The following is a 1,153,433-nucleotide window of genomic DNA, read 5'->3' as shown; positions in this document are numbered from 1 at the left end:
CATTTCTCTAATTATTAGTGGTGCTGAGCATTTTTTCATATGCCTGTTGGCAACTTTTACGTAGTCTTTTGAGAAATGCCTATTCAGTTCCTTTAACCCCTTATGAATTGGGTTATTTGTCTTCTCACTATTGAGTTGTTTGAGTTTCTTATATATTTAGGGTATTAATCACCACAAATTTGATAACTTGAGGTATCAGGTTGGTAACGTATATGTTCGTTAGCTAGATTTTGTCACTCCATGATGTATGAAGGTATTTCAGAAAGTTTGTGGAAAAATAGATTTAAAAGATAATATGGATCTTTACATGACTATTTTGAAGACCCCTTGTATACATACTTCAAAACATCATGTTGTACACAATAAAAACATAATTTTATCTGTCAGTTAAAAATATATATACAAATAGAAAATGAAAAATTTCAGCCTGATGAATGTCCAAATACATGAAGTGAATTGTGCCATCCCAATATCTCTTTTCCGCTTTCAATACTTGCAGGTAAAGTTGTAGTAAGGTCTGAGATTCCTAGTGTTTTACTGTATGCTTATTACACTGCAGTTTCTCAATTATTCTCTTAAAAGTGCAGTTACCAAAATTTAAAAATAAACTTACTGTGTAATATGATCATTTGTCAAAAAATATTGATTTTTTAAAAGAATACTTATATGAATGGGATACATTTAATTACTTTCCATTCATTTTGCCTGTTTGAGTTCATTGAGCTAAACTACATAAATCTTTTTTTTTTAATTTACACATCATAATACATCTTTGTCAGTGAAAAAATATTGACAATATTTGCTCGTAGATTGTGAAAATATGAAATTCAGATAATAATTTCCTATGCATAAAATTTAATAGCTTTTTTGCCAAAATATTTATATTTTAATGAATGACAAATACTGAGTATTAAAATGTTGATAGACAATATCAATATGTTTTTGAGTTTCAGGTCATTAGGCAAAGTTTGTTCATTGAAAAACTTATCTTTTATATACTAATAAGTGAATTGAATCTTAGAGCTCAAGATGCTCTCCCCTTCTTAGATGAGATTCTTAAGGTTAATGGCCTAATAAATGTTATCACATATGTAGGTACATAAACCACCAAATATTTACCTAAATAATTAATTTCCATTTTACATGACTGATCTTCCTTATAAACATATCTATGGTAATAAGGAAAGATTTTTTTTTTTTTTTTTTGGTTTGGTTGGTTGGTTGGTTGATTCTTTTTCCTAATGTATTACTTAATGTGCTATTTATCTGATTTTGAGTTGGGAGATAATATTAAATAAGAGTAATATTTTTCAAAAAAATTAAGAGGAGGAAAATGCAAACAATGCCAGCACAAGGATCTATTTGATTCTTTAAATTTTGTATTAAACAAGGGTTTGGTATTATGAGAAATTAAATTTAAGTGCACTCTTAATTTAAAGCAAATATCAATTTTTAGATAGATTTATCTTATTTTCAATCCTGATATCATCAAATAAACAATGGATAAAAAAATTGTTATCATGAAAAATGAATTTCAAAGCAAAAAGTCTGATATTTAACTATTCCAGAGAATACCATATGAGAAAGCTCCAAAGATAATTGATGTATTAAATTATGTAATTAATTAGAACAACAATACCCAAGTATATAAAATGTGTTGGTGTAAATTAAGGCACATAGTTAAATACTACTGCCCCCCAGGAAAATTAGTTATTTATCAGCAAATTAATACCCTGACTGTATTTATTGTCAACATGTTGCAGGTAAATACTGATGACAGGCACTAAAGGACATCTGATAAATCTAAATATTGGAAAAGTTAAATTAAGATTAAGTGAATGAATAGATATAATAAGAATATTTTTAAGACATTATTCCTAACCATCAAAATAGAAGCTTGAGTCTAATCAATTTGGTTAAGACTTTAATTGCTCAAGTGTTCTTAAAAGTTCTGATTGAAGTTCTAAAAGCTAAGATTTTTGTCACCAATAAAATGTGATTAACATACATAAGGCAGAAAAAAAAAATCCAAAACATAACATTGCTGATCCATACATTTACTATGGACTATAATTACTATTATTTTTATAGAGTAACATTTATTTTCTAAATTTTCTTCCCAGATATGGACATTAACTATCACCCTTGTGCCCATACATTTCCTAAAACAACAAAAAGTTAGGATTCATTGATTTTAATTGTATTACTTAAGAATCTTCTTACAAGATGAAGGAAAAAATGAAAACTGTAAATTATGAACTATTACTCAAATATAAATAGTAAACAAATGCATTATTAAAAAGTTTTTTTAAAGAATATATTTCTGAATCAAACCCACCATGCCTATATGAACGTAATTATCCTGTACTGGTTGTCACAATTTCACATGAGAAACTAATGTAAAAAATTTTTAAACACTGTTTCTAAAAATAATGGTTTTCAGAGCACTGGTTTATACACAAAATGTGTAAAACATGTCTTAGTAGTATTCTTTAATCTGATGAAATTTCCACACTCTGCATATGATATTTGATAGTTGTTTATGGAGTTGATAAACCGTTTAGCATTCACACACATAAAAATCCATTCCCCTTTAATTTAAGATTTCCTTGGGATGTAAGCAAAATAAAAGGTAACATTCTCTAAATAAATTTTTTAAATGCCAAAGTCCCAAAAGGTGACTAGTGTACATATCACAATGCACATTTATATCACTACATGACTTTGAACCAATTAAAAGTTTTATCTCTTATCTATCCCTGAAATAAAATAGGGATAATAATACCTCCCGCACTTAACCCACACTTAATTCTATTGCCATGGGAATGCTATAAGAATATGCAGCTAAGGTGCTTTTAAAAATACAAGGTAAAAAGTGAAGGTACAAAATTTAATTAAAATTATCACTGGCAGTCCCTTCGCCAGTGAATAGGCTTGGTGCCTTTGTCAAAGATCAGATGGAAGTAAGTGTGTGGGTTGATTTCTGGATTCTCTATTCTATTCCATTGGTCAGTGTGTCTGTTTTTATGCCAGTACCATACTGTTTTGGTTATTATAGCTTTGTAGTATAGCTTAAAGTCAGGTAGTGTTATGCCTCCAGCTTTATTTTTTTTGCTCAGCATTGCTTTGGCTATGCGTGGTCTTTTATTGTTCCATATAAATGTCTGAATAGTTTTTTCCATTTCTGAGAAAAATGTCTTTGGAATTTTGATGGGGATTGCATTGAATTTGTATATCACTTTGGGTAGTATGGACATATTCACTATGTTGATTCTTCCAATCCAAGAGCATGGGATATCTTTCCATCTTCTTGTATCCTCTCTAATTTCTCTCAGCAGTGGTTTGTAGTTCTCGTTATAGAGATTTTTCACCTCCTTGGTTAACTCAATTCCTAAGTATTTTAATTTTTTGGTGGCTATTGTAAATGGGCAGGCTTTCTTGATTTCTCTTTCTGCATGTTCACTATTGGAGAAAAGAAATGCTACTGATTTTTGTGTGTTGATTTTGTATCCTGCTACTGTTTCCCCCAACTTTTATGTGTTAGAAACTTGACCCCCACTGTGACTATTAAGAGGGCAGGAAATCCTATTATGGCTATTGAAAGGTAGAACCTTGAAGAGGTGATTGGATTGTAGGACAATGCAGTAGTGAATGGATTAAAAATGGTGGTCAGGGGTGTGGTTCTGAGGACTTCAAAAGGACAGTGCATGAGGAACTGTCTCTCTCTGCTTCCACCATCTTGCAATGTGAGACCCCTGGGTCACTATTGCTACTACCAGATGGACTTTGGACTTCCCAGCCTCAGAAACTGTAAGCAATAAATTTTGTTTTTCTTTGTAATCCACTACAGTTGTACACCTATTTTATTTGGATATTCGATTGATGCGTACAGAGTCCATGAGTTTGTAAATGCCAAACCATCAGGGACTGTGCCTGCGTTGCTCACCGTAGCATACAGGGCCTGGCACCTGGTGGGCGTTCCATTACTGTTCGCAGAATGAATGCACAGATGAACATGCATGTTTGGGTTCTAACACATGAGACCAATCAGCCTCACGTTTCTTACCAAAGTGTACTCCACTCAGCACTAGTAGCAGATGTAATGTGGATCTTGTGGGCAAATAACTCAGAAAAACCCTGGGTTCAGCAAAGTTCTGCATGACTTTTTAACCTCCCTTATGCTAATATGTATTGTGAACTTCTAAATAGAAATCTTGTAGCTCTATTTCCCAAATTTATTTGACCACAATACCATTTTTCACGGAATAACTTGTAGTGCTAGCTCCATAAGTGAGTTTGGTGAGAACAGACAAACTGATGAGCAGAAATTGCGTGTTGCTTGGGGGAAACTGGAGCTGTGCACAGGAGTCGAGGCCCAGGAATGACTGTCAGAGGAGGAAATGCAACACTCACATTGTGGCTTAATGTCCCCTTAGTGAGGCTGAACATCAACTATCTCCTGTCTTTAGAGTCAAAACACCAAAATACCTGAGGCACTAAAACAGGATTCAGAAGACTGTGCTTTCCTTTTTAGCTTTATGACCTTGAGCAAGCTATGTGACCACCTGTAAAGTGAGAGCAGTAACACCTACCCTGACTATCCCCCTAGATAGGGTAAAGGTCAAAAGAAATAATGAATGTAATAACAACAATGGCTAATATTAATTATCTTCTTATTCTATGCTGGATGACACTTTCCAAGCATTATCTTATCCCATCCTGCTATCATTATCTTCATTGTACAAATTATTTAATTGAGCTTCACTAGGTTTAGTAACTTTCCAAATACCACATAGCTAGAAAGCAGCAGAGTCAGGATTTCAGCTCAAAAGATCTGATTCTAGAGTCTGTGCTCTTAACCTCTATGCTCAATGTGCAAGTTCTTGGCAATCTCTCAAATGTGCAGTTAAGCAAGTGATCATCATAATTTCTGAATTGCATTCTCCCACTCAGCCTTAACACACCAGGAAGATTCTGTTGTGCAGAGCAGACATCAGGTGCCTAGCGCCAACCTGTCTTGCACCAACAGCTATATGACCCCCAAAACAACACCTGTCATTATTGAGCATTGGCCATGGTCAGGCCCTGCACTGGGTGAGTATTGGTATATTAACGGATGTGTCGATGACTGACTCCCTAATCTGCCTTCCCCAAGAGGCCCTGAACAATTTGGGGAAAAGGACAGTGACATTCAGCCTTTGTTCCCAGCACCAAATTGAAGGGAATTGCATAGAGCCACGAGAGTGGTTTCCACAAGGACGATGTCCAGATGACATCAGAACCTGGGCAGACTGGACATGTGCTGCCTCCAGCCTGTAGAAGCTCACCCACAAAATCTCTCATTTTCACGTCAATATTATTTTGATGTTGAAAAGCCGATCACGAAAAACTTTTAATTAAAGCGTTTCATTTTACTCTTTCATGAGGACTTAACCAAAAGATTTGCGGTGCAGCTGGTGAAATGGGAAAAGGTCAGGGGAGATGATCCGTTCCTGGTTCCACCAATGAGAGCTTCGTGCTATTGGGCAAATCATCTAGGCGTGTCTGGGCTGCCGAGTGCTTAGCTTTCCAATGAGAGTGTGGTATTAGACGGTGACAATCCATGCACTTCCTATATCTGCCTGCTACTTGCTAGGCATTGCTCAATATACGATCTCATTATTCCTCACAGTAGCCCCATTCACAGAGGACTGAAACCAGACTTAGAGGCTAACTGCTCGTACCCTCTGGTAGGGGTAAAGCAGTCTTCGGAAGGGGGCCCCAGGGTGCTGCAGCTCACTCCTCTTTTCTGAACGGCACTAAAATGCCATTTCTAAACTGTCGCCTTACCAGTACCCCCAAGGGGTTCGAGGGTGCTGACAGGGCGGTGCCTCGGCCAGGCACACACTGGCCAGCTGCCCAGGCCTCCGGGCCAGCCTGACCCTGCTACTTGTGCTCCCCCAACTCTGCGACTCTGTCTAAATGTGCCTGGCAGCTCTGAAACCCGTGGCCCTTACACCCCGTAACCCTCCCCAGGCCGCTGCCACACGCCTTTCCTGTCTATCTCCAAACCCCAGGACAGAGACCCAGAGACCGAGGCGGCTCCTCGAAGCTGCACGCCCTGAAAACCGCCTGCCGCCGCGGGAAGCGCAGGAGGCGGACTCCAGAGCAGGAAACGGTTCCACCAGAGCCAAGGCCTGGCTCTCGGGTGCGCGCGCGGGGCGGGCGCGCGCGCCAGGCTGGCCCCGCAGACCGCGCGCGCCAGGCTGGCCCCGCAGACCGCGCGCGCCAGGCTGGACCGCGCCCTCTCCTTGCCCTGACCCCGCGCCAGGAAGCAGACGCCGCGGCAGGGAACGCAGCCTCTGGCAGCCCCCCCGCTGGTTTCTCAGAATTGCTGCGTCTTCTTCCAAAGGAACCTCAGGAGAACCACAATTTTAAAACTTCCTTCATCTGGGAGAGTCAAAATTATTTTGGCAGTTCTCTGGAAGGGGAAAAAAAGACAGCTAATCCCTTCCTGCTCGCTCCCCACGAGAAAAAGAAAAGTCACAACATTAAGGCATATTGGAGCCAGTTCCCAGTTACAGAAATACATTTCCAGATCTGCAAGGTTGCACAATGTGCAAATTTGGAGACGTAAATTTGAAGTGAAGTAAACGTCTGGAGACTTTATTTAAATGTCCCTTTGTCTTTGCCTGGCCAAACTGGCACCGCAGGACCACAGAGGTCTTTGTTCCCTCCATGACGTGAAGAAAGTCTGGGTGCAGAGAGCAGCCCCCAGAGAAGCTTGGCCAGCAGCGATGGTCCCGCCTCAGGAGGCTGGCAGTGCACAGGGCTCCCTGCAGGGCTGGCCAGGCAGTGCGCTGCACCCTTAGCTGCCCTATTGAAATATACACACTAAGCATAATTAATTTACAAGGTACTCCTTTGACAAGCCTCTCTGTAACTTAACCAGAGAACAAATCTCAAACTTGCCTAACATCATCACACATTTGCAGCTCCAGCGCCATAACATTTCATAGTTCCGCACACTAAGAAAAGCCGATCAAAACCAGAAATATCCCACAGAAGTCAATTCAAGTGATAAGAGGGATTTCCACATGAAAATAATTTGGAAAGATGATGAAGGATCAAAAATATACTATCACCAAGGGTATATTGAAGTCAAGCTTAACGTGGTCACCAAGGCCCAGAACTCCCGGGAAGAGGGGCATCGTGAACATAAAGGGATCATTTTAGCACAAGTAACAGGAGCAACAGATAATAAATGTGTAAGACAAAGTGCTGGCCCTACTCACCCATCCATGCATTCAGTCAGCGAATACTTATGGAGTAAGCACAGTCTGTGCCTTCAAGGAGCTATGAACTCAGGAGAAACAGGGTTCAAGTCAATCCTCCGGATATTTAGGGGGCACCTACTAACCACCAGGAACCGTGCCAGAGCCAGTCACCTCGGCCGGATGCAAGCACCAGAAGGTTCCAGAGAGGCTTCTGGGGAGGTGCTGCCTGAGTGGGATTTTAAGGAATGATTGGAGAACAGCCAAGTGAAGGGGCTGGGGAGGTGGAAAGTTCAGTGGCAGGGACACGTCTCCCGCCTGCCAGCCCCCGGCCCGCCGTCTCCTCGCCCGTCCTCGGCCGCCCTCCCTCGCACCTGCTCCTCCTGATCTTCTCTGCACCGCGTGAGCTGCCCCTGCCAGGCTCCTCGGCCCCACGTGGCCAGGGCGGCGCTGCTTCCCCGAGGGAGCCCTGACGAGTCTCCATAACGCCTCTCCCCCGCTTCCTCCCCAGGGGCTCCAGTGAGACTTCGGTCTCCGTTCCTCCATGAAGAACTTTTCAGGATCCCCGTGGCCTCAGAATACCCCCCGCCCCGGCAGCCCGTTATCTGTTCACCGAGGGCTTTTCCTCTGTGGTGTTGGACACCATCGGTGACCGCCTCCTGCAGAGACCGTGTCTCTCATTTCCCAGGCTCCTTCGCAGGTGCACATTTGCCGTCCTCTCCCCCTCCACGTCTCTGAGTGTCCAGGGCTTGCCTCTTAGCTCTCTTCCGCTCTCTGCCCCAGCCGACCTCATCGGTGTCAGGGCTGGACCCATCCAGCACTTCCTGTCCCCAGCTCTCCCCTGAGCTCTGCACTCCAATCTGGAACCATCTTCCTGATCTCTCCTGGCTGATGACTAACAGGCATTTTCAACCAACCAGGTAAAAGCTGAGCCACCCTCTGCGCCTCAAATCCTGCTGCTCCCCCTGGCCCCACCTCATGAACGTCACCACCAGCTGCTGGGCCAAGACTCCAGGAGATTTCCTTGTCCCTTCCCGTTGCTCGTCCCACCATGCCTACATCAGCAAGCCCTGCTCTCTCCCTCAAGAATATCCTACAGCCAACCATTCCCGCCAGGCCGCAGCTGTGGCTGCCACCCTGGTCGACCTCCTCTCCTCTCTAGACGACTGCTCCACCCTCCTAGCACTGGCCCAGTGGGTCCTTACGCCACCTGCCCGTCCCCTGCAGTCTGTGGAAGACAGTAGTCGCACTGTGGCACAGCAGTGATTATGCTGAACTGTCCACACCTCCAGCTGCTTCCCATCGCAGTTACCGGAATACTCGCCCTCCCCATAAGCATGGCTCGTCTGCACCCCAGCACCCTGAGCACTGTGGTTGCCATCCGAGCATCCAGCCCCATGGCGACCAGCTTGTGCTGTGACACCTTCCAGCCAGCTCAGGAGGACCACAGCCCGGCACCGGAAGCGAGGCCTGTGGGAAAGTCTGCTAGTCCTGGGAAAGGTTTTCCTCAGGAGAAGCACCCGAAAAAGAGAAGTTCTCTCTCTTACCTCTGGATACTGTCATGCCTAGATGTGACCCTGGGAGTGGCAGCATTCATCTCAATTCTGGCTTCATAACAAAGCAGTCACCAAAAAGAGCAAAGCAAAGCAAAGCAGAGAGATGACATTCCTGGGTCCTTGAGGATGTGGCAAAGTCTCACAATCCAACGACCCAGGGCTCACACTTTTCTAGACTGCCTAAAAAGCAGATCATCAGTTTCTTTACTGTTTAACCGAGACTGGTCTGAGGCCAGCGTCACCTCGTCAAAGGGACCTCGCTGGCCTCTTAGCAGAAGCTGCACCCCCTCCCTACTCCAGACTCACTATTTTGTTGCCCTCTTTTATTTTCCCCACGGCATCTGCTATGACATTACATGATCCTGTTTGTCTACACGTTTACTTACGGTAGTAAGTAGCCAGAATGTACGCCCCATGAGGGTCGGAGCATGGTGCGGCCCACAGATTAGAGCCTGGAACTTAGTACGTGTTCAGTAAGTATCTACTGAGTGAGGCCAGGCATGACAGCACGGCGTGTTAGAGGAACAACAAGTACCGCTGTGTGCAAGGCTGCAACAGAGGGAGCAAGATGGGACAAAAGACTGAAGCCAGGTAGCTGAAGCCATGTATTTCATCCTAAAATTAACAGAAGGCCCCTGACAGCTCCTGAGAAGGAGCACCACGCACTGTAGCACAACGGACTGGAGAGAAGCAAGGCCAGAGGCACGCGCCACTTAGGAAAGGGTGCCGCTCATCCAGCCAAGACAGCGGCTTTGGGATGCATGACACAGCAGAGCTGGGGCTAGTGCGACACAAGACACAGGGGCCGGCAGGGCTTCACCTCCCACTGAGTGCAGTGGAAGGGACGATCCGAGGAGCACTGGCAGGTGTCCGAATGGACAAGGGCGGTGGCCATCATGAAGGCTGGCTAGCGGGGCAAGCGATCCAGGCCCGGAGAGAATGAGTCTGATTCCGAATATGTTGAATTCAAGATGCTCCTAACACGCCCACGTACAGATGTCCAGTTGCAGTTGGAGATACAGGTTTGGAGCACGGAGGAAGCGTTTGGCCTGGAAGTGTGGCCAGCAGATTGGATTTAAGCCCTGAGAGTGCAGGCATGCTGCAGGAGACGACAGAGCACAGAAAGCAAGAAGAGAAGCCTGAAGACAAACCCTAAGGAACACGAACATTTGAGAAGAGGAAGACAGAGGAATTGCAAAGAGGCCGAGAAAAAGTAGCATAGAGGTAGGAAAAGCCAGAAGTGTGTCGAGGAGACAGGGACAGTGATACGGCTTCAGAGGTCAAGCGGTCTGAACACTGAAGTGTCCGTTTGACTCGGTAGCCAGGAAGCTCTGGGTGATCCTAGCAAAAGCATCCTGGGGACAGTGGAGACTGCAGGGGGCTGAGGCGCGAGGGGGATGACCAGTGGAGACAGAGTCCTTTCCGGACACTCCCTAGGAGACAGCATCCCCAGTCCCTTCATCTTGCAAGCTTCTTCCCCAAACTCCAGTATAGGAAATAATATTTGCTTAGAAATTGCTGGCACCATGACACTAAAAAGTCACCAGAAAGACAACCTACAATCTATTGCTGTCTCTGAATATCATCTTCACTATGAGGGTAGCGGTGAAGTCAGCTCCTTGTGGAAGGACACGACTTCTTTGAAACTACGACAAAGCACAAATGCGAACAATGGAAAAGTACAGGTTCCCTTCACACCCCAGAACCCCGCTCCCTCCTGTGGGGCACCACTGTGGCCAGATCACTGCATGTCCTTCCAGAACTCTTTCTACACACTTACATCATTTCACTCAACAAATACATATTGACTGCCTATTATCTGCCTGGCCCTTTGTGTATACAGATTTTTTTCTTGCTGTTTTTGAGATAGAAATTTCATCAAATATAGATAGGAGAATTTTCTGTCTGTATCTACGTATCTACCTTACGTTTTGCAGTGCCCCACAATATTTCACATTATGCATTCCTGCTGTACATGTGGCAGATATTATATCTCAACCGTCCGCAGGATGCTTTGCTTCCTGGCTACCGAGTCAAACGGACACTTCAGTGTTCAGACCGCTTGACCTCTGGAGCCATGTCACTGTCTGTCACTGTCTCCTTGACACACTTCTGGCTTTCCCTACCTCTGCGCTACTTTTTCTCAGTCTCTTTGCAATTACTCTCTGTCTCCCTCTCCTCAGAAGCTCGTGTTCCTTAGGGTTTGCCTTCAGCCTTCTTTTCTTGCTTTTTTTGCTTTCTGTTTAATTTTTGGTGAATATATATATAATATAAATACACCAAAAATTATATATGTTTATATATATACCAAATGGACATTAAGGTTGTTTCCAATTTTCACCATGAAATAATGCAAGGTGTATTTTATTGTGCATTCATCTTGTGTCCATATGCAAGTATTCATGTAAGCTATATTCCAAAAATGATATTGCTGGGTCAAAATGTGCACTTTAAATTTTTCCAGGTCCTGCCAAATTTTGACATCCTTGGCCAAAATGCCACCAAAATAGCTGCACTAGGATGCACCAGTGGGGTGTGAGTGCACCTTCCCTGTATCTCACAAACCTGACAGGATCTCTATCATCCTAAAGTTGGCCAGTCTGCCCAGGGAAGGTGGCATGTCACAACGCTCCCATTCGCACTCACCTGCCTTTGCAGGAGGCTGATGGCCCTGAGTGGTTGGTCCTCAGCACTTCCCGGGACTTGACTCTGCCCCATCGTCCTTCCTGACTGCTCTGCGTGAACTCCCCACCTGTGCAACTGCACCCCTTTTCCTGCTGTGCGTGTGGCACATATCCTGATGTTCGGCTTGTGTGGAAAGATGTTTATGGGGTCATTCAATAATCAGAAGTGGTTTGGGTTCTTATTTTGTTCTAGTGTTGCTGGCCAGATCTGTCAATCATTTCCTCTACAGTTTTTGAATTTTGTGTTTTGCTGCTTAGTAAACTCTTTATGACCCCTAAATTATGAAAATATCTCCCTACATTTCTTTCAGCATTTTCTAAAGTTTTGTTTTCTCCATTTTAGGAGTGCATTTCGTCTAAAATTTACTGTCGTGTTTGGTGAAAGGCGGCACTCACGTCCTTTGGCTGGGGAGCCCGTCGTCCTAAAGACATTTGTCGAACAGTTCAACCTTTATTCCTCATCTGACACTCTGCTCCTCAATTCCACGTACCCCCCAGGAACTGATTTCTCCATATCCAATGAAAGGGGATGTGGTAGCTTTTCAGCCTCATCAATTTGAAGAAAAAAAAAAAACTGGTCAGTAGAAAAGTTATAAGAACATAAATATATTCCCAAATCTTACTAAAAGTCTGCTAGTGGTTTCCAGCTTCTGTCCACTCCCTGCAGCCGCAAAGCTCTGTCTGCTCTGCTAGAAAAGGCCAGCTGAGGGAGGTCACATTGCCCTGCTAACCAGGCCAGGCTGCCCCAAGGCTGCGGCCCTCCACACCAGAGGGGCTGGGTGAGCACTGGCGTGGCCGCGGCCCCAGGAAAAGCCCCCATGAAATGACGGTGTCTCCATCCACGTTCCTCCACCACAGCTTATCTGCAAAGGCCTTTTTGTTCTTTCACTGACATCTGCAAGTTGTTAGGGCTTACAGTAAGACAGGGAACATTTCAGGAGAAAGAGCTTTTCTTCCCAGTAATAGTTACGAAAGTTGGGAGAGATTAGCAAAATAATAGTATTCTAGAGGTGAGACAGCTTTCATTATTTTTTCAAAAGGAAAGAAAATATTACCACAAACTGATTTGAGTAGATCAAACCAATGTGCTGAGGCTCATTTCTCTTTGGCAGTTGTCCTTAATGCATGACATCCCCTGGCAAAGTTTCCTTCTCACAGAGAAAAGATAAAATGATCTTTCCCTGAGTATGCAAGTAACTGTGTTTCAAATCTCATTGATACAGTTGACACGGTTATACTTCTGCTTTTTTTTTTTTTTGTAGCTTTTTAATTCCTCAAATGCATGGTCCATGCCATCCAAGGTCTCCATGTATGTAGAAGCAATTTTTAAATTATACCATCTTTAAAAGACCGCCATCAATCAGACAACACACAAGGGTTCAAATAAATGATTCAAAATGAGCAACTGCAGTTCAGACCTTTGAGAGAGCACAGACTGTCAAAACAGACCACATGCACAAGTAGCGTAAACCTATGTTGAGCCCAAAAAGTTAGAAATGCTAAGTTCCAGATTCTGACATACCCACCCACCATGTGCAGAACGTGCATTTCTGAGTCATGGCTGGTACTGATGTGACGCTTCATTCTGCATTGTGGTCAGGCGTGAGACAACTGGCTGGAGTTGGATTTGGACTCTTTGAATAAGGAGATGCCTTGGCCCACCTTAACATGAATAAAGGAACTTTCTCTAATCAGCTGAGTAAAGTAGCACAGAGCTTAGTTGACACCAGCGCTCATGGGGAGATTAGTGTCTGTCCAATTCAGTGATGCAAGAAAAGATGCCATTTAAAAGCTGCCATTCTAAGAGTATCATTCACTCAATTCTCCTTGTTAACAAAAGTGGGGCACTGCAGAATGTACTAACACAGATTGGTCCTTCAGACTATCTCCTCAAGGAATCATTTCTAGGCCCACTGCCTTCAAAATTCATGGTACCTAAGTCTCCCTAGGGGAGCTTCTGTGAACAGGGACCCAGGCCTGTCCCACGTCTTCTCATTCACGCTCAGTGTGAGCTCCAGAGTCTAGTGCAGGGCCCTGCAGCCAGCAGTGTGCAGGTCATGCCTGGCAAACATGGGTGCGGCCTTTTTTTTTTTTCTTTTTTTCCTGACCGGTAAGGGGATCGCAACCCTCGGCACGGTGTTGTCAGCACCACGCTCAGCCAGTGAGCGCACCGGCCATCCCTATATAGGATCTGAACCTGCGGCTTCAGCGCTACCAGTGCCGTACTCTCTGGAGTGAGCCACGGGGCCGGCCCTGGGTGCCACCATTTTAGATGAGAAGTGCTGAGAGAAGGACAAGCCCTACAGAGGGTGACTGCACGGCATTGCTGCATGCCCCCAGCACAGTTCCATCAGGAGACTGAGGGCCACAGGAACATGTTTCACAGCAGAGATTCCTGAATCCAAAAGGACAATAGCCACCATTTCCTTCAGGCTGCTTCTGGCAAAAACAATAGCCTCCACCTCCCTGGATTTGCCCTAAATTTGTTTGTGTAGATTTTCTGGTCACCAGATCAGTAAAGTATACATGATGAAATGACAGACTTTCTCAGCTTTCTGAAGCCACCAACAGTGCATCGAATCCTCCTCATGCTTCAAGTCTTTGCCTTCTCTGCCAACAGCCAGAGAAAGCTCTCTGTTTTTAAGGGCTCCTATTATCACAGTAGAGCCACCCAGCTAATCCAGATGATTTTCTGATCTGAATGTGTGCCACAGAACACAAGGTCAGCAAGGGGGAATACGTCCTCATGCTCGCAGGTGCCAGGAGCAGGGTAGGACGCCTCTGGGGGGCACTTCAGAACTTTTGCTTACAACCAAGGATGTGAAAAATCTCTATAACGAGAACTACAAATCACTGCTGAGAGAAATTGGAGAGGATACAAGAAGATGGAAAGATATCCCATGCTCTTGGATTGGAAGAATCAACATAGTGAAAATGCCCATACTACCCAAAGTGATATACAAATTCAATGCAATCCCTTTCAAAATTCCAAAGACATTTTTCTCAGAAATGGAAAGAACTATCCAGACATTTATATGGAATAACAAAAGACCACGCATAGCCAAAGCAACACTGAGCAAAAAAAATTAAGCTGGAGGCATAACACTACCTGACTTTAAGCTATACTACAAAGCTATAATAACCAAAACAGTATGGTACTGGCATAAAAATAGACACACTGATCAGTAGACTAGAATAGAGAATCCAGAAATCAACTCATACACCTACAGCCATCTGATCTCTGACAAAGGCACCAAGCCTATACACTGGGGAAGAGACTGCCTCTTCAGCAAATGGTGCTGGGAGAACCGGATATCAATATGCAGGAGAATGAAACTAGACCCACACCTTTCACCATACACTAAAGTCAACTCAAAATGGATTAAAGAATTAAATATACACCCTGAAACAATAAAACTTCTTAAAGAAAACATAGGAGAAACACTTCAGGAAATAGGACTGGACACAGACTTCATGAATACGACCCCCAAAGCACAGGCAACCAAAGGAAAAATAAACAAATGGGATTATGTCAAACTAAAGAGCTTCTGCACAGCAAAAGAAACAATTAACAGAGTTAAAAGACAAGCAACAGAGTGAGAGAGAATATTTGCAAAATATACATCTGACAAGGGATTAATATCCAGAATATACAAGGAACTCAAACAACTTTACAAGAAAAAAACAAGCAACCCAATTAGAAAATGGGCAAAAGAGCTAAATAGGCATTTCTCTAAGGAAGATATACAAAAAGCCAACTGACATATGAAAAAATGCTCAACATCACTCAGCATCCGGGAAATGCAAATCAAAACCACACTGAGATACCATCTCACCCCAGTTAGGATGGCTAAAATCCAAAAGACTCTGAATGATAAGTGCTGGCGAGGTTGCGGAGAAAAAGGAACTCTCATCCATTGTTGGTGGGACTGCAAAATGGTGCAGCCTCTATGGAAAATGGTATGGAGATTCCTCAAACAATTGCAGATAGATCTGCCATATGACCCAGCTATCCCACTGCTGGGAATATACCCAGAGGAATGGAAATCATCAAGTCGAAGGTATATCTGTTCCCCAATGTTCATTGCAGCACTCTTTACAATAGCCAAGAGTTGGAAACAGCCCAAATGTCCATCATCGGATGAGTGGATACAGAAAATGTGGTATATCTACCCAATGGAATACTACTCAGCTATAAAATCGAATGAAATACTGCCATTTGCAACAACATGGATGGACCTTGAGAGAATTATATTAAGTGAAACAAGTCAGGCACAGAAAGAGAAATACCACATGTTCTCACTTATTGGTGGGAGCTAAAAATTAATATATAAATTCACACACACACAAAAAAAAACCGGGTGGGGGGGTGAAGAAGACACAACAACTACAATTCCTTGAAGTTGATACGACAAGCAAACAGAAAGGACATTGTTGGATGGGAGGGGGGAGAGGGAGGAGGGGGGGGTTGGGTAATGGGCCGCAGTAATCAACCACATTGTATATCGACAAAATAAAATTAAGGGGAAAAAAAAAGACAAGATACAAAACACTAAATAAAAATTTTAAATAAAAAAAAAAGAACTTTTGCTTACCACAGTTATAAACACTGCCCACGTGCTTCACAGTAGGTGGCCTGCAGTGTGTCATTAAGTTCCCAAATTGGCAGTGTTCTTTCCTGAGAATTTGGGACTCAGTGCATCATAAGAATGATTGCAAATTCAGGTCAAACATTTGTTTGTTTGCAAATATGTAATTGTTATAGCAAATATCCTCAGCAGGTATAATAGAGTCCTGGGGGACTGGTTCCAGACCCCAGTAGATGCCAAAATCCATGGATGCTCGAGTCCCTGATATAAAATGATGTAGTATTTGCACCTAACCTATGCATATCCTCCCTATACTTTAAATCATCTCTAGATTACTTATAATACCTAATATAAGGGAAATGCTATGTAAATAGTTGTTAAACTGTATCTTTGAGAGAATAATGACAAAGAAAAAAGTCTGTACATGTTCAGTACAGACACATTTTTTTTTCTTTGAATATTTTCTATCCCAGGATGGCTGAATCCGCAGATGTGGAACTCACAGATACAAAGGGTCAGCTGTATATTGTGTCAACTTTAATACACAAAGACAATGCTACTGATGTCCCCTGCCCTCCCATTGGAAGGAGCTATGTTCTGAGTGACAGCTTGATCTGCCATTCTCACTTACTTCCCCCGCCCTGCAACAAGGCCCAGTGTGATAGTTGGAATTCGGAGGGTAGTTAAGGAATTTAATGAAGTGGTGAAGTTAACAGAAGTGAGAAGATTAACCAGACCAAAAAAAAAAAAAAAAAAAAACAGCAGAAGGCCAATACCTCTAGGTCTGAAGGACAAGAGGAGGGGTGGTTACCAGCTCACTGAGGTTGTAGGTAGAGGAACACAGCCATCTCTAACTCACAACATAGCAAGGAAAAAAGCCAGGAGATAAATGCCCTGAGCTCTCTCTCCTGCCCTGTTAAATGTCCTTCTCGTATGGACCCAACCAGAAACCAAAGGAAAGGAAGCCCTGTGGATGCAGCCTCTAACACACAGAGCGTGGTGAGCAAGTTGGAAATATAGTGACCTTGATATCACGGAAGAATGATGTATAAGTCATAACAAACTACGGTTTTTTCAGTAACCAATGACCCAAAATACCCATGGCTTTCCATAGTGGTCACATGTTCATACAGGACCAGATGTAGTTCTTCTCTGTGTCATCTTCCCAACAGAGCGTCACCATCTGAAGGGTGTCCGATCTTGTGGCAGAGAATAAAGAGGCAATCCCCATGCCAGCTGGAAAAGCATTTGTCTGGAAATGGCACACATTAATTCCATCCACATTTCACTGGCCAAAGCACACCACATGGCTACTCAGGAGTTTTAAAATGGGGTGATGCATAACTTCCCAGTGTGAGAGGTATCATAGGAAGGAAACCCAGAAAATCTGACAACAGGAATTCAGCAGGGGAAGAGTAGACATAAGTGGGCACAAGGCAGTCTGCCACAGTCCACTTTGGCTATCCAGTATCCACACCTATTCTTGCTCCCTATGGAGAAAGCCCACAGCCCTTCCCCATAGGAAGTCAATCCTGTGGATGTACACAACTGAAAAAAAAATCACTTAGTATAAGCTATGGTCTGAATATTTGTCCTCTCTAAAGCTCATGTGGCAGCTTGATCCCCAATGTGGCAGTGTTGAGAGGGGAGGTCTTTGGGAAGTGATTAGACTGTGAGGCTATGCTCTTGTGAATGGATTGATCCATCATGGATCAATGGGTTAATGGATGAGTGGGTTATCACAGGAGGGGCACTGTTGCTTGAAGGACAACAAGTGAGCATGTTAACACACATGCTCTCTCCCCTCGTCATGTGATGCCCTGTGCCACCCCAGACTCTGCAGAAAGTCCCCACCAAGAAGAAGGCCCTCACCAGATGTACCCTCTGGACCTTGAACTTCTCAGCCTCCAAAACTGTAAGAAATAAATTTTATTTTTCTTTATTAATTACCCAGTTTCAGGTATTCTGTTATAAGTCACAGAGAACAGACTAATACAGCATGAGAGAAGTCCCAGGGTGGAAAATGGTCTATGACAAAAGAATCCAACTGTGCTATGAGTGTGTGAAATAATCTCACTGAATTGAGTGGGGGAGGGGGTGGGGAAGGTGCTGACCTAAGTTACTTTTTAAGTGAGCAAAATCTGTAAGACTAAAGGTAAACCGCACATAAGCCCTGTACTCTAGTTCATGAAGTTGTTTCCCATGGGGTATGAGTTGAGAATTGTAAAATCACTATGCATGTAAAAATGGAACAATTAAGAGAATGGATAACAGGTGGAGGGAGGCAGGTTTCTCACTGTTGGAGTAAAAGATCCCAGACAAGCAAGGAGAAGGGGCTAGAATGATCCATGTGGTAATGGATTAGAGTTTGAGACATCAGTATTTACTCAGCTTAGTTTACTATAGACACATATAGATATATAGAAATGTGTATATACACAGGTTAATACACACACATATATTTCCTTGTTCTGTCATCTGAGAGGGACTAGAAGAAATGAAACCCCAGTAGTGTTGAGCACGGATCCTGGTTTTTAATACTCTTCTTCAATGAAAGGAACCAGGGCTCTATGGTGACGTGGCTGATTCTGGGACTGGGGCAGGATATATACTGGAAAATCCAGGAGCATCTTGTAGTGGCAGAAAACAAGAAAGTGCAAAACACACAAACACACACACACACACAAACACACACACACACACACACACTGGTGGTGATATGTCAAAGGGACATGGAGCCAACTGAAAGAGTTCCCAGTGGCCAAAGCTGGAACAATTTGAGCAACAAAGTAAATAATATAATAGTGGGTTATAGCCCAACATATAAAATAAATATTCATAAGCCCATACTCATATAAAGAAAGAAAGAAAGAAAGAGAGAGAGAGAGAAAGAAAGAAAGAAAGAAAGAAAGAAAGAAAGAAAGAAAGAAAGAAAGAAAGAAAGAAAGAAAGAAAGAAAGAAAGAAAGAAAGAAAGAAAGAAAGAAAGAAAGAAAGAAGGAAGATAAATCTCTCCTGGCGAAGAATTTCAAACCATCTTTGTAACTCCCCGTTCGTTAAGCGTGGGCTGTACATAGTGAATTTCTTCCGAAGAGTACAGTATGAAAAGGGCAGAAAGAGTAACCTTACAGTAGACAAGCGACAAACACTACCTCATCCAAGTGATTAAGGCTAGTATCAACAGTGATGCGTTATGCTGATAGTATATTAACACAACGCAGCCTTATATGATGTGACAGGAATGGCATTTTATCCCCATGATCTTCCTCCCAAGAACCCATAGCTGTGGTCTAATCATAAGAAAAACTTCAGACAAAAAAAAATGTTTAAGAGATTGTGGGAAGATGGCAGAAGAGGTGCCCAGGGCACATTCCTCCCACAGAAGAAGACCAGAGAAGGCCCACTGCTACCACTGCCACAGTAGCTGGTGCCATTGTCTGGTCCCAGAACCATCGCTCACTTTCCCACAGAGGTTCATCCTGCTCCCACCACTGCCACCAACAGTGCAGCTCCAGTCACTACTGCTGCCAGCGGTTACCCACACTTTGCAGGCCCCACTGCACCACACATGCACCAGCCTCCCCCACTCCCCTCATGCTGCCACCACACCAGCCACCCTGGCCACTCATGGGATGCCTTGCTGCCACCCACTTGGCTGCACTGATACAAGAAGGGTCACAAGCAGAGCTACTGGAAAGAGATGAGTGAGTGCAGACCTGTGTTCCAGTGGCCCAACCCACATGAAGAAATTACACTGCCCTCGTGGTCATGTGCCTAGGAGTGGGAGTAAGTGCACAGCTCCCATGACTGCCTTAATCTGGGGAGAGACATACATAGAGTTCCAAAAAGTGTTGAAACCCACAATGGCCAAACAGAGTACAGAAGAAAATTCTCAGGCACCACCAAGCCATCCCCCAACCAGGAAAGCAAGAACCCAGGAACAGCCTCTCATGGTAAGAATAAGGAAAGAGAAACCCTTTCTCAGGCTCACCCATTCAATCTGAGTTGTTCCAGCATACCTCAGTGCACAAGACACTTGCAGGGATGCCAACAAGCCTGTTCAGGGTCACCCACCCCAGCCAAAGAGCAAGGGGGCACCCAGGCAGTTCTCCCAAGATCTCAAAAGCTCACCCACATCCTGTACAACCCAACATAGTCACTAACCTCAGCAAAGAACCCCTAAGTGCCTCAGCATCTAGGCCACAGAGGCACTCACATGAAACTCCAGCAGTAAATATAGCCAAAGTAACCACACAGAGATTATGCTGCTGCATCTCCCCAGAACCATTACTAAAACACCCTACTCAATGATCGATGTAAAACACACCTGCAGGAGAGAGTTTCTCTCCTAAAAAGCCAATCCAAGGTAATAGAAGAAGCAACTGCTCTACCAGATGAGCAGATATCAACATAGGAATACTAGAAATATGAAGGAAAAAAACAAAACAAAAAAAAAATGAGAATATATGACACCACTAAATGAATACAATAATTCTCAAGTACCAGACCTTATACAGCAGGAAATCCACAAAATGACTTAAAAGGAATTCTGAGCAACAATCTTAAGGAAACTCAATGAGATACAAGCAGACTCAGATGACACAAAAAAATGAGAAAAATTATCCAGGATATGAAGGAGTAAATTTACAAAGAGATAGATACCTTTAAAAAGAATGTAGCAGAACTTCTAGAACTGAAGAATTCATTCAACAAAATAAAAGACACAACAGACTTTAAGCAGAGGGCTAAATAAGCAGAAGAAAGAATTTCTGATCTTGACGTCAGTTTTTGAAATAACCCAGGCAGAAAGGAAAAAAAGAGCCACAAAAAAAAAAAAAAAAAAGGAAGAAAATCCATGAGAGCTATCACACAACCTTAAGCACACAAACATATGAATTATGAGTGTTCCAGAAGGGGAGGAGAAAGCAAAAGGCATTGAAAATCTATTCAATGAAATAATACCAGAAAACCTCCCAGGTATTGAGACAGACATGGACTTTCAGATCCAAGAGGCTCAAAGATCCCCAAACAGATTCAAGACAAAAAAGTCCTCTCTGAAACACATTATAGTCAAACTAGCAAAACTCAAAGACAAATAGAGAATCCTAAAAACTCCAAGAAAAAAGGGTCAAGTCACCTATAAGGGAGTTCTCATCAGAATAACAGCAGATTTCTCAGCAGGAGCCCTACAGGAGAGAATAGAATGGGATGATATATTCAAAGTACTAACAAAAAAAACCCTGCCAGCCAAGAATACTATACCCAACAAGGTTATCCTTCAGAAATGAAGGAGAAATAGTGTATTTCCCAGACAAACAAAAACTGTGGGAGTTCACCACAATATAACCAGCCCTACAACAAATCCTCAAAAGAGTACTCCATCTGGAATCCAAAAAAACTATAATCACTACCATGAATACACAAGAAAGGACAAAACCCTCTGGTGGAACAGATATGCAAGTAAGAAAGAGAAAGAAACTATATCTTACACCTCAAAAAACCAATAAACACCAAAGATAAACAATAAAAGGAATGAAAGGAACAAAAGATATTTAAAACAACCAAACAAAAATCGATAAAACACCAGGAGTAAGACACTACCTTTCAATGACAACTCTAGATACCTCACTCAAAAGATATACACTGGCTGATTGGAAAAAAATGTTAGACCCATCTCTATATTGCCTACAAGAAACTCACTTCACCTGTAAGACTCAGACAGACTAATAGTGAAGGGATGGAAAAAGATATACCTCTAAAATGGAAACTAAAAAAGAGCAGGAGTAGCTAATCTTATGATGGATAAAATAGACTTTAAAACAAAAGCCATGTAAAGAAACAAAGAAGGCCTTTATATAATGATAAAGGGATCTATCTAGCAAGAAGACATAACAATCATAAATATATATGCACCCAACACCAGAACATCCAGGTATATAAAGCAAACACTATTAGATAGTGTTTAAAGAGAGATAGGCCCCAATACAATAATAGTGGGTCACCTCAACACCCTTCTCTCAACATTGGACAGATCATCTAGGCAACAAACCACCAGAGAAACACAGGATATAAAACCTGTGAGACCAATAAGATTTGGCAGAACATTTCATCCCACAACTACAGAATATATTTCTTCTCTTTGGCACATGGAACATTCTCCAGGACAGACCACATATTAAGTCACAAATTAAGTCTCAACCAATTTTTAAAAATTGAAATCATTTCAAGTATCTTTTCACAATACAATGGGTTAAAACTAGAAATCAATAACAAGCAAAACCCTGGTGACTGTAAAAATACATGGAAATTAAACAACATGATTCTGAATGGCCTATGGGCCAAACAAGAAATTGAACAGGAAATCAAAAAATTTCTTGAAAATAACAACAACAACAAAAAAAAGACACATTACACCAAGGCTTGTGGGATACTGTAAAAGCAGCAGTAAGAGGGAAGTTTATTGCAAGAATTGCTTACATAGAAAGAACAGAAAATTTCAAATAAACAACCTAATATTGTTTAGAAAAACAAAAATAATCCAATCCCAAAATTAGCAAACAGAAAAAAATAATTAAGATCAGAGCAGAATGAAATGAAATAGAAACAAACAAAAAAATACAAAAGATCAATGAAACAAAAAGTTGGTTTACGAAAAGATAAGTAAAATAGGCAGACCATTAACTAGAATAACTGAAAAAAGAAGAGAGAAGACCCAAATAAGGAAAATCAGAAATGAAAAAGGAGACATTACTGTCGGGTCCGCCGCTGGCCGACCCGAACAGCCCTAGAAAAAAATGCCACGTTATCAATCTCTCCCTAGGTGTCCCTTCTGGTGGGCGAGCGAATTGCCTGGATTCCTCTTTCCCTCCCATCCCCGTTGGAAGGAGATGGGGGAAGAGAGGTGAGCACAGCCGCCGGCCCCAACCAGCCCAGTTTAAAGGACACTCAGATGCTGTGGGGGTTCTGTCGAGCAGTTCCGTTTATTATCACACAAGCACTTGCTTTTAAAGGCAAATGGGGAAGGGAGGTTTTTACATCCTCCCATCAGCTTAAAGGTTATGAGAGCATGCATCCTGTCTCAATGCCTAGCTACTGCAATCATGCAGTGTTCACGAGCGCGGAAGCATGTATTTGGCCAATAAGGGCTAAGGCAAGCTTCCCGCAGACACTCCCACCCTACTTCCTCCTGGCGCCGTCTTAGGCTGCCACGTTAATATGCCCTTGTGGGCCCATAATGGCGCCGTTTGTAATGTCACTTAAGGTGGCATTAGTTTTTAAGGCCCGACACATTACAACCAATACCACAGAAATACAAAGAATCATTAGAGACTATTATAAACAACTACACACCAAGAACTTTGAAAATCTGGAGGAAAGGGATAAATTTCTGGACACATACATACTATCAAGACAGAACCAAGAAGAAATAGAAAACCTCAACAGACCAGTAAGGCGCAACAAGATTGAATCAGTAATCAGCAGTCTCTCAACAAAGAAAAGCTCAGGACTACATGGCTTTACTGCTGAATTCTACTAAACCTTCAAAGAGGAATTAACACCAATTCTCCTCAAACTATTACAAAAATTGAGACATAGTTAGTCCATTCTCCCAAACTCATTCTATGAGGCCAGCATCACCCTGATACCAAAATCAGAAAAAGATACAACAAAAAAAGAAAACTGCAGGCAATACTGCTAATGAATATAGACACAAAAATTCTCAACAAAATATTAACAAACAGAATACAGCAGCTTATCAAAAAGATTATACATCATGATCAAGTGGGTTTTATCCCAGAGATGCAAGGATGGCTCAATGTATGCAAGACAATAAATGTGATATACCACATCGACAAAACCAAGGACAAAAACCATATCATATCATCTCAATAGATGCAGAAAAAGTATCTGACAAAATCCAATATCCCTTTATGATAAAGACTCTCAACACATTAGGTATAGAAGGAAACTATCTCAGTTAAATGAAATCTATATATGACAAACTCTCCACCAACATCATCCAGAATGGGGAAAAGTTGAAAGCTTTTCCCTTAAGAACAGGAACAAGACAAGGATGCCCAATCTCACCACTCCCATTTAACACAGTATTGGAAGTACTAGCCAGAGCAACCAGTCAAGAGAAAGAAATAAGAGGCATCCAGATTGGAAAAGACGAAGTCAAACTGTCCCTGTTTGCAGATGACATGATCTTATGCATAGAAAAACTAAAGACTCTATCAAAAAACACTTAGAGCTGATAAACAATTTCAATAAAGTTGCGGGATACAAAATCAATACACAAAAAATCAGTAGCATTTTCATACTCCAACAACGAACTAGCTGATAAGTTTAAGGCATAAGTTTAAGGCATGAACTAGCTGAAAAAGAAATCAAGAAAGCAAGCGCCTTTACAACAGCAACCAAAAAAAATAAAATACCTAGGAGTAAATTTAACCAAGGAGGTGAAAGGTCTCTACGATGAGAAGTACAAATCACTTATGAAAGAAATTAAAGTGGACACAAAAAGATGGAAAGACAGTCCATGCTCTTGGATTGGAAGAATTAACACTGTGAAAATGTCCATACTACCCAACAAGATCTACAGAATTAATGCAATTCCCATCACAATATCAATGACATTCTTCACAGGAAAAAAAAATCCTAACATTCATATGGCATAACAAAAGACCCCGAAAAGCCAAAGCAATCCTGAGCTTTGCTGGAGGATTACACTACCTGACTTCTAATCACACCACAAAGCTATAGTAACCAAAACAGCATAGCAATGGCATAAAAACAGACTCATGGACCAATGGAACAGAATAAAGAATTGAGAAATCAATCCACATACTTACAGCCAACTGATCTTCAACAAAGGCACCAAGAACATACATTGGAGAAAAGTCAGCCTCTTCAATAAATGGTGCTGGGAAAACTGTACATCCATGGGTAGAGGAATGAAACTGACCGGTACCTCTTGCCATATATGAAAATCAACTCAAAATGAACTAAAGACTTAAATATAAGACCTGAAGCTATAAAATTCCTAAAAGAAAACATAGGGGAAACACTTCAAGATGTTGGACTAGGCAAAGACTTTATGAATAAGACCTCAAAAGCACAGGCAACAGAAGAAAAAATAATTAAATTGGATTATATCAAACTAAAAAGTTTCTGCACAGCAAAGGAAATGATCAACACAGTTAAAAGACAATGTATAGAATGAGACAAAATATTTTCAAACTAAGCATCCAACAAGGGTTAATATCCAGAATATACAAAGAACTCAATTTAACAGTGAAAAAACAAGTAATCCAATTAAAAATTGGTCAAAAGAGCTGAATAGACATTTCTCAAATGAAGATACACAAATGGCCAACAGACAGATAAAAAAAAATGCTCAACATCACTAAGCATCACAGAAATGCAAATCAAAACCACCCTGAGATATCATCTCACCCTATTATCAAAAAGCCAGAGAATAACAAATACTGGTGAGGACGCAGATAAGGAGGAACCCTCCTACACTGTTGGTGGGACTGTAAATTGGTTTATCCATTATGGTAAACAGTATGCAGGTTTCTCAAACAACTACAGAAAGAACTGCCATATGATCCAGCAATCCTACTGCTGAGTATATACCAAAAGGAATGGAAATCATCATGTTGAAGAGATACCTGCACTCCCATATTTATCACAGCTCTATTTACAAAAGCAAAGAGAAGGAACCAACTTAAATGTCCATTGACAGATGACTGGATAAGGAAAATGTGGTGCATATATATATATATAAAATGGAATACTATTCAGCCATAAAAAAGAATGAAATTCTGCCATTCTCAGCAATATGGATGAGATTGGATAAAATTCTAAGTGAAATATGCCAGGCACAGAAAGAGAAATACCACATGTCCTCACTTACAAGTGGGAGCTAAAAAATAAACAAATTAATAAAAAGGAAAGAAAGAAAGACACAACAATCACAATAATACATTGAACTTTCAAAAGGAGAGAACAGAACTGTAGTTAGTAGAGGTGGGAAAGGGGGAGAGGGAAGGAGGTTAGTGAGAAATTAGCAAAGAGTCACAAAGAATGATTACATTTAGCAACAATAAACATAATAATTATCCTGATTTGATCATCATATATTGGACATAGGTATTGATATTCAACTCTGTACCTCACAAATATTTATAATCCACCATGTTTCAAAAAAGGAAAGAAAGAAAAACTTCAGGCAAATTCCAATTAAGGGACATTATAAAAAAATCTGACAAATACTCCTCAAAACTGTCAAGGTCATCAAAAACAAGAAAAACTTAAGAAATGTCCCAACTAAAAGCAGCCTAAGGAGACATAACTAAAAGTAATTTGGTATTGTGGATGGAATTTTGAAACAACAAAAAAAGGATATTAGGTAAAAACTAAGGAAATCTGTATAAGGTATGGACTTTAATTAGCAATAATGTATCAATACTGGCTCATTAATGGTGACAAATGTGCCATACTAATGTAAAATGTTAATAATAGGGGTGTAGGAGAACTCTTTTATTACCATCATAACTTTTCTGTAAATCCGAATCTATTCTAAAATAAAAAGTTTATTTTAAAAGTAATTAAAAATCAATGAATGGAAATCTACTTTAAAATAAAAATTTAATTTAAAAGTAATTTTAAAAAATCAATGAATGGGCTTACTGGCAGAAAAGACAGAATAAAGGAAAGAATTAGTAAACTGGAAGATAGAACAATAGAAATTACCTAAGCTGAACAGAAGTAAAAATGGATTGAAAAAAATAAATAAATAAACAGAGCCTCAAGGACCTGTGGGACTCTCACAAAAGATCTAGCATCCACGTCATCAGAGTCTCAGAAGGAGAGAATAAAGGGGGCAGGGCTGTATTCAAAGAAATAATAGCTGAAAATTTCCCAAATTTGTTGTAATTAAAGTGCTATGAATTAAAAAGAAAGAAAAAGTCCTGAAAGCAACTAGTGGGAAATAGCACCTTCCCTACTGGAGAAAAATGACTTAAATTGCACATTTCTTATCAGAGGTCAAGGAAGCCAAAAGAAATAGGCGTGACATTTTCAAATGCTTAAAGAAAGAAGCTGTCAACTCAAAATTCTCTATCCAGGAAATTTTTCTTCAGGAATGAATGATATATGAAAACATTCTCAGATGGGAAACTAAGATCGATCCTAAAAGAATGGCTAAACGAGGTTATCTAAACAGAAAAGAAATGATAAAAGAAGGAAATTCAGAACATCAAGAAAGAAGAAAGAACAACAGGAAAAGTAAAATATGGGTTAAAACAATAGACTTTTTCCCCTTCCTTAGTTTTCTAAATTATGTTTACAGTTGAGGCAAAAATTATAACACTCGATAATGTGGCTCTCAATGTATAGAAAAGTAATATTTAAGATATTATAAATGAAGTAAAGGATGTAAAAGGATGTCAGATTTCTACACTTCACTGCTAAAACTGATAAAATATCAACACCAATAAACAATGATGTTATGTACATGTAATGTAATACTAAAGCAATCACTAAAAAAGCTATACAAACTGATACACCCAAAAGCACTATAGATAAATAAAAATGGAACTCCAAAAATGTTTACTTAACCCAAAGAGTGATCAAAAAAGAAAAACAGATTTTAAAAATAAGCAGAGAGAAAAAACAGAAACCAGAAAATAAAATGACAGACTTAAGCCCTAACATATCAATAATTACATTACATGTAAGTTTTCTAAATACACCAGTTTTGTATAGTCAATTATGCTTCAATAAGAAAAAAATGACAAAAGACAGAGATTGATGCTGTATTTTTAAAAAGCAACATGATCCAACTATATGATGTCTACAAGAAACTCAGTTAAACTATGACAACATAGGTTGAAAGTAAAAGGAGGCAAAAAAAGATATTCCATGCAAATGTTAAGCAAAAAAAAAAAGGCTATATTAATATCTGGAAAAAACCTACTTCATAGCACAGAAAATTACCAAGGACAAAGAAGGACATTACATAATGATAAAAAGGCAATCTACCAAGTAGAGAGAGCAATCCTAAATGAGTATGTGCCAAACAACAGAGCTGCAAAATATGTGAAGCAAAAACTGATAGAACTTAAAGGAGAGATAGATAATTCTATAATATTAGCTGGAGACTTCAACATCCATAACCAGCTAATCAGAAAATCAGCAAAGATACAGAAGAATTCAACAACACCATCAACCAACAGGATCAACTTTTATAGACCACTCCTCTCAACAACAGCACAATACCCATTCTTATAAGCACCCTCAGAATAAATACTAAGATGGACCACATCCTGGATATCAAAACAAACCTTAACATTTCAATTTTGCAAATGGGTAAGTGACTATCTCAAATTTTGTCATGTTGTTGAAACTAAAAGGTTAAAATTGATAAACACTTCCAAGTCATTTATTTTAATTGTTCTGATCTGACAGCAGGCATGGTTAGAGAAGTGCCAATGTCAACACCTTTCATTTATTTTCAGAACAATCAACATGGTTTTGAAAAAAGGTCATCAATATGGGATACTGTGAAGATATCTAATAAAACAACCTGATTATTATTATTATTATTATTATTATTATTATTATTATTATTATTATTATTATTATTTTTGGAGTGGTGATTAGTTTCAAACATCAATTAACTTTCCTGTTAGCTTTTTCCCCCCTCCAGAAATTTGAAGATTAGGATCAGCCTCAGTGGCCTTTACAAATTTATAGTCTTCTATGGATATTTGCAGTGGCAGGTTTAACAGTAATTAACACTAAATGTAAAATTTCACAATGAAAGAGAACTTTATTTTACTAGTTAAGTTTTATTTTATTTTTAATTGACATTTAATAATTGTATATATTTATGGGGTACAATGTGATGCCTTTTGATACATGTTTCTCTTTTTATTGATTGTGAATATTCATGCGATACAAAGCTGATTGTCACCCCTCATGTCCATTATTTGAGGGCCAGATTCATACTGGCAGCATACCCACTACCACAAATTGCATTTGTACCCCACACCCCCCATCCAATTATCCCAAACCTCCTTCTCATTCCCCCTTTCCTCTCCACTCCATTTTGTAGCCCAGGGAGTGTTCTCTCGCTCTGCAAGCTCTGCAAGTCCGACGCACCACTGTGGTCTTTCTTTCCTTCTTTCTCCCTTAGCTCCCACATATGAGTGGGCACATGCGGTATTTATCCCTCTGTGCTTTGCTTATTTCATTCAACATGAGTTTCTCCAGGCTCATCCATAAAATTAGTTACTAAATGTCTAGTTGAAGTTTCCATAACTTTTGTAACTTCTTGCTGGAGAAATAAAAACGCTTTAAACCTTCACATCCAAGCAGATCACTTAGCCTACCAGAAAGAATAGCACTCTCAATCGGAAAACTGAAAGAGATGAGAAAAAAAAAATAGAGGAAAGAAAATAGAAGTAGCTGTTGTTTATAGGTTATACCATGATTATAAAAATCCTAGAGAGGATTTAATCCACTGAAATAAATTACTTAAAGTTAATATTTTTTGAAAATTAGACTGCTGTCTTCTCTATTCTAAAGTAATTCTGTCCTCACTGCAAATAAATGATAAATGTTTGAGGTGATGGATGTGCTAATTATCCTGAGCTGATCATTACCTAAGAGAAACATGTGCCATTACTGTATTCCTTTGAAAAAGAATGAAATCCTCCCATTTGCAACAACATGGATGAGCCTGGAGAAACTCATGTTGAATGAAATAAGCAAAGCACAGAGGGATAAATACCGCATGTGCCCACTCATATGTGGGAGCTAAGGGAGAAAGAAGGAAAGAAAGACCACAGTGGTGCGTCGGACTTGCAGAGCGAGAGAACACTCCCTGGGCTACAAAATGGAGTGGAGAGGAAAGGGGGAATGAGAAGGAGGTTTGGGATAATTGGGTGGGGGGTGGGGGGTACAAATGCAATTTGTGGTAGTGGGTATGCTGCCAGTATGAATCTGGCCCTCAAATAATGGACATGAGGGGTGACAATCAGCTTTGTATCGCATGAATATTCACAATCAATAAAAAGAGAAACATGTATCAAAAGGCATCACATTGTACCCCATAAATATATACAATTATTAAATGTCAATTAAAAATAAAATGAAACTTAACAAGTAAAATAAAGTTCTCTTTCATTGTGAAATTTTACATTTAGTGTTAATTACTGTTAAACCTGCCACTGCAAATATCCATAGAAGACTATAAATTTGTAAAGGCCACTGAGGCTGATCCTAATCTTCAAATTTCTGGAGGGGGGAAAAAGCCAACAGGAAAGTTAATTTATGTTTGAAACTAATCACCACTCCAATATCATCATCATCATCATCATCATCATCATCATCATCATCATCATCATCATCATCAGGTTGTTTTATTGGATATCTTCACAGTATCCCACATTGATGATCTTTTTTCAAAACCATGTTGATTGTTCTGAAAATAAATGAAAGGTGTTGACATTGGCACTTCTCTAACCATGCCTGCTGTCAGATCAGAACAATTAAAATAAATGACTTGGAAGTGTTTATCAATTTTAACCTTTTAGTTTCAACAACATGACAAAATTTGAGATAGTCACTTACCCATTTGCAAAATTGAAATAGAATTGTTCAGAATATTTAATAGTTAGACTTCTTTGCAAATTATAATACAAGCTTAGTACAATTCAACAGAAAATAATTGTGCAATTACTCATGACAAATGACAAAGAGGCACTTAAAAAAGAAAATTTATGCCTACAGCATAGGACAGCTTTGCTAAGAATAACACTTGCAATGTAAGACTTTCTTTCTATATAAATTTACTCTCAGACTACCACTTTAGGGAAATGTCATAATAATTTATCTAACCTTTTCAGAATATTATCTTTAACAAAGTGGAACAATATAGACTGAAGTATTCTTAAATTTGGTACCTACAGACCTAAATATATAATTTATGCAAAGACTGTTGATTACTGTTTAAACGCCATCCTGGAGAAAAAGCTCTTATGTATGTAGCAGAACCAAACAGTTATTTAGCAGACTCAATCAACATTTTTCATCACCGATTTTAATGGAAATGTATATGGAGAAATTAAACATGGAGATAAATAGTACTAAGCAATTGGGCTGATACATTATTTGAAATAAATAATAATTATAATATCCCAAGTGGATGGGTTAAAGAAATAAGGTAAAATATCACAGTGGTTACTGTAAATTTTGCAGTTAGAAAAGTTCATGGAAAAATTGAATTAAAAGATAATATGAATCTTTTCATGAATGTTTCGAATACCCTTTGCATAAACACATACATACAGTTATGCGTCTCTTAACAACAGGGATAGTTCTGAGAACTGTGTCATTAGGTAATTTCATTACTGTGCAAACACACTACAGTGTACTTACATTAAACCTAGGTGGTATAGCCTACTACACACCAATCTTATATGATATAGCCATTATAATCTTATGAGACCACCATCATATGTACGATCTGCCATTGACTGAAACGTCCTTACTTGGTCCATGACTGTGTATGTATGTGTATATATGTATATGTGTGTGTGTGTGTGTGTGTGTGTGTGTGTGTGTGTGTGTGTGTGTGTGTGTGACTGGATTAGGTGCAAGCTACATACCAATAGTGGAGTAGAAGTAAAGTGACAGAAAAAATAAACATGGGTAACCTACACTTAAATTCACGTTACGTGTCCTATTTTCACAATGTCAAAAATTTGAGCCAAGTTTCTTTCCTCCAATGAGTGATAGGGTAAACTGTACAAAGTAATGTATCTCTGCCTTTGAAATATGTCTATGCAGCTCCTTGGCCCATTTTTTAATTGGGTCATTTGTTTTTTTAATGTATAATTGCTTGAGTTCTATGTATATTCTGGATATTAATCCCTTGTTGGATGCATAGTTTGCAAAAATTTTCTCCCACTTTGTAGGCTGTCTTTTCACTCTGTTGATTGTTTCCTCTGCTTTACAAAAACTTTTTAGTTTGATATAGTCCCATTTGTTTATTTTTTCTTTTGCTGCTTGTGCTTTTGGATTCATGTTCATAAAGCCTGTGCCCTGACCTAACTGCTGAAGTGTTTCACCTATATTTTCCCTTAGTAATTTTACAGTTTCAGGTCTTATAACTAGGTCTTTAATCCATTTTGATTTGATTTTAGTGTATGGTGAGAGGTGCATACCTAGTTTCATTCTTCTGCATATGGATATCCAGTTCTCCCAGCACCACATGTTGAAAAGGCAATCTTTTCCCCAATGTAGATTTTTGCTGCCTTTGTCTAATATCAGATGGCTATAAACCTGAGGAGTGATTTCTGGGTTCTCTATTCTACTCCACTGGTCAGAATGTCTATTTTTCTACCAGGACCATGCTGTTTTAGTTACAACAGCTTTGTAGTATAATGTGAAGTCAGGCCAATAGATACATGAAAAAATGTTCAACATCACTGGTAATCAGGGAAATGCAAATTAAAACCACATTGAGATACCACCTCACTCCAGTTAGACTGGCTATAATCAAAAAGATGGCGAATAACAAATGCTGGTGAAGCTGTGGAGAGAAGGGAACACTACTGCACTGTTGGTGGGACTGTAAATTAGTACAACCACTATGGAAAACAATATGGCGGTTTCTCAAACAATTACAGATAGAACTTAAACATGATCCAGCAATCCCTCTTCTGGGTATATATCCAGAGGAATGGAAATCATCATGTTGAAGAAATACCTGAACTCTCATGTTCATCACAGCTCTGTTTACAATAGCCAAGATATGGAACCAAACTAAATGTCCATCAATGGATGGTTGTATAAAGAAACTGTGGTATATATACACTATGGAATACTACTCTGCCGTGAAATAGAATGAAATACTCCCATTTGCAACAACATGGATGAAACTGGAGAAACTTATGCTGAGTGAAATAAGCAAAGCACAGAGGGATAAATACCACATGTGCTCACTCATATGTGAGAGCTAAGAGAGAAAGAAGGAAGGAAAGAAAGACCACAGTAGTGCCATGGACTTAGAGAGGGAGGGAACATTCTTACGGCTACATTGTGGAGTGGGGGGGACAGGGGGACAGGGAGGGGGGTTGGGGGATAATTGTGAGAGGATGGGGAGTACAAAAGTGAATTTTTGTAAGAGGTATGCCACAAGTATGAATCTGGCCCTCACATCATGGGTAGGAGGGGTGACAATTAACTTTGGATCTCATGAATATTCTTAACAACAACAAAAAGTAATGTATCTCCATAAAAATGGAAGGGTATCTTATTCAACTTTTGTAATTATACAGAAATAATGGTGACTGAGGATAGCTTGATTACTGAGACTACATCCAGTATTTTTCTTATCAGTAGTTTAACACAATTACAAATTAACACAATTACAAACCACCAAGTTCCTACTGCAATCTGCAATTACCGATTTAAACATACAATACAGTGTATGGCTAGGATTCTTAAATGAAGGTCAGGGTATTCATTAATCAGCAAAGTGGAATTTTAAGGGAACACTGGGGCAAAACCTAAGCATGTTGGGTCATTTTATGCTCAAATATTTACTCAAAGAATATGAAAAAATATGGAATAAAATAGTCAAAAATATGTCAAGAATGAAGCAAGCTGAAATGATAGTCTTTAAGGCCCACTTAAATTATTTTATATATAAGACAAACATTTTACAGACATTTTTCTTTTCTTTTTTTAAATTTTATTTTATTTTGTCAATGTACAATATGGTTGATTATTGTGGCCCATTACCGAAACCTCCCTCGCCATCCCACTCCCCCACTCTCCCAACAAAGTCCTTTCTGTTCGCTTGTTGTACCAACTTCAAGGAATTGTAATTCTTGTGTTTTCTCCCTTCTCCCCCACCGGTTTTTTGTGTATTTATTTATTTATTTTTAGCTCCCACAAATAAGTGAGAACATGTGGTATTTCACTTTCTGTAGCTGACTCGTTTCACTTGATATAATTCTCTCTAGGTCCATCAATGTTGCTGCAAATGGAAGAATTTCATTCTTTTTTACAGCAGAGTAGTATTCCATTCTGTAGATGTACCACATTTTCCATATTCGCTCATCCGATGATGGACATTTGGTTGGTTCCAACTCTTGGCTATTGTAAAGAGTGCTGCGATGAAAATTGGGGAACAGGTATACCTTCGACTTGATGATTTCCATTCCTCTGGGTATATTCCCAGCAGGGGGATAGCTGGGTCATATGGTAGATCTACCTGCAATTGTTTGAGGAACCTCCAAACCATTTTCCTTAGAGGCTGCACCATTTTGCAGTCCCACCAACAATGTATGAGAGTTCCTTTTTCCCTGCAACCTCGCCAGCATTTATCGTTCAGAGTCTTTTGGATTTTAGCCATCCTAACTAGGGTTAGATGGTATCTCAGTGTGGTTTTGATTTGCATTTCCCAGATGCTGAGTGATGTTGAGCATTTTTTCATATGTCTGTTGGCCATTTGTATATCTTCCTTAGAGAAATGCCTACTTAACTCTTTTGCCCATTTTTGAATTGGGTTGCTGGTTTTTTTCTTGTTTATTTGATTTATTTCTTCATATATCTAATCTCTTTTGTGAGCTGGTTAGCTCCCTGAAGGCAGGGACTGCATGGTCTTGAGAGGACATATTTCCCAGAAAGGCACAGAGCTGGAGGCAGAAGTTGTTCTGTGATCAGGTTAGGCACTGACTGTACCAGCTCCCCGTGGCCTTGAGTACTGCCAAGTTTGGTTAAAGGACCAAGAGCATCTGATGTTTGTAAACATCGTTTAGATGAAGGTGCTTAGATGATTACAGAAAATTCTTCTGGAATGGTGGTGGAAGACTGAGCAGCAGTAAAGCAAGCACGATCTGTTGCTTTCTTTCACCTGGGCTCTGTATTGCTACGTGGCTTCAGCTAAGTTCTGATCATTGGCTGTATATTGAGAGCATATAACAGGTGTGTGTGTCTGTGTGTGTGTGTTATACCAACCTGTTACCCATCTAAAATGCTGTAGGGGTGTATTTCATAGGGTTATGGTAAAGGTAAAATGAGAAAATACATCAGATTTATTCAGAAATTGAAAGCAGTTGGAGGCAAAGTAATAATTCATTGCTTATTCCTCTACTACCTTCTGACTGCATGAAGTGAAGATTGATTAAACATACCTGTGCTTATGAGACAGTAACAGAAAGAATGCTTGTATTATCTAATATTGTAACCATTAGCCACACTGACTGTTGAGTATATGAAATTTGGTTAGTCCCAATTGAGATGTGCTGTAAATATAAAATGCACTGTTAAATTTTATATTAAATGAAGTTTTAATATGAAAAAAGGAATGTAAAATAGCTAACTAATCGTTTTGTTATTGATTACATGTTAAAATGATAATATTTTGAATATATCAGGTTAAATAAAATATATTATTAAAATTAATTTTACTTGCTTTCTTTTATTTAATGTGGCTACTAGAAATATTAAAAATTCATACCTAGCTCACATTATATTTCTGTTGCACAGTGCTGGTTTAAGTCACTGAAAGTTTTGGAATATACTAATTATAGGGTCTAAAAGAAAAGAAGTTAGGCGGAGGCCGCAGCCTTCCTTTTCTGCTTTGATTCTCCACGGGTGGGGGTGCATTAAGTAAGCACCAGTGTTGTTCTTGGGGGAAGAAGGGTCCATGGGGGTCAACCAGAGAGGCAGAGATTGGGAAGCACCGTGGCCACTGAGGAGGAACATGGCTCTCTAACTGGCTCCTCTGTCGATGCTAGACAGTGGCAGTCTTTTGCTGCCTCTCATCTAACCCCTTTGCTGACATAGGAAAGTTTGCGTTGGCTTCTGAAGTTGTTATTTACCCAAGGTCAGAGAGGAACTCTCTTCTCCCCTTTTTTATTTTCAGTGAGTCATAAGGGATGGTATGAACCCATGGACAGGAGAAGTGTCTGATGGTTTGTGACAGGGCCAGACCGTAGTCATAGAAGCTCAATAAAGTTGTCAAGATGAGCAAGGAACATGGGTTTAGGCTTTGAAGCCTCCATGTCTTGAACTGAACTTCAGAAAGGTCTTCATGGCTAAAAGTGCACATGGAGCCCATGAAATCATACAAGTCAGTCCACCGTGGCTGAGAGTTTAACCGCACACTTCCGAAGTAAAAGGGCTCAGCCCAGCTTCTGACTCAGAGAAGGTGCTCAGAATGTGTTAGCTGCATTTCCTTCTTTTAGGTGGTTCCTGGGCCATTGTGACAAGTGCTCACTTGACAGGAGAGGTGGGACAAACATTTGCGTGAGCATGTGATGGACTGGTTGTGAGTTGTCTCGCTGCGCACGTTGCCTTTGCCTCTGGCGAGGAACTTAGCCCTACTTGTTTCCATGTCTGTAATACGGAGGTATTGACAGTGCCCACTGCTTGGAGTTCTGAAGGGATTTTTTTTTAAGTAAAAAAATAAGAAAGAAGTAATATGCCGCATAAAAGAGCCTGAGATGGTCTTTTAAATATCCCTGCAAAAAACAAAACAAAACAAAAAATAAAACAGTGCATTTAAGGGACACGGGTAGAATGCTCCTGAGCAGAAATTCATGTTCTAATAACTGAGGAAGAGTCAAACAGCATTGATGAATTGGTGGCATGACTGTCTCCTAGGTTTTCTACGTGTTGGAGAAAGGTAAACAGCACACTCATCCTGCAGCCTTGCAGATGATGAAAGTGACCACATTTGTCTATGTCACAGTAATAAGACGACAGAAGTACACGAAGAACTAGAGTATGGTGGCACTGCTGTGACTCATGATGTAGAGTGTTTTTACTCTGAGATCTTGTAATTTGGCATTATTTCCTTTAAACTGTGCTGTCTTGCCTGGCTATTGCTTTATTATTGAATAAACACCCTGAGCAAGGTCCCCAAACAGCTGTTAGAAATGTGGAAGTTACACGTGTTTCCTGGGGAAGGAGGTAGGTTGAAGGATGTGAGGCAAGGAGAAGACGACCAGATTGGTCAGGACCGTCAGGGTGAACCTGCTCCCTGTTCTCAGTAGCATTTGTCTCACTAACACAAACTACATTCTAATGGTGAAAACTGTAGAAGGCTGCAGCAATTTACTCAGTAGCGGCCTGTTTCCATATGAAAACTCCTTTCTTGGACTGTGGGGAATTAGAGAATGAGGTATGGAAGTCCTTGAAGGATAATTTTGGTGACTAGTGGTGTCCTTTTTTAATAATAGCTAGAATTTATTGACTGTTTAGTAGGAATAGTCCCTGTGTTAAGAACTGCGTAAACTTTTAAAATTCTCATAATGACTCTATGTATTATTATCCCCATTTTAAAGCAGAGGACGGGGACATCGAGAAATGAAGGAATGTGTCCGAGGTCATCCAATGAATAAGTGAAAGAGCTTGGATTTAACCCAGGCCTTAACCTCTACACTATGTGGCTTCTACTTCCTTCTCACTGATGAAAATGAAAATACTTCTCTTAAGTACTTGGTTTGGGAATGAAAGTCAGGTCTACAAATAACCTTGACTATGGGTAATTGGTTTCAGGCTCATCTCATCCTACTCTTGGCCCTCTCCCCATATTTACTCTGTATTTCGGTGTGTCTTCCTATACATCCTTATGCTTCCTCCTCCTTGCCTTGGAGCTTCTTCTCTTCTGTAAGTGCCCTGTGACCCCTGCCCCACTCTTGCCCTCTGTTGCTTAGACCTGACTCTGACTTCATTTGCATTTATTTCTTTGGCTCTCTCTCTCATTCCCTCCTTCACTTCCCTTCCCAGTGCAATCATCCCTACTTAGCACTAGTATCAAAGTATGACGATGCAAGAAAGCCGTGCAAGATGACCTTGACAAGTCCAGATAATAATGTTTCCATACTATCTAGCCGGCGGTCTCAGAGGCAGCTTCGATCTGACAACCCTCCCTGAAACAGATGGAAACTGTTCTGTGACTGAGAGAACAAGGTGGAGGGTCTGGCTCAGAGTCAGTGTCAAGGCTGACTTAGCCTTCATTCCCTGAAGGACCCAGTACATTAGATTTTGTTTTGTTTTGTTTTGTCGTGGTAATTTTATTTCTTGGCTTGGAGGTTACACATCGTGGTAGAGATGACTTAGAAAATTTTTTATTAAACATTTTACCAATTCTAGAGTATTTTACCATCTCTGGAATTTTAATATGATTTAATACATTGAGCTAAAATCTCCGCACTCATAAAAAACCTGTGGTTTGAGCATAACTACTACCTAAACACTCTTGCTCTACACTACGTGCCTGAAGGTCCCCGAAGGTGGCTGGAAGTTTTGCATGATTTCCTTATACTCTCAGCCAAGGCATCTGTCTGATATCTTCTACCAGTGTTATGAAGTGTGATTCTCGTTGGCTGGGAAATCAACGAGTACAGCAGATCCCATTGTGCTCCGTTCCTACCCTCTCTTTCTATTCTTCAGTTACACAGTTCTTCAAGTCTCTTTAAAATTCGTGTTTGGCTCTCTGCCACCTCAGGACCTTTGCCTCCGCTGTCGCCCCAGAGTCTTCCCCCTGCTGACTCCTCCTAACCCTTATGATCCCAACTTTAGCTTTATTTCCTCTGGGAAGCTCTCCCTGAAGCCTTGGCCAGGTTAGCTCCCTCTGAAGTTAAATGCTTCCGTGGGGCTCAACTTCCCTATTCTGACAGTCATCACATAAATAATTAGTTTTTGTAAATATAAATAAAGAGTACTCAATAAATATCAGTTTAATTAGTGAATTAATTCTGCCCAGGAGTCTGTTTTCTTAGAAGGAAAACCTTAGAAGCTGCGTTAGTAGGTTGCACACGTTGCCATCTCAGCATGTCTTCCTTCCTCTATGGGCCACTGCAGTGATTTGGAAAAGGCGCATGCCCTGTGGTTCTGCATATTTCCAAGGGTGCCTGAGGTGGACAACACAGTTCTAGTGGTCCCCTCGGCTGTCTGGTTTGGACTCCTGACCCTGGCCACCTACTCCCTGTGCTTACAAGATTTACACCTCCCCTTGAGACAGAAGTTTTGCTCTGTAACCCACCAAAGATGACTGTAAGAGGAGGTCATGTCCTGGCTTTTCTCCTTCCTGAGTTTAGATTATGTCACAATCTTAATCTTTCCATTTGGTTTCTGAAATTGCTTTTTTAGTCTTCACATTCAAGAATCATCTCTTGGAGTTAATACTTTTTTAAAAATTTATTTAATTTAATTAATTTATTTATTTATTTATTTTCTGTAATGGTTTATCATTAAAAAATTAAACAATAATAATTACAATAAATGTATAATTTACAAAAGCCCTGTATTTGTCCATAGGATTTATACATATAAGCATTACAGTACATTCATTTGAAAAACTAAAATTAGGTATAAGAACATGAATTGATTTGAAAGGATATTTATAGCCTGGATATTCATGAAAAAGTAAGTAACTATATAAATGAAGAGTCATAAGTTTACATAGATATAAGAAGCATTAAATTCTAAAATATTTTCTCTATGGTATTCATGAATTTTTTACTAATTAAAAACTCTGTAATAAAATATCTTAGGGTCCATATAACAAGTATTAAGAGATTAAAGATTCCATTGCATTCTAAAATGCAGTCTTTGTTGGATTCAAAATGCTGCGTAATCATCTGTAGAAGTAGTGTGGGTAAACAGCAGGAGGCTTTAGCAGGAGTAAATCCTGACTGTGGGAGAATCCAACCTCTGTGTTCCTGACACACTGCCGTCCATCTGCATCTTCTTTGGCTGCGTGGAGGGTGAAGACATAGAAGAAGTAACTTGCAAGTTTGCAGAGAGAGTCCCTGCTGATGCAGCAGCTAAGCCATGAATGTCCTTTGGTCTAAATTTTTTTCTCCATGAAGGTGCTCTCCTAAATGCTTTTATCATCGTCTTCATCAAACCTTCTGTCAGTCCCCATGACCAAGAGGTTGTTAAATTCTCTTTCTAAGACAGCACGAGCCTGTGTATTCCGCGTTGGGATCCGTAACAATAGCGCCAGTGCGTTGAAGTCAAAGGTTTCATCTAAGGCCAGAAGGGCACCGTGAACGCCACTCCCTAAAAGATTGTTTGCATATGCTTTAAGGCCAATTGACAGGATCCAGCGAATCACTCGATCATTGCTCCAAACAAGCACATCTTTTACTTCATGCTGACTTTCTTCTCTTTTTCTTTCCAGTTCTTTTCGGTCATAGTTTAATCTTCTCAGGCACATCATTCCACACTGGAAACTGTTTCTGTGGAAACCGTCGACCATTTTCAGCTGCCCGCGGAGGTCCTTCTTGGTCAGGTGGTCCAGCATCCTGGCGTCCACCAGGCACTGCATGAAGTAGCTGCAGTACTGAGGGAGGCCCAGGCTGGGCAGCCACTCGTTCCCAATCCACTCGTGGTTCATGTCCCCATATGCGAGTGTCGTTCGCGACGTGGGAGGGCTGGACGGGCTGGTAAGAGCCATGATCTCTTGGATGGCCAGCCTCAGCTTCAGCCTATGCAGGGGGTTGCTGATGCCGATCTCACGCTTCATCTCGGTGTCCGACAGGGTTGACATGATGGCCCCGCTCTTCACGTTGGCTCGGCAGGCAGCCACATACCAGGGGGGCATCCGCACCCAGAGCTCCAACCACACAACTACGGTCGGCCCATCCCACTGGGCAAAAGGCAAACCTTTTCTTCGGGCTTCATCGAGCAATTCATGCTTTTTTGGAAGTTTACGACTTTTTTCAGCCTGTCCTCCGAATTTTCTCAGTGACAAAGCATCTTGAGATGCATTATCTGTCGCTGAAACACCAGCGTGTCCTAATGATTCTTTGCCAGCTTGACCAGGTCGGCCTTTTTCTTTCTTGTCAAACAAGCGGCTGATAGAGGACTTGATGCCCTTCTTCTTTGGGGCTTTGTGGCGTGAGTCCCGGCTGCTGTTACTACTGCTGGGATTGCTCACGGGACCGTCCTGGGAGCCTGTCGAGTTTCTCACATCCATGGCGTCCTCATCTTCACCATCAGACCCATTGACATCGCTCTCAAAAGCTTGTGCTGCATTTGCTAAGACACTAGCCTGTTGGGCACGTTCCCAATCCTCTTCATTAAGAGTGTGTCCCTTGGAAGGCTCATCCCGTAGAGCAGCTAGGCGGCCTTTCTGGGGGCACTGCAACACTGCACTGGTGCTGTAGGAATCTGTGTGACTGTCTGCCACAGGGCACCTGAAATCTGGGACACTGCCCATGTGGGGTCGGCCATGATGAAGTGAAGCACCTCTTAGTCTCATTTGGTCTAGTTCAGCCCTCAATGCTTCAATGATTAAGATGAGCTGATCCTTATCATGTTGTGTATCTTCCAATTGCTTTTTTGCATTTTCAACTTCTCCTAACAGAGAATTCTTATCTTCTAGAGCAGCCATTCTCTCTTTCAGATGAAGCTGGAGCCTCTCATTAGATTCTGAAAGAAGCTTGTCAACAGTGTCTGATAAACGTCTATTATGCTCTTCATTCATTTTGTCTCTCTGCCTTGCCCGCTGCAGTTCTTGGTTCTTTTCCTCCAGCTGCGCCTCCATCTGTCTTAACCTTTCTTCAGTGTTGCCCTGTCTCTCTTCAGCCTTCCAGAGCGCTGCCACCCTCTGGGCCAGCTCCGCCTCCACCTCCGGGAGTGTCTCGGCTTTCCTCATGATCTGCTGCAGCTTTTGCTCCACTAATTCCAGCCGTTCCTGTAACTGGCGGTTTTTATCCTCAGTCTGTCGATGCATAGAATCTTTGTTTGCAATTTCGTTTTCAAGTTTATCATTGAGGTCATGCACAGACATGGCTTCTCGCTGTGCAGCGAGGGAGCATTTTTCAAGAGTAGTGATTCTCTCTTCCATGTCTTCCTTTTGGACCATGGCTTCTCGAATGTCCCGTTGCAATTTCATGTTCATCTCCTCAGATTTGATCAAGTCTTCCCTGGCCATGTAGAGATCTTCCTCCAGCTCTGCCAGGTGACTGATTCTCTCTGCCATGTCTTCCATTAGGGCCATGGCTTCACGCATGTCCCGTTGCAATTTCGTGTTCATCTCCTCAGATTTGATCAAGTCTTCCCTGGCTGTGTAGAGATCTTCCTCCAGCTCTGCCACGTGACTGATTCTCTCTTCCATGTCTTTGTTTGGGGCCTTGGCTTCACGAATGTCCCTTTGCAATTTCAAGTTCATCTCCTCAGATTTGATCAAGTCTTCCCTGGCCGTGTAGAGATCTTCCTCCAGCTCTGCCACGTGACTGATTCTCTCTTCCATGTCTTTGTTTGGGGCCTTGGCTTCACGAATGTCCCTTTGCAATTTCAAGTTCATCTCCTCAGATTTGATCAAGTCTTCCCTGGCCGTGTAGAGATCTTCCTCCAGCTCTGCCACGTGACTGGAGAGGGTGGCCAGGTGCTCTTTCATTTGGCTCTGCTCCCTCAATTGCTTGTCTATGACTTCCTGGAGCTCTATTACTTTAGCAAGGTCCTCCTCGTGGCTTAACGAACCATCAGAAGATCTCTTTCCATTCATGCTCGGGGTATTTTCTTGTTCGTGGTTCATGTCAAGTGCTCCATCTGTTAGTGTTTTTTTCTGCTTATTCCGTTCTTTAAGAATCATTAGCTCTTTGTGTGTGGCACCTAATTCTTCTTCTAACAAACCACACCTTTCAAGTGCTACTCGTAATCTCTCTCTCACCTTTTCATCCAGAGCTTTGTGGTGCTCAAACAACGACTTCAGTGCTTTGAGCACTTCGACTTCGCTGGACACACCTGCTGGGGACTGTGCCTGTCTCTTCACCACGGTCATCCTGAGAGACCTCTCGTGCCTAGAGACAAGGCATTCCAGATGTTCTAAAAGCAGCCTGGTGTTGTTCCTTTCTGCTTTCAGTTCAGCAATTTCTTCTTCCCTTTCAAGGAGCTCCTCCCTGCATACATTCAGTTCCTTCATAAGTGCAGCAAACTCCTGTGGAAGTGCAGTTTTGAGCTGTCTCTGCAAGGAATCTCTTTCCTGACCAACATCGTGTAATTTCCCCTGGGTTAATGCCAGCGTTTCTTGAGTCTCTCTAAGAGTGTCAAGAAGTCGGTCCCTTTCTTCTCGCATAGAGACCATCAACTGTTCAATATGTGAATCTGCGTCTGCCTGTGAAGGGGAGCCGGACGCATGGCTCCCACTTCCTCCTGGGGAGCCTTCGGCTTCACTGATGGTTGGCATCACCTCACGCATCATCTGCAAATGAAACACCCAGACTAGAATCATTAAGAGCAGAATACAGGTTCCCGTAAATCTGCAATTTCATAAGTATCTGCAGCTAATAAATGAAAGGTTCACAGCCTCTTTATTCTCAGATCTGTTACACTTTGTATGCAAATAAGTTGGGAAAGCATACACAGGCAAATACTAAGTGCAGGAACACACACCATGAAGATACTCACAGGGACAATAACCCCGTGAAGGGGTCAAGGCCAGAGGACTGCCCCTCACATAAAGAGCAAACCCAGCAGTATTTTGTTCACAAAGCTGTACTTTTTAGTTGTTGAGAACAAGTGTGCTTCAGGTACCTATTTTTCCAACTTCCCGGTGTGGGGAGAGCAAGTCAAACACACACGCCACCCAGTCACTTTTCAGGAAAAGCATAGAAGGAGCACAGAGCCAGCAGCACTGACAGGTACAGAACCCATCAGGCATCTTATAGGAATGTGTGCAGTCAGCTCCTGGGAAGGCCTGATGGCTCCCTGAATTCTTGGGCTGGATTTGGTGAGCACTAAAGGAATGGGACTCGTGAAGGGTTGGGAGAGGTTTCTCCAGTGGTTGGTCAGTCAACCTAACTTACCTCAGTTTCCAGCCAAAAGTCAAATTCCACGATGGAAATAGAGCCAGCAGGTCCGGACAGCCGGGGACGGCTAGGAGGGAAGGAAAAGTGATAGGTGAGTCGATGAGAGGCGATGAAGTGTCGCCAACACACAGACGGGGCGAGGGCAAGGGGGCCGCTCCCGAGGGTCCGGGCCGCAGTCCGGGCACGGCGGACCCCCGGCGACCCTCACGGTGAGGCTGACCCCCGGCCCAGCCGCGTCCCGCTCTCTGCGCCTGAATCAGGTGCTGCAGAAGCCGTGGCCACCACGGTACTGACAAAGCACTGACAACCGTTTCCAAGGAGCCTGCACCAGCTGGGGTTCTAGAACCCACGCTGGGTCCCGGCTTGTTTGGTCGGGGGAAGGGCAGCACGTGGTCCCAAGAGCGCGTCCCTTCAGCCCCAGTCACTAAGGCCGGCCTGTGGCCAGACACTGGAAGAGCCTCTTGGAGTTAATAGTATAATTTGATGTCTTTGCATTGATCTGTCCCAGGGAGGATGCCTCAGGGTGTGTGTGCATATGTGCCCACATGTATGCATGATCTGTGCATGCGTATGCATGTGTGTGCCCACACGTGTGCATATGTGCATGCGTGGGTGCCATACATGTGCACTCAGCATTTGTTCACAGCGATTATCATCTTCCAGCGGGCCTGGAGCCCTATGTGTTGCAGCACACTTTGTATTCTATGTCATTTTTCCTATGATAGGTAGCAAATTCTTTGAGTTGATTTCCATGAGTGCTCATTGATTTTCACCAAACCATTTTACCTCTTTCAGTCTCTTCCTTTTGTGACTTTTGGCAGGTAGTTGCAGACTTAACAATTTTCTCTCTCTCCAGGTGCCTCAAAATGCCCTTATTGTCATTGTGTCATTTGAAATCACAACTAATCAGTCAGGTGGATGAAGGCAGGTGTTTTTATGTCTCTTCTCCAGATAGGGGTCAGTGGCGTTAGCGGACCTGTCCCAGTTCCCTTAGTTCACAGGTGGCACAGCTAGGGTGAGAAGTCAGGTTTTCCTCCTGCAAGCCTCCTTTCCTGTTTTGTGCACAGAGAGGTGTCTGTAACACACCGTTCAGTGACAAACCCATGCTGACTCGTATGTACATGGCAGGTGTGTTTAAATATGTACACACATCCACAGAAAGGTCTAGAAGAACATACTCCAAACTGTTGAAAAAAGGTCACGGGATGGGATTAGAATGAAGGAGGAGTAGATATTTTGCTTTCTTAGTTTCTGTTCATTTGTAAGATTTACTTTTTTTGCAATAACTAATGAGTTTCATCATTTTAAAATGAATAATTATGAGCAGTGAAGGAGTAAATGGTGTGTTAGTGTCATTGATTTCTGTCTATAATTTTGTGTTTCTATCTGTGTGTTCTTTTAAGTTAGGAAATGCTGAGGGGTCATTAGGTTGTTTGTCTCATTGTTAGGCTGACGTCCTTATTGACTGTCATTGTGTCATGTGAATGATCACTTCTCCATGTCTGTTTTACCACCAGTGTCATCGGGAGAGTATCTTCTCACTGAAATATTAGAAATGTTAAGCGAGCAGGGATATTAATTAGATTAATTCATTCCTATTTTGAGAAGTGCAAAACTTCTTCCAGAAGTCCTGGAAGAGTCAAGCTGCTAGGGGCTGGCTGGGTAGCTCAGTTGTTAGAGCACTGTATTATAACACCAAAGTCAAGGGTTCCGATCCCGTACTGATCAGCTGCTTAAATAAAAGAGTCAGAGAGTCAACCTGCCGTATGCAAATGTCAGGCTTTCCTGTGTTCTAGGCTGTCACTCCACCTGTGTGCACCACTGATCTGGGCTCAACGTTTGACAGGAAGGAAGGGAATGTTTTCACAGAAAAAAAATATTTTTTATAAAAATGAAATATTTAAATACCACTTCATCATTTTCTTCTTTAATTCATGACATTTGGTTTTGTAAAAGAAAGAAGAAACGATGATTGCTTATGTTTGGGCCCTCAAAAAATAAATGTCCATTGATTTCATTTTTACTTCTGTTTTCAATTAATCCCAGAATCCAGATTAAAATAAAACTGACATTATTTCAATAGATGCAGAAAAAATCATGTGATAAAAACTTCAACTATCTTTTTTTGAGAAATGCCTTTTGAGACCCATTGCCCATTTCTCAATTGCTTTTGGGGTTTTTTTGTTGTTGTTGTTGAGCCGTTTATGTTTCTCATATAATCTTGACATCAACACTTTGTCAAATATGCAGCTTGCAAATATTTTCTCCCATTCTGTCATCGGTTGACTCTTCACTCTGCTGTTTCCTTTGATGTGCACCAGGCATATGAAAAAATGCTTAACACCACCAATCACCAGGGAAATGCAAATCAAAACAATGAGATACTACCTCACTCCAGTTAGAATGGCTATTATCAAAAAGACAAGAGAAAACAAGTGTTGGAGAGGATGTGGAAAAAGGGAACGCTTCCACACTGCTGATGGGAATGTAAACTAGTACAGCCATTATGAAAAACAGTATGGAGGTGCCGGAGACCAGCTCCGCAGGATTCATCGTAGCTGAACAGGTGGTGTGGATTCAGTGAAAAAAGAAGGACACGGACCGCAGATGTCTAGTGCAAGTGTGGACAATGACCACGTGAATCTTGTTTTATTTATTTATTTTTACTTAATCCTCTACATAATGATTTATCTTTAATCAAAACATTTTTTTATTTCATTTCTATTGAAAAGGAAAGGTCAAAATGTTCCAAAGCACTCATGCTCTGACAAAAACATCTACTCATACATCAGTGGTTCACCTCAAAGCTTGTGGCTTGTGACCAGAAACTATACAATAGCACATGATTGGCTTTAAAACATCAGGCTTTCTGTCTGAATCATAAACCTTAACCTTCTTAGCTTATAATTTAACCCCTTTTTAATCTTACTTATACTTACTACCCTTAATTTGAATAACATTGATTAGTTATGGTTAACAATTTAATATTGCTTATACTCTATATTGATCATTTTAATTTATAATCAAAATCACAATGTTTATAACATTAATATTATAAAATTTAACTATAAATCTTTATTAAATTTCTATGTTATTGTTACAAATTTTGTGTTACTAATTGATTTAAACAAAACCTATTAATATCAAAATTTGTTTGTGTTTCTCTACTATTTAACTTATTTATTTTATAATGAAACCTTTTATTTCCCTGCTAATAGACTCCGGGAACAGCACAGGGGACAAAGTGAAAAGTTAAATGATCCTACTCAAACTAACAAAAACACATTATATCATTCTTATTATTACTAAGGAAACAACATGTTCTTGGTAAATCAAGTGAAACTGTGGGAATGCGGAAAAAACAAAGAAATCTGTAACTGGTTGTGATCAATTAGTTGTAAACACCACTGCACTCAGACCCACTGGCTCCCTGGGGGGTGTGGATAAATTTCCAACACAACAGCTTCATTCCACATGTACAAGAGCATGACCACAGCCACAATGGGTCAATGCACACACCACTAACAAGAAAAATCAACAGTAAAATTAAATCAAGCCAACCCATACTGGGAACATGCATCAAAAAACACCTTTAGTACTGACAATGCCCTTTAAATAAACCAATTAATTCTGATGCATATTTAACATGTCCTTTGAGAAACTCCATGGCCCTTGAAACTCCCCAAAGCCATGCCAAACCAAAAAGTTGGGCCTTTTAATTTTGGAAATCTTTGTCAAGTAACAAAAGGCGAACAGACAGGAAATTCCACAGAGACGTGCCACACACGCAGGATCCCCCCGCAGTCTAGCTGAACAAGGGGTGTCCCTTGTCAGGCTCCCATGCCGTTCCCTATAGCGGGATGGCTCGAGACATGGAGGTTCCTCAAAAATTAAAAATAGAACTACCATAGAGTCTAGTAATCCTAGAATTGGGTATATACCCACAGGAAATGAAATATGTCAGAGATCTGCACTTCCATGTTTATTGCAGCACAGTTTACAATAGCCAAGATACAGACTCCACCTAAGTGTCCAACAACGAATGAATGGATTAAAAAAAAAAAAAGTGGTATATATACACAATGGAATACTATTCAGCCATTAAAAGCACAGCAAAACAAAACAAAAACATGAAATACTGTCATTTGTGGCAACATGGATGGATTTGGAGGTCATTATGAAGTAAGCCAGGCACAGAAAAACAAATATCACGTGATCTCACTCATATGTGGAAACTAAAGAAGGAAAAGTTGGTATGATAGAGACGAAGAGTAGAGACTGGGGAGGGGAGGGAGGAAGGGAAAACAGGGAGGGTTTGGCCAACAGCTACTAAAGTACAATGAGATAGGAGGAATAATTTCTGGTGTTCTGTTGCACAGTGGAGTTACCTATGGTTAACAGTTTCGTATATTACATAATGAAGAGAAGAGAGGCTTTTGAATGTTTTCACCAAAAAGAAGAAACGTGCATGAGGTGATAGATACATTAACTACCCTGACCCCATCATTATACCAGATATATATGTATCTAAACATATATATGTAACAAAACCCTGTAAAGATGTACAATTACATGTCAATTAAAATGAAATAAATTTTAAACCAAAAAACAAAGATTTCATTGATTTTTTTATGATTTAAAAACTCTCAGCAAAGTAGAAATAAGAGGACTTCTTAAGACAGTAATGTCCTTGCAGGCAGGCACTGAGTCTTATTGACCTTTGCTTTCTTAAAGACTTGCTCAATGCTTGGAACATATTAGATCAATAAAATACTATTTAATGGAAAAGCAAGCATAGCAAACTTTTTCAAAAGAGAAATTAGAAGGGAACAAAATAAAATGTTAAAATGTGAGCATTCATAAATATCCACAGTGAAGGGGAAAGAGAGTTTTACAATAAAGTAGAATCATTGTTAGAAAGAAAAGAAAGCAAGGACATTTGTTGAGATCAAAACAAAAGGAGAGGGCCGAGCCCGTGGCGCACTCGGTAGCGTGCTGCGCTAGCAGCGCGGCGACGCTCCCGCCGCGGGTTCGGATCCTATATAGGAATGGCCGGTGCACTCACTGGCTGAGTGCCGGTCACGAAAAAGACAAAAAAAAAAAAAAAAAAAAACAAAAGGAGAGTCCCAGTGACTGTCCTTGTCTCAAATGACTGGCTTAAGGAGGTGGTCCAGGTGCAGGAAATTCTCCCATGTTACCTGCATTAAGCGGCTTCCACAGAAAAACCAAACAGCCTCTTCCTAGAATGAGCCACTGATCATAGCCTCATCACTGCTCCATCTCTGAAGTGTACTAAGACTGTTTCAATGTACCCCCTTTTCCTTGTTTTTATTATTTACTATGATACACCCCAGAATTCTAGATCACCCCTCAGTGTCTGATATATGTAGGGCTCTTTGATTTTCTTCCCGTTCCTTCCCAACTGATTAGCCCTTCCAATGTGACACCTGCAAATTCATGCTTCATCATCAACTGAATCCCCTCTAAGCTCAACCTCTTTTCTGAATATACTGCACATTATTTTGTATGAAGAGATATTCATCACATCCCCAAAGACGTTGCTTGCCACCCCCGTAGCCTGCTCAAGGCATGGAGGAAAACTCACAACACGAATCACTGGCTCTAGAGGTATGGTTGATGTAGTATTTGTTCCTCGTTATCCTTTCTGGGCCACATTTAAATCTCAGGTTACTTCACCCACTCCTCACTGTTGCTGTCGTCTTTTGACAGCTCAATCATTTCTCAACAACCTCATTTCTGAACAATTATAGTATTTGGTTGTCTCATTTCCTTTAGGCCTTCCTATGTCATAATCCTTTATTATTTCAATAGGCTTCCCCAAATATGATCTTTTCAACATTCTGTTTCTCGTTTCCCTTAACAACTCACTACCAGCAATCTATTTACCCTACTTCAGTCCCTTATTCCATGGTTTTACCCAATATGTTGTTACCCAAGCTATAAATTCTTCAAAGTTTCACCTTCGTTCATTCTGCACCCTGACCACCACTCTCAAGTTTCCAACTTATTCATTCAACTTCTCCAACTCTACTTTCATGATGCTACAACATTTTCCCGTCTCTCATCCCTTTGTTAGTCGTTTATCTCTCACAACCAACTTAAAGTTTTTGGTTAATCATTATAAACACACTTTTCCCTACATTCCCTACATTCTCAACTTCCTGTTTTTCTCTCATTGTTATACTTACTACGTTAAACAACAACCCTGCTTAAATCCAATTTTACTCTTCTTTCACTGCTGTACCCCTGCAATTGAATAAAATTAGTAAAAAAAGAAAAAAAAAACAAGGATGAATGCTATCACTATAAATCATGTTGGCTCCTATAAATATATATTCATATATAATCATACTACATTCTTTAATAGTCTCCTTTCTTCACTGGGCTTCCCAGGCACATATTCTCTTGTTTTTTCTCCTGTTCACGACTCTTCGTTAGAAAAGGAAAAGATAAAATATTATATTATAGTGTAGTATAAGGATCAGCAGTGCCAAGTAAATGTTCTCTCCATCATGATTGCAAAGGTTTTGACAGAAGTAAAAAAGCTAGTGGATATGAAATAAGAAACAAGGATAGCATGTGCAAGATAAATTTGTATTTAGAATATTTCTCTTAAACATCAAGATAAATATATGATTTTTAAAGAAAATCTGTAAAAACAAGTAGTAAAATGTCAAAAGGTATTTCTGTGCTCATAATTTATACACACTCTTTTACAGATTATATATTTATAATGACAAATAAGAGAATAAACATTGTGGTTAAATAACAGTTAACAAAAGAATTTGGGACCATTAGGTCCTGAAGTCAGTTGCGGAAAAAAAAAAAAGATGACCTTTTCATTAGGTCCAAAAGCAGGTAGAAGAATGTAATAGCAGTCATTTGAGAGTCTTTAATGTGTCCCAAGCAGAAGTATGAAATGATGTCTATACAATATGTTATTTAATCTTTATAATGAAGTACTTTTTTCCTCATCTGCAATAAAGAAATAATAAATGAAAAATTAGGGCTTAGGCAAAGTTTCTAGCATTGTAGTTAATAATTGGCAGGTCTTGAATTAGGATATTAGACTGAACCAAAATATACAATGAGCTACCAAAGTATACTTAATTGTAAAATACATTAAAATACTAAACAAACACACACACAGAATGTTCAGTAAGCTTGTAATTCAACAACAATCAAACTAACTGATATAAAATTATCCAACATTAATAAATATGGGAAATGTAATAAACAACACCCAGAAAAAGAGTACCTAAGAAATGAATTAAAAATTTGACCATTTTGGAATATTTAATAAATACCTAGCTAAACTAATGAGGGAAAAGAAATGGAGATAATTCAAAATATCAGAAATGAAAATAAACCTCTAAAGACAGGTATGGAAAAACTTTAAAAATCACAATGTGATATGTTCTTTAAATAGATTAAAAACACGGATAAATAGATAATTTTGCAAAAAAACAACCTAAAAAATACTTTACCACAGAAGTCATATCTAAATGTAAAGAGGTCTTCCCACATCTGCACAAAAGTTGTTAACCAAGTGGATTCAAAATGAACTATTTGTTATCTCAAGAAAAAGGTGATTTAAAAGCTATTTTAACTGTTCTGGGAAATTTTCCAAAATCTTTAATCAAATCGGCATAAAACTAATACCAAAATCTGTCAGAGAAAGCATAGGAATAAAAAATGCTTCAAAATACAGTTCAGCCTCACTTATATCAATAAAATATCCTAAATAAAACATTAGCAAATATATTCCAGTAAAAAATTAATAGGCACCAAGCATGAGCCAATGAAGGCTATTCTAAGAATGCAATATGTTTAATATTAGGAGGTAAAGTAATATAATTTATTATATTATAGAACTATAGCAGATCCCATGAATGAGAAATCCATTATTTTATCACCGAATTTTGGATAGAAGTTAGAGAAAATTCACTTCAATCCTTAGACCGAAAAAATTAAAACTCTTAATAAAAAAGAATGAATGGAGTATCTTTTCCCATGATGTGAATGTAGAAATACATGTGTATATTTACATCTATAACTTCACTTATATTTTACTCTATATAATATATCATATATGTATGTGTGCATGTGTGCACATCAGTAGCAATTATCACCATTTAATATCGAAATATGCACAATAATTAAATATATAAGCAAGAATGATATGGTAGATTGTATTATTGTCAAAATATTTGTTGCCCCTTCTTACCATGTCCCTTCCAACCCACTTGGCCACATGATGTGCTTTGATTAATGAAATGTGAGTACAAATGACTGTGTAATTTCGAAGGAGAATTTAGTTTGAAGAATTATCCTATCCCTCTTGTTCTAATTTTCCCTATGCCGCGAGACCAATTCTATCCAGACAAAGCCTATGCCTCTAGCCTTGGGCCTGAAATACAGAAAAAATAGAAAGTATCTTCAGCTAAGCTGAGATGGACATGTATGTATGAAGTAAACATGTAGGTCACTGAAGTTTTTTCATTTCTCACCATGTAAATTGACTTATACACATATCCAGTATCATTGTTATTTAACATTGTTCTGTGAACTCTGCAGTTAGATAAGAGAAGAAATGGGAGAAATAAAGTACAGATGCATAAACAGTGGAGAGAACTTTTTATTATGTGTAAAAAAGGTGCTGAAAAATTAACCAATAAAGAATAGCAAAAATAAAAATATTTTAGAAACAATTAAGGAATTCAGAAATATGGCTACGTAATAATTTAGGAAATTTTTGAGAAATATGAAAAACTAGGTTTCTCTTCTTATGCTAGTCACATCTTCGGGGGTGTAGGGGAAGATATAAAAATCTCCTGACCCCACAGGTTATGAGTTTTTCCTTCTTATGGGAATAAAATGGCTACCAATTTCTACACTTCTACAAAGATTTAACATGGTCTGTAGATACCTTTTCCAGGATTTTACATTTGCTTTGCAAATGCCTGAAAAGCTTCTGTTAAAATAAAATCACTAAGTGTCCAATATTTTGCTTATGGATATTTACTATTGCGTATAAAAAAGAAAGATGAACTTGTCTATTGAACCATGTCAAATAAAGTGATAGAAGACTGTATCTCAACGCTGTCAGTCATCTCTGCTTCAGCTGAGATAAATCAGCCACTCTTTTAGACATAAAACCTTCCGTGCTACTCCATACCCAAGTGGGAAGCACAGAACTACTTAGAGACATGGAGAAAAATAAAAGAGAAAGGAAAAACAAAAAATTATCGTCATCAGTGGTTTGAAATCACAAAAGCAGAGTGCCAATGCAAGATGTGAAATAACTGCCATTTACATTCTTTAGGGAAACAATTGCACAAAAGAAACAATAATTATTCTACTGTTACATTTTCTAAGTACCTGAACATTCCTCTATTTTAAAAAGCGCAAATTAAGTAATTAAGATTTGATTTTTAAAAAAGGATTTTTGACTCATTTTGGCAAGTACTTAAAACACGGTTATGGCAAGATACTAAATTATTATAGAACTGCTATAATAAAAGTGTTTAGGATAAATCAGGGATAGTAGAGTTCTAATAAATGGAATAAAATCCTAGTCTAGACCGCAAATACATATGAAAGTCTAGTAAACAGAAACATAGCATTTAGACTTTCATGAGAGTAAAAAGAAAGGCTATTCAATAAATAGCCTGTTGGGGGGGGGAGCTGTATCACAATTCTATTTCCAATGACACAAAAAACTCTAAGTGGATCAAGAAATTAAATGCATTATAATAAAAAGGAAGTTATAATATTACTTATAACAAATATAATTGAAAGTTTTTTAAAATGATGTTAGAAAAAAGGCCTTAGAAACCGTAATACAAAAACTAAAGACAGTTAAAATATTCATTATTTGGGTTCATAAAAATTAATTTATAGCAGAAAATATCAACATAAGATTAAATGAGAAAAGTCACAATTTAGATTATTTATTATAGCATATATAAAACAGTTAATTTCTTAAATTAGTACTACTATTACAAATCAATAGTGAATGCATAAACATTGTAAACCAATTAAAATATAAATATATGAAGAATCAAAATGTCAAATAAGCAAAGAATCCCTACATAAAAATGCATGAAATGGCAGTAAAAATGTGCAAGGATGTTCAACAGTTTTGATAGACATATTGATTACACTTTGGCGAAACAGTCATAACTACTGGTGTGAGTTCATATTGTTGTATATGGAGGAGAATACAATTTGATGAAAGTTCTCAGTATTTTATATGTCTAATTTTATACTAGTAAAAAATATTTCTAAAATATTTTGCAAATATTTAACTTTGAATATAAATGTTCAGTTACATGGATTGCACTATCTTGTTATTAGATCCCAAACTGGCAAGAATCTAACTAGTCATGATTAGAGACTGATAAAATGAGTTTAATTAATGTATATAATAGATTGTCTTTTAAAATGAAGTAGCTGAAAAGTAGTCTAAAGTTCAAAATATAAACATAAAAAGTAAGTTGTATGAAAGTATTTTGGGTGTATTTCTGGGCTCTCTTTTCTGTTTCTTTGGTCTATGCGTCTGTTTTTATTCTATAACCGTACTCTTTCCATTTCTATATTTTGTAGTATAATTTGAAATCAAGGAGTGTGATGCCTCAGGTTTGTTCTTCTATCTCAAAATTGCTTTGGCTTGAGTGTCTTTTGTGTTTCCATATAAATTTTATGATTGCTTTTTCAATTTCTGTGAAGGATATCATTGGTATTTTGATAGGGATGCATTAAATCTATTGATCACTTTGGGTAATTCAGACATTTTAACAATATTAATTATTTCAATCCATGAACATGAAATATCTTTCCACTTATGTTTATCTTCTTCAATTTATTTCATCAATTTCATATAGTGTTCAATTAATAGATCTTCTACCTCATTAGTTAAATTTATTCCTAGGGATTTTATTCTTTCTGATGCTATTTTAAATGGTACTGTTTTCATATTTTCTTTTTTGGATAGTTTGTTGTTAGCATGTAGGAAAGCACCTGATTTTTGTGTATTGATTTTGTAATTGCTCTGGCTAGGACTTCCAGTACTTTGTTGAACAGAGTGGTTAAAGTGGGCACCCTTGTCAAGTTCCCGATCTTAGAGGAAAAGCTTTCAGCTATTTGCCATTGAATATGATGTTAGCTGTGGGCTTGCCATGTATGGCCTTTATTTTATTGAAATTCATTGCTTCTATACCTAATTTGTTGGGAGTTTTTATTATAAAAGGATGTTGGATTTTGTCTTTTATTTTTATTTTTTCGCATCTATTGAGATGATCATATGATTTTTATCCTTTATTCTGGTAATATGGTATATTCCATTTACTGATTTGTTTACAATGAACCATTCTTGCATCTCAGGAATAAATCCCACTTTATCATGGTGAATGATTATTTTTAATGTGCTGTTGCATTCAGTTTGCTAGTATTATTTTTTTTTTAGGATTTTTGCATGCATGTTCATCAGAAATAATGACATGTAATTTTGTTTTCATGTGGTGTCCTTATCTGGTTATAAGGGTATTGGTACAAGGGTAATACTGGCCTTATGGAATAAGTTTATAAATGTTCTATCCTCTTCAATTTTTGTAGTAATCACTTGTGATCCTTTGTATTTGTGCTATTCCTTATAATGTCTCCTCTTTCATTTATATTTTTACTTATTTGTGTCCTTTCTCTTTTTTCTTAGTGTAGCCAAAAGTTTGTAAATTTGGGTGATCTTTTCAAAAAACCAACTCGGTTTTGTCAGTCTTTTCTATTGTCTTTCTGGTCTCTATTTGATTTATTTCTCCTCTAAACTTTATTACCTGAATGCCCGTGTTTATTTCAGCGTTATTCACAATAGCTAACAGATGGAAACAACTTAAGTGTCTATGGATAGATGAATAGATTAAAAAAAATGTGGTACATATACAAGGGCATATTATTCAGCCATAAAAAAAGAAGAAAATTGTGCCATTGGCAACAACGTGAATGAACATGGAAGACACAGAAAGACAAATTCTTTATGATCTCACTTGTATGTGGAATCTAAAAAAAATCAAACTCATAGAAGCAGAGAGTAGAATGGTGGTTGCCAGGGGCTAGAAGTTGGGGGGGATAGGAAGATGCTGGTCAAAGGTCACAAATTTTAAGTGATAAGAGTAAGTTCTGGGGATCTAATGTACAAGATAGATGGTGATGGAGATGTTAATTAATTTGATTGTGATAATCATTATACAATGTATACATATATAAAATCATCATGTCGTATACCTTGATTATATTCAATCTTTGACAATTAAATATTTTAAAATAAAAGAGCATGCTTCTTTTAAGGACTATCTTACATATAGTTTATGCTGTTACTGAGTACCAGTTTGACCAGTTTGACCGAGATGTGAGATACAATTATTTTTCTTAATTATCACCTAAGAAAATTCATTAATCTTTTAATTAATAAAACACACACAAGACACTTTTCTCAAGAAGACTATATTGAAAGAGATGAAGGCAATTGCATAGAAAATGCACACACACAAAAACTTGTGCATTAGATTTTTCTGCTAATGAAAGTCCCCCCATCTTAGTCCCACAACTCAAGCTTCACCCTCCTGCAAACTGCCTAATTATTTTTTCCTCTCTGTTCATATTGCTCATTCTTTTTTTTGTTCTGTTTGCTCTTTTGAAAGAAAAAATAGCAAATATAGACCTGGGGAATTTAACAAGGTCTATTGTCATCTTTGTTCTTGTAAAAACATGACTTCAGCATCTATTTTCTACCTAAAATATCTTATATATGTATTTTTACTAATGAAAGACATTTCTTTTCTCTAGAGAAATATTCTGTTAAGCACAATTCTGTTAAAAAACAGTATTTTACTAGACATGTTTTATCTATGTATGTACAAATACTTGAAGTACGAGTTCCAATATGTTAACACTCATTTATTCTGAGTGGTAGGATTGTGTTGCTGGTTGTCATGTTATTGTTGTTGGTTTGTTTTGTTTTATTTCTTAGTGTTTTTCTTCTGCAAAAAGTATTTGTTGTTATTTGTTTTGTTTCAATACTTTGTTTTTGTTTTGCATTATGTCTGCCATGAAATTGATTATGGTATGTGTGTGTGCATGTTTGTGTGCGCTTATTTTATTTGGGGCTCAAAACAGTTTCTGAATTTGTAGGTTAAAGTCTTTGGGAGATATTTTTATGGGCTCGAATATTTTTTCAACACAATTTTCTTTCTCCTCTTGTTCTAGAATTACTTATATTCTTAGCCTTTTTAATTTGTTCTATTTGTTTCATATTTTCTGTTCTGTTTTTCTTTCTCTGAATTTTTTTCTTTCTCTTTGTTTATTTTCTGTCTTCCAGTTCACTAACGCTTTCTTATGCTGTGTCCAAATTGCATTTAAACTCATTCATTAAGCACTTAATTTCAAATATTAAATTTTTATGTAGAAACTTCATTTGAATAGTGCTTATATACTTAAATTTTCTAGTAAAATTTCTTCTAATTTTTGTCTATTTTATCTCTTTTATATTTCTTTGTTATTTTTAACTCCTTGTCAGCTGATTTCAATATCTAAATCACTTTGCCCTGCTTCTGTGTTCAGAATACCCTTAGGTTTGCTTTTTTGTTTGTTTGTTTAGTTCTAGAGAGAACTAACAACATAACATATATTCTTAGTAATTTTTGGTAGACTACCAAATGCTTTTATGTGCTTGAGAAGTTTGCTCATTATTAAGTAGGTAAAGTGGAAGACTTAAAGAGGCAGATCTAAAACAAAGCTGGGTTATAGTATTTGTAAGACTCATTCTATTCTGTTCATTTCTGTTCTGAGAACATTTCTCTCAAAAATTGTTGACCTAAAGCCTGGGAGCCTTTGTCTCTCCCACACATTTTTGTGCGGGAAAGGATGTGTTGGTTTGAAGCTGTGGAATTATTTCTTTAGCTTTCCACCCCATGCAGAATCATATATATTAAATGTTTTCATTGAGAAAAAGTAGCTATGCACTTCAAAATGCTGTATTTAATATACTGTATGTGGTAGGACAAATAATGCCCCGCAGAGATGTTCATATACTAATCCCATAAATCTATAAATACATTACAGGGCAATATGCATACATAGCAAAAGAGAGCTTGTGAATGTAATTAAGTTAAGTATCTTGATGGGGAGATTATCCAGTGGGCCCAAAGTAATCACAGTGGTCCTGTTAAGGGAGACTAGAATATCATTGCCAGAGGAAATGGGAGATATGACAGTGAAAGCATAGGAGAGAAAGATTTGAAGATATGCATTGCTGGGTTTTAAGATAGAGAAGGGGGTCATGAGCAAATGAACACAGAACTCTTGAAGATGGAAAAAGCAAGGAAACACATTCTCTCATACAGCAGCCAGAAGGAATGCAGCTGTGCCATCATACTGATTTTTTTTTTTTTTAGGACTTATTTCCAGAATTGTAAAAATATAAATTTGTGTTGTCTTAAGTCACTAAATTTTTGGTAATTTATTGTAGCAAAAACTGGGAACTAATACAGATGCCTTTAATATTCTACAGGATTCCATTTATAACACTATTTAAAAATTATAACTGACTGTGGGATTTACAACATGTGAAAGTAAAACATACGACACTAACACAAAGGATGATAAGGCAGAAGGAAGTGTGATGTTATTAGTATAGTGAAAATACTATAGATAAAATGGAATCATATTTTTGCAAGCAAACTGTGATAAGTTAAAAATACATGTTTTAAACCCAACTGTAACCACTAAAACAGAGCAAAGTAATGTGATTAATAGGCCAAAGTAGATACAAATGCAATTATTAAAAAATTTTCAATTTAAAACAAAAATTTGAAACCAAAAATGGGGGTGGGGTGGGGAAAGAACACATGGGATCAATAGAAAACATATAGAATGATATATTAAATTTAACCACTTGGATAACTACATTAAATTTGAGTTATTTTCACACTGCTATTAAGACAGAAGTTATCACAGTGGGTAAAAAAAAATAAATACCCAACTATATTTTTTCTTAATGAAACTTACTTCAGATATAAAGATACATCAGTTTGTGAAAGACATATTTTTCGTTATAGAATTGCAGATTGATAGTGCACTATTTATTTTTCAGTAAAAATTTTATTATGAAAATTTAAGATGTTTTTATTTAAAAATCTGCCATTCTCTTTGCCTGCGTTTCTATTTTTTCTTTGGCTAATTTTAAGGTTTAATTTTTATTTTACTAGTGTTGAAAAATTTGGTTGGGATATTCCTTACTGTAGTTTCTTCCTCTTTCTTGTGCTTGGGTTTTTTGAGATATTGGGATCTGTGAACTTATATTTTTATTAAGTTTAAAAATTTTAAGCCGTTTAAAAAATTTTTTCTTTCCTGAATTTCCATCTCTCTTCTTCTCAGGGACCCGAACTACGTAATCATTACATGGCTTGGAGTAGTCCCACAGCTGGCAAATGCACTCTTCCTATCTTTTTACTTTCTTTTTTCTTTGTTTTATTTTGGATAATTTCTACTAAGTCTTCAAGTTCACCAATCTTTTCTTGTGTAACATCTAATTATCTATCTAGTATATATTTTTATCCCGGATGTGATAGCTTTAAAGTCTAGAAGTTCCTATTGGTCTTTTTTTAAAAAAATATCTGTTATGTCTCTACTTTTTAAATATATGAAATACAGTTATAATAGCTGTTCAAATGTTCTTGTCCACTAATTCTAACGTGCAACAGTTCTTTATCAGTTTTGATTTATTTTTCTACTATTTCTGGAATATATTCAAGTTACTTTGAAACATTCTGATCCATGTGGATCTTGATTCTAAGATATGTTAAGAGGGACTGATGGATTCTGGATGTATTGTGCTCCTAGAACTCATGTGGAAATTTGATCCCCAGTGTGACAGTTCGAGTCAGGGGCAGATCCCTCGTGAATGGATTAGTCCTCTCCCTAGGTGGGGGGAGTAATGAGTGAGTTCTCCTTTTTTTAGTTCCCGTGAGAACTGATTGTTTAAAAGTACCCTGGAAAATGGTGCAGCCTCTATGGAAAATGGTATGGAGTTCCTCAAACAATTGCAGATAGATCTACCATACGACCCAGCTATCCCACTGTTGGGAATATACCCAGAGGAATGGAAATCATCAAGTCGAAGGTATACCTGTTCCCCAATGTTCATCGCAGCACTCTTTACAATAGCAAAGAGTTGGAACCAGCCCAAATGTCCATCATCAGATGAGTGGATACGGAAAATGTGGTACATCTATACAATGGAATACTACTCAGCTATAAAAATGAATGAAATACTGCCATTTGCAACAACATGGATGGACCTTGAGAGAATTATATTATGTGAAACGAGTCAGGCACAGAAAGAGAAATACCACATGTTCTCACTTATTGGTGGGAGCTAAAAATTAATATATAATTCACACACACACACACACACACACACACACACACACACAAAACCGTGGGGGGGGGAAGAAGATATAACAACCACAATTACTTGAAGTTGATACGACAAGCAAACAGAGGGGACATTGTTGGGGGGGGAGGAGGGAGGTTTTGGGTAAGGGGCACCAATAATCAGCCACAATGTATATCGACAAAATAAAATTAAAATAAATAAATAAATAAATAAATAAAAATTAAAAAATAAATTAATTTAAAAAATTAATTAATTAAAAAGATAAAAGAAAAAGGAAAAAAAGAGAAATAAATAAATAAATGAAAGTACCCTGGCACCTCCCTGCTCTCTCTCTCTCTTGCTTCCTGTTGCCATGTGATCTGCTTGTACCCACTGGCCATGAGTAGAAGCAGCCTGAGGCCTGTGTCAGATGCAGCTGTCGCAGAATTGTAAGCCAAATAAACCTCTGTTCTTTACAAATTTCTCAGTATCAGGTATTCTGTTATAGCAACACAAAACTGACTAATATAGGGACCAGTGCAGTGCTCCATGTACAAGTAGTTATTCCCCAGTACAGGAGGAACAAAACACTTTTGTTAAATCTGCTGAATCTCCAGTGAATTTTGAGATTTTTCCCTCTTACGTTTGGAAAAGGTACTATTCTCCATCCTGTGTGAGCATTAGTCATTGTTACTTCTACTCCTTCAGGTGGTTCTTTCCCCCAAGTTCAGGCAGTTTCCTCCCATTAACCTCCCACTGATCAGAACTACTAAATACACAGTGTGGACCCTCTGCAGATCTCTCTGAACACCTCTGTATTTCATTCTCCTGACTCTGGTATTCCGTCCTTCGAACTCTAGCTGCCTTATTCTAATCAGTCTCCTAGTTCCATATCCTCAACTCAGGGAATCTGATGGGATACATCTTAATACCTGTGTTGCAGTATAGACACTCTCTCAAGGCAGTAACAAAGGAAATCAGAGGGCTTGTGTCCTTTGCCCTCTGTCTCTCATGGATTACTGTGTTTTGTTGCTTGTTATAAAGGGTCTTAGAAAAGATGACTTCATATGTTTTTCTCATGTTATGGCTGTATTAAGTGAAAGAGAACATCTAGTCTGTTACTCCTTCTTGATCTGAAGCAGGTATTTCCAAATAGTATTTTAAAGAGTTTAAATATTTTAAAAAATCTTTTATAGTTTTTCACAATTTTATTATTTGAAGCATTATGTCAGTCCATTTTGTGTTGCTATAACAGAAACACCTGAGACTGGGTAATTTATAAAGGAAAGAGGTTTATTTGGCTTACGATTCTGGGACAGCTGAGTCTGGCACGGGCCTCAGGCTGCTTCTACTCATGGTGGAAAGTGGCAGCAGCCGGTGGGTACAAGCAGATCACATGGCGAGAGGAAGCAAGAGAGAGAGAGAAGGTGCCAGGGTCTTTTTAAGCAATGAGCTCTCACGGGAACTAATAGAGTGAGAACTCACTCATCAATCCCCTCTCCCCCAGGGAGAGCATTAATCCATTCATGACGGATCCGCCCCCATGACTCAATCAGTTTCCAACACTGCCAGACTGGGGATCAAATTTCCACACGAGTTTTGGAGGGGACAACACATCCAAACTCCATCACCTTATTTATTTGTGGTAATCCAAATTTTTATATGTTATTATATCCTATCTCATAATATGTTGTTTTATCACTTCATGTAGGATAAATATGTTGACAATACATTTTATTATTATTTATATGTTTGAAAAGATTTCACCCTCATTTTTGAAAAATATTTTCACTGACTATAAAATTCTACTTAGTTTTGTTTTGTTTTCTTCACTGTTTGTTAAAGATGTTAATCCATTGTTTCTTAGCTTTGTGGTTTTAATAGTTTAATTGCTGTTATTCTTACCTTTATTTTTTCATGTGATTGGCAGAATTTGAGGATGAGATATATTCCTATGTTTATGTTGAATTTCATGATAAAATAAAAAGGGATTGGTGGATGTAAATAAGGCTATAATTAGCTGACCCTGAATTAATCGTAAAGATTGTCCTATGCATGACCTAGTTGATCAAGTCCATAAAGGAGGTCAAAGAGATTTAAAACTAGAGTTTTTCCTCCTGGTCTTGAAAGATCAAACTGTGTTGAGAGGGCCATAGGGCAGAGAATGGCAGGTGGTCTCTAGGAGCTGAGAATAGCTTTTCCTTAACAGCCAGGAATAAAAGCAGAAATATTAGTTCTATAACCACATGAAACTGAATTGTGCTAACAACTATTGAGCTTAGGAAAGGATATTATGCATCAGATTTTGGCTTGGTGATACCCTGAGCAGAACATCCAGCAAAACTGTGTCAGATTCCTATCCAGTGGAAACTTTGAGGTGAAATATATAGTCTGTTTTAAGCCACTATGTTTGTGGTAATTTGTTAGTTAAATAAAAAGCCAATATGGATTTGTTAGGTACTGCTTTAATAAATGCCTAAAAGATATGTGAATGCTTTTGGATCTGGCAAATGTTGATTGTCATGAAGAACTTTGAAAATATAATATGAAAAGTATAAATTGCCTTGAACAGACTCTTAGTAGATATCACGACTTTATGAATCCTGCCACTGAGGGCTTAAGAAGACGTGAAGATCATGCCATAAGAAACTGGAGAAAGAGATAACCTCATTATAAATTGGCAGAAATCTTAGCATTATTTCATGATGTTAGACGGAAAACAGAATGTATAAGCGACAAAAGTTGATATATTGCTAATGAGATTTCTAAGCAACTTGTTGAAAGTTCTACCTTGTTTCTTGCTTTTTGATGTAAAACACAAGAAGAGAGAGACAAATTGCTGTAAGAACTGTTACACAAAAAGGAACAAATAATGTATGATTTTGGAAATTGTCAGCCTTTTCAGATGGCTAAAGATGGTAAAAGTCATAAAAATCAACCAAAATTGTAGCATAGAGTTATGTGATTTTATAAGTTTGTGCTAAATCTTTATAAAGATTAAAAGATCAGACTATGAAATCATGAAAGGAGTATTTTTAAAAAATAAGAATGTGTTCCACATATTTTCTCAGCCAACATAAAGGAACTTTTGGAGGCTTAAACAGCTAAAACAAATTAAAGAAGGGGCTATCTTGAAAGACTTGTGGATGTGCCTTATGTCTAATGGAAAGAAAACCAGTAAAACCCATGGAAGGTCTACAAGGTTCTTAGAAGATTATATCAGCAGAAAAATTACCAGTTTTTATGGAAAAGGATCAATAGAGTACAAAATTAAGGAGGCCTGTGTTGGACACATAGTGTTATACTGGCAGGAAGCAGGCTGATGAAGATGGAAATATTTGCAAACTTTCAGGGAAAAGGAAATATAATTTAGCGAGCAGAACCAAGAGCCTAAAGAGTGGAACCAAGAGCCATGGATAATTATTCCCAGGCCTAGAAACTTAAGAAGAATTCAGCACTTCCCTAACTGTATTTCAGACCTGTTATGGGCCAGTGACCTTTTTCTACCTTCCATCCGCCCCTCTCAACCATTTTTAACCACTTGCCTTATAACTGTTATCTTGTTCCAGTCCCATTAGTGTATGTTGGGAGTGTTGGGAGAAATAATTTGTTTCTTTAGTTTCACAGGTCCAAAGATAGAGAGGAATTGTGTCCCCAAGATCTGCTCTAAATGATGTATACCCATCTGCACCTGATTTAGAAGATTTAGAAGATAAGGTTTTAAACATTGAGCTTATGAGATTTAAGAGCAATTTTGGACTTTGGGCTGATGAGATGATAAAATCTAGTTTTAGGCGATAATACTTCAGATTTGAGCTGATAAGGAGACCAGATTCTTGGGAGGGGGTAATATATATTTTGCCATTGGAAGGATGATAAACTTTTGGGATTCAGAGGGCAGAATATAGTAGGCGTATTTTAAGATTTCTTCCAAGATTAGACTGGCCATTATTATGTTAAGTGAAGTGAGCCAGACAAAGAAACAGAAATAGTTCATGTTCTCACTCATAACTGGCTGCTAGGAAGGAAGGAAGTTGGTGGGGGGTGGGTAAGGAAGGAAGGAATTAAGGAAAGAAAGAAAGAAAAGACCACAGCAATATGTTGAACTTTCAGAAGGAGAGAATAAACCTAAGGATACTAGAGGTGGGGGGGAGGGAGGGACGGGATTTTGGAAGTGATAGGTTGGGCAAAGGGCATAAAGAAATACTGCTATTTGTAAAAATGCATATGTTAATAATAAATAAAAAATTAAAATAAATGAAAAAGAAGAACATTTTTTCCTTTGCTGTGCAGAAGCTTTTTAGTTTGATATAATTCAATTTGTTTATTTTTTCTTTTGTTGCCTGTGCTTTTGGGGTGTTATTCATAAAGTCATTGCCCAGTCCTAACTCCTGGAGCCTTACCCCTATGTTTTCTTCTAAGAGTTTTAAAGGTTCAGACCTTATATTTAAGTCTCTAATCCATTTTGAGTTGATTTTTTTATATGGTGAGAGGTACGGATTAAGTTTCATTCTTCTACAAATGGATAAGCTTCTGCACAGCAAAGGAAACAATCAACAGTGTGAAAACACATCATAGAGAATGGGAGAAAATATTTTCAAACTATGCATCCGATAAGGGAATAGTACACAGAATATACAAACAGCTCGGAGAACTTTACAGCAAAAAACACCCCCACAATAATCCAATTTAAAAAATGAGCAAAAGAGCTGAATAGACATTTCTCAAAGGAAGATGTACAAATGGCCAACAGACACATTAAAAAATGCTCCACATCACTACATCACTAATCATCAGGGAAATGCAAATCAAAACCACATTGAGATATCACCTCACTCTAATCAGACTGGCTATTATTAAAAAAAAAAAGAATAATAAATGCTGACAAGGATGTGGAGAAAAAGGACAGCTATTATGGAGAACAGTATGGAGGTTCCTTAAACAACTAGATAGAACTTCCATATGATCCAGCAATCCCACTACTGGGGATATATACAGAGGATTGGAAAACATCAGGTAGAAGGGATACCTGCACTCCCATGTTTATTGCAGCTCTACTTACAATAGCCAGGTGATGGAACCAACCTAAATATCCATCGATTGATGACTGGATAAGGAAAATGTGATATATATATACACAATGGAATAATACTCAGCCATAAAAAAGAATGAAATTCTACCATTTGCAACAGCATGAATGAGCCTGGAGAAAATTATCCTACTTGAAACAACCCAAGTACAGAAAGAGAAATACCACATGTTCTCACTCATGACTAGGAACTGAATCCATAAATAAACAAATGAACAATAAAGAGAGAGAGAGAGAGAGAGAGAGAGAGAGAGAGAGAGAGAGAGAGAGAGAGAGAGAGAGAGAGAGAGAGAGAGAGAAAGAAAGAAAGAAAGAAAGAAAGAAAGAAAGAAAGAAAGAAAGAAAGAAAGAAAGAAAGAAAGAAAGAAGGAAGGAAGGAAAGAAGGAAAAAGAAAGAAAGAAAGAAAAAACAACCATAGTAATATATTGAACTTTTAGAAAACTAGAGGTGGAAAAGCAAAGTGGAGAGGGGAGGGAGGGGGGCTAATGAGGAATTGGTTAATGGACACAAAGAATGATTGCATATTGTTATGATGAATAAGCTAACTATACTGATCTAACCACCACACATTCTACAGTTATGGAAATCAACCTTCCCTGGTGTACATGACTTGTACAGCCCTCTCTATTCTAGTGTGTGGAATAGAAATATAATGGGATATATATCCAATGATTTTATAATGTTATATGCAAGAAGATATTTTGTGGATATAATTAAGATCTCTGTTTAGTTGAGTTCGAGTTAATTAAAAGGGAATACATATACCCGAGGATGACCTGGGTCAAACAGACTTATAGAGGTCCTCCAGCTGGGCTTAAAGGAACAAACTTCCATATTATAAAGAAGCCTGCATGACATGGAATGGTGACTCACCTCTAAGAGTTGAGAAAACTTTCTTTTGACAGTCAAAAAAAAAAAAAAAAAAAAAAAGCAGAATCTTCAGTCTTACAAACACAGGAACCACATTCTGCCAAAAACCAGTGAACTTAGAAAAAGACCCCAAGCATCAAATGAAATAATGGTCCTGGCTGACACTTTAAGTTCAGCCTTGTAGGACTCAGAGCACTAGAAAAATATGCCAGACTCCTAACAGTGCCATAACAAAAGTGTGGTGTTTTAAGCAACCAAGTTTCTGGTAATTTTTTACACAGCAATAGAAAACAAATACTCTTATGTAATATTTCTTTTTCTTTGGTTACCTTGTAGATTTTCTTTTTAAACTTTTGCTATAGACTGAATGTTTGTGCCCCTCCAAAATTCATTTGTGGAAATATCTCCAAAGTGATGGTATTTGGAGTTGGGGCTTTTGAAGGTAGGAAGTGATTGGGTCATGAGGGGAAAGCCCTCAGGTATGGTATTAGTGCCTGTAGAGCTAGGGCTGGGTCTCTGGTGCTCACAGACCTCTCGATCCCATTCACAAACCCTTCACATAACAGGTTTATGAGCTAGGTAACTGGCAAAAAGGTCCTTGTAGCATTGGTTGAAGTAGGAATAGTCTTTATTCAGCACACACACATCTAAGAGCTAAAGCAATCCACACAGAGAAACTCAGAATCTCAACTGCTACCAGCAAGGTCCAAAGTAAAACTGAAACTGAGCAGCTGCCAGCAGAGTAAACATGCTCTATTGTTAGAGGCAAGCTCTCTGCCGCCAGCCTGCTTCACAAACTGCAGAATACACAAAAGCAATTAACTAGAAGGATACATGGGTGCAAATGCACACTAACTACACCCACACAACTTGTTTACAAGAAATATCAAAGGAGCCTGACTAAATTATTCTATTTCCCCACAGCGCCCTTATTAAAGGGATCCCAGAGAATTCCCTCACTCCTTTCTGTCATGTGAGGTTAGAGAGAGAAGACAGCTGTCTAAGAAGAAGTGGGGCCTCAGCAGACACCAAATCAGCCAGTGCCTTGATCTTGGACTTCTTAGCCTCCATAACTGTGAGAAATAAATTTATTTAAACTTCCCAGTCTAACGGAATTCCAAACAGACTAAGACATCCTATGTTTCCAGATTTTTCTGTTTTTGCCTAGTGGTGTTTTATTTTTGTTTAACCTTCTTGATTCTTTGAAAGTATTCTTTTGTGTTTTATTTCAGTTGCTTTTTGAATATTCTTAGCTATCATCTCTTCAAATATTTCCTTAATCCCATTACATGTATACTGGCACCATTTGATATTGTTCCACAAATATTTTCCCACCATCTAGTGGATGCTCTATTCTGGTTTTCTCTTTTCTACTGTTAACTCTTTATGTTTCATTTTGGATAATTACTATTGTCCTGTCTGCAAGTTCACTGTTGTCTCTCTCATTTGTCAAATGTACTATGACCTTAATTTTTATTTTTCTGTGTTTTTCATTTAAGCATTTTCATTTTATTCTTTTTCTAGTGTCCATCTCTACTGAAATTCCCCATGGAATGCTTAGTGTCACTTTCTGTAATAAATCATTTAACATTTTAACCAGTTAGTTTGATCAGTTAATCTATAAGTTTCCATATTAGTTTTTTATTGCTATATTGCTACATATCAAATTACCACATGCTGAGTAGTTCAAAACATACCATTTATTCCACTTTTTCTGTAGGTCCTAAGTCCTTGCACAACATAATAGTTCTCTGGGCAGGGTCACACTAGGCTGAAATTAAGATATCAGACAAGGATGTCATCTCATCTGAGGCTTAAAGTCTTCTTCCAAGCTCACTGGTATTTGTCAAAACTTAGTCCCTAGCAGTTGTTGTATGTAGGACTGAAGTTTCTGCTTTCTTCCTGATTTTTAACTAGAGGCCAGTCTCAGCTCATGGCCTTCCTTAGAGGCTACAACCACTATATAGCATGTAGATTTCTTATTCTGCTGTTTGATAGCTTTATCCTTAAAGGCCTAAATGAGAATCATTTTCATAATTCAAATATTTCTGACATATTTTAAAGTCTCCTCTGATTAGGCCAGGCCTGCCCAAGATAGTCTTCCATTAGACTATCTCAAAGTCAAGTGACTAATAACCTAATCATAGGAGTAATATCCCAGTATATTCATAGGTTCCACCTACAAAGAGTGGGAGGGAAGTATACAGTGTGTGCCTAGAAGGGGGCAGGAATTTTAGGGGCCATCATAGTCATGCCTACTACAAACCATCCTCAGGACCCCAGGGGTTTACATCCTTTCTACAAGCAAAATGCATTTGCAAATTGCAAAGTCCCCAAGTGTGTCAACTTTGTTCTTTTTCTATCAGAACTTCTACTCTTGATTTATTTGATTGATTCATAAAGACAGATGATCAGTCTAACATGCCTCACTGATAATGGGTTTTCTTCTCTAAAGCAGGCATAGACTTTCCCAGTCTCTGATGAGATTTGACCACCACATCTTCTGGCCAGTCATTAGTACTATGCTACATTCCACTTACAGATGTACCTTTTTGCACCCATGAACTTGATATCTAGCCAGATCTGTAGTATGTAGTATGTAGTATGTAGTATGATCCCATCCACCTTCCATGCACTATTTTTAGGCCTACATGCACTTATTGTAGCCAACTTCTACACTTCTAGGAGACCGGGAAACTGAGGGGGAGCACTCCATATGGCAGCCCAATCACGCCATCTCATGCATTTCTCTTTACCCATGCCCTGGTTTTAAAGGTATAACTCTGTAATTCTGCTTTTTAAGCAAACAAAACAAAACAAAACAAAACAGCAAAATGCCTAACAAAATGTCCTTTGCAATCACTGAAGTCCCCAAATTAGTTTCTTCTTTCTCAATCATTTCTTTATATACACTAGTGGTCCTGAAAATTATGCCTTGTTGAAAGATGATTCTACAAATTGAGTCCTCAGAGGAAGCACTGGAGAAAGAATGCTAACCATAACTTTTAGCTTATTTCTCAACTTAGGAAATGAAAAATTCAGTCTTTTTTTCCTGCTGAGATTTGGACCTTAGCTTTAGTTTCTGTTCTATTAGCAAAAGCTCACTCTACATTCCATTCCACTTGTATGTACTTTTTCAGACTGTTTTTAAAATCATGTTAAGAGAATGCTTTATGGTTTAAAACTAAAAACAACACAGGAAGTAAAATTCTTTTTTTATTGATATTTTCTAAATTTATTGGAAACCAGATCACAGTATCAAAAATTTCAATGAAATAATACATTTCTGAGTATAAAAGAAAGAAGTTTTGTAAGATTGAGTTCCTTTTCATAACTATACTCTTTAAGAATGCATTTAAATGTGATTGTGGTAGTTTTAGTAGTTATGTCATAATAAGTATTTACAGCTATAGCCAACTATAACCGACTAGAAACACATGGCCATTTAGGAACTTTAAAAAAAAATATAAATCACAGTTAAAAACATTATACTATGGAATTATGTGGTCACATATATTGGATCACACAGAATTTTTAGTAGATGAAAGCATACACTCAATGTCCATATAGTATAATTTATTTATGTGCTTAGAAGAGCTATTTGTTGTATGTGTTTTAGTTAAAAAAGCTAAAACTGCTCATTTCCACTTGCTTTCTCTTTAAATTGCTATAGCTAACTTATTTGTGAACTATGCTAAAAAACAAATTTTAAAATGCTTTTCAAGGTAAACTGTAAATAAAGAGCTTTGAACTAGTTCTGATTAATAATGCAATATCAACATAACCATCACAATTGAAAACAAAGGTTGCATAGTGTTAACTTAGATGAATATAGGATTTTGTTGCTTAAAAATTTAGGTAGCTTTGTATTTCTGAGTCACTAGTAATCTTTTCATATTTCCCTATATTTGAGGTTGTTTGTCGAATGAGTAATTTTCAAAATAATAAAAAAATACAATAATACAAAGTAGAAAACTTCATTAACAGTCACAAAAATAAATACTAATTCTTCATTTGGTCAATTCTATAAAATTATTAGAGAACAAAATGTGTTCCAAATAAAGGCTGCATTTTGATAAATTTTAATTTTCATTATTCTAAGTCTTATAATACTGTACATCTTCCAGAGTTTAAGACTGTTGAGAAATATTGGGAAAACATAGTGCTAAAACTAGAGTGCAAAATAATTTTTTATTAGGAAGGGATGTTGCATTTCAGAAAGTTTAAACTTTAAGTTAATTTGTGAAGTAACGAATACAAAATACATAGGAAGTGACATAGAAGTCTGGAATGAAGGTCCACAAAGTTCAATAATTTAGTAATCAATTCCTTAATTTAAAGTAAGCAAACCAATGTACATTAATTTATTATCAATATAAGCACACAAATATATGTGCATAACATTCAAATATGTGTGCATGGTTATGTAAGTGGTAGAATGCCAAAATGGCCAATATTTTCTCCCATTTCTGTATGTAACTTTGTGGCTCCTTCAGTCAAAATTAGAATCTATTTATCTAAACTTTGTGTATAGCCAAAGAGAAAATAGAAAGTTTAAGCCAAATGACTTTTGACACATTCATAAAGACCATTCAATTGTGGATAGTCACTTCAATCATTGTGCGAGAAAAGTTTGATATCCATATGCCAAAATAAACCAAACAACACCCCCCTCAGCCCATACCTTTTAACCCGTGCAAAAATTAACTAAATAATGAATCATATAATAATGTAAATGTAAAACCTAAATCCATAAAAATTCTAGAAGACATCATAGTAGTGAATCCTTATAAGCTTGAATTAGGCAAAGATTTTAGATATGACATATAAATGATGACTGATACATGAAAATGTAATAGACTGGACTCCATCAGGATTAAAACTTCTGCCATTCAAGACATGCTTTAAGAAAATGAAACGTCAGTGAAGTTATAGGATGAAAATATTTGCAAAATATATATCTGATAACTCTTGTATCTAAAATCTAAAAAAAAAAAAAGTTTCAAACAAACACTTCATCAAAGCAGAATCATTGATAGCAAATAGGCACATGAAAATGTGCTCAACATTATGAGTAATTATGGAAATATAAATTGAAATCACACTAAGATACTACTGCATGTTTTAAGTTCCGTACGTGTTGGAGCTGAAACTGAAAGTCTGCAGTATTTTTTGTATATGAGTTGTACCTTAGTAAATCTGATTTAGAAATACAAAAATATGTTAAAACAAATTATTACTCAGCTGTATAAAATACCTCATTGAAGAAATATCCTACATAAAAAGGCAAGGCCCATGAAATTATTTATGGATATGAATTCTGCTGTTAATATAACACCATATCTCCATAATGCACTTGGTCAATTATAAAATGTATCATAATATGCATGCATGTCATATTTAATTTATTCCTTTTTTCAGGGGATTTCTTCTTGATTGATCATCTTTAAAATTACCTAGAAAATACCATCTGTTGCATTAATATTTAATAAATGAACAAACACACAATAAGTATAAATTTATTATGAACGCAGTTATTCAAATTTTTAGAATTAATCTGCCAGTGGTGTCAACATTGGTCAATAGAACAAGACTGAAAAACTAAAACAAAGAAAAAGAAAAAAATAATAATAAAAAGTAGGCTTTTGTGTTGTTAGCCCTAAAGTTTGATAGCAAATCTGGCTATGTTATTTATATACAAAGGCAAACTTTTTTTCTACTTTTAGTGAATACTTTAAGTAATTTTAAACTTTTAAATTTTGCTTTCACTTGCAAATATACGGAAATTTATATGTGCATTAGGAGAAAAACATTTTTGAGTCATACATTACATAGATGTTATATCTGTTGTGCAAAGGGATCATAATCACAAACCACAAGCATCAGACAATGAAGACAAGCATAGGATTTGGGGAGGAAAAACTTAAAGAGGGAGAAGTAACAGAGCTACTATTTCTTTTTGAACTTTCATATTTAAATAGCATAAGCTGTAAATAGCTGTCTGTATACTTAATGGCGAAGATTCCAGCGACTTTCTGAGTCCTCTGGTTTGGCTCAGCATGACGCTAAGAACACACCAAGAGAATGTGAACCTCACCCCCTCTGTCTTAGATATTTATTAACAAGTTAACCTAACAGTGTCTAGGGAGTATCTAGTTTTCCTAAATAATGAGAAATTTATCAACAAATCTCCAGGGTCAGGAAGCACCCCAGGGAGGACAAGCAGGAAGGTGAATGTCTGCATGCTAAGCACTTTGGGAAAGCTTGGTGCTGCAGCAGTGCTTCCATCAGATTGCCCACATGCACTGGCCAAGTCCAGTTGAGCCTGCACTGTAAGCTACACACACACAAAAGAAAGGTAATAAAACTCCAAGACAACATTATGATTTGTGTCTCACAATACGATAACTTTATAAACATTATAAGTGTTTTTAATTTAAAAATTTAGCCAAGACTGTTGAAGGATTTTAAAGCATTTTATATATTGTATTGTGTATGTCTAAGTGGAATGTACGAGGGGATATGCTATTGGGGTAATCATTTTAACATTAAAAGGATTATAGGAAAACAATGTTCATGAAGAAAGGTTTAGCTTTTAGTTTTATCTTTTTTTACTGAGAATACAAAGTCATAAAATTTCAGCATGTTTTTCTTAATTTCTATGTCTGAGGAGATGTGAAAGTTGTAGGTAGATAACTCAGTTGTTCCATCAGTATGAGTTTATTTAGGAGTAAAATAAACTTCTCTAATGAGAATGAACTAAAACTGCCCTACTGGATCCAGCTTTCCTTGTTTACTTGAAGTGGCTAAATTCCTTGTCCTTTCCTTGTTTTAATCCTTATTTCAGTTTTACAGTTAAAATATGCTTGCTTGTAAGAAATGTTTAGAGTGATGTTAAGGGTTAACAGCATTGACAGTTAAATGCAGTCTAAGCTCTGTGACTTGGTGGTTTGCCATCCTGTCAGCTCTTATTCTTTCTGTATGGGTGAGAGACTTCAGCCTGTCAGCTCCTTCCTGTGTTAAGTGAGAGACCGACTTGCTTTTTTAGCTCGCAGAGCAGAAAGCCCCCAAACCACACTCTCATCTCCATGACCCAGTTTTGCCCACCTGGTGAAGCCCTCTACCCACCTTTAGCCACCTGGTAAAAAACCCAATTTGGGTAAACTGCCTAGATACAGAGGCAGAGCCATTAAAAAAGCTTGCTTGCTTGCTCAAGAAAGGTATTTAACCCCAATTCTCCCTGCATTCCATACTCAAGTTTTTGGAACAGTTGTTTCCTGAGACTGCTAGCATAAGAAGTCATCTGACTTCTCCATTTCTCCTAGTGTCTGCATTTCCTTTAGTGACTTCTACTGCAACATACTAACTTGTCATTCAGCCACCTTACCCAACCTTTTAGTGATATCTCCAGTTTGAATCAAGTTTGAAGTCTTATCCAAGTTACAAAAAAATCTAAAAAAATTATATAAAATAAATATCAAACAACATATATTAAAAATTAAAAAATATATAAATATTATAAAAATTAATATACAAAATATTATTTTAAAATTATATAGATATTATAAAGTTATAATATCTAGATAGGAAAAGAATGGAAAAGGGTTTTAAAATAGATGTGAATAGGGGACAAAGCTCAAAATCTTGGAAAGAGAGATACAGACCAAGTTAAAGAACTTGAGACAATTGACATGGAAATTAACTTTTTCACATCTCCTCTGTGTATGAGTATCTGTCTTCATTCAGTGAGACTTACTGACATAGACCCTTTTGTAAAGGTAATTATTTTTTTAATTTGTTTATATAGCTTTGTGGTTGGAAAGATTCAAACATTTGGTTTAGATATTTTTATTGAGAAACAGCAGCCCTAGCTTTGTACCTACAGTCAGAGTGGAAGCATGGAATTCTGCCCGGGAGTCATCCTGTATGACCAGCAGGCATTCCTGGGGTGCAGGTTGAGCCACTGGTTTGTTGGCATAACCTTTACTCCCATCTTGCCCCCTGAAAAAACTTGTCTCTAGTGGAGCTTGTCCCCTGAAAAAACTTGCCTCAGTGAGCATCCCAACTCTACCTTTGATTCTATGAAGAATATAAAAGAGATCCTGCCTGGGGTCATTAACACAGGCTCATGGCCACCAAGTGCTGCCCAGTGTCTCTCAGGACAGGCAGGGACAGTAAGGACCTTATTGCAGCTGAACAAACTGCTGCATAGCAGTGTCAGGGACTATGCCAAGAGAGGTCCAAGGGCTGGCGTTCTCAGAAGGCAAGCCCCAGGATATGGGGAAAAGTCTGAGCACAAAGCTACTGACGAACGAACCATGCGGTTTTACTGATAAGGACTTATGAAGCTGAAAGAAACTTTACTATGCTGCCAATATCAATTAATTAAAAAATATCGATCACACTAGAAAAAAAGTCTCTGTTATGTTTTCATTCTCTCTGTAAGGAATAATTTTACAAAGTTTGTGTTGCATAAAGAAGCAAGACCGTGCAGTCAAAAAATGTTGGAAAGAAAAATATAAAGTCGTGTCAGGCAGAGTTAATTAAAATTATGATCCTACAGCCTTTTTATTTTGCATGACTGAAATTCTGTATCTATTGAAAATTTCTTCCTCATCTTCTCCCACCTTCAGCCCCTGGCAACCACCATTCTACTCTAAGCTTCTATGAGTTTGACTACTTTAGATACCTCATGTAAGTGGAATTTGTCCTGTGAGTGGCTTATTTCACTTAGCACAATATTCTCACAGTTCATCTATGTTGTACACAGTGTTCATACAGTTAACAGTACTGTATTGTTCCCTTAATAATTTGTTAAGGAGGTAGGTCTTCATGGCTTTTTTTTTACCACACACAAAAATAATGATCCTAGGTCTAATCACAATAAAGATAATAAAAACATTTTCCCGAGTATTGTAATATTCATGTGTCAGCTTTTATTTAACTTTAAAACTGGAAGTAATTTTTTAAAAAATTTAAATCAGTAACTATTGAGCAAATTTGATATAATTTTTCTTATTGAAGGTCTCCACAAATTTTATAATCTTCAGGTCCCTCCAGATCTGGAACTAACCCATTAAGTGAAAGACAATTTCTAATTGATTTTCCCAATTTGTGTATTGTGTCTTTACTTGTAGCATTTATAGATTATTTTTAAAAACATGGAGTTGAGTTATTCTACTAAATAACTTTACATACAATGTATTCCTAAGCTAATAACTTCACAGGAATATTTGAATGTGTAGGACCAGTTATTTAATAGTATTTTGGCTACTGCGGGGAATGTATAAGGTATTCTATGGAAATAATTTGAAGCAGGAGTGAAATGGGTCTGTCCGATGAAATTTGCAGTCAGGAGAAAGAAAATAGGCTGGGGAAAGCTGTTCATCTCATTGTTTTACCAACCAGTACAAAGAACCTTCATTTTAAGATTTGGCCAATGCTGTCCCTGCCATATGTGGTAATAATAATACCACTTTTGGAATCCATCTTCAAATATGTGGATAAGAATCATAAGCTGTATCTCTTCCTGTGTAGATTTAGACATTAAAAATATGTATACATAGAAATCTTTACAAGTAAAAAATTAATCATTTATAAACAAGTAAAAATTTCAGTTAGCGTAGCTTAGAGAATAGCCTGTTTTCTAGCCTATCTGAATTCTTGTTCTAGGTTCTGCTGATCAACCTCTCAAAATGTCTTTCTCGAGTATCTACCTCTTGATTCAGAGCCCTGGATGATTTATGAAATTGCTGAAAGTTCAAATTAAGAAATAAATCTTCATCAATAGTTTCTTCAAAAGGCTTTGCCTCATTCCAATTCTTTCTACAAAATGTTGGCTCCCTGGTTTATATGCTGATGAGAATTTTTACATGATGCTGCAACTCTTGCTCTAACTCAAAAGTTCCAATCCACCTGTGTTCCCTATTCCTGATTCTTTATCTCTGACTGTCGCTTTGACAGGAAGGGTCACTCCATGGTCAGCATCTGAGATCAAAATTTATTACTTCTTAGTGCCAAGATATACTGAGAATAACAGTATTAAATATCACACAGGCAATAGAATCTCAGACTATCATAATCAAACTTCAGAATATTCAATATCAGACAGACTTTATGATGTACTAAAGTAAGAAAAGAATTTTTTAAAAAATGAAATAAAATTGTATTTAGAATCTTTAGGATGCTATAAAGTGTACTATGCAAATTCTTATGTATTGACTCATTTAACTTTGGCATTTCTACTAAGAAATTATTAAGGTCATTTAGTCAAAGGGAAAACCAGGGCCCAAAATGGATAATATAGCTTTCTTAATGTCACTTTGCTTTTATGTAATACATTTGGCATGTCAACCTATTGCAGCCTTACAATCTACTTCATATTTCTAATATAAGCCATCACTGCCTTGTAAATATAATGTGATATAATCAGCGTTTTATATGATTCAGTTATTTTTATAGCACACATTAATTGTGCATCTACTATGTACTCAATAGTGGATTGTAATGTTTCTAGCACATAGAGGAATTTGCTGCTCTCAAAATGCGTAAGGTAAGAGCAGGCTAAAAAATAAGCCTAATATCCTAAGCTGGGTTTTAAAAAGCCTTGAAAAGTAAATCAAATATATACTCCATGCATGAGAATAATTTTTCATGAATAAAATAAATTCAAGCATTGTAATATCAAATATTGATGACTAAGTTTACTCGCATTGCTGCAACTAAATTGAAAGCATATGTGACTAATTGAAGCAAGCATCTAATAGACATAACCAAAATTTAGTAGCACTTAAGTCATAGAATTATCCCATGCCACAAAACTTCAGGTAAGTCATTTGAGCTAAATAGGCCAATTTCCCGGTTGGGAGAGTATTAAATTTGAATCTGTAAATGTAAATATTTAACAGTAGTTATAAAAAAATAAAATAAAATGCAACAGCAGACTTATCATTATTATTTTATTACCTAAATCGTTCATAATTACAAAAAATCTTCTATTTCTTAAAATTTAATTGTAACCTGTGCCCATTTTATCACAATGGTGTTCAAATGGAGTTACATAGGTGCAATATGCTCTCTGTGGTAAAGATTAATTCCATGGTGAAAAGAACCACGGATTAGTGGTGGTCATGAACTTCCAAAGATTAACCATACAATCCAACACAATCTGCTTGACTAGGTATATATTTTAAAGTAGAATGATACTGTTTTTTAATATAGCCTGATGATTTTTAATGATTTCCATACAATATGTAAAAATTGGGTATCACCAGTAAATAAAAACTCCCTGTGTGGGCATTCCTGGTGGATTGGTTTTACTTTGAAGTTTTCACATACTTATGTCCAAATGCCAATTACTGATCACACTTTAAACATTGTGTTTTCAAATTGATCTTAGTAGCACTCAAATTAATGCTTTTAAAAATTGTTTTTTCTGTGGGGCACCAGAATTTACTTCAGGTAAAGAGCTCAATGCTGTTTTAATGCAGAAGAACATCTTAATCCGAATTAAGAAAATACTTTTCATTTTAATTTACATAAAAATCTTTCAATCTTTCTGTTAATCATTTTATTTATAAATGATGTAAGTAATTCACTTCCATATTTTATGTATTTATTAATCTTAATGCTTTCATAAATATGACTATTTTTAAAAATTTTCTCAAGTGCATAATGTGATATATGGTTTAAATAAATTTGTGATATATTTTATTAGGAAAATATTTGTAGAAAATGTTCTCCTTTAGATATGTCATCAATTATCAGCAGACCTAAAATAAATGTAAATAAAAGAAAAAAAGATAAATTTTTTCTCTTCATAGCATTTTGTATAAATATTTTTTATGGGGTGCCTCTCTGGTCATCTAGAATCATTTCTCATAAAAATGTGTTCCTATAAACTGCAAAGGATGTAAATAGAAGAACTGCCTTTTCTCTGTAAGAACACCTTCAAATTATATGTAGATATAATTTTTGCCCATAAATTAATGACTCTAATTATCCCCAAATGATATCATATTAATTCTCTATTATACAGGAAATATGTTATGTGTTTTGCATGAAGATCAAGACAAGTATAGTTCTGACAGTGTACTTTTGATAATGTTATTTTAAAACACCATGAATAAAGTAATTTTATATGATATATTCTTGATATGCTCACAATTTGTGTCATGTTTTACATTTTCTATTTGGTTTGAGAATTTGTTACATTATGTCTTGACATCTGATTTGCCAATCTGAATTTTGTTATTTTTTAACGAAATGCTCTTAATTTACCCAGATAGGAGTTGATTGCCATATAGTGAGAAAATTATATTTTTCTTCTAATTTGTTCAGTTTTCTCCTGACTCACTTATTTCAGTTGTATTTGTAGGGTTAGCTTCCAAATCAATTATTTAAAACCAGTATTTAATGAGATTTAGAAATTTCATTCTGTTGAAGTAAATCTTTATTACAATTACATGCTGTGGGGTTTTTTTGGTCTTATTTTTATTTTTGCTAGAAATAATTAGGACTTTATACTTCACACAATTAGAGATCATCTGACTTAAAGTTTTAAATGATTGTAGTATTGAAGTTATAAATTATTATTGTATGTACATTTATTTTTATCCATTTTGGGGGGGGTTGTCAGATCTTGTTTTATGCATGTAAGGATTTATTTTTATTACTCTTTTACTAATAGGTGAGAGCCATTTTTAAAATAGTCAATAATTTGACATCTAAATTTGAACTTCAAATATTGTCAGGCAATAACGTTTCCAAAGTGAGAACCTTCAAATTGGAGGGCATGAATAGCTGTGACTGAGTGAGCTGTTGGTATGGGCCAGCACAAGTTGTGTTTTAGGGCACAATGAAGTCTTGGGGTAAAATAATAATTAGTGCATTCAGGATGATGGCCACCCCGACACCCTCTCATGCCTTGGGAAGAATGGGCTTCCCTCAACTACTGAGGGTGTCTACTGGTTTAAGAAAGCACTACTGGGGATAGTGAGTGTGTCAGAGACTATCTAATAAACAAAGGCTAGAATAGGTACTCATTTATTCAACAAAGATATGTGTGTGGTGTGTGTGAAACTTTTGAGCAACTACACGTTAGGTGCTGTTCTAGATGCTGGGAAACATTAAAATAGTAAAAACAAAACAAAAATCTCTGCCTTTGTGAAGCTTACTTTCTTGTATGGAAAGATAGGAAGTAAGCAAACATATAACAAATGGTACATAGTAAATAACGAAAATACATAGCAGATAATATGGTACTAAGTGAGGAAAATAAAGCAGGGAAGATATCTAAGGGCTGTCAGTATGGAGGTGTGCCGTTGCAATTTGAAACAGAGTTCGACAAAGAAGACTTCAAAGTATAAACAACCTATGAGCAGCAATAAGGTGCCAAGAAAGTTTCACAGCAGATATCGCAGGTAAGGTAGGAAGAGCAATTGCAAGGACAAGGAGCCTGAGGTCAAATCATGGCAACTGTGTCTGGAAAACAAGGATGACAGGGTGAAGGGAGCAGAGCCAATAAAGGGAATAAAAAAGGAAATTCAACCAAAAAAACACAGTGGGGCTACATACTGTAGGGCAAGTTTTTAAGGAAATTACATTTTTATTATGAGTGAGATATTGCATCATTGGAATATTTGGGGCAGGGTAGTACCACAATATGACTTAAAATTTTAAATTATTGCAGTGGCTGTCACCTTTAGAATAAACTGATGAAGACAGAAATAGAAACAGGGTAGAAGTAGAAATAGAAAACAAATAGAAGCAGTAATCTGTTAGAAGATTATAGCAATCCAGGGAGGAGACAATGAGGGTGAGCCCAGTGTTGTGACACTGAACATCAGTTGTGATTAGAGGTGGCCAAATATTTATTATGAGGAGATTTCAAAAAGTTTGTGAAAAGATAAAATAATAAATAAAAGATAAATAATAAAAATAATAAATAAAAGATAAAAAATAAAAATAATAAATAAAAGTTAAAAAATAAAAAATATAAACTTTATTTCTCAACATAAGTTCCATCATGTTCAAGACAGTTTTGTAAGCAATGATACCAGCCATTTAGTTGATAACCTAAGAACTGAGGGTCCTGGAAATTTAACCATGTCAGTGAAGTCTTTTTTGCATGTTTAACCACGAAAAAAATGGGTTGAAATTTAAAGAGTTTTTAAGATTGGTAAACAAAAACAAGTCGGAAGGAGCCGAATCAGGATTGCAAGGTAGATGCATAATGATTTCCCATGGAAACTCTCACAAAATTGCCCTTGTGTGATGGGAACAAAGAGCAGGAGCATTGGCGTGATGTGAAGGGCTCTGGCGCAGCTTTCTTGGGCATTTTTCTATAAAAGCTTTGGCTAACTTTCTCCAAAGACTGTCCTAATATGTAGATGTTATTATTCTTTGGGCCCCCAGAAAGTCAATAAGCAAATGCCTTCGATGTCCCAAAAACTGTTGCCATGGTCTTTGCTCTTGACCTGTCTGGTTTTGCTCTGACTGAACCACTTCCAGTTCTTGGTAGCCATGGCTTTGATTGGCTTTGCCTTCAGGATCATGCTGCTAAAGCCGTGTTTCTTTTCCTGTTCCAATTCTTTGAAGAAGTCCTTCAGGATCTTGATCTCACGTGTTTAAACTTTCCATTCAAAGCTCTACCTTGTCTGCAGCTAAACTGGACACAACAGTTTTTGCATCCATTGAATGGAAAGTTTGTTCAACTGTGATTTTCTCAGTCAGAATTGTGTAAGCTGAACCAATTGAGATGTCTATGATGCTGCCTGTTGTTTTTGCTGTTAATTGTCTGTCCTCTTCAATTAGGGCACAAACAAGATTAATATTTTCCTCACAAATTGATGTGAATGATCTGCCATTGCAGGCTGCGTATTCGACATCATCTCACTCCTTCTTAAAATGAGTTATCCTTTTGTAAACTGCTGCTTTCTTTTGGGCATTGTCCCCACAAACTTCTCACAGAGCATCCATGATTACACCATTCTTCCACCCAAGCTTAAATTTTATGCTTGTTCTTGCTTCAATTTTAGCAGAATTCATGTTGCTCTGATAGCAGCTCTTTGCAAGTTGACGTTTTATCCTTCTTAGTGCCTCTAGGTAGATCCTGTTAAGACATGTTATAACAAGTTAGTGCAGGTTTATTTTGGTGCAAAAGAAAATTGGCAATTCGTGTATAGTTTTTACATTTTTTTTAATAATATGCATTTTCCGTGAACTTTTTACAAGACCCCTTATATATATAGTTTAGGAAATAAGACTTACTGTAAGAGTGTATGTGAACATGAGGAAATTAGAAGTGTGAGGAATGTGTGATAGGCCTTAGGCCTGAGATACTGGAAGGACGGACGTACCATTTATCAAGTTAGGGAAGCCTGGGAAACAGGTTTGGTGAAGTGGAGATCTAGATAATACGTTCTTAGATGTATAGTTTGAGATCACTGTTAGACGTCCAAGCGAAGGTATGATGGGAGTTCAGAGGTCTAAGCTACAGCTATGAATTTGAAAATCAATAGCTTACAAAATAATAAGTATAGATGAGATTTCATGGGCAGTGAGAGTGGATAGAAAAGAAATCTGAGGTCTCACCCCGAGATACCATGATAGTTAGAGTCTGAAAAGATGAAGAAGTAGCAAAAGAGGCTACGAGAGCTTGATACCCTAAGTTGTATAAATCATCATTGCTATACATTCTCAGTTAAGATTCTTTTTTGAGAATTTTGCTCCTCCGGAGTTTCCAAACACTTTCTGTTAATGTAAATGCCTTTTTAGATGTTAGATGAAATTCTTTATATCATATTATAATGTATTCTGTGATAAGATGAAGATAAATATGATATATGTCACTGTAGTACTCTTGTGATGTCACAATAATATATTTGAATTATGACATTTGAAACAGTACATGTGAAGTCCATAACATGGTTAATTATAAAGTCATAATTTAAAAATTTTTGGTGATTATTATTATTTTTTTTTTTACCAGTTGTCCACTCACCCCAACCAAACTATAGCTTTGCTATTTTATTGCCCATTGTTAAAATTTGCAATGCATTAAAATGATCACATGTCACTATTTTTTTTATCTGGTAGCCTATTTAATAACCATGAAGTCTTAACAAGAAAAACATTAAAATTTAAGGCACCCAGCATAATTGTTTACTATTTTTTAAATAAAATAATTTTCATCTACCTAGCACAACCAAGGACCAAATGGAAAATAAAAATTTATTTTAGTTAACAAGACTGCCTTTACACATATGTGAAAAGCCTTATTTCAGCTTTTTTTAAGGAAAAAAAAGGTACAACTTTTGCAGAAACATATGGAGAACTAGAATTACATACTCGGTGATTTTGAATTCGACACTTGTTAAGACCTTGGAAAAGCAATATTGTATAACGGTGGCCTGAGCCATACTCAGCTCAGACTGCATATCATATTGTGCTGCTAAAAGATGTGATGAACTAAGAACTCCTTGACTCACTCTTTCTGTATCTCCATTTCACATGATTAGGGAAAAGTAATTCAAATCAACCAGTGTCCTATATAAAAGGTATGGAGGATGTCCACTGGCAAAACTCCTTATGATATCTAAGCCATTCTAAAACAGGATGTTTTCACGGGGAAATTACATTATTTTTTAAGGAGTTTATCAATTTCTGTTGGTCTTAATACCTGCAGCACAACTGAAGAGTATTTACTTCAGAGTATTAACTTGAATAAAAATAGTTCTTAAAGCACTTTGTATATATTACAAATACTACATGTATTATGTCACATTATGTTATATTGCATTATGCTGCATTGTGTTGGGTTGTCATTTTTTTATATGCTATATTATACTATGTTCTATTATATTATAATTATCTGCTTAGGAGTTAATCCTGTCATTCCCTAAATTATAAGCGTCTTTAAAATAACAGCCTCCTATCATTTATGTTCGTTTATGTACAATGTTGCATTATACCAATTATATAATAAGAAAGTACTCAACTTTTTAAATAAATATATAGATAAAAGCTATATCTTACTATATCAGATAGCAAATATCTAAGACTCTGGTAAGTTCACATGTCCATGTAAACAAAAAGACTGCGTCTCTTATTTGGAAGACATCTTGTCAGAAGACAGTGCTGGAAATGGCACTGTGAAGTTTTGTTTTGCTCACTATAATAGAACATCTCAGATTTCTTTAAATCTGTTCTTGTGAAAGCTCTAATCTGAGCTGCATACCGTTTATTCTAGACACATCACTTTCTCTAATGCTACATGTAATACTTCTTCTGGGTCATCAATATAACTGCATGTTTCTGTTTCAATGTATCATATAGAACTTCTCTCAGAAGCCCCAATTACCTCCTGCTTTTCCCAGATCTTTCATGCCTCAGGGTCACACCCGTCTATGAGCAATACTGAAAGGACACCTCCTTTCTTGTATGTTTCTCTAATTACTGAAACACATTGCTATGAAGAAAATCTTTGACAAGTAAAAGTGAATAAACTGCGCATTTGTTTTTGTAATTGTAGTAGAGTTTATAATATAGAAATAACCTCAGCACAGTACATTCAGTTGATTTGTCTGTCTAATCAATTTCGTGTCACATTAGAATTCTGGGCTTCTTATACATTAGAAAATAAAACAAAATAAATTTGACCACATCATAGCAAAGCATCTATATACTCACACTCAGAAAGATAATTTTGAAAACAATATTAATAATCTTTTATTTGTTACTCTTATTGTGTCTTTTTTTAAAATAAAACATTAAAAATGTATTACATAATGATAGCGTACTTATGCTTTTAGTATAAGTAGATCTTACACATGTCTTTGTGGAAAACAATGTTGTGTAGAGTTTAGAAAGTGAGATATTCAGTAAAATAGACATTTAAAGAGCATTTACATTCCTTTCTGAAGCCATTAAAAGGAATGTCTGTACTTCTATAAAATAAATTTATCCTATGTGGAGCGATATTGGAAATAAAATTAAATGTAAATGTAGTAGCACAACTTTAATTAAAGACATAAACATGTTCATAAAACTTTTTAAAATCATTTCTTCACTTTTTGTTACAATTCATGTGAAAATAAAAATATACATACTTTTTAAATTTACTCTATTTACAAAATTGTACTAACTTTATAAAAATGGCTATGCTTATGAAATTCACTTTAAACTGAAGTATTTATATTTTGTAATGGTAATGGTGAAAAATGCTTTACATGGGTTGATTCCCTAATTAACACTAACTGGTAATATTTAAACAAACTATTTGTTAAGTGGCATATTAGGCTTATATACTTTTACTAAAATATGCCTGTCATTATTCAAATACTTCTTTGTTTCCTTCGAATTCCTTTCTTTTAGCAATAATATTTCATATGCATGACATTTTAATGGTCTCTTTCCATGGAAATTGATGAAGTGTATTTGAAAAGGATAAGTGTCTTAAAATCAAGCAGTTTAGAATTATTGTGTTTAGAAAGATAGATAAGCAATGATACTTACTCTTTTTTTTTTAACTTCAATATGAAAAGCCCTAAAATTTGAGTTTAGTTTATATAAATATAGTTAACAGCACATGAAAGGATAATCATTATTGTATAATGATTATCATTATACAATATTGAAGTATGCATTTTGAAGTATGACTTTTCAAAAATAATAATAGAGAAAAGGAAGAGTGGCAGGTGGATAACATAACTGTCTGGCACCATAATGCTATTTTTATCAACAGTGTAAATAAAAAATGCAGTCAACATTTGCTTATTTTTTAGTATCTTGCCAACATCAAGTTAGCCTGAATTCCTTACACTGAATAAATGAAATGGAATAGTTTGTCACTGTGCTTAGGGAAAGCACAGACCATCTCTGTTATGCTTCTTGCAAATTGAAAAAGGAAAAGGAAATGATAATTTGAATGAGGTTTATTGTTTTGCTTGTTTTATTCTTTTATTTTGTTTTGAGTGGAGTTTATTGCTTTATTTCTGCCTCTCAGATCACCTCTAGACCCAAAACAGCTTCGTATAGCTGTTTCCTCCATTGTAGTGAACAGATGTAGGCAGGTATGTGCTTCCTTCCATGTGTTACTGATCTTCGGGGCCAAACTGGCAAAGGCAGTTAGACCTCCAGCTGCACTCCTGAATAAATGTCTAACTCCCCTTAAAACAGATTTTTAAAGAAGGGATTTTGTTTTTATTTTACACAGAATCGGAATATCTAATCAAATGTCACCAAACCTAATGGTGTTGGAATAACTGGATATCCACATGGGGAAGAATAAAATTAGACCCTTATCTCACATCATATACAAAATCATGCAAAAATCTACTCAAACTGGACTGAATACTTAAATATAAGACCTGGCACTGTAAAACTACTAGAAGAAGACATAGGGGGAAAGGTCCATGACATTTGTCTGGGCAATGATTTTTTGCATATAAGCCCAAAAGTACAGGCAACAAAATCAGAAATAGACAAATAGGATTACATCAATCTAAAAAGTTTCTGCACAGCCAAAGAAACAATTGATACCGAACAGACAATGTGCAAAATGGGAGAAAATATTTGCAAACCATACATCTCATCAGAGTTAATAAACAAAATATATAATGAACTCAAAGAACCCAATCGCAAAAAAACAAATAACCCAATTATAAAATGGGCAAAGGACATTAATAGACATTTTTCCAAAGAAGATATACAGATAAAAAAATGCTTAGTGTCACTAATCAACAGAAATGCAAATTTAAACAATAAGATATCACCTCACATCTTAGAATAGCTCTTTTCAAAATGAAAGATAATAAACATTGGAGAAAATGTAGAGATCCTTGCACACTTTTGGTGGAAATGTAAATTAGTACAGCCATTATGGAAAATTATTATGGAGGTTTCTCAAAAATTAAAAATAGGACTGTCATATGATCCAACAATCCCACTACTGGGATCCTTCCTTATCCAAAGGAAACTAAATCAGTGTGCTTTTCATGTTTATTGCTGCGTTATTCACAACAGCCAAGATGTGTAATCTACCTAAGAGTCTATCAATGAATGAATAGATAAAGAATAATGGGGTGTGTGTGTGTATATATATATATATATATAATGGTGTGTGTGTGTGTGTATATATATATATATAATGGTGTGTGTGTGTGTATATATATATATATATATGAATATATATATATAATGGAGCACTTATTCAGTACTCCATTTAAAAAAGAAGGAAATAGTGTCATTTGTGACAATTTGGATGAATCTGGAGTACATTACTTAAAGTGAATTAAACCAGGCACAGAAAAACAAATACTGTGGAATCTAAGAAAGTTGACCTCAAACAAGTAGAAAGTGAATAATGGTTACCAGGGACTGGGGTGAGGGCTTTGGGGTGATATTGGTCAAAGTATACTAAATTTCATTTAGATAGGTGGAATAAGTTCAAGAGATCTATTGTGCAACATGGTCATTATATATAATAACAATGTATTGTATTCTTGAAAATTGCCAAGAGAGTAGATTTTAAGTGTTCTCACCACAAAAAAGCGGTAAGTATGCCAAGCAATGTATATGTTAATTAGCTTGATTTAGCCATTTCACAATGTACGCATATTTCAAAACATGTTGTACAAAATAAATATATGCAATTTGTATTTATCAATTTGAAGAGAAAGAAACAAACACAAACAAAAACAAACCCCATAAACAAACAATGTTACCAAATCTACCAGAGGAAGCATATACCTGTGACTTATTTCTTAAATATTCATGAGATTTAGTAGAAGAACATCATTTGAGAATTTTCCACTTAGGATAAAACTAAACTTGACATGCCGTTTGAGAGTTTTATTTGCTTTGTCTTTAGCAACTACGTTTTTCAGGAATAAAATGTCGGTCACGATTCCTCTTTTATACACTGAAATGTGTAATCCTTCCTACTACAGTGATTTGCAAAGGCCCTTCGTTATATATGTCTAGTATATCAGTCAATGATTTTGTGCCTTATTTCAGCCTCCTGATAGGGGAAAACTTCATTCACTCTTTCCCTGTACCTCTCTGTGTGTGTGTCCATAGACCTGTGTGTCTGTTTTTATGTGTGTGGCTAAGAATATGGCAAAATATTTTTTGTACTGCCTATTACATTTGTGTAGAATCACCTAAGGCTGAGATTCTGTCAATAAACAGCAAAAACATGACCATTCTTGAGATGATTAGAAAAATTGTTTTAGCTGATATCCAACTAACTGGGTGTGGTCTTTGAAAATAAGTAAGTTACTTATGATGAGGAAATAGTAAATGCCTTAAGTTTCACTCACATCATTCTAAAACCACCTCGTAAATAATGATCATTGCTTTTAATTGTGCGTTGCCGTCCTTTGATTTTCTTTATTCTAAACATTAAATGTAGACAGATGATCATATAAAGGTAATTAAAACATTTCAGAAATTTCATCACAATTTTTATTTTTTAAGTAAAAAATGAGTTCTGCCTCTGTCATACAGTCCCTTATTCTATTTGTGTTAATTATTGTAAAATAGCATGGACAGTTCATAGTGCTGCAGTGTGGGAAAACAAATGGGAGAACGGAAAGAAATAAGATTTCACAAGTAGACCAGGGCAAGATCACAGAAGAGCATATATGTCATGGTTTAAAAAAAAAAAAGTGATTGCTCTTTTATGAGAAAGAAGAACAATTAAAATTTAGTCAGAAATATTTATTGAACATCCATTCTGTCAAATACTTTTTAAGAAAGTTCTGGGCATAAGATGCTAAAATAGAGATGTAAATGGATTCATATACATCACAGTACCAGAAACCATTTCCTGAAACAGAAAACATTGGTAATAGAGCACATTTAGTTTCGATAAGCTTGAAATTGAAATTGAAAAAGTCAAGTAGAAAACAGCTCCAAATAAGAAGAAATATCCAAGTGTAAATAAAATACAGGGGTGAAAATCCCACAATATCTCAATGAGAAGGTGTAGATGACAGGAAACACGTTTACAGTTGTGCAACTTTGGAAAGTGCATTATCAGAATGATGGAAAGTTTCTTGGAGAAAAGGGAAAGCCCTAGAAAATAAAAAGAGAATGGTAGTTGGGGAAAAACTTGGTGTTAAAAAAAAATAAAGAGAGAGGTGGAGAAAGGAAAGAATGGACCAACTGGAAGAGCAGAAGCTGAAAAACAGTTCTGATAGCATTTTAAACTTGATGGAGAAAATGTTTGATGAATGGAGACACAATTGCTTAAACATCAGCCTCTTGTAGCAAAAGAGGCAAGTGCCACTTTAGAGCTTCAACCTAACTTTGGTCAGTAAATTCCTACTTCTAAGAATTTTCTGTTTTCAGGGTGGCTCATTTTACTTTTTGTCTGCCGACTGTTAGCTAAAATGTCACAATTCTCTCAAGTTCATTTTACTATGTAATTCAAAGACTTTTTCAAGAGGTTCATTCTTGAGAAAAAAATAGAAGGATGTGCCTTTGGCATTTTGGCATTAAGCATAGGATCCCTGATTTTAAATTGCATTTGTTTTCCCAAATCTTTAAGATGTTGGCTCAAACATTATTGTGAACACAGTATTTCTTTTGCAGAGGATTGCATGTTATTTTGACAAAGATACGATAAACTGATATGCATATAGAAAATTTAATACGATTGAATTAACTCATTTTAATTAATTCACTCATACAAATTTAGGTTTCCTTAATAAACACACACAAACGCACACACTTAAGTTGCCTTAATCATTTAGTGAAACTTCATGTTTACAGTCAGAAGAATTTAAGATGATACAATCCTCTAAATTTAGTGTTGCATTACATCTTTATATAAAATACATATTAAATCTGAATGTCACTTACTTATTTTGGTATTCAGATGAAATTTGCCATAAATTATCAATTTACAGATGGCAACTATTATTGTTTATAAAAAATAAATAGTTAAGTTTGAGGATATAAGTCCATTTCATATCTCCATATTATAATTCAGTTTTTCCATTTTTTCTTGTTTTGTATCCTAGTTTCAAATCCGAGAACATTTACTGATATCTTACCTATTTCCTGATGAAAAGGATCCAACTAATTGTATTGTACTTCCAAGCAAATATCTGTACCAAAATATAAGACAAATATAGAAATTAAACAAAAACTGTATTTTACTCAATCACATAGAAACTTTGTTTACACTTGGAAAACAAAATGAACATTTGATGTACTCATATAGAAAATAATTTCCTTTATGCCTGAAAGGGGTCCGCTTACAGCACACATTCATTCGGTCTGACAGATAGTTTGTTTAATATGTCTGAACACCTCCTATGAGTCAGGCACACGGATTAATATACTTTCTGCCTATTACCCAGGATTTTCACATTTGTTATACAAAGCGGTACAGATAATTTCATACACTTTATCCTTTGAATTTGTTGTTGAATGCTATCATGTCCTCCTTACATATACTTATCAATCCTGCTCTTAAATAAATGTTTATTGGATATTTACTAGACTTATTCACCATGACTGTCTGTAGATATATTATCCATATCTAATATATATTATAATAATTTTGCATCCTTGTGTAACATTTTTTGAGTAATTTCTTACATTACTCACATATGGTTTTGGTTTTCAATAAAAAGCTACTGGAGATCAGATGGTTTTTGTTTTGTTGTTTTGTCTTGTTTTCACTATGAAGTCAGGTGGATAAAGCTTTTAGAAACACAAATGTATATCACCCCACCTGGTGAAAAGGTAATTGAAACTCCAAATGCTATCTCCCCATTTACAAGCTTTAGTTATTTAACACATCCTCAGGCATGGGTAACTTTTGGAGCATTAAAACAGGAAGTTACAATTCAAGTCATTTTTAGTCACTAATAGTCTATACATGCAATTTAACAGTATGTACCCCCTATATAGGCAAAGCAACAGTGTTTGGGTTGGCTTTTTAAAACAAATTATATTTTTGCCTGCAGAGGGTAATAATCATAATAATCATAAAATATCTTTGATAATAGCTTCAAGACACAGTGCTTTCTTATTAAAAAAAAATAAAGCAGAAAGTATCTATTTGAAATATATATATGAAAACAAAGTACATTTGGCTGTTGAAAAACATGCTATGTTGTGGAAGCAATGTCACAGAAAGTATAGCTAGAGAAAATCTGAATCAGCATGAAATTAGACATTTTGAGGGGTATTGAACACTATTCATTTTCATGAAAGTAAGACAAGGTTATTTGGCACAGGTGTTTCTGTAATTGTGATGCATTAGCAAAATTAGCTGTGTTCAATGGCCCTCAAACTTGCTCTGCCACCTGTATGTGAAATGCCTACCGTCAATACAAAGAAATATGTTGTGAAACATGTATGGTAGAAAGAATTAAGTTCAAAAACTATTTGTGGTTAAAGTGCCTTATTTTTTTAAATAAAACTTAGCTCCCAACATTAAAAAAAAAAAAAAGCAATAAACAGGAAAATCAACACAATTTGTTAAACTCTTAACCAAGTGGAAGAGAGAAAACATTCAGTAGAAAGGAAGCAATTGTAGAGATCACAGTATAATATTGAAACTATGTTCAACATTTGAAACTGCTTTTGTATTGAAAGATTACTTGTACATTACTCTCTAGAGACCCCAGTAATACTTATTCACATTCAACTTTCCAACCACTGATCGAGATGGTTAAAAATGCATGCAATATATATAATTTTTAAAGCAAAAATAGTGTCATTTTAAATATCAGTGTTGAGTGCTTGCCTTTGCAGAGAACATAAAATTATTAATTTTTACTTAAATTTGTTTCCAAATGACTGAGTTCAAGAACAGAATTACTAAAGTCACTGGAGTTTGATGCCTTGAAATTGATAGCTTTGACTGAATTTTTTAAAAATAAATAAAACTAACTACATAGTATAAACTACTATATTCATTAATTTTAGTAAAAATTAAATATGTATCTATATGTCTTAGGTCAAGCAGTTGATTTGATGATTAAAGTATTACTTCCCAATGAATTTCTTTGTAATTGTTAAGATAAATTTTCAAACACTTTGGATGGTTTTTAAACCAAGATTTGGCTTATAATTTGCATATATATGAAATTGATAATTATAACTTGATTTGTCATGGACAAAGACTGAATGATTACAGGAAACTGTAAAATTAATTCAATGGTATCAGCAGTCACATAAATGTTATATTAGTACACACACGTGTGTGTATGTTTGTGTATGTGTAGGGGTATATGTGGTATTTTTTTTTAATTTTCAAGCCCATAAACAATCACTGACAATAGTCGATTGATTCTAATTTCTTTTCCTGGGGCCACATGAAATTTTTTCCCTATCCCTACTTCAGGACAAATCTAGAAACCTCCCATAATGAGAGAGTCTTTTACCAGATAATATATTAATTTTCAGGGAAGCAAATTCTCAGACAGATATTTCCTGTTTGGAGTTATACAAACATGTCTTATTATCTCAGCTATTCCATATACAGGCAGTGTTATGGTACTGTGACTTAACACGTGTGTTTCATTTTATTCAATTGAAAAACTCAAATAGTAACTATGCTGCCAACGTAAGAATTAATATTTGACATGTCTGACATAGAGTAAATGATGTGCAATTACTTCATGAAAAAGATGATATTCTGCCAGAATTTTTAAAAAACGCATGTTTTCTTAACCAAAGAACAATTCTGTTTCTTGACCAGAACTGCTGTACAATCAAAAGCTGCCTATACAGAGCACAGAGCTTCATCTACCCACGGCTTTTTATGAATTGTATTTGCCCAGTTCTTTCTGATTCTTTTATCTTATTGTGAACTCCCAGTACTAACATTGTGGGATAATAACAAATAAATTCGAGCTATTTTGGCCTCTTTTACTCTCTGAGAAATCTTTATCTCTGTACTATCTCTTTATCTTTTATCTCTGGATTACAGCTGACCATGTTATTTTTGATAGTTCAGTCATCAGTCCCTATCTTGTTGTGAGTTTTAAAACTTTTCCTGATTTCTTTTCAAAAATTTTAATTGATAATTGTATATATTTATGGATTTAAATGTTATCTTTTGATATATGTACACATTGGGAAATGATTAAATCAAGCTAATTAACATATCTGTCACCTCACATACCATTTTGCGGGGGTGAGAACATTTAAAAATGTACTCTTATAGCAATTATAAAATATATAATGCAATATTGTTAATTGTGCTGTGCAACAGATAACTAACACTTGTTCCTCCTGTCTAACTGAAACTCTGTCCCCCTCCAACCCCCCAGTCTTTGGAACCACCATTCTACTCTCTACTTCTATGAGTTCAATATTTTCATATTCTAGATAGAAGTAAAGTCACACAGTATTTGTGATTCTGTGCCCGGCTTATTCACAGTGTCTTCTGGCTTCATCCTCATTGTCACAAATGACAGAATTTTTTTTTTTTCTTTTTTAAAGGCTGTGTAGTTTAATGTCAAGGGAGGGACCTTGTTATTGCAGTTGCCATCATAATCATTATCATTTTGTCTTAATTAAATATTGTTTCTGTCATCAGTACCATGCATGGCACATGGTAGGGACTCAACGTATGTGTAATAAATTATTGAATAAATAAATGTCCATGTCAATCTCTGCACACAGATCACTTTTTCAAGTACTATCCTAATAGAATTAGTGTCCCCTGCCAGATATGGACTAATTACTCTCTTCCTGGATATGCATTTATAAGAAAATAATATCACAGCCTGAGCTCTGGTCCCCAGGTATCTAAAACAGTCACATTCTACATTCGATAATTCTGAGAGACAGCAGTAGCTATTAATGTGAGAGCTCATGTCTTTGTTAATATAACTCTATAAATGAGAAAAACAACCCTCATATTCATAAATATAAACCTTTTATTTGCAATACAGAATACATTCAAATTAAAAGCTTGGATAGATATATTGACAAATATTCCGATTTCTCTTTTACCACATAGGTACTTATTAAGCACTGCTTTGTAATGACAGTTTAAAATATTTTTAATTCCTTTCATCTAATCACTTACAGTACAAACAAAGTTTTAAGAATGGCACAAAGAAACAAAAATCTGAAACAGTATTGTCAGACATAATCAAGTACATTTTTAAAAGACGATTTTATGAGGTCAGCAGCAAAATAGTTCACAAAAAAAAAGAAAATTTCCGATAACATTTCTTTGTGATGAATATGTTAGACTTCTCTTTCTGATAATGGCAGACTTGGTATTTTAGAGTAATTTAAACTAGCTTTTTCATGTAAGATAGCATTTTAAGATGATAAAACAAATTAAAAATAATAGTTTAAAATTTTTCTTAATACCAACAGAGTTAATGTGCAGTCAAGAACTGTCAGGCTAAGATCTAGGAGAGAAAAGGAATCTAGAGAGATGTTATTCTAGGTGGTACATATAACAGGTTGTGTTACACCTTTGCTAGTCTTGAAGGACTAATGAAGCAAAAGTTGGTGAGTAGGACCCATGAGCTGAGAGGACTCAGTTTGGGCCAGGATACTAAAGATTACTAGTACACTAAAGAAGGAAAAAGTAATTTAAATTAAACCAATTACTACATGTAGGCTGCTTGCTACTCACCTGACTGGCTCAGAAAATTTCAAACTCTGAATTTGCATTAAAGTAATTCAGGATTTTGACTGCCTTTATTCTTCTGGTAAAAGCAAATAACAATAATTTGAGGAAGAAAGTATCATTTAGACCTCTGAAGACAGGCAGAAACAGTTGTTCACACATATCCTCAATGATATGTGGATAAATGAAGAGGAAAGACACTGTGAGAAGGACACACACACACACACACACACACACACACACACACGATGTTAAAGTAACTGTAATTACTATGTTCAAGGAGATGAAGTCAAGCTTGAAAACTTCAACAAGAAAATAGAAGCTATAAAAGTAACAGATTAAATTAAACCACAGAAATTCTAAGACTAAAAATGTAAGGAAGAAAAAATGAATCAATAGACAAGTTTAACAGTCAATTAGACCAGCTGAGTAAAGAAGCAGTGAATTAAAAGTGATAACGTAAGAAATTAATCATAAAAATGTATGCATGTATACACATACATACATAAAGATAAAGTTAAATAGATATGTATATAAAATACATACATATGAGAGTTTGAGTCACTGAGGATATTTAATAAAATCTAATATACATTTAGAAAAAGAGGGAATATAATAATGAGACTGAAAAATATCTAAAGAGTGAATTGCTAAAAATTTTCTAAAATTAATAAAATATATTAACCCACATTTTTCAGGAAGGCAAACAAATTCCCAGTTATGAAGAAACTGCAGGAAACCAAAAATCAACAAAAGCAGAAGTTAGTAGAGCTTCACTATGATGGAAGAAACTAATCACTAAGAATTCTCCACACAAGAATACCTTTCAAAAATAATGATAAAATTTAAAACATTTTCAGACCAAAAAATACTGACAAAATCTTCCATTGGCACATACACCCTAAAGAAAATTCTAAACAATATTTATTAAGAAAAAATTTAAAAAGCAAATGATGACAAACAAATGTTTTCAAGGATGTAGAGATAAATGCAGATCAGCAAAAGTAACGAACATCTTGTTAACCTTAAAAAAATAATTGACTAAAACAGCAATGCTTTGTGGGTATTAAGTACACAACAGAGATCCAATTTACACACAAGTGCAAGTTATGTTTGGGAAGGAACAATAGAATAGTAAAAGTATCAATTACTATTCAATTTTGATAAGTCAAAAGGTATGTTGCACTTTTTAGTGATTCACTCAAAAGAAAATAAGAGTGTAGAAATTCCATAATAAGGGGATGAATTGAAAGCTTAAAACCTGCATTCATCCAAAGAGAGCAAGAAATGCAGAGAAAAAGGAACAAGGGATGGCCAAGATGAACAAAAAGCACATGCTAATTGGTAGGAGATATCACAGTGACTACTACTATTGAGGGTAAATTGTGACAAGGACACGGTAGATGGGAGGGAGATTCCAGATTGCCGAAGATACTGAACTCTCATTTCTTGAATTGGGTATTGAATTTGTAGATGTTTATCTCATAATTATTCTTTAAGCAGTGCATTCATATTTTATGCATATTTTTACAGTAAACAAATTATAAAGAAATTCAGAATGAAGATTGATCTTGCTGATGTGAAGGGTTCCACGCTTTGTGCTTTTATTTTCAGGCATTATATTATTTTACAATTTAGAGTAAAGCTTAGGGGGTGGACGCAGTTGTAATGTAAAGATGTTAGAAAACACACTTTGAATATCGGAAAGGACAGAAATTCATGAAAGTCAAATAAGTAAGTGGCAAAAGACGGAATAATACACTTACTAGCAGAAAAAATAAAATTTCTATTTACTCCAAAACAAGTAGACATTTTCTTTAGGAACTTAAACCTACAGTTTCCAAATGACAAATGTTATGTGTCTATCTGTTATTTCTTTGAAGTTTTGAAAAGATATGACCCATGGCAGCCCTTGATGATGTTAACCAAATTTGGAGGAATTGTTAAAGCTACAACTGTGGGAGATTTTTCCAGGTTTAGAGATTGAGGGAAAGAATTTCCAATTGATAATATAAGTAAAGGCTCTTTTTGCTGGGCATTATAAAAATTTTTTTAGAAAGAGAAAAATGCACTTTTTATATGACTTTGTAATGTGTTTCTAAATTGAATTTCTGGTTATTTTGTCCATCTTTATTGAACTAGAATTTTTCTGGATAGCAAGTATATAGTCTTCAAAATAAAATGAAAATAATAGTGCTAAAGAATGAAGACAAATTTTTGGTGTCAGGAGCCCAAAACGAAAATAATAGTTAATCTAAAGAGTATTACTCTTTTGGTTTTTATCAATATCTTTAATATCTGGTTTAATAGAAAATAGCTGGATTATCATATTTAATTTTACATTTAGTCTATTAAAATACTCATATGGTGTTGAGTTTGATGTAAATGGAGAAAATCTGATCTCACAGGGATAAATAGTTGGAAAAAGAGAAGCATTTTAATAACCTTCCTAGATAATTATGGAAGATCTTCTTTGACACTACACTGAAAATCAAAAAATGGTAGTTTCTTAAAGGTTATCTACGATGTGGAATCTGAAACTTTGTTTAAGAACTCTTTAAAATCTTTTTGAAGATTTTTAAAAGATTGGATTTTACTTTAAAATTCATTGATTCATCTCATACTTTGAATTAATTCCTTACCAATGCATAATTTTATATTATTATCCATTAGATATTTGGAAAATAGTGTTTCACTGATTTATGTAGCTCTTTTAAATGTTGGCACATTGCATCATTCAATGTCAAACAAACAAACAAAAACCTTGTTAATTTCATTACCATTGTAACCAGAAAACTTTAGATTTTTGGACAGCAGTCTGTCTCACAGTAGCTGATACAAGTTTTCAAAAATTCTAATTTTCACTTCAAATTTTTAATATTATCATAGACATCAGGTATTGTCAGGCTTTTTTTTTTTTTCGAAGTGACAAGTTCTTTTTTTTTTTCACTTTCTTCCAGCTTTTACCATCTAGTAAATGCCACTTCTGTTTTTCCAGGATCTTGTGGTAAGAAATTAGGAATATGCTATGATTACTTTCTCTCACACTCCAAACCAATTCATTAGTAAATCCTGTAAGTGATTCTTTTAAAACATATTGTGAAGCAGTTCACATAACTCCACTGCTACTACCCTGGGCCCAAACCACCATAATTTCAGGTCTTGAATATTACCCCACCCTTCTAGCTATTTTTTATTCTTTCCACTTTTCTTTTTGTCTTTTCATGTGGAGGCCTAGCTGGTTTTTCAAAATTGTCATTTAGAATATATTACCCTTTTGCTTAGATTTTTTAAGTGAAGGAAAAACCCAGATTCTTTACAATGGCATGCCAATTGCCAAACTAACCCCTCTTTAACCTGCTTATGAGACTTGAGCATTTTGCTTCGCTTTGTCCGTGGCATGTTGTTAAAGTGCATCTGTAGATCCTGCTAGAGCCGCACTGGAAGAAACTGAGGCCTTGCTCCCTAGCTCTGGTGTGCTCCTCCTCTTGGCTCGCTCTTTTGGTGCATAGTGGCCCACAGTGGATATCACATCCCTGGGGACAGCTTCCCACAGCACCCCAGGGAGCAGCTTCTCAGTGAGTTTTGTTAGTATAGCATCTCAGCAAAATTCTCTGCAACCTAGAAGGCCACAACCACACTCCCTCCAAAGAGGCCGAGATTCCAGTTCCTGTGGCTGGGGGATTCTTCTAGACTGGTTCCTTCCTTGAGTGCTTGCCCAAAGCAGCAAAGGGAGAAGTGGCATGCCCCTGAATCTGCCATCCCTGTATTTTTTAGAGTACTCTTCACACTTCAGTAGATTATTTTCTGTAACAGGTTACAAGTTTTCACGTTAAAGTTGCCCCATTCGAACTTCTGTGTGGCTTCAGTCTCCTGAATGCTGATAACTGACGACGATGCCTTCCAAGTCCCCACATCGGTTAGTTCTCGGCATTGCTCTGAAATTGTCCCCTACCATTCTCCACCTTCCTCACCTCGCTCTAGCCACACTGATGAACGGGCTGTTCCTAGAAGATCTTCCTAATTAGGTCTGTTTTGCTTCGTGACTAGAATATTCTTATTGTTACTCAAGTGTACCCTTAGCAAAGAGTCTTTCCCCATCTTTTCTGAAGTGGTCCTCCCATTGCAACACTTACTCTTTTTCTTTGCCTGCTTTATTCTTCCTCAAAGCCCTGGTCAGCATTTGACATGTTATAGGCATTTATTCCTTTATTCACTCTATGAGATTTCTCACTAGAAAGTAATCCCGTTGAGGGCAGACACATAGTCTGTTTTGTTCCTGGTTAATAGTTGTGCTGGAACCTGAAGATCTAGCACATAATAGAAATGACTGACTCAATGTATAAAAAAATGAATTAGTTTGCTGTCCAGATGAAAGAACTGAGACTCAGACATGATAAGTAACAAAAAAGCATAACGTAAAAGGAGCTTAAGCTTTTCAGGGAGAAAATGTGGTTTAATTCAAGGCTTTGCTACTTTCAACTAATGTAATTTACCTATATTTCTTAAATACTCAGTGCCTCATTTTTCTCAACTTTAAAATAAGGATTATAGTAGTAACCAATTGACACTGTCCATGTGTAGAGATGTTGGGTATAATGCTGGACATGGCCCTATTCCTCACCCCCGTGCATGCCAAGAGTTCCCCTTCCCCTTCAGAGGCTGCTCCTGGCCTGGGCAGTTACCCAAGGAAAGTTACATCCCCTTTAAGACAAACAGAATGCTGGAGGGGGCAGGACCCTACGTACGTGAACAAACACTCTGGTGCCAGGAGAGTAGTGGGTAGATTAGTTAATCTACACAGCCAGATCTGAGGCACACTCTGACTTATGTGATCTGGGTGAGGGTCTGTACATAAGCCTGAAAATGATTCTGTTGGGAAAATAGAATAGTTTGGTTAGGGCCCTCGCCTTGAGTCCAGTTGGGTGTGGTTCAGCATTCTTTGTAAGCAAATTGTGTGTGTGTGTGTGTGTGTGTGTGGAATTATTACACATGCGTGCCAATGAATCTTTTTAGTTTTGTTGCTATTCTTGTGTTCTTTAGAGAGGATAGAGAGAGAAAGAAAGAGGGAGAGGAGTTTTAGTGAAGCAGGCGGGCGGGTATCTGCCTTGGGCGTCCGCCCCACGCAGCCATGCTTTCCAACCTATGGCTCCAAGGACCTTTTGTCTGGTTACCTAGCTCACAGACCTGCGTGCGGGGTCTGGTGACCCAGCCTGGCATGTGTGGGGTCTGGAGACACAGCCTGGCATGTGAAGGGTTTGTAACCCAGTCTGTGAAAGGGCTTGAGAGGTCTGTGAGCTCCAGACCCAGCCCTAGGTCAACAATCGGCCCAATAATCAGGATTACTGGCAGGTAAAAGAGCCTGACAACTGGCGTGGTCACCCAGCTTTACAGATGCACACCCCTACTTTGATCTGTCAACTATATAACCGCTGTATGTAGTCCGTGGCAGTGTGGACTTCTTACCAACTGGCCACCATTGGTGTCCCTCATAAATCTAATGAACCAATGTCTCTACTTGCTGGACCACTGCATGATTTCTTTGGAATAGGCGAACACTACACAAGTGTCCTGTCATATGTGGGGCTCCAGCATTATAAGAGTAAATAAAATTATGTATATAATGCCTAGTACAGTGTTTCACATATATTATCAACTCCACGTATTTACTTTATTTTTATAATTACCTAATGTTGCAAAACTATAAATAAAGGATTGCCCTTTTTCTGGAAAGATAGCAAGAGAGAGACTAAGTTTCTAAAATGCCCAAACAAGAACTGGTTTTAATATAAATTTATCAGTGGCCCGATAATAAGAGAATGGTTGAGGAAGCTGAACAGATAATATTTTATAATCCCTGTTACACTACTTTTCTTTGATTAGATATGACATCACAGGTGAAAACACAGGGACTATATAGATGAGAGAGAGGAGAGAGATACAAATATACATATATATATACACACACATACATACATATATAGATATATCCGTATATAAATCCATGCATGGCAAGATACATTTTTAAAAACTGCCAATCACAAATCAGATGATCTATCCAAGTGAAAGAAGAAAATGGTTATATAAAGAGTCTTCTAAGAAATTTTCAACAAATGTGTTTTGTTTGTTACTGAAACAGAATAACACAATTTTCTTTCTTTTTAAAATACAAATCTATGATTGGCTTAAAATTAAACATTTTAGTTTTCTATCTAGGAAAATATTTTATATTTTACATTTAGAAAAATGTTATAATTAGGTAAATATTTATTATGAAATTCTAAAGTTTCTCAGGAAACTTTACTTTCGAAAATAATTTTGTGTGCCCTTTGAATGTAATTGGTACATTATTTTGGTTAAATATTAGTAGACCCTTGAATCAAGTGGCTTTGATAGCTCTGTATTTTAGAAGTAAATAGGAATCAGTTGATCAATAGTCCTAGAGAAATTTTATTGATGTGACAATGTTTGAAACAGAAAAACATTACTGGTGCCCACTATTACACAGGGAAAATGAAATAAAGACTTTATATAATTACCTCATTAATTCAGATTACACTTGTGCTAATTGAAAACACTCCAAAGGACTAAATTATAAAGTTACAGAACAGATTAATTAAAGAGTGATTATTTTCAGTGTGAAATAATTCCTCTGAATAAAAAATGATTTATTTAATTAAAGTCCTCCTATTGTTTTAAATTGCTTATTTAATAACAAGTAAATACAAAAAGGTTGAGGTAAAAAAACTGAAAAATAGGTACTACTAGAACTTGTAAAAGTAAATAGAAATAAAATTGTATCATCAGTTAATGGTAAAAATATACTTGAGTTTATAAAGTTCAGTATTTTTCTTTTTTCTTTTTCTTTTATATTTTTATTTTTTTGGTGGCAAGCCTATCCAGGGATCAAAGCCCGGACCTTGGCGTTATCAGCTCCATGCTACACAACTGAGCTAAGTGAGCAGTCCAGTAAAAGCTCAGTATTAACGTCGGGAATCTCTAAACATGGGGACATAAGGATATCTCTGTTTTATTCTGTTTTATTCTTTCTAATATCGGTCTGCTGGTTCTGCTATGTAGACTCTTATTCTCACCCACATATTAGAATATCTTTTAATAATTAGGGGCTTTGTTTTATAATGTTAGTCAATTTTACTTAATATTGTCTTATTTCATGATAATAACTCAGTTCTATTTACATTAAAATTCATTCTCAAACTCTATTTAAGGTGTAGTTCAGTTTGTTAGTACTTCAATGGATTTGAAGTGGTCTGTGCTTCATTGACTCCCTTCTGTCTCTTGTCGTGAGCTCCCACTCTGGTATTGGAGAAGAGTTAGAGGGAGTGGATCTTCTTAAGTGAACTCCTGTGGCCACTTACTGTCTTTGACTAACCCTGGCTAATGATATTTCTGGGGCTTTCATAATGGTGTACTGAGTAGGTTCTCCTGAAGTCTGCTGTGCCTTCCTTACTGCTGTTCCCTAATATGAAAAATGGAGCTTTTTCTTGACTTTTTGTTCTTTTTTCTCTTTACCTCTCACCATATGAGGTGCAACTCACAAACAAAGGTGATGAAAAAACCTAACCTCTTAAATGCCTCTTTTGAAGTATCAACAAAATAGCTCAAATCCAGCTAGTTTCCATGGTGAGGTCTCACATCAGGAGAAACTCTAATTGTGGGATTTGAAAAGTATGAAACGGGTGCCATAAAAATCCCAAGGTCCAGGGTTTGATTCCTGTATAGGCCAGCTACCCCCCTTCCAAATAATAATAAAATAATACAAACAAAAAACAAAAACAAAAAGAAAATAAACAAAAAAGAACACATCGTTTCCTCTGCACAGATTTGTATAGGCACTGCAGTGCAAGGCCACCGTCAAAACACACACACACAACCAGGGGACCAGTCTTTCTCAAGTTTTGTAACACATTTTTTAGAATCTCTGTCAGTCAGCATTGGGAAGTAGAAGCCCCCATTCAGAAAGAGGAGACAATAACCTCTTTACGAATACCCCAGTTTCTACACATGTCAATATACTTTTTTCCCTCTTCTTTCTCTCTGACTGTTGATGAGAACAGTAGTCATGATAATCTGTGCCAATGTAGTGATCATAGTAAATTCTGTAGAGACGTGGCAGAACTTAACTGCCCAAAGGAGGTCTTATGACTTAAAATGTGGAAACACAATTGTACTTCAAAAAGTTCATGAAAAGATATTCCTACTAGCTTTTAATTCTATTTTCCCACAATGTTTTTAAAGTACCTTTACGCAGAGCTTTTCCCATTAATTTAGTCTCTGGCAGCAATTTCAGAACTATAGAACATCTCAGTCTTACAATGACTCTCTGTCTCTTTCTCTGTGTGTGTTTCTGTCTCTCTGAATTATTTTAGTACAATTGTCGCCCTATTAGATTACTAGATCTATATCTGTATCCATAATCTCTATATTATTTATATTTAGCTCCATAATAATCTGAATATACATATACAAAAAGACAGAAAGCTTTACTAGAAGAACCCCATGTGCAACTATTGAATCTGTATCCTTGATAAAGATTTTAATGAAAGATTTCAATTTTTTAATACTAAATAACATTCCGTTTTATGCATGTACCATATTTTCTTTATTCATTCATCCTTTTAGTGGCTTTTTGGTTGTTTTCATATGTTGGCTATTGTAAACAATAATTCAATAAACATGGGAGTGCAGGTATCTCTTCAAGATACTGATTTCACTTCCTTTGGATATGTGCTGTGTTAGTTTGTCTTCTATGGCTGTAACAGATTATCTGAGACTCTGTAATTTACAAAGAAAAGAAGTTTACGTAGCTCCTGGTTTTGCAGTCTGGGTAGTTTAAGATCGGTGGCTGCATGTGGCCGGGTCCTCATGCTGCATCATAACATGGCAGATGGCATCACATAGTGGGAGCATATGTGAGAGTGGTGAGTGGGCATGTGAAAGAGACAAAACACGGGGTAACCTCGCTTTATTATTATTTATTTATTTATTTATTTATTTATTTTGTCTTTTTCGTGACGGCACTCAGCCAGTGAGTGCACCGGCCATTCCTATGTAGGATCCGAACCCGCGGCGGGAGCGTCGCCCCGCTCCCAGCGCCGCGCTCTCCCGAGTGCACCACCGCTCGGCCCAATCTCACTTTATAATAACCCTCTCTCCCTGTAACTAATACAGCCCTGCAAGAGTGAGAACTCATTCACTCCCTAACACTGCATTAATCCCTTCGTGAGGGCGGATCCCTCATGACACAAATGCCTCTTAAAGATCCCACCAACTCTCAGCACCATTACATTGAAGACCAAACCTAAAATGCGTTTTGTTGGGGACAAACCATATTCAAACCACAGCATATCCCTAGAGGTGGGATTGCTGGATGTTGGGAAAGCAGAAGGAAAATGGTCAGGGCCCCCAGATGTTCAGAGGCTTGCGGAGCATCTGAGGTGGGTATGCGCGTGTGCACGGGTGTGCCTTGTTATTGTCTAATGTGTTGTGCACGTGCATCCTTTTTTTTTTTTTCCCCCTTTGGATTATGGACCTGAGTATAAAGGACTAACGGCACAGATGTGCAAAGATTCTAGAGGATGCTTCGGGAAGCCATATTAGGTGGACTGCTCCTAGCTCTGAATAAAGCCTATTATTTCTTCACCCCCGGCTCCAAGGACCTTTTTCCTATTACCTAGCTCGGGACTTGCATGTGAAGGGTTTGTGACCCAGTCTGGACAATGGGCTCGAGGGGTCCGTGAGACCTAGCCCTAGCTCTGCACTGGTTCACATGGTAGTTCTATTTTTAATGTTTTGAGAACCTCCTTCTGTTTTCTATAGCAGCTGCACGACTTTACATTCCCAACAGTACATTATGCTAAGTGAAATAAGACAGTGACAGAAGGACAAGTACTGCATGATTCCAGTTACATGAGGTATTTACAATAGTCAAAGTCACAGAAGCAGAGAATAGAATGGTGGTTCCCAGCATCTGAGAATGGGAAAATGGGGGGTTGCTGTTCAAAGGGTTTAAAGTTTCAGTTACACAAGCTGAATAAGTTCTACAAATCCGCTGTACAACATAGTGCATATAGTTAACACTACTGTGTTGTGCACTTAATTTATTAAGAGGCTGATCTCATGTTAAATGTTCTTACACACACACACACACGCACACACACACACACACACGCACACACACACACACACAAAACAGAGACACAAAACTTTTGGAGGTGATGGATATGTTTATTGCCTTGATTGTGGAGATGGCTTCACAGGTGTACGTATATATCCAGACTCATCAAATTGTATACAATAAGTATGTAGTTTTTGTATATCAATTGTATCTTAATAAACCTGTTTTAAGAAAATCTCAGTTTCCAGCCGTGTCTGTTAATAGTTGCTGTTAACAAAAGTATCTCTTTAAGAAGCAGAGTTTCTGTAGTGATCATGTCCATGTCAGTTCACAACAACTTCCAGAAGCAGCAATTTCCAGGACAATGATGATAAGGCTAATTATTCCTGTTAGTGGCAGTTGTGGAGTATTTCATATTTATTTCGAATCTCTTACCATTCTGATCAGCAATCGAAACTTTCGTAAAATATGTATGAAATCACTGTTCCCTAGTTTTTCTTATAACATGTTCATTTTGTCAATAACTCTAAAGTTTCTGAAAATTCTTTCTCTGTTCAAATTCTGTTACCATCTCTCCAGATCTTTCATTTTGCCTTTAAAATATTCTTATACTCACACCAAACTTACCTATGCCTTCGACTAGCATATATGTTGTGATGACTTTTCAAATTAATGTTTAGCACATGCACTTTTGTGCTCCAGGTCAAATCAATAGGATACACACACACACACACACACACACACACACACACACACAATATATATATATTCTATTAAAATTTGTATATTCTATTAATATATCTATATATCTTCTATCAAGATATATGATATTTTATCAACTATGTGTATGCATTCCTATGTGTGTATATATATTTATATACATGTATTTAGAGAAAGAGAGACAGAGAGAAATTTATTATAAGGAATTCACTCATGGTTACGGAAAATGGCAAGTCCAGATCTGTAGAGCTGATGTTCCATTTTGAGTCTGAAGGCTGACAGGTTGCTATAGAACGAGGAGGAGCTAACATCAGGAAAGAGAATCTCCTTTTACTCAGAGGAGGGTCAGACTTTTGTTCTATTTGACCTTCAACTGATTGAGTTAGGTCTACCGGCATCATAAATGGAAATTTGCTTTATTCAGTCCACCGATTTAAATGTTAATCTCACCCAAAAACACCCTCACAGAAACACCCAGAATAATGTTTGATCAAATTCCTAGGCACCCTGTGATGCAATCAAGCTGATACATAAACTTAACCCTCACAGGTGGTAATCCTTTTATGAATTACTCTAATAGATCCTATACTCATATGTATATTTGTGTGTGTGTAATACAAATGTTAATAAAAGAAATGCAGTTCAAGAAAAATATTGCATCAGTAAGGATCTACTATCAATAAATGTGTAAAAATGGAAAAGCTTTGTAAATTTGCAGAAAATTGTTTTATTGATACTTCAGGATCTCATACCTACTTTGCAGCAGATACAATCTCAAGGCACTTGGTACTGCCATGTAATTTCCCAGACAGTGTTATTCACTGACACTAAATCTCTTTATAGCAAAGATAGGAGGAGAGTTTAAGAGATATTAAGCTTGGTGGCTTTTTCCAATGAATATCAATTGGAGGAACACCTGTGGTCAGGCACTTTGGGCCGATCCCCTGAGGGAATGGGAAATAAATCACTCCCATTCTAGACAGGCTTTGACTGTGCTATTGCATATTGCATTTAAGTCATACTGTTCGATTAGAAGGATTTTTATATAAGTTTGCTATAGCTTCAATGTTTTAATTCACTGTTTTTTTCTTTATATAACTTCTCTATCTTTTGTTATTTTTTTTAAATAAAGCATTAATCACTAAACTTTATAAGATAAATTATTACATGCAGACCTGGACTACAAGAAATATTAAAGGAAGTTCTTTAGACTGAAGGATAATAGCTCCAGGTCTAACTTAGATCCATAAGTAGGAATAAAAGTATGTGGGTAAATGTGAAAAATAATATCACGTAAGGACAACTGATCGTAGTATACATTATAACATTGTGTTATGGGGAAATAGTAGACATGAATGTAAAAACTATCACAATAATAACCAAAAAAACAGGAAATAAGGAAACGTGGCTATGTACTCAGATTTCATTTAATGGAAAATGCATTCATTTCATCCTCATAATATTTTGTGAATAATTATTTCACTAGTTATAGAATTTGAATTGATATTTGTGTGTGCATGTGCTTGTGTGTGTGTGTGTGTGGTTCTTTTTCTTCCAGCACTCTGTGGATGCATTCCATTGTTTTTTAACCCTTCATTGCTTTCCTAGGAAGTCAGCCAACATAGACAGGGATATATTCTAAAAAAGGTGTCCTTATGCAATTTTGTCCTTGTGTGAACATCATAGAATGTACTTAAACCTAGATGGTACAGCCTACTGCACACCTAGGCAATATAATATAGCCTATTGCTCCTAGGCTACAAACCTATATAGCATGTTACCATAGTGAACACTGTAGGCAATTGTAACACAATGGTAAATATTTTTGTATCAAATCATTGTAAAAGCACATTAAAAAATCAGTATATAAGACTAAAACATGCTACAACTGTATTGGATGCTTACCATGAATGGAGCTTACAGTATGGAAGTTGTACTGAGTAAGTCAGAAAGTGACCGGTGAGTGAATGTGAAGGGCTAAGACATTACTATACACTACTGTGGACTTTATAAATACTGTACACTTAGGCTATACTAAATGTATTAAAATCTTTTTCCTTCTTCAGGGATAAATTAACTATAGCATACTGTAACTGTTTTATTTTACAAACATTTGTGTTTTGTTTTAACTTTTCGATTCTTTTGTAATAACACTTAGCTTAAAACAGAACCACTTCATACAATTTTTTTTTACATTCTTATTTTATAAACTTTATTTTTAATTTTTAAAAATTTTTTTAACTTTTTTTGTTAAAAACTAAGGCACAGACATACACATTAGTCTAGGCCTACAAAGCATCAGAATGCTCAATATCAGTCTTCTACCTCCACATCTTGTCCTACTGGAAGGTCTTCAGGGGCAATAACAGTCATGGAGCTGTCATCTCCTATGATAACAATGCTTTCTTCTATGGAATACCTCCTGAAGGACCCTGATGAGGCTGTTTTGCAGTTAACTTTATACACACACACACACACACACACACACACACACACATATGTACATATATATATTCTTCTACATATATATATAGAAGCAAGTACACTCTGAAATAATGATAAAAGGCATAGTATAATACATACATAAACGAGTAATATAGTCACTTATTATTATCAAGTACTATATAATTGTGTGTGCTATACCTTTACGTACAGTAATGGGAAGGTTAACTCTATGTGTCAAGTTGATTAGATTACGGAATGCCAAGAAAGTTGGTAAAGTTGCCTTTTTAGTTGTGCCCATGAGGGTGTTTCCACGACAGATTAGCGTTAGAACCTGAGTGAACTGGGTGAGAAAGATCTGTTCTCAATATGGGCAGGAACCATCCAATTCGCTGGGGGCCCAAAGAAAACAAAAAAAGGAAGAAAAAGGCAAATCGCTTTCTCTATCCCCTGGAGCTGGGATATACTCTTCTCTCCTGTCCATGGACATCAGAGCTCAAGAATCTTCAGCTTTTGGGTTCCAGGGCTTACACCATGGACACTATCGGCTTCCCTGGTTTTGAGGCCTTCAGGCTTGGACTGAGCCATGCCATCGGCATCCAGTTTGCAGACAGCTCACTGTGGGACTTCCCTTCACAATCACGTGAGATAATTTCCCTAATAAATTCCCTCTCACATATTTATAACATATCCTATCAATTCTGTCTCTCCAGAGAACCCTGACTAATACAAGTACATAATACTTGATAATGATAATAATGATACCAGCTATTACTGGCAGCACAGTATGTTTGTCTACAACAGCATCACCAAAACACATAGGTAATGCAATGCACAATGATGTTATGACAAGTAAGACATCGCTAGGCAATAAGAACTTTTTAGCTACATTGTAATCTTAGGGGACCATCACCATGCATACATCACTCACTGACTGAAACACTGGTGTGAGACCGTAATTATTTATCGGCATATAATATGTCTCTTTCCCATGTCTGCTTTTCAAGCTTAGGCTTGATTGACCTTTTTGCATCTTCCAGTTATGGTATTTTTATTTTTCTTTCAAATTTAGAAATGTTCTAATCATTATAACTCCCACTATTTGTACTGATGCATTCTCACTTTGTGCGGTTTCTGATACTATAATTACATGTGTATAACTCATTTGATGTTGTCTTACATATCAAAAGGTTCTGTTTATTATTTTTAAAATCTTCTGTCCCTGTGGAAAACCCTATATGCTAATTCCAAAATATGAATTATCTCACGGTTAGTTTCTATTGATTGTTTTTTGCTGTCCTGAGTGAGTCAACTTTTCCTTCTTCTTAATATGCTCCTTTAGCAAATTACTTTTTAAAAATAACTCGGATATATTCATATTCATCATAACCAACGTATAGGAATGTTCTAAGGACTCTATGGAACTCTTGGAAAAATTATGTTTATTTACACATATTATAGGAATACATGGGGAAATCATTAATGACATTTGCTTATCCATTCGATATGTCCACATATAAAGTAATTTTACAAAATATAGAAGAATTTGTAATAGAATTCTTGTAATATTGTATATAAACCCTGTAGACCACAATTCTCTGAGTGGACCAAGAAACTGTTTGTTCCTAAAGAGATAGACAAGTGGACAACATAATGATTCAGTGATAATATCTCAGTGATTTCTTCAGGTGTTAGGAGAATTAATCCCCACTCCTATACTCCCCTCCATTGCAACCCTGCCACTCATACATACAGCTCTCACATGTGCTGCTGAAAACATACAAGGTACTGCAAAAAGTTTGTGAAAAAATAGAATGAAAAGATAATATAAATATATCCATGAACTTTATGAAGGTACCTCATATATACTCTGAAAATGCCAGTTCTAACACTATTCAGGATTTACAAAAAAAAGCAAGAATAAAACTTTTTAGGTCAAGAATCCTTTGAATTCTTACAAACTGCCACAAAAATATGCTAGATGTATGTTTAGGTTGCAGAATAATCGAGGAATAACTTATATAGTGTATTGTGAGAAAACATTCTAATTTATAGTTTTAAGAGAATATCTTGAAAGTAAATTTGATACAAACATTATGGAATATGAGGCATTCAAACATATTCTACATAAAAAGTTAATAATTATGTCATTATTGTGGTTTAAATACAAGTTAAAACACGGTAATGTATCATTACTATTATAAAGGTATAAAGTAGCATTTTCTTCTAGTATAACAATAAATACATTTGAATTTCTCAATGTTGTATTTATATTGAGATTTACAAAAAGTTCAGGTATCTTGATATGAGTTTGTATGCTGAAATTACTAAATCTCTCTTTTCCGTTTGGTTTTTATAATGAAAAAAATATGAGACAGTTCTTAGCATATGATCTATATTAATATAGAAATATTGCTTATAATTCTTCTGCATTTCTACTATATTTCTATAATGTAGCATTACCTATTATTTTAACAATCAAAATAAGAAGAGCAATATTTCCAAAATGTACAGAGTCAGTATACACCTCACAATTAAGGGAGAAACTTAACTGTGCAACTGAGTTTTTCTCAGGAGTAAAATGCCAGGAGATGTTTGCTTTATTCATGCTAGAAAAAAAAAAATTACACTTTCTGGTTTAATTTAGGGTATCAACATAGAAAAACTCTAAAAAAAAAATTTTCAACAATCATAACATCTATAATTAACCACAATTCAGATTTTCCATCATAAATGGCTATTCAATTTTCCTATTACTCCGTGATGCTTTGAAGATGCCTGTGGAATATCAATTTAAGTAAATAACTCTAATTATGAGAAATAGTTTAAAATGCTTAAGTAATCCTGTAAATTAGCTTGTTATATGTACAAATGACCAGGAAAGTCAATGGCTAGACTTTAAGTAGTAAACGTGAAAAAATAAAAGACTCTCACAGATACATAATTAATGGCAGTGAACTGGCTTTTGATGGTATAAGTAAAAATAAGACTTTGTGAAATCATATGAATTTTCTGTCAATGATTTTTTCTTGGGGAAAAATAAATGATGCAGCAAAATTGAAAAAAAAAAGTGTGTTGTAATAAGCCTTGGTTTCATATATCTTATTTTTCAAACAATCTTTTACATGGAAGGAATATGTTATTGGTTTATTAAGACACACTAAGCAATAACTGTCAAAATTAACATTCAAAATTAATTTAAATATTTGACTCATTAATTTCAGCACTTGTGGTTTTGGGTGGGCATAAAACTTATATACTTATTCAAAGAATTAAAAATATGTAGCCACTCCAAGGATAATTTGGACTGGAAAATCTACTATATTTGACCTATAATTAAATGCAAGGTTAATTCAAAAATTTCATGAGAAAATAGAATTAAAAGATAACATGAATCTTTCCATGAACTTTTTGAAGTACCCTGATATAATCTATTAATTTTTACCTTTATCTTGTGCAATAATCCAAATCAATAATATGAGTAATTTTTCTAACAGTGACATTGTAGGTTCTATATCTCATATAATGTGGATGAAAATAAGCACTAAGCTATTCGTAGATATTAAACTTATAATTAGAATCGACCACTACAAAGTAATCCTAGGACCCATATTGATAATTAAGACTGCCAAAATTAATATTTCTGATGGATTCTTTATAACACATACAAAATACTGCTCTTATTCTAGGCAACTTTTACCCCCAAGTATGTCAATATTTTAGGTGAAACTGTGTTATTTCCTAAAATACTGATCATTATCATAGAATTTCTGTTGACAAAAATGTAAACTTTCTAAGGTTTTAGTTGTCAAACTCTCTAAGGTTTTTAATGCCTAGCTATTAAAAATGCTTCCGTATTTTGAATGTTTTAATGTTAGTTTTATTCATTAATTCACGGATTAACAAATATTTATTGAATATTGATAGCTAGAATTGCCAAATTAATATTCCCAATGTGATTCCTTATAAAACACATATGAAATACTTTTCTTATTCCCGTTGCCTTTTTCCCCCAAATAGCTTGAATATCTCAGAATAGCTGGTTTCTTATTTAGAAGTTGTGTCCAAAGTGTCCAGAAGATCTAAGAGTCCAAAGAAAGTCTAAGTGACCAAAAGGTCCAGGCAGAAGCAGTTTGCTCTTTTATGACTTAGCTTTGGAAATCACACTGCTCATTTCTGTCATACTCAATTGTTTGAAGTAGTCACAAGGTCACACAGATTCTCAAGAGGGTAATTAGATGCCACTTTCATTTGGGGAATGGTAAATTCATGCTGTAGAAGATCATGAAGGACAGGGGATGTCACTGGGGCCATCTTTGGAAAATACAATTCAGCCACATGAATACAACCAATTTAAAACTAGAATATAAGAAGAAGAGCTGTGTGTGAGAGTCGGTGGCACGCTTCTTATCAGTTCTCCAGACAAGATGAGAGGGACAGGGGAAAGTATAGCAGGGTGAGTTAATTGCTCATAAAAACATAAAAACAGGAGAGTCTAGAACTTGAATGATTATCATCAGTTCCTTAAGATAACTCTCAGGGTTGTTTATGATGATGGGGGGCTTTGAGAAGTTTGCAAAAAATGACTCTAATTTAACATTTGTTTCAAGTCATTAAGATTTAAGTAACTGGGGAACATTGATGGACACGAAATATTTTTAAAGTCTTGAAATTACATTAGAAAAGCAGAAAAAGATTGTGTGGGAATTTTAGAGAGCATGCAGGGAGTTTTAACTATAGCGTTTTTTTCTGGAAAAAGACAATCATAGTGTGTACATCACTACAGAAAAGCAATTGTCTTCAAAACCAGAGATTATGGAGACAGTACTGGCAAAATCTTAGTTTTGAACAGAGACTGAAAAAATGGGGAAAAAAAAAAAGGAAAGAAAAGAAGGAGAGAAAAAAGAAAGAAAGAAAAATTGATCTTGGAGAATAATGATTTGTCAGCAGCAAAAAATTCTAATAAATATTAGATGAATGTTTATGTAACCCAAATATAAAAAGGAAAAATAATAACTTTGTTCATAAAGCCCTATTCTAATTTTAAACTATTTCCTGCATTATTAATGTTTGATCATATATTCCTTTTGAAACCTAGTTTCAAGAAATTTAAACTAAAATCTTCACTCAAAAGAAACCAACAAAATATTATGTATAATATGAATATCTGGAGTGTGTGCATATAAATTAAATACAATATACATAAATGAAGGAGAAAGAGACACAAGCAAGACAAAGTAATATTTGCCCTGAGTCTCCCACAATGTCATCCACAACCAAATGAGCTAACCAGCCAGCTCCCAAATCTTTTTATCTAATATCTTTTCAATACATGTTGTTAATCTACCTACGTGGGTTTTTTGGTATGTTTGCTTTAACTTACTGGGATTCAGAGAAAATGTATTCCTTTGAAATTTAAATTCTAAACTCCTGAACTTTATAATGATTTTTCAGATCCTCTTCAAAATCTTATAATACATGAGAATATAAAAAAAATAGTAGGCTAACATCCATTAGGGTAAATATGCATATATATGACCCACTGTGCTCACTAAATTATTTTCCTAGTGTTTCAACGGAACTCTCTCTTCCCCACCATGCCTGAGTCTATTAAAACAGAAAGATTAAATTTCTCACTGAGACATAAAGATGACAATGTATATTTACTGAGAGGCAGGAAAGAAGAAAGGGGATGTGCAGGGGGAAATTCAAGAAACCTGGCTGGAAGCAAGTTGGATAATGAGGATTCAGTCCTCTTACTAGCAGGAAGAACCACAGGTCAATGGAGATCAGCCTACCACCCTCCGAACATCTGATATGACCAACACATCTTTGCTTCAAAGACTTATGTCCAAATGACCCATTTTATTTATTTATTTATTTATTTTTAAATTTTATTTTGTCGATATACATTGTGGCTGATTATTGCTCCCCATCACCAAAACCTCCCTCCCTTCTCCCTCCCTCCTCCCCCCCAACAATGTCCTTTCTGTTTGCTTGTCATATCAACTTCAAATAATTGTGGTTGTTATATCTTCTTCCCCCCCCCGGTTTGTGTGTGTGTGTGTGTGTGTGAATTTATATATTAATTTTTAGCTCCCACCAATAAGTGAGAACATGTGGTATTTCTCTTTCTGTGCCTGACTTGTTTCACTTAATATAATTCTCTCAAGGTCCATCCATGTTGTTGCAAATGGCAGTATTTCATTCGTTTTTATAGCTGAGTAGTATTCCATTGTGTAGATGTACCACATTTTCCGTATCCACTCATCTGATGATGGGCATTTGGGCTGGTTCCAACTCTTGGCTATTGTAAAGAGTGCTGCGATAAACATTGGGAAACAGGTATACCTTCGACTTGATGATTTCCATTCCTCTGGGTATATTCCCAACAGTGGGATAGCTGGGTCGTATGGTAGATCTATCTGCAATTGTTTGAGGAACCTCCATACCATTTTCCATAGAGGCTGCACCATTTTGCAGTCCCACCAACAATGTATGAGAGTTCCTTTTTCTCCGCAGCCTCGCCAGCATTTATCGTTCATAGTCTTTTGGATTTTAGCCATCCTAACTGGGGTTAGATGGTATCTCAATGTGGTTTTGATTTGCATTTCCCGGATGCTGAGTGATGTTGAGCATTTTTTCATATGTCTGTTGGCCATTTGGATATCTTCCTTAGAGAAATGCCTATTTAGCTCTTTTGCCCATTTTTTAATTGGGTTGCTTGTTTTCTTCTTGTAAAGTTGTTTGAGTTCCTTATATATTCTGGATATTAATCCTTTGTCAGATGTATATTTTGCAAATATTTTCTCCCACTCTGTTGGTTGTCTTTTAACTCTTTTAATTGTTTCTTTTGCTGTGCAGAAGCTTTTTAGTTTGATATAATCCCATTTGTTTATTTTTCCTTTGGTTGCCCGTGCTTTTGGGGTCGTATTCATGAAGTCTGTGCCCAGTCCTATTTCCTGAAGTATTTCTCCTATGTTTTCTTTAAGAAGTTTTATTGTTTCAGGGTGTATATTTAAATCCTTAATCCATTTTGAGTTGATTTTAGTATACGGCGAGAGGTATGGATCTAGTTTCATTCTCCTCATATGGATATCCAGTTATCCCAGCACCATTTGCTGAAGAGGCAGTCCCTTCGCCAGTGAATAGGCTTGGTGCCTTTGTCAAAGATCAGCTGGCAGTAAGTGTGTGGGTTGATTTCTGGATTCTCTATTTTATTCCATTGGTCAATGTGTCTGTTTTTATGCCAGTACCATACTGTTTTGGTTATTATAGCTTTGTAGTATAGCTTAAAGTCAGGTAGTGTTATGCCTCCAGCTTTATTTTTTTTGCTCAGCATTGCTTTGGCCATGCGTGGTCTTTTATTGTTCCATATAAATGTCTGAATAGTTTTTTCCATTTCTGAGAAAAATGTCTTTGGAATTTTGATGGGGATTGCATTGAATTTGTATATCGCTTTGGGTAGTATGGACATTTCACTATGATGATTCTTCTAATCCAAGAGCATGGGATATCTTTCCATCTTCTTGTATCCTCTCTAATTTCTCTCAGCAGTGGTTTGTAGTTCTCATTATAGAGATATTTCACCTCCTTGGTTAACTCAATTCCTAAGTATTTTATTTTTTTGGTGGCTATTGTAAATGGGCAGGCTTTCTTGATTTCTCCTTCTGCATGTTTACTATTGGAGAAAAGAAATGCTACTGATTTTTGTGTGTTGATTTTGTATCCTGCTACTGTGCTGAAATCATTTATCAATTCCAACAGTTTTTTTGTAGAGGTTTTAGGCTGTTCGATATATAGGATCATGTCATCTGCAAACAGGGACAGTTTGACTTCATCTTTTCCAATCTGGATGCCCTTTATTTCCTTCTCTTCTCTGATTGCTCTGGCTAGTACTTCCAACACTATGTTGAATAGGAGTGGTGAGAGTGGGCATCCTTGTCTAGTTCCTGTTCTTAAAGGAAAAGCTTTCAGCTTTTCCCCATTCAGGATGATATTGGCTGTAGGTTTGGCATATATGGCTTTAATTATGTTGAGATACTTTCCCTCTATACCTAACTTATAGAGGGTCTTTGTCATGAATGAGTGCTGAACTTTATCAAATGCTTTTTCAGCATCTATAGAGATGATCATATGGTCCCTGTGTTTGAGTTTATTAATATGGTGTATCACATTTATTGATTTGCATATGTTGAACCAACCTTGCATCCCTGGGATGAATCCCACTTGATCGTGATGAATAATTTTACGTATGTGTTGCTGTATTCTGTTTGCTAGTATTTTAGTGAGGATTTTTGCATCTATATTCATCAAGGATATCGGCCTGTAGTTTTCTTTTTTGGTCATATCTTTACCTGGTTTTGGTATCAGGATGATGTTTGCTTCATAGAATGAGTTTGGGAGATTTGCGTCCGTTTCAATCTTTTGGAATAGTTTGTAAAGAATCGGTGTCAATTCCTCTTTGAATGTTTGGTAAAATTCTGCTGTGAATCCATCTGGTCCTGGGCTTTTCTTTGTTGGGAGCCTTCTGATAACAGCTTCAATCTCCTTTATTGTAATTGGTCTGTTCAAATTTTCTACGTCTTCACGGTTCAGTTTTGGGAGCTTGTGTGTGTCCAGAAATTTATCCATTTCCTCCAGATTTTCAAATTTGTTGGTGTATAGTTGTTTATAGTAGTCTCGAATGATTCCTTGTATTTCAGATGAATCAGTTGTAATATCGCCTTTTTCATTTCTAATTTTTGTTATTTGAGTCTTCTCTCTTCTTTTTTTTTGTTAGCCATGCTAATGGTTTGTCAATTTTATTTATCTTTTCAAAAAACCAACTTTTTGATTCGTTGATCTTTTGAATTGTTTTTTGGTTTTCAATTTCATTCAGTTCTGCTCTGATCTTAATGATTTCTTTCCGTCTGCTAACTTTAGGTTTGGATTGTTCTTGTTTTTCTAGTTCTTTAAGGTGAAGTGTTAGGTTGTTCACTTGCCATCTTTCTATTCTTCTGAAGTGAGCATTTAATGCAATAAATTTTCCCCTCAATACTGCTTTTGCAGTATCCCACAGGTTTTGGTATGATGTATCATTGTTTTCATTAGTTTCAATAAATTTTTTGATTTCCTGCTTGATTTCTTCTTGGACCCATATGTCATTAAGTAGAATGCTGCTTAATTTCCATGTGTTTGTATAGTTTCCAGAGTTTCGTTTCTTATTAATTTCTAGTTGTAATCCGTTGTGGTCTGAGAAGATACATGGGATAATTCCAATTTTTTTGAATTTATTGAGACTTGATTTGTGACCTAATATGTGATCTATCCTGGAGAATGATCCATGTGCTGATGAGAAGAATGAATATTCTGAGGTTGTTGGGTGGAATGTTCTGTAGATATCTGCCAATTCCAATTGGTCTAGAGTCTTGTTTAGATCTTGTGTTTCTCTACTGATTCTTTGCCTAGATGATCTGTCTAATATTGACAGTGGGGTGTTCAGGTCCCCTGCTATTATGGTATTAGTGTCTATTTCCTTCTTTAGGTCTAATGGAGTTTGTTTTATAAATCTGGCTGCTCCAACATTGGGTGCATACATATTTATGATTGTTATGTCTTCTTGATGGATCAGACCTTTTATCATTAAGTAGTGTCCCTCATTGTCTCTTTTTATGGTTTTTAGTTTAAAGTCTATTTTGTCAGATATAAGAATAGCTACTCCAGCTCGTTTTTCTTTTCTGTTTGCATGGTAAATCTTTTTCCATCCTTTCACTCTTAGTCTGTGTGAATCTTTATGGGTGAGGTGGGTCTCTTGTAGGCAGCATATAGTTGGGTCCTCCTTTTTGATCCAGTCAGCCAGTCTGTGTCTTTTAATTGGGGAATTTAAGCCTTTTACATTAAGAGTTGTTATTGAAAGGTGTTGATTTATTCCTAGCATTTTATTGGTTGTTTGGTTGTCTTAGGTGTCTTTTGTTCCTTGCTTTCTGATTTACTGTTTGGTTTCTTTGTTTGTTGGTTCCTTAGGTTGTAGATAGTGTTTTTGTTAGCTTGTTTTCTCTTCATGAATGACATTTTTATTATACTAGCGGGTTTAGATTTTTCTTGGGTTTTTATGGCAGTGGTAGTTATTTTTCAGGAACCAAACCCAGTACTCCCTTGAGGATTTCTTGTAAGGGTGGTCTTGTGGTAGTGAACTCCCGCAGTTTTTGTTTGTCTGAGAAATATACTATTTGCCCCTCATTTCGGAAGGATAGCCTTGCAGGGTAGAGTATTCTTGGCTGGCAATCTTTGTCTTTTAGTATTTTGAAAATATCATCCCATTCCTTTCTAGCTTTTAGGGTTTGTGATGAGAAGTCTGATGTTAGCCTGATTGGGGCTCCCTTATAGGTAATTTGACGCTTCTCTCTTGCAGCTTTTAATATTCTCTCTTTGTCTCTGAGTTTTGCCAATTTGACTATGACATGTCTTGGAGAAGGCCTTTTTGGGTTGAATACGTTTGGAGATCGTTGAGCTTCCTGGATCTGAAGATCTGTGATTTTTCCTATACCTGGGAAGTTTTCTGCCACTATTTTGTTGAATATGTTTTCAATGGAATCTCCATTTTCCTCCCCTTCTGGAATACCTATGACTCGGATATTTGAGCGCTTGAGGTTGTCTGATCTCTCTCTCAGATTTTCTTCCATGTCCTTGATTCTTTTTTCTTTCTTTTTGTCTGCTTGTGTTATTTCAAACAGCCCATCTTCAAGTTCAGAGGTTCTCTCTTCAACTTCGACAAGCCTGCTGGTTAAACTCTCCGTTGTGTTTTTTATTTCGCTGAATAACTTCTTCAGTTCAGCAAGTTCTGCTACATTTTTTTTCAGGACATTGATTTCTTTGTACATTTCCTCTTTCAGATCCTGTATACTTTTCCTCATTTCATCATGATGTCTAGCTGAGTTTTCTTGTATCTCATTCAGTTTCCTTAGAATTATCACTCGAAATTTCTTGTCAGTTATTTCAAGGGCTTCTTGTTCTATAGGATCTAGAGTTTGAGATTTATTAACTTTTGGTGGTGTACTTTCTTGAGTTTTTGTATTTCTGGTATCTTTTTTTTGGTGTTTATTCATTGTGGCAGGGGGTTTCACAGTCCACCGGTTTGAGACTAATGACTAACTAGGATGTTGCTGTGGTTGCCAATTTGGTATGGCTCCCTCCGTGACTGCTCAGTTGGCCTCTAGTGCCTTGGGTGTGTGGTTGCCTCGGGTCTTGGGCTTCTCCGGGGAGCCACCTTTCTAGTCAGCTTGGACTCTGCTGGGCTGGTGGATCATGTACCACAGGGTGTGTGATCTCTGTTGAGCTTTCACTTCCTGTGCAGGACTTCTCCCTGTTCCGTGTGCTCTGGCCCAGGCTGTTAGATCATGCAGTGGCGACCCCACAGGGTGTGTGGTTTCTGTCGAGTCTCCGCCTCCCTGGCCGCACGTCTCCCCTCTCTGTGCGCACTGTGCTGGGCTGGGGCGTGTATTCTGCACCCCTCGTCTATCAGCTGGGCCTTCAAGACCCTGCTCGGCACCGCCTTGCCCAGGAAGTCTACCAGGTTTCTGCTAGGCACAGACGACCTGTCTCTCTGGGTGCCTTTGTAGCACTGTGTAGATCTTTCTCAGGTCTTGTTCACCTTTGTATCCCCCCAGTATAAACCGAGTCTAGCGCCCGCCTGCAGCCTGCTCTCCGGCAGGTTCAAGCGGACCTGGGAACTCTCCTACCACACTATTCCCAACCAGAAATTCGTTAGGCTTTTTTCCAAACTGGTGGCCGCAGAGATGGTATCTGCCTCCCAGTAACAGGAAGTTTACCGGGCCGGATTCCAGGGTGTGGTGGAGTGACAGTCAGCCCGCCCGTACTTCCTTGCCCTCCCGACACTGGCTGGGGACGCCCCACGCCACCAGCCCCGCCAGAGAACCACGGAGGGAGTGGGAGAGGAGGCCGGCCCGCAGGCTCCGGAAAGCCCCGCGCAGGGCCAAGCAAGTGGGAGGGCTCAGTGATGGCCGAGCTGGGCGGAGCTGCCAGCACCTGGGAAAATGGAGGCAGCACCGGGGCGGTGAGTGGCCTTGTGGTGCAGTCGGGAGCCGGGTGAGCATCTGCCCCCCAAACAGAACTGGGCTAAGGGTCACTCACAGGGTTGTGCCAGGTTCGGTGCTCGCTCTCTGTCTCTGGTTTGTTGCCTTCCGTGTTCTCGGCCGCTGCCGCCTCGGGCTGTTCAGTTGTGGTGCGGCTCAGGCACTCCCAGGAATCTTCTTTAATGCCAGCCTGAAACCTCGAATCCTGAATAGGGCAGCTGGCCGCCTTCAGTGCGGCCCCGGCCTCCGGGATCCTGGCTGCATCCACAGCAGCCCTGGCGCCGTGTTCCCTGTTTCGAGACTCACTTTTGCAGCTAAGAAACAGTTCTTTTCCTGCTCCACACTTCAAAGCTGTTGCCTGTAAATGAGGCAGCCTCTCCTGCCGGGAGCAAAGTGGCGTTCAGCCCCCACGACCGGTCAGCAGCAGCAGTCCTCCCTTAAGAGATGGCGAGAGGAAGGTCCACAAGTTTCCCGGCTGCCTGAGGCCCAGTGGCCGCCTTTTCCACCTCAGCTACTCCGCTCCAGCCTCCACAGCCACCGCCATCTTGAAACCTCCTTAACGAATGCTTCTTAAACTGAAAACCCAGAATCAATTTTCAAATCATAAATTGGATCACATCATAATCCCTAAATCTATCAAATATATTTTTGTTGAACATGATATGACACCTTCGACCCTCTCAAAACATTGCTAATGCCACTTTCTCTTCTTGCTCTCAATGACTAGCCACAATGACCTTTTGGTCGTGACATCTGTATTAAGAACCTGCTGCAGGTCCTTGGTATGTTTTCGTCTTTCTGAGTAAAAAGTTTTTGTTGTTGTTGTTTGTACTTATACTTCAAAATATACTTCAGATTTCAATTTAAATGGATTTGTTTTTCTAGTTTTAGAAAGAAAAGCCTTAATTAACCACAACCACCTATGGAAATGAGTTTACTGTACTTCATTTCTCATAATCCATTGTATTATTATCATAGCACTTATCACAGTTTGACGTTATATATTGAATGAGTCACTAGCACTGAAAAAGGTCTTTACCAAGTGTATTAGGCCATTCCTGTTGCTTATAACAAAATGCTTGAACCTAGGTGATTTATGAAGAAAAATGAAATTGATTCCTTACAGTTTCTGAGGCTGGGAAGTCCAAAGTCCATTTGGTGGTGGCAGCAGTGATCCAGGGGTCTCACATTGCAAGATGGTGGAAGCAGACAAAGAAGGGAGAGAGAGAAAGACAGACTCTCTTTTTCTTTTAAAGTCCTCAGAACCATGCCCTGAACACCATTTTTAATCCATTCACTAGCACATGGTCGTACAATCCAATCACCTCTTCAAGGCCCCACCTTTCAATTACCATAATAGCATTTCCCACCCTCTTAACAGTCACAGTGGGGGTTAAGTTTCTAATACATAAAATTTGAGGAACCAATTCAAGCTTCAATGAGTTTGGGGGGGATGTAATTCAATCCACTACACCAAGGTTTGTCAGTGTATAAAAGTTTAATTTTACCAATGTGTTAGGATTTTGCTTTTGTGTTTTTTTCTCTAGATGAGATATTCTTAATTATAAAATTATTTATGAATCACTTAGGCTACTTTTAAACAAATTCTAGGGGTTTATTTAGGGATGGGAACCAAGAATTATAAGTTTTATACATATTATTTTATGCAAGCTCCTATGATGATCCTGATATAGATTCTCTTAGGACCATATTAAAACGACAAAAAAGTAAAGCTGTTCTAGAAGCGTACGTACACTAATGTATTTGAAATCTAGAATAAAAGTCATTTTTACATTTTACCTTAAAATATCATTTCAGTTTATCAGATTTTATATACAATTACTATATTTTGTGAAGTAATTTCAAGTTTTAGTCATATACCCAAGTGGAAGAGTAACATGTAATACATGATTTAAATTGAATATTTTATTTCACATTTTATTTGAATAAGGACAATGTTTTTAATATTTTTTTTAAGTAAACTGTTTCTTGATGAATTTCAGTGTATAAAATAATAGAGGAGTCATTTGCTCTAACAAAGTGTTTTTTGACCTTGGCCCTGTTAACATTTTAGGCTGGAGATTCAGGATTGTGGGGGATTGTCCTGTGCACTGTAGAACGTTTAGTGGTATCCGTAGCCTTTATCCACTAAAACTCACACTTGGGTCAACCAAACATATCTTGATATGTTGCCAAAGTCCCCTAAGGGACAAAATCACCACAAATTGAAAGGCTGTCCTCTTACCAAAAGACAACCTGATTAGTGATATTTGATTTCCATTCCAACTATTCCATCAATTAATTATATAACCTCAGGCAAGCCATGTATCTGGGCTTCAGTTTATTTATGTGTAATGTGACGAAGTTGGAATAGATAGATTATGTTTAAGTTTCCTTTAAATTTTTTATTATTCTTCAACATGCAAATAAACTGAGATGCAAATGAATAGAAGATAATTAGTATGATATGCTGAATTCACTCATATAAACACATATTACATTATATGTAAATATATATGGGTATATATATATACACACAATTCATATTTTAAACACACACACACACACACACACACACACACACACACGGCAAGATAGTGCCTTGAATTAGGTGAAATGAATCCGAGGAGACTGATAATGATATTCTGCTTGATACGTAAGAAGCCCTATTATACATTAACATATAAATTAGTACTAAAAGTCTTTGCCTAGAATATATAGAAAAAATCTAGACTTTCTACATTACATTTTAAATATTTTCCTTAAAGTTTAAAATATGCGTAAAATATGTTGATGTTATTTCCCCAAATGTTTTAGTTTTGTACAGGAATACCTGGGGTATATTGCTTGACGCAAGGCTGCCAAAAACCTTCCATTTATCATACACACAGTATCTCCAAAGTGCAATAAGTGAAGTGAAATAAAACGAGGTCTGCCTGCAATTGTGTGTGCATGTTTCTGTGTGTGTACAACAAGCTCTACTGGGCATAGAGACATCGTAAAGAAAACCTGTTTCTAACATCGTAGTATTCTCTTCATGTTTTTCTTTTTTAAGAAGTTGTTCTCTCTCTCTTTCCAACCTCAAGGTTGCTCAGGAAAAACCACCTTTGCACAATGTGGCACTCTCACGCCTTGTAACACTTAGGTATTGAGAAAATCCCTGAAACTAAACATATTCCATCTCTGCCTTGCTGTTTTCTTGAAAACAAGTTTTGCAAATTGGCGATTGCTGGGAATGACCGTGATCTGCCATGTAGCCTGGACACTGTACATAGGAAGAATATAAAGGGTAATATGCTGAAGGAGAATCTTCCAGGCCCTAACTCTTGCCACTTGAAAAACTGATACATTGGGTAGAAAAACAAAACTCCTGTCCTTCTTGTGTATGTATAAGAGTCCCCAAAATGTACCTCAATTCAAATCCTGGCTTTGCTTCTCATTATCTGACTAATTCTGAAAAATGTTAGCATCTCTAGATCCTAGTTTTCTAATTTGCAAAACAAGACTTAAAAAATTTTTTTCTCAGGTGGTTGTTCTAAATATTTTTTTAAAATTCTATATTTCAAGAATGTTAGCATGGTCCTTGTCATTCAACAAGTGCCCAGTAAAAGTGAGTTACAAGGTAATAATATGGCTTTTCTGCTAATTGTGCAGCCTTGAGGGGGTTCCTTATCTCCCTGAGCCTTCCAGTTTGTTCCCTTCTATAGCAAGGGTTTCATATGTAAAACCTGCCCTGGAGGGTTGTTAGGAGAATTGAAAGACTTTATCCAATGCCTCAGTAAATATTATTATTGCTATAATTCAAACTTCTAGCTCTGACTGCAGCAAGTCCTAGCCTTAGCTATTGGTGGGGCGTGGTACAGCTGGCTGTCCAATGTCTCTCTCCGCTTGCCTCAGGCCACACACCTCCCCAATCTCTCCCTCCCTCTGCTGCTGTCATATTCTTCAGGTCTCAGCAATTAAGCTAGGTAGGGAATCCTTCTCTAACCATCCTGTATAAACTGAGAATACCTCTGCTATTATCTATCTCATCCTTGAATTTCCTTCAAAACAGTCATCACAATAAGTAATGGTTTTATCTATTTGTTTCTATCTCTTCCACTAAGTTATAACTTGCATTGGGAGAGAAAGCCTGTATGTCGTATTTACTTAGAACAACTGCTGACATATGCTGGCACTCAACATAGATATGCATTTTCTAAATCAGTGACAGTTAAGCAAACTTTTCTGCCCAGAGGACCCAGATGATGTTTCAAATGAGCAGCTGAAGTTGAGGACTTGGCATTTACTTATCTAAATCTTTGCTCCTCACTAACCAAGATACTCTCTTATGTGACACAGAAAACAATCTGTCACAATATTATATAAAATAAGTTTATAGTCTCAATAAATAAGAGGTATAATTTCTACCGTGGATATTTTTGATTATGTGTTTAATCTGACCAAACTATACAAAGAGACTAATCACGTAAAATATTCATATAAAAATGTATTTTTCTCTTATACACTAACTGGGCTGGCCAGTTAGCTCAGGTGATTAGATCACAGCCTCATAACACCAAGGTTCAGATCTCTGTACTGGCCAGCCTCCCCCCAAAAGTCAAAAATAAAAAATATTATATGCATTAATTGATTAGCATTATTACTTTTTTTTTTTTTTTTTTTTTGGTGGGTATAGTACAACATAAAAATAGAGGGATAAAAGCAAATGGTATTTTTTTTTTCTTTTTTCCTCCAAAGATCAGTCGGAAAGAGAGTATTACCACAGCCAGACTGAAATTGTGATTTATGGCAGGGTAAAGAATCAAAAGTTTAGGAAAGAGAGCTTATGAGAAGCTTCAGGCTCTGAGAATTTCTAGCAGCAGTTCCAGTTTGTAGATGGCAGTAATTTTAGCTACTGCTGCCACCACTTGGCCCCAGACAATCTCAAGAACACAGGAGACAGCTTGAATAAAATTCATTGAATTTGGTGAGTTTATTCCAGAAACTGTTTATTGTTCTTAATGCCTGTTGTGTTTGGCAAATATGTAATATTTAGCAGTCAAATGCATTAACAAAAAGTCCCACCCTCTCCCCCTTTATTTTATTTTCCTTAACAGCTAAAGCACTCTCCGTCTCTCTAGCTGAATTGCTGAAAGATGGGAATTGATAAAGTGATATATTTAGTATGAAAATTTTAACGGTACATGAATGTTTTGTATTTCTGATAATGTTGGGAGAGTTTAGGACTTTTCCCTCCATATGCTGGAGTGCTTTCTGGGTCTGTCACTGCTGAAATATGCAAGTTCAGATTAAACTTTATACCTGATCCTAATGTGCAGCTAAAAAAAAGCAGATTTTTCTACATGCATCGTATGCTTAAAATGTATTTCTTTCAACCTCTTCTCTTTCTCACTTTTTGAATTAAGTTGTGTATTGTAAATATTCAATATCCTCATGATGTTATTTCAAACCTCACTGTGTTCAGTTTGCTCTGATGTGTCAAATCTTACTTCATAGAATCTTCTTTTATAAAATATAAAAAAATATTTTTTTTGTTTTGAAGGATATAGTTTAAAATGAATTCTTTCAAATATGCCCACACAAAATGTATTGTAATTATTTATATAATATTTGATCTTGAAATTGTATTGGCCTTTTTAAAATCCGTCGATGATATTAGTTCTGAACTCCATTATTTCAGGCACAGAAAATAAAATTTGTCTCTATAGCTTTATTATGTAATATAAAGAATATTTTTAAAGTTATACAGGAATTAAAAGGACATGTCTGATAGAGAAGGGAGGAAATTATGTCGAGTACCTTTAGAAAATAGCTGTTACACACACACGCCCAATCTAAATATCTGGTATTCTGAGAACACTTTTTTTCTCTCTCCAGCTAAGGTGAGCAACCCTCCACTGTTAGTTACCAGACTGCATTTCTGTTCCTTTGTCAATTATCTGTAGCTGCAATAAGACTGCAAACTTTTTGAGTGAAGGTCTTACGTATTATTCATCATTAGTTTCTGGATCATAGAATACTTGGGATATAAGTACCACACAGATAGTATTTTTTATTGCAATGAATTGAAATTTTCCAATGTCTGATATAATAATTAGCATATAGTCGATTTACAGTATGTGCTACTTTCTTAACTATAAAGCCCTAGCCTATCATGCACCTTTTTAGTTCTGTTTTTGTTTTTTATTTTATTTTATTGAAATGTAATTGATTATACATATATGTGGGGTGCAGATTTGAATTTCAATACCTGAGTACAATGTGTGGTGATCAAATCAGGATACTTATGATATTCAACGTTATGAAACATAATCATTGCTTTGTGTTGAAGACATTTGATCTCTTCTAGCCGTTTGACAGCAGGCAGTAAATTAATGTTGATCATAGATGCCTTGCTGACTGTGTATCAATAGAACTTACTTTTCTCAACTAGCTGTTTTGTGTGTATTATCTCATTCTACAGTACCAATCTCACAAACCTGATGATTTTTGAAAAGTTATATTTTTAAGTTTAAATTTAAAATATCCTCCAAAATAAAATTGAAAAGAATATGTTAAAAGTCTTTTCAACATATTTAAATGTGTTTTTTTCTAAGCTTAATGTATTTGGAAGTTTGCCAAACAATTTTTTTAATTAATAGACTACTAAGCTTACTTTAAATATACAACTATGGAAGAGAAGAGAACTTAGTCAATCAATGTTTACTGGGATTCAAAAGAAAATTATTTGAAATTAGTACTTTGAGATGTTTTATTTTCTTAGATTATAACACTGAGAGGAAGAGAGATGGGAAGGTGTTGTAAAAAAGCTCAAATATACCCCACTCCACTAGTGCCACATATTTATATAAGCGTATTGGTTATTAAGACTTTAATGTTAGATGCAAGTACATTACTATTTGTCTGATGTCATCCAGATAGGATGTGTGTGTGTGTATATATATATATACATATATATATATATATATGTATATATATATATATTGCTGTTGTTGGAGCAATTGAATATAGATCATAGAGTGGTTCACTTGCTAGGGAATAATACAAAAGCAAGAGAAAAAAAGGAAGTTAGGAGATTTTGAAAAGCCTCCTCATATAAATCTTAATAATTCTTGCAATTATGTTTGCTACATTTTGAATGATTCTGAAACAGCCCAACAGAATATCAAATGTGATAGATGGTATTTATGGCTGTGAATATGCTGAAATATGTAGGCTGGTGATCATTAAATTGTGATGCTCCTCTTACATAATAAAAATAAGAACGTGATAAACTACCAGCTGAATGAGATGTGTTGTGAAATGGCTCATTTGTCTTCCACACGTTACAAGTATATATAACCAGTTTCTTAACTGTGACTTACCTGTCACAGGTAAATTGAAACTCTCTGAAATGCCTTTGAAATGCCCCAACCTTTACCTCTATGGTACCCCGACAAGGGATTATGGCTCAGTTCTTAATAATTGCAGTATTGCTACGTATATTTCAGTAATGCTGGCTTCAATAGGTAGGCGAAGAGAGCTATTCCCAGGTGAAATTGTTCTTAGTAAAATCTGTGGCAGCATCCGTGCACTATTGAATATCGCTGTCTCAGTTAAACAGACCAGCGCATTTGTGGGATGTGATGCAGTTATCTCAGTCACGTATTTCTGAGCAACGGTGAGGTGATGAAAAGTGATGACAGTAAGAAGGCGGCTAATAAGTGTAAGTAATGGAGGAGATTTAAATGCAAGGTACACTGTAAATCAAATATGAATCACAAACTGCCAGTAATAAATATTCTCTATTTGTTATTATCTCTTTTCCTAAATGAAGCTACGTGTATTCAAGAGAACTGTTTCCATTTTATGTCTTTGATCACACACTCATGTCTTAGCGATCAAATTAGCCAAGTCCTGATGCCTTGCTTCCAATTAGTCTGAAACTTTTTATGTTACCAGAAAGCTCATCACATTGTTTCACAAGGGGCTGTGTATCTTATTGTAAAGTAAATTAAACCAACTTACTATTGCCTTTTAAAATTTTATTTTTAAAGTTAATTTATTCACATGGTTTCCCATTAGCATCTATTTTACCTTTATGTAATGGGAACAAACAGAATGTAACAAATCTATTTATCTAATTTCGATCATCTCCATATCCCAGATTAACTAAAGCCAAATCAGTTTTTTAAAATGTGATGTCTTAATTGTCCTCAAAAATTAGTATTTGAGTGATTTGTAAATTCACCCCTTTGTCACTTTTCTTAGATCTCATAGGACATATCAGAATAGCTTATTTTTCCATGTCTTTTTGTAGTCAAAAATAGACAATGATTATGACTAGCAGAATTACCACTGTGTATATCACGATTCTTATTTTAGGGCTTAGTGGTGATCACCTGTAAAATGATAGACTTCTCCAGTCTGGGGACAAAAAGCAAAGAAATAATCAAAGACAAGCCCAACCGCTAACAGCCCACAGAACATTGCTTAGGCATCCCCAGTGTGCTCCAGATTAGGAACACCACAAGCAATTGAGCTGACCAGCTTCTTTTTCATGGGGAGTCTTGTTTTCAGGGCTGAAGGCTGAGTTTTCCTTTCTTCTCCTTTGTGTTCTTAATACAAACCATATACTGGCCCTTGCAGATATCTATCAGCACAGCATGTTTAAAAGTGTTCATAATCAATCAATCATTTTCATATTTTTTCCATCCTGGGCTTTGGAAATGCTTTTGAGTGAAAATCAGTACTGTTCCTCTGCACATAACGATACTGTCAACTTTTCTCTAATTCTTGATCACCCACACTGTTGGGAAAATAGAATAGTTTGGTCAGGGCCCTAGCCTCGGGTCCAGTTGGGTGTGGTTCAGCATTCTTTGTAAGCAAATTGTGTGTGTGTGTATGTGTGTGTGTGGAGATAGTGCGCATGCACACCAATGTATCTTTATAGTTTTGTTGCTATTCTTGTGTTCTTCTTCAGAGAGAGAGAGAGAGAGAAGAGAGTAGTTTTTAGTGAAGCAGGAGGGTGGGTGTCAGCCTCAGGCATCCACCCTGCACAGCCATGCTTTCCAACCTATGGCTCCAAGGACCTTTTGGCCAGTTATCTAGCTCATAGAACTGTGTGTGAGAGGTCTGGTGACCCAGCCTGGTGTGTGAGGGGTCTGGGTACCCAGCCTGGCATGTGAAGGGTTTGAGACCCAGTCTGTGAATGGGCTTAAGGTGTCTGTGGGCTCCAGACCCAGCCTTAACTCAACAATTGGCCCTGTCAGTACAGGATTACCAGCAGGTAAAAGAGCCTTACAACTGATGTGGTCGAGTAGCTTTACAACTGGTGTAGTCAGCAGGATTCCAGACATTAGCAGTAGCCATACACACACCAAGACAGTATCTAATCAATTGACATGCACTGCTCTCATCAAATCCTGGTCATTTATTAGTTACTTTATCACTGGTTCCCCACTGACCCTAATCCTAACCCTAACCCTAAGGTCTTTGCAAGAACCTTAATTTCTATTTACACATTTAGGGTTAAAAACATTTATGTAAAACTTAACTATTCAAAATGCTTTGGAGAGAAGATTCTGGCAAATGGAAGAGTATGATACACAGGGAATCTGTCTTCCAACATAGACAATTGTACTACTGACAGAATCTGTCTAATGCAACTATTTTGGAACTCCAGAGTCTTTGAAGGCTTGCAACTTCCAGAGGAAGGATTGTAGTGTAAATTTCAGTTAATTTCAGTCAATTTCACCTCTTAGCACAGTAGCAGTTACCATCCCCCATTCCCAACCCCGTGGTAAGCAGGTGTGCAGTGTTCCTGGAAAGATGGTGCATAGCTTATGGGAGCCACAATGGGTAATAAGGACCCTGTTCCCCCAGTATCAGAGATTTGTGTTCTGATTGCTGATTGCTGCTTCAGATCACAGAGATGCCCACAAAGAGGCAAGTAACCATTGTTGTGCACCATACCCATTGTTGCAAGCCCCTCTCCCTCTAGCTGAAGTGACTCCAGCTGATCCTTTGGAATAAGAGTTGGAGAGAGGTAGTGGACAGGCCATTAATTCCTATGCATGCCAAGTTTCTTGCAGAGAATTCTTCCTGAAGCAGTATCTTGAAACTTAATGCAGAGTCTGAATTTCAGAAATAATTATAACACACCTGTTAGGATGGATAAAATTATAAAGACTGACCTTACCAAGTCAGTTGGCAAGGATATGAATAACTACAACTCTCATCCATTGCTGGTGGGATGTAAAATGACACAACCATTCTGGAAGACAGTTTGGCAATTGAATATGCACTTACCAGAGCATCCTGTTGTTCCACTCCTAGGCATTTATGCAACAAAAATAAAAATGTATGTCTATACAAAGACTTGTTTAGTATATGCAGCTTTATTTGTAACAGCCCCAAACTGGGGACAAATCAAATGTCCATCGACAGATAAATGGATACACAAACAGGTAAAAGCCATACAATGGAATACTATGCAGAAATAAAAGGGATGAAATGTTGATACATGTAACAACATGAATGAATCTTAAAATCATGATACTTAGCGAATAAAGTCAAACAACAAAAGAAAAATATACTCCGTAGCTGGGAAGGGCTTCATTGAAGCTTCACTGATGGCAAGTTAAGCACAAAATGCTAGTTTCTGACACCACCCTTTGAATATGACATTTTGGTACAGATTCACCATATAAATTTTACCTTCACTCCCTGTACTTGTATTAGAGAGTTTCACTGGCTATCATATATCATGTGTCTGTGTAGACTCACCAGCAGTACAGCAGTGAGTTACCTAGCTCCCCTGTGGCGCAAATCTCTGATAGCATTAGTACTATAGGAAAGGGCAGGCAAAAGATTTGAAATAGGTTTAAGGAGAAGGACCCTGACAAGTTTGACCTGGAGATTTTATCATTAAGCACATAATTTGAGAGAGAGTCAGCCTACTTTGGATTAATTTCGACGCCTGGGTCAAGATGACATCTTAAAACTCCTGGTCACTGAAAGATCAAAGGAGTTCACTCTAGTATCTACATTCTATACGTAGTACACCAAGATAATCTGCCCTAAGAAGAGAAAGTTTCTTTAATCTACATACAGCATACCAGAAGAGAACAGACATGGAAGACACTCATCAGGACTTTGAAGCTTCTAGCAAAAAGACTTAGTAGTAGATAAACTGGAGACTGATAGTGGTATGTGATTTGCACCCCAAAATATAATACATAACATCCCAAATTACAGTACTATTGCGAGCGTTCCATAGTTTGTTTTTGTTTAGTGTTTCTGTTCTTTGTTTTGCTTTGCTTTTATCTGCATAATGTTTCACCAGGCACATTTGGTGGTATGGAACAGAATGATATTGAAATCAGCTCAGATTAAATTAGGTGACAGTTGTAAGTGTAGAAGAGTTTTAAGAATAAATCAAGTTAGAGCGAAACCACAGAAACTCGGCCAAAAGTAGGGCAGAATCAAGTTACCTCTGGGGACCTCTGCAGAGGTCCACTCCTCTAAATTTCTACAAGTAATATTGCCCCAGTTACCCAACTCTTCATTTCTGAGTCTCTTATTTTAAATTCTCGAAAGAGAGAATCTAATTGGTTCCATACCTCTAAAGAATGGTTCTTTAGATCAGGCAAATACTCTAGAAAAATAAGCTAATCTGGGGAGGTCAGGATTAATATTTAAGTAGTAAGTAAAAGACTGGGTCTCTCAGAAAGAGATACAGACTGCACACAAAATTTTTACCCATATTTTAAAATGTAATGATGCTATTGGCTTAGGCACTTACCATAGAAAATTGCAACAACTATGCCCCGAGTTCACAAGGTAGTCTCCAAAACGGCAACTCAGCTGAATTTTTAAAGCTATTCTATAAAGATTAGTTATTTGTAGGTAAAAGATTGAGGGGGGAAAGAAAGAAAGAAAGAAAGAAAACCCTCAAGGGTATAGCCCGTTCCCCCTGTTGTTCCGCTGTGCTTTCCTTGGTGAGAGGTAAATGTAAGGCAAAAACTATGACAGTGTTTTAGAAATTTGGTAGATGAACTTAAAGGGAAAAGAAAGAAAATGCAAAACCATGTGAAAAGTACATTTTCCTTTGAGAGAAAGTTTCTACTTCTCCACTGATCTACCAAGGAAGGTCTCATAGAGTCAACCACCCTGTGGGCTGTGCCTGCTGAAATTTAGCCTAAGCAGTAGGCAAAGTTGATGAGCTTGTACTTAGCCTTCCTCTCTCATATCACAACTGTTATGTCCCTAAACCATGAATCAATCAATAGTGAAGCTGCTGAAGAAGTATGAATGATATCCCTTTTTAATTTGGTTTGGATAGAATGACACTTGAATGTATTCCCTTGAAGTTTTTTGACATGTTGTTCAGGTAAAGGTGCCTCTGTTTCTTAATTTTCTAGTTCATTTCACCATGTTCTGCTAATGTGGCCTTTCTCCAACATATTTCCTGAATTTCCTGGATCAGTGATTTTAAAACAAGTTGTGAAATGAAGAATTTTGCAAAGACCAAATAAGCAGATATTTGAATATAGGGAACACCTGAAAAGAATGTGGGGGAAATGAGATAAATTTGGAAAGGCTTTTTTTAATATTATGGGCTATATTAATGTAGCATCTACCTCTGTGAAAATTCACAATTTGCAAGCAGTTTACTTAACATCACTCTTACTGCTCCTTTTTCAATTTTCTTATGTAAAAGTATGGATTGTTCCCCCTGTGGATAAACTCTGGACTGCCTGCATTTTACATGGAGGCTGAAGGGTCACTTGTACAGTAAAAAAACAACTTTCTATTAACCCATTTCTATTTAGTTTTAATCCTTCTTTCTTTTACCCTTCCTCTCTACCTTCCTCCACTGTTTCTCAGGCTTAGAGTCAAAAACCTTTCTAGGGCAGATTGACTTCCTCATTCATTGCTTTCCTTACTTCTTCTTTAATTTAGCAACACAAGTTTATAATGTTTATCTTCCCCAGATCTGGAAATTCACCGTCCACTGCTAGCCTTGTCCTGACTCTGCTATTATTGGTTCATATTTTCTCCCTCCTTTTAATGAAATTTCAGAAGGTAAGGTGGCAAGTTCGTGTATTAGGTGCAACATCTTTAAACATAAGCTCTAATAAAGATTTGTGAAATTTAATTTTGGTCTAACAAAAGTATCTACACCTATGAAATGTTTTTTTTAATGTTTAAATCATAGAAAGCAGAGAAAATGTTAAAGCATTGTATTTTTATAATGTTACCTTTTATTTTAAAGTTGTATATTTCAGTTTACTTTTAGGATGGTACAGCTTTTCAGCATAAATAACAAGGCAATGTTGTGCACAAGAAACACAAGAGAAAATGTCTTACTTTCTCACTCTTTTTTCAACTATTAAAATGTTTCATACATTACACCCCACCAGTCTATGGTTAGTTAGTCCATGAGTAAATTTGCTCTTTCACAAATGACATGGTAGCTCACAACTTTCCCAGTCGGGTTAAGGGAGTGGGTATGAGGTGGAGAACAGTAATAAAAGAAACAAATCTTTGAACTGAAATGTCAAACAGCAGCATCTTTATTATTTCTTAAGTATTCTTTCTAATATTTCTCATTGCTAAAATCAGGAAAAAGAAGTAGATGTAAAGAGCTAAGCAAGGGAATTTAGAACACTATGATGCAGAGCTTTTATAATTCTCAAAATCTTTTTGACGAAGTCCGTTGGTGACAATATTTTACAAATGTTTAATTTAGAATATTGACTCTCTAATCTATAATGTTTCAAGTATCAAATAGGTATTTACATAAGTTCACATAAAGTAAATGTTTTAAAGCCACCTAACTTTCCAGAAGTCTCTATCATCATGAAATATGAGGATGGAGGAACCCACTACAGATTCTGATACTACAAATTTTAAAAATGCAGAAGGGATAAAATGTGTCGGGCCTTAAAAACTAACACCACCTTGAGTGACATTACAAGCGGCACCATTATGGGCCCACAAGGGCATATTAACGTGGCAGCCTAAGACGGCACCGGGAGGAAGTAGGGTGGGAGTGTCTGCAGGAACCTTGCCTTAGCCCTTATTGGCCAAATACTCGCTTCCCTGCTCGTGAAAACTGCATGATTGCAGTAGCTGGGCATTGAGACAGGATGCATGCTCTCGTAACCTTTAAGCTGATTGGAGGATGTAAAAACCTCCCTTCCCCATTTGCCTTTAAAAGCAAGTGCTAGTGTGATAATAAACGGAACTGCTCGACAGAACCCCGGCAGTGTCTGAGCGTCCTTTAAACTGGGCTTGTTGGGGCCGGTGGCCGTGCTCACCTCTCTTCACGGCTCTCTTCCCCGTCTCCTTCCACAGGGGACAGGAGGGAAAGAGGAATCCAGGCCATTTTCTCGCCCACCATAGAACGAGGCTAGGGCTGTTGGCCGCCGTGGGCCAACCCGACACATATGTAGCTTTTCCTGAGGCTATTATGGTGTAGATGAAGAAGACTTCCAAGGACCAATATATGTTTCATAATAGTTTAGAGTTTCAAAAGCACAGGAGTGGGATGTTTGAGGACTGAAGATTTATCGACTCTCATCTGAATGCATATGGGATTTAGCTTTTAGTTTTCATTCAGTCTCTTTAAACCTGTTCTTGTTTACCAAAAGTCTCATTATGTTCTGCTTTGAGCCCTTCTTTTATGAATGGCTTATATGCATTGCATGGCAAGTATTAGTCCTACTGAATAATAAAAGCTCATAAAAGGCATTAAATGTACAAAGACAAAGAACTGTTATTCCAAAACTCTACTCTGCCAAGAAACACTTGTTCATTCCTCAAACTTCTTTTTCAGTACTCATACCTAGCAATCTCACTATTTTTTCACAGAATTATTTTATTTGTAGTTATATAATATATCAACTCTTTTTCCATTTCCTTTTTCATTTCCCCTTTGGCAAGCAGAAAGGTAAACTAATATTCTAGTATAATAGACTTTTAAAATTAACACTTGAGTTTCTACTTTTTTTCCAAATCCAAACACACACACACACACACACACACACACACACACAACCATCTCTGCATAAAAGAAATGCGGAAACAAATCAAAGATGTGAGCTACTAGAAGTTCTAGACTTGTCAGTCTGTGGGTCCACATATATATATAAATACAATTAGAAATTTGTGTCTTACAAGAAACAAAGAATAAGCAGTTTACAAAGGAAGCAGAAGTCAGGAGTCAGGAGTTATACAGAAGTATAGAGAAACCACGTAGAAGTCCTATTTTTTAAATGTGAGCTATAAAAAGAGTCTTTTAAAAAAAGGTATTTCTCATAGAAATAGAGAATAGAATAATGGTTACCAGAGGCCAGGAGAGGAAGCGTCAAGGGGAAGGAGAAGTGGTTGGACTAATGGGTACCAATCTATGCTATCTACCCTAAGTGAGTCATTGTGCAGAATATACATGCATTGAAACAACACACTGTATCCCATGAAAATGTACAAGTAAATGTTAAACTTAAAAAAAAAAGTCTGAAAAGAAGACACCTAAAGCTCCAGATTAGATGAACCAGTAGATTTTGAAAAGGGGAGACAGACTCTTAAACACAGTAGCTGAATAAAGCCACCCTCCTGGTTGCCACCCAATTGGTTATATTCCCATTATTAACCACTGCAGAAGCCCAAACTCTGAATATGAGAGAAGATCTGGCCTGGGAGTTTGGAGGCTGAATGGGGACATGAAAACTGCTGGAAATGCAATAGGATTAAAAACTCATTCTAAATGAATCTGCCTAACTCAATTCCTAAACAGGTGGAGAAAAAACAATACTCAAAAATATAACAACAACAACAAATCAATAGTAAAAATTGCTTACATTATAAGTGAAATCAAAGTATTAAAATATAAATAATAATTTTAAAAGATATATTTTCAGCACCTCAGGCCATAAATAAGTGAAAAATTCTCTAAAAGAAAAAAGAAGGCATAAAATAAACATGGGCAGAAATGTGTCAAAAATAGAATATCAGAAGAAATGCAAATATTGTAAATTAAAAATACAATCACTAATATGTAGAAAGTCTTTACTAAAAGGACCAAAATGTAATTACTAAAACTTAAGAGTTTTACATAGAAAGCACAGGAAAGCAAAAAGATACAAGAAACGGAGTTAAAAGGTATGAAATATTCATTGAATAACTCAGTAAATGGTACAAATCATGTCTAATAGAAATTACAAAAAATTAAGTTTTGAATTTTAAAGAAATACTGTTTGGAGTTATGATGGCTGAGTGTTTTTTTCAGAATTAAAGTTTTCATTTTAAGAATGAAATAAAAAACCAAGCAAGTTGAATTAAAACAAATCTAGACACTTCAGAATGAAAGTTAAGAACATCTAAGTTAGATACGAAATCTAGACAAAACTACAACAAGCAAATTTAGATTACCCACTGAAAATGGCCTTTAGACTGTCTAACAGTTCTTAATAGCTAAAAAAAAAAAAAGTCAGTGTAATGTGTAAGATGCTTTCGGTACGGAGAAAAAATGACAAGCAGTCTTAAATATTATAGCTAGCTATATCATCATTCAATGTAGCTCGAAAATCAAGAACAAAATTAGAAATACAAACATAAGTTCTAGAAACCAGAGACTTGTGAGGACAATTTTTTTTTTTTTTTATTCTCACTCTTGCTTCTGTCTTGAATACAGTTCTGTGAAGGTGTCATCATTTGAAGCTGGCATAGTCACCCTGACACCATGAGGGGATATTTAAGACCAACGAGGTCCTTTCCCATGGCTCTGATCTTTGAAAGTACCCTTGAACCGTCCAATTCCAAACTTTAAACTTCAAGAATTGGTAACATACAGAAAATAGTTTATTAATTTAAAAGAAGAGTAATCTTGTTATTTGCATTACATGGACATTCTGAAGAGTCTAAGAACACTGCTTGATGGAGTATAACTTTCTGAATTTGTCTTATTGTTTGCTCACGTTGTCACTAACTTGTTTCTCTTTCTCCTCAATTCCCTGTGACCTAGGAAAAACTAGGTCTGGAGTAGAGGCTTGATTGAATTCAGGTTAAGTGTTTTCCCAAGAATACCTCAGAGATGTTGCAAACTTCATATTGCATTTTATCAGGAGGCACATGATGTCAGCCTGTCCCACTCTTGCTGATGCTAAGTTTGGTCATTTGGCTAAGGTAGGATCTTCCAAATCTCTCCCTTTTGACAAGAATATCTTTCTCTTTGCAATAAATAAAAATTATGAACAATGATGTCATCTAGTCCCCCAGTATGCTTCCACCTGACAGTTTTAGCATCCATCGATCATTTTTGCCTTCATCAATTATTACAGTGAAATTGATAAATGGCTATTTTCCTAGCATTACATCCAAATTTTTACCCAGCATGTCTCCCTTCCTTTCCTTTCTCTTTCTTTTTTTCTCTATGATTATTATTCAATGTATTGGCATTAGTTACACCCATTATTATTTTTTATGCTCTAATCATTCCAAATTTAGTCAGTGGGAGCACTTTGAGCTGGTTTCTGTAAACTTCTGACCCAATCTCATTAGTCTTTGAGCATTTTCTTACTTTGTGAAGCAAGATATCAAGGCTCACCTTGTACTCTTCCTGCCCTAGACTCAGGTATTTTCCCCAAAGATCTTTAGTTCTATTTAGTGAAAAATGCTCTTATGGTTTTCTGATTGTAAAAGCAATACATGTTCATCGTAGAAAAATTGGAAAATAGACTTCTGGTCAAGATGGCAGAATAGACGGTCCCCAGGGTCACTCTCTCCCACATATCAACCAATTTACAACTATAAAATAGCAACAACAGCCAAGCTGGGGCCACTAGAGCCCAGGGGAAGAGGAGGAGAGACCTATGGAGCGCATGAAGGTGGGAGAAGCCACGAGGAGAGAAAGAAAAGAACCTCTCTGACCGTTCTGAATCCCAGCCTCTTCCAGGTTGGAGCTGCTGAGCTCACAGAGCAGGAGCGGGCAAAAGCCACAGCTGTGCCTTTGGGATGAAGTTGCTTGGAGGTGGTGGAGAAGAAGAGGATCCTGGTGGCCTCCAGGCCAGCAAGACCACTGATAGGGTTCCCGTGGACTCACATAGGAGCAAGGAGCCACAACAACTGAAACAAAAGAGCCACTCAGAAACTGGTAAAACATTGCAAAGGACCAGAGCATGACCCATCCCAGGGGAAGTGTTTGGAGTGTGGGCAGTGGGGGAGATAGGCCCACCAGGAGAACAGTGGGGCACAGATAGGACAGCTAACCTGCACCCCAATCAGTGTAGGACCACTCAGAGGACACTGGTCAGGAATATAGAAATACACAGGGTGCAGTTTGATGAAAAGACTCAGGTACAGACCAGACTGTTTACACAACCCAGGTGCACCAGATCCCACTAGACCTGGAAGTACCTATAAAGATAACCACTAAAACCTGAGCTGCACAAAAAGCCTTCCCTAAAATATCATCAACAAAGCAGCAATTTAGCTCAACCACAGAACTCAAGTATTGGTACCCACAGGAAGTTCCCACATTTTAAAAGAAAGCAAAGGACAACAAATTAGTTCCAGTGCAGAGTTTAAGTGGTGGGAACAGCAAATAATCCAACACAGAACTGAAAGAAAAAACAAAGTACCTGCACCAGAGACAAAGTTTGATATTAACTGGTAAAGGTCTCATTTCACCAAAGAACACCTATAACATCTAGAAGGACTGGAAGTCCCCTGGGCTACCAAGTCAGAAATGTGGAAGGGCTGGGGGGCCCCATTCATGCCCCCCAACACCTGCAACCAGTCCTGAGGGTGGGGGCCTTGGGCCTCGGCCACAATCCCCCCAATATGCGCAACCAGCCCGGTGACGACCACCAAGACACAGAAAGAAGGGCCCCTGGTTCCCGAGCTGGGGAAGTGGGGGACAAGAGCTTTTGCCACACCCCCCTGACATCTGCACCCAGCCTGGCAATGAGCAAGCCATTGCTGGAAGCCCCCAAGTCTCCCCTGTGGTGGGGGGGGCCACAGGCCTCGATCCCACCCCTCCTGCTGCCTCCTTCTTCCATCCTGTTTCCTTCCCCTTCCCTCCTCCACCTCCCTCCCAACTGCTCTGCAACAACATCCTAGAATGTAAAAAAAATGGTAATATTAATAATAAAAAGAATAAATAAAATAAAATAAATCTGGTGTAAAAAAACAAATTGGAAAATAAAGGAAAGTATAAAGAAGAACATAAAAGCCGCATACACTTTACCATCTCAAGCTAACCACTCTTAACATTTAGTGTACTTTTTTCCATCCTTTATTTTGACATGGACCTATAAATAAATATTTTAAATTTAAATTATGGATTGATACTGTATATCTGGTATGGTACCGTGCTTTTATCAACTATCTATTGAGACTATTTCCATGCCATTAAATATTTTTTGAAATTATTAAGAACAGAACATAGAAAATGTGAAACTATCCAAATCAAATTATGAGATTAGGATAACGTCATGACAAACCTAGATAAGGATAATACACAAAATAGAGTAATAAAGGAAAAATGCATGGTATGTGAGTATAAAAAATCCTATATACAATTCAAGTCAGTAGTTCCTTAAAGCTTACTCTCTCTTTCTCTCTTTCTTCGTTTTTCTCTCCGTCTCTTTCTCTCATCACCAAACAGAGTTTATTCTTAGAACAGCATGAGAGAGTTAATTCTTTAAGTATCTATTAGTGTAATAACTTTATTAATGAATGAATAGCAAAAATATAATAATCTCAATAGATTAGCAAAACTAGAAAAAAAGAAAGTCCCTTCAAATAGCAAAACCACAATAAAATATTAGTATTTAGTGAAATTTTGAAACTTTTAAGTCATTTACCTTTAAGTCAGAAAGAAGGTAAGAATATTTATTATTTTTTCTATTAACATTGTTCACTAGTCAATATAATTAGCTTTAAGAAAGATAATAAGAGATAGGATTAGAAAGGAAGCTGCAAACCTGTTGTTTTTATTTGCCAATAATTCGATATTTGTCTAAACAGTAATCTATGATAATCTATGATAATCTATAGAAAAAACTAATAGAAATAATACAATAATTTGAAAGTGTACTTTTTATAACATCAATTAGCAAAAATCAGTAGCATGCCATGAATTTGCAAACATAAAAAATACTACAGTCATAAAAGCAAGAAAAAATTATAAGTTACTTAAGAATAAACCTAGGGGGAAAAGTAAAAGAATTTTCAGAAGAATCTTCCATAAGTCATTTGTTATTATATTTTATACATCAAGTTGAATAAATAAAGTGTATCACTTTGCTATAACCTCAGTAATGCTATATAACAATCTACCTCCAAACTCAGGTGGCTTAAGACATTAAGTATTGAGCCTGGGCCCAGCTGGAGAATTCTTGTTTAGTTAACTCACCACAAACATGGAGACTGGCTGATGGTCATCTAGGGCAATGGGAATAACCTGGCCCTGAGTCTCTCATCCTCTAACAGGCTAGCTTTCTGGATATGGCAGAGGAGCAAGAAAGAATAGAAATGAATTTGCTAGCCTTGTGCAATGCCTCTTCTTTCACCTTGGAAATCACTTTGACCAAAGTAAGTTACAAAGCCTGTCCAGAATCGAGGGGCACCACATTTTTAGTGTCAGAAACTGGGATACAAAAAACATGGATATGGGAAGGGATGATAAATTGGTGTCATTAATGAATTCAATGTACAACAACTAGACAAACATGTTCAAGAATGTGAGCATTTAGTATTGAAACAATGTCAATATTTTCCATATTACTATACATTCAATACAATTGCAACAAAAATCTCAAAAGTATATTTCATTGAACTTAGCAAATTAATCCTAAAGTTTCTACAAAAATGTAAAGAACCAGAAATAATCAAATCAGATTGAAAAACAATAGTTTGATAAGGGAGTCAATCTATCAGATCAAAATTCATTTTAAGGTGTAGTTTGGCATTGCCTTAAACAATGAGTTGAAAGAATGGAAAGCATAGAAGCAAACCAACAGATATAGAAACAAATTCAAGTATATTAGAGAAACAGCACTATTGGTGAACTTTTCAATAAATGGTTCTGGAATAATTGACAACTTATAGGTATGCCAATTAATTAGATTTCCATTTTACATTATACTCCAGAAAACATGGCCAATTAAGAGCAAAATATGGAAAGTTAAATTTAAAAACTTTCAGCATGGCATAGTTGAATCTATTTACATTCTGAGTATAGTAAAAACTGCTTAAACAAAGAACTGTATATCAAAAAGTAAGAGAAGTTTTGTGTCTGGGCAACACCGCTCCGTGGTGTTGGTGACTCTATAGAGCTGTGAGTGCGTTCTGGGCCTAGAGGAAGAGCTGAGGAAAGAGGGTTTCAGGAGGCTTAGGCTTAGCTCAGGGCAACAAGGAGAAAGGACGTGAGGCACAGAGGATCTAGTTTGAGGCACTGAAAAGGGTAAGACATCAATTTGCAAAGAGCCACTATCAGAGCAACATGAATTCTGCTAAAAGTGAAGCAAGAACAAACATCAAATTTACGTGAAGCATGGGTCAAAGAATAATCAAATCAGTGATGCTTTAAGAAAAGTTTTGGGAGACAATGCCCCAAAGAAGTCAACAGTTTACAAATGGATAACTTATTTTAAGGAGGGATGAGATGAGGTTGAAGATGAAGCCCATAATGGCAGACCATCCACATCAATTAATGACGAAGAAGTTAATCTTGTTTGTTCCCTAATTGAAGAGGACTGACGATTAACAACAGAAACAATAGCCAATACCATAGACATCTCTGTTGGTTCAGTTTACACAATTCTGACGGAAAAATTCAGTTGAGCAAATTTCTGCACAATGGGTGCCAAAACTGTTGCACCCAGATCAGCTGCAGACAGGAGCAGAGATTTCAATGGAAATTTTAAAGTGGCTTCGTGATTCTGAAGCCTTTCTCCAAATAATTGTAACAGGAGGTGAAGCATGGATTGACCAACATGGTCCTGAAGGCAAACCACAATCAAAGCCATAGCTACCTAGAGGCAAAAGTGGTGCAATCAAAGCAAAAGCAGACTGGTCAAGAGCAAAGGTCATGGAAACAGTTCGTTTTTGGATGCTCAAGGCCTTTTGTTTGTTGACTTTCTGGAGGGCCAAAGAATGATAACATCTGCTTATTATTATTTAGCAGGAAAATACCTGGGGAAGCTTTACCAGCGAGTGCTTCTCCACCACAATAGTGCTCCTGCTCATTCTCATCACGTAAAGACAATTTTATGAGTTTCAATGGAACGTCATTAGGTATCCACCTTACGGTTCTGATTTGGCTACTTCTTATTTCTTTTTGTTTCCTCATTTTAAAACATCTTTAACTTTGCACCTATTTTTCTTCAGTTAATGAAGTAAAAATGACTACTGACATGGTTAAATTCTCAGGGCCCTAAGTTCTCTAGGGTGGACTAAATGGCTGGTATCGTTGTCTTATACTTGATGGAATTTATGTTGAAAATAAAGTGGATATTTTCTAAAAAAAAAAAAAGAGAGAGAGAGGTAAACTTGTTTTTTGTGATGTTTCAGCAAAATCTTTCATTATACATATTTAAGGGGTACAAAGTTGACTCTCAGTATTTGTGTAACGTATGTGATGATCATATAAATATTATTAGCGTGTTCATTATAAGTTGTAATTATTCTTTGTGTCCCTTACCCAATTGCTCCCTAACCCACCTTCCCTTCCCCCTTTCTCAGCTCTAGTAACTATAGGTCTGTTCTCTCCTTCTGAAAGTTCATTGTTTTATTGTCATCTTTCTTTCTTTCTTAGCTCCCACTTATGAGTGAGAACATGCAGTATTTCTCATTCTGTGCCTGGCTTATTTCACTTAACGTAATTTTCTGCAAGCTCATCCATGTTGCTGCAAATGGCAGAATTTTGTTCTTTCTTATGACTGAGTAGTTTTCCATTGTACATATATACCACATTTTCCTTATCCAGTTGTCCATCAATGGACATTTAAGTTGGTTCCATATCTTGGCTGTTGTAAATAAAGCTACAATGAACATGGGAGTGCAGGTATCCCTTCAACATGATGACTTCCATCCCTTTGGGTAAATACTCAGAAGAGGGATTGCTGGATCATATGAGAAAACTTGCTGCTGTTTTCCATGATGCCTATACTAGTTTACAGTCCTACCAACAGTGTAGAAGAGTTGCCTTTTCTCCATTTCCTCCGTGGCATTTGTTATTCTTAGTCTTTTTGATAAAAGCCAATCTAACTGAGGTGAGATAATATCTCGAGGTTTTGATTTGTGTTTCCCTGATGATTCGTGGTTTTGAGCATTTTTTTCATGTACCTGTTGGACATTTGTATGTCTTCTTTTGAGAAATATCTCAAAATAAATTTGAAAACATGAAATAAATATAATATGAAATAAATATTAAATAAAATAAATAAATATAAACTAAAATAAAAATATGAAATAATAAAAAATAAAACATGAAATAAAAAAATAAGTTTGAAAGCATGCTCTGAAGAAAACCCCAAACGTGGCTGGACAACGTTTGCTGAAGAGATTAGGTGTATGACACATGGATTCAATCAACTGATCTTAACAGAAACCAGTAATAAAAATATGATCACCCAGAAAAGATCCGTGTAGGACCCTCTTGTCAATGGCTTGAACCCCCCATAGTTGTACAGAAGACTTACAAAGCTTTGAGGAGTTATACCAACAGAAGTGTTGCTAACCTAGACTGAAAGGGACAGAGAAGGGTCTAAATGAAGAAAGAATGACTCTGAGGGCCAAGTCATGGGTGCAAAGGCCTGGATTCATAGCACCTTTTTGAACTAAGAAGGCAGGACTGCCACCACAGTGAGCCAGGAGACAGCAAGTCTGCTCCTATCCAGAATGACCTGAAGCCCTTTGGATTTAATCTTTGATGACAAATGCTGGAAAAGTGTCATTCAAGATTTAGGGAGAAGGTCCAGAGAAAATTGTTCTTGAATTGGATTTAGGTAATAGATAGATTTTTTTTTTCTTCCAGAGCATTTGAACTATTATGCAACTGAATCCAGTATGTTTTCCTTAAAAATAATTAAAGATAATATATAAAATGTGTATTACTTGTATTACACAGAGAAAATATGATTAAACATTAAAATATTTACAGTTGTTATTTGTTTTCCTAAGTTTTGTTTTATTATCTAAAATAAAATTATTTTTATTTTTCAATGTGAAAAAATTATTTTATTTATAAGGGAAATATATCAAATATATTATATTAATTATATTATATCATATTAATGAAGTTTTTTGTATGTCAGGTCCATTACAGTATTAGTGTGGAAAGAGCAATGACCTTGTACAAAAGACTTGATTTCTGGATTTATTGCTACCTCTTAATACTTGGACCTTGGACAAGCCACTTAAACTCTCTAAGGCTATTTCCTGCCCCACATACCTCACAAAGTGGACGTAAAAATCAAATGAGGTTATTTGTGAAGTTTCTTTAATTCTCTATGTAAATGTCAGGAATGATTATTGTAAAAATAATTTTAACACAATTCTCAGTTTCATATGCACAAGTAATATGCATCTATTATTTAATTGTGTAAATATTTTATAGTTTGTGAAAACTACCTACCTTATAAAATGTATTTACGTTGGATCATAATAAAGCAGCAAATTTCTGTAGGATTCTGTAAAAATACTCAATAGACTATGAATGTTCATGTGTAAGTGAAATAGTACATACGCAACTGCATCAAAGAGAATTTGAAAAATTATTTTAAATTAAGAAATGTCATGTTTGGTGAAAAAAATGTAACCAATAAATGCTGCGATTTTGAACTAAATTACTTGCTCAAGATGCTATCTTTGGAATTCATTAACATTTGGGGAGTTTAGAAGGTGTTTTGTTGTTTGGATTTGATTTGATTTAGTTATAGAGAAATTGATCAATAACTTTTTGGAAAGAAAGTATTTCAGTCCTCATTGCACCAAATGAAAGTTAGGGATTCATACCTTAATGTAACCAATATATTGTTTTAAACACCGTTTTTCGAAAACCCCCAAAGGTTCTGAGCAGTAAGAGAAAGTGAGAGCAAGCTTCTGGATTCCTCTGGTAATTGCCAAGAGTCAAGCTGCTACCTTTCTGTGACCTGGGTGCACATAGGACATACAACTACACTCTTAATTTCTCAGGAATTTATGTTTAGTATGTGACTTTTTTCATAGTTTTCACATAAATTCTAGTAAAGAAAAACAGAAAGAGTCTATAAATGAAAAAAACTGAAAGCGCAAACTAATTTATCTTTTATACAATATAACACCAAGGGGAGCTCTTTGAGCATAGTAAAAATTCCACAAATGCTTCGCTGAATAACTTATGTAATCAAGAAAATAAAAAATTACTGGAAGGGAAGGTGCAAAATACACATGTCAAGTTAAAATATGTCTCAATTTCTCTTTTATTAACTTTCTTGGGTGGACACTTTTTATATCCAATGATACAAGATTGTGGCATGTTGTTTATGAAAGAATTTTGATTTGATATTGGTCTAGTTGCAACTAACTAACTAGGGATACAATGTTGTTTTAGCCTATTTAGTATTCTGTCTGAGGCCAATGGTTATATATTGGTCTGAATAGACATAACTGACAACATTATAGACACTATTGATACCACGGTCTCTGAAATGTGGGTTTTCTATCTTTATGTAATCTAGACTACTTGATCACACATTTAAGAAACAGACTGTGAGTTCTGAGATGTATTTATTTAGGACTTATTTTAGAAGTAGGCGGCCATTGTTATTATGGTAACATTAGGGGCATGATATATATGTTTTGCCCTCTTTATATAAATATACTCATATGTTATTTTTACTTGATATATATAGCATATACTTGCCTAATTAAGATCAGTAAATTTATGTAATTCATATATTTGATTCTGTTGTTAATTAAATTAAATATTGGAGTCAGTTCTTATAGTTAATGACTAATTGAAATGATCCTCTTTTAAAAGAAAAAGATTATATATTCTTTACAAATTCCCACAGACCTCTTCACTGCATGGTAGTTATTTATTCTAAGGCAGCCAATTTACCTCACAATGTGTTATGTTTTAATTATTATTACTGCCATGGTGACTAAGAACCACAGCCATACATCTCCCAACATCGTACTTTCACCTACACTGCATACTAAGTAGCCACTGGTATTAATTTGAGTAATCGTGAGGCCACTGCAAGCCAAGGATTATCTCTCTCATTCACAACCACACACCAGGGAGATGGATGGTCTCTGTGTGGTCTTCACATACCTCCTGTTGAAATCCATGTACTTCAATCACTAATTTTACGGACTTTTAAAAAATTTATATTACCAGTATACAAAGGAAACTTAATATCTTTTTTCACTTTCGTTGTTCACATAATTCTTGTATTAATGTCAAGCAAATAATTGTGTTATACCTTAATTTACCCTTTGTAGACATTGACCCTCTTTTCTATGTCAACTGTACATGCTTAATATAGTAACAAAATTGTTTATGCCCTTGTAATCAACTTTTATTCTCTGCAAAAAGACAAGCAAAGAAATACCGATTATTTTAGATTTTCTCTCTATGGTCTTTTATCCTGTTACTCTCTCAATATCTACTTTATTCCACTCAGTAGTCTGGTCTGAACTCAGTATTCAAAGGAATTACTGCTGCATTTTTAAATGGTGGCTTCAAGACCACAATGGCAGCATCTTAATTCATCTATTTTGAATCTTCACCGAATATGACAGAATGAAATTTAAAGTACGAAGATACCTTTTCAAACAGCATTGCATTAAAAAAAAAAAAGGCAAAATTGAGTTACAATTTAAACCAACTTCTAAAGTTGGCTGTGAAAACCATAAGCAATTTTTGTTAGTTTCCTAACCATTTAGATTAAAATAAAGTAAATTTCAAATCTGGCTTATAGCAAACTAATATATTTTGTTTTGTGACTCATGCTACAATAAATCTTTAAGATAATGCAACTTCAGTTTCTAGACAGATATTTTCTTCTATACACTGTTAAATTTCTCTAATCCCCTGATTAAAATACCTGTACTGAGCTAAATCTATTTTCTATTCATTGTGCTGCTTAATTTTGCAATTGCATGAAACATAAAAGCTTCTTTGTTTTTCTTATGGATCTAATAATTCAGTTTTCTTTTTTTTAAAAAGATGCAAGGCATCCAGTCTGTATTATTTAATAACTCAATTGACCTTGAAAATCTCTTTTCTCCAAAAATGAAATATTTTTACATATGCTTTGTGAAAATGGATATTCTTCATTAGTAAAATTAATCACAAAAGTGCATTAATGCAATAACAAACTCGACCTGATTTTTAGAAATATGGGATACTTCTGAGTAAATGTCCCAAGAAATAGGAGTCAATTGAACATGCTCACCTTCCTGGCAAGCATTTTAATAATACAATTTTCTCCTTTTCTCTATTCAAAGCTCTACTTCTCTTGCCATTAAATTATACTTTTGGCTCACTGAAGTGTTTATGAATCAGCGTTACTTTAAGTGAATCTATCTTCACTAGCATTAGCTTTAAATATAGAGGGTTTCAGTGGATAGAAAAATAAGAGTTGAATATGAATCAAGAGTTTAAAATGTAAATGATTAATCCTACCTTTTTTACAATCTACTGCTAATATTCTTGAATCCTTGATGGCTGCATGAGTGATAAAGTAGTCGTATACCTAAATGTACTAGTTCAGAATAAATGCTACGTTTATTTAAGTTTTCTAAATACATAGTGGAGGAGGGGAGAACAAGTAATTCTTTGCTTTTGAGTATTCAAGTGAAGAATAACTGGATTTTGTTACCTGAAAAGAGAACATATATTTCCCAAAGGGGGAAAAAAACTTCTTAAGTAAACTTTATCATGGCAGGATTTAAATAACAACTGGAAATTCATATACGTTAATATAGTAGTTGAATACATGCATTTATTTTTTGACTCTCAGATTATTGATATTTTTATGAGAATTATATGTGTAAGTTCTTTGTTTTAAAATAAACTCATCTTTGGGACAGTAAAGATGGTTAAAATTTTCAATAGTCTTATCATGAAGTACTGATGAGCCATGGTCAGGGTGACTATAGAAATAATAATGTATTCTATATTTCAAAATAGCTAAGAGACTAAATTTCAAATGTCTCAACACAAAAAATGATAAACAAATGAGATGATGGATATATTAATTGGCTTGTTTTAATTTTTCCACATTGTATACATATATCAAAACATCACATTGTACCCCATAAATGTATACAATTATAGTTTGTCAACTAAAAATAATATTAATGAAAAAGCATTTTGCCTTTCTAAATTGTCATTGGTTTTGTTCCCCATCACTTTATGTTCTAATTAATTGGTTTGTTGTAGTTTGCATTATAATATGTGTGCAAAAAAATGGAGCTATTCTTTTATTCTACCTTCTTGCAAGAGGCTTTCTTCTAAAATACTTTGAGATTTATTCTGATAAATGTTAGCAAAAATAAATATCACTTTGTGTCATAATTAAATTAATTCATCTATTTTCAGCTTAACTTAATGAAGCTCTATTGTATGTATTATATTAGGATATCAAACTCAAAATTATATTGGTGAACTGCCCAAATATAACCTAATAACTCATTTCAGGTCTTAGTGTGAGGAATGAGTTTAAGCCGTGCATTGGCAATAAGGGTTATGAACAATGTATTTGTCACGGATTGTATTGTCTATTTCTATTCTACTTATCTTTATCTTTTTCATTCATCTTTTCCCCAAATTTTCTGAAAAAATTTGTCTTGGTGTCACAAAAGTTATTACTTTTTATAGGCTTTATTTAATTAAGTTGCTGATATATTTTATTGATATTTGTTCTCATTATTGTGTCTTACATTCTACCTTTTCCCCAAGGGGTTACTTTCTTCTCTTACTGAATAGCCTTAAATAAAATTGTATGGAAGCCTATATAAAACAAACTATATTATTAATTTTGTTTCCAGATATGAATTTATTTTTCTCTTACATATGAATGACAGTTTAGTTAGCAATAGAACTTTAAAGAGAAAGTGATATTTGCTTAGCAAATTGAATATTTTGCTGAACTGCATTTTTGATGATGAGATACTTGCTGTCATTCTAAATGGTATTCCACATTAGTGGGATGCTTTACCTTTTTGTTATCTTTGAGAATGTTTCATTGCGGACTGAGGTTTGATTCTAAACAGTCTACATATAAAGTCCTTTTTTTTTTTTTCCTACTATTCGATGTTTGTTTGCGCTTTGAATCTGAGAACTCACGTCTTTTCAGAGCTGATTTGCCCCATTGCCCTTCTCTATAGATGTGTTTTCCTTTCACCTTCTGCATGTATCGAAACTTTCCTTTCTTTCTTTCTTTCTGGCTGAATTCATCATTTTATATCACATTTATTATAACTGTCTTCAACTGGGTGTTAAATGTATATCCTATTTGTTAAGTATTTTAAATTTTAACAATCATATTTTTATTTTCCATAACACATTATTTTAATATTTGATTTATTCAGGCAAATAGAAATAATGTATATGCAAGTTATGTTATATAATTAATAGTATAAACAGCTAAGAGCATAACACCCAATTTAACAAAAAATACATTATGCAATATCATTAAAACTTACCTGGGTACTATTTATAATGTTATCACCCTCCCTTCAGAAACTAATAATCTTCTGCCTTTTGTGTTTTTTACTTATTTCTTTTATTTATGGTTTGACCATATATGTCCCTAATCATGATGTTTTTTACTTTTGCTTATTTCATTATTGTTGTTATTTTGATTTAAAACAGATATTGTTCTATGCTTATGTTTTTGGACCTTTTTTTAAGCATACCATTATGTTTTTTGGGGTTTTTTTTTTTTTGCCTTTTTCGTGACCGGCACTCAGCCAGTGAGTGCACTTGCCATTCTTATATAGGATCCAAACCCACGGCAGGAGCGTCGCTGCGCTCCCAGCGCCGCACTCTCCTGAGTGTGCCATGGGCTCGGCCCCATACCATTATGTTTCTAAGATCATTCAATATTGATGTATGTGGTTGTACTTATTAATTTATATACCATTGTGTATATATATATCTAATTTTATATTTTTCACTTTTACCACTGCACATATTTCATTTTTATCACTTTATATTTACCATTGTTCACCCTTGTATTTCTATACAATGATGTATTTATCTATTCTCCTGTGTATGAGCATTTCAATTGTTTCCAAATTTTTGTTATCGTAAACAATTTCACATTGGACATTCTTATGCCGGACTTCTCTAGTGTATGCAATGAATACAAGGAAGGCAAAAACTGATAAAACAATAAACAATGGGATTATGATAAGAAGCTAACTGATACCACCTATATTTTCATATATTCCTCATGTGATTTAGAAGTAGAGCTGGATTTTTATAGCTGCCAAAGCCAATATTTTCTCAAACTGTTATTATTGTTAGTCTTTATGTTGTATATAGGAATATGTGTGTGTATTTGTGTATTTTTATTGGATATTCTCGGTCTAAACCTCTTGGCTTTCCCCTTTAGTAAGGAAAATGTATATTTCTTTTCAAATTGCCTGTGCTGTCATCTTGCCTTAATGTGACCAGTGGAAATCCTCTAGATCTGGAAAATCTAAAGCAAATCGCAGACTTGGCTATTGCTTGTGCCAAGAGGAAACAAGAAGTTGCCATCCCTGAATAGTCTCTTTGGCATTATTTATAAATGTTCCTAGTTTATGTAAAGTTGTTAATATGTAATAATTTATTTTGTTTTTATACGAATGAATCTATATGAAAAGAAGTGAAAATGTAGTGCTAATGATACAAAAATAGAATGACTACTCAACGAGGGCAGGTTTGTTGGTCTGCTTTGTTTATTAACCTATTCTATGAATCTAGAACATTGCCTGAGTCACAGTAGGTTATCAATGAACAGGGATTCATTAAACGTTAAAAAGCACTTAGATATGCAAACATATTAAATATTAAGATACTAAAATTTAAAAAATTAGAAGAAAAAAGTGACAAATTCAGCAATTTAGCTTTAGACATGAAAAAAGGGAATCAAAATTCAAAAGAGATGAAAATACCAGATGGACTCTATTCCTGGACACAACAGGGGAAGTGGAGAAGTTGTGCGCGAACAGGTAGGAATTACTGTTTCAGTGCTGCTCCGCTCTGACCTGAGAATTATTTTAATGGTTAAATCTATAAAATTCTATATATTGAGAAGAGGTGAGAGTTACAGACGTGTAATGCACTGATTCAAGTTTTCACCTTTACTTTAATCAAATGCAGAAGGATATTAAAATTTCATCCTAAGTTTTTCCCATCAAAACATGCAAATTACCCTTTCATGTCTTTAACCACACTGAGAGATAGAATCTAACAGCTTACAAAATGAAACATAATTATGGGCCAAGGACATTTTTCTTTCAAAAGCCTTGTAACATAAAACTTTCAAATGTTTTATGACTCTTCTATACACATAGCAACTAAACTTTAAAAAAGCAAAGTACTTTCTATAGATTATTTAAAAATCTCTAACTTGGCAAAAGTGAAGATAGAACTCTTTATATTCAAAAGTCATTATTCACGTTCACTTGGTCTTTTTTGGATTATTTTACTTCTTAGTTCACATTTATTTCTGATTCAGTTTTTTATTACTACTCTAGATGATAGATGAATGAATACATAGTAGGTAGATAATAGATGAATAGATACATAGAGTTAATTTATGCTGCTTCTTAATGTGCAATGGGTCATTCATTTTTAATTATTGTCATAATTTTTATGTTTATCTCCTTTAGTACCTAATATTTTTCTAGTTGACTGGGCACATCTACCAACTAGTCTGCATAGAATGAGAAGGGGAAGTGAGGAAGGATGTGGAATTAAACATATAGAAATACAGAACATAGGTAATATCCAGCTTCTTACATGTAAAATAGGATTATTCTAGTGGAGATGACCTTACCAGCAAGATCTTTGTTCTTTAAAAATATAATATTATACATGGTTTCCTCCAGTATGGAGTACCTTTCTTAACAGTGTATTTATTTATAAACTACAATTTATGTGTAGAGATTACCTCTCCCATCTTTGACACCAAGACCATAGAAAAGTATAGTACAGGAAAAACAACTTTATAAAGATTGTTTTATGAAGTGATGATGAAGAGGAGGAAAAGAAGTAAATTATATAGTGCTGTCAGAATGTGCTCCCTCTGGGCTTTTCTCTAAGAAAAGCAAGTTTCATGAGGACAAGTACGTAACAATAATATTGAGGCCAGAGAAAGTACTTTTTTGTTCATGTCTCTGATAAGGATTCTAGATAGAGATGGCCTCATGTGCTGCCCTGCACAATCTTCCCCAAATTTTGAAACACAGTCACAGCAACTTGTCCAGGAAGTGAAATCATACAGAGGAAGTCTCTTAAGTTTAGCTTTCTTGTTCTACCTAAAGCTCCAGGTGATGTGAGTGCCAAAGTGAAAGCTAATGAGCATTTCTGGAGGTCAGGTATATGAACCAAACTCCACATCAAGGGCTGGTTGCGGACAATTGGGCCAGGAAGCTGGACAGAGAACAAAGCACTCAGTACAATGTCTGTAACTGTCAGCAGTTGTGGTTGGGTTAAATAATCCAGGAAAAACTCTAGGAACTTGACTATGATAAAAAAAGAGGGCAGCATAAATGACACCATTTGCATACTGCAATCAACGCCTACAGAGCAAACCGTAGTCCAGTAGACATAGATCATTGCCTTCAACACCATCTTATCAGCCTGGGGCCAAAGAAGCAGCTCTTCCTGGGGAGAGAACTTGGAGGATAAAGAGCCAGAAAGTGAGAACTTGCAGATTAGAGCCTGAGGTCAGCAGGGCTAGCAGGAAGTTTGTGTAGGAGTGGAGAAAAAGAATGGGAGTGAGCAGATGGCATGAGAATGACATTTTAACAGGACATTTTTTTCCCCCTTTCAACCACCTGATCTTAGAATGAGCCACTAAAGAAACATATTCTCAACCTTAATCCTTGCTTAAAAGCTTAGGTCCAGGATAAAATTCAGAGGCCTGTGGGAAGAAGAGAAAACTGACTAATGTTTGGTCAAGGCAAGTCAGTGGTAAGTAATGAACAATTGTGAGCTCTTGGTGATAGTATGAACTCACATTTTAAAATATATATGCAGATACATACAGAAACAAATACAAATATGGATTTATATGTGCAAGTAGCCAATGTATATTTTCTAGCTCTGTCAACTGAGAGGTCCTAGAAACTATGACACCCCAGAACAATGAACATATATAGCATGCTAATCTTCAATAAAAGGTATGAGGGATCTTTGGAGAAATGGCTGGTCCATGGCTGGGTTAGAGAAAACACGAGATAAACTTGGAAAAACTTGTGACACCAACAAGTAAGAAATTGCTCAAAAAATGTTGGCTTCATACAGAAAAGCCAGTTTAAAGGAGCTCCCAATAACCAAACCTGAGATAATTTGAGCAAAAGTAAATAAATAAATAGATAGATAGATAAATAAATAAAAGTAAATAAGTAAATAAAATAATAGTAATGAGTTATAAGTACTAGGAAAAAAAATCCATTAATTTATATTGATATAAATATATGATTGAATAAATAAATAAATGGGGAAGAAGGGAAAGCTGTTTACACAGTTGAATTCCAAGTAATATACACAGAAGGAATGATAATATAATTATCAAGAGGCAAACAGCATAGTCATAATTAATGTAGAAAAGCATCATTGACAGATTATAAAATTTAAGCACAAACGTATGATGAGGAACAGAACATTTACACAGTCTCAGATTAGCTTCCCAGAAGCTAATTAATGGGAAATGTATAAAATAATAGCTTCACTGGGAAGAGACTGGGCAGTTGCCAACGTAACCAGATTTGGACAGAATACTCATTTTTCATTCTATTTTAGATGCAAGGCTTCTATTTTGTAAAATCCTGGTAATATATGTTTATCTTTATTTACTGTTTAAATTTACTTATACATGTTTATGCTTTTCATTTTTATCATGCTTTCATTTCAAGAATTTTCATAAATTTTGCCTGCAACATTTTCTCATTTTATTGCTCTTTTTTTCCCTACTGATAAGAATATTTATAAAGGAATATACATTTTCATGATTTTGTTTCTTACACGGTGTGATCCATGAGATATTCATAAGATTTTCTCAGAGGCAGGCATTTGACCAAATGTCACCAAATTTTCAAATGACAATGGCAATAAATGTCAAAATACTGCTGTACTGACTGCTGGTTCAGTCGTAGCTACATGCTGATGGATGCCAGCAGCTTCTCTTTGAGGTAACGTGTTAAATTTGTATGATTAAAGATGCTTAATACAAACTTGGAAATTGTATCTTTTTGTTATCATGAAGATCGAAAATTCTGGTAATTTTATCTTTCATAGGAATACAGAAAAAAGAAAAAACATAGTGCTTAAATAATGTTTTTTATATTTTTATGGGAATGATGATATATATGACAAGAAACATTTCAAATATTTCAAATATTTCAAAAATCCATGTTGACTGCTTGAGATTAATTAGATAATATCACAAGTGAATTTGGTAGAATAATGAACAATGTAACTTATTTTTTCCTTTACATTTAGAAGAAACATAAGTTTGTCTTCAGCCATCTTCTCTATTCTTTACTTGCGCAATTGCTAGAGATGAATCACTGTCCACTGCCAGTTGCTGTTTGTCATTTTGGTGTTTGGCTTTGCACAGTATTGTTTCCTCTTTGAGTGTAAATGAGTAAGTTCCTTCATTTGTCAAAATTAATATCTGCCTAAATTATTTCATGAGCTATTAGGAGGTTCCAATGGGGAAAATAAATGTTGAACTGTTTTCTACAGAGAAAAGCAGTCTATCAAATTTCTTGACAGACTGTTGAGTCTTTGGCCTCCACCCAAGTATATCTTGAGGAAATAGAAAGTGGGCACCCCACCTCTTTGAAAAATGTAGCTAACTATAGCAGAATTTCCTCAGAAGTACCCTGAGTATTCCCTGAACGTAACAAAGCTGTTTCCCCGAAGGATTCCCAAGGTTTGTTCAATCCTGGCCTGATGCCTCCCCAGAGTTTTAGGAATGCTCCTTGTTGAAGCATACATGAAAAGAACTAAGGAATTCCTTTTTTTTTTTTCACATCTGTATATATATGTAGATTTTTTTAGTCATTCTCAGCACATTCAACTTATTTGGTAATCATAAGAAAAAAATGGAAATTGAAATTTACACCTTCGTTGAACTACTCAGAATCAAGACAGACCAATGATAATCTTCGTAAAGACAGTTTGTAAAGTGCTTCATAGATTTTGAATATTCACATCAACATTTTAAGACCGAGAGAAACAGATGTAAGACACAAGAAGAAACTAGCCTTGAATAGCGGACACAACCTTCTCCATAACTTAAAGGTATTTAAAAGGAAAAATATAACTTGATTCAGAAGTTTTGTCCAATGATGTGCTGCTTCTCCAAATCACCCACACTTCTGGGCTTTTTGTTCTTACAGCTGCCTAATTATCTTCAGGAAACTATTTAATTGAACATAAGTATTACATCATAAATCAAGTCCTTTTTCTACTGATTAAAAGTTTATCCATAGTGTGGTACATGTTATCATTGATATGGTAACATTGGGCAATCATGATTTTTTCCCACCAAACACAACTCCTCTGTATTATTATTTTCAGTGAAAGAAACCTACCCGAGGGCGACAGACTGTTAAGTGCTACAGTCCTCATGACCTCATACAGCATGGTTGAATTCCTCCTCTAATATGTAAGGAAGGCAGTGATAGGAAGAGGAACAGAGAAACAAAATCATCCCTCACTAGATTTTCTGAAAAGTTAAAAAATTTTTTAAAAGTCCCTTTGTTGAAATTTTGAATTCCAAGTGGAAAAAAGATCATGCCCAAGACTCATGGATACCAGATAAGGAAGATAAGACATCTGTCTGGAATAACACCCTAAGCCTAAGATGGCATAGAGTGCTTTCCTTGACCTAAGTTCACATTGAGAGAAATGACAACAGGCAACTTTCTAGGAGATGACTCCATGGACAGTCAAGCCAGGATTCTGCTCCAAGAGGCATTCGTCTAGAGGCAGACCCACGGTCTATGAAGTGGCCTGGTAAAATTATTCTGTGTACTGGACATAGAAAAATGCACTCAGATCCTCTCTATTTAGTGAGAGAAATAGAGAAGTTAAGAATAATGGCACACAATAAGAACGCCTTAAGCAGAAGCTATTAGGCAGCAGAATCCATGAGTAAATAGGAACCATAAATTAAGGGTAAGCAAAGAGTATAAAGAGTTTATCATGAGTAGAAAAAAAAGAGAGTAACTAGAAGAACAAGCCATAGATAGCTCTGAGGAAATGATAAGTGCATTTTTGTCACTGGAAGTCATTGTAACCTGAATGATTTCCCAGTTCTCCTTAGGACAGCTCTTCTTTATGTCCCTGGGCATGTGCCCTTACAATAAATACAAGCATCCTACAACAGGACAAGAGGACTCACAAATAAAAAAAAATAAAGTGAAGATAGTAAAAAAAAAAAAAAAAATGGAAACTTGCTCAGAACTATGGAACATGTTCCTGAAGTTTTTTAATATTGAGCAAGAAAATGATCCATGTCAACTGCAAAAATGCCAAAACTAAATGATGGGCTATCAACCAGGGGTGATTTAACCCCCAGGGGACATTCAGTAATATTTAGAGACATTTTTGGTTGTCACAAAAGGAGGTAGGGTGCTGCTACTGGCATCTAGTGAGCGAAGGAGAGATGCTACTTAACATCTCACAATGCACAGACAGCTCTCTCGTGACAAAGAATCATCCAGCCCAAACATGAATAGTGCCAAGCTTGGGAAACACTTATCTAAACCAAGAGAAGCTGGTTCAAAACAAATTAAAATTTAGTCAATCTTATTGCGATCTATTTCAAACCAATTCTTACTCCTTTAACTAAATCCTTCTATTATCAATGTAACTAATCATTATAATTGAAAACCTTTAAAATAAAACACGTAAACCTCCAGAATATAAACGTATTGAGTATTTTGTTTTGAATGAGTCTTTCCTTTATACATGAAAAAGAATATTTTGAGAAGTTTCTTCGAATTGCATTATTGCCATTTTGCTGATGTAAGTAAAAGGAACAGGGAGAAATGGAAATTTTCAGACAATAGGAAAATCAATGAAAGTGATGAACTTGCAGTCAAGTCGGTCATAATCTTTATAAGGCAAAATGTTCAAAGCCTATTTTTCTGTAGCTCTGGTACATCTAAATGTGAATATTTTGGCCTTCTGCAGACTGATTGTATTCATTTGATGGCTGACTCCTTGCATGTCAGTGCTTAGTAATATATTTCAGACATAGCAGGGTTATACATGGAGACATAAATATTTACCTAGTATGATTTTAACTTCAGAGAGTAAAATACTTTCTTCCCTGGCAAAGGGGAAATTATTCTTCTATCTTTTTCCAGTCATTATTTTCAACCATTAGAAATGGAAAAATCCTAGACAGAAAAACATATTGAACTTTAATGTAGTTAACATTTTAAAAAGAATTAATTTCAGAAATTTTGCAGATTAATAGAGGGTTAAAATTCTAGTTTTTTGTGGGGATGGAGAAAGAAGAGATTCAGAAAAGATTTAGACTTTAGTAGGCAACTTGGATATGGAAGAAGAAAATCATAAGGAAATATGAAGCTTTGAAAATATGGTAGAAAAGCATAACTCATCGAATACTTCCTAATTCGAACTAAGGCTTCCCCTGAATAGTTTACATTTATTTAACAATGAAATGTTTATTTTTTTCCTTGCAAAAGTCTAGTTAGGTAGCTATGGAAATTTTATACAGTGGAAACTGAGGCCTGATAGTAGTTAATAAATGTGTCCAGGGTCACATAGCTAGTACACAGCAGAATTGGGGTGCATAAAGTCAGTACATACTTTTAAAATGTACTTTTCAGACTCCTTTCATGAGGATTTTATGAACTAATTTTTAATGGGTGGTCATAAAGTAAGGAAAATTAATGTTCATTAAATTTTCTATATGCTAAATAGTGTGCTAGTGTCTTTACATAAATTACTTTATTTATAATCATCGCTTCATCAGTTGTTAGAGATGTGCTCAGGAATAAACAACAGAATGAAAATTCAATGGCTTAAACAAAAGAGGTTTATTTTTCTAGTATCAGGAATTGCATGGATGTAATCCAGCCCTACTATTTCACTGAGTCTCTGAATAGTCCACCAAAATAACTTCTTCATAAAACAAAGGCGAGTTTACTGTTTCCTGTAGTAAGGGAGACCACTGCTTTGAAAGCCACTTAGAGCAGGGAGGCCACAGACCAGAGCGTTATGTGATTTTTCTTATCTGGTTTACAATGACTTTCTCCACATGGGGCCTGTTTGAGACTGGGTAAATTTCAAGCTACAATAGGTTAGGATTAATGAACAAACGGAGGAAAAGATTTAGAAAAACACTTGAAGAGTAGAAAGCTAATAAGTTGGTTTGAGAAGAGAGAAATGAGGATCAGTTGTCTGTTGTACAGATAAACGGATCAGGAAGATGTTCCTGAAACTAACAATAAAGTAAATTTCAGTGTCCTCTGGACAAGAGTTTCTCGGATTAGTAAAATCATATTGATACAGATGTATTGTTTCCCATACTGTAACTCAAAAATGCCATCAATAATTCAGGTTTCTTTTATCCCGTCCTTGCCATCTTTGGAAAGTGACATTTATCCTCACAGTTTGAAGGTAAACTGAACAGTTCCAAACATCATACCCACATCCCAGATATTAGAAAGAAAATGGAAAAGAGAAGGCAAAAGGCCAACGAATAGGTCATCCAAGATTGTCTCATTTAAAACTGTTTTTCAAGAAGTCTCATACTTTTCTTTTATGCCATTGGTCACAGCTTGTTCTCATGACTAGCTCTAGCTAAAAGGAAACTGAGAAGGCAAATCTTTAGGCTTTATAGCATCTATAGCAGAGGAAGAAAGTGAAAAGAGGTTATGAATTGATTTTGTGCTGCTAACACAATGTTGGCTACAAAGCTCATTTTATATGAGTAACTTCCTAAGTAGCACCATTATTCTTTAAAAATATATATACTTTAATATTTATTTGTACATATTTGTGGAGTAAAGTGTATTGTTTCAATGCATATACTGTACATTCTTCACTTAGGGTAGACAGCACAGTTTTGTACCCATTAGTCCACCAATTCTAACCTTCCCCTCGCCCCTTCCTCCCCTCCCATCTCTGGTAAACATTATTCTACTTTTTGCTTTTATGAGAGCTACTTTTTATTTTTAGCTTCCACATAAGTGAGATCATGCAGCATTTGTCTTTTTGTGCCTGGCTTACTTCACTTAACATGATGGTCTCTGGTTCCATCTATGTTGCTGCAAATGACAGGATTTTATTTATTTGTTTATTTTTTATGGCTGAATAGTATTCCATTGTGTATATATTCCACAGGTGGGTTTTTTTTGTTGTTGTTGTTATTTTGTTTTGTTTGTTTGTTTGTTTTATCCATTTATCTGTTAATGGGCATTTAGGTTGATTCTATCTTTTGGCTATTGTGTATAGTGTTGTGATGAACATCAGAATGTAGGTGTCTCTTACACACATTGATTTTATTTCATTTTGGTGTATACCCAGTAGTGGGATGCTGGGCCATAGGGTAGTTCAATTTTTAGTTCTGTAAGGGGACTCCATACTGTTTTTTACAATGGCTGTACCGATTTACATTCCCACCAACAATACAGGAGAGTTCCCTTTTCTCTGCACCCTCCCCAGCATTTCTTATTTTCTGTCTTTTTGATAATAGCCATTCTAACTTGGAGTAAGGTTATCTCATTGTGGTTTTAATTTGCATTTCCCTGATGACAGTGATGGTGAGCATTATTTTCATGTGCCTGTTGGCCATTTGTATGTCTTCTTTTGAGAAATGTCTCTTCAGATCCTCGGTCCGTTTTTAAACTGGGTTATTTGTATTTTGGCTGTTGAGTTTTTTGAGCTCCTTCTATATTCTGGATATTAGCCTCTAGTCAGATGTGTCGTGTGCAAACACTTTCTCCCATTCTGTAGGTTGTCTCTTCACTTTGTTGATTGTATCCTTGACTATGCACTTTCTCGTTTGATGTAGTCCCATTTGTGTATTTCTGCTTCAGTTGCCTGTGCCTTTGTAGTCTTGTTCAAAAAAGCACTGCCCACTCTCCCATTTTATGTAGCATTTTCTCTATGTTTTCTTCTAGTAGTTTTATAGTTTTGGGTCTTAAATTGAGGTCTTAAATCCTTTTCAAGTTGATTTTTGTGTATGGTGAGAGATTGGGGTCTAGTTTTAATCTTCTGCATGTTGATATCCAAATTTTTCAGCACCATTTATTGTAGAGGCTGTCCTTTCCCCTATGAATACTCTTGGCACCTTTATCAAAAATCACTTTCCTGTAAATAAACGGCTTTATTTCTGAACTCTGTATTCTGTTTCAATTGTCTTTGTGACTGTTTTTGTGCCAGTACCATGCTGTTTGGTTACCATAGTTTTGTAATATATTTTGAAGTCAGGTAGTGTGAGGCCTTCAATTTTGTTCTTTTTGCTTAGGATTGATTTGGCTATTTGGAGTCTTTTGTATTTCCATAAGAATGTTAGGATTGTTTTTTTCTATTTCTGTGAAGAATGTCATGGATATTTTGGGAGGGATTTCATTGAATCTGTAGATCACTTTTGGTAGTATGGTCATTTTCACAATATTAATTCTTCCAACCCAAGAACATGGAATGTCTCTCTACTTCTTTGTGTCCTCTCCAATTTCCTTCATCAGTGTTTTATAGTATTCTTTGTAGAGATCTTTTACCTCCTTGGTTAAATTAACTCCTATTTTATGTTTTTGATAGCTATTGTAAGTGGGATTGCTTTCTTGATTTCTTTTTCATTTTGCTCATTATTCGTACATAGTCTTGCTACTGATTTTTGTATGTTGATTTTGTATCCCGAAATTTTACTGAATTTATCACTTCTAAAAGTTTCTTTTGTGGAGCTTTTAATTTTTTGTATATATAAGTCTATGTCATCTGCAAACAGGGATAATTTGACTTCCTCTTTTCCAGTATGGATGCTCTTTATTTCTTTCTCTTGATTCATTGCTCTGGCTATGGCTTCCAATACTATGTTGAATAAGAGTAAGAGTGGGCATCTTTGTCTTGTGCCAGTTCTTAGAAGAAGAGCCTTCAGCTTTTCCTCATTCAGTATGATATCAGTTGTCAGTTTTACATATATGGCCTTTATTGTGGTGAGATGAATTACTTATATGCCTAATATGTTGAGGGTTTTTATCATGAAATCATGTTGAATTTTATCAAATTCTTTTTCTGTGTCTGTTGAAATGATCGTGAGTTTTTGCCTTTCATTCTGTTGATGTGATATATCACATAAAATGAGCAATAATGAGCAATAATTTACTTATGTTGAATCAACTTTGTATCCCTGGGATAAATCCCACTTGATCATGCATAATCATGAATAATCTTTTTAATATGCTTCTGGATTTGGCTTGCTGGTATTTTGTTGTAGATTTTTGCATCAATGTTCATCAGGGATATTGAATTATAGTTTTCTTTTTTTGTTGTGTCGTTGTATGGTTTTGATATCAAGGTAATGCTGAACTCATAGAATGAGTTTGGAAGAGTTTCCTCCTTTTTAACTTTTTGAAAGAGTTTTGAGAAGAATTGGTATTAATTCTTTTATTAACTTCTGGTGGAATTTAGCAGTGAAGCTTTTCAGTCTTGGGCTTTTCTTTAATAAGAGAATTTTGTTACTAATTCAATCTCATTACTCATAACTGTTCTGTACAGGTTTTCTATTTCTTATTGGTCCAATCTTGGTAGATTGTACGTGTCCAGGAATTTATCCATTTACTCTAGGTTTTCCAATTTGTTGGCATATAGTTGTTTCTGATATTCTCTAACAATTCTTTGTATTTTTGTAGTGTCAATTGTCATGTCTCCTTTTTCATTTCTGATTTTATTTAGTTTAGTGTTGTATCTTTTTTTCTTGGTTACTGTAGGTAATGGCTTGTCAATTTTGTTGAGCTATTCCTGCTTGCTTTTGGTTTCTATTAGCATGGAAAATGTTTTTTCCATCCCTTCACTTTCAATCTGCCAGTGAAGTGAGTTTGTTAAAGGCAGCATATAGTTGGATGCTGTTTGTTTTTTTTTTTAATCCACTCAGGTAGTCTACATCATTTAATTGGGGAATTTAGTTCATTTACATTCAAGGTTATTATTGATAGGTGAAGACTTACTCCTGCCATTTTTTGATAGTTTTCTGCTTGTTTTGTATGCATTTTTTTCCTTTCTTTCTCTCTTATTGTTTATCACTGCACTTTAATGTTTTTCTATAGAGATAAGGTTTGATTCCTTTCTCTTTCCCATTTGTGTACCTGCTTTCCCAGTGAATTTTATCCTTTTATTTGTTTTCTTGATGGTGGTTGTCTTCCTTTTCCTTCTTGATGTAGGATTCCCTTCAGCATTTCTTGTAATCCTGGCCTAATGTTGATTGATTCCTTCAATTTTTATACGTCTTTGAAAGACTTTATTTTCCTTCATTTCTGAAGGGCAGCTTTGATGGATATAGTATTCTTGGCTGGCATTTATTTTTTTCTTTTACCACCTTGAATATATCATCCCATTGTATTCTGGCTTCTTAGGTTTCTGCTCAGAAATCTGATCTTAGTCTAATGGGGATTGCTTTATATGTGACCTGACACTTTTGTTGTTTTTAGACTCTGTTTGTCATTCACTTTTAACATTTTGACCCTCATGTGCCTTAAAGAGGATCTTTTGAGGTATCTATACGGAGACCTTTGAGCTTCCTTAATCTGTATGCCCATATCTTTCTAAAAACTTGGAAATTTTTCCAGTACTATTACATTAAATAGGTTTTCAATGCCTTTTTTCTTTTCTTTTTCTTTGGGAATGCCCATAATTTGAATATCTGTTCACTTAATGGTTTCCAGTATTCCCTGTAGTCTTTCTTCACTTTTTAAAATATTTTTTTCTTTCATTCTTTCTTTCCTTCTCCCTCCCTCCCTCCCTCCTTCCTTCCTTCCTCCTTCCCTTCTTCCATCCCCCTTCCTTCCTTCCTTTCCCCTTCCTTCCTTCCTTCCTTCCTTCCTTCTCACTTCCTTCCTTCCTTCCTTCTTTCCTTCCTTTTTTCCTGATTGACTATTTTCTAATGATCTATCTTTGAGTTTAGAGATTCTCTCTTCTGCTTGCTCTAGTCTGCCGTTGAAGCTCTCCATTGTATTTTTTTTTATTTAGTTCCTTGAATTCTTCAGCTGCAGAATTTCTGTTCATTTGTTTGTGGTTTTTTGTTTGTTTGTTTGTTCATTTTAGGATATCTTTCTCTTTGTTAAATTTCTTGTTTATATCATGAATTTTTTTTCTGATTTCACTGAATTACCTAGTTTTCTCAAAAGCATTATTTTGAATTCCTTTTTTAACAGTTTACTGACTTCCTTTTTGGGGGGGTCAGTCACTGGCATATTATTGTGTTCCTTTGGTGGTATTCTATTTCCTTTTTCATGTTTCTTGTGTCCCTTCATTGATGTTTGTGCATCTGAAACACAATCTTCTTCCAATCTGCACAGAATGGCTTTCATAATCAGAGTATTGCATCTGCAGTTGATTCTTAGTGGGCTGGTTGAAAAAGGTGTGGTGATTCTCTTTCTTAGTAGAGGCAGTGGTTTAGTCTCTAGTCAATGTCTTCAGCTGTGATCAATGTTACCACTAACTGTTGGTATTTCAGTGCTCTGGGCTGTAGATGTTTGTGGCAGTAGCAGTGGCATAGGTTGTTAAGGTCTTTGGTGGCAAGGCCTTTTGGGGTCCTCCTATTCTTTTTTTCCCACAGTGGGGCAGCTTTATAAGGAGAGTTCTCTTGGCATTGGATCTAAATTGACCTACAAGCAGCTGCAGTGGTCCTGTGCTCCATGTGCTGGTTCTCAGAGCAGCTGTAGAGCTAAGATCCTGGGGCCAGTGTCACACAAATCTATTATGGCATCTAATTCTTTGGGTTTAGTAGGGCTGGATGTCAACTGACCATAGCACCAGGATCTGTGGCTCTAAGGCCCACCTGATATCTTGGGCTCTGTAGCTCAGGTTATAACTGTGACTCTAATCCTTGGGGGATGAGTCCAGCACTGGCCCAACTCTGGGGGAGAAGGGGTGCTGTGGAGGTTTGAGCCCAGGGAGCAGAGTATGACTGCAATTTAGGAACAACAGCAAATGGGGCTTAGTTGTCACTGGGTTTCCAGGGTATGAAACACCTTAGAGTGGTGACTCTGGCACCTGGAACAGTGAGATTAGGAAATATCCCAGTCTCTGTAAGGTTAGGTGTAGTGGCTGCAAGAACCCATAATGGCAGGACACAGCTGTTGTTTGGGCCTTAGGGGGCAAGGGGCAGTACAGAGCTAAATTTGATTCACAGAGGAAGGGGTGCCACAGCTGCTCCGTCTTTAGGAGAATAGTCCAGCTCCAGGGAAACAGAGTACTAGAGGTGTTTGGCCCCTAGGGCAGGGTGTCTCAGCTCAGCCACTGATTCCCTGTGAGGTGAGATAGTACATCAGCTCATCCCTGGGATGCACAGCTGCTCAGCTTGGCCAAGCAGCTTCAGTCAAGCAGCTTCTCAACTTAGCAATCCCCCAGGGAATGATGCACCCCTTTAGCTGGGTCCTGGGGGGGTGGAGCATAGCCATGACTGGGGAGAGTAGTTAAATATTCCCCCAGAGGGTATGTACATCTTTGCAGCTTCAATTCCAGCCTAATGGGGAGTGGCACAGCTGGAACTGGTTGGAATAGTTGGAGTGGTTCCACTACTGCCTGCTACTTCAGGGTAGAGTGTGGTAGCTGCTCTCTGCTGGGCTTGGGGAAATCAGTTCAATGGCAGCTTAGTCTCTGAGATGAAAGGATGTCACTCACCCCTGGGATAAAGCACCCTCCCAACAGCAGTTCGTTACAAGATGGCATAGTAGCTGTGTGACCCACAGAGGATGGGACACAGTGTTGATTCCTCTGGGGGAACACAACTGTGTGAACTCCAGGCTGCTCCCTCAGCTGGGCCTGGTACCTGTGAGGACCACTAGGGTGCCCAGTGGTAAGGACAGTAGGTGTCCAAGGTGTGGATGAGGACTGATGGGATCCTCTGGCTTACCTTTTCCCCACAGCGTGAAGTTCCTCCTGGTTCCTTGCTGCTCCTGACTGGGGTTGGGCTGGTGTTTTCTTCCATTCTCTATTTGGCTATTCTGAGTTTCTGTGCTCACTCACATTTCTGTTTCTCCTTTGATGTGCTCCAGGGTTTTCCTTTAGTTATTTTTGTCAAAGTGTTGTTGTTTATGCATTGTTTTGTCTGTCTTTGTGGAAGAGACAAGTGGTAGAGTCTTCCAGTAGCTATCCTACCCCTTGGTACCATTATTAATGTTAGTAAAGTATCATACCGGGCTTTACTATATCCCCAGGCACTTTGCTGTTATTTACATTCATCACTTCATGAAACTTCACTCCAACAGTATTTAGTAGATATTAGTGCTATTCCCTCTACAGGTGACTAAAGTGACGGTCATTAACTTGCCTAAGGACACAGAGTTAGTAAGTATCAGAGGTGAAATTTAGAATCCAGAACTATTTTACTCCACAGCTTGTACTTCTCATCACATCCACTGCTTCTTCTGATGTAAAAAAATATATAAAATACAACTATAATGGACATATTAATTCTGATTTATTAGTTATGATTAATAATCTTATATCCAAGTAATGTCTGGTTATAATAAAATAGTCCTTTAATCAGATAATAAATTAAATTTGTCTAAAAATTCAGAATATGTTTTTACATGATAAAGTCTGACTTTTAAAAGGATAAATTCCACTTAGTGTGGTATAGAGTATTGTAGCATCTTTTCATGTACTGACAGCAGTGAAATGGTACTGGTGTTATGAGCCACATTTTTATTGACAACTGTTATCACCCAAGGACACATATTTAAAATAATTTAATAATTGCATCTTATGAGTTTCAGACTCAAAAATATTTTTAAAAGCTCATCTAAAAACCAGGCAACATGAATTTTTCTGATTTCATAAAGTATCCCCACAGCTGATTATTTGAAATAGCAAACTCAGTAAAATTATAAGGTTAGGAAAATTGTCTTCTCCCACTATACTAAAAAATTTTTCCATGTTTACATTTAAAATCAGCTGATTGAAAATCAGAAACATAGTGTTGCTCGTTACTTTTTCTGAGGCTGTTATGAAAACATAATTTGTCATCTGTTCAGGAAATGGTTAAACCAAAACCAAGTAATCTAGCAATAACAAAATATCTATTACAGCCAGTGCCTTGCAGATATTTTTAAAATACTACTTCTTGTACTGCTGATTGTAACTCAGAGTTGAGAGTGTTACCATGACCTTAAAGATTTGTTGGAGTGAGTGGATCACATGGGAAATAAACTTTTGCTTACATTAGACAAAGCACTTAAAAATTAGACCCACCAGATTTCTCTCCTACAGAACGGAATTTTTACATGCACAGAGCACACAGTTGTTGTCACAAGTGAGTGAGGAGGAGGACTTGACAGATATTTAGAAAAGTTATTTTGTCAACACAACAACAACAAAAGCAAAAGAAACAGAAAAAATTAATCTGTTTCTGTGATTGCAATCCTTGATTGTTTCTTCAACATAAAGGTTATGTAGATCTTTGTAAGCATGAATTAAGTCCAAAGTGTAATGCATTATGTCATGAGTTACTAGTAATATTAGCTGTTGTGCATTAGGCTATCTAATCACTGTACGGGGACCATAGAAGATAATGGCCAATATGTTTGTGGTCTCGTTATTAATATTGTTGCTGTTTACAGGCTATTCTAGAAGGGGCTAATTAAGGGAAGAATTAGGAAACGTCCTTTGTCCCTGAGAAAGTTTTAGCAGATAAGCAATGTACTCTGGCAGCTATGTAATTTATTTTCCTTTAACGCTGGCATATGTGAATAGTATCTATGATGATACTTGCCATTCAAGCCATCTTGTTGCCAGAAAGTTCCACAAAACACTTATGTGAAAACAATAAACTTTTTTCTTAAGTTCTTGCTTTTAAAGCATAACTCTGTACAGGCTGGCCTTCCAGCCTGTTTTTCTGACTTTCTTCTAGCTTTTACTCCTTCCTCTCTAAATAGTCTTCTAAAAATCAGTGGAAGGGGACAAACAAGGTGGAATCTACCTGCATTTGTGGTTAGAGAGGGTAGCAGAGTATAGGAGTTAAGGGGCCATTGTGTGAGGAGGATGCCCACCCGGGGGGAGTAGCAAGAGGGGGTCCACATGGAGTGTTACAACCAAGAGTGTGCTGCCGGTCACTGAGTGTCAGAGGCCACGCAGGGTGAGAAAGGCATCTACATAGGAGGAAATGCAATGGTGACTGGACATAGGTTACATTCAAAAGGGACTTGTCAAATAGGTAAATATATTAAGGTTGATGGGAACCAAGTTTCACCTTGTGAAAGAAGATATGGGAAGAAAAAAAAAAGAAACTGAAATGATTTCTGTTGAATATAGAGATATCAGTGTGAACAAATGGTTTTGAATATATAAATAAAGATATAAATATATGAGGAGGAGGGGAATAAGACATATTATTCAGCCAAGTCTTCTGAAAGCCTAAATATAGCAGTGATTCTAAAAATTACTACAACTGGGGTCCACAACTTGGTTTTTTAAATACCATTGTCCATTGAAAAGAACCAGAACTCTGAAGAAATTGTTGATTCCAAAGCTGGGATAGGGACAGTATAAGAGGAACCTGGAATATGGGGTTTTTGTTTGTTTGTTTGTTTGTTTGTTTCTGAATTGAAACATAATTGATTATACGTATTTATGGGGTTCAGAGTTGACTGTCAGTATTTGTGTACAGCATGTGATGATCTAATCAGTACTATTAGTATGTTCATCGTTGCAAATAATAATTATTCTTTGTGTCTTTTACCTTAAACCCCGATCCCTCCCCATTTCCTACTTCTAGTAACTACAGTTTTGTTCTCTCCCTCTGAAAGTTCACCATTTTATTGTCGTCTTCCTTTCTTTCGTTCTTTCTTTCTTTGCTCCCACTCGTAAGTGAGGACGTGCAGTATTTCTCTTTCTGTGCCTGGTTTATTTCACTTAACATAATTTTCTCTGGAATTTCTTATTATACTAAAAAGTAAGGGATTTCTCAAAGAAAAATCAAGATGTGTTAAAAACAACACAAAGCTAGCTTAAAAGCTAGCTTAAAAGCTAGCTTAAAAGCTAGCTATCTACTATCGGAGATAATCTGATCTGCAAAGTAAATGATGACAGTAATAAATTTTAAAAGAGAAATCTATAATATTTTACTAATAAAATTAATTAATTATCAGAGGAGAAAGTCTTTCCTTAAATGATATGCTAAAGGAAAAATGTAAAAGCAATAATAGAATTAGACAATCACCATTTGGCAACCACCATGGTAATAATTAATTCATCCAAGAAACATAAATAGATATTAAACTAGTAGGTGAAAGTTCGATGAGGAATGGAATAGTCATAAATTATCTCCCTGTAAAATCCTTACAAAGGCAAAAGAATTATCTTTTTCGTGACCGGCACTCAGCCAGTGAGTGCACCGGCCATCCCTGAGGATCCGAACCCGCGGTGGGAGCGTCGCCCCGCTGCTAGCGCAGCACGCTACCGAGTGCACCACGGGCTCAGCCCAAAAGAATTAATGTATAGTGGAGAAGCCTGGAAGAAACCACTTTCTCAAGTTACCAACTTTAACATCATAAACAATGGGACAAATTAAAATTGTTTACCACCTGATCAAATGGAAAGAGAAGAACATATTATCACTTCTGTGATATTTCTATGAAAAATATATAACCTAAATTTAAAAATCAGAACATATCATATAATTGCAATCTGAGATACGTCCTACGAAACAATGGTCTATAATTTTCAAAATATCTAGGTCATGACAGACAGAACAACTGTTCCAGAATAAAGAAAACTAAATGTTCATGACAACTAAATGTAAGAGGTGATACTGTATTGGTCCCTTTTACCATAAAAAATATTATTGAGAAAATTGGAAAAACCTGAATGAAGTTTTTCATTTAGATGGTAGTAATATATTAATGTTAATTACCTGATTTAAGGGCTGCATTTATAACTATAGAGCATAATGTCTTTGTTAGTAATTTATATATATTTAAATTAAGTATTCAGGTGGGAAGGGGCAATACTGAGGCAATTTGCTCTTAACAGGAGGTTCAAAACATGAAGGTTTTTTTGTGACAGACTGGGAATAGCAAAAGCCCGTGGTTGTATCAAAATTAAAAGAAATGAAATTTGGGGGAACTGTAATTCTGTATAGAACTATATCCAACATATTAACTCTGAAAACTTTGACCCACTACTTTCCATACCAATGTGTCACAGAAGTCAAGGACAACAGTTATTTCAAAATGATTATATAATAATTGTGTCTATAAGAGGCTAAGCATAGATGCCAGGAACTTCTAAGGTGTTCTCACTTAAAAAAAAAAAAAAAAAAAAAACGTTTAAAATGTGTATTTCTAAATTACTCTAATATTATATTTACCAATTACTGGTACTTATTCCTTTACAGCTTCTAAAATTAATTTAGTTTTCCCTTACTCTTTCTCTTCTTGGCTGAAATCCATACTTTTATATCTCTTTAGGCTGTTTACAGAAAGTGTAGAGTTCATTGAATTCTCTTTCAAATTATTTTTCTCCCATCTCATGGGGCAAGTTTTAAGAGGGTAAATTTGCTTACATAAATGTCAGTGTAGTTAGCAACATATTGTAGCAGAACAGATAAAACACAAAAACGTCATTTTCCAGAGAAAATAATTGATATAAAATACTAAATAATTTAAACTGCTGAGAATATGTTAGAATTGCAGTCAAGTTTTACTTATTTAAAATAAATGGTAACCTATCTGTGTATTGGCAACTATATGACCTTAAATAATTCAGAATTGGTTCCAAAAAATTACATTAGAACTCCTGATAGAAACATAATAAATGTTGTCACTGTATCGCATTACCTTCTTACTAGAGAAGAGTATCTTTAAAATGGGTTTTTGAAGTTGAGTGCTGTATTTGTGCAAATTGAAAATTAAAATATTATACCCTACCATCAATCCTGCTGTCTCCTGAGAAGCATATGCTTAGTATCACATTGTAAAACTCTGCTATAAAACTAACTTACAGCTAACAGTTTGCTCCATTGTATCAAATGACTTATTTTCTGTGCAGTATGACAAATACATGATTAATTCTCTTTCTGTATAAAAATTTCTCTGCTTGTGTGGCTGTGAAAGGAAAGGTGCCTTTGAGGATGAATGAGTAGAGTTCTATGAGGACAAATAGTCTTGAGGGCAACAGGTTAACTCACTCAATCTGTAGTGACGCGGAGCTTCCCTGGAGATGGCCCAAAAAGCAAAGAATCAAAAATAAGGAAGCTTTTAATTTTTGTGTTCAAACCCAGAAAAGGTCAGTGTTTGCTCTTTCTCACATTTTGAGTTATAAGTGACCTGGAAAAGTAACAGTCATTTTACAGTAAGATGTTACGTAAATATTTCCAAATTCAAGAAGGAAATCTTGGAAGCACTTGAGAATATAGTTTTCTCACAAGCACTCAAAGTATTTTACTAGATAATATGCCCTCTAAGTAATTTTAAAGCATGATTCTAAAGGGAAAAAAAAAATCTATAAATCCATTAGCTAGGCTTAACAGAGATCTTTTCTGATAAGCATATTTGCCACGGAATTTATTAGTGTGACACTGAGGTGCTATATAATTAGATATGTTCCCATTATTTTGCAAGCAATGCATCATTTATGGAAATAAATTTAAAGTTAGCCAGAGAATTAGAAATTATAAACATCTCTTCTGGAAAGCAATTTAGTGTTTTAGAAAAAGTACAAATTTCAGAATTGAAGAAATAGTAATACAACTTAGGGAAGTATAACATGCATAGTAAAAATGCCTTTTTTTGGTAGCACACAGATTTTTGAGAGCCGATACGGTCTCTTTGCCAACCAGGGTTATGTAAGGCTGTGGACCTGTGCTTCAGAGTGTCCCTGAACTCCACACCACACTGACTGCTGAACTTCAGACACCCCATAAGGAACTGCATTCTCTCCCTGGTATTCTTGTGTGTGATTTGTGGGTGTCACTTACACAGCTTGTTTGCTGATTCAGTGTCAACTGAGGAAAAAGCATTCTGGAAAGGGTCGATACCTTCCGTCTTCTCAGTTCCTGGAAGGGAACCAAATTTCCTTTTCCACTTTAGCTCACCTAGAGTAAGACACACCAGGCATTTTGCAAGCTATCTAATTTCAGTTTCCCCATCTTTAAAATGGGGATAATAAGCTTTTACTTTTTGGAGTAATAATCTATTTTAAATAAGATAAAAGAAATATACATCTTTTTATGTTTTAAATTGAAGCAATTGTTAAGAATTATATTTTCTTTAGCTTTTGTTTTCTTTGAAAGGTGTGCTGTATATTTCATTAAATAATACTTTTAGTTTTTATGTTTGCTTAAACTAAAAATGTCCATACTTGGGCGAAAATACTCTAAAATATACATTTTTAAAAACTTTCAAATGAACACTTATAGAGTTGGCTTGGGAGCCAGATGAGAGGAGCCAACTCACAGAGTCATGAGAGAAAATAAATTACTGCTATTTTACGTGACTCAGTGATAGGATGGGGTTTTAAGCAGCAATAGGTAACTGAGGCAGGCAGTTCATGAGAAGAGCAAAAGAGGACCGTGAAATCGCTTCCCTGTTTCTCAATGCACAACTCTCAGCCTGTCCAGACTATCTTCCTCCTTCTACTTTCCTGCTGGGAATAGCATCCTGCCTTGTACTACAATCCCTTGGTAGAAACATTTGCTTTTCTTGGAATTCTTGAACCTTTTCCCTTTCTGTATCTAACTCTTACTTATCACTCATGACAGCTTACAATCAACTAGGATGCTGTAGTGGATTGAATTATGTCCCCCCAAAACTCCCTGAAACTCGAATTGTGTCCCCCAAGTTTTAGGTTAGTCCCCACTGTGACTGTTAAGAGGGTGGGAAATCCTATTATGGTCATTGAAAGGTGGAGCCTTGAAGAGGTGATTGAATTGTAGGACCGTGCAGTAGTGAATGGATTAAATATGGTGGTCAGTGTGAGGGCTTTAAAAGAAGAGGAGAGTCTGTCTGTCTGTCTGTCTCTCTCTCTCTGCTTCCACCATTTTGCAATGTGAGATGCCTGGGTCACTGTCACCACCACCAGATGAACTTTGGACTTCCCAGCCTAAGAAACTGTAAGCAATAAATTTCATTTTCTTTATAAATTACTCAGTTCCACATATTTTGCTATAAGCAACAAAAATGGACTGATACAGAAAATTGATACCAGAGAAGTGGGTGTTGCTTATGACAAATACCTGAAAATGTAGAAGCAGCTTTGGAACTGGGTGTTGAGGAGAGGTTTGAGGAGTTTGGAGGACTCAGAAGAAGATAAAAAGATGAGGGAAAGTTTAGAATGTCTTAGAGACTGGTTACATGGTGGCAAGCAGAATGCTGGTAGAAACATGGAAAGTAAAGGCCATGCTGATGATGAGGTGTCAGATAGGAATGAGGAAGTTATTGGGAATTGAACAAAAGATCACTCTTGCTGCACCATAGCAAGGACCTTGGCTGCATTGTGTCCATGCCCTAGGACTTTACGGAAGGTGGGACTTAAGAGTAGTGAACCAGAACGTTTGGCAGAAGAAGTTTCTAAACAGCAAAGCATTAAGGAAGCTGCATGGCTACTTGCAACAGCCTATGCTGAGTTACGGTGGCAAAAGCATGAGGTAAAGCCAGAATTTAAAAGGGAAGCAGAATGTAATGATTTGAAAAATTTGCAGCCTGGTCATGTGGTAGAGAAGCAAAGAGCATTTGCAGAAGAAAAATTCAATGGTGCTAAAATATTATCAAGAGAAGGAAAAAAAGGCCCTGAGGGCATTGCAGAAGCCTCTGGGGCCAACTCTTCAATTTCAGGCCCAAAGGCCTAGGGAGACAATGGTCTCAGGGAACTGGCCCGAGGCATCCTCCACAGGCTCGCTGCCCAGGACCGCGTTGGGATGCTGCTTTCTGCACTCCTTCTGCTCCAGCCTTGGCTAAATTGGCCCCAGACATGGATGGACCTGCAGCTTTGAAAGATACAAGCTGGCATCCATGTGGTGTTAGGTCTGCAGGCTTGCAGAATGCTAGAGCTGGGAAGGTTTGGGAGCCTCCACCCCTATTTCAATGGATGTATGGAAAATCCTGGGGACCCAGGAGGACAACTGTCACAGGCACAGAGTCACCACAGACAACCATCACTAGAGCAATGCTGAGTGGAAATGTGGGGTTGGAATTGCAGCAGAGGCCACCACCAAGGCCATGTCTAGGGGAGCCATGAGAACGGGACTACCATGGAGACCCCAGACCTGTGTGTGAGCTACCAGAGTGGAACCCCAGCCTGGGAGAGCTGAATTGTCACCTGCTACCAGGAAAGCCATAGGAGCAGAACTACCCAAGGACTTGGGGACCCAACCTCTGCACCAACATGCAGAGGACATCAAACATGGAATCAAGGTACCTCATTTACCAGCTTTGAAATTTAATGCCTGCCTTGCTGGGTTTTGGACGTGTTTGGGACCTGTTACCCCTTTCTTTTGGCCTATTTCTCCCTTTTGGAATGGGAATATGCGCTCTGTGTTTGTCCCACCATTGTATCATGGTAGTAGATAAGTTGTTTTGATTTCACAGATGGGACTTTGAAATTTCTACTCTTGAGTTCAAACAAGTTAAGACTATGGGGATGAAATAAATGTATTTGCATGTGAAAAGGACATGAGTTTTGGGGGGCCAGGGGTGGAATGTAGTGGACTGAATTATATACCATCAAAACTCCCTGAAGCTTGAATTGTGTCCCCAAAGGTTTATGTATTAGAAACTTAGCCCTCATTGGGACTGTTAAGAGGGTGGGAAATCCTATTATGGTAATTGAAAGGTGGGGCCTAGAAGAGGTGATTGGATTGCAGGACCATGCAGTAGTGAATGGATTAAAAATGGTGGTCAGGGGCATGGTTCTGAGGGCTTTAAAAGAAGAGGAGAGTCTGTCTCTCTCTCTCTTGCCCACTCTTACAATGTAAGACCCCTGGGTCACTGTTGCCACCACCAGATGGACTTTGAACTTCCCAGCCTCAGAAACTATAAGTAATAAATTTTATTTTATTTATAAATTATTCAGTTCCACGTATTTTGTTATAAGTAACAAAAATGTACTAATACAGAAGCTTTTCAAATCTCACACCTATCATTCTAAATATGCCTGGTCCATTACCCGAAACTGCTCCATGTGCAGGTCACTGTGACTCTTTATGGGTTACTTGCCTAGCTCTCTCAAGTAGACTGTAAGATTTGGGAAAGTGCCGTGCTATATTTACTTTTTTTGTCATCAGCACTCAATAAGTATCTATTTGACAAGAGGCAAAAAATTTCATTTGTGGGAAAAAAATTTTTAATGAAATGTAGATGGATATTTCTTCTAGCCTTTATGTGCACAAATACATCTAACTACTATGTCTCATAGTGCTGTAAGAATAAAAGAGGTAACTTTACCTACTACAGGGTCTTGTTTTGTAAGCGATTCATGGTTGTTTTTATTTTCTTATTTATGACTCAACTTGTTCTTTAAAAAATAATACTGCTTTGGATAAATATTTTAAATAAATAAGGAAAAAAGGAATGAGAGATTAAGCTAGGTATGATCCTTGCACAGAAAATTTATAGGATGATATGTTAGTCTCTTTTAAGAAATGAGCTAAAAATATAGCTCCAAGATTTCTTGCACTCAGATTGAAGTGGGATACATTATCTTAAATGGACCTGAAGTTATGATGACAAACATTTTCAACTACAAATAAAGAAGAAAGAATGGCAAATTTCCAAGGACTGTTCCTTTTAATGTTCTTCAGGTTAATGTAAGAACCCAAATGCCCCAAGGGATCACACCCCGATCACATAAGCCCTTCTCGGCCACACCCCATCATGGCGCTGGTTACCCTTCTACTCTCCTTCCCGCCAGGGCGAATTGCACACCAATCAGCTCACCCCAAGCCCCATGCAGTATGCTAAGTAGGGATTGTATTTTAAGCCAATCAGCCTTCCCTAAAAGCCGTGTATATATATGTGTGTGTGCTGCCTAATAAACGAGCTCTCTCCGGTGGATCGTCAACTGGTCTCCACTTGTCCTTTCAGTTAATATGCTTCTGTCATGAACAAAGCACAAGGCAGTTATGATAATCCTATGGGAATTTCCTAATTGTCTGATTTAATTCAAAAATAGATTTTAGAGTCCCTTAATGAGTGTATGGAGTACATACCCTTCAGGCTATGCTCTGTAAATGTTTTCCTTATGTTGTCTTTTTATCAGAATTGAGAGACATTGAATTTTTTGGAGTACATTTGCTGACTGACATACACTTGGATTGTAAATATTTTTTTCTTGCCGTTAAATTTACGTCATCATAAGAAGTTAAAGTCAGCAAACTCTGTGATAGATGTTAATTTAGTGCTGACATCCATGAGGGAATTCAAGCAAATGATAATTAGAATCATTAGCCTATGGGGTCACTCTAATCCAGATAGTTTTACTCTCTTAACCAAAACTCAGCCAATGGATTTACATGATAGCGATCTTTTGTTGTATCGTGATCCTAGATCGGTATTTTCAAACTCTTCTAGAAATAAGCTTTTGTTTCACCACTTCACACCATCTCCTGGTTCTGCATTTAATAGACTCCAAACTCCATGTCATAGATTTCACACCCAGTGGCATGGAGATAAAACGGTATTAATGGAATCACAATTTTTACAATTGAAGCTAACTCTCACAATGATCACATATAACTTACACCTCCTGAGAGAAATGTTACTTTACATTTTCTAACATAAGGACATGAGTGGAACATAAGACATAGGCATTCATTTTTGTCTGCCTCTGATAGTAAATTAGTGTGTTAATGGCATGCCACACTTTGGATATTGAACAGATGGCCATTGAAACATTGCCATCCACAATAAATAATGTAATGATAGTAAAAATACCCAGACATTACCAGATATTAATGTCATTTTCATTTGTCATTCAATTATGTATTATTTCCTACTATGCTTTTAATATTTCATTAGCCAGCATCTGTTTTTAGTTATTAGATACCTATTTAAAATTAAACACAAAATGTAATTGAAATGCATAGTTCATTAAGATTTTAATCTACTTATGGCTGTTTGAGTATAAAAATTTGATCAAGCAAGAGATACTCACATTAATAACTAATGCTATATCCAAATATATTAGACATCTGAATTCTAACAGAAAAGAGCAAGAACGGAAAGAACAAAGTAAATATTCATTTGCACGGAAAAAGAAAAGCACTAGTGTTATTTAGACTATTGTAATACACATTCTTTTTGAAAAATGCTTTTAGAATAATACATCTATACTTCCTTCCAAAAGATGTGAAATATGCAGTATACATATCATTGTCCCATCTCTCCACTCCCCCAAATAACATCACTAATCCTCCAAGTCTCTCTCTCCAACTGAACGCAGACATAGCTTCAGAATATTTCTCACCTTTATGATCTAAACAGCTACTACCAATTCATGAGAACTGGCACTCAAGTTAAAATCAATTTGCTTTTCTATTTGCTCTTCCAAGTAGATCAGTAGAAGCTGGAAATTCATGCTGGAACACTAACGTGAATTTGGGAGACAGCCAAGAGCTTGGATGGTGAAGTTGCCTGTGAATTACAATAGGCCTAAAATTATCCATCAGCCTAAAAGACATCTAATCTGTGAAGATGAAGGGTATTCTTTTTTTTTTTTTTCACTTTTCCCTTTTTTAAAAATTTCTTTTACTACACTCAAAACCCATTATTAAAAATATTTAAGACAGACTAAGCCATTTCCAATCAATCAGAAGTAAATATTACTTAGATATTCCACAGTAAATAAGTTAGCTATGATGGGTATTAATAGTGAGTGATAGGAAAACAGACAATTTCAGACAGTTTAGAATTTTCTTTTAATGATAATTATGTGCCAGTCATTAAAAACACCACTTTGAACAAGACAAATAACCTTTCTCATGGATCTTACATTTTAATTGGAGGATAGTAAGCGACAGACAATTAAACAAATAAATAAAATGGTTTTATAAAAGAAAAAGTGCTCTGATAGAAATTCAACAAAATAATGGAACAACTCGGGGTGAAGGGCCACTTAGATGCCAGACTGTTCTCTCTGAAGACCTGGGAGCTGATGACAAAAAGATAGGAGTTGGGATGTGATATCAATGTCAATGCTATTATCATTCAATTAGAACTTCTATTTCCAATTCTTTTTTGTAATGTCATCATGGTGTAACTAATTTCATGGAAAGGGCTAAAAGAAGGGAAATCAGAGAGTGAAAATAGTATGTGTAAAAGTCATCATGGAGGAGTGACCCAATTTGTGCTTTTGCACAATAAGTAATTGATATTAATTAGTATATACAAAAGTTTTTGACTTCCAGAATTTATACAGGATGTTAACTTCAAATAAAACAAATTCATGACCCACTGCATGTGGATTACCCACATGCTGCTATTCAGTATAACTATCCAAACTATTATCGGTAGGGATAAATATTTACTTGATTAATAAATATGCATTGCAGTCTATCATAACTATCTCCCTTTTCACTGGGACAAAAAAATTTACTTTTTCTGTTGAACTTCAGTGACTCAAACTTGGTTCAGGATTACGAAACATCAATTAATTGTGAATAATTTCAGCAAACAAATTGAAAACATTGGAAACATTTGTAATTATCATAATTGTTGTCTGAAGCAGTAGTCAGCAAACCACCATCCACAGGCCAAATCTATTCTACTGTCTGTTTTGATAAATAGTTTATTTGGAACACAGCCACAACCATTTATTTACATAGTGCCTATGGCTACATTCCTGATGCAATAGGCAGAGTTAATCATTTGCAAGAGAGACTACAGGGCTCGCAAGTCTAAAATATTTATTATCTGGTCCTCTACAGGAAAAGTTTCCAAATACCTTGTGTGAAGTAATTCAGTAATACTGGAGGAATCTAATATACCAATGTGCTTCATCAAAGCATTCAGTGATAATTTTAGTTCTTGAATTATCCTGGTTTTTATTTTCATCTACTTCCATCCTTTAAACTTCACCTGAGCCAATTCAATTAATTGTATTTTCAGTTCAAGAAAAATAAGGATCTTTAATTTAGCCTGCAAAAATACTTCTTTTGTTTTCTAAGCCAAAGTGCTGCCTGCTTTCTTCACCAAGTGGGTCAGTTTTTTTGTTTGTTTCCTTTATTTATTTATTTTTCTAATTTCTAATTCACACTAATTGTACATATTTATGAGGTACAATGTGATGTTTTGATATATATTTGATATAGATATAGATATAGATATGTATATATAGTGGAATGACTAAATCAAGCTAATTAACATATTAATCACTTCGCATACTTATTTTTTTATTTTTGTGGTGAGAACATGTAAAATCTACTTTTTGAGCAATTTTGAAACATGTAATACATTATTATTAACTATAGTCACCAATCTGTGCAATAGATCACTGAAACTTCTTGCTCCCGTCTAACTAAAACTTTGTACCTTCTGGCTGTGAGAAATCTTTTCTCTCCATCCCTCCACTGGAATACAAGTATTTTCAGAAAATACTACTTCAGTTTATAAAATAGAGAGCCTGTATAGGTGAATTAATGCTGTCAACATGGAAGAGAAGCCTTGGCTAAGCAAAGGGTACCCAGTTCTTCCAAGTTCCCAGTTCTGAATTAATTGATCCATCCATGGTCAGGAACTACTGCTGTACAGCTCTAATTGGCAATTTTGGATTGATTTCTTTCCTCCAATAATTACTGAGAAACAGACAAACAAATGCATATCTTCTTTATTTTCCTTTTTGGAGTGCTACATTATTATGTACTGTATTGGGAAGACTGATACTTGGAGACAATTGTCAGAATCAGGCTTAACGCCTTTATTTATCTGAATTTTAACTCACTGTTTACAAAATTGTGAGCATTTGAGAGGCAGAAAATAGGAGTTAGAAATCCTGTATCTAAGTAACACTTATAGCATTTACAGATTAAATGACTTAACCAGAATATTTACACGTTCTTTGTTTAAACTGCTTCCGCCATGCTTGACCTCACTTTGCTAATTATTTTAACAAACTAATGTCAATATAATGTCCCATGATAGGCAAGCAAATACTTGCCACCAAGAATTTGATAGATATTTACCAAGTTATGGATAGTATTATAGGTGCTTCCAAAAAGGCACATGCAAAAACTGTAAATATTTAGTGAAAGGCAAAATCATCTCTGCACAATTAAAAGTTTATAAAATTAATTCTGGGCCTTTCAAAATTAAGATGTTAATTACAATTGGTGATGGGGTACTAAGTATTTCAGGACTATGATCACCTTTTTTATTCATTCATTTTTTCAACAGTCATTTATTAAGCAAATTTTATATGTAGACTGTGCTTCATTGTGCATCAACAGTGGTAAACCAGAGTATAAGCTAATATTCTTAATAGAGTTTACTATCAAGTTGAAAGATTGGTCAATAAACAAGCAAAAATAGAAAGAATAAGGTATAATGAAAGAGAATGTAGCTAAGAAGGAAAACAAGAAAAATAATAAATTGGAAAATTGGTAACAAACATAAATATATTCAATTTTTTGCATGTTGTATTTTAAGAATTTGATTTTTTTTCTTTAACTTTATTTATATTTATTTTTGTGGGGCACAATGTATTTTTTTTTACTTAGGGTAGATAGCATAATTTCCCACTCCTTTTCCTCCTCCCCCCTCGCACCCCCATCAGCCTCTGGTAAACATTATTCTACTCTTTACTTCTATGAGAACCACTTTTTTTTTTTCTAGATTTCACATATGATTGAGACCATGTGATATTTGTTTTCCTGTGCCTGACTTACTTCACTTAACATGGTAGTTTCCAGTTCCATCCATGTTTCTGCAAATGATAGGATATCATTTCTATTTACAGCTGAATAGTATTCCATTATGTACATAGACTACAGTTTTTTAAAAACCATTTATCCATTGATGGGCATTGGTTTGACGCCATCTCTTGGCTATTGTGAATAGCATTGAGATGAGTGTCTCCCTTATGTTTTCTACTAATAGTTTCATAGTGTCAGGTATTCAATTTAAGCCTTTAATTCATTTTGAGTTGATTTTTGTATATGGTGATAGATAGTGCTTTTATTTTAATCTTCTGCATGTTGATGTCCAGGTTTCCCAGCACCATTGGTTAAAGAGGTTGTGCTTTCGCCACTGTATATTATTGGCACCTTTGTAAAAAATCAGTTGGCTTTAAGTGTGTGGGCTTGTTTCTGGTCTCTATATTCTGTTCCATTGGTCTATTTTTATGCTAGTACCATGCTGTTTTGGTTACTATAGCTTCATAGTATGTTCTGAAGTCAGAAATTGTGGTGTTGCAAACTTTATTCTTTTTGTTCAAGATTGTTTTAGCTATACAGTGTTTTTGTAGTTAAATACAAATCTTCTATTTTGTATAAGTATAGCTACTCTTGCTCTTTTTGGATTCCATTTGCAGGAAATATATTTTTCCATCCCTTCACTTTGAATTAATATGTGGCTTTATAGATGAATTGAGTTTCTTGTAGGCAGCATATTGTGGGCTCTTGTTTTATAATCCACTCTGTTTATTTAATTCAGTCATTTAAATACATTTACATTTAGAGTTATTAATATATAGAAACTTGTTACAGCCATTTCCTTACTTCCTTTCTGTTTTTTTTTTTTGATTGCTTTATTGATCCTTTTTCTATTTTTTCCTGTTCTTACTGTCTTCCTTTGTGATTGAGTGGTTTTCTCTAGCAGTGTATTTTAATTTCTTGCTATTTATTTTTAGTATGTCTCAAAATTTTTGTGTTATGTTTACCATGAAGCTTACAAAAAATCATGTTATGGTTATAACAGTTTATTTTTTTAATTTAATTTAATTTTATCAATATGCAAAGTAGTTGATATTCATGTCCCTTTACCAAATCCTCCCTCAACTTTCCCTCTCCCCCCTCCATCAATATCATATCTGTTCACTTGTCTTAATAAGTACAAGGGATTGTGACTATTGTGTCTTCTTCCTCGCTGCCCCCCCTTTGTATATTTATTTATTTATTTTTAGCTCCCACAAATAAGTGAGAACATGTGGTATTTCTCTTTCTGTGCCTGACTTATTTCACTGAATATAATTTTGTCTAAGTCCATCCATGTTTTTGTGAATGGTAGTATTTCATTCTTTTTTATAGAAGAGTAGTATTCCATTGAGTAGATATACCACATTTTCCATGTCCACTCATCTGATGATGGACGTTTGGGCTGTTTCCAACTCTTGGCTATTGTAAATAGTGATGCAATAAACATTGGAGTACAGGTATCCTTTCGACATGATGACGTCCATTCTCTTGCGTATATTCCCAGCAGTGAAATAGCTGGGTCATATGCTAGATGTATCTGTAATTGTTTCAGGAACCTCCAAACCATTTTCCATAAAGGCTGCACCATTTTGCAGTACCATCAACAGTGTAGCAGGGTTCCTTTACTTCTGCAACCTCGCCAGCAATTATCATCTCACTCTTTGGATATTAGCCATCCTAACTGGAGTAACATGGTATCTCAGTGTGGTTTTGATTTGCATTTCCCAAATGCAGAACATTTTTTCATGTGTCTGTTGGCCATTCATGTATCTTCCTTTGAGAAATGCCTATTCAGGTCCTTTGCCCATTTTTTAATTGGGTCACTCATTTTTTTGCTGTAAAGTTATTTTAGTTCCTTGCGTATTCTGGATATTAATCCTTTGTCAGATGTATATTTTGCAAATATTATCTCCCTCTCTGTTGGTTTTCTTTCAACTCTGTTAATTCTTTTGCTGTGCAGATGCTTTTTAGTTTGATATAATCCCATTTGTTTATCTTTCCTTTGGTTTCCCATGCTTTTCAGGTTATATTCATGAAGTCTGTACCCAATCCTACTTCCTGGAGTGTTTCCCCTATGATTTGTCTGAGGAGTTTTATTGTTTCAGGGTGTGTATTTAATTCTTTAATCCATTGTGAGTTGATTTTGGTATATGGTGAGAGGTATGGGTCTAGTTTCATTCTTCTGCATATGGATATCTAGTTTTCCCAGCACTGTTTGCAGAAGAGGCATTCTCTTCCCTAACGTGTAGACTTGGTACCTTCATCAAAGATCAGATGGCTAAGGTATGTGGGTTGATTTCTGGATTCTCTATTGTATTACATTGATCTGTGTGTCTGTTTTTATGTCAGTACCATGCTGTTCTGGTTATATAGCTTTTTAATATAGTTTAAAGTCAGGTAGTGTTATGCCTCCAGCTTTATATATTTTGCTCACAATTGCTTGGGCTATTCATGGTCTTTTGTTATTCCATATAAATATTAGGATAGTTTTTTTTCTTTCCAATTCAGAGAAAAATGTTATTGGTATTTTGATGGGGATTGTATTGAATTTGTAGATCTCTTTGGGCAGTGTGGATATTTTCACAATATTAATTCTTCCAATCCAAGAGCATGGGACATCTTTCCATCTTCTTGTGTCCTCTTTAATTTCTCTCAATAGTGTTTTGTACTTCTTGTTCTAGAGATTTTTCACATCCTTGGTTAACTTTATTCCAAAGTATTTTATTTTATTGGTGGCTATTGTAAATGGGCAAGCTTTCTTGATTTCTTTTTCTGCCTGTTCACTGTTGGAGTATAGAAATGCTACTGATTTTTGTTGTTGATTTTATATCTTGCAACTTTGCTGAAATCACTTATCAACTCTTAAGAATTTATTTGTAGAGGCTTTAGGCTGTTTGATACATAAGATCATATCTGCAAACAGGGACAGTTTGACTTTATCTTTTCCACTCTGGATGCCCTTTATTTCCTTCTCTTCCCTGATTGCTCTGGCTAGTACTTCCAACACTATGTTGAATGCGAGTGGTGAGAATGGGCATCCTTTTCTAGTTCCTGTTCTTAAGGGAAAAACTTTCAGCTTTTCCCCATTCAGGATGATATTGGCAGTGGGCTTATCATATATGGCTTTAATTATGTTGAGATACTGTCCATCTATACCTAACTTGTAGAGAGTTTTTATCATGAATGAAAGTTGAATTTTGTCAAATGCTCTTTCAGCATCTATAGAGATGATCATATGGTCTTTGTCTTTGATTTTCTTGACATGGTGTATCTCATTTATAGGTTTGCATATGTTGAACCAACCTTGAATCCCTGGGATGAATCCCACTTGATCATCGTGTATAATTTTGTGTATGTGTGTAATTTTGTTGCTTTCTGTTAACTAGTATTTTATTGAGGATTTTTGCATCTATATTCATCAAGGATATTGGCCTGTAGTTTTCTTTTTTTGTTGTATCTTTGTCTGGTTTTGGTATTCGGGTAATGTTTGTTTCATAGGATGAGTTTGAGAGAATGGATACTGTTTCAATCTTTTGGAAGAGTTTGTAGAGAATTGGTGTCAATTCCTCTCTGAAGGTTTGGTAGAATTCTGCAGTGAACCCATCTGGTCCTGGGCTGTTCTTTGTTGGGAGCCTTCTGATAACAGCTTCAATCTCTTTTATTGTTATTGATCTGTTCAGGTTTTCTACATCTTTTTGGCTCAATTTTGGTGGTTTGTGTGTGTCCAGAAATTTATCCATTTCCTCCAGATCTTCAAATTTGTTGGCATAAAGTTGTTTATAGTAGTCTCTAATGATTTCTTGTATTTCTGAGGTATAATTTATGACATCACCTTTTCCATTTCTAATTTTTTTATTTGGGTCTTCTCTCTTTTTTAGTTAGCCTTGCTAATGGTTTGCCAATTTTATTTATCTTTATCAAAAACTCAACTTTTTGATTCATTGATCTTTTGTATCACTTTTGGGGTTTCTATTTCATTAAGTTCTGCTCTGATCTTATTTCTTTCCATCTGCTAACTTTGGGTTTGGATTGTTCTTGTTTTTCTAGTTCTTTAAGGTGAAGTGTTAGGTGGTTTACTTGTCATCTTTCCATTCTTCTAAAGTAAGCATTTAATGTGATAAAATTACTCCTTAGTACTGCTTTTGCAGTATCTTACAGGTTTTGGTATGACTTATCAGTATTTTCATTAGTTTCAATAAATTTTTTGATTTCCTGTTTGATGTCTACTTGGATGCCTATGTCATTAAATAGAATGCTGTTTAATTTCCACGTGTTGGTATAGTTTCCAGAGTTTCATTATTGATTTTCAAGTTTAATCTATTGTGATCTTAAAAAATACATGGAATAATTCCAATTTTTTTGAATTTGTTGAGACTTGATTTTTGACCTAACATGTGATCTATCCTGGAGAATGATCCATGTGCTAATGAGAAGAATGAATATTCTGAGGTTGTTGGATGGGATGTTCTGTAGATATCTGCCTAATAAAATTGGTCTAAAGTGTTATTTAGATCTTGCGTTTCTCTGCTGATTCTTTGCCCTAGATGATCTGGCCAATATTGAGAGTGGGGTGTTCAGATCCCCTGCTATTATGTTATTAGTGTGTATCTCATTCTTTAGTTCTGATAGTGTTTCCTTTATAAATCTGGCTGCTCTGATGTTGGATGCATATATATTTATGATTTTTATGTCTTCTTAATGGATAAATCCTTTTATCATTTTATAATGGCCTTCTTTATCTTTTTTTATGGTTTTTGGTTTAAAGTCTATTTTATCAGATATAAGAATAGCTACTCCGGCTCATTTTTCATTTCTATTTGCATGGTATATCTTCTTCCATCCTTTCACTCTAAGTCTACATGTATCTTTACAGGTGAGGTGAGTCTCTTGAAGGCAGCGTATAGTTGGGTCCACCTTTTTAACACAGTCAGTCAGCCTGTGTCTTTTGAGTGGGGAAGTTAATCCTTTCACATTAAGAGTTGTTATTGAAAAGTGTTGATTTACTCCTAGTATTTTATTGATTTTTGTTTGGATGTCTTAAGTATCTTTTGTGCCTTTCTTTCTTATTTACTTACTTGTTGGTTTCTTGGGGTGGTAGATAAACTTTTATTCTCTTTATTGTTAGCATTTGTATTTTACTAGTGGGTTTTGTTTTTTCTTGAGTATTTATGGCAGTGGTGGTTGTTTTTTAGGTATCAAACCCAGTACTCCCTTGAGAATTTCTTGTAAGCCTGGCCATATGGTAGTGAACTCCCATAGTTTTTGTTTGTCTGAGAAATATACTATTTGTCCTCCATTTCAGAAGGATAGCCTCGCTGGGTAAAGTAGTCTTGGCTGCCAATCTTTGTCTTTTAGTATTTTGTATATATCATCCCATTCTTTCCTGGCTTTTAGGGTTTCCAGTGAAAAGTCTGATGTTAGTCTGATTGGGGCTCCCTGACAGGTGACTTGATGCTTCTCTCTTGCAGCTTTGAAGATTCTCTCTTTGTCTTTGAGTTTTGCAATTTGACTATAACATGTCTTCGAGAGGACCTTTTGGGGTTGAATGTGTTTGGGAATCTCTGAGCTTCCTGAATCTGAAGATCTGTGTCTTTCCCTATACCTGGGAAGTTTTCTGCCATTATTTTGTTGAATATATTTTCAATGCCATTTCCTTTTCCTCCCTTCTGGAATACCCATGACTTGGATATTTGAGCACTTCAGGTTGTCTGTTATCTCTCTTAGATTTTCTTCAAAATTTTTAATTCTTTTTTTTCTTTTTTCTTTCTTTCTTTTTTTTTTTTTTTATTCTCCTGTGTTATTTCAAACAGCCCATCCTCAAGGTCACAAATCCTCTCTTCTGCTTGTTCTAGCCTGCTGGTTAAACTCTCTATTGTGTTTTTTATTTTGTTGAATGAATTCTTCAGCTCTGCAAGCTCTGCTAAATTCTTTTTCAGGGCATTGATTTTTTTTGTACGTTTCTTCTTTCAAGTCTTGTATACTTTTTCTCTTTTCATTGTGTTGTCTGAGTTTCTTTGTATCTCATTTAGTTTGCTTAGAATTGTCGCTCAAAATTCCTTGTCAGTCATTTCAAGGACTTCCTGTTCTATAGAATCTAGAGCTTGAGAGTTATTGTTACCCTTGGATGGTATACTTTCTTGGTTTTTCCTATTTCTGGTATCTTTCCTTTGGTGTTTAGTCATTGTGGCAGGGGATTTCATGGTCCACTCATTCAACCCTATTGTCTGGCTAGGATCCTGCCAGGAAAGCTAATTTGGCAGGCTGCCTTGGTGCCTATGGGTGGGAGAGTAGTGTCTCTCTGGGCTGCAGGAACTGGTCTCAGCTGGGAGTCCTGCAGCAGTGCCTACCTGTTCCAATGTGAGTGGCTCAGGGCCCTGTGGGCCTGGCAGCTTTAGGGCCTGTCTGGGCAGTGCACACTGGCCTGGGCTGGGGTTCCTGTGGCAGCACCTACCTGCTCTGGCACTGGTACCTTAGGGGGCGTGTGAGCCCGGCCGCTCTCTGGGTCTCTTTGGGGGCCCTCTCCATAACAAATTATTTTAAACTAATAACTTAACTTTGATGTCAAAGCCAACTGTACATTTTGGAGTCATGCCCTCCCACAATTTTTTACATTTTGTTGTTTAAAATCACACCTTTTAATATTGACTTTCTCTTATACAGTTGTTGCATTTGTTGTTGTCTTGTTAGGTTTGTATTTTAGTCTTCATGCTAAGGATGTGAGGGGTACATTCATTCTGCTTATGGCACTGGAGTATTCTTAGGTTGTCTGTGAACTTACTTTACTAATGAATTATATACCTTCAATATTTTCTTGCTGATGTTTAGTATCATCTTCCTTCAGATTGAAGAACTCCCTTTAGCATTTCTTATAAGGCAGTTCTAATGTTAATTAATTCCCTTAGCTTTTGTTTGTCTGGGAAAGACTTTATTTCCCCTTATATTAGAAGGTTTGTTTTGCTGGATACAGAATTCTTAGCTCAGTCTTTTTCCTTCATCATTCTGAATATATCATCCCATTGTCTTCTGGCCTGTAGTGTTTCTGAGAAATCCCCTGAGAGATGTATTGGGGCTCTGCTGAAAGTTATGTGTTTCCCTTCTCTTGCAGCTGTATATCCTTTCTTTCTTTGGTTTTTGATAATTTGACCATGATGTACTTGGGATGTTCCTCCTGTGATTGAATTTGATGACCTCGGAGCTTCTTGTACCTGGATGCTGTCATCTTTCTCCATACCTGGGAAATTTTAAGCCATTATTTCCTCAACTATGCTTTCTACTTCTCTTCCATTTTCTTCTCCTTCAGGAATGCCAGGAATACAGAGGTTATTTCACTTGAGGGAATTCCGTTTTGCTGTGTTTCTGTTTCATTTTTCTTATGTTTTTTTTTTCATTTTACTCCTCTGATTTGATAATATCAAATATTTTATCTTTGAGCCCACTGATTATTTCCTCTATTTGATTTAGTCTGCTGTCGAAACTTTCTATAGAGTTTTTCAACTCAGATAGTGTATTCCTTATTTCTAGAATTTCTATTTGTTTTTTTACATTGATTCAAATCCTTGTCAAGTTTCTCATTCTGCTCCTGGATTGTTTTCCAAATATCATTTAATTTTCTACCTGTATTTTCCTGTGATTCCCTGAATGTTCTTAAGAGGGTTATTCTGAGTTCTTTGTCAGACATTTCAGATTGCTGTTCCTGTGGGTCCAGTGCTGTTTGTTTCCTTCGATGGTGTCATATTTCTCTGTTTTTTCTCAATCTTTGTGTCTTTATGTTGATTCCTGGGAATTTGAAGAGACTGCTCCCTCTTCTAGGTTTTATAGGTGTTGTTTGTTGGTGTTAGACCTTTGTTGGTTAATATCAGAGCTCTATCTCTGATCTGGGTTTTTTCTTTTTTTTTCCCCAGTTCCATGTTGTGCTTTTAGCTTCCACCATCACTTACACTCTGCACTGGAACTAATTTTTTGTCCTTTGCTTAATTCAATTTTGGTTAATTTCAAATATGGGTTAACCTCCTGTGGCAACCAGCACTTGAGCCTATAGTTGAGCTAAATTGTTGCTTTGCTGCTGATTCTCTGGGAAACTCCTTTTGTGCAGTTCAGTTTTTAATTGTTGTCCTTTTAGTCATTTTCAAATCTTGTGAGATCAAATACATCTGGGCTGTGTGGAAATCCTGATCCCAGACACAGTATTTCCAGCAAACTGTAACCGCTGCAGTTCTATTGCCTTGAGCAGTCTCCACTGAGTGGGCCTGTACCAATCAGAGCACATCAGCTAGTCATGCTGCACCCGAGTTTTCCCAGGTGGGCCAGCCTCCTCCTGCACTCCAAACTCTTCCCATGGGGCTTGACACGAGTCACTTGCAGTGATTCACCAGTCTCTGAGGTTATTTTTTTGTTTTGTTTTGTTTTGTTTTGTTTTTTGGCTTTTTTCCCCCTTGGTTTGCTGTGTCTCCACACTCCCATGTGGCTTGGGGGTGGGTATGGTATTCTCTGAGGCCCTCTTCTCCCCTCCAGACTCCAAGAAACTTTACACAAAAGGCAGAGCTGTGACTTTTGACAGCTCCTGTTCCATGTGCTACAACTTCCTGCCCCTCACCAGGGCTGGCCCTGAAATGGCCAGGGCTTGAAATGATCATCATGGTTTCCTTTTTCTCTTGCTGTGGTTTTTGCAGCCTCCACAGCTCTGCGGGTCTCTCTTCCTCTTCCCGCGAGGTCCAGCAGCCCCAGGTTGGCAGTCTTTGGCTTTTTAATAGCTGTAAATTGATCAGTTGTGGGAAAGACTGATGATGGGAAATGTCTACTCTGTCATTTTGATGAAGAAACAAAGATAGAGTTCTTTAATTATGAAAAACAGTTCATTTTTTCTCCAAATTGCATTTCTAATTAATTGACTTTTCACTGGATCTTTTGCTGATCTTTACACAGCATGCATTTTTAAAGTAAAAATCATCGTAGTTATTTTAAATTACATATCTCAGATTGTTTGAAAATTCAAGCACTATGTCCACTAATTTATCAAAATTTCTGAGGTCTTACCATGTTCTTATGTTGGTGATATAGACATGCATAGCCTTTGCTTTCCACACACTGTAGCACACATTACAACAAGTGAGAAAAAGAAAAGAAGTAAACAATCAGTATTCAAGAAAATTTTAAGATGCTTTCAAATAATAGAGATAAAAGACAGTAATATGACAGCGATTGAGATTTGGGGTGAGCATTATATGTTATATATTGGGTATTCACGAAAAGCCACTCCGAGAGTAAAGAGCTAAGTATTGAATGACAAATAAATCCATCTGTGCACAAATCAGAGGAAGACTGGCTAAGAAGAAACATTGTGGAAGCACCAAAATGAGAATAAGTTTGATACGTTTTTTAAATGGAAACAAAAACAAAGACAAAAACAGAGTTGTTGGATGATGGTGAGTGAGGGAAAAAGTGACAATACATATTGTGAGAGATGCTAGCAAGAGCCCAATCATGCCAGCCCTTGTATTCCATGGCAGTGGGGTTGGGTTTTATTTTAAATGGGGTACAAAGCTTTTAGAAAATTTCAAGCATGAGGTTGACAAATACAATCTATATTTTTAAAAGATGATTTCAATTGCTTCATGCAGAAAGTGTTTTGAAAGGATAAAAGCAGAGAAACCACTTAGGAACTCATTGAACTTGTTCAGGTAAGAGATGAGGGTCACTTAGGCTAAAGAGTAGCATAGCATGAGGAAAAACATCAAATCGGGGTATGTTATAGAAGTAAAGCTGGCAGGATCTGATAATGCAGTACATGAGAAGGGGAGAAGAAATGGAAGAATTAAACAGCTGCTAATTTTATTGGAACAATGAAGGGGTGAACGTGCAAATTACTGAGAAATTGAAGAATGAAAGGAGAAAGTTGAGACTGGGACATCTGCCTGCTTAGATCCCAAAGCATTTGGATGTTTGTCTTAGTCCAGTCGTGCTGCTATAACAAAATATATTAGAGGGGGTAATTTATAAACAACAGAGATGTATTCTTAAAGTTCTGGAAGGTGAGAAGTCTGATATCAAGTTGCCAGCTGATTCAATGTCTGGTGAGGGTCAGTTCATCATAGATGCCACCTTGTTGCTACATCCCCATATGGCAGAAGGAGCAAAACAACTCTTTTCAACCACTTTTATAAAAGCACTAATTCCATTGGTGAAAGTGGCACCCTCGTGACCTAATTGCCCCTAAAGGCCTTGACTTTTATAGCAAGAAAATAGGGGTTGGGCTTCAACATGAATTTGGGAGGGACACAAGCATTCAGATCATAGCAATATTGAAATTTAGAATTCATAGATGGGGCTACAATTAGAGATACAAATTTAGGATTCTTAACTATACAGATTAATATTTAGTATAAAAGTGGGTTTTTTTTTTTAAATTGTGTAGATTAAGAAGAGAAAACAATCCAAGACAAAATCTTGGGGCATGCCCATATTTAGAAGTTGGGAGAAGGGGACAGGCAAACTAAGAGAATAAGAATGTGTGATGAGTGACAAGGAATAAAAATTAGGAAAGGAGTGTCACAGAAACCAGGAGGACAAAATGTTCTAAGAAAAAAAGAGATAAGTTCTATCAAACATTTCTGAAAGAGCTACTGAGGTGAAGATACTGAAATGACTATTGGATTTGTCAGTGTGGAGTTTGGGTGACAAGAAAAGTGTCAGAGAAGTGATAGGAACATAAACTTATTTAAACAGGATAGAAGAGACAATGGGAGGAGAGAAAGTAGAAGCAAGAAATAGAGGCAAGTCTTTTTAAAAATTAGGAATATCTTATAATTAATTTTATAATTCTGACCTTGACAATAGGTCTTTTGTAAATTGTACATTTAAAATATTTATGGTAGGGTTAATTAATTAACTCTATAGGTAAATGAAAGTGTCATATTATTTTGATCTGTTTTCTGCTAACTGATCTTTTCCATTTGGTTATAGTAAGAGCTTTAGTTCTCAAAGATTATTTTGTAAACTATACTTGAAATGCATTAAATGTGATTTCTTAATTTTAGAATTTAATTTAATGACCATAAGAACATGGAAAAGTACTTTAAAATTGTGTAATGATTCACAATTTATCAAGTATCAAATTAAAATATGCAAGTTGATATATTATAGCTAGATTTCACAGTAAGCTTGTAATATTGCCTGGATCATTGATTTCTTTAGAAGTGATTATGACTTGCATTTATCATGGTACTAAAGAGTATGAAATGCATGAGCTAGAAATACAGTTTTAAAATGTAAATAAAAATAAAACTTTGATTTTAGGTTGCATAAGTACACATCGTGTTAACTAATATTTTTAACTTTGAAATATGCATTTGTAGATGTTTCTACCCATTGTGATCTGCACGGATCCTATCAACATTCAGGTTTTAAAAATAATCATAATTTTAGTATTGTACCTTATTTCATTAATTCTTAGCTAAAAGCCAGCATGTAATCTTTTCATATTGCAAAGAAATGTATTTATTCCCTGATTGCAGCTGTTTTCAAATCAGGCATCTCATTTTAGTATTTCTAGTTAAAAAAAAAAAAAAATCTTTTCTCCCTTGATGGATTTCCCATCCTGTTCTACCTACAAAATAAATCATAGTTCTTTTGTATTGGAGACCTCTGAAAAGTAATGCACGACATTTGAAAAATGTTAGGATAATATTGCTAATTTGTTTTGCTTCCTGTAAATAGCAAAAGCTATATAATGATTATGGAATATAATCTCTAGACTACAACTTGTAAATGGAGATTGAGCCATCATAAATTATACTACTTCTTTTTATTCTACTGTAGTTAAGAAATTCCCAGCATGTCCATTAACAATTTTTATCTTTGGGGGCTTTCAAATGTGAGAAAACTGTATTTGAGCACAACTTGAAAGGTTACAATTTGGGGAAAAATAAGTTTTAAGAACAACCAAAGAGAAGACTACAAATAGACCATTATATATTTAGGACCTCCCTATTAACAAATTACTCTATTTAAATAAGTATTGAAAATAATATTTAAATATATGTCAAAAACTGTGAAAGATCTGAGATATCACTTGACTTGCACAGTATATCTCAGGTACATGAATCTGGATCAGAGTAAAGAGCTTCATTATACTCACAGCACAATCAACACCAAGTGACCTTGCAATATCTGCCCTCCCATGCCCAGCAACCCTGAATAGCAGCATTGCAAGAAACAGATGAAGAAATGCTCTACATATATGGTGGGCTCACTCCACAGGCAAGGGTTGGGAAAATATGAATTTTCTTTATTTATAATGGGGAAAGAGATCGTTTTCTTCTCTCCCTTCTAAGAGAGTTTCCTTGGAAGGAAAATAATGCCCTGACCTAGCTGCCTTTTCAGGAACGTAAACTTTGGGCTCCTGAAGAGATAAGAGACAGTTCTTTGGGGGGAAGCAATTAGCTCCACCACTAGGCTGCAGATCTAATTTTTATTGTACGTAAAAAGTAAAATGTTTCTAGGAGAAGTAAAAGCAAGCATTCTTCATCTCTATAGTTTATACATTTCCATTACTCAGGAGACTTAAAATTTTATAGGAACATGAGGAAGCTAAGGCAAATTAATTTTCCAACCATATATAAACCATAAAACTTTATCTTAATTATTATTTTTAATGGTAAAAATATTCCCAAATAGCAAGCTTCAGTATTTTTGTCAAAACGTTAGATTATTTAAAACATACATATTGTTATTCTGTAAGTATGCTATAGAAATTGTGCATGGTGTACAATTTTTATTGGTTTTAAAGTTATGTAGTTTATAATGTGCTTTTAGAGCTGTTTTTATTTTGAATAATGACGATGTAAATTTTTATTTTATCACCATTAATTTATATATAATCTAATAAATTAATCTTGGATAAAATAAAATTGAAGATTATTGAGCTTTAAATTTTGTATTCAATTTAGAAAGTTATTTTATTTTATTTTGGAGCATTCCTATATATATTTAAATAATTATTCTGTTTCTGTGTAGACCATGGTCACTAAAAGACACAATTAGTGACAGAAGTGAAAATATTTCATAAAAGAGTAAATATAGATATACACAGAGGCAATGTAATAGTTTTGTAATCATTGGACTAAATTGAAATTATTATGATGCCTCTATATTATTATGCATTGTCTTTATACATATATATTTATATATTTATGCTTATTTATGTATGTATATATATGGCAATAAATGATCATTATTTCCATTTTATTGCTACATAGGTAGTAGAGTCAGTGTTTTTCTAGAGCTGGCAGTGAGTGCTGATTTAGGAAGCTTCCTCATTCTGCATTAATTTGCACTGGGCAGAGGCAGCAGTTACTTGTTAGCCTGGTTCTCAGCTGCAGTTGAGAGTTGGTCTTGAACATATGGCCAACAGACTTTGTTCAGCCCTTTTTGTGAATGTATGAGCTATATACATCATTTACAAAATTTCTTTTTCCTTATTATCATCTTGATTCTCTCTTCTGAAACTGAGAACTCTATGCAGTATAAACATTTGCTTGTATTGCCTGTAAGGGGGATGAAGTGATTTTATATTAATTTTTGGTGAATGGATATTTTAATGAATGTAAGGTAAAAACTGAGATATCAGGTGTTAAGATTATTAGAGTGTAATTTTTTGTGAAATAACTTTTGATTCCCTTGTACATACTGATTCTGGACAAGATGCTAATGTTCTCTACAGTCTTGTAGTACAATACACTCTTCACAGGAAGTTGCACTTTAGGTAAAATGTATATCCTAGACACTGGACAAATATCAATCTTCTGTTCTAGACAGTATTTTGAAGGATTGTATTGGAAGTTAAGACTTATTCTTGTACATTTTTAAGTTGGAATCTCAGTGGATTTCCTTTACATAAAATTGATCTAAGCACACATTTCTTTCTTGTGCAGGAAAATTAGAGTACCTAGGCAGTTTATTGAGGTAGCCTGACTGTTGTTATTTCAAGGATTTGACCTACTGTTGTACTTTTCTGTTCAGAACTGCTTCAGCAAACACCTGGGAATCATGTCAAAATATTTGAAGATTACGGAGAAAAAAGAAGATAACGATTTGAATTTTGCCTTTCTAGCTTCCTTTTTCTCCCACACATTTGGTGAATATTATTCAAGGAAACAAGATTAAACCACTTTATTAAAAGATGCTTTTTCTTTTTTAACATTACAGAAATTACAATATTAATTCTAAGAAAATTAGAAAATAGTGAATTTAGAAAACACATAAAAACACAAGAAAGAAAATTGATCAACCATAACTTAACTACTTAAAGACATCCACTATAAATAAGATTGCTCAATACATTTATCTTTCAAAAAATTAACATACTTAAAGATAAAAATCTGAAATATATTTTATATACATGCTTGTTTATATATACATGTATATTCTATAATTTAGATTACATAACATAGTATTGGACCCAATTTGATTTTAGTATCATGTCATAATCCATATCCCATTTCCTAAAACACTATTTCACATTTTATTTTATCAAAAATATAACTCCAGTTAGTTAATTAATAAAAATATTTTGTTACTTTTTTGATTTTTATAATGTTTTTGGTATTTTTTAACATTTAAAAAATTGTAACTATTTCTTCTTACTCTAAGTAACTACTTGCATTACAAAAAATCACTCTAAGATTCATTTGTATGGATACATCAAATTTTTATTTAAATAAGCATTCCTACAATACCAGGTATTTTTCTACATTTACTATTTTATACCATTACAAGGTAATTTTTTTCTTTCTTATATTTGGCTATTAAACTTAGCACTGAGATGACATTCTTTTATATAACTAATTACTTGGATCTTAATTATTTTCTTAGTTTAAATATCTAGAGGTTGTCTATCAAGGGATCTGTATTTTACAAGAAACCTTGATAAATATTATAAAATTGCACTCCAGGCAAGTAATAATCATTTACTTTGCTATCATTGGGCTATGAAACTGGACATTTTATTATACCCTCATGAGGACTGAATGTTATTTTCTAAACCATTTTCTCTATTTTGCAAGAGAAAAATGTCATTTAATCTGTACCGTAGTGTATATCAGAACAAGGGATGTCATTCCATGTATACTCTCATGTGTTTTGATCAATGGTAATTTGGGACTTTTTATCATATATTATTGATTATTGCAGTTCTTCTGTTATAGACTTTTTAGTTATGAACTTTCCCACAGGAAAATCAGAATAAATGGTTTGTCAAAATTCCCTAGAGCATTAATATTTTCTGTCATATCTATGGAACATTCTTTATCAATTTATTTACATTTTTATTTAACTTGTCATAAATCTTGATGTACAAAATTTTAAAAAACTAAAATATATTGTAGATTTTTGTGATTTATTTTAATTGTTTGATGAGTGTAAGATCTACCTTGATCCTTAGATCAGACACATTTTTCATTCATATTCTTTTTTTGTCTTATGCTTATGTTATGGTGGTGAAATGGTAACATCATGTATGTTAACACTTCTCCCTTTTTCTTCTAAGTACCTTTTAAATAATCCCTATTTTTTCAATAATTTGTGATATTGGCAGATTTTGTCAAAGGTTTTGAGGGCTTAATGATTTCCTTCCCCTGGAGATATTTCTGTTTTTATTAAATTATCAATTGTTCTGTGTAAAATCCAACTGTTGACGTAAGATAAGTTTGTGACATGTTTTAAAATATGTTAAGGCAAGTTTCCCTTTGTTTTCCTTGATTTTTACAATCTTTCAGCAACATGAGTGGTGACAGTCAGCTTTGTACCCCATGAACATTCCTAACCAATAAAAAAAATCTTTCAGCAGTTATTTTTCTGTGTACCATAGTAGATATATTTCTGAATGTTTTTTTCTATGTTCTCAAAGTGATGCCCACAAACTTTATTAAAAAATAAGTTTTTAAATTACAAAAGAAAAACATATTGTTAAAAAGTATTTTCATTAGAAAATACAATTTCCTTAAATTTATTTTAGTTTTTCTTGAACCTCTTTATTTTATCCCTTCTCTGCTTTTAATTGATCATTTTATATGATTCATTTTTTTTCTCTTTTAGATTATAAATTATCCTTTCCTTTAAAAAAAATTAGTAGCTGCCATGGAGTTCAAAATATACATTTCTAACTAAATAGTTGTACCTTCAAAAAACATTATATTACTTCATATGTAGTACAGGGATCTTATAATAGAATATTCTCAATTTCTTTGTCTATCCCTTGTGACATAGTTGTCATTATTTTACTTATTTATATACTATACTGACCCAATACGGTGTTACTCTTATTACTTTTAACAAACACTTAGATTTTAGATTGACTACAAATGAGAAAATTAAAGGTTTTTCTTTTACCTTAATTTATTTCTTCTCTGCTGTTTTTGATTTGTTTAGATGTAAGTTTTTGATTTGCATAATTTTATTCTCCTTGAAAAACTTTTTCTTTTTTTTTTTTTTTTTCTTAACCTTTCACTTTGGGAATATCTGGTGGAGGCTGAATGTGTGTATGTGCGTGTGTGTTGAGTATGTACAGAGATAATCTTTTCTTAAGTTTTGAAGGATAATTTTACTCGATGTAAAATTCTAAGTTTATTTTTTTTTAATAATTAAATTATTTTACTCCACTGTCTCCTTGCTGGCATGGTTTTTGACAAGAAGTAAACTGCAGTTCTTATCCTTGCTTCTGTATAAGGTGTTCCCTGACATCCATCCCTGACTTTTTACAAGATTCCTCTTTGTTTTTGGTTTTCTGCAGTTTGAATATATGTTTAGGTGCAGATTTTTGAGATTTATTCTGCTAGGTCTTCTCTGAGGTTATTGTATCTGTGGTTCTGTGGTCTGTTACTAATTTTGGAAAGTTCTTGGCTTCCAACTACTTAAAATATTTCTTAGGATCCATTGCCTCTTTTTACTTCTGATGTTTCAATTATGTATAGATCATAACTTTTGAAATTATCCCACAGTTTTTGGGTCTTCTGTTCTTTTTTTAAAAAAAAAATTATTTTTTTCTCTTTTCATTTCAGTTTGAGAAGTTTTTATTCACTTATCTTTAAGCTCACTGATTTATTCATCAGCCATATATGTTCTCCTTATGACCCCTTCAAAGGTATTCTTTATTTCCTTACAATGCTTTTCTTTGCCTCGCTTTACCTTTCTTATTATTTCATAGAGTTTCTTTCATTCTGCTTGCATTATTCTGTTCTTCCTTGTCTATTTTTCCCTTAGAGCCCATAGCATATTATTCATACTTTTTCATATTTTTTAAAATCCCCAGTATGGTAATTCCAAAATCTTTACTATACCTAAATCCTGTTCTACTGTTTGTTTGTTTTTTTTTCAGGCTGTATTTTTGCCTTTTAATATGCATTATAATATTTTATTAAGCCAGACGTAAGGTATTAGGTAATAGAAACTAAGGTAAGTAGACCTCTAGTGTGAGGTCATATGGTAACTGCCCAGAAGTGAGGCTGTGTTTAATGTTTGCTGTAGCTATAAGTCTCAGAGGCTTTCAATTTTTCCTTTCCTATCTTTTTCTTTTTTCTTTTTAACTTTTTTATTTTGTGAACTTTTGATTTTTATGGGCTTTGCTAAGAACTCTTCCTTAGATATGCTATGTATTCTAGCATTATAAGTTGTATTTTTTGACTTTAAGAAAAATACTAACCTCTAATTTTACATACGTGTGCGGTACAGTGTTTCAATACATGCATATACCGTGCATTGATTCACTTAGGATAGACAGCATAGTCTGTACCCATTAGTCCACCATTCGTCTACCACCTTGCTCTCCCTCTGGTCTGCCTGGCCTCCTATAACCATTATTCTACTCTCTATTTCTATGATAACCACTTTCTCTTATTTTACATTCTGCATATGAGGGAGGTCATGCTGTATTTGTCTTTCTAGGCCTGGTGTACTTCACTTAGCATGACAGTTTCTACTTCCAACCATGTTGTTGCAAATGACAGTATTTTCTTTTCCTTTTTTTTTTAGATCTGTATAGAATTTTATTGTGTATATATACCACAATTTTTTTTTCATCCATTCATACATTGACAGGCATTTAGTTTGATGCCATCTCTTGACTATTGTGAATATTGTTGCAATGAACATGGCGATGCAGGTGTCTCTTAGATATATAGATTTCAAGCAGTGGGATTGCTAGGTCATAGGGTACTTAAATTTCTAGTTCTCTGAGGAATCTCAGTACTATTTTTCATAATGGTTGTACCAATTTACATTTCCACCAACAATGTAGGAGAGTTCCTGATATACCATATCCTCAAAAGTATTTGTTATTTTTTGCCTTGTTGATAATAGCCATTCTAACTGAAGTGAAATGATATCTCATTGTGGTTTTAATTTGCATTCCATAATGATTGGTGATGTTGAGTATTTTTATTATATGCCTGATGGGCATTCGTGTATCTCCTTTTAAGAAATATCTGTTCAGATCCTTTGCCCATTTTTAATTGAGTTATTTGGGGTTTTTTGTTATAGTATTGTTTGAGTTCCTTATATATACTGAATATTAGTCCAAGTATGATGTGTAGTTTGCAAACACTTTCTCCTATCCTGTCGCTTTTCACTTCAGTATTTTGATTGTGTCCTTTGTTGTTCAAAGCTTTTTAGTTTAATATGCAGCCATTTTTCTACTTTGGCTTTAGTTGCCTGTGCCTTTGTAGTCTTGTTCACAAAAGTGCTGTCCATTCCCACCATGTGTAGCATTTTCCCTAAATTTTCTTCCAGTAGTTTCACGGTTTGGGTTATAAATTTAGGTCCTTAATTCATTTGAGTTGATTTTTGTGTATGGTTTCAATCTTGTGCATGTGGATATCCAGTTTTACCCACACCATTTATTGAGGAGGCTGTCCTTTCCCTAGTGTATATTTTTGGCACCTTTGTCAAAAATCAGTTGGCTTTAAATTCATGAGTTTTTATCGGGGCTATATATTCTGCTCCATCGGTCAGTATGTCTGCTTTATGCTAGTACCATGCTGTTTTTATTACTATGGCTTTATAATACATTTATACAGTCATGTAGTATGATGCCTAAGTTCTGTTATTTTTTAAGATTACATTTGACCATATAGGCTTCTTTTTGATTCCATGCAAATTTGACGAATTTTAAGATTGTTTTTTTTATTTCTGTAAAGAATGTCATTGACATTTTAATAGAGAATGCATTGAATCTATAGATTGCTTTGGGTAATATGGACATTTTGATGATATTAATTCTTCCAACCCATGAACAGGGTATATCTTTGCATTTACTTGTGTCCTCAAAATTTTTTTTTTTCATGATTGCTTCATGTTTTCATTGTATAGGTCTTTAACCTTTTTGATTAAATTTACTCCTAGCTATTTTATTTTTGTGGTAACTATTGTGAATGAAATTACTCTCTTGATTTCTTCTTCAGCTATTTTGTTGTTGGTGTAGAGGAAGGCTACTGATGTTTGTGTTTTGATTTTGTATTCTGCCACTTTACTGAATTCATTTATTAGTTCTAGGAATTTTTTGTTGAAGTTTTTAGGGTTATTTATATATATTGCTATATATTGGATCCCCTACCCCCCCACCTCACTGAAGCTTAATCCCCACTATAACTGTTAAGGGTTGGAAATACATGTGGAACCATCTGGGCATGCCTGGGATAAACCCTACTTATTCACAGTGAATGATCTTTTTAATGTATTGTTGGAATCTTTGCTGGGAGAAGTTTTATTACTGCTTTAATCTCATTTCTGGTATTGGTCTAATTAGGTTTTCCTTATTTTTCTTTTTTTCTTTTTGGCAGCTAACCCAAAGAGGATCCAAACCTTTGATACTTAGGTTTTCTACTTTTTTATATTTCAACCTTGATAAGTTATATGTGTCCGAGAAGTTATCTATTTCTTCTAGGTTTTCCAGTTTGTTAGTGTATAGTTATTCATAATAGTCCCTTTAGATTCTTTCTATTTTTGTGATATCAGTTGGAATGTCTCAATTTTTATTTCTGCTTTTATTTATTTGAGTCTTCTCTCTTTTTTTTCATTAGTCCAATTTAAAATTTATCAATCTTGATCTTTTCAAAAAACCAACTCTGCTTCAAACTTGTTGAGACTTGTTTTAAATTTGTTGAGATTTGTTTTGTGACATATTGTCTATGCCAGAGAATGTTCCAGGTGCTGCTGAGAAAAAATGAGCATTCTGCAAATGTTGGATACAATGTTCTATGAATGTATGTTTAGGTCTAATTGGTCTAGAGTAGAGATTAACTCTGATGTTTCCTGGATAATTTTCTGTCTGGATGATCTGTCCTTTCCCGAAAGTCCCCAAATATTGTATTGGAGTCTGTCTCTTACATTAGGTCTAATAGTGATTGCTTTATATATATGATTACTCTGGTATTGGGTGCATTATATTTATAATTGTTATATCCTCTTGCTGGACTTATACCTGTATCATTATATAATAGCCTTCCTCATGTTTTTGTTGTTGTTGTTGTTGTTTTACTTTCCTTCACTTGAAGTCTATTTCATCTGATACAAGTATAGCTACTCCTGCTCTTTTTTGATTTCCATTTACATAAAATATCTTTTTCTCTCCCTTCATTTTTAGTTAGTGTGTGCCCTTACAGGTGAAATGAGTTTCTTGTAGGCAGCATATTGTTGATTCTTATTTTATAATCCATTGAGCCACTCTGTGCTTTTTTAATTGGGTCATTTAATCCATTTACATTTAGAGGTATTATTGATATATAGGAACTTTTTCTTGCTATTTTATTATTTTTTTCTGTTTTGTAGATCCTTTTTTAAAAAATTCAGTCTTCCTGTCTTTCTCTGTAATTAAGTGGTTTTCTCCAGTAGTATATTTTGATTTCTCACTATTTATTTTTAATATGTCTGTTATAGGTTTCAGTGTTGTGATTACCATGAGGTTCACAAAAAACTTGTTATAGGTAAAACAAATCTGTTATAACTATAAATGTTATAACTGTACTTTAAATGAATAACAATCTAACTTTGATTGCTAAGAAGAATGAATAAATCTAAAGCCAGCTCTACAGTTCGATGTTTCTCCTCTCCACTTTTTGACATTTTGTTGTATCAAGTTATATTTTTAATATTGCCTTTTAATAGCCCATTTCTGTTGCTTAAAACAGAATACCTGAAACTGGGTGATTTATAAAGAAAAACATATTTTATTGCTTACAGTTTCTGAGGCTGGGAAGTCCAAAGTCCATCTGGTGGTGGTGACAGTGGCCCAGGGATCTCACATTGTAAGATGGTGGAAGCAGAGTGGGCAAAAGAGAGAGAGAAAGACTGACTGTCCTCTTCTTTTAAAGCCCTCAGAACTACGCCCCTGACCACCAATATTAATCCATTCACTATAGCATGGTCCTACAACCTAATCACTACTTCAAGGACCCACCTTTCATTTACTATAATAGGATTTCCCATCCTCAGTGGGGGTTAAGTTTCTTATACATAAAACTTACGGGACACAATTCAAACTTCAATGAGGTTTGGGAGGACATAATTCAATCCACTACATTCTGCCCTTGGCCCCCCAAAACTCAAGTCTTTTCACATGCAAATACATTCATTTCATCTGTAAAGTCTTAACTTGTTTCAATTCAGAAGTCCAAAATTCAAAGTCCCATCTGTGAAGTCAAACAAATTATCTTCGTCAAAGATACAATGGTGGGAAAAGCATATGGTACATATTCCCATTCAAAACGGGAGAAATAGGCCAAAAGGAAGGGGTAACAGGTCCCAAGCAAGTCTGAAACCCAGCAGAGCAGGCACTAAATCTTGAAGCTGATGAATCATGTACCTTGACACCATGTTTGATGTCCTCTGCACATCGGTGTGGGGGTTGGGTCCCCAAGAACTCAGACAGCTCTGATTCTAGGGCTTTCTTGGTCTCAGGTGATGCTTCAGTTCCTGCAGGCTGGTGTCGCATGCTGGTAGCTCCACAATTCTGGGGTCTCCATGCAGTCCCACTCCCACAGCTGCACTAGTCATGGCACTGATGGGGTTTCTCTGCTGCAACTCTGACCCCACATTTCCTTTTTGGAATTGCTCTAGCAAAGCCCATCTGTAGTGAATCCTCCACTGTGAAAGATCTCTTCCTGGGTCCCCAGGATTTTCCATACATCCTTTGAAATTGGGGTGGAGGCTCCCAAGCCTTCAGAGCTCTGGTATTCTGTGAGCCTACAGACCTAACTCCACATAGCCATCACAAAGAATTCTAGCTTGTATTTTCTGAAACTATGGGACACACCTGGGGCCATTTTAGCCATAGCTGGAGCAGCCAAAGCAGCTGGGGTGCTGGTGCTAGAATCAGCTTTTGGAGGTGGCCCTGGGCAGTGAGCCTGTGGAGGTTGCCTCAGGCCTGGTCTACAAGACCATTCTGTCTCCCTAGGCCTTTGGTCCTGAATTGGGAGAGTTGGTCCCAGAGCATTCTGCAATGTCTTCAGGGCCTTATTCCCCTTTTCTTGATAATCCCACACTTTTGTGTCAGTCTTATTAGTATCGCCAAAGTTTTCTTCTGAAAATTCTCTCTGCTTCTCTACCACATGGCCAGGCTGCAAATTTTCCAATTCTTTATACTCTGCTTCCCTTTTAAATTCTGGCTTTATGTCATGCCTCTGCCACCATAACTCAACATAGGCTGTTACAAGTAGCCACGCAGCTTCCTTAATGCTTTGCTGCTTAGAAATTTCTTCCACCATATACTCTGATTCACACTCTTAAGTTCCAACTTCCACAAAGTTCCAGATGGCTGGGAAGTCCAAAGTCCATCTGGTGGTGCTGACAGTGACCCAGGAGTCTCACATTGCAAGATGGTGGAAGCAGACAGCAGAGAAACAGAGAGAGAATTTCTTTTTCTTTTAACACCCTCAGAACCACACCCCCGACCACCATTTTTAATCCATTCACTACTGCACAGTCCTACAATCCAATCACCTCCTCAAGGCTCCACCTTTCAATTACCATAATAGGATTTCCCATCCTCTTAACAGTCACAGTAGGGGCTAAGTTTCTAATACTTAAAACTTGGGGGCTAAAATTCAAGCTTCAATGAATTTGGGGGGGACATAATTCAGTCCACTGCATTGCCTATCTCTTATATGGTTATAAAATTTATTATTACCTTGTTTGGTTTGCCATTCAGCCTTCATAATAAGGATATAAGTAGTTTGTTCATCAACCTTAGAATCTTTGAGTATTCTCAGGTTGTCTGAATATTAATAAATTACTGAACACCAGTAAACCAATTTACTAGTGAATTTTGTACCTTCAAATGTTTTCTTGTCTCACTTTAGTGTTGTCTTCTTTTAACTAAAGGAACTCCCTTTAGCATTTCTTATAAGTCGGTTGTAGTGTTGATGAGTTCTCGTAGCTGTAGCTTTTGTTTCTTTGGACAAGACTTTATTTCTTCTTCATATGTGAGGGTTATATTCGTTGGGTACAGAATTCTTTGCTGACAGTCTTTTTTCTTCAACACTTTGTATATATTATATTATTCCACCGTCTCCTGGCCCATGGGGTTTCTACTGAGAAATCTGCTGAGAGATGTGTTGGAGCACTGTTGAATGTTATATGTTTCTTTTCTCTTGCTGCGTTTTTTATTCTTGCTTAGTGTTTGGATTTGATAATTTGATTATGTTGTGCCTTGGGGTGTTGCTTTTAAGACTGAATTTGATTGGCAACCTCTGAGCTTCCTGTAGTAGATACTGGCATCTTGTCATCTTTCTCGATACTTTGGAAATTTTCAGCTGTAATTTTCTTACACATGCTTTCTAGGTCTGTTCCTTTTTCATCTCCTTAAGGTATGCCAATTACATATACATTACTTTACCTGAGTGAGTCCTATAACTGATGCAATTCTGTTTTGTTTTCTGTTTTTTTCTCTTTTTAAATTTAATTATTTAATTTAATTTATCTTTTTAATTGAAGCAGAATTGATTATACATATTTTGGGAGTATAGTGTTAACTATCAGTATTTGTGTACAATATGTGATGATCAAATCAATATTATTAACATATTCATTATTACAAATCATAAATATTCTTTATGTGTCTTTTACTCAATTTCTCCCTAACTCTCCTCCTCCTCCTTCTTTCCCAATTATAGTAACCATAGGTCTGTTCTCTCATTCTGAAAGTTTAACATATTATTGTGGTCTGTCTATCTTTATTTCCTTCTTTCTTAGCACACAGTTTTGAGTGAGGACATGCGGTATTTCTCTTTCTGGGCCTGGCTTTTTTCACCTAACATAATTTTCTCCATGTTCATCCATGTTGCTGAGAATGGCAGAATTTCATTCTTTCTTATAGCTGGTAGTATTCCATTTAGTGTGCATACCACATTTTCCTTATCCAGTTATCCGTCAATGGAAATTTAGGTTGGTTCCATATCTTGGCTATTGAAAATAAAAGTGTGAAGAACATGGGAGTGTATGTATCTCTGACACAATAATTTCCATTCCTTTGGGTATATACCCAGAAATGAGATTGCTGGATCATATGGTAGATCTATCTGTAGTTGTTTGAGAAACTTCCATACTGTTTTCCATAGTGGCTGCACTAATTTACAGTCCCACCAACAGTGTAGAAGAGTTTCCCTTTCTCCACATCCTTGCCAGCATTTGTTATTATCAGTCTTTTTGATAATAACTATTCTAACAGGGGTGATATGATATCTCAATGTGCTTTTGATTTGCATTCCTCTAATGATTAATGATGTTGAGCATTTTTTCATATACCTGTTAGCCATTTGTATGTCTTCCTTTGAAAAATGTCTATTCAGCTCCTTTGTCCATTTTTTTTAACTGGATTTTTTTTTTTTAATGTGAAGTTATTTGAGTTCCTTGTATATTCTGGATATTAATCTCTTGTTGGATGCATAGTTCACAAACATTTAGTTTGATATAATCCAATTTGCTTATTTTTTCTTTGTTGCTTTTGCTTTTGGGGTCTTCTTCATGATGTCTTTGTTGAGTCCTACTTCCTGAAGTGCTTCTTCTATGTTTCTTTTTAGTAGTTTTATGGCTTCAGGTCTTATACTTAATTCTTTAATCCATTTTGAGTTGATTTTGGTATACAGAGAGAGGTACAGGTCCAGTGTCATTTTTCTGCACATCGATGTCCAATTTTCCCAGCACCATTTATTGAAGAGGCAGTCCTTTCCTTTCCCCAATGTATGTTTTTTGAGTTTCTTTCTTTCTTTTCCTTTTTTTTTTTTTTTTTTGCTTCTCTGATTGAATAATTTTGTATGTTCCGTCTTTGAGCTTATTGATTCTATTCTCTGTTTGATCAAGTTTGCCATTTGAGTTTTCTATTGATTTTTTTCAGTTCAGAACATGCATTTTTTATTTCTAGAATTTATATTTGATTTTTAAAATTTGGTTGTATTTCTGTGTCAAGTTTCTCTGTTCCTGGACTGTTCTCCAAATATCATTTCATTTTCAATTTGTATTTTATTTCATCTCCCTGAACATATTTAAGAAGATTATTGTGAATTCTCTGTTAGGCATTTTATTAATCCACTGTTCTGAGTCCATTTCTGGTGCTTTGTTGTTTTCCTATGGTGGTGTCATATTTTGCTGTTCTTTCTTAGTCTTTATGTCTTTACATTTATGCCTTTGCATTTGATGAGATGGCTACCTCTCTCAGGCTTTACAGGTGTTTTTTGGTGATGTCAGATCTTACTGCTCAATATCAGAACTTTGCCTCTGGTCTGTGTTTTTCCTTGCTTGTTTGTTTGTTTTCCCATTCTATGGTGGATTAATGGCTACCATCACTCAAACCCTGCACTGAAACTAATTTGCCATCCTGTAGTTAGTTTTCTGATTGTGGAAAACTTCCTGTGGGAACTGGAAGTTGAACTCTTTGCCTGAGCTAAATTGCTGCCTTGCTGTTGTTTCTCCGAGTGAAAATATCTTTTTGTGTGGACTGGGTTGTAATTATCATCCTTTTAGTCACTTTTAGGTCATGTGCAAATTCTGGGAGTAAGTCTTTCCACAAACTGTGCCCCCTGGAGTTCTATCACTCTGACTGGTCTCCATTGTGGGGTGCCTATGCTGATTAGAAGGCAAATCAACTACCTGCCCTGCTCGCTGATGCACTCCTGTTGGATCAGCCCCCACACCTCCCAAAACTGCAAACATTTCCTAAGGGGCAAGCCTGACATGAGTTCCCCAAAAAGACTTACCGACCTCTGGGTGATTGTGTCCTGTCCTCAACAATGACCCCTCCTTCTTATGTGGGTGCAGAGAGAAAACTTGAGAGCAACTTTGCTGGCCTGGGAAATGGGATCATGCAGTCATGGCACCCCTCTCCTCTGCAGACTCCAAGTAGCTTCACACGAAGGGCACTACTGCAGCTTTACTGTGTCCAGGCAGATGCTCTGTGAGTGGTCGCTGCTCTATGTGCTGTGCCATGCTTGAGCATCTGAGGCTGGGTCTAGTTAGAATGATCCCTTCTGCTCACTGTGACTTTCCACTCCTTCACAGACACAGCAGGTCTCTTCCTTTTACCTCAAGTTCCAATGATTTCAAGATGACAGCTTTTATGTTTTAATAGCTACAAGTTCACCTTTTGAGTGTGTGTGGTGGGGTGGACAGGAGGGTTGTCTATTCCACCATCTTGGTAACATCAGTTCCTGTAATTCACTATTATACTGGAGGCCTGTTAGTGTGATAATAGGATATGGAGGAGGAGGGAAAATTCTATAATCTCATCATTAAGTCTCGGTATTTTAGTGGGCCTATGTCTTTGGACTGTGAACTTTGCAAGTGTTTCTTAGCTTTCCCTCCAACTGGCAGGTGAGATACGTAGAGTAGAGGGTACCAGTGTCAGAGGAATATCTTTTCTACAAGTGGGATATAAGGTTCTAGTAAAGTCTTTGCTCCTGAAAATTAGATCTTTATTAGGAAGAATGCTCTGGGCATATTTCACAGTTGTTACTTTTTCCCTTCCCTCTGCCATAAGGGATTTCTTGCCTTTTCACTGTGAGAAAATGATGGGTTTCTGGAGGTAAGATCTGTTAGTGTCCAGGGGCCCATCTAAGACTTTGGCCTCCAGGAATTTCTTACTTTCAAGCTAGTGCACACTTAGCTGTCAGGTGTTCTTTAAAATCACCATTGAAGTGCTTTTTACCAGCTTATTGCTCCAGTGGTTTTTGCTCCAGTCAAGCAGTTCTCAGTTGTGACTTTCTGGATTTACCTACCTCTCTAATTTCAGAGTGGCAGTTTACTATGGGACTTCCACGCTTTAATGGGCCTAAGTCATTGATCTTCACTGTGTTCAACTTCTTTTTTCTTATAAGGGCAGGAGCAATGACACACATGCTCTTTACAGGTTGGAGCTGAAACAGAAAGACATCATTGCTTTTATCATTTTTCTTGAGAATATTTATTATCTTTAACCCTTAACCATCCACTTTTTCATTATTATCCTGAACAATAAATAAAATTCAATGAGTACTTTCAACTCCCAATTGCCTATTAAAATATTTTTTTGTCATTTTACCTCCACACCAGTACATTTATTTACCATATAAGGTACATACTATAACTTATAAGTGAATGGATAAACTATAACACTTTATGTACAGTTTCCTTATCAAAATACCTATTTATACATTGTGCTTATTTCACTCTGCCCAGTGAACTTGTTGTCTCATACATTAGAGGTCTTCTCCTGGGATATGATCCATCCTGTAAGTTGACTAATTAAAGCAGTAATCATACATTCAATTGTTAAATAAATAACCTAATTTTTGTTGCTATTTATTGAGAATATTTTGACACAGGGTCAAGGCCATTTCTGTGACTGTAAGTCCACATTGGAGGTCAGCATTGTTTTTCTCACATAAAAACACAGCCATACATATTATTAATAATTGCGTATTTTAATCTCTTTTACTGAAATGAAGACAAAGACTTATAAATCAAGATGAATGCATACTTCTAAATATCCACGTATAATTTTCTATCTTTTGTCTTTTCATTTGCACAGCTAATTTTCAACATATTTTTATACAAACTGAATCTCCAAAATTTTTCCCAAGTAAATCTTTTCAAAGCATTCAGGCTTTGAGAGATCACTTTTTCTTGTGTCCATATTATATTCGTGATATTTAAGTTCCATAACAAGTATAACTGGCACATCAGTTTGGAAATAAATGTCACTCATTTGAGGGAAGCAAAATTTAATTGCAGAAGAGTGAGGATGTTATAGAGTATAGCCTAAAAGCTACAAAATGAACAAAAAAACTGCATTCTGAATACTGCGTGTAGTATTTTTGCCATGTGTTAGTTAAATGAAAAATGGTGAAAGTTTTCTTGTTGCAACAACTTTTTATTGTTAGATAAGAGACTTAAGGATTTGAATATGGTAGCTAGAGAGTAATTGGCATATTTACTTTCAACCAGTTAGCTGGTGTTTGATTTCTGGGGGGAGCATAGTTAAATTTAGACAGCCAGTGCTGTTGGCAATAGACACTCTATTTTTCAAAACAGAAATTTTGTGTGTATATTTAAGGTGTCAACCAAAGTAAACAACCATCTCGTTGAGGATAAACAAAGTATAATTGAAAACTTGGTTAATAATTCTAGAATTGGGTACTACTCCAAACCAAAATGGCTCAGAATGTTCCACCTCACCACATGCACTGGTCATATTTATAGTTAGAGAAAAGGAAGTGACATCCAAAAGCAACCTGATTGGCTACAGTCAGCGTTTGCCTTATGTGGTCATGTCTGGCAGCTTTCTGCTTCTGATTGGCTGAAGGTTCAGTTACTATGATTGGCTGAGACTCAACTGCTTGTTTACAGGGGATACCCTTCAGTTAGGTTCCTATCTGTTTATATATCAAGTTAGATTGCATTTCACTATGTAGAGAAAAGCCTTTCGTTCAAACTCAAAGCATGTACGAAGGCAGCTTTAGGCCAAACCTGTTTCAGAGTGTTTCAGTTAAACAGTGCCTGAAGCTCACGCTGAGGTGGCCTCTTGGCTTTGTTTTAGGTGCCACACTAATGCTATTTTCTTTGTCAGAGGTTTACAACGTGGTGGTATGAGGTACATAAACATACTAAAATGGTTACTGTAGTGAAAAAGATTGACATATCTGTCATCTCACAGTGTCATTTTTGTGTGGCAAGAGCAGCTAAAATCAACTTATGTAACCAAAATCCCTAAAATAATACAATTTTATTAATTTTATTCTTCATGTTGTACATTAGATCTCTAAACTTGTTTTTCATGCATATCTGTTATTTTGTATACTTTGAACCTTTCCCCTTCTTACCACCATCTGCCCATGGTAAGTATTGTTTCATTTTTTGCCTCTGTGTATTTGAGCTTTTTTTTTTTTTATTTCACAAATGAGATCAACGCAATTTTTTTTTTCTTCTTAATCTGTGTCTGACATATTTCACTTAGCATCATGTCCTCCAGGTCCAATCCTGTTGTGACAAATGGAAACATCTTCTTATTTAAGGCTGAATAATATCTCATTGTATACCACATTTTCATTGTCTATCCATCTGTCAATGGATGTTTAGGTTGTTTTCATATGTTGATTATCGTGAATAATGCTGCAATGAACCTGGGAGTGCAGAAATCTTTACGAAGTGGTTATTTATTTCACCTCCTTTGGGTATACGCCAACAAGAAGGACTGCTGAGCTGTATGGTAGTTCCATTTTTAATTTCTTTAGGGACCTCCACATTATTTTCCATGATGGCTGTACCAATCTGCATTCCCACCAACAGTGTGTACTGGGCTGCCCTTTTCTCCACACCCTTGCCAACATTTTTTATCTCGGTTTTTTTTTTTTTTTTGATAATAACCATCCTTACTGGTGAGATGATATCTCGTAATACTTTTAATTTGCATGTCCCTGATGATTAGTGATGTTGAGTGCCTTTTTGTGTGTCTATTTGCCATTTTTATGTCTGCTTTGGAAAAATATTTGTTCAAGTCCTTTGCCCAAATGAAGATGAAGTAATAACTATTCTTTCTTGATTTTCAAAAAAACTTAAGAATAGATACATCACTAAAACATTAAATATGAGAAAGAAGATTCTTACCAAACAAGTAAACGGTACCTTAGATAGATAATTCAATATAAAATACATTTTAAAAACAAAGGCAAATAAATTAACATACAGTTATCATGTAATTACTATTAATAATTCAATGAATAAATAACCTCTTTATATGAATTTTGCTCACTTTCTACATATAAACTAAGTCAACATTTGGAACAGACTAATTTTTCTAAAGGAAAATTCTACAATTTTCATTATTCTGAAAATTTAGAATAATTATCAATTTTTAAAATTTTTCTTCACATAGAGGAGCAGTTACAGAAAATTGAGAAGCAAGATCTTAAAAATAGTTTTAATTGGGAGCTCATTTAATATGAAGGAATTCAGGGAATATGTGAACTATTGCATTTGAAGACATTAAAGTGTGTAAGAAGAAAGGTTAAAGCAACTCTCATTTTGATACATTTGCCAAAACATCTAACAGATGTTAGAAGACTTGTAGTTTCCAATTAAAATGTTTTAAGCATGCTTAAAGAGGATAACAAGTTTTGTTTTTAATTAGTTAGAAAGCCGTTATTTTGGTTGAGTTGGTTTATTTTGTAAAACTTTAAAGGCAAATCATTTTGTGTCGCAGGCAAAACTACCATTAGTGGTTCTGCTCCAATTTTAATGATCTAAAAGGTATTTTGTTGACCAAACTCATATTTCTTCCTTGGCTTCTCATATCTCCCTGTTCTGCCTCACCCACCCCAAACCAACCTTCATCCCAGCTCACAAGGAACAAAGATGATTTTGCTTTTGGCTGCTGCCTATTTACGTCTTTTATCCAGTGTGTTCAATTACTGGATTCATCTCCACAAATATTTTTGTTCTGCCTAAATCCTACCCAATTCTTACCTGTTTTTAGCTTCAGGGAAGAGGCTCTCCTGCAGATGAAAATCATTAGTTTCCAAATGGTTGCCTGTGAATGCATTTGTTTTTAAGAGTTACAGAGGTGTTTTAAAGTACAAAGTTACTTAAAAAGGACTAAATTTTGACATTCTATTTAATGACCTGTTTTCACCAAGTAAGGGTATTCCATTTCTCAGATCTTTAAAAAAGAAACACCCCTCCCTTTGTCCATACATTTTATTGGTTTTCTCTATTCTTCTACCCAAATAGGTCAGTTTATACTACTCTGAAAATTTTTGAAGCTAGTGCATCTACATAGTTTCTTTAGAGACAAACTCCAGAGAAGTTATTTGCTCAACTTGAGTCACTACTCACTGGGTGTCTGTGTTCTTCTTTGAATGGAGACAAATGTGTAGCTTACTACAAATTGTTTAATTTGCAGTTTTATCAGGCTTAGTCTTGACTTTATGAATAACACCTTAACTTCTTCTGAATTCATATATGTGTGATGTAACAAGATTTTGTTCAGAATTTCTTACATACTAGGCATGGTTTTAAGTGTTTTCATGCATAAGTTAATCTTAGTAAAAACACAGTATGATAGATATAATTATTCCCACTGAACAAATGAGAAAACTGGAGCTAGAGGTTAAGAAATTAACCCAAAGACGCACAGCTAGTGAGGGGTAAGTAAGCATTGTAAGGGCAAGTACAATTCAAAAAAGAAAAGAAAAGAAAATTGCCCTGTTTACAAGAAGGGGAGAGACTCATCTCCACTTTGTTTCTTAGAGCATTCACTTTGGAAAATGTGTAAGTTTTTTCTCTGTCTCTTTAAAATGTATGTGAATCTTTTTAAAAGCTAAATAAGGCTCTTGCCAGCTTAAAGACCACAAGAACCATCTTTTTGAATTGTGACCATCAAGTAAGTTAGCTTCCCTGTCTCCCACTTTATGTAAAATAGGAGCCTAACTATGACAACCTTCATTCCAAAGCTAAGACCTGTCATAAAGATATGACAAGTTCTTGCCCCATAAATATATATAATCAGTTTTTTTTTTAAATGATTGCATGAACTATTTAGCAAAATTGAATATGCATTTAGTCTTTCATCTAGCAATCCCACTTCTAGGGATCTATCCCAGTGATTGATGCACTAAGCAAAAGAACAAAAAGATATATACTGAAAGTTCTTCACTGCAGCACTATTTGTGATAGCAAAACACTGGAAAGAACCTACATGGTCATCAATTATGGACTGGTTGAACAGGAAAAAATATATATAGGGCAAGTTTATTTTTCCTTTAGATTAAGCCAATTAGCCAACACAGATGGTCAATCCCATTACCAACTGAAAATCAACTATGTGTAACAAGTCATGCTGTTGAGTCCTCTAACTTGAGGACTAGTTATTGTTCATTTTGAGAGCATAAATGTAAGTGTAAATGTAGAAGACCCCCCACACATGTATACACTATAGAACTGACCTTGTTTGCCCTTTATTGCTAGCCCTTAAGGAATAACTAAGGTCGTATAGCAAGCCGATATCCAATATGATCCCTCAAAGCAGGAAGCAGCTGTCCATCACACTTGAAAACATCCTGTCTCCCCGATATATTTATCTACATCAACCCCAACCCTCAGTCGACTGGGCAGGCAGTTGGTATCTTCTGTCTTCTGGTTGATGTCTCCTGAAATAAAAAAAAAAAAAAACTAAAACGAAGACATTCCTTTAAGTTCTGTCTGACAGGTGGGATTGGCGATCCTGTAGCAGCGAGCACTTGGACCCACCCAGGTCAGGGATTCCCCTGGAAGGGGAATCTCACAAGACTCCTTCCTTACCGCAGTGAATTGTACATGCTCGGTGATATAAAAGTGAGATTCCTTTCTGTCTTTGCAGTCCCTTACTGGATTGTCTGTAAGGTGCATCACATTCTGGATTAATGCTTATTGAATAATAAAACGGTTTTCTTTCTTCTCTTCTCCTGTGGAGAGGTTTACTAGGTTAGGAGATTTTATTTTTAATTCTATTTCGCCAACAGCATTTAATGTTGTTGCTGGCAATGTTGAATTTGATCTGAGCCAGGTGCTCCCAAAACATAGGAACTAATAAAAAATGTCCACACCCTTTAGTGTTCCTGGAAAGGGCTGATCAAGAAGAACCACCATGCCCCCATGTATTTTGAAATGTCTTGTCTCTATCCTTCCTCACAACTCCCTTACACTCGTGAATAACTTCCTTTCTCTAGCTGCCTTTAGAAAACTAGAGGCACCCTTCTTTTACTTTGAGATATTCCTGACTAACGAAAGTTAATCCCTATTGCAACAGCTTGAATGAAATTATCTTCTTAATGGTCCAGTGTAATCTGCATTTAACAATGATAATCTTTTACCAACTGTAGAGCTAGTGCTTGGTCTGGAGCTCACAGACCCCTCAAGCCCGTTGCCCAAACTGGGTCACAAACCCTTCACACGCAGGTCTACAAGCAAGGTAACTGGCAAAAAGGTCTCTGGAGCCTTGTTTGAAGAAGGAAGCACACACACATCTAAGAGCTAGGCAGTCCAAAGAGAAATCCAGAAACTCGACTGCTACCAGCAAAGTCCAAAGAAAAACTGAGCAGCTGCCACCAAAGTAAAAATGCTCTATTTTTAAACATGAGCTCTGCTGTCCAGGCCCAGCTGCTTCACAAACTGAAGAACACATAATAATAGCAACAAAGTAAAAAAAATACATGGGCACACATGCACATTAACTCCACCCACACACAACTTGTTTACAAAGAATGTTATGCACCACCCCCAACTGGACGGAGGGAAGGGGGCCTGGCTAAACTATTCTATTTTCCTCAAACCAACCCACTGGACAGTTTTTTTGTTTGTTTTTACTTTGTCATTCATTTTTCCCTAGCTTACTGAATATTGTCAGTTGGACTGGTGCAGCAATTTGCAGTTTTTCTCCTTCAGAAATACTAAATATTAAATATCGAATTATGTATTGGACAGATCAATACTTAATGAAGTCTAAAATTTAATTTATTACCTGGACTCTTTCTCTAACCTCAACTCTTTCTCTTTATTGTGGAAATAAATGAACAACACCCAAATTAGAACAAGCAAAGGCTATTTATTCAGAGCTTGCAGAGAGTTAAGCCTCTACGACTTGCATTTGGCAGAGTCAAAGACAGGTAGAGAAGTTGGAAAGCTTTACAGTGAAAAAAGGAAGACTAAGGTATGCCCTGACTGGAGGCTGCTGGCATGGGAAAGCTGGAGAATAGGTAAGTAGAAGTGGGAAATCCTATTTTATTTCTTAGGGGGGCATATTTGGCTTTTTTCAGTTAGTCTTAAATTGGGAGGAAAATGGGGAAGCTGTCAGTTATTGATCAGGTCCTGATCATTTGGGACCAATTGCTACAGAGATTGTGTTTGACTATGTTTGGCTTTCTAGCCCGGTTACTGAAGATTGTGGGTCAAAGTTATAGTTCCTATATGACCTTGCCATTGCCTATTTTTATACTGTCTCTCACTGTAAATGTAATTTCCATTTTCCTGTCCCAGGGTCAACATAACGGATTCACATTTTTAAAAATGTATTTATCTTATCGATTTTACTTTTTAAATATCTTATTCATCTTTATCAATTACCTAGCTCTAAACTCTGAAATCTTCATACTCTTCCCACTGCCACACCCTTAATTCAGGTCTTTGATATATTTATCTAGAAAAATATACTGGTGTCCTCACAAGTCACTCTGCCTTCAGCAATTTCTCTCAGCAATCTATTTTCTACACTACTATTAAATAAATAAAGTTTAATTTGGGTTAAAATTAAACCCTTCACCCCAAAGGGTCTTTCTTTTTATGGCATAGCTGTCAATTCTATGAAGATCCAGCCTCGCTACCTTCCTTAGACATACAAAATTACTAAAAGACATTTATTAAATGAACAATATCAAAGAAAAGAAATTAATCCTGAATAATCCCCTTTTTCTCTCTCCCCACATCAGCCTTTTGTGTCATGTTCTAAGCTTTTTCCTTGCTAAAATATAATTTAATTTGAAATTGTAACTTTAATCATTTTTTCAAATGATATAAACTTTTTTTAAGGTTTTCCTTTTACTCAATTCACTGATGGTTACATTTTTGGAAGTTAATAATTATAAAATAAATAAATATTTAATCCAAATAGTCAAGTACTAATTAGTGGATAACAATTACAATAACACCAGCAGCAATTGTGTCCCATTGCCTGGATTCCTGCAGCCAGAGGTAGTCTCTCTGAAGCACTTCTCCAGAGCTGCCTGTCAGTCACACCAGTGCCACTGTTGAGAGTACAGAGTCCTGTTATTACCGTGGCAAAGAAAGGGCAGCTGACGTGCTGTCTTTATTTAGTAGCACTCTAGGAGCAGTGCCCTCACCCTAGCAAGGTTTCATTTAACAAATTACACTTGCAGTGCCCTTGATCCTATCAAAAGGTCCTCATTTTTAAAAAATAAATTCAATAGTGCACCTGCAAAATACCTTCTACAACTAGACAGTAATTTAAAAAGTATGTTCAGCCATTTTACACATTTTATAACATTTTGGTTTTTATTTTAGCCTAGAAGTAAACTTGTTTATTGGAAGTATCTGCAACTAAGACTATTTCTATTAAATAATTAAATAAACATGTGCAAATCACCTAGAAAAAAAATATGCAAAATAATTGCCCTGCACTTTCCTATGAATAAGTAAGTTGAGGTAACCCAAAAGGAATTCTTCCCTTGGATTTTATGTCTAGCAGGAGCAGGAAACATTTCTACACTGTCTTGTATCCTATCGACACTTGCCATAATACTTTGAAAATAGCAGATGCAGCAACAAATATTTTTTTTATTCAATTTAATTGAATATAACTATCAGTGCTACTGAATGTTTGTGTGACACATATAATAGTTCAAAGCAATCACTAGCAGGGTCCAATAACTTGAATGCTAGGAATTTTATATCTTTAAATGCTTATCAAAGGTATTTCAAGATTTACTCCTGGCACATAATTTTGAATGGATGATGGAAGGAGATTTACATGACTATGCAGACTCAAAGCACACCATATGTGACCACTTCTAGAAGCATTTCCTGGCCCCATGATTCACTACCCTAGACAGATTATGTGTCCCTCCTGTCCCATGATACTTAACATAGCATTCATCACATTTATTTACCCTTATCCCACAGCTGTCTATAGTTCCTTGGAAAGAAGGAATATATCTTTTGATTTTTTTTGTTTGATAGTATTTGTATATAGGTTATAGAAGACTAAATAATTGAAATTAACAATAGTGAATATTTAATATATAAATGGGCAAAAATTATGGCAAGTTCAGTAAGTCATATTCCATATGACAATTTGAAAAAATACAGGAGTTAATTAAGATAAAGTATGTATGAAATATGCAATTTTTGCCTATATTTGTCTCAAGGGCTCTTATGTATCGCATTTCTACAACTAGCAGAATTAAAGGAAAACAAAACAATATTCAAGAAGATTCTGGTTTGGACTTTCCAAAGAAAATAGAAGAAATGAACGTGGAAGGAGAACATTTTCCAACTTCAATGGAATCAAACTAGAAATTAAAAACAGAAAGAGAACATGAAAATCTCCAGACAGTTGGAAACTAAACAACTCAATTCCAAATCACTGATAAGTCAGAGAAAATCTCAAGGTAAATTAAAGAATACATTGAAACTGAGTGAAAATGAAAGTCTATATATCAAAAAAGGTAGGATGCAGCTAAAGCAGCGTGCTGAGAGGGAGCTGCATAGCACTAAACGTTCATGTTTGTGAGAAATTGGGTAAAGTCTCAAATCAGCAATCTGAGTTTTCACCCCAAGAATATAGAGAAAGAAGAAGAAAATAAACTGAAAGCAAGTTAAAAATAAAATAATAAAGATAAGACCAGAAATCAATGAAATTGAAAACAGAAAAGCAGTAGAGAAAATCAATGAAACAAAAAAGCCATGTCTACGAAAGGTCAACAAAAGTGACACACCACTAGCAAGACCGAGAAAGAAAGCAGAGAGAAGGCACAAATTATCATTAAAAACAGTGGATGTCACTACAGACCCTGCAGACCCTAAAATATAATAAGGCATGCTATGCATTTATTAGCTTTTTTTTTATCTCTGCCATGACAAGTTACCACAGACTTAGTGGCTTAAACTACACAGATGTGTTATCTTACAGTTCTGTAGGTCAGAAGTCTGATGCAGTCTCACTGGGCTGAAATCAAGGTGTCAGTAGGGCTGCGTTCCTTTCTGGAGGTGCTAGGACAGACTCCATTTCCTTGATCATTCAGATTGTTGGAAGAATTTCATTTTTTGAGTTTGTAGGACCAAGGTGCCCACTTCCTCACTGGCCATCAGCTGAGGGCCATTCTCAGCTTCCAGAGGCCACACAAGCCTTGGCTCATGCTCTCTTTTCCCCATCTTCAAAGCCAGCACCTGTGCATCTCAACACTCATGCTTCAAACCTCTCCTGCCTTTTCTGCCACCACCCTGTCTCTCTGACCCACACCCCTGCCTTCCTCTTCCATTTTAAGCACTTACATGATTAGATTGGGCTCATCCAAGAAAACAAAGAAAAAACGTACAAATCAGAAAGGAAGAAATAAAACTGTCCCTGTTTGTAGATGACATGATGGTCTACACATAAAATTCCAGGGAACTTATTTTTTAAAACTTCTAGAACTAATAAGTGAATTCAGCAAAGTTGCAGGATACAAAATAAACATTAAAATAATTGTATTGCTATTACTAGCAATGCACATGTGGAATCTGAACTTTAAAATACAACACCATTTATAATCACTCAAAAAAATTAAATACTTAGGAAAAAATTAACAAAACATGTGTAGGATTTGTATGCAGAAAGCTACAAAACACCAGTAAAGGTCTCCTATCCAGAATATATACAGAATTCTCAAAACTGAACAGTACAAAATCACACAGTACAAGAAATCAAGGATTTAAATAAATGGAGAGACATACAGTGTTCATAGATTAGAGGTTCAACATTATAATGATACCAATTCTCCCCAAATTGACTAATAGATTTAACTCAAATCCTATCAAAATCCCAGCAAGACTTTTTGTACTTATGAACAAGATTATTCTAAAATTTATATGGAAAGGCAAAAGAACTAGAATAGCTGAAACAATTTTGAAAAAGAAGAATAAAGTGAGAGGAATCACTCAACGAAATTATAAGACTTACTGAAAATCTACATTAATCAAGACTATTTGGTATTGTTGGAGTGATAGGCACATAATCAATGGGACAGAATAGAGAACCTAGAAATAGACCCACAGAAGTACAGCCGAAGGATTTTTGATGAAGATGCAAAAGTAATTCAATGAAGAAACAATAGTTATTTCAACAAATTGGAGATCCATAAGTTAAAAGAAAAATGAACCTGACACTACATAAAAAAGTTAACTCAAAATGTATCTTAGATTTAAACATAAATGCAACAATACAAAACTTCCAGAAAAAAAAATCTTCAGAATCTAAGGCTTGGGTAGAGTTCTTAGATCTGACACCCAAACATGATTCTTAAAAGAAAAACAAATCAGTTAATTGGATTTTATCAAAACTAAAAACTTTCATTCTGTAAAAGACTCTGTTAAGAGCACAAGAAGACTGGGAGATAGTATTTGCAAGCCACATATGTGACAAAGGTCTCCTATCCAGAATATATACAGAATTCTCAAAACTCAACAGTACAAAATCACACCGTACAATTAGGCATGGGCAAGAGATATGAAAAGACATTTCACTAAAGAGGACATACGGATGGCAAATAAGCACATGAAAAGATGTTCAACATCATTAGCCATTACAGAAATGAAAATTAATAACACAATGAGCTACCACTACACAGCTATTACAATAGCTAAAATTAAAAATAGTGACAATACCAAATAGTGGTGAGGATGCATAAAAATTTGATCTGTTACATATCACTGGTGGAAATGTAAAATGGTAGAGTCAGTCTGGAAAACAGTTGTCAATTTCTGAAAAAAATGAAAGGTACACTTATCATCCCACCAAATAATTATACTTGAGCATTTATTCCAGAGAAATAAAACCTTATACCTGCACAAAAACTTGTACGTAATTGTTCATAGCAAACTTATCTACAATGACCCAAAACTGGAAACAACCCAAATGTCCTACAACAGGTGAATGTCTAAACAAATTGTGATACATTTATACTATGGAATGCTGCTCAGCAATGAAAAGGAACAAATTATTGATACACAGAGCAACTTGCATGGATCTTGAGGGCATTATGCTGAGGGAAAAAAAGCCAATTCCAAAAAGTCACATGCTATATGACTCCATTATATAAAATTCTTGAAATAACACCAAGGTCAAGGTTGGATCCCTGTACCAGCCAGCGGCCAAAAAACAAAACAAAACAAAATTCTTGAAATGACAAAATTACCCCACTACTGGGTATATACCCAAAGGAAATGAAATCAGTAAATCAAAGGGATACCTGCACTCCCATGTTTATTGCAGCTCTATTCACAATAGCCAAAATATGGAATCAACCTAAGTGCCCAACAACATGTGAATGGATAAAAAATGTGGTACATATACACAGTGGAGTACTATTCAGCCACAAGAAAGAATGAAATCCTGTCACTTGCAGCAATATGGATGGATCTGGAAGACATTATGTTAAGTGAAGTAAGCCAGACACAGAAAAAGGCAAATACCACATGATCTCACTTGTATGTAGAATCTAAAAAAAAAAAGTGACATTATAGAGGCAAAGAGCAGAACAGTGGTTACCAGAGACTGGGGGCGTTGGATAGTCTTTTGAATATTCTCACCACAAACCAATGATAAATGCATGTGATAGATACACTAACTACTAGTCTGACCCAATCATTGTACAACATATGTATGTATCAAAACATCAGATTGTATCCAATAAGTATGAACAATTAAATGTGTCAATTAAAATAAATACATTTTTAAAAATTGTTTTAAAATGACAAACTCACAGAAATGGAGAAAATATCAGTGGCCAGGGTTAGTGATGAATAGAGGAAAGGGTGGCTGGTGGAGAGAGCTGGGGGGACTTTTACTGGAAAGGAATAGTTCTGTGTCTTAACTGTAGTGTGGTTATCTAAATCTACCCAGGTGATAAAATGGAACTACACACACATTGGACAAATGTCAGTCTCCAGTACTATATTTACAGAAGATGTAACCACTGGGGGAAATCAGGTGAAGTGTTCATGGGACCTCTCTGTACGGTCTTCACAACTTCCTAAGAGTCTATAATTATTTCACAATAAAAAGTTTTTTAAAAATCAATCCTATTTTTATATACCAACAACAAATAGTTTGAAAACAGAGACACACGAAAACATAAAAACCTAGGACTACATCTAACAAAAGATAAATTTTTATGAAAAAATTATAAAACTTTACTAAAAGACTTTAGAAAGAACCTAAATAGGTAAATAGGCAATCATGTTTGTGGATTAAAAAACTAAATATAACAAAGCTATTAGTTCTCTTGCAATGGATCTATAGATTCAATGTAATTTCAATTGAAACCTAACAAGTTTTGGGGGATAACTTGATAATCTGATTGTAAAATCTATATGAAGAGCAAAAACCCAAGAACAGGCAAGACACTCCTGCTGAAAAATAAGGTGGAAGGAATTGCCTCACCGATACCAACAATTATTGTAAAACTACAGAAATTAGAATAATGTAGTATTGGTGCAGAAACAGACAAATTGATTGACAGAACAGAATAGAGGCTAGACACAGGCCAGCACATGCACAGAAACTTCCTGTATGTCTGAGATGGCACCGAGGATTAGCAGGGAAAAGACGGATTATTTAATAAATGGTGCTGGGATATTACCGTACACATGGAAAAAATGAAATCGGATTCTGAGCACACACCACACACAAACATCAACTCTAGAGAATTAAAGACAAACAAGAAAGGCAAAACTATATAATTTAAGAGAAAATATGGGCATGTTGAGACAGTGAAGAATTTCTTAAAACACCAAAGCCAAAACATAAAGGAAAAGATTGATGATTTCTACTAAATTAAAATTTTAAATTCTGTTCTGTAAAAAGACCTTATAAAGGGAATGGAAAAAAGCAAATCTCTGGGAGAAAACATTTGCCACACTCATAAATGAAAAAAGGTTAATGTCTAGAGCATAAATATAAAGAACTGTTAAGTAAGTAAGAAAGAGACAATTCCAACATGAAAATGGGTGAAAGACTCGAAAACACTTCACAGAGAGAAATAAAAAGTGGTTCATAAACTTATAAAAACATACTCAAGCTCATTAGCAAGCGCAATGAGAAACCATTTCATGCCCACCAGGTTGGCAAAGGTCTGGACATCCACAATATCAACTCTGGGGAAGGCTGTGGAACATGTGGGAGTCACACACGCTCTTGGTGGAGAGTTAATTGCAACAACCAATTTGGAAACCAATTCAGCAGAATCTAGAAAATGTGAAGAAAACTTATTCTAGGTGAATAAGTACCTTTAAAAGCTGCTGCATTTGTGCACAAAGAGGTATAAGAGAATGTTCATAATGGCTCTTTTTGCAGTACAAATTTTGTCCATCAACAAAAGAATGGGGTATTCCTTCAATTGAAATCTATACGGCAGTGAAAATGAATGAACTACAATTAACTTAAAACAACATGCATTTCAGAGACACAAAAATTTCAGGGACACAAAATTGAGTAAACCTGGGAAATCTCAGAAGAATATATAAAGTATGATTCCATCTAGTTTAAGTTCAAAAATTTTTTAAAACACAATATTATTTACAACAACAAATATATGTAATAACACTGTAAAGAAAATCAAGGGAAAGCTGAACACAATACTCAGATCTTACCTACTTGGAAGGGGCAGGAAACGGATGATTCAGGAGGGACCCAGAGACATCAAAACAGACGGTGATCATTTGCTTAACCTGGATAATGAGTTTAATGGCATTATACACATAATTACATGTATGTTATGCATATTTTCAAAGTTACAAAAATAAAGAGAAAGGAAACCGAGAGGCTTTGTGGGGACACTCAACCCTCAATAGAGCAGGTGGAGGGAGAGGGAAGCCCGGCTCCCAGGGACGTGCCCTCTGCACTCAGGCAGCAGCTTGGGGTTTCAGCTTGGGTATGATTCAGCACATCCGGCGTAAACAAGTTACTAAGAGTAGTGTTAGTGCACATGAGCGCCCGTGTACTTCTTGGCTCGTTGCCACTATTGTGTACTTTCATTATAAAAGGCAATGCTCTGAACCACTGATGGGGAAGCTCACATCTGGAATAAAGCCTGTCTATCATGTTATTGGCCAGCAGAATCTTTTTTCAACTACCTGGCTCAGGACCTGCACAGGACGGGGCAGAGGGGTCTGTGATCCAGCCCAACAACTGGCATAGTCAGCAGGATTCTGAGCAGGTAAGGGAGCCACTAGCTCCCTGGGAGGGAGAGGAAATGTGTCTACTCTTGAGTATGTGGTACCCGGCGGCCGCTTTCCCGTTGGCCGGGGTCTGGCTGTTGCTCACTGTACTATGAGTCAACATGGACCAGGCACTCCATGAAGTGGCACGGCTTCGAGATTTGTAGCAGAAAGCAGATGTGTTGAAAGCACGAGTACTTGTTCTGGAGACTGAAGTACAGCAACAGGTCACTCCTGCTTCCAACACTGGGGATGATAACAAAACCAATGGTGAGTTGGGAAGACTGTGCATCCCCTGGCACAACCTGTTGTCCACCAGAAACTGAAGCATGAACAGCCCATAGGACAAGGCGGGCAACGGGTAGGCAATCCACAAGTCACCCAATTCACTACTTATGTCCCCTACACTCAAGCTGAGTTCGTGGACTTGGGGAAACAGTTTCAGCAGAAACAGTGTGAACCCCTAGCTGCTTGGCTTTTGCAGTTATGGGACCTAGGGGTGGATAGTGTGATGTGCTCTAGTGAAGAGATGGAAAAGTTAGCCTCTATCACCATGCACCCATCCCTGCAGCATCAGCTACAGAATAGCCACAGATATGCCCCGGGACAGGATAACCACTCCTTGATAGACTGGTTGAATGCAGCTGTCCAGACCATGTGGATGAATGCCAGAGAACTGCCTGAAACTGTGAGTAAATGGCAAACATATGCTGAGCTGGTTCAAATAACTTGGGAGCCTGGGGATGTGGCAGTCCATGTTTAATGTGAACACCTGTGGCCTGTATGATGAATGTTTTACTGGCAGCATAAATGACGTAGTGCTGCAAAATGCACGGTCGACATCCTTTGGGTCACTGATAGCCATGCTGGCCCCATACGTTGGTCAAACTATACATGAAGTGATGACCATAACGGCCAGTTTGGGTGAAGCAGAGGGGAGGAGACAAGCAAAGGGGGTCCAAAAGGTGGCTAAGATTAAACCCCCAAGAAGTGCTCGGGATTTTATCCTGAAGGGACCAAGCAAGACCAGCCATATGCAGATGTGGTTTGACTTGCTTACGGCAGGAGCTGATAAGGAAAAAACTGACCAGCAACCAAATGCAGTCTTATTTGCCTTGTGGCAACAATTTTGCTCCCAGTGGCATGATACCAAACTTCCCCAAGAGGCACACAACAAGATACACCCAGTCTATTTGAAGGATTTTATGGCTACGTCTGCAGAAGCAGATGGACTGTTCTCTTTTGGCTAGGGAGCAGGCCAAGGTGCTCATCTTTTGGGGGCAGACAAGGACTGGGGGCCTCATGTTGAACTGGCAATACATTGGTCTGAGACAAATGTATAGCATGTGTTAGCGTAGAATGTAGCTTGATACATGGCAACCCAGATAAGTTTCCAGGGGCCACAGTGAATGTTGATAGTTATGGAGAACAGACTATTAAAGTCAAAGCTGTGTCTTTGCCTCTGAGCATTGAACGATTGCCCCCTCATGTATATAATGTGTATGCATCCCCTGTAGACAAATACATTCTGGGTATAGATGTACTTTATGGTTTGCGCCTGCAAACAACAGTTGGGGAATTATGGCTGTGGATCCAGACAGTGAAGCCTGAGTTACAGGGACATGCTAAATATGATCCACAGGTGTTACCCAAGCCAAGATGTGCAGTCAGTGTGAAACAGTATCACCTGCCGAGAGCACATGCAGAGATAGGTGCCACTATATTGGAGTTAGAAAAGGCCGGCATCATTCATTCCACACACAGTCCCTATAACACTCTGGTATGACCAGTGAAAAAACCTAATGGGCCCTGGAGGATGACTGTGCATTATCGAGACATGAATAAAGTAGTGCCTCCTTCGCATGTGGCTGTGCCTTCGGTTCACAACTTGATGGATCAGCTGATGACTCAGCTAGGAATTTATCACTGTGTACTGGACCTTGCAAATGCTTTTTCCTCTATCCCAATCTTGACTGACATACAACATCAAGTTGCTTTCACCTGGGAAGGAAGGCACTGGACTTTTCAAGTGTTGCCCCAAGGCTACCTGCATAGCCCAACAATCTGTCATGGTTTAGTGGCTGGGGACTTAGCCAAGTGGACTAGGCCCAGCATGGTTACAATGTTTCACTACATAAACGATGTGTTACTAACCTCTGATTCTCCTGCAGATTTAACCAAGGCAACTCCAGCACTGCTAGGACATTTGGAACAATGTAGGTGGGCTGTATATAAGGGTCTTATCCTTTGGATACCTACTTGGAAATATCAGTGGTGGATGGTAGGCCACCGACCCCTGTGGGGACAAGCCGTGTGGCAAGAGTTATGGGAACTGGTACATAAGGAGGAAGTAAGACTTTTCCATGTCACAGGACACTTCCCCTTAGCCAGTCTGGGCAATGACAAAGCCAATGCCTTGGCTAAGGTGAAATGACTGGAGAAAGCTCCAGCCACTGATGTGGCCCAGTGGTTACATCAACAAATGCAGCATGCTGGCTGCAACACCGTGTGGTCAATGGCTCAAAAGTGGAACCTGCCCATAATATGGGAAGATGTAGTAAACGTGCATCACATTTGTCCAGTATGTGCTCAAGAGTGTCCATACCCCCAGTGGGTGCTGCATACCGATGGGCAAATAACCTGTGGAAAGGTGCCCCTGACTTGATGGCAAGTGAATTTTGTGGAACCACTGCCAAGGTCAGAGAATTTCAGGTATATCTCCACAGCCATTGATATGGCTATTGCTCTTCTGTTTGTACGGCCCTGCAAGGGCCCAGACCAGGTAAGCACTGTGAAGGGATTGAATAGCCTTATGGCAATGTACAGTCAACCCCTGGTCATAGAAAGTGATAATGGAACCACTTTACTGGACAGGAAGTACAGAAGTGGGATTCTCAATGGTTCATTCAGTGCAAGTTACATGTGCTGTATCATACCCAGGCACTGGGAACGATTGAACAGTACAATGGTCATCTCAAAAAGGGACTAAGGCTATCCATCCAACCCTTGCCCCTAAAAGGGTGGACACAGTTGTTATGGCCAACAGTCAGGATACTGAATGAGAGACTCTGCAAGGGCAGGCCCTCTCCAGTGGAGGCTCTGTGGCATACAGCTGCACCTGTTCCTGCAACCATTCTTTCCAGGATGGTAAGCTGGTGTGTATTCTGCCAGAGGGAGAGGAACTCCCTCTATTGGTGCCAATAACCTTTTCATCTTTTTGTCCATAGTATTGTGGCTGCAGGCACCAGAGTCGACTGGACACATACATACATTCATGTGGCCAATGTGTCAGCTTGCTGAATACGCACTGAGTTTCCTACCAGTGTGGCTGCAGGATTCCTGTGAAAATCACCCCAATGATGAGTACTAACTGGACTTGTGTACAGGTGGGGTTTTTGTAGCTAATAGTTGAAAAGGATAGAGCTACAGGGACAAGCCTCAAGGTGTATTGAACATACGATAAGTTTGGAGGTTATATGGATGCGAGGGTCAGCAATCCTCACTAAGGGAACACTGCAGAAGATCACAGATGCATAGACTGAACAGCAAGAGACCCAGAAGGAGTGGAGTGTGAGGAAAGTAGAATTAGTATAGTGAGGGCCTCTTCCCTCACATCCGGCTGGGTGTGATCCAGCACATCCACTGTAAACAAGTTATATAAGAGTGGTGTAACTGTGCATGTGCACCCATGTACTCCTTGGCTCATTGCCACTGTTGTGTATTTTGGTATAAAAGGCAGAAAGCATGTCTATCCTCTTATCGGCCACCAGAATCTTTTTTCAACTCCCTGGCTCAGGACCTGCACAGCATGGGGCAGAGGGTCTGTGATCCAGCCTGACAGGAGCCTATCCTGAATTTCAACTCCATTTTCCAATCCCTTTCAACTTCCACAGCCTCTCTCTCTGTCCTCCCAAGTTGTTCTCTGTCAAGCTATGTCCTGGCACAGATGCCAACACCCTCATATTCAACATTCCACTGTAATTCCTTTTCATTTGTTCCATGAAATTTTTCAGGAATGTAAATTAGGAGGAGGAAAAGGGGGTGCTGCTGGGAAGGGCTGGAAAGGACAAGGCCCTGCCACAGTGAAGACCCTAAGCAGCTATGGCCATGACCACACCCCATGGCCTGCCAGTGGAGTCAGGGGACTTGCTTCTGGGCTACTCCCAGAGTCTTACCCTCAGCTGTTCCTCATGAACTCTCCCCTCCCAAGCCACAATCTTTATGAGCTAAGGTCACTTGGATCACCTGTGACTTTGGGTCCTAGACACCTGGGACCTGTTAATGTTCTCGGTGCCAGAAATCTACAGCAGGGAAATTCCTCTCTAATCTTAGCAGAGCACACCTGAAGAGGCAGGCCTGGCCAGACCCCTCACCTCCTGTGTGTGGGCGCAAGAGTTACGGTGTCTTGTCAGGCAGCATCTCCCAGCCGCATCAAGGGAAACTGTCCATTTGCCTTCTGACCTTTTGGAAAAATAACTGCAGGTGCCTTTCTTGTCCAGTTGAAAATTACAGCGCAGCATTCTGAAAGACAGGCTGTAAAACACTCTTTAAGTCTTGTTCAGATCTTCAAGACCCCCAGTTGAAGCTCTAAGCTAGATAGAGCCCAGCTAACTTTGCTCATGAGTTCTCCATGCCTGGGCCTCTGGACACTGCTGCTCATTTGCAAATGTGACTCTCAAAGGAGGCAGTGTCCTCGCCAGATGCCCACGGCACCGTTCTCTCCCTCTTTCTACCTCACCCTCAAGAGAAAAAATAATAGTGTTGGCAAAATGATGATGGGACAAGGTAGATCCAGTTTATGTGACTCCATCAGAAAAGTTCAGTGCTTTTCTCTTAGGAAATACTTGTCCGTAACTATGTAAATAGAAAGGCTTGTGACAGTCGCTTCTATTTCTACCCTGGGGCCTCAAAGCTGACCACACAGGATACCAAGGAAACTTCAGAAGACTTGGAACAGAAGTCTTCAGTGTTCAAGTACTCATTACATCTTTGAGCCACATTTTCCCATTATTTAGAAGGTCAGTAGGGTCAAGTAACCAGAAGAAAACAGGACAGAGGTATCAAAAACTAGAATGGAACTGTGATCTAAGTGTGCTTGCCACACTCCTGCTGGAGCAACACCTCCAGCTAAACTTAGATAACATCACTGTGATTAAACAATCCCAAAAGAGATCAGAAATGTGTGGCATTTGGGGGAAACACATCAATTAAGAGTATCACTTCTGTAATAAAGCAAATTTTGGTAACCAGAAATACAAAAGGATCCTTCCAAGAAGGAGAAAATGAAGTAATGAGATTGAGGTAGATATGGATAATAGAGCAAGAAATAGTGTGCATTAAGCAAGTAACTGAAAATATATCCTACATTGGAGTTTAATCCCATGGGTGATCCAAATGGCATAATTCACCATTCCCTCCTTTATGGAACATGCTTTAAAATTGCAGTTCTGACATACCCAGAAGAAGTGAAAACAGGCACCAGAGAAATACTTGTTCATAGCAGCAGTATTCACAATAACCAAAAGGTGGAAGTGGCCCAAATGTTCATCAGCAGCTGAACGGGTAAATGATGTGCGGCTGGATCCCGCGGGCAGGGTGCAGCACAGAGCCAACATGCTGGGCCGGAAGAGCGCACAGGCCTTCTAAGAGGACCACCAGCACTCACAGCCCCGCACGAGTTACTGTTATGTTTGCATGGAATAAATAGCTTCAGCAGGTGAAGATTAACTTAATACAAGATAGGGCTGGAAAGGTTTTTGCAGGAGACAGCGGGAAAGAGTCAAGTTTATAAAATGGTAATAAAAGGCTTTGACATATTTGGGCTTTAGATAAAAGAATAAACGCCCTCTCAGAAATAAAATATATACATATATCTTGGTCAATAATCATGTAACATTATTAACTCTATCTCTCTGGCCATGTAGCTCATGCCACGAAACGCCCAGTCCCTTCCTCTTCTCGGTTCCTGCAGAAGAACCATACAGTGGTAAACGTCTACCCAATGTCTTCCCACAGACCCAGCCCGGGATTTGTTTCAAACCGTATCTAAAGTAACCACAGTGAGATGGTGCTGCCCTGTTCTGCCATTTTCTCATCATAGTTAATAGGGCAAAAAGGGAATATTCCAGATTTCCACACTCATGAAAGCTATTAAACTGGACAGGGGGAGATTCTGAACACATCAGAAACATTTCTTTATTTCCAAGGTTTGAACATCTTTCAAATATATAAAACAAAGAGATGACAACCAGGTGAAGGACACAATTAGAAGAGAAGTGGGTTTTAAAGCCCACTGAAGTCAGATTTCTAGCATGGCCTGGAGCAGGGCATTTCAGTGCTCTCTCCAAAGGCAAACACTGTGAGAACACGGACCACTCACACTTGAGTCACACTCCGTGTCTCTCCCTGTGGATGTCGGCACCTCACCAAAGGACAGGCAGCAGGAAAGGAGATTGCGCACTGCACCTAAAACACAAATGAAATAGGAGAGTGTGTCCTCCCCCTTACCCTGGGGGATGCGTTCCAAGATCCGCAATGGACACCTGAAACCGCGGATTATGCTGGACCCTAGATACACTGTTTCTTCCTGTACATGTATGCCTCCGGTCATCTAGTTCATGAATGAGGCCCAGTAAGAGATTAACAACAATAACTAGTAATCAAGTCAGCCAGTCAAAGCAATCTACTGTAATACAAGTTGTGTGAATGTGGTCTCTCCCCTCTAAAGAACTTGCACTGCACTGACCCATCTTGGGATCTGTCATTCTGACAACCAAGGTGGCTCATGGCGTGAGCCTCCCACCCCCAGCCCCTCTTCCCACTTGGATTCTAGAACAGACCCTTGACCATCAGCAGGGCCTGGGCAGGAGGCAGTCGCGGGCCAGCCGGTCTCCACATGTCTGATTCACCCATTTCTGTTGTGTCCCATTTCCTAACCAATAAAATAAGATTCTTCACTTACCAGAAACATACAAAATTCCCAAATTCTGCCTGTTTTCCTTTAAGACCATCTTCAGAAACACATGAATGTGCTTCCTCTGTACTTAGATTTACATTGAGAGAAATAATGATATCCTGCCAGAGACACTAAATGGGTGAGGAGAAGAAAAGTCCACAGTGGGGACACGTGTATATATAGTAAGTTCTTCAGTAGAGAATGTTTTTGAGGGCAATGAGGAAAAGACAGCCCCAGCTCCACCCACATACATCTGTACTAGCAGGGAGCCGGCCTCCTTCCTGAGAGAGCAGGTTCCTTTGTCCTTACATGAGGGTGGTTACTGCTGTCTGCTGATTACTCAAAAATGGGGAAGAAAAGATATTTGATATAATGGCAGGAAACTCTCCCTTCCAACCAATTCCTGCTCCCAAGATGGAGACTGGACAGGAGGCTGCATCCTCTCTCTGACCTTGGGGTGATATCCAGCCCTCATGTCATCTCCCAGATCATTAACCAAGACCAGCAATGTGATTCCCCCCAAGTCATGTACATGCCCAGTGACAGACTGTATAGTCCATTTTGTGTTGCTATAACAGAATACCTGAGACTGGATAATTTATAAGGAACAGAGGTTTATTTGGTTTACGATTCTGGGACAGCTGCATCTGGCACGGGCCTCAGGCTGCTTCTACTCATGGCGGAAAGTGGCAGGCAGCCAACGGGTACAAACAGATCACATGGCGAGAGGAAGCAAGAGAGAGAGAGGGGAGGTGCCAGCTCTCATCAGGCCTAATAAAGAGAGAGAGGGGAGATGCCAGGGTCTTTTAAACAATCAGCTCTTACAGGAACTAATAGAGTGAGAACTCACTCACTACCCCTCGTCCCCCAGGGACAGCATTAATCCATTCATGAGGAATCTGCCCCCATGACTCAAACAGCTTCCAACACTGCCACATTGAGGATCAGATTTGTATATGAGTTCTGGGAAGACAATACATCCAAATTCCATCAGAGACTAAAACCTGTTCTCTGAATGCCCAGACCAGGCTCTTCCCCACAGGCCCTTGGTTCCAGCAAAGTTCAGAGAACAAAGGAGACACCAGCACACATGAGGCGGAGACCCCAGCTACTCATAGGGAGCCCAGAACTCTGTGGGCAAACTCTCACCTCTGGAGGCCAAGTCCATAGCACAAGCTACCTCTGCATGGAGGCCTCGGCCTGTGTCTCCACCAGCCAGCGAGAGCCGGGTAGGAGCATGGGGTTACAGCAACTAAACGCACTGCATGGAAGAACTGAACTGCACCTACAGATGGGTTGACAGCATGTCTGCTCACCCGGGCCAGGCACCAGGGACAGTGCACATGAGCGTGACATGCCAGCTCTCCTGGTCAGCACACGTCCAGGTAGCTGCGCAAAGCCTGGGGGACACCTGAGCCAAAAGCTGCCATGAACATGAACCAAGTTTAAAACCAACAGCCATTCTTTAGTAAAAACAGAATAATAAACTCTATCTGTTGACTTTTGTGAAAGGACAACAAAGCAGAAAGAGTCCCTGATTTCATTATCGTTACATAATATTTTCTGAAATCTCCCTTTTCAGGAACTACCTTGAAGCTTTCTAAAGACAGAATTGAAAGTGACTGAATGTGAATGCTAAAATAAGCCAACTGCATAAACAAACAAAAACACCCAATCTACATTTAAGCACCTGCTTTTGCTTTAAAGTGTTCCTTAAGAGAACCGAAGTCACCCAGTGACAGGCAGAGCAGCGAGTTCCTCCAGCAACATTAGACTCGACAGAGCAAAACTGAAGAAAACAAGTATTTCTCTTAAGCACCACCAACCGCAAACTTTCCACATGGGCTGATTTAATTTAAACATGCTTGGTGAGTGCCACAAAACATGAAAGTCCTGGCATTCTCGAGCCTGCCAGTCACTGCAAGAGGACACTTCTGGTGACTCTGAGGAGCCCTGGCTTAAAGCTGGCTCATGGTAATTCTGCCTGGTTTTGTCTCTGGAGGCAGTAAAACAAGCAACACCCGGGAATTCCAGAGCCCTTCGTAAACATGAGCTCACTCAACCTCCTGTGCACTGTGGTCTGCCGGGGAGGTCTAAGTGTGTCTCCTGGAGTCTCCACTGCAGACCAGAGCCCAGAGCACAAATAAATCACCCAAGTAATTCAGGCAAACAAGTGCCTGGGGGTTGGGGGCGGCTCAGTCATCCAAAGAGCAGCCTAAATCTCCCACTTCCTTTCTCCCGTGGCCACGGCCCATAAATCCGGGTGGCATTAAGAAGGGGCTCTGCCTGGTGGGTCAGCTCAGTTGGTGAGAGCATGGTGCTGGTTAAGAAGTGGCCTCCACTCCCCACAATTTCGTTCCAGTAAAAGCTGGACCAAGGGCTCACTGTTCAATATCCAAAGTTCCCCTCAGCCACCATACCAGTCGGCAAAAGCCACAGCATGCCACCAGCCTGTCAGCAAGCAAAAGGATAAGACCGTCAGACACGGGAAAATATTTCAAAGGAATATTCACTTCAACAAAAAACAGATCACCTGAGATTTCAGCAAACACTCGAGACATCCTCCAAAACCCTCTGGTTTGGTTTCAACTTGGCCCAGGAGGGGCCCAGGTCATAAGAACCCACTTATCAGAATTTGGAAAACAACATGGACTTGCTACATACATGCTCCTACCAGTGACTAAACTGGGGAAAATAAGGTTTTGCTGACAAAGAAGTGATCAATGTTTAGGTGATAGATATGCTAACTATTCTAATTAGGTCATTATACAATATATGCATGTATAGAAACAACAAACTGTATCCCATAAACAAGTACAACAAAAAAATAATAAATTGAAATTTTAAAAATATGTATAAATTAAGGTTTTGAAGGTTAATTCTAGGTGTCAACTTGGTTAGATGAAGGAATGCTGAGAAACCTGGTAAAGCCATCTTTTCAGGTGTGTCCATGAGGGTGTTTCCAGCAGAGATTAGTATGAGAGTCTGAGTGGCCTGGGTGTGAAGACTCACCCTCAGTGTGGGTGGGAACCATCCAATCCACTGGGGGTCCGGAGAAAACAAAAGACAGAGGAAAGAGGTGAAGCTCTCTCTCTCGATCCACTGGAGCTGGGATACACTCTTCTCTCCTGTCCATGGACATCAGAGCTTGAGACTCTTCAGCTTTTGGGTTCCAGAACTTACACCAAGGACACCATCAGCTTCCCTGGTTCTGAGGCCTGTGGACTTGGACTTGAGCCACACTACCGGCATCCAGTTTATAGACAGCCTATCGTAGGACTTTTCTTCATAGCCACGTGAGCTAATCCCCCTAATAAATCCCTCTCATGTAATTATAACATATCCTATTGATTCTGTCTCTCTGGAGAACCCTGACTAATATACAGGTTTTCCAAAGTTGCATTCATTACATATTTAACTATGCACAGTGTAAAGAATAGGACTCCGCCAGTGTTCAAATAAATTTCCCTACACATTCTGCTCCACGGAGACCCCCGACCGTTTCACATCTTGCCTACAAATTCTCTGTACAATGTAGTACATTCCGTCCTGTCTTGAGTCCTCAGCTTAGCAAAAGCTCCCAAGAGAAAGGTTTGTTCTGTTCTTCCTTTGGCAGATGACATTTCCAAAGGCTTGTGCACATGTGCAGCACTTTATAAACAACAGCTCAAGAGGACCTCAAGTGCATTTACCTTCCATGTCCCGCTGCTATTTCCTCGTCCAATTTAACCTTGTTTCACTCCATTTTTAAGCCAGATTTCTTGTTTAAAAAAAAAAAAAAAAAAGACCAAAATACTGTTTATGAGTTCTAAAAAATACACCCACATTTTCCTTGGAATGCCCAGCGTCGAGGTGCCCACGGAGCCCGCAGCTCCAGGATGGGGCCCGGGGAAAGCCCGGGAGCGCGCAGGTGCGTGTTCTGCTCAGAAGGCCGAGGACAATCACAGCGCCACTCCCGGAGCAAAGCCCCTGGCGGGTTTCCTGAACTCTCTGGGATGTTCCGGAGCCCTGTTGTTCCCATGAGGACCCTCGTCTTCATGGAAACGAAACACCGGACAGACGGGTTCTCACAGTCTGTGTTGGCAGGGAGTCGGGGCCCCGCTTGCGGCGTTTCTCTCCCGCAGCGGTTATGCAGCCACCGCCAGCGCAGTTCCGCTGTCCACCGCCAGCCCTGTCGCCGCTTTGCCACCGCCCCTGGACGAGCCCCCCGCGCCTTCCCTCCTGCTCTCCGGGGTGCCGTGCACACGGCTGAGTGCTAAGCAGATAATCTAGTTACTGTCCTTGGTTACTCCTTATTTCAAGCTTAAAGAGGCACATGGCAATCAGATAAATATTCTTTTGCCATGTTTTCTTCATTTTCTAATGACCCGCACAGGTCGAGTTGAGGCCACGTGCTCCTCCTTCCTCCCGCGTCTGCACCTGCCCCGCGCACAGCTCGTGCTCCAACCACACGCGTGTTGAGGCCTGGGCTCTGCACTGTGTTGTTTTCCATGTTTTCCAACTTTACACAATTATCAGAGCACACATTTTCTGCTAGCCGGACTTCTTTGCTTTGTAGCATACCCATGCGGGCACGTGCATCTCTCCTTTCATTCTCACCCCGTGTCGATTCCACTGTGGGAGCACCTGCAGGCTCTGCCGTTCCACACAAGCTGCCATGCACATCCCTGAGTGCGCCTCCTTTCCTGCTGTGTGAATTGCAATCTTCCTACCAGTTTCTGGCTTGACTTTTCACATTTGTGGTGACTGCTGATATAACGAAGTTTTTACTTAAATATAGTAAAATTTACCAGTCTCTTTATGACTTGGATTTTGTGCACATTAATATTTCAATACATCCCAAAGCCAAAAAGATAGTCCCTGTATGAGTTTCCTTGGGCTACCATAACAAAGTACCACAGACTGGGTGGCTTAAATAACAGACACACTTTCTCATACTTCTGGAGGCCAGAAGTCTGAAATCCAGGTGTGGGTAGGGCTGTGCTCTCTCTGAGGACTCCAGGGGAGGATCCTTCCTGCCACTTCCAGCTCCTAGTGTTCCCTGGGTTGTTGAAACATCACTCCAATCATGTAGCTCATCTTCTCCCTGAGTCTTCACTTTGTCTTCCTTCTGTGTGTGTCTGTGTCCAAACTTCCCCATTTTATGAGGACACCAGTCCATATTGGATTAGGGCCCATGCTAAGGACTTCATCCTCACTTGGTTATCTCTGTAAAGACCCTGTTTCCAAATAAGATCATCCTCTGAGATAATCGTGTTAGACCTCCAACAGATCTTTTGGGGGAGACACAAATCAACCCAGAAGATTCTCCTATATTTTTTCTGTCAAAGTTTTAGAGTTTTGCTCTTTGCATGTAGGACTGCATTTATCTGGAATCAGTTTTTGATTGTGGTGGGGCATCTCTTTCATTCCTGCCTGTGTAACCTCTCCTCCTGGTATCCCATACCCAAGAACCCTGTTACACTTCTCTCTGTGTAATGGAGATGCAAAAAAAAAAGGGTTACTCAAAGCAACATGAATGCAATGAGAAGCCTGAAGGGATTGCACCTCAGCAACTCTTCTGTTAGAAGGAAAAAACTGGATACAGCCCCAATTCAAAGTTAGCTTCGGTTTTTTATTATAAAGACAAGGAAGTCTCATAAGAAAAATCAGCTGATTCAATCATTTCAAGAAGGACACAAAGGCATGGGCAAGGTGACAAAAGTTATCTATGGCTAACTTTAAACAATGCAAACTAGTAACATCGGTAAAATTAATGTGACATTCCTAAGTACAATTTGTGAAAAGCTAAGTTGGTCAAACTTTGATCATTATCTAAAATATAACCTCTCCTCAAATGATTTAAGCAAAAGTTACATTCTTATGATTAAATCTAAGTATAATTGTCTCTAAAGTTTCCACCGAAAAACAGCTTGCCCCTAGCAAACATTTTTTCACATCTTTCCCTACAGCAATTCTTTAAAATCTCTTAACAGGATCAGTATGACAACCACCTGTTGGCTCTAAAATCATTTAAGTATACAATCCCATACTTAAACAGTGATTAGAGTTGATTAGATGGGCTGTTGCCTGCTAGCTGTGGGCTTCTGCCCCATGGCTGGAGACTTTTGCCTCAGATATGCATTACCTAAAAACCCTATTCTAAAAATCAAATGAGGGGCCGAGCCCGTGGCGCACTCGGTAGAGTGCTGCGCTGGGAGTGCGGCGACGCTCCCGCCGCGGGTTCGAATCCTATATAGGAATGACCGGTGCACTCACTGGCTGAGTGCCGGTCACGAAAAAACGACAAAAAAAAAAAAAATAATAATAATAATAAATAAATAAAAATCAAATGAGAATCAACATATACTCAATTAGAATTGATTAAATGGGCTTTTGCCACACTAACTGTGGGCTTTTGCCCTTTAACCGAGGGCTTTTGTCCCATACATGCATTATCTAAAAATGCTATTCTAAAAATCAAATGAGAATCAAGGTTTCTAACCCTCTACAGAGTCCATCCTTCTGCACCAGCCTCTGCCAAGGATCAAGCAACATACACATGGGTCTGTTTCTGGGCTCTGTCCCCTCTGCTTAATTGAGTTATTTCCTATCCCTGTGTCTTAATTACATATGTTTATAAAAGAACTTGATATCTGGTGGGAATAATATACTCCTTATTTGTACTTCTTCCCCAGATTGGTTTTTAGTGTTTTTAGCTGTTAAATTTTCCATGAGAATTTAAGGATCAGCATCTCAAGCTTTAGTAAAAGCCTGATATTTTACTTGGCACCATACTAATTAACCAGGGAGAAATGACCTCTTTTTTATATCAAGTCTTCTCAGTCGTGCACACAATCTCTCTCCCTATTCACTTATGTCTTCCAGTGAAGTTTTATGCTTTTGTCCAGACATATCTTGTACAAGTTTGTTCCATTTATTTCTAGAATCTAGGTGCTCTAAGGTAAGTTGCTACAGTAGTCCCTCTTAACCACAGTTTCACTTTCCATGGTCTCAGCTATCCACAGTACAGTACAATAAGATATTCTGAGAGACACATACACACATTCAGTGAGAGACCAGTTACAGTATATTGTTATAATTGTTCTATTGTATTGTTAGTTATTGTTGTTAATCTCGTACTGTGCCTATCTTATAAATTAAACTCCTTGTTATGTATGTATAGGAAGAAACACAGAGTATATAGGGTTTGGTACTATCCATGGCTTCAGGCATCCACTGGGGGTCTTGGAACTTATTCCCCACATAAGGGGGGACTGCTGTATAATATCTACAGGGTGGTCTGTAGTTTTTAAAGGCTGGAAGAGGATGGCAGCAGCAGCCAGATACAGAGGCCTAAGGAAGGGTGGCACTGTGTCCAGGGACAAAGGCTGAAGGAGGTGCTCTCTCCCATCTCATAAGAATGTGAATGATGCATGTGGTTGTTAATTGTATGTGTCAACTTGACTGGGCCACAGGCTGCCCAGATATTTGGTTAAACATATTTCTGGGCATGTTTGGAGGATGTTTCTGGATGAGATTAACACTTGAATCTACAGGCTGAGTAAAGCAGACTACCGTCCCCAGTGGGGGTGTGGGGGCCTCATCCAATCCATTGGAGGCCTTAGTAGAATAAAAGGATGAGAGAAAGAATTCTTTTTCTCTGCCTGAGTGTCTTCAGACTGTGACACTTCTTCTGCTACCTTCAGACTCACACTCAGTATTCAGACTTGAATTACACCATCAGCATCAGCTCTCCTGGGTCTTACCTTGCCATCAGCAGATCTTGGGGCTTCTCAGCCTCCATAATTGCATAAGCCAGTTCCTTATAGTAAATAAATGTATTTATGTTTACATTTGCTATTGGTAAATAAGTATCTTTATGTTTACTGTTTACTATTGATATATTTATATTTACTATTGGTAAATAAGTATATTTATATTTACTATTGGTTCTATTTCTCTGGAGAACCCAGACTAATACAATGCAAAAGATAGTTTTTTGTGACTGCTTCTAATTACCTCTCTTCTCTCCCCATATTAATAAAGACCAGAAAAGCCAGGTGTCATCAAAGTGCTGGAGGTAAGGGCTGTGCAGTTTCCTCGCATCAACAGTCAGGATTGGCATCTACCCATTCCCATGCAACATCAAAGACACCATCCCTCAACTTTTCATGTTATGTCCCTCAACCACTGTGATTATGGAAAAACATGGCCTGTGCAGTCCCATGATTTGCATTAGGGAATAGGAACCATGGCTGCAGACCCTTATAGACTTTCCTTGACCTTTGGATTTCCTAAGATGTGAGTCACGTGGCCATACAATGCTACCTGCTCTTGAAGCAGACACCAGATGGCCCCTGCTTCAGAGCACCTCACAGAGCATGTAGGGGCCATTCTGCACACTGGTGGACAGACCCAGAGCTGCTGGGCAACAGCAGCTGTGAGAGAACAGGAGCAGGTACCCTTGGCACATACTGGAACATTCTGTAAGGAACAGTAGAGACAGGGGTGATAGACATGTTTGTGTGCACATGTAACCACCTCTTTGAAGACTTCCAGGTATTAACAGGAAAGGGGTGGTTTGCAGGAGGGAGCGAGCAGTCCTCTATAGCTTGGGAGGCCAGGGGCCTGGGTTGTCAACATGGTGGTTAAGGAAGGAGACTGTCATTAATACCTGCTGTGTTTGCCTGCCCACATAGCAGTTTCCTTGGAGAGATACCTCTAACCTACCCTTGGTCCCTGCGATCTCGGTACAGCCCATCCCACCCTCTGGCTCCTGTGATTTGGATTCTGGATGGGAATGTAGCTGCAGGTTAAACAATCATTATCCCCAGGATTCTGCAAAAACTGGGAGAAGGCAATCTAGGTTTGTAGGGAGAAGAGCCCCAGCCTGGATTGACCCCATGTGAGGAGGAGAGTGGGGTGAGGGGAGGGCAGGCATCTGCCTAAAGAGAAGCCACACGGAGCTGAAAGACAGCAAGCAACTGATGCCCGAGTAGCTGATTCATTCTTCACTAGCATGGGAGGCATGAGACACACCAAATACAGGTCATTCCATAAAGGACATGAATCAAAAGTCACACCTGTTCCTAATCAAAACTATTGGCAGGCTAACAATATAAGAATAGAAACTCTGTTTAAGTGAGAATTAGCTTGAAGGCTATCAGCAGACGCGCCAACTAACAACGTGCTCTTGCTGAAGTAGGAACAAGATGTCCACCACCACCACTTCTGTCCAGCACAGCTGAGGCTAGACAAGGACAAGAAAGAAGACTGCAAAGGAAAACGCTCACCCGCAGCAGACAACCAATGACTTCTGAATGATGAAACAGAACATCAGCAAAGTAAATGAAAAGTCACAGGCTGGGGGAAACTGTTTTCAGTATGTATATAACCAATGGATTAATATCCAAAACTTATGAAAACTTTCCACAAAATCAATAGGGAAAAAAGACACCCCCTCAAAAGGAAATTCCCAGAAGAAACCCAAATGGATGATGAACATGTGCAAAGGAGCTCAGTATCACCAGTCATTAGGGAAATACAGATAGACTCTCAATGAGATCAAAATTGTCACACACAGAATCACTCCTATAGAAATATTCACATATATGCACAAAAATGTTTATACAAATTTATTCCTTACAGCATTGTCAGTAACGGCAAAAACTAAAAAATCAACCTGATTGTTGACCAACAGTGTGGAGGGCTCACAGTGATTATAATGTAGCCACTTAAAAGACTGGGGTGGACCCATGTGTATTGACATCGACAGGCTGATAAATCACATTATTAAACTTAAAATAAAAAATCATGGCATGGAACACTGCATGAACATTTATGTTGTTTTAAAACTATAAACTTCAATTCTCTAAGGAGAGCAATTTTGTTTTGTTTTGTTCAGTATGTATGAAATGTTATTTAGAAACCATTTACTAATATTCAATAAATTAATTCGTTAAAATTAGTCTAACGTCTGATGAGTGTCTGGGTTAAAATTTGGATTTCAGAATATGATTAAATTACTATGAATCTTTTCCTTGGGAAAAAACAGTATTTAAAAAAACCCTTTTATTTCTTCTAAATTCCCTTCAGCCATGCAACTTAACAGATGTAGTAATCCTTGTTCTGCATTTAATTATCTGGATCTTCCTTACTCCACACCCAAAATTATTTACTTCAGTTGGTTTTTGTCTCTATTTGCAAGAAATAAAACTTCTCAACAAGCAGCCTGACATAAAAACATTTGGGGAAGCATTTCAAGACCTTCAGGTCAGACAACTACTGAAACAGCCCCCAGGATTTTATGTCTATACTTGGTGGCAGCCCGCACTGAAAACAAAATATTGCCCCTGAGCTATTGGTATAAATTCTGTAGACTCACCATAATCAGCTGCACCTCAAACTTCAGATCATGGATACCCAAGCGCTCAACCAGCTGACCTTGGTTCCACCTGAAGCTCTACCTAAAACCCAGATGTGTGCCTATACCTTCTAGTCTGTGCCCACGCTGCTTGCCCAATAAATGTGCCAAAGAACCTGCAAAGCATACACCCAAGAGCTTGCATGGCCTGATCTGCCTCCCCATCTCCTCCCTGACCACCTCACCTCCATTACCCCTCACTCACTCTGCTCCTCCTCCATGGGTAGCATAAGTCAATTAGCTATGCACAATTAATATCTGCTGAACTGATTTATTAGTCCTAATAGTTTTGTTTTTTTTGTTTTGGGGGGGGGGTTGTGTGTGTGTTGCTTAGAATTTCCTGTATACAAGTTCATGGCATCTGTGAATAGATAGTTTTACTTCTTCCTTTCCAATTTAAATGTTGTTCATTTCTTTTTTTTGCCTAATTACCCTGGCTAAATTCTCCAGTACAATGATAAATAGAAGTGGTAAGTACAAACATCTCCTTTCTCTGTTCCAGATATTTGTGGGAAAGCTTTTTTTCAGTCTTTCGCCATTAACTATGATGTTACTTGTGGGGTTTTCCTAGATGTTCATTATCCGGTTGAGAAAGTTCCCTTTTGTTCCTACTTTGCTGAGTGTTTTTGTCATGAAAGGATGTTGGAGTTTGTCAAATGCTTTTTGTGTGCTTGTTGGGATGATCTGTGGGTTCTCTCCTCTTTTTTCACTTTGGTGTATTACTTTGATTGATTTTTGTGAGTTGAGCCATCCTTGTATGTCTGGGATAAATTTCACTTGATCATGGTATATAATCTTTTTTACATTTGGCTGGATTTGGTTTACTAATAATTTGTTCAGATGTTTGCATTCATATTTATAAGAGATATTGGTCTATAGTTTTCTTTTCTGATAGTTTATCTAGTTTTGGTAGTAGGGTAATGATGGCCTTACAAAATGAGTTCAGAATTGTTCTATTTTTTGGAACTGTTTGTCAAGTATGGGTATGAATTCTTCTTTAAATATTTAGTAGAGTTCAGCAGTGAAGACACCTGAGCTTTTCTTTGTGGTTAGTTTTTTGATTCCTAATTCTATCTTTTTACTTGTTGTGGATCTATTCAGATTTTCTATTTCTTCTTGAGTCAGTTTTACTAGTTCATCTTTTTCTAGGAATTTGTCTAGTTTATCTAATGTGTTGGCATAGGATTCCCTTATTGCCCCTCTAAGGTCAGTAACAATGTCCCTGATTTTAGTAATTGTCTTTTTTTTTTTTTTTTTTTTTTTTTTTGGTCAGTCTAGCTAATGCCTTGTCAATTTTGTTGATATACACTTACTTCTGTACAGAACTCAAGGTGTCTGGAGACACTAGATGACTTCTGGATCACACTATCATGTGTATAGTGGAAAGTCATTAAATGCTTATCCCTTAATGCACTCCCCAGAATTATACTGTCTTTCCCTTCAATGGCATTCAAATAGCACTAAAATTGGTCCTGTGTGACTGTTTTGAATAACTTTATTTCTACAAGGGTAAAGGCTTAAAGAACCTCAGAAAATGTTGAACACAAATGTTTCACATTTTAACCCCTTTAAAAAACTAAAACAGGCAGAATGATCAAACAAAAAGATCATATCATTAGAAAATCTATGTAAGAGCACAGTGTTGTAACACGAAGGTCAAGTGTTAGGATCCCTTACCAGCCAGGCAGCAAAAAAAAAAAAAAAAAGAAAGAAAAAGTAAAGAAAATGTATGCAGCAACCCAGGTCAACCAATCTTACACTGAAGGTTTTTTGTCCTCAATTAACTAATGTTATTCAACCAGTCTCCAATTGAATGACTTAAGTACTAAAATTTTAGGACCTGAAATCTGGATCGTCCCATAGTTCTCAGTAGTACAAGAGATTCAGTGCAGTGAAAGCCTTCTACCTGCCTCAGTGCTGTGACTTCCTGAAGTCACACCTGTGCAGGGAAGGGGCAGTTCCCATACTGTACACATAAAGGGCATGGGCCACGGGCAGTTCTTTCTTCTCTGCAATAAGCATGTGATGAGAATTGGACATAGCCCTAACATTGGTGGTGGCCTGGACAAGAACTAGACAATGACATAAGAGGAGCTGCTTTCACAACTACCTCTCCATGAAATTCACAACTGGGCTCATGCACACGTGTGAGTGTGCACACACAACCCACATGAAATAATTCCAAAATAGAGAGAGGGGAAAAATACCACAAAAATGAAAGCAAAACTGGACGCAACACACGGGAGACTATGCATTACCAAAAACCCAGTAAGCGACTACCTTGGGTTGAATGTTCCCCCAAAACTTAATCCCCACTGTAATCGCTGAGGGTGAGAAATCCTATTATGGTAACTGAAAGGAGGGGCCTTGAAGAGGTGATTAAGTTGATGGTTTAATGATGGTCACGGGCTTGGTTCTGAGAGCTTTAAAAGGAGAGCACATAAGGAGCTATTTCTCTCTGCTCTGCCATTTTCTACCATGTGAGACCCCTGCATTGCTGTAAAGCCACCACCAAAGACCCTCACAAGATGTATACCCTGGAGTTTGGACTTCCCAGCCTCAGAAACTGTAAGCAATAAATTTCGTTTTCTGACAAACTACCCAGTTTCAGGTATTTATGTTATAAGCAACAGAAATGGACTAATACAAGGACAGAGAGAGAAAAGACAGAAAAGCAGGAAAAAAAGGAAATGTAAACAAAGAATTTTTTAAAAAATTAGAGAGAACGTGATTGCTATGGAAGAACAGCAACAGACGCCCAATTCATGCATAAGATGAAAACTAAGATGAGGGGACAGACTGAATATTTAAATATATAATTCAAGAAAGCTTTCCACAAATGACATAAATCTACAAATTGTAAAGGGCCCATTATTTCCCAAGAAAATATTGACACAAAACATTGAACACCAAGACATTTTCCAAAGAGTCTTTGTACATCAGGTAAAAAGTTCAAGCTTCCTGTAAGTGGAGGCAGCAGGGAGTGGACCAGGCTAATCACAGGATCCTCCCCAGCAACGCTCAATGCCGGAACACACTGAAGCAATGTCTAAATGTGCTCAGAGAAAGACAAGTAGTCCAAGAACTTCATGTGCAGCCAAACTGTCTTTCAAGAACAAGACAAAAGACTGAAGAGGCTCAGCCTTTTGTTACCATGAGTTTATCTTTAAAAACTACCAAAGGATGAACATAAGCCAACCAAATACAAAAGAAAAAACTGTGGTAAAGAAAAAAAAATAGCAAGAATAAGACTAAGATTAAAACAAATGTGGTAGTTATGATTACAGAATAATATGTGATAAATACGGGTAATGAAGAAATAATGAAAAATTGAAAAGTGAAAGGAGAGAAAATATTGGCTAACATGTTGGCTCTCAGATGAGATCCATTCTAGGGATTGCTTGGCCACAGCTTATGAGCATCACCTTGCACGGCATATGTCCCCTTTCTGGGGGCAGTTCACTTGCAGTGGCTGGTCGATGCAGGAGTCTAAGGGACTAGTCCCTTTTCCTGGACCCACAACACTCCCAACGGCTTCCTAGATCCAGACCTCCCCAGGGGCTGGATGCAGCCTTTGCTGTGACCGCCTCACAGCTGGGCACTTTCCTCTGCTGTGGTGCAGTGGCCCTGACACTGGGGACCTACACTGTTACACGTCTCTGTGGTGAGGAAAGACACTGTGTGGAGCTGGTGGCAAGTTCTCCAGTGAATCACAGGCACTGCTAAGGTTCTGAAGCATGACCCACCTGCTCTGGTGACAGTCATGCCTTTTGAAGAATGGCTCTTGGTGCACTACTGGCCTGGTAGAGACAGAGCATGTGATCACAGCCAAACAGGTGACCGTGCAGCAGAACTGTGTAATGGGTGGGCTCTGTCAGACCCACCAAGTCATAAGGTCAGGGGCCATCAGCAACCCACTGTAAAAGGAGGTGGTGCTTAGGGACTAAGTGTGAGGGGCGGAGGGGAGGAGAGCTCCTCAAGCCAGTGGTCTGAGCACCATCACGTCATAGCCACTGTGGCATCAGTGCCACACCCCCAGCTCACTCCTGTGGCCATGTTGGGAGCAGGGATCTGAGACCAGCTTACTGAGAAGCACAAGGCCAAGCGTGGCTCATGTCAGTCAGCGGCATGTCAGTGCAGGCCCAAATTGGGCTGTGGCTGCATCACAGTCCCGCATGGGGTAGCCCAGCACGTAAGACATCAGTAAGGGGACATGCTCCACACACACAAAGCTGTAGGCCCATGCCCCACCATCCACTTTGTGAGGACAGAGAAAGCTTGAGGTTAGAAGTCCCTTGACTCATGGAAGTGGCAAGAGGCTCAGCTGGCTAGTGAGGGGCCTGAAGGAGGATAACTGGGAGGTCAGAGACAAGAAAGCCTAAGGAAGAGGCATGCATGGCCCTATGGGAGTGGTACTGGTTCAAGGGGTCACATGAGATCACACCCACCGCAGAGGACACACTAAACATCCAAGCAGACAGAGCAGCTCAGCCCATGACATCAGCTGGTCTGTCACTGGCCACCTCGGTGCTGGCACAACAGGTGCACAAAGAGAATATCAGGCAGTGACAGGAGTGGAGGCTGGGTAGGCTCAGCAGCGTGGGCTTCTGCTCGCCAAGGCCTGGCTTCCAACTGCTGCTACTGAGTGTCCAACATGAGCCCTGCCCGAGACCACCAACTATACACCTGCAGCAAGGTGAGTCCACTGGACAGTTCCCATCCTGGGGAAGGCTGGTTTCATCTTGCTGGGCATAGACATATTCTTGGGATGGGTCAGCCTTTCCTGCCCACAGAGCCTCATGCCCCGTTCCTGGGGCAGCCAGGACCAGGGCTGTTAGTACAATGACATAAAGGCCCAGCCCCCTTCCCCTAAATTAGGACACTCGAAAGGGCTGTCCTTTCACTGTGACTGCATCGCAGCTCTCCCTCTGCCCAGTGCTGCTCTCCTTTTCCATCATGGGTATTAATCCCAAGAGCTCTTTTCAATAAATTTCCTGCAGGAAAACCTCCATCTCAGAGTCTGCACACTGGGGAACCAAGTGGCAACAGAGGGCAAGGCTAGAGACAGAAAGACGCTCCCAGGCCAAAGTAGGTTTGAGCGCCTCTCCACACCACCGCCGGTCCAGGCCAGACCTGCAGGCAGCCTGGCAGTGGGTTCTCAAAGACAAAACCATCAATTATCCTTTCCGAGTTCCCATCAAGCGATCCAGGCAGCAGTGCACAGCCCTGCAGGTGCATCCAGTGTCTGGGCCTCTGAATTAGAAAATCAGGATTTCAAAGGAGAGAACAGGAGAATGTTGTTAAACTAGCAAATACACTTAACACAAAGAGAAGCATTTGTAGCCACAGGCTACAATGTAACTTGCATTTAAGTAAATAAAACCATAAAGCAAAATATGCTCTGTGCAAAATTTCAAAACAAACAGAACAGCTTGAATGTGACAACAAGTATGAGAATGCTAGTCTCTTGATTCAGAAAATGCATTGTGTCGAGAAGAGTTTATTAAACTTGATTAAAGCTACAATAAAATAATGTCTCTATAGTCAATTATGTGTTCTCTATCAATGACCTTCCATGAGTCAATCCATATGTAACAGAAAGAAGGTATTACTCTTAATACCTGCTGAAGCATGAGAACAGGCAAACACAAATCCTGAAATAATTTAAATATTGCTCCCTAATAGAAAACTGCCAACTCTAAGTCAAGGAGGAATAATTAGAAACTTAGTTATTACACCCCTTTTCCCCCTTTCCCTTTCTTTCCTCTTCTCTCAGAGGTCTCTTTTCCCACCACAAAAGCCAGAAACTACCAAAAATTTTTAAAAGCCTTTGAAGTCATGAGGCTATTTAAAGGGCCTGAAACAAAAGGATGACTCTGATACATGTCTTCCTTGAACTTTAATTTTTACAGATGTCATATTTATAAACTTCATATTAATCTTAATATCTCTATTCAGTTTACCAAATGAATGCAGCAAGGTATCCAGCAATTAGATTTATTGCAATTCTCTTATACTTTTATCACACTAGATTATTTTATACATTAAAATAAAGTTAGCCCTGCAGATATAAAGACCATAGCCAAATCCCTATTGAGACATAACCAAATAATGTGCCAAAAGTGATAAAATAATAATTTGGGGGTCCTAGAGAAAATATTGGTTCAAATTCAATACTAGGAATTCAATCAGAAGGCAGATAAAGAGCCCTGCCAGCATTTAGATTTCTCAGTCAATGTCCTGCTGGCAACAAACAGTTTTTAATTCCCTCCAGGACTCATACAGTCTATTTGCTCAGCAAAGATCAGCCTCTGTTACAACGGGCTTTCCTTTTTTTAAACTGCTAGGGAACTCCATCCATAGTTTCTCTGGAACACTACTGCCACAATACACCAGTAGTATTGCATAAAAAGATGCTCGCCCTCCCAGATTTCCCCTTCCCCAACGCCCACGGCCAGCTGGCTCCATCTCCCCAGCAGTCTCAGAAGGAGAAGGGAGTGAGCTGTGCTCAAGGTAACTTAATTTTTTTTAACAGCAAGAGGAAAGGAAAAGGCTTCAGAACCTCTCGGTCTCATTTATGATTTCACAGCATGATATAAAAAGTAATCCTTTAGAAAAAACAAAAAGAAGACCTGCGTGCTCTTAAGGACACGAATCAGTCTCTCTCTAGCAACCATTTTCTCACACACATATTCACGTCGCCCAAGCCGACTCCCATCACAGATGCGGCGCTGAGTGCTGTGGTCTGCTCTGATTTCTGTTGTGTCATATAGTTATAGGTAACTGCAATAAAACACTGTATTAGTTCATTTCTGTTGCTTATAACAAAATACACAGAACTGTGTAATTGGTAAAGAAAATGAAATTTATTGCTTGCAGTTTCCGATGCTGGAAATCCAAGGAACACATCTGGTTGTGGCGACAGTGACGGCAGAGTATCACATTGTGAAAATGCTGGAGCACAGAGAGCAGACAAACCTCCTCATTCACTCTTCCTTTAAAGCCCTCCAAACCACACCCCCAGCCACCATTTTTAATCTATTCACTACTTCATGGTCCTACAATCTAATCACCTCCCCATGCCCCATCTTTCAGTTACCATAATAGGATTTCCCACCCTCTTAACACTCACAGTGGGAGTCAAGTTTTGGGGGGACGCTCAATCCAAAGCAACATGTATGCACATTTTCACATCTACAAAGTGAAACAACTCTGGTCTTTGTGAAACTTCAGCTTTTATTTAGCAAGACTAAAAGTAAAACAAATGAACAAATGTCCTGTTTCTCCCAGGAAACTGGCTGCTAGCAAAACAGTTCAGGTCAAACATGAATTTTTGCTCCCACAGGGCTAAGATAACACATGTGCCTATAAATAGCAAAGAAAGCTGTTCTGGAAAGTAATACATGAAAATGGGCTACGTCAAGCTGCTTCTCTGAGTCTTACCTCAACCCTAGTAAACTTCCTCAAATCGCTGTCTTGCTGAGCCTGTTTAGTTTCAAGTCAGTCTGGTCATTTCTAGCCAGTACATTCGCAGGCAGGCAGGCAGGCAGGGAGGGAGGGAGGGAGGGAGGGAAGGGGGAGGGGGAGGGGGGAGGGAGGGAGGGAAAGTGCTATCTTATTCAGATTTTCTTTATTTAGCTTAATTTTTAGATGTCTCTGCCACTGCCCAACTCATCTGAATGGAGATATTCATGACAACTTGTGGGCAGGTACATCAGAACCCAGTCAGCCCAAGTTTTAGCAATACCCCCATACCTTTTCTCTGCATCCTGCCAATCAACAAAGTCAGTTCTTCCTGGGGCTTCTGCTTGGGCCAGCTGCCCCAGCTGGTGACATGGAGTTGGGAAGCATGCAGAGCACTTTCATCCCTGGCTGTTGCCTCAGACTGTGCAGATCTGACTGGCTCGCCACCCAGGAATTGCCAGGAGAGCCAAAGATGCAGATCTGCTCCACTCTGTGATTTAGAAAATTTACTCCATTTGTGTAAAAATTAAAACACACACAACAGACATCCCCACCAACAACCAGGCACACCGCCAGCGCCTCGAGGCCCTGCCCAGGGGCCCAGGGCATGGATCTGGGGACCCCCTCGCCCACACCCAGGCACACCGACAGCACCTCATGGCCCCACCTGGGGGCCCAGGGCATGGAGCCAGGGACCAGACCCCCCCACCCACAACCTGGCACACCACCAGCACCAAGGAGCATGCCAAAAACATCATATCCGTGTGGGTAGCCCACCACAGCCACCACAGTAACCACAGCTGCTGCAAAAGTGGCTAGACATCACAACCACCATGCAGATGGTCCACCAGCCACTGGAGAGCATTGACACAAGGAGAGTCACCAGCAGAGACCAAAGAAAAGAACAGCATGTCCCTCTCCACAAAGCCCATTCCAGAGTGACAGAAGAAGCATCTGCTCTATGATAATATTGGGGGACCTGAACACACCTCTCAGAACTGGAGAGATCATCTAGACAACAAATCAACAGAGTAACCATTACTCTTTCAGAGGAAGAGAAGAAATCTAGGGTTATCAGAGGTGGGAGGGGGGAGGAGGAGAAGGAGGGGGGAGGAGGAGGGGGATGGGGAGAGATTAGACAAGGGACATAAAGAATAAGTACAATTTGTAACAATATAAATACTAGTAATATTGATTTGATCAACGTATGTCAACACTGAATCCCAAAAATACGTATAATCAATTATGATTCAATTAAATTAAAAAAAACCACACACACACACAAAAAGCATGTCTCTACCGCCATTTAATTTATTTATGAAGTTCCAGCACATATGAGACATTGATCTCATTTATATTACAAGGCCCTAAGAAAATGCTTTCTGAAATAAAATTATTGGTTTTAATGTTTATACCTTCCTACCATAAACACTGTGTTTTCCTCTAATCTTAACATGTAAATTTATCATGGAGTTAGAACAACTCTACCTAGGTAACAGAAAATGACACTAGGCCAGATCACCAAGAGCTTCTTAATGTTTAAGTTCTATATTGTGATATTAATGCATGTTTAATAGGGACCAGCATAAAAGTAGGGGAATTTTAAATCCAGGAATGACTACTCCCTCACTCCATTACTCTAGAAAAGTTGTTGTTTTTTTCTTTTGGGCAGCTGGCTGGGATGGGGATCCTAACCCTGGACCTTGGCGTTATCAGCACCACACTCTACTGACTGAGCTAATCTGCCAGCCCTAAGTTAATTTTTAAGTGTCTTGATTTCCTACTGGATTTGGGACCTTGAAGAGAAGGACCATAAGGAAAGGGATAGAATTTACAGACAGTACAATTATGAAATAGTCTGGTCCTCAGACAAATTACTACCAGGGAAGAGATGGCTGATCCCACTACTTAGACTCCTTGGACAATTTGATCCCCACAGTTTGTTATTTGTTCCAACAGCTGCGTGGAGAGTTAGAAGAAGGAGCAACAGTCCCACAGACCAATTCTGGATAACAGAGCAATTCAAGAATACACCCCCTTGGATTAGCTAAGACATAAATACAACTGTGAGTCTTTTATCCAATTTATAATGAACATTATTGTTAGAAATAATTGATATAAAATCAGACTATGGTTATAAACTGCTCACGGCAGAATTTACATCTGAAAAAAAAATTTTTTTTTAAGAAGGCAGAAAATGATCCCGGAAACTTGGGTGTGGAAATTGTGACTGCAATAGATAATGGAAGATCAATTATGAAAGAAAATGAAATGAGTATCCAGATTGAAAAAGGAGAAAAACTATCTCTATTTGCAGATGACAGGATCTTTTTAAAGGTACTTCAAAAAGTTTGTGGGAAAATGAAATTTAAAGATAATACAAATCTTCCACAAACTTTTTGAAGATCCCTTATATATAGAAAACCCTAAAGAATTTACACATACACACACACACACACACAACTATTAGAGCTAATATGCGACTTCAGCAAGATTACAGAATACAAGATCAATACACAAAAACCAGCTGTAGCAATAATCCAAAAGTGAAATTAAGAAAAGTTACATGTACAATAGCATCAAAAAGAATAAAATATGTAAAGATCAGCTAACAAAGTAGTGCAAGACTTGTACCCTGAAAACCACAAAACACTGTTAAAAGAAATACAAGAAGATGTAAATAAGTGGAAAGTCAACAACCCATGTTCACAGGTTGGAAGATTTAATATTTTTTTTTGCATAAAAGGACAAGCTGATCCTAAAATTCACACAGAAATGCAAGGTACTCAAAATAGCCAAAACTATCTTTAAAAAGAACGAAATTGAGCCTGAACAGAACAAAAAGCAGAGGAAGGGAGAATATGCCCTTTCTAGCTTACTTCTTGAGCTGGGACATCATGTCTTCTTCTACCCTTGGACTGACACTGACACCATCAGCTCTCCGGGTCGTCAGGCCTCCAGACTCAGACTGAACTACACCACCAGCTTTCCTGGGTCTCCAGTTTGCAGACAGCAGATTGTAGGATTTCTCCTCCTCTGTAATCATGTGGGCCAATTCCTCATAATAAATTTATCTATCTATAATATTCTACTGGTTCTGCTTCTTTGGAGAACTCTAATAGAGTGACCTTGGACTACGCAATGATTTCTTAGATAAAATAACCAAAGTACAAATAACCAAAGAAAAAACAGAAAAATTGGACTTCACCAAAATTAAAATTTTTTTTTGCTTCAAAGGATACTATGAAGAAAGTGAAGAGACAATCCAAAGAACAGGAGAAAATACTTACAAATCACATATTTGATAAAGGGCCTAATACCCAGAATATATGCAAACTCATACAACTCAACAAAAAATGCCAACCTAATTTGTAAAATGGGCAAAGGAATTGTATATGCAAATAGCCACTGAGCACATGAAAAGATGCTCAGCATCATTAGTAATCAGAAAAACCCCAATGAAATACCACTTTCCACCCACTAGGATGGATGGAATTAAAAAGATAGACAATAACAAGTGTTGGTGAGGACGTGGAGAAAGGTGAAATGGTGCAGCCACCTTGGAAAACAGTCTGGCCATTCTTCAAATGCTTAGATTTACCATATGACTCAGCAATTCCACTCCAAGAGAAATGAAAACATGTCCACAGACAAAAAAAAGTACATAAATTTTTATATCATTATTTATAATAGCCAAGGGTGGAAACAGCCAAAATTTCCATCATTCTGAAATGCTTGGAATTAGACGGCAGTAAGGGTCACACAATCTTGTGGATATATTAAAAACCATTGAATTGCATGTTTTAAAATGATAAATTTGATGGTATATGATTTTCATCTCAACTTAAAAATCAGTAACAATGAAAAGTTTGTGGAAATACAGGCATGACAGAGCCTCATCTTCCAGCCATGTTGGCCTCAGGGCTTGGCACCCCCAAGACTAGAAAGGAACAGGCCTCATGGAGCAGCAGAGCAACATTCCAGCATTGTCCAACTCCAGTGACCACCTTCCCTGGGTGCATGAATCATTCATGCTTCAGAGAGAAGATCTGACCAGGTTGTCGGGCACCACTTTCTAATAAAAAGCTCTACTGCATAGCATCTCATGCCAAGTTAGCTCAAGTGCAGATTGGCTTCCTCCACTGCCCAACCTCTGCATGTCCAGTGTGCATCCAAAGGGGTGCCCTCTAGCCTCTGCATCATCATCTCTGAGATTCAAAGGTCTCTATTTCTGATGGGTTGCGCCAGCCAGCCAACTTTAACAACTCAAATAATCATAAACATATTAATATCTCACATGACCATAGAAAGGGCAGGAGTGGATGTGGGCTTCAGAGACAATGGAAGTCGACTTGAATAACACCACCATCCTCTGTCCATATCTACATCTGGCTCTGTGGGCCAGCTTGTCCTCTCAGACTGGTTTTACCCTCACAGTGAAAAATGTGGTCCACAGTATCTCCTCTTTCCCATATCACACACGTCTGCCCCTAAAGGGGCACTGACCAATGCCCACTTCTCAGTCAAAAGGAAAGAGGCAGGCAATGGGTTTCTACCACACTGCTTCTCAAAATTTATTTCAGATTGTACACAACCCATTAAAATTTTAATCCAGGTTACAACATAAATAGTTAGAATCTGAGCTGATGACAAAGTTCTGGAAGTCATCATGGGGATTTTATTTGTACCTTTACTCTTTGCTTAGAGATAGCAATTCTGAAAACAAACACACTTGATGACAACAGGCATGCTTCTCAGTGATGAAAATATTTTCTAGCATAAAGGAAGCTCATGACGTCACTCTTCCCTATCTTTGATTGCAGCAGGATTCACCTTCAACACAGATGACCCTTGACACGTGACTTCTTCCTTGCCCACAGAACACTTCTCGAAACTCAGTGGTAACCAAATATTTAGGGCCATCATTACTAGGTAAGAAATTTTTCTAAAAAGAAATATCTCAAAATTAAAGAACAGTCATATTCAACCAAAAGTGCTAACATGGAGGCCTTAGATAAATAACAACATAACCTCACAAAGGTAAAAGTTTGCAGCACTTGGAATATTTTAAGAGGCTTTCTAACTAACCCCACAACATATGTGCTGAAGTTCAAAACTAGAGAAAAAGGAATGAAAACAAAGATCTTTCAATAGACAGCCCTGCAGATAGCCTTAACTATATAGTAAATTATTAAATTGAAAAGTATCTATTAAGTACTTACTTGCATGTATCTGTTACATATCTATTTGCCCTGGTCACTTAAAAATATTTGAGAAACATGTATCAAGTTAAAAACAAAAAACAAAACAAAAAACCTTTCAACAGCTCTAGCAGTGATGAGAGCTGAGCAAGAGGCCCCACACCACCCTTCTTCCCCTCCTCCACAGCAAGCTGGCACTTCTCTGACCTTGTCCTACCCTCACCCTTGCACCAGGTGGTTGTGCCAACACCAGGCAGGCGTAGCTGGTGCTACTGAGGACTGCACATACACCATGGCAAGCCATTTTGTGGCCTACTCCAGGAAAATAAGGCCTCCACTTGCAAGATTTCCTTTCATCAATACAGTCTGGGAGAGGGAGAAATGAGTGAGAGCTGTAATTTGCAGTTGAAAGGGTAAGATTTGAACTTGGCCTTAACAGATGGAAGGATACTCTTTGGATATAAAATTTACAGTTTTTCCCTGAAAGAAAAATTTCATGTTTTGCTAAAGGAAATGGCCATGTGCCTGGAACTGGGGTGAGGCAGAGGAGCTTCCCAGACTTGGGAAAAGAACAAATATTCACAGGAGATGACAGTTTGGAATCTGCAAGGTAGTATGCCTATTCAACTGGGTAAGGAGCTCTGCAAATACATCCAAGAAGGCTCAGAGTAATGTGGGCATGCACCCACGGGTGGTCTGCAGAATGCCGAAGGGCAGTGAGGGGATGTGCTGCAGACAAGTCAAAGCATCACTGTCTGCATGGGACATGCACCTACCCCGATATCAAGGCAGCAACCAGGGTAAGATTATTGTATACATAGCTCAAATCGGAACTTTTGAAAGAGAATTAACCTGCATCATTTGTCAACATTAAAATTTGGATATCTGGAGTGGAATCGCCCTCTGCACACACACAAAAGCAAACGCTTTGAGAGTCAGCAGATCTCACATCAAAAGTTTGGGGCTGGAGAAAAACGCTGGAGGAAATTACAGCAGAGGGCTGTGAAAAGTGAGCGAGAAGGGAACAGTTTGGTAAGACAGAATCAGGACACCCAAGGGCACCATGGTGAGACCACACTTGCTCCTTTGCATAGGACAAGAAATTGTTTATGCACCCAAAACAGTCTACATTTCCCACTCAATAGTGTCTGCTATATGCTAGATACACTTCCATTAAGCCTTCCCCCAAAATACTGTTCATTAAACTCTTTACTACTCAAGTGTGTTCTACTAGTCAGTGGACATCACCGGGAGCCTGAGAAATATAGAAACTTGGGTCCCCTCCCAGACCTGCTGAACTAACATCTGCACATTTTACCACATTCCCAGGGATGCCATGAAAATCTAAGCAGCACTAGTCTAAACCACTACATTAAGTCCTTTCTTTTTTTTTTTTTTTTTTTTGTCGTTTTTTCGTGACCGGCACTCAGCCAGTGAGTGCACTGGTCAGTCCTATATAGATCCGAACCCGCGGCGGGAGCGTCGCCGCGCTCCCAGCGCAGCACTCTACCAAGTGCGCCACGGGCTCGGCCCTAAGTCCTTTCAAAAGATATACTGTACACTATATACGAATAAAACTAACATTCTGTGTGCTTCCCACAGGACCAGCAAAGTTCAATACACAATAAAGCATTCTGTACTACTTAGAATACACCCTGTAAATGACAGAGAAATCAAAGAACTTAGCACTGAAGGTGTCTAAGAAATTGTCTACTCCAATTTCCTTTTTGTGGTTGACAAAACTATTCCAGAGAACATCTGGGCTGTCCAAAGTCTGAGTTTTTTTAAAAACATAATAACTCTTCAACAAATAATTATAGACAACAAAACACCACGATGAGGAGCAGACCAGTAATACTTAGGTGTGATTTATATTCCTTTTAAAAGACATGCTGCCATTCATAACACTTGTAGTTATTCAGGAACCTTAGAAATTTAGTTCCAAAAGGGTAGATGTCCCTTCTGAACGCTCCCCAAATACCAATAATTTACCTCTCTTGGCATTTTTCACTATGTAAATTGCCTATCTGCCTATCTCTTAGCTCCACTAGATTGTCAATCATGAGAAAAGAGGCTGTCTGACCCTCACCACTGTGCCTGCAGCACCTAACACTGCCTGGTGGATTGAAGGAACCTAATACATTTTTGTTGAATTAATGAATTCATATAATTAACCAAATAAAATCAATTGACCAAAATCACACAACTGTTGGTGGTGAAGCCAAGAGTACAATCCAGTCTTTTAACATTGGTAAGGAAATTATTAGCAAATTTTATCAACTTAACCCACATTTTGACTTTGACTAGATAAAGATCAACTGAATAAACATTTACTGAAGACCTAACCTGCTCAGGAGTTAGGTTACTTAGAACTCTCAAAAGGCAAGTATGAGCAAGACAGAAGCCTGCTCTTCAAACCTGCCTGAAAGCACCGCCCACTGACGCCCATTTAAAGTAGAAACTGCCTTTTTTTTTTTTTGGTTCCATAACTTGGATGGCTTCACTGTGATTACAAAAGTAAGAATGACTAGTTGAAAAGACAGGCTTAAAATGTAATCTTTTACTGATTAATCACACTTCTTAGCACATACATTTATGTAGGTTGCATATATGAAATCAGAGAACCAAGTTTTCTACTAGAATGTTGATAAAACAGTGTGGGTTTTTCAAGTCAAGCTTTGCGAACTTTTGTTTCTCATTACAAATAAGTTACCTCTTTACGTTGGACTTCATCTGAAAGACCTGCTGCTGGTGCCAAAGCAACTGTGCCCAACCAGAGACGGACCCACCAGGATCACTGCTCCAAGGTGGGCTACGGAGAGGACATCCTCTGGACAGTGTCAGGGTGTCAGGATTCACAAAAGTCCAGAAGCCCATCTGTTCACCTTTGACCCTGAGCAGAAATTTACTTCATTCAAAATGCATGAATGGCTTAATAAAGTTCCGCATAATTTCTTTAAAAAAAAAAAAAAATCAACTCACCCTTTACCCAAGTACAGGCTTGATACAACGCATATTTTACCATGGATTAAATGTTCTTAGATTAATATTAGAAAACATTGCTTTTTTTAAAAAAATTAATCACTCTGCCTCAGACTCTGTGATTAAAACCATTCATGTTCTTTCATTAAACCACAACTCTGAGGTAAACATGAACTTTACAGAAGAAACTGAAGGTTACACGGGCTAACTGGCCCAAAATCACAGGGCATAATGCAAAATGGTGTTTGCCCCAGGATTTGCACAAGATTCCTCTTGACTGTTCAGCTTAGAACATTACTGCTAATGGGCACTTAGGCTTTACCAGCAAGGAGAGGTACCAGATGAGGCACCAGAAGACTGGATCACCAACTCTGTAACCAAGAGTTGATCGTGATTTATAAACATTTACGTGTGACCTCAATATTATCATCTAGATGTATGTAGCAAATAAGTAGCCTTTTACAAGAACTTAACACAGGGAAGGGTTAACAAATAAGCATGTGAATATATTGGTAAATAGAATTCAACAAAGTTTTTACTTCATAAAAAATTACCTAGTTTTTGGCATTAATTATTTTAATATTTCTTAATACAAATAAGTGATTGTAACATTTCTTTGTAGCCAAATACATTGTTTTGAAAATGTGGTATTCTTAACCATCTTAAAGTGTCTCAAATTGTAGCATCATCAAAAAGAATAAAACACTTACAAATAAATTTAACCAAGGAGGTGAATGAAAGCCTTGTACACTAAAAACTACAACTTTTCTGAATAAATTATAAATAAATGGAACATCATCACATATTCATGGATTAGGAGACTTGATACTAAGATGGCAATACTCCCAAAAGTGATCCACAGATTTCATGCAGTCCCCATCAAAACCCCATAAATTCATAAGGTATATGACAATATAGACACAAAAATTTTGAATAACAAAGTTATAACTTCCCAGCTTCAAAACCTACTACAAAGTTATCAAAACAGTGTGGTTCTGGCATAAGAACAGAGTTACAGATCAACAATTTCTACAATAATCCCAAACATCTAAGACCAACTGATTTTTGATGAAAATGTTAAGACCATTTGATGGGAGAAGAACAGTCATCTTGACAAATGTTACGGGGACAAGTAACACAAAAGGAAGCAGCTGGCTCCTATGTCATACCATATGTAATAATTACCTCAAAATAGATCAAATACCTAAAAATGAGAGGTAAAACAATAAAGCTATTGGAAGAAAACATAGATATAAAACTTATAATTGTACATTTTATGTAATATGTACTTTATTACAGTAATACAAAAAGTAGAACTCAATCTCAAATGAGAAAACAATATATAATTTCGGCTCATTTTTAGTTTCAAAAAATATACTTTGGAGATATTTGTTTATAAAACTCAAAGGACATAATAAAATTTTTAAACATACATTTATAAATAACTTCACTATTTTATTACTGTGGCATCAACTCTCAGAAGCAAGTAAGTCCAAAAACTTCAACTCAGGTAAGCCAAGGAGAACAGCAGTGACATGCTGAGAAAACCATCTACAGACCGGAGTGGTGCAGTGGTTAGGAGAGGACCAAGGCTGAAGGAAGGAACAGGAATCAAAGGAGTCAGAGCAAGAGAGCCAGAATCGGTCTTTGGCATAGAAACAGTTCATGTGAGTGAAGTAATCTTTCAAGAGTAGCCTTCAAATTGATGGTTAGTGTTGATGTCAAAGGAAGAGGATGAAGGGAATCACATCAAGGATGATGAGATAAAGAAAAGTGAAAGAGTTAAATTTAAAGTAAGGACTAACTCAACAAGAACAGGATTGGTCTCAAGAAGAAGAGAAAGGCGACCATGATGATAGAAAGGGAAGGGAGGTGCAAAGAGACTACAGGTAAGGGGAGATTTACAAGAGAACAATAACCCTGGAGTCACAGGCAGTGGGGGAGAGGGAGCACTTTTTTTTTTTTTTTTTGGACCGGTAAGCGGATCACAACCCTCGGCACGGTGTAGTCTGCCAGTGAGCACACCGGCCATCCCTATATAGGATCCGAACCCGCGGCCTCGGCTCTCCTAGTGCCGCACTTTCCCAAGTGAGCCACGGGGCCGGCCCAGAGAGGGAGCACTTTGAACCGCCCTAAACAATAAATGTATTCAACACCCCTTACTACTCTGCTTGGGGAAGTCACACCATTTAGTTTTATTTTATATTTTTATTCATTTTTAGCAGGTGGCCTGTATGGAGATCCAAATCTGTGACCTTAGTGTTACAAGGCTGTGTGCACTCTGACCAACTAAGCCTATTGGCCAGCCACACCATTTAATGTTAAGATAACATTGATTTAAATGTGTCATCCTAGTTTAAAATAAAGTAATTAATATATCAAGTTATCTACCATCACAAATGATAAATTATTTTTATTCCTATAGAGGGCCACAACCACAGCGAAGTAAATATTACTACTAATTCTTCATAATCAATTGTGGTCTCAAATATGAATTAAAAGTCTTGAGAGTTTCAGTTCTCCAAAAGAAATCTCTGACTACAAGAAAAATATAGAGGTGAAAATACATACTTGTATTTATACAAGGATGTTTTCATGTTAATTTGGCAAGAGAAAATGGGTAAGAAAACTTGAGAGGTCCAGTAGCACACAGTAGTATTATAGACATGACGAACTATAAGAACACAAAAATAAAAACTAAAAAAAAAAAAAAAAAAAAACAAGAGGAGACAACACCAATATTTACATTTCTACCAGAGAATAATTCAATAAAACATCAATATTGAATTATTTTAAATTTTAATTACTGTGTAGTTGAGTATAATTTATTTTATAATTTTAAAAAGCTAAGAGCATAAGTTTACTCATTTACATTAATATAATTTTAGGCATTAAATAATAGTTAACAAAAATAATTCAAGACAATATGAATCCACAAGAATTCTTTTTCTTTAAGGGGTCCATATGTTACTCAAGATTAAGAAACCTAGGCAACTAGATATTTTACTTTTCTTGTGAACTCAATTATTTTCTCTTGTGTATTAGAATAATTGAAGAAAATCCTATCTATTACCCACTTTAAATTTGTCTGAATAATGATTATAATTACCCAGACTTTTAAAATTATAGCAATAGAAAAATAACTTATGATAATGGATATAATCTGGACACTTGACCATCATTAGTTATTTGGCCAGTGCAGCTAGAGAAGGAATAAAACAACACATTTCTTTGTCAATTATCAACTGTGAAGAAATTTTTTTTCTTCCAATTAAAAGCTGATAAACTTCAAGGGCTATAAAATCTGATCCTTGTGTAATAAAGCATTTACAAGTATCATGTTAATATTAATTATTAATGAATGAAAGTCTTTGGACCAAAATAAAGAACATTCATGTTATAACTAATTTTATTACATTTTAATATGCAGATTCCCATTAAAAATCTCTTTTCACATTTTAATGTGAATTTTCCAGATTACTTTGTGATCTATTATTAATCTATTGTTAAAAGACTGTTAAAAAAGAAAGTATCAATTTAGAGGAAGGAAGAACATAGACTCAACTGTTAAGAGTGCTTTCTTGTACTCCTGAATGATATTTCTTAATTACTCAACAAGCAGTTGAAAGTTTTCACTACAAAGTTCAATGATTTGTTTTTTAGTGACCACAGATTTATTACTACTGGTTTCTTGGTGCCAACTATTAGTCCTCCTTTGGAGGCAGAGTATTAACTTTACGATATTTTAGCTGCCAAAATGTCTATCACTGAACAAGGACAAGATATAAGAACTGTAAGTCTGCATCTGGCAGCAAATGGATCGCTGCACAGCCCTCACATGGTACTTGGTTACTCACTTGAGAAAGGATGACTTCTGGAATCTGTTCAAGTTAAGGAAATGAGATCCATCTGGCTTTTATCATTGATTTCATAAATGCACTAGCAGAAAAAACCTTGGGCTGGTCTTGTAGATGACATGTAAAATGAGATGGAACAGACCCTTAGGAATTTTTGTAGATGACAACATCCTACTAAGGATACAAACACCATGTCAACCTCTTCATATCCAATGATTTTTTAAAAATCATATAACTCACTCCCTGAGTTTCCCAAATACCTTGATTTCAAAAAAATTGTAGTTTTGACTTGTCACACATTTTCTGTATCACCAAATACCTTCATTATTTTTCTCTTCAGAAAACAGTCATGATGTATCTTTATTTTCAACACTTCACAATACTTTTTAAATAACCAACATTTTCAGTAGAAACCATGGTAAGATTTCCATCTACTCTTTAGCAACTTCTATAAGGCATATTAATTTAAGCATATAAAATATTCCCACACTTTTCCTGCTTTAAACTCAGTATTGAGTGGGAATTAACCTCTAATGTTCCTATCAATTCTACAATACACTACATCCATTCCTTTTTATGATGATTCTATTTTACGTACAAAATACATACAAATTTGCAAAACTTTGAAGAGTTGAAATTTTTTTGTGAAAATAACCAAAAGTCAGTCAAGGTGGTATCAGAAAATTATATTAATACTTATCAGAAAGTAAAATCAATGTCTTTTAGATCCTCCCCAGCAATAAATGATACCACGTCTCCACACATACATATGCCTACAAAGTATACTTATAAAAAACCTGGCAGAAAAAAATCTCTTAAATACCTTAAAATCCTATTATGCATAATATAAGACTTTACTCTTATATTTTTTTCTTTATATTTTTATCTTTATCATTAGTACTTCTATTCTTTAAGATTTCCATAGGAACACAGTTATGTGCTCTTTCTGAAAAAGCTGACATGGTTTTGACCAAAGTCTATAGTTCAAGACTATCTTTCCATGATGTACCAACCAGAACCACCCAAAGCCATACACAGCAAACCTATTAAGAAAAAAGCACTAAAATTTTCCAGCTATGTCCTCTAAATGTTCAAAATATTAATTTTACATGTATTTACCAATAATAATAATAATAATAATATATATTTAGGAGGAATTAACATTAAAACCAATTTATTGGTATTAAGTAATCAAGACTAATAAACCATGAGTGAGTTAAAGTAATTCATTCTATAAGTACATACTCAGATTTTAAATACGGTAAATTTTAAAGGATAACATAAAATTATAAATTTCCTCTATTTTACACCCAAAAGGCTTAAGTACCATTGACTACCCTTCCAAATGTTTATGTTCCAAAATCCTACAAAGTTACATACAAACCCATGCTATTACTTACTAATACTAGAAAAAATATTCCTAAAAATTATCAATTCTGAAAATTAGTTACTACGTAATTAAAACCATTAAAGCATAACACTGACCTAATAGAACAAGGGTTTTATTTTTGTAATCTTTATTTATATATGATCATCCTCAAGGGTCTCACTTGCTAGCCTTTTAAACAAATTTCTAAGGCAATTTTACAGTTCATTTAAAAGGTAATACCACACACTCCTACAACCTCAGCCACTTTACAAAACAAAGGAAAAATTGCTTCAAAACTGCTGTATTAGAAATGTTACTATAATTATGAGCAGCTCTATATTAACTCCTCTTATAATCAACTAGTGTATCTTAGATTGCCATGTACATCTGGTTGTGACATGCAAAACGGATTCTGCTTTGGAAATTGGTTAATTGGCATGCAGATTTCTGCAGAAATCCATAATCCCAAAAACAAAAGCAGGGAAACAAACATCGTAGGGCTGACTCTGACGACATGTACTTGGGGGTAGGGGGAGAGTTTCACAATGGTTGATATGGGGAAAGGAAAGAGGATGAGAAATCAAGGTACCCAGATCCTCAGTCTGCGAACAGCATTAAAATACGTAGTTACTAGCTTCCATGTATGACAAGATATGATCTAAAGTGGAAAAGAAGTTATTAGAGACCAATTCAGACCATCAGTTACCATCAGACTCTTTATATAGAGAGTGTAATGGTCAGTGTAATTCAACTTAACCACCTTCAACCATTTAAAAAATTTTAAGACTATATTCCAAGGTAACAGTTCACTTCAAATCTATTTTAATAAATTACACATATACTAATTTGTATGTGTATGTTCTTCATGTGTCATCTTAAAACATTTTAAATCTCTTTGATAATTAAAATAGAATAACCATGCTGAAATTAGTAAGTCTGGACAAAATGTCACTAACTTTAATGTACTATTGACCACGAAAAGGTAGCTCAAACTTTAACTTTGAATGAGCATGATAAAAACACGTCAGGGCACATTTGAGAAACTGGTTCTTAATTATACTATAAAAGTAGCTAAAATATTTTAATGTATTTCCAAGGTTGATTATATTTCCTTTACTTTATAAGCAAAGTTTGAACATCTAATCAAGTATTTTGGCAATCATGGTTTTGGTCTGCCTGTGTATACTGAGGTAAAGTATGAGACAAATTATTAAGCTTGCCAAAATAAAAAGAAACTTTACCTGACCATCTTTCCATATTCTTCAGTGAATTTGTAAGAAAACAGTATTTTCAACAAAGCAGTATATCCAGTGCTTTGAAGCAAAAACAGTGACCTAAAGCTTCATGTCACTTTAGTAAAAGCAGAACAGAAATGAATTTTCAGCTTCAGAGATACATATTTGTTAGAATGGAATGAACAAAATCAATCAGTGTTAAAAGCTTAATTGTCTCCGATTTGTTCAATCTGTTAACAAAAAGCTTCACAGAAAAATAAAAAGATATTAAAAAGAAAAAATGGAATGTATATTTGAATAATTTGCAAATCTATAATTCTGTAAGAATTGCTAGAACTCAAAGATCTTTTTAATAATATTATTTATGGTGAAATCAAAAATAAAATATAATACCTGGGATTCTTCCTTGTCCAAAGAAGAAATTAAACTAATTAAGTAATTTATTCTCTGAAGTGGTCTGCAAATTCCAATTCACAAGTATACAGACTAAGATAAATAATAAAGAGTGTGTATAGATGAAAAGCTACAATAATTCCTATTTTTGCTGCCTTAGCAAGGTACTATACATATACTGTATCAATATAATAGAAATGGCACAGTCTCTGAGGACACGTTCCACATTTTATTTACATTTTAAGACTAACTTTAATCTCAAAATCACATCTCCATACACCTATTTCCTTTTTGTTGACTTCACTTAAACTTAAATGCATGGTTTGTTAAACAAAGACTGTAAACAAATATTTACCATGTCTGTTACATGTAACACACAGGAACAGCTTTTAACAGAAATTCATCAACCCCCCCGCAACGTTTTTTTTATTATAAATACAGGTATCAAAACAATCCTGAACATATTTGATACTACTAGTAGTCAGCACCCACACCTCTTCAAAAACTAACACAATTTGTGACAATATTCATTGTACCTGCTACTTTAAACAATTTCAACTGCAGCTCTTTCACTAAGCAAGATGGACAAAGCATGCCATTTCTCTTTTTCCTTCTTGAGATCTTTTTCAGAAACATACCATGCTTCCACTGCCATCTGACACTTCTCGCCATGCTTTCATCTTGTAAACCTGAATTCTATTTTGAGTACTCCAGGTGTAAATAACAGTGCCTTAACAAGAGAAAAAAAACTGTGCTGCATTTTTCCTCCTGTTACCTGAAAACATAATGGGTGTACATATATTAAATATATTCTTACAAATGTCCAAGCCATGTTTACCAGCTGGAATTCTTTTACTTAATGTGTGGGTATTTTGCATTGTGGTATTTAATCAAGACATTAACATGAGTAGGTTGCTGATTTAAGACAAGTTTGAGATCCACTAAAATTAATTATTGTATGTTTGTCCTTCTGGTGGCTGTGGAAGCTTCATATTTTCTTTGGACATCATTAGACGTCTTAGTTCTTGAAGTACAACTTTAATGCTATATGAATTTTGCCATTTTGCTAACACTGGTATGCTCCGTGCATCCACCTGAAAGGGGAGAAAAAGCGTACAATTAACTAACAAGTTTAAAGTAGTATGGCACCAATTTTTTAAACATACTTTAATAAGAGTGCTTTTAAAAATTCATAGCCTGGTTCTATTTTCACAAAAAGTACACTATGAAATTATGAATTCATAATTGGTACCATATTTATGAAAATATTCCTTTTTTAACAGTGTTTCCTAAAAATCTGGGGGTTTTGTTTGCTTTTCTATATTTTACAATAAACATGCAGTGAACTTTGGTCATCAAAAGTAAATAAATGTTATATTAAATAACCACTTTGTAAACATATTTACCACTCCTTTTTCATAACAGCAATTGGCACAAACAGGAAGGTGACTAAAATATGTAAGCAGAAAAGCTGGTTAATGAGCTGTCCACAGAGGTGTTGAAAAGCTCCAACATATATGCCCAGTAATCTAGGAGACCATATACAAGTGTAACGCTGTGTGCACAGGTTCACGAAAGACCTGAGAAGGCCAAAGTCTCTCACTATGGCTGACCATGAGCAACAAATAAAATTATATATACCAACTGGGATTTATCCCAGATATGCAAGACAGGTTCAATTTTCAAAAATAAATCAATGTAATACACCATATTAATAGAAGAGAGAACCAAAAACATGATCATCTCAATAGATGCAAAAAAGCATTTGACAAAATCCAACAACTTTTCATGACATAAACACTCAACAAACTAGGAATAGAAAAATAAAACACTCAACAACCTAATAAAGGTGTCTACAAAAAACATACAACTAACGTTATACCTAATAATGGTGAAAGACTGAATGCTTTTCTTCTAGATCAGAAACAAGACAAGGATGTTCATTCTCATCACTTCTATTCAACATTGTACTAGAGGATCTAGCTAGGACAATAAGGCAAGAAAATGCAATAAAAGGCATCTAGATTGAAATGAAAGAAGTAAAACTACCTTTATTTGCAGACTTGATCTTGTACATAGACTATTCTAAGGAATACACTAAAGAAACTATTAGAGCTAATAAACAAGTTTGGCAAAGCTGCAGGATAGAGGATCCATATACAAAAACCAGCTGTATTTCTATACACTTGCAGTGAACACTCTAAAGATAAAAATTGATAAAACAATGCCGTTTACAATAAAATGAAAAAGAATAAAAAATACATAAGTATAAATTTAACAAAAGAAGTGTAGGTCTTGTACACTAAAACTATAAAATGTTGCTGACAGAAATTAAAGACCTAAATAAATACAAATGGATCAGAAGATTTAATATTGTTAAGATGATAATATTCCTCAAATGGATCTACAGATGTAAAATAATCCCTATCAAAATTTCAACTGCCTTTTTCTTTTTTTTGCAGAAATGAACAAGCCAATGCTAAAATTCATATGAAAATGTAAGAAACCCAAAATAGCCAAAACAATGTGAAAAAGAAAAACAAAGATAACATTACTATAAAGCTACAGTCATCAAGAATGGTGCTGCTGGGATATGGACAGACCTACAGATCAATGGAATACAACTGAGAGTCCCGAAATAAATCCTTACATTTACAGTTAACTGATTTTCGACAAGGGTGCCAAGACAATTCAATGGGAAAAGAATAGTCTTTCAACAAATGGTGCTGGGAAAACTGGATATCCACATGAAAATAATAAAGATGAACACTTTAACTCACACCATTCACAAAAAGTTAACTCGAAATGGATAACAGACCTAAATTAAGAGCTAAAACTATAGAAAACATAGGAGTAAACCTTTGTGACATTGGATTTGACAATGGTTTTTTAGATATGACATCAAAAGCACACTTGACAAAAGAAAATTAGATAAATTGGCTGCCTGAAAATTAAAAACTTTTGAAAAAAAAAAAAAAAATTAAAAACTTTTGCACTGCAAACCAAACCATTAAGAGAAAAAAAAGACAACTGACAAAATGGGAGAAAGTACTTACAAATCATATATCTATCTGATAAGCAACTTTTGTATAGTGTACAAAGAACTCTTACAACTAAATAATAAATTGAGGCCAACCAACCCAATTAAAATATGAGCAAATGAAGACTGTGGTGGGCAGCTCTTTAGATGGCTCTCAAACATCCCCAGCTCCTGATGGTCACACCCTAAGTAATCTCTCCCCCATCTTAAATATGGACTACATTTATGACTTGCTGCTTCTTTTAAAAATGCTTCGTTTTTACTAATTTTTTTACATATTAAAAAAACTGTACATATCCAGATCCCCATACCAGCCAACCACCAGAAAAAAAGCTGTACATAATTAATGTATACTACTTCAGTAAGTTTGGAAATAAGTATACCTGTGAAACCATCACCACATCACCACAATCTTGCAAGAAACTGAGGCCCTCAGTCCAAAAACCCACAAGAAGCTGAATCATGACAACAACCACATGAGTGAGCTTGGAATTGGATCCTTTCTTGGTCAAGCATTCAGATGAGACCACAGCAAAGACTTGATTGCAGCCTTGTGAGAGACCCTGAGTCACAGGACACAGCTAAGCTGCACACACATTGCTGACCCACAGAAACTGTGATAATAAATGTTTGTGGTTTTAAACTGCTTTTAGAAAATGAACAAAAGATCTGAATAGACATTTTTCCAAAGAAAATATACAAAAGGCCAATAAGCACATAAAAAGGTGCTTAACATCATCAACCATATGGGAACCGCAAATCAAAACCACAGTGAAATACCACTTCACATCCACTAGGATGGCTATAATCAGACGATAACAAGTGTTAGCAAGGACGTGAAGAAGTGGGAACCTTCATACACTGCTGGTGGAAACGTAAGATGGTCCATCCACTTTGGAAAACAGTCTGGCAGTTCCTCAAAAAGTAATACCAGAGTTATCAAATGACCCAACAATTCCACTCCTAGTACATACCCAGAAGAAATGAAAATATTTGCTCACAGAATAATCTGTACACAAATGTTCACAGCAGCATTATTCATGATAGCCAAGTGGATAAATATAAATGTACATCAACTATAAACAAAATGTAATACATCCATACAATGGAATGTTATTCAGCAATAAAAAGGAATAAAGTACTGACATGGATGAACCTTGAAAACAATATGTAAAGTCACAAAAGAATACATATTGAATGATTCTATTATGAAATGTCCAGAGAAAGCAAATCTATAATGACAGAAAAGTAGTAGTCATTTAGGGTGAGGGAGATGAGATAAGAAATAACAACTAATGGGTATAGGTTTTCTTTGGGAGGGACAAAAATGTTTGAAAATTGGATCATGGTAATGGATTCACAATGCTATGAATACTAAAATTGCATTGAATTTATAATAAATTACTGAATTTATTGAATACTAAAATATATTTAATTGAACACTTTAAATGTGTGAATTGTATGGTATGTGCATTATATCACAATAAAACTTTAAAAATAGAAAAGAAATAATTTTAGAGTGATACTTCTCTTAGTAACTAAAGCAAGAAGAAAAATGTGTTAAACTGTATTTAAAATGCTTCCTCTAATGCTTTAACTTAAGAGTAGCAACCTCCTCAGTCCATTTAAAAAAATACTCCGTAACTGAACAAGTTTATAAAATAAGTGGAGAGAAGACCAAACTATTTCCAAAGCAGAAACAAACACTTTCAGCTGTAAATGGTAGTTAAATAAACATAAGTGATTGCAAATCCTGTTAAATACCAACTGAGAGCACCAAAAAAAAAAAAAAAAAAAAAAAAAAATGATTAAAAAAAAAAGTCAAAAAATTTGATGGAGAAGAGGGAGGAGGGAGAAAAGAGCATGGGAAAATAAATATTATGTCAGAACAAAATCTGCATCTTTTCAATCTATAATATACAATAACCTCCAAAACTTGAGACCTCAGAGCATAAAGCACTGTAATTTATGCTTCAGTGTGTGGTAACCACCTACAAGGAATAATTTTGACTAGTTGTAGTAAAGAAATGTAAACGAAATTTACTAAAGCAACACTCATCATCACTACTCATGAACTAAAATTCATCAGGTACTTAAATAGCTTCAAAAAATATATAAAACTATCCTGGCACAATCACCAATGATCAACATGAAGTTCTGTGCTATTTACTAGTTATAAAAGTAATAATCCAAATTCTTAGATATTGATCAAGAGAAAAATTGACATCCAATACATTCACCCTACCCACAATCTATATACACTCACCTACACTCCAATAATTAAAATCAGTTTTCATTATTCTATTCATTTTCAAATTGCTATTCCAGATCAACAATATGAATAGTGGGGAAAAACATTCACAGGGTACTCTCATACACTGCTGGTGGACAGACATTGACACAACCCTGCAGAGAGCAGCTTGGCAATATTTAATCAAGGCTAAAGACAAGCCCCACACCTCACATTCCACTTCTAGGTATGCTCCACAGAGTAGTGCTACTTAAAGTATGTCTATGAAAACAGTTCCAGGCCATGAACTGAGTTTCATTTGTCCTTGGCAAGATAAACACAGCAATTGAAAGTAAGAGTTAGAAAGTTCTACAGCAATTTGACAGAGAACATTATATTTAAAAAAATTTGAGCTTGTATGTATTTCATACATTTTCTTTATTTCATTTTTCTAGCAATTCATTTTTATTGTATTTTATAAAAGTATCGATCCACAACAAATTAGAACCAAACAAATAAACCAGCCAACAAACATGCTGTCCTAAGAGGCACAGGCCCAGAGTACAAAGAACACATGCACAACAATGTTCCCTGCAGCAATCTTTTCAGTGAAAACTGAAAACAACCTATATGCCCAGCAAGTGGAGAATGGAATATTAAACAATAAAAAAGCAATCTAATTTGCATGACTCAACCTGGATATTCTCAAAAATCACTGACATAGTATATGATACTATACCAAAGTGACACAATATAGAAACAAACACACTCATGTGCACAGTGGAAAGCACAACAATCACGCACAGAAACAATAAACACCAAATTCAAGATGAGGCTACCTCCAAGGAAAGAGAAAGAGGAAATAGGGGAAAGCCACACACAGAGTTAACTTTATTTATAATATAGTCTTTGCACTGAAAATAAAAAAGTCACAAATAGGACAAATGTTAATATTTTACAAAGCTAGGTGGAGGATACATACATGTTGGCTATAACATTTTCTAAAACTTTTCTATGTTAGAAACATTTCTTTTAAAAATACTAAAAATAAAACAAAGAGAAAAATAATAAATTTATAGTAACTGCAACAAGAGAAAATAACAGAGTTCCTGTAACAAAGAAGGGACATAATTCAAATCAGGGAATCAGGAAGACTTCTCTGAGAAAATGACATTTACACTGAGATGTGAAGGAGCCATAGTGCTTAGTCAGACTGGGGAAGGAGCTGTCCAGACAGGAAGCACAAAAAGTGCAAAGGTGCTGAGGCCACGTGAAAGGTACACAGGCTGGTGTGCAGCTTGTGAGCTCCCAATGAGTTGTGGCAAAAAGAACATACATTGAAGCTGAAGCCACTAAAGGATTTTAAAGCATGGAAATGACATGACACCATCTGTGTTTTAGCAAGATACCTGGCTGCTTACTTCATAAAGATGGGGGGGGCAGGTATAAAAGAAATCAGAGAGGTTGTTGCAAGAGTTCAGACAAGAGATGACAGTCAACAGTCACTTGATGGCAATATAAACAGAAAAATAAGACCTGAATCAAGTTACATTTGTAACACAGAACTGACAGAACTTAATGACACATGGGTTGGGGGAAGAGAAGTTCTTAAACATTGGACCAAAAGCCCATGAGATTAGATAAACTTGTTAGAGGTGGGTCTGAGATTTAATCAATTTCCTAGCTCCCACAACAGGGCAGAGTTAGTTACCTAATTTACAAAAGCTATAATATGAAAAGAAACCAGCAGTTAAGAACAGCTATATCTGGTACTGAAATCTAACAAAATATCTTCCTCACAAAGACAATGTTATGTATCATAAAAAAATTCCTTAAACAGTATCCTTTCTGTAAATTCAAATGCTTTGTAATCCTACTTCCATCACATCTCTTAATATTAGTTCACATAGAAAGAGTAAGTATGCACATTGTAATTTCTAGACTAACCACAGAAAGAACAAAAACAGAATGCAAAAGGTTGAGAACAACCATTTCAAAAGTAGGCAAAAAACAAGAAACATGTAAGAAAATACAAAACACCACCTAAGATGACCTATTTAAACCTGAACATATCAGTAACTATTGTACATTAACTGTAAGGGGGGGTGCGGGGGGGCCAGGACTGGCCAGTTAGCTCAGAAGGTTAGAGGGTGGTGCTAATAACACCAAGGTCCAGTGTTTGATCTCTGTACCTGCAAGCAACCAAAAAAAAAAAAAACTAAATGGGCTAAATGCTCCCAGTAAATCACAAAGATTGACAGACTGGGGCAGTGGGTGCAGAGAACTTCTCAGGACCCAGCTCTGAACTGGCACACCAGAATAGGAGGGGGGATTGGGGAAGTGGCCCAGGAGGTCCAAGGCTAAGGATTCTAATGACCTTTTCCACTTTCCTCCTTTCCCAGGGTCATGCTTTGAGTCAGTACACCCAGAGGGGAGGTAAAAGTCCATATGGGGCCCAGTATTGGACCTAGGCTGGAGTTAGGGAGCAGAAAGCTGGCTGTGAGTCTAGGACTCAGCTTTTTGCCAGAAGTGAGACCATATGTAGGGGGAATTGAGCAAATAAGTGAATGTATTGGGGATATAGGAGCCAGGTTTTCTCAATGTTGGTGGAGGAAATTACAAATACGGAAAGGAAGAATCCTAGAATAAAGTCTGTAGTGTTGGATTAGAATTGGAGACATTAGTATAAACTCATGGTTTTTAATTGACGATAGACAGACAGAAAGGAGAGAGAGGGAGAATGAATGTGTATATATGTAATACATGAGTGGTATTTTTATACATTGGTGGGGAGAGAAAACAAGGGGATGAGATGAAAACCACCATCAAGAAGTTAAGGATACTGGGCCGGCCCGTGGCTCACTCGGGAGAGTGCGGTGCTGATAACACCAAGGCCGCGGGTTTGGATCCTATATAGGGATGGCCGGTTGGCTCAGTGGCTGAGCGTGGTGTTGACAACACCAAGCCAAGGGTTGAGATCCCCCTACCGGTCATCTTTTAAAAAAAAAAAAAAAAGAAGAAGAAGTTAAGGATACTGACGTCTTATTTCCTAAAATGGATGCTCTTAATTTCATTATGATGATGTTATTTTTGGTTCCTAACATGTATTTTACATGTGAGTGTGCTCTTAACATGGCACGCAGAGACCATGGGCTTCAAAGTCTTAACATGAACCTAAAATCTACTCATATTGCAAATTCAGCTATTTCTACTAACTTATGTGGGTCAGGTAGCACTTGTCATTTTGGCTTATTTGCTTTAAAGAGTAGGAGCTGGCCAGTTAGCTCAATTGGTTACAGCGCAGTGTTATAACACCAAGGTCAAGGGTTCAGATCCCCATACAGGCCAGCCGCCGAAAAAAACACAACAACAACAAAAAACCTGGAAGTGTCAATCATGTTCAGCCATGGCTGTTCCAGTACAGACATGATTATTCCTCAAATAAAAACCGCCTTCCTGACTCTTCAACCTTTTTTTTTTTTCATTTTATTTTGTCGATATACTTCAACCTTCTAATCTCACTAAATATACCTTAACTCTAAAGGAAAGTAACATTCAAGAGAAATAGTGATCATCTTTTCACCAAATAAGGACTCAAACCAGATATGACTACTGAGGCAATTAGTAAACCCCTAAAAAAAGTGTTACCACCACATCAATCTAGGCAGGTGCATTAACGTTTTTATGCATAGCTGATTTATAAAAGAAAAACAACACACAACAAACTTCTTCAGAATTTTGGCTAAACAAGGGTCCTTTCCTAAAACTTTCTCCTGACTATATAATACATGTTATATAAGAATAAAATGACTATTTAACTCACCATCCCACTGGAATTATTTATTCCATTCATATTAATTTTTGTTACAAATCTAACTGATGGAGCAGCTTCTGGGTATTTAGGTCCACATTCTACTTTCAGGCTGTATATTCTGTTTTCATAGTTTGTCTGGAAGGCAAAAACAAAAAGAATAATCAAAATTACAATACCTTAAAAAAAAAAAAAGTTGCAATACCTAAAATAATGTCTAAGTATTAAAAAAGAGGAAAAGTACAATATGAATGCTTTTGATATGACAGCATTTATGATTAAGAATTTACTTTTCTACATTCAAATTTATTTGACCTGTATGGTTAGAAAAAAATGCAGCAAGCATACTTAAAAGTAGAAATTTTATAAAACTAAGGTAATTCTACAAAGTAATATCACTCTGATCAAAACTTGCTTTTTGTGGTACAAACAATGCCTATAACAAATTGGAAGGAAAAACAAACCACTTAAATTCAGATTTTGCTAAAAAGTTTACATTGTGGGGATAGGGACTACCTGACTCATTTCACCCATATATGAAGGATCCCATTGTCCAGGACAGTCCTGTTTATTCCTATTGTACCCATGCTGATTATCAATAGTGCCTCTTTTCATTCTCAAAAGGGTCTTATTGGATAACAAATTACATGGTCACCCTACTTATATGTCAATCAATAACTTCCAGCAAAAGAGAAAACACCATATTATATCATCTTGCAGCAATAAAACAACTATTCCATGTCACCTATTAGTTGTACTTACATTACTACTTCATTAATTCTGTGTTTCATTAAATACTATTATCTGAATTCAGAGATGCAACAGCAAACTATGTTTACACATCATTTTAAAATAGAGTTTCTTAATCAAGAAATTTAACATTACCACCTTATAAAACAGCCATTTTAAATCTATCAGACTTAACATTTCTAGATTATTCAGGGCTTAATTTCATGCCTATGATTAACTCTTCTTTCTCCTTATGACTTTTGTCCACATGGCTAACTAAGTATACCACTGAAACAGGAAAGTAAAAGATAAATGAAAGTGACTGGCTCCTGTATAAAACCAGAGAAAAGAAGCTAAGCAACCATATACAGATCTTACTTACCCAAATTGATCCCATTCCCATAAATAAGAGCTACTCCCAAATGGAGTTCAGATCTGTGATATTAAACTAATATAATGTAAAATGTATGGAACAATCTTATACATATGTTATTAAATATTTCAATATTTTTTTAAAAGAGCTGTATAAAACTCATCTAAATTAATAGCAAACAAATATTAATAATATGCCCAGAACTTGGATATATATAAAAATGACTAAAATCAGATCTTAAGAGATCATCTTGCCTGTGGTTCTCCAATCTGGATGCACAAGACTCCATAGAGAATTTGCATTAAAAAAAATTATTAGCCTCTCCCTCCTATCCATCCCCCGAAATTCTGTAATGTTAAAAATACTACAAGTATTTGGAAACAACCAGAACTCCCACACTGTGCTGGTAGTGGAGAATGGTATTATCACTTTAGAAACAATTTGGCATATTCTTTTTTCTTTTTTTTTTTTTTCTTGGTATTTTCTTATAAAGATAAATAAGCATACACCTACCCTATGTTGTAGCAATTCCAAGACTTCTACAAGAGTGCCCATAGCAGCTTTATTTGCAATAGCCAAGATACTAGTCAGCAATAAAAAGAAACACACTCCCTACTACCTGTGACAACACAGCTGAGTCACTCAGAGAGTACACTGAAGAAATAAGCAGGACCATAAGTGTACACACTGCATGACTCCACCTAACAAAGCTCTGCAACATGCAAACTACTCTCAGGTGCAGAAGGCACTTGGGAAAGGGGTGGGAAAAGGCACAGGGAGCTTACCAGCATGATGGAAGTGTTCTATATTTCAATAGGGGTGTAGGTAACAAGGTGCATTTCTCTACCTCATGTCAAGAGCTATACATTTCACTATATGTAAATTCTACCTCAATTTTTTTAAAGTTAAAAAAAATCCCTAAGCTAGCCTCTTATCTAATTCAATGTTTAGAGTAAACATCATCCTAACTTTCGACACTTCCATTAACTTTATCACCTTTATCACCGTTATCTAACAAAAGAAAGAGCAAAATAAAATAGAAAGGAGAGTAGTAAAAGAAACTAATAGTTACTAAGTCAGGTACTCTCCTATTGCCTAATCATTATTTCATTTAATTCTCAACTTCTAAAGATGGGGACATCAGGTGGTAAGCAAAGTCCAGCTCAGGAAGAACGCTAGGTCTTTCCAGAGCACTCCCGTCCCTTTGCATGGCACCCAAAGGAAGTGAGAAGGGGCTCGGATGGGGTTCAGGACACGCTACCCCAAGATATGGCATCTTCTGAGAAAACAGCAGAGGCAGGAAGGTCACTCTCACCTTCCCTTTGCCCCGAAGCAGGCCATAAAGTCTAGCTAAACTTCCCCTGAAGTAGTCATGAGACCCTCACTCCACAGGGGTTCTGTCTTATACCCAAAGGAAAGGAATGAAGGCACACAGACACAGAAGAATCTGAACAAACAGGCCTTGCTAAGGTCCCCTCAGTTTACAACCCTCAGATCACACTCCCTTGTCCATTTATACTCCTACACAACTATCCGCTCTTCATCAAACTTGACATAAAAATACACAGGTTTCCCTGTTTCTTTGGGTCTTCATTTCTGAAGACTCCCATGTCACATAAAACTTAAATAAATTTGTATGCTTGCCTCTTATTAATCTCTTTTATTACAGATGCCTCAGCCATGAACTCTTTGATAGGTGAGGTAAAAAAGATTTTACTTTTTCTCCCCTATAGCTCCAAGACCATGACCCACAGAAAGCAAAGGGCCCCTGGCAGCATTTGTCCATGTGCCCCATGTCCCTTGAGCCCCGGAGCTAGGAAAGGGGAGCTGCAGAGAAGCAGCCTTCACCCCTCACTGGCTGTGAGCAGGACAGGGTGCTTCCTGTGGTTCAGCAGCACCAGGACATGCAGCTATCATGGAAATCCTGCTGGGAAGCCCAGTTAGGTGAGAGATCAAGCAGGAGCTGTTCCTCCACATGTGGGAACTGCGCTACGGGCCACCCCACAAGACCACTGATGAGCTCATGTGTGAGTGTCAAAGCATTCTTAAGGTGTAAAGTCCACTGGAAGCAGTGGCTGGAGAAAAATCAAATCTAAGTAATTTCAAATTTATATTCCACCAAGCTCTGTCTATTAAATCTTCAAAGTATTCATTCAGTCAGAATGTTCACAAGTTATAAGCACTTTTTTTTCTTTTTACCAAACAGACCATGGTAATAATGTTCACAGGCAGTGAAAATTAAGGCCTTCATTACAAATATCAAGAATATAAAGAATTTTAACCATCAGTATTATATTTCCTGCCTCAAATGTCTTATGGAAAAAATCAGGGGAGGGAAAAGGGAGACTATTAGTTTAGGAGTGTGCATAAATTCCACAAAGGAATACCAGAAAATAACATAAAACCTACATTAATTCATTCCCTAAAGTTAACATTGCTAATTACTCGATCCATTTTTCTTTTGTAATAATCGAGAAGAAATCTAAACTCTACCCAACAGCAAAACAGTTGAAATGCTCTCATCATAAGGCAGCAACCAGTATACCAAACCAAAGACTAAAAAAAACCTTCAAATTTGTGGGGTTTTTTCCAGCAAGTCAAATATATTGCTTTACAGATATTTCAAAGACTCACTGCAGGGAGTGCAATGGATGAGACCTTTGATGCAATGTAGAAAAAAATTTCCCCACCTAGAAAAAAGATTTTCGAGTAAAAATAAACTTTATATATCTGAGAAAGACCTAAGAATAAAGCACAATAGGCCAGCTGCCGACAACAATACTAGAAAATACGTAAGAATCATAAAGTTTTTAATATATCTTGCAGATAAAAGTGAGGCCTACAGAGTGTCCACAGCATCGGAGGGCAAATAGCAACACAAGCCAATTCAGAAACCCTCAGTCACACGTGGGGGTTAGTGACATGGGAATCAAAAGGACTGTTCGCTCTTCCCAGACATCCCTTCCATCACCTCACCTTTTCTCCTCTCTGTCTGGAATGTTCTCCATCCCCACCACCACCTTCTGAAATCCTACCAGTCAGTCCTTTAAGTTTCATTCCAAAGGCAACTTCCTCTACTGTTCAGCTTTCCTCAAAATTCCAGCTAGAAGAAACATATTCTAAAGTCCCATAGTGAACTTGCTCTGCCATATTTACAATCTGTCATTTGTACTGACTTTTTCTCCTCTACTAAACTGCAAATACCTTGGTGGCAACAACCATATCAACCTTCCTCCCCCGTCAGTCCTCCAAATAATCAAGCATTATACCCTATATACAGGAAGCATCAAAAATGTACATAAAATAAAAAGGGAGGAAATATTGCAGTTAGAAGTTATAATTATTTACTTTAATATCAACAATATAAAATTAACTGTTTACTATAAAGTAACAATAAATATTAATAGAAAAAATATATAATTTATAGCACTGACCCTTGGTGGCCCAATAATCATGCCTGTCCACCTTGTAAGTGTCATATCTTCATCATCTTCAAGGCCCCAGCTAACCGTACCATCGCCTACTCCTTTTTGTCCTTCTTCAAGTTCTTCCAACAAGCGAAAATTACGAGGAACTTTAACTCCTATACAAAAGAATGTCAATGTAAATGTAAAAAGCTCGTAATTATAAGAGCTACACATATTTAAGCTTTTTCCAAATTAACTTTTACAAATTATTTCCCAAAAAGACAAAATTCCCTTTTAAAAAGCATTCTGCCCCAGAAAATGCTGAGTCTAATAACCCCTCAAAATGAAAACACTAAAGAAAGCACTGTACCAAACATTAACAGCAGTATAGAGCATGCATATAAATTTCTAATTAATCAATTTTATACTGGCATAAATGAAGTATAAGGAAATCATCATAAAGTGAACATTTTCCCTACTTGAGATTTCTATTCCTAGCCAAAGACTCTGCATCAAATAAATAGGCATGACCAGAAAGTCCATAAAAGCCAAAGTTCATTAATATATACTCTAAAGATTTTTTAAAAGTAGAATTACGTCCCATTTTAGAAAATGCACCAAAAGATACTTTTTCTAGAATGCTGAAGTGGCCCCACCCTGGTCCCCTGTCTGCCTCTTTCCTGTTCTTGTCCCTAACTAATGGAGCCCTACCTCTGCCACATCAGCAGATACTCAATTCAAGAACAAATCTCCCAGGCCGGCCCATGGCTCACTCGGTAGAGTGCGGTGCTGATAACACCAAGGCCACGGGTTCGGATCCTATATAGGGATGGCCAGTTTGCTCACTGGCTGAGCGTGGTGCTGACAACACCAAGCCAAGGGTTGAGATCCCCTTACCGGTCATCTTTAAAAAAAAAAAAAAAAAAAATGACCAAATCTCCCTATATCCCTGATTGTTTCCTAGGACACTGTATTCATCTCCTTGCCCAACCTAGAACATTTTTCACAATCCACTAATGCTTCTCACACCTCCACTGCATATGATTTGTGTTTCTACTCTTGAGACCTCATCACTCCTTACTTATTTCTAAAATCTTAATACAGAAATCTCTCTGCCTAGAATATCCTATCTTTTCATAGTCCCCACTCGTTCATTCTCACTGAACCTGGTCTTTGTTATTACTCTGACCTTCAACTGCTGGACTCCAACCACAGTTCTCACAATTTTCTACAACCTTTCCTAGGATTACTGGCCTGGCCTATCTACCAAAGGACAGACTTCCACGCTCTCAAAAGCATCTAGCATGAAACAGACTCCAACCCCATCGTACAAGTCCTGTAAAAAATATATAAATGCACTCGGAATCCTCTCTGGCTCTCTCTCACATACACATACATACAATATAAGGCAGAAGGAAAAAATGACATCTCCTTAAAAGCAACTGCCATTTTGTGTAACCTCTCTCCCACTGAAACCAAAACATCTTTTCCATGTACTAATTCATAGTAATCCTTCTGGACATATAATGAAAAGCCAGTAAGTACTGTAACTTTAAAAAAAAAACCACTAGCCACTTTGAACACTATGCTTCATAAAAAATGCTTGAAAGTCATAGGCCACAGAAATATGCAGCTGTTATAAATCACAATAACCAGAGTAGTCATTATAATTACTATGATTATTAATAACCATTTGTTAGCATATATTAAGTGCCACTTTAAATAAATTACCCCATTTAGTTCTAAAAGCACCCGAAACTGAAGAAGTTATGTGACCTTCTTTGCGACCCAAGGTCACAAAGCTGTAAGTGGCAGAGCCAGTACTAAAATCCAGTTTCTAGCCCACAGCCACCCTTTTCACCACTAAGTTGCACAGCATGCAGCACATCCCTGCCGTATGAGCAATGATCTAGGAATCAGACTGCCAGAGTTCAGCTCCAGTTCTGCTGCCCTCATGACATGTGCCCCAGGAGTGTTCTCATCTACAACAGTGAGGTAACAATTGTTCCTACCTCACTGAAATCACTGTGAAAATTAAACAAGGTAATCCATTTTCAACCCAGTAAATGCTGACCATGATCATTTTAGTGTCCACATTAAATAGGATGGCATAAAATTTCTATTTCACTCCATCTAAGTTTTTGAGAATAAAAGCTCTTTCTAAATTCCTATAGGATGAGCCCCAGAAATTTTATCCTAAGCTCTAAGTTTCTATTTACATAACACAGAGACAACTACTTTATTTTTCTGTAAATGTATAGTCAGGATCTCCAGAATATACTGCTATTAAATTGCTTTTCAAAGTAATCATAATCAAGCTTCATTAGCCTTACCCCAAGAATAATTCCACATTTGTGTTGAATTTTTTTGCTTTTTTTAAAAAATATGGAACGCTTCACGAGTTTGCATGTCAAATTCTTGCAACCAATTCATTCAGATAACCTTTATGAGCATCCAAAACTACAATGTAAACAATGTAAAGTTGATGTTTCCTTTTACCTAAAGCACCATAAAGTGACAAACCTAGTTACTGCTAAACTTTTCACAATCTCTCTATATAGCATTTTGAGGAAATAGTTCTAAGATTAACAGATCAATTATTGGCAATGCTAACATTTAAAGGGTAACCGCAGCTAAGACTATTTTTTAAATTACGAGGTTCAAAAACAAAATAAAGAGACCTATGTATACAAAATCAGGGCTACAGCACTCTGACCTTACTTCAACTAAACACTAATGCTTGTGAAGAGAAAAAAGCCACAAAATGGGGATGTTGCTCCACAAAAACTGCAGTGTGCATGAGCTGCCCTCTAGATCGCTTGCATTAGGTAATAATCTCAAGGTTACAGAGCTACTGGTTAGCTAACAAACCAAGTCAAGAATCCAAGTTTCCAGGCTTCCCACTAATCCAGTCTCCTAATTAGTACATATCACAATGAACCTCCACTCATGAGAGATAAGACCAAAAACAGTAAAAATACTCATAAATAAAACCCTGAATCCAAACAACTTGGAAAATAGGCTTCGTTTTTGAGCTAAAGGATATCTGATACCCAGTAACTTGCCTTTAATTCCCACAATACCCAAAAGAAGGGCATACAGACTGCCAAATAAATACTAGGAGAATGAATCTTGCCATGCTGTACTTACTAGGAACAAGGATTTTCCAATTTTAACTCATAATTTTTTACCTTCTTATCTTTTTCAAATTTAACAGTGTAAAAAAGCACAAATAGGACCCTGAAGAGACATTTAAAAATATTAGTCTTGTTGGGGGACAGGGTCAGGGAGACTTCACTGTACACCATTTTATACTATTGGACTAGATGAATGATCACCTACCCAAAAATTAAAGGAAAACACCTGTAGGAATGGAATAAATTTTTTCCACCTTATTTGCTTTTTAACACCCCCTTAGCTGGTCCTCATAAGCACCCAGGTCTGCCATGGGTCCTTTCCCCTTCCCCCAGTGCCCAGGGTATCTGTGGAGTTAAAGAAGAGGGTAGGTGTCTAAGGCACACGTATCATGGGATGATGGCTCTTCCAGGTTTCACACCCAGCTTGTGGGGTGGCCAGGCTGCTCACCTTCCCTCTGCAGATGCATGGGTTTCTGTCACTCTTCAACAAACCTGAGGGAACACGTTGTTAAGATGGAACTCATTAAAAGTCCCACCTGTAATTTTAGCTCTCTTGATTCCTATCCCACTCTGGAAGTTCTGAGTTCCCCTCAAACCCCGACAGCTGACTTGGTTAAAAATAACATACTTATTGAGCACTTCCTATGTGACAATACATTTGCTAAAAACTTTACAGTAAGAAGTAGTTCATTAAATCTCACCTTATAATAGTGTTGTTATTAACATCACCACTTTACTAGGTAAGAAAAATGAGACAAATTATTAGGTTGAACCTTATGAAACCATTGATATTCAGACACCTTTTTAACCAACAGTAACACCAAGGTCAAGGGTTCTGATCCCCATACCGGCCAGCCACAAAAAAAAAAAACCAGGAATTAACCAATAGTAACAGCCATTTCATGAAGGTCAATCTAACAACACGGACAGTGAGTAGGGGTGTCAGAGTCAAAACCTGGGTTTCATAGCCAAAGCCCAAGCTCGTAGCCATTATTCTCCCCTGCCTCCACATGGAACCTGCATGGTCCTGGACGGCACTCACTTCCCTAGCTTCCAGCTAAATTGTCCCAATTCCTGCAAATCTGGTGGGGATGGGGAACACACCTTAACCAACTGTGGGGGCAACTCAGAAAACAAATCTTGTTCTGAACTCTCTTAAAAAGAACCTTTCCATTAAGTGAAGCACCAACCCCAATACAAATACTGATTTTCACATACTGGGTATATTCAAAGCAAAATCCTCCTATACAGGGAAACAACATAACCACCATTTTATATTTTTCCAAGTACTTTCTCATAGAGCCATTGTATCTGAATACAGGAAAATCTTTTGAGGTATGATGGGCAGATACATCCACACTTTACACAGACCAAAGACATGAAGTAACTCATTCAAGATCATGGCAAGCTAGTAGCTGAGTCAAACCTAAAATTCAAATTTCCCAACATGAGGTACAACACTCTTTCTGTAACTGTACACTGCATCTCAAAGTCCAGAAAATAAAGAGAAAAAAGGGTAAAAAGGACTACAGAATGTGAACTTAAAATGAAGATTTTTCACTGTTAAAATTCTCTATGTAAGCAAAAACACTGTAAATTGTAGAGGATTCATAAAGCAAATGTACTTCACAGGGCCTGGTTTTCCAAAGCCTTGCAGTTTCAAATACTGACCTTGCAAAGGACAGAAAATTTTCCTCAGGCTATAAAGTCTCTGGTGTAAGATAAAGAATTCTAACACAGCAAGGCTGCTGGTTCAAAGACAGATAAGATACTGATTAATATGTAAAGATACTGGGAAATTGCTTTAAGAAGGAATGTTTGCTAAGATCAAGCTTTTGTTAATGGATCACTTAATTGCTTTACTGGAATGTCATCTAGCTTATTTCACTGAAAGTTACCAGCCTATATTATTAAACTATAACCCCCTATGTTCTCTTCCTGTAACTTCCTGGTCTGGAGACTAAATGCAGGAAGAGAACCCCAATTCAGGGTTAATTTCCCAAGGAAAGAAATGCCTCTCTCTTGAGGGTTCGGGGAAATTAACCACTTCAGGGCTTTTCACTGCTCAGATGAGATGGGTTTTGACTAATCCTTTGTGGCTCCATCACCCAGGGGAAGTGGGGTGACAAATCCATGGGGGGGCAAAGCAACAGCAGATAAAGTTTTAAAATTTAAGTCCAAGAAATAGGGACTTACACCTTCTAGTTTTGCAGTACTTAAAATATTAATAGAAACATTTATAGAAGTTCTCTGTGAGTAATATTAATTCTTCAGAAATTTAAAACTCAGGCCGAGCCCGTGGCGCACTCGGGAGAGTGCGGCACTGGGAGCGCGGTGACGCTCCCACCGCGGGTTCAGATCCCATATAGGAATGGCCGGTACACTCACTGGCTGAGTACCGGTCACGAAAAAGACAAAAAAAAAAGAAATTTAAAACTCAATTGTTTGGTTTTACTTTAGTATTCTAATCTTCTTTAACAGAACAAAAGAAATTATGAAAACACCATGTAGAGGAAAACACCTTAGGCAGCAAAATAGCTAAAGATTTATATTTTGTCATCCATTCAGGTTTATATTAATTCATTCCTTCACTCAATAAACATGTGGACTACTTGCTGTCAGTTACTATGTTAGGCACATGATAGCGGGAAGACTATGAATTTGCCCTCAGAAGTGTGCAATCGAGGAGAACAGAATGATTAAAGAAACATAACAATACAATGTGGAAATCCTAAGAGAGCACACAGAAAAGACAGCTAACGCTGAAAGAAAGGACAAGGAAGGTCTCCTTGAAGAAGAAACCCTCCAGGTGCACCATAAAGAAATCACCCAGGTGAAGAGCAGGTAAAAATATGTAAACATCAATGGAGAAATTACAAAACATGAGAGAACATCAAAAACTGAATAACTAGAGCAATCTGCCTCGAAGAGAAACTCATATTGCAAAGATATCAGTTCTCCACAAATTAACCTGTAGATTGTTTAAACAGAAATTAAAACAGCATTGTTCCTGGGACTTGACAAAGAGTCCTAATATTTGTATGGAAAACCTAAGGATCAAGAGTCTGGAGAAAATACTAAAAGAAAAATAAAAAAAACAGAGGGGACACTTTCCTAGATATTAAGACTTCCTCATCAGCTAAATAAATAAAGAAAATGTGGAATTAATTCAGGAATCAAGACTAACGAAAAAGAAAAGCCCCAAAGCAGATACATGCATATATGAAAATACAATATTTAATAAAGGCAGCATTAAAAGCCAGTAGGAATCCAGATTAAAGGGACTAGAGACATGACAACCAAATGCAACCTTGGTACCAGAAAAAAAAGCATAAACCAAAAGACTGATAAACTTGACTAAAATAAAGTACAGTTCAACAAAAGACAATTTTTTTAAAAATGAGCCACACACTGAAAGAACATATGAACAACATGTAACAGACAAAATATTAGTATCCATGATATAGAAAGAATTCCTCCTAGAAATCACAAGGAAAGACATACCTAGAGAAAATGGACATATATTAGGATTAAGGAGGTTTAAGGAGGAAACAGGAATGACCAATACACATAAAAATATATTCAGCCTCACCAGCAATCACAGAAACATAAATCAAAACCATAACAACTTCGTTCTAGTCACCAGACTGACAAATATTAAGTCTGACAACTCTTGGTTTAGGCAAAGATATAGAGACTGGAAGTTCATTCGCTGCTGAGGTTAAAATAAACTGGTACAACTACTTTGGTAAGCAAACATAATGTTTGTGGAGATCCAGGCACAGACCTGGAGAAACTCAGGCAAGTGTTCACAGGAAAGCATGAACAAGAATCCTGGCTGAGCACAGCTTCTAACAGGGAAAATTTAGAAACAGCCTAAGCCTAGCATGGTAGAAACAGTGACAGGATACTCTTCCAACTAAAATGAAAGAATTGGACCTACATGTATCAATCAAGGCTAAAATTTTTAAAATCTGTTGTTTAATGGGTAGAGTTTCAGTTTTGCAAGAAGAAAAAGTTCTGAAGATTGGTCACAAAACAACACGAATATACTTCACACTACTGATCAGTATAGTTAAAAATGTTTACAATGGTAAATTGTATGTTGTGTGTACTTTACCACAAATAAAAATTTTTAAAAAACAAAAAAGCTATATATAAACAGATCTTTATGTTGTTTATAGGTACATACATATGTAGCAAAAGCATAAGGATGTTTCTGGAAAAGATATTAAATACACACACATAAAAAAATCAGGATAGTAATCACCTCTGGGCAAAGAGGAAGAGGCCTAGAACTTGCAAGGGAAAGGGGGGTCTTGAAATATACCAGTAACGTTTTATTTCCTAAAAACAACCCAAAGTAAGAATAATTTATTAGAATTCGAGAGCCAGGTTAGGTACATGTGTACATGTTCATATATTTTTCTGGTGTTTAAAATCGCTCATTTAAAAAGAAAAGGGGGGACATTACGAGAGAGAGAATGATAGCCAATGTCTGGGATAGTAGTGGACTATAAGAGCAAAGAGCAGAAATGGCCTGGAAGGCAGGTCTCATAACAGGAAGGCGGGGCGTGCTTGCCAATTCAGACTTTACTTGCAGCAGAGAGGATCCAGGGAGGAGTTTTAAACGTAAATTCACTTCACTGCAATGTGGGAGATGGACTGGGAAGGGAGAGGGGGAGAATAGCATCAGTTGATATGAAAGGCCAATGAGGAGGACAAGGAGAGAATTATTATTAAGTGCCTTAAGTGAGAAAGTTGTGGTTTGTTTTACGGTTGTCTTTCTGTGGTTTCATTTAATGCTGGTTAAATAGAAATTAATATCTACTATGAGCTAGGAACTGTTCTAGGCCATTGGGATCTAGCACTGATAGTCACAGTCCCTGCATTTACGGCGCTTACAGTTTAATGGTGGAGCAAGACACAGAAACTACAATAGAGTATGAGAAGTTTAAGACAAAAAAGGAAACAAAATTTTCATAAGGTGATAATTTTGCCATGTGACTCAGGGCAAACAGTGTTTTAATACGTTGTGTACTTCAACTAAACTACATTTGTGAGGTACAACTTTTGTCCATTCCAACACAACTCAATGACCAACACATAAGAGACCATAGGAGGAAGATCCACTGGGTTGGGGAGAAGACACAACAGGAAGAAGTCCTATGGCCTTGCCTCTGTCCCCACCTCTATCCCCTGGTCAGAATCCCTGTTGAACCACATTATTTCTAAAACCCCTCCCAAACTTAGGATTCTCAAACTCCTTGAAAGCAAGCTATCATATACTGATTTTAAAACAACCTACCTATATGATGCCTGAAATGCCTTCTGAATCAAACATTAAGTGCAATTTTAGTGTTATGCAATTTATATTATATTTTACTTCCTAAAAATTCATGACTCTTAAGAATCATACTCTGGCAGATTAAAGACGGCCACAAATTCTTTGCTATTCTTCCCAGTGAGAAGTGGAGTCTGCTTTTCCTCACCGTTTAACCTTCCTTCATTTGGAACACTGTTCTAGAACATCAGACATGACCCTATCATAAGCAGTTTAAAAAAAAAAACTCATGGCAAAGGGGGAAAAGTAATAAATATAAGGTATAAAATTTTCAAGCTGATTAACTATTAAAGCCGTATAATACCAGTAACCAATTCCACTGAAAAAGTAATAAATGGACAGATATACTTGTATATGTATTTCATATCTACCTGCCTAAATATCTACTTCATATCTAGACAGATAGATATGAAATACAACTGGTAAACAAGAAAATAAGAAAAACATGCAAACTCTAAGAACTGAGGCTATGACACCCCAATTAAAAAATAAAAATTAAAAACAACCTAAACACAATGTTGGCAAGACTACGGAAAAATACATTTATACATAACTAGTGGCATGGAAATCTTGCTGAAGAGATAATTTGACAAAATATAACAAGAATTCTTAAATATGTGCTTTGACTTAAATTCCACATTGTGAAATTTGCCCTCAAGGACAAAACACGAGGGTACAGGCAGCCTCCAGTGCCCTGTGAACCATTCTTCCTACCCTCAGGCACAGGCCCTCCTCCTCCAGAGAGATGGAAGCTGTTTCTCCTGCCCATGAAGTGGCCTGGCCTTCCCACTTGTTTTGTCCCAAAGCATATGGCAGAAGTGATGCTGGATTGGTACTGGGACTAGCCTTTTAAGAGGCCTGCTTTTGTTCTCTTAGAAGCCAATTACCATGTAAATTCTGACCACCTGACACCACTGGGATTTGAGGAAGTCCAAACCAGCTACCACGGAGGCTGCAGGGAAGTGACCAAGATGCCCACCACCAGGTGATGCAGTTGCGTGAGTGACTCTTAAGTGTGACCAGCAGAAGAATCACCCAATCAACCCCCATGTCATGAGAAATAATAAATCACTGAAACCACTAAGTTTTGACACCTCAAATACACCTGTGTATTTCTTACACAGCAATAGATACTAAAAGAAAGGGGGATGGGGCAGGAAAGCAATCTGAACAAAAATGTTTATTTGTCAGCACAAAATTTTAAAAAGGCCAATTTGGCACACTCACGTAAACTATGTTACATATTTAAAACATTATATAAACTCATTTTAAAGTACCTGAATTATATTAACTGTGAATAAGTGAAAAAATAGACACAATAGCAACACACACACTAATCATAATTATCAAAAACTTTCCTAGGTATATCTGTATGGACCCAAAGATAATCTACATCTGATGTTTCAAATTCACTGGACCTGTAGGATATAAAAAAAGAAAAAAGAAAAGGTCAAATACACAGAGAGATAAAGCAGTGATGGGCTGGGGTAGAATAAGGAGTTTTAAGTCAAAGGATACGAAGTTGCAGACATGTAGGAAGAACATATCTAAAGATCTAATGCACAGCATGAGGGATAGAGTTAATAATAATGCATTATATTCAGGATTTTTGTTTACATGATCTATAAGAATAGATCATATAGCTACTCTCGCCACAGGAGGAAAAATGTGTAACTATGTGAGATGATGGATATGTTAATTTATTTCATTATAGTAACCATTTTACTATATATATCTCATAACATCCTGTGTATACCTTACACATACACAGTAAAATTTATTTTAAAAAGAAAAAGAAAGAGAAATCCACTGGGCATTTTTTCCCTACAAAGTTATTAGTAGAATAGTTTATCTTTTTTTTTTTTTTTTAATGACCAGTAAGGGGATCTTAACCCTCGACTTAGTGTTGTCCTCATCACGCTCCCCGAAGTGAGCTAACCAGCCATCCCTATATAGGGATCCAAACCCATGGCATTGGTGTTATCAGCACCACACTCTCCCAAGTGAGCTATGTGCCGGCCCCTAAGTAGAATAGTTTAGAACACTAACAAAAGCAAATTCTTCCCAAGGGAAAAAGAAGTCATTCTGTATGATCAACTTACTGTGCCCTCCAGTCTGGACTATGTGTACCTGTTCCCTTCTAGGCACCATCAGTAGAGCTGCTTGCTGGGTGGGCCTGCCAGCCTTTCAGCTCTGAGCATACACTCAGTAAGGAACAAATCTGAATCAGTAATCCCCATTACAGTTCTTTACCTAAGAAAAACCCCATTCCATAATCCTAACTGGGCTCCACTGGCTATTTCAAAAACATAAAATTTTCAAGTTGATTTTTAAGAACCCCACTATTAAGTCACAACCCCACTATTAAGAATAATATTTATTGACATTAAAAATGTTAAAAATACCAAGAATACACAATTATTGCCTTCAAGGCATATGCTTTATATTTTGAAAAAAAAATTTAGGATTGAATTATATCCATTTTTCACACACTGTGAATTTATATGAATACTGATTTAATATTAAAATTATATTTATATAATTCACAGAGAAAAAACAGAAGGTAAAATTTTTCGCTGAAATGACGGTTTACAAGGTTACAGCAATTGTAACTTCAGTCTCTAAAACAAATATTTCAAAAAAGTCCATGAAATTAAAGATGTATTTCACTAGAATATACTTAAGTTTAAATTTATAACAACTGCTTAGTATTCAGTAAATGAGAACACATGTTAACGTATTTGTAGAATCCAGTATTTTAAATACAGTATATATTCACCTCAATGTATGCTTTTTAATAGATTAAATACTGCCTTTCATCCAAATCTAAGATGTCATCAACTATATAACGAACTATTATTTTAAGAAATTAAGACACTACCAATTAAACTACAAAACATATACCCACCTGTGATATTGAAATGTGTCTCAAAATTGATGAAATATAGTATATAAAAATATATCTCAAAAAACAAAATTCAAACCTTGTGCATCTAAAGCATATACCTTCAAACATAGGGGGAAAAACCTCTGGATTAGAGGATATGCAAAGTACCTCAATGCAAAGTACCTCAATCCTGTGGTGTATAGGATGCATTAAATATACGAGAACGTGAATCATCAAGTTACTTAGTTTACAACCAAAATCACCCTTCCCCCAGGAACCTGCAAAAAAAAATCTACAACTGTTAGGATAGTTCATTCAAAAGTCTATTTGCTACACACTAACTCAGCTAGATAAGAAGGAAATAAAGTTTAGTGTGTTTATACGTATTTAATGAATGTATTTGAGCATAAAATATTCTTTCAGTTCTGTTTCACTTCAGAAAAGTAAACTAAAAACAAAACTTAGTAAAGCGTTACAATGCACAAGGGGAAAAACTAAATTTTACTTGAGTCATTCATTTTCTCATTATGAAATCACTTAAATAGAAACTACACCACAAAAATGATGACAGCACAGCAGGCACTCAAGAAACAAGTGGTGAATTTATGGCAGATGCTTATTTTCATTCTTTCAACATTTATAAACCAATCTATAGCAGGTATTGCTGATACTAAACAGAAAGATAGAATTCCTTCCCCAAGATCTTACCTTACAGTCCAGTTGGGAAGACAACCATGTAAATGAATACACTCAAATACAACGCAATAAATGGTAGCAGAAGATTCTGTCTGGATGCACTATAGATATCTCAATGAGACAGATATGCCAAGGGAGAACACAGCAGTTACATAACATTCTCCAGTAAAGCAGCTAACAAGGTTTACTGCAGAACTATGAAGGGAGACTTCCTTAGAATAAACTAGGAAGTGAAGGAAAGTTAGGTAAACTACAAAATACCCTGTTCATCCCTAATTTTAATATCTAAGTAAAATTAGGAAAGGGATACACTCCAAAAGATGTGAGGTTTTCTGACAGACACCATTAAATGGGTATAACTGCTCTCCTGTGAGTCCAGGAAGCTGCAGTTAGCTTCCACAGTCTGAAAATCATATTAAACAAAACAAATAGGTATCCCTCCAAATCACTGTTTATGAGGTAAACACTTTGGAAAATTAAAGACTTTACAATACCTTAAGTATTCTTGGGAGGAAATAACCACTTACATCAGTACTGTTTAGTAAACCACAACTGATAATATAGGTAAGCAGGTAACACTAGCATGAATAACTGTATACCAAGCTATACACTGTTCAAACTTTTCAATAACATTCCAATCACTAGATTGTAAAATCCATGGCATAACAACAGTATTTCCAAAGAATAAACGGTTTGCAGTATGCCTGATACCTAGCTATATAACTTTTTTTTTTGTCTTTTTGTGACTGGTGTACCACGCTCAGCCAGTGAGCGCACCGGCCATCCTTATATAGGATCCGAACCCGGGGCGGGAGCACTGCTGCGCTCCCAGTGCTGCACTCTCCCAAGTGCGCCATGGGGTCGGCCCTATATAACTTTTTTTAATGTTAAACCTCACATCTGGCAATGTGGAGCTCAAACTCTTGCCCCTCTGTCATATGGTAATCATGTAAAATAATCATAACCAGATTACAAATTACAACTCATGGTACAACATGATGTTTTTAAAACAAAGAACTAGCTAGACGATGAAGTACATACCAAAAGCCAGACTTTGCATTTTAATAAAGTAGAATAAAAGAAATAAATTGGTCTCCAACAAATTTTAAACTTTTGGGTTCAAAAGGACATGATCAAAAAAGTGAAGACAACCTACGGAATGGGAGAAAATACTTGCAAACCGTATATCTGACAAGAGACTTATATCTAAAATATATAAAGAACGTCTACAACTCAACAATAAAAAGACAAATAGCCCAATTAAAAAATGGGCAAAGGACCTGACTAGAGACTTCTCCAAAGAAGATATACAAAAGGCCAGTAAGCACATGAAAAGATAATCAACATCACTTGTCATCAAGGAAATGCAAATCAAAACCACAATGAGATAACATGTCATACCCCCTAGGGTGGCTAGAATCGAAAAGAAAGATAAGTTTAATGACGATGTAGAAAAATCAGGACCCTGCTGGAAGGAATGTAAAATGGTTTCCCTTTGGAAAACAATCTGGCAGTTCCTCAAGCAGTCAAATATAGTTACCATATGATCCAGCAATTCCAGTCATAGGTATCTACCAAAGAGAAAGAAAACATATGTCCACGCAGAAATATGTACTCAAATATTTTTAGCAGCCTATTCCCAGTAGCTAGAAGGTGGAAACAACGTAAATGTCCATCAACTGATGAATGGATAAACAAAAATGTGGTATATCCATACAGTGGACTTTATCCCATAAAAAGAGATAAACTACTGATACATGCTACAACATGGATGACCCGTGAAAACATTATTTTAAGTGAAAGAAGTCAGACACAAAAGACTGTATGATTCCCCCTCTTATGAAAGTACAGAATGGGCAAATCTATTGACACAGAAAGTAGATTAGGGGTTAAGAAGGGGTTTGGGAATATATGGCAGTGAAAGGTAAAGAGTACAGGGTTTCTTTTTGAGGTGATGAAAGTGTTCTAAAAGGCTATAGCAATGGTTTGCACCTACCTGTGAATATATACCAAAAGCCAATGAATTATACACTTTACATGGGCAAACTATATTACACGTGAATTATATCTCAACAAAGCTGTTAAAAAAAATAGTAGAAAAATAACTCCCTGAAACCAAATTCAATATTCATTTATAGCTACATGTATCAAAAATTTCAGTTTTTTTAAGATGCATCACTCAATGGTATGGTCAAGGACCAGAGGAGACTAGCCCTTTTCCACAAGACTCTAGATTTTAGTAACCACTTCTAAACTCCTGAAGAAACCCAGGTTATAACCTATCACTGTTGCCCAGTCTTCCCAGTCCAAACATTCTTGGAACAAGTTCTTCCCACTTGATGAATATATGACATTTTGTCCAGAGGCATTCTATTTGGGGAAGTGGGTAAGAGGAAGACTAGAAGGAAAACAAGAAGGGAAAAAAGCAGTACTAACTGTTCTAAAGAGCCACTTTAGGAAGAACAGATGCAATAGAAATGTTTAAGGTAACCTCCTAAGGTTGTGATTCCTACTTCCAATACAGAGATGAGTTTATATCAACTGGTCACATCACTCCCAATATCCTTCCCTCTTCTTCCCTCCCCAAAACAACCTCGGAGAGAAAATCACAGATTTGTAAGAATCACTAAGGGAACAATTATTACATATGCATTTGCCTGCAATACCAAATTGTGCTCACCAAAAAGATTTGTGTGAATGTGAAATACTATTTAGCCACTAAAATCACTTTTCCTATTTTTTTTATTCTTTTCAACACAATCTTTCATTCCTTAAAAGAACATGGAGTTTTAATTATCTATAATGCCTTCAGACTCTATCAAAGTGTCTTGTCTTGATCCTTAACAGTATTTATTTATAATATATAGTTATAATATAACATCACTGTGTGTATTAGTCCATTTCTATTGCTTATAACAAAATAACATCACTGGGTGTATTAGTCCATTTCTATTGCTTATAACAAAATATTTCAAACTGGGTGATTTTATAAAGAAAACAAAATTTATTGCTTACAGTTTCTGAGGCTGGGAAGTCCAAAGTCCATCTGGTGATGGCAACAATGACCCAGGGGTCTCACATTGCAAGATGGTGGAAGCAGAGAGAGCAGAGAAAGCAAGACAGACTCTTCTATTCTTTTAAAGCCCTCAGAACCATGTCCCTGACCACCATTATTAATCCATTCACTACTGCACAGTCCTACTACAACCTAATCACCTCTCCAAGGCTCCACTTTTCAATTACCATAATAGGATTTCTCACCCTGTTAACAGTCACAGTGGGGACTAAGTTTCTAATACATAAAACTTGGGAGACACAATTCAAGCTTCAATGAGTTTTGGGGAACATTATTTAATCCACTACACTGGATTTCCACAAAAGCAATCAAAGCATACACAGGACACTGTGTGATACGGATACAGCACTGAAGAACCTGCAATCAAGAAACTAACTTTGGACCAACATCTAGATAAACAATCTTGGGAAGGTCATTTCATATCTAGATTTCCACAGCTAATCTGTAAAATAAACTTGCCCTAGAGTCCAGATGACTGATAATGTATTTTCCATTAGAAGCATTATTTCAATGTATGTAAGGACCACAGGAATTTCTCTCCTGTGTTTTGAAACTTTGCTGAGTTCCAACTTAAACTGAAAACAAAACCTGCTCTCACACAAATCAGCTAAAACTTTGTAAACAAGAAGAATGAATCACTCCCAAACCCAGTCCTGAAGTCCCATCTTCTGAAGGATATATCTAATACTTTACATCATCTCTGAAAAAGTCAACTACTTTTAAAACAAACTTTAGAACACCGAATTTTATTAGTGGATATGTACATGCCTCATATCCACTTCTTTGAAGTTTTATGTTAAACAGCTCCCAAAATAATTACTAAGTATGTTTCATAACAAGCAATCCTTGCTGTACATGGTTCCCATACGCACAAATTTCAGTTACTATAGTTTAGCTAACACCAGTCTCCCAACAACACAGTTCAAACTTCAGTTACCACAGTATATTAACTATGAGTAATTACATAAAGTACAAACTTTGCTGCTAGCTGTTGAGTCTACAAATCACTATGTAAATAACAGAAACATATCATGATCAGTAACCAATCACATCACCTTTTCCAGTCTGTCTATGATAGGTCTCTGCCCATCTGTTATTAGTTCACAGACACCAAGAGTATAACCAGTGGTTGCCTCCTTGTCTACCACATGACATTTTACAAAAATAGACACCCAAAAAAGAAAATTGGCCAACAAAGATGAAAGTGCACCAAAGAAACAAAAACTGATAACACTAGAAGTGAAATGTGAATCAAATATAAAAAGTTATAAATAGCTGACTATGGGAACATTGACACTGCTGCCGCTCGAGACTCCAGATGTACAGCCAAAAAAAACTTCCTGAAGGTGAGCTTATCTATGTAAATAAGGAAAATGGTTGTGAGAAAAGGATGATGTCCCAGAGGAGTGAAAAACTTCACAATAAATGAATTCAGAGATGGTTCCTAATATTAAAAGCACAAAGGATAAAGTAATTTGAAGGTGGTCTAAACTTAAGAGTATGACAATTCACCAAAGCTCAGAAAAGATGCTTGCTCTGGAAAAAGGCAGATCAAGACAGCAGAATACGACTCTCTAGCAATTGCACCTCCCCCCTGGGACTTCAGGACTGGGTTTGGGAGTCATTCATTTTTTGTTAACAAAGTCTTAGCTGATTTGTGTGAGAGCAGGTTTTGTTTTCAGTTTAAGTTGGAACTCAGTAAAGTTTCAAAACACAGGAGAGAAATTACTATGGTCCTTACATACGTTGAAATAATGGTTCCAAACATGAATCTGAACAACTACCTACACTCAAAGACACCTTCAAAAGAGCTAAGGGAACCACGTAAGAGATCACAGTACCTGGTTATAGCATAATAGTAAGAAAAGATGCATTGAAGAGGGCATAGGGCTGGCTGGTTAGCTCAGTTAGTTAGAAGAGCAGTGTTATAACACCTAGGTCAATGGTTCAGATACCCATACCAGCCAGATGCCCCCCCCAAAAAAAATCAGTAGCATTTCTGTACACCAACAGCAAACTATCTGAAAAAGAAATCAAGAAAATAATCATATTCACAATAACTACAAAAAAATAATAATAAAATACTTAGGAACAAATTAAACCAAGGAGGTAAAAAATCTCTACAATAAAAACTACCAAACGCTAATGAAAAAAAGTAAAGAGAACACAAATTAATGGACAGATATCCCATGTTCATGGATTGGCAGAATTAACAGCTAAAATATCCATACTAACCAAAGCAATCCACAGAGTCAATGCAATCCCTATCAAAATACCAATGACATTCTTTACAGAAATAGAAAACACAAACATATATTTTGTACAGAATCACAAAAGACTCTAAATAATTAAAGCAATCTTGAGCAAAAAGAGCAAAGCTGGAGGCATCCCACTACCTGACTTCAAAATATATTATAAAGCTATAGTAACCAAAACAGCATGGTACTGACATAAAAATAGACACAGAGAACAATGGAACAGAATAAAGAGCCCAGAAATAAATCCATGCACTTACAGCCAACTGATTTTTGACAAAGGTCCCAAGAACACACAATGGAGAAAAGAGTGAGGGGGGCTTCAATAAATGGTGCTGAGAAAATTGGATATCTATGCAGAAGAATTAAATGAGACCCTTATCTCTCACCATATACAAAAATCAACTCAAAATGGATTAAGGACTTAAATATAAAACCAGAAACTATGAAAACTACTAGGGAAAAAAAACAGGGAAAAAGCTCCATAACACTTATCTGGGCAATGATTTTTTAGATACAACCCCAAAAGCACAGGCAACAAAAGCAAAAAGAGATAAACAGAATGACATCGAACTAAAAAGCATCTGCACATCAAGGAAACAATCAACAGGGTGAAGAAACAACCTACAGAATGGGAGAAAATATTTGCAAACTATATAAGGGGTTAATATCCAGAATATATAAAGAAGTCAAACAACTGCAAGAAAACAACCCAATTAAACAATGGGCAACTGACCTGAACAGACATTTCTCAAAAGAACAGGTATAAGAAAAAATGCTCAGCATCACTAATCATCAGGGAAATGCAAATCAAAAACCACAATGAGATTTTACTCCTGTCAGAATGGCTACTAGACAAAAGATAACAAGCACTAGCAAGGATGTAGAGAAAAAGGAACACTTGCGTGCTATTAGTAGAAATGTAAATTACTACAGGAAAACAATATGGAGATGCTTCAAAAAAAATTAAAAATAGAACTACCATATGATCCAGCAATGCCACCACTGGATATATATCCAAAGGAACTGAAATCGGCATGTTGAAGAGGTATCTGCACTCACATGTTCATTTCAGTATTATTCACAATAGCCAAGAGATGGAATATGGGTGTGTGGGTGTGTAATGGAATACTATTTGGCCGTAAAAAAGAAGAAAATCCTGGCATTTGTGACAACATGGGTGAACATGGAGGAATAAAGTGAAATATGTGAAATAATCCAGGCACAAAAAGACAAATACCCATGATCTCACTCATATGTGGAATCTAAAAAAGTTAATCTCATAGAAATAGAGTGGAATGTTGGTTTCCAGAGGCTGGGGTGGTTAGCGGGGAGAGGAAGTTGGGGATATTTTGGTCAAAGGATACATTACTACAGTTAGATAGGAGGAATTCAAAAGATATATTGTACAGCATGGTTAGTATAGTTAATGATAATATATTACATACTTGAAAAATGTGAAGAGAGTGGCTATTTAGTGTTCTCACCACAAAGTAACTATGTGAGGTAATGCATTTGTTAATTAGCTATATTTAACCATTCTACAATGTATATATACACCAAAACGTTATGTTGTACACAATACATATAATTTTATATATCAATTTTAAAAAATAAATTAAAGAAATATGCTTGCTCTGTATTATAAGTTATACAAGACAAGCATTGTTCAAACTACTCTCGACAAGTTTTTAATAAAGAAATAAAACACTTTAATTCTTAATGTCTCTAATGTTTTAAATTAATGTACTAAATATTTTATTATTTTTCGATCTTCCTATACATTTATAATTAACAGGAAGAGTTCTTAATGTTTTGACATTTTCAAAGGTTTCAGAAAAATCATAAGTTTCCCACTTATTAAGATGGCTTTGAACAGTTTCAAGTTTGCATGGCCTTTTTTCTTTTACTTTTTTTTTTTTTTAATGCCAGTCAAATTTAGCAGGGCTAGGGGTGGGGGTTGTGGGTGAGGTGTATACCAACTTTAGTGACACAGTGACACTAATGTTAATAAGTCCTGATAATCCACTACCATCAGACCAGCATGCATGGCCATTTTTACCTCCCCAAACTACCAAGCAAGGCAAGGAATGTTTGTATAGTAAGACTGTATTACCTAATCACATTATCAAGGATATACATATATCGAGAGCATCTAGGTTCCCAAATGACCTAGAAAATCTACCAGGCCAGTTATGAAAGTCTCAAAAGGAAAATACACTAGACTACTACCGTCCAGCTCCTCTACTGTTTAATTCCCAGGTTCTATGTTTGGTTTACACATGCAATTCTCTTCAATTACTACTCCCAAGTTCTGTCCCTATCCAAGTATCTTCATCTAAAGTTAATAATGGGAAACTGACTGTGAGGTATACAAAAATTCTCTGTACTATCACAACTTTTCTGTAAACCTAAAACTATGATATATATATTTTTTTAAGTATTACACGTACTTTTTCATCTAACACTAATTATTATTATTAATTCTGAGAACTAATGAAATTTTGAATCACAGGTACTAAATAGTATTAATCAATTTCTATTCACTACAGTAATACTAAGCTGTGTCCTTTGAAATTGTCTTGATTCCCAAGGGTAACTCTGCTCCTTGGAAAGGGTGGTGGGGTCTACACAGGAGCCCCACTTCCACCCATGAGAAAGGTCTTAAGAGTATGAAACATACTTCCCTTAGAGTAGAAAGAGAAGTATGAAAGCCACTCTCTAGCCTAAAAGGGAGTAAGACCCATGTTTTAAGGAATATTCCAAATCCATAGTTCTTCATACTGAAGAAAGCACTGGACAGAGGGTGAAAGACCAAGATTCTAATCCTGCCTCTACTACTAACCAATTATGTATAACCTTATATTTCTCTGGGCCTCAGTTTTCTCATATGCAAAATAAGAGGACCAGATGGTAATGGCAAAGTTATGTTTGAGCTTAAAAATCTAATTAGACTTTTTTCCCCAAAATTTTCTTCTAGTAAAATAGAAGAGGAAGAGTAAAGGCATATGACTTGGATAGTGCACACTGAAATATAATGCTTTAATAAAGATCAAAACTTATTTGTCAGGTTTTTTTATTTTTGGTCCATTAAACTATTTTTATCAAGATATCTGGCTTGTATAAAAAACATGTATATTACATCCATCTAGCTTATCTAATTTTATTTTATTTTTATTTTTATTTTTTTTTTTTTTGTCGTTTTTGTGACCGGCACTCAGCCAGTGAGTGCACCGGCCATTCCTATATAGGATCCGAACCCGCAGCGGGAGCGTCGCCGCGCTCCCAGCGCCGCACCCTCCCGAGTGCGCCACGGGCTCGGCCCTAGCTTATCTAATTTTAAATTTCAAGCTATATCACATTTATTTCACAAAGACACAGGTACTGTTTCCCTCCCATGCTACCAAAAAGCAAACAATACAAAAGTATAGCATAATTCACAATAATTAGTTTCAAAACATAATGCAAAGCTTCTTCTGGGCTCATCTCCCTCCCAGTTTGACAATACTATCAATTATCTAATGCACAGAAAAACGGATAAATAGAATAATATGAAATCGACCAGGGCAAGTTTTTACCAACAGGCTCAAATCTAATTTCAGGGGTTTATGAAAACTCGACTACCTAAAATATATTCTCTTCCTAAATATGCCAAGATTTCAAACTTCATAAGTCTAAAAACAGAGTAAAACTGTAACAAACAGAATGCTGAAATATAAACTAGAAAATACATGCTTTCAATGTATATTAACATGCTAATAATCCATCAGCAACATTTTTATAATTTATCTTTGACTTCCAAAAGTAACTAAAATAGGCTAACAAAAGTTATTTGCCATTAATATCATCTCTTTGGTCTTTTCAAAATATTGTAACATTCTCTCATATGCATAGCGTTAGGGAAAAAACCGTGTTTAAATAAACAATGCAATCCAAAAAATGAAAATAAAAACAACCAAATTAACATGCATCATTTTGTTACCAAATTTTCAAGAATCTACAGGCACTAAGTACAACTCTTAGAAAGATATGGTCCTATTCACAAGCACATAACAAGTGCAATAATTAAAGTTGTAATGCTAAAATGTCACTTTTAAAACAATCCTTGTTACCTCTGACTCCAACTATATTGAAATATTTCCCCAACGCTAGAGTTGCTAAAGATTTTATCACCTTCGACACCTTATATATGATAAGGATAATAAAGATGACACTTAAAAGACTTCATTTTTCATTAAAATGTATGCAGAATGTATCCTGAGCTATTAAACGAACCAACACAACATACATTCGAAGCCTTTCATTTTAGCATAGATTTGAAAATTCGTTCCATTATGCAACGACCGCATGAAATATTCAATTACACTGATCTATGATCTAGTTTCAATAAAGACTAGAAGACAAATCATACGAACTAACATTTTAAAATTGTAAAACTTAACATTTTTAACTTAATAACGTTTTTGAAATGGTCAAATTTCTAAAACCTCAGCGCTAATACTTAAATCCAAAGTCTGTGCTCATAGGAAACCAAACATTGTGTTCAGTACCGGAGAAGAGTTGAACAGCTTATCTAAGAAACCACTTGTTAGGCCGGCCCGTGGCTCACTCGGGAGAGTGCGGTGCTGATAACACCAAGGCCACGGGTTCGGATCCTATACAGGGATGGCTGGTTTGCTCACTGGCTGAGCGTGGTGCTGACAACACCAAGCCAAGGGGTGAGATCCCCTTACCGGTCATCTTTTAAAAAAAAAAAAAAGAAACCACTTGTTCTTCAATTAGCTTTCATCTTGCTCTGTGCTTTTATTTTGTCTGCACAGCACTTTTTCACTTAATTGAAAAAAAAAAAAAAACGCGTATTCAGTCAGGTAAGAATGATCCTGTCTCTCTTATTCTAAAGAGCAACCGTCTTCTAGTTTGTCCGCTCCTCCCCACATGTCAACGAGAGTCCACGGGAAAGGGACCCCCCAACTCGATCCAGAACACCTCTTGGCCCTTTGGTATCCGGGGTTGACACCAGACCACCCTGGGCCTCCTTTCCTCTCTCCCGCACCGCCTTCCGCCTCCAACTCGGACCCGCGCCCGCCAGACCCTGCGTGTGCGCCTCCGCCGGGGCCACTCCGCTCCCAGCCCGCGGCGCGCGCCCTACGCGCGAGCACGACCCACCGCCCCTGACGGCCGCCCCGGGGCCTCGGCGTCGGTCCCGCCCGGGCCCTCCCCGATGCCGGGCTTTGCTCCGCGGAGAGGACAGCGTTCGAGAGAGCGCACTCCGGATCCTCGCACACAGTCAGCGCCCGGCCACCAGCAGCGGGCAGAGGGGCACAGCTGGGTCGAAGCGGGTATGCAAACGGCCCGCCCGGGAACCGACCTGTGGAGACCGCCATCTTCTCCTGCAGCCCGACGCAGCCGCCCGCACGCACGGGTCGTCCGCACGCACGGGACGTGCTCGTCACTTCCGGGAGAGCGCCGCCCGGCTGCGTCAGGCTGATCCCGCCCCGGCGGCCTGTGTGCACTGGAGCGGACGGGAGGGGATCTTGTCTCTGCTTCCGCGGCCCTGCGACTGTGCAATCGTTTGGAAATAAAACGCTGAAGAAGAAGTTCGTGCGAGGGTTGGGAGACAACTTACGTCAGTCTCCGTAAAGTAGAGCAAAAAGACAAAGAGGAAATATTTGTTAAAGGACGTGGGCAGTGGGCTGCAAGCTCCGGCACGGCAGCCACGACACGTGCCGTGCGCGCATGGGCAGAGGCGTGCGGTCGGGGAATTAGCACTGGTTTTCAATCTCTTAGTACGTTTTTAGAAAGGAGAAAAAAAAAATCTCGTTGACAATGTCTTGTATTCATTAAATATTGGCGTGATGATATTTGGATAAAATCTTGTTACATTCGGTGTTGAAAAATGATTCAAGAGTTGGACGACAAATTTGAAGAAACCTTAAAGAATCCAATTTATTTCATTCGTATTTTTCTTTTGATATGTGCATAATAGTGAAACACGATTAAAATCTAAGTCTAAAAAGATTTTTCCAGAAATATAAAATTACTAAGTAGAATGCATTATGTCATTCAAAAAGCAAAGGTTTTTAGTTTTTGTTCTAGCAATACAATAGAAATGTTGCTCTTGTAGTTTGGTAGTATTTGATACTGTCATCTCATGTTATAAGAAATGAAACCAAACCTCAAAGAACTGAAATGACTTTTAGGAGAGCACACTTCTACCAGTAGCTACAACAGAGCTGAAATTCTAATGCGGTTCTGACTCCAAAGTTGATGCTCTTTTTGTTCCTGGTTTCCATTACATTGCTGGTCATAATACTTGTAGATGCTGATGTTGCTGTAGTGATACTCTAGTATGAAGCTTTTAGGTGTAGGGGTAACTGTTATGAAAAGAGAGGGGGAAATCCTGCTAGGGTAGGAATTCTTAGTTCTTTTTATCCTGCACATGGCCATATCTCTTACAAATGTCTGAAGCTTTGGGAAAAGAATGACCTTCTTCCTCATTGCTGAACTTGGAGTGTCAGCTGTTTTTGCTTCCCAAACTGGTCCTCCCTATGAACCCTGATATGAAGTGACACTATATTGCATAATTTTAACATGTATTTCACTCTCCGTGCTAGGCAGCCTCTAGGACTGTCCCCAAGGATACCCTCCTGGGTATTCGTTTTGTATAATCCCTTTTGCATTGAGTGTGAGCTGGGTTTATTGACTAGCTTCTGATGGATTTAAAGACAGAACTGCTGCGATATCGATTCTGAGGTTATGTTTCTAAAAGACTGAATTCTGTCATTAGCACTCTCTTGCTCCCTCTGAGGGAAGCCAGCTGCCATGTTGAGAGCTGCTCAGTGGAGAAGTCCACATGTCAAGCAAGGAAGCCAAGGCAGCCTCTAGCCAACAACCTGGGAGAAAGTGAGGCCCTTAGTTCAACAGCCCATAAGGAGCCTGTCAACAGCCATGGGAGTAAGCTTGAAAGCAGATCCTCCCTCCGCTAAGCCTTCAGATGAGGCCATAGTCCTGACCAACACCTTGATTGCCAGTTTGCTAGACACTTTCAGGCAGAGGAACTCAAATAAGACATGCTCAGATTTCTGACCCACGGAAAGAGAAAACAAATGTTTATCATGTCTAGTCATTAAATTTTGGGAAAATTTGTTATGCATCAATAGAAAACTAATATACTCTTCCTGTTTGCTGTTATTAGTATGTTCACTAATCCTACAAGCATTGTTTGAAAAACCGTAATCATACATATTAAATAAATGTCCAACCCAGTTACACCTGGCTATTGGTGAACCTCTATCGACATATATTTACCATTTTATGAGGGCACACTGATGGATAATGGCAAATTTAAACATGCCCCCACCTAACAGAGTCAAAAGTAATAATCGGCAAAATATTGACCAAATTCGGTTCTACTTTACAAACCGTAAATGTTTTCTCAGGAAATGCTTAAATCTTAATTACAACACACATAAATACTTTTTCCACATTTTGAAAACTAGGCTTGCAAAGCCAGTAGTCTTAGTATCTTTCCACTCATCTTTTTTTGAAGTTACGTAAATGGGAGGAAGTCAGACTTTTTGTAACTTGAATAACAAAATGCTCAACTTTGGGTTTTTCTCAATGGTATATGAGGCAAAAAGCAACAAGACTCTGTGACAACCAGAAAGAAATCACAAGTGAAAAATTCCTTAAAATTTCTTGGTAGACAAGAAATAGAAACAATCAGAAAAGAAAAATGGATAAGAAGAAAACCATAAAAATCAAATAGGTTGGCTAATCTAATAAGACTTTGTTCAGTATGGAAATGAAATTGCAGTTAGGAAATCAAAAGATACCTAGAATGTTAGAAACAGTGAAAAACAGCTGTGGAGCAAAATTTAGTGTTTGTGGGGCATGAGCACCAGGCAGAGGGCAGTTTGAAGGGCACAAGAACCTAGGAAAGGCAACAAAGGCCAAGGTGAGCAGTGGGTCTGGGCCTCCCTCTGGCTTTCCATTCTCCTTGCTCAGCTCATCAGTGTGCACTGAAGAAAGATGATGGGTTTGGAACCAGAGAGACCCAAGTCCAAACACTTGTTCAGTTTGTGACATTGACGAAGGCATTTAATCTCTTTTAATCTCTCATTTCCTCAGCACCAAAATGAGAATAATCTTAGGATAATCTTTATACTTAATACATTTGATATAGTGTCTGGCTCATCAAACGTGCACAGTAAATGGTTGCCATCGTTATAATGATTAGATCCTAAAAACTAGTTCTTTCTACTAATAGGCAAATAATTTTTTATAAGAATTTCATGTTTTGGGCCGGCCTGTGGCTCACTCGGGAGAGTGCGGTGCTGATAACACCAAGGCCCCGGGTTCGGATCCCATATAGGGATGGCCCGTTTGCTCACTGGCTGAGCGTGGTGCTGACAACACCAAGCCAAGGGTTAAGATCCCCTTACTGGTCATCTTTTAAAAAAAAAAAAAAGAATTTCATGTTTTCTTCTTGGGTCTGGCTGCTAGGAAACTCAAAGCCAAATCTCTAGCACATCCCTAGAAAATACTTATGGTATGTAATGTATGCTCTGACTTCATCCCTCAGTTCACTTTGTTTCCTAGTTTCTCACACATTATATTTACACCATTTTGCATTCTTGTGGTATTTAATATATCTCTATAAACTTCTACAAATTTTCCCTTTTTATTTTTAGAAAGGACAGTATTAACAAATGATAAATGAGCTATTTATAGGCCTTTGATGTCAATATAACCACTGGATAATTTAGTCCTCTTATGTGCCATTTCCTAATCCTTAAGGTGTTTCTCAAGCTGTAGGCTTACTAGCAGCCTCTGTAGAGGTCTGTCACAAAAACAAACACCTTTGCCAAACATGAATATGTGTGTGTGTGTGCAGGTATGTGTCTTTCTCATCTGTCCTGAAAAATACAGAAAACAGTGAATTGAAGCAAGAAGAGAAGAAAGACACATGAGAAGACACATAGACACAGAGGGGAGAGAAGTTACAGAATCCCATACTTATTGTCTCTCATCTTTTTGATAACAGCTATTCTAGCAGGTATGAGGGAATGTATTGATGTAGTTTTGTTTGCATTTCCCTGATGATTACTGATGCTGAGCAGTTTTCCTTATACACATTGGCCATTTGTTTTTTTGTTTTGTTTTGCTTGTGTGTGTTTTTGGCAGCTGGCCTGTATGGGGATCCAAACCTGTGACTTTGGTGTTCCCAGCACTATGCTCTCCCAAGTAAGCTAACTGGCCAGCCCTCGTGTTGGCTATGTATATATCTTCTTTTGAGAAATGTCCATTGAGGTCAGTTACCCATTCAGTTACCCATTTTTTAATCAGGTTAATTGTTTTCTTGCTATTGAGTTGTTTGAGTTCCTTATATATTTTTGATATTAACCCCTTATCAGATGTATAGTTTGCAAATTGTTTCACCCATTCTGTAGATGGTCTCTTCTGGAGGACAAATTTTTCAGTTGCCTTCAATATGAAAGTGAGCCGAAACGCCGGGTACCGATCAAGCTTTATTAAAGGAAAAGAATCTGCCGGGCTGCACTCAAAATTGAGAGCAGCAGCCAGCGTCAGGGTAGGAAGGCTTATATAGGCTGTAAGGAAGGCTGACATAATCAGGGAGGGGTTTGGTGCTGGTGTGGAAGATAAGGCTGGCTGATGCAATCAGGTGGAAGGTTGCACCCAAGCAGAAGTAGAGGAGTTTCTATTTCTTAGAAACCATGAAGTTTCTCGTAAGGGAAAGGCTGGTGGCCGTTTTGTCTTCAGTGTGTGTAAAATAGCGCCAGTCACGTCCAAGATGGCACCAGTCGTCCAAGATCCATCACAAAGTGACCACAATTTCCTAGTGTTTTAAGAGTATTTAGGATTTGTTTTAACCAGGTGTGAAGACAGACATGAAAACGACTGTCATGAAGAAAGAAGTTTATACTCACAGATCCCTAGAAACAGGAGACACGGCAGGCCATGCAGGGCCACACAGGAAAGCCCCAGGGTCAGTCAGGAGGCAGAGGGAGTGAGCGCAAAATGAGGGTAAGAGTCTTTATTGCATTTTCCATGGAAAGGATCAAGCAAGGCATGGTAAACAGGTTTCAGATTGGCTGGTTTGAATAATTTCAGCAGGCTCTGGGGCATAGAGGCTGTACCTAGTTGTCTGGTACTTTATCCTGGGGTGATTAGGGCAGGGGGTTGGGGGGCGGGGAATATTGGCCTGAAGTGTGAGAGCAGAGTGGTTGATTTGCATTTGAAAGGCACAATCCCAGAAGAATTGTTTACTTATCTCTAGGAATTAGCTAACCCTGGGAGGGGTCGTCCTCAAGGGTCCAAGGCCCCACAAACAATGATCAATGAATTAGAATACAAAAAATAAAAGATGTGGTTAATACACCTGATCTTTCTCCTACTTCACTGGCCATTCCTTCTGAGTTTCCTTTTCTCATTCTTCCTCTTCTCCATGAATTCATGGTACTAAGGGCTAGTTCTCAGTCCCTGGATGTCTTTTTATCTCTGCATTTACCTGATGATCACATCCAGGTTCAGGACTTTAAGTGGCATCCAAATGCTTTCACTCCCAAATTTGTATCTCAAGCCTGGGCCTCTACCTTAAACTCTGCACACTAACATCTAACTGCTTGCTCAGGTTAGCAGCTAAGGAGCTACCTTAGATGTCTCAAATTTAACTGAGCTCCTGATCTTCTTTCCCAATAAAGTCCTACCTGCAGCCTTTCTTTACTCAGTAAATAACAATTCCATCTTGCTGAGGACAAAAATCCTTGGAGTCATCCTTCATTTCCCTTTGTCTCACACCATGCATCCAGGCCATCTGGATGTTCTGTTGGCTCTGTCTGGCGATATATGTAACATCCTATCACTGTGGATGACCTCCACTGTGCCTGCCCTACTGCAAGTTTAATATATAAAAGTCAATTGCTTTCTGCTATGGTCTGAATGTGTGTCCCCTCCAAAGCTCATGAGAAAGCTTGATCCCCAATGTGGCAGTGTTGAAAGGTGGGCCTTTGGGAGGTGATTGGATCAGGAGCAATTAACCCATTCATGGATAATGGGTTAATGGATAAAGGGGTCATGGGGGTGGCACTATTGGCTTATAAGGGATGCAAGTGAGCCTATTAGTGTGCCCTTGCCATGTCACCACATGATACCCTTCCACTGCCTTGCAACTCTGAAGAGTCCTCACCAAGAAGAAGGCCCTCATCAGACAACCCCCCAGACCTTGGAATTTATGCCTCCAAAACATTAAGAAATAAATTTTGTTACTTTACAAATTACCCAGTTTCATCTGTTCTAAGTAACAGAAAATTGACTAATGCACTTTCCTGCAAACCAGTAAAGATCAAGTGGAATTTGAAATTTAAAACACAGTATGATTTACATTAGCACCCCCCAAAATGAAATACTTACATATAAATGTAGTAAAATATGCACAAGATCTATATATGGGAAACTACAATATTCAGATGAAGAAAATTTTAAAATAACTAAATAAATGGAGAGATATTCCATGTTCATAGACAGGAAGACTCAATATTGTCAAGAAGTCAGTTCTTCTCACCATGATCCATAGGTTTAATGCAACCCCAAACAAAATTCAAGCAAGTTATTTTGTGGGTCTCAACAAACTGAGTATGTATGGATAGGCAAAAGTCTTGGAATAGCCAGCATGATATTGAAGGAGAACAAAGTTGGAGCACTGGAACTACTCAACTTCGATATTTACTATGAAGCTATGGTAATCAAGACAGTATGTCATTGATGGAAGAATATACAAATAGATAAACAGCACAGAATAGATAGCCCAGATATCAACCTACATAAGTACAGTCAACCGATCTTTGACAAAGGGGCAAAGAAGAAAAGTTAGTCTTTTTAAGAAATGGTGCTACAATGGAATTCTACTCTGCTATAAAAAAGAATGAAATACTGGGCTGGCCCATGGCTCACTTGGGAGAGCGTGGTGCTGATAACACCATGGCCATGTGTTCGGAACCCTATATAGGGATGGCCGGTTAGCTCACTTGGGAGATTGTGGTTCTGACAACAACAAGTCAAGGGTTATGGTCCCCTTACCGGTCATCTTTAGAAAAAAAAAAAAAATGAAATACTACCATTCACAACAACGTGGATGGTCTTAGAGAAAATTATCTTAAGTGAAACAAGTCAGGCACAGAAAGAGAAATACCACATGTTCTCACTTATTTGTGGGAGCTAAAAATAAATAAAGTAGGGAGAAGAAGACACAACAATCACAGCAATTCTTTGAACTTTTTAAGACAAGTGAACAGATACGATGTTGATGGAGGGGGAAAGGAGGGAGGGGAAGAGGAACAGGTAAAGTGTCATGAAAATCAACTACAATGTATACTGAGAAGTTAAAATAAATAAATAAATACCAAAAAAAAAAAAAAGAAATGGTGCTGAAACAACTGAATATCCATGTGCAAAAAAAAGCACACACCTCACCAAAAAAAGACATGTAGATGGCAAATAAGCATGTGAAAAGATGTTCCACACTATATGTCATCAGGAAAATGCAATTAAAACAACAATGACATACCACTACAATGGGCAAATACCACTACCTACTAGAATGGGCAGAATCCAGAATACTAACATCAAGTGCCGGTAAGGATGTGGAGCAACAGGAACTCTAATTCATTGCTGGTGGGAATGCAAAATGGTACAGGCGCTTTGGATGATAGCTTGGTAGTCACAGGCAAAAACCAAACGTACTCTAACTATATCATCCAGCAACCACACTTCTTGGTATTAACCTAAATGAGTTGAAATCATGTCCACACAAAAACCTGCACAGGGATATTTATAGCAGCTTTATTCATAACTGCCAAAACTTGGAAGCAACCAAGTTGTCCTGCAGCAGGTGAATGGATAAATGAACTGGGATGCATCCAAACAATGGAATACTAGTCAATGTTAAAAAGAAGTGAGCTATCCATCCATGAGAAAGACATGAAGGAAACTTACATGCATATCACTAAGTGAAAGAAGCTAATCTGAAAAGGCTATGTACTGTATGATTACAAATACATGCCATTCTGGAAAAAGCATAATGATGGAGACAGTAAAATGATCAGTGATTTCCAGGGGTTGGAGGAGTGAAAGATGAAAACGCAGAGCACAGAAGGTTTTTAGGACAGTGAAACACTCTGTAGGATATTTATCTTAGTGCATTTTGTGCGGCTATAACAGAATAGCTGATATGGGATTATTTATAAAGAACAGAAATTTCTTTCTCACAGTTCTGGAGACTGGGAAGTCTAAGACCAAGACATCAGCATCTGGTATCTGGTGAGAATTTTCTTGCTACATCCACATGGTAGAGGCAGAAGGATAAGAGAAGATGAACGCTGTGTCCTCACATGGTAGAAGAAAGAAAGAGTAAATCCACTACTGCAAACACTCTTTAAAAGAACATTCACCCATTCATGTGGGTGGAGCCTGCATGACTTAAACACCTCCCATAAGGTCCCGCTCCCAATACTGACTCACTAGGGAACAAGATTCCAACGCATGAATTTGGAGGGACTTATTTAGACCATAGCACAGGTGGACTAAGAGAATTTATGTCCCTCACCCCCCAAATTGACACACAGAAATCTAATTCCCAGTGTGATGGTATTAAGAGGTAGACCTTTGGGAGATAATTAGATCATGATGGTGGAGCCCTCATGGATGGGATGAGTGCCCTTATAAGAAGAAACTAGAGAGCTAGCTTGTTCTCTTTCCACCATGTAAGGACAGAAGAAGTCAGCAGTCTGCAATCTGGAACAGGGCCCTCACCAGAACCCAACCATACTGGCACCCTGATCCCAGACTTCTAGCAACCAGAACTGTGAGAAATAAATTTCTGTTGTTTTTAAGCCACCTACTCTCTCTGACCTTGTTGTAGCAGCCCAAACTGACTAAGACAGGTATCGTTGCTGCCTACACCATGTAAACAGCAGACTCCCAAAGGCAGGTCTGCATACCTCTGCTGCACATTCCATCTGTCCTTCCTCAGATGTGGGCGGCCCTTTTGAAAGTGTCCAGGTATGACAAAGCTCTTGTGGGAAAGTAGACTCCCTCTTGACCACCTTCTGACAGCTGGAAATAGCTGCAAATAGCTACAAATACAACCCTGCAAATAGCATTTTCATCACAGTGTGGAGATCGAAAGATGTGACACTTTCAACTCCCCCTCTCCCATTTGATAGGATGTTGACCAATTATTATAATGTCAAATGTGAATTTGATGGGTTCGTTCTTCCTTCTTATTATCAGCAGCTGATATATTCTTATATCTAAATAAACAATAGGTAACAAAACCTAAGATAATAACAGATGGAACTTTTGTTACTCTTGTTTTTTCTTCTCATCATGTAAGGGGATTCTTAGGAACATTGGTAATTAACTTTTGAAGTTTTCATGTCCTTACCTGGGAAGAATGGACAACCACTGGTATAACATGAACTAAGTATGCTACAAATAGAGGGATGACTCAGGGTTACAAAGAATTTATGGGGAGGGGAGAAGCTCACATAAAGTCATAAGTTTCCTAGATAACTATATTATTTTTTCTGTTTTTAAAGAGATAACATTAAGTATTTTGTTAATAATCTACTATAATAATTTATTCATAATTCTATCTTTAACACATTAGCTTTAGTTTCTTGTATGCCTTTCTCACATAAGCACATTTCCATATCATTGCTCTTATATTCTACAGATTATTTGCTACTTTCAGTAAAAATATTTTTCCTCCTTACTCAGTCTTTATAATTATAACTTTAAAAGCTTTTAGGCTTTAAACTAATATTCATCACATTTTGAAGCCGTTCTCTTAATTTTGGACATTTGTCAGCTGTTTCCAATATTTACTGTAGTTGACAAATCTACAGTAAGCATGCTCACATTTCTGCTGACCTACTACAATAGGATATACTTCTAGGAATTCAATAGCTGAATAAGGTGATAGGACCAACATAGCTCTTCCTACATAATTGCCATTAGTCATTGAAATTTTAATTGTATGTTTGCTAAAAAGAGCTGAAATATCATTTTCTATATTAATATATGATTATCAATAAAATGATTCAATGAACTTGACAACATATAATAGTGCATCTCTTTTTAATAAAAGTAAGATTTCTCTTACTTCTCTTACAAATCCAGGAATTCCCAAATTTCTGAGTGAGTATGTTACATGAGCCATCGATACTGCCCTCATTTAAGTAAAGCTGAAGGTTAGCTCAGTTGGTTATGAACGCAGCCTTACAACACCAAGGTCAAGGGTTCAGATCCCCATACTGGTCAGCCACCAAAAATTAAATAAATTAAGCTGAAGAAATCTATAGCAGGAGACCTTGGTTTGGAAAGAACCCTGACTTATGGAAGAAGACTAACATTTCTGTTGCACTTTCCATTTCTCTGCATTATGTTAGGGCTTTATTTTCTTCTTTAAAATTGCTGGTTTAGGGCCGGCCCTATGGCTCACTTGGTAGAGTGCGGTGCTAATAGCGCCAAGGTCGCGGGTTCGGATCCTATATAGGGATGGCCAGTGCGCTCACTGGCTGAGCGTGGTGCAGACGACACCGAGCTGAGGGTTGCGATCCCCTTACCGGTCACAAAAAAATTGCTGGTTTAACAAGCATAATGCATTTGAAGTCTAGACCCAATAACAAAATTTTACACGTAGGACCCTTTCAGAAAAGCCTTTGATCAGGCTGCATCCTGGGATCCCTAGGAGTTTATGGCTACCAATCACTGCAAACAGGAGTGCTTCCTCCATTCTACCTGTTAATAGATAGATCATAGGTCATGATTAGGGAAATCAGGGCTGATTAGCTGTGTTTCGGAACAGAAAATATCTACTAAAATTTTAGAGGAAAATAAAATGTACAACATTCCAGATGGTTGTAGTAGCACTTCTCATGCAGGATCTGAGTGGTGTCATATCAGGTGGACACAGACACTTAGAGAATCTTGAGTAGTGCTATGGTCTGAATGTTTGTCTCCACCAAAGCTCATGTTGGAGGATAATCCCCAATATGGTACTTGAGAGGTGGGGCCTTTAAGAGATGATCGGACCATGAGGACTATGCCCTTGTGAATGGACTAACCCATTCATTGATTAATGGGTTAATGCATGAGTTGGCTACCACAGGAGTGGCACTAGGGACTTCATAAGAAGAGGAAGGAGCATGTCACACGCTCTTGCTCAGCCCTCGCCATGTGGTACTTTGCACCTTGGGACACTGTCAAGAGTCCCCACCAAGAAGAAGGCCCTCACCTGATGCAGTCCCTCCACCTTGGACTTCCCAGCCTTCCAAACTGTAAGAAATAAATTTCATTTCTTTATAAATTATCCAGTTTCAAGTATTCTGTTACAAGCAATAGAAAACTGACTAATACAAGTAGTATGCCAAGAATACAAATAATTTCATTATTTGTAAATTATCTTCCAATAACACTTTCCTTAAGCTAACAGAAAGTCATGAATAATTGTTTCTGTTTGCTACAGAGTTATTCACCACAATCCTCCAACAAAGTAGAGGGGCTCCCAGGAAAACTTAGATATAGGCAACCAAAAGGAGCAGCAGAAGTCATTGTTACTTATAAAAACAATAATCCCATATTCATATGAAAGCTGGATGTGACAGGGTCCTCTCAGAAGGGATATGCTCAGAAGACTTCATCTGACTCCTGTTCATACTTGGACAGTTCTGTGCTGCTGCTGATCTTCTTCTGGCTAAGTATATATCATCTCACAGTCCTTGTGGAATCAAATGCAGACCAGAATGCAATGGAGGTAAATGAAATAACTTTTTAAATGACCTGGTAAGTCTCAAAAGAGCAAGAAGAGGGGGAACATATTCAACCATAAGTAATGAAGTACTGAGGCCGGCCCGTGGCTCACTCAGTAGAGTGTGGTGCTGATAACACCAAGGCCACGGGTTCGGATCCTATATAGGGATGGCTGGTTTGCTCACTGGCTGAGCGTGGTGCTGACAACACCAAGCCAAGGGTTGAGATCCCCTTACCGGTCATCTTTAAAAAAAAAAAAAAAAAAAGTAATGAAGTACTGATCATGCTACCATGAGGGTGGCCTCGACAGCCCATTCATATGACATGTCCAGAACAGACAAATCTATAGGGACATAAAGCAGATTAGTAGTCACTGGATGCTAGGAGTGGGGGGGGGGAAATGGGCATGACTGTGTAATGGGCACAGGAATTTATTTTGGGGTGATGAAAACATTTGAAATTAGATAGAGGTGGTGGTTGCACAACATTGTGAATATACTAAATTCCAGTGAATTGTTAACTTTAAAATAGTCATTTTTGGGCTGGCCAGTTAGCTCAGTTGGTTAGAGCATGGTGTTATAAAATGGCCAATTTTATGCCATGTGAATTTCACCTCAAATTTAAAAAAAAAATAGGAGTGATAGAGGTCGAAACTAACTTAATTATTTGCAATACTTTCTAGGAACAGGAGGTCTTTCCAATATTTTTCTGCTTCCCTTCCCATCCCAGTGCTCCAGAAGGGACATCTCCCCTCTGCTGCTCCAGCCCTCGGCCCCCCACTAGATCATGCCACTCTGCTTCTATCAGCCCCGTGGGAACTAGCAGCTTTCCTCCTGCTAAAACTGCCTCCAAGGCCCCTGCCCTGGGCACCTAGGAAGCAAGCACCCCTTGCCAAGCAAATCATAGATTTTTCTAGGAGGCAGCATAATCTATTCTCTTGAGAAAAACATGTCATTGACCTGACAACCTTCCAAATAAAATGCCCACAGCTATTTATGAATGAGCATTTGCCTCCTTCCCAGGCCTGATTTAAACCACAGAAGCTACCTGTAGCTGTCAATGATTCACATTGCCATATAGATGGGGGATTCTCCTTCATGCTAAATGCCCTGCTAATTGGGTTATGGGAAAGTAAAGGAGTGGGCCTATTTTTTTCCTTTCTTTCATTTCACCCACTCAAGACAGAGAGCCAAGAAGAAAGATACCTAGCCCAAGGAGTTAAGGGACAATCCCAACTCCAAACAAAGAGCCAGGAAGAAAGACTTCCATCCCAGCAAGTACATTTCAAACAAAGAAGCCTGGGACTCTAACCTAACTTCAGAGAGTATATTCATGCTGTGATTTGAATGTCTGTGTCTCCTCCAAAATTCATGTGGAAACTTAATCCTCAGTGCAATTGTATTAAGAGGTAGGGCCTTTAGGAGGTAATTAGGTCATGAGGGTTTCACCCTTGCTGTGGATTAAGTTGTTTCCCCCAAAGTCTATGTATTAGAGACTTAACCCGTATTGTGACAGTGTTAAGGGGGTGGGGCCTTGAAGAGGTGATTAGATTGTGAGGATCATGTCCTAGTAAATGGATTAGTAAATTGATGGTTTAATGGTAGTCATGGGTGTGGTTCTGAGGGCTTTAAAAGGATAGTGTGAAAGAATCTCTCTCTCTCTTGCTTCTGTGTTTCTCAGAATGTGACACCCTGCATCGCTGTAGTCACCTCACCAGATACGTTCTTTGGACCGTGGACTTAACAGCTTCCCAAACAGTAAGTAATAAATACTGTTTCTTTGCAAATTACCCAGTTTCAGATACTTCTGTTATAAGCAGCAGAAACATACTAATACAGAAAATTGGTACCAGGAGTGGGGTGTTGCTTATAACAAATACTCGAAAATGTGGAAGTGGCTTTGGAACTGGGTGTTGAGGAGAGACTGGAAAAATTTGGAGGAGCAGGCTAGAAGAAGCCTAGATGCTGGAGATGTGAGATTAAAAGACAAAAAGACCAGGAAAAGTTTGGAACATCTTAGACTGGTTAAATGTTGGTGACTAGAATGTTGATAGAAATATGGACAGTAAAGGCCATACTGAGAAGATCTCAGATGTAAATGAGAAGGAGCTTATTGGAAACTGGGGCAAAGATCACCCTTGCTATGAACTGGCAAGAAACTTGGTTGTATTCTATTCATGCCCAAAAGTTTTTACGGAATGTGGATCTTAAAGGTGCTGAACCAGGGTATTCAGCAGAAGAAATTTCTAAGCAGCAAAGCATTCAGGAGTCTGCATGGACACTTGCAACAGCATATGCTGAATTATAGCAGAAAATGCATGACATAAAGCCAAAATTTATAAGTCAAAAGAAAACAGAGGGCAAAAAGTTGGAAAGCTCTCAGCATGGCCACATAAAGAGTGAGAAAGTCCGTTTGACACAGGAAACCAAGAATATAGCCCAGTGACTGTTGCTAAGGAGATTAGTAAGAAAAAAAGGGATTATCAAGAGAAAGAAAAAAATATACTGAAGGCATTTCAGAGAACTTTGAGGCTGCACCTTCCATCACAGGCCCAGACATCCAGGGAGACAGAATGGTCTTGGGGAACAGGCCTTAGGCACCTTCCACAGGCTCACTGCCCAGGGCCACCTCAGAAATCTGCTCTCAGCACCAGCACCCTGGGTGCTTTGGCTGTTCCAGCTGTGGCTAAATTGGCCCCAAGTTTGGCTGGACCCATAGCTTCAGAAGATACCAGCCAGAAGGCTTGGCTGCATCCATGTGGTGTTAAGTCCCCAGGCTTACAGAATGCCAGAGCTATAGAGGCTTGGGAGCCTCGCATAGCTGATTTCAAAGGATGTATGGAAAAACCTGGGGACCCAGGAAGAGATCCGTTGCAGGCGCGGAGTCACTGCAGACAACCTTTGTTAGAACAATGCCAAGCAACAACGTGGGGTCAGAGTTGCTGCAGAAAATCCCCACCAGAGCCATGCCTAGTGGAGCTGTGGGAGTGGGACCACCATGCGGACCCCAGAATTGTAGAGCTACCAGGGTGCAATGCCAGCCTAGGAGAGTTAAAGCATGGTGGGAGACTAGAAAAGCCATAGAAACAGGGCTGCCCAAGGACTTGGTGACCCAACCCCCATGCCTATGTGCCAAACACGGAGTCAAGGTATAATTCGCCAGCTTTGATATTTAATGCCTGAGCTGCTGGGTTTCTGACTTGCTTAGAACCTCTCACCCCATTCTTTTGGTCTATTTCTCCCTTTTTGAGTGGGAATATGTACCTTATATTTGTCTCACCATTTTATCTTGGAAGTAGATAACTTGTTTTGATTTCACAGATGGAACTTGGGACTTTGGACCTTTGAGTTGAAACAAGTTAAGACTTCGGGGATGGAATGAATGTATTTATCTGTGGGAAAGACATGAACTTTGGGGGTCAGGGCAGAATGCTGTACATTGAATTATGTTCCCCCGCAGTCTATGTGTTAGAAACTTAACCCCCACTGTGACAGTGTTAAGAAAGTGGGAAATCCTATTATGATAATTGAAAGGTGGGGCCTTGAAGAGATGATTAGATTGTGAGAATGATGTCCTAGTAAATGGATTAATAAGTTGATGGTTTAATGGTGGTCACAAGCATGGTTCTGAGGGCTATAAAAGGAGAGCACATAAGAAGCTCTCTCTCTCTCTTGCTTCTGCCTTTCTCAGAATGTGACACTCTGCATTGCTGTAGAGTCACCTCACAAAATGTGGTGCCTGGACTTTGGACTTAGCCTCCAAAACAGTAAGCAAAAAATACTGTTTCTTTATAAATTACCCAGTTTCAGGTATCGCTGTTGTAAGCAATAGAAATGGACTAATGTAACCCTCATGAATGAATTAGTGCCCTTATAAAAGGGCTTGAGGAAACTAGCTAGCTCCCTCTTACCCTTTCCATCCCTTCTGCCTTGTGAGGACATACTATTTGCTCCCTCTGGAGAATGCAGCATTCAAGGTCCCACCAGAGAAGTTAAGTAATTTTCTTGAGGTCACAAGTAGTGAACCAGAGAATAAACAAACATAGGTTGTCTGACTCTAAAGCCTAAGCTTTTAACCTTTGCGTTGTGATGTCTATAATTAGTGGCTTAGTTGGAAGGAGTAAGAATAAAAAGATAAAGTAGAACTATTATTTCCTTTACTCTTTCTCTACATATAATTTTTAAGAAGGCTGAAAAGATTATAACCAACTACTTCTTTAACCTCTGCTTTTAGGTCGACTGAAAAGATAACTAAGTTCCAATCACCATTTTCTGTTTTAAGTTTTCTTATCAAAATTGCCTGATTAAATAGTTTGGCTTGTTAGCTCACCTGGGAGAGCATGCTGCTCATAACACCAAGGTCAAAAATTCGGATCCCTGCACTGGCCGGCTGCCAAAAGAAAAACAAAAAAGATAGCCCGATTAAAAGGAAAGGATGAATGGAAAGGAAAGAGGAATGGCTAAAATGAATCTGTGGTGTTGTTTTGGAATCAGCTGTATCAGTATGAACTCATGAATATTTATTTATACATGTCTGTGGATATATATATATTTGTAAATACAGAAATATAGATGTGTGTCTACATGGGTTAGTATACACACATATGTTTCCTACATTTATACCCTGAGATGACCTAGAAGCAATGACATTTTAGTAGCAGAGCACACCAAGTGCCCAAATTATGGGTTCTAACGTCATTCTCCAATAAAAGAAACAGGTGTTAAAAGATAAACTTAGGCACATTAAAATTTGAAAGAGTTTATTTGAGCAGTGATTCTTGTCTCAGGTATCACCAAACTACAAGTGGTTCAGCACTTCATTTGAGGAGGGAGGGGGAAGAAGAGGAAAACTTTTATAAGGTGCTCATGGAAGCAAGACCAAAAAAATATATTTGATTGGCTAAAGGTGAAAAGTTCCTAGTTAGAGGTTAGTTGGTGATTTCCAGTTGGTTAAGCTTAAATTTCATTTTGCTGTTGACATTGGGCTTCAGTTTCTTTATGTAGGAACTCAAGATGCTGGAGCCATCTAGCCTAATAGCCTCCCTATTAAACTTGTTTTTAACAATTCTCTTTTGGCCAGCCTCTCATTTATGAGAAATTGACCAAAACTTGGGCATGAGTGCCACTCTTTGTCACTATCACGGCCGGTTTGTGTTTCTCCTGGTGTGAAATCCTAAGTCACAATATCAGGCTCATTGAGGAACCATTCCTCTTGCTGTTCATCTTCTTTTGGTCGCTCTAATCACAGCAAGACCACCTGGCTGTGAACACACATTTAATACTCTTGAGAGAATATAGCACACCAGGAACATTACAGTGATGCCTATCAGGAGAACAGTGACAGAAAACTGGAGTATGCTCCTTAGCCTAGGTCTGTAAGAACCCAAATGCCCCAAGGGATCACACCGAGAAATGTAAGAACCCAAATGCCCCAAGGGATCACACCCTGATCACATAGGTCCTTCTCGGCCACACACCGTCATGGCGCTGGTTGCCCTCTAAGTAGGGATTGTATTTTAAGCCAATCAGCCTTCCCTAAAAGCCCTATATATATATGTGTGTGTGCTGCCTAATAAACGAGCTCTCTCCGGTGGATCGTCAACTGGTGTCGACTCGTCCTTTCATTTGGTGCCGAAACCCGGGACGGAGTTTCTCTCGAGCTGTAACACTTTTCGAATCGCAGCGGCAGCACTTTCCAAGTCGCCCCTCGGGAACTCCGTCCCACCAGGACCAGCCTCCCTTCCACCGCTCACCACTGACGGTCCACCCTTGTCCATTCTTTTTGGTGCTGGATCCTTCCACTTACCACCGGCTCATCATTAGGTAATCCCCCTTTCCTAAAGGGCACCAGCCCTTTTTCAGGCTACCACAGGGAGTCTAGATCGTCCGGTAGCCCCTAACGCCCATACCCCACCCCACCATGGTCTTCACGACCACCATAAATTCCCAAACTATAACAGGTTCCAAAGCCCCGGTAAACTTTTACTTTCATTTTTGGAGGTTAAAAGCCCCATTCTGTTCTCTCCTTCACCCTCCTGTCCACCACTCTCTTCTCTCCACTTCCCGGGTGCGGGACCCGACCAGAAAATCCTGGCGCTAGGTTCCTTCAGGCACTGGGCTTTTGCCCTAGAGAAGTGGAGGTCTGAGTGACGACCCACACCTCCCTTCTCTCCTCCTGGTTTGTACCTGGACCTGCCGGGACTGACGTGACCTACTGGGGACGCCCTCTAGGATCCTGCCTTTCCCAACTGGCCAAAGGATCTGTCCTATCACTAAATCTCTGTCCGATTTCTGTCTAAATTCCCATTAAGAGACCAGAATAGGCACTTCCTCCTCCTCCCTAGGGGACTCTCCACTGCAGTGCCTTCTGAAAAACCTCACCAACCTTTCCCTCAGGCCGGATATTGAGCCCAAACTCCTCACCAAATTCTGTACACAAGATTGGCCTTATTATCCTTTAGGTAATCAAAACACATGGCCCCCTGAGGGCACACTAGATCCTAACATTCTATGAGACCTCTTTAACTACTGCCAGCGCCTAAAAAAATGGAAGGAGATCCCCTACATCGAGGCTTTTCGCCTCTTGGCTCAGAACCCCGCCCTCTGCTCCTCCTGTGCTCCCTCTCAAGTCCTTTTAGCCTGTAAACCCTCTTCACAGTCACCCCTCGATTCTTCCACCTTCGACCCTGCTGATGAACCCCCACTCTACCGACCTCCTCCTCCCCCAGTGCCTCCGGCGCCTGCTCCTCCTCCCCCATCATGCGTGTCACCTTCTGCACCTCCTGAGCCATCCACTCCCACGTCTTTACCCTCACCTACTCCTGACCCACTAAGACCCCCCTTTCACCCATTCCCGAGGACCTCCCCCCACCCCTTTAACAATCGCCCCACTACGTGAGGTAGCTGGGGTTGAAGGAGTAGTCCATGTTCCCTTTTCCCTAGCTGACCTTACAGAATTAGAAAAAAGACTAGGCTCTTTCTCTACCCACCCTACCACCTACATTAAAGAATTCCAATGGATCCTGCAGGCCTACAGCCTCACACATCATGACATCTTCATGCTCCTAGCCAATACCCTCCTCCCCAAGGAATGCCGCAGGGTCTGGGATACAGCCCAAACCCATGCCACTGACACCCATTGTACCAATCCGAATCACCCGCCAGGCCCCCAAGCAGTCCCAGAACAGGAACCTAATTGGGATTATAACACAGCCCAGGGAATCCAGGCTCGAGACCATTTTGCCTCTTGCTTAATAATTGGCCTCAAAAAATTGGCTCACAAGGTCGTCAATTTCCAAAAAACTCAAGAAATTGTCCAAAAAAGGAGGAAACTCCCTCCGAGTTCCTCAATAGATTAACTCAGGCCTTTCAACAATACACTAACTTAGACCCCAACTCAGAAGACGGCCGGCATGTCCTTATGACCTATTTCCTGGCCCAATCCTACCCCGACATTAAAACTAAACTTAAAAAATTAGAGCAGGGTCCTGCAACCCCTCAGACCGAAATCCTGTCAGTGGCCTTCAAGGTTTTTCATAATTGGGAGGAGGAAAAAGAACATCAAAAACAAAAGGCCGACCACGCCAACTTCCAGATGTTGGCCCAGCTTATCAAACCCCCTGGGCGCCCTCCCACAGCCTCCACCTCTAAGCCTCCACCTGGAGCCTGCTTTAAATGTGGAAAGGAAGGGCACTGGGCAAAGGCTTGCCCCACCCCCAGGCCACCCACCACTCCTTGTCCAAAATGCAAAAAGAAGGGACATTGGGGATCTGATTGCCCCTTGCCCGAAGGGGTGAGGGACCAACTGCCCCACAGTCCCACGAACCGTGGACACCACCTATGGTGGGCCTCGCTGAGGAGGACTGACGGAGCCTTGGGCCCTTCCCGACCATCTCTATAACAAAGCAGGAGCCCAGGGTATCCATGGTTGTGGACGGCCACCCAATACCTTCCCTCTGGACACTGGAGCCACCTTTTCGGTCTTAAGGGAATATAAAGGCCCCACCAGCTCCAGCAGCTCTTCTATAGTCAGGGTAGGAAGTAAACAAATCTTTCCCCAAAAAACCCCTCTTTTAACCTGCTGTCTTCAAGGCACTCAATCCGTTTTCTCCCATTCCTTCCTAGTCATGCCACAATGCCCCGTCCCCTTGTTGGGTCGGGACATTCTATCACGGCTTCAAGTCTCCATTACTTTGCCCCTGTCCTCTTCCTCTTCCCCCGTTTCCTTCCTCCTAGCGCTAGTTCAAGCCCAAGATCCTACTAATTCCACCCCTCCAAAGAAGTCCTTACCCATGCTAACGCACCCTGTTAACCCCACAGTTTGGGACACTGCCAGCCCCGCTCTGGCCCAGTGTTCCCCTGTACACATAAAACTAAAAGACCCCTCCAAATATATTTGTCAGGCTCAGTATCCATTAATCACAACAGCCCTCCTCAGGTTAAGCCCCATCATTCAGGACCTATTTAAAAAGGGATATCTCCGTCCCACTCGCTCCCCTTTCAATACTCCCATACTCGCTGTAAAAAAACCTAATGGCGCCTTTCGTCTCATCCAAGATCTCCACCTTGTTAACGCTGCTGTCATTCCCATTCACCCCCTTGTACCTATCAAAACAGTTGGACCCCACTATATGAGGCTGGGCACCCTGTTTAAGAGCCCTAGCAGCAGGGCAGTTACTGCATAAGGAGACATCCAAATTAACATTTGGGGCACCTCTCACCATTCTCTCACCACATCACCTAAAAGACCTCCTTACCTATAATGCTCTCCAATCCCTCCCACCTTCCAGAATCCTAACCCTCCTATCCTCGTTTCTGGAAAATCCTGCACCCTATCCTTCACTACCTGCCCACCCCTAAATCCGACTACCCTAGTGCCTATACCAGATTCCCCCAACACCCCTTTGCACAGCTGCGTAGAAAGCCTTCAAAATTTTATACCTTACCGCTCTTCCATCACTGAGGGACCCCTATCTCACACTGATCTCACATGATTCACTCATTCAAGGAAGGAAACACTCATTACGCAGGTTATGCCATAGTCTCCCTTGATTCGGTTATAGAAGCCCAACCTTTACCCAGGGTACTACCAACCAGCAGGCCGAACTTATCGCTGACACGCGAGCCTGCGTTCTAGCTGAAGAAAAAACTCTTAACTTATACACGGACTCCAAATATGTCTTTCATATACTTCTCTCTCATGCCGCCATATGGAAAGAACGCGGTCTGCTTAACACCAAGGGTAACACAATCACCAACACAGCTTTAATCTCCACATTAATTGAGGCATCCCATCTACCTTGTAAATTAGGAGTCACTCATTGCAGAGCCCACCAGAGGGACGATTCCCCAATCACTCGCGGAAACTGTAAGGCTAACCTCGTCGCACGCATGGTGGCAATGCACCCACAGACACAAAACCAACTTCCCATTCTTCCATACGGCTCCCAAGGTTCACAGACACCCTCTCAGCCTCAACCGCCTAATGATGATAAGTCCTCTCTCTTTCGCTTGCTCCATGACCTGTTTCACTCTAGCCCCCAAGCTTTATCCCAGTTTTCACAAGCCTTCTTCTCAATCACCCCATCTGACAAAGCCCTCTTGCAAAAAATTTCCTCCTCATGCACAATCTGCCAGCATACCAATCCTAACACCCCTCTCAAACCTGGGCCATACCCCTCCCACCAGGCCAGAGGTCTCACACCCGCGGCCGACTGGCAAGTCGATTTTACGCACATGCCTTCTGTCCGGCGCCTCAAATACCTCTTGGTGTTTGTTGATACCTTTTCAGGATGGGTAGAGGCATTCCCAACATCCAATAAAAAGGCCTCCACGATAGCCCAGACTCTCCTTTCCCAAATCATCTCACGATTTGGGATGCCCACTTCCATTCAATCTGACAATGGACCTGAATTTACCGCCCAGATAATACAAAAACTCTCCCAGTCACTCTCTCTCCCCTGGCACCTACATTGCCCTTACCGACCTCAGGCATCCGGAAAGGTAGAGAGAACCAACAGAACCTTAAAGGACATACTGACTAAATTGTCTCTGGAATTACACCTTGATTGGGTCCGTCTTCTACCTCTCGCTCTACTCAAGACCAGAGCTCTCCCAAAAAAGCCCTCCAATCTTTCCCCTTTTGAAGTCATGTATGGCAGGCCCCTCCTACCCCTGGGGATCACAGCAACTGAAGGACGCATACCACCCACCATGGCCTTACCCTTGCTCTCCCACCTTCGCCAATAATAACCTTTCACTCAGCCCAGGCCAATTAGTATTCTACACTTCCCCGGAACCCAAAACACCCCTAACCCCTAAGTGGGAAGGCCTATGTCCTGTCATCATATTTCCAGGCTGAAGCCTTACACTCAGGATCCGCCCTCAGCCACCGAGAACTCCAATAACAAGCTGCGAAAGAACTTAACACACCATTCTTTTAAGTGTATCCCTCATCCTACCGACCCTTTCAAACTCCGCCTATCCCGGACCTCAGCCTTACCCCCAATTCCGGAGACATGAACCTTCTCCTTGGCCTTCTCCTGTTCTTTTCATTTCACCCAGGGAGCTTTCAGGCCCCTCTGCTAGCTCCCCAGGGTCACCCATTTACACCTGGCAACAGATCATTTCTGAAACACTCATCTTTCTCTTTCTCTCCTGGAAATTGTTTTCTCTCATGCGACCACTCCTGGTGGCCGTCCCCTTAAACGCTTCCCTTCCTCAACCATTTATAACCACACCGTCGCCCCACCAGACTCTTTCTTCTGGTGCAATGGAACCCTCTCTACCTCCATCCTGCCTAATCTTACTGCCCCATGCCTTCTTGTCACCATCGTCCCTCAACTCACTCTGTACACCAGTTCAGAACTGTTCCATCTTCTTCATCCCCCCTCAAGGCAAAAAAAGGGCCGCCTTCCTCCCGATCATGGTTGGTATTTCCCTAACAACATCAGCAGTCGGAGCCAGCCTGTCGGGAGGAGTCTTAGGACACAGTTTATGGGTGGTCGAAGACATAAATGCTAAACTTGAAGGGGCTCTGACCTCCACTGCCGAATCTCTTTCCTCTCTACAGAGACAAATTACCTCTTTAGCTCAGGTCACCCTCCAAAACAGTAGAGCACTAGACCTCCTCACTGCAGAAAAAGGAGGTACTTGCCTCTTCCTTGCGGAAGAATGCTGTTATTATATCAATGAATCCGGTCTAGTAGAAACAAACATCATCAACCTCACCGACTTAGCTTCCAGCCTACGAACCACATCCAGTTCTAACCCCGTTTCTTCTTTTATCTTAAACCCTATCCTAACTTGGATTTGGCCCATTTTGGGACCTCTAATCATTATCCTCATAACCTGCCTTTTCTTGCCCTGCATCATTAGGTTTCTTCAAACCCAAGTGGGAAAAATCTCTAATCAGGCCTTTAACCAGCTTTTGCTTAGAAACTACCAGCTTCTAGGTACCGATGAACCCCCCACCTCATCTCGTGAGCGCCTCAGCCAATGCTGATGCTGAAGAGACACCACCTTACAGAGGAAACGCATTCCTACACGCCCTCGCCACCAACGCCTGGCTGCTCCCTCCAGTCTCCAACTACGAACAATGGAACCGGTGCATATTCGACTTGTGGCTTCAAGGAACGTTTATGGACTTTTCCCCTTTTGAAATTACTTGTTTCTCCACCCTCCTTTGGGGTTTCATAATGGGTATTTATGTACCTTCCTCCCTTTGCCCCCCCCACAACGCCCCAGTTCAGCAGGAAGTAGCTTGATGACTTCAACGTTCCCTTTCTTAAAACAAGAAAAAGGGAGGAATGTAAGAACCCAAATGCCCCCACGGGATCACACCGAGGAATGTAAGAACCCAAATGCCCCAAGGGATCACACCCTGATCACATAAGTCCTTCTCAGCCACACCCCATCATGGCGCTGGTTGCCCTCTAAGTAGGGATTGTATTTTAAGCCAATCAGCCTTCCCTAAAAGCCCTATATATATGTGTGTGTGCCGCCTAATAAATGAGCTCTCTCCGGTGGATCGTCAACTGGTGTCGACTCGTTCTTTCAAGGTCCCCACAAACCAAACCAACTAATATTTCTATGGAAATAAAAGAGAAACAATGGTTAATGTCTAGAATGAACTGTAAACTCAGTCTTTGGGGCCAGAGGACAATTAATTGAGATTTTAAGATTTGAGCCTGGGAGCCTGAAGCATATTTTCCTGGTTTGCAGTTTGAATGTCTCTGGTTATGGCATTGGACAGCTCAGTGAACTCCAAGAGTGGCTGTCATAGCAGCGAGCATGAAGTTGTTAAATCAAGTTGTTCAGCTGCAGCCTATAGGGCTTCAGGCACAAGGCAGTTTATAGGTCCATAAAATCACAAGGACAATGGGTAACAGGTCTAACAACAGGTACATTATAGTTTTCTACTAAAACATGATTTCTCTCTGTACAGTTACCCCAATTTCTACCAAAGATAATTACGTTAAAACTAATTTGTTTGCAAAACAGTTCTAGTCACTTTAAATTTGGCCTGATTGTTTATATAAGAGCAGTAAAAAATAGTTGTATTAGTCTGTTTTCTGTCACTAATAATAGAATACCTGAAACTGGGTAGTTTATAAAGAAATGAAGTTTATTTCTTACAGTTTTGAAGGCTGGGAAGTCCAAGGTCCAGTGAGCACACCTGCTGAAGGCCTTCCTCTGGGTGGGAACTCTCTGTAGGATCCTGTGGCGATGCAGGCAATCATATGGCAAGGATGGAAGCACATTTTTATGTGATCTCCTTATGAAGCCACCAGTCCACACCCACGATAACCCATTAAACCATTAACCCATTCCTTTTGTTGTTCATCTTGTTTTGGTTGCTCTAATCACAGCAAGACCATCCAGCATAATGCTGATGGCTGCAAACACACATAAGACTTGAGAGATTAATCTATTCACAAAAGCATAGTCCTCATAATCCAATCACCTCTTAAAGGTGATTTCAACACTGCCTTCAACACTTTCAACACTGCCACGTTGAGGATCAGTCTTCCCCATGAGCTTTGGAGGAAACAAACTAATGGAGTTTGGATGTGTTGTCCCCTCCAAAACACATGTGGAATTTTGATCTCCAATGTGGCAGTGTTGGAAACTGATTGAGTCATGGGGGCGGATCCCTCATGAATGGATTAATGCTCTGCCTGGGGGAGGAGGGGTAGTGAGTGACTTCTCGCTCTATTAGTTCCCGCAAAACCTGATTGTTTAAAGGACCCTGGCACCTCCTCTCTCTCTCTTGCTTCCTCTCACCATGTGATCTGCCTGTACCTGCTGCCAGCTGCCTGCCACTTTCCGCCATGAATAGAAGCAACCTGAGGCCCATGCCAGATGCAGCTGTCCCAGAATTGTAAGCCAAATAAACCTCTTTTCTTTATAAATTACCCAGTCTCAGGTATTCTGTTATAGCAACACAAAATGGACTAATACAGAAAATTGGTACTGAGGAGTGGGATGTTGCTATACAGATACCTGAAAATGTGGATGCAGCTTTGGAACTGTGTAAGGGGCAAAGGTTGGAGGAGTTTGGAGGACTTAGAAGAAGAGAAAAATATGAGGGAAAGTTTGGAAGATTTTAGAGATTGGTTAAACGGCTGTGACCAGAATGTTGGTAAAAATGTGAACTGTAAAGACCATATGGATGATGAGGTCTCAAATAGAAATGAGGAACTTATCAGGAATTGGGGCAAAGATCACCCTTGCTACACCATAGCAAGGAATTTGGCTGCATTGTGTCTGTGCCCTTGGACTTTGTGGAAGGTGGGACTTAAGAGTTGTGAACCAGAGTATCTGGTGGAAAAAATTTCCAAGTAGCAAAGCATTAAGGATGCTGCGTGGTTATTTCTAACATACTATGCTGAGTTATGGCAGAAAAGGCATGATGTAAAGCCAGAATTTAAAACGGAAGCAGAGTGTAAAGATTTGGAAAATTTGCTGCCTGGCCATGAGGTAAAGAAGCAGAGAGCCAGAGAACAATGCAATTGTGAAGCAGATAAACTGTTTGCTAAAGACATTATCTTGGTGGTGAGGCAGCCAGATGCTAAGAACCCAGACAATGGAAAAAATGCCCTAAAGGCATTTGAGAAGTCTTGAAGGGTGCCCCACCCATTACAGACCCTGAGGCCCTGAAGGACTGTTATCCTGGAGGACAGACCTGGGGTACAGCTGCCCTCAGGGATCCTACTCCCTGCATCCCAGCTGCTCAGGCTGAAGTAGCCCCAAGTGTGGTTCATGCAGCAGCCCTGGAGAGTAAAAGCTTGAAACCTCGGTGGCCTCCAGGTTGTGTTAAGTCTACAGGCTAGCAGGACATGCAAGCAGTGGAGATGTGGCAGCCACCACCCAGATTCCAGAGGATGTATGGAAAAGCCTGGGGGCCCAAGCAGAGACCTGCCGCAGGGGCAGAGCCACTGCTGAGTCCATCTGCTAGAGCAATGCCAAGCAGGAAAGTGGGGTTGGAGCCCCCACAGGGAGCCCCCACCAGGGAAATGTCTAGTAGAGCCAAGGCAGCGGGACCACCATGGAGACCCCAGACTTATGGAGCTACCAGAGTGGAACACCGGCCTGGAAAAGTTGCAGGCACCAGTGCAGCCCACTGGGCTGTACCTGGCAGAGCTGTGGGAATGAGGCTGCCTGATCCTTTGGGGGCCCAGATGCCCAATTGTGCCCAGCATGCAGGCCTTGGAGTCAAAGAACATTATTTTGGAGCTTTAAGACATAATGTCTGCCCTGCTGGTTTTCGGACTTGTTTGGGGCCTGTTTTTCCTTTCTTTGGGCCTATTCCTCCCTTTTGGAATGGGAATGTATACCCAATATCTGTTCCACCATTGTATCTTGGCAGTAGTTAAATTTGGTTTTGTTTTTCAGGTTCACAGCTGGAAGGACTTTTGCTTTTGGTCTCAGATGAGACTTTGGACTTTGGATTTTAAGTTGTTGCTGGAGCAAGCTAAGACTTTTGGGACTGTTGGGATAGAATGATTGTATTTTGTATGTGAGAGTGACATGAGTTTTGGGGGGCCAGGGGCAGAATGATGGAGTTTGGATGTGTGGTCCCCTCCAAAACTCATGTGGAAATTTGATCTCCAATGTGGCAGTGTTGGAAACTCATTGAGTCATGGGGGCAGATCCCTCATGAATGGATTAATGCTCTGCCTGGGGGAGGAGGGGTAGTGAGTGACTTCTCACTCTATTAGTTCCCGCAAGACCTGATTGTTTAAAGGATCCTGGCACCTCCTCTCTGTCTCTTGCTTCCTCTCACCATGTGATCTGCTTGTACCTGCCAGCTGCCTGCCACTTTCTGCCATGAGTAGAAGCAACCTGAGGCCCATGCCAGATGCAACTGTCCCAGAATCGTAAGCCAAATAAACCTCTCTTCTTTATAAGTTACCCAGTTTCAGGTATTTCTGTTATAGCAACACAAAACGAACTAATACACAAACATTCAATTCGTAACAATAGTTGTGTTAGTTCATTTCTGTTGCTTATAACAAAATACACAGAACTGGGTGATTTATAAAGAAAATGAAATTTATTGCTTATAGTTTTGGAGTCTGGGAAGTCCAAAGTCCAGTGAACACATTTGGTAAAGGCCTTCATGGTGGCAACAGTGACCCAGGTGTCTCACGTGGCAGAAAATGGCAGAGCAAAGAGAGTCAAACATCTCACATGCTCTTCTTTTAAAGTCCTCAGAACCATCCCTCAACCACCATTATTAATCCATTCACTATGACATGGTCCTACAATCTAATCACCTCTTCAAGGCTCCACCTTTCAATTACCATAATAGGATTTCGCACTCTCAATAGTTACATTGGGGATTAAGTTTTGGGGTGACATTCAACTCAAGGCTATTTCATCCCTGGCTCCCTAAATCTCATGTCCTTTTCACATGCAAATACATTCATTTCATCCCCAAAGTCTTAACTTGTTTCAATTCAAAAGTCCAAAGTTCAAAGTTCCATCTGTGAAATCAAACAAGTTATCTTCTTCCAAGACACAATGGTGGAACAAACATAGGATGAAAATGGGAGAAATGGGCCAAAAGAAACAGGCCAACAGGTTTCAAACAAGTCCAAAACCGAGCAGGGCAGGCATTAAATCTCAAAGCTGGCAAATCATGCACCTGGACTCCATGTGCAACATCCTCTGCATGCTGGTGCAGAAGTTGAGTCCCCAAGTCCTCTGGCAGCCCTGCTTCTGTGGCTTTCCTGGTCTCAGGTGATGCTTTAGCTCTCACCAGCTAGCATTGCACTCTGGTAGCTCCACAATTCTGGGGTCTCCATGGTGATCCCACTCCCATGGCTCCACTGGGCACAGTGCTCATGGGGTTTCTCTGCTGCAACTCTTACCCCTCATTTCCTCGTGACATTGCTCTAGCCAAGATTGTATGTGGTGACTCTGCCCCTGTGACAGATCTCTTCCTGGGCCCCCAGACTTTTCCATACATCCTTTGAAGTAGGGGTGGAAGCTCCCAACCCTTCACAGCTCTGGCATTCTGTGAGCCTGCAGACCTAATGCCACATGGATACGGCCAAGGCTTCTTCCAGATTGTGTCTTTCAAAGGTGCAGGTCCAGCCACACCTGGGGCCAATTTAGCCAGAGCCAGTTTAGCAGGAGTGTGGGAAGCAGTATCCCAAGGTGATCTTAGGCAGCAAGCCTGTGGAGGGCACCTTGGGCCTGTTCTCCAAGACCATTCCATCTCCCTAGGCCTCTGGGCCTGTAGTGGAAGACTTCCTAAGTCTCCAAGATCTCTGAATGCCATCAGGGCCTTTCCCCCATTGCCTTGGCTATTAGCACCTGGCTGCCTCATAGCCATGTTATTGTCTTTAGCAACCAGTCCCTCTGCTGCACCACTGGATTTTTCTTCTGAAAATGCTCTCTGCTTCTCCACCACATGGCTAGGCTACAAATTTTCCAAATCTTTACACTGCGCTTCTCTTTTAAATTCTGGCTTTATGTTGTGCTTTTGCCACCATAACTTAGTGTAAGCTGTTACAAGTAGCCATGCAGCTTTCTTAATGTTTTACTGCTTAGAAATTTCTTTCACCAAATACTCTAGTTCACAACTGTTAAATTCAAATTTTCACAAAGTCCTAGGGCATGGACACAATGCAGCCAAGTTCCTTGCCAGTTCATAGCAAGGTTGGTCTTTGCTCCCATTTCCAAAAAGCTCCTTCTCATTACTATCTGAGGCCTCCTTAGTGTGGTATTTACAGTCCTTATTTCCATAAGCATTCTGGTCACCACCATTTAACCAATCTCTAAAACATTCCAAACTTTCCCTGGTTTTCTTGTCTTCTAAACTCCCACCAGTAGTTAGGCTTTTTCTAGCCTGTTCCTTCAAATTCTTCCAGTCTTTTCTCATTACTCAGTTCCAAAGCTGCTTCCACATTCTCAAGTATATGTTATAAGCAATACCCCACTTCTCTGGTACCAATTTTCTGTATTAGTCTGTTTCTGTTGCTTATAACAAAATATATGGAATATAGGGTGATTTATAAAGAAAATGAAGTTTATTGCTTACAGTTTTGAAGGCTGGGAAGTTCAAAATCCAGGGAACACATTTGGTGAAGGCTGTGGAGGTGGCAACAGTGACCCAGGAGTCTCACATAGCAGAAAATGGCAGAGCAGAGAGAGACTAACCTCCTCATTCACTCTCCTTTTAAAGCCCTCCAAACCACAACCCCAGCCACCATTTTTAATCTATTCACTACTGCATGGTTCTACAATCTAATCACCTCCTCAAGGCCCTACCTTTCAATTACCTTAATAGGATTTTCCACCCTCAACACGTACAGTGAGGAAAAAGTTTTGGGGGGACATTCAATTGAAGGCAATAGCAATCAATAATATAGGTTCTTTTGAAGTCTGCTTTGCTGGAACTTTTAATAGGAAATCTCAGATTAGACTTTTAAACACCCCTCCATGCTAGGAAGCTAAACTAAGACCTGCCATCAGACTTTGCTTGCAACATCTATAGGTTTGGGAAAATTCCTCTCTTTTTGAGGTCCCCAAAATATCTTGGAGTTGCTAGCCTTGCTAGGAAGTGACATTCCTTACTCATTTGTAAGATAACCACGTAAGGAGACTATGAATACAAGATACCAGGCTGGTTTTTTCCTCCAAAGACTTTATGAGCTCCATAGAGTTACAGTTTCTTTAAATTGCCTGGTCATATCTGAAAATATGACATTGTAGCCAAAGCCTTGTTCATATAACCAATGCTTCCAATCGTGTCCTGCTACAAAAAGAACAAATTCTTATTGAACTTATGCAAATAACTATATTGCCATGAAAATAAGAATACTCACTAATAGTTTTCAAACTCTGGAAGGATTAAGTAGGGAGAAAAAGATAAATATTTCAATTTTGCTTACAAAAGTATAATTTACCAAATTACTGTAAAGGATAGATAGTTTAAGCGAAAAGAAAGTTTCATTCAATCTGAAAAACAAAATATTAAGGAACCAGCAATCTTTCAAACAAAAAGTCTATTAAAAAATCCATAATTTTTGTTCATCAGTTTATTTGGCCTCATGTAATTCTTGTTCTGCTTGATGTTGGGTTAGCAGCTTTATGAACCAATCAGTTTCTTCATTAGAGTTCTGGAAATTATTATCCAATTCAGATGGTATGATCTTAAAGATATCAGAAACCAGTATTTGCCAGAATTCTTTCCATGAATCTCCTTGAAGATGAAACACTTTCATATTATATTTCCTTGCAAAAGTTTCAGGAAAGTACCAGAGTAAAACAATTAATAGTCTGTAGATGACGAGACTTAAAATGGTCACAGTTAAAGATCTAGTGATGGGCCGGCCCGTGGCTCACTCGGGAGAGTGTGGTGCTGATAACACCAAGGCCACGGGTTCGGATCCCATATAGGGATGGCCGGTTGCTCACTGGGTGGGCGTGGTGCTGACAACACCAAGTCAAGGGTTAAGAACCCCTTACCGGTCATCTTTAAAAAAAAAAAAAAAAAAAATCTAGTGATAGTTTACTGTAATAAAATTGACAAGGAATTTCTGTTCTTTCTGTGACATAGGATATTTAAAGATAACTACAATTATGACTGATGTTGTTATATCAGAACTATCAGATTTCTAGGAATTTCAAACAATTTTGGAAATACTATTAATAAGCATATCCAAACAAATATAACTCAAAGAAGGTAAAACATCATTTTTTATTTGACAATACTTCCCATACAAATTTAACATATCAAATAAGCTTACTTATTCTAATCTCTCTCTTTTTATAAGGAGAGAAAAATTATTTTGAGATATTCCAGGAGCCCTATGGATATCCCAAAGTTACTTCAAGGTCAAAAGAACTTAATTTAGAATTTGATTTGGGGAAGTTGTCAAACATGTCGAAAAGTTTAAAACGCTTGATTAAATAGGATCACAGGTCACTGTGAAAAGGTACTTTGTTATCCAGAGAGACAAAAGAGGCAGATTGCAGCCAATGAGTCAGCCCCTTGGGGTCTCAACAAGCCCAGGTGACACTCCAGTAGGGGAGATAAGGCAATCTGGGAGCAGACTGGATCCAGCTTTATTCAACATGACTACCAGTTATTTGATAATGACAAAACCCAACTAGGTGCAATTTACACTGATGCATCATGCCTTATGTGGGAAGGACAGCAGTTCCAGGGGAAGGCTGCCATTGTGGAGAAGTTGTCTAGCCTTCCATTCCAGAAAATCTAGCACAGCATCATGACTCAGGACCATCAGCCCACGCCAGATAGCTGCATCATCAGCATGGATGTGGGCCAGCTCAAAATTGAGATCCCATCATGGGGTTCCACCAGATGTTCCTATGAAATAACATCCATGATGCTTGTGTTTGCTCGGGCTTGCCCTGCACAACTTCTGCTGACCTCCTGCCAGCCAGGCACTCAGCTGATTCCTCCTCCCTCCTCTTCCCGATACTGTTCACACTCCTTCAGATGCTTCAAATATCATACACAAATGAGCAAGGCATGGTGGGAGTAGGGGCAGTGCACCGCTGCCACCAAGGTGTTGTGCGTGATGTTTGGACTGTAGACTAGTTGCATCTGACAGAAGTTTGTGTTGTACCAGCGCATACTTTGGAGAGACTTTAATGCAAAAGGTTGTCCTTTTTTTTCTTTTTTAAATCTACTGTCAGTTTGCTCTAGTAACCCAAAGAAGTGAAGGAGAAAGCAGCTGCCTCACTGTCCAGACATTGATTGGTTCAGATATTTCAATATCTTGTTTTTGTTTTGTTTTTTTTTCTTAATTTTATTTTGTCGATATACAATGTGGTTGATTATTGTGGCCCTTTACTGAAACCCCCCTCCCTCTTCCCTCTCCCCCCTCCCACCCAACAATGTCCTTTCTGTTTGCTTGTCATATCAACTTCAAGGAATTATAGTTGTTGTCTTCTTCCTCCCCCCCAGGTTTTTTTTTGTGTGTGTGTGAATTTATTTATTTATTTTTAGCTCCCACCAATAAGTGAGAACATGTGGTATTTCTCTTTCTGTGCCTGACTTGTTTCACTTAATATAATCCTCTCAAGGTCCATCTATGTTGTTGCAAATGGCAATATTTCATTCGATTTTACAGCTGAGTAGTATTCCATTGTGTAGATATACCACATTTTCCGTATCCACTAATCCAATCATGGACATTTGGGCTGGTTCCAACTCTTGGCTATTGTAAAGAGTGCTGCGATGAACATTGGGGAACAGGTATACCTTCAACTTGATGATTTCCATTCCTCTGGGTATATTCCCAGCAGTGGGATAGCTGGGTCATATGGCAGATCTATCTGCAATTGTTTGAGGAACCTCCATACCATTTTCCGTAGAGGCTGCAACATTTTTCAGTCCCACCAACAATGGATGAGAGTTCCTCTTTCTCCGCATCCTTGCCAGCATTTATCGTTCAGAGTCTTTTGGATTTTAGCCATCCTAACTGGGGTGAGATGGTATCTCAGTGTAGTTTTGATTTGCATTTCGTGGATGCTGTGTGATGTTGAGCATTTTTTCATATGTCTGTTGGCCATTTGTATATCTTCCTTAGAGAAATGCCTATTTAGCTCTTTTGCCCATTTTTTAATTGGGTTGCTTGTTTTTTTCTTGTAAAGTTGTTTGAGTTGCTTGTATATCCTGGATATTAATCTTTTGTCAGATGTATATTTTGCAAATATTTTCTCCCACTCTGTTGGTTGTCTTTTAACTCTGTTAATTGTTTCTTTTGCTGTGAAGAAGCTCTTTAGTTTGATATAATCCCATTTGTTTATTTTTCCTTTGGTTGCCCGTGCTTTTGGGGTCATGTGCATGAAGTTTGTGTCCAGTCCTATTTCCTGAAGTGTCTCTCCTATGTTTTCTTTAAGAAGTTTTATTGTTTTACGGTATATATTTAATTCTTTAATACATTTTGAGTTGAGTTTAGTGTATGGTGAAAGGTATGGGTCTAGTTTCATTCTCCTGCATATGGATATCCAGTTCTCCCAGCACCATTTGCTAAAGAGGCAGTCTCTTCCCCAGTGTATAGGCTTGGTGCCTTTGTCAAAGATCAGATGGCAGTAGGTGTGTGGGTTGATATCTGGATTCTCTATTCTATTCCATTGATCAGTGTGTCTGTTTTTATGCCAGTACCATATTGTTTTGGTTATTATAGCTTTGTAGTATAGCTTAAAGTCAGGTAGTGTTATGCCTCCAGCTTTATTTTTTTTGCTCAGCGTTGCTTTGGCTATGCATGGTCTTTTGTTATTCCATATAAATATCTGGATAGTTCCTTCCATTTCTGAGAAAAATGTCATTGGAATTTTGATGGGGATTGCATTGAATTTGTATATCACTTTGGGTAGTATGGACATTTTCACTATGTTGATTCTTCCAATCCAAGAGCATGGGATATCTTTCCATCTTCTTGTATCCTCTCTAATGTTCTCATGATAGAGATTTTTCACATCCTTGGTTAACTCAATTCCTAAGTATTTTATTTTTTTGGTGGTTATTGTAAATGGGCAGGTTTTCTTGATTTCTCTTTCTGCATGTTCACTATTGGAGAAAAGAAATGCTATTGATTTTTGTGTATTGATTTTGTATCCTGCTACTGTGCTGAAATCATTTATCACCTCCAAGAATTTTTTTGTAGAGGCTTTAGGCTGTTTGATATATAGGATCATGTCATCTGCAAACAGGGACAGTTTGACTTCATCTTTTCCAATCTGGATGCCCTTTATTTCCTTCTGTTCTCTGATTGCTCTGGCTAGTACTTCCAACACTATGTTGAATAGGAGTGGTGAGAGTGGGCATCCTTGTCTAGTTCCTGTTCTTAAAGGAAAAGCTTTCAGCTTTTCCCCATTCAGGATGATATTGGCAGTGGGTTTATTATATATGGCTTTGATTATGTTCAGATACTTTTCGTCTATACCTAACTTATAAAGGGTCTTTGTCATGAATGAGTGTTGAATTTTATCAAATGCTTTCTCAGCATCTATAGAGATGATCATATGGCCTTTGTGTTTGATTTTATTAATATGGTGTATCACATTTATTGATTTGCGTATGTTGAACCAACCTTGCATCCCTGGGATGAATCCCACTTGATCGTGGTGAATAATTTTATGTATGTGTTGCTGTATTCTGTTTGCTAGTATTTTAGTGAGGATTTTTGCATCTATATTCATCAAGGATATCGGCCTGTAGTTTTCTTTTTTGGTTATATCTTTACCTGGTTTTGGTATCAGGATTATGTTTGCTTCATAGAATGAGTTTGGGAGATTTGCGTCCGTTTCAATCTTTTGGAATAGTTTGTAAAGAATCGGTGTCAATTCCTCTTTGAATGTTTGGTAAAATTCTGCTGTGAATCCATCTGGTCCTGGGCTTTTCTTTGTTGGGAGCCTTCTGATAACAGCTTCAATCTCCTTGTTATTGGTGTATTCAGATTTTCTACATCTTCATGGCTGAGTTTTGGGAGCTTGTGTGTGTCCAGAAATTTATCCATTTCCTCCAGATTTTCAAACTTGTTCGCGTATAGTTGTTTATAGTAGTCTCAAATGATTCCTTGTATTTCAGATGTATCAGTTGTAATATCACCTTTTTCATTTCTAATTTTTGTTATTTGAATCTTCTCTCTTCTTTCTTTTGTTAGCCATGCTAATGGTTTGTCAATTTTATTTATCTTTTCAAAAAACCAACTTTTTTTTTTTTTTTTTTAAAGATGACCGGTAAGGGGATCTTAACCCTTGATTTGGTGTTGTCAGCACCACGCTCACCCAGTGAGCGAACTGGCCATCCGTATATGGGATCCGAACCCGGGGCCTTGGTGTTATCAGCACCGCACTCTCCCGAGTGAGCCACGGGCCGGCCCAAAAAACCAACTTTTTGATTCACTGATCTTTTGTATTGTTTTTGGGTTTCAATTTCATTAAGTTCTGCTCTGATCTTAATTATTTCTTTCCGTCTGCTAACTTTAGGTTTGGATTGTTCTTGTTTTTCTAGACCTTTAAGGTGAAGTGTTAGGTTGTTCACTTGCCATCTTTCCATTCTTCTGAGGTGAGCATTTAATGAAATAAATTTCACCCTTAGTACTGCTTTTGCAGTATCCCACAGGTTTTCGTATGATGTATCATCATTTTCATTAGTTTCAAAAAATTTTTTGATTTCCTGCTTGATTTCTTCTTGGACCCATATGTCATTAAGTATAATGCTCTTTAATTTCCATGTGTTTGTATAGTTTCCAGAATTTCGTTTGTTATTGATTTCTAGTTTTAATCCATTATGGTCTGAGAAAATACATGGGATAATTCCAATTTTTTTGAATTTCTTGAGACTTGATTTGTGACCTAATATGTGATCTATCCTGGAGAATGATCCATGTGCTGATGAGAAGAATGAATATTCTGTGGTTGTTGGGTGGAATGCTCTGTAGATATCTGCCAAGTCCAATTGGTCTAGAGGATTGTTTAGATCTTGTGTTTCTCTACTGATTCTTTGCCTAGATGATCTGTCCAATATTGACAGTGGGGTGTTCACGTCCCCTGCTGTTATGGTATTAGTGTCTATTTCCTTCTTTAGTTCTAATAGAGTTTGTTTTATAAATCTGGCTGCTCCAACATTGGGTGCGTACATATTTATGATTGTTATGTCTTCTTGATGGATCAGTCCTTTTATCATTACGTAGTGTCCCTCATTGTCTCTTTTTATGGTTTTTAGTTTAAAGTCTACTTTGTCAGATATAAGAATAGCTACTCCAGCTTGTTTTTCTTTTCTGTTTTCATGGTAAATCTTTTTCCATCCTTTCACTCTTAGTCTATGTCAGTCTTTATGGGTGAGCTTGGTCTCTTGAAGGCAGCATATAGTTGGGTCCTCCTTTTTAATCCAGTCAGCCAGTCTGTGTCTCTTGATTGGGGAATTTAAGCCTTTTACATTAAGAGTTGTTATTGAAAAGTGTTGATTTATTCCTAGCATTTTATTGATTGTTATTTGGTTGTCTTAGGTGTCTTTTGTTCCTTGCTTTCTGATTTACTATTTGTTTTCTGTGTTTGTTGGTTCCTTAGGTTGTGGATAGCCTTTTTGTTTGTTTTCTCTTCATGAATGCCATTTTTATTATACTAGTGGGTTTTGATTTTTCTTGGGTTTTTACGGCAGTGGTAGTTATTTTTCAGGAACCAAACCCAGTACTCCCTTGAGAATTTCTTGTAAGGGTGGTCGTGTGGTGGTGAACTCCCACAGTTTTTGTTTGTCGGAGAAATATACTATTTGCTCTTCATTTAGGAAGGATAGCCTTGCAGGGTAGAGTATTCTTGGCTGACAATCTTTGTCTTTTAGTATTTTGAATATATCATCCCATTCCTTTCTGGCTTTTAGGGTTTGTGATGAAAAGTCTGATGTTAGCCTGATTGGGGCTCCCTTATATGTGATTTGACGCTTCTCTCTTGCAGCTTTTAAGATTCTCTCTTTGTCTTTGAGTTTTGCCAATTTGACTATAACATGTCTTGAAGAAGACCTTTTTGGTTTGAATACGTTTGGAGATCGTTGAGCTTCCTGGATCTGTGATTTTTCCTATACCTGGGAAGTTTTCTGCCACTATTTTGTTGAATATGTTTTCAATGCGATCTCCTTTTTCCTCCCCTTCTGGACTACCCATGACTCGGATATTTGAGCACTTAAGGTTGTCTGGTATCTCTCTTAGATTTTCTTCAATGCTTTTGATTCTTTTTTCTTTTTTTTTTTTGTCTTCTTGTGTTATTTCAAACAGCCCATCTTCAAGTTCAGAGGTTCTCTCTTCAACTTCCACAAGTCTGCTGGTTAAACTCTCCATTGTGTTTTTTATTTCGCTGAATAACTTCTTCAGTTTGGCAAGTTCTGCTACATTTTTTTTCAGGGCATTGATTTCCTTGTACATTTCCTCTTTCAGGTCCTGTATACTTTTCCTCATTTCATCATGATGTCTAGCTGAGTTATCTTGTATCTCATTCAATTTCCTTAGAATTATCACTCGAAATCCCTTGTCAGTCATTTCAAGGGCTTCTTGTTCTATAGGATCTAGAGCTTTAGATTTATTATCTTTGGGTGGTGTACTTTCTTGATTTTTCGTATTTCTGGTATCTTTTCTTTGATGTTTATTCATTGTGGCAGGGGTTTTCACAGTCCACAGGTTTGACACTATTGACTAAGATGTTGCTGTGGTTGCCAATTTGGTATGGCTACCTCAGTGACTACTCAGTTGGCCACTAGTCCCTTGTGTGTATGGTTGCCTTGGGTCTTGTGCCTCTCCGGGGAGCCACTTCTCTGGGACTTTAGCGCAGCAAGATGGCGGTCTGAAGGCATCGGCAGCGGTGGAAACTCAAGACTCGGGGGCCCCAGGGAAGTTTCTGAGGCTGGGAAGTCCAAAGTCCAAGAAACATATCTGGAGGTGGTGACAGTGACCCCTCACCTTGCAAGATGGTGGAAGCAGAGAGCATAAAGCAGAGCAGAGAGCTCAATGCCTTGTGATATAATAAAACCATGAAAATTTTCTTAACAGTTAAAAACCAAAACATGCCCCCTGAAAAAAAAAACACAGAGACAAAAGAATTTAAAGGTAAATACAGAAAGTTACATCATTGTAGGAGAAACTTTAGCTCTTTTAATGAAGAGGGCTCAGTTTTCTTAAGTAATCAAAGCCTTGATAAAAGACAATATCAAGTATAGGAAATTATTTTAAGACACAAAAATCTTTGTTTTCTAGGCAGATTACTTCAAAGGTAAAGAAAAACATTTTACAAGTTCTTTTTAAGAGCAGACCAGTACTCCAAGAAAACCTTATTGTTTTAACAGAAAAGATCAAATTCTAGTTTTGCATCAGTGTACTTTTGATAGCAGTGCTCAATTTTATTTATTTATTTATTTATTTATTTATTTTAAAAGATGACCTGTAAGGGGATCTTAGCCCTTGAGTAGGTGTTGCCAGCACCACGCTCACCCAGTGAGCAAACCGGCCATCCCTATATAGGGGTCTGAACCCATGGCCTTGGTGTTATCAGCAGTGCACTCTCCCGAGTGAGCCGCGGGCCGGCCCCAGTAGTGCTCAATTTTAAAAACTCATAAATAATCCCCTTAAAATGTTACCTAGCTTGATCACACATAAAATTCTTTTTCCAAGATTGCTCTGGGGGTGCTATCAGTCCCCTCCCTTAATTTCGCACTTCTGACACCAGAACTGTTAAGAGAAACTTAAAACACTCACATTTTAAAGAGTTTATCAGAGCAAACAGCAGATTGTGAATCAGGCAGCACCATACCACAAATAGGGGGGGATGGATGGAGGATGGTGAGAAAGACGTATAAGGTGTTCATGAAAGCAACACAAAGAAAATATATTTGATTGGTTGAAGTGGAAAATTCTTAGAGGTTAGGAGGAGGTTAGTTATCAGTTTCTGATTGGTTAAGCTGAAGTTTCATTTTAAGGTCTACATGGGGCTTTGGTTTGCTGACACAGGAACCCAAGGTGCTGGAGTGTCTCAGTCTAATGGACTTTCAATTAAAAAAAATTTTTTTAACACAGGTGCTCCATGGAGAAATGGTTGATTCTAGAACTGGGATAGGAAAGTAAAGATAAAATTGGAGTATTATGTAGTGTCCGAAAGTAATGAAGAGCTAAAAAAAATTATGATGGCATGTTTGTTTGTTTAGTTAGTTAGTTAAATTTAAAAGATGACCGGTAAGGGGATCTTAACCCTTGACACGGTGTTGCCAGCATCATGCTCTCCAAAGTGAGTCACAGGCTGGCCCTTATGGGGCATGTTTTAAGGATACAAGTGCTAATCTAAAAAGAGTTTTGAATGGCCAAAGCTGCACCAACTTGAGCAACAAAATAAATAATGGTAGTATTGTTTTATAGTACACAGAATAAAATCAATATACATGAGTCCATACTAATACAGATTAATAATTGAATAAATAAATGGACAAGACTAAATGGAACTTGGGATCCTGGATTTAGCTCTAGACTAAAAAAAGCACACAATTGGGAAAGCTGGTGAAATTCAATTATGTTGGTCATTTAATTAACACTACAGTATCAATATTAATGTCTTAGTTTTTATCATTGTACTATGGTTATTTAAGATATTACAGTGAAAAATTTTGCCCCAGGTTATCTGAACATTTAACATTTTCAGGTCCCTAGAGCAATAAAAACTGCCAACGGTGAATACTAAAAAAACTACCAAGAAAAAAGTCACCTTCAGTGTACTGGACTCACATTTTCAGGAACTAAACAACTAGCCAATATCCACACCCCCATCCCAAGTATTTTCAAATGTAGATTTATATTATGTGTTTGGGTTTACATACTAAATATATATGTGTCAAAATGTGTTTAGAAAAAAAAAAGATCAAGCTATTAGAGAAAGGTAGTAAAGGATATATGGATACTCTTTGTATTATTTTTGCCTCTTTTCTATAAGTCTAAAATTAACTCAAAATAAAGTTTTTAAGAGTTGCCTTAATAAGCCTTTTAAAAATAAAACGTTTAAGTTCTTACTTGAATGAAAGCATTCTATGTGTAGGTGGTGACTGGAGATGGAGTGAGTGCTCACCTTATTTCCCTCTGCACATCACGAGATGATGCCCCTTGGTTTTATTTCATTAAATTAGCAAAGTCATGAATCATTTTGGGGGTTATAAGTGATTTATAGTTTGAGATAGAAATCATTTCCTAAGGTGTCAGGGAAAATAGTCCTATTTATTTTCTTAGCTTTTTTCATTCAATACAAAATGTTCTTGGCCAATTCTTTCACAGAAATAATGCTTTGTGACTCCCTTCTAAAGTGAGACTTGAAAAATGTTAACTAAAACATGAATTATTGTGAGAAATAAGGAAAAATAATAAGAATAATTACCCATAATTGTATTAGAATGCTTACCATCTGTGAGACACTATAGTAAATAATATATGTAATCTCATCTAATAATAGTACCTTATATAATAACAATCATACATAATTTTTGTTGGGAAAATAGAATAATTCAATCAGGCCCCCTCACCTTGGGTCCAGTTGGGGGTGGTGCAGCGCATTCTTTGTAAACGAGTTGTGTGTGCGCGTGTGGTGTTGCCATTCTGGCTGGCATTTACTGCCTTGGGTGTCCACCCCATACGCCCATGCTCTCGAACCTCCAGCTCCAAGGACCTTTTTGCCAGTTGACCTGCATGTGAGGGGTCTGGTGACTCAGCCTGGCATGTGAGGGGTTTGGTGACCCAGCCTGGCATGTGAAGGGTTTGTGACCCGGTCTGGACAATGGGCTTGAGGGGTCTGTGATCTCCAGACCCAGCCCTAGCTCGACAATTGGCCCAGTCGGCAGGATTACAGGCAGGTAAAAGGGCTTGACAATTGTACAACATGGACATACTTGTTATTCAGGTTTTGACCTATTTCCTTTACATATTTTTTCAGTTAAAAATTCTCATGCTTTTCCATTATTTACAAGTTTACAAAAATGAATATTTTGTTAATTAGAAGGAAAAATAAGCATAGTTTTAAGTATGAAAAATAAAAATTGTATTAAAGACACATCCTAAACAAAGATAACAACTAGAAAATATTTGCAACACATATTAAAAGCATTTAATTTCTCTAATATATACAAAATCTACAAATTCAGAAAATACATCATCCTGATGGAAAAATGAGCAAAGGATATAGATAGCTAGTTTGCAGGATAGGAAGTAGAAATAGCTCTGAAAAGATGCACACTCTCACTTGTAATAAAATACATGCAAATTGTAACTACACTGCAATACCATTTCCACCCCAGTCAGAAAGTCCAATAACACACTGTGCTGGAGAGGAGGGTGGGGAAACAGCTTCACAAGATGCTGGTGAGAGTGTGGAGTGGAACACTTCCTAAAGAAACAATTAGGCAATGTCAACAAAAATTATAAATGCAAGTGACTTTGATCCAGCAATTTCACTGCTAGAAAGTTATGGTACAGAAAATTATGGTATTCATGGATGTGAGAATATAAGTGTAAAATTATTTCTGAAAGCATTATTTGTACTAGAAAAAGACTGGAAACAACCTACATGTGTGTCAGTAGATGACTAATTAAGTAAATTATGCTACATACTTCAAATTGATAGTATGCAGCCATAAGAAAGAGTAAACTCCTTATATACTAATATTGAAAGATCTCAAAGACATATTGTTAAGTTAAAATAAAAGTCAGGCACCAAAAGCACCGGCAACAAAAGAACAAGCAGGCAAATTGGACTAGACTACATCAAAATTTAAAACTTCCGTACATGAAAGGACACAATCAAAAGAGTGAAAAGGCAACCCAATGAATGGGAGAAAATACTTGCAAATCATGTATATGACGTGGTTAATGTCTAAAATATTTAAAGAACTCTTATAACTCAACAACAAAAATTTAAGTCAAACAATCCAATTAAAAAATGGACAAAAGACTTGAATAGACATTTTTCTAAAGAATGTATACAAATCAATGACAAGCACACGAAAAGACACTCAACACCACTAATCACTAGGGAAATGCCAATCAAAACCACAATGAGATACCACCTCACGGCCATTAGGATGGCTACCATCAAACAAACAAACAACCAAACCAAAAATAACAGGTTTTTGTAAGGATGTGGAGAAATGGAACCTTTGTGCACTGTTGGTATGAATGTAAAATGGTGCAGCCACTATGGATAACAGTATGGAGATTCCTCAAAAAATTAAAAATAGAAATATCATATAATGTAGAAATCCCACTTCTAAGTATACACCCTGTCTTAGTTTTCTGTTGCTTATAACAGAAAACCTGGAGCTGGGCAATTTATAAAGAAATGTAATTTATTCTTTACAGTTTTGGGGGCTGGGAGTCCAAAGTCAAAGGGTGCATCTGGTGAGGGCTTTCCTCCTGATGAGGACTCTGCAAGTCCTGAGGAGGTACAGGGCATCACATGGCAAGGGGGCTGAGCATTTCCACAACTCTTCCTTACCTTATAAAGTCACCAGTTCTACTCCCATGATAACCCACTAATCCATTAATCCATAAATGGATTAATCCATTTATGAGGTCAGAGCCTTCATAATCCAATCACCTCCTAAAGGCTCCACCTCTAAACACTGCCACATTGGGGATCAAGCTTCAACATGAGTTCTGGAGGGATCATTCAAACCAAAATAATCAAAAGGAGAAACTTGAAGAGATATTTGTACACATGCTTATAGCAGCATTATTTGCTATAGCCAAAGGGTAGATGTAACCCAAGTGTTCATTAACAGATGAATGGATGAACAAAATGTGGCATATAGATACAATGAAATATTCTTTAGACTTAAAAAGGAAGGAAATTCTGACACAAGTTACAACATGGATGAGCCTTGAGGACATTATACTAAGTGAAATAAATCAGTCACAGCAGGATAAATACTATATAATTCCACTTATATGAGATACCTATAGCAGTCAAATACATTAGATAGAAAGTAGAATGGTGGTTGCTAGGGACTGGGGGCAGAAAAGGAGAATTATTGTTTAATCGGTTCGGAGTTCCAGTTTACGCAAGATGAAAAGCATTATGGAGATGGACGGTGGTGACGGCTGCACACTAATGTGAACGTACTTAGTGCCACTTAACTGAATACTTAAAAATGGTTAAGATGGCAAATTTTATATGTATTTTATCACTTTTTTTTTTTAAAGTGAGGGTACAGAAGTGTGTATAGTATGCTACTGTGATGGTTACTTTTATGAGTCACCTTGGAGGGTGTTTTTCATGAGATTTACGTTTAAATTGGTGAACTTTGGGTAAAGCAGATTGCCTTTCATAATGTGGATGGGCTTTATTCAACCAGTGGAAGGCCTGAATAAAACAAGAAGACTGGCCTTCAAGAGCAAGAGAAAAGATTCTCAGCAGGTGGCCTTTGGACCTCATCTGCATCATCAGCTCTCCTGAGTCTCCAGGCTGCCAGCCTTCAGACTGGAAATGCACCATCTACCCTCCTGGGTCTTGACTCTGTGGACCCACATGGCAGAGTTTGGACCTCCCAGCCTCCGCAATTGTATGAGCCAATTCCTTATTCTCTCTTTCTGTGTGTGTGTGTATATTTATAAAACAGTCATGTACCACATAATGTTTTGGCTAATGATGAACTGCATATACGGTGGTGGTCCCATGAGATTACAATGGCTCTACCATATAGCCTAGGTGTGTAGGAGGCTTTACCATCTAGGTTTGTGTAAGCACACTCTATAATGTTTGCACAATGACAAAATCATTTCTCAGAATGTATTCCCATTGTTAAGTGACATGTGACTGACTGTATACACACACACACACACACACACACACACACACACACACACACACACACACATGCACACAGACATCCTCCTGTTAGTTCTGTTTCTCTGGAGAATGCTAACACAGCTACCATTTGAGTATAAAGAAAAGAAAGAATTAATATTTGTTTGCATATGCATCACTTTTACCCAGAAGAATAGGTGGACTCTAGTCCTATTGATTACCACTGGCCCATCCCACTTTCAGCACTGTCCTCCTATTGGACACTGGGCTCCAAGTTGGTTCTCATTTCCATAACCTGGAGAAGGCCCTCTTCAAACCCATCCCACACCATCCTCTCTGTTTTGATGTGGTCAATGTACTTTAAAACACTATAACAAAGAGAAAGTTGTTTTGTTTAAGGTAAACTTTAGGGGAGTCATTATCTGGAATTCATATTTCCTAGCATTTTATCAGAAAGGCCACTCTATAGAGGCTGACACTATAAGGTGTTACGTGTGTTTATCTACCCTCAGCCCCAGAAACTTAATTGGTACAATGATTGTCAGAAATGAACTTTCGGGCCGGCCTGTGGCTCACTTGGGAGAGTGCGGTGCTGATAACACCAAGGCTGTGGGTTCGGATCCTACATAGGGATGGCTGCTGGTTCGCTCACTGGCTGAGCGTGGTGCTAACAACACCAAGTCAAGGGTTAAGATCCCCTTACCAGTCATCTTTAAAAAAAAAAAAAAGAAATGAGCTTTCACTGGTGAAATTAGTGACTTAATTAGCACAATGAGTATTAGAAATAGGATTTTTAACGGTGAAATTCATTCAATTTAAGATACAGAAATTGGCTAAAATAATTTAGAGATATTCCACAACCTTACATATGCAAGACATTAGAATGTAGCAATCTCTTTCCCTCTGTCTTTCAGAATATCTATGGAATGCAGTGATGAAATGACCCTGGGTCTAGCCACAATTCCAGAGGACATTACCTAATTCCTTCATCTATTTCTAGGTAGTTCTGTCAGCCTTGGATAAACCTTTCATGCCAGGTATGGTCAGAGCATCTAAAAGGACCCAGAACTGAGATACCTATGAGCTTAGAGAACACTATATAAACCATTTTTTTTTTGGGGGGGGTCTTTTTTGTGACCGGCCGCACTGCGCTCGGCCAGTGAGCGCACCGGCCATCCCTATATAGGATCCGAACCCGAGGCGGGAGCGCAGCGCTCCCAGCGCCACACTCTCCCGAGTGCGCCACGTGGTCGGCCCTATATAAACCATTTTTGTGCCTACTTGTGAAAATAATTTGTCCTATAAGTTTTATACAGGTATACAATTCAGTATCATATTGTTTTAATCGTAACAAATTATTTGGTAGCAAGATTGGGAAGAGAAGGCATTTTTGAAAGCTACTGCTTTCAACCCGAAGAATCCTAGTAGTTGTGAGTGACCAAATTGGCTAGTCATTTCTGGGAATTTAGAAAGCCACAAGCAAACCGAGTTGAGATGCATGCTCAGAAAAGTCCTGAGAAGACCTCAAGCTTTCACCTTGGGCTGATCCCTAAGCTCAGAGCAAGCCTGGTTAAATGATTAAAGAGTGCCCCACGACAGAGCCAATCTGAAAAGTTGGAGAGTGGTGTTTCTCTTTTTTCTTTTCTTGTTGTGTGTATGTGTGTGCGTGCGTGCGTGCGTGTGTGAGTGCATTTTTTTTTTTTTTCAGCTCCTGAAATTCAATGAAGTCTCTGTCAAAACAGCTGAACAAAAGCTAAAGGAACAGAAACTTCAGTGATCACACGTCAAGGAAAGTCTTTATAAAAACAGTTTCAAAAAGTCTCAAATCCAATGAACTACAACAGCTTTGAACAATCAAAAAACAATATCAGCAAACCTTAGGAAAAGGGAAAAATCTGATTTTCATAATTACCACATTATAATGGCCACACAACCAATTTAAAACAAGCAAACATACAAAGAAAACAACACAAGGCATATAGAGAAAGAGGGAAATATGATTCAATTAAATGAACAAAATAAATTGACAGAAACTGTCCCTGAGGAAGCCCAGACACCAGACTTACCAAAGACTTTAAAACAACTGTCATAAATATGCTCAAAGAGCTAAGGGAAAATGTGGACAAAGAACAAAAGGAAATCAGAGAAATGATATAGGAACAAAATGAGAATATTAACAAGAGATAGAAATTATTAAAAGGAACCAAACAGGGGCGGGCCCGTGGCTCACTCGGGAGAGTGCGGTGCTGATAACACCAAGGCCCCGGGTTCGGATCCCATATAGGGATGGCCGGTTCGCTCACTGGCTGAGCGTGGTGCTGACAACACCAAATCAAGGGTTAAGATCCCCTTACCGGTCATCTTTAAAAAAAAAAAAAAAATAGGAACCAAACAGAAATTTTTTATTTTTTGGTGGTGGTGGCTGGCCAGTAAGGGGATCCGAACCCTTGTGCTTGGTGTTATCAGCACCAAGCTTTACCAATTGAGCTAACTGGCCAGCCCCCAAACAGAAATTATTGAGGTAAAAAGTACAATAATTGAATTTAAAAATTCACTGGAGGGGTTCAACAGCAGACTTGAGCAAACAGAAGAAGGAATCAGCACACTTGAAGAGAGGTCTACTGAAACTTTTTCCTTGAGGAACAGAAAGAAAATGAATGAAGAAAAGTAAATAGAGCCTAGGGGACTTGTGGGACACTGTTATGGACTCCATGTTTGTGTCTCCCCCAAACTCATATGTTGAAGTCATAACCCCCACTGTGGCTATATATGGAGTAAGGAAGTAATTAAGGTTAAATGAGGTCATCAGGGTGAGGCCCTAATCTAATAAAATTAGATCAGATCAGATCAGAGTTTAAAGGACAAACACCCATAAGGTGTTATAAATTGCTCCTTTTATCTAGAAAATTTGTAGCTTCCTTAGAATAAGTTCCTGCCTTTGTGATGCTTACATGCTAACAGAAGCAGAGCTTTTAAACAAATAATATATAAAATAATTTCTGACTGTGATAAGTGCTAACAGAGTATGGAATGAAGAGCAATGAATATAGTGGCTTCCTTTTTCTTTAGAGTGGACAGTTACAGGAGGGCTCTCTCAAGAAGTGATCGTAGTCTATGAAGACTGGGGTAAGGTTAGCAAGACGTTCTGCGTCAGCTGAGGGTGAAGGACCTTCGGGCTGTTGGAAGTTGGCCTCTGGACAGGAAGGGCAATGGTGTCTGTCATAGGCTTTAAGGATGGGGAAAATGTGGCCACAGAAAAAAATCCAGTGTGACTGGAGTGTCCTGAATTAGTTGTGAGATCTCAGAGCAGACAGGTCAGATCTCGTAGCATTTTAATTATGGATATTAAGGCATTTCTATTTTAAGTAGAATAGGCAAACATTGAAAAGTTTTGAGAAACAAGATAATGTAGAGGATTCATAAAAAAAAATGTACCTCACAGGGCCTGGTTTTCCAAAGCCTTGCAGTTTCAAATATTGACCTTGCAAAGGACAGGAAATCTCCACAGGCTATTGAGTCTCTGTTGCAAGATAAGAATTGTAACACAGCAAGGTTGCTGGCTCAAAGACAGAAAAGTTATTAATTGATATGTAAAGTTACTAAAAAGCTGCTGAAGGGAAAAGGAATGTTTCCTAAATCAAGCCTTTGTTAGTGGATCACTTAATTGGCTAACAGAATGTCATCTGACTTGTTTTTACTGAATTTTACCAACTTCTATTGTAAAACTAGTTAAACTGTACTTAGCAAAACCCCACCTATGTCTCTTCCTATAACTTCTTGGTCGGAGAATAAATGAAGGAAGAGAACCCCAATTCATGGTTAATTTCCCAAATGGAAGAAATGCCTTGTGCTTGAGGAAGTTCTGGGATATTAACCCCTTTCTGGGGCTTCTCACTGCTCAAAAGAGATGGGCTTTGAGTAATCTTTAGTGGCTCCATCACCTAGGGGAAAAGGGGTGACAAATCCGTGGGAGGCAAAGCAACAAGACAATGCCAATTTTTATAATGACATTGCCAAATTAGAGTTATGTGATTTGCTTTAAAAGACCAATCCCAGTATTTAGGTGTAGAGGGAATCATGAGTGGTACTTACTCTCAAAATTTGATGAGAAACAGTATTTACATAGTGTCATAGTATCTCCCCACAAGGTACTTATTAATTACAAAAGAAAAAAAGTAGTAATCTACAATGTAGGAGCCTGGCAGACACTATGAGTGATCAAGGCTAAATTCACCAGCAAGGGACAAATCAACACGATGTGCCTCCTGATCTGATGCACTGAGGAGGACACAGCATCACTTCTGTGGCATTCCTGCCAAAATTGTACACCCAGAATATACTCAGAGACATCAGACAAAACCAAATGGAGTGGCATTTTACAAAAGAACTGGCCTGTACTCTTCAAAAATGTCAAGGTCACAAAAAATGAAAAAAGACTGAGTAATGTTCCAGAATGAAGGAGACTAGAGACATGAAAACTAAATTCAACTTGTGATCCTGAAACAGAAACATGTTTTTAATTTTAAAATTTTTGCTATAAAGAACATTATAGAGACAAATAGTGAAATCTCACTGTCTGTAGGTTAGGTAATAGTATTATTTTTTTGATTATGTTATGACATTTTTCAGTGATTATGTAGGGTAATGTCATTGTTTTTTAGGATATACACTGTTTTTAGGGTATCCTGCTGCAATTTACTCTCAAATTATTTTTAAAAACTATATAGAATTGTATTAGTCAGTTTTCTATTGCTTATAACAGAATACCTAAAACTGGGTAATCTATAAAGAAACAAAATTTATTTCTTACAATTTCAGAGGCTGCGAAGTCCACAGTCCAGGGGGCGCATCTGGTGAGGGCCATCTTCTGCATGGGACCTCTCTACAGAGTCCCATGGCAGTACAGCGTATCACACGGTGAGGACTTCCCACCCTCTTAACACTTACAATGGGGATCAACTTTTAATCAGTTTTGGGGAAGACACTGAACCCACAGCAAGAATGTTTGTACTCAATGTAACAAATTTGAAAAAATGTTAACATTAAAGAAATGTTTGAAAAATGGTATGTGGAAATTATACTATTCTTGCAGCATTTGTGTAAGTCTAAAATCTCAAAGTAAAAGTTTTAAAAATTGAATCAAAGGGCTGGCTGGTTAGCTCAGTTGGTTAGAGCATGGTGTTATAACACCAAGGTCAAGGATTTGGATCCCCATACCAGCCAGCCACACACCCCCAAAAATGTATGTATACATATATATAAGCTGAAATTGTACTCTTAGTAAGAAAAACCCATACTCTCCTTGTTTCTGTTCACAGTAACAACAGCTAATATTCACTGAGCACTTATCGTGTGCCAGCCGCTGTCCTAAGCACTGCACATTTTGAGTAAGTGGTGAATAGGACTTAAAGCCAGGTGGTCTTGCACTCGCACTCTCAACCTTAATACCACAAACCACCTTACACATGTGTGGAAAATGCTCTTCAGCCCAAAGCAGTGCTATCGATTCTGCCCTGACCTACTTGAGGGTAGATTGTGCTCCATGATGAGATCATAAGGCACAGCTTCCAGGGGAGAATGTATCAGAATTTAGGGCCAGAGCTGTAATTTGGACACATCCTCCTACTCCACTTCACATCTAAGGTCTCAGATTTCAAGAATGCCATGACTTTTATACCTTTGCCCTCCCTTCATCGTAGTTAATTCTCCCTACAAATATTTAACAAGCAGCGAGTGCCATGCACTGCACTAAGGAAATATGTCCATCCCTGCTCTCGGGAAACCTACAGACCAGTGTGTAGGTTATAGGTGTAAACAGGAAGTTTACTGAATCACTATGATGGAACCTGCCAACAGGACAGCCACATTATTTTCATTCAACTAAAATCCTCTTAAAGTGAAACTATGTATATCCATCCACTGTTGTACATACCTTCATCTTGGTATCAAATTACAAGATTTAGAAAAATATTACTAATGTATAAACTTCAGGGAGAAAATATTAGTCAAATATCTAGAGTACACACTTTCTCAGGCTGATTCAGGCACTGTGGATACACATTTAATTTCAAATATAAACACAGCTTTCAATCTTCTAGCCATTACTGCAGGCTGAGAATTTGAGAATGTCTATTTCCTGCATCAATTTTGTAACTGCACAAAACTGTCAGAGGATCAGCCCTTGAACTTTGTGCCACCTTGATCTAGTGGAAGTGATTTAAAAAAAAAAAAAAGTTTATAATCACAAAAGTAGGGACTCTTTTGGTGGCCTTATTCAGTATGCAGTTTAGGGGGAAAGTCAAGAGAGCTACTTTTCACTGTAGCCATAAGACATTCCTGTCACCTTCAGGTGCTTTTGCCCAAAAAAGCCTGCATAAAGTGTAACTTCCGGGATAACATTGTGTGCTGTTCACAGTTTGTCAGAGGAAAGCTCAAAGACAGCCTAAAGACCAGTTACCTTTGAGCAACTAGAGCTGGGAATACATTTCCAGTCTGAAAAACATGTGGTGTGACAACAGTCAACAGATTCCAAATTCTCTGCTCACTGGAGCATTTGTAGAGTAACCTATCACGGGACAGGCACAGGGAGCCTTCTCTGCATGTTTTTGCAAGTCAGGGCAGTGTCCAAAAGTGATGAATAGAGTTATATCCCAAGTTGGAGCCTGATGTGGTATAGGTAAAGTTCTAAAGTGAGAAGACTCAGCTGTGTTAATTCCAGCTTCACCTCCTGCTTTCAGACTTCAGACAAGTCATGAGACTTCTTGCTCCTCCATCCGTGAAAGGAGATCTCCGATTCTACCAGGTGGCTGTGAGGGTGATATGTGAAAGCATCTCCTATGCAGTAGCTCATGGAGGAAACCTCTCTAGCAAAACCACTAGGTCAGTCATGCACCCTTGGTGAAGCCCTGACCTAAATGCTGCCTCCTTTAAAATACACCATTCCAACACAAACACTTCAATGCTATTTAAATAATTAGACCTATCATTTCCTGTGAATACTTTATTATTTTTATTTTTGGCCAGTATGGGGAACTGAACCCTTGTGTTACAAGGCCATGCTCTGACCAGCTGAGCTAACCGGCAGCCTCCTGTGGATGGTTTATTAATGAGTAATGATTCTAATACTAAAAAAAGGCCTAACTCATACAATAACTTAAATGTTTTGGGGATTACTGATTATAGTAGTCTGTACATATAAGACTTCAGCCTAGGGTGGTTTTATAATAACTGCTAGGACTTAATTGATATTTGAACAGAATGAAATCCATTATATTATGAAATACATTATTTCTTTTATGATCTATAAAGTACTTACCATTATGAATTTCCATGAAGGTAGTGGTTAGTGAAGTTTTTTTCTTAACTAAGATAATGCCAAATAACCAACTATTATTCTATCATTTATTTAGGAAAAAGCTTTACATATTAGGATAAAGTAGGAATAATCAAAACTAAAATCTAATAATTTCCAACCACTCAATCCTGATCTAATAGGAGCCATGAGAACAGCCTCTAAAAAGAATTACACTTGAGTGCTATAAAAGGATCTCATCTGCATCACTTCACACTGATATGCCCCGGCCATGTCTGTTATCTCGTACTACAATATCCCCAAGCATATGCACAAATGCCGTTGGAAAGACTAGCACAAAAATCATGGCCTAAACTGCCATCTTCAAAAAAGACTGACATGCTGCTATCTGTATGTACATACAGATTAAAAGTGCTGCTGCTCAGAAACAGCACTTTAATTAAGGAAATGATCTCTACTGTATGTTTATAAATTGGAATAGTATTTTTATTTTAAATGTTTTTTAAAAAATGGAAACATCCACTTCACTGAGAGAATTGAACCCAGGTTAGAACATTTTTATGTAGCCAAATAATAACTTTCAGAATCCATTTATGCCGAGCTCACTGGCCCACAGGTCATGCACAGCACTGCTCACTACAGCATTAGAGCAAGCGAACAGTTTTCCCAGTCACTGTCAAGAAGTCGTCATCAGCCAAGGCACGCAGAGCTTCTTCAAACATATCTTTGGTAATTGCCTTTGGGGAAGAGGAGGAAAATAAGTATTTTCTATGTCCAACCCTCCCCTGACTGTTAGAGACACAATCACCTTAATGTTAAAGCACCACCCAGAGTCGTTTTCCCTTTTGGGTGATTATACACATTCCTTAAGCTCTAAATCAGGGGTGGCAAACATTTTCTGTAAAGGGCCAGATGGTAAATACTGTGGGCTTGGTGTCTGTGCAATCCCATTTTAACTACTGAACTCTGTCCCCACAGTGACAGTGCAGCTGTGGACAGTAATGTAAGGGCGTTATGAAAGTAGGCAAAGAGCTGGTTTACCCATGTAGTTCTTTTTAGTGAACTCACCTTACTCACAAAAGGGTACCTGAATATTTCAACCCCCAAACAAGTTCATCCACACAGAAAAACTCTGAAAGGAGTGTAACTAAATTTTAATTATGATTACTTCTTAATGGGTTTATGAATGATCTTACTGTTCTTCTTTATTCTTGTCTACAATTATTAGTTAAACAATGAAGAAAAAAAAAAAAAAAACCCCAAGGAAAAAAACCCCATAAGCAATATTAAGGAAAAAGAAAACTTAAACAAAAAGTACATTTAAACACTTACTATGTCAGATTGTCTCCGAATGTCTTCAAAAAGTTGCTGGTATTTTAGAGCTGGTGTTTTGCCCTTAGATAAAATAAGTTTTTTCAGTGCTTCAGCTAATTCTTCTTTCCGTTTACGAGAGGTGGCACTCATTCCTGATTTACAAAATCAATAAAAATATTTCTGCTATTAGAGACCGGAATGTTTCAAATTCCCATAAACATTCCTTTAGTAGTATCATCAAGAAAGGTAAAGGGTACAGTGGCTGAATGCCAAAATACATCCAAAAGCAAAGTCAGTTTTAAATTCTCTGCTGTTTAAAAATGTCTGTAATCCAGTAGTTGCTACTTTCCAATAACACGTAGTCTATGTAATCTGTACAGGATACAGTCACTGTTTATTGAAATACTAACTACTACTTAGAAATGGGTTAACATGTGCATGAAGACAGCAGGGGAGAAGGGAGAATCCCCTTAAGATTACATATAAAATACTGTATGTATTAGTGTATATTTTATCAGGAGAAGATTGTGAACAACTTTCTTCAGATTCTCAAAGGAGTCTTGATCCAAAAAAGGTTAGGAACTTCTGCTTCAAATGACTTAACAGTTAGCTTAAACTGAAATGTCAACTACTTCCATATTTAAATAATTCTCAACGTAAATAACAAACCTGTAGTAAGAATAGATATGTCCACAATGCCAGTGCGGGGGTCAGTTGCAGACTGCTTCAGAGCCTCACGATGGAGGCGTCTGGCCTCTTCCACATCAATTGCTTCAACTTTGTTTGAAAATCGTACTTTAGCATGGGCTTCTGCTAAGCGAATTAACGATTCCAGCTGTCGAGGGTATGCAGAAACCATTCCTCGGCTACTGCCGATCTTCCTCATATCTACATAAGCCTAGTGCAGGTAGAAAAACAAAAGCAAACCCCCTTGGCGACAATAACCTAGATTCATGGTTGTTTTTTTATTGTTGTTGTTTTGTTTTGTTTTTAAAGGGCAGCTGGCCAGGTATGGGGATCCAAACTCTTGTTGTGGTTGAACTTTGAACAGTTAGGGTTCCTTTAAATAAAGTGAACTGCCTGTCTGCCACATGGAGGTCCTAAAAGGGAATCGGAAAGTCAGACCTAGCCCTGGCCTCAGAGCTCATCAAGACTAACACAGACAGACCACAGGAATCCGGGGAGGACTTCAACGTCTCGTATGCAGTGATGGTTGGAAGTATTCTGACTGGGAGATCTCTGGGAAGACTTCTTGGAGAAGGCAGTATCTGATGCAGCTTTGAGGAACAGAGCAGGCCATGATGTGGCAGGTGGGGACACTGACATGTGGGGTGACGAGCTGGCTGTGGTGAGAGCAGAGAAAGATTGGGAAGGCCTGTCTGGAAAAGTGCTCAGGCACTATCCCCAATCTACACCCTTAGTTAGGGGCCCATTTGATGAGGGACATAAAGGATTACTGGGGTAACGTTATGAAGGTAAGTTGTATTAATTCTTTATACAGATGGACATAATTTCATTCCTTCATGAACAACCCTCAAGAATACAATACAAAAGGAAAATTACATATCATCTGCAACTTTCATTTGAGCATTTTCAGGAGCTCAGTTAGGATGTAGAGCCCATCAAGGCACTGGGAATCTTCTTTAAATCACAATGCTCGAATAAATGTGCTATCGTGCACTGCTGCCCATGTACAAGCACAGTGAAAAGTGAACCTTAAATACCACTCATTTCCTTTTTTACAGAGATGACTTGTCTGGAGTTACAAAGTCACTAAGTAGCATCACCTGTATTTGAACTCAGGTCTTTTGATCTTAAATTCACTCTGCTTACAGGTTATTTAAATATAAAAAGTGTGTCTTTATATTTAATGGCACTATCTGCATAAATGAATTCTTTCCCCCTTTTTACAACATTTAGAAAAGTCAAATTTACAACACATGAGAAAACAGTAAATACTTACAGAAGATGGTATGCTATTCTTAAAGTAATGTTTTAGAGGGGATGACTGGCTGACTACATTAATGCTTTTGGCTACAGGCTCAGTAAAAGCTTTCTGCAGGCCTGGTTACCTCGATGAGAGCTTGGCCAGCCTCCTCGCTCAACCAAGGCGTGATGGCGCTGTGTGCATAGGCGATGTAGTCCTTTAGCACTGCCATGTCCAGGAACTCCTCCTCCACCTGCTCCTCGCTCTGGTAGTACAGTGCCACCAGGTGGTGGGCCAGACGCCTGTCATAGGCTTCATCTTGAGGGTCCAACATGAGGAAGATCAAATCAAACCTGAGAAAAGGGAGTAAAAACACTATTTTCCTGCTTGGGACACCAACAAACCTACACACAAAACTAAGCACATAGGTGTGTACACAGTGAAGGTGTGCCTCACGAGGCCACTGGAAGGACAGGCATCTTCCTTCCCATCAAGAAGGGGGCTTTGGGCTGATCCCACCCCTCAGGTCTGTCCAGGAGCCGCGGGGCACCAAACAGCTGAGTCACAGAAGTACTTCCCTCAGGAAAATGTTATGTAATTTTGAAGATGAAGATTTGAATGAAAACACATTCAATTGTTTTAGGAAAAAAAAACTATCTGATAAAATAAACTCAAGTTATTAAAATCAAAACTCCATTTATGAAATAGACCAACACTGGCAGTGAGGCTGAGAAAAAGTGTGAATTATCTGGCTGTGCTTTAACAAGTCTAAACTTTCAGAACCTTATCTACTGTACAAAGCTGTTCTCTGTACTTTGTTGATTCTCCATAGTGGCTTTAAGATTGAGAGATAAGAGTTGTGAGAGATAGTCACCTGGAAAAGATGTCAAGGAGAAACATCTGAGTTGCTTCAAAAAACAAATGAATGTTAAGACACTACCTACAGTTGGGCAGAAAACACATAATAATCCTTGTTATGAAAACCCTTGACCAACAAAATTGGAAACATTTTGCATTACACTGAAGAGTTAATATTAGCAGTTGCTGAATCTTAGTATTTCCTTCTCAATCTCACCCTGAAAATTCTACAAATGAGCAAAATAAAACCATCTGTTTAATAAAAATGTTTTAATACCTTGATAATAACGTATGAGGGAGCTGGATGTTTTCAATGGTGGTTTTTTTAGGATTCCATTGAGACTCAATGGGATTTGCTGCTGCTAGGACAGAAGTGCGTGCGTTGAGCTGACAGATGATCCCCGCCTATCGGAGAAAGCAGCGCAGTCAGAGCCTCTCCCTGCTGCCGGCAGGAACAAGTTCACCAGATCTCCCACTAAACCCACACGCTCTCTGCTATTTTTCTGTAGTCTGAGAGCCACATCACCTTTACAGACTTCAACAGTTCTACCTGGTCATGCCTGTTCTCAAGTTCATGCCAAGGCCTGAATTTAGATGAATGTGTGCTACAACCACGTCCTTCTCAGAAAGCAAATCCCTTACATGAGCTTTAGGACAAATTCAAGTTCTGTGAATAAAATATTAGTGGGTCAGTACACAAAAAAGTCAAGAGAGGATACCCTGTAGGAAGATGGAGATGAAGCTGAACTGACATGAAAAGTACTTATCAGTTTTCCCAAGTCAGAACCAGGGTAACACTGCATGGTTCCACAGATTTATCTCAAGGATCCACACATTAAACGCATCCGCACCCACACAGATGAGAATGTGCCTCACTTTAGCAATGGACAGCGTCTGCTGTTCCATGACCTCGTGCAACACAGATCTTGTACTTTCGTTCATCTTGTCAAACTCGTCGATGCAGCAGATGCCGTTGTCACTCAGGACCAGGGCCCCCGTCTGTAGCACCAGCTGCCTCGTCTCAGGGTCTTTCATCACATATGCAGTGAGACCGACTGCACTGGAGCCCTTCCCAGATGTGTACTGGCCCCTAGGCACCAGGTTGTACACATACTGCAGCAGCTGGGACTTGCTGGTGCCAGGGTCTCCACACAGCAGGATGTTGATCTCAGCACGAAACTTGCCCCTCCCCGTGTGACTAAAATCCTTCCTTGTTCCACCAAAGAGCTGAAGCAAGATTCCCTAAATAGACAAACACATAAACACCTCTAACCATTCATTTACTGCAGAGTAACTGAGATTTAGTTTAAACTGCAGAGGAACTTTTCTACTCTACAAATAAGGAACTACAATTCAGAAATTGAAAGAAGGTATAAAAAAGCATGTGAAAGTGCTTCAGTCACTCCAAGTTACCACTGACCAGTTTGCACACATGCACACATCAGCATGCCAGAACGCTGACCACATATGTCCCTATCCTGACCCATGGGGCCTCTTCTTATGTTCGGAAATGTAAGTTTGGGGCAGAGATGAAGAAACAGCAATGCTGCGATTCTCAAGCAATGTCAAGTGAGGGCGACAGCCCTTGCTTGGTCAGGCAGGCAATGACTCTCACCCTTTACAGCAGCCGGGATAGATGTTTACACTTTTTGATCCCAAAGAACTGTGAATTCCAACCCCAAGTCAAAAATCCATCGTTACCTTCTTTATATCCTCATGTTCATAAATGCTTGGAGCCAAGGCTGAAGCAAGCCTCTCATAAATATCTGGTTTCCTGGAAAGTTCCTTAAGTAACTCCACACGTTTCTCTGAAAAAAGTTTCTGTTCTGCTTCTTCACTGAGGCCATGCAGACGCTTTGCATCCGTTTTCTGATAGTGAATGACATCAATGTGGGTTTTGTAGACAGATTTCACATTGCTCACTCTTGGATTGACCCGGATAGGCACCGCGCGGTAGATGCCTGAGGACACAGAGGGCACACACACGAGACATTCGTTAGCCTTCCGCATCTTCCCACGGGCTCAGCAGCCAGTGCAGACCAAGCGCCTGCCCCTTCTGATTGAGTCGGGAGACAGCATCAGGAAAGGGTTTCTGTAAGTGGTGGATCTAAAAACATGTTTCCCTATGGCCCGAGGCAGCTGTCTGAGTGTAACCACACCACATACAATTGTTCTGAGGGTGAAATGGAATTATGTTGCCTCTAGCACAATGCCTGGCTTATGGTTGTGTTCAATAAATAGTATTTTCCTTTCCCTAAGCTGAGTGTACAGAATCTGCTTAGCACTTATTTTATTGGAATAAAATGCTAAAATCCCACGCCAAAAACTTGGAAAGAAAAGAAATTCTAAAAGCTCAAATCTTGTAAAAACCACTCAATTTATTTCCTAGGCAGTCTACTGTGTCAAAGGTGAAGGAAAAATTACTATTTTCTATTAAGAGAAGGGGTTTCTGGGTGAGGGGCTGCTCCAGGCCAATTCTGTTTCCTGATGCTTTCTGAGGAAAACATTCAAACTCTCTCTCACGGCTTTCACAACATGACGGTACAGAACACTGTCATTTCCTTTATTTAACAGGTCAAAATAATTCTTATTTGAAATATAAAAGCCAGTTTATATGTTACATTCTTAGAATACACACTAAGACAGACTAGAGATGGATGATTATGTTTATTACGTTTAAAATGGCTTAGTTATCTTCCTTTACAGCACCTGCCACGATCTTCACATAACACTTATTTTATATCTACACAGCATTTCCCACAGCCCCTTTGCCCAAATACTTCCACATATGTCACCACATTAACTCCAGGTTGCAGTTGAGGAAATTAAAATATTGGATAAATAATTTTTCAAAGGTTTCAGAGCAGTTGGGTGGCAGAACTGAGACTGCACATATCATTCACTAAAGACTACACATTCTTTCTAATTTTCAACTACTATGTGTACTTTTACAACTTAATGGGCTGGCCTTTAGCTCAGTTTGTAGAGCATGGTGCTGATAACACCAAGGTCCAGGGTTCAACTCCTGTACTGGCAAGCCACCAAAAAACAAAACAAAACAACATGACTGAAGATTGCTCGTGACAACTGCTGGACTTCTCACTGGGTAAGAAATAGGATAAGTCCTGATATACCGAAGAGCAGAAGGACTGTGGCCCCAGGCCCCACCCATGAGCCAGGCACTCCAGGACTCAAACCCACATGGCCATCAAAACATCCCCTGAGAAACCAAAGCCCACGTGTTATCCTCAGGTGCTGCTGTGGAAAGAGTACTCACTCGTCTGGCAGGACTAGAGAAGGATCTGGATCCTGGTGCTGTGATCTACAGCAGCACCTGCACTACAGCTACCTACATGTCTCTGAATCTCAGCTTCTGAGCATGTGAATAAGATCCCCTGACCCGTTCTCTAAAATGAACAAATGTTAACCCTTAGCTATACATTTGGGAAGTAGAAAATTATTATTATTATTATTTTTTGTCTTTTTCGTGACCGGCACTCAGCCAGTGAGTGCACCGGCCATTCCTATATAGGATCCGAACCCGCGGCGGGAGCGTCGCTGCGCTCCCAGCGCCGCACTCTCCCAAGTGCGCCACGGGCTCGGCCCAGAAAATTATTTAAACACCAGAGCTGGCCAATGATACTTCCCAGAGTTGCTGGCACAGCTCACATCTTACCAACACCAGCTTTGTTGGAGGCTGCGCTCGCATGACCACAATACTGTCCATTCCAGATACACACACAGCTCTGGGACACTGAGATAGCAAAAGGCAAGTGATCACAAATTCCAAAATCCAACTTTGGGAAGAACTGAAAGATTTCATACTGTTGGGCCACAGTACTAAGCTAAAAAGGTGGGGGAAAAGGGATAAACACATAGTCTCAAAGACAACTGGAGGCAGAACTAACCCCATTCCAATGAATTCATGACTGAGTCAAAAAGTACGACAGACATCCTATCCTGTTAGTACAAACCTCCCTTCTTACCTGTAACATTCACTCTGTCCCCAGGCTGAACTTTATCAACAAGATCATTGTGAGCAAAAAGGATGACAGTGTGAGGTGTCTGCCCTGCAGGCATATCTTCAGGAGACTCTTGAAGCTTGATCTGAAGGAAGGGTGGCAAACAGAAAGCTTAGGACACAAAGAAAGCATGATGCAGACAAAAACTGTGTGTCCTTATACTGTTCAGAGACAACTGCTTTTAATAAACAAACATATATCTTTTAAGGATTTAACATTCCCGTCTTGGGGATGGGGATGATTTAAGTGATTCCTGTTTTAGGCCACTGTAAGTAAGGTGATAGAGCCTATCTCTTTGTCTACACTTCTAATCACTTCTTTAGAAGATACTTCTAGTAGATTTCCTGGGAGGACACATTTTTAAGGTTCACCATTTAGGCACTTCTGTGGCCCTCACAAATACTTGCCTGTGTATTTGTCTACATCCATTCACTTAACAGATATCTGCTAAGCATCAGCCCCCACACCACACCCTGTTCTAGGTGTTGGGGACTTACAGTGATAAAGCTCCCTCCCTCATAGAGTGGAGGGGGACAATCAATACACAGACAAGTGAGCATGTAACAGTGACAAGCGCAATGAACAGAAACAGAACAGGGTAAACAGTCCAAGGACCACAGGCAGTGGGAGTGGAGGAGAGGCTTGTCATAAAGCAAGGTTAGGAAAAGCCTCTAAAACCAGGTAACCTCTGAGCAAGGTCTAAGGATGTTAGGGGTTTTATTCTAAGCCAGTTTGGGAGTCTTTGAAGGATTCTGAGAAAACTAGGCTATAAGCCCCCGTGAAGCAGGGCCTCTGCCTTTGTATCTCCAGCTCTCAACACTGCTTAACATGCCATTAAACGTTAAAGAAATTGCATGAACATTGTAACAAAATAAAAATAACTTAACGAGTCCTTGTCCTTGTGCAACTTTCACCTCGTTACAATAATAGTAAATAAACGATTTTCTGCCTTTCACCCACTTATTCCTATGTCATTTTAATAACTTCATCTTAAAGTTTTCAGGATTAGATAGGTATTCCTAGAAAATAAAATTTGTGAAACTCTAGAAAATTTCTCCATCTATTCTTTACCAATGGGAACAATTGCAAAATGACACAATTTAACCAGATAATTCTGATCTCCAATGTTTTTAAAAAAATTATATAATCTTAAATATTTCCCATAAAAGCAACTCAAGTTAAATTTGATTTAATAAATCAAAGAGATCTCTTAACTTATAAATGACCTGACACTTTTAAGATGTTTGCATTGGAAAAATGTATTTTTTTCTCTTATGAAGTATTTAGGTCATGAAAATGTGGAGTATACAATCCTGAGCTGTTGCTCACTGGCCACATGGCAGGGATGCTATGACCTGAGGCTGAGGCTTCCTGTGCTCTGTACACTCCAGCCCACAGCCCACAAACAAAACCTGCAACCATCAGAAGCTGCTGAGTGCCACTTAGGAAGCAAAGTCGAGGGCCTCAGAGTGACAAGGTAAGTTTGGCTTTTTGAGGATTCAGACACAGGCAAGACAAATGCCAGGTGGCGCATACCATCTGCTTGTCAGAGAAGAGTGAGCGGTTGTGGATGAGGGCCATGCTGTGGGCGGTGTGGCAGTGCAAGCAGGCAGAAGGCTCGGCGATGCGGCCACGGTCTATCTCCACCCTGGCCGTGTGGGCGCACACTTGGCACTGGAAGAAGGCCTCCTGCATCTCAGGGATCAGCTGGGATGTCCTGATCACCATGCCACTGATGGTGATGAGCTGGTCGATGTCTGCGTAGGGAGAGAGAGGTCAGCTTGCCCACCAGCCACTCCCACAGCCCAGCCAGGTCTGGGTCTGTTGGGACACAGAGGTGCCAGGAGGGTGGGGGTCACGGGCACAAACAGCTCGATGGGCCCCTCAGGTCTGGCCTGGGATCTGTTCCTGTGTCCAGTCTGCCTTCCTCTTCAACCCAGCAAGCCTGTGGCCCTTCTGTCCAGGAGGCCTCCCACCACCCCTTTCCCATGCCTGGCATCGGGTCAGGAGCTTGACACTTGTGCCTGTCGTGCCCCACACCTCCCACCTCACTCACCGCATCATGGGAGTCCTGTTGCCTCATGCAAAAAGCGTGGGCTCTATCTAGAGCCAGCTGGCCTGGACTGAGTGTGTGTGATCTTAGGGAAACCCTTAGCATATCTGTGACTCATGTATAGCACCTGCCTCAAGCTGCTGAGGACAGAATGAGCTAGTTATCCATTGAGGCTAACAAGACACTGCCCGGCAGAGTTAAGGCATTCAACACCTTAGCTGATCTGCACTATCAAAAGAGAAGCACCTACAGTCAGCTTTCACTCTTGCTCCTGCTTCCTTTACCATTTGGACCTTTCCCAACAGACTTTTACCCTTTGAAGGTCATACTACTCCCAAGTAGTTTCCACTCTTGGTTGCAAATGAGCTACCTTATTCTGGTGGTCAACAAAAAGCAGCCTGTGTTTAGCCCTTGGGCCTCAGAGACTGTCCCATCGTGCCAGCACCTACTGCTGATTTAAATTCTGAAGAATTTGATCCTGTCTTCCCTCCACCTACTTAGAAAGCTTCCTTGCTTCTCTCCTTGCTAATCCTTCTTTCACTTTAAAATGCAATTTGATAGCTTTTGAAATCAGTTACCTATCAATCCCTTGATTTCTAAAATGATGAAAATCTCCAGCGTCACCCGGCAATTCTTCCCATAACAATGCCCTGCCTCTCAAAATTTAAACACATCCCTCTAACCCAAACAGCTCTCTACCTTCACCAGCATGCCCACAGAACTCCCCATCAGAGATGATGTCAGGAGTCAAATTTATAAGAGAAAAAAAATACACTTCTTTAAAAAGTACTGAAGTCAAACACTTACTCATGTCTATTGGCTATGTCATCTCTTCTCACTGAAACTTTTGTGTCTTAAGCACATTTATCTACAGAGTTATTTACTAATTTTCAACAGCTTTTATACTACAATCTTCACATATGGCAAATCTCAGGTTTGTTCTGTATTTTTACTCCCATGGCCACTGTCCAGGTTAGGACCCTGCTGCCCCACGTTTGAGCTACTATCAACAGCTACTAACTGAATTAAATATACCGCGCACTTTAGAACCACTGTGAACTTCAAGAGGTGCACGATCATCCTCCTCAAGAACTATCAATGGCTCCTTATTAACTCTGGAATAAAAATTCAGACTCTCTAAGTTGGTGTTCAAAGTTCTTCATGACCTAGGCTTTCCACTCCACTCAAACATTACCTCCCACACTCCCTGATGCAGCCACCCCGTCACTTAGCATCCACACGTCACTCTGCTTCCTTTTCTCCTATATTCCTTCTTTCTGTCTAGAACAAATTCCTTTATGTTGCTTTCCAAATCCTAACTGTAACCCAAATTTCTCTTTCACTATGAACTTTCCCCACATAGGCCTAGCACTCTGCTCCTCTCCCTGGGCTGAGTCATCTCCTGCCCTGTTCTTCTGCCTCATCTTTCATCTACTTCCCAAACTACATTTCTTTCTTAAGCTCAACAGCAGGGATCATATTTTGTATTTGTTTTCTACAGTAACTCTTTTAAAGAAATGCTTACTAATAAAATAACTATAGACTTATACTGGGGAAAGTTCACCTTAAGGTAGACAATTGTCAATAGTCACATCTCTTATATCGGAAATCTCAATTAAGTTAAAAAGGTATAGTGGGTTCATAAGTCCACAGAATAACTGAATCTGTGTGTGTCAATTTATGATTTATTGCCACCACTACCACCACCAATTCTTTTAAAGTTCTTTAATAAAATAAGGTTTTGCTTATTTTCACATGTAAACACATTACCTTCTGGATTCAGGTTTCTCATATTCCTAGTCTTCAATGCATTGAATGGTCTTACTTGAATCTGATGTTCTAAGATTGAGTCAGGATAACGGTCAAAGAAGATCTCATTGACAGCCATGTCAAAAGTTGGTATTACTTCCTATCAAAACAAATGCAAAGACACCAAGTTATTCTTATATTCCTACCTCAGAGTTAAATGTAATAAAGCACTTTATATTAACAAAAAATAAAAACAAAAAAACATGGCATAACCCTAAAGAATTACCCTGTAGAATCATGCATATTGCTGTTTCCAGAATGTAGGTACACTGAATTGCCCTTCCTCTGCATATTCTCATGTAGGTTAAGTGTGATAACATACATGAAAAAGCCTTGTTAACATAACTGGCATATTTTATGCTTTCAATTAGGAGGGGAAATAATTTTGAGCTCATACTTTCATGTCTTATTTTTCCACCATAATGAAATGGTAGCAAGATAGATTAAACCATACTTATTTTATTCAAATTTGTTAACATATCATTACCATTTTATAGAAGACAAAAGAGCTCTTAGGAGGCTAAGGAACTCGACTACATTATGCAGCTAGTAACCATCAAAGCCAAGATTGAAAACTGAGTCCGTTTGCCCCAAGCCTCTGCGCGGAGTCAACGTAGCTAAATTAATAAAGACTGGTCTTTGATATAATAAATTAAATAGATAAAGCAATAAAGACTGACCTTAGGTCTAAGAGAAAAAGACCACAGTACAGCTAATATATTCTGTTAAAGATGGCAGAAAGTATATAATGCATTTATAAAACATTTCTACTTAAGATAAACAAGTTCATGAAACTCAAAAAGCTATCACTTAGAAGAATCACTAGTATTTTACATATAAGAAACATCACCAATTAAACTATCACATGCCATTGAGTAACACATCTCAACTTCAGAAACATTAAAATGTGAAAAAATGTTCACCTTAAAGAAGATAAAACATGGCTTTCTTTAAAAAAAAAAGTGTTTATGGTTCAGAGGCATGCTCTCCCCATTATCAAAGAAATGCTGCTCTCCAGAAACTTCCCTTCTAGATATTTATAGTAATTTCTCAAGGCCAAAGACAAATTCTTACCTGTGGGTAGGAGATGAGCTGTCTGTACAAATTTTTGTCAAATGATTTTATATGTTCGCAATTTACATTTAAAAATGGCTCCCCAATAACATTAATCTATAAGATAAGATGAACAAGTTACAGTTTGCTAATTCTATTATTTAAAAACACATAACTTGAATTTATATATGAGAATATTTCATTACCTCCCCAAGTCGTTGCATGTACAGAGGGTCAATATCTATGCCAACATTTTCTTCTTCTTTAGCCAGAGGGTCAATAAAGCGCTGAAGAAATCTCTTGATGTAGAGAGAAAAAATATTAAGCTTAATGCATTCGGGAATAAGCAAACTCAAGATGCAAGAAGTTATGCGTATGTCACTATCTTGAAGATGACATAAATAACATTTTTTCTTCTTAAAAACTAGAACGACAACAATTCTAAGCCACTTACAAATCTGCCCCTAGGCATTACTGGCTACTCAGATATGGGTTATAAACACTTTCTCCCATCATTTTCAGAGCCCTAAGTATAAATTTTAACACATACGGCTCACCTGAAAATTTTCTTTGCATGTTGCCACATTTACATCTGTTCCCCAGATGACAAGCTTTTGGCCTAGAGACTGCTCACTTGCCACTAAGTCTTCTGCTGCTGCCTACAGAAAAAAAATACAACAGAACCACCTCAATGGAATTACCCACTTTATGCTCCTATAACGCACACAGACGGACTATGGGAAGACTGCATTGTATACTCACCCCATCAGACTGCAGATCCACCTGCAAACCCTTCCGTGCAGAGCCCAGGTCAGGCCTCTGCCTCACCGGGGTGCCCCTAACACCACTCCTTGGGGTTCCCTCTACCCGAGAGCTGGGAGTGCCATATGTCAGCGGTGAACTAACATCAAACTCAAGAGGAACGGCTGTAAAGGCAAAATACGAAGTTTACTACTACATTCTGGTAGCATATCAAACACGAAATTACAGCATGTTGTTTGTTGGTCTATGTCATCCAAACATGATAGCAAACTGGACGTTTATTGCACCGTGCTGGCTGAGATTCTGAGGACTGTTAAAATGTTCTACAAGAAAAGCTGCTTTCTCTGCTCACTCGGCCCTAACACGCACCGCCTCCGCTCCGTGCTCTAACTGCAGAGAGGCTGCTTTGGGGGTATGTCAACTGCCCTCATCAAGCCAGCAAACCCGGCCACCGAGCTCCACCGCAACAGCAGGACCTAGGTCTTCAGCAACGTACCTGAAGAATGCATCTGCGGGGGGCTGGAAAACAGCGCGTCTTGCGCCGCGGGGCTCTGCACGTCCGCTGTGGGCGAGGTGGGCATCGGCTGCAACTCTCCGGTGGAGGTGGGGTCCTCGCCTCCGCGTCTCGGAGGTGGAGGCGACCTGGCGTCCTCACCTCGAGCTGTGCCACATAAACAGAAAAGACGGCTGTCGGCTCTCCTGCCTAGTCTTCCTGGATTTGTCTCCTGGGGCACTTCGACCCACTACCGAGCAAACGCAAAACAAAACCGAGGCAAACGAGCGCCCGCCCTGCGCCAGGCGGTGGCGGGGACCACAGGATGCAGGCGGGCAGGGGGGGGTCTCTGGTGGGCTGGAGGCTCCGGCGGGCACGAGGGACCTCCGCCAGGCTGGGGGACTCACGCGTCTGCGCGGGGGCGGGCCGTCCACGCCTGCTGCCGCGGCGGCTCGGGGTCGACGCCGGGGACGACATGGTGCTCGGAGTACCAGCGCGACAAGAACAGGCTCCGCGCCGCGCCCGCCCAGCCGACTCGCAGTTACCGGGGAAGGACGGCCGACTGCAAACGCTGGCGAGCTCCGAGCCCACCCGGCAACTCGCACTGCCGGACTGTGGCTGCGCGGCGAAGCTTTCCCGCCGGCGGCGCGGTCGTCATCGCCCGCGACGGCGACTCACCAATCACAGCGGCGCTCTCGCGTGGCTCCGCCTCCGGAAGGCGCCATTGAGCACCGACAGGGGGGACTGAACGGCCTCTTAGGCTCCCTCTGGGAAAGCAAACGCAGGCCTCTCTCGGTCCCCCCTCAGTTCAGATGGTCTGACACCTTTCCGTACCGCGATTTGGCGGGAAATCTGGGGAGTCGGCCCAGACCATGTTCTCAGAGGGGTGTTCCTCACTATGGCGTTGGCTGAGGGGAACGCACCTCTTTATCCTTGAGGCGCTTTTCCCTTCTGAAAATATTCCAAATGCGTTTTTCACTCTTTATTGAGGAAGAAACTTGCAGGTCTTGACCGAACCCCCTAGCTTGTTTTCTGCCTCTGCTATTTGGTCAGGTCCAACACCGAGTATCCTCCTATTTGTTCCCTCAGGTCAAACCATTTGATTCCTGTTTCTCCTTAAGTTTACATGTATGCATGCCCGGTATACTATGTGCTACCGGTTCATGAGTCTGCGGAGTGTTAACTCAGGCCCGGGACCCCGCGCTCCGCGCCCCCTTCCCCCTCTCCGTCTTCCTCCTCCCTCCCTCCCGCGCTCCGCCCCGCTCCCCACGGCATTTCCGGGCGCGGGCCGAGGGTAGGCTCGCGGGCTTTGCTGGGCGTCATGGCGGGCGGCGGCCCCGGGCCTCAGGCCCGCCTGCTGCAGCTGCAGGAGTGCCTGTCCGCCGCGGACCGCTGCGGCGCCGCCGTGGACGGCCACCAGCTGATCCGCGGCCTGGGCCAGGAGTGCGTGCTGAGCGCCAGCCCCGCGGCGCTGGGTGGGTACCGGGCCGGGCGGGAGCCGGGCGGCCGCGCGTTTCTCTGTGGCACACCAGCCTGCAGGATTTTGAAGTGCTGCGGTTAGGTTCCTGGGGGCATTTCTGTGGATGCGTGTGAAAAGTGATTTCTTCCTCACTGCAGCGTCGGCTACGGAGAACGCACTTTCCTTATCCCTCAGGCACTTTTCCCTTCTGAAGATGTTCCAAGATATTTAGCGTTTTTTACTCTTTACTGAGGAAGAAACTTGCAGGTCTTGACCCAGACCGCTAGCGTGTTATCTGCCTCTGCTGTTTGGTCAAGTCCTGTTGGAGTGAGCAGGACTGAAGCCATGTTGGGACCTAAAGCTGCCTGGGCTACGGGGAGGGCGGGGGGAGGACTTTTAAAAGGACAATTTTTTTCTCTCCACTCTACCTATCCCCTTTCTTATCTCGCTAAGTAGGAGAGCAAGGCTGAGAAGCTAATTACTTCTTTGCAAAGCTAACGGTTCTTTCTTTGAGACTTGTCTCTATTTGAGAAATGATCAAGGTCCTATGACTGAAGCTGACCTTGGGCTCCAGCCGAGTACGTGGTGCAAATCAAAATCTTGCAGGGTCCTGAGATAACAGCAAAGATGAGAACAGAAACCAGAGGAGGCCTTGGGGAGACCTTGTACCTGACCCATAGAAATGGACCCCTCGTAACTCACATCTCCTGCTCTCCTACTTCTCACCTCCCACATTCCATTCCCTCACCCCCTCCTTAAAAAACCCCTCGGTAAATGTAAATCTTTGAGATGGGACAGCCTACCATCTCCTTCAGCTGAATACATCTGCTTTTCTAACACCACCTGTTTGACTTCTGAGGTTTTTTTCTTTCCTTTTCAAGGGGGTGGGCAGCTGGACCTGAGTCCCGTAACAGTTCAACACTGAGAATCCTCCCCGTTTCCCCCCCTAGCATTGGAAGAAGGGTATCTTAAAACCAAAGTTGGTGAAGATGACCACAAATTTGTCAAACATTGCTATACAGCGTGGGGGGGAGAGGGCAAGAGAGAATATTCTTTTCACCTGAATCCCTCCTAAACCCATCAGTACCTTTTCCAAACCTTTTATTTGCTGTTTCTACTTTTGAGAAGAATTGCAGAAATATAACTGAAAAGTCATGCTGTTCTTTTAACGTTTTAGCAAGGCCTGGGTGAAAACTTTATTTTCCATTTGTGGTAAAAGTGAATGTGTTCAGCATTTTTTTTTTTTTTTTTAAATTTTGGCGACCGGCCAGTGTAGAGATTGAACTCTGGTCTTAGTGTCTTTTTAACTTTAAAAAAAAAATTTTTTTTTTGACCGGTAAGGGGATCTCAACCCTCAGCACGGTGTTGTCTGCACCACGCTCAGCCAGTGAGCGCACCGGCCATCCTTATACAGGATCCAAACCCTCGGCCTCGGTGCTAACAGCGCTGCACTCTCCCCAGTGAGCCACGGGGCCGGCCCTTTAATTTTTTTTTTTATTGAATCAAAATTGATTATACATATTTTGGGGGTTCAACACAGATATGTTGATCAAATCAGTATTACTAGCATATATATTGTTACAAATCGTGATTATTCTTTATGCCCCTTGTCCAATCTCTCCCCATCCCCCTCTCGCTCCCCCTTCCCCCTCTAATTACCCTAGATTTCTTCTCTCCTGAAAGAATAATGGTTACTCTGTTGATTTGTTGTCTAGATGATCTGTCCAATGCTGAGAGGTGTGATCATGTCCCCCAATATTGTCATAGAGCAGATGCATTTTCCATCACTCCGAAATGGGCTTTGTGGAGAGAGACATCCTCTTCTTTTCTTTATCTCTGCTGGTGACTCTCCTGTATCAATGCACTCCAGTGGCTGGTGGACCATCTGTGTGGTGGTTGTGGTGTCTAGCCGCTTTCACAGCAGCCATGGTTATTGTGGCTGTGGTGGGCCACCCACATGGAGGTGATGTTTTTGGCATGCTCCTTGGTGCTGGTGGTGTGCCTGGTTGTGGGAGGGGGGCCAGTCCCTGGTCCCTGGCTCCGAGTATCCGGTTCCCCAGCAGGCCCCAAGGCGCTGGGGGTGTGCCTGGCCTCGAACTAATTTGTTGTCCTTTGCTTACTTCTAAAACGGGGGAACTTCCTGTGGGAACTTCCTGTAGGAACTAGTACTTGAGCTGTGTGGTTGAGCTAAATGCTGCTTTGCTGCTGTTTCCCTAGGGAAGGCTTTTTGTGCAGCTCAGGGTTTATTGGTTGCCCTTATATGTACTTCTGGCCCTCCAGAGACCTGTTGGATCTGTGTTGTGTAGAAATTCTAATCTGGGCCTGTGAGTTTTTTCATCAAACTGCACCCCATGCAATTCTGCATTCTCGACCAGTCTCCTCTGAGTGGACCTGTGCTGATTGGGGGGCACATTGGCTGTCCCTGTTGTGTCCCAGTGTTCTCCTGGTGGGCCTGTCTCCCCTACTGCCCCTGCTCCAAACACTTCCCATGCGATGGGCCCTGCACCAATCCCTTGTGATGACTCACTGGCCTCTGAATGGCTCTTTTTTTTCAGTTCTGGCTCCTCGCTCCTGGGTAGGTCCATGGGAACCCTATTAGTGGTCTTGCTGTCCTGAGGGCTGCCAAGGCCCTCTTCTCCCCTGCCGTCTCCATGTAACTCCATCTGAAGGGCACAGCTATGGCTCCTGCACTCCTGCTCCATGTGCTCATCAGCTCAAGCCTTACAGAGGCCTCAGCCTGAAACCCTCAGAGCAGTTTTTTTCTTTCTCTCATTGTGGTTTCTCTCGCCTTCATGGACTCCATGGGTCTCTCCTCCTCTTCCCCTGAGCTCCAGCGGCCCCAGCTTGGCTGATGTTACATTTTTATAGTTGTAAATTGGTTGATTTGTGAGAGGGAGTGATGTTGGGAACTGTGTATTCTGCCATCTTGACTGGAACTCTTGTCTTTCTAACGTTTTAAAATTTAAATATGTCATTGTGTGAAAACCTATTGTATTCCTTTTTTTTTTTTTTTTTTTTTTGTCTTTTTCGTGACCGGCACTCAGCCAGTGAGCGCACCGGCCATTCCTATATAGGATCCGAACCTGCGGCGCAAGCGTCACTGCGCTCCCAGCGCTGCACTCTCCCAAGTGCGCCACGGGCGCGGCCCCTATTTTTAAAATAAGTATACAGACTTTCTCATCTCTATGTCCGGATCTCTTAATTAATAGTTAGGTGAGATTTTCTTCCTTAAAGATCAGTGCTGACCAAGGTGTTGAAATAATGTAAACAACACTTTTAAAAGATGCTATGTATTGTCAAGTTTGTAGTAATGGGAAAATATCAAATAAAAAAACTAACAATCTCATGAATTGTGTTCCATCATCAGGGTTTCAGAGTTAGAATTCATTTTTGTTCATTTTGTGACTTGTTTCCGAAGCTCATCCAAGTTTACTCAGTATACAATAATATGTCCTTTCCCGTCCAAGGTTACTGGGGAGTGTACTCACATCAGTTTTCTATTGCTGCTGTAATAATTAACCACAAGCTTAGTGGTTTAAAACAACACAGGTTTGTTAATCTTACAGTTCTGTAGTCAGAAACCAGACACAAGTCCCACCAGACTAGAACCAAGGTATCAGGCAGGGCTGCTTTCCTTTCGGAACGCTCTAGGGGAAAATCCATTTCCTTATTCATTGAGGTTGTAGGACTGAGGTCCCTGGAATTTGCTGATGTTCCTTGTTTCAAGAAGGCGCCCTCTTTGGATCATTGACCTGTCCTCAAAGCCAGCAATAGTGTGTCGAGTCTCTCTGAAAAGAGATATAGAATCTCCTGCTCTTTCAGCTTCCCATCTCTTCCAGCCACTCTTCTTTCTGCCCCTGCTTTTAAGGGACCTTGTGATTACATTGAGCCCATTGGATAATGCAGGATGATTTCTCCATTTTAAGATCAGCTGATTAGTAACCTTGATTCCATCTGCAACCTTAATTTCCTTTTCCCATGTAAAGTTAATATATTCCCAGGTGTGAAACCAGAGATTAGGGCAAAGGCATCTTAGGGGAGCCATTATTCTGCCTACCACATCCCTGAGGAACATCTAGAATGTTTTGCTTCCCTGGTCTTAATACAGCAGGCTTAGGTTCCTTAGGTTAGTGTTTTATCACTTATAAAGCTGCCTTGGAAACCATGGAACCCTTTAAGGGGTGGTTTATGAAATGCTTCTTGGCAACTCTTGTTAAATTACTTTTTTTTTTTTTTTTTTTTTTTTTTTTAGCATTACAGACTTCCTTAGTTTTTTCCAGAGATTTTGGTTTGCTTGTATTTGTTCGGAAATCACTTAGCATTGATGAAGTAAGTTGAAAATTTTCATCTTGCTTTTCTTGTATATTCTTTTGTGTTGAAGTAACTCTTAATTTTATCCTGATTTACTATGTGTATTTCTTTTATTATAGTTTCGTGATTGCAGAGAAGAAGTCCTAAAATTTTTATGTATTTTCTTAGAAAAAATTGGCCAGAAGATCATGCCATACTCTCTTGATATTAAGGTAAGGAGGGAAAAAACATACCTCATTATGTATTAACATCTATGTTAACTTATGGTATAAGTAACTTGAATTTTTATTTTATTTATGCCTTTCTTGTTGGGGAGTTTACTTATTTCTGCTTGATTGTGTTAGAAATGAAGTGGGCTACTCTTTTTTTTTTAGATTTACTAAGCTAAGGCTCTTGTCAGAGAAATTACTTTGATAATTTTTTTTGTAACTATCTTGATATCTTTTTGCACATGGGGTAAAAGATACCTTTTATGAAAAGCTGTAATAAGTTGGATTTTTTTAAATTGTGGGGAGATTCCAGAACACTTTAAAAGACCATTAAAGAATCCTCCCACTGGGTAAGGTCCATATTTCCTGTAGTTGATGTGTTCTCTTTGATGACAGTCTGAAAAGTTTGGCTCTCTCATGCTTCCCATCCTTCTCCAACCTGCCCTCCCCAGGTTTCCTAATAATTTACTGTGGAAGTAGCAATCATAAATTAATTTGTTCTTTCTCAGCTTTTCTGTACTTTCTACAAGTGCCACATCTCAAAGTAAGTTGTTTTTGTTGGTCCTGAATTTGCTTTTAGGTCTAATGTGCTAAGAGTTGATGAAGAAGTATATGTTCAATCTGAGGTTATTTACAACAAGATGTTTTGTAAATTATAATGAGCTAAAAATATATGAACTATTACTTTTAATGGTTATCAGTGTTTTGACTTATGGTCTATCTTGACTGGAATCTTAATATTTCTAAAGATTGTCTCAGAAGTAGGAGTAGCTAATACTTGCAGTGCTTCACAGTTTACAAAGTTCTTTAATCTGCAGTTTGTCTTAATTTTTACAAAAATGCTGTGAGCAAGGTATTCTTACTCTTTCTGGCTTACAGATGAGACTTAAGTTAAGAAACCCACCTGTCTAGTGGAGTCAAGTTGCCTCATTCCAGGGTGCCTGTTGTTTCCTTACGTGGGGCTGTTTTCTGAGAGAGTCCTGGTCACTCTTAGAATTTCTTTAGTCACCCCTTTTATACTTCTATTTCTTTCTTGATATATGGCAAAAAGTACTATGGAAAGTATGTAAGGAGGAATGGCTTGTTTTTTTGTTTTTTTTTAAGAATCCTGCTGAGGTGTCGATTTATTTTGTGTTTCTTTTGGTTATTGTTGATAGCATTACCACAGCATATTGCATCAATGTTTTCAGTAATTTCTAGTGTCTACAATCATATACTCTAACGTTAAGCTTTTAACAGCTAAATAGTAAATATCAATAGCATACATTGGTATTGCTTCTTTCTGAAAAGCAAGTTTTAGCTGTTGTTAATTCTTAGTTCTTATAACTTATTGACAATTTTGGTATATCTCCTTTTAACATCTAGAATATTTGTACCAGCGTTTATACAAAAGATAGAGCTGCTAAATGTAAAATCCCAGCCCTAGACCTTCTCATTAAGGTAATTTTATATTTTTAAGTACATGTATTTTATTTTAACATATAACATAAAACAGAAAATTGGAGTTTTGGGTTTTGTTTTTGGGGAGGATAGGATTGAAGCACATTGATGCATGGGTAAGATGTACATTTTCCAACTGTCACTTGACAATACCCTGTGTATTCGTCAGTTTTCTGTTGCTTATAGCAGAATACCTGAAATTGGGTACTGTATAAAGAAAGTGAAATTCATTTCTTACAGTTTTGGAGGCTGGGAAGTCCAGGTCTAGGGGGCACATCTGGTGATGGCCTTCTTGGCAGGGACTCTACAGGGTCCTGTGGTGACAGGGTAGTGCATGGCTAGGGCTGAGCAAGAGTGTGTGTGTGACATTCTTCTTCCTCTCCTTTTTTTTTTTTTTTTTTTTAAAGATGACCAGTAAGGGGAACTCAACCCTTGGCTTGGTGTTGTCAGCACCACGCTCAGCCAGTGAGCAAACCGGCCATCCCTATATAGGATCCGAACCCATGGCCTTGGTGTTATCAGCACCGCACTCTACCGAGTGAGCCACGGGCCGGCCTTCTTCTTCCTCTCCTTATGAAGCCCCTAGTGCCACTCCCGTGATAGCCCACTCATCTATTAACCCATTAATGCATGAGTGAATTAATCCACTCATGAGAGCATAGACCTCATGGTCCGATCACCTCCCAAAGGCCTCACCTCTCAAGTACCATGTTGGGGATTCAGCTCCAATGTGAACTTGGGGGACATTGAAACCACCGCACCCTGGTACTTTGTCCTCAGACCCTTTGGGGTAATAAAAGAAGAATCTGAGTTTGTGAGGGGAATGAAGGAGAAAAATAACTAAGGAATTTACTGCTTTTCTGTTTACCACCCTTACTGCCTTTACCACCTTCGGCAAAACCTAATGCTATTAGGATTTGCCAAAAGGTCACCTCATTGTATCTCTGAGTTTTTTCCTGAAACCTCAGGAGTGGAAATAGGTCTATGCATTGCATTTAAGTGGGTGTCGGGGTCTCTCACCTGCATCTCTGCCTCTTTTTGCATCTCTTAAAATTCTTTTGGGTCTGATTGGTCCTTGGTCTTGAGTGCCTCTGAGAGAATGGTTCTAGTCATGTTACTGATTTCTCAGAAAGGTAAAATTAAGCCTAGATCATCCTTCCCCTTGTGTTCTTCCACCACCCACCTCAACTCTCACCTCCCAAATAATCTAGTTAGATGCGAGCCCTGAGAGGCCAAGTTGAATCCCCTAGAGACACAGGATTCTGAAACTTTGCTCTATGAAGATGCATGGAGGTAGAGGATGCCTTTTCTTTATTTTCCTCTCTAGAAAATGCTAATTTGTATTCTTTTAGTTACTCCTGACTTTGAGAAGTTCTAGACTCATTGATGAATTCAAAGTTGGAGAATTATTTAGTAAATTCTATGGAGAACTTGCATTGAAAACAAAAATACCAGATACAGGTGAGATGCATTTAAATGTTATTTTTAAATATTTTAATACATTAACAAATTATTAGTGTAAGACAGATTTCCTCTACCGAGATATTTATATGTTTTACAGATGAATCCTTTATGCTGAAAACAAAACAAAATGGAAACAAACAAAAACAGTGTGTGAAGACTTGCATTTATAAGATTGTTAATTTTACAAAATGGTTCCTTTAAATAGAAAACTCACAACACCTGTCAAATATAATTTAGTTTACGATAATAGATTCGCATAAAACTTATCAGCAAAGATTTCAGTATGTAACACTAGATACTTTGTATGTCTTACTGTGAAATTACTTTTGAACTAAACATTCTCTCATTTTCTTATTTATACATTTTTGTTAATTTAACTTATTTAAATGTATTTTTTGGCCTTCATTTGTCTAAAATTTATTTTTCAGTTTTAGAAAAAGTATATGAACTCCTAGGAGTATTAGGTGAAGTTCATCCCAGTGAGATGATAAATAATTCAGAAAACTTGTTCCGTGCATTTCTGGGTGAACTTAGAACCCAGGTATGATAAACTTCATGATATTCCATTTTCATAGATTTGGTTGTATTTTTCTATTTTAGTGATATCTTCTTAAAACTTTACTTTTAGATGACATCAGCAGTAAGAGAGCCCAAACTACCTCTTGTGGCTGGATGTCTGAAGGGCTTGTCTTCACTTCTGTGTAACTTCACTAAGTCCATGGAAGAAGGTATTGCTTGGCTTCACTTGATTTTCTTTCTCTACTTAAAACAAAAATTGCCTATTTATTTTCTTGAACTTTAAAACAATTGTGAATTCACATGTAGTTGTGAGAAATAATCCAGAGACCCGTATACCCTCCCCAGTTTCCTCTGATGATGGCGTCTCTTGTGATTTTAGTGTGATAGCATAACAGAACATTAGCACTGATAACCATCCACTGACATTCGTCAGATGTCACCAGATTTACAAGCACGTGTTTGTGTGTATTTAGTTCTATGCAATTCTATCATGCGTAGGTTTGTGTATATGCCACTACAGTCAAGATACTAAACAAATTCATCACCACAAGGGTCCCTTGTGCCACTTTTTTTAGCCACAGCCACCTCTGTCCCTCCCCCACCCCCAACGATCACTAATCTGTCTCCATCGGTAGTTTTGTCATTTCAAGAATGTTGTACAAAGGGATTCATATGACTTTTTGTGTCTGGCTTATTTCATTTAGCATAATGTCTTCCAGGTTCATCCATGTTGTATCATGTGTCAGAATTTCCTTTTTAAGGATGAATAATATTCCATTATACAAATATGCCACATTTTGTTTATCTGTTCATCCATGGATGGACACTTTTTGGCTGTTAATAGTGCTGCCGTGAACACTGATGTACAATATCTGTTGGGAGTCCCTGCTTTCAGTTGTTTTGGGTATACGCTTAGAGGTGTGATTGCTGGATCAAATGGTAACTTTATTTTTAATTTTTTTGAGGCATTCCCATACTGTTTTCCAGAGTTCTACACTTTTTACATTCCCACTAGTGGTACACAAGGGTTTCGGTTTCTCTATGTTCTTGCAAACACTTGTTATTTTATGGTTTTTTTTATAATGACCATCCTAATGGATGTGAAATGGTATCTCACTGTGGTTTTGATTTGCATTTCCCTGATGACTAGGGATGTTGAGCATCTTCTCAAGTGCTTATTGGCCATTTGTTTATCTTCTTTGGAGAAATGTCTATTCTGATCGTGTGCCATTTTTTGGAGGGGAAGGGATGGCTGGCCAGTATGGGGACCAAACCCTTTGATCTTGGTGTTACACCTTTGCCCATTTTTAGGTTAATCAGGGTTTTTTTTACTATTTGTTGTTTAGTCTTAGGAGTTGTTTATATATTGTGGGTATCAATATCATCTCAGATTTATGATTTGCAAATATTTTCTCTCATGGTGTGGTTGCCTTTTTACTCTTTTGATTGTGTCCTTTGATGCACAAAAATTCCTTATTTTGATGAGGTCCAGTTTATTTTTTCTTTGGTTGGTTTTGGAGTCATATCCATGAAATTGTTACCAAATATCTCATTTGTTGCTTCTGCACCTTTGTAGAAAATCAGTTGGGCATGATTTTGTGGGTCTACTTCTGAGTTCTGTGCTCCATTCTGTTGGTCTCTTTGTCCCCGGGCAATGCCACACTGACTTTTTGACTATAGCTATATGGCAAGCCTTTGCATTGAGTTGAGTAAGTCTTCCCATTTTATTCTTCTTTTTAAAAATAATTTTAGTATTATAAGGCCTTTACTTTTCCATTATAAGTTTTAGAGTAAGTTTGTCTGTCTACAAAAAACCATTTTGTGATTCTGATAGGCATTGCATTAAACCAGTATATCAGTTTGGGGAGAATTGACATCTTTATTATGTTGAGTTTTCTAATCCATGAATGTGGTATATCTCTTCATTTATTTAGGTCTTCTTTGATTTCTTTCATCAGCATTTTGTAATTCTTAAGACACGGATCCTTACCTATTGATCTTAAATTCTGCTTAATATACTTTTCTTCATAAGTATCAACAATGTTCCCCTAGAGAAACTCTTAAATAATCTTAACTGATACCAATATAAGCAATATGAAATTCATTTCTTTTTAAAAGGCTAATAAAACTTTTAACCCTAAAAGATTCTTTTTATAATAAAAAAAACTATTTCCTCTTTCTTTTTACTTATATTCAAGTAATTGCCAAATTTTTGTACCTCCTCTGTTTCTTCTCAACCCTTCTGTATTGCTTCTTGCCGAGAATATTGGAGCAGCCCTATGTGACTTCCCTTTCTTTGTCTTCTCTGTCATCTCTCCTACATCCTGTTGCTCCCACTCTATCAGGTTCTTGTTCAAAGATCATCACCTTTATAAAGAATTTATGTGCTGAGTCACTTCCTCTGGCTTTTGTACTCTTCTCTGTTACAGCTATATTTTTGTATTTTTATGTACAGCTGTATATGTTGTATTTTTAATTTACCAGGCTATACGTTTACTTCTGTCCCTTGACCCTGCCAACAGGTAGTGTTGCATATTTGTCTGTATATTTTCTTGGCTTATAAATTGGCTCTCAGTGGACATATATAGTTTAAGAAAAGTAATAGTACTTATTGCTCATTTACCATGTGCTAAAGCCTATTCTAGACACACTGCAAGGAAGGTTCCTGTGGTAACTCTGTAACACAGGTGTTAATATTGCTGTCTTACAAATTAGAAGACTGAAACTGACAAGTAACTTGCCCAAAATCACACAATGGCATCACTAAAGAATTACATCTCTAAAGAGTGGGCAGAATAATGGACCCCGAAGATGTCCCCATCCTTGTCCCCAGGACCTGTTATGCTGCATGGTAAAAGGGAATTAAAGTTGCTTATCAGCTGACCTTAAAATAAAGAGATTGTCCTGGATTATCCAGTGGCCCCACTGTGATCACAAGGGTACTTAAATGTGGAAGAGTGAGGCACAAGAGGAAGTCTAAGTGAGGAGATGTGAGAAAAGTTGGACTAGCCATTGCTAGCCTTGAAGATGGAAGGGGACGTGTGCCAAGGCTGGGGTGGCCTCTGGAAGCTGGAGAAGGTGAGAAAACGGATTCTCCCTGGAGCCTCTGGAAAGGAACAAAGCTGTGCCCACACCTTGATTTTTAGCTCAGTGAGACCCATTTCAGATTTCTCACCTTCATAACTGTAAGGTAATAAATTTGTGTTGTTCTAAGCTGTTAAGTTTGTGGTAATTTGTTATAGCAACGATAGGAAACTAACATAGCTAATAAATGGCAAGTCTAGGCTTTAAGCCTTTGTCTGAGGCTAAAATTTATACTTTTTCTGTTATGCGACGCTCATGTGAATTATACTTATAGTTCATTCATACAGTATTTATGTCCTGGGTGCTTTCTATCTAAAGAGCGATGAATTTGGTATTGGGTTCAGTGGTCTAAGTCACCAAGTCCCACCATCACAAGCTCAGGCTAGTGGAGGAGACAGACAACAAAGAGGTGGACAGGCTGTTCCAGGGCTCCTTGATGTGCGCACGTGGGGTGCAGTGAGCAGGAATGCCAGCGCGTGGAGAGTGGAAGATGCACACAGCGTTCTTTCTGAGACCTGACACAGACTCTGTGACCTGGAGGATGAGAAGAAGCCAGCTGGGGAAGAGTCATTCCAGGCAGAGTGACTGGCCAGCACCTGGCAGGCATGTAGTGGTCTGAGGGTCCGAGAGAGTTGGTGTGTCTAGAGTTCAGAGGCAGGCAGAGCTCTGGTCCAGGGTGAAACTGAGAAGGGCACAGGGTCTGTATGAGGGGCTTCTGAGCTGGGATCTCATTTCAGACAGAGTGGGGGCCATGGCTATTCAATAAGGAATGTGTATGGAGCAGTAGATGTTTTGCAAGGGTCCACCTGACTGCTGTTAGTTATGATACGTGTGAGTGTAGGACTGAGAGGCTTTGTTCCTGAGTGTGGTAGTGAGGAACTGAGGACCGTGCACTGATGACTAGGCTGAGTTCAATGGGGTAGGACTGTGGTTCAGGCGGAATCCTGGCTTTTTGTGTTGGGCATGTTTAACTGGTGTTAACAAAAGAGGACCATAGGATCTGCTAAAGAGAAATGGGAGATTTTATTCTCCATAAAAAAGACAATCTGCAGATTGTGGAGCACAGTCCTCAGCAGGACCCAAGATAAGACCTCCTTCTTGGGAACGAAGGAGGAAGGCTAGTATTTATGCCTTCCAATATAGGCTCATATGCATATTCAGTGAGCTTAGAGGAATGCTCTGTACACTTATGGAGAAGGCTGTACATGTACGCAGTGACTGAACATGTCAACGAAGGTGTGTGATTGTGCAGGCTCTATAAACTGGCCGTGGCTGGTTTCGATGTGGCCTCTTTTATCAGAGAAGGGGGAGAACAATGCCCTTGGAGTCTGTTTCTGTCTAATTGTAGCCATGGTGGGCCCTCAAGAATGAGAAGGAGGGGGTCAGTGGCTGGCACCAGGTGGACTTTGGAAGGTCAGTGAGGTCGTAGATCCCCAGCTGTAGCTGATTTCAGCTTATCTTCTGAGAGTTGCCTTTGTTTAGTTACAGAAAACTTCTTAACAGTGAGATACATACTGTCATGCTGAGAAATACCTGTCTGTCCTTTCCCTCTTGCTGTGGCCATTTAGTTCTGTTTAACAATTTGAATGTCTCTTCTAACCACAATGAGTCCATTTTGTCTGTCCTTTGGGGTACATTTTAACATTGAAGACAGTTATGGAACATCCAGGCGTAGATGTCTGGTGCAGTTGCGTACGTAAGACTGGATCATGCAGGAGAAATTAGACCTTGAATGTGGAAGTGTTCAGCACATCGGCAGTATTTAAAGCTATGAGTGTGAGCAAGGTGAGCTGGAAGTGGGTGTGGAGAGCCTTAGCAGAGGGTCTCAGGAGGGAGTCTTGAGGGAGTGCAGGGCTGCTTCGCTGCTAGGGGGTCTAGGGAGAAGTGATCAGACAGGCATAATGGGCCCATCGCCACAGGAGATGCTGGACTGCCAGAGTGAAGCAGAGGCGAATGAAAAGGAGGGGGTGGAGACCATTTGTGGAAAGCCCTTTAGAGAATCTTACAGCAGAGGAGAGCAAAGAAATGGGGTATGGCTGATGGGTGATGTGGGGATGAGAGAGGGTTCTTAAAAATAGACTCAAGAATTTTTGCACCTATGTTCATAGGAACATTTCCACAGTAGCTAAATGGTGGAATCAACCTAAGTGTCCATCAACGGATGGATATTCACAATGTGGTATATATATACAACGGGTATTATTCAGCCTTTAAAAGGAAGGAAATTCTGACACAAGCTGCAGCATGGATGAACCTTGAGGACATTATGCTAAGTAAAAAGAGCCAGTCACAGAAGGACGTATGCTGTGGGATTCCACTTACATGAAAGATCTAGAATAGGCAAAGTCATAGAGGCAGAATACAACAGAAGTTACCAGAGGGTGGGTAATGGGGAAGGAGAGTTACTGCTTAGTGGATACAGCCTTTCCATTGCCCATGCTGGCAGTGGAGGTTGCATGCTGTGTCTGCTGGATCCACTCCTTCCAGACCCACTGCACACCGACCAGTGCTTGGTGCCCTTGTGTGTGCACACTTGTGTTTATGCTGTTACTTTCTATTTGGGTGATTTTTTTCCCCAGCTAACACCTCTTCTTTCAGTCCCAGCTTAATGCTACCATGTTGGTAAAGCCTTCTTGAATACTCACAGCCAGAACAAATCTGTTTGTCTTGAATTCCAAAGAAGCTTTTTTTGTGTCTCTTACAGCATCATCCTTCAAACATGGTAATTGACCTCATTCTCCCACCAGCTCCAATTACATAGTCCTCTGGGGTCTACCTTAAAATATGTTAGTCCTTGCAATCAAAGCTAACAATTCTTGAGCCTCTGCTGTTTGCAAGTCATTGTCAAAAGGGCAGAGAAGTCAGTGATGAATAAAGTATGACTCTGTGCAGCTGTGATGAATAATCTGGTGGGAGACAATTATGCAAATAACTCACGCTGGTCAGGCAGGATGAGAGCCTCATGTTATAGCCAGGTGTCTGTTTTATCTTCCCCTGTAGGTAATAAGTTTACTAAGGTCAAAGACCATATTTTATTCATATTTCTTTTTTTTTTTTTTTGTCTTTTTTTTCATGACCGGTACTCAGCCAGTGAGTGCACCGGCCATTCCTATATAGGATCCGAACCCGCGGCGGGAGCGTCGCTGCGCTCCCAGCGCCGCACTCTCCTGAGTGCACCACAGGCTCGGCCCCATATTTCTAATTCTCATAATAATTTGTCATATACTATGTGTTGAATAAATGCCTGGGAGTATTGGGAGAAAATCATGTGTTTGGCTTTGAATAAGTTATTTTATTTAATTGCACAAACAACCCTGATAGAAAGTATATACTGTCCCCTTTACGGATAACGGAAAACAGAGCTTATGAGTGCTGAGTTGGAATTTAAACCCTGTCTTTGTTACTGCAGATTTTCTTTCTATTTTCCCGCAGCAGTAACTGCAGCAGTCATTACTTGCACCTCTCCAGCTGGATGGGTGGATGTAAGATATTGCTCCTGAATCCACAGGAGACTGTTAGGGTTAATACAGATGTCTGGCTGTCTGAAATAAAACAGTTAGTTGTAAAGTCATTGGTAAAGTATGTCAGGTGACACTTGTTAGCATTTGTAACAGAGGCTTCTTTTGGTTATTTCCAGATCCCCAGACATCAAGAGAGATTTTTGATTTTGCACTAAAGGCAATTCGTCCTCAGGTAGGATTAATATTATTCTAATTCTTTTACAGTTGAAGCTTGTGATTTTCAAACATTGATGGTGAATTTTTTTTTTCTGAAATAGATTGATCTGAAGAGATATGCTGTGCCCTTAGGTAAGATTCTATATTTAATGAGGTATAATATTTTAGATTAGCACATTAACATCTCAAGTAAGCTTTTGCTTGAACTACAAATGACAGTAAATGTGATCATATCTGTGATGCTTTGCACATAGTTTTTTACAGGGAGGCTTTTGGGACCTTGTTTTTCTCTCACAAGCTCTGATTGAGATGGCCATACTCAGGTTACATGACTTTAAAAAAAAAAAATTTAGGGCATCTTTCAGGGGATCCAGGCTATTCGATTCTGAGTTTGCCTAAATAAATTCTGATCCTACTTCTGACCCTTGTTTTGGGGTTTGTTGGTAAAGTCATCAGCCTGTTGATTCAGTTGGAAGCTGGTGGCATTAGAGCTCTGACTGGCATCCCTGGGTTATCGTAATGTGATGGTGCTAGGTCTTCATGAACACAGTTTTAGCTTTGACATATACCCAAAGCTTTCTTAGTCCTCTGTTCTGGCTTATGTTGTCCTATTTTAAAGACAACGGTTTTTGCATTTGCAGCTGGCTTACGCTTATTCACCCTGCACGCATCTCAATTTAGCACCTGCCTTCTGGACAACTACGTTTCTTTATTTGAAGTACTGTCAAAATGTTGTAGCCATACAAATGTAGAATTGAGAAAAGCTGCACATTCAGCTCTGGAATCCTTCCTGAAACAGGTACTGCAAATCCAACTTTCATTTAAAAATATTTTTTCCACACAAAGAATTATATTCTAATCTTGTACGTGCACATTTGAAAAATAAATACAAGTTGATAGCTTTTGTAGTATTTAAAGCAGAAAGCTTTACTGTTGATCAGCTACATGGGTGTCACTGGGATTGAAAGAGAGCTACGAAGGTACCAGATTTGGTGAGAACCTCAGAGCCGAGACTGGAGCAATTGCAGTGGAGTGATGATGTGGGGGTAGGTGAAGAGAAGGGCTTGGGGGGTAAGGGCTCCCTTGAGCTGGCGGGTGGGTGGGGGCAGACAAGGAGCCCATGTCCTGGGAAATGAGGGCCAGCTGTCTTGAGAAGATAGGTGCTTGTGTGTTGCATTACCTCAAGAGTAGGGAGAGCCCCTTAGAAGCATGTCTTGGTTGGCCAAGGAGAATTGCCTGTGCTTATGGTTCTGAGCACTAGGCTCAGGATGTCTCAAGCATCCAGAGGAGTCTGGAAATACTGGCAGTTCAGGCCGGGTGCCCAGGAACTGCCTAGACTGGTGCTGATGGGAAACACAGGATTCACATAAGTTTTATTTGGAGCAATGTTATAAATAGATAAATAGTAGTTTAATTGATAGGCTAGTCCACAAAAACCTGTGTGAACTGTGGCACAGGAAGTATTGGCTGGAGGTTCATGGGCTTTGTGTGCAGGAGGGAGAGGAGAGAGAAGCACTGGCCTCCTTAAAACAGGTTTGGCCCGGCTGCCAGGCAGACCTATGGGACGCATCTCGCCCGTGGCTCCCTCCCTCTCCCGTTCTGTCTCTCTCAGCTTCTTAGTGTTCCCTGCTGTTCTCAGCCTTCCGGTCAGGGTTGTTGTCTCTCTCAGGCTGTTCTTGGCATGAAGTTTGCCTCTTCTTTCTGGTCCTCCTCATAAAAACTTCTGTTCAACTTAATTTGGCTGATCTTATTTGTTAAGGAAAATAAAAGTTTGAGGAAATATTTTTTTACTGATTCATAAGATATGTTTGGATCTCAGTAAACATTTGCTCAGATAAACCTTTTGAGAGATAGGATCTCATGCTTTGTTACTAAGGTGAATAAGAACGTCCAGGACTTGTGCAGGGAAGTGGGGTTTGTGCAGAGGGATCATGCCCGGTGACTATCGTGACAATACCTCCCTTTCCTAGCATGAGTGGCTGAGTGTGGACCCGCAGGAATGACTGTCAGCCCTCCCTTGGCTGGGCTGATTGCCCCACCGAACTTCTCCCTTCCAGATCCTTGCACACAAAATTTAATTTCAGACTTCTTCAATTCTTAATAAAAACTAGGTTGAGTAAATATCATTTAGAATTTCACCAAGGATATATATTCTACTTTCTACTGTACAATCTGTGAGAAACTTAGAGCTTAGACAACTGAGAAGTCAGAGGGAATGGTCCTCTCAGTGCTGCCCTCTTGGCTGATTTCTGTTGCGAGTTTGAGGGTTTCCAAAGTCACTCTCAAATTTAATAATTTGCTAGAAGAACTAACAGAACTCGTAGCTGTTACACTCCCATTTACAGTTTATTATAGCTAAAAAGGACAGATTAAAAAAAACAAATAAAAAAAAAATAAAGGGAACAGACTAAAATCAACCAAAGGAAGATACACAGGTGGGGCTTCCACTGTCCTCTCCCTGCTCAGGGAGTCAGCACAGCGGGCAGGGAGCCTTAGCCGGATTACTCAACTGAATCTCAGCATTCAGAGGTTTTATTGGGGTCTGTCACATAGGTATGGATTGATTGATTGCCCATGGGGTTGATCTCAGTCAACAGGTCAAAAGTACCATGTGACCGAAAGCCCCTACCCCAAGTCACACTGTTACTTTTGGGTGTGGCTAGATCAGATCATCCAGCGGGACCTGAGGCTCCCTTGCAAGAAGGACACTCCTACCAGCATGGCATTCCAAGACAGCCAACACCAAAGTTCAGACCTCTCTTTGGGCAAGGTTAAATAATCTGCTACACAATCTGGATATTGAAAATTTTATTCTCGCATTTGCTCAATGCATTAGAAAGAAAGTGCCTGTGGCCTCACTTATTTTGGCCTCTTGAATAAATTTTTTTTTTTTAACCAAGGTTCCCTTTGCATTATGCCAATAACTTCCATGGTATTGTTACACAGTCATATGGAACTTCCTGAAATATTTAAAGGTTTTTGTTGTTTATAGTGCTGCCTTTAAGAAGGCCCATGTCAGAAATTACTTACATGTGTTATTACTAGGAAAAACTTTGCTCTCCTGAATGTTTAGTTTATTTTTCTCATATGGATATTGGGACACTTAGAATTTTCTCTTTGTTCTGGCTGCTGAGAAATTCAGAATGTGGCAACTATATATGCATTATTATTATTATTATTTTTTTATTTATTTTTTTAAAGATGACTGGTAAGGGGATCTTAACCCTTGACTTGGTGTTGTTAGCACCACGCTCACCCAGTGAGCCAACCGGCCATCCCTATATGGGATCCGAACCCATGGCCTTGGTGTTATCAGCACCACACTCTCCCGAGTGAGCCACAGGCCGGCCCCTATATGCATTATTTTTAAAATCAACTTCATTGAGGTATAATTTTTATATAACATCTATGTATCTTAAGTTTACAGTTTGATTTGACAAATACATACATTTGTGTAACCACCACCTTAAGAAGTTCCCAAAGCCTCTTTGCATTTTATCCCCACCCCAACTCCAGGCAGCCAGTGCTTTCTATCACTAGAGATTACTTTTGCCTTTTCTGTAAATCTTACAGTATGTGTTTTTTCACGGCCAACTTGTTTTGCTCTTCTAATGTTCTTGAGAGTTTTCCATGTTGTAGCATGTATAAGCATTTAATTTATTTTTATTGCTGTATAGTATTCTTTTGTATAAACATACCATGGTTTGTTTACAGACATTTGGTTGTTTCCAGTTTGGGGCTGTTATAAATAAAACAGCTAAGAACATTTGTGCCCAAGTGTTTTCGTGGACATAATATTTTCATTTCCCTTGAGTAAAAACCTAGAAGTGGAATTGCTGGGTCACATCATAGGTACATGTTAAACTATAAGAAGCTACTGAACTCTTTTCCAAATTGGTTGTTCCCTGTTTTACATTCCCACCAACAGTGCACAAGAGTTCCAAGTACCCCGCATCCTCTCAACACTTAGTATTGGCAGTCTTTTTAATTTTAGCCACTCTAATGTGCAGGTAATGTTATCCTACTGTGGTTTTACTATGAAGTTCTGTGGTGACTGTTGGTGGTGATCCTTTTTTCCTGTGGTTATTAGCCATTCTTATATCTTGTTTTGTGAAGTATTTGTTCAAATATTTTGCTTTTTTTTTTTTTTTTTTTTTGTCTTTTTCGTGACCGGCACTCAGCCAGTGAGTGCACCGGCCAGTCCTATATAGGATCTGAACCTGCGGCGGGAGCGTCGCTGCGCTCCCTGCGCCGCACTCTCCCGAGTGCGCCACGGGCTCGGCCCCAAATATTTTGCTTATTTTAAAGTTAGGTTGTGTGTCTTTTTATTAATGAGTTTTAAGAGTTTTCTACATATTTTGGATACAGGTTCTTTGCTAAAAATAATACAAATAGGTTTTATTCTATGGAGTGCCTTTTCATTTTCTTAACAGCATCTTTCAAAGAGCCGAAGTTTTAAATTTTGATGAAGTCCAATTTTCCAATTTTTAAACTGGTTCCTCCTTTATATGTCCTGAGAAATCTTTACCTGTCTCATGGTTGCAAAGATTTTTCTCATATTTTTTTCAGGAAGTTTTTTACACTTAACTTCTGTAATCCATCTTGAATTATTTTTTGTCTATGGTGTAAAGTTAGAGTCGAAGTTGATTTCCCCTTCATTTGTTGGTTCTAGCACCATTTGTTGAAAAGACTCTTCTTTCCCCACTTGTCAAGAATCGACCATATATGTGTGGGTTCATTTCTGGACTCTCTAGTTTGTTCTATTTATCTTTATCCTTACATCAGTACTTCACTGTCTTGATTACTCTAGCTTTACATTAAATCTTGAAATTAGGTAGTGGATGTCCTCCAGCTTCTTTCTTTTCTGTTATTAATTTGTCTATAGTACTCATATGTACATTTTTTAATTCAAACATTACATCTATGGGAAAGAAAATTTCCTTTTTTCACTCAATACTTTATAAAGTTCTTATGAAAAACATTACAGTTAGTTGCATATACCCCCACCCCCAAATACAGAAGAGTACAAAGAAGGCTATTAAAATCTCCTGAAATTCCACCACCAAGAAAAAAATCCCTTATCATTTTGGCGACCCCTCTCTCTCTCTTTCCCTCCCTCTTCAGAAAGAGGGAATGAGAAGTGAGGAAGAAAGATATCCTCACATAAAGGAATGTTATTCATAATTTCTGTAGCCTTAAGATTTTCTACTGTGTTGGGTATATGAAGGGTCTTCAAAAAGTTCATGGAAAATGTATTCTGAAAAAACTATGGATTTCAAAAATTTTTTGCACCAAAATAAACTTGTGTTAACTTGTTATACATGTCTGAATGGGATCTAGTGTGAGGCACTAAGAAGGGTAAGATATCAGTTTGAAAAGAACCCCTATCATAGCAACAGGAATTCTGCTGAAATTGAAGCAAGAACAAACATCAGATTTACAAAATGGTGAAATCATTGATGATTTACAAAAAGTTTCCGGGGATGATGCTCCAAAGAAATCAGAAGTTTATAAATGGAGAACTTGTTTTAAGAAGGGATGAAGTGATGTTGAAGATGAAGGCCCAGTGGCAGACCATCCGTATTCATTTGTGAGGAAAAAATGAGTCTCGTTCGTGCCCTAACTGGAAAGGACTGATGGTTAACAGCAGAAACAATAGCCAACATCATAGACATCTCAGTTGGTTCAGCTTACACAATCCTGACTGAAAAATTACAGTTCAGCAAACTTGCCACTCAGGTGCCAAACCTGTTGTGTGCACATCAGCTGCAGATGAGTAGAGCTTTCAATGGAAATCTTAAACAAGCAAGATCAAGATCCTGAAGCATTTCTTCAGAGAATTGTAACAGGAGATGAAACATGGCCTTACAGGCATGATCCTGAAGACAAAGCACAATCAAAGCCATGGCTACCAAGAGGTGGAAGTGGCCGAGTGAAAGCAAAAGTGGATGGTCAAGAGCAAAGGTCATGGCAACAGTTTTTGGGATGCTTAGGCATTTTGCTTATTGACTTTCTGCAGGGCCAAAGAACAATAACATCTGTTTATTATGAGTGTTTTGAGAAAGTTAGCCAGAGCTTTAGCAGAAAAACACTGGGGAAAGCTTCGCCAGGGAGTCCACCACAGCAATGCTCCTGCTCATTCCTGTCATCACAACAAGGGCAATTTTGTGAGAGTTTCTATGGGAAATCATTAGGCATCGACCTTAAAGTCCTGATTTGGCTCCTTCTGACTTCTTTTTGTCTCCTAATCTTAAGAATCTTTAAAGAGCATCTATTTTTCTTCATTCAGTAATGTATGAAATACTGTACTGACATGGTTAAATTCCTAGGACTCTCAGTTCTTTAGAAATGGACTATGGTGGGTATCATAACTTATTACAAAAGTGTCTTGAACTTGATGGAGCTTATGTTGAAAAATAAAGCATAGATTTTTATTATTATCTTTTAATTCCACTTTTCCACAGACTTTGAAGTCCCTTTGTATTTTCCTCACATTTCATTGAGATCTACATGATTAATTTTCAGCGGCAGCATAATGTCATTATATTTATGAACCATAATGTTTTAATCCGTGCTCTACTGTAGGATAATTATTTTCAAGTCTTTGCTGTTCTATACAGAAAATAATTGAGTAAAAATGCATAAAAAGAATGCTTGCTGGAAGTACAATGATAAAAAATTAATAATGCCTGTAGTTTAAGCGGTTAAATATTATAGTATATTCATAAAATGAAAAAGTATTCTGCAGTTAAGTAAGGTGATATTATTTGTTTAGTTCTTGAGAAATGTGTTTATGGTATATTTTGTGAAAAAGGAAATTATGAAGCAGAACATATGATATTTCATTCTTCTAAAATAAATTGGGAGTAAATTTCCTGGAAGGACATACTCTAGGGCCTGACAGCGTTGGGTAGGATTAAGAAGTGTATTGGTTGGTTGGCAACTGAAGGTGGATTTTTTTGTGTGTGCCTTTGGTAATTATCTAGGTTTTCCATTCTTGTTCTGGACAGGTTTTATGTTGAAATTAGGAATGCTCTTTTGAACACCCATGTTTAGTTCTTGTATTTAGGCTGTTGTTGCTTGATTTGGTAGACAGTAATCTATTTGCTTCTCAAAATACTTTTTTCCCTTACCTCAATTTAAACTTTATAGTTTGGAGTTTATTTTTTCAAAAACTAGTTCGTGAGTTAGACCAATTGTATATAACTATAGCAGTACACAGTAGTATATAAACAGTTCTAGCTTTCTTATATTTGCATAAATTCCTTTGCTTAGTTATTAAATATTTCTAAAACGTAAATATGCAATTGCAGGTTTCTTCTATAGTGGCAAAAGACGCAGATATGCATAAGAGTAAGCTGCAGTACTTTATGGAACAGTTCTACGGAATCATCAGAAATGTGGATTCAAACAAGAAGTTATCCATTGCTATTCGTGGATATGGACTTTTTGCAGGAGTATGGCTCATTAATTTCTCTATTTTATCTTTTTGGTTTCACTTGAGTGTTTTAAAGGAATGTAATTTATTGCGTTTTTGAATAGTGTCTCATACTTGTGACAATATTATTGTCATTTGTTTTATAAACAGTTAAGGGTTTTTTCATTGTCTTTTGTATACTAGTATTCTTTATCTGCATTATCTCAAATCTTTGTAACTCCCACAAGCCGAGTATTATTCTCTTATACAGATGAGGAAACTGAGATTCAGAGAATTTAGGTAATTTACCAAAGGACACAGAGAATGGACAGAACCAAGATGTAAATCCAAGTCTGAGGACTAGAAACACTATGTTTTTTTCCCACTATGCCACGCTGTCCCTTGTTTTTTATTTATTAAACAAAATTATAGCTGATTTCTTTCAAAGTTTTAGAAGTTCACATGACAAAAAGATGCATATTTAAAAATATTACAAATAACCCTATTTATTTCCCTCTTTGTGGATTTCTGTGACTTCTGCTTTACAGAGAAAATAACTTCCTTCCTCCTTTCTACAAACTGGTCCATCAGTGTCTACTCTGTCTCTTTTCTTTTTATTTTTTGGCAGCTGGCTGCTACGGAGATCTGAACCTTTGACCTTGGTGTTATCAGTACCACACTCTAACCAACTGAGCTAACCAGCCAGCCATTCTCTCCCTTTTTTAAATCTTCAACTCCATTTGTCTCTATTGGCTGCTTTAAATTTACATAGGGTGGAAGAAACAGTATGTGAGAAGCCTCAGAGGTAGATGATAGCATGGAATTTTCTACTTCATATACTATGTCTGATCAATGTCAGCTTGTTCCTGTGCTAGGTATGTTCACAATGTAGCCAGAGCACAGTAGACAAGAAGAAAGGGAGAGGACTCCAAAAAGATAAACCAGGTAGAGCATCAAGGGGTCTGAACTAGATTCTCAAGTCCAAAGAAGCCTTTGAAAAGTCTGAAGTTAGGTGGTTACATTATCAGATTCATGAGTTAGAAAAGACGGCTGTGGGCATGGTGTGGAGCAAGGTGTGGTTGCAGGTCTAGCCATGTGCTCAAGCCCTCAGTGTCTCCGGTGGGTGGCTAGCTTTGTGGGGGCAGGGACAGTGCCTCATTTGTCTTTAATACCTGCCACCTAAACAGGGCCAAGAACATAGCTGACAATCAGTACGTGTTGTATGTATGAATAGATATTTAGAATGTGATTAGAGATTATAATGAAAAGCATCTATATAAGGTATTGTATTTTATATCTGTATTCTCAATTAAAGATCTTGTTTATATTCAGTTTATAATCACATGGCTTAACATGACACTTTAAATATTATTTTGACATTGATAAGACTTCTGTTTCACTTTTCCTAAAGCCTTGCAAGGTTATAAATGCAAAAGATGTTGACTTCATGTACGTTGAGCTCATCCAGTGCTGCAAACAAATGTTCCTCACCCAGACAGACACTGTTGATGACCATGTTTATCAGATGCCAAGTTTCCTCCAGTCTATTGCAAGTGTCCTGCTCTACATTGACACAGTAAGTGAAGTAGTTAATTAAACTGAGAACAATTTTAAGTATTTAATCTCATTTCTTTAGATAATTTGATGGAGTCGTATGATACCGTTATGTAGGCACCGTTGTGATCAACACGACATTTTTAATTAATATGTTGTGTCAGTAGAATTATTGTCATGAAACTTGATTGTTCATTATCCAGAGCAGGAAGAACTATTTGTTATTCTCTCCATCTTTCCGAAAGATTAGTAATTGCTGCTTGGGATCCAGTTGCACCTTTAATTAATATGTTGTGTCAATAGAATTATTGTCATGAAACTTGATTGTTTATTACCCAGAGCAGGAAGAAATATTGTTATTTTCTCCATCTTTCCAAAATATTAATTGCTGCTTGGGATCCAGTTGCATCATTCAGACACTTCTACTCCGATTTTTTTTTTTTTTTAGGCAATCACAATAATAAATGTTAAGCTTAGCAGATTAGATGACAAGCCAGGTTTTTCATTTAACCAATATGTGTATAATTCAATTGTAATTACTTTGAATATTTGTGTTATTCCTGTATTTATTTATACCATCCTCTAATGTTTGGTTTGCTTCCATTTCTGGTAGGTTCCTGAGGTATATACTCCAGTTCTGGAGCATCTCATGGTGGTGCAGATAGACAGTTTCCCACAATATAGTCCAAAAATGCAGTTGGTGTGTTGTAGAGCCATCGTGAAAGTTTTCCTAGCCTTAGCAGAAAAAGGACCAGTTCTTTGGAATTGCATTAGTACTGTGGGTAAGTTTGCAATTCATTCTTGTTTTTATAATGATAAATTATGAATACTTAACATGTTCTTTGATATAGGTAAAGAAAATCTGGTTGCCAAATTTTTTTGTATCTTTGATGCCTGTTGGAGAACTCCTAAAATTTTGGTAGATCAAAATCCTCTCCTTTTTTCATTCTTTTGCTTCTGAATCTTAATAGTTCAAAATTGAAAACTAAAGATATTAATGAACTTAGAAAGGAAGTTGAGAGGTAAAGTTATGTTCTGAAAAATTATGACTTGTTTTTATTGAGTGTTTTGTTGTACTTTTCAGTGTTTCCATTTTTTTCATTTCCTTTTTTCAGTGCATCAGGGTTTAATCAGAATATGTTCTAAACCAGTGATCCTTCAAAAGGTAAATTCTGAATCTAATGTTTTGAAAATTGGTCTTTTGTCACTGAAAGTTAGAAATACTGCTGAGGTTTCAGTATGTAAATACACGAAAGTAGCATTTCTTAGTTATTAACCATTCCTTACACTTTGAAAAGTGTAGGACATAATTCTGCTATGTTTTGTTAGGTGAATGCACTTCTCCTAAGGTTTGAAACATTAAACATTATTTTACTGCTATATACATTTTTACAAAAAGGAAATGTTTTCTCTCTTGAAACTCTAGGGCAATATACCAAGGTGTATTTTGGGAGGTATATCGTAGTTATTAGAAGTTTCAGGAAAGAGGAGGTGACAGATCAAAGGGTGTAAGAAAGTTCAGTAGATGACTTACAATGCGTTCAGGGGGTGGTGGTAGTTCCTCACAAGTTTAGTCACAGAAAAATCATATAATGTCTTCCTCAACCTAATTATGTAGTCTCCTACTGGTAGCTGTTTTGGCTTAGAGAATTCTGAAAATCAGCAGGTTGTGGCGCTGCTTTTGTGAATCTGTCAGTGAGCATCGCATGTTGTCTTCCTGGCCAGGACGCTGAGTCTGAGTCTGAAGATCATCGTGCCTTGGGAGAAGTCAGAACGGGCAAGTGGAAAGTGCCTATGTGCAAAGACTATGTGGCTCTTTTTAGGAATCTCCTGAGCTGTGACCAGATGATGGTAAAATTTGCACTTTGAAAGTACCATAAAAGTACCCTCTTACCTCTCTTTATTAGTCTCCATAGTTTTAGAATTAAGACTTATTTATTTCAGAATTGTATTTGATTACCTTTCAAAAGTTTTTTTGAAAATGAAATTGAAGTAATAAAAAATTAAAACAGTATAAGTCAGGACAGTTAAAGTGAGACTAGAAAAAAAATGAAAGGAGCACAAACATAGAATTCTTGACATTAATTACAGTAGCTGAGTCCTTGTTGTAGCTTCAAGTACCTGGATAGTATAGTTAATGCTAAGTTGTTCTTTCTAACAGGTGCATCTTCTTAGGTAACAAAGAATATAACAATATTACCACCATGGAAGAGCTGTTTTCTTTTTTATTTGTTAAAGATGAAGATAAATTCAATTGATTTAATAGGTATGAAGAGGATTGGTGCACAGCTATTATTTACTATTTTTTCTATTTATTATTTTTTCTAGTCTCACTTATAATTAGAATAACACCTCCTGTCTAATATCTTTCTAGCAGATATTTCTTTAGTGTCAACTTTAAGCCAGGGTAGTGGCTAGTATTTTAATATGTACTTTGACAAAGCATTAATAGTCCAGGACAAGCAATTTTTGTGAAAAGGTGATTGCTATCCTGTGTAAAATCTTAGGTGTTTTTAGTTTTTTTCTTACTGAAATAAAATAGTATAGCAGTTGTTAGTAATTTTATCCCCAAATATTTCTTTTTTTTATGGGATGTTATATATCTCTATATTTCAAGGTTAGGTCCTATGTAAAATTTGACAGAGTATAGGCAGAGTAATTGGCCTATAATTTTGGAATGGTAGAATAGCTTTATTTTAAAAGAAATAATAGATTATACTTTTAAATCCATTCCGAGGATGAATATATATTCATCTGTATGTGTGTATATGTGTGCACATGTGTTTACATATGCACACATGTAAATGAACGTGTATGTGTATGTACACAAACATATTAAAACGCATAGTGTGTATGTGTATATATTATGTATATGTGCATTTATACATACCCTCAAATTAATTGGGGTAAATGCTTTGACAAGGATTGGCCTAAACCTCTTACTACTGTGTGTAGAATAAGTATTTGTTCCATGACTGGATAATTTGTATTATCTGACTGAAATGATGCTGTCATAATAATTTGAGAAGTTGTCTAAATTTTGTAGTTTGAAAACTTCCAGGTACACCTACAGTTTATATGTCACTGTTTCCATAGTAACTAAATATACATGTGAATCTACATTTAATGCTTATAAAATACTCATGCTAATACTTTTTTGTACAAGATTTTGAAGTTTATTATTTTTCTTTGTTTAAAGGATTCTATTTTAGCAGATGAAGAATTTCTCTTTGTGAATTCCTCCCTTCAAAGTCTGAATCGCTTACTATATGATGAATTCGTAAAATCTGTTTTGAAGATTGTTGAGAAATTGGATCTTACACTAGAAAAACTGACTGTTGGGGATCAAGAGGTTAGAACTTCTTAGTAATAATTTTGCATCATTTTTACACCAACTCTCTTTGTATATAAATATTCAGGGGATAATAGCACATTTGTAGAGGATGGAAGAAAATTGGTTTCTTCAAGATTATTATGTGCTATTGATACTTTTCTATTGGATATAGCATAATGTGTAAAAAATTTTATCACTAGATTGTTTGAAAAGTAATTTATATGTTTAATATGTTAAAACAAATTTTTTTGGAAAAAGATGTTTACAATACTTGTTTGTTTCTCATTCCTTAAAAATAGTAAAGAATCAAGTAAATGTTATTTTGTGTGGAAGTGACTTTACACACTAGGCTAGAGAAGCCTGGGGTTCTTGCTTATAGTTAAGGAAACCCCAAACTGGGGTACAATGTATTAAATGGGTTCTTGAGATAGTAGAATGTAGAAAATAGAGAAAGAAGAAAGTGTCCTCCCTTTTGTCTGTACCCAGTTTTCCTAGCCTGAGTAAAAGATAAATCATGGCTTAAAGCTGGCAGCTGGGAGTTGCCCTGCTCTTGTCTGAGGAGTTAATAGGAACACGGCACCATGTAATGAGGCCAGCCTGAAGGGTGTGACTTCCAGTGGAAGACATGTAGTTTGATCTCAAGTGCAGTGATTTTTTTCAGACTAGACTGTTCTTGTTAGAGTTTGTGCATGTGTGCGTCCACTGTAGTCCCATGAGGTTAGATGAGATAATGTGGAGGACGTACAGAGGGTAAATAAAGGAAACAGTGTGAGGCCGTGGGTACACTTGCTTGATTGCACTTGTGATGTTATATTTTTTTATTCTGGGTGATAGGCGTACCATTGTGTGTTTTACTGCTTTCTAAGGTTTACATATGCCTAAAATAATTTCATTAAAAAAAAAAAAAAACTTGCCAAAAGGGACTTCCAGGAACTGTGTCAGCCTACAAATCTGCATTTTAAAACATGTCTTCACTGTTGTGGATGTCTTTGGTGGTGTCCCTGGCTCCTGCTGCCTCCCGGCAGGTCCAAGAACACATCTGGTCTCCCGCATCATTATCCTTCACTGGCTTCAGCTCCCTATTTCTGACTACTAGTTTAACATTTGAATTTGATAACACAGGTTGTGTTTGATAACACAAATTTGGTAACACAATATGTTTAAAACTGAACTTTATGCACTTCTCAAAAAATCATATTTTTCATTTGTCTTTCTTATTATTGTTACTTACTGCTCTATTTCTCTGTTCATAAGTTTGAGACTTCTGTCAAGGTATGATTGCTAGCTCCTTCAGGAAGTGGTAACCGCTGGGTATTTCTGTATTTGTTCCATTCTTTCATCACTTTATCACTTCCTGTGAGTCCTGTTTAATGTTTTCAGTGAGTCCCACCCTTATCAAACTGTGAGCTCTGGAGGACCCATCTCTGCCTTTCTCACTTTTGCATTCTTACCTCATAGCTTCAGGTGTTGACCGTGAAGTCAATTGGAAAGTTATGTGTTGAATGATGCGTGTTTGAATGGTACAGTGATTGTTGGCACAATTCATTTTTAAGGATGGAGATGAGGCTACTGGTGTTTGGGTGATCCCGACTTCAGATCCAACGGCTAACTTGCATCCTGCTAAACCTAAAGATTTTTCAGCTTTCATTAACCTGGTGGAATTTTGCAGGTATTTTGTAGAATTTTAATTACTTAAGAGTGAAAATTATCACTTATTGGCTATAATATAGGAAATACCCTTATATACGTGTAAGAAATGAAATAGTAAAAGACTTAAAATCTAAAATCACTTATATAGACCTTTAAGATAAGTCTAAATGTACTATCTTAGAGTTATCACTTTTTTTGTATTTAAAAGATCCTCAGCTAAGAAAAAAGGAATATACCTAAAAGATATACCTAAAAATGTTATATTACCTAAAAATGTTATGTAATGAAATTATAGTCTGTAATTGTTTGAGTATGTCCCTTATAATTTTAAAGCTGAATAATAGTATGATAAAAATTTCTACCTTAAACTTTTAATTTGTTTTTACAGAGAGATTCTCCCTGAGAAACAAGTGGGATTTTTTGAACCGTGGGTGTACTCATTTGCCTACAGATTAATTTTGCGGTCTACACGGCTGCCACTCATCAGTGGCTTCTACAAGTTGCTTTCTATTGCAGTGAAAAATGCCAAGAAAATAAAATATTTTGAGGTAAGTTGGTTTTGGAGGACATTGAATATAGTTGAACCTTGGACAACCAGGGGTTAGGGATGCCCCCCCCCCCAATGCAGTTGAAAATCTGTGCATAACTTTTGTTGTTGTTGTTCAATTCCTTTGTAAAAACATTGGTCATCATTTAACATACAGTGACAACAAAATGCACCCAATTCACATGCGTCAACAGGTCAATAAATCATAATACACGGACAAATTTCAAATCAACTGTACTAAAGTAGCTCATGTTGCATCTAACCGTAGTTGTAGTGCTCCTAATAGAGAAATAGCTAGTATGAGAAATGAGGAGTTACAGTTTCAATCTGAAATAAGGTTCTTTGTGGCAAATAACATGGAGCAATGATCATATGGAGTCAAGGGACTCATTCTTCAGAAATCACTTTGCGCAAAGCACTGTTTAATATAGAATAAGATCTTGAAAAAACGTATACCTTTAGTTAAGGGCTCCATTTTTGAAAATTAATTACCTGAATGATTCAAATTTTTATTGTGCCCATAAATTATGATATCTTTCAATGAGTAAGTTATATATTCCATGTTTTGACACCTTATTTTCAATTAAACTGACAAATTCCATAAGACTGCATTATTTTCAAGAGCAAAAAAAGGAGACCAATAATCAAAAGCCCATTCTAAACTCACAGGCAAGGTTTCTGAATATGGGATTTAATTAATAAGAAAAGCACCACAACAAAATACGTTCTTAGAAAACAGAAAAGACTGCCATCAATATATAAGTTAGGGACTTGTATATTGCACTTACACATTTATGGGAAAAAATGTTTAATAAACACTGATCCAGAAATAAAACCAATCTGAAATTTAAAAAAATTCTCTTTGGTGTCTGTGAGTGGTATACGTGGAAGGTACAACCATGATTCTGTTTAAGATCTCAAGTTTTATAATTCTGATTTGATCAAATGAGAATGTCATATTATTTGTGTGTAATAAGAATCTTATATATTTTTATATCGTATGATGTATTTTCTTTTTTTCCATCAAAATCTATTACTAAAGGATAGCTTTAAGTCATTCTGAAGTGCACGGGAGAGAATTTATGACAAACTGCTTTGTGGAAAAAAAAATCTTCTGAAAATAAGAGCTCAAAGTAATTATGGGCAAATAAAACAAAAATGACATTGCTGTAAACATAGCCATCCAACAAGTTTGTTCTTTTTTACATCTCTTTAGCAACATAAACAGTTTCAACAGACAAAATAGTAAATTTTAACTTAGGTCTCTCTCCATGATATGTTTAATTACTGTGTTACAAGTGAAAGTAATTTTTAGCATGTGGAAGAGACCACATGCTGAAAACTTTAAGGATTCAGAAAATTAAAATTTGTTGTTCGTACATGGTTATACTTAAGTCAGATGTAAGTCAGATATAAGACAAATTAGTAGCTTCAACCTAGAATATGCTTTATTTTTTTTCAGTTGAGTGTAAGGTTTTTTTTTTTTTTTATTAACTTGAATCCTTTTTTTTTTTTTTTTAAATTTTTATTTTGTCGATATACATTGTGGTTGATTATTGTTGCCCCTTACCAAAACCTCCCTCCCTCCTCCCTCTCCTCCCTCCCCCTCAACAATGTCCTTTCTGTTTTCTTGTTGTATCAACTTCAAGTAATTGTGGTTGTTATATCTTCTCCCCCCCCGTTTTTTTTTTTTTTTTTTTGTGTGTGTGTGTGTGTGTGTGTGTGTGTGTGTGTGTGTGTGTGTGTGTGTGTGTGTGTGTGTGTGAATTTATATATTAATTTTTAGCTCCCACCAATAAGTGAGAACATGTGGTATTTCTCTTTCTGTGCCTGACTTGTTTCACTTAATATAATTCTCTCAAGGTCCATCCATGTTGTTGCAGATGGCAGTATTTCATTCGTTTTTATAGCTGAGTAGTATTCCATTGTGTAGATGTATCACATTTTCCGTATCCACTCATCTGATGATGGACATTTGGGCTGGTTCCAACTCTTGGCTATTGTAAAGAGTGCTGTAATGAACATTGGGGTAGAATATGCTTTAAACACCACAAAAGAAGGAAAAAAACCAAAAAAGGTAGAGTTTCTGCTCATGTAACTTTTCACTAGACTATATAGCAAAAAAGCAAAATATAAAATATTAAGTTTTCGCTTTAAAAAAAAATCCAGAAACAAAATTCACTAAACAAGATATAGTAAGATTAGGATTGTAAATAGGGAGTATTCAGAGTCATTCCATTTAGATGAAGAGATAACATTTTTGGGGAAAAAAAAAATCCTCAAACAATATAATTTGTTTCTCATTAACCTTTCAAACATCACTTTAACTTCATCACTTATACCATAAACCTTCTTGAGAGTTTCCATTTTGTACTGTTAAAAAATTTTTTTAGCCCCTTAATTTCCAAGTGTCATGTCAAATCCCTTGGTTCACTCTAATTCCACAATCCCCATTTAAAAGACTATAAACTAATCATTTACCCCCCTCAGGAGTCTGAACCCATCATGTAATTGTTCAGAATTGAGAAATTAGAGGTAAAAAAAGTCAACTAGAAATGAGAATACTTGTTAGTATATATGGTTTTATGTAGTAGGGAGACCACGTAATTGCTCTTTCTGGTTAACTTCTGACTCTTAAAACAGTAAGGTCAGAAAATTAAAATGAGTGGGCCGGCCCGTGGCTCACTCGGGAGAGTGCAGTGCTGATAACACCAAGGCCCCGGGTTCGGATCCCATATAGGGATGGCCGGTTAGCTCACTGGCTGAGTGTGGTGCTGACAACACCAAGCCAAGGGTTAAGATCCCCTTACCGGTCGTCTTAAAAAAAAAAAAAAAGAAAGAAAATTAAAATGAGTAATATATATTTAAAATACTTAAAATCGGTGATGGTGCTACAAGCCACCCAGGTGATCCTGGTGCTTAGTGAAGGTTGAGAATGACTGGATTAATGTCCCTGGGGCTCCAGTCAGTTGCATAAGGAGCCCGCCTGGGTAATTACAGGGGGAGCCTGTCTTGGTGAGGTGCATAGGTGTATCTTGCTAGAAGACAGAGGGTGGGGGAATGGATTCCGCCCCGTCTACCTTTGCTCCTCATGTTGTTTCTGACTGGCCTCTGCCTTAAAAAGTCCTCAGAGCTGATACTCACTTTCCCTCAGCCCCGGGCACTGGTAAAATGGATCCACCCCAATGAGGAATGCTTGGGAACTGCCAGATTAGGATACAGAATCACCTGATTCTTGTTCCAAGTATACTAATTTGCTACTTTATTTGACAGGGGGTTAGTCCAAAGAGTCTGAAACACTCTCCTGAGGACCCAGAAAAGTATTCTTGCTTTGCATTATTTGCAAAATTTGGTAAAGAGGTAACTTTTAAATGATTTGTCTTACTGTTTTCATGGGTTATTTTTAAATGAATGTATATTGAAAAAATCCTAGTGATCATAAATAATTATTTAAAAATTGGTTTGCTAAATCCAGATTGGGAGTAAGGTCTTAAAAAAACTGACAGAGGAAATTATTGTGTTTCAAAATCCCTTGAGTTCTCTTAGAGTAATTCTCTTCTGATAACAAGTCAAAATTAAATATTCTTTAGTTTTTCCATATAGTGGGAATTAAATACTTTAACAAATTAACTTTTCCTGGAGATCAGCGGTTAATTTGTAAATGAATGTAGTCACATCAAATAAAGACTACATACTTATCTTTTTTTAATTTAAGAATAGGGTAAGTATTTTTTAATTGATTTTCAAATTGTGGGTTCTATTGAGTCACACAGCACTGTCTTCTTTCTTGTTAAGGTATCAGTTAAAATGAAGCAATACAAAGATGAACTTTTGGCCTCCTGTTTGAACTTTGTTCTGTCCCTGCCACATGACATCATTGAACTTGATGTCAGAGCCTACATTCCTGCCTTGCAGGTAGATGCATCTTCTCGAGCAAATCTCTCTTCATCAGTGTTGTGTTTCCTAGAGAACATGGAAATACCAAGGTCTTGCCCTGTAGTAGCAGCAGGTGCCTACCCAGCAGACATACTTGGTCAGGTTCTGCTTCTGCCCCTTATTAGCTTTGGGACTGGGTATGCTTGGCTTGGCCTCTCTGAGCTTCCCCAGCAGGTTGATGTGAGAATTAAACTTTGTGTGTGGTGAAAGTCAGCATCCATATAGACTGGCGCTGCTTGTGATTACCTGGACTGCACCCACTTAACTCCAGCAGTGTCTGGTGTTCTAGCAATAGGAAGGCGTTAATTATAAACCACAATTAATTGTTGTTTTTTTCTTTAAATCTTAAATTTCCTGTGTGTCAGTTTACCTTGTTTGTATTAACATATAGATGGCTTTCAAACTGGGCCTAAGCTATACCCCGTTGGCAGAAGCAGGCTTGCATGCCCTAGAAGAATGGTCAGTTTACATCCACAAACATGTAATTCAGCCTTATTACAAAGACATTCTCCCCTACCTTGACGCATACTTGATGACTTCAGCTTTATCAGGTAAGGTTTAGGAGAATTGGGATGGATACTGTAATTCATATTGCAATGCTATAACTACTAGGGATCTTCAAAAAGTTCGAGGAAAGATTTGTATTAACGTTTAATTCTAATTTTCAATGAACTTTTTGAAGTACCCTTTTATGGTAGGTAGGACTGTTTGTATTTTTGCAACTTCTGAAATTTGAGTCCACCATGTTCAAGATACTTTTGACTGATGTTTTTGCAACCTCCCCAATTCATCTCAATATAATCGGGACAATAGGAAATATAATTGAGGCATTAAAGCTGTTTTTCATTTTACTCACTTATATCCTACTAAGATTTATAAAATCTTCAGTGATAAGGAATCTCAGATATCTTGAACCTCTTAGAGCTTCTTGTAAAAAACTTTTGTTGAATAAATCAATCAAATTAAAACCATCAGAAAATTCAATAGTGATTTTATATTTTGACCTAATTTTACTTGACTTTTATTGGTTTTTAAACAGATATTTTTATTGGCTTTATAACTGATAAAGCACTAATGCTAGCTAGTTAAGAATTTTTAGAAAGTCATCATAGAAGAAATAGGTTTGGGAAAAGATTCAAAGAAAAAATTATCTGGCCAGGCAAAAATATTACTAATCAAGAAAAGTAGTACTTAGAGCCAAAAAGGGGAGACGCATTTACTTAAACCAGAATGGAAAGGAACATTGTTACCAGATGCAAGCAAAAAGAAAGATTCATGTAGGAGAAAGACTGAAGTATTTGTAGGAATTTAAACTTTATTGTCTTCAAAGTAGAAATCAAGTGTTCATTTGTGAAATCTCACCTATGTTCATGATTATTTCATGGTTAAATACTGTTGGCTTGAAAACATAAGCAAAGGTTTTGTGACAGATTTCATTCACTGTGTCTGGTTTTTGTGACATCTTCAATCATATACAGAGTTCATGAAGAGTCAGAATTTTGGATGATTTTTACATATGATGGTAATAAGTATGTTTTAGAGGTAAAAAATAAAACTAGTTAATCTTTATAGCTTATATAGGCTTTAAAATTCATACTATATAAGGAGTGCTGCTAATTGACTAGCTTACAAAAAATACATGCAATTATTAAAAAAGGAATAAATATATCTGATAGCAAATATCCTTGTAGTACTTTTATTTGCTTTTTTGACTTTAATTTTGTTAATCAACTCACTGAAAAGATTTGTGTTAGTTTTAAGCTAATAAGGGAAATTACTGTGATTGTTTTAAACAAATGATTTGTCTGTTGGTAACTATTTGTACACTAGATCATTAGGCCATAGAGAAAAGCAGAGAGTAAGTACAGTTAAATAATGAAAGAAAATCCATCATGTTAAAGACTACCACTATTTTTAGTGTCAGACTTCCAGAACAGCTGCATTAACAATGAAGACAGCTTTCCTGTGCTCCACCCACACCCACCAGCTATTGAGATGTTGTACTGCTTTCATTTTCATGGCATGTGCTTTCTCTCTATCTATTGTGTGATTATATGTGTGTGTATATTTATACTTTGCCATGTTTTCTGAACCCTTTGTGAGTAAGCTGCAGGTGTCATGGGTCTTTACACCTGAGTACTTAAGAGTGAAAACATTCTTTTACATATCCGTGGTATCATTATCAAAGTCAAGAAAAGCAACATACATAATCTTATAATCAACAGTTCATGTGCAGGTTTTTCAGTTATTACGTTAATTTCTTTTATAGCTGTGTTTTTCCTGGTCCAGAATCCAATCCAGGATCCTGTGTTGCATTCAGATGTTGTAACTCTTTAGTCTTTTTTAATGCGGGAGAGCTCTTCAACCTTTTTTAGTTCTCATGACCTTCATATTTTTGAAGATTATAGACCAGTTATTTTGTAGAATGTCCTTGAATGTGGGTTTGTCTGATGTTTCATCATGAGATTCAGACTGTGCCTTTCTGGCAGAAATGCTCACAACTGATGCTGGGCCCTTTGCAGGGCACCTGATGGCAAGTCGGTGCTGCTGGTCCTGTTCATTCCATTTGGTCAGCTGTATCAGCTCCATCTTTTTGTCATTGTAAAGTTGCTATTTTTCCCTCTGTGTGAGTCAGTGATTTGAGGCCTTCTCCCTCTCCTCTTTCTGAAGTGTTGAGTCCTCAGGTCTTTAGGTGGTACAGAAGGAGGGAGGCACTGGGCAGGGGAGGGCTGTGGTGCTCCCAAGGAGTGCCTGGCATGGGGTCAGCCCAAGCAGGGTTGGGGTGCCCATCATATGCTGGAGGGTGGCAGAGGTAGTAGTTTGTTTACATATGGGGAATTGAACAAATAAATAAATACATTGAGGAAAAGAGAAGCTAGGTTTCTCACTGTTGAAGAAGAGAGCTACAAATGGGAAAAGAGAAAATTGGAGTGAACCCTGAGGTGTTGGATTGGAAGTGGATGTATCTGTGTGAAATCACCATCCCCTCTCCCTCTCTCTCTGCCCCCACCCAATTATATACAATTGTGCCTTGGTATCCATGGGGGATTGGTTCCAGGACCCCCAAGGATATCAAAATCCATGTGTGCTCAAGTCTCTGATATAAAATGGCATAGTGTTTGCACTTAACCTACGCACATCCTCCCGTGTACTTTAAACCATCTCTAGATTACTTGTAATACCTAACGCAATGTAAATGTTGTATAAGTAGTTGTTATGCTATGTTGTTTAGGGAGGGATGACAATAAAAAAATGAGTAAGATGGAAGTTTCATAGTGTTTTCTGTTGCTGTGTAGTTAGTGAGTCATGGGGCCATGTGCCTACCACATATGGTTTAAAGTACCTCATCCAAAACACATACTGATTACTAAGGGTATAAATAGTGACTTTACAGTGGAGACACCTGCAGCCCCTCTGTGGCCCATTGGCAGCACATGCCTCCTGGTGGGGTTTGCTGAGTGGAGTGTACCATTTGCTGCCAAAGACGCACAGCCTGGATCTTCTATAATTTCAGACAGTGAAGTCAGCAATAAAGCTCAGAAAATTCTGGTGAGACAGAAGAATCTTTGCTATCTTGGCAGATTACACAGAAAGAAAAGAATAACTTTTCATGTAATAGGTGAAGGTGTTGATCATAAACCAAAGAAGCAAACCCTTGAAGATTGAGTGACGTTTGCTAAAAATTTAGTACATTTCATAGCTTCTGTTCAGACTCAGGTATTCTCTTTCCATTTTGTTTTTAAATCAAAACGTAATTGATTATACATTTTTGGGGTACAGAGTTGAATGTCAGTACCTGTGCACACTGTGTGATGATCACATCAGGATAATTAGCATATTCATCATTACAAAACAATCATTTCTTTGTGTTGAGGACATTTGATCTCCTGTCTTCTAGCCATTTGATAATATGCAGTAAATTAATATAGATGCTTAGCTTGACTATACATCGGTGGAACTTATTTTTCCTAAGTAGCTCTTTTGTGACCATTAACCAATTTCTCACCATCCCCCCTCCCTCCCCGTTTCTTGCTTCGAGTAACCACAGTTCTCTTCTCTCCTTCAGAAAGTTCACCTTGCTACTGTGATTGCTTGTTTGTTTGTTTTTTATTTATTTTTTAGCTCCCACTTATGAGCGAGTACATGCAGGATTTCTCTTTCTGTGCCTGGCTTATTTCATTTAACATAATATTCTCCAAGCTTATCCATGTTGCTGCAAATGGCAGTATTTCATTCTTTTTTATGGCTGAATGGTAATTCCATTGTGTATGTATGCTATATTTTCCTTATCCAGTACTTCCATGGACATTTAGGTTGATTCCATCTCTTAGCTATAGTAAGTACAGCTGCAGTAAACATAGGAGTGCAGGTATCCCTTCAACATGATGATTTTCATTCCTTTGGGTATATACCCAGTAGTGGGATTGCTGGATCATGTGGTAGTTCTACTGTAGTAGTTTGAGAAACCTCCATACTGTTTTCCATAATGGCTGTAACTAACTCACAGTCCCACCAACGTGTATGGGTGTATGAAGGTTCCCCTTTCCCTGCATCCTTGCCAGCAATTATTTTTCTCATGTTTTTGATAATAGCCATCTACCTAGGTTGTAGGGAAAATGAAAAATAAATGGTCAGAATCCCCAGAGGGGTTTGGAATCTTGCCAAGCATTTGATGTAAATGACAACTGTGCACGTGCACCCAGGTGTTCCTTGTCTATTGTCTGTGGATGTGCGTGGGCACCCAGGTGTTCCTGAGTTGACTGACTCACGCCCAGGCATTCCTTGGTTAGTGGACTTAAGTATAAAGGATGAATGGCTCTGATCCACAATGTCCTCAGGATACCCTGCAAGGCCACTAGGGCAGCTGCTGCTAGCTGCCTGAGCTTGCATCTGAATAAAGCCTATTAATTTTTACCCATGACTCCCAGGATCTTTTTCCTGTGACCTTGCTGATGGAGCTGCAGGTGAGGGTTTTGTTACCCACTCTGTACAATGGATTTGTTGGGTCTGTCGGCCCAGCCATAGGAATACAGAAGTGATGTGTGGTTTTGATTTGCATTTCCCTGATGCTTAGTGATGTTGAACATTTTTTTGTGTGTCTGTTGGCCATTTATATATCTTCATTTGAGAAATGCCTGTTCAGCTCCTTTGCCTATTTTTTAATCATATTATTTGGTTTTTACTGTTAAGTTGTTTGAGTACCTTGTATATTCTAGATATTAATCCCTTCTTGGATACATAGGCTGTACATAGAGTCCGCATTCTGTAGGCTGTCTGTAAGTTGTTGTTTTGCTCTGTTAATTGTTTCTTTTGCTGTGCAGAAGCTTTTTAGTTTGATATAGTCCCATTTGTTTATTTTTTCTTTTGTTGCCTGTGCTTTTGGGGTCTTATTCATAAAGTTTTTGTCCAGCCCTACTTCCTGAAGTCTTTCTCTTTGTTTTCTTTTAGGAGTTTTATAGTTTCAGGTCTTATGTTTAAGTCTATAATCTATTTTGAGTTGATTTTGATTTATGGCAAGATGTAAGGGTCTAGTTTCATTTTTTTACATATGGATATTCAGTTTTCCCAGCACCATTTATTGAAGAGTCTTTTCTCCAGAGTATGTTCTTGGCACTTTTGTCGAAGGTCAGATGGCTGTAAGTACATGGATTAATATTTGAGTTCTCTATTCTGTTCTATTGACCAGCGTGTTTGTTTTTATGCCAGTACCATGCTATTTTGGTTCCTATAGCTTTGTAGCATAATTTGAAGTCAGGTAGTGTAATGCCTCTGGCTTTATTTTTTTTACTCAGGATTGCTTTGGCTATTTGGGGTCTTTGGTTGTTCCGTATGAATGTTAGGATTATTTTTTCTATTTCTGTGAAGAATATCATTGGTATTTTGATGGTGATTGCAATGAATCTGTAAATTGCTTTGGTAGTATGGACATTTTCACAACATTCTTGCAATTCATGAACATGGAATGTCTTTCCATCTTTTTGTGTCCTCTTTAGTTTCTTTCATCAGTGTTTTTTAGTTTTCCTTATAGAGATCTTTCACCCCTTTTGTTAAATTTATTCCTAGGTATTTTATTTTTTTGGTAGCTGTTGTAAATGGTCCTGCTTTCTTGATTTCTTTTTCTGTTAGTTCATTGTTGGTGTATAAAAACATTACTGATTTTTGTATATTGGTTTTGTGTCATGCAACTTTACTGAATTCATTTATCAGCTTTAAGAGTTTTTTGGTGGAGTCTTTAAATCCTTCTACATGTAGGATCATGTCTTCTGTATACAGGGACAATTAGACTTCATCTTTTGCAATTTGTAGCCCTTTATTTATTTGTTCTTGACTGATTGCTCTGGCTAGTACTTCCAATACTATGTTAAATAGGAGTGGCGAGAGTAGGTGTCCTTGTCTTGTTCCTGTTCTTAAAGGCAGTGGGTTTGTCATATATGGCATTTATCGGGTTGAGATACTTTCCTTCTATACCAAATTTGTTGAGAGTATTTATTATGAAGGGATGTTGAATTTTGTGAAATGCTTTTTCTGCATTTATCGAGATGATCATGTGGTTTTGTCCTTGATTTTGTTGACATGGGGTATCTCAATTATTGATTTGTATATGTTGAACCATCCTTACATCCCTGGGATGAATACCACTTCAGCATGGTGCATAGTTTTGTTTTGTTTTGTTTTGTTTTTGATGTGCAGTTGGATTATATTTGCTAACATTTTGTTGAGAAATTTTGCATCTACATTCATCAAGGATATTGGCCTGTAGTTTTCTTTCTTTGTTGTATCTTTGTCTGATTTTGGTATCAGGGTAATGCTGGCCTCATTGAATGAGTTTAGGAGAATGACCTCTTTCAATTTTTTGGAATAGTTTGAAAAGGATTGGTATTAATTCTTCCTTAAAGGTTTGGTAGAATTCAGCAGTGAAGTCATGCAGTCCTGGACTTTTCTTTGTTGGGAGACTGCTGATTACTGATTCAATCTCATTGCTCATTATTGGTCTGTTCAGGTTTTCTATTTCTTCTTGGTTCAGTCTTGGTAGTTTCTATGTGTCCAGAAATTTATCCCTTTCCTACAGATTTTCAAATTTATTGATGTATAGTTATTAAAAATAGTCTCTAATGATTCTTTGTATTTCTGTGGTATTGGTTGTAATGTCTTCTTTGTCATTTCTGATTTTTGTTTTTGGGAGTCTTCTTTTAGTTAGTCTAGCTAATGGTTTGTCTATTTTGTTTATCTTCTCAAAAACCAACTTTTTGTTTGATTGCTCTTTTGTGTCTTTTTTTGGTCTCTATTTCATTTAGTTCTGCTGTAATCTTTATTATTTCTTTCCATCTACTAATTTTGGGATTGGATTGTTCTTGTATTTTTAGTTCTTTGAGGTGTAATGTTAAGTTGTTTATTTGAAGTCTTTTTTTTTTGATGTAAACATTTATTGCAATAAGCTTCCCTCTTAATACTGCTTTCAGTGTCTCATAAGTTTTCGTATAATGTGCTTTTATTTTCATTTGTTTCAAGAAATTTTTTGATTTCCTGCTTAATTTCTTCTTTGAACCGTAGGTTGTCCAGGAGCATGTTTAATTTTTGCTTGTTATTGATTTCTAGTTTTATTCCATTGTGGTCTGAAGAGATACTTGAAATGATTTCAATTGTTTAATATTTATTGAGACTTGATTTGTGCCCTAAAATGTGGTCAGAGTGTTTCATGTGCTTATGAGAAGAATGTATATTCTGTTACTTGTTGGATGAAATGTTCTGGAGATGTCTGTCAAGTCTAGTTGGTCTAAAGTGTAGTTTAAATTCCGTGTTTATCTGATTATTTGTTGCCTGGATGATCTGTCCAGTGTTGAGAGAGGAGTGTTGAGGTCCCCAACTATTTTATATTGGGGTCTATCTCTTTAGGGCTGATAATGTTTGCTTTATATATCTGGATGGTTTGATGTTGGGTGCATATATATTTAGGATTATTGGATTGATACCTTTATCATGATACAATGATCTTTGTCGGTTTTTATAGTTTTTGGTTTAAAGTCTATTTTATCTGATATAAGAATAGCTACTCCTGCTCGTTTTTGGTTTCCATTTGCATGGTATATCTTTTTCTATCCCTTTGCTATTAGTCTGGGTGAGTCTTTACAGGTGAAGTGAGTTTTTGTAGGTAGCATATGGTTGGTTCTAGCTTTTTAATTCAGTCAGCCAGTCTATGTCTTTTGAGTAGGGAATTCAATCCATTTACATTTAGAGTTGTTATTGAAAGGTATTATCTGCTCTACCAGTGGGTTTTATTCTTTCTCATATATTTATCATGGTGATTATTGTTTTTTGGATTTCATATATAGGATTCTCTTGAGGATTTCTTGTAGGGCTGTTCTTGTGGTGGGGAATTCCCACAGTTTTTGTATGTCTGAGAAATACACTATTTCTTCTTCATTTCTGAAGGATTGCTTCAGAAATGCTGGGTACAGTATTCTTGGCTGTCAGTTTCTTTCTTTTAGTACTTTGAATATATCATCCCATTCTTTCCTGGCCTGTAAAATTTCTGCTGAGAAATCAGCTGTTACTCTGATGGGGACTCCCTTATAGGTGACTTAAGGCTTTTCTATTGATATTCTTCTTAGGATTCTTTGTCTTTGACTTCTGATAGGTCTTTATTTGTTTGTTTGTTTGTTTTTTGATGGCTGACCAGTATGGGAGTCTGAACACTTGATCTTGGTGTTATGAACACTGCACTCTAACCAACTGAGCTATCTGTCCAGCCACCTTTTGAGAGTCTGACTGTTTTGTGTTTTGGAGAGGATGTTTTCATATTGAATCTGTTTGGGGATCTTTGAGCCTCTTGGATCTGGAAGTCCATATCTCTCCCAGTACCTGGGGAATTTTGCACTATTATTTTGTTGAATAGGTTTTAAATGCTTTTCCTTTTTCCTTCTCTTTTGGGACACACTGATTTGGATATTTGTATGCTAAGGTTGTCCAGTAGGTCTCATAGATTTTTCCTTTTTTTTTTTTCCTTTTTTTTTTTTTTGTCTACCTGGGTCATTTCAAAAAGCCTGTTTTTGATATCAGAAATTCTTCTGCTTGCTCTAGCCTGTTGCTTAAGCTCTTGATTGTATTTGTTATTTTGTTGAATAAATCCTTCTGTTCCTGGAGTTCCTCTACATTCTTTTTTAAAGTATCTATCTCTTTTGTTAAATTCCTCCTTCAGATTCTGGATTGTTTTTCTCATTTTGTTGTGTCATCTGATTTTTCTTGTCTCTTATTGAGTTTCCTTAAGATTGTTGCTTGGAATTCCTTTTCAGTTATTTTATAGGTTTCCTGTTGTTTAGGGTTTCGTACTAGAGAATTATTGTATTGCTTTGGGCGTGTTGTATTTCTAGTATCTCTACATTGATGTCTGGGCATCTGGTGGAGGAGTCGCTTCTCCTGATACTCAGGAGTGGCTTTTGAGGAGAGACAGTCTGTCCTGTAGATGTGTTTTATTTTGACTGCTGAGTAGGGTGTCTTAGTATTGGTTCTGGATAGATACAGTATTATAGTTTCTGTTAGCATACTTAGGCCATATATGGTGTTGGAGTTGTGTATGAGTGCCTCCATGTGCTAGTCACTGGAGCACTCAGTGGTTCCTTGCTGAATTGAGTGACACTGGATTGGGTTGTTGATGTTGTGGGCAAGATCTCAGGCTCTTGGGATAAGTGCCTAAATGTCCTGTCACTCCTTGGCTGAGGTGGATGACCCTGGGCAGACTTGCTGGTACCCTATCTAATGTCCCATGACCCTGATAGTTGCCCTAGGGTGATATGAAGGTCCTCAACTTAAATGAATTACCCTGTGTGAGTTTCCTGGGGGTCAGGATTAGGATCTTAGGCTTTGAGGGGGATAGTGGGGTGCTTCAAGGCCCCTTCGGGGTTGGTGACTCACTGGTTTCCCTTGGGCTCTGGGGTGAGCCTTGTACCAGGGGAAGCATTGAAGTATTCTGTGGCTTTGCTGTAGAAGGGGGCAACACTGAGTAGAGTCACTGGATTTATGGGTGGGGCCCTATACCCTCAAGAGGGACACTGCGTTGCTCTGCAGAACTGCTGTTGATGTGGGCTACTCTGGGCAAGGTGGTAGCAGTTTTGGGTGGGACCCTTCACCCACAAGAGGGATGCTGTGGCACTTTGTATCTTTTCAACAGAGCAGACAGAAACTCCTCCTGGGTCCTTTCTGCTCCTGGTTGAGGGATGGAGTGGTGTTGGCTGGGAATTTTCTTCTGTTCTCTATTTGGCAATTATGAGTTTCTTTGCTCATCAGCATCTCTGCTGCTCCTTGATGTCTTCCAGCTCTCACCTTTGGTTAGTTTTGTGCAAGTGTAGTTTCATATTTGATATATTTTCTGTCTTTGTGAGGAGTCTAGTGGTGGATCCTTTATTTGGCCATCTTGCTCCACCTTGCATTTTCCAGGTTTTCTCCTTTATTATGCCCTTTCATACTCTGGAGCAAACTGACACAGCTTTGAAACAGCAGTTCTCTCTCAGAGTCTGTGACATTAGAACCATTTTTATGGTAATACTGAGATGTTATGCATCTTAACCTGATTTACAAATCAATAAGGCTGTTAAAATGTTTCTCCTTCCAATATAGTAACCACTAGTGCTAACTGCATTAGCAAAGATTCATGGGGTAAGTCCCAATTGTGGAAAGAGGTCTAGACACCAGAAAACATGAGACTCGCTGCTTTATAAGGGACTACTCTCCTTCCTTAAAAATCAGAAGCATACACACAATTGTTATTTCTGCACTTCTGCTTCTAACATAGCTGCAACCACTCATTAATTATATAACTTATTACCAAACTGACTTCTGCTTCACTGAGACAACTAGGGTGGGTAATTGAGAACTGCCTGCCACACACCAGTAGTTCACCAGCTGCAGGGAGCTCACATGTACCACTTTCTGCAGCCACCTCCAAGTGACACATGTACACACTCATTAACATCACCCGAAACTCCAGCCTCCACTAGCTGTGAAACCAAGAGCAAAAGCACATGAACTTAAAAATTATGCCTTGTAATCAATATTTCAGTATTCTCTTTTACTTAGAAATGATCAAGCTATCCATTGAATATCCATTAAGTAACATGGTTAAGTGACATTAAGTCAGTCCAAGGATTCATGTTACCTTAAGATCTTAGAAATTATCTTCCAGCTGACATGCCAAGACTTAATTACTGGAAAAGTAAAATGTCCAAATAATGATTCAGTTAAGTTGAACATAAACTTATATTTTTCATAATCTTAAAAGCTGTATAGGACTGTTCGGGATGTTGAAAATGTTCTGGAGATGGATGGTGGTTATAGTTGCACAATATTGTGAATGTAATTAAGGCCACTCAATAGTACACTTAAAAATGGCTAAAAGTGCACACATTATGTTATGTATGTTATACCACAATAAAAAAAAGCACTATGAGAAGTAATGTTAGTTTATTTGTTTAGTGAGCCTTCAACTATAGGAAAAACAAACCCAAGTTAAATAAAATGTATGTAATCATACTTAATACTGATAGATAAAAGACATTTCCTTAAACTAAAATTATTAAACTTGTCACACTTACCATAATTTACTCACTTAATTATGTGAATGTAGATTTTTAAAATGCTTCTGAGTTACTTTCTGTAAGATAGTTTTAAGACTAGCACATTTAAAGTGCTATAAGTTCAATTGTCATAGAATTTTAGGAATATTCAACTTACATATGTACATAAATCAATCAGAACAGAGCTCCTTTAGTTAAGAGACTTTATTATCAGTACCCTCCAAATATAGGAGAGCATTATAGACAAAATGAGAGGTAAAGGCTTTTCTCAATTACAGACAGAGATCCAGAAACAGAGAAAGCCTCTAGTTTCAATTCTGCAATTTGAGCCAGAAGCCAAGAGAACACTGAGCAGTCCAGATATCAAAGGTCTGTTTTTCTAAGTATACTCAAAATTCTTGACTTTCTTGAGCTGGAAAAAAAAAAAAAGAGGTCAGGTCCCACTGCCATAGGGATTCATTTCTGGGAGCCAAGAGAACATGTGCTGGGAGGAAACCATCATGAGGGTTCTCCAGCAACACAGCTCACCTGGCTCTATCAGCAAATGCACTGGGCATCTCAGAACTGCTGGAAAGTAACTTTATAGCTGTAAAATTATGACTATGCCAATGTAAACTCAACACGTCAAAGATTTTGTTTAAGGACATGAGGCATGGAGCCAGGGACAGGACCCCCCTCCCCCAACCAGGCACACTGCCAGCACCTCGGGGCCTGCCTGGAAACCTGAGGCATGGAGCCAGGGACCAGACCCCCCACCTCCCACAACCTGGCACACTGCCAGCACCAAGGAGCATGCCAAAAATATCACCTCCATGTGGGTGGCCCACCACAGCCACCACAATAACCATGGCTGCCATGAAAGCGGCTAGATGCCACAGCCACCATGCAGATGGTCCGCCAGGCACTGGAGTGCATTCACACAAGGAGAGTCACCAGCAGAGACCAAAAAAATAAGAGGATGTCTCTCCCCACAAAGCCTATTCCAGAGTGACAGAAGCAGCATCTGCTCTACAATAATACTGGGGGACCTGAACATACCTCTCAGCAATGGACAGATCATCTAGGCAACAAATCAACAGAGTAACCATTACTCTTTAAAAGGAGAGAAGAAATCTAGGAATTAGAGGGGAGAAGGGGATGGGGAGAGATTGGACAAGGGACATAATAAGTACAATTTGTAATACCGTATATGCTAGTAATATTGATTTGTTCAATGTATCTCAGAGTTGAACCCCCAAAGTATGTATAATCAATTATGATTCAATAAGAAAAAGAAAAAAAAAGATATTGTTTAACAAAACATTTAATAAGGGAAATAGTAAGACGTTAAAACCAATATCCATAACTTGAATCTAATCAAGAGAAAATGTTAGAAAAACCCAAATGGAAGAACAGTGTACAAAATTACTGGTGTATAATTTTTAAATGTCCAAATCACAAAATTCAAGAAAACGCTGAAGAACTATTTCAACGTAAAGAGACAGGTCAGCTAAACACAACAAGTAGATCTTAGCTAAAAACGTTGTAAGGATCAGTGCTGAACCCGCATGGGTATGAGAAGTGTCAGTGCTGTGTCAGGCAGTGTCCTGATTCGGATAGTATGCAGTGGGGATGTAGGAGAATGTCCCTGTTGTGGGAAATGCGCACTAAGGGATTCAGGGCTGGTGGGCCATCAGGTTGGTAACTTACTCTTTTGTCGTTCAAGAAAGAAGGTTTGTACTGTTTTCCAAATTTCCTGTAAGTTTATGATTGCTTGAAAAAACAAAAGTAACTTATGAAGGGTATGTTAAGACTGTAAGTACTTTTGTTCCTCATCGAGTTTTCACTGTAATAGTTTGGTGTCCACTGATGATTCTTCCTGAATCAGTTATTACTGTGATAATTTCAAAATGGTGATTTTTTTTTACCTCCATCATTCGTTTCATCCTAGTTGGCATTTTACTGTAAGAAATAACCTTCCCTTTTCTCCTATTTATCTATATTAGTTGGGACTCGTGGATTCTTACTTTTTCAGTGGCTCTGATCTTTTGCAATCTTGATTGGTTTTGATGCTCACATTGTCATGGATTTGGCTTGTGTGTAAGCTGTGGGCACTGTCTCCTGGCACCACAAGGTCACTCGTACTTTTCTTGTAAGCACAAGTCTGCCCAGGCCCTGAAATCAGCCACTCCTCCAAGGAGCCTTTTGTTGGTAGACAATGGTGTTTAAAATGAAGACAACCACTGTTAATATGTTTTCTTCTAGAAACTTAATTTTTTAAATTGTAATTTAAATTAAGATTTTAATGTTTTTATTTGATGGTATTGTGTGTTCCCCATAGTATTCATCAAATAAGTGACATGGATTTTTGTTTACTGTTGATAGATGTGACCAAGAATAACTGGGAAGTGTCAGCACTTTCTCGGGCTGCACAGAAAGGATTTAATAAAGTTGTGTTAAAGCATCTGAAAAAGACAAAGAACATTTCATCAGTAAGAAATCCTTTGTATTTTCTTCACCTTAAGTAATACAGAAATCAGATTCTAACACTTGTGAAAAATAGAAATCTTCATTTAAAATGTTAGTTGTTTTTGCATACAGAAGAGTACAATATAGATTTAATTTTAATATGTTTATAGAAATGAAAATATAAAATATTAACTATTTGGTTTATTGTCTTGATCTTTTTTTCTGTCTCTACCCTCAAATACATTTAGTGGATGATAAAATGCAATATGGTTCATATTCATTAAGCAAGTCAGAATACTGATATCATGGATGTGTAAGACTGATTCATTTGATTCGATCTTAAATACATCATTTTATCAAATTCAATTCATGTCAGTTTTTTGTTTGTTTTGTTGATAATTTCTTGAGACCAGTTTTTTTTTTTCTGAATTGAGCCGTATGATGTGATAGGAAAAAATAATGTAAATGGAGAAAATTGAGTTAGTATAGGGAAAATATGTTTTCAGTGTGAACTAAAAATTAAAATTTGAAAAACATTTAGTGTCTAAAACTGATAATGCAAACTCTATAGTAAATTCTTCCCATCTCTTTTTTTTGAGTAGCTTTTGATGGGTAGAGTTGAATGAAACTAGAAATGACTAAAATTTTTTATAATTTTATCCCACATAAACAAAGCAGGGTAAAATAACTCGAGCATATCTCTAGTTTTGCATATAAGATTTTTTTTTTACAGATACCCAATGTGTATTCCGTAGGACAGCAGTTCTCTAACTGTGGAACTTTGGGGACCCCGGGGTGCAAGGCCAAAGCTGTTTTTACTCTATGGGCATTTGCACCGTGGTGTAAAGATGGTTCCTTAGCATTCTTTTGACGCTTGCCCCTGAGCACAGATGATTTTCATATTGCTTGAGCTGAAGCAGGAGGTACGCGTGAAGCAGGTCTGCTGTGCAGGGAGGCTCCACAGCTTTCTGGAGGAAAAGTACGCGTGTGACACTTAGAAATAGAAGCTGAAGAAGCTGCTTTTTTCATGGACACCATTTTTACTTGAAACAGACACATCATGACTGTGCAGACTTGAGTATCTGGCAGACATTTTCTCTAAAATGAACAGAGTGAGCCTTCCACTTCAGGGAACACATCTGAAACATCTGTTGCCAGTGATAACATTCAAGCTTTTAGGTGAAAATTAAAATGTTGGAGAACTTGTAATTATCACAATGAGTTTTATAGCTTCTCAATACTTAAATATTTTTCTGGTGAGACTTATGGTGATCTTAACAAATGAGATTTTTGCATATATAATGAAATGTGTCAACGTCTGGAAAATCTGCTTAATCCAGTGAACCAGTGTTTTCAGATGAGTAATACAAGATGTTAACAAATCATGCATGGAGGGAACATTCTTTCAAAGTGCAAGACAAGCCAGTGGATTGTAATGTAATACTGATAAGGTTTCTGGTTCCACCTTAAAACTAACCTTTAAGAAACTGCCACTGGTTCAGTAATATCAAAGAAGAATAACCACAATTATCTAAACTATTAAAGTGCTCATCCTCTTCCAACTGCATATCTGTATGAGGCCCAAAGCCCATATCACCAGAGCTGTCTTCCCGCAAGCCAGACTATAAACAGGTCTCTCTACACTAATGTGAAACAAGTCCACTGTTCTGACGGTTTTTGTTTATTAGGAAAATATAGATACTTTTCATAAAATATGTCATTTGGTAGCATGTGAGGGATTTAGTAGTTTTAAATAAAATAATAACTATTTAAATAATTTCTAAGTTTTAATTTATAATTGAATACATATTGATAAATACAGTGCACATAAGCAAAAGCTCTTTGGTGGTCCTTAATATTTCTTAAGAGTGTAAAGGATCCTGCCGTAAAGTTTGGAACTGCTGGCCTAGGAAATGGACATCTAACTGTAAAATTGGAAGAGATATGACTTTCATGAATTTGCAATAAACTTAACAGCACTATTATGTAAGATATAATTAACCACTAGGAGACATTAACAATAGAGAAGGTGGTAAAATAGTTTTTCTTTTCTCTCAACTTTTCTTAAATTTTTAACTCAGTTATCCTAACATAAGTACAATTGTTCAAATTTGCAGAATGAAGCACTGTCCTTAGAGGAAATAAGAATTAGAGTAGTACAAATGCTTGGATCTCTAGGAGGACAAATAAACAAAAATCTTTTAACAGGTAAACTTTCCTTTAAAATAAATGAACCACTGTAGATATATTTGTGCTTTAATTTGGATGTATGCAGATAACAGCGTATTCTGATATTTGCTCATATCCAATTTACATATTTTCAAATAAGATTATAAAGAATAATATTTAGCTTAATGAAACGCTTTGTACCCACGCAATCTGAATAATTCAGTATGCTAGCAGAACACACGTTCTTGTTTGATTTGTTAAGCATGTTTTCCATTTTCAAACAATCTGATTTGATAGTCTTTTCTATATAACATAGTGTCAGGAGAATTCAGAGTTAATGTTTTTTAAACCCAATATTCTTAATATTTAGACATTTTCAGATTGTTCTTATAAGAATTGACATTTTTGATTAGTAAAAATTCATCTATATTATTACTTTTGAAATTTGATGTTAAATATACTAGTGAGTTTGTTTATTTAGAAAGATAGAGCCTGTATTTGGAAAATAAATGTTTTAAAGAGGAGATTTTTAAAAAATATTGCTTATTTACCATTTTTCTACAAAATGCCTTAAGTAACTATCATTGAATTTAGATATTAAACATTCCATTAGTCTTCTTTAAAAATAATTTTACTTTAAATTCAGAAATCCCAAAGCAGTGATTTCTAATGTTGTGATTACATATTTGAAGCAAAAAAAAAAAAAGATAAATAAAGTACTTAAAAGTATAAAAGCACTCTGGTTCAACTAATGAGAGGTAGAACAATGGGTATTAGAAAGATTTTGAATGGAGAAGCATTCTTCTTAAATTGTTTTTGACAGCTGCATCCTCAGACGAAATGATGAAGCAGTGTGTGGCCTGGGACACAGAGAAGAAGCTCAGCTTTGCCGTGCCATTCAGAGAGATGAAGCCTGCCATTTACCTGGACGTGTTCTTGCCTCGGGTCACAGAGTTAGCTCTCTCAGCTAGTGACAGACAAACTAAAGTACTTATATTTTTCATTTCACTCATTGTTTAGAGTCTGTTGCTGTACACACATGCAGATAATATATTTCAGCTGTTCCAATATCATTAATTTTGCATTTTCTGTAATGTAATTAGAAAACTACTTACTTATCAGAAGTAGGTGCATTGATAAATGAAAATTAAACAAATTATCTTAATAGATAATAACCTGGCAAAGACTGTACCAAAAGCTCTTTATTATAGAAAATGAAGTACAAACGGTATTTAACAGTGCTATTCAATCTGTACTCGATTATCCTCTTAACCTGGGAGGGTAGAAACATAACCTCAAATTTTAATATTAATTTGTAAATTTCCAAAGTACTTAAAAAATATATTCTCTAAAAGTGAGAGTTGAAAATGTGCTAACGTTTCCTGTACTGGCCAGCAGCCGAAAAGAGAAAAAAGTTAACAGGGATGTCCCATTAGCTCAGTTGGTTACAAAGTGGTGCTGGTAACACCAGGGTCTGGGGTTCTATTCCTGATTGACCAGCCATGAAAAAAGAAAATATGCCAGCAGATGAAGCAAGGTTATGTAGTTCTGTAATAATGGCAACTTGAAATACATTTCTTATGAATGTATTAGTCCCAATGTCTGAAGCTTCCAAATTTCAATTCTTAACTCTTGGATAAAGATCAAAGTGAACAAAAGCATTAACTTTATGCAACAAGAAATGCTAATTCCAGTTAATTATGTTTGGGTTACAGGACAGTTATCTTCAATACAAGTTTTTCTTCTTCAAGGGCTAAGTTGAGTAATGTTTCAAAATATTCCTCTCTTGTGAACATGACAACTTAAACTTTGTTGAACTCCTGGCCTATTTTAGGTTGCAGCTTGTGAACTTTTACATAGCATGGTTATGTTTATGCTGGGAAAAGCCACTCAAATGCCTGAAGGTGGTCAGGGCTCCCCACCCATGTACCAGCTCTATAAGCGAACTTTTCCTGTGCTGCTCCGACTTGGGTGTGACGTAGATCAGGTAAGTGAATAATTTTGAATCTAAAACATTGCAAAACTTAGGAAAAAAATTTGGTGTAGTTCAGTGGTCAGAAAAGCTTGCTGTACATTGGAATCACCTGGAGATCTTTTTTTTTTAAATTAACACTGCTGCCTGGCTGCTACCCCAGAGACTCTGATGTAATTGGTCAGGGATGTGGCCTGGGGATTGAGATTTTTAAAAGCTCTCCCAGCAACTTTTAATGTGCCTCAGAGTTTGGGAATCACCGTTCTAGTAATGGTTACAGAGAGTTCAGGCATCTAAAGGTGAGTTAGCTGTCTCATCTCTCAAGGATGGACTTAGTCTTTCATTGAGTGAAGAAGAGATAAATAACCATGGTTGGTAGTCATGGAAGATATTGGAAATGCTGGCTAATGGCCCATTCCTGATGACTTTATGAACAAATCCTCTACTGTTGCCATGAAGCAGAAAAAGATAGAAATCTTCTCAGTTCATTTTATGAAGCTAGCATAATCCTAATTTCAGGGTGCATATGTAACAAAGAAAATGAATCATTAAACTTACTTATGAATATAAAGGGAAAATTCTGCAATATATATAAATGAATATGATCCAGCAGTATGTTAAGATGCATCATGATTAAATAGGATTTATGGTTAAAACTGGAAATTTACCACAGAAATAGATTTAAGATGCAGTGATCCTCTCCATAGAAATCTAAAAGGCATTTGGCAGCTCCTGATAAACTAGAAGTAGTTTAATATCATAGAGAATGCCTGTCTGAATCTCAAATTATCCTCTGTGTGAAGCACTAATGCTCCCTTGCGCTTCAGCCCCAGCCCCAGGAGGAGTGCCTGTTGCTGGGAGTAGTTGCTCATTGTAGTTGTTAGTTATTTGCAGTCTTAGTCAGTATTTGATGCTCTCTCTGTGCGAGTCCCTTGACAGCAGGGATGGAGCCTGTTGCTTTCTACTAGGTCTCAAGCATCTACCTCAATGCTTGGCACTTGGAAGGCAATCAAAAGACACTTATTAACGGGCCATTAAAGTTAGGACATCAGCACCAGTAATTATCAGGAGATTCTAGTCAGTACTGTCAGATAAGAAAATGATAAAAGGAGAAAAGATGATTACTTCAAATGTAATTTTTAAAAATTCTCTAAGGCCCGAGCATATCAACTGATAAACTCCAAGAATTAATAAAGGAGAAAGCTGATGAATTACAACGTAAAATTCTCATATATTATTCTCACATATCTCAAAAATCAGTACTGACCAGTTGGAAAATATGTCTGCAGTATCCCATATATGTCAACATCAAAAAAATGTAAAATGTCTAGGAATGTATATTTTGTGAATATAAATGAAGATGAATATGCTGTATACCTGAGTTAGAAGAATTACTATTGAAAAAATGTCAGATCTTCCCAAATCAATCAATGTTTGATGTAATTGCAGTAAAAAGCTCAGAATTAACATCATTTTTGAACTTAAAAAATAATCTGAACAAATAATTGCTTGGGCTAAATTTTGAAAGAGTACACCTGAAGAGAGCCTTGCTCTAGCAGACACTGAAAAGGAGCCACATGAATTATAACAGGGCTGCACTATTCCACATAGCTCAGTGGGAGAGCTGGGTATTGGGAAGTGGCCCCATTTGTATATATAAGAATAGTGTATATGGCAGAGGGATCATTTTAAGTTAGTGGGAAATGGATCATTTAATAAATGGCTTTAGGCCAATTAACCAACATGTTTAAAAAACTATTCGTGACACTTATTAAAGACTATTATTTTTTTGTTAAATTCATTTTATTTATTGAATCAAAATCGATTATACATATTTTTGGAGTTGAACATTGAGGTATGTTGATCAAATCAATATTACTAAAAAATAAAATAAAATATTTTTTGGCCTTGAAAAAAAAAATCAATATTACTAGCATATATATTGTTACGAATTGTAATTATTCTTTATGCCCCTTGTCCAATCTCTTCCCTTCCCCCATTCCCTCCCCCTCCCCCTTCTAATTACCCTAGATTTCTTCTCTCCTGAAAGAATAATGGTTACTCTGTTGATTTGTTGCCTAGATGATCTGTCCAATGCTGAGAGATGTGATCAGGTTCCCCAGTATTATCATAGAGCAGATGCTTCGTCTGTCACTCTGAAATGGGCTTTGTGGAAAGAGACATCCTCTTCTTTTCTTTGTCTCTGCTGGTGACTCTCCTTGTGTGAATGCACTCCAGTGGTTGGTGGACCATCTGCGTGGTGGTTGTGGCGTCTAGCCACTTTCGCGGCAGCCATGGTTATTGTGGTGGCTGTAGTGGGCCACCCACATGGAGGTGCTGTTTTTGTTGTGCTCCTTGGCACTGGTGATATGCCTGGTTGTGGGAGGGGTGTCCGGTCCCCTTCTCCATGCCTTGGGTCATGGGGGAGACCCAAGGAGCTGGCGTGGTGTGCCTGGTTGGGGGGAGGAGGGTCCAGTCCCCTTCTCCATGCCCTGGGTCCCTGGGCAGGCCCCAAGGCACTGGCACGGTGTGCCTGGTTGTGGGAGAGATGTTCAGTCCCCTTCTCCATGCCTCAGGTCCCTGGGCCGGCCCCAAGGTGCGGGTGTGGTGTGCCTGGTTGTGGGAGGAGGGCCCAGTCCCTGGCTCCATGCCTCGGGTCCCTGCGCTGGCCCTGAGGCGCTGGCACAGTTTGCCTGGAAGTGGGAGTTGTGTCCGATCCCCGGATCCAACCCTCCAGTTCCCAGGCAGGCCCCAAGATGCTGGTAGTGTGCCTGGGCCGGAACTAACTTTTTGTCATTTGCTTCTAACATGGGGGAACTTCCTGTGGGAACCAGTACTTGAGTGTGTGGTTGTTTAAATTGCTACTTTGCTGCTGTTTCCCTAGGGAAAGTTTTTGTGCAGCTCAGGGTTTAGTGGTTGATCTTATAGGTACTTCCAGATCTCCAGAGACCTTGTGGATCTGTGTTCTGTAGAATCTCTGATCTGGGCCTGAGTTTTTTCATCAAACTGCACCCCATGCAATTCTGCATTCCTGACCAGTCTCCTCTGAGTGGTCCTGTGCTGATTGGGGGGCAGGTTGTCTGTCATTGCTGTGTCCCACTGTTCTCCCAGTGTTCCCATCTTGCCCATTGCCCATGCTCCAAACACTTCCCATGAGATGGGCCCTGCGCCGGTCCCTTGTGATGACTCACCAGCTTCTGGATGGCTCCCTTTTTTCAGTTGTTCTGGCTCCTCGCTTCTGCGTGGGTCCATGGGAGCCCTATTAGTGGTCTTGTTGTCCTGGGGGCCGCCAAGGCCCTCTTCTCCCCTGCCGCCTCCAAGTAACTCCATCTGAAGGGCACAGCTGTGGCTTCTGCCGTCTCCTGCTCCATGCACTCATTATCTCAAGCCTTAAAGCAGCCGTGGCCCAAAATGCTCCGAGCAGCCTTTTCTTTCTCTCATTGTAGTTTCTCCCTCCTTCACGAACTCTGTAGGTCTCTCCTCCTCTTCCCCTGAGCTTCAGCGGCCCCAGCTTGGCTGATGTTACATTCTTAAAGTTGTAAATTGGTTGATTTTTGGGAGAGAGTGACCCTGGGAACCATCTATCCTTCCATCTTGACCGGAACCCTTATTAAAGACTTTAAGGAAGACATTATTAAAGGGGGGCTACTATAATGGGCTTTTGTAGTAGGGGAGAGAGAGTTTTGGCTCAACTTCAGATACAGCAAGGACACATGGGAATTTATAGCCAAGGAGCAGGGTTAGGATCAGTGGATGGACAATTACTAAGAGAAAACGTCAGGGGTATGGGAGATTCTGGCTAAACCAACCTAACAGTGTTCTTGCTGAAGGCAGGCCAGGTGATCAGACATCAAAGGTGGGGGGCTTCTCACTAAAGTGATTCAGTAGTGTTCTTGCTAAAACTGGGCCAATCAGAAATGAACACAGAAGCTCAGAAGTCAAGGCCTACTTGAGAAGAGTTCAGAGGAGCCTGACCAGAGTTAGGTCAAGGGGGGAGTCATTGCCACATATTAGAAAACCAATCCCAAATAAAAAAGATCTGGAAGGAACAACTGAAACTATAAATGTATTATGGAAAAATTTAGTGAACGTCTAGTATATCTGTCTGTGTCTTTGGACTGGGGAGGTCTTTTTCATTGATAACATATCAATTAACCTAAAAACGTATGAAGCTAAAAGCAAACTTCCACATTACCCCTTTCCCATGCTTAGTCCCCAGGAAAATCCACTCTATCCTCTGGAAGAAATTTGGCGAATATACTAGATCTTTGTAAAAACATACCTAGACAGATGTATACATATTTTTATTTTATTTACAAAAAGTAGGATCATAGCATTCAAAAGTTTTCTTTTGTTTACAGAATATTATTTCTGCTACTTGGATGGATTTTGTTATCGTTACATCATCTACATCCTTCCATGTCTTTCTGTAAAGTTTCATAGAAAGGTAGACTTTTCTATGAGATGTTGAAGGGTAGACACATAAAAGAAAAATATTAATGTATTGATAGTTTTGGCTTTATAAATGTTTAAAACTATCAAACAGCATGAAACCCACAGTTGTAACATATACATAATGTAGGAAAAAAGTTTTTGCAACATATTACCAAAGGTATTAGATTTAAAAATGCACAGATGGGTGAAGAACGAAAATAGGCAGCTCCTAAAAGAAGAAATATAAATGGCCAATGAAATATTTAAAATATTCAACCTTTTAGTAAACAAGGAAATTTAAATTAAAACTATGTTGTTTGTGGCTACTGTCACTGACTTAAAAGATAGACAATGTTTGGCATTGTAAAGGGATCGAGGAAAGGGCCCAGTGTGTCATGGCTGATGGAGTGACATGTGTCACAGCACTCTGTGGGCAGAGTAGAGATTGCTCAAAAAGTGTGTTCAAGCTGGAGCAATCAGGCAAGAGAGAGAAAAAAGGACACCCAAATGGGAAAAGAAGAAGTCATATTGTCCCTGTTTGCAGGTGACATGATTTTATATAGAGAGAAACCTAAAGACTCTACCAAACATCTCCTAGACCTGATAAACAAATTCAGTAAAGTTGCAGGATACAAAATCAGCATACGAAAGTCAGTAGCATTTCTATACACCAACAACAAACTTGCAGAAAAGAAATCAAGAAAGCAATCCCATTTATAATAGCAACAAAAACCACTTAGGAATAAACCTAACCAAGGAGGTGAGAGATATCTATAAGGAAAATGACAAAATACTGATTAAAGAAATTAAAGACAAAAAAATGGAAAGACAGTTCATGCTCATGGATTGGAAGAATCAGTATTGTCAAAATGATCATCTTACCCAAAGTGATCTACAAGTTCAGTATTGTCAAAATGACTGTATTACCCAAAGTGATCTACAAAATCAATGCAATCCTTATCAAACTAGTAATGACATACTTCACAGAAATAAAAAAAAATCTAAAATTTATGTGGAAGAACAAAAGACCCTGAATAGCCAAATTTATCTTGAGTGAAAAGAACAAAGCTGGAGGCATCACACTCCCTGATTCAAAATATACTATAAAGCTATAGTAACCAAAATAGCATGGTACTGGCGCAAAAACAGACATATAGACCAATGGAGCAGAATAGAAAACCCAGAAATTAATCCACACTTATAGCCAACTAATTTTCGACAAAGGAACCAAGAACATACATTCAGGAAAGGACAGTCTCTTCAGTAAGTAGTGCTGGGATAATTGGAGATCCATATGCAGAAGAATGAAACTAGATCCCTATCTCTCACTATATACCCAGATCAACTCAAAATGGATTACAGACTTAAATGTAAGACTCAAAACTATAAAACTTGTAGAAGAAAACACAGGGAAAACACTTCAGGACTTAGGACTGGGCAATAATTTTATGAATGAGACTTCTAAAGCACAGGCAACAAAAGAAAAAACAAATGGGATTATCTCAAAATGAAAAACTTCTGCACAGCAAAGGAAACAACAGAGTGAAAAGACAACCTGCAGAATGGGGGAAAATATTTGCAAACTGTGTCCAACAAGGGATTAATGTCCAGAATATACAAGGAACTCAAACAACTCAATAGTAAAAAATAAAAAAAAACCCAAAATCTGTTTTAAAAATTAAAACTGAGTAGACATTTCACAAAAGAAGACATGCAGATGGCCAGCAGGTATATGAAAACATGCTCAACAGGTATGTGAAAAAATGCTCAATGTCACTAATCATTAGGGAAATGCAAATCAAAACCACAGTAAGGTATCATCTCACACGAATTAGATTGGCTGTTACCAAAAAGACAAATGACAAATGCGGAGAAAGGAAAACCCTTCTACACTGTTGATGGAACTAAATTAGCACATTATGGAAAACAGTACGGAGGTTCCTCAAACAACTGCAGATAGAACTATCATATCATCCAGCTGGGTATATATCCAGAGGAAAGGAAATCAACGAGTTGAAGGAATATCTGCACTCCCACGCATATCACAGCTTTATTTACAATAGCCATGATTTGGACTATCCTAAATGTCCATCAGCCAATGACTGGATAAAGAAAATGTGGCACATGTACACAATGAAATACTACTCAGACATAAAAAAGAATGAAATTCTGCCATTTGCAGTAACATGGATGAGCTTGGAGAAGATTATGGTAAGTGAAATAAGCTAGGCACAGAAAGAGAAATCCATGTACTCACTTGTATGTGGAAGCTAAAAAAGTTGATCTCATAAAAGTAAAGAGTAGAATAGTGGTTACTAGAGACTAGTAAGTGGGGAGGGGTGGATGAGTAGAGGATGGCCATTGGATACAAAATTGTACAGAGATAGGAAGAATGGGATCTAGTGTCCCATAGCAGTAGAGGGAGACTACAGTCAACAACAAAGTACTGTATAACTTCAAGTAGCTGGTAGAGAGGATGTTGAATGTTCCCAACACAAAGAGGTGACTGATGTTTGAGGTGATGGATATGCTAAATATTGATCATTGCACACTGTGATAAGTGTACCCAAATATCATATTGTACTCTATAAATCTGTACAATTATCATGGGTCAATTAAGAAAAAAGAAAAAGAAAAAAAATGTGCGTTCAAGACTCTTTACCATGGTTTCTTTATGATAGTCATAAATCAGAAATACCTGCATTTCTAACAATAGGATTTATAACTGGATCGTAGTACATCCATATATGAGGTGCAGGGCTGCTAATAAAAACATTGGTATGGTTTATATAATAAAAACATTTATGTAGTTTATATATTTATGTGGGAAATATTCAAAATTAAGAGGAAAAGTGGTAATAAAAATTTATCTTTACACACGTATATACATGAATGTATATGAATGTATAAAATAGTTTGGAAGTTGACAGTGGTTACCTTTGGGATGTAGGATTGTAGATGGATGGTTTTTTACATTTTCTGCAGTTTCTATAAGGGGTGAGTATGTATGTGTACATCTGTCTATACACATATTAAAAAACTTATGTACTAAAAATAAGAAGTATGATTTTTTGGGGAAAAAAAAGTAATTATTGAAGACCGGGTTAAACTTCCAAGCTGGAAGTTAAGACCCTTTCATATTGATTAATCCTAAATGTTGCTTCAAAGCTTAGAGAGATACTCTTTTGAAGGGTATCTGCGTTGTTTAGTCTGAATCCTGAGGCATTTCACTTGGTTTTTGAGGTGATATGTATGTCTGATATCACAGTGCTTCATTCTTGAGCTCGGTATCTGTGGGGAAATGAAGCTTTCTGGATTTCTCAGTGCTCCTGTAAAAGCCCTGGCCTCTAAGATACAGAAATGTATAGGATATAAAGACAGGGAAAGTTTGCCCTCAGGCCTACGACAGGCATTTTACTCTTCATGTGTAATGAGGATTTGATCTGCAGGCATTTGTCCAGCTAATTGCTCTGATTCACTGCTCTAAGGCCCCAATGGCCAGATGGTCACACCCTTACCGGTCTACGAGGTTACGCTCCCAACGTTCCAGACAGACAGGTCGGCAGGGAGGAGCCTAGGCCCAGGAGACATCCTGGGTTTTACAGAGTCAGAGAGCATGGGGCTCTCTGGCACCTGGAAATGTTTTATTTTATGTTTCAGAAGATTCGAGTGAGAACCTAGGATCCTTTCCATCAAAGGTCCAAGGAGTTCTCTGTCTTTTCTTGGCAGTTAGGGGGGAGGCAGCTGCCTCTTTCTCCTATATATGAACAGATTAAGTCTGTTTTTCTCTTTTCCTCCCTGTGGCATAGGCTTTGACCTTTGTATGATCTGGGTTTTGTTTTGTCACCACAAGGGTAGCATTTGGGGTGTGGGGAACCACAGGGTCATTATTTGCTGAGTAGGTGAGTAATGATGATCTGTCTCTAATCCAGAATACCTTGTGTGCTCGTTCAAGATCAAAGCAATAAAGATAACTATTAAATACCCAAGAATATCCACCCTAAATTGCCCCCTGAATTAGAGGAGCAATGAGTTTTAGTATGCATGTTTTTCTTTGCTGGACTCTCAGGAAGTAGAGAAGAATAGTTAGAAAGGACATGTTCATCATAGATTGGAACTAGAAAAGGAAGAAACTGATAAAACAACAGTAGTAGTATTGCTTAATTTTGTCCCACTGCAAATGCTATTTAAATGGAACTCTTTCCATTGTAAAATTCCTTTAACATGAAGGCAGTAAACCCTAATGGTATTGTTTCTATAGGTGACAAGGCAGCTGTATGAACCTCTGGTTATGCAGTTGATTCACTGGTTCACTAACAATAAGAAATTTGAAAGTCAGGATACTGTCGCCTTACTGGAAGCTATACTGGTGAGTAGTAATAGAGTCATTTCTTGCTGTTCTCATCGACTGGTTATAGTTGAAGTATATTTAGAACTTTAAGAAGAGTTACCTGTTAAGATACCAAAGTGTATCATCTAGCTAGACCATTTTTTCTTTTTTCTTTTATTTGTGAAATGTTATTTTAATGGACACAATGCCATATTTATTTACCTAAGGGATACTTTTATGTATCTGCAACTAAATGTTCGTATGTTTTTGTTTTATTCTGCTTTCTGGGATGATGGTTATATGTTTGACAAATTTCATCCGCGTTAAGGTTGTGTGTGTGTGTGTATTGATGGCACGAGGAATATCACCGTTATGGTAGCTGTTTTTTTTTTTTTTGTTTTTTTTTTAATATTCATAGTACAGTGCTTAATTTAAGAGTAAAAAGAATTTTGGGGCTTATCCAATATTCCCTGTATTCAGATTCAACAATTAAAGGGCTCTAGAAATAGCAGCTTACCTTTACACAGAACTCTCCTGAGACAGGACAGGTAGAATCATTAGGATTTGGTTCCCAGCTCACTGAGGGCAGAGGCAGTGAGGTCAGCCAAACTGTAGTGTCTTTTGATGCTTATTATAATTTTTGAACTTATGCAAATAACTTTATACTTGATTCCTTTAAATGTTATCTTACTTGCTTTTTACCTATTATTTCAACCCATTATTTTGTTTTGCCACATAATCACTTTAGAATCAAAAACCCCAGTTAAACACATAGTGAGTTTGTCCAGGCAAACATCCTTTAATTTTGTAATCATGCAAATTGATTCCAGTTTGCATCTCTGTGTCACTTTCTGTTCAGTTTGAGATAAGCTGGAGGAGACAGGGAAGTTGATAAGAGCATCCAGAGACAGAAAATAAAAGCATTGGGTGTGTGGTGTATTTGTGAGGACTCAGTGTCTCCAGTTTCGATATCATGGGGAGCCTGTGAGCATGAGGCTGGGGAAGTATAAGGGCAGAGTAGCAGAGTGGTGCGTGCAGGGCAGCCAAACGTCCGCATGCCCAGAACAGTCCCTCCTCATATGCCTTGTTGTGGGCATTGGTGACTTTCTGAATGTTTTTAATTAGGATGGTGACATAATTATATCTATAGTTGAATTCCCTGCAGTGTCTACCAGTGAATGCTGCCTCCAGTGAATACAGTTAATTAAATTTAATTTGTGATTATTTGCATTCAGATGGATTTATTCTAATGTTTCTATTCTGAAGTTTCTATCTTAGTTGTTTCTTTTTCCCTTTTGATCCTTGAAGGTAGCTTAAATAAGGGCTTCAGAAAGAAATCTGGTAAGATAATGATAAAATGAGGTAGTTGAGGAAAGAAAAGGTAAAGAAGAAAATGTGAACTTGGTAGCACAGCACTCAAGTGAAGGTTTCCTAGGAAGAGTTGCAAATACCATATCTTAACATTGCCGTGGCTGTGTTACCTTTTTGAATGCTAATTAGCATTGCAATCAAGAATTTTGCATGTAGTACATAACTGGGGATATTAGGCAGAACTCCTTCCTTATTTCAGTGTTGAGTATACTTTTTCAAGTTAACCTTTTCCTTTATTGATCTCAGAGTGAATAACACCTAGGGGGAAACAAAACCATTAGATAGAATAATTTTTTATGTGATTATTGGTCAAATTTCCTTGGCTGTTTTCTTCAGATATATAGAGACTGTGCCTTTATGGGGTTCTTCCAAGAAGTTATGTTTTTAGAACCATACCTCCATTTATAGTTTTTCTTTATGTGGCAATACAATTTCCTCGGAACTTTCGAAGATCTTATTTGCTATAACCTCGTTATACAAAGCATCTCAGATGCTGTTATGGGGTAAAATCAACAACCACAGAAGTTCTTGTGTTTCTTCAGGGAAGGGAAAGACTGCTTTGTCGTCATAACATAATTAAAGCATTCTTTCCCTTTTTCATGGAGGTTTCCATTTACTAATTTGTTTAAAAGAAAGTGTTTTTATTATGCCAAAAGGAAGTTGTCATTCAAGTCTACATTCTAGACAATCAGATCGGTTTTACTAGTGTTTATTTTTTCTATACTAGTGCTATAAGTTAATTTTCTTTTTTTTCTTTTTTTTTTTTAAAAAGATGACTGGTAAGGGGATCTTAACCCTTGACTTGGTGTTGTCAGCACCATGCTCTCCCAAGTGAGCCACAGGCTGGCCCATATAAGTTAATTTCCATAACATACTCAAGTTATGCTCAGAGACAGACCAAGGATATTCGGTTGTCATTTTATGGTTGTAAAGATATATACAATAAAGGCCTCTTTGTTTCATTTCAGGATGGAATTGTGGACCCCGTTGACAGTACTTTAAGAGATTTTTGTGGTCGGTGTGTTCGAGAATTTCTCAAATGGTCCATTAAGCAAACAACGCCACAGCAGCAAGAAAAGAGTCCAGCAAATACCAAATCGCTTTTCAAGCGACTGTACAGCTTTGCACTTCACCCCAGTGCTTTCAAGAGGCTGGGAGCATCACTCGCGTTTAATAATATCTACAGGGAATTCAGGTAACATAATCCATGGCAGGGAAGAGTGTAAAAGATGCTCTTTAAATTTTTAGTAGTGTTCTTGAAGAGTGACTCAGTGTTTTACTGTGTGTATCTATGCATTCATATATCAAGCATTTAGTAAGTAATTATGTGCTGGATACTGTTCTTTGTTCTGGGCATTAAAAAAAATTCAATTTACTCTCAAGAAGCCTAGAAACTAGTGAGAATAACATACAAATAAAACACCACAGCAGTTTTGTAAATGGAACAGAAGACATATATAGAGAGTGTAATCCAGTCTGAGTGGGTTAGGCAAGGACTTATGGTAGTGTTTATGCTTGTGATGAGACTTAAAGGAGGAGTGGAGATCAGCTAGGGCATTTCAGATCGCATGGGGGTGGGGGTAGAGATAAGCAATAGGATGGTATCTGAGGCGATGAAGACATTGGATATTCTCAGACTGTGGAGTTTGAGGTTTGGAAGGAAGTGTATTGGGGCTGGCGGGAGGGCTTTGTCTACTGCAGTAAGAAGCATGGGTCACCTCTAGTGACAGCAATGAGAGCAGGGAACAGCATAGTTCGATTTCCACCTAAAATTCACTTGCTGGCAGCTGCATGAAGAGTAGATTGGAGTCGGACACCAGTGAAGAGACTGTTTCAGAGTTCCAAGAAAAAGGTGATTGGTCACTGCCCTAAGGTAGTAGAGGTGTCTAGTTTGTTCATTCATTCCTTCAGCACTACTTATTAAGAATATTATGTGCCAGACACTGTGCCAAAAGCTTGAGATACAAAAATATAGCCCTTCATGAGAGTTGCGTTTCAGAAAAAGAGATAATAATTAATCGCATACATAATGTAAAATTTATAGCTGAGATTAGTGGTATTGAATTAGTACATAATTTAATCTTACAATGAGGAACCTGCCTCGTTTGGTCAGAATAGCTTCTCTCAGGAAGTGGCATTTGAAATAGAGAAGAGAAAATCAGTGATAAAAACTAGGTATATAGATAGATAGTTGGGAATCTGTGTGTGTTTGTATGAAAATTGACTAAGAATTTCAAGCCATGTTTTTTTTTTTAGCGTTTTAAATTGTGAAACCTGTACGTACAGAAGAGTGTGTAAAATGTATGTGTAAAGTTTATAGAATAATAGTAATAAAATGAGTTCTTGCATACCTTCCCCCCAAGTTAAGAAATAGAGTATTACCAGTATTCTAGACACCTCCCAACCCCACATCTCTCCTCACCCTCTCACAGATAGTCATTCTTCTGACTTTTATGTTACTTATTTCTTTCTTTTATCTACAAATGTATCCGTAAACAATATATTTTTGCTTTTTGGAAAACAGACAGTAAGGCTGTCTTTTTGCTGTTAGATGGGGGCATAAGCTGAAGGGGGACTGATGTCAGCCTTGCTGAGAGATGCAAGAGGCCTTGAGGAGTTGGCTCTGCAAGGTCCACAGTCAGTCCTGGTAGTGGAGCTGTCCAGAGGTGGCTGTGAGGTAGATGAGTGCCTGCTGTCTGGGAGAAATAGCGTCAGAGGGTGTGGGCTGCCCTTTGATGTCTGCCTCTCAGTTCACAGTGGCCTACCCTGTGTGTTTGGAGTAGGTCAAAACAAAGCCCTCCCATGGGACAAATGAGCACTGTCGGCTCTTCCAGCTGAACAGAGACAGGAGAGGACCTTAAAGCATATGGTCATGTAAACAGGTTCAGAGAAGAATTTGGGCCTGGCTCACCCAGGCATTCTGTCCACGTTGAAAAACCGTGTAGTAGTGTCCTGGGATATCTGTCAACAGTCTTTTGCTCAGTCCCTGACCGCCTGCCTGCTTACTGTGTCTGGTGCACAGGTCACCCTGGGTCTCTGTGACTGTCCTTTTGGGCATCCCTTTATTCTTTCCTGTGTTGGGGCTTCTATCTCCTTATCTCCCTGTCATTGTCGTGGATATTCTCATTTGTTGGACCACATTTCAAATGGCTTTTTGAGAAAGGGTGCATGAGGGAAAGTTTTTGAGATCTTGTATGCTGAATGATATAAACAGAAGCTCTAATGTTTCCTGTCTGCACCTTAATGGGCTGGTTTGCACACATCTCTTTGGAGGGCACAGCTTTAGAGTCTCATTTTGTTATGTCATTTCTCTGTACCCTTTCACTGCCATCCTGGTACCTGATATAAAACAGTCATGCTTAGCCTGGTCTTCCAAGACCTCCATGGTTCAGCTCCAGCGACTTTTGCAGATGCGTCACAAATTGCTCCTCTCGGGGACCTCTGCTTCTGGCCTTGCCGCTTCGCCTGCTGACCCTATGGTTTTCATCTTGCCCTAGGTCTTTGTCTATACCGGTTTTACTCATTGGCAACATCCTTTATTCTCAGAGTCAGCTATGGGTGTGAGACACAGGGGGAAGTGAGGGGTATGTGGAACCCCGAGAGGCCCTGCACCTCTTGGGATTCAAATTGAAAAAAGGGGCCGGCCCGTGGCTCACTCGGGAGAGTGCGGTGCTGATAACACCAAGGCCCCGGGTTCGGATCCCATATACGGATGGCCGGTTCGCTCACTGGCTGAGCGTGGTGCTGCCAACACCAAGTCAAGGGTTAAGATCCCCTTACCGGTCATCTTTAAAAAAAAAAAAAAAAAAAATTGAAAAAAGAAAAAAAAAAAAAAAAAGGATGATATTCTGGGCAAATCCCCCCCTCCCTTGATGTCCTCCACGCCTTGCTCTGCTCCTTTGTCTCATGAGCATACTCCTTCCCAACAGGTGCAGTGCTTCCTTGCTGGGGGCTGATGGCCCATCTGGAACTTCACCTCCTACTTTTCTGTGAACTCTTGTGAGAATTATTGCCTGTACTTACTGTTTTTTACTTAATCATTTACTGTATTATGTCCTGAAGGAGTACATTTTCCTGTGAGAGATCTGGCCTCTGCAACTTCCCTGTTGGCCCTTAGTGCATGAGAGACCTACCATGAGTTTACTCTATATTAGTAGATAGTCCACAGATGTGATCCAATTAATTATTTGCACATACCGGATATGCTTGTAAAAGTCTTAGAGTTTACTGTTGATGTTGACTTGTTTTTAGATAGGTTGGAACTTTTAAACTTTCTCTTTTTTTTGGCTGCTGGCTTATACAGGGATCTAAACTCTTCACTTTGGTGTTAACAACACTGGGCGCTAACCAACTGAGCTAGTTGGCCAGCCCTACTTTTAAAATTTCTTTATTTTAAAAGAATGTGGATATAGTGTCAAATCTTCTTTTCTTCTTTGTTGAATATTAATAAGTGTGTGACCATGGAATACTATTTTGCCTAAAAAAGAATGAAATTCTCCCATTTGCCACAATGTGGATGAGCTTGGAGAAACTTACGTTGAATGAAATAAGCAAAGCACAGAGGGATAAATACCACGTGTGCTCACTCATAGGTGGGCGCTAAGGGAGAAAGAAGGAAGAAAAGAAAGACCACAGTGGTGTGTTGGACTTGCAGAGGGAGAGAACAGATCTAGAGATACAAAGCAGAGTGGGGAAGGGGGATGGGGAGGGAGGTCGGGGATAATTGGGGGGATAATTGGGTGGGGGATGGGGTATAATCACAGTTTGTGGTAATGGACATGCTGCCAGTATGGATCTGGCCATCACATCTTAGGCACGAGTGGTGACAATTTGCTTTGTACCCCATAAATATTCATAACCCAAAAAAAAAAAGTGTGTGAAAGTGTGGTCGGGACAGTAGTTCTAAGGTAATGTGCTGTGGACAGTCCCAAGTGGAAGGGGAGGAGGGGTATGGAGAAGAAGCCAGTGTTGCCTCTTTGGCTTACGTAGCCTTAGTCTTCAGTCTGCTCTTGAGGAAGTATTCTTTGAGACGTATTTAGGTTGTCTTATGTTTTAAAACCTTTGAGCCTTTTTTAAAAAAAACATTTAATTATTGTATGCATTCTTTAATACTGTTACTTATTTGCTTTGTCCTTTCTGCTTTATTATTTTCTTAGGAGAGCCGTCATATTCTTTATTTTACAGGGAAGAAGAGTCTCTGGTAGAACAGTTTGTGTTTGAAGCCTTAGTGATATACATGGAAAGTCTGGCCTTAGCACATATGGACGAGAAATCCTTAGGTATGTCTATCCAGGTGTTCTGTTTGCATGCGGTTTCTGTTTGCCTTGTAGGTCTTGACAGCTTTTCTACTCAGGAGTGAAGGCTCAGGTGATTCTCTCATAACATGTTTTCTTTTTTCATGTCTCGTAAGTAAACCCAGGTAAGTGTGAATAGAAGATATGCCCCTGCAGTGCTTCAAGTCCAGTTTGTAAAAGGTTCTTTCATTGCCCTCATCCTCTAAGTCTCGCCATGTACATCTGGTGGCCATAGAGCATGACCCCTGATTGGTCAGAGATCCTGCCCAGGGCATGTGGGACAGTGAAGCCATCAGTTACCGTGATGGCACAAAATGTGAAAATGTGCAGATCCACGGTGCTGAGGAAAGCCAGGTGCAGTGACCACTGAGCTGGGGTCAGTGTCTCTGAACTCACTAATGGTAATTTAGAAAATAGAAAGTAGGTCTCGTTAGGAGGTTATGATAAAGCTATTGAAGCCATGATTAAGGAATATTAAAAAAGATAGTAAGTCAGAAGTGGACTAAAGTGGCTAAGAGAATAATAAATGATAGTCTTAACAATTAAATTCTATCCAGAAGCTGTGAGGAACTTCATAGGTTTTTTGAGCTAGAAGACTTCTTGGAAATGGCCACATTGTCCCAGCACTTGGTGTAGTCAGGACACAGAGGCTCAGGTGTCAGTGACTGATTAGGTCACATTGCTGTGGGTGGCGGGACTTCTCTTTCACTTATCCAGATATTGGTTTCTGTTTATTAAAAAGACAGGCTGAACTCTGTTATCCTTCATGTTGATTGTCTACTACGGGCAAAAATGCTTAAAATTTAGTTCTTGCCATGAAATGGCTTAAATTTGCTTTGTTTATCTTGATTTCCCGTATAGGTGAATATTCTCAACAACTGAAACTTTAGTCTTTCTAAAATCAGTGCCATATTTAAAAAGCATAGAAAAAAAACTTTTTCTTGGTGACAGAGGCCAAAATAAGTTGTGTATGGCTCCTTTCCTAAATAACTGTAGACATTTATTTGTGAGTGGTTTACCATTTTATTTCTGTTCTCCAATGGTGGCTATATTATTAAACCATAGTATGGTTCATCCTACATAAGAAGGAGGGGAGGTTGAGGAACTTACACCCCTTAAATAACAGCTGTTACTTGAGGTTCACAGGGTCTGGGTTGCTGTGTGGGTTTTGTTACTTCAAGGTCTCTTCATCTCGGAGCCCTCATGTGAGGCTGTGCTCTAGCCACTGACAGTGCTGGTGGTGCACATTCTAGATAGGTGCAGCATTGCTCTGCGTGTTTGCCTGTGTATGTGTGCATGCCATGCTATATTGCAGTCTTAAGTATGGGTTTTGTTTTCATTTCTTGATGTGCAATGTAAATCATTTATTTAAATTTTGTACTCTGAGGGATGAACTGATATTAAATCTGTAATAAAATTATCCTTTTAATTAAAAAATTAGGCCAACAAATTTATAATACCAGGTCATTAATAATAATCAGGTGTATATCTTCTTTGGAAATGTATTTTTGTGCTTGAGAACAGGAACAATTCAGCAGTGTTGTGATGCCATTGGTCATCTCAGGCACATCATTGAAAAGAAGCACATTTCTTTAAACAAAGCCAAAAAACGACGTTTGCCACGGTAGGTGATATAGCTTCCTTTTCCGCTTTTTCCTTAAACATAAATCTAACTCTCAGCTAATAGAGAACAATCTGGGATGGATGTTTGGAAGTATAAAGAATTAATTTCCTGAACAAGGAATGTGTGGAAGTGTGAAGAGTCAGTTTTCTCAAGAAGTTAAAAAGCTTATGTTTGAGAATGCTTGGTTTAAGGTATAAGGCATTTAATCTTGGTTGGGACAGTAGATACAAATTGAGAAATAGTTTTGTAACTGAGACATTTTATATTACTGGCACTAATTTTGAATACAAACTTCACGTGGAATTATTTGACTAGAATATTCATGAACTGTTCTGCAGTGAATTTTGAAGTGTAAGAACTGAATGTTGAAATAGTAGGATTTTGATGGACATGGGTGGAATCGTAGAATCACGGAATGACACTCCTCGAGGCCGAGGCTGGGTGGTGGCCCGCCGTGTCCAGTGTTGGCTCTCATTTCCATTCCAGTGAGTCTCATTCTCAGACAGGGTGGGGCATGGCGGTGCCACCACTCTGGCGAAGCATGGTCCCATGTAGACTGGATATTAATATTTGCTGTTTTAAAATTGATTCTTCCAGATTCTACTATGAATTTATGACATCTCTTTAGATCATTGGTTCTCAAACTTTAGCGTGCATTAGAATTACCTGGAGGTCTAGTTAAAACACGGATTGCTGAGCCAGCCCCACCTCAGAATTTCTGTCCGTAGGTCTGGGACCAGAGAATTTGTATTTATAACAAGTTCACAACTCCTGCATCTGGTCCACACTTTGAGAAGTGCTACTTTAGATCATAAACTCTCTTTCATTTTAAGGTACATTGAAAAGGAAACATGAATACACTTGGTGCTGTTTTTTTAGGAAATGCTTTAAAATTTTTCCCAAGATAAAAAAAGAAATTGAAAATGAAGGCTAGCAGCGTTTAGGGCCCATCTGTGGTTTTTTCGATTGCATTCTAATGATAATACATTAAAAATAAGTCAAATGCCTCTTACTGAGGTTTTTACATGTGTCAGTAAAGTAAAATTGAGTTTATGATTTCTAGACTCTTGGATAGCTAAACATTTCATGTTGGAGAGAGTATTAATGACAGTGTTTTCTTTGTGTAGAGGATTTCCACCTTCGGCATCGTTGTGTTTATTGGACCTGGTTAAGTGGCTTTTAGCCCATTGTGGGAGGCCCCAGACAGAATGTCGACACAAATCCATAGAACTCTTTTATAAATTTGTTCCTTTATTGCCAGGTATGGTGATTCTTACATCCAGTAAAATGATGCATTTTGCTTTGGAGGTGTGGACTTACTTAAGATGTGATCTTTTCATTATTTAAACTAATGTTACAAATGATATATGGTTCTAATGAATACAAAAAATAAGTATATTCAATAATTGTTTCAGATTTGTATGCCAGATGATAAGTTGACTGCATTTCTCATTTATAGAAAGAAAGAAAAAATACTATTTTGATGTTAGTCAGATGATACAGAAGAAGTAAATTTAGAATTTCCCATTATCTTTTTTATTTCACTACATGTTTGCTTTTCTATTCCATATGAAAGAAATAAAGAAGAGTTGGGTGACCATTACAATGAACATGATATTCAATTAAGATTCAAAGTATTAGCAGTTAATGAAATAATGCAGTTCTGTTTAAACTTGTAATAATAAGAAATTGCCAGAATCCTATCATTGTGACAGTAAAGGAAAGCACTGAACGTGTGCTTTTCAGTAATTATTCACTAACCCATTAAACTTAACTAAGCCATACTCTTGAGCTTAATGTAACTCCTGCATTTTTCAGGAATAAATGTATTATTCTGTTTTCTCCCTTAAATCCAAACCCAGGTTTGGTAGCTTTTAAGTGGGGAAGCCATGCTCCAGGACAGAGCTAGGCCCGCTCATGTGCTCTCTGCACAGTACAGAGCTAAGACATGCTGTGCACGGCCCATGCCTCTGCTGGGAGAGGCGCAGAACACAGTGCAAAAGGGGTGGGGTCTACTGTCTGGGTTTTTTCCTCATGGAATAAGAGGAAAAAATTCAAGTGCTTCTAGGCTTCTAAAACTTAGAAGGATTCAAAATTTCGATATACTATAGGATATATTACAATGTTATATACCATATATTTTGTATATTACATATTATGCAGTATATAAAATATAATTGCACTCATACTATGTTTTATATATGTAATATATGTACTATAGTATATATTTACTATGCTATCATTTTACATATATAATGGAAATGTTTTTAATTTAGATAATTGCTTAAAAACCATTATTTGTATTTTAAGTTTGCTTACTGCTTTTAGTTAACAGTTTTTTAATACATTAAGTTATTCTCACAAAAACCTTGTAAAGTCAGTCAATGAAGAGCGGCTGGGAGTAGTTGGAGGAGGGGCAGCATATTTTCCTTATTTTTAAAGGAAACTGAGGCCCATATATTATGTGGGTAGAACTACTTATTGGCAGATCCCTCCTTCTCTGACTCTCCTACAGCACACATGGTTTCTAGTGATGCCAGCTTTACTGATCCCAGATATTTCTATGGCTCTTCTCTTCTGAGTTGCCTATAATAGGGACCTAACTAAATAAATAAGGCCCTACTGCTCAGAATTGTTGTTGTCAAACAAAGGATGCCAGGTAGTAGGTGAGCCCTGCCCTTCTTTCAACATGTAACTTGTATAAAATTAATCAGCTTTCCTTGACTCACCTCTGTGGCCTCCCAGAGTGCATCTGCCTTTCTCTTTCTCCAGCATCCTTTCCCCCAGTGGATTTTAAGGGACACTGTTAGGCATCTGTAGGTCACTGTGCACTGGGGGTGCTGGTTGTGTGAATGCCCAGGTCAGTAGTATGTAAAAATAGGCACAAGCCATCAGAGAGGGGCAGCTCCCCAGTGGCTTCTGAGTGCTGAGGCTCAAGGTGAGAGTGGATGTGCTGCATGGAGGCCAGAGTGGCCCAGGCCCAGGAGCAGATGGCAGCGTGATAGCTGGAGGAGGCCAAGGAGGCTGCAGGGCGGCTGGAGGCTCCAGGCCTGGGTCTCAGGCCGTCACTTCCACTGACCTTCCCGTGTCTGGCTCACTCTTTGTCTGCCTTTCTCTGTCCTTTCTTTCTATATGTTCTCTCTGTCACTCTTGCTAGCACTTGATGAAGCATTTAAATGTTTTACTGTTTTTCACTCATTATTATAGTTTTTTTTTTTTTGTCTCTTCTTAGTCATAAGTAATGGAATGTTTCCTACTCTTAATACATAAACTGTCCCCTTCTTAACACGTGTATTCAGACATACATTACTGTCTTGGATTCTTCCCTAACTTCACTACAGTAAGAATGATTCCACCTTTTTTGAGCCATGGATTTAATTTAATATCTCAAAGAAAACATGTTTTAAAAAGCAAATCATTTGCCTTTCTTATTTAACAAACACTGGGCTTACTGTGTGGTAGATGCTATTCTAAGCACATGTTCAAATATTAACTACCTTAATTCATTTAATCTTTATAACTACCCAAAAGGGTAGATATTATTATTGTTCTCATTTATGGATGAGAAAACTGAGACGCAGGTCAGGTCCCCACAGCTGGGATGCAGCACAGCCAGTATTGGAACCAAAAGTCACAGTCCCTTAAAAAGAGAAATGATCATTTTTAAGGAAAAAGGCAGGGGAAAGGGTATTAGCTTATAGCTATTCCAAATGGTTTCCAACTATTTTTATAATGTTTAAGGTAACTGAAGCAAGTGGCTTTGGTGGAAATACCTCCTCGACAGTAATTATAGTGAAACAATTTATGAGTACTATAATAAAACAAAAAAAGATTTTCCCATATCATTTTGAAATTTTAATTAAGCACAAAGATTAAGGAAATTTAATTATATGGGAGTTATTTGTGTGTTTTAATCATGTTTCTTTTTAAGGCAACAAATCCCCTTCTTTATGGCTGAAAGAGATAATTGAGAAAGAGGATATTTCTTTCCTCATAAACGCGTTTGAGGGTGGTGGTGGCAGTGATCGGCCCTCAGGCATCCTTGCTCAGCCAACCCTTCTCCATCTGCCAGGGCCATTCAGCCTGCGGGCAGCCCTGCAGTGGCTGGACCTGCTCCTGGCTGCCCTGGAGTGCTATAATACATTCATCGCAGAGAAGACTTTGGACATGCTCGAGGTCCTGGGTATGTAAAACTTACTCCTAAGCTAGTGTTGCCTGAACTGCATGGAGTTGTTCTGGGTGTTGAAATAACAGCAGCGATGACGCCACACACCATTCATTCAGCACTGTGTGAAGAGCGTTATCTGAACTCTCTAGTCTCACAGTGAGGGGTGTGATACAGGTGGCAAAACTGAGGCTGCACACTCCTGTCCAGAGCCTCTTCTTCCTTTGTGCCCTATTCACAGGCCCTGGCTGACCCTTCTATACAGTAACCTCTGGAGGTTTTCGTTTGTGTGTAGCACATTAAAAGAGTTTTTTCTGACAAGAGGTTGTGTGATCTTATTCAAGTTTCTGTGTAGAGTGTCTTTATTTTTCTTACATCTTCACAGTCCTTTGGCTTTTTTATCATAGCATGGTGTTGTTTTCCGAAGACAGAATGAACGTAAGGTGGAATGCTTTGTGTACTTCTTAGCCTGTGTTGGGAAGAAGGAGATGGCAGCCTATTCTTCTTCTAGCTGTAGTTTCTATTGTGTTGTAAATGTGGATATTTTAAAAGAAAACTGTTAACACTACTTGAAAAAAATGTATAAATGGACCCTAAACACTGTGGCAATTTTATATCCAATGTTGTCACCTTTGAAATATAGTTTTTTAATTGGAAATTTTGCAGCCACTAAATTATATTCCCATTTCATACCCCCACATTATTTTATACTAAAGTATTAAGTTTTTATGGTTAAGATTTTACTTATAACCACATCTATGTCTTTGTAACAAAAATGTCTGTATTTAAAGATTCTTTTTTGTGTTGAGTTGTTATTACATTTGTTATTGGGGCACATTACATTTATTATGACCACAACATAAAAATTTTAATTATTGCCTATAAGTATAAGAAGTAAAATTATACAGTTAGAATTCTATTTTTGTTTGTATAGAATTTAGTTCTAAAAAAAACTTAACATAAATCAGTGTCATATTTGATTAATTCTAAAATTTACGTTTTCCAACATTTAACATAGCTGTGGCTGGAATGTGTCTTATGGTCTGGTCTGTTGGATTCAAGGGTATTTAGTGTTTGGGAGTGTAATTCTTAATATGTGGTCTCTCAGTTCTTTGAATACATAGTAATCTGCCATCAGAATTATTTCTAGTGATCTGTCAGTTGATGATTTGATTAACTCTCCTTAAGTTTTGTTGAAAACAAAGAATTGGAAACCCTCAGATTTCTAAAAGGATTTCTTACTCAGTCATTACCTTTTTTCACTCTTTCAACGTGTATACCAATATTTTAAATTGTCCTTTTGTCTGGGACTCTGAAGGTCTTTACACACTGGGGTAATAAACTACAGAAAGATTGGGGAGAGATGAACTTGTGTCTGTCTTTTGTGAAGTGGAAGAAGGGCCATGGAGCATGGGCAGAGAAGGGAAAGGAGAACCAGCCCACCTGAGTTTTCACACAGATGGGATTTATGAGAAAGCCCATTTGGGAGTTGATATGAAAATTGATCCCATGAAATGGCAGGCCATCCATGCTTGCCGGAACACACCACGATTTGCCTCTGTATTACCCCTTTGAATGACATTTAGGTGGTTTCAGTGTTTTCATTCTTACATTCTTACAAATGTATCTTTGCAATCCTGCCATTATTTCATTAGGTTAAATTTTCTTTTTTTTTTTTTTTTTTATTTTATTTTATTTTATTTTTTTATTTTTTTTATTTTTAAATTTTATTTTGTCGATATACATTGTAGCTGATTAATGCTCCCCATCACCAAAACCTCCCTCCCTTCTCCCTCCCCCCTCCCCCCCAACCATGTCCTTTCTGTTTGTTTGTTGTATCAACTTCAAATAATTGTGGTTGTTATATCTTCTTCCCCCCCCCCCCGGTTTGTGTGTGTATGTGTGTATGTGTGTGTGTGAATTTATATATTAATTTTTAGCTCCCACCAATAAGTGAGAACATGTGGTATTTCTCTTTCTGTGCCTGACTTGTTTCACTTAATATAATTCTCTCGAGGTCCATCCATGTTGTTGCAAATGGCAGTATTTCATTCGTTTTTATAGCTGAGTAGTATTCCATTGTGTAGATGTACCAGGTTAAATTTTCAGTGCTGGATCAAAGCATATTGAGTTTTTTCACATTTGATAGAAATTGGAATGCATATTTTTTAAAGCTTTTGGTATGGAAGAGAGCATGCCCAGGGTCCTAGGCAGGAGCCAAGGGCATCCCTCTCTGCCCAGAAGCAGGCAAGAAAGCATGCCAGGGGTCCTAGGCAGGAGCTGAGGGCAGCCCCCTCTTCCCGGAAGCAGGCAAGAACAGAGCATGCCTGGGGTCCTAGGCAGGAACCGAGGGCAGCATCCCCCACCCAGAAACAGGCAAGGACCATGCACTTCTGTGCAAGTGGCCCACCACAGCCACTGCCACAGCCATGGCTGCCGCAAAAGTGGCTCAGTGCCACAGCAGTAGCCACAGTCACCATGCAGGTGTCCCATCAGACACTTGACTATGTTGACACAAGAAGAGTCCCTAGCAGAGACCGGAAAAAGAAGAGGATATCTCTCTTCTTGAAGCCCATTCCAGAGTAATAGAAGAAATAACTGCTCTACCAGATGACCAGACATCACCATAGACATACTAGAAATATGAAAACCCTCAAAAATATGACACCACCAAAAGACTACAGTAATTTTCAAATACCAGATCCTATAGCGCAGGAAACCCTTAGAATGCCTGGAAAGGATTTCCGAGCAACAATTTTCAGGAAAATCACTGAGATATAAGAAGACTCAGTTAAACAACATAATAAAACAAGAAAAAAAAAAAATTCCGGATACTCGGGAGGAAATTTGCAAAGAGATTAATAGCTTAAAAAAGAATGTAGCTAAACTCATAGAACTGAAAGTTTCACTCAATGAAATAAACACAACCAATAGCTTAAGCAGTAGGCTAGAACAAGCAGATGAAAGAATATCTGATTTTGAACATAGTCTTTTCAAACTAACCCAGATAGACAAAAATAAGGAAAAAATAGTTTCAATGAATGAAAATCTAAGAGAGCTAGCTGACAACCTTAACGTGCACAAACATTTGAATCATGGGTGTTCCTGAAGGGGAGGAGAAAAGAAAAGGCATGGAAAATCTATCCAGTGAAATAATAACAGAAAATTTCTCAGGTATAGGGAGAGACATGGACTTTCAGATCCAGAAGGCTCAAAGATCCCCAAACAGATTCAACCCCAAAAGATCCTCTCCAAGACACATTACAGTCAAACTGGCAAAGCTCAGAGACAAAGAGAGAATCTTAAAAGAAACAAGATAAAAGTGTCAATTCACCTATAAGGGAGCCCCTATCACACTAACGACAGACTTCTCAACTGAAACTCTTCAGGCCAGAAGAAAATGGGATAACATATTCAAAATACTAAAAGAAAAAAACTTCCAGCCAGGAATACTATCAGCAAGACTATCCTTCAGAAATGAGGGAAAAATAATGCATTTCCCAGACAAACAAAAACTACAGGAATTCACCACCACATGACCAGCCTTACAAGAAATCTTTAAAGAAGTCCTGCATCTGGAATCCACAAAATAGTAACCACTATCATGACTACATAAGAAAGAACAAAACTACTGGTAGGACATAAAAGCAAACGAGAAAGAGAAAGAAACTAAATATTACCACTGCAAATGAGAAAGAGAAAGAAACTAAACATTAACACCATTAAACCAGTAATGATGATAATGTAATAATGCCACTGCTTTATTTCTGATTTTAGTAATTTTGGTCTTCTCTCTTTTTTTTTAGTCAGTTTAGATAAGGCTTGCAAATTTTGTTTAAAAAAATAAATAAAGCTTTTGGTGTGAATTGCTAAATTGCCCTTTAAATTGTTCATATTAATTTGTATTGTATGAGTCTAAGTTAATTTGGGTTGAATTAATTTTGAAATTTTGAAATGAGAAGAAATAACAGCCACTCTATTCAGCTTTTATCAAACTGTTTTTCTTTTGAAAAACTTTGAATTTTGACTAAAAGTGTATTGTACCTCAACTTAAAAAAGGAATTTTTTGTTAATCTTAATGGAGTTAATAGGAAGCATATATTAATATTTTAATATAATTATTTCCAGGTACTCCAGCACAGTCTTCACTTTTGAAAGCAGTGGCTTTCTTTTTAGAAAGCATTGCGATGCATGATATTACAGCAGCAGAAAAGTGCTTTGGCACTGGGGCAGCAAGTAGCAGACCCAGCCCACAAGAGGAAGAAGGGTATAACTACAGCAAATGCACAATCATTGTCAGGATTATGGAATTTAGCACAACTCTGCTCAACACCTCCCCAGAAGGGTGGAAGGTAGGGTCTGTTCTGCTGCTCTGTTACTTTGAGGTCAGTACTTGGTACTGGAAAAATGCTTTAAAAGTTTCTGTTAGAAGTCATTTTGGCTTTTCTAGAACTTTATATTTCCAGAAGAGTTATTTAATTTATTTATTTTAGTTGACAAATAAAAATCGTATATATTTGCGGTGTACAACATTATGTTTTGATTTATGTATGCATTGTGGAATGGCTAAATCAAGCTAATTAATGCATCTATTACTTCACATATGTGACTTTTTTTGTGGCAAGAACATTTAAAATCTCTCTTAGCAATTTTAACCATACATTACATTGTTATTAACTAGTCACCATGATGTACAGTCTGTTCTTGAAAATAATACAATTTTGTATGTCCTTCATTGTGTGAACAAAATACAAAATAGTTTTTCTAAATGTGTTATTGGGTGCGGCATTATATACTGTAATCAGAAATATGCCTTAGGAACCACACATTAGCAAATATTTGTAAATGTATCTGTGAGACTTATTATATACACAAACTCCAGTCAGTCAATCCAGTGAATATACCCTAAATGCATGCTGTATGCCAGGCTATGTTCCAGGCCCTGGGGATGCAGCTGTGTCCAAAAGCAGGGGCTGGAAGGCTGTGGTCCACGGGCAGAACCCCACCTGCCGCCTGCTCTTGTAAATAAGTTTTATTGGAACACGGCCATGCTCATCTGTCCACCTGCTGTCCATGGCTGCTTTCACGCTCTGATGGGTTAAGGAGTTGCAGCAGAGGCTGTATAGCCCACAAAGCCTAAAGTGTTTACTGTACAACTCTTTACAGAAAAAGTTTGCCAACCCTTGCCCTAGTCAGGCAAAAATCTGCAACCTCATGGACCTTATACTCTGGTGAAAATATAAATGCAGGCTGGTAGAAGTGTTTTATTTTATTTTTTCCAAACTTGTTTTACAGCTCCTGGAAAAGGATTTGTGTAACACAAACCTTGTGAAACTCTTAGTGCAAACGCTGTGTGAGCCCGTGAGCATAGGTTTTGACATTGGTGATGTCCAGGTTATGGATCATCTTCCTAGTGTTTGTGTCAACCTGGTGAAAGCAATGAAGAAGTCCCCGTGTAGAGACCTTCTCGAGACTTACCTGAAGGAAACAATAAGAGTGCAGAGGTGGGCACTTGGGTTGTTGCATTGTTGGGGTCCTTAAGGTCCAGCACATTGCAGTGCTCCTGGCGGCTCCCTGTGTGGCTGCCATAGCTCTCACTTTCTCTAGGAAGGATCCCATCAGTGGGGTGTTTGGTGCATATGATGTCACTAGCTGTCTGGAAGTCAGGTATTTAGCAGGTGCCTTACCTGTGCCTGGGACAAGCAAGCTTCAGATGTGGTCATCTCCCTCCTTGACTTCCACAGCTAGATTAGTGCCTGTATTTGTTCCCAGGACCATGTTAATGAATTTGAGTGCCAAGTATTAAGTAAATAACAATGCACACATTTTTCAATGTACCCTGATAATTTAACAAGATCAGAATTCACCTAGTTTTCTTTTTATGTTTCCCATGTGGCCAGCATTGAGGAGCTTTGTGCTGCTGACTTGTATGGCCCTGATGCTCAAGTGATCAAGCCCAGGCTGGCTTCCATCCTGTCAGTGTGCAGACAGCTTCACAGAGCTGATGCTTTGCATGTAATAGTTCCATCTGAGGTAAGCATGACCAAGTTGTTTTTATATTTCTAGTAGCTTTATTATGCTAATTTATCTACTTATTTATGTTCTTTATTAGATATCCTTTATGTACTGAGCATGCTGAAATGGGAATTACAGAAATATTTGCTCTAGATATATAGGTATTATCTGGAATACAGATATGAAAGTAAATATAAAAATTTATAGATGAAAGTAAAATAAAGGGCATTTGAATATTTCCAGAGCAGCCTTCTGAAAAACATTAGGAACTAATTGCTGTTGTGCCTTTGTGATGAGGCAGCATAAATGAAAAATACAGCATAGAAAGCAAAGTTAGTTAAAATTTTCCTGAAAATTGGACAGCAGTTTTCAGAGTTAGCTAACATAGGTGTTTTTTTTTTTTTTTTTTTTTTTTCTTTTTTTGTGACCGGTAAGGGGATCATAACCCTTGGCTTGGTGTCGCCCACACCGCGCTCAGCCAGTGAGCGCACCGGCCATGCCTATATAGGATACGAACCCGTGGTGGGAGCGCCACTGTGCTCCCAGCACTGCACTCTCCTGAGTGAGCCACGGGGTCGGCCCTAACATGGAGTTTTTAATTGAGAGGAGTGAAATTGTGTTTTTTTATAAAATATCCTTTGCTATGCATTTCAGTGTTGACTTTGTTTTAGTCTACAGATCTGCATCATTCTATTGGCACAAAACTTCTTTCCCTCGTTTATAAAGGCATCGCACCTCGAGATGAGCGACAGTGTCTGCCTTCTCTAGACCCTAGTTGTAAGCAACTGGCCAGTGGACTTCTGGAGTTGGCCTTTGCTTTTGGAGTACTGGTAGGAAAAACATCTACATGCTGCATTTTCCTAATGATGGAAATATATGGACAGAAATAGAAATATAGAGACAGAAATATAGAGACACTTCCATTGTGTCTATAGAAACTGGAATTTAGTTGGGTAAGGTCTTAGCTGGATAAGTATGTAATTGATTTACATGCGCTGACTGATTTCTAAAAGACTGTTTTCTTAACACTTTTTTTTTATATAAAATATCAACATTCTTTTTAAATTGAGGTTTTTGTCTTTAGAAGGACTCTAAGCAGAGAACATTTTGTGGCCTTCAAGCTGACCTGTCTTGACACATGGCCTCTTCCCCTGTCCTTCTGGTTCTTTGGGTGGATGACATGGGAGGGCCCTGGAGGATAATCCCAGAGACACCACAGAAAAATGTGTTCATGGCCTGTTGTTTTGCTTTGTTTTTGATCCCTGCACATTAAGGGGACTGTCAAGGCTGGCCTCATATAGCCCCCTTGCTGCCGAGCTCTGCAGCCAGTCCTGCGCAGGCACTCTGTACGGTCTTCCCTTCTTCCCTAGCAGAAACCTCTTCTTTGTCTGCTTGTCCACTTAATGTAGACAATCACACATTTAAATTGTCTAAAAATATCTGCACTTGCTAGAATCTACCCTCAAAGCAACAACAAGATCTTCTGGAAATTTGAAAGAAACATCAGTCAGAGAATATTTTCTTTCCCAAAAGGAAACCTAGAAAATGGAGGCTAATTGAAATGTTTACAACTTAAACTAGAACCCAGGCTCTGCCTGACAGGCTCTCTTTAGACCCTTCTGTGTGATTTTCTGATTTCAAAGTTATCCGCCACCCAAGGGTCTTTCTGTAGCATGTGAAGATGTGCCCTGCCATGTCCCTTCTGCTTCCTTCCTCACAGTGTGAGCACCTCGTGAGTCTTCTCCTGAACACAGCAGTGTTGTCTGTGCCATCTTTGGGCAGCTCACAGAGAAGCATCATCAGCTTCACCCATGGGGAGTATTTCTACAGCTTGTTCTCAGAAACGATCAACACAGAGTTGTTGAAAAATCTAGATCTTGCTGTATTGGAGCTCATGAAATCATCAGTGGATAATCCCAAAATGGTAATGAAGTTTTCCTTCAAGTTAATGTTTCAAGTTAAAGTAATGTTTGTAAAAGGATTGTCACTTTTCTGTAATATTTTATTAAAACAAAACAAGATTTCTTCCTGGAAGGTTAAAACCTCTTGCTAATATTTAAAAACAAAACAAACTTTGAAACGATTATTTTTTCCATTCTTTTATGCCCCCCAAATCTCTAGGCCTAATACTAAAAGGCACAACTACAGAGGATATTGACTTTTGCCACGATGTACCATTGGCACTTGTAAACCTTTCCCGAGGCTCAGAGTTGTCTTAATTTTCCACCTGCCAGGCGCTGGTCCCCACATTCCCAGAACCCTTTCTGTACTTGGGCTCTTTCACAGTCTCCATGCTGAGCCATCATCTCCTGCACATTCCTGCTCTATCCCCCTTTGTCCCCTCACATTGAGTCTTTGGAGACTGGTATTTAATATACATAGTTGACTTTGGTTTATTAAACTTACGGGATTCTGAAATTTAACCTGCTCTGTAGACAGTCAGAAACTGTTAACAGTTGGTATGACCATTTTAAGGGAGAGTGCAAAATTTCCTAAGTTGAGCTTTTATTCCAAGCAGTGCTTTTTTATTGTAGGGAGTATTTTTGGTAGATTGCACTAGGAATTTGTATTTCTTAAAGTTAGAAATAACATTGTAGTAGACCCACAACACTCAGGACATTTAACATTTTGAACTTTCAGGTATTGAGACCTCTGGTGAAAATTACAGATAAAAACATATGCGTTTACCAGTACTCCTTCTCCAACTCCCTCTAAGATGATAGAATGGGGTTAAAAATAAGAACACAATCTTAAAGTCCTTAAAGAAACAGGAAAAAGAAAAACAAACTTCAGGAGTGACAGACTATAAAGCACAAGGACATGTGTGACAGACCAGAGTCCAAGAGAGCCACCGTGCCCCAGTGGTAGGAAGATGGGCAGCGCATCATACTGAGACCCAGCAGGATGTGGAGGGGAGGCTGGCAGAGGAGGACTGGGTGAAAGTCAACCCTCCCCTGCCAGGGCACCTGCTCTCCCACTTGAGGAGAAGGCTGGAGGTGGTGGTTCTCTGGCGAGGAGAGGTATCTCTGGACCAGGGGCACTAGGCATCGTCCAGTGTAGGGATACTTTCATGAAAACAGGGAAACTAAGGTAAAGCCTTCCTAAATTCTAGACTTTGAGGCTCTTAGTCTTTTCTTCCAGTCTGGCTCCTGGAGTACTGTCAGCTCTGTGTATACCTTCAGGAAGACATCAGAACATTCAGACAGGCCTAAGAGAAAATGAAGGTGCTGTCATTGCTGCCAGCCCAGTCAGTGCAGAGCGATCCTCACAGTCAGTGAGCCCTGCCCGCTGCACAGCACTTCCAGCCAGCGGCCTAGCACCTGAGGAAAGGGATTCCAAAAGGGAAGTCATGAGGAAAGCAACTTGTGGCAGAGACCATTCAGTGAGATGAAAATGTAAAAAGAAAACCTCAGAGTGAGTGAAGGTACTGTATCCATGAAACATGAGTTGCTACAGAAAAAGAGCGTCAGAGAACAAAAAAGAACTCTTGGGAATTAAGCATAGGCATGAGAAGTTAAAAATGAAATAGGTTTGGAAGATAGAATTGAGGAACTCTCACAGAGAGTAGAGAGAAAAGACAAAGTGGGAGAGGAACAGTGAGGAACCTTGCGGTCTGAGCACAAGGTTGGGTGACAGGACCTCAGCTCTGCAGGGCAGGGCCAGGAGAGGCCTTCACTGAGGACACAGCTCAGGAGGACCCCCAGAACGAAGGCCTTGAGTTTCAGATGTAAAAGGGCAGTGGAGTGGCCAGCACAGTGTGTGGAGATGGCTCCATGTGGAACTCATTTCTTGAGAATTTAGACCCCTGTGGTTTTCACCATGAGAAAAGATCCTGAAAAATTTCCACAGGAGAAAAACCAGTTGTATGTAAAAGGATCAAGAAATGGATTGACATTTGTCTTCTCAATAGCAGTGTGGACATTGCAGGACTGTGAGTCACATTTCCTCTACAATTCATGGAAGGAATCTGCAGCCTGGAGTTCCGAATCTAGCTGGATTTGTAGTTATGTCTGAGAGTAGAATGCCCATGTTTCAGATATGCCAGATCCCAAAGGAATGTATCTCCTGCACTTCTCTTGTCCCAAAGCTACTGGGTGGGTAGTAATAGGACAGTGAGCCAAGAAAGAGGAGGATGTTGGATGCAAGAAATCGGCTCAATGCAGGGGAGCTGGCACTGGCATTGCAGAGCAGGAGCTGGGGTTCCACAAAGGTGGAGCAGACAACTTACTGATGGGCTTAGATGGCATGAAGCAGCTTAATTTGGGAGAGTTTGATGATGAATCAATGATGACCACTGAAAGCACGTGAGGATTAACTTCAGGGTGAACAGAATGTGCAAGAAAGGAAAAGTATTGGTAGTATACTACTTCGAGCATTTGTAAAAAGTGTTTACATTGTCAAAATGACAGGAATATTGAATGTTAATCTAACCAAAACTATGATGTCACTCTGTTGGAAAGGTGGTGGTGGGACAAGAAATAGCACATGTGCTGTGAGTGTGTGCATGCACACATGTGTGCACAGTGGTGGCAAAGATGGCGATGACATAGAGAGCTAATTCTTCCAAGTGGAGTTCCACTGAAAATGCCTTAGACTCAGAAAACCAGGAGCAGCCAGATGGGCACGTTGACATAAATGAGGCTATCCTGTGCTTTCTATGGGAAAATTTATGTGTCAAGTGCTGTTTTCAAAGTTGGCAAGTTTTGAAGTAGATAAACATCTTTGATAGAAATAGCATCTTTATTTTCCAAGAATAGCTATGAAATGAAAGGAAATTTTATTTCCATCCTCAATGTTAAGAATTTTTCTTCAGTCACCACAAATTTGTTTCAGGTGAGTGCCATTTTGAATGGTATGCTAGATCAGAGCTTCAGGGATCGAGCCAGTCAGAAAAACCAAGGACTGGAACTTGCGACTACAATTCTGCAGAACTGGAGGAAGTGTGACTCATGGTGGGCCAGGGATTCTGCTCCCGAGAGTAAAATGGCAGTGCTGGCCTTGCTGTCAAAAATTTTACAGGTATTTTGAGAAACCTAAGAAGAGTATGATTGTTGTTTTGAACTCTGTAACTTGTATCTTTAAAAATTTGTTGGAAGTTGCTTCAAAAGCTCATTGGTTTGATAAACAAAAAATATTTTGACAGGATGATTGCTGATTACCTTACGTTTTTTACTTTTTCATTATTTTACATCATTTGTTATTCTTATCGTTTCTTGTACCTTCTCTGTTTAATGTGCCTTTACATGCATTGTCTTACAAGATAGTAGTATAATGTTTCAGAACAAGATCGTTGAAATATTGTTGAAGCCCAAGAACAAATTCGCAGTTCATTTTTGAAATTTAAAATTTTGAAAAATTTGTTAAAGGAAGTAGAGACATAATATAGAGATTGGTCACGTTTTTATTTTCCCTCATTTAGATTGATTCATCTGTATCTTGTCATACAAATCACAGCTCCTTCCCTGAAGTCTTTACGACCTATGTTAGCTTACTTGCCGATTCAAAGTTGGGACTACACTTAAAGGTAAATAATTTTTAAAGATTTTTTTTTTAGAACATTCTCTCTTTCCCATTTTTATATTTTTGCATATTTGTGATTTTTAAAAATTTTATTATGGAAAATTTCAAATACGTACAAAAATAGGCTAGCATACTAACCCCATGTACTTATTACCCTGTCTTGACAACCCTCAGCGTGTGGGCATATTTGTTTCAACTGTACAGTCACTCCAACTCACCAAGTCCAAATCTCATCACCACCCGATGCAAATCCCAGGCTTCAAGTGATGGGATCTGCACAAGCTTCAGAATATTTCTCCAAGGGATGAGAGCATTTCTTTTAAAGTATAGCCATGAGATATTCATACTTGGTAGAACTGACGTTTGTCTTTGCACATATATGATTTAAATTGGCTTTTTGGAATCGTTATAGTAACTTCAATCTATAGCTCAATCATTTTTCTATTAAAAATAATATAAAATCTCTTAGTGATTTCTAGAGTTAAGACTTTAATAAATATTGTAATTTTAAGGTGGCTAATCTTCAAGTTCTCTATACTGTTATATATATTAGATATATTAGATTTTAAGCTCTTTTAAAATGTGGCCTAATGAAAGGGATCTTTCTTAATGAAAGGGATCAAGAGGATAATTCTTTGGAATTTTCTGCTCTGTGTGATTAATCAAGTTTCCTATTTCTTCATATGAGAGAGTCTTGGAATTTACCAGCCATTCAAGGAAGATAGAGATCAATACCTAATTCCTTCCTGTTAAGCTCAGTGTAAAGTTCTGAGGTAGTTTTGTAATGGGTAGTTGTAAATTATCCCACAGGTTATTTAAGATGTTCTTTCCACACGAAACCTGTCCATACATTTCCTCTAGGGTCTTTATTTTTAGAAGGAGAGAACACACACAGAATCAGCCCAGTGCCTTCTTTATTTCTGTATATATGGCACGAGTCAGCTGATTGACCTCTAGAGTCAAAGTTGAGGAACAGAATTATGTTCAGGCTGGATTTTAATATGATCTAGAAGTTACTCTGAAGTCATTGGTTGAATCCACACAGTGCTTTATTTGCAAAGTCTTTAGAAAGCAGTAATTTTACTTATTCTGTATGATCTGTAAGCCACAGTCAGTGCAATTTCATGTGTTTGTATTGCTCCACAGAGTCAAGCTATAATTCTTCTTCCATTCTTCACCAATCTTACTGGAGACAGTCTGGAGCATCTTAAGTGTGTTCTTGAAAAGCTTATTGTTTCTAATTTCCCTATGAAGTCTGATGAATTTCCCCCGGGAACTTTGCGATACAGTAATTATGTGGATTGCTTGAAAAAGGTTAGTTTTTAGTAGTATCAAGTAAAATTAAAACATTGATTTTTTTGTTGTTGTTGATACTGTCTAATGTACAGCTGGAAAACTCTGAAATACTAGTGTTGTAAACAGGTGGTAGACCATTTCTCTCTTTTGTACAAGTCTAGGTTGGCAGCCCAGGGCAGCCCTGCAGTCAGCAGGGACCCCGTCTCCTTTTACCTTTTTGCTCACACATCTTCTGCTGGCCCAGAATGGCTGCTCCAGCTCCTGCTGTCTTGTTCCCTTCCAGCCAACAAGAGGGATGAAAGGGTAGTGGAGAACACATCCTTCCCTCCAGGACTCAACAGAGGAGTTGCATGGATCATTTCTGCTGATAACCCATTTGCCACATGCAGCTGCAGGCAAGGCTGTGAATGTCATTTTCACTCTGGGCGACTCTGTGCTCAACTAGCATTCAGGGGTTTGACCACTAAAGAAAAAATAGGAGAATGACTGTTGGGCGAGGGGTAGTGGTCTGCCATACTCATGACGTACTAAGCGCTGGGCTAATGTCCGGAATATCCCAAAACAAGACATTGTTTTCTAGGAGCTTCTAAGTAGAGTAAGGAAGAAGCACAAGGAATGAGATGATTAGAACCCGCTGTAGTGCATGCAGTGGCAGAGTAAGCACTTGCTGTGGGCATGGCAGACTGTGTTCTGAAGATGACTGCACCAGCACAGCCCGTCTGTGTGCTCTTCCTACTCCACCATGCTTTCACTCCTCCACTGCGAGGCAGATCTGATTTTCCTCCCATTGGGTATGGGTTGGACTTGGAGATGATCTTCTAAAGACAAGAATGTAGTAGAAGCAGTGCTGCTGCATGGCATCCGAGACTGGTTGTAAAAGGCATTACAGCTTCCTTCCAACTCTGTACTGGGTCTCTTGTCCAGGGACCCAGTCACTGTCCAAAAGGAAGCCAAGTGGCCCCATGGAAAGGCCAGTTTACAATCAGCACCCGTCTGTACAGATTCTCTCCTTCACATTCTGTTTATATCATTTTTTCCAAATATACAGAAAAGTTGAAAGTGAAAAAATAAAATCCATGTAATTATCTCCTATGTTCAACAATTGCTAGTATTTTGATGTATTTTCTTTATCTATATGTGTGTATTTTTTTGTTTTGGCCAAAACATTTGCAAGTTAGTTTCAGACACATGATGCTTTATCCCTAAGTAGTTTAGCACCCGTCCTAAGAATAAGGCACAATACCATGATCATACCTAAGAAAATTAACAATCCTCTCATATCATCTGTTATGTAGTCCATATCCACATTTCTCCATATGTCCCCATGGATAGCTGTTTTTCAAAACAGGTTCTAATTAACAATTGCATCAAATTGTAACGTTACTACTGTCTTTTAATCTAAAACTAGTTCACTTCTCATCCCTTTTATTGTTCTATAACACTGAGTTTTTGAAAGAAACTAGACAACTTCTCTTAGGTGTTGTTCCTGTTTGTCTGATTGTTTCCTTGAGGTTTTTTTTTTTTTTTAAATTTTTTTTTAGCTTGTTCTTCTATCCTCTGTTTCTTCTAATGGGAAGTTAGGTTTAAAACTTGGTCATGAGATTCAGGTTAACCTTCTTGGCAACAGTACCTCGAGTCTGGTGCCTGGTTGAGGTGGTGACTGCCTCATCTCTCTGTTGAATGGTGTGATTTCTTTCTGAAATTAGCAAGTAACGGAGGGCGTGAAACCATTATGTTCGCATCACGTAAGCATCCTGTTCCCCAGCAACCTGTCACCTAATGGTTTTAGCATCCACAAAGATTCTAAGTAGATCTTTAATGCGTCCTTAATGTAAATGAATAAATGTAAGCATAAATGCAAACAGTCATTCATATTTGAAGAAAGCTTCTAAGTTAAGAAAAGATGCAAACCAACAGGAAAAAGGAGCTCAGGGAATGGAATCAAAGGGAGAGAAGAGCACAGAATGGGTCAAAGAAACTGCAGAGTAGTGTCAGAGATGACAGAAGGAATTGTGTCCATGAAGTAGGACAAATAAGGGCTTGTGGAAATTAAACAAGTAAAAGGAAAATTTAAATAAAAACTTACCTTTTCTGTTCTGAAGATAAAATTGAGGATATCTCCTAGAAAGTGGAACAAACAGACATCAAGATGGAGGATGGGCAAGTAAAGACAAGAGCATTAGAGGAGCAGCTTAGGACAGCTGCTGTGCAGAGAGAATGGCGTGGAAAAGACACGGGTCTCCTGGATGAAAGGGCACGAGGATTCCTGGCATGGCAGAAGAGGAAAACTCACGAAGCCACCTCATTGTGAAAGTTCAGAACCTGGGGCTAAAGAGAAGAAAAACAAATGCAAAACCTAAAGAGAATCAAAACTCAAGTATTTAAGGAACATCATTATGTACCAGGCATTAACTAACTATGTCTGTAACAATGACAAAAATATTAGCATTGTTAATTCTCTGTGAAATTCTGTTATATTTTTCTCTATTTTTTGTTAGAGCTGTTAAAAACAAAACAAAAATAACAAAATTTTGATGATGATGATGATGATGATGATGATTTTTTTTTTTTTTCTAGTTTCTAGATGCGTTGGAATTATCTCAGAGTCCCATATTGTTACAGTTGATGACAGAAATTCTTTGTCGGGAACAGCAACATATTATGGAAGAATTATTTCAGTCCACTTTCAAAAAGATTGCTAGAAAGTAAGTCATTCTATTCTAATCTGGGGTTCCAGGAACCACACACATTTTATTTATGTGGGAAATTATCTCTGTTCCAAAAAAGTTGAGTGGTAATTGCACTCAACTCTTGCCACTTATATTTTTTTCTTTTTCTTTAAAACAAAACAAAACAAACTTTTATTACAAAAGTTTTCAAACATATGCAGCACTAGAGAAGGAGCATAGATGAGGCTGTAGATTGAACAATCATCAGCATTTTCCCAGCTTCATTCCCCCTTTGATCTTTCTTTCTTTCTGCTGTTATAATTTAAAGCAAATCTCTGACGCCATGCTGTTTCACCTCTAAATCTTTCTGTATATATTTCTAAAAAATGCTATTTTCTTAGATAGCTGTTAACACCCTTATCAGCTGAAAATTGTCAAATGGTCTTATACCACTGGATTATTTGAATTTTGATCCAGCAAGGTTCATACATGCATTTCACTGTTGCGTCTCTTAAATATGTCTTCATCTAGAACAGTCCCCTACTTTGTTAATTTTTCTTTTGTTGTTGAAGAAACCTAGACACTTGTCCTGTATGATGTCTTACATTCTGGATTTATCTTGTTCTCTCCTGTTCTTTTCCTTTATCTTGTTCCTCTAGCCCCTGTGTTTTCTGTAAATGGAAATCTAAGTCTAAAGCTCAATTAGATTCAGGTTCAAATTTTGGGAAGACTGCTTAATAGTTGATGCTCTGTACTTCATATTCATGGTGTTAGCGGCACGTAATGTCTGGTGGTCCTGCCAGGAGTGACGCTGAGAGGGATCGGCCATGTTCCTCACAGCATCTTCCTATTGGTTTTAGCATCTGCTTATGACAGTTGCCCTGAATCAGTTGTTTCATTAGGAGTTGCAAGTGGCCATTTTTCTGATTCTTTTGTTCCTTCTAACTTAAGTAGCTAGAATTACACTGATGAAGAACTTGTCCTCATCACTAGGACTAGGAATTACATTTTGGTTATCTAAAATGCAATTTAGTATTTATGTAAAAATACAGTGGGAAATGTGGGACATATTTGATTATTGATTTTTAAAGTACAGGCTTGATGCCATGCCTGCATTTTTTGTTAGTTTGTTTTATTTTTATTTATTGAATCAAAATTGATTATACATGTTTTTTAGGTTCAACACTGAGATATGTTGATCAAATCAGTATTACTAGCATATATGTATTACAAATCATAATTATTTTTTATGCCCCTTGTCCAATCTCTCCCCATCCCCCATGCCCTCCCCCCTCCCAACTCCCCCCTCTAATTACTCTAGATTACTCTAATTACTCTAGATTATCTTCTGCAAGAATAATGGTTACTCTGTTAATTTGTTGCCTAGATGATCTTTCCAATGCTGAGAGGTATAATCAGGTCTCCCAATATTATCATAGAGCAGATGCTTCTACTGTCACTCTGAAATGGGCTTTGTGGAGAGAGACATCCTCCTCTTTTATCTCTGCTGGTGACTCTCCTTGTGTCAATGCACTCCAGTGGTTGGCGGACTTTCTGTGTGGTGGTTGTGGTGTCTAGTTGCTTTTGTAGCAGCCATGGTATTGTGGTGGCTGTGGTGGACCACTCACGTGGAGGATGATTTTGGTATGCTCCTTGGCACTGGCATTGTATCTGGTGGGGTGTGACTGTTCCTCTTCTCCATGCCCCGGGTCCCCAGGCAGGCCCCGAGGCACTGAGTGGTGTGCCTGGTTGTGGGAGGCAGCTCTGGTCCCCTTCTCACTGACTCGGGTCCACAGGTGGGCCCTGAGGCACTGGTGCAGTGTACCTGGTTGTGGGAGAGGGGTCCAGTTTACTTCTCCATGCCTCAGGCCCCCCGGTGGGTCCCGAGATGCTGGCATGGTGTGCCTGGTTGTGGGAGGCAGCTCCAGTCCCCTTCTCGATGCCTTGGGTCCCCGGGCAGGCCCTGTGGTGCTGGCGCAGTATGCCTGGTTGTGTGAGGTGGGTCTGGTCCCCTTCTCCATGCCTTGAGCCACTGGGCGGGCCCTGAGGTGCTGGCATGGTGTGCCTGGTTGTGGGAGGAGGGTCCGGTCTCCGACTCCATGCCTCGGGTCCCCAGGTGGGCCCCGAGGTGCTGGCACAGTGTGCCTGGTTGTGGGAGGGGCGTCCAGTCCCCTTCTTGATTCTTTGGGTACCTGAGTGGGCCCTGAGGCACTGGCATGCTGTGCCTGGTTGTGGGATGGGGGCCTGGTCACTGACTCCATGCTCCAAGCCTCTGGACTAGGCCCTGAGGCGCTAGTGGTGTGCCTGGATGTGGGAGTGGGGTCCAGTCACCTTCTCAATGCCTTGGGTCTTGGAGCAGGCCCCAAGGCACTGGCACAGTGTGCCTGGTTGTCGGAGGGGGGGTCCTGTCCCCTTCGCCATGCCTTGGGTCCCCAGGCAGGCCCTGAGGTACTGGCGTGGTGTGCCTGGATGTTGGAGTGGGGTCCAGTCCCTGGCTTCAAGCCTCTGGTTCCCAGGCAGACCCCAAGGTGCTGGTGGTGTGCCTGGGCTGGAACTAATTTTTTGTCCTTTGCTTACTTCTAAAATGGGGAACTTCCTGTGGGGACCAGTACTTGAGCTGTGAGATTGAGTTAAATTGCTGCTTTGCTGCTGTTTCCCTAGGGAAGGCTTTTTGTGCAGCTCAAGGTTTAATGGTTGACCTTATATGTAGTTCTGGCTCTCCAGAGACCAGGTGGATCTGTGTTGTGTAGAAACTCTGATCTGGGCCTGAGTTTTTTCATCAAACTGCACTCCATGCAATTCTGCATTCCCGACCAGTCTCCTCTGAGTGGTCCTGTGCTGACTGGGGGGCTTATCGGCTGTCCTTGCTGTGTCCCAATGTTCTCCTGGTGGGCCCGTCTCCCCAACCGCCCGTACTCCAAACACTTCCCATGGACAGGCCCTGTGCCGGTCCCTTGTGATGACTCACTGGCCTTTGAATGGCTCCCTTTTGTCAGTTGTTCTGGCTCCTTACTCCTGCCTGCGTGCACGGGAACCCTATTAGTGGTCTTGCTGTCCTGGGGGCCGCCGAGGCCATCTTCTCCCCTGCCGCCTCCAAGTAACTCCATCTGAAGGGCACAGCTGCGGCCTCTGCCGGCTCCTGGTCCACACACTCAGCAGCTCCAGCTTTAAAGCAGCTGCGGCACAAAATACTCTGAGCAGTATTTTTTTTTCTCTAATCGTGGTTTCTGCTGCCTGCATGACCTCGTAGGTCTCTTCTCCTCTGCCCCTGAGCTCCAGTGGCCCCAGCTTGGCTGATGATACATTTTTATAGTTGTAAATTGCTTGATTTGTGGGAGAGAGTGACCCCCCTGGGAACCATCTATTCTGCCTTCTTGACCGGAACCAGGCACCATGGCTACTTTTAATTATAAACGTACAATGATTTTTTTAATTGCCATTTATTTATATTAAATTTGTAAATGTTTATGTAAATTTATTTTTATTGAGTTATATTTTACATGTTACAAAATTTACCCTTTTTAAGTATACAATTTAGTGATTTTTGGAAACTTTACCAGGTGGTGCAACCATTATCATAGAACATTTTAATTCCCCCAGCAAGATCCTATGTGAACATTCACAGTTGACTCCTATTCCTAGCCCCAGCACCGGTGACCGTTAATCTACTCTCTGTCTTTATAAATTTGCCTTTTCTAGACATTTCATATAAATAGAATCATACAATGTATGATCTCTTATCTCTGGCTTCTTTCTCCAGCATAATGTTTTTGAGGTTTATCCGTGATATAGCATGAATTAATAGTTCATTCCTTTTTATCAACACTTTAAAAAATATCATGATTAACCAAGTGTAAAACATTCTGTACAACAGCATAGAATATATTCTTTTTGAGAACACATGGAACATTCTTCAAGACAGACCGTATACTAGGCCATGAAACAAGTGTTCAAAAGGATTGACATCATACAAAGTATGTTCTTTGACCACAATAAAGTTAATTTAGAAATTAATGAAAGAAGGAAGTTGGGGAAACTGAAAATATTTCTAAATAACCCTCTAATTAATAAACAACACATTTCTAAATAACCCTTGGGTCAAAGAAGAAATTGCAAGGGAAGTCAGATAGTATTCTGATCAGAATAAAACAAGAATAAAGCATATCCAAATGTATAGGATGCAACTAAAGTAGTGCTTAGAGGGAAATTTATATCTTTTAATGTTTATGTTAGAAAATGAGAACAATCTCAAATCAGCAATCTAAGATTTCTCTTAAGATTTAGAAAAAGAAAACTAAGTCAAAAACAAGCCAAAGGAAGGGAATAATAAAGATTGGAGTGAAAATTAATGAAATAGAAACCAGATAAAAAAATGATAGAGAAAAGTCAATGAAACCAAAAATTGGTTTTTGAAAAGATAAATGGAATTGACTAGACTAACCAAAAATAAAAAACATAGTTTATGAAAATTAGGAATGAGAGACATTACCACTGACTTCTCAGAGATTGAAGAGATTGTAAGAGAATATTATGAAAATATTATGCCAACAAATTCAGCAATTTAAGTGAAATGGACAAATTCCTAGAAAGTAACAAGTTACCAAAATTGAATCAAGAAGAAATAAAAAAATCTGAATATACCGCTAACACATAAATAAATTGAATTAATAATTTAAAATGTTCCCACAGTGGAAAGCCCCGACGCAGATAACTTTACTGGTGAATTTTATCAAATATTTAAGAAGAAATACTACCAATACTTCATAAATTCTTAAGAAAACAGAGGAGGGAGGAGCACTGTCAACTCCTTTTATGAGGCCAAGTAGCACCCTGATCCCGAGGCCAGAGAAAGACACCACAAGGAAACTAGACCAATATTCCTCATGGATAGAGACACACAAATCCTAAAAAAATACGTCAGCAATCCAAATCCAACAGTACGTATTTGTAACGGATTACACACCATAACCAGTTGGTGCTTCTCCTAGGAATACAAGGCTGGTTTAACACTTGTACGTCAACTAGTTTTACATACTGTACTAATAGCAAAAGGGCAAAAACTACATTATCGTTTCAATAGCCACAAAAAAAATTTGGCACAATCCAGCATCCATTCATGATGAAAGTGACAAAGGTAACCTACAAAAAATCAACAGCACAAAATATTTAATAGTGGGAGACTAAATGCTTTCCTTCTAAAATTGAGAATGAAACAAGGATATCTGACTTGTCTGTTTATATTCAACATAATACTGATGGTTCTAGCCAGTGCAATCAGGCAAAAAAAAAAGCAACTGAAGTTTTTACTATTAAATTCCTTTTATCTTATTCTTTTGTTTTCTTTTTTCCACTTACTCTTTCTTTTATGGGATTTTTAAGTTTCTTTTCTTCTGCTTTTTTTTCTTTCCTTTATTCTTTATTTCTCTTTCAAACTTAATATTATAGGATTTTAATTTAACTTTTCTTGTTCTCTTTTTTCCTTACACTGTATATCTTATTCTCTTTTTTCTTTATAATGTTGTTTCTAATAACATTCTGTCATTACTTAGTTGCTTTATCCTACAATACACATAAAATACTTTCAGAAATAACAATAACAGTATTACTGCTAATAATAATGACAGCTGGATGAAGTTAAAAATTTTCATTTTATTTTAAAAATTTACTTATAATTTTTAGTAAAGACTTTATAGTCTGAGATATACAGTCAAATTTTGTGTGGTTTTTATATCAGTTAGGTATGCTTGTTTTAATTAATTTTTGAATTGCAGAAGTTGTTTATCTTTTTTTGACGTAATTTTCTTTTGGTCATGTAGAACATGCGTGTGGTTCTAGGGTCAGAAGTGTGTGGTGCACTGGATTGCAGTCTTGCTGCTGCTCTGCTCCTGCTGCTCCTCTGCCTCTTCACCTCCTTTTCCTCCACTTGATCACTCCAAATCAGCAGATTTTTTCCCCATTTCTTTTCTTCAAGCAAGTGTGTAATTCTTCATTGCACGGCAGTATTATAATATTTTGAAGCAGCCCTCTACCGATGGACTTTTGGGTTCAATCTTTTGCTTTTTAAGATAATGCGACAGTGGTGTTTATGTCATTTTCTGTCTTGCCATTGTTTCCTTGGGGTAGATTCCTAAATGTAGGAAAAAGGTAGATTGTTTTAGTCTGTTTTGTGTTGCTATAACAGAATACCTGAGACTGGGTGACTTATAAAGGAAAGAGGTTTATTTGGCTTATGATTCTGGGACAGCTGCATCTGGCATGGGCCTCAGGCTGCTTCTACTCATGGCGGAAAGTGGCAGGCTGCCGATGGGTACAAGCAGATCACATGGCGAGAGGAAGCAAGAGGGAGAGAAAAGGTGCCAACACTGCCATATTGGAGATCAAATTTCCACATGAGTTTTGGAGGGGACAACACATCCAAACTCCATCATAGATGCATTATAGTTTTGTTAGATATCTCCACGTCCCTTCTTTTGGGGCTGTATTATTTTGCATTCTCTCCAGGAATGCATGAGACTGTCTATTTCACCACCATCTTGCCAGTAGAGGATGTTCTCAAACATTTGGATTTTTTTCTAATTTTTAGATGAGAAAGGATCTCTTGTTACTTTAATTTATGTTTCTTTAATTGTGAGTGAAATAAAACATATTTTCATATATTCAGTGTTCATTGCATGTATTTTTGTTAGACTAGCTGTTGGTTCAATTTTAGAATTAGAATTTTACTCCTCTTCTTTTGCTTTTTCTTTTCTGTCCTTTAGTTAAGTGTTTTAAGGCTGGAGCCCATGTTTTCCACTCTGCTCACTAGCAGAAAGCTCATCAAGAGAAGTTAAATCTAGGACATTGCATGTCTTAGACCATTTGGGCTGCCGTAACAAAATACCACAGACTGGGCGGCCTATAAACAACAATTTATTTTTTACAGCTATGGAGTCTGGGAGGTCCAAGATCAAGGTGCACATAGATTCAGTGTCTGGTGAGGGCTTGTTTCCTGGTTCACAGACAGCTGTCTTCTCACCATGTGGTAGAAGGGGTGAGGGTATCTCTCTGAGGCCTTCTCTTATAAGGACACTAATCCTATTCATGAAGTTTCCACCTTTATGACCTAATCACCTCCCAAAAGCCCCACTTCCATATACCATCACATTGGCATGTACTTTGTGGGGGACATAAACATTCAATCTATTGTCATGTCCAAGTGAATATCGCAAAGCCTCTGTAGCTCTAGTGTCCTACCACTGTAACATTTTATGACTGAATTACCTTCTGAATCTAATATTTTTACCTTGGTTAGTGTCTAACTTAAGAGCATCAGAATTTTAATGATCATTTAGTTCTAACCCCTTAATTTTATAGATGAGGACACTAACTCTGCATTCTTAATTATAGATTTTTAGATAAAACCTTATAGGTGATCTTTTAAATATCTTATTTTCCAGGTGAGAAGATAAAGGATGGACAGATGGGCATATCTCTGTATAAGAAATAGGAACTGTGGAACATTAGTAGAGAGAAAATAGAATTTTAAATCATAACTCATGAGTTTCGCATCCTGGAGATGTGATCATGTTTAGGACTGAGATTCTTCCAGAGCCTTCTAGATGTTCTTTAAGCAAGATCAGGTTTGAGAGTAAATAAAAATATTCTTCTTCCTGATGCCTACATTTGATTTGAGGGTTCTTGGAAATGAATAAAACAGTATGGTTCATGTGCAGATGTTTTTGTGTTTCATGGGTTTTGTATATGTACTCCATAAAGTTATTTTCGTGATTCACAGTCATTGGAGTTGACTTTGCCTGTAGTGTCACAGGCACTTACAATCTTATCTTCTTTCCTCAGGAGTTCGTGCATCACACAGGTAAGCCTTCTGGAAAGTGTGTACAGAATGTTCAGGAGGGATGACCTGCTTTCAAACTTCACTCGCCAAGCATTTGTGGATCGTTGTCTCCTCACTCTGCTGTGGCACTGTAGCCTGGACGCTTTGAGAGCATTCTTTAGCGAGATTGTGGTGGATGCCGTCGATGTGTTGAAGTCAAGGTTTACAAAGGTACCATACACCTTACTGAATTAAATATTAATGAGAATTGACATTAATTGACCAGTGTCATTAGAAACTGCTGTGTGCTCAGTTCCGTGGTCCCTGCTGCTCAAGGAGCACCCCCTCTATGTTTTGATAGCAGTCTGTATCTCCATGGGATCTGCACCAGTTTCTTGTGGCTGCTGTAACAACTTACCACAAACTTGGTGGCTTAGAAATTTATTCTGAGTTACACAGGAGGAAACTAACTCTGCATTCTCGATTTACAGATTTATAGACAAAACAAAATTTTCTGAAAGCCCTTCCTTGAAGCCTCTTCTGGCTTCTGGTGGCTACCAGCCTTCCAGGGCTGTGCTGGTGTTGCTTCAGTTGCTGTTTCTGCAAACATTGCCTTTTCCTGTCTCTCTAATCTTGCTCTAATCCTTCTGATGAGGTTGCATGTGATTTCATTTGAGGCCCACTGGAACAATCCAGACAATCTCCCCATCTCAAGGTGCTTAACTGAATCATGTCTGCAGAGTCCTTTTTTGCCAGATGAGATTACATTCACAGGTTCCGGGTATTAAGACATCTTTTGACATTTGTTGTGGTGTGGGGGTGAGGGCATCATTCGGCCTCCCATAAAATCCTGTTGGGAAACACAGTAAATACCCAAATGGCACATTGTTAACGTACACTTCAAAATAGCTGAAAATTTGGTGTGGTAATACATTGGACTTCTGCTTGCTCTTCCTATACCTTCAGTAAGATTCTGTGCAAACATTATAAACCCTGGGTGCACTGTTTGGACATCAAAGGTTATTTCCTGTTTCACCCAATATAACACATCAGTGCTTTTGTCAATATTTTAGACCCTGGACAACTGGGTACTCTCTTATTGAAGTGATTTAGTATTTGCAACTTAAAATTATTCTGTCTAAAGGGCACTAAGTATTGAATTTAGTATATTCAATAAGATATTTTTTATGTTTGGTAAAACTAAAGATAATTATTTATTGCTTTCTTTAAGCTAAATGAATCTACCTTTGATACTCAAATCACCAAGAAGATGGGCTATTATAAGATGCTGGATGTGATGTATTCTCGTCTTCCAAAAGATGATGTTCACTCTGAGGAATCTAAAATTAGTCAAGTTTTTCATGGCTCATGCATTATAGAAGGAAGCGAACTTACAAAGACACTGATTAAGTAAGATTTTACTTTATTTCAGATTCTATTTTATTAATATTTTTGGTGAATATATATATTTTTAAATGCATTTTTTAATTGACATATTAATTATACATATTTATGGGGTACAGAATTATATTTCAATAAATGTATACAATGTGTGTATTCATCATAAAAATGTATCATTTCTTTGATGAGAGCATTTGAGCTCCTCTCTTCTAGCCATTTGAGAAAATAGAATAAATTATTATTCATTATAGATGCCTAGTACTAATGTATACCACTAGAACTTATTTTTCCTATCTAGCTGTAATTTGTGTCCATCAGTTAACTTCTCCCTATCCCTTCTCCCCACCTCCCCTTCCCAACCTCTAGTAATTACAGTTCTAATCTCTACTAAAAACTCAACTTTCTTTTTAGCTCTAGCATGTGAGTGAGAACATAATGCATATATTTTTATGCATGTATATAATATGAATAAATGTTTATTTTATTTAAATTCTGTACTTTCATAGTTTTTTGGTTTTTTTAATGCCACAGACTACTTAGATGAACTTTAGCATGTTATTAGACAACAGATGTTTTATCCTGTCTCATCTTTTATAAAGAATAAAACTTTTTTTTCTTCTACTGTTTTTTTCCCCATCTTTTCCCCCTGAATAGCTTTGATATATTTCTAATGGTATGATTTATAGTAAAAAAGGATTTAGGGTATTTTATTATTTCAGATTGTTGTTTGAAATTAAAGGCGTGGTAAATTTTTTTAATAGGCATTCTATAAAACACAAAGTAATCAAAAACATTTTCTCTAAAACTAGTCTTCTAATGAAGTTCCCCTCCTAGTAAATATTGAACACAGACTCTGCAGTGTCTCATTTTGCATCTCTAAACAAACATCTTATTACACTTGTCTTACCCTAGTTCTTATCTGACCTCAGTGAATGACGTCACACCCAAATCTGCCAGATTTTATCTTTTCAGTATTCCTAAAACCCATGCCCCCGTCTGCATTCCCCTTTGTGCTACCTGTGTTGATGTCGGGACTTCTTCGGCAAGCCACTGCAGTCCAGTCATTTCTTTTGTAACCACTCTCCTTGCTTTGGGCTTGTCTCTCCATTCTGTCCATACTGCTGCCAGAATGATAGTACAGCCAGAACACAAGTCTCATTGTTTCGTTTCCCTGCCTAAAACCCTTCAATGGCATCTGGTCATCAGCAGCAGGGGTCGACAGACCTTCTTTTTTTTTTTTTTTTTTAATTTAATTTAATTTTTTTTTAAAAGATGACCAGTAAGGGGATCTTAACCCTTGACTTGGTGTTGTCAGCACCACGCTCAGCCAGTGAGCGAACCGGCCATCCGTATATGGGATCCGAACCCGGGGCCTTGGTGTTATCAGCACCGCACTCTCCCGAGTGAGCCATGGGCCGGCCCTCGACAGACCTTCTGTAAAGGGCCAAATAGTAAATATTTCCGGCTTTGTGGGCCAGACAGTCTCTGCCACAACTACTACATTGTACCGTGAAAGCAGCCATAAACAGTACCTAAAAGACTGGGCCATGGCTATATTCCCAGAAAACTGTTTTGAGGGGTAGTCACAATCAGTCATGGTTCGTGACCCATCCTGCAGGGTGAAGTCCACGCTGCTCAGTGTTGCGGCCAAACTGTCCCAGGAACACACCTTCTCTCACTTGCTGCTGGTCACTGCTGCCTGCCTGCCCTCCTCCCAACACGCCATGCGTTCTGTCCCTTGTTCTAAGTGAACGTGCCTCTCGCTGCTCATCATGCATGCTTACATTTCTCCATTGGCCAACTGATGTTTCAAACTCAGCTCAGTTGTTTTCTCTTAGACCCTTTGTTAGTTCCTTAGACTGGACTGTCCTCCTTGCTTCCGTGTCTCTTTACTTGTCTCTTTACTCATACTTGTTGCTGTTTCTGCGCTTACCACCGTGTAGTGAGACGCTTGTACATGGCTTTTGTCATGTGATGGTGACGTGCTCATCTTATATTCCCAGTGCCAAATAGTAAGTATTTCTAGCCACAGAAAGTGTCGTGCCCAGTACTGTGCTGGCACAAGCCTGACATTCAAGAAAGGCTGAACTGGATTAGATCCTCTTATTTGGCATTGTTGAGCCTGAGCTGTAATTTCCATGTTATGTGGATTAATTTGTAACCTGGATCTACTCTGCAGATTGTGCCACGATGCATTTACAGAGAACATGGCAGGGGAGAATCAGCTGCTGGAGAGGAGAAGACTTTACCATTGTGCTGCATACAACTGTGCTATTTCTCTTGTCTGCTGTGTCTTCAGTGAATTAAAATTTTACCAAGGTTTTCTGTTCAGTGAAAAACCAGAAAAGGTAGGCCTCTCCTGAGGTATGCACTATTGCTGTCAGTCTAGGATTTCAAAAGCTCGATTTTACCAATTAAAGTTATATTGTAATTTGCGCTTTCTGATAATATTAGAGATGTGATTCTTTTAATTCTGCATAAATGTATTTTAATACTGAAGTGCTTCTCTATAAGTTATTAAGTAGCATTAATTCTATTGTAGCGTTAGTAATAAGGATCTCCAATACTGAGATATTTTTATATGATTCTTTGGATTTACAGAATTTGCTTATTTTTGAAAATCTGATAGACTTGAAGCGCTGCTATACGTTTCCTGTAGAAGTTGATGTGAGTAAAATTTTTAATGTTTCTAAGTTTTAAAAAAAAAAGTGCCCAAAGAGAAAAAGATACTATGTTGAACATGTTAAATTGCAATATTCTAGTCTGCTTTCAAGTCTGGTAAAAATGGCAGTTTTAGGTAGTTTCTACAAAACTGGCAACAACAAAAACTGGCAGTTTCAGTTTGAGGTACAATCTCAGGCAACTACAATGAAATTCATCAGTACTCGATTTTTTCTTTCTCCTGACCTGTGAAGGAAAGACAGTGCCAATAAAAGGACCTGTTAGGACATATCCCAGAAGTTGTTTTTCTGAGTAATTTCCCCCAGTGAAAGAAACTGTGTTCTGTACTGATAGGAATTATGATCTGTGGCCTTGCTTGGACAACTTGGCAAGATAGTGGGGAAGTCATGGGTAGCTAGAAGACTTCCTATGACAGGTGGAACAAGTTTTTTTCTAGTCACGCTCACACTGACATGCCAGCTTCAGCAGTTGTTGAGAAGGTGGTTGCTGCTGCTTTTACAGCAGAGAGCCAAGCTCACATACCATGGCCTGCACATTCCCCACACAGCTACGAGCCTCCCCCACAACAGTGTTCACCAGCACACATGAATAGTTGCTTCCTGCCTTGTGCAACTTTTGGAACAAATCTAGGATTTTTTTCTGGGCATATGTTAGAAGAACTAAAGAACAAAAAACAATAGCATCAGTTTATTAAGCATTCAGACACTTGCTATGTCTTACTTCTAAACTTTATAGCAATGCTGTAAAGGTTCTGGTGTATCTTAAGTGTAAAGGTGAAGAAACTGGGGCTCATAGGTCAAGTAAAAACTATTGGTAATCCAGGTGTGTGTCTGTAAAAGCTCAGCATACACTGTGCTTAATGAGCTGTGCTAAAGCTGAGTGGGTGGTTCTGTTGGAGTCTGGGTAAGGCATTTCTTAAAGACATTCACTCATCTTTTTTGTGGATATTTTTGAGTGTTTCTAAATTTGATAAAACTTTTGTTTAAAAATTAGTAATTTGTTTTTTTGGCATATTGCTACTAAAACAAAAAGTGTGACTGTCATTCTAGAACATTTTAAACAGTGTATTTGTTTTGTCTCATAGGTTCCTATGGAAAAAAAGAAAAAATACATTGAAATTAGGAAAGAAGCCAGGGAAACAGCAAATGGGGATCCAGGTAGGATGTTTTCAAAATGATGAGAAAGATGCTATTAGTTGGTATATTTTTTGTAAATAGAAAATACTTTTAAGTACCTCAAAGCATTGAAATTGAGTTTGAAAAAAATGTTTATTTTAAAGTGGCAAATAGAATTATATTTTGAAAGAAATGTAATTAGCTAAGCTTAACTGCATAAAAAGGTCTCAGAGTGGCCAGACGGGCTCAGATACATTACACTATTTTTAAAGATGTAGGATTAACTTGATGTTTCTTTGTTTGCGTATGGATTATGTGTATATGTTATTGAAATACATTCAGAAATTTGTGTTAGAATACACATTCTATCCTGCCACTCCTCTGTTCCAGACCTCCCAGCAGCTTTCATTTCCCTGTGGACCGAGCTGCCTAAGGTCCCTGACCCTGCTGCCCTCCTTCCTGCTCACGGAGTAGTGCGGGTCCCCTGCTGTGCTGTGTGGTGCCAGGCTTGCTTTTGCCCTAGGCCATTTGCACTGCTGTACCCTTGAGTAACCTCAGCCCCGGATATCAGTGTACCTCATGACATTTTGTTTCATTTCATCCTTTGGAGGAGGCTGTCTCTGGCCACTCTATTTAAAATTAACCTTCTATCCCTTCACATCTCTTTATTTTAGTTTTTTGCTTAATTTTTCTTTGCAGCTTGTATTACCGTTTCTTGATTTGAGAATAAAATTTGGGCCAGTTTTCTAAATTCCTTGTGTATTTAGGATTTGCAATTTTTCAGTAGCATTTCTTCCCACATTTATCTTAGACATAATGAACAAAATGTCCATCATCAAAATTCTAATTGCAAAGAAATTCTGTTAGTCATGTCCAGAAATCGGATCTGGATTAACTTGGTTCTTTGTCTGTGACAGTAGAGAGTAGCTGCATGACAATGACAAAAGCAAAGGGAGGCCTCTGGCCCGTCTTCTTCGTGCCTTGTAAATCCGTACCATGGGTTAAGATCATGGGGTTGAGTGAGGCCTTAGTTAAAAGTATCCTTCAATTTTGATGTAATTTGAGTTAGAGAAGTGTACTTCTTACTGATTATGTTTGAGTATGTATATTTTCTTCTTATTTATATTTCAGATGGTCCTCATTATATGTCTTCCTTGTCGTATTTGGCAGACAGTAGCCTGAGTGAGGAAATGAGTCAGTTTGATTTCTCAACTGGAGTTCAGAGCTATTCATACAGCTCTCAAGACCCTAAGTCTACCACTGGTCGTTTTCGGAGACGGGTGATCATTTTTTACATATTAAAGAATATTGTTGAAATTTGCAAAGAAGGGGGGTCACAGCTATGCCCTATCTTTATTAGAAAAAGCCTGTTCTCTGTTTGTCAGTAGTCCTTGGAAAGTAGCACTAATTTGGATCATTCTCGAAGATCTAAGCCCCAGGCTTTTGCCTTGTAGACTCAGCAGTCAAATTTGATCAGCACAGAAATGAAGCCAGGAGGTGAGAGATAAACATGGGAAGGTCGCTCTGACTTGAGGTGCAACTCCAGGGAGTGACCATGCAGACAGGGGTCAGGGGTCAATATAGCAGAGACCGCTGACCTGAGAGATGCGACTCCAGGGAGTGACCACACAGTTGGGGGTTAGAGGAGAATATGGACATGGAACATAAGGAAGGCATGAGATCCTATTTATTTTTTAGTTTAACAAGAAAACACAGCACGTGTATTTGATATTATTACCAAAGTCATCATTATCACCTAAGTTTGCCCAAAATGAGAGAATCTCATATCCACTGGCATTTTAATAGTGCACTCTGCATCAGTGGATTCTTCCTTCCATAGGAACATCCAGACCCCATGATCCAGGAAGACACCCTGGAATTGGAGATGGACGAGCTCAATGGCCATGAGTGCATGACCACCATGACAGCCCTGATGAAGCACATGCACAGAAGGCTGGGCTTCCCTGGAGGAGAAGAGGTGCCTCTCACCTCCCATTACGTCTGTTAATACTGCTCATTGGTATTGTGTTGAGAAATAACTTTTCTTAGTGAAGACTAAACCAAATTACACATCAAGTAAACATGACTTTTTGCTGTTCATGTCTAACTTTGTCATTGTTTTCTCATAATATCAAAATGTGAAGTTATTTTATTTCACTAAAAGTGAAGGTAATTTTGAGTTTTTTTATTTCAGGGTTCAGTGCCAAGAGATCTTCCTCCTTGGATGAGGTTTCTTCATGACAAACTGGGAAACCCATCAGTACCATTAAATATCCGTCTTTTCTTAGCCAAGCTTGTTATTAATGCAGAAGCGGTGAGTAATTTATTATTCCTTTAACAGTTCCTTGCAGTCCTGTGCATCTACTTAAAAAATCATAGCAAAAGAAGATATGAAGGCACAGAGCAAGATGCTGTGTTCTGTGAATAAATTAGCTGACCGTGTTTATCTATTTGTTCAACATTGTTCTTCTGTCCTTTTCTTTTAAAACATGTAAATTAACCTCTATTGAGTTAGAAGTGATCCTTTCATAAAGTGCATGTAGCATCTTTCTCAGGGCTGCCAGCCTTCTTTGTTTACAGTAGCAAAAATTTTGATAAATATTCCTGTTAACTCTTCATGAAAAGCAGCTGGCTCTCTTTTCAGTTATTGCTGAACTTATCAGTTTGTATCTGGCACCATGTCAGGGCCCTTGAGCTAAGCATGGTCAAGTGCAGTGGGAATTTGTGCTCTGCGTAGAAGGTGCAGTGTGAAGAGGGGAGAGAGCTGAGTATGTCTGCACTGACCACACGGCCATGGTCTGGACAAGAGGTGTCTGAGGGACAGGTCATCTGGACTAGACCATGGGGGCCTTACAAAGGGTCCAGCTCATTCACTGAGTAGTAGGGAGCCATAAAGGGCACCAGGTGGAGGGGTGATATAATCCACCTTGCCCATCAGTAGGAAGGCCTCCTAGGCAGCTCTGCAGATGTGCCTGCTGGGGGGTCTTTGAGAGGTAGGCCTGGGACTGCAGCCAGCAAGCATGCTTTCCTCAGGGTCTAACCTGACTCCTAGCTCCTGGGTCTGCTGTCACAGGCACCACAACCAGGGACCTACACAGTGGTTCTGAAGGCCAGCAGTTTAAGGTGAAGGGGTCAGCAGAGTTTCTTCTGAGGGCTGTGAGGAAAGTCTAGTGCGGGCCTCTCCGGCTTCTGGTGGCCTCAGGTATTCCCTAGCTTGTACACAGCATTCTTCCTGTGTCTTCATGTCATCTTCCCCCACACATCTGGTCCTGTGTGCAAGTTTCCTCTGTAATGAAAACACCAATCATATTGGATTAAGGCCCACCCTAATGCCTTCACTTTAACTTGATTAACTCTGTTAAGACCATATCTCTAAATAAGGTCACATTCTCAGGATTAGGACTTCAATGGCTTTTGGGGGGACACAGTTTAATCCATAACACTCAGGGTAACACTTGAGTTCTAGCTTCATGTTCCTTAAAGTGCTACCAAAAAGTAGCTGGATGTTTGTTTTTTTGGATGATTTTTTGGTGGGGCTGAGCGCGGGTAGGCGGCTGACAAGGAAATTTGCACACACAAGTGTATGGGGCCTCTGAGATGTCACCAGACACATCCCTGGAGCTGTGTGTCCACCTAGAGCCCAGAGTGGTCAGGGCATTGGTTCCCAAAAGGAAATGCTCTAGACAGTCATAGTCTGATGGAGGAAAAGAATAGAACTTATGTTTGGATTTTTTTTAAAAGAAATATTTGGATTTAGTTTTTTTAATTTCAACCTTCAGGTATTTCATGTAGTTCAGTAACATACTAAAGAGGTTCGTATCTATAATTTATAAATAAGCCTATAGACATACATGGTCGAGTGTGCTCAGATTTTTTTGTTTTCTTACAGATGTATGATCAAAAAAGATTTGAGATCAAACAGATTAAGCTGTGAGAGTACATAAGTCCCCATATTTTCCAAATATTTATAGTTGAAAAAGAGAAGTTAGAAAGGTTGAGAAAGTAGACAGCTTGGGTTATAATCTTTAATCTGTCCTTTTTCATTAAAGTGGCATTTTCCTGTAATTTCTAAAATAAATAAAATGGAATTTAGTATTCGGATCCAATTTATTTAGATTTCAGAGATCTTAAGAATGTGAAGTTTATAACAGAATGACTTGTGCAATATAGGAAGAAATGAAAAAAATGTAACCACAGGCACCTACCTAATGTTTATAATCTCATTCTTTCTATGCCTTATGCAGTTAACTGAAATAAAAGTAGAATTTTCTACAAGATGCATATTATTCAGTTGATATAGAATACTTTTTTTTTTTTTTTTAAAGATGACTGGTAAGGGGTTCTTAACCCTTGACTTGGTGTTGTCAGTGCCATGCTCACCAGTGAGCTAACCAGCCATCCCTATATGGGATCCGAACCCATGGCCTTGGTGTTATCCACACCACACTCTCCCGAGTGAGCCACGGGCCGGCCCCGATATAGAATACTTTTTGATTCTTATGAGCATCATTGTGTCAAAAGGGTGTTAAGCAATGAAAAGATCAATAACAAATCCAAATCCATTGAATTGTTTTCAGGAGTCTGTGTGAAAAGATTATTCAAAAGATGATCTAATCCAATTAAGTAGTGCAATTGTTGGATTTACATCTATTTTGGATTTAGGTCAAGTCATAATATAAAATTTTAGCTAATGGGGGATATATTCCTGTATTAAAATTTTGGTTATTTAAAAACGGTTCTTTGATATTTGAGTTTTAAATTATCTTGTAGGTCTTTCGCCCTTATGCAAAGTACTGGCTTAGCCCCTTGCTGCAGCTGGCTGTTTCTGAAAACAATGGAGGAGAAGGAATTCACTACATGGTGGTTGAGATAGTGGCTACTGTTCTTTCATGGACAGGCGTGGCTACTCCTACAGTAAGGATTGATAATGTCTTTTATGTAGTAATGTATTATTTCTTTACTGATAATCCTGCAGAGGATATAACAGATAATTCGGACCTCACTTAGTGACTTAGAGTCATTGTGTTCAGCTTTGGTTGTTATATTGCTCTGATGCTCGTATACTAAATGCTTTGGATTTGTTTTCTTTTGTCTGCTTTTGATAATTCCTCTGACCTTGGTTTTAATATTAAGCTGCCAGGTATTTGTTTTATTTTGTTTGTTGCTTTTACTTGCTAGGAGCTTGGAAACTAGCTAACAGATTTATTAAAATTGTGTGTAAAATAAATGTCAGATCCCCTGTGCGAGGTTCTGAGGATTTCTGCTGTGACTGAATTCCTGGATTTTTTGGCATTTATTTGCCAGTTTATTTTCTCCCAGAGTGTAGACTGTATAATCCCTAACAGTAGAGATTGCTAAGGACGTGACTGCCAGATGACTGACTGTTGTACTGAAACATGTGTGGCACCTACCCACATGGATTTGCTTGTGGAGCTTTGCCTGTTCATTTAAACCATGAACACTGATAGTGTACAGAAGTTTTCACATAAGGATGTCATGGGAACAGTCCTTATTAGACATAATGTGTGTACATCTAGCTTTTTCATGTGTTTGTGTCCGGATGTGCCCATCTTGTTTATTTCACAGTAACCCAAATTTAGATTTCTTAGTCTAATAATAAATGGCCAGTGACTGGCCTCCCTATGACCCAGTGTGTAGCCAGGTGGAATAGCTGATTGAAGCAACAGCACACCAAAAAGAGAGCAGCAGGGGATCCTTTCATCACTCACCACAGTAGCATAAGCAAGAGGCTAAAACTGGAGGGAGAAAGCACTGACTCCCTTTGTTCCACTTTCTGCTGTGGAACAGTGCACTAGCCAAGGATCAGCACAGACATGGGGTCTCACTGTTGAGCTGGAACAAAGGCCTTCGGCAGTTTTACGATCTGGTGGTGAGGGTGTGGGATGTGGTCTGAGGGAGAAAGGCTGAGTCAAAAAGCTCCGAGTGCTGAGTCAGAGTGGGGAAAGTACGGTTCCCCCTCCTGTCCTGAAGAGGACTTCAGCTACAGCCTCAGATGAAGGGACCTAGGAGGAGGCCCCAGTCTGGGAATGCAGATATACGAGGAATATGGCCGGCCAGGGGCCCAAGCCATTGACCACAGCTCCCTCCAGAGGCCGCAGCTCCCAAGTCTCCGTGGAGGCCGCCCTCCCCCCAGCCTCAACACCTGCCTGGGAAAGCCTTTGTTGTTGCCTGTGATCAGCCCTGAAAATCACATGTATGGTTTTAGCCAGGAGCCTGACTTCTTGTTAAAATGCTAGATTTATTTTATAAATGGAATTTTGGATGAAAAAATGCCTTTCCGGGATGGAATGCTGCATATTAATATAGAATTTCTCTGCCTTTTCAGGGGGTCCCTAAAGATGAAGTATTAGCAAATCGACTGCTTCATTTCCTAATGAAACATGTCTTTCATCCAAAAAGAGCTGTATTCAGACACAACCTTGAAATTATAAAAACCCTTGTTGAATGCTGGAAGGACTGTTTATCCATCCCTTACAGGTATACATTTACTAGATCTTGCAATATTGTTTAGAAATTTAGGTTAAAATGTAGCATGTTGTAAATGGTGATTACAATGAAAAATAATTACATGAAATGATAGGAGGAGGAAATAATTTGAAATAGAGTCCATTTATATGGCTGTAGTATTGCTACTAATAAAAGCACAACCTCAAGAGTTTGAGACTGGCAGTGTCTCTGGTGGACCAGTGCCCTCCAGCGGTCCCTGCTCTGTCCTTCAGCTCACCTCTGGCTTCCCCATGCTGGGCAGGGGAAGTACTCTGCATTGCCCCAGCCCAGGAGTGGACAGTAGGACTTTTGTTTGATCCCTTTTAAGGTGTGGTCAGAGGTGTGCTGAAACTTCCTTTACTGTCAGCTAATGGAGAATTTGGGGAGATAATCAGAATATAAGAAATATAAAACTGCTTATGTTACAAAGCTAGAATAACTTGGATGTGAACAAGCAGGTGTTAGCAAGAAGGGGTGCTGGATTTGGGAGAAGAAAAATATTTCCTACCCTGAAAATTAGCTTTAGAAAAATCTATTTGTCTCCCTGCTTCTCATTTTATTATATGACAATCCCTATTTTCTCCTTTATGCTTATGTTTCAGGTTAATATTTGAAAAGTTTTCCAGTAAGGACCCTAGTTCTAAAGACAATGCAGTAGGGATTCAGTTACTAGGCATTGTAATGGCCAATGGCTTGCCTCCCTACGACCCAGCATGTGGCATAGACAGCATCAGGTAACAGTGGTGTTTTTTGCTTTGATACTTTTTTTTAGGCAAAAATCTATCTGAATTGGATTGACAGATGGGGAATGGTTCAGTTTTCATAAATTTGAGAACGAGAATCCATGTTAAAAACATTTCTACCTAAATTTAGAAAGTTGGATTTGTAAGAAGAAATATGCCTGGAGTAAATGATGAATGTAGGTTTTTAAAAATTAGTGTAATTTTTTCCATATATGTGTTGGCAAGTAGAGGTGTTTAGGTATTTTCTTTTTATTTTCTAAACTGACATTTTCAACTTTTATCCCTGGAAGTAACAAAGCCTCTACGACAGGATTAGTTGCAGGGTCGCTGCGAGGAAGATGTCCCTGGATGCTGGCTGCTCTGTCCCTCTACTCTGCTCTGTTCCAGCCTGACCCTGTTCTGCCCTGAAAGATGCTGGTCACATTTTCAGGGTGGAGTGGTGTGGCATATGAAGGGAAGGGGCTTTTGTAAGTTGGTTTGAACATCACAAAAAGGTGCTCTCTCGTCCTGCTGTGGTGGAGCTCCAAGTCAGTGCTCACACCGTGGTCACTCTGTGGGTGTCCGCCTGCCCCCTGGAGCCTCCCATCTCTGTGGGGGTGTTTCACTGCCTCCATCTGGCCCTTCATGTGGGACTCCTGGTGCCAGTCACACCAGCCTCCGGTGCCAGATAGCAGGACTTGTTTACTTTTAGACAAGTTACTTTTTTGAGCTTTAGTTTCCTCATCGGGAATAGCCTTACAGAGTCGCCATGAGGGTTGACAGTTGACTGTGACACTCCCTGCAGAGGCTCCTTACACAGTGTGTGAGCGCCCGTCCTTCTCTTGCTCATCATGCTGTTGTCCGTGTCTTGTCATAGTAGGTGGCTTTTGAAAGGGAGTCAGTGCTTCGTAATCTTGGATGATAGCTCTTTCCTTAACTGTGATTTTTGTAGTATCCAGCATTGCATTATGCCCTGACTGCAGCAGCTCTGTGCCTGGACAGTGGACTCTCCTGGACCTGTCTGGTTGTAAAGTCAGAGCCCTGAAATATGTGTTCATATATATGTACTCACACAAGTAATTTGCATTATGTTTTATGTTCCTATTTCTCAATTTGTGCTATTAATATGACATGAGGAAGAAAATTGTTATATTTTTATGTCAGACAACAGAATGGATTATTTTATGCAAATTTATTTTCTGTATTTGTTGTAGATATTTTCAAGCTTTGGTCAATAATATGTCCTTTGTAAAACATAAAGAAGTATATGCAGCAGCGGCAGAAGTTCTGGGACTTGTTCTTCGATATGTTACTGAGAGAAAAAATGTGAGTGTGTTGTGCAGTTTTAAATCCTCCTTTTTCCATGTTGATTTGTGACCCTTGATACTTACATGTGCTTCCCGTGTGCTATTAGAAACAAAGCAGGCATCTGCATTTAATAATATTGCACTCTCTTTCCTACCATATACCAAACACAATGCTCAATTTTTAAGAGAGGATATATGATGTTTTAAATACCTGGGAACTTGGTGAACATTTAAAGTTTGGTGACTGACTTTTTATCCTAAGAGTCAGGATGAGAGGTTTTTTTTTTTTTTTTTTTTTTTTTTTGGTGACCGGTAAGGGGATCGGAACCCTTGGCTTGGTGTTGCCCACACCGCACTCAGCCAGTGAGCACACCGGCCATCCCTATATAGGATCTGAACCTGTGGCCTCGGTGCTCCCAGTGCCGCACTCTCCCAAGTGAGCCCCGGGTTCGGCCCCAGGATGAGAGTATTTAACCAGCTTTTTCATTCCTGTGAACTCAGTCTCAGGATTTCCTTTTAGAGAAAATTATTCTGGTAGATAGCTTCTGTGATTAGGGCTAAGCTATCCTCATCAAATCCTCCACAGCCAGTTTTTGACATTTATACAGCTGTTGAACAGGAGTGGGCACTTCTCAGGGGACCCTTCCTGGTCTGTGTGCCCTGCCCACCTCACAGGGTTGTGAGAAGACCCGAATTGAGTGTTTGACTGCAGTACACGTTCATATCTGAATACTGTACTTCTAAGTAAAATTTACCATTGGAGATGGTGAATAACTACATGGGCTTATGTATGGCGATCACGTGTTGTAACTTAATTGAGAGTGGTGTAGCAGAGTGACATTCATGCAGCAGAGGCATTGTGTTGAGATAAGATGTTGCGAGAGCCCCTGGGGTCTTTCTATGGCACAGTTGTCCAGGACGGCACAGGCAGTCACTGCTCTAGGACACTCTCTTAGCTCTCTTCCTGCTTCTCTGGTGATTGCTTTTCCCTTCACTTAGCTGCGCTTTCCCCCTACCACCTCCACAGCTCTCTTTTGGTTGTCTTCTCTTCCTCTGTTCCCCTGCCCATCTCTTCCAGCCTCATGGCTTTAAAAACTGTCTTTATGGTCATGATTCCCAAATTTGTATCTCTGGGCCAGCTCCTAGAAAGAAAAGACAGAGTGGAGTCGAGGCTATGGTGGCTGTCAGGCTGGATGAGGAGAGGCTTAGGAGCCACATGGTCCTGAGTGGACTCCAAGGTACCCAACACAGCAAGTTGAACCCTTTTCCATTTTACCGATTACAGATCTGTTTGGATTTAAAATAAAATTAAATAATGCAGGGAAATAGACCCCCGTAGAAAGATCACACTTCACTTATAGCTTATTTTAGGGATTATCAGAGCTTTTTGTAAATTAAATTTTTAAAATTCAGAATCACCTTGTTACCTTGCATGATTCTGATGTCTCTAAATATTAGGTTTAAATGTATGAAAATTTAAATTCATTTTCACCACAGATGGAACAAGTTACAGCAAATCCCCAGGTTTAATCTCTCATTACTTAAATTTCTACGTAGTAAGAATAATAAATACCTTTGTTTTGCATAGTTTTTTTCTGAATATGAAAGTGGTAGCAATTTAATGTGGAAACTTGGAAAACAGAGTAAAATCTAAAGAAATAAGTAAGAGAGGCCCAGTTCTCCCCACTCAGCTGCTCTGGGCACCTGCAAAGTGGCTTGCTCACCAGTGTGGGTGCATGCCCGCTGTCTTGTCCAGACTAGTTTGTAACTTGCTGTCTTCACATGATAGGTCATGACCATTTCATCATGTCATTGGGTTATTTTTTTTAAAAGACATACCTTACAAATCAGGAGTGTAATAAAATATTCTACATGAGGTTCAAGCCGTTGAAATTTGTGGTTTTGTCTGAAGGATTTCCCTTGAGCATAGCTTAAAAGAGCCTCATACTATTAAGTTAGTATAGGAAAACTATTCATCTTATGTGCTTTTGAAAAAAATCTTAGTGCTTTTGAAAAGGTTGCTCACCATCCTTTTCTGATCTCTGTGAGGAAGATGAGCCATGAATGAAGGAAGTGCACATTTTCCTTACTTCATCCCGGTAGATGCTATGAGTCCTAACCTATGCCGAGGACGTACTTGTTGGTTCTAGGCACTGGGGATGCAGCAGGGAACAAGACAGACCATGACCCTGCCCACAGGGAGGTGGTATTTGGGGAGTGGTGACAGATGATATGCAAAGGAATATATAACAGGAGGTAGTAATGCGTGTTGAAGAGAAGGCGGGATATGGACAGGTAGACAGTGATAGGGCTGCTGTGTAGACAGAGTTGCTTGAAAGTTCTGGTCTATGTGGATATTTGACCAGAGACTTGAACATCATAAGATGTGTCTTAAACTGTGTTATCACCAATTTTAGTTTAGCTTATTGGCAGTATTTCACTGTCAGAAGGAAACACTAATCTTCATTGCTCTTACATTTGACACAAGCCAGATGCCTTGGTGCTCACAGCACAGTCTCGCTCACTCGCACACAGGAGCTTGAGGACCTGGAGCCTGGGGTGTCCAGCAGTTCATGCCCACCAGTGGTTTATGCCTACCAGCGGGTGTTCCAGCACTCCCAGTGTCCTCATTCACCTGTGAAATTTGTTGTAGTTGATAACATTGAACACTTCCCTAGCATTCACTCAGATATTCAAGGTAAATCTTATTTTCAGCACTTAATGTAGGTTTTCCCCATTGTGTATTTGAGAAGAAATTTAATTTTTCAGGTGCTGGAGGAGTCCGTGTGTGAACTGGTTGTAAAGCAGTTGAAGCAACATCAGAACACTATGGAGGACAAGTTTATTGTGTGCTTGAACAAAGTGGCAAAGAGCTGCCCTCCTCTTGCTGACAGGTAGGGGCCGTCAGGGCGCCTGTGGCGGGAGGGTCAGTGGCTGTCCTCTCACCTGTCCTTCCCACCGCTCAGGTTCATGAATGCCGTGTTCTTCCTGCTGCCGAAATTTCATGGGGTGATGAAGACACTTTGCCTAGAGGTGGTGCTTTGTCGTGCAGAGGTGATGATGGACCTGTATATCCAGCTAAAGAGCAAGGACTTTGTTCAGGTCATGAGACATAGGTGAGTGAACACTAGCCCCACGCCCTTGGATCCCACTGGCTCATAAAATGTGTATTTGTTCATACATCTCCTTCAATTCATGGAAAACTTGTGGGTTTTCATGAAATGCATATTTGTGTACTTTGAATCTGAGAAGAAAAGGTAAAGACAGTGTAAGACTGAAGTGTGTGCTGAGGTAGGCCTGCCCTTGCCCCTCAGACTGGCACGCCGGAGGGCCACACCCCTTCAGGCAAGGGCATTTCACCCATAGACAAAGGAGGTGACCCATGGGATTGCCTCAGGCCCTACAGATTTAAGATGCATGTTTTTGAGTTCTGTACCTGTTTGCCAGGTAAGAGCCTTCTGTTAGGGGTTAAAAATGTTCATTTATTTTCAAAATTGCAATGTAGAATAAAAGTAAATGTTAAAAGAGAAAGCTGCTGATCACTTACATTACTTTATTTATCTCTATCTTTTCCAATCTTGATTTATGTACATATTTTTAAAGAGTGATAAATTATTGATAAATGTGTAATGTGCCAATAACAAAGAATATATGCCATTGTGTTTTAATGTCTAACAGAGTTTCTGAGTATCCACTTACTGTGTGTACAACATTAAGCTTTAAGGAGTAAAAGATACACAAAAGAAGGGAATAGGTGTTTGCCAGGCTACACTTAACCTCACCATGTGCCATGTGAAGTAGCACTTGAAATCATTTTTTTAAATCTGAAACTTTTTATATTGTTAACTTATTTTTTTTGCCATTACCAGTTTTTTTTTAGAATAAACTTTTTTTTTTTTTTTGTCCTTTTTTGTGACCGCACTCAGCCAGTGAGCGAACCGGCCATCCCTATACAGGATCCGAACCCGCAGCGGGAGCGCTGCTGCGCTCCCAGCGCCACACTCTCCCGAGTGAGCCACGGGGTCGGCCAAACTTTTTATTTTGAAATAATTTTATATTTACAGAAAAGTAAAAAGACACACAGAATTCCTATAGACCCTTCACTCAGTTTTCCCTTCTTAACGTAATCATGGTAACTTTGTCAAAACTAAGAAATTAACACTAGTACTTTTTACTGTTAATTAAACTAGACATTTTTTTCTCCATTTTTTCCCAACATCCTTTTTCTATTCCAAGATCCAATCCAGGGTAGCACGTTTAATTAATTTGTTTATTTTTAATAACCTAGCCCGTGATAATTATTTTTAGGAAAATAATTTTTATAAGTATAGTATTATTCATTATAACAGATTTCGAATATAGAACAAAACAAAGAGGAAAAAGTTGCCTGTTTGGGCTGGCTGGTTAGCTCTGTTGGTTAGAGCACAACCTTGTAATACCAAGGTCATGGGTTCAGATCCCTGAACCAACCAGCCACCAAGAAAAAAAAGTTGCCTGTCATACTTTGAAAGTACGATAATAAAAATTGTTAAATTTGTGTATTTTTTAAAATTTCTCTTATTATAGAGATGATGAAAGACAAAAAGTGTGTTTGGATATAATTTATAAGATGATGGCAAAATTGAAACCAGTAGAACTCCGAGAACTTCTGAACCCTGTTGTAGAATTCATTTCCCATCCTTCTCCAGCGTGTAGGGAACAAATGTATAATATTCTCATGTGGATTTATGATAATTACAGGTAAGCTATACATTGACAGTTTGTATTACTTTTTTAGGGATTATTTGGTGCCTTTAGCAATCTGGAACATAATAAAACATCTTTTACGATGTGATTAATAGTTAGAACAACTTTATTTTAGTATATTGAATTGTATCCTGTTTTAACTCATTTCTCATAGGTGTGAGAAGTATTCAGAGAGTGAAATGATTGGTTGAGGTCAAAGCGTGTTAGTGACCTACTTATAAAACTTGTTTTCATAGTTATCCTTTTAAGATCTGGCAAGGTTAAGGAGGTGACCTCTGTCAGGACACCTCATCCATCAGGAGTGCCATGACACCACCACTTTTGGCATTGCAGGGCTGCCAAACGTCCTGTGGGTAACCTGCACCGGCCACCCCTCCCCATGCCAGGAGCCATGATGGGCTCACGAGGCATGCAGGGAGGGTGCCCAGCCTACACACACCCATGAGGGGTTTCTGCTGTGACTGGGGAGTTACAGTCTCATGGGAAGAGGCAGCTTTTTTACTTTAATTCTAGACAGTGTTTGGGGGTTGAATAAGAGAGCAAGATGAAAGTGTTAATGTTTTGTCATTTTATTATTTTCTCCAACAGAGATCCAGAAAGTCAAACAGATGGTGACTCCCAGGAAATATTTAAGTTGGCAAAAGATATGCTGATTCAAGGACTGATCGATGAGAACCTTGGGCTGCAGTATGTACTCCTCCTGGAATAATTTGGCCAGTGTAGTTGAGTTTTAGGGCTACTGCTTCCTAGACTAGCGTAGTGTGTTTTTCAGCAGCTTTAGTGATGTATTTGCAGTATTAGAATTTTCTCTGCCTCCTGCATTTAATAATGAAGAGTAAGATTTTAACATCTTAACAAGTTACTTTAAAATAAAACTCTTGAAAAAGTAGTGTGGACATAGCACTTCTTCTAATGCAATGAGTTGAAGTGTTTTGAATGAAAAGAGAGTCTGTGGTGAAACTGGTCCTGTGTCCCATTTAACAGAGAGAGTGGAGATTATGCTATATGTATTGAGTCGAGTGTTTGAGAAACAGGAGAAAACCATGATGGAAGTATAAACGGTGATTGTGGTCCTCTGACATGCCCATCCTGAGTCAGTCAGATGGCTGTCTTATCAAGCATTAATTATATAAGAGGGACACAAACTTTTTATGTGATTTTTCCATTCTGCTACAATTTTAGATTCATTGAGCTTTTAAAAATTTCACAAGCATTCATATATTTGTAAAGCCTAATATGGTTTTAAGCAAAGTTTTGACTGTTTTATGGCAGTAATTTTTGAGAATGAATTGTTTTAGCAAGGCAATGAAGGCTTATATGTAATTTCTTAAAATGTTTTTTCAGCTTCAAAACAGTTAATATTGTGTACTCAACCTTGAACACTTTCCAGGGAACAGAGATGAGAGAATAAAATCACCCACTTTCTTACCTCTCGTTAAATATATTACATTTTTGGAATATTCTCCTATAATGCATGTTATTTTTCATAACTCAGATTATACTCTTCATATGATTCTGAACGTGGCCACCCTCTCTGCTAAGTTTTACATGGATGAAGAGCTGTGCCTTCTTCGCATGACATCATGTGTAGCATATTCTTTCTTTTTTGCCTATATTTTAGCAATATGCTTTTTTCCTCTTTGCTTTTCAGATTAATTATTCGAAATTTCTGGAGCCATGAAACTAGGTTACCTTCAAATACCTTGGACCGATTGTTGGCACTAAATTCCTTGTATTCTCCTAAGATAGAAGTGCACTTTTTAAGTTTAGCAACAAATTTTCTGCTTGAACTGACCAGCATGAGCCCAGATTATCCAAACCCCATGTTCGAGCATCCTCTGTCAGAATGCGAATTTCAGGTGAAGTGCTTGTCTCTGAAATAATAATGAATATTATAAGCTTTCCCAGTTTGTTAGTTAATGAAGATTTTCTAATAGCACTAAACTGGCAGCCTTATATTCTTGGGATATTCACACATTCCTTTCTAGAACATTCACATGTGCTCCACCTGTCCTGAAGGCTCGCTCTCCTCCTCTCAGCCTGTACTTAGATTTCCTGTCCCAGAAATGCCTTCTCCTCCACCCCTCACTCCTCCCTCCACTCGGAAGTTGCTGAGTTCACACCTTCTCATGGCAGCCTTAACAGTCCTGACGATCTATAAATCTGTAGGTTGACAGGGCCTCTGGAGGTGGGGCCTGACTCTGGCCTTGCCGCCGCGCATGAGAGTACTTCACAGAGCCAAGTCACTTGACTTGACATGGTTGTGTTGTTGTGCCATTCCTGAGTACGACATAAAGCCTTTTAGTACAAAATGTAAAGGAGTAAAAAAAATTAGTGTTCTCCCCCAGTAGTAATTAGTTTTTCTAGTTGGCAAATAATTATTTAGTTGAAACTTTTAAATTATAAAAGATTCTTTTTCAGCTGTTTCCCACAGAGAAATATGCTGATGGTACCATTGGATTTTAAATAGAAGTATTTCAGTGTTGCTAAAGAAAGAACATTATTTCATTTGAAACTTTCTTAACATCCAGGAATGTACCATTGATTCTGACTGGCGTTTCCGAAGTACTGTTCTCACTCCGATGTTTGTTGAGACCCAGGCCTTCCAGAGTGCTCTCCACACCCAAACCCAGGGAGGGTCCCTCTCAACGCGAGTGCCGGTGGCTGGGCAAATAAGGGCCACCCAACAGCAGTATGATTTCACACCTACACAAACTGCAGGTAACCAGCGACTCTGACGCTCTCCCGCTGTGCACAAGGCACTCTGTGGGAGGAGCTTCTATTGCAAGAATATTCACCATCTGTTAGGGAAGTTAAGTGGTAACAGCAAAAAGGGATAAGAACCACAAAGAAAGATGAGTCAGTCAAACGAGAAAAGGATGGAAGTTGCTAGAATAGTCAAATCCATAGAGACAGAAAGTAGAATGATGGTTGACAAGGCCTGGGGGAGGGGAAATAGGGAGATACTGTTTGATAGTTATGAAGTTTCAGTTTTGCAAGATGAAAGAGTTCTGGAGATGGGTGGTGGTGATGGCCGCACAACTGTGTGAATGTACTTAGTGCTGTTGAACTATACACCTAAAAATAGTTTAAAGGTAAAATTTTATGATATATATATCCTACCCACAGTTTTTACAGAAAGGAGAAAAGGATTATTTCTGACTGGAAAAAACAGGGAAAGTTTTAGTACCTGTATGTTTTTGTTTTGTCCAGAAAAATCCATTTAGTACATCAAATTTTACATATCTTATCTCAAAAGCAAAGGAGTGCTAAACCAAATTCATTTACTATGTTTATAATTTTTTTGTTTATAATTTTAAAACTGTTCTTTCTCATACAGTTTCACTGTTTCCTTTGATCAGCAAAGTATAAATTGTAGAGTAAAATATCTTAATCGTTTTATATAAACATTTCAACATTTTTCTTTCATATAATTTTTTCATGTTCTGTTGGTTCTGGCAGTAGGCCTCATTTGAGTAACCACAGTGGAAATCTTGTAACACCAATGTTAGGTGCTGCTGGTGTGTCATGGTGGGCCTCACTGCCCCGCATGCAGTGCTGAGCACGCAACTGCCCTGACCATCTGTGTTGCAGAGGGAAGAAGCTCGTTTAATTGGCTGACCGGGAGCAGTATCGACCCACTGGTGGACTATACGGTCTCCTCATTGTCTGATTCCCTGTCTTCCTCCCTGCTATTTGCCCACAAGAGAAGTGAAAAGTCACAGAGGGCACCCTTGACATCAGTGGGACCTGATTTTGGGAAACACAGGCTGGGCCTTCCAGGGGATGAGGTGGACAGCAAAGTGAAAAGTAAGTAAGACTGCTGAGATATGCTTGAAATGACCTGCCCTGCAACCACATTTCTTTACAGCCTGTGAGTAAGCCCACTAAAGCTTCGTGTACTTACCATGCTGAAAGCATTGTTTTTGGGTGTTCCAAAAAAACTATTAAATAAATTGGACTCAATCCATTCATTTAGTGACATTCCAGAACATTAGAGGTGAAAAAACTAATTTGAAACCACTTTCTTTCAGAGTTTGTGTATGGTTTTGGAAAAACTCAGTCATAGAAGTAAGTAGGTTAAATGAATGCTAATAGCTATCTATTGTAATTCATTTAATATATTTGAATCTGCCCATGTACCTTTATAGATTTAAAATATTTCATATACTGTCATCTTTGGGGTGTGTATACTTTCTTGCCTAAATGAGAGCATTTTGAGGCTCATAAAATATGATGTATTAATACATATTATGATACTATTTATTATTGAAAGGAAATACAGTTTGAAAATTGAAATTGTGGTTTAGTTAAAATATCACTTTGCAACCATTTTTTTTTTTTTGCGGCTGGCCGGTATGTGGATCCAAACCTGTGGTCTTGGTGTTACAAGGCTGCGCTCTAACCAACTGAGCTCATAGGACAGCCCTAATTCTGTATTTTAGTTTCCTTTAATTTTTTATATCAGAGTTATATATGCCTGTAGTTTAAGGAGTTCTTGAAAGCTTGTTAGAAGAAACAATAACCCTCCATACACATTTCCCGAATCCCAGAGGCAACCTCTTACAATCCCTTTTAGCTAAGTTTTGGCATTTACTTCCATATCTCCACATAGTATTTCTATATTGCTACTTTTTTGTCTTTCGGTATTAGTTATGACCTCTTGGCTTCGCGTGAGGGACATCTGAGGATTGGCCTTTCTGCCTTGCCAGTCTGTCACACACATGCACACACACCTGTGCCCTCATCCTTTGGCTCAATTGTGTGATAGTTTACTTTCGTTGATACTTGGTGTTTTTTCTTATTTTGACTACCTAATATTATTTGTGATTGAACCATGAGTAATACTGTGATTTTTTCTTTTTTCTTGAAGAATGTTTTTTCCTGCGCATTAATAATTACTTTGGTATTATGCTTATATTTCTACATATTTATCACCAAATTTCCCCAGAGTTATACAGTGGTCTTTTACAATGTAACAACTTATAGATATTTCATGTTCTTAAAGAAATCTCTCCTGAAGCCTCTGGCCTGTCCCATTCTGGGCTGCTTGCCCTGGGTCTCTGCTCAGCTGTCATCTAGAGTCCCCTCCTCATCTTGAGGGTCCATTCACCTCCCCCAGATCTGATTATTCTGCCTTAGTTGGTTGGTTCCTTGTTTTTGGTTGAGCAGATGCTGAGAAGAGGGGTCACAAGTGGTAAGCTTGTTTTGAGATCCTGGTGCCTGGTGGGCAGTTCAGCTGTCAACTTCCATGGGGGGAGCCACCCAGGATCCCTGCTCTGCAGAGATGTGAGCAAGAGGCCCACATCACCCTCTTTGTCGATCCTTTTTAAGAACCTGGGTCTTTTCTCTGTGGATACTCTTAGGGCCTTCTCTTTTAAACCAGTTTTCTGCATTTTCATAAAAGTGTCCTTTGGGGCAGATCTATTTTAATCCACTTGCCTGGGCATCATGTGGGCTCACACTGCTAACTCATTTTCCAGTTCTGGAATACCATCCTGGGTGATTTTGTTGACGATTTCTTCCTCAGTTTTCTAAGTTTTCTCTTTTTGGAATCGTAGTGTTTGGATATCAGACCTCTGGGTTATCCTTCTAATTTTCTTATTTTTTCCTTTCGCCTCTGTTTTCTGGGAAATCTCTTCAACCTTATCTTCCAACCCTTGCCTTTAAGTGATAACACCATATTTTTTATTTTCATGAGTTTTTTTGTTCTCTGAGTGTTTCTTCAGTCCTTAATTCACGGCTGCAATATCTACTCTTATCTTTCTGATGAATGATAATTTTTTGAAATTCTTTTCCTCTGTGGTCTGTTTTTAACAGTGGCACTTTCTCTGTAATTTATTTTGGTTTCTGCCTTTCATATTTGAAGCTTTCCTCAAAATCTCTGGTGATTTTTGGGCTTGGGCTTGTGTTCCTGAAAAGGCAGATTGGGAGTGCTTGCTGTCTGGGTCCTCACCGAAGGGAGGTCGCTCCAGCCAGACGCATGTACTCTTTTGCGCTGCCTGATGACCTAGAGGCACAATTCTCAGCCTCTCACAGGCTTCAGGGCTGTGCTAGCACTCTGGGGGCTCATGGGGGAGGCAGCTGCCAGGTCACAGAAGTCCTTGGTTCACTGCAGGTGCTTGCACCCTTTCCTGCTGCCCAGACTGGGGTCCCTGCTCTGGGCCCCACATCCGCAGCACAGAGCTGTGCTTCCTGCTGCAGCCTTGCTTCCTTTCCTCCCTGGAGGGGCCTCTCCCCCGCGGCCTCGCTTCTGCGCCTTCCCATGACCGTTGTCCTGATCCTGGTCTCTCTTGCTGAGCTGGGGTTTGGCCAAGGTAGTTGTGCACTTCTGTTCTCTAGCTTCCAGAATTGTTAGCTGTTGCCTCTACTGTTCCTCTTAGGCTTGAGTCTTTAAGAAAATACTAAGTAAAGGTTAAAAAGTGGAGGTAAGCAAATGACCTCATGTTCTCTTAAGGGGATTCTGGGAGAGGTGAGGCCAGGTGTGTGTGGCGTCTGTAACCAAACCTGCTTTACGTCTCTAGCCACAGACAGTCGCGCAGAAATACTGAGATTACGCAGACGATTCTTAAAGGACCGAGAAAAACTCAGTTTGATTTACACCAGAAAAGGTGTTGCTGAACAAAAACGAGAGGAGGTTTGTATCTTTTTCAAGAATTTGATTGGTTAGAAGTATCAGCTTTATATCATAGGAAATGTACTAAGGAAATCAGCTTCCTGTCAGATCTTGGTTCTAACATTGGTCTACAAAACAAAATCACAGAGGCAGCACTGTGTGAGTGAGGGTTACCATGAACATACCGGCCAGACAGGCTAGAGCCTCCACCAGAAGCTATGAGTGAAGACACAAATATGAGTTAGTAGTTAAACATATACAAAAATGTGGAATTAATGAAAGAATTTTTTAGACATAGCTTCAGTTTTGCTTGTAAATCACTAACTATGACAGAATTTTCAAGAAAGTTAGGATAAATTGTGAATAAAAACCGTGTCATGGTTCTAATTCAGTTTAAATCCTCAGCCATTTAAGAACTTCCAAATCTAAGTGGGAAGTGGTTGAATGGTTCCACTGTATCTTCTGTGGGAAGAAGATGGCCATCTTCTTGTCTCTGTAATTATAACCATTCTTTTGAAGACTGGGGTCCAAAATCAGGACATGTCCAAGACCCTCCCCTGCTCAGGTCGCTGGCCGGTGCTGCTGGAAGGCGTTCTCTTTGCTCCCTAGAGAAGTAGTTCTGGGCTCCTGATTAACCGTGGAATGTAACGAGGCATGTCTGAAGGAACTAACGTGTTCTGGTCAGTAGAAGGAGGAGAAGACCAGGATTGTTGGGTACAAATTGCAGGGAGATATTTTGGCCTGATGGGAAGAAGGACTCTATAATAATTGGTAAACGCAGGATAGCCGCTGGGTGAGGTCCTGCATTCATCCCTCTGACATGGCGTTCAGGTTTGAAGCTGCTGACCTGATCAGGAATGGCAGAGAGGTAATCAGACATCAGAAGGCCATTTATTTGTTGATCAGAGACTTCTGGAGCATGTGCTCAATGCCAGGCACTGTGCTAGGTGCTAGCTGTGCAGAGGTGAGCAGAAGGTAAGCCTCATGGAGCTGCAGTCCAGTGTGCAGGGCAGACAAGACAGGTGGGCTGAGATCACACACGTGCAGTGTAAGAATGTGCCAAGTGATGAGCATGTCTAGAAGACCTGTGTTAGGAGCTGTGGTGGAGTGCCCCTCTGGAGAGTGCCTGCAACAGGCGCCAGAAGGCAAGTGGACAGCTGCGGTCAGACACTCCAAAAGATAGCAGGCACCCATGGCCATCACACCCAAGGCCATCTTGTGGCCAAGACTTATTCTTAGAGGAATTAAAAAGGAACCCTCCAATCTATATTTTTAAAAAGTTTGGAATCAAATTTTCTGATCTTATGAATATCCAGATTACTCAGTAATACACATTTAAATAGCCTTTTCACTGCTCATCTGCCATAGTGATTTTGTTTAGGATCTATTGTCTGCCATTGGTAAAGCACAGTGACTAATCCACTGTCAGTGGCAGTCATCTGCATTTCACCTTTACGTTAAAGGTGCGACCCGACAATGTCATGTCTCATGCACGACTGATTTTCTTAGATAAGAATTCTAATCTTCCTTCTTGGGTTCTGGTGAATATAGGAGATCAAGAGTGAGTTAAAAATGAAGCAGGACGCCCAGGTCATCCTGTACAGAAGTTACCGTCACGGAGACCTTCCTGACATCCAGATTAAGCACAGCAGCCTCATTGCCCCCTTGCAGGCCGTGGCCCAAGTACGTCCTTGTTGTGTGTTCTTTTGACAGAGTAAAGCCTCTCTTTACAGTTCCAGGGGTCTGAGTCAAAGTGAGGTGTTGATTTGTCCTGGACAGTAGGCTTGGTTTAAAGATCTTGTTCCAAGTCCTGGCTTTGGCATGACTTCTTTTCACATGGTAAGACTAACTTAAGTTACCTGGAACTTGGCCCTAAAACTGGGTGTCTGTGTCAAGTCAGGTAATGCTCTGAGCCACAGGGTCTCCATCTATCAAATCAGACAGTGAAATCTATTTTTGTTATATGATAACTTTAATAAGAATGTAGTAATGTGTAAAAAAAGTTATTGTAAACTTTGAGGTGCTCAGCCACTTATCTCATTGTTTACACAAAATTTATCAGTGAGATCAATATTCTTCCTTTTCACATAATTCACTTAATAACAGAGGACTGGAAATATTTTTCTAAGCCATTAGGGTGCAGAATAAAGTGTTGAGAGCTAATGAAGTTTTCAAGCTGAGTTCTTTGACAAAAACAGGATATAAGGCTTCATTGAGATTCCTTGACTTTTGATGAAATAATTTTAAAAATCGAAAAGACTATTGTTATATATATATATATATATATACACACACACACACACACACACATAATACGTACATATATACATACATACATATATATATACACACATATGTACCTATATATATGTATAACATTGTGCTAGGTAATGAAATATAATGCCTTATATTCTATTGCACTTAAGTTTCCAGTATTAATATTGATTATAATAATAAATTTCATCTGCATAGCCCTTTACTGTTTTTTTAAGTTTTTTTAACCTTTGTATTTAATCTAAGTAATCATAGATGGACAGGAATTTTCGTATCATCTGTGTATCCTTCACCCAGCTCCCCCATGGTGACATCTTATGTAACTGGTGCAGTATTCAGACCAGGTGCTGACAGGAGGACACTGGTGTTCTCTGACTGCATTCGTTTGTGCATGCTGTGTGTGTTTGGTCCCTTGTCTAGATTCCTGTAACTCACCACAAGACAGTCCTTTGTTATCATGATGTGCTTTTACATTCCCACAGCAACTGCTGATAGTTTAAATGGTCATGATGATGGAACTTTGAAAATTAAAATTGGTGTTTTGCTTAGTTTCATCAGTTATTTTAAGCTTTACCATGATGCTGACATTGGAATTGTACCTAAAAATCTAATCTAATCTTCCTCTGAGCTCTTATCAAGCACTGCATTAGACACTTGGCATGCATTAAGTTGGCTAATGTTCATCAAAGCCCTCTGTTCTGTTAGCCCTATTTTGAAGAGGAAACTCATCTCAGGAGATAAGCTGTATGCTTATGTATTAAGCCAGCTTTTGAATTTGTCTCTCAGACCATGTTTGTATAAAATATTTTAAACAGATATATTTGGTTAAATTCCAAACACACTCCCCTTGTCAACACCTGTTAAAACTTTCTAAATAGAATTGAGATATGTTTGCAACAATTGATATTTTCCAATACAGCTCTGATAATATTGGTGAATTATTGCATTTTTACTTCAGATCCTAATTTGCCTCTGTTTTGATTTTTTTTTTCCCAGAGAGACCCAATAATTGCAAAACAGCTCTTTAGCAGCTTGTTTTCTGGAATTCTGAAAGAAATGGATAAATTTAAGACGATATCTGAAAAAAACAGCATCACTCAAAAGCTGCTCCAAGACTTCAATTATTTTCTTAATACCACCTTCTCTTTCTTTCCACCTTTTGTCTCCTGTATCCAGGTAAAAGTCTACACACTTTCTTTATAAAATACGCATTGTCTGCTTTGGCTTCTCATGACTATATATCATCACTTTGTCTCCCAAGTTGAAACTCTTAAGATAACAAAGTGTTTAACAGAGTGGATATACTGAGTTACCTCTTCCCAAATGGGTAGATGTAATTTATTTTTTTCCGAAAAACAAAACAAAACAAACAAAACTCTTATATATGACAGAATAATTAGAATCAGACTTATTATAAAAGCGTTTTATTTTGTAATAAGCCAGTCCCTGCAGTGTTTTGATTAAACCTGCATTTTGTTTAGTTTTTCCTTTTGTAGTATTGTAATCAAATTTTTTCCTGCCTCCTGACTGCCCTCAAGAGGTGTTGGCTGAGCACACACCTGGCTTGGTTCTGAGTGGTAGAGCTAACATTCTAGATGGGACAGACAATCCACAGACAAGTACAGAACAGAACAGAAGGTAGTCGTAAATGTCACAGTACTTGAGTAATAGAGAAGTATGACAGTAGTGTAGGGTAGTATGAAGCAGGCTGTGTACCTTGATCAGGGCCGTGTTTTGTGTATCACAGATACTGATTTGCGGTAGTCACAGAAGTCCTCCCTGAGGCAGTACTATTTGAGCAAAGAGTTTAATGTAGGAGTCCTTTAGGTACTGCTTAAAAATACTTATCAGAAGATGTTTTTTTCATGTAAGAAACTTTTTCTGTGACATTCAAAAAATATAGATTACTACACATTCCCTAGTGGCAAATCTTTTTGACGCATTTTAGTATTTTTGTATCTCGTAACCTCCCTGAAGTAATTTTGAAATTATGTTCTTTAATATTGTTTATCAGTAGTATTGGCTTATAAACTAATTGGGTTGATAATTCTCTGAAATGAAGTACTTAGTTTTCCTGTTTTATTCTTTTTGGTGTAGCTTGAAACTGTAAGTATAGTTTCTTTTTATATATTAGCCTTATTTTCCTTGGTTTATAATTTATAGGTAGAATTCCTTCATTGTTTTTCTCCTGGCCATGCTAAAGGCAAAAAGATTTGAGTAATTGTATTGAGTCAGCCAATATTTCAGAATAAGTTTTCTTTACATTGTATTCTGAAGTGATTTTTAAAATCTTAATTCCTAGTTTGATTCATTATCTATTAAAAAACTAGTTTTTTTCCCTTGCTGTTGTAGAGTCATTAGCCATCCTTGAGCGCATAAATAACTTGTAAAGTTTGCCATCTGCCGCTGGCCATGCAGTGAGCAGCACTGATGCACAGCATGCCTGCTGTCTGCAGTGTTTGCTGTGATGATTTTCTCCTGGCCTGTGATCTGTGCTTTTTCCTTGTCAAAGTACACTCGGTTCAGTATTCACAGATTCTTGTGAGGATGACTACACTGAAAGTTGATCTTTTACTCAGCACATCATTGTTTATAAAGTAAAATGGTACTGTAAACAGGATTGAGCAGAATAGTCAATCTTCTTGAAAAAAAACTTAACTCACTTAAATTATGCACACATTCACGTGTAAAGGAATGATATCCCAGTCATAGTCATTTATTCATATAAGACTTCTGTTGGACACACAGGACAAATGAATCTTAATCTACTTGCAATTAGGGACAACACTGTGTTTACCATAGCATCTGAAACAAAAAGATAAGTATTTATGGAATGATGTAGGTTACGTGATGAAAATTTAAAATATGCTTATTTAAAGGTATTCTGTGTCTTATGGTGGGTCTCCCTCCAAATTAGAGTGGTGTTGTCTCAAGATCTGACAACTCAACTAAGACCGAGCCTTTGCTGTGTTATTATTTGAAATAGAATTTTATTTGGATTTCCTTTTCTGTACCATTAGCTCCTTCTAAGGGTCACAGTTTTGTTTGGTTGCTTTGTGGGGGGGGTTACATTCTTCATTAATACTAGAGCAGAACCTGCTGTAGATGGAGTGTGTGGTGCAGCTGTGAGGGGCATGGGAAGGGGCTGGTGCAGACGTGGAGGGTCCGTCTTTACGAGGCATGTGCACAGACGCACACGTACAAACCCATGTGCACACATGCTAGTGTTTTTTAGTGAAAATGCTGTCAATACTATTCTTGTTTTTCTGTATGTCAATTTGGGGTTTTTCAGTACTTTGATGTATATAGGACTGTCAAATTGAGAGTTAAAAAGTAAAGTTCATTATAATAACTCCTGAAACCCTCTATTCAAATATTCTTGAATAAGTTAGCCTGGGTGGAAAAAGTTGGGAAAAAAGAGATTGCGTAGAATGAATGAATACACACATTTTTTTGGTGATTGGATATGAAATCTTTGTGTTTGAACTGCTTTTCTTGTCAGGTCAGGCTAAATATTCCTGGAAGTCACAACTGTTGTTTGTACATATAAAATGTGTGTGTGTGTGAATCTTTACATTTTCCTAGTGTTTTTCTTACTTTAAATTAATCCCTGAATTAGAAGTGTAAAAATAAAATGTCATTTCCTCCTTTGAGCAAATTGAATATTGAGGAAAAATTTGTTAATAGAATGACACAGAGAAACTTTTGGTGATATCACTACTTATGTTAAAACTTCCTTTGATGTTTAGTGAAATCAGTTATTCACTTGTGAAAATATGGCCCAAGTACCACAGGCTGAACAGCTTCATGTTTTGTGGTTTCATAGGAAATCAGCTGCCAATATGAAGACTTGCTGAGCCTCGACCCTGCTGCAGTGAGTGCTGGCTGCCTAGCCAGCCTGCAGCAGCCTGTGGGCATCCGCCTTCTGGAGGAGGCACTGCTTCACCTGGCACCTGCAGAGCCACCTGCCAAGCGAGCACGAGGGAAGACCCACCTCCCTCCTGACACCATCAGATGGATGGAACTTGCTAAGTAAGCTCATGATCAGGTGCTCTTGGGAGAACAGTGAGTTTGATCAAAGTAGTACCGAAAAAACGAGGCTTTGTTTTGGCAGAAAACGAACCAATAAAATTGATAGGAACTTCTGTGAAATTTTTTAAAAAATCTTTCAGGCTGAGTACCATTCCATAAGTTAAGACTAGTTGCCATGACAAGGAATGTCTTGCTCAAGGAAAGAGAGCATTAATTAAACCTGTTAATTTCTTTCAATATAAAGTCTTTTGGACTCAGTATTATTCATAAAATTTAGTTTCTTGTAAAGTGGGCCTGAAAACTATAGTTCCTAACATTTTGTTTTTTCCTGCTTTGCTGAACTGAATACAGGATGATTTATTACTTTCAGCAGGACTCAAAACTTTAGGAACAGTTTAATACAGTTACTTTGTTTATTTGGGAAATGAGTTCCATCTGTGGTTATCCATTTCGCATTGTCTCGTTCTTCCCTCACCTTTGCTTTGTCATGTGAAAGCCAGTATCTAATTCTGCAAAGGATGTTAGGTTAAGGCTAGAATTTAATTTGAATTTGTGTTTTATAGTACTGATTAGGTCTTTAGATTCTGGGAAGTAAAAGTAAAGGCAGGGGATCCTTGCACTTACAGCTGTTTTATAGTTAATTCCCATCTTTCTTAATTGAGCACTAAGAGTGTGTGAGGCACTGAGAATGCAAAAATGAATAAGACATTGATCACAGACTCATAAAACTAATGATCCAATAGGAAATGTGTGTACAGTTGTCCCTCAATATTCACTGGGACTGCAGACACTCCCAACCCACTCAGATACCAAAATCCACAGATGTTCAAGTCCCTGATATAAAATGACATAGTATTTGCATACAACCTATGCACTTCTGTCCATATACTTTAAACCATTTCTAGATTACTTAAAATACCTAATACAATGTGAATGCTATGTAAATAGTTTTTATAGTGTACAGTTTAGGGAATTAATGACAAGAAAAAAGTTTGTGTATGTTCAGTACAGGCAATACCATCATAAGCTGTGAATAAGGAGGCCCAAATGCACTTTTATACATAATTGATATGAAGCAAGAGATGGTAAGTACCAAGAGAGGCAAGATAAAAAGCTGGGACAGTTCAGAGTGCCTCTTGGCTAGTGCTGATTTTACCCGGGAGCCATTTTGTCCCCTTGCTTCAGATGTGTAAGTGAACAGTACCACCTTCTATGTCTAGTACTTTCAGGGAGTGAGAAACCCATGTAATGTGTACTGCTGCTGGGTAAATGGAGCATATAACTTTTGAGGGCCTAAACTTCAAACATTTTTTTCGGTTGCTATGAAATAAACTTCCTCATACTTTTTTTATGTAATATTTTTGCATTTCTTGCAGACAGGGTATTGTAAACATAATTTAGCCTTTTTTTGTTATGTCAGCGTTACTGTTTTGACCAGGGGCCTGCAGGCCAGTGCAAGGTATGTGGAAGCTGATCTCCTTTCTGACGTCTCAGTGGTCTCATCTCCTGCAGTCTTGCTGTGAGCTGCTGTACCACCACCTGCCCTCCAACCCTCTGTGATCAGGGCGGTGAGAAAGCCATGTGTATTAGATTTTTACCCCTTTTTATGTAAACACAAGAGATGAGCACCAGGGAAGGGAACCACATGGCATCAGAACCGAGCAAGGGGCAGTCCTTGGCTGGCTGGCTGGTCAGGTGACTGTGGGTTTAGGAAGAGATGAAATTTGGGTAGACTTGAGGATGGAAAAGAAATTTCTAGGAGCTGGGAACAAAATTAATAAACACTTAGTTGAGAATATCGTAGAGGGGGAAGCTTGGTTGATGGAGTCAAGCCAGATCTTTTGTTACAGTGAAGAGATGAATGAATGCTCTAGCAAATGTTGAGGCTACAAGGAAATTACGTGTCTGTGGAATTGAGATGGTCCATAAAACATAGATTAAAATGTGGCATCAGTGGGGTCAGGATTATTTTTTACTTGCTTCTGGGTTTTGTAGGGCTAGGTCACCCACAGATAAGAAGCTTATTTAACAAAATGGTTTATGCATTGTGAACCTTTTATATTTCCTGATTTCACTTTTAATGCACATTAGGATAATTTCTGCCTTCTGTATGATGGTATTAAAGGTAACATCAAAGTATTTTTTATTTTGTATTTTTAGCAAAATAAAAATAACATTTTATATATCTTCTTTAGTTAATGTAATGTGTCACATCTTGAATTAATATATCATTAGAATAAATACTTTTAAAATATTGGGGTGTTCATTAATTTGGTCCTTTTGTTTTCATTTTTGTTTTTTAAAGACTTTACAGATCAATTGGAGAATATGATGTCCTCCGAGGTATTTTTAGCAGTGCGATAGGAACAAAGCAAGTCACTCAGAATGCATTATTAGCAGAAGCCAGAAGTGATTATTCTGAAGCTGCTAAGCTGTATGATGAGGTAAAATTGGTCTCTAGCAAATATGTCATTTGCTTAAGCACTTCTGTTCTCTGCATGAAAAAACTGTTAGCATTATTATTTAAAACTTGATAATGCTTCAGCTTTATTCCTTAGGTTTTACACAAAGATTAATAGCAGAATGGTTTCATAATAATCAAATGTGTAATATTTATTGTCATATCTCTTACTCTTTTTAAGAAAACATCATTGAATAAAAGACAAAGCACTGCATAAGTCACCAAGTACTATAAAACTGTACAGTGTTATTTCAATGTCTGCTGTTATTATGCACTTTCTATTTGAGTCAGGTGTTTTCTTTCAGTAAGTAAAAATTTGTAAAGAACTAAAGACGACTTCGGGATGATGGCTGTAAGTTTAGTTTTGTACCTTCTGTTTTGAGTTGCCAATGGCTCTCCAGGTGCAGGTGTTAAAGCCTGTGACTATGAGACCCTTGAACAAGCAATCCAGGGTTTAAAATCCTTTGCAGTTGTGTGCAAAGTCCTGTATTCTCATTTTCATTTTAAGAACTTGTTAAGTAGTAAATAACACACAGTATTGTTTTAAATCAAATTATGGGTTGTTAAAGGTCTTTAGTCTTACTTGGTAAGTTTCTTGGAGAGATGGCTTCCTCCCATAGGGTTTTTATACTCATTTGTTATGTAAGGTTCCTTTTGTTTTTTTCTTCCATTCAGTGTCACTCTAAATATCTTCCCTTTACTCTGACCTTTCCATAAATCTGAAAATGATTGTCCTTAGTATGAATGTTACACTATCTCCTTTTTTATATGTTTTCATTTGTATTCTTTCCAACTTTGTAAAATGGTCTAACTTTTCTCTGCCAGGCTCTCAATAAACAAGAGTGGGTGGATGGTGAGCCTACAGAAGCCGAGAAGGACTTCTGGGAGCTGGCGTCCCTGGACTGTTACAACCACCTTGCTGAGTGGAAATCACTCGAATACTGTTCTACAGCCAGTGTAGACAGTGAGAACCCTCCAGATCTAAATAAAATGTGGAGTGAGCCATTTTATCAGGTAGGTCAGATTATTTTTAGGTCACTGAAATAAATATTTTAGATGGTCAGGTGTTTTCCAGTTGATAAAATTGTTTAAAACTTTTCAAAAACAAGGTAGTAAGTAGGGCTGGCCAGTTAGCTCATTTGGTTAGAGTGCAGCCATGGATTCAGATCCCTGTACCAGCCAGCTGCTAAAAAAACCAGGAAACAAAAAACAAAACAAGGTAGTAGTTGTGAAGCATTAGGATATTTATATAACCTGCCTTCCCCATAAAGTCCATAGTTCTGTTCAGTCTCTTATCACTTTTAGCTAACTCTTTCAAAATGAATGGGATGCATTTTAAAAATAAACATTAACATCCCTGGTTTGACTACGTGGAAGAATATTTCCTGTTGTCTCTTATATGACAAGAAGATGCACTGGGTCACTGGCCACCCACAGATGCCAGACTCCCAGGGCGAGGCACTCTGTTCTCTCCCACACTGCCGCTATCTTGGCTGTGCTGTGAATTCCTCAGTTTGTATGTAACATCCAAATTGTCTTCCAGCTAAAAGTAATTCCCATTTTCTATAGAACATGTATATATTTTGTGGTTACAAAATGAGCTATTTTAGATGAACTTGTTTTAAACCTAAAATCACAATTTTAGAAATATCGGCCATCGCTACTTTGTCTCTAAATCTTGACCTATGAAATTATACCAAAGGATATTAATAAAATAATTAGACAAAACTCAAATTGGCTTTCTGAAGTTACAAGTGGATTTTTATGTTCCTTAGGAGGTGTATTTACCTTACATGATGCGCAGCAAGCTGAAGTTGCTGCTGCAAGGAGAGGACGACCAGTCCCTGCTGACGTTCATTGATGAGGCTGTGAGCAAGGAGCTGCAGAAGGCTCTTGTGGAGCTTCACTACAGCCAGGAGCTGAGTCTTCTTTACATCTTGCAAGATGATGTTGACAGAGCCAAGTATTACATTGACAATGGCATTCAGATCTTTATGCAGGTAATACAGATAGATCTACCAGAAGTGTACTGTTTTCATGGTAGTTTTAAGTCAGTAAACTCATGGAAAAAAATTTTTTTTTGTAAGTCAGTGTCTTGTATAGAGTCATTAACAATGTTTATCATTGGCGTATGTTAATCACAGAAATATACACATTCATTTTTTTTCATTTTTCTTTTACTGTGTTGAAGTTGATTTGTACTCTCTCAAGGATGTTTATCAAAGAAGAAAGCTTTTGTAGTTGGCAGGATTGCTGTTACAGGATGTTGTGATTTTAAAAAACTGGTGGCAAATAGAGCCTATGAGAGCCTGATTATATCAATTTTATTGATTTCATTGAACCAAAGTGTGATTGAAAACCTAAATTATTTTTTAGAAATTTAAACCATTTGTTAATTGTTTCTGTCACCTAATTATTAACCAATCTGAGACACACTGGGTAACTGATGCATTTATAGGGTAGTTATATTTCATGTTTTAGAGAACTACATTAAAGATTTAAAGTAATAAATTGATTTATAACAATGCTAAATGCCTTTTTTCTAGAATTATTCGAGTATTGATGTCCTCTTACACAGAAGTAGACTCACTAAATTGCAGTCTGTGCAAGCTTTAACAGAAATTCAGGAGTTCATTGGCTTTATAAGCAAACAAGGTAACTTTTTGAACAAACCATTATTTTTTTGTTTTCTAATTATGGAAGAATTTTAGCATCTGATATTTTTGCTTAGTGAAAAGTGCATGCTTCTTAACGTATGGGTTGGAAACTGCATTGAATTTGTTATATAAATATATATTTAAAAATCATTGAAATAAATGTTTTAAATGGTCAGACGCTGTTCTAGGCACTGGGGATGCAAAGTAAAGTAAAACATATTGCCTAGCTTGAAGAAGCTTCCAGAGTGGTGGGGTGACTATGCAGGACCCATGTGCATTTGGACCACAGGTGGCGGGGCCTGCCCTGGACTGAGGGGTGCAGGAGGGGCCTGAATGGAGTGTGGAAAAAGGAGGGCTGAGTGGCCCTGCCTGACGGCATGCTACGGTGGCCCCTCCAGTGCGGTCACACTGTGGCTGGGTGCCCAGGAACCTGTCCTGAGGGGAGGGCAGGGAGGCTGTTGGCAACAGTGCCCAGACCGTAAAGATGTCTGTGCCGCTAATGAGTGGGTCTTATCCGGTGCCTGTGGGAGGCCATCCAAGAGTCTAAGGGAAAGAGCACATCTTTGCAAAGTAAAATGTCTTAGTTATAAATCTGAATTTTAGTTTTTGTCTTAACTAATTAAAAATAGTGATGAAAGACATACTATTAGTGATGTCTCATTCATAACGTGCTTTGTCCTTTCCAAGATCTATATTAATCTTTATCCATATTGCCTGGTTTTTATAACAACCTTATGAGATATAGATTTTTTTTTCTCTTCATATTATAAGGGCTTAGAGAGATTAAATGACTTGCCTTAGCTAATAAAAGATCCAAATTTTGAACATAGGGCTTTCTGCTCTTAGTTCATGTTCCTAACCACTGATTTCCACCAAAAGAAAGAGAAAACTAAAGCTTTAAACATTAGCAATGTGAAATTTCAGTTTCATGAGGATTATAATGAATGCCTTTTCTGAAACCCTTGAGGCCAGGTCGTTTTGGATATTAGAAATGTAACATTGCACCCACTCCAGGGGCTGGGGCAGTATTTCATAATTAAGCACAGTGATGCATTCCAAGCTAAGTTGTGAGTGTTCCCATTAACAACATAAACAAAGACTATAAGTACCCTTATTCCAATTCAGATTAGATTTGTCACTGAGAAAATTTGTTGCAGCCCTATGTAAACCATTTTAATTTTCAATACCTTTTTTTTTTTTTTTTTTGAAATTTATTTATTTATTTATTTATTTATTTTTATTTTTTTTTTTTACAGCTTCCTTTTTTTAAAAAATTTTATTTTGTCGATATACATTGTAGCTGATTAATGCTCCCCATCACCAAAACCTCCCTCCCTTCTCCCTCCCCCCCTCCCCCCAACCATGTCCTTTCTGTTTGTTTGTTGTATCAACTTCAAATAATTGTGGTTGTTATATCTTCTTCCCCCGCCCCCCCCGGTTTGTGTGTGTATGTGTGTATGTGTGTGTGTGAATTTCAATACCTTTTTTAATGTATGTTTATTTCCCCATCTTTATTCTATACCCTTAAGTGACTGAATTTGAATATCAGAATATATTAAATTTAGGATGATAAATTTGTGTTCCTTTTGTAAAAGAAAAAACAAACCTTTTTTTAAAAAAATTAGACAAGAAATTTGAATTAAGGTTTTTTTCATTTTGTTTTGTTTTTGGGTGGCTGGCCTGTATGGGGATCTGAACCCTTGATCTTGGTGTTATAACACCACATTCTAACCAACTGAGCTAACCTGCCTCCCAAGTTTTTATTTATTAGTGATGGCCTCACTTGGTTAGTTGGCCTTGTCATTGAGTTGTGGATGTCATCACCCTCTAATACTATTTTTAGGAAATTTATCATCTCAAGTTCCCCTTAAGAGACTTATAAAAACCTGGACAAACAGATATCCAGATGCTAAAATGGACCCAATGAATGTCTGGGATGACATCATCACAAATCGGTAAGATGTGGTTCTTTTGAGTTAAATGTGGATTCTTTTCTGAAATTGCCAAAATGGGTTTTTCTCCCAAACCATGATTTAGAAAAATGTGAGGTTTGAGTCTAGCATAGGTCTCTCTCATCTTGCCAACTTCCCACTTACATTGCTCGTGTCTGCAAGCTCCCTCTGTCCCTGCCTGGTGCTTGGGGGTGCTGGGTGGTGGCCATGAACATGCTTCTGCTGGTGAGAGGCAGCAGGGGCAGCCGTGTGTCTGCTGCTCTCTCACAATTGAATTTTAGGTAGTGGTATGACAGCAAGGAAGATGACCTTGTAGTGATTTTTTATTCTTCTCCTACGGCAACTTGAATTTTGAAACTCCTGCCTTGTACCTCCCAACTCCATTATGCAGTTGTATTTCATTTTACCAGAACTGAGGTCAATTTCATCATCTTTCCACATACTGTAACAACCCTGTGGAGTCCACAGAGCAAGATACTCCCGATGTATTTCAGGGACGAGGCAATAGAATCAGAGAGATAATTAATTATTTTGTGCAAATATCTATAGGAAATAGGTGGGTTTAGGGACTCTAACCCCAAGTGTAATGGAATATTTTTTTGTTATTTCTTCTACTAGTCCTTTTTTTTTTTTCACTTTTTATTTTATGATGAATTCTTTTTTCTTTTTTTGTTTTGTTTTGTTTTGTTTCATCATTTTCTAATTATTTTATTATATTTTACTGTTACATATATCTCTCGAGGTTATTTACATCTGTTGAATCTGTGTGGTGGAAATACAGTATTATACAACAGTGGACTTCTTGTGCATCTACTCCCAACTCAGTATTCAGTGATATCACAGTGGTATCTTGAAATCGGTCATGGTGAGAGAATTTACACCGTAGAAATCAGCAAATACTACAATTTAGAGTTTTTTTTTTTTTTTTTTTTTAAATTTTATTTTGTCGATATACATAGTGGCTGATTATTGTTGCCCCTCACCAAAACCTCCCTCTCTCCTCCCTCCCCCCTCTCCCCCACCAATGTCCCCTCTGTTTGCTTGTCGTATCAACTTCAAGTAATTGTGGTTGTTATATCTTCTTCCCCCCCCCGCCGGTTTTTTAGTGTGTGTGTGTGTGTGTGTGAATTTATATATTAATTTTTAGCTCCCACCAATAAGTGAGAACATGTGATATTTCTCTTTCTGTGCCTCTCTTGTTTCACTTAATATAATTCTCTCAAGGTCCATCCATGTTGTTGCAAATGGCAGTATTTCATTCGTTTTTATAGCTGAGTAGTATTCCATTGTATAGACGTACCACATTTTCCATATCCACTCATCTGATGATGGACATTTGGGCTGGTTCCAACTCTTGGCTATTGTAAAGAGTGCTCCGATGAACATTGGGAAACAGGTATACCTTCAACTTGATGATTTCCATTCCTCTGGGTATATTCCCAGCAATGGGATAGCTGGGTCGTATGGTAGATCTATCTGCAATTGTTTGAGCAACCTCCATACCATTTTCCATAGAGGCTGCACCATTTTGCAGTCCCACCAACAATGTATGAGAGTTCCTTTTTCTCCACAACCTCGCCAGCATTTATCGTTCAGAGTCTTTTGGATTTTAGCCATCCTAACTGGGGTTAGATGGTATCTCAGTGTGGTTTTGATTTGCATTTCCCGGATGCTGAGTGATGTTGAGCATTTTTTCATATGTCTGTTGGCCATTTGTATATCTTCCTTAGAGAAATGCCTACTTAGCTCTTTTGCCCATTTTTTAATTGGGTTGCTTGCTTTTTCTTGTAAAGTTCTTTGAGTTCCTTATATATTCTGGATATTAATCCTTTGTCAGATGTATATTTTGCAAATATTTTCTCCTGCTCTGTTGGTTGTCTTTTAACTCTGTTAATTGTTTCTTTTGCTGTGCAGAAGCTTTTTAGTTTCATATAATCCCATTTGTTTATTTTTCCTTTGGTTGCCCGTGCTTTTGGGGTCATATTCATGAAGTCTGTGTCCAGTCCTATTTCCTGAAGTGTTTCTCCTATGTTTTCTTTAAGAAGTTTTATTGTTTCAGGGTGTATATTTAAATCCTTAATCCATTCTGAGTTGATTTTAGTATATGGTGAGAGGTATGGGTCTAATTTCATTCTCCTGCATATGTATATCCAGTTATCCCAGGACCATTTGCTGAAGAGGCAGTCCTTTCCCCAGTGAATAGGCTTGGTGCCTTTGTCAAAGATCAGATGGCAGTAAGTGTGTGGGTTGATTTCTGGATTCTCTATTCTATTCCATTGATCAGTGTTTCTGTTTTTATGCCAGTACCATGCTGTTTTGGTTATTATAGCTTTGTAGTATAGCTTAAAGTCAGGTAGTGTTATGCCTCCAGCTTTATTTTTTTTGCTCAGCATTGCTTTGGCTATGCGTGGTCTTTTATTATTCCATATAAATGTCTGGATAGTTCTTTCCATTTCTGAGAAAAATGTCTTTGGAATTTTGATGGGGATTGCATTGAATTTGTATATCACGTTGGGTAGTATGGACATTTTCACTATGTTGATTCTTCCAATCCAAGAGCATGGGATATCTTTCCATCTTCTTGTATCCTCTCTAATTTCTCTCAGCAGTGGTTTGTAGTTCTCATTATAGAGATTTTTCACCTGCTTGGTTAACTCAATTCCTAAGTATTTTATCTTTTTGGTGGCTATTGTAAATGGGCAGGCTTTCTTGATTTCTCTTTCTGCATGTTCACTATTGGAGAAAAGAAATGCTACTGATTTTTGTGTGTTGATTTTGTATCCTGCTACTGTGCTGAAATCATTTATCAATTCCAAGAGTTTTTTTGTAGAGGTTTTAGGCTGTTCGATATATAGGATCATGTCATCTGCAAAGAGGGACAATTTGACTTCATCTTTTCCAATCTGGATGCCCTTTATTTCCTTCTCTTCTCTGATTGCTCTGGCTAGTACTTCCAACACTATGTTGAATAGGAGTGGTGAGAGTGGGCATCCTTGTCTAGTTCCTGTTCTTAAAGGAAAAGCTTTCAGCTTTTCCCCATTCAGGATGATATTGGCAGTGGGTTTGGAATATATGGCTTTAATTATGTTGAGATACTTTCCCTCTATACCTAACTTATAGAGGGTCTTTGTCATGAATTAGTGCTGAACTTTATCAAATGCTTTTTCAGCATCTATAGAGATGATCATATGGTCCTTGTGTTTGAGTTTATTAATATGGTGTATCACATTTATTGATTTGCATATGTTGAACCAACCTTGCATCCCTGGGATGAATCCCACTTGATCGTGGTGAATAATTTTACGTATGTGTTGCTGTATTCTGTTTGCTAGTATTTTAGTGAGGATTTTTGCATCTATATTCATCAAGGATATCGGCCTGTAGTTTTCTTTTTTGGTTATATCTTTACCTGGTTTTGGTATCAGGATGATGTTTGCTTCATAGAATGAGTTTGGGAGATTTGCATCTGTTTCAATCTTTTGGAATAGTTTGTAAAGAATCGGTGTCAATTCCTCTTTGAATGTTTGGTAAAATTCTCCTGTGAATCCATCTGGTCCTGGGCTTTTCTTTGTTGGGAGCCTTCTGATAACAGCTTCAATCTCCTTTATTGTTATTATTCTGTTCAAATTTTCTACGTCTTCATGGTTCAGTTTTGGTAGCTTGTGTGTGTCCAGAAATTTATCCATTTCCTCCAGATTTTCAAATTTGTTGGCCTATAGTTGTTTATACTAGTCTCGAATGATTCCTTGTATTTCAGATGAATCAGTTGTAATATCGCCTTTTTCATTTCTAATTTTTGTTATTTGAGTGTTCTCTCTTCTTTTTTTTGTTAGCCATGCTTATGGTTTGTCAATTTTATTTATCTTTTCAAAAAACCAACTTTCTGATTCAGTGATCTTTTGAATTGTTTTTTTGGTTTCAATTTCATTCAGTTCTGCTCTGATCTTAATTATTTCTTTCCGTCTGCTAACTTTAGGTTTGGATTGTTCTTGTTTTTCTAGGTCTTTAAGGTCTTTAAGGTCTTTAGGTTGTTCACTTGCCATCTTTCCATTCTTCTGAGGTGAGCATTTAATGCAATAAATTTCCCCTTTAATACTGCTTTTGCAGTATCCCACAGGTTTTGGTATGATGTATCATTGTTTTCATTAGTTTCAATAAATTTTTTGATTTCCTGCTTGATTCCTTCTTGGACCCAAATGTCATTAAGTAGAATGCTGTTTAATTTCCATGTGTTTGTATAGTTTCCAGAGTTTCGTTTGTTATTAATTTCTAGTTTTCATCCATTGTGGTCTGAGAAAATACATGGGATAATTCCAGTTTTTTTGAATTTATTGAGACTTGATTTGTGACCTAATATGTGATCCGTCCTGGAGAATGATCCATGTGCTGATGAGAAGAATGAATATTCAGAGGTTGTTGGATGGAATGTTCTGTAGATATCTGCCAATTCCAATTGGTCTAGAGTCTTGTTTAGATCTTGTGTTTCTCTACTGATTCTTTGCCTAGATGATCTGTCTAATATTGACAGTGGGGTGTTCAGGTCCCCTGCTATTATGGTGTTAGTGTCTATTTCCTTCTTTAGGTCTAATAGAGTTTGTTTTATAAATCTGGCTGCTCCAATATTGGGTGCGTACATATTTATGATTGTTATGTCTTCTTGATGGATCAGTCCTTTTATCATTAAGTAGTGTCCCTCATTGTCTCTTTTTATGGTTTTTAGTTTAAAGTCTATTTTGTCAGATATAAGAATAGCTACTCCAGCTCGTTTTTCTTTTCTGTTTGCATGGTAAATCTTTTTCCATCATTTCACTCTTAGTCTATGTGAATCTTTATGGTTGAGGTGGGTCTTTTGTAGGCAGCATATAGTTGGGTCCTCCTTTTTGATCCAGTCAGCCAGTCTGTGTCTTTTGATTGGGGAATTTAAGCCTTTTACATTAAGAGTTGTTATTGAAAGGTGTTGATTTATTCCTAGCATTTTATTGGTTGTTTGGTTGTCTTAGGTGTCTTTTGTTCCTTGCTTTCTGATTTACTGTTTGTTTTCTGTGTTTGTTGGTTCCTTAGGTTGTAGATAGCATTTTTTGTTTGTTTGTTTTCTCTTCATGAATGCCATTTTTATTATACTAGTGGGTTTTGATTTTTCTTGGGTTTTTATGGCAGTGGTTGTTATTTTTCAGGAACCAAACCCATTTACTCCCTTGAGGATTTCTTGTAAGGGTGGTCGTGTGGTAGTGAACTCCCGCAGTTTTTGTTTGTCTGAGAAATATACTATTTGCCCTTCATTTCGGAAGGATAGCCTTGTAGGGTAGAGTATTCTTGGCTGGCAATCTTTGTCTTTTAGTATTTTGAAAATATCATCCCATTCCTTTCTAGCTTTTAGGGTTTGTGATGAAAAGTGTGATGTTAGCCTGATTGGGGCTCCCTTATAGGTGATTTGACGCTTCTCTCTTGCAGCTTTTAAGATTCTCTCTTTGTCTCTGAGTTTTGCCAATTTGACTATAACATGTCTTGGAGAAGGCCTTTTTGGGTTGAATACATTTGGAGATCGTTGAGCTTCCTGGATCTGAAGAGCTGTGATTTTTCCTGTACCTGGGAAGTTTTCTGCCACTGTTTTGTTGAATATGTTTTCAGTGCCATCTCCCTTTTCCTCCCCTTCTGGAATACCCATGACTTGGATATTTGAGCTCTTAAGGTTGTCTGATATCTCTCTCAGATTTTCTTCAATGTCTTTGATTCTTTTTTCTTTCTTTTTGTCTGCTTGTGTTATTTCAAACAGCCCATCTTCAAGTTCAGAGATTCTCTCTTCAACTTCGACAAGCCTGCTGGTTAAACTCTCCATTGTGTTTTTTATTTCGCTGAATAATTTCTTCAGTTCAGCAAGTTCTGCTACATTTCTTTTCAGGACATTGATTTCCTTGTACATTTCTTCTTTCAGGTCCTGTATACTTTTCCTCATTTCATCATGATGTCTAGCTGAGTTTTCTTGTATCTCATTCAGTTTCCTTAGAATTATCACTTGAAATTCCTTGTCAGTCATTTCAAGGGCTTCTTGTTCTATAGGATCTAGAGTTTGAGATTTATTAACTTTTGGTGGTATACTTTCTTGATTTTTTGTATTTCTGGTATCTTTTTTTTGATGTTTATTCATTGTGGCAGGGGGTTTCACAGTCCACCGGTTTGAGTCTGTTGACTAACTAAGATGTTGCTGTGTTTGCCAATTTGGTATGGCTCCCTCCGTGACTGCTCAGTTGGCCTCTAGTGCCTTGTGTGTATGGTTGCCTCAGGTCTTGGGCCTCTCCGGGGAGCCACCTCTATGGTCAGCTTGGACTCTGCTGGGCTGCTGGATCACGTACCACAGGGCGTGTGATCTCTGCTGAGCTTTCACTTCCCGTGCAGGACTTCTCCCTGTTCCGTGCAATCTGGCCCGGGCTGTTGGATCGTGCAGTGGCGACCCCACAGGGTGTGTGGTTTCTGTCAAGTCTCTGCCTCCCTAGCTGGATGTCTCCCCGCTCTGTGCGCACTGGGCTGGGCTGGCACGTGTCTTCTGCAACCCTCGTCTATCAGCTGGGCCTTCAAGACCCTGTTCGGCACCGTCTCGCCCAGGAAGTCTACCAGGTTTCTGCTAGGCACAGATGACCGGTCACTCTGGGTGCCTTTGTAGCACTGTGTAGATCTTTCTCGGGACTTATCACCTTCCTCATGGTATCGCGGTTATTTGTGTATTTGTCTTATCTCCCACACCAGAGCGTGAGCTCCTTGGGGGAGGAGCCCACAGCACGCGGTTCACCTTTGTATTCCCCCGGTGCGGACCGAGTCCGGTGCCCACCCACAGTCAGCTCTCCGGCAGGTTCAAGCGGACTTGGGACCTCTCCAACCACACTATTCCTAACCAGAAATCGGTTAGGCGTTTTTCAGAACTGGTGGCCGCAGAGATGGTATCTGCCTCCCAGTAACAGGAAGTTTACCAGGGGCCGGAGCCCAGGGTGCGGTGGAGCGACAGTTGGCCCCACCTGTACTTCCTTGCCCTCCCAACGCTGGCCGGGGACTCCCCACGCCACCAGCCCCGCCGGAGAACTGCAGAGGGAGAGGGAGGTTAGGCCAGCCCGCAGGCCCCGGGAAGCCCCGCGCCAGGGCAAGCAAGTGGGAAGGCTCAGTGAGGAGTCGAGCTGGGCGAGGAGGACAGGCTTGGCTGAGCCGGGTCGGAGCTGCCACCACCTGAGAAAATGGAGGTAGCCCCGGGGGCGGTGAGTGGCCCGGTGATGCAGGCGGAAGCCGGGTGGGCGTCAGCCCCCAAGCCGGGCCGGGTTGGGGGTCACTCACAGGGCTGTGCCAGGTCAGGCGCTCCCTCTCTGCCTCTGGTTTGTCGCCTTCCCTGTTCTCGGCTTTCGCCGCCTGGGGCTGCTCGCTCGGTCCCGCGGCGCGGCTCGGGCGCTCCCAGGAATCTTCTTTTATGCCGGCCTGAAACCTCGAATCATGAATAGGGCAGCTGGCCACCTTCAGCGTGGCCCCGGCCTCCGGGATCCTGGCTGCATCCACAGCAGCCCTGGCGCCATGTTCCCTATTTAGAGACTCGCTTTTGCAGCTAAGAAACAGTTCTTTTCCTGCTCCATACTTCAAAGCTGTTGCCTGTAAATGAGGCAGCCTCTCCTGCCAAGGGCAAAGTGGCAGTCAGCCCCCACGACCGGCCACCTGCAGCGGTCCTCCCTTAAGAGACGGCACGAGGAAGGTCCACAAGTTTCCCGGCTGCCTAAGGCCCAGTGGCCGCCTTTTCCACCTCAGCTACTCCGCGCCAACCGCCGCAGCCACCGCCATCTTGAAACTCTCGTGATGAATTTTTACTTCTGCAAATGTTGCAAGAAAAGTTGTCCTCTCCTGTGTACCTTTAGCCAGATCCACCAGTTTTTTAAAACATTTTGAACATTTTGCCACATTGCCTTTTTTTATTCTCTCCCTCTTTCCTATACATATATATATTATTTATTTTCTGAACCATTTGAGCATAAGTGGTACATTTCAAATTCCTTCACCTCTTTATATATCAGTTTACATTTTAAAGAAAAGGAATGTTCTCTTGTATAACCGTAATACAATTATCAACTTCAGTGCTTTTATTTTTAATCTGTAGCCCAATTTCAGTTTTGTCAGTTGTCCCATTAATGTCCTTTGTAGCATTTTCTCGCCCTGTAGTACAGGATCCAGCCCAGAATTCATGGACTGCATATAGTCGATGTGTACTTTTAGTCTCCTTTAATCTGGAACAATTTCTCAAGCTCTCTTTGTCTTTCATGACATTGACGCGTTTGAGGAATGTTCCTCAGTTTGGGTCTGTCTTACGTTTCCTCATGACAAGACTCAGGTGACATGCCTCTGGCCAGAACACTCCTGCAGTGACTGTTCTCAGGCTGTCATGTCACATGTGAGTATACAGTGCGCATTTGCCTTTCACTGGTGATGGTAATTTTGATTGTCTGGTCTCCCCATAGTATAATGCCAATTTTTTTTCTTCACAACTAATAAGTGATGTGGGAGATGCTTTGAGACATGCATATATCCTACTTCTCATAAGACTTACCCCTCTATATTTTTCATTCATGGGTAACTCTTGGACCAAACCAGTCTTGACAATGCTAGTTGCAAACTAATGTTTTTAACTCCACCACTCATTTTGCATTTCTCAGTCTACATCTCATTTTAAGGAAGCACCCTCCCTTCTCCCCCATCTATTTACTTATTTGCTTTTAAAAAATCATAAATACAGATTCATGGATTCCAATTTTATTTAATGGGATATAACCCATTAGTGTCCTTCTTTATTTAATTTTCTCAGATTTGGCCAGCAGGAGCCTCTTCAAACTAGTATTCTGGGCTCAACTTGCGAAATTATTTTCTTGTTGTCTTCTAGAAATGTTATAGTTTTCGCTCTTACATTTAGGTCTGTGATCCATTGGAAGATAATTTTTGTAGATGGTGTGAGTTAGGGATAGATGTTCAGTTTTTTCATATGGATATCTAGTTATCTAGCCCCATTTGTGCAAAAGTTCTTCTTTTCATAATTGAATTGCCTTGGCATCTTTTTTGAAAATCAATTGACCATGTACATGTGGGTCTATTTCTGGTTGCTCTCTTCTAGTCCTTGATTTTTATCTTTTACAGTATCAAACTGTCTTCATTAATGTCACTTTATGGTAAGTCTTGGAATCAGATAGGGTGAATTCTCCAACTTTGTTTATCTTTATGAAAACCACTTTGTTTATTTTAGATTATTTGCATTTACAGAATCTGCTTGTCAACTTCTACAAAGAAAAACAGATTTTGATTGGGATTGCATTGATTGTAGGTCAGCTTGGAGAAATTGCCACCTTAGTAATATAGAGTTATCTAATTTGTGAATATGGTATGTCTCTGTTTATTTAGGTCCTCTTTAATTTCAATGATTTGTATTTTTTCAGTATGATTCTTGGATGTTTTTGGTGAGATTTATTCCTAAGTATTTTATGTTTTTTGGCACTGTTATAAATGGAGGGTTTTTTTCCAAAATTGTATTTTTCAATTATTTCCTGCTCATATACAGTTGCCTTTTATATGTTAGGTTTGTATCTGTGCTAACCTTACTTACTACTTTTAGTTCTAGTGTTGCAGATTCCCTGTGATTTTCTCTGTTATCTGCAAACCGGGTCAGTTTTACTTCTTCCTATCTGAACTTTAGACTGTTTCTTTTTCTTACCTTGTTACAAGCCGAGGACCTCCAGTTCAGTCTTGAATGTAACTGTTAAAATGAGCATCCTAGTCTTGTTTCTGATATTAGGGAAGACAATTCAGTTATTCATCATATTATAGTTTTTTATAGATGCCTTTTATCAGATTGAGGAAATAACCTTTATTCCTGGTTTCCAAGAGTTTTATCTGGTGCTGAATTTTGTCAAATGCTTTTTCTGCTTGTATTTAATTGGTCATATTGTTTTTCTCCTTTATTATGTTTATGGTGTATTACATTGATTGCTTTTTTAATGTGAAACTAATCTTGCATTCATGGGGTAAACCCTGTGTGGTCATGATGATTCCTTTTATATATTCTTGGATTTGCAAGCATTTTGTTAAGGATGTTAGTATTTATATTCAAGTGGGATATTGGTCTGTAATTTTCTCTTTTGTAGTGCCCTTGTCAGGTTTTGGTATTAGGGTTATGGTTATGGTGTCTTCATAAAATGAGTTGTGCATGTCCCCTTCTCTATTTTTAAAAAAAATTACGTGAGATTCTGTTTATTTCTTCTTTGAATATTCTGATAAAATTCACCAGTGCAACTATCTGGGCCTGGAGTTTTCTTTTGGGGAAGATTTTTGATAATGTGCATAGTTTTCTTAGTAGATATAGATAGGGCTTTTAAATTTTTAAATTTATTTCTGTGTCGTTTTTATTAAATGTTATCTTTTTTTTTTTTTGTCTTTTTCGTGACCGGCACTCAGCCAGTGAGTGCACCAGCCATCCCCATATAGGATCCGAACCCGCGGCTGGGAGCGCTGCTGCGCTCCCAGCGCCACACTCTCCCGAGTGAGCCACGGGGTCAGCCCAGGCCATTTCTTTTTTTAATGGCTATTTATATAGTTATTTAAATAAATGTGTCCATTTCATCTAAGTTGTTAAATTGTCGGTATAAAGTTGTTCATACTGTTCTCTTATCCTTTTTACTATTTGTAGTATCTGTGGTGGGAACCCCTTTTCCCTGATATTCCTGATATTGGTGATTTGTGTTCTCTTGCTTTTTTTCCCTTCATTCGTCTAGGTAGAGGTTTGTCTATTTTGTTCATCTTTTCAAAGGACCAGCCTTTAGCTTTGTTAATTTCATTATCTTTCTGTTTTCTGTTTCATTGATTTCTGGTCTCACCTTTACTGTTTCCTTCTTTCTACTTACTTTAGATTTACTTTGCTTTTCTTTTTCTAGTTTCTTAAGGTGAAACTTTGATCATTGATTTTATACCCTTTTCCTCCCTAAGATAAGCATTTAAAGTTATTTGTGTCCCTCTAAATACTGCTTTAGCTGCATTCTGCAAATTTTGGTATGCTGTGTTATTATCATTCAGTTCAAAGTATTTTCTAATTTTCACATGACTTACATTTTGATCCAGGAAATATTTAGAAGTGTTTTAATTTCCACGTAGGTGAGTTTTTTGACTATCTTCTTGATTTTTAAATTAATTCTGTTGTGGTCAAAAAGCACAGTCTGTATGGTTTCAGTCCTTTTAAATTTATTGAGACTTGTTTTATGGTTTATTTTAGTAAGTGTTTGTTCCACGTAAACTTGAAAATCGTGAATTTTCTGCAGTTCTTAGATGTCATGTTCTAGAACTTTCAGTTAGATCAAGGTGGTCAGTAGTAGTCTTCACATTGTCTATATCTTCACTGTTTTGTTTGTATGTCTGTTTCGATCAGCTGCTGAGATAAGGCTGTCAAAATCTCCCACTATCATTGTAGAATTTTTTTCTTTTTCCCCTTAGGTCTGTTTTTACTTACTGTATTTTAAACTCTCTTTTTAGGCACATACGTGTCAATAAATGTAATGTCTTCCTGATGAAATGACCCTTCTGTCATTATGAAGTAATATATTGATGTGCGAGTGTGTGGACTTTACATACACACACACACACACATATGTATACGTGTACATATCTGAAGTAATATGTAATGAAAACAGCACTAGATTATATTTTTACTTTAAATAGTCATGCATATTCTGAAGAATGTGAAGATCTTTTTACTATTTCTGATGCTCACCATTTATCCCTAAAGATCTAAGTTTTCCTCTGATAAAATTTTCCTTTAGCAGATCTTGTAATGCAGGTCTACCTGTGATGAATTCTGTTAGTTTTCCTTTATCTGAAGGTATCTTCATTTCACTGGCATTCCTGAAGAATATTTTCTCTGAATATAGAATTCTGGGTAGATTCTCCTTCCCTGCTCAACAGTAACTTTTGGCTTTTTGTGTTTCTGCACAGAAAGTGGTTATTCAAATTGTTGTTGCCACATATATAATGTGTCATATTTTTCTGGCTTCTTTCAAGATTTTTTTCTTTATCGTTGGTTATCAGCAGGTTGATTATTATGTGTCTAGGTGTGGTTTTCTTTGAATTTATTTTGTTTGAGGTTCATTGAGCTTCCTGTATCTGTACATTTATGTCACCCTATTTGGGAAGTTTTCTGTCATTGTTTCTGCAAATACTTTTGGCCACAATTTCTCTCTTTCTTTGTGGGATTCCAATTATGCATACATCAGACCTTTTGATATTGTTCCATAGGTCTCTGAGTCTCTGTTCATTTTTAATCAATCTCTTTTCTCATAATTCTTCAGATCATTTCTATAGACCTTCAAGTTTGCTTTATTTTCTTCTTCTTTATTCATTCCTCTACTAAGTCTGTCTAGTGAATGTTTTGTTTTAGGTATTGTATTTTTCAGTTGTAAAATTTCTGTTTGGTGCTTTTTATACTTTTGCATTCTGTACTGAGATACCCACCTTTTCTTTCATTTCGTGTGTATTTTTTTGACCTCTTGGAGCATAGTTAAAATAGCTGTTTTAAGATCCTCATGTGATCCTTCTAAGAGATGGGTCATTTTAGGGTTGACATCTGTTGACTATCTTTTCTGTTGAGAATGGATGCATTTTGGTTCTTTTTATCAGTTAATTTTGGATTGTATTTTAGAAATTGTGAATATTCTCTTGTGTTGACTCTGGATTCTTTTTTATAATTCCATTTGGATAGTAGACTCTGACTTGCCTGCTGTTGGTTCAAATCTGAGTTCCCTTTTTAAGCCTTTCCTGCACTGAGTCTGTCTTGCACATGCTGAGAATGTATAGGTGCATGGACAAAACAAGAAGGGTCTTGGGTTCTCTCCCCTCTGGGGTTCTCCCTGGAGCCTTTGCTCTGCCTGGGCTCCTTTCCTGGTTCCTCTGGGCAGAATGCAGCAGTTTCCTTGAGAATCTTGGTCACTGGTGCTGCCACACCACGCCTCTGGGGTGGCTGCCTTTATGACCAAGCCGGAAAAAGAAAGAGTTATTGCAATGGCAGAACTTCCTCCCAGTTTTGATTTCCCTGGATGTATAGTCTGCTGTCTTTTATTTGCTCTCAGAGTTCTTGAGGAGTTGTATTTTGTGTTTTATCCAGAGTTTCTTCTTATCTTGGGCTGCAGGGGGCTCACAGTGCCATACAAGAGCCAGATTCTGCTGTTTTTAGAGAAGATGGTACATGCCACATAGTATAACTCTTCTCTGCTTTTGTTTAATTTGTTCCCTCTGTCAGATAACTACCTCTGTAACTCTACCACCTTCACAGCCCAGGAGAGCGTTCATCTCATTCTGTGGACATCTGTTCACTCCCCCTTTCTGTGATCTGAGGGCACTTTGTTTACACTGGTGGGGAGATTTACACATCCATTCATTCATCATTTCTTCAAATACAGTCATGCACTGCATGAGGACCTTTTGGTCAACAACGGACCGCATATACAACATTGGTCACATGTGGCTATGCCATGCAGCCTAGGTGTGCAGCAGGCTGTACCATAGGGTCTGTGCAAGTACACAGTATAATGTTCACACATGATGGAATCGCCTACGGATGCATTTCTCAGACTGTATCCTCATCATTAAGTGATCCATGACTATGTTTACCAAGTACCCATTTTGTACCACTTTTACTTTTTTATTCATATGATTAAAAATAGTGAAAGCTTAAAGACAGTAGCAGTTTTGGGGTTTGGGGGCAAGGAGCAGATAGATAGCTGGACAGGTTTGTATCTTGGGAGTAACCAAAAAAAAAAAAAAGAAAATAAACAAAAGAGATGTGAGGCACGTTGGTTTATCTGGGCACAGTGTTTCTAAGGAAATTAGAAATTAGTCCCTGGAAGAACAACAGAAAGTTACTTGATTATTGATAAGGGATAAACTTTATATGTTAAGTCTCTTTGTGTTATGGATATTAATGAAATTAAAGTCACTTGACCAAAGCCATATATGTAAATTATGATACAAATGAAAATAGTTTTAGAACAACTGAGCCTTATCTGTTAAAATTCTCAGTGATTATTTATAACCTATTTGCTGCCTTACATTTCTCACATTGGGGTATAGAACTTCAGATTGGGAGATATAAGGAGAAAAATGGCTTTGACCCATCACAGGGTATGTTACTTATTTCCTCAAGAGAGGAAATTATGAGTTCAAGTGCTTTATTTTGTGCAAGTGATATCTGGAAAATTCTGTTAAAATATCCTTGGTGATCTTTAAAGAGTTGGCTTATTAAAATGGAGAGTAAATCCAGTTCCTAGAGCATACATTTATGGTCTAAATGTGAGCAAAAATTGAACAACTGTAGAATTTCTGTCTGTGAGTGCTTTCTATACATCAAAGATTTTTTTCATGAGTCTCTGACATTGTCTCATTTTTCTTTGTTGTGTGTAGATGTTTCTTTCTCAGCAAAATAGAGGAGAAGTTTACTCCTCTTCCAGATGACCATAGTATGAATGTGGATGAAGGCGGGGATTCTGGTGAGAGAATGGAGATGCGTGAGTGGGAAGAAGGAGTTAGTTCCCTGATTAAGAGCTGCAAGTTTTCCATGAAAATGAAGATGGTAGAAAGTGCGAGGAAGCAGGTACGTGCTCATGTCTCTGTTCATCAGTGGTATCACAGGGTTTTCCTGAATTAGCTTTTTACTTTGCTTAGCTTTTCTTTAAAATCTGAAGCTTAAAGATAATTAAGTAGTTAGCATTTTTATTCTCTTCATAAGAAAGTAGACTGAGGAAACATTTAAAATTACCTAGAAAGTTGATAATATACCTGTTAATCATTTCAAAATTGTTACTGTCTGTTATTTGAAAAAGAAATAAACTTAATGTCAGGTTTGATCTCATTTAACAGAATGAATCCTTGCCAGTCAGTTACAGATTATTTTTAGGTTGAGTTTGTTTGTGGAAATCTATCGTTTAATAAGACCCTTTCCTGATATTAAGTATACTTTGCTTAAAAGTTGCATATAAACTATTTAAATGTTTTAAATCTTATTTGAATACACTAAGAAAACTCACTATTTTAATGCCCCTATATTGATTGCTATTGCAAAGCAGAGAATGTTTGTTTATTTCTTTGCAACTCCTGGTACAGGGATCTGAACCCTTGACCTTGTTGTTATTGTAGTACAAATAATTAATATTTGTTTTGTAGGTTTAAATGCTCATTTATAGATTTTTCTTTGGGATGGGTATCATATAAGTTAGAAATTTTTATATTGCAAGTAACAGAAAACCCAACCCAGAACAGCCTAAGACAATAAAGGAGATTTGTCAGTTCCCATAATGAAAAGTCCAGAAGGGCTAGCTTCAGGGGCATCTCTGATGCTATCAGCCGGGGCTGGCCTCTCTCCTCAGCGCCCTCTCCTTTCCTTGGCACTCTCTCAGCAGTATATTTGTGTACAAATATGGGCTCAGTAGAGTTAGCTGTCAATACTAGTAATATTGGGGGTGGAGAGAAAAAGAATAATTCACATCTAATATGGAAACCTGTATTTCAGTTTACCTGCCCATACTCTTCAAAACTCTTCAACAGTAGTGGATTGAAGTGTGAGTTTTGTCGTGTTTCACTGCCAAGCACTTCACTAGGTGCTGGGGGTGCTGCACTGAACAAAGCATAGACAAGTAGGCCAGCAATCATAATGGGATACACTGATGAACAAGGCGGCCTGAGGTGCAGCTTGGACACAGCAGTGGTCGTAATGCAGAGCAGGGAAGCGGTAGAGGCTGGGCAGGCTTCTCACTGGCCCTTGAGAGGTGCCAGGGTCGAGTCCAGGTTGGAGATCAGGGAACGGAGAGAAGTGGACAGATTCAAGGAGAGCAAGGAGGCTCAGGTGGAACATGGGGACTGGTTCTGTTTCTGAGGAGAGGTTGGCATCCAGGTTTCTGACCCGATTAGCTGGGTGAACAGGAATGCAGGATAAAGAGCAGTTTGTGGGGAAGATGATACATTCAGTTCAGGACATACTGAATTTGTGAGGTCTTTAAGACAAGTTGTGATTCCATTATATAATTTGTACATAATGATCTGAAGCTCTAGAGCAAGAGAATTAGGCTAGTGATGGTCTGAATGTGATCAGCATGTGCTAGTCATTGAAATGGTGGGAGTGGATAAGGTGGCCAGGACCAGGCCCTGCAAGAGACCAGCAGTTATGGGACAAGCACAGACAGAGACATCACCAAGAAACTGGCACTGAATGACGAGATCAGAAGAGGACTGAGGGGCTGTGAGCCCATGAGGACAACTGCCAAAGAGGGGGAAGGTGCAAAAAGATTGGAAAGTGTCCTTGCATTTAGGAGAAGGAGCTTGGTATTGGCTTTGGTGAGAACCACTTCCCTGGAGCAAGGGCGCAACCAGGACAAGGGGAACATGTGGGGCCAAGGAGGAGCTCTTTCTTCAGGGTAGATGAGACTGGGATGTTTAAGTACTAATGGGAGGAACTAACAGATGAGGAGAGCTGGCTGCATAAGGTGAAGAGTGGTTGCTTAGGTAAGATTCCTTGTGGAGCTCAGACCCAGGGTCATCCTCTGCACCTTGCCTGGAGGGAAGGAGGGAGAATGGGTTCAGAGGTGGGGAAGGGTGGCGGTATATTGTGAAGAGCTCATCTGTTTTCCCTGAGGAGTGGGACACAGAGTCATCTGCTGAGAGTGAGAGCGGGTGCTAGGAAGGAGAATTGTGGAAAGTGAGGACATTTTGCAGTCACAACTGTGCAGTAAGGTGAAGAAGGCTGACTAGTGCAGCAGGAAGCAGCCATCAGGCAGCCCTGAGACGCAGCCCTGAGACTCCGCCTGGAGTCATCTCCAGTGACTCATTGTTCAGCGGGTCTAAGTGGAGCAGTAGGAGAGGCTCACACTCACATTAGGCCAGAGTGTGGTTTTGCCAGTGAGCGTGACACAGGTGTGTGGTCAGAAGAGGATGACTTGAGTTTGAGAACATGATGGTGAGGGAGTTCCGGGTCATGATGAGAACATGGTGTGGTTAAGAACCCGTACCCAGCATGACCAGGGGTAAGACACTGTCCCTTCCCTTGTGATTGCTGTCTAGTGAGAGAGTGGGGACTGCCCACATAGTGAAGAAAAGACATGAGCAAAGCCAGGAGTGTACAGGGAAGAAGAGAATCCACCAAGGTGGGGAGGCTTTATGGGAATGGAAGGATTTGGACTTTAAGAGGAGAGGAAGGTATTCCAGGTGTTAATAAATATCCACACGAAAACATGAAGATGACACTGGGAATAGCAGTGTCTGCTCTCAGCAGAGGCGTGTGGGGCTTCCTGATGGTAGGTCTGTGGTGGATCATGCCCCCTTGAGCACAGAGGGTTGGAGGCCGTGTCCTTCTGGGATCAGGGGTCATTGAAGGCTCTCCAGGTGTGCTAGTTGAGTCGGAAGCTATGTGAAAGATGTGTGCCTAGGGGAAAAGCCAAGGCAGAGAGAGACCGGAAGCCCTGAATTAGGGAGGTGGGAGATGGAATGAACAGAATGTGAGAAGAGCTCTGTGAGGAGATGCAAGAAGCCCTGAGGTGCTAGCAGCTGGGGTGACTTGGATTTTTAGCCTGAATAGTTGAAAGGGCATTAATTAGGAAGACCCAGTTCTGATGAAAATGTCTTTTGAAGCTTGGAAGAGAATTAGAAGTGTAGAGATGTAGCTTTAAAAAACAGCCACAGAACAACTAAATAAAAAAATGGATAAATTATTCTTCATCAAAATTAAAAACTTATGTGCCTCAAACGACACACTCAAAAAAAGTGAAAAGAACCCACAAAATGGGAGAAAATATTTGCGGATCATATAACTGATAAGGGTCTAGTATCCAAAATATATGCTTTACAAGTGAACAATGGAAAGTCAGACAGCCCAATTAAAAAATGGGCAAAGGATTGGAATAGGCATTTCTCCAAAGAAGATGTACAGATGGCCGAAAGCACAGGAAAAGACGCTCAACACCACTAGTCATCAGGGAAATGCACACCAGAATAGTGAGTACCACTTCACACCCACTAGGACGGCTGGAGTCAAAACGACAGATGATAACAGGTATTGGCGAGGTTGTGGAGAAATTGGAACCCTCATATACTGCTGCTGGAAATAAAAAATGGTGCAGCTGCTGTGGAAAACGATCTGGCAGTTCCTCAAACAGTTAAACATGGAGTTACCGTATGATCCAGCAATTCTGCTCCTAGGTATAGACCCAATAGACATGAAAGCATATGTCCACACAGAAATTGTACATAAATGTTCACAATAGCACCACTCAAAATAGCTGGAAGGTGGAAATAACCCAAATGTCCATCGGTAAATGAATGGGTAAGTAAATTGTGGTATATTTGAGCAATGAACATTATTCAGCCATAAAGAGGAATGAAGTACTGACACGTGCTACAACATGCACAAACCTGGAAAACATGCTAAGTGAAAGAAGCCAGATACAAAATCACCACATTTTTTGATACCATTATTATGAAATGTCCCCAATAGGCAAATCTATAGAGAGAAATTGGACAAGTGCTTGCTAATGGCTAGGAAGCACGGTGGGGAGTAATTGCTGATGGGTAAAGGGTTTCTTTTTGGGATGATGAAAATGTTCTGGAATTAGATAGTGGTACTGGTTGCCTAACTTTGTAAATACACTAAAAATATTGAATTGTACTCTCTAGATGGGAATTATATCCCAATGATAAAGACATCCACATAATTGAAGCTAAGAGAATTTTTTTTTCTATTAATATAGAAATTTCTTTTTCTTCTATTACTATAGAACAATTGCTCTCTTGCCATGAAACTGTTGAAGGAACTACATAAAGAGTCAAAAGCAAGAGATGACTGGCTGGTGACATGGGCTCAGAGCTACTGTCGGCTGAGCCACTTCCGTAGCCGCACCCAGCGCCAACCTGAGCGACTTCTGACTGTGTTGAAAACAGTCTCTTTGTTGGGTAATTAGGCTGCTCTCACCCACATAAAATTTAGAATGCTGTTTTATACTATGTCTTGTGTGTCTTCTAAAACTATTCCTTGTGCTGCTTCATCTGACATTTGGGGGTTAAATCTTTGTAGTAATTTTAGTAAATATAGCAAAGTGTGCCAGAGAGAATGATGTGATTTCCCTGGGAACAGAGCAAAAGGTTTGGAGCCTGGGTACTTAGTCTTCTAATAATGCTATTGTGTATGACATTTGGAGCTTTAATTCTTTAACTATAAAATAAAATGGAAATTACAATTTTTTCTGTTTAATACTTAACTAGATCATGAGTCTAATACTTTAATTATTTTGAAAACTAAGTTTGCATATAAGATGTAAAAACAGACATGAAGCACCTTTTTCCTCTTTTCACAATAACGTGGCCTCTGAGACTGAGGGGAGGAAAGTCATCTTGGGTGGGGCTTAGGATCTGGTGCCCTGCTCTGGTTCCAGGGCCTGAGGGCCTGAGGCAGTCCTGTTCTTAATGTGCGTCAGCTGCATCCCCACACTGGACTCCTCTGCAAGACACTGCACCATGCAAGTGCCAGCCTCAGTAATGCCCTGTGCCAAAAGGAGAATCAGTCTTTCTGTAGTGACCCCATGATCAGAAAATCATCTTTATGATTGCTTAAACAATTTCATCACGCTTTTTTGGGGGGAGGGGGTAAGAGGAGGAGTTTGCTGATATTAAGACAATTTTAGTACCCATTATAATAATAGCTGCATAGTTAGAATATGGTTGTAGTTCGTAACAGCCTTGCAGGGTGAGCAAGACAACCCTGGCAGAGGATCATCAGGCTATGGGCGAGCGGGGTGTGGTTGAGCAGGCTTGCTGGTTTCCCACACCATTATCATACCCCAGACGCTGCAGGCCTCACCAAGGCTAGTAAAGCGCCTTGCCCAGCACCACATGGCCAGAAACAGAACGAGAACTTTGACTGCAGCAGTATCTGTTGCTTTATCAGCTATAAGCCACAGTATCAGTTTAAAAATCTACTCTAGGTTAGTAATGTATATGCCCAAACACATTAATCAGAGCCATTTTTAATTCTTTGCAAAAGACAAAACTAGGTGCTCTGACAAAATGCAGAATGGTGATGCTTGAATAAAACGTTAATTCATAGTTTTAATTGCTTAGCCTCTGTGGACTTTGATTCAGTTACTTCTAACAAAAAATATTTTTCATTAATAAGTGAGTCAAGAAATTCCCTACCAGTATTTGAAGTTAGTTCACTGTATTTTTAAGATTTATTTTAATTTATTTTTTAATAGAAACAACTATGATTTGCTATGAATTTCTTCTTTCTAACTTCAGGGAGAAAATCTTTTTTTTTTTTTTTTAATCCAACAGATGAGAACAAGACATCGAGCTACTTAAGTGAAAATGTTCTGGCTTTCCGTGATCAAAATATTCTCTTGGGTACAACTTACAGGATCCTAGCTGACGCTGTCAGCAGCGAGCCAACCTGCCTTGCCGAAGTCGAGGAAAGCAAGGCTAGAAGAATCTTGGAGCTTTCTGGGTCCAGTTCAGAAAGCACAGAGAAGGTGATGAGCACGGGCAGAATGAATGTGTCATGACTGTGTTCTGTGTGTCTTCAGTGTACAGCCGTCAAGCTGTAGGAGAGTGATGATGCGGGTGTAGCTTTGTGTTTCTAAGATATGTTTAACGTTATGCACAGCCAGATTTCTTGTGTGGAAAATTGACATACTCTATGTATTTCCTGTTTATTTGAATGATACAAATTTTTTAGTATTAAAAAAGAAATTTTTGTTGAATTGATGTGGACAGTTCTTCCATGAATTTTGTTAATGAAATTTCACCACCAGTTGCCATTCAGATGTCCCACCAGCTTGTGGGACAGATTAGCCTTTTCCAGTTTTCATTTACTGGCTACAGTGCTTAGCTTCTTTCAGATTCTTTTGTATTTTTGATAGTTATGAGCCCTGTCATCGCACCGTGTCCTTCCTCACTTCAGTTGTGTGGACTCTACTTCTCCCCCACGATGTTTTAGCGTCTCTGTGGGCATTGAGCACAAGGAGGCCATGTGCATCTCGTCCTTAACACAGAACAGCTGTGCGGCCTGCCGACCTGGCCCAGGTCTATGTGGCTTATGCACTGTCGGCCCACTCCTGGCTGGATCTTTTGTTTGGCTTGTGGTCGTGTGCTCAGGATCTTACTGGAATTGCTTACTCTTTCACAGCCAGGGCAAACTCTCCTCTTGCCAGTTAACTAGCTCTCAGTGTTATTCTGGAGCTCAGTGTTATTCTTGATCCATTTATGCATCATGAATCACAGATATTCTCCTTTATCATCACAAGTGGAATGTAGACTTTTTTGGGAAAGCCTCAGTTGCACTCACAGGCTTTCTCAGGTCTCTGTGAATTCCAGGTGATTGCGGGTCTGTACCAGAGAGCGTTCCATCACCTCTCCAGGGCTGCACATGTGGCTGAGGAGGAGGCCCCGCCTTATTCCTGGGGCCAGGGGCCTGCAGCGGGGACAGTGGATGCGTATATGATGCTGGTGGATTTCTGTGACCAACAGCTCCGCAAGGAGGAAGAGAATGCATCAGGTGACTCGCAAAAGATAAAAACAAGTTAGTGTTCCTTTATGTCAGCATAAAGTCTTAAGAATTTTGTAGCTGCTTGTGGTTTCCTATTTGTTTTCAAATGACAAATATTTTGAGAGAAGTCTGTTGTCTCTAAGAGATAATGGCATCTCCAAGCAACACAACCTGGATTTAAATGGAGCCAAACTGTCTTCTGTATTTCCATTTGCTTAAATTTTAATTCATGTTTTGCTTGTAACTTTGGTATTATTGGCTCTTGTGGCCTGCTAATCTTGCTCCTGGAATAAATTCAGTCACCAGCAGCTGCCTTGAATGTTCCCAGCCCAGGCTGTGCAAGCTCGGCTATATGCTAAATGGGTACTCTGATGGAAGGGTTCAGCTTGCAGAAGAAAACACAAAAGTGTGTCTGGTGTTTGTTGATTTAAGGTGGTGTTAAAAAGAGAATAATGACATACTGCAAAATACAAGCCAAAAAGAGAAAATGTGATCATTTGTTAGATCTATAATTTATGTCTAGGTGGATGTATGGACCATCATTTTCTTCTTTGCTGTCCTGGCAGTTACTGATTCTGTAGAACTGCAGACATATCCAGCACTTGTGGTGGAGAAAATGTTAAAAGCTTTGAAATTAAATTCCAATGAAGCCCGGTTGAAGTTTCCTAGGTTACTTCAGATTATAGAACAGTATCCAGAGGAGACCTTGAGCCTAATGACAAGAGAGGTTGGTATCTTTATTCCAATTTATAGAACTTAAAGGCATACTCTTATTTATATCCAAACATGTTAGTATCTACAATGTACATATTGTATTTTTTCCCAGAAGCATTGAAATTCTAAAAACATAGGTAATTTAAAATGGTACAAAAGAGTGTTCACATTTACCCATTTTCCTCTGTGGTATTGATAAGAATGCTATGTCTGAACAAGGACCCAAAAAAATTGAGGAGGGTGTGTTGGGGACAGGGACGAGCATTTGTGTAGACAGTTTGCTGCCTACACAGCTGAAGCTGTAGTCAGTAAAATCTGTGGAGCCTTATGCTCCATGGGGAGATGAGTAGTTTCAAATGGCGTCCGCCTCCTGGTGAGTGCAGTGCCTGCCTGCAGCACCATGTCCAGAGGAGTCTGAGGCCTGCAAGTGGGGGTAGTTCATGTGGTTGTGGGAGCAGCTGGTGCCCCGCCCTGTGATCTGCTCCTTGGCCTGAGCTGGGGCTGCCCCACTGGCTGTGGTCCTGTCCTTTGGACTCTGCCTGTGTGCAGGGGAGGCTCCACTGACCCCATCTACAGGAAGTGTGGGGCCACCTGAAAGGCAACTGAAAGACAGGGCAAAGCTTGGAGTTGAAAATGTACTGATTTCTGTTACATGATCTCTGTTAGCTTTATGTAGTGAGTTTCTAAACAATGCTGATCTCTGTGGGCACCCAGCATGACTGTCAGGCACCCTGCATTCCCGTGTGGATTCTGAGTGGTGGGCTAAATTTCAGTAGGCCTTAAACAAGAGACCAAAATAAATTCAGAGATGCAGCATATATCAGGGGTCTTCCAAAAGTTCATGGAAAGATTCATTTATCTTTTAATTCTCTTTTTCCATGAACTTTTTGAAGTACCCTCTTACGTGTTTTTCTTAGAGATAAGTGAACAAATAGTTAAATAACTTTATTATGACTTTGGTTTTTTGTAAAACAATATTTTATTTGTATGTGGTAAAAACTGTATTTTGAATTTGTGAGGAAATAAATGAGTACTCAGTCAGTGTCGTTAACGACACTGGGGAGACACTTACAATGGTGGGCGACCGCAACCGCAATCACACAGCGAGTCGTGTGGACTGACTTGTCTCCTCACACATGCTGCCCTTTTCTTGTTTGTAGGTGCAGTTAGAGAGCTTGCCCAAGCTCACTCCTTATGCCACCATTCTAGGAATGTCATATTTTATCCTAAAAGCACCTTAAAAGCTTAGAAGAAAACATGAACATATTTTTTAAATGGTCTTGTAATAAAGAGACAAAAACCAGAAGCCATAAAGAAAAATAATTTGCTACTTCTATATAGAAAATGAAAATGGTATATACAAAGTGAAAAAAAATACTGGAAGAAAAATATTTGCAACACATATGAGAGACAGCTGACGTTTCCAATCTACAAGATAAATGGTCACAACAGACGAGTAGAAGATGGTCAAAGGATGTGCCTGCATGATCAAAGTGTGTAAAGCAGTAAATGTGGAGCGCTCAGCTTCACTAATTGAAAAAAATCAAAATGTAGATTAGACATTTTTTTACTTCTTAGATTGACAGTGACTTAGAAAGTTTATTGTGTCCAGTGTTAGTAAAGATTTTGGAAAGTAGTCAATCTAATACTTTTAGAAATGAAAATTTGAAAGGTGTCTTTGGAGGGAAATCCAGCAATGTTTATTATAATTGTTAATGTTCATACTGTAATTTTACTTCTAGGAATTTAATGTTCATACTGTAATTTTACTTCTAGGAATTTATCCTGCAGGTATATGGCACAGAGACAAAGAGTTACGTGTATAGGGATATTCATTGTAGCATTATCTGTAATAGCAAAAAATTGGAAACTACACTAAATATTCATTATAGAGAGTAGTAGTTAAGTAAAATGGATTGCTATAAAGCTGTTGAAAGGGATGTGGTAAATCTAAGAAAAACCAGCAACAGTGTGACTAGTATAATTCTATTCTTGTAAGAAAAGGATATGGGTGCACATGCACAGAAAATGTCTGGGAGGATTCAGTGGTTGCCGTCGTGAAAGAGGGCTGAGAGATGGAAGACTTTTTATTTTATACTTCTGTTTTTATACTGTCTGTGTTTTAGATATCTTCCATTCCTTGCTGGCAGTTCATTGGCTGGATCAGCCACATGGTGGCCTTACTGGACAAAGAGGAAGCTGTTGCGGTTCAGCACCCTGTGGAAGAGATTGCCAATAACTACCCACAGGCAATTGTCTATCCGTTCATGATAAGCAGCGAAAGCTACTCCTTCCAAGATACTTCTGCTGGTCACAAGAATAAGGAGTTTGTGGCAAGGTGATATTCCAGAAAAAATTAGGTTGATCAAATACTACATGTTGTAAAAAATGTGTATGGTAAAAGCAAACACATGGAAGTTTATGGTTGTCTTCAAATTAATTAGAACTATCATTGAACAATATTAGACATTTAATTATTGCATGTATCTATTCCAAGTATGTTAATCGTTATAGTATTTATTTCCTTTTTCAAATACATTTCATCTTACAATGTTATTCACAACACATCCTACCCTTATGCTCATAGTTACTAGACTGCTGGTTGAGACAGACTAAATGAGAAGTTTTCTGAAATCAGTTCCTGAAATTGTTCTTTAGTTTAAAATATACAGGCAGGCCCCTTGTTGATTAGAACTCAGTAGACAGCCTGAGTCATCCTTTCACTTCTCACAAAGCTGATATGTAAGTGGAAATAGTTGATGTAAGAGCAGTGGTGTTAGTTTTGCAGGAATACTTTGTGAATGTGTGGTCTTTTAGTTGACATTCTTGATCAAGTGCTTTCTTGGTCATGAGCTGATTTGCCTTGTTATTTCAAGTGTTTTGATTTTGAGAAGATGAGCCTTCATCGTGGTTTGTCCTCACATGCCTGTGCACAGGCCACTTGCTGCTGCCAAGGCCCTGCTTGCCACACCATCTCCCTGAATAGAGTCAACTGCAGTGGTGTATTAGGCCATTTCTTTTGCTTATAACAAAATACCTGGAACTGGGCAATTTATAAAGAGAATGAAGTTTATTACTTAGGAAGTCCTAAGTCCAGGGTACACATGTGGTGAGGGTCTTTGTGGTGGTAGCAGCGACCCAGGGTTTTCAGCATGGCAGAAAATGGTGGAACAGAGAGAGACTAACCTCTCATGCTCTTCTTTTAAAGCTCTTAGAACCACACCCCTGACTCATTATTAATCCATTCACTACATGGTCCTACAATCTAATCACCTCTCTAAGGCCCCACCTTTCAGTTACCATAATAGGATTTCCCACACATTGTCACATTGGGCATCAATTTTAGGGGGACACTCATTCCAAGGCAAATGGGATTATTTTCTTAAAAAAGAAAGAAGAGAGAAAGATTTGTAGGAAAGTGACCTTTTCTTTCATAATTTAACTTCAGAAACTATATATATCAAATTGTACACATCAGAACATCAGCATCACTTGCAAGATTTGCTTTTACCTTATCTAGAACTTCACCTCCTGATAGAATAGATAGTTGGTACTTGATCTAATATTGGAAGGAATCTTCAACTTGCTCCTTCCCTTGGCTTTGTAGTTATTTTTTAAGTATATGTATACATATAATAAATATAAATTACGTTATATAGTTATATATAATTATATAAAAATATATATATTACAATCTATATATTATGTATAGATATAAATTATAGGCCTTGATCTTTGGAAGATGTTTGATTACCTAAACTTGATAAATTTTTTTTATAGGATTAAAAGTAAGTTGGATCAAGGAGGAGTTATTCAAGATTTTATTAATGCCCTGGAACAGCTCTCTAATCCTGAACTGCTCTTTAAGGTAACAGAACAGCTTCTGCACATAAAACATAGATCTTGGATAAAACTTACCTGTAATCTAGCTTGATTTTTCTTTTTTTCTGCACAGGACTGGGCCAGTGATATAAAAGTTGAACTAGCAAAAACCCCTGTAAATAAAAGAAACATTGAAAAAATGTATGAAAGAATGTACGCAGCCTTGGGCAACCCAAAGGCTCCAAGCCTGGGATCCTTTAGAATGAAGTTTATTCAGGTATGGATGGATGCAGGCTGCCTTTATAATAACAGAATCATTGTGAAGATCACTATTTACATTTGATGGTTTGTTAACAATTCTGGTTTTAAAACACCTGTTGAATGCTTTAGCTCTAATACTTTCTGTGAGCTATAGACAGCTTTTTTTGGGTCAGGTGGTAGCAGGTGAGTCAGTGTAAAAAAAACCTCGGGGTTTTATTACATGCTGTTCTTCACGCTCAGATTCTTGGATCTGAAGGTTACGTGTAGTTTTGTATTTTGGGTTCTCAGAATGATTTGCATATTAGATTTTTAAAAATCTGTATTTTATGTAAGTTGATAAATACTTTTAAGCACTTTTCTCAGTTGAGGGGCAGTACTGGGTGCTCAGGAGATACATGTAGAGGACAGAGCCAGTTCCCAAGTTCAGAGGGATTGTATGACAAATGCTGCGAGCTGTGCATAGGACAAGTGTGAGAAATGTGAGATCTGTTTTCAAAGGTGCTCTGGTGTTGGAAGGAGGAGAACACATCTCTGTCTGGAGGGAGTGGAGACTGCAGGAGCCTTGACACAGCTCACTTCACAGCCCCCATGGGCTCCTCCTCCCTCGTTAGCACCGACCCTGGCCCTTACCCCACAGCAGTCCCCAAGGACAATCAGGTGCTCCTTCCTCTGTTGCCTAAAATCCTTTATTAAAGTGTGTCTCTTCTTCATCACACTGATTTTTTTTTTCCAGTTTTGGTCAAACTACCTACATTCATTAAACCTCAAGAAGTTTAAGGGCAAAAAGGAGAAGTCTTGTCACTCCTGTTGCTGGAGTCCTCAAGTTCCACGGTCTACAGTGCAAAGGAGGATCTGTATCCCTTATATACATTTTTTTAATAACTCCTTTATTAAGATTTAATTCACACAGCCCATTATTCATCCATTTAAAGTTTGCAATGAAGAAGTTTTTAGTATATACACAGAGTTGTAAAACCATCACTACACTAATTTTAGAACATTTTCATCACCACAAAAAGAAACCCCATACCTATTAGCAGTCACTCCCCTTCCCGCCTCCCGCCAGCCCCTGGCAACCACTAAACTACTTTCTGTCTCTAAGGATTTGTTCTTCTGGACATGTGATATAAATGGAATCCATGCACTGTGTGACTGGCTTCTTTCACTTAGAATAGTGTTTTCAAAGTTCAGCCACGTTGTTGGGTGTGTCAGAGCATCACTCCTTTCTATTGCTGAGACTACACCACTGCACAGGTGTGCGACAGTTTGCTCACCCTTTTGTCAATTGATGGACATGTGGGACATGTCCACTTCTTAGCTCTTACCAATAGTGCTGCTGTGCACATCTGCATACAAATTTTTGTGAGGAGGTATGTGTTCAGTTCTTGTAGGCACACCCTCAGGAGTAGAAAGCCACTTTTGGTCTTTAACAGGTCCTCTCCTTTTTGCCTCCTGAATTAGACTTGTGGGCAGGGACTGTGTTTCGTTCTTCCTTGTCTCTCCACTACCTAGCACACTGTCTGATGTGAAATAGGCATCTTTAATTAGATGAATGAATGGTAAAATTTAGATAAGTGGAGATTGGTAGGTCATTTCAACTTGGTAGTTTTTGTCAAATTGTACAGGAACGTACAGTACTATCTATGGCCTAATTGTGATCAGTGATGCATCCTAAAAGTGAAGACAGCACCATAAACCTCTGTGCTTTGCTTTACAACACATTGGGCTCCATGTCATATCATAGCTGTACTCCACTCATGGAATATGCAAGGGTTTTAAAATTACTGTAATTAAACCAACTAAATAATTTTATTTAAAACTAATGAGGTAACATTAATAAAATTCATAAAATTATGGAATATTGGATTTGGAAGTGTTTCAGTGTTTGTTTTTTCCAAAACCCGTGGTCTGCACACTTTCTCTGTAAAGGCCCAGGTTTTCAGTTTTACAAGCCATACCAGTCTCTGTCGGCAGAACTCACATCAGCTGTCATTGTGCAGAAGCTGCCCTAGACAGTGCACGAGGGCCGGGTGTGGCTGGCAGCCTTAGAGAGGTGCTGCTGATAAGAACAGGCGGTGGGCTGGACGTGGCCTGCCTGCTGCAGTTTGCCAAATCTTGTTCTCAGCAAAGAAGCTAGAGCTGAAAAACGGAGAGTTGCCCAGTGTTGATGGAGAGAGTGCCAGAGTGGAAGCTCGACCCTGGCTCTCAGCTTAGCAGCACCCTGCCATTACTGGGGAAGGGGTCACCTCCACGGCACCTCTGTCCTGCAGCCTGCCCTGCCTGCTTATCAGCATGCTTGGGCTTCTCACCTGGAAACACTCTGCACAGCCCCCAGTAAAGACTGCACATTGTCCCTTTGAATTCATAGCCACTTCCTTCTCCTGCATGCTGGACACCATAGATTCTGCCCTAAAAATCTGTCCATGTAGTCTGCTGTTCTTCCCAACTGCTGCTGAGCACAGCTGCACCTGGTCTCACTGAGGGGCCATGGCAGAAACACCTCCACTCTTCCTACCAGGTGTGTTTTAGTCCGTTTTGTATTGCTATAACAGAATACCTGAGACTGGGTAATTTATAAAGAAAAGAGGTTTAATTTGGCTTGCGATTCTGGGACGGTTGCATCTGGCACGGGCCTCAAGCTGCTTCTACTCATGGCGGAAAGCGGCTATGAGCAGATTACATGGTGAGAGCAAGCAAGAAAGACAGATAAGAGGTGCCAGGGTCCTATAAACAACAAGCTTCCTCGGGAACTAGTAGAGCAAGAACTCATTCATTACTCCCCCCGCCCCCATGACTCAATCAGTTTCCAACACTGCCACATTGGGGATCAAATTTCCACTTGAGTTTTGGAGGGGACAACACATCTAAACTCCATCAAGGTGTGAGATTAGTTGGGGTTTAACTTCTAGAACCTTGGGAAATCTATCCAAAACTTTCTACCTCATACCAAATCAAATAATTTGCATTAGTTACACTCGTGTACCACATAATGACATTTTGGTCAACAGCAGATCACATATATGACAGTGATCCCATAAGATTATAAAGGAGTTGAAAAATTCAAATATGTTAGATAACGTTTTGCTACACAAATACTTACCATTGTGTTACAGTTGCCTATAATATTCAGTACATTGTCATGCTGTACAGGTTGGTAGCCTAGTAGCCATAGGCTATATACCCCATAGCCGGCCTAGGTGTATAGTAGTGGATTACACAATCTAGGTTTGTGTAAACACACTGTATGATGTTTGTACAATGACTAAATTGCCTAAAGATGCATTTCTCAAAACGTATCCTCATCCTTAAGCGATGTGTGACTGTAACTTAAATAATACTCTACCGAAACGAATTGCCTCAAATTTCTTCAGAGGACACTTAAGGGCATTATGCCTTTCAGATCTGATGTTGGTGCTGGTTATGTTGGGAAGTAGCTAATCTTTCCATGTACTCTAAGAATTGCAGATTGTTTCTATACTTTTAATCTATTTATAGATCAAAGAAGAAGAAATCGTTTTATATATGTTAATTTTCCTGTAGTGGAGTGTCTTAAAATAGACCATGTATTTTCTTTTCATACCAGATTTATGTGGTGGAATGAGTTCTAAATTTGGTAAAAACATTTTAATTCAAGATGATCAGGTAATCTTGACAACTATTGAGTTACTGTTACAACTTTGTTATTGAGTTACAACTATTGAGTTACTCTTGAGATTTGTTTATTTTTATTTGATATAAAATATCAAGTAAAAAATAAATTGATAGAGACTAATACAAAAAAAGAATTGATATATCTCAAGGTAGAGTACTTCTAATAATAATTGCTTTTAGAAATATAGACTGTTTAATGTTTATATTAGTTTATGATCCAAAATAATGGCTTGAAAGACTCTTACTAATGCTACCTTAAGAAGGTAGCATTCTTATATTTTTCTCATCAACTTGTATGAAGAATTATGGGCTATTTATTTTTATTGATCTACTCCCTCTATTTTATTGTTTTTAACTTCATTCTAATTACTTATGTCATCATAATGACATAGACCAGTAACTAGACGATGAGCACAAAGAGGGTAAATGACTTTGCCAAGTTTTAAAAAGCCTTTGTTAGAATCTATAACTAGGAGTCACTAATAACCGTGTCCTTTCTCAGGAAACATAAGAAACAAACAGAAGGTAGGCTCCAGATGTTGTAAAGTATTGAAATAGTCAAGGAGAGTAGAACTTTAAATCTTAAACTATATTATTTAAACTATAAATCTTAAAAACACAGAAGAAACCTATATAATTGGGTACTTGTTTATTATAAACATTCATAAGCATGGAGCCTCTTTCAAAGTTCAAACTAAACATTAATCTTTATGGTAAATTATTATTGATTTCAGGCCTTTGGAAAAGAATTTGATAAACACTTTGGGAAAGGAGGTGCTAAGCTACTGAAAATGAAGCTCAGTGACTTCAATGACATTACTAACTCACTGCTTTTAAAAATGAGCAAAGAGTCAAAGCCACCTGGGAATCTGAAAGAATGCTCTCCTTGGATGAGTGACTTCAGAGTGGAGTTTCTGAGAAGTGAGCTGGAGATTCCTGGTGCGTTAACCTCCGCAGGCGACAGAACTGTGCGGTAGAAAGGACTCCTGGTTTCTGAAATAACGATATTGGGATCTTGACAGTTCTCTCTTTTTTTAAGAACTTAAAATTTCACCATATTTATCATTAGGAAAATCTGCAATTACTGTGAATTAGTACACTTTACTAAAGGTCTAATGAGATTATAGTTTTATATTCCTGATTATAACAAGTTGTTCAGATTTCCATTTAGTAATAATGGTGACCAATAATCTTAAGTTTGCTGTGAACATACCCATGATTTGCTCCTGAACAACTTTTCTTCAGAAATAGAATGCAGGTGTAGATGTGTGTCACTTCCTAGGATGTACATGTTGGTCAAAATGACGAGTCAGTGATGCATGACTCACCTGTAGGAGACGGGACTGTGACATGCAGGACAGAGATGCACAGCAGGGTGGGCAGATGTGAATCAGGTGTGATTTTTCAAAGGAAATCTGTGTACATTTCATGTTCTTCACCTTGGAATTTGCCAGAGGAAAAAATGTTTTAATCTGGTTATTCATTTTGGTGGATATAAGAAAAAGCATATTTAGAGAAACACTTTTTTTGTTGTTGTTGTTATTAACTGTGCGAATGCATACAGTTAGTTTCAAGAAAAACACTTAAATATAAGCCTCCTGATGCTCAGCTTGATTCACTTTGAGGTAGATAATGCAGTGTTCTGGTTCAGCACATTATTTTTTCTATTTGAAATTTGTCTACTCTGTTAGAATAGGAAGCTAATTTCCATTAATCCATCAAATTGAGAAAAAACCTTTAAAAAAAAGTCCATTTTCTTTAAATGAAAACTTTTGGTAAAACTTCTTATCATGTTTGATTAGCCTTCTTTTTATTAGATCAGCAGATATGATTTAAAATACAGGGGTTCTATAACAAAGCCCTGTGGTTTATTTTAGGTCAGTATGATGGCAGGGGAAAGCCATTGCCGGAATACCACACACGGATCACTGGGTTTGATGAGCGGGTAGGTTTGCAAACCCAGCCACCGTGGTGAGGATTGTTAGCATGTGGTGTGTGGTTCTTCAGGTATGAGAATGATGTGTTTGTCTTTACCAAAGAAGAGAAGTTAACTTCTCATGTTGGTCTCAAATGTGTGGAGTTTTCTGATTATTTACTGAATTGTCTCCATTGTTTCAACAACAATCATATTTATAAACTCAAAGAGTAACGTGTGTGTGTATCCATTATGAAATATGTGTAGAATTAACTTACTGTAAAAAGTTTGCATGTTGGGTGTTGTTTGTTGCTAAGGATATCCATATGTGTAAGCAGTGATCTGTAACCAGGAATATGCAATTTCTGTGGGCACAGCAGTTGGGTCTACACAGATGACAGAAATACTTCACTGGCCCAAAGTTGGCTGGCCTGGGTTCTCTGTTCTCTGTCAGCTGACCGTCTTCAGAAAAGTCTCTCTTTGAGGAATGCCTGCAACCAGCCTTTCTTCTTCCTTTTTGACAGTGATATGATGGTTTAGTCTAAGACTATACCTAAAATATTTTCTTAATTTTTTAAAGGTAAAAGTAATGGCTTCTATCCGAAAACCAAAGCGTATCACCATCCGAGGCCACGATGAGAGGGAGTACCCTTTCCTGGTGAAGGGCGGTGAGGACCTTCGGCAGGACCAGCGCGTCGAGCAGCTCTTCGAGATCATGAATGTCATCCTGTCCCGTGATGCTGCCTGCAGCCAGAGAAACATGCAGTTAAGAACGTACCGCATCGTGCCCATGACCTCCAGGTGTGTGCAGGAACCAGGCACAGGGCTGGGTCCTGAGATGGGCTTGGAGGCTGCTTGGCAGGTCACTGCTCTGTACCCCACAGAGCCCACACCGCACAGTGCTAGCAAACACTCCCAAAGCCATGCGGGCAAAGTAGTGAAGAATGACATGAAGAAATCTGTTTCGCTTTGATTCTACAGAACTTTTTTTCTAGTGAAGAAATAGCAGTTTGGGCTTGTGTTTATTCATAAACTTCTTCTCCTTTTCAGATTAGGATTAATTGAGTGGATTGAAAACACTGTCACCTTGAAGGACCTTCTTTTGAATAACATGTCACGAGAGGAAAAGGCGGCTTATATGAGGTACTGGGAAGCCCGACTGCTCCTTCCTCAGGAAGCCAACCCTGCCTGCCTGCTTCTAGATCAAACCTCACGTTTCCAGTGCAGTTTCCTCCACGTCAGTTCTGGTGGCATGTTAGGGACCCTTATATTTGGTGCTTTTAAGGCCCATCCTGGCCTGTCCTTTAATCTGCCTCTGGCTGGGTGAATAAATTAAATGGAGTGTAGGGTACTAAACAGTAGTTGCATATATTTTACCACAATAAGAAAAATATTAACTTTGAAAACAGAAAGATCTTCAAGGAAATAAAATGAACAGGTAATAATAATATAAGCCACTAACATATACTTAAACATTTTCTGTGTGCGAGGCACTGTTCTCAGTTCTTAACATGTATGAACTCATTTATTTGTCACAACAACCTACAACATAAGTGAGTGTTGTTATCACTTCTGTACAGGTGAGGAAGCTGAGGCCCAGAGAGATTAAGTAGACTTGTCCTAGGCCACCAGCCTGTAAGTGGTGTATAGCTGGGATTATTAGTGTTTCTAGATGTTATGTATGCTCTTTATTTTTCTTTATCCTTTTTTCTATTTTTCAAGTTTTCTGCAATGAACATATGTTTTTTAATCAGTTTTTTAAATTTGTTTTTGTTTCTGTAAAAAAGAAAACAAGGACAACATAATGAGAGATGTTTTAAGGTAGAGTTGACCAATTTTGGCATCAAGCTATAGGATGAAGGAAGAGGAAGTGATAAATCTTCAATCCATTTTGAGTTGATTTTGGTATATGGTGAGAGGTACAGTTTCAGTTTCATTCTTCTGCACATGGATGTTCAATTCTCCCAGCACCAATTACTGAAGAAGCAGTCTTTTTCCCATTGTATGTTGTTGCCTTTGTCGAAGATCAGTATGTGTGTTGATTCCTGGGTTTTCTATTCTGTTCCATTGGCCCAAGTGTTTGTTTTTATGCCAGCACCATGCTCTTTTGGTTACAATAGCTTTGTAATATAATTTAAAGTCAGGTAGTGTTATGCCTCTGGCTTTATTTTTTTTGCTCAGGATTGCTTTGGCTATTCGGGGTCTTTTGTTGTTCCATATGATTGAAGTTCTTAGAGCAATGTTGTCATTACTCAGGAACAGTTAAATAAAATTAAGTGTATTCTTACCAAACTCATATTCCTAGTAATAGTTATAGAATAGGGCAGTGTTTGCCAACTTCAATTCTAGACACTTGAGTCCTTTGCCTAGAATTGTTTCTACCTTCCCTGGAAGACAGGGAAACTGATGAACACTTCTTCCTGTCATCAGAAATTCTACAGCTGATGTGCCTTTTATGTTTACTTCACCTCCACTGCAAGACAGGGTAGACATGTGGAACTGCACAAGGCACACAGTGGCTCCTGTAGAGCTGGAAGTGCTCTTCAGATATGGAATCGTAAAATTACTTCCAACTATCTTTTTAAAACCAAGGCACTTTCAGCTCCTGTTATTAACATCATTGCTACATTTCTCTCAATTTAGCATGTTACACTTTTACAAATTAAGGATTTTTATCTTAGTTAAAACTAGGAGGAGAAAATTTTTATTAAAATGGAGTGGTCTCTTTGTGAAATTAAGTTAGTAGTGTCTCAGAAAAGATTCACCTTAAATCATGTGAAATTTTTCCATCTTTAGATTTTTTTGGAAATCTTGTTAAATAAAGCTTTTGACACAAACCCAAAAGTGGCTAAACATAACAAATATTACATTGTTTCTAACTGCTCAGATAGATACTACCTTTTTCCTATGAAGTGTTATTGAAACCAACTTTCGAAGCTTAATTTAAGTGTCCATTGTCATTTAAGAAAACACTTTATCACAGAGTGATAGAAGAAACATCTACTCTAGGATAATAGTAGGGGACCTGAAAACACCTCTCTTAGCATTCGACAGATAATCTAGGCAACAAATCAACAGAGTAACTGTTACTCTTTCCATAAAGAGAGAAGAAATCTAGGGTTATCAGAGGGGGGAGGGGGGAGAAAGGGGGGATGGGGAGAGATTGGATAAGGGGCATAAAGAATAAGCACGATTTATAATGTATATGCTAATAATATTGATTTGATCAACATACGTCAACGTTGAGCCCCCAAAATATGTATAATCAACTATGATTCAATTAAAAAAGCAAAAAAACCAAAAAACTTTAACATACTTACTATGGATTTTGTGTGTATCTACATACTGAAAATGGTGAAAGAAGATGTGGCAATAGTCCAAATAAGGATAAAAACAGACTTAATTCATCTTCAATGAATAATGTGTGGACTTTTGTTTGGAGTAGTAATATGGCCTAACATTTCTTGCCTCCTTTAAGTAGCTGCACATAGTATGTTACCCTGTTCTTTTCTAGATCAGTTTCAGAATCATATGCCTAGGTAATTAATATTTATGTTTAGCACATCTTATTCCTCTCTGTATGAAGTGGAAAATTTGTATCTGATTGTTTTATGCATGAATTTTTGCATAGCAGTAGCTCGGGTCTATTTAGGAGTAATTAAGAATGAATAATGGTATGTTGAAATTCTAGATCCAGAGAAACAATTGTTACTATTAATATTAATATGATTAAAAGTCATATTTATTTTTTCCTGCTTCACTATTTTTTGATGCATTCTTGGTGATCTTTTCCTCTGAAATCATGTAATCCTACATATCTTTCTAATCCTAATTCCCTTTTTCCTACTTGTTAGTGATCCCAAAGCACCATGGTATGAATATAGAGACTGGTTGACAAAAATGTCAGGAAAACGTGATGCTGGAGCATATATGCTTATGTATAAGTAAGTTTTCTTTTGATTTTCCTTTGTATTAACTAGTTCATTCTTCTCAAAGTTGCATATTTACTTTTTATTCTTAGGAAGCGTTGCCTCAGAGAGATCATCAAAATCTAGTTTTTTGACATTGAAGCTTCAGTATAAACAAAGAATTTTAAAATTTAAACTTTTTAAATCATGAGAACTTTGTTCTAATGAGATTTTTTTATCATTAAATCATAGGAGAGCTAATCATACTGAAACAGTCACGTCTTTTAGAAAAAGAGAAAGTAGAGTGCCGGCCGATCTCTTAAAGTAAGTATCATCCTGACCTCCAGACAAGCTGGTGGTGCAGCTGAGGCCACAGGCAGTGCCTCTCTTCCAGGAGAGCCTTCGTGAGGATGAGCACAGGACCTGAGGCCTTCCTGGCGCTCCGCTCCCACTTTGCCAGCTCTCACGCTCTGATGTGTGTCAGCCACTGGATCCTCGGCATCGGAGACAGACATCTGAACAACTTCATGGTCACCATGGAGACGGGTGGCATGATTGGAATCGACTTTGGACATGCGTTTGGGTCAGCCACTCAGGTGTGCTTGCCTTATGGTCATTGTGCTAGGCTAGCTTAGATCGGCTTATGACTTTCTAATACCCTCCAGAAATGGATAGTTTTTGAAGAAGGAACAACACATTAGTGAGGTTGGTTTTGTTATGGTCATTAAATCTGATATTCTTGCAGAAAGGGATAGTCTCAGCTTCCTTTTGGTTTTGTTCAGACAGGACATGGAAAGTGTGCTGATTAGTTGTGTAATCAGAGGCTTGAGTAAAATGCATTTCTATATACAAAAGGAGGATTCTAAGGAAGTTTTATGAAGCCCCCAATTAAAATGTCTTGTGCAAAATGTGATACACTCTTTTCTCTGACATTGACCTCCGAATGTTCTCAATGGTACTTCTGAACCTCTGCAAGCTCTGTGGTCCTACGTGTAGGTTTCTGTGAGGGGAACATACAAGCTGATGTGATTGCTCTTGAGCGCAGGGATTCACACTTGTGCAGCTGATTACAAGAAAAGTGGAGTTCATGTTCTCACTGAATGTGGATAGTAACTAGGAGATAAGAGGAAGTTTTATTTGTGCCTGTTAACTTTGAGATTTCTAGTTTATATATCCTACTTCTTGCATGTATTTTTTTCTCTTGTTTAGTTTCTGCCAGTGCCTGAGTTGATGCCTTTTCGTCTAACTCGTCAGTTTATCAGTCTGATGTTACCAATGAAAGAAACAGGTCTGATGTATAGTGTCATGGTGCATGCACTGAGGGCCTTTCGCTCAGACCCAGATCTGCTTATTAACACCATGGATGTGTTTGTAAAGGAGCCCTCCTTCGACTGGAAAGTAGGTTTTGTTTTATATGCACTTTTCACTTTTGTTACAAAGTCCCAGGTACTGTTCCAGTGTCTCCTGTTATATGATGGAAATATGTGAAGTTGTGTCTATGAAAATATTTACATTATTTTGTACAGCATTTCTCAAAATTAGTATTGGGGGTCATTTGGCGTGCAAACTACATAGGAGACAAAACGTTTATTTTGAGAACATTGTTGCTTCAATTGTGTTATTTCTAACTAGAAGAGGGAACATGGACCCATTGGTGGTGGTGGGTCCAATTTCTTTATGACACAACTTTAAGTTTAAAAACTGTTCGTGTGGGGTCTTCCTTGACCATAAGACAGATGATGCTGTCTTAAGTCTCAAAGGCTATTCACAGTATGGGAGGTCTTCACAAAGCTCAGGGGAAGATTGATATTGTCTTTTAATTCCATTTTTCCACGAGCTTTTTGAAGTGCCCTTGTACAGTCCCTGAAGAATTAAGCCTAGTGGTGTGCATCGTTTGCAGGAAGTGACACACACACCTCACTGCACCCCCAAGATCATGTCACTGTGATGTGTGCTGCCATTAGAATCTGTATAAAGAGCTATAGAGCTGTTCCAGGTTACAGATGCTTGTTTACTTTAAGATCATTACTTGATTTAATCTGTTTGAATGTTATTGTGCACACAATATGTAGAGAAATCATGTTTTTTTCTTTTAGAATTTTGAACAGAAAATGCTGAAAAAAGGAGGATCATGGGTTCAAGAAATAAATGTAACTGAAAAAAATTGGTATCCCCGACAAAAAATATGTTACGCTAAGAGAAAGTTAGCAGGTGCCAATCCAGCAGTTATTACTTGGTAAGATTGTTATTTGTGGAAAAGATGGAACACCAATATGCTACTGTTTCTCAAAGAATCAATATATATGTACAAAGTGCTGAGTGCTTTACATTTAGCCTGTGGGGTGAGCATGACTAGCCTCATTTTGCAAATGAGGAAAACAAGGCTTAGAGAGGCTGACTTCTCTAAAACCAGAGTGAGGCCCATGACTGTCAAACCTGTGTTCTGGAGCCCTGCACCCTGCCTGGTCTTCAGGCTTCAAGTCAGTGCCTGGAACAGCCTGTTTCCGTATGATGAACAGGAGGCATGTTCTTAAACGTAGCCAGAATTTTGTTACATACAAGAGGAGATTTAGGGTTTAAATTTGCTTTTGTTATTTTTAGGGCTTTTGGCCCATTTGCCCCGATGGGCACAGCACCGAAGTTTGAAGAACAGCATGGGCTTATTAGATGCGCATCCAAATTAGATAGGTTTTTAGGCTAGCTTTCAGATTTTTTTCTTGTTGAGGTCTAAAGCAAATAGAAATTTATAGAGCTGATTCACAGGAATGAAAAGAAGTTAGACTTTAGAATTAAGTAATCGTAAATGGCAGTCGTGGTCCACCTATTTTTAACAAGGGTGCCAAGACCATTCACTAGTTTTTCTAACAAATGGCACTGGCAAGAGAATGAAGTTGGGTCCCTATCTCATACCACAGACAAAAAATAATTCAAAATGAAATAAAGGCCTGAATGAAAGAGCTAAATCTATAAGACACTTAAAAGCATAGGAGTAAATCTGCATGAACCTTGTCTGTGACATTTGGCATTTTTAGGTAAGACACCAAAAGCACAAGCAAGAAGAAAAACAATAAATTGGACTTCATATCAAAATTAGTAACTTTTGTGCTTTACAGGATTCTATCAAGAAGTAAAAAAAACATCCCACAGAATGAGAGAAAATATTTGCAAGTCATATATCTGATAAGGGACTTATATCTAGAATACATTAAAAAAAAAATCTCTTACAACTCAATAATAAAAAGATAACCCAATTAGTAAATGGCCAAAGGACTTGAACAAACATTTCTGTAAAGAAAACATGCAGATTGCCAGTAAGCACATGAAAAAATGCTCAACATCACTAGTCATTCAAGAAAGTGGAAATGAGATACCACTTCACACTCACTAGGATGGCTGTACACAAAAAATGGGATATAGCAAGTGCTGGTGAGGATGTGGGGAAATTGTACCCTCATACACTGCTGGTAGGGATGTAAAATGGTGCAGCTGCCGTGGAATACAGTCTGACAGCTCCTCAAAAAGTTAAACATAGAGTTACCATTTGACCCAGCAATTTCATTCCTAGATATCTACCCTGGAGAAATTAAAGCATACGTCTGCAAAAAACCTTGTAAAAGAATGTTAATAGCAGCATCATTATTCATGTTTTATTTTTCTGTAAATCCAGTCTTTGACTTGGCTGTGAGCCACAGGAAATACTCTCTAAGTGAAGAGAGGGAACGTTTGGATAGGATAGCTAGAGATGCAGCAACAAAGGAGAAATAATGCATGTGTTGAGTTTTCATGTTCGTTCAATCTTTTTTGCAGTGACGAGTTACTTCTGGGCCATGAGAAGTCACCTGCCTTCGGGGATTATTTGGCTGTAGCACGAGGAAACAAAGATCACAACGTTCGTGCCCAAGAACCAGAGAGTGGACTTTCAGAAGAGACTCAAGCAAAATGCCTGATTGACCAGGCGACAGACCCCAACATCCTTGGCAGAACTTGGGAAGGATGGGAGCCCTGGATGTGAGGTCTGTGGGGGTCAGTAGATATAAAGCATTAAATTGGCTGAAGAATCTCCTAAACTTTCATTGACAACAATCAATGAGCCAATTTTCCTGAAGCACTAACGAGAAGAAATCTATTTAGTGCTACAGTTTTATAGCATGAGTTTAAATCAAGATCATGATGACTAAATGAATATTGGTATGAATCAAAGATTAGGTTATAATGTAATAAAAGATAAGGTTAAGGTTATAATAGACTTATGATAGAACAATTCGTATCCAGGCTTATCCAAGTAGTAAATCAGGAGTATAGCATGATCAGCTGTCAAAGCATTTTAGAGCTTTGAGTTAGTGCTGTGAGTTATATAAACCAGCTATCTCAATAAATGGTGTAAGTATGAACATTTCATGGAATGTCCTCATTGGTTATGGCACATTTAAAATAACATCCAGGGGCTAACTGGTTAGCTCCCTTGGTTAGAGCATGGTACTGATTAACACCAAAGTCGAGGGTTTAGATCCCTGTACTGGCCAGCTGCCAAGAGAAAAAACAAAGTAACACCCAGAAGACTTCGTCACTAAGACTTGGTGAGAGTAAAGCCAACAGCTTAATTAACATGATGTCACATTATATAAGCGGAATAGGAATAATAAAAACTGTAAAGCTATGTTTGTGGCTTCTTATATTTAGAAAGGACCGCATTTGACATTTTAGAATTTTTTTCTAGTTTCTTTTCTTTCATTTTACTCTCTTGTTTTGACATTTTGTGATAAATTTGCTCACTAGAAAAGAAAGTCTTTGAAGCAAACAGAAAAGACATTGTTGGGTGGGAGGGAGGAGAGGGAGGAGGGAGAGAGGTTTCGGTAATGGGCCACAATAATCAACCACATTGTATATCGACAAAATAAAATTTTTAAAAAAAAGGAAAAGAAAAGAAAAGAGAGTCTTTGGGAGGATAAAACTTGGTCTTAGCACTTACTTTTGCTACTTTGATCTACAACTGGAAGATAGATATAAGTGCTTTGCATCCAGACTTGGGGTAACTTCAGAAATCCCAAGTATGATGATAGGGATACCACTAAGACTTTCAATTCTAGGGAAAAAAAGGAAATTCCTATTTGAAATAAATCCCTTATTTGGAGAAAAAAGGGCATGCATTCTGGAGAAGCAAGATCAAATTATGAAATACAGAAATGGCTTCCTTCCTATCTTATGCTATAGCACAGAAAGAACCAAAGCAAGCCTACAGTATACTGTTTTCTGTAATAACTAATTAACCGTAATTTTCACTTGAGTACCTATATTCAGGCTATATTCATATAATATGATCACCTATATTATGGGTAACCATGTTTTTGAACAACTAACTTTTATATCAATAAAAGCTGGCTGTTACAAGGTGACTCCAGTCCCAAAGTTGTCTGCTTGAAAAGTACATCATAGCTCCCTAGAGTGCAACAAAAAGAAGCTGTTACTGTGCACAGCATCCAGAAGACATTCGTGCAGTTACTACCGATGGTAAACTGTCCTCATTCATATACTTATGGACTGCATGGCTGACGCATGCTGGGGCCCAAACTGAAATCCTGTGATTCTTGCTGAATAAGGATATTTGGTTTGGAAACCAAGAAATGAAAGAAGACACTTCTGCTGATTATAATTACAAGGAAATATTAATGATATTAATATTTTTATTAAGTTATTAAGCATTTTATTGTTTTTAAAAAAGGTAGACACCAGTAAGAGTTCAAAGACAAGCAGAGTTCTCCTAGAAGTAGGACAGATTTCTTCACCTCACACCAGCACCTTAGAGAGGTAGAGTAATGTGGCCGAGCACATTCTCATAAATGCTGTGCACCAAGGAAGGCCTGAGAGGTGTGAAGCTTTAGAAAAACTGTTATAACAAATAGATTTAAAATGCACTGTGTACTACTGGACTTATTTATGTATATGCATGCTAACTTTTATGTATTATATATGTTTAGTACAGCTGAAGTTTTGCAAATATAATGTGAATGGTAATGTTTACATTATAAACATTTTGACATTGCATTCAAGTTGCACTTGAAAGAAACATTTGTTTTTCAATCCCAAAATAATCCAGGAAGGTTCAGATTTAAACACCGTGAAGAAGACTTGCATGAATCCATGTTTATGAATATTAATTTGAGTATTTTATCAGGCTGAAAAACAAGCATATCATAAGCTCCTTTAGGGCAAGTGCTGTGTCCTAATCACTGTGTCTCACACTGAATGGTGCCTAGCACATAGCAAGTAGTCAACACAATATCATGGGAACAATAATAAAGACTTTTACTTTCAGAAACTGTTCCTAAAAGAAATGAAAATTATTTCATCAACCTACAAGAATTTTTGAAGAACTATTTATTAGCTAATGAGCAGTAACTTCTGCCAAAAAATTTCTTTAATTGTCTTTGTATTAAAATGAAAGCACAGTTATGGGGGTTGCACTTATTTGCTTTTTAATATTATGAAATTAAACAAGCAAAAGGCCATTGAACTTTGGTGGGAATTATGTTGAGTCTTTAGATCACTTTGGGATAGTACTGTCATCTTAACCAATATCGTCTTTGAGTCCACGAGCACAGAATGTCTTTCCATTTGTTTAGGTCTTTGATTTCTTTCAGCAATGTTTTGTAATTTTCAGTGCTTCTAATTTTCAATTTCCCTTGTTAAATTTATTCATAGTTACTTTATTCCTTTGGATGCTATTGTAAATGGAATTGTTTTTCCTAATTTTCTTGTTGGATTGTTCATTGCTGGTGTATATAAACACAGCTGGCTTTGTGTGTTCTCCTGTAACTTTGTTGAATTAATTTATTATCTCTAGTAATTATTTTGTGTATTTGTATTTTTCTATTCAGGTATAGGATGATATCATCTGTGAATAGATAGTTTTACTTCTTTTCCAGTTTGAATGCCTTTTACTTATTTTTCTTGCCTAATTGCTCTGGCTAGAACACCCGCACAGTGCTGAGCAGCAGTGGTGAGAGCAGGCATCCTTGTCTTGTTCCTGATCTTGGGGGAGAGTTTCCATCTCCCCCCATTGAGTGTGATGTTAGCTGTGGGTTTTGTAAATGTCCTTTATCATCTTGAGAAAGTTTCCTCTATTCCTAGTTTGCTGAGTGTTTTTATTAGGTAATGGTATTGAATTTTGTTAATGCTTTTGTTGCATCAAGATGAACCTGTGGTTTTTCTCCTTCGTTCTATTAATGTTGTGTGTAACATTGATTGATATTTGTATGTTGAACCACCTGCCACTTGGCCATGGTAAATTACCCTTTTAATATGCTGTTGGTTTCTGTTTGTTAGTGATTTTGTTGATGATTTTTACATCAATAAGAGATACTGGTCTCTTAAGTTTTCTTTTTTCTTGTCTGGCCTTGGCATCTGGGTATTGCTGGCCTCATAGAATGAGTTAGGAACTTTTTTCTCCTCTGATTTTTTTTTTTTTTTTTTTTGGTAAGAGTTTGAGAAGGATTAGTATTAATTCTTCTTTACAGTTTTTGTAGAATTCACCAGTTTCTGATTGCTGATTAAGTCTCTGCTTGTTATGGATCTCCTCAGATTTTCTATTTCTTCTTGAGTCAGTTTTGATAATTTGTGTGTTTTTAGAAATTTGTCCATTTCATCTAGGTTGTCTAAAGTCTTGGTATTTTTATTTTTGTAAAGTTAGTGGTAATATCACCAGTTTTTTTTTAGGCATGTGCAGTGGAGAGAAGGGGGAAGGATGTGGATGAGTAGTTATATCTGTGACTGACGGTGAACAGTCAATTGAGAGAACTTGCTACCTTTGGACCAGCTTTATTTCTTCTTCTTTTTTTTTAATTGAATCATAATTAATTATACATGTTTTTTGGTTCAATGTTAACATATGTGATCAAATCAATATTATTAGCATATATATTGTTACAAATCATACTCATTCTTTATGCCCCTTGTCCAATCTCTCCCATCCCCCCTCCCTGCTCTGATTACCCTAGATTTCTTCTCTCCTTCTGAAAGAGTAATGGTTACTCTTGATTTGTTGCCTAGATGTTCTGTCCACTATTGAGAAAGGTGTGTTTAGGTCCCCCAATATTATCGTAGAGCAGATGCTGCTTCTATCACTCTGGAATGGGCTTTGTGGGGAGAGGCATCCTCTTTTTTTCTTTGGTTTCCACTGGTGACCCTCCTTGTGACAATGCACTCGAGTGGGTGGCAGGCCATCTGCATGGTGGTTGTGATGTCTAGACACTTTTGCAGCAGCCATGGCTATTGTGGTGGCTGTGGAGGGCCACCCACATGGAAGTAGTGTTTTTGGCATGTTCCTTGCCTAGTTGTGGGAGGAGGGGCCAGTCCCTGACTTCATGCCTCAGGACCCTGGGTGGGCCCCGTGGCAGTGATGGCATGCCTGGTTACAGGAGGAGGGGCTGGTCCCTAGCTCCATCTGTTTTCACATTCTAAGTTGTTGTGGAGCAGTTAGGTAGGAGGGGGAGAAGGGAAGGGGAAAGAAAATAGGGTGGGAGAAGGAGTGAGGAAGCGGGGCATGGTTGAGGCCCATGCCCCCCCCATTCCTACACGGAAGAGGGGGGGCTTCCAGTGGTGGCTTGGTCATGGCTGGGATGAATGCAGATGTCAGGGGTGTGTGGCTGAAGCTCTTGGCCCCCCACTGCCCTGTCTGAGGAGACCAGGGGGCTTCCATTGGTGGTTCAGTGGTCATTGCTGGGCTGGTTGCAGATGTTGGGGAGTTGTATCCAAAGCACTCAGCCCCCCACTGCCCCTGCTCAGGAGCCTGGGGTGCTTCTTGGGGTGGCTTGGTGTTCATTGCTGGGCTGGTTGTGGGTGTTGGGGGGGCATGGCTGAGGCCTGAGGCCCCACACTGCCTGGCTATGGAGTTCAGGGTGCTTCCTGGGGCAGTTCAGTGATTGTCACTGGGCTGGGTGCAGGTATCAGGTGTGTGGCTGGGGCCCTTGTCCCCCCACCGTCCCAGTTCAGGAGCCCAGGGCACTTCCTGCGGCAGCTTGGTGGTCATTGCTAGGCTGGTTGTGGTTGTCAGGAGCCATGGCTGAGGCCCCTGGCCCTCCCTGTGGCTTGGGGGCCCAGGGGGCTTCCAGTCCTTCTAGGTTTTATAGGTGTTCTTTGGTGATGTGAGACCTTTACTAGTTAATATCATACTTTGTCTCTGTTTTGTGGGTATTTTGGTTTTTTTCTTTCAGTTTTGTGTTGGATTATTCACTGTTCCCACTGCTTAAGCTCTGCCCTGTAACTAATTTGTTGTCCTTTGCTTACTTCTAAAATGGGGGAACTCCCTGTGGGGACCAGCACTTGAGCTGTGTAGTTGAGCTAAATTGCTGCTTTGCTGCTGATTCCCTGGGGAAGGCTTTCTGTGCAGCTCAGGTTTTAATGGTTGATTTTGTAGGTACTTCCAGGTCTTTTGAGATCCTGTGCACCTGGGTTGTATAGAAACTCTGGTCTGGACCTGAGTCTTTTCAGCAAACTCTTCCCCCTGCAGTTCTATATTCCTAAATCAGTCTATACAGAGTGGACCTGTGCTGATTGCGGGGAAGATCAGCTGTCCTTGCTGTGCCCCAATGTTCCCCTGGTGGGCCCATCTCCCCCACTGCCTGCACTCCAAACACTTCCCATGGGGCAGGCCATGCGCTGGTCCATTGAGATGAGTCACCATCCTCTGAGTGGCTCCTTTTTTCTGTTGCTGTGGCCTCTCACTCTTATGTGGGTCCAGTGGTCCTGCTGGCCTGAGGGCCAACAAAGCCCTCCTCTCCCCTGCCACCTCCAAGCAACTTCATACGAAGGACACAGCTGTGGTTTTGCCAGCTCTTGCTCCGTGCACTCACCAGCTCCAGCCTTGAAGCGGCTGGGGCTTGAAGTGGTAGGAGCGGTCCTTTCTTTCTCTCATTGTAGCTTCTCATGCCTTCATGCACTTTGTAGGTCTCTCCTCCCCTTCCCCTGAGCATTAGCAGCCCCAGGTTGGCAATCATTGCTTTCTAATAGTTGTAAATTGGTTGCTTTGTGGGAGAGAGTGACACTGGTGACTTTCTATTCCGTCATCTTGACTGGAAGCCCAGACCAGCTTTATTTCTGATATTAGTTATTTGTACTTTCTTTCTTTTTCTTAATCTGGGTTAATTTTTTTTTTTTTTTTTTTAGCTTAATCTAGCTAAAGATGTGTCAATTCTATCAGCCTCTTCAAATAACCAATTTTTGGTTTTGATGACTCTGTGTTTTTTGTACTCTGTTTCGTTTATCTTTGCTCTAATCTTTATTTCCTTAGTTTGCTAGCTTTGGGTTTTATTTGCTCTTTTTTTTTTTTTTTTTTTTTGCCGACCAGAACAGGGGTTGAACCCCAAACCTTGGTGTTACCTGCTCTAATCAACTGAGCAACCCGGCCAGCCCTCTTCCTTCTTAATTCCTTAAATGTGGAGTTAAGTTATTCATTTTCAGTTGTTCTTTCTTCATGTAGTTGTTAAAGCTGTACATTTCCCTGTGACCACTGCTTTCAGTGCATTCCTTAATTTTGGTATGTTGTGTTTTTTTTCATTTGTCTGAAAGTATTTTCTAATTTCCCTCATAATTGCATCTTGGACTAATTGGTTGTGAGTCCAGTAAATGTGGAAATTAAAGTATGTTTCATTTCCATACATTTGGGCTTTTTCAGTTTTGCTTCTTCATTGAGTTCTAGCTTCATTGCATTTTGGTCAGAGAAGATACTTTGTAAAATTTCAATGTTTTCTAAGTTTATTAAGACTTGATTTGTGGCATAATATAAGGTCTGTCCTGGAGAATGTCTCATGTGCACTTAGAGAAAATTATGTTCTGCTCTTGTCGGGTGGAGTGTCTGTATATGTCCCTTGGGTCTAGTTAGTTTATAGTGTTGTCCAAGACTATTTCCTTACTGTTCTTCTGTCTAGATGTTCTATCCATTATTGAAATTGGGGTATTGAGGTCTTCAGCTGTTGTCACAGATCTATTTCTCCCTCCAATTCTGTCAATGTTTGCTTCATATATTTTGAGGGTCTGCTGTTTGATGTCTGTATCTTCATAATTCTTATAACTTTTTGATGGATTGAATTTTTTTCTGTATAATGTACTTTCTTGTCTCTTGTAACAAGTTTTGATTTAAAGTCTGTTTTCTGATACTAGTAGCCATGCCACCTTTTGGTTACTAGTGCATGGAATATATTTTTCCATCATTTCACTTTCAATCTCTTTGTGTCTTTGGATGTAAAATGAGTTACCTGTAGATAGTATATAGTTGGATCGTGTTTTTTTTTAAATCCATTCTGCCAATCTCTTTCTTTTAATTGGTGATTTAAATCCATTTTCATTTAAAGTGATTTCTGATTAGGAAGCAGTTCTGTCATTTTGCTATTTGTTTTCTGTAAGTTTCACATCTTTTTTACCTGAATTCCTCCAATACTGTTTTCTTTTGTGTTTGATTGATTTTGCTAGTGTACCATTTGAAGGCCCTCCTACCTTGCTTCCTTTTCTGTATGTTTTTAAGTTTGTTCTTAGTGGTTCTCCTGGTGATTTTAATTGTATTAGTCAGAGTTCTCCATAGAGAGCACCAACAGGATATGTATACAGATATATGAGAGGGAATTTATTAGGGGAATTTAGTCATGCAACTAGGAAAGCCGGAAAGTCCCACAATGTGCTGTCTGCAAACTGGAGACCCTGGGATGCTGGCAGCATGGCTCAGTCCAAGTCTGATAGCTCAGAACCAGAGAAGCAGATGGTGTGATTCTCAGTATGAGACCAAAGGCCTGAGAGCCTGGAGGTGCTGCTGGTCTAAGTCCTGGAACCTGAAGCTGAAGAGCCTGGAGTTTTGATGTCCATGGGCAGGAGAACAGAGTCTATCCCAGCTCCAGCAGATAGAGAGATTTGCCTTTTCCTTCATTTTTGTTCTCTGCGGGCCCCCAGCAGATTAGATGGTTCCCGCACATATCGAAGGCAGATCTTTCCCATCCAGTCCACTCGGCCTGCATGCCAGTCTCTTCTGGAAACACCCTCATGGACATACCCCAAATAATACTTTACCAGGTTTCTAGGAATTCCTTAATCTAATCAAGTTGACACCTATGATTAACCATCACAGTAATTAACATCCTAAATTTATAAGAATATAGTTTGACTTGATATAACTTAGCTTCAATAGCATACAAAAACTTTCCTATAAAGCTCCATCCCCTCTCCCACTTTATGTCACTGTTGTCACAGATTACATCTTTGTGTATTACATGCCCATTAACATAGATTTATAATTATTATTTTATGCATTTGTCTTTTAAATTATATAGTAAACAAAAATAGGAATACAAACCAAAAATATAGTAATGTTAGTTTCTATGTTTATGTATATAGTTCCTTTATAGTGTTTCTTGGTAAGCTTTGTCATTTTTTGTTGAAAACTGTACATTTTGAATATTATAATTTTAATGACTCTGGAAACCACTTTTCCTTCCTCCCCAGGCTTTGCTGTTGTTCCCCACAATGGCTGCAATTGTCTTTTTTTTTTTCCGGTGGCAGGCCAGTACAGGGATCTGAACCCTTGACCTTGGTGTTATCAACAGCACACTCTACCAGTGAGCTAATAGCCACTGCAATTATTATCCATTTTTTAAAGTGGCTTTTCCAAACTCTTGCAAAGACTCTATTCTTTGTCATGTGTGTCATCGAAATCTCTGTTCCATTATTTTAGTGGTGAGCCAGCGACGTGACAGCAATTTCCTTAAATATTTGGAATCAAAAAGAAAAGAAAAAAAACTTTTCCTGCACTCTGCAGGTGGATGTTGAGCTATGGCTCCTTCAGTGCTCGGTTGGGCTGTCTGTAATTCCACCTGAGCCTTCCCCTCCTGTGAGGGCAGAGCCCAGGCTCTAGTTAGAGGTGCCAGTCCTCAGTTCTTCAGGTCTCCTCTGAGCATTTGGCAGCCCTTCAAATCCCTGTTCCCCCGAGTATCCTCCCCTTGGCCTCTGCCTACGAGGCTCTAGGTTCCACTTGCCACTCACCTCACCTGCACTCCCTGGCCCCTGGCGCCCCCGGGTAGTGTGGCTTTAAATGCTTCTGACACTTGCCACTTGGAAAACTACTTGAGTTGAGGGGGGGGCAAAACAAAGGGAAGCCTCTGTGCTGGTCCCTCAGGTCACTGCCAGACAGGTCAAATGCTCAACCAGAATTTTTTTAGAGTAGGGTCCTATTGCTCCCACTCCCCCTGGCACCAGCAAGCCATGCCAGGAACATGAACCACTGTCCCTGTGATTGTTGCTAAGCTGTGGAAACGGGGGGTGGGGGGGAGGTATAAGTAAACAAAAGATCCACAGCACTCTCTTGCCACATTTCACAGCCTCTTTCTTCATTAAACATTGCCCTGGTTGCTGTATTTGATTAGAATCAAAGTTCCAAGAAAGTTGATTCTGCCAATTTTTGCCAACTTATTGGTTGGTTGCTGCTATAAACTGGATGCCCCTCCCCCAACTTCACTCAGGTTTAATCCCCACTGTAACTGTTGAGGGTGGGAAATCCTATTACGGTAATTGAAAGGTGGGGCCTTGAAGAGGTGACTGGATTGTAGGACCGTGCAGTAGTGAATGGATTAAAAATGGTGGTCAGGGGCGTGGTTCTGAGGACTTTAAAAGGAGAGCACGTGAGAAGTTAAGTCTCTTTCTGCTCCACCATTCTGCCATGTGAGACCCCTGCGTTACTACCAAGGAAGGCTCTCACCAGATGTGTTCCCTGGACTTTGGACTTCCTAGCCTCTGAAACTGTAAGCAATAAATCTCATTTTCTTTATAAATTACCCAGTTCTGTGTATTTTGTTATAAGCAACAGAAATGGACTGATTTGGCTGCTATAGTGGAGGTACCAATTCTTGGAGGGTCCTTCTCAGCCATTTTCCATGATGTCCCTTGATTTAAGAGCTCTTATGTGTCCACTCTTTGCAGGTCACTGGGTAAGGCACAAAGATGCTTCGCATGAGAGGCCAACCACAAGGAGTATACAACTGAGGAGGGGAGACAATACCCAGACACAAGAAGCCATGAGAAACGGCACCTGGAGGACAGTTCCAAGGTCACGGGCACTAGGAGAGGCTGCCTGTGACAGGCAAGGAGGGTCACTTCCTCTCTGGAATATTCTCTAAAGGAGCCCTCTATTCTCTAGAGTAACTCTAAAAATAGTAGTGTCCAGTAGCCACTTTTTGCAGTGATAGGAATTTTCCATATCTGTGTCTTCAATATGGTAGCAGCTAGTCATGTGTGGCCCATGAAAGTACGTGGCAAATGTGACTGAATACCTGCATTTTAAGTTTTACTGAATTTGGATAAATTTAAGTTACAGTTGATTCTTGCTTTTAGTTATATTTTATAAAGTCACTGCAAACAATGAATTAGTGAATACTGAACCACTGTTCCCAGGGGAAATACAGAGTTAGGTTCCTGTGAGCGTCTGATCATATTTTCATCAACCTATTTGTATATAACCTTGTTTTATGTGTGTTTCTGTTTAAAGACACTTTATTTAATATTTATTGTTTATTCATTAACATTGAACTCATGCCTGAAGGAAGCACATATAGCACATATTTTCTCTGGAGGGCACATTACAGACTTCTTGCACTTAGGGACTCTTCAGCACTATGCTTGGGAGCCATTTTTAAATGACGAGATCACTAAGAAAAAATGCAAAGTGCAAGAAACATGGTGCTAAATAGACTGCCCAGGACACTTGTTCACAGTGTGTGAGCTGGAGCGAGAAGGTGTGGTGCCTCGTCCCGCCTCAGCTGGGAGCAGCACACCTGGCAACTCGAGCTTTTTGCTTCTCTGTGCATGTTCATCATGATCTCAAAAGCATCGTGAACATTGATTTTGGGGTTACAAATAAATTTTGGTGAGTAGGGGAATTTTTGCAAATACAAAATCTGTGAATAAAGAGCATCAACTATAGCTAATGGAAATAACTGCATGTGGCTAGTGGTTACCAGGCAATAACTCCTGGGGCAGCTACCTCACCACCTTGTACTTGTATCATTGAGACTTAAGGAAAAATCTGAAAAAATGTCTCTGGTCCCAGGTGGATGATAATCTGATCGGTACTTAGTGGCTGGCTGGTTCTCAAAGGTGGAAAATGATTAGTAGCTCAGTAAGATTCTTACCTCATGGACTCACTGAGTCAAGGCATTTGTTGGACTTCTCCTGTGAGGCAGTTGCTATGCACAGTCACAGCGACCAGCAACAGACCTGCATTGCTGTCACAGCTTGTCAGGCTTGGGAGAGCCCTGGGCAGAGAGTCAGCGAAAAGCACCATCCCTGTTCTCTCCCTCTGCTGCTTGATTTCACCCATTTGGTCTACTTTTATTTCCTTTATAGGCTTTTTTTTTTTTTTTTTAAATTTGTACTTAGTTTTCTTATATTGTTTTGCTCTGGTGTTAATCTGTTAGCAAAAATAGAATTTGATAGGTCTGTTTCAATTATGGTTTTAGGAATGAATATATTTTTACTTCTTAAGAAACTGAGGTAGAATAGCCCTTTGAAATTCTGACAGTAAAACTAAGATTTATATAAGCCTTCAATCCCTTCCTGTGATACTATAAACAAGTCATCAGGTATAAAATTAATCTGTATGACATGAAAGAACTTGGTTAATTCTGACTTACACCAGCAATTTTTAATCTAAGTCACAGTTGTGTCCCCCCCTCAAAGGGGACTGATAGTGTCCCTTCACAATTTCTTGGTGGTGGTGGGGATTTCTCTCCAGACCTTGAGTAGTGACCTCGTAACACTTTTTTTTTTTGACCGGTAAGGTGATCTCAACCCTCGCACAGTGTTGTCCGCACCACACTCAGCCAGTGAGTGCACCGGCCATCCCTATACAGGACCCGAACCCGCGGCCTCCGCGCTACCAGCGCGGCACTCTCTGAGTGAGCCACTGGGCCGGCTCAGAGACAGACGCTTCTAAAGGAAAGCTTAGCTGTCATTCCTCTGAATTGTTCAATTATTCCCCTTTGACTTTATGGCAGCAGTTGTGTAAATTAATCACTTTTATTATGTCAATGTCACATTGTCAAAAATCCATAAGATGAGCGCACCTTTTTCTCAGGCCAAAGCCAGCTACTGCCACATTTGCAAAACGAGGGAAGGCCCCCACTTTCTAGCACCAAAACACAACATCTTAACTGTCACTTTTTTTTTTCTTTTTTACATCACGTTGAAAATCTCAAGTTTTCTTTCTTGAAAAGAAGCGTTGTGGTGGTGTTTAGGGTCAATACCAGAAGCGAACGGGTTTCTGGTCACAGTGAGAAAAGGGACAGAGGGAGTTGGTGCCATCAGGTTTCTCATCGCTTTTTTTTACTGGACTTTGTAGACGACTAGAAACCTATATTTTGCTTTTTTTTTTTTTTTTTTAAAGATGACCGGTAAGGGGATCTTAACCCTTGACTTGGTGTTGTCAGCACCGCGCTCACCCAGTGAGCAACCGGCCATCCCTATATAGGATCCGAACCCGTTGACTTGGTGTTGTCAGCACCGCGCTCAGCCAGTGAGCAACCGGCCATCCCTATATGGGATCCGAACCCTTGGCCTTGGTGTTATCAGCACCGCACTCTCCCGAGTGAGCCAAGGGCCGGCCCTATATTTTGCTTTTGTAAAGGAGATTTTTTTCTTGAACATTTTCTGTATTATTAAATTCTTGTTTTCCCTAGTTAATATTTTTTAATCCTCTCCCCCTACCCCCGAAGTGGCAGGATCTTTCATTAATCAGATGTAAAAACAATTTTTTTAAAGCGTAAAAGCACTCGAGTATGACGCTTTGGGAGCTCAGTGCTTCATCTTCCTGAGACAACAGGTGGTCCCCCTGCCGGGTCACCGCGTGGGGCTTTTGCGGAGAAAGGACGTTTTGCACTTTTCCTGTGAACATCACGTCTGCAGTCACACGTCGGGCGGCGGGAGGGCCCTGGGGCCTGCGCTCGTCCCGCACCGCGTGGAGCCGAGGGTTCGCCCGCAGCTGATTGCATCCTTTACGCAGAGACGTGCTGACGGCCTACGTCCTGGATAACACGGTTTCTAAGTATGGGATGAGTTCACATGGATAACACGAAACGACATCCCCTCGAGCCCTACGGTACACAAAGTAGAGAATGATAAACGCTAGTCTAGTGTTTTTATTCCCGGTTGAGACAAAGGAGAAAAAACACAATTGGTCAAATTGATAGAAAATGAAGACTTACTATGTAGAAACGCACTGGAGACCATAGAAAGCAAAAGGATTAAATGGTTTGGTGTCTCCTGTTTCATTCTGAGAGAAATCAAAGGCCCTGGCGGGAAAGCAAGCAATTAACGTGAACTTCTGAAGAAACGGTTATAAATCACGGCAGATCCGGCAAATCGAATATATAATACGGATGGGAGGAGACACGAAGTTCGCAGCGCCCCCGGACTCCAGTGCGCGGGCTGAGCGCGGCCCCGCCGGGCAGGGCCGTGGGGCGAGGGGCGCCGGGCAGGGGCGGGAGGCGGGGGGCGCCGGGCGTGTGGGACGGGGGGCGAGGGGCGCCGGGCAGGGGCGGGGCGGGGCGGCGCGGGCAGGGGCGGGGGGCGAGGGGCGCCGGGCGTGTGGGGCGGGGGGCGAGGGGCGCCGGGCGGGGGCGGGGCGGCGCGGGCAGGGGCGGGGCCGAGCGCGGTTCTGTGCCGGGTGCCCCGCCGGGTGCCCGGGCGGCTTCCACGGAGCTCGGCCGCTGTCGGGCGCGGGCCGGTGACCTGGAGGCGGCGCCTTCCCTTCTGCGCATAAGCCAGAGGCCCCCGCGCGGCCCCGCCTCCCCCTGGCTTAGGACAACAGCACAACCCGCCCGGTGTTGCGGAAACTGCACCGGAGACTGGGTGTCGCGCTTTGCGGCCTCACGCTCAGTCGTCAAGTCTCCGACGTTTCTCGGAGCTTCCCTGTTTTTCATAGCGAGGCGGAGAGCAGTGCTGATCGGGCCGTTTCAGGCAGGTCTGGGTCGTCTGTCTCACGGGGAGGCGACCACGCGCGCTGGAGGGGACCGCGCGGGGTTCGTGCCCTCCCCCCGCGTCTGGGGCTGGGACCTGGAGGGCAGAGCCCGCGGTAAGCCGTGGAATCCGCCCGCAGAGCGTCAGCGCTACCGCGCGGCAGCCGCACGTGGGCGGCGGGAAGGGCGACCCGGGAAGGGGCTTTACTTTATTGACACATCACATCTGTGCTGATTTCGTTTATTTGGCTTTTGAAGAACTTCTCCTCTAACTGTAATGCCCTCTGGGACATAGTTTTACTTCTGCCTTTCCAGTGTTTGCCATTCATTTCTTTTTCTTGCCGAATTGCTCTAATTGGAATTTCCAATACAATGTGTGTTGAAAGCAGGCATCCTGTGTTCCTACTCTTAGAGGAGAACAGTTTTTGTTTTTCACCATTGAATTGTGCCTTTTTCTTAAGAGTTCTTTGTCTGGTTGATATGTTTCCTATCGAGTGTTTTTGTCAAAAAATAGTGTTGGATTTTATCAAACGCTTTTTTTCTGCGTCAATTGAAATAATCACGTAGGGAAATTTGTGGTGTGTTACGTTGATTTTTGTATGCAGAACTATCCATACATTCCTGGGATAAATCCCACTTGGTCAATCTGTATAATCTCTAAAATGTGACTAGATTTCCTTTGCTAGATTTTGGTTTTGTTTTGTTTTTGTGGTTGTTAAGGATTCCTGCATCTATAATTATAAGGATATTGGTCTGTAAGTTTTCTTTTGTGATACAAAACTATCAGGATAATACAGAATAATACAGGCTTCATACAAATTTTGGAATACTTTGAGAGGGACTGGTGTAAATTTTTTATTTTTTATTTTGTCAATATACAATGTGGTTGATTATTGTGGCCCATCACCGAAACCTCCTTCCCTCCCCTCTCTCCCCCCTCCCTCCCAACAATGTCCTTTCTGTTCACTTGTCATATCAACTTCAAGGAATTGTAATTGTTGTCTTCCCCCCACACTGTTTATTTATTTTTAGCTCCCACAAATAAGTGAGAACATGTGATATTTCTCTTTCTGTGCCTGACTTGTTTCACTTAATATAATTCTCTCAAGGTCCATCCATGTTGTTGCAAATGGCAGTATTTCATTCTTTTGTATAGCAGAGTAGTATTCCATTGTGTAGATGTACCACATTTTCCGTATCCACTCATCTGATGATGGACATTTGGGCTGGTTCCAACTCTTGGCTATTGTAAAGAGTGCTGCGATGAACATTGGGGAACAGGTATACCTTCAACTTGATGATTTCCATTCCTCTGGATATATTCCCAGCAGTGGGATAGCTGGGTCATATGGTAGATCTATCTGCAATTGTTTGAGGAACCTCCATGCCATTTTCCATAGAGGCTGCACCATTTTGCAGTCACCAGCAATGTATGAGAGTTCCTTTTTCTCTGCAACCTCGCCAGCATTTATCATTCACAGTCTTTTGGATATTAGCCATCCTAACTGGGTGTGGTTTTGATTTGCATTTCCCAAATGCTGAGTGATGTTGAGCATTTTTTCATGTGTCTGTTGGCCATTTGTATATCTTCCTTTGAGAAATGCCTATTTAGCTCTTTTGCCCATTTTGTAATTGGGTTACTTGTTTTTTTCTTGTAAAGTTGTTTCAGTTCTTTGTATATTCTGGATATTAATCCTTTGTCAGATGTATATTTTGCGAATATTTACTCCCACTCTGTTGGTTTTCTTTTAACTCTATTAATTGTTTCTTTTGCTGTGAAGAAGCTTTTTAGTTTGACATAATCCCACTTGTTTATTTTTCCTTTGGTTGCCAGTGCTTTTGTGGTCATATTCATGAAGTCTCTGTCCAGTCCTATTTCCCAAAATGTTTCTCCTATGTTTTCTTTAAGAAGTTTTATTGTTTCAGGGTGTATATTTAATTCTTTAATCCATTTTGAGTTGATTTTGGTATATGGTGAGAGGTATGGGTCTAGTTTCATTCTCCTGCATATTGATATCCAGTTCTCCCAGCACCATTTGTTAAAGAGGCAGTCTCTTCCCCAGTGTATAGGTTTGGTGCCTTTGTCAAAGATCAGATGGCTGTAGGTGTGTGGGTTAATTTCTGGATTCTGTATTCTATTCCATTGATCAGTGTGTCTGTTTTTATGTCAGTACCGTGCTGTTTTGGTTATTATACCTTCGTAGTATAGTTTAAAGTCAAGTAGTGTTATGCCTCCAGCTTTATTTTATTTTTTTTGCTCAGCATTGCTTTGGCTATGTGTGGTCTTTTGTTATTCCATATAAATATGTGGATGGTTTTTTCCATTTCTGAGAATAATGTCATTGGAATTTTCATGGGGATTGCATTGAATTTGTATATCACCTTGGGTAGTATGGACATTTTCACAATGTTGATTCTTCCAATCCAAGAGCATGGGATATCTTTCCATCTTCTTGTATCCTCTCTAATTTCTCTCAGCAGTGGTTTGTAGTTCTCATTATAAGAGATTTTTCACATCCTTGGTTAATTCAATTCCTAAGTATTTTATTTTTTTGGTGGCTATTGTAAATGGGGAAGTTTTCTTGATTTCTCTTTCTGCATGTTCACTATTGGAGAATAGAAATGCTACTGATTTTTGTGTGTTGACTTTGTATCCTGCTACTGTGCTGAAATCATTTATCAACTCCAAGAGTTTTTTTGTAGAGGCTTTAGGCTGTTCGATATATAGGATCATGTTGTCTGCAAAGAGGGACAGTTTGACTTCATCTTTTCCAATCTGGATGCCCTTTATTTCCTTCTCTTCTCTGATTGCTCTGGCTAGTACTTCCAACACTATGTTGAATAGGAGTGGTGAGAGTGGGCATCCTTGTCTAGTTCGTGTTCTTAAAGGAAAAGCTTTCAGCTTTACCACATTCAGGATGATACTGGCAGTGGGTTTATCATTTATGGCTTTAATTATGTTAAGATACTTTCCATCTATACCTAAGTTATAGAGGGTCTTTGTCATGAATGAGTGTTGAATTTTATCAAATGCTTTTTCAGCATCTATAGAGATGATCATATGGTCCTTGTGTTTGATTTTATTAAAATGGTGTATCACATTTATTGATTTGCATATGTTGAACCAACCTTGCATCCCTGGGATGAATCCCACTTGATCGTGGTGAATAATTTTAAGTATGTGTTGCTGTATTCTGTTTGCTAGTATTTTAGTGAGGATTTTTGCATCTATATTCATCAAGGATATCAGCCTGTAGTTTTATTTTTAGTTGTATCTTTACCTGGTTTTGGTATCAGGGTGATGTTTGCTTCATAGAATGAGTTTGGGAGAATTGCCTCTGTTTCAGTCTTTTGGGATAGTTTGTAAAGAATTGGTGTCTAGTCCTCTTTGAATGTTTGGTAAAATTCTGCTGTGAATCCATCTGGTCCTGGGCTTTTCTTTGTTGGGAGCCTTCTGATAACAGCTTCAGTCTCCTTTATTGTTATTGGTCTGTTCAGGTTTTCTACATCTTCATGGCTCAGTTTTGGTAGCTTGTGTGTGTCCAGAAATTTATCCATTTCCTCCAGATTTTCAAATTTGTTGGCATATAGTTGTTTATAGTAGTCTCGAATGATTCCTTATATTTCAGATGTATCATTTGTAATATCACCTTTTTCATTTCTAGTTTTTGTTATTTGGATCTTCCCTCTTCTTTTTTTAGTTAGTCACGTTAATGGTTTGTCAATTTTATTTATCTTTTCAAAAAACCAACTTTTTGGGCCGAGCCCGTGGCGCACTCGGTAGAGTGCTGCGCCGGGAGCGTGGCGACGCTCCCGCCGCGGGTTCGGATCCTATATAAGAATGACCAGTGCACTCACTGGCTGAGTGCCGGTCACGAAAAAAAAACGACAAAAAACCAACTTTTTGATTTATTGATCTTTTGTATTGTTTTTTGGGTTTCAATTTCATTCAGTTCTGCTCTGATCTTAATGATTTCTTTCCGTCTCCTAACTTTGGGTTTGGATTGTTCTTGTTTTTCTAGTTCTTTAAGGTGAAGTGCTAAGTTGTTCACTTGCCATCTTTCCATTCTTCTGAAGTAAGCATTTAATGCAATAAATTTCCCCCTTAGTACTGCTTTTGCAGTATCCCACACGTTTTGGTATGATGTATCATTATTTTCATTAGTTTCAATAAGTTTTTTGATTTCCTGTTTGATTTCTTCTTGGACCCATAAGTTATTAAGTAGAATGTTTAATTTCCATGTGTTCGTATAGTTTCCAGAATTTCATTTCTTATTGATTTCTAATTTTAATCCTTTGTGGTCTGAATAAATACATAGGATAATTCCAATTTTTTTGAATTTGTTGAGACTTGATTTCTGAGCTAACATGTGATCTCTCCTGGAGATGATCCATGTGCTGATGAGAAGAATGAATATTCTGAGGTTGTTGGATGGAATGTTCTGTAGATATCTGCCAAGTCCAATTGGTCTAGAGTGTTGTTTAGATCTTGTGTTTCTCTGCTGATTCTTTGCCTAGATGATCTGTCCAATATTGACAGTGGGGTGTTCAGGTCCCCTGCTATTATGGTATTGGTGTCTATTTCCTACTTTAGGTCTAATAGAGTTTGCTTTATAAATCTGGCTGCTCCCACATTGGGTGCGTATATATTTATGATTGTTTTGTCTTCTTGATGGATCAATCCTTTTATCATTATGTAGTGGCCCTCATTATCTCTTTTTATGGTTTTTAGTTTAAAGTCTATTTTATCAGATATAAGAATATCTACTCCAGCTCATTTTTCATTTCTATTTGCTTGGGAAATCTTTTTCCATCCTTTCACTCTTAGTCTATGTGAGTCTTTATGGGTGAGGTGGGTCTCTTGAAGGCAGCATATAGTTGGGTCCTCCTGTTTAATCCGGTCAGCCAGTCTGTGTCTTTTGATTGGGGAATTTAAGCCTTTTACATTAAGTGTTGTTATTGAAAAGGGTTGATTTAATCCTAGCATTTTATTGATTTTTGTTTGGATGTCTTAAGTGTCTTTTGTTCCTTTCTTTCTGACTTACTGTTTATTTTCTGTATTTGTTGGTTCCGTGGGTCGTAGATAGCATTTTTTGTTTGTTTTCTCTTCATAGATGCCATTTTTATTATACTAGTGGGTTTTGATTTTTCTTGGGTTTTTATGGTACTGGTAGTTGTTTTTCAGGTACCAAACCCAGTACTCCCTTGAGAATTTCTTATAAGGCTGGTCGTGTGGTAGTGAACTCCTGCAGTTTTTGTTTGTCTGAGAAATATACTATTTGCCCTTCATTTCGGAAGGATAGCCTTGCAGGGTAGAGTATTCTTGGCTGGCAATCTCTGTCTTTAGTATTTTGAAAATATCATCCCATTCCTTTCTGGCATTTAGGGCTTGTGATGAAAAGTCCGATTGGGGTTCCCTTATAGGTGAATTGATGCTTTTCTCTTGCAGCTGTTAAGATTCTCTCTTTGTCTTTGAGTTTTGCTAATTTGACTATAACATGTCTTGGAGAAGACCTTTTTGGGTTGAATACGTTTGGGGATCTTTGAGCTTCCTGAATCTGAAGATCTGTGTCTTTTCCAATAACTGGGAAGTTTTCCATCACTATGTTGTTGAATATGTTTTCAATGCAATCTCCTTTTTCCTCCCCTTCTGGAATACCCATGACTTGGATTTTTGAGTGCTTAACATTGTCTGATATCTCTCTTAGATTTTCTTCAATGCTTTTAATTCTTTTTTCTTTACTTTTTAATCTGCCTGTGTTATTTCAAACAGCCCATCTTCAAGGTCAGAAGTTCTCTCTTCTACTTCTGGAAGCCTGCTGGTTAAACTCTCTGTTGTGTTTTTTATCACGTTGAATGAATTCTTCACCTCGGGAAGCTTTACTACATTCTTTTTCAGGGCATTGATTTCCTTGTACATTTCTTCTTTCAGGTCCTGTATACTTCTCCTTATTTAATCATGTTGTCTAGCTGAGTTTTCTTATATCTCATTTAGTTTCCTTAGAATTATCACTCGAAATTCCTTGTCAGACATTTCAAGGGCTTCTTGTTCTATAGGATCTAGAGCTTGAGAGTTTTTACCCTTTGTTGGTGTATTTTCTTGATTTTTCATATTTCTGGTATCTTTCCTTTGATGTTTAGGTATTATGGCAGGGGCTGTCACAGTCTACTGGTTTGACACGATTGTCTGGCTAGGATGTTGCTGGGGTTGCCAATTTGGTATGGCTACCTCAGTGTCAGCTCGGTTGGACACAGTGCCTTGTGTGCATGGTTGCCTCAGGTCTTGGGCCTCCCCGCGGAGCCACTTCTCTGGTCAGAATGCACTCGGCCTGGCTGCTGGGTCACGCGCTGGCACTGCAGGGCGTGTGGTCTCTGCACAGCTTTCACCTCCCCTGCTGGACGTCTCCCTGCTCCACGTGCACTCAGCTGGACTGCTGGGTTGTGCGCCGGCACCGCAGGATGTGTGGTCTCTGCGGAGCTTCTGCCTCCCCTGCTGGACGTCTCCCTGGTCTATGCACACTTGGCTGGGCTGGGGGTGGAGTTGGGTGGCAGATGTGAGGCCTACCTGCTGGGTTGTGCGCCAGCACCACAGGGCGTATGGTCTTTGCAGAGCTTCCGCCTCCCCTGCTGGACGTCTCCCCACTCTGCACGCACTCTGCACTCGGGCTGCTGCTGGACCTCAGGCTCCTTCCACAGAGACACTGCAGCATATGCCTTAATTTTTTTTTAAACGTTCATTGTTATTCATTACTAAAACCATCTAGACCTGGGCATATTTTGTTGAGAGTGATGTGATTATGATTCAAACATGTTATATATCTGTAGATTTTCTATTTTTTTTTTTTAAAATTGCTTTTATTTATACATATTTCTACTTCTTGTTGAGTCAGTATTAGTAGTTTGTGTGCTTTTAGGAATTTGTCCATTTCTTCTAGGTTATTTAATTTGTTGGTGTACAATTTTTCATATTAATTGCATAGTGTATATATATTTTTTAGTCCCATAAGGCCTATAGTAATGTCCTGTTTTCTTACTCGTTTTAATAATTTGAGTCTTCTTTCTTTTTTTCTAGTCTAGACAAATGTTTGTCATTTTGGGTTAATCTTATTAAAAGAACCAACTCTTAGTTTTGTTGATTCTATTGTTTTTTGTTCATTTTGTTTTATTTTGACCCTAATGTTCATTGTTTCCTTTCTTCTGCTAACTTTGGGTTTAGCTTGCTCTCTTCTTCTCCCTCCCTCCTCCTACTCCTCCCTCCCTCCTCCTCCTCCCTCCCTACTCCTCTTCCCTCCTCCTTCTCCTCCCTCTCTTCCTCCTCCTCCTCCCCTTCCTCCCTCCTTTTGCCCCCTCATCTAGATGTTCTGTTCATTATTTAAAATGAGGTATTTAGGTCCCAACTGTTGTTGTAGAACTGTCTGTTTCTTCTCTCACTTCTGTCAGTTTTTGTTCCACATATTTTGGGGCTCTGTTGTTTAGTGTATGTATCCTTAAAATTTGTATATCTTCTTAGTGAATGGACCTTTTTAATCAATACATAATATCTTTGTCTCTTGTAACAGGTTTTGACTTATAGTCTATTTTGTTTGATATTATTTGACTCGCTCCCCCCACCTTTCATTACTGTTTTTATCATTACTGATTAGAAAGCACTTCTGTCATTTTGTATTTTTTTCCTATATTTTTCATACCTTTTGTTTCTGAATTCATGCAATACTGCCCTCTTATGTTTGATTTTTTTTTCTGTACCATTTTCCCATTTATCATTCTTATTTTTTATGTAAGAAAGTGCAAGGCAAAGAAAGGTGAAATGACTTGCCGAAGGTAACACATAAAATTTTTTTTATTGGAGAAAGTCTTATTGAGTGCAAAATACATGCCCTAAAGAGTGATAGATACTGAAGGAAAAATAAAGTATAACAGCTCTTAACCTCACAGTATTTGCATTCCATTAGAGGAGACCAAGTTTTCTTTCCTGTTTTGTGGAGGATACTAACATTAATAAAGCACATGTATTTTACAGGGCCTTAACCTTTTTTTTTTTGTCTTTTTCGTGACCAGCACTCAGCCAGTGAGTGCACCGGCCATTCCTATATAGGATCCGAACCCGTGGGGGGAGCATCGCCAGGCTCCCAGTGCCGCACTCTCCCAAGTGCGCCACGGGCTCGGCCCACAGGGCCTTAACCTTTAGCTTAGTAGGGCCACAGCGCTGTAGTTGTTAGCAGGGCCAAAGCCCTGTAGTTTAGGGAATTGCCTAACTTTTTGGTATTACACATAGAAATGCTAAGCTTGGGAAAAAACAGAAAATTTTCTCAGGACTAAAGTCTCTGTTGTAGATAAGAAAACTAACAAAGCAAAAGTAATTGCTCTAAGGGCAGTCGTCCTTAGTGCAGCTAAACCTAATGATGGTAAAGTATGTGAGCTAAAGGCTTCAAGGTGAATGGTTGGGGGATGTTCCACATCTCTCCTCCAGTTGTTTCTTTGAGTTTCTTAGGGAACTAAGTGTTGCCCTGACAATTATCTCATTGTTCTTTTTGTAACCACCTGTGTTCCTTTTCTTTAACTTTCTTGACTGGACAATAAAAACTGAAAGAAAACCTGATTTGGGGTTACTCTTAGGAATCTTTCTCTGTTGAAGGAATTGCTCCTGGGATTAACCCGTTCTGGGCCTCTCACCACTCTGGAGATATGGGCTTTGAGTAATCCTTTGTGTCTCCATCACCCTGGGAGAGGTGACGATATTTAAATCTTAGAGTTTACTAGCTGCCTTGCTGTTTTTTTTTTTTTTTTTTAATTAATAGACTATTTTTTAGAGCAGTTTTAGATTTACAGAAAAATTGAATGGAAAATACAGAGAGTTCCCATAAGACCCCTGCTTTCCCTTCCCCACAAGACAACACACACACACACACACACACACACACACACACACCCCTTCCCCACCATCAACAACCTGAACCACACACACACACACACACACACACACACACACACACACACCCCTTGCCCACCATCAACAACCTGAACCACACACACACACACACACACACACACACAGACACCCCTTCCCCACCATCAACAACCTGAACCAGTGTTGTATATTTTTTATAATCAGTGAACCAACAGTAACACATCATTATCCACCAAAGTCTGTACTCTTGTTAGGGTTCATTCTTGGTGTTGTACATTCTAGAAGTTTAGACAAATGTACAAGGGTTCTTCAAAAGTTCATGAAAAGGGCTGGCCCATGGCTCACTTGGGAGAGTGTGGTGCTGACAACACCAACTCAAGGGTTAAGATCCCCTTACTGGTCATCTTTGTGAAAATTTTTTTAAAAAATCATGAAAAAAGGGAATTAAAAGATAATACAGATCTTTCCATGAACTTGAAGTGCCCTCATACAGTGATGTGTATCCACCATTATAGTATCATTCAGAATAGTTTCACTGCCTTAAAAATCCCCTGTGCTCCTGCTGTTTCTCTCTGATTCCTTTCCCCTGAACCCTGGCAACTTAGTACTGTTTCCATAGTTTGCTTTTTCCAGATTGTCATATAGTTGGAATCATACAATATGTATCACGGTTTATTTATCCATTCACTTACTGGAAGACCTATTCTAGTATACTATTTTGATTTTCTTCTTATTTCTATTTCTGTATATACGTTTAGTTTTTTTCTTAATGGCTTCACTGGGGATTACTATTAACATATTAACTTTATAACAACCAAGTTTTAATACCAACTGAGTTTCAATAACATATAAAAAGTCTGCTTTTAAGCATTGTTGCCCCCTCCCCCCACTTTACATGATAATATCACACATTGCATCTTTATACACTGTGTGCCCATTAACATAGATTTATCATTATTGTTTCATGCATTTGTCTTTTGAGCCATACAACAAAACAAAAGAGAAGTTTGCAAACCAAAAATACAATAATACTGATTTTTATATTTACCTATGTAGCTACATTTACCATTGTTCTTTATTTCTGTATATACCTTTGAGTTAATTTCTAGTATCCTTACATTTCAGCCTGAAGGACTCCCTTTAGGATTTCTTGCAGGGCACATCTACCAGTGAAATTCTCCTTCGGTTTTTGTTTAGCCAGGAATGACTTAATTTGTCTATCCTTTTTTGGATATAGAATACCTGGTTTAAAAATTTTAAGAAAAATTTTTTCTTAAGAAAGTTTTAAGAAATTTTCTTAAGTTTTAAGGTTAAGAAAAATTCGTATTTTTCTTTTATCCCACTGCCTTCTGGCTTCCATGGTTTCTGAAGAGAACCCAATTACTAATCTTATTGAGCATGTCTTGTATGAGTCGCTTCACTCTTGCAGCTTTCAAGACTGTTCAGCATTTGATAATTTGAGTATGTTTCTTGGTGTGAATGTCTTTGAGTTTATTCTACTTGATGTTTGTTGAGTTTCTTGGATGTGTAGATTCATGTCTTTCATAAAATTTGAGAAAATTAGGCTATTATTTCTTCAACTATTCTTTCTGATCCTTTATCTCTCTCTCCCCCTTCTGAGACTTTCGTTACACATAAGTCAATTGGCATCTTGGTGTCCCACTCCCACAGGTCCCTTAGGTGCTGTTCACTTTCATTCTTTTTGTGCTCCCCTGACTGCATAATTTCAATTCTAATTCATAATTTTCAGTTCTGTACTCAAGTTTGCTTGTTCAGACTTGTTGTAACCCTCTAGTGAATTTTTCATTTCATTCCATTTCTATTTTAAAGAATTTCTTTTTTGGTTCCTTTTGATAATTTCTGTCTCTTTATTCATATTCTCTATTTGGTGATACATCATTCTCCTGGCTTCCTCTAGTTCTTTGCATATAGTTTGCCTTAACTCTTTGAGCATCTTTAAACTAGGTAATTTAGTCTTTATCTAGCATGTTCGATGATAGGCGTCCTCAGGGACAGTGTCTGTTAATTTCTTCACAGTATGACCCTGTGAATGGGTCACTCTTTCTCTTGCCATGCATGCCTCATACATTTTTTGTTGAAAACTAGATCCTTTGAGTATTATAATTTGGCAAATTTTCCCCATCCTCAGGGTTTGTTGTTACTGTTGTTGTGGGCTGTTAGTTGTTTACTGACTTTTTGAAATTGCTTTTGTAAAATCTGTATTCTTTTTTCTGTGGCCACTGAAGTCTGTGTTCCATCAGCTTAGTGGTCAGCTAGTGTTTCAACAGAGTTACCTCAAAGCCCCTTCAACCCCACAAAAAGAAAGAAAGAAAGAAAAAAAAAAACCCCACAAATTCTTCTAGTCTTTACAATTGACTCTTAGTCAGGCTGTTTATAATTCTGCCTTAGCTCTCTCTTCCTGAAGGTGTGCAGCCCATCCTGGGCATACGTGCAGCCTTCTTTATTCCCTAGTACATGCAGGAGCTTTTAAAAGCCCCTATTCTCCACTTATCTCTGTTCCCAAATTCTTCCTTTACAGAATTTTTGGTCTTTCCATTGCTGGTCTGAAGCTGCTGCAGTCAATGCTTTTGCCCCGTACATGCTTTCAACAAGTGCCTAAATGCCACTACGTGCTCCAGAGCCTCAGGGAGCTGTCGGCCAGGTCCAAATGCAAAGCCACAGTTCTCTGAGGATATAAGTTTCTGCGCTGCTCCCCTGGCACAGGCAACCTCCATCAGGAGCTCATGCTGCCACCTCCACGGCTGCCAGCTGTCAGGAGGATGGGGATGGCACATGGGCAATTTAAAATGCCCAGTGCTCACCTACTGCAGTGTAGCTTCTTTCTTTATTACACTTCCCCCTGGTTGTTGAAAGTTTGTGGCCAGGTTCCAGAGTCCTGGGAAAGTTGATTCTGACAGCTTTTGCCAGTTGTTTTGGGGGAGGACAGAGCCCTGGAGTTCCCTACTTCACCATTTTTGGTGATGTTACTCCTCTCATATTTCTTAAAATTTCTGTTTTGCAAGAACTTAAGAAAGAACTTAACCTCTTTTAGACATTGATTTTAATACTATATCACTTTTATGCATATGTAAAAAGGAAAATATGAGCTAAGTAGATTGCTGAAGTTGTTCCTAGACTTCCTCATGTCCATTCTCGGGCTGCCCTGCATCACTTCGTAGCTTCGAGCTCTGGTCATGGGGCTTGCACGATGCTGCCTCTGCTCCACCAGGAGAGCTGGTGACATGGCATTTCTTTAAAAAGCACTTTCAACTATCATCCTCAGAATTCACTCCAAGCCACTGACAACCACATGCAGGCAAGGGCAAACCTCACAGCTGACACCTTGGCCCGTGGTGAGTGTCACATGCATCCATAATTTCAATAAAATATGAAAAAACATGCACCTAATAATCAGCATGATGTGGAATGTTTCTTTCCTGAGCAAACAGATGAGGAAATGATTCATTTGGCTCAAGTAAGTAACAGAAAACAAGAGTGACGTGCCATTTTAGCCAGGCTCTGAGGGACCAGAGGATCTTGCCAGCAGATGAGTGCAGTGAGCAAGGCCACCAGCATCACACCCAGGCAGGCCAGGCTGCGGGGTCTTCAGGGTCGAGTCAGGTGCCAGTTGCTTGTGGTAGGAAATGGATTTGAAGAAGTGGGCAGTCAGTGGAGGGTCCCCTTGGGAACCAAAACTCCTTCTCTAGGAAAAGAAGCTTTGAGCAGATTCTAAAGAGCAGAGTAACGTGGCAGGATCTCTCGGGCAGCTGTGGAGAATGGACTGGATGGGGACAGTGGGTGGTGAGAGCCCAAACCTTCTGTGCCCTTCTTAGGTGAACAAGTGTAACTGCAGTGTCACCAAGGAGGTGGCCAGGGGCCTGGGCTGTGTCGGGCTGATGAGTGTGGGCCAAGGGAGGGATGAACCCACTTGATAAGAATACAGGCTGGGAAGACAGACAAACCACTTGTCCTTTGTGTTTTTATTATGGGGAACACGAGCAGGTATATGGCAGGTGGGACACCTGACCCACAGAAACAAAAACCTGTTCTCAGCTCTGCCTACTTCGTAATCCGGGGCTCAGCCTCTTAAATTCCAGAGGCTGAAGTATATGCAGAAATTCTTACCCATGACAGTAGGTTTTTAGAAAATACACAGAACAGCATGAGCGATGTGTGACCCCAACACCTGCTGGTTTTATTCTTTTGGCTCTTGACCCCCCTCTTCCAAACTCATACAGTGGGAATAAGTTGTATCCAAGAAGAAGTCTCTATTTTTGGATAAAAATGTATAACATATGGATAAAAATGTATAACCTCCCTATTGTCACACAAAACACAGGAAAATAAGCCATAAGGTTAAAATTAGCCCTAAGGCAGATGGAAAACTAGGTGTTAGAGGGGATCTGATCTGCCTGACAGTCAAGAATAATAATCTGAAGAGAGAACTACTGTCAGCAGAGTTTCCCACCTCTAGAAACTTCATTTCCTATATAAGTTCAGATAGTGCTGCTCAAAAAGCATTTTCATTTCTTCAGACTTTAGAGCAGAACCATTCTTTTGCCACATGAAGTGTCCAGATAAGATCCCCAGGAAGAAAGCTGAGTTGTGCCCGCTCCATGCTACATAAGCCGGGGAACATGGGGTTAGAAATAGTGCTTAATAGGGGCCGGCCCGTGGCTCACTTGGGGGAGCGTGGTGCTGACAACACCAAGTCAAGGGTTAAGATCCCCTTACCGGTCATCTTAAAAAAAAAAAAAATAAGAATAATAATAATAATTCCAAAACACATTTTAAGCATTTTTAGCCTTCTGAATTTCTAAACACTGATGTGTTCAGAAAGTCCACTTGGAACAGCTCAACTGTGCTCAACATAGGCATGCTCTAGCTCCCATCTGGGATGCTCTCCAACTGGACGCCTCCTTTTTTTTCCGTTTTATGGCTGGCCTGTATTGAGATCCGAACCCGTGACCTTAGTGTTACCAGCACCATGATCTAACCAAGTGAGCTAACCAGCCAACTCCTGGACACCTTCCTTTTGACAGGTCTACCGAGAATACCAGAGAAGTCAGGAAGGCTCAAATAATTACCTGAAACCAGGAGAAATGACTAGAACAACTCTGTAATCTTCAGTAGATTAATAGCAGAATTAGAAAAGGGCCTTGAAAAATGGGAAGTGGCGATAATCAAGAAATGACTATGAACAACACTGTCACAAAAACTAAACTTTAAACTTATTATTTTCTAAAAAGCCTTCAATTATCCTCAAATGTCACAACAAATCCATACTTTTTGTTGTTCTACAATCCCTCCTCTGGAAAAGGGAAGAAAATCCTTAAATCTAAAAGTGATTATTAATTACAGGTAAATAATCTGCTAAAATCTCTTCCAAGCTCAACCCCAACCAATTGAGGGCTTTTTAACCTCTTCTTCAAAGCATGTAATAGCCAATCCAAGGCCTCATTGTCTTCTAAACTCAACTTAGTTTTACTAAATAAATACTCAGATATCGGCATCAGTAGGTCAGCTCACTGAAAATATTCTCTGATTTGTTTTTATGGGGATATGGTTATTACATATTTTGCATTTCCTAACTGATTAGAGAGGGCTTTAATAGTGTTTCTATGGTTTCCTAAATAAATAAGAAACAAATTTGTTCAAGGCCTTTTCTCTGGGTGTGCATGAGACCACACTATATGCACTGTTGGGCTGGAATAGGTAATTAATTGTGTAACGTCAACATCGGCTACCTTCTCTGAGTAATTCTAAAGCAATATGCTTGTCCTTTTAGACAACTTATTAAGTACCCCATAGTGCATCATTACCGATAACCTCAGGAATGGATTGCAGATAACTGCACAGCAGTTCGTGGAACGTTTGTTGTTTGGACCTAACATCCGGTGAGTAAGAAGCCTAAGCGAAGAAGATGCGAGATGGAAAGCAGATGTGAACAGGAACGGTGATTAATAAATAGAACTGACCGGAAATGCCTGCCCCAAATTGCGGGAGACTTACTGAACAAAGCCCATCCTTACTGCGTCTTTTCATGCATTCTACGATGTGAGGCTCTAGTAACTTAATGCCCTATTATAGCTACTGCTGTGAATCGTATCTTTCTCCCCAGAAGGGCTCTATTACTTTAGATTCAAGAGCACATATTTTTGAAATTATTCAACAGGAAAAAAGCCAGGAACTGAAAACAGGGCTAAAGCAGGACACCGCCACGAGGTGGCGCTGCGGTAGTAGACTTGGGACGAATGCAGCGCGCGGGAGCTCGCGCCAGCGCGGGTGCTTTGCGGGGCCAGTGGACGGCGGCCGGGCCTCCGCGCCCGGGACGGACTGCATCTAGCGTGTTGTGACCGTCACTCCCCCATCTGTTTTCCTCTCGGAGGCCGTGCCGTCCCCTCGATCAGGGCGCACCAGCCTCGTTGCTGGTCCTCGATCCAGGGCCAGCCGGAGCCCGGGACGTCCGAGGAGGGCTGCTGGGGCGGGCCCCGAACTCCCTGAAACGTCCGGGGCTGCGCGACTGTGGCTGGAGAGCGTCCCCGCGCCCGTTCCTGCAGCCGCTTCCCGCATCTGCCCCAGCGGCCGAGAGGCCCGGGCGGGGTCGAGGGGGCGGATCGACGGCCGAGCCCGAGGGACGCCGGGTCGCGCGAAGTCCCTTCCCCAGGGCCCGGCCCCCGCCCGCGTCCTCCCCTCCCTCTGGTGACAGGAGCCGGCCCGGGACGCGCGCGCCGTGGCCAAGCGCTGGTTTCCATTTCCTTCCCGGCCCCGCCAACAGGAAGGCGCGAGGGCCGGAGTGCGGGCAGAGGGCGGGGCATTCCCAGCAGCGCGGCGCGGGGGTCCCGGGGCGGGGTGGGGCTCCCGGGAACGGCCGGGGCGGGGGGTGTGCTCCCCGGGCGCCCCCGCGGCGCTGGAGCCGGGGCGGGGCGTGCGTGTCAGCCGGGCTAGAAAAGGCGGCGGGGCCGGACGCCGCGAGGTGACAGCCGCGCTGGGACGCAGAGCCGGCCCGACGCCGCCATGAGCGCCGCGCTCTTCAGCCTGGACGGCCCGGCGCGCGGCGCGCCCTGGCCCGCGGAGCCCGCTCCCTTCTACGAGCCGGGCCGGGCGGGCAAACCGGGCCGCGGGGCCGAGCCGGGGGGCCTGGGCGAGCCGGGCGCCGCCGCCCCCGCCATGTACGACGACGAGAGCGCCATCGACTTCAGCGCCTACATCGACTCCATGGCCGCCGTGCCCACCCTGGAGCTGTGCCACGACGAGCTCTTCGCCGACCTCTTCAACAGCAACCACAAGGCGGGCGGCGCGGGCGGCCTGGAGCTGCTGCCCGGGGGCCCCGCGCGCCCGACCCCCGCCGCCCCGCGCCCGCTCAAGCGCGAGCCCGACTGGGGCGACGGCGACGCGCCCGGCTCGCTGCTGCCCGCGCAGGTGGCCGCGTGCGCGCAGACCGTGGTGAGCCTGGCGGCCGCCGCGCAGCCCACGCCGCCCACGTCGCCGGAGCCGCCCCGCGGCAGCCCCGGGCCCAGCCCCGCGCCCGGCCCTGCCCGGGACAAGGGCGCGGGCAAGCGGGGCCCGGACCGCGGCAGCCCCGAGTACCGGCAGCGGCGCGAGCGCAACAACATCGCCGTGCGCAAGAGCCGCGACAAGGCCAAGCGGCGCAACCAGGAGATGCAGCAGAAGCTGGTGGAGCTGTCGGCCGAGAACGAGAAGCTGCACCAGCGCGTGGAGCAGCTCACGCGGGACCTGGCCGGCCTCCGGCAGTTCTTCAAGCAGCTGCCCAGCCCGCCCTTCCTGCCGGCCGCCGGGGCCGCCGACTGCCGGTAACGCGCGGCCGGGCCGGGAGAGACTCACCAACGACCGATACCTCACACCCGACGGGCCCGGCGCGGGAGCCGCCCGGCGCCGGCTGCAGTTTCTCTGGGACATGGGATCGGAGGGAAGCTACAGCCTGGACTTGCTACCCCTGAACTGCGAGAGAAGCTATACGTGTTTGTTTCCCTTAAATTATTTTTATAATGGTAGCTTTTTCTACATCTTACTCCTTGATGCAGCTAAGGTACATTTGTTAAAAAGAAAAAAAAGACTTTCAAGCAAACCCTTTGTATTGTAGATAAGAGGAAAAAGACTGAGCATGCTCACTTTTTTATATTAATTTTTACAGTATTTGTAAGAATAAAGCAGCATTTAAAATCGCCCCTGCTTCCTAAATTCGCAGTGACTCCCGTAGCCGGTGGCGCCGGGACCCCGTTGGGGAAGGGTGAGTCCCAGGATCTGGCCTGCGGCAAGCACCTGGGAGCCAGGGGACCAGGTGTGTGTCCACGTGGGGGACCCTAGTTTCTGAGGAGAGGGTCTATTATTTTGCTTTTGAAACATGCCAAAGTCTACCTCCTTACGTTTTCTTTAACTTGCCTAAGGTCGGTGCAGCATGGCCAAGGCTCACGTTGAGCGAACAGCTTTCCAGGGGAAGGTGTTCCCAAAAAAGGTACCACGAGTTGGGAGGGGCTGGCTGATTTGGGGACCTGCTGAGAGCATCTGCAGAGCTCCTAACTTTAGATGGCTGCTTCAGGGGTGAGGGGTGGAGGAGGCCCAAGCTGTCCAGAAGCCTTGTCTGAATCATCTTTGGCTCTCAAGGACCTTTGCTTTCACTTTCCTCAGTCTTAAGGACAAGCCAAGTAGATTTTCAAAGTGCTCAAAAAAGTGCAAAATAGCGGCCATGCAGGAGATGAAAAGGGCAGTGGCACAGCTCCTTACCAGCTGTCTTGCTAGGAACTGCAGTGTTTCAATGCTTAGTCCAAACAAATGGAGCCATTGGCCTTTCCTCCAAGAAAACTGGGTATCTTTTCTTGCTCTTGGTTGCTACGTGTATATTATGTAATTAATTAAGCATAGCCTGTCATGATTATATTGCTATGAGGAAAGAAACACAAAATCTTTAGTCCCCAAAGATAATTAATTCATGGTTTTATGTGTAATTTAAATCTCTGCCAACAAAGCAAATGATAACTGCTGCTTAAATCTGTGTAATCTTTGCTCTCTGCACATTCCTGGTATGATTACACAGGCCAACGGTGGATGAGCTATTGCTATCTCTATTCATACAGCTGTAATGACACCAGCTAACTTACCTACAATTTATGGGTAACAGTTTCACCTCTGACATAGTTCCCCAGAACATTGAACTGCAAAATGTTTATGTTGTACATTTATTGTAGCTGAACAGTAACATCACAACATGGGACAAAGGTTTAAGCTTCACAGGGTGTTCTTTGGGGGAATGTGAAAACAATTACTACAAGAAAAACATGCTGAATCATGGTAGAATTTTAAACACTTTAAATTACAACTGAACAAAACTTTTTTTTTCTGATATATTAATGTTATTGCCTAAGACAGCTACAAAATGAAGACCTTAAGCTTACTTATTTCGGCTTCAATAACATGGTCCTAAATGTGCAGAAAGATAATACAAAATTATAGAAAAAGGTATTTTGATTTATAGTTTAAAAAACCATTTTACTAACATTTGCCCAGAAAAATCTAAGTTTCATTTCAAGCTCATGAACTATATTCACTCTATCCATAGTTAACAAATAACCCAAAACCACCACCACCACCCTTGCAGCCACATTGCAAAGTTCACAAATCCTATGGCAACCGCTCAGCAGAAGTTCCTCCTGCACCCAGAAGCTCAATTTCCTCCAATCCTACGCAGTTCGTCGGGTGGGTGGTTATGGACCGGACAAAACAATTTAGCGACCCCACCTCCTTTCCGAGGACACTCTGCACTTCGTAACTCTGCAGTGATAAAGGCATGCGGGTTAAAGCAAACGGAGTTAGCCCTGGACGTTCTGTTCCCAACCCCACAGCACACCAGAGCAGACGGCCCCTACCCAGCCCACGACCTTTCAGTCCTCAAATGGTGAGAGCGTGGTAGGAAGGAAAAAAAGTGGACTGCGGTAAAAGTCCCGTTCATTAGGGCAAATGAAGGAACTACTTTAAAACATTTAAAATGTCTGTTACTGCTGTTTTCAGTGGACACCGCGATGAGCACCTCCCAGCCGGCCTGGGGAAGGAACGAGACACCAGGACCGGCTGGGCCCGCAGCTGCCGCACTGCCTTTGGGACACTTCCCCAATCTAGCAACACTTCCGGTCAAAGGATTTCCTGGTACTTAGCCCCAAACTTCCCTCCTTAATAGGCTCCCATTTCTTCTCAGCGCCCCTTCTGTGCCGTAGTGTCCCCGCGTTTCAGCACCAGGCGAGAGCACGTGGCTCTGCAGTGCGGGCGCCCCGCCCTCGCTTGGCCTCTAGGGTCAAACCGCAGAGCATTTGCGGTTGGGGGTGGGGCTGAAAACAAAGAAAGGCTCAAAAGCATTTGGATCAATGACATCACTGACCTTCTGGGAGACTGAACCCCCAGAAGGTGACGCCACCCGCGGAGGAATACCACACGCAGCCCTCACCCCCTGCTCTGTGCAAGCATGTGACAAATCACAACGGTTGTGTCCGGTGTGCATTAATTCACCCTTCACCGTTAACGTGTCACAGCCCAGGAGACTGAGGCTGGAAAGGCCAAAGTGTGGCCAAAGCGGCCGCAGTGTGGCTCCTCAGTGTCCCCCCTGACAGGTGGCCGTACGTCTCACTGCCCCCACCCTGCACCTCGGCTGGCCTCAGTGACTCGCTTCTCATGAACACAGTGCATAGTGGAAAGGACACCGAGTGACATCCCACACTCAGTTAGTTGAAGTGCCCATCTTCCACCAGGTTCTCTCGGGCCCCAGACAGTCGCCACTGGCGAACTGGAGGAGCCTTCTGTGACCGCACCCACCCTTGAGGCCACCAGCTGATACCCGTGGAGCAGAGAGGAGCCATCCTGGTGAAACCCTGTCCCAACTGCAGGTCTGTGTGCAGAATACATGCATGCTGAAACCACTGAGCCTAGAGATGGCTGTATCATAGCAACACATGGCAAGGTCGGTCTGGGATCAGTCAGGAGCCTCCAGGCTGCTGTGGTCTGCAGGGCCAGCACCAGGTGGGACAGAGCGAGGGGGTCACCACAAGGTGCTGGCAGGTTGAGGTAGGACAGCTGGACACTTGTGTGGTGTATCTCTCAGTCTGAGTGAGCCCTGCACGTCTGTGCACGTGTGCAATAGGTGTGTCCTACACTCCTCTGGAGTAAAAGTACAGAATTCTGACAAAAAAGTCAGCAAAAAAATTTCTTTTTAAAATGTTAGGTTTACCCATGTCATCTAACAATGGGGTTTAGATTATAAATCTTTTATATTTGGGGGAAATGAACATGGGGAGGTTAAAATAACCATACTAGCAAACTCATATGCACTATTCATATGAATGTCTCTCTGCATATGTGTAAAATGTCTCTTTTTTAAAGTCACAATACAGGAGCGCACTTCAGAAAGTTCATAAGAAGATTCCTATTATCTCTCAATTCTATTTTCCAGCAAACTTTCTGAAGTACCCCTGTATATGCTCCCTTAACTTTTTCTTTCCTGAACGTTCAAACTTCACATTCCACATCATTGTGATGCTGCTGTCGAGAGGTGACATGTACAGCAGCCAGTCCTGCTGTTGTCACACCTGTAGCGTGACCACGTTCAAGTGAAAGTGTAGCAAGTAGCCCTCGTGCACCTAAGCAGACACAGCGGCTTGTTCCGGGGACGGAGCCACACTTCTCGTGCTCAGCCCTCGTCTGACTCTGGCCGTGGGGGAATGTGCGTGTCACCCAGGCGCTGACAGCACCCCCCACTCAGGCCCCCCTGAGGCCCATCCCCATCAGCTCCTTTCCATGTAAAGACCCGATCGTCTGCTGCGAGCAACGCCGGGGTAGGGAAGGAGCTTCCTGAAATGTGGACCTCCAGGCCTGGAACTTACCCTCATTCCGCTGGCGTCAGCCCCTCGCCCAACACACACAGGTGCCTGCACAGAGCACACTCAGCCACACTCGCACGTGTGTGTGCTCACACGTGCCAGCGTGCCCTCGAGCTTTCTATGAGCAGGGTCTCACCTATGCAGTATTCTGGCTGAGAAGTTAAATGTGCATGAGGAACAAGCTGCCTTGGCCAAAAGGGAGCTGAGTGAAGGAGGATTTCTGCCAGCGCTTCCTGGTCTCCAGGTCCCTAAAGAGGGGTGGGGATCCACAGCGGGTGTCGAGCACTGTCCCTCGCTAGAGGCTTCCTGGAGGAAGCACCAGGCTGCCCTCCTAGGGAGCCCACAGAGGCCCAGCACATGAGCTGTTGCAGCTCGTGTTGTTGGTTTCAGTTTGTTGAGGTCGTAGGTTTTGGTTCATTTTTTCATGCATTCTCAAGCAGGAGTCTCTAATGCTTTCCCCCAACATTGTTCCTAGAGGTAGGTTCCCTGATGGCCCAGATCTGCCATGTTTTGCACCTGCTCAAAGCCCCACACCTCGGACACCTCCGACAGCCAGCCTGGGTGGCCCCACCTAGCGCTGGCCTTCTTTCTTCCTCCCTCCCCCAAGGACTGAGAGGCAGGAGACGAGGAATCAGCCAATGGGCACAGCTGTCCTGTTACACACTTCCACTTCCACAGGGTCCCTGTCATGTCGCCAGGTGCCCACTTCTGTGGGGATGACAATGACTTTCCCCTTGTGGGATGGGATGTCTCTGCCATGAGTCCTGTACTCTTCACGTCCCTAGCAGTAACTGGACTCTGCCTCACTGGTATGTTGGGAAGCTTGGAAGAGGGAACTTGAGGAAAGCAGTGCATAGTTTCTGGCCCATGGTTAGTATCTGACTTTCACACAACCAGGGGCCACTTGTTTAAACCCTCCCACAGCCTGGTCTAAGCACCGTCCCTATGTGTGCAGCGCTGCTCAGATGAGGGCTCCCAGCAGGAGCACAGTGGCGTTGAGCAGCTTTACCGCCAGTGGGTTCACCCCAGCAGGGAGCAGAAAGTCTCTCTAGAGCTCCGCAGGCCATTCTAACATGAAGTCAGGGCTGAGAACGGCGGGCTCAGGCCAGTGATCCTCAAAGATTCTGTTCATGGATTTATTCGCTTTCAAGTTTAATCCAAACCCTGATAGCCACGGTTTAGATGACAGAGGGTAAACTGGCACAGGCCCCTACTGGGGTGCAGTGGGGACAGGCTGACAGGGGCTGGGGAGGGTTGGCAGGGGTGGGGGAAGGAGTCTGCATAGGGTGCATCAAGTCACCAAAAGTCCTGACTGGAATTGGAGCTGCAATTTGGCCATGGGGACCCATCAGAAAGAGACCTCTTGCCCAGTGGACCACGTGGTTCTGGGACAGTCAGCCTCCGCTGTCACCATGCCCTGTGAGGCTGGCCCTGGTCACCTCCCTAGAGGTGTACCTGTTCTGGTCACAGACGCCTCTCTCCACCTGGGGGCTGTGCCCTGGTGCCACCCCAGTGGCTGGTCCCCAGAACCCTTCTGTGAGTTCAGCAATTCCATGAGCCACTTGTGGTGCTTTTAAATGGGTTTGACAAGACAGAGGTGGCATCTCACGGATGGATGGCTTTAATGATGACCAAATTTCACAAAGCAGAAACTGCCTTTGCCCCTTAAATGATATATTTAGGTAGTGCTTTTTTCCATGGTTTACTAAGCCTCACCACAGTAACTTTCAGGGCAGGTAAAATAGTTACGAGAAATAACTGTAACTAGTTACTCAGACTCTGGAATACCCAGCAATTAATACAAAGTGTGTCTCAGGCAACTCTGTTCGATTAATGTGTAATCACAGGAATAGGACTCCAATCTCAAAATCTCAAGACTGTGTTACCATAATCAAAACCAGGGGGACAGACTGCTGTATCTACTTGAAGGGTGACCTGGAAATAAGCTCATTACCAAAGAGGAAAGGATCTCGTTAGCCTACATGGGCATCTGTTAGTGACTGACGGTGGTATCCACATTTCAGTCTGTACGCGTACACACCATTTACAATGGGATCCATTGTAACCGAGCAAACATGGGACAAGGGTTTTCATCTGGGGGACGCCTGCTCACTCAGGCTGAAGAGTACAGGACTCACCTGGGCTGGGCCTCCCCACACTTACCCCGTCCTCGCAGGTGGCAAGCCCCAGCAGTGAAGAAATGCTGCTCTGCGACAGCTGCAATGCATTGAGATGGGGGGTCACCACCCACCGAGGTGGGAAGGCCTTGCTGTGGTCTGAATGTGCACCCCTCCAAAGCTCATGTGGAAGCCTGACCCCCAACGTGGCAATGTTGAGACGTGGGGCCTTTAGAAAGTGATTGAATCATGAGGGCTATGCCCCATGAATGGATTAATGGATGGTGGGCTGTCACAGGAGGGGCACTGGTGGCTTTATAAGGAGAGCCCCTTGCCATGGGATGCCCTGAGCCACCTTGAAACTCTACCAAGAGTCCCCACCAGGAAAAAGGCCCTCACCAGATGTGTCTCCTCAATCTTGGACTTCCCAGCCTTTGAAACTGGAGGAAATAAACTTTTCTTTATTAATTGACCAGTTTCGGGTATTCTGTTATAAGCAGCAGAAAACTAATACAGTAGTCATGCTAAAATCTCCCATCTCCTAAAAATTAACGTTACGTCTATATTGCCTGTCTTCTCTTCAGAGCTTCAGTCTCACAGCCTTAAGTCAAACATGACCTGTAAGTCACAACACGGAGACACCGTGCTGGTGGAGGGCGGGCCCCTCCCCTCCCCTCTCCCTGCAAAACTCCTAGGGGCTGGAAGAGCTGCTCATGCAACTCTGTGCGGACACAGGGGTGAGCGGGGCTCCGGGCGCCGGCTCCTACCTTGACTTTCACTCTGCACTGGGGTCTCGAGGGGCAGTCCAGGAACACCTGCAGGTGCCTCTTGAGGACAGGAGCCGTGACCACCCGGGAGCAGTCCCCACAGGAAAAGGTACCTCTGTTGTGTGAACATGCATAAGGAAGACCAGACCAGAGTAGACAAGTCAGAAAGTTCTAGCAGCAGACAGACATCTTTCTAAACACGAATGTGTGCTGAGCGAGAAAAGGGGGTTTTGCTCTCAGAATCGAGTTCCTGAGATGGGCCCGTGCTCAGCCTGTTCTGAGGGGACACTCACACAGAGAAGCACCATGCGTGTGGAGCCAGAGGGGGACGGCAAACCTCCCGGGAAGCGGCGCCAAGGCCCCTGGGAGGCCATGCTCCCCCCGCGCCTGAAGGAGCCCCCCGCACCTTTGCTCCTACAGCTACCCTGTACACCCACATCCCTGCTCCCGGCCCTTCAACACGATCCAGCGAGGACCTGTGCATGTGTAAGGCCACCAAACCAGGAGACGTCAGGGAAACGTTTGCTTTTTGCTTCTTGAGCAGCAGAGAAGTAATGAGCGCGCCCCTTTCTGTCTGTCACAGGACAAAGTCCACTTGAGAGGACAGAAAACTGACTCTAAAGGGACCAACTGCACTCCTGCCCAGCCCAGTAGCGGTGGGGACGGTGTCAGCTCAATGGTCTCCAAAAGGCCCACAGCCCCGCTAAGGACACGCTGCCCAGGTGCGCCGAGTCTGTCCTGCTCAGTCACGTCTGTCCTCCTTCATTCTCGAAGCTGGAAATAAAGGAGCTGAGGACAAAACCCAGCTCTTTCATCTTTTAGGAAGAGGAGGAGACACAAGGCGCTGCAGAAATCCCTGTTAGGAAAACGCAGAAGGCCCCACGGCCTCTTCGTGCCCCTCCGCAGACCCCAGGCTGCCCTCAGAGCTCTCCGGGAAGCTGGCCAGGCGGAGAGGCCCCGGCCCCGGCCTGGGGGTTGCCGGCCCTTTGGCCCGGGCTGTTTTCAGGCCAGCCCGTTCCCCCTTACCTGTCTTCTGGCCTCTGTTCCAATCTCCCATTGCCACACTGGTCACACACAGGCCATGAGAAAGCAGTGCTCTCGTCCACACCAACCACAGCACCTGGACCCAAGGAGAAGGGAAGCCAGACTCTCAAGGCCCCCTCGGCCTCTCAGTGCACAGACACACACGAGGGGCCTTGGATTTTTTTCTCACTTGTGAGTTTATATAAATGTCTCCAAGTTTTTTATAATTTCCATTTTTTGCACAAAGTTATAACGAAAAGAAAGTTCTGAAACTTGCCTACAATATTACCACCTAACCAGTGTTTTCATTTCTCCTCGCCAGTCTTTTTCCAGATGCAGGCACATGTCACTTATTACGGGCAAGCCATCCGTGGGGGGCCTCATCCTACTGCCAAGGTTGCTGTGCACTGCTGTGAGGACTGTGCTATCGACCCGATCGCCATGCCGGTTGGGTGATGTGCACGGTCCCTACATTGGATATCTGGGTCTCCAAATTACATCAGCACTGTGGCGGTGAATATGACTGTCCGCAGGCATTTTCTGTACTGAGACCCTTCCTTAGGACAGACTCTTGGAAATAGAACTACTGTGTCAAAGAGTAGGAGTGCTAGAGACACAGAAAAACCTGTTCAGAAAATGTTTCCCAAAAGAACTCTCCGGTCACACTGCCACCCTTCACTGACTGCCAGTCTCCCTACACTGCATGCTAACCTCATCCTAAGAATTTGCCTCCATAACAAGCATAACGGAATTGCTCCTTTCTCACTTCTTTCATAAAGGAAGATAAATACTCATACTGGTTTGTTAATATCTTCTCTTATGTGATTTCTCTGGTTTCCTTATTGCTAGTATATGAAGGATACGTAAATTTCTTTTTCACTCCAACATCTGTGATTTATTTGTTCAACTAACAAGTATGTGCGGCACTGGGAACATAAAGATGAATGCTACAGTCTCTGCTCTTGTGGGCTCCACAATCTGGCTCGGGAAGAAGATAAACAAATAATAATGATTAAAAATACCATGAAATAAACGCTAACTTGAGAACTGGAAAAGTCCCCTGACAAGTGTGGCAGACCCCGCCTCCGGGGCTGCCTGAGGCTCAGCGAAGGCTTCCTCCAGAAGGAGTGTGCGGGCTGGGGACTGGGCTGGACTGGCCCTGCACACCCCGAGGAAAGACAGAAGACACAGCTGTGAGGCTGTCAGAACCATGACTGCTCTGGGTCATGCTGGGGACTGAGATGGTATGGTTTCCTGGGACGTGAAACATTACAGAAGTCCTCTAGACACGCTGGCAAACTGCAGACCATTCTTGCTGAGAAGTGGTAAAATTAGATGTTTGAAGAAAAAGTAAGATGTGACCCAAGTTTCCAGAAAAGTAGACGAGTCTTCTTACCACTCATAGAGCAAAACAACTCATTCCCCACTAGAACAAACATTAGGAGAAACTTTACCTGTAGATAAAACAGAATGATAAGAACTAGTAGGCTTGGTTAATGCATTTATGCAAAGCTTACTCGAATGACTTTTTAAAGATGAAAATTATAGACCTTGATTTTGAAAAGGCTGCCCCTTACAAATCTAATCAAAAGTGAGTCAAAGAGAAAACTGAAGTCAACAAAGGCTTATCATGCAGCCAGAAAGGAGCTTGGGCCAACTTGCACCAGGCAGACGTGTGAGGAGCCACAAGGGGAAATGAGCCAACACCGGCCGTGTCCTGCCCTGGCCGTGTGCCAACCCTGAGCTCGCGTTTACTGCACGTGGCAAATGCTGCATGAATTAATAAAAAGTAGTCGGCTACCAACCAAAGTTCCCCTGGGATATCCGTGGGTGTTAATGGCATTTACATTTATAAGGGATTAAGCAATTTCCTTCCAATTTGAGAACAAGGCAATAGTTGAGGAAATGTATTTCATACGAGGTCTACAAACCATTGGAAACCCTTTCTGACAACCCTAAATGAACATCAAGGGATAACTGGGAAGTGTGCTATTAATTGTGTCTAAAACACTCACTTAAATGAATCCAAGAAAGAAAAAAACAATTTTCATCAGGGTTAAGGACTGTTACGCCATACTCTCAGCTTGCCTGCAGTTTGCTGTTAAAAGCCTTTACTTTGCTAGTTTTATGTACAGAAATCTCTTGTAATTAGGTTTGGGAAAGGTATATCACTTAATTATTAAAACATCTTTTTTAAAAGGTTCTTTCAGGAGAGAACAGAACTTAGGCCACCAGAGGTGGGAGGGGGAAGGGAGAGAGGGATTAGCAAGAAATTGGTAAAGGGCCACAAAAACGGATTGCATTGTATAATGTTGACTATACTAACTATCCTGATTTGAGCATCACATATTGCCCACGGGTATTGATATTCAATGCTATACCCCAGAGATATGTACAATCAATTATGTTTCAATTTAAAAAATTAAAAATAAAAAGGTTCTCTCAAAGGGTCCTAAGGGAAATGCCTCAGTCACAGAGGCGATCAGCACAGCCCAGTGTACAGATTTCTTCACCAGGTTTGAACTCTCTGCCAGGCCCTGCTCCCCCACCGATTTCCTGACTGAAAGCAGTCGGGGCTCACGTTTTTTCTTTCTATTTATCAACCTTGTTTGGAGACAGGACTTCGCTACCCCTTCCCATAAAGACCTGATGCACCGATGCGCGCCTGCCGCATCCGTTTCCCTTGGTGGTGTACCAGGCCCCATCCGCTGGCCAGCCACAGGTAAAGAAGTAGTACGCAGTACGAGGGAGAGAAAATCAGTGCTATCAAACGATTTCACCCAGAAAATAAACCAGAAAGAAATCCCTGCATACTCTGGGAGCTGACTGTGAAGGAGGAGCTAGCGCCATCCGTCTCAGGTGGACAGACAGATGCCACCAGCTCCCAGTGAGTGACTGACTTGCACGTTGTGTTTGGAACTTGTTCAGAGTCCTTTCAAGACCTACTCAAAGAAAATACTCAATATTCAGCTGTCTGAGACCCAGACACTCACCTGACTCAGTGGCCACTGAGAACTGCCCAGTCCCCAGCACTGACGTGCTGTGGATGTGAAGGAGCTCCCTTGGAGCCCTGCTGGGCATAAGTCACCACTGAGACCTTCTGGGCCAGGGCAGGCAGAGCAGGGCAAGGCTGAGGGGCTGAGAAGGGGGCACCTGCCATGGTCACAGAGCAGTGAGGACTCCAGCCTCAGGTGGACTCGATGGAGTTGGAGCTAGGCAGGCTTGCAGCTAGCTGGTGCCCATGGCAAACGCACCTTGGTGGCACTGGTCACCACCTAGCTGCTGCCTTGCTGTGAATGCTCCTGCCTAGGAGGCTCAGCCAATCTTTGCTATTTTGTAGCTGGGTTTTTTTCCTCTTAGTGCCCAACTGACTGGTTCATATCAGAGAATCCGGTAGTATTCAGCTCTGCCTCTGTGATAAGAGTCTGTCTACACATCCCACAGACTCACCCACAGGTCTGCAGGGCAGCTTCAGAGCAAGTCTGGATGCAGATGAGACCCATAGGGAATGCTACATAAAAATGGCCCAGAAGAAAATGGTATTGTCAGAAACTTGGATCTACATAAAGAAAAGAAGAGCATTAGAAAGAGGGTAAAATGAAATTGTTACATTTCTTTTTCTGAATTTATCTAAAAGATAATAGTTTGTTTAAATAATAATAACAACCATGTATTTAGTGGTCATAGCTTATGGTAAGTGAAATGAATGCTAGCAGTGTTGCCAGAGAGAGGAGAGGAATGGGGAACACTCTGTTATGAGATAACTGCACTACCTGTGAAGCAGGACAGTGTTATTTGAGAGTGGACTTGGTTGTAAATGTATATTACAAACTCTAGGGACACCACTAGAAAAAAACTTTAAAATAAGTATAAATGACATTCTAAGAGAAAAGAGAAAATGGAATCATAAAATGCTCAATTAATATGAGAAAGAGCAGAAAGAGTGGAAGACAAAAAAAGAAACAGGGACAACACATAGAAAACAGTGATAAACATGGTTGACATTAATTCAATTATGCCAATAACCACTTGAAATGTGAATTGTTTCAATACACAAATTAAAAGACAGAGACTGTCACAGTGAACAAAAACCAAGAACCAAGTACAGGTTGTCTACAAGAAACCCCCATTAAATATAAAGACACAGATAGATTAAAGGTAAAAGGATAGAGAAAGATATACCATGCTAACACTAACAAGAGAAAGCTGGGCTAGCTATTTTAATTGCAGACAGAACAGACTTCAGAGCATGGAAAAATTACTGAGAATAAAAAAGAGAAATAAGTAATGATAAAGGGGTCAATTCACTAGGAAGACATAATAATCCTTAATGTGTATGCACCTAACAATGGAGTGTCAAAATATACAAGGCAAACTGATAGAATTTTGAGGAGAGATAAACAAATTCACTATTATAGTTAGAGATTTCAATACCCCTCTATCAGTGATTGATAGGAACAGCAGGCAGAAAAATGGCAAGGATAGCGTTCAACTGACAGCACCATCAATCAACAGGATTTAACTGACATTGTTGAATTCTTCATCCAGCAACAGCAGAATATATAGTCTTCTCAAGTTCACATGGAACATTCACCAAGATAGACCACATTCTGGGCCACAAAACACACCTTAACAAATTTAAAAGCATATCGAACAGCCTAAAACCTCTACAAAAAAACTCTTGGAATTGATAAATGATTTCAGCACAGTAGCAGGATACAAAATCAACACACAAAAATCAGTAGCATTTCCTTTCTCCAGTAGTGAACAAGCAGAACGAGAAATCAAGAAAGCCTGCCCATTTACAATAGCCACCAAAAAGATAAAATACTTAGGAATTGAGTTAACCAAGCAGGTGAAAAATCTCTATAATGAGAACTACAAACCACTGCTGAGAGAAATTAGAGAGGATACAAAACGATGGAAAGATATCCCATGCTCTTGGATTGGAAGAATCAACATAGTGAAAATGTCCATACTACCCAACGTGATATACAAATTCAATGCAATCCCCATCAAAATTCCAAAGACATTTTTCTCAGAAATGGAAAGAGCTATCCAGACATTTATATGGAATAATAAAAGACCACGCATAGCCAAAGCAATGCTGAGCAAAAAAAATAAAGCTGGAGGCATAACACTACCTGACTTTAAGCTATACTACAAAGCTATAATAACCAAAACAGTATGGTACTGGCATAAAAACAGACACACTGATCAATGGAATAGAATAGAGAATCCAGAAATCAACCCACACACTTATTGCCATCTGATCTTTGACAAAGGCACCAAGCCTATTCACTGGGGAAGGGACTGCCTCTTCAGCAAATGGTGCTGGTATAACTGGATATCCATATGCAGGAGACTGAAACTAGACCCATACCTCTCACCATATACTAAAATCAACTCAAAATGGATTAAGGATTTAAATATACACCTTGAAACAATAAAACTTCTTAAAGAAAACATAGGAGAAACACTTCAGGAAATAGGACTGGACACAGATTTCATGAATACGACCCCAAAAACACGGGCAACCAAAGGAAAAATAAACAAATGGGATTATATCAAACTAAAAAGCTTCTGCACAGCAAAAGAAACAATTAAAAGAGTTAAAAGACAACCAACAGAGTGGGAGAAAATATTTGCAAAATATACATCTGACGAAGGATTAATATCCAGAATATACAAGGAACTCAAACAACTTTACAAGAAAAAACAAGCAACCCAATTAAAAAATGGGCAAAAGAGCTAAGTAGGCATTTCTCTAAGGAAGATATACAAATGGCCAACAGACATATGAAAAAATGCTCAATATCAGTCAGCATCCGGGAAATGCAAATCAAAACCACACTGATATACCATCTAACCCCAGTTAGGATGGCTAAAATCCAAAAGACTCTGAACGATAAATGCTGGCGAGGTTGTGGAGAAAAAGGAACTCTCATACATTGTTGGTGGGACTGCAAAATGGTGCAGCCTCTATGGAAAATGGTATGGAAAATGGTTCCTCAAACAATTGCAAATAGGTCTACCATACGACCCAGCTATCCCACTGTTGGGAATATACCCAGAGGAATGGAAATCATCAAGTCGAAGGTATACCTGTTTCCCAATGTTCATCGCAGCACTCTTTACAATAGCCAAGAGTTGGAACCAGCCCAAATGTCCATCATCGGATGAGTGGATACGGAAAATATGGTCTATCTACACAATGGAATAGTACTCAGCTATAAAAACGAATGAAATACTGCCATTTGCAACAACATGGATGGACCTTGAGAGAATTATATTAAGTGAAACGAGTCAGGCACAGAAAGAGAAATACCACATGTTCTCACTTATTGGTGGGAGCTAAAAATTAATATATAAATTCACACACACACACACACACACACACACACACAAAAAAAAAAAAAAAAAAAAAAAACTGGGGGCGGGGGAAGAAGATATAACAACCACAATTACTTGAAGTTGATAGGACAAGCAAACAGAAAGGACATCGTTGGCGGGGAGGGAGGAGAGGGAGGAGGGAGGGAGGTTTTGGTAAGGGGTAACAATAATCAACCACAATGTATATTGACAAAATAAAAGTTTAAAAAAAAAAATAAAATAAAATAAAACTGAATAAAGATAAAAAAATTAAAAAAAATAAAGACGAAGCTGAATTAAAAAAACCAAAAGAAAAAAAAAACAAATTTAAAAGCATAGAAATCATACTAAGTATGTTCAGACCACAAAGGAATTTAACTAGAAATCAGTAAAAGAAAAGTATCTGTAAAGCCCTAAAATATTTGGAAATTAAACAACACATGAGTCAAAGAAGAAGTTTCAAGAGGAATTTTTAAATATTTTGAACTGAATAAAAATAAAAACAACAAAATTTGGGAGATGCAGCAAAAGCAGTGCTTAGAAGAAAATTTAGGCCACTAAATGCATATATTAGAAAAGAGAATCTAAAATCAATAATCTAAGCTTTCATTTTAGGAAATAAGAAAAAGAAAAGCAAATTAAAAGCAAGTAAGGAGATTAAAAGCAATAAGAAATTTAGAGCAGAAACAATGAAATCGAAAAAAGGAAATCAGTAAAGAAAATTAGTAAACCCAAAACCTGTTTCTTTGAAAAGTTCAATAAAAATTGATAAATTTCTAGCCAGGCTAACCAAGAATAAAGAAGAGAAGACATAAATTACTAATATTAGAAATGAAAGAGGGTCATCATTACCAATCCCATGGACATCAAACAAAAATAAAGGAATATTATGAAAAACTCTATGCCCACAAATTTGATAATTTAGGTGAAATGGACCAATTCCTTTAACAATGCAAATTATCAAAACTCACACAAGGAGAAATAGAAAATCTTAATGGGCCTAAACCTATTTAAAAAATGAATCAATAATTAATAACCTTCCAAAACGGAAAGCACCAGGCCCAGATAAGTTCACTGGTGAATTATAGCAAACATTTATGGAAGAAATTAAACCAAACCTCTACAATCTCTCCCAGAAAACAGAAGCAGAGAGAATACTTCCTAACTCAATCTATGAGGACAGTATTACCCTAATATCAAAACCAAAGACATTACATGAAAGACTAACATTTAGTTTTAACGTTAGTCTATAGACTAACATTTCTCATATTAGTCTGCTGTTCTACACGGTACAGGATGTCCTAACTAATGCAACAGGACAAAAAAAAAAAAAAAGAAAGAAAAAAAAAGCCATAAAATGTATACAGACTAAGAAGGAAGAAATAAAACTGTCTTTGTTAACAGATGACATAGTTTTCTATGTAGAAAATCCCAAAGAAATGACAAAAAATTACTGGAACTACTAAGCAATTATAACAAGGTTGCAGGATACAGGGTTAATATACAAAACTCGGGCCGAGCCCGTGGCGCACTTGGTAGAGTGCTGCGCTGGGAGCGCGGCGACGCTCCCGCCGCGGGTTCGGATCCTATATAGGACTGACCGGTGCACTCACTGGCTGAGTGCCGGTCAAGAAAAAGAAAAAAAAAACAAAACAAAACTCAATTGCTTTCCTATATACCAGCAATGAAGGATTGGAATTTGAAATTAAAAACACAATACCATTTACATTAGCACCAAAATAAATGAAATACTTAGGTATAAGTCTAACAAAATATATTGAAGATCTATATGAGGAAAACTGAAAACCTCTGCTGAAAGAAATCAAAGATAAAAATAAATGGAGAGATTTCCATGTTCATGGATAAGACAACTCAACAGTGATAAGATGTCAGTTTTTTCCAACTTGATCTACTGACTTAATGCAATGCCAATCAAAATCTCAGCAAGTTGTTTTGTGGATATCAACAAATTGATTCTAAAGTTTACGGAAAGGCAAAAAGGCCTAGAATAGCCAAGACAATACTGAAGTAGAAGAACAAAGTTGGAAGATGACACTACCCAACTTCAAGATGCACAGCAGAACTACAGTGACCAAGACATATGGCAAAAGAATAGACAAACAAATCAACAGAACACAATAGAAAGCCCACCTTTCAATTACCATAATAGGACTTCCCACCCTCCTTACATTGTCACAGTGGGGACTAAGTTTTGTGGGGACATTCAACCCAAGGCAACTACATACTTAGTAGAATGGCAAATATCCCAAACCCTGACAATACCAAATGCTGACAAGGACATGGATCAACAGGGACTCGCATTCACTGCTGGGGGATGCAAGTTGGTGGAGCCACGCTGGAAGACAGTTTGGTAGTTACTAACAAAACTAAACATGACCTTACCAGGTGATCCAGCAATCACACTCCTTGTTGTTTACCTAAATGAGTTGAAAATTTATGTCCACACAAATACCCACACACAAACGTTTCTAATTGCTAAAAAAAAACCTTGGAAACAAATAAGATGTCCTTATGTGTAACAGATAAAGGACAGTAGTGCATCCAGACAATGGCATATTATTCAGTGCTAAAAAGAAATGTTACCAAGCCATGAAAAGATGTGGAAGAACTTTAAATGCATATCGCTCAGTGAAAGAAGCTAACCTGGAAAGTGAAAGAAGCTAATCTGAAAAGGCTACATATTGTATGATTCCAACTATATGACATTTTATGGAGACAATAAAAAGATCAGTGGTTGCCAGGGGATAAGGAGGAAAGGAGAGATGAATAGACGGAACACACAGGATTTTCAGGGGGGTGAAACTATTCTGGGTGATAATGGTGGACGTATGATATTGTACATCTGCCAAAACCAGCAGAACTGTACAACACAAAGAGGGAGCCCTGGCTGTCCTGGGTGTGGGGCACGTGGGAGCCCTGGCTTCCCCTGGTATGGAGGCCCCTAGCCATTCCAGCCTGGCTTCCAGGGCACTTGCCCTTAGTCAGCCGAGTGCCCAGGCTGGCTGGGGCTGACTGGAGAAGATGAATACCTTGCTGCTGGCCTCACTGGTCGTGGTGGGACTGGCCAGACAAAACTGGGGCTTACAGCCCTTCCAGGACACATAGGACAGTGGGGCTGCTTCCTACTCAGGCCACTGAGGAAATTTATTATCTGACTTACTGCAAGTGGCCTGGGACTCCTTGTTGACAAACCAGTGGCGCCTGTGCTCAGTGCTGTCTCTGTGCCCCGCAGGCCACTGTCCTGCCTGGAACCCACCTCCTCCCTGCTCACCACTTCTGCCCTTGCCAGTAGCTCTCTTACAGGGAGGACCTGTGAGGGTCTCCATCTTTTCTCTATTAAAAAAGAGCCAAACATAAGTAAAACAGTTTAAGCCTACTTGTTAAGTGAATGAGAAAGGAAAAAGCGCCTAACAGAACTAGCTTAATCAGAAATGGGTATCCCAACAATTTATAAGATGAGGGCACAGAAAAAAACTTTTCATCATAATACAAGCGAAATACATGGCCAACCACAGCCTATTTCCTCTACTATTTAGAAATACTGTTCTCCACTAACACTTGAGAAATTCTAGTCATAGAAAAACCCACTGTATTTACTAAATTCTTTACTTTAAGTTGGGAAGAGAAATAAATGAGCGATGGACAGGGCAGGGTGGTGTCCCTATGACTGATGTGCCTTTTTTACTGCATAACGGAAGCAAGCACATGACACATACAGTGCATGCCTGCAGTGATAAACCCTGGGACAGACGCACAGATCCACGCTGTGAGCTTTGGTATCTGCAATGTGGCCTGGGTGAACTAGGGGCAGGAGCCCAGTGGCTCAGGCCCTCCAGCGTGTCAGGTGCATGGACACCAGGCCAGGAGCCATGCAGATGTTTTCCATTAAGGCGGATGCCAACATGCCTGCCCCAGGGCATCCCTCGCTTTAGGTAAGGCAGCCCTCCTCCCAGTGCAGAGCGTCAGGTGCAGCATCCTCTGCAGCTCTCCTTACAATGCTTGGGTGCAGGAGATAAAAATAAATAAATAAATTCACACACACACACACACACACACACACACACACACAAAAAAAAAAAAAAAAAAAAAACGGGGAGGAGAAGACATAACAATTACAATTCCTTGAAGTTGACATGACAAGCATACAGAAAGGACATTGTTGGGTGGGAGGGGGGAGAGAGAGAGGAGGGAGGGAGGTTTCCGTAATGGGCCACAATAATCAACCACATTGTATATCGACAAAATAAAATTAAAAAAAAAAAAAAGTCTGAAACTCGGATCCCTGGGACATCTAAGTTTGTCTTGTGCTACCAGGAACAGAGCTTTGTGACAGATCAAATTGGCTATTATTTACTTAAAAAATATTTAGTCCTCACGCTCTACATGAAGGTTCTGGTTGGAGTGAGGTGGGGTTTAAGGGTGACTGAGCCACGGCATAATGCCCAGGAGGCAGGCTCCATTGTGCTGTAACCCGTGAGGCTGTGTGACAACCCAGAACAAAGTTCCTGCAGTAAGTACCCAACAGCTAAGCGCTCCTGCTCAGGCACAGAGTGGAGGACCTGCCTCTTGTCACATCTCTGTGCTACTCACCGGCTGTAGTTAGGAATGGGTTCGGTTTCAAACCCTCCTTCAGGAGACAGCTCTTCAGGTATTTCCTGACAAAACAGAGCTATGTATAGGTGGCTGTGATTCTTATGGTCCCAGAGTGACAGTGTCCCTACAGCCTATGCGGAGTGGGGCATGCAGTGCCTCTCAGATGGGGCAGAGAGCTCCACTGAGGGGCTCCTGCATCCTTCTTCTCCCTTCTCTGAACGCTTGACCAGCCCTGGGCCCTGGGCGTGGTGAGAGGCGTGGGAGGAGAACAGGTAGCAACCAATAGAGACAATGACGGTGGAGGGGCAGTCCTGGTACTGGCAGCTGGAGCCCCGCAGGTTCTGGAAGCAGGCCATGGGCCATCACTGAGGGCACGCACATGGCGCAAGCGCTCAGAAGACCCGGGGCCGCGCCCGTCAGCACTGCCTGGGCACCATGAGGTCTGTCCCACAGTCTGTGCAGTCAGTGGGGGTATGTTCTGTCCTCATAGCTTATATACTTAGGGGTGCAGTGCTGCTTTTACACCAAGGAACAGCTCCATGCTGGTTCACAGACGCCCCCACAGACTGCTCTGCCTCCGCAGACCCTCTACCCTCCCTACCTCTTTCTGCCAATAATCTCTCCCTGCTTTGCACCATCATCTATCCATGGTGCTGCCAGAATTGCTTCATTTAAAAGTCTGATTATATAACCTACTCAGCATGGCCCGAGAAAGCAGAACAAGACAGACCCAGCCTGGTCCCATGCAGGCCCAGGGTGGCCTCCCACTACCCCCTCTCCTCCCGCTTCTCCTCCAGCACCTGGAAGTTCTACAACTGCTCCCAACACCTCTGTGGGTTTTCATGTTCCCCTTCCACCTGCCTAGAAGGCCTTTGCTATCTCTGTCTGAAGAATCCTGGCAGCCCTGAGCCCCCCACCACTGTGATCACTGGTTCCAGCCCTAGCCAGTCATCCCTGCCTTCCTGGTTCCTGGCAGCAAAAGTATTGAGATGTCTATTTTGCCCACTAGCCTGTGGGTGCTTCAAGCCCCCGAAGCCTCCCGTGCGTTATCTCATTTGGTCCTCTACAATGCTTTGAGACTGATTCTATTATCCCTGTTACACAGATGAAAAAACGATGGTTTCAGCTGCCTGGAGGACCACTGTGTCTTGCTGCCCTCGCTTTTCTTCATCAGTTCACAACTGCAGCTGTGTTTCAGCACTAGCCCAAAGGACAGGCACAAAGTGAAAATCTAAATGGCCTCAGCACAATGAACAAGTGCTTGATTTCACAAGCAGAAGGTGAATTATAGCAATGGTGGGATCACAGGGTTGTTTCTTTTTTGTTCATATAAATTTATAGAGTCAGGAAATAGTGGCAGGCAAGGGTGGGGAAAACAGTCCCTTTTAGATGTTACTTTTGGAAGTTTGAGTTTTTACACACTCTCTGGAAAGTAATTTAGCAATATCTTTTACTATTAAAGATACACGAACACATAGTACAGTCACTTTGGAAAATATTCTGGCATTCTTCCGAAAGGTTAGAAGCAGGGTTACCATAGGACAGTAATTTTATTCCTGGATACATACCCCCAAATTTGAAAACAGGTGTTCAAACAAAAACTTGTCCCATGAATACCCATAGCAGGTTATTCACAACAGCCAAAAAGTGGAAACAACCCCAATTAATGTATCCATTAACTACGACTGAAAGGATAAACAAAACATGGCATATCCGTTCAATGAAATATTATTCTGCCATAAAAGGAATAAAATTCTGACACATGTTACATCATGGATGAAACTTGAAAAATTTACACTAAGTGACAGATGCCATTCATGAAAGACCACATATTTTGATTCTCTTTGCATGAAATGTCCAGAATAGGCAAAATTCATAGAAATAGAAAGTAAATTGACTAAGGGGTAGCAGGGTGGGGAGTAATGGAATACAACTGATATGGATGCAGATTTCTTTTTGTTTCAAAATTAGATTGTAGTGATGATTGCACAATTCTGTGAACATACTAAAAATGCTTTGAATGAGTGAATTGCAGGGTATGTGAGTTATATCTCAATAAAGTTGTCTAAAAAGTACGTGAAACTCTGAAATCCTCCTTTATAGAAATCAGTAGGGGTTGATATCCAAGAATATTTATAACAGCCTTGTTTACAATTGCAAAGACACGGGAACACAATGGATGTCCATCAGTGGAAAACAGTTTGGTCACATGAGGGAGTATCATGTGGCTAATAAATTCTTGAGTTAGACGTCTCTACCTGCTGGGACAGATGTCCCTCTAGAGCGTGAAGTGAGGGAAGCAAGTGACAGAATGATGTGCAGCTGTCACAACCTGCACACACATGCTCCCTGTGAGGCGGGCGACCATGCGCTCCCAGGTATGTGGACTGCAGCAGAAAGACGGCTGCATGGCCAGAGGCTGTTCCCTGTCTATTTATCTTTCACTAGTTCCAATGCACATGCATTACTTTTATTACTAAAAATCTTATAAAGTTAAAAAGAAAGCATTAATGCTATTTTCAGCTCCAGACCATATATCCAACCGGCTGCTGAAACATCCCCTTCTCAGCTGCATGAAAAACGCCCACTCTCTACAGACAGAACTGCAACGGTCCCCTCCAAGCTGGCCTCGTCCACCACGTCCTGCATCCACAAGCAGCAAGCCAGAAGCTTGGAGGTGGCCGTGTAGTCCTCTCCCTCTGTGCCCAACTCCTCACCCAACTGTCTGCTTCCCTAACTCGCCCACTCCTGGGCTTACCTCCCTACCGCTGCCACTGCTGCATCCTCCTGGCACTGGACCCCCTTCCCCGCCGCTTGTGGCCCCTCCAACCCAGCTCAGCCACTCCCTCCACTCAGCTGCCTTTCTGGCCGCCTCTGCTTACTGTCTCTCTCCCATCAGCAGCCTTTATAGGTCCTGCTCTCTTCCCGTGAGCCGTTCCTCCTGCCCCACCCACCTGATTAGTCCACCTGCCCTAGAGAACACAGCTCAAGCCTCCTGTCTGTAGGAAGCCCGTCCTGGCCCGAGAGCCAGATCATTGGCAGCTGGAGTGCTCGGAGGGCTGCAGGCCTGTGTCTGTTTGTGTACTTCACTCACGTGTGCCTTTCTATAGACTCTAAGTCCAAGAGGCTAGGACTTCTCATTTCATTCCTTATGCATCCGATGTCTGAAGCACTGCGGGCATTCAACAACTACTCGGTGAATAAACACAGTATTTAAAAAAAACATAAATACCCTTTCCAGTGAGAAGCTGCCCACCTTGAACGCTGCAGAGGGAGTTGGCAGTTGTAGCAGAGTCCAGTTCATCCAGCGTCACTGGGCCAGTCAGCTCACAGATGCGAACACCAGAGACAACACACGACAGGGGCTTTTGAAGCAAGATGACAGTCCGTTCAACACAAACAATCTGACCTGCCAAAAGAGACACTGGAGATTACTGCAGCACTGAGTGAAGGGTGAAGTCTCCTGCCCCAAGTTGTGTGAGTGGAAGGGCGCGGGCATGGAGCCTGCCCGCTCTCAATGCCAGGCCTGCCCAACAGCACCTGCTCCGTGCAGAAGTGTGCCCCAAAGCCCCCAGGGAGCTAAGCTGGAAAAACACAAATACTAGACTCGAATTCAATTCAGGAAGGGTAAATTTTGTAGTATGTGAATTACATCTCAATAAAAACTTTAAAAGACATGTTTTAAGCAGAATTTTAGATTGATCCCTGGAAAAAAACACTAATTAATTTAAGTGTACATGTTTATAATTTTCTAACTTTTGATTTGTTTTAAAAAGAGATCTTCCAGGCCATGATTTCAGGTGGCTTCTGCACCATACAGGTGCCACTGTCAGGCAGTCATGGAAAGACTGATGGCATCTTTGCAGGGAGTGCCAGCACCCTGGGGGTCAGTGACAGCCCCAGGCTGCATCTGTGACAGGTTTTGTTAAGGTGCCAACAGTGCCCAAGCAAGGTGGAGGCGCCCAGAAGCCCCAGGAGCCACCCTGTGGGTGCCTGTCAGCACCCCTAGTCCTAGCCATGAGCAGCAGCAAGCACACCATGGTCGCGGAGGGCATCCCTGAAGAGGATGTTGTGAGGTGTGGCCATGGTGAAGGCTTCCAAGACTTGTAGGTCCAGCACACACGAGGGGGCCACGAAGACTTGCACAGTTTTGGGGAGGCTGGGTTCACTCTCATCCTTTGCTTGCAGGGTGGCATCAGTCACCAACAGTGAAATCTCCCTTTGTTCCAGAAGAAGCAGACTCTTTAGCTACAATCAGAAGATACAGTAAAGACTATTAACTATTCTTATATCCAAAATTTTTTTTAAAGCAATAATCTTAGATGATTATTATGAACACTAACAATTTAAGATATTATTTCAAAAACAGTTTAAAGGTTACAAAAGACTTTGCACATCTTGGTCACTAGCCCCCAGGAACACAGCTGTGCCCATGTGCCTGACCTTGTATCTGGTAAAGGACACCTTTGCTGGGGCAACCCACCCTTCCCTGCCAGCACTCCACCTGTCCTCTGACCTACTAGGTAGAATCCATTGTTCTCTCCCTCCTGATCCTGTGCTTACATGCCTAGACTGTTAATTACCACACTGCTTTCTGTCTAGTGCATACACATTCTTTTCTCCAGGTAGTCATGTTTCCTGAGGGTTAAGAACAGATCTTATTTGCCCTCAGACTTTGTATAGGCTTTGGAATAAAGCAGGTATCACGTATCTGTTGCATCTGCAACAGTTCCTATTTTTCTTTCTTTCATTTTTTTTTTTTCTTATCTGCAAAATTTGTAATACCTTTTCAAGTTCCCATTAAACTAGTATACTGCCCCTTCCCCTTGGTCAGGGCTTAGAATTCAGTAGATTCAAATGGGTCCAAGGATGGTCAGTAGGGCCAGGGCCTAAGGACTTGGCTAGGCTGAGGTTCAGCTGGTGCTACTGGTGTGGACAGTGTGGTCAGGCTGAGGATTTTGCATGGCTGGTCAAAAGGACTGGGCAGAGCAGGTGACTTGCATGGTCAGAGGAGGCAGGCTGCATGGTTGGGAGGTTGATTATATACAGGAAGTTTGAGTAAGTAATACTGAGGAAAATAGAGCCAGGTTTCTCACTGTTGGAGAAGGGAGTTATACATGCGGAAAGGGGGAAGCCTAAATTCTTTTCTAATAGTCTGGAGTTGGAAGTACAGGTGTGAAATCACGATTTTAGATACAGAAGTGGATTTGTGTGTGTGTGTGGGCATGCACGCACATGAATATGCATACCAACATTTCCTGGCCCTGTCCACTGTGAAGGTCAAGAAGCTATGACATCCCAATAGCAGCGAGCCCACCTAGAACCCAGATCTTGGCTTCTAAATACCATTTTCCATTAAAATAAACCAGGGCTCCTTGAAGAGATGGCTGATTACAGAGCATAGAAAGCAAAAGGTAGGTCTGAAACATCTTAATAGTGTCAGAAAGTATGAAGGTAGTCAAAGAATGAACACAAGAGGCAGCTTAAATTTGAGAAAATTTGAGCATCAAAATGAATAATAGTGACAGATTACCTTGTTGAATAAAAAACAAATCCACTGGTCCCCACTAATATAAATAAGTGACTACATAAATAAACTGGGGAAAGGAAAAGCTCCTCATTACAGCAGAATGCCAGCTAATAAATGTAGAAGAAGTGCCAGAATTAAAAATTTATCATTTGGCCACCATCAGAGTATAACTAATTTAGGCAAGAATCGTAATGGATGTTAAAGTGAGTGGGTAAAAGTTTGATAAGAAACAGCATATTTACACAGTCTTAAAGTATCCCCTCAGAAAACACTTATTTATTAACTAACAAGTATGAAATACTTATTAGTAAACCTTAGAGTGGAGAAACTTGGAAAACACCATCTTAACCAATTGATAAAATATCACAGTTCTGGGACAAATCAATTGTGTGTCTTCTGATATGAACCAGTATTGTTCATGTGCTATTCCTGTCAAAAATGCACAGTCTGAATCTATTTGTGAGATAACATCAGGCAAACCTAAACTGAGGGACATTCTAGTAAGTAACTGCTTATGTTCTTAAAAAAAGTCAAGATACTAAGAGACAAGTGCAGATGAAGAGTGTTGCACATGAAGGAGACAGAAGAGACGGGACATCTGACGCGCCACACAGCCCTGTGTTAGCCTGCAGTCACAGAGCGTATTTTTGGCAGAATGGGCAAAACTGAAAATTTAAAAATTTGTGGATATCTCAAGAAGGGCAAAGATTTTTACCAAATTATCTGAGGTTGAGAGTTCTTCTGACAATCTTCAAAGATTTCAGACACTCTTTGTAAATACCCTGGATTTGACATATGGTCTCTCTTTCAATCTATTGATGAACCAAGATGTTCTAATTTTCTTCGAAATTAAATATCAAGCTATGTCTGCTATTACGGTTATGAACAAAGTCAGTGTCAATAAAATATTCAGTAAAAAGACACCAGTAACCAATTACTTCAAAGCAGTACTATCAATTTATTGCTAAAATTTTATTAAAAATAAATCTTTTTATTCCTAATTACCAAAACTTAAAAGCAACCAAGATGTCCTTCCACAGGTGAATGGATAAACTGTGGTATACCCAGACAACAGAATATTATTCGGCACACAAATGAATAATATTTGAAATGAGCCATCAAGCCAAGAAGAGATACGGAAACTTAAATGCGCATTACTAAGAGAAAGAAGGCACTCTGCAGAGGCGGCACACTCCATGATTCCAACTACAGGACATTCTGGAAAAGCCAAACTGTGGAGGCAGTAAAAAGATCAGTGGTTCCCAGGGGTTTAGGAGAGGGAGGGATGAATAGCGGGAGCAAAGAGAAATTTTAGGGCAGTGAAACTATTTCGTATGTATCTGTAAATGGTGGACACATGTCATTATACATTTGTGCAAACCCACAGAATGCACAACACCGAGAGTGAACGCTAATGTACACTCTGGACTCTGGATGACTATGATGTGTCAGTGTGGGCTCATCAGTTGTAACAAGTGCACCACTGTGGTGGGGGATGTTGACAGTGGGGGAGGCTGTGTGTAGGGGGAAGGAGCTATATGGGAAATCTCTCTACTTTCCTCCCTTTTAGAGCAGTTTTAGGTTCACAGCAAAATCAAGTATCTTAAAAAAAATTATTACAGCCCTATATAATCAGGAAAAGTATTTAAGCACAGATGATGTAGAAACCTATAATACTAGTAATTAGGCAAAAATATTACCAAAACATTAAATATTTATCAGAAAAAAATAGATCTCTCTCACACAAGTATGCCCCCAATTTTTGGCACAGGTGCAAAAGCAATTCAACAGAGGAAGGACAGTCTATCAACAAATGGCGCTGGAGTGCTCAGACAGCCACGGGCAAAGACAGAACCGAAGTCTGCGCCATACGCCTCGTATGAAGTCTAACTCAAAATGCAGCATGGGCTTGAATGCAAAATGAAGAATTAGAAGTCTTCTAGAAGGGCACAAAAGAGATTAACTTTGGGACCTACGACTAGGTAAAGAGACTTGACTTGTTTTAGACTTGACAATAAAAGCAGCATGATCCATAAAAGGAAAATTTGGTAAATCTGCGTCCAAATTAAAAACTTCTGCTCTGCAAAATACCCTGTTAGAAGGATGAAAAGACCATTCACAGACTCTGAGAAAATATTTGCAAATCACACATCCGACTATAAATTCAACAGTAAGCTAACAAGCAATCTAATTAAAAAATGGGCAAAAGATGTGAACAGACATTTCACCAAAGAGGATATACAGACAGCAAATAAACACATGAAAAGATGTTCGACATCATTAGTCGTCTGGATGAATCTCCACAGAATTATATTAATTGAAAAAAGCCAATCTCAAAAAGATCTGTTGTGGGTTGAACTGTATCTCCCAAAAAAGATCGGTTGAAGTCTTAAATTAAGTTCGTCAGAATGTGACCTTTATTTGGAAATGGGTTTTTGCAGATTTATCTAAGTTAAGATGAGGTCATTAGGGTGGGCCCTAATCCAATATGGACTCATGTCCCTATAAAAGGGGAAATTTTGACAGACACACACAGAGTGAAGACACAAAGGGAGAAGACGGCCACATGACTGGAAGGCCAAGGGCTGCCAGCTACACCAGGAAGTGGAAGAGGCACGAAGGATCCTCCCCTGGGGCCATCAGAGGGAGCACGACTCTGCCAACACCTAGATTTCAGACTTCTGGCCTCCAGAAGTATGAGAGAACAAATTCCTGTTGTTTAAAGCCATTTGGTTTTGGGAGCTTTACATGGCAGTCCTAGGAAACTCATACAGATACATACTGCATGGTTCTATTCATGTAACAATCACAGAACAAAACTGTGATGATGGAGAACACAGTGGTTGCCAGGATTAGAGACAGGGAAGGGCAAAGGTATGGCTGTAAAGGGACACAGGGACTCTGGGGTGATGGCCCAGGGAGTATGCTGAGGGTGGCGGTGTTTATGCAAGGCTACATGTGTGACAGGGAAGCACAGGAGCGCACTGAACACACACGAATGCACAGATGACTGTGGAAACCTGACTGGGCTCTGTGGATGACGCCAGTGCCGGTCCCCTGGTTTGCTTTTGTACTGCAGTCACCACGGGTGTGGGTGCTGGCATGGGAGAGGTTGCACAGGACCTCCCTGCACATTTCTTTGCAGTCTACTGTGAATCCATAATTATTTCAAAATAAAAATTAAATACGAAAAAAAAATCTCTCTTTTTCATTTTCTTGACTTTGTTATTAGTATGATGGAAATACACCTGGACCTTTCTGGATGAGTCAGGTTCTGGCATTAACTCTTGGCGCCATTCTGAAGTCAGTCCTCACCGTAGCATGTACAGGTGATTGGCTTAGCCACAGACTGGCCCCAGGTCTTAGCTTATTCCAACTTCCCCCTGCAGAAGCTGGTTTCTGGATTCTCTTTCCCACAAAAGAAGAATACAGGAGATATATAAAATTTAGTGGATCAAGGAATCTACTCCATTGGGGTCTGGGTCCTTCAGTATTTCCTGACTACAGAACCACCAGTTCCTAGGTGCACACACCCACTGAAAGCCACGCTTGCTGGCAGGCGGCACCTGTGCTGGTGAAAGCCTATTTCTTGGACAGGACAGGATCAGTGTATCTTCCCCAGCACCCTGAGACAGGACCCCTCCACCCAGCAAGGCCCCAGTGCGCCCTCCACCTGGCTTTGCTGTGAGCATCTGACACCTACTTTCTTGACCCTCAACCTCTGGTCTCAGCTGGAGGGCTGCAGGCAGGAGCATGTGCTGTAAGAGCCACGCAATTGCTGCTTGTGTCTCTGAGGACAGCATTCTACTGCAGCAGAACTGTCACCTGCATAGTGAACAACCGCATGGCCCCATGAGTTGCGCTGTGCTTTGGAATAACAGGAACATGCAAATGCCGAGTGCACCTTCACACACTGCGTATTCTGCAGACGAGTGAAGGAGCATGCAGTCAGGCTTTGCTCTCCTTAGACTTGGAAAGTAAGAGACACATCACATGCCTAAACCTCATCCTCACTGGGGGCCCTGACCCCGGCCTGTTGAGCCAGACACTGTGACAGTCACAAGGAGCACCAATGAATGACTAGTGTTAATCATTCTCTAATTCTTCAGGAAAGGCACTAATCAGCGGTCAAATGACTAAAAGGTGAATAGATAAAGGGAAAACAAAGGAAAAGGGAGGTCATTTCAACATTTGAAAACTACTAAATTTATTTGAGAATAACCCACTATGGTAAGAGAATGTCATACCCAATTGATAGATAAGGAAACTGAGGCAGGGAGGTTAAGTAACCTGCACAAGCTCAGTCACCATGTGGCAGCGGGGGTGTGCTGCATCTGTACACCCCCCACAGCCCCCTGGGAACTGAGGGACCTTGATCAAGAGGCCTCACAGGACACTGGGCTGAGTAGGAGTTAGGAGACCAGAACTGGGCTTGGTCGTGTGTATCAGAGACAGTGGACAACCAGGCCTAGCCCTGGTCTTCTCCTCTTGGAATTAGGAATAGTGATACTACTGCTGTTAGATAAAATGACATGTATGTGATAATGGTTTGAAAAATGGAAAATCCCTCATAGAAATTAAAGATGGCAAAATGTTGATGATAAAAAATAAAAAGCTAGGGCTGGCTGGTTAGCTCAATTGGTTACAGCGTGGTGTTGGTAACACCAGGGTCAAAGGTTTGACCTGTATCAGCCAGCTGTCAAAAAAAAAAAAGCTCAATGCAGTTCATTTATATTCACAATTTAATCCTCTGATTTCCGTTTCTATGGGCATTGTATTTTTATTTCAGTGTCAGGATGCTTTTAGTGCTCGGTGAGCGTTAGCTGCTCCGCACAGACTCAGAGGACAGAAACACATGCGCCTTAACAGAGCAGGGAAGGAAGGGCACCCGCCAGTGAGGCTCGTCTCGCAGACTTCTTACATTAAAATGTAGAAACTTAAGTGAGATGCAATCTTAAAATACTTTCTTATAGAGATCAGTGGGATCAGCGTGGGGTTCTTGTACACCACCTGCAGCATTCTCAGTGACGACTGCGCCTACTCGACGGTCAGATCAGGGCCCCTTCCATCTCCTCTCCCTGTTGCATGTCCCACTGTGTGCTCGCTACAGCCTGCCAGTCTGGCTGTGCTTCTCCCTGCTTCACAGCTGCCCTGCCCTGTGGCCCTGCTCAGCATTTTAAGAATGTCAGGGTTTTCATAGATATGGGTCATCAAGCTGTGGCCTTTGGGCCACGCCAGCCACCACCTGCTTATCTGTGGCCTGCAAGCTAAGTATGGTTTTTACATGTATTTAAAGTTTTTACATTTTTAAACCGTTGAAAAAAATCACAAGAAGATTATTTTGTGCCATGTGAAAATCACATAAAATACAAATATTAGAGTCCATAAATAAAGGTTTTTTTGAACATGGCCCTGCTCCTACACTTGTGAATGACAATGTGGCTACTTTCACACTGCAGGTAGAGCTGAGTTGTTGCTAGAGAAACTGTAAGGCCTGAGAAGCCTAAAATATTGACTATCTGACCCTTTACAGGAACAGTCTGCCTACTACTCCCAATGCAGATGAAGGCTAAGTTGATGTAATATACTTGTAATAACACAGGTTTAATGATATTTGTATAATCAACTCATCAATAACTCAAATAGAAGTCAAAAAGTATATTCTTTTAGTCATTCTATATGGCTCTATAGCTCTTCCTCTGCCTATGGATGACCAGAGAAATGCAAAGAATTTGTTCAAAATAGGTGCACAATAGAAAATCACTCTGGATAACTTCAGCAGAAGAGAAAGGCTCCAAACCAGGCAGCTGAATTGTGGTTGTGCATAAAGCACACATGCTTTTTAAAGAGACTCATATCAAGTGTGCAGCAATGAAATGAGATGAGGTCTGGGATTTGCTCTAAAATACTTCAGCAAGAAGAAAAGCAAGGGGTGTGCTGGGGGGCCAGGCCGACCTGGCTCAGGGTACCTGCTCAGGCACTAGCTTCCTGCCTCCTCTCAAGACTCCTCATTGGGCAATTCCCTGGTATTCTGACTTGGCTGGCCGCAGGTGACATACCTACAGGCCAGTTAGGTGCAGGCCCCCAGGGCCCCATTTGTGTCCTCCACACACACCCTCTCAAGGAGGCAACGCTTGGGAGTGCTCCTCTCCTGCACCTGGTGGGCGGAGCTCATGAATGATGAGGAGTTAACAACTAGGATGCGCTCTGTTCCTCTCAGTTGATGACATGTACACAGATGTTCCTCCAGGAGTTAAGGCTGAGCAGAGAGGTTTCTTGCAGAATGCAGCACCTCTATTCAGACTGCCAAAGCCATCTCTTTCTCTTGTCTACTCCTAGCAGATCCCACGGCATGCTCCACTGGGCTGCCACTCTCCAGAATTGCCCAAGGACTCACAGGGACCAAAGGGGTGCCCTCAATGGTCGAAGGCTCTCAGTTCCCAGAAGTGGCTGAGCTCAATCCTAAGATTCCCACTTTCACCCCATAAATGAGGTTTTAGCTTTTCTCTCCTTTCTTCAACTTGTCAGAAAAGAACGAACAGTACTGGGCTAAGAATGTTTGGGGGTAGGGTTATGCCTGGGTTATTTTTCACCCCAGTACTCAGCACAGCAGCTGGAAGTCCACACCTGCACAAGGAAGGAATTTATTACCACTTCAGCATGGAACATGCTTAACTGGATTTTAAAAATGCTTTTCTATTTTGGCACTCTATTAATTTCTTAAGAGAGATTATCCTTTAATAAACTTATAACACCTTATACACTACAACATCTTATGAGAGGGTGGGGAGATTACCTGTGGTCTTTGATAAATCACTTTGGCATAAAAACTGCAACGGGTGCCGAGATCATCAGTCTGAAAAGGCATTGAAAAGACTGGTAACATTGCATGAAACACACAGACACACCAAAAATACTTGAAGAACTTGTTAGAAATGAAGACGTTACTTGGAGAATTTCTCTTAAGCAGCGGGGAATCGGTGGCTGGTAAAGCTTAGAAATGGGGTCTTCTTCAATTATATCAATTTGTCCCAGATTTGGATGAGCCATAAGGATGTAACAGAAGGTAGGAGGAGGCAAATGAGTTTTTACCTGCTTAAAATGAAAGCAAAGGCAGAAAGCAAAAGTATTATTAAAAGACTCAGATGCACTATTAAATCTACTCTTTAATATATACATATTTGCTTACAGATATGTACTCTCTCTAGAAGGCTATACAGAAACATTACATTGTTTGCTTTTGGGATCAAGTATAAGAACTTCTGTACTCCTGAATTTATTACCAATTCAAGATTTCACTTCAGAAATCTATTTCTCAGAGTATACTAAAAACACCACTTAGAAATTACTTCCTCTGAAATAATCTAGAAAAAGGGCATTTTTAACAATTCCTGTGCAGTCTGGCACTCTGCTAAGAGGTCAGCTATTAGATGCACACTGCAGCTTTGAGTCTTCAGCTTTGGGAGCTATGGCCCAAAGCAGCCACTGCCAGCCTGTTGGAAAGACTTAGGAAGGAGATGAGGGGACACCTTTTAATCCATTTTGCTACTTGTGAGCCACTACCGTAAACAATTTGATGAGGCAGGAAAAGGGAAATTCTTGGCTAATCTGGTGGTTATGCAAATATCCATGGATTGTATCAATTTGCTCCTCTAACTGGTAACTGGGTGTTGGTTCTGAATGACCAGAAGGTGGTAGGAAATACACTGTGTGTAGCTTAGCACGATGCTAAGACTCTAACTGCTGCACGGCATGGGAGGACTGTGGTTTAAACATTTATCACACATGAACCTCAGGAAGCGTACAGCACAACAGGGAAAGCAGCCATAGCTTGGGCTCTGGATGAGACCAGAGGATAGAAATCCTGGTCCTGGACCATATTCACGTGTCACCACAGAAAAGGGACTAACTCTATTGGGCTCCTTGTTGCCACCATGGGGACACTGATGGAGTTTGGATGTGTTGTCCTCTCTAAAACTCATGTGGAAATTTGATCTCCAATGTGGCAGTGTTGGAATCTGATTGAGTCATGGGGAAGGATCCCTTATGAATGGATTAATGCTCTCCCTGGGGAGGAGGGGATTAATGAGTGAGCTCTCCCTCTATTAGTTCTCACGAGAGCTCATTGCTTAAAAAGACCCTGGCACCTTTTCTCTCTCCCTTGCTTCCTCTTGCCATGTGATCTGCTTGTACCCGCTGGCTGCCTGCCACTTTTCCGCCATGAGTAGAAGCAGCCTGAGTCCCGTGCCAGATGCAGCTGTCCCAGAATCATAAGCCAAATAAACCTCTGTTCTTTATAAATTACCCAGTCTCAGGTATTCTGTTATAGCAATACAAAACGGACTAAAACAGACATGGACCAAGCAAATGGTGGTAAGGGCACCTGGCATGGAGTGGCTCAAGCTGGGAGAACTCTTCCGATGCTGGGCTTACCTCTTCACTGGGCTGGCTGCGGCCAGGTGCTTTCAGAGGCCTTGATGGGGGCCATAGAGTGTCAATCAAACTAAAAAGCCCAGCCATCCTGGAACAAGAAAAGATGCTGTCAAAGGTATTCATCATCAGATATCACCTCCTAATTGCCTGGTCAGTAAGTGGTCAAATGTTTAACAGACACCGTTTGTAATGCCCAGGAACTACGACTTGACGTGTGTGGTCATTCAGGTGGGGAAGACAGTTGGCAAACAGACAGAAATCATGATGCATCTGCACAATGGAATATTATGCAGTCACTGAAATGATTATATAGAAAATAAATACTTAAGGACATGGAAACATGTTTATGATAACTTGCTAAGTGAAAAGCAGGCAACAAGTTCTAATGTGTCTCTTTATGCACATATCTATGCAAGCACCTATACATAATAAGCCAAAGGAAAATAAGAATGAAAGATATACAGATGGTTTTAGTAGTTATCTGAGTAGAGTTTGGAGGTGATATTTACTTTCTTCCTTTGGATTATGAATTTCCTATATTTTTCCAAAATAGATATATATTATATAGTAAGAAAAATTACCTAATAAAAAATACAACTGGACACAAAAGGACAAACATTGTATGATTCCACTTATATGGTTCTCGCCTTAGATCCGGCTGCATTTCCAAGACAAAGCTCTGACCTTTCCTCAAGTCCTTTATTAACAGGGAGGGAGAACCACACAGGTCTGGAGTCCAGAGACCTGTCTTGCTTCAGTGCTGCTTTTTATACACCATGAGACCGTGAGAAGTCACTTAATTCTTGGGCCTTGCATCGACCCTTCTGTAAAACTGGGAGAGACCAGTACCCAGCTGTTGGTGTTATTTCAAGCAGTAAAAGAAATAGAGCATATGCAGCACATACCAGGGTATCCTTGCTCAGAGTAAGCTCCCACCACCCATCAGCCATCTGATGTCACTGTAATTATTAGCACTGTTATTGTTAAAGCCATAAATTTCTATGCTGCTTTTTGCTCAAAAATTTGCCCAGTTTCAGACAGAATTTTAAACCCACAGTTACTCTGAAGGAATGGGGTAAAATTAGGAGTATGGTAAAAGATATGTGTAAAAAAAATTCTTTTTTCTACACAACAGAAAAATGAACAACCCTTTCCAGATAGTGACACAGTGCTTATAAATCTTCCTAAATTTTTGGAGTTTCCCAAAAAGTGGTCTGTGGAGTCCAATCCATGATAACAGGACTCTGTGCTCAGTTAGGGCTGCTGTGTGTGGCACACCTGGTGTGTGGCAGGACAATCTCATGCATCACTGCTGGGACTGTCAGGTGGTAGCAGCTCCGGGAAGCTCTGCATAAAAGATACCCATAATGTACTGTTAAATCAAAGTTTCTTCAGTTTATAACCATGAAGCTCTTTTTGGTGTGATCACTAATAATATCCTGAGGAACTAGTGTTTTGTTGGAATTCTCCTTGAGAAATGCTGTTCTATGTACATAGCCTTAGAAAAGTTCTATTTGAATTTAATGATGTCAATTTATTTAGAGGATGTTACTGGCTAATTTTAAAAGTCTGGACGGCTTTCACATTTATATTTTAATGCAGATTCTTAGATAAAGGAAGGCTATGTGTTAAATAAAATAGTCTCATAAAAAATCAGCTTTTCTACTCTTTTTAAAAATAGATATAGTTGCCATGGCTGCTGTTGCTTTGTTAATCAGAGCTTTTGTCCTGGGCAGTTCACACAGTCATTTAAATGACTGTGTTCTCTGATCGGGAGAACTTGGTGCAGAAGCTAACTTTTGACACAGTTAAAGTGTATTGTTCTTCCTTTTGTTACAGAGGAAACACATTCTTTTTATATTTTTAAATTATTATTTTCTTTTTTAAAAAATTGAAACATAGTTGATTATACATATCTGTGGGGTACAGTGTTGACTACCAATACCTGTATGCAATATGTGATGCTCAAATCAGGATAAAGGTGCAGGTGCAGGCGCAGGCAGGGATTCAGGGACAGCCCAAGAACCTCCTCTGTGCGCCCACTCTGGGGATTGGGGAAAGGCGTGATCGCATGCACTGCAGAACACATAGCTGCTTTTGGAAGCAAGAGGCAGAGCACAGCAGGAGATGGAAGAGCTCACACCCAGGAAATCGAAAAGCTCCTAGAGCTATACTTTTATTTATAGCAACCAAAGTACTTTGTAAATAGAAAGATCAAGGTACATGCACATATTAAAATTATATTTACTGAATTATACACTTAAGATGGTTAAAATTGTAAATTTTATGTTATATATTTTACCTAAAAAAAAAAATATTTACCATGAAAAGTAAATACCAAGTGTTTTGATTGGTTTCCTCTAGAAATTGCTGATAGTTCATTACAAGAGTGATAATTCCTTCTGCATGACTGTGATGTGATATGAATATCCCAAGTTTATTTATTGTATCATAGGAATATGAAAAGTATAAATACGATTCTTGAAATTGAGAGCATTCACACCCAAAAAATTCACCTGTGTAAAGTGTTCAGTGCACCGGTTTTTAGTGTATTCAGAGTTGTGCAACCATCACCACTAATTTCAAAATGTTTTTACCAACCCCCAAACAAATCTTGTGCTCACTAAGTAGTCATTCTCACTCCCTCCAGCCCTGGCAACCACGAATCTATTTTCTGTCTTTATGAGTTTGCCTGTTCTGGACATTCCTCATAAACAGAATCAGAGTATGTTCTTTTGTGATTGGTATCTTTCCTTTAGTATAATGTTTTTGAGGTTCATCCATGTAGCATGCTCCGTTCTTTTTTATGACTGAATAACACCACATGGCACGGACAAAGAATATTTATCCATTCATCAGTTGATGAACATTTAGGTTGTTTCCATCTTTTTTGTTTGTTTGTTTGTTTTTTTAGGAAATAAAATATTCTTTATTTTTGTATTCCATTTTATCTCTTCTTTTGGATTTTTTTAAAAAAATAAACCAAAGTAAATGTATTTTTCTCCAGTGTAACAAAATCCTACGGGAAGTATCCAGAGATGGCTGGATATAGGCTTCACACTGATCAGGAGGGAACTCTGCTTATCTTGAAGAAGGTGGACCAATAACAACTTGTGACTTTTGTGTCCGAGATGTTGCCCTCTTGGTCAATCCAGTAGAGCAAGGAGGAGGAAAGAATAAAGGATCTTTCCTAGATTCTTCTGTTCCATTGGCCATACCTAATGGCAAGGGATTATAGGAAATGTAGTTTTTATTCCTCAAAGGCATTAAGGCTACTGAATGGAGAGAAAGGAAGTCTTTCTCAAAACGATGCTGAAACAACAGGCTAAATAAACTTCGGGAGTTTTGTGGGCATTTTTTTTTGGTGTCTCATGTCTTTTTTATTTTTTTAATCCAACAAAGTATATTTCACAGCAAGAATAATGCGGGTCACTTCACAACAACAAAATGGTCAATTCATTAAAAGGACATAAAATCCTAAATATATATGCAGCAAAATAAATTAAGCAATGATTGAACTAAAAGGATAAGTACAAAAGTTTATAAATAGAATCTAAGGTTTCAATACCACTTTCTCAATAATTTATAGAATAAGGAAACACAAAATCAGTAAGAATACAGACTACTTGAACAACACTATCAGACATTTATAGAACATTCCATCCTACAACAGAAGAATACATCTTCTTTTCAATTACACCTGGAGCAGTTACCAAGGTAGACCATATTCTAGACCATAAAACAACTCTCAACAAACTTAAATGCATGTCACTCAAGTACGTTATTCAACCACAGTGAAATTGAAATAGGAATCAATACTAGAAAGTTATGTGGAAAACCCCAAATATTGGAAACTAAATAAGACAGTTCTAAGTAATCATTGGGCTTAACAAAAAATCAAAGAAAAATTAGAAGATATTTTGGACTATGTAAAAACAAAACATTTCTTTCAAAATGTGCAGAATTCAGTGAAGCCATCCATGGAGGAAATTTTATAGCAATAAAATCTTTTTTTTTTTTTTTCAATTAAAAGCTCATAAATTCATTTTTGCTTTACTGGTAAAAGTTTCCACATTATCAAAAATAACAATAAATTTCATTTAAAGATGACTATAAAATAATAAAAGTGGATCTAATGAATTTACAAAATAAAATAAAATTATACTGCACCTCACATATTGTTCTTATTTCTATTTTTTTTTGTTAAAAAGGAAATTTATTCAATATAAATGCATATATTAATAAAAAAGAAATATCTCAGATTAAAAATCACCTTCGCACCTTAAGAAACTAGAAAATGAAGAGCAAACTAAGCCCAGACCTAGCAAAGGAAGTAAATAATAAAAGTTACAGCACAGATAAAAGAAACAGACGAGAGAGAAAACCAATGAAACCAAAAGTTGGTACTTTGACAAGATCCACAAAATTGACAAACTTTTACCTAGATGGACTAAGAAAAAAGAGGAGACTCAAAGAACTAAAATCAGAAATGAAAGAGGGGTCATTACAACCAAATTTACAATCAAAAGGGTTATAAGAGAATACCATGAATAACTGCTGGTCAGCAAATTAGATGATCTAGATGAAATGAATAAATTCCTAGAAACACACCACCTACCAATACTGAATTATGAAAAAACAGAAAGTTTGAACATAATTATAGCTAGTAAGATGAGTGATTATCATTCTCTCTTGAGGATTTCTTGCAGAGCTGGTCCTGCAGTTTTTGTTTGTCAGGAAAATACACTATTTCTCCCTCATTTCTGACTTTCGGGTGGGGAATGCTGCCGCCGGCTCCTGCCTTAGGATCCTGGGCATGCTCTCTCCATTTCTTAACTTAAGAAAACTGTTGTTATAAAAAATTGTGTACAGGTTTTTGTGTGAACATAAATTTTCATTTCTCTGGATAAATGCCCAAGAATACAAATGCTAGGTTATAGGGTAAGCGCATAAGGTTTTTTAATAAACCACCAAACTATTTTCCAGGGTGGCTGTGCCATTTTATAGTCCCACCAGCAATGCATGAGAGATCCAGTGCATTTGTGTATTAGTTCATTCCTGTCACATAACAAAATTCACGGAACTGGGTACTTTGCAAGAAAACAAAATTTATTGCTTACAGTTTCTGAGGCTGGGACGTCCAAAGTCCAGGGAAAACATCTGGTGAGAGTCTTGGTGGTGACTTCAGGGATGTAGGATATCACATTATGAAATGGTGGAGCAGAGACAGCAGAGGGTAACCTCTTCATTCACTCTCTTTTTAAAGCCCTGAGAACCACACCCCTGACCACCATTTTTAATCCATTCACTACTGCATGGCCCTACAATCCAATCACCTCTTCAAGGCTCCACCTTTCAATGACCATAATAGGATTTCCCACCCTCTTAACAGTCACAGTGGGGGCTAAGTTTCTGATACTTAAAACTTGGAGGACACAATTCAAGCTTCAATGAGTTTTGGGGGGACATAATTCAATCCACTACACTTCGCATCCTTGCTAGTATTTGGTGGTGTCAATTTTTTATCTTAATTGTTTTAACAGGAGTCTAGTGATATTTCATCATGGTCTTGATTTGCTTTTTACTAAGGGCTAGTGATGATGAATATCTCCTCATCTGTTTATTTGCCATCACGCATATCCTGCTGTCCTTCACCCATTTTCTAATTAGACTCCTTGCTTATGTGCATGTCTGTTGACTATTGAGAGTTCTTTCTATATTCTAGATAAGAGATTTGCAAACATTTCTCCCTGTCTATAGTTTGTCTTTTCATTCTCTTAACAGGATCTTTTTCAGAGTAAAAGTTTTAATTTTGATAAAGTCCAATTTGCCAATTTTCCCTTCTATGGATTGTGCTTTTGCTGCCAGCCTAAAAACTTTTCATTCAGTCCTGGGTCCCAAAGGTTTTCTCCTAAAAGTTTAATAGTTTCATGTTTTATATTTAAACCTCAGATTCATTTTTTTGCCTATAGATGTCCAATTTGTTGAAACGACTGTGCTTCTTCCACTGAACTGCTTTTTTGCACCTTGGTCAAAAATCCTCTGGCTATGCTTCTGTGGGCCTACTGCAGGTTCCTGATTCTCTCCGCTGATCTGTATCTTTCTCCCACCAATGCCACAGTCTTCCTTACTGTAACCATATAATAGGTTTGCAATTGGATACACTGATTCATCCCACTTAATTCTTTTTCAAAATTGTTTTATCTATTCTAGTTCCTTCACATTTTCATATAAATTTAATATAAGCCTGTCTAGATCTACAGAAATTTTTTCTGGGATTTTAATGGGCATTGCATCAAGCCTATATGTCCTGTGGGTGAACTAACATCTTTACAGTGTTGTGATTTCCAATCCATAACCACAGTATGCCTCTCTACCTATTTACATCTTCTCTGATGTCTTTAATCAGCATTTGTAGTTTGCACCATACAAGTCCTATACATGTTTTGTCAAATTTATATATATTTAGTTATTTCATTTTGGGGGGGCAACTGTAAATGATATTATATTTTGTTTTGTTTTGTTTTTGGCAGCTGGTGGTATTGTATTTTTAATTTTTGTTTCCAAGAATTCATTGCTAGTGTATAGAAATGTAATTGATTTTTCGATGATAATCTGATATCCTGTAACTGCTGAACTCACTTATTAGTTCTAAGAGGGTTTTTTTAGTTTATCTGCTTGTATTTTTGTTTTCGTATATTCCTTGGGATTTTCTACATAGATGATAATGTCATCTGTAAATAGGGACACTTTTATTTCTTCCTTTCTGATATGTATGCCTTTTATTTCCTTTTCTTGCTGTATTAGTCCATTTTTGTGTTGCCATAACAGAATACCTGAGACTGGGTAATTTATAAAGAAAAGAGGTTTATTTGGCTCATGATTCTCAGACAGCTGCACCTGGCACAGGCCTCAGGCTGCCTCTACTCATGGCGGAAAATGGCAGGGTAGCCAGCGGGTGTAAGATCACATGGCAACAGGAAGCAAGAGAGAGAGAAAAGATGCACCAGGGTCCTTTAAATAACCAGCTCTTGTGGGAACTAATACAGTGAGAACTCACTCACTACTCTCCACCTGGGGAGAGTATTAATCCATTCACGAGGGATCTGTCCCATGACCCAAACGGCTCACAACACTGTCACACTGGGGATCAGATTTCACCATGAGCTTTGGGGTAACAACGTATCTGAACTCTTACCACTTGCCTTACTGTGCTGGCTAGTCCGAGTACTTTTTGCTTCTTTCTTTTTCTTATTCTTTTTTTGGCAGCTGTCCACTTTGGGGATCTGAACCCATGACCTTGGGGTTATAAATCTGCTCTCTAACCAACTGGGATAACTGGCCAGCCCCGCCCATGTGCTTTTAAAGCACTCTGTCAGAATCTAACATTGGACCTCCACTGTTAACCAGGTCTGATAAAGAAACCAGACTCTGAGAGGCCACAAGGGCCGGCAAGCACAACAAAGAGCACGTGGAGGAGAGAACAGGTGTGACGATGACAGTGGACTTTGGGAGAGCAGATGGAGAGAGCAAGGTTGACATTTAAAGGCCAACTTCACATTGCAGTCTTCTCTCCAATTCCTCTAAAATGATTCTTTTCATGTCTTCTCTCTCTCTCTCTCTCTCTCTCTCTCTCTCTCTCTCTCTCTCACACACACACACACACACACACACACACACACACACTCACACTCACACTCCCTAATGAAGCAACAACACTCAAAGAAAGACTGAGCCAGGACTGACAGAAACTACAAATCACTATGGACCGCTAGAGAAAAACGAAAAACAAACCCACAAGTTGTTATCCTGTGCACATGTGCTTGAAGCCAAATGCCTGGTCTTAGCTAGTTCATTGGCTGTTTTGGAGAGTAAAAAAGGTGTTGAAACACTACTAAGAGGTCCACACTTTCCTCTTGTTATCTAATTATTTGCTAAGACTGGGAATGTAAACTTCAAATAGTTTTTTTCCCCATATAATCTTGTGAGCAAATAATGGAAAAAAACCTATTTCCTCAGGAAATAGGCTCACATATTCCTGCCACAATTTATCTGCCAACAGGATCTTACTGTAGCTACTAGCTTCATCAAATCTTAGACTGCTAGAAAGGTTACTTAAAGATGAACTTTCCTAGAGGAAAGGTGGATAAACTTGAAAATTACCTTTCTGAAGAGAACGTAAACACAGCCAGTGACCAGAGTCTATACGTGCAAAGTTCTACAAGAGAGCGAGCTAATGACACAGGTGCCCGTGGGGACAGAGTGATGCTCTATTCAGAAATGTACACCTGGGACCAGAAGCACATGCAAGATGTGGGGTAAGAGATCTCTTTTAAGACTGTTTTCAACTCTTCCACACTCTAAACCAAGGGCTACCACTAGTTATTGAAATGTAAAAGGCACTTCTGAGAACACGTTCTCACTAATGAAAAAGCCCATGGAAAGACCTCTCAAGAAGAGACACAATAAGGATGGAGTGGGGTCCACACCATTTGAATCTAATAAAGGCCCAATGGAATGACTGGAGATTTAGGACTGCAGTAGAGATGAGGGTCACTGAGAAGGGAACCTTCTGACTGATGTCCTTCAGGCTCAGGTTGCACATTCCCAGACCCACTGACACAGCTGGAGATGGGCACTCACTCTGAGCAGTTCTGGAGGCAGAATGGAGTGTAAAGAAGACAGCTTTCATCTGTAAGGTGACTCCTGAGATCTCTCTCCTTATTTTCCTCCCTTGTGGATTCTGTGATTCTCCAATTTCTAACACTGCTGTCACGTGTCTCTGCTTGAGGAGGAAAGATGATTCCTAAGCCTCCAGCGTTAGGTGGGGGTTGTGAACCTTGCAGCAGCTGAAGGACAGGAGCAGGAACAAGGTATATATATGTTCTTTCTCTGAGCGTCCGCAGTACAGAGTGCTAGGAACAGCTGACCATCTGTGACAAGCACCTTCTGCAGGTTGATTCATATATAAGCTTGGCTAGCTTGAGGCTCTTCTGCTGCAAAGGGCTTTGGGTATTGATTAAAACAAAACAAAATCGAACTCGAACGTTCCAACTCACTTGTAATAAAAATTACAAACACAGAGCAACTAACTTTAACAACACTTTCTGATTAGGTGTTTTAATAATTACCAGATTCTTTTTTTTGGTAGCTGGCTGGTACAGCGATCTAAACCCTTGATCTTGGTGTTATAACACCGCACTCTAAACAACTGAGCTAAATAGCCACCAGATTCTTGAGAGAAAAAAAAATACTCCAAAGATTATAAAGAGTTAGGAATAAACAAAAAGAGACATTTATATGAAGCAATGCTAACTTATTTCTTAGAATGAAAAGATCCATTTTCTTGCCTAGATTTTGTTGTTTCTGAGATATTCTGGAAACTGTCAAAATCTAAGGAGAAAACACACAAAAGAGTCACAAAGGCAGTGGACTGACTTAAGACCATCTCCGGAAAAAGTCTCACACATTTGAGAATCTGAAATGATGTCAACACACAGATGTTCTCTTGGAGTGAACGAGAGCTGATGTTTCCCATCTTGGGACAAGAAAGGCTCATGGAGCTGAGTGAACTACACATGTGTGGAGAGCTCAAGTGGGTGTGTCCCTTGCTGAATTCCTGCCTACAGAGCAGCGCTGCAGCCCCTCCACCACGGCTCTTGGTCTGCAGTGGATGGGGGCTTGTCCCAGGCAATGGGAGCACGGCCTCTTGCTTGGGGACCTCCTGAAGGGAGGCCATGAAAGTGAAGGGTGGAAACAGGGACAATATCGAACAGGAATTTTGGAAACATATACAAAGAGATGAGGAAGAAAATGCCTCACTGCCAAATGAAACAATGCTAAATCTACATATTTTTACACAAATTTTGTAGATTCTTTGGGGCAGCAAATGATCTGGCCTCATTACACCTGGTGTTCTTTACCTTGACTGGAAGATGACGAATGTCATTTGGAAAGCCAACCACCCAAAGTAAGAGCAACCAAGATTTCCACAAACTCCAGCCCCTGGAAGAAAGTAAATATGGAACGTCTTCTTTGTACACCAGGCTATTAACTAATATTACCTGCTTGCTTGCCTGCTCTCTTGGTTACTGCAGGGGCTATTTTTCCCATCTGATACTGCCTCATCTAACCACTCCCAAATCTTCACAGGCAATCTAAGACCGGCTGAACCACTTTCTTTTGGGTGTGGACAGAGCAGAATTGCTCTAGGAGATTTAAAGTACTATGCTCCTGCTGATGAGAGAACACTGGAGGATGAGGAAGTAGCCTGGCCCACTGACCGAGTAACACCTGAGAGCTCAGAATTCCTTTTTTAACCGAGCATATATTTTAGGTATAAAATGTTCTTGACATCTGTCAGGTAGTTGCTGATTTCTCTGCACCTACTACTGTGGTAGTGCTAACAATTCTCCAGGACAGCTCATCTGGAAAATGGAATACTTCAGACCAGTGGTTCTCAAAGTGGAGGTCTGAGAGCCTCTTAGGTGGCCTGTAAGACCAGAACTATTTTCTACTACGACCTTTTTTTTCTTCCTCACTTTCATTCCTCATGAGTGCATGGTGCAATTTTCCAGAAGCCCATGGTGCATGATATTACAGCACAGATGATAATCCATTATCTCCTATTAAACCAGACATTAAAGAGATCTGCAAAACATAAAACAGTGCCACTCTTCTCACTAAATTGTTTTAGAAAATATTTTTCATATAAAATATTATCTATCGGGACTTTTTGGTGAACATTAATAAATGCTGAAAAATGTTATTTCAGTTTTAATTTCTAAATGGTAAATATTGATCAATATAACCCACATTTAAAAAACTCTTTGGGTTTTCAATATTTTTTAAGAGTATAAAGAGGTCCCAGGATAAAGAAAATTTGAAGTGTCCTTTAGACCTCACGTTTCCGGCCATCTCCCATCCCCCCCCCCCCCCCCCCCCCCTCTCTCTCTCTCTCTCTCTCTCTCTCTCTCTCTCTCTCTCTCTCTCTCTCTCTCTCTCTCGTGCTCGATGACAGCCACGCCGCATGCTTTCCCTCACACAGCAGCTCTACGTGCCCAAACTGCCACCCACCATCAGGAGACAACAGACTTCAGGCATTTCTGGTAAGTTGCATTTTAAGACATAATCTCAATATAGTCTAAGAAATAATTTCCTCCTTACTGCTGAATCATTATTAATAGTGCCCAATAAACATAGACAAGGAATCCTATCTTGAGTTGCAAAGATAACTTCCCATTCTTTATAAAATTAAGTCAATGCATGTGGGTTATTTGTAAATAATGTAACATTTCCTATAACTCCATCTCTTCCTGTGGCCCAACACTTAAGAAAATAGTAGTTTTAGGAGCAGGCCCACTTACAGCATTGAGACAGATCTATGGGGCTTCTGAGGAAGATACTGTCTGGACAGCAGGGCCCTCTCCAGGGGACCCCACTCACCCAGCCCAGGAGGCCCACCTTCAAGGGTGGCTCTTGGCACTGCCTTGGCTCCCGCTGAGAATGCCACATCAGTGCCAAAGAGAACAGCAAAAACCAAGCAGCCAAGAGACCACTCCTGCAAGAGCTACTGCGGCATCCGTGCAAGGACACAAGTGCGAAGAGGCAGAGAGGCCTCCTCTGAGGTCGGTCTGTGGCAGCCCTGCCCCACCTCATCCTCCCTTCCTAAGACCCGTGCCATTTGAAATCATCTTGCTCAGTTCGTGCTGCTTCTTGTTTCATGTCCTCAACAAGAACATGAGCCTGGCGAGAGCAGGCCTGTGTGTCTGTTCTCTGCAGAATCCTGCAGAATCACGGGAGCAAGGCCGTGGGTCCAGCGCACTGTGCCAGCAGGGCCGGCAGGCTCTCCACGTCCCACTGCAGCAATGCTGGCCTGTCATACACCACAGGCGTCCCTTGAGGCTGCAGTCTGAGAACTTTCCATGAGCCCTGATTTCTTTTTAAGAAATCCGTGGCTTCTAATACATTTTTTTCACCTAATGTCACTCATTCATTTAATCCATCTAGTATCAGACTCTATGCTAGTTGCAGACAGAGTTTAGATATAACTAAGAAGAAAAAAGAATGGTTTCCAGAAGGTAGCTTATGTTCTTTTATGTCACACTTACACAAGCAAAAGACAGTCTTAAATGAATTAAACAAACTTTTGCCTTGATACTAAAACGCATTTCCTTCAATAAAGTTTGGTCTACTAGGACAGAAAACAACCATAGCCCAGGAGATCATTAACAAATTATTAGGAGCTATGGAAACCTTGAGACCCTAATAAGATTTGATTAGCATTGATTAAAATATGTCATCACGCTCGTGGGATGGTAAAATGGGGCCGTCACTTTGGAAAACAGTTTGTCTGCAATGCAGCGATTCCACTCCCAGGTGTCTGCTCAAGAGAACTGAGAACTTATGTCCACATAAAAACTTGTGTATGAATACTCACAGCAGAAATATTCATAATCAGAAAGTTGAAACAACCCAAATGTCCATTAATCGATGAATGGATAAATGAATCTGATATATCTATACAATGAAATATTATTCAGCCATAAAAAGGAATAAAATTCTGATACATTCTACATTGTAGGTGAGCCTTGAAAACATTCTGCTAAAGTGAAAGACACCAGGCACAAAAGGTCACATATTGTATGGTTCTGTTTATACGAAATGTCTACAATAGGCAAATCCATAGAGACAGAAAATGGAGTCGTGGTTTCCAGTGGGGAGGGGAGTAGGAAGTGACTGCTACTGCGTCTGAGGTTTCTTTCTGGGGTGATGAAAATGTTCTGGATGCTTGCACAACTTTGTGAATATAAGAAACAATGATTTGCACACTTTTAAAAGGGTAAATTTTATGGTATATAAATTACATCTCAATAAAATTGTTATTAAAAAAGTATCATTAATTTAAGACTGGGGTCTCTAGCAAGGTCTAACTCCAACCTGAAACATGTCCATTGTTATACTTTCTGAAGCTCTGCTTAATGATTTTGCTACAAACATTATCCTTCTCTTTCCTCTCAGCCCCCATGCAAATTACTCTCAAAGATTCCAGGAAACAAAGGACTGGGGACTTCTGCCATGAAATAGTAATGCTGTTATTTTTACTGAAAGGCTCACACAGGACCAGTGGGTAGTGTGAGGGCTGGGAGAAAGGAGGAGAGGTTGGCTGGGGAGAGCTGGACAACCGTCCACATCCTTCTTTGGAACAGCTGTGCTTCCTTTTCCTTAGTCAAGACAGGCAGGTGTGGAACACTAGCTCTATGGGAACCCCAGTGCTTAGCCACAATTCTCTGCCACGCCCTAGTGAGCCATGTGTAGTGCTGCCACCGGTGCCACCTCTGCTAAGCCAGAGAAACGGATTTTCCACACTAGACAGGCTGGCTCTGCCCCAGGGCTCTTCAGAGAACAGAGACCCTACACATGCTGGGCCCAGTGTTTGTGGGAGCGAAGGAGAACATGGTTTAGAATACGAAGAAAAATAACAGCATTTCACCTGAGTTTCCATGAACATCTATATAAAGATATGGCCAGCCTTCAGGACAGGCTGTCCTGATGGATGGGTGAATCTCGTATTTAAACCTTCTATTGCAATGACGCGAGATTCTGCAAAACAATACACAAAATGCACAAAAGAGTATTTCAATAATGCTGCTGAGATGATGACAGCAACAGCACTGATGCCTAACATGCATGTCCACTGAGCAAGCACCATCCGCTGGGCCTGACCTTTTGGCATGTGCAGCCTGGGAGGAGCACTCTAGCAACCTGGATGGGGCATACCTTCCCCAAGGTCGAGCAGCCAGCAAGGGCATCAGATTAGGCATTCTGACTGCAGAGATAGTTTCCTGCTAGAATATCCTACAAATACCTTTGTAGATGTGGGGAATTACTAAACACTTCCCAAAGCTAGTTCACTGAATTTCAGGAAAATCCTTTCAAATCATAGTTAGTAGAAGAAACTGAAAAAAGTAAAACACACATCTGAAATTAAGCCCTTTGCACTGTTCCTTTGAACCACTACTTGAATTTATATAATTATGTAAGATAAATTTGTAACTCTGGAATGCCTCACATTTTACAGGACATCTGCTAGTTATATTAAAAAGTATTCTTTCTAATATCAACTTCTGCCTCAAGATTCTGAATATAAAATTATTAAGTAGTATGACTTTGTACAAAACAAGTTCTCCCCACATTTCTGTTCTACCTCATCAGGAAATTATACACACACGCGCGTGCGCACACACACACACACACACACACGCGCGCGCGCGCGCGCACACACACACGCACACGCAACTGCACAGGAAATAATATAACTCCTGCAACATGTTGCAGCCTGAAACTCTGTAAACAGCTCTTGGGGCTTCTCTTGTGTCCCAGGTGGTACTTATTTCAAAAGTATCACACGATCCATTTGCTCACCAGCCTGAAGTGAGGAACATGCATACTTCCACACAAAATCTGTCAGCTCATATCTCTTCATGGACACGTTTTTTACCAGACATTACAAGTGTGCTCTGATACCTAAAAAAGTACTTGCCTCCTTATAATTCACCCTGTTATCATGAATTCACATACCAGTAGCCTCCCTTCATACATTCTCTCAAATATTGAACCCTAAGTCCTATCAAAATAATTTACATTGGCATGTTGTAGGGAACATGACCTATATAGGAAAATGGTCAGGGCCCCTCAGATGTTCAGAATCTTGCTGAGCATTTGATGTAAACATGCAGGTGCTCCCAGGTGTTCCTTGGTTATTGTCTAATGTAAGTGCGCATGTGCACCCAGGTGTCCTGGGTTATGGACTTAAATATAAAGGATGAGTGGCTCTGATCCACAGGGCCCCTGCCCCTGGGATGCCCTCGGGGGTGTGCCACAGGGAGGTTGCCACCGCTGCTGCTGGATCTGTAAGCTGCTGCTGCTGAAGAAGCTGAGGACTGAGCTCGTATCATCTGCCAATGGCTCCTAGGATCTTTTCCCAAGTATATAGTGTGGACCTGCATGTGAGGGGTCTAGTGACCCAGTCTGTACAATGGGTTTGAAGGGTCTGAGCCCTAGCTCTAGCAATAAAACTGGCGTAGGCACACAATTGGCATAGTCACTTAGCAATACAGTTGGCTGCGTCGGCAGGATTCCAACACTAGTCACGTAACCCGACACATGTCAAATATGAAGAGAAAAATGAAACACCCTGTACCAAATGACTGTGCTCCAACCTAATTAACAAACACCCTACACTGTTCCATCGACAGCCTCCGGGAGGCACCAGGACCTTTGCCACCCAATCCCTGGGCAAAAGCAGCATGAGCGCCTGGCCTGGAGCTGTTTCTAAGCCTGTGTCATCTGAGCCCTCATGCCTCCCCCAGTTATGGGGAGTAAAGGAAAGGGGCTGCAGCATATCTTATAGTTAAGCATTTGGCATATCCCCCTTCCCCCCATCTCCCAACCCCAAGGGTCCCCAGTGCATCTAGCAAGACTGTGCTTCAGCCTGCCAAACGGAAGCAGAATTTACTTTCAAGCCATTCAAATGTGGGTTCTAACCCCATCTTCCCACTTTCTGTTGTATGGTATAGGGTAAAATATTTACTGTGATGAACTTTAAGTTCCTCATCTGTAAAGTGGGTAAAATACACCAGCTCTGAGAGCACCACACAAAATACCCAGCATATGACGCATGGCAGGTCTTGTTACTGTGAACACTGACTTGACTTCTTCTGCAATTGAATCTCATTTTACCTGTAAAAAGATGTCTGAGCTGTGGGGAAGGAGACACAGCCTCCCGCTCTGCTGGGAGTGTCTTGGTTAAAGGTGACCCAACCCAGGAGAGCTTCAGGTTCTGCCAGCCATTTCGAAGACCCTTATGATGCTTGCTGCAGCCCTGCCTATAGGTCATAAGAACAAGTCCACTTACATGCTCTTTGGCCAAGTAGTCTCACCTTGGAATGCTATCTCGCTATCTCAAATAAAAATTCATGATCTCAGGGTATGCAAAGATTTCTTTAAAAAGTATAAAAAGAAAGTACCAACAATAAAGGAAAAGACTGACAAATTTGATAACTTGGTACTTCTGCTAATAAAAAGAAAAAGACAAGCCACCTATAACACGTAACACTTATAACCCATGAAGGACTCATTCGGAACACATAAAACTCAACACCTCAAAAGAAAAATAAGCAGAAGACTTGAACAGCACTTCACCAAAGAGGAAATACAAATGGCCAATACATCACAAAAGGTCCTCAGCCTCAGTAGCAATCAGGAACTGTTATTTAAACCATAATGAGATTCCACTACTAGGCTGAAACAGATGCACAATCTGAAAAAATAAAGAAAAAGATGTCTAAATACACCAAACAACTGACAGGATGTAGAGCAGCAGGAGAACTCTACAAGGCTAACAGAAAGGGGAGCTGGAGCTCCCACTTTTGGAAGACAGTGTGGCATCACCTGCTGAAGGTGAACACCTGCCCCACACGATGGGCACACCTGTGCCCTGGTGGACACATCAGGGGCTCAGTCCACTGCCTGATTGTGGTAAATGCATGAATTGGGATGAAAATGAACAAACCAGAGCTACCTGCAATAGATAGATGAATTGGTTCAACAAAACATCGACACACACACACACACACAGAGGAGTGAGCGGCCTCCACAGCGGGGTCCCTTGCACGTGGCCAGGCCCGAGGCATCTCTTATGAATGAAAGAAGCAGAACACAAAGAATGCACAAGTACAACACATCTTCATAAAGTTCAAGAACAGGCAAACCTAAATATATTTTTAAGGATTTACGTAAAGTGGCAAAATTGCAAATAAAACCACAGAACACATCTCAAGACTGCGAAGATCCCTCGGACGGGGGTAGGGTCAGGAGGGATGCACGGTGGGTGGCTTTTGGACACTGGCCATGTTTTGTTTCCTGAATTTGGTGGTGGCTTCATGGATGTGCTTCATTTATTATTCATTACATTCTACAATCATGTACTCTTTCATATCTTTGTTGTAATTCACAGTAAAAAAGTTACAATATGAAGTCCAATAAGTAGATAAGTACATAGACATACAAGGATGTGTTTTGTAGCATTACTTTAAAATGGCAAAATCTGGAAACAATCTGAATGTCTATCAGGAGAGGAATATCCTTGTGAGATTGTGTGATAAAAGCAAACCATCTCCCACTGTTTATAGGTATGTTCACTCTGGTTGAGAAAGGTATAAAAGATTACTGATTGAGGTGAATACCCGGTGGGGCAAGGACAAAAGGGAGACTATTACATTTTCTTTATAATTTACGTTAATTATTTGAACAGCAATAACCAACACAAGCAGTGGTTATACTACTATCTCAATTGTGGATAGTATCAAAAGTCCTAATTTGAAGCTTTTTACAAATGTATGTCCAGGTTCAATGGCTTCATGACAACCCACCCCACTGTTGGCAGTTCTAGGGAGATAAATTCTCTTGCTTTTATTTTTAACAGTAATGAAAATTACCTTTCTTAGGAACTCACATTTTCATTAATAAGAATCTAAGTAAACGGGGGGAAAATAATCCTTAACTAAACCTAACGCACGCATTTACTACACATCTGATACTCTCCGTCTCTGACGACAATCCCAGCATAGACAGCTTATTGCTGTTGTTTAACAAAAACAATGGAAAACACCAAGAATCTCAACTAATATCAACATCACTGACAGGAAATAATTAGACTTCTGTTTTGAGGGCCAGGGATTATAACTATAAAACAAATGGGAAATTTATAGAAATGAACTCCCCTAAAACTGGAAGTAATGAAATGTCAGTTGTGGTATCAAAAACGCAGGATTTGGAACTTAATGGGTCTGGCTTGAGGCCCTGCTCATATACATAGAGCCAAATAGTTAATCTCAGTGAGCTTCGGGTTTTTATCTAAAAAATGAATACCATTACCATTTGCAGCTAGTTTGAGGGTTAAATCAAAGAAGAGAGTGGCTACGATGATACTCAAACTTTCTTTTTTTCCCACTTTTACCATCCCATATTAACAAGGAGATATTTCATTGGCAAATTACAAAGATTTTGGAGTGTTCTATCCGAAATAAAATCTAGGGCCGGCCCGTGGCTCACTTGGGAGAGTGCGGTGCTGATAACACCAAGGCCGCGGGTTCGGATCCCATATAGGGATGGCTGGTTGCTCACTGGCTGAGCGTGGTGCTGACAACACCAAGTCAAGGATTAAGATCCCCTTACCGGTCATCTTTTATTTAAAAAAAAAAAAAAAAAAGACAAAATAAAATCTATAAGATTCTCCAGATTTGACAAGGCAGCTAATAAAAGCATACTTAAGAACTTGGATTTCACATTTGAGTCTAATGAAGGAACATTTCCATGATGTTAACTATTGCCACAAGCTATTAACCTGAGAGAGAAAAAAAACGGTATAAATATGCGACATGTTTAAATGAGTAATTAATCCTCAGTAGTTGTTTTCAAATTATGCTGCTGGAACCCTGAGGAGCTGGGTGGGGAGGTATGGGTGCCCAGCCTCCCACCTCCCAGTTTCAAGCAGAACAAACTCCACATGGATTTGTTAAGCTTCCTCTTTAGACTTCGATTAAAAAAAAAAATGGTCTGACAGTTTTAAAACTACTGACTTCCTATGGTAGATAATTAAGATTTTTGTGGGGAGAAGGTGGCAGAGGGATTTCTAAGAGAAGGAATGAATGAGGGGAAAAAACCGTGCCCATTTGCTGAATTCTAGACTTATTGTGTTGCAAAGTAAATTAACTAGTTAAATTACTAACCTGGAAGGATAAGTGGTATTTGTTTTTATGTTGTGTATCAGCTGATCTTCCTTTCTGGTTTCTTTTATCCCAGTTGTAACTAAACCTCTCTGTACTTTTAATTCCACTGGCTTAATTATTCACTCTTTCCATTATTATCAGGTAATTGACAAGGCCTAGCAATTTCCAAATGGATTTATTTTCTTCCTAAGAAAAAGAGAAACACTTCTAAACTCTAATTATCATTCTTCTAAATTCTGGATGTCTTTCTCTTCCCATTTGGCTTGCAAAAACAAGACAAAAAGGTCTTAGATCAATACTAGCTAGATTTCTACAATTTAGTTAAGTTTTTGTTTTGTTTTTTTAACTGGCTTGGCCCACATTCAATTCAAAGCTATTTGGGTTTTACTTTGTCCCTTGGTTATCTGGGGGTAGATAGTAGAGTGAGAGAGAAAGACCAAAGCCACTTTTGAGAACACTACTAAATTATGGCCGAGAACAATTTTTTGTGTGTTTGTATGGCTGGCTGGTATGGGGATCCGAACCCTTGACCTTGGTGTTAACCAAGAACAATTTTTAAGTTTGTTTTGGTTCGGATTTCATCATTTATTAACCAGGTTTTTATTGACCTCTATGCTAACTGCTGCAGAGGACACAAAGAAAAATAATACTTGGACTCTGAACAGAGCCTATTTTTGGTCAAAAGATATTGGAAAATAAGTTTATGAGTGGGAAGGTAAGCTCATTCCACTCTGAATGCTCTCCCATGGACCTCTGCCTAGAAATTTCACAAACCCACCCAAAGACCCCCTCAGTGAAGCTTCCCCTGCTGACCTAAGCAGATGAGGGGATATACACCCACCCCAGCAAAAGCCTTATGGACCTGCTGCCCTCTAGAGTGGAAACGCCTTGAGAACTGCAGCCACCACTTCACCCGTGTGTCCACGCTGAGCTGTTTAATAAATGAAATGAGTAAGCGAAGAGACGGCAGCATGTGACAGACTGCAGTCAACACAGAATTTCTTTATCTAATTGACGACAATAAGGTAAATTTATTTTTGCTGAAAAGTGGTAAGTATAGTCTGAAAGTTTTAAATACTTGTTACGTCAGCAGGTGAAGGGTAGGCACTCAGGGCAGTAGTGCTGGCAATGGTTACTGCTCAGCCTACACAGTTCAAACAGAACCTTCCAGGTGGTCTGTGGTTCCCATTCACCCTCCTTCCAGGATCAGCTGGGCAAAGTTCTAAGCTTTGCTGTAGTCTGTTGTTTTCCCTTTGTATGCTTTAACCAGTGTCTTGATTTTCTGTTGATAGTGAAAGCAGATTTAGCAGAGCAGATATAAAAGCAGTTTTCTTATCTTAAGGAGCTTTCTTTGAAAGGTAAAGATGATGACTGATTCAGAGGGTGCTCATTTAAATAAATAAATCTTTGCTTTTATTTCCCCAAAATAGCCTTAGTGACCAAGATTAATAATAATTTCCTTTTTGAGCCCCTGTTCCCTATGTTGTGTCTTTTTGATACATGTGGAATTATGCCCAGAAGTTCCATGCAGAGACTACTCTTCTCCAGCTGGACTTATGACACAGTTGTAGTCATTTTCTTTTTTGTGTGTGTGCACATGCATGCATGCGTCTGGCCACAGGGCTGAAATCCTGGACCTTGGTGTTATCGGCACCATGCTCTAACCACCCGAGCTGACCAGCCAGCCCTGTACTCATTTTCATAACTCAGGTGAGCACTTTCTGATAATCAGTTCATTTTTCTTTTTTTAAATTGAGGTAAAATTCACATAACATAAAATGAACCATTCAGAAGTGCTCGATTCGGTGGCATTTAGTACATTCACAGTGTTGTATCTATATCACCTCTATTTAGTTCCAGAATATTCTCATCACCCCCAAAGTAGACTCTGCTCCCAACGCCCGCTCTGGCCCTGGGCATCCACTGACGTGGTCTCTGTCTCCATGGGCATTTCATATAAATGGATTAACACAGTGTGCAACCTTTTGTGTCTAGCTTCTTTCACTTAGCATGGTGTTTCAAGGTCCACCTGAGTCATACCATGTTCCTTTCAGTCAGCTCACTTCAAACTTACTAAAAACCTCTTTTGTGGCCACTTCATGTTTTCCTTTGAAGATATTTCCTTTCTGTTTTTCTGATTCTCTCTGTGTTTGCACAGAGGTGATATTCTGGGGACAATACCAGTTTGGTAAATTGGTGCTATGTCCTATCTTCTTCTGGCCTGAACACATAAGCCCTTCTCACTTTTTTTGTTTCTTAATTAAGTCAACGAAGTTTCATGACTATTTAGCTCCTGATGAAAATGAAGAAACTAAACTTTGGATGTATGATATTGCTCAAGTTATTGTATTTCTACACATTTCTTTCTTATCCTAATGAGAAAATAGGTATTTGTAAATTAAAGCGAATGCCATGGCAGCAAAATAAGGGGTTGTGGACAGTACAAACACATGAGAAAGTCTGTAAGAAACATCAAGAAAAAAATGCATCAGAACACAAACAAAATCATTACGCATACACAATATCACCAGCCACAACAACTCGTTGCCTGAGTATTGATTATCCGAAGAGGGAATGCGATCTTGAAAACAGCTGCTCATGTGAACTTTCATTTACTGTTTTACTGTTGTTTATGCTTCCCCGTACATTTGTTAAAACAACAAAAAAACCCTACTCTTAAAAGACAATAAAAAGATTTAATTTTTACTTAAAACAGTCGTGGCAGGAAATATTTGGCAGACAGGAAAAAGAAATAAAACCCTCGGGGAAAATACAAAATGTGCTTCTGAACTGACGAGGGCTGGAAACAGCAGACTGCTGCTCCCCGAGGACGCGGACGCCTGCTCCTGCCGCCCTGAGCGCCCTTGGCCTCGTGACTCAGCACTCTCAAGTGGCTTCCAGAGACTGGGGTGAAATCACCAAGAACAATTTTATTTTTCAAAATCATGACAGAATTCTTAAGAATGTACCTTAAAGCAGGGTTTCTAAACACAGCAATTAGCAAAAAGATTCTGGACCTCTAACCCCAAGGGAAGTGTGTGGCTTTTTAAGAGGGTGGCCTTTTTGAAGAGGGAAAATCAAAGGAAGGAAATTACTAGTGAAGCTTCTTACTCAAGAGCGCTCTTACCACTACATATTTCCTGTTAAAGGAGCAACTGAAATGATTCTCCAATAAATAACCTAACCCAGTAGACTTGTGGTAAGCCCCCAAAGGATTCCCCTCTGCAGCACTTCTGTGCACACTCAGGTGGAGATACAGTGACGTGACGGGCTCCCCAGGACACCAAGTGCCCCAGTGTCCTGCCAAGTCACATTGGCCAGCTGTATGACCCTGGGCCAGTCGCCCCGTCTCTGTGTAAGAGCCAGTAGGGGCAGAGCCTACTTCTTCCTTCATTGACTTTTGTGAGGAATAAAAGGAACGAGAAAGCGAGAATACAATGTGTGCAAAACCTCTTTCCTGTGAATGCTCACAGTTGCTATCCTTGACAAAGTGCTGTCACAACACGCCCTCACTCACTTCCCCTAGACTCAGTGAGAAGACCAAGGGTCTGTGTCCAGAGGTGCATGGCTAGTGGCATGGTCACCTGCACTGGACACGGGTCTTGGGACCAATCAGTATCCACTCTTCCTGCTAAAATTGAGCTCCAATAATTATGCTTATGAAATACTGTTGGGAAAATGGAACAATTTAGTCAGGATCCCCTTGCCTCGGGGCCGGTTTGGGGTAGTTTGATAAGCATTGTGTGTGGGTGGAGTAGGTGTGCCTGCAAAGTGGCACCGCTTTGGCTGGTTTTTACTGCCTCAGGTGCCCACCCTGAGCAGCCATGTTTTTCCAGATCTGCAGCTTCCAAGGACCATGCGGCCAGTTGCCTAGCTTATAGACCTGCATGAAGGGGTCTGGTGACCCAGTGTGGCGTGTGAAGGGTTTGTGACCCAGTCTGTGAATGGGCTTGAGGGGTCTGGGAGCTCCAGACCCACCCGAGCTCAACTGGCCCAGTTGGTGCAGGTTTACTGGCAGGTAAAAGAGACGTGACAACTAGCATGGTCGCCTAGCTTTACAATTGGTGTCACGAACAGGATTAAGAGCTAGACAATTGGCACTGTGAGTATTCCAGGCCTCGCAGTAGCCCTTGTCATAGCCAGACAAATACAAAAACACACATTTAAATCTTGTTGAGGAAAATTCTGAGAGGCAAATGTTTATTATGTGCCTATCACGTGCCAGGAATTCTGGAACCTACAGGAGATGCAGTGGTGAAAGAAGCAGCACCTGTGCTAAGCAGGAAGCCTGACATATGGGCAGCAGGGAGCTCAGTTGATGCTGCCTATACTGTCTGTCTATATGCTAGGCACCGAACAAGCAGCAGGTGCAGCACTGTCGGGAAAACAGAACAATTTAATCAGGCCCCCTTCCCTTAGGTCTGGTTGGGGGTGGCGCAGCACATTCTTTGTAAATGAGTTGTGTGTGGGTGGAGTTAGTGCGAATGTGGCACAGCAGCTTGGCTGGCATCTGCTCTCGAGCCTACAGCTTCCAAAGACCTGTTTTCGGGTTACCTAGCTCATAGACCTGGCGTGTGAGGGGTCTGGTGACCCAGCCTGGCATGTGAGGGGTCCAGGGAGCCAGCCTGGCATGCAGAGGGTTTGTGACCCAGTCTGGACAAAGGGCTTGAGGGGTTTGTGAGTTCCAGACCTAGCCCTAACTCAACAACTGGCCTAGTCAGCAGGATTACAGGCAGGTAAAGAGCCAGACAATCATTGACCAAGACAGGGCCATTAGGCGGTCCTTGAGACTCAGCCCAGCAGCCCATCGCATGCCCAGGCCAGCCCTGGGGGAGCAGCCACTCTGTGGTGTGCCTACGAAGCCCTGCAAGGCTCCTCGCACAAATGCCCATGTGTGCGCATTATTTACTACAAACAAATGGGCACATTCAAACCTATGCTTGTGGTATCACTCTCATGTGCCCTAAAATACACTGCTCTGATGGGGCACAGGCCAGTGGGATCCCACACAGCCCTCAGCACAGGCGCTGTGACTAGCATGGCCCTGCAGGAGGAGAGGAGAGGGATGCTCAGCGGTAAGTGCTGCAGGAGCCAAAGGAGGCGGGCCCAGGGGAGGCCTATGGGGGGAGGCAGCATGAATGCGACCCAGGAGGCACGTGCAGGGGCCGCCAGTGCAGTGGGCAGGGGACTGGGCTGCGGGCTTCTAAAGGACTTTCGTATACTCACCTTGGGGTTGGTTAGTTTGGGGCATGTTGACTAAGCTTGGCTTCTGGTATAAAATTTATCAGCACTTAATCTGTTATCACAAAAATGAAAGCTGATATTTAAACAGTAACTTAACTAACTGGTTCACTCTCTGAAACACACCTGCTACCCTCACAGTGCCCCTGCTCTTACCTACCCCTCTCCTTATCCTCACACCACTCCCTTAAGGGGGCAAAACAGTTGTCCTCCTTCCCATTCTAGACCCTAGCCCCAGGCCTTTCCTGTTGTCTCCAGGATTCCTGAATCCTGACCCACCCTCAAAGGAGGCTGCTCTGGGCCCCGTCGGTGCTGAGTCGCCAGCTAGCTTTCTGCGCCTCCTCCTGGCTCCCTGCGCTCTGTGAGCATTGTTTTTACTCTCGGTGTCCGCCACGGATCCCGCTCTAGCTCTGTACATACCCAAAATTGAGAATCAGTTGGCAGTCGGTTCTTTGTTCTCCTTTCCTCAACTGCTGTAGAAGTTTCCAAACTTGTAGCCCTGTGCCAATCTCTCCCTATTTCTACTGCAGGAACAACAGTAAGGATAATCTTATTCCATTTCATTTTTGTCCTCTCTTCTTTTCTTCTCTCAAAAACCCAGTGACTCTAATTTTTCTGAGATCAGTGAAATATCCCTAATAATAGGATTTAAAACTTTATCTAACTTTATACCTCAGTATATTCTGGTTTTGGAGAAATCCCCAAAATCTACACACAGCTCAATGCCACTGCAAGTAGCCAAAGGCACACAGCACAAAGAGGTACCAAATAATACTTACTGAATAAATGAGTGTGTGGTCCTTCCAACAAACCCTCTTTCTTCCCCTTTATATACATCTCTCTTAACCCTACTTTTATGTCTTCACAGATAACATCTTACCAATTTGAAGAGACTTTTTTCTTTCTGCCAGATCAAAATGTTTAAGGCATTTGTTCTGACTTTTATGAAAGCTTCTCAGATCAGTCAGCTAAGATCCCATCACTGGAATCACCGCCTGCTCCAGTCCTCATGCCTGTCCCATTCTCGGTTCAAAGGGATGCAACTCAAGGGGAAAGACACGCCAGCTGCTTCCTCTGTCATCCTCAGCACTCAGGCAGAGCCACTGTATACAGTGAGTACTGACGAAATGCTCTTCAGTAAAATCTTCTCTAGCATATGACTTTAAAAGGGCTCTTTATGAGGTCTACATAAAATAGCACCTATAATTTAATACTATGTTTTAGACTTAGAGATTAGTGGGTTTTAACAAGTTGGTAAATAAATTCTATTAGGATTTTTGAATTGAAGAGGCCCCTTCCCCACCTGCTTAAAAAAAAAAAAAAAATTTGCTAGCTATAGTATCCATATCTATTATAGGTTAACATATTTCAGGAAATTTCTTTTCTTTTTCTCAGTATTGCCCTATCATATAAAAATAAAAGCATGTAATAATCAGCAATAAAAAAGATAAAGTTCATACATAGAATTATGACACCAAAGCAATGTGACTTCTCAGCTTGTTTGACCTACTAAACTGCTGCGCAGGCAACCTGAGAGGACAAAGGCCAGCGGATGTGCCTTAGAAGAAAGTCACTGGACAAACAGCAGCCAGCACTCTGAGATGAAGGACAGGCAGTGGTGTGCACTCTGCCACAGAGCATGCACTGCCAGCGCTGTTTGGAAAATTGCACAGTGTTAAAATTTAAACCCAGGCTGTTTTTTCAACTCTTCTTACATTGACCGGTCAGTATAAACACTGAAATCTAAAAATATATCACATCACAGAAAAACAAAAGCTATGCCGGCTGTTCTTCTGCAAGCCCTCTGGAATGAGGCAGGTGGCTGAGTGGTGCTCCCTGTAGCACAGCTGTCTGTTTGGACAGCCCTGCGGCCATCCGTCCCCTTCGATGTGGCCATTACACAGTGGGTAATGATGAGTGACGTTCCATTACTTGAACCAGGAACCAGATGAAATCTGGTAGACCAGATCTAAAAGACTCTATGACTTAGCCCAAACATACAACTATCTTCCAAATGGAAAAAAGTTATTTTCTGTATTAGATATTGGAATTATAAAATTAATCATTTTAGCTTGAATTTTGGGAAGTAAGAATATTTTGTTAAGATTTATGAGAAGTGTATTTTGTTAAAGTTTATCAGAGTTGCTACAAAACGCCACAATTTGGAAAAAAAATGAGAGACAGTGTTGAGTTTACTGGGCCAGGGAAAGATGACTGACAATGAGTGACATCACTAACAGGCAATGATAACATCCAGCACTCCAAAACTATTCAATAATTTGTTTTGAAGAAATATAGCTTCCCAAAGAACAAAAAGACAATCTAACTACCTATTTGGATGTTTACATGACAAAATAAAGTTAAATATATAAAATAAATTAATCCTAACCTAAAAAAGCATCAAATATTCTGGTCACCAACAAACATGAAAAGGGGTCCAAAAGTTCATTGGAAATGAATTATTTTGAATAATCAGTGCATTTCCCACGGGAATGTTGTAGATGTGGTTAGACTCCTACTGTAATCCATAATAACAAGGGAAAAACTAGGTACCTGAATGGCTGTACAGCATACTGTGAAAGAAGATGAAATTTATAGAGCCAGAGGACCTAAGTTCTCAGTCCTGGCTGTGTCTTTCACCAGTAGCACTTCCACAAGAAGGTATGTCCCACAGTCTCCAGCCAGAGTGGCTCCGTAGGACTGGAGCGCATGGGAAGCCTGACCCCTGGAGCACTCTGTGGCAAGAGCCCACTTGCATCCTTCTGCACACGTTTAGTACTCCCCCTTAACTGCCCTGATGGAGTTAACGCTGTCAGGTCAGTCTCAGGGCAGGGATATCGTTTTACCATGACTACTCTCAGTCTTCAGATACTTCTGAGTGTGAAACTGCTTATAATGAATACTCTAATGAGGACTAAAACGAGGTTCAGCCTTAATAAATATAAGATTCATGTGACCCAATGAAGCTTTTCTCGTGTCTAGATATGCTTTCCAAATATCTGGGCAAATTTCCTCCTACCCCAATGTATAATGCAATTACATTATAATATAGTTGCTTTTTACAAACAAAAGGAACCATTTGTTATAATAGGGCTGGCTGGTTAGCTCACTTGGTTGGAGCGCAGTATTATAACACCAAGGTCAAAGGTTCAGATGCCTGTACTGGCCAGCCACCAAAAAAACCCCCAAATGTTATCAAACACATCTATATGAATCAATAAAATGTTCTTGTATCTTCTCAAGGCTTACAGGGGATCTGTCAATGAATTATATCTCTTCCAAAAAACAAGCTCTCAGGCAGAGCTGTCACTCACCGTACGGTGCCACAGGAGAGAAAGACAGAACATGGGGTTGGGGACCGCGGGGAAGCTGGCTTCCTACTGAGGTCAGTCAGGAGAAATGTTCAGTAAATGTTCACAATTTAGCATGGCCATGGCTAAAAATGGTCATTATGCAAACCACTGGAGGATGCCATCAGCAACTGCTTCCAAGTCAGGATATCACACACCCAGAATGAGCTTTTTCTCCCTCAGACACTATTATAAGCTCAGATGTTAAACAAAACATCAACGTCAAGGAAGGTAAAATAAGGCACTATCTGTAGAACAAGAGGTAACAATAAGATTGAGAAAACCCCCAATTTACTGTTTACACTAATTCGCCATATGACTAGAGCGCTCCATTAAAAATGTTTCTTTTCATTCCCAGACCAGGATTATTACTGGAGATGTAACAGCCACAGTTTGGGCCTGATCCACATACCATTCCACCTCTGCCCATCTAAAACAACATTTTAGGGTGAGGTGCCATGACACTCAACAGAGAACAAAGCTTACTTACTATGAAAAGCACAAAGACAACTTAAGACAACTTAAAGAGTATTGCTTAAAGCTTTTTTGCCAAATTAGATTTTTCATTTACATAAACTGTCATACAAAGTTGTTTTATTATTATAGTTAGAAAAACATTCAGAAAACTACTTAAGAATTAAAAACACATACACAACATATTTTATCTTCTTAATTTTAATAAAATTATAAATCACTAACCCTGCATAATTCTTTTTGTTGTCAATTATAATTTTTCCCCTTGAGGTACTCAGTGGGCTCCATTCAACCCCTGGCCTTACTTTACATGCAAACTTTAGGATTCTGGTTTATTGTCTTCCAAAATAAAATTGAAGACAAAAGACTAATAAAAGAACCAGCCATTGTAGCAAACCAGATGCCATCCCAGTAAGTGCTCACCTTGCTCTGGTGGCCTTCTGTAGAATCTTCATTCCTGCCAGGCTGCAGGCCTTTCCTTCCAACTGTCTGTCCTTCAGGACGGCCCCCTGCAAGTGCACTTCGCCAAACATTCCACAGGCGTCTTGCACCAGTAGGCAGACTCTGTAAAAAAGCATTCACGTTTATTCTTTGAGAGGACAGTTTGGATCAGTACACAGATCAGGACTTCCCCTTCCTCCACTGAAATCCATTGTACTCATCTTCCCAAACGGATGAGTCAGGGTAAGTGAAGTTGGATTCAAGCACATACTTTCTGGATTTGTACATGCAGGTGTTTGGAGCGTTATCCACAAAATACAGGAAACAGAATTCTCTTTTGGCATGAAACTAAACCCTATGCCAAATGTGGCTGAAAAGCACATAAAGAGGACCATCTTCTCAAACCAAACACATTACCACTGCCCACAAACGGATAGCAAGTGAGTGAGATGGGGTAATTGGAATTCACACGTTCCCAAGTATTCATATTTCTCCAAGTCTAGGGTTAAGAGATTAACTTAAGTATTGTATATGTGGTAAAATTTCAAGGCTAACCACCAAAAGAACAGAAATAGGGAATATAACTTCCAAGTTACTAGAGGGAAAAATGGAACAAGAAATACAGGCAAACTAGCAAAAATAAGAAAACATGAGGAAAAAGCATAAAAAAGGAAAAAATTTTAAGGTAGTGAGTAAGATGGTAGACACAAGTCCTTGCATGTTAGAAATGAATAAAAATGATTTAAACTTGTCAGTTAAAAGACAGAATTTGTCATGTTTGAAGAAAGAAAAAAAATGTCTTTCAAGAAACTGTTGACAGGAAACCTCCTAAAACACAGAAGGTTCAAAGTAGTAGGATGGAAAAAATATTTCCAGCAAATATTAACCAAAAGAAATCTGAGGAGGTGGTTTTGGGAGTAAACAAAATAGATTTTAATTGGTAAAGGGACACGAAAAGCAACTATATTGTATATTGATAAATTAAAATAAAAAAATAGATTTTAGGAGAGAAAGCATTAGTAAGGATAGAGATGTCAGAAATGTTGATTTAAAAAGTCGTAGTCTACCAGGAAGAAATAATTCTTAAACTTTATGCCTTTAACAGCCTAAAAATATATAAAGCATAAACTAATAAACTACACAGAGAAATGAACAAACCCACTCTCACTATGGGAGACTGTAACACATCTCTGCCAATTACTGATAAGTCAACAGAGGAAGAAGTTTTAAAAATCTAGAAAACGTGCACATTCCTAATGAATTTGATTTGTTGGATAAACACTTAGGAAAACCACCCACGATTACAAAAAGTACATTCTCAAGCACACACGGGACATTTATAAACACTTACTACAAACTTGGCCATAAAGTAAGTCTCAATGAATTTCAAAGAATCCATATCACACAGGATATATTCTCTGCCAACAATACAATTAAACAAGAAATCAAGGAAAAAATATGTATTCTTAAAATTCTCTTACATTTGGAAATTTTACAACTTTCTTTTCCACTCATTGGTCAAATAGAAAATCACAGTGGAAAAGAGACAATACTTTGAACTAGTTGGTAATAAAAATACCACATGTCAAAATTTGTGGATGACAATGACACATTAGGGAATTTATAGCCTTCAATATAGTAAAACATGATTACTCTTCCTATACACATTTTAAAATTAGTTTTCTATGTACTTACTGTGAATTTTACACTAAACCTCTGTCACTCACAAACCTCTCTCATGATGCTGAACCCCACAGGAATTCTTTTCTGAAGAGGTTCTCCTGCAGCCTTCTGCTCTACTGCAATCTAGGTGGGCTAGCATCTGTACCTAGGGCACAGTAGTCATCCTGGGATCTCTTGTCACAAAATGGTGACAAGATGCTCTACTATGTTGGATCTCCCGTTTCCTACACCCCATATCTTTCATTCAGTAGCTCACATCTTGTAGCTTCCTGAAAATGGGGAGTGGAAGGTAAAATTCTGAAACCATTCATGAAATTGTCAACAATTTGTCCTCAAACTTTATGGGCAGTTTGGCTGGATACAGATTTCTAGATTGGAACTAATTTGTCCATTCAAAGTCCAGTCATGTTTTGATTACCTCCCTTCTCTCCTGGAGCTGTGGTCTGTTTTAGTTTCCAGTGTGCTACGTGAGAGCAGGAATGAAAGTATACATCTTCGTGTTGAATTTGTAATGTCTTTTTTTGTCTAAGACCATTTGAAGGCCTCCTCACCTCCTAGCTACCTCCTTACCTGACACACTCTCTGTTCCATGTTCAAATAGGGAGGTTGAGGCAGAGCCGTGGGGATCAGGACACAATGCAGGCTGCATTGCTTCCTCTCCACATGATTGTGTTAAGGCCTCCTTGTCTACGGATGCTCCCCAGACTTTGCTTTCAGTGTTATCATTTGTCTTTTGTTACAAAAGTCAAGAAGAATACAAAAATCCCATGGATACAAATACAAAGTTTTCTCTTTTTGATTGTGTTGAGAAAGGAGCGGTAGGGAATTGGCTAATATCTCTGCCCTAAGTTTGCTCTGACACTTGCCTTTATTTCAAATAACTGAGGAAGGGTGCTGTTGTTTATTCTTTCATCCTAGAGATGAGTTATTGCTATTCTTCTCTGCTCTTTTTGTTCACGCCCGGCCACACATGCTCTCCCTCTGTGCTCTGCTCACACAGTTCAGTGTGAGCACAAGGGCTCAGCCCTGAGGGGGAGTCATCATCCCTACTGGTTAAGCTGGACTGAAACCGTGGCCTCTGACAGACAGCCCAAACTAGAGTCAGCTCAGCAGCAGCACATACTGCATTCCACCCACATGCAGATCCTGCTCAGTGAAACACTATCTCCTAAAATCAGTGCTCATGTGACACGTTGGAGTAGAAAAGGGCCCATGATCAGCTTGTTTTTCCTGAACTTCCAGATATTTACCATAAATTATATTCTATTCAGTGGAACATAAATGGCCTCCCAGGGAGGCAGGATCATGTTAGTGACTTTGGATCTTGCAAAAGTTGCTTACTTGTATGAGTTTTTGCCTTGTTTTGTTTTTGGTGGCTGGCTGGTACAGGTGGATGAGTTTGAATTTACTTTTTAACACAGGAAATAAGAGAACCTAATTTAGAGGGTTGTTACGAGCATTCAAGTCACTCACAGGGACAGGGCATGGCACAGTGACTAGCACGAGTGGACTGTATCTTTCCTCAGTGGAGTACTTAGTCAATTTTATAATAAAGCTTTATAATTTTCTTCATATAGTTCTTGTACATGTTTTGTTAGATCTATGCCTAGATCACCTATGGTTTTGTTTGCTATATTAAATGGTATTTTTGTTTGTTGTGGTGTTGCTGGTTTATTGAAGTACAATTGACTTCTACATTTAACTTTTGAATCAATCAATCTTACTAAACTCTATTTCTTGTCATCCTTTTTAAGTAGTTGTATGTAATTATTTCATAATGCCGATTTTGCTCTTACCCTTCCGATCCTTATGCTTTTCAATTTTTTTTTTCTTTTTCTTTTCTGACTGCCTTTTAGGAACTTCAGGACAATGCTAAAGAGAAGCCAGTGACTTTGGGCATCCTTATTCTTGGTTTTGAAAAAAATGTCTTCAATGGTTTACAATTAAGAATAGTTCTTTTTTTTTTTTTGTAGATATCCTTCATTCGGTTAGGGATGCCTAGTCTGCCAAGAAATTTTTTTTATCATGAATGGGTGTTGGATCTTACCAAATGCATTTTCTGTATTAATTGAAATGATTATGTTTTCCTTACTTCATTTGTTAATGTGGTAAGTGAAAATTATAAATTCTTTTTAAGTGTTGAAGAAATTTTTCCACTCCTGATGTTTACAAGATCTATTTGTTACATTTTGTTTAGTATTTTTGTATCTATGTCCATGAATTATATTGGCCTTTGATTTTATTTCTCATACTAGATTTGGTATCAAGATTATTTATATCAGCTTCTTAGAATAAGCTAAAGATTCCTTTTTTTTTTAAACCTTTGGAAAATTTGCATAAGACTTGAAGGATCCGTTCTTTGACAGTCTGGAAGAATTTGGTAATAAAATCATTTGGTTCTAGTGCTTTTTTAACTTGGAAGATTTTTAACTACCAATATTAACAGGACTTTTAATAATAAATGGACTATCTAAGTTTTCTAATTTTTCTTGAGACATTTTGGTAAGCTATACTTTTCTAGGGATTTTTTCCATTTTGTCTGTGTTTTCAAACATTAGCATAAAGCTGCTATAGTATCTTCTTATTATGTTTCTAATCCCTGATGAAGCTGATTCCCCTATTTTTCCTTCTTGCTATTCTTTCTTTTATCTTCTCTTTATCAATTTTACCATAGGATTGTTATTAGTCATTTCAAAGGACCAACTCTTAGCTTTATTTATTTACTGTTTCTTTGTTTATGTCATTAATTTCCATTCATATTTATAATCTACTCCCTTCAGTTTCTTTAGATTTATTCTACTATTCTTTTCCCGTTTCTTATGTTGGAGGCTTAGCTCACTAATTTTGAACCTTTCTTCTTTTTAGAATATGAGTTAGAATATCAAATTTATTTTAAATATTAATGATATCACATAAAATTTGATATTCAGTATTTTTATTATTTTCAGTCATAGGTATTTTAAAATTTCCATTATCATTTCTTTTTTGATCCATGAGTTATTTGGAAGTATTTTTTAAATGCGCTATAAGAATTAATTTTCTTTAACTCATTTAATTGCATTAAGGTGAGAGAATGTGTTGTCTGATAATGATTCTTAAATTTGTAAAAAAAAAAATTTGTAAAGAGTTGCTTTATGGCCTAGTATATAAGCAATTTTTGTGTAAGTTTCATGTGAGAAGAATTTGTATGTTCTAATTGTTAGGTAGAGGGTTTAGTATATGACCTGTAAGTTAAGTTAGTTTAGTGTTTTCCAGATCTTCTATACCTTGATTAATTTATTTTGTCTCCTTCACTCAGCAGTTATTGAATAAGTTATATATTGCCGCATAACGACTTACGCCACAAATTAGAAGCTTAAAATAACATTTATTTTTTCACAGTGTATGTGGGATAGATATTCATCATCTTGATAGTAGTTGGTTAGTGCCAGATTCTATATGCATTGTCTAACCCTCAAAAGACCCTTAAGACTAGGCTATTATTTTCCTTATTTAGTACATGAAACCAAAGATCAGAAAGGTTTACTATCATTCCCAACACCATAAAACATTAAATAAGAAAACCCTAAAAATGAAATGAAAACATTAGCACATTTGACATAAGTATCTCTTTAAATTTACAAAAGTAGGGAATCACCAGCCTAATTCCTGGAACTAAACCTCCATCAGAGTTCAAGCGTTGGTGAAATTGGCCTACAACGCATCGCAGTTAGCAGTAAGTAATAGACCTCCAGTCTAAAGCACTGTGGTCTAAGAAGACTCTGCACTGATGGAGTGGTCCATGTCTGTGTGGGCTAATCTGGTGGCTACTGGCCACATATGGATGCTGAGTGCTTGAAGTGTGGCCATTGTGACTGAGGAGCGGAATTGTTAATTTTATTTAATTTTAATTAGTTTATATATAAATAAAATATATATAAACTAATATATATAAATAGGGTGACCACATGTGGCTAGTGGTCACCCTATTGGACCTGACAGTCTAAAGGCATAAGAACTAGAGGAACCAAAAACTATAAATACTTAATAACTGGTCAATTAACCCCATCCCCCCAAAAAAAGATGACCGGTAAGGGGATCTTAACTCTTGACTTGGTGTTGTCAGCACCACACTCTCCCAAGTGAGCGAACCGGCCATCCCTATATAGGGATCCGAACCTGTGGCCTTGGTGTTATCAGCACCGCACTCTCCCACGTGAGCCACAGGCCGGCCCTGGTCAATCAACCTTTTAAAGAGGAGAAAATAGTGACAGATAACACTAAGAAAACCATGGCATAAGTGAATAAGAGATTACCTAAAACAGCCTTTCATTTGAAACATTCCCAAATTTATGTTTTATTAAACACTAATATCCACAAGGTGTTAACAGGTGTTCCTTGAAAGTCATTACCATCACCAAAATGTTGTTAGCAATATTTTTTCTAAAATGTATTTTAGCAGAACTATGAACAAAAACATATCAAAACCATATATAATTACTACTGTGTTCAGTCTCCTTGAAAATACCATATTTTATACCCAAGAATACCAGGAAATCCCTGAGAGGTCACCTGATGCATTAACACATGATTTTAGGTGTGCACACTGTGCATATGCAGTATTCAGCAGGGGATATCTGGCAGAACTGACCATCTATCTTAGGATAACTAGTCTTAACACTTCCACATGTATGCATGTATGAACTATTAATTTGTAGTGACTATAAGACATTTATATAGTACAAACTCACTTCTCATGTTTCTATAAATGAAAAGAAGGACATTTTATACAAAAAGTAGGGTTCTCTAGCTAATAATTAGGTCTGTTCCAAACAAGTAAAAAGCTAGAATTCTGCAAAATGAAGGTTAATAACTATGGCCTTTGATTCCTACAAAAGTGAAAAGATAAGCTGGCTAAGATGAAGCGATTATTGTTCATAATTAATCAGGAATTAAAGGCCAAAAAGAAAGTGTGATTAAGTAATTTCTTTCTTGGAGCATTTTGAAGACATTGCCCCACTGCCTTCTGGCCCTCACTGTTTCTAATGAAGAGTCAGGTAGTATCTTATTAGGGTTCCCTTGTATATGATGTGTCATTTTTCTTTTGTTGCTTTCAAGATTTTTTTTTTATCTTTGGTTTTCAACATGTTGACTATGAGGTGTCTGGTTTGAGTCTCTTTGAGTTTATCTTTCTTGGAGTTCATTGAGCTTCTTGAATGTGTAGATTATAGTTTATCATCAAATTTGAGAAGTTTTCAGCCATATTTCTTCAAACATTTTTTCTGCACTACCCTCCCTCTTTCTGGCATTCCCATTAGATGTATGTTGTTGCACTTAATGGTGTCCTACATTTCTATAAGGTTGTTTTGCTTTCTTCATTCTTTTTTCTCTCTTTCCTTCAGATTGCATAATCTTGATTACCCTAACTTCAAGTTCACTAATCTTGTCTTCTGCCATCTCATATCTACCGCTGAGCCCCTCTAGGGAATTTTTCACTTTGGTTATTGTCCTTTTGAACTCTGGAATTTCCATTTAGTTCTTCTTCATAGTTTGCATCTTTTTTTTTAATGAGACTCTATTTGATTAGACATTGTCATCATCCTGCTCTTAAATTCTTTAGATATGGTTTCCTTTAGTTCTTTGAACATATTTATAATGGCTGCTTTGAAATCTTTGTCTGCTAAGACCAACATTTCGGGTCTCTCCAAAAGCAGTTCCTATTGTCTGCTTTTTTCTTCCCTGTGTATGAATCATACTTTCCTATTTCCTCGCATGTCTTGTAATTTTTGTGGACAACTGGGCATTTCTGATAATATATTGTAGCAACTCTGGAACTGATTCTTCCCCTTGGGGTTGATGATACTGTTGTTTGCATGGTAGTTTATTCACTTGTTTAGTGACTTGTCTGAACTAACTCTGTGAGTTTATTTCCCTGGCAGGGTGCAGCCTTTGATGTTTCCACCCAGTTTATTTTTTTTTGTCTTGTTTTTATCCTTTCATGGCTTCCTAGGGGTTGCCCCCAAATCAGCACAAACCAGTTAAAGGTTGTGTCTAAGCCCCCTTAGCGAGTTAGAGTTTTTTGTCTCTGTGCTGGATGGATGTAGCTTGGAGGCTGCTGTAACAGTTCAAGGGGTACAGGCTTTTGCCCTTCCCCCTCCTTCAGGCAGGGCTCGGATTTTCCCTCTCCAATCACTCCTGTGAGGGTGCAGCCGAGGGCATGCCAGACTGCCTGGAATATGTGTGATTTTATTTTAAATCCTGGCTTCCTAAGGGTTGCCCCTAGGTCAGAATAGCTGACTGTTCATCCAGGGGTGGTCAGAGGTGGTGATGTACCACAGTGCCAATGAGGCCTCTGCCTTTGCCGACTGAACTCTCTCAAGTCTTTCCTGTGGACTGCTCTAACTGTTCTTAAGTGGGTGCAGCAGAGCACTTCCACAAAGCTTTTCCAAATCCGAGGTCTGACTGATCCTAGAAGGGCTCTTCTTAGCTATCTCGTTTCTCTGATTCTGTTAAACTTATAGCTTTGCCATTTGCTTGTTGCTATAGTAACCATGGAGCTACAAGCACTCTCTGAATTGCTCTCTGGGAATATCTCCATTATTTTCTATAATACCCTCGGGCACGTAATTCTCCTTCTGTGCTCCAACTAAAGTGAGCCCCCTGTAGCTATCTTTTTCCTTATAACCTGCCTCTCATTGAGCAAAAGCTCTGGGCCACTTCACGGGAGCTGGGAGTGGGGAGAGTGGTCCCTTCTGGAGTGACCCCTGCTCTAGAGTGGGTGCTACAGAGGATGGTGGTGCTGGTCTTCTGGGCTTACATCTCTCCCACATGGAGCCTCTAACCTATGGGCAAGCCAAGATGGGACAAACAGGTCAGTATTCTTGTCCTGCCAGGCTGGATGGGTGATGAAATGCTGGGGCAGCCCTCCCAGGGTGAAATGTACTCTACACTGAGGGTGGGGGAGAGGGGCCATCTTCCTGACTGTGCCCACTGGAGTAGAGCCCCAGGGTAGTCTTTGTAAGATGGGTTTGGTTGTTCTTACTAAGATTTTACAGGTTTTCTTGATTTCATTGATGAAATGTTTCTCCATTTGCTGTATGCCCTTAGGACAATTTCCAGAGATTTTAAATGATTGTCTTTTATAATTTTCTCTAGTTAAATGTTTGTTTGTTGGGAAGAGAATCCACTGTGTCCTCACTCTGCTATTCCAGAAGCTGGCTTTCTATTTGTTTCTTTGAATTATCTCCATTGGAAATAAAGATTCTTTAGATGCTTAGCATGTGTCACATGAGAAAACATAATGGCTCTTTAGCCCTTATTTATAAATTTTGAGAGTATTTGGAGAATATCCATTCTGAATTTGTAGACTTAAGTGTGAGTTGTTCTTTTTTTCCTAAGAGACATCTTGATTCGCTTGAACACACAAATGAGCCAATACAGAACCAACAGGCCAGGCAATGGAAGTTCCTCAGACTCACCGCTGCACAGAGGGTTGTGGAGCCATGGAACAAGCACAAAATCCTTAACCACAAGAGCACTCAGGGGTTTGTCACTGTGCTGCAAATCTGTACCTTGGCCTTTTGGGGGTGTTTCATAAATCTATGATGTCTCCATTTATATATGTGTTAAATACAGCAGGACTACCTCTTGGCTAGGCTCCCTGTGAGTTGCTGGGTCCACGGCAGTGAGCTAAACAGTCTCTGCCCTCTGTGACTCCTTGGGGAGAGAGGCCTAATGCAGACAGATAAATATGCGGTCACGAGGTGCAGGAGTGCTAGCTGGGAAACAAATGGAATGCTGTGAGAGACAGCATGGGGGATGGAGTGGGATGGACCAGCCAGAGTGCTCAGGAAAGCTTCTTACAGGAACTGATTTCTAAGCTGGGCCTGCAGAAGCAGCAGCCAGCCATGCAACAAGTGCAGAAAAGAGCATTCACAACAGAGAGCACAGCATGGACAGAACCCTAGGATGGAAACTTTCCAAGTCTGAGAAATTGAAAGAAGACTAGAAGATAAGAGAGAAAGAAAAGATAGGTGTCTCAGTCCATTCGAGCTGCTAAAACAAAAATACTATAGACTGGGCACTCATAAACAATAGAAATTGATTTCTCACAGTTCTGTAGGCTGAAAAGCCCTAAATGAAGGCACTGGCCGACTCAGAGTGTAGCAAGGGCCTGTGTTCTCATGGATACAGCTTTTTGCTGCAACCTTACATGGTGGAAGGGGGAAGGGATCTCTCAGACTGCCTTGTGAGGGCACTAATCCTACTCATGAGGGTGAGGGTTTCAACATAGGAATTTGGGGGGACACAAACATTCAGACCATAGCAATAGGGGAAAGTAGAGATAAGGGGAAAGACTTTAATATTTGGGGATTTCAAAGACTCAAATTTTGATAAGCATTTATAAAGAAGGGAGTACATGGGGCTGTGTTGGGAACGGACAAAGAGGCATATCCGGTGGCTGGCACCTAGTGACGGCCAGCGAGGGGTTGGGGTAGGGGGATGAATAGCGGGCATGGTGCCACTCCAGGATGGGGTGCCACTCAAAGGTGAGAGAATGTCCTGAAAAAATTTTTGTTTCAGAAATGTTACTCTTGGGCAGGGCAGAGGATGTCCTGAATAGGAAACTTTCAGAAAGAGTCTCCTTAGACCAGTGGGAGTCCACTGCCCTGATCAATGACAAACACCTGACAGGAAGGAGGGAAACTTCAAAGGGGACCTCACAGGCCAAATTTGCTAGCTGATATGTTTTCTTTGGTTTATACAGTGTTAACATTTTAAAAAGTTAGTAGATAAAATGAAAAATTGGAAGACTTTATATAAAATTCAAATTTCCTTTTTTTTGGTGGCTGATGGGTACAGAGATGGAACCCTGGGCCTTGGTGTTATTAGCACCACGCTCTGCCCAGCTGAGGCTGACCTAGCTGAGCAACCCTTCCTGCTATTTTGAGAATCCCGCAGCTCTGGCAGCACAGGGTCAACCCTTGCCGAGCCCACAGTGGCCGCCCCTGGGATGAGGCGCGGGCCCGTTAGTTCCTCACCAGTCCTCACACGACTGCCACCCTCTGTGCCTCCTTGGCCTCCATCAGCATGTGAGGACACATTAGAGAAACCTTTGAAGGAGGAGAGGGAAACCATGTATGTGGATGGTGGGTGACGGACAGGGAGAGCCCACACTGGCCTCAGGGACAGGCAGCCAGACGTGGTGTCACTTCAGAGAACAGAGAAGCTGTGGAGCCCAAAGTCTGGCTGAGTGACTGCAGTCAGGATGCAGGCAAGGACCGGGCTCATTCCGTGATTCAAAACAGGGAGGGAGAGGCGCAGAGAGCAGGGGCACCAGCCCTGCCGCTACCGGACAAGCTGTGGAAGCTCTGCAGGTTGAGGTTCCTGCGATAAGACAAGGGGTTATTTGCTACGGGCCTTTTCCATTTTGGTCTAAGAAAGCTTATATAGCTATGTATTTCTATAGGAGGCTGCTGCTCGCGCACCAGCACCCGAGTTACATGCTGTAACAGCATGCTGTTGTGCCCTGTAGAACAACCAGTAGACACAAGCACCCTCTTAGCAAGCTCTGAAATACTGTGAACTAGTGGCTAGTCTAACACGGTGGGATGGGGCAGGGGGCTTGGTTAGGAGAGCAGACATTTTAAAGTTATGTGATGGACTAGGCAGGTTGAGTGTGTCCTTTTGCTGTCCCACCACAGAATACCCCCTTGGGCGCGACAAACTCACTCACTGAGTAACACCACACTCTCTGCTGCTAGCGGTGGGTGAGCCCAGGCTTGTGCTGCAGGTGACTTTCCATGCCCACACAGCACTGAGCACTGCTGGGGCACCCTGTAACTTGTGTGAGAGGGACACTGCTATTCTGAGGAATGACTACCTTAGGTAAGTGCTTAGAACAGCAAAGAGAAAATGTCTCACAGAGAGGAAATAAGATGTTAGTGGTCAGAATAAGACCCTGAGAACTGCATTTATTCCATGAGACAGAGAGCTTGCCATTCCAACGTTCTTAGAATAACAGTCTGGCAAGTGAATTCCACTTATTTAATATTTAAGGCCAGTGTCCCTCCCAAGCCCATGGTTGTAAGCATGTGGTGCAGGGCTCGGTGCGAGCCTAAGAGGCTCTGTTTTGAGCCTTGCTGCTGAGGGACATGGCCCTGGCTGGTCATGGAGCTTCAGTCCTCCACTTGTACAGTCCAGGTAACTTTAATCTGCTTCACACCCAGCTAAGTGGCTGAACCTCTTCTGTACTCAAAATCTTAGTTATCTTCACCCACCAGGCAAATTCATGTTGTTACTGACAGAGTTAATTGACAAGAAAATAGGAGTTTCTCTCATTACGTGTCAGCAATCCTAAGTAGGTGTCTCTGTCTTTACAAAAGTGGTGATCTCCTGTGGGAAGGGGCTCAGAGGAAGGGCCCCGAGAGTAGCGTTAAGGGGACACTGTCTTGTACAGAAACGAGCTCATCACATGGGAAACCCACTTGAGATTGGCTTTATGACACTGACCTCGCCATCGGCTACTGCAGTTTTGCTCTGTAAGGTAAAGCTCCACTCTGGGTAAAGCAACGAGTAACTGTTAAAATACCCAGTTTCTACAGCTTGCCCTTGCCCCAGCCAGCCACACTCCACCCCTCGCAGCCAGGAAAACAAAGCAGTAGTCAGAAAGCAGTTCCAGGGAAACAGTGTGGCAGCAGCATCTCCTCTGCTTCTGTCATCAGGGGCCATCGGCAGGGCTTTGATTCTGTGCATTTTTGAGCCATGAGGGTGAGGCCTGGACCAATCTGGAAGAACTAACTAAGATTGGTGCCAAATGAAACCACATTCCCCAGCACATTCCCAGCAACATAAAATAACACAGATAAGAGGTTCTTGTTCAATCAGTCATATCATGTTGGAAGTATAAAAGTCCATTACGCACTTAATAATTGCCTTTAAGAATGGTTTTTTCCTTCTCTTACCAGCTTAATGTCACATTATGCCAACTAAAGAATAGTTCAAAAACCGTAAAAATACATGTCTCGTTCATCTGTAAAAGCAAGAGAACAAATCACAAGGAATAAGGAAAACAGGACTACCGATGTGTAGAGGGAGTTTTAGGGAGTATAATTTAATTCCTCTTTGAAGTTTGAAATAACCTTCCCCCACTTCTCAAAACCCTTGTCTTCCCTTTCTTCCATTCGCTGGCTTGATTTCAGAGCTCGCCAGCAGCGAGAGCAGCGGCGGCATGTGTCTGCGCACGCATGTGTGCCAGAGCAGGCTAAGTGGCTGCGTGGGATGTTTACGCGAGCTGTGGAGCAGTTCTTAGCAGTCCTCCAAGAATTCCCGGAATCAGAGTCAGACCGGCTGTTTTCTTCTAGGTCACTGTCAACTTAAGCAGCCTCTGAAGATCAACAACGACCTTTCCTTCTACTTTATAATCTCTTACTGAGCCTCAGCCCGAGGAAAAAATGGAAGAAACTGGACGATGAAGCGAGGGGGAAAAGCAACAGGAGAGAACAAGGGAAAGGGCTCTGGGAGCAGGCAGAGGGCTTGAACCTGAGCGTGGGGGCGGAGGAGCCTCTCCCGAGCACAGCCTCCGAGCACGGGAAACCAGAGAGGCAGGACATTGCATTCTTCTCTGCAAAAACAACCAGCCTCCGCACTCCCAAAGTAAACAGCTAATCCTGTTGTTTATCTTTTTAACATGAGGAGATGTTAGCAGCATGATTTCTACTGCACAGAAATGTGTTTTTCATTCATTTAAAAATCATATTTGTCTTTGCTGAAATAAAAGTGTGACATGTAAACTTTCCAATATCAGTGAAGAGGAAGGAACAGCAATCTTTCTTCACTAAAAGCAACTTAACTTTTTAAAAAAGCCTGAGAGAGGTCTTTTCTATACTCATACATCCTCCTTATTTTAGGAAAATACAGCATTGCTGAATGCAACAACGACAACAAAAACCTGCTGCAACCTTGGTCTTTAAGGACAACAGGCATAAAACCTACACAATTGGTGCCAACCTGGATATTATTATTGTTCATGAATATAAGAACTTTTATAATTTGATAATTTGATAGATTAATGTGATAGATTTTGATAGATTTCAAAGATACTTACCTATTATGCCTTTTTATTAATTAGAATGTTTATTGAGAAAATGTAGGCTCCTGTCTACTTTCTCATTAGAAAATGAGAAAACGTGACTCCTGTAGAGTCATATGCAGTTGTATGAAACACTCACTACAGACCCTCTTTGCCCATTTCCCCCAGTGCAAGTAAACAATATCCCAGCCAGAATATTGACACTGACACAACCCACCACTCTTACTCAGATGGCACCAAGTTTACTTGCATGTGTGTTTATTTAATGCAATACAGTCTTACCACCTGTGTAGGATTCTGTATCCACTGCCACTGTCAAGACACTAACAGTTCCGCTGCTGTGAGGATCCCTCATGTTGCTTCTGTATAACCCTCCTCCTTCCACCAACCCACCCCTAAGCCTAACACTTGGAAACCACTCATTTCTTCTCCTTCCTAAAATTTTGCCATTTCAAAAATGTTATTAAAATGGAATCATCCAGTATATAATCTTTGAGACTGGATTTTTTTCCCCTCAGTATAATTCCCTGGTGACTAATACAAGCTATTATGCCTTTTATTTTAATAACAGCCTTACTGAGATATGAGGACACTTCAGGAAGTTCATGGAAAGATTCGTATTATCTTTTAATTCTATTTTTCCATTTGAAATACCTTGTATAATTTACATATCAGAAAATTCACCAGTTTTTATTGCGGTGAAATACACATAACACAAACGTTACCATTTTAATCATTTTAAAGTACACAATGGTGGCATTAAGAACATTCACAGTGTTCTGCAACCATCAGCACTGCCCAGTTCCAGAATATTTTCATCACCCTAAAAGGAAACCTTGATCCACCAAGTAGTCACTCCCATTCTGCTTTCCCCTGAGTCCCTGGCAACAATTAATTTGTTTTCTGTCCTTATGGATTTGCCTATTCTAGACATTTCAGATAAATGGAACCATGAAATATGTGGCCGTTTGTATCTAGCTTCTTTTCACTTAGCATCATGTTTTCTAGGTTCACCTACATTGTAGCACAGATCAATGTTTCATTCACTTTTGTTGCTGAATAATATTCCATTACTGGACATGCCACATTTATGTATCTGTTCACCAGCTGATGAACACTAGGGTTGTTTCCACATTTTTGCATACAGTGCTGCTATGAACATCTGTGTAGAAGTTATGTGGATGAGTTTTTAATTCTCTTGGGTATATACTTGGAAGTGGAATTGCTGGGTTGTATGGTAACTCTGGGTTTAACTTTCTGAGGAACTGCCAGACTGTTTCAAAGTGGCTGCACTGAGTCACCTTCCTCCCACCAGTGTGTATGAGGGTTCCAGCTTCTCCTGTCCTCATTAGCACTTGCTTTTGTCCTTCATTACTGTCATCCCACTGGGTGTGAAGTTCTGCCTCACTGTGGTTTTGACTTGCATTTTGCTAACGACAATGCTAATCATCATATGCTTATGGCCATTTGTATATCTCCTTTGGAAAAATGTCTATTCAAATCTTTTGACCATTTTTTGTTTGGGTTACCTTTCTATTGTTGAGTTGTAAGTGTTCTCTTTATATATTCTGGATACAAGTCCCATATCTGATATATTATCTGCAAAATAATTTTCTCATTATGTGGGTTGTCTTTACTTTCACATCAGTCTTTTGAAGCACACATTTTTAATTTTGATGTCATATTTATATATTTTTCTTTTGTTGTTTATGCTTTTGGTGTCATATCCAAGAAACAATTGCCTAATACATTAGGTTATAAAGATATAGTCCTATGTTTTCTTTTGAGAATTTTAGTTCTTACATTTAGGTCTGTGATCCATTTCAAGTTGAATTGTCCGGCACCCTTGTCAAAAATCAATTGACCAAAATTGTAAGGTAGCATATCTTTTTAAGAACATATACATCATGCCAGTGATATCTAAAAAATAATGTCTCATATGAGTGTAGGTCTTTAAGAAAGAAAGAGTCTGAACCCTGCAGAGAGAATTTAATCAGAGTAAACTTTAGTCTCTCATCAGCAGAGTTCTATGAGAGCATGTATACTCCCTAGGGTACACAGACTAAAATCACTACTGGACTTATTTAGGCCCAATTAATACAGAGCAAACATAGCTACCAGTATCTCATTTCCTCCCGTTCCTCTATTACTTTACCATCAGTACACAGGACTCCCAATGCTGTCTTCTGGTTGAAACATGCGCCCCCTCCCGTGTGTTCCCTCTTGGTAAATGTGACCCCACCATTCTCCAGTCACTCTGCCTCAAAACCTGGAAATACTCTTTATTTCCTTTTTCACATCCTGTTGCTGCAGCCTTTTCACACCCTCCTCCTCCTCATTCCTGTTGTCACTGTCTTGTTCTGCTTGTGGCCCTTGCTGCCACCTACATGGATGAGGCAAGTGCTTCCCAACTGGTCTCCTAAACTGTATTCTTTCTCTTCTCCCAGACCTTCCTTCAGGTTGCTGCTCCAGTACCCTTTCTTACAAGATGGAGTTAATCACGTCACTCATCACATCACAGACCTTCAAAGGCATCCCGGTGGATCCTGCACGTGTCAACACACGCGGGCTCGAGCCTGAGAAGATCAGGGCTTGGCTCCTGTCTGCTTCTGTAGTGGAACCTGGTGGTCGCTGCCACTCCCCTCGTCTAAGTATGCGCATTTCTCAAAGTCGAACTCAAACTCCACGTCTTACATGACACTTCTCTCATTTCCATACTGTCAGCAATTCTTCCTCTTCCTTTGTACTCAAAGCAGTCTGCTTTTTTAAAAAAATTTTAGTTCTTATCACATTCTACTCTGTTTTATAACAACTAGAGTAGATCTTTTCTCTCTTTTTCCTTGGAAGATTCTTAAGGGTGGGAGTCATATTTCTTACCTATCAGTCATATTTCACACCTATCGGATCCCTCAGCTCAGAGACTTATGTATTACAGATAATCAATATATACTTGTCATACCCAGCTGAATTAATCACCAGGCATTTGTTCAGCCTTTGTGGAGAGAGAAGGTATAAGACACAGTTCCTGCCTTCGGGGACGATAACAGGTATTAAAATGTGTTAAACTCTTCACAAAGTGAGACCTATACTATGTACTGCTACAAGGTGTAGAAGTAGGAAGGGAACTATTAGTGTCTTAGTGAAGTTCTAAATTAGGACAAGAGTAATGAAGGAATAGAGTGAGGGAGAGAAGAAGAAGGGATCTATTCTAGGAAAGTTTATTGCTCAAAATGTGACAACTGACTCAGCAGTCCTGGGCAGACCGTGGTCTTGTCTTCTCTCTTTTATTCTTTGACCCACTCCCAAATGAGGGATCATTTGTTATTCCCACCTTCCCATGCCTACTCACTGCTGAGACCTGAAGGGACAAGACTGTAACTGGGTAGAGAGTAAGGAACGAGACACCAGCTCGGTCTTCCCACCTGGCCTGGAGCATGTGTTTTGCTAGTGCCATTATGTGTTACAGTGTCCCATGGCTTCCTCTGGACCACCAAATAGTATGTTGGCCAAAATGAGTCATCACAGACTTTCTCAGCCAGGGTTAGTTCTGCAAGGGAACAAAACCAGAACTTGGGAGAACCAAGAAAACAGGCACTGGAAGAATCTTCAGGGTTCTGCAGGTCCACTGTGGGAGCCGGTTGCAGGTGTGAACGAATTGGGCGAGGTGGGGGTAAACTGACTGCTGCAGTGGGCCTGCTGGCATGACGGGGAGCCCAGTGTTGAATCACTCTTAACTGATTTGCTTCTGAATCAGAGTTTCACACTCTAAGCTGACTAACTGGCCTAGAAACCAGTCCTGTCTAATGCAATGGCTTATGAGTCATCTGTGTTTGTGAGGTACACACACATGTTCTACCTGCTGTGACCCTACCAAATGAAAAACAAACTGCCTTGGCAAAATGCATTCATACAAGGCCTTTTTCTTTTTCAAATGTCAGTGGTAATTTTATAAATTCTTCTGTAATCCTAAGATTGATCTAGGAACAATATCACTGAGAAATATTAAATTGTTTTAATATCTTTTCTTATGTAGCAATTTCAATTTCAAAGACTAAACTATATTCACTTAATACTGTACTCAAGAGAGCAGACAAGCAGCTACTTTGAGACGACAACTCTATTTCTCAGAGACAAGGAAGGTTTTCAGGTGCACACCCACTGTTTCCACCTCAGTCTGTAGGACCGCCTGCCACGCCCAGTGACATTCCTCCCAGGGTCCTCCCCGGCCTGGTCTTCCCACCTGGTGTGGGCATAGAGCACACCCACTGCTGTCAGGTCCCTGTGTTGTGACAACTGCTGTCCACCCTATGTCTGTCAGCAAGCCCGTGCAGGCAGACTGGCACATCCTGAAAACCCAGTGTGGTGTTCTCGTGGCTGGTGGCCAGGTCCCCCCTTTCCTGCCAGCATAGAGAGGTGGGTCTCATTTGTTCCCATTTACTCCCCTCACATTCACTTTTTTGATAACTAAACAATTTCTGAATCATCTCAAATTTCCTAGAACATTCTAATTACAGTTACAACGCGTGTTCTTTCCCTGAATTATTTGAGAAATAAGTTGAAAGTAAGTTCCTGACACGATGTCCTTTCACTCCCAAATACTTCTGTGTGTACTTCCTATAAATAAAGACTTTCTCCTACATCACTGCACTGCAGCCATTGAGGGAGGAAGTGGGTATGGACATCTCCTCCACCCCGCCCTCACACACGACTTGTGCTCTGCCCACCCTCTCAGGGAGGCCTCTGCAGAGCACGAAGACAGCTCAGAACCACGTGCTGTGCTCAGCTGTCATGTCTCTGTTATCCCTTGTAATCTGGAATGGTTCCACAGTCTTTTCTTGACTTCCATGAGCCTGACAATTTTGAAGGATACAGGCCAGTTATTTTGTACAATACAGACCCTCAATCTGGGGTTGTCTGATACTTGCTCATGATGAGATTTGGCTGGTGCATCTCTGGTAAAAATGACACAGGGTTCTAAACTATAAGTTACTCTTTTTCCTTTTGAAATTAAAAAATACTCTGTGGGGGCCAAGCCCGTGGCGCACTTGGTAGAGTGCTGCGCTGGCAGCGCGGCGACGCTCCCGCGCGGGTTCGGATCCTATATAGGACTGACAGGTGTACTCACTGGCTGAGTGCCGGTCACGAAAAAACGACAAAAAAAAAAATACTCTGTGGAAGATACTGTGAAATTATGTAATATCCTTTGAAATTCCTTATCAAACTTTCAGTTCATTCTTTTTTTATGTCAGTGTGGACTTACAGATTCTTACTAAAGGGGTTATAATCCATAACTATCATTTATTTTGATTCTCAAATTGCCCCAAGATTTGGCTAGTGGGAGCCCCTTCAACCTATCTCCTGTGTCCTATTGATTATTTTTGATGTCCCCATCATTCTTTGAGAACGTTCCTTCTTTCTGTCATAACAAGATGTTTAAGGCTCATCTTACATTTTCTCTCTTCCAAACCTGGAATCAGCCATTTGGCCAAGGACCTCTGGTTTCTTTCAGGTATTAGAGGTTAATACCTGGGTGCTGAATGGGCGCGTTGCTACTGACATATCACTGTCCAGGAACCTCTCAGTAGACAGAGCTGGGGAGGGTGCACACACACACCCTCTCACACACCTTAGTACACATTCGCTTATGCTGGTTCACCCACCCATCCATCCATCTTGAAAACCATGAGTTTACACCACCTCTGCTTCTAATTGAACACCACAGGGTTCATTTAGTTTTCTCCCTTTTTATATTCATGACTCAGAGGTACCTCAAACTCAGCATGTCTAAAACAAAACACACCATCTTCCCAGCTCTCTCCAACTCTGATCTCCTCCTGAATTTCCTGTCTCATTTAATGGTACCACTGTTCATCCTATTGCCCAAACCTTAGAACCCTTCTGGATCCCTCCTTTTCCTCTATCTTCCACATCTAACCATTCACAGAGTGCTGTGTTTTTTACCCCTTGACTATCTCCAGGTATGCACCATCTCTCTGTTTTTATTTTTATATTTATTGAAACATACTTGATTGTACATATCTATGGGGTACAGAGTAGAATATCAGTACCTATGATGCACCATCTGCCTATCCACCAGCTTGCCCTAATAGAGGACTTAGGTGCTTATGCTTCTCACATGGGCATTTATAATCACTTCCCATTATGTTCAAAATTTCTGATGGCTTTGTATCACGTGTAGAATAAAATCCAAAGGGCTTTCCAAACCTCCTCATAACCAGAACACCGACCCTACCCGTTCTACCTCTCTAACCTTCACTGACAACATGATGAGCAGACACATGGCCTCCTTGCCATTCTGCAAACATGCCAAGCACCTTCCTGCCTCACAAACTGTCATGCACACTCTCTGCTGGGATGTTCTCCCCATACACCTGCCTGGCTTGCTTGCTCATCTCCTCTGGGATTTTTACTTAAACATTATCTGCTCAGTGAGGCTTTCCTTGATTCTTGTGTAAAAATAGCAACCCTGGGCTGGTCAGTTAGCTCAGGTTAGAGCGTGGTGTCATCACTCCATGATCGGGGGTTCAGATCTCCATACCAGTCAACTGTCAAAAAAAAAAAAAGAAAGAAAGAAAAGAGAAAAAACAGCACCCTCCACCGTCACCATCCCTCCTTGCTCAGCTGTATTTGAATTTGCACCCATTATTACTGTCTTATATTGTATCTGCTTGTCTGATGCCAGCCTTCCTCAAAATAATGTTAGTTCCAATGGTGCACAAATTTTGTCTTATTTATTGCCATATCCCTAATACCTAGAACAATGCTTGTCACATAGTGGGCACACAGTAAATATGTGTGGAATGAATAAATGTTTCGTCATGGTCTTAATTATATTACACAGTGGCTTAATGTAACACGTTGTACATTATAATCAATTAAATAATCCCCCTTACAATGAACATTTAGTTTGCTTCTACTTTTTTCCATTATTATAGGCAGTTGTCATAAGGAGGAATAGTGTGTGTGTAGTTTTTGTTTGTTTGTTTCTCATGAATTAAATTTCTAGAGATTATTGGGTCAAAGAGTATATCTTTATTGCTATATGTTATTTACTTCTTCCCAAAATAGTTGTAATGTTTAAAAGTCCCAAGAGCAATAACTTTGTATAAAAAGCCCTTTAATTTTTCTGAATATATAATTCACAATTTAAAGATACAGAGGTATAGTTGTGTGCCGTGTAATGACATTTCAGTCAACAATGGACCTCATATACGACAGTGGTCCCATAAGATTATAATGGCTAAACTGCATAGGCTCGGTGTGTAGCAGGCTGTACCATGTAGGTCTATATAAGCGCACTCTATGATGTTCACACGGCAACGAAATCACCGGATGCATTTATCAGAATGTCTCCCCGTGATTAAATTATGTACTGTACATGGTAGAAAGTATTCTCCTCCAATTCCTGTCCTCCACTCCCCAGGTTCCCATCTGCTGTTTACAGATAATCACTGTTACTTGTTTCTTACATATGCTTCCAGAGTTCTTTTAATGTATATTCAAGGAATTTAGCACATTTCAAACACCCCTCTGTTCCCTGCTTTTTCTATTTAACCAAAATAAATTTTTCTATACTGGTTCACAGAGTGCTTCCATTCTTTTTTGCAGCTGCATAGAGAGCTGTATAGTATTTCATTTCATGTATGTGCCATAATTTAATTTTAATCCTCTGGTGTGACCATGTAGGCTATTTCCACTTCTTGCTGCCACAAACAAGGGGGAAAGAATGGCTCTGTGATTCACATGCATGCAAGTACCTCTGCAGGATAAGTTCCAAGAAGTGGAATTGCCAGTCAAAGAGTTTGTGCTTAAAATTCACACACACACACACTGCACATGCACAAGCATGCTGCCCAAGTGCTCGCCAAGAGGTCACAACAATTTATTCTCCTTTTATCAAAGTAAGAGAGCACTTGTTTCCCCTTAGCCTTACCAAACACATTACTAAAATTTTGAATTGCTGCAAAATTGACAGGAAAAAAGTATTAGTGTTATTTTAATACGCATTTTTTTTTATCATGAGACATTGAACATCGTTTCATATGTTTCTTTTTTCTATGCCTTCCTTCTGCTCCTTGAAGACTCCAAGCCCAACCTTTTCTTCGCCAGAGTAGGTCCCATTGCCTGGAAAGTGCATCTTGCAGAGCTGCTTGTGGCTGGCTCCACTGCGCCGTTCAGGCCTCACTTCAGAGGCCTCCTTTCTTGGCTTCTCTTGCTGCTCATTCTAAGGCAGCCGTGACCCTCTACCCAGGGTGCTCCATGTCACGGCACAAGACTATTTCTCATAACAATAGCAAATGTTTTTTGAGCACTTAATGCTTACCATGTACCAGGCCCTGTTCTATGAGTTTTGTGAATGTTATCTTATTAACACATCAGTCATACAAGGGGATACCATCATAATCTCCATTTTAAAGATGAGAAAAGCGAGGCATAAACTAGTTAGATAATTTGTCCAAAGTCACATAGCTATAGACCAACCAAAATTGTCTTGTTTGCTTTACTGCCTGCCTCTGCCCCAGCCCCACCAGAAAGGAAACTTCTGGAGAGCCAGCTCCTCACCCATTTCATTCATTGCTGTATACCCTAAACCCTAAACCCAGAACACAATCTATACAAAGGAGGCACTTCATGACTTTTTACTGCCTAGCAGGCACTCGTAAGTGGAGAGTAACACCATCATTCCATCATCCGAGGAACACTCTGTCAGAGGGCACCTTGGGTGATGTTGGGCAGTGAGGACGCTAAGGAGAGGGAGCCGATTTCTGCTTCCATTTGGATTTATGCTGTGCTTGGATGTTCTACCTAACCCTCCCTGCCAGGTGCGAAAGTTGGGGGGATGGCTGGGGAGGCTGACAGTGGAGCCTGTAATCCCCAGGACCCTTCCTCATTGGTAACCACCACAGGACTGGCTTGGCTATCTGGCTAAGCTGAGTGAGTTGGGGTCACTGCCAAGGACCAGCCAGCAGCACTCTGTCTTCATGGAACCAGGAGAGACTGAGGGTGGAGCCCACAGGTTTCAAAAATGCCAATACCACACCCTAAGCCTCTGCTGACACTGTGCTTAGAGTTTAAACACTGCCATTAAAAAGCATCTACCACTCAGAGTGGGAGAAAATATTTGCAAAATATACATCTGACAAAGGATTAATTTCCAGAATATATAAGGAACTCAAACAACTTTACAAGAAGAAAACAAGCAACCCAATTAAAAAATGGGCAAAAGAGCTAAGTAGGCATTTCTCTAAGGAAGATATCCAAATGGCCAACAGACATATGAAAAAATGCTCAACATCACTCAGCATCCGGGAAATGCAAATCAAAACCACATTGAGATACCATCTAACCCCAGTTAGGATGGCTAAAATCCAAAAGACTATGAACAATAAATGCTGGCGTGGCTGCGGAGAAAAAGGAACTCTCATACATTGTTGGTGGGACTGCAAAATGGTGCAGCCTCTATGGAAAATGGTATGGAGGTTCCTTAAACAATTGCAAATAGATCTACCATACGACCCAGCCATCCCACTGTTGGGAATATACCCAGAGGAATGGAAATCATCAAGTCGAAGGTATACCTGTTCCCCAATGTTCATCGCAGCACTCTTTACAATAGCCAAGAGTTGGAACCAGCCCAAATGCCCATCATCAGATGAGTGGATACGGAAAATGTGGTACATCTACACAATGGAATACTACTCAGCTATAAAAACGAATGAAATACTGCCATTTGCAACAACATGGATGGACCTCGAGAGAATTATATTAAGTGAAACAAGTCAGGCACAGAAAGAGAAATACCACATGTTCTCACTTATTGGTGGGAGCTAAAAATTAATATATAAATTCACACACACACATACACACATACACACACAAACCGGGGGGGGGGAAGAAGATATAACAACCACAATTATTTGAAGTTGATACAACAAACAAACAGAAAGGACATGGTTGGGGGGGAGGGGGGGAGGGAGAAGGGAGGGAGGTTTTGGTAATGGGGAGCATTAATCAGCTACAATGTATATCGACAAAATAAAATTTTAAAAAAATAAAAAAATAAAAAATAAAAAAAATAAAAATAAAAAAAAAAAAGCATCTACATGTCATTATGATGAATGATCTTGAAAAGTTAATACAGTTGAACAAAACATATCATGGAAAACACCAACCTTTAGAAAATGGAAAGGAAGTGTTACATACAGCACTAGCAGGTCATGATAGCATACAGCTATATTTCTACTTCATTGGGGCGGGAAGGAAAGTCTTTCCATTTTGAACAATACTATTCATATTAAAGCTTTTGAATACACAGTTCAAAGTTGTTTCATGGCAAATGATTTTCTGGTATATAATATACATGGAAAATATTCTACTAATTACTGAATTACATTTCTAATTGAATTCCACTAATTATTGAGTTGAATTTCTCTAAAATGGAAGGCCACAGTTATAGAAGTATGGAGAAGAACACCACGTAACATAGAACAAAAAATAGTTTTGTACCGATTGATCATCTGCATATTTGTATTTTTCATGACTAAAATACAGTTCACTTAAAAAGAGAAGTGTCCCACAGTTCCATATGTATTATTCACATTTTAAGGCCTTTACAAACCTCAACAGTTACCTGTTACACACTAGCAATGGTTTTCAGTGCAGGAGAACAAAGTAGAATAAATTAGAATATTCCTGCTTCAATCCACAAGATTCCATATGCTAGAATCCTCATGTATAAATAAGAGATTCAGCCCAAGACCTTTATAACTTCCCAAACTTGCAAAAACGTGCAATATTTGTACATGTTCCTGCCTTCTATCAAGGTGCATCTTTGTGAGAGTTTTCTATACATAGACTCCTGTAATTCACAACTGCTTTGTCAGCCTTCACTAAAGTTTCCTCTCATCAGGACCTTTTGTGAATAGAAAACACTAACACTTTACAAGAGTCACTGTTTATGACAGGTGAACACTGAACCGTGGGGTGTGGCTTCCCTCATTGGCTTCACGCACCAAGCACAAGTTAAGTTTCAGCCCCACCAAGGTCACCACTCCCCACACACGTGCCACCTGTGGGGCATTCTCAGCCAATGGCGTGCTTGTGAGTTCCTGCACTCCAGGGCCACTGGGCGGGACACACCAGGTACATCGTCCCCCCAGGCTGCGACTAGGTCAGGTCCTATCTCAAAAGCCCTGGTTTTCCTCCTTCTGCCCAACTTTCTGGCAAGAATTCCATTTCAGGTCACCACCATGCTCACAGCCATTTTGCCCAGCTCTTAGATGTGCTGGGCGGCACAAAGCTATGAGGGTTGGTAGGGCTTCTGTGCTGGGCGGTGGCCCAGTTCCTGGACCTCACTGGGTCCATCCTCTCTTGAGGGTTCGTCCTTCTCCCCTTAGAGGCTGAGTGCCCAACAGCAGCTCCCAACCATGCGGCGTCCTGCGTGCTTGCTTCAGTGCCACCACGTTTACGCACACGTTCCTTAGCACTACCATGCTCAAGCACTTAGTTTAATGATCCTACTATCATTAAATTTTGTAATTGTCACACAGTTTAAAAATATCTCTGCAATACAGTAGGCATTCAAGTAAATCTGTCAAATTGAATCCTGCTTTCGATATAGAGTAGAAATGAACCTATGACAAATTTTATGGTATCATAGAAATAAAAATATTCAAAAACAGCACAAGTTCATGCACTGGAGTAACAAGTAGCACAGAGAAACGTCCAAATTAAATAGTCTTATTTATTTAATTTCTTAATGTTTGTAACATCTATTTGCACTAAGATTTGCATATTTCAAAAACTTTAAAACTACACCTCAAACATGCATAATCACTTTCAGCATCTATTAATTAAAATTTCCTTTTAAAATCACAGCTCAATGGTTGTAGTCCATAGCATAAAATTTATAGTTTTAATACTTATTACCAAGTAATATGTGCATCAATTTTTGAACTTTGAATTCCTTAGATAGAACATTAAGTTAAAACACAAAAGCATATTCTTGCACATCCTATCTCCCACAGCTAATGGCATTCTTAAATGAAATTGTAAGACTGTGGGGCTTTACTGTCACTGCTTCTTTCCTGTGCTTTTACTTCTTTCTTCCAGTAAGTCCAGTTGCCTTCTATGGGCCTTCCTAAACTCCAGAGGCTGGAGAGCAGACTCTACCCATCTTGGGCTCCCTGTGACTCAGTCAGAGGCAGAGGCCTGACTGTGCTGCTTCTGCTGAGCAAGCACAGCACTGGCAAAGACCTCTGGCTAGCAGCTCTGCAGGGTCAAGGCAGGAATGAGGCATCCAGTCTGTTAACCACCCCGCTTGTAGCCCACACTGAGCGGTTCTGGGGCTGTAAGTTGTAGCGACAGCTCTGGGCACACAGCCCCTTGCCGTCACATCAGCTGCGGCTTTGGGCTGCTGGTGAGATGAAGTGCCTGTTTTGGGTATGGAAGAGGTGGCAGTTCCCACAGTGGTCTGGTTCTTCAGTGTTGCTTGAAAGTTCCATGTAGAGTCTGTTTCTTCAGTTTTTCCAGTGATTTTATAAGCCATTTAAAATCCTGTAACAAATTTCTTTCTGTTTAGGTTGGATGGAGTGGATTTCTTTGTCACTAAGCCTGACTGATACATTTGAGGTGGAGTCTAACGAGAAGTGGAATATGGGTTAGGAACTCCACACACTCTTCCTGGTATAAATCACCAACTATAGCTAAAAGGAAAAAAACAAAATCATGAACAAATCAAACAATCTAGTGCCCACTTTTACAGAAATATATCTCTTTGCTAGACAGGTGAAATAAGGAATGAACCATTTTTATCTAGCCTAAAAATCCCTAGAGAGTGGGGACCTAATTAATCGGTTGGACTGAGTCCTTTTCATATACAATCATTGCTATGACTTTTGAGAAAAAAGTACAACAAAACATCATTTACAATGTGTCAGGAACTACAGAATTTCTACATGGGAATGACACACAACAAAAGAAGTGTACACCCATGTGATTTCATCTTACCTGCCATTTATTGCTTAGTACAATTTCACCAAAGACAATCCTTAGCTAGGATGCCAAATTTCTATAAAAACATTTTCTGATGCTAAAAGAAAGCTTTTGCTATTTGACAGCCAGTACTTTAAATATTTAACTCCTATCCTGTCAATATTTTAAGAAGTATTTGAGAGTGCACATTCTTTCAATACCATATTCACAGATCATAGAAACCATAGGACACCAGAGACTCGTAAACATAGACACCAGAATGGTAAACCATTCAGAGGAGCCTTATTTTGAATAGGAAAATTTCATGCAGATAATACCCTGAAATGATTTAGAGTATGTGATAATGCTGGCATGTAGTTCAGAAGCCCAGCAGAGGAGATAAAGGAGGAGACAGACCCACCCTGGGATCTGGAATGGCACAGAGTTACTGAGGCTGACAGACAAGATTTCTCACACTAGCTCCTCCAGAAATGCTTCATGATGACAGTAAATGATAAAAGTATCATCTATGGAAAGAGAGTCAGGTTGCCAGTGATTCTGAAAACTGAGCAACAGGAAAGAAACAGTGTATGAATAAACAACTAAATGAAGCTCTGTCTATAGAATGGTTTGAGAAAAGGTCCTCTTCCTGGATCCACAGACAATCCAGTGGTCGGAGCTACATCTTGAACGGTCCCAAACAGAGCACTGCTATGTCTAAAGCCTCCGTTCGCCATGATTATGGAAGCTAGTACAAACGCTGTAACTTGTGTGTGTGTGTGTGTGTGGCTGCTGGCTGGTACAGCAGGGATTGAACCGTGGACTTGGTGTGATCAGCACCACACTGTAACCAACTGAGCTATCCGGTAGGGTCCCCAACTCTACAATGCTTTATTTTAAACTTGCATTTTCTTAATCTTGCATTTCTTGGTTTCTAACACCATTCTCTAAAAAAACGAAGCAGGGCTCTTTGAGGAAATGGCTGCTTCTAGGACTAGGGAAGGAAATATGCAAGATGAGCCTGAATCATCTTACAGTGCCAGAAAGGAAGAAAGTGCTCAAAACAACGAAAAACCCCAAATGGCAGGAGTATGTCAGGGGGACACAGGCACCAATTGAAAAAGCTCCCATCGACAAAAACGGCAACAATTGGAGCAACAAAATAAATAACATAGTATTGGACTATAACTCAAAGTATAAAATAAATATTCATGTGTCCATAGTGATACAAATAACTCAATAAATACATAAGTTGAGGATAAAAAGACAAGTCTCCTATGCAGAAAAATTCCAAATAATTACACCACCATCATGGAGGGGGATCAGAACTCCCTGTTCCTCACATGTGAGCTGTGCACAGTAACTTCCTTCCAAAGACTTCAGGATGAAAAGGTGGAAAAAGAGTAACTTTACAGTGGAGAAATCTGACATGTGCTACCTCAGCCAGATGACCAAAGTCATCATAAACAGTGAGGTGTCACATTGACAGTGTGTATCGACTCTTGATGTGATGGGATGAAAATTGTGCTTTCTCTCTCTGTCTTCTTCCCAGGAACACATAACTCTAGTCTCATCATGTGTGATTGTTTGGCTACTGCTAAGCTACGGCTACTGCAAGGCCAAGGCCAAGGCTGATGTCGCATACCCTGCTCACAGCGCCAATTGTCTAGCTCTTAATCCTGTTCGTGACGCCAACTGTAAAGCTAGGTGACCACGCTAGCTGTCCTGGCTCTTTTACCTGCTCAGAATCCTGCACCAACTGGGCCGATTGTAAAGCTAGGGCTGGGTCTGGAGCTCCCAGACCCCTCAAGCCCATTCACAGACTGGGTCACAAACCCTTCACACGCCAGGCTGGGTTACCAGACCCCTTCACGCAGGTCTATACGCTAGGCAACTGGCCACATGGTCCTTGGAAACTGTAGGTTTGGAAAAAAACATGGCCGCGCAGGGCGGTAGCCCGAGGCAGTAAAACACCAGCCAAAGCGGCACCAAGCGGGCACAGTCACTCCACCCACACAATGTTTACCGAACCACCCTGAACCAGCTCCAAGGTGAGGGGAGCCTGACCAAATTGTTCCATTTTCCCAACAGTGATAAATCAGACAAATACCAATTAAATGGATTCTACAAAATACTTAACCAGTATTCCTCAAGACGGTTAAGGTCATTAAAAAAAAAAAAAAAAAACCCTGTCACCGTCAAGAGGAGGCTAAAGAGATGTGACGACTAAGTCTAATGTGGCATCTGGATGTGATACCGGAGCAGAATTAGGTAATATTAAGTAAACACCAAGGAAATGTGAATAGAGTACAGACTTTAGTTCATTAAAAAATTATATCTACATGCTTTCCGAAAGTAGCATATATTTGTGTCAGACACATTTTAGTTTCAGTAGATGATAACTGTTATGTTGATTACAGGACCCCTCATCCTACAGCTGAGGCCCCTGGTTGACATTTGCTGATCAACATACTGAGAGGCATTAGTCCTTTTCTTGACCAGCACAACTCTTGTTACTATTTTATCACTAGTATATGTTTCTAAATTGCTATAATTTTAGACAATCTCATTTCTCAGTATAGCATTCACCAACTACCAGAAAGTTTTTCTAATTTCCCTGTGTATGTGGAAACAGCTACTTTTGTGGGTGGGCTGTCTTGCCCAAAGCTGCACAGAAAGCCCATATGAGTGTCTGCCCAATTTTTGCCCACTGGGAAGCAGGTGGGTGTGAAGGCTTCCTCCTCCCTCCTAGAGGTCAGAGGTGCCTTTGTCCAAATATCCTCTTCTTAGGGCAATCTGCTTGTTGATGCTTTTAGTCTTTCATGGTTCTTTTAACTGATAACAGGGCAAACTGTAGGCCCCCACTCTCAAGAAAAGTGTTAACTGATTGTACACATGCTTTACTAGGGCCAGATGATTAATTTTTACAGCCAGAATACAAATCTCATATAAGAGACTCACTACCAACTGCACAGATGGTGAGAATTTCCTCCAGCTGTTTAATTCTTCGTTATTTCACTTCTGTGGAAACTAAGTCAGCAAAGGCAGTGCAGCCCAGGCAAGCAGACCACAACTTGCAGTGACAGCTCGCTTCCCACCCTGGCCACAGTGGGCAGAGGCTCCCACTACAGCTGGCCCAGGCCAGGCGGTCAGGCTGTCCTCTGGTTCTTGGGCTGAGGCATGATGTTCAAAGAGACATAATGGCTTTAATGAACATCCTTGCTAATTTCAGGATATCTAAGAGTGGAGGTTTTCACTGGAGGAATACAGGCAGTCAAAATATAAAGAGTTTTCTCTCTCACATTTGTACTTGGAAAAGTTCTTTTTTCTCTGCTTTTAAAGCATTATCTAGGATCTAGGTGAGAATCTAGAGAGGACATGAGGTTATTTTTGACTTACTAAGTTCACTATGCTTTCTTCAAGCCATAATATTGCCATGTACTTTGAATATGCCTAATATACATTGATTGATGGTGATGGGGAATGCAATTAGTAAAAAGCACTCTCTCCCTCTGTCCCTCCCTGTCTCCCACCATGCCTACTGTCTGCTCTGTCCCAGACCCTACTTTCTAAGCTAGGGATGCAAACCTGAATGAAATAAATTTCTTATATTGATGAAGTTTATATCTACAGAAAGATTAACTTAGATGACTTTTTTTTAAGTAGCTAGTAAGATATGCTTCAAAGTGGTAAACAAAAAATACTGAAAATCCAAAACTTTTATTTTAAAAATTGATACATACACACCAATCAGAATGGCTAAATAAAAAATATTTAAAACACCAAATGCTGTTAAAGATGTGGGGAGACTGGGTGATTCATACATTGCTGGTGGACTGTAAAATTGTACAGCCACTCTGAAAAACAGCTTGGCAGTTTCTTACAACACTAAACATTTTAGTTTAGTCATGGTAGTTGCATGACCCAGCAACTATACTTTTGGGTATTTACCCAGAGAAAGAAAAACTTATGTTCACACAAAAACCTGTACACAAATGTTCACAGCAGCTTTATTCATAGCAGCCAAAAACTAGAATCAGCTCAGATGTCTTTCAGCAGGTAAGTGGATGACCAGACTGTGGCACATCCACACTGTGCAATACTGTGAAAAGGAACCAACTACTGAGACATGCAACAGCTCAAATGAATCTCCAGGGAATTACAGTACATGCAAAAAGCCAATGGCAAAAGATTACACACTGCACATTTATACACTTACCCAACACTCTTGAAATGAGAAATTAGAGAAAAGGAGAACAGATTAGTAGGCTTGGTGTGGGAGAGGTATTGGGAAGGAGGTGTGGCAGGAGGGAAGTGGGTGTTGAGACTGTACAGTATTTGGACTGTGGTGGTGAACCTGTATGTGTAATAAAATTGCATAAAACTAAATACACACACACGTGCGCGCACGCGCGCACACACACACACGAGTACAAGTAAAACTGTGGAAATCTGAATGAGATTGCATCAGCGTAATTCCTGGTTGTGAAACTATACTATTGTTTTGCAAAGTGAGACCATTAGGGGAAACAAATAAGTTTATTAATGAGTAAAGGATACATGGGATCTGTCTTTCATTTCTTACAACTACATGTGACTACAACTACCTGAATAAAAATTTCAATTAAAAGGGACAAAAGAAAAATACACAAGGTTAAAAATGTTACTGAACAAAATTATAGCATTCACTATCAAAATATCCCTGTGGGCTCTGGGTTGGACAATAACTAAAATTACTATTGTTTCCACCATAAACACAGCCACCAACAAAACACCAGAAACAGTGAGATTCAAAGTGAGCACCTGTCTAATTAACACCTTTTCCTCATAACTCTGACTTGATACTAGAGCAAGTTTAAACATCTATCATACTAATGGAGACTGTGGCTTTCAACCAGGACATGTTTGCTCAGAGAGGACCGTGATGGAACCTTCCCAGATCACGTCCCTCCACGGCACCACCCGGACTATTTCCATCACTGCTCAGGAAGGGCAAGTGTAAGCATCCACACCTCTGAGGCACAACTGGACACACAGAGACTCAGTTCCAAGGCCACTCTCTCTCTTCTGGGTTTGATTTTAGAGGTAACACTTAACTCTTACATATATGAAGAGTAGTTCTACACAGTTATATCTGACTAGAAGTGATTCTCTTCCCTTTTTTTTTTCTTGCCTTCCTTCATGTTTGATATCTACTTTTTCACATCATTATGCCCAAATGAGTGTTAATCATTTTCATGTCTAGTGTTAGCAAGGAAAACAAAAGCTTTCTGCATCCTCTTGCACCCACCGGATGGCATGGCATGAAGGCCTCACCGCCAACAGATGAGAACCGTGTCTTTGCTTTCATACCCTGTTGGTTACGTTATCATCTCCTTCTTCAGAACAAGCTCTGCAGTCTTTCCTTGCTACCCACACAGCCGAATAAAGCACATGATGACGATGAAATGCTTCGTTTGCTCCCTCACCTCAGAGTCTCAGGTGACTTTTTGTTTAAAAATCATTTTACACATTAAGAAATCATATGCTAATAATGTTAATTTGCCTAACTCCTGATTACAGAGACTCATTTCGACAGCTGGTTTCTTTACAAGTGAAGCTTACAGACAATTGCTCATGCCTCAAATGAAAATATTACTTGTATTGTCTCTTCTCTGCACTAGTGGTGGTTTCCACTAGAGTGAATGACTGAGAGTATCTTTTTAGGCGATAACCAGTGATTCTAAATGGTCACTGTTCTACTGAGCACAGAATGTGAAATAACTTGGCTGCTACATTTATAAAGGCAAATTGCCTTGTATCCTTGTTGGCTTTAACGCCCAGAGTCAGAAAGATCTGGTTTCAAGTTCCAGCTCAGCCTGGTAGTCTCCAGCTTCTGGATCCTTCAGCTGATTCCTCTGTGCAATGGGGACTCACACCCACCCCTCGAAGGAGCTGGCCTTTCCAGAACTGTTATGCAGAGCGCCCCTAATAGGCACAAGACAAAAACCACCCAAAACAAGCACTTGGGATATAGTAGTTTCTCAACCAAGCTCCCTTCTTTTCTCCGGAGAATGTACTCAAATTGAAATGTTGCACAGTCAGAATAAAGACAATTATAGTCTGCTGACACTCTTTGTGCTAAGAACAAAATGTTTCATGGTTTAAATAAATTAAAAATAAATATTATAAAAAAAACCTAGAATATACAAAATAATTATACAAGTAGAATTAGAATAATTTTCCTATTTTTACAAATTTTGAAACCTATATTGCATTGCTTTTATCATGTGAAATTATACTAAAAATACTAATGGACCAGGCTGTCACTTCAATGGTCACATTATCTTATGCACAAGATGAGCTGTGCGCACAGTGAAAGTGCAATGTTGAGCAATGCTGCTTGTACTGTGAGTTTTGCCAAGCCTAGTCCATGCCTGGGTACCATGTGTTAACTCTCAAATTTCAGAGCAGGCAAAACTTGTAGTTTGTTTGAAAAATATGGAATGGTAATTCATCTTGGTATTTCACTAAGTAGGGTGAATCACAGTACAGGACATGTCAATTATATGAAAATATAAATATTTTTATGGTACATAATGAAAAAGGTTGTGATAAATGTGCTTCGTAGGTCCCCCTCCCCCTCCCCATTTCTCTAAAAATAATCCATTCCAAAGGGTTTAACTCAAAATATGTTCCATTTGGGTGCTGGGGAGGGGGATGTGTGTGCAGAATTCTCTTTTACATCTGTGACTCCTGCAAAAATATCTGGCAGTACATTCAGTTCTGTGTCTTGAAACCTCACAGGGCCAATTTAAAAATAATATTATAAATGCTCATGGTTATCATCACCTAACTAATCTAAAGCAATAAAACAGTTGACCCTTCAGTTTCTCAGATTATACCAAAGTAACAGTTGAACTCTGGACTCTACTCTCATTAGAAAGATTTAGTTTGTCAAAGAAAGCTTCATTGCAAATGAAGGAGCCACATTTCACTGGCCTTCCAGAAAATAAACTACAATTATAAATAAAAACTGTATTTGAGTCTCTAAATTTTTGGTGAATTGTTACCTCCACAAAGTCAAATAAGACTTCCTCATCCAATTTTCATTTATTTTTTTGTGTCCTGAACAAATAAAATCTAAATAAAATCTAAGTCTGTTTCTGAGATACAGATTTCTTTTTTCACCATTTTCCCTGATACATGAGTTTATTGTGATGATTCATGAATTCAGTACTTTTCTGTGTTATTTCTTAGTTTAAAATAAGCAGTACTTGTGTGGTTTCCTTAATTCACTAATCAATACACAAAACAGGCAATCGTCAGGAGATAAGACATGTGATTATAAACAAAAGCCTAAATTCTTATTTTCAAAAAATGTTTGTAAATTGACCTTAACAGAGGTTTTCCTTAAAATCTATTGTTGTAACTGAGGGCATAGAGAATTCAAAGCCTTTCACCAAAGGCTGCAACCTTTCTTCTCTCCACGTCACAAGGCCTCAGGGCAGTCACCTGTGTCATGGTCAGAAGCCTGAAGCTAGGCCCGGCAGAGTAGGCGTGGAAGAAGAGCAGGCTCACGCCCCACCTCTCCTACCGGCCTCTGCACAGTCAGAATGTGGCACACCCCACCTGGTCCTCACCCTCACGCCCTCACTCTGACCCGTCATCCCTCCCCCACCTCTTGGTGCTTGGGCCTGTTCTGCAATTCTCCCTTTAAGAAGGCCTCAAATTCAGCATGACGATGGCACTGTGACTTCCTCCAGTGGTTGTAGCTCTTTTACTTTTTTGATTCAACAGGTCATAATAAATGTATTTGATCTACATCCATTGAGAAGAAGAAGCAGGCAAGCCAGACCAGCCACACAGGTGCACCCCAAGAGTGCAGGAGGCTACAGGTTACGCAACATTTGCCTAGCAAGAAGTTAATAATCTCTTCTTCTTCAGAACATTTAGCTTACACACACCCATAAAGGCTGGATGTGAGAACCAAGATGAACGTGTGGGTAACTAAGAGAAGCTACAGGTCCTAATTCCCACTGCCCTGCAAAGGTCAGCTGCACTCCTCAGAAGGAAGCTTCAGATCACCTAGGACCAAGGTAAGTGCGTCTGTCCTGAGGACAGTCAACAACGATATTTAAGCAATCTAAAGCTGGAAAAAACACTTTATACATCTCCTTAACACTATAAAACAATGTGTAAAGTATATCATTCTCTCTGCTTAACACTGAGGAAACTAAAGCTCAGAGCAATGAATAAGTCGCCCAAGGTCACATGCCCGTGTCCAGACCAGAGCTGGCACCTGAATTTAGAGCCTTCCATTACAAGCCCTGGTGTCTCTCCCACTGCCCTCTACTGCTTTCCTCAGAATTCACATGCAACACTGTTTCACCTACATTTTTATGTTATTTACACTTTCTTCTTCTGGAGCTCTTCTTTTCCCCAGTGGTCCTTCTCTCACTTGTGAATCATAAATTCTGGTATAAGGGTTTCAATTTTTACTTTATTTTATTTTATTTTTTTAAAGAGTTTTTTTTTTTTTAAGTTTTTTTTTGGTCTTTTTCGTGACCGGCACTCAGCCAGTGAGTGCACAGGCCATTCCTATATAGGATCCGAACCCGTGGCGAGAGTGTCACTGTGCTCCCAGCGCCGCACTCTCCCGAGTGCGCCTCGGGCTCGGCCCTCAATTTTTACTTTATATTGGTTCAAAAATTTGGTATGTTACCTACATCATTTTGTAATTCAACATATTTGAGAGACAAAGTATACGGAGAAAACCTATACATTTCAAAATGTCACATCATTTTACCTTATGTGATAGGAGCTATTTTATCTGAAAATATATTAATACATTCAGCACTGTAATTTTACATTCTTTTCTGCATATAGTTCTAAAACAAATAAGCACATACTTACACCAGTGTAGGAAGTTAGAACTGTAAGTGGCTGAAAATTCTGTTATCGTTTGAAAAAAGTAAAAGGGAAATACTAGACAAAGAAATTTACCTATTTGTATGGATCAAAGGTTGGCAAATTACAGCCTGTGCACCAAATTTTGCCTGCCACCTGTATTTGTAAATAGAGTTTTGCTGGCATATAGCTACACCCATCTGTTTATGCATTATTGTCCATGGCTGCTTTCACACTACAACAGCTAAGTTGTTTGTGACAGTGATATGGTTTGAATATGCAATCCCCCAAAAGTTCATGTTGAAATCTGATCCTCAGTGTGGCATGTTGGGAGGTGTTGGGATCACGAGTGTGGACTCCTCATGAATAGATTAATGCTGTCCCTCTATTACTTCCCTCAGAGCTGTTTGTTAACAGGAGGCTGGGACCTCCCTCCCCCAAGTCTTCACTTCCACTCTCATCATGTGAGCTCTTTGCTTTCTGCCATGAGTGGAAGTAGCCTGAGGCCTGTATCAGGTTCAGCTGTCCTAGAATTGTGAGCCAAATAAACCTCTTTTCTTTATAAATTACCCAGGTATTCTACTACAGCAACACAAAAATGGACTAATGCAGACAGAGACCGTGGTATCTCCTGCCAAACCTAAAATATTGTGTTTGCCAATCCCTAGTGTATATAAATGAAAAAGATAAAAATAAAAATCAAGATCTACTGTTTGCCAGGCATCTCATCTTTGTCACCTCCCTTAATCTGCCAAACAATCCTGTGAGGTGAAAAATAGTCGAGTCCCTACATTCATTCTAACATGTGCTATTACTAAATGCCTAATACTATTACACCCTATTCTGGGGAAAAAGAGAGCAATCAGGAAGAATCAAATAAAATTCTTCCTCAGGTGACCTAACTAAACTGGCGTGCTGTGAGAGACAGCCGCAGCTCTTCACACAGCGGCCGGGAAACTTAAAGGAAGAAGCACAGCCCTTGTATTTTCACAGCTTAATCACTTGGCACTTTTCAAAAACTCATTTTTGCAAATAAATTAAGTTAAAAGGAGGATACATTCTCTAATTTCTGATAAGACTGATCCAGGAAGTAGCTGAGCCCTACAGATTCTTGGCTACTTCAGAATAGTGGCTGAATGTTTATCCTTTAATCTCCAAACAAGCCACACAAGAAACCAATAAACATTCTCCATTCAAAATGTTTTTCATTTCCCATTTCCATTTTGCTAGATAGAAATGAATATATGTATATTCATGATACATATTAATGTATCCTAAATTAACGATTCCTAAAAAGTTAATTTTTGCCTTCAGTAAGAGTTCTACCCATGAAAAGCTACAGCAATATGAACAGTTCTGTTTAACTTAACCAAAAATGGTGATTATAATAGATTATTCTCTACCCCCTATAAGCAATGATTTCTTGCTGTGGCTGGGGGAAAAACAACTTTCTCCTCCCAATTTTTAAAACAACGAGGAGAAAACATCCCGGGTAGCCAAAATCTAGCTTTCTTTAAAAGCATTATCCAAGGAGGCATGTTCTATGGAAGGATGACTGGGGAAAGGTATCTGTATTTTTGAGTCTCTTGTCTGTTTTAAAGGATGGATCTCAATAACACCCAGGGAGTTCCTGTATTTTAACAAAGCCTTTCTAAATGACATCCCATGACAGAATGAGTGAGTCCATGTAAACACAGTCAGTGGTGTCATGAGTAACACAATCTGTTTTCATCAAAAGCCGTTCTTCTGCATAAGAAACCTGCACACTAGCAGGCTGCCGGACTCATGCTAACCAGCTACAGCTGGTTCAATGCTATAAAAAGAAATCATGAAAACACAAACGCAAACTTCTCCGTCACACTCCGCCAGCGCGTCAAGGCTGCACAAAGACGGCCCTTTCCAATTGCTCTCAGTGAATGAGCCGGCCAGGCCCGGTTCTCTGAAGTTGTTTACTGAACAGTGTGTGCAGGGGACTGGCTGAGCACCCATGGGGGTGGGGATCGCATGATCTACCAGTGCACAAGCCAATTTTTCTGGATGGTCTTGGACTTAGTTCTACAACAAATAGGAGGCAGAGAAAATTTTCAAAAGCAGAGGTAGAGTGCCTTTAGCAATTTCTTAAACATACAAACACACTTAGAGTACTTTGGTTTTTATTGTGAAATGTACCATTAAGTCTGAGATAAATTAATGCTTTATCAAATATTCTAAATTCTTAAATAATTTCTTAAGTGACTTCATTACCCAAGAGGAAACAATTTTATGATAAAGAGGTGATCACTATTTTAACTCTTTACGTGGCTAAAAAGCTCCAGACTGTTAAGTGTTGGAAGGGATCGTGGAGATTTTCTCTCATCTTCTGTCACAGATGGACCTCTGGGGGCTCAGAGGCTTCCTAGCCTGCGAAGGCCACACTGCTTGGTGGCAAAAAGAGTGTGGGTATCCTGTGCTAGATGTGGCTAAATGAACATGGCCAATTATAGAGTCCCTGGATTATTTCATAATATCATGGGTTTTGACTTAACCTAGCTTTTAAATGTATGAGGTTACCTGCAATGACAACTGAAAATTTAGGTATCTGCCCTGGCATCTTTTCGTGTTCTTGAATAGGTTGAAAGCGTTATTCAGTGAGCTATTATTCTGCTGGAGAAAGGGTTTTTGCCTCGGCTATGCAGGGCTGATGCTCACCCACCATCCCAGGACTCCGGCCCCACACTCCCTCCTGTGCGACATCCCACCATGGTGGCCTGTCACCACCTCCATCTCCACCTTCTATGCACACCCAGGGGTCTGTGAGGCTGGGCAGGTGGGTAGAAGAGCACAGATGTAGAGCTGTGGCACCAGCGTCTGGCTGGCAGGGCCTTTCTAAATTACTTCCCATGAAAGAGAGAGTGAGTTCCTGTAAGCACAATCAGTGATATTAGTCCATTTCTGTTGCTTATAACAAAGTATCTGGAACTGGGGAATTTGTAAGGAAACAAAATTTATTGCTTACAGTTTCAGAGGCTGGAAAGTCCAAAGTCCAGGGAACATTTATGCTGAGGGTCTTCTTGGTGGTGACAGTTGACCCAGGGTCTCACATGGCAGAAAATGGTGAAGCAGAGACAGACTAAGTTCTCATGTGCCCTCCTTTTAAAGCCCTCAGAACCATGCCCCTGACCACCATTATTAATCCATTCTCTATGGCATGTCCTATAGTGTAATCACCTATTCGAGGCCCCACCTTTAATTACCATAATAGGATTTCCCACCCTCAACAATTTCAGTGGGAATTAAGCTTCTAATATATGAACTTTGGAGGACACAACTCAATCAATCCACAGAGGTATTATAAGTAACAAAATTTGTCTTTGTCAGAAGCACTCTGTCCTGCCAAGAGACCTGCACACTGATAGGCAGCCGGGCTAAGCCGCCACAGCAGCTATAGCTCTGTGGGCTGGACACTGGCGCTACAGCTCTCCATCTGTGCTCTTCTCCTTCCACCTGCTCGGCCTTGCAGCACCCTGGTCTTGTGCAGAAGGTGGAGATGGAGGTGGGGACAGGATGCCCTGGTGATACTGCCTTCTTTTGCCTCCCTATAGCACATGCTCACCATTTTCGCCAGCCCTTCTGAGATCTGCTGCCTCTCGTGTCTTGAGGCTGAGAACCCCGGTGGACTTCTCAGGGTTGTGGTGCTATTCCAAGTGGCAGGTCTCTTACTTCAAGTCTAATCTTTCTTCCTTCTTACATGCTTTCCCCAGCCCCTGTTTTCTCAGAGTCATTTCCCAAGTTATTGAGGTTGAAAACTTGAAAGTCATGTTTAGACCCTTCTTCTCCCTTCCTCTTCAAACCCAAACCACTGCCAAGTCTTAATGATTCCCTACACTCAAGCCCTTCCATGGCTTTCCACTCCTCCTATTATGCACTCCCGGCAGGGCCTAACCACCTCACACTTGCCATCTGGGCACGTAACTCTGCTTCCTGCAAAGACACCACTTTGATCACATCAAACGCCTTTCCAGTCTAATCATACAAAATCTGACCGTGGTCTGGGCATTCGGCCCAGAGGTCAGCACACCTCTCCCCTATCTAATAAACCTGTATGGAGGCCCTATCATTCACACAGCTCTGTGCCAGAGGGCACTAAAGACCAGGGCAGACAGATGTGTGCACACGCAGACAAAAAAAGGCTCAGTTGTCACAGGAGAGACAGACACGATCAAGAAAGACAAGGGCATGAATAGAGATGAGAGAATAGAACATTACAATAGGTCTTAGAGATCACACAGCCCCAAATCTGTAATTTACAGATGAGCAAAAGCTCAGGGGCGCAAAGGCAGGGTGATTATATGACACGCCCAGATTCATCTGGTATTTTCTATCACTGTCAAGATAATTAACGTAAGAAAATATTTAAAAAACAAACGATCCAGATACAAAGGCCACACACTGTCTGATTCCATTGATATAAAATACCCAGAATAGGTAAATCCAGAGAGACAGAAAGTACATTAGTGATTGCCAGGGGCTGGGGTACAGGGGAATGGGAGTGAGTGCTAATGGGTACAGGTCTCTGCTATGGTTTGAATGTTTGTCCCTTCCAAAACTCACGTTGAAGTCTGATCCCCATTGTAACAGTACTAAGAGGGTGGGAAATCTAACTATGGTATTTGGAAGGTGGAACCTTTTAGAGGGCTCTGCCCTCATGAATGGATTATCCCACTCATGGATCAATGGGCTATCACAGGAGTGGGACTGACAGTTTTATAACAGGAGGAATAGAAACGTGAACTAGCACACTCGGCCCCCTCACCATGTGATGTCCATGTCACTTTGGGACTCTGCAGAAGTCCTCACTAGCAAGAAGTTCCTCACCAGATATGCCCCCTCAACCCTGGACATCCCAGCCTCCAGAACTGTAAGAAGTAGATTTCATTCTTTTATAAGTTACCCAGTTTCAGGTATTCCACCATAAGCAATAGAAAACGGACTAAGACAGTCTCTTCCTGGGATGATAAAACTGTTCTGGAATTAGATAGTGGTGATGGTCCCAAAACATTGTGAATAAACTAAAAACCACTGCATTGTACCCCTTTAAAATGGTTTAGATGGTGGATTTTATCTCACAACCAAAACAAATGGAATGATTCCATGTTACCCTCATGCAGAGATCTAGCATGTCCTTCTGAAAACCCTGCTAACTCTCCTTCAAATTGTCTGCCTTGACTACTCACGGCAGTTGCTGTGATTCATTACTCCTTACTCCACTAGCACATTTTCCAACTTGCATTCTATCAGAATAGGCTTTGTGCCTGTGTGTGTGTGTGTGCGCGCGCATACATGTTGTCGACCAGTACCCCGAGGGGAGACAGTGGGAAATGAAGAAAGACACGGTTTGTTTTATGGGATCAGGAAGACTTTTGTAAGCTGCTGACCTGCAAGGCATCTTAGTTTATTTTAGGTTCCTTTTTATAAGCCAGTGAAAATAACAATTGTACTGATTGAATCAGTTATATCTTCTACCAAGCTATTTATAGAACAAAACATTTTCAGCTGCCACAGCACTTAAAGATTCACAGCTAACTACTTATCAACAAAATAACATAAGTTTCTCATTTACAAAGCTTCCAGGGCCCTGGGTTCGATCATAGGTTAGACCTCAAAGGGAGAGAGAAGGGGGAAGTAGACAAAAGGGATGCCAGTCTTGCTGGCTTCCCTAGAATACCAAGGACTTTGTCAACTTGCTTATTTAGTACCCCACATTTCCCCCTTCTGTATTTTGGATAATGACAACCCCAGGACCTCCCATCTGAAGCCATAAGAGTTGCCACAATTGTTGGTTGCTAGAATGGAGGCAGACTGAAAAGCACAAAAAGGCAAATACAGAAGCAATTATAAACGCTATTAACAAATACAATCTCTACCGTACAATGTACAAGGGATGCAACTGAGTTTCAATGGTTACAGGAGATATTACAACCATTACCATGGGGTGTTATTTCAAAATTTCCCACAAGTAGCACATTGGGAGGAACTACACAGGAGCATAAACCATAGGAAATCACAAGACTTTGAACTTGGTCTGTGATAAATACAGTAACAACACTCACTGAAGCAAACAATGTTCACAAATCTGGATGGGCTATACCCTGAATTGTATACCATATACTAGTCACCCAACCCATGGGCACTGCCTAGTCAGACGGCAGCCAGGATTCCAGGTTACAATGAGACCAGTCCCATAATGCCTTCTCATTATCTGAAGAAAACCCAACAAGGTGGTACAATACAGAAGTGGAATAATAACATTCTGGCCAGTGGGGGTGTTTGACAAAAGGCTGTCCATGTTGATCTGCACAGGAAGACAGCCCTGGGGGGAGCTCCCTGAGCACCAGTTTTTATTTTTTTATCCCATCCAATTCATACATCATTACAGTCTGCATATGAACACCTGGATGAGGTTGGAGTCCTTCTGAAGGTGCTTCTATCCCGTGTGCCAATTTTCCTTAGATGTGGGTATGAAAACAACCAAACCTAGGCTTAGTGGTAAAACAAATTGATAAAGCAAAAGAATGAGCAGTGTAATTAACAGATCTATTAACTTTAGGAATTACAGATCCATCCTTCACATATCCTCTTATTTATTTATTTAATTAAAAGAAAAAGCAAAAGTTATAAATCAAGGTCTTACATTAAAATAAAGCATTTTGTTATAGGATGGGTCTACAATTGAAAGAACCTCTAGCAAAGACATATATAATACATATACAATCCTGTTTGATTAGTAATCTACACACAAGTTAACAACAAGGCATGTGTAGAGCTTGAAGAGAAACCCAGTTTTTTTGTTTTGTTTTTTGTTTGTTTGTTTATAGCTTTTAAAGTATCAAACATATCACAAATGTGTTGAGCCAAAGGCAAATTTAGGCAGAAGGTTTAAATTAAATTTTGAAAACATATTTAATGTATCAAGAATTTTGGAAAATTAAAGTCACATGAACTTGAAAAGTATACGTATTTAATGAGCATGCATTAATTATAAGCCAATTTGGTACCATGCAGACAATACAAACACACATATAGATATAAACATATAGACATAACATATACTTATGCACACATATATGTAGACATAAACAGAACTCACTAGTATAAAAGGAGAGTTAGATTTAAATTGTTTCCTTTTATTAAAAGATGTCAACTTATCTGTGAGGCCTCACCTTGTTTTAGAGAAAATAAGGTAACAAAACAGGTTGATTTTAGTTTAGTTTTTTGTTTTTTAAATGAGTTACTGAGCTTAAGGTTGAGCCAGAGAGCAAACAGAGATAAGGCTATAGAGTTTTGGGGTTTCAAGAGAAAAGCAGCAGACCCAAAAAGAAGGTCTGGTTAGCGCCAAGGCTGCATCTCTCATAAAGCCCCAGAGTCCCTGGCAAAGAAGAGAAGTATATGCAGTTAAGAAAAGAATTAACTTCTTTTATTTTAGTTTGTCCAATTAAAAGTTCTTTCAGTCACTGACAAAGATTAAGTTTTATCCTCTTTTGGTGACACAAATATGTCCTTGCTTTTTGTTAAGGTTTAGAGTAAGTCTCAGAGCAACTTGACATAGATTCCAAACTGTTAGGTGGGAAGCCTCGACTAGACTTATTGCATAATTAATCAACAACCAATTAGTTTTCACATTTCTCTGTCAAGGTTTTCTTCCTTGGAATACCAAGGACCTTGTTATTTAATAACCATTAACAGTTTTACAAGCTACCATTTGGTTACTTTACAGACAGCTGCTTTAAGGAAACAGTGATGTTGTAATGTATGTTGAGTTTCCCCCTTAGATAAGGAAGTTCCTGTATTTTAAAAGTGAAGGAAAAAACAAAACTTACGGGCTGTTTCAATATCCTATGAAACTAAGATCAAATATTGACTGTCTGAGTATAAGTTAAAGGGACTGTCCTCTAATAAGAAAAAAGCATAAATAACAGTGTGAAGTTCAATGCACTGTGCAGAGGAGGCTTGAACATATCTAGAAAAAAGTTGGTCATCAGTAATTACTGCTGCTAGTCCAGTACTGGAGCCGTTGGTAAACATGAGGGAAGTGTCAGATAAAGGAATCGAAGAAGTATTCTTAGGAAAGATGATGGCAGTATGCTGAAAAAATTATAACATTTTATTCTGAGGGTAGTGGACAGGAACTTGATCAGTAAATTCTGTAACAGTTTCTTGCCAAGCAGCAACAGAGCTCATTAACCATAGAAACCAGTGGGATGAGAAAGGAATAACAATATAACGAGAGTCAACTCCAAACAAGTGTTGCAACCGAGGCTGCTCCTTCATAATCAAAGCTGTAAGGAATAGATAATAAAGAGTTAAGGTATGAGTCTGATGAGAAGGTAAAAAAGCCACTCCAATGGTCTGCGTTCCTGCCATATTAACATAGTGGGAATAATAGGTGTGGGAAATAGGAGAAGAAATATGGGTAGAGATGGGTTTACACGAAAAAACCTGTGCTTTGTGAATGGCTTGTTCTACTTTCTGCAACGCATGGATTGCTGCAGGAGTCAAACTTCTGAGAGAATTAGGTGATAAGTCATCCTTTAAGATGTCAAATAAAGGCTGAAGATCCACAGTTGTAAGTTGGAGGGAAGGGTGAAGCCAGTTAATGTCTCCCAGTAATTTTTGGAAATCATTGAGTGTCTTCAAAGAATCATGCCTAATTTGAATTTTTTGTGGGCAGATAGTCTTATTGTTTATGATGTGACCCAAATAGGAAAAGGGGTGTTGCATTTGAATTTTTTTCCAGAGATAGAACCAAACCATAAGTAGCTAATACCTTAGGAAGGGAATCAAATATTGAAAACAAACGCTGTTGATTTTCATGAACAATTAGAATATCATCCATATAATGGATGATATATGCCTGAAGATATTAGCGTCGTAAAGGCTCAAGAATATTAGAAATATATTTTTGACATAATGTAAAACTATTAGCCATACCTTGTGGCAATACCTTCCATTGATATCTTTTCATGGGGACTTGAAAATTAAAAGAGGGTACACTAAAAGGGAATTGTTCACAGTCTGAAGGAGATAAAGGGATGGAAAAGAAACAGTCCCGCAGGTCCGGGACCATTAAATAAAATGAATCTGGGGCTGAATCCGTGGCTCACTCGGGAGAGTGCGGGGCTAGGAGCGCAGCGGTGCTGGGAGCGCCGAGGCCACGGGTTCGGATCCTATATGGGGATGGTTGGTGCGCTCACTGGCTGAGAGCGGTGCGAGCGACACCAAGCTGAGTGTTGCGATCCCCTTACTGGTCACACAAAAAAATAATAATAATAAAATAAATAAATAAAATGAATCTGGAATGGCTGTAGGAGATGGAAGGCCAGGCTGTAAAATGCCCACAGGTTTCATAACTGCATTAATAGCTCAGAGGTCTTGCAAAAGTCTCCATGAGCCAGATTTTTTCTTAATGACAAAAATAGGGGTATTACGAGGACTATTAGAGGGCTCAATATGGCCCTTTTGAAGTTGATCTTGAACCAAATTTTGACAAGCAAACAATTTCTCCTGAGTAAGGGGCCACTGATTCACCCATACAGGTGTATCTGAGATCCAAGAAATTGGATCAGTGGTGGCAGGAGATATCAGGGCCCCCATTATAAGGAGGTAGAGGAATGGTGCAGAATTTCATTGGGATTCAATAGTAAAGCTCCCATTTACTGCAAGACATCATGTCCCCACAAATTAATAGATATAGAAGAAAGCATATAGGGATGAAAAGTCCCAGAATGGCTTGTCAGTCCAAGTGAGGAAAGAGTTACTCTGACAAGGTGCACTTCATTGGCCGATCCCTTGGAGCTCAATCATGGCTGGCTGCAAAAGCCAAGAAGCAGGCCAATATGTTCGGGTCATGACAGAAATGTCAGTTCCTGTATCTAATAACCCCTTAAAGAGTTTTCCCTGAATTGATAACACTAATTCTGGGCATCCCTTTTCTATTTGTTGTATCCAATAGGCTTTATCAGATGGGGTATTTTGAAGAACTTTACCTGTAATTAAAAGAGGGACCAATACTAGTTGAGCTATTTTCATGTCAGGAGAGACAGTGATGATTCCTTGCCCTGTGGCAGCCATAACTTGTATCTCTCCAGTATAATCAGTGTCAATGATTCCAGGAAACACCTGAAGACCTTTTAAAGTGAGGCTGCTCCATCCCAAGATAATCCCTACACTGTCTGAAGGTAAAGGGCCAAATATACTGGTAGGGATAGCTTGTGGCCCCATAGTAGGGGTTAACACAAACCGACCTGTGGGGCTGAGATCTAATCCTCCACTTCCTCTGGTTGCTCAAGAGAGGTCGGCAATGGTTTTTTGGAAGCTGACTCCATAATTTGGGGAGGATAGATGGACATGGCCGCCATTGTTTGACGGGCCCGGGCAAGGCCCCATTTCCTGTTTCCCCATTGGGGAAGAGGCCAGCCCTCTACCGTGGTTTTAGAATGGCATTCATTAGCCCAGTGGTGTCCCCTCTGACATCTTGGGCAGATATTTGGAGCAGGTGTAGAAGGGAAGTTACCAGGAGTGGAAGCTTGATTAGGACACTGCTTTGCAAAATGACCTCCTTTTCCGCATTTAAAACATATTTTGGATTTACACTTTGGATCTTTTTTTTCCCTTGCTTTCTAAAATACTGAGAGCATTACATTTTGCAAAGCAGTGGCAAAAGCTACCCTCTGCATATGAGGGCCCAACATCCGCACAGAGACAGATACAGTCAGAAAGTGTCCCCTTCTTACGATAAGGGTAAATAGCAATCTGGCAGCCAAACTGGTGTTTTCATAAGCCAGCTGCTTGGTCAGCAGCATTCCAGCCTCCCCATCTACCACTAGGCGTCCCACAGCCTGTAACAAACAGGACAAGAAGTCCTGGTATGGCTCATCGGGACCCTGATGGATCTTACTAAGTGCTTCTGTTTTAGTGCTGGCCATGGGAAGCCTCCTCCCAGCCTGCTGGGCAATGGTATTCATCTGTTGGTAAACATCAGCAGAGAATCCTAATTGTTGCACCACCGTGGAGAAGTCACCCTCACCAGCCAACATATCAAAAATGACTTCGAGTCCTTCTCTGTGATTGCATTCAGATTGTTCCCGAGCACATTCCGAAAACTCTTGATTTCCACACAAGATATTCACCTCCACTAAGACAGGCTCTTGCTATATTTTTCCAATCTAATGCGGGGAGAGCTTCAACCGCCATTGTCTCAAGTAACCTCAAAGTAAAGGGAGCTGTAGCTCCATACTGTGCAACCTTGGTTTTTAGCTCCTTTGGAGTTTTAAAAGGGAGCAGTTGATATTCCTGCACCACTCCTCCCTCAGCATTTAAAGACCCAGTAATAGGATAACACCTGTATCCCTGCAAGCCTTCCTCCCCTCTCTCCCTTGCCATTAGGAGAGCCTTCTGTAAAGGAGACATTTGAGGGGCACGGCATAGGATAGGGTATGTTTGAGGCACCATGGGGTCATGGGAAGACAGAGAGGACACCTTAGAAGACCGTTGACGATTCTGACAGCAGGACTTCATCAGATGGTCAAAAGCCAACAAAAGGTCAGGGGACTCAATGGCCAGAGATGGAGGTGAAGGCAGTGGCTCAGCAAGAAGTGATTCTGTCTCTATTTCCTCTTTATCCTCTATCTCTTCAGTACATTCCCCGATCAAAGGTTTTTCAATAACATCAGTGGGGTAAGAAAGTATATCAGGAGCTTCAATAGATTTAGAGACAGTTGAGACCACAGGGGCTTTAGAAGCCTCATGGCCAGGATGTAAACAGTCTCTGATCAAATTCCATAAAGAAAAGGTGTCAACAGGGACCTTAGAAGGACCCACAACACAATAATATTCTCAGAGCCATCTCCCAACATGTTCCCAAATCTCGAGATTGCCTGTCCCTTCTTCAGGAAACCAGGGGCAGATTTCTTGAATGTGATGTAAATATTTTTCTAACTGAACAATAGAGACCTTGCAGCCCCGTGCTTTAAACATAAATTTCAAAACTTAGAAAAAGGGATCCCACTATTTAAGTTTTTCTAACTGAATAACAGAGACCCTGCAGCCCCTGGGAGAAAGAGATCCAGCTCTTTGCTCCCTTCTTGTCGCATTAGTTTTACTCCTGACGATCTGACTATATGCCTTCGACCCCAAACAGAATTGGTGCGCACCCCAAAACATGAAGGTTTCCTCACCTACTTCCAAGAAGTTTCTCCATACTCAGGTCCCTGTTCAGGCGCCACTTTGTTGTCAACCAGTACCCCGAGGGGAGACAGTGGGAAATGAATAAAGACATGATTTATTTTATGGGATCAGGAGGACTTTTGCAGGCTGCTGACCTGCAAAGCATCTTAGTTTATTTTAGGTTCTTTTTTATAAGCCAGTGAAAATAACAATTGCACTGATTAAATCAATTATATCTGCTACCAAGCTATTTATAGAACAAAACATTCTCAGCTGCCAGGGCACTAGAAGATTCATAGCTAACTACTTATCAACAAAATAACGTAAGTTTCTCATTTACAAAGCTTCCAGGGTCCTGGGTTCGATCATAGGTTAGACATCAAAGGGAGGGAGAAGGGGGAAGTAGACAAAAGGGATGCAAGTCTTGCTGGCTTCCCTAGAATAGCAAGGACTTTGTCAACTTGCTTATTCGGTACCTCACACATACATCCTCTGTGTCCTTCTGAAAAGACACTGGGCTCCTTCACGCAGATACTCTGTCAGGTAACGCTCTGCTCAATCTTCATGTGAACCTCTTTCTCTTCCTCCTTCCCTGCATTTCTTTCTTATTCATTTTTGTTTGTTTGTTTGTTTGTTTTTCTTTTAACAACTCCACCTTAAAGGCAGCACAGGGGAGAAATAAAATACATGTGCTGGGCAGGTGGTAAAAATTATTTTGTCACCAACACAATACCAAATAATTAAGTTGTCCTCAAAGACATAGAAGAACCACAGAATAAAAGAATGTGAAGATAACCACTGTAAAGACTTGGTTTATTTTTAGATATCACAACTAAGATTGAGAGATAATTGAGTTACTCGCTCAATGTCATGCAGTAAGGCAATGCCACAGTCCCCATTAAAACGTGGAATTCCTTATTATCAGGCAACTGTTCTTTCTACAACATCACCATATTGTTATAGTTTTTCCACGTCATTCTTCTGATCAAGAACTTACCATAACTCCCCATTTCATTAATGTTAAACGTTGACTCTAGCATCAAGGCTCTTGGGGATTCTTCTATTTTATGTTTATGTGGAGGCTCTGTCATCTCCCACAGCCCCCATCCCCAACCCTCATTGCTGAATCAACTGTGTAAAAATACTTCATTTGATTGCACTGATGAGGGATTTGTCATAATGAAATCAGGACTTTGAAAGAGGGTGTAAGTTTCTAAGGACAACAGTATCTCCACATTCCTTTGGGACCACTGTATGCCCCAGGAAGGGGTGGACGTTATGTACGTTATGTTTCTAGACCTGCCTGGGGTTTACACACACGGACTCATTAAGTTTTGACAGCAAGCCCGTGGGGTATCATTATGAGGAAACTGAGTTTCAGCAGGTTAAATAACTAATTGAAATTCAATTTGCTATCTGAGCTGGCTGTTGTCAAGTGTCTACCACTGCCAGCCTCTTCTCCTTTGTGCTATTCTGATTCCAAGCCCTAAAGACTGACAGGCAGATGACTGGTTCGCCCCTGCCTTCCCTCCTTCCCCTCTCCCTTCATGCATTTATTTGCCATCCCTCAGACCTCCTTTCCTGGGAACAATGTCTTTCTACAGTTCAGTGCAATGTGAGGATTCAAAACCATGATGCTGGTATCTCAAATAGATCTTATTCCCACTGGGTCTAAGCCTGAATAGGTCTCGCCAAATCCCCTGTATGTCCTACCCTGTCCAACAATTATGTGATTCTGGGCCCATCCAACACAGTGCCCTGTCCTGGCTGCTCCCGCATGCTCCTATAAGACAGCTCTGTCTCCACGGCACCTGCTCAGTTGGCTCCACTGAGCTGGCAGAGGCTCTCATCCCAGCCCATGCTGGGTTGCGCCACCACTTCTTTTTTAGTCTCTCATTCCCTGCATAACTAAGAATTCTGGAGGAGCTGTGGGCTGGATCCTGTTTGCTTTGATAATGGTTTACACAGCCCACAGCTTCTACAGCATCCTCAGATCAGAAGCATATAGACACAAGAACAGAAATCTTAGCGGGAAATGTAGAGTCATCCCAATCAACACCATCTCTTAGTGAGTACTGACTGCTCCACTAACTGCTTCACACAGTAAATCACTGCATGCTTCCAAAAAGCCCATGACAGGTACCCTTAGCATGTGCATTTTACAAACAAGGTAATCGACATTAAAATACCTTGCCCAAGGTCCAATAGCAAGCAGGTGATGAAGCCAGGGGGCAGACCTGGGCCCAGCTGCCCGCAGAGCCGACGCTCCGCGCTTCATAGCACAGCCTCATGGCTGCAGTTGGGGCTCACTTTTCTGAACCCATCAGAGTCTTGCTACTGTTTATTTTTATTTACCTAACATGCAGCTCATTCAGCAACTTCAAATCACTCGCACAGACTGAAGGAAAAAAAATCTAATGACACAGTTAAATCAGTACAGCCTTGCATCCTAATACTTTATCTCATACTTAAAGAACTTGATAATTATTTAGCAACTCCTATGGTCCAAACACTGGACTGGAGGCTGGTGATTAAAAAGACAGGCACCACTGAGTTGACGCCCAGCATCCTTGCACACTAGTGGAGGAGACACACAACCAAGAGTTGGATACATGGAAAAATGGAGGTGCCTCATCTTGAAGCAACCACCAATGTTGTCAGGGGATGTCTGCAGCTGGAGAAGACAGAGAAGGCACAGAGATGCAGAAGGCAGGTCTGCCTGGGGGCACAGAGAGATGTGGTGATGGAAGTGGCAGGAAATGCAGCTGAAAGGACAGCACTGCTCACCACGTGAGGTGGGAAGCGGGGCCCACTGAACCTAGGAATGGCCAGAGGACTTCAGGGAGGCCAGCCACAGGAGGGCACGTGAAACAGAGCACTCTTTATCCCCCTATTTCCCTTTGCTTTGGCCATCACCATAACAAGCCAAGGGGGTAAAGAGACTGTAAGATAGCAGCCATCTGCTCCAGTTTCATTCAACAAATATTTGTAGAGGACAGTGCTTGGCCATGGGAAACGCAGGAAGAACAACATTAGACATGGATACCACTGGCCCAGCCTGTACTGTAGAGGTCAAGAGGAAAGGCAGAGAAACAAGAGGAGACACAGGACCACCTGACAAATTAGAAACTCACCTGGTTCAGCAACTACACTCCCCACCCCTTCCCATAAAAGGCATCAATTCCTAAGTGAATTCCAGCTGTGAGCAGCCTTCTGGAGGACTCTAACAGGGCCACTGTCCAGGGCCAGCTAGTCCTCCCATGAGCATAGCACTCAAGGGACTGTGCTCCCTGCACCAAACAGTGCCTGCCATATGGTATACCTGCAGCAAATGTGGTTGAATAAAAGTCTTTGGATTTGAAAAAGTGGGGAGGAGTAAAGTAATTTTTAGATGACAGAAACAGGATTTAAAGAAACGGACTGGTTCATGGGATAAATCTGCCAAAATAAAATTTAACAAAGATAACTATAAAATACTGCACTGGGGTCCAAAAAAAATCAAATCCACAAACAAGGACAAAGACGACAAGGCTCACCAGCAACTTGAGAGGCTTTAATGTAGGAGAACTAGGATTATGATGAGAGCATGTATAGTATGCATAATATGCACATTCAGGGCTGCTATGTAGAAAAAGCAGACAGAGTGGTTCCACACAACCCTGGGAGGAAGTGTCACTCCCAAGGGGTGGAAGATCCAGGAAGAGAGATTCAGGCTAACTATCAGAGAAGGACTTCTTGGAGTGATTGCTACACTTGGGCTGGGGCAGAGCGGCGTGTTGCTCCGGGAGGCACTCAATCGGCTGAGACTCAAGCATCAAATCTGTTTCTTGTAACTGGTATGTAAGAGAGATTTCATGATTCTATAAACTTGTACTAAAAGACATATAAACCAAAAACTAAAATACACAAAAAACCAAATCAACTAAAGCTGAATAATCCTACTACCTAGAAATACACAGAGATTCATTATGCAGAATTACATCTTAGAGTACATGAGGTTGACTCCATGACCAAGACTGAGAGTTAATCACTAACAAACCTACACGCTGGTCCTGTTTTAGATAACTCGTTGCAAAAGGCCTTTTAAAATAGGTTATACATTCACATGGTTCAAAACGTGATTAAAACTTCTCCCTCCTATTCCCCAACCAGCCCGTTTTCCTCCTATTGGACAATTAGAGTTACCCACTTCTTGCGTATTTTTACAGGGATACTTTATGCATATAAAACACGTAAGTGCGTAGGACCCTCCCTTTGATTTAACCAAATGGTAACATATTTTGTGCATTGTTTTGGACTTTGTTCATTTGTTTTAATAACACTGTAGATCATTTGATATTAATACAGAAAGAGTGCTCACATTCCTTATCTTTAAATGACAGCATAGTATTCCATTTTTGGCATTGGTACTGCCCCTAAACTAAGTTGTAAATTCTCATCAGTAAAGCTAAAGACCAATGGAACTAAATAACCATTACTTTAAAAGGTGGTTGCTCAGCTGTTCTTACCTCAAAGTAGGCCTTATATATAGTAATGAATTGCTTGCCAGGTAATTCACAGAAAATAACACATTTGTTAATCTTTTCTTTGTATAATATGTACTGATATGTTTTGAGAGTTTATATTTAGAAAATTAAATTATGAAAAGCTACAGCTATATAAAGAAAAATTGACTGCTGGTAAACTCCAGAAAATATTCACTGTGCTGCCTATCACCTTTAGCAATATTTTATTACAGTTTGCTTGAGTTAATGTATGCCCCTGAAGAAAAAAAAAACTTATAGTTCAAATTATTCAAATTTTGAATAAATTCTGTTTAGTTTTCCTTCAAGACTGAATAAAAATGGCTGGACTGTTTTGAATGAACTGGATGAGTAAAAAAAAAGCCTTATACTGATAGATGCACCTCTCTCGCAGAAGGTAAAGAAAAGGATGATATTATATTAATTTTTAAAATCCAGCTGGACAAACCAACTAGAAATGACACATGGGAAGCATTCTGATTCAAACACAAAATACCAGCAGAAAATCCTGTTCACCGTTCAGGGATCTTCTGACTTTAGAGATTCTCATCCCATACACTAAATTTTCACAACTTACTTACTGACATTAAAGGTATCCTTTGGCTTAACGAAAATCTTTGAGGAAACCTTAAAGGAAATCTGGGTACCATGAAGATGTCACATGTCTCGAAGACAAGATCTAGCTTGTTTTGTCTCTGGTGTGCCCCAACAACTGAGTAGCACCTCAGCACCAACACTGGGGCACCGACGCTTGCAGAGAGAAATGATATTCATTTTAACTTAGTATTTCCTACCTCCCAAAAGGCATAAGTAATCTAAGATCAGTATTTTGGAAGTGTTAACTTGTATCATCCAGTACAAGACTTGTTACAGAGCTGACTTTTGTTCATACCCCTGTTTTAGGACAGGAGCTGTATTTTCTCTTTCTTGTAAATGCTACTTTTTGCATTGCAGGATGGTGTTCCACAGTAGGCACTTGATAATGGTCTGATAACTGAACAATACCTCTTATACATTATACTCCTTAACCCTTGCTACATCAGGGCTTATTATTTCCATTTGACATGACTAAATGGTAATGTTGGATCTTTTGATAGCCATAATAATACTCTTCCTACTACACAATTATTTTGAGGACTAAGAAGTCCTCCTAATCCTATTCTCTCAATCCAGAAACAAATACGAATAATAACTGACTTCAAAGACTACTCGGAAATTTGGCTCGTGTGCCACCTCTCCTCTGATCTTGTCTATCATAAATACTCTGGCTTCAGACTCTCATAGGTAACAAGGGAGATAAAAGTGCATGCTCCAGCTTCACCTCCCAGGATGTTATGAAATGGGAGTTAAAAAATGTTAATTTTCAAAAAGTAACAGTGTAGAAACATGGCAAACACTACTTCAGCCTGTACTCAAGGTTGATATCAAAAGAGATAAATCAGGTTATTATGTACCTTTGATAGAATGTGTTGAAAACAGCACATCACCTCTGTGATGTTCTTCTCCCAAACCTACACCCATCTAAATATCAGAAAGATACAAAAATTAAGAGATATTCTACAAAATATCTGACTAGTAATCCTCAAAGCTGTCAAGGTAATAAAAACAGTGTCTAAGAGAGTGTAAGAAGACATGACAATTAAATGTAATGTAGTATCCTGGATGAGATGCCAAAACAACAAATGGACATTAGGGAAAACCTGAATAATATATGGACTTCATTAGTAATATTGTGTCAATATTGGTTAATTAATTTAGCATACTACGAAAGTATCATACTAACACTAAAACGTGAACAATAGGGAAACTGGGTACGGTTGTTAATCTCTTCTTTGTATAATATGTACTGATGTGTTTTGAGAGTTTATATTTAGAAAATTAAATTATGAAAAACTAGCTGTATAAAGAAAAATTCTGGTAAAATTAGGAAAATATTCACATGTGGGAACTCTCCATATTATCTCTGCAACATTTGTATAAATCTAAAACTATTCTAAATAAAAAGTTTATTAAAATTAATTAAATGAAAAAGTAATGACAAGTATATATTTGTAAATTCCCATTACAGAGAATATTATTGCAAGGAAATATCAAGTAGAATGGAACTAGAAGATAATAATATTAAGAAGGTGGTATGGGTCAAACGTGTCCCCTAAAAGTTCATGTGTTGGAAACTTGATTCCCACTATAACAGTGTTAAAAGAGTGGAAAATCCGATTATGATATTTGAAAGGTGTGGCTTTTGGGAGGTGAATGGATCATGAGGACTGTGTCTTTCTGAATGAATTAATGCATTCATTGAGTATTGAATTATCATGGGTGTGGACTGGTAGCTTTATAAGGACAGCACATGAAAGAGCACTTGCCATCCTCACCATGTGATGGTCTACATCATCACGGGACCCTGGGCTTCTCAGCTTCCAAAACTGAAAGAAATAAATTTCACTTTCTTTATAAATTACCCAGTTTCAGATATTCTGTTATAAGCAGCAGAAATGGAGAAATACAGATGGCAATAGTGCTATATAAAGATTCAATGCAATCCCAATCAAAAACCAACAGCCATTTTTACGGAAATGGAAATGCCAACCCTAAAATTAAGATGGAATTGCAATGAGTCCTGACTAGCCAAATTAACTAAAAACGTATCAACAACCTAAATATAATGGCTAAAACTATAAAAACTCGAATGAAAACACAGGAGTAAATCTTCATAACCTTCGATTTGACAATGGATTTTTAAATAAGACACCAAAAGCACAAGTAAGAAAAGAAAAAACAGATACATTGGATGTCACAAAAATTAAAACTTTTGTGCATAAAGGACACCATGAAGAAAGTGAAAAGACAATGTACAGAATGTGAGGAAATTTTTGCAAGTTATGTGTCTGACAAGGGTCTAATATGCAGAGTATCCAGAGTATATTTTTAAAACTTTTACAATTTAACGATAAAAGACAAACAATTTTAAAATGGGTAAAAGACTTAAGTAGACATTTCTTCAAAGGAGATATACAAATGGACAAGCACATGAAAAGAACCTCATCAACATTAATCATTAGAGAAATGTAAATCAAAGCCACAATGAGATACCACTTCACACCCACTTATTAAAAAAAAGAAAAGAAAATAGCAAGTGCTGGTGAGGATGTAAAGAAATAAGAACTTGAACACTTCTGGTCAAGATGGCAGAATAGATGGTCCCCAGTGTCACTCTCTCCCACAAATCAACCAATCTACAACTATAGAAAAGCAACAACAGCCAAGATGGGGCTGCTAGAGCTCAGGGGAAGAGGAGGAGAGATCTACAGAGTTCATGAAGGTGGAAGAAGCCATGATGAGAGAAAGAAAAAACCACTCCAACCATTTTGAATCCTGGCTGCTTCCAGGCTGGAGCTGCTGAGCGCATGGAGCATGAGCTGGCAAAAGCCACAGCTGTGCCTTTCAGATGAAGTTACTTGGAGGAGGCAGGAGAGAAGAGGGCCTTGGTGGCCCCCAGGCCAGCAGACCACTAATACGGTTCCTGTGGGCCCACATAGGACCAAGGAGCCACATCAACTGGAAAAAAAGGAGCCGGTGAGCCAGAGCAAGGGACAGGAGCACAGCTCATCCCATGGGAAGTGTTTGGAGCATGGGCCATGGGGGAGATGGGCCCACTGAGGGAATGCTGGGGCACAGCAAAGACAGCTGATCTGTCCCCCAATCAGCATAGGACCACTCAGAGGAGACTGGTCAGGAATACAGAATTGCATTGGGTGCAGTTTGATGAAAAAACTCAGGCCCAGACCAGTGTTTCTGTACAACCCAGGTGCACCAGATTTCACTAGAACCAGAAGTACCTATAAAGTCAACCATTAAAACCTGAGCTGCACAAAAAGCCTTCCCTAGGGAATCAGCAGCAAAGCAGCAATTTAGCTCAACCACAGAACTCAAGTACTGGTCCCCACAGGAAGTTCCCCCATTTTAGAAGTAAGCAAAGGACAGCAAATTAGTTCCAGTGCAGAGTTTAAGTGGTGGGAATAGCAAATAAACCAACACAGAACTGAAAGAAAAAACAAAGTACCCACAACCAGAGACAAAGTTTGATATTAACTAGTAAAGGTCTCATTTCACCAAAAACACCTATAACACCTAGAAGGACTGGAAGTCCCCTGGGCTACCAAACCAGAAAGGTGGGAGGGCCAGGGGCCTCAGCCACGCCCCCCGACACTTGCAACCAGTCCTGAGGGTGGGGGACTCGGGCCTTAGTCACACACCCCCAACAAGCACAACCACCCCAGCGAAGACCACTGAGCTGCTGCAGGAAGCACCCTGGGCTCTCCTGACCAGGGGCAGTGGGGGGGCCTCAGGCTTCGGCCACCCCCCCCCCCCAGCATGAGCAACCAGCTCAGCGACACCACTGAGCCACTGCAGGAAGCATGGGCTCTCCAGTGCTGGGGCGGTGGGGGCATGGGGGCCTTGGTCACGCCCTGCCCCCCCAACACAAGCCACCAGCCTAGTGACGACCACCAAGCTGCTTCAGGAAGCACCCCGGGTTCTCCCAAGCTGGGGTGGTGTGGGGCCGAGAGCCTTGGCCACACACCCCCCCATACCCACAGCCAGCCCAGCGAAGACCACCGAGCCGCAGCAAGAAGGGCCCCAGGTTCCTGAGTTGAAGTGATGCGAGTGAGGGCTTTTGCCACACCCTGCCTTACATTTGCATCCGGCCTGACAGTGACCATCCCACCACTGGAAGCCCCCCAGTCTCCCCTGTGGGAATGTGGGGGGTGCCACAGGCCTCATTCCTGCCCCTCCTCCTTCCCCTTTCTTCCATCGTATTTCCTTCCCCTTTGCCCTCTCCCTCTTCCTCTCAGCTGTTCTGCAACAATATCATAGAATGTAAAAAAATAATATTAATAAAATTAAATTAAATTTAAATCAAATGAAATAAGAACTCTTGTGAATTGCTGGTGGGAATTTAAAATGATATAGCCACTGTGGAAAACAGTATGGTGATTCCTAAAAAAATTAAACATAGAATTACCATATGACCCAACAATTCTATTCCTAGGGACATACCCAAGAGAAATGAAACATATGTTCACAGCAAAACTTCTACACAGATTTTTGTAGCGGCTTTCTTCATAATAGCCAAAAAGCGGAAACACCACAAATGTCCACAACTGATGAACGGATAAACGAAATTTGATATATCTATACAATGGAATATTTTTCAGCCATAAAAAAGAATGGAATACTGGTACATAATACAATATGGATAATCCTTGAAAAGATTATGCTACGTGAAAGATGCCAGACATAAAAGGTCACATATTGTATGATTCTATTTATATAAAATATCCAGAATAGGTAAATACATAAAGATAGAAAGCAGATTAGTGGTTGCTATGAGCTTGGGAAGGGGTCTGCTTAATGGGTGTGGAGTTTCTTCTGGTGTGATGAAAATGTTTTGGAACTAAATGGAATTGGTGGTTGTACAACTTTGTGAATGTACTATACTAAGTTGTATACTTCAAAATGGTTAATTTTATGTTATGTTAATTTCATATAACAAATAAATAAATAAAAGGTAATTTATGCACACACAAAATTCACATGTTTCTACCAGGCATTCAGGGAGCCTGTCCCATAGCATCCCATTCTCCTTGGAGACAGTGACTGGAAACAGTCACTTCTTATGTAAACTTCCAGGCAGTCTATACAGAGGGGGACACATATGAATGTATGTGTAAATGTGCATACTTAGTGCTGTTTTTAGCAAAATGTTAACTGAGCAGACTGTCTCCAAGCAGAGGCAACACGTGAGTCACAGCTGTCACAGGCCACAGTCAGAACGCTGTCAGGTACGTGGCTTCATTGCGGCACCTCAGCTCCTTAGGCCACTCTCTCCTCAACTTTCCACCCATCCATAAAACAGAGATACTCTTCTTTAGAAAGAACCTGGAGAAATTCAAATTTTTCTTTTTTTTTTTTTTTAAAAGATGACCGGTAAGGGGATCTTAACCCTTAACTTGGTGTTGTCAGCACCACGCTCACCCAGTGAGCAACTGGCCATCCCTATATGGGATCCGAACCTGTGGCCTTGGTGTGGAGAAATTCAAAATTTAAACATATAGGTAATTGCCAGACAGTACTTTTACTGTGCACCATGAAGAATGACACTTTCCTCTAAATCTGTAGTAACGCTTGCACAAAGTATATCGTTTTAGGAAATCTCATTCTAGTCTTTTCTGGAGAGAGGATGGTGCATCAATGAGCGGAGTAAAAATTAGAATGACTCACTTTCAAGAGGACTCAAGACAAGATGATCAGATATCCTTGCTGCCACTGCGGTTTCCCACTTTTCCATAGCTCATGGAGAGACAGGCCCTCAGAGACCTTCAGCTTCTCCCCATCCAATGTCTGCAGGTTTCCTGGGTAGCCAGGGTTCTATTATAACTTATCCATGTGCAAAGACTCGAAGTACAAAGCTGAGTAAGCTACTTGTGAAGTTTTCTAAGAGTGCATTTAAGTGGTAGACATCCAGGAGATTTTGACATTTATTTAAGTCTTTTTCTAACTCACAAACAGGCAAATATGGTCTGGTCCTTTCTTCTTCTTTCCTGCATGGGCTTCCGATACCTGCATTGAGATTCCACACCAAAGAGAGGAAGGATGGGCATGTGCACAAGGGAAGCGAAGCGGCAGGCCAGGGCACACGGCTGAGGACCTCGCACAGCTGCCATGTGGTGGAGCCACGAGACCCAGGAGAGTCTCTCCCTGCAGCCTCCCCTGGATGGCTCAGTTTGTCCCTTTTGCTTAATTCAAATTATGGGTTCCTTCCTCTTAGGTACTTTAATTTCATTCACTGTTAAATGCTATATTTTAATCTTTTAATCATCTACCTGTGATTGCTTAATTTTTTCTTGACTTTTCTTAGATTTGCATTAATTTTAATAAATGTTTTAAAACTCTTAAGTGATTATCAATTGGATTCTTTTTTCTCTGTAGAGCTGCCCTTGTTCCTCCCTTGCCCCAGTCTAATTAGGGGCCCCTCCTCTTTGCCTTGATCGCTTACACTGACTGAACACTTTCCAGGGACCTCGGTTCCAAATGTCTCACCTCTATCTGACTGGCGTGAACTAGACTTCACCTCCATCCTACAGCAGAGTATTCCTGGCAGTTCCTACCTTACTGGCCTCCTTGTCAACCTCCTGAGACAGAGAACAGTGTGTGCAGCACAACTCCATGGCTTAGTTAGCCCTGAGAAAAGAAGGGGAGCACACAACCTCATGCCACCTCCTCAGCTGCTTCTTCCCAGCAGCACATACTTGCTGAGTGTCCACTGCATTCATGGTCCTGTACCAAAACCACATGAGTCACAGTCCCTGACCTTAGAAGGCTTGCTTATGAAGTAAAGAAAACATGTACCAACTTATTTTGAAGGCACGGAAAAGTTTCAGAGCAACATGTAATACCTGTCGTTAATCTCAAGCACTTGTCTAGATGATCTTCTGTCTGTCACTTTCTTTTGTATCTGTGCAAATAAACATGAAGGTTCAGAACATTTATAATAACAGTGCTAGGCCAACAGGCAGGAGGAAACAAAGGTACCTGTTCATATATCACAGTCATTCTCTCTCTCTTAGGAGGGATAGTGGTCATCCAAACAATTGCTTTGGAGTATCTGTTTGCTCCAGTTTTCTGTGGATATGGAGCTGTTTTGGCTCAAGTCATTTAGAAGTACAGAGCCAAGAACTCAGCACAACAAGGGTGAGCCTACCAAGACTGTCAGCTGGCTGCACCAAGTGCTCTGGGTTTAGCAGCAGCTGAAAGGCAGGGCAGAGTAGGTCACTTGACAGAGGCAAACGGGGAGCAGTGGGCAGCAAGGTGGAGGAGCTCAGCTGCAGCAGGAAGTCAGGTCGGGTCAGACTGGATCTCACCCCATCTGCTTCTTGGCCAGAAGCACATGGCACGGGCACGGTGTGCCTGCATTCAGCCACCCCTGCAGACTATGCCAGGCAGTGTGCTCTGTCTCCCACGGCTCTTCTCTGTGCTGTCATCTCAGCAAAGCACACCCCAAGCTGCAGTCTGACTCACAGTGAAGTTGTAACGTGACCAAAGGGCTGCTCCAGACTGCAGCTGCAGGCACAGGAGGGAGGGTGGGTGGTCAGGGGCAGACCGTTCAAGGTCTCTAGCTTCTTTTAGAAACAAAAGTTTCCAGGGAAAGGAGGTCAGGAGTGGAAAGGAAAAAATTCCATGCCTTTTATATAGAACTACCTTGAAGTCATTCTTGAACTTGATGGATGGCAGGTGCTGGAAAATCACCATGGCCAGGTTAAGATGTAAACTTAGAACTACAGGCGCACATGTATGTCTGGATATGAACCTGGAAAATTACTATTGCTATCTTCATCCTGTTATCAAAACTTTATTTTTATAATTGTCTGTTCTCCCATCACTAGCTGTTACCATTTCTCTTCATTTTTTCCTTCAAGTCTATCACTGGCTTAATATAAAAAAGGATCATGGAAACTTTTGATGTTGTTTTCATATTATCCATAAGTTCTCTGAGAATGTTATTCAAGGTATACAGCAATAAATAAGAATATGGACCAAATGATATAGGTTGGCATTATTGAGTGTTTAAAGAACACAAACATACTGCTTTCAAATTATTGACACCTCTGATTCTACTCTAAAACATTTAAAATTTCAATCAGATAGCTGTAACCTGACTAGTAAAATGATAAAAGCTTTAAAAAGAGACAAAGGGTAAAAAAAGAATCCATTTTCTGCCATCTAGAAGGGAAGTAATGATATGTACACAAACACATCATACAGTACAAACTGTAATAAATGCCAAAAAAGATAAACATTGAACTAAAATATATCTCGGGACATATATTGTAGGCATGATATTTGCAGAAAATGCAAATGAATACTACTACTGCAACTAAACATAATTTTTACCCACAAGGACACCACAATGCTGGGCATACACTAAAATTAATCCAAAATGGATCACAGACTTAAACATAATGGCAAAAACTATAAAACTCTTAGAAGAACTGAGAAGTAAGTTTTCATAACCTTGGATTAGGCAATGGTTTCTCAGCTACAACACTGGAAGCACAAGCAACAATAGCAATAAGAAAAAACAGGAATCTTCCAGGCTACATGTCTACATTTTCTAATAATATTCTCTCTTGTATATGTGTTACATGTGAATATATTTAAAAATCTACATTAGAAAGCATATTACCAAATGGGTCTCCAAGGCAGATACCTTAATAAATTTCTCTTTCTATATATACTAGCAAAGAATTAGTAGTGGGAAAAATATAATTTTACTTCAATACTAATTTTATTTGCAAACTGGAAAGCTTGATCATTACACAGCAAATGAATTTAGAAAATATTAATAATGAGACCTTCTTTTATACACATAAAACAGCTCAGCAGCCCTGTTCTCAAGGCCAAGTGCTGTGGCCCTCTGTCCAGAAGTTCATCTTCCTGCACAGTCCAGCCAGCTCTCCCAAGAGTGAGACACCTGCACCTCTCCTGCTGCCCCAGGATGTGACCCCTGAATCAACCTGAATCTAAACAAAGCTTAGTTCTAACTCAATTTTCTCCCTCTCCTTTTGACTCTAATACTCTACAACCCTGCCATTTTGGGATTCCATATTCCATTACATTTTGGGCAGCAATTCATGAGACTTTAGCTTACAATTTCTTCTCTTTGCTTAACAAGTAACACAAGTACCACTGAAGGACCTAGAAGGACAGTCTTCAGGACATGTGTCGTCTGTGACTGTTACGCTGTCAGTCTCATTGTGCCTTCTTAGCAGGTGACTTAGTCCCCGGTCTGCATCCCCTCGGGGTGTGTGGTCTGTAAGTTGCGCTGGGGAAGCTTCACCAGGACCCCTGTTGCCAAGTGTACTAGCATTCCCTTCTCCAAAGCCAAATGCTGGACATGTGCCATGAAAAACGCCAGGCCAAACATACACCAAAACAAAAACCTGTGTCTGATCTGTAACGGTCTCAGGTCATTCTATTTAAACTTACCACAGACTTAAGTCCAAGGGTGCAAGACTGGTTTACAACTATAAGCCATGCTAAAGACCTAAAAACTGATTTAATGGATTTCATACACATATATATTCCAAACAAAAGAAAAATATTTTTTTCTATAATACCAAAATATATATTCTCTAACTCTAGACTTCAAGGGGACTTTTTGAAATTCATAGTACTTGCAAATAAAGTGCCATTCACTAGAAGATGATTCATAATTAACATAGAAGTGTTTCTTGTTCTTCCTCCTTGTTCTTCTTCCTGAATGGCGTCAGGAAGCACCATAAGAATACGATGATTGTAGGCATTTCTCAAAGGAAGATATACGAATGGCCAACAGACACATCAAAAAATGTTCAACATCACTCAGCATTCAGGAAATGCAAATCAAAACCACACTGAGATACCATCTCACCCCAGTTAGGATGGCTAATATCCAAAAGACTGTGAATGATAAATGCTGGCGAGATTGCAGAGAAAAAGGAACTCTCATACATTGCTGGTGGGACTGCAAAATGGTGCGGCCTCTATGGAAAATGGTATGGAGGCTCCTGAAACAATTGCAGATAGATCTACCATACGACCCAGCTATCCCACTGTTGGGAATATACCCAGAGGAATGGAAATCATCAAGCCGAAGGTATACCTGTTTCCCAATGTTTATTGCAGCACTCTTTACAATAGCCAAGAGTTGGAACCAGCCCAAATGTCCATCATCAGATGAGTGGATATGGAAACTGTGGTATATCTATGCAAGGGAACACTACTCTGCTCTAAAAAAGAACGAAATACTGCCATTTGCAATAACATGCATGGACTTAGAGAGAATTATATTAAGTGAAACAAGTCAGGCACAGAAAGAGAAATATCACGTTCTCACTTATTTGTGGGAGCTAAAAATAAATAAATAAATATACAAATAAATGGGGCGGGGGAGGGAGGGAAGAAGACACAACAATCACAATTCCTTGAAGTTGATACGACAAGTGAACAGAAAGGAGGTTGTTGGGAGGGAGGCGGGAGGGGGAGGAAGGAGGGAGGTTTCGGTAATGGGCCACAATAATCAACCACAGTGCATATTGACAAAATAAAATAAAATTTTTTTAAAAATAGGGATAATAAAAAAAAAAGAATATGATGACTTAATTATTGTTTCTTCAATATGTGTTTTCTTATTAAGAGTACACAGAAAAAAATAATTAATTTGATGAAGTGATATCTATACTTTTAATTTCTATTTTGCTGAAAATCTGTCTTACTGCTCTGAGGGCAATTTAACATTGTTAGAAAGATAATCTCAAAAGCTAATGCCAAGGCCCTGACATAAACCAATAAACTTCTCAGTCAATAAATGATGTGTCTACAGCTATTTGACAAAACAAAAAACCAAGAAGAGTCCAAATCTGAGTAGAGCGAAGACATCACTCCAATGGCTTATATGAGCAAAGCATTCTACTGTGGGTACGGACCTTGCTTGCACCGCAGTCTAGCTGCCCCATCCACCACGGTGGCCACTAACCACAGGGGCTACTTAAAATAAAGTTAATTAAAACTTAACAAAATTTAAAATTTAGCTCCTTAGTCTCACTGGCCATATTCCGAGTGCTTAATAGCTACAGGATCTGTGGCTACTACACTGAACAGTGCAGAGAGACGACAGTGGCATGTCCACAACACTGATGTGCACTGTCTGCAGCAGCACTCTTTGAGAACCACAGACTTGCTATCTGCCATTATTTGCTCAGCTTTTCAAGACATAGGAAACTTGATGTTGTAATGGCCTTTTTTGATATGGTAACCACATGTCTTCGCTTATCAGAACACCACCAGTATTTCTTATGTTTGTATTAATTTTAACAGCATGAACCATTAAAGGTAAATGCAAAAAATTTAATTTTTAGTAGGACTTTTTATATAAATAATGAAATCCTTTGTCATACCATGTGCCCCAAATTTTGATGCAAGAAAAAAGAAAAGGTGAATGCATCTAAGCAATTGCTCCACTCTCTTGAGCACTCTGTCTCAGTGACTCTCCAAATCCACACCAGTGTCTTGTCACTCACCGAACTCCAGGCGGGTCTGTATGCCCCGAGCCACTCCCCTGCTGGCCTCTGGCACGCTCTCTGCCAGGAAGAGAGTAAACTCTCTGTACCACCACTCGGACTCCAACTCCTGACCACCTGGCAGCTCCCTGGCTCTCCACCACATCCAGGAGGGAATCCCTCAGGGGAGTGCTGGCTAGAAGGTGACGTTTTGCTTCCTCATGCCCGTGGGTCCAGCCTGTCACCGTGGTGGCCAGACCACTACGCACAACCTGCCAAGACACACAAGTGGACAGATTTAGTTTGGCTTACTATAGCATGCTGCACAGCTCACTGTGACACTCTTTGACACTCCTCTGATACACGTGTACTACATGAAGGAGTGTGCAGCGTGGGCCTCTCCGTCTGCCAGGTAACTAACACTGCTGAGAGGGAAGGAGGGCAAGCGTCACACGCACAGCAGCAGGGCGCTCCCTCCTACCGGAGTCACAGACAAGCCTGGGCCTTTGAAAACACACAGGATGTCTGCTATCAAAATGCCTCGTGGTAATCAAAAAATTTTTCTTTTCTGAGGTAACAATTCCAACAGGACAAACTAAAAAACAAAATAAAAGAATGATTAGAGTTTAATAAAAATAAATCATTTTATTAAGGGCTTGTATGTGTAATCTACTAGGCTAAGCATTTTACGGGTTCAGTATTTGCCCAACAATTCTTTACAATAATATCAACTATCATAATACGACAGCAACCTTCTAAAGTGCTTCCTAGGGCCAAGCCCGTGGCGCACTCAGTAGAGTGCCGCGCTCCGGTGACACTCCCGCCGCGGGTTCGGATCCTATATAGGAACGACCGGTGCACTCACTGGCTGAGTGCCCATCATGAAAACGACAAAAAAAAAAAATAATAATAATAATAAACTTAAAAAAAAATAAAAATAAAAATAAAAAATAAAAAAAAATTAAGTGCTTCCTATATTCCATATTTGTTCTTTACATATCAAACATGTTTATCCTCACAACCACCTAAGGAGGTAGATAATATCATTATTCCCATTTTACAGATGAGAAAACTGAGACACAGAGAGACTACAGATCTTGCTCAACGTCACCCAGCAGGAAGTGGCTAAGGCAGAATTTGAACCAGCATGTGTGGCAAAAACATATCTCATCATTGCTTAAAGGTATATGTTAAAGCAATAATGCACTTTGAGCCATATTTTAAATCTGCTACAATTAAATTGCTTAGAGAACCCTATTAGCATAATCCCCTCCAGACAATTCTTTTGCTAATCAAAGAGAGACTTTTGCTTGATTACATGGTACAAAATAGGATGAAAGTTTGCCCGCTTTTCTTCCTTGTTTCCCCTCTCTCAATCTGTCAGTGTCAGCCTTCTGTTCAGTGATGATTCATGTAATCCAGCAGCCTTAAGGCCAGTTCACTCAGAGTCATGTGGACACACAGAATTTAGCGTGGTCCCACGGGCAAACTTCATGGCCACTGAGACTAAATTTAGTGGTCCCCTAAATTCATCTTGGTGGATGATTATGGCTCAGGGCCAATAAAATTCGAAAAAACAATCTCTAGCATATAATCTCAAGTGCATGCAGCTCTTTTAATCCCAAGGGATATAGACATTGCGGAAAATAAGAACATGATTTTTTTTTTTGCTAAGTAAAGGAGGGCTTAAACAAAGTTCTTACATAATTACAAGATGATAACAGAGTAAATAAAAACTTTCATATATTTTAACAAATTTCAGTAAAGATTTAAATACATAACTAGAAAAATAAAATACCATAAAAAGGCCATAACTAAGTAAACTGAACTATTCTATCTTCAGGCATAACAATAATAACAAAATGCGCCAGTATATATATATATATATGCTGTTTATTTGGAGGAAGACAAAAGGTAAAATTCTTCACTTACACCAAAGTCCTTTCAAATCTAGCCACTAATACTGCAAGCACAAAATCTCAAAGCCAATGAGAGTTTACCTGGCTTTCTGGTGAGTTATTTGTTAGACCCTTAATTCTAAACATCTGGGCCAAAGTGATACTTCTTCTTGGAAGGGATGTGTCCCAACTGTGCACTTCACAAGTTGTTTCTGAATCTTCTTTGGCAACAACTTTCTGACAAAAGTAAGTATTCAGAATAACAGGGCAACTTCCATTCGGGATAATAAGCTTTTGCCTGGAAAAGAGGAAGAAAGTCAGCAGTTTATTTGCAATGGTGGATTCCCCTCTTGTATTCTTGCTACATTAGGAACGCAAAGAGTAATGATTTGCCTGCTGTAAACAGCTACAACCAGGCCAGCCCACAGACGGACAGCCAACTTTAACGTTGAAGCATGACTGCCAGTAGATGTGACTTTACTTTTCCAGTGAAAGCCCAGTGTCAGGAAGGGATGGAAGAAGGATGTCCCCAGGCTTGAGTTTCCTCAGGGAGAAGTACAGAGAATGGGCAAAGACCACCAACAGGCCCAAAGAAGCACCCAAACAGTGAAATAAATGTTACGTACAAACAAAACTTTCAGACATGTAAACAGCTCCAGTCTTTCAAAGAACATGCATTAAATGACAGAGGAACTTTCATTTTCGCTATCAAAGTGACCACAGTCACTGAAATACCTTATGTTTAAGTGATGTGGCAATATCGCTAGCAAAATTCTCCTGGTTCCTCTCAGCCCTCTGATATGATAAAATGCTTTAATCTAATGTTCATTCCTCAAAACAGGGAGCGCTGCTTAACATTAAGAAAAAATTAGGACTTCTAATTCTGGGAGGATGAAGTAGACATACTTTCCCCTATTCTTTTCATGAAGTACAACTAAAGTGCCTGACATAGTATATAAAGCAAACACAACAAGACACTGAAAGGTGGTGAGAAGAAGACACACCATGTAGAACCTAGATACCTCAGGACCTGAGGAACCACACAGTGATGAGCTCCTGTGTTTTCTTTTTGCCTCTTATCTCCCAAGCTGAGGGAGCCAGCAGCCTGGAAACAGAAACAGGTGCAGACACACAAAGCCCTAACAAAAGCCTGCTCTCTCCAAACAAAGGACCCAGGAAGGGGAAGCTTACCAAGGCAGAAAACTCTTAGATGATAACTGCTCTACTCTAGGCAAACATCACAGGAAAACTACGACCCAACCTAGCCCCACACACACTGGCAAAGGCTCTGTGGGGAGCCTGCATTTCCATTTTTACTGGGCTGTAATTAGGGGCATCTGTAGCTTGGTCAGGGTGGTGAGAGAGAAGGTGGGGCAAGGAGTTGGGACATCCATTCCTGCAGCTTGCAGTGAGTACCTCTCACTGTGACAGCGCAGACCACCTGGAGGCCTGGACTACACTCCCACTGAAAGTAATACCCAAGGTGGTGCCAGAAGAAGCCTAGTAGATAGCCAGGGCTTTCACTGCTGCCCACTGGTACTGAGGCCACCATCTACCCTCCCACCCCTACAGTGTTGTCAGTGGAAACCACATGAAAGGCAGCAACAAGGCTCTGGCCCTCCCAGCTTGGGTGGTGTCAGTGGAGGCCTTGCAAGAAGCTGGAACTCACCCCTGCCCTGCAGGAACAAGGAATCCCTCCCTCTCCCAGGCGTCAAGTTGGGAACCTGAACTTCTACCTGTACCTGGTAACACATCCCCTTTCTCCTACCTGAGCACTGTCAGATGAAGCCACCTAAAACAGGTTTAAGATCCAGAATCTCATAACATAATACCCCGGATGTCCAGGTTTCTATCTAAAATCAATTGTTAAACTAAGAACCAGAAAAAAAACTCAATGTGAATTTAAGAAGACAATTAATAGATGCCAATGCTGAGATAACACAAATGTTAGAACAATCTGACAGAGGTTCTAAAGCAGCCATTATAAAAATGCTACAATGAGCAATTATGAATGCACTTGAGACAAAAGAAAAAATAGAAAACCTCAGTGAAGAAATAGAAAAAAAAAAAGAGTATTTCTCAAAATGTAAGCTTCAGGACAAAAACATAGAATAATGAAAATCAAAAACTCAATCAATAGGTTCAACAACAAAATAAAGAGAACAGAGAAAAGAATCAATGAGCTTGAAGATAAAATAATAGAAACTATTCAATATGAACAATACAATAAAAAGAAAATAGACTAAAGAACAAAGAAAGGAAGGAAGGAAGGAAAGAACAAAGGAAAGAAGAAAGAAAGAAAAGAGCCTCACAACATGTGGAAAGAAAGAAATAAAAATAGAAAGATTTAGGTAAAATAATATAAGTAAATACAATAGGCTTTCCTACTCCTCTTGAATTTTCTAAATCATATTTAGGAGTTGAAACAGAGATTATTACACTGTCTGATGTGTTTCTAAATGTATGCAGAGGAAACATTAAAGACACTCATATTACAAATAGGGAGGGTAAAGAAATATAAAGGGAGGTAAGGTTTTGATACTTCACATAAACTTCACAAAGTGTTGATCCAGTAGACTTTGATAAGTTATGTATATATAATGTGATGCCCAGAGTAACTGCTAAAATAGCTATAAAAAGAGACACACACAAAAACATTATAAATTAACTAAAATGAAATTCTAAAAAATGTTCAAGTAACCCACATGAAGCCAGGAAAAAGAAAACAGAGAATAAACAACAGAAATTACAAAAAGTAAAAAAGTAGACTTAAGTCCTAATATGTCAATAATTACATTAAGTGTAGATGGTCTAAATAAACAAATTAGAAAAATGCAGATTGGCAGAGTGGATTAAAAAAAATATGACACATCTAAATGCTGTCTACAAAAAGCTCACTTAAAATACAGAGATATAGGTAGGATTAAAGTAAAATGATGGAGGAAAAAGTATCATGTAAATATTAATCAAAAGATAGTGTGGTGTTAGGTTAATATCAGATGTAGTTAAAGTTCTAGAGCAAACAAAACTATAGGTATAGAGAGAGACATTATGCAATGATAAAAAGGTCAATCCAGCAAGAAGATATAGCAATGCTCAATGTGTAGGCACATAAACATTCAACATAGGTTCAAAATTCATGAAGCAAAAACTGACATAACTGAAAGAAAACAAACAGACAAACCCACAATTAGAGCTGGAGACTTCAACATCCCTCTCTCAGCATTTGACAGAACCACCATGGAGAATATCAGCAAGGATACAAAAGAGTACAAACACCATCAATCAACATGATCTATTTGACATTATAGAACACTCCCCCAAGAACAGAATATATATTATTTTCAGATGCCTACAAAACATGCTGAGAGACCATACTATAGGCCACAAGATAAATCTCAACAAATTTAAAAAGAAGTGAAATCACATAAAGTGTATTCTCAAATCACGGTGGAATCAAACTAAAAATCAGTAACAGATAACATGAAAATCTCCAAACACTTATCTAAAAACTGGCAAAAATGTATCTACAATTTATTCTAGATAAATTTTCATAGTATCTAGTATATTTACACAGAATTTATTCAGTAGAAATTTGCCATGGTAATATTTTGAGCTAATAGATCCTAGGCACGGTAACCCAGAAATTAAAAAAAGCTATAAGAGAGAGAGAAGCAGAGAGACGAGGCTACAAGAAAATATGAAAGCAGGTTGGGCACAGTGTCTGGAAATTGTCTAGGTACAGCTACAGATCTGCTGCACAGAGCCAGATGGAAAAAAGATGTCATAAACTTCCAGCTTTTTAATTCTTTCAACTTAATTTTTAAAATATAATAAAGTAATATTATGCTAACAGCTAAGTTAAGAAGAAGGCACTAGGTAAAGTTTATGTATATATTTAGAACCTATCAATTTATAGACAAACATACCAATATTAGAACTATGTTCTGCCCAATTCAAAGTGTTCTTTAAGGCCATTCTTCCTGAATCAAACTGAATTAGTCTAGAATAGAAATGATTTATAAGTAAATTTAGTTCATTACTTTAAATCACATAAATTAACAAAATTACAGTTTTTAGAAAGAGAAAATATGGCAAACCTTCTTCAACAGATATAATTAATTTTTGATTAGCACATTACTTGCTTCTGTACAAATGTTACTGAGATTTGAAAATAATTGATCCTCTAATTTAAGATAACATACCTTTGAAATCTTGTTCAGTCTTCTCAGATACTCATAAGTCCCTGTTATCCCCCAAAGATAACTATACATGTAAGTGTTACTATAACTAGATTCAAAGATTCACAATTTCTGAATTGGGGAATATGAATGAGATTTAAAGAACAATTCAGAATAATACGGGAAGTTTAAATTTTAGTCACAGATAAAACTTTATTTTTTTAAATCTTTATTGAATCATAATTGATTATACATATTTTGGGGCTCAATGTTGACATATGTTGATCAAATCAATATTACTAGTATATATATTGCTACAAATCAATGCTTGACCTTATAGGCACTTCCGGCTCTCCAGAGATCTGGTGCACCTGGGTTGTGTAGAAACTCTGATCTGGGCCTGAGTCTTTTCATCAAACTGTACCCCATGCATTTCTATGTTCCTGACCAGTCTCCTCTGAGTGGTTCTGTGCTGATTGGGGAGCAGATCAGCTGTCCTTGCTGTGTCCCAGTGTTCTCCTGGTGGGCCTATCTTCCCCACTGCCTATGCTCCCAACACTTCCCATGGGACGGGCCATGCGCCGGTCCCTTGCGATGATTCACTGGCCTCGGAGTGACTCTTTTTTTTCAGTTGTTGTGGCTCCTCACACCTGTGTGGGTCCACGGGAACCCTATTAGTGGTCATGTTGTCCTGGGGGTCACCAAGGACCCGTTCTCCCCTGCCACCCCTAAGCAACTCCATCCAAAGGGCATAGCTGTGGCTTCTGCCAGTTCCTGCTCAGCAGCTCCAGTCTTTAAGTGGCTATGGCACAAAATGCTCCAAGCATTTTTCTTTCTCTCATCGTGGCTTCCCCTGCCTTCATGAACTCCATAGGTCTCTCTTCCTCCTTTCCTGAGCTTAGTGGCCCCAGCTTGGCTGCTGTTCCACAGATATAAACTATTTACACCCATGTGATCTGAGAAATTAATTCACATAATAGCACAACTGCATAAAGTAGATTTGCAAGGCCAGGGGATATGGGAAAGATCTTAAGACCCATATCTAGGTCCATTTGGTTCATTTTACTCTCCATTTACTGACCACTTGTGGCATGGAGGGCACAGTGCTAGGGGACTGGGAATCCAGTTGGGAAGATCAAGGCTGCTGAGTGGACAGTCTCACTGCAAAGGAATAGGCTGTGATTGAGATATGATGCCTTGAGGAAGGCCTCTCTGGGAGTTGCTGGGAGGCTTCCCAAGAGAGGCAGCCAGATGAAAGGGGCCACAGGGCAGGGTGTGTGAAGGCATAAGCATTCAGGGACTGCACGGGCAGCAACCACACTTTGGAGTCAATGTGATGAGCAAGCATGCCACACAGCCACATCACTGAGCTTCTGCAGAAAAATCCACATGTACAGTTTCCTCTATTAGCAAGCAGAGGAAGTTACAGCTTTTGAACATCCATAGTACCAGTGCTGTTTTTCTGGATAGCATGACCTTTCAATTTCTTTTTATACAGCAGTCCAATGCTAATTGGTGTGGCCTTTATAATCACTTTCTATGCCTCTCATTGCCACAAATGTCACGTAACAATCAAAAAGCAAGTTAACAGAGCTTGTATGGATTAAAATTAAACATCACAGCATGTTTAACTAGCTATTCTGAAGATCGAACTGAAACTAAAAACAAACCTAAGGTGTTAAGCCTCACTTGATAAATCACATATACAACCAAGACCACTAATGAATATTATCGTGACATTGGACTCCCACTGGTTTTTTCTCTTGTAAGGAACTTTAAGGATAGGCATTTACTTTCCAGTAAACTCTTGTGGCATCCTTGAGAAGTCAGCATCCATGGTGGCAGGACAGGACAAAACATGGAAGAGTTACATACACGAATGTTTTTTGTGTATTTCATAAAAAACAAAACTAAAAGGGACAGTCTTCAGTAGAGTCCAAGTCCTAGGGTTTCTGTGGGAAAGGCATTTTTTTTTTTTTTTAAAGAGAATACTGTATGATCAAAAAACTGACAATCTGTCAAAATGTTTCTGATTATATCTCAGAAATGGCTCCCCAAACACATGCTTTCCATTAAGAACTATTTCTATTTCTACTCACCTGAGAATATACATATATATATATATATATAACTCAAGTAAGTAGGAAAGAATTTTATAGACTTTTTTTTTTTTTTAATTTCAGTGAAACCAGAGAAGAAAAGCCATTTGAAACATCTTTCCATCTTCTATCATGGCCAACACTGTCCACGTGTGAAGTGCTCTGTCAGCCATTTGTTCCAGGAAATACCAGGATAGTGAGAGATTTACTTTTATTTCCCTACTAATTAAGCTTTCTTGAATTTTTTCCATGTTTAGCAACTAATTAAATCAAGAATACATTTTGCACTGAATATGTAGACAGGGACGATGTGACTGACATGTAGATTATAATAACCACCTTAAAAAACAAACAGTATTTACTCCAAGTCATAAAACAAAATCCATGTGTTGTTTACTGTCTAGGAAGAATGTGTAGAAGTCTATGGAGTGGATTAGTGAAGATTAATGCATTGACCTAAAACAAAAAAAACAAAAGCAAATAGAAAATTTTCTTCTCTTCTCTTCCTTCCTTCTCTGCCATTTTTTCCTTCCTTCTTTTAATGACTAGCTAGTTAAAAGAGGTTGGACTAAGAATTATAGTTGTCAAAAGAACATAATCTAAACTTTATTTTTCTTTTCACTGAAGACATGCTTGGGATAAACCATTCAATTTTATTTACACTTTAGTTTAAACTCTCAGATTCACCGGCCCAGGACTGAAGCTGGACAGTGTCCATATACATCTTCTGCCTGCCAGGCGAGGCCGCTATGCTGCAGGCACCCTGCACAGGGAAGGGACAACGTGGTGGCCATGTATGGCAGCCATGCTATGGTTGTGTATTTTTTAACTGGGTGGTTAATTTTGGGGAGAAAACCTAGTCCTTTGCTCAAAAGCATAACCCCACTTATTACTGTGTCGTTAAAGTAACCCCACAGATGTAATTCTGGCTTTACAAACTTACTCATACCTACCTAGGGAAACAGTATTTTTCAATTCAAGTTATGAGGTAAAATCACTTTGAAAATGAAGATGCCTGTATTTCTCTCTAGGCTTAAAATAAATTAGAATCTTTGGGTGGGAGCTAGTTGAGAGGGCTTAAAGTCGTTGGAGACATGCAACAGGAAACAACTATGTACAGTAAAGCATTATTGGTGCTGCAATAGAAGGACTACGGGCTTCTACGTGGAAGGCAGAAGATGGACATCTCCATGCTAATTAAGTCTCTTCCAGAATGTTGCCTATGTGAGAGAAGTTCATCGTGTGTGGTTGGGTCACCAGTGCATGGAAAACAAATGCTTTTGGAATGAATGTCATCTCTCCTAGATTTCCTGGGAAAAGCTGCTCTTTTCTGTGTTCTGATGGTGCTTTTCACATTGACATGCTCAAGTGTCTCTCTCTACAACTAAATCCTGAACTTTCTAAAATACAGCAGCTGTTTTTTTTTTAATCTTTGTTTTTTTCAGTGCTTAACAGTACCTGATATTTGCAAGGGATTCAATAAACGTTTGCTAAATTAATGAATATATACACATTTCTACTTACAGGAACATATAACATGAGAGTACCTTTTAAACATATAGACCAGACCCTGAACAAGTGAGTTCCATGTGCTTTAAAGGACACATCTGGGAATGGTATGAATTTAAATTAAGGTCTTGGTGGAAGCATCACACTACCTGACTTCAAAATATACTATAAAGCTATAGTAACCAAAACATCATGGTACTGGCATAAAAACAGAAAAATAGATCAATGAAACAGCACAGAGAGCCCAGAAATAAACCCATGCACTTACAGCCAACTGATTTTCGACAAAGGTACAAAAAATATACAGTGGGAAAAGGACAGCCTCTTCAATGAATGGTGCTCGGAAAACTGGATATCCACATGCATAACATTGAAACTAGACCCCTATCTCTCATCATACACAAAAACCAACACAAAATGGATAAAAAATCTAAATTTAAGACTCAAAACTATGAAACCACTACAAGAAAACATAGGGGAAATGCTACATCAATTTGGAGTGGACGGCGCTTTTTTGAGCGAGACTATAAAGGCACAGGCAACTAAAGCAAAAATACACAAATGGGACTACATTAAACTGAAAAGTTTCTGCACAGCAAGGGACACTGTCAACAAAGTGAAGAAACAACCCACAGAATGAGAGAACATGTTTGCAAACTACACATCAGAGAAGGGGCTAATATCCAGAACATATAAGAAACTCAAACAATTCAATAGCAAAAAAACAAATAACTCATGTAAAAAAATGGGCAAAGGACCTGAACAGACATTTCTCAAAAGAAGACATAGAAATGGGCAATGAGCACATGAAAAAATGTTCAACATCACTAAGCTTCAGGAAAATGCGAATTAAAATCACACTGAGATATCATCTTATTCTAGTTAGAATGGCTATTATCAACAAGACAGAAAATAACAAATGCTGACGAGGATGTGGAGAAAAGGGAACTCTCCTACATTGCTGATGAGAATGTAAATTGGTACAGCCACGTGGAAAACAGTATGGAAGTTCCTCAGACAACTAAAAAAAGATTGGCTTTATGACCCAGCTATCCCACTCCTGGGTATATACCCAAAGGAAAAGAAATCAATATATCAATGAGACACCTGCACTCCCATGTTCATTGCAACATTCACAATAGCCAAGAGATGAAATCAACCTAAATGCCCATCAACAGATGAACAGATTAAAAAAAACTGTGGTACATACAGAACATAATACTATTCAGCTATAAAAAAAATGATATCCTGTCCTTTGCAGCAACAGGGATGGAACTGAAACCATCTTGTTAAGGGAAGTAGGAAGGCACAAAAAGACAAATACTGCACAATCTCACTCTAGATGGAATCTAAAAAAAAAAAAAAAAAAAGTGGTTCTCATAGAAGCAGAGAGTAGAATAATGGTTACCAGAGGCCCGGAAGGGAGGGAGGTTCAGGGACAAGAAGGGGTGGACTAATGAGTATAAGACTATGCTACCTGACCTAAACGAATCATCGTGCAGTATATGCATATACTGAAACAACAGGCTGTACCCCACAAATATGTACAAGTAAATGTTAAAATAAAAATTAAATAGAAATAAAAATAAATAAATGAATGAATGAATAAAATAAGGGCTTGGAAGAATGAAAGATCTGGGAAGGCAGTGTCTAGGCACATGCACATGACGACATGAAAGGCAGGAGAGAAGATAATAGGTTTTGGACCTAAAAGGTCTGGACTTAAAACCTGGCTTTGTCACCTACTAGCTGTGTTACTGTGGACAAATTTAATCTCTGTAAGACTCAGTTTTTATGAAATGGGATTACTGACAATACTTCTAAGTACTACACAGATTTCTTGTGCGAATGAAATGAATGAACTGACACAGAGTTGTTAGAAGAGCTTCCATGCAGGGACTCAGTGGTGAGGATGTCAGTACTGTTGCTGTCATTATTATGAGTTCCCCTTCAGTCATTTCAAATTAGTTATTTTCTACTGTTTAGCAAACTAACCAGGGTTATTTAGTGTTACATTGTCAGGGACCATTTTTCCCTTCCTAAATATTAGTAAGAATTACAGGTCATTCATAGCAAATAGCACCTTTCTATTACCTGCTTCTATGTGCATCTGTGACAAGCCTTCTTTGCTCTCCGTGCTCGCCGGCTAGACTCTGTTGGGCATCACTGCATAGGCTACACTCTTATTTAGTCCTCTTCTCAATACCTCAGGGGTAAACATGACTCTCTCTATCTTCAGAGGAGGTGAAGTAACAACCAATTCCATACCACTGGTCCATGACTGAAATACAAACCAACTGGCTTCAAAGCCAGTCTGTTCTCTTTCCAAGATACAAGATCACCTGCCTGGAGGGAGGATGGGACGCACCACTTAGATACTGGCAAGAAAGATCCTGCCATTACCCTGAAGGAACCAGCGCATGAGAAGGGGAAGAGGCACAATTTGACAGGAGGTGGAGGTGTGCCAGGCTTACAGCATGAGACGGGCTAACAAGATGTGCAATTGGTGGGGGCAGGGGCGAGGGGGTGGCTGGAGGAAACTATGCTTCTCTGTCTGTTCTTAGCTATTGAGTGCCAGGCAGTTTGACAAGTTGCAATGAAGAGACAAATTTAATAGCACAAAGGTCCCCTTGTGGTGAGAGAATATTTAGAGTCACCTTCTGCATCTGTTGTCCACAGATAGGTAGCCACTAGCCTGTGTGGCTAATCAAATTTAGGTAAAATAAAGTGAGATCAAATGAAATAAAATAAATTTTAAAATGCAGTAACTGAGTTGCATGAGCCATATATCTAGTATTCAATGTGGCTAGTGACTACTACACTGGACAATACAAAAACAGAATATTTCCATCACTGCAGAAAGTTCCCTGAGGCTATCAGAGAATTTTGATTCTCAGGATAGACAATAAATCACATCCTAGTTACTCAGTAAATGCTCTTTGATTGACTAGATTTGAAAGGGGCTACTATGCCCCAGTGACTTCCAGAACTAACCTCAGACTCTGACACCATCTGCGTTCCCTACTTCAGATACCTGCATCAATAAGTCAGTGACAAGACAATGTCGACAGTGCTTACTATGAATAAGTTTGTTAAAATAGCAAAATAGCCCAACTTTTCAGTCATTTAGAGAATGAATGGGCACCCGTCCTCTTCAAAAACTTTAAAAACACAAGTCTAAGGAAATGTCTTTAAACTGAAATACAAAAAAAAATTTCAGAAATCAGAAATTTAAGGCTTATACTTCCTTTACATTCAACTTATTTGACAAGATTTATCTTCTTTGTTCAAATGTTTCTTCTAACTTCTTACTCAAGTCAGACCCACATATCTATGAAACGGATAAAAACACTGAAGTAGAAAACTGACATTTATGATTGTGTATGCTGTTTTTAAATTCCCAGAGTATACTTTGTCTAACTCCCTTTTTATCTTAATAAATACAACATTGAGGGCCAAACTATATTTCACACAGTTTATTTCTATACAAAAGCAAACAGTATAATAAATAAATTAAAGAAGAATTCATAGAAGGCCATGAGATTAAACTTTTTTCTATAAACCAGAGGTCTAATTCTCTAGATAAACTTCTAGGAATCGATTCTAAAAAATATAATCTAAAATGTGGGAGGGGGGTTCTTTTATTTAATAAATGCATATAGTTTTTGCTATGTGTCAAGCTAAGTGCTCTAGAATATTAATTTACTTAATTCCATCATCACAACAAAACTATTATCCCCATTTTGCAGGAAACTGAGTATATTAGTCCATTTCTGTTGCTTATAACAAAATACCTGGAACTGGGTGATTTATAAAGAAAACAAAATTTATTGCTTACAGTTTCTGAGGCTGGGAAGTCTAAAGTCCATCTGGTGGTGGCGACAGTGACCCAGGGGTCTCACTTTGCAAGATGGTGTAAGCAGAGAGAGCAAAGAGAAAGACAGACTCTCCTCTTCTTTTAAAGCCCTTGGAACCATGCCTCTGATCACTATTTTTTAATCCATTCACTACTGCACGGTCCTACAACCCAATCACCTCTTCGAGGCCCCACCTTACAATTACCATAATAGGATTTCCCACCCTCTTAACAGTCACAGTGGAGGCTAAGTTTCTGATACTTAAAACTTGGGGGACACAATTCAAGCTTCAATGAGTTTTGGGGGGACCTAATTCAATCCACTACAGCCTCCAATCTAATCATTTCTTTTTTGAGGCATAGGGTCACTGGAGATAGTAGTTTGAAGAAAGAACCACCATGTTTTTGGTGGTAGTAGTAAATTAAGACTCAAATCTTGTTCTTTCATTCAGTCACAAAAATGTTGTCAGAACTTAACAGAAAGCACAAAGAAGGAGGAGGAATCAGGAAGAGAGGGATGGTCTGAAGTCAGACTGACCTGAATTTAAATTCCAGCTCTGCCACTTATTTCCTATTTTATCTTGATCAAATTATTTCAATATTCTCAACTTTAACTTTTTTATACCTAAAGTGAGGATAATATCTACCTAATGATGCTGCTGTGAGACTATATACACACATTCAAGTCATACAAGGAGACATGCACATACAATGTCTGTCATACACACCAGCTATTACTTAAAATTGTAGCTATTATTACTAGATACTGGCCATTTCTAAAATCTCTAGGTGTTAACTTTTCAAATGCAAGATATCTTAGAAAAATTTAGTTTTCTCTAGGTTCATGGCAGTATATCCATTCCTATACCCAACTGGGTAAAGTCCTTAAAAATGTTCATGAAATTTTATTCAGCAAGGTCACTGTTCAGAATCCATACTAATAAAATAATCAAAGATGTGGAGAAAAACTATGTACAAAAATATTCATCACAATCTTATTTATTATAGAGAAATATAGCAAAGAATCTAAATTTCTAGCAAAAACTAGAAAAATAAGTCACGAAATAGCTATACAAATGATAGCATTAAAAATCCTAACTCAAAAAATATTTTTAATGACATCATTGGAGATACTCCTGTTATATTGTTGAGTAAGAAAAACAGGTCTGTATAAACTATGTGATCCCAAGATGGTAAGACCATATACCATTAATGTAATATTCCTGCAAAGAGAAAGTACTGTAATGATCCATACCAAAAAATAAAGCAATTTACCCCTAGATAAAAGGATTACATATAGGTAACTTTTTATTTTCTTCTCTGTATTATTGTATTATTTTTTCACAATAAAAATGCACAGATAAATATCTAAATCAACCTCTTCATTAATAATCAACTGCCTCCTTACTTGAAGTAACAATTATTTCCTATGAGTAACTCTCAAATATGCCCAAACTGACCAAACTAGCTAAGGTTCAACATATTCCCCATATCTTCTTTTCCTCATCATCACAGTAATATATATGTGTGTGTGTGCTCAGATTCGTGCTATCACCATGACAGAGTTTGGGCTGTGAGAGCAGCACTCAGAAGTAGTATCTTTCGGATACTTTGTTTCATTAAAGCATGTTGCTACTAGGTCAGTGGTAGCACGATGCTATGGCTGGGCCTCCTATATGTATGGTTCCTGGGTAAAAAATTATATTTGTTCTATTCAATGATGTTTTTTGAATATTACAAGTCACAGTCTTTGTAATGAGACCCAAATGTATGTATTAACAACTGAAGTGCCTAGTCCTGAAAGAAAACTGGATACCTCAGTGTCAGTTATGACTGGCCTCCATCTTCAGGAATCATTCCAACTCTCAGCTGTAGAGCATCTCTTCAACATAAATCTAAATATATTCTCACACTTACCAGCACTACTCTTCCTAGGACAACCCTAAATCTTCATTTTACAGTCTTATATCTCCAATTGCGAATCTAGAACAGAAATTTTCAAACACTAGCATGAATCAGAATCACAGGCTTGTTAAAACACAGATTGCTGTGTCCCACCTGCAGTGTCCAATTCAGTAGGTCTGGGGTGTGGCCCCTAATTTGCTTTTTAAAGAAGTTCCAGGGTAATGCTGATGCTGTTGGCCTACAACTATATTTTGAGTATTACTACTCTAAAAATTAAACACACAAGACCATTTGTCCCTACCTAATTTTACTCAAGTACCTAGAACATACCTCAAGTCAGCTGACAAAACACCTGCTCAACTCTCAGTAGTGTAAATGACAGGAAGGCTTACTATGGAGCCCTTCCAGCTTTGCTAGTCCTGGTAGGAATATACCACTTCCTCCATGGTGTTCCAATACATATGGCTGATCTGTGCCATCATTATAGCTATAGCATTTTAATGCATTAACTTGTTGACACGAATAGCTCGACTTTCTAGCCTCCTAGTTAACAATAAAGATCTCATTCCATGCAACAGAAGAAAAGGTTAGAATTACACTTTAAGTCTCTGGCCCCAGAGCTCAATTGCTGCACAGAAAATTACAATTTGAAGAACATTTTTATTCACTTACTTGATTTAACAAAGCCTCCTAAGCATCTAATCTGTAGTATCACAAGAAATATATACTTTTTTAGAAATATCCAACATACCATTACACATTTTTCTCTAGGTGCAAAATCTATTCAGAGCAGTGGTGTGGTATAGCAGGTAGAATACAGAAAACAAAGTCTAAAGGATTCGAATGGATTCAAGTCCCAGTTTTGTCATTTATAAGCCAAATGATCTTGATTATATCACCTGAACTAATAAAATCCATTTTGTCTTATATACAGGTATAACAACATTCATGTTAGAGCATTTTAAGGCAATAATGGATATGAAAGTATTTGATACATTAGACTGCTTTATATAAATGATGTTTACTATTCTTCAAAGATCTTGAATACATAAAAATCAGTCTATTCTAGAAAATTTTCAAAAAAGTATCTATACTATATCAAATCATTTAAAACAACCATTTTACCACAACTTAAAAGTTATTTGAACAAAAAAATTAAAGTTTTTAAACCATGGAAATTGAAAAATCTTAAAAATCTTTTAACCAAAATTAATCTTGGTTAATTTTTCATAATTAACCATTTTTAATCACAAGTATATGAATTTCGAAATACATCGATAACAAAGTCAACTTCAATCCTAGAATGTCAATAGCCACATACTTAACTGTAGGGACCACCGTCAAAGAAAGCACAAACTTAGAAACAAAGAGATAAAGTGATAATTCCCAAGACAAGCAGAGATCAAAACTAGTGACTCAATTTTTACTCAGGCTAATTTTAATTAGAGCTCTAGGGAAAATAAACCAGATCAGGAAAGGCTGAAGAATCACGCCAGTAAAAGCAGCTTGAGGGTTCACTTGTTTTGTTTTCTAGTTTTTAAATTCTAGTTGAGATGAAAACATTGACAAAGTTAATAAAAAATCACTTTACCAAGAAACACCATGGTAACATTATGAATAATTTAATAACCTGCAAATGGATTCATATAATTAAAATCAACAGAAGCAGAAAGGTAATAATATACTTTAAACAGTATAAAAAGAAATTCTAGTAATGGCCACCACAATATGGGTCACCTTGATAAAAGCTGACACCACTCATATGTAAAACATGCTTTCCTGGCTGAATGTTTTGATGTCACAAGGGTGCAGAAGCAGAAATAAAAATAGAGATGGCACAAGACATGAAGAATAGACTACAGTGCCTGCATAATGCACTGAGAATAGAAGGGGAAAAAGCAAATCAAATAGATTGAAAAATGTTCTTCCTAAAACCCATGTTATGAAGAAATCCACAAAAGAGCTGAAACTGACATTAATAAGATAAAAGAATCAGTAAAATAAGACCAAGAAATACTGTCCTCTAAAATTACCAAGTCTAGGTTTAATTGTTAGCACACAAAGGCTCAGTTAAATTAGACAAACCTGCAAGAATGGTTAAGGGACAATGCTTCAAAAATTTTAAAGTATTAAGAAAGTTCTTGGATTAAAACCGTATTTTATAGAGGAAGCATAATTTCTCTTGAAAGGTACAGCTTATTTTCATAAACAAGGAAATTAGAGCAACAAGGGTGATAAAAACCTCAGAATGGCACACAGCAACCAGAGAGCAAAACCATAGCAGGGCATGTCATATGCAAAAATCAAAATAATACCCTAAGGTGATCTTCAACTGCCCATGAGAAACACTCAGTAACTAGAGTCAGAAACACGTATATAATTTCTGACCCTTAGAAAGTGACACTGTGGTCCTGAAAAGAAAAACTTTCTCTGAGACTCCACACTACCTGAAGGCGAAAGGCCGGGTGAGGATTAACCCAGGGGAGGGGATGAAACCTCCCAGCCTGTCTTCTCCTCAGACGTGCTCCTGTTACCTTCTTCCAGGCTGGTAAGGGCAGAGGACAGACCTGCCCTTCTGACCACATGTCTTCTTCAGAGCTGCTTGGCTCTGGTCTGTTGCCCCCCAGAAACGTGATGGCAGAGCAGGAGAGCCCTTGGCAGGCACTTAGGGTTGCTGAACAGTCACCACCCTCATGACAGACCCCTCACCACAGTCCGACACTCTTGCCTTATTTTGTAGAGGATTCCTGAGCATGCCAGACCAAAAGGGGAAGTGTATGGCCATAAAGAAGTCAGTACCATGCCATTATCTTTCAACACTGCATCTTTGAAGTTTAGTAAAACCAGCTTGAAACATAAACTTTTAATGACAGTCACCTGCTGTGTCCACCCACACATCTAAGTCTCCCAAGTGCCCGCTGTGCTCAGTGCTGTGCTAAGCTCTCTAGGGACAATCAGGATAAGCATCAAATTTTGGGTGAGCTTTTGAGGACTTTGCTCTCAAAAGCTCACTATACAGAAGACTCAATTTATAATTTAGACAACTTATTTTAAATAAAACCTCAAGTCATTTTATGCATTAGGTGTATCTGTCTTAAATTTGTTACCTGAATAATTAATCTGAGTGATTTTTCTACTTAACAAACTAGAAATGTTCTTGTTTGCTAAAATAAAGACAAGCAGGGGCCGACCCCGTGGCTCAGTCGGGAGAGTGCGGCGTTGGGAGCACAGCGCCACTCCTGCTGCGGGTTCAGATCCTATATAGTGATGGCCGGTGCTCTCACTGGCTGAGTGCAGTGTGGGCGACACCAAGCCAAGGGTTGCAATACCCTTACCGATCACAAAAACGACAAAAAAAAAAAAAAAAAAAAAAGACAAGCACAGAAGGATTTGTTTTCATCAATGGTGGAGTCATTCTCTTCTGTCCACAGGATATCTTATTTAACACTCTTCTCTTTTTGAACTCTAGTGAGTGAACTTCCTTAGGGGCAGCTCCATCAGAGAAGCTGGAGCAACGTGGGGAGAGCTGAAGAGGGAAACAGACCCATCTGAACGGAAGTCCTTTTCATCTTGCATTTCTGTCTTTAAAATATTTCTCATTTGCAAAGCACATCCTCAAAGGAAACAATACAGAAATGAATTATACTATTACCTACATCTTCTTTTATGGTTGCTACTGATAATATCTATCAACTGAATTCTTGGGCTCCCAAAACTTATAGTTAGATGTATGCTAAGGTTGTAAACTACCACTTTGCTGGGCCATAAATACGATGGTAAGGGTTATTTAAGTTATCTTTATCAAAATGAACAAATAGGTTATTCATATTAGATTCTAAATAGTCTGTAGCACCCTCTGAGGAAAACAAAATACTATCAAAATGTTTTATTTCAAATTTTATACTATTTCAATTAAATTCTTCTCTAGTACATTTGCTGTACATAGAGGAGATTACTCAGTACACCAATGGATATAAATAACAACAGGATCGACTCGATAGAAAGTTTAATCTATTAGGAGAGGGAAAGCATGATAATGTTTATTGTTATACTTGTTATAATAATGTTTAATACTGTAATGTTCATATTTTATACATTAATTAAATAAACATTTTATAAACTACTCTAAATTATCTACCCTTGGAGGAAAGAAGAATATATAGGATTATCTCTATTTTTATTTCATTTCACTATTATTTATATATTTCTACCCATTTTATTGAGGTATAATTGACAAATAAAAATTGTATATATTTAAGGGGTATGACATGATGTTTTGATATATGTATATACTGTGAAGTCATTGACATAAGCTAATTAACATACTCATTTCTTCACATAATTCTTCGTGTGTGTGTGTTATGTGAGGGTTGGTTAGAAGAATACTTAAGATCTAAACTCTTAGGAAATTTCAAGTATACAATACCTGTAACATTATTATTAACTACAGACACCATGCTATACATTAGTTCTCCAGAACTCATTCATCTTACAACTGAAGGTCTGTACCCCTTTGACCAACATCTCCCCACTCCCCCCACCCCTACCTTGTTCTACTCTGTTTATATGAGTTCAACTTTTTTAGATTCTATGCATAAGTGAGATTATGCAGTATTTTTCTTTCTCAGTCTGGCTGATTTCACTTTGCATAATATCCTCCAGGTTCTTCTATGCTGTTACAAATGGCAGGATTTCTTTCTTTTTAAAGGCCAAATAGTATTCCATTGTGTATATTTTCTTTAACCATTCATCCACTGACAGACACTTAGGTTGTTTCCATATCTTGGCTATTGTGAATAATGCTGCAATGAACGTGGCAGTGCGAATATCTCTTCAAAATAGTGACTTAGGGGGCTGGCTGGAGAGCATGGTGCTATAACACCAAGGTCAAGGGTTTGGATCCCTGTACCAGCCAACAGTCAAAATAAATAAATTAATTAAATACAAATACAAACAAAAGCACACATCAGATCATGTTGAAAAAAAAGAAAGAAGTAGTGATTTATTCCCTTTGGTTTATACCTAGAAGTGGGATTGCTGGATCATACGGTAGTTTTATTACTAAATTTTTGAGAAACTTTCATAATATTTTTCATAATGGCCATAGTAATTTATATTTCCACCAATAATGTATAAGGGTTCTCTTTTCTCCACATCCTCTCCAGCATTTATTGTCTTTTGACTTCTTGATAAAAGCCATCATAACAGGTGTGAGGTTGGTTTTTTTTGTGGTTTTGATTTGCATTTCCCTGTTGATAAGTGATGCTGAGCACCTATTCACATACCTGTTGTCCATGAGTGTGTGTTATTTGGATTATCTCCATTTTAGAGGTGAAGACTGGCTGTGTGATTTGCATAGTAGATCAGTGAAAAGGCCAGGACTGGAACCATGGCCTCAGACTCCCAACCTGAAAGTGGTGGTACCACAATGTGACAGTGCTGGCGATGACAACTACAAAAGCACAGTGCACCTGCGTACACCCGGCACCTGCCACCTCGCTTTGAACACATTAACTCTGTATACCTCACAAGAAGACCCTCAGAGGCACAGAGGAGTCGAGTAAGTGCCACAGGCCTACGAGAAATAAATACTGAACTAAGATTTGAGTTGAGGCAGTCTGACTTTAAAACCCATAACCTTAATCATTCCTCTTATTAGCCACTTGTATATCTTCTTTGGAGAAATGTTTATCCAGATTATTGTCCATTTTAAAAACTGGGTTGTCTTTTTATTATTGAGATGTAAAAATTCTTTATATATTCCACACACAAGTCCTTTATCAGATATACGATTTGCAAATACTTCCTCTCATTCTGTGGGTTAAGTTTCACTTTCTTGATAATGTTTATTGAAGCCCAAATGTTCTTAATTTTGATGATGTGAAAATTTCCCCCTTGTTTCTTATGCTTTTAGTGTTGTATCTAAGAATCCATCACCAAATCCAAGGTCATATAGATTTACTCCTGTTTCTTCTAAGAGTTTTACACTTTTGGTTCTTACAGTTTGGTCTTTGATTTAATGTGGCTTAATTTTTGTTTATGGTTTGTTTAAAAGTCCAACTTTACTACTTCCCAGGTGGGTGTCCCACCGCCATTCCTGGAAACGTTTATGCGTTCCCCACTGAATGCTGTTGGTATCCTTGCTGAAAATCAACTGACCATAGATGCATGGGTTTACTTCTAGGTTTTCTAATACATTCCTTTGGTCGATATGTCTACCCTTATGGCAAGATCACATTGTAGCACTGTAGTAAGTTTCTAAATTTTTAAGTGTGTGTCCTACAACTTTGTTCTCTTTCAAGACTGTTTTTGGCTATTCCGGGTACCTTGGGTTTGCTTATGAATTCCAGGCTCTCTGGAATCAATTTCAAGAAGTCAGCTGGGATTCTGATAGGAATCCTGTTGAATCTACAGATCAATTTGGTGAGTACTGTCTTCTTCTTTTTTTCCCCCTGTCTTAATTGTGTCTTTATTTATTTATTTTTAATTGAATTCTAATTATACATTTTTTTGGTTCAATGTTAACGTATGTTGATCAAATCAATAGTATTGCGCATATATTATTAAAAATCATACTTACTTATTCTTTATGCCCCTTATCCACTCTCTCCCCACCCCCCCTCCCTCCCTTGCCCACCTCTGATAACCCTAGATTTCTTCTCTCCTTCTGAAAGAGTAATGGCCCTGTGGCAGCAGCGGCATTCCTGGTTGCAGGAGGAGGCGTCAATCCCGGCACCATTCCTCAGGACCCCAGGTGGGCCCCGTGGGAGCGGCAGTCTGCCTGGTTGTAGGAGGAGGGGTCGGTCCCCAGCTCCATCTGTTTTTACATTCTAAGTTGTTGTTATGGAGCAGTTGGGTGGGAGGAGAAGAGGGGAGGGGAAGCAAACAGGGTGGGAGAAGGTGGAAGGTGAGGGCATGGTTGAGGCCCATGGCACCCCCCTCATTCCTGCAGGGGAGACCAGGGGGCTTCCAGAGGTGATCCAGTGGTCCTTGCTCAGCTGGTGGCAGATGTCAGGGTGTGTGCATAAAGCCCACAGCCCCCCACAACCTGGCTAGGGAGCCCAGGGCGCTTCCTGCAGTGGCTCAGTTGTCATCGCTGGGCTGGTTGTGGGTGTCAGGGGCATGGCTGAGGCCCTGGCCCTCCTCCTTCCCTGGCGTGGTCCTTCTGGTGTTATAGGTGTTCTTTGGCAAAGTGTGACTTTCACTAGTTAATACCAAACTTTGTTTCTGGTCTGTGGGTATTTTGTTTTTTCTTTCAGTTCTGTGTTGGATTATTCGCTATTCCCACCACTTAAACTCTGCACTGGAACTAATTTATTGTCCTTTGCTTACTTCTAAAATGAGGGAACTTCCTGTGGGGACCAGCACTTGAGTCCTGTGGTTGAGCTAAATTGCTGCTTTGCTGCTGATTCCCCAGGGAAGGCTTTCTGTGCAGCTCAGGTTTTAATGGTTGACTTTGTAGGTACTTCCAGGTCTGGAGAGATCTGGTACACCTGGGATGTGTGGAAACACTGGTCTGGGCCTGAGTCTTTTCAGCAAACTGCTCTGCTTGCAGTTCTGTATTCCTGACCAGTCTCCACTGAGGGGTCCTTTGCTGACTGGGGGAGCAGATCAGCTGTCCTTGCTGTGCCCCAATGTACCTCCAGTGGGCCTGTCTCTTCCACCACCCATACTCCAAACACTTCCCATGGGACGGGCCATGTGCCAATCCCTTGCAATGACACACCGGCCTCTGAGTGGCTCCTTTTTTCTATTGCTGTGGCTCCTTGGTCCTATGTGGGTCCACAGGAACCCTGTTAGTGGCCCTGCTGGCCTGAGGGCCACCAAGGCCCTCCTCTCCTCTGTCATCTCCAAGCAACTTCATAGGAAGGGCACAGCAGTGACTTTTGCCAGCTCCTGCTCTGTGTGCTCACCAGCCCCAGCCTTGAAGTGGCCAGGTTTCGAAATGGTAGGAGTGATCCTTTCTTTCTGTCATTGTGGCTTCTCCTGCCTTCATGAACTCTGTAGGTCTCTCCTCCTCTTCCCCTGAGCTCTAGTGGCCCCAGCTTGACTGTAGTTGCTTTTTAATAGTCGTAAATTGGTTGATTATGGGAGAGAGAGTGACACTGGTGACTATCTATTCCACCATTTTGACCAGAAGCCCTTAACAATATTAATTGCTCTCAAAGTTTTGTAGTTTTCAGAGTATAAGTATTGCCCTGGGTAGAAACTCCAGTACAATATTCAATAGAAGTGGCAAGAATGGATATAATTTTCTTGTTCCTGATTTTAAAAGGAAAGCATTCAGTCTTTTAGCTCTGAAAATATTAGTTGTAGGTTTTTCATAGATGCCTTTTATTGCATTGAAGATGGTCCCTTCTATTTCTAATTTGCTGAGTGTTTTTTTTTTTTTTTAATCATGAAAAGGTATTGGATTTTGTCAAATGGTTTTTCTGCATATATTGAGATGATCATGCTATCGTTATCTCATACTGCATCTATTGGAAATACACACAATCCCTGGTACAAACTGCTTAGTTAAAAAAGATACAAATAAATTTACATTGAAATTGAAGAAGATCATTTTCAGCTGAAGGGACCAAGGAAAGATAAGCAACAAAATTTTAAAAGAGTTTGAAAGCTGTAATTCTTAGCAGTAATAGTATCTTTTCTAAAAACAGCTTTATTGAGACAAAATTCACACATACAGCTCACCATTTAAAGCTCATAATTAATTGGCTTTAGTATACTACATTATTAATTTTTAAAATAATGGTAAAATATATGTTATGTATAATTTGCCATTTTAGGCATTTAGGTTTAGAATTCAGTGGCATTAATTATATTCACAATGTTCTGCAACCATTACTACGATTTCCAAATGTTTCTATCACCCCCAAAGAGAAACTCTGTACACAACAGATGATAAATCCCATTCCCCTTACCCCAACCCCCATTAACCTCTAATCTACTACCTGTCTCTATGAATTTGTTTATTCCAGGTATCTCATATAAGTGGAATCATGCCATATTTGTCATTCTGTTTCTGACATTTCATTTAGTGTAACGTTTCAAGGTTCATCCATTCTGCAGCATGTATCAGAACTTCATTCCTTTTGGCTGAATAATATTCCATGGTTTCTATATACCACATGTAGTGGATTGAATTATGCCCCCCCAAAACGCAGTGAGGCTTGAATTGTATCCCCCAAGTTTTAGGTATTAGAAACTTAGCCTCCACTGTGACTGTTAACAGGGTGGGAACTCCTATTATGGTAATTGTAAGGTGGTGCCTTGAAGAGGTGATTGGATTGTAGGACCATGCAATAGTGAATGGATTAAAAATGGTGGCCAGAGGCGTGGTTCTGAGAGCTTTAAAAGAAGAGGAGAGTCTGCCTTTTGCTCTCTCTCTGCTCTCTCTACTTCCACCATCTTGCAATGTTAGACCCCTGGGTCACTGTTGCCACCACCAGGTGGACTTCAGACTTCCCAGCCTCAGAAACTGTAAGCAATAAATATCATTTTTCTTTAAAAATCACCCAGTTTCGGGTATTTTGTTATAAGCAGCAGAAACGGACTAATACACCACATTTGGTTTACCCATTCATCTGTTGATTGACACTCGGGTCGTTTCCACTTTTTACTATTGTAAATAATGCTGTAATGAACAATGGGGTACAAGTATCTGACTGAGTCCTTGCTTTCAATTCCTGTGACTATATACCTAGAAGTGTAATTTTTGGATCATATGGTTCTTCTATGTTTCTATGTTTAGCTTTCTGAGGAACTGCCAGAAAGTTTTGCACAGCATCTGCACCATTTTATATTCCCACCAACAGTGCACAAGGTTCCAATTTCTCCTTATCCTCACCAACATCTACTAGTTTCTTTTTTTTTTCCAGTAGCCATCCTAAAGGGCATAAAGTGGTATCTCATTGTGCTTCGATCTGAATTTCCCTAATGACTGATGAAGTTGAACATATTTTCAGAGGTTTAGTGGCCATTTTTATATCATCTCTAGGGAAATGTCAATTGAAATCCTTTGCCCATTTTTGAATTAGGTTATTTTTTTGGTGGTTAAGTTGTAGGATTTCTTTATATATTGTAGATATTAATCCCTTAGCATATACATAATTAGGAACTATTTTCTTTCATCCTGTAGGCTATCTTTTCACTGTCTTGACAGGGTCCTTTGATGCACAAAAGTTTTAGTTCTGATGAAATCTAATTTATCTATCTTTTCTTTTGTTTCCTGTGCTTTTGATGTCACATACAAGAAATCATTGCCAAATTCAATGTCAGAAAGCTTTTCTCCTATATTTCCTTCCAAGAGTTTCACAGTTTTAGCTCTTATGTTTAGGTCTTCAATCCATTTTGAGTTCCTTTTTGTATATGGTGCAAGGCAGGGGTCTAACTTTATTATTTTTTATGTGGATATACAGTTTACCCAGCTGAAATCACTTCTTGAAAAGACTGTGCCTCCCATATAAATGGTCCTGGCATCTTTGTTGAAAATCAACTGACCACACATGTAAGGGTTTATTCTGGGTTCCACTTTCTATTCCATTGGTCTCACCTCATCTGTCCTTAGGTCAATACTATGCTGTTTCTTTCGATTACTGTAGTTCTGCAGTAAGTTTTGAAATCAAACAGTGTGAGTACTTGAGCTTTATTCTCCTTTTCTGAGACTGTCTTGGCTATTCAGAGTCCCTTGCACTTCTATATGAAATTTTAGGATGGGTTTTTCTATTTTTGTAAAAAACACCACTGGGATTTTGATATGAACTGCATTGAATCTGCGGATCACAATGATTACTACTAGCATCTTAACAATATGTCTTCCAGTCCATAAATATGGGATATCTTGCCATTTATTTAGGTCTCCTGTAATTTTTTTTTTTAGCAATGTTGTACAGTTTTCAGTGCACAAAGCTTTTTCTTCCTTGGTTAAATTTATTCATAAGCACTTTATTCTTTTTGATGCTACTGTAAATAGGTTTTTTCAAGTTTCCTTTTTGGATTGCTTCTTACAAGTATATAGAAATACAATTATTTTTTGTGTTGATATTATATCCTAGAACTTTGCTGAATTTATATATTAACTCTAACAATGTTTTTGTGGATTCTTTAGCATTTTCTACATATAAGATCATGTTATTTGCAGACAGAGATGATTTTACTTTTTTTCTCTCCAATTTGGATGACATTATTCCTGTTTCTTTACTAACTGCTCTAGCTAGAACTTCCAGTACAATGTTGAATAGAAGTAGTGAATGCAGGCATTCTTGTCTTTGTCTTGATATTAGAGGGAAGCTTTCACTCTTTTACCTTTGATGTTACTTTTGGTTTTTTCATACAAGCCTGAATCATGTTCAGGATGTTCCCTTTTATTCCTAGTTTACTGATGTTTTTTAATCATGAAAGGGTGTTTTGATTTTTGTCAAATGGCTTTTCTCCAATTGTGATGATCATGTGGGGTTTTTTTCTCCTTCATTCTATTAATGTGGTATATTACACTGATATTTTTTATTTCTCCAAACATCTCGTCAATGCAACATTGATTTTGTATGTGGAATTAACATTGTATTCCAGGAATCAATCTCATTTGCTCATGATGTATAATCCTTTAAATATCCTGCTGAATTTGGTTTGCTAGCATTTTGCTGAGCATTTTGTGTCAATATTCATAAGGGACATTGATCTGTAGTTTTCTTATGGTAACTTTGTCTGGTGTTAGTATCAGGGTAATGCGAGGCTCATGGAATGAGGAAGTGTTGGCTCTAATTTTTACAAGAGTTTGAGAAGCATTGGTGTCAATTCTTATTTAAATGTTTGCTAGAATTAATCAGTGAAGTTATCTGGCCCTGGGCCTTCTTACTTGTTACAAGTCTATTCAATTTTTCTATTTCTTCTTGAGGCAGTTTTGGTAGATTGTGGTTTGCAGGAATTGTTCATTTCATTTAGGATATCTAATTTGTTGGCATTACAACTGGTCAGAATATTCTCTTTCAATACCTTTTATTTCCTTAAGATCTATAATTACCATCCTTGCTTTCATTTCTGATTTTAGTAATTCTCTAACTTTAGTCTTCTCTTTTTTTCTTAGTGTAGCTTAAGATTTGTCAATTTTGTTGATCTTTACAAAAACCAATGTTTGTTTCACTGCTTTTCTTTATTGTTTCTCCTGTTCTCTATGGAACTCTTCTTTCCCTTTATTATTTCTCTCCTTCTGCTAACTGTGGGTTTAGTTTGATCTCCTTTTTCTATTTCTTTATGGTGTACAATTACATAATTCTTTTGATGTCTTTCTTCTTTGTTAATGTATTTACACCTATCAATTTCCTTCTTAACATTGCTTTTGATGTATCCCATAAGTTTTAATATGTTGCATTTTTGTTTTCATTCATCTCAAGTATTTTCTAATTTTCCTTGTGACTTCTTCTTTGATCCACTGGTTTAGAGTGTGTTAATTTTTACATAGTTAAGAATTTTCCAGTTTTCCCTGTGTTTGATTTCTAGTTTTATTCTATGGTAACTGGAAAAGATACCTTATAAGATTTGAATCTTTAATAGCTACCATATAATCTATTTTGGAGAATGTTCCATGTATACTTAACAAGAATGGGTATCATGCTGTTGTCAGGTGAAGTACTCTGTAGGTGTCTGTTATGCTGTATTAGTCAGTTTCTGTTGCTTTTACAGAAATACCTAAATTGGGTGATGCATAAGAAAATGAAATTTAATGCTTACAGTTTCACGGGCTGGGAAGTCCACAGTCCAGGGACCACATTTGGTGAAGGCTTTAGTGGTGACAGCAGTGACCCAGGGGTCTCAAATGACACAAAATGGCGGAGCAGAGAGAGAGAGAGAGAGCATGCTCCTCATGTGTTCTTCTTTTTAAAGCCCTCAGAACCATGTCCATGACCACCATTATTAATCCATTCACTATGGCATGGTCCTACAATCTAATCACCTCTTTAAGTCCCCACTTTTAAATTACTGTAATAGGATTTCTCACCCTCAACAGTTACAGTGGGGATTTAAGCTTCAATGAGGTTGAGGCAGAGGGGCAGCCAGTCTACAGCATAGGTCTAATTGCTCTATAGTGTTGTTCAAGTCCTCTATTTCCTTATTTATCTTCTGTCTAGTTGTTCTAGTCCTACTGAAAGTAGGTGATTAAAGTCTCAAACTATTACTTTAGAACTGTCTATTTCTTCCTTTGATTTTTGTCAATTTTTGCTTATATATTTTGGTGCTCCTTAGGTGCATATATGTTTGTAGTTGTTATCTCCTCTTGCTGTACTGAAACTTTTATCAATATTTAATGTCCTTCTTTATCTCTTGTAAACTTTTTTGATTTAAAGTCTATTTTACCTGACAATCATATAGCCACCTAATTACTACTTACTAGTTGCATGGATTATCTTTTTCCATCCTTTTACTTTCAGCCCCTTTGTGTACTTATTTGTAAAATGAGTCTTTTACAGACAGCATATAGATGGATCCCATTTGTTTTTTTAAATCCAATATTCCAATCTTTTGTTTCTCCATGTCTCATATAATATATAACATTCAATACTATATAATATATATTATAAATTTCATAGAATATATAATATTAATAAATTTATATATTATATGAGAAATTGGAGAAATTATATGCATATAAATATATACATATTTGTTCTTCAATTCTTCCATTACTGCTTTTTCTTATTTAGTTGATTTTTTGCAGTGTTCCTTTTGTACCTTTTTACAGCTCTTTTTTCCTTTTCTGTGCATTTATTTATTTTCTTTGTGGTTACCTTGATGATTACAATTAACATCTTAAATGTATAATAACCTAGTTTGAATTGACCAACTAAGTTTTAATAGTATATAAACACTCCACTCCTGTACATCTTTGTCCCTTCTTCTTTGTGATTGTCACAGATTACATCTTTATTTATCATATGCACATTAACACAGATTTGTAATTAACGTTGTCTGCATTTGCCTATTATATTACATTGGAAAAAAAGAAAAATTACAAACAATACCGAAATTACAATGATACTGTCTTTTATATTTACCTACATAATTACCTTTATTGATGTGAGGGGTTTTTTTCTTTTTGTTTTGCTACGGGTTTTAAGTTGCTGTTTAGTATCCTTTCATTTCAGCCTGAAGGACTCCCTTCAGCATTTTTTGCAGGGTAAATCTACTGGTAATGAACTCCCTCAGCTTTTGTTTATATGGAACTGTCTTAATTTCTCCTTTATTCTTGAAAGATAACTTTGCCAAATATATAACCTTGGTTGATAGCTTTTTTTTTTCATTACTTTAAATATGTCATCCCACTGCTTTCTGGTCCCCGTGGTTTGTGATAATTAATCAGCTCTTAATATCACTGAGGATCCCATGTACATGACAAGTAACTTCTCTCTTGCTGCTTTCAAAATTCTTTGTGTTTGAGCTTTAACAATTTGACTATAATATATCTTGGCATGGATCTTTTTTTGTTTATCCTGCCTGGAGTACATTGCGCTGTTGGGGGTATACAGGTCTTTCATTTGTGGGGGTTAGTTTTGTGCCATTATTTAAGTATTTTTTTCTGCCCCCTTTTCTCTCTCTTTTTCTGATATGACAAAATCTTCTTGCTCACCTTGGCTCCAGAATGCTGCACCAGGGACTCCTCCTGCCTGAGAGCTGCCTGCCATGAGGATGGGAGGTGGGTGGAGAGCAGGTGGGGGTGGGGGGAGCAGGGAAGGTAGTTGCTACAGTGTAAAACATGAATTTGACAAAAATTTACTGAACTTTACCATAAACATCTTCCCTGGATGCTGCACATGTTCTACTAGACCCAGAGTTCCAAAATATTTGTTTCACACAGTTCCTGCCAATTCGATTGTTGTTTTGATGGCAGTAGGAATTCCTGGAGCTTTCTACTCTGTCATCTTCCCTGACACCACTACAATGATCACCAATATTTACTGAGCACTTAGTTTGTACCAAGCATGGCTCTAAGCACTTTTCATATTCATAGTGACTCTATGAGGAAATGTATTATTAAGATCCCCATTTTACAGATGAGGAAACAGAGGCAGAGTAATGTGCTTAATCAGAAAGATGAGGAATGGCTGATCCAGGATACAAACAAGGCAGGTGGCATCAGATTCATACACATAACTGTTGAAGTCTCCATATAGATACTTCAACAGAGCTGGAAAATGCATTAAAAATCACCTAGTCTAGGTTTCTCATTTTGAAAATAAGAAAACAAAAGTTCAAGTTAGTGAACCGTCCAAAGGTCACACAGAGTCTACTGATGGCAAAGCAGTGTTGACAACTTTGTCTCCTAATTACCAGCCCTTTCTACCATACCTTCTCACTTCTCTAGGCACCTGAGCTTTTGGATCTGAATGAAAATGTTTTTCTTGTAGAGGAATCTTAGTACGCAATGGCAGAGTCCAGAATTTCACATTCTTTAGAAATATTGCCTATCCTCCAAAATCAGCTGAATCTCCATTTTCTCCAGGATGCTTGCCCTCATGAGTTAAGTGCAACCAGAAAGAAATACAGCCTCCTCTCTCCCTGTTATCTGCATAGCACTCCCTGCCTTATATTGCAATTAATTATTTATGCACTGGTGTGTTTAATATCTTCCAAAGGGAGAAGAAATTGTGTTTTCTATTTATTTATCTGTTCCACATTTCTTAAACAGTTGACATATAAAATAGGGTCTGAACAAATATTTGCTGAGTGAATAATAAAATCTTGCTGCACAGAACCACAGATTAATTCTACTCGAAATATCACTTCCATAATATCACACCTACACTAAGACATCCTTGATGATTCAGATAAAGTCCAAAGTCTTTAATGTGATATTTGAAGCCACCCATTCTCCACATGTGGCTTGCATGGTCTTCAGAGCTGAAACTAATTTATATAGTTCTCAGTACTGAATGTCATGTCCTGCATGCAGCAGGTGTTCAATGACTACTGACTGAGTGACAGGAGCTTAAACTTAGCAAATGTGATTTAAGATAGATTGAAAAAGTAGAAGAATCATTTAAAAACATGTAACAGTGTTTCCTGAGAGGCAGAAGAGCTTTAAAGATAAAAAAGATACTCATCTGCCTCAGGTGACTGAATGTCACCCCGTCTGAAGGTGAGAAGCTGAACTTCACAAGTCTCTTCTGGTCCTACGATTCTATGACTCACTTAAAACTGTATAGTAGCCAACTGGAAGGAAAGGGAAATGGATCTTCACCTGTGACTGGATATGGAAATTCAGAGAAGGAAATCATTTCAGATGACGAGGGGGAAAAGTTTTAAGTTTAAGAAAGAAAAAACAATCTGAGCAGAAACACCAAATTCTCATCCATAAGTGTATCTGGTATGCTGTGCTTATAGAATTTTTGGCCAAATAGAAAGAAGAATTTCCCTTTCGATAGCTTCTCTCTTTTTTTAAACCTTTAATACCAAACTTTGTTATTAAAATACAGGTGGAACAATATGGGGCTCTTTTAATAATTTATGGAATAGCAATATGAAGAAATATTACGTAAGTATTAAAATAGTATATAAAGACTATATACGAAATGTCCAATAAAATATTAAGTAAAAAAGCACAACGTAAAATAGCATGACTAATTTAATTGCAACAAAAACAAAATGAGCATACAAATGAGTAAGGACTAGAAAGAAATATTTTTAAAATCTATATAGCTGTATTATAATGGTGGGATAATTAGGTTATCTTTTTCATTTTTAAAAGTTATAAAAATATTTTTTCAGTATTAGATCTAGAATATATAAAATCCAACAGAAATAAAATTCTCAATATCAATATTTACATTTATTAAAAATATTTCTAAAAGCCTAGAATGATATAACAAAAATCTTTATTTTCACCTTTAAAAAAGTTTTTTTAAAAAGTGCTTACTTAGACATACTTTAGGAACTTATTGTAAACATTACTGTGTGTCCTAACAATTTTTTTTTTTTTTTTTTTACTGCCTAAAGTATGCAAGTCCCTCAAAACAGCAAATTGGCCCTGGCCATTGAATTTAACACAAGGCAATAAACCTAAAATAAAAGAAATCTGTACCCAATTTTGCTTAACATTCCTACCACTAAGAAGGAACTACAAAAAACAATAATAATAATAAATAAATAAGGTGTTCAAATTTAAGAAAAAAATATTTTTAGTAAGTTTATCTTAAGAATATGAAATAATATATTCTTAAAATATTCTCAAAAGCCTACCAAGGGAGGCAGGTCAAGCCACACAGCTATTTCATTTTTAAAACTAGTCTCTAGTTTTAAAGAAAAGCACACGTATATAATGAATTATAAAAATCTTAACTACTAAATTTTATAAAAAATAAATACTTGAATGTGATTTCCTAAAGAGACTAAATAGTGGTTAAGTATGAGGAACTGGATTTAAGTTCTTTTTCACACTTTGTAGATTTTACTGCACCTAAAGATATTTAACCTCAGACTGAAAAGGAAAGTAATCAGGTAGCCTAAAGACTAGTCAGAAATCAGTTAAATAGGCGTTTCCTTTCTCTTATTTCCAACAAGAGCAACTAAAAAATTATTCAAAGGTAGTAATCCCACAAAGATGTCCTCCTATTCAAATACCTGGCTTAAAAACTTTTAGAAACTTGCCCAGTCTTTTACAGAATTAGAAAAAAATTAGACCAGTGTAGAGACAAGGAGCTGCTTGTCTTCAGTTTTCTTACAAAGCTGAAAGCACACCAAAGATTTGGGCCTGTGCAGATTCCAAATCTTATTTTCTCATTCCACTGCCAAGTAGAAGGGCTTACCCCGAGCATGTGACAGTACTGATTTACTGTGGACAGACAGCACAAAGGTCACATGATAACCTGGGGCCAAGTGATAAGTGGTGTGGCCTAGCAGAGAATGTGAGATTTAGAATGTCACAAACTTGGAGGGCCTGTGTGACCTGACCTGTCTCCCTCTCTGGGCTTTTGTGAGACCATAATGTAATAATGTAAAAGAACAAAATACATAGTAGTCCTTGTAGAGGATTAGCTTATTTCTTTCTTCACTGATAAAAGAAGAAATTCCACTAAAGTACAGTTTCTAATTAGCCCAATGATCCCAAATACTGGGAAGTAAGTTTGCCGACAAGAACTGACATAAATCAAAAGAGAGTTAAGAAATTCTCTCTAGTCTTCCTTCAGAAACTTTCCCAACAGAGTGGATGAACATAGCCCAAAGTGCACCTGGGCTAGCTGGAGGGTAAGGTTTGGCAGGGCTGGATGGAGGATAGGACTTGACAAAGGAGTGCGAGGAAGCATTTTCCCTGTTGTCCCCCCCCACCCACACCCTACAACTAATCCCTAAAAACAGGTGTGTCCTGTAACAATGACAAAGCTCTAAAACATTTTTTAAAAGCCAAACTTGTCTTAAAGCTTTTTTTTTTTTTTTTCCCTTTAATCTATACACATTCATGAATGGGGAAACATAGGCCCCTTTACCACCAAGATTAAAAAGCAACAACCAGAAGAGCAAGCTGATTCTGGACTGCATGCCCCTTCAGCTTTCTGACACCCAGCAGCAATGGTGTTGGCAAAGACAGTCACCTCAGTTGACAGTGATATATTTCAGCTTCCTCTTTGCTGACTCGAGGCCTTCCACTGAGGTGTGTGTTTGGCCTCAACCAGTGTCTTGATGGGGGGTGAGGGTACAGAGTGAAGAGAAATCCAAAGACCAGGTGAGTCCTCCAGGCACAGCCACAGTCCCAGAACATGCAGACTTTTCTCATTTTACCACTTAAGGAAACTTAAGTACTTAGGTGCTCTCAGACGTGAAACAGAATTCACAACCTCTACCACCCATCATCTGTTACATAGGTAATATAAATACCAACAAAAGTTGTTTAAAATTAGGTATCTTTTTAAACCATTGGAATATTATGACATCAGTAAGATGGCCATAAATACCACTCGGAAGAATAGAAAAATCTATATTATATAATGCTCAAAGGAAAGAGGAGAAGAAAATTATGCCCAGGGCTACAGTTGCAACTAAGTAAAATCATACTTACATAGATGTGATCACTCCAAGATACATATAAAAGAAGAACAGAAGAGAAGAAAGAAACACATTTTTTTCTGGTTACAAAAGTAATAAATGACCATTGTATAAAATTTGGAAAAATCAGAAAAGTAGAAAGAAAGAGAAAAAAATCATTAGGTAGACAGCAATGAACACTGGTATAATTCCTTTATCTCTTTCTTTGAATATATTTCAGTTTGTAATCATGCTTCACAAACAAAATTCAGTATTCCATTTCCCAATGTTATTACACCAGCTTTTCTTCATAGTAATATAATTAATATAACATAATAAATATAATGTGTCAACTACTGTTTATGAGGCTCTGTGCTGACTCATAGTAACCCTTACATAGGGGATGGGCAGAGAAGGGCAGCTACTGGAAGAGATGATGTGAGGGACCAGGGAAAGAGGTGAGGCACCTGCTGGAGGGAGATGGGGGGAAGAACAGGAGAGCAGGGCAGGGGCAGGGAGTGGAAGGGGTAAGCACTGTAACAAGGCCAGTCAGGTCCCAGGTCAGTAATGGCAAACGTACAGAGGAGGCAAACAGGATGCCAGGTGGAAAAAGCCAATGGATTTAAAAATTAGTTGGTTGGCAATTTACTCCTGAGCAGCCAGTCTCAGCAGAGAAGGGGCAGCTAAAGATTAAGTGGGAGGACAGGAGAGCATCAAGAAAAAAAAGTATTTTCTGATTATGAAAGTCATAAATGGCCTTTACAGATAACTTGAAAAAATCAGAAAAGTAGAAAGAAAAAGAAAAAAGTCACTGTTAGGCAGACAGCCAAAATAAACATGTACTCCCGTAATTCTATATTATAAAAGCAATTACCCTGGACTTCTTGGACTTTTGTCCCTGAGCAAACCCTGGAGATTTTGGTAAATGGCCTACATAGTATGAGCTTTAATTAGAAACTGGAAGGCTTTTTAGGGAACTGAGAATCCCAAGAGAACAGCCAGACGCAAGAAGACAGCTGCAAACGGGAGGAGAGAAAAAGAACGTGCTTGGTTGCCTGGCACCCAAAGACATGAGGATGGAAGGTGAGTGACTAACTTGGGGGCTTCTAGAAAAAAGGCTGGGACCACAAATCTATACAGCAAGAAGAGAGGAGGTGTCTTCCCTCAGCTCTCACCAGTACTATGTGTGAAAGGAATATTTGGAAAGGACAGAGAAGACTGTAACATCCCACGAGGTGAGAGATAAGCGGTTCCTACCAGAAGAGCTGGGCACATATCAAGATTCACACTGACATTTGCATCTCACAGTCTAAGAAAGAGTTAACACCAAGGAAAACTATGAAATGTTCTTTAGTGCAGCCGACAAGAATGACCACTTTTGATAAGATCATCTGAAATTTTATCAGGTGTGGCCTGTCAACATAGCATGAGCAAGGCAATTTTAACCACTTTTAAGAGTTAGTATCTGTGTCTCTTTTCCCTAAAGAGAACAAGCATTTCACTTTAAACAGATAATATTATATAAATGTTATTCTTATCAGCAGCTGGTCTTTCACAGGTTTCTTAAAAGTAAGATCAATAATCAAAGTTTCTGTTTGTGCTTGCTGAAGTCAACCTGATCTGAAAGAGAAAACATGGATTTGGGTAATGGAAAGTAGAAGGTGCTATGATATGGGGTCTTTCCTACCAAGATTTATTTCATAATTTATTTCACTTTGTTTTCTTCACAATAGGAAGGGGAGAAAGACCAAATGTCGCTGTCCCTTGTTCTCATAATTAAAAAAAAAAATTTTTTTTTTAGTTTTTTTAGGAACTTATTTTTTAATTGAAACATTTTTTTTTTTTTTTAATGCCAGAGCACTTGCTGAGTGATTTCTCTTTGAATTCTAAGGACCAGCCGGCGGGGTGGATTGTGTCTTCATCACTGTTCTTAAAGTTTTATTGAGGTCTGATGGATATACAACAAATGACACACATTTAAAATGTGTATTGTGGGCCGAGCCCGTGGCGCACTCGGGAGAGTGCAGCGCTGGGAGCGCGGCGACGCTCCCGCCGCGGGTTCGGATCCTATATGGGAATGGCCGGTGCACTCACTGGTTGAGTGCAGGTCACGAAAAAGACAAAAAAAATAAAAAATAAAAAATAAATAAAATAAAATGTGTATTGTTTGGTAAGTTTGGTACATCATTTTTTTTTTTTTACAATTTTTTATTTATTATTATTATTATGTATTTTATGTTTTTCCTTAATTTTATTTTGTCGATATGCAATGTGGATGATTCTTGTGGCCCATTACCAAAACCCCCTCCCTCCTCCCTCTCAACCATGTCCTTTCTGTTTGCTTGTCGTATCAACTTCAAGTAATTGTAGTTGTTGTGTCTCCTCCCCCACCCACCCCCCGGTTTTTTGTGTGTATGTATGTGTGAATTTATTTATTTATTTATTTCTAGCTCCCACGAATAAGTGAGAACATGTGATATTTCTCTTTCTCTGCCTGACTTGTTTCGCTTAATATAATTCTCTCAAGGTCCATCCATGTTGTTGCAAATGGAAGTATTTCATTCGTTTTTATAGCAGAGTAGTATTCCACTGTGTAGATATACCACATTTTCTGTAACCACTCATCCGATGATGGACATTTGCGCTGGTTCCAACTCTTGGCTATTGTAAAGAGTGCTGCGATGAACATTGGGGAACAGGTATACCTTCGACTTGATGATTTCCATTCTCTTGGTATATTTCCAGCAGTGGGATAGCTGGGTCATATGGCAGATCTACCTGCAATTGTTTGAGGAACCTCCATACCATTTTCTATAGAGGCTGCACCATTTTGCAGTCCCACCAACAATGTATGAGAGTTCCTTTTTCTCTGCAACCTCGCCAGCATTTATCGTTCAGAGTCTTTTGGATTTTAGCCATCCTAACTGGGGTGAGATGGTATCTCAGTGTGGTTTTGATTTGCATTTCCTGGATGCTGAGTGATGTTGAGCATTTTTTCATATGTCAGTTGGCCATTTGTATATCTTCCTTAGAGAAATGCCTACTTAGCTCTTTGGCCCATTTTTTAATTGGGTTGCTTGTTTTTTCTTGTAAAGTTGTTTGAGTTCCTTATATATTCTGGATATTAATCCTTTGTCAGATGTATATTTTGCAAATATTTTCTCCCACTCTGTTGGTTGTCTTTTAACTCTGTTGATTGTTTCTTTTGCTGTGAAGAAGCTCTTTAGTTTGATATAATTCCACTTGTTTATTTTTCCTTTGGTTGCCCGTGCTTTTGGGGTCGTATTCATGAAGTTGGTGTCCAGTCCTATTTCCTGAAGTCTCTCCCCTATGTTTTCTTTAAGAAGTTTTATTGTTTCAGGGTGTATATTTAATTCTTCAATCCATTTTGAGTTGATTTTAGTATATGGTGAGAGCTATGGGTCTAGTTTCAATCTCCTGCATATTGATATCCAGTTCTCCCAGCACCATTTGCTAAAGAAGCAGTCTCTTCCCCAGTGTATAGGCTTGGTGCCTTTGTCAAAGATCAGATGGCTGTAGGTGCGTGGGTTGATTTCCGGATTCTCTATTCTAATCATTAATCAGTGTGTCTGTTTTTATGCCAGTACCATACTGTTTTGGTTATTATAGCTTTAAAGTATAGTTTAAAGTCAGGTAGTGTTATGCCTCCAGCTTTATTTTTTTTTGCTCAGTGTTGCTTTGGCTATGCGTGGTCTTCTGTAATTCCATATAAATGTCTGGATAGTTCTTTCCATTTCTGAGAAAAATGTCTTTGGAACTTTGATGCGGATTGCATTGAACTTGTATATCACTTTGGGTAGTATGGACATTTTCACTATGTTGATTCTTCCAATCCAAGAGCATGGGATATCTATCCATCTTCTTGTACCCTCTCTAATTTCTCTCAGCAGTGTTTTACAGTTCTCATGATAGAGATTTTTCACATCCTTGGTTAACTCAATTCCTAAGTATTTTATTTTTTTGGTGGCTATTGTAAATGGGCAGGCTTTCTTCATTTCTCTTTCTGCATGTTAACTATTGGAGAAAAGAAATGCTACTGATTTTTGTGTGTTGATTTTGTATCCTGCTACTGTGCTGAAATCATTTATCACCTCCAAGAGTTTTTTTGTAGAGGCTTTAGGCTGTTCGATATATAGGATCATGTCATCTGCAAAGAGGGACCATTTGACTTCATTTTTTCCAATCTGGATGCCCTTTATTTCCTTCTCTTCTCTGATTGCTCTGGCTAGTACTTCCAACACTATGTTGAATAGGAGTGGTGAGAGTGGGCATCCTTGTCTAGTTCCTGTTCTTAAAGGAAAAGCTTTCAGCTTTTCCCCATTCAGGATGATATTGGCAGTGGGTTTGTCATATATGGCTTTAATTATGTTGAGATACTTTCCGTCTATACCTAACTTATAGAGGGTCTTTGTCATGAATGAATGTTGAATTTTATCAAATGCTTTTTCAGAATCTATAGACATGATCATATGGTCCTTGTGTTTGATTTTATTAATATAGTGTATCACATTTATTGATTTGGGTATGTTGAACCAACCTTGCATCCCTGGGATGAATCCCACTTGATCGTGGTGAATAATTTTACGTATGTGTTGCTGTATTCTGTTTGCTAGTATTTTAGTGAGAATTTTTGCATCTATATTCATCAAGGATATCGGTCGGCCTGTAATTTTCTTTTTTGGTTATATCTTTGCCTGGTTTTGGTATCAGTATGATGTTTGCTTCCTTGAATGAGTTTGGGAGATCTGCATCTGTTTCAATCTTTTGGAATAGTTTGTAAAGAATCGGTGTCAATTCCTCTTTGAATATTTGGTAAAATTCTGCTGTGAATCCATCTGGTCCTGGGCTTTTCTTTGTTGGAAGCCTTCTGATAACACCTTCAATCTCCTTTATTGTTATTGGTCTGTTCAAATTTTCTACGTCTTTATGGTTCAGTTTGGGGAGCTTGTGTATGTCCAGATATTTATCCATTTCCTCCAGATTTTCAAATTTGTTGGCGTATAGTGGTTTATAGTAGTCTTGAATGATTCCTTGTATTTCAGATGAATCAGTTGTCATATCGCCTTTTTCATTTCTAATTTTTGTTATTTGAATCTTCTCTCTTCTTTTTTTTGTTATCCATGCTTAAGGTTTGTCAATTTTATTTACCTTTTCAAAAAACCAACTTTTTGATTCATTGATCTTTTGTATTGTTTTTTGGGTTTCAATTTCATTCAGTTCTGCTCTGATCTTAATGATTTCTTTCCGTCTGCTAACTTTGGGTTTGGATTGTTCTTGTTTTTCTAGTTCTTTAAGGTGAAGTGTTAGGTTGTTCACTTGCCATCTTTCCATTCGTCTGAGGTGAGCATTTAATGCAATAAATTTCCCCCTCAATACTGCTTTTGCAGTATCCCACAGGTTTTGGTATGATGTATCATTATTTTCATTAGTTTCAATAATGCTTGATTTCTTCTTGGACCCATATGTCATTAAGTAGAATGCTGTTTAATTTCCAAGTGTTTGTATAGTTTCCAGAGTTTCGTTTGTTATTAATTTCTAGTTTTAATCCATTGTGTTCTGAGAAAATACATGGGATAATTCCAATTTTTTTGAATTTATTAAGACTTGATTTGTGACCTAATATGTGATCTATCCTGGAGAATGATCCTTGTGCTGATGAGAAGAATGAATATTCTGACATTGTTGGATGGAATGTTCTGTAGATATCTGCCAAGTCCAATTGGTCTAGAGTATTGTTTAGATCTTGTGTTTCTCTACTGATTCTTTGCCTAGATGATCTGTCTAATATTGACAGTGGGGTGTTCAGGTCCCCTGCTATTATGGTATTAGTGTCTATTTCCTTCTTTAGGTCTAATAGAGTTTGTTTTATAAATTTGGCTGCTCCAACATTGGGTGCATACATATTTATGATTGTTATGTCTTCTTGATGGATCAGTCCTTTTATCATTATGTAGTGTCCCTCATTATCTCTTTTTATGATTTTTAGTTTAAAGTCTACTTTGTCAGATATAAGAATAGCTACTCCAGCTCGCTTTTCATTTCTGTTTGCATGGTAGATCTTTTTCCATCCTTTCACTCTTAGTCTACGTGAGTCTTTATGGGTGAGGTGGGTCTCTTGAAGGCAGCATATAGTTGGGTCCTCTTTTTTATCCAGTCAGCCAGTCTGTGTCTTTTGATTGGGGAATTTAAGCCTTTTACATTAAGAGTTGTTATTGAAAAGTGTTGATTTATTCCTAGCATTTTATTGATTGTTGTTTGGTTGTCTTAGGTATCTTTTGTTCCTTGCTTTCTGATTTACTGTTTGTTTTCTGTGTTTGTTGGTTCCTTAGGTTGTAGATAGCCTTTTCCTTTGTTTGTTTTCTCTTCATGAATGCCATTTTTATTATACTAGTGGGTTTAGATTTTTCTTGGGTTTTTATGGCAGTGGTTGTTATTTTTCAGGAACCAAACCCAGTACTCCCTTGAGGATTTCTTGTAAGGGTGGTCATGTGGTAGTGAACTCCCGCAGTTTTTGTTTGTCTAAGAAATATACTATTTGCCCCTCATTTCAGAAGGATAGCCTTGCAGGGTAGAGTATTCTTGGCTGGCAATCTTTGTCTTTTAGTATTTTGAAAATATCATCCCATTCCTTTCTAGCTTTTAGGGTTTGTGATGAAAAGTCTGATGTTAACCTGATTGGGGCTCCCTTATTGGTGATTTGACTCTTCTCTCTTGCAGCTTTTAAGATTCTCTTTTTGTCTTTGAATTTTGCCAATTTGACTATAACATGTCTTAGAGAAGACCTTTTTGGGTTGAATACATTTGGAGATCGTTGAGCTTCCTGGATCTGAAGATCTGTGATTTTTCCTATACCTGGGAAGTTTTCTGTCACTATTTTGTTGAATATGTTTTCAATGCAATCTCCATTTTCCTCCCCTTCTAGAATACCCATGACTCGGATATTTGAGCGCTTAAGGTTGTCTGATCTCTCTGTCAGATTTTCTTCAATGCCTTTGATTCTTTTTTCTTTCTTTCTTTTTTTTTTTTTGTCTGCTTGTGCTATTTCAAACAGCCCATCTTCAAGTTCTGAGGTTCTCTCTTCAACTTCCACAAGCCTGCTGGTTAAACTCTCCCTTGTGTTTTTTATTTCGCTGAATAACTACTTCAATTCGGCAAGTTCTGCTACATTTTTTTTTTTTTTCCTTTTTCGTGACCGGCACTCAGCCAGTGAGTGCACCGGCCATTCCTATATAGGATCCGAACCCGCGGCCGCTGGGAGAGTTGCTGCGCTCCCAGCGCTGCACCCTCCCGAGTGCGCCACAGGCTCGGCCCCTCTGCTACATTTTTTTCAGGGCATTGATTTCCTTGTACATTTCCTCTTTCAGATCCTGTATACTTTTCCTTCTTTCATCATGATGTCTAGCTGAGTTTTCTTGTATCTCATTCAGTTTCCTTAGAATTATCACTCGAAATTCCTTGTCAGTCATTTTCAAGGGCTTCCTGTTCTATAGGATCTAGAGCTTGAGAGTTATTACCCTTTGGTGGTGTACTTTCTTGATTTTTCATATTTCTGGTATCTTTTCTTTGATGTTTATTCATTGTGGCAGGGGGTTTCACAGTGCACAGATAAGATGAAATGAGCAGAGTATCTTCTGTTCCACTGGGCAGTCTGATGAACACAGCAGGCAGACAGGCTCTCTTAGGGCGAGTTGGTGGGAGCAGTTGGCTGGTCAATGTCCTTCAGTCAGGTCAGGTCCCGAGGAGGAGCTGGGTGGGAGGGTGTGCATATGCAGTCCTTGGGGTCCTGGGGCCTTGGCTTGAGGAGATATCGTTGGGGCGCCTGGGTCTGGAGGGCCCTGATGTTCGGGTGAGGAGGGGCCACCGCTGCTGCTGCGGCCGCCGGGTGAGGAGGCGGTACCACCGCCGCCGCCACCGCTCCAGTGCAGGTCCGGTTCCTCTCTAGGCGGCCTGAGAGACCTACGCCAGGCCCGAGCCCTTCTTCCTTCTTCCCTTTAGCCTTCAGAGTCTCAAAGGGCCAAATACTCTCCAAATTGATCTGAGAGAGGAGCGTGGGCGGGGCTGAGCTTAGAATCAGTAGAAATTCTAAATGTGGAAGCAGAGTTTCCTACTGCATGATCTTGCCTGATGGACTGATTTTATAGTCAGTCAGTTCCAGTTACATTCCCATCAGTACGGACAGATCTGGCGCAGGCTCTGCTCCAGGGAGCAGCGGCAGACACACCGCTGAGCTGCTCAAGGCCGCCGTCCAGCCGGCGGAGGACGGGGCTCGGCGAGTCGCATCAGACGCCGGCGCGCCAGGCCTGCAAACAGGCATTGCAGCCGCTCCCCGCGGCCGCCGTGTTCTCCTCCTCCTCGGCCTTTAATTGAAACATATTGATTGTACATATTTATGGGGTGCAGTTATATTTTAATACGTGTATACAATGTGTAATAATTAAATTAGGGTAGTTAGCAAATTCATCATCACAAAAATTTACGGTTTGTCATGAGAACATCTGAGCTCCTATCTTTTAGCCATTTGAGAATGTACAATAAAGTACTGTTAGTTATAGATGCCCGGCACTACTAGATACCACTAGAACTTATTTTTCCTATTTTCTAACTGTAATTTTGTATTCATCAACCAGCCTCTCCCTATTCCCTCTTCTCCCTCCTCTTTAAAGCCTCCAGTAATCCCTCGTTCTTATCTTTAAACCCTCTCCAACGAGCACAGGGGAGGATTTTTGTGTGAAGCCATACCTGAGACCCCTGTCTTCTACAGTACCACTGCATTAAAAAAAAAAAAAAAGACCTCACCAGTTATCAGGACCATCCCTCCCTCAGAAGAATATACAATTGTTTCTTCACGCTGTCACCGACATTTTACAGACAGAGAAGCATGGGCATGGGTAACCAGGTGACCTGGTAAATAGTCTTGGAGGTAGGGAAGAAGGATAGCTTGCACATTCCAACCCAGTCAAATAAATGGGCTATGCAAACCATCTGTTTCCAGTGGAACCCATATACGTAGGGTAGACAGTCACAGCCAGGCAGGGTACAACTGCTTTTTTAAAATACAATACGCAGCTTTAGCCAGATGGCAACTAGAATATACTTAGAGATGGTTAAATGCAACAAATCTGTTCAGTATTGAATTGTTAGTGTTCCAAAAACTATATTATTTAAAAATGTTCACTATTCATGCAGACTTTTTTCACCTCTGTGTGTCCAAACTGCTTTTTGTTTTCCTTGTGTGTTACATAGCTAATTGTTTAAAGAACACTCCAAGATGAACAGTGACAAACTAGAGAAATAAACATGAGCAAACATTCCTCAAAGACTAAAACAAACCACTTCACCAGCAACCGAAAAGGAAAATAAAATCCACAGATAAGGGTCAGATACCGCACAGAATACATCATTGCATATTACACTGGTTTGTTACAAGGTTAATTTGTAATTCAAACGCTTCCTTATGTTTTAAAAACAGTGAGCTTGGTACTTATCCAGAACTAAGTTTGTAAAGACAACCATCCACAAATTCTGAATGTAACCCTAATTTGCCATTATGTGCTAGTATCTTACCGAATGAACACTACAACTTTTCCTCTTTAGGGGAAAAGAATTTGTGTTCAATTGGAGCTGCATAAAAGCACAAAATTTACAAGGGTGCTTCAAAAAGTTCATGGAAAGATTAGTACTGTCTTTTCATTCTATTTTCTCACAGATGTTTTGAAGCACCCTTGTGCTATTTACATTTATGTAATATAAATATTTGTAACAAACTTAAAGAGCTCTGTTTTTAAGAATATTAGAACTGCTATACAATAATGCACCCAGTCTTTTCTACAGCAGAAACATCAAAGAAAAACAGAAAACAGGCTTCCTTACATCAATTATTTTTTGTTGCATACCTCAAAAGTCCTTACTTGTCTTTAGTGATATACCAAAGGTTCACGAACTTGGAAATGAGATGAATCTACCTATACATACAATGCTGGCCAATAACATAATTTAAGTGTTTTAAGAGATGGCCACATAGATAGAGTGGCCCTCAGGCTGTACAGGAAGTTAAGTGGACTCTGGTTTCTGCCTTCCACAATTTACTACAGTAAAAATGATGCAGCTTAACATATTTTTAAAATGAGAAATATATACACCAAAGATATTACACCAAACCAGTTTCTGACTTGCATCCAATTTAAGAAATAACCAAACGTGCACAGATTAGTATGAAGGACTCTGCTGTCTGTCATCTATAGTGTCCCCACAACTGCTCTCTCTGTTGCCAGTTCAGAGCAGAAGAGCAGCGAGTGGCCTGGGCGGGTATCTTCTCTAAGAAGACACAGTCTTAGGTTTCTGGTGTTCAGGAATATTTTTCGGATCTATTCAGAAAAATGCCCGCCCCACAACTACCCAGAGTTCTCTCCCTTTTTACCATCCCTCTGCTTTCCACTGCTGCAGGACATATGTCCACAGCATCTGAACTTGGATTCAAAGTTCTTTTTCTCAAAGAAATAATTTTATAGATGTGGTTAAGGGGAGCTGAATTCCCATTATCAGTAAAATGTTATAATGCATTGGTATAAAACAGTCTTTTGTGGGCTGGCCTGGGAATGGAGCCATGATTTCTATCGCTGCTCTCTGGGCAAAGGCAGTCTAAGTTCTAAGCAAGGAACTTTGGGGGAAAAAACCCATTCATATTTTAGGGGCGTGTCCTTTAGGATCAGAAAACAAAAAGGAGCAAGGTGGGGACAAACAAACACCCTAATTTAAACTTACTAGGCTTTGCTCCTCCTCCACATGACCTGTGACAAATTGTAGTCCTTAACATTCACCAACAGGTTTGAATTACAACATGCAGTTTAGACATTATAGGTTTACAACTAATCACAGGACTTTGTTCCTCAAGTAATGTGAAGTCCAGATATGTTACTATAATACACATGTGTTCCAGAAAAGAAAAAGCAGGAATTTTTCAGCTCAAATACCTAGGTCTCAGGTGACAGTTGTGGCTTGGGAGGCACTGCCTACTCTGCAGTCAGAGGACAAGATGGGACCCAGCGTCTCCCAAGTAGAATAAAGGTGACAAGTGGCAGGAGGAGCTGGAGGCGGGCTGGAATTCAGTGCAGGACAATCTTCATAACAGGTTAAGCCAGTGACTCTGAAAAACACATACCCATCTAGCCCCCACTTGATTTTAAAAACTTTCCCCTAAGATTAGGATGTCCATCCTCACTTCTCTTATTCAATATAGTACTAGAAGTTTTAGACAGTGCAAAAAGGCAAGAAAAGGCATACAGATTGGAAAAGAATTAAACTATCCCTATTTGCAGATGACATGATTGCCTATGTAGAAATTCCCAAGGAGTCTACAAAAAAACTTCTAGAACTAATAAATGAGTTCAGCAACTTTGCAGGGTACAAAATGAACATACAAAATTCAACTCTATCAGTAGATCAGAATGTGGTGCTGATAACACCAAGGCCCAGGGTTTGATCTCTGTACTAGCCAGCTGCCAAAATAAATAAATAAATAAACAGAAAACCAATTATATTTCTATATACTAACAATGAACACATGGATACTGAAATTAAAAATATAATACTATTTATAACTACAAAAAGGAAGGAATAAGTTTAGTTTAAATCTAACAAAACATGTATATGACTTGTACAAAATGCTAATCAAATAACCAAACAAATACTGTGTTCATGGATTGAAAGACTTCATACAGTAATGATCTCGATTCTTTCCAAATTAATACACATTTAACACAATTCTTATTGAAATCCCAGTAAGATTTTTTTTGTAGATATAAACAAAATTATTTAAAATTCATATGAAAAGGCAAAGGAACTAGAACAGCTAAAACAACTTTGAAAAAGAAGAATATAGTGGTAAGAATCAAACTACCTGATTTCTAGATATTATACAGCTTCTATAGTCACAACTAAGTGGTATTACTAGCAAGGGACACACATATAGATCAATGGAACAGACAGAAAACCCAGAAACGGACCCAGACAAATATCTCCAAGTGATTTTTGGAAAAGGTGCAAAAGCAATTCTGGCGGAAAAAAGACAGCCTTTTCAACAAATGGTGGTAGAGGAATTGGACGCCATAGGCAGGGGAAAAAAAACACCTCTGCCTAAGTCTCATATCTTATACAAAAAATAACTCAGAATAGAGCATGGATTTAAATATAAAATGACAGGAGAAAATCTTTGGTATCTAGGGCTAGGCAAAGAGGTTTTAGACTTGGCCTCAAAAGTACAATTCATAAAAGAAAAAACTGATATATTTGGACTTCATTAAAATTAAAAACTTTTACTCTGTGAAAGACCTTGTCAAGAGAATGAAAAGATAAACTAAAGATTGGGATTAATGATTAGTGTCTAGAATATACGAAGAACCGTCAAAATTTAATAGTAAAATAGTGGACAACCCAATCAGAACAGAGGCAAAAGACACAAACACATTTCACTGAAGAGAATATAGGAATGGCACGTAAGTACATGAAAAGAGGCTCAATGTCATTAGTATTAGGGAGATGCACATTAAGCCACAATGAGATACCATTACACACCTATTAGAATAGCTAAAATAAAAAATAGTGACACCACCAAATGTTGGTGAGAATGTGGAGAAACCGGGTCACTCATACATTGCTGGTGACAATAAAAAATGGTACAGCCACTCTGGAAAACATTTTGGTAGTTTGTAAAAGAACTAAACATGCAACAATTATAGGATCCAGCAATTGCACTCTTGGGTATTTATCCCAGAAAAACAAAAATTTTGTTCACACAAAACTTGCAGACAAATATTCACAGCAGCTTTATTATTAAGAGTCAGATGTCCTTCAGTGGGTGAATGGGTAAGCAAACCGTAGAACACCCATACCAAGGAAGACCACTCTGCAGTAAAAGTAATATACTACCGATTCACACAACAACCTGGCTGAATCTCCAGAGAACTATCCTGCGTGAAAAAAGCCAACTTCAAAAGGTTAAATACTGTATAATTCCAAGGGGTGGCCAGTTAGCTCAGCTGGTTAGACAGTGGTGGTATAATACCAAGATCAAGGGTTCGGATCCCATACCAGCCAGCTGCCATAAAAACCCCCAAAACCAAACAAACTATATGATTCCATTTCTAGAACATTACCGAAATGCAAAATATTAGGAATGGAAAACAGATTAGCAATTGCCAGGGTTTAACAAGGGGGGAGGGTGAAAGGAAAGTAGATGTGGCTATAAAACCCAGCAGAAGAGAGAACTGTGATGTTGGAACTGTTCTGATCCTGACTGTTTCAACAACAGTATCTTGAGGAAGGGTAGCCTTAGGGGAAGTTGACTAAAGGATACATAGGATCTTTCTTTATTACTTATCACAACCACATGTGAATCTACAACTATCTAAAAATAAAAATTTTAATTAAAAATCTCTGCGTTTGGACTTCTCTCATCAGCTCCAGGTGTGCATGTTAACTGAAAGGATTTTATGCAGGGGACAGACATGATGTGATTTACATTTTTAAAACATCACTGGCTACTATGTGAAAAATGAATTAGAAATGCATGGGACAGGTATTCCAAGGGAGCGGTAAGTCTTCTCTAAAGTCAGCTTTTCTGCTGGAGAAACCTCTGCTCTGGTCCTGCATCTCTCTCTCATCACTCACAGCAACTCCAATCTTCCATAGGATATCTTCAGATTAGTCTTTTTGTTTACATTCACTAGGGTCCTCACCCAGGTAACAAATGGTTGAGCACCCACCCACCCACCCACCCGGTGTTTACTCTTTTACAATCATGCTCATTAGAAAACAACAGTTATGATAACACTGCTTACAGAAATGTTCCTCCTAAAGAAATTAAAAATAAAACTTCGCTTCAGTTTCATCTTGAGACTTTTTAGAACTTCATTTGACAAGGAGAGTGCTCTTGTTCCAAGATAACAAGCAAATGTTTGCAACTGATTTGAGTGGAGTTTCCAGAATGTGCCTGTGGGACTTTCAGGAAAGCTCAGATGAAGTTCTGCGCATTTGTGTATATATGTATAGTATGAACATATTTTCTTCTAATAATTTTAATTACTGCAATAATAAGATAAAACTGCTGCATTTCAGAACTTCTATTTGAAATGTGCAAGAATTTCCATAAACCTAATTCTGAATGTTGCTAACATTAATAGAGAAAAACCTTAAATATAGTAATTTAAAAAAATTCTACTCAATAAATTTTAAACTGTTTCAAAAGTGTTTTCCCTTCCCATGGGAAGAAAAGCAGAGTACTGTGGTGAAGAGCGGAAGTGTCAGAGTCAGAGACTAAAGCTGGAGCCCAACTGGCCTCTCACCAGCAGTGCAGACTTGAGCGCATTTCCTCACCCCAATTTCTAACTCCTAGGATTATTGCGAAGATTAAGTGAGATGATTTATGTAAAGAATTCAGTGCAAAGACAGGTTTGTAGTATGTTCATTTAACAGCATCAATTATAACATTCTTTTTCACTAAACATAATCAGAAAAATTTACATCATCCATTAGTTCACTTTATTTCATGAACATCTACTATGTCTCAGATAGAAAGTCTCATAAAACAGTCCCTGACTTAAAGCTACCTACTGTCTAGGGGCAATGGGAGAAAGACAAGTAAGAAGAAAATTACCACAGAGTGTGACCAGTGGTACTGGTAATACAGTAAATCAAGCAGATTAGAGGCATGTCTTGGAAGACAGTATTCTGAACTGAAGGTGGAGATAGAGAATTTCTTAAAGAGGAGGTGGTGCTGGATGCTCAGCCTTGAAATAAAGAGAACTGTAGGCTGCCTTGAGGGGCAGAAGGCTGGGGACTAACAGGGTCAAAATACTTTATCGTAATTTCGCAATTATACTTTTTGAACACTTTTCCTGGTAATATGAGATTTCAAAAAAAAAATCATCCTGTAATAACAGGAATTTAAAGTTCTTACATGTTTTTTTCATGGCATGTTAGCTCTTTTTATCACTGAATAACATTCTATTGTGTGGATGTACTATTGCATGCTTATTCAGCACCTGTTGAAGATATCTTGGTTGCTTCCAAATTCTCCATCTATTAATAAGATCATCTGATTTCTCTTCTTTAGCTTGTCAGTGTGATGTATTACGTTGCTTTTAGAATGTTGAACCAGTCTTACATACCTGGAATAAATCCTATGTGATCGTGGTATATAATTATTTTTACACTTGTTGGATGTAATTTGCCAATACACTGATGAAGATTTATATATCTATGTTCATGAGAGACACGGGCCTGTAGTTTTCTTTTCTTGTAATGTCTCTGTCTGGTTTTGGTACTAGGGTAATGTTGGCCTCTCAGAATGAGCTAGAAACTGTTCCCTCTGCTTCTATTTTCTGCATGAGATTGTAGAGAATCGGTACAATTTCTGTTCTAAATGTTTGGTCAAATTCACTGGTGAATCCACCTGGGCCTGGTGCTTTCTGTTCTGGGGAGGTTATTAATTATTGATCAAATTTCTTTAATAGATATAGGCCTAATTTGATTATCCTTTCTCCTTGTGTGAGTTTTGGTAGATTGTGTCTTTCAACGATTGGTCTATTTCAACTAGGTTATTAAATTTGTGGGCATAAAGTTTTTCATAACATTCCTTTATTTTCCTTTTAATGTCCATGGGATTGGTAGTGATGGTACCTCTTTAATTTCTGATATTAGTATTGTGTCTTTTCTCTTTTTTTTCCTAACTTAACCTGACTAGAGGTTTATCAATTTTATTGATCTTTCAAAGAAACAGCTTTGGCTCTGTTGACTTTCTCTATTCATTTCCTATTTTCAATTTCATTGATTTCTGACTAATTTTTATTATTTTGTTTCTCTATTTACTTTGGATTTAATTTGCTCTTCTTTTTCTAGTTTCCCAAAGTGGAAGCTAAGATTACTGATTTTAGATCTTTCTTTTTTTCTATTGTATGTATTCAATGCTATAAATTTCCCTTTACATTGCTTCCAGTTAAGTTCTATTTTCATTTTCACTTAGTTAAAATATTTTAAAATTTCTCTTGAGACTTCTTGATGTGTGTTAGGTGGAAGCATGCTGTTTAACTTCCAAGGAGTTTGGAGATTTCCAACTATGTTTCTTTTACTGATTTCTCATTTAATTCCATTATGGTCTAAACCATACACTGTATGATTTCTATCATTTAAATTTATTAAGGTGTGTTTTATGGACCAGAATGTGGTCTATCCTGGTGCATGTTTTGTGTAAGCCTGAGAAGAATGTGTATTCTGCTACCATTGGATGAAGTATTCCATAAATGTCAATTAGATCCAACTGATTGATAGTATTGCTCAGCTCAACTATGCCTTTATTGATTTCTGGCTGCTGGATCTGTCAAGTACAGAGGAGTGTTGAAGTCCCCAAATACAACAGTGGATTCATCTATTTCTCCTTGCAGGTCTATCAGGTTTTGCCTTACACATTTTGAATCTGTTGTTAGACACATACACATTCATGGAGAACTGATGCTTTATTATTATGTTATGCTCCTCTTTAATAACTTTCTTACTCGGATGCCTGCTTTGTCTGAAATTAATACAGCTACTCCAGCTTTCTTTTGATCGTTGGCATGTTATGTCTTTCTCCATCCCTTTACTTTTTTTTTTTTTTTTTTAACTTAAGTCAAAACAAGTGTTTTTTGTTGGTGCTGGTGGTTTTTCTTTTTTTTTTTTCTTCTTTTATTTATTTTTTTTTATTGAATCAAAATTGATTATACAAATTTTGCGGGTTCAACATTGAGATATATTGAACACATCAATATTACTCACATATATATTGTTACAAATCATAATTATTCTTTATTCCCCTTGTCCAAACTCTCCCCATCCCCACTCCTTTCCTCCACCCACCCCCCAATTACCCTAGACTTCTTCTCTCCTTCTGAAAAAATAATGGTTAATCTGTTGATTTGTTGCCTAGATGATCTGTCTGATGCTGAGAGGTGTGATCAGGTCCTCCAATATTATCATAGAGCAGATGCTTCTTCTGTCACTCTGAAATGTGCTTTGTGGAGACAACCTCTTTTCTTTATCTCTGCTGGTGACTCTCCTTGTGTCTATGCAGTCCAGTGGCTGGTGGACCAACTGCATGGTGGTTGTGGCATCTAGCCGCTTTTGTGGCAGCCATGGTTACTGTGGTGACAGTGGTGGGCCACCTACATGGAGGTGATGTTTTTGGCATGCTCCTTGGTGCTGATGGTGTGCCTGGTTGTGGGAACTATCTGGTCCCTGGATCCATGCCTCAGGTCCCTGGGAGGGCCCCGAGGTGCTGGCGCAGTGTGCTTGTTGTGGGAGGGGGGTCCAATCCCCAGATCCATGCCTCGGGTCCCTGGGCAGGCCCCAAGGCACTGGTGTGGTGTGCCTGGTTGTGGGAGGGGGAGTCCAGTCCTCTTCTCCATGCCTCGGATCTGGGTGGCCCCTGAAGCGTTCATGGTGTGAGTGGTTGTGGGTGGGGGTCCTGTCCCCAGCTCTATGCCTCATGTATTCTGGCAGGCCCCAAGGTGCTGGTGGTGTGCCTGATCCAGAACTAATTTTTTGTCCTTTGCCTACTTCTAACACGGGGGAACTTCCTGTGGGAACCAGCACTTGACTTGTGTGGTTGAGCTAAATTGATGCTTTGCTGCTGTTTCCCAAGGGAAGGCTTTTTGTGCAGCTCAGGGTTTAATGGTTGACCTTATAGGTACTTCTGGCTCTCCAGAGACTCAGTGCACCTGGGTGGTGTAGAAACTGTGATCTGGGCCTGAGTTTTTTCATCAAACTGCACCCCATGCAATTCTGCATTCCCAACCAGTCTCCTCTGAGTGGTCCTGCACTGACTGGGGTGGATCAGCTGTTCTTGCTGTGTCCCAGTGTTCTCCTGGTAGGCCCATCTCCTCCACCACCTGTGCTCCAAACACTTCCCATGGGACCGGCCCTGCACCGGCCCCTTGCCATGACTCACCAGCCTCTGAATGGCTCCCATATTTCAGCTGTTCTGGCTCCTTGCTCCTGCATGGGCTCACGGGAACCCTATTAGTGGTCTTTCTGTCCTGAAGGCCACCAAAGTCCTCTTCTCCCCTGCCGCCTCCAAGTAACTCCATCTGAAGGGCACAGCTGCGGCTTCTGTCGGCTCCTGCTCCATGTGCTCAGCAGCTCAGGTATTAAAGTAGCTGTGGCCCAAAACGCTCAGAGCATTTTTTTCTTTTTCTCATCGTGTTTTCTCCCAATGAGAGCTCCAGTGACCCCAACTTGGCTGATGTTACATTTTTATAGTTGTAAATTGGTTGATTTGTGGGGTAGAGTGACACTGGGGACCGTCCACCATCTTGACCATAACTCCCATCCCTTTACTTTTAACCTAGCTGAGTCTTTATATTTAAAATGGGTTTCTCATACACAACATAGAGTTGAGTCTTTTTTTTTAAATCCACTCTGACAGTCTCTGCCTTTTAATTGGTGAGTTCAGATCATTGACATTTAAAGTGATTATTGATACTGTAGAATTAATATCCACCACTTGTTACTTTTTTCTATTCTCTGCCCTCGTTCTTTGTTGCTATTATTGTCTTCCACTCTTTTTCTGCCTTTGGTTTTAAGTGCCCATTTTATACGATTCCATTTTTCTCCTCTCTTAGCATATCAATTTTACTTCCTTTTTTACTTATTTTAGTGGTTCCCCTTGAGTTTGTAATATACATTTACAAGTAATTCAAATCTACTTTCAAATAACACTATATCCCTTCATGCGTAATGCACATTGCTGTCATTCTTTTCACTTATCCATGAGCTATAATCACTGAATGCATCTATTATTTTAAGCAAACTGTTATCTGTCAGATCAACTAAGATTTTTATCTCACTTTTATTTATTCATTCTCTAATGATTTCCCTTTCTTTATATAGATCTCATTTTCTGACATGTATCATTTTCCTTCATTTTTGGGGGGTGGGGAGGTGGTGGCTGGTTGGTATGGGGATCCAAACTCTTGACTTTGGTGTTAACAACACTGTGCTCTAACCAACTGAGCTAACCAGCCAGCCCTACTCTCCCACTTTTGAAGGATACTTTTGCTAGATATGATTCTAGGCTGGTGAGTCTTTTCTTTCAATACTTTAAACATTTGACTACACCTTCTTCTTGTCTGAATGGTTTCTGAAGAGAAGCCTGATGTAATTCTTATCTTTGCTCCTGTATACAGTGTTTTTGCCTTTTCCCCTTCTGTTTTCTTTCAAGATTTTTTCTTTTTCTGTGATTTTCTGCAGTTTAATTATGATATGCCTAAGTGTAGATTTTATTTTATTTATCCTGCTGCTTGTTTACTGAGCTTCCTGAATCTGTGGTTTGGTCCCTATCATTAATTTTTTAAAATTCTCAGTCATTATATTGCTTCAAATATTCCTTTTGTTCCTTTCTCTTTTTCTTCTCCTCTGGTATTCCTATTACACGTGTGTTATACCTTCTGTAATTGTCCCACAGTTCTTGGATATCATGTTCCATTTTTTAATTTCGTTTTTCTTTTTGTATCTCAGTTTTAGAAGTTTCTATTAGCACTTCTTCAAGTTTCACTTATTCTTTCCTTGACCATGTTCAGTCTAGAAAATGTGATGCAGTCTACTCAGCATAACTCCATCAGTAAGGAAATTTATTAGAGATAAAGAAGAACATTACATAACAATAATGGGGCTCATTCTCCAAAACAACTGCCACTATATAGCAGTTAGCTGGTTTTTAAGGCTTCTAGCCAAAAAAAAGATGATAGGCTCCCTGTGATGAAAATCCATCTTAAATTTTCTGATTTCTCTCTTAGCACCTAGCAAAGTAACAGCAACATAGCAGGACTCTGCTCTTTGTTAATTGTAAACTCAAAATTTGATGAAATTTATTCAGTTGAGCATTCAAATTTCTTCTAGTTATATAAAGCTAAATCTAAAGAAAAAGTAATCTGGCTTAGTAAAGAACTCAATTAGGACAGCAAGAGATGCAGATGCTGCAATGCCACCCGGGCCATGAGGTGCCCCAGGCCTCAGGCATACTTGCAATACCCCTTACTTCAGTACCAGATGGCACCATCTCAGTGTGAGGAAGCGGGCCCTGCCTGGGTACAGCCCCAGAACAGACTATCCTTTCTTTACGTCCTCTTCCCAAATCAGAGGCTACTCAGAGGAAAGACTCTAAAATACATTATTCCTAAGGGCGTGCCATTCCTAAAGGTGCTGTGATTTCCTTCTGGATCCCTTCATATTTAGTAAAGAGACAATCCATTCTGATCCACACTCTGCCAAGATTTGCCAGGCATCTTAATGGGGCTGCTAGAGTTACACTGAGTAGACTGCATCACATTTTCTAGGACTCCAGGGAGAGGGGGTGAACCCCCACAGATCTTTCCCACAAACCCATGACCTGGTGTTCCCTCCAGGACAACTCAGTGGGCACAGTCAAGTCCAATCAGCCAGCAGTGCCACCACCCTGCCTTGTGACCTCTCTTTATAGTATGAAGTTCTTTCTTCACACACAAAACTTTGAAAAGAGTGAAGAACATAAAATCTCCTATATTTTCATCTATATTTGTTAACAAAATAGAAGTAAGTAGATTATTCAGCTGGTAATGTCAAAGCTAGAACAATAAAAAAGAGAGAGACTGGGTTTTCTTTAGTTTTTGATTTTTTTTTTCCAGGCTGTCTCCTATTCTGGTAAACTGAATACCAGGATTCTGCACAGAATCATGTGATGACAAGGCAGCAAGCAGCTGCCCTCTGGCATGGTATGCAAATGAACTCAGCCACCCCCTGGGTTTTCCCCTCTCCTTTCCCTGCCCTTTATGGAGGACACAGAGTCATAGGGAGTAACTAGCTGAAGTTTGCTCTGTACTTTAACAACAGGCAGGGAGCCAAACTGCAAGTACAATGACTGGATTCAGTTTACAAGTAAACACTGGAACTGAATTCACCCTAGTCCGGGAAGAATGCCTCGGATCAGAACTAGCAGGAAATCCAATTCAAAACAGGGTGTGTCGTCCCTAATTCACAGTGTAGCCTTTACACCTTTCATGAAGTCCTTTGGAAACAGAAGCTTCCTTTTGCAAAAGGTCCACATAATAGACTAAATTTTACTCAAATCATATCAGAAATGCTTCATAGAAAATGTCTGAAATCCCACAATCAGCACCTTTAGTAGAAATGGTTAGCTCTGCTCTTTTTCCTTTGGTACTGACTGTTAAAGTCTTATAACATATTAAAAATAACTTAATTCTCTCAATTCCCTTCCACCTCTGAGCTCCTTCCAACATCATGTACCATCAACTCTATTGTTCTCTGGGTTACTTGAATAACTTAATATGAAAATGTTTTGAGATCCTGAGAGAATTAGGATAGTCACACACTTTGGCCCAAGCAGCCCCTGAACTGTGCCAGGAGGTTTACATGCCTGCCTTGCGTGCCTCCAGCTGGCCAGGGTGGTCACAGGGCCCTGAGGAGGAACATGCGCGAATGATGAGAGCCTGCATTTCTGTGGGGGCAGGTAGAGGCCAGGGCCTCCGCCTGCTGCCCACGGCTGGCCTTACCAAAACGGTACCGTAATCACAGAAGCCCAGAGAGACTGTGACCGGGCACGTGAAACAGAGAGCGAAATGCCAGACACAAACATTTGAATCTGGATGTACATGGGAGGAGAGTGTAGAAGAAATGACGACATACAGGCTTCCTAAACTGAAAGGCTTAGGTGAAGAGGAAGAAGGGGAGGACATTTCTCATCTACACAATGACATTACTTTAAATCTTAATATTTTACATAATCTATCTTCAGGTGTAGAACTGCCACATTTATCTAATAAAACACAGGATACAGATAAACAATGAACAACTTTTTAGTGTAAGTCTGCCCTGTAGTTTATCTGAAATTCACATTTATTGGGCACCCTCTATTTTATGGTAACCTGACTTAGTTGTTAGTTCCAATAAATTCATCCCTAAAATAACTTCTAGTGCTGTGAGTCCAGGACTGTGAATTAATCCCATCCTAGGCACTGAGCCTGACACTTTTGTCCAGCCATCACTGTGTCTTTTCCATGGGGCATATGGACAAAGCTGCCATCTCTTCACCCAATACAGGGAAACAGGGCCCACAGTACTGTGGGCAGGCTTCACAACAGTGCTCGAGAACTAAAATTTTATTACCAGAGAAGCTGGGCTATGTAATAGTATATACCACACATTTGTTTTCCTGAGGAAGTCAGCACTTCTTATTGAGAAGATTGTGGCCTGATCATGCTGTTATTACCAATAAAAGAAAAATCTGCGAGACGCCCAGAGGCAGCACAGCATTGTGTGACAGAGAAAGAGGAGTGGTGGAGCTGGATATGGTATGGCTCGCATCAGTGACCCTACAGGACCTGCACCACCAAACAGTGTGGAGGTAGACTGACACTGAAGACACAGGACAGCATCTGTACTGGCTATGCTCTAGGTGATTTATTTAAATGGGTGGCTAGACTGAGCAATTTCTAAAAAGCTGAAGTGTCAGTTTTATTTTTTCACCCTCTGCATTCTGTTGGCCTTTTCCCCTATCACACAGTCTTCAAACCTCCCTGAACAGGTGAAAATGTGTCTTTCTCCCAAGCTAGGTTCTCGGGTCAACACTCTTCCATACTTGGCCACAGAATTGACATTTGTGCTCACAGCCCTACTAGAGGCCACCTCTGTGTAATGCCTCAATCTTGATCTGGTTAGGGTCATGTAAAACTAAACACGTTTTCAATAAAATAGTAGGAAGCTCACAAAATGGAATTTTGAAGAAAACACACCAAAGTAGTATTAAAGTTCAAATTCAAAACAAAAAACAAACAAAAAAGCCCTTTAAATGTCACTTTAAAAACAATGTGGCAGAAACAACATCCAGTAACTGCAGATTTCACAAATAATGCATAATAAAGAGGTTTCTCAGAAAAAGATACTACGACCTAGAGAAAAACAACATCTATCCAAAAACAAGGACTCAGTAAATAAAACACTTTTTAGTATTAAAAGATAATAATAAAGATAGATTTTAAAACACATTCTAAAAACAAACATTTCTATTTTTAATTGTCTTTTTTTAAAGAGCAAAACATACAGTGCACACATCATAGCGATATTTTGTGGGTTTTGATCTGAACACATTTGTACCCTAACCAACCTCAGCAGGTGACAGGCCAAGGAGTCATCCAGCTGCTGAAAACCAAATGCAGAAAATAAAGGAATTTTTAAAAGGTTATTTTCTTCACAGATTTTGGGGGAAAAAACTATGCAAGGGGAAACACATGTGGGTAAACACAGTCACGTATCACAGATGCTGCAGAAACCAAAGTGTCGAAAGCATGCGCAGAGCACCGTGGGAGCAGGAGGGCCTGCCTCCTGCAGTTCTTTTTCTCCCACTCATACATTGCTGGATCTAGGAATGTTCTTCATCAACACAAAACACTCCCTATCTTGCTGATGGGATTAGATTTCCAACTACAAAAATTAACTGGAATGCTTCCAGATGGGAAGTGGATCTCTCCTCTGCTAGAACAACAAACGTCTGGGTATTGTTTCTGGTATCCTCCTCGTACGTTCTGTATTTTCTGTATTTCAACAGCCACACACATCCTATGATATCCAAGACAGAAATTTCTGGTTTTAATTATCTGTTCTTAAGGGGAAAGTAGTAAGGAAAGAAATGTGAAACATGGCTATTACTAGTTTATTAGTCAAAGCACCTCCAATTTAATCTCTATGGTAAAACTGAATAAGGTTATACCTAACTTTTCCTTGGAACCATCCCCCTGGAAACAAGTCAAGCTTCCAAGACATAAGTGGATTCTACACAATCTGCCTCTGATTTGACACCTCGCTCTTAGCAGCCTCTCTGTTGTCAAATGACTTGAATCCAACATTCACTCTCGAAATGCTGCACATGCATTTTCCCCTACAGAAATGAAGCCTTTTTACTTTTCTTCAGAGAAAGGCCATGTCCATACCAACACAAAAGCCATAATGAGTGGCAGGACAGGTCATGCTGCATCACAAAGGGAAGACCACAGCTCTGGAGCCACGTCCCAAGAAAATTCTTTGAGCCTCATCCCATTTGCTTAAACTTTCTCATCAGGTTCATTGACAATCCCAACTCTCATCTACAGACTACAAGAGACTCAAAAAAACTTGACATTCCTAGGTCACCCATGTGCTAAACACTAAAAAACAAGTCTAAGACAAAGAGGGGCTTTTCTGACGCCATGCCCAGTGTCACACAGCTTTGCGATCCACTCATGGTGAAGCATTTAGAAATCATTTAATCTCTCTGACTTCAGTTTGCCCATCTGCAAATTTACAATAACAACGACTTCCTTATGCTTGTGTTAAAGATTAAAAGAAACAATCTACACAAAGCATTAAATATGTTTAATTTCATTTTTAAAGGAATGTATTAAGAAGTTTCATGCCATCTCTAGCACCGTCTTGTGTTGCCAAACGTTAGACTGGGAGGGGAAGGAATCGGCTCGGGGGCTGAGAGAAAAATTCAGGGTACAAAAATTCTCAAGGCTAAATTTAAAAATAAATGAAGCATTCAGCCAGACTTCATGGAAGTTGCCCGACACAAGCATAAACTTAAGCAATTTAAATTCTGTTCAATTCATATCAAACACTCAGAATGTGCATCGGTTTCGACAGGAAGTAAAAAAAATGAATGGAACAGGTCCCTGCCATCCACGGGGCTTACATATACTATGACCATTAATAGCTAGGGACTCATGAACAAGCTAGTTGATCAGTATAGGAATATATACAGTGCTTGTAACATATTTGTCTCTCCATGTTACAAGAGGCATATCACCCTAAAATTCCTTTTTATGACTTTTCAGGAAAACCAGGAAACTAAGATAACTGTAAGAGATAATCCATGTTCACAGCCCTTGAGATCCAAGTACATTATCTATACTAAAGTTCAGGTTGTGAGATCCTTGGTGGCTAACCCCACTTTCTCCCACAGGATTCAGGATGAATTTATGCAACACTGAATGGTGCAAAAGTCTAATACAATGGTAAGAGGTAGGATTTTTAAATCTCTCAGATTCTGCGCTTATTGACTAGTTCAGTTTTCTTTGAAATTGATCGTGTACCTTGCTTTCAAATTTTAAAAGATTATGTCCCCAATCAAGCATACTTATTTATAAATATTCAAACACACAAGAAACAAGGCACTAATTAGGGAAAGGTTTATTTCTTATAATAGTTGATATAAGTATATATTTATAACCTCATTTTTTTGGTCACTTTTTTTTTTTTTTAAATTTTGTTATGTGGCTTACAAGAAAGCATACCCAGGTCAGAGAACTATCAGCTCAGTCATTTTCTTTATCACTTGTACTTGCATTATTAACATTATTTCCAAGCTACAATTCTTTACGGAAATGTTAGGGCTTGGCTTTCAATGGTTTCAGCAATTATTCACATCTCTTCACCTTGCTAACCTAAGACTTCAAAAACAGCATAAGACTTGAGTGATATAAAAGGCACTATGACCCCAGTTCCAATCAGTGACCTGTCCATAACCAGATATGAGGCGGTGGGGGAGGGGGAGGCGAACACGCTGCTTCCCTCCTGCTGCCCTCGGCACAGTTTCTGAACAGGGAATAAAACCACTATAACATTTCTTGATCAAAAAACAGAAAAACATTGTAAATCATAATAAAAATATTTGTTTCTGAAAGGAAATGCTAAGCATTTGTACTCTTCTAATAAAGATGATTAGGTGAAGCCTTAGGTAAAAGTTACTACTAAGAGAGTCCCAGACAACTGGATGGAGCAGGAGGTTCTATACATTGATTTCTATTATAAGTTCCTGAACTGAGGAATGAGGACATCAGAAGGATGCCTGCATGTCAAACATGGAGTGAAACTGGACTAACAAAGCTGCTTGGCTGCCCTGCCAAACCAGCGTATCTACGAATCGCTACCAATGAACTTTTTCATGTGGGGAGTATCTGAGAATGCTCGCTGAATAGTTTATAACTGCTTAAAATATTTTTTTAAATTTAATAACAACCTTTAGAGAGAATTTAAAGTAAAAACTCTAACTACAAAAGGTTAGAATGAAAAAGAATAGCTATGAACACAATGAAACAGAATACAGAGGCAAAAAATAGATCTTATAGTGTACAGGAATGTAGAATACGATAAGAAAGACATTTAAAATCAGGGGAAACCCATACCAGCCAGCTGCCAAAAAAATAATCAGTGGGGGAAAATTATTCCAGAACTGGTGCTGATAAAATTATTTGAAAAAAAATAAAATTGATCCCTAACTCACATGATAAACTAAAATATATTTCAGATGGATTAAAGAGTTAAATATAAATAATGAAAGAAAATAAGCAAACATTGAGTTGATTCCCTTGATTAAAAGATGTCCTCACTGTGAGTAATAATTTCACAAACTTTTCTTTTCCAATTATTTAACATATTACTTATAGCTTTAGATTAAAAGCATGTTTTTTCTGAGAAAACTAAAACTAGTGTAAAATTAGTTATCCACAATCATTTTGGATAACTAACGAATTTGATACAGCAAAAAAAAAAGAAAAACATTTTGTAGAGGAACTAGCTAATTAAAGGACAGTTCACTCTCTTTCTCGGAGACCATGGCCCTCGGGTGGCCTGTGGTCACAGATGTGCACCTCACACTGAGCAGCTGGTTGTGGGCGGCAGGGGAGGTTGGTGGTAGACTAGAGAAGGATTGATAAGGGACTCTGCATCTTTGTTGAAGACTGTTATTTTGCAGGTAATAGTGACCAATTTTTTTTTTGCGGGGAGTATTTCAGGATTTAAAAGTATATCATGTGCTTACCACCACAAGTCATCAGGGAAATACAAATCAAAACCATAATTAAATACCACTTCATACCCATTAGGATAGCTATAACCAAAATCAGAAAACGGCAAGTGTTGGTGAGAACTGGAGAAACTGGAACCCTCACGCATTGCTGGTGGGAATGTGAAATAGCACGGCCTCTATGTAAAACAATATGGTAGATCCTTAAGAAGTTAAACAGAATTACCATATAATCCAGCAATTCCACTCCTAGACATATGGCCAAAAGAATTGAAAACAGAGACTATACAGATATTTGTATACCTATGTTCACAGAAGTGTTATTCACAATAGCCAAAAGGTGAAAACAAACCAAATGTCTATCAAGGGATGAATGAATAAACAAAATGTGGCATATAAACAGCATGGAATGTTATTCAGCCTTAAGAAGGAAGTAAATCTTCATGCATGCTATAACATGGATGAACTGTGAAATGGTATGCTAAGTGAAATAAGCCAGACACAAAAAGAACAGATATTGCATAATTCACTTACATGAGTTACCTAAAATCAGCAAATTCATATAGACAGTAAGTAGAATAGAAGTTATCAGGGGCTGGGGGGAGGGGAGAATGAGGAGGTACTGTTTAATGGGTACAGAGTTTATGTTAGGGATGATAAAAATAAAAGTTCTGGAAATGGATAGTAGTGATGGTTGTACCACATTATGATATAGTTAATACCACTTAATTATACACCAAAATGTGGTTAAAATGGTAAGTTATAGGTTAGGCATATTTTACCACAATTTTTTTTAAAGTGTTTCATGGACTGTGTGTGTATATACATGAAAGCTTTCAGAAGCAAGGATGGATTTCTACTTCGAAAAGAGCAACTTCATTTATCCAATCAACAAAGGCATTAAATATCTAGACACTTATGAGATACGCACAGAAGAACAGTGTAGGCAATTTAGTTCCTAGAATTTCACAGAATTATTGGGAACAATAGACAAAAAGCACATAAACACAATAGTCCTATAAGTGTTATTACAGAAACATATGTGTGATTATTCTGGCCCTTAGATTTACAGATTGCCCACCCAAGGGGACTGTGGCCCTTTCCATGGGTAAGGGCCTCATCATCACGTTTACTTCTTCCTATGCAAGTGGACATCAAATCTGAGGGTGAGCACACACCAATACTCACTTGGTTCTCATGCAGACTATCAGGCAGCAAAGAAGAACCTTGTCAACATCTAAGTGTTCAGAGAACACACACCTCAGAAAGCAGAGAACAATATCTCACATTTTGAAATGTGAGTTTCATTCTGTTAATAATTCCTCATAAAAACCATTTTAAATAGGCCACTGGTTTCTTTTCCACCTTTTAGCAGAAGAGACTGGTTAAATGATGGGTTTTTTGTCGGAGAGCAGGCTATAATGATAGTCCACAGCTGGTGGGTGTCGGATGGGAAGGCTGAGCCTGTACAGCACCATGTGCTGCCCCACAACCCCCAATGGGACCTCTGTTCAAAAGAAGGACATGTGCTCTTCCTTTTGTCACCCTTTAAAGAAAATGGGAAATAGGTTCAAAAGAGTGTTCTATGATTCTATTATTCCTTATGGTTAATAAATAGCTAGTCAAATTCTTCACAAGTGTATGAGAAAAATAAACCACAGAAACAGAAGGACACGATGGCCTCTTTGAAAAGCACAGCCTTTCCCAGCCTTTGAAAGCACAGTCATAAATGCCAGTGATGGAGTTTGGATGTGTTGTCCCCTCCCAAACTCATGTGGAAATTTGATCCCCAATGCAGCAGTGTTGGAAACTGACTGAGTCATGGGGGCGGATCCCTCATGAATGGATTAATGCTCTCCCTGGGGGAGGAGGGGTAGTGAGTGAGGTCTCAGTCTATTAGTTCCCTCAAGAGCTGATTGTTTAAAGGACTCTGGCACCTCCTCTCTCTCTCTCTTGCTTCCTCTTGCCATGTGATCTGCTTGTACCTGCCAGCTGCCTGCCACCTTCCACCACCGGTAGAAACAGCCTGAGGCCCATGCCAGATGCAACTGTCCCAGAATTGTAAGCCAAATAAACCTCTCTTCTTTATAAATCACCCAGTCTCAGGTATTTCTGTTATAGCAACACAAAATGGACTAAAACAGCCAGTGAAACCTTGTATGCTGTACTGAGTAGTAGTCTCAAGACACATATGAATGTAATTTGCAGTATGTTGTTTACATTAGTTTCTTTATTTTTCCTTTTCAGAGCTCTGAATATCTCTGTCACATATATATTTCCCTCATCTCCCTCATTAGACTGTGTTTTTTATTGTTTTGTGTTTCTCTTAGCATTGCCTACTCAAATTACCTTCAATCAGCAATTCTGACAGTCTCAGAATCACACCAAAAGAAACCACTCCCACAGACATGAGCACAGATTAGAGTATCCCCTCCTTTATGCCTTACTGTACCCTTCAGTGTCTACCCCAGCAACCATAAGGCAATGCTATCTACACGTTTGTACCAACATCCCCCATGCTGGTCTCCCAGCCCAATCTCCCTCAAACAGAGAACAAGAAGTGTGTCTTCCTGGTCTTAGTGTCCTCAGTGCCGACACAGAGCAGCTACTCAGTAAGTGTTTGTGGAATTGATGTACGTTTGGGCTGTATTAACCTTATGAGAACAGAGATGAGTTTAAAAAGTGAGTTTTTGTAACAGAAAGCTCCCCCTGCCTGAATGAAAAAGAGATCTCAATCAGCAACTTCAGATTCGGACAGTTTAACAAATGTAAAATATACAGGACAGATCCAGGCACATTAAGGGCGACAAATCTTAGTTTTTCTCTTGATTCCTGCCAGCTAATATTTAAGGCTTTAATAAATTGTTATTATTGGATTCAGTGACTTCTAGTCACAGACATAAAAGGAACTTTTTCTAGACCAATCCCCTAAATGCATGTACTAATGTGACTGACATATTATAGAGCCCACAGTTAGTCATCACAGCAGCCTCAGGAGCCCCGCAGGTCACCAGCAAAGCAACAGGTGGACGAGAACAGCAGGTGACTACAGGGGAAAACAACCCGTCTTCCAAAATCTAATAATGGACTATAGAAAAACACAGATTCAGACACACACCTAGTCCTAGAACTTTTAGCCATTTAAAAGCCACAAGTAAGGATCCCATCCCAAGCACTCCTTCAGTCTCACTCCTACATCCTAAAAATAAAATAGAACATTACAGGCACATATTTTGCTTGTTTCAGCCAAGAGCTCAAAAAACCCCCTCAAGCACTAATATCACTGGAACAGTCCACTGTATACTGTGAGTCAGCACTTCTCCACATTTCTGGAAATTCCTCACCACCAACGTGACCTACCACAGGAGGCCAACTTTCCATTTCAATGTATAACAGGAAGTACTCAAACAGATTTCACCCAAACCAGAGAACTGATGTTAATAGTATAACTGCTGTTACATCAAAATTCGTGAAAATCTACCAAAAGGCGTCAATTTTTTTTTAAAACGAGGATATTTTATTTTAAAATACAGACGTACAAACTGAAATTAGCTAAACCAGTGAAGTGAATTTGAACAAAGGTTCTTTAGTGGCTGGAAGACAAAATACAAATTAAATTTAAATTTAACTCAATTACAATCTATTTTTCAGTTGCACACTTTATTGCAGAGTTGTCCAACTTTGGCAAAACCTATGTTTATTATATGAAGAATCTGCTAAGTTTTGTTTTGAATATCTGGTTTGGGCAGTAATGTACAGAAAAAAACACTGGAAATATAAATATTGAGAAAAACATTCTGGAGCAGATGCTAAAATACAGTTTACCTCTCTTCAATGAATGGCTTGAATTTATTTGAATAGCACAAAATACTTAATGGATTACAGATTTTATGTTTTAGAAGTGACTTTTCAGAAAACCAAAAGACCTTTAAAACAGCGTGCGCACTAATTAACTACAAGGCCAATTCATCAGGGTCCCTGCTTTTACACTAAGAAAGCTACTTTCATAGTTAAAATGTCACCTACAAGAAGTTGATTTTCCACAATTCCCAAGAAGGGTTTTTCAAGATTTAAGTTCAGTAAAAAGCCAAATAGCTCAGCTATTACAGTCATTAATAAATGCATTTAACATTCATGCAGCATCAGAATGCAAGACATCTGGTTTTAATTTCAATTTTGGCTCAGAATAAAAGTGCCTCCCACAATGCTTTGATAATAAACTGTTCTTTTCCTCCTCTCTTTTTTTTCTTCTTGGGAAGCTGTGTTCCTCCATTCTTGCTGGAAGCCACCTGACCACTGCCAGGAAGAGGAATGCAAAACATTCCCAGGAGCGGCCCTGACGTCAGTGCTGCATTCCACCTCTCCGCAGTCGGGGCTGTCGGGAAGCTCCAGCCTCCGGCAAGACCCCTGGAAGAGATAGCAGCTGAGGCCTGCATTAAATCATACTAAGAACTCCTTCATGCTACACTTTAAAGATGAATGGTATCTTCCCCCAAAAGAGGAGAGAGAAACAAGAGAACAGAGCTGGCTTTACAAGCCATATTTATTGTTAATCTTCAAAACGGTTCTGTTTGTTTGTCTTTGGGGGGAAAAAAAGAGGGAAAAGTCATTCAACAACAATCATCAGCAGACCAACCACCTTAGGCATGAGTGCATAGACAGGGTGAGAAGAACAACAGAAGAGTCTGAGATTCCTCTAGCCAGAGGAACTAGCAGAACTTCCTCTATTAAACGTCCTACCACAGCACAATCTCCAAAACCCCTCTTAGGAGAAAGAGACAAAAGTCTCATTCAAGGATGCTTTGGAAACCCTAAGAAAGTAGTAGGTGCATTTTCTTTAAAGGGAAATATTGCATAAAGATAGAAACTAAAACGTGTAAATATCATAAAGAAGATACAAAGAAACACATAATCCTCTTACATACAACTTTCATTTGTAACTTTCTAGACTCTGCCAACAAATATATTTGTTAACCGTAACTGCAAATACATTATACATAACACTTTATACTGGTTTTTTTGCAAATGCTATATCAAATATCTTCCTATTCTGTATAATAATCTTCCATACCCCAAGAAAACTCTAAAACTGTAAAATGTTTTTGGGGCAAGGAGAGAGGAGCTCTATTGCAAAAATATGCTTTATGTACATATTTTGGATTAAATTTGGATTAAATTTGCAGGCAAAGATATCTAGGTTGACTATGAAATTTCTTACAACATTTGCTATATATTGTCGTACTGATTTCCAAAAGAACTGTATTCAATTACAAGACAATTATAAGTTTCAGCAATAAGCACCGTAATATAACTTTGTCAGCATTCTGTGTATGTGCACTACAGTTGGCATATAACACTGCCAAGATACTTTGATTTATACTTCTTTGACTAATAATGAGACTGAAGATTCCTTCATGAGTTGGGTTTTAGGCAACTTTTGTGCTGAGAAATTTTAGAGAAAAATACTGCAATTTTAAGTAATAATTATACATAAAATCAAAATGCAGAGTTTACATTCATTCAACCCCCCAAAAAACACTGTTGTACTTGAGTTTCTCATTAAAACTTATGCTGATGTTAGGAGCCATCAAATTTAACATGACACAAACTGTAGTTTTTGGATAGAGAAGAGTGTATGTGTGTGTGTGTGTGTGTGTGGTGTGTGTGCATGTCTCATGTGTATGTATGTGTGTGTGTGTATGTCGTGTGCTATGCGTGGTACATGTGCACGTGCCAAATTAAATGTACGCACACATCCATGGTGCTGTGTTGTAAAGAGTGAGCACAAGACAAAAAGTTAAGAGATGTATGTTCTAGACCCTGTTCTGCCTCCAGGAAAGTTAATTACCTTTTATGACTCTGTTTCCTCATCTGTAATAGCCTCATTCTACCTATAAGATTATCTGAAGAGGAAATAAGAAACCAGATATGAAAGTACTCTGAGAAGTTATTTGACTTGCTTTTCTCTGTTAGGCGCTGTAATATGTTACTAGTAAAATTTATCCAAAGGATTGAACTAGGAATTCATCACATTTGCCAAAATATCAGTCTGCAAAGGGCATCTCCTAGGCCCATAAAACAAAGTGTCAACTTGGTTTCTACCTTCTGCATAATACAGTAGTATACTATTATAATAGTGCCCCAGAATAAAAATCAGAATACCTAGATGCCAGAAATGTCTTGATAAAATACAGACATAGAAATACACAGACTTAGGGAGGTTTGCCATGTCTCCTGCTCGTGCAACTCCTAATTGCACCTCCAGGAGGCTGCGGACAGGAAGGTCAACATTGCAGATGCTGCCTCAAGGGCTTTCTCATTCCCCTGAGGGTCAGAACAGCTGAGGCAGCAAAGCTAGGCGTCCAGAGACAAGAATGGCACAGTGAACGTAATAAGCAGGAGAGCCAAAGTAATGGCTTAAGCCACAGGGGTATTTGGTGGTGGATAGTTAATGAGGAGCTTCACAGGACCAGAATAGCTGGGAAGGCCAGGAAACTCTGATCTGATCTGTAAGTCAACTGACAGAGGCTCCACGTGATCCAGCCTGACAGGGTCAACAGCCCCTCCTCTCTGTCCTGCCTGAGTCAGTTGGTGGGCTGAAAGCCTCTAACTGAAGGAGAGGTTGGGTCTTTTAAGGAAGTTAAATCTTCCTATATCCTTTCCTAGAGGATGTACATCTACTTTTGAGGAAAAAGCAAAATAACCAGACCTCTCAGGATCTATCGAATGTTGTCCCTGAGCTAATATGCTGATCCCTGAGGACTCAATACCTCTGTGTCCTGTCGCTCAGGTGGAAGTCTTCATGGGTGTCAGACGCAAATGTGTTATAATTACCTGCCCAGAATCTGAGTTTACAGATGGAAAATATACTCACACACAAGCAGAATTTCCACATTTGTGCCTTGCCCCTGTAATGAGCACCATATGCTCCTGAACTTCTCTTCCCTGCCAACACAGCAAACCAAAAACAATACTGCATCTTTTCAGAGAATCACAAAGATTAATGCCACCTTCAGAGACTTGAAAGGTACAGGGTGGTGACTCCTATGACATCTCTTTTTGTGTGTATCAGGTCTATGCAGAAGATAGGTTTTTGAGAACCATAGATCACCACAAACTCAATCAGGGCTCAAACCCAGTTGTTGATTCAGATGTGATTTCTACTAGAGCAAATCAGTGTAGTAGTGGTGTGTAGCTAATTTGACAAATAAATGTGTGTGTGTGTGTGTGTGTGTGCCCGCACGTTTTCCTATGCAAACAGGCAAAGAAAACAGAAAGCTACTTACTTTCTCCTGGCAGGGAAGCAAGATACTCTCACCATCTTGCCTTGATACTATGTCAACTCTGATTATGTGTCATAACTCAGTCTACAGGATCCATAATCATCCCATAGGACACGATGGCATCATGCTGATAGGATTTGTTAGCAAGAATTAATAGGTACCCCAGGATATCGGGGTAAGACAAAAATGTGCCAGAGGGCGGAAGATAAATACTCTCAAAATTCAGGAGCCTGCTCCCTGAGTAAAATTTCTGTTGGTGCAATGATCTGGAGCATGTTGAGATATTTCTTCCAAAGTGAAAAAATGTTGCTGAACTTTACACCCATTACCACGGGAAAAAAAGAAGTAAAAATGGCTAGTAGATCTATTGGCTTTTGGAGGCAGCAAATACCACCTTTTTGTGCAACACCCTGACCTATTTACTGAATAACCTGTAAAGCTGCCAGCATTAGGTGGGGCCAAGAAAAAGCTCGCCATATGACCAGGACAAAACACAAGCAGCTTTGTCCTTGGGCTCTGTGACCAATGAAAATGTCTATGGCTGACTGGGATACTTGCAGCCAAAACAGAATAGTGGAAGGCCCCAAGGTTTGGGGATCAAGCCATACTTTATCAGCAGGTAACTATTTTCCTTTTGATAAACAGATCTTGGCTTGATGCTGGCTCCTAGTGGAGACTGAAGACCTGACAATATTAGATGAGTGTGAAACCTTCTCCATAGCATACTGGATGGCCATGGGACCCACCATGAACTGGGTATTGTGTAATTCACCTGGCTACAAAGATGGGCATGCCCAGGAACACTGTGCTCTCAAGTGAAAGTCATATATGTAGCATATTCAGGTGTGATCAGCATACAAAGCTAAGTAAGTTTCATGAATGCAAAGCTTACATTCTTGGTGATCTACTCTTGCCATACCTGCCTTCCTCCCCTACCCACCTTTATGGCCTCATAGGAGAATCCATATGATCAGTTGTCTGAGAATAAGAAGGTCAAGGCTGGTATATGGATGGACTGGCATAATACAGGCAGCAGCTGGAGGTAGACTGTGACAACCGTGCAGCTCCCTTTAGAAAAGGCCCTGACAGATGAGCTTCATGTGGCCCATGCAGAGAGACAGCATGAGGTGTGGATCACACTGATTCATGGACAGCTGCATCTGTGTGGCCAGATGGTTTGGAACACTCTTTGAGGGCACATCTCATGGTCTATCTGACCCAAAAGCAAAAGTCAGCTTTGCAGTAGGAGCCACACCAACTCACAAAGAACCAAAGTTTAGATGAATGAGCACAATGTGGAAGGAACACTGAAAAACTGGCAATAAGAGGGTTGGGAAAAGGTATGTGGATGGATCTCAAGAAACAAAAATGAAAAAGAATATTTGTGTCCCACCTGAATGCTTACTGGAGAGAACACTCTCAAAAACCAGTCAGACATGATAAATCACCCTATAAATGCTTATATGAGTCTTTCCATAGTAGTCCAGGGCTTGTTCAATGGGCTCATAAGCAAAGTGACCACAGCAGTAATGGCAACAACACCCACAGCCTCCCACCACAGAGAAATCTGTTTACTAACACAACAGCGTATCCACCTTGCCAGGTGCAACTACCAATCAAGAGGGACCAGCCTATGACATAGTAGCAGGTTAATTACATTGACCCCCTTCTCTCAGTACAGAATAACAATTTATCCTCACTAAAGTATATACACTTATTCAGATTTATTCAGATTTTTTTTTGCCTTCCCTATCTGCCATGTTTCTGCCAGCAATACTGTATGTGTAGTTCAACCCACCAGGTGACCCACTTTGGCTACCTTAGGGCAAATGGACCATAACATGGGTAGTAACCACTTGCAGAAATGAGAACTCTAATAGCTATGCATATTGGAGTTCTCTTTTCTCAGTGTGTCAAGTATATATTTACGTGTGTTAACTCATTTTCCTTTTCCTCTATTTTACGTAGGGTGTGTTGGTGATATTAGCCATGCACTTCACTGCATAGGTTATAGAATTCCAGCATTCCAAAACAGAACAGTGCCTAAACTAGAGGAGGAAAGATCACTACTTTGAGAGCCTGCACTGGGTCTGAGTCTTTCAACAGTAGTCCAGAAGCTAACAGGAACTGAGAAGACATTGAGTCTTCCCTCTAGGGAGAGAGAAAGTCCCTAGTTATTTCTATAAGAGAAAGTTGCATTATGACAAGTGTAAACAGGTGTTGCTGCTGTTATTATTGTTTGGAAAATGTAAGCGATGTTCATGTTGATACAGCACAGCCAAACATCTTGGTGACAGGAGGTTGCAATGGTAGTATTTGTGTTGGAGCTATAAAAGCTGTGCATATTTCTTCCTTTCTCAATGTCTGAAGTATATATTTATACTATACATATTCCTAAATATAATTCTTAGCTTCCCTCCTTCCTGTGTCACTTGCAGGTGAGCAACATCCACACATGCTCTTTCTGCTTGCACCACTGAAACTGGACTCTGTAGTCTGCAACTGAACTCTGTGGAAACCCAGCATAACCACAAGAATCAAAGGAGATAATATATACAGAAATGGTTTGAGAAGTAAAGTACAAAAAACATATATGGAAAGTATAATTTTCCATTTTATAGTTTAAGATTGAGAAAATAATGAGTCACATGAGTCAGGAGAGCAATACTCAAAAATAGTATGATTTATATACATTGTCATCATGTACAAGATTGTAGGCTAAGTACACATTTGGTTGAGAAGTGAGTGGAAAAAAACCCCTCATAAAACATAAAAGTTCAGAGAGAGTAAACACTAATATCCTCAGTTGGCAAACCTGGACAGTAATGTTAATATTGTCACTAGATCTTTTTAACTTAAGTCATGGCAAATTAGTGCATCTGAAATACTGTTGTGTCATTCAATGCTCTCTTCTATTTCTGAAAGCCATGGTAGTCAATTCTCCACTAGGCGTACAAATGCTTTAATTCCTTTTTCCAGTAAGGGTTTTAATTTTTCATTAACCCATCTACATTTTCTCAGTCTCCTGGGTAAGCATCAACACAAATTTGGCTGAAGGGGGGGGGGTGATGGCAATAGTCATAGAATACAGTATGCTTTATTGGCTAATTAGTACTATTTCCTTACCAAATTCTGTCAAATCAGCCATAGAGAGGCGGGAAATAGTAGGCAGTAAAGGCCACCTAATTACACCTCGGGGGTAATGTACATTTCCAGGTACAAAAATGTGCTAATAGCAGCTTATTTAGTTTCCATGTATGTTCAGACAGATAGCAAGTAAGCCAAAGTGGTTCTAAAGTAACCCCAAGTATTTGAGTCTATACAACAGGATAGCCTAGGGTGAAACAATCTCTTAGAGGCCACCCCAAAACTACAAGAGACATTCTGAGCCAACTCTAGAACAAAAATACATTTTGTCATTTGCATGATATCAATCTATGTTCCGGAAATCTGACAGTCACAAACTTTGTATAAGCTTCCATTCTTAGTTACACATCAATGTAGCAGATCCCTGAATCATGCATCAAGAAAACAATGTGTTACATACTCTTCATACTTTCTGTACTTAGTTTTACCATGCAATTTTCCATCAGTCAACAGGCATTTATTGAGTACCTCCTGGGTAAGATGCTCACTGCTCCACATAAATGCTCTTTTAGGTTTCTTTTGTAAAATAGCTAGAATTTCTGACACTGAAATTGACTGAAGGAAAATGGAGGTCTTCTCTTCTAAATGGTAACTAAAAATCTAGTAGTTATTACAAATATTTTCTTTAATAAGCAAAATAGGCATATGTTGAGAAAATATATTTTCAGTACTCCATCAAAAAGAAAAATAAGTACACACTGAATTTGGGACCTGAATAAACCAGGTAGGAAAGGGCACAGCAATTATTCAAGTATATTTAAAAAAAGATAACAAAAGTCTCTACATAATGATAAAGGGATCAGATCAACAAGAGGATATAAAAATTTTAAGTATATGCGCCCAACAATGGGGCACCCAGTTTTATAAAGCAATTACTATATGACCTAATGGGAAAGACAGACTCCAGCAATAATAGTTGAAAACTTTAAAACCCCACTATCAGGAAAGGACAGATCATGCAGGCAGAAAACCAACCAAGAAATATCAGAATTAATCTCTACTCTAGGCTGACTGGACCTAATGGACATTTTCAGGACGTTTCATCCAAAAGCTGCGAAATACACTCTCTTCTCAGCAGCACACTCTTTAGAACAGACCATATGTTAGGCCCCACAACGAGTCTCAACAAATTTACCTTGGCCAACCACAACAGAATAAAACTAGATACCAACAATAAAAGGGACACTAGAAACCATATCAATAAGTGCAAATTACACAACATACTCCTAAACAAAGAATGGGTCAAAGGAGAAATCAAAAAGGAAATTAAAAAATTCCAAACACAAATGAAAATGAAAATACAACATCCCAGAAACTATGGGATACAGCAAAAGCAGTTCTAAGAGAGAAGTTTATGGCAATAAACACCTACATCAAAAAAGAAGACTTCAAATAAACAACCTAATGTCTCCAAACAATGAAAACCCAAGGACTATATGGTTTCACAGCTGAATTCTACCAAACATTTAAAGAACTAATACCAATTCTTCTCAAACTCTTCTAAAAAACTGAAGAGGAGGGAACTCATTCTATGAGGCCAGCATTACCCTCATATCAAAACTGAGAAAAGACACACAGAAAAAGAAAACTGAATTGTGGTTACTAGAGACCAGGAAGGGTAGGCAGGTTGAGGGGAATAGGGAGAGGTTGGTTAACGGATACAAATTTACAGCTAGACAGGAAGAATAAGTTCTATTGTTCTATAGTAGTGCTAATAAACCACAGCTTATTGTGTACTTTCAAATGGATAGGAGAGGAATTCAAATGTTCTCAACAGAAAGAAATGATAAATGTTTGCAGTGATGGATATGCTAGTCACCCTGATTTGAACATCACACATTGTATATACACGTATCAAACTATCACTCTGTATCCCATAAATATGTACAATTATAGCATGTCAATTAAAAACTAAGTATATTTCAAAAAATAGCTAATAGTGGTATTTGTGGCATTAATTCTGGGTTTCTTATTGGTAGCAGGTTTAAAAGTAATAGACAACTTTAAACCTATATGGAATAAATGAATCTTTCTATAATGTCGTTCCAAATAATAGTAAATTCTATCAATGAAGACCTGTTCTATGTAGGACACTGTGTCATATCCATAGTTTCTGCTTTTCAGGAGCTAGCAATCTACAAAGTAGAAAGATAGAACAAACTTATGTACAGCTCTTGCATTAAGCAGAATATGACAAGCACTATACGAAAAGCACTAGTTATAAAAAAATAAAAATAAAAACCCAAACAACTATAAGGGTTCAAATGCTGAAGAGAGCCAACCCAGCTGGAGTCAGTAATGACTATGAGGAAGTGGAATTTGAGATGTCTTAAACGAGGAGTCAAGACATTCCAGGGAGAGTGAGGGTGGAAATACCATACTGAGTTGGTTCATTAAACGAGCCACAGAATGAGTAGCAGAACAACAGAACATGCACTAGGAAAAGTTGTATGAGAGAAATCTGAATGTGTATACTGAGAAGCAGGCTCTAGAGCTGTGCACTTCAAGGAATCAGCTAAGATTTCTGAGCAGACAAGCAACATGGCCAAAGCTATGCTTCCTAAATTTACATCAGGGCTGTGGCAACACCAGAGGCAGGACCCAGAATGATTGAAAGAAAGAAGGGCCCAGAAGTGGGTTGGTAACCATCTGGAGGCCACCACAATGGTTCACACAAGAGGTGAAAATGTAGCAATGAAAACGGAGAAGAAAGGGAACCAAACAGCCATTGTGGAGGGACAGTCTCTAAAGACTGAGGCACTTGTTTGTCACTTACAATTTGGTATCCATGTTAACCACTGATTTACAATCACCAGGGTGCAAGACGTGAATTCATTAGGGCAAAAATGCACCATGGCTTATCTGTTTCTTGGGGATGAGAGACCTGACAGATTTTAAAAATCAACCTCTCTGTAAAGAGTAAAGAGCTTGGTGAGCAGCCTGCCTACTTTGTTTGCACATTAGTTTTATAGGTTGGGAATAAAATTAAGTGTGGGTGGAGTCCAGGTCATGTCATCGGCTAATGGAAAAGGAAATTGGAGGAGAGTCATACTGTGGGCTTATGACACATGACTTAGGTTGGGGGTTTGCTGATAGAATACATGGGCCATTCTTGCCACGTTCTGTACTGTTTCTCCACATGTGGTATGGGGAAGGAGCAAATCTGATGCACAGGGGTCTAGTTTCACAGGCTTCGTCTTCTCAGGTTACAGAGGTGGCATCACATGGGTTAAAGGTGGAGGACTCGCCTCTTCTGTACTGCCTGGGCCTCCTAGGACCTGGCTTCTTTCCGCCTCTCTGCAGTCTATTGTGTGGTTAGAGATCTTGATATGAAATTACTTTAAAAACAAAAGGTTCAATATTGGGCTGCTTTAAATCTCTGCATGCCCATACCCTTCTGGAACACCAAGGCAAACAGCAGAGAACAGTTGCCCCTGGCCTTCCACACTTTCATTTACTACGTGTTCCTTCCTCTCTGCACCTAGATGGCTTCTAAGATAGCCTCTCTGCCTCAACATTTTATTTTGAAATATTCTCAGACCTAACAGAAAATATGTGAGAATTCTTTCGTACTCTTGACCTAGATTCGTGAATGGTGAGTCTTTTATCATATTTGTTTGATCACTTTCTCCCAATAAATATGCATATACATATTATTGGTATAGTCATTGTAGTTACTGATGTTATTATTTTGCTAACCATAGAAAATAAACTGCAGACATCATGGCCACTTAATTCTAACTACTTTGGGATATATTCCTAAGGGCAAGGCAACTTCCTTAGAAATACACACATTCAGGAAGTTAAACATTGACATAATACTATAATCTAATATGCAGTCCATATTCAAATTTTACCAACTGTCCCAATGATGCCCTTTATAACAATTATTTTCCAAGCAAGGATTATAATAATTGTGTCTGGTACCAGCTTTTTTACTCTTTTGGGTTTTTTTTTTTTAATATCCAGTAACAAAATGTTAATGTGTATAAAAGCCCTTAGAAGACAAGTAAGCTCTCACCAAAAGTTGCTATTATCATTGCTACTTTTGTTTCTATTGGGTTCCTGACTTTGGTGAAGAAAACAGTACAATTACTCTTTGTGCATTCACTCATTTGACACCTTTCCTACGTGACTTCTGTCAGGTCATGTGCTAGGCACTCAATCTATATTCTCTTGCAGGGAAGACTCCTACATCTGCAGCTCTACGTACCCATTTCTTGAAAACCAGATCAATCAAATTATTCTGGAAATAGATAATCACAGAAACAGTTTACTAACTTGATAAAGAAGCACCTAAATTTTTTCCATGAAGCTCTTCTTGGTAATTTTCTAGGTTTAAATTTGGTTATCAAAATTTGAGAGCTGTCTCTAAAGCTTTCTCTAGGTAAAACTCTAACTCCAACCCCATCCCTATTCCAACACCCTCTTAAACAAACTTCTAAGAACACACATGAGCCCACTTGATTCAAGTAGCTACAATCAAATGACATAAATAACAGAGGAGACAAAGGTTTTTAGATTACAATTATAATGTGCCTCAAAAGCCTTACAGCAGTAATTATTAATTTTATTTTGGGCCACAGACCCTGCTGACAATCAGAAATAAAGAAACCCTCTCTTTAGAAAATAGAATGTACACACAATTTTCACATAATCCCTACCCCAGAGACAAAGCAACGATGTTGTTCATCAGAACCCTTGTCTTTGCTCAGCTTCCTACTCACACCTTCGGGGATGTTCTGTATGACCACCTCTCCTAAAGAGTTTGTCAGTCCTCCAGACTGACTACTTCCAGGATGAGTTACCCCAGAGGGTCAGCAGAGGGGTAACTTGGTGCTATACAGTATCTATTCAAGGCTTATCAGAATCAAGAAAGGCACTTAAACCTGCTCTTTTTGGGGTGTGGACTGACTTCCTATCTTATCTCTTATGTTGCTATTTTCTATTAACTGTTGAATGGCAGCAAATAACAGAGATAAAGTTAATATAAGCTAGATGATATAAGCTAAACAAACAAACAAGGCTTACTTTAAAATAAATAACTATCCAAAGACATAAATATATAAGAATAAAAAACTCTTCAAAAATAACAACCCCAAGGGGCTGGCCCATGGCTCACTCGGGAGAGTGTGGTGCTGATAACACCAAGGCCACAGGTTCGGATCCCATATAGGGATGGCCAGTTGGCTCACTGGGTGAGCGTGGTGCTGACAACAGCAAGTCAAGGGTTAAGATCCCCTTACCGGTCATCTTTAAAAAAAATAAAAATAAAAACAATAACAACCCCAAGAATAAAATAAAAGGCACATACACATAGGAGTGGTAAATATCCTCCCTGGATGGGAACCGCCAAGGTCTGAGTCAGCAGGTACAGGGAAGCCAGGACTTGCCCCTGGTCCTGAGCAACACCCACTACAGAGAGGCCTGGGGGGCCTGAGGGCCCTGCCCTTGGTGAGAGCTCAAGCTCAACCAGCTTTCACCTTCACATGTACATTACCATGAAGTGCTTGCGATTTTTTAAAAAATACATCTGGTTTCTTCCACTTTCTATATTTTCAATACTCACTCCTACCTCAAACCCACCTTCCAAAAAAAGAAAACAGAGACAACATCCAAATCGAGAATCCTAATATTATTTATTATCCAATAAACCATCAACCAAGTGGAAGTTTTATAAGGTCCAGATTGAGTCAGGAGAGGAGTAGAAAAACTTCTTTAAAAGCAGTTGTTGACTCAACTGTGGAGAGGCTCAAAGGCTTTTAGAAAGCAAAGGCTAGAGGAGTGAAGGAGAGAGAGCCCTACTCCTGGATACCTTGTAACTTCTCTTCATTCTTTAGGAAGAACCTCTGAAGCCTGCATCTGGCTCAGTGCCCCACTGGAGTCCTGCAGAACATCTCTCAAAACACTCCTCACTTGCAGTTGCCTAGTCCATTATTTCTCTCCCTCACTAGGAAGCAGGCTAAGGGAAGATCTGTGCCCAGCACCTTGTGCCTTATGCCTTGTGCAGAGTTGCTGCTCCATACTGTTTGCTGGCTTACACCAGCAGGATATGGTCTCATGTAGAGAAGAAAGAAGGAGAAACTGAAAGATGCACAGAAGCTTCAGGAGAATAGGAGTCCCAAGGGTACAATGAAAGACGGCAGCGATGTCAATTAAAGGGTGTCCTGGGCCTTGGAAAGAATAGGAGTGAATAAATGTTTGGGAGGAGATTTCAAATGTTTGGGAGAAGGGCAAAGGTAAACACTGAGGGCAGAATTGCCAACCACAAGCTGCACGGGTTTACTGGAGAGACATCAGCAACAAGAGAAGGGAAACACATACTTTAGGTACAAATACCCATTCACCACGTTAAACTTCTACTGTAACATTCAATGACAATCTGAGTCCTCAAATTGAAAGTGATAGATACTAGGACATGAAGAATCACCCAAAAATGTTTGTTATTTACTCTGAGTAGAGAAGCAATATGTAACAAATATTGGCTTTACCCTATATTACAACTGAGATTATCATCCATTTGCAATTACTATTCAGAGCACATCTAAAATGTACCTGAACACATAAGAACAAAGAATAGACTAAGAACTCTATGGGTTTATTTGTCTGTTTTTATGCCAGTACCACGCTGTTTTGCTTATATTTTGAAGTCAGGTAGTGTAATGCCTCCAGTTGTATTTTTTTTTGCTCAAAATTGCTTTATTTTTATTTTATTTTATTTTATTTTTTCTTCCAAATTTTATTTAATTTTGTCAATATACAATGTGGTTGATTATTGTGGCCAATTACCAAAACCTCCCTCCCTCCTCCCCTTCCCCCCTCCCTCCCAACAATGTCCTTTCAAATTTTAAGGAGTGGCTCTCTCTTTTCCCAAGCTATGTGACACCCTGTGTTGCTGGAGAGTAACCACCAACACTGCCCTCACCAGATATGTTCCCTGGACTTTGAATTTCCCAGCCTCCGAAACTGTAAGAAATAAATACTATTTCCTTATAAATTACCCAGTTTCAGGTATTCTTTTATAGGCAACAGAAACAGGGCCGGCCCGTGGCTCACTCGGTAGAGTGCAGTGCTGATAGGCAACAGAAACAGACTAATACAATCTCTTGTCAAAACAGCTATTATCAAAAAGACAGAAAATAATAAATGTTGGCAAGGATGCATAGGAAAGGGAACTCTCTCATTCACTGTTGGTGGGAATGTGAGTTAATACAGATATTAAACAAAACAATGTGAGGTTCTTCAAAAAACTAAAAGGAAGCTGGCCAGTTAGCTCAGTTGGTTAGAGTGTGGTACCAAGGTCAAAGTTCCAAGTATACAGTTCTATAGTGGCAAGGTCAAAGGTTGGGATCCCTGTACCGGCCAGCTGTCAAACAAACAAACAAAACCCTAAAAATAGTGACCTTATTACTTAGCAGTTCAACTCCTGAATATATATCCAAAGGAAATGAAATCTTTTTTTTTTAAAATATGACCAGTAAGGGATCTTAAACCTTGACTTGGTGTTGTCAGCACCACGCTCTCCCAAGTGAGCCAACTGGCCATCCCTATATAGGGATCCGAACCTGTGGTCTTGCTGTTATCAGCACCACACTCTCTCAAGTGAGCCACGGGCTGGCCCCTTAAAGGAAATGAAATCTATATTGAAGACACATTTGCACTCCCATATTCACTGCAGCACTATTCACAATAGCCAAGAGCTGGAATCAACCTAAGCATCCAACAGATGAATGAATTTAAAAACTGTGGTATATAAACAAAACGAGATACTATTAAGCTATTTTTTAAAAAGGTGAAATCTTGTCATTTGCAGCAACACAGATGGCACAGAAGGACAAATACCACACAATCTCACTCAGATTATTTTTCTATTTCTGTGAAGATTGTAATTAGTATTTTAATAGAGCTTGTGTTGAATCTGTACATTGAGTAATAAGCACATTTTGATGATGATAATTCTTCCAACCCATGAACATGAGATAATTTTCCACTTATCTGTGTTTTCCTCATTTTTTTTCATCAATGTTTCATAGTTTTCATTGTAAAACCTTTCACAACCTTGATTAAATTTACTCCTAGATATTTCTTTTGTTTTTTTGGTAGCTATTGTAAATGGGATTACTTTCCTGATTTCTTTTACAGATATTTTGTTATTGGCATATACGAATGCTACTGACTTTTGTATGTTGATTTTGTATCCTACCACTATAATGGATTCATTAATGAGTTCTAGCAATTTTTCAGTGGAGTCTTTAGGGTTTTCTTTTTCTTTTTATTAACATATTCATTATTACAAACTGTAATTATTCTTTATGCCCCTTACCCAACCAATCAGTCCCCATCCTCCCTCCCCCACCATCTCTAGTATCCTTACGTTTGTCCTCTCCTTCTGAAAGTTCAACATATTACTATGGTTTTTTCTATATTTCTTTCTTCTCTCTATCTCTTTCCATCTTTCTTAGCAACCAGTTATGAGTGAGGACATGCGGTATTTCTCTTCCTGTGACTGGCTTATTTCACTCAACATAATTTTCTCCAGGCTTATCCATGTTGCTGCAAATGGCCGAATTTCATTTTTTTTTTAATGGCTGAGTAGTATTCCATTGTGTGTATATTTTCTTTATCCAGTCGTCTGTTGATGGATGGTTCCAGTCGTCTGTTGTTAGGTTGGTTCCAACTGTTGGCTATTGTGAATAGAGCTTCAATGAACATGGGAGTACAGGTATCCCTTAGACATGATCATTTCCATTCCTTCGGGTATGCACCCTAGTGGGATTGCTGGATTGTACAGAAGATTTATCTGCAGTTGTTTGAGAAACCTCCATACTGTTTTCCATAATGGCTGTGCTAATTTACAATCCCATCAACAGTGTAGAAGTGTTCCCCTTTCTCCCCTTCCTCATGAGGATTTGTTATTCTCGGTCTTTTTTATAATGGCCAGTCTAATGGGTGAGATGATATTTCAATGTGGTTTTGATTTGCATTTCCCTGGTATTTAGTGATGCTGAGCATTTTTTCATGTACCTATCAGCAATTTGTATGTCTTCCTTTGAAAATTTCTATTAATCTCCTCAGCCCATTTTTTAATTGGATTATTTGGTTCTTTACTGTGAAGTTGAGTTGCTTACATATTCTGGATATTAATCCCTTGTCAGATGTAGAGTTTGCAAATATTTTCTCTCATTCTGAAGTGCGTCTTTCTGCTGTGCTGAGTGTTTCCTTTGCTGGGCAGATGCTTTTTAGTTTCATATAATCCGATTTGTTTATTTTTCCTTTGTTGCTTTTGCCTTTGGAGTCTTATTCATACAGTCTTTACCCAGCTATACTCCCTGAAGGGTTTCCCCTAAGTTTTCTTTTAGTAATTTCATGGGTTTGGTTCTTATATTTAAGTCTTTACTCCATTTTGAGCTGGTTTTGGTACATGGTGAGATACAGTTTCAGTTTCATTCTTCTGCGCATGGATGTCCAATTTTCCCAGCACCATTTGTTGAAGAGGCAGTCTTTTCCCCAATGTATGTTCTTGTTGCCTTTATCAAAGATCAGTTGGCTGTATGTGGGTTGATTCCTGGGTTTTCTATTCTGCTCCATTGCTCCACGTGACCATTTTTATGCAAGTACCATGCTGTTTTCGTTACAATAGCTTTGTAATATAACTTGAAGTCAGGCAGTGTTATGCTCTGGCTTTTCTTTGCTCAGGATTGCTTTGGCTATTTGGGGTCTTTTGTTGTTCCATATGACTGTTTGGATTGTTTTTTATGTCTGTGAGGAAAGTCACTGGTATTTTGAGGGGGACTGCATTGAACGTGTAGATCATTTGGGGTAGTATGGACATTTTCACGATCTTAATTCTCCCAATGTAAGAGCATGGTATGTCTTTCCACCTTTTTATGTCCTCTTTAATTTCTTTCAGTAGTGTTTTCTAGGTCTCATTGTAGGGATCTTTCACCTCCTTGGTTAAATTGATTCCTAGGAACTTCATTTTGGGGGGCAGCTATTGTAAATAGGTTTGCATTCTTGATTTCTTTTTCTGCTAGTTCATTATTGGAATATAAAAATACTACTGCATTTTGGGTGTTGATTTTGTATCCCTGAGACATTAATGAAATTGTTAATCAGTTCTAAGAGTTTTCTGGTAGAGTCTTTAGTTTTTCAACATATAGGATCATGTCATCTGCAAACAGAGACAATTTAACTTCATCCTTTCCAGTCTGGATGCCCTTTATTTCTTTTTCTTGTCTGATTGCTCTGGCTAGTACTTCCAAAACCATGTTAAATAGGAGTGGTGAGAGTGGGCATCCTTGTCTTGTTCCTGTTATTAAGGGAAAACCTTTCAGCTTTTTCATATTCAGGATGATACTGGTGATTGGTTTGTCATATACAGCTTTTACTGTGTTGAGATAATTTCCTTCTATTACCTCATTTGCTGAGAGTCTTTATCACGAAGGGATGATGAATTTTGTCGAATGCTTTTACTGCATCTACTGAAATATTAATATGGTTTTTGTACTTGGTTTTGTTGATGTGGTGCATCACACTTATTGACTTGTATTTGCTGAACCAAGCTTGCATCCCTGGTATGAATCCCACTTGATCGTGTGTAACTTTTTTGGTATGTTGCTGTATTTTGATTACTAATATTTTGTTGAGGATTTTTGCATCTATATTCATCAAGGATATCGGCCTGTAGTTTTCATTTTTTGTTGTATCTTTATGTTCTTTTGGTATCAGGGTGATGCTAGCCTCATAGAATGCGTTTGGGAGAATGGCTTTTGTTTTCATTTTTTGGATAAGTCTGAAGAGAGGTGGTATTAATTCTTCTTAAAGGTTTGAGAAAATTCAGCTATAAAGCCATCCAGTCCTGGGCTTTTCTTTGTTGGATGTGGAGTATGCATAAGGCAAATGCACTTCACAGGGCCTGGTTTTACAAAGTCTGGCAGTTTCAAATATTGACCTTGCAAAGTCCAGGAAATTTTTCCCAGGCTATAGTCTCTGTTGTAAGATAAAGAATTGTAACACAGCAAGGTTGCTGGCTCAAAGACAGACATGTTACTGATTGATATGTAAGGATACTGGGAAATTGCTGTACAGAGAGAATGTTCGCTAAAATCAAGCTTTTGTTAGTAGATCGACTTAATTGCATTATAGAATGTCACCTTGCTTGTCTTACTGAATGTTACCAGCTTCGATTGTTAAACTTGTTAAACTACACTTAGCAAAAACCCCGCCTATGTTGTCTTCCTGTAATTTCCTGGTCTGGAGAATAAATGCGGGAAGAGAACCCCAATTCAGGGTTAATTTCCCAAATGGAAGGAATGCCTCTCTCTTGAGGGTTCTGGGAGATTAACCCCTTTTCAGGGCTTCTCACTGCTCAGAAGAGATGGGCTTTGAGTAATCTTTGGTAGCTCCGTCACCCAGGGGAAGAGGGGTGACAAATCTGTGGGAGGCAAAGCAACAGATGGAAGATTGCAGATTACTGCTTCAGTCTCTGCTTGTTATTGGTCTGTTCAGGTTTTCTATTTCTTCTTGGTTCAGTCTTGGCAGTTGGTACTTGCCCAGAAATGTATCTGTTTCTCCCAGGTTTTCACATTTACTGGCGTACAGTTGTTTATAATAATCTCTGATGATTCTTCATATTCCTGTGGTGTCAGTTGTAATGTCTCCCTTTTTGTTTCTGATTTTTGTTATTTGGGTCTTCTCACCTTTTTTTATTAACCTAGCTAATGGTTTGTCTATTTTATTTATCTTCTCAAAAAATCAACTTTTTTTTCATTGATCTTTTGTATCATTTTTGGGGTCTCTGTTTCATTTAGTTCTGCTCTGATCTTAGTTACTTCTTTCTGTCTGTTCTTTTAGGATTGGATTGCTGTTGTTTTTTCTAGGTCTTTGAGTTGTAGTGTTAGGTCATTTATTTGTAATCTTTCTATTCTTTTGGTGTAAATGTTTATTGCAATAGACTTTCCTCTTAGTACTGCTTATGCAGTATCCCACAGGTTTTGGTATCTTTATTTTCGTTAGTTTTGAGAAATTTTTTGACTTCCTGCTTAATTTCTTCTTGGACCCACACGGCATTCAAGAGCCTGTTGTTTAGTTTCCATGCATTTGTATAGTTTCCAGAGTTTTGCTTGTAACTGATTTCAAGTTTTAATCCATTGTGGTCTGAAAAGATACTGGGAATGATTTCAATTTTTTAAAATTTGCTGAGACTTGATATACAAGCTAATATGTGGTCTATAGTAGAGAATACTCCATGTGGCAATGAGAAGAATGTATATTCTGTAGTTGTTAGATGAAATGCTCTGTAGATATCTGCCAGATCCAGGTAGTCTAAGGTGTAGTTTAAATCCTGTGTTTATTTGTTGATTTTGTTGCCTGGAAGATCTGTCCAATGCTGAAAGACGGGTGTTCAGGTCACCCACTATTTTTGTATTATTTCTTTCTTTAGGTTTAAGAATGTTTGCTCTATATATCTAGATGCTCCAGTGTTGGGTGCATACATATTTATGATTCTTATGTCTTCTTTTTGGATAGATCCCTTTATCATTATATAGTAGCCTCCATTGTCTACTTTTACGGTTTTTGGTTTAAAGTCTATTTTATCATCTAAGAATAGCCACTCCTGCTCATTTTCAGTTTCCATTTACATGGTATATCTTTCCATCCCTTCACTTTTAGTGAGTGTGTGTCCTTACAGGTGAGGTGAATCTCTTGAAGACAGCATAATTTAGTCTAGTTTTTAATCCAACCAGTCAATCTGTGTCTTTTAAATGGGGTGTTTAATCCATGTGGGGTTGTTGTGCATAGGTATTGTTTTACTCCTGTCATTTTATTGCTTTTCATTTATATGTTTTGCATATCTTTTATTCCTTTCTTCCTCTTTTATTTTTCATCTTCAAAATGTTAGTTGAATTGTTATAGCATAATTTAGCTTTATTCTCTTTCTCATTTGCATTTTTGTTTTAATGGTGGTTTTGCTCTTTCTTGTGTATCTGTGATAGTGATCATCATTTTTTGGATTCTGGATGCAGGATTCCCTTGAGTATTTCTTGCAGAACTAGTCATGTGGTGGTGAAATACACTGGGAAATACACTATTTATCTCTTATTCGGAAGGATAGCCATTCTGGCTATAGAATTCTTGGCTGGCAGTTTTTTTATTTTGAAAAATGTTGAATATATCATCCCATTTTCCTCTGGCCTGTAGGGATGCTTTTAGAATTCTCTTTGTCTTTCAGCTTTGCCAGTTTGACTATAACGTGTCTTAGAAAGGATCTTTTTGGATTCAATCTGTTTAAGGATCTTTGGGCTTCTTGGATCTGCAGGTTTGTTTCTCTGCCTATACCTGGGAAGTTTTCTGTTATTATCTCATCGATTGGGTTTTTCCACGCTTTTTCCTTTTTCTTCCCCTTCTGGAACACTCATGATTCAGATATTTCTGCACTTAAGGTTGTCTACTAGCTTTCTTAGATTTTCTTCATTGTTTTAAATTCTTTTTTCCTTTTTTTTCTTTCTTTCTTCTTTTTTTTTTTTTTTTTTTTTTGTCCACCAGGGTTATTTTGAAAAGACCATCTTCATGATCTGAAATTCTTTTTTCTGTCTGCTCTAGCATACTGCTCAAGCTCTCTGCTGTGTTTTCTGTTTCACTGGGCCAATCCTTCAGTTCCATAAGTTCTGCCAAATTCTCTTTTGAAATATTAATTTCTTCTTTCATTTTGTTCTGTTATTGAGTCTTACCTCTTTGAGTTGCTCAGAATTCCTTTTCAGACATTTCAATTGTTTCCTGCTCTACGAGGTCTGGTACTTGAGAATTACTGTATTACTTTACTCATATCATATCTTCTTATTTATCTGTAGTTCTAGTATCTTTTCATTGCTGTCTGGTCATCTGGTAGAGCACTTGTTTCTTCTATTATTCTAGAGTGGGCTATGATGAGAGATTCTCTCCTCTATTTGCAGGCTCCGCTGTCAACTCTTCTTGTATTGATGCAGTTTAGTGTGCAGTGGGCTGCCTGTAGGGTGGCCCTGGCTGCTACTGTGGTGGTGAGATGTCCTTGCAGTGGCAGTAGGTGTGGTGGTGGTGTGGTTGTGGACCACCTATGTAGAAACAGTGTTTGTGGCACTCACATAGAATGCACACATTGACTCCTGCTCACACAGTGGGAAGGTAATCTGGGGCTTCAGGCTGTGACCCCAGTTGCATGCAGGACACTGCTCACCTTGGTTCCTGCTTGGGTGGTGGGAGAAGCTTTCCAGGGCTTCAGTATGGGCCTTCGGTGGCACATAGGACACCGCTCACCATGGGTCCTGCTTGGGCTGTGGGAGGGGTTTTCTGGGACTTCAGGCTGGGCCCCTGGTGGTGTGTCGGATGCCACTCACCTTGGCTCTCACTTGGGTGGGCTTTCTGGGGCTTCAAGTTGGGCCCCCCATAGTGCGCAGGACACCACTCACCTTTTCTCCTGCTCGGCTTTAGGGTTTTCTATATATGTGATCATGTCATTGGAAATAGGAATAATTTAACCTTCTTTCCAGTTTGCATGCCCTTTATTGTTTTCTCTTGTCTTATTGCACTGATTAGAACTTTCAGTATTATGTTGAATAAAATAAAAAGTGGGCAAAGTGGGCATCCCTGTCTTGTTTCAAATCTTAGAGAAACATCTTCAACTTTTGGCCATTCAATATGATATTAGCTGCAGATTTGTCATATATAGCCTTTACTGTGATGATGAGGTACATTCTTTCTTCTGTTTTTTTTTTTTTTTGGAGGCTGGCAGGCAAGGAATTCAGACTCTTGAATTTGGTGTCATCAGTGCTAAGCGAGCTTACTGGCCGGCCTTCTTTCTATACCTAATATGTTGAGGGGTTTTATCATGAAGGGATGTTGAATTTTGTCAAATGCTTTTTGTATGTCTATTAAATGATCATATTTTTTTCCCTTCTTTCTGTTGATGTCATGTATCACATTAACTGACTTGTGTATGTTGAGCCATCCTTGCATCCTTGGGATGAATTCCACTTGATCATGGTGAATAATCTTTTTAATGTGTTGTTGGATTTGGATTGCTAGTATTTTTTAAGAATTTTTTCATCTACATTCATCAGAAATAATGGTTTATAGTTTTCTTTTTTGGTTGTGCCCTTTTCTGATTTTGGTATGAGGGTAATGCTGGCCTTGAAAAATGAATCTGGAAGTATTCCTTCCTCTTCAATTGGAAGAGTATGAAAAGAATTGGTATTAGGTCTTTAAATGTTCGCTAGAATTATGTAGTGAAGCCATTTGCTCCTGAGCTTTTCTTTGTTGGGAGACTTTTTATTCATTCTCATTACTTGTTATTGATCTGTTTAGGTTTTCTGATTCTTCATGATTCAAGCTTGGTAAGCTGTATGTGTCCAGCAACTTGTTCATTTCTTCAATATTTTCCAGTTTGTTTGCATACAGTTGTTCATAATAGTCTTTTATGGCCCTCTGTATTTCTGTGGTATTAGTTGTTATTTCTCCATTTTCATTTCTAAATTTATTTGAATCTTCTTTATTTTTTTCTTCATTAGTATAGCTAAAGGGTTATTGATTTTATCTTTTCAAAAAGCCAACTCTTTGTTTCATTTGTATGAATTTTTAGATCTCTAATTCATTTATTTCTGCTATGATCTTTGTTATCTCCCTCCTTCTACTAATTGTGGGTGTGGTGTAGTCCTGTTTTTCTAATTCCTTGAGGTGTAACATTAGGTTTTTTAAGTCTTTCTACTTTTTTGATGTAGCCATATATTGCTACAAACTTCCCTGTTACCACTGCTTTTGCTGTATCCCATAGGTTTTGGGATGTTGTGTTTTCATTTTCATTTTTTTCCAGTGATTTTTAAATTTCTTTCTTGATTTGTTCTTTGACCCATTCATTGTTTAGGAGCATTTTGTTTAATTTACATGTATTTGTACAGTTTCCAATGTTCCTTCTGTTATTGATTTTTAGTTTTATTCTGGTTTGGTCAGAAAGCACAGTTGATATGATTTCAATTTTTTAAATTTTATTGAGACTTGTTTTGTGGCCTAACATATGGTCTATTCTAGAACATGTACTGTGTGCTTCTGAGAAGAATGTATATTCCACAACTGTTGAATGAAATGTTCTTTAAATGTCTGTAAGGTCCAGTTCGTCTAGAGTTGTGATTAACTCGGATGATTCCTGGTTGATTTTCTGTCTGGATGATCTGTTCTTTGCTGAAAGTGGGGTTTTAAGTCTCCAGCAATTATTGTTATGGAGTCTATCTCCCCCATTAGATCTAATAATATTTGCTTTATATTACTGGGTGCTCTGGTGTTGGGTGCATCTATATTTTGAATTGTTAAATCCTCTTGTTGAATTAATCCCTTTATCATTATATAATGACGTTCTTTATGCTTTTATTACTATTCTTGACTTGAAGTCTATTTTATCTGATATTAGTACAGCTACTCCTGCTCTTTTTTGGCTTCCATTTGCATGGAATATCTTTTCCATCTTTTCACTTTCAGTCTATGTATGTCTTTATAGGTGAACTGAGTTCCTTGTAGGCAGCATAGTGTTGGTTCTTGTTTTATAATCCATTCAGCCGTTGTGCCTTTTAATTAGGGAATTTAATCCATTTACATTTAGTGTTATTACTGATAGATAGGAACTTATTACTACTGTTTTGTTACTTTTTTCTGGTTGGTTTGTAGAACCTTTTTTCTTGTCACTGTCTTCCTTTGTGAGTCATTTTCTATACTAGTATATTTTCATTCCATGCTATTTATTTGCAGTTTATCTATTATAGATTTTTGTGTTATGATTACCATGAGGCTTATAAAAAACATGTTATAGTTATAACATTATTTTAACCTAATAACAACTTAACTTTGAACACTAAGAGGAGAAAAACTAAAGCAGACTCTACACTTTAACATCATCCCCCCCACCCTTGACATTTTTTTGTTTCAAGTTACATCTTTTAATAATGCCTATCTCTTATACAATTATTGTATTATCTTTGACAGGTTTGTCTTTTAGTCTTCATACTAAATATATAAGTTGTTTATTCACCACACTTATACCTTTGAAGTATTCTGAATTTCCCTGTATGCTTACTGTACTAGTGAGTTTTATACCTTCAAATTTTTTGTTCCAGTTTAGTGTCTTCTTTCACATTGAAGAACTCCCTGTAGCATTTCTTGTGAGATACAGAGATATGTCTAGGGTTGTTAAATTCCATTAGCTTTTGTTTTTCTAGGACAGTCTTTATTTCTCCTTCATAATTTAAGGTTATTTTTGGTGCATCCAGAATTCTTGGTTGACAGTCTTTTTCCTTCAGAACTTTGAATACACCATCCCACTCTCTCCTGGCCTGTAGAGTTTCTGATGAGAAATGTACTTCAAGCCATTTCAGCTGGGGCTCCATTGAATGTTTATTTTTTCTTGCTTCTTTAAGTATTCTCTCTATCTCTTTGGTTTTTGATAATTTGATTATGATGTGCCTTGGGGAATTCCTCTTTTGACTGAATTTGAATGGTGGCCTCTGAGACTCTTGTACCCAGATGCTTTCATTTTTGTCCATAATTGGAAAATTTTAAATCATTATTTCCTTATATATGCTTTCTAGGTCTTTTCCTCTTTCAGCTTCTTAGGTACTCCAATTATGCACAGGTTATCTTGGTTGATGGTGCCCCTTAATTGCTGAGATTGTTTTATTTTTTCTTATTCTTTTTTCTCCTTTGATTGGGTAATACTGTATGCTTTGTCTTTGTGCTCATTGATTCTTTCCTTTGTTTGATCAAGTCTGCCGTTGGAGCTTTCTATCGAATTTTTCAGTCCAGATAATGTATTCTTTATTAATAGAATTTCCATGTTGTTTTTTTAATTGATTCTATTTCTTTACCTAGGTTCTCCACTTGATCTTAGCCAGAAAGCCAAGAATTGATTTCTTTACCTAGTTTCTCATTCTGCTCCTGGATCGTTTCCCAAATATTTAATTTTCTATTGGTATTTTCTTGTGACTCTAAACTTCTTTAAGGGGAAAATCCTGAATTCTCTGTCACACATTTCATAAATCTGCTGTTCTTCTGGGTCCATTACGGGAGCTTTGCTGGTTTCTTTTCGTGATATCACATTTCTCTTTTTCTTTCTTGATGTTTGCGTTTTATGCTGATGCCTATTCATCTGTGGAGACAGCTACCTCCTCAAGCTTTTGCAGGTGTTCTTTGCTGGTGTCAGACCTCTACTATTCAATATCAAAATCTTATCTCTTAACTGCAGGTGTTTTCCATACTGTGGAGGAACCACTACAACTTAAACACTCCACTGGAACTAACTTGCTATACTGCCATTGATTCATGGGGCTGGGAAGACTTGTTGCAGGACTGGAACTTGAATGCTGTGCCTGAGTTAAATTGTTACCTTGCCAATACTTCAGTCTGGGGAAGGCTTACTGTGCAAACCAGAATTTAACTGGCCGTTTAGTCACTTCTGGGTACACTACAAAACTGTGGTGCAGCCCCATCTCCATTGTGTGGCGTCCATGTTGATCAGAATGTAGATCAGCTGCCAATATTGCACCTCTGTGGATAATCCTCTAGGATTAATCCTCTAGGGCTAACCTCTAGAGGATTAGCCCCCTATGCACTCCAATGTTTCCTGTGGAGCAGACCCAGTATGTGTCCCCACAAAGACTCATGGACCACTGGACAAACTGAACACCCACCTCCTATTCTGTCATCTTACTTCCAAGACCACAGGTCCATCACCTTCTCCATCAATGGTGCTATGCTGACCTGGGGTGTGGGGATGGAGTGCTCCAAGTGATCCTTTCCTTTTGCCAGATGCAGCCCCTTCCGCCTATGTGGGTGCAGGGGAACTTCATGAGCAGCTATGCTAGCTTGCAGGATGAGATAGGTGTTCTGAAATGACCTTTTCCCTGTGGTCATGGCACTTCTCTCCCCTGAAGGCTCTGAGCAGCTTCTTGTGAACAGTCCTCTCAGCTTTGCAGACTCTAGGGAGCTTCTCTGTGTGCTGCTCCATGTCAGCTTGGGGAAGTACCTGGGGCTGTTTGAAGTGATCCTTGCTTCCACTCACCATGGCTTTCCACACTTTTGTGGGCTCAGTGGGCTTCTCCTCCTCTTCCCTTGGTGATTTCAGGATGGCAATTTTGTGCTTTAATCATTGCTTATTGATTCTTTGGTCACAGGGGGAGTGATGCCAGGGATCTTAATCCAATATTTTACAGTTTTCTTAAAGGTAAAATTTACATACAATGAAATGCACAAATTTTAAATGAACGTTCACTTAGTTTTGACAAATGCATACAATCTGTGTAACCCAAGAAACCATCAAAATGTAGAACATTACCATCATGTCCCCTAAAACCTTACAAAACTCTTTGTCCTCCTTTTTACCATTAATCTTGGAAACTAAGAGCTACATTATAATTCTACATTTTTCACTTACCATATACATAAAAATGTCAAATAATATTCCTTTCTCCCCAGATCTTTCTCATATATTACTGAGGAAGTTCAGAAAATGCCACTCCAAAATATGACTCTTTGGTATGCTGATCGCTTTGAAGTGCAGGCACTTGGAAAACAGCAGATGCAGGCAGAGGCTTTCTCTGTGCTCCTCTCATCTGCCTAAAGATGGACCCTGCAAAAGGAACTCAATTTTCATAAGTCTCCGACCCAGTAATCTTACTGACCAAGAGAGTTTAACTCAGATCACAGGAAAAGAGACAGGAGGCTGACCCTACACCCAGACAGATTATCACCTATTCTTCAGATGGCTGTTCCAAGACTGCTTTTACTATTAGAGACACATTTTCTATCTGCATATCCAGACAGCTTTCATTCACCACACAGTTCCTCCCTTCGCCCTCCCATAATTTGTTGCCACCACTTCCCCAGAAGTCCCAAGCCCCATTCCTTTTTGTAGCTCAGGATGCTATATAAACCTCAATCATTTGACCCTCTTTGAGTCTCATATTTTGTGGGATTCTGGTCTATATGTACATAATTAAGTATGGTCTATTAGTCCACTTCTGTTGCTTATAATGGAATACCCGAAACAAAACAACTTATAAAGAAATAAAATGTATTTCTTACAGTCTAGAGGCTGGGAAGTCCACAGTCCAGGTGGCACATCTGGTGAGGGCCATCTTCTGGGTGGGATCTCTCTACAGGGTTCCGTGGCAATGTAGGGTATTACATGGTAAGAATGGGCTGAGCAAGAGAGAGATAACCTGCTCACTTGCACTCCTTATAAAGCCATCAGAACCACATCCATGACAACCCATTAAACCACCAATCCCTTACTCCATGAATGAGTCAATCCATTTACGAGGGCACAGACCTCACAATCCAATCACCTCTTACAGGCAGCCCTTCCTTCTAGCACCACATTAGGTATTAAGTTCCAACATAAGCTTGGAGGGGACATTCAAACCACTACATATGGGTTTTTCTCCTATTAATCTGTCTTAGGTCAATTTAATTCATAGCCCAGCCAAAGAACCTAGAAGGGAGGAAAGCCATTTTCAGTCCCCTACACTGCAAACCCCAAATGAAATATAATGACCAGAAAATACCATTACACTTTGCAACATCATTAACACTGTGACATTGTGACTAGGAAGTCAGTCAGAAAATAAGAGCATCCACCATATATTAAAGAGTAAAATCACAAAGACAGCTCTAGTGCATGCGGTTCTGCTGTCCTTCAAGAAAAAGCCTTCACCTTTTCTGCAATTACTACTCACACTGGGATTACCCACATGGGATAATACTATTCAGTTATCCCATGAGGGCAGCCAGCTTCAGACCTCTCTTTGCTACTTATCTTGAATTAACTTTTTAGTATCTCTAATTTTTGCTTTTGTAACAAAGAATGGTTGCATTTATCAACATTCCACCAGAAAAGTACTGACAAGGTTAATAAAATTAGTATTAAAGACACTAAAGTTTGGACATCAAAAGATCTTATTAACACGTGGACTACAGTTTTCTTCTGAGAAACTAAGCCTGTTCCCAATGAAGGAATTAATCACTATAAAGGAATGAAGAAGAATCCTCTCAAAGGGCCCCAGGAATCAGACGCTCGGACCCTTTCTGCTGACTCGGCTGGCCTGGACAGGAACGACCAGGCACTGGCCTCTCCCTGCCTCTCAGCTGCTCCCCACACGCACTCTGAAACCCAAGCCAGGCCACAAGTGAGAACACAGGCTGCCCGCTGATCACCGAGAGCACTGAGAACACTCGATCCCAGACTGTGCATTTTCAGTTCATGTGGACAAAGCTCTTCACCGTTCCGATGTTTGACATCACCCATCAGCTACTTACTAATAGTATCTGTGACTGCAGAATGCTTGGAATTTCCTCATTTGTAAGGGCTGGAAAGTTTCAAGCACAGACCTTACATTTTAATAAAATGGTACATGCTATTACATCTAGGGATTTAGGACATCTCCCTCATGGATTATTAAATTAGAACATACTCATCTAATCAAAAATTTAACCCATACAGTAAGAGACAAACATGTTTGTGTCTGCAGCCTTTAAACAATTCTATGAACACTATATAATAACATTTTAAATAAAGTAACCACTTAAATTGCTTTCTTCCTAATTTTTCACTTGGGACATAAATCCATCTTCTCTTTTCTTTACATTCACCTTGGATCTTCAGTACCTACCACAGTATCTGACACCAGGCAAGTTCTCATCAATAGTGACTGGATGTATTTTGATACATTAGGTAGGTTTGAAACAGGCAAATAATGGTAAAACAGGGGAAGAAATTCTCAAAGATATTATTCTACTTTTTCTTCCATCCTGAGCCTCAATGAGGTAACTTCACCTTTGTAGACCGGTGGCCACAATCTCCTTTTACTGTGATTCACTTTAAAGTTCACACACAGTGAAACAAACAAGATACCTTGGAATTTGAAATATCTTAAACATTTTGCTGTAGAGTAAAGCCAGATGATCTAATCAAGCATCATTTTAAAAACAAACGAACAGAAATTAGATGGTAAACACTAAAGAAACTATCACAGTCCTCACAGCACTGTAGACTTGAACTATTAGTTTTACTAAATGCGGCTGATTTCCCGAGCATAAGCTATTCTATTTTTAAAATTGGTAAACTTTGCTCTCCCTAAATTACAGTTCCATTAGCTTATTAAAACTTTCAAATACAATGTGTCCCGAGACAAACTGCCCCGGGCTCCTCGCTTCCCTGGTCTGGAGAGAGCAGGCTGCCTTCAGGTCATTTTCCAGCTGCTGCTCGTCACTGAAGTTTTAACGCCTCAAGGAGGAATCTCAGCAACGGCATCAGGTGCAGCTCTTACTGCACATTCCGCCTTTACTTGGGGAGCTAAGTTGGCTTTGGGCTATGTTGCTGAGCTCATTACAGAGGCCTGTTTAGGCCACTGTGACAGAAGCTGCACCCACTGCAGAGCCAGGAGGAAACTGTCTCTTAAAAGATCAGATACTTTCCAGCACGGTAAAACAGAATTGTGCCCCACGTCCCTTTCCCTTAACATTTTACCTCCTGACTTTATACCACTTTCGGATGAGATGAATGCCTCCCTAACTAAAACAAACAACAAATAGAAGAAATTACTCAAAAACAAATTCTATATTATTATCATAAGCTAGGAATGACCTTGATGAGCAGCTGCCTCTGCTAATCAAATATGGCTTCAGATCAATTATTCAAAACCGAAGTAACTTTCTGTGGTGAACATTCTCCTACGCTCAACAGGTTTAGAGCTGATAACCTTAGGTAAAGCATTCAGTTACACATTGTATAGCCAGTTTATCTTGAAAGGTCCATCTGATGTCACACTGTAATTACACTTTACGTGCTCACTTTGGCAGCACATATACTAAAAATTGTAATTACACTTTACGAGCATTTTAATGAGATTTCCTTTTTAATATAGAGGAATGAGTGTCTGTGAACACTCAAATATGCTACTGCTTCATAGGGTAGAATCTTGAAGACTTAAACCACACTAACCATGTGTTCAGAGTGAACCCAAAATGTCCTTTCTGGGACGACAGTTGTTCTGCCGCAGGGGTTCCCCTGGCGCCCTTCCTGCAGTGCTGGGCAGGTGCTCTGTCTGGTCACATGCTACACTTACACACTCTTCACTTCCAGCAACCTTAGTTCAGCTGAGTTTTAAAGCATAGCTAGTCGATTTGCACTTAACCAAGAAATGAAGAACAACCTAAATCCGTAATTCCTGTTTTCTCCATCTTTGCAAAGGTGCCACCATCTATCCAGTTACCCCAGCCCAAAACTTTCAAGCTAAAAAACTGTCTCCCCACTAACTCTCATCCTCCTAGGCAGTCCCAGGACCCCATCACTCCCCTCCCCCCCATGTCTCCACACAGCTGGTTGGCACCTGCTCCTACTGCCTTTCACCCTGCTCACTGCAAGAACCTCTTCAGGGGGCACTTGTCACTAGGCTAGATACCCTGGCCCACCCCCAACTCATTCTTCATGTTATTTTTGGTGGGTTTTCTAAAACACAGACCTAATGTACATCCTCTGCTACCCCCTGTGCTTTCTAGACCATGTGTGTTCCTCGCACGCGGTCCAAGCCCTTTATGTCCTGGGTGCTGCTAGCACTCCAGCTCCATCCCCCCGCCACACCCGTTCCCCTCCACAATTGGCCCCTTCATTCCACTCAAGCTAGTTATTTTGTCCCCAAACATTTTTCCCTTGCTGTCCCCAATATCGGTTAGCCTCGCTAACTCACCCTTCCCAGCTCAGCACATTTCTCCTTCCTGTAGGCACCGTCTCTGGAGCCCCTCTGCCTGCCTCTGCACACTCCCGCCCACCAGTGCAGCTGCCTGCTTACAGGACTTTCAGCTCTACCAAGGTCCTGACGTGACTGCACTCCCAGCACTTAGCAGTCTAAAACTATTTGCTGAATGAAACAACGAATTTAAGAATGAAAAAAACAACAGTATAACTTTAACCTCACCAACACTTAATACTTATCAAGAGACACTCTGCAAGAAGTAATGTTTACTGAGTGGCAGCTTAAAGGTTTGGCTTCTTTTTTCTTTCCTCTAAATGTCTTAAAAAGTATTCCTGGATTAGGCATATCAGGACTAGATTTCTTTTTATTGGTAATGTAGAAAACATTACCAATTACCATAAAAAACAGAATAGCTAAAATGTATTGAGCATCTACTATAAATACTACAAAATCCACAATCTCACTGAATAGCATTGAGCTGTTATGCTGGCAGCTCACATCAACATGTATTAAGAGAAATAATCCTGTTTAAACAGGTTATTGTATTTGCTATCCCATATTATTTTCTTTCTGTATTACAGCTCTTCCTTACAAGGAAAATTTTCTGAGGTCTCAGTACCAGACATTGCTGTGCTTTTCTGGTGTAACAGATCTGCTTGTGGGCAGAGCCCTGAGCCTTGGTGTTGACTGAGTCTTCCGCTCTACCACTGCCTGCTTGCTTCTCCTGCATACAGATTTCTACACTCTTTGAAACCTTGTATTTTTGTAAGCCAACTTAAATCCATTTTGGAACAAGACAGGATGCATAATAAACAAGCAAATAAATGTGAACTTCTGACTTAGACACAGGCTTTGGTCCACGAAGAATCAGAACTAGGTCAGAGGTAGTGGCTCAGAGTTATGGTCCTTGGGCAGGTAAGATCAGTGAGGGGCGAGATGCCTCTCAGGAAGGAAAAATCAAAAGCAACACGTAGGGAACTGCATAACTCAGAATGCCACTGGCTGTGTCTTCCAACGTAAGAATTATAGTTCAACTCCGGCTACCATTATTGAAGTGCTTATCTGTAATCAATTTTTAAAAGACGCTATAATATCTTTTTATTAAAATAAAACCAACAAGCAAGAAAACAGACTTTCTTTCTTCCAGTCATGATACTGCATCAGTTTAGATAAGGAAATCCTAACCATCTATCTCTTATCTTTTTGGATCATGTTATATGTCTTCTTGGCTCTGAAACCTTATCACTTATTATATCCTGTCTTCTCCTTGTTTAAAACTGGACATAAAGTCAGCATTACATTCTCCAAGAGATATAAAAGGCAAAAGATATTTCTTTCACAGAAAGGAGTTACGTCGAAGTGCTCATATATAAAAGGTTAATAATTACCTAAAAATTATCAAAGTGATATTTTCCTTGAAACTTTATTACAATGGTTTATTTTTTAAATCAGTGCATTGGTTTTCAAGGTCACTGTTGATCTCTAGATTATCTGAACTTTGAAACAACAGTATAACAAATACATTTATTCCTCAATATTTGGTTTTTTTATTACATGAAAGGCAGGAAAGAAGTTAAAAATGAAATAAACGTGAGATAACAGATCAGACGACTTTACTGTCTTTCATGAGCACATTCTCACTAGCATGTTTGTGGAGCCAGGAAGGGCAGGGCCCACCTGGGGAGGACTGTGCACTGAGTGTGTGTGCCCATGCTGAAGCCACCACACAGTCTGTCTTCTCCTGGCAGCTTTCCTAAACTAGAAGAAAAGGGACTAAAGAGGACAATAACTCAACTACATTTGTCTTCAGAGCATCATTTCAGGACCATATTGCTGCTTTCAAGTAATACAGATAAAAATCTTTTTTTCCCAACACACTCTCTTATGTGCCCAGTGTCACCTGCTCAGTAGTTGAGGTCTATGAAACACTTACATCCAGAATATAAAGCTGCTTCCAAAGAGGTCTAAGGGAACTTGAAGCAATATCAAACAATTGGTTTCCTGTAACTTAGTGAAACTCCTCGTAAAAATGACAATAGTCATAACCCAAGCAGGTACGAGAGCCAAGGATTTTGAATGTTAATTATGACTTAGCCACAGACTGACTTAAATGCTTTCATCAAATCAACTGCACTTAAATTGTATAAACTTTGTAGTATCATCTGTAAAATGCAAATGACAAATTCTACTGATATTCTACAAAAGAGATCAGGTAAAAAATTAACTGTTGGACTGGATTCTCATTTCTCAAATCAATTCTCTCTAAAATCCTTAGGATACTCGATGGCAGAATAAAATCAAACAGGCATTTACATTTTCTATTGCCAGGGGAAAGGTTGTGAAGGCAACTTTGAAGGCAACAGAGATTTATAACTCTGTTTTTACATTATTGATTTGTCTGAAAGAGAAAATATGCAAAATGGCAGCCTGCCCAGTTCGCGGATCTCCCAGAGGGAAAAAGATGCCCTTCAGTCCCATCAGAAAGAAGCCTGATGCTCAGAACCAGCACTTGGAGTGATATTATAATCGGGGCTGAAATAATCTTTTAGGCATTGGTGTTCTCACTTTTTTACCCTTTGGGTTACTCTTACAAGATTATATCTCTGTAGTGGACTGAATTATGTCCCCCCCAAACTCACTGGAGCTTGGATTGTGTCCCCCAAGTTTCACGTATTAGAAACTTAGCCTCCACTGTGACTGTTAAGAGGGTGGGAGATCCTATTACGGTGATTGAAAGGTGGAGCCTTGAAGAGGTGATAGAGTTGTAGGATCCTACAGTAGTGAATGGATTAAAAATGGTGGTCAGGGACATGGTTTTGAGGGCTTTAAAAGAAGAGATTATGTCTCTCTCTCTCTCTCTCTCTCTCTCTCTGTTCTCTCTGCTTCCACCATCTTGCAATGTGAGACCACTGGGTCACTGTCGCAATCATCAGATGTACTTTGGACTTCCCAGCCTTGGAAACTGTAAGCAATAAATTTCATTTTCTTTATAAATTACCCAGTTCCAAGTATTTTGTTATAAGCAACACAAAACGGACTAATACAATCTCTAAAACAGTTAAGGATAGCATTTTTACTGAGGAAAAATTTTAAGTAAGTTCATAATTAATAGACATTCATTTTCAAAATATTACTTTTAAATTCTCATAATACACACAAATATTCAGCATTAAAAGAAGACTTATTTATGAAAAATTTTACTCCATCATATGTTTAGGATTTGTGGTCAAGGATATATAAAGGAAGACTTCCACTTAGCAGTCATTAATCAGACAAGTCTGTTTTCCTTTTGACCAGTTCTCATCACCCAATAAGGAATGCTGAAGGGACTCTGTACAACAGCACCATGCACACTGTGAAGAGAGAACACATCCCACAGGAGACATCTGGAAGCCCAGTGAACATGCTGCTCCTGAGAGTTTTCCTTGTCTGCTAGGCACTAATTTACCAGTAGAGCACTACTGTTAAGTGAGGACTACCCACCTCTCTTGTAAGCCCTCTGTCCTGTAACAGATGAATGAGAATGAAAACTTCCCAAATACCAGTATCTTAGCTGGGTTAGGAAGACTAAACCAGGTACTTTCATAGCTGTAAATACTGCACACAAATTCCAGCCCTCCTTTCAGTTCTTCAGAGATGAGCTGATGTCTAATTTCAAGATGCTGTGGGAAAACACAGAGACTATATGACTATACTGGTCTTGCAAAGCCAACATTTCTACTTAAGCCACAAATAATAATCACTTGCACGCAAGCAGATCACAGTGTAGGAGGAAAGGGAGAAATGTAACAGAGTCTATCGAATGTGCTACACTAGACGCATGTAGATGGCACCACGATACCACACAGGAGAGAGCAACCAAGTTTGCCTGGCACTGGGAGGGAGATGGCAGGGAAAGTACAAAGAAAAGGAGTAGGAGAATTACAAGTTTGCCAGGCAGACCAGGGGTGTAAAAGGACACTCCAGGAACAGTACCCACAAAGGAGGAAACACAGCATGTCACAGTAAGTCACAGTCATTTTGAGAACAAGCCCAGTCAAAGGCCACCTCTATTCTGACCCTTACTTTATCTTATAGATTATTACCTCTATGTTGAAAAAAAATAAAAGAAAAAAATAAGTTAGGAAAACCTTCTTCCAGCTGAGACATGTACAGGTATAGCATGTTATACTTCTATGATATGAACTCAGAAAAGAGAGAATATGCTTGCTTCCGAAACCTTTTAAGCAAGAATAAATTAATATTAAATTACAAAAGGAAATATTTTGTTCACATATATTATTTAATCTGACAGGTCACAGAGTGTTTATCTATCCAAAAGTACTAGTGTGCTAAATGGTGCGTCCTTCCAGAGGGCAACACTGGAGAGCGGTGCAGTGGCTGGCACACCTTCAGAGTCCAGGCGCTCAGCCACACTCGCGGCCAGGAACACAGGGGCTGTGCTTTTTATCGCTCCTCCCCCAGAAGACCATGGCCAGACAGCAGAAATTTTTTAAACAGTTTACTTTTCCAATCTTTACCTTTGTGATAAAGAATACATTTGTACCAATTGGGAGGTCCCATTAGGTATAAAGCATTCCATTCATTCAATAATGTTTAATATTTAACCATAAGTTTATTGCTTTAACCATAAAGTCTTTAACAGGGCTTCAAAGCTGGATCAAAACTGTCTTATGTCTCTCACAAGTAACCACTTGTGTTGCATCAAAATCACTTCCTTTGAGATCAGTGATATCTAGCTTCTCTGAAGTAAATAAACTAGATTAAAAAAAAAAAAGCACAGTGTCCTCTTATCTTAATAAATCACACTCTTTCAAAAACAACAAGTCAGTAGCACATCTCATCTCTATGACTTCACTTGGTTTACCTACGTGTGATCGCAGCAAGCAGTGTTCTACTTGATCCTTTGACACTCGTAATACTCTGCAAATTATGTCACAATTCTCTGTAGAATTTTCACCTGAGTTTTACATGATTTTCCTATTTAGTCATTGTGTGAAGTCAAAGGCTCTGAACCATACAGTTGTAATTATGTTTCTATAGTGTCACAGAGAAAATTACGTAGGAACAGTTGGCTCACAATGGACCTTTCTATTTATTATCATCAATCCTCAGTCATCTTGTGAAAAGGCACAGCAGACATCATCTACCATGTTACAAATGCACATAATGAGGCTCAAAGAAATTACCATAAATGTGGTGTTGGTTTGGCAAGTGCATGTTCAGTACTCTTTCCACCCAGGTCCCTTGCATCTAAAAAATCAACATTTCTCCTTGGCTCCACTGGTCCCTTAACCCAGCAACACTCTCCTAGAACATGGTCACCACTCCTCTCCCTGCAGCCACCTTGTCACAACAAAGGGTAAGGTCCATCAGATGCTAGCTCTCCACCAAGGTTTATTGAGCTTCACAATCAGACCCTGCAAGGTGAAGGTCCATGATTCCAGCCTCTCCCCAGAGAGAGAGAGAAGGCTGGGAGGTGTCAGTCCCACCATGGCACACTTGCTCAGGGTTGTTTGCAGTGAGCTGCAGCTTTGGTAGACGAGGGCTGACTATGGCCCTCCTGCACAATTTGCTACTTTAAGTGACTCTCCATGCTTACATTTCCTGGCATAGAAAATGGGGAAGATAAAGAGTAACAATCCTGAAGGGCTACTGTGAAGTTAAATGAGATTTAGGAATTGGGCACTGTGCTTAGCATATGGTGAGAACGCTCATGTAAAAGTCAGCAATTATCGTTCTTGTATTATTTGTAAGTCTAATGATTAATTAGTTGGGCATCACTGGAATTTTGGAACCCTGTGAACTCACAGATTTGGACTTTATAACAAAAAAATTATTTGACCTTAATTCAATATACCCATTCTTAGTATCAGAACTAAATTTTACTAAAAATACTATTTAAACTGGATGGGTATATTTACAGATATAATATGCCTCCACATCCACATGTGTACTACACGAGTATGAATTTTGGTTAGATAAGTACTTTATGAACTGCAACAAACACCAGAGAATAAGTAGTCAATAATAACTTTTAATTGCTCTTTTTTTCTACTAGCTTTTATTGTGATAAAACATACATAACATATATTTTACCATTTTAACCATTTTTAAGTAGATAATTCAGAGGCATTAAGGATATATACGATGTTGTATCACTATCACCACTATTTCCAGAATTTTTTCATTTTCCCAAACAGAAATTCAGTACGCATTAGACAATAACTATCTATTCCCTTCACCCTTTGGTAAACTTAATTCTACTTTCTGTCTCTGTGAATTTGCTATTCTAGGTAACTCAAGTGGAATCGAATACTATTTGCCCTTTTGTGACTGGATTATTTTGCCTAGCGTAATGTTTTAAGGTTCATCCACGTTACAGCATGTGTCAAAATTTCCTTCTTTTTTAAGGCTGAATAATATTCAATTGTATGCATATGTTGTGTTTTGTTTATCCATTCATCTGATGGCTATTGTAAATAATGCTACAAACATGAGTATACAAGTATCTTTCTGAGTCTCTCCTTTCAGTTCTTTTACAAATATACCTAGAAGTGGAATTGCTGGATCATGTGGTAATTCTATGCTTAACATTTTGAGGAACAGCCAAATTTCTTTCCAGTTTTGGTGGATTGCGTGTTTGTGGGAAATTACCCATTTCATTTAGATTACCAAATTTGTTGGTGTTCAGTTGTTCACAGTACTCTCTTATAATCCTTTTTATTTCTGTAAAATCAGTAGTGATGTCTCTTCTTTGATTTCTCTTTTTCCTTGCTCAGTCTAACTAAAGGTTGGTCAATTTTTAATGCCTGTGTTTACATCTGTAAATTTCCAACTTCACACTGCTTTCATGTCATCTTGTAAGTTTTGGTATATTCTGTTTTTGTTTTCATTCATCTCATGTAATTTCTTCTTGGACCCACTGGTTATATAAGACTATTTAATTTCCACATAGTAATTCATTTTCCAGTTTTCCTTCTGTTAGTAATTTCTAGTTTCATTCCCTTATGAACAGAAATGATATTTTATAATTTGGATCTTTTAAAATGTATTAAGATGTATATTAGTTTCCTAGGGCTACCATAACAAAACACCAAAGACTGGGTGACTTCAACAACAGAAATTGATTTTCTCACAGTTCTGGAGGCTGGAAGTCCCAGATCAGTGTCAGTAGGTTTGCTTTCTTTCCTTATCCTGCCTCTCTCACTGCATCATCACATGTCACTTTCTGTGTGTGCACACATCCTTGACCTCTCTTCTTCTTATAAGGACACGAATGTTTAGAAAAAGAAACGTTCTTGGATTTTCTCTAATATTTTTCTACTCTGTTTCTTTATGTCCACTCTAATCTTTATTTTCATCCTTCTGCTAGCATTTAATTTAGTTTGTTGTTCTTTTTCTCATACGTTAAGGATGGCTTATGTCAAATTACATTTTTCTTGTGTTAAGCCATATTTTCCTGTTTCTTTGTATGTTTTTAATTTTTGTTGAAAATTGGTCGTTTAAGTATTTTGTTGTTATCTCTGGAAAACTAATTCTCCCACTCCTCAGGGATTGCTCAATCTTACTTGTTAAGAACTGGAATCATTCATCAGTGGCTTTTCCAGATTATATTTGCAAGGTATGTGTTCCTTGTCATGTATGGTGGCTGATATATCTGCTCTGTTTCTCTGCTGTCAGCCAGGAACCTGATAAAGATTCTGTAAATGTCTGCCTCCCAAAAGTGGAGGAGAGTTAGATAAGTACTGTCTCTTTAAATCTCCTGGAAGCCACTTCAGCCCATGGGAGTAGAAGCAATGTGTGCAGCCTCTCAGTGACTGAACAGAGTAACCTAGTAACCGGCAATCAAAACATATAACCCTGACATACTGCCCACCCTGGTTCTAGCATTCTGCACTAGGACTGTGGAACCGGGGAATGCAGCATGGTAGTTGCTACCACTAGAAAGGCATCCACTGAAACTAAACAAAATTTACCATCCTCTTCATCAAGCTCTGCCCTGGATCTGAAGGCGTTCAAACTAGACTCTAGAGTTCCCAAACAGACACTTCAAATAGCTCCCGCTAGTTCAGTAGTTGTTCAGGTAGAGGGATGGATTTCTGGAGCTTCTACCACCTGTCATGACATTGCTCCCCTTAGTTGCTCTTTTTACTCACAATCTTGGAAGAGTGTGGTCATTTGTTTGTTCATGTTTGTTCAAATGTTCCCCTCCGTTTCTGCTTCCTTCTGTTGGAAATCATAATGTACATTCGCATAAGAGAGGCTCAGCAACTGGCCCACATTTGAGCAGCCTTTCCCAAACTTACTTGACCACAGAACACTTCGGTCGTATTCCTATGAACACCCTATAGAAAATGTCATCTGCTTTACTTCCTCCTTCATGGAAGCATGAATGACTGCCTTCCTTCTCTCTCTCTTTCTGGTTTTTCAAATTTTCCAGATTACGTTCATGGTCTTCATTTTTTCCTTTTCAAATTGCACCAATTTTCTCTCCTATTTATTTCCTCTCAAGACACTCTATAATTTTGGTGGGTAAAGATTGTCTTCCTAGCTGTCCCAACTGGAAGATAATCCCACCCAGTAAACAAACCTTCCATTGTTAGCACTGCTTTGCTCCTAGCAATAAGAGCCAGCACCTAAGTCTTCATTTTAAAGAATCTCAGGTGGCATGTATAGAGTAAGAACCAAAGCTTCTGTGAACAAGCCTGTGGGCTCGACCTCAGTTCTCTGTCACTTTCCACACATGGATTACACTGAAAACCCAGACCAGCTGACAGTTTCTCTTCTAGCATCACGACATCTCTTGTGTTGACTCAAGGCTCTAGCTATTGTTAGTACCAAAAAGGTACTGTTGACTGTGTTCCATAAATCTGTCCCAAGTCTCCCCATTTTAGTGAACTTATTCAGTGTCAGCATCATTCACTTATTTGCTCAAGCCAAAAGTTAGTTGTCTTCCTACTCCTTTTCTTTCCTTCACATACCACATCAAACCCATCAGCAAATGCTGTTGCCTGTGACTCCAAAATATATTCTGAACCCACTGTTCACCACTGTAGTCCAAATCATCAGCTTCTTTCATACTAGAGCTACTCCCAAAGCTTCCCATATGCTTTCACTTTGCCCCTCTACCCCCAGACACGAAAGTGTGAGTGAAGTCCCATCCGTCCTCTCCTGGGCAGCAGGGGGATTAAATCCCAGCTCTTTATCACAGTACACAGGTTCTCCAGCCTCACTTTCTGTCACTCCTGCCTTGGAATATCCACTTCATCCACAAAATACTACGCACACCCCTGCACACCTCATGCCGTGCCATTCTGGCTTTTGTGTTTATTCATGTGGTCTCCTCTACTTCAAATGCCCTCACAGTCCCTCCCCTGTACTTTCCAAGTTAGCCCTTATAGCTCAGATAGGACATCACTAACTCCAGGAAGCTACCTCTGACACCAAATCTCTCAATCTGTTCTCTCCCCAGAGTGCACACACACACACACACACACTCGTACATAAGTGCCCACCCTACTGACCTACCTACAGTTATGCTTACCTGCTCGGTGTTCTCAGATCCCCCATACACACCTCTGTTACTAGCATTCTTTCTAACTTGTTTATATTACATTTCTCTTCCACCACACTGTGAGCTCCTTAAGGGCAGAGATAATCTTTCACTCATTTTGAACACTTTATTCCCACTTTCTAGTATAAGGCCTATTATATAGTGAGTAAAAATTCTATGAATGTTTTTTAATGATTGTGGAAATCAACAGTCTTCCCATTCAAAAAGGGAGCATAACAAGATCGACAAAATCTTCATGATGATTTAATACTCAACATTAATCATATAGTTGCTGACTGCCTTCTATATATCAAGCATTATTTTAGGCACTGAAAATACGGTAGTGAAAAATTTTGATTTGGAAATTTTAGCCAAAGCAATCAGACAAGAACCAGATAAAGAAGCCTAAGTATTGGGAAGGAAACAACAAAATTATTATTTTAAGTGATATAACTGCACAAACAGAAATGTTTTATTGTGTAAAACAGGCATACAAATTGATAGGAAAGGCCTTAGGACACTAACAAATATATTGGTAAAGGTTAAGAAAAATAATTTACAAAAGAGAAGCTGTCACCAGTAAGTAAATATGGTATAAGCAAAAGTATCCAATTTGACTGGTACCAAGTGCTCTACTATGATGACTTAACCATACCAAGAAGTCACAGCAGCAGCAAAAACAAATTGTATACCTTTTAAGATAATAAAACAGTTTATAAAATCTATTCTAAAAAATAATCTGAAGTACATACCAAACTATATATTCAACAATATCTACTATAGTGTTATTTATGATAGCAAAAAATCCAATATGTACTGCATGTTGAGAATATGGAAAGGATTAAAAAAATTATATCATTCTGTGCAGCCATAAAAACTGCTCAGTGTAGCATTGGTGTGACCAAGAAACTGGCAGCAGTGGAAAGAGGTATAACCTTTATAGGTTACTATGGTAACAATATATCAAAATGCTCAAAACCTGCTCTTATTCTATGACCAAGAATTTCTACTTCTAGAAATATCCTAAGAACATAATCAGAAGGGGATGTAAGGATAAATTTTCTATCCAAGCACTGTTTAAAACAATACAAAATGGGAAGCAACCTTAAAAACTCAAAATTGCAGACCGTGTAAAATATGATACATCCAATGTAATGTTTTGGGGGGTTTTTTTTGTCTTTTTTGTGACCGGTAAGGGGATCGCAACCCTTGGCTTGGTGTCGCCCACACTGCGCTCAGACAGTGAGCGCACCGGCCTTCCCTATATAGGATCCGAACCCGTGGCGGGAGCACAGCTGCGCTCCCAGCACGTCACTCTCCCGAGTGCGCCACGGGGTCAGCCCATCCAATGTAATGTTAAGTAGTCATTAAAAAGATGGTGATGTGAATTTACTGATATAAAGCGATACAGTATTTATGGTAATGGACAAAGTCAGATTTCACTCTCTCTCCATCTTAGAAACTATATTCTGAGGGGAAACAAAGCATCTGGCACAGGGGGCAAAAACAAATATTTCTGAGTGAGTGAATGAATGAATAAGTAAGGTAAGAGGTGTCCTGGTTGTCCCTTGATACTCACATACTCACCTTTTTCTGGCATTAGCTTTAGTGGTAGGACATACTCCATCAGCCAGGTGGGTTCTACATTCTGCTCTCTCCAAATACCATCACAGAAAATTCCATCATTTGCTGTTCTTTTTTTTTTCTTTTAATCCATATTCAACTTGTGAGAAGTTTCTTTGGAATTACTTTATATTTAAAGCTTTTTGTTTCCTTCAGTTGTAAAAGTTGTTTATTCATTAATTAGTAAATGTTGAAACTATGTGATGGGGACATGGAATTCATTATACTATTCTATTTTATATGTTTGAAATTTTACAGATTAAGGTGTTTTTTATAAATTGCTTGGTATTATATAATTCTATAACTATTTCAAAATGCAATTAATCCTACATAAGGTATTTTACTTCTGCATTCATTTCAGGTTGGTAGAGCCAGGGTAATACTACATCTCACAGGAACTGAATGAGAACTTATTAAGCAATATCTACAGAGGGGTCTCAGCTCCTTGAGGTCAGCAGTCACTGTACCTAAACTCACATTTTTTACTAAAGGACAAATAGGAACATCTAAAGGCTACTGTTTTTTTTTTTTTTAAATGTTCCCATGTCAAAAATCAGTTTAAATGAATACAAAAGGATTTTAGTGGGGAAAAGAATAGACATTACAGTCGAATGTTTATGAATTATAATTTGTAAAAAGCCTTTTGAAGATTATACTCTAAACTGTGCTTATCAAGGGGAAGTGTGATTACTTGAAGAGGTGGGGATAAGAGGATTGACCTTCTACAGTGTGTATTTCTTACTTTTATCTTTTACAATACATATATAATATTCTTAGATTTGAAAATAAAACAAAAAAGAAAAGATGTAACTATAGGTAGAAAAATTCTAAAAAATAAGATTAATGAGAGATGAGTAGCTCTGGCAGTTATTAAAATACCATACAAAGGTATAATAATTGAAATAGTATAATAACAGCATGTGCAAACACAGCTACATTAAAAGAACTAGACGTAGTCCAAAATACATGTGGGAATTTTGTGCATGATAAAGACAGCATTGAAACTGTGTGGAGAAAAGATGGAATATTCAATAAAAGATGCTGGGACTCCTGAGGAGCCATTTGTAAAAAAACAAAATTATATTATCTACCTCACCTACCACATAAAAATAAATTCCAAGAGGGCTAGAGATTTAAATATAAAACTTTTAAAAGTAATAATCCATGAAAGTATTAGAATAAAACAATAATTTTTAAATTTCATAGTAAGGAAGGTCTTCCTATCTATGACACAAAACTCAGACGCTATAAAAGATGAATAAAATCAACCACAGAAAAACAGAAAATTTCTGCTTAACAAAAACAAACCAACAAAACAAAGTCCTGCCCTCTAAAAAAGTCAAAAGGCAAATGACAAACTGGGATGAAATTGTAATGCATACTATTGAGGAACTCTTTTTTAAAATCACTTATAAAGAGTTGACAGAAATCACTAGACCAACAGCCTAAGAAGAAAGGTCAGAAGTTATCAATGGACACTTCATAGAAAATAAAATGCACATTGTTCTTAAACATACGGAAAGATGTCTAAACCTATTTCATAATGAGAAAAATGCAAATTAAAATGATAAATACCATTTTTCCAGTTTTTAACTTGGTCAAGATCAATACAGTAGGTTGGTATGGGAAGGGAAACAGACACTTCGTAAATTGCTGGTGGGAATGTAAAATGGTGCCATTTGACAAATTTTGCTAAAATTAAAGAGGCACATATCCTCTCATTCAATAATACTTACAGAAGTTTATCCTATAGCCCTTCCTCACACATGTACAAAATGATGTGTGTAAAAGATATCCACTGCAGTACCATTTGAAGTAACCAAAGAGGGGGAGCAACCTATATGTCCATCCAAAAGGGACTTATTGAATAAATGATGGTATCTCTAAATTGGAAGTCAGTGAAAAGAATGTAGCAACTCTTTATATACTAGTGCACTGTTACTGAATGACCTCCAAGATACATTTTTAAATGTTTGCTACCATTCTTGTAAAAAAATAATGGCAGGAAATACATACATATAGGCATGTGAGTTTATATATGCGTATGTATGTGTTTCACATATATGCACCATCTCTGGGAGGATGTATGAGAAGAGAAGCTGCTATCAGTGGCTGCTTCTGGAGTGGGAATGGAATAGCTGGGAACCAAGTATGGGAAGAAGACTCACTATTCCCTGTATATCCTTTGGTACCTTTTCAATTCTGTATCATAAATACCTACTAAACACACACACACACACACACACACACACACACACACACACATATTTACTTTAAAAATGAAATGGGAAAGGGAAAAAAAGCCATACTAAAGGTGTGTTTATCTAGAGGGAACTATGATGACTTAGGGACCTATATAATGATTCTGAGAGTTTAATGTTACCTGCTTATTTAAAGAAAAGACAAAGGCCAAAAGCCAGGGATATGGAACCCACTAAGACTCTAAAGTTAGTTCCAAATGCAATCCTCAAATTTTCTGTGGCTCACTGTAAAAAAACTCAACATAGCTTGAGTATATATTTAGCTGAAGTACAATAAACTAAAACATAAGCTGCAATTATATATTTATAAAGAAGATAAAACTAGGATACACTGCAAAAATCATATACTCTCATCATCACTGGCTTTTACCATAAATTTCCAGAAAGGAATTCAAATAAAACAACTGAAAGAAAACAAAAAATTACAGTAACAAGATGGGAAGGAGGCACTGTCAGGACAAGGAAGAACAGCTCGTTCACTTGATATTAAAGTTATTCTGAGGCCCTCAGGCCCTAAGAAGTAATCAAAACAGTTGAAAGTCTTGCTGCAGGGAGATATAAGCAAATGAACAAATAAAAGTAATATACTTTAATATGTCTGATTTAATATGTCTATTGTCTAAAGTAATATACTTTAATGTGTCTAACTGAAAGAGAAAAATAATTAGCAAAAACAAAGGCTGTGGAGGGGGGAGTTCAAATTTAGATACGGGACCCAGCAAAGGACTCCTTCAGAAGGTATCACCTGAGTAAAGGCCCAGGTGGGGGGACAGAGCATCCCAGCACAGGGAGCAGCAAGAACACAGGCCCTGAGTTGAGAATGGGCATGGGACATCTGAGCACCCTCACAAAGTCTGGCTGGGGAGGCGAGAGGAGTAGGGGATGAGGTCGCAGGGCCTGGGGGGCCACGTTTAGCTCCGGCTTTGGCTCTGCATGAGGTGCCCTGTTACTGGTGAGCATGGAGCCAAAGGGTGGTGTGACCTGACTTGTGTGTTAACACTTTCGCCACCTCCTGGAAGGAGGGCAAGGTCAGGAGCAGGACAGTTGAGAGATGACTGTAGTAATCCAGAAAACAATGATAACCTGAAATGGGTCATGACGGTCAAGGGGACAAGAAGTGCTAGGCTCTGAATTCTGAAGGGGGCTGCTAGGAGGTTCCTGCCCATAGCGCAGTGGTTATGAGAGGAAGAGGTTAAGAGAGTCAGGATATCTGGAGGAACAAGAAGGTTATTTCCCTTTCCAGAGATGGAGAAGAGTGGGAAGAAGACATTGAGGAGGAAGGTCAGGCACCTTGTTTTACCACGCTGCAGGCATCCAGTGTGTGCAGATTGGCAGAGGCCAGGTTTTGGCAGTTGTCAGTTTGCAGCTGGTGTTTAAAGCTACAGGACTAGAGGAAATCCCCCAGCAAGAGAGGTGGGCAGAGTATAGGCCTGAGGTCAGCAGGACTTCAGCACCAAGAAGCCATAAGAGGGGATGAGGAGGAGTGCAGGAAAGGGGGAAGCAAACCGGCAACAAGTGTTGAGCAGGAGCTAAGGGCTTTCACACAACACAATGGACAGCTGGGGAGGCTGAGCAGGGTCACTATGGACCCCCAGAAGTGCTGATCACTTGCTCTGGATGCAATAAAAAGATCCCTCCTGTGGGAGAAAAGTCTAATTTAAAGACATTCAGTCGATTCCAAATCTGTGAATCTAAGAATTTCACAGATGACTAAAACTTTTTTAACTTGCCAAAAAATTAATAATTAGCTCTTAAAACAGTCTGTTCACATGTTCCCCCAAAAGAAGTAAGATTTTATGTTCATAGTAAAAACTAATATTCCATGCAAAAGACAGCAAACACAGTATCCTTGAAAATAATTTCTGATCCAGTAACAACCACATATGCTCCTGGGGTTCAAACCATATGTCTTAATTCATGCTTTTTATCCTCCCCCTCAAGTGACTAGCAAAGAAATATTAAATTAATGTGTATTCTCCTACTGTCACATAGTGCCCCAATAAAATTATTTTTCTAAGAAGGATAAAAACAAAAACAGCCAGATCTTCTAACACACCACTTGGTCAAGAATCTTAACATGGTTGTTTCCCAAACCCTCTCCCCACAAATTATCAAAAATCTGCTGCTAGAAGTATAAACAAACCATCAGAGACAATACAGTGCTTCTGCTACACAAAACCTATGTCAAATCCTGGCTTTCTTCCCCTGGCATTTCTTAAAGTGACAAAAATGTTCCTGATAAAAATGTCTTTTCTTATGAGACAGACTCACAGTTGGTGCCTGCAGGATTCAGTTCTTCACACTCACCAGGGAGGGAAGATGTGGATGATGTCCAAGGGACGCCCCCTGAGGCAGCCTGCAGTCTCCTTGGTGAAGAGAACCTGCAGGCTGGCGCCAGGTCCGGGGGCCACACCGTGGGAAGGGCTGGTGGCTGGTGGCCCCACCAACTGCTCACACATGGCAACTTGCATGGTGCATTCCTCATAGAGCTCTAGAATTCTCACAATTAATACACCAGATTTTCTACCTAGAAATTGAAAGAACAAAAGCAAAAATGAAGTCCAAATGATACAAGGTTTAACCGTGAATAAAGTGTCATGGAAAAAAGATCCACATTCTTCACCGAGAGAAAAGTCTACACACTTTGAAAGGTAAAACAGACTCTACCATACTCACCATAACATCTTTTATAATCAAAATAGGCCTGTATGATGCACTTAATGTACACTCTTTAAGCAACATAAAACAACGTCTTCTATCATAAAGAAGTAATCTTGCGTGTATGGAAACCTCAGACCCATCATTTCAAGGAGCATGTTCTACTCCAAAACTTGAACCTTTGATAACCACAATAAAGAGAGCATGACCACTGTGCATCCTTCTTCTTTCTCATATGCCCCTCCTCTTCATTACCTGCTTTGATTCTCTGCTTTGAAGTCATGTGTATTGCTAGCTAGCTGCAACTGTTCTAATGATCACAAAGGTTAAAGCTGAGGATTTATGTGGAATGCCAGGTATCAAGGCTCTAGATTTAAATAGATGGAATTCAATCTGGATTTGAGTTCTGGGTCTCTTGGTCAAGTTTCACAGCATTTCAACACCTCAGTATTCTCATGTGTAAAATGGAGATCATGCCACCTGCCCCAGTGAACATTTGTGAGAATTAAATGTGATAAATGAAGTTGAGAGTGTGTGTGGCCTATAACCCAGAAATCCTACATACATGGCCATAAACTATCACATGCACCAGGAGTCTTAAACAAGGATATACATCTCAGTATGATTTGTTAAGAGCAGAAAACTTGACCCAGCATAAATCAGGAGGATGGGTAAATGGGGGGATGTTCAAACAATAGAACACTATACAGCACTTCAAGTGAATGAACCAGATCTATGTGTGTCAGATGGAGAGATCTCAAAAAAAGTGGAGACAAACAGGATATATAGGGGATGGCACCTATAACATAATTTAAAAAAAAAACAAACCAGAAACCAATACAATATTGTTTATGAATATGTATGTATTATAAGTATAAAAATATGTAGAAGGATACACAGAAAAGTCATGATAGCTGCTGTATCTAAGAAGAAAGAGGAATGTGACTCAGGAGGGGATCCCAAGATTTCAAATTTATTTGTCATATTGTTTCTATTATAGAAATATGTAAGGCAAAAAAGAAAAAGGTTAGCAAGTGTTATTAATTCTATGTGGTGAGTTCACTTACGTGGTTTTTAATTTAAAAAATTAAAATAAACTAATTAAATGAGAATACCAAAAGCGAAATATCTAACACAGTGCCCTGCTAATAATAGACACTCACGAACGTGAATCTCCACTACTTTAGCCAGCTGGTTAATAGTGAGTAATGGAAATTAATATTTACATAGTTATAAGTTTTTAGTTACACAGTTTAATTTCATTCCTATTTCTACCTCTTACTTTTTCCTCATTTATTTCCTAGTCAACTTCAAATTTTCCATCCCTTCCTTTGTCTGAGTGCCAACAGCATGTGTCCCCATGGCCAGCAAGGCCACACCACCTCCCTGGAGCACTATTGTGGACAACTACTTCTTAAGGTGTATACCTAGCTGCCTACTATTTCTTAAGGCAAGGAAGGAAAAGGAACGGAGGAAGGATATGAACAAGCACAACATTAAGCTGCTGCGGGTCACCGTGGGGGACAGAAGGAGGAGTGACAAGACCCTAACCAGAGGTGCTGACCAGCAAGTGAACACAGAGCACTCTGTTACAACAGGCGCTTCTTTAATGAAAAAGTAGTTCATCTTCAATTGATGAATAGGGAAAGAGGTCAGGATAATGTGGAAGTCACTTTGGTCCACAATTTTCCTGGGCAGGGCAGCCAGAGCAGTGTGTAGAGAAGTAGGGTCTTCAGAAGCAAAGGGAAAAGCCCTAGATTAGGGGCTACCGTGGCCACGGGAGCATTTCCGGACATATTTTAAAAATAGCTAAAACTTGTACCTTTTACTCAGAGATCATTGTCAATACAGTGCACAGGCCTGCCACCTCCCGCTAACAGCAGCCCCACTCCAGGGCTCCATGACCCCCTGCTCTCTCGAGGGTCCCCTGCCTTGCTCAAGTTGATGCCAGCCAGCTGAGCAAAGGCTTTTGGCTCTGCACACTGCATATTTGCTGTGGCAGCCCCAGCCACACTCTGCTGCCTGCCCAAGAAGCACAAGTTCTCAGTTCAGACACTAATTCTTGTCTGTGCAGCTCAGGTTAAAAAGCAACATAAATTTTCAGTGGTTTGCCATAACCCTAGAGTCCCCACAGACCCTGGCAGACTTTATAAAAGGCAAGCTATTACAGAAACACATAAATAGTATCACAGCAGGAATACCTATGTATCTAAGATGAATCATACTGCCGCTGACTACAGTTTCTTTGAAAGTTTTTGTGATAAATCCTGACAATATTCCAATAACTATGAATTTTGCTCAAGATATGTAACATCAAATAACTTATAGAACAAACATTTTATGATGCTGACCATAACCACAGCACTGCATGCCACAGCTTACTTGGTGACTAAGGGACAGTGCTGTCCTCTCCACAGAGAGCTCTAAATCCCTCCCCACAGAACACCCCCAGAGCCTTGGGGAGAAACCAGCACCTGCCTTCGCAGAAGAAAATGAAGCAATTAAGATCCCCCTTGTCGGAGGGAGAAAAACGCATGGGGTAACCAGTGCCAAATTGTGTGCTTGAGGCAAGCTTTTAATCTGAGCACAAGAGATACTCATTTTACAAACAAAGAAGATTGTTTTGAAATTAGATGAGTGGTACATCAAAGGCCGCCAGGGCAACATTTTCCATAAATGCCTCAAGACTCAGCTAAAATATCACCTCATCCAGGAAGTACTTCCTGAATCCCAGCCAGAAGCAACTATTCTTCCCTTTGAAATCCTCAAATAACTCATCTATATTTCTCTCTCTTACAAGAGTGATCTGTTCTTAAATGGACATAGTATTAGCCATCCCCTGAGTGCTGAGATCACAGGAGAAACACAGGCAGCACACAGTACAGAGCCTTGACCTGCACACGCGGCCACCACCTGCTCTTCAAGATAAAAAAACTAAAAATTAAAGTCACTTGTTCACATGACTTTCTTAAGGACAGAAAGGATCACTAGCAGCTCTAATTCCAAAAATCAAGTATCCTTACAAGCCAAGGACCAAAACATCTTTCAGGTAAATGCCAGTTGAAAATAGAAATCGTAAGCAATGCTTTTCCCCCTTCTTCATCTTGCGAAAACACAGGGCTTATTTAAAATGTTAAGAAGGATAGGGCACCAGGCTGAGAAATGAACTTTGTGACACACCTATCACTGTGGCTGGACACAGTCAGGATTTCAATAGAACACGCAATGGAAAAGAAGAGGATAACTTGTCAAGTATTAAACACCAAAGAGAAAGTGCCACAAAGATCAAATGGAGACCACGAATATTAATATACAACAGCAAAGATGGTCAGTGAAATAAATAAATAAATAAGTAAATATATAAATAAATAGATAGATAGATAGATAGATAAATAAATAAATAAACAGAGAAAAAAGATATTAAATGATTAAGAAACAGAAACAGAAAGATTCATATAGAAAATACACACGGGGATCTAGTAATTTCTATCCATACTTATGTCTAGCAGATAAAACAGAGCTCTTAGTTAAAAAATGGGCAGTATTTAACTTAAAGGCTAACACTGGCTGAATGAATGCTTGAACGAGTGATTTATTTTATCAGCTAATTGCTCTAAAACGTCTTGGGTTTTAAACAACCAAGAGGCTACCAAAAAAACTGAGTCAATGACATAAGAACAAAATATATTTGGACTACTGGGTTAAGTGACTTATTTGAAATATGTAGGTAGTCAGGGTCCATTTATATGCATGTCAATTCAAACACTCCTAAGTGGGTCATGTTGATCAATTAATATGTATTATGAGGACAACAAATACTATACAAGACAGAACAAAGTGAAGCAATTTACTATTTGGGGAGAGATACTGAAATCATCTTCCTATAGAGGACAGGAACATCTGTTAAGTTTTTCTAAGAGAAATACTATTCATAACATAATTGTTGTCATTAACATTAAGTTGTCCCTTTATTTATCCAAACATTAGCCACATGGTAATTTGGGATTTTCCTCCTATATTGTCTCTCTTTATCTTTACAGATATCCCAAAAGGACAATCCAGCAAGTAACTTGCTTTAAAATGCATATTGTTATTCTCTGGAATTGGAAGTTTTTCTCTTTCAGGCCAATTCATTCAGTGGCCGATGTCCCTCCCCCTCACTCCTCACCCAGAATGCGTGTGAGCTGTACAGACACACGCACACACGCTGTTCGCAAGCACAAGGGGTCAGGGATGGATGGACATCAGGGAATTTTAAAGTCCACCTGCTTCCCATGTAGACAGAACCTCTGTCCTTAACAAACACTCTGACACTGGTGACTACTAGCTGTGATTATTATAATCCTCCTTGTTGCATTCACTCCATACTACCATGCTGTAATCATTTTACATTTTATTCTTTTTAAAATGGCATTTTATGGCTTTTTCCCCCAAAATAATACATGCATCTAATACCAAAATGGCTTTATTTGGGGTGTTTCTGTTAGTTACCTGTGAAATTTTAAATAATACCTTTAACCAACTTTACATCCTAGTCTATTAACTTCTGAAAGTGATCTTGGGACTCCTAGCTTTGTAAAACAAGGAAGAGCATATGCTCCTTTCTATGTTCTTCCTCCCCAAAATGCCACACAACTTTAGTTCCACATAATTCTACTTTCATTGTCCAGGTTAACGTTCACAGTGTCTTCTGTAACCTATGCAAAATCTCCACGCTATGGCCATAGTCTCATTCTAAGAGCTAACAAATAATCAACAAATCTACATTAGCACAATTACATAAACAGAATTCGACGCCTGACTAGAGTCCTAGGATTACATTGAAATGAGAATATCCTAGCCTTGAGTCCAATCATTTGACTGCAATAATTCATATGTCAATTAGGCCTTCCAAATGCCAAAAGAAAAAAGGCTGTATTCTCACACCCCCAATATCGCCATTAGAAGTTATAGTTTTCCCCAAAAGTTCATTCCCCCTTTTTTGATAAGAGCCTGTTTATGTTCTGTCTGGGACTAAACACAGTCAGCCTGAGCCTGGGTGGCAGGGAAAGGAGATCAGATCAGAATGGCAAGCAGGCAGGAGACTGGAGGCAGGTCATACGCCACTGTGTGTAGACTTAGTGTATCACTTCGTGTGACAGAAGCCAGTGGAAAGGGAACAGGGAAGAAGCAGGGAGAGCAGTTAGGAGGCTCCTGTAGCAACCCAGGGGAGATGATGGTGGCTGGGACCTGGGGAGTGATAGGAGAGCTGAGAAATGGTCAGATTTTAGATACTCTTTAAAGGCAGAGCTAATAGGACTTATTGATGAACTAGGAGTAGATATGAAACAAAGTGTCAGAATGAGACCAATGTTTGTGGCCTGAGCAAGAATAAGAATAGAGGCTGACCAGTTAGCTCAGTTGGTCAAAGCGCAGCATTATAATACCAAGGTCAAGGGTTTGGATCCCTATACTGGCCAGCCCCTGGGGGGAAAAAAAAGAATAAAAATAGAGTTAACATTTATTGAGTTAGGGAAGATTTCTAAATGAATGGGTTTCTTTTTGGAGATCTAGGGGTGGTAGGAGAATACTGATGTAGGCTGAGTATCCCTTATCCAAAATGCTTGGGACTGGAAATGTTTTGGATTTCAGATTTTTTTTGGACTTTGTAATATTTGCAGACACTTTAATGAGCTGAGCATGCCTAATCTGAAAATCCAAAATGATCCAATGAGCATTTCCTTTAAGCATCATGCTGGTACTCAGAAAGTTTTAGATTTGGGAGCATTTTGGGTTTCAGATTTTCAGATTAGGGATGCTCAACCTGTACTAGGCATCAGTTTTGGATATATTAAGATTGAGATACCTCCTAGTTATTACAAAATAACTGGTCCTCACTGACCTCCCCAGTCCAGTACTGACTCTTCAGACTTATTGTTCATAATGCCCACCAGAGTCATGTGTTAAAATGTCGATTTAACGACAGCCACTTAATGGCTATCCAGTGGATAAAATACAAACAACATACCATTGTACAGAAAGTTCTGTTACCTATAACTTCCTACTGCTCCAGCATCAAATTCCACAGCTCCATTCAATCAGCTTTAAACAATTTCTATAACGAGGTGAAAACTAAGCAACCACGTGTTGAGACTCCATTACGTCTCTCTGGTGAGTTCGTCTCTGAGCACATTCTTCTTTCCGTCCTGCAGTTCTACATTCTCTTTACATCATCACTGCACCTCTTGTTTACCCTTCTGATTTTAAAACAGAAAATGAATGATTTCATATATTAAACCACGAACTCTGTGCTGCACCTGGATCAGTACCAATAAATGTATGAGCTTAATGAACCCTAACACAAACTGATGAAAAAAACCTGGGGATGCTGCGTCTGGTCTTGATTTCTACCAGTCAGGATGCTTCTAACCTGCCTCTCCTTTATATCAGCACAGAGAATGCACATTAAACTGCAATTCAAGTGATGCTACAAGACAATAAATTCCAGAATCAAATCCAAATGACATTTAATCTACTCAGTGTTTGTACTGTACCACTGTTTTCCTCATTAACATGCACTAAAAGCTGAACTGTATTTATTTATATATAATTATACTGTCTTTTCTTTTGAAAAGTTACAATTATGCCTAATTTTACCAATGATTTCCAAACACCTAGCAATGACATGTTCCATGAGTATTTAATAAGTGATTCTCTATTAAATCATTGATTGCATTATTAATGTTTGGTAAATAAAAATTATAGTTTCTGAGCAAATATTGTAAGCTGCCATCAGATTCATTTTACAGATAATTTCAGGATAAAATTCATAAAGTTCTAAAAGCAGGAGATCTACATTATAATGCTAAAAAACAAATTCTGAAGAAATTCACATACTTACTCTATAAACAGCACAGTTACTTTTCGTTTAAAATTTTAAGTTTTCTGGCAATGATGAACACACACATTTCATAACCACAACTGCTTACTGAACTATAAACAATTGTGCTTTCACTTCTTGATTCCACATTTTTTTTTGCCTCTTCACTCAGTTTAAAATATTCTTCTCCAAAAGCCACAATAATTCTAAGCATGAAACAGAAATCTGAATCCCAACTTTAAAAACAAACAAACCAAAAAAAAAAAAAAAAACCTATACAAGATGACACTGACCAGGCCATCAGAATGTTTATCACAATCCCTCGTGATGAGAGCAATCAAAACTTAGCTGAGCACCTCAGCCTCCTGGGGATCACAATGTCACAGTGCTACCTACTACTGGGCATGCACTGTGACTTGTTCTGCTGGGATAGCCTCTATTGTCCTGTAGACGGTGAATGGGTGATGGAAGTTCCCATTTTTAAAGAAATCCAAGTAAGAAAAAAGCACACAAAGGCTCTAGGAAAGCCATAGATCCCTAAGCAAAATTAAAGCAGACAATAGGAGGATGCTATAGACTGAATGTTTGTGTCCCCCCCAAAATTCACATGTTGAAGCCCTAATCTCCTAATGTGCCTGTATTTGGAGAGGGGTTCTAAGGTACTAATTAAGGTTAAATGAGGTCATTAGGGTGGGACCCTGATCTGACAGGATGAGTGTCCTTATAAGAAGAGACACCAGACTTGCTCTTTGCACGCAAACACTGAGGGCAGGCCCTGTGAGCACACACACAGTGAGAAGGCAGCTGCCTACACACCAGGAAGAGCACACGAACCCAACCATGCTGGGACCCTGACTCCTAGCTTCCAGCACTGTGAGAAATAAATGCCTGCTGTTTAAGCCACAGAGTCTGGCATTCTGCTGTGGCAGCCCCAGCTGACTAAAACAGGACCACGGGCATGCACCCTGACACAGCTGATCAGCCACGCCTCCCCTCAGTATCCAGAAAGCAAGTTTTTCTTTACTCAAAAACTTCCTCATTTAAAACACCTTATTTCATACCACCGTAGGTAATATTTTTGGCTCAGAAAAGAGGATAAAATGGTGTGCAAAAATCACACCTAAAACATCTTTTAAAAGGTCATATGCCTAAAGCGAAAGTACAGAAATAGATACTTAAGTATCTCTAGTTTTATAAATGTAGCATCAACTGAGCAATAAATGTGTTAAGTCTGGTCAGTTAGCTCAGTTGGTTAGAGAGTGGCCTTGTGACACCAAGGTCAAGGGTTCAGATCCCCTTACTGACCAGCTGCCTCCCCTGCAAAAAAAATCAAAATGTGGCAACTTGAAGTGAAGATGATATTTCAGGTACAGTTTGTCTAGAGCCAAATAAAAGGAAACAAAGAAAAAAAATGTTAAGAAAAATTTCAGGAACCTAATCTTAAAAGAGCAAGTTACTAATTATGGGTGGTTACCATAGTCCTGTAGAGTTTGCAGGCTCACAAACCCATGTTCCTCTGACAATCCTGACGAATACAGGCATCCGTACAGAACAGTGTCTCCACTCCATGAGACCGACACTGTGAAACGATGTGGCAGAGAGAGCTGAACACACACTTACTGATGAACTGACAGGATCCAGGGTGCCCCTTCTGCCATTTTATCCTTGACACTCTATTTTTTTTTTTAATGATTTAATTTTCTTTTTCTAAAAAATTTTCTGTATTTTTTTTTTTTTTAATTTTGTCGATATACATTGTGGTTGATTATTGTTGCCCCTTACCAAAACATCCATCCCTCCTCTCTCTCCCGCAACAATGTCCTTTCTGTTTGCTTGTTGTATCAACTTCAAATAATTGTGGTTGTTATATCTTCTTCTGCCCCCCCCCCCCCGGTTTTTTTTGTGTGTGTGTGTGAATTTATATATTAATTTTTAGCTCCCACCAATAAGTGAGAATATGTGGTATTTCTCTTTCTGTGCCTGACTCGTTTCACTTAATATAATTCTCTCAAGGTCCATCCATGTTGTTGCAAATGGCAGTATTTCATTCGTTTTTATAGCTGAGTAGTATTCCATTGTGTAGATTTACCACATTTTCCGTATCCACTCATCCGATGATGGGCATTTGGGCTGGTTCCAACACTTGGCTATTGTAAAGAGTGCTGCGATGAACATTGGGGAACAGGTATACCTTCGACTTGATGATTTCCATTCCTCTGGGTATATTCCCAACAGTGGGATGGCTGGGTCGTATGGTAGATCTATTTGCAATTGTTTAAGGAACCTCCATACCATTTTCCATAGAGGCTGCACCATTTTGCAGTCCCACCAACAATGAATGAGAGTTCCTTTTTCTCTGCAACCTCACCAGCATTTATCGTTCAGAGTCTTTTGGATTTTAGCCATCCTAACTGGGGTTAGATGGCATCTCAGTGTGGTTTTGATTTGCATTTCCCGGATGCTGAGTGATGTTGAGCATTTTTTCATCTGTCTGTTGGCCATTTGTATATCTTCCTTAGAGAAATGCCTACTTAGCTCTTTTGCCCATTTTTTAATTGGGTTGCAAGTTTTTTTCTTATAAAGTTGTTTGAGTTCCTTATATATTCTGGATATTAATCCTTCGTCAGATGTATATTTTGCAAATATTTCCTCCTGCTCTGCTGGTTGTCTTTTAACTCTGTTAATTATTTCTTTTGTTGTGCAGAAGCTTTTTAGTTTGATATAATCCCATTTGTTTATTTTTCCTTTGGTTGCCCGTGCTTTTGGGGTTGTATTCATGAAGTCTGTGTCCAGTCCTATTTCCTGAAGTGTTTCTCCTATGTTTTCTTCAAGAAGTTTTATTGTTTCAGGGTGTATATTTAAATCCTTAATCCATTCTGAGTTGATTTTAGTATATGGTGAGAGGTATGGGTCTAGTTTCAGTCTCCTGCATATGGATATCCAGTTATCCCAGCACCATTTGCTGAAGAGGCAGTCCCTTCCCCAGTGAATAGGCTTGGTGCCTTTGTCAAAGATCAGATGGCAGTAAGTGTGTGGGTTGATTTCTGGATTCTCTATTCTATTCCATTGATCAGTGTGTCTGTTTTTATGCCAGTACCATGCTGTTTTGGTTATTATAGCTTTGAAGTATAGCTTAAAGTCAGGTAGTGTTATGCCTCCACCTTTATTTTTTTTTGCTCAGCATTGCTTTGGCTATGCATGGCCTTTTATTATTACATATAAATGTATGGATAGCTCTTTCCATTTCTGAGAAAACTGTCTTTGGAATTTTGATGGGGATTGCATTGAATTTGTATATCACTTTGGGTAGTATGGACATTTTCACTATGTTGATTCTTCCAATCCAAGAGCATGGGATATCTTTCCATCTTCTCGTATCCTCTCTAATTTCTCTCAGCAGTGGTTTGTAGTTCTCATGATAGAGATTTTTCACATCCTTGGTTAACTCAATTCCTAAGTATTTTATTTTCTTGGTGGATATAGTAAATGGGCAGGCTTTCCTGATTTCTCATTCTGCATGTTCACTATTGGAGAAAAGAAACGCTACTGATTTTTGTGTGTTGATTTTGTATCCTGCTAATGTGCTGCAATCATTTATCACCTCCAAGAGTTTTTTTGTAGAGGTTTTAGGCTGCTCGATATATAGGATCATGTCATCTGCAAACAGGGACAGTCTGATTTCATCTTTTCCAATCTGGATGCCCTTTATTTCCTTCTCTTCTCTGATTGCTCTGGCTAGTACTTCCAACACTATGCTGAATAGGAGTGGTGAGAGTGGGCATCCTTGTCTAGTTCCTGTTCTTAAAGGAAAAGCTTACAGCTTTTCCCCATTCAGGATGATATTGGCAGTGGGTTTGTCATATATGGCTTTAATTATGTTGAGATACTTTCCGTCTATACCTAACTTATAGAGGGTCTTTGTCATGAATGAGTGCTGAACTTTATCAAATGCTTTTTCAGAATCTATAGAGATGATCATATGGTCCTTGTGTTTGAGTTTATTAATATGGTGTATCACATTTATTGATTTGGGTATGCTGAACCAACCTTGCATCTCTGGGATGAATCCCACTTGATCGTGGTGAATAATTTTACGTATGTGTTGCTGTATTCTGTTTGCTAGTATTTTAGTGAGGATTTTTGCATCTATATTCATCAAGGATATCGGCCTGTAGTTTTCTTTTTTGGTTATGTCTTTGCCTGGTTTTGGTATCAGGATGATGTTTGCTTCATAGAATGAGTTTGGGAGATCTGCATCTGTTTCAATCTTTTGGAATAGTTTGTAAAGAATCGGTGTCAATTCCTCTTTGAATGTTTGGTAAAATTCTGCTGTGAATCCATCTGGTCCTGGGCTTTTCTTTGTTGGAAGCCTTCTGATAACACCTTCAATCTCCTTTATTGTTATTGGTCTGTTCAAATTTTCTACGTCTTTATGGTTCAGTTTGGGGAGCTTGTGTATGTCCAGATATTTATCCATTTCCTCCAGATTTTCAAATTTGTTGGCGTATAGTTGTTTATAGTAGTCTCGAATGATTCCTTGTATTTCAGATGAATCAGTTGTAATATCGCCTTTTTCATTTCTAATTTTTGTTATTTGAATCTTCTCTCTTCTTTTTTTTGTTAGCCATGCTAATGGTTTGTTAATTTTATTTATCTTTTCAAAAAACCAACTTTTTGATTCATTGATCTTTTGTATTGTTTTTTGGGTTTCAATTTCATTCAGTTCTGCTCTGATCTTAATGATTTCTTTCCGTCTGCTAACTTTGGGTTTGGATTGTTCTTGTTTTTCTAGTTCTTTAAGGTGAAGTGTTAGGTTGTTCACTTGCCATCTTTCCATTCGTCTGAGGTGAGCTTTTAATGCAATAAATTTCCCCCTCAATACTGCTTTTGCAGTATCCCACAGGTTTTGGTATGATGTATCATTATTTTCATTAGTTTCAATAAATTTTTAAATTTCCTGCTTGATTTCTTCTTGGACCCATATGTCATTAAGTGGAATGCTGTTTAATTTCCAAGTGTTTGTATAGTTTCCAGAGTTTCGTTTGTTATTAATTTCTAGTTTTAATCCATTGTGTTCTGAGAAAATACATGGGATAATTCCAATTTTTTTGAATTTATTGAGACTTGATTTGTGACCTAATATGTGATCTATCCTGGAGAATGATCCATGTGCTGATGAGAAGAATGAATATTCTGACGTTGTTGGATGGAATGTTCTGTAGATATCTGCCAATTCCAACTGGTCTAGAGTCTTGTTTACATCTTGTGTTTCTCTACTGATTCTTTGCCTAGATGATCTGTCTAATATCGACAGTGGGGTGTTCAGGTCCCCTGCTATTATGGTATTAGTGTCTATTTCCTTCTTTAGGTCTAATAGAGTTTGTTTTATAAATTTGGCTGCTCCAACATTGGGTGCGTACATATTTATGATTGTTATGTCTTCTTGATGCATCAGTCCTTTTATCATTAAGTAGTTTCCCTCATTGTCTCTTTTTATGGTTTTTAGTTTAAAGTCTATTTTGTCAGATATAAGAATAGCTACTCCAGCTCGTTTTTCTTTTCTGTTTGCATGGTAAATCTTTTTCCATCCTTTCACTCTTAGTCTATGTGACTCTTTACGGGTGAGGTGGGTCTCTTGAAGGCAGCATATAGTTGGGTCCTCCTTTTTAATCCAGTCAGCCAGTCTGAGTCTTTTGATTGGGGAATTTAAGCGTTTTACATTAAGAGTTGTTATTGAAAAGTGTTGATTTATTCCTAGCATTTTATTGGTTGTTTGGTTGTCTTAGGTGTCTTTTGTTCCTTGCTTTCTGATTTACTGTTTCGTTTCTGTGTTTGTTGCTTCCATAGGTTGTAGATAGCATTTTTGTTTGTTTGTTTTCTCTTCATGAATGCCATTTTTATTATACTAGTGGGTTTTGATTTTTCTTGGGTTTTTATGGCAGTGGTTGTTATTTTTCAGGAACCAAACCCAGTACTCCCTTGAGGATTTCTTGTAAGAGTGGTTGTGTGGTAGTGAACTCCCACAGTTTTGGTTTGTCTGAGAAATATATTATTTGCCCTTCATTTCGGAAGGATAGCCTTGCAGGGTAGAGTATTCTTGGCTGGCAATCTCTGTCTTTTAGTATTTTGAATATATCATCCCATTCCTTTCTAGCTTTTAGGGTTTGTGATGAAAAGTCTGATGTTAGCCTGATTGGGGCTCCCTTCTAGCTGATTTGATGCTTCTGTTTTGCAGCTTTTAAGATTCTCTCTTTGTCTCTGAGTTTTGCCAATTTGACTATAACATGTCTTGGAGAAGGCCTTTTTGGGTTGAATACATTTGGAGATCGTTGAGCTTCCTTGATCTGAAGATCTGTGATTTTTCCTATACCTGGGAAGTTTCCTGCCACTATTTTGCTGAATATGTTTTCGATGCAATCTCTGTTTTCCTCCCCTTCGGGAATACCCATGACTCGGACATTTGGGCACTTAAGGTCTGATCTCTCACTTAGATTTTCTTAAATGTCTTTGATTCTTTTTTCTTTTTTTTTGTCTGCTTGTGTTATTTCAAACAGCCCATCTTCAAGTTCAGAGGTTCTCTCTTCAACTTTGACAAGCCTGCTGGTTAAGCTCTCCATTGTCTTTTTTATTTCGCCGAATAACTTCTTCAGTTCAGCAAGTTCTGCTACATTTTTTTTCAGGACATTGATTTCCTTGTACATTTCCTCTTTCAGGTCCTGTATACTTTTCCTCATTTCATCATGATGTCTAGCTGAGTTTTCCTGTATCTCATTCAGTTTCCTTAGAATTATCACTCGAAATTCCTTGTCAGTCATTTCAAGGGCTTCTTGTTCTATAGGATCTAGAGTTGAGATTTATTAACTTTCGGTGGTGTACTTTCTTGTTTTTTTGTATATCTGGTATCTTTTTTTTTTGATGTTTATTTATATTGGCAGGGGGTTTCACAGTCCACTGGTTTGAGACTATTGACTAACTGAGATGTTGCTGTGGTTGCCAATTTGGTATGGCTACCTCCGTGACTGCTCAGTTGGCCTCTAGTGCCTTGTGTGTGTGGTTGCCTCGGGTCTTGGGCCTCTCCGGGGAGACACCTCTCTGGTCAGCTTGGACTCTGCTGGGCTGCTGGATCACGGGGCGGTACCGCAGGGTGTGTGGTCTCTGTTGAGCTTCCACTTCCCATGCAGGACTTCTCCCTGTTCCGTGCGCTCCGGCCCGGGCTGCTGGATCACGCAGTGGCAGCCCCACAGAGTGTGTGGTTTCTGTCGAGTCTCTACCTCCCTAGCCGGACGTCTCCCCGCTCTGTGCGCACTGGGCTGGGCTGGGACGTGTCTTCTGCAACCCTCGTCTATCAGCCGGGCCTTCAAGACCCTACTCGGCACCACCTCTCCCAGGAAGTCTACCAGGTTTCTGCTAGGCGCAGATGACCGGTCGCTCTGGGTGCCTTTGTAGCACTGTGTAGATCCTTCTCAGGACTTATCACCTTCCTTCTGGTACCTCGGTTATTTGTGTACTTGTCTTATCTCCCACACCAGAGCGTGAGTTCCTCGGGGAAGGAGCCCGCAGCACATAGTTCACCTTTAAATCCCCCCGGCATGGACCAACTCCGGTGCCCGCCCGCAGTCAGCTATCTGGGAGGTTCAAGCGAACTCGGGAACTCTCCGACCACACTATTCCTAACCAGAAATTGGTTAGGCATTTTTCCGAACTGGTGGCCGCAGAGATGGTATCTGCCTCCTGGTAACAGGAAGTTTACCGGGGGCCGGAGCCCAGGGTGCAGTGGAGTGACATTCGGCCCAGCCTGTACTTCATTGCCCTCCCGACGCTTGCCGGGTACACCCCACGCCACCAGCCCCGCCAGAGAACCGGCAGAGGGAGTGGGAGGGGAGGCCGGCCCGCCGGCCCCGGGAAGCCCCACGCCGGGGCAAGCAAGTGGGAAGGCTCAGTGAGGAGCTGAGCCGGGCGAGGAGGAAAGGCCTGGCCGAGCCGGGCCAGAGCTGCCACCACCTGAGAAAATGGAGGCAGCCCCAGGGCCAGTGAGTGGCCCGGTGGGGCAGGCGGAAGCCAGGTGGGCATCCGCCCCCCGAGCAGGGCCAGGCCGGGGGTCACTCACAGGGCTGTGCTGGGCCGGGCGGCTCCCTCTCTGCCTCTGCATCGTCGCCATCCCCATCCTCGGCTGCCGCCGCCTTGGGCTGCTCACTTGGTCCCACGGCATCTATCTTTGACACTCTAACATCAACCTCCCAGCCCCTCGCCCACTCCATAACCACTAAGGATATCCTAATGAACTACTTCTAACTTATCAGCTAAGTCACATAAGTTGGGTAGAAAAAGAAAAAATCGGGGCTGAGCCCGTGGCGCACTTGGTAGAGTGCTGCGCTGGGAGCGCGGCGACGCTCCCGCCGCGGGTTCGGATCCTATATAGGACTGACCAGTGCACTCACTGGCTGAGTGCCGGTCACGAAAAAACGACAAAAAAAAAAAAAAAGAAAAAGAAAAAGAAAAAATCTACAACAAGCCAGTGTGGCACATGTCTGAATAGGAGCATGGCAAATTCGCCACTACGAGACACAGCAGGTGTATCAGTCTCGGTGCTACCTCCTTCCCACAGCATTTTAACAAAGTGATGGGGAAGAGAGAGAAAAGGAAAAGAGAAATTAGCTTAACGATTAAAATAAGATGGTGTCATGATAAAAACACAGAGCAACCATTACCATAAAAGTGCTTCTCCTGAAAGGCACGTGGTGGAAAACCCGTGAGCTCCAGTGCTGGAAAAGCACAGGCAAGTCAAGCACAGATTCCAAAGTTAGCAGTATGCTGAGAACAGGTTTCACGTGGGAATAACATGCAAGGCAGGGTAAAACAGCAACACCAAGTTTTTGTTGTTCTTGTTTTGTTTTTTAAACAAAAGGTGACCGGTAAGGGGATCTTAACCCTTAATTTGGTGTTGTCAGCAGCACGCTGTTCCAAGTGAGCCAACCGGCCATCCCTATATAGGGATCTGAACCCATGGCCTTGGTGTTATCAGCACCACACTCTCCCAAGTGAGCCACAGGCTGGCCCCAACACAGAGTTTTAACAGTGGAAATAACCTAAGGGTTAACAAAGTCACCCTTTCTCAGTAAAGGGACTGATGCGCAGATGAAATGACCCACACAGGCCTTCAGCCCTGGCAGAGTTGGGACCAGAACCAACACCTCCTGACTAGGATCATTTTTGCACTCTGGTGTTGTGTACCACTGGTTTCTTGAGTCTGCTGGGCATGGCTCAGGGTTGCTAAATAAGCTCTAAACAACTTTGTAGCATTTTGCACAGTTATTACTTACTTAAACTTTTGTAATTATTATACTCAGATTCTGGAAGTACAATTACAAAGCATTAAGAAAGAAAAGTATATTAGCCCTCATGACCAAGCTTATACCATGAAAGCCACAGTGTGCTGTGGCAAGCAGGTATCTAGTGCTGTGTGCACAGGTGGGCTGGCATGGAAGGGGGCAGGGGGAAATGAGACAGTGTCAGCTGGGTTGAGAGCAGGAGGAAGACTGCCACACTGAAGAGCCTGAAGGGGATGGACTTTATTCCAAGGACAAGAAGCAGCAGTGGAAACTTTTTAAGGGCAGGGAGCAATACTATCAGATTTGCCTCTTAGGATGACAGCCCTGATGGGCTGAAAATGAGGTCGTTTAGGGAGACCAGATGGACAGGCCCACAATAACCCTGGCATGAGGGAGCAGGGGCCTGAACAAAGGTAGCAGCAGATGAGATAAATGAAGAAACCTGACCTGGGAGACAGGTCTGAGGTAGAATCACCATCAGAATCTTGGGACCAGATAGATTTAAAAAATATTTAAGAGAAAGCCCAATCAATGACAGCTGGGCAAACAGGCTGGGTTAGGCAAAGGAGGGGGTGCACTGGGCCTGAGGTGCCCACAGGCCCTGAGGTGCAGGTGAAAGTCAAGCTGCGCTGAGAGATCCAGCAGGACAGGTACCACGAAGATCACCCATCACCCAGGAAGGGCTCGTGGAACAAGAAGTAGAGAGCCCAGGACAGATGCCTGAGGAACCCATGCTGAAGCAGCACACAAGGGAGGGCTGAGCAAGGAACGGAGAAGGACAATGAGCAGGTGGGTGGCAAAACCAAGACAGTGTAGTCCTGGATGCTGAGGACGAGGGCAACAGCCGCGTGAGTGCTGCAAGGAGACGACAGTCAGGAAAGGGAATGAAGGTGGCCATAGGCTATTCTGTCAAATCACTACCAGAATACAAAAGCACGGTTTCTATTTTTTCCAACTTTACAAGGCATTTTACTACCCAAGAATTTGTTTACTCCATTTGCCAGCTGAAAAGTTTCCTATAACGTGACAGAAAAATAAATTTACCATCGCATCTGCTCAGAATGCTAAGAAATACTGTATGACAAGCAGCAGTCTGTTCTTAGGTCACCTTTCTAGAAGATTCAAGCTGCATGGGCTGACCAGGGCAGGGCCACCTAGTCTGACAACTCTCTCCCCTTCAGCAACTTCCTCAAAAGATGAGGAGGTATCAAGCCTGGGCGTGTATGTTCAAATAGGCTTCTCCAGCCAACACAATCCCACATGGAAAACATATAACCCCTTTGAAAACAAAAATCAGCTGAAGAAGTTTGGAAAACTACACTGGTGGAAAGGTTAAGATGACATACACAAGAGTTCATAGCATGGACAAATGCCAGTCTGATACAGAACTAGGCTGGAGGGTAAAAATGACAATCTGTTGAGCAAGCCAAAGAAAATGCTGCCTTGCCAATATCAATACTTTTCTGAAGGTCAAAAATGGTGTTTATCAACATATAATTTTCTTCATTAATGAGGTCCCAATTTAATCCCATGAATGAATTTTTATTTATCAAGCCACATACAGAATTCAACAAGAAACATGTTTCACCTGCTATGCAATACATTTAGAATGGGCTAACTTTGCAGTCTTTTTGGATCATTTACAACAGAGAACAGAAAGAAAGATCCTCTTAAACTTCAGGTCTTACAAGAAAACAATATCAAAACAGTAGAACCAGTATTTTTTTTTTATGGAAAAAAAATGGAGAAAGCACAGATTAGGTAAATCCACAGGGAATCCAAAAGCATCACTTAATTCTGTGGCATCTCCAAATTTGATTTCATAGATTTTTAGGTATAAAAATTCACAAGAAATAATATATTTCTAGGAATGAAGGTAAAAAATGAATGTGTCAGAAGCAGCCATGGTGTGACAGATACACTATTAGCCAGAGAACTGAATTTGGTATTAAATATCCCTTCATCTATCTCTTAGGTCCCATCATTATTTTTAATAAAATTATGAAATAGCTTGATATTATGAAAATCAAATATGGACTCTTTGCTCCTCTGTTCATTAATACTTACAATGATCATTGGAAATTATCATCATTTGGGACATAAAATCACAGCTCTAACAGTGGACAAACTAATATCATAGTTTGTTTCCTGACTTGATTAGTCAGCCAAGAGTATTCATGTGAATTCCTCTGGCCCATGACTAAAAAGAACCATATTAAATATCACTGCTGCACTGAAATGTGGATAAGGATATAAAGAGGGGAAAAAATAGAGCTTGAATACTGTAATTGGCTCTCTGGTTTTACTGGCCAGAGGGAAGTTGGAGATAGTCCAGAGTTGGCACCCCTCACCCCAGGGAAAGGGGAAGAAAAGGAGCTGCGGCAAAACCTCTGTAAGACCTCCCCAGCCAAGCCAGAGCTGGCCCACGCTGAGCAGGTCACAGCAGTACCCCTCAAGTGAAACAAAGGGTGGTGGATGAGTTAGCAAAGACATCTAAGAAAAAAATGTAAATGACTTTTTAAAGACTGAACTACAGAGCTAACAACCCTTCTTCAACCCATGTCACTCTCATTTCTTAAATCTAAATAAACTTAATTGTCTTTTAAACTTGTCATATTATGTGAAAAATCCCTATGTTCCCACAGAACTAAAGGTTTTAAAGACACAAAATATCACCAAAAATTGGCCAGATTAAATGAACAGCTCACCACATATCTCTCTTTCCTGGGATTAAATATACAATATTAGGAGACAGATGAAATCATATGTACCTGTATTTTCTAACAATAATTTTTCAATAAATAAAGGAATCTTATCTTAACAATCAACTTGCTTTGTTAGAAACCACCAACCTACATTTTCTACCCCAAGTTAGTCTTTAATTATTAGAAAATACTGCATCAAGGAAATTAGTTAAATCTTTCAGACACACATATCTACACAGAATTCAGAATTCTTTGCTCTTCTTCCTATTCACGCCACTATTTCTATATGAAAAATGCTGATCCTGACAGTCGTTCTTCCTCTCCTGACCACTCAAGTGGTGAGTCTGAACCACGACCCCATTTATGGGGCTCCCCAGCCACAGAGAAGCCCTTTGAAAGCAGTAAGCAACAGGCAGGTGGAAGATTTCTGGCTCCATGTTCCCAACAACGCCAAGATGGATCCCACTCCAGCTGTGCTGTCAGGCACCACTGCCACACTCCTGAGGTGGCCTGAGGGACTAAGGCTCCCCACAGCCTCACCCTTCCTTGCATCAGGAGTACAGAAACGCTCACCTAAGGTTCAACACGGGTTACAAGATGGGTTCGGGTAGTGCTTGAGATTACAAAACAAAGCCTCCCAGTGTGTTCACAGTTAATCATGCTTAAGGACAAAGAACAAACTATACTTTTCCTTTAGAAAAACCACCTCACTGGGACCGGCCCCGTGGCTCACTCGGGAGAGTGTGGCGCTGGGAGAGCCGAGGCCACTGGTTCAGATCCTATATAGGGATGGCCGGTGCACTCACTGGCTGAGCGTGGTGCAGACAACACTGTGCAACGGTTGCGATCCCCTTACTGGTCAAAAAAAAAAAAAAAGGAAAAACCACCTCACTGGAAAAACCAGTCTCATCATTGAATTTTTCATTTCCTCACACAAAAGGTATAATTTCTTAGTACTTCTTAATAAGTAAAGTTCAGGGTGGTGTTCTCTATCATTTGACATTTATCTCCCTTCTTCTTTAATTGTAAAAACAATATTTGATTTTGACAAATTTATTCTTTTATAAAAGGAATATTTAAAAAGAAACCCTGTCCCAACCCCTTTTCAAACGACAACCTTTGTTAACTGTTTCCTACAATTAATTTTATATTACCATATTTACAAACACTCCCAAGACATTATACAATGTGAAGAAAGTCTAACAGCATTAGAACTGCTTACTAAGAGTGTTATCCTGTCTGCATATTCTAACACAGTTAATCATCAGAATTACAATTCCTAAGAAATAATACTTTAGGCATTTTGGCTTTGTTTGTTTCTTCTGATTTTCCAAAATGTACTTAAACAAATAAAACTTTACAGATGTTACCAAAACATGCTCAAGTGTAAAATACTGTTTTCTTTCCTTCCAAAAAATAAAGCTTTAGTATTTTAAATAAGAAAGCAAGGAAAAATTAGTTACACTATTATGATGGAGTCAGACAGTTCTGTCAGTGATGGACAGATACTTGTTGCTTAATAAATGTGTGAATGAGTGAAAGAAAGAACAAAGTAAAACAAAACAACAAACCATCAGTCAACATAGTATAGCCATGTGCCATGAAAAAATGACAAGACAGGAGGCATCAATTTATTGTATTTATCTAGTGAGTAAAAAAATACCGAAAAGAAAATCATCTACTTCTACTCTTTGAGCACAGTTGGTTATATGGATACTTGCTTTACACTTGTTAAGCTGTACACCTGTGTTGTCCATACTTTCTTTTTTACATTATATTTCAACGCAAAATAATTTGCAATACAAGCACATATTTATAAGGTAAAGGTAATTCTAAACCAAAATTCTGTTCCATTTTGGATTTTTCAAAGGTTTAAATTGTACTTTTATCTTTCACTGCTTGAACCTAATGTATACTGAACAAACTGCCTCTTACTGAACTTCAGTAATAATCTAAAGAAGTCTTTTAGTTACAATGGTTTTGTGCAAGAGGAAAACTATTTAAAATATGGGCTATCCAAAATCTCAGTTAAATAAAATATAATTTTTCTTGCAAAAATGAATAACAAAACCTCCATTGTCCCATAACTCTTTAGCCACCTTACTGTGGTATTTTGGCCTGGAAACTAGACAGAGCCTGTAGGTATCCATTACAAAATATGAAGCTCACCTCGACAGCACCAACTCCACTGCACACAGATTCTGCGCTATCCTATCCCGTCTCTATTTTCTTTCTTTGCTTATCGTCCACCTGCTCCACTAAAAGAGAAATTCTACAAGTGCAGTGATCAGATCTTGCTCATTCACAGTGTGTCTCCAGAGTCTGGCATGAGGTCTGGCATACAAGAGGTCCTCAGAAAACACTTGTTGAGTGAACAAATGAATGCGGACCTGCCCACCTTGCTGTCTGTGACCCTTCCCACCATCCATCTCCAGTGCCGGATTTAAGCACAGTAAAGAAGCAATGTGGGAAAAGAACATTTATTTCATACAACTAAAATAAACACAGAAATATCGGCACACACAATTTCCCTCTGCATAACTGAGACACATGAGAATTTTACAGAAAAATACGCTAAGCATAGTTGGTTGCTTATATTCTATAATACAATTTAAAGGAAAATATTTAAATTTAAAAAAAAAAAAAAAAGGCTCTTGCTTAATAAGAAAAGGCATCCCCCAATCTGCCTTCTTTGTTTAACAAATAATCCAACTCTGTGAACCAGAGTTATGATTTGGAAGGCGCCTGCTCAGAGCCTGGGTAAGGAGGAGACTTGCAACAGGAACAGTCACTGGCATTATCAGTATCAGTCTGAACTCTTTTATCTTATTCACTTTCATCATCTCTGAAAAACTTTCAAGTCTGGCATTCCAGAAATCCAAGGAGAAATAAAACAGCATCAGGAGATTTTTTGCCCCCCAACTTAGAGCTTATCCTCTAGAGGGAAAGAAAAACCCCAAAACCCACCAAATAACAACAAAAACTTTTTTTTTTTTTTTTGTAAAGATGACAGGTAAGGGGATCTTAACCCTTGACTTGGTGTTAAGGGTTAGTGTTAAGTCAGCACCACACTCTCCCAAGTGAGCTAACCGGCCATCCCTATATAGGGATCCGAACCCGTGGCCTTGGTATTATCAGCACCACACTCTCCCAAGTGAGCCACGGGCCAGCCCTAAAAACAAAAACTTTGAAGGGGACATTGTGTAATAAAATGTAGCACTAGAGAAATAATAAGGCAGTGAATATAATTTTGCAAAAGTCATAGTGGAAAGAATAAGGATAATTATTCTCAATACAAAAAGACTTTAGGAAATTAAAATTTTAAAAACAACAAAGGAAAAAACAAGAACTCTTGAAATACAAACTTATTCACTTTAAACAGACTATCTAGTAGTGCAGGGTTAAGTTATCCAATACAGTCTGGCAGCTAAATCGTTTTGTGTGAATTTATTTTTTCTGGAGGCTAGGTGGGCCAGGGTGGGCTGTCCACCAATCAGATGGGGAGAGGCACCCATGGTTGGCTAGTTGCATAGCAGACAACAAGGTTCCCCAGGCGGCAGCACCAAGATGCTGTTAAACAGAGTGGAAAAGACACTGGGAGAAGCTGAACCCAGCCACAACTATGCAAGCTGCTGCTACCGCCCTGGGAACCTGCCAGGGTCCTGAGGCATGGAGCTGGGGGAAGCTGAACCCATCCTCAACTAGGCACGCTGCTGCCACCACCCCAGGGCCCCACCAGAATCCTGAGGCATGGGGCCAGAAGAAGGCAAGCCCAACTTCAACTAGGCAAGCTGCCACCACCACCCTAGGGCCCCGCCAGGGTTGTGAGGCATGGAGCCAGGGGAAGCCGAACCCAGACGCAACTAGGCACACAGCCACCACTGCCCAAGGCCTAGCCGGGGTCCTAAGGCACAGAGGCAAGGAGAAGCTGAACCCAGCCACAACTAAGCAAGCTGCTGTCACCACCCTGGGGCATACCAAAAACACCATTTCCATGCATGTAGTCTCTATAGCAGCAGTTCCAGCCACTGTGCAGATGGCATGCCAGACTCTCAACTGCTCTGACACAAGGAAAGGCACGAGGAGGAGCTGGGGGGAAGAGGAAGAAGAAGAAGAGGAGGAAGAGGAGGAAGAGGAGGAAAAGGAGGAAGAAGAGGAGGAAGAGGAGGAGGAGGAAGAAGAAGAAGAAGACGACGACGATGACGACGAAGACGAAGAAGAAAGAGGTCGTCTCTCTCCACAAAGCCCACTCCAGAGTAATAGAAGAAACATCTGCTTTACGGTAATAGGGGAGGACTTGACCACACCTGTCTCAGCACTGGACAGATCATCTAGGCAATAAACAACAGAGGAACAGCTAATCTATCAGATGGAGAGAACAAATCTTTGGTTATTAGAGGGGGGAAAAGGGGGGGAAGGGGAGAAATTGGATAAGGGACTTAAAGAATAAGTATGATTTGTAATAATGAATATGCTAATAAGAAAAGTAAAGGAAAAAAAAGACACTGACAGAAGATACAGCCTATTCTTTATAAATTTTCAGCTGAACATTACCCAGCAGCAAAAAAGTAAATAAAAAAAGAAAAATCCTAACACAAGAGCTATTATTGCTAATACCAATATGAATAGCTAGGCTCATTCTTTGCTTCTTGAAACACTACATTCATTACAACATATTTATTACTTTTGGAACACAAGCATATGCCCACATGCACAGAAAACCTGTAGCATCCCCTCCACAGGCGTCAGAGGGTGTTCCAGAGTGACCATTTGCACATACACACAAGTGCCACTCCCAACATATCCCATAAAGATCAGCAAGTTGAGGAAAAAGAAAATTCAGAGAACTCTGCTTTGGATGACAGTAAAGGCTACTGAACTTCATTGATTTTGTTTTTTCATTTTCTTCCCACGATCTTTTTTCTTTAGTTTAGGGGGAACTATTCTAGGAACAAAAATTTCATATTAACAAATCATTTATCTGAAGCCCATCAATTTCTTTGGTGTCACTTTTTCTTTTTTGCCTTTACTCTCTTCCTAATATATACAGCTATTTTTGTTTTGTGTTGTTTTTTTCATTTAAAAACATCTGGGCTGGCCGGTTAGCTCACTTGGTTAGAGCATGATGCTTTAACACCAAGGTCAAGGGTTTGAATCCCTGTACCAGCCAGCTGCCAAACAAACAAAAACTATAACTATTTTTAGTTTTAAAAACTTTGATTTCAAACATATGAAAATATTTGTCACATTGTCACTAAATGGAGGCCACCACCCTATCAAAATCATAAAGTTTTAGGACATCCTATACAGAACTACAATTTACACAGCCATTGCAACCTTCAAATCATGTACTACGCTGCTCAAATTAGTGCTATCTCAAGGATGCCATCAGGCCTACACTTTGAAAGGCTTTTTTCTAGAAGAAAAACCATATTTATGTTAAGATTTCTAATTTTGCTGATTTCTTAATCCTTTATCTTCTTAACCCTAACTTTCAACTAATGAAGGACTTGAGAGAGATTTCATATCTGGGCTGGCTTACCTGTAGCATATACTCAAACTACAATTTCTTCATCTGGAAAGTAAGGAAAGCAAACTGTCTTAGAGGATTATCTTGCATAAAAATGATTTACTATCTAGTATGCCCTCAGCATTCCACACACAGATAGTCAACCTCCAACTGTGATACTACAATAAGGATAATTCTGAAGGAGGAAAGAGAACAAACAAAAGTTTTCCCTCAACTATTTCTTAAATGTATGGTCCAATTTAAAGTTTGCCAAAGTTCTGCTCCTATCTTGAAGATATTTACAATACGTCAAGTCAATAAAATTCAGAATAGATACCTTATGAACACACAATGTCCAATTTGGACTATTTGGTTATTCCTCAATAGTAACATCAAGAGAATACTGGCAGAGGGGTGAAAAAATTTTCATACAGCAGAAGTGCGGCAAGTTGAAAAAGCATGGATGGCACAGGGAGCCACGAGGCCAGGCTGCAGCCCTGTCTCCCCTTCAATTGCCTGAATAACAGAGCAAGTCATTCATGTCCCTGAGGACACATGCTTTCAATCTCCCACAGAGGAGCTTAGACTAGAAGATCTCTAAGAGCTTTCAAAGAATTAGCATGCCGTCTTTTCGAGAGAGAAAAGGAAGCAAGGGTACAGCATGAACACTGATGTACATAAATGGTACTTCCAGTGTCCTGGCCTTTCAAGTCTGCTGTGACCAGACGCCAGGGCAAAGCTGCATCCCAGTCACCAGTCCATTAGGCTCCTGTTGTCCCCATTCTTCCAACTCGCTCCTTTTCATCCTATAGTTCACACCAACCCCAACCACTCAACATAAATCTCTATGAGAGAACTGAGAGTGGCCTTGCTGAAACCCAATAGCACAAATATTTATATTCAGTCACAAAGAAATCTAAGCTCACCATTTACTTGTGTAATTACTTCAAAAGAAGAGAGGCAAAAGCAAAACAGGAAGAAGGAACATGTTTGAGAATTTAAGTGGCAAGGCCATATTTTTCTGGTTCAGGCAGAATAAAAGAAAATTATAACGCACAGAACCCCAAACTAAATTCAAAATGACTGAGTGACACAAAGATTAAATGGAAACTATTTAGAGGTGGAGGTGGGTAGATTATGGGCAAAAGTAATCACTCCAGTTCAAGATTATTTGCATTTGAGAGGTTAAATATGCACATGCAAATATTTATAAATAGCAGAACATGAAGGATCACTAAAAGATTAAAATGAGACAATGTATTGTAGAATCACAAATTGTTCTTGCTGATTTTTATTAAATAAGTATGAAATTAAAAAGTCACAAATGGGGCCGACCCCGTGGCTCACTCGGGAGAGTGCGGCGCTGGGAGCGCAGCAGCGCTCCCACCGCGGGTTCGGATCCTATATAGGGATGGCCGGTTGGCTCACTGGCTGAGCGCGGTCACAAAAAAGGACAAAAAAAAAAAAAAAAAAAAAAAAGTCACAAATGAAACATATGGTTGGTAGAGTGCTATCAACTGAGTTCCACCCTGGCCAAAGTGATTGGATTTAGTTCAAGGTGGGACTCCTGCCCCAGCCAGACCAGTGAAGGCTGTTTCAGGTATTTCTGATAAGAGAATGGAAAAGCAAGCATTCTTTTTATTGGACTTGAAGCTGGGAGTTACCACATGGAGAATGTCTGTCAGCCTTTTCAAAACCAATATGTCTTACATATGAAGTCTTTTCCCTGTGGCTTTTAATTATGAGTACCACTAAATTCTTTTTTGTGCTAAAGCCAGTATGTTATAAAGACTTCCCTGAATAAGATGAGGGAATATTATTTGTGTATGCCTGGCTTTCTGGCTGATCAAATGAGTTATAAAGACGATCATTTAATATCATGATCCTTGACACAAAAAAATGCCAAGGAACAAAGTTATAACAATGGGCTGACCCACAGAATTCTATAAAAGGAGGAGTACTCTTGGGTCATTATGCATCAAGCCATCCTGATTCACATATTTCAAATTATAATACTCTAATACAAGAATGTGAACAAAAGAAGATAACTTCTAAGACACAGGTAGGAAAGGATTTTAAAAGCAATAAATGAGATAAGAATTGAAAAGTCTTCTGAAGAAATGTGTAATAGTTGATAACATAATTGTTGAGTGTTCTATCTGGTAGAATATATTACTCAGAGTGGAGGGAGGCAAGGGGGGAATCAACTCTATGAGCAGTGTTTCTCAAACTCCAGCATGTGCAAAAATCATCTGGAAGCTTACTAAAACGCATATTCCAAGGACCCCCCCCCTCCCCAAGAGACTATTAATAGTAGATTTGGAATAAGTGAACATGCCTCCCCGACTCGAGATCGAGAGACCACACAGGAAGAAACCTTGAAAAAAGCATTGTTTCAGAGGAAAGGGAGCTTTTCTAGATATGTGGAATATTTTTTATACCAAACAATTTGTTAAGAAACAAGACCTTTCAGTCACTTGCTTGTAGTAGCACCTTTCAAAGTTAGTGTTGCAACTCATTAGAGGACTCCTAAAATCAATTTAGTGAAACCAGGATTATGGTAAAAATAAAAGAATGCATCAGATTGTATCACAGACATACTAAGGTTAGTGTTCGTAAAATGTTTGTTTCAGAGGGATGTGTTTATGTGCGCGCGCGTGCATGTTTGTGTTGGATGGGTAGCAGTCATAAAAGTTTGAAAGCCACTGCTTAGATTTAGCAAGAAAAAGGTCTAATATAGAACACTCTAAGTCAGACCTTTCAACAATAAGTCTTCTGTGAACTAAGAGAAACTCTGTAGGGAGGGATCTAATGACCTTGTAAGAACAGACTCATCTCTTAGAACAATTTCTGAGACCTTTAAGACACCTGAAGAAGAAGAAAAAAAGTCAGTTTTTGGAGGACAAGTTTTCACATCCATGATTAAGTTTATTGCAAAGTATTTTATTCTTTTTGATCCTATTATAAATGGGATTGCTTTCTTAATTTCCTTTTCAGATATCTCATTGTTAGCATATAGAAATGCAACTGATTTCTGCACATTGAATCCTGCAACTTTGCTGAATTAGTTTATTGTTGCTAACATTTTGCATATGTGTGGAGTCTTTAGGGTTTTCTAGATACAAGATCATATTATTTGCAAACAGAGACAATTTGACTTCCTTTTTTCCAATTTGGATGCCTTTTACTTCTTTTTCTTGAATAAATGCTTTGGCTATAGAAGCAGAGAGTAGAATAGTGACTGCTGGGGGCCAGGGGAAAAGGGAAAGAGAAAGGTATTAGTCAAAGGACACAAAGCTTTGCTTATACAAGATAAATAAGTCCTAGAGGTCTACTGTACAGCATACTGCCTATAGTTAACCATACTGTATTGTATACTTTAAATTTTGCTAAGAGGGTAGATCTCATGTTAAGTGTTCTTATCAAACACAAAAAATAATAATGATAGATAAGTAAGCAGAATGGAACTTTTGGAGGTTATGAGTAAGTTCATGGCACAGATTGTAGTGATGGTTTCATGGGTGTATACTTACTTTCAAACTCATCAAGTTGTACACATTAATTATGCAGCTTTTCATGAGTCAAAAAATTAAAAAGAATGCTGGGGAAAAATTAATTTTTAAAAATGTCTTGAAAATAGCAGTAATTAACTTCATAATTTTAATGTAAAAATACTTTTAACTGCAATGTTTTTTACCCACCATCTCAGATGCCTGTGCAAGCCTTACCTGAAAGTGTCCTCTGATAAGAAACATATTGATGTCTCCACAAAGAAATGGCAGATCTCTCTCGATTCTGCAGTCCGTTTAGTCTTTCAGCTAGCCCGCCTCTGTTTATGAATTATAATGTGTTAAGTTTAGTTAAAAGAAAAGCTTCAGAATAATTGGAACATTTATATTTTATACCCCCAACAAGACAAATAGATAAAAAATGAAAATTTTAACATATTTTTGATATTATATTCTCCTTCTCCATATCCTCCTAGGTAAGCTTTTAGTTTTTTTTGGTATCTTGGTTTTATGATTCTTACAAATATTAGCTAATATTGCTTCCTAAGAACATCATATTCTTAGAAATATGATAGCTGAATATGTTTAATCCCTTTTCTGCCCTTTATTAGTTCACTTATTCATTTCCTGTTCATTTACCTGTGGCCTGCTACATGCCGGCACCTAGCACTTTGATAGGTACCAGGGACACAAAGATAGCTATGAGCCATGCCATGGTGGGTGGGAGATTGAGGGAAGGGGTTAACAGTGGACTGAGCAGATGGGGGGCAAACAGATAAATGGATAGTGGGTTCAAAGTTCCAGCCAAGCAAAACTTTGTCAAACTATTTATAGGTAGAACACTCAAATGAGAGCATTTGGGTAGGGGTCCCTTACTTGAACTCCAGAGATAATTGGGTATCAATCACAGACAGACAGCAAGAATACTAACATTACAAAAAAAGAAAACCCATGTGCATGGCCGGAAGACAATTCATAACAAGGGACATACAGGCATTTCATAAGAGCCCTTACCTATTTATGTATATATTTATAAATATATAAAAATATAAAATTATAAATACAAATATATATATATAGAGAGAGAGAAGTCAGCACCTACTAACACATCTATAATCTCTCTCAAGAGAAATCAAATCAGTTGTTAATCACCACTACGGTCACGTGCTACATAATTTATCAATGTATTATCTCATAAGATTATGTACCAGTTCATTAATCATTACATTATCTAGTTTTATTTAAATAATATCTCTTTGAAGCAGAAAGAAGGTACCTCTTAAAGAGTACAATTTAAAATGGTATTTATAATACAATAAACACACAAAAAAGGCAAAGCACTGTATTTTTTGCACAGTTATCTAGACAATTCTTTGCTAAATGTTGGTTTTCAATATTATGGCTTTACAGAGGAAAAAAGAAGACAAAATAGAATCTGAAAGTAGTATCTGGGTAAAGTCAAGCCTAGAACTCCACAAGGAAACTGTAGGAATTATAGGATGAAGGTAAAAGCAAGAGTTAACATGAACGCAGGAGCTCTCTGTAGTGGAAGTACCTGAAGCCCGCAGGTAAAACCTGCATCTCCAGCTGAGCTCTGGCATTAGGGGCTCTGCCACTGCCATGCAAGTCATCTGCTGCCCCTGCTACAATTCTGCCCACAGACTTCCCACATTCAAACTTAAGAACAGAAACTCCATGACCTGTAATCAACAGTCCTATTTCTAGTAAAGACCTCTACCAAATTGAAAAAAAAAAAAAAAAAGTCACATAGGAAGTTTAGGAAGGCCCTGCCATCTACATCCAAATTAATTCTTTTTAACGTAGCCAGCCAACTAATCCACAGATAAAGGCCAAAACACCAACAGAATAAAAATATAATGAATTCACTGAGCAAGTTAAGATATCCTAGTTATCTTTCTTGTGAAATTAACGGACTGGTAACTGTCTCAAAAGATTACTGGCATCAATTCAACACAGTTAAACATTTCTATAAAATTGATATGGAGAAGTGAAAAAGAATAAAGATTCAAAAATATTTCAACTTACTTCCAATCAAAATAACTCATTAAAGTATTTTTAATACACTATAAGACAAGGTAAAGAAAATAATTAAAATGAACGTGGCATAATATTTTCAAGTTTTGTTTTCTGGCAGACATAGACACCATGAAAAATAATTTGATCATAAGACTGGGGACTTATGGCTTTATTATTAACAACACACTTAAATATCTAAACAATTTTGTATTGCCTTTTATTAGTTATACCTTTAAACAGTGCCATGAATATTAAAAAATGAAAATAAAAAAGTCCAAAGAGATTGTGTAACATTTACCATGAAGCAAACCTGAGGAAAAGGGCTAATGTACTCCAGCCTTAAAATGCCAACGACCACTTCCCTTGATCCTTCCACTAGCTAGTCCTTATCAGGTTTAAAAATATATATATATATATTTTAATCACTGCTCTATTCATGCTAGATAATGAAAGTCTATTCCTTACACCCACTTTTTTTTCCCCTTAGCCAGGCCCATTGTCCCTTTGTGTCAAAAGATGATCTTTTACTGAGAGCATTATCGGGACATCTGCATTTTCAGCATTTTGATAAGAAAGTTCACTTCAACAAATCAAATGTTTAATGCAAAACTGTTTTCTAGGCATTATTAGATAAGAGATTTTCTTAGCTCTCTAGAAGCATGACTCTCCAGTGCCTTCTTTACAAACCAGACTATGAGCCAAAATACGTTGCCTTTTTCTCTGCTTCAGGAGGTCAGAAAACTGCCACCCCTTCCTTCACCAAAGGGAGATGGGCAATCATGAGCCTTGCCAGTCAGTGCATAAACACAAAGTCTTCCAGTTTAGATGCCTGAGACTGACAATCTGAATCACTCCAACCTGATTCTTAATAAATAAACACAGGAACTTTAAAAAGCTGACAACAAAACAGGCCTCCCTCACTTAGTTTTTCTTAGAATCACAAGAAGACAATCAGTTGCATATTGCTGGAGCTGCTTCAGTCACTTCTATGAACACTCCCTTTGCCGTCCTGTTTCCTCTTGGGAGGACACCCCAGCCGTGACCTTGCACAGCACTGTCCTCTCTTTCCTCCCCTCTTGCCAGTCGGCCTGAAAGCCCAGGAAGGGACAGTCTTGCTCTTCACTGTGGCTTCCAGACCACCCTTATGCTCCAGCCCTAATGTGACTGCCCACGCCCCAGGCAGGCACCCTGCAGCGCTGTACCACCCACCACCCCCCCACCCTCAGAAGGCTTATTTCCTGGTCCCTATTCCTGTTTATTTCATGCCTGCCAAGCTTCCAATGCCTCTACCTCCCATTCCTTGAACTCCTCCTCTCCAAGAGTGTGTCCTCCACCCACCTAAACCACCAATCCCCGTGGTCATCTCTAAATCTCAAAATTATAAACTGCCTCTCTCCATTAACTCAGTTCTAAGCATGCATCATCCTTACTGTTCCAGCTTGCCACCTCTAGTAGCCCAACTCCAGAAGTGTTTGACCAACCTCTTCCCAAGCCACCAGCAGTTGGTCCTACCCCGACTCACTGTATCCACACCCCGCATGTTCTTCTTACTCTTACCTTACCCAGTTCAGTCTTCACAGGCATTATTATCATTGCACTCTCAGAACTTCTATCAACCCCTTTCAACATATCACTGGACAGTCCCCATGCTCTGCCTGCTCCACATTCACAGCTTCAGGACTGAATCCACACTGGCTGGTTGGTCTCACACTCAACTCATGACCACTCCTCCCAGCAGAACCTCATGCTGTCAGACAACCCAGAGCACCTCCACAGTGCACTCACCTCCACGCCATGACCATACTACATAATCTCCCCTCACCCTCTCCACCTCCTGATGGAGGAGCTTCCTATGGTGCTGGAATAGAAGTGACCAGAAAGAACTTGTTCCCTAGCCACATGGATCGACCTGCACCTGCATGGACTCCGCTCTCCACCTGTCCACAGATGGCCTGTCTGTGCTCCTGATGGGGTGCACCCTCTTTGTGCCCTCTCTTCACTGTGTCAGAGACAATTCCATCAGTTGTCCTCTCCCATCTCTGCCTCAGCAGATTCCCCTTCTCTCCTGGACTTCTCCCAGCAATGCACAAACAAGCTGAAATGTCTCCTGTCTTAAAAAAGGAAACCATGATCCTCACATTCCCTTCCAAATAACACCCTATTGATATGCTTCCCTTAAAGCAAAACTCCTCCAAAAAGCTCTATCATGCTGTCTTCAGTTTCTCCTTTCACTCTGTCTTGAGTCCACAGCAGTCTAGCTAGCCTGACCACTCCACTGAGATGGCTCCACACCCTGCCCTTCCCAGTGAAATCGTGGTGGCCAGCCCCAGCAGCGCCCGTCACAGTCAGTTGCCCTCTCTCCTCATAAAGACGCCACTTCCCTTGCTTCCAGGACAACACACTCCCCTCATTTTGCTTCCTCCCTCAGCAGCCTCTTCCTCCACACCCAGCCTCTGCAGAGCACCCAGGGCACAGGCCTCGGACAGATTCTCCTGTCAATCTGCACCAGATCCTCTGCAAACTTGACCTAGCTCATGCTTTAAAATCACCCAGACACTGAAGCCTACAAATTCACATCCCCAGCACCAGGCCTGCCTGTGAAGTCCAGACTCATGTTCCTACTCAGATATACGATGTCTAAATGAAAATAGTCAAAAGGTTCATGATTTTCACACCGAAGAAAAATGGAACCACCCAGTCTCCTGCACACCCTTCCTGACTCATCACAGCTTATAGGAGCTCCAGTCTTCCAGCTGCTCAATATGTCAACTGCTCAGGAGCTTCCCTGACCCCTGTTTAAGACTGAAATGCCCTCCCGTCAACTCTGGGACATTCTCTAGCACCCTGTTCCTCTTCTTCTGACATCTTGTCTACTTTACTTCTTGGCCCCTAATCAGCCTTCCCCCCAGCACAGGCAGGGGCTTGGCTCACCTTTGCTTCTGCCCTGTCTCATGCACATGAAACACTGCTTGGCACACAGTAGGCCCTCAGTAAGGATGCGGACATGACTTTCTGAAATTGCATGGCATCATCTTCACCAACAAGGCCATTTTAATCCCTCCAATGGGCTTGCCTTCCTTTCTACCCAGAAGCTATTATAAAACAACACCATTCTCCTTTGAGGCTGCAACGTCTTCATTTTGGACATAAGGCCTTAAAATGTCTTATTTTACGAAAAGAAAAATTATGGTGAGCAGCCGTGCACTGACTCACCACACACGCCACATCTGTCCCACTGGACTCAGTCACTCCTTATGCTCTTCCCTCTGCTCTTCTGCTCAAGACGGCCTCCCCCACTCCCACTTCCTCTTCAGGACACTGACAGAGCCATAATCCCAACCTCTCTGTGCACTGGGCCCTCCCGTTGTCCTCAGTGCCTGTCTCTCCAATTTTGTGCAACCTCTCTAGATGCTCCATCACTTCCAGACCACTAGCAGCTGAGGCGCCCCTGCCTGGAACCCAGGTCCTACATCAGCCATGGTCTGCCAACAATGCCCCCGGGCTCACCCTCTCTTGCTGTGGAACTCTCATCAGTGGATCCACAACCTGAGTTCTTCATTGCCACATGACTCTTTCTACTGAAACTCCTTCAACTCAAAACTCTACTACTTTTGCTCTTGTGGTACTGGCTTCCCACAGGTTCCCCCTCACTTTCATTTTGTTTTTGTTTGGCATTTTTTTGTTCTTATTTAAAAACAAAGAACATCGAAATGGCAGAACCAAAAATCCCCAGTATCATTCCCCACCACAACCAATAAACTATCATTCCCCTGCAACAACTGATACAACTATTAAAAAGCTAAGACTGTCATCCTGGGACCACTGGAGCTCGGGGAAAAGGAGGAAAGACCTGCAGAGTTCATGAAGGTATGAGAGGCAGCAGTGAGACTGAGAAGGGAACACTCTGACCTTTCCAAGCCCCAGCTGCTTCCAAGCTGGTGTGGTGCAGGAGCATCTGCAGTACCTGGAGGCCAGCAGAGGGGCAATGTTGCAGCAATGCCCTCTGTGTGATGCTGCCTGGAGCATGAAAAGGAGAAGAGGGCCTCAGAGCACGACACCAGAGGTCAGTGAGTCATCATAACAGACTTGTGCATGGCACGCCCCACAGGAAGCATTTGGAGTGCTGGGTAAGGGGAGGCTGGCCTGCTGGGGGAACACTGGGGCACAGTGCAGCAGCTGAGCTGCCTTATGATCGGCACGGGCACACTCAGTGGTGGCTGGTCAGGGCAACAGAACTGCATGGGTTGAAGTTTATAGGAAAGACTCAGTCCTAGGCCAGAATTCCAATGCAGCGCACTTGTGTCTGTGGGGACCTCACAAGATCCAGAAGTGGCTAAAAGGCCAACAATTAAACTCCATTATGCACAAAAAGCCTTCCCCAGAGAATCAAATACAAAGCAGCAATTTAGCTCAAGCACTGAGCTCAGTTCTGGTGAAAAGATCCCCCAACTTGGGAATTAACAACAGGACACCAAATTAGTTCCAGTGCAGAGTTTAAGCAGCAGTAGTAGCTAATAATACACCATAGAATGGGAAGAAGGAAAAAAAAAAAAAAAAAAAATACAACCAAAGACCAGAGATAGATCTCTGATATAAACCAGAAAAGACTGAGCACCACCAAAGAACGCCAATAAAACCTGGGAGAGGTAGCAGTCTCCTCAAATGACCAGGCATCACCGTAAAGACACAAAGATCAACAAAAAACAGAGAAATATGACACCACCAAATGAAACAAACAAAACACCAGCACTGGACCCAGGACAATGGTGGATTTATGAAATGCATGACAGAGGATTCACAATAACCCTCTTAAGGATGTTCAGGGAGTCACAAAAAAAAAAAAATACAGATAGAAAATTAAATGATATCTAAAAAACAATTTAGGAAAACAACAAGAAATGTGACAAAGGTATAGAATCACTTTTTTAAAAACCCAGAAATTCTAGAAATAAGGAATACATTATCCGAATTGAAAAACTCCATATAAAGCTCCAACAGAGAACTGATCAAATACAGGAAAGAATTGGTGAGCTTGAAGACAGAACATATGAAATAACCCATCAAAGGAGCAAAAAGAAAAAATATATACAGACATACGGCAAAGATGGGACTCCCTCAAGTGAAACAACCCTACATAATCGGCATACCCAGAAAAGAAGAAAAAGGGAGAGACCTAGAAAGCATATTCGAGAAAACAATGACTGAAAACTTCCCAAATATAGAGAAAGATGACAGCATCAGGTACAGGAAGCTCTGAGGTCACTAATCAAATTCAGAACAAAGAAGAACACCCCAAGGCACATCATAAGCAAATTATTAAAAACAAAAGACAAAGGAATCATACAAAAAGCAGCAAGAGAAAAGAAACACATAACATTCAACAGAGCCCCAATATATCTCTCAATGGATTTCTTAGTAGAAACCCTACAGGCCAGAAGAGAATGTGATGATATATTCAGGGTGCTGAAGGAAAAAAACTGTCAGCCAAGAATTCTGTACCCATCAAAACTAACCTTCAAATGTGAGGGAGAAATAAAGTTTTTCCCAGATAAACAAAAGCTAAGGAAATTCATCAACACTAGACCTGCCTTATAAGAAATGCTAAAGGGAGTCTTCCATCTGAAAGAAGATGATGCTAAGGAGTAGCAAGAAAACATTTGACGGTACATAACTCATTAGTAAAGTAAGTTCACAAACAACCTCAGAATACTCCAATACGGTAAGGGTGGTGAATAAACACTTATATCCTAAGTATGAAGACTGCAGGACAAATGTAACAAGACAACAACAAATACAACGCCCGTATAAGAGACAGGCAATATTAAAAGACGTATCTTGAACCAACAAAATGTCAAAAAGTGGGGGGAAATGACACCAAGAGTAGAGTTGGCTTTGGTATTTTGTTTTTCTTAGATAAAAAAGTTAAGTTGTTATGAGTCTAAAATAATCTGTTATAACCATATTTTTTGTAAGCCTCATTTTAACCACAAAGGAAGACAGTTTAAGACTATAAAATAGGTAAAAAGGACCTACAAAACAACCAGAAAAAAGAGCAATATGTCAGTAACAAGTCCCTGTATATCAATAATAACTCTAAATGTGAATGGGTTAAATGTCCCAATTAAAAGACACACAGTGGCTGAATGGATTATAAATCAAAAACCAACAATATGATACCTATGAGAAATTCACTTCACCTATAAAGACACACACCAACTGAAAGTAAAGGGATGGAAAAACATATTTCATGCAAATGGAAACCAAAAAATAGCAGGAGAAGCTATACTTATATCAGATAAAATAGATTAAAGCCAAAGAAAGTAAAAAAATATAAGGAAGGTCATTATATAATGACAAAGGAATAAATTTGACAACAGGATATAACAATTCTAAAAATACAGACATCCAACTCTGGAGAGTTGTGAAAATAGACAAATGGCACATCAAACTAAAAAGCTCCTGTACAGCAAGGGACACAACCAACAAAGTGAAGAGAGAACCTACAGAATGGGAGAAAGTGTTTGTGAAGTACACATCAGACAAGGTGCTAATATCCAGAATATATAAGGAACTCAAACAACTTAACAGCAAAAAAATAAATAACGCAATTTAAAAATGGGCAAAGGACCTGAACAGACATGTTTCAAAAGAATACATACAAACAGCCAATAAGCACAGGAAAAAATGCTCAAAATCACTAATTACCAGGGAAATGCAAATCAGAACTACACTGAGATATCATCTCACTCCAGTTAGAATGGCTATTATCAATAAGACAGAAAATAACAAATGCTGGCAAGGACATGGAGAAAAGAGAACTCTCCTACATTGCCGGTGGAAATGTAAATTGGTACATCCATTTTGGAAAGCATTATGGAGGCTCCTCAGAGAACTAAAAATAGACACATACCTTACGACCCAGCTATCCCACTACTGGGTATATACCCAATGGAAATGAAATCAATATGCCAAAAAGACAACTGCACTCCCATATTTACTGCTCACAATAGCCAAGAGATGGAATCAATCTAAATGACCATCAATGGATGAATGGATAAAATATTATGGTATATATACAAAATGGAATTCTATTTGGCTGTGAAAAAATGATACCCTACCATTTGCAGCCACATGAATGGAACCTGAAGCCATCATGTTAAGTGAAGTAAGTAAGGCACAAAAAGACAAATACTGCATGATCTCACTCATATGTGGAATCTAAGAAAAAAGCGGTACTCATAGAAGTAGAGAGAATAATAGTTATCAGAGGCCAGGGGGGGAGGGGGGAGGGGTAGAAAAAGTGCTGGACTAACAGGTAAAAAACTATGCTATCTACTCTAAGTGATTCACTGTGGAGTATATGCATGTGTTGAAACAACACACTGTTCCCCACAAATATGTACAAGTAAATGATAAAATAAATAAAATACAAATACATACATACTTACATAAAACAAACCAACAAAGAGACCTTGTGTGACACAGGTTTGGGACAGTTCCCTACAGGCTCAGTCATGCTCCCTGCCTGGCCCCCCATGGCGCAGTCCTGACTGACACTCTAGTGCTCCTCCACTGTGGCTCTCCACAGGCACACCAGCTGCTTGTTGCCCATGAGTCTCTGCTCTCATACTTCTTTGCATTTAGAGGTGTTGCCCTGGCCAGCCTCTCTCAGCACACTCATAAAGGTAACCTGACATGGTCTATATTATTTCTATTTCCTTCTTTAGACTATAAGTTACTTAAGAACAGAACAATGACTCTCTTGTCTCTAACATCTAAGGCATCACTTGGAACACTGGTACTCAATAAAATTTGATAAACCAAATGACAAATCTCCATTAAGGAAAGGAGTCATGTAAGCTGGTCATGACTGAATCTGTGAATGCTCAACTTGAATGAACAATTCCATAAATCAGCTCCAGAACTTAGGACTTCAATAATGGCTTTTTGGAATTACAATTATATTCTGCCAATTTTCCATCCCCAAAACTAGTATTTTTAAATTAGCATTTTAGATATTTGGATTCTTAAAAAAACAGAAAAGCTGAAAAAAGAATTTTAAAAGGTATAATTTAACCTTAAAAGCTTCGTCTTCTTTCCTGAATTTTCTGGAGTCCTGGGAAACTTAGCTGTCTGTTTCCAGGGTGTACACAAGATGTCCTCTGTCAATTTCACCCTTGGGTCTATGAGTGTCTCCATAATTTGTCTTGCATCTGTTCCAACGTCCACATGGTATTTGTGAGGGGATTCTGAATCAATGAACAGGACATTCTCTGAGTGATCTTCTTTTTCACTATCTGATGAATACTCCAAAATTTCTGTAGAACTTGGCTGAAAAAATTAAGAGGAATGCAATTAAATATTCTTTATTCATGTCCTCATTTACATATGTCTATCAGTCTATTCTCTACAATTATAATCCTTGAAACAGCTTCTTAAATACAGTATCTGTTGCTTAAACTCTGTTTTGACATGAAATCCAAAAATAACAAAGACAAAGACAAGAAGAGGTTAAACCAACTGTAAGCCAGACATCAACTCAGAGAACCCACCAAAATCAGTACAGATATTTCAATCTTCCTTCAGCAAACTAAAAGACACATGTACTACATGTATAGGCAGTTCCAAAACTGAACAAATTAATACCAACCTGAAAGACTGACCCGTCACTGTAATCTAACACCTACTGGAAAAAAAGTATTTCTTGATTTTGAAATTTAATGTGGAGCTAAATAATATTTTCTATTTGCCATAAACCAAATATTAAAAAACTGTCTCTTTAGATGTAAACCATTTCGTTTACCAAAGCAGTCTCCCTGGTAAAGATGAAAACGACTTCTCCAGCCCAATTCCAATACCGGTATAATATTTTCCAGAGACTAGTTTGAAATTGCTAGTATCAACAGGGACTATTTGAGAATACGAGTTACTGTGTCTTTTTCCTCACATTTCCTAAAACATTTCTTTTTTCTCCTACTCAAATTTCTGAACTTTTGAAATATGAGTTTTCTGAAAATTGGATTATAAAACAGAAATTCACATAACATAGCCAACCCTGAAGAGAAGAATCAAAACCTTCTTTCTGGTGTTTTTTTGTGTTTGCCTATACACTAAAACTTCTAAGTATGATAGGACGTTACTTTTCCATTACTTGGTTTTGCAAGTCAGTCTGATGTTGTTCTAGAGTCAGCAACAATTCATCCTTCAATATTCTAATTTTCTAATGTATTAGCAGCCCCACTTAATTCAGTATCTACGCTAAATTGTGAATTTACTTAATGTAGATCATTTAGTACACTCACTTGAATGGGTCTTCTGTACCCAGTCAATCCATAATGTAGGTAAGGGGTCCCTCATGCGGGAGCCTCAAATATTTTGATAGATCAATGTGGACTGTGTCCCTGACACAGTAGTAGATGTTTGGCTGAAGACAGTGAAGAGGATACAAGTATATGAGGGCTACTGCTTGTGGGTGTGTGTGTGCATGTGTGCACTGGTGTTGGGGGTAGTACTAAAGTTTTCATCATTTGCTAACCTACATAAAACAAAAGGCCTTTTCTGACGATTATACATTTAAATTCTTTTTAAGAGTCTTAAAAAAGACACCATCTATCCCCATACCTCCTCAAAAAAAAACTGTTTGGGTAGTCCCCTGCTATTAGGCAGGCTGCAAATGAGAAGAAATAGATGACAAGATTTTGTTCTTTCTTTCGTTCTATCTTTCTTTTTTTTTTTTTTTTTTTTTTTATTAAAGGTGACTGGTAAGGGGATCTTAACCCTTGACTTGGTGTTGTCAACACCACGCTCTCCCAAACCGGCCATCGCTATACAGGGATCCGAACCCATGGCCTTGGTGTTATTAGCACCACTCTCCCCAGTGAGCCACAGTCCGGCCCTAGATGACAGGATTTCTAAAGTCAATGAAGAGCTTAGTTCTACTATCCTTTTCACCACTTCAGCTTTGTGTCTCAGTCACTGCAGGTACCTGCTAACCCATTCATAAGCACTGGGGGCACATGTTTACTCCACAAGACAGCTTCTGAATAAATATTTAAAATAAGCCTCAAAAAGAACTGGGACAGTTTAGAGTGAAAATGAAGCTCTTCAATGCTGAAAATCTTTATACATTACTTGAGAACTCCGTATTTAAATAATTTCATCTTTTTGTTAAGAGACATTTTTTCTTTAGCACCCTAAGGTTTTGCACTTCATCCTAGAGCAGGGTCTCTCACCCTCAGCACTACTGCCATTTGGGGCTGGACAACATGGTGGGGCTGTCCTGTGTACTGGAGGGTGTCTAATAGCACCCCAGCCTCCACCCACTAGATGACAGTAGCACATGCCCTACAAGTCACGACAATCAGTGTCTCCAGACATTGCCAAATGTCCCCTAGGGGATGAAATCACCCCCAGTCAAGAACCACTGTCCTAGAAATCAGTCAACAAGTAACCAACCACAGGCGGCTTGTGCTGGGGATTTGCATGCGAATGCTGCTTCATGGGGATGCAGAAGGACAGACCCGACAGTTATAAAACACTATGGTAGAAGTACTGCACTAGAGGTACTATGTAGGGTCCTAGGAGAACACCTACAAGAGGAAACAAAGCCAGCTGGGGCACAGGAACAGGAAAGGCAAGAGAAGACTTGAGGTGTCAGAAGAGGTTTGCTTCCCAAGATCTGCTTCCTGAAGCTGAACGCTATGTGTGAGTTACTCAGGCGGAGAGGGAGGAAGTACCTTCCAGAGAGAAGGAATAGGAAGACCAAGAATATGAGGTCAGAGAGAACAGAGGACATGCAGGAAAATCTCTGAAAACAGCAAAAGGCAAGGCTGCAGAAGAGTCTTGCCAGCCACAGCAGGGCATGTGGCTTTGTTCTGAGGCAGCAGGAAGCTGCTGGCAGTTTTAAACAGGGGCTAACAACACCAGATATTAATGTGGATTGATCATCCAAATAACATTCTGAGGAACAGACTATATAGTGGGAGAGGGAGGGGACTCACACTAGCAGGTAAGGAAGGCTCTTCCATAATCAGAGCAAGACATAAAGTGGATCCAAGTGCTAGTGGGACTGGAGAGAGGTAGACTTGAAAGAAAGCAAGGAAAAAGATGCAACAACACTTGAGGACTCTCAGATGTTAGAAATTAATGTGAGCGTGCATTCCAGGAAGACCCCCGGAAGCTAGCCAGGCAAGAAGAGGTGCACTGACCCAGAAAGGGAACTCAGGAAATACGAGGGAGGAGGAGTTGATAATACTAAATTGGGTTTTGATATGTTAGTGTTGTGATGCCTGTGGAATAGCTGGGGTAAAACTGACGAACTTGCAGCACGTCTGGAGTTTTAAGACAGTGATGTGTGACAGAGATACAGCTTTGGGAATCAGAGATACAGCTTCAGGAATCATAAAAACAGAAACACTATGCAAAGACATGAGAGTTAGAGAAGACTGTCCATGGAAAGTATGCAAAAGAAAGAACAGAAAGTCCAGGTTGGAACCTTGGAATATCATCAGCATCTAAGCTGTCTTCGGTAAGGAGAGACAGAAAAGTGCTTTGGATTTGACAAAAGAGAGACTGTAAAGATATAAGAAATACATGGAACCTTGGTAAGAATGTGCTTTGAAGGATAAATGAGAAGCAACTGAAAGTAGGAGACCTGATAATTCTTTTAAGAAACTTGAATATGCATAATTTATTTTCTTTCACAAGTAGAAAGGATGGCATAAAAATACATATTTGCTCACCTATGCACAACTGGCATGATAATGTTGAAGTTAAAATCATGAAAACCACGAAATCCAAGCAAATTTCCTCAGTGAGGAATTTAACAGCAGTAAGATCGATACAATGTAATATGATAGCACCTTAGGTAGTACTTTGGAAATTCTTGGCATCAGTCCATAATCATCAATTTTAGGCACTTTTGGTTTAAGCTACCACTTCTTTCATGGGAACTAGTTAATATATAAGAATACACTGAATGCTTACCATCCACATGCTATCCTAGCTGCTATAATTATTAAAGAAATTTTCATGTCCATCCTTGCTACTACTGTATATGAAGCTACCTCAAAAAGTTCATAGAAAAATGGAATTAAAAGATAATGCAAATCTTTCCATGAACATTTTGAAGTACCCTTGTATTACAATAAATTTAAAAACTGAAAAAAATAAAAACTAAACTAAAAGTACAAGCAATTTTCTGCATGTTTGTACATTTTATACAAACAGTGTCATAATGATAGACATTTTTCTACACTTACATTCACTGCTCAGTGTATCTGTGATATTCACCTGCACTAATACGCTTCATTCATTTTTTGCTGCAGTATTATGGTCTGCTGTGTGAATATAACACAATGTGTTTGCTCATTTTCCTTAAAGTGGACATTTCAGTTGCTCCCTCCCATTTATTACTATAAACAGAGCAGCAACGAGTATTCTTGTCCCTACACCTATGTGTGAGAGTTCCTCTGGGGGCATAAGTTTATTAGTGGAATTACTGAGACAAGGGACCTCATACACTTGCATCTATAAGATAAGGCCAAAGAATTTTCCAAATTGATTATTCCAATTCATATTCCCACCAGCAGAGTATGGGAATCCAATTGCTCCACTTCCTTGACTTGGTAATGTCAAACTCTTACATTTTTACCTATTCAGTGGGTATGAAACTGAATCTCATTGTTGTTGAGGATCTTTCTAGGACATGCCACTGATTCCATCAAATCTTTCCAAACACTCCCCATCCCAGGACACGGTTCAAGCTCTTAGGCCTGGCATCTGAGCCCTGCATGATCTGAGCCTGGTATCTGAGCTCTGGCATCTGAGCCCTCTCATTGGCCTCTGCCCCTCCTCCCCATTGTCTCTTCAGTCCTTGGCACAGTAGCCTACCGACACCTGCCCTCTCTTTGTCAAGACTTGGCACATGCTGTTCTCTCTGCATGAAACCACTCCCATGTTTTGAAGCTCCTACTTTATTAAGAAATAAATAACCCAACAGGTCAAAAAATAAATAAAATAAAATAAAATAAATAAAAGTACAAGCAATTTATGGACAATTCCAATTGCTGTGTGCATACAGCAGATGTAGGAATGGAAAGGAAACATCACTTGGGGCAGGAGTAGCCTAGAAAGTCTTTACCAATAAAGGTGGCATTTAACCCTGACACTGTCTTATCCTGGCCCTGCTCCTTAGCAGTGGGCTAACCTAGGCAACTTATTTAACTTCCCTATGCCTTTGTTTCCTCATCTTCAAATTGGAGATGGAGTAATACGTGACATATAAGCATCTGGTAAATACTAACTATTCCTTTCGCTCCTACAGTAATTGACACATGCCTTTTGGTTTTAAATTTTAAATTTTTTTATTTTATATTTATTTTTCTGTAAAGATTTTTTTCTTGATTTCTAAGAGGATTTCTATATAAAGGACGATGATTTGAAATACAACAAATAATGTCTTAAGCAGACAATCAACACCTTTAGGAAAAGGTAACTATAAGCCACCACTTTAGCATATTATACTTTAGAACTCCCCACAAGCTATAACCTGAGATGAATGTGGAGGAACTCTCCTCATATGGGCACAGACAGGACCTACAGGCTCACCAGACACCAGCTGTCTTAGCCTAAGCCTGACTATGAGGAACACATGTTCTTTTGGAAAGGATGGCATGTGCGTCAATGTGCATGTGCCAGGGAGGGTGAAGGGGAGGGGAACAGTCAGATAGCTCAAAGGCATCTGCAGGTTCACATGTTCAAGCTCACATTTCATCACTAAGTTGAAGAATCAGATTAATGAGAAAGAAGTGTCATGACTTTTAGAACAAGAAAGACTTGTTTTTGATCTTGGCTCAATTATTTAATTATTTTGTGGCCTTGGACAAGTTACTTCACTCCCCCATTTCTTAGTTTAATCATCCAAAACAGGAAAAATTCTTCAAGAAGTACTTTAAGAACTAGAGAGAATGACTATTTAATACATATATTTCACACAGAAAGGTACAGAAAATATAACAAGTGCATGTGCCCATCACCCTTTCTCAAATCTTAACATGAGGCAAATTTGCCTTCAGAGTTTTTTACATAGTGCAGTGGAAGTGTGGCAGTGCAGCTTCCTATAACTCTCTTTCTGTGCCCATTCTCCTCCAAGGTAACTCTCCCTGGCATGTGGCATTTCATTGTAACATCCTGTTTTTATTCTTTTTTAAAAATCATACACTCACACAAATGTACAGTATTATTTTGTAAAAACAGAGCAGCAGTAGATAATTAATTTTCATTGCTACATGGTATTACAGAGTCTGAGTATACCACTTTTTGTCTCTTTCACTGGGACAGACAATGAATTTTTTAATCACCTGGAACTATGTACTGCATAGATAGAGAGAAGGTAGTCAGAAAACTTACTCAAATTTAAAAGTGACAGAGGAAGAACCTAGTGCACAACCCTGACATCCTACCTCAATAAAATTCTTTCAATCAAAGATTTTTTTAACATGTAATTCCTGGTAGGTTGTCTATTGTGATATGCTGACCCAATGTACTTGGGTAAAATTTTTGTTCCTTGGAAATTTTTATTCTTTACCAAATCATCTTTACTAAGATAGAAATAAATTACTTAGCATAAATGATGAATTTCAAGTACTGCTGTGGTATGAATATTTGTCCCCTCCAAGACTCATGTTGAAACTTAATCCCCAGTGTGGCAGTATTGAGAGGTGGGGCCTTCAGGAGGTGACTGGAACATGAGGGCTTTGTCCTCATGAATGGATTAATCTATTCATGGGTTCATGGGTTCATGGGTTAATGGATTAATGGCTTATCATGGAAGTAAAACTTGTGGCTTCATAAGAAGAGGAAGAGAGACTTAAGTTAGCAATCTCAGCTCTCTCACCATGTGATACCCTACACTGACTCAGGGCTCTGCAGAGTCCCCACCAGAAAGAAGGCCCTCACCAGGTATGCTCCCCTTGATCCTGGACTTCCCAGCCACCAGACCTGTAAGAAATAAACTTCATTTCTTTATAAACTGCCCAGTTTGGGGTATACCAAAATAAAGACTAAAAAATTTTTTTCTTTTATCATTCTTTTTTTTTTTTTTTTTAGTCTTTTTTTCGTGACTGGCACTCAGCCCGTGAGTGCACTGGCCATTCCTATATAGGATCCGAACCCACGGCGGGAGCATCGCAGCGCTCCCAGTGCGGCACTCTCCGGAGTGCGCCACGGACTCGGCCCAAAAAATTTTTTTCTTTTAAAGTACTTATATTTTCCCCTATTTTTTCCTACTGCATTTGGAAAGCTAATCAACTGGTGCCCTCTTAAAACTTTCACAGAAGATTACTTTCTCCAGTTACACCACCCAGTTTAGAAATAATACAGAAAAGTAAATAAGGATCTTTTACAGCAGAAAAATAACTGCAGTGGTCAAATTCATAGAGCAAAGCGTGACTATGCAGTATTATCATAACTTGTTAATGTCTGAAATATAATAAAATTATTAGTATCAGGATTCTTTTTCCCCCGATCTAAGAAACTTCAGAATGAGAAGTCTTCTGAATTAGTCATTAAATATTACAATGACAAGATTAAGATATGAGCAAGTAGTAGTTCCTGTGAAACCAGTCACCAAAGACAACCGCCTGATCCTATTTCCATGACAACATACTAACCTGTCTTTGGCTGAAGGCATCTGCAATTTATCAAGACCAAAAAGTGCTCAATATTGACTCAGTTTCTAAAAGTTAGCAATATCAATGTAGTAAACATGTGTCGCAATTTACTTCTGACACTTCTTTTCAAAGAACCAACCACCACATCCATGGAAGGATAGCCTTCCACCTCCAGGCAGCCACAGGGGGGATCCCCCATCTCAGAAGCCATGTGTCTTCTATAACGCCTCTTTCAGGGGTCAGAGCTAAGTGGCCTCAGGTAAACCACTGACCAAAGCTGAGCACTGAGATTCTTTTTCTCCACATTTTGAACTGAGAGATACAGAGTCTGGAAAGTGGAAGTTAAACTACATTAATGACAAATCTCTAGATGAAAAGTACATGAGCTCTTGCTGGTGAGGTTCCCAGGGCTTCCCTGAGGCCAGTTCATCCTTCAGCTTTATCATAGATTCCTCAGGATATTCAGCACTGTTCCAACAAATTTCCTCTTCTTTTTAAACTAGCGAATTTGGTTTCTTTTACATGAAACCAAGAAGCTAAGTACCTGATAAATATCTCCAAAGAGAGAAAATGCTCCCTTATACAAATATTTATTCAGTATACACCATGTGTAAGGTGTTATGAAAGATATAAAATTTAATGAGGCACAGTTCCATAAACAGCTTGAAATAAAATAGATTCTATAAACATGACTAACATTAAATGCTCCAGATGGACAAAGAATGGAGCCATTATTTTTGGCTAATCTGAAACCAGCAGACATACTGGAAGAGGTAAAACCTATACTCAAAAAATTGGAAAATTCTTAACAGTTGGAGATGCACAATGAGGGAAAAAAGCACGTAAGGCAGGAAAGCATAATAGATATTCATAATATATAGAAAAGTCCAAACAAGTGAAACGGGAAACAAGAGACAATAATACGAGCAGCATAATCCTACAGACTGAGTGAGAAGCAAGTTGTGGAGGATCTTGATGCCAATTTTAAGAATTTAGTTACCTCCTGAGGAAAACAAAGTTTTTAACAATTCCCAAGAAGGCAAGGAGAATAAACTTAGAAGGTACATTGAGAAGACTGTTCTGGAGACTGCATACAGATAGTTTGAAGAAGGAAAATGTTAGCACTGGGAAGACTCACAAGAAGTTACTATAAATATCCATGCAGATTTCCCCTCTACATTTCAGAGCTGTCCATCTTCTCTCAGATGGTTCAACTCACATATTCACAAATATTCAACTCTACAAGTTCAAAACTGAACTCCTAATATATTCTTCAAAACTAGCTGTCTGCCCCAGTGTCCCCTATGTCAGTAAATAACACCATATTCCATCCTGGTGCTCAAGTCAGAAATCCTCAGATCATCAGTGTATCAGTAAGTTCTACCTCTAATACTGACATGCCCACTAAACTCAGATGTGCCCACTTCTCTCCATCCCCACAACCCTGTACCACAATGGTAATGTCTCCAAATTGGTCTCTCTGCTTCCGCCCCCTCCTCTCCCATTCCTGATGCATCCTCCACACCACATTCAAAATAACCTGTTTGCTATAAACCAGACATTACACTCTCCTCCTTGAGATTGTATAAATGACTTTCCAGTACACTCAGAATACCATTCTTACCCATGAACACAGTATGCATGGCCTCACATGGCCCCTGCTGGCTCTGGACCTCAGCTCGGGTTAACTGTCCACCTTGCTGATGGCTCCGCAGCCCCTCTGACCTGCTTTCAGGTTTCCACATCATGTTTTTCCTTGCCTTGTGGACATTACATCTCTTCCTGCCCTAGAATATGCTCCCTCATTCCCACCCCAGTCTTCCCCTAAGTGCTTCTCATGTTTTGGAGTTTCATCTGACATATCCCCTCATCAAAGGGGCCTGTCTTCAGACTCCAGCAGAAAGAGGTGCATGCTGTGGCCCAGGTGACAGCAGCAAGCTCACACAAGCTCATTCTCTTCTACTTCCTCCTTATATTCTGGAACATGAGGCTTCCTTCAACTAAAGTAAAACAAAATCAATAATAACAGCAACATCATTATCATCACGTTCTTATGCTGGGCTTTACCAGCTTTAAAGTATTAATGCATGGACTAACACCTTTGTTCTTCACAACAGCTGAGTGAAAAGTAATGCTAGAAAGCTACTCATTTTGTCTAAAGTCAGTAGTGTGCTGGGAGATGCTGTCCTACAGAAATGAGGAAACATGAGGGACAGTTCAGTGCTCAGGTCCCCACAGCAATCTAGTAATGGAGCCAGGGGCAGCCACTTCCCACCACTCCTGAGTCCAAGCTTCCAAAAAGCTGTTCTGCTTCTCCATGCCTACATGTGGCTGCTACCCTCACTGAACTGCAAAAGAACAGTTAATCACTATGAGCCTCAGCTTGACGAAAAATTAGATATACCTGTACATAAGTTATGTGTGCATATATATATAGTATGCCACGTAGAGTCACCCCATTAAATTTAAAGGATTTCCTTTGAGTTTTACTCAGCAAGGAAAATCATAAAAATGAAAACAAATGGAGGACAACCTCTCCTGCCAGATAGAAAATTATACTGCAAAGATATACTAATTAAAAGCTTGGAACCAACACAGGAATAGACAAACCAATAAAAGAGAACTGAGATTCCAGAAATAGACCCAAACACAAATAAGATTATGTATAAAAAATAATGAAAATAAGAGTCCAAATTAGTGAGCAAATAAAACCTGCTTGGGAACAACTGGCTACCTATCTGGAGAGAAAAAAAACTGAACCTCTCCCTCACTATTTACACCAAAATAAATTCCCGAAGAATCAAAAAGGTGAATAATATTTATACAAAGAGCCAAAACAAAATGTGGATGCATTTTTTAAATAATCGTAAACTGGAAAAAGGCTTTTTCTATGATGACACAAAACCCAAAGTCCACAGAAGAAATGATTACATAAAAATTTTAAAGCTTGGGCCGAGCCCGTGGCGCACTTGGTAGAGTGCGGCGCTGGGAGCGCTGCAACGCTCCCGCCGCGGGTTCGGATCCTATATAGGACTGGCCGGTGCACTCACTGGCTGAGTGCCGGTCACGAAAAGGACAAAAAAAAAAAAAAAAAAAAAAAAAATTTTAAAGCTTGCGTACAAAAATTTCCCCAATTAGATATAGTAAAAAGAAAAGCTGGTAAAAAAAAAAAAACCAACCAACAGAAAAACACAACCAAAAATAGAAGACAAAAAAGAAAAAGATTTTCACAACTAACCAGTAGCCAGTCTTCATTAAATACAGAAAATTCCATGGATCGGTAAGAAAAGGGAATCAACCCAATGGAAAAATGAGCAGAAGATGCAAACAGGCATTCATAAGAAACGTGATACAAATGACCAGTAAGATACTATCTCCCTGGGAATGACGTGGTGGGAAAACTGCCCCTGGCCAGCTACTGGGTGAAGCAGTAAATTTGACCACAGCAGAGGATGGACAGCAATAAGTGTCAAAATTTACAATGTAAATATTTTCCATCTATCAATTCCACTTACAGGGTATATTAATTCAATTGTACAGATATATATGTACATGGTGGCACATGACAGCAGTTTGTTAAAAAAAACAAAAAACAAAAACTAGAACCATCCATTAACTGAGTGCTGGTTATGGTAGTTACACAAGAAAATATTACGAACGATTAAAAAGAACATGGTAGATTTGTAAGTCTTGATAAGGATACAGAAAATTTTAAAAACAATATATATATATATAGGAAGATGTTATGAGTGCAAAAAACAACAAAAAGAAAATACAGAGGAACACACACACAAATGCTCTTGTATACACAGCACAGTTCATGAAGACTACCATAAGAAACTTAATTACGATTACTTCTGGGTACTGAGACTATTTTTCACGTTAACCACTGTTCTAATTGGAATTTTTTCCATGAGAATGTATTAATTTTTTTATTAAAAAATACTTAAAATTTAGTAAATTCAAAATAAGGAAGTATAAAAGCTATCTAAGAGTATCCAGACATTCAGATGCCTAAAGAGAAAAACAAAACAAAACAAAACAAAATGGGAGAAGGAAAAAAAGAAAGAAAGAGAAGGGCAGGAAGCTAGCCAGTGGGTAGGAGAGGACAGTATTCTAAGCTGTTAAGTAACTAGGGATGTTTGATCTCATTTCAAAATGAGGAAAACAAGAAATACAGAAATATAATATAATAACACTTGTGTAAAGAAGATTTATTTTTGTGTCTTGAAAGTTATTAGAAAATCAGAAGTATCAGTAAAGTTGTGCTCTTTCCTCAACGACAAACAAAAAACTATAGATCTATGTAAGAACAAAGACTGAAGAGTAGTTTCACCAGAAACACTGATGTGTTGCTTTATTGGGTAGGAGAGGGGTTTAAAAATGAGTGTTAAATTCTAATTCACTAATTTATTCAACAAACCAATACATCCCAATGTAATCATTAGAATTCAGTGATGGAAAAATAGAATACTTGATAAACTGTTGCTATTTTTGTGCAGGTATTTCTGTCTCCAGATTCAGAGTTTAGTAAATGCCCTACCAAAACAGCAAGTTGGGAAAATTAAATACCGTATGTGAGAGGTCTTCAAAAAGTTCATGGAAAGATTCGTAGTATCTTTTCATTCTACTTTCCATGAATTTTTTGAAGTTTCCTTGTATCAAAACATGAACATTTTATACTAATACTATCTTGTGTTATTCAGGGATACTGAGGAGTTCACTCTAACACTGCATCACAAAAGATTAACAGACTCTCCGGAATGTCTGGATTTTTTCCACACACACACACACACACACACACACACACACACACACACACACACACAAAAAAAAAAAGAAAGCAAAAGGTCAAAATGGCAAGCCCAAGTCTCCTTCCTATTAATTATAAAATATACAGATTATAGTCATAAAAAAGCACGAATACATATAGTTTTACTTACAAAAACTGACAATTTTCTAAAGCATAACTAAATACAAATGCGTTTGTATGTGCACACGTGTGTAGAAAGAGAGATCACACATGCCTTCTTACATAAAAATAAACCAACAGACCCACCAGCAGTGGGGACTATGTTCTAATTTTATTTTCTTGCAATAACAATGAATTTGGGCAAATTCACTCATACCCATTCAATGTGGCTTCTCGATACCAGCGGTCTGTGTGAGTCGTAAAGTCTGTGCACTCGAACTTACCATTCCAACCCCACTGATGAAAAGCTCTAGCAAATTAAGTTAACACAGCATTTTAATGTATTAAAAGTAATTCAGTACATTAGCAAGTGCTAACTCACTTCCGGTCCACTATATTAATAATTATTATTCTAAAACTGTTCAGTAACCAAATAGTAGTAATGAAAATACCTCAGAGGAAGAGCTAGTCAGTTCAAGTAATATAATAGGTAGGAGAGACCAAAGTTCATAGAGCCAGGATAGTGCTGCTACTAATTGAAATACAGAATAAATTCAGGAGCAAAGAAAGGGGAAAGAAGATACTATTTGGAGTTCCAGATGATCACAGGGCCAGCACAGAGACACAGAGTATCAGGCAGGAAACTGGAAATGCAGCTGCTTGGCAAAGAGACCCCTGGAGAAGAAAGAATCCCTGTAAGATGTCCTTGTGGTGGGTACCAGCAAGCACACACTGGCAGCAGCGTCCTAACCCCTGGGCTCCCTGAAAGTTAAGGTGCATTTCTATGACTCTGGTCTCATCACAGCCTCCCACAGGTTATACACTGAGAGTCACAATGACTCCATGACTTCCATTCCTCTTGGGGATTCTTTATTTTGATATTCTATAACACTGTGCAGTCAACATAAGAAAAAAGACCCATTGTTTCTCTCCCTAAAATCTGCCAGTTTTTTGGTAATGCATAGAATTGGGGGGCAGCATGGGGGGTAAAACAAGGTTAAAATTAGAAGCACATGCATATGCTCATGTGAGCTAGCCAGAAAAACAGATAATAAAAAAAATCCTACAATTTCTAAACAGGTGGATATTCAACAATATCACTAGTTTTCTTTAAAAATAAAAGAAAAGTTTTAAATAGAGATCATAGTTTGCTCTAGGATGCGAAAGAAAAATCCCTGTGCTTTCTGTCTTTGTGGCGGCCCAGACTGAATTGGGGAATACATCTGAAAATAAATAAATAAATAAATAAATAAATAAATAAATAAAATAGAGATCATAAACTTCAAATTTTAAAATCGATAAATCAACTTAATACTCTAAGAAATTTATCTGATACTCTTCAAGCTAATATTACTTCCTGTAATCCTATCTACAAATTTCTTCATGAATTAAGAAAAGATTCTTGTAAATGATTGCCCTGAATATCTGAAGAGCTACCCTTGAACTTAAGTGTCCCAGTTCCTATAACTCTTAATATAAATCCATGTAGGAAAGTCTAAACATATAAGGCCCTCCTAGTTGGAAAACTGTGTCTACTAACACAGTCAGGAAGAAATTAGAGTCTAATTGCAAGATGATGCAGTGCCTCTGTGGTAAAGATTCCTCGGTGACAAACAAAACAAATTAGCCAGATCAAACACTGCTCTTTAATATTCAGAAATTAGAGCTTTTAATTCTAAAATTTATAGAAAGGTCACACTAAGAGCAACAGAGGCATATCACTAATAAGTGACCATCTCTTTATTTTTAAATTATACCTTTGCAGCCAAATACTTACCCAGCTGATAGAACAAAGCAAGGGAGGAAAGGAACTAAACTAAAATCATCACTCAAAACAACCAACTGTAAGACTGAAAACTGCTCACTTCATTCATATTTCATGCAAAACAAAAGTCTCAAGTCTCTGGTCTCAGCCAACACAAGAAGGTGAGCATGGGTTACTCTACGAGGCCTCCTTGTGCTCCAGATGCTGTGTGGGGCGGATGCTGGCTGTGCCCTGACTCGCAAACCAAGCATGCTCCCACGCCACATTCTGCCCAGCGCTGACCAGGCCCAGACCTGCCCTCGTAGGATGTTCTGAGATCACCCTGAGCAGTGCTATGCTAAGTTTACCATGTTTCTCCTGGGTTCAACCTCCCTTTCTGAAAGTCTCACTATAAATGAGAAGTCCGCACCACCATAAGGAAAGAACAAGAGAATTACAAGGCCTGTCTCCTTAGAAACTTTTAAATCCCATACAAACCACTAACTGTTTTTAACGAGGCTAGACAGTGGAGGCAACAACAAAAAATGCTACATAAGATATACCATGGCAAGTAAAATCACCAAAACCAAGACTCTTAAAACTTAGGTGAATAAAGGAATATTGGTGGCTTATATAACAAAAAATTTGTTTATCAAATGCCTTCATTTCTACTCCCAATTCTAAAATGGAATTTATTCATTTAACAAATTAACTGAGTGCCTATTATGTATCAGGAATCATTCTGGGTACAATGGCTATAGTTGGGGTGGGGGGGAACCGAAGTTCTTATTCATGTGATCTTCATATTCTAGTGGAATCATCACATACACACCTTAATTAAGGTGGGCTGTTCTCTGGCTATGTGAAAGAGGACAGCAAAACAACCAAAAACGGGGAGTTTGCCAGATTCCCAGCTGCTAATAGAATTTTATTTTGTATTGGGATTAAATTCACTAAAAGCAATACAATTCCAGACAACAGAACGGCTTAACCTACTGATAAGAGACATATTTTCATTGTTTATATAGTGTGCTTTGTGACTGAAACTTTATCCATGAAAATAAGAGCCACCTAGTGAGAGGTAAAACAAAAGCTATAGTTTTCCTCACGTACTCAAGAAAAAAAAAAACACCATCATCTCTGACGTAAACAGGTTTAAAAAGCTACACCCATCATTACACCTCTGTAAACCACTTGGCTTGCTTTCCCCAAACCAAATATGTGTTTCCAACCTCAAACTGTAGCCCAATGAGAACGACAGAAATCAAGGCGCCACTAACGTGGGTTTACAAAAGCACCACTCCACCTCATTTTCATGTACAAGAGCCTGCTCTGAGGAGAAAATGAGAAACAGCGGGGCAAAGGCACACCTTAAGGTGCTCAAGGAAGGAAGCTGTTGGGTCAGTCAAAGTTCACTGAGCAGGAGTTGAAGGTAGAGAAGGTCAGAGCCTGCCCACGGCGAGGAGCAAACACAGCACAGGTCCTGACCAGCACCACGGCTCTCGGCCTCCCAAGTCTTTGAGCATCTTGTCTGCTGTAGTCACAGATGCAAAGAAAAGAAAGCATCCCCTTCTCCAAGGAAAAGAGTGTACAATTGTGGGATTTTGATACAAACTTTCTTATGATTGGCCATTCTGTTTCAAAACATGCTCAGTGTGAGACACAGCCACATTCTGCCAGACCTAGGCAGGGGCAGCACACGCTGCCCTCAGTCTGGCAGAGGCTCAGGGGTCATCCAACTCAGACCTACACTCGAAACCTGGGCATCAAAATGGAGAAACAAACATGACAGCACGTTTTAATGAATGAATAAATCTATTCATTTATGCAAATAGAACAGAGGCAAGACAGTCGTTGCTTCTGGTTATTTGCCAGGTAATGTTTCTTTTTTACTCAAGGCAAAGAATTAAAATATTACACAGTGGAGGATAGGAAGGAACAATAAATGGAATTGAAAGAGAAGCTCTGGGCCGACCCCGTGGCACACTCGGGAGAGTGCGGCGCTGGGAGCGCAGCAGCGCTCCCTCCGTGGGTTCGGATCCTATATAGGGATGGCTGGTGCGCTCACTGGCTGAGCGCGGTGCGGCCGGTCACAAAAAAGACAAAAAAAAAAAGAAAGAGAAGCTCTGAGTAGGTAGAAGCCTTCAGAGGAATGAAGCCAGGTGGGTGCCCTAAGGGGACAAAGACCATAAACAAAAGCAAAAGCAGTGAAAAGTGAGTACAAGAGTGATGTTAAGTATCAAGGGGACAAGGAGCTCCAGTCAGCAGTTTGAATAAACTCAGCTGAATAAGATTATAAGATTTCTTCACAGTAAGATTTCTCAGGAGGCTTTACTATGCTTGAGTGTATTGTGACCTCTAAGTCTGCCATACACAGTCTTTCCTAAACTCATCTCCTAAACTCATTTGACCACAATTCAACTAGATTTTCATCGAACATCTCACGGAACTGAATCTTCTAAAAACTTTTATATTTTAATCATTTTAATGGAAATCTTTGGAAGTGAAGTTTTCCATTATTTCTTCTATTTTCCTAAATATCATATGCTGAATAGAGGTGGATATTCTCTGGATGGCTGACAGCCAGCTATTCTTCTGGAAAACCATTCTTTTGGACTTTGAGGCCATGCGGTTCTGCACATGCAGATGGTTTCCTTCCCTCCATCTACAAGGCTGTTGGCTGACCCCAACCCTAGGATGCCCCATATCTGCTCCTAAGAGCATTTCTGACTGACTCCCAAAGTCACAAACCCCGTCTTGTTTGCCTTGGGTTTAGAGTCCAGGAAACAGCAAGGCTCAATGTGGGACATTAGGAGGACTGTAAAGATTGAAAAAATATAAATTCTGTTCTTTATAGATTTACATCTGGCTACTTACTTGTTCACAATTAAGTCGAGCCACTAAGAGCCCAAAACATGCAACTGTGAAGCAAATATAGCAGCAATTATTTCAGAGGCCCAGGGCCTCCCTTCCAGACCCAAGATTAGCTCCTAAGGTCCTGGCAGGACTCCTGGCAAGTAGCATCTCATCTTATCTTATATGTACATGAACGTGCTTCTTTGAAATAATCAAACTTTATCAAAATAATCCTCATGAAATTACTCTGAGGTAAAAGAAAGCAAATGAGGTAAAATAGAACAGAAGATTCAATGATTTATATGTACTTGTCCAGAGTCATACAAGTTAAGAGAATAATCTCAGGAATCCCCACTATCCACACACCATCCTACACACACTGTGCCAGACCTTGTCTGGAGAATAATGGCAGCCAGAGAATACAGAAAATACGTGTGTGTGTGTGTGTGTGTGTGTATGTATATATGTATATATATTTAACTTTAATAGTTACAAATATGAGGAAAGGCAAAATGAATTCTGTCTAAAGAAGAGATTTGTTCTATATATTTTTCTGTAACTGTGAAGTTCAATAAAGGTCATATACCAAGGACTTTATTACTAAGGACTTTAAAAGGTATAATGTTTCATAATGCATGTTTCATCATTATTTCAGTAGCTAAAAGATGATGTTTAACATACTGTTGGGAATTTTATTGGCCACAATGAACTAAAACAATATTATGGAGATAAGTCATCTCTGAAAATGATTCCTCTTTGATATTATGCAAGAACATGAACTATGGAAAAAAGTGCCAGACACTTTCAGTCCTTATAAAAACTAGAAATGGCAAAGGTAGTCCCAGAAACCCCACTCTTGAGAAGGCACTTGGTTTAAATTGTGAATTCAAACAAAACAATGTTTTCCTTGGTGAAACCTTAAAAGACACATGATATTATAAAGTTATCCTGGGCTTAATATATGAAGTCCTATAGGCATTTCTTACGTGAAAATAAGATAATACTAACTAAACATAATCAAGTCACTAAAAGAACACATTTGAGATGTAATCATAACTAGCAGAACATTTTGTGTTTCCGAAATATATGCCACTAGAGATTCTTATTATGGAGTGTTCAGAAAAGTGTTAACTCAGCAGACTAAGTTGCTCCATCCACAAAGGGCCTGTTCTCGTAACTGGACCTTGACCAGCACTTGGGAATTGAGTGCTTGGAATGGACCACTTTGTCTAGATAGTCTGTGCAATGTAATTTAAGATGAACACCTGCTTTTCTTCTGGGGGACTGGAGTCTCAGAAACTATAGCCAGTCACACAGGCACTGTGTACTTACACAACTGAACCTGAATAAATACACTAAACTGTTAGGACCACGTGAGTGTCCCTGGTGGACAATGATTTGCATGTGTTGCCACAATTCACTGCTACGGGAGCTCAGCGTGTCCTGCGCAACTCCCTTGGAAGAGGACCTTACCCTTTGCTACCCTTGCTGTGATAATCCACGGCCATTAGCATAGCTATTCTGGAGTCCTATGATTCCTTCTAGCAAATCACTGAACTTGGGGATGGTTGGAGGGACCTCAGACACATAGGGTTTATGGAATTTTATTACTTTTAACACAATTCCTGACATTTTAGTAGAGTGAGAGGTAAAAACTAGTCTACACAACCCTGGCAATCAGGTACAGCTGGATACATTTTTTAAAAAATAACTTATGTTCAGGACTTAAAGAAATATCAGTACCCATCTGTGGAAGCCATTAAAGGTTAAATGAATATGACTAGACAGCAAATCACCATCTAGACAGGGGTCAACAAATTTTCTATAAAAGACCACACAGTAAATATTTTAAGCTTTGTGGGCCATGCCATGTCTGTCACAAATACTCAACTCTGCCACTGTAGTGTGAGAGCAGTAACAGACAACACATCAACTAATGAGCATGGCTGGGTTCCAACAAAATTTTATCTGTAAAAACAGCTGGTAGGCCAGATTTGGCTTGCAAGCTATAGATTGCCAACCCCAATCCAGAACAAGTGAGCTTCAAAAAAATGATTTTTCTCAATTTCTATTCTAGGTTAAAATAAAAAAACAAAGAAAAATCCTAAGATTTTTTTCCTTATCACTCAATGTTACGATAAAACTCTGAAATTTAAATCACCTAAATTAGAAGTTAAATGAATTTTAAAATTCAATTTAGTATTTACTGGCACCCACTATAACCCTGGTGCAAGAGCAAATGTTGTGAGGAGAAACCTAAGTGGATCACTAGCTCTGTGATATTCCAGTCTCATTGAGTTCCCTTGCATTGGCTTTATAAGGTTTCATAACAAATTACTACAAATTAGTAGCTTAAAACAACACCCATTTATTAGCGCACAGTTCTGTTCAAACTTTATCTACACATAAAGAAGGCCAGGCATGGCATGGTTGGGTTCTCCACACTCAGCCTCCCAAAGCAAAAATCAAGGTGCTGGCTGGGCTGCTGTGTCATCTGGAATTCAAGACCTCGCTTGGTTGTGGCAGGATTTAATTCCTTGCTAGCAGTCAGCTGGGGCTGCTCTCAGCTCCAAGAGGCCACTCACTTTACTTGCCACATGGCCTGTTCCATCTTCAGCCACACCAGCAATAGGTAATATTTTTGCTGTCCAATCTCCATACAGTTCCTGCAACTGGTTGTTACAACCAAGAAATTTAAAACATTACATTTACCCAATAACTGCAATCAGTGTTACTCAAAGAAGACCTCAAAGTATGCCTAACATAATCATAGCCCCTAAAAAGGCACAGTGAGGGAAGACTCTGAAATGATCTTTTCCTTAAAAAGGATTCTATCTTAAGGTCATGTAAAATGACAGATTTACACAGACTCATACAAACTTCCTGGAGACATTGGACCAGCATTAACATAAATCTTAAGCATTCAGGTAATGAAAAACTTTGAATGAAGTCAAAGTAAAAAAGCTTTCCTATGTGCTAGGTTCTTAATAATACTTGTAAGAGCATCAAATCTACTCAAACTCCTTTATTCAACATCCATAACTTACTGATTTAATGACAACTATTTTAAAAGAAACTGAACAAAACAGGAAATTCCTAATAGCTTAAGAATATGGAATAATTAGACCTATGTCTTTGAAGGCACTGCTTTAGGGGGAAAAAACGTTATTTTTCTTTCTGTAACAGCTAATAACTCTTCATCTATTTTACCCAAAACCAAAAAGAAAAAAAAGAATAAAACTTCTAGGAAAATAAAAGAATCACATGCCTTGAAAACTGTCTGCCAGTCTTGGCTACAAATCTACCTGCCTCATCTGTTGAAATTAAATGTCTTTTTAAACGACATTTCTTGAAACAGAAGGTTTTGTCTCCTTGATTAAATTAGGTATAACTGAAAGCTGAGTTGTCTAGAACATTTCAGATAATTGAAACTCGGCTAAAAATGAGGACAGCAACTAGAGAGACTTCCAGTCAAGATGGCAGAATAGATGGTCCCTAGCGTCACTCTCTCCCACAAATCAACCGATTTACAACTATAAAAACATAACATAAAGCGCATGCGGAATGCAGAGACGTCCAGCAGAGGAGGCAGAAGCTCCGCGGAGACCGCATGCCCTGCAGGGCCACCGTCGCGCGACTCAGTAGATAGGCTTCACTGCCGCCACCTGGCTCCATTCCCAGCCTGGCCCAGTGCACACACAGTGGGGAGACATCCGCCAGAGGAGGCGGAGGCTTCACAGAAACCACACACCCTGTGGGGCCGCCACTGCATGATCCAGCAGATAGGCTTCACCGCAGGCACCTGGCTCCATTCCCAGCCCAGCCTAGTGCGCATGGAGCAGGGTGACGTCTGGCAGGGGAAGAGGGAACTCCATGGGGACCACACCGCTGCCGCAAGATCCAGCAGCCCGGCCCAGTGCGTGCAGAGCGGGCAGACATCCAGCAGGGGAGGCAGAAGCTACGCAGAGACCACACCGCCGCAGCGTGATCCAGCAGTCTGGCCCAGTGCGTACGGAGCAGAGAGACGTCCAGCAGGGGAGGCAGAAGCTCCGTAGAGACCACACACCCTGTGGGGCGGCCGCCGCCATGCGATCCAGGAACAGGTAGGCTTCACCACTGCCACCCAGCTCCATCCCATGCTTGGCCCAGCACACACGGAGCAGGAAAACATCCGGCAGGGGAAGGGGAAGCTCCACAGAGACCACACACTCTGCGGTGCCTCCACGCATCCCAGCAGACTGGCCCAGTGTGCGTGGAACAAGGAGACGTCCAGCACGGGAGGTGGAAGCTCAGCAGAGTCCACACACCCTGAGGTACCGCCCGTGACCCAGCAGCCGGGCCGAGTCCAAGCTGACCAGAGACGTGGCTCCCTGGAGAGGTCCAAGACCCGAAGCAACCACACATGCAAGGCACTAGTGCCCAAATGAGCAGTCACTGAGGTACCCATACCAAATTGGCAACCCCAGCAACATCTTAGTCAGACAATAGTGTCAAACTTGTGGACTGTGAAACCCCCTGCCACAGTGAATAAACATCAAAGAAAAGATACCAGAAATACGAAAAAATAAAAAAGTACACCACCAAGGGGTAATAACTCTCAAGCTCTAGATCCTATAGAACAAGAAGCCCTTGAAATGACTAACAAGGAATTTTGAGTGATAATTCTAAGGAAGCTGAATGAGATACAAGAAAACTCAGTAAGACATCATGATGAAACAAGGAAAAGTATACAGGACCTGAAAGAAGAAATGTACAAGGAAATCAATGCCCTGGAAAAAAATGTAGCAGAACTTGCGAATGAAGAATTTATTCTGCAAAATACAAAACACAACGGAGAGTTAAACCAGCAGGCTTGTCAAAGTTGAAGAGAGAACCTCTGAACTTGAAGATGGGCTGTTTGAAAAAACACATGCAGACAAAGAAAAAAAAGAATTAAAGGCATTGAAGAAAATCTCAGAGAGATATCACACAACCTTAAGAGCTCAAATACCAGAGTCATGGGAATTTCAGAAGGGGAGGAAAAAAGAGATTACATTGATAACATTTTCAACAAAATAGTGGCAGAAAACTTCCCAGGTATAGGAAAAATCACAGATCTTCAGATCCAGGAAGCTCAACGTATTCAACCCAGAAAGGTCTTCTCCAAGACATGTTATAGTCAAATTGGCAAAACTCAAAGACAAAGAGAGAATCTTAAAAGCTGCAAGAGAGAAGAGTCAAATCACCTATACAGGAGCCCCAATCAGACTAACATCAGACTTTTCATCACAAACCCTAAAAGCCAGAAAGGAATGGGATGATATATTCAAAATACTAAAAGACAAAGATTGCCAGCCAAGAATACTCTACCCTGCAAGGTTATCCTTCTGAAATGAAGGGCAAATAGTATGTTTCTCAGACAAACAAAAACTGTGGGAGTTCACCACCACACGACCACCCTTACAAGAAATTCTCAAGGAAGTACTGGGTTTGGTTCCTGAAAAATAACAACCACTGCCATAAAAATCCAAGAAAAATCAAAACCCACTAGTATAATAAAAATGGCATTCATGAAGAGAAAACAAACAAACAGAAAGGCTATCTACAACCCAAGGAACCAATAAATACAGAAAACAAACAGTAAATCAGAAAGCAAGGAACAAAAGACACCTAAGACAACCAAACAATAATCAATCAAATGCTAGGAATAAATCAACACTTTTCAATAACAACTCTTAATGTAAAAGGCTTAAATTCCCCAATCAAAAGACAGACTGGCTGACTGGATTAAAAAGTAGGACCCAACTATATGCTGCCTTCAAGAGACCCACCTCACCCATAAAGAATCACATAGACTAAGAGTGAAAGGATGGAAATAGATTTACCATGCAAACAGAAAAGAAAAACGAGCTGGAGTAGCTATTCTTATATCTGACAAAATAGACTTTAAACTAAAAACCATAAAAAGAGACAATGAGGGACACTACATAATGATAAAAGGATTGATCCATCAAGAAGACATAACAATCATAAATATATACGCACCCAATGTTGGAGCAGCCAGATTTATAAAAAAAACTCTATTAGACCTAAAGAAGGAAATAGACATTAATACCATAATAGCAAGGGACCTGAACACCCCACTTTCAATATTGGACAGATCTTCTAGGCAAAGAATCAGCAGAGAAAAACAAGACCTAAACAATACTCTAGAGCAATTGGAATTGGCAGATATCTACAGAACATTCCACCCAACAACCTCAGAATATTCATTCTTCTCATCAGCACAAGGATCATTCTCCAGAATAGATCACATATTAGGTCACGAATCAAGTCTCAACAGATTCAAAAAAATTGGAATTATCCCATGTATTTTCTCAGAACACAATGGATTAAAATTAGATATCAATAACAAACGAAATTCTGGAAACTATACAAACACATGGAAATGGAACAGCATTCTACTTAATGACATAAGGGTCTAAGAAGAAATCAAGTAGGAAATAAAAAAATTTATTGAAACTAATGAAAACAATGATACATCATACCAAAACCTGTGGGATACTGCAAAAGCAGTACTAAGGGGGAAATTTATTGCATTAAATGATCACCTCAGATGAATGGAAAGATGGCAAGTGAACAACCTAACACTTCACTTTAAAGAACTAGAAAAACAAGAACAATCCAACCTAAAGTTAGCAGACGGAAAGAAATCATTAAGATCAGAGCAGAACTAAATGAAATTGAAACCCAAAAAACAATACAAAAGATCAATGAATCAAAAAGTTGGTTTTTTGAAAAGATAAATAAAATTAACAAACCATTAGCATGGCTAACAAAAAAAAAAAAAGAGAGAGAAGATTCAAATAACAAAAATTAGAAATGAAAAAGGTGACATAACAACTGATTCAGCTGAAATACAAGGAATCATTCGAGACTACTATAAACAACTATACACCAACAAATTTGAAAATCTGGAGGAAATGGATAAATTTCTGGACACACACAAGCTCCCAAAACTGAGCCATGAAGACACAGAAAATCTCAACAGACCAATGACAGTAAAGGAGATTGAAGCTATTTTAGAAGGCTCCCAACAAAGAAAAGCCCAGGACCAGATGGATTCACAGCAGAATTTTACCAAACATTCAAAGAGGAATTAACACCGATTCTTTACAAACTATTCCAAAAGACTGAAACAGACACAAATCTCCCAAACTCATTCTATGAAGCAAACATCATCCCGATGCCAAAACCAGGTAAAGATACAACCAAAAATGAAAACTACAGGCCGATATCCTTGATGAATATAGATGCAAAAATCCTCACTAAAATACTAGCAAACAGAATACAGCAACACATACGTAAAATTATTCACCACGATCAAGTGGGATTCATCCCAGGGGATGCAAGGTTGGTTCAACATACGCAAATCAGTAAATGTGATACACCATATTAATAAAGTCAAACACAAGGACCATATGATCATCTCTATAGATGCTGAAAAAGCATTTGATAAAATTCAACATTCATTCATGACAAGACCCTCTATAAGTTAGGTATAGACGGAAAGTATCTCAACATAATTAAAGCCATATATGACAAACCCACTGCCAATATCATCCTGAATGGGGAAAAGCTGAAAGCTTTTCCTTTAAGAACAGGAACTAGACAAGGATGCCCACTCTCACCACTCCTATTCAGCATAGTGTTGGAAGTACTAGCCAGAGCAATCAGAGAAGAGAAGGAAATAAAGGGCATCCAGATTGGAAAAGATGAAGTCAAACTGTCCCTGTTTGCAGATGACATGATCCTATATATCGAACAGCCTAAAGCCTCTACAAAAAAACTCTTGGAATTGATAAATGATTTCAGCGGGATACAAAAGTAGCAGGATACAAAATCAACACACAAAAATCAGTAGCATTTCTATTCTCCAATAGTGAACATGCAGAAAGGGAAATCAAGAAAGCCTGCCCATTTACAATAGCCACCAAAAAAATAAAATACTTAGGAATTGAGTTAACCAAGGATGAGAAAAATCTCTATCATGAGAACTACAAACCACTGCTGAGAAAATTAGAGAGGATAAAAGAAGATGGAAAGATATCCCATGCTCTTGGATTGGAAGAATCAACATAGTGAAAATGTCCATACTACCCAAAGTGATATACAAATTCAATGCAATCCCCATCAAAATTCCAATGACATTTTCCTCAGAAATGGAAAGAACTATCCAGACATTTATATGGAATAACAAAAGACCACGCGTAGCCAAAGCAATGCTGAGCAAAAAAAATAAAGGTGGAGGCATAACACAACCTGACTTTAAGCTATACTTCAAAGCTATAATAACCAAAACAGTATGGTACTGGCATAAAAACAGACACACTGATCAATGGAATAGAATAGAGAATCCAGAAATCAACCCACACACTTACTGCCATCTGATCTTTGACAAAGGCACCAAGCCTACACACTGGGGAAGGGACTGCCTCTTTAGCAAATGGTACTGGGAGAACTGGATATCAATATGCAGGAGAATGAAACTAGACCCATACCTTTCACAATACACTAAAGTCAACTCAAAATGGATTAAAGAATTAAATATACACCCTAGAACAATAAACTTCTTAAAGAAAACATATTAGAAACACTTCAGGAAGTAGGACTGGGCAGAGACTTCATGAATATGACTCCAAAAGCACGGGCAACCAAAGGAAAAATAAACAAATGGGATTATATCAAACTAAAGAGCTTCTGCACAGCAAAAGAAACAATTAGCAGAGTTAAAAGACAACCAACAGAGTGGGAGAAAACATTTGCAAAATATACATCTGACAAAGGATTAATATCCAGAATATATAAGGAACTCAAACAACTTTACAAGAAAAACACAAGCAACCCCATTAAAAAATGGGCAAAAGAGCTAAATAGGCATTTCTCTAAGGAAGATATACAAATGGCCAACAGACAGATGAAAAAATGCTCAACATCACTCAGCATCCGGGAAATGCAAATCAAAACCACACTGAGATACCATCTAACCCCAGTTAGGATGGCTAAAATCCAAAAGACTCTGAACGATAAATGTTGGAGAGGTTGCAGAGAAAAAGGAACTCTCATACATTGTTGGTGGGACTGCAAAATGGTGCAGCCTCTATGGAAAATGGTATGGACGTTCCTCAAGCAATTGAAGATAGATCTACCATGTGACCCAGCTATCCCGCTGCTGGGAATATACCCAGAGGAATGGAAATCCTCAAGTCGAAGGTATACCTGTTCCCCAATGTTCATTGCAGCACTCTTTACGATAGCCAAGAGTTGGAACCAGCCCAAATGTCGATCATCGGATGAGTGGATATGGAAAATGTGGTATATCTATACAACGGAATACTACTCAGCCATAAAAAGGAATGAAATACTGCCATTTGCAACAACATGGATGGACCTTGAGAGAATTATATTAAGTGAAACAAGTCAGGCACAGAAAGAGAAATACCACATATTCTCACTTATTGGTGGGAGATAAAAATAAATAAATAAATTCACACACACACACACACACACACACACACAAAAAAAAAAAAAACGGGCAGGGGGGAGAAGACATAACAACTACAATTCCTGGAAGTTGATACGACAAGCGAACAGAAAGGACATTGTTGGGTGGGAGCGGGGAGAGGGAGGAGGGAGGGGGGTTTCGGTAATCGGCCACAATAATCAACCATATTGTATATCGACAAAATAAAATTAGAAAAAAAATAAATAAATAAAAATTAAATTAAATTAAATTAAAATGAGGATAGCATCTAAAACTAAACAATCATGAAGAGGCCCAGAGTGGAGACAAACAGGAAGATATTTTCGTTTTCCTGGATAGACATAAAAAAGAGAAAAACAGAACAAAACAGAAGTCAACCTAGACAGATATTTAGACTTCCAAAGTATATATGCAATGCGAAATAAAGTCCAAACCATTTGGAAATATATCCAAAGTGGGACATTTTGTATTTTTATTATTATTTCTAGGTAACAAAGTTTAATTGCTTTTGTATAGATAGTGTTCATTTTAAAAGTTTAAATGGACAACTAAGAATATATGTAAAGCACACAACGTTTTGATAGAAGTGGTTCCTCTCAAGCTGTTTCAACTTCTAGAGAAATATCAAGTTAACTATTTTATTCTCTTCTAAAAATCCCTCTAGATTGACTTTCTCCATAACTGCCCCTGATCGATTTTTTAAATTTCCCAGATAGACAAAGAAAAAAGATAGCTCAGTAGAAACCACAATCACACCTAGAATAAGTAAAACAAATTAACCCAAAAGATCATATGCTAACAGGTCAAGAACAGCTCAACTTTTACTACAAGAGCAAAACAAAACAGTAACACACGATTACCAGGGTTGACAATGGCACTTTAAAAAGTAAACCTCAGGGGTAAAAACTTACCACAACTCAATTCTCTCAGGCCCATGCCCATGCCCTGGACACTTACTAATACCTGAAGATTATCTTTCACATTTGATTTATCTTTTTAATTTGAAATTTTTTTGAATGAATTTTAAGCCAGAATACTACATTTCAACACAATCAAATATTAATTTGAGTTTTATGGAAATTTTAAACAGTAATTTGAGCTGACCACTAAAACCCTCCTTGACTGCAAATCAATGAAATCATGGACTTACTTTGAATCTACTGAAAATCACTGTATCCATATGGCTACTCTGTGAGCCTACATAATGAAAAGCATAAACTTTTTTCTTTACAAAGAAAAATTCCATCTAGAATACTGTCAGATTTTAAACCTTGAAATTGCATGTCCCCCTCAAATTGCCAAAAGTCAGGCGAATTACTTATGTGTACCAACCATATGCCAAATTTTCTCCTCACTACAGGGTAAAATTTGCTTGGGTCAGAAACGTTTAATGTACCCTAAGTAAAAGTTACACAGTGACAGTCTTCACTTCTTTTAAAATAAAAATTGGCAATTTCGGAGACTAGTCTACGGAATTTTTAACATGTGATTTTTTTCATTAAGCTTTTCAATTAAGAGAAGGTCAAGATCATTATTTTTAAAGGTAGCAGTACTTTTTGAAATACTACCTGAAATACTACTTCTCTGATGAAGTGGATATTTTTAATGGTTTTATAACATCATTTCAGAATACTTTCCATAGTAGTGCTCTGAATATTTTCATGTTTATTCCACTTTCCACAGTTAGGTCACAGGTTTGATAATTATAAGGAACAAGTTCTCAAAGACCCTAATTCTAACCATAGCCCTCTTCCCTCTTCCTTTTCATTGCCTTTGTGACCAGTACAGGACCTAATCCCTGTTAAGAATTGTGGGCATTGTGTTCTACTAGTGGTTTAAATTGGACAAGCTTTTTAACCTCTCTGAGCCTCAGTGTCTCCAACTATACAAAAGCAATAATAATAGCTATTTCACGAAGTTGCCATAAGGATTAAATAAAAGAGTATAAAAAGCACTATACAGTTCTTAAGGACAGGGAGAGCAGTTTGTCTTTTGTTCCCTAGTGCCCAGCACTGGCTATGCAAATAGTAAGCCTTCCTATCCTTACTCATCAAACATTAGTTACATGATTACTATGTGCCAAGCACTGTTCTAGGCTGGGGACAAAGATAAGACATTTTTCTTGACCTCAAGAAACTTACAATATAGGAACAGAAAAACAAAAACATCAATAACATAAAGAGTTACAGATGCTACAATAAATACTGGGCATAGAGGACTCACAGGGAGGGACACCTCCATTTTCTGGGCAAGGAAGGTGATGGGGAGGTCTTCCCAAAAGAAGTGATTTGAAAATGAGATGTTTCGCAGGTTGGGAACAGGGGGGCACTCTAAGCAAAGACAACAACAGGAACAGAGACATGCAGGAATGAACAGCCCACTATGTTTGGAGAGCTGTGATGTGGTCAGAATGGCAGAGCCAGAGGACAAATGATATGAGCAGTTATGCTAAAAAGGTGATTAATCACCCCAGAAAGTACCAAGCAGAGGATTTCTATTTCACCTGGTAGAAACACACCATCTAATTATGAGTTCTTCCTATATTTTTTTAAAGCAACCTAATATGTGCTTTATATTTTCATGGTTTCTTTTGATCATTACTATAGCCCAACCAGATGGGAATTACTATACCCAGTTTTCCCAAAATTCATGTACCGGACTCTAATACCTAATTGTGATAGAATTAGCTCATGAGGGTGGAGCCCTCATAAATGGGATTAGTGCCCTTAGAAGAGGAGGCCAGAGAGCTAGTTTGCTCTCTTTCTGCCATGTGATGATACAAGACGTCAGCAGCCTGCAACCTAGAAAAGGGCCCTTACCAGAGCCAGACCGTGCTGGTACCTTGACTTCTAGCCTCCAGAATTGTGAGAAATAAGTTTCTGTTGTTTATAAGCCACCTAACCTACAGAACTTTGTCAAAGCAGCCTTAACTAAGCAAGCAGCCAAGGCTCAAAAAGGTTAAGCAATTTGCTCCAGGCACAGAGTACAGCACCGGTGGGCCTCCATATAGCCCTCTGCACCCAGGCTGTCCATGCTCTTAACCCCTGTGGCCTATGTCAATGTTTTCAAATTTCTTTTGGCCACAACACACATTTCACCTGGCAAGACACACACTTGTAACTGAAACAAGTTTCATTAAGCAGCACCTACACTTTAGTTGTTTTCGACCTCTTCCCTTAAAAAAGAAAAGCTCTACTGCAGTGTTCAAGGAGCAAGTGATGAGCACTCCCAGTGCTGCTTATACGCCACGTAGGATAAGGTTGGAGAATATGCCTTTGGATTTAACCTTGTGTAGGTCTTTGGTGACCAGCACAGTAGAGGTTGTGCACAGAAGCTGGGCTGCAGGAAACGAGAGGATGGGAGGGCAGCCATTAGAGACTTCAAGCCTAGAGACCCGGCTCCGGGAGTTTTGCTTTGAAGAGGAGGAGGGTGAGGCAGGAGCTGCAGGGGAAGTGTGGTCAAGAAAGGTATGAATTTTCTGTTTCGTTTCTTTTTTTTTTTTTTTTTTAATATGGAAAAAGAACTCTCCCTATCTTTTCCAAGCATATATAAAAAGCAAATAGTTTGGCATTCTTCATGGTTTTAATTTTCTAATATCATTTCCTAGTGCTCTTCCACAAAAAAAGCCTAACTTAGCTATACCAAATTACCAGTTTCCCCAGAAAGCTGGAGGGTGGGAGGGGTTGTGGTTTTTTCCCATACTGTTTCTTTTACCTGGAATGCTCTTCCTCTTTCTGGCCTATCTGGCAAACTCCTACTCAGTGTTGAACACTTTATTCAAGCATCCTTAACCTGTGAAGCCTTTCTCCCACCCTTTATTAGTCCATTTCTGTTGCTTATAACAAGACACCTGGAACTGGGTAATTTATAAGAAAATGAAATTTATTGCTTACAGTTTCTGAGGCTGGGAAGTCATCTGGTAAAGGCCTTGTGGATGGCGACAGTGACGCAGGGGTCTCACATGGCAGAATGGTGGAGCAGAAAGAGAGACTCTCACATGCTCTCCTTTTAAAGCCCTCAGAACCATGCCCCTGAACTGGCGCATGGTCCTTACAATCTAATCACCTCTTCAAGACCCTACCTTTCAATTACCATAATAAGATTTCCCACCCTCAACAGTTACAGTGGGGATTAAACTTCAATGACTTTGGGGGTCCATTCAACCCACTACACACCCAACACTCTGAATGAATTTCACAGTGAGCACCCAGGTAGCATCCACATAGGTGCTACCATTAGTATTTTCCTCTACTTGCTTTAGCACCCTCTCCTGTGGGGTCTTAACCCACAGAGGGCTGGTCACCACCACATGTTATACCTGTTTCTATTACTAAATTTCTATGTACTATAATTACTTGCTTACATGTCTGTCCCTTCTTTGAGACAGGGGGCTCCTTGAAAGCCTTGCTTGGTTTTTGTATGCCTGGGTCCAAGAATACAGACTGGCATAGGGAAATCTACTATGAGAGAGTATGAAATAAGTAAATCTTGACCACATCACACTGACAACTTCTCTTTATCTGATCTTTAAATAACAATAGCAGGAAAAAAATTTTGTTTTCCACAATATACCTTTCCCTGATGTGTTAGGAGCTGCAGTACATCCCTAGGAAAAAGTCCTTCCTAGTAAGTGTCTTCTTCATAACTGCTGTTCAGAACACCAACTGCCTTTCATGACACAGCAACCAAGAAGCACAAGGCTGGTGCTGGGGACAGTCAGCTTGTGATTTCCCGCTAGGCTTTCTCAATCCACACGATGATGAAACAGCTAGTGTTGCAATACACTTACGACTTACGACTTTAGATAAAAACACAGAGAGCCTAAGACAGAGGTGGCCAAAGAGCAGCACCAAGCAGGAAGCTGCTCCTCCAGCGGGAACCGCAGCTGCTGAGATGAAGAGGAAGTCGAGGGAGAGTTGAGTGTCTCAAGACCTTGAGACAATACTGAAGAAACTACTTGTGGTCTCAAATACGGTTAAAATACTAGGTAGTTCAGGTTATCAATAATTATAAATTCAAAACGTTAACAATGTAATTTGGGCTAAAGCTAGCCCACAAAAGTCAAATCGTGTCTATGTAATTGTTGTCCTGTTAAGAGCTGCATCTCTCCTCTATTCCTTGCAGAAACCTCTTCTGGAAAAATACCTGATAATGATATCAACTGCAAGGAACAGAGGCGAAGAATACTCTCACTCCTCTGCTCCTATACACGGTAAGAATCTCAGTCACATTATGATGTCCTGCAATGTCCTTTTCATATACAACCCCGTCCCATAAGCTTTCAGTCTCTATATGATAAATGGTAACTTCTCCTAAAGTCTGTTTACTTCCACCTGCCTAGAAAATGTACCCTAGTCACAGAGAACACATTACCAGTCTTCCTCATTTCTCTGGCATTATAGTCACCATGTTTAGTTTAATACAACTTTCACAATGAGGGCTAAGGAACCTCTGATAAAAGCTGTTTCTATCTCCTTCATCTGTAGATGTTTGAACCTCATGGAAACTCGTATCCCACCTATTTATCGCCCCTTCTAGTTTATTTTTCTTATGTCCAGAATTCTTTTCCTGATGCACAAAACAGACCTTTACCATAATTCAACAGAAAGCTGAGTATTGCATGTATGTTTTACAGTCAATAATAGGTTTTATAAATAGTTGATAGTGGTATTAACAAGAAGAAGACTATTGCCAATTTCTCGTAAGGGAAGACCACACGTGACTCCTTTCCACAGGTGAGTTGTGTGCTAACCACTCTGCACAGAAAAGACATGTGTGTGGGGCCGGCCCGTGGTGCACTCGGGAGAGTGCAGCGCTTGGGAGCGCAGCGGCGCTCCCGCCGCGGGTTCAGATCCTATATAGGGATGGCCGGTGCGCTCACTGGCTGAGCGCGGTTTGGGCAACACCAAGCCAAGGGTTGTGATCCCCTTACCGGTCACAAAGACAAAAAGACAAAAAAAAAAAAAAAAAAAAAAAAGACAAGACATATGTGTGGATGGACAGTGTAAGTGAGGTACACACCCACATGCTGCTTTTCTCTCTTCACATCCAGACCACAGCACATTCACCTTGGCAAGAAAGCACGAGGCTCCAGGCATCTGCTTTTCATCCTAACTACTGAAATCTTGTTTCAGTATTCAGTATGTCACTGAAAACCACCTGCACTCAGCAATGGGACCTCCCTAGCAAAACCATCTTTTTTTGGCTTCTCAGTTCCTTCTGACTCTGTTAACAACCAGTGGCATCTGCTATAGATTGAATGCTTGTGTCTCCACAAAATTCATATGTTGAAACTAATCCCCATTGTGTTGGTATTAGAAGGTGGGGGCCTTTCGGAGGTGATTAGGTCACGGGGGTGGACCCTCATGAATGGGATTACTGCCCTTATAAAAGAGACCCCAGAGAGCTGCCTTGCCCCTTCTGCCATGTGAGGTTACAACAAACTGGCTCTCACCAGATACTGAATTTGCTGGTGATCTTGGGCTTCCAGCCCCCAGAACTGTGGGAAATACAGTTCTCTTCTATGTACACCACCCACCCAGTCTATGGTTCCTTCTTACAGCAGCTCAAATGGACTAAGACAACATCTGTCATCCTACAACTTCTAATTTGGCTTCTGAATTACTGTGTGATTCTTTCCCTTCCTTCTTCCAGTTGCCTTCTTTCTCCAACTAGCATTTCACAATTCCTTCCTTACCTTTAACAAATACTTGCTGAATACCAAGTGTCTTCTAGATGCTGCTACTACAACACTGAATAAGACTCAGGCTGGTTATGGACACAGTACACTAAGTGCTGTAACGGGAGTGGAGAGGGCTAGTGGGCAAGGAGAGAAATAGGAGCTAGCAGCAGAGCTTCTTGCTAGCCACATAACTTTACATCCCCATATTCCCACTGTCTTAAGTGTGTGGGTTTATATAACGGTCTACACTACATGCACCCTTCACCTGTTGTTCACAAATTTCATACTAGTTTTCTATTGCTGTATAACAAATCACCACAAATCTAGTGGCTTAAGGCAACACCATTTATCAGCTCACCATTCCGCAGACCACAAGTCCAGAATATTTTAGGTCAGTTCTCTGCTCAGGGTATCACAAAGCTGAAATCAAAGTGGTGTTGGGGCTCAGTTTTCCTCTGGAGGCTCTGGTGAAAAATTCAATTCCTAGGTCGCTCTTACTGCTGGCAGAAGTCAGCTCCTTCCAGTTACGTTTCTTTGTCAGCTGTCAGCTGGGGTCTGCTATGAGCTCCTAGATGCTGCCACATTCCTTGCTCTGCACCCCTCTCCATCTTTAAACCAGCAATGGCTCATAGGTGCCCTCCTGCTCCAAAACTCTGACTTCCTCAGCTTCTGACATCTAGACCCAGATATAAATGGGTTCAGGAGATTCAATCAAGCCCTGTGAGGGTAAATTTCCTTCTCAAAGTCAACTGTGCCATAAAACAAAGCCTAATCATAGTAGTAAAATCCATCTTATTCACAGTCCCAGAATTACATAATGTGCAGTAGGCAGTGGGCATAAAGGAGGTCATCTAGAATTCTACTCACCACAGTTGATAAAGAAAACACAAAACGTGGCATCAAGAAAGAATTTTATGACACCAATTAGAAATAGGGTACTTGGGTTCTTCCTCTGTAAGAATTTTATTTTTCAATCCGGACATTACACTAACCAAAAAATTATTGGCAACTCTCAAATCTATGTGCCTCCAGCCCTTTTAGCATTAATCCACTCACCTCTACAAATGCCTAAGAGACATTTATATTTGAGTATCTCGCTCAATTTCACATGATAAAACTGAACTAATAACTGCATTAGTCCGTTTTTGTTGCTTATGACAAAATACACAGAAGTAGGTATTGAATAAAGAAAACAAAATTTATTGCTTACAGTTTCTGAGGCTGGGAAGTCCAAAGTCTAGGGAACACCTGGTGAAGGTCTCAGCAGTGGTCAGCAGTGGCCATAGTGATGGCAGGGTATCACACTGCAAAAATGGAGGAGCAGAGAGAGTCTAACCTCTCATGTGCTCTCCTTTTAAAGCCCTCAGAACCATGCCCCTGACCACCATTATTAATCCATTCATTACGGCAATCTAATCACCTCGTCAGTTACCATAATAGGATTTCCCACCCTCAACAGTTACACTGGGGATTAAGTTTTGGGGGGACATTCAACCCAAAGTAATAACCTTCCCCTTTCTTAGATTTCCATTATAACACCAGGCAGCCGGTACTCCGGGATCTCAATCTTCGAATGATTATTTTATCACTTGCTCTACGTTTTCTTTTCCATCAAACTGAACTGGAACTATTTCATCAGTAAACCTTAACAACTCGCCCTTCCTCTCCATTCCCAAACAAACTTTGTGCCTGGAACAAGATTAGAAACACTGGTCTAAGTGACCTCTCTGCTACCTCCTTTTCTTTCTGCCCGGGCACACACTTGCCCTGTACTACATGTACCTATTGAGATGGTCCCCAACATTGTTCTCAACGTTCTCCTCTTCAGCAACCATGGCAGCCCCTCGATCCAGTCACAGTCATCAAAGCTCCTCATCCCAGCACCCAAAGCCAACACTCAGTATCCCCTGTTTCCCAAACTCATACTTCAAATCCCATCACCCAGTGCCATACCACACCATCAACCTCTGGGGCACCTCACTTTTCTGGCTCCACCTTAGGCCACTGCTCAGCTGCTCTCTCAGGCAGACATGCCCTAGCCTGGAGGAGTCAGCTCCACAAAGACTTTTCTCATTGCTCTCTTCCCACAATCTGCTTTGCTGTCCTCTGACCCAGACCACTGGTAGTATCTTTATCTTGCTCTGGCTTCATATTGTTTTTTAATAGGTACATTTTACCTTTCCCTCTATACTGGGAACTGTGTGGGTGTGCATGTGTTTGTTCTTGGATGCTCCCCACACAACCTCATTGAAGCTTAATCCCCACTGTAACTGTTGAGGGTGGGAAATCCTATTACGGTAATTGGAAGGGGGAGCCATCACGAGATGATTAGATCATAGGACCATGCCCATAGTGAATGGATTAGTAATGGTGGTCAGGGGCATGGTTCTGAGGGCTTTAAAAGGAGAGCAGTGAGCCTATCTCTATTTCTGCTCCACCATTTCTGCCATGTGAGACCCCTGGGTCACTGTCATCACCACCAAGACCCTCACCAGATGTGTTCCTTGGACTTTGAACTTCCCAGCCTCCAAAACTGTAAGCAGTAAATTTCATTTTCTTACCCAATTCTATGTATTTTTGTTATAAGCAACAGAAATGGATTCATACAGCGTGTAAAGCAAACATAGATGTACGGTGTATTCTTTTTCTTATCAAGTAGCACCTTACAAGCATACACAAGAAGCTAAAACAAACAGTTCTTTTTTTCCACAATCCAATCTATACCTCCAGTCTTGACCTTTCACCCATTTTTATAATCTCTTTATCTTTTCTTGCCTGGAAGAACAATTTTTAAAATAGAGGTTAATAAAGTAGGTCACCCACCCTAGTCTCCACATGAATGAAGTAACATCACAAGTAACAGCCCACAGTTAAATACAAGTCAATCTAATTAATGTTTAAATAAAATAAAATTTAAGACTCTCAAAATAAACATAAATGGGAAAGAGATTCCAAGAAAAGAAACCTACTCTTTTGGATAGAGGACACAGCAAAAGAAGCTGTAAAGCACGAAAAGGATCAGAACTTGGAAAATGTGTGCTTTCATGTACATAACATAGGAAACAATCTGAAAGTCCACCCACAGGGAACAGCTAAATGGATGAGGGTGTTGCCACTCAATGCAACGCCACACCATGGTAGAAAAAGAAGAATTCCTGTGTCACCATGAAAGACTTGGGGCACGCAAACGTGCACTTGGAGTGTACAGCAGTTGTAGAGTATGCTGCCACCTGTCTAGGAATAGATCTTCACATACATTTGTCAAAATCTCTGGAAGAACTCAATAATAATTTTAGGAGGAGTTTCAAGATGGCGACGGCTGCGGCGGCTGGCGCGGAGTAGCTGAGGTGGAAAAGGTGGCCACTGGGCCTCAGGCAGCCGGGAAACTTGTGGACCTTCCTCTGGCCATCTCTTAAGGGAGGACTGCTGCTGCTGGCCGGTCGTGGGGGCTCAACGCCACTTTGCCCCCAGCAGGAGAGGCTGCCTCATTTACAGGCAACAGCTTTGAAGTGTGGAGCAGGAAAAGAACTGATTCTTAGCTGCAAAAGCGAGTCTTGAAACAGGGAACACGGCGCCAGGGCTGCTGTGGATGCAGCCAGGATCCCGGAGGCCGGAGCCGCGCTGAAGGCGGCCAGCTGCCCTATTCAGGATTCGAGGGTTCAGGCCGGCATTAAAGAAGATTCCTGGGAGCGCCCGAGCGACGCCGCGACTGAACAGCCCCGAGGCGGCAGCGCCGAGAACACGGAAGGCGACAAACCAGAGACAGAGCGAGCGCCCGACCTGGCACAGCACTGTGAGTGATCCCTGGCACAGCTCTGTCCGGGGGGTGGATGCCCACGCGGCTCCCGCCTGCACCACCAGGCCACTCACTGCCCCGGTGCTGCCTCCATTTTCCCAGGTGCGGGCAGCTCCGCCCTGCTCGGCCATCACTGAGCCCATTTGCTTGGCCTGGCGCGGGGCTTTCCGGACCCTGCAGGCCGGCCTCCTCTCCCACTCCCTCCGCGGTTCTCTGGCGGGGCTGGGGGTGTGGGGCGTCCCGACCAGTGTTGGGAGGGCTAGGAAGTACGGGCGGGCCGACTGTCACTCCACCACACCCTGGACTCCGGCCCCGGTAAACTTCCTGTTACTGGGAGGCAGATACCATCTCTGCGACCACCAGTTTGGAAAAAAGCCTAACGAATTTCTGGTTGGGAATAGTGTGGTAGGAGAGTTCCCAGGTCCGCTTGAACCTGCCGGAGAGCAGGCTGCAGGCGGGCACTAGACTCGGTTTATACCGGGGGGATACAAAGGTGAACAAGACCCGAGAAAGATCTACACAGTGCTACAAAGGCACCCAGAGAGACCAGTCGTCTGTGCCTAGCAGAAACCTGGTAGACTTCCTGGGCGAGGCGGTGCTGAGCAGGGTCTTGAAGGCCCAGCTGATAGACGAGGGGTGCAGAAGACACACCCCAGCCCAGCACAGTGTGCACAGAGGGGGGAGACGTGCGGCCAGGGAGGCGGAGACTCGACAGAAACCACACACCCGGTGGGGTCGCCACTGCACGATCTAACAGCCTGGGCCAGAGCACACCGAACGGGGAGAAGTCCTGTACAGAAAGTGAAAGCTCAACAGAGATCACACACCCTGTGGTACGTGATCCACCAGCCCAGCAGAGTACAAGCTGACCAGAAAGGTGGATCCCCGGAGAAGCCCAAGACCCGAGGCAACCACACACACAAGACACTAGAGGCCAACTGAGCAGTCACGGCGGGAGCCATACGAAATTGGCAACCACAGCAACATCCTAGTTAGTCATTAGTCTCAAACCGGTGGACTGTGAAACCCCCTGCCACAATGAATAAACACCAAAAAAAAGACACCAGAAATACAAAAAATCAAGAAAGTACACCACCAAAAGTTAATAAATCTCATACTCTAGATCCTATAGAACAAGAAGCCCATGAAATAACTGACAAGGAATTTCGAGTGATAATTCTAAGGAAACTGAATGAGATACAAGAAAACTCAGCTAGACATCATGATGAAATGAGGAAAAGTATACAGGATCTGAAAGAGGAAATATACAAGGAAATCAATGTCCTGAAAAAAAATGTAGCAGAACTTGCTGAACTGAAGAAGTTATTCAGCGAAATAAAAAACACAACGGAGAGTTTAACCAGCAGGCTTGTCGAAGTTGAAGAGAGAACCTCTGAACTTGAAGATGGGCTGTTTGAAATAACACAAGCAGACAAAAAGAAAGAAAAAAGAATCAAGGACATGGAAGAAAATCTGAGAGAGGTATCAGACAACCTCAAGCGCTCAAATATCCGAGTCATGGGTATTCCAGAAGGGGAGGAAAATGGAGATTCCACTGAAAACATATTCAACAAAATAGTGGCAGAAAACTTCCCAGCTATAGGAAAAATCACAGATCTTCAGATCCAGGAAGCTCAGCGATCTCCAAACGTATTCAACCCAAAAAGGCCTTCTCCAAGACATGTCATAGTCAAATTGGCAAAACTCAGAGACAAAGAGAGAATCTTAAAAGCTGCAAGAGAGAAGCGTCAAATCACCTATAAGGGAGCCCCAATCAGGTTAACATCAGACTTTTCATCACAAACCCTAAAAGCTAGAAAGGAATGGGATGATATTTTCAAAATACTAAAAGACAAAGATTGCCAGCCAAGAATACTCTACCCTGCAAGGCTATCCTTCCGAAATGAGGGGCAAATAGTATATTTCTCAGACAAACAAAAACTGCGGGAGTTCACTACCACAAGACCACCCTTACAAGAAATCCTCAAGGGAGTACTGGGTTTGATTCCTGAAAAATAACTACCACTGCCATAAAAACCTAAGAAAAATCTAAACCCGCTAGTACAATAAAAATGGCATTCATGAAGAGAAAACAAGCTAACAAAAACACTATCTACAACCTAAGGAACCAACAAACAAAGAAACCAAACAGTAAATCAGAAAGCAAGGAACAAAAGACACCTAAGACAACCAAACAACCAATAAAATGCTAGGAATAAATCAACACCTTTCAATAACAACTCTTAATGTAAAAGGCTTAAATTCCCCAATCAAAAGACACAGACTGGCTGACTGGATCAAAAAGGAGGACCCAACTATATGCTGCCTACAAGAGACCCACCTCACCCATAAAGATTCACACAGACTAAGAGTGAAAGGATGGAAAAAGATTTACCATGCAAACAGAAAAGAAAAACGAGCTGGAGTGGCTATTCTTATATCTGACAAAATAGACTTTAAACTAAAAACCATAAAAAGAGACAATGAGGGAAACTACTTAATGATAAAAGGACTGATCCATCAAGAAGACATAACAATCATAAATATGTACGCACCCAATGTTGGAGCAGCCAGATTTATAAAACAAACTCTATTAGACCTAAAGAAGGAAATAGACACTAATACCATAATAGCAGGGGACCTGAACACTCCACTGTCAATATTAGACAGATCATCTAGGCAAAGAATCAGTAGAGAAACACAAGATCTAAACAAGACTCTAGACCAATTGGAATTGGCAGATATCTACAGAACATTCCACCCAACAACCTCAGAATATTCATTCTTCTCATCAGCACATGGATCATTCTCCAGGATAGATCACATATTAGGTCACAAATCAAGTCTCAATAAATTCAAAAAAATTGGAATTATCCCATGTATCTTCTCAGACCACAATGGATTAAAACTAGAAATTAATAACAAACAAAACTCTGGAAACTATACAAACACATGGAAATTAAACAGCATTCTACTTAATGACATATGGGTCCAAGAAGAAATCAAGCAGGAAATCAAAAAGTTTATTGAAACTAATGAAAACAATGATACATCATACCAAAACCTGTGGGATACTGCAAAAGCAGTATTGAGGGGAAAATTTATTGCATTAAATGCTCACTTCAGAAGAATAGAAAGATGGCAAGTGAACAACCTAACACTTCACCTTAAAGAACTAGAAAAACAAGAACAATCCAATCCTAAAGTTAGCAGACGGAAAGAAATCATTAAGATCAGAGCAGAACTGAATGAAATTGAAAACCAAAAAACAATTCAAAAGATCAACGAATCAAAAAGTTGGTTTTTTGAAAAGATAAATAAAATTGACAAACCATTAGCATGGCTAACAAAAAAAAGAAGAGAGAAGACTCAAATAACAAAAATTAGAAATGAAAAAGGCGATATTACAACTGATTCATCTGAAATACAAGGAATCATTCGAGACTACTATAAACAACTATACGCCAACAAATTTGAAAATCTGGAGGAAATGGATAAATTTCTGGACACACACAAGCTCCCAAAACTGAACCGTGAAGATGTAGAAAATTTGAACAGACCAATAACAATAAAGGAGATTGAAGCTGTTATCAGAAGGCTCCCAACAAAGAAAAGCCCAGGACCAGATGGATTCACAGCAGAATTTTACCAAACATTCAAACAGGAATTGACACCGATTCTTTACAAACTATTCCAAAAGATTGAAACGGACGCAAATCTCCCAAACTCATTCTATGAAGCAAACATCATCCTGATACCAAAACCAGGTAAAGATATAACCAAAAAAGAAAACTACAGGCTGATATCCTTGATGAATATAGATGCAAAAATCCTCACTAAAATACTAGCAAACAGAATACAGCAACACATACGAAAAATTATTCATCACGATCAAGTGGGATTCATCCCAGGGATGCAAGGTTGGTTCAACATACGCAAATCAATAAATGTGATACACCATATTAATAAACTCAAACACAAGGACCATATGATCATCTCTATAGATGCTGAAAAAGCATTTGATAAAGTTCAGCACTCATTCATGACAAAGACCCTCTATAAGTTAGGTATAGACGGAAAGTATCTCAACATAATTAAAGCCATATATGACAAACCCACAGTCAATATCATCCTGAATGGGGAAAAGCTGAAAGCTTTTCCTTTAAGAACAGGCACTAGACAAGGATGCCCACTCTCACCACTCCTATTCAACATAGTGTTGGAAGTACTAGCCAGAGCAATCAGAGAAGAAAAGGAAATAAAGGGCATCCAGATTGGAAAAAATGAAGTCAAACTGTCCCTGTTTGCAGATGACATGATCCTGTATATCGAACAGCCTAAAACTTCTACAAAAAAACTGTTGGAATTGATAAATGATTTCAGCACAGTATCAGGATACAAAATCAACACACAAAAATCAGTAGCATTTCTTTTCTCCAATAGTGAACATGCAGAAGGAGAAATCAAGAAAGCCTGCCCATTTACAATAGCCACCAAAAAAATAAAATACTTAGGAATTGAGTTAACCAAGGAGGTGAAAAATCTCTATAATGAGAACTACAAACCACTGCTGAGAGAAATTAGAGAGGATACAAGAAGATGGAAAGATATTCCATGCTCTTGGATTGGAAGAATCAACAGAGTGAAAATGCCCATACTACCCAAAGTGATATACAAATTCAATGCAATCCCCATCAAAATTCCAAAGACATTTTTCTCAGAAATGGAAAAAACTATTCAGACATTTATATGGAACAATAAAAGACCACGAATAGCCAAAGCAATGCTCAGCAAAAAAAATAAAGCTGGAGGCATAACACTACCTGACTTTAAGCTATACTACAAAGCTATAATAACCAAAACAGTATGGTACTGGCATAAAAACAGACACACTGACCAATGGAATAGAATAGAGAATCCAGAAATCAATCCACACACTTACTGCCATCTGATCTTCGACACAGGCACCAAGCCTATTCACTGGGGAAGGGACTGCCTCTTCAGCAAGTGGTGCTGGGATAACTGGATATCGATATGCAGGAGAATGAAACTAGATCCATACCTCTCACCGTATACTAAAATCAACTCAAAATGGATTAAGGATTTAAATATACACCCTGAGACAATAAAACTTCTTAAAGAAAACATAGGAGAAACACTTCAGGAAATAGGACTGGGCACAGACTTCATGAATACGACCCCAAAAGCACGGGCAACCAAAGGAAAAATAAACAAATGGGATTATATCAAACTAAAAAGCTTCTGCACAGCAAAAGAAACAATTAAAAGAGTTAAAAGACAACCAACAGAGTGGGAGAAAATATTTGCAAAATATACATCTGACAAAGGATTAATATCCAGAATATATAAGGAACTCAAACAACTTTACAAGAAGAAAACAAGCAACCCAATTAAAAAATGGGCAAAAGAGCTAAGTAGGCATTTCTCTAAGGAAGATATCCAAATGGCCAACAGACATATGAAAAAATGCTCAACATCACTCAGCATCCGGGAAATGCAAATCAAAACCACATTGAGATACCATCTAACCCCAGTTAGGATGGCTAAAATCCAAAAGACTATGAACGATAAATGCTGGCGAGGCTGCGGAGAAAAAGGAACTCTCATACATTGTTGGTGGGACTGCAAAATGGTGCAGCCTCTATGGAAAATGGTATGGAGGTTCCTTAAACAATTGCAAATAGATCTACCATACGACCCAGCCATCCCACTGTTGGGAATATACCCAGAGGAATGGAAATCATCAAGTCGAAGGTATACCTGTTCCCCAATGTTCATCGCAGCACTCTTTACAATAGCCAAGAGTTGGAACCAGCCCAAATGCCCATCATCAGATGAGTGGATACGGAAAATGTGGTACATCTACACAATGGAATACTACTCAGCTATAAAAACGAATGAAATACTGCCATTTGCAACAACATGGATGGACCTTGAGAGAATTATATTAAGTGAAACAAGTCAGGCACAGAAAGAGAAATACCACATGTTCTCACTTATTGGAGGGAGCTAAACATTAATATATAAATTCACACACACACATACACACACACACACACACACACACACACACACAAAACCGGGGGGGGCAGAAGAAGATATAACAACCACAATTATTTGAAGTTGATACAACAAGCAAACAGAAAGGACATTGTGGGGGGTGAGGGGGGGAGGGAGAAGGGAGGGAGGTTTTGGTGATGGGGAGCAATAATCAGCTACAATGTATATCGACAAAATAAAATTTATAAAAAAAATAAAATAAAAAAAAAAGAACTCAATAATAGTTTGCCTATCAGGGCAAGAGGATTCTGGGTAGATGGGGATAGGAATGAGGAGGCATTCCACCCTTTCCGTGTAAACACGGTACGTAAGGAGGCCGGGCACAGCCCCCTCTGCAAGTGCAGGGAGGGACAAGGCAGATTTACCCATGTCTTGTTACAAATCTCAATGCCTAGGAGAAGCTTGATGCTTCATGCATATGTGTCTCTTCCCAATCCAGGTTTTCTGACAGAAGAAAACAGTCTATGCCGGTACTACTCCCTGAATGCCTGCATACTCCTCCTTTTGCCACAGACGCTGTGCTGTGCTCTACACAGCACAGAGACACACAAGGTGAACAAGGCACAGACCTGCTGCAGAGTAGAGGGAGTCGAGTAGCAGGGGCTCTGCTATGGTGCCTGCACATGTGTGGGCACCCACCCCACGGTGAAGACCTGATACCTGCCCAAGTGCATGCAGGGAAAGCCCAGAACTCACTTGAGACTTTGTAGCATTTACAGACCCAAGACAAACTTTGACCACAAACTCAGAAAAAAACCTAAGATTAAATACAAATCTGTTTTTTAACAGACTTTTTTGGATTACGAGGACTGTGTTACCAGAAATGCCACTAAAAAGACTTCCTGAGAAACATAAGGTATTTCAGAAACTCAAATTATAGTCTGTAAGATTTGCTACAGCTGAAAGAAACCAAATGAACATATAGACATATTCCTAATGGAAATTCTATTTGCAAAGTGAAGAGAAACTGGGGCCTCCCAACTGATAATTACACAACTGAGCAAGCCTAACCAACTAGTGGAATTAGTCCCTCATCCAGGGGATGGTTCTATACCTTCCATGCACGAAAAACAAAACTTGCATTGGCCAGGGTTCTTCTGATTGCTCTTGATCCAGATTAGGCCAGCATGATGGCACTGGCTCCTCAGGTGAACTTCACATGAGCTCTGCCAGGAAACTCACACTACAGAGTTCAGGTCAAGGAAGCCAGAGGCACTGCCAGGAACCCCAGGCTCACAGTAACCATTGGCTTGATGTCTAGGAGGGTAGAAGCCATGCATGAGTTTGAAAGGGACTGAGGTCAGTTTCAAGTCTACACAGAATTCACTGTGACCAGTTACTGTTCTAGGCAAGCTGCACAAAATACTTTCAGTAAGAATCAAATGTTTTATTTCTTAATTAACTGGAAAATAATACTTTTATGGGAGCAATAACAAAGCACAGAGAGCTTATTCCCCTTTCTCCATGTTCTCCTCGGTAACGATGATCCAGGTGCATTTAAAACAGATTCCTACTTTTGAATGAGTGCAGCAGACTACCTACAGGGACTTCAGCCACCTTCCTTCACATCCCCAAAACAGCCTGCAGACCCTGCTGGAAGAAGGTGATGTTCCTTATCCACCACCAAAGTGAGTGAAAAAGAGAAATAAAAAACAGAAAAACAACCTTGATACCACGTTGGCAGCAGTTTATCACACTCTCCTTATCCTAACTAAAATGTTAAGCTTAGCAGTCCCCACACTGAATTGAGCCCAGAGCATGTTTCTGCTCTTCTGGACACCAAAATCAGAAAGTGAGTGTTTTTTTTAAAGTATCAGTTCAATAACATGAATGGCTGTACACTACGGTTCCAACCATAAGCATTATGGAAAGTAGCCACCCAAAAAGCTTTCTTCCCCACAGATCACTGCTGGGGGCTGGGGTGGGAAGAGGCAACTGATAATTACACAACTGAGCAGGCCTAACCAACTAGTGGAATTAGTCTGAAGAATTTGAAATATTCTTCTACCTAATTATAAAAAAATAAAAAATAAAAAAAAAACCAGCTTTAATTTCTATGCTTTTTAATGCCCACAGAGATGCTTTTGCCACATGAACTTACCTTGGGGACTCCCAGTGGAGCTAACTGTAACACAATCACTACCTTGTCAGCTTACTGTGTAGAGATGGGACCATCTGGGCTGACCACCTGAAGGTGGGACAGGATTTGGAAAGTACACATTTATTCTGTACAGGGTGATCTTGGCCAGAAAGAACATGGGCAAAGACAGGTGGGAGGGGCCTGAATTGTCCCTGTAACATTCTATTTAGATACACAAGTGTTCATTATTTTTTCTCTTTACATTTTTGTGTGCCTGATTTACAGCACTTAAAAAGACAGGGAGTAAAACACAATGTACATTCTAGAAATGGCAGCGATCTCACACAGCCAACATGTAGGGATGCAACGGGAGAAAAGTTCTGGAGATGGGGCTGGCCAGGCACTCACACCAGGGGAGGCATGATCAGGCAGCCTTACAGACCCCAGGGACAGAAGAGGACTCATCAGTCCCAACTCCCACTAGTAACACAGCAATAGCACTTAGGATGGGAGCTTCCGACCCTGCTGCACATCACAATCACTGCAGGTCTTTAAAACCGACCTAAGGGGTTTTGTCAACACCACGAAAGTCCAAATCAAACTCATGGTGAACTTCTTAGGCCACAGCACTACACGGGCCATTTCTAGGACAGCACAGCTGGACTCTACCACACCAATCTCAGAGTAGTGTGCTATACTTGCATGCAAATACATGCACGCCACACACACATTGGGGCCACAGCACCCTGGTTCCACATCTGGTAGGCTTCAGCACCTGTGCTCCCACTCCTACTCTCACCACCGGCATGTTGGCCTGGGACCACTCTGGCTAATCCAAGGTCTACCTCGGATTGTCAAGGGCTCAATATATGTACGGCATGTAAAGCCTCTGGACTGGACCACAGCACCAAAGGGCTGTCCAGGAGCACATGCTGAGTCCCTGATAACTAAGGTCCCTATGTTACTGACTTTCATCACAAAGGGCCTGCTCTCTCAGACCATCTAAAGCCAATTACAATAAAAACTGGCCTGAGGCTTGTGCTCCTGCCCTCATCAGTCTTCCCACCTATATTCCTGCTCCTCAGCATGGCTCTCTCGCTCAGAGACTCTCAAACTGCAGTATCACCTGCAGAGCTTGTTAAAACAAGAAAGTCTGGGCCAGAGTCTGTGGAAGGACCGAGAATTTGCATTTCTAACAGGTTCTCAGATGCTGCTGCTCCTGGTGTTGACTGTAGGATCACCCTTTGAGAACTACTGCTCACCCTAGTACTCACATGTGAATATTTGGTTTTGGTTCCTGCAGGCCTAACCCAGCCTCATCCAGCCCAAGCTTGTAACCTCTCCCGAGACAGTGGAGGCTTAACTCATCACAGGGATGCCTGTCCCCACCCAGGCCCTTCCTGGGAGCCACAATATGTCACAGATCCGCAAACCATTGACACTGAGAGCTCATCTTGATTCCTCCTAACTGACAATCAGATGATGGAAGGCACTCAGTACATGCTGAACTAAATTCTTGATAAAAGTTAATAATTCATTGCCATGACAAATTCATACAATGCTTTACCATCTACAAAACACTTTCATCTTCCTATTGCTCCATTTGAACATCTCAAGAAGCTCTAAAAACAGGGATTATTATTCCCATTTTAGGGATGATAAAACTGAGGTCAGAGGTTATGGACCTACCTGAGCTCACAGCACTAGTACTTTAGCTACCTTTTTTTATGTAACTGTGGTCATGTAATCCATTTTTTAACATTTTTATACTTTCACCAGCATCACTCATCACTTATTTTCAATTTTAAAAAGTACAACAGCATTTAAGAAAGGTGTAAAGAAAATGCCAATGCCCCCCATAACATAACCACTCAATAAATGTTGGCTTAATCACAGTCTTATCTTACCATGAATACAAACAGCACCAAAGCACTGTTGGTATCCTGGCAATTCCAAGAACAGGGCTGAAGACACCTTAAAGCACTGGACACAAACCAGTGGACAAGGTATTTTGCCCCACAGTTTTCACTTTTTTCCCCCCATTTGAACTAGAAATTGGGAGATTTCACAAACAGATCTGAAATCACATTATTGCAAGGCCACAGCTAGCAGGAGCTTACCACCAACCCCTGTGCTCAGCCAGGGTAGCCTCTCCTGTAAGTCAGGGCCTTCTGGGCCTATTGGTTTGTACCACCTGCCTGGGTCCACAGTCATTCACAGGCATGTCCTGCCCTAGAGCATGTTCTTACATAGTTAAAATGGGTCTATGACAAAAAATCTGAGCAGAACAAATTTCTCTGAGTTCACCAAATTACAATTTAAGAGTGGTAGAGTTTGATTGCTTAGGGACTAGTGAGGAATAACAGACATAACACTGGCCACACAGCAATGAGACTGAGAACCTGATTCTTGCTGCCTCTTTTCTTGGCAAGCCAGTCCCTCCATTTCTGTAAGAAAGAGCGATAAATTGTTCCAGCTCTTTCAAACAGTTTTACATACTTGCACACAAATGTACAATACAGTTTGGAAGCCAATGCTCACCACACTATTTACAATAGCTTGTTGTCATTGAAGATTTATTTATTGGAAGAGGATGAGGTTAGTGGTACATTCCGAAATTAAAGCCACTGTTTGTGATACTGTGTATTCTGGAGACACAAAATATACACACAACACAGAGACAATGACTCTACTTTCTTCAGAGGCGGTGCTCTCTACCCTAAATTACTGAACAATCACAAACTCTCTAGGGCATAATGCTGAGTGACTACAATCTCACTTAAGTTTATCTGCAGTGGTTAAGTTCATTTTCTAGAAATATGAAGGAAAGAATTCAAACAAATTCACCCCCTCCCCATGTCCCTACAGAAAAGATGAGACAAAAAATCATTATCCTGTACTCATCAGCTCTTTTTTCCTTTTTGCCACTTTGGGGTAGCCAAAAAGAAAGTCTGTCTCAGGCTCCTATCTGCTCTGACACACATAAATGGGAACTGGGAACCGCAAACAAGCAAAGGCCTTGACCTGTGGTGCTTTCCAAAAAGGAGAAGTCATCAAAGTTTGAGACTAACATTTTTGTTTCAAAACAGTGATAGCAGAGGTGATGTAAATATTTCCTCAATTGTGCCAAGGTGAATAATATAAAACAGAACTATACCAAAAATTTGTAGAAGTAAAAGAGTCTCAGATCTCTACGCTCATTCCCATCACCAGATATCTAACAAAATCCCAGTCATGACAGAGTTAATGTCTTAACAAGAATAAAAATTTTACAAAAATGTTAATGCCAATTACTTCCAGCTAGAGACTGTAGAAAATTTATTGTAACTATGAGTTATTTTAATAATAGAGAGAAAACTGAATAAGATGTGTTTGTGGTTTGTGTGTGTATGTATGTATGTGTGTATCCTACATTTTAATTTCCTAAATGTAAATATCTATGGGCAGGACTAAAGCCCATAAAAACAGAAATGAATTCTATGAAAATAAATAAAGTCTTTAAAATTTTCCCACTGACATAATAAAAGGGTCAGATAATGCTCTTGAACTGAGAAACAAATTTTAATTAGACAATCTAAACCAATGCCATGTCACAATTAGAGAGAACTACAGGGAGAATGGAATGGCTTTATTTCATCATTTTCTCCTCCCAAGACTGTCATGGGAAAGGTATAGGGAGATCTTAGCCTCAAACTTTAATCTTAAACTAAGACAATCTGGCGTTAAATTCTACCTCCTGACACCGGAGGAAAATGGGACAAATGCAGGAGTAAATGTACACGACAAATCTGCCATTTCAAATATAAGGTATTTGGGGAAAAAATGAGACAATCGCTCAATATTTATTTCTTTAAAAATTTTAAAAATAAAATGGTCTGCCAAACTATCAATTTACTTGTTAACAGATTTGGTAAATAAGGATGCTAACTTTGACCAGGTTGGAGAGCAATCCCTCAGCCAGAGTGAACATAAACCACACATATTTTAGTGATTAAACATCTATGAAAGTGCTGAAATCACAGATTAGTAAATCTTATTTAATGCTCTCTACTATCATTTCTGACCATCAAGAGGCTTTAAAACACTACATGCTCAACACATATTGTCTCCTTTCCTCTTTCTCCTTATTTCCTCCCCATTTCTTCCCTAATTTTTTTCCAGAACTCCAAATCCTAGACTTCAAATTTCTTTCTTAGAAGTGAAAAACAAAACAAAAGCACATATTTGTGGAAATGAATATGAGGTTCATTGTACTTTACTTCTAAGAAGTTCAGTTCAATTAAAACAAAAGAACCAAAAATTACATGGCGAGGAAAATAAATGCTCTCTTGCTCCACCATACCACAGAAAGAATGTAACCAGTGACCAAAGTAAGATGGCAGAAGTAAAAATCAGATAAATAAAAGAAGTTGGACTTAAGCAAATTTCTTCCTTTTCTTGGCCATCCTAAACCCCTCTACCCAGTCTTTTCTTCAGGCAGATATCCTAGAACCTGGCGAGCAATCTCAAGTAACCACAAGATATACGCCGTTCAAAGCAGGGTGCGGAAGCCTCCCGTGCAGGCCAGATAAGCACAGCAAGTTCTGGCAGGTAGCAAGGGAGTGGGTGTTGGGAGATGGGAACCTGATGGAATGACTTTCCCTCCCTCAGATCCAATACCAAAGTGCACCAAGACTCGGATATTTGGATGTAAGACTCTAGGTAAAAGATGAATCAGAAGAAAGCTGGCATGGGAAGCTCAACTGTTCCCTTATAAGCCTAGCTGATAAATTTACACTCTTTCCCCATTCCTTCATTTTCTGCTTATTTAACAAGATGTCTCACGTGAGGGCTCAACTCAAACTGACCAACAGAAGAAAACAAGAAGGGCAAGTTTTTAGTTTATTTGACATGCAGTCAAGTTATCCCTCATGCAAAATAAAGACAGTAATTACCCATTTCAACAGGGTCACTGTGGAAACGGAATGAGAAAATATGTGTAAAATAGATTCTGCAGCACCCCACATCTTAGATAGGTGCCCACAAAATAGCAGCTGTCATTACCATACACCTTTTTAAACTGAAGTTCAGTATCCAAAATTTCTATGACTGTATGTTCATATTAGTCTTACTTTAGATAACAGATGTGAAATCCACCCCTCTGCCCTACCCACTGCAAATGTGCTGTCTGTTGAATAAAGCTTTTCATTAAAATTTCTTCTGTATATATGTTATAGAATGCAAAGCCACATATTCAACCCATGGGACACGTTAGCTTGGTTGGCACTCTACTTAAAACTTAATTATCATATAAAATCCTGGCAATAGGTTTTCAAATGACCAAGCCACGTGATCATGCATGCTTGACACACTCACTGCTTTAAAACTTTTCCTAATTAAATGCAGAATCTCTCTCCACTTTAGTTTTATCATGGTTGAAATTCTGGATGATATCAGGAGACATATTTTGTTCAGTATTGTCAACTGCAATATGAAAGCTTCAGCCCTGATGAACTCTCTGAGGGAGCATTCACTAAAGAAGAAATTACGCTTCCATGACAGCAACTCTGATCCCTTAACTTTATCCTGTCACCCTCATTTCAAGAATAAAACTGCCTGATAAAGGTAGAGAAATTTAAGGGAATACATACAAATCAAAAAGTGTAATTAATATCACTAATTCCATTTTTGTGAGAACTGAATGTTTAAACGGTTATGTGTCTAGTTACGCTTTTGCCATAGACATAGATATTTAACTCATATTAACTCATGAGTAAATGAGTCTTTGCCACCAGTTTTTAAAAATATCCCTGCCACTACCTGTCCCCATGTCTTGTCTATGCTACACTCATTCTTTCACTCACCCATTCAACCTGCAGACTAGTTCGAGAGAGGGGGAAGTAAGGCAAGGATTACCAGGAGCCATGACAAAGGAGGACACTATGGAAGCAGGAAGGTATCGTGATGTGATTCCCAAACCCAGCTTTTAACTAACAACAGCAACAGATCCACTGGAGAGAGGAGCCGATGAAGCAGTCAACTCCCAGCATTTAACATTCAAGGGTATTTCAAGAAATTGATCCATATCCAATCTACATAAAAATATTTAATAGTGTTCAGAGGTCCTTAAAAGAGCAATAAATGAGTATTTTTGCCAAAGGAAGGTTTAATGAGAAAATAAAATTTCTTCCATTCAAACGTCACTGATTCCAATTTTAAGAAGCCCAGCCAACGTTACCGATGCAGAAAAATGCTCCAAAGGAATGGTTATAATATAGATGTTCACTAATATGTTTGGTTTTTAATACTTAGGATATGTCTCTAAAAGCATACATTTGTGATTTATTTGCTTCATTTATTTATTTATTTTGTGATATAAAATAAGTTCCCAGACATACATGCTCCATTATTACAAGTCTGACTTGTGACTTACTCTTTCACTGGTCAGGTTGTGAGTACCTGGTGAGCAACTGAGGGCCAACCATCCTATCAGATTCTTGAAAGGCACTGACAAATAAGAAAGACATAACGATCAATCCCAAAAAGGCACATTAGCAGACATTAGTCCAAAAAAATCACACATTCCAACAGACACTAAAGCAAGCCTTCTTTAAAAATCTTCATCTGTGTAACACAAACTCATTACCTGGGTTAAATACTGCAATGAACAGGAAAAAAGGTTATCTTCTGAGGGTCTCATGAGTTCATAGAAGGCACAATATATTCACTCACTCACACATACACAAATTACACATTTTTAGAAAATTTTGTTTAAATATGTAAAATTCCCAAGCAAAACTGCTAAGTGTCAAATGAATGGTACAATTAGCTCTAACACTTAGCTTTCTATAGATTCATTGCATTTTGAATGCAAAAGAGTCAATTCATTTCTGTGGCTGGAAAACAAAACAAAAGAAACTGAGGAAGAACCACACATTCCAGTGAATGAAGAAATGAATAAAATACTTAAAGATGGATATATCTACACAGGCATACACCCCCTGTCAAAAACTATTTTTCTTGCTCCTAATTCACCTTCTCCAACTTTTTAAATTCACATAAGTGATGGAGAAAGGCATTTTATTAATATATGTTTTCTTGAAAGGAATAATAAAGTAATACCTCCAATCATACTGCAGAATCAGTACAGTGTACAACAGATTCTAATCCGGTATGGTTAGGAGAGCTGTTATTTTACCAATTCAGGCACAGAAAAGTCAGTAAGTAGACAAGAATGCGATACTACTATCAAAGCACTGTTTGTATATGAAGACTTAAAACAGAAAAAGTCATATCCCTGAGTAACAAAAGTATTAATAAGTTTGTTTTAAAACAGCTAATTCCCCAGACCCATTTAACATGCAAAGACAAGAGGAACATTCCTCATTCAGTCAGAAGGCACACTGAAACTTATTTGAATGAACTTGACCCTGGTTGGCAGCAAGCCAGCAATCTTCGTCACTGAATGATTCAACAGAACACTGTGTTCTTGGCACAAGCACAAAAAAAGTGTTGAAATCTATGCTACAAAGAATCACTATATGCTTTAAATCAATTTTTAAATATAATGATAAAAGACAAATATAAAAAGGGATTTTCAGTGTTTGGCACATATTTATTTCAGGTAGATTTTCTTATTTTCACTCCATTTGGTCACTCTCAGTGTTTCCTGAACAATCACTTCAACCCTCTCCCAAGCACACCAAACCCATGCTCCTCTCGTGCTGCAACTCTTCTAACACTATGTCTGTAAAATTCCAAAGCACCGAAGCTGGCATAGTAGGGAGGTACAGCAAGTAAAGCCAGAAATAATGTGTGACTCACTTCCGTGGAAAGCCCTAGAGAAAAATCTGGGCCACAGATGCAGCTAGAGCAGGTAAAAGGTAGTGAAGTTATGTCATTCCCATACCGGTTATGTTAACTCAGCCACAAAAGAAAGATGCAACTGAGAAGGCAAGTAAAACACAATCTGGCATATATGTAAGTACAAAGATACTTCCTAAAGTTTGTGGAAAAACAGAATTGAAAGATAATGCCAATCTCTCCATGAACGTTTTGAAGTTCCCCAGTATATAGAGAGTCTATACACCGTACTGAAAAACCCTAGTCTTTTCCTTTAGTTTCTGCCATCCTCCTTTTCTCCTACTCTAAATTCCAGGTCTCCCAAAATGCCATCCTTGGTGTAACATTAGGATAATTCCTTCCCACCATTAGCAAAAGCAGTTCACAATCACCTCATACTTTGGGGAAAACCTACATGTGTCCTAGAGTGTTCAGAGCAAACAAGATCCAAACCACAAACATTCAGGAGTCTACGCTGGCAGAAGTCAGTCCTAAAATGACAAATGTTTATTCCTTCCTTTCACCGTTGAAGCCCTGTAGCTTTCAGTCTTAATTCTTCATCGCTTTTACTGCTAGTGGTTACAAGAAATCAGATCTCTCAACCTACAGCAATACATATCCAATGTCTAGGCCAAAGCAAATAGACATAAAAAGCCTTTAACTCTGCTGTTGATATTTTTATGGCCTAGACTCTAGATGAAGAAAGCAAGTATATAATCAAATTATTTTTCAACACAGTAAAACATTTAAAGAGTTTTAAACATTTATTCTTTCAAAATTACAATATACTTTAAAAGTTACTCTTTCAAACTTACGACAATTTTGTTCAAGTTATGCTCAAAAAGTAAGTTTTAAGTAATATCAAGCACAGATCAAAGAAAAAGAATTAAAATATACATCGTTTACCCTCAAATAAAAACTGCTTTTTTAAAGCAATATATCTTTCCAAATATGGTTTACTCAGATGAATGTTAAAACTAATCTAAATATCCTGATACCAATTGATGCCTATAAATATATGGACCAAAATTGTGTTTAGAAGTCAGCCTGGGTTTAAAATTTTGCTATAAGTAGACATAATGTTGAGTGAAAGAAACTAGACACAAAAGAGAACAAACTGTATATTTTATATTCTATTCATATAAAACTCAAAAACAGGCAAAACTAACATATAGTATTAGGACTCAAAACAGTGATTATCATTGGAAAAGTGTTGATTAGAAGGAAGAACATGACTGCCTTCTAGAAAGCTACTAACGTTTTATTTCTTGAGCTTAATGCTGGCTGTATAGCTGTGTTCAATTTGTGAAAACTCAGTAAGCTGTACACTTATTATATGTCACTTGTCTGTGTACATTAGAATTCATTAAAAATTTTTAAGCGAGGGCCGACCCCGTGGCGCACTCGGGAGAGTGCAGCGCTGGGAGTGCGGCAGCGCTCCCGCCGCGGGTTCGGATCCTATATAGGGATGGCCGGTTCACTCGCTGGCTGAGCGCGGTGCGGCCGGTCACAAAAAGACAAAAAAAAAAAATTTAAGCGAGAAAAAAATTTGCTGTAAGTAATTAAAAAGTTATCTCTACTACACTATTTCTATGCTATGACCATCTACCAAAGAAATAAAAACACCTCGTTCATTTTATTCAAAAGAAGCACTTTAACAATTTACACAGCTTTGGCAATAGAATTATGAAAATTATATGCAAAGACCACTTGATAAACTTTAGAGAAACTATTCTACCTATGCACAATGACAGAGCAACAAGACTGCCTGCTTTTCAACACACCCCTACATGTATATATAAGAAAGCAATGCTCAATCAATACACATGAACCTAAGGGGATACTGACAAGCGTCAACTAAGACACTGTTAAGTAAAGTAAGCCAGGCACAGAAAGACAAATACCACATGACCTCAGTCATATGTGGAATCTTAAAAAGCGGCAGGGGGAAGTTGATATTTTCGAGAGAGAGAGAGAGAGAGCAGAACAGTGGTTATCAGAGACTGGGGAGGGGGTGAGGAGAGGAAAACTGGGAGACAGGCCAAAGGATACAAAATTACAATTAGACAGGAGCAATAAGTTCTGGTGTTCTACTGCACAGCAGGGTGACTGTGGTTAACAGTAAAGTTTTGTGTACTACATAATAGCTAAAGGAGAGGCTTCTGAATGTTTTAGCCACAAAGAAATGATAAATATATGAGGTGACTGAAACATTAACTACCCTGACCCAATCATTATACAACATACATAAGTATCAAAACATCAGACTGTACAATTATAATACGTCAATTCAAATTTCAAAAATTAAAAAAAGAGAAGAAAATTTAAAATGGCAGGCGTACTTTTTAACTTTGTTCTAATAAAATTTTAGACAACCAGAAGAGTTACAAAGACAGTATAAAGAATTTCTACCTGACGTCCTCATCCAGCCCAGCGAAGATCAACCCGCCGCTAGAAGACCCCCAGGCTCCAGAGTTGGGCTGGGGGATCAAGGACCTCAGCCATGGCCTCCTGACATCCGCATCCAGCCCAGTGACAACCGAACTGCCACTGGAAACCCTCTGGGCTCCCAAGCTGGAGTTCGGGTAACAGCAGGCCTCAGCCACACTCCCCCACCCTCTGCAACCAGGCCAGAGAAGAGAAGGAGCCAGCCTTAGGCTAGGCCTAGCCCCACCACCTCCTCCCTCCCCCACCCTGCTTCCTCCCCGCTCCACTGCTCCACAACAACATCTGAGAATGTAAAAAATAATAAATTTAAAAAAAAAAATTCGGTGTGGTCTGCATCCAGCTTCCCCTGATGTTAACATCTTACATAACAATAGTACAAATAGGAAAACTAAAAAATTAACACTCGTACGATATTATTAATTAAACTAAAGACTGCAATCAGTTGTCTCTACCTTTTCTGTTTCAAGATCCAACCCAGATTCCCACAAGGCATTTAGCTGTCATACCTCCTGAGTCCTTCCATCTGTCCTTGCCTTTCATGAAGTTGGCACCTTTGAGTTCTGTTCAGGACTCTGCAGAATATCCCTCAATGTGGGTTCTAACATATATATATATACATATGTATATGTATATAAACAAACAGACTCAAAATAAAATCTATTGAGTGCAAAAGAAAAATATACAGTATATACAACCGCTCTGTGACATTTGCAGCTTCAACACTGTCTTTTTTTTTTTTTTTTTCTTTTTGGTCACAATAAAGAAAATACATTTTTCTTTTCAATACGTTTTAAGAGACTAAGATCACAGAAAATATGTTCTCTGACCACAATAATAGAGGAAATTTAGAAAATTCACAAATATATGGAAATTAAACAATAATCTCCTAAATAAACAATTGGTAAAAAGAAAACTCACAGGGAAATTAGAGAGTACTTTGAGATAAAGACCAAAGTGCAGCATATCAAAATTTATAGGATGCAGGGCTCATGTGGTGCTTAGAGGAAAATTTATACTTGTAAACATCTATACTAAAAAAAAGAAAAACCTGAAATCAGTAATGTGAACTTTTATCTTAAAAAAATAGAAAAAGTAGAGCAAACCAAATAAAAAGCAAATATAAGTAGGAAATAAAAAAGACTATAACAGAAACATATGAAATAGGAATTAAAAAACAATAGAGAAAATCAACAAAACCAAAAGTTGATTCTTTAAAAAGACCAACAAGATTTGCAAACCTTTATCTAGACTAACCAAGAAAAAAAGAGAAAACAGAGAAGACTGAAATTACTAAAATGAGAAACAAAGCAGGGGCATTATTACATTTGTCATTATGGTTTTTTGTGGTGGTACAATTTAATTTCTTTCTTTCTCATTTGCATTTTTGTTCTTCCAGTGGGTTTTGTTCTTTCCTGTGTATTCGTGGTAGTGATTACTGTTTTTGTGATTCCACATGACGGACTTCTTTGAGGATTTCTTGCAGGGCTGGTCCTGTGGTGGTGAACTCCCAGTTTTTTGTCTGTCTGGAAAATGCACTATTTTCCCCCTCATTTCTGAAGGATAGCCTTGCTGGGTATATTATTCTTGGCTGGCAGTTTTTTTCTTTAAGTATTCTGAATGTTTTATTCTGGCCTGTAGAGTTTCTGTTGAGAAGTCTATGTTAGTCTGATAGGGGCTCCCTTATAAGTAACTTGACACACATCTCTTGCTTCTTTTAAGATTTTCTCTTTGTCTTTGAGCTTTGCCATTTAGACTATAATGTATCTTGGAGAGGATCTTTGAGGGTTGAATCTGTTTGGGGATCTTTGAGCCTCCTGGATCTGAAGGTACATTTCTCTCCCTATATCTCCGAAGTTTTCTGTTACTATTTCACTGAATCGGTTTTCCATGCCTTTTCCTTTCTCCTTCCCTTCTGAAACATCCATGATTTGAATGTTTGTACATTTCAGGATGCCTGCTAGCTCTCTTAGATTGTCTTCATTTTTTAAATAATTTTTTCCTTTTTTGGTCCACCTGGGTTATTTTGAAAAAACTATCTTTAAGATCAGAAATTTTTTCTTCTGCTTGTTCTAGCCTGCTGCTGAAGCTCTCAGTTTTTATTTTGTGGAGTGAATCCTTCAGTTCCATGAGTTCTGCTACATTCTTTGTTAAGGCATTATTCTCTTTGTAAATTTCCTCCTTCATATCCTGGATTTTTTCCCTCATTTCATTGTGTTGTCTAACTGGGTCTTCTTGTATCTTACTTAGTGAGTCTCCTTCAGATTGCTGCTTAGAAATCCTTTTCAGTCATTTCAAGGGTTTCCTGCTCTATAGGGTCTGGTTTTAGAGAATCACTGTATTCTTTTGATGGTGTCATATTTTCTTGGATTTTCATATTTTTACTATCTCTACATTGATGTCTGATCATGTGGTAGAGCAGGCTTCTTCTATTACTCTGGAGTGGGCTTTGGGGAGAGAAACATCCTCTTCTTTTTCTGGTCTCCACTGGTGACTCTCTTTGTGTCAGTGAAGTGTCTGGTGGGCAGCCTACACAGTGGCTGTGGCTACTGCTGTGGCACTGAGCTGCTTCTGTGGCAGCCGTGGCTGTGGCAGTGTCTGTGGTGGGCCACCTGTGCAGAAGTGGTGTTTTCTACGTGCTCTCTTGCCTGCTTCTGGGTGGAGGGGGCTGCCCTTGACTCCTGCCTAGGACCCCTGTGGGGCATTGCTCTCTTGCCTACTTCCAAGCAGAGGTGCAGGTTATAACGTTTTCTCATGATTAGATTGAGGTCATGGACTTTGTAATGGTGTGCCCTCAGTTCATGACATCAGGGATTGCATGTTTTAACACTCATCACTTGGTTAAGAAGATTTCTTCCAGGGTTCAACACAAAGTTAATATTTTTCCCTGTGTACTTAAGAAATATTTGGGGGAAAATACTTCAAGGTCATATAACTATCCTGTTCTGATTAAGTTTTGCCCACTAATTTTAACATTCATTGATGTATCTTGCCTTCAGCAATTACTACTATGGTACTCTAAAGGTGATTTTCTATTTCCCTCATTCTTTCCAAATTTTTTAACTGAAAATCTTCTAAAAGGAAACATTGCTCTTTACTAATTTATTTCTTCAATCATATACCTATATCAGTATAGACTTGTAGATTTTTTTATTCTTTTGAGTTATAATCTAATATTATCATTCTTTACTGTTCAAGTCATATCAGCTTTGGCCATTCAGAACACTTTCAGATTGAATGTGTCCTTTGAACAGTACCCAGCCCCTTTGTTTTGAAATCTTCCCCATTCTCTGACAGTACACAATGCTCTAGGCTCATCTTGTATTTTCTCTGCCTGGATAGAGTCAGTCATTTTTCTAAGGAGCTCTGGTTCCCCTTGCTGGAGAATGGTATTAGAAACCAAGATCTAGGTGCTAGGTGTTGTCTGCTTACCACTTCTAGGCCCCCTCAGTGAACGGAGATAGAAAATTATACACACATTTATTTCTACATCTTTCTTGTCTCTCTCTCTCTCTCTCTCTCTCTGAGAAAGCATCTACGTTCCTACTGATAGATTGAGCTCCAATCTAGCACCACAGGGTGCATTCCAACATTCTCCATTGCTTATTTGTAATCTTTCTCCCCTTATCTTCATTACCTACAATGTGAAATATATGTACTTATTCAATTATATTACATATACAATGTAGTTTCAAAATTGCTAAGCTATGAAAAACAAACTTATCAACTAGAGTACAATGTTTGTGTACAGTTATTTTTGTCTTTAGCCTTACGGAATTCAGTGAAAAACTGTTTTCCAAAGTTACTTAGCTCTCTTCTCCTCAACTGCTTCAGTGAGGTCCTATCACTTGTCATCTTGGTTTCCCTTGGCAACCTTGCTGGTTTCTTTAAATGTACATAGAGTAAAATTTACTCTTTGGGTTTTTACAGTTCTACGGGTTGTGACAAATGCACAAATCCACTGCCACAGGACATGAAGAATGGTTCCCTCACCACAAAAACTCATTCATGCTGCCCCTTTGTAGTCAACTCCTTATCCCAACCACTAATAACCATTGATTTGTTTTCCATCATGACAGAATTGCAACATACTCAGTTATGGCTTCTTTCACTTGGCAAAATGCATTTAAAATTCATCCACATTTTGCATGGATTACTAATTTGTTCCTTTTTACTGCTGAGAGTATTCTGTTGGGTGGACGCATCCATTCACCTATTGAAGGACATCTGGGTTTCCAGTTTTGGGTGACTATGAACAAAGCTGCTATCAACTTTCATGTTCAGATTTTTGTGGGAACATAAGTTTTCAGCTTACATGGGTAAATACCTAAAATTGATATTGCTGGATCATATTTTAAGTATATCCTTAACTTTATCAGAAACTACCAAAATGTTTTCCAAAGTTAATTTACCATTTTGCATTCCCACATGCAGTGTACGAGACTTCATTACTCTCCATTCTTACAGGACTTAATGGCATCATTTTTTTGTTTTGTTTTGTCTTGGTCATTCTAACAGATGTGCAGTAGTAGCAGATGTATTTTACAAATCAGAAAAACACACATACGAAGCCAAGATCCTGTCTTCTCATAGAGCATCAGAAGTCTAGATAACACTGTGCCAGCATTCCTATAAGGTAACAAGTGTCCAGAACTATTGCTCCCTTTACATGAGTATATTCTCTCCATTTTACCACAGCCCCTACCACTTTTGATTGTCTAATATCAACCTGCTTCATACATTCAAGCTACCTTCCTGATCTGTACAGCCACCTGAGTATGAGACTCATATATAAATACTGATGGCCTAGTATGGCTACACTCAGCCTTATCCCCAAAAACCTAAATCCACTCCTCAGGTCCCTTCACAATCTTGCCTTAAACCACCTTTATAATTTCATCCCTTATCGTCTTCCGCACCCTAGAGTCCACACTTTCACCCAACGGTCCCATGGCTCCTGGTATAAACCCAGGTCAGGCTGCTTTCTGTGGTCCCTCAGCTGTCCTGCAAGTGAAGCACACGTAGTGGAGACTCCATCTACCCCAGACATCTTTCCTGAGCCTTGGGGACCAGCAGGCAATGAATTCTAGTGCAGCTGTCTCTTGACGCCTATCTATCAGTAATAAACCCACTTCATGTAACTTACGTGGGTGTTCTATCTCACTAGACTCAGCCAAGTTGGTAACCAGCACACAGTGAATCTGCTTCACACCCTGAACATCATTAATTCATTGATTCAGTATTGATAACTACCACATGTAGTTGATTCAGTGGTGATAACTACCACATGCTAGGGTACTGCGAACGACAAATGAAAGCTTAGACTACAAGTCTAAAGCCTCTTTCTGAATACAAGAAAATTTGACTCCTAGATACCTAATGCCCAAAACAGCAGAGATAATAAAGCAACATTTTTTCTCTACTTTGCTTCTTAATTTTAATACCATCATCAGATTTTTATATTCCAAATATATTTTTCAGGAAAACTAGCTCAGTAAAGGTACTCTATATCCTAAAATACTAGCATTTGTTTTAGGTAACTTAAAAGAGAAAAGATCAATCTGATCAATGAACAAAACAAGGCTACAATCCTCAAAACTTCCTACGTGAAAAGTTAACATGGATAATATAGCATCCACTTAAACATGACATTAATTTTCTAGTATAATGAAGTTAGCACAGCCAAATAATGAGCTTGAGGAGTTTATGTATCTTAACAATTTCCAATCCAATGGAACCCTAGATGCACCTGGGAGATTTGTTTTTAAAAATTACATATATATTCTGAAATGTCTGATTATAAATGTGACGGGCCTGATTTTAAGAACATGCTGGGAAAATGCCCACAAGTAATGGAAAATGTTCATCCTAACATGTGTAAAAAAATTAATACATTACAAATTCTATGGGACAAAATACAGGGACAAGAATCAACAGTTTAATAAGGACTACTAGGGTAAGCATGTAATTGAACTTGGACCTACCCTTCACACCACAGCAAAATCCAAGTATATTAAAATTTTTTAAATGTTTTCAAATCCAATTATTATTAAAAGTATTAGCAGAATAATATGCACATATCAACAATAATTATTTTGACTATTATACAAATTATGAAAGAACCTCCCACAGTAAAATTATAACTTTTTGTGTCACCACTGTCCATACTTTTATGAAAGTTTATGAAAGCAGCTATAATTCTTTACAGTATTTATATAAATGTCTGTCATACTTCTCCACATTATACATCCCCAAATGGGTAGACGGGAATATACAAAAGAGAACTCAAACAGTAAACAATAATTTTAACTTCACTAAAAAATGTAAAATACATATCAAAACAACTATGTATATTTGAAAATTTTCATAATAAAATATTTTCAAGTTAAAATAAAATTTCAATGTTAAAAAACAAAAACAAAAAACAACTATGGCCCCATTCTCCTCTATTAAATGAAAATAAAGAAAATTATTTGTAATGCCACTTCCAGCCCTCAAAATTAGGACTGATCTTTGGTGCCTGTGGGTTCAGGGATTTCCTTTGTTAAGGGTATAGAATGGGTTAAGATTTAGTGAAATGGAGACGTATACATTATAGGGCCCCTTTAACTTCTCTAAGATTTGCATTACTTTATATGAAAATAAACATACAGAAATCTCTCCTTAATATGAAAAATCCCCCTCCTCATGCAAAATTCTAGTGTGAATAGTTAGCCCCAAAGTGAGAGGGCTACTGTCTTCCGGCAACCACACAGCACATACTTTCCCAAAGACCTTCAATTGATTAGTATCTATCCTTCAACTTGTATCCAAAGACGACTCCTCTGGAATGCCTTCCTGGCTGTTCTCAATCTAATGTGATACTCCTCCTAAGTGCTTTCTTCAGTCAATTTTTCTGCATCTCTCGTCTGACTGTAAACTCCCTATCAGTGTCTGCATCTTACTCATTTCTAAATGCCAAAACCTATTACCATAGTTAAGATGCCAAATTAAGCGTGAGTGACAGTTAGATATTACATACTACTTGTATACAGACATATGTAGTAACAGTGAGAAATTGGATAATTCAATGCAACAAAATTTATTAAATTAATTTAACAATTATTCATTAAGTACCTGTACCTGGGGCAGGGACTAAAGTAATGAATAAAAAAAAGGACAAATTCCTGCTGTTATGAAACTTACACTCTAGGTAGAAAAACAGACATTACACAAATAATTTCTTGATTATAATAAGACAACAATGGTTAAGCAAAAATACTTTATCAAAAATACACATATTTAGAAGAAGCCAGAAACTGAACTTTTTTGAGTCACATGGTTATATCTCCCCTTAGGCAATATGCCCCAAATGTATGCATTCACTGATGAGGCCCCATGGCTTCCTTTGTGTTAGAAACTGTTTGTCTACTTGGAAGATGAAGAAAAAAGGCATAATACAAAATTATAAGAGCCCACTAAAAATAATAAGCATAAAGACCTGGAAAAAGCCCACAAAATTATACCACAATTAGATTATAATTATGCAAAGACTATATTTATGTACTCATGGATAGAAATTAAAGCAGAAATAAAAGAATGTAAATAGTTATCTTATGCTCAAGAGGTATTCAGCTTAAACTTTTTGTTTTGTTTTAGACAAAAGCAGTGAATTCTTTTTTACTTCATCACTCTAAATAAGTCCTCAAAATGGCAAAGAATATCCTTATCGTGTGGGTCGTTTAAATAAATAACCATTTTCACAAGCCCCAGTACTTAGGTACACTCTCACCTACTGACCTTCAGGTAAGTGGGAAAAATGTGGACATTATTAAGAAAAATATAGGTTAACTACATAAAAAGCATGGTAGGTAATTTTTCACCTTCAAATATATGCTTTTCTCTGGCTACATTTATAGAAACATGGTAAATTAGTTCTCAATAGGAACAAGGTCAATCAGTTCTCAAAATGTGCATGTTAGATTAGTTCTCGATAGGAAAATGGTAGGTTAATTCTCAATAAGATCATGGAAAGTTAGTTTTCACTAGGAACATGGTAAATTAAACACAAGCGGCTGGCCGGTTAGCTCACTTGGTTAGAGCATGGTGCTGATAACATCAAGCTGAAGGGTTCAGAACCCCTTACCAGCCAGCTGCCAACAACAAAAACAGAATTAAATTCAAGGGGCAATCTTAAAGCACAATCTCAAACATTTTCAGTTTGTTTTTTTATATGAAAGGGTACAAAATCTCTGAAGATCCAAAAATTTAATCCCATGACTTTGTGTCATCTCAATTCTTGAATAGCAAATCATTTCTTAAGGATAATGTTTAAAATAGGAATGAAAAGGTAATACTACAATTGAAATTATTTTGTTTGTGTTAAATCTATAAATCCCACTACTATAAGTTGTAATTATTAAAATCACTGTTCCTCTTCTCTATGCAGTCCAGGAAAATCAAAACCCCTCATAAGCAGTTGTACTAAGACAAGGTTCATAGATCTCATTAAGGAAGTTTTTTACTTCCTCATAGTGACCCCTCACCCACAAAGTCTCACTCTAAATAATTCTTATACATAAAGTAGAACAATGCAAGCTCAACTGACTTTACTCATTTTGTCCTTTAGTCTTGAAAATATTCCCTATTCTCATCTTGGCTAAACCATTTAGAGTGAAAGAATACCAAGGCTGACCCTCTCAATAATAGCTGAGATCATATCTTCTAATGTAAATTCAAGCAGGGCTACCTACCCCTAGGATATGTGGAAGCCCTGAACAATATTTTTTGTCAGGCTCCCTTGTATATAAATAATTTGATTTTAAAATGTATCACAAAATTCATGGGTCCATGGTTGCTAGTGTGATTTATTGACAAAGCTTTAGAATACTGGGTAAAAAAGAGGGACTGCAAGTATTTATTTAGTGGGCCATCATGCACATATTCTTCAGAGTGTCTAGGCACATCTCTGCATTCTTCATTATTATATGTGCTGTTTCTGGCTAGTTTCATAATTCTCACCCCAGAAAAAGGTAACAACAAACACTATTATTACTCACAATGCCATGGCTCTTAGTATATGTTAGTATTGAAACAATATTCATTTGCATCAGTTCATTAATGTCATTTATTTAACACTGATTAAAATCATTGCTAATGATGCCGCATCATCCATTGTAATATATGTGAATACAAACTTCCAAAGAATCTCTCAAAGGTTGTTAGGTTGTTATCGTGCTTCATTTGGCAGTCTCTCAAGTCTTACCCAGAGTATGCAGAAATGTGTGAATGATAATTTGTTTTCTGGTCAAGTCAAATTTACAGTTGGGAATTTCATAACATAAAATGCATTACACTTGGTATCTACTCAAAGTAGTTGAAAACTTACATCCACACAAAAACCTGTACATGATGTTTATAATAGCTTTATTCATAATTGCCAAAACTTGGAAGCAACCTAGATGTCCTTCAGTAGGTGAACGGATAAATAAACAGTACTATATCTAGACAATGGAATGTTATTCAAGCTACAAAGAAATGTTATCAAGCTATGAAAAGACATAAAATAAACTTAAATGCACTTTACTAAATGAAGGAAGCCAATGTGAAAAGCCTATATTCTGTGTAATTCCAGCTATATGATATTCTGGAAAAGGCAAAACTATAAAGAAAGAACATAAATAAATAAATAAGCCCAGGGAAAAGGGGGGCAAGAACGATTAATAGGCAGAAAACAGAGGAGTTTTAGTGCAGTAAAACTACTGTGTATAACGTTGTAATGGTGGATACATGTCATTACACATTTGTACAAACCCATGGAATGTACAACACCAAGAGTGAACTCTAATGGAAACTACTGATTTTGGTCATTATAATGATGTCTATTTGTAAGTTCACCAACCATGACAAATATACCACTCTGGTGGGGGCCATTGATAATGGGGAAGCTATGCATGTGCGGGGGAAGGGGATATATAGAATATCTCTGTAACTTCATCTCAATTTTTTCAGTGAACCTAAAACTGCTCTAAAAAAAACAAAGTCTTAAGAAAAAGAACACTGCCAACAACCAAATAATAAACACAGTCTCAGATAAACAAAAGCTGATCCCTCCTTGCAGACCCATCTTATAAAATACACTAAGAGAAGTTCTGAAGGCTGAAAAGCAAGTGACCTAAGAATCTAGAAAAATCCACATGAAAAACTGAACGTCAGTAAAATTGTCTAATTAAAAAACTGTATATATATGCACTTGTTCTAACTGATTTAAAAAAACAATTGCATAAAATAATATGTATATAGAGTCAACCCTTGAACAACGTGGAGGTTGGGGTGTCAAGTCCCTATGCAGTTGAAAATCCACGTATAACTTTTGACTCTCCCAAAACGTAACTATTAATAGACTACTGATGACTGAAGATCTTACCAATAACATTAAGAGTTGATTAATAACATTAAATACATTAATTAACATATTCTGTACGTTATATATAAATACTGTAGTCTTACAATAAACTTAGCTAGAAAAAGAAAATGTTATTAAGAAAATCATAAGAGAGAAAACCATGAGATCAATTTACTGGAGAGACAAACTGCTCACATGGAAATGATCAGCTTCACTTGGCATTTTAAGCAGATATCGCAACACTTGTGCTCACCACAATAGCAACCGGAGGTAGCTACAAAATTATTACAGTAGTACAGTATGTACCGTAGTTAGTTTTATGCAGTTATGATTCAATATTGCATCTTTATGTTTGTTTACATTTTTCTCAACTCCAAACGGCACCAAAATGGTTTGTGTTTGTGTGTCTAAGTTTTGATAAATTTTAACTTTTCATAATAGATTTATGTATATTTTATGGTAGTAAATAATAAAATAGATCAGTAGCTTCAAATATTTTACGCACTCATGAGATACCTAACTTTTTCTTAATTTTTTCAATATTTCTAGGCTATGCAGTTCATCTGGGAGTTTTTTCAAATTGTCACAAATCTCCAAAATATTTTTCTATATACTTATTAAAAAAAATCCACAGAAGTGGAGCATGAAGTCCAAATCCGTGTTGTTCAGGCATCAACTGCAATTGTATTATTGGACCTATAACATATAGAAATGTTACATATCTGTCCATAATAGAAAAGCAGGAGGTGGTAACAAAGCTTTATCAAACTAAGGAAATGAAACCAGATGGCAATGTAATTCCATAGGAACAAATGAAGAGAATAAGAAATGGTAAACAGAAGAGTCACATGACACTCTATAATTTGTCTCCTTTCTTCTCTCCACTTCTATGAAAGACAAAATTATATGAATAATTATACCACTGTACTGATAGGTTTGTAACCTATACAGATATACTTAGTATATCAGTAACAGCACAAAGAGGAGGAAGAGAGAATAAAGGTAAATAGGGGTAATGTTTCTGAGTCTCACAGGAATAAAACTGGTACAAATATGTGGGAGATTTGGTTGAGATTTATATTGTAAGCACTAGAGCAACCCCTGAGAATCCAACTCAAAAACATATAGTGAAGTTATCAAGAGAAAACAGTTTTAATGTAAAAAAAAAAAAAAAAAAAAATCAGGAACGGGCAAAGAAAAAGCCCTAAAACATATTATAAATAAAAAGCAAAACAGTGTATATAAATGCAACTATACCAATAATAACATTAAATGTGAATAAATTAATCCAATCAAAGGTAGAGACTCCCATGCTGAATAAATAATTGAAGATTCTATTATATGCTCTGTATAAAGGATGCAATATAGATTCAAAACAGAATTAAGTTGAAAGTAAAAGGATATAAAAGATACAACATATAAACAGCAATCATACGAAAGTTGAAGTGGCTATAGTAATATCAGACGAAATAGACTTTAAAATAGTACTAAAAATAAAGAGGGACATTTTATCATGATAAACATGACAATTCATCAGAAAGATATAAAAATTGTAAATATAAATTACATAATAACAAAGACTCAAAATATATGAAGAAAAAACTGAGAAATGAAAAGGAGAAATGGACAATCTTACAGTGATAGTTGGAGACTCCAATACTTCACTTTCAATAATGGCTAGGAAAACTAGGCGAAAGATGAACAAGAAAACAGAAGACTTGAACAGCATTATAAACCAGTTAGATCAAACAGACATCTATAGATTGCTCTTCCCCAAATCAACAAAATACTAATTCTTCTCAAGTACACATGGAACATTCTCCAGCACAGACCATATGTTAGGCCATAAAATGAGCCTCAACAGAACTGAAAGTAGTGATATTTAAGTATGCTATCTGACCAGAATAAAATAATATTAGAACATAATTACAGCTATGAATTTGGAAAATTTATAAACATATGAAAACAAACACCACAGTCCTAAACAACCAATGGGTCAAAGAAAAGATCACAAGACAAAGTAGAAAATACTTTGAAATGACTGAAAATGAAGACAAAACAAACCAAAACTTATAGGAATGTAGCTAAAACACTGCTTATAGGGATTAACCTAACACTAACTAACCGATAACAGCTTCTAGCCATAAACTCATATATTTTAAAAAAAAAATTCTCAAATCAATAATCTACCTTTGACCTTAAAACAATGGGAAAACACACAGTAAACCTAAACTAAGTTGAGAAAGGGAAAATAGTAAAGATTAGAGTAGAAATTAATGACAGAGAAAAGAAAAATACAAAAAAGTCAAGAAAACGAAAGTTAGTTCTTTAAAAAGATCAATACAAATAATGAACATAGACCAGGAAAAGAAGAGAAGGCTCAAAGTACTAAAATCACGAATAAAAAATGAGATATCACGGCTACCTTACAGAAATAAAAAGAATCTCAAAGGAATACTGTGAACAAATGCATGGAGAAAAAAAAATTGCCAATTATATATTTCATAAGGGTCTCCTATCCAGAATATATATACAAATCTTACAATCAACAATAAAAAGACAACCCAATAAAAACTCATCAAAGGATTTGAATAGACATTTCTCCAAAGATATTCAGATAGCCAACCAGCACACGAAAAGATGCTCGTCATCATTAGCCATTACGGAACTGCAAACCAAAACCATAAGCTACTACTTCATACCCACCAGGATGGCTATTTTTTTAAAAGGGGGGTAGGGGAAGACATAATTGTTGGTGAGGATGAGGAGAAACTGGAACCCTTGTACATTACTGATGGGAATGTAAAATGTTTCAGTAACTGCAGGAAACAGGTTCGTCGTTTCTCAAAAAGTTAAATATAGAATTACCATAGGATCCAGCAATTCCACTCCTTGGCATATACCTAAGATAACTGCAAACAGGGACTCGAACAGATTTGTGTATGCCAATGTTTACAGTAGCACTATTCACAATAGCAAAAGGGTGGAAATAACCCAAATATTCCTCAACGGATGAATGGATAAACAAGTTGTGGTACATACATACAATGGAATAGTATTCAGCCATAAAAAGGAATGAAGTACTAATATATGCTACAATGTAAATGAGTCTCAAAAACGTTAAGAAAGAAGCCAGATACGAAAGTTCACATACCGTATGAATTCCGTTTGTGTAAAATATCCAGAACAGACAAAATCTGTGGAGACAGAGAGCAGACTGGTGTTGCCAGAGACTGGGATGAGGGGGGAGTATGGAGTGGATGCTTAATGGTATAGTATCTCCTTCTAGAGAGAAAAATGTTAGAATGAGATAGAGATGGTAGTTGCACAACATTGTGGATGTTCCAAGTGGGTGCCAATGAATTACTCACTTTAGAAGGTTAATTTGATGCTCTGTGAATTTCACCCCAATAAAATAAAATTTTTAAAAAGTAAAATGGAGATCTGGTGACAAATTGGATGTTGTTAAGGAAGTATACGTAGCAATGATTCAAACAGTTTGGAAAGCAAACAGCACTTTCTGTTATTGTATAAAAGAAATTGTGTAGATGTAAGCTGGAGTCTTTTGCAAAAAGACACAGAGGTGGTTAAAAGAAGGGACAGTAAAGTTGTTTGACCATTATCTTACTATCACTTCAGTTCTACTGGAAGCCTTCTTTCTTCTCGGATAACCCCTGAAACAGTGCTGAGGGCCAGGGAAAGTTCAACAACCTACATTTCGCAGAGGTGTTTGCGGAAAAACAGAAAGAGGAGGCAGTGTGGAAGAGTCCTCTATTCCTAAGGAAAGAGCATTGTGCCTCTGTCACAGCTGTTGTAGCTACAAGCAGCCAGGGAGGGAAAAAAGACAGACCTTCCAGAGCACCATAAGATGTCTTCATGGCTCTCGAACTCAAAAAGTTGGCTGGATCAGCAGCCTGTTTTAGGTAAACTCCTTCCAAAATATTTATAATCTGAAAACATTTTCATTACATTTAATGTTTTAAAAACTGCTGGCATTTGAAAAAGGAAAAATAAGCAGACCCCACTACTGAAATAAATCCATGAGAAACAAATCTTATTCTTTAAATTTCTCTTGTGGGCTCTTTTCTTCATACTTTCTAAGAATTTTTATGATTATTTATACTATTTTTTCTTCTTGCCCCAGAAATTTAGATTCAGGGTAAAGAGAAAAATAAATTTCTTTATGTTGATTTAATTTTAATAGAGTATCTCTAAGCAAATGCTCTCCAAATCAGCATCCACCCCTGTGTTCTCTGCCCAGTTCCAAGTGACATCAACTACTCATTGCACATTCCCAATTTAAGACTCTAAAAGCAAACCCATTTTTTCCTTAAAAAATAAGTTCTCCACCTTAATTTTTTAACTCTCATTTAGGGTGGGCCCTAATCCTATGTGATTGGTGTCCTTATAAGAAGAGGGAATAATGCCAGCAATGCACATGCAGAGAAAAGGCCATGTGAGAACACAAAGAGAAGGCAGCCATCTCCAAGTCAAAGAGAGAAGCCTCAGGAGAAATCAACCCTGCCAGCATCTTGACCTTGGACTTCCAGCCTTCAGGACAGTGAGAAAATAAATTTCTGTTGTTTAAGCCACCTAGTCTGCGGTATTTTTGTCATGGCAGCTCAAGCTAACTAATACAAGTATGATTTTCTCTCAGATACTAGAACTCAAAGCAGTACAGACGTCTTCCTCTTCTAAATTGGTGAGCTGGCCATAAAAGCTCTTTTAAAGGAATTTTCTCATTTGTAGATTTCGGAACTATTTAACAATAATAACCAAAGAATCCGCACAATTGAAAGGATTTTTAGTACTATAGATGTTAATTGCTCAAACTTGTGATCAAAGACTTAAACAAAAAGATGAAACTTCTTATAAAGTTTTATGTTTAAAAAAAGGGGGGACATAAAAGAGATGTAACTTGACTTCACGCACAAACGACCAACTACTTCCCAATTTATCTTGAATTTGGGAGAAGATGTTAAGGAACCTGCTTGTTTGTTTAAATTAAGGGGCGTTTGGCATACCTGTACATAAGGAAAAAGAGCAAAGTAGAGAATGACAAAATGCACATACAAGAAAATGAGGATTAGAGGAAAGAAAGGAAAGACCATTCAGCAAAATGGCTAAGATAACTAGGCTTAGAATCACACGATATATGTTCAAGTGACAATGTCCCACTTTCTCGTTAGGTAATTTCAGATAAGATACTGAATAAGTATGAGTAATATTTAAAATTTATTTTAGAATGATAAGAATTAAATGAGATAATGTCTATAAAGAGCTTAATTTAATGAATTATATGTTTATATTATGATCTATGGAATAATGGATCTAGGGATAAATATATGTATTTCTGCTAATGTCACCAGAGTACATAGATGGATTACAACATTTAGCAGTGTAAACGTCAAGAAAAAAATTTTTAACACAAACTGCTCAGGTTTGAATGTTTGTCCTCTCCAAAGCTCATGTTGAAGCTTAATCTCCAATATGGTATCTGAAAGGTGGGGCCTTTAAGAGGAAATTGGATCACAAGGGCTGTGCCCTCATGAATGGATTAATCCATTGATGGACTAATGCACTAATAGGTTATCATGAGCATAGACTGGTGACTTTATAAGGAGAGGAAGAGAGCATGTTCTTGCTCCCTTGCCATGTGACACCCTACGCCACTTTGAGACTCTGCAGAGAGTCTCCACCAGGAAGAAGGCCCTCACCAGATCTGCCCCCAGGATCTCGGATTTCCCAGCCTACAAAACTGTAAAAAATAAATTTCATTTCTTTATAATTACCCAACTTCAGATATTCTGTTACAAGAGACAGAAAATGGACTAAGACACAAACAAAACTTACAATATTATTTCCTATAAATGTTTAACTAGTATTTTCCAAACAAAATGCAACTAGGCCTTAGAGATCAGGAACACAGCACTAACAGGAAGGTGTCCATGAGTTCTGTAATCATTCAGACTTTAAAAGAGTTCGAAAGAAGTAAAAGACTAATTCTGCTTCTGAATCTACTTTAAGCCCAGCAATATCACTACCTGCATACTAAAAGGAACCTGGCACTGCTTGAATGTCTTCTGTGTGCTTGGTGTGTTCTATACCATGGTTACCAATTTTTACAGCAACTCTGTAAGGAACATATTATTAAAGTCATTTAACGTACAAGCTGATTGAGTCTAACAAAATACCTTGCCCAAGGCCAAGCATTGGGAAAGAGGTATAATAGAGATCTGAACCTAGATGGTACACAACACCAATGCTCAGGGCCTTTCTCTGTCTCTAAGAGTAAAAGCTGGAACTTTATATATCCCATGACTAGTCCAAAATTGTCATAAAATTTTCTGGCATCAATTGCACTGTTTTACAACTAGAAATAAATCCAGAAGGTGGCAAAAGGAGACACTGTATACCCACACTGGCAATTTCAGACTCTAAGACCGAAATGTTCTACAATGACTACCTACATAAAAAAGAAAACACAGTTATATGGTCCCTAACAAGTCTGTAAAAAATTTATTTTTCCCACATTTTATTATGCAAATTTCAAACAAGTTTTTAAAAGAAAGTATAGTAAGCACCAATATACACCCCACCTAGAATTTACAATCATTAATATTTGGCTGTGATCACTTACTCTTAATCCATCTTACTTTTTGGTATATTTCAAAGTTGTAGACATCAGTATACTTCAACCCATAACACTTCAACATGGACATCAATAACAAGAGTTCAATGCGTATTTATAAGTATTTAACTTTTTAGGTAAATTTTACGTACAATAAGAGACATATCACTTGATAACTTTTAACAAATGCATGCACCATTTAACTCTAAAGTAAGAAGTAAAACATTTTTCCTATCACCCCAGCAAGTTCCCCCAAGACTCTTCCCAGTCAATCCTCACCCCTCCACCAGAAGCAATACTTTTTTTCACCACGGATCAATTTTAGCTGTTCTAGAACTTGATGTAAATGGAATAATACAAAATCTACTTGTAATAGTCTGTTTCTATTACACACAAAACTGGGTAATTTATAAAGAAAACAAAATTTATTGCTTACAGTTTCAGAGGCTGGAAAGTCCAAGGAACACATCTGGTGGTGGTGACGGTGACCCAAGGGTCTCACATTGCAAGATGGTGGAAGAAGAGAGAGAGATAGCTCCTCATGCACTTCCTTTTAAAGCCCTCAGAACCATGCCCATAACCACCATTTTTAATCTACTCACTAGGCATGGTCCTCAGAATCTAATCACCTCTTTTAATTACCATTAATAGGATTTCCCACCCACTTAATGGTCACAGTGGGGATGAAGCTTCTAATCTATGAAATTTGAGGGACACAGTTCAATCAATCCACAGCAGTACTCATTTATGTAACATTTCTTTCTTTCTTTTTGTGTTTATTGTATTGATTATGCATATTCATGGGTTACAAAGCTGGCCTTCACCACCTGTGCCCAGGATGTGACAGTCAGACCAATACTATCTAGATGCTCATTACCACAAATTGCAATTATTTTCCATGCCCCCCCCCCCATTAATCCCTGACCTCCCTTCCCCTCCCACTACCCCGGCAAACTTAAGTATGCGCTCTCCTTCTGCAAGTCCAACACACCACTGTGGTCTTTCTTTCCTTCCTTCTTTCTCTCTTAGCTCCCACTTATGAGTGAGCACATGCAGTGCTTTTCCCTCTCTACCTGGCTTATTTCACTTCACACAATTTTCTCCAAGCTCATCCATTTTGCTGCAAATGGCAGAATTTCTTTCTTTTTTATGGCAGAGTGGTATTCCATGGAGTGTATATATCATATTTTCCTTATCCTGTCATCCATTGATGGACCTTTAGGTTGGTTCCAACTCTTGGCTATTGTAAATAGAGCTGCGACGAACATGGGAGTACAGGTATACCTTCAACTTGATGATTTCCATTCCTTTGGGTATATACCTAAAAGTGGGATTGCTGGATCATATGGAAGATCTACCTGTAGTTTGAGAAACCTCCATACTGTTTTCCATAGTGGTTGTACTCATTTACAGTCTGACAAACAGTGTAGGAGCACACTCTTCTCTCCACATCCTTGCCAGCATTTGTTATTCTCCATCTTTTTGATTATAGCCAGTCTAACTAGGGTAAGGTGATATCTCAATGTGGTTTTAATTTGTGTTTCCCTGATTAGTGATGTTGAGCATTTTTTTAAGTGCCTGTTGGCCATCTGTAAGTGTTCCATAGAAAAATGTCTATTAACCTCCTTTGCCCATTTTTTCATTGGGTTGTTTGCTTTTTACTGTATAGCTGCTTGAGTTCCCTGTATATTCTGGATATTAATCCTTTGTCAGGTGTATAGTTTGCAAATATTTTCTCATTCTGTAGGTTGTCATTTCACACTGTTGATGGTTTCCTTTGCTGTGAAGAAGCTTTTTAGTTTGATATGATTCCATTTATTTGTTTTTTTCTTTTGTTGCTTGTGCTTTGGGGCTCTTGTTCAAAAAGTCTTTGCCTAGTCCTACCCTCCTGAAGTGTTTCCCCTACATTCTCCCTTAGTAGTTTTACAGTTTCAGGTCTTATACTTAAATCTTTAATCCATTTTGAGTGGATTTTGGTGATAGGTGCAGGTAAAGTTTCTCATCATATTGTTAATGTACAAAGACTATGTTGCTTTTTACTGCTAATCTGTATTCCATTTTTGACTATAACTATTTGTTTATCTGTACTCCCATATCCAGTTTTTGCCTATCATGAACACTTTTGTACAAATCTTTGCAGATATGTTTTCATTTTCTCTTAGATAAATAACTAGGAGTAGAATTGCTAAGTCATGGGACACGGTATAAAACTCTTTAATTTTATAAGGGTTCTCACTGCTGCACATGTGGTATTGTTAGTCTTTAACTTAAACTAATGTGGTGGGTATATAGTGATATTTCATTGTAATTTTACTTTGCATTTCTCTAGTTACTGATGGATGTTGGTAACATTTCACGTGCTCACTGGCAATTCATATAGCATCATTTATTTAGAAGTGTTTGTTCTAATCTTTCTCCAATAATTGAGTTTTCTTTTTATTGTTTGGTTGCAGAGGTTATTCATATAGTCTTGATACAAGTCCGTTACAGGTTTTGCTATTTACCCATTACTTAATGGTCTCTTTTGATGAAAAGCTTTTTATTTTGATGAAGTTTATTTTACAGTGTTGGTTGTCTGAATTTTCTAAAACAGCTGCTGCTTTCTGTATTCTGTCAGAGAAACCTCTGCCTATTCTCTTCCTTTTTCCTTCAAGAAGCTTTATGGTTTTAGCTTTTACATTTAGGTCCATCTTGATTTATCTTTTGTGAACAATGTGAGGTAGGGGGTAAAGTGAATTTATCCATATGGATATCTTGTTGTTCCAGTAATGTTTGTTTAGAATCCTTTCTTTTCCCCCACTGGGTACCTTTCTTTGTTAGAAATAATTTCCCAGCTCTCTATTCTGTTCTATCTATATATCTTATATCCTTATGCTGGTGTAGCACATCAGAGTAAATCTTGAAATCAGGTGGCATAAGTTATTCACCTTATAATTCTTCAAGATTGCTTTGTATAATCTAGATCCTTTCTATTTCCATATGAATTTTATAAGCAACTTGTCAATTTCTACCCAAAAAAAAGCCTGCTAAGATAATTATTTGACCACATTAAATTGTGGTCTCCAACTATGGAGAACTGTGTTGTTTAATTTCCAAATATCTGAATTTTTCCTGGATATCTTATTGTTATTGATTTCTACTTTAAATTCCATTTTGTTTAGAGAATATACTCTTCAGGATTTCAGTCTTTTGAAATGTATTGAGACATGGTGTACAGCCCAATATATGCTTTATCTTAGTATGCATATCACATGTACCTGAATAGAATGTGCAGTCTACTTTTAGTTGCATGTGATGTCCTACAAATGTCATTTAGATCAAGGTGGCTGATAAGTGTTTTCCAGATCTTCCACATCTTAACTAATTTTTTTGTCTACATTTTCTATAAGTTACAGTGTGTTGTTAAAATTTCCACCCATGACTGTAGACATTAGATGCAATAAAATGTACAATTGATATGTCTTCCTGATGAGTTTTATCACTACAAAATGTGCTTCATGTCCAATAATAATATCTTGAAATCTACTTTATCTAATATTTATATAAGCACTCCACCTTTCTTATGCTTACTATTTGCATGCTACATCTTTTTCCATACATTTACTTTCAATCTATCTGTGTCAATATATTTAAAATGCCCCTTTCAAGGACAGCATACAGGCAGGTCTAGCTTTTTATCTAATATATCAATCTCTACCTTTAAGTAAAATACTTAACCTATTTTCATTTAATGTAATTGCTGATAGGACTGATCTAGGCTTATAATTTTATTTGTATTCTTTTTATCCCATATGTCTTAGATTCCTCTGTTCCTCCTTTTACACCTTCTCCTGAATTCTCTGAATATATTTTAGAATTCAATTTTGATTTCTCTCTTTTTTTATTAGCTACACCTCTTTGCACTTTTTTAGTGTTTACTCTAAGAATTATAATATATACGTCTTTACCTTTTCACAGTAGACTTAGAGCTACCATTTCACATAAAAGAACCTAGTAAGCAAAGAGTTCCATCTGCCTAGCCCCATCCTTTATGCTACAGCTGTCACAGTATATGTATGACATAAATGCCATTTATAATACTACAAATTTTGCTTTAAACTGTCAAACTTACATATTTTTTTAATTGGGGGACGGGGGCAAGGACTTATATATTTATCAATTGCAGTGCTCTTCTTTCCTGAAGATCTGAGTTTCATCTGGTATCACTTCCCTTCAGCTAGAAGAATTTCCTTAAGGATTTCTTGTAATGCAGATCTACTGCAATAAAATCTCTTAATTTTTCTTTACCTGAAAATGTCCTTATTTTGGCTTCATTCCTGAAGGACATTTTTCATAGTTATAAAATAAGTTTTCTTATTTGGTCACAGAATTCTGAGTAGACTCTTGTTTTACCAGCACGTTAAAGGTATTTAGGCTGCTGGCCTGCACTGTTTCTGATAAGAAGTCAGCTATCATCCATTACTGTTGTATTTCTCAGGTGCTTTTAAGACTTTGTCTATTATTTTAAACAGCTTCTCTATGATGTGCCTAAGTGTTATTTTATTGCATCAACCTTGTTCGGAGTTCATTGAGCTTCTTCAATATATAAATCTATGGTTTTTGCCAACTTAGTAAAATTTTCAACCATTATCTCTCCTAAAATTTTTGCACCAATTTCTCCTGTCCTCTACTTCTAGGACTCCAATAACATGTGCATTAGACCTTTTGATATTGTCCTAACAGTCACTGAAGCTATCTTCATTTTTTGAAATCTTTTTCACTTTTTAAGATTGAATAATTTCTACAAATCAATTCCCTGACTCTTCTACCTTTTCCCAATCTTCTGTAATGCCATTTAATCAAACTTTTATTTCAAGTACAGCACTTTATACTTATAGAATTCTGTTTTGGTTCTTTTATCTGGTTTCCACTTTTCAGCTCAAGTTTCTTATCTGTTCATTCACGATGTACACATTTTCCTTTATGTCCCTGAACAGCATTACAATAGCTGCTACTTCTAACATATGAGTAGTATCATGGCCAAACTCAATTAATTGACTTTTCACTTAAATATGAGTCACATTTTTCTGTTTTTTATGTGAGTGTTTAATGAATATGGATTGTATCCTAGACACTGAATGACACATTTTTAGAGACTTTGGATTTGATTATGTTCTTCTGAAGAGTATTCACTTTTCTGCTTAACAGGCAGTTAACGTGGCTATCCTCAACCCACAACCTCTTTCTCCCTTGTGTGAATAGCAAATAAAATCTCTTCAGTTCTTTTAGCCTAAGATTTCTATACAGAATTTGGGGCACTCTCCTCTGTGAGATTCTACTTTATACTCCCTAACTTTCCAACTGCTACAGTCACCCCAAATTCTGTCTTGTGATTTCTATCCAAGCTTCAGCCACCCTACACAACAGTGACTGAGCCTTGCCCTCAGGCAAACAGCCATAATAAATGAAAAACTCATCTTCTGACATTCTGTTCTTCCAAAGTTAACATCCTCCAGTTTCTGCCTGCTTTCTGTCTTTCTACTATGCTTTCCTATATGTGTTTTTTAATATTTTGTCCAAAATTTGTCATTGTTATTTGCAGAAAAGGTAGTCTGACATGTACTACTCTGACATTACTGAAAGTGGAACCCTTAAGGATTATTTTTAATATTAGAAAATAAGAGGACTATATAAGTCATATATGTGGTAATTTATACCATTACATTTTTAACATTACATGGCTGTAATAATATTTCCTATAGCAGCCCTTTTTCTATTCTAGTACTTGGGAAATGAAAGGAAGGAGAAGCCAGCAAAGAAGAGAAACAGGACAATAGGGGTAGTAACAGTGAAAGGGGAGGAAGATTTATGCTAAGAAAAAGTACAAATTGACAAATTCTGTGTCCTGGCATCTTATAAGCTGAAGTTCAGCCCAGCAAACAAGGAGATGTGGGAAAGATAAGATATAATTCCTGACAGAGATGCGAAAAATAATATTGATACATATAGTTAGTAACCTTCATAAAGAGAATAAAAGCCAAAAAATGCTATAATGTTATGAGATCATGAACTGATAGATCATATATTACACAAGTTATAAAATAACAATAACAAAAAAACACAGATTCATCAATACAACCTCCAACATTCTTCTCTTTTTACCATGAGAACACACTGAAATATGAATTTTTTCTTAAGTGCAATGTTTTTATATAATTCAATCTTTAAAATATAATCTTTCAAGAAGTACAACTAAAAACTCCAGACTTCCTTTTACAATCACTAAGCTTTGTCAGCATTTGTATATACATAATTACACATGAGAAAGTATTTTAAAATGTATGCTTTTGATCATCATAATGATCAAACACCTTCAACTATATATATAATATTATTCAATCAGAGGATTCTGAAAAGATATTGAAGTAGAAAGCACCAGGAATCTGATTCCCCAACTAGAAAATCATTGCACTGGCAGAATCTGTCCTATGTAACTATTTTAGAACTCTCAAGTCTATTGAAGGCTTGCAGCTTCTAGGGGAAGGCTTGGACAGTAAATTGTAGTTAATTTTGGACAACTTCATATATTAGCACAGTAACAGCTACCCATCAGCCACCCTCAGCCCTATGGAAGGCAGTTGTGCATACATTCCGAGGAGCAGCTTGCACACAGCTTATAGGAACCAGGTTGTGCAAAAAGTACAATGTCCTCCAAATATCAGGGAAGTGTGCTCTGAGCACTGCTACTGATCTCAGAGGTGCAAAGAGGCAGGCAACCATTAGTGTCATATCTTCTCCCACTATTGCAAGCCCCTCCTCCTCTGGCTGAAGTGACTGCCAGGGGATTTAAATAGCTAGTGCTCATTTTTGCCATCCCTTAATTTTTTTGGGAGCTAGACATTAAAGTCTAAGAAATTCAAAAGCAACTGCATATATGTAGAAAATTAGAAAGTGACTGAGTATGCACAGGGAAAAGCGTAGGCTCAGAAAAGACCAAAAAGACCTTAAGTTTACACCTCAGGCTGATCATTCACATAGAGACAGCCTGTAACAATAAAAATATAAATGAAAAGACAAAACCAGTAATAAAAAAACAGCAAACCCTGGAAGAGAGGGAGAATCTGATTTCGAATGTTACCACATTATTAGATTCAAATGTACAGTTTTCAACAAAAAAAAATGTTAAGACAAACAAAGCTGCAGAAATGTATGGCACATTCAAAGAAAAAAATAAACCAACAGAAACTGTCCCTGAAAAAGACCTGATGGCAAATCTTCTAGGCAAAGAAAGACTTTAAGAAAGCTGTTCTTAGATGCTCAAAGAACTAAGACATGGGAAAAAACAAACAAACAAAATTATACATGACAATCAATGTCGATAAAGAGATAGAAAACCTAAAAGGAAACCAAAAAGAAATTCTGCAGGTGAAAAGTACAATAACAGAAGTAAAAAATTCACTAGATGGATTCAAAGGTAAATTTGAGAAGACAGAAGAATCAGTGAATTGGAGATAAGACAAGGGAAATTATCAAGTCTGAGGAACAGAAAAAAAAAAAAGACTGAGAAAAAGACCTAAGGGACATCATCAAATGGACCAACACATGAACTGTGGGAGTATCAGAAGGAGAAGAAAGAGTGAAAGGAGCAGAAAGAATATTTGAAGAAAAAATGGCTGAAAACTTCCCAAACTTTATGGAAGTTATGAGTAAAAACATCCAAGGAGCTCAGCAAACTTTAAGATGAACTCAAAGAGACCCCTACTGAGACACATTATAATCAAACTTTCAAAAGGCAAAGAGAGAATCCTGAAGCAGCACAAGAGAAGTAACTTGTCACATATGAGAGATCCTCAATACTATCAGCAGATTTCTCATCAGAAACTATGGAGGCCAAAGACAGTGTGCTGATAAATTAAGAGTACTAAAAGAAAAAAAACTGTCAGCCAAGAATCCAATATCTGACAAAACTGTCCTTCAAAAGTATGGCATAAATTAAGACATTCCCAGATAATCAAAAGCTGAGAGAGTTCATTACCACTAGACCTGCCATGTGAAAATGCTCAAGAGAGCACTGCAGGTTGAAATGAAAAATCACTACACAGTAACTAAAAGTCATATGAAAAAATGAAGATCTCAATAAAGGTCAATACATGGGCAATTATAAAAGCTAGCATCATTGTAACCCCCTTTTTTTCTACATGATTTCAGAGGCTAATGCATTTTTAAAACTTATTAGTCTAAAAAGTAATATTATTGTAACTTTGGTTTATAACTCCACATTTGTTTTCCACATAATTTGAAAGACTAACACAGTTGAAAGAATTATTAGTTTATGTTTTGGGGCACACAATGTAAAAACACATAATTCTGTGACATCAACAACCTAAAGGGGTAGGGACGAAGCTGTGATGGAGCAGAGTTTTTGTATATTATTGAAGATAAGCTGGTACAGACACAAATTAAAAGTGTTATAACTTTAGGACATTAAATGTAATCCCCATGGTAACACATAGTAAATAGCTATAGAATATATACAAAGAGAAATGAGGAAAGAATTTAAGCATTTTGTGGCAAAAATTAACTAAACACAACAGAAGCCAGTGACGCAGGAAATGAACAAAAAAAGCAGTAAAGTATATGGAAAATAGCAAAATGACAGAAGTCCCTCTATACCAGTAATTACTTTAAATTTCAATGGATTAAACTCTCTAATTAAAAGACAGAGATTGATGAAATGAATTTAAAAAACCAAGATCTAACTATATCTTATCTACACCAGACTAATTTTAGATGCAAAGATACAGAGTGAAAATGAAAGAAGAGAAAAAGATATTCCACACAAATAGTAAGCACAAAAGAGCAGAGGTGGCTATGCTAATAACAGAAAAAATAAACTTAAATCAAAAAAGGTTAAAAGAGACAAAGAAGAACATTATATATTATTAACAAAAGGTTCAATACAGCAAGAAAAGATATAAAACTTATAAAACATTTATGCACCTAATAAGAGATGATACAAAACAAAAACTGACAGAATTTAAGGGAGAAACAGATAGTTCTACAGTAATAGTTGATGAAATCAATACCCCATTCTCAATAGTGGTTAGAACAACCACACAAAAGATAAGTAAAGAAATAGAGGACTTAACATAATAAACCAACTAGATCTAACAGACATATACACAACACTGTACCCAACAACAACAGCACCTTCTTCTCCAGTGAACATAGGACATCTTCTGGGAGAGACCATATGTTAGGCCATAAATTAAGTCAAAATGTGGTATAAACATAATGGAATTGTTTTGACAACACGGATGAACCTTGAGTACATCATACTAAGTGAAATAAGCCAGTAACAAAAAGAAATATTATATGATTCCATTTATATGGCGTACTTAGGGTAGTCAAAATCAAAGAGACAGACAGCGGAATGGTGGTTGCCAGGAGCAGGGGGAGGGGAATACGGGGAATTATCACTTAATAGATACAGAGTCTCAGTTTTACAAGATGAAGAGCTCTGGAGATGGATGGTGGTGACGGCTGCACAGCATCATAAATACACTTAACACTACTACACTGTACACTTAAAAATGGTCAAAATGGTATGCTTTATGTTATGTGTATTTAACAATTAAAAAATAGGGGGAGGGAAGATGCATACAATGGACAGTTATTTGACATTAATAATTAATACATAATTTAGTCATACCATTTTACTCTGGTTGACTCTTAAAACTGATTAAAAGCAAAATTAAATGTATCACTTCCAAAAATTTACATAAACAAATAAAAGTAAACAAAGATAGAATCACAAATACGTTTGTTAAACTTAGAATACTTTAAAGGTTTGTAAGACCATTTTCTGAAGGGTTCAATACTCTCCCATGTAAGAATACAAAATTTATTCCTATTGTTAAAACTTTTCCATAATTCCATCATCTATGACTTAATGAATCATTTTTTTCTACCCCTACTAGTGAGAATATGAAGAATATATATTTCATAGCAATGAATCCAAATTTCAAATTTGAAAATGACATCTGCTTTCTCTTTAAAACCACATGAACTCCTTTCAGATCTCTGTGCCAACCAGCACAGATTTTTTTGTAAGAACTTGTTTTACCTTCTTAAAAAAAGCCTGACCCTCAATCAGGTTATCTGATATTTATCATATCTATTAGCCTGTACTTATATAGAGGTCACTACATAAAATACGTGAGAATTACATAACAAAGCTCACCTAAAGCCAATTCCCTTCACACTTCCTGAAAAAAGTATGCAATGAAGAGAACTCACTGCTGTGTCTCTGCTGCCCTCTACAGGAATGGTTCTCAGAAGACAGCAATACCAACGTGCTGTCAACTGAACAATATGAAAGGTCACATCAATAATCAACTATATTTGTTAAATGTCCTAAAACACAACATTATTATTTTTTTTTTTAATTTTATTTTGTCGATATACATTGTAGCTGATTAATGCTCCCCATCACCAAAACCTCCCTCCCTCCTCCCTCCCCCCCTCCCCCCCAACAATGTCCTTTCTGTTTGCTTGTTGTGTCAACTTCAAATAATTGTGGTTGTTATATCTTCTTCCCCCCCCCCCCCCGGTTTGTGTGTGTGTGTGTGTGTATGTGTCTAAAACACAACATTATAAGAGAAGTTATTGCTGTGGTCTTTGGTTTCTATCATGCTTCTCCTCCACATAGATGAACACATAGTCATGTTATACTCTGAGGATTACAACATATGTAGTTAAGAGAATTTGGCATCAGACTACAATTTAGAATCTCATTCTGCCATTTACCAGTTGTGCCTCTCTAATCCCTCATTTGTAAAATGTGGTTAATAATAACATCCACCTCACGTGATCATCACTTAGCAAAATGCCTGACACACAGTAAGAACTCAGAGTTATTATCGCTATTGCTATTATTGATACTACAGTAAAATGGGTAGGACCACAGCCCAAAAGCCAGAGTGCCTGAGTTAGAATCCTGGCCCAGTTACTTATTACGTTATAACAGAAGGGAAATTATTTAATCTCTCTGCGTCTCAGAATTCCTATCTGGAAAATAGGGCTGATAACAGAGTTATTGTGAGGTTTAGATGAGGGCCCAACAACAAGAAAGCACTCATAACATCAGCAGCTGTTGTTATGAGGTCAATTACTTTTACATAAGCACTAACAGAACTCTGCTCCATAGGACTGTCAGAGTCACACTTACAGGCAAGACTGTGTTCTAAATGATAACATCCCTCAACCCACCCCAGCCAAGCAAAGAATTCAGAACAGATCTGAATAATATTCAATGCTTCTCACTGAGTTAAAGAACAGTTCTGCTGTAGAATAAGCCTCCAGCTACCATATGCATTCAATTTCTACAAACATGCAAGAGAGACAAAAAGTAACAGCCTCGTGACTGATATAAGCAAGTGTTTGTGTCTGAAGAGCTAAGCAGTAGTTACAAAATTCCTAATTACAGAATAAATCTTCCCTCCTCCAGGGTATTATTCAATGTATATGGCTCTTTTAAACCTTCTGGCTGACCCTGTCCATGCTCTACTCATATCTCCTTCCCCTATGTCTTCAGTGATGCTGGTCCTATCTCCAACTTCCAGTACCTCCATTTCCTTACCTCAGGGTGTTGTCTGTCCACTGGGACCCACTTTCCCTGCCTGTGCAGTAGGTTGCAAGAACTAGGAAATACTCCCATCCCCCAATTCTACCAAGGAACAGTCCTCAACCAATGAAGGAAGCAATCCATGTATAAATAACCCCTCTTCTTTGGTCCTCTGGTGTTATAATTCTGAGGCTCCCAGATGTGCACATGGTAACCTGCTTGATAATGATCCATGACTGGCTGCTATCCCTTCCCAGGCTCATGTGCCCACTTCACTACCAGATGTATGCTTTATTATTTCATCAGTACAGAAGCTGCACATGAAATACCAGATAAAAAATGAAAATTAAAAAGACAGCTGACTTGTGATATAAAACTATGCAATGGAAGTCTACCTCTCTTAATCGAAATGAGGTGATTTAAAAAGCAAAGAATATGAGGTAACAGGTGAGTCAGCCACCGGAGCAACCAATGCAATACATGAATATTGAGAAAAAATCTTAAGAAGCATATTCTTAGTACAATGTGACAATAACAAGAGCGGCAGACCACACTATCACAGAAGCCTTTATTTCCACACTAAAGTTCTCAGAAGTAAACTACTGCTAGACCAGTCTATATATTCAAAGGTCAACAGAATTTTAGACGACAGAACACTTCCTGGTCTGGTTAGAAATAATTACTTTCAGTGCAGACACTAATGCATGGCCACAAGGATCATGAACAATCAGGGAACCATAACACCACACCCCCAAGGAACAAAATAAAGCACCAGTAACCAACTGGTGCTAAAGAAATGGAGACTTACAAAATGCCTAACAAAGAATTCGACATAAGCATCTTAAAGAAGCTCAGTGAGCTACAAGAGAATACAGACATACAACTAAATTATGTCAGGAAAACAATACACAAACAGAGAAGTTCAACAAAGAGAAACCATAAAAAAGAACCAAACAGAAATTCTGGAACTAAAGAACATAGTGACTGAACTGAAAATTTTTATACAGAGCTTCAACATCAGACTTGATCAAACAGAAGAATAAGTGAGCTAAAAGATAGGGAATTTAAAAGTACCCAGTCCGTGAAAAAAAAAAAAAAAAGAAAGAATAAAAAGAGTGAAGAAAGCTTAGAGAAATTATCAGACGCAATCCAGAAAACCAATATGTGCATTATTAGTGTCACAGAAGCAGCATAGAAAGAGAAAGGGGTGGAAGGTTTACTAAAAGATATAATAACAAAATTTGCCAAATCTGGGGAACAATATAGATATCCAGATACAAGAAGCCCAAATGTCTCCAATTAGGTTTGATCCAAACAAGACTACCCAAAACATATTATAATCAAACTGTCAAAAATCAAAGACAAAAAGGATCCTGAAAGCAGTGAGAAAAAAGAAGCATAGCATACACAAGGGAACTCAAATACAAGTCTCAGTAGATTTCTCAGCATAAACCTTATAGTCCAGGAGAGAATGAAATGATTATATTCTAAGGGCTGAAAGTAAAAACTGCCAACCAAAAATACTATACCCAGCAAAGTTGTCCTTCTGAAATGAAGGAGAAATAAAGACTTTCCCAGAAAAAACTGTTAAAAATAATACTTGCTATAATAGTTACAATTTATTAAGGATACACAACATAGATGTAAATTGTGACATCCAAAACATAAAATGTAGGGGAGTGGAGTAAAAGTATAGAGATTTTTTTTTTTTTATGTTCCAAGTTGCTCCCACTTAAATTAGCCTGTTATAACCACAAGATGTTATATATAAGCCTCACGGTAACCACAAAGCAAAAACCTATATTTTCCTTATTATACTTTTACTACTTACTATAAAAGAAATCAAAGCATAACATGACAGAAAATAATCTAATCACAAAGGAAGACAACAAGAGAAGAAAAGAACAAAGGATCTATAAAATGTGAAACAACCAGAAAATAATTAATAAACATGTCAGCAGTAAGTCCTTCCTTACCTACCTGTAATTACCTTGAACTTAAATGGATTAAATTCTCCAATCAAAAGACTTAGAGTGACTTAAAAAAAAAAATCATAAGACCCAACTCTATGTTGCCTACAATAGAATCACTACACCTCTAAGGACACATATAGACTGAAAGTGAAGGGATGGAAAAAGATATTCCATGCAAATGGAATCCAAAAGAAAGCAGGAGTAGCTATATTTACATCAGATAAAACAGACTTTAAGTCACAAACTATAAAAAGAGACAAAGAAGGTCATTACATAATGATAAGAAAGTCAATTCATCAAGAGGATATAAAAATTTTAAATACATATTCACCCAACATTAGAGCACATAAATAAATAAAGCAAATATTAATAGATCTGAAGAGAGCAATAAACTGTAATACAATAAAAGTAAGGTACTTTAATTCCCTACTTTCAGCAATGGAAGATCATCCAGACAGAAAATCAATAAAGAACACTGGAATAGGACCTAACGGCTTCACTGCTGAATTCTACCAACCATTTAGAGAAGAACTAATATCAATCCTTCTCAAACTCTCCCAAAAAATGGAAAAGGAGGGAATACTTCCAAACTCACTTTAGGAAGCCAGCATTAGCCCGTTAATAAAACCAGACAAAGAAGATTTACAGGCCAATAAACTGATGGACGTAGATGCAAAAATCCTCAACAAAATACTAGCAAACCGAATTTGACAGCACATTAAAAGGATCATTCCCCATGATGAAGTGAGATTTATCCCTGGGATGCAAGGATGGTTCAACATACTCAAATCAATAAATGTGAAACATCACATTAAGAGAATGAAGGATAAAAGCCATATGATCATCTCAACAGATGCAGAAAAAGCATGTGACATTATTCAACATCCTCTCGTAATAAAAACTCTCAACAAATTAGGTATAAATGGAAATGTACCTCAACACAATAAAAGCCATTTATGACAAGCCCAGAGCTATCACACTCCATGCTGAGAAGTCAGAAGCTTTTCCACAAAGATCAGGAACAAGACGAGGATACCCACTTCTATTCAATATAGCACTGAAATTCCTAATCAGAAAATAAGGTGAGAGTTAGAAATAAAAATCATCCAAATTGGAAAGGAAGTAATGAAATTGTCTGTGTTTGCTGGTGACACAATCTTATAAACAGAAAACCCTAAAGACTCCATCAAAAACTTCTAGAACTGATAAACAAATTCAATAAAGTTGCAGGATACATAGTCAACACACAAAAATTAGTTGCATTTCTTTAACAATGAACTATCTGAAAAAGAAATTAAGAAATCAACCCTATTCACAATGACATCAAAAATAATAAAATACTTAGGAGTAAATTTAATCAAGGAGGTGAAATACTGAATACTGAAAACTATAAAACACTGATGAAAGAAATAGTAGATTATCCTCTGTTCATGGACAAGAAGAATTAATATTGTTAAAATGTCCATACAACTGAAAATTATCTACAGATTCAATGCAATCCCTATCAGAATTCCAACATCATTTTTCAGTGAAATAGAAAAGACAATCCTAAAATTTGTATGGACCCACAAATACCCAAATATCCAAAGCAATCTTGAGTAAGAAGAGCTAAACTAGCATAACACTACCTGACTTCAAAATACACTACAAAGCTATAGTAATCAAAATAGCACAGTGCTGGCATAAAAAGAGACACATTGACCAGTGGAACAAAATAGAAAGCCTAGAAATAAACCCACACATCGAGAGTCAATTTATTTTTGACAAAGATACCAAGAACACAGTGGGGAAAGGACAGTCTCTTCAGTAAACAGTGCTGGGAAAACTATTATTCAAATGCAGAAGAACGAATTTAGACCCTTATCTCACACCATATACAAAAATTTATTCAAAATGTATTAGAGACCTAATGGTCAGATCTGAAACTGTAAAATTACTAGAAGAAAATATAGAGAAATGTTCTATGACATTGGTTTGGGCAAAGATTTCTTGGATATGACCAGACCCCCAAAAGCACAGGCAACAAAAGTAAAAATAAACAAATGGGATAGAATCAAACTAAAAAGCTTGTGTACAAAAAAGGAAAAAATTAATAGAGTGACGAGACAACCACAAATTAGGAGAAAACACTGCAAACTATAGATCTGATAAGGGGTAAATATCCAAAATACATAAGAACTCAACTCAACAGCAATAAGACAAAGGACCCAATTTAAAAATGGGCAAAGGGCCTAAATAGGCATGGCTCACAAGACGACATACAAATGGCCAACAGACATATTAAAAAATATGCATCATCAACAATCATAAGGAAAATGCAAATTAAAACCAAAATGAGATATCCCCCACACCTGTCAGAATGGTGAGATATCTTTCATTAAAAAGATGAAAGATATCAAGTGCTGTTGGTGAAGTCTAGCAAAAAGGGAACCCTTGTACACTGTTGGTGAGAATGCAAATTAATACAGCCCTTATGAAAAACTCTATGGAGCTTCCTCGTAAAACTAAAATTAGACCTACCTTATGATCTAGCAATCTTACTTCTGGGAATATAATCAAAGAAATTGAAATCAGTATGCAGAAAAGATATCTGCACTCTCATGTTCATTGCAGCATTATTCACAATAGCTAAGATACAGAAGTAACCTAGGTGTCCATCACTGAAGAATGGATATAGAAAATGTATATATACACAATGGAATACTATTCAGCCTTAAAAAAGAAGGAAATTCTGTCATTTGCAACAACATGGGTGAACATGGAGGACATTATGTTAAGTAAAATAAGCCATGCACTGAAGACAAATACCACACGATTTCACTTATACTTGTACATGGAATCCAAAAAAGTAAAACTCAGAAAATTTGAGAGTAGAATAGTGGTTACCAGAGGCTGGGGGAGGAGGGTGAGTGAGGAAAAGGAAGATGTTGATCAACGTGTACATAATTTCAGTTAGACAGAAGAAATAAGCTTTAGTAATCTACTGCACAGAATGGTGACTATAATAAATAGTAAAGTAGCGTATGTTTCAAAATTTTTTTAAAAATTTCCAGGCATGCAAAAAAGCAGAATATTACAACCCATAATGAAGAGAAATATCAATCAATAGAAATAGAGAAATGATACAGATAATAGATTTATAGAAAAAGCCATTAAATACAGCTATTATAAATATACCATATATATTCAAAATATAGAAGAAAGACTGATAGTGTTAAGAAGAGACATGGACAATATAAAAAGGACTCATATCAAACTTCTCAAGATGAAAAATACAATGTCTGAGATAACAAATACACTGGATTGTACTAACAGCAGATTAGACACTGCAGGGGGAAAATGGTTATTAAACTTGAAAATGTAGCAACAGAAACCATCCAAAATAAAACCAAGAGGGGAAAAAAAATGAACACAGCATAAATGAACTATGACACAATATTGAGCAGCCTAATTAACGTACATGTAACTGCAGTGCCAAAAGGAAAGAAAAAGGGGAATCAGAAAAATAATTTTGAAGAAATAAAAGCCGAACATTTCCCAAATGTGATGAAAACTATAAAGTTACATGTGTAGAAGAGTTAACATAGCGTGAGATGGGTATCCTTAGAAAGCCCTGGTTGCAAGGTGGTCCTTGCCTAGCTTCTGGAAACAGATTTCAGAAGGGTTTCCATCATTCCCTAAATTGTAAGAGTGGCTCGCTATGCCTAAACTGTGAAAACAATATGGCTTATGCTGAACACCTGTTTCCCTTCTGGAAGTCTAGAATCTGGATACATGCTAGGCAGGGGGGGCCTATGTTACCAACCCCTAATAAAAACCCCCTTGGCACTGAATCTCTACTGAAGTAGGCAACACTTTACACGTGCTGTCAAAACTCTTTGCTGGAGGAATTAAGCACATCCTGTTTAACTGCACTGGGAAAGGATTCATAGAAGCTGATTTAGCTTTGTATCCTTTCATTGCAATAAAACATAGCCATGAGTATGACTATATACTAAATCCTCAATGTCTTCACAGCAAATTATTAAACCTTGGGGATGTTCTTGTTGACCTCCAAAACACCACAAATCCAAGAAGTTTTACAAACACCAAGCAGAAAACCATACCAAGCCATATCACAAATTGCTTTAAAACCAGCAACAAAGAGAACATCTTAAAAGATCAAGAATGAGAATTGCTTCAGACTAATTGACAGCAACCTGAGTTAAAAGACAATGAAGCAATGACTTCAAAACTCTGAAGAACCTGTAATTCTACACAAATTTTCAATCACGTATCAAAGAATGATAAAAGCATTTCAGACACACCAAGTCTCAAAAAATTATCTTCCATAAATCATTTCTCAGAAGCTACTGAAAGATGTTTTCAACTGAAGCAAAGGTGAAAACCAAGAAAGAGGAAAACATGAAATCCAGGTTAAAAGAGTTCCATGCAGGAAAGAGAGAAACTAATTCCTAGAGGGATGATTAACGGAGACCCCAGGTTGACAATGCCCACACAGCAGAGAGGATGCTGAGTTCAAATTACAGCAGCTAGGAGGCTGTAGGAAAGAATTCTCCAAGAAAGTAAAACTGATAGAACATTTGCTACGTCTGAAAATCTCAACAAGAGAGCTAGACAATGGTAAAAAATTATGACTTAATTAATGGTAGGTAAAACTAGGTTACAAAAAAAAAAAAAAAAAAAAAAAAAAACCAAAATAATTGTTAAGTCCAGAGAAAACAAAAAGTTGTGGCAGAAAAATAATAATAATATTAACCTTGGATATCAATATTATTTATTCCTAAGTATGTAAATGCTGAATACTAATCTAACCAAACTTGATATATCTGTACTGGGAGAATGGAAGGACACGAAAAGTTCAGTGTGTGGTTGGGATGGGGAGTGGATGAGAAGAGGGCTCAATATTTATCCATGTTTACAAACACAGTACAAACAGGTTATTCAGAGATAAGGGAGTAAAGAAAAAAGGAATCCATTAAAAGTCAAAAGTGATTGTCCCTGAGGAGGAAGGGGTGGGGGGGACAACAACAAAAGGCTATGATTACTGAATGCTATAAAAAAAATAAAAGTTTCTAAAATAATTAGCTCTTACCTTAGGAAGCTCGGATAGCCTCTCGTCACTTGTCAAAGAATGACTACTTGAACCAGAAGCAGAGTCTGAGATTTCCGTAGCATGCTCGCCATCTTCAAATTCACTACATTCACCAGCATCTTCCCTGTCGCTGTTGATCTCCCAGTCAATAAACTGCCGCTCGTCTAAAAAATACAATTGTTAACTTGCTTAATTTTATATCTCCTTAATTTTTTTAAACTATTTTTATTCTCAGTAGTTAAAATATTCATGTTGTTGAATATTTTTTTAAATTATATTAAGACAGTGAAAAGTATATTCCTACTCTTATGTCTAGTCACCCTGTTTCTCCCAACTCTTTTCCCCACCCCAATTCCAAGTTAACTACTTTTATTACCTGTTTTTGTATCTCTACAGTTTCTTTAGCATATTCAAGCAAATAAAATATACATGGTTGTTTTTTCATCCTTTCTTAGACACCTTGATTTTTTCTCACTTAACATAATTAAGAGGTGTTTCCATATCAGTGAGCAGGGAGTATCCTCATTCTTTTCTACAATACAGTAGTATTTCATTGCTTAGTTAAATCCATAGTTTATTTAACCAGTCCTCCACTAGAAAATGCTTTGTCAAATATTTTCATCCAATTAGTTTCTCTACAGATTCTTTCATCAGTGAGGAAACAACTAAATTCAGTTTTCAGTTTACTTTATAAGCATTGTCTATATGCTACTTTTGTAAAATTTTAAGTCAGAAACTTAAATTATTTTCATATGTTAAATAAACAAATATACTGATTCTAATCTGCTATACTTAAACAAATGAAAGTAGTTATTAAAGATAAGCTAATCCCTAAGTCTTGGCATATAACATAAAGCTTTCCTGCAACGTGAAACACAAGTGCTCCCTAACAGCTACTTCAGAAACTCAGAAGGCTAATAAGATATCTTGGTCCTATTGAAGGAGTCTGATAGCAATAATCTCACTTCCAGTGAAGTGAAATAATATTTAAAATAAAAAACATACTAGCTCTAATACCTGAAGGAGATTTTCAATTTAAAATAGAACAAAAAAGTTAAGCTAAAGTTAAAAGTATGGGATAAACAAAAAAGTAAGTCGTCTTTAATCTGATATTGTTGTTCCAGAAGACCAATAAAGGTCCACTGTAATAATTTAAAAAGACTAGAGAAGCAGATGCATAATGGCAATTACTTCCCATATCTAATGTCACATTTAGTCATGAAGCCAGGCAGGGGACCACATGAGAAATTCCCCAGGCTGCTGAACTCTCACAGCAGGAAGCCACGAGAGCCAGAGGAAGAGCACAAGTGCCCTCAGAGCTGCTGCCAGCACTGCACATTTGTGTAGCACAGATCCACTCACTCACTCACTCAACAGAGTGCCTCCTGAGGGCCCATCACACCATTCTAGGTACTCACAATACAAAAGAAACAAATACAAGAGAGAAAACAGCACCATTTCTAGCCTGGAGTAGCCCACAGATGAGTAACATACTGCAATACAATGAGTGCTATAAAATGATATACCACAAACAAGATGGGGCTTTCATTTGGTCACAATAATTTTATGAAGCAGGAAGACAACTACCATTAGACTAAAGTTTGCATTTTACAGATGAGGAAAAAGGATCTTCAGTAAGTTAAGAGATTTCCCTAAAGTTACATTTAAAAAGAAATGGAGTGGAAAAATTTTTTGAGAAAAACATTTGGACAATTTTAAGTCAGGGCTCTTCCTTCTCAACCCCAATTTTGGGACTAAAGTCCCAGAGACACTAATCTAAAAGGGCTGCAAGAAGCTCTAGGAATATTGTTTTTAAAGCTCACCAGGTAATTTTGCTATGAAGACAGGTTTGGTAACTACCAGAACAGTGTTAAAGCACACAACACTAAAGTTAAATATTCCAGGTTCTGAAAATCAAGAGGAACATTATTAATTATGTGACTCTGGGCCAGTAACTTGACTTCTCTAAGTCCCAGTTTTCTTCTGTAAAATGAGGGTACTACTCAGCTCCCAAGATATAGTAGATATCAAAGGAGATAACACACATAACACAGAGCCAAGTGTCTAGAATAATACAAAACCTTAGTAAATGGTAACAGTTGTTATCTATTAAGGGTAAAAAGGACAAAAGGAGGGGGAGAAGCAGAGAAGAAGAGAGAGAAAGATAAACCAGCAGCTGTACATAGGACTACATACACTGCAAGGGACCATTTATTGTTATTACCTTTTTAAGAGGTCAACAATTTAACTCATTTTAAACTAATTAGCCAAAAGCATCTTTCCACTCTTAAATTTCATTTAATATGGTTAAATTAATAATACAAGCACTATCAGTTTACGTATAATCTCAAAATACCACTTCACCTGGTAACTACTAAGCCTAAGGTGTCAATGGTAGTTAATAAAATGGCATACAAAGTAGTCAAAAGAATTTAACCACCTTCCAGAGTGGCTATCTGTACAAACCCAACCTTGACTAACCAAGTAACTGACATGAACTGTCAGAGTTAAAAGTCACAAGCTTATTTTGAAAGCATAAATACTTTTAAATAATCTAGATGAGATATATATATTTCATAAGTTATATAAAAAAAAAATATGATTTCCATAATTCTAGGTCTATGGTTATCAACTGGGGGTAATTTAGTCCTTCAGGAAACCCAGTTCCTCCAGTGATAACTCCTGGAGACATTTTTGGTTGTCAGTACTGTGATCCAGTGGGAAGAGGCTGCGAATGCAGCAAAACACCCCAAGATGCACAGATGTCAGCACCAAACAGCAACCGTGCCAAGTTGAGAAACCCTGTTTTAAACTGCCTAAACATGATACCATATAAAATGCCATCAAAACAGAAACTTGTTAGTAAGTTATACTTCTACCACACATTGGTTTTCATGGTATTTACCCAATAATAACAGGTTAGCAAGGAGGTAGTGCCAGCATAGCATTATGCAGGAGTTGATAGAACTGGCACTAGAGTCAAAAAGACATAAATTGGAATCCCAACCAATTCAAACAGGTCCAAGCTTAAGTTGTTAACTGTAAAAATAACACCAGTTACACCTATCTCTTAGAGTGTGGTGAGAAACATTAAATGAGAAAATGTTTCTAAAGGGCTTAGCATAGAGGCTGGGACTCAATAAAATCATAATCAATGATAAATATTAGAAAGAACTATAAGTTTCTTCCAATACTGGATGCAATATTTAAAAGAAACTGGATTTCTTATAAAATTATCAATTTACCTTCACTGGCCCCATCTTCTGGACATAAAATATTCCTGTTGCAAAACCTGTCTATTCTAGAACCATTTCCTTCATCTCTCTGTGATTCAGAAAGTATCTTATCTTCATCTGACACATCACTTCCACTGGAACTCCATGTTATATCTGTAAGCACACTGGTACTCTTAGATGTGGTAGTTTCTGTTAAAGAAAAAGAAAATACATGAATAAGATCAACTGGTATGGTTATTTATCAAAATGAGATTTTATGTACGTTACTTAGGCAAGTCACAAATACACAAAACACTGCTGATAGTGAAAGCAATGTCTTATGTCAAATCTTCCTCACTAACATTCTTTGAATTAAAGCCAAACTGCAAGATGAAAAAGAAGTAAAAATGGTTGAGATAAGTTACAAAAGACAAGGAAAATGGAGCACAATTGAAACTGGAAAAATAAGACTTGAAATAACTATTACAGAACTATAACCTCCTAGAATATTGAATGAAACGAAAAGAAGAAAAAACACAAAACACACCACAAAACCAATTCTTAGGAATAACAGGAACGCTTCTGTATGCTTCCTTTGCCATACTAAGAGTCCTCACAGCAGCAGGGTGCTTAAAACACTTAGCAAAATTTTGTATTTAATTAAACTTCTTATTTTGAGATAAGAATAAATTCGCATATAGTTGTAAGAAATAATAGAGAAGACCCTTATATCCTTCACCCAGTTCCTCCAATGGCAACACCTTGCAAAACTGTAGTACAACATCACAACTGGGATATTGACATCAATCCAGTCAAGATACAGAACATTCCATCACCACAGGCTGCCATGTATTAATGAGATAGGGTGACCCCCACTTTCATAACATACACACTTCGCTTCTGTGAAACTGCTTGCTGTGTGACAAGGTAGATTGATTAAGTTTAAAGAGTGTTTAAATTGCTTAGAAAATGTTGTTTGAAAATCCCCCTCAGCTCTTCAGACCCCTTGATAGAAACTAAAAGCTAAATATTAGCCTGCACTTAGAGAAGTTTGAATTTTGTTTGCTGTTCCCCACCCAAGCTGCCCCCTGAGCAATTAACTGGCTTCTTTCAGTTTCTGTTATCAGCTTGCGCTAGGCCTCCCCAAACTCCCTCCCCACGCCAGAAGGGTATGTGTGTATGTATGTAACTATATTATAACTATAAGTGTGTGACTATTTGATAATTTTAACTGTGTAACTGATGTAAAAATGTGCCTTTTAAAAAACCCCTAAACTTTAAGTCAGGGCTGCTCCCTTCTGAGACTTTCTTGGAGGGACAGTCGTCAGCTGGCCAATAAAAATCCCCTTTTAAATTCTCAATTGGGTATTCTGGTTTCTTTTCCGGGCGGCAGCCTCACAACATTACCTTTTTATAGATACACAAACACACACACACACACACACACACACAAACACACACACACACACACACACACACACACACACACAAACACACTGCACCAAACCAATCCCTGACTTCTTATAACTATGAATCAGTTTTGCATTTCTATAATTGTGTCATTTCAAGAATATAATATAAAAGGAATCATACCATGTAACATTTTAAAATTAACTTTTTTCACTCACCATAATTTCCTAGATATTCATCTAAGTTGTTGCATGTATCAACATTTACTTTCTTTTTACTACTGAATATTCCATGGAATATTCAATGGTATGGTATTCTTAACGGTGCAATTGCTGGGCTGTACAGTAACTGCATGTTTAGTCTTATAAGAAACTGACAAACTATTTTCCAGAGTGGCTGTAACATTTTACAGTCCACCAGCAATGTATTAGTGATCCAGACGCTCCATAACCCACCAGCATTGTTGTTATCACTATTCTCTATTTTAGCCATTATGATAGGCAGAAGACCTAGAAGAAATGGGGCTACTCCATCGTGGCAGAACCAGAAGTCAACAGCAAACTTTTCTGATACTGAACAGAAAAGGCATACATAACTAATAAAAATCCATTGTTCTGCTTATATTCATGATTGTAGCTATAATGCTAAAACTAAGTATATACATATACATACCTTACCCTACACGGTATGGTATTTGACAAAATTTGAAGTACATTTCAATAAACTATGAGATTAAGAGATTAGATATTTCTAATTCATGTTTTACAGAAGAGAAAACTTAGGTTCAGAAGTTAAATGACTTCATTCAATACATATTTACAAAACCCCACTGATAAAGTAATCGTGAGGGTAAAAAAAAGAAAGAAAACTCCCACCCTCAAGGAATACATGGTCTGAAAGGAAACGCTAATCACGAGAAGAAAAACTAAATATTAAACTGGAAGTATGTCATGGCACAATGATGGCCCAAAGGAGGTGGATGGGGCACTCCATGCTGATCAGGAAAGGAGGACTCACTGACAAGGTGTCTGGAAAAGCAGCACTACAAAGGCACAAAAACATAAAATAATCAACATTTACTGAACACTTATTTTGTGCCATGAATACCCAGAAAGCATTACTGAAGCAGGCTATCCTTCAATATATAAAAGGAGAAATAAACTATTTGGAATAACCTAAGAATCCGTATCTGTTTAAATAGCTAATAAAACTAAGCTGTGTACTTCCTTGCAAAAGACATTATCAATCTCATTTTTATGAACTGAAAAAGTAAATCAAAAAGGAAGTAATCACAATTTCCAGATTATAAAATAAAAATTCATGAGAAATTCAAGAAACCAACTGAAAAATTACTACCAATAATAAACTCCAATACAGGTAGCAAGGTACAAAATACTATACAGAAATCAAATATAAACAGCAAAAAAAGATAAGGTACCTAGAAGAAACTTTAAAGACATGTAAAACCTAAGTGAGAAAAACTTTTAAAAGACTTCGGAAGGGCATAAAAGAAGACTTGAACAAAGTTTTAATGATCTGATCAGAGAAAAACAGCCTCTCAGTGCAGCTTCAATACGTATTTCTCCTACTACAGATGAGTCTGAGCATCTTTTCATGTTTGAAAACCACTTATAAGTGCTTTTCTGTAAACAGTATGTAAACCTTTATTTTTGTAATAGTTATCTTTTTTCCTCTAGATTAACTTCTGATGGTTCTTTATTTTAAAAAAATCAGCCTTTCTCTGTGATATGAGTTACAAGTATTTTCTACAGTTTTGGGGGGCTTTAAATTGTGTGTATACATGAGTAATTTTAACCACGTAACTTTTCCCTTTTTATTTAGGTGAGTTTAACAACCTTTACTATTAAGGCTTCTAGGTTTTGAGTCATTAGTCAGAAAGGGCTTCCCAACTGCAGTGCTTCCTGTGTTCACCCAGCAGACACTCACGCAGTCTAATTTCTGAGGCCACATTCTTAATCATATGTAAAGCTCCCAAAGTAGCTGGAGACCTGCAGTCTCTTTCACCATTTGTTTAGTGTGAGACTCCAAGAAAATATGTAACAATTTGGTGCTTCTGTACATCTATTACAAGAGATAGGGTAATTAACAGCTATGTCATTCAAATTCTCAGACACCAGGATTCTAGACTTATAAACCCACAAATTATAGGCATTTAACGCACAACTTACATAGTTAAAACCACTTCTAGGAATCTATTCGTCAGTAACTCATTTTATTTGCTGAAAGGGGGTGCCCCTGAGATCAAGGCCATTCCAATGGACTTACAGGAAGGACATTAGCCAGACTATGAAAACAGTTACCATGCATTTATAAATATTCCTGGGCACCCCCTGTGCACCAGGCACTGTGCTAGCACCTGTGTTATGGGCTGAATTGTGTCCCACCCACATTCAAAATTCATTTGTTGAACACCCTATACCTCGGAATGTGACTTTATTTAGAGACAGGCTCTTTAAAGTTAAAGTGAGATCATTAGGGTGGGCCCTAATCCAAGGTAACGTGTCCGTACAAGAGGAGAAATTTGGACAAAGAGACAGACATGAGCAGAGGGAAGACAAATGTGAAGAGACACAGGGAGAGGACGGCCTTCTACAAGCCTAGGAGAGAGGCCTGGAACAGGTCTTTCCCTCCCAGCACTCAGAAGGAACCAACCCTGTCAGCACCTTTGGTTTTGGACTTCTGCCTCCAGAACTGTGAGACAGTAAGTTTCTGTAAAGTACTACCCAGTCTGTGGGACTTTATTATGGCAGCCCTTGGAAACTGATACACCTGGGACATAAAGACGAGCAACAGTGGAGGTCTGCCCTTAACAAGCCAATGATCCAATGGGGTGAAAAGCAGGTTAATAAAGAATGACAAAAAAATTTAGGAATGCTTTCACAGGGAAGATGTCTAAGCTCAATCAACAAAGATTTTGAGAAAATACTTTGCAGGGTATTTCAGGAAAAACATTTTTTTTTTTTCTGCTTTCATTTTGCTTGGTAAACACTTTTTTGTGTGTATGAAAGTTCTGCCTTTTAAAAAAAATCACTATCTACAAAGGTCCAGACTCTTTTCCTCTTAGCTTTTTATCTTCTTCCTTCCTTCTCCCTTGAAACTTCTGGCGAGATCCTTTGCCAACATTCATTTACTTTCTCCTCTCATCCCCTCCATCTTCTCAATTCCCTCCCCTTTCAGTTTTCTTTGTTCTCGGTGCCTTACAGATGAGGAAACAGAGACAATAAGCCACCTTATACACACTTTCAAAAGTATCTTCTCCACTCCTGCTTCCCAGCTTTCATAAAAATTTTACTCCCTCTCCCTAAATGTGGTATAGGATTTTATACCACATTTTAGTTAATAGGCTGTCTTAAACTAATACTTTAGAAGCTACTGTTTTAAAAATGAACCAGTTCTAGGAAATGCCTTGAGTCCCTTTTTCTATAAATCTCTGTCTGTAAGCCTTTATTAAATTACCAACAATACTTTCTTGCCTTAAGCCGCACATGCTATAAAGTAAATATACATTGATACAAATTTTTTGAGCCTTTCAGAATATATTGATCATTCTATAGAGAAGAAAGTACAGCAGAGTGGGTAGGACATGTATTGGCATGGGGAAATCATCCTAAAAGATCCATTTGTAATTAAATACAAGTAGCAACTTATTTAATATTTCTTTCTCTCTCAAAGCTGAATTTCTACATTTATTTAAAATCTCTAGAAAAAGATATAACAACATCTGATCATTTTCTCCATATTATCTATTATGAAGGTCTAGAAATCAGAATTAAATTAATCTTTGAATATCACAGCATTTGGCACTAGTAAAAAGAAAAGTAAAATTCTGCAGTTCCATCAGAAAATTATGGTACTGCAAAAAGATGTGTGCCAGTTTATCTTACAATACTGTGTTTTAGGAATTTCAAGTTGGGAAATTTTATTTTTTATTTGCATAGAAAAGAACCTCCTTAAATGATAATGATATAATAATAAAGCTTAGAATGTTTAGTCGTTTAGTCACAAAGTTATTCCACTCTGTAGAACTTTGAGAGCAGGCTCTCTCATAGCTCTTTCTGCCTGCCATCAGATACAACAATTGCTGTCATCAATTAAGCACCTACTAAGTGCCTTATATCTTTGAACTAGGTATTTTACTTAAGCTTTTTTTTTAAGCTCACCTAATATAATAACCCAAAAAGGCACACATTTTATACCAATTTTCCAGATGCAGAAACTGAGGCTCAGAGTGTTTACCTTGTTTTCCCAAGATTACATAGTCAGGACACAGCAAAATCCCTGAAGTCGTAAACCCCACTCTTCCCGCACACCCAGACGGTAACTGACTGTGGCAGCAGAACCAGTAACCTACCTGATATCCACCCCCTCTTCTTCATTACTAACAAACCCCAAATTTGCGCAGCAACATACCTGTGTAAAAAGCCTTAATTTCACTACAATGTCTTTAGTGGAGGTTACCCTATGCCAAAGGTTTTGGCTAAGGCAGAGATCCTGGGAAAGGCAACGCCATACTAAGCCTGCAGAACTCAGAATGAGTCTGGCCTTATGGATGTCTTGTTGCAGGAGACAAATTCAGCTCCATTTGGTGAAACACTCTAATGTTTGAACAGTTTCCTACTGTAGCTTGAAAGCCTTTTGAATCGTGAAAGCCTCCCCTAACTAATTCACCGAGTAAGAATTTCATAGCCTGAAACAGTACAGTGATTATAGCATAGGTCATAAGTTTATTTCCCAAATCAGATTTTTTTTAACACCCTGGACCTATGATCCTGAGCTAACACACTGGTCTCTGTGATAAAAGCAAATCCAGAAAGGATACAGAAAAAATGTTAATAATTACCTATAGGGGACAGGAAAAAATGGGATAGTGTCAGAAATAAGAGAAAGAGTTCTCAGAAATACTTTTACATTGTTTTGATTTTTTTAACCATAAATATATGTTCTACTCAAACTACGTAAGGAAATTTTTTAAAAACAAGCAAAAAAAAGAAAGAAAGGAAAGAAACACAGAAGGATATATTAGTCTTATACCTTCTCTGTCAAGAAATCAACAAAATAATATTACCTTTCTTGGGTCTAGGGGATAATTCAAGGTGCTTTTCTGTAATAGCCTTCTTTTCAGGTGTTAATGACTGTAGGCAAAACAATAACAACAAGGTAATTTATGTGACAACAGCTAAAAAACCAACAATGTTTTGTAAAATATCCAAAATCTTAGACTACATTCTCCTTAACACATTCCTGTTTTCCTTTATCCATCAATTTAAATATTCTCGAAGCATGTACTATATACTTGTAATTTTATTTCCATATTTTTCCAGAACCTAAACAGAAAACTGACTGATCAAAATGTTTCACATTAATATTCAATGTTGGGTGTGGCTCACTTGAGAGTGTGGTGCTGACAACACCAAGTTAAGCGTTAAGATCCCCTTACCGGTCATCTTTATAAAAAACAAAAACAAAACATTCCATGTTAATAACTGTTCATATATGTGACTCTGACCATCTATGAGGTCCTCATTACTACCTGCACCCAAATTATCTTTAGAGTGTATAATAGCATTCCTCTTTATTGTAAGTTATCACATATACAAAAATTAACCAGAATAACTCATTGTCAAAAGATTCTAAACATATGCTCAATGGTTTCACCTTCTGGAATACTCTTGGTATATATTCTTCAACTACAAACAAAGGTATAGAAACACTCTGCACAATACTAACTTGCTACAATTAATAAAGTAATTCAAGGAATGAGGGGAAAAAAGTAATGTACCGATTACAGGGTCCTGAAAGAAAATACAGAAAGAATTCCAAAGAAATGTAACTGCGAAGGCCTGAACAGTAAGAGGTCTAGGATTACTCTTCAGCATTCGGGGAAAACAATTTTACAGCTACATTACCAGAGTTCCAGAAGTGTCCTGAAATCCTTCTCCACACCTGAGCCATGCTTCAGAGAGGGAGGCAGCTGCCCCCACTGTCCTGAGACCTGCTCTTCTCAACTGCACTGGCCTCTCTCCTGGGAAGGATGGGTATTCTATATCCCAATTTCTTTTTCTCTGTGGAGATAATTTTTAAAAGAAAAAACAAAGCAAAATCAACTTCATTAAATATACATTAAGTTGACAATTAATATTTTGGAAACCCCGAAATGGCAGGAGTAAAGGCATAGTTTTTGAATGTGTCTGAATCTTCACATAAGGATAGAGCAACTAGATAGCAAAACCAAAAACACACAGACAACACAACAACCAGTAGACAAACTCAAAAAATACAAGTGGGTGAGGACAAACCACCAACCCTCCAAAGTCCCACACATTATCAGTATCTGAGAGGAAAGCTGAGAAAAGCAAGGGGGCACAGGAGGCCCTTAGAACCTAGATGCCTAGTGCTCCCTAGGACACACAGCAGGTGACCAACCTGAGGACAGGGCCTGCAACAAGGCCAGGGCAAGGGCTCCCCCTCAGAGAGGTGAAGCCGCTAGAGCAGCATGGGACACTCAGAACTGGTCAGCCAGGACCTCTGTCCTGGACAGGGCCTCATCTGACGAGAAAGTGCTGGGACTGGAATCCACTAAGCAGCACAAGGAGATGACAGAGACAAAGAAAAGGTCCAGGTGGAGCAGTTGGGAGAAGGGGAGGAAGGGAGGAGCTAGGAAGCATCTACAACATAACAAATAAACAAGAGGCCATATTTTTGCAAACTACAACAAAACAACACAAGGTAGAAAAGCTATCTGGAATCCTGCCTCCTTCTAAAATTTCCGAAAAAGAAAATAAGCAGCAGAAAAGTATCAAAGCCAAATCTCACAGAGTTATCGTTAGGGAAAAAATAATAATGAGAATAATACCCAAACACACAAGAAAGCATACCAAAGACACACAAAACAGATAAAATGGTAACCTTTTATCTCAAAATAAGATAAAACATTCAGAATTACAAAAACTCAGAGATGACGTGACAAAAGAAAGTAGAAAATATAAAAATCACGAGGTAAAAAGGACTAAACCAGAAGGAATCCAAGAACAAATAGATACAACAGATATCATCTTTTTTTTGACCGGTGAGGGGATCGCAACCCTCAGCACAATGTGGTCTGCACCACACTCAGCCAGTGAGCGCACCGGCCATCCCTATATAGGATCTGAACCTGCAGCCTCAGCGCTACCAGCGCCACACTCTCCCAAGTGAGCCATGGGGTCGGCCCTCAACAGACATCTTAAGAGAAGTAGAAGGTGAAAAAGAAGAAATTTTAAAGTTCTACCACCCACATGTGATGAAAAAAAAGTATTCAAGAGAAATAAGGTATGAGGCAAGACTCTGTTGGGATCCAACATACAGATAACAGGAATCCCTGAAGAAAACAAAACCAATGTGACAGAACAAATACTAAAAACTATAATTCTAGAAAACTTTCCTGAAATTAAAAAATAAACTACATCTTGTAACAGCATACTACATACCTAAGAATATCAACCCAGAAGCAACAAACAAGATATACACTAATAAATACAATTTTAAAAAATCCTTTGAACATCTAGAAAAAAGAACAAGTGAATTACAAGAATAAAAGCTACATTATAATCTGACACTGACAGCAACACTTTATCCCAGAAGAAACTAATTTAGGTAACATTTTTAAGATATTCAAAGAAAGAAAATGTAAGCCAAGAAAGTTTATATCCAGTAGCAACGATAACAGACTTATTTTCTTCTAGCATTTTTGCTTTTTTTTTTTTAAGCAAATGTCTAAACAGACAAGCATTCATCTCCAATTTTTAATTTATATTTTATTTTAAAGAAAATTTTAGGTTTATGTTGGGAATCAAATTAAGGTCAACTATTATGATTTGATCACCTAATCAGAAATACATCCTTTCATCAATACCACTGTAATTTAAATAATAATAAATAACAAATTAAGATTAAAATACACTACTAAAACTTAACTAGTGCTACAGTCAGAATGTTGATGTTCCCCAAAATTCCTGTGCTGAAATCCTAATCCCCAGTGTAATGGTATTAGGAGGTGGGGCCTCTGGGAGGTGATTAGGTCATGAGGGTGGAGCCCTTGTGAATGGGATTAGTGCCCTTGTAAAAGTGACTGAGTGCTGCCTTGCCCCTTCTGCTGTGTGAGGACACAGCAAGAAGACATCCATCTGTGATGCAGGAAGAGGGAGCTCACCAGACACCAAATCTCCTGGCTGGCATGTTGATATGGGACTTCCCAGCCTCCGGAACTGTAAGAAATAAATTTCTGTTCTTCATGAGCCACCTAGTTTATGGTATTTTGTTATAGCAGCTTGAATGGACTGAAACAACTAGGAAGAAGGGAACAAATTCAGAAATAAATTCAGCCCTAACACAGATGGCATGTTAACACTTAACAACTCTAAGCATGTTCTTCCTTTCATGGGAATTCCTATGGTAGGGCAGGAATACATGAGGAAGAGGCACCTATCGCCAGAGGGTGCTGACATTCATCACTGTGCAGTTTCCCTGACAGCTCTAAATAAACTCAATCAATTATCTAGAACAGTAAAGAAGTTAGAAAATAACATTGGTCTATTTAGAGTCAATGTATTTTTTTTTAACTCCAGAATATCTCTTCAACCATCAAATCAACCGGGTTGGTTCTGTAAAGAACTGGGTGATACCAGGGATGGGACAGGCAAGTACAAGATGAACCTGGAACAAAGAAACTGCTCAAGGAATAATGAGATGTCAAAAAAACACTTGAGCCTGCCTGAAGGGCCAAATCTGGGACATTCCAACATTGAATAAAGAATGACAGTAAAGGATTACAACCTATTAAATAAAATAAGAAATGAGTCTACACTGATATAAACAAACAAATAAAGGATGGACTTAGAAAATCATCAATGGATGCTAAAATTAATAGGTGAAAGTCTGATGAAGAAGAGAATATTTACATAGTCACAAAGCATCTCCTCACAAGTTACTTATTAATTCCAAATAAAATAGTAAGAGGAGAAACCTGGCAAACACCACCTTAACCAAGTGATCAATGTTGGCATAAACCAACATGAAGCACCTCCTCCTCATATGATGCATGAAAAGAACACGAGACAACTTCTCTGGTCTTCCTACCAAAAATGCATAATCTGAATTTAAACAGGAAAAAACATCACACAAGCCCTAAATAACAGGCCTGTATATCTCAAAAATAACAAGGTCAAGAAACACAAAGTCTGAGGAACTGTTCTGGATTAACAGAAAACTAAAGACGCATGAAAAGTAAATAAAATGTATGATCCTGGATTGGATTCTGAACCAGGGAAAACAGGACATTACTGGGAAATTGACAGAACGTGAATATAAACTGTTGACTAGAGAACAGTAGCATGTCAATTTTAAATTTCCTTTTTTTATAATTATCCTATGCTTATATAAGAGAATGTATTTATTCTAGGAAATATATTTAGAGTAAAGGTGCACTACGTCTCCTGATTACTTTAAAATCCACAGAAAAAAATTACACTCACACAGCCAGAGAGAGAGAGGGAGGGAGAGAAGGAAGGTGGGAGAAAGAGAAAAACAGAGACACAAATAACCAATTGGTAAATTGGAGCAAAGGGTTGTATTAATTTCCTGGAGCTGCCGTAACAAATTACCACAAACTTCATGTCTTAAAAAAGCAGAAATTTATTCTCTCACAGTTCTGGAGGCTAAAAGTCCAAGATCCAGGTGTCGGCAGAGCCACACTCTCTCTGGTGGCTCCAGGGAAGAATTATTCCTTCCCTCTTCCAAGCTTCTGATGGCTCCCAGCATTCCTTGGCTTGCAGCTGCATCACTCCCATCTCTGCTTCCATTGCTGTACAGCATTCTCCCCTGTATATACCTCTGTGTATCCTCCTTTCTCCTTATAAGGACATCGGTCACTGGATTTGGGCCCACCCTAGGCAGTGTGACTTCATCTGAAGATGAGGGCCTGAGGCCAAGTGCAGATAGCCTGGTCTTGAACCTCACTTTTCGGCCTTTCCTCCATCAGCCGATCTGTCTACTCCACACTGGCCCCTGCCAAACAGAGCCTGAGTATTTCCACCATGCCTGTGCCTACAACACTCTCTTTTTGCTGTAAATCACCTCTCCACTGTCTTTGGTCTGCTACAGATCAGTGCTCAGTTCCTCCATGCCTCCACTCACCTCTCTGCTTCTGGAAAGCTACCCTATTTCCTGCCTATCCTATTCCTATGTGTCTTCCTGAAGAGCAGGGGGAGTTGTGTACCTAATTCATCTCATCCCCTCAGTGTAGAATGCTTCCCACATGCTGGGTATTCATTAAACAACTGTTGAATGAATATGTAAATCACTTGAATCTTACCACAATTGTCACAAAATTTAAAATTGGTTCACAGATGCTGATGATATCTAAAGTAAATCAGACAGTAAGTACAAGCTCAAGGGGAAATTCAGCATACCTCAATTATGTTTTACCCAATTGTTATAATAAACAATACCTGCACCATAGCTCTCTTTACACTTCACAGAAATCATGTATATTTCTCTCCACATGGTGCTTACTCAGCCACAGAGTAGGCCCTTACGGCAGCAGCTTCACTGACTACCCAGCCTTCTTGCCCATGCACCCTTCTATTTTTAGTGACGAAACACATTCTTATCACCACAGTTTGAGGCCCCTGACCCAGCCAAGGTCAGTCAAAGGACACCAGCCTCACCCAGTCCACGGATGCCCTGGTTCCCAAGCGGGGTCAGTCAGAGGCTCTTTCCAGAACTTTTCTAACCAGGGCTACTGAGAAAGAGTCCCTTCCTCACAACTTAGTCAAGAATGTGATTCCAAAGTAACCCACTTTGTCCTGTACCCTATGGAGAAATCTGAGAGAGTAAGAAGGGGCAGTGGGTCACGCTCCAGGTAACACACCCAGTTACTGAGCAGCCAGGTGCCTAACAACCCTCTGTGCTTTTGTCCAGCTTACGTTAGGCTTCAATCATCAGCTATTCAAATTGCTGAACTACAACGCTAAGTAACATTTGCCCTAAACTGAAGTGATTCACTGGGCACTCTGCAGATATATAGCAAAAGACAGTTTCCATCTTCAATCACCTTAGGTTCTAAGGACATGCATTAGAGTACAGGAAGAAGTTGGCCAAGATTAGGCTGATAGGCTCAAAATAGATTAATGAGGGAATATTTCCTGGAGAAAAGTGGCCGTGCATAAAGGGAGAAATGACTTCGGCAATGGCTACCTGAACTTTTCAGAACAGACCTAGTTCCAAACACCCTGCTTTATTATCTTCCCCGAGCATGGAAATATCCAGGAAATTCCACAAGTAGCACATAAATCCTTTCAGGCCATGTCTTCAGGCTATATGTCAGACTGACCTGGTGTGAGTCACAGAAGTGCCACCGGTTGGCCACATTAACACTGGCCCAGTTATTTATCTTCTCAAGATTAAGTTTGTGCATCTGTAAAGTGGGGTTAATAAATATACTTACATCAAGACTACTGTCAAGATTAAATTATTACTAATAACAATACTATGTACCATAGACTATAATTACGAAAGGTAGTAGAAGACCTGATTAATATTCAGCAGACAAGAGAGAAGATGGGAATATGTTTTAGACATAACTCTTTTCATAAAAATGGTTACCTTTTCATATGCTGTGATTCACAAGAAATTATTTTAATCTAACAACCTACTTTAATACCTCAAACTTCAAAAGAAAAGACAAAGACTTACTGTTTACACTCTATGGCCTCACAGAATTTAAGGAACAGAGGAAGTTAAATGAAAGTCTCGGTAGAAAAGGCCAGTTTATTTCTGAGTCAGTTACCTCCATGAGCTATGGGACGTGACTAGTGCACCAGCCTTCCTATTTTTCTCCCAGGCTGGCCAGGCAACGATAGGTCTCCAATCCCAGTTAAGAAAGCCCCACCCTTGTGATGTAGGATAGTAGGAGTGAAACAATAAGAAAAAGAACGGTAGTAGAACAAATGTGGGAAGAAAAATGTGTAAGTCAAAATGAATCTTCACAAGGCATAACGAAATTTTTGAAAACTACATGTAATGTTCATGACCACTTTGCCCACACCTTTTTTTCGCCAGGCTGCCTTTTCAACTGTCTTCAAACTCACTCTGATGGGCTCGTTCTGTACTACTACCCTCAGTGACCTTCTTTGAACCATTCATTTGGAAGTTAGAAACACACCACCTTCCAATAGCATTTCCATAGTTACCATACAGAACGTTTTTTTCACGTGTCTTCTTATTCCTGAAACCAGGATTTCATTTATAACTTATGTTCTACATGTGACAAATTCTATAAGTACTAGCTTCCAGAACTTGTTGCTTTATCCACCATCCACTAAATAAGTAATTTCTTAGAGGCCACCTAAATCGTTACTCCAATTACGGAGGCCCAAGTCCACACTATCTCAGATTATCGTTTCCATTCAGGGAAGAGTTTCAGAAAAGAGCCTATAACTATTCCCATGTTTTTAAATGGTCAGTCAAAAATGCTTTGAATGATCTAAGAGTTTAAATTCATTTCTTCTTCTTCGTCCTCAGAAAAATTAAAGGGAACAGTTGGTTGCCATATTTTGTATAATCTCGTTATAATTTGAAATTGAACATTTGAAGGTCCTAAGTAGTAATGAAATGTGTAATTCTGCTTAGACTTACAATAATATAATTACCTAATTTTGCCTTTAACCACCAGATAATTACCTAAGCAATGTTTAAACGACCCAGAGTAATTCATTACAGCTAATCTAAAAGATTTTGATTCTAGAATCCTAACATCTGCCAATTTGTTCCTCTTTGTTTTCCTTCTTCTCAACAATCCAGAACTTGTTAAAGTGTTAGAAATATGGTGATTTGTTTTATTTTCATCACTTAAAGAGAAAAACAGCAGGATTATCTTCCACTAGCCCTGCACTCCAGATCAGAATACCACTAGTTTGAAACATTTTTTTCTGAAATGGAAAATTACTAAGCTAAAAACCAACTTCTCATGCCAGGCTTCCTATAAATCCTCCCCCACCCCCTCCCCCCTTCTCCCCCCACTACCCTTCGGAGTAGGTAAGACCAAATAAAACACAATAGTCCTTAACTTAAAAGCAATTGGTTAAAAAGATGCTAAACCAGTCTTTCAATGAAGTCTTTTTCTTGATTCTGTAATCACATGCTACTAAAGTGCACCAGGTCCAATGAAAATAAGCAGGATGATATTTACTGAGCACTTAGTAGGTGCCAGACACTGTAGCAAATGTGTCATATATATTACCTCATCTAGATCTTAGATGATATGAGGAGTCTTCAAAAAGTTCATGGAAAGATTTGTATTATCTTTTAATTCCATTCTTCCACAAACTTTTTAAAGTTCCCTCATATATTTGGCTAAAATAAGTAGCATTCATCCCATTTCACAGATAAAGAAACTAACATGAAGAGATTAGCTAATGTCACACATCTCTAAACGGAACAGCCAGGATCAAAATCCAGGTTAGTCTAAACCCAAAGACCACATTTTTAATAGGGCCACATCTTTTGCAAATGAGAAAAAGATACCCCTTCTCAAGCCACTTTACTTCCACCTATTAGAAAATTGTCATTATATACTGATCTCAATAGGAAAGGCACTTTATTGCCATCCACTGGAAGAGTATCATAACAAATACACAAGCCTGTCAGGCCATCACCACGAATGGTGTCCCTGAAGTCACTGAAGTTCTCAACCTGCATAACCAAATGTACCTGCTCTGGTGGTTAAAGGCAAATGGAAATTTAATATTTTTTACTATTATTAAAAACTAATTTCAACAAACTGGGGCTTGTAATAGCTAAGGCACAGAAGACACAAATATAAATCATGAGTCCTTTCCATTGTAGTGTAGACTCACTACAATCACTGCATATGGATATGTTAAAAACACATGTACACACAATATAAAGAAATAAGTATAACAACAGAAGTTACATGAACATACATAGGCAGTATAGAGAGACTGGAAATATTAATTCTAAAACTCACTTTTTAATTTCTTTCTCTCAGTCAAGCCTCACAGTATTCCTATGAGTTAAATAGAACAGGAATCACATACTTACTTCAAAATGGGGAAACTCTGGAGTTTAGTAAAAAACTCAGACAACAAGCAGGGGAAGACCAGTGAAGGAAGAAGCGGCTTCCTTGAATTAACAGAACATGGCGGCATTTTAAATTACACTCCTACCATCCCTCACACTCTAGACTGGCAGTAGCCATGAGGATGGCAGCTCCCACTCCTGGTGCAGGCTGCTACTGCCAACGGGAACAATGAGGACCAAAATCTCAAAAAATTGTGGTTGTTTCTGTACCATCTTGCAGCTCCCTGAAGGACTAGAACAAGGGTTTGCCTTTCTTTCACACAACTTCAAGCATTCCCAGGGCTGGGGCAGCTTCCCAGGCAGTGCTTGCCAAAAGCATTTAAAGGGAACAAGTATAGGCCACTGCAGCCTAGAGCAAGGACAACAATGAAGACAAGCGATACACCAAATGAAATGCCTGCAAAGGAACAGACTGGGAAAGGACACATGAGGGCAACTAAATACTTTTAAAAAGCTCCCTTGTATACAAGGCAATCAAGGCAGTCATGGGCATGCCCAGCATACTCAGAAAAGGCTTGAGAACCTTGCAAGCTTTCACCTTTGGGTGATGTCAGGCTCCATGCAAGCAGAAAGTTAAGGAATGTCTCAACACAAACACAATCTGCAAACCAGAAGATTATTTTTTTCTCTTTTCTTTCTTTCTTTCTTTTAAGCTTCATTCAATTAAGGAAATTCTATCAAAGCACTAGCTGACCACTTAGTTAAAAGACCACAGACTTTAGTGGCAACACAAGACAAAAAATGCAGACTTCAAAATATAGTTTAGAAAAGTCACTAAACAAACAACCACCACCCAAAACAAACAGCAACAACCAGCCTAAAGGAAGGGGAGAATCTCATTCCCAGAGCTGCCACACTGTAATAATATTTATGTTCAGTTTTCAACATAATTTTAGGAGGCATGGAAAGAAACAAAAAAACTATGGCCCATATACAGGAGAAAGTCCAGACACTGATCTAATGAGACAGAGGTATTATATCAACTGTCTTAAATATATTCAAAGAGCTAAAGGAAACCATGGGTGAACAATTAAAGAAAACTAGAAATAGGAAATGTCGATGTAAAAAAATACCAAATGATATCAAGAAAGAGAAATCACAAAAATGAGCCAAATGCAAATTCTAGAGCTGAAAAATTCACTAGTGGGGTTCAATAGTAGATCTGAAAAAAGAAGGACAAATCAGTCAATTTGAAGATAGGACAACTAAGGTTACCCAGCCTAAGGGAGCAATAGGGAAAGAAGAGAAATAAATAGAATCTAAGATACCTGCAGAACTCCAAGCATATCAACATAAACAGAATGAAAGTCCCAGAGGGAAACAAGAAAAGAAAGAAGCAGAAAGAATATCTGAAGAAAAAATGGCTGAAAACTTCCCAAACTTGAAAAATATAAATCTACATATCCAATAAGCTCAGCAATTCCAAGCAGGATAAAAGCAAAAAAAAGATACACTGCATTCTAACTGTAGAGAGCCAAAGACAAGGACAGAATCTTGAAAGCAGCAGGAGAAAAGTGACTAGTCACATAAAATGGATATTCAATAAGATAAACAACAGAGTTCTCACAAAAAATCATGGAAGCCAATAGGCACTGGGATGACATATAAACTGCTTAAAGAAAAAAGTGTCAATCAAGAATTCTATATCCACCAAAACTATCCTTCAAAAATGAAGCAGAAATTAAGACATGCCCAGATATCCAAAGCTGACGGAGTTCATAACTAGAACTACACTACAAGAAATGCTAAAGGGCATTCACCAGGCTGAAATGAATGGGTATTAGATAGTAACACAAGCCATACACACACAAAAAGAACAATGGTAAATATAGGAACATAAGTAAACATAACTCAGTAGTATTACACTGTTCAGTTTGTAACATTTTTCCCCATATAGGCACATAATGTATAAAAATGCAATTTGTGAAAATAACAATATAAAGCAAAGATATGAAGAGGTATAGGGGCAGAATTTTTATTTCAGTGAATTAATTTAAACTAGATTGTTAGGGCCGAGCCCGTGGCGCACTCGGGAGAGTGCGGCGCTGGGAGCACAGCGACGCTCCCGCCGCGGGTTCGGATCCTATATAGGACTGGCCTCAGATCCTATATAGGACTGGCCAGTGCACTCACTGGCTGAGTGCCGGTCACGAAAAAGACAAAATAAATAAATAAATAAAATAAAATAAACCAGATTATTAGAATTCAGTCGATTGTAAACCCAAAGGCAACAATTAGGAAAAAAACTAAGAAAAAGAAACAAGAAAGGAATCAAAACACTATGCTAGAGAACAACAAATTTTCACAAAAGAAGGCAGTAATGGAGTAATTAAGAAACAAAAAGATATAGGATATACAGAAAAATACCAAAATAGCAGAAATCCTTACCAGTAATTAACTTGAGTGTGAACAAATGACACTCCCCATTCAGAAAGCAGAGATTGGCAGGCTGGATTAAAAGAACATGATCCAACTATATGCTGTCTACAGATTCACTTTAGGTCTAAAAACACAAGAATATTGAAAGTGAAAAGACTGGAAAAAGATAGTGTATGCAAATAGTAACCAAACGAGAGATGGGGTGGCTATACCACTATCAGACGAAATAGACTTTGAGACAAATCTGTTACTAGAGACAAAGACATATTACATTAACAAAAGGATCAGTCCACCAGGAGATATAATAATTACAAACACATAAAAACCTAACAAAATAGCCTCAGAAACAAAAGCTGAGAGAGATGAAGGGAGAACTTGACAATTCTACAACATATGTGGAGACATCAATATCCTACTTTCAATATGACAGAAAATTAATAAGGAAACAGAGAGCTTCAACACAAAATAAACTGACTAAACCTTACAGACACATATAGAACACTCTACCCACAAAGAGCACAGTACACATTTTTCTCAGGTGCACACAGAACATTCTCCAGGTTAGACCATATGTACACCACAAAATACATCTCAATAAATTTTAAAATGCTGAAAGCACACAAAGTATCTTCTTTGACCACAGTGGAATAAAACTAGAAATCAACAACAAAAGAAAAACTGGAAAATTCACAAACAAGTGTAAATTAAACAACCAGTGCATCAAGTAGAATTAGAAATAAATTATAAGGCAAATTAGAAAATACTTTCAAGGGGGCCAGCCCATGGCTCACTCGGGAGAGTGCGGTGCTGATAACACCAAGGCCCCGGGTTCGGATCCCATATAGGGATGGTCGGTTCGCTCACTGGCTGAGCGTGGTGCTGACAACACCAAGTCAGGGGTTAAGATCCCCTTACCGGTCATCTTTTAAAAAAAAAAAAAAAAAAAGAAAATACTTTCAAGGGATCCAATCAAGATGGAGGAATAGACGGACTGCAGCGCCAGTCTCTCCCACAAATCAATGAATTTACAACTATAAAAATGTAACATCAGCCAAGCCGGAGCCGCTGGAGCTCAGGGGAAGAGGAGGAGAGACCTACAAAGTTCACAAAGGCGTGAGAAACTATGATGAGAGAAAGAAAAAGCTGCTCTGAGCATTTTGGGCTGCGGCTGCTTTAAGGCTCGAGCTGATGCGCACATGGAGCAGGAGCCGGCAGAAGCTGCAGCTATGCCCTTCAGATGGAGTTACTTGGAGGTGGCAGGAGAGAAGGGGGCCTTGGCAGTCCCCAGGACAGCAAAACCACTAATAGGTTTCCCATGAACCCACACAGGAGCGAGGAGCCAGAACAACTGAAAAAAGGGAGCCATTCAGAGGCCAGTGATTCATCGCAAGGGACCAACCGGCTCAGGGCCCGTCCCATGGGAAGTGTTTGGAGCATGGGCAGTGGGGCACAGCAAGGACAGACGACCTGCCCCCGCAATCAGCACAGGACCACTCAGAGGAGACTGGTCAGGAATGCAGAATTGCATGGGGTGCAGTTTGATGAAAAAACTCAGGCCCAGATAAGAGATTCTACAGAACACAGATCCATCCAGTCTCTGGAGAGCCAGAAGTACCTATAAGATCAACCATTAAACCCTGAGCTGCACAAACAGCCTTCCCTAGGGAAACAGCAGCAAAGCAGCAATTTAAACAACCACACAACTCAAGTACTAGTTCCAACAGGAAGTTCCCCAGAGTTAGAAGCAAAGGACAAAAAATTAGTTCCAGCCTAGGCACACCACCAGCACCTTGGGGCCTGCCTGGGAAACGGAGGCTTGGATCCGGGGACCGAACCCCGCTCCCACTTCCAGGCAAACTGCACCAGTGCCTCAGGGCCAGCCCAGGGACCCAAGGCATGGATAAGGGGACTGGAACCCCCTCCCACAACCAGGCACACCACACCAGCACTTTGGGGCCTGCCCGGGGACCCGAGGAAAGGAGAAGGGGACTGGACCTCTCTCCCACAACCAGGCACAACATGCCAGCACCTTGGAGCCCACCCAGGGACCTGGGGCAAGGAGAAGGGGAACGGACCTCTCTCTCACAACCAGGCACACTGCACCAGTGCTTCAGGGCCTGCCCGGGGACCCAAGGCATGGAGAAGAGGACTGGACCTCTCTCCCACAACCAGGCACACCATGCCAGCACCTTGGGGCCCGCCCAGGGACCCAAGGCATGGAGAAGGCGACTGGACCACCTTCCCACAACCAGGCACACTGAGCCAGCGCCTTGGGGCCCACCCAGGGACCCAGGGTATGGCACTGGGGACTGGACCACTCTCCCACAACCAGGCACACCATGCCAGCACCTCGGGCCCTGCCCAGGGACCTGAGACATGGAGAAGGGGTCTGGACCTCTCTCTCACAACCAGGCACACCGTGCCAGCACCTTGGAGCCCACCCAGGGACCCGGGGTATGGAGTTGGGGACCGGACCACCCTCCCACAACCAGGCACACCAAGCCAGCGCCTTGGGTCCCACCCAGTGACCCAAGGCATGGAGCCAGGAACTGGACCCTCCTCCCACAACAAGGCACACCACACCAGCACCTAGGGGCCCACCCGGGGACCAGAGGCAAGGAGAAGGGGACCGGACCTCTCTCCCACAACCAGGGACACCATACCAGCACCTCGGGGCCCGCCTGGTCCAGAGGCATGCAGAAGGGGACTGGACCTCTCTCCCACAACCAGGCACACCAAGCCAGTGCCTCAGGTCCCACCCAGTGACCTGAGGTATGGAACCAGGGACTGGACCCTCCTCCCACACCAGGCACAAAATGCCAGCACCTCGGGGCCCACGTGGGTACCCAAGGCATGGAGAAGGAGACTAGACCCTCCTCCCACAACCAGGCACATGGCACCGGCGCCTTGGGGCCCGTCCAGAGACCCAGGGCATGAAGAAGGGGACCAAACCACCCTCCCTCAACCAGGCACATGGCACCGGCGCCTTGGGGCCCGTCCAGAGACCCAGGGCATGAAGAAGGGGACCAAACCACCCTCCCTCAACCAGGCAAACAGCGCCAGCACCTTGGGGCCTGCCCAGGGACCAGAGGCATGGAGAAGGGAACCAAACACACCCCACAACCTGGCATACTGCCAGTGCCAAGGAGCATACCAAAAAAACTGCACCTCCACATGGGTGGCCCACCACAGCCACCACAATAACCACAGCTGCCACAAAAGCAGCTAGACGCCATAACCACCACACAGATGGTCTGCCAACCACTCGAGTGCCTTCACACAAGAAGAGTCACCAACAGAGACAAAGAAAAGAACAGGATGTCTCTCTCCACAAAGCCCATTTCTGAGTGACAGAAGAAGCATCTGATCTATGATAATATTGGGGGACCTGAACATACCTCTCAGCATTGGACAGATCATCTAGGCAACAAATTAACAGAGTAACCATTATTCTTTCAGAAGGAGAGAAGAAATCTAGGGTAATTAGGGGGGGTGGGAATGGGTGAAGGGGAGAGATTGGACAAGGGGCATAAAGAATAATTACTATTTGTAACTATATACATGCTAGTAATATTGATTTAATCAACATATCTCAGTGTTCAACTACAAAAATAGGTATAGTCGATTTTGATTCAATAAATAAATTTTAGAAAAAAAAGAAAATACTTTCAAAAGATGAAAATGAAAGCACAACATACCAAAATCTATAGGATGCAATGGTCACACAAAAATTTATAAACACCAAGATTAAAAAGGAAGAAGGGTCTCAAATAGATAATCTAACCCTACACCTTAAGGAACTAGGGGAAAAAAGGCAAGCTAAACCTAAGGCTAGTACAAAAAAAGGAAATAACAAAGACTAGAGCAGAGACAAATGAAACAGACAATAGAGAATCAACCAAAATGAATTTGCCTCTTTGAAAAGATCAATAAAACTAAAAACCTTTTAACTAAACTGATGAAGAAAATAAGATAGAAGATTTATATTACTAAAACGGGAAGTAGAAGTGGGGACGTTACTCCCAAACTTACAGAAATAAAAAGCATAAGAGAATACTACAAACAATTAAACAACAAAATTAGAGAACCTACTCGAAATGGACAAATTTCTGGAAACACAGAAACCACCAAAACTGACTCAAAAAAAGAAACCTCCCAACAAAGAAAAGTGCAGGATCAGATAGCCTCAATAGTAAATTCCACCAAAGAATTAACACCACTCATTCTCAAGCTTTTCCAAAAATACAAGGAAATAATACTTCCTAACTTTTTCTTAGACCAGCATACCCTGATACTAAAGCCATATAAATGTATCACAAGAAAACTACAAACCAAATATCCCTTATGAAAATACATACAAAAATCCTTAACAAAATACTAGCAAACCAAATCCAGCAACACATAAGAGCTTTATATACCATGACCAAATAGGATTTATCCTACACGTACCTAGGTACATCAATCAATGTAACATCACATTAGTAAAACAAAGGGGGAAAAAAACACAGATAATCTGTAGTTGTAGGAAAAGCACTTGAAAAATCCAACATCCTAGCATGATAAAAATTCAACAATTAGGAAAATAAAAGGACTTCTTAAACAAAGGGCTTTTCTGAAAGTTCTTCCCCTAAGATCAGGAATAAAACAGGGATGCCCACTTTTGCCACTTAAATTAAATATTGTACTTGAAGTTCTAGCTAGAACATTAGGCAACAAAAAGAAATAAAAGCACCCAAATTCAAAAGAAAGAAGTAAAATTATCTCTATTAGCAGATGACATGCTCTTCTATCTAGAAAACCCTAATGAACCCACCAAAACACTATTAGAGCCAAAAAACAAATTCAGCAAAGTTTCAAGACACAAGATAAACATACAAAAATTAGTTGTATTTCTATACACTAGCAATGAATAACCCAAAAGGGAAATTAAGAAAACAATTCCATTTACACTAACATCAAAAATAATAAAATATTAGGAATATATTTAACCAAGGAGGCGAAAGACTTGTGTACATAGAAATCCACAAAACACTGCTGAAAGAAAATAAAGAATAAATGAAAGGTCATCTTGTGTTCACTGACGAGAAGACTTAACATTGTTAAGATGGCAATATTACCCAAAGTTCTCTACAGATTCAATTCAATCCCTATCAAAATCCCAACAACCTATTATGCAGAGATGTAAAAGATGACCCTAAAATTCATAAGAAATTATGAGGAACTCTGAACACCCAAAACAATCCTGAAAAGAAAAAACAAAGTTGGAGAACTTACATCCCACTTTTAAAACTTACTACAAAGCTACAATAATCGAAGCAGTGTGCTACTGGCATAACAACAGACTTATTCATTGAAATGGAATTCACAGTCCAGAACTGAACCCATATATCTATGGCCAATTGATTTTCAACAAGAGTGCAAAAGCTATTCAATAATGAAGGAATAGTCTCTTCACCAAATGCTGTTGGGACAACTAGATTCCACATAGAAAAGAATATACAACATATACACAAATTAATTCAAAATGGATCAAAGACCTACTATAACAGCTAAAACTATACAACTCTTAGAAGAAAACACAAGTAAATTTTCATAACCCTGGGTTAGACAATAGTTACTTAGATATGACATAAAACCACAAATGACAGAAGAAAAAATAAACTGGATTTCATCAAAATTTAAAACTTGGTCAGTTTCAAAGGATACTATGAAGAAACTAAAAGGACAATCCAAATCATGGTAGAAAACATTTGCAAATAATATATCTACTAAGGCTCTAGTATCCAGAATACATTAAGAACTCCTACAACTCAACAACAAAAAAGATGCTTAACATCACCAATCATTAAGGAAATAGCCAAATCAAACCCACAATGATATATCACTCCACACCCATCAGGATGGCTTTCATTAAAATAAATAAATAAAGATTTTTAAGAGGTATATGGAGCTACACAAATAACAGGTTTTCTTAGAACAATGTTTTAAGAAATCGCTCATGTGTGTCTGAATCTTTACAGAATTTTCTCCTTCTTTATTTATTCTCTTAGTATTATAACAAACAAAATAGAAAAAAAAGAGTCATCGTGGTCCCACTATTCATCCATTCCAAAAATATTTATTGAGTACAAAATTACGTACCAGGCACCAAGCTAACAAGGTGACACAAGTATTTCAATATTTTCCTACCTTCTTTGAGTCTTCTGATTACACACATTTTTCATAGTTATAACATTAAAACAGACAATGCTGTATTCTGCTACCTTTGTTTATTTAAGGAAATAGAAAATTTTCTTTATACAGAGGTTCTACTCTTCATAAGAATGGAAATTAAAAGTTACAAATTTGTGAGAAGCAAATAGAAATCTTATCTATACATAAGAATATGTATTCTGCTTTTGGTTTTTTCATAATGGAAAAAATAACTCAGATTCATTTTCAAAGAACACACTGATGTAATGCTAATGACATTAAATTTTAAAACAATAATTTTGTAATAGATATGATAAGCATCTATAGAAAAAACACTGGCAGGAAATACATTAAAATGTATATAGATTATAGGTTTATAGGTGATATTTTCTATTGTATTCCTTACTTTCTAGCAGCTCTACAATGGATGTGCATTATTTTATGATCAGAAAAGAGAACAATTTTTAAAAACTGTTCTAAACTGCACATATTAAAATTCTATTTCTCCAGCTTGAGTCCCAGTTTCAAAAGGATAATGAGTAAGTGTTCCTCCTGTTGGTTACATAAAAACATTAAACACCAATAATGGAAAGCTGCTAACTAGTTCCCAAAAAGTATGAGCAATAGTTAGAAGCCAATGAGCATTTTAAATTAAATCATGTCAAAAGGCAGTGATACTTGGACTACAAACTTCACAGCAAGTTAACAAGATACCTGATAACAAGCTAACTACTCAATACTCTTTCTTCGCTAAGTCTCTCTATCTACTTCTTTCGCCCTGTTTCTTCCATACACCCATACTTTTTTCTCCCTCCACCTCATACCATTACCTTTTCTGATCATTACCCATATTATGAAACAGGGTTTTTATGTACTAGTGTTGGAGTGAGCAGGACTGAAGTCATGTTGGGATCTAAAACCACATGGGCTATGTGCAAATTTTTAAAAGACAGCTTTTTTTTTTTTTTTTTTTTTTTTTGGCATGCATTTTTCTGAGTTCTTTTTTTCCCCGTGGTTATTTGACATTTTGAACATTGGTTTGGGGGCAAGATGACATTATTTACATGGATGTAAAGTTATTTTCCAGCCAGCCTGAAACTGCAGATTTGCACGTACTACCCACACCCTGAGATAACAGCAAAGATGGGAGCAGAAACCAGATGAGTCTTGGTGAGACTTTGCACCAGAGACCTTGCATGAAGCCCTCACTGCTAAAGTGCCCCTCCCTCCTGATTCTCATTTTCACATGTTCCATTCCCTCACCCCGCTCTTTAAAAACCCCTCAGTAAACCTGAGTCCTTTGAGATGGCTTTAGTCTGTCCATTCTCCTTCAGGTTTACCGTGGGAGATAGGTTAGCCTAACAGGTCACCCGCATTCCTGAATAAAAGCTGACTCCCACTTTCACCAACATTTGAATTTCGGGTTGTTTTGGTTTTTGTCTGGGGGCAGGCAGCTGGACCTGTGAGTTTGGTCAATTTTGGGAATCTTCGGCCAGGAGTTGAGTGGCCCCTGAAACAGTAGGAGCACTGAATTAAGTTTTAATGTGCTTTTCCCAAATACATCTGTGGCCTTGAATATCCCTAGCTCCAATCCCAACCCCACTTATATTTTAATTAAGTTGAGTCATTTAAAACAAACTGGATGTTAAAAGATAATGTCATAATGTCTTGAAAATCCTGAGGAAACTGATTTCCATTACAGATTTCTTTTCCCACCCAAACTATCGATCAATTATGGGAATAAAATAAAGCCATTTTAAGACATGCAAGAACTAAGAAAATCTACTTTTCATGGTACTTTTGTCAGGAAGATACTAGAGAATATACTACAGCAAAAGAAGAAATAGCCATATTACCTGACTAGTAACAGACAAAATTTTTTTAAATTGAGTACAGGCAGATGGAGAACAATGAAAAAGAAAGTCTGTAATAATTATTTACTCCTGTGCAACCAAAAAGTTCCTCATGAATTTTAAAAGTCATATTCTGTGTTGAAACAAAAACAGTAATTTCATTGTCTTAGTCTATTTTCTGTTGCTTATAAAAGAATACCTGAAACTGAGTAATTTATAAAGAAAAGAAATTTGTTTCTTACAATTCTGGACACTGGAAAGTCCAAGGTCAAGGACTTTTCTCACATGGTGAGAGCCTTCTTCCTGGTGAGGATTCTCTACAGAGTCCAAAGGCTGCACATGGTGAGGGGGCTAAGCACGCTAGCTCCAGTCTCTTTCCCTCTTCTTATAAAGCCACCAGTCCCACTCCCATGATAACCATTAATCCACTAATCCATTAATCCATGAATGGATTAATCCACTGCCCTCATGACCCAATCACCTCTTAACGGCCCCACCTTTCAAATACCATAGTCGAATTTCCCTCCCTCTTAATATTGTTACAATGGGGATTAAGTTTCAACATGAGTTTTGGAGGGGACAAACATTCAAACCATAGCACCATCTGACACTCAAGACAATGATATTTAAAAGTGAGAAAGGTAAAGGTACAATAGTAGCCCCTCATTCATGAAGGGTATGTTCCAAGACCCCCAGTAGATGCCTGAAACCTCAGATAGTACCGAACCCAACTGCCATCGATAGGAACAAGTTTCTGTTCATGTCTTCCACCCACAAATTTAATGCCTTTTCCATCTAAGCACAAATCTTGCACTGTTGCTGTAACTTTTGCAGTTTGAGGTGCAACAACAAAACTAACACAAATTTCCCTTTCCTTCTTCACAATTTCATGGATAGAGGATTCATTCCTACTGTAGATGTTAGCAACCTCAACGTACATTTTTTTTTCTTTCCTTATTAAGTCAAGAACTTTTACCTCTTCACTTAAGGGAAGCACTTTACGTTCCTTTGGCATGTCCGAATTGCCAGCATCACCACTCTTGTGTTTTGGGCCATTATTAAGTAAAACAAGTGTTACCTGAACACAAGCACTGCTACGTGACTATTGCTCTGATAACTGAGAAGGCTACTAAGTGACTAATGGGTAGGTAACGCATACAGCGTGGATACACTGGACAAAGGGATGATTCATTTCCCAGTTGGGACAGAGTGGGATGGTTCAAGATTTCATTGTGCTTCTCAGAACGAAGTTCAATTTAAAACTTATGAACTGTTTATTTCTAGACTTTTCCATTTAGTATTTCAGACCATGGCTGACTATGAGATTGTAGGTAAGGGGGAACTGCTATATAATATGAAATACATTCGGTCTTTGTACCAGGTTCTTGTCAGAGGACTCCTAAAACCTTTGGGATTTTTTGAGTGGTAGAAGTGTCTTTTGTTATTCATAAATAACAAAACTTCCTAAACTCTTGACTTTATAGTATGGAGCTCACTTAGTGTGGGGTCCTTACACAGCTTTAAGATGGGGCCAGTCACCACAAAGACCAAGTGATTAGAGGATTAGTGAGTTGGAACTTTCAGCCCCACCCACTGACCTCTGGGAAGAGACTGGAAACCAAGCTGAAGCTCTTGAACAAGATGAGCTTCTGGACCGCTGAACTGTGGAGGTGCTGAGAGGGTGGCACATCCAAAGAGGCACATGAGGCATCCCCCACATCTCGCTCTATACAACTCTTCATCTGGCTGGTCATCTGTATCCTTTGTAATAGTCTTTGTAATAAACCAGTAAACATAAGTGAAGTGTTTCCCTGACTTCTGTGAGCTACCTAGCAAATTGATCAAACCTGAGGACACAGTGAGAACTCTGGTTTGTAGCCAGTCAGTCAGAAGTATAGGTGACAACCTACTACTTGCAATTGTATTCTGAAGTGGGGGCAGTCTTGTGGGACTGAGCCCTCAACCTGTGCGATCTGACACTACATCCAGGTATATAATATCAGAATTGAACTGAATTAAAAGATACTCAGTTGGCATCTGCTGGAGAACTGCTTGGTGTGAGAGTAAAAACCTCCACAAATCTTGTCACAGAAGTGTTCTGTATTCAGTGTGAGAATAGAGAAGGAAAACAGTTTGTTTTACATAAATGAGAGGTTTCTACAAGTCACGTGAAGTGGTAAAATGTTCCATAAGTAGACTGTGCTAAATTATGTATATATATTATAATATGTAGAGAAATCACAAGAAAACAATTAAAAAAAAAGATAAACTCAAAAAATCTAAGAATAAATCAAGACTGAATTCTAAACTTGTTCAAGTAACCCCGAGGAAGGCAAGAAAAGAGAAACAGGAAAGAGACTGGAGGAGGATAATAAGATGACAAACTTGAGCATTAACAATACCAATAATTACTTTAAATGTAAATGATCTAAACATATCCATCAAAAGACAGAGATTCACAGAATAAATAAAAGACATAAGCCAACCATACATTGTCTGGAAGAAACTCACTTCAAATTCAACACTACAGGGAGGTTGAAAGTAAAACAATGAATAAAGATATAACAGGTGTCTTTGTCCATTTTCTGTGAAACTGGGTAACTTATAAAGAAATAAAATTTACTTCTTACAGTTTTGGAGGCTAGGAATTCCAAGGTCCCTGGGGCACATCTGGTAAGGGCCTTCTTCTCAGTGGGGACTCCGTACAGAATTCCATGGCAATGCAGGTTACCACATTAACAAGGGCTGGGCAAGAGCACTTTTAACATGATCACTTGTTCTTTTTTTTTTTTTTTTTATGGTAAGAACATGTATTTATTAATATTCTATAAAAACTACACATAACATACTTATTCACAAGTATGGTATTATTTTTAATATTAATTTATTTTTGATTATATATATTTATGGGATACAGAGTTAACTATCAGTATTTGTGTACAGTATGTGATGACCAAATCAATATTACTAGCATGTTCATCATTACAAATTATAATTATTCTTTGTGTCCCTTACCCAATTACTTCCTAATCCCCTCCCTCTCCCCCTTTCCCTCTAGTATCTATACATCTGTTCTCTCCTTCTAAAAGTTCAGCTTTTTATTGCCTGCCTGCCTGCCTGCCTTCCTTCCTTTGCTACAACTTATGAAAGAGAACATGCGGTATTTCTCTCTCTGTGCCTGGCTTATTTCACTTAACGTAATTTTTTCCAAGCTCATCCATGTTGCTGTGAATGGCAGAATTTCATTCTTTTTTATGAGTATTCCATTGTGTATATACACCACATTTTCCTTGTCCAGTCATCCATTGGTGGACATTTAGGTTGGTTCCATATCTTGGCTATTGTAAATAGTTGCTCCTTCTAAACCCACCAGCCCACATCCATAATAACCCACTAAACCATTAATCCATTACTCCATTAATGGATTAACCCATTCATGAAAGCATAGTCTTCATGATCCAATCACCTCTTAAAGGCCTCATCTTTCAACACTGCTACATTCGATACTAAGGTCCCACAGGGAGTAAGGTATTAAGGTATTAACAAATATTCAGATCATAGTACCAGGCAAATACCGATCAAAAACAAAAAAGCGGGAATAGCTGTACTACTATCTGATAAAATAGACTTCGTAGCAAAGATAATTACTAGTAACAAAGAGGGACATTACATAAAGATCCAAGGATCAATTTGCCAGGAAGATAAAACAAACTAAAAAAACCCACAATGTATCAAAATATATGAGAGGCAGAACTGAGAGGGAAATTCATAGCACTAAATACTTAAACTAGAATTGAAGGATAGTCTCAAATCAACAATCAAAATTCCAACCTCAAGAAACTAAAAGAACAAAAAAATACATAACTAAAGCAAGCTGAAGAAAAGAAAATAATAAAGAGCAGAAATCAATTAAATTGAAAACAGGAAAACAATTCTAAAAATGAATAAAACCAAAAGCTCCTTCTTCAAAAAGACAAGCACAACTGAGAAACTGCTAGGAAGACTGAAAAAACAAAAAAAGACACAAATTAGGTACATGAATTTGAAATAGGGGCCAACTACCAAAAACATACATATACATTTATATCTATCTGTAGATAGATAGATATCTATATCTATACATGCAGCTGAATCTCTACAAGAACAGCAAAAATTGTGGTATTTTAAGTTGCCCTAGTCCTAGGCCTCTATTTCTATCGTGGTAGACTTGAAAAACAGCAGCCTTACTAACAGGGAACTATATAAACCAGCTGTCTAGCAGTCAACAGGTGAGAGCAAACTGGTTTTGGAGCTCCTCAAAAAGCCTCATCCCCAGTGTACTATCACTATCTGATCTGTTGCTGCCTTGATCTCGGACTTCCTAGCGCCAGAACTGTGAGAAATAAATTTCTGTTGTTCATAAGCCACTACCCAGTTTATGGTATTTTCGTTACAGCAGCCCGCATGGAATAAGACATATACTTACCAAAAAACGCACAGTTAACATCATACATAACCAGGAAAGAAGGAATGCTTTTCTCCTAGGATCTGTACCAGGCACGGATGTTTGCTCTCACCACTCTATCTGACATAATATTGGAAGTTCTAGCCACCGCAGTAAGGCAGAGGACAGGGGATGGAGTAAATGCAAAAGCATACATTTTGAAAAGGAAAAATTAAAATTAACTCTATTTACGAATGACATGAGTCTATGTAGAAAATCCCAAGAAATCTACAAAAAATGCCTGGTACTAATAAGTGAATTCAGCAAGGTAACAGGATATAACATCAATGCACAAAAATCAATCCATTTCTAAATACAAAAATAAATATGTAGAAACTGCAACTAAAAACACAATACAATTTACAATCACTCCAAAGGAAATAAAATCCTTAGATATAAACCTACCAAAACATGTACAGGATCTGCAGGCTAAAAATTTCAAAATGCTGATGAAAGAATCCAAAGAAGTCCTAAATAAACAGAGAAACATATCCGTGTTCATGGACTGGAAGACTCAACATAGTAAAGATGTCTATTTGCCCAAATTTATCTATACCTTTAATTCAATTCCTATCAAAATCCCAGCAAGGATTTTGTAGACATAAACAAGCTTACTATATAAAACATATATGGAAAGGCACAGGCCCTAGAAAAGCTAAAAAGTCCTCACAAAAAAATAGAGAAGAATCACTCTATTCAATATTAAGGCTTCCTATATAGCTACAGCAATCAAGCAAGTGAATTTTTCAAAGGGATAGGCATGTAGATCAACAGAACAGATCAGAAACCCAGAAATAGGCCCACACATATTTGTTCAAGTGGTTTTTGACAGATGTGCAAAAAGCAATCTAATGGAAGAAGGAAAAGACTTTCAATAAACCACACTGGACAATTGCACATCCATAGGCAAAAAAATGAACTTTACACGTGAGCCCTAAACATCACACACTGTACATAAATTAATTCAAAATATGTCACAAACTTAAACATAAAACATTAAACAATAAAACCTTTAAAAACAAATAGAAAATCTTTGGGTTCTAAGGGCTAGGCAAAGAGTTCTTAGACTTGACAACAAAAGCACAAATTATAAAATGGATGTCATAAAAATTAAAAACTTTTGCTCAGCAAAAAGATTCTATGACAGCATGAAGATAAGCTACTAACTGGGAGAAAATACTTACAAACCACATATCCAACTGTTAAATAAAACTATAGGAGGCCACTGTTTTGGACTAAGTTCCTACACTAGATCAGGAAAGACCAGACTAAAAATCAAAATGGAATCACCCCTGCTGAGTTCCATGTCACTTAGACCTTCTGAGAAACCAGTAGAAAGAGATAACAGTCAATTTCCTGAACAGGCCAGTTTAATCCTCCAATAGGTATGATAATGAAGTTCCCTCTGCCTCAAACCTTACACAAAAAAGATAGCCTGAAGTAACCTGTTGTCATTTTTCTATTGTTCTGTCTTCCTGTCCCCACCTTACATGGAAACTAACTTTGAAATGATCAATCCGCTTTTAACTCTTTGTTTCTGTTTTCTTTAGCTTTTTTCTGTCTATAAAACAAACTTCCTCTGCTTGGCTCAGTGGAACCAAGTGAAACCAACCATAGTGGAACCAACCATATTCTATTTTATGGAATGACGTGTTGCCTAATTCTCAAATCACAATAAAGCCAATTAAGATGTTCAACTAAATTTGTTGTAATTTTGTTCTTTGACACAACAAAGGGCTAGTATTTAAAATATACAAAAAACAACTCTCAAAACTCAATAATAACAAAAAAAAATCAATTTAAAAATGAGTAAAAGATATGAACAGATATTTCACCAAAAAGGATAGACAAATGGCAAATAAGCACATAAAAACATGTTCAACATCATTAGCTACCATGGAAATGTAAATTAAAAACATGATGACTTATGAGCACACACCTATTGGAGTTGCTAAAATAAAAAATGTTACAGGGTGAACATCCTAAGTAGGACAGTAAAGATCTCTAATAACCACTCCCCACAGGAACAAGAACACCGGCAAAAATAGCCAAGATCTACTTTTTTCAGAACTCTGGAATTAATGATAGGCTTGTAACCATCTGAATAGTGCTTATTTAAAAAAAAAAAAAAAAGAAAAGTTAAAGTGCAACCTTATAACACCAAGGTTACCCAGTGGCCGGTTGGCTCACTTGGATAGAGCGTGGTGCTAATAACACCAAGGTCACAGTTTGGATCTCCAAACTGGCCAACTACCAAAAATATACGTATACATTTATATCTATCTATAGATAGATAGATATCTATATCTGTACATGCAACTGAATCTCTACAAGAACAGCAAAAATTGTGGTATTTTAAGTTGCCCTAGTCCTAGGCCTCTATTTCTATCGTGGTAGACTTGAAAAACAGCAGCCTTACTAACAGGGAACTATATAAACCAGCTGTCTAGCAGTCAACAGGTGAGAGCAAACTGGTTTTGGAGCTCCTCAAAAAGCCTCATCCCCAGTGTACTATCACTATCTGATCTGCCTGGATATTCTTAGGAAACTAGCATAACTTGATCTGACTCAGAGCTCATTCAGTAGGAAAGCCCTATACCCCAGGGCATTTGTTTAAAACAATCAGCAGCAACTTATTAACACTGCAGCTGCCTGAGGCAGCAATACTGGGCTAAGGAAACAGGAGATTGGCCAAAAAAACTTAAGAAGGAACTACCTCGAGAATGAGATGTCTGTGGGTGGCTTTGAAAAGCTGTGACTTATTCCTGGAGATCTAGAATGCCACGTGCACATGCAGGGCTATGTTCATGCCCAGGAAAAAACCTAAAAAGGCCCTGGTCTCTGAACTCTAGATAACCTCAAGGACCTACACAAGGAGGAAGTTAAAGATAAATTAGTCATAAAATGCCAGAGCAGACAGTATGCCTTGACATAAACACTGTACCTCAGTAAAGAATGAAGGCTTACTGACTCAAAGCATTTAAGGAAATCTCTGTCCAATAATTCAGACAACTAAACTAACCAAGCAATGTCTTCAGTAGCTACACACAACAGGGAGTATGTACTTTACAAAATTAGTCTGTGAAAGTCATTAAACAACATAATAGCAAAAATAACAACAAATAGAAATCCAGGGAGGGGATGGGAAACTTTAATGTTCAGAGTTGTCACATCATATTATGTAAAACATCCAGTTTCAACAAAAAATTATGAGACACATGAAGAACCAGGAAATATAACAGAGAAAAAAGCAATCCGGAGAATATGTCCCTGAAGGGGCCCCGGAATTGGACTCATCAGACAAAGACTTTAAATCACCTATTAAATAATATGATGTACTCTTTCACACACTTAAATACACTCAGACACACACCTACACACAATCACACACACACGAGTGCCTTACCCACACTTCTCTTTATATCACCATGTCACCTTGTAGCTCATATTGTCACATCTGCCCCAAGCGTAAAAAAAATCAGCCACCGTAAAAATCAGCCAATCTTCCATCTACTGAGCTTTCCCTTTTCCCTATAGTTTCAGAGGAAAAACATGCCTATTCTCTAAAACTGACCCACTCTGCAACACATCCCAATCCTTCTGGGATAGTAAGAGGTTCTTACTTCCTCCACTGGCTGCTTCACTCCTGCTTTAAAGAAGCAAAACGTCTCCCTTTCTTGAAAAAGAAAACACTTTTCATTTCAACCTGCAGCCTTGAATACTCTTCAATTTATACTGCATACACTATATTTAATTAATACCTACTAATAGATCTGCAACATAACCAGAACCACTTTAGACAAGCCCAAGTACAAAATGGTGCCACCCACCTCCTCCCCTACCCCATTCCCTTTATGAGAAGCCTCCTGACTTAAACAGAAACCCCTTTAGCTTCCACAAGGACGCAGTTCTCCACCCCGACCCACGTTAGCATACTGACCTTCCTTGATGGGATCAGCCAGCTCTTGGTGCACTATATAAGCTCTACCACCCCCACACCTGGTGCTGTCCACCATTTTCAGGGCAGCCCCAGGCTGCCTGCCACTCTGAGCACAGCCTGGCAGATTTTCTTCCTTTAATAAAACTTGAACGGTACCCGGCATCTCACCTCACTTTCTTTCATTATGGTGCTGAAACGCAGGAAGGGTTTTGGCTGACGTTGTGGATGATCCCCTCTCTCTGGGGGTGATTGGCCCTCGGCCACCCTTCCCAGACCTGCCAGAACCAGGTACACTTGGGACTCTCTCTCCTTTTGCCATTTCAGACCAATGCATCCAACACCAGCCTCAATTCAGGGTGAGTCAGTGGGTCTGTCCTGCCTACTTCTACGGGTTCCCCCGACTACTCTCTATGACTTTGGTCTTGACAAAGCTCAGGCGCCTGGCCAAAGGAACTCTTCTTGTGCCCCCCAGCTATTGAAGCATGCTTCATTAGCAAATCATGGCTTTTCTCTTGAAAAGAAGGTGGACAGCAGAGAGGATGCTCTCTGTTGGCACTCTTCTACTACCAGGACTGACTGCCCTTTCTCACCCTCTAAATGGGATCCCCAAATCCAAACCTCCACACTCTACGCCCTTGAGCTGTCTCCTGGACAATTTCTTGGCCTCCAGGGAGACATTAAATCTAAACATCTCATTTTCTACTATACTCTGCACTCTATGCCTCTGGGCAGTCTCCTGGCCAATTTCTCAGCCTCTGGGGAGACATTAAAACTCAAACGTCTCATTACAATGGATCCCAGTGGCCACAAGATGGCACTTGATTTAGACACTCACCGAAGCAGCAAAAGCTATAGAGATTCCTTGTTCAAGCCTTCTCCTATCTCTGAATGCGTTCTTCTCTCTGTCAAAACTGTCCTATGTCTCAAATTCTCCTAACTCATGCTCAACCTCTCTTTCCAAACTCAGATCAATCTTCTGATCCATCAGCCCTCCACATTTCTCTCTTCCCCACACCTGGCCTCCAGATGCTCGTCCTCAGCCCAACTCCTCCTCTTCTCCCCTTTCATCAGGTAACAACCCTGCCTCAGCTCCTGCTTTTTATAACCCTTCTGTGAAATGGCTGGGACAGAAGGAATTGTTTGAGTCCACGTACAGGGAGCAGATCTGGACAGCAGCTCAGGTACATGCTCAAAATAAGAGGCAGCCTGTGGGAGCCATTGCTGTTCCTTGCACAGACCCAAATTGGAACTACCAGGCTGGCCATGGGGATCGGGATCTCCAGAACAATCTGATCACACACCTACTTCACTGCCTCCAAAAGGGTACTCACAAGTCAGTCGATTACAAGCTTACAGAAATCACACAGAGATCCACTGAAAATCCCAATGAGTCCCTAACCCACCTTTCTGAGGCTTTACATGAATACACACATCTAGACCCACACTCCCCTGCAGGCATGGCCCTCTTACACTCTCACTTCATTGCCCAATCAGCCCCTGATATTCAAAAAACTATAAAAGAGATCAGGCCAAATACCATCTCCTGGCTAATGCCATCCGAGGCTCACATACTCCAAAGCTGGCAACCTCAAGAGGCAAGCCACCCGGGAACTGCTTCAAATGCAGTCAACCGGGCCACTCGGCACGGTCCTGTCATAACCTGTCCTCACTGCAAATGGCCAGCTCACTGGGGGATTGACTGTGCCACTCGCCAGAGAGGGAGTGGCCCAGTCCCCAACCTACAGCCTTTGGCTTCACAGCCATCCCTACCGGAACTTCTAGGCTTTGCCCAGGAAGAGGACTGATGATGCCCAGGGCCTGAGGCCCCCACAGAGATCACCACACATGAGCCCAGGGTAACTCGCCTTGTAGTAGGTAAGCCCATCTCTTTTGTCATTGATACAGGGTCCATATTTTACCCTTTCTAAGTATGCAGGACCAACAACCCCATCCTCTAACACAATAGTAGGGGGTCACAGGATCAGAATACCACCTACAGATCACTCAAGCCCTTTCCTACACCCTACCACACACCCAATTCACACACAAATTTTTAATAATGCCTCAATGCCCAGCCCCCTTACTGGGATGGGACATTCTTTTCAAATTTAAAGCTACTCTTACCCTAAACACTTTAACTCCAGCTACAATACTCCTGTTACAGGCCACACGCAGATCTGGCCCCTGAGGCTTCCACCTTCCCCTCCCCCTCGGACAATGTTAATCCCTAGTATGGGACACTTCTTCTGCCTCCATTGCTATGCACCATTCCCCATCCTTGTTAAATTGCTGAACCCCTCTTTGTTCCCTAATCTCCCACAGTACCCCATCACTAACAAACACCTAATAGCCTTAAAACTCGTCATACACAAACTCCTTTCTTCTCATCTCTCACAGCCTACCCACTCGCCTTTCAATACACCCATCCTTCCAGTAATAAAGCTTAATGGCTCATACCATTTAGTACAGGACTAATCCTGACACACACCTGTCTCTTTTGATGTTTCTCTAATTTCTTGCCAGAACATATGCAGGCATTCACCAACCAAAAGGCCGCCAAATTGTTCCTGCAAGGAGGATATCAGCCACTCAGAATCAGCAACCTTCCCTGGAGGAATACAGCCTCCCTGCATGAAACCAATATCCGTCCACCTAAATATTTTATTTTTTCCATATCTTCACCTATCTCCAAGCAGGAAGTAGGTTCAGAAGAATGAGACCTCCACCCTTTTGCCCTTTTTCCTATACTTCAGGAATAACAGATCTGCAACATAACCAGCACCACTTTAGACAAGCCTAAGTACACAATGGCGCCGTCCACCTCCTCCCCTCCCCTCCCCCTTCCCTTTAGGAGAAGCCTCCTGACTTAAACAGAAACCCCTTTTGCTTCCACAAGGACGCAGTTCTCCACCCTGATCCACATTAGCATAATGACCCTCCTTGATGGGATCAGCCAGCCCTTGGTGCACTATATAAGCTCTACCACCCCACACCTGGGGCTGTCCACCATTTTCAGGGCAGCCCCGGGCTGCCTGCCACTTTGAGCACAGCCCGGCAGATTTTCTTTCTTTAATAAAGCTTGAACAGTACCCAGCATCTCGGCTCACTTTCTTTCACCTACCAAGTGCTTGCCCTTATTCAAAAGGCACCATAAATAAAATAAATTTTGATGATAAGGACCAAAAGGGTTAGAAAAGGAAGATGTCATCAGGAAGACATAATCTTCCTTTATTTCACTCTTTTGTGATCTTGCCAAGATAAAGTTTTTCTTTCAGTGGGAAATAGTGAAGAGAAGGGGAGGCGTAGGGAGGAGCTAGGAGTTATAACTCAGCCTGAGTTGGCAAAAGGAAGAGAGGATAAGGAAACCTCAAAAGGCAGGCAGCTGGCCAAGAAGAGGAGTACATATGGTCATTCTTGGCTACTAAGCAAGGAAAAGGAAAAGACAAAGCATAAAGGGGGGAAAGAATCACAGCATGTTAAAGGACAGTGAGGGGCAGGGGAAAAAACTAAGATATTCCCAGACTTTGAGCAACTGACTGCCCTAATCTCTCCCTGGGGCTTAAATTTCACATATCTGTATATTCTAACATCAGGTAAGATGGAACCAACTTTCCTGACTCTTCCCATTTCTCACAGGTTCAACTCCTGAGTTACCATTGGTTCTCCCCTCTTCTTCTTTAAATTTCAGTTGCCTAAATCTCATCTTCCTTTTATAATCTATCAACTCAGCCCCTTCCATACTTCTCTCAATTCCACCACATTAATTAGTCCATGACCAAATCAACTTTCATCTTAAGAGTCCAGAATGATCTGTGTGGCTTATCCAAAACTGCAAAATTAGTTAGTTGCAGGGCTGAAGCTGATTTCCAAGACTTTTGATAAGAGTACTTCCCATGTTTCTTCACACCTGGAATACTGGCAGATCTTCTAAATTATTTCCTCTTTCATTGGTTCATCAGATATTTATTAGATATCTAATATGTATGAGGGATTATGGCAGGTGCTCTAGGGGAACATGGGGTGAAGACACAGTTCCCAATCTCACAATGTCTATATTATAAGGGAATAAAGGTATAAACACAAATAAACCTAATGCAAGACATGAAATTTTAAGAGTGATAGACAAAATTCCACAGGAATGCAAAAGAGAGTTCATCCCAGTTACAAATGACCAAGGAGAAGGTAGGATTTGAGGTGGGCCTTGATGGATGATTAAGATTTCAATAAGCAGAAATTGGAGAATTTGGGAGAACTGGCATTATTCTAAGCTAAGAACATGAGCAAGAGGCAAGAAAGTACAGTAACAACAGTAGTCCAGTTTACCTAGAGTACAAAAAATGAACCAAGCTGTAAAGTTGAGGAATAAGGCATGGCCATATTACAGAGGCTGTGAGTAACAGGCTATGAGAGCCTGAAAAAAAGAAAGGTCTGGACCAGACTACCTGGTGCGAATCCCAGCTTCTTCACTTAACTGCTGTGTGACCTTGGTCAAATTACTTAACCTCTCTGCTGAGCTTGCTTCCTTATCCAGAAAATGAGACTAATAATACCTACCTCATAGGATTGTTAAAAGAATTAAATGAGTTAATTTGCATACAGTACTTAGCACAGCATAAGTGTGAAATAAATTATTATGTAGTCAGTAAGTAGTAAAATGATGTTTAAGCAAAGCAATAACAAAATAGTTAAAGTGGTGCCTAAGAGAAAGTCATCTGAAGATGGAATGGGAACGTGCTAGCTGATACCATACATGAACTACAAATATGAAGTACTCTGAGCAGAACCTAGGGTAACAGAAATGAAAAAGAAATTCTTGGAGCAAAATTATCAAGGTAGCCAGCCCCAAAATGGTCCTTGTGATTCCCACCTCCTGCATTCACACCCTCTATAGTCTCCTCTCACATTGTACCAGGTTGATCTATGTGACAAATAGGACAGAAGAGATGGTGTGTCACTTTTGAGACTAGGTTATAAAAGACACAGCGGCCTCCATCTTGGTTGCTCCCTCTTTTTCTCTTGGGAAAGCCAGCCACCATGCTGTGAGCTGCCCTATGGAAATGGCAAGGGACTGACACTTGCCAACAACCACGAGTGAGCTTGGAAGTGGACCCTTCCAGCTTTAGTGACCCTTTATTTGGCTGCAAACTTGTGGAAGACCCTGACCAAAACCACACAGTTGAGCCATTCCCAGATTGCTGATCCTCAGAAACTACATGAGAAGATAAACATTTGTTATAAGCTGCTTCATTTTTTTTTTTTTTGGTCTTTTTGTGACCTGCCACACCCCGCTCAGCCAGCGAGCAAACCGGCCATCCCTATATAGGATCCAAACCCGTGGCGGGAGCACTGCCGCGCTCCCAACGCCGCACTCTCCCGAGTGCGCCACGGGGTCGGCCCATAAGCTGCTTCAGTTTTGAGGCAATTTGTTACACAGCAATAGGTAACTAATACAAGGATTGAAAAGAAAAATTGATAGGGCCTTGAAAACCGATAGAATGAAGAGGGCAGAAGTGAGATTTCTATGTGAGGAGGGACTGTGAGGGTCTGGTACACTAAGGGTGAGAGAATGATTTCATGACACACTGAATTTAACTGAGCTCAAGGGAAAGGTCAAATACAGACCTGAAAGTCATTTATACAGCTGTGACAGTTAACATTAACGTATGAGATTGCCCACAGCAAACATGTAAAGTGAGAAAAAGAACAAGGTCAAAATTTAGAACATGGCGGGAAGACAGTAAAGAGAAGTAAATGAGCAGCTGTGAGACAGAAAGAGAATCAGGGTAGCAACATTAGGATGCTCCAAAAGAAACAAGCGCAGGTGGCAAACGCTGCAGTGACCAAGTAAATAAGCTATACTGGAGTGAGCGATTTCATGTACTGTCTTCGCATTTTAATATTTCCGCATCACAATGTGTCTTATACTCAATAAGTATGTTTAACATGGGTTATATTCCCTAAAATCAGTTACAAAGTTGACGGTGTGGTCTGGCAATCAACAGTACTTGAGAAGCAAGAAAGAAGGGTAGTGATAAGGCGGTAGAACCAGTAATACGTGAACTACTTTTTTCAGGAAGTTTTTGGGTGAAATGAAGAGGAGTCAAGAAAGGAGGCCCTGCGTTTGCTTTTTTAAATTTTGTTGCAAACGTATGTGTGAGCAAAGGGCTGAGAAAGGACTGTGAAAAGGTAAAGGACAAGCGCCAGGACAAGCACAATCAACGGAACAATGAAAAGGATGTACGAAGGGGCTTTGGAAGTCCATGGAAAGATTCGGACTCTTTTAATTCCACTTTCCTCGAACTGCTCGAAGTCCCCTCGCACTGCACTCACGAGTGAAGGCGCAAATCACTGAAACCCACTCGTGCGACAGTCCTCACGTGCCTCACCGAGGCAGGACCGGGAACTTCAGGCCGTCCCGCACGGGGCGGGAAGAGCGCGATTCCGAGCGAGAGGCGGCCCAGGTATCGGGCATCCCTGGCGCGCCGCCGGACAGCGTCCGCAGAGGCCAGCACGCGAGTTGCCCGGCGCCACGCGGGCGCACCGTCACGCACGCGGTCCCTACTCAAGCGCCGCTCGCTCTCCTGGCCCCCAACGGCTGCCACCCCGCCCACCCCGGCCGCACAGCCGCAGGAGGCCCCGGCGGCACCCGCGCCGCAGGCTCCGTCCACGCGCCCCGCCCGCGCCCACTCTCTCGCCCCAGCAGCCCAGGCCGACCCGACGACACGGAAAGCGCGTGGCGCGGGCTCCATCCCACAGCGTTACCTTACGGTTGCGATCGCCGCCGCCGCGGGACATCTCAAACCGCACCGCCTCCTCACTCGCGCCGCCGTGGCCGCTCCGCACGCTGCACCGCGCGCTGCGATTGGTGGGGCTCGGGCGCGGGGCGGAGCTTCTCCGGACTCACCGCCCGTCTAGCGCCGCACCGCGCGCTGCGATTGGTGGGCGCTCGGGCATGGGGCGGAGCTTCCCCGGACCGCCCGCCCGGCTAGTGCCGCACCGCGCGCTGCGATTGGTGAGCGCTGGGCGTGGGGCGTGGCTTCTCTGCACCCCGGCGCTTGCCGGGCGCCACTGCGCGGCTGGCGTTGGGCTCCGGGCGCTCTGAGCCCGGAAGCGGTGCGGCGAGTCAGGTCGCGCTTCCTCACCCGCGGCCGGGCTCCGCGGGGGGAGTTGCGGGACAGGCGTCTGGCGCGGGGGCCAGCTTCCTAGTGTTGTCTTCCGAATTAGGTTCCTGTGTCGTCGGACCAGAGCTGACCCTAAATAAAAATGTAATGAAAACCGAAAGTAGGGGCCGAGCCCTTGGCGCACTCGGGAGAGTGCGGCGCTGGGAGCGCGGCGACGCTCCCGCCGCGGGTTCGGATCCTATATAGGAATGGCCGGTGCACTCACTGGCTGAGTGCCGCTCACGAAAAAGACAAAAAAAAAAAAAAAAAAAAAAAAACCAAAGTAGGCTACGAATTCACTAATCAATACTTAGGGAGTGGTGTAGCTGTTGCTGACTCGGAGAAAGGAGTGTTTCCCCGTCTGTCCGGGGGTGGGTGACAAAGTTTAAGTTTCCAGAGCAGAGATTCTCAAATTTAAGAGACATCGGAATCACGAAGAGAATTTGTTAAAACACGGATGACTGGACTTCGGTTTCCCTAGGTCTGGAGTGGGGCCAGAGAACTTGTGTTTCTAAGGAGCCAGGAGATGCTGGCCCACGCGTGACCGAGAACCAGAGGCCGCTGCCAAGCCCTGGACCTCTCCAGAGAATGTGCTTTAGTGTCTCCGCGCTTTGAGAAGCAGGCTTAAAACAAAACAAAAGGGGAAGGAGAACCTGGACTGAGTAAAGAACGGGTGAACTTCCGGAGTCTGACTAGGAAGATTCTGTAAAGAAGGTGTCTGTTGTAGGGGGGAAGAAAGACAACAACAAAAACCCACGGTAATTTAAACAAATTGAAAAAGTGGCAGCCTGGGGAGTAGGAAAGGATTCTCAGAAAGTTGTAGTCTCAAAAGTATGCAGAAGTGGGGGTTGGGCTAATGCTTCAAAAGCACGTTCTCGTGCCTCTGTAAGAATCCGTTATTTCTGGATGGATCCTCTTCAGTCTTTCTCCCCTCCCTAGTCCCTGTTCTTTCATCGTCACAGGGTGTCGCTACTGTAAGATTGTCTTTAAAGGTAGATCTAATTTAGGGAGAAATGTTTGAAATCTACTGGTCTATCCTTTTTTTTTAGTCTGGTACTTAAAAGTACTTTGAACTGCAGACGAATCTAAGATTTCAATGTTAAAAACAAAAATGAAACTGTCAAGGTACTAGAACAAAAGACTGGCGGGTTAGAGTGCGGTATTATAACTAACACCAAGGTCAAGGGTTCGGAACTCTGTACCGGCCGGCCGCTAAAAAATAAAAAATAAATAAAGCGACCAGATTCATTTATAATCTTAGAGTGAGGGGAGAGAAGTTCTTTCCAACTGTGACTCAAAAGTCACTAGCCATAATAGAAAAGACTGGTACTCAACTACATAAACACCTTAATTTATGCATGGCAGAAACCACGGTAAGTGAAGACAAGACAAATGGCAAAAGAGAAAGAACAGTTGATATTTATATCAAAATAATAACCTTCTAAAGTATAAATTAATCTTGGAAATTAAGGTAAAAAATGACCAAAAAACAAGTGGCAAGTGGGCAAAGGACAAGGACAGTTTACAGAAAAAGAAACACATTTTATAAATATGAAAAATGTACTCACTCATGATAAGAGAAATGTAAATTAAAACTTCATACCTATCATGTTTGCTAAAATCCAAATTCTTGACAACACATATTGGGGTAAGGGCAGGCTCATATGTTGCTAATGAAAGTGCAAAATCACACAACCACTTTCATAGAGAATTTCACAATATTTTTCAAAATTATAAGTGTATAATTTTGTACAGATACATGTGCACATATAGTGTTTTAGATCGTATTGTGCTGCCATAACAGAATACCTGAGGCTGGGTAATTTATTTTAAAAAACAAAAATGGAAATTTATTTCTCACAGTTCTGGAGGCTGGAAAGTCCAAGATCAAGGTGCCAGCATTTGGTATGTGTTGAAGGCCTTTTGTTTCATGACGGGAAGAGGAATGGCAAGCAAGCTGAATGCTGCATGGAGCCTCTTTTATAAGAGCGTTAATCCCATTGAGAGGAAGGAGCCCTCACAGCCAATACACTTTTTAAAGGCCCCACCTCTTAATTCTAGCACACTGGCAACACCTGAATTTTGGAAGAGACACATTCAAACTATAGCACATATGAAATGATGTGTATATAAAAATATTTATTGCAGCATTGCTTACAATAGCAAAAGACTAGAAACAACAGAGATATTCATTTACGAAAGAGACTGTTAAATAACCCATGGTATACTTTCATAACATTCCCCCAGGTATACTAAGTGAAAAAAAGCAATGACCAAAATAGGATTTATAGTGTGCTGCCTTTCTAGTATAAGAAAATGGAAAAATTATATATTGATTGCATCTGCATGAAGAAATGCTAGATGTACAGAAAAAATTTTAAAAGTAGTTACCTGCGTGGTTGGAGGGACCAAGTGACTGGGATGAGGGGAACAAGACTGCTCCACCTCTACCTCTTCATATAGTTTTGATTTTTAAACTATGTGTATAGCTATTCTATAAACAGAATTAAAAATTAAGAAAAAAATGTTCTAGAGAGACGATGGTGGCTCAACACGCGGCTGTGAGTGTGAAGGTGACAGCAGCCCTTTATGAACCCGCAGCATGTGCGGGGCGCAGCAAGAGGCCCTTGACACGGATCGTCTCATCTGACCCCACAGCAGCCTTAGCAGGCAGCACCACCACCATCGTTGTTCAGCTGAGCCCGGGGAGGTTGAGGAACTCGCTGCTCTCACAGCCACAGACCGCAGAGCTGGGACATGCCCGGCCTGGCATTCTCTGAGCCCGGGCTCCTCACCGCTCCCAGAAAGGGCCTCCCATGTCCGTCAGAACTCTCGTGCTTCACTTTAAAACTGTTCATTTTGTTTTCTCTACTCCTCAGCTCCAGTGGTTCCCAGACCGTCATCCGTCTGTCTTTACTAAAGCCCTACGTTGAATAGCCCAGGCTGCCTTTCCTCCCTGTACAGGTCCTGCTTCATCCAGCCAAGCCCAGAGAACGTGGGGCTCCAAGCTGGGGCCTGAGGGACCCTGGCTGCACCCCTGGGAGGGGCTCTCCTGGGGCTCACCCCTCACCAGGGCCTGGACATGCCACTAGCCCACAGTCAGCACCATAACATCAGCTTCTGTGGGCCTTTGAGAAGCACTCGGTAGCAAAGTTGGAGTCAAAGCCACTCCTCCCCTTGTGCAAGCAGAAGGCAGGGTCGGAACTGACCTGCGGAGCAGGAGCTGCTGGAGGGGTGTGGTGACTCCCTCTTGCCCTGGAAGCCCTGGCGTCCTGGGGGGCACAGAGCAGAGGCAGCAGCGACTTGGCAGAAGTGGCCTGTGGAGGGAGCCTCCTAGGGCACGTCCCACCAGGGCTCTGGGCCCTCATCCTGGGAGGAGGCTGCAGGCTGCAGGAGAGTGGGCTGGGAGCCCAGGGCCAGCACGTGGCTTCTCAGGGGGTCTGCATCACTCAGGATGCGGTGTGGCCCACCCAGGGCCCGGATGCCATCCCTGCCAGGGAGAAGGGCAGGGTGGCAAAGGCTCTGCTCTCTGCTTCTCCAGAAAGGTGCTTCCTCTGCCGGGGGCAGCGGGGCGGGAGACTGGAAGGTGCTGCCTGCTGGCCCCCATGTGCACGTCTCTGAGAAGCCTCCTGGGCCCCTCGCCGAGCAGACTCTAAGGACTGCCTCTGTCTGAGCTCCACCACCCTGTCTCCACTTCCATCCAACACTCTCCCCGTCACTGCTTAGGGACAGGTCAGGTGCCTGCCTCTCCCCTGGACGGGGAGCTCGTGGGTGCCCAGCATGTGCTGTGTTCACCGAGAGCATGGGATGGAAGCACTGCAGGGGACGCCAGGAGCTCCCTGTGCTTGGCTCCTCTCCTCCCCACCACTGCTCTGCACTCCTGTCGCTGAAGCATAACCTGTGGTCCCTCTGAGGCAGGGAGGGCTGATACCGAGCCTGTTTGTCCCACTGGAGGGGCTCTGTAGTCCAATCTCTCACTCTCTGCTGTGGTGGGCAGTCCTCACGACCCTGGCCCCTGCACCTGGCCACACCCCAACACACACCAAGGAGTGGGTGTGCAAAGGGGAGGCTGGTGGCCCCAGGAGAGGGCAGAGCCTTGCGGAGTCTGAGTGGTGTCACCTGCTGCCCGCCACGCCCCACCCTGGCTGCCCTGTGGCCCGGGCACCGGGAATGCATACACATTTCATTTTCAACCTGAACAAAATTGAGGAGGCAAATCTTTTGCCACTGGGGGAAAGAAACTTACACAGTACTAACTTTAGCAATAATAAAAATAATGAATGCCTTGAGATGTCCCCCCTTCCTGATTCTCAGACCCTGCCTGTCTCCATAGCATGGGCCTGTCTGTGGCCCTGCCAGGCAGCCGATGGGCAGCAGGGGTGCCAGGAATCCCAGATCCTGGGCTCCTCTCTCTGGCCACCCTCTCTGAACCTGGAGAGCCCTGGCTCCTGGGGACTCAGCACTCTCTGGTGTCCCCCATTTCTCCTCCTTCAGGCTCCAGTGTCCTCTGTGTTCCTTGTTCCTCCGAACCCACCCGTGCATGGCAAGGGCGTCATCCCTGCACACCTGAGGGGACTGGGGTGCCTGGCGTCCTCCTTGAGATGGGCTCTCCTCAAACCTGAATGTCTTTGGAGAGGGAAGCTGACAGGATTGTGGGGGTGAGAGCAGTGGAGGGGAAGGTAGCTGGGTGAGACCTCTCGGTCCCTTCCCCTGACACTGTGAGTTCTCTCAGGCCCATCCCCAGTGCATTCCTGTCTGTCTTTCCTACTCCTGCTTCTAAGAACACAGGACCCAATGGGGCTTGCTGGACACTCGAGTGGAGTGGACACTCGCAGGGCAGCCCAAGAAGGCTCTTTACAGTGTGAGGTGACAAAGCTCTTGTCTCGCAGATGAGGTGCCCAATCTCCTGTTACTCCCTTTAGCCACAGAGCTCTGGCTCCGAGTGAGCAGACTCGGTTCTGACCACAGCAGCTGCCAGGCACTTAGTGTTCACTTTGAGCTTCTTCATGCGACTTCACGTAACAGGCATGTTTAGGCTCTATTATTATCAACCCCATTTTAGAGATTAGGAAAGTGAGGCTTGAGGAAAGTCACATAACCTTCCAGCCTCACACAGATGCCCATGAAAAAGTCTTGATAAGTTCCCAAAGATGGAAATATTAGAAAGTATGTTTTCTCACCATAATGGAGTTAAGTTAGAAATTATTAAGACACCTAGAAAAGTCCCAGATATTTGTAAACTGAGCAACACACTTCCAAATAATCCAATGGTCAAAAAATATCACTAAAAAATTAGAAAATATTTTACCTTGAATGATACTGAAAACACAAAATCATAAAATTTGGGGGATGTAGCTTAAAGCAATGCACAGATTCAAATTTATAGGATTAAATCTTTATATTAGAAAACAAGAATGGTGTAAAATCACACATCTATTTCCCCCTTAGGAAGCTTGAAAGAGAAGAGCAAATTAAAACCAAAGTAACTAAAAAGAAGCATATAAGAACAGAAGGAATCATTTAAAAAGGAAAATCAATAAGGAGAAGCAATAAAACCAAAAGCTAGCTCTTTAAAAAGATAAGTGAGATTGATAAAGTTCCTAACTAGACTGATCAAGAAAAAAAGAGAGCACAAAGAAAGCACTGACATCAAGTATGAAAAAGAGATCTCATTACAGATGACGCTCTATAAGGACAGCAAGGGTATAGTATGCATAGCTCCAAGACAATAAATATTACCACTTAGATAAAATGGAAACATTCCTTGAAAGATGTAAATTACCAAACTGTCACAAGAAGAAATAGAAATAGAAATAGCCTTAAATTTATTAAGGAAATTGACTTTGTAATTAGAGAACTTCCCACCACCAAAACTCTAGGCTCTATGGCTTCACTGAGTTCTACACAACACTCAAGAGAGAACTCATACCAGATTGACGTGAACTCTTTCAGAACACAGAGAGCAGAGACTGCTTTGCAGCTAATTTCATGAGAAAATTTGTTTATACCAAAACGAGACAAAAAGAATCACAGAAGAAACCTACACACTAACATTCCTCATAAACATAGTTTCAAAAATTCATACAAAAATATTAGCAAATCAAATTCAATAATATGTAAAAAGAATAAGATATCATGACTATGTGGAATTTATCCCAGGAATGCAAGATTGATTTAACATTCAAAAAACAATGATACTCACTATCTTATCAGAACAAAGGAGAGAAAATCCATATGCTCACCTCAATAGGTGCAGAAAAACAGAACAAAATTAAATACCCATCCATGACAAAAACGCTCAGCAAGCTAGAAATAGAATAAAATGTCCTCAACCTGATTATAAAAAGCTTCAACTAACATTATTCATAATGATGAGTGGCTGAAAATTCTTCACCTAATATCTGGAACAAAACAAGTATGTTCAATTCTATTCAAAATAGCACTAGTGTTCCTAAACAGTGTAGTAAGGCAAGAAAAAGTAATAAAACATACATGGATTGAAAAAGTAGAAGTTAAATTGTCTTTATTCACAGATAACATGATTGTGTGCAGAGAAAATACTAAGAAATCTGCACAAAAGCTATTAGAACAAATAAAGTAGTCAAGGTTAAAGGATACAAAGTCAATATGCAAAAAAATCAGTACTAGCAATGAACAATTGGAAATTAAAATAAAAAATACAATTTCATTTACAATATTATCCCAAACCATGAAATAGGTGGGGATGAATATAATAAAACACACACAGTAGCTGTGCACTAAGAGCTGTAGCTTTCTGCCAAGACCACACGTCCAGGAAGGAGCAGACCAGCTCTACAGCTGCCCTCCGCGCCCTGCTCCCCTTCCCTTGGCAGGCTCCTTCCTCCTGCACTGTCCCATTAATTCTCACCACAGCCCTGTGGGAGAGAAGGGGGCCTGTTTCAATGTTCTCTGTGTGTGGGGCCCAGGGGTAGCGGGACTCTGCCCCTCAGAGATCACCTGGGCTCCTGGGGGCTGTACAGGCCAGCCTACCCTGTGGTCTGGTCCTTCCCAAATGTCATCCGGGCCTCCAGGCCAGTCTCACCCACCTGTGGGGTAGGGCTGGCAGCTGAGACCTAGAGGGCAAAAGGCACCACTAGCATGCAGTGGGCTGGACTCCTGTCCAGGCAGGCACTGAGGGACAACAAGGATGCCCAGATGAGAGGGCAACTGGGTCATCACTAACAGCTTGTGAAGAAAATAGAATAGTTTAGTCAGGCCCCCTCCCCTCAGGTCTGGTTGGGGGTGGTGCAGCACATTCTTTGTAAACAAGTTGTGTGTAGGTGGAGTTAGTGGGCATGCCCATGGTGTATCTTTTTTAGTTTGTTGCTTTTCTGGTGTGTTCTTGAGTTTGTGAAGCAGCTGGCTGGCCACAGAGAGCTCGCATCTAAAAATAGAGCATGTTTACTCTGCTGGCAGCTGCTCAGTTTTTTCTTGGACTTTACCAGTAGCAGTTGAGTTTCTTTTTGGACTGCCTAGCTCTTAGATGTGTGTGTGTTGAACAAAGACTATTCTTTCTTCAACCAAGGCTCCAAGGACCTTTTTTCCAGTTACTTAGCTCCTAGACCTGCGTGCAAAGGGTTTGTGACCCAGCCTGTACAAGGGGTCTGTGAGACCAGCCCTAGCTCTACATGGCTATACCTGGATGCTGCTAAGAGCTGCACCCTCCACTCAGGTGCTCACTTTGCCGAGTGTCTTTGTGGATCCCTAGCTTCTCTGTCCCGTGTTTCCTTTGTAATGAACATTGCCTCCATACATCGTGGGGAGGAGGAATGCAGTCATATGGCCAGCGGTGCTTCATGGCTGAGGAAAGGTTCTCACCCTCTCCTGTAACCCATCATGCATCTGCAGCCCCTGCACTTGCTGTCATGGCTAGGACACAGCTCTGAGGGGTGTCAAGCTCCCAGGGGTTAGGGGCCGGCCTGACCCTCCTCTGTACCCGGCACTGCACACACAGAGGGCACCTGATGGCTGTGGTATGTGAGGGAATGACCGAGTCACACAGTGGCTTGGGGTGCCTGCATCTCTATTCACTGCACATCTCCACAGCTTCTCTCTTAACTGCATGTGGTGGGGATGGTGGCTCTGAACCTCCAGCACTTCCACAAGGATGTCCCATTTCACCCCATAGCAGCCCTAGAGTGGGAGCTGCCCTCCCCTGGGGTCACCTGGCAGTCCTTGCTGTGTGTCCCAGGAGCCTGCTGCAGGTTCAGTTGGGGCAGGGCCACGGAGCTGTCCTGACACCCAGGAGGCTGCAAACACCAAGGGAGCTGAGCAACCGAGGAGAGGCCTCGCGGGCTGAGGAGGCCGCCCAGCCAGGGGCAGCTGGACATGGAGTGGCAGAGACGGACCACGCTTGGCCCATGTTCTGCCTGCCCCACTCAAAAGACTGGATGGAAAAGGGAGAGTGTCCCTGACTGGACGACTTGGAGCTGATGGCCAGCACCAAGTGGCCTGGGGACAGGGCCAGTCTCTCACAGGCCCCCTGCCTCAGAGTGTCAGTGCAGGCTCCCGGACCAGTCTGACCACTCGAAGCTCGCCCTGGGGCCAGGGAGAAGGGGCTGGAGCTGCATGGTCATGGGCCAAGGCTTGACCTCCTGCCTCTGGCCTGGGAAGGGGCCACCAAGGCAGATGGTGGAAGCTGCTGATGGCCAGTGTGGGGAGGACATCCCTCAGAGCAGCATGTCTGGCCACCAGTCCCACTTCCTGGGTGAGAGACCAGGGCTTGGCTCCTGCCCCTGGGAGCCCCTCACAGTCGGGCCATCATGGAGGGAACCTCCCAGGGACAGTGTCCCCCACAACCCTGTGTTACATTGCCCCTCATGCCCTCCCATCCTCTCTTTCAGGGCACCAGGGTGTCTGATCCTCATTAAAAGCCCACAGGGCACTGCAGGTAGTTCCCGGTCACAGTGACCAGGCGTGAGAGCTCCGCTCCCTGCTGGCCTCTTCAGAGCACCCTCTGAGCTGCCACCTCCTGTGGATGTGTCCTCAGCAGCTACTGAAAGACTTGTGCGAGACTGGAGAGAACAGCACAGGGACCCTGTGACAAGGGCCACAGGTTTGTGAAAGGCTCCCCAGGGCCGCAGAAACCGACCCTGTGAGGAAGCCACAGTGGATTTGTCCCAGCCTCACCTCCTAGAATTTCCAGGAGCTCTGAGTCGGACCACAGAAGAGCAGAGCTGACATTTCATGCACGGGTGAGGTGGCGCTCAGGGCTCCTGCCGGCGCCCCTTGCAGTTCAGGAGGCCTGGGGGACGGCGCCTCCCTGGTGCTCCAGCCCCCACCAAGCCAAATCTGTGCTGGGCGCAGAGGCAGCTCATGGCTGCCCTGGGGGCTGAAGGCCAAGGAAGGGCTGCCGGAGTCTGACCTCAAAACTGCGGAGCAAGTCCTACTTGCTCCAGGTTCCAGTGGGGAGGTCGCAGGCTTTGGGGACACATAGACCTGGCACAGACCCTAGCTCTTGCGCCACTTTCAGCACGACCTGGGGCAAGCTAGCAGCTTCTCTCAGCCTCAGTTTTACCTCATGTGAAACCAGGACACAGTGCCTGCCTCAGAGAACGGTGGACAGCAAATGAAATCATATGTGCTTGTGTGATAGAGCAAACTACCAGCACCGGTCGCAGGTTGGTGAAACCTGACATCGTTCCCTGCCTTTGGAGGAGACAGTGCCCAGAGAAAAGTGAGCACCCGTTGGCTACGCAGAACCATGCAAGACAGCTTGTGATTCAGGGCCCAACAAGGTGCAGGGCAGGAGGACGAGGGACCAGGGAGGGCGTGTCCCCGAGAGCCCGGGAAGGGGTTAGGCTGTGTACAGCGGCGCCTTGCCTGGGCCTGGGACACAGTGCCACTCAGAGAAACCCAGAAGGGGGACCAGCGGGCATGTGCCCCTCCCGCCCCTTCCTTGGGGCACTGCCCCAGCAGCGATGAAGGCTGTGGCTTGGGCTCTTAGCTACTGACAGCACACCTTTGGCCGACTGACTTACCTTTCTGAGCCCTTTGACCTCATCTGAAAGCATGGGTGCACAGGGCAGGCGACATGCAGACGTGGAGACTGTCACTTCACTGACCTTGTCACTGACCCTGCTGGGATGACAGAGGCCAGCAGGGGACCAGGGCCAGCAGAGCCCAGGCCGTGGCATGCTGGAGTAGTGGCCAGGAAAGCCTGGGACAGACGATGAGCCAGATCCTTGGCCTGTCTGGGCTGGAGCATGTGACCCGCACTGCTGATACCTGACCCAGGACGCCCTGGCAGGGCTCCTAGAGAGGGAGAGTGTGGCCTCCCTGAGAGCATTGGAGGAAGAGAGGCAGGACGTGCTCTTTGTCCAGCTCTCCTGTCCTCGTCCTTCCAGGAGAGCACACTGCAGCCACACTGCCAGGCTCCGGTCCCCTGGGAGACGTACTGGCTGCAGGATTCTGGAAACAACTTGTTCTTTTCTGCCTCAATTTCCTTGTCTGTGGAGCGAAGGTGTGAGAGAGCCTGCCCGCTAGACTGTGGGGGACTCCCCGAGGCCTTCTTGGCCAGCAGGGCTTGCACACACGCTCAGCATCATTACTCATTCACGATTCGGTGCACTGAGTGCTTATTGAGCACCCACTGTTTGTTCAGCAGGACAGAGGGCTGAGTGGAGGCAGAGATGCCAAAGGCCAACTCCTGTGTCTAAAGGGCTTGACGTAAAGGCCAGACTAGTCCCAGGAAGCAATTATAAGCCCCCACAGGCATCGCAAGCCAACCAGCACGTGTGCTGCCGCTGGGGCCAGGCCCATGCTGCGGTTCTCCACGCGTGGCTGCTGCTCTCTTCCTGGCCGTGCCCAGGCTGCCGTCTCTGTGGTGCAGTGAGGACTGTCGCGTGAGCGCCCCACAGCGAGTGGGTCAGTGCTCGCCCCTCACGTACTGCTGAGCAGGAATCTCAGATCCTTCTGTCCCTTCCTGTGCAGGTCGTGAGTCAGGTAATTGGAAGAAGATATCTGGCAGCTTTATGCAAGGTAGACATATTTTATTCTTCAGATATGAGCTTCACAGACATGCTTTATTCTCAGACATGAGCTCTGGCTCTACTCCACTGACCCTCCGTGGTCTGCCATTCCTCTATGCTCTGCTGACCAGCAGCTCAGAGCAGTTACCTTATGCTCTTAGTACACAATAGCGGCCACAAGCCAAGCATTACATAATTATAGCTAGCATGCTGAATCAGTAAATGGGCACACATGCGCAGTTACACTACCTCTGTTTCTAGTGAATGTGCTGCAAAGATGCAAGAGCCCATTTGTAACAGATGCAGGGTGAGAGATCCTGACTAAACTTTTCTACTTTCCTTACATGTACCCAGAGCTAGCCCCCTGAGGGTGCTAGTGGCCAGGGCTCTGAGGCTTTGGTTTGCCCCATGGCAGACACTCTTGGGTCCAGAGTGTTGAAGATCAGGGTGAGGATTTTCGTTCAATAGCCATTCTGGGGGGTGATGCTGGCTGCAACTGCTGATCGTAAAAGCCACCAGAGTTCAGAGCAGGAAGGGGCTCAGGGACCCCAGGACCCTCCACGTCCCACACCAGCCACCCCTCCAGACTCAATCACACACTTTCTTGTCCCTGCGGCTGCCACAGGATGCCTTTCTATTTCTTACTGAACTAAGGGCCATTTCAGATTTCTGCTTAAATGTCACCTCCCAAATATCTGACTACTCTCCACGCACTGCTCTGCTCTAATTCTCTGACTTGCACTCAGCACCATCTCTATTTATCTTCTTTGTTTGTTCACAGATTGTCCCTCTCTGCTGGACTCCAGGCCTAGGAGGGCAGGGACCAGGTTGCTCTGTCCTCCTCTGTGGCCCCAGTGCCTAGCATGGTGCCTGGCATGTAAGTCCCTGGGGAAGGCGTGACAGATACTCCAGCCTAACTTCTCTGTTAGCTGCAGAAGTCTATTTTTCAGGCTTGTGCAGATGCCCAGTAAACAAAGCTGATTACAGTGGAGCAGCTCTGGTTGTCCTGAAGGGATGTGAGGGATCTGAGGGCCCCTGCTGTCCCAGATGTGCCCCACAGTCAGCCCCTGAGGTGCCCTTGTACAACCCCCAGGGCTCAAAGAGCACAGTTTAAGAACCAGTGATGTGGTACAACCTCCTCATTTTCCAATGGATAAACAAAGGCACAGAGAGGTGAGGTGAGGTGCCCAAGGTCACACAGTGAGAGGCAGGCCTAGAGAAGGGCTGGGTTCCCTGGACTTGCCCTCAAAAACCAGACAGATGCTGCTCATGCTGGTCCTCAGTCAGCTCTCTGGCCCAGGGCCACCTTTGGGCCAAACATCCCAGCACACCTGTCCCAGTCTCCAGGTTCTCAGACAGGAGCCTGAGGTGAGCCCCCTCCCCCATGCTCCAAAAGGCATCCTGGGTGAAGAACAAAGCTGCAGGAGGAGTACTGTCTCTGTACTGAGAGCCCAGTGAGGCCCTGCCTCTGCCCCTCTGCTGCACTGTGTCAAGTCTAGTTAATTTTTCCAGGAAGAATCCAGGTATAGCCATTTGTTTCTACTTGCCAAAAAGTTGACTGGACTTTGTGTAATTGTCTCTCATTATGGATAAGAATTGCCTGTTAAACCAGCACAGTGCAAAGAGAGGCCAGGAGCCAAGTCTGCGTGGCCAAGGTGTGAGCATCTGGGGACAGGTGTGGTGTGTGTGAGGCCAACCAGGGAGCAGGGCCTCAAGAAAGCAAGAAAACCCAGTCAGGTTTCCCATCAAAACCTCAAAGCCATGGAGGTTTTCTGGCCCCTGTTTTTGAAATTCACACCTGGCCTGCTCCTCAGGCCTATCCCAGATTCCAGGGGAGGGCAGCTGGGGCTGAAGACAGCTGACTCTTGCATTTTTCTTAAATTTATTTTTTTCACTTTATATGTTTATGGGGTACAGTTTGTTGTTTCAATGCATGCATATATTGTATAATGATCTAATCAGAATAGTTAGCATATTTATCACCTAAACATTTATTATTTCTTTGTGGTTATAACATTCAAGATCCTCTTTTCTGGCTATCTTGAGATGCGCAACACAATATTATTAGCTGTTGTTACCCTGGGGCACCAGAACTATCCTTCCTATCTAACTGTAACTCTGTAACTTTGTACCAGTCTATCAACATTTCCCCGGCACCCTCACCCCTCCCGTTCCCTGCCTCTGGTAACCACTATTCTACTCTCTATTTCTTTTTAATTTATTTTTCTTAGTTGCCCCTGATAATTTTATATATTTATGGAGTACAACTTTACCAAATTTGTTTCTCAGGTTTAGGAGTTTTTTGGTAGAGTTTTTAGGTTTCTCTTTATAGAAAATCATGTTATCTGCAAACAACAGACAACTTGACTTCCTCCTTTCCATTTGAAATGCATTTTATTTCTTTCTCTTGTGTAATTGCTGTGGCTAGTACCTCCAGTACTATGTGGAATAGAAATGATAGGAGTGGGCACCCTTGTCTTGTTCCAGTTCTTAGGGGGAAAGCTTTCAGCTTTTCCCCCTTCAGTATGATGTTAGTTGTGGGGTTTTGTTGTATATAGGTTATATAAATATATACATATAGTTGTATTAAGATAATTTTCTTCTATACTTAATTTATTGAGAGTATTTATCATAAAAAGATGTTGAATTTCATCAAATGCTTTTTCTGCATCTATTGAGATGATCATATGATTTTTTTCTTTTATTCTGTTGATGTGGTGTATTATGTTTATTGATTTGCATATGTTGAACCATCCTTGCATCCCTGGGAGAAATCCCATTTGATCTTGGTGTATAATCTTTTTGATGTGCTGTTGGATTTGGTTTGCTAGTATTTTATTGAGGATTTTTGCATCTGTGTTCATTAGGGATATTGCCTTGTAGTTTTCATTTTGTTGTATCCTTCTCTGGTTTTGGTATCAGAGTGATGCTGGCCTTGTAGAATGAGTTTGGAAGAATTCTAGCCATTTCAGTGTTTTGAAATAGTTTAAGAAGTGTTGGTATTAGTTCTTCTTCAAATGTCTGGTAGAATTCAGTAGGAAAGCTATCCGGTCCTGGGGTTTTCTTTTATGGGAGACTTTTTATTACTGATTCAATTTTGTTATTTGATATTGGTCTATTTAGGTTTTCTATTTTTTCTTGGTTTAGTCTTGGTAGGTCATATGTGCCCAAGAATTTTTTCATTTCCTCTAAGTTTTCATATTTATTGGCATATAGGTATTTGTAATAGTCTCTGATGATTCTTTGTATTTCAGTGGTATCTGTTGTAATGCCTCCATTTGCATCTCTGATTTTATTTATTTGGATCTTTTCTCTTTTTTTCTTTAGTCTGGCTAATGGTTTGTCAGTTTTGTTTATCTTTTCAAAGAACCAATTATTCATTTGATTGATCTTTTGTATTGTATTTTTAATCTCAATTTCATTTATTTCTGCTCCATGTTTTATTTTTTCTTTTCTTCTAATTATTTTTGATTTAGTTTGTTCTTGCTTTTATAGTTCCTTGAAGTGCATTGCTAGGCTGTTTGTTTGAAATCTATTTTTTCATGTAGGCATTTATTGCTATAAACTTTCCTCTTAACACTGCCTTAGCTGTGTCCCATAGGTTTTGGTATATTGTGTTTCTGTCTTCATTAGTTTCAAGAAATTTTTAAAATTTCCTTCTTAATCTCTTCTTTGACCTATTGGTCATTCAAGAGCATGTTGTTTAATTTCCATGTATTTGTGTAGTTTTGAAAGTTCCTCTTGTTATTAATTTCTAATTTTATTCCGTTATGGTCAGAAAAAATATTGATGTTTTTGATTTATTTTGAACTTGTTGAGACTAGTTTTGTGGCCTAACATATGGCCAGTCCTGGAGAATGTCATCAAAATACCAATGACATACTTCAGAGAAATAGAAAAAAAAAATCAAAAATTTATATGGAACAACAGGAAATCCTGAATAGCCAAAGCAATCCTGACCAAAAAAAATAAAGTGGTGGTGGGGGTGTAATCACACTCCCTGACTTCAATATATACTACAAAGGTATAGTAATCAAAACAGCATGATACTTCCTGACTTCCTCAGGCCTGGGGCAGGTGAGCTTGGGAGGGTGAATTAGCAGCCTGTTATGAATGTCTGGAAAGCTCTTCTTTAGAAAACATGATTGTGGGTGTCATCTGCACATTGGGCAGACCAGAGAAATTGGGTTATACAGAGCATGCTTTGTATCTGCATTCTAAGTGTTGGTAATTACTTACTCTAAATAGGGCAGTTATGGGGTCTGGGATGCTTTTAGATTCTGCCACTTTGAATATTCTGTTGGAATTTAAAAACTGTCATCCAGTTCAGCAAAGAAGTTGCTCACGTTATTGACAGATGAGTTAAGTTGTGACACATATCTTTGTTGTTTTTCTTTTGTCTAACTTTTCAATTAAAAGAGCATACCAACCATCATTCATATCAGAACTAGACTTACACGCCAATTGTAATGGTAGGTTGGCTACAGAAACAAGAATTCATCAAATATTAATGAAAGCACTCCTTGAGAATCAATTGGATGTATGGAATTTACGATTAAAAGCATTGTATATTGTATTATTATTTGTAAATTGGGCAGCATACATCTCTCATATTGGTAAAATTTTATAAGGAATATGTGTATATATGTGTGTGTGTGTGTGTGTGTGTGTATATAAATATATGTGCAAGTTTTTTGGAGAGCTGTTGTTAAGCATTTACCAGCACACCCCTGTGTGAATCTCAGATAAGTTTCAAGCAGGCCTCTTCATCTTTGAGATCAGTAACAGAGGATTGACTGAGATATCTCAAGGTGCTCGGTGAACAAGAGCGTGATGTTGAACTAGCACACATATGGGTCCCACATACAGTTGGGACCTGGGGACTTTGTCAGTCTGGGGAAGCTGGTGCTGAAGGCCATGTCTCCCTTGGGCATCTTGTCAACCCTGGGGTACACCCAGGAAGCTTGGACGGAACCACCCCTGCCACAGGTCTCCATGTCTCTCTTCCAACCTCAGTGCTGGGGCATCTCTCTCCTCTACTCTTGCTCTCTCAAGCCTCCTGCCCCTGTCCGCCTCCTGGACACCTGGCAGTATTTCTGTGATGGGCATGGGGTTTACATTGGGCAGAAATTCCCCCTGGCTGCAGCCTGTTTTTATTTCTGCCTTTAAAAAATCCCCAAGCAGTGGAATCACAAGTATAAACTTTTTTCTTGAAACGGGGATGGGAATGGGAGAGGAAACACATTAAGAGAGCAATCACGAACTCATACGCTACCCTGCCACATAGATAAGCAAATCACACAAGCTGGACGTATGGAAAGGGAAACAAGTGACAGTTGGATTTAGACAGATCTGAGTTCAAATCTTAGCACTGCCACCCACTCGCTGTGCAGCTTTGGGTAAGTTAACTCACCTCCTTGAGCCTCTGTATCCATATATGACATGAAAGTTATACTGTTTACACCCCCAAGCTGGCCCCGAGGAGTCAGTGTGACAGTTGGTGTAATGCGGCAGTTTCATCTCCTCCTGCTCTGCTCCCCCTGATGGGTGCACCATCCTGACATGACTCAGCAAGCCCTTGGAGCTTATTTACAATTGAATTATGGCAGGACCAAAGTTAATTTTAGGAAGTACAGGAGGGATGGACTTCCCGGGGAGATATTGGGTCTTTCTGAGACCTCATGGTGTTGAGCAGACCCCCACAGCCACTGTGCCCATGAGTGCTGGCAGGAGGTGCAGCAGGTGGCAGGCATCTTAGTGTGGAGCAGATCCTGGAGCTGCTTGTTGAGGCAATTATGCAATTACACCCAATTATTCAATTACACTGGACATCGAATCAAAGCCTAGTAGGCATGCCAGAAAACAAAAACAAATGGCTGGGGGCAGGGGGGAGACGGGAGGAGGCAAGAATAAAAGCAGATCACCAGGAACCCCAGTATTGGTGTTAAGAGACACGGACTTTAAAATACTACAATTAATACATACAAGAAAATAAATAACAAAGTGGATACTTTTAGAAGAGAACTAAAACCTGTGAAAATAATATAATGGAGACGTTAAACACTCAACAGAGGTGTTTACCAGCAGATTAGAAACCACTGGAGAGAGGATTAGTGAAATAGAGGAACATTAGAGAACCAGAACATAGGCAAAAATAAAACAGATGAAAATATAGAAAACAGTGTCAGGGGCATGTGGAAAATATCAAAACCTTTTAATCTACATCAAATTGGAGACCCAGAATAAGAGAAGAAAAAAAATGAGACAGAATCAATATCTAAATATTTTCCAAATCTTCAGAAAATAAAAATTTTTTGAAACTGTAGGCACCAAGCCATAGATTCAAGAAGCACTATGAACTCCAGGTAGTATAAATGCAAAACAAAAACAAAAACAAACAAACAAAACAAAACATACGTAGGTACATTGTATAAAACTGTGGACCAAAGCAGATCTAGACAGCAGTAGAGGAAAGATGCTTTACCTCGGAGGGCCAGCAGCAACAACAGTCTGAAAACTGACACTTCAACAGAAAGAGCAGAGGCCAGAGGCAGAGAAACGACACTGACAACGTGCTCAGGACGGTAACCGCCAGCCTAGGTTTCTCTATCCAGTGAAAATGTCCTTCAAGACCTTTTCACAAAACCACAATGCACTTCATATACTTAATAATGGTTAAAATGATAAACTTTATATTATGTATATTTCACCACAATAAAAAAGGAATGAAGTACTGATTCATACTATGACACGGATAAACTTTGAAAACATTAGGCTAAGTGAAAAAAGCTAGTCACAAAAGGCCGCATAGAGTATGATTTAATTTACATGAAACGCCCGGAAGAGCTGAATCCATAGAGGCAGGAAGTAGATTAGTGGTTACCAGGGAGCAGGGCAAGGGAACAGGGAGGACGACTACTGACCGGTGCGGGGTTTCACTTTCAGGTGACTTGGAATTAGATAGCAATAGGGTTAATTTTATGGGGTGAAAATAATGTCTCAATAAATCTGTTTTTTTAAAAAAAAAGAATCACCTGGAAAGAAACATTTTCAGACGTTGCATCATCAGCAGACCTGCACTGAAATAAATACTAAGATGAGGCAGAATGAAAAGGATCCCAGAAGGAAGCATAAAAATTGAGGAAGAAATGAAGAGGAACAGAGAGGATAAAATGACGGAACTCTGAATGGATATTCACTGCGTGAGACAATAACAGTAAGATTACAATAGTGACTTCTGGAGTTCAAAATATAATTGAAATATGAGACAGTAGTAACACAAACGTCAGGAGAAAAGATAAATCTTTTATTATTATTATTAATTAAAGGAACTTATTTTTTAATTGACATACTGATTGTACATAGTTTGGGGATACAGAGTTACATTTCAAATGTGTGCAATGCCTGATGATTCAATCAGGTAATTAGCATGTTCATCATCACAAAACTTTATCATTTCTTTGTGATGAGAACATTGGAGCTCCTCTCTTCTAACTATCTGAGAACATACAATAAATTATTATTAATTATAGATGCTGAGCACTGGCGTGCACCACTAGAACTTGTTTTTCCTAACTGCAATTTTGTGCCCATCAGCCAACGTCTCTCCATGCCCCGTCCCCACTGCACTTCCAGCCCCTGGTAACCACAGTTCTACAGTTGACTTCTAAAAGTTCAACGTGTTATTATTACTACTATTGCTATTATTATCTCTCACATATGAGTGAGAACATGTAGAACTTGTCTTTCTGTGCCTGATTTATTTCACTTAACATAACGTCCTTCAGGCTCATCCATGTTGCTGAAAGTGGCAGGATTTCATTCTTTTTCATGGCTGGGTAGCATTCCGTGTGTGTGTGTGTGTGTGTGTGTGTGTGTGTGTGTGTGTGTGTGTGTGTGTGTGTGTGTGTGTGTGTGTGTGTGTGTGTGTGTGTGTGTGTGTGTGTGTGTGTGTATCCACTCATCTGTCAATGAACATATTGGTTGGTTCCATATCTTGGCTATTATGAATAGAGCTGTGATAAACATGGGAGTGCAGATACCTCCTTCTTTTTTTTTTTTTTTCTGTCTTTTCCGTGACCGGCACTCAGCCAGTGAGTGCACCGGCCATTCCTGTGTAGGATCCGAACCCGCGGGGAGCGTCGCCGCGCTCCCAGCGCCACACTCTCCCGAGTGCGCCAGGGGCTCGGCCCCAGATACGTCTTTCTATACTAATTTCCTTTCCTTTGAATAAATACCCAAGAGTGGGATTGTTGGATCACATGGTAGGTCTATTTTTAGTTTTTTGAGAAACCTCCATACTGTTTTCCATAGTGGCTGTTTTAACTTACATTCCCATCAACAGTGTATAACAGCTCCCCTTTCTCTGCATCCTCATCAGAATTTGTTATTTTTTGTCTTTTTGTTAACAGCCTTTCTCACTGGGGTGAGATGATATCTCATTGTGGTTTTGATTTGCATTTCCCTGATGAATAGTGATGTTGAGGCTTTTTAAAAAATATATATCTGCTGGCCATTTGTACATCTTCTTTTGAAAAATGTCTATTCAAGTAATTTTCCCATTTGTTAATCAAGTTATTTGATTTTGCTGTTCAGTTGTTTAAGTTTCTTGCATATTATGGATATTAATCCTCTGTCAGATGAACAGTTGGCAAATATTTTCTCCTATTCTGCTGGTAGCCTCTCGACTCTGTTGATTATTTCTTTTGCTGTGCAGGAACTTTTTAGTTTGATGTAATCCCCCGTATTTATTTTCGCTTTTGCTGCCTGTGCTTTGTAAGTCTTCTCCGTAAGATTTTTGCCCGACTAATGTCTTGGAGTGTTTCTCCTATGCTTTCTTCTAGTACTTTTATAGTTTAAGGTCTTACATTTAAGTTTTTGATCTACTTTGAGTTGATTTTTGCATATGGTAATTGATAGGGGTCTATTTTCTTTCTTCTGCATATGGATATCTAGTTTTCCCAGCACTATTTATTGAAGAGGCTGTCCTTTCCCCAATATATGCTCTTGGTGCTATTGTCAAAGATCAGTTTGCTATAGGTAAGTGGATTTATTTCTGGATTCTCTATTCTGTTCCATTGGTCCAAGTGCCTGTTTTTATGCCAGTATGATGCTGTTTTGATTACTATAGCTTTGTGGTATATTTTGAAGTCAGGTAGTGTTCTTTTGCTCAGAATTGGTTTGGCTATTTGGAATTTTTAGTGGTTCTGTATGCATTTTAGGATTGCTTATTCTATTTCTATGAAGAATATCATTGATATTTTGATAGGGATTGCTTTAAATCTGTAGATTGCTTTGAGTTGTATGGTCATTTTGACATTATTAATTCTTCCAACTCCTGATCATAGAATATCTTTCCGTTTTTTATGCCATATTTAATGTCTTTAATTAGTGTTTTGTAGTTTTCATTGTAGAGATCATTCACCTTCTTGCTTAAATTTTTTCCTAGGTATTTTATTTTATTTTATTTTATTTGGTAGCTACTGTAAATGGGATTGTTTTCTTGATTTCTTTTTCTGCTAGTTTGTTGCCAATGTTTAAAAACACTTCTTATTTCTGTGTGTTGATTTTGTATCCTTCAACTTTACTGAATTCATTTATCAGTTCTGAGAGTTTTATGCTGGAGTCTTTAGGTTTTTCTGTATTAAAGATCATGTCATTTGCAAACAGGGAAAATTTAACTTTGTCTTTTTCAATTTGGATGCCCTTTATTTCTATCTCTTGCCTAACTGCTCTGGCTAGAACTTTCACTATTATGTTAAATGAGTGGTGAGAGTGGGCATCATTGTATTGTTCCTGTTCTTAGAGAAAAAGCTTTCAACTTTTCCCCATTTAGTATGATGTTAGCTGTGGGTTTGTCATATATGGCCTTTATTGTGTTGTTACTTTCCTTCTATATTTAATTTGTTGAGAGTTTATCAGGAAGGGATGTTGTTTTATAAAATAGTTTTTCTGCATATATTGAGATGATCATATGGTTTTTGTCTTTCATTCTGTTGATGTGTTGTATCTTATTTATTGATTAACATATGTTAAATCATCCTTGTATCTCTGGGATAAATCACACTTGATTATGTTGTATAATCTTTTTGATGAGTTATCGAATTCTGTTTGCTAGTATTTTGTTGAGAATTTTCGCATCCATGTTCATCAATGACATTAGCCTGTAGTTGTTCTTGTTGCTGTTGTTGTATTCTTGTCTGATTTTGGTATCAGGATGATAATGGATTCATAGAATGGGTTTGGGAGAAAACACTCAGCTTTGATTTTTGGGAATAGTTTGAGAAGAATTGATACTAATTTTTCTTTAAAAGTTTGGTAGAATTCAGCAGTGAAGCCATCTGGTCCTGGGCTTTTCTTTGTTAGCGGACTACTTATTACTGATTCATTATTCGTTATTGGTCTGTTCAGGTTTTCTATTTCTTTTTGGTTCAGCCTTGGTAGATTGTATGTGTCCAGAAATGTATCCATTTCCTCCAGATTTTCCAAGGGCCACATGGGAGGCTGGAAGGTTGGAGCCACATGAGTGGTATGGGCCATGCAGTGGAATGCACTGTGCAGGATGAACTACTATGCAGAGGAAAAGACCCTGGCTATGGTACTAGACAATGGCACAGGCAACTGCAATGGTGGTGGGGGTGAGCTGGGGCAGGAGCAGGAGGAGGGTTACTTCTGGGAAGTGTTCATGTCCAGGCAGATTCTTTCTGCCACAAGGAAGACTTCCTCCTGGCTGATCCTGGTATTGGAGATGTGGTAGTGGCTGAAGCCATGTGCCTCTTTCTCTATACCACCCTGCTTGGTTTTTGTGCTCCACAGAGTCCTCACCAGGCTCCCAGTGCCCACCCACACTCTCCCACTGAGACTTTCCCCTGTGCTTAGTTGTCAATCACTTGCTTTTGTCCTTTTCTGTGTCAGGATCATGCACTGGGGGCACCTCTAGTCTGCCATCTTTCCCCACCCCCCCCCTGCTTTTTAATTTAGCAACATAGGTGACATCTTACCATATTAGTATACCCAAATCTTCTGCATACTTGAAATGCCTCGATTGTATGAGTGCTATTGTAACTTAGTCAAACAATCTGTTGATAGAATTTAGTTTGTTTACAATTTTCACTATTTTAAATTATCCTGAAGATAATATCATCATACATACAAGACTACTTTTTTAAAAAATAACTACTTCCTTAGGATGAATTTCAACAACTTCCATTGCCCTGGTTAGTATCTGAGGCTCCTTCTCATACCTGTTCTTCATCATCAGAGTTGAACATTATGTCTTTAAAATCTTACCAACCTGATAATTATATCATCTTTCACATGTTAAAAATTTACATTTAATTGGCTGGCCGTTTAGCTCAGTTGGTTAGAGCACAGTGTTATAACACCAAATTCATAGGTTCAGATCCCAGTACCAGCCAACTGCCAAAAAAAAAAAAAAAGAAAAGAAAAAAGAAAGAAACAAAAACCAAAAAATTTTCATTTATTTATTGATAAAATTGAGCATACTTCTATATTTAGTGGTCATTTCTGTTTATTTTGTAAATGCCTTCCCAACCTTTGTTCATTTTTTTAATGGGGATTCTGTCTTACTGATTGTAGGAATTTCATGCAGATTTATTAAGGATGTTAAACATTTGTCAGAAGTGCTGCAAGTATTTTTCCCTCAGCTTTTGCCTTTACAAAATACATGATTGTGTGTACAGTATAGAAGTTTTGAATATTTAGTTAAATATGAATATCTTTTATCTTCTCTGTGAAGTGCTCCTCCAGTCTCAAGGCTTTAAAAATCATCTTGGTGTGGTCATGTCCCATCTAGAAACGTCTAGCTCATACTCCACTGCCTAGCTTGTCTCTCTATTTGGAGAGCTGGTGAGTATTTTAAATTGATCATTTATACAAAATTCGCTCTTGATATTCCCTGTCATACTTTTCTCACAGTCTTCTCTGTTGCTTTGCCTCACACAGGATGACGAAAATGCAAAAAGGATTACTCAGAGCCCATTTCTTCTGGAGTAGTGAGAGACCCCAAAGGGGTTAATTTCCCAGAACCCTCAAGAGAGAGGCATTCCTTCCTTGGGAAATTAACCAAGAACTGGGGCTCTCTCCCTGCATTTATTCTCCAGACGAGAAAGTAACAGAAAAAGAATGTAGGTGGGGTTATGGCCAAGTATAGTTTAACAGTAAAGGCTGGTAACATCAGTGAAACAAGCAAAGTGACATTCCATAATGTAATTTGCAAAAGGTTAAGTCAATCCACCAACAAAAGCTTGTTCTTAACAAACACTGTTTTTCCCTACAGCAATTTCTCCGGTATTTTACATATCAATCAAATGACTTGTCTGTCTTTGAGCCAGCAACTCTTAATCTATAACAGAGACTTTAGCCTGAGGAAAGTTTCCAACCTTTTATAAGGTTAACATATATAGAAACATATGTAATTCCAAAAGGTTAGGCTAAACCTGAGACTACAGGGCTTTGCAAACTAGGCCCTGTGAAATACATTTGCTTTATAAATGTTAGTATATTCCATCTCAGCAAATGACAACTCTGTTCTTCCATTTGCTGAATCCAAAATGTTGGTGTCATCCTCGAATCTTCTGTTCCCTCTCCCCACATCTAACCCTACCACTTCACAGCATCCTCAGGTCCCTTCATCTTCCTTGCATATTAATATCACCTCCTAGCTGGTCTCTCTGTGGCTCCCGTGCCTCCCTATATCGTTTACCAGCATCCAGAGCCTGCCTGGGCTGGGAAGTTCTTCTGATCAGTGTTCTCCTGAGGTAGATGCTGGCATCCCCACAGGGGTTGCTAAGACTCTACTTAATCTGACCTCCTCATTTTTTGACATCTTCTTCTACTATCTGTCTCTTGTTCTCTCTTGTAAACACACGGCCTCTAGACTGCTCTTTGAGTGCCTCAGGCACATTTCTGCCCCAGGGTTTTGGTATTTGACACCCCATCTGCCAACATTGCTGTTTCCTGACACTCCTATGGCTTGTTCTCTCACTGCCTTCAGGTTTTACTTCATATGTTATTCCTGCAAGATGCCCTTCCAAAACTTCAACCTGTCACCCTAGTATTACCAACCACTTCCCTTGCTTTATTTTTCTCCTTAATGCTTGTAATATTTCATTCATTTTACTTATTTATCTTGTTTATTATCATCTTTTTCTCCCATTAGAATTTAAGAAGCTTGTGGAAGTAAGGATTTTTGTTTTCTTTGATATGATTTCCCCAGTATCCAGTAGAGTGCCTGATTCACAGCAGGTGCTTGCTGAATGCTTGTTGGATGAATGCTTTGGTGAGTGGATTGGCTGTTATTTCAGGTCTGTGGATTGAAGATGGATTTACTGTAAATGGGTTCTTTGATGCCACACATGTGTTACTATATAGAGATGATCCCCTTAGGTGATAACATGGTTTGGCCACTTTAGGAAAGAAATTGCAGACTTTGAGCAACAGAAAGTAAAAGAACTGGCTCGAATAGAAAAATTTTAAAAGGAAGAAATGAGGAAGCTACAAAAGGGATGTAATATTTTTGAAAAGTATACTACAGCTGCAAGAACTTTTCCAGATAAAAAAGAGTGTGAAGAAATACTGTGCTGGTTCTTTACATTATGCTCATATAAATTAGTAAAGGTGATATCTTGTAAGAATCTCATTAGAGTTATTTGATCTGTCAAAGAGAAACTGGGTATCAATCCATTACTCATTCACTTCACAAATAATCTGTTCAAGACACTGCATCAGGAATATTTTTTATAGTCTGACTTCTAAAGAGTAGGATATACCAATTCTTATCTTACTAATAAAGGCTTACTAAAGGTGTCCCAGAAAAGACCATGATAATTACATGGATGAATTAATAAGCTATGAGTTAGAAATTTAGCAGTGTAATGTTGTGTTAATCTTTTTGACCCACCATACATCAAATACTGTTAGTTCTGTTCATTTGTAATAATTTAAGGCTGATAGACCAACTGGGTGTTTGATTATAAAACTTATAAGCTGATAGGCCAAATTATCAGTTCTGTTCATTTCAGAGCTAGAAATAGATGTGATCAGAAGAATGTAGCAGTTAGAAAGAACAAATGCATTTCTTGCTAAAATATAAGCCTTCCAGAACAAAAAATAGGTGCATATATTCATGACATTGGCATATGCAAAGATTCCTTAGACAGTATACAACTTACTATGAAAGAAAAAATGTATATATTGGGCTTCATCAAAGTTAAAACTTCAACTTATCAAAAGAAAAATTTTGAGTGGCTGTCCATAGCCTCTAGCATAAAATGTAAACTCATCTTCCATTTTCCATATTTTAAACACGAGTATTTTTGAGTTCCATTCCTCATTTTCTTCCTTTTCCATATCTATTGTGCATCATCCTTGAACAACCTCATCTGCATACCTACAGCTTAAGTTATTGTGTACAGTGTGGCTCAGGGTCTTTAATTCTGTTTATTTATTTTTGTGGAGAGAAGCACATGTCATTACATTTTGTTTAATGCTCAGTTTATTAAACCTAATGTCAGACTTAGACGATCTATTAAAATTTTTATTTCAATAGGTAACATAAATATATTCCCATTCAAAAGGTATGAAAAGATATATAGTGAAATCTCTCCATCTCACCCATGCCCTGGCCACCCAGTTCACATCAGTTTTTATAATTTCTTTTTTATTAAAGAAGCATTAATAATGTAATGCATTCCCATACTTCACCAGTGGTCATTTTGTCTTTCTAATTTCACCTCTTTCTCTTTTGTCTCCACACTTTTTTTGTCTTTTATTCTGGAATGTTTTAAATGAAATCCCAGACACCTGGTCATTTCACCTGTAAGTATTAAGTGTATTTCTCTGAGAAAGACACTTTTTAAAAAAATGTAATTACTGTGAGTCAAAATGGTAAAAAAAAAAAAAAAAAAAAAAAACCAATAAAAGCTACAACTACTGGTTAAGGAATGTATAACAGATACAAACATAAATTAAGACAACAAAAATATAAATGGGAGGTACTGGAGTATTTTCCTGTGACCAAAATTAAGTTGCTATCAGCTTAAGACGGCTATTATAACTACAAGACTCTTTATGTTAGTCCCAAGATAACCACAAAAAGGAAATTACAGCAGATACACAAATGAAAAATAGGGAAAACAAAACTTAGTACCACAGAAAACCACCAATCCACATAGTTAAATAACAAGAGAAAAAGAAAGAAGCTAGGGAGCTATAAAACAACCAGAAAGCAATTAATCAGGGGCCGAGCCCGTGGCGCACTTGGTAGAGTGCTGCGCTGGGAGCGCGGTGACTCTCCCGCCGCGGGTTCGGATCCCATATAGGAATGGCCAGTGCTCTCACTGGCTGAGTGCTGGTCATGAAAAAGACCAAAAAAAAAAAAAAAAAAAAAGAAAGCAATTAATCAAATGGCAGGAATAAGTTCTCACATATCAGTAGTAACCTTGAATGCAAATGGATTAAATTTTCCAATTAAAAGATACAAAGTGGTTGAATGGATTAAAAAAAATAAGACCCAATGATATGCTACCTGTAAGAGAGTCAGCTAACTATTAAGGATAAACATAGACTGAAAGTGAAGGGTGGGATAAAGATAATCCATGCAAAGAAAAACCAAAAGTGAGCAGGAATAGCCATACTTATATCAGATAAAATATATTTTAAACCAAAAACTATAAAAAGAGACAAAGAAGGTCTTTATATAATGATAAAGGGATCAAAGGATGATCAGAGGATATAACAAAATTGTTAATATATATGCACCCAACATTAGAGCAACCAGATATATGAAGCAAACACAGACCTAATGGGAGAGACTGCAATTCAATAATAGTAGGGGACTTCAACAACCCACGTTCAACAATAGACAGATCAAAATAAAGAGAGAAACATCTGACTTAAACTGCACCATAGACTAAATGGATCTTATGGACATTTACAGAACATTCCATCCAACAGGGGCAGAATGCACATTTTTCTCAGATATGCATGGAACATTCTCTAGGATTGATCACATATTAGGCCACAAATCAAATCTGCACAAATTTAAAAAGAGAGTGATCATATCAAGTATCTTTTCTGACCACAATGGTGTAAAACTAGAAATCAACAATAAAAACTTGATAAACTATACAAACACATGGAATTTAAACAACATGCTCCTAAACAACCAATGGGTTAATGAAGAAATTAAAAGGGGAATTAAAAGTTTCCTTGAGATAAATGAGAATGGAAACACATCATATCAAAATCTGTAGGACATGGCAAAAACAATTCTAAGAGGAATGTTTATAGCAATAAATGCCTGCATCAAAAACGAAGAGAGATTTCTAATAAACAACCTACCATTGCACCTAAAGGCGCTAGAAAGACTGCAACAAACTAAACCCAAAATTAGCAAAAGTTAAGAAATAATAAAGCTGTGAGCACAAATAAATAAAGCAGAGACTGCAAAAACAATTGAAAAGATTGACAAAATAAAGAGTTGTTTTTTTGAAAAGATAAACAAAATTGACAAACTTTAAGCCAGACTAATCAAGAAAAAAAGAAAGAAGATTCAAATACATAAAATCAAAAATGAAAGAGGAGATATTACAACTGATGCCACAGAGATATGAAGGATCATAAGAGTCTATCATGAACAACAAATTTGATAAAACAGAAGAAATGGATAAATTCCTGGACAAATAAAATCTACCAAGATTAAATTATGATAAACAGAAAATCTGCACAGATCAATAACAAGTGAGGAAATCGAACTATTAATACAATGTCTTCCATTTTAAAAAAGCCTGGGACCTGGTGGCTTCATTGCTGAATTCTACCAAACATTTACAGGAGAACTATTCGCTTCAAATTATTCCAGAAAATCGAGGAGGGAGGAATACTTCCCAACTCATTTTATGAGGCCAGCATTACTGTGTTTCCAAAATTGGAGAAGGACACAACCAAAAGAAAATTATAGGTCACTGTCCCTGATGAACATAGATGCAAAAATTCTCAACAAGATACTAGCAAGCCAAATCCAGCAGCATATTAATAAGATCATTCACTATGATCAAATGAGATTTATCTCAGGGATGCAAGGATGTTTTAACATATGCAAATCTATAAATGTAATATACCATATTAACAGAAAGACAAAAAGCATATGATCATTTCAATTGATGCAGAAAAAGCATTTGACAAAATTCAACACTGCTTTATGATAAAAAACTCTTCACAAATTAGGTATAGAAGGTATGTACCTGAATACAATAAAATTCTTATATGAGAAACCCACAGCTTACATCATACTGAATGGGGAAAAGCTCAAAGCTTTTCCTCTTAGCTCAGGAACATTACAAGGATGCCCACTTTCACATTTCTATTTAACATAGTACTGGAAGTCCTAGCCAGAGCAATTAGACAAGAGAAAGAAATAAAAGGCATCCAAATTGTAAAAGAGGTAGTCAAACCCTAAAGACTTCACCAAAAAACTGTTAGAACTAATACACAAACTTAGTAAAGTTGCAGGATACAAAATCAACACACAAAATTCAGTAGCACTTCTATATCCTAATAGCAAACTATCTGAAAAAGAAATCAAGAAAACAATTCATTTTACTATAACAAAAACAACAAAAAATTAAATACCTAGAAATAAATTTAACCAAGGAGGTAAAAGATCTCTACCATGAAAACTATAAAATTTTGAAGAAATAAATTGAAGAGGACATAAATAAATGGAAAGATATTCCATGTTCATGTATTTGAAGAATTAATATAGTTAAAATGGCTATTCTACCCAAAGCAATCTACAGATTTAATGCAATCCCTGTCTAAATATGAATGATGTTCTTCACTGAAACAAACAAAAAATCCTAAGATTCATATAGAACCAAAAAAGATCCTGAATAGCCAAAGAAATCCTGAAAAAAAAAAAGAAAGAAAGAAAAGCTGGAGGCAGCACACTACCTGACTTCAAATTATACTACAAAGCTATAGTAACCAAAACAGCATGGTACTGGCATAAAAACAGACTTGGAGACCAATGGAACAGAATAGAGAGCTCAGAAATAAACTCACACACCTACAGCCAACTGATCTTTGCAAAGGTGCCAAGAATATGTATTGGGGAAAAGACAGTCTCTTCAATAAATGGTGTTGGGAAAACTGGATATCCACATGCAGAAGAATGAGACTAGATCCCTACCTCTCACCATGTACAAAAATCCATTCAAAATGGGTTAAATATATAAATGTAAGATGTGAAACTATGTAACAAGTAGAAGAAAACATATGGAAAATGATCCATGACACAGGGCTGGGAAAGGATTTTTTAAACAATACTTCAAAAGCACAAACAATAAAAGCAAAAAAAGACAAGTAGATTACATCAGACTAAAAATCTTTTGCACATCAAAGGAAACTTAACAAAGTGAAGAGACAACCTACAGAATGGGAGGAAATATTTACAAACTATGCATCTGACAAGAGGTTAATACCAAAAATACATGAGGAACTTAAATAACTCAACAGCAAAAAAAAAAACAACAAAAAAGAAATAACCCAATTAAGAAATGGGCAAAGGATCTTAATGGAAAATTTTTGAAAAGAAGACATACAAATGGCCAACAAACATATGAAAAAATGGTCAAATCACTAATCACCAGAGAAATGCAGATCAAAACAACAATGAGATACCACCTCACGCAAACTAGAATGGCTATTACTAAAAGACAGAAGAAAACAAGTGTTGGCAAGGATGTGGAGAAAAAGGAACACTTGCACACTGTTGGTGGGAGTGTAAACTAGTACAGCCATTATGGAAAATAATATGGAGACCTCTCAAAAAATTATAAATAGAGCTACCATTTGATCTGGCAATCCCACTACTGGGTATATACCTAAAGGAAATGAAGTCAGTATTTTGAGGAGATATCTGTACTCCCATGTTTACTGGATCACTATTCACAATATCCAAGATATGGAATCAACCTAAGTGCCCAACAACAGATGAATGGGTAAAAAAATGTGGTACATATACACAATGGAATACTATTCTGCCATAGAAAAGAATGAAATACTGTCATTTGTGGCAACGTGGATGGACTTGGAGGGCATTATATTAAGTGAAGTAAGCCAGCCACAGAAAGAGAAATACCAAACAATCTCACTCGCATGTGGAATCTAAGGGGAAAAAAGTTGATACTACAGAGGCAGAGAATAGAACAATGGTTACCAGAGACTGGGGTGTGGGGGTGGTGGGAACAGGGAGAGGCTGGCCAGTGGGTTCAAAATTATTATTACTATTATTTTAAAATTTTATTTTAGAGCAGTTTTAGGTTTGCAGAAAAAGTGACTGGAAAGTACAAAGAATTCCAGTACACTCCTTGTCCCCACACATGCACAACCTCCCTGATATCAGCATCTTGCTCCAGAGTTGTATATTTGCTAAAGTCAATGAACCTATACTGACACGTTATCATCACCCCAAGTCCATAGCTTACATTGGGGGCCACTTTTGGTATTATACATTCTCTGGGTTTTGACAAATGTATATTGACATGTATTCACCAATGCAGTATCATACAGAACAGTTTCACTGTCCTAAAAATCCTCTGTGCTCTGCATATTCATTCCTCCCTCTCTCCAATCACTAGCAACCACTGACTTATTTTTTTTAATAGAAACATAATTGATTTGTAGAGTACATGGCTGAATATCAATACCTGTATACAATATGTGGTGATCCAGTAAGGAGAATTAGTATATTCCTCATTACGTAATGTAATCATTCCGTGTGACCCTTTACCAATTTCTCACTCAACCCTTCTCCTTCCGCTTTCCCACCTCTGAAAACCTCAGTTCTACTCTCTCCTTTTGAAGTTCAACATATTATTGTGACTGTTGTATCTTTCTTTCTCTTTTTGTTATTTATATTTTATTTTTTTTAAGCTCCCACTTATGAGTGAGGCCATGTGGTATTTCTCTTTCTGTGCCTGGCTTATTTCACTTAACATGATTTTCTCTAAGTTCATCCATGTTGCTGTGAATGGAAGAATTTCATTCTTCTTTATGGTAAAGTAGTCTGTATTAGTTTGTTTTTGTTGCTTAGAACACAGTTCACTGAGCTGGGTGATTTATAAAGAAAATGAAATTTATTGCTTACAGTTTCTGAGGCTGGGAAGTCCAAAGCCCATCTTGTGGTGGCAGCAGTGACCCAGGGGTCTCACATTGCAAGATGGTGGAAGCAGAGAGAGCAGAGAGAGAGAGACAGACTCTCCTCTTCTTTTAAAGCCCTCAGAACCACGCCTCTGACCGCCATTTTTAATCCATTCACTACTGCGTGGTCCTACAATCTAATCACCTCCTTAAGGCTCCACCTTTCAATTACCATAATAGGATCTCCCACCCTTTTAACAGTCACAATGGAGGCTAAGTTTCTAAAACACAAAACTTGGGGGACACAATTCAAGCTTCAGTGAGTTTTGGGGGGACATAATTCAATCCACTACACATTGTATAAATATACCACATTTTCCTTTGCAGTCACCTGTCAAGGAACATTTAGGTTGGTTTCAACTCTTGGCTGTTGTAAAAATAGCTGCATAAACATGGAAGTGCAGGTATCTCTTCGACATGATGATTTCCATTCCTTTGGGTATGTACCCAGCAGTGGGATTGCTGGATCAGAAGGCATTTGTACCCGTGGCTGTCTGGGGACACTCCGTACTGTTTTCCGTAGCGGCTGTGCTAATTTGCAGTCCCACTGACAGTGCAGGAGTGGGACCCCCTTTCTCTGTGTCCTCGCCAGCACTTGCTATGTTCTGTCTTTTTCATAATAGCCAGTCTAATAGGGGCGAGATGATGTCCCAATGTGGTTTTGATTTGCATTTCTCTGATGCTTAAGAGATATTGAACATTTTTTCTTGTGTCTGTTGGCCATTTGTATATTTGCCTTTGAGAAATGCTTCTTCAGCTCCTTTGGCCATTTTTAAATCAGGTTACTTGTTTTCTCACTAAGTTGTTTGAGCTCCTTGTTAAGTTGTTTAATCCCTTGTCAGATGTGTAGTTTGCAAATATTTTCTCCCGTTTTGTAGGTTGTATTTTCACTCTGTTAATTGTTTCTATTGCTGTGCAGAAGATTTTTAGTTTGATACGATCCCATTTGTTTACTTTTCCTTTTGTTGCCTGTGCTTTTGGGGTCTTATTCATAAAGTCTTTGCCCAGTCCTACTTCCTGAAGTGTTTCCCCTATGTTTTCTTTAGGAGTTTTATAGTTTCAAATAGGTCTTACATTTAAGTTTTTAATCCATTTGAGTTGATTTTGGTATGTGGCAAGAGGTATGGGTCTAGTTCCATTTTTCTATATGTGGATATCCAGTTTTCCCAGCACAATTTATTAAAAAGAAAGTCTTTTCTCCAATGTATGTTATTGGTGCCTTTGCCAAAGATAAGTTGGCTGTAAATATGTGGGTTAATTTCTGGGTTCTCTGTTCTGTTCTATTGTTCTGAGTGTCTGTTTTTATGCCAGTACCATGCTGTTTTGGTAACTATAGCTTTGTAGTGTTATTTGAAGTCAGGTAGTATGATGCCTGTGGCTTTACTTTTTCTTTACTCAAGATTGCTTTAGCTATTTAGGGTCTTTTGTTGTTCCATATGGATGTTAGGATTGTTTTTTCTATTTCTGGAAGAATGTCATTGGTATTTTGATGGGGATTACATCAAATCTGTAGATCGCTCTGGGTAGTATGGACATTTTCACAATGTTAATTCTTCCAATCCATAGTTCCCTGTATTTATCCTTCTTTCTACTTCTACTGTGCAAATATATACTTTAAAAACATACTTATTTAATAGGAAACAAACCTATATTTATTAATACTCTTCTAATTGTTAAATCATTAAAAAATAAAAGAGATGGTATATTTAACCTTTCTTTATATTATAGTTATTTTTAAAAATATTAACTCTTATTTGGGTATTTTTCATCCTACAAATTTATTGAGAATACTTTATGTACTAGACACTTTTAAGCATTTGGGAATTGGTGATGAATAAGACATTTCCATCCTCCTGGAATTTACACTCATCATTATTGATTCATAGCTTTTCACAAACTCAATTAATTATGTAATTTCCAGATAGGACTGCCATATGATCCAGCAGTCCCATTATTGGGTATATACTCAAAAGAGTGGAAATCATCATATTGAAGGGATACTTGAACTGTCATGTTTATTGCAGCTCTATTTACAATAGCCAAGATATGGAACCAACTTAAAGGTCCATTGACAGATGACTGGATAAAGAAAATGTGGTATATATACACAGTGGAATACTGCTCAGCCATAAGAAAGAGTGAAGTTCTGCTATTCACAGCAACATGAATGAACTTGGAGACAATTATATCAAGTGAAATAAGCCAAGCACAGAAAGAGAAATACCACATGCTCTCACTCATAAGTGGGAGCTAAAAAATAAATAAATAAAAAAGAAAGAAAGAAAGAAGGAAAGAAACAACAATCACAATAATATGTTGAACTTTCAAAAGGAGAGAACAGAACTGAAGTTACTAGAGATAGGGAGGGGGAGGGGGAGGGGGTTAGCAAGAAATGGGTTAAGGGTCACAAAGAATGATCACATTTATAAAGATGATTATGCTAATTATTCTGATTTGATCATCACTTATTATATACAGGTATTGATATTCAAATCTTTACCTCACAAATATGCATAATCAATTGTGTTTCAATAAAAAAATTATGAAATTTCCCTTTTGATATTCAATGGGTGTCAGCTAGTGGGAGGCCGTTGTCCTTTAGCACTGTCCTTAAAGTTCTGAAAGTGTCCCTGCATCCAGTAACAGCTGGCCATTTCAGACCATCTGGTTTTTGCCTTTTAAAAAAAAAACTTAGATCAGGCATCCACTGTGCCCCAAGGAGCCCAGTTCCTCTGCTCTGAACGTCTGGTGCACCGAGAACTGCTGCAGTGACAGACTGGAGTGTGACACCTTCCTCAAGTCAGGAATTCATGCTGAGTTTTCCAGCCTCCCGACACATGTGGCTTCACTCTCATTTTCATGGAGTGTGAGGTTTCATCGATTGCTGAGAGCTGGGGCCAGCCTGGTCTCTGAGCCACAGGCCTGTGCACCTGCCTCTTCGTTCAGCAGGTTTGCAGCCCAGGCTTTGGGAGATGCCGTGTGGGCTCTCGCACATCCCTGCCTCCCCTGCTGCACCTGCCTCTCCTGACTCCCAGTGGAGCGTGCTTTGGGGAGATGCTTCTTGCTTCCGTCCTTTCCTCTCCTCTTGGTCGCTCCCATAACACCTGATCTGTAGGTGGCTGGTCTCATCTTAGTTCTGGCAGCAGTCTTGATTTCTATTTCTGCACTTGCACATGTTTCTAGACATTTCCAGCAGTTTCTTCTCTTAGTCCATCTAAAGCGACTCATTTTTCTTAAGACCTATTTCTCATCATAAATTTCAAATAGAATCAGTTATCAGGGCAGGTAGTTTCAACTTTGGAATCATATTCTTCCCTTTATCTCAACTCTTCCTCCAATTATTCATGAATTCCTGTTAATTTTTTCTTCACCAAATACCTCCTATTGATACCTTTCTCTTTCATTTGATGTCTTAGGCTAGGCCTTTGCTACCTCATGGCAGCGTTGTTGCAGTCAACTCCTAAGTGCTGTCTGCTTCCTTCTATCTCCTGACTTCTGGAATTAATCTTGTCGATGGTATGAGGTGAGTCTCTAACCTGATCCCTACTCCCCTCTCTGGAGAAATCCAGTGCTCTCGAAATGTCATTTATCGATGAAGCCTTTTGCTGTTTTTGTCGGCTAGCTACTCTGTCTTATTGATATATCTCTTTTCTTCTGTTGCATTGTTTTAATTCTAGCAATTGTTTTTTTTTTTTTTTTTTCTTTGAGAGGCTGTGAAACAGCAAATAGCAGACTTACAGGAAGATTGGAAATGAAAGGAAGCAAAATGGTCAAGTACACACGGCTGTCTGAGAAGTCAGGTAGAAATGTTGGTCAAAGAGAACACTGACCTTTGGGAAGAGACAAAAGTGATGGAGAGACTCCGACTAGATGCCCGGAAGAAAGCAGAAGCCATTGAGAGCAGCCCCAGGATGGATCAGTGTGTGACTGCCGTGAAAAAAGAGTCTGCGGTAGGTCTGGAGGCCAGCTGGTTTTGTCAGCTCAGGGGATGACGTTAAATATTTGAGCCTCAGATTTACAAAGACGGGAAGCAGAATGGTGGGTGCAGGGATTGGTGGGAGGGGCGCGTGAGTTGTGTTTATGGGCTGCGGAGTTTCAGGTCTGCAAGATGAAAAGCGTTCTGTGGCTGGATGTTGGTGATGGTCGCACACAGTGTGAATGCACCTAAAAATGCACACTTGAAAATGCTTAAGATGGTAAAGTTTATGCGATGTGTATTTTACCACAATTAAAAATTGTTTTTCAAGCATTGCTATATATAGATACTTCCTAAATTCATTTCTATAATTGTTTGTTTGTTTGGTTGGGTTTTTTTTTTTTTTTTTTTTTTTTTTGGCAGCTGGCCGGTGTGGGGATCCGTACCCTTGACCTTGGTGTTGTAACACTGCCTGTAACCAGCCGAGCTAAAGGGCAGGGCTATTTTTATACGTCTTGTGAAGGAGGCATGCCACCATAGGCAGAGCATCTCAGCCAAAACGGGTCTCCTGAAGTCTTCGCAGAGTCACGTGCACGGGATCCTTTTTAATCAAGTAATTGCTCTTTCATTCGTCTATGTCAGTAATTAGGCGGTGCCAGGCACTGCCCCGGCACAGCCAGGAGCGACACAAAGTTCCTTGCCCTCACGGAACTTATATTCCAGTAGGGGAGAAAGACTGTAAATAGGACAGACAAGTGAAACGGGTGGGCGAGATGGTGACGCTTGGGGGCCCAGCCGGCGGGCGCTGTCGGGGTGGGGTGCATTGGGGCGGCCGCTGGGCAGGCTCGGGGGAGGGGGCGGTGACAGGCCCGCGGGACGAGCCAGGTCGAGCCTCCGCAGGAGCGGGCAGAGGAGCCGTGAAGGCCGCACCTCGTGGGGACAGTGGCCCTGCGCCAGGGCTGCCGCGGAGCCGGGTGAGGGCGAGGCGGCCGTCGGGTCCCTGCGGAGGGGACGAGGTTTGCAGGCGGTGGGGCGGGGGCTGCAGGGCGCGCTCTTTGCGTCGGTTACGGTGGAAACTCCCAGGTGCAGGGCGTGTGGGGGCTGCCGGCGGGGAGGTCCCTGCCAGTGCTGTCACCACCCGAGCGACCAGGCTGAGGGGATGGTTCCTGGGCTGCACCGGGCCCTGGAGGTTAGGGACCGCACGTTTGAAGTGCAAACTGTGCACCGCGGTTCCCTCTTGTTCAGCTTTCTGGGTGTAGAGTGGCAGAGAGCTGTCTTTTAGCAGAGGAGCGGTCATCCGAGTGAATGCCACCGAGCCAGGGGCGTGGAGGTGGGCAGCGTGTGACAGAACAGCACCTGCGGGCGGGAAGGGCCCCCACAGGGTCAGGGCACTGCGTATGCGAGGAATGTGTGGGAAAGACAGAATGTGGTGCCCGCTCTCTCCTTTCTTCCTAAAGTAGAGGACAGGTGAAAGCATAGTGCCGTGAACACCTGAACACCCACCTGTACTCAACCACGGCGACCATTTTGCTGAATCATTTGAAGATAATTGCAGAAATCATGGCTTCTCATCCATAAATACTTGAGCTTTTTATTAAATGGCTTTAACTTTTTTGAAGAGATCAGGCTGATTGCTTAGTAGAATGCCCACGTTCTGGACCTTTGTAAGTGGAATGCTTTGACAGTGATTTTTGTAGTTATTGATAACTGCCAGTATCGATAGCTTTGGGGCTGGCCCGTCAGGGTACATAGCGGAGGCAGGACAGAGTACAGACTGGAGGGGGAGGGGGCGTAGGCCGGGCCACTGAGGAGCAAAGAAGTACTATGCCCTGCAGGGAGCAGGGCGGGCGGGCAGTGTGATCTCCTGGCTAGGGTGGGGGTAGGGAGGGCAGGGAGATCTCTGAGCGCAAGCAAGGGAGCCATGTTCTCAGAGAGAGCTGGGCTCAGCCACACTCTGTCCCAGCGAGCGTGACCATGATCCCCCTGCCTCTGTCCATGAGCACCATGAGCTCAGGCCGGTGCTACCCTCTGCTGATCTGTAATAGCCAGAGAACTGCATGTAGGCTATGCAGCCTACTGTGTCCTAACATGAAGAACGAATATGTGTCAAAAGGAGCGTGTGTACATAGTTCATCCCTAGATAACAGCTAGTTTTCTTTGGCCTGTTGTGGTAAAGGAAAACACCACATATAAACCTACAGCCTTCTGATCTCTAGCAGAGTTCTGTTAGTTTCACTCACTGTACTAATATGTAGACTAACACTTATTTTGTATTTAAAATTTTGTCTCATACTATAGAAACTACCTGTTTGATTTCAAAAAAGTCAGATTTCTTCAGGAACCCAGGTAGAAAAATACAAGAAAAATTATTTGCCAACACTAGGTAAGAAGCTGCATGATCCTTTTCTTAAACTATTTTAGAATATAAAGAATAGAGAATTTATACCCAATTTAAGAAATAAAACATTGTTAATATAATTGAAGCCCTTGTGCATTATCTTATTCCCCCAGTTAATTTCTACCCTGACAGCATTCCATGCTTGTTTATTCTTTTCCTACATTGTGTCCATAAATCAATATTATATCATATTATGTCTTTCTGAAATTTGCTTTTTTCTCTCAATATTGTAAGACTTACCCACATTAACACATAAAAACCGCAGTTGATTTTGTACTTCCACAGTGAGTGGAACAATAGGAACACTGTTGATGGGCGCTCGGTTTCTCATTTTGCAGGATAATGAATAGGCTACAGGGCATGTCCTGACTATGTACATGGCTCTCCAGGATATGCATCAAGAGTAGGGTGCTGGAACATATTTTTAAAATTATACACTATGATCAAGTGGGATTCATTCCAGGGATGCAAGGATTGTTCAACCTGTGAAAGTCAATAAATGTGATACATCACATCAACAAACTCAAGGACAAAGACCATATGATTATCTCAATAGATGCTGAAAAAGCATTTGACAAAATTCAACATCCCTTCATGATAAAGACTCTCAACAGATTAGGTATAGAAAGAAAATATCTCAACACAATAAAAGCCATTTATGACAAGCCCACTGCCAGTATCATTCTGAATGGGGAAGAGCTGAAGGCCTTTCCCTTAAGAACAGGAACAAGACAAGGATGCCCACTCTCACCACTTCTATTTAACATAGAACTGGAGGTACTAGCCAGAGCAATCAGGCAAGAGAAAGAAGTAAATGGAATCCAGACTGGAAAAGACGAAGTCAAACTTTCCCTATTTGCAAAGGATATGATGCCATATATAGAAAAACCTAGACTCTATCAAAAAACTCCTAGAGCTGGTTAATAACTTCAGTAACATTGCAGGGTACAGAATAAATGCCCCCAAATCAGTTGCATTTATATACTCAAATAATGAACAAAAGAAAGAGAAATAAAGTAAGCCCATTTACAATTGTCATGAAAAAAATAAAATACCTAGGGATCAATTTAACCAAGGAGGTGAAAGACCTCTACAATGAGAACTACAAACCACTTCTGAAAGAAATTAAAGAAGACACAAAAAGATGGAAATATATTCCATGTTCTTGGATTGGAAGAATTAACATTGTGAAAATATACTACCCAAAAGAATCTACAGATTCAATGCAATCCTCATCAAAATACCAATGACATTCTTCACAGAAATGGAAAAAACAATCTTACCCTTCATATGGAATAACAAAAGACCCTGAATAGCCAAAGCAATCCTGAGCAAAAAAAATAAAGCTGGAGGCATAACACTACCTGACTTCAAATTATACTACAAAACTATTGTAACCAAAACAGCATGGTACTGGTATAAAAACAGACATTCAGACCAGTGGAGTAGAATTGAGAACCGAGAAATCACCCCTCAGGCTTACAGCCATATGGTATTGGACAAAGGCAACAAAAATCTACATTGAGGAAAAGACTGCCTCTTCAACAAGGGGTGCTGAGAAAACTGAATATCCATATGCAGAAGAATGAAACTAGATATGCATCTCTCACCATACATTAAAATCAACTCAAAATGGATTAAAGACTTAAGTATAAGACCTGAAATTGTAACATTACTAAGGGAAAATATAGATGAAACACTTCAGCAACTATGTCTGGGCACAGACTTTATGAACATGAGCCCAAAAGCACAAGGAGCAAAAGAAAAAAACAAATGAGACTATATCAAACTACAAACCTCCTGCACAGCAAAGGAAACAATCACCAAAGTGAAACAACAACCTATAGAGCAGGAGAAAATTTCTGCTAACTATGCATCTGACAAGGGATTAATATACATAATATACACAGAACTCAAGCAATTATACAGTAAAAAAATAAATGACCCAATTAAAAAAGGGGCAAAGGAGCTGAACAGACATTTTTCAAAGGAAGGCATACAAATGGCCAACGGTACATGAAAAAATGCTCAGCATCACTGGTCATCAGGGAAATGCAAATTAAAACCACATTGAGATACCACCTCACCCTAGTTAGACTGGCTATAATAAAAAAGATGGTGAATAACAAATGCTGGTGAGAGTGTGGAGATAAGGGAACACTCCTGCACTGTTGGTGGGACTGTAAATTAGTACAACCACTATGGAAAACAGTGTGGAGGTTTCTTAAACAACTACAGATAGATCTTCCATATGATCCAGCAATCCCACTTCTGGGTATATACCCAGAGGAATGCAAATCATCATGTCGAAGGGACACCTGCACTCCCATGTTCATCGCAGCTCTGTTTACAATAGACAAGACATGGGACCAACCTAAATGCCTATTGATGGATGACTGGATAAAGAAACTGTGGTATATATACAGCATGGAATACTACTCTGCCATAGAAAAGAATGAAATACTCCCATATGCAACAACATGAATGAGCCTGGAGAAACTTACATTGAGTGAAATAAGCAAAGCACAGAGGGATAAAATACCACATTTACTCACTCATATGTGGGAGCTAAGAGGGAAAGAAAGATCACAGTGGTGTGCTGGACTTGTGGAGATGGAGAACATTCCTTGGGCTACAAAGTGGAGGGGGGGAAGGGGGAGGGGGAGAGAGGTTGGGGATAATTGGGTGGGGGACACAGGGTATAAATGCAACTTGTGGTAAAGGGTATGCTGCCAGTATGAATCTGGCCCTCACATCATGGGTATGAGGGGTGACAATCAGCTTTTTATCTCATGAATACTCATAACCAATATATAAAAAAAGAGTAGGGTGCTGGGCATGGCAGGCTTGTGCAACTTTAGGAGGTTTTCCCTTTGCTCTGCAAGGTGGTTGTACCAGTCTTTTACAATCAGCAGAATACGCTCTTTATATTTGCTAACACTTGATCTGGTCAGACTTTAAAATTTTGGCCAGTCAGATGTGAAATGTCGGTTCAGTGTAGTTTTAATATGTATTTTCCTGATCACTGGTAAGGCTGTGTGAGCATCTTTTCTTACATTTAGTGCACATCTGCAATTCCTTGTGTGTCACTTCTCACCGTGTGACAGAGACACAAAGATTACTCAGAGCCCAAATAGTAAGAGCAATGAGAAGCCTGAAGGGTCCGCAGTGAGAAAACTCCCTGAAGAAGGGAGAAACAAGACACAGCCCTGAGTGGGTATTTGCTTCAGCTTTTATTGGAAAGACAATGTAATACAAGAGAAAAAAAACAACTTAATCAATCATTTATCAAAGGATTGAAAAGAAATTGGCTATGAGGCAATCTCAAAAACATCTTGAGAAACAAAGGAAAGGGAGTGAAGCTGGTTAAGAAATGACCTTTATGTTGTTCTCTAATCTAGCAGAAACTATTTGCTGTTTCCAGCATGTGCTGTTTTCAGCACTTAGGTTCTGCATAAGTGCATTTAGGACTTTTGCCCTTGGTGCACTCCCTGTTCTTTGTCAAGCCTATGTGCTCCCACACTTGTGAATTGCCTGTTCATTTTCCTTGCCCATTTAAAATTTGGGGGTATATGTGTTTCTCCTTAATGAAGTTAATTATTCTGCATACTAATCCTTTATTTGTTACAAGTACTGCCAGTATCTTCTCCCAATCTGGGTTTAGCTTTTTGGCATTTGTTTTATATATATATATATATATATATATATATATATATATATATATATATATATATATATATATATATATGTTTTTCCTTTTAAAATTGAATTTATCAATATTTTTCATGGTTTTTGCTTTTTATGACTTTAAGAAATTCTTCTCAATCCTCAGGTCATAAATATACTGTTTTCTTCTATAAACTTTTGCTTTCACATATGGGTCTTTAATCTACCTGAAATTAATTTTTTGTGTGTGTGAAATAAATTTAGAAAAGTGGATATAACATATGCAATTTGACAATTATAAAGCACATGCTTCTTGGCTTATCACAACCTAGGTAAGAAACAGACCAGCGGCACTCCAGAACTGCCCCTGCATGGTATTACTTTTCCTTATAAACTCCTGTAGTGCAACCCTAAAAAATATTTCACTAGTTTTTGAGCTTTATCATACTGTATTTATATTCCTATGTCATCTTTCACTAAACATTGTTTTTGAGATTGAATCCTGTAGACCTATAGCCTCTAGTTCACTAATTTTCACTGCAAGGTAGGATTCCACTTTTGAATATTCTGTTGATAGATGCTCTTTTTTAAGGTTCTGGTATGTTAAGCAATGATGCCACGAACATCCCTGTATCTGTCGGGTGTATACACATTCACTTCTTTAGGCATGTACCTAGGACTGGAGTGACTGGGGAATTGGTATGAATATCTTCAACACTAATAGATTTTGCCAAAATATTTTCCAAAATGATTTCACACTCTCAAAATCGATGAAAGTGCTTGTTTCGCTACACACCTTGTCAATACTTGGCATTGTCAGATTTAAGGTTTTGCCAGTCAGGTAGGGTGTAATAGTATCTCATTGTAGTTTTAATTTGCATTTTCCTGATTGCTAAATGCACTGAACACTTTGCCTCTGCTTATTAGCTATCTAGATTTCCTCTTTTCAAAAGAGCTGGTTCAGGTATTTTACCCATCATAATCCACATATATTACAAATATCTTCTCCCATTCTGGCTTGTCTTTTTACTCTTTACAGTATTTTTGATGAATCCAAATTCTTATATTAATGTAGCCGAAGTTCAGTTTTTCCTATACAAATGGTGCTTTTTCTTAAGTCTTTCCCTATCTTGAGGTCATAAACACACCCCTTATAGCATCTAGACCAGCTATTTCAGCACCATTTGTTACCTAGTTTTATTTTTCCCCACTCCTGTGTCACATGAGTTCTGTAAGTTGTGTGCAGCAGCCTCCAGGCAGTGAGCCTGTGCCCAGGAGTCAGGCCGTGCTCCCTGTTCTGCCCAAGAAGTGGATACATAAGAGTTCAAGTTAATGTCAGTTCATAATCAGCTTGAGAGAATTATACAGTATAATGAGTTTGAATCCTGGTTCTGCCTTTTAAATTTTGTGTTTATTATATATTTTTAATTCACACAATAATTGTACATATTTACGTGGTACAGTGTGATATTTTGGTACATGTATACATGTATACAATGTGTGTAATAATTGTGTTTCTTCCTTGTATTAGTTGACAACCTTGGCAAGTTATTAGATCTCTCAGCCTTGGTTTTCTCACCTATAAAGTGAGAATAGTAGTCTTTTCTCTGGAGGTGATTGTAAGGTTAGAAATGATTTACGTAACATAGTTCTAATGGTACAGTCCATGCACCACATAATGTTTCAGTCAATGACGGACTACACATACAACAGTGGTCCTGTAATATTATAATGGATCCAAAAAATTTCTACCACCTAGTAACGTCATAGTGCAGCACATTACTCACGTAGAAGCAACAGTCTACACACGTAGCCTCGGTGTGCAGTAGCTGTACCACCTAGGTTTGTGTAGGTACGCTCTATGATGTTTGCACAACGAAATCGCCTGACGGTAAATTTCTCAGAAGTTTCCTGTTAAATGATGCATGGCTATAGTTTGCTTTGCACAGGTACCCAGTGAGGTGGAAGGTGATGCTCTTCCTGTATCACATCCAAAACAGAGCACTCCTGCTATCCCTAGGGCTTTGTCACCCTCTACCCATGTTCTCAAGCCAAACCTCTGTGTCCTCTGATTCCTTTTTTCTTTTATCCTTACCCTCCACTTCAGTCAGTCCCTGGACTCATTCTTCTGATGTTGATTTTTGGGGGGTGGGGGCTGGCCAGTATGGGGATCTGAACCCTTGACCTCGGTGTTATCAGAACCATGCCTTCCCAAGTGAGCCAACCGGCCATCCTCTGATGTTGCTATTTCTGAATCCATTACTTATGTTGAACTGTATGAAATTGCTCACACTTGGCGATTTGGGACCTGTGAATCAGTGATTTTATGTGGTATAATGGAAATTTTTCTGACTCTGTTGGTGCCACACAGCCTTCACGCAGGTCCAGCAGCCTCCTGGCTGACTTCCTGCCTCTATTCTTATTGTCTAGGCCATTTTCCTGTAACATCCAGTATCATACTTTTTAACATGTCAGATTCTGGCACTTGCTTGAAATGCTTCAAAGATGGGGGTGTTTACAATATGACTCATTGGCATATAAGAAGAAAATGTTAGAGCTTCAATATATTTTTAAAAATTCCCTTCAATTTGTTGGTGGTGGTGGTGTGTGCATGCTTATTTTATAATGTGTGTATTACTGATACAGTACATGATTGGTGTACTGTTCATAATCTAAGAAGTTTAGATCACAGCCACTAGAGCACTTAGGTTTTAATTAAGTACCCAGTTATTTGGTCAAGCCAAATTCTGATGTATTCTTGAATGCCTCTTTTATCTGTCTCCACACCTAGTTTCTTAACAGTCCTTTTGACTGTCTCCAACATACCTTTGGGTCCATCTCTTAGCTTATTTGAGTACCCTTCTCTTCCTCTGAACTGTAAAATCTCTGAGAGCAGATATTGTCTTTGTTTTTCATGGTCACCCAGAACTTAAGTGCTTGAATAAATATTTGAATTTATACAATGGAGAACTCCTATAAATTATTAAAGAAAACTACTAGGACTCCCTTAATGGGTAAAAGACAACAGTTCACAAAAGAAGGATATGGACTAAGGAAATGTTTGACCATACTAGTAAATTTAAAATTTTTCAATTAAATATTAAAACGAACTCTGACAATTTTATTCCAACAGGCAGTCCATCTTGCAGATCCAAGTCTGTACCACCTCATGATTTAGGTAATTTGGATGAAACAAGTAAATCTCTATTTTTATATATTCGGACAGATTACTTGGGCTTAAAATTGATTTGCTAACTGACTAAATTTTCTAGACCATGTATGAAGAAGACTTTTTAATTAACATTGTAAACATTTTATATATAACACCAGTGCTAATCACAGAACCCCATAACATTAGAATCTGGCTTTAGAAACAAGTTTTAGCTGCTTCAAATGTCTTGTCCTTACAGGCTGCCTTGCCCAGGGAGCCACTTGGATCAGTGAACTTTCAGATCCCAAATATAAATAGAAGGAAGAAAAAGAAATTCAGGGAGTAATCCGCCATCCTGATGGAAAGGTTAAATAAAATAAAAAATAAACATGGATTAAAATAGACTTGAAACATTCTAAAATATGATCTTTAAGACTGCTGACAGTGGCTTAACTTCAGTGCCTTGGAGCTTGAACCTCTGCACTCCACTGAAAGTGCTCAGTGCACAGCATGCATTTAGTTGCCATTTCCAGTTTAGAGATGCAGCAAAAGAAGGAAGACAGTCCCTTTATCTAAACTTTGTTCTTGCTCCAAACAGAACCCCATTAAGCCTTTGCAATCCTTACCTTTTTTTGTTTTGTTTTGTTTTTTGTTTTTGTGTCTGGCTGGCTGGCTGGCATAGGGATCTGAACCTTTGACCTTGGTGTTATCAGCACCATACTCTAAGTGAGCCAACCCGCCAGCCTAATCCTTACCTCTTTTTAAAAGCCTCAGTCCATTCTAGGCCTTCCTTTCCTGCAGCCTTTCTTCTATTTATCCCAGGTTGGGGGCCCCCTCATAGCTCGATCCTGTAGGGTTTTTTTGTTCATAGGAAAGTTTTGGGTGGGAAAACTGCCTTGCTGAGTATTCCAGTGAAAAAGGAAGGGACATACATAGGGTAGAGGGAGGTGATGAGGGAATTTTCCCTCAGGTTTATGGAAAATTCACTTTTTCAAATTCCCTAGTCTGATCCGTGTTAATTCAAATGATAGGGCCAAAGTTCACTGCTGGCGTTGAGGAATGTGAGGACAAAGAACAGCCACCAAAAGGAAGCAGAAACTTTCCTGTAGGGGAATATCGCTGATGAGGAAAGTTTTTCTTTTTTAGATGAATATGGTTAATAAATGGAAAAGGACTGAGAAGATGAGAAAATCACCAATTTGCACCTCCTAATGAAATAAAGGATCTATTCTACTCTTTAGAGAATGTTTTACTTTTTAGTATAAAAAATCTCAAAGTAAGCATATTTTAATCACATGGTATCAGGAGGAAATCCTACCTATTGATAACTTGTGCTTTTTTAAGGTGGAAAAGGTTTATAAGAACAGGTGCCATTCTATTCCATTTCCCAACAGAACGTGGAAGGAAGTGGGTGTGGATGGGAAGACTGTCACCCTCACCTTCAACGGTGATGTGAAGCAGGTTGTGCCAGATGAGAGAGTGGTATGTCCCCGTGGGGGCCTTTCGCTGGTGGCTGCACCGCCTCTGCAGGAAAGGCACGCTCACTCTGCGTCTTTACAGATCTGCTCCTATGCAGATGCTGGGCCACTCACACCGCATGCCCGGAAGGACTGGAAGTCTTACATTTCTCCAGTGGACAAATAGGTACAAACTTGCTCTGCCCTCTCCTTATTAAATTCTTCCCTTCCTTTAAAAAATATTTATGGTAACCTTTTTAAAACACAAAAACATTTCCCAGATGGAAGAAAAGAAAGCACGCTTCCTGACCAGACTGTTAAAAACTTATTTGCTGATTGATGGGCAAGAAAAAAGCATTTTTCCAGATGATACAATTGTCAAGAATACAATGGTATGACACTTGTTAAATTTGTTTCTAGATTTTCATGGCTCAACATTTATTACCAATTGAATATTTACAAATCTAAAACATTTGTATAGAAGTAATTCAAAATTTCAGCAAGTTCATAACTGAACAAAGACACTTCGAGAGCAGGTGAGACAAGTTCTCAGCATTTTGGAATTTAGAACTAGTTTGAGATAGGCAGGCTCTTGGTAAATATCTTGCCACATAATCTAGTGTTAGTCTTAGCCTAGAGCTCTAGAGGGAGTCTATACTCATATAGCATTCCAGAAAATGGGAATGGCAAGTATTTGTCTAGAAATGTTTGGTGAGATTTGAAAACGGTGAAGGCTGCCCTGTCAGTTTTTAAGAATGACCAGACAGTGGCAGCCATGTTTAAGTTAGACTGTATCTCTCTCCTCTTGCTCGTATTTTGAATTTCTGGATCTCTCTGCCCCAGCTGGATAAGTTCTTTATTCTGGCCTCCTTGATCCCGTTTTTTGAAATCAATAACCTCTTTCTTTGCTCTTCTGAGTTACATTTCTTGAAATTAGACACTTCTTCAATCCATGATAAAGAGCTCCCTTATCACCATTTTCATTAAAACTAGGGCGAAGGTTTGCCACTTTCAGTGGCCTATTTTCAGTTTTCATCTCCTTTCCTAGAGTGTGACAATTAAGTACCCATTGACTTGCATACAACTAACATGTTATAGGTACACTTAATTAACCTGAATCCTGTGACAGAAACTTGCCAAAAATAAAAAAATAAAAAAGGTAAAAATACTAATTCAGATAATGTGGAAACTGGCCATGATAGTGTTTTTCCCTTAACACGGTTTTGAAACTTTATCTGGTGCTCGACTAAATAAATAGCAATTTGTTCTAAAGTTAGATGAAAAACTTTTGTGTACATAGTGCTTTAAATGATTTCAGAAATGTTTCAAATTTTTTAACTCTAATTTTGAAAATTTCTATAACAAAAAGTAGAGAAAATAATATGAAAAACTCTAGGTACCCATACATCCCGCTTCAACAAGTATTAAATCATGGCCAATCTTTCTTCATCTATACCCAGGCAAATCCCAGATGTTATTAGTTTGTTTAGGATTATTTTTGCAGTTTTGACTTTTAGCAGTGGTTCTCAAATGTTAGTGTGTATTACAATCACCTGGATTGTACAAACACAGCTTGCTGGGACCCACTCCAGTAATGTGCATTTCTGATAAGCTCTCAGGTGATACGCTTCAGGGGGGCAGGGACTACACTCATGAAGGAGCAGCTGTGAGCAGTGTTGAGTCACTTGAACGTGGCATAGAGATGGCTCATTAAGTTTATAGAAAAAAGTCATCCAGTGCCAGCACCTGCCTGTGTTCAGAAGTGGTGACTGTCAGTCTTTAGCCAGCCTTGTATTTATAATGGCACATCATACCTATATCTGGGGTTCAGTTTGACTGTTCCACAGCCATGTCAAGAAATCAACTTGGTGTTAACTTTTTCATATTCTGTTTTGTACCATTGCTTCAAAATAGATCTGAAGGGTGATTGTGCCCCTTTCCAGGAATATAGCTCTCTTCCCCACCTGATACAGAGCATGCACCCAGATGGTTTTCAAGTTAGTGAAAAGAAGGGTCAAAACTGAAGTAGCCAGAGTTTAACACAATGATCAATTTCTTTTAGAGGCTGAACACATGAAAATAAAAAAGCATTTTGTGGTGAAAAAATAAAGTAAATTTATTAAAACAAGCTTTTCATGGGTACATATAAGTGCTAATCTGACAACTAGAACTATCAGCCTGAAGCAGAAACACTGTAGAAAGAATTTGTAATTTTATAGAGAAAAGGACCAAGAGGGGTTGAGAAATAACCTCCACAATCAAAGGTCTCCATTTTAATAGTTTTCCTGTTGTATGTTTTATATTTTTTAAGTGATTAAATTCTATTTTAAATATTACAGTGACGGCAACAAAATCATAAGAGTTGAATAATGGCCAAAGAGAACTCCATACTGCCCAGTTCAAGAGAGGGAATATGCAGGTGGCACAGTTAAAACTTTACATATGAATGGTCAGCAAGAAACCAAATACACACCTGGTCAAATAAGAGTTAAGGACAAGGACAGTAATCTTCTAATGGACATGTAATAGTAACTATCCTTGTGTATCTTAATCAGGAAGTAACACTGATTTTCTTGTTAAAAAATGTACATTTCTTGTGGATTCTGCTGTTTATGTAGACTGTATGCATGTATGTGTGTATATAAATGGTAAAGATTATGTTTGGATTCTAAAATAAAAGTTTACACTGTATGTTGTTCATTTTTATATTCTTTGAAATGCACAAGGACAGCTTTCATTTATAATTCACTACCCTATCTTCCTTTAACTAAGGAAAGCATCATTACTTTATCTGTTATAAACTGTGTACAGGTTTTTAACATAATAAAATGAGTGCTTTTATTGGCTGGAGATGGTTATAAGACAAGTACACAAAGTACATCAAATAGATGTCCCACAAGCACCTCAACCACAGAACATGGACTTGCACAGAAAGTATGCTCAAGGAGTAAGTGAATGTCTCTTCTAGCCAAAATTTTCAATTAGTGCCAAGACTAAAACATTTGATCTACTATAGAGATTCATTAGTTGTTGTAGAATGGGAAGTTAACAACAATGAAGGAATACAAATAGGTCAAACAGTATTACAAGTAGTAGATAATCATAGGAGAAAGCAGTTATAACAAGGCTGACTATGTAACTTGTCAAAATGGGAAACCTGAGAGTGGAGGGGGTGTAATTGCTAGCCAATGTTAACTGATGGACCACAGCTACCTTGATGTTATCACTGATAAAACTGCAGGCTGACAGAAGCAAGGTGTCCTTGAAAGATGGGCAAGCCATCTCAACATGAAAAACAAAACTTTAAAACTTTTCAAAAAAAATGAGTTTAATATATTATCTCAGGATAGTGAAGGATTTTTAAATGAGACACAGAAAGCACAAACCTTAAAGGAGAAGGCTAATAAATGAGTGAAAACCTTGTCAAAAGTTACTACTAACTATATCAAATGGAAAGAAGATACATATACCTGACAAAGGATTACTATCCAGAATACATAAAGAATTCCTACAAATCAGTAAGAAAATTGCTAACTCAACAGAAAAATAGACAAACATATCAACAAGCAAGTGACAGAATGCTCTCTGACTCTAATAAGCCAGAATGCATATTAAAACAACGAGATACCTTTTTATACCAGTATATCCTGGCAAATATCTGGCAAAGGTCTGGCTACATCAAGTACTGGCAAGGAACTCAGACAACTGATGGCAGAGTAAATTGGTAAAACCAGTTTTAGAAAGCAACCACCCCACGACCCACCAAATTCCACTACTATGTGTGTATACTAGAAAACCTCTCACAACTATACAAGGTCCTACAGAAGATTTGTAATTGAGTAATTCAATACAGTGCAAATACTGTACAAATAAAATACATAACAAAATACATGGAACTGGGTATTTTATAACCATATCAAAACATTGCTTACAGTTTTGGAGGGTGGGAAGTACACAGTACAGGAACACATCTGGTTAGGGTCTTGGTGGTGGCGACAGTGACCCAGGGGTTTCTTATGACAGAAATGGTGGAGCAGAGAGAGCAAACTTCCCATTCACTCTTTTTTTAAAGCCCTCAGAACCATGCCCACAACCATCATTATTAATCCATTCACTACAGCATGGTCCTTACAATCTAATCACCTCTTCAAGGCCCCACCTTTCAATTACCATAATAGGATTTCCCACCCTCAACAGTTACAGTGGGGATTTAAGCTTCAATGGCGGGGCAGGGGAGGTAAGGGGGGCAGGCATCCAATCTATAGCAATTGTGTAATGCCACATACATTTAAAAATACACAGAGTAGTACTTTATCTCATGGATGCATTCATACACAGCAAAATTATAAAGACCCATGTAAGAATGACAAACACCAAATCACTCAGTGTTCACCTCTATAGGAGGGAGAATGTGACTGGAGAGAGGCACTACAGGGGCTTTCAACTGTATTGATAATATCTTACTTAAGACGAATCATTAGTTATAAAATGAACTAAAATTTGTATCATGTGTCTTAACTATTTCATTATGAAATATAGTAAAATAAAACAAGAAAATGTTTGAAAGCAAATATTTATTAACTGTTCTTTCTGATACCCCCCCCCCCCACAATTCCTACCAGTTCAACATGTAAGAATGGGGGTGGAGGGAGGGAGCCAGCACAACTGCAGAACAAGTCAAGAAACCAAGTGTGAAATGGTTTAATGGTCTAAACATAACAGAAAACTTTCTCAGGGTTGCTACCAGATGCTCTGCACCGTATACCTGAAAAACAAAATATGTGTTATTTTAAACCTTTGCTTCATGTTAAGCGTTCCAGTCTAGTTGTTGAATCACTTGTTAGATTTATGTGAATGGACAAGATAAAGAGCTGGCTACCCCAGTAGTGTAATAACTTTGTTATTAGGACGCACATTGTTCAGTAGTTCTGTATGCACACTACAGATTCATGTGCTTAAATTACTTATGGCGCCCCCTCTCTCCTGCTCACCCCATACCTATCTGCTACTGTGACAGTAACGATAGCCATGCCAAGAATTCTTATAGATATGGGACCTCTTTGATACTGGTGCTCAATAGGTGAGAAGGGTCTAAGAAGAAGAAATCTGGAAGAAAGATTCTTGTTGAGCTTTGTTGTTATTCCTTTGTGAAATTAAGGAAAAGCCAAGGGTGCTTTTATGAGCAACTTAGCATTAATTTCTGGGTCACATGTCTTACTCTGGCTAGAAGGGTGAACAAGAACTTAGACTCACATCACTCATCTCTGTCTGCGAGCCCCATTTTTATTAATGACATATGAACTGGATACTGTTCATCTTCATATAATGTCACTACTGGTTCTGGTGTCTGAGCCTAAAATTAAAAGATACAGTTGTCAAGAAAACACAATATCTTTGCTGCCTTTTTCCTTCTACATCTGGCCATTCACAGAGGAGGGAAGGGGGATTCTCTAGATTAATTATTATTATTTTTTGGCAGCTGGCAAGTACAGGAATCAAACCCCAGGCCTTAGTGTTATCAGCACCACTCTCTAGCCAACTGAGCTAACTGGCCAGCTTATATCTATAATTTTTACCCTACTTCAAAAGGCATCTACGACGGTTTCCTGCTAAATCCCATTCCTTCCGTTCTCCTGCTCTATTTCAATTGTAATTCCTCCCCGCATGGTTCTCCTGGATGGAGCCAATTAATACCATTATCCCTGTTAAAGTTGTTACATTTCACACATATAGCATCAGACCTTTATGCATAAACTTACCAAAGTTTGAGTGTTATTCATAAGGTGAAAAAAATACATATCTAGAAGAAATACTCGCCCTGTCCGTATTTTCACTTGCTTCTTGAGAAAAAGGCTGCATGAGCTTGTCACACCACTCTGCACACACAGCAGCGTCTGTACAGAGGTTTTCAAAATGCACTTTCTAGTAACAGCACTGTCTCCTTATGAGCTCATTTTTGTCATAGCCAGTGTGTCAGGAATCCCAAAATTCTGAGATGAGGCATGTGTCACACAGGAGAGAAGCAGGTAGGGCAGAACACTAGTGGAAGGACTAGGGTGAACTGAAGGGTACATTCCCATCTATCGCCACTCCAGCTGACTGCCATTGTGGGAGGGAGATCCAGGATTCCTGGATTTTATTCTATTCAATCAGAGGTCCCAAATATTTTGGGGGGTAAAGTCCTCAATTTTAAAATGGTGCTCTATATAAAACATGATGCGGACCAGATTCTGCCTGTAGGCTACTCCTTTTGTGACATGCTAAGCCTTGGAAGAAGAAAGGTTTCTATTAAATACCATCTGCAGTTTCTTATTTGACCTTTTGATACAAGTTCTACATGAAACAATTCAAAATTAGTACAATTTTGAGATATACTACAATTCAAATCTTTCTGTGACTGATGAGAACTCCTGGTCTTCCTGCTCATCTTTCAGGATGCAGCTCAAATGCCACTTCCCTGTCCTACTCATTCAATTAGTACTTGAGTGCCTGCTAAGAAGTAGCTCAAATACCCTGATGTCTCCCGATGGAAATAACCATTCCTTCTTGCACTCTCACAAAGTTTCCTAGACCTCTGTTACAGCACTTATTTCATGTTATCTTGTGTTAATTAGTGGTTTGTGAGTTTGTTTCCCTCATTAACTTGTAAGTTCTTTGACTACACCATACTCATCTAGATCATTTTTATCTTATTCACCACATCAGTGATATATCACCATAGGGTTAATAATAATAAAAAGCTTATTAAATAAAAACTAAGATAAAAGAAGACTTAAAATTAATCTGATAGTATACATAGTTTTATACACTTTAATTATTACATTTTTGCATGTAGAGCTGCATAGAAACAGCACTTTACAAAGCTAATAGGGACCACAGAAATAGCCTGAAAAGAAATATAGCTGATTAAGACAGATATTTACCACAGAAGAAGCATAAAGTCGCTTTTCTTGAAGACAGTCTATCATAGCCCACAATGCTTCCATGCTCCAGCTGGGACAATACGGTATTCTTGCCTTTCCTGGATCCTTTAAAGGAGGTTTAAACCCTGCCAAGAGAACCTTTATGGCTCGGGCTGGATACTGCATAAGATGCAGAGGAATTTGACACAGTCTGTCACAAAAGAAATTCTTAATTAAAATATTCAGAATGTTACAATTAAAATTCTCTTATAGCTAAAACTATAAAACTCCTAGAAGAAAACATGGGAAAAGCTTCATGACACTGGATTTCATGATGATTGTTTGGATATGACACCAAAAACACAGGCAAAAAAAAGATAAAATGGACTTCATTACAATTAAAAACTTCTGTGTATCAAAACATACAATTGGGCTGGCCGATTAGCTCAGCTGATTGGAGTGTGGTGTTATAACACCAAGGTTTGGATCTCCGTACCAGCCAGCTGCAAAAAAACCAAAAAGAAGCAAAAAAAAAGATACAGTCAACAGAGTGAAAAGGCAACCTATGAGATGGGAGAAAATACACATAACAAGACATTTCTCCAAAGAAGATAAAGAGCCAACAAACACATATAAAAATGCTCAACATCACTTATCATTAGGCAAATGCAAATAAGATCGCACCTTGCAGCCATTAGGATGGCTACTATTAACTCCCTCCCCCCCCCCAAAAAAAAACCCAGAAAATGACAAGTGCTGGTGAGAATGTGGAGAAATTGGAATCCTTGTGCACTGTTGGTGGGAATGTGAAATGGTGCGGCTGCTGTGGAAAACAGTACGGTGGTTCCTCAAAGAACTGAAAATAGATGAGTATATGACCCAGCAATTCCATTTCTGGGTATATACCCAAAATAATTGAAAGCAGAGTCTGAAAGAGAGATTTGTATACAAATACAAATACCTGTTCACAGAAGCATTATTCACAAAAGCCAAAAGGTAGAAGCAACTCAAGTATCCATTGACAGATGAAGTGATAAATAGAATGTGGTATGTATACATACAATGGAACACTATTCAGCCTTAAAAAGGGAGAAAATTCTAACACATTAAAACATAAATGAATCTTAAAAACATTTTGCTGAGTGAAATAAGCCAGTCACAAAAGGACAAATACTGTTTGATTCTACTCACATTAGGTACCTAGGACAGGCAAAGTCACAGAGACAGAAGAAAGTAGATTACAACTTAGCAGGGGCTGGGGCAGGATGGAATGGAACGCTGTTTAATGAGTACAGAGTTTCTATTTGGAATGATGAAAAAGTTCTGGAAATGTAAAGTGGTAATAGTTGCACAATACTGTTAATGTACTAAATGCCAATTAACTGTACTCTTAATATTTTATAATAAAAATCTAGATTTAAAAAATCCCTACTATTTAAACAAAAATCTCTAATATAAAAGCTACTATATAAAAGCTTTAAGATAGCTTGTTTCTTTTAGAAGAGGCAGCAAAATGTTCCCAATAAAGAATTATAAAAACCCAAAAAACCAAAAAACAAAACTAAGAATCCTAATTCAATTGAGTTTTCCTTTTCTTTTTAACCTGTTTACTGTTAGCTTTTCAGTTGATCCATAATCAACAAATTGTACCAGGACAGATAAAGGATTAAATTCTTTAATGGAAATAATCTTCGCTCTATACCATAAACCATCACCATATTCTGCAAGGCAAGGCATTTCTGGAAAGACAGAAAAAGGGGAAAAATAATAATATTGCCTTTTGTTTTTTTAAACATGTTCTTATTATTTTCTTTTCATACAGAGAAGTACAAAGAAAATGCAACCACCGTATGCCCACCATCCAGAATTAAACACTAAGCAGTGGCCTTACATTGGCTTCTCCTCTTTTTCTGTTTATATTTTATAAACCTTTCTCTACCAATTCCTAAGGATTAAGCTTTGAAGGAAGGCACTTCTCCCATTCTCAGAGTTCCTAGTTCTACTTCTCATGGCTCAAATCATCCTACCACAGCCCCTATTTCTTATGCTCCCAAATCTCTTTTAGTTTGGGCTGTCATCTTTTACAAAGAGCAATAAATATAATTTCTGCTGTTCCTGCCTTCAATCCTGTCTTCCTCTCCATTCTCTGTAAGACTACCAGAATTAAGCAAATTCAATTATATTACTCTCGTTTAAAATTCTTCAATGGCGTCTTAACCGCCTGCAATATCAAGTCCTTAGTCCCGCAATTTGCAGAGTGCTTCTCTATCTCCCAAAAAACCCCTACCACATATCCTCAATGAGTTCTCGAAGCAGAATTATTTAAAACCTTAATGCCTGTACTTTACCTCAGGGATATCCTTCCTATCTAGAATGTTTTCCTGAGCCCTTCCTTTCACAGTAAACATCTGCTCTTCTTTCAAGGCTCAGTTCCAACATGATCTTCAAAAAGTCCTGACTACAAAGTGACCACTGCTTTCTCTGTCATCCTGTGGCATATGCTTGCTCCTTTAACATGAGCTGCTGTTTTCATACTGTGCTTGGGCTCTGCTCTGCTTAGGCCACTTGTTCTAGGCCACTTGTTTTTCAGTGCAGAACTGTAGTTTATATCCCTAACATGGTACCAGGTACAGGCAAGTGCTCAGTTAAAAGTGTGCTCATGAATTCTGGACTTGAGTAAAACTGTGGAAAACTCTGCATAGTAGATATTTCCCTTCTACTCACACACTCTGAGATCAGAGCATAGGGGATGGATAGGCCTGTTTGCTATCTTGCTCTCTCTTTGCTGCCATGCTCTCTTCTACACAAGTCCCAAAGAAAAGTGTAGTTGTGGGCAAGTAGCACTGAAAGAGTACGTGACTAATGTACAAAAAAAATCTTATTTCAAATAATTTTCATTAAAGAGTCATAAACAATTTTTTGAGTGTATAGAGAAAGTCATCGATAGAACAGCAAAGAATCTCATCTAACAGAACTGTTCTGCATAGTAAATAATCAAATCACTGTTAATAGTCCCTTCCCACTTTTACCATTTCCAGCCTTAAAAACATGGCTGAAGTTTCATCTTCTCAAAACAGAACTTTAAATAAACCAAACACCTAGTTGTCATCTTACTTTACCCCATTTAACCAACTCCTTCAATACAAATTCCTTATTCAAATGTACATATTTAATAGCACTTGCCTATGAATCAACATGTACATATGCATACTTTAAAAACTTTTACTGAAGTATAAAATACCTACAGAAAAATGCACATATATATATATATGCATAGCTCCATGAATTACCACGTCATGGACAGATTGTTAGATTGTGTGATTTCCCTTGAGATATGAACACTACGGAAAAGAAATTGCTCCTTCCAGACTATAAATTTGAGTGTTCAAAAAAACCCCACAAAACCCATAATCAATTTATTCTTTCATTCATTCAATATTCATGAGCACCTACTTGTGCTAGGCGACCTTCTAATTGTTGGTGACACAGAGACACCTGCTCACTGTGCTATTTAAAAAGGGATAGTAGGAGGATGGAGAATGGGAGGGGGAAGGGGCAGGAAGAGGTGGTGCTAGTTTATGTAGTGAGGTCGGGGAGACTTTCTGTAGGGAGCAGTTGAGCAGAGACCTGCACTGTCTAGACATCCTGGGTGAACAACACTTCAGGTAGAGGGAACAGCAAGCATTATTTATCAGCCAAAAGGACGTCACAACCAAGTAAAATCTCACTGAATAAAGTCAAGTAAGACATCAGGCTGAGGTTTTTTTCCTTTGCCAAGCATCTTCTGATGTGTACAAAATATCAAGAATAAATACATCTCTATATGTCACATACTGATAAAAATGTATAGACACCACTCTTGTCATTCACAAACTGTCAACACCACTAACCGGGTATGTTTTCCTCAAAGGAGAATCACGTGTATTTAATAATGATGGGAAGAATGGATTAAAAAGAAAAAAGATAGGAACTTGACCCATTCTGACAGGACAAAGTCTGAGTCCCCACTTCAAAATCGTCAGCTTAGGTGGCTTGTAATTAAAATGACTGCACAACTGGAGCTGGTGGTAAAAGCTCAAGCTGGGAAAATCATCTTTACACAGTCAATTTCCCAACACAGCCTCACGTCTGGAAAGTGAAAGCGCCCCAGGGGAGGTACTTCACTTCTCTTGTTCACCTTCCTCATCTAGGAAATGGGAGGTCACCTGCACGGTGTCTCGAGGATTCAGAGATCATGCCATGCGTGCAAAGTGAGTACAAGAGAAATATCAGTTCAAGTTAGAAATAACTCAACCTCACCAGCTCATTAAAACCAAAAAATGAGTTTTATTAAGAATCCTGTTACATTAAAAGAATAATAAGTATACCTGTTCTAAAATCCGTCAGAGGAGGAAGTGTCTCTACATTCTTATTCACCCTCCACAGCGCTTCATCAAGGCTCTCCGATTCCCAGCTGACTCTACTATCATCTGTGTCACTATGCCGGTTAAATGCATTACAGTTTTCTACAGAATCAAGACATATATACACCTAAGTAGGGGAAAGGGAAGGGAAAAAAAACTTCAAATTCTGTAACTTCTAGTATTCATTTATGTGGACAAAACTATCGTGGCAGACTGGCCTCCAATGATCCCTGCCTCCTGATATTTACCCCTTGTAGACTTCCTTTCCCACATCCTACCACACGTATTTTGTCACCAAGTGTGTGGTTGCTGAGACTGGATTATAAGACACCTGACTCTATCTTGGGGGCACTCTGTCAGGGCCTGTGTGCTCTGGGAATCTCACAGCCATCCTGGGAGGTCACCAGAGAGGCCCCTGGGCACGAAACTGAGCCTCCCGGGTGCCTCCTATGAGTCATTTTGGAAATGGATTCTGCAGCCCCCATCAACATCTTGATTGCAACGTCATGAAAGATCCTGAGCCACAGTACTTAATTAAGCAGCTCCTGGATTCCTGACCCTCATGTGTATTGTTTTAAGCTGGTAAATTCAGGGTAATTTATTATGCAGCAATAAATAATTATAAAAAAATCATTATAAAAACCAGCAACAGCTGTACACTACTATGGTCTTTGATGAAATTAGACAGCAAATTCCTCTCTTGCCTTCGAGCGAATGGATTACCATGTAAAAGGCTGGAGGAACTGCCGATGCTACTTAACTTATCCTTTTTTCCTCTCTCTCTTGTTAGCCAAGGACATGTCATTAAATTTTCTTTTGTGCATTTATTGATTCCATCGATATTCATCAAGCACCTGCTTTATGTCAGGCACTATTCTAGGTTCTGGGAATATATCAATGAACACCATCGACAAAAATCCCTGTCTTCATGGAGTTACATTCTGGTGGTGGGGAGGCAAACATATAAATAAGAAAGGGGCACAAGGTGTCAGAAGGTGGTAAAGTGGTACGGAAAAACACGGGGCAGGGTAAGGAACAGTACAGCTCAGTGTAGGAAGAAGGAACAGGACTGAGATGTTTAAGATTTCACACGTGGAAATGATTTCACCTTATACATCTAAATTTTGATATAAACATAACAATGAACGAAGCAACACAACACTGGGAACCCAGCAGGTGCTTAAAGAACACTTGCCCTTATATTAAATATAGTCATGTGCCACAGAGCAATGTTCTGGGCAACAGTAGATGCATATACGATAGTGGTCCCATAAGATTATAAAGGAGCTGAAAAATTACTATTGTCTAGCCATCATAATGTCACAGCATAATTACTTCATTTTTTAATAAAATTAGTGTAACGTAGGTCTACAGTAGTGCACAGCGATGTGCTAGGCCTTCACATTCACTCACCACTCACTGACTCACACAGAGCAACTTCCAGTCTTGCAAGCTCTATCTATGGTAAGTGTCCGGTACAGGTGTGCCATTTAAAAAGATCTTTTATGCCACATTTTTACTGGACCTTTTCTATGTTTTGATACACAAATACCACTGCAGTACAATTGCCTGCAGTATTCAGTACAGTAATGTGCTGTGCAGGTTTGTAGCCTAGGAGCCACGGGCTATACCATACGGCCTAGGTTATACCATCTGGGTCTGTGTAAGCACACTCTATGATGGTCACACAACAACGAAACAGCTTAACAATGCATTTCTCAGGATGTCTCCCTGTCATTAAGTGACTCATGACTGTATTACCAAATTTCTAAAGAGGATATTGTAGGGTGGGGAAAACTAGAGGTCACCACTTTTCAATTCTTTAAAATCAGGAAGATAGAGAAGTGAAGAGTCAAACCTAGTGTTTAAGACCAAGATTGCTTGCTATGTTTTTAACCAGCACCTTAATCACTTAATGACATACCTCATTAGGTGAGATAACGTGCTTAACTTGAACAGCAAAGAGTTCTTCTGGGTGAGGCAGAGATGAAGACAAATATGGTGGTAAAATAGGAGTCTCTGTCTCAGACAAAAGCAGTTCCTAAAACACCACATAAATTCAAGTTTCAGAATGACAATTACAAAAATCCACCACCTTATAAAAATTCATTATGATGCCAATTTACTTTCAATTTGCAGAAAGCAAGCTCTCTTAAATACTAAATACCACAAAATGATTCTGTTGTAGTAGAACCAAAAGGTGATGACTAAACTTAGATCTTTAGTATTCTTTTGTCCCTAAATTTATAAAAAAAATTTTGTTTGTTTGTGCAAACAAACAAAAAAACCTAAAAACCCAAAACATGCACAAATATTTACTGATGTACACATACCTAGGTATACACACAAAATTCTGGAAGAATGGTTAACAATGGTCAACAGTAATTGTACTAATGAGTGAGACTGGGGTGTTTGAGGTGCAGAATGCGGGATATTTCCTTTTTCCTTTACACAGTTCTGTAGTCTTTCATTTATTTTAAGAATAAGTACTTATTTGTAATAAAAACTAAAACAATATATGAAATGCTAAAAGAAGATGGAAGTAAGTTAAAATCATCAGAAAGGTTAAGTTCCACAAACACAAAAGGAATAATACAAAATCATGAGAGTCTCAAGAGGATCACAGCATGCAGCAGTTGCGAATGCACATTTTTCTGCTAATACCAACAATATTTTTTTTAAAAGTTCTTTTTGTTCTCAAATGTGGTAATTATCTTAAGAAATAAAACCACCACATTCAAATGTGTAGGTTAATTTATTACTATTTAACATTTCCAATCTGATGGCAAAACAGAAAACAAACAAAAACTCAAACCTAGAAAAACTCAGCAAAAAGTGACCACCTGCTATTGAATTTTATTTATTTGTAACAAACTAATAAGCACTTAACAACAAGCATCTGTTATGAAATTATACTAATAAAGTTTTACTTATTAAAACTCCTCCTGCACCAACAAGCACAAGTGACAAAAGAAAAAAACAGATAAATTGGACTTCATCAAAATTAAAAAATTTGTTGCTTAAAAAGACACTATCAACAGAGTGAAAAGACAAAACCCACAGAATGGGAGAAAATATTTGTAAAACATATATCTGATAAGGAACTTGTATACAGAATATATTAAAAATTCATACAACAATAGAACAATAACCCAACTAAAAACGGGCAGTGAATCTGAATAGAGATTTCTCTAAAGAAAATCTACAAATGGCCAATAAACACATGAAAAGATGCTCAACATTATTACTCATCGGCGAAATGCATGTCAAAATCACAATGATTTATCACTTCACACCTATCCTAGGATGGCTAAAAACACATCAGATTAATCTGTAATCTGAATAAAAATCAGTAATCTGGTGAGAATGTGGAGAAAATGGAATCCTTGTACATTCCTAATGTGAATGTAAAATGGTACAGACACTTTGGGAAACAGTCCTTTAGTTCCTTAAAATGTTAAATATAGTTACCACGAGACTCAGTAAACTTGGGAAAATACATTTATAAAAACTTGTACTTGATCATAGCAGCATTACTCACAATCATCAAAAGGTAGAAACGCATGTGTCTATCAACAGATGAATGGATAAACAAGTCATATTAAAGGAATAAAGTACTGATACTACAACATGCATACACCCTGAAAACATCATGCTCTCATAAGTGAAAAGCCAGTGACAAAGGGCCACAGATTATATGAGTCTATTTATACAAAATGTCCTAAATAGGGAAATCCATGCAGACAGAAGATTAAGTGGCTGCCACGAAGCTGGGGAAGGGAGGCATGGGGAGTGACTACTGCTGGTGCAGGGCTTCCTTCAGGGGTGATGAAACATTATGGAATTAGTGGTGATGGTTGTCCAACTCAGTGAATAATACTAACAGCCACTGAATCGTACATTTTAAAAAGGTGAATTTTATGGCATGTAAATAATATCTCAATAGAAAGAAAACTCTTACTTCCTGATCCTCTATCAGATCCTTTATACTGATGAAGTGTCCAAAGGTTCCGAGATACTTGGATTGCTACTTACCTCGAACCTTATTTCCCATCTTTCCTCTTCATACTTTTTATTGTAACCTGATGGTTTCTGAAATAATACAGTATTATTAATGAGTGAACAACTTTAGGTATACGATGCCATTTTAAGGCACTTTCATATTTCAACCCCAGAAAAACTAGGTGCACATCTTTGTTGGTATTCATTTAGTTATTTCAGATTAACTACAGGAAAACCTACTGTTCTGAATAATCTTACTATCTAAATATTTTAACAATAAGAATCCTCAAAAGTTTGGTAACACCTGTCAATGGTGATTAGTTTATTGTAAGAGACTGGGAGCTCTTACTTTTCCCTTTATAACATTCACAGTGAAGAGTGAAACTGGAAGACAGACTAAATAGTCTTTATCAAACCAGTTTAGTAAATGAAACACCTTGTATATACACATGCACATGCACAACACACACTATATTGAACAGAACAGTGTTTGGTTGTGTGCTATCACTAAAATAAATATTTAAAAACCTAACAAGTGAACTATAACTCTAGAAATAAAAATATCTTGTGGTGTAAAATGTTATTATGATGCATACAGTGTCCATAAAGGGTTTATAGCAGCTGAAAATGTGAAACCGTTCTATAACAGGCTACTTATGTTTTTTGAAATATTAAAAACAGAAGTACTAGGCAGCTGGAATTAGCTATTTATTGAAGCTAAGCTCAAAATGTGGCTCTGAGTTTTCTGTGAGAAGGCAAATGGGAGAAATGTTATAATATATGGCTTTCATGTAAAGTAAAAGGAAAAAATGTTTTATCTGGGGAGAGATCCCTTTTATGGCATTGAATTCTGTAAATATTTTATAATGTTCATCCCTATATTCAAACGACATTGGATAACATAATGGATGTCTCACTAGGTTTGAAGGCACAGAAACATTAACTGAATCTTAATATAATTAAAGTATTTTTCAAGACATTTATAAAGCATGATTTAGTGTATTGGTTTCTCAATAAAGAATGTACAAGTTCTCTAGGCTCTCTTAATAGATCAAATATGTAGACTCATAGTCAAGACTCAAGGTGTCAGACAAATTGTGACATTTTAACCAGAATTAATTTTTCTATAGTTTAGATTTTTATAGAAAAATAGTTCACTTACCTCTTTCAATATCTCCTCTGAATGTCCAGAAGTACAATATTTATGGTGTACCATAAAATAAGAAAGTGACATTCCATCAAAATAGAGATGAATAGATAATCTCCCCCATGGATTTTCAGGTAATTCCTATATCAGTTCAATAAAGATTACTATAAAAATAAAGTCTATTTCATAAGTAAAATTTTATAGTCTGCAAATATGAAATTAGGCTTCTGACAATCACGGTATTACCAGACAGCTTGACTAGTGACTGATTTCACAGAATTTTCTTCCTGGTATTCTGACAGGTTATGAGGCAGTAATTCTACTACTTTGGTTTATGTAAAATACATTTACATGTCCATAAGGGATAGAGTTGTCTAGTTATTTACCAGAAAATAATTTAGTGTGTATAATTTACTATATACATCATCTTTAGATGATACTAATAATTTATACTAAGTAGAAGGAGAAAGAAAAGGTTCAGAGGTGAAGAAATGAAGTTTCAATAAAAATCCCCAAGTGGCAGGAATCAGAAGAAAGTAGCAGTTTAAAAGCTGGAGTCATGACAATGCTTTAAAACTCTGGATAAATTCCATTGATGGTGATTAGGTACTGAACCTGTCTGTGACTGATTAGCTGACTGTGGACACTTCTCTCCATTTCCACTGGTCCCGCCTTTGTCCACACCCATGTCCTCACTGAGTTGTGGTCACTGCCTTCCAGTGGACCTTCCTGCTTCTCTCTGTTCCCTCCAGACCTGCCTCCCGGGCCTCTCTTGCCCATGTGCCCTGCTCTCTCCCCAGCACCAGCACAGCACTCTTCTCCCAGTGCCTGCGGGGCCTGTCCTCTCACTGTGTTTAGGTCTTGACTCAGATGCTACCTTTGCAGGAACATCTTCCCTGACGCTGTTTTTAAATGGACCCTCCCCCAAATCTCCAATGTTCTAGTCAATCAGTTATACTATTTCCTAAAAATGTCTCTCTGTGCCTTTCCGCATTCCATTTCCTCAGTCAGGAGAACTTTACCATCTTTTCTTTAAGGGATATGTCAATTCTCGTCATCTCTTAACTTCCATTACACTTACTCTTTTTACCAGTCACTTGGCTATCAGCATGTGGCTTTGTAATATGATTTTTTTAGGTTTATGTCTTGTTTCACTAACCAGACAAGGTCTTTAAGGACAGGGATCATCACAGACCCTTTTGAATTAACCTGCACCCAATACACAAAACCATCCTGAAAACTGCTACATATGTGTATAAACATCTCCAACAATTTGGTACTGCTCCATGTATCTAAATGAGTCATTAATAATTAATAAAGAATCTTTGAAATTACTAACATTAATGGTTATGGAAGTTCTCAGAAATTGTTCAAAATTAAGTTTACTTAAAACAAGCCTAAGAACCAAAGTGGTAAGTAACTTATGTTGAGTAATATACATTCACACAGGAACACATATAAAACTACCTATCATCAAAAATACCCCTCAAATTACGTTAGTCATAACATTTTACGGCAAATAATTTAAACCAGCAATATATGCTTTAAATACAAATTACCATAATGTGAATTTCCACCTCTCTCTTTGAAAGCAGTTCCCGAAGAAGTTCTATTGCATCTGGTTGCCAGACATTCCCAACCTATTTGGAATTAAATAACTCAGATTCTTTTACACTTTCACAGAATAAGATAAAGCAGGCGGCAAAATAAGATATACAAAAGTATCCAAAAATAGGTGATATAGTAGTACAAAACACAGACAAGCAGTTTTCAGAGACTATCATGGGTATATGATAAAAATGATCTTAAAAAACTAATAATTTGACAGCTTCTCCCTATACCACTCACTTAAAACATCTTATGCTTTAGAAATATAAACCTACGTTAAACAAAACATCACATTCAAAACTTTAAAAAAAAGACCAATATGCCAATGCAGTGCTTGTACAGGCCCACAAGACATATTCATTAAGGAGCAGTGACTGTGATATTTTTATGTATTAAGAGGTTCACATGGCAAGGAAGTTAAGACTTCTTGCCAACAGCCATGTGGGTGAGCCATCTGGAAGTGGGTCTCTGTCCCCAGGCAATACTTCAATGACTAAACTTCTGGGGGACATCTTGACTGCAGTACCACAAGGGGTCTGGTGTGTCACAGAAACTGTATGACATAATGAAAGTTTACTGTTGTTTTAGACCACTAAGTTCCAGCTTAATTTTTTATACAGCAAGAGATAATTAATATACCACTCTTTTATCTGTTTTCCAGCTTCAAATTTGTTGTAATTTCATTTGATAAAGAAATAACTAAATTTTTACAATCTTATACCTTCACAACTAGGAATATGTTATATGTCTCTTAATTTATTGAGATGTTTTATGTCCTTCAGGATAATACTGTAGCGGTCTTATTAAACTTATCTGTAGGTATTTTATTATTTTTGTTGCAACTGAAAAGGATTTACTTTCCATTCTAATTTCTAAAAAATTATTAATAAACACCAATATTTAACATTAATCATCCCACAAATTACTATGTACTCACGGGTATGGTGTTACAGAGCTGACAAGGAATACAAAACTGAGGTGTATCAGGATATAGCAAGACAGGGTAAAGATGACACTGTGGAATCTTCTCTGTAAATCCATGATCTAAATATTGTACCTGAAACAGGCCAAATAAAATTTATGTTTAAAATTTATTACTAAAAACTAGGGGAGATTTCCTGGTATTAAAAAAAAAGGCATCTTGGAAAGATAACTAAATTTAGATTTGGAAAATTTCCAGGAAAAAAGTAACACTGTATTCCTTCATCCTAAAGTATATCAAAATTCATGGCAAAAACGCTTCCTTGCACGTAACCTATAAATAAAAACTTTAAAAAATATCAGTCTTATTACTTACAAAGTCTTTGAGAGAAACACTTTCTAAAAATGCTTTAATTTTGGTAATTCAATTTCTAAACTGTGTCAGAATAAGAAATGCCATGAAGTTATTTCTTTTGCCCCAAGGTAACAAAATGAACAGATTACTGTTTAATTGGGTTTGCCTGGCAGTCAGTATTTTAAAAAATGAAATAGAACTGAATACAAAACAATGAGTATATCACAGGTAGTGAGGGTGAGTATGGTTTCATAAAATGTCTATTTCTATTTTTTTTTTTTTTTGGCTGGCTAGTACAGGGATCAAACCCTGGAACTTGGTGTTACAAGCACCACACTCTAACCATCTGACTAACTGTCCAGGCCCTAAAATGTTTATTTCCCAATGTGGATCATAGGATAAATTTTGAAAGATACCAGGTTAAGAAATGAAAAATTCATTGTGTATACTTGAAATGTAAAATGGACAAAGGGAAGAAAAAAAAAGGTGATGAGTAAACTATAACAGTACTTTAAAATAAGTTAAAATAACATATTTTATATTTGAAATAACATAATAACTTGTATTAAAATAACATATTTGAGATACTTAGAGCATGAGAAAAAAATTCACCATGTTTTTTATTTGGATTCGACACATGTAAAGTTCATAAAGTGTGATAACATGATGAAAACTGTCATTCAGTTTACCTTTGTATTAAAGAAGAAAAGGGCAGGAATTATCTGGACAATTCAAATGTATGTGAAAACTGACCATTTTCATATTAACACATGAATCTGTAAGTATTCAGATGCTTAAGTACCCACCTAAAATTTGAAGTCATTTTACTTCTATTAAAACCATTAAAAGTTAGTAGTCTGGCAGAAAAAGCACAAGACTCAGAATCAGAAGTTTAGGGATCAGATGCTTGTATATGAACTCCAGCATCACCACCCACTGATAAGGGTGACCTTGGTAAATCACTGAACCTAATTCAATTTTCATATCAGTAAAATGGGAATAATAATCTATGTTTGGGATAGTTGTAAACAAATTATAAAATATGAACGTACGTATGTGAAAAAAGTTAAAAATCTTGAATTTTCATGTAATTGTTAGGTATCATCATCAAACAGAAAATAAACTCCTATCCAAGAAGAAACAAAAAGACTTTTCTCCTTAATCTCCTCTTCCCCCAAAACTAAAATTTTTAAGGGTTGAATCAACTTTACTGTTTTACTTAGTAAATACAATGTAAATGAAGGTATTTTCATCCATAGTTTTATATGTACACTTTTTGAAGCATGCAGCTGGTTTTAAAGATCTTGAATGAAATGTGAGTGCCCCTCACTATTCTTGAAAGGTAAATTAGCCCTCACCAAAGAATTAGCTGGGCCATAAACAAGTTTGCTAAGGAGATATTTAAAATATCGGAAAACAACTTGTTTTACTTAATGCTGTATGTACAAATAGGGCTACTGATTACAACTAAGTGATCCATTCATTAAAATACCAGTGATCAAATCCCTACCTGGAAATACTTTTTGGTTATCCAGGTTACTAAATATATTGAAAAAAAAAATTCTTATTACAGTTAAAAGCATAATGCACCTGACTGATCTTCCTACACGACTGAACTCATCAAAAGACGTTTAAATCAAATTTTCACGTATTCAGACTCAAAAGGTCACTTAATGCTATAGCATTTAGCCTTAGAATAGTCACAAAAGAACATCAGACTCACCTTGATAGTGCCACCTACAACTTCCATTACCTTGCCTCGATACCACATAGTATCGGATCCTCTTACCGCACAGGCTTCTCCCTTTTTCCAGAAATAAGGCTCCAAAAGACCAAGGCATTTTAAATTACTTTGAATTTCATTCATCATTTCTACTAGCCCAAATTCTGAAGAGATTATTAAAAATAGAAAACATGTGGAAAAAATTCCTTAACACTTTTCAATAATAAGTTATCATTAACCTTTAATAACTTTATAACTTAAGTAAAATAAGGAATTAAAAATCAGTCCCATAATAGAACTTTCATAAAAATGTAGTTCAGTTAGTAGCTTCAATATGTTTCAAAACATACTACCAAAAGCATATAAACAATTATTCTGATATCTGATTACATTATGAGAGTGCAAACATCATAAAGAGCTCTGAACACATAAAAAAGAACTGCCAGTTTAAGAGGTCAGTTTGACAGCACACCTAAGTAAAATGGCACACAAGTTATATGCTACTCAGTGCTTAGATACAGAATAATTCTAGCGATATAAATTAAAATTTTAGTTTTGTTTTTATGCTAATTGGCCCATTATTTCTACAGTAAACATATATCTCAATAAATGACACGATAGAAGGCAAGCTCTGGAGTCAGTTCCCATCCCAGTCCTACTGCTTTAGTTGTGTGATCTTGGGTGGTTCCTTTATCTCCATAAACCTCAGTTTACTCTTCCGTAAACTAGGTATAGTAGTGTCTACCTGCATCATCAGCACTGCAGGAGGATTAAATGTAAAGCATTTAGCACAATGCCTGGCACATAACAATCAACCAGTTTTAGCAACGACTATTTATACATGTCAAGTAAAGCTTCTGAGTTAAATTCTTTTACTACAGGTCTCAAACAATGTTCACTTCTACAACAGCCAATTGCAGATTCATTGTTTTTCAAGTTAAAAAATAGTATTTAGGAGATTAACAAATGAGTGAAAAATTTCATTAAGTTCATAGCTACTGTACCCTCATCTGTAGGTGAATTTACTAGGGAGCTAATGGTGCTTAAGCAATGAAAAGTGCTAGAGTCACCATGAGTTATAAAGTACTCTGGATGGGCTCAAGTTGTAGTTAGGAAGCATTTGCACATAAGCCTCACGAAGAACCCGAACATTATTAATCTCCAGTCATTTTTTTGTGATTTCTTTTCTCATTCTAAATATAAAATTTTGTGTTCATTTTTCTTAGGGAGCCTACAAACTTGTATAAGTGTCTGGTTTTACAAACCTGGGACCGCCCCCACCTTTGTCTTATTCCCAAGGAAGACTCAGGGAGGATGGCAGGTCAATGTACACTAGTCCTGACCTCAGGGTTGTCTAAGCAGCCTGTAGAAGCTGATCTTGTATTGCTCTTCCTCACTGGGAGGTATTTGAGATGTTCTGATAATCCCTGATGGAGTTTCTAAGTCCTAAGTTCTGCCAACTGCATGTATATAACATTGCTGCCCTGTGATGTGCAAAAAAATGGGGCTCCAAGATTTTTATATTCTCAAGGATCCCAAGGTTTGTAGATGCACAAAAATACTGAAGTCATGGAGGAAAGAGAGAAAATCCTGGGCGGCAGCCCTGATGTATCATGATGCTAAAAACCCAAAGGCTTTCTGTCAATGATCTGATCACATTCTAATTCCCTTATTCTTATTAAAGTTCATTACTTCTGTTCTTCCAGCCAGGCTGGACTCTTTTACCTTATTTATGCCTATCTTTGATGAGTTCTTTTCCTATTCTTCCCCTAAAGTTTCTAACTCTAAAAGGTATATCAGTTTTAATTTTTTTTTTTCTGTTTATATCTATTTATATTTCCAAAGCCCTGGGGCTCAGGGTGTTTCTCAAAAAAAGCTTTCCTTCCTCATCTCCAGCCTACCTTTGCCTCTGCTTTTTGATCTTGCAACACGTTTCATACAGTGTGCCCCATAGACACAAAAGGGTGTGGTAAAGAAAACATGATTGAAGAGCCAAGGTATGTGTAAAGAAGGACAAGGCAGGAAGAGTGGCTCCAATGGATTCCAAATATTATTAAATGTAGAACAAGTAAGTTGTACACCCACTCCAAAACAGTAACGGTTATAATAAGAGAAAAATTGTGGTATTGGTGCAGGGATAGACAAACAGAGCAACAAATCAGTACAGAAAGTTCAAAAACAACTCATGTGTATATGGAACCTTGATTTTTGAAAAGGTTCAAAATCCACACTTGCAGATCAGTGGAGAAAGTGTGGAGTATTAAGTAGATGGGCTGGGACAATTGATTAAAAAATAAAATTGGATTTCTTCTTCACATCTACCCAAAAATCAATTCCAGGATGGCTTAAAGACTTAATGTAAGAAAAAAAAAATTGTAAACAGTTTTTGTAAGGTCACACATTTGAATATGTTTTTGATTTCAGAGTAAGGAATGATTTTTTAATGAGATGCAAAATAACAAAACAAAAAAAAGGAGATTTATACAATCACATTTAAAATGAAGACCTTCTGTTCATCCAGAAACCTCAAAAAGACACTGAAAAGACAAGTGAAAAACTGAGAGAAGATATTTGCATCTCATAAAACTGAGAGAGGATAAATGTTCAGGATCTATTAAGAATTACGAATCAGAAAGCAATAACTTAATGGAAAGTGAGCAAAAGACATATTCCATAAACGTGGAGAAATGAATAACTCAAATAGAGGAAAAGGTGCTCAACGTCATAGGTAATAAAAGAATGCAAATTAAAGCCACGGTGAGAGACAGTTTCACACTCTACAGATTGGAAAGACTTGAAAAGTCTGACAATATCAAGTGTTACTAAGGTTATGGAACAATGGGAATCTCATGCACTGTAAACTGTTACAAACCACTCTGAAAAACAATTGGCATTAACTAGAAGAGATGATCACACACACAAAATCCTAAATAATCCACCAATTCTACTCACTGAAACCCTAGAAAAATTCTTGTTTCTGTGTATCAATAAACAGATACGAGAATGTTCACAGCAGCATTTTTTGTAATAGCAAAAATCTAGAAACATAAAAGTTCATCAATAGAATGAATAAATTGAGATATAATCATTCATTGGAATACTATTCGCAAAAATGAATGAAATATATTTAGATGTATCTAGGTAGATGAATCCTGAAAATTTTGATGAAAAGTCACAAAAAGGTACATTCTGGTTCTGTTTTACATAAAGTTTGAAAGACGGAAAAACCAATTTGTTTAGTGATACACACACAGGTGGTAGACTATAAAGAAAAGCAAGGAAATACTAATAGCAAATTCAGGAGAGTGGTTATGTCTTGGGTGGTGAAAGGTGGGGACGTGGTCTGGTGGGGGCACACATGTCTTCCAAGATTCTGGTAATGCTTATCCTGGGTAATGTGTACATGGTTACTCATTTTAATATTCTTATTTAAATAATACTTTTTATGTTATATACTCTTACATATTTATAATATATTTTACAATAACTTAAAAATTTGGGCACCTGTACTTAATCATTTTTAACATAATCACACTGACCCTAACACTGTGTTGTGGAAGTGATCCTTTGGGATCCTATCCTCACATAAGGGTTTCCTATTAGATTTCCCTCTATGAGTGAAGGGGCCTTGAGCTTTATTTTCTTTTTCCAGAACTTTGTGTAGGTATCAAAGAGGAAGTTCAAAGTGCCACAGCAACTCTTGAGGCAAGCTCCTTCTCTGCCACATGCTTACCTCCCAGTGTTCTGGTTTCATTTCGTTTTGGAGCTTCGTATATTCTTTACTTTCATGCCAATTCAGTAAATGTCAATTAAAAAGAAAAAATATGTACGTATTTTACCTGACTTATTTGGTAGGGTTGTTCAATCCGTAATAATAGAGGAGATGAAAATTCCAAATTTCTTTCTTATACTGTGAATAGCTCTCACATAATTATACTACATTAACATTGCTATGTTAAAATAATAATGAAAAAGTTATTAAGTGATTTTTATGTGCTAGGCATTGTTAAAGCACTTTGCATGCATTTCGTGAAATCATTTAATCCTCCTAAAAACCCTGTGAAACTGAGGTACAAAGAGGTTAATTGCCTGCCCAAGGTATTTCAATCTGTTTCTATCTTACTAGAGAACTGGAGTTGCTAGGTCCACTTTTACTGACTAATCCTATATAACCTAAAAGATCTTACCTGATAATTTAGGTATTACAAATATAGTTCCATCATCACCAATGCAGCTGACTATTGCCTCAAATATTTTCAGGTTAGGAATAGCTGGCGGTTTATAGCATCCAGTGGTTCTTGGTTCTATAATTTTCTCTTTAAATTCGGACACTTTGTGTTCACTGATTATATCAGCAGCTTTTTTGTCAGTAACTACTGAATCTTCTTGTTCCAGGGGGATTTCCAGAGACTTCTCAGATAATGAATGGCTGTTATCTAATTTATTAATTCTGTAACATCCAAAAAAGAACACTTCTAAACATGAGCAAATATAAAATTCTGGAGAAAACAATGTAAAAAGAACCCTTCAAATATACCTGAAATTTAAAGAAAATATTTGCTCTAGTCTAGGATATACTAATCTAACTTGTAACATGAAAATGAGCATAATTTAAGTTATAATGAAAATTATTTTAAATTATAAATGAGATTAATGAGAAAAAATCAATATAATTTCACTCATATGTTTTAAATTACTACCTTGTATCTACATGCTCTTCCCTCAAAATTTCATACATATATCCAGATATTGTACAATGAACTACAGGTTACTGAAAAATACAATGCCAAGTTGATTCTAATTTAGTCCACAGATAGAACATACACACGTGGACAAGTTATCGACATTCGTAAAATAATACAAAGAGAAAATGAGTCTCTTAAAATAATAATAAGGTACGACTGAGATACTAGGTGTTGGTGGTAATATGCTGTATTTACTCAATTTTTTTACTTCATGTTTTTCCCTTCCAATTAAAAAAAAAGAGGGCTGTCTTGTTAGCTCAACTGCTTACAGCGTGGTGCTGATAACACCAACATCCAGGGTTTGGTCCCTACCCGCCAGTCACCAACAAAACAAAACAAATCAAAACAAACTATACAAAGCCAGTTAAAAAAAGAGTAAGCCTATAGTACAAACATTAAAATCCTATAAAGAAATATTAAAACTGACTGTGTTTCAGCAGAATTACAGCAGATTTCTGTTTCTTCTAAATTCCTGTACTTTTCTTTTAAAAGGAAATAAGCACTGATGAAACAGTTAACATAATTCCTGAACTAATCCTGTCTCCCACACCTACCTTAAAATAGCTGGTAATAAAAGCAGTAAAGAATATCACAATTAGTGGCAGATAATGTTAGTATTAACTTACCTAACATTTTTCAGTTTAATATTTCTTTTATCAAAGAATTGCTTTATTCTAAAGCCAACAAATTCCAAAAGAGGCAAATGTGGGATTAAAAATGTGGAGCCTGGCTGCATGCCAAGGCCTAGGCAATTCATATAGCATCTACCACACCTAGCCAACTACCTCATGTCCCATTTTATTTTTGATTTCTCATACTAAGGTCTTGGTCCAAATAAGGTAAGATATAAATTAAAGCAACCAAATCTATGAAGATCTGGCCATATATGGTATAAAGTGGCTGCCTAGAACATGTGTTTGCAATTCTAATACACCTCTACATCCAGGAGGAGACAGAAAAGAGTAAGATAGGGCTACAACAAATCCTGATCCTCTCCCCCTGCATCAAAGTTAGTACCCGATAGCATCTTTAAATGGAATTATAGTTCAATTACTTTTTAACTACTCATTCCTGTTTCATATAAATACACTGTGGTATATACCTACCAGAATTTCCAACATAAAGTGTAAGCACTTCTAAGCAAAGGATGCCAAAGGGCTCAGATATGGTATCCACTATATAGTTCTCTTTTCCTTTGGTTTACGGTGCAAGTGCCAAAGGAAAGGGGAAACTATAAAAGCAAATACAACAGAAGGGGATTTAAGTATGTAAGAACTGATGGCCCTGAATAAAGAAATGAACAATTCTGAAAGAATCTGTCTGAGCTGGTTCCTCAGGTTAGTTTAAAAATCATCTTTAAGAGCAAATAAGATGCAATTCAGGTTTGAAAGGACACATATATAAAGATTTACACAGGAACATAAGAAGCGACCATCACAAACTGATGTCAAAAAATTTTCTTTTTAAAAACTCTATACCTCCTTTCTCTGAAAGCCAAACCCTTTTTAATCAAATACTTAGAAACATCAACACGCTCTCCTTTTTCATCTTTGCAGAAAATTTTCACAGGTAATGGCCACGTTGTGTTGTTTTCCTGCAGTGATTTAAGAGCAGAGTAAATATGAGACACAAAAATGAAGTCTTCTTATAAACAATTTACTTTTTGTAGGCATTTCCTCTACATTTCTCTAAACAAGAAAAAAAATTCCCAACTGAGTAAAGTTATTTTGATATCCAAATACATCACAGAGCATTCAAGAGAGTCAGTGGAGACAGATAGTTGTTTTGTGAAATGTACAAGGAAGACCTCACTGCCCAGGTAAAACTTGCCCCCTCCCCCCCAAAAAAAGCAAACTAAAACTTTTTTTCTATCCCAGAATTGGGGGGATGGGTAGACAAAACACCAGTTAACAAGTTACTCTATTCCTCTAAAGTCTCTGCAAATTATACAATCAAAATATATCATCCAAGGTGTGCCCTTTTTTAACTTACAAAAGCAAAAGAAATTACTACTATAAAACATATATTCTGCTTCATATGAAAGAAATTATAAAAATGGAGAAACTACGTAGATGGAAAAACAAGGCATGGAAAAATAAGTTACATAAGAAAACTCGAATCATTAATGCAATAAAACTTATTTAAATTAGAAAAAGTAAAGGAAGCAAAGAATATTTTTAAGTGTTCTAAAGAGATGTATGCCTCTCTCATACACAAATCCATATTGTCTCACACACACATTTTATAACATACAGTTAAAATGATTTCACTAGAAGCCTAACTTTCTAGTTCAGTAAAAGAATATCAAAAGGCCTCAGAAATATACTCTAGCATATACATGTTATATTTCTAACATGCAAATTGTCAACTCAAGAATATTACTTTAGAAATATTTTGATTCGGGCCCAGAGAGGCCCGAGAGCTGCTGGGCCCACAAGCCCTGAGTCAGCTGCGCCAGAACAGGCAGGCACCATGGGACCTCCAGCCCAGGTCACTCCCCACCGTTTAGAGAGGCCTGAGAGTCGCCAGGCCCACATGCCCGAGTCAGTTGTGCTGGAACAGGCAGGTGCCACAAGACCCCCAGTCTAGACCAGAACCCACCACCCAGAGAGGCCTGAGAGCTGCTGGGCTCACATGCCATGAGCCAGCTGTGCTGGAACAGGCACATGCCATGGGACCCCCAGCCCAGGCTAGTCCATGCTGCCCAGAATTTGCAGTCCTTTCAGGATCCAGGCCAGACATCAGGATGGAATGAGTGGATCGTGATACCCCCTGCCACAATGACTAAACACCAAAGGAAAGTTACCAGAAATATGAAAAATCAAGAAAGTACATCACCACCAAAGGAAAATAATAATTCTCAAGCTCTAGATCCTACAGAGCAGTAAGTTCTTGAAATGGCTGACAAGGAATTTCGAGAAACAATTCTAAGGAAACTAAATGAGATACAAGAAAACTCAGTTAGACAACACAATGAAATGAGAAAAAATACACAGGACCTGAAAGAAGAAATGTACAAAGAAATCAATGCCCTGAAAAAGAATGTAGCAGAGCTTGTGGAGCTGAAGGATTCATTCACTGAAATAAAAAACACAACAGAGAGTCTAACCAAAAAGCTAGAACAAGCAGAAGAGAGAATTTCTGACCTTGAAGACAGGCTGTTTGAATTAACACAGGTGGACCAGAAAAAAGAAAAAAGAATTGGAAAAATTGAAGAAAATCTAAGAGAGAAAACAGACAACCTTAAGCACTCAAATAGCAGAATCATGGGTATTCAGAAGGGTAGGAAAAAGGAAATGGAATTGAAAATATATTCAACAAAGTAATAGCAGAAAACTTCCCAGGTATAGGGAAAGTCACAGATCTTCAGATTTAGGAGGCCCAAAGACCTCCAAACATATTCAACCCAAAAAGGTCCTCTCCAAGACATGTTATAGTCAAACTGGCAAAACTCAAAGACAAAGGGAGAATCTTAAAAGCTGCAAAAGAGAAACAGCAATTCACCTATTAGGGAGCCCCAATCAGATTAACATCAGACTTTTCATCAGAAACCCTAAAAGCTAGAAAAGAATGGGATGATATATTCAAAATACTAAAGGACAAAAATTGCCAGCCAAGAATTCTTTACCTAGCAAAGCTATCCTTCCAAAACAAAGGACAAATAGTATATTTCTCAGACAAACAAAAACTGTGGGAGTTCACTACCATGTGACCAGCCTTACAAGAAATTCTTAAAGGAGTACTGGGTTTCATACCTGAAAAACAAACATCACTGCCATGAATACTCAAGAAAGAACAAAACCTACTAGTAAAACAAAAATGCTAACAATAAAGAGAAAAAATAGTTTATCAACCACTCCAAGAAACCAACAAACACAGAAGACAGAAAATCAGAAAGAGAGGAACAAAAGATACTTAAGACATCTAAACAAAAATCAATAAAATACTAGGAGTAAATCAACACCTTTCAATAATACCTCTAAATGCAAACGGATTATATTCCCCAATAAAAAGAGACAGACTTGACTGACTGGATTAAAAAGATGGACCCAACAATATGCAAACTTCAAGAGAATCACCTCATCTGTAAAGACACACATAGACTAAGAGTGAAAGGATGGAAAAAGATATACCATGCAAATAGAAATGAAAAACGAGCTGGAGTAGCTATTCTTATATCAGATAAAGTAGACTTTAAAGCAAAAACCACAAAAAGATAAAGAAGGCCACTATATAATGATAAAAGGATCTATCCATCAAAAAGACGTAACAATCATAAATATATATATGCACTCAATATTGGAGCAACCAGATTTATAAAGCAAACGCTATTAGATCTAAAGAATGAGATAGACACTGGCACCATAATACCTGGGGACCTGAACACCCCACTCCCAAAATTGGACAGATCATCTAAGCAAAAAATGAACAGAGAAACACAAGATCTAAACAAAACTTTAGAAAAACTGGACTTGGCAGATATCTTCAGAACATTCCATCCAAAAACCTCAGAATATTCATTCTTCTCATCAGCACACGGGACATTCTCCAGGATAGACCATGTTAGGTCACAAATCAAGTCTCAACAAATTTAACAAAATTGGAATTATTCCATGTATTTTTTCAGATCACAATGGATTAAAATTAGAAATCAATAACAAACAAAACTCTGGAAACTACACAAATACATGGAAATTAAACAACATTCTACTTAATGACATATGGGTCCAAGAATCAATTAAACAGGAAATCAAAAAATTTCTTGAAACTAATGAAAATAATGACACATCATACCAAAACCTGTGGGATACTGCAAAAGCAATACTAGGGGAGAAATTAATCACATTAAATGCTTACTTCAGAAAAATGGAAAGATGGCAAATAAACAACCTAACAATTCATCCTAAAGAACTAGAAAAACAAGAACAATACAAACCCAAAGTTAGCAGACAGATAGAAATAATTAAGATCAGAGCAGAACTAAATGAATTAGAAACCTGAAAAATGATACAAAAGATTAATGAAACAAAAAGCTGGTTTTTTGAAAAGATAAATAAAAGTGACAAACCTTTAGCATGGCTAACTAAGAAAAGAAGAGAGAAGACCCAAATAACAAAAATTAGAAATGAAAAAGGTGATATTACAATTGATACCTCAGAAATACAAGGAATCATAAGAGACTACTATAAACAACTATATGCCAACAAATTTGAAAAGCTGGAGGAAACGGATAAATCTCCAGACACATACAAACTACTAAAACTGAGCCAAGAAGATACAGAAAATCTGAACAGACCAATAACAATAAAAGAGATTAAAGCTATTATCAGAAGGCTCCCAACAAAGAAAAGCCCAGGACCGGATGGGTTCACCGCAGAGTTCTACCAAACCTTCAGAGAGGAATTGATACCAATTCTCTAGAAACTATTCCAAAAGGTTAAAACAGAGGCCATTCTCCCAAACTCATTCTATGAGGCAAACATCACCCTGATACCAAAACCAGACAAAGATGCATCAAAAATGGAAAACTACAGGCCAATATCCTTGATGAACACAGTTGCAAAAATCCTCAATAAAATAACTAGCTAACAGAATACAGCAACACATACACAAAATTATACACCATGATCAAGTGGGATTCATCCCAGGGATGCGAGGTTGGTTCAACATACGAAAATCAATAAATGTGATACACCACATCAACGAAAGCAAAGACAAAAACCATATGATCATTTCTACGGACGCTGAAAAAGCCTTTGACAAAATTCAACATTTGTTCAGGATAAAGACTCTCTATGAGTTAGGTATAGATGGAAAGTATCTCAACACAATTAAAGCCACATATGATAAGCTCACTGCCAATATCATCCTGAACGGGATGAACAGGAACTAGACAAGTAAGCCCACTCTTACCACCCCTATTCAACATAGTGTTAGAAGTACTAGCTAGGACAATCAGAGAAGAGAATGAAATAAAGGGCATCCAGATTGGAAAGGATGAAGCCAAACTGTCCCTGTTTGTGGATATGATTCTATATATTGAACAGCCTTAAGCCTCTACAAAAAACCTCCTAGAGTTGATAAATGTTATCAGCAAAGTTGCAGGATACAAAATCAACACACAAAAATCAGCAGCATTTCTATACTTCAACAGTGAACATGAAGAAAAAGAAATCAAGAAAGCTAGCCGATTTACAATAGCCACCAAAAAAATAAAATACCTCGAAATGTAAAGTTGACCAAGGAATAAAGTTAACCAAGGATGTGAAAAATCTCTACAAAGAGACCTACAAACCACTGTTGAGAGAAATTAAAGAGGACACAAGAAGACGGAACGATATCCCATGCTCTTGGATCAGAAGAATTAACATTGTGAAAATGTCTATATACCCAAAGTGATCTACAGATTCAATGCAATTCCCATAAAAATTCCAATGACATTTTTCTCAGAAATGGAAAAAACTATCCAGACATTTACATGGAATAACAAAAGACCATGCATAGCCAAAGCAATCCTGAGCCAAAAAAATAAAGCTGGAGGCATAACACCACCTGACTTTGAACTATATTACAAAGCTATAATAACCAAAATAGCATGGTACTAGCATAAAAACAGACACACGGATCACTGGAATAGAATAGAGAACCCAGAAATCAACCCATACACCTACAGCCATCTGATCTTTGACAAAGGCACCGAGTTTACACACTGGGGAAGAGATTGCCTCTTCAGCAAATGGTGCTGGGAAAACTGGATATTCCTACATAGGAGAATGAAACTAGACCCGTACCTCTCACCATATACCAAAATCAACTCAAAATGGATTAAAGAATTAAATATACATCCCGAAACAATAAATCTCCTTAAAGAAAATATAAGGGAAACACTGCAGGGAGTAGGAATGGGTACAGACTTCATGAATATGACCCCAAAAGCACAGGCAACCAAAGGAAAAATAAACAAATGGAATTATATCAAATTAAAAGGTTTCTGCAAAGCAAAAGAAACAATCAACAGAGTGAAAAGACAACCGACAGAGTGGGAGAAAATATTTGCAAAATACACATCTGACAAAGGATTAATATCCAGAATATACAAGGAACTCAAACAACTTTACAGGAAAAAACCAAATAACCCAATTAAAAAATGGGCAAAGGAGTGAATAGGCATTTCTCAAAGGAAGATATATGAATGACCAACAGACACATGAAAAAATGCTCAATATCTCTCAGCATTCGGGAAATGCAAATCAAAACTACTTTGAGATACCATCTCACTCCAGTCAGGATGGCCAAAATCCAAAAGACTCTGAACGATAAATGCTGGAGAGGTTGCGGAGAAAAAGGAACTCTCACACACTGTTGGTGGGACTGCAAAATAGTGCAGCCTTTATGGAAAATGGTATGGAAGTTCCTCCAACAATTACAGATAGATCTATCATATGACCCACTGCTGGGTATATACCCAGAGGAATGGAAGTCATCATGCCAAAGGGATACCTGTACTCCAATGTTTATTGCAGCACTTTTATAATAGCCAAGAGTTGGAACCAGCTCAAATGTCCATCATGAGATGAGTGGATAAGGAAACTGGTATGTCTACACAATAGAATACTACTCTGGTATGAAAAAGAATGAAATACTACCATTTGCAACAACATGGATGAACTTAGAGAAAATTATATTAAGTGAACAAGTCAGGCATTGAAAGAGAAATACCACATATTCTCACTTACTTGTGGGAGCTAAAAATAAATAAATATACAAACAAATAAAGGGCGGGGGAAGAAGACACTACAATCACAATTCTTTGAATTTGTTCAGACAAATGAACAGACATAATGTAGTGGGGTGGGGGGAGAGAGGGAGAGAAGAAAGGAACGGGTAAAGGGACAAGAAAATCAAGTACAATGTATACCGAGAAGTTAAAATAAAATAAAAAAAAATTTTTTGATTCATTTGTATGATCATTTGTGGTAAATCTATTATCAAACAGGCTTTCTACCTTGAAATAAGAATAACAAAGTTTGCAGTAAAATCCAAATAGCTTATTATTATTTTCTCAACATGAAAATAAATGGAATTAATGAAAACATCAATGAAATAATTAGTGCACATCTGTTGTGTCTACCCTTCTACCCACCTGTAAGATTATAGTTGCCACAGCTCCAGTTAGGTACAATGAAAGACAGTCACAAGCTGTTGCTGTCCACTTGTCATTTCCACCAGTTGGTCTAAAAAAAATACTGACACACTATAATAAACAGCACTGAATACTGAAATATATAAGAAATGCTCTACACACGCGTATAATCTGGACCATCTAAATATGTACAGAGAAATCCATCTAAATATGGATCCATGTTATTCTCATAATTTTCTTCCCCAATTTTGTCACCTTCTGTTCTACTTAAGGCCCATATTACATGTGAACTTATTTGTGTATTATCTGTTCTGCAGCTACACTGAGGATCCCTAAAAAGTAGGAATGTTTTAAGTATTTTTAGTCATTACATACATTTCATATATGTCAACTAAACTCTGAGGGAGCAGGAATAATGCCTTAAGTCTATCATCACATTCCCTAATGCTTAGCACACAGACAGCACTCCAGAAATATTTAAAGGAAAGAGGAAAAAAACAGTCGCTTTGCAACGATGATCACACTGCCCTTTCTTGGATGTTTTCTGGAATTCAAATCTAATTTGAATCACTATCCATAAATGTCACCCTCAATAGTTTAAAGAAGTTTCAATTTTTGTTTTAATTGTTGATTTAATTCTTGATTCAACAAGATTACTTAAATAGTTTGATATATGTAGTCATACAATTTTAAATGCCTATAAAATTTAGCAGATCAGTGCCAAATTTTTTGGCAAAGACTGAATGGCAGACTGCACAGTAAAAAAAAAAAAATCCCTAAATAAAAATTTGACAGATTAATGAAAAGCAGAGTATCCAACTTCATCATCCATTTTAGTTTGCAGTTAAAACTGAGTGACTTTAGATATTTCTAACCGTCAAATCTACCCCCAAAGAATAAAGAATTAGTATCACTGAAGAGATTGTTGGTAACATAATGCTCTCTAAACATGGTTTTTAGATCCAGAGTCTTACTAAGCTGATCTATCAACTGAATAAATACCTTATGTCCTCAATGTTTTCACATTAAATGGTTTACATGAATGAACTAACCAAATCAACTGGGCACGTAGCTTGACCAAATACAATTTGGTAAATATGTTACACAATTTATTAAGAAGCCCAAATAGTGTTCTTATGAGCTAAGAAGCTTAAATTTTAATAAATTCTACAATTAGTTGTGCTTTCCTATTTATGATGACGGTATACAAATAAAAATCAGTGTACCATTAAGGTTTTCCTAAAATTATAAGTATTAACTTTCGAACAACTAAAAAATATTTAAATTTTTAAAAATTTATGGTTACAAAGTTTCAGTTGGAGAAGATGAAAAGTTCTGGAGGTGGATGGTGGTGCAGGCTGCACAACAATGTGAACGTTCTTAATGCCACAGGACTGTACTCTCAAAGTGGTAAAAAGAGTACATTTCATGTGATGTCTCTTTTACCACAATAACAAAAATCATGGAAAAGGATTTCTTAGAATGGCTCTAACACAATGGTTGGAGCTCCAATTCTGGATTCAGACCTTGTTTATAATCCTAGCTCAACAGTCAATAGATGTTTAACCCTGGATAATAAAACACTTAACCTCAGGAAGATTCAATTTCCTTATCTGTAAATAATACCTTATCTACAACTTAGAGGTTTATTGCGAGGATCAAGTGAAATAGTGCCTGTAAGGCAATTAATAGAGGGTCCAGAAGTGCTTAAATCTAGCTATTATCATTAGACTCTTAAAATGATGATGATATTCCATTCTAATCCATAAGACACAATTCAAGTTGTGTACAATATTAGATACAATCATGGGACTGACAGGATTCTGTCCAATTATTCTAATTGAAGTATTTAAGATGGAAGTGATAACTAGGATAGGATTTATATAATGTGGGCCTGAGATTTCCATTCCAGTGCTCTGTCAGAATTTACAGATATGGTCCCACAGTCACTATCAGTGATCACAGGCAATGGGGGAGGTGCCTGTAAGACTGGAGAAAGGTTCTGTGCAAACGGCTGAACTATGGAAAGTACTGCTGATGAACATTAAACAGATGGTCCACGAGCAGTTAGAGTAGAAAGGGGTCACTAAGAAGAAGGCATCCTACTCTAACCCCAAATTTTAAAAAAATCATGTTTCAAAACAGATAAATGAAACCAATGATAGATTTACATATAACTTTGGGCAAGGTACTCTTTCTCAGTGCCAGTTTCTTCAACTGTAATATAACAACAGTTCCTATTATCAATATTGTTGTGAGAACTAAGTGAACTTAATACATGTATAGCACGTCATACAATGTCTGCCCTAGTAGACAATAAATGTCAGGTGTATTGTATAGTGTATCGAGTTCTTTCACGAGATCTTTGTGGATAGGATTAAAAATAGACTAGATAAACCAATAGCTTTTTTTTCTTTAAATCACACAGAAGTTCATTAAAGTTTATATAATAATGTTGAAAGGGTCTAAGATCTTTTAGCTTTACTTGAGAATAAATTTTTAATATTCCTATTTATATCCATGTCTGAAAAACCTACATACATATACAAGGGTACTTCAAAAAGTTCTTGGAAAACAGAACTAAAAGATAGTACAAATCTTTCCATGAGCTTTCTGAAGACCCCTTGTGTGTGTATGTGTACATATCTTTTAGCCATGTAACATGCAATTTACTTCAAATGAAGGAGCAAATTTGAGACAATCCAAAACTACAAGCTTCCCCAGATGACTTGGATACTGTAAGTAGCACATCAAAGTAACAGGAAATGATCTACCAGCAGGCTTGATTAACAGTACAGCTGCTTCACATATGTAAAATTATATCTAGTACTTCACGGTTCATAAGAGCTAAGATTTATTCTACAAAAGTAATGACTGTTTTGAACCTCTACAAGGAAGGCCAATTATTTTCGGCAACACTTAACTTCAGTGACTAGACAGTCTAATTTTTTAAAAAAATTATTTTAATTGACATTGTAATTTTATGGGATACAATCTGATATTTTGATAAATACATATGTTGTATGATGATGGGGTCAGGGTAGTTAGTGCATCCCTCACCTCATGCACTTATCTTTTCTTGGTGGTGAAAACATTCAAAAGTCTCTGCTCTAGCTGCTATGTAATACACAAAACTTAACTGTTAACCATAGTCACCCTGCTGTGCCACAGAACATCAGAACTCATTGCTCCTCTCTAACTGTAATTTTGTACCCATTCGCCAGCCTCCCCCTGTTTTCCCTTTCCCTCTCCCCTCCCCAGTCTCTGGTAACCACTGTTGTACTCTCTGCCTCTGTTAGATATCCTCATTTTTGTCAATAAAGTAAGAAATTCAAACTTTTATGTTGATATCCACTGGTTTTAAAAAATGTTAATATTTCAAAATTTAAAAAAATTCTGTGGGCCAAGTGTATGTTGTATGTTAGATTTGGCCCACAAACTGTAGACTATTACCTCTGACAGAAGTATGCTTTCAAATTTGCAGATAATACATTAGAAAGGACAGCCTAGATGCTGAATGTAACAGATCAATATTTGAATTTCAGAACCAATTAGATGCAATTTGACAGGAATAAACGTAAAATTCTGTATTTAGGTTAAAAAGCCAATTATTTAGGTGTATAAAAAGATAGTTTCATAATCAGTTCAAGAGAAAAACAGCAAGTGCCAACCTACGAAAGCCCTTCTAAGCAGAAAGGTCTTGTAAGGATACTGCGCCTGTCCTGCTCCTCCAGCTCAGGTAGTGGGGGCTTGGGCTGAAAATGCTGATCTCTGTTTCAGCTGGCAATACCTTCTTCTTTGGGGCACATGGGGCATGATAATTCTGATATGGTCAACGAATGGATAGAGATTGACATGCTTGGGATCTCTGATAGAATCATCCTTTAGTGAAAGTGAAACTTGAATATAGTTACAGCTAGACCACTAGGCTTTTGAGTCCTACTCAAGTATTCATAAGTTCAATGTGAGTTCAATAAAAACTGCTTAAGAAATCCAATCCAACCTAGAGCAGCACCCAAAAATTTACACAGGCTGCATTAAATCAACAGAATAATATGTTTATAGCTTATAGTTTTAGTGAGATCTATTCAGAATATACCTGAAACATTTCTTCCAATTAAAATCAAAACCTTTAAAGGCAAACAAGAGAATGTAGAAATCATGTTATTTTATTAATATCAGAGAAAACTGTGGATAGCCTAGAAGAAAAAAGTCTTGGTGGAACATGGTATCTACCTTTCAATATCTGATGACCAGATGAGTCAAGAGGTTTGCTCTATAGGCAAAATTAGGATATGCGGAAGGTACAGGGAGATCAATTTTAATGTAACGTAAGGAAATACTAGCAATTAAAGCTGCCTAATAAAGAAACAAGCTCCCTTAAGAAATATGTGCTCCACAGAAGTGGAAGTTGTTAAGCAGGTCTTGAATGTCCATTTATTAGGGTGTATAAAGGAAATTACTGCTATGATGCCTCTAAAGCTCTGTAAAATCCAATTCTAAGATGCTATAATTCTTGTTACAAAGACAATGGTTTTATTGCCATGGGTTTATCAATGAAGGAAAGTCCCTTAGAAGAAGGAGCTTACCACTTTAATATTTTTAAAAAATAAATGTGAAGATAATATATACACATGCTAAGTCCTCCCTTGTTCCTTTCCAGGCTGGGAAAACCAGAAAGTGAAGATCAACATTGAGATCTATGAAGAGCCATAAGTGGGTTTTACCAAAACAGTAACATTTTCCTCCTAAATAAACTATTTAGAACAGACTGTTTTCCTATATTCCTTTAAGCTATATCTTATTTATAGATTTTTCTTAATAGGTGAAGACTATCTGAATATTTGCTTAAAAATCTGGTGACTTCACCTTCAAAAAGTTACCATGGAAATTTTCAAACATACAAAAAATCAGAGAGAATAATATAATAAATCTCATGTATGTATCACTCAGCTTCAACAATTATCAATACATGACCAATCTTACTTCATCTATATTCCTACCTATCCACGCGGCCATTCCTGATTTTGAAGCAAGTCCCAGATATCACATCACTTCATTTACAAAGATCTTAGTTTACATTTCCAAAGAACATAACCACAGTACCATCACTACAATTAAAAAATTTAATAATTCCTTAATATCAACTATTCAGATGGTGTTTGCATTTTGTTGATGTTTCTAAAACAGTTTGCACTGGTAAGCAAACCAAGTCCACACATCATGAATAGCTGATACAAGCCTTGAGTGACCCTTCCACCTCTTTTCCTTGCAATTCTGAAGAAAATGAGCCAGTTTCCAAGGTTTTGGATTCAGCTGCTTTGCAGTTTCCAAGGTTTGGATTCAGCTGATGGCATTCCCATGGTGTTAAACATGTTCCTCTGTCCCTTGTATCTCCTTTAAGTTCATAGTTAGGTCTAGAGTCTTGATCGAATTCAGGTTTGCATCTTTCTTTTATCAGCAGTACTATATAAAGGTGGTGCTTCCATCAGGAGGTACATAACATCTGGTTCTCTTTCTTCATGACATTTGCAGCTTCATGACAATCACTGTCTAGATCCTTAGTTTATTATTTAGAAAAATGGTGGTAGTCTAATGATATGATTCTTCCTTTGTCTGTTAGTTGAAATACTTATAAAGAACAACTTTCCCTTATCAACTATTGATTATCCTGAAATATAGCTTGCACAGGAAAAGCAAGACAAATGCTCCTTTCCCTCATTTACCTCTTTTCAGAATAATGAGGTGCTTCCTTTGAACCCTCTAATGGTGACCAACAAGTTCATCACTATAACTTATAAATTTAAGCATATCGAATGCTTTAAAATTGTAATTATCCTCCTACTGGTTCTCAAATTGTCTGATCTCTGGTCAGCGGAAGTTTATACAGTTTGGCTACTGAATCCTTTTGTTATAATTCAAATAATTTTTTATACTTGTTTTTGTTTTTGCTATATTTGTTGTCTTGTTGTTTAACTTTGACAAGATATTCTAGGCTCACATTGTACATTTCTTCTCCAAGACTTGGGATCAGACATTTTCCCAAGCAGCACTTATTTCTTTCAGTGGGCAATGATATTTAAAGACTACAATTTGTGCACTGCTGCTGGGTTATGCATGTCACTACGCTAAAAAGTATATATTTTTTGCAATTAAAATGCCTCCTAAGTTTGTACTGACACTTCTAATTCAAAACTAGGACTACAGGGTAAATTAACCTTCATTTTACATCTTTGTCAACCTAACCAGTTCTTATTCACATGTAATTACTATTTTGATTTATCCTACAATACATGTTAATAGCTTCAGAATACCAATACCAATACTACAATCAACTTTGGGATTAATGAAAACAGCTAATATTTCTGGGTGGGGGGTAGATATTTTTTGTCCTTAGAATACAGTACAGCAAAAATGTATAGTCAACTTACTGTGTTTTAAAGTCACTTGAAGTTTCTCTCTGAGAGGCTGCACTACCACTGTTCACAATTAATTTCATTTTTCCTTAACATTTTTACTGATTTGTTTATATAAAATATTAACATAGTTCTAAAATTAAATCAATATTGTTAGTAATCTCTTTTCTTTCCCCCACCTTATTGAAAGTACTCTTACTCCTAGTTAATACCAATAAAGCAAAAAGCAAGTTTATTCAACTTTTAATATAGACTCCCCTCTCACCCCGTCTTCTTCCCATTTTTGAAATTGTGCCATATCTATTTTATGTGCTATACGGTTTCCCTAATAATGATCATTTAATCTTAATTTCATAGGCAAAATAGTGTTAACCACCAGTCCTTACATCAGAATCTCTTGTGTCTTTTTGGTTATCGGAAGGTTATTTTCCTATAGATTTCTCAGGAGCACTCCTAGAAATAATCCCTGATTTCCCCAGATGATCATATATCAGTCTATGGTCTTTATACGTGAAGGCTGGTCTGGCTGGATATAAAATCCACAGCTTGCCATTTTCTTTCTTTGACTACTTTCAATATGTTACTCCATTAACTTCTGGCATAAAGCGCAGGTGATGACATTGTGCTTTTCTTTCTCTTATGAACCAATAATTTTACTTAATTATCTCTCAGTGTTGGCCATTCTAAACTGCATTCCTAGATATGGAGTGTGCTCTTTCAACAAAGGTAAGGTAACTTCAAAAAGTTCATGGAAAAATAGAATTAAAAGATAATATGAATCTTTCCATAAATTTTTTGAAGGACACTCATAGTTTTAAATAGTCTTTGATTTACTTTCTTGCAGTTTTTTGCATTTGTTTTGTTCTATTACTTTTAGTTTTCTTCTTCGGGATGCCCACTAACACTTAAGTTGAATCTTTTTTGGTCTATTTTAGATATCTTTTGTTTTCTTTTTAATCCTCTGGGGTTTTTTTGTTTGTTTTTTAAATTTTAAAATCTGTCCTCCTTTCTACCTTTTCTTTCTCTTAAGGCTTTATCCATGGTGTTTTATTTGCTTTTGTATTTTTTCTAGTTTAGTCTGCATTTATGGTATGATTTTATTTCTAATTCTTTCCTGAGTTCCGTCATCTCTTCAAATCTTCCTTTTTCACTATCTTATTTCTGAGTTTAAAAATTTGTTTTATGTTATTCTTTCACAGCATCTATCATTTTCTAAACTTCTACTAGTTCATTTTGAAATATTAGGTTACATACAGTTTGATTGTCTTGTGGGCATGTCTTTTTGGTGGATTTTCACTGCCTCTAGGGATATTATTCAACTCCCTATTTTCTTTTCTCTCATATTAACTTGCATAGGATTAGACTGAAATCCTTTCTTTTGCTCATGTTTTAAGTGAAATAAAATTTCCTATCCTTTTAGGAGAACGGATCACAAGTGATTTTATAGCTTCATGGCTCTAGAGTTCTTGTTTTCCCCAAGTGACAGAGAATATGGCCTCATACTGTGAGATCCTGCACCTCTGCTTCCCTCCCCTACTAGGACCTGGATCTCTTCTTTCTTTTGCCCCACTGTCTGTCTTGCTCAAGCTGAACTCTATTCCCAGTAGTTTCTCTGCAGTTACTTTTAAAAGGTTATATGGATAAGAAGGTTACAGTGTCATGGAAGCTTGGCAATCACAGACCTCTGGCATTCAGCTACAAGTTCATCCTGCATTACTCCTTTCTCAGTTTTGGTTGCTACTCTCAGATTGTCCTCCAAGCTCCAGTGAAACATGGTGGCCAGTTCCTACTCTCAGCGCTGTCAGAATCCCAGGCAGCCTTCCCTCCATAAAGGTCCTGGTTCATGATGAGCTCCACCCACTCATATTTGGGGGGGTCACATGGGTGACTTGTCACCTACTTTTGTTGTAGATGTTGACTGTGTAGTTTTTAGTTTTACTATCCAAGTTGCTCTCTGTTTTTATAGTGGGATTCCAGCAGACAAAAACTATGCCATGCCTTTTTCCCACAATCCTCTATAATTGACTCTTTTTGGTAATTTACATATTTTTAGCTTTCCTTGCAATTCTAAACTTATGAAAAACGTTTTATTTCTATCTGTCTTTGTTGTTCCTCAAAGTGAGTTTTATATTCAACAATCTGAATTCTTTCTAGGTACCTTTCATAGTCACCTATCTCTATTTCCTAATGCCACTAAATTTAGGTGCTCCAAATGTTTACCTTTCCCTCTTCTTAGAACCCTAAATTAACTAGATTTTATGAAAATTACAGAGAACATTAGCAAAATTAAAACTGACAAGAACCAATCCCAAAAGAACAGTATTTAAAATGATAATATTCAGTGATGAAAAAATTAATTTACTTAGCTAAAAACTACCTTATATCAACAAGAGAGCATTCCAAAGATAATCTTCCCATTGTCTTTAGATTTTCTTGAAGTTCTCTTAAACAGTTAATATTCACCACTTGTTCAACACCCACGTCATACAGCAAGACCTATGAAAACAACAACTTTAAGTCTATGGAAAGTCAACACTTCAAAATGTTTTTTTGCAAACTGCAAAGCATAATAAAATTTGGATTAAATAACTACAGGAAAAAAATACAAAGTGCATTTATGTTCATGATTACATTTTTAACTCTGCATTTACCTCTACCAATGTGTCTGTAACCATTCTGATGATCTGGCCTCTTCGCCACTCATTTTTATCTGGGATCTTAACAGCACAGTGCATACGATTTTCCCATTTAATAGGTTCCCATTCTGAGTTTTCATAAGCAGCCATCATCTTTTCTTCTAAACTATATAGAGATTAAAAAAAAAATTAACTTTCTAAACCTTTTCTTATAATACATAACTCTCTGACCACATGATTTCTTCTTGCCCCCCAACCCCTCTTGCTCACTGCACTCCAGCCAAACCGAACACCCTGTTCTTCCTTGAGTATACCAAGCATGTTTCCACCTCAGGTCTTTGAACTAGCTCTGCCCTCTGCCTGAGATGAGCTTCCCTCAGATACCAACATGGCTTACTCCCTCCCTCTTTCTTCAGGGCCCATTTCAAGTGTCACTATGTCTTTGAGGTCTTCCTTGACCATCCTGAAATTGCCTTCCTCCCTAAATGCTTTACTTTTCTCTTGTCATCATCATCTGTCACACAAAAAGTTTTATTTGCTGTCTCTCTCTTTACTAGAATTTAATCTCCATGACAGCAAAGAATTGTCCATGTTTTTGTCAACGTATCCCTAACATCTAAAATACTATCATATAGTAGGTGCTCAATAAGTATTTGGAATGAATAAATACAGTAAAAAGAACCAACAGAAATACTATTTTAATACTTTTAACTAGGGCCGGCCCGTGGCTCACTCGGGAGAGTGCGGTGCTGATAACACCAAGGCCCCGGGTTCGGATCCCATATACGGATGGCCGGTTCGCTCACTGGCTGAGCGTGGTGCTGACAACACCAAGTCAAGGGTTAAGATCCCCTTACCGGTCATCTTTTAAAAAAAAAAAAAAAAAAATACTTTTAACTAGAGACTATTTTAGTTGAAATAATTTGGGTACATTTAAGATCTTTGAAACAAAATACAGAAAGAATAAAATCATATGCAATATTTGTTTTCCTTATATATTATACCTGTTAAGTAAGTTGTCTGTTAATAACCACTGAACATAAATCTTCTCAGGAGATACTACATTACAGATATACACAGACAGTTCCTTATTGTAAAGTGACTGGAAATTCTCATTGGGTAGGGATTTTCCAGGCACAGGATTTAAGTTGTTTACTTCTTTTGAAATAATTTCTTCTGGAGAAGGATCCCATACTTCAATATGCTTTTTAGAATTATTTTTGATGGTGTATCTGAAAAATAACAAAAGGTAAAGCAAAAAGAATAGTTTGCAAAACACTTAGGTTTGTATTTGCTTAGGTATAGAGGTGAACAAGTTTTAGCTATGATTTACTGCTTCCCAGTTTTGATATTAATAACAATTTTCTTCATTTTTTTAAAGGTTTTTTTTGGCAGCTGGCCAGTACAGGGATCCAAACCCTTGACCTCAGTGTTACTACACCATGCTCTAACCAACCAAGCCAACCAGCCAGTCCCCCCAAAAGAGGTCTTAACACCAACGTAAGCAAAAAAAGAAAAAAAGCTAAAAACAAAACTTTCTATTTAAAAAACACACTTAAAAATACCAACTTCACTCATACTTCAACTGTTCCCATTGATATTTTATACTCACAAAGGAGAAGAATATTTCAGAGTTTGACAATATTTGAATATTGAATATTTCTCTTTGGTTAAAAAGTATCAATCCATTTGCCAATGAGAATAGAAGTGAAAAAAATGCTATTAAAACATATTAAAGAAGCAAAATTACTGAATGAAGCGTTTTATTAAATTGAAGTGTTTAATAAGTTTGGACTCTAAATACAGATAATTAGATGTTATTTTTTATTTGTATAAAGGAAAAATTTACTTTCTTTCACAGTAAGCTGAGATTTATCTAACCAAGGTTACTAACAATTTTTGTTGCTAAATCCAATGGACACCCTCACTTGAACTCTCAGCACTTGCTGCTCTTTCCTTCTTGAAACACGTTCTTGGTTCCTGATTTTTCTTCAGTCTCAAGCTCCTGATCTACCATCTTTTAGAATTCTCTTTCTTTCATGTAAGTGATAATTCTCAGGGTTGCGTCTTCATCAAGAGAGATTGAAATGGATAATGAGCAAGGATTTCATTCATCCTCATGGTATTATTTATCTATTATTTATTTATTATTTATATGCTGCTAACCCCATCTGAATCACCTAACCAGGTCTCACTTCTGAGTTTCAAATTTATATATTGATGAGGGTACTTGAAAAAGTTTGTGGAAAAATAGAATTAAAAGATAATACAAATCTTTCCACGAACTTTTTGAAGTACCGTCATATTTCCTCCATTCAGCTAACATTTCCTGGGTACATATTGAGCCAAGTGTAGTGCTAGATGCCAGAAACATGGCAATGAAGAAAGTAGGCAAGGCTCCTGTCCTCATGGAGTTTATAGTATAATGATACTAAGAGATTACATAATTCAACAAATAATAAATTATCAAAGTTACAAAGGAAAAGAACAAGGGTAGAGGTCAACAGAATCTAATCTAGGTTGGGAGTTGGAAGGTTTATCTTATTAGGTGACATTTCAACTGAGATTTAAAAAGGGTAAGTAGGAATTAGCTAGGCATTGCAGGAACCAAAAGGAACACGTGGCTTTGACATAGCAAGCAAACAGGAAATGGCATGAGACCTGAAGTAGGCATGGGCTAGATTACCTGGGCGACATTATTTTTTATTTTATAAAGGGTGGTGGGCAATGTATACGATACAGTTGAGTCTAACAAAGAGGCTAGGAGACTGGAATTTCTCTTTCTTTTCTTTTCATTCCTCAGGTGATCAGGGCAGGCACTGATTAAGGGAAGCTCATGTCCAAATTTGAGGATGGGCAGTAGATACAATACAAACAGTCTGATTGCAACAATCAGATAATAGGAACGTGGGTTTCAGAGTGCAAGGAGATTGGTTTAGGCTGCCAGAGTACCAGAGGTGGATTTACTTAAATGGAGTTTAAGCTTCAGGACCCCTCACTTGCATGGGTCCCCTAGGAGGAGCCAAACTAATGTGTTTTTGAAAATATCCCAAAAGATTTAAAAAGTTTTAAAAAATTTAATATGGTAAATACACATCATGTAAAATTTTACTATCATATTATTTTCAGTGTACAATTCAAGGAATTTAGTCATATTGTTGTACAACTATCATCAACATCCATCTCCAGAATTCTTTTCATCTTGAAAACTGAAACCATCTACACCCATTAAAGGATAACTCCCCATTAACCCCTACCCCTTGCCCCTGGCAATCACTATTACACTTTCTGTCTCTATGAGTTGGACTACTCTAAGTACTTCATATAAGTGCAGTCATGTAGTGTTTGTCTTTTTGTGACTGGCTTTTTTCACTTAGGATAATAAAGTTTCATCCATGTGGAGGCATATGTCAGAATGACCTTTTTTAAAGCTAAATAATATTCTACTGCATGTATAAACTACATTTTGTTGATCCATTCATTCCTTGTGAACAGCTGAGTTGCTTTCACATTTTAAATGTTGTGAATAGTACTGCTGTGAACATGGGTGCACATCCCTGCTTTCAATTCTTTCAAGTATATACCCAGAAGTGAAATTGCTGGACCATATAATAATTCTATTCTTTATTTTTTGAGAAACCACCGTACTGTTTTCCTAGTGGCTATACCATTTTACATTCCCACCAATGGTTCGAATTTTTCCACTTCCTTGCCAACACTTTTCTGTTTTTTTGATACTAGTCGTCCTACTGGGTGTGAGGTGGTATTTCATAGTGGTTTTAATTTACATTTCCCTAATGATTAGTGATGTTGAGCATCTTTTCAGGTGCTTATGGGCCATGTGTATATCTTCTTTGGAGAAATGTCTATTTAAATCCTTTGCTCATTTTTGAATTGGATTTTTTCGTTGTTGTTGAGTTTTAGGAGTCCTCTCTATATCCTAGATATTAATCCTTTAACAGATGTATGATTTGCAATTACTTTCTCCTATTCTGTGTGTTGTCTGTTTATTCTGTTAATAGTGTCTCCTGATGTATAAAAATTTTAAACTTTCATGAAGTTTTTTTGGTCTATTTTTTTCTTTTATTGCCTGTGCCCTTGGTGCCTATCAAAGAAATCACTGCCAAATCTAATGTCATTAAGCTTTTGCCCTATGTTTTTCTTTTAAGAGTTTTACAGCTTTAGGTCTTACATTTAAGTCACAGGTCCACTTTGAGTTTTTTTTTTTTTTTTCTATGATGTTAGGTAAGGGTCCAACTTCATTCTTTTACATGCGGATGTGCATGTTTTCCCCATCACCATTTGTTGAAAAGACTGTCCTGTGCCAGTACCACATTGTTTTTGATTACTGTAGGTTTGTAGTAAGTTTTAAAACCAGGATGTATAAAGTCCTCTGTGGAGTATACTTACATTTGTAAAGCAAATATATTTCACAGGGCCCAGTTGGCAAAGCCATGCAGTTTCAGGTTTAGCCTAACTTCTTAAAAGTACATATAAAAATGTTAACCTTGCAAAAGATAGGAAACTTTCCCCAGGCTAAAGTCTCTGTTGTAAGATACAGAATTGTAACACAGCAAGGTTGCTGGCTCAAGGACAGGCAAGTTACTTGATTGATATGTAAAAATGCTGGGGAAATTGCTGCAGGGAAAAACAGTGTTTGCTAAGATCAAGCTTTTGTTGGTGGATCAACTTAACCTTTTGCAAATTGCACTATGGAATGTCACTTTGCTTGTTTCACTGATGTTACCGGCATCCACTGTTAAACTATAACCCCACCTGTGTCCTTTTTCTATAACTTCCTGGTCTGGAAAATAAATGTGGGGAGAGAACCCCAATTCATGGTCAATTTCCAAAGGAAGGAATGCTTCGCTCTTGAGGGTTCCAGAAAATTAACCCCGTCAGGGTCTCTCACTGCTCAGAGGAAATGGGCTTTGAGTAATCCTTTTTGCATCTCCATCATCCTGTGGGAGGCAAAGCAACGATTCTCCATGTTGTTCTTCTATTTCAGGACTATTTTGGCTATTTGGGATCTTCTGATATTTCACATGAATTTTAGAATAGGTCTATTTCTGCAAAAAATGTTACTGAGATTCTGATACGTATCACATTAATTTGTAGACCACTTTTAGTAGTACTGATATCTTCAAAATATCAAGCCTTCCAATCCATGAATGTGGTATGTCTTTCCATTTATTTGTATCCTCTTTAGTGTCTTTGAAAAATGTTTTGTAGTTTTCATCATGCAAGTCTTTCATCTCCTTGGTTAATTCTTAAAGGATTTAATTCTTCTAGATGCTACCATACATTAAACTGTTTTCTTAATTTCCTTTTTAGATTGTACTGAAATGCAACTGATTTTTGTGTGTTAACTTTGTATCCTGCAAAATAGCTGAACTCATTTATTAGTTCCAATAGTTTGTGGAACCTTTAAGGTTTTCTACATATAAGGTCATAACACGTGTGAACAGAGAAAATTTTACTTCTTCCTTTTTAAGTTGGGTGCTTTCTATTTCTTTTTCTTGCCTAGTTGATCTGGTTAGGACTTCCAGTACTATGCTGAATATAAGTGGTGAAAGTGGATATCCTCACCTTGTTCTAATGTTAGAGGAAAAGTCACCACTGAGTATGATGTTTGCTATGGGTTTTTAATGTTTGGCTTTTATTATGTTGAGATAGTTTTCTTTTACTCCTAGTTTGTTCATCATCTATGTTTATCAGGGATATTGGCCTGTAATTTTCTTTTATTCTAGTGTCCTTTTCTGGCTGGGTAATATGCTGGGTTTGTAAAATGAGTTTGACAGTATTCCCTTTTCTTCAAATTTTTAGAAGAATTTGAGAAGGAATGACATTACTTCTTTAAATGTTTGGTAAAATTCAGCAGTGAAGCCATCAAGTCCTGGGCTTTTCTTTGATGGAAGACCTTTTATTACTGATTCAAGCTCCTTGTTATTGTTCAGATTTTCTATTTCTTCATGATTCAGTCTTGGTAGGTTTTATGTTTCTTGGAATTTATCCATTTCTTCTAGGTTATCCAATCTGTTGGTCTGTAACTGTTCATGGTAGCCTCATGATCCTTTGTATTTTTGTAGTATCAGTTGTAATGTCTCTTCTTTCATTTATAATTTGAGGTTTTTTTTTTCCTTAGCATGGCTAAAAGTTTGTTAATTTTGCTTATCTTTTTTAAAAAACAAACTCTTTCTGCTCTTTTCTGTTTTTCTAGTCTCTATTTCATTTATCTCTGCTCTGATCTTTATAATTTCCTTTGTTCTACTAACTTAGGCTTAGTTTGTTCTTCTTTTTCTAGTTCCTTGAGGTGGAGAGTTGTATTGTTTGAGCTCTTCTTTCTTAATGTAGGCATTTATTGCTATAAACTTCCCTCTTAGAATGGTTTTTGCTGCATCCCATAAATTTTGGTAGACTGTGCTTCCATTTTCGTTTATCCCAAGATATTTTTTGATTTCCCTTTTAATTTCTTCTTTGGCCCATTGTTTGTTCAGGAGGTTGTTGCTATTAAAAATAGAAAGCATTTAGGAAAAGTTCCCTACTCCTTTTCAATAGGAAGTCACCACCAATCTTTAATAATTTCATAGCTTAGATAATATAAGAAATTAAAAATTGGTCCCCTGATAACAGAGCTTTCATAAAAATCTAATTCAGTGAGTAGCTTCTATATGTATTAAAACATACTAATGACCAATAAATAGCATATAATAATTATTCTGATCTTTGATTATATTTTGAAAGAGAAACCATCATAAAGCATCATTTGACTGTTTCTTACAAAAACAACACTTACCTTACAACCCAGAAATCCCACTGTCATGTATTTACTCAAGAGAAAATAACACATATGTCTATACAAAGACCTGTGTAAAAATGTTTACTATAACTTTATTCACGAAATCACCCAAAACTGGAAATGACCCAAATGTATAAAATTGTGGAACATCCATACAACGGAATACTGGTCAGCAATAAAAAGAAACAAATTACTGATCTATGCAACAGCATGGATGAAATCTCAAAAGCATTATGCTAAATGAATGAAGCCAGACACAAAAGGCAATATATTATATGATTCCATTTATATGAAGTTGTGAGAAATTCAAAATTATAGGGACAAAAATTAAGTCAATGTTTGCCAGGGTCTGTGTGTGAGGGAAGGGGACTGCCTACAAAGGGGCACAAGAGAACTTTTTGGGGTGATGGAAATATTCTATATCTTGACTGTGGTGATGGTTATATGACTCCATATGTTTGTCAAAATCTATTTAACTGTGCACCTAAAAAGGGTGAATCTTTACTGTATGTAAGTTACACCTCAATAACCCTGATGTTAAAAAGAAAAGAGAAATTTGGTCCAATATAGTTTAAATGTTGACTCTCATTTATTTCCCTCCCTCGTTTGAGACTTATAGTGAGAAAAGGACAGGCCCTCCCCCTTCTGCTTCTAGCTCCTCCAGTGTTAGGGCAAGTAGGGGAAGCATGACCACAGACCACTGATATTAGTAGGAATCACTGCAGGCCTCTGCTGGGTGTCACTGTTTCTTGCTTACACCGACAGGCATTACATGTGCGTGCTATCCAAATACTGATTTTCTTGAGGGCGATATGCGGGAGTTCTTCAGAAGACCCCACAGGGGCCACCCCCACTGCACAAGTCCTTATTGTGGAAGAATTCTTTGTCTTGACCTCCAAACCCTCCCACCCATCCTCATCACAACTCTGCCCTTCTGCTTCGGGGGTTACCTCAACCACTGGCCTGCCCTGGGAGAGCATTAGCACAGTGATTTAAGTCTGGTTATCTTTCAAAGTATCCACTTGAACCCAGGAAAATTCACTTTTCTCCAAATGAGAATGTGGGCTACTCTACACAACTTTTATTCTCTAACCTGCCATTTCTCTTTCCAATTCCCTCCTTAAACAGGCATGAGGAGCCGCCTAAGCAGACATTCCTCCCAGAAATAAGATGCTAATCTCCTTTTCTTAGAAGCACCCATGATGCCTAGGAACCTTTCTCTTGGTTTCAGGGTTCTTAAGGGATAGAGGGGAAAGCCATTCTACTCCACATTAGACTAATGACTCCAATTATTTTCCCTCTATTTTTTCTGACCCAGGAACAGGGAAAATTCCAAGTCTATGACATAAGCAGATATCCAATGGGAATGATATGCCAGTTTCCCTTGTGATTAAAATGTTACATACGAATTAAAAATGAAAGCTTACGCATCTACTTACCCTCCTTCATAAGATGCTAGGCCTTCTTTGACTAGCTGGTCATTAATACTAACAGGAGCCATTCCAGGAGCACCAAGAGAATCAAAAAGCTCAACCAAGAGCACATTATCTTCCAGAATTTCTGTAAAACCATTAAGACTAGTTTGGAGAAAGAAATAAATATGCTGCAAAGCATACTAAATGAGGTAATTAAAAAAAATTGTAAACAATTTCTTTCATTTTACATACATGAGATTTCTTGCTGAAAATGTCGCAGTCTCTCTCTAGGAGTTAAAGTAGCATTTTATAGGAACCAGCCACAGGGGGAGAAAAAAAGTAGTGTTTTGCAGATATAAATGAATTGTCACTCCTATCTGGAGCATATGCAAATTAGAGAACATTTTATTTTAGGTTATAGTGTGCCAAAAGCAATTTAAAGATTTAGATTCAAAAAACATAAATTAACATATATTCACTGAAGAAGTGTTCTTTTGTGTTTTTAAATGGTTTTATAAGATTCTACCAAGTTTCAGGAGGACAAAAGTGAATGAAAGTTAACTTAGGCCAGTGATTATTTGTGAATGTTTACAGCTTTTATAAGAATGGCACAAAGTTTAAAACAATAAAAACTCAATCTATAACCTTAAATAGAATTTTCTTCTGTCCCTGTGTTTTTTAGGACAAACCATCTAACTTTTAATTATTTTAGAAAATAAACTGATTATCTTTTTATCAGATCTATTTCTTAAACTAGACTGGGAGTTAACTTAGGATTAAGTTTATATCTCAAGTGCCTATTTACTTATCTATGGTACACAGCACAGGGAACCTGCTCAGTAAGTATCTAAATACACGACAGAGGAATTTCTTTAGGAAAGACACAGAGATTAGTACATGCCTACACCTTTACACAACAGTCACCGGTAGCTGCTAGTAAGGATAATGGTTCTAAATAAAAAGATAACCATTACCAGCAGTAACACCCTACATTACACCCTACATATTAGAAAGCTTTTTTCAAGAGTTGAAAAATAATTCCTGCCTACTTTTCAGTGGCCCAGATAAAATTATCTAGAAAGGAAAGTCTATGTAATGCTGAGCCTCAAAAAACTTTCTCCCTATTTTCCATCTCTTGTGTTCCCTTTAGTTCATTGGTTTCATAATTCATATGCTTAAAGTTCCTTTATTCCAACTGAGCCAATATTCTCTGTGCTGTGTACCTTCACCACCTTCCCCGCTTTCTTCCTAATTAAATTTAAATGTCTTTTGCTTTATAAGGTGACAATATATAGTAATGGGAGGCTCCCACTCTCATCTGTGGTAGTTCATTTTATTATAAAGGTCTTGAACTCCCAATCTTATCACTGTGCAGTTGAATGGGGGAAGACAGTTTTGGTTGGGTAGGGCCTTCTGGCACTCCTGAAATCAAATCATCTAGGTTAATAACTATGGTATGACTAGTGATTGGATGTCATTAGCATAACAAATAATTAAGAAAGAAAGAAGAAAAATCAAAAAAGAAACCCAGGGAGTCAGGTCTTGAGAGTTTGCCCACCAGAGCCTATTCAAGAAGGGAGCAAAAAACCAACAGAACACAATGCCAAAAGGAAGTTGGGAAGCAGAGTCATCTAGGTTAAAGTTGGCTCAAAATCAGTGAAGCCTATTTACAGACTAAAAGGCCCTTAATATATTGTTTGTATCAGAGAAACCAGATATAAAAATTCTATAGACAAGGATGCAATTTCTATATTCATATTCTTCTTCAATTGGCTTATTTCTTCAGAAAAATTCTTGTATCAAAGTGAATAAATTATCACAGAAACATCATCATTTCTAGGTTATGTGACCTTGAGCAGTTCACCTCGAAGCTTCAGTTTCCTCACTAGAAATAGGCTAATAATCTTTTGATGGCTGGGTTCATTTAATAGTTGTGTGATAAAAGCGTGGGGGGGGGGGAGGAAGCAGATATAGTAAAAATTACCCTTAGAAGGCCTATGCATCAATCCTAAGAAACATGGCCTTGTGTGTCCTGCTCACTCAGTAAGCCCAACACATCCAGTACTTATTATATAGCTTTGGAACAGACCAAAATACCAGATAAAAAATATTCCTAATTCCTCTATCTAAAATCTTTAGGGCCAGACATAATTCAGAATGCTTTAAATTGAGAAAAGCTACATAGTACATATACTTCATGTTTTGTAATACCCTCCAAGGGAGCCTGGAGCAGCAGCTCACAAACACACATTACCATCTTGAGTGAACTGTATGAATATTCACTGTAAAGGAGACAAAGACTATATATACAGTTTCATGCCAATTTAGATCAGATTTTGTTATTAAACTTTTGATTTTCATAACCTGGGTCACAAAATTGTGGGATGTGGTCAGCCTGTGTTTCAGATCCAAACTGTCCCAAATAAGGAAAAACTTTTTTCAAAATATGCTAAGATCCTACAATTGGATTCACTTAAGCCAATGAAACAAAAACAAACAACAAACAAAAGCTATTTACCAGTCCCACCTCCCCTCACTTTACTGGAAATTAAATATTAGCATCCACTGTGCCAAGGACAGTGACACAGCCCTAGCAAAAATGCAAACAAATGAAAGAAGCAGATTCCTGACCTTAGGGCTTTCAAGGGATCCTGCCAAGAGTGAACTGATCTTTAAGGGTAATAATTTCTGCTTCATGTGCTGACTTTAGACTCTGGAGCCTGTACAAGATATAATTCCACTGTTCCTAATTCTCAATAAATGTTATCTCTCACAACTATTACTGACAGCACATTGAATTTATTCTAAGATTTGACAAATGTTATCATAATGTGCTTATTTAAGAAATAAAAATGGAAATAACTTACTAATAACTGAACATATCACGAATTTATCTTGAGTCTTTTCTTCAAATTTTTCCATAGCTTTTTTGGACCACTGCATTGTCATTTTACATGGTTCAATATAGGCCAACTTACATTTAATTGCCTGTGTTAAACAAAATTCCAACATTAAGAAAGTAAATTTAATTTCTAGTTATTTTAGAGTTAAAATCAAGATTTATGTAAGTCTGTATAAAACTAATCTTTGAGTTTAAATTTATCACATATTTAGAAGTAAATAAATGTGTGACATATCTATAAAAGTACTTTATAAACGGAAATAATTGCAATCAGCAGAATATCTGGATGACTTGAAGCACTTTCATATACTAGAATAACAAGCATTCATTAAAAGTGTTACAGATACTTATGACACATTGCTAAGTGAGAAAAACAGGTTATAGTACTATTTATAGTGTGATTCTATAACTGTTAACCCAGAAGATACATTCTAGAAGTATATATCCCAAAAATATTAAACAATAATTCTGAGTTATTTGTCTTGTTTTGCTTATTATGTTTTCAAGTTTTTCTCTATACTACTACCTATTTCTCAAAATGAAAAGCATGGCTTAATAACAATTCAAATAACATGGGCATATATAAATGAGAAAATAAGGCCTTATCTTCTCTTTCAATCCTACTCCTCAGAGATAAGCAAGGTTAAGTTTTTTTTTTTACGTATTCTCCCAGATTTCTCTTTCTATTGCACACATATACTACATACAATTAAACATAAATGAGATCACAACCAAAATATTTCTGAGATGAGCTTTTTTCCACTCAATATATCAAGAACATGAAACTCTCACCACATTATATGATAACTCTAAATGATATATTAAAAGCTGCAGACCTCAAGGGTTCAGATCCCCATACCTGCCAGCCGTCAAGAAAAAAAAAGGTGCAGACTAGTAAGTACTTACTAATACACAAATGTACATACATAAGAAAATACACATATATATTAGAATGTCTATGCTTAATGCTTATTTTCCAAAACATACATATTATTTCTTAAATAGTAACTGCAGCAACACTTACCTATAATCCTCGTATCAGAAACTATGGTGGTTAACACAATATTTCTATGGTGAAAATCACTTTTAAAAATACTTCCATATTTGTGCTAACATTCTTCTTTCATGCTAATATTCTAATCCTAGAATTCATAATAAGTAGATTACCTTCTCTGGGTGATTCAGAAACTCATCTTTTATTTTACGCATCTTGTTAGGTGTTATTTTTGCGATATTACCAAAGTCTACATACTTAACTTCAACTTCCTGATGTCCAGGCAATCCTTTAAAAATCAGGAAAGTAGAAATCATAAACTTGGAAAGGAAATAGAGAATTAGCAAAATTTAGATTAATCTAAAGTCAACTAGATTAGAATATTTCTAGGTTCAATATATAAACTTAATACTTTTAAAATGTAAAAAATATTTCTAATATGTGAACCTCAGAAAATTATCCATAATGTAGACTTGGTAGAATGGGGAAGTAAGTCTTAAGATATTCAAAGGACAGCCCAAATCAGGATAACAAAATCTATCAAACGGCAGGTGGTATGGCTTAAAAGTTAAGAATTAGACTTTGAGTCAGACTGACCTGGTTAGATCCCTATCTTGGTCACTGAAATGCTATGTGACCCAAAGCAAGCTAATTAATATCTCTAAGATATTACTCTGAACAAGTTACTTTTTCTTTCCAAGTCTCATTACTTCATTTGTATAATGGGTATACCAGCAGAATCTAATCTCATAAAGATTTTTTTTTTGAGAATTCGCTTATTTAAAAAGCACCAAGCACAAAATAAGCACTTAATATTTATTGCTAGTCAACATAGGTGATCAAACAAGGCAAAAGACTCATAATCAAACTAAAGATTCATTCATATAATGATATGTAACTGTGAAACTTTTTAAAAAGTCATATTTGGGGATATTGTGAAAAATAAGTAGACAGAACTCTATATCAGTCTAGTCTCTATATAGTACTTCAAAGAAATTTTTGGAAAGTTTGAACACACGTTAGTTTTAATAAAGACCTATCACACACTGATCTTTATGAAAATACTCAAAATAATTGGTTGACTTTAGTCTTTTGCTATATACCTCCGTACAGTGCTATGAAACCTGTTGCTATCATTTCAAATTTAAAGACTAATACAGAATATATCTTTTCAATATGTGAAAAAGTCCAGCATTCTGTGCTCCTTGGCAAAAGAGGAAGCAGGTGATACAGTATTGGTACTCAAGACAACTCTTAAACAACTTAGGCCCTATCGTAGTGGATATCTACAGTAATTGAGAAGACATGTGTTGTTATAGGTGTAAGGCCAGAAGGTGGAGGAACGTCTCCCCACTTCCATTGGAATCCCTATGCTAGAAAGGCATTCTCAACTCTACCAACACCATTAGATTAACTTTCTTCAAGTCTTGATGGGAGATGCAGTTTTAAACAAACAGATGGATATGGGATGAAATTTAAAGAAGTTATTTTTTTACCCAAATCAATCACATATGAGAGCAGAATCAGGAGACATGCAAGGTCTCAAATCTACCTCCCATCTATTGTCTGTATACCTATAATACAATAGAGGAAACTATTAAAAGATGGCTCTACCAAAATAAAGGAGTAAACTGAAGAGGTAACCATGGTATCCAGAAAAAAAGGGATGCAGTACAGGAGAATAATGAAGTGTATTGCCAGCGAAATAGATTTCCAGAATAACAAGTGTACAGTAAGCCTAGAGGGTAAGCCATCCAACTGGAGAAGACAGAAGGATGTTTTCATGGTTTAAAAAAGGAAAAACAAACAAATAAAAAAACTATCTAAAAAGTCTAATCATGTGGAAAATTGAACTATTAAGAAAATGTAGCCACAAATTAAAAGAAAACAAAGTGAAAATTGATACAACTACTAATTCAAAATAGAATTAGACAAATTATACTTTACGAATCAGCAGAGTATATTTATACCAAGTATAGATTTAACTAAAAACTGTAGGTGGGAGGGACAGGAATGACAAAAGGGCTATAAAGAGATCTAAAACTTATCTCACAGGATAAGAAATAAATAGATTATATTATCTAAGATTGAAGCATCAACTGAAGTAGTACATAGTATAAGAAATAATACAGGTAAACAACAAAAGAAAAAGCTGAAAGAATGAAAAGTAATTGCCTTCCAGCACTATTTAACTTTTCAATGAGGCAGATAATTAGAAAACAAAAAAAAGCTATTATTCACCAAACCAAATATGATTTTCTAGGTGGAGTTCAATAGGACCAAGGAAGGTACAGGAAGACAGGCCAACTAAACCATGAATGCACCTGTAATAGCACCCCAAAAAGTCACCATGAGAACTGTACCTTCCCCAAATGTTATTACCCAAAGATTTCAGAGGCCTTATTATTCATCAAACGGATGTTTTGAAGCCAGTAACCCTAACTTGAAAAGTAGTTGTAAAGTCCTTATTGTTATAAAAGATGCCTTTATTGGCTTCATAGGTATTTACCAAAAAGTAAAGTGGTATCTTCATTGTTATGAATATTTTCATCCCCTCCAAAACTCACGTCAAAACTTAATCCCCAATGCAACAGTACCAAGAGATGTGGCCTTTAGGAGGTGCTGTTGACTCAATGTCCCTGCAAAATTCACTGAGGCTTGACCCATACCATAACAGTGTTAAGAAAGTAGGAAATCTGATTACGGTATTTGAAAGGTGGGGCCTTTAAGAGATGATTGGATCGTGAAAACGAATGGTTCAATTCACTCATGGAGTAATGGTTTAATGGGTTATCAGGGAGTAGTTCTGAGGGCTTTATAAGGAGAGCAAGAGAGCAGGTTAGCTATCTTGCCATATGACTCTGTAGAGTTCCCATCTAGAAGAAGGCCCTCACCAGATGTGCCCCATGAACCGAGGCCCTCCCAGCCTCCACAAACATAAGAAGTAAATGACCCAGTTTCAAGTATTCTGTTATAAGTGACAGAAAATGGACCAATACAAGAGGTGACTGAGCCCTCATGATTGGGATAAGGTGCCCTTGTGAAAGGGCTTGATAGATGGAGTTTGCCTCTTTTTGCCCTTCTGCTTCCACCATGTGAGGACAGCATTTTTCCCCTGTGGAGGATGCATCAACAAGGCACCAACTTGGAAGTAGAGAGATTGGGCCCTCACTGGCCAGTACTTTGATCTTGGTCTTCCCAGTCTCCAGAACTGTAAGAAATAAATTTCTATTACTTTTAAATTATCCAGTCTGTGGTATTTTGTTACAGCAACACATATGGACTAATACAGTAATTGATACCAGAGAAGTGGGATGTTGCTAAAACAAATACCTAACAACGTGGAAGCAGATTTGGAACTGGGTAACAGGTAAAGAAAGGCTGGAACAGTTTTGAAGTGAATGCTAGAAAAAGCCTAGATTGCCATAAATGGAGCATTTAGGGTGATTCTGGTGAGTGTTCAGAAGAAAAGAGCTGTAGAAAAAGGCCTCCTTAAGTGGTAGTGAACAGAATGCTGGTGGAAAATATTGACAATGAAGACTATTCTGATGAAGTCTCAGACAGAAATGAGGAACAAGGTATTGGAAACTGAAGGAAAGGCCATCCTTGTTATAAATGGCAGAGAACTTGGCTGAACTATGTCCATATCCTGGGACTTTGTGGAAGGTAGAACTTAGAGTGATAAATTAGGATATTTGGCAGAAGAAATCTCTAAGCACAAAGTGTTGAGGGTGAAATATAGTTTCTCTTAAATTGTTTATAGTAAAAAAAGAGAAGAGAGAAATGATTTAAAGATGGAATTTATAATTAAAAGGGAAGCAGAACCATAAAAATTTGGAATTTTCTCAGCCTGACCAGATTGTAAAGAAAGAAAAAGCATGTTTGGGTATGGCCATGCTACCAGTTGATAAAGAGATGAGTATGGATGTAAGAAAGTGAAATGTTGTCCATCGAGACAATCGGAGAATGACCCCAAAGGCATTGTGGAGATCTTCAAGGCTACCACTCCCATTACAGGCCCAGAGTACTTGGGCCTTGACAGCAGAATGGCTTCAAAGGAGGGGCACAGGGTACTGGTAAAACCTTGGGGCTCCTTGCCCAGCACTGCCTCAAGTCTTGGTTCCCCACAATCGGGCACACTTAGCCCAGGTGTGCTTGGACTGCCACTGCTTGAAGGCATGAAATGGTAAGACCAAATAATATCACTTCCAAGATTTTTTGTGCTAACTCAAATGATACTAGTTTTGAAGTATAACATTTCTCTGGAGAAACAGTGTGCACTTTCCTACCGGTGACTTTTGCTCGGTACCAAACTCCATCTTCAAATTTAGCTACACAGGCTTGATCTTTAACTGGACAAAGAACTTCCAGATTTTCCCCATCTTTACTTTCATAGAATTCCTCAATCCTCTTTAATAAAAATAAAACATCCAGGCTCTCTACCTAAGAAATAAAGGAATAAAGTGCTGTAGTTTCATAGAAACTTAAAATGTTGAATGCATCATAGTCACAGCTCATAAAATTATGAAACATTACAACTGGAATTAGGCATAAATCTTTCAATTGTGTGTTATGTAATTTATTTCAAAAATATTTTATTGCAGGAGCAGTACATAAAATTAGCATACACAGACACAACAAAAATAAAATCACATTCTTTCAGGTAATAACTTAGATCCTTCTAGATCTTTTTCTAGACACACTAGTATACACACTTCCTCCATACTTTTGTTTTTACCAAAACTAGACCATACCATACAATTAATAACCAGCAATTTTCTATCAATTCTCACTTGTTCTATTTCAGGGTTTCTATTATACTTTGAGACCATATTTAGTTTTCCCTAACTAATCCAAACGAGTATCCAATCCATGATTACACAGTGCTTCCGGTTGTTATCTCTACAACTCTTCTATAACCTAGGACACTCCTCTTGTAATGACCTTGTCTTGTTGAAGAGAGCCAGTTATTTTTCTGCAGAATGCCCCACTTTCTACGTTTATGTGGTTATGTCCTCATGTTATTATATAGCTTATTCCTCCACTGAGGAGAGTGTATCCACTGAATTTCCCAAAAGCTTGAATGTTATATCTAAAGCTTTGATGAATCCAAACCAAACCTTTTTGGCTAGTCTATATCATAGGTGATTTTGTACACTCAGATTGCAACACATCAGAAACCATAATACTGACTCACTATTAATATGCTAAGATTCATCTATAGAATGGAGTGGTGATTCTGACCTCTCCCATTGTACACAGTTATATTTTTCCCCCTGTGGCCACCAAGTAATTCGTGTGGTGCTACGTTGGTATTATATGAATGCCCAGTTACTTACCAACCACTCATCTAATGGTTTTAAAAGTGAATTAGTAACCACTATTCCTTAAAGCAATAATTCAGCAGGCTTGTGACAGGACTACATTCTTGAATAAAACAGAACTTTCTCTTATTAAATGGGCCTATTTGGAATACTCTAAAAATACAGTTTCTTAAAGTTCTCATATGCTATGGTTTGAATGTGTCTCCCAAATTTCATGTGTTGATAGTATTTAGAGGTGGGGCCTTAGGGAAGGAATCAAAATTAAATAAGGACATCAGGGTGGGACCCCCATGATGGGGCTGGTGGCTTTATCAAATTAGAAACAGAGACCTGAGCTGGCATGCCCTCTTGCCATGTAACGCCCTCCGCCATGTTAACAATGCAGCAAGAAGGCCGTCCCCAGATGCAGCCCCTCAACTTTGGACTTTCCAGCCTCAGAACTATAACTTAGCAGAAAGAAGAAAATAATAAAGATTAGAGCAGAGATAAATAAAATAGAATAGAGAAACAACAGAGAAAGTCTACAAAACCAAACGTTGGTTCTTCAGAAAGTTCAACAATATTGACAAAACTTTAGCTAGACTGACTAAGAAAGAAAAAGAGAGAAGATTCAAGTTACTAAAATCAGAAATGAATGTGGACACAGTACTGCCAATTTTAAGAAATAAAAACGGTTATGTGAAAGAGGCTGCACAGGAAAGAAAAAATAACATGATTACACTTATGAGGTGCCTAGAATAGGCAAGTGCGTAGACACAGAAAACAGAGCTGAAGTTATCAGGGGCTGGGGAGAGAAAGTGGAATGTTAGTGCTTTAATGGGTACAGAGCTTGTACTGGGGATAACGGAAAAGTTCTGGAAATGGATGATGGTGATGGGTGCACAACACTGTCAATGTAATTAATGACACTGAATTGTACCCTTAAAAATGGTTAAAATGGTAAATTTATGGTATGTGTATTTTACCACAATTTTAAAAGTCACTGTAAAAAAAAAAAAAAATGCAAGTCCTAACTTAGTGCCACATATGCAGCTTCCATGACTCATCTGAGAGCCAATACAGAGTGACACGGTGCTTGAGATGACAAGGCTCTGAAGCAACATGACCCAATTCAATCCTGGCTCTACCCTTCATAGCTATGCAACCTTAGACAAGATGCTTCATCCCTTTAGTTAGTCTCCACATCCAAATGGAGAAAAGAGGGTCTTTATCACAGAATCGTTGTGAAGATTGATGAGTTAATTCATACAAAGTACTGAGAGGTCAATAAGGATGAACTACTACTGTTATTAGCTATCTAAACAATCAGTCACACACCCAAAATTTAATATAAAATGCCTTTAATCTAAATCTTTTTTGGTGAGTCACGTGAATTTATTGTTTAAAATTGCGGCTACTAGGAAACTTAAATGTACAGAGGGTTGACAGTGTTCTGTCTGCTCCAAGTAAAATTCATAATGGGCATGCATTCCTGTTATACACATCTACTTAAAATTTAAAAAATACTTCATCTCAAAGGAACAGTATATACTTACCAACTGAACATAGAAATCAGTAGGACTATTTATATGACAAACCATAACTGAAACCTCTGTCATTTCTTTAGGCAAAATAGGTGGATGATAGCATAAAGTCATATTTTTTTCAGAGTGACTTCTTGGTGACTGTGACCTAAACCTAATTAAAAGCATAATTAAAAGCATAAGCAGGAGCCATTTTCTTAAAGTCTCTCTTCTCTCAGTGACTTGATCTAAGAAAGGACATATATATATGTACTGATTTATTTACCAAAAGTATTCCCTTTCCAATTTCTCTCGTCTAACATAAAACATGTCTTAGAATTGTCTTTAAATATCAAACCAGCTTAAATGAAATGTCAAGTCTCAAAACTCAATAATTAGCCTTCACATTTGTTTTTGGGACATTTTAGAGCTGGGCCTGCATGCCATACTTAGGCTCAATGCTGTTTCTATTCTAACTTACAACTGCACTGATAGCTATGGTCTATGGAGTGCTCAGTGAAGCCAGGTGAGGGGTCTGAGGCCCCTTCCAGTTCCAAGACTCTACTTTTATTTTTGTGGAATGGAACTTACTTGGGTCACTTCTACAGTCACTGAATGACCAAAGACAGAAAGTAAGGATCTTCCACAATTCCATGGTTACTTAAGTCATCTTAATTTTTACTCAACAGAAATGAGAGCAAAAGAAACCTTAAGTATTTATTCTAAATTCATAAAGTAAATACGGAGTAGTGATCATGAACTCATTCCAAAGGTTAGAAAATTTAAGTTTGGAACAGTTAAACTATAATTCTTAAAACCTAGCTGAGCTGCTTGTGAAGTTATGAAGAGTCAAGAAATGTTTACTATCTACACATTTTCTATTTTGAGCTACCTTAATTTCTCTATTTCCTTAAACCAAAGGATCTGAATGCAGTTTTCACTGACAACAACTGTACTTAGAAAACCCTACTAACAATATTTTAACCTCTTAGGGTATGCGGAGGTTCACTTTAGAGACCACGGTTTTTACAGGCAAAATCTGTTATTCCTATTTATAGCAATAATCTCAAAGAATATTTAAGTTTTATAGGTTACTTACCTTGCTAGTTCCATAAAAACTAAAGCATCTCTAAGAGACACAGGCATATCACTGCTTATTTTATTTGTTGGTGGTTTCTGCAGATCTACAATAAGCACACCATCTTCTTCTCTAAAAACTTTCATTAATACAGCCTTGTTATTTACCATTTTCAAAAATTCCACTTTAGCCACCTTTTCCCAGCCTTCATCCTGTGGAAAAAAGTAAAATTCCAAGGTAATCAGTGATTATAATTAGCTCTAATGTTACAAGGTTCTGGATTTAGCTTTGTACCAACCACAGTCTGCAACTTTGAGCAAAGGCACTGAACCAACCACAGACACTAAGAAACACATGGGGCCATAAACCTAAGGGCAGTCTTTCGGTACACACGTGTGCATATTTTGATTTTATTAATATGTTCTCAAGGAGTCCATTAGCAGTTTCATCTTAGAATTTAGTTTCACCTTTGAATATTAATATGAAGATTGTAAAAATTTTTTTAAATAAAAGAAATAAGTATTGCTAATGAATTTTCCACTGAAACAATGAAAATTCAAAAGGTAATTTTGAAAGTATAACGTAAGCCTGTAATAAAATCAAGATATTTATAATCATCATCAGTTTATCTAGCTTCCATTGCTAGCAACATATGAAGCATATGCTACTTACATGATAAGAAAAAATATACTCACCAATAGGGAAAAAAATTTTAAGCTGATCTTTGAACATTTAATTATCTATACCTAAAGGAAATTTCAGGGCTCAAAACCACAAATTCCTTAAAACCAAAAAATCCCCAGCTTTCTAAAGTTTTTATGGTTATAAAAGCAAGACCTACTCAGCAAAGAAAATGCAAAAGAGTACAAAAGATAAAACTAAAAACAAAATAATCACACCACCTTAAGGAAAACACCAGTGCTAATATTTTTATGTATTTCCTTTTACTGTTTTATTCATTTGTTTATTCTTTCAAATAGTTGTTGAATGTCTACTATGTGGCAGGCGATCTGCTAAGTGCTGGGAATACAATGATGAGCAAAGACAGACTCCTGCTTCCACAGATCTTGTAACAGTAGAACTGCTTCACGTATGTTGTTATACACAATTCCTGTCTTCTGGGAGTTTTCAATCTTGCTGGGGAACAGATATTCATAAATAATACAAAGTAGAACGCAATACAGACCATAAATAGAGTAATGAGGAAAAGTGCCATGGAAACAGGGAAATGTATAGAAATACACACCATACCATATTTCAAACTTCTCTTTATATAGTTGACTCCAAAATTTAGTGGTTTACTTGGACATTTCACCTATCATTATGCTCATATATGCTTATTCAACTCAATTTCCCATTAAGCATATTTTCAATTGTGGAAGCTGAAGTCCATTTCTTTTTATATTGGCATTAATAGCTTATTATGCAAAATGTATTTACTAAGGTAATCGGTTCCTTGAACCTACATGCAGCAATCAGTTTGGTAATACATAGCTAAAACTGGAATAATTAGCCTCTGAAGAAGAAATAATTCAAGTCTCTTACTGAATTCTGTGGAACAATGTCTTTCAATGAGCACGGTTGTGCTAATGGCTGGATTTCTTTCAGCAGCCCTTCAATATTTGGTTCAGACTTCCTCAGAACTAGACATAAGTCATTTAGCACAACATGCTGCTCAGCAATGTGTTCTGGTCTCACATGGGTATCACCAACTCTAGGAGGAATTCAAGTAATTTTTATTAAAAATAATACTTCAAACTTGATCTTGCTTTTCTCCATAAAAGGTATACATTTCCAAGGATACTTACCTAAGTTAAATCTTCTAGAAAGTTATATTCCAGATTCATACTTTCTTACTACACAGATATAGTACATACATAATTTCTTACCACAGTCACACTTTACTACATAGACTTAATTTAGCTTCACAGACACTGTTTTTATTCATAGAATTAAACCTCAGCTACCTTTATTTGAACTGTCTTTCATATAACCATTCATTTCAAGCTTAAATGGGAATAATTAACCTGCCCCATATAAGCCTATTTATTTATAAAGCTATGAAAATTAAACAAAGTGACCTTGCTATAGTTAATACTGATGCTTATTACAGAAACATTTCAGTTTGTTTTATTTTCCTAGAGACCAAGGAAAACACTTTTGAATACCTAGAGTGATTTAGACAGCATAACACTTTAACAGGCATTATAGAAATCCGATTAAAAATTTAACTCATTCATTTGCAGCTACCTGTAATGCTTCATTTAAAAGAATTAGTTTTGTGCATTATTCCCCGCTTCGAAGCAGCATAGGAAGAACACTTAAGTTTGGAGTACATCAAAAAGTTCCTTTCCCAAGCTCCCCATCTAGTAATGTTAACAAATGATAATATTTTACTTATTAAGACAAATATAGAGCAAATCAATAAAGTGTATGCCTGGAAAATGAAGAATGCCAAATTACTCCTCTTTACTCCTTTCTAATTTCCTCTATTCTTTAATTCTTCCTCCCGCAAAGGTTTCTAAGCAGGCCAGGAACACATAATAGTTATAAAATACCATACCCTGTGACAATTAGGACCTCAGAATTTCCAAAGTCTACCATAAATATCTGAATTAGCGCAACTTCACGGACTGAGAATTTGGTCGGGCCACAAGATTCTCTAATATTTTTACTTTCTATTGGAATTAATTCAGTGATAGTTCCTCGACACCACATTCTGTTTTCAGTACTGTTGACAAATATTCTTGCACCTAAATAACGAAGGAGACAAATCATTATCAATGTTTACAGAGAAAGACACCTAATAAGTTCTAATTTACAAATATGTATATTAATTAGTTCAACCACTAATAAGTCTTAACTCATTTCTTTACTGATGATTAGTACTAGGTCAAGTGACAAGAGAAGGACACAAGGTAGTATATTATGATAGTATTTTTTGTGTTTTTCTCTCTCCATTTAGCTCGTAAGTTTCTGTTTACCAAAAACTAAGTCAGCAGTCACTTAATGAGGACTTACATTTCATAAACTAAATTTACAAAGATGAATGAGAGCATCTTGTCATCAGGAAGCTCAAGAAAGGAAGAGAGACAGGCAAATAAGTTGCTATAATACATTGTACTTACCATAATAAAGACCATCTATCCTCATGCATGTACACACATATACCTATAGACAAACACATACTGAAATTCATAATAAAGGAAGAAACAATTAACCCTACCTTGGTAAAGGAAAGTGAGAATAAAGAAACAATGAAAGGGAGCATGTGAAATACTGAAATTAATTAACGATGTTCAGAGATGATAATGAACTAAGGACTTAGCAGTAAAGGAAGACCTTATGGAGGCACCAGATGGATAACAAATTCATAACCAGGAAAAAGGAAGATTAAGAAAGAAAGCCTGAATGTGAAAGCTTACTATGAGCTCAGCAATGTTCCCAGTGTTTTATGTTTGAATTCACTTAATCCCCACTACAACCCTGTGGTGGTGGTGCTTCCATTGCACAGGTGAGCAAACCAAGGCAAAGAGAGGCCACACCTAGCCCAAGCCACATGGCTACTTAGAAGAGGTAGCAGGAGAACCCAGGTACTCATTCTTAGAGCCCACCCTCCTAACTAAGCTCGCACTGGAGATAAATTTGGCAAGCCCTGATCTCTGATTATATACAGAGGAATAATCCCCTCTGAATATGCTAATAAAAATAAGACATTCAAAAGGCACATCAGGGCAGCCTTTTCATTTTAAGTTCTGTCAAAACACTTGTATGGGCCTCCGATTGTTCATGACCCTTCTCTTATTTTGATACACTATGTAAGCAATATTCTCTTAGTTTTAAAATATATTCTATGAAGCCATTCTTTCTTGTGAAAGATAAACACCTGTTGAAGGCATTTGTTGTTACTCATGATTAAGTACACAGGTAGGAAAAGAGAACAAACAAGAGGATACTCTCCCCTCCCGAAGTGCCACATAACATTTCTTCCCTTATCACTAATTTCTCAAAATATAACTAGTATTTAAATCAGCTATATTTACCTTGTAAACATAATTATTGTTAACGACAAAACAAAAGATGACTTTTTGGCTTTCTTAGGACATTTTCTGAATCTAAGCCAAATTGTTTTGGGCATGTGTTAGACTTTAGAGAATTATTTGCAACCATAAAAATTAAGTATAATACTAAATTTCTCTCCTCTTAGATACCAATAATTAAATTTTTATTTTTTAAGTTTTAAAATTATTATTCATAGGGCCAGCCTGTGGCTCACTTGGGAGAGTATGGTGCTGATTAACACCAAGGCCATGGGTTCGGATCCCTACATAGGGATGGCCGGTTGGCTCAATTGGGAGAGCGTGGTGCTGACAACACCAAGTCAAGGGTTAAGATCCCCTTACTGGTCATCTTCAAAAAAATAATAATAATAATAAAATAATTATTCATTTCTGTCAGAAATATATGATGATGTCTTCTGATATTCTGAAAAGTTACACTGATGAGCAGAGAGGTAATATACTTTAAAAGAACTATCACATAGGGCCGACCCCGTGGCGCACTCAGGAGAGTGTGGCCTGGGAGCACGGCAGTGCTCCCGCCGCGGGTTCGGATCCTATATAAGGATGGCCGGTGCACTCACTGGCTGAGTGCGGTGTGGCCGGTCACAAAAAGACAAAAAAAAAAAAAAAGAACTATCATATAATGCTAAATAGATAATATTTTTGTTATTAGTTGTATATAGTCATTGACTGCTATTAACAGAATGAGAAAAACATTAGTAAATCAAACAAGTCACAGCTTCTTCATATTACAGAGTATCATCAAATTCAGTCAACAGTGTTATAAGGGAAATACTTGTAATGAAAGTATTGCCATGGCAAATTCACATACCCATAGAATTAAAACAGACTGACTGAATTTACAACTACCCTCTGTGGAGCACTAGAATGGGGGCCACAGGCCTCCTGAATCTCACTTAAGTGTTCAATGCCAGCCCCAACATTCACCCATAGAGGGCAAAGGAGCGGAGTTATACGTGAAGAATCATCTTAGGGGCACAGTTTCCCTGGAGACAAGAGGGAAAGGCTACATAAACTGTCATGAGTTTTACAATTTTAAAAAGCAACTCACCCCACTCCATAACGGAGTTTCTGAGTTTCCATGTATACGTCACTCTAAAAACGTGCCAACATTCCATTTTAATGCTTACACAACTCACATAAATAATTTATGTTAAATAACCCCAAAATCTTTATGCTTACTATTAACTTGGAGCAAAAATCTATATTATAACAAGTCTATGTGTGTTGGTTAATATTACATTTTAGTAAACTTGATGTTTTAACTTGGAGTAACATTTCATTACCTAGCTCCAAAATGTCTGAAGGATGGAGATGTGAACTCTTATTGCAAAATTCATTCACTTTCTTCTCCAATACTGCTGCTTCTTTTATTTGTGAATACTTCCGAATGTAGAAGTGGCAAGGATGTATTACGTGGCTAACAAAAACTAGCTCTGGAGAATCTGGATAAGTATATTTAAACCACATTAATAAACTACAAGTTAGAAAATAATTCACAAAAGGTTAAAACTGTAAAATCCTCTAAAAGAATAAGTGTCTTGTGGCATTGAGAACTCTAGATTTTGTAGGCTCCAAGAAAGAGTCCAAACCCCAAATGACTCATAAAGACATGGATCACTTTCACAACTAATTCATTAGCAAACTGAACTCCAAATATTCTATATTACTTGCAAAATACATTACATAAGTGGAATCAGTTCATGTGGTAGATTCTTTTTTTTTTTTTTTTTTTTTTTTAATTTATTTTTTATTTTTTGTTGTTGTTGTTGGTTTTTCGTGACAGGCACTCAGCCAGTGAGTGCACCGGTCATTCCTATATAGGATCCGAACCTGCGGTGGGAGCGTCGCGGCGCTCCCAGCGCCGCACTCTACCGAGTGCGCCACAGGCTCGGCCCCATGTGGTAGATTCTGAAGTCAGAGTATATGCTGTAATTCCACTGTATTACAAAACTTCAGAGTTTATTTATGAACATATTTGGAATTCAGATCCCCACTGATAACAATAAGGTTTCTAAAACAGCTCACAAAAGCAGTTCAATACTCTACTACAGGGTCAATGTAGCTCACAGCCAGTCTGAATCCCAAGCCTTTCAAATCAGGTTAGAGAGGTGTAAAAAAACATCTGGGTAAAGCTAAAGTGTGTTCAGGTAGAGGGGGGGTGGGTAGAAGTAGTTAGTGAGAAAACTTTTTACATACAAGGGCACTCCAAAAAATTCATGGAAAAACAGAATTAAAAGATAAAACAAATCTTTCCATGTACTTTTTGAAGTACCCTTGTATAGAAGCAATTAAGCCAAGTGTTTCTAGTGATATGAAAAGATGTCCAAAGTATAATGTTAACATAAAAAACCAAAATGTATATAGTATGCTATGTTTTGTGTTTAAGAAAAAACATAAAAAAGAGTGTTAGAAAAATAACTTATGTATATTTATTTGTATATGCATAAAGAAACTTGGAGGCAGGGAGAAACTGAATAGAATGGGAAGAGGGTGGGAGAATGTTTCCAAGTATTTTAATACATATTTAAGTTTTGAGCAATGTAGATGCTTTATCTAGTAAAATTGTTTAAAAACAAAGTCTAGGAGGAGTTAAATGGAATAGTCAAGTATAGATATATGATAGTGAAGGACGTGCCGACCCAAAATACACTGACTTGGTATATTGATAATTTCGAGTTAAAAACTCTGTAGAAACTGTACTTGCAGAAAGGGCTATCTGACCTGCCTTTTCCTACATTTGAGCAGACTGTAAAGATTTATTCCCTACAGAATTTGGTGCCCAACATCGGGCCCCTTCACTGGCTGAATCACTGCTCACTGTGGACCTGCCGCGGCTGAGATCTCGCACCTGTAACAAAAGGCTTGCAAAAGTAAGATTTCTTACTGTCAGCCTCCCAAATCTCTGCCTGTAGGGACGGGTCAAGGCGAAGGTGGTAAGAGTCCCTGCTTGTCTCTTTCTCTAAATTTAGACTGACAGGAGAAAACATTTGAACTAGTTCTTTGGATAAAGCAACTTTTGGTGTTTTGTGAGTACTCTAGATTTTTATTTTATCCTTTCCTCCCAGAGGTGCTCTTTGTGCTCCTTTGTCTGCCTTTGTGCTGTTTGTCACAAGGACAGGAACAACAGCCTAAGAACACAGGCGTGGAGCCCTTACAGACCTGCTGTTTGAGCTAGCCTCACAGACTGGTGACTTCTCATCAGACCAGTGTCTATTCAGACAAACTTTGCTGTGGGTCCCTGAAACAAAAATGGGATGAGGTTCTCCTCACGTCTTGTTTTATGTCTTAAGAGCCTGGCTTTGTGACCAAAGAGGACAGCCTCTCTGACCTCTGCCAACTGAGGGATGCAATGCGTCTGCTTAGCATCTGGCATCCAGCCAAAAGGCTGGGAACTCAAGACACAAAAGTAATAAAACAGCATTCTCTTTGTCTGACTGTGCCAAGCTCTCAGGGGAGTATATCAGAAGAGGCCTGGTCCATCAAGGCTTTTGTTGTTTGAACCTTTGTTGCCTGGTTAGTGTTGGGAAACTCCCATCCCAGTACTGCCTGCCTGGTGTCACAGGTTGGCAGCTCTGTGACTAGAAGTCTCTCACATCGAGTGGGAGACCAGAGACATCATCTGTGCAAACACTATCCTTAACTGCCTGTGGCAACAAAGGTCTCTCACTTTCTCAGTCTATCTCTGGGAGTAAACTTTTGGATCATGGGAGCTGCTTCTTCTGTGCCCACTCCATGAATGCCTCTTGCTTCCTTGGTAAAGATTTATTCAAAGCTTGGAAAGTTACTTCTTGGCTTATTAGATTAAATCACTATTAGAATAAATATGCCAGTGAACATCCTAATTATCAATAGCCAGGAAATGGATCTTCTGAATTAGAAAGACTTCTATATTTTAAAAAAATCTTAGCTCTTATTCTAAACAATTGTCTTATTGGTATTTATGTGGAGATCAGATCGGAAAAAAAGACATAAAAGTGTCACAGCTAGATTTAGAGATTTCCTTAAAAAAATTGAAGAATACAAATCAGACTTTGGGCAAAAGTTTAAATCTGCACCCTCTGTAAATCCTCCTTCTCCACCCATGTACACCCCCCTTTATCCCTAACTCCCTGTCCCTGACCCTCTAGAAGATCTTTTGAATCTCTAGGCCTCTGGCTTAAAACTACCCTTCCTCAAAATCCAGCCCCATTCTCCTCAGCAAAATCCCTTGATTTTTAAAATTCCTCCAACCTCCCCAGAAAATTCCTTAGACATCCAGCTGCCTACTTTGGCTTCCCTTTCTCTGCACAGAAAGCCCTCCTGCCTGATCTGCAGGCCTGGGGCATACAGGTCACCTGAGTAAAAGCTGACAGCCAGAAAGTAGTCTGGGAACACAAGGCAAGGCTCATTTTACCGTGCTCACAACTCCACCTGCTTTCTGGGTCTCTGTAATGACACTGGTAGCTCCAGGCCTCCCTGCGCAATGCCCCCCTGAGACTGTAACCTGGAACCCCACCTCAAAAAATTCATGTTCCCTGGACAGCAGCAGATCTCTTAAATTACAAAGCCCTTTTGCTCCCACTTTCAGAAGCTCCTATCAAATTTAGAGAAGAATTGGAGAGATTAGTAGCCCTTCATAACCCCACTCATAGAGACCTAAACTGGCTACTTAGGGCTGTAGTTCCCACCCATAATTATACTAGTTATCAGACTGGCCAGAAGGCCTCCTGGGACACACCCAACCCCCAACAGGGGAGCAGATGGCCAGAGCTCCTCCCTGGCCCTCTGGCAAACGATAAGGAAATGGCTCAGCTGGATGCTGACACTCAGGGTCCCAAGGGTGATGGCGGCAGCTTTCCTTCCTAAGGTTAAGTTGGTCTAAGGCTGAATTATGTACTCAGAAGGAGGAAGAATATCCTAAAGCCTTTTTCAAGAGATTTACACAAGTTTTTCAAAGGCGTTCTGCATTAAATCCTGAAGGCCCAGAGCACAGAAATCTAATTTCTACCCTGGTCAAAAATCTTCCTGATATAAAGAGGCAAATCCAAAACAGAGTAGTTGGTTGGGCTGGTCACTCTCTAACTGTTATAAATGGAAGCAGCTACACAATTCCTGGAAGACAGCTCACAGAGGAAAAAAGAATTGAAATCCACAGTCCTTGCCTTACAGGTTAAATCTTTACAGAAAGAAAGGCAGGTGACAGAGAGAAAGGCAGGTGTCTAAGAATGATAAAGTCTTCTTGTTCTTTTGGTCAGTCACAAAGCTTTCCTCCTTTGCCTTCAGATGTTTGCAGATATTGTAAAAAGCCCAAACATTGCGAAAACAACTGTCCTGCATTTAACCAAAAAAAAAAAAAGAAGAGGAAAACACTCTCCCTAGAACGTGACACCCTCAAAAGTTTGTTTTTCCCTCTTCTGTGGGGCAGTACTCCACTGATTGATGGGGTCAGTTAATCTTTAGTTGTACCCCACAATCCACCATTAAACTTAAAGTAGAAGATCAGGAATTGGATTTTAAAACTGACACTGGTGTGACCTTCTTTACTATCCACTCACAGGAATTATCTCTACCTGTTACCTGATTCTGTTCAAGCTGTTGAAGTCTCTGGGCAACCTATCTGATAAGGCCCTCTTAATCCCCACCATGCCTTTTTAGTTTCCAACTCCTCACCAGCAAACCTTTTAGGTAGAGATTTGTTATGCAAGTTTAATGGCACCATGCAATGTAATAAGGAAGTTTATATGTCTCTGCCCTCAGACCAGACTTCAAACTTCCTACTCTCCCTAATGAAATGCATCTTGGTTTAAATTCCTCTAAAGAGGGTGCAATCTTAAAAGATGTCCCAGCTAGTTTCTGGGCTTTACATGCAAATGAAATTGAAGTGCTGCTAAGTGCAGAGCCTGTGGGCATTGCCTAGGAAAGGAACAAACCTTTCCCATCAGTAGCTCTAGTACCCCCTCTCATGAAATATAGAGCAAGGAATGGAACCTATAATAGACTCCTTTTTACAATAGGCTGTTCTTGTCTTTATTTCCTCACCCTGTAACACCTCACTCTTACCAGTTTCAAAGAAAAAAAAAAAAAAAAAAGAATTTGATTCAGACAGGAAACAAATCTGTAAATTCATACAAGATCCAAGAGCCATAAACCTCTCTGTAATTCCTTACCACCTTGTCCTCCCCAGTCCAGCTACTATTACTACAATTCCTGCTCACGAAGTCACAGTAATTGACCCCTGCTCAGCTTTCTTTTTAACTCCTTTGCACCTTGACTCACAATTTCTCTTTACATTTACATTTAAAGGGAGACAATTAACATGGACTCATATCTCAGGGATATTGTGGGTCTCCCTCAATACTCTCAAATCCTTAAAGCTGTCATAAATTCTGAAGCTTTACCCAAAGCTCCACCCTTGTTCAGTATGATGATGATCTATAATCAGACTAAACAGGGTGACCTTACAGACTCCCTCATTCTCCTAAAGACACTAGCTGAACGAGGCCATAAAGCCTCCAGATTTAAACTTTGATGGGTGTAAACAGCTGTTACCTATTTAAGACATAAGACATCTCAGGGCACTCAAAAGCTCACCCTAAAATGTCTTGAGTCAAGTTTGTTCATCCCTCTCCCCAAAACAAAAAAACAGCTACGTAAATTTTGAGGGGCAACTGGCTATTGCTGCCAATGAATTCCTAATTTTGCTGCTCTTGTTAAATCACTACATGCCTTCCTTCCAGACAACAATTCAAAGCCCATTCTCTGGCCTTCCGAGACACTAACTTCCTTTGGAGCCTTAAAATTAGCACTGTCCACATCGCCTGCTCTTGGCTTACCCAATTTTGGTAAACTTTTTCACCTATGTTGCCACAAAAATAATGCAACTGCTGCGGGTATTCTAAGGCAATGCTTTGCCTGTCAGATTCATCCTGTAGCACATTTTTCATGCCAGCTGGGCCCTGTAGCAGCAGCTATGTCCCCATGCCTGTGTGTGGTAGCAGCAGCTGCTGCCCTAATTGACAAAGCTGGCACTCTTACATCAGGTTCCCCTCTTTCTCCTGTATTCCCCATGCCATGTCTGCTCTATTACAAGTTTATAAGATACAGTACCTCTCTATATGGAGACAGATCACCTACAAAAAAGCCCTACTGAACAATCAATCCTGCCAGCATCTTAACTTCTGCTGGTACTCCTACTGCCAATGAGCATGTAATTGCTGCCTTATTACAGGCCAGTCACCTTCCTACTGAAATTGTTTTTGTTCACTGCTCAGGCCATACTAGGGAGACTGATAACTACATGTCTAGGAAACATTAGGGTAGACAAGGCTGCTAAGTACAAAGCCAAGAGCACTGCTCCCCCGCTCCATTCTTTTTTTACCCAGTGTATAAAGCTGACTTTATCTCTGAAATTAATGGTCATTGGGAAAATGCCTCACAATCTGAAAAAGATAAATGGATACAAAAGGGTGACAACTGTCTGAAGCATTATGCACTGGGCCAAATGCACTTCCTGTGGCCCCCTTTCTTTTAGCCTTTTGGCTTGCACTTATGTTTCAGATGGGAAATATGTACAGACAGGGGAAAGTTAAGGAACTAAAAATAATTTGTCCTGCTCTGGGATCTACAAAATTTCTAACTAAATTATTTCCCAGTGTAAATCTCACATTTCCGGAGGAAACCAACATATCTCAGGAAGTCCTCCAAGGCTCACACTGCCCCCTGCAGTGCTCCAAATGGATTTCATAGATTCACCTCCAGTGTCAGGCTATTCTCACTATTTGGTTATCATCTGTATGCATGCTTAGTGGATGGACTAAATACTATCCAAATAGATATACCAACACCACAGCAGTGGTTAAAAAAAATTTTGATAATTAGATTATTACTCATTTTGACATCCCTTTATAGATTGATTCAGACCAAGGAACTCATTTTATAGCAGAAAAAAACCACTTGCTTACAAAACCTCTACTAGGGTACTCATTAAAATTTTATATCCCATACCATTCCCAATCCCCAAGGCAAGTGGAACACAAAAAATCTAGACATAAAACAGACTTTAGAAAAAGTCTGTTAAAAAACTGGACTGAAATGGCCAGAAGCATTACCTCTAGCCCTTATAAAAATCCAGAATACTACAAATAGAAGATATTTAACCCCTTCTGAAATAGTGTTTAGTTGTCCTGTGCCTACTGGCATTTCTAAACCTTCCATTCCTAGGTTAAACACTCTGGGCATCTAGGTGAACAATTTGATGCCTTTACTAGCTATCTACAAAAACTAACTAGTATATTTAGAACATACTATCAACAGGTAAAAAGGGCATGGCCTTCACCAACTGACAAGACTTGCCATCCCTTTCGACCAGGAGATCATGTTTATATCAAGGTTTTTTAGAAGAGAAAACAGACTGTCAGATTGCTGGGAAGGCCCTTATAAAGTATTGCTGACTACCTACACTGCCATGAAAATAAAAAGAAATCCTCCTGGGAGGACCCCAATCAGCACTTCCAGGACAATAAAAAAAACCACTCCTACAGGTGACCTTAAAGATTCCAAGGCCAATTCCCAGGTCCCCAGAAGTAAACCATACAAGATACTTCAAAAAGTAAAAATTAGCATGGAAAAACTAGCATTATCTTTTAATTCCATTTTTTCATGTACTTTTTGAACCATCCTAGTATTTCTTTGAAATAGACAGCTTTCCCCACTAGTCCAGATCAAGAAATTCCACTTCTACCTATTTTCTTCCCTTTTAAGTTTCCCTACTTCCCCTCCACCCAAAAAACCAAAAGGAAAAACATACACAAAACAAAAATCTCTTCTCTTTTTGACAAAACCTTCCCTGTTCTTAGACTGCCCATTAAAAAGCTGACAGGAGACTATTTCAATCTATCCTATTCTCCCTCAGATCCTACACTATGAACTTTATACTCTGTCTTGTCGTTATTAACCCTTACTATTATTCACAAAAAGTCAGGCACAAACCCTGGACTCCTTCATACCAGTCTTCCAAACCCTAGCTACGTTAACTAACCAATCTAATTACTGACTATGTCAACACCTAGATTATAAAAAAAGAACCTGAACTTATCTTTGTACCTGCCGATGTGAGTGTCTGGTAGATCAAGTCTGGAGAATGGATGCAAGGCATGGCATCCACGACTGAGAAACCGACATTACACTATTTCTCCTTCTGTTGAGTCAACCGGACACAGGGAAATCGCTATGAGAACTCAAGGACTGAGAGCTCAAGGACTGTCCTTTGCTCTTGTAAGGTCATTAGGAAAGAATGTTCCCTGCTACACTGAAAACAGGAAGGATGCTGGTCTTTTCCTAGGTAACATACCAATGCAACATTACAATCTAGCCCTGCAGTTTAATTCCATAGATGACATCCTTAAGCCTCTCACGAAAATCATAAGTGGTTCTAACACAGACTCTCATGGTGAACACTTGCCAGATCAGCAGATGTCACAGAGGGCTCCCAAGCCAGCCCTTTGTAATGTGGGGTGGCTCACTTGCTCCCCTCATTAGACTGGCAGACAAAAAGGTTAAATCTGGATAGACCAAACTTCTGGACTAACTTGGCCGGGGGACAAAATTTAACTCTTTAGCTGCCAAAACAGAACTAAAGGCCTCCTATATCATATATTTTGCAACCTGTTCTGCTCCTATGGGACACATGGAGGATGGAGATGTGCAGACGTCAATATGACAGAAGAAAAGGCACAACAAACCCCGATCTGAGGGGTCACAAATTCCACTCTTACCTTATTTGTGAATAACACTGGTCTTTTTACTGTGTGTGGTGACAAAATATACAAAGGATTCCCACCTAGATGTTCAGGGAGATGTGCACTTGGACACCTAACACCTTGTCACTAGGCACTCTACTTTAAATGCCAGCCATATTACAAACTTGGGCTCCTTTGTTCATAAGGTAGTACCACACAAACATACTAGATGTAACACAGAAAACCCACTTGTATTTCATGATTCTAAATTCTTTTCAATGTTGAGACCCTTTTTCCTACGCTTTGGAACTTATCAAATTAAAAGGGCCATTTCAAAGCTTTCCGTACTAATAAAACAAGAGTTGCATATCACTATACAAGCATTAAGAACACTCCATTGTTATAACACCAAGGTCAAGGGTTCGGATCCCCATACAGGCCAGCCGCCAAAAAAACCAAACTAAATCTTCCAATCAGAGGCTGGAGTTTAGCCTTTGTTATACTTCAAAACTGCCATGTCCTGGATATACTAACAGCTCAAAAAGGAGGAATCTGTATGATGACAGGACAGAAATACTGATTCTAAGTAAATCATCTGGGATAAACATAGTCTAATTTGCCCCTTTTAAAAGACAAGATAAACACTCTTCATCAGATAAATGAACTGGTCCATTCCCAGGCACAGGAGACTGGTGTAAGGGATTATGGGGAAATGTGCTTAGATTTGTTCTTTTCTGCTTATTCAATCTCGTTCTAATTTATGTTTTTCTCTTGCCACATAGTTACTCCCTTGCCACATAACCTGAATTTTCTCTCCATAGCCACCAACTCAGCTTTTAATGTTTGAAACTTCTAGAAAAGGTTCAGACTGGGGAAATGAATATGCTGACTTGGTATATTGATTATTTCAAGCTGAAAACACTGGAGAAACTGTAGTTGCAGGAAGGCCTATCTGACCTGCCCTTTTTTTGCATGTAGCAGGCTACAAAGATTCCTCTGGGAGACGTGCCTTCCCAGTGTCAGGGTGAGAAAACAGCCTTCATCACCAGGGACTGGAAACTGGGCCTCTAATGGATCTGAATAAACTCCCCAAAGTAACCATTATGTCCCACTAGCTTCACACCCCTAAACATCTCCTAGTGACTCCCCTAGAATTTACTTCCCCTAGCTAGATCCCCTTTGTCATCTCTTCTTAAAACTTATCATTCTTTGTCTAAAAAGTGTAAAAGCATCATGCTTTGGCCACCTCTTCAGACTTCACTGTATTGTGAGGATCCCCATGTAATATAAAATTAATGAAACTTGTATGCTTTTCTCCTAGTTTGTGTCAATTTGGTTCCCAGATCCAACCAAAGGTCCCACTTAAGATCTAAGAGAGGCAGAGGTGACTATTAGTCTTCCCTCTGCAATAGAAATAGAACAAATGGGTCATTTTAACTATTCAGTATAGACTACAAAGAATAATACTCATATTTAGGATGGTATAAAAAGATAAATATGTATAACTGGAGTGATAGCTGGGAGAAGTATTACAAATTTCAGAAATATTTTTGCCAAAAAGAGTGAAAACTTTCAACGTTAAAAGGGAAGAAGTTTTAGTTGTCAGTAAAATCTATTTTAATTACTGCCTCACCCTACATAAGAGTTACTATACATACAGCAAACTCTACTACATCAAACTCAGACAGTTGTTACAAGTACCGGCTTTTGATCCAAAAGGAACAGATGACTTTTTCTGAAGAGGCTTTTTTGGATATGTAGGTGTCTCCATAAGACAATCTGTGAAGCATGCTTTATGAAAATAAGAAATAAAGACAATTGTACTAATTTTGTTTATGTTAACAATGGTTTGCTATTGTTTAAAAAGCTGTATTTGAATTGGCAAAATACTGGAATGGCAAGACCCCTTGTAAATAAAGCAAGTAAGTAAAGTCACGATGGGTTATCTTAAGTCACTGAGGTATCAGTGATGATAATACAGTGGAAATGAAAGAAAAGTGTCCTTTTTTTGTATTCAAAATGTCATTGTGGGAAGTCAACCAATAAAACAGACAATGGTGGGGTGGAGGGAGGGAATCAAAGCTGATGTTGAAAATGGTCCTAAAGAAGACTATTAGTATAAAACTACAAAGAGTAGTATCTCACTCCCATTTTAATGGGGAGGATACCAACACTGAAATCTGATCAAACAACTGTGACACATTTAAATGTTATAAAGTAGATGACATTATAGTCATGATAGTTTATCTTATAACATATTATATCTCAGAATAAAGATTTAAGAAAAGCTGTTCTTAATTCAAGGACAAAGTAATAAAACCACTTCCACAAATCATCGCTCTTTCATTTATTTATATTTGTGTGTTTTATACAAGGATTGTACGTGGAACACTAAAAAAGTCAAATACCCTAATTAATCCAAATATTAAATTTACACCTCAGAGGTTAGCTATATTACTGCATTGAAAATAAAAACCATCCTAACTTTGGAAAATGGGGGAGTAGGGGCATGGAATCAACAGGTTTTAACTCAAAATGAGGTATAAGTTTGCAACAGCAATATGTTTCTGTTACCTACACGGAACAAAAAGGTACAAATTGTTTCTAGTTACAGATACAAGATTTTTTTCCCCTTTTTTATATTTTCACTCACTTTCCAGGTTTTCTTCAATAATTTCTTCAATTATCACATCAGGACTAAATCCCATTTCAGGAAGCACAGCAATGGTTTTAGGGGATGTCGTTGCAACAACCTCTTTCTGTGGCTGGAAGTTTTTCCCTTCTAAATGTACATCATTGGTCTCCAGTTGCAAAGGTGGTGCTTCACTGGTTAGGACAGACACGTTAACCTCTTTCTTTTCTAGTGACGGGTATGTATCATGACAAGAAAGTTCCTTTTTATTATATTTCTTTTGAACATTCTGTCCAATTTCATTTTCTTGAAAATAGCATCTGTTTTAAAAATACAGAGATATATGGCTACTTTAAATCATTTCATAAATTTTTAATATCCACCTTCAAGCCATTTCCTTTACAAAGTTAATAAAAGTTAATACTGTGACACATACAAAAGATTAAAGTTGTCTAGGTGCCACAGAGTTATTTTATAAACCACCAATAAAGCTGTTTAAATTATCAATAAGATGTGTCATTTGTATATCATAAAACTCAATGATTTTTACTAAATGTACAGAGTTGTACAACTATCACCACAATCTAATTTTAGAACACTTCCATTACCCAAAAAGAAACCTTTGCCCATTCCTAGCCCCAAGCAAGCCTCAGGGTCTTTAAAAGGTCAAGAAGAGGTATAACTAATGAGAAGCTGAAGAAAGGACTTCATACAGTCATGTCCCAATGATCTGATCCTAAAAGAACAGTGGATATAGGTTTTCAAAAGAAGTAATTTTGATTTGGCTTAAGTGTTTGATATAAATTACGTTAATATCATTTCTTCTTTTAATTCACTGGCTTAACAAAGTGGAGGAAACATTGAAAGGTACAGCCCTGAGCAAATCACTTAAAACTTCCTCCAAGGCTAATAATCACCATCAATCTGAATCCTTTGGGTATGCTCATTTAATAACCACTAACCCATAGCTAATCATTTACCCACTCTACTACATATATTTCTATCTTCACATATCCAAATAGTTTTGGGCTATCAGATCTATAAGTACAGAAACTTTACAACAAAATGAGATTGAGTCTCATAAAGCCTGTATTTTAGTTAACCCATGATGAATTTGGCTTCTTCACAGATCACTGTTTAAGAAGAACATTTTAGAAATAAGAATAAAGCCAACTGGATTTAGCAGTGACATGTTTATCTGTTTCTTCCAAGAGAGTGCAAGCATTTAACATGATAAGCAAAATTAATATATGTTGAGTAAAGGTCCAAACACCTACTGGGAAACACAAATATGCATATGACCTTGCAATCCAAACATCTCTTTTCATAACAATTCTTATTAGAGCTTATCGAGACATTTAACATTGTTAACCAACTCGAGTCTCATAAATCTCTCCTCTGACCTGTAGAACATCACTTTTTTCTGTAATCCTTCAACCTTTGCCTGTTCCTCCTCGGTTTTGTTTTGATTTTGTTTGTTTTATGCAGATTACCCTTTCCCTGCTTTAAATTTTAATATTTGTCCAGCGTACTGTCCTTGAACTATTTCAATACCTGCTCTCACTGGGCAAACCCATGGTTTAACTAACACCTGTAATCAGAAGAGGCAAGTTATAGTGATACTTTCCCTAAAAACTAGGAAAAATTTTAAAAGGCTGTTCTCAGAGTTAAATTTAAAAGCAATATGAGATCGGTACACACTCTTAAAGATACAGAACAGTTTTTAGTCTCAAAATATTTAATTAGTAACCATAAAGGTATAAAAATACCTAAAAGAATATATTGACCATAAAGACTGTAGAGCACTCATGGAACCACAAAAAGTCAAGTCACAGAGGCAAATATGGGGCAGTGCTCACCCAAGCACTGTCTGGGCGAGAATGACTTGAGCCGAAGGACGGGTATTCCAGTTCCTCTGGCAAGGTCTTCCCTCTGATGGAGAGGAATGCAGTAGGCTATCTTGACCTAATGCCGTTAAGCTATTTGATTAATCTTACTCTATTCCAAACATGATTGTGAACAAAGCAACTTCTGATAATTTGGCTTCTCACTCTGTCTGGGTATTGGAAAACAATGACAACATCAATACTATATTCCCTGTTGGCAATTATATTTGCTCATTAAATTAACAACCTGGCATTATGACTATACATCAGTTTTGTGAACTTGGCTTGTATTAGTTTGCCTGGCTTAGAGCAGATACGCTCCTGTGTGTTTCTGAGCTTCTAAGACTGTGGGCCAGACTGATTGTTCCCTATGGTAACAAACATGATGCTTCTTGGGGGACCATTTCCCCTGGAGACAAACCAACTACACATGAATAAATTTATTTTCTTTTTGGGGGTTTCTACAATATCTACATTCTGACTACTCCTAAATCCAGAATCAAGTCCAACATCTCTTAAATTTCAGAATGTATACCCAACTACTCTCTAGACATTTCTCCCCAGATAACTGGTAAACAATAGGAACTCAACATATCCACTCTCTTCCTTCTCTCAACTTACTTTTCTTCCTATATTCCCAATTTTTGTAAATAATACCAATCCATCAATTTAGTCACCAAAGCCAAACCTGTAAACCACCGAGAATGTTCCACTTTACCTCATTCCTCATATTCAAGCATTACTACGTTTTATTAATGTTCCCCATTTAGCATTTGTCACATCTATTCTCAGTTCCAATCCAGTGCTACTACCTATGCTTGGGTTCTCATATCAATAGACTCTGGAAATGACAACAGTTTAACCCATCCTTCAGCCTCCACCATCATTCTCTCCCAAATAATCCCCAAATTTTTAAACTTTAATGTGATTATTACTTTTTAATTAAACTTTTTAAAGCTTAATGTAATTATTTTTGCTTTCATGCTTAAAACCTTTTAGTGGTTTTCTATTGTCTAGAGCTGTACTGTCTAATAGAACTTTTGGTAATAATGGAAATGTGCTGCTTTGTCTAATATAGCAGTGCTTTGGTCTAAATGTTCACTCCAAAATTCATGTTGAAACTTAATCCTCATCGTAATGGTGTTAAGAGGTGGGGTCTTGTGGGAAATAATTAAGTCACGAGGGCTCTGCCTTTTTGAATGAAAGGACTCATGGGAGCTTGCTTAGTATACCCCTTTTTTGCTCTTCTGCTCTACTACCATGTACATGGCAGCGTACAAGGCACCATCTTAGAAGCAGAGATTGGGGCCCTCACTAGACACTGAACCTGTCAGCACTTTGATCCTGAACTTCTCAGCCCCCAGAACTGTGAGGAAATAAATTTCTGATCTTTATAAATTGCCCAATCTCAGGTATTTGTCACAGAAATATAAACAGATTAAGACAGGTAGCCACTGGACATATGTGGCTACTAAGCACTTGAATTGTGGCTAGTCCAACTGAGGAACTAAATTTTTAAGTATATTTAGTTTGGGGTGGGGGGGTGGGTGGCAAAACAAAACCATATTTTTAATTGTAGTTAGTTTTAATTTATGCTTGAGTTAAAATATCCTCATGTGGTTAGTGGCTACCATACTAGATAGCACAGATCTAGAAAATAAAGTTCAAATACCATCACACAGCATACAAAGTCTTTAGGAGTTAGCCTCTCTGTATCTTTGGAGATACAAAGGATGGAATTTAACATGCAGTTCCCTGAACCTAGCATGCTATTTCATGCCTACATATTTCTAAGATGCCTGCCTTCCCTTTTGTCCTCCTTTCTACTTGCTAGTCATTTTTCATGGATAAGGGAAAATAAAATCTCTTTCCAAGTCCCCTGTTACTCCAGGAAGAACTAATCATTCCTTTCCTTTGCATCTCCACTAAATTCTGAATATGCTATCATAGCAATTATGCATTTTATTGTTTACATGTCTGTCTTCCTCTACTTATTGTAATTTCCCTGACATGTATCTAAATATCCAGAGTTAGTGCTCAATGCTTGCTGATGAAATGAATATCAAGGATAACTATGACACATATCATTAAATACTAATTCCATTCTAGGTCTTTTAAAAAATATTATACATAGAATTTAACTATAGAAACTATTTTGTCCTGTAAATTATTTTTCAGCTTCTGAATCATACCACAAAACATCATTTTTTCTCTCTCTTAGATAACACAGGTACTGTCAGACACTGACAGCATGTTGCCGTTCTTATACTTACTCTGTTGAGTCCTCAAATTCAATCTTTCCCATATTGTTGAACATACAGATGATCTCACTGCAGTTCATATTCAACCTAAAACAAAACATTAGCATAAGTAAATGTTTCGATACAAGATTATTTTCTCTAAATAAAAATCAGTTGCTGACATTAAAATAACTAATTTAAAAGAAAACATTTAAATAACTTTCTAATTTATCATTAATTTCACTTACTTTAATTTGGTTGCTAACTTGGGAAACATTTGTGACCCAAATTTTCAATTCATAATTGCTTGCTATTTTAATAAATGTAATACATTTATAATAATACATAAATACCTCTAATACATTTTTATACTTGTTGTCGTCTCCTGAATTATGACTTACTCACCTGGGAGGGTTCCTTCGTGTTAGAGAACTAACTTGTGACAATTCACTCTCACATGTTATCTTCAAAGTCCGGACAATCTAGAATCAAAAGAGAAATGTCATTCATATGTGAATTTTTTTCACAAATATTATTGAAATAGTAAGATTTTAGAAGGACAACTATATCCTTGAGCATGCCATTAATTAATGCATTGAAGGCTCAATTTTGGATACTCAAAGGAAGGGATGCAAATAAGTGTTTATGACTATTTTCCCCTAAAAGGGTTTAAAATCTTTTGGAGATATGTAGTAACAGATAACAACAACAACAGACACTAGCTAATAAATAAGATATAGCTACGTGAGCAGAGGAAAGTCTGATCTGATTCATTCTGCACCTATGTTGCTCTCTTCAAATGTTCTTTCTCTCTTTTTGCCCTATTTTCCTAACAAGAATAACTAGGGTGGAGACCCAATTTTATCACTTTTTTCACTTCCTAGTGCTTCACATGTAATACCTGTACATAGGAAATGACTATTATTGTTTTTAGAACTACAGTTGGAGGGAGGTCTGGCCAAGTCAGGTGGTTGCAAACTCTCCCATCAGTAAAGTTAGAGACTTCGGAAAAAGGTAAACCAATGGTGTCTATTCTATACCTCAGTTCAGTCCAAATATTTGATTAACCATGGGAAATGAGACCCTGAAGATTCAAAGATGAATAGAGAGAATCTAGACACTTAGAGAGTGAGGCAGAAATTAGCAAAGAGGATCTATGGTCAACCTTGTCCTGCCAAACTATCTGATAAAAAACATGTTTCTTTTTTTGCCCAATTCTGCCCCCTAGGCACATAATGATAGGAGATTGCTGAAGCAACTTGTATCCTGACTTGCACATTTTTGGGAGGGGTAACGAAAAACCTGAAATGGGACCATGAATTAAATTTTTAAGCCGAGAGTTAACAGCATACCTAAATTGTTCATGAAAAGAAAATACAGTCTCATCTAGTTTGCTATTCTTTTTTTGTCCTCATTTTTCATTCAGATGTCCTAGAAACCTCAACTTTCACCTCAACTTTTATCCTACTTGCCTCAGTGTTATCCTCCTCTCAGATCATGTGTTATAAAGACCTTATTGCATTATTTCCCTAAGTGATAAAAAAAAAAAAAAAAAAAAGAAAGGCTAAACAAATATAATAAAGTTGTCTTGGAATACAAACACGTAAGAATTCTAAATTGATGACAACATAGGTTGGAGGTTAGAATAGCCAGAAAACAAATTCTTATTGCATCTTAAATATCATATAAAATAAGCTGCCACAAAAATAATTCACATTGTGAACTATTAAAATTACCTGATTCAGATCACAATATGTCCTCAGAGAAGGTGCTGATTTTAACTCTCTTGCTATCTTCATAGCTGCATCCAACTCATTTTTTTTCTCTTCAATGTAGCTTTTTGCCATTACTAAATTTGATATATAATGATCTGTATCTCTTACAAGTTCTTCACATAGGTTCTTTTTCCTTAATTTAAGAACATCAAGTTATTTTGCAGTAATTCATAAACATTTATATAAAAGTGAATTTATAGTAACAGTTTTTGAAAGGCCAATTTCACTAGTTGATGAATTTAACATAAAATGGTTAAATGAGGCATATAGTAACTGGATAGTATCTGAAAAGGCAATTTTTTTTTTTTTTTTTTTTTTTGACTGGTAAGGGGATTGCAACCCTCGGCATGGTGTGGTCTGTACCACGCTCAGCCAGTGAGTGAAAAGGCAATTTTATTAGCTGATAAACATGACATAAAACATGGTTAAATGAGGCATTCAATTGAAGTGAAATGTATTACAGTTAAAAGCTATGTGCATATAATTAGAGAAAAAGCAAATTACAGAGATAAGAGACTCTAGATCATTCCACCTACAGTAAGAGAAATACTGGCTGTATCTATCCTGTAGTCACTTGTGCACTTACAAAGACATATCAGTACTCATTTCCTGCAAGGATCTACCTGCATATTTTAAATTTTCCATCAACAGACATATATTACATGAAGATAAAAAGCGATTTTAAAATAGACATCACAAAGCCAGAACTTAGATATCAATTAACTATAATTTCCAAAGTACTCACCTAGGAAGGTTATATAATTACTTCTTCATTACTTGTACCTCATTATTCAAAACCTTTTCAATGCAATTTAAAAGATTTGCACTGAAAATGGTAGTGCTTAACTTATTCACTCATTTCATTCAAACAAAATGACTTCTCATTATTTTCCCAAAATCAAATCTGGCTCCCAAAAAGTAAAGTGTGCCAACATTGAAGAAAATAAGACACAGGCTTTGAAGGTAAACAGGCATTCCAAAAACCTTTTGGTAATTGTATACACAATTTCTCAAAGTTAATTTCTTTTGGGGAGAAATGGTCATTTTGGTAAGTTAAAATTTGTTCCTAAAGACCCATACACATGGACTGGCATCAACAAAATGGTGGACTAGAAAGCTCCAAGCCCTCATTCCCTCATGGAGATGTCAAAACCAATCCCAACACTGGCTAAGATAATCTATAGGAACTCTGGAAAATAGTCAATGGTCTAAAGCAACCGAGTGAACACCTAGTCAAGAAAAAGCCACATTCAAGACAGTAGAAAATCTCATGTCATTTTTACTCGACCAATCTCCTCCTCAGTGAGGCATGGTCTGTCTGGAAGCAGCAGTACAGTTCCCATTCCTTCCCTCAAACTGGAGGGAACACTGCAGACTTTATTTGCAATGGCCCAACTTGTCTGGGCACTGCCTGAAGGACTGGTCTCTGTTTTGCCCAACTTGAATCTCAGGCAGGGGAGAAGCAGTGGACACTGCTCAGGAAGGCTGCAAGGAGTCTAAAAGCTACAGATACCAGGCAAGAAACATATAATAGACCATGTGAGGCCCAGAGGAAAAACTGGACTGAAACTCTTTGGGAAATTAAGACATACAAAATTGGCTGTGCATACAGGGGGATTAAAAAAGACACACTCAGGCCCAGGTGATACATGCTCAGAAACACCTGAGAAGACCTTAAACCTTCACCCCAGGCTGATCTCAAGGCTCAGAGCACACCCAGCTACTCAGTGAAGGACTGGTCCAGCAAGAGCCAGTTTGAAAAGACTGGGACAGATGACTATTTTTTCAAATGCCCAATTTTCAGCAAAAACACCATGAGGCATTCAAAGCAGCAGGAAAACATGGCCTATTCAAAGGAAGAAAACAGGTTGATAGAAACTGTTCTCGAAGAAGCACAGGCATCAGACTTAGCAGACTGATCTTAAATGTGCTCAAAAAGTTAAAAGAAAACATGAACAAAGAACTAGAGGAAATCAGGAGCATTCTACAGAGAATCTCTGTATCATTATACAGAGACGAAATGATAGTATCAACATAGAAAGAGAAATTATAAAAAGGAACCAAACAGGGATTCTGTAGCTTGTACTGAAAAGCACAGAAACTAAAAATTTTAAAACCCACTAGAGGGGTTCAACTGCAGACTTAAACAGGCAGAAGAAAGAATCAGTGAACTTGAAGACAAAAATATCAAGTACACACAAAGAAAGGAAGTAATGGAGAAAATGGGCAAAAAAAAAAAAAAAAAAAAACACCAAAATACATACACAAAATAAATAAAATGGCAAATGGAAAGTCCTTCCTTATCAGTAATTACTTTACATATAAATGAATTAAACTCCCCAAACAAAAGCCATAGATTTGAAGAATGGATAAAAATCATGACCCTACTAAACGCTGTCATCATAAACTCACTTTAGATCTAAAGACATACTTAGCTTGAAAGTAAAGGGACGGAAAAATATATTCCATGCAGGTAATAAACAAAAGCTGGTGGCTATACTAACATCAAACAAAACAGGCTTTAATATAATAATTATAAACATATGCACCAAACATCAGAGCCACAAATATGAAGGTACTTCAAAAAGTTTGTGGAAAAAGAATTAAAAGCTAATGCAAATCTTTCCACAAACTTTTTGAAGTCCTCTCATATATGAAACAAACATTGGCAGAATTAAAGGGAGAAACGGGCCTGCAATAATAGCTGGAGACTTTAATACTCCACTTTCAATAACTGATAGAACACCCAGAATCAACAAAGAAACAGATTACTTGAACAATGCTATATACCAATTGAACCTAACATATATGGAACACTCTACCCAACAATAGGGGAATACACTTTTTCCTCAGGCATACATGTAACATTTACTAGGATAGACCATATGTTAGGCCATAATACAAGTCTTAATAAACTTAAAGGCTAAAATCATATAAAGTATCTTTTCTGACCACATGGAATAACAGAAGGAAATAACAGAAGGAAAACTAGAAGATTCTGACCACTGCAAATAACAGAAGGAAAACTAGAAGATTCACAAATATGTAAAAATCAAACAATATACTCCTAAACTCCAATGGGTCAAAGAAGAATCACAAGGGAAATCAGAAAAATATGCTGAGACAAATGAAGCAAAAACACAAAATAAAATTTATGGGATTCAACAAAAGCAGTGCTAAAAGGAAAACTTATAGCTGTAAACACTTACATGAATAAAAGAGCTTGCAAATCAACAACACAACTTTACACACTCTCTCTCTCTCTGATCCACCATTTTCTTCCATGTGAACCCCTGCATTGCTGTAAAGCCACCCCCAAACAAGACCCTTACCAGATGTGTTCCCTGGACTTTGGACTTCCCAGCTTCTGAAACTGTAAGCAACAAATTTTGTTTTCTTACAAGATACCCAGTTTCAGGTATTTTGTGATAAGCAACAGAAAGGAACTAATACATGGACCAATGGAATAAAACAGAAATCCCAGAAATAAACCTTCACATACAAGTATATGGTGAACTGATTTTTGATAAGAGTGCCAATACCATTCAATGGAGAAAAGACAGTCTTTTCAACAAAGAGCATTAGGAAAACTGGATATCCAATTCAAAAGAATAAAGGTGGAATCTTGTCTTACACTATATACAAAAATTAACTAAAAATGGACCAAATATCTAAATGTAAGAACTAAAACTATAAAACTCTTTTAAAAAGCATAGAGAAAAAGCATCATGATGTTGGATTTGGCAATGATTTCTTAGATTGACACCAAAAGCACAAGAAACAAAAGAAATAATAGATAAACTAGACTTCATAAGATCAGAAACTTCTGTGGATCAAAGGACACTATCAAGAGAGTGAAAAGACAACCCACAGAATGGGAGAAAACATTGGTAAGTCCTATGTATCTGATAAGGATTTAATACCCAGAATATATAAAGAATTCCTACAACCCAACAACAAAGTAATCAATCCAATTAAAAAATGAACAAGGTAACACCAAGGTCAAGGGTTCAGATCCCTGTACCATCCAGCTGCCAAATACAAAACAAAGAAACAGACATGAACAAAGGACTTAGGCAGATATTTCTTCAAAGAAGGTATATAAATTGGCCAATAAATAAGCACACGAAAAGATGCCCAACATCAGCAGTCATAAGGAAAATGAAAATCAAACCACAATGAGATAGAACTTCATACCCATTAGGATTAAAAAACACTAACAAAAAATAACAAGTGTTGACGAGAATGTACAGAAATTAGAACACTTGTGCATCAATGGTGGGAAAGTAAAATGGTGCATGCAACCTCTGTGAAAGTTGGGCAGTTCCTCAGAAAGTTAAACACAGAAATATCATATGCCGCCAAACTCTATACTTAAAAATGGTTAGAGAGGAAAAAAAAGAGGAAAAAAATGGTTAAAAAGGTAAGTTTTGTGTTATGCATATCTGACCTTAAAAAAAGCAAAAATACCCCACTCATTCACATGACCTATCACTAGAATGCTGTAATTAAAGATCAAATGTGAAATTAATCAATTCCTGCATAGTAGACTGAGCCTATGTTCTAGGCACCCAAGAAGATTAAAAAAAAAAAAAAAGCACTGATCCAAGTCAAATGGACAAATGGCATTACTAAATACTTTGGGCATGTTATAACTTTTATGAGCCTGTTTCTTGAAATGCATAATGGAGGAATATCTAATTTTCCTCCATCATGTGACTAATTAAAGACAATATACATCACTTTTAAAAAAGTGATAGATGAATAACAGTAAGGGGTTATTTGTTTAGCAATGCCTATTAGAAAGGCTTCTGCTCTGATGCAAATAAGCACATTAAAAAAATGACAGAATTATGTATATGAAAAAGTATGTTTTTATTTTTCCAAGTATGCAGAATTCCACAACATGATTTAGGTTTTGAAAATACTTTTCTGTGCTATTTTAGGTAAGAAGCTTGTTTATTTTAACAGTTAGTTTTGGGACCAGAAGGCAAATGGTCAAAAAAAAAAAAGTACAAATTGTTTTCCATTATGAAGTTCTAAAAATCAGTCTGTAGGACCACCCCACTACTTCCCAAACTTGTTTGAGTTATTCATTATTTCAATCTAAACAAAGGTACAAAATGACAAGTTAATATTAAAAACTTCAGTTTCATTGAGTCTATATTTTTTGTTATTACCTGGAATCAAGAGAAGCAAAAAGTTGATCAAACTGTTTCTCCACAACCTTTGTAAGACTGTCTGTCTCCTCTTTTGTCTGATTCTGTATATGTTCAAGCATCTGGGGAAAACAGCACAAAGATCTAATCTGGTATTTTAATTTTGTATAAGTTGTATTATCGATATAGTTTTGAAAGTAAAGGGTGTTTTCTAGACTTCAAATAACAAGAGGTGATTACATAAATAAATGGAATAAGTCACAAAATTGAACTTTAAATACAGGTACTTTTCAGCAAGACCACATTTAGTTGGCATTTTGTACTAATAATTTGGCAAAAAGAACTAAAAAAATCCACTGATAAGTTTTTAAACTTTTTTCTTTTTTTATCGTCATAGGAAACAAGACATTTTGGACAGCTGAATTTCTCTTTGGCAGAATTCCCTAAATAAACTTAAAAACTATACTTGAACTAAAATATTAACTATTCCACGCATTTCTTTGCATTTTTAAACAGTTTCAAGAACAGTTGCTTGACATACATGACCCCTTTTTTCCTTCCAGTTTCTCCCTTTTGGAATGGGAATGTCAAATACTATGCCCGTCTCAGCAATAGATTTGACAGGCAGATAATTTCTTGTCTAGATTCACAGGCTTAAAGTTTGAGAGGAATTTAACCCCAGGATGAATCATATCCTGAGTCTCAGCTGCACCTGATTTAGAAGATAGTTAGATGAGATTTTGGACTTAGAATTAATGCTTAACTTAGGGTTAAGACTTCTGGAGATGTTAGGATAGGATGAATGTATTTTGCACTGAGAAGGACGTGAATACTGGATGGCAAGAAGGCAGGCTACTTTGGGTTGAATTGTGTCCCCCAACCCCAAATTTAGATGTTGAGTCCTAACCCCCAGTTAGTTTGCCACTAATCTGCTTTACTCTACTCTGGTACTTATTATCTTAACTGCTGCTTATTACAGAGGACAAACTGTTTTTCCTTCTTCTCTCAGTTTTTCTTCTCTTGTAACTCTATATTACTTTTATCATATTTCTCATTCCCTTTGAGAAACTGACTTTTTATGGTGACTTAATTTAGCCAATCAAAAATATCCTATCTTTCTATGAAAATAAGCAGCCACAGTATAATCAGCTATAACCTTCTGAATTCCTTGACTTTAAATTTGTTGTTGCTGGGTGCTTAAATAGCTTGTTCTTGTCACCAAATGAGTGGGTCTCTCATTTGGGGGTAGAACAGGAAGAAAAGAGCATAAGACTCTCTCAGTAGGGTGATATAGCCAAATGAAAGAGGGTCTACAAGGCTTCTGAGACAACATTCAGCTCACAGAAGTAGAAGTCATGGTTCCTTAATAAAGTTCCAATTTCATTAGGTTCCTAGCACAACAATGCTATAAGACTAATCCTGGCAGGCCATGGCAGTTGTTTTCCATTCTTCTGCATGTTTCTCTGTTATTGGATTATCATGCTTAACAACTCAGTGCTAAGCTCTGACTTAGTGATAACACATCTAAATGTACACATTTAAAGAGTACATGCAGAGAGTAGAATTGTGGTTACTAGAGGCTGGCAAGAGCAGGGGGAGGGGGGATAGGGAGAGGTTGGTTAATAGAAACAAAATCACAGCTGAATAGGACAAATAAGTTCTACTGGTGCGCAGCAGTGATAGGCATCTATGACTAACAATACTTTATTGTATGTCCTGAAATGGCTAGCAGAGAGGAGATCCAATGTTCTCATTACAAAAAAATGATAAAGGTTTGCGGGTGATGAACATGCTAATTAAAATGATTTGATTGTCACACATTTGTATACACGTATTGAAATACAACTCTGTACGCCATAAATATGTACAATTGATACATTTCAATTTTTAAAATTCTTTTAAAAGTTAATAAAAAGTACATGCTTCACTTCATGATAGAATTTAATCATTCAAAATGCTTACTTTTACAGCAATGCTTAACTGTTCAAAATTATATCCTGCTATCTTCAATGCTTCATCAATTTCTTCTGCAGTTTTAGTCTCCTAAGAAAGGAGGGGAAGCACATACTAATATAAAATATAAAAATAGATGCTAAGACACATTATAGTTGCAAAAAATTAAGGCTACCAATTTGGTTACAAAAACAACATAGATCCACTACAGAAAACTGTAAATAAGCAACAAAAATAACTTAATCCTGCTTAGAGATTTAAAAAATCATTATTATTTGAATGTGATAACATTTGGTTATCACATTCCAGATTTTTTTCATAAAGATATCTTTTTGAAAAATGGTATTATGTTCTACAAACAATTTTCAACTTAAAACTATCTTGAATAATTTATCATGGCAATAAATGTACACATAAAAAAAGCATAAACAGTTTTTAAGAAAAAAGATTATTATTTGTCAATGTTAAGATTTAAATTTGAGAATTTCTGTACTGGACAGCCGCCAAACAAACAAAAGATTTAAACTTGAAGCAAAGTACAGCAAGATTAAGTGCTCGCTCTCTCCCCTCCCCCAGCCCATTAACGATCTTAACAAAAAGATTTAACACTTCATTCAACAGCATTTTGGAGTTGGTTCTATTTCTAATCTTAAGTTAAAACAATACATTATTTAAAGTTACCAGTAGTAGTAACAGGTAAAATTCAATCTTCAACAACAATATCATCAACAACAACAAACACAGTTCGGCCTTTTGCTCACCATTAAAATAACTGGAAAATCACACAGAATTTAGAAAACTATATACATGTTTCATAGAATCTAGATTCAATAACTTGGTTGAAAGGGAAGAAGCTACATATAGATAAACATCAAGAACTTTGTAACAGAGTTGGTCGAAGGTAGAAAGGGTTGCTTTAGGAAGAAAAGAATTCTTCAAGTATAGTTTAGAATTGTTCAAATGTAGACTAAAACAAGACACTCAAGAAAGGACAATGGGTTTATCCTTATTACCTATAAGCTTCTATACTTATAGGAAGGAACCTTGAGAGGAGAAGAAAGTTAAGCTACCAGAGAAAAAGTCAAACGTTTGGCTTCATCATACTTCATGACCAACTTTTTTCATACCGACACTACAGCAGATGAGTTCAAAGCAGTCTTGTGTATGGAGGTTGAATGTTCTATACCGATAGTTAGCTGATCAGCAGTCTTTTTAAAGTCTTGAGAAAGATTCTTTACCCTGAAAAATGTCAAGTACATAAATTTCAAGTACATTATTTTAAATACCAACACTAATACAATGGCTTCAACCTTCTCTTCTGATTTTTATCCTCTATCAAAAATAATTCATATGATGACTTATAAGAACATGTACAATCTGTGAGGAGAAAGAAACCATGAGTAAACATGCTTTCACATAAACTTAATTTTAATCAAGAATTCAACTTCTTTTTTTTTTTTTTTTCCTGACCAGTAAGGGGATCGCAACCTTCACCACAGCACAGTGTGGTCTGCACCACGCTCAGCCAGTGAGCGCACCGGCCATCCCTATATAGGATCTGAACCCGGGCCTCGGCACTACCAGCACTGCACTCTCCCGAGTGAGCCACGGGGCCGGCCCCAAGAATTCAACTTCTTAATAAATTCTTAAAAATAATAGCTGAATGTATATATTGTGTTTCAATTTCTTAATCACCTCTCCTTACCTGGTATTTTTGGTAGAGATGTTGATAATCACTGAAATATCTTAAGCTCAATTACAGTACTTATACATACAAATTAAAAGGTAAGTGCTTATACACACAAATGCCAGCTTACAAGTGTAGGTAATTTACAAAAGGTAATGAATTTAACTTAAGCAAGTTAATTGCAAGGAAAAAAAAAGTTAGCTGCATTCTCTTGACTACAGAAGCCAGTTTTACCTATTTCTTATATCCCCATATTGGCTGGCACATAGTAAGCCCTTAGTGTTTTCTGAATTATAAGCTTATAATTTATGGAAGAAACTATGATGTTTAAGTATGTTACTCTTATATGGAAAAATACTAGCCCAAATAATTTTTAAACATTCTACTGCTTTAAAAAGTGAATATTCATGTTTTTAAAAAACATACTGAGTGCATTAGCCCTGAGGAATCCATTATTCAATTCCTGTTTCAAAACATAAAAGAGATATCAGTAAAAAGATACATTATGAGGAAAGGGCTACACGATTTAAAAATACACAATTTTAAACCAAACTGTACTTAAATTAGAGAATAGGAATTTCTAACATAAGTATACTTGACATGGAGAATTTAAAAAATAGTAATCTGGAACAAATTTGGGTACTTTCTAGTTAAGATGAATTCCTCTTACCTCTGAAAGTGATGTTTCACTTTGAAACCCTACTAGATATTATACACATCTAGACGAGAGTATAATCTGATTTGACTTGAAGGATTTTTTTATTATTATTATTATTTATTTTTGACTGGTATGGGGATCTGAACCTTTGACCTTGGTGTAATCGACACCATGCTCTAACCAACTAAGCTAACTGGCCAGCCCTTGCAGAAAAAGTCAGAAAATTCCAAATAGAAGTACAGATCTCTAGTTCATCTCGGGGGAAAAAAAATCTGGCAATATTTGGTTGGTCTTAACACGTGGCCATAATTGGCTAGAGCTGGGTAGGGACTACTTCCTTTGGAGGAGGTTAGCCTTCTTCATCTGCCACAATCCTTACCATTCATCATTTAAACTCAGTCTACCTCACCCAGTAAGTCATCCGCTTGACTCCTACAGGTGTTCAAACTTGGAAGCCCTAAATTTTGACATATCAAAACATTATGGCTCTTCATCTAACAAACACTGCATACTTATTCAGTGTCCCATACCAGGGATGTAGAGAGATACAAAATGTGGTCCATGCCCTTAAAGGGGCTTAACTAGCAGGTAAGGTATGTAGTACATAGGACATATAGGACAATAAAAAGTAACACAGGTGGTCATCTCTAGCTGGGATGTATTTTTTTAAAAAGTTTCTGTATTACTAATTCAGGAAGAGCATTTATCAACATATACATGTGCAAAATTTTATGGAAGAATGGAAAAATGTATAAAAGAATTCCAAAATTATTATTTTTCCTTTTATAAATCACCTCTCAAAACCATCCCTTCCCAAAGTAGTCTATTATATTGTACTTGTGCTACTTTTAAAAATCAACAGAAATAAGTTTTTTTCCTTTATAACTTCCTCTCATCCAACATCAATATTGTACACTTAGCCTTTCTTGTTTTGGTGTGGTAATCCTTATATATTTTTTTTCACTTTAAATAAGGACAAACTAATGTTGCTTTCTTAGTAGTTGGATTCTCCATTTCACTAATAACTAAAACAAATTATCAACGTAAACAGCATGTTATAAACAATGTGTCAGAACCACAGATCTAATAATGACATTTTTTCACTAATTCTAAAATTATTTCAGAAATACATTGAACTTTAAAAACTAAAATAAGTGCACACGGAACGTACATTTTAGGTTGCTGTTTTTCCATAAACGAATCTTCAATACAACCATCTATTGAGTAGTATCCTTGTTTTGTATTTACAGTTGTAGCAAGCTTAGGACAAAATAAGATTTAAAAAGAAAAAAAGTCATTCAATAAGTTCCATTTATTCATAATCTATATAACTATGTAAGTGTGCCATTCATAGGTAAAGTTGATAATAACCTTAAAGGACAAGACAGGTCACGTATCTTCCAAAGTAAGAGTTAGAACAAAACTAGTCAAAATAATACAAAACAGATTTATCACAACCCTAAAAATCAAAACCAATGTTTGTAAACACATTATAAGTACTCTTATAGATGTTAGCCAAAATCCTGAAAATAATACAAATATAATGATTTAAGACCATCAAATATGAAATAACTTGCCAAAAAAGGTAAAAGTTTACTGTTAAAATAAACTGTGTTTTTTAGATATTAGAACAGGATGGATATGGGCAGACAGTTCCAGCTGCCTGCTCCATCTCTTTCCCTTCACTGACTCTTCACCCACAGCAAGACTGAATCAGATCTACCATCACAGCCACAGCAGGAAGGCTCCCTTTGTCTTAACTATGTTGCCAGCCACATCTGAGGGATGCCACTCAAAAAAAAAAGGAAAGCAGATAGGAATTTCCCATAGTAAAGGGTAATACTTGTAATAAAATTCACATACTTGTAAAGTATGTAATTCCAAAATAGCTTCTAATATGTAAATGTTTTTGCTATAATTAAAATGTTCACAAATTACAACATATATATTTTTAACACGTTTAATCTGCAAACCAGTCAATCCACACCTAAATAGTGAAGGGTTACTTTAATGGTCTGAAAGCTTGGAGAGAACTTTTACATAATTCAGATTTGATTCTTACAATCCTATGAGATAAGACAAAGCAGGTATTATTTCTGTCCCACAAATGAAGAAACTCAAGGTAGGCTGACAGAATGAGTACTGCATTCTAGATCTTGTGCCTCCATATTGTCTATCACACTGCCACAAAAAACAAAGAATACAAATCCTCATCATGTGATCTCTCCCGTGGAACACTAAGAATTTACAGGTTAAAACAACTTTCCAGGAACACAATACATAAATTGAACTACATTTGTATTCGTAGTAAATGCAAAGGATGGTAAGTAAATTTTATTTTAAATCCTCAATTTGTTCTCATTCTTATGGGTTGATAGATTTTGGTCTAGTGGAATTATTCTATTTTTAGAGCTTGTGAAGTAAATATTAACTTTAGGCAGTTGTTTTTCTTCTCTGCCAAAATTTTTATAGTATGGCATCTCTATAAACGTAAATTTGATGACACACAAATGCTGAGGGGCAGGGAGAGTTCAAAACCTGCCTGCTTGCATGGCATTGGTGTAGAAAAGGGTAGGATTTTGAAAGGAAAATACTTCATTAAAATACACAACTAGAAGAGGTAATTTTCTACAGAGGTCTTCAAAGAGTCAAAATACGTAGGCTGACAAACGTATGATTTTAGACTTTTATTTTTCTTGATCACTTTGAACAATCATAAAATGGGTGGAAAAAGTATTATCTTTTGTTAGTCTGCTTCGCTTAAAGACTCAGCAGCAAAAATGTAAGATTTTAGTTTTTAAATAGGGGTATGTTTTACTTCTCTAACATTTTTACCCTTAACATTAGGCTATAATGCCTTCAATGTGAAGAATTATAAACTTACCTCGCAATCAGGGCATATAATTGTGCTGCATTCTTCAGTTATTAACAAGCACAGTTCACAAAAAGCATGTCCACACTGAAGTTCACGGTGGTGACCTATTGATGAAATTCTATTGCGAATTAAACTTTCCACAGTTTGTTAATGTTGAATGGGGAGAACTGATCAAAGGGGAAACTCAAAGGGGATGCTATTGTACAGGAATGAATACTTAGTTAGAAATGGATGATTTATTACACAAAATACAAGAGAAACTTGAAGTCAGAAGGACGGACAGAAATCAAGAAGAAAAAACAGGGAGAGCTGTGTAATAGTGTTTGCATTAATTCAGATAGCTACCTTGTACCTATAATATTTTGGATTTGCCATTATCTTGTAATTGTACAAACTGTTCTGACATATTTCATTGGACCTCTGTAACTATCAAGGCTAAGTAGCCGGGGAATATTATATGCAACCTAAAGATTTTTAAAAAACCATTTTGGTGATCTTGCTAATTCAACGGGATAATCCCGACTCCAACGTTCTCTCTACTTGCTCATTCTGTCCTCTACTAATTGATATTTCCCATCCTGAGAGGGTGGCAGGAAGGGCCGGAATGAGAGGTTGGTAAGACCGCGCGAGCTCTCACAATAATCTGAGCTGTTGGCAAGGCCAGAAGCCGGAGGCTACGACGTCACAAACCTGGCTCTCACACATGAATGCTGCAACCCTGACTGAAAACCTACGTCAAGATTTAAATGCTCTAAGTAGAATGCGAAGTCTATCATAAATGACGTTACTTGTGTAACTTCAAAAAATTGTCTTTTTTTAAAGCTTTTTTTTTTTTTTTTGCAAGTGAAAAGGAAAAAGAAACCAGATATAGTCCGTCATCTACTAGAAAAAAAATTACAGAGTTCTTGGTGAACCTGGGAAGTTTGTAGAACGGTGCTCCAGCGACTCACTCTGCCCTGCGCGGGAAGACTCACGCCGGCTGGGCCCCGGGAGAGGCGGCGGGAAGCCGTCCCAACCGACGCCAGCGCGGCGCGACCCTCCGGGAAGGGCCGCACGGGACGGAGCCTCGCGCCCGCCGCCCAACGGCCTCCGCCCTGCCAGGCCTCGCTCCCCACCGGCCTCCCGCGCTCGGGACCGCCCGCCGGCTCCTCACCGGAATCTCTGGCCGCCCTTCCTCCACACCGGGTGCACCGGATCTCGGCGGCACTCCTGGGCCAGCGCTTGCTCCCCGCCCGCTGGCAGGAAGCCAGAACGAGCCGAGCCCTCGACGGCCCTCCCGCCATCATGGCCTCCTCTCGGTGCGGTGCGAGGGCAGGCGCCGCGTGCCAGTCCCAGCGGCCCTCGCGGCGGCAACCAATCACCGGAGGCCGCGGACAGCCAATCAGCGGCCGGAGGCTCAAGCCCACCCGAGCTGGCCCCTGCGGTGCCTGAGCCCTGGGCTGACTTCGGTTTTGTCCGGGCTTCTCGCCCTGGGAGGGGAACCCGGTGTTTGTTAGGAACCTTTTTTTCCCCCCCCACAGCATCGCCACCTCAGCACTCTCCCTCAAGGCAAGTTCAATTTCACTTATTATTACTAAAATTGTGAGGGACTTCACAACTAGCAAACAATCCTCGTACTGAAGCAACCCCTTTCCCTATTCTGTGTCAGGGCCCGAAACCCCAAGCCTGCTGCTGGCCACGTGGGGGGCTTGCCTGACAGTGGCTGGAGTGGAGAGGCCGATCCGTGGTTAACAAGCTCAAACTGAGGGGTGATCATCATTACTAACTGTTGTGCAGCCTATTGGTATACAAGGCACTGTGCCAGGAGCAGCTGGGGACACTAAGAATTTATAAACTAACAGGTTTCTGCGTGACAGGTATGTAGCCCTTTACCTAAAAATGGTAACTTCTGCTAGGGTTGCTTGCGTTAAGTGCCACACATGTGTTAGAGACTTTAAGAACTATTGTTTTCTGAGAAGAAGTCAATATAGTCTATGGTGTAATGAAAAGTCTTCCTAGAGGATATAGGTTTGTACTAGACTTTAAAACCTGCGTGATACTTATAAGTGTAAACAGGAAATGAGGCTTTCCAGGGCGAAAGAACACATAAGTCGGGGAATGTCGGTGGGAGATGCAGAGACCTCTTTAGAAATTAATTTATAAACCATTTAACCAGAGTAATAGTTTCCTTCAAGTGACTTTTCAGAGAGGTATGTTAGGGAAGAATTTTGGAGAGTCTTGAATGTTGGGCTAAGGAGTTTGGACTTAACCCTTTAAGCAGTAGAGTGCAGGAGTCTTCTGAGCAGGGAATGAGGTAATCTGGTAGCAATGTGGCAGGTGCATTTCATAAGAAGCACTGGAGATGGCAAGGTTGCCTTCAGCCGCTAACAGTAAAAGTCTGCATATATTCCACATTTTCTCTTTTTACCTTTACATTTGTGTGTGTGTATATATATGAAGTAGAAACAGGTATTCTGTTCAAAGGCCCACCACTGCTCAAAAATCTTTGTACTTTGTTGCCTTCAAGAAAAACGTGCTAATTCCTTAATCTATCTCCATTCTACCCATCCAATGGTTTCTACTACTAAAAATCCACAATGGGACTTTGGTTAATAACCAAGCCAATATTCCCATATAACATGCTGATTCTTCCACTGTTTTGTGAGTACTATTCCACTTCCTCTGGAATGCCCACTCATTCCTCTTCATCAGTTCATATTCTCCTTATCCTTCGTGAGTCAGCCTGAGAACCACCTCCTTGAAACCTTCACATTTTCCCCCATCCTTCATACTACTCTAGCATGTAACAGCAGCCTTCTCTTTCACTAGTATATCTGTGCTATAAGTTGAATAATGACAATCTCATTGCAGAGGGGTTCATCTTGGGCCATAATATAAATATCTAATGCAGTGCAGTATAGGGAAGTCATCTCTGAGAATCACCAGGCATGCTGGAGAGAATTTTATATGCCTTTGGTTATCCCAGAAGTTGGATAGATCAGGTCTAGTGAGAAATACAATATATGTTTAGACCCTATATGTTAGGTACTTAGCACTTACCAAAAACCCTCGAATACAGCAGCCGGACTTGTCTTAATATTTAATTTAGATTGTGTAAATCCTTTGGAACCCTTTCATGGCTTTCCATTCACTGCAAAAAATCCTTAAAATGGCTTCCAATGTCCTTATGACTTGGCCTCTGCTTACCTCTCTAGCCTCATTTTGTACCACTTCTCACTGTGTCCCAGATATCGTGGCTTTTTTCAGTTCTACTCGTGTAAGTACACTAAGCTCTTTCTAGCCTCAGGATCTTTTGCCTGTAATGCTTGTCCCTGCACTGCTAAAAAAAAAATTACTATGAAATATTTAACCCAATGACAAGGAATAAAGAATAAAAGTATGGGGCTGGCTGGTTAGCTCAGTTGGTTAGAGCACAGTGTATAACACCAAGTTCAAGGGTTTGGGTCCCTGTACTGGCCAGCTGCCAAAAAAAAAAAAAAAAAAAGAATGAATGCCCATGATAGAGTTTGGATATGTTGCCCACCAAAACTCATGTTGAAATCTGATTCCCAATGTGACAGTGTTGGGAGCTAGTTGAGTTGTGCGGGTGGATCCCTCATGAATGGATTAATGCTGTCCCTGCCAGGTGGGGACAGTGAGGGAGTTCTTGCTTTATTAATTCCCACGACAGCTGGTTGTTTATAGGACTCTGGCACCTCTCCCTGCTTTGCTTCCTCTCGCCATGTGATCTGCTTGTACTGCCAGCTGCCTGCTGCTTTCCACCACAAGCAGAAGCAGCCTGAGGCCCATGCCAGATGCAGCTGTCCCAGAGGTATAAACCAAATAAGCCTCTGTTCTTTATTAATTACCCAGTCTCAGGTATTCTGTAATAGAAACACAAAAACAGATTAATACAGAAAATTGGTACCAGGAGTGTGGTGTTGCTATACAGATACCTGAAAATGTGGAAGTGGCTTTGGAACTGGGTAATGGGCGAAGGTTGGAGGACTTTGGAGGAATCATAAAAGGACAAAAAGATGAGGAAAAGTTTGGAACATTTTGGAGATTCGTTAAGTGGTTGTGGCCAGAATGCTGAGGGGGGTGCTGGGGACCTCCTGGGCTCTCTACACATCTAAGCTGGTCTAGTCCTCACAAGCCCCAGGAGCTTGGTATGCTGTGTGCTCAAACCCGCCCTGATTTCTGCCCTAGATGTTAAAGGCGAGAGCAGGGGTCTGTTGGGGGATGTTGGTTAGGGAGGCTGGTTCTGATACTGGAGGGCTTAACCTAGGTCCTTGATCCAACCACGTAAGGAGAACCTTACTTGGGACCAATTGAAGTCCACAGTCCAGTGAGCTCATTCAACAAGAACAAAAGGAAAGAGATAGACAGACATACAAGTAATAGGAATTTATTGTGCAGAGAGAATATGCACCGTGTATGGCCAGGTGGGCTCGGAAAGAAAATGAGAACCACCCAGTGTGTTCCCAAGGGGAGGGTTTATGTATTGTTCTGGGACAGGGCTGTTTATTCCAACTAAGGGGGGGAATATTCCTCTGTGGAGGTGTTATTGAATTAAGCTCTTGGGTACCAAAGTCATAGAAATGAACAATGTACTGAGCAGTAAAGCAAGCAACACTTTATTAAAAGAGGAGATAAACTCATGCATAAGGGGGCAGCGACAGTAAAGCTAGCCCCTGAGGGGAGCTGTTCAGGGTCTTTTATGGGGAAAGGATTTAAAGGGTACTGGCCAGCATCACTGGAGGTGGTCCATTCTGTTCTTCCTGGCTGCATCATGGGCACATGCTCAGTTAAGGCTTTAGTCCTTGGACCTGCCCAATAGGTCCAAGATGGTGGCTGTGTTCATCATTGTCACATGAAGAGGGTCATTATAGCAGTCAGCTTGAAGCTTTTTGTGCATTTGGAATTCCTAAAGGGGTATTAAGGTTAATCAGTAACTTAATTTTTACGATTACAGTAAACAAGTCTTGGGAAGGGGTTTTACAACCAGTGAATATCTGTTCCCCTCTTATCTCAGTATATTTTATCAGGGTGGGCCATGGGGTAATCATTTGCCTGGGGTGGGGGGGCGGGGATTGTCTCATGTCTGAGGAGTGGAAAAGTAATAAAGTGTCCTCTGCAGGGAAAATAGAGTCAGTTTGGTTCACAGGCCTAGCCTTACTCTGTATCACTGGAAGCTCTAGGGTAATTAAAGCCTAACGAGGTAGTATCAGCTTCTGGTCATGTGCAGGAGTTACTTCCCTTAACCTTGTCCTGTCTGTCACAGGTGAAGGTCATAATGGTAGTCACCTGCACCTTTGCTCCTCCTTGTTCACAGGTGCAACATTGTAGCATACTCACCCATTGTGTGGTTTAGCTGTTGCCAGGGCACTATGAGTGCCTTAACTGCCGGGCAAAGAGATGGTAGTGCTGATCCAGGATGAATATTTATGAATAGCTTCCCTGGGCGTGTCCCTATCCTATTCCTGCCTCAATTCCACCGCAGCTCAGAGGATTCAGAGGCTGGGTGTGCACAGTAGTTTCCAGCTTACTGCCTCGCATTGGGAAGTAGCTGCCAAGGGTACCGGGCCTTGTGTTCCCTAGCAGGGCTTCTTCCCCTGGTTGTGTCAGAAGATGGAAGGCTGCCAGGCGAGTATGAAGTTGGAGTGTGGAGATGTGGCTTTGTGACTTGGTTGTGGGCCTGCAATGCCCATCCTCAAGACCAGGCCTGCCGGTGGTGCCAACACATGACTCTGGGGACCAGGCCCCTTCCCTGGCAGGGCTCGGGTGGGTATCCAGTGGACCTCAGGGCCTTTTCTTTGTCTTTGTTGTGGGCAGCCCCTTCCTGACTGACGCATTCTGCATCACCACTGTCTCCTTATGTAAGGCAGCTTTCTGCAGATCTGTGCTATGGCATGTGTGTGTTAATTAGAATTTTCCTCCCACAGGCAATCTCACTTCTGTTTCTAGGGGATTTGGCCAACAAATACTGCAACTCGCTCTTCCGCCCATGACCAAATGGAATGCTGGATGAAGGCCATGGGGAGAGGCACACGAGGAGACTGCTCTGACCCTCCCGCACCCTCCTCGCATCTTCGCAACCCTGTTGTCGCCACACACCCGCAGCACTGGGCGCGTCTCTCTGCCTGTGCTGGTCCTGCCCTGGATGCAGAGCTTATTTATCTTCCCTGTCGCATCGTTTTCTCCCCTGCAGCCAGCACCGCACTGAATAGCACAGTGCCGTGCAACTAGCAGGAGCTTAATTTTTTGAAAGAATGAACGCTGGGGGAAGAAATCACATTTTGTAAATATACAATGTAAAGCAAACCAACCTAAGAAAATCCCCCAAACTGCAAATAAACTCTAGTACTGAAGTGCTTTCTTCCACAATATCTCATTTGATCTGCATGACTCTGTGGATGGAGCTTCTATCCTTTAATATTAAACAGGCTTTTACCTTAAATTTCCATTAAACTTTATCTTAGAACCTCTGGACCAAGAAGATAAAATCCCCTGAGTTAAGTTCTGGTATGTTAGGGGGAGGGTGGGAAGTAGAAATGGGTCAGGGGAGAAAGGAGCTTGCTGAGAGAACCTGTCTGAAGTGGAGAAAGTGGCCTCAATGAAGCAGAAGTGCCCAACAGAAGACGGGCGGCAGTGGAGGCTTCCTGGGAGTGCTGAGAGTGCCCCTGAGTCAGCAGGAGTGGTGGTTTTCTTCTTCTTCTCATTGTGAAGCCATCTTTTTTTATGTTAAGGTAAAGTCATGACTGTCATACAGATATAAAGTGAATGAATGTTAAAGTGTTTTTGTTTTTTTTTAAGTTCATTAAGTAAATGAACTAGGAAGCTGTTGTAAGTGGTTCAGAGGAGCAAAGCAGCACACATTCATCTGGAGTTGGGAATGCTGGATGACTGTGAAAGGGAGAAAGCTGGCACAAGGACTAATCTGCATGTCTGCACATAAGAAATACTTGGCATTGCTATCCCTTATCTATGATCTGAAGAGCTGTAAAATGGAATGCACCCTGCAGCCTCAGCTGTAATGCTCTAGCCCACATAGTTTTCCATGTGAGGGCAAACTCTCCCTTCACCACTTCCAGATTCTAAAGCAAACCTCTTAGTGGAGCAGCACACTGTGCTGGGCGAGTCCCTGGACTTCCCAACTCCATTTCCGTGTTGTAAAGCAAGGCTGGCACTACAGCTGATTGGGTTGTCATGAGCATTAATGAGATCACACTGTCAGGTTCCCCTATGAGTATGGATGTGAAGCTGTCATCCAGCAAGACCATGTCAGCTGCGTTTTTGGCTGCGTCAGAACCCGCTATCCCCATGGCAATCCCAATGTCTGCCTTCTTCAGAGCTGGGGAGTCATTAACCCCATCCCCTGTCAGCGACAACTGCATCCTGTGGGGACACAGTGAGAAAATGGGAGTGAGTGGGCCGAAAGGTCAAGGCTGGGCGGGAACAACACAGCCTCCATTTCGTCTTGAGGCTGCAAGGACTACTGGAGCCAAAACATAGGGCCCTTCATGGGGAGAAAAATTTATTAAGGTCTTCTTTGAGTAAAACTATTGCCTTCTGACTGTGAAAATAAGGTTCTAGGGACTGTGATTATGCAGGTCTGCCTGTGCCACCCCTGCTAAAACTCTGCAGGGGCTTTCCACTGTGCTTCCAGCAGACTCCAGACTCTGTAACTTGGTCAGCAAGGCCAGCTGTGGCCTGTACTGTGCGGCTTTGCCTCCTCTGGGGCTCTCCCCTCCAGCCCACTGAACTGTCTCAGTCCTGAGACCCCCACATCTCCACTGCCCTAAGGCCTCCACAGGTCTCACTACTTTGCCAAGAATGGAGATCTCTCACTTCAGCACCACCTGCTCTATGTGCCCGTGTAGAGCATGGTTAGTGAAGGGTGTGGGCTGCCCTTTGGGCAGCTCTGGATCTCAGACACACTGTCATTGAAGATACACTAATCCCATGGGTCTACCCTTGCTCCTAAGCTTCTCACACGCCCTCCTCTGACCCTAGAGGAAATCCCTCCCCTTTTGATGTCACTTTATTTGTGGAAGGGCTGGTAGATGTCTGCCCGGGGCAGCCCTTGCTGCTCCAACAGTCATGGCATTAACGTGGTAATGGAATTCATATTTTGGCTTCAATGTCATAAAGATAAGTGGATGGTGGAGGCTGAACCCCCAAGATTAAGTAATAGAACCTTTTATTATCTCTCCTGATCTAGGGCAAGACAGGGCCACTTCATGGCACTAGGAGACTCTTCTCACTGTAGTTACTGTTGTGGTTTATTCCACACAGACACAATCATTTTGCTTTTACGGGTCAGTTACTTAAATCTGAGCACAGTGAAAATAGAAATTTTTAAAAGGGGAATTATGATATTTACTTGAAGAGACCTAACTACTGACCATCTCCTATGACACGTTCTTAGAAAGGGATACAACATAAGTAGAGTCAGGAAAATAACTCCCACCTTGATCCCTGCACTCCAGCATTTGGTGACTGTCTGGCACAGTGGACCGAGGGCGTTGATCATTGACAAGAGCCCCACAAAGCAGAAGTTGGGGGTGGGAAAGTTCACGGTGTCCACATCAAAGAAGGAGTTTTCTGGGAACTTATCTGCTGGCAGGTAGAGATGGTAGAAACCTGGAATGGGCGTGAATTTGGCAGTCAATGCAACTAGGATAAGAAAGGACAAAAGAAAAGGGGAAAACAGGCTGATACACTCTCAGTCCTTTACTGTTTTACCAATACATGAGAATATACTAGAACTGTTTAACTCCTTCAATTCCGTAATGCATACTTTTTTTTTTAGGAAAGAAATATTTTATCCAAAAATAATTTACTGTGTGCTCATTAGGTTCTATGTTCTAGAGATGTAAAGACCAAGAAGGCATGGCCTTTACTTCTGAAGATGTCCTAGTTTAGTGGGGTTGGGGGGACAGAGAGCTAAAGAGATAAAACATAATAAAACACTGGAGGAGAGTGGAGCAACTCCTCAGCTATCTGTGGAGTCAGGAGAGACTTCCCCAAGGGCACATGTGAGCTGAACCCTAAGGGAGGCATAGATGTTTTCCAGGGGAAGGAGGGAGGGTTGACGGTGGGAAGGCCATTTTAGGCAGAGGAAGCACATGTTACTGCACAAAGTGGAGAAGGAAGTTGTGGGGAAGGAATTGGGGCATCAGGAAAGTGGTACAAAGTTCGGTCCTTAATCAAGATAAGCACAAGAGGAAGGCCATCAGGGCCAGGGTAGAACCATCCTCTGCTCAGGAGGCATCAGCCTCTCCTAATTCAAGGTAGAAGGAATTTGTGGAGTATGCATAAAGCAAATGTACTTCACAGGGCCTGGTTTTCCAAAGCCTTGCAGTTTCAAATATTGACCTTGCAAAGGAAATTTTCCCCAGGCTATATAGTCTCTGTTGTAAGATAAAGAATTGTAACACAGCAAGGTTGCTGGCTCAAAGACAGGTTACTGATTGATATATAAAGATACTGGGAGATTCACCCCTTTTGGGGGCTTCTCACTGCTCAGAAGTGATGGACTTTGAGTAATCTTTGGTGGCTCCATCACCCAGGGGAAAAGGGGTGACAAATCCGTCGGAGGCAAAGCAACAATTATGTATTTCTTTCTTGTGGGTACATAGTAACCCAGTTGATTTTATATATTGATTTTGTATCTAGTCATCTTGCTTAATTCACTTATTGATTGCCATAATATTTGGATTTTGGTAGATTTTCCATATATATGATAGTATCAGGCATATACTAACAGTTTTATGGCTTAAATATTGATTCCTATGCCTTTTATTTGCTTTTCTTGTTTTACTGTCCCAATTATACCTCCAGTATAGTGTTAAATAGAGGTGGTGTGATCAGGAAATCTAGTCTGGTTCTGATTGCAGGGAAAAGTTTCTGATAATCCTGTACTAGTTATGTTCCTGCTATTGATTCATTTTAGACAAACAACTACATTAAGAAGTTGCCTTCTTTTAGGAATTTGGTAAGAGTTATTTTTATGACTAATTTTTGAACTTTAATACATATTTATACTAATTGTAAAAAATCATATGATTTTTTTTTTTTACTTCTAATGGGATGTCTTATGTGCTCTATTTTTGAAAGTTAACCACTCTTGCATTTTTTAGAACATTTTGCTTGGTGTCAATGTGTAATGGTTTTATAAGAGGCTATTTCTTATAATATATATATTTTTTAAAAATATTTGTATATCTGTTTATGAGAGAGAGAATACATACTGTTTTTAAAGATCCTTGTCAGATTGTGTTGTCAAGGCAATGCTGCCCTCACAAAAGAAATTGAAAAACATTCCCTGTTGTCTGGAAATTGTGTTGGTTTTTATTCATTAAATATTTGAAATATTTTATGTGTGGATTTGGAGTTTTCTTAGTGGGATATGATGTTTTTGAAGCTGTGTTTGACATTTTTTTTTACAATTAATTCAAAGTAGTTAGTATATATAGGAGTTTTCCTATTTTTTTACTCATTGTTTCAGAATTACTACATTGTTTTCCACCAGGTTATGATTTGATCTCTGTTAAATTTTTTGTCCTACTTCACAAAATCTTCCTAGCATCTTGTTAATGTCTATAGGCTCCATAGAGAAGGCCTCTGTTTTGATTCCCGATATAAGACATTTTGGGGTGGTTTTTTTTTTTTTTCTCTCTCTCTTTTTCTTAATCAGGTTTGCTAACAGTTTATTTACTTTATTTTTTTAATGGTTTTACCTTTGTGTCTGGGTTTTTTTTTTTTATTGAATTCTGCTCTTATATTAATATTGCCTTCATTTTATATTCTTTCCATTTTATTGTTATTTTTTAATTCTGGAAAAGGGATCTGATTGTATTGATTTCCGAACATATTCACTTAAGGCTACATATTTCCTTCTAAGTATGGATTGATCTGGCATCCTGAGTGTTCCCTCTTGTGTCCCAGGCTGTCTGTCCGCAGGCCATGTCTGCCCCATCTGCAGTGTCTTCACCTCCTGTTCTTCATCCAGACCACGCTGCATGCGTCTCTCTCCCTCCGCTGAAGCTTGTATCTTCTCTTCGCTATTACATGCTGGAGAACTGCAGCTCATGTTGTTGTGAGGCTGCCTCTCAGAAAGGAACCAGAACACCCAATTGAGAATTTTAAAAGGGGGTCTTTGTTAGCCAGCCGGCAACTGCTTCCCCAGATATTCTGGTAAGAGAGCAGCCCTGAACCCAAGTTTTAGGGGTCTTTTAAGGGCAAAAAAGTCATATCATCATATAGCAGAAATCACACAGCAAAAGTCACACGGTAAAAGTAACACCCTTCTTGGTGAGCAGGGCCCAAAGCAAGCTGGTTACAGAAGCCAAGGTAAGCAATTAATCAGCCAGGAACAGCAAGAATTTCCCTCCCTAGGTCGCCTGGTTGCATCTGGATTCAGTTCTTGTATTTTATCAGTCAGAAACAGCAAAGGTGGGCAAATTTTACATTTTTTTCATCTTACATATCTAGGTACAGGATAATTTCTAGCTTCTAATTTCTACTAGGGGTACTGGGGGGGGTTTCAATTAGCACTTTTCAATGAGTACAAAAATGGCATAAGCTAAATCAGTTTACCCTGTTACAATGTCTGCCTTTGTATGTTGTCAATGCTTTTTTATGCTCTCTGCCTGCAGTTGGTGTCAGCTTTCAAAAGTCTTCATATGTTGTGCAGGTCCCACCCGCTATTGAGTTTCTATCCTCTGTGCCTGCAGCACATCTTGCTTTGCATGCCTGCATTTCTGTCACCCGCAGCCAGTGAATTGCAGCCTGTGAATGTCTCAATCCTTTTGACCATGTCCCATTCTGTCCCATTTATATGTATATACCCTGATCTTTTGCGCATGCTGGCTTATGTTAGACTATATTCCTTATACCTCCATGTGTATAGCCAGTGTTTTCATCCCCTGGCCTCTTAAACCATCTCTGAACTCCTGTGTCTCTTTCCCCTGTGCCTGCAGCCAATTTCTGTCCTTCTGTTTCTATGTCTCCTCTTCCAGGATACCATGCCAAAACTCACCTCCCCATTGTTTGTACCTGCAGCCAAACTCTGCCCTCTTGTATCTCTATCCGTTGTAATGGCAGCAGAGGCCAGCCCTTGACTGTCTCTTTACCCTGTGTCTGCTTGCCACACCAATCCTCCTTTGTCCCTTGCCCCTCTGAGTGTTGCAGATGTCTTCCCTCAAGTGTCTGCAGCCCTTGTCCATGCAGCCCATGTAAGGACTCTTGTGTGTTCAGTTCTTCAGCCTATAGGTCTTGTCTACTCTTGAGTTTCTTCAGCCCCTTTGCTTCACTCCAGGCCACACCAGCCTTCAACTACCTCTTTGGCCTGTGCCTGAAGCCAAGTCTGTCTCTGGCTGTTTCTCTGTCATGTGACTGTGGCTGTTGTTTTACACAAAAACCACTATGACTGTAGTCTATGTCTTCTCTCTTATGTCCCCATCCTCTATGCCTGCAGCCCATGTAGGCCCTTGCATGAGCCCCTCCTCTGTTCATGTAGCCCATCAGTGCCAGACCTAGTGTGTGAAGGGTCTCCACCCATTGTGCCACAGTGTGGTTATCTTTTCTCCTCGTGAAGGATATCTTGGTTCCTTCCAGAATTTGGCCATTGTGAATTCAGCTACCATATGTTTTTCTTGCTTGATTTTATGTGGACATACACTTTCATATCTTTTGGGTAAATGTGTAAAGGAAAATTTGCTAGTTATTAAAATAAAGGTAAGCCATGTTAACACTAGGATTCAGTTTGTAAAAACCTACCAAGATGTTTTCTAAAGTGGCTGTACCATAATACAATGTCACTAGCAATGAATGAGATTTCCCATTTTTCCACATCCTCACCAGCAGTTAGTATTGTCATTTTTTGGATTGTGCCCATCCTATAAGATGTTTGGGTTATATCACTGCTGTTTTAACTTGCTTTTTTGTTTTGTACAATGCATTTTCTTTTTCCAAGAATCTTTAATGTTGTATTAGTCCATTTCTGTGGCTTATAACAGAATACCTGAATCTACATAATATATAAAGAAGTATAATTTATTTCTTACAGTTTCAGAGGCTGGAAATTCTGAAGCCTAGGGAACACATCTAGTGAGGGTCTTGGTGGTGACTCTACACATCATTGCAGGGTATCACATGGCCAAGATGGCTGAGTAAGAGAGGCAAGTTTCTCAGTTGCTCTTTTTGTGAAGTCATCAGAGCCATGCCCATTACTCCATGAATGGATCAATCCATTCAAAAAGACATAGTCTTTACAATCTAATTACCTTTTTAAAGCCCTACCATTCAATTACCATAATAGGACTTTCCCATTCTCTTAACATTGTCACAGTGAGGATTAAGTTTCTAATATAGGAAACTTTGGGGAACACATTCAACCTATATCAGATGTTAAGAATCTTTTTGTATGCTTATTTCAATTTCTATATTCTCTTTGATAAGGTGTCTGCTCATGTATTTGCCTACTTTTTAGGTTGGGGAATTTGTTTTCTTACTGAGTTTTACTACTCTGCATATTTTTCTTGCAAGTTATTCTTCAGATATGTGTTTTGCTAAAGTTTTTCATAATCTGAGGCTTGTGTTTTCATTCTTTGAGCAGGGTCTTTCAAACAGTGAATACCTTTTTTTTTTTTTTTCCAATCTCTGCCACTGTTTTCAAATTGCCTTCCCATCTGTGTCTGTTTCAAATCTCCCTCTGTGTTTCTTTTCTTTTTTTAAAATTTAATTTAATTTTATTTTATTTTATTTTATTTTTTAATTTTATTTTGTCGATGTACAATGTGGTTGATTATTGTGGCCCATTACCGAATGGGTAATCGGTAATGGGCCACAATAATCAACCACAGTGAATACCTTCTAATTTAATAAGCTGTACAGCCCACCCCACCGCCCTGAACTGGCACCATGCAGGTGAGCCTGCTGGCACCAGCCAGCCAGCAGAACCACGTGGCTCCACCTGGCCCCTCATCCCACCTCAGACCCGGGGGGAGCACCAGCCTATGGATCCAACCCACCAAGTTTGGCCCAGCAGAACTCTACCTGCTAGGGGCTCATTCTATGACCAGAGTCTAGAACAGGAACCAAGTTGGTTTAACATAATCACCACCATACCTATTGCCAAGTAAGACAGTTCACCCCCCGCAGTAGCAACCAAGGCCACTCCACAGCCAACCTCAGTGTAATAGAAGAAGCAAAACCCCTACCAAATGACCAAGCATCAGCAGAAAAACCCTAGAAATACAAACAATAAAGAAGAAATGACACCACCAAAAGGATAGAGTAATGCTCCAAAGTCAGACTCTATGGAACAGGGAATCCTTGAAATGTCTGAAAAAGAATTTTGAGTAATGATCTTAAGAAAATGTGAAGAAATAAAGGAAGACTCAATTAGAGAACACAATGAAACAAGAAAAAACATCCAGAATATGAAGGAGGAAATCTACAAAGAGATTAATACCATAAAAAAGAGTGTAGAAGAACTTATAGAAATGAAAGATTCACTCAATGAAATAAAAAACATGACTGAGAGCTTGAGCAGCAGGGTAGAGCAAGCAGAAAAAAGAATTTCAGAGCCTGAAGATGGTCTTTTTGAAATAACTCAGGCAGACAAAAAAATGAAAAAAGAATTAAAAATAATGAGGAAAACCTAAGAGAGAGAGCAAACAATCTCAAGTGCTCTAACATCTGAAGGGCAGGAGAAGGGAAAAGGTATCAAAAACCTACTCAAGGAAATAGTAACAAAAAACTTCCCAGGTGTAGGGCGAGATACAGACCTTCAGATCCAGGAATCTCAAAGGTCCTCAAACAGATTCAACCCAAAAAGATCCTCCCCAAGACATATTATAGTTAAATTTGCAAAGCTCAAAGACAAAGAGAGAATTCTACAAGCAGCAAGAGAAAAGCGTTAGATCACTTATAGGATGATCAAACTAACAGCAGACTTCTCAACCGAAACCCTACAGGCCAGAAGAAAGTGGAACGATATATTCAAAATACTAAAAGAAAAAAACTGCCAGCCAAGAATTCTTTACCCAGCAAAGCTCTCCTTCAGAAATTAGGGAGAAATAGTGTATTTCCCAGACAAACAAAAGTAGTGGGAGTTCACCACCATGCAACCAGCCCTGCAAGAAATTCTCAAGGGAGTCACTCATCTGGATTCTGAATAATGGTGACCATCAACATGAATACACAAGAAAGAGCAAAACCCACAGTTAAAACTAAAATGCCAGCAAGAAAGAGAAAGAAGTTAAACCATTCCACCTTAAATCCCCAACTCACATTGACGAAGAGAAATAAAAGGGGAAATAATGATCAAAAGATATTTAAACCACCTAAATACCAATTAAATGACAGGAATTAAACAACACTTCTCAATAACTACTCTAAAAGTGAATGGATTAAACTCTCCATACAAAAGACACAGATTAAAAAGATAGACCCAAGTATATGCTGTCTTCAAGAGACCCACCTCACCTGCAAAGAAACTCATAGACTAAAAGTGGAGGGATGGAAAAAGATATACCATGCAAATAGAAACCAAAAATGAGCAGGAGTAGCTATTCTTATATCAGACAAAATAGACTTTAAACCAAAAAACATTTAAAAAGACAAAGAAGGCCATTATATAATGATAAAGGGAGCTATCCAGCTAGAAGACATAACAATCATAAACATGTATGCACCCAATACCAGAGCACCCACATATATCAAGCAAACACTCTTAGACCTAAAGAAGGTGATAGGTCTTAATACATTAATAGTGGGTGATCTGAACACCCCTCTCTCAGTATGGGACAGGACTTCCAGGCAGGTCAACAAAAAGACACAGGATTTAAACTACGCCCTAGACCAACTGGACTTGGCAGATATATACAGAACATTTCACCCAACAGTTAAAGAATACACTTTCTTCTCATCAGCTCATGGTACGTTCTCCAGGATAGACCACATATTAGGTCACAAATCTAGTCTTAGCAAATTTTTAAAAATTGAAATCATTCCAACAATCTTTTCAGACCACAATGGACTAAAACTAGAGAGAAACAATAAGCAAATCACTGGAAGGTATACTAATACATGGAAAATAAATAATAGGCTCCTGAATGACCTATGGGTCCAAGAAGAAATTAAACAGGAAATCAAAAAATTTCTAGAAACTAATGAAAATAAAGATACATCATACCAAAACTTGTGGGATACTGCAAGAGCAGTAGTAAGAGGGAAATTTATTACAGTAAATGCTTATATCAAAAAAATGGAAAGACTCCAAATAAACGACCTAATGCTATGTCTCAAAGAACTTGAAAAACAACAACAATCAAAACCTAAAGGCAGTAGACAGAAAGAAATAATTAAGATCAGAGCAGAACTAAATGAAATAGAGACCCAAAAAACAATAGAAAAGATTAACAAAAAACAAAATAGACACACCATTAGCTAGACTAACAAAAAAAAAAGAAGAGAGGAGACCCAAATAACAAAAATCAGAAATGAAAAGGGAGACATTACAACTGACACCACAGAAATACAAAGAATCATTAGAGACTCTTACAAACAACTGTATGACAACAAATTTGGAAATCTGGCAGATATGGATAAGTTTCTAGACACACATAAATTACCAAGACTGAACCAAGAAGAGATAGAGAACCTTAACAGACCAATAACAAGCAAGGATATTGAAGCAGTAATTAGCAATCTTCCAACAAAAAAAAAGCCCAGGTCCGGATGGCTTTAGAGCTGAATTCTATCAAACTTTTTTTTTTTTATTTTTTATTTTTTTTGGTTTTTCTGACATTTATTCCTTAATTGATTTATTGAAATGTATGAAAACTCTACAGTAATTTGATTTCCTCCTGTTCAAATTCTCTAACATTCAAAAAAGTTTTGAATGCAATTACAGATGTTGCATGACATGTAGTCCACATTTACGTGTGCATTTATTGTATGTTTCTATTAATTTGCTTTTAAGTTGTTAATTACATGTTTGACAGTAGTGCAATGATAATTGTTTAATTAAAGAAGACCAAACTAGGTCAACTCTTTCAACAAGGTGCTGAGATTGTTCCCTCTGTGGAGTCAAAACAATTTCTGACTAATAAATTGATTGCTTTGAAATGGTAATTTATCAAAATGTTTCTAAAAGTCAAAAAAATTGTCTTCAAAGGTGAGAGGACATTCACAAGAAAAGAATGTCAAGGGTAATCCTCGTAGAATGACTTATCTGTGTTTAGTGTAGGTTTTTTATAATTGTATCCTAGATGTTAAACGTAATTGTAATAATGTTTTATTTATTTGTTATTAAAGAGGGAGCAGCTGCTATTCAGGTTTTATGTCCCTACATCCTATCTTTTATATAATACTCATCACTAGCATCTCGCACCGTATGCACCAGGCTCCTGTACATCTTGGCCTGCGATGCAGGACGGTTCTCTCCAGGGAAGAGTAGCACCATTTGCGGACTGGATTAGACGTTCACATTTCATAGGCGTGCTCATAAAACAGCTGTGCGACTGGAGATGAAAATCTGCAAGAATACCAATGAGATGTCTGCAACAACTCTTCCAGCCCCAATTGCAGTTATTTTCTAGATTCCTTTTATATCCAAAGGCAAGCATTCGAGAATGTTGTGGCTATGAAGAAAAGTCTCACAATAGGTTGTCTATGAACTGGATGCCGTTGGCGTGGCTCAGTCCAAGTCCAAAGGCCTCAGAACCAGGGAAACGGATGGTGTCCTTGGGGTAAGTTCTGGAACCCAAAAGCTGAAGAGTCTTGAGCTCTGATGTCCACAGACAGGAGAGAAGAGTGTATCAAACTCCAGTGGATCGAGAGAGAGACTATCAAACTTTTAAAGAGGAGTTAATACCAATTCTCATGAAACTGTTCCAAACAATTGAAACAGACTTTACTCTCCCAAACTCATTCTATGAGGCCAACATAACTCTGATACCAAAACCAGATAAAGACACAACAAAAAAGAAAATTACAGGCCAATATCCCTGAACAAACATAGATGCTAAAATCCTCAACAAAATATTAGCAATTAGAATACAGCAACATGTTAAAAAAAATTATACACTATGATCAAGTGGGATTCATGCCAGGGATGCAAGGATGGTTAAACATATGAAAGTCAGTAAATGTGATACACCACATCAACAAGCTCAAGGACAAAGACCATATGATTATCTCAATAGATGCTGAGAAAGCATTTGACAAAATTCAACATTCCTTCATGATAAAGACTCTCAACAAGTTAGTTATAGAAGGAAAACATCTTAACATTGTCAAGACTATTATCATGAAACATTTTTTCTATATTTTTTCCTAGGAGTTTTATAATTTCAAGTCATATATTTAAGTATTTAATACATTTTGAATTGATTTTGTGTGTGTTGTATTATAAAGGTTTGCTTCTATATTTTTGCATGTAAAATTTAGATTACTTCAACACCATTTATTGAAGAGACTGTCCTTTCTCTGTTGTGTATTCTTGGCGCCATTGTCTAACATTAGTTGTCTGTGTATGCATGGATTAATTGCTGTGCTTTATATTGTGTTCCACTGATCTCCATATCTTTTTATATGCCAGTACCATACTTTATACAATATATAGCTTTACAGTATATTTTAAAATCAGGAAGAGTGATGTCTCAACTTGGTTCTTGTTTCTCAAGATTTTGACTATTTGGGGTCTCTGTGCTTTTGTATGAATTTTAGGATTGCTTTTTATTGCTGCAAAAACTGCCTTCATTATTTTCATAAGGATTCCATTGAAACTGTAGATTGCTTTGGGTAGTATGAACATTTTAACAATATTAATTCTTCTAATTCATTAACTCAGGATTTCCTTTCAATTATTTGTGTCTTCTTTAATTTCTTTTATCAGTGTATTTTTCATGTACAAGTTTTTCATCTCTTGTAAAATTTATTTGTGTTTGTTTATATGATACTGTTTATTCGATACTGTTGTCAATGTGATTGTTTTCTAAATTCCTTTTTGGATATTTTATAGTTAGTATAAAGAAAATCAACAGATACTTTTTGGAAAATTTTGTATTCTGAAACTTCAGTGAATTTGTTTATTGTTTGTGACACGTTTGGGAAAAGTCCTTAATATTTTAAAAATATAAGATCATGTCATCTGCAATTAAAGGTAATATTGCATCTCAGTTTTTGGTTTAGATGACTTTCCTTTTGTAACCTAATTGCTCTGGCTAGAACTTTGAGCAACATGTTGAATAGAAGTGGCAAGAGTGGGCATCCTCACCTCCTTCCTGGTCTTAGAGGAAAAGTTTTTAGCATTTCAAGATTGAATAGGATGTTAGCTCTGGGCTTTTTATACATGGAACTTATGTTTATGTTGATTCTTTCTATGCTTAGTTTTATGAGAGTTTTTTTTTTTTTTTTTTTTTTTTTTTTGTCGTTTTTGTGACCGGCACTCAGCCAGTGAGCGCACCGGCCATTCCTATATAGGATCCGAACCCGCGGCGGGAGCGTTGCCGTGCTCCCAGCGCCGCTCTCTCCCAAGTGCACCACGGTCTCGGCCCTATGAGAGTTTTTATCATGAACAATTTTGGATTTTTTTCAAGTGCTATTTCTGCATTTATTGAGGTGGTGCTGAGATTTTTATCCTTTATTCTATTGGTATGGTATATTACATTAAATGGTCTTTGTTTGTTGAAACACCTTGCCTCTCAGGGATGAGTCCCACTTAGTTATGGTGTATGATCCTTTTACACCATAACTAAGTGGGACTTAGTTATGGTGTATGATCCTTTTACACCATAACTAAGTGGGACTTAGTTATGTTTTCTAGTATATTTTTGAGGATATTTGCCACCATGTCTATGAGGTTATATTGGTCTTTAGTTTTCTTTCTTGCAGTATCTTTGTCTGGCTTTGGTATCAGTGTGATCTTGGCCTCAAAATGAGTTCAGAAGTGTTTTATTTTCTTTAGCTTTTTGAAGATTGGCACGAATTTTCCTTTAGACTCTTGGTAGAATTCACCAGTGATGCCATCTGGTTCTGAGGGGTTTTTTGAGATGTTTTCGATCAGTGATTTAATCTCCTTACTAGTTGAAAATGGGTTTAGATTTATTATTTGTTCATAATTCACATGGTGGGTTGTACGTTTCTGGGAAATTATCCATTTTCTAATTTATCAATTTGTTGGTGTATACTTATCAATAGTCTCATGAATCTTTTTGTTTCTGTGCCTTCGGTTTTATCATTTATTATTTCATTTCTGATTGTATTTATGTGAGTTTTTGTGTGCATTTTCTTTTTAGTGTAACTAATGTTTTGTTAGTTAGGCTTAATAAAATTAATTTTTAAAAAGCCAGTTTTTAGTTCATTGATATTTTTATATTGTTCTTTTAAAATCTCTTTCTCATTTATTTCTGTTCTAATCTTTATTATTTCCTTCTTTTTGCTGTCTTTGGGCTTTGTTTTTTCTGGTTTCTTATTATGCAAAATTAGGTAGTTTATTTGTGATCTTTATTTTAAGATACATGTGTTTATCTCTATAAACTCCCTTTATAGTACTGCTTTTGTTACATCTTATAGTTTGATATGATGTGTTTGTTTTCATTAGTTGCAAGATATTTCCTAATTTCCCTTTTATTACTCATTAATAATTCAAGAGTGTGTTTCCCAAAATAAATCCACACATTTACACTGAATTTTTATCCTACAAAGATGACAAGGAAAAATGGGGAATGGACAGTGCCTTCAATAAATTGTGTTAGGAAAACAGGATATCCAGTGTAAAACTACCAGTACAAAACATAGGCAAAATCTTTGTGATATTCCAGACTTCCAGTCAAGATGGCGGAATAGATGGTCCCCAGCGTCACTCTCTCCCACAAATCAATGAATTTGCAACTAGAAAAATGTAACATCAGCCAAGCTGGGGCCACTGGAGCTCAGGTGAAGAGGAGGAGAGACCTATGGAACTCATGAAGGTGGGAGAAACCACGAAGAGAGAAAAAAAACTGCTCTCGGCATTTTGGGCTGTGGCTGCTTTAATGCTGGAGCACATGGAGCAGGAGCCGGGAGAAGCCGCAGCTGTGCCCTTTAAATGGAATTACTTGGAGGGGGAAGGGGAGAAGAGGACTTTGATGACCCCCAGGACAGCAAGACCACTAACAGGGTTCCTGTGGACCCACACAGGAGCAAGGAGCCAGAACAGCTGAAAAAGGGGAGCCACTCAGAGGCTGGTGAGTCATCACAAGGGACCAGCACATGGCCTATCCCATGGGAAGTGTTTGAAGCATGGGCACTGGGGGAGATGGGCCCACCGGGAGAACACTGGGACACAGCAAGGACAGCCAATCCGCCCACCAATCCACTCAGAGGAGACTGGTCAGAAATGCAGAATTGCATGGGGTGCAGTTTGATGAAAAAACTCAGGCCCAGATCAGAGTTTCTGCACAACCAAGATGTACCAAGTATCTGGAGAGCCAGAACTACCTTTAAAGTCAACCATTAAAACCTGTGCTGCACAAAAAGCCTTCCCTAGGGAAACAGCAGCAAAGCAGCAATTTACCTCAACCACGCAGCTCAAGTACTGGTTCCCACAGGAAGTTCCCCCATTTTAGAAACAAGCAAAGGACAAAAACTTAGTTCCAGCCCAGGCACACCATGAATGCCTTGGGGCCCACCAGGGGACATAAGGCATGGAGCCAGGGGCAGGACCCATGCCCACAACCCCTCACACCACCAGCACCTTGGGGCCCCACACAGGAACCCAAGGATTAGAGCCAAGGACCGGACCCCACTCCCACATACAGGCACTCCACCAATGCCTAGGCACCCGCCTAGGGACCTGGGACTAGCAGTCAGGGACCAGACCCCCTTCCCACAACCAGGCTCACCATGCCAGCACCTCGGGGCCCACCAGGGGACCCAAGGCATGGATAAGGGGACCAGACCCACCTCCCACAACCAGGCACCCCATGCCAGCACCTCAGGGCCTGCCCTGGGACCTGGGGCATGGAGAAGGGGACTGGATCCCCCTCCTACCACCAGGCACACCACACCAGTGCCTTGGGGCCTGCCGTGGACCCAAGGCATGGAGAAGGGGACCAAAATCCCTTCCCACAACCAGGCACACTGCACCAGCACCTCAGGGCATGCCTAGGGACCCAGGGAAAGGAGCTGGGGACTGGAACCCCCTCCCACAACCAGGCACACCATTCCAGCACCTTGGGACGCACTCGGGGACCTGGGGCATGGAACCAGGGATCAAACACTCTCCACAACCAGGCACACTGCCAGCACCACAGAGCAGGCCAAAAACATCTCCTCCATGTGGGTGGTCCACCACAGCCACCATGATAACCAAGGCTGCCGTGAAGGAGTTTAGATGCCATAATCACCAAGCAAATGGTCCACCAGCCACTGGAGTGAGTTGACACAAGGAGAGTCACCAGCAGAGATAAAGAAAAGAGGAGGATGTCTGTCTTGATAGAGCCCATTTCATAGTGACGGAAGAGACATCTGCTCTATGATAGTATTGGGGGACCTGATCACACCTCTCAGCATTGGGCAGATCACTTGGGCAGCAAATCAACGAGTAACCATTATTCTTTCAGAAGGAGAGAAGAAATCTAGGGTGATTAGAGGCGGGAGGGGGAGAGGAAGGGGGATGGGGTGGGATTGGACAAGGGGCAAAAAGAATAATTACAATTTGTAACAATATGTATGCTAGTAATATTGATTTGATCAACATATCTCAATGTTGAACCCCCAAAATATGTATAATCAATTTTGATTCAATAAAAATTAAAAAAAAAATCTTTGTGACATTGGTCTGAACAATCATTTTTTAAATATGACCCTCAAAGCACATGCAAGAAAAGCAAATACAGATACTTTTTGGCTTATTATGGAGTTATGTGCCAAAAAACCTATTGTGAGTTAAAAAAATATTATATAAGTCAAAAATGCATTTAATAACCTCATTAACCCATCATAAATTACAGGTGAAACCATCAAAAGTCCCAGTGCTCCTCAGTGTATCATGATGTTACATCCTGACAAACCCATCATAATGCCAAAAAATTGTAAATGAAACCATCAAATTTTGGGGGCTGTATAAACAAATGGGATTGCATCAAACCAAAAATCTTCTGCACAGCTATGGGAACATCAACACCATGAAGAGAAAACCTATGGTATGAGAGAGTATTTTTCAAACCCACACACCTGATAAAGGGTTAATATCCAAAATATATAAGAAACTCAGACAACTTTATACATATATATATATCTTAATAAAAAATTTAAAAACTGGGAGCACAGACTGATAACCCCAAGGTCATGGATTCAGGTGTCTGTACTGGCCAGCTGCCAAAGGGGGGAAAAAGGGGTGAAAGTCTTGAACATACTTTTCTCAAATGAAGACATATAAATGGCCAAGGAGTATATGAAAAAATGAGGAAAATAGGAACAATATCCAGGAGTGCAGTTGCTGGACCATAGGGTAGTTGTGTGTCTAGTTTTATTAGGATCTACCAAACTGTTTTTCAGAATGGCTAAATCATTTTTACTCCCATCAGCAATGCATGAGTGATCCAATTTATCCACATTTTTTACAGCATTTGGTTTTCTTAATATCCTTTAATTTAGCCACTCTGATAGGTGTGTAGTGATATCTTGTTGTTTTTGTGTACATTTCCCTAATGGCTTATAATATTGAATATCTTTTTGTGTGCTTATGTGACATCTGTATTATCCTATGTGGTGAAATGTCTCTCCATATACTTTGCCCATTTTCTCATTCGTTTCTTTTCAGCTGGTGAGTTATGAGAGCTCTGTGTATATTTTAGGTAACTGTCCTTTGTTGACTATGTCGCTTTTGAATACTTGCTTTTAGTCTGTAGCTTGTCTTTTAGTCCTCTTTTGTAGAGAAAAATATTTTCTATTTTGTAGACAAGAATATTTTAATTTTGATAGTTTAAGATTGATATGTTTTTTTAGTTAATTGTGCATTTGGTGTGTTGTCTAATAACTTTTATTGCCTATCCCAATGTTCTGAGTCATAATTCAGTTTAGCTGAGTTTCAGTATTTTTGTGTTTTAAGGATTTAGGTTTATTTTTTCTAAGTTGTAAAATGTTTGAGTGTACATTGGATCATAGTATTTCCTTATTTATTTTTGTAATAAGATTAGCACCCCTCATCTGAGTATTTGATATTTGAAATACTCCAAAATCTAAAACTTTTTGAATGTGGAAAGGGATAGCTGACACCATTGTTTTCACATTGTTCAATGTATTCAAACTTTGCATCATGCACAAAATTATTAAACATATTGTATAAAATTACATTCAGGCTATATGTATAAGGTGTATGTGAAACATAGACTAATTTTGTATTTAGACTTGGGTCCCTTCCCCAGATATCTTATTATGTATTGCATATATTTCAAAAATAAAATCCCAAACACTCTGGTCTCAAGCATTTCAGATAGGGGACCCTCAACCTATAGTTATGTCTCCTGTTTTATCCCTCATACGTATTTGTGCCTTCTCTTTATCTTTGTGAGATTGTCTTGCTAGAATTTTATCAATTGTATTTATTTTTAAAAGACCCAGCCTTTTGTTTTCTTGAGTTTTTTATTCTGTTTTTCTGGGTTTGTTTATTTATTTATTTACTTATTTTTATTGAATCAAAATTGATTATACATATTTGGGGGTTCATCATTGAGATATGTTGATCAAATCAATATTGCTAGCATATATATTGTTACAAATCATAATTATTCTTTATGCCTCTTGTCCAATCTCTCCCCATCCCCCTCTTCCTCCCCCATCCCTGCTCTAATTGTCCTAGATTTCTTCTCTCCTTCTGAAAGAATAACGGTCACTCTGTTAATTTGTTGCCTAGATGATCTGTCCAATGCTGAGAGGTGTGATCAGGTCCCCCAATATTATCATAGAGCAGATGCTTCTTCTGTCACTCTGAAATGGGCTTTGTGGAAAGAGACATCCTCTTCTTTCCTTTATCTCTGCTGGTGACTCTCCTTGTGTCAATGCACTCCAGTGGCTGGCAGACCATCTGCGTGGTAGTTGTGGCATCTAGCCACTTTCGCAGCAGCCATGGTTATGGTGGTGGCTGTGGTGGGCCACCCACATGTAGGTGACATTTTTGGCAAGCTCCTTGGCGCTGGCAGTGTGCCTGGTTGTGGGGTATGTCTGGTCCCTGGCTCCATGCCCTGGGTCACTAGGTGGGTCCTGAGGCACTGGAACAGTGTGCCTGGTTATGGGTGAGGGGTCTGGTCCCCTTCTCCATGCCTTGGGTCCCTGGGTGGGTTCCAAGGTGTTGGCACACTGTGCCTGGTTGTGGGAGGGGTGTCCGGTCCCCTTCTCCATGCCTTGGGTGCCTGGGTGGGTCCTGAGGCACTAGTGTGCTATGCCTGGTTGTGGGAGGGGGATCTGTCTCTTTCTCCATGCCTCAGGGCCCACCTGCTAGCACAGTGTGCCTGGTTTTGGGAGGGGGGTCTGGTCCCCTTCTCCATGCCTCAGTTCCCTGGGGTGGGACCTGAGGTGCTGGCATGGTGTGCCTGGATTGGGGAGGGGGGTCCAGTCCCCTTCTCCATGCCTTGGGTCCCAGGGTGGGCCCTGAGGCACTGGCATGGTGTGCCTGGTTACGGTAGGGGGGTCCAGTCTACTTCTCCATGCCTCAGGTCCCTGCGCAGGCCTCAAGGTGCTGGTGGTGTGCCTTGGCTGAAACTAATTTTCTGTCCTTTGTTTAATTCTAACAGGGGAACTTCCTGTGGGAACCAGTAGTTGAGCTCTATGGTTGAGCTAAATTGCTGCTTTGCTGCTGTTTCCCTAGGGATGACTTTTTGTGCAGCTCAGGGTTTAATGGTTGATCTTATAGGTACTTCTGGCTCTCCAGAGACCCAATGCACCTGGGTTGTGTAGAAACTCTGATCTGGGCCTGAGTTTTTTCATCAAACCACACCCCATGCAATTCTGCATTTCCAACCAGTCTCCTCTGAGTGGTCCTGTGCTGACTGGGGGGTGGATCGGCTGTCCTTGCTGTGTCCTAGTGTTCCCCCAGTGGGCCTGTCTCCTCTACTGCCTGTGCTCCAAACACTTCCAATGGGACGGGCCCTGCCCAGTCTCTTGCGATGACTCACCGGCCTCTCAATGGCTCCCTTTTCTCAGTTGTTGTCACTCCTTGCTCCTGCGTGGGTCTCCTCCTTAGTGGTCTTGCTGGCCTGGGAGCCACCAAGGCCCTCTTCTCCTCTGCTGCCTCCAAGCAACTCCATCTGAAGGGCACAATTGTGGCTTCTGCCGGCTCCTGCTCCATGTGAAAATCAGCTCCAGCCTTAAAGCAGCCGCGGCCTGAAATGCTCAGAGCAGTTTTTTCTTTCTCTCATTGTGATTTCTCCCACCTTTGTGCAGTCCTAGGTCTCTCCTCCTCTTCCCCTGAGCTCTAGTGGCCCCAGCTTGGCTGATGTTACATTTTTATAGTTGTAAATTGTTTGATTTGTGGGAGAGAGTGATGCTGGGAACCATCTATTTTGCCATCTTGACTGGAACCTCCTGTTTTTCTGTTTTAAATTTCATTCATTTGTACTGTCATGGAAAATTTCTTTCTTCCTTTTGGTTTGTTTTTATTTAATTTAAAAACTATTTTTTTTTAAATATTGATTTTATAATTTTGTATTTTGTATGTAACATTCACTACTTTAAATATTCCTGCCAGGACTGATTTGGCACATTCCACACATTTTGATATGTAGACCATTCAATCCTAACTCAGAAGACTTCCCCTATCAACCTCCCACCCCTTGTTCTAAGAGTGGCCCATTGGTCTCTTTATCATCTGTGTTCTTTTACGTCTTTTGGGATATCATATTAACAGGTTGAGACAGTATGTAGTCTTTCAGACTGGCTGTTTTCACTTAGCAATATGGATTTAAGACTTTTCATGTCTTTGTATGGCTTAATAGTTTATTCCATTTGTTTGGAGATTACAATTACATTGAATGAATGGGCCAGAGTTTGGCTATGCATAGATATTGAAGGTATGTATTGATATTTTATTGTTGTTTTATTATTCTTTTTTGTACTGAAAAAATAATGCTGAGCATTTTTTAATGCTTATTTACCTTCTGTATATTTTCTCTGGCAAGTGGTCTAGTCAGGTATTTACTCATATTTTAAATCAAGGTTGTTTTATTTTTTTCTGTGTTTTATGCATTGTTTGTATATTTTAGACTCAATTCATTTTTCAGATATGTGTTTTGTCAGTATTTCCTTCCTGTTTATGTCTTGTCTTCACCGTCTTTTAACAGTATCTTTGCAGAGTAGAAAATATAATAAAGAACACCTTATCAAATTTTGATGTCGCAGATTGTGCTTTTGGTGTTCTATATAAAAACACATCACCAAACCCAAGGCCAAATAGATTTTCTTCTGTTTACTTCTAGAACTTCTACATTAAAAAAAATTTTTTTTACATAAAGTATATGAACTACTCTGAGTGAATTTTGTGTGTTATATGGTTTGCATCATTGTTATGCTGTTAAATATAGTTGCTGAATTTTTTATCACTTTCTTGGAAAATACTGTTTTCAAATGAATAATTTTTTTTGCTTGACAAAGGTAAGTTGAATACATGTCACTGGGTGTGTGACATGTCATTTGAGTGTGACATGTCATTAGAGTGTGCTCTAATTCTCTTCCATTCATCTAAATGTCTCTTATTTTTGAAGAACTTAATATAGTAGCTGTATAATGGGTCTTGGAATATGGAAATGTGAGTTGTTCATCTTTTTACCTCTTCAGATATTCACAGATTATTCTAGGTTTAGATTGTTATTAACTACAAAATACATTGATGGAGTAATGTTTGAAATTGCATTGAATCTGCAGGTAAGGCTGGGCAGGATTGAAATCTTAACATTATTGAGTCTTCTTGAGGTTGAAGTTGAACAAGGAATATCCTTCAATTTGTTCACATTTATTATGATTTCCTTTTATATTGTTTCATATTTTTCTGCATAATATATTTGAAATTCATACATAAGCCTTGCTTTTGGGGGGGCAGGTGGGGCTATTATAAATGATGTTATTTTAATTCTTTTTATTTTATTGCTTGTATATTAAGAAATGTATGTTGACCTTGTACTCATTTATCGTTATTCCCGTCAGTTCACAGAGGCAATCTAAAGGCTTCATTTCCCTTGGAACTTAAATGATAGTATTGAATCTCTGAACACTGAATTTCCATGTTAGCTGGAGCTGGGAACAGAGGCAGATCTGGGTCACAATGTCTCTAGAGGAGATTGGCAGAAGCCTTCCTCTTTCTTCAAAGTTAGAGCCTGCCCCAGCGGTTGTACCAAGGTCACATCTCTCTTCAGTGCAGTTCCTGCTACAGAGATGGGAGGGTGCTGACCTTCTGCTTGAGAAAGAAATATCAATCCAAACTTATCAGCTCTGAAGTAGGAAGCCAGAACTTCAGGGCCTTGTGGAAAGTTGGGTGCCTGGTCCAGGGTCGCCATGCTGTTAGCTGTTAAGATCCCTCAGCCCAAAATTGCTGGGAGGAGGGAGGTAATAGCCTGTGTCCACCTGTCCAGATTCTGTCATCACATCTCCAAGCCTTGATCTCATGAGAAATCAGAGCCTTAATCACCCTTTAAAGATTTTCCCATAGCCAAGATCTTGCTGCTAAGTCTCCCTAAGCCCCAAGACCCTCTGTGGGCCCTGCTCCATCTGTGCTATTGCCCAGATAATTGGGGTTCATGTCAGAAGTGTGTGATATTAGCCGAGAGTGAGGTCATGTTCCAGAATCCAGGGAAGGAATCTGGGCTGTGAGGCTAAGTGCCTTGGAGCCAAGATGAAGTGTCAAGTGGGGGCAAAGCAGTGGAGCAGCTGTCATGGTGCCCATAGGTAATTATGCTCATGCTGTGACAGTCCCTGGACAGACTGTCTGCTTTCTTCAGGGTGGTGTTACTGCCTCTAAACAGAGCTACTGTCCTGAATTCTAAGCCCTCTTGGTTGATCATTTGCAGACATGTATATGGCTATATTGACCTTAACCATTGTACA

At 38.9% G+C, this 1,153,433-nt stretch overlaps 7 protein-coding genes, 2 long non-coding RNA genes, 1 other non-coding gene and 2 pseudogenes across 12 annotated transcripts; 6 read left to right on the top strand and 6 right to left on the bottom strand.

Annotated features, from left to right (window-relative positions):
- Positions 1–39,793: 39,793 nt before the first annotated feature.
- Positions 39,794–43,331, bottom strand: LOC134364087 (liprin-alpha-1-like). The gene is given in 3 exon segments (XM_063080009.1): positions 39,794–40,003; positions 40,005–42,005; positions 42,411–43,331. Coding segments are annotated over 3 exon segments (3,132 nt in total).
- Positions 43,332–205,097: 161,766 nt separating this feature from the next.
- Positions 205,098–221,656, bottom strand: LOC134363886 (uncharacterized). The gene is made up of 4 exons (XR_010021778.1): positions 221,569–221,656; positions 212,115–212,318; positions 210,637–210,700; positions 205,098–207,050 (listed from the first exon to the last, which is right to left on the bottom strand). It is a non-coding gene; the product is annotated as an uncharacterized LOC134363886 (long non-coding RNA).
- Positions 221,657–262,204: 40,548 nt separating this feature from the next.
- UBE2V2 (ubiquitin conjugating enzyme E2 V2) lies at positions 262,205–298,404 on the bottom strand. The gene is made up of 4 exons (XM_063079500.1): positions 298,350–298,404; positions 275,614–275,762; positions 271,090–271,215; positions 262,205–263,090 (listed from the first exon to the last, which is right to left on the bottom strand). The coding sequence occupies exons 1-4, from the start codon at positions 298,363–298,365 to the stop codon at positions 262,944–262,946; spliced, it is 438 nt and encodes a 145-aa protein (XP_062935570.1). The 5' UTR covers positions 298,366–298,404; the 3' UTR covers positions 262,205–262,943.
- Positions 298,405–349,100: 50,696 nt separating this feature from the next.
- MCM4 (minichromosome maintenance complex component 4) lies at positions 349,101–363,864 on the bottom strand. Its single transcript, XM_063079631.1, has 16 exons — positions 363,633–363,864; positions 363,229–363,393; positions 362,733–362,896; positions 362,528–362,629; positions 362,177–362,269; positions 361,992–362,087; positions 360,879–361,017; positions 358,592–358,812; positions 357,020–357,140; positions 354,735–354,994; positions 353,910–354,275; positions 353,311–353,438; positions 352,321–352,528; positions 350,918–351,146; positions 350,267–350,400; positions 349,101–349,671 (listed from the first exon to the last, which is right to left on the bottom strand). The coding sequence occupies exons 1-16, from the start codon at positions 363,700–363,702 to the stop codon at positions 349,579–349,581; spliced, it is 2,589 nt and encodes an 862-aa protein (XP_062935701.1). The 5' UTR covers positions 363,703–363,864; the 3' UTR covers positions 349,101–349,578.
- A 682-nt stretch (positions 363,865–364,546) lies between these two features.
- On the top strand, positions 364,547–539,512 carry PRKDC (protein kinase, DNA-activated, catalytic subunit). The gene is made up of 86 exons (XM_063079108.1): positions 364,547–364,700; positions 368,937–369,013; positions 369,115–369,207; positions 370,570–370,644; positions 371,997–372,105; positions 372,537–372,649; positions 372,737–372,836; positions 379,349–379,404; positions 379,490–379,520; positions 380,030–380,187; positions 386,702–386,845; positions 388,217–388,381; positions 388,973–389,141; positions 389,475–389,524; positions 390,085–390,210; positions 391,559–391,711; positions 393,247–393,362; positions 393,732–393,891; positions 397,164–397,250; positions 397,686–397,805; positions 398,218–398,377; positions 411,758–411,864; positions 413,959–414,049; positions 414,834–414,997; positions 415,845–415,997; positions 424,678–424,785; positions 427,086–427,312; positions 431,302–431,396; positions 432,936–433,035; positions 434,163–434,296; positions 436,967–437,218; positions 441,329–441,552; positions 442,496–442,704; positions 443,101–443,233; positions 443,887–444,045; positions 444,936–445,139; positions 448,049–448,234; positions 448,635–448,739; positions 449,882–450,049; positions 452,609–452,736; positions 460,537–460,744; positions 461,745–461,923; positions 464,094–464,262; positions 464,516–464,581; positions 465,681–465,753; positions 466,843–466,991; positions 467,552–467,689; positions 467,906–468,025; positions 470,482–470,625; positions 472,058–472,209; positions 472,821–472,952; positions 474,155–474,266; positions 477,017–477,141; positions 477,214–477,363; positions 478,814–478,987; positions 479,582–479,680; positions 480,645–480,852; positions 481,525–481,714; positions 482,588–482,803; positions 485,518–485,630; positions 487,161–487,292; positions 488,880–489,059; positions 491,710–491,915; positions 494,221–494,359; positions 495,202–495,390; positions 496,152–496,376; positions 496,923–497,031; positions 498,877–498,988; positions 513,434–513,623; positions 517,792–517,966; positions 519,344–519,537; positions 520,382–520,562; positions 521,120–521,280; positions 523,394–523,605; positions 525,048–525,135; positions 525,223–525,366; positions 529,736–529,940; positions 530,879–530,946; positions 531,497–531,717; positions 531,967–532,059; positions 534,771–534,860; positions 535,077–535,148; positions 535,219–535,420; positions 536,034–536,222; positions 536,921–537,060; positions 538,632–539,512. The coding sequence occupies exons 1-86, from the start codon at positions 364,547–364,549 to the stop codon at positions 538,834–538,836; spliced, it is 12,402 nt and encodes a 4,133-aa protein (XP_062935178.1). The 3' UTR covers positions 538,837–539,512.
- Positions 539,513–568,618: 29,106 nt separating this feature from the next.
- On the top strand, positions 568,619–569,625 carry CEBPD (CCAAT enhancer binding protein delta). The gene has a single exon (XM_063079987.1). The coding sequence runs from the start codon at positions 568,734–568,736 to the stop codon at positions 569,532–569,534; it is 801 nt and encodes a 266-aa protein (XP_062936057.1). The 5' UTR covers positions 568,619–568,733; the 3' UTR covers positions 569,535–569,625.
- Positions 569,626–570,025: 400 nt separating this feature from the next.
- LOC134364071 (uncharacterized) lies at positions 570,026–574,836 on the top strand. The gene is made up of 3 exons (XR_010021800.1): positions 570,026–570,192; positions 571,743–571,877; positions 572,474–574,836. It is a non-coding gene; the product is annotated as an uncharacterized LOC134364071 (long non-coding RNA).
- On the bottom strand, positions 570,914–980,539 carry SPIDR (scaffold protein involved in DNA repair). 3 transcript variants are annotated; one of them, XM_063079984.1, is made up of 20 exons: positions 980,480–980,539; positions 946,641–946,796; positions 945,800–945,866; positions 939,334–939,513; positions 936,089–936,252; positions 844,867–845,120; positions 834,972–835,072; positions 806,491–806,710; positions 697,209–697,404; positions 695,230–695,480; positions 630,734–630,874; positions 602,455–602,542; positions 600,970–601,116; positions 600,818–600,877; positions 592,529–592,739; positions 591,748–591,900; positions 577,509–577,602; positions 576,483–576,597; positions 575,762–575,815; positions 570,914–571,505 (listed from the first exon to the last, which is right to left on the bottom strand). In XM_063079984.1, exons 1-20 carry the CDS (start codon positions 980,510–980,512, stop codon positions 571,356–571,358), a joined length of 2,835 nt encoding a protein of 944 aa, XP_062936054.1. In that variant the 5' UTR covers positions 980,513–980,539; the 3' UTR covers positions 570,914–571,355. The 3 variants fall into 3 exon arrangements, with proteins under 3 accessions (XP_062936054.1, XP_062936055.1, XP_062936056.1); XM_063079985.1 differs by having other exon boundaries at positions 600,970–601,113; XM_063079986.1 differs by lacking the exon at positions 575,762–575,815.
- On the top strand, positions 858,491–858,597 carry LOC134364250 (small nucleolar RNA SNORA31; annotated as a pseudogene).
- A 24,835-nt stretch (positions 980,540–1,005,374) lies between the features above and the next one.
- LOC134364169 (centromere protein J-like) lies at positions 1,005,375–1,029,205 on the top strand (annotated as a pseudogene).
- A 2,728-nt stretch (positions 1,029,206–1,031,933) lies between these two features.
- Positions 1,031,934–1,152,886, bottom strand: RNF17 (ring finger protein 17). Its single transcript, XM_063080080.1, has 37 exons — positions 1,152,781–1,152,886; positions 1,132,813–1,133,018; positions 1,125,514–1,125,829; positions 1,124,370–1,124,464; positions 1,122,657–1,122,745; positions 1,120,268–1,120,379; positions 1,119,150–1,119,230; positions 1,117,209–1,117,309; positions 1,111,990–1,112,161; positions 1,110,659–1,110,735; positions 1,110,287–1,110,361; positions 1,106,149–1,106,447; positions 1,095,063–1,095,221; positions 1,092,258–1,092,447; positions 1,091,240–1,091,408; positions 1,089,716–1,089,906; positions 1,088,650–1,088,791; positions 1,086,080–1,086,233; positions 1,081,964–1,082,079; positions 1,080,762–1,080,882; positions 1,077,919–1,078,039; positions 1,070,685–1,070,912; positions 1,069,696–1,069,846; positions 1,069,422–1,069,540; positions 1,060,629–1,060,719; positions 1,053,964–1,054,079; positions 1,051,928–1,052,190; positions 1,047,741–1,047,904; positions 1,045,679–1,045,798; positions 1,044,693–1,044,773; positions 1,043,149–1,043,274; positions 1,042,020–1,042,076; positions 1,039,909–1,040,025; positions 1,037,949–1,038,111; positions 1,035,185–1,035,320; positions 1,033,603–1,033,792; positions 1,031,934–1,032,032 (listed from the first exon to the last, which is right to left on the bottom strand). The coding sequence occupies exons 1-37, from the start codon at positions 1,152,884–1,152,886 to the stop codon at positions 1,031,934–1,031,936; spliced, it is 5,313 nt and encodes a 1,770-aa protein (XP_062936150.1).
- On the top strand, positions 1,094,031–1,094,103 carry TRNAV-GAC (transfer RNA valine (anticodon GAC)). The gene has a single exon. It is a non-coding gene; the product is annotated as a tRNA-Val (tRNA).
- Positions 1,152,887–1,153,433: the final 547 nt, after the last annotated feature.

The sequence above is a fragment of the Cynocephalus volans genome, chromosome 15 (assembly GCF_027409185.1).
Source record: "Cynocephalus volans isolate mCynVol1 chromosome 15, mCynVol1.pri, whole genome shotgun sequence".
In the NCBI taxonomy this organism is placed as follows: Eukaryota; Metazoa; Chordata; class Mammalia; order Dermoptera; family Cynocephalidae; genus Cynocephalus; species Cynocephalus volans.
The sequence above is the reverse complement of the archived record's forward strand: the minus strand, read 5'-3'. Positions and strand labels throughout refer to the sequence as shown.

What these genes read in the sequence shown, in the direction of transcription:
- UBE2V2 (XM_063079500.1), bottom strand. An exon ending in TGATTATTGGGCCACCAAGG is followed by an intron (nt 271,216 to 275,613) that starts GTCAGTGCTATA and finishes TTTGCCTTCCAG; the next exon opens with ACAAACTATGAAAACAGAAT. An exon ending in TAAATAATTCCAGTGGGATG is followed by an intron (nt 263,091 to 271,089) that starts GTGAGTTAAATA and finishes CTCCCCTTTCAG; the next exon opens with GTGGATGCACGGAGCATACC.
- MCM4 (XM_063079631.1), bottom strand. Translation starts at nt 363,702, where the DNA reads ATGTCGTCCCCGGCGTCGACCCCGAGCCGCCGCGGCAGCAGGCGTGGA. An exon ending in ACATGCAACGACTTGGGGAG is followed by an intron (nt 362,088 to 362,176) that starts GTAATGAAATAT and finishes CTTATCTTATAG; the next exon opens with ATTAATGTTATTGGGGAGCC. An exon ending in AGCTCATCTCCTACCCACAG is followed by an intron (nt 361,018 to 361,991) that starts GTAAGAATTTGT and finishes TTGTTTTGATAG; the next exon opens with GAAGTAATACCAACTTTTGA.
- PRKDC (XM_063079108.1), top strand. Translation starts at nt 364,547, where the DNA reads ATGGCGGGCGGCGGCCCCGGGCCTCAGGCCCGCCTGCTGCAGCTGCAG. An exon ending in TGTGGCATAGACAGCATCAG is followed by an intron (nt 472,953 to 474,154) that starts GTAACAGTGGTG and finishes TATTTGTTGTAG; the next exon opens with ATATTTTCAAGCTTTGGTCA. An exon ending in TGCCCTCCTCTTGCTGACAG is followed by an intron (nt 477,142 to 477,213) that starts GTAGGGGCCGTC and finishes CCCACCGCTCAG; the next exon opens with GTTCATGAATGCCGTGTTCT.
- CEBPD (XM_063079987.1), top strand. Translation starts at nt 568,734, where the DNA reads ATGAGCGCCGCGCTCTTCAGCCTGGACGGCCCGGCGCGCGGCGCGCCC.
- SPIDR (XM_063079984.1), bottom strand. Translation starts at nt 980,512, where the DNA reads ATGTCCCGCGGCGGCGGCGATCGCAACCGTAAG. An exon ending in AGGACACTTCTGGAACTCTG is followed by an intron (nt 945,867 to 946,640) that starts GTAATGTAGCTG and finishes TTTTGCCTACAG; the next exon opens with TCATTAACACCTGAAAAGAA. An exon ending in TTATCAGAGGACACTTTCAG is followed by an intron (nt 806,711 to 834,971) that starts GTAAGGCTTGCA and finishes TTCAATTTCTAG; the next exon opens with GTAGAAAATCTGGTGTATTA.
- RNF17 (XM_063080080.1), bottom strand. Translation starts at nt 1,152,886, where the DNA reads ATGGCGACCCTGGACCAGGCACCCAACTTTCCACAAGGCCCTGAAGTT. An exon ending in AGTTAAGCATTGCTGTAAAA is followed by an intron (nt 1,117,310 to 1,119,149) that starts GTAAGCATTTTG and finishes TGTTTTCCCCAG; the next exon opens with ATGCTTGAACATATACAGAA. An exon ending in GAATTTGAGGACTCAACAGA is followed by an intron (nt 1,106,448 to 1,110,286) that starts GTAAGTATAAGA and finishes TTTTTAAAACAG; the next exon opens with ATGCTATTTTCAAGAAAATG.